The 1,153,433-nt window shown below is 46.6% G+C and overlaps 2 protein-coding genes and 1 long non-coding RNA gene across 4 annotated transcripts in view; 2 read left to right on the top strand and 1 right to left on the bottom strand.

The window, feature by feature from the left end:
• The window catches only part of LOC138265097 (alpha-1,4-N-acetylglucosaminyltransferase-like), a gene marked incomplete at its 5' end in the record, with an annotated part of 650,822 nt that extends 642,067 nt beyond the window's left edge, over positions 1-8,755 (top strand). The window contains one exon of the mRNA XM_069212637.1: positions 7,962-8,755. Coding sequence (XP_069068738.1) covers positions 7,962-8,546 — 585 coding nt within the window. The remainder of the gene's footprint in view (positions 1-7,961) is intronic.
• A 6,732-nt stretch (positions 8,756-15,487) lies between these two features.
• On the bottom strand, positions 15,488-19,754 carry LOC138265652 (uncharacterized). Its single transcript, XR_011199393.1, has 2 exons — positions 19,450-19,754; positions 15,488-19,019 (listed from the first exon to the last, which is right to left on the bottom strand). It is a non-coding gene; the product is annotated as an uncharacterized lncRNA (long non-coding RNA).
• Positions 19,755-379,953: 360,199 nt separating this feature from the next.
• Positions 379,954-874,165, top strand: LOC138265651 (alpha-1,4-N-acetylglucosaminyltransferase-like). Of its 2 annotated transcripts, XM_069213559.1 has the most exons (5): positions 379,954-380,229; positions 466,640-466,770; positions 535,451-535,500; positions 749,232-749,726; positions 873,389-874,165. In XM_069213559.1, exons 4-5 carry the CDS (start codon positions 749,232-749,234, stop codon positions 873,962-873,964), a joined length of 1,071 nt encoding a protein of 356 aa, XP_069069660.1. In that variant the 5' UTR covers positions 379,954-380,229; positions 466,640-466,770; positions 535,451-535,500; the 3' UTR covers positions 873,965-874,165. The 2 variants fall into 2 exon arrangements, with proteins under 2 accessions (XP_069069660.1, XP_069069659.1); XM_069213558.1 differs by lacking the exon at positions 466,640-466,770.
• Positions 874,166-1,153,433: the final 279,268 nt, after the last annotated feature.

Raw genomic sequence — 1,153,433 nt, 5'->3', positions numbered from 1 at the left:
TGGGATCCCAATATGGTGCAGAAGTGGGCACTGTTTCTAAGGATTGCGGAGCCCTGGTAGAGCAGGGTGCCAAGGATATAAGCAATTACAAGGGATCCTCTAGTCAGGCACACTTGGTAATGAAAATCCAAGCCAAGGAAGGGTGGGAACCAGGCAGCTGAGAGAGGGTGGAGAGAGTCCATAAAGACCAAATGTGGCCAAGATCACAGCCTGATTTATAGCCTTGTTTACAGCTAAACTCTGAGCAAGAATGCTCTGCAATTGAAAAGGGAAGCTTCCAGTAAAAATAAATGGTCCCCTACAGTCCAAATGACGAGGAGAAAGTGTAATTATACAGTAGTTGATCCCTGCTCCCACACAGAAGAAGGAGGGACAAAGAGGCATGACTGACCATAGCAAGCAAGGATTTTTAAATGAAACTGAAACATATGAAATAGCTGGAAACGCACACAGGAAGCATACAAAAGTATACAAGAGGTTGTACGCTCGACTTAAAAAGGTGTGAAGTTTATGTTACTACCTTTACCTTCCCAGCAATATTTGAAAGAAGACCATGACTATATTCAGGTGACTGATTCATGGATCAGGCCTCAACCAGATCTTAAAGATGAGCCTCTGAAATCTTTTGCTAAAGCAGTGGTTTCCAGACTTTTTGGAACACAATTTTGCTAACAATCTACCTTTAAAGGACGTGAGGCAGGGCAATTTTTCAATTAACTAAAGCATTATGTGGTAGCACATTGTGATTTACAATCAACACATTTTCTATTGAAAGGGCCACTAAATTAGCACAGGCATACAGTTTTAGTGATAAACTGTATACCACTCAAATAATAATGTGTGGAAATCGGGTTTCTGTGAATATTTGTGATTTGTGCAGCACCAAGTAAGTGTCTTGATTTGTTTTGATCCTATCAAAATCTCTGTTACCAGCACACTTCAGTAATACAGTGAATCATTTTAGATTGTCTACACTGCAAAAAACAACATCCTACATTGTCACATAATTCACTTTAAAAGCTCCTCTCACGTTTCAGTTAGAGAAAGAAAAGTAAACACCAATCCTCATGTTAAAAGAATACAGCATTCTAGCATTTGACCCCTGTCTTTAAATCACAGCAAGTGTAACAAGCTAAACACAGGAGTATATTTATGAGCCCCTTGCACTGCCATTGTATTATTTTTTGTGATGCAATGGTGGCGCAAACCACCAAATCATAAAGCAACTCTCCATGGCTTTGAATGGTCTCAAATATATGAAGTAAGGTAAAGCACAGCAGATTGTTCTTTTGACTTAATCTGCTCTAGGGAGGTGTTCCATGGGTGTTGCAGTGGGTGTTCCCACACAGCATCCATAGATTTTGACAGATCCCCAGATTTACAAGACCTTGTAATCCTACGGTTGCGCCAAAACCTTATGCCTCCCAAGAAGAGACGTAACAAGGAGAAATATCACTATTTCTCCTCATTATTTCTTTCTATGTGTGCTGCATTCTGCAGCACAGATAGAAAGAGAAAGAAAGCCTCCCAAGATTGTTTTTGTACAGGAAGGTGTCCATTCCTGTACAAAAAAATGCTGCATGTAACACAAACACTTGTACCATGGTGCAAGGTTGCGTGCATGCATTGGCGCTAGGCTGCCTATTTTGAACCTGCACAGGGGGAACAGACAAGAATGCATTGTATGCCATAGAGTATTCCTTCCTTTCCACTATGATGCAGGGCAACGCAAAAAGGTAACTTGCTGCACTACCCTACACCACATCCCCAAAATATCCCCCAGAATTTAAATGCACCTTTATTTATTATTCTGACTTTTGTGACCCACAAACAATCATCTTGTGACCCACTGGTGTGCTTTGACCTACAGTCTGGGAAACAATGTCCTAAAGTGATTTATGTCGATGGCTCATGTTTAAGAGACCGTGTTGGAATTTTGAGAGTTGCATATGCTGTGCACACTACTAAAAGGGTGATTGACACCTCTTTTTTACCTAATGTGCAGTCAGCACAAGTAGCAGAACTGATAGCTCTCAGAAGGCTTTCCAGTTGAACAAAAGATATGAATGTGATAATTTATACTGATTTATGCTATGTTTTGAGGTGGTCCATGAATATGTCCAACTCTGGTCACATAGTGGATTTGTGAATTGTACTGGTACTCTCAAATGCAATAGCCCTGAGCATTATATCTGTTGTAAGCTCTTCAAAAGCCAGTCCAGATAGCTGTTCTAAAGTGTACAGCACATCGAGGAGGTTCTCAAGAGGCAGCGATTTTGCTGATGAAGTGGCAAGGTTTTACACATGCAATGCACCACACTGATAGCAGCAGACACATTCTGCAAGATGCCTGCATGAATAGAAAAGGTCAGGAATTTACAACAGGATGTAGAATGAGGGGAAGGCAGGAGTGGGAGTGAAGAGGGCATAGGCACAATGAAGAAGGGGTATGGGTGGACCTAGAGGAGAGTGTGGTGTTACCATATTATGTAGTAACACAAAAAGATGTTGGAATAAATGCTGAACATTGTCAAACATTCATTCCCAGTCACAGATCAGGATTTAATCCATTGTTTTATTTCCTGTTATAGTCACCCTAAGTAGGAAGGGTATGCCTGGACATGGGTCCCGTGTTCAGTGTGCCACTGAATTCAAGCTAGTGTGGCTGATGAGGGGCGATACACCAAAACCGGTCCCAGCATGCTTATTTCCGGGTCAGGGAGGATCTTGCCTGGCAGTTCAGGCTAGACTGTTCCCATGGGGGGCAGGGTCAAGACTGATTTGCATATGACTGGGTCCAAACTGGGGTGGTGTGGTGAGCAAAAAAACTGGATAGCACCCCGATCTGTGACTGGGGTGAATGTATGACAGTTTTCAGTATTCCAACAATCATCTTTTTTTGTTACTTTAGTTACTAAATTCTATGCTAAAACAAATGGAGAAATTGATCCAGGGTCCTGCACATTAAGGAGGAGGTGCAATGATGGCTACTTAACAGAGAATATGGAGGAATTATCATTTTCGAAAAGTTTCACAGTATTTGGTGTGCCAAAAGAATGTGAAGAATTGAAATGTGATTACAAGTCACTCCCTATTGGCTTAATGACAATTGTTGAGACTTCAGATTAAATTAATAGGTTCCTCTGTGTGCTGACTGTAACTTGCATGTTCTCTAAAGGGATGGAGGCCTACAAAACACCTAGATGTGATGAATTGACTGTGGCAAAATTGTGGTTGAAGGAACTGATTCCATGATTGCGGAGTACTAATGTGCATAATGACCAGAGTGAAAAGTGCCAGAATGAAATAATGAAGCAATTTATGAGGCTGTTGACATCACTTAAAGATTGCACTGTCCTCCGGCCTAGTGGCGTGATGGAATGCAATGATAAAGAACAAGCTAGCAAAACTGTGTGCATGCACCACTTTTTAAGTAGCCTAATTTCCTGGCCCTGCCTCTGGTGCTCATGAAAAACCGATGCACCCCAAACTGAAAAACAGGACTGTCCCTACATGAAATCCTTATGAGCAGACTCATGAGAGTACCTGGATTACCAACTGCTGGGCTTTTGTCAGTAAGTGATGACTTGATTAAGGACTGTTGCAGGACACTATCTAAAGTGATGGTCTCTGTGTTTTCCCAGGTCCAACAGACTGCCCCGGTACCCACTGGGTTCTTGCGAAAAGCCATACTTGTAGAAATTGTTCGCAGCCATGGTGTAAACAAGAATATCAGGTCCTCTTGATTACGAACAGTGCTGTGAAATTAATGGCTACTGACCTGGGTGCATGTGCCACACATAAAAGTGACAGCACCAAAGGAGGATAGTAAGGAACACAAACTCCCCCAAACAATCTTTTCCAGTAAAAAATTGCTACAAGAGTCAGCAGGTTGGATAAACAGTTGAGTCACCAGAATTCAAAAAAGGAAAATATTGTAATAGCAGAAAGAAAAAACAAGGGGGGCTTCAGAGGTAGAAGGTAGTCCTGGTTATCATGAGGCCTGTCACATATTTTAGGACTTTAATCCCAATGGCACTCGGTCAAATGGAAGGAAATGATGAGATTGACATGAGCAAACATCATCAAAATGAATACAAAGAAAACATGTATATCCAGTTGATTCAGACCAACTATGCCTAAATAAATGCATCAACGTGCTTGGTGTGCACTCAAATGTCTGACTATTTAGCCATAAGAAATTAAGTAAGTAAGCACAGAGACCTCTTTTTTCCTTTATCATGTCTAATTACCTTTCCTTACTCACATACAGGTACTCAGAACCTTTTACCAGAGATTGAGGTTTTGAATGAATGAATGAAAACTGCTTCAGTAATATGTAGTTACTGAAATTACTGATTATGCATCAGCTTCCGTAAAAACAAATGACTTTTTCGCTTCACCCAGGTCTATGTATAACATACAAAACAAATAAAAATAATTTATTTTTATCATCAGTGAAGGGATGCATGGAAGAACACAACTAAAATTGTTTTTCAGCCATAATCCCTCCAATGGGATATCCTGAAGTGAAGTAAAATTGAGAAAGCCTGACCAGCTAATTGAGTGGGAGAGGTTTGCTCATGATACCACTGACACCCTTTCTAACATTTCTGAAGAAATTATCACGATATGCGGCAAAACAGGAAAACAGGAAAATAGGAAAGATTTAGACTTTATCCTGGCCAAGAAGGAGGAACATGTATGATAATCAGATAGGAGTGTTGAACTTTTATCCCTGATAACATAATAGGAATGCACAAAATATTATATTTCCATTTCAAAGATTTAGCAGGAAGTGAACGACATGAGCTGGCCAGGGTTTTGGGAGACATTAGAAGACTAAATAGGTAGTTCAGGAAAGTGTATTCTGGGACTCCTAGGAGCAGGGAGATAGAAAAAATATGTAGAACTAGAATACAATTTCCAGCAAGAGGCCAGGCTTTTAAACGATACATAGTAGCAAGAGTGGCACTTAATGCCAAGAGTATTGAATTCTGAGTGTGTAGACCACAATTATGAAACTGAACCAACTTCACCTTGTAATAATCAAAAGAGCTTTGCAGTAGAATGAACAAACACAGACTTCAATTATTAACAATTAAAAAAAAAAATTGCAGAGCTTAGCATGAGAAGCTTAAGGAGTGAGATAATATGTTCTCATTCCAGTCTTAACAAATGAATTGGAAGTTTGCATCTGCAGTGCGAAGAATATGCTGTTTTTCTAATGTTATCTATTGTACCAGGAGTAAATATACATTACTGAGGGTTCATATATCTATCTGTGCTTATCTTTTTGTGTGTCAGACATTGCTTGAGCATTGGATAGGTGTTTGTTATTCAGCTGAATCAACTTTGCTCTCCAAGAATAATCCTACTAACCTGTGTTGATACTGATGCTCATCATTATACTTCTTGGCCAAGAGCTGTGTTTTGGCATACTAAATGGTATTTGATGAGGCATGCAAATTGACAAATATGCCACAGTTACTGATTAAATGGTAAATATTTGATTGTCTTGATCAACTGAGCGATTAATGCCTCACTTTCCTTGAATTCTAGGACTCCCACTAACCTCAAATTGCTTCTCCTCATGTGATTTTTATAGTCTTCTTGTTTAAACTTAAGCTTTTCCACTTGTTTGTTCATTAATGAGATATTGCCCTGTATGATGGCGTGTGAATCATTTACATCTACAACCTGCTGTTCTAACTTTTGTTTTTGTTCACCAAGGAGGCTTATTTTTGTATCTAAAACTTTCATTGCAAGTTGAAGAATTTCCACTATCCTTCTAACCTCACTGTAATAAACAAATCTAAGAAATATCTGGGAGTTTGGATTTTAGAAAAAATATTCAAATCTTTATTAGCTTAACTATGCGCCCCACCATGGACGGGGTGAAAAATGTATTGGAGAGATAGAATTGGTTACCAATTACATTAATGGGGGGGGGGGGGGGGGGGGGTAGCCTTGAAAAGAATTAAAATGCTTCCACTTTATTTATGTATGGGCTCTGCCAAGTGACTCATACAAGTTTTGTGTTTGAAAAACTGTAGACCATAATAAGCTCATTCTTGATGCAATGTAAGTGACCAAGGATTTTTATAAAAAGCCATACTTACTAGAGGTTTGCACCACCACAGCGTCACTTTTGTTTACTGCTCCAGTGGTGCAAATATCTCAACCATATCCATGAGGCCTCACAAAACCACTTTTGCCTTAAATTGTCCAGGAATACAAACATATTAGAATTCCATATTTACTTTCATATTCAATTTGACGGCAAAAACAGTGACCTCTGACATAGTTCTAGTTTTATTAGGAAGCACAACTCATCTTTGTATAATTCTCATAGGTAGATGTAAAAGGTGGTTTACATTGGGATGCTTGTGGCCCACTCCCCCATGACAAGACTATGGAAAGATAATGATCCACTTTTGTTTGATTCCTGGATAAGGAAAATGGGACAATTCAGTTTGAAAAGATTTATTGTATAAGAATGCATTTTCTATATAGTATGACAAAATATGGGATTGGTATTTATTATAATGAATATACTAAGTGATAGTGATATGTATTGTTATTTTGGTCTTCAATATTATGAAAGTGATTGAATAACAAAAAAAGTATTTAAATCATTTGCTATGACTGTCTTACCTGTAATATCATACAGCATGTTTTTATTTTATTAACAAATGTGCTTTTGGTGTCCTTTTATGATTTTGTTAATGAGGAATGCAGATTTTATTGATCTGCATTGTGTTAAGGTTGTTATCTTCAATACGTTATTTTATACATTATATACCAATAACAGCAAGAAATTCAGAATGTTCATGGTCCTTATTCAGTCACAGAATAACGGGATGTTTAGCCAGTCTCTAAAGCTGAAGGAAAATACTCTATTGAACTAATTTCCTTTTGAATTGATTCTGTAAGTATTATAAAGTCGTTTTAGAAAGTCTGGAGTAGTCTGGGTTTTTTGGGTACTGTTTTCAGTATTGAGAATGAGAAAGGGCTACTCGTATATTATGGGCCAGAAATATTTGCTTGCCTTCTTGATTTAAAATATGTTGTGCAAAGTATGCAGTGATTTGGTGCACTTTACCATAAACACCGTTATCTATTTTCTACCTGGAGCCATACAGAAAACAATCTGAACTACTTTATTTTTGTTTGAGAAATTGACGCTAACCTAAATCACAACCCAACCAAATTTGATATTGAAATGTGAGTTTACTCATGTTCCTTTGTGGTAGATTTTCTTTCTGTTGCTTGAGGATTAGCCTAACCATATTTGGTGATCCCAGTATCATGAGAATATTAGAGATATGTTATGAAATTCTCTCTGCCCTACTGGACATTGTATTGCATTTAATTGTATAAACTATGTGGGTAAATTGACAAACGAGCTAGACAGTTATTCTAGGAGACACATTGCGAGTTTGCAGTTTACCCCATCCCTCTAATGCCTCTCATCAATCTCTCGTTCTCACTATGCACCCCAAACCACCACCACCACATTTAGGCACCAAGTACTTTTACCCTACCTATGCCAACCACATGCTTTCATCTTCCATTCAGAACACATTGACTCGGTTTCTTACTCTGAGCCCAGTACAAATCCCAGTCACTGCATTAAAGGATGTGTCCAAGAAACGGGATAGTGGAGAATCTCCACCTAAAGCACCTTTTTCATTCTAACCCAAGGGGTTGAGCAGTGATTTTTCCTGTTTCTCATGGTGTTGATAAAACATTTCTGGCGACTGGATTAAGATATGGTAACTCTGTTTAATACTTAGTAACCCCAATAGAATCTATTGGAACCAGATGCATAATCTCTGAATAACACGTCCTATAGTTTTGCTTTTGACAGAAAATTATCCTTCGTATGCTTCGAGTGCTGTGTTAACCATGCACAGAAATCAATTACTGACATGTTAACTGTGTCACTTTTTTGGCAGGTAGACCCAAGCCAGCAGAGGTACTGGATCCACCATGTATCTGATGCTTGCCGGGAGGCACTACTCTGGAAGTATGGTGGTATCTACATGGACACAGACGTAATCTCCATAAAGCCAATTCAACTAGAAGACTTCCTGGTGGCAGAATCCTCTACCTTGTGCAGCAGTGCAGTGCTTGGCTTCCGTCAAAATCATCCCTTCCTCTGGGATTGTATGGAGGACTATGTCAAAAACTATGATGGGAATATTTGGGCCAAGCAGGGACCACAGCTTTTCACACGCATGGCAGCAAAACTGTGCAAAATGCCAGACTTTGCAACCATAGGAGATGGAATGTGCCAAAACATTTCCTACCTGCAACCAAAGCGTTTCTATCCCATTCCATACCCCGACTGGAGAAGATACTATGCGAAATGGGAGAATGAGGATAATATGTTTGCCATGTCCTATGGCTTGCATTTTTGGAATTACATGAACAGGGATCACATGGAGGTGACTGCAGGGAGCTCCACGGTGGCTGAATACATTTTTAAGAATTACTGCCCTTTAACCTATCATAGTTTGCTGAAAATGAAGCCTAGCTGATTAACAGATTGAGAATTGTGAGAAGAGCTAGAAATAATATTTGAAAGAGAAGCTCCTTTTTTTACTTTTATGTCGAGCAAAGTGTTGTCGGTTCCTCATTATTACTCAGGGAAATATGTCCAAACTATCATGATTAGATTACGACGGATAACTATTTTTTAAAAAGGGGTATCTTAAATAAATAACAAAATATATGACATTTGGAACAAGGGTAATTATGAACATACATTCATACATGTAAGCAAGGCTTAAATGCAATACATGGCTAAATTACACACTGATGCAATGGTACTGCCTACCTAATTTGAGAATTCACTACATTCTATTTTTCATATTCGTTTATGGAGAAAATCATGCTGGCGATGCCTTTTCTACGAAGTTTATCAGACTACATTGATTTGGCACCCTTTTTTGGCTATGATTTCAAACCTTTGATTGAAAACTGGCTCATCCATAATGAGTAATATGTTATTTATTGCAAATATTGAGAGGAGGACTAGCATTAGGGTGGATGGAATGCGCAGTTTGAGTCTGCAAATTCATGTAGAATTACATTTAAAGTTCTGCCGGATTCTATGGAATTCTGCAATGGGGCAGAGTGGGCATTTGGCGCTATTTTCTTATGGCAAAATTCAGCCTTGCATCAAAAAATTGATGCAAGGATGACTTTTGCGCTAAGAAATTAGTGCACCCAAATACCACTTGGTGCCCTTGCATACTCTTCAGTGATAAAAAGTTGTAATCATTGCTGATTACGCAAGGGCGCCTAGTGGTATGCAGTGGTTTCCAACTTTAGGAACTACTGCATATTTTTTTTGTTTCTCCTGCGAGCAGCGGAATTTTAAATTATCAGTAATTTTGAATTACAAGAGAACTTCTGAATTACCAAAATTCCTCCGATTCCACTCGCAGAATTAACAGTTCCGCGAGGCCTAACTAGCACATGACTCTTTCGGGGCTTCCACACTTGTGAGTTGTGGCAATTCCTCAGACTAAACAATGGCAATAAATGTTCTAAATAGCACATTATGTTTGCCAGATTATCATATAAAATATATATGTGTGCGTTATAATAGTGCACTTGCTTCTCTGTTGTCACGTTGCCCCCTTTCACTGTAGTGAATGCCATTTTTGCACTAATATCTTGGAACCGCAATGATTATTGCCTGTTAGTCCTGGAGAAAACAACCTTCAGCATAAATCCTCTCCGATGCAGGTTGGTAAAAGTGACCTGCAGTTGTAATTGGAGCCTCAATTCTGATCACTTTTGCAAATAAAATTGCTGACTCAAAAACTGCAGAACAAAAGCACATCAAATTTTGCAGACATGCAGTGCTTTTCTCCATTCACTACTTTTGTTTAGCTAGGCATATTTTCATGAAGGTCTTTGGACATATAAACAAACAAGCATTTGCAATGCAACGGGTCTCGCGTTTGCTCATGTTAGAGCTGATCGCGTTGTAAACTCCTAAACCGACTTTTCATCTATCGCCAAAAGTGCTTTTATGTACGTAACCCGAAAAAGTTAAATTAACTGTGTAAAGCGCTCGACTTCTGCCAAGTGAAATCGCGCTAGGAAAATAGAGAAAAAGTAGTCCACGATCCGACAGAAAACAGCGAGCCTTGCATGTTTTCTGTACTTGGTCGCTGCGCTGGAGGAGGGCTAACCACCGGAAAAGGCATGACGTGGGCATGCCTTTGACTAATGAAAGCAAGCAGATTTTACTAGGCAAGCCCACGAACCAATCAAACACACTGACATGACGTCGACAGGGCTCCGAGCCCTTTTCTAATAACTAAAGCGTCTCGCTGCAATACGCATGCGCAAGCGCATGCAACGCAGGCTCGACTCTAAAAAGTAAGTGCATGCCCTGGTTCAGTATGTCTCAATTAATGATTGCAAATATTGCCACATTGTTTAAAAATGAACATCCTCAACTCCAATTTGCCGGCATTTTCACAAACATCTCGGAGTTTGATTGAGTGAATTCTTTGAGGAATAATATTGTGTGGATCATAGAGAATGCAGCCTTAAAAGCCTGGGAGCATAATTAATGCCTCTAATCTTCTTTAAGGATAGAAATGGTGATGATGTATGCAAGCAATGGCAAAGCCAATAGGTCTTGCGTAGGCACGAGCTATTGGCTTTGGCAATGTGTTTTATCCATGTTGTACACCTGTGTGGCTGCTGTTCAGAATTGGCTAAACATGAGTGGAGTGTCATAGAGTAGACTGGAGTGGAGTAGTCTACAGAAAAATTATTTATGCTCAGCATTATGGCCCTTGTTACAACCTTGGCGGGCGGCGGAGGCCGCCAGCCAAGGTTTTACTGCCGAGCGGCCGCCTATGCAGCCGCAATCCCGCCAGCCGCATTATGACATCCCCGCTGGGCTGGCGGGGATGTTAGATGTAACATTGGAGCCGGCTCCTAATGGAGTTGGCGGTGTTGCAGCCGTGCGGCGGGTGCAGCTGCACCTGTCGCGCTTTTCACTGTCTGCTGTGCAGACAGTGAAAAGCAGAGTGGGGCTGTGCCTGGGGGCCCCTGCACTGCCCATGCCAAGTGCATGGGCAGTGCAGGGGCCCCCAGGGGCCCTGCGACTACCCTTACCGCCAGCCTTTCCATGGCGGTCTCTACCGCCATGGGCAGGCTGGCGGGAAGGGACTTGGAATCCCCTGGGCAGCGCTGCAAGCAGCGCTGCCCTGGCAGATTAAAGCCACCAGGACAACCATGGTGGGAAACCCCCGATGCCGGCAGTGCGACTGCGGCGCTACCGCCGTGGTCATAATACGCCAGATTGTACCGCCAGCCTGTTGGCGGTACATTCGCCGAAACAGCCCTGGAGGTCTTTGACCGCCAAGGTTGTAATGAGGACCTATATGTTGATCATCACTATATTTCAACTGTTCAAAAGAGGACTGGAGCACCTTAGGGTGTAAGTGGTGCTGTGAAAGATGTCAAACGGTTGACGTTTCGGCTTCAGGTGGCACAACAGGTCCACAAGACCATCATCAGGATTCAGTGTTGGGAAGGAATAAAACCTGCAGGTACTTGCCACAAAATCAAGTCACTTCTGCTAAGAGGCTCAGCAGACGCCTTATGCATCAAACAATTCTCCCCAAAGAAACACTTGCAACTTAGGAAATACAATTTTTACTCCAATACACAAGCCGTCCAGACTAATTCCGTAATGAGTGGAGTGTTTGAATGGGAGTGGAGTGGAGTGGAGTGGGTTAGATTGGAGTGAATCAGAGTAGATTGGGGTTGATTATGGTGGAAGGGATTAGAGTGGAGTGAATTGTAACGGATTAGAGTTGATTGAACTGGAGTGGATTGTAGTGGATCAGAGTGATTTAGAGTGGAATGTATTAGAGTGAAGTGGATTAGTTTGGATAGGAATGGACCAGAGTGGGGCTTATTTGAGTGGAGTGGATTGGGGTGGACTAGAGTGGAGTGGATTAGAGTGCAGTGCATTAGAGTGGATTGAAGTGGATTAGGGTACAATGGATTAGATTGAAGCGGACTAGAGTGGAGTGGATTAGAGTGGAGTGGAGCAGATTTGAGTGGGGTGGATTAGAGTGGAGTCAGATGAAGTGGATTGCAGTGGAATAGAACGGAGTGGACTGAGGTGGGTTAGAGTGATTTAGAGTGGAATGGATTTGAGTGGAGTGGATTAGTTTGGAATGGAGTGGATTGCATTGGAATGGACTACAGTGGAGTAGATTAGAGTGGCGTGGACTAGAGTGGTGTGGGTTTGAGTGAATTGGAGTGGAGTGAGTTGGAATGGAATGGCGTGAAGTGGATTAGAGTGGAGTGGAATGGACTGGAGTAGATTAGATTCCAGTGAATTAGAATAGAGTGGATTGCAATGTATTAGAGTGGAATGGGTTTAAGTGGAGCAGAGTGGATTAGGGTGGAGTGAGTGGATTATAGTGGAGTTGATTGCAGTGGAATGGATTAAAGTGAAGTGAGGTGGATTGGAGTGGAGACAAGTGAATCAGAGTGGAGTAGATTTGACTGGAGTGGATTACAGTGGTGTGGATTTGAGTGGATTAGAGTAAATTCGAGAGGATTATAGTGCATTAGGGTGAATTGCATTAAAGTGGATTAGGCTGGAGTGGGTTAGAGTGGAGTTAATTAGAGTGGAGTGAATTGGAGTAGAGTGGACTAGAGTGGGTTAGAGTAGAGTGGATTGGAGTGTATTCGACTGGATTGGATTAGGGTGGAGTGGATTAGAGTGAAGTGAACTGGAGGGGGTTAGAATGGAGTGGATTGGTGTGGATTAGAGTGGAGTGGATCAGACTGAATTAGATTAGGGTTGAGTGGATTACAGAGCTTTGGTTTGTAGTGGATTAGAGTCAGACAGGCGTGGCTCCTACGTATGGGCAGAGGAGAGTCACCCCCGCACCAGCAGCAACCGCTGAAAATCCTTTTACATGGAAAGGATAATAAACTCGGTTTATTATCCTTTCCATGTGAAAACGGCAGGGCATTGGGGGTGACGAGCTGAGGGAAGTGAACTCTGCACTCCCCTCATAGCGCATGTGTGTTTGGCCGGCTATCTTGGGCTGGCCAAGCACACATGCGCACAGGGCTCTCTCCAGCCCAGCAACACAGTTGTTGGGCTGGAGAGAGCCTGCACAGGCTCCCAGTCTGCCTGAGAGCACCCTGGCTGGGTGCTCCCAGCCAATCCTGATTCAGAGCAGCATCAGGATTTGGTGCAGGGCAGGCTGGGAGCCTGTGCCTGCAGCAGCGACAAGAGAAGGGGCAGCGCGGCAGCAAATCAGATAAGTGATTTTTTTTTACATTAATTTTCTCCTGTGCCCCTCCGTGTCCCCCACACACCACTGCACCCCACGCACCCGACAAAGCCATGTGAGCTGCTCCTGGAATCAGAGTGGATAGTGCAGAGTGGGAAACGTGGAGTGGATTGGAGTAGATTAGACTGGAGTGAGTGGATTGAAATGGATTAGAGTGGAGTACAATAGAGTAGTGTGAATGAAGAACAAAACAAGTGCACACACAAGGAGTCATCCTTGTAGAATTGCTGTCAAGTGCAAAGCTCTGGAACTCTGGTCTCAAAAGCATATGCTAAAAAATGAAGGTGGCCTTTTGTAATGTAAGTTTTGCTCATGTAAAGCACTCTAATACCTTTGGGTCAAATCTAGGCAAGTTCGTGCTATAATTTAGCTAGCTGTCTTCATTTTACGTTTCAGGAGAGTTTGGAAATGGCTAAACCTTTTACTTTGAGACAAATGTTTGATGGCATATATTTCTTCCTTTAGGGAATATAAAGCAGCAGTTTTCGCTTCCCCCTTTCGTTTTTTTAGGTACTTGCAAATTCAACATTTTGTTACTAGAGATGAGATTGGCTGTTCCCAAAGCACTTTCTTAGATTTCTTCTTGAGAGCTTCTGAGAAGGCTCAGTTTGTTCTATAAATTTATTTTCTCTGCTGAATTAGACCATTTGGCTGATCTTTTTCAGCTAAGGGCAGATAACAGGAGTAGGTACTATAAATGGAGTGAAACTTGGGCTCCACAGTGACGGCTGATGATATGAGGGTCAGTAATGTTCTTGCACAGAGCATCCTAAATGTCCCACGAATTATGGGCCAGCACACCGAATGTATAAATAATTTTTATTACACTACCCACCGTTTATGGGTTATGAAGCTCAGAAATGATGATCATTGTTTTCTATGTGGGGCGGAGGGGCTAATGCAGGTCAAGTCTTTCCCACCTATCCAGTCCTACGTAATTACTGGGTGTTCGTTTTTTTGGGAAATTTAACAGTATCTCACACCTGACTGTCATGTGGGATCCAGAATTAATTATGCTGGGGCTTTCACCTGCTATACCTCAAAATGCTGCGGGTTATATTTATTTTCTATCTCCCGGGCCAGACTTCTTTTGGCACGATTCTGCTTGCCAGTATGTAGGTGTGGCCCATGAGTTTCTGAATTTATGTTTTTTTTAAATGTCTTTGTTATATAATGATGTTTGTAGAAGGAGGTTGAGAAAGATTTGGCTCAGGTCAGGCTTTGGGTTGGTGAGACACTGGTTGACAAAGACTACGGGTATTTCATCTGATGTTCTTTCCACAACACTTCCTTCATTATGATTATCATGATTGTTTTTGTTATGTTATCATCTGTATACCCCTATTCTCTGTTGATTAGTTGCCTTTCAGATGTTAAGTCATTTTGTTCCCTTTTATGGATTATGTTCTCCAAATAACAAAAGAAAAAAATAGTTTGCACTATAAAAAGTGGAAAGAAAAGAAGAAATAGTACCTCAATCACACTGCATGAGTAGTGGACAGGCACTAATTATGAAAAATGTATTTGTACTTCATCCATGTGCCACAAAAAGAATGGGCCTTCCTATACCTTGCACAAGGGTGTGGGGGAAGGTATTTCTTCTCCATTATGTATTTCAGGGTATTGTTGAACCCTCCCTCACTCTCCGTTGCTATTGGATGGAAGGGAGTGCAAAGGTGATCAAGAAATACCCTTTCCAGCTGCAGGCAAGGTTCACCAGCAAGGTTTACCCTTGTGGATGAATGTTTCATCTGGGAAAAACACTGTTTTGACATCTTTTTAATCCAAAAGTGAGTTGCAAGAAGATGCAGGAATATAGTATCCCAGCATTTATTTACACAGCAAACAACATCACTGCATTTCCCAGGAACCATCTGGATAGGAAGTGTCATAACTCGTTTCAAAACAAAACCATCTTTATGTATGTATATATGTGGTATTTCTATAGCCTGATTCTAGCAAAAAGGCAGCTCATCGCTGCCCAGGGTCAAACACAAGTATATAGTCAACAAGGGATAGGAGAGGTAACTGGTTTGTGGACAGTTTGTGCATTGTGATGTAGTGTTTTTTAAAGAGGTGGGTCTTCAACTATCTCATTTTAATTATTTGGTCAAAAAAAGAAAATTGATTATAAATGAAAAGTTCATAATAGAATTAACAAGATTCATGATTTATAATCCATAATAAAACAAATATAGGTGTACATATTTATTGACAATCCATTAAAAAATTATCTTTTGACAATAATAGGACTGAACATACCACAAGTTTGGTGAAATCTTTTGTTTTTATTAGTTTTAATCATTTGTTTTTCAAATGTCCATCAACTCTTTCATGTTTGTATACGTGGAATAGCTAAATCTTCAACTCTTTCCTAAATTGGAGCAGCGTTACAGCACATGGAGGGATACAGGGGTGTTCTTCGGGATCCTGGTGAATAGATGGAAAAAGCCTACTTTTTATTTTTTGTAGTCTTATGGTGTCTGATGTTGTCCTTGCTGCAGGTGTTCAGAGAACCACCCGAGATGATGCGCTTTTCTGCAGAATAAGTGGGGTTGCTGAGTGTGATGGCTTGTTAAATGATATGGCTGGTTTTGAAGATGGTGCAAGCCTGCGCACACAGCCATGTGTCACATGAATATCACATGCGTAACACAAATGTCAGTGCATAGGAGAAGTGATACATGGACCATAGTCACATAGGAATCCAGTTTGTATTTCGAATATCCAAATTGTCCCTAAGATGAAGGTTGGGAGAGAACCCAGACAGCATATGTGAACTGCAGGTCTTGTTCAGGAAATTCCACTGGTCCTTTGTATTAGATCAGATTATTGGATGTGGAGAAAAAAACACTAATGTTCTTTGGACGGGTTACCCTCGTAGATAGGTAGAGCGGTCTTCCCTTTCCTTTGTAGCTTTCTTTGGTGTCTTTCCTTACATGTGGCTCCCAGCTCCACCTCATCTTCCTGCTACTACCATGCAAAAAAATACCATGTCTGAAACAATCTGAGTGGAATAAGCAAAAAGGTCAGAACTGATGTCAGAGTTGGCTTCTGGAATATAGGACTACTTTCTACAGCATTTGTGTAAAGGTGGGACAGAAACTTCCAGTGTGCGCGCCATGATTTCTCCACCAGAATCCGATGTCTCTAGTGGCGACCAACAAACTTTATGTATTCTCTCTTTGGGGAATTTACTGCCAACTCCCATTGCCAGGCTGGGACTAGCAACCTTGGGTACATTCACAAAGACTGCCAGGAAGGGCTGCCTGTACCCTGCCATTAAGAAACTTCACTGAGTTACACAAACATTCTGCAAGATTCAACAGAGTTCTGCCAATGGACAGAAAATATGCATGTTGTGCTGCAATATAGGGATATGAGCATCCCTGAAAAATCAGCTCGAACTGCACCATGCAGTGCGCAAGAGTGTGCTCCCATTTGAGTTGATTTTTCTGCAGCTCGAGTAGAAAATCTACTCAAGCTGCAGCAAATATACTCAAGCAGCAGCCCTCTGACCCCGACTGCTTGCAATCCCCTTCGTTGGAATATGGCGCAAGGTGAAATCAAATATCGCTCATGCTCATTTACATATTAGCGAATCTCAATTTGGGTTTGCGACCACATATCGATTTGGTAATAGGAACGGGCATATTTAGGGTGGCCCTTACAAATAGAGATATGTATTTATGTTTTGCAATGTAAACGCTTTCGCAAAACTTTACTATTTTACTGACTCTTCAGAGGAAGTGGTAACCCATTTGCAAATGCAAAACGACCCCCATTAACCCCCTCCCCATTTGCGAATGTTGAATAAATATATATTTTTTAAGAGTAGCCAGTGTTCCAATGGATCACTACCTACAATTAAAAAATAAAAATTGCACTTTTCATTTTTTTCATTTAAATGTTTTTAAAGAAAAAAATGCTTTATTTAAAAGCAATCACAAATATGGTGGTCTGCTGATCTCAGCAAGCCACCATCTCTGTAATGGCTGTTATTCCTAGTGGGTCACAACTTGTGACTTCCTCAATAATATTTATGAGGTAGGTCTAATTGCGACCAAATATGAATCAGTAATCTACAACTATTAGTACATAGTTCTCTTCGCAAAGTAACACACTGGTTGTCAAAGTACTAGTCGCAAATTGTGACCATTATTTTGCAACAGTTGTACGTACATCTGGCCCAAAAATTGGCTACATAGGTCATGAAACGTTTTTATCTGAATTTCTTTATATATTTATCCTTTCACTGTTACATCTTATGCGTACTGTTTCTCCCACATCAGTGGCTTGGCATTAACTTGAATCCTATGGTTCTCCTAGAGCGATAAAACATCTCCACTGCTCTGAAATGCTACAAATAGTAAATTAAGGTTAGAAAACACTTCCACGGTAATTGAAGCTGGGAACATTTTATCCTTGAAAAATTTATATCAGTGTGGCAACAAAAAGCTAGACTTAGCCGCAAACTTCTATGTTGTTATAATGTCCTACAGGTGCTCATACACATGTGCATATTGTTGCCAAATATGTCTTACTGGAAAAGAAACCATAACCAGTGTAAAGAGGCAAAAATAGAAAAATATGTGGAGCACTCTAGAACTATGTATAATCGTTATCAGACTAAGGTAAAGTCATACAAATGCAATCTAAACAAGGAAAGTACAGATACAATAGTACACATGTGTAGAATATAATCAAATGAATACTGTCTTTTTAGAAAATGTTAAACAGACATATTATAGGATGCAGTCTATTAAGAACAATTATTTAATTATACATCCAAAAAACAAAAGAATTCAAAACACCTTCAGTGGCATGCAACATATAAACTTAATACACATTAGACGTACAAAGATTTAAAATAGACATTACAAAACTGTCAATAATGAATCAATACATAATTCATCCTGTTTCTAATGATTGAATTTTAATTTTGGGACTGGAATCAATCGAGAATAAATCCATCCAAAATAGTATAATTCATTCCGAAGAACAATCCGAAACATCAGCCGACACGTGTTTCGTCCTATTCAGGACTTTATCAAGGCTGAATAAACAGTAACAGAAGTTATGATGTAAATTAATAACACTTTAATTAAATATGTCCAACATGTATGAATTCACTAGTCCTTACACATTAATCCAATATATACTATTAGTAACGTTGGTTTGTTCACCATCTAACATCATGCAGACAGAAAAGTTGAGCCAAAAACCACAGTCACCCACACGTGTGGTAAACAGTGCAATAGAATCAAGGTGGTATCACAGTGTGTCAGATACTCAAGCACAGGGATAGAGGACCCAGCTAGTACCAGCAACCAATTGCTGTGAATTAATCATGCATTTGGAATGAGCCAAAAGTGCCACAATAGCAAATAGTTGTAAATACCTCGTATACAGGATATTCCTCCATTTTCTAGTCTTAGAGACCTGCACATATAGAGTCACATGTTGTATTCTACCAATGTATATCAAAGCTAATAGACCTATCCAAAGTATATAAACCTAGTCCACAAACACACCTACGTGTAAGTAATACGATTGTCTGATGGATAGTTCTTAGTAGTCCAAACGGAGCATCTACGAGTATGTAATCTTATTCATCTCATTAGATCCATCCAACAACAAACACTTGAGACAGTTCTGAAAAAAGAAAAAAACAAGCAGTAATGGTATCATTTAATATTCAAAAGAACACACATAGTCCATATTCGTTCAGTAACATAGGCAATATATTGTGAAAATTAAATTAGAAACTATCTCTGAAAGATGCCCAAGTATGTCCATTAATATAGATTAAAAAAAAAAAACACGAAAAACCAATCTAGTGATCTAATTACCAACAATAGGATACTATTTATAGAACCACAATAATGAATGTACTTATCCAAATAAGCATGTTGCAATCATTTATAAATACCCATACACATTCCAAAAAACGTGACCGACAAATCGTTTGCCAATGGAAAACAGATACACAAGTTCATTACCGGTGCCGCAGTGCACCTAAAATACTGTCAGCAATAAATAGAATTGGATGCCCATTCCGCACCCTGAATCACATAAACCTTACCGCGTAGCATTGATATGCGTCCGCACCGAACGCCAGCAAGTCTAAATGAAAAGGACGGCCGTTTTGAAAACAACAGAAATAAAGAAAGGACAAGTCCGCCCTATGTGAGAAGCGTATTAGAAACACTGCTGGATCTGGGTATTCCCATGAGCGCCATCTTTTAGCACACAGTTCTAGCAAGTATGTGTAACTAACCAGGCTTCAACTTCGTAGAGGGTCTATATTTCCAGTCTCAAACAGAGTAACGAACACCCTCAAAGCTGCTGTTATTTCTCCCTTGGCAAAAATAGAGCAAGAAACACCAAAGTATCCAAACACATTATTTAACAGATGTGAGACGTAATGTAACGCGCTATGACGCAAAAGTATGAAACTTTATCACAAATACCATATTGCTATAAATGTAAAATCTAATAAAATAAATACCTCAGATATAGTGTTCGCCTCATTGAGTGTCCGTAGACAAAGTAATAAAGACGCCATCTTGGACTGAATGTCAATATTGACTTTGGTTCTCTAAGACCATGTCAAGATACATTGTATACTGCTCAGTATCGAAGAGTAGAACAGAATGCGAAATTTCCTAGCTATCGTGAAGGAAAGTTTCAATTCTATTAAGGACACGGAGGCGAGGATTATGCATATCTTTCTTCACTCTTTATTAATCAGCAAGTTCAAAGTTAAACACAAAATGAACAGAAAAACTACAAGTTCCATGAAGCCGCCGCCATGGTAACCAGTATCCAATGAGGTTCCTCCTTTCACGCTGGTATAAATATCCTCAGCTGCGACACACTTCCTCGACTTCACTGCGGAAATCCTGTACGAGTCAATTGGATGTAGTCTGGGAACCTATAAAAGACGGTGAAATTAGGGCCCAAACTGATAACTCAACGTTGCATTCTAATGCCAATAAAGTATGGAATTTACAAACTTGAATCATAATTACAAACCTAATGACCATCAACATCGTTTAAAGAAAACTAGATACATGAGCAAAAGATAAGGAATAAATAAATAAATAAATAAAGGTATACATGCAAATATACCACCTCCATACGAAGATACAAGAGTTCGGGTGGGCAGAAAAACTCGAGAGTAGTATGTGGGTGGGATAATCCTCGCCTCCGTGTCCTTAATAGAATTGAAACTTTCCTTCACGATAGCTAGGAAATTTCGCATTCTATAGCAGGACCGGAGGCGAGGATTATGCAAGTTCAAAGCTTACCCACCACCAGTGAGGCTGCCTCATGAATTGGTTTAAAGTAAAACTTTTTAAAAGTAGATTCAGAAGACCAATCCGCAGCATGCATGATGTCCTCCAATCTACCCCCCACTTGTATGGCCTTAGAGGCCATGGCTCCCTGTGTACAATGGGCGCCAAAAACCTGAATATCGATACCTGCCTCAGACAGAATGCATCGGATCCATCTGGCAATGGAAGGAGAAGAAACCGCCTTAAACGGTCTTTTTATGGAAATCAATAATTGATTTTCACCTGGAGGTCTATGATTCACGGTTATTTCCTCATAGACCTTGAGACATCTAACCACGCATAATTTTGGGGAATCAGGAAAAGCTGGATAGGATACTGACCTGGTATTATTCTTTGTTCTCCTAGAAATAGTAAACGTGACTCCTTCTGGAGAAAAAACACGAGCTGATACATCCAGAGCTCTGATATCTGACACACGTTTACATGAAATGAGGCATAAAAGCATGGCTAATTTGGCAGACAACTCCTTCCGTGACAAATACTGATTATCCTGTCATGAGGCTAAAAGATTAAGGACTATGTTTACATCCCAGAGATTCGCATATCTGGGTTGTGGAGGTCTGGAGAGTCTAATACCCTTGAGAAGTTTACATATCCAGGGATGTTCGCCGACCGGGAGGTTGTTCAGAGGGGGGTGACCCGCAGATATAGCTGAACGAAAAGAGTTAATCGTACAATAAGCGAGACCAGATTCCGCTAATTCTGCAAGGAAATTTATGATGTCTGTAATACTGGCCCCCATGGGATCACGGTGTTTGCCCACACACCAACGAGACCATCTGTTCCATGCTGAACTGTATCGTTTGCATGTCCCAGGGGCCCAGGCCTGCGCAATTAAGTTGTTAGCTTCCTGCGAAAGTCGGTCGTCTTGCCAACGATGCCTGAAATCATCCAAGCTATGAGAGAGAGATGACCCTGAAGGACCAGGGGGTGATAAAATCCCGACGGGTCCCGGAGGAGCGAGGAAAAAACTGGGAGACGAAGGGGGCACTCGCAGGAGAGTTCCAGCAGAGTCGGGAACCAAGCCTGAGACCTCCACCAGGGGGTGATAAGAACTATTGTCGCCTCGTGACGGCGAACCCGAGCTGCGACCCACGGGATAAGAAGAAACGGTGGGAAAGCATAACCTTGAAGTGTCCCCCAATGTTGGAGAAACGCATCTACTGCCGCCACTCCCGGATCCGGGCGCCAGCTGAAGTATAGGGGAAGATGAGCATTCCACCTGGACGCAAAGAGGTCTACTGTGCAGGGACCCCAACGGGTCATGATCGCCTGAAAAATCGGTCGATGTAACTGCCAATCGCTGGAATCCATGAGAAAACGGGATTTCCAATCCGCCCAAGTATTCTATATTGGATAAAAGTTGAGACCTGGATTGATCCAATAAAAGGATGTCGTCCAGGTAAATGATGAGCCGTATGCCCTGCAACCTCAGTGTTTCCACCACTGGTTTGAGGAGTTTGGTAAAGCACCACGGCGCCGACGAGAGACCGAACAGGAGAGTGGTAAATTCGAATACCTGATCGTTCCAGATGAATTGAAGGAATCCGCGATGAGGGGGAAAAATAGGGGCGGTGAGGTATGCGTCCTTGAGATCTAGGCGCACCATCCAGTCCCCCTGAAGAAGGAGGTCGCGGAGCAAATGAATACCTTCCATTTTGAAATGCCTGTAAACAACCCATTCGTTGAATGCACGAAGAATGATAACAGGCCGAAAACCCTTGTCCTTTTTTTTTTTTTTTTTTTTTTTTTTTTTTTTTTACTAAGAAGATGTTGCTTACAAAACCCCTGGGGTGCCGGGAAGTTAAGGCTATGGCGCCCTTGTCCAGAAGATCCTGAACTTCTAAAACCATGAGTTCGCAGTCTGCTGCAGAAAACACTATCGGTGGCGGCAGTTTCCCTTGAATTGGGGTACCCCAGAATTCTATTTGAAACCCCGACACTGTCTGTAGCACCCAAGCGTCTGATGCAATACGTCTACAGTTGGTCTTGAAATACCGCAATCTCCCTCCGAAATTTCGAGGGGAAAAAGGGATAAGCCTTACCAGAGGGACCTCCTGGGGCATTGGCTGCTCTACGTGCGGTTCTGGAAGCTCTGCCTTTTCCCCTTCCTCTGTTGGGGAAGAACATTCCCTGTCGGCCATCATGCCAACCGTTGTTTCGGAAGGAACCGGGGCCTTGTTGGTAAGGACGGCCGGAAGAGCGACCCCTGCCTCGTCCGGCCCCGCCAAAAACCTTACTGGGAAAAATCTTTTTAATGGATGACTGAGCCTTATCCAGAGCCGAAAAAGTAGCAACGAATTTACCCAAGTCTTTTATAAAAGGGTCTATATCCGGAGTAAAAGCGACCTTATCTGATAAAGATGGGCGTGGGCATTCGGCCCGTAAACGAGCACGCACTTCCTTGTCCAAGGGTTGCCTAATTTTACTGGCGACATACTCCGCAACCTTGAGGTCTGGCCGCCACTCAGAGGAACGTGGATGGTAGATACCCTCCGGTTCAAACATATCTGAGTCAGAATCCCCAGGGTCAGAAGGATCCGGTAGGGTAGCATTAGGACGCCAAGGGCGACCTGAGTCACCGTCCAAAGATGAGGAATCCTCGTCTGAACCACCCATGATGCCTTTAGGTGAACCTGAATCAGGGTTCCATAGATGGTGAAGCATGTCACCCATTACTCCGGGCAATCGACCCTCCCGGGAGGGTAAACGCGTATGCGCGCGCGCACTCTTGGAGTGTGATAAAAAATCGCCATCCTCCAGGTGCCCCGCGTCGCGCTTGCGCCTATTCTTGGGAGCTGGAAGGGTAGATGTATCACCCTCCGCTCCCGTCACGCCAAACATGCCCGTATCCTTGGACACCTGTTCTGTGACTTCAGCTACGGTCTCCCTAAGAGGGGCCAAAGCGTGCGAAAACGCTTGCGAGAACAAAGCGTCCACCCCAGGGGGAATGGTACGGTGAGAGGGACCCTCACCTGGGGACATGTTGGCAAAAGACTCATGTTCCTGAGAGGATTGCATGCTGAGGTTCAGACGAAGCACAATGATGTGACAGAGAATTACACCCTATAAAAAATATATAAAGGGTAATTCCCTACCCCCTCTGTCAAGAAAATCACAATTATAAACAAAAATGTCTTCCCCTCGGGGGTATTACCGACCAACAGGTGTCACGGGGTAGGGAACAGCAAAAAAACACAGAGGTGTTGAAAAATATGGAAGAAATAAATCCACAAACCGAGCGCCCAGTGTTCAGAACACCCGAGCGCTCAAACACGCTTTAAACAAACACTGCGCGCCCTCAGTCGAGTGCGACGCGTGTGTAGAAGACTGAAAGTAATGAAAATAAAGGCGCTCGAGCGGAACGCGTGTTCCGAGCACCTTCGTAGCAACGCTCGTTGCTACAACAGCCTAAACGGAAAAATGTAAAAGTCAAAGCGCTCGAGCGGAACGCGTGTTCCGAGTCGAGCACACTCCCGTAGCAACACTCGTTGCTACCACAGTCGAAACAAAAGGCAATAACGCGCCAAGCAAAGCAAACACAAAGCCAAGAGCAAATTTAAACGGAGGCAGTAAAGGCACTTATCTGACGGAGCAGTGAAGAAAGAGGAAGTGTGTCGCAGCTGAGGATATTTATACCAGCGTGAAAGGAGGAACCTCATTGGATACTGGTTACCATGGCGGCGGCTTCATGGAACTTGTAGTTTTTCTGTTCATTTTGTGTTTAACTTTGAACTTGCTGATTAATAAAGAGTGAAGAAAGATATGCATAATCCTCGCCTCCGGTCCTGCTATAGAATCCCTGTTATTAAGTTTCCATGTGAGGAAAGCAAAATTATTTACTCTTGCCAAGGGAGTAATAACAGTAGCTTTGTGGGTGTTTGTTACACTGTTTTGAGTCTCTCTACTACTGTTATGAAAACTATTTCAAGCTTGCTGCAATCTGAAACATTCTTAGCACATCTTTAGATTGTGCCTTCCAAAATATGTTTCCCAACTGAAGTTTGAAACCTTGAGACAGGTATCATGGCAGTCTTTCAATTTCATAATCAGTATAACGACAAACATTTACAAAAATTGTGCGGTATTTCATCAACTAATCGGTCCATAGAATTTAGTTTTAATTTGGCTGATGGTCCTACTTTACACAGATTCCTCCGATCAGCAGCTTCTCTTCATCTATCAATGCCTAATATTTGTTACATTTTCTCAACTAGATTACAAGAAGCTGTAGAGCATAGAACCTAAAAGTGGAGGCATTGGACTCTATTATTTGGTTCCTTTTTGACGCTCATGATTCGATACTACTTGCAAATGTGGCTCAACCAAAATGTTTAACAGTGAAATTGAATAGTTTACATATGCTCACCTTTAAAAATGAAAGGCATTGTTTTTGCATGCCAGTGTATGCAATTCTGTTTATTTTTTCATTATTGCAAGTAAAACTAAGCAAAAAACAAAAAAAGAGCAATTTAGCAGAACAAAACACGTGGGGAATGCTACCTCTGCTAAACTGCTGTATAAACATGCATAAATCAGTTCATTTTCATGACCAAAGCAAATAAACTTCCCAGGAGTTTCATTGATATAATTTAGTTCAAATTGTGCTACACTGGGCATGAGTAGCCTATCAATAGTTAATTAATGCAGCATATATTAAAACTTGCAGTTTTGATTTTCATATTACAGATGTAGGACTACAAGTTTCAGAATCCAGCGAATCAACAGTGGTTGAGTTACTCTGACTGGGACAGCTTCAGATGTAAACATTTTATGAAACTGAGATTTTAAGGCAACCAAATTTAGAAATCCCTTTCGCTTATATAACACAAGTCGATTTGCTCATTGTTCTATTTGCCTACATTTTAAAACATGATGCTGGCTTCACGTACCTGCATATCTGTCAGTCATCTGCGGTAGACGCAATAAGACCTCCGTTTTTACTTTTATACAGCACAGAGTAAAATGTAGGCACTTGCAATCATAACAGCGTTCCGGCCAAAAAGATGCCTAGTGGGACGACTTAGACTATCTTCTAGTTCACTGCAGATAATTATTGCCATTCCATGTCGAAACGAACTTTTAATTCTGGATTTAGCCACTCCATAGTACATTTTCAGAAGTGGGTAACAAACAAGTAACTGTTACTTTATCAATCATTATGTTTCAGGCATTGCCTTATAATTTAATAATTCACCTATAAAACTCGAACAAGACTGGAACACAGACGCACCTTTGTTACTGTGTTGGGTGTGTCAAAAGCTCCCTCTACAACTGCCTATTTTTGCCAGCCATTCACAGGATTGACTTGTTTAGGTGACCTCTTTAGCAGTTTCTAGGATTTCCATTTGAAACATATGTCAGAACCCCTTTCAGAGGGGCAAGGAGCATGCAGGAGCTACTTTGCACAACCGTGGGGGTTGTGGCCTTTTACACCTGTTTATCCTGGGGCCTATCCTAATATGGGTCCTGGGTAACTGTGCCAACGACTACCCCTTCAGCATTTGAACGTCAATAGTAGTGCTGGTTGAGCAGCCAAAAACTCTTCCGGGGGATGTAAGAATAAGAAATGAGAGGGCTCTTAACCAAAAACACCCACAGTGACTCCGATAAGGCGATCATCACTCATCAGGGGGATGTAGGTGTAAGAAATGAGAGGGCTCTTAACTAAAAATACCCACAGTGTCTCCGATAAGATGATCATCTAGTCCATCAATCAATCAGTGTACAGAGTGCAACTTGTCACCCTAAGGGTATTGAGATGCTGGCAGAGTCCAGAGTCTCAGTTGAAGAGCTAGATTTTAAGCAACCTAAGGATCTCCTGAGGAGTAGGTGAGGCCCTGAGTTACAGGGGGGAGGCGTTCAAGGCTTTGACTGTGAGGTTGGAGAAGAAGCATCCTCCTTCTCTGCTGTATTACATCCAGGGAGAATGGAGGCGGAGCAGAGGTGTCTGGAGGCTTTGTGGAATCTTAGGCAGTGGTTGATATAGGTGGGTCTGGACTTGTGCAGGGGTTTGGACGCATTGGTGAGGAGCTTGACCTGGCATCTCTTCTGAACCAGGAGCCAGTGGAGTTTTATGAGATGGGGGTGATGTGGGTGTGCCGAGGTAGATTCAGGATGACTCTTGCTGTGGCTTTCTGGTTGATCTGTAGTTTTTGAATTAAATGGGCCTCAATTCTCACATAGATAGTGTTTCCATAGTCCAGTCGACTGGTAGTGAGGGCTTGGGTGGTGGTGTGTCTCACATGTTGGGGAAACCACATGAAAATCTTACTTAAGATGCGCAGGATGAAGAAGCAGGAGGATGACACTGCGTTGACTTTGGATCTCATGGTGAGTTAGCTCTCCAGGATGATACCGTGGTTCCTGGTTTGTTCAACTGGGGTTGCAGTGCACGCTAGTTTTGTGGGCCACCATGACGTGTTCCAGGGTGTGTTTTTGCTGCCAAAGATCAAGACTTCTGTCTTGTCTGTGTTGAACTTGAGGAAGTTATTCCCCACCCAATTAGTAACACTGGTCATGTATTGGTAGAAGTTGGTTCTGGCAGTGGTGGAGGTTTCAGCGAGGGAGAGGGTGACTTGCGTGTCTTTGGCATATGATATAAAGTTGAATCTGTGGTATCTCACTATGTTGGCAAGGGGGACATGTCGATGTTGATGATTGTGGGGGCTGATTGATGAGCCTTGAGTGACTTAGCAGATTACTGATTTAGGGGTTGAGGTGTAGGGTGGAAGGTGGACTTGTGTTCTGTCGGTGAGGAAGGAGATAATCCATCTTATGGTGGTTCCTTGGATGCCTATGTTGTGAAGTCTGGAGCTGAGAGTGTTGTGGGAAACAGTGTTAAAGGTCGCTGAGAGATCAAGAAGAATAAGGACGCTGTTTTTGTCGAGAGAAACCTGGATGTTATCTGTGGCCTGATGAGGGCTTTCACAGTACTAAGGTTGCCACGGAATCCAGATTGGGAGTCATCCAGTAGGTGACTGTGTTCCTTGTAGATGGTGAGTTGTTGGTTGATGGCTTTTTTAATTACTTTGGCCAGGAAAAGGAGCAGGGAGCTGGGCCTGTAGTTGCTGAGTTTGTTCGGGTGCACTGAAGGCTTCTCAACAGGGGTTTGATTTCTGTTTACTTCCAGTCTTTTGGTAAGGTGGCAGAATCCAGTGAGGTGTTGAGTAGGGTGGAAAGGGGCCAATTATGGATGCTCCTAGGTTGAAGATGTGGTAAAGACATGGTTCGGACGGGGCCCTTGAGTGGATGGATTTCATGACGGCGATGGTGTCCTGAGGGGTGAGGTGGTTAGCTTTGGGATGGTTGTGTGTATGGAGGTAGTATTTTAAAAAAGTCTTTGGGCTTGAGTTGGGGACTGAAGTTTCTGTAGATTTTGTCAGTTTTGTCATGGGAGAAATCTGCCAGGCTGTTGTATAGGTCCTGAAAGGGTGAGACGTTGCTTGTTGCTGTTGCTGGGTTAGTGAATTTCTTGACAATTCAGAAGAGCTCCTTACTGTTGGTGGGATTAGCTTTGATTCGATGTGTGATGCCAGGGCATTTTTCTGTGTCTCATGTAGTTGGTGGTGGTATAGGTTGAGTGTTGATTTGTAGATGGTTCTGTTGGCTGGGTCTTTGTTGATGTACCATCTTCTCACAAGGTGCTTGCAATGGTGCTTGGCTGTCGTGAGGCCCTCAGTGTACTAGCTTGCTTGCTGAATCTTCTGTGTTTCTTGTGTTGAGATGGGGCCACTCACCTGAAAAGCAGGATGTCTGCAGGGGCGATGGTATGCCCCCCCCCCCCCCGACCTCCTGGAACACCTCTCGGCACTTCCTGGTGGACACAGAAACCCCGGCAGGTGTCCCAAAAGGAAAGGGGGAGTGGAAGAGAAAGAGACAAAACACTGCCACGTCTTGCCGGTCCAGCCAGGCACCCCGTATCTTCAGAGGGCAGGTCATTGTTGATAGTAGAGTTAGTGCACTCAACTTCCATGAAATTGAATCTCTCTTTCTGATATGGGCACGGGAGCGGTAGAAGAACACCAGGATGCTCCAGCACTTTTCTTGGATAATAATAACTGTTGGCACAATTACTAACACTGCATTACCAATAACCCAAACTGAGTACCATAACAATAAGTACTGTGACACTAAGGCTGGCTTCACAGAGATTCACTGTTGCACCCTACAATTAAAACTGTGGTTGCACTTATCATGCACAAGAAAGACAAATAAGGGCATTACTTATATGACGTATAACTTTCCTGCATGCATAGGGTTAAACTAAAAGGAACAAAAACAATCCAAGAAAAACAAATGTCTACTCTGGGTTTAAACGGTTAGGGTGGCACAATTTAGTTTGGTTTCACTGTGTGTGTGAAAAACCCTTCAAAAGCAAATTCCTCAACCTGAAACACAGGCATGAATGGCACAATGTAAATCCAAGAGTTCTGCTATTAGAGAAAGAAAAGTCACATAAATGCTTTTTTACAATTGCACTGTCACTTTTTGTAGTACTTGAGTTCAAGCAGATTTCCTAAAGCACACTTAGGCAAGTAACTACAATAATAATGTAGAATATTCAGAAATGCATTTGTCTCTTCAAGATAAGCACTCTGCCATAATACGAGGTCTGAAGTACACCAGCTGTTCTAGGAAAGCGTGGTGCTCAAAGAACAAACTCCCTGGAGAATACTAGTCACTTAGCTGCAGTCTTTTCTGTAGTGCTGGAGGAATGCCTGGTGTCAGCTGGTACAGGAACTAAGAAAATAATTGCCTCAAAAGTCCTGAATACGAGAATGACAGCAGGGGCTGGACTGCCAAATCAGATTCTGAGATCAGGAAGCAAAACAAAGCCAAGCAGGGAGGCATGCTTCACTCTGCTATTTATAGCCAATCAGGAAAGTAGTTGAGTTTCCACATGTGGATGAGTCACCACACCCAATTAGAAGCACATGTCTACACCACACCCAATTAGAAGCACATGTCTACACCTGCTCACATTAGCAAACAAGCATTAGTAAAACAAGCATTGGTAAAACCAATTGTGTAACACAGCACATTATGTTTACTTAGAAACATGAAGGTTTAACCAAGAACAGAGATATGATTTAACCGTAATCCCTGGGGATGCTGACAGATAACGCAGGAGGCACTTTGGGGATTCCTGACATCTCGTTCTTGATGGAGGTGACGGTGCCAGCACAGCCAGTGATCCAGGTGTTGAAGCTTTTGACATCCTAGTTGTTGTTGGTATAGTGTTTGGGCGGGTTGAGGTCAAGGATATTTGGTCCATTTGGTCTATAAGGCATTGTTTCAGGTGCAACGGGTATAACTTGGTGGTGTTAAAGGGCATGGGGTGGTCATAATGATGAAGTGGACAACTGAGTGGCCGTCCATGTGAGCTCGGAGGTGTGCGTGTATTTGGTGAAGTAGCTGGAGGTGAATATATGTTCGAGCATGTTTTCTGCAGTGTACATGGGGTCATGGAGTTGCATGAGGCTGATGCTGTTCAGGCTATTGAGCAGGTTAGAGGGGTTAGGGTAGGTTATTTTTTTGAGGTGGAAGTTGAGGTCGCCCAGGGACACAGTCCTTCAAGACAATGGACGGAGGGCCGATGAGCAGAAGGTGGTTTGAGGTCCCGGTGAACAGTGTTTAAGGTTCCCCTAATGGTGAATTTCTCATTTGTTTGGATAGTGAAATTGAGGTGTTCCATTGCTGGGATAGTGTTGTACGTGTTTAGTGGGGTCTCTTTTGATGATGCTGATTACTCCACCTGGTTATTTGATGCGGTCGCAGTGGGTGATTCTGTACCCTTTTAAAAAGAGATGGTGATGTCAGGCACAAGAGTGTTGATAAGGTCTCTGGCCTCAGTGGCATGTTTGCTGAGTGAGCAAGTGTTGAGGAGGGTGCATGCTAGCTGGTGGTAGGAAGCTGGTCTTCGACTGATCTGGATGTTGCTGAGAGGGGTGGGAGCGTGCATGTCGTGGCAGATGAAGTGGTACAAGGTACAGGTGAAAGTTCGAACCATGGAGTATGGTGCAGCGGGGTGGCAGTGTACAGAGGGGCATCAAGGATCGAGGGCGTGGAGGAGGTGAGCGGGCTGCAAAAAGGCAGGAAAGAGTAGGGAGGCAGGAGGAGGCGCAGGATTAGGGGGAGGTGGATGCAGCGGGAGAAAGAAGTGGGATAATGGCAAAAAGGGGCTACAGTAAAAGCAGATTGAAAGGGCCCAAAAAGGGAAGAAAAAAAGAAAAATAGAGCCAAAAAAATAAAGAAATAAGTTGAGAATGAAGCAATAGTAAAAAGACTGAGGTGGAGAGTAAACAAATGGGCATGGGCAAGGGCAAGAGCAGCAGCAAAAAACGGCAGGAAATAAAGCAGGAGCAGCAAAAAGGGTGGGAAAGAGAGCAGGAAAAGGTTCCAGAAGACAGTGGCACAGAAGCAGGAATAGGAACAAGAATGAAGCAGAGTAGAGAGGGCTGAAAAAATGTGAATCCTGGAGCTGGCGAGGCCCAACAGAGGTAGTTGGAGATTTGGGTCTGGGCACTTGCTCACTGGGGCCGCATATAGCCGCCCTTAGGTGGGTCCTAGGAGGTGGGAGGAGTGCTAGGAGGCAGTGGGAGGGGCTGGTGAAAAGGCAGAAAGGAGAGGAGGAGGGGGAAGGAGGCACAGGAAGAGGGGGAGGTGGAGGCAGCAGGAGCTGGAGAAAGGACATGGAAAAGGGCCAGCAAAAAAGGCAGACTAAAAGGGCCTAAAGAAGGCAGAAAAAAACTAAAAGAGAGTAAAAGAGAATGAAGGAATAAGGGGAGAATGAAGCAATAGGAAAAAGACTGAAGTGAAAGAGTGAGAAAAACAGGTGGGAAGTGGGCAGGAGCAGCAGTGAAAAGGGTGGGAAGGGGAGCAGGAGCAGCAAAAAGGGCAGGAAAGAGAGCAGGAAGAGGCTCAAGAGGGGAATGATGAAGAAGCAGGAAGACAAAGAAGAATGCAGCAGAGGAGAGCGGGCCTGGAAGTATGCGGATCCTAGAGCTGCTCGAGGGACAAGAGAGATAGGCGAAGAGCTGGGCCTGGGCACCAGCTCAATGGCTATGCTGCAGCTGCCATACAGTAGGGCCTGGGAGGTGGAAGGGACAATAGAAGGTAGTCAACGGGCCTGGTGAAAAGGTGAGAAATAGAGGGGAAGTGATGGGATGAGGGGGAAGTGGAGGTAGCGGGAGCAGGAGAAAGGAGCAGGAAAAGGGCAAAAAGGGGCAGCAGCAAAAGGGGTCTAAAAGAGCTCAAAGAGAGGAAATAAAAGCAAAAAGAGCAAAAAAGAAAGAACTAATAAGGTGATAATGAAGCAATAGGGAAAAGATAAAGTGAAGAGTGAGACAAATAGGTGGGAAACAGGTGGGAGCAGCAGTAAAAAGGGTGGGAAAGAGAGCAGGAGCAGCAAAAAGGGCAGGAAAGAGAGCAGGAAGAGGCTTGAGAAGAGGAAGAAGAATGCAGCAGAGGAGAGAGGGCAGGAAGGAGGCAGATCCTGTAGCTGATCGAGGGCCAACAGAGGTAGGTGGAGAGTTGAGCCAAGGCACCTGCTCAGTGGGACTGTGCAGTGACCACCATTAATTAGGGCTTATACTGATTTTTTATGTAAAAGCAGTATTTATTAAACATGCTAAACAGAGCTCGCTAAATAATCCACACAAGTAGCTTCTCAAGGCTAGCACACATATACTTGGAGTCTCCCTGGATTTTACGAGGTGGCCCCAGGTACTGTCCTCATGGGCTAGGTTCATTTTGAAAAGTTTTGAGCTTTCTATACTGTAAATCACCAAACTTGAACAAGTCTTAAACAGGCCTATGGTACTGCTTCCACCTTACCTCAACCTGGTCCTTCAGAAGAGTCCAGGACCCAGGGTGCTTCTCTCTTCCATGCTCCACAATGAGCAGCTCACAAAAGTCCCACAGAGAGTGGAGGTCAGCATGCTAAGGACGTTGGAGGTGGCAACAGCTTCCGGATGCAGCAGCTACTTCTTTGTGGTTCTTGCCAGTAATTCGGTGAAGCAGAGACACTCCTGCAGGTGGCTTCTAGACTTGCTTCTGAGTACCTTCACTGGTTGTTGGGACTACTCCATGATGGCCATGACTCCAACAGTCCTAGTGACCAGCTTCTTACACATGGGAAGGTCACAGATGCAGGCAAAAGTCCCAATCAGGTTTGATCCTCTGTGATGGCCCCAACAGTCTCCATAGCCCCAACTTGGCATACAGGGGTCGCAAACAGAGTTTAAGGAAGTGCCTCTTTCGCATGATCACCTTAATATTTTTTTGAATGAGTTCTGCTGTTTTTTTCACTCTGTGCACTGGAACTGACTCGCTCCTTCGCCATGCAGCTTTCTCATCAATAATTTTACTGCAAATGTTAAAGTAATATTTCAAACAAGATGTCATGAGTGATGTAATATCTGGGGTAAGTAGCAGTGCATGGTGAGGGTGTGAGTTATAGTTAACTTAGAGCATGAGTTACATGACATAACTGTAGCAGCTGCATTTCTATGGTTTTGTACGTGTAAATCCTGATGCTAACTATAACGTCCCTGTACCTTTGTTTTTTTCAGTGAATTGGTAGGGTTTTTTCAGTGTTAAGTAAAATGCCCATCTCAATGCACGGTGGGGGCTGAGGGGAGTTGGCCTGGCCTGGCATTGTGCTGTCCCCACCCAAGCTTCCTGCTGCTGCCCCCTACTCCTTGCCATCCATTGTCCAAGTTGCCTTCCTGCTTAGCCTCTGTGTTTAGCTTGCTGCCCCTACTTTCCTTTCCTCTGCCCTCCGATGGCTGTGTGCTTCCCCTGCTCCTTTGGTTTTGCCCACCATGTTCCATGGACCTGCCACTGCCCCTTCTATTTACCCTGAGTATTATGTTTAGCTTCCACTGCCTGTCCCACCTGCCTAGCATTTTCAGATGACAGATGCCTGTCCCTGCCCCCTCCACCCTACCTGTCCAACTTCCATGCCCCTATCCCCTCCCTCCTGTCTTTCATGGACCTTTTTGCTGCCACTTCCTTCTGCCCTCCATGCTAAGCTGTGCTGCAACTACTCCTCCTACCTACCCCACATGGTCAGTTGTGAAACCCCTTCCCCGGCCCTCTCATGTCTGTGTCTAGCCTCTACCCATCCCTTTTGCCCTCCGTGATACTTTTTGCATTACTCTGTCCCCTCCCTCTGGCCCACAATGTCCGTTGTGTTGCCACTAACCCTCCCACTTGCCATGAATGGCCTTCTGTGCTACCATAGCCCCTCCCATCTGCCCTGTGTGGCCGGCTTGCTGCCCCTGACCCTCTCTAACCTTCCCTCTGTTGTCTGTGTACATGCCATTACGGTCTCACTGTAGCTCTCCATGATGTGTTGTGCTTCCAATGCCCATCCCATCTGCCCTCTATGGTCAGTGTGATATTCCAGACCTGCCACCTTGCCCCTAGCCCTCCATTTTCCATGTACAGGCCCATATCGCCCCTCTTGCCTTGTCTGTTTCATTGTTGTGCCCCTTCCCTCCCACCCTTCATGGCCCATTAAGCTGCAACTGTCCCCCTGCCTGTCTGGTATGGTCAGCTTGTTGCCCTTGCCACCTTCCCCTCTGCTCTCTTTTGTTCCTGTGCATGGCCCAGTCTCCTCCCTGTTGCTTTCCATGAGTCTTTTGTGCTGCAATACCATCTCACTTGCCCTGTGTGGTGTATTGTGCTGTTGCAATCCCAGAAGCCTGCCCTGTAAAGTCAGTTTCGTGCCCCTGCCCATCTCCCTCCTGACCTCTGTTATCCGAGTCCATGTCCCTACCCCAAACCTCCTGCCCTCAGTGATCCAATGTACCACATTTATCAGCATTTAGAAGTTGGTAAGGGAGATTTTGAAAAGAAAGCCTGGGGAATTGATTTTCCCAATTGTCCTACATTGAAAAGGAGATTTTAGGCAGGTGACAAATAAAATAAAGCCCTTTTGGGCTTAAGAATATTGGGCGTCTACTGCCTGAATCAGGTCTGTTGGCATGTATGGTTGTACTGCCACTGCTTCTTCCTTCTTCCCTCAATGGTCTGTTATACTGCCAAAGCTTCTCTTTCCTGGCCTGCATGGTTGATTTGTTGCCTCTGCCCCCCTTTCCCCAGCCATCTTAGGTCCGTTGTGCTGCCACTGCCTTTCCTGCCTGCCAGTGTGGTCAACTTGTTGCCCCTTCATCCTCCTTCCTGACTCAGTTATCCAAGTCCGTGTCCCTGACATCTGTCTACCGGCAGTATTGTAATGAATAACTAGATTGCTAGCATTCTATATTTATTACAAAAGTGTGGCACATCTGATGTCATCTTTATGTAATTAAAACTGTAATACCTAAATCATTTCCTTTAGGAATTATAAAAATGAGAGGGTCTTATTCCCATAGAAATTAGGGTTGGTGCTCTAAAAAACTGAAATGAGAACATAGTTTCCAAGTTCTCCAATAGAGACAATGCACTTTTAAATTATTTGCTATCTTGATGTATTTTTATCCAGTTGATCACTTGATTATAGGTTATAGCTAGGGGAGAGAATGCAGCATTATGGCCAGAGCTGCAGACTTTGCAACTGGGGAACCAGTTTCGAGATTCAGAGTCAGCTTAACATCCTGTGATTATGAGCAAATCACTTACTCTCCCCAGGCCTAAAGCCCAAAAGGAATGTGTCCTTGTGTAATGATGCTTATGTAAAGCATTCCAATACCTTTGAGTGAAGTCTGCACTATATAAAACTGAAAACAAAACACACAAAAAATAATTGTTTTGCACACTTTGTCACTGGGCTCTACTTGGGCTATGTTTGGGTGATATTTGTGCAACATTTGGGCTTTCTTTCTCTAGTGGCCATCTTGGGAGACTTATTTGTTATGAAGCTCTCTATCCTCCTCATTTACTGTAATATTCTTAGTAGAAAAGGCTTTCAGTTTTCCACGTTGATGCCATCAAGATAGCGGTCAGATGTGCCACACTTTTGGCATAAATTCAGAACGTTAGCACTCTAGATGCTCATTAGAACACTGTAGTAAACGACTGATCACCAGGGATTTAACTGTCAGTCTGCTGCTGGTGTTGAAAGTGCATGTTTCAGTCTATATGTCAGAATGTGTTAATGAAATAGAAGAGGAAGATATTTGAGAACACAATTAAAACGTCCTAATTTTTCTTTCTACAGCACTAGCCATAATTTCTATGACAAAATGTAACCCATCATTTTGTTTCTTTCTAAATTAAATATTTTAAGGTTTACCAGTCGGATTCAAGCAAGATAGCTTCAGGTGCTTACTGGACTGAGAGCTGCCAAAGTAGGTGTAATTGTGTCCAGCAGGTTCGGGCTGTTGTCATAACTAAAAAATACTTATGGAAATTAGCATTGAAAATGCACTTTTTTTTAGCACCTTTTTCTCAGCCCCCACTCGACTCATTAACCCAAAACTGTCCATGTACAACAAGACCCTGGAGGATATCTTTTTTGAAAAATGTCATGAAGATTTGTCATACGGTTCCAAAGATATATATTTATATATATATATATATATATATATATACTACTGGAGGTCACCAATAGGTAGTTATAGTTATGACCTAGTTTCCATTAAAAACAAAAAAAATTGCTTGCCTATATCTTTGGTGCTGGTTGATGAATATTTATGAAATTTTCTTAAACAATTATACACTCTCTTCAGCTGTTGTCTGGACAATTTCAGGTTGATCCATCAAGCGGGGCTGAGAGAAAGAGGGGGTCCCAAAACACATTTTCCCTGTGTTAATTTCCAGATTCCCATAGGGATTTTGAAAACAAATATAGCCTGAATCGCTGGACAGATTTAATCCAAATTTGACAGAAAGCTAGCTCTTGGTCCAGAAAGTGCTCTTTTTGTGATTTGGTGTAAATCTGTTCACTAATTTTCTAGTTATTAAATGAAAACTAAATTTGTATACATAGGGACGTGGATCCTATGCGGATTTGGAGGAAAAGCAATTTTTTCTCACATCGCCTGGGGGAGGGGGGTGCAGGAGAAACTGTGTAAAAACATTTAAGGGGTCAGGATACAGGTATCCTGACTCCATAGGACCCATGGGGGGGTCCTTAGGGACCCCTCTTGGGCAAAAAGTTGCCCATTTTTTTCAGCCAATCCGTGGATCCTCAATTCCTCCTCGAATCTTCCACGGATGGTAAAGGATGCATGGTAAAGGCATGCATGGAAACGCATTTGTGGTAATTTCATATATCCAGCCCAGGGGGCACTGACTTGTAACTCTTCCTAGAATCAAAGAGCCCTTTAATGTTCACCGAAGGATGTTCTGCTTCTTTCCCTTCAGTGTCTGTATCCCACCTCAGCCCACAGGAATATCAGCAATATACATCTCCTGTATGAGGGATGCAGCAACTGCTGCTCCTCCGCAATGGCATTGGAACGTCGCCCCACTGGCTATGAGCCAGAAGCTGAAAAATAAAACAATATTTTTTTATTGTTTTATTTTTCAACTGCTGGCTGAGCCAGCATGTGCAGGGAGTGGTGATTTCGGGCCATTGGAGGGAGGAGGAGGAGTGGAGTGCACTTAAAAGTGCGCATGTCAGTTTGGCCGGCTCTCTGATGTGTGGACTTATGTTTCTCCAGCCCAGCTGTGTTGCACAGCCGAGTTGGAGAAACAGCATAGACTCCCATGCACAGTCTGAGTGGCAGACGAAGCTGCTTGAACCAATCCTGGTGCTGCTCTCATGCTAGGTATAGCTTGAGAGCAGTTGCAGGATTGAGTGGGGAGCCTGTGCTAGTGTTCCAGGGACTGCTGGGACACCATCAGGAGCCAGAGAGAAAAGGAGTGAGGCGGCCGTCAGCGTCAGCAGCTCAACAGGTACTTTTATTTTTTTTATTATTCCTCCTCCCCCCCCCGAGATTTACGGTGCCTGCCACTGGGATGCAGTCGTCATTTATCCAGCTTTTCGAAACACTGAGTTGCTAAAATTCAACCCACAGGACTCCATGTTCTGTATCTAATACAATCAAACACATGCCACCAAGCTCACCCTCTCAGATATCGCTGTCAGGTGTTAGCCGCGGCGCCTACATTGCCGATCGGGATAATGTAGTCCTTTTGGACTACATATCCCATGACGCCTAGAGGGAAAGAGGTCGCTTAAAAATCAAGCACATACAGGAAGTAATGTGCGTCATTCGTTCCCTAGAACCCAGTCGGATGGACAACGAGGGCTCTTGTTGACGGCGTTTCCGAGGTTGAGTTGTTTGCTTAGGAGGTATAATTCCTCCTCCGGTTTTCCTTGGAGCCTGGGACCTTCCCGATATCAGCAGGAGTGTCGAGTTATTTTCCCTGGGGAACCTGACATGAAGGAGAGGTGGTAAGCGGTGAGACGATTTGGTGCCGGAATCCCTCGCCTTTCTTTTCCCATTCTTACAGTTCGACAAGGACTCTGGTAACTTCTGAAGCACGGCGGTCTTTTGTTTGAGTTACCAATAAAGCACGAATTATTATCTTTGGGGCCAGAGAACATTATATGTTTGGCTACGACAGAAGGTTAATGTCTATTTTTGCGGGACTTGAACTGCCGGGACGATTTTTCTTTTCAATACGTAATGAAATAACACAGGGTTATTCCTACAAATTGCGTGACTATGACATGGGGCTTAGTGGATTAACTGAGTCATAGGAAGGACTACGAGATAGGTTCTTATAGTCGTTAATTTTATTCCCTTTCTTTTTGTTTCTGTTTCCTCATTATTTCGTGACTATCTTATATAAAAGTGGGTGTTGAGCAACCCACTAGAGATCATCGGTGTTAGTTGTTGGCTTGTGGCGTCCATCTATGATTCAGATGGAGCACAGATAGGCGTAGGACTAGTTCTGCCCTCATGAGTTATGGGCAGGTACGGTCGTTGGTACTTTAGCGAGACATTGCGAGAGTAGACAGGCAATGTGATATTAACACTGTGTATTCCTCTCTTTACAGATATCCCGTCCCTGCTGTTCCTTCCCCTTCCTTCCCTCACCTGATTACTCCAATGCACCGTGGTTTATATAGGTGACTTGGTGGTGTCAGGAGGTGGACCTTTATTTGCATCGCACCGAGTCTGAGGAGCATCTACAACGTGACAGAATAACGCACCCACGAATAACGCTCCTCCCGCTCGGTGTGATGCAAAGATGGCGTCTATGGATGATGTATTACAGGCGTTAGTAGTAGTGCAACAAGAGTTGGCTAATTCTAGGGTGGAGGCAGCAGCATTAAAGGAAAACGTAGAAAGGCTTACTAGGAATCCCTTCGATGCTTCAGCATCCACACCACAGGTAACCGTGAATGTCTCCCCTCCTATCCCTTTGGCCAGCCCGGAACGATATTCAGGGGACCCCAGGAAGGTTCAGGCCTTTCTAACTCAGTTGTCTCTACAATTCTCTTCTAGACCCGCGTCTTTTCCCTCTAACCTTTCCAGGGTAATGTTCGCTATTTCTTATCTCTCGGGAGACGCAGCCAATTGGGCCGTACCATTGGTCAGGAACGATGACCCCTTGTTATCGGATTGGAATGCCTTTCGGACGGCTTTCGAGAGGGTGTTTGATCATAGAACAACCACTTTTAGTGCTGACAGGGAATTACTGGAGTTGAGACAGGGGAGGTCTGATCTGGTCTCTTATCTCACGACCTTTAATAGATTGGTGGCAGAATCAGGGTGGCCAGAGGAGAAGAGAATGTCTCTCTATTATCAAGGTTTACGAGACGACATGAAGGATATACTCGCTCAAATAGACCCGCAGCCTTCCACTTGTACAGATCTTGTGAATCTTACCCTGAGACTGAACCACAGATTAGCAGAAAGAAGGGGAGAGCGTAGAGCGGGGGTAGGCGACCAGGCCTTCCAGAAAGGGAAGTGCGATCGGTTTCTACTCCCAATGATATAGGTGGGGAGCCTATGGACGTGGGAGCCGTTAGGGCACCCTTGTCAAAGTCCGAGAAGGAGAGTAGGAGGGTACAGGGGTTGTGCATGTATTGCGGCAGGAAGGGTCATTATGTAAGAGAGTGTCCCCAAAAACCACGTAAGAGATTCTCCTACTCCCCCACTCAAAAGGCAGCGGTTACGGCAGGAAAAACATCGGAGAAAGAGGATTTGCCTGTTATAGAACCCCAACCGGTGCTACGGTTAACTTCCTTAGCCCTTTTTCCACAGGAGGAAAAGGCGTCCCACCTTTTGTTAGCCGTGGAGCTGGTGTCCAAAGAACAAAAGTTTCCAGTATGGGCGATGATAGATTCCGGAGCCACGGGAAATTTCATAGATGCAGGGGTGGTTAGGAGATTGGGACTTCCTAGTATTCCGAGAAAGGACCCCGAAATAGTGTTGGCGGTTGATGGTACACCGCTGAAATCTGGGCCCCTTACAGAACATACTGAGGACGTTGGGTTGATCTTCAATGGGGTATCTCCGGAACATAAAGAAAGAATTAGACTGGATATAATAGAGGCTCCTCAGTATGAAATTATTTTAGGAATGCCCTGGTTAAGAAAACATAATCCTGTTATAGATTGGCAAACCAAGACGGTTAGTTTTCAGTCCTCGAGGTGTGAGAATATCTGCTTCTTGTATGACGAATCCCCCATGTTAGCATTGGCTCAAGGGTTACAATTGGCCACAGTGATGGAGAAAACAGTGATATTGCCCTCTGTTTATGCAGAGTTCAAGGATGTGTTCGACGAAGGTCAGGCTGAAACATTGCCACCCCATCGTGTATATGATTGCAAGATAGATCTGATTCCTGGAGCTCTCCTTCCTTCCTGTAGGGTATATGCTCTATCAGACCCAGAAACCAAGCATTTGAGAAAATACTTGGATCACTTCTTGGAGATCGGGTTCATTAGACCATCTTGTTCTCCGGCAGCCTCTCCACTCTTTTTCATAGCTAAAGCCAATAAAGAGTTGAGAACCTGCATCGATTATCGAATGCTGAACAAGAATACAGTGAGGAATAGATACCCTCTTCCTCTCATTCCTGTGCTATTGGAACAGGTGAAAGAGGCGGTAATCTATACAAGGTTGGACCTGAAGGGAGCTTATCATCTGGTCAGAATCCGCGAAGGGGACGAGTGGAAAACGGCGTTCAAAACCCGTTATGGTCTGTTTGAGTACTTGGTAATGCCGTTCGGGTTGTGTAACGCCCCGGCGGCATTTCAGTATTTTCTGAACGATGTTCTCAAGGAATACGTAGACCGTTTCGTGATCGTTTATATAGATGACATTCTGGTGTATTCCACATCCCTGGAGCGCCACTTTGACCATGTTTCCTTAGTACTCCTAGCATTGCGACAGCATAGTCTTTTCTGCAAACTGAGCAAATGCGAGTTCCATGTCCGGAAGGTTGAGTTCTTGGGGGTGGATTTAAGCCCTGAAGGGTTTTGCATGTCGACAAGAAAAATACAGGCTGTTCAGGAGTGGCCAGTACCCACTAGTGTGAGAGACGTGCAATGCTTCCTTGGGTTTTCCAATTACTATAGAAGATTCATCTTTCATTTTTCTCACATTGTGTCACCTATAACAAGGTTACTAAGAAAGGGGGTGTCTTTTGTTTGGTCAGAGGAAGCAGAGGAGGCCTTTTGCTTTTTGAAACAGGCCTTCTGCTCCGCACCTATACTTCAACATCCACAGCCGGATGCCCCTTTTATCGTCGAAGCGGATGCCTCGAATATAGCGATTGGGGCCGTGTTATCACAAAGAAACAAAACCACCGGACAGCTTCATCCTGTTGCGTTTTTATCTAGGAAACTATCGGCTGCGGAACTTAACTATACGGTGGCAGAAAAGGAATTGTTAGCCATCAAAAAGGCATTCCAGGAATGGCGACACTACCTATGGGGAGCTCAACACCCGGTCACGGTATATACTGATCACCGAAATCTGCAGTATATGAAGGAGGCAAGACAACTTACCCAGCGGCAAATGAGGTGGATGCTGTTTTTTTCAGAATACGAGTTTGTGGTGACCTTCCGTCCTGGGGTTGACAATCGCAAGGCAGATTCACTGTCTCGACAAGAGGACGTGAGAACCATCGCTTCAAGACCTGAGGAAGCAATCATCAAACCTGAAAGAGTGCTTTGTGCCCTTCATATCTCCCATTTCTTAGAAAAGGTTTCTAAGCATAAGTCTGCTGCTCAGTGGAAGAAATGGGCAGAGTTAAGTCAGGACCGTACCCTTAAGCATGGAATACCGTTGCAAGGTAATCGTTTGTATTTGCCAACACGTGAACTCCGAGTGCAAGCCTTTAATTGGTGTCATGATGCAGTAACGGCTGGTCATCCTGGTTACACCAAAACGGCGCAAATAGTTCAACGACATTTCAGGTGGGAAGGTTGGGCTAAAGACGTTGCGGCCTGGGTGGCTCGGTGTGAGATATGTGCACGGGCCAAGGGAGAAAACGCGAAGAGCCAGGGCCGACTGATACCTTTGCCCACTCCGGATAAACCATGGCAAACCATTAGCGTGGATTTTGTGGTAGGATTACCAATGGATCAGGGGTACAACGCTATCATGGTGGTAATCGACAGCCTTACCAAGATGGGTCATTTTCTCCCTTGTAGAAATCTGCCTACAGCCAGTCAAACCGCCCATCTAATTTTGTCTCAAGTGGTGCGATTACATGGTCTACCGAGAACCATTATTTCGGACAGAGACCCCCAGTTTGTTGCTAGGTTTTGGCGTATGTGGTGCAAGGTGCTGCGCATTGAATCCGCACTGTCCACCAGTTTCCACTCACAAACCGATGGCCAGACGGAGCGCCTCAATCAAACCCTGAAAAAATATCTGAGGTGCTATGCAAAGGACGCTCAAGAATCCTGGGTTTCGTTGCTATGGCTGGCAGAACTATCATACAACAATGCTTGGCATAGCTCGATACGGGAATCTCCTTTTCGTGCTAACACGGGGTTCCACGCGGAAATGTTGCCCATAAACATACCTAGGGAAGTCACGGATCAACCTACGGTTCATGCCAGGATTAGGAATCTCCAATCCGTGCAAAAGAAGATACGACTCAATCTGGAGAAGGCCAAAGAACAGTATAAAAAGTGGGGTGATGAACATCGGCGTGAGGGGCCGGCATATCAGCCAGGCGATAGAGTGTGGCTTTCCACCAAGTATATACGCTTCAAGATGCGTAGCGTCTTTCATCCTCGTTACATTGGTCCCTATGAGGTATTACGCCAGATAAACCCTGTGGCTTACCGTCTCAACTTACCTGCTTCCTTAAGGATCCATCCGGTATTTCATTGCAGCCTTTTGAAACCGGCTCTTTCAGCGACCCGGCAGGCGGTGCCACCGGTGGTCAGAGATGGGCAGCTGGAGTACGAGGTGCGTAGAGTGTTGGATTCCAAACCACGGGGGGGTAAGCTGTGGTACTTGGTTTCATGGAAGGGGTACAATGCTGAGGATGATTCATGGGAGCCGGAAAGCAATGTCCATGCCCCTAGGGCGGTACGGCTGTTTCATGCCCGTCATCCCTCTAAACCTGGTCCTAGGAGGCGCTTTGGAGGCGGGCGTACTGTCAGGTGTTAGCCGCGGCGCCTACATTGCCGATCGGGATAATGTAGTCCTTTTGGACTACATATCCCATGACGCCTAGAGGGAAAGAGGTCGCTTAAAAATCAAGCACATACAGGAAGTAATGTGCGTTATTCGTTCCCTAGAACCCAGTCGGATGGACAACGAGGGCTCTTGTTGACGGCGTTTCCGAGGTTGAGTTGTTTGCTTAGGAGGTATAATTCCTCTTCCGGTTTTCCTTGGAGCCTGGGACCTTCCCGATATCAGCGGGAGTGTCGAGTTATTTTCCCTGGGGAACCTGACATGAAGGAGAGGTGGTAAGCGGTGAGACGATTTGGTGCCGGAATCCCTCGCCTTTCTTTTCCCATTCTTACAGTTCGACAAGGACTCTGGTAACTTCTGAAGCACGGCGGTCTTTTGTTTGAGTTACCAATAAAGCACGAATTATTATCTTTGGGGCCAGAGAACATTATATGTTTGGCTACGACAGAAGGTTAATGTCTATTTTTGCGGGACTTGAACTGCCGGGACGATTTTTCTTTTCAATACGTAATGAAATAACACAGGGTTATTCCTACAAATTGCGTGACTATGACATGGGGCTTAGTGGATTAACTGAGTCATAGGAAGGACTACGAGATAGGTTCTTATCGTCGTTAATTTTTTTCCCTTTCTTTTTGTTTCTGTTTCCTCATTATTTCGTGGCTATCTTATATAAAAGTGGGTGTTGAGCAACCCACTAGAGATCATCGGTGTTAGTTGTTGGCTTGTGGCGTCCATCTATGATTCAGATGGAGCACAGATAGGCGTTGGACTAGTTCTGCCCTCATGAGTTATGGGCAGGTACGGTCGTTGGTACTTTAGCGAGACATTGCGAGAGTAGACAGGCAATGTGATATTAACACTGTGTATTCCTCTCTTTACAGATATCCCGTCCCTGCTGTTCCTTCCCCTTCCTTCCCTCACCTGATTACTCCAATGCACCGTGGTTTATATAGGTGACTTGGTGGTGTCAGGAGGTGGACCTTTATTTGCATCGCACCGATTCTGAGGAGCATCTACAACGTGACAATCGCACACGGTCCAGTGCTACATGCAACTCATGCAGGGCAAGAGTAAGTTAAATACACAGCTACTGACCTTTGCACAAGAGGACCAGTAGGCCCCACTCCAGTGACACAGGTAAAAAGGCCTGTTCACCTTACTTCTTACTGAGCACAAAACAATTATGTTGCCATCACTGTGCTCGTGTCATTTAACTCTAGGTAAAGGCAATATTCCTCTTCCTTCACAAGGGTAGCGCTTGATGCGTCTCTCCAGCTCTAGGCATACTGTTTTACCATGAGACAGGACTAGGTCATGGCACACATGCATGATCTGTGTTCTCCCATGACCAATATCAGTTCCATGGATAAAGCTATCAATGCTGCTAGGGCACTCATGGCAGGGGTGCACGTCCATCACCATGCAGGGGACTTTCCCATCCCAAAAATGAATAACCTTGTCTACCCAAAGATAACTTTGAATAACCTACATTCAGAGTCCTCACTAATTCACCTCAAAGGAATATACAAATCATATTTGTTATTCAATCGATATTTCCCAAAATATATTAAAGAGCATTGGCAGGGATAGAAGCTTTAAATCCCTTCTAGACTGAATATCACTACACAATACAAGCATTGTAAGCCAACATCATACTGTCAGACCTATGAAATGTACATCAACATCAATAAGAGATGCACTGAGTTTGTGAGGGGCTACGCCAGGCTACTTTTCAGCCATACTTTATTTCTCTCTGAGCTAGGGCTCCTGATCGCCACTCTCATTAGCATGATTTCCTTCCCACACTAGGTGCACAATGTAAATTTTGCAAGGTCATACACAGGGCCTTTTCTGATGGATGTTTTTTACTGTAAAACAGGTTCCCCCCTATGGAACGACTAGCTCATGCTCACCAACTCAGCCAAGCCAGGTGCAGGAAAGATTGTGTGAGAAAGTAGCATCTTTCTAGCATGGTTACCTCAATGTTTGGCCTGTTTGTCAGTGTGTTTTTACTGTCTCATTAGGATCCTGCTAGCCAGGACCCAGTGGTCATAGTTTGAAACCTATTTGTCAGTGTGTTTTTACCGTCTCACTGGGATCCTACTAGTCAGAACCCCAGTGCTCATAGTTTGTGGCCTATATGTGTTGTCAGTATGCTTGACTGTGTCACTGGAGTTCTGCTAACCAGAACTCCAGTGCTTATGCTCTCTCTGTGTACCAAATTTGTCACTATATTTTAGTGACTTCATATACCAATTCTAATTGGCACACTGCCCCCCCTTATAAGTCCCTACTGTTTGGCACCTAGGTACCCACTGCATTGGGGTTCCAGTAGATCCTTATGGGCTGCAGCATTTCTTTTGCCACCCACAAGGAGCTCATACAAACACTCCTTCAGGATTGGCACTGCAGCCTGAGTGAAATAGTGCACACACTATGTCACAGCCATTTTCACTGCACCAGGTAACTTATAAGTCACCTATATGTCTAACATTCAGTTACTTTAGGCTAGGTGCAAAGTTTCTGTGTGAGGGCACCCTTGCACTAGCAAAGGTGCCCCCACGTTGTCCAGGGCCAATTCCTCGGACTTCGTGAGTGCGGGGACACCATTATAAGCGTGCACTACATATTTGTCAATACATATATGTAGCTTCACAATGGTAACTCTGAATATGGCCATGTGAGGTGTCTAAGATTGTGAAATTGAACCCCCAATCCAAATCTGGTATTGGGGGGGGCAATTCCTTGCACCCTGGGGGCTCCACCATGGGCCCCTGTACTGCCAAACCAGCACTCTGAGGTTTCCACTGCAGCCCTAGCAGCTGCCACCTCACAGACAGGTTTTTGCCCTCCTGGGGATTGAGCAGCTCAATCCCAGGAAGGCAGAACAATGCATTTCCTTTAGGAGAGGGGTGTTACACCCTCTCCCATTGGAAATAGGTGTTACAGGCATAGGAAGGTTATCCTCCCAGAGCCTCTGGAAATGCTTTGACGGGCACAAACGGTGCCCTCCTTGCATAATCCAGTCTACACCGGTTCAGGGACCCCCAGTCACTTCTCTGGCGCAAAACAGGACAAAGGAAAGGGGTGACCACTCCCCTGTCCATCACCACCTCAGGGGTGGTGCCCAGAGCTCCTCCAAACTGTCCCTGGCATTAGCCATCTTGGATTCCAAGGTGTGGGGACCCTCTGTGAGCATCTGAGTGGCCAGTGCCAGCAAGTGACGTCAGAGACCCCTCCTGATAGGTGCATACCTGGGTAGGTAGCCAATCCCCCTCTCAGGGCTATTTAGGGTCTCTCTTCTGGGTGTTTCCTCAGATTCACTTTGCAAGACTCCACCAGGACTCCTCTGTATCCTCTGCTTCAGCTTCTGACCGTCAGATCAACCGCAGACTGCTCCAGGAGCTGCTGTAACTGCAACAAAGTATCCAGGAAGGCTACTGTGACCTGCAACTTCAGCTCCAGCCAGCAACTGCAAACAGTTTCCAAGGTGTGCACTGTAGGAAAGTACCATCTTGCCTTTCATGTTACCCCCATTTTTTACTTACATGTATGTTTGTTTTTGCCTGTGTCACTGGGATCCTGCTAGCTAGGACCCCAGTGCTCATAAGTTGTGCCCTGTATGTGTTCCCTGTGTGGTGCCTAACTATCACTGAGGCTCTGCTAACCAGAACCTCAGTGTTTATGCTCTCTCTGCTTTTAAAAATGTCACTGCAGGCTAGTGACTAATTTTACCAATTCTGATTGGCATACTGGAACAACCTTATAATTCCCTAGTATACGGTACCTAGCTATTGGTGTTCCAGGAGATCCCTATGGGCTGCAGAATTTCTTTTGCAACTCATAGGGAGCTCAGAAAATTCTTACACAGGAATGCCACTGCAAACTGAGTGAAATAACGTCCACGTTATTTCACAGCCATTTTACACTGCACTTAAGTGACTTATAAGTCGCCTGTAGGAGGCTGGCCTGGCTTATAGTGAGTACCTGATGGTACTTATACCTTGTGCCAGGTCCAGTTGTCTCTTATTAGTAGATTAGTAGTGTTCTAGTAGCTTAGGCTGATAGAGATAGCTATAGCAGAGCAGCTTAGGCTGAACTAGGAGACATGCAAAGCTCCTACTTTACCACTTATATCATATAGCACTATATCATAAGAAACACATGTAGGAAAGTACCATCTTGCCTGGAATGTTCCCCCCATTTTCACTGTATGTATGTATGTTTTAGCCCCTGTGTCACTGGGATCCTGCTAGGCAGGACCCCAGTGCTCATAGTATGAGACCTGTATGTGTTCCCTGTGTGGTGCCTAACTGTATCACTGAGGCTCTGCTAACCAGAACCTCAGTGTTTATGCTCTCTCTGCTTTCTAAATTTGTCACTGCAGGCGAGTGACTAAATTTACCAATTCTCATTGGCACACTGGTACACCCATATAATTCCCTTGTATACAGTACTTAGGTACCCAGGGTATTGGGGTTCCAGGAGATCCCTATGGGCTGCAGCATTTATTTTGCCACCCATAGGGAGCTCAGACAATTCTTACACAGGCCTGCCACTGCAGCCTGAGTGAAATAACGTCCACGTTATTTCACAGCCATTTTTCACTGCACATAAGTAAATTATAAGTCACCTATATGTCTAACCTTCACCTGGTGAAGGTTGGGTGCCAAGTTACTTAGTGTGTGGGTACCCTGACACTAGCCAAGGAGCCCCCACATCGTTCAGGGCAAATTCCCTGGACTTTGTGAGTGCAAGGACACCATTACACGCGTGCACTATACATAGGTCACTACCTATGTATAGCGTCACAATGGTAACTCCGAACATGGCCGTGTAACATGTCTATGATCATGGAATTGTCACCCCAATACCATTCTGGTATTGGGGAGACAATTCCATGATCCCCCGGGTCTCTAGCACAGAACACGGGTACTGCCAAACTGCCTTTCCGGGGTTTCCACTGCAGCTGCTGCCAACCCCTCAGACAGGTTTCTGCCCTCCTGGGGTCCAGGCAGTCCTGGCCCAGGAAGGCAGAACAAAGGATTTCCTCTGAGAGAGGGTGTTACACCCTCTCCCTTTGGAAATAGGTGTGAAGAGCTGGGGAGGAGTAGCCTCCCCCAGCCTCTGGAAATGCTTTGATGGGCACAGATGCTGCCTATCTCTGCATAAGCCAGTCTACACCGGTTCAGGGATCCTCCAGCCCTGCTCTGGCACGGAACTGGACAAAGGAAAGGGGAGTGACCACTCCCCTGACCAGTACCTCCCACGGGAGGTGCCGAGAGCTCCTCCAGTGTGTCCCAGACCTCTGCCATCTCGGAAACCGAGGTGTTGGGGGCACATTGGACTGTTCTGAGTGGCCAGTGCCAGCAGGTGACGTCAGAGACCCCCTCTGATAGGCTCTTGCCTCTCTTGGTAGCCAATCCTCCTTTCTTGGTAGCCAAACCTCCTTTTCTGGCTATTTAGGGTCTCTCCTCTGCATCTCCCTCTTCGCCTTCTACCAAGGATCGACTGCTGACTGCTCCAGGACGCCTGCAAAACCGCAACAAAGTAGCAAGACGACTACCAGCAACATTGTAGCGCCTCATCCTGACGGCTTTCTCGACTGTTTCCTGGTGGTGCATGCTCTGGGGGTCACCTGCCTTCACCCTGCACTGGAAGCCAAGAAGAAATCTCCAGTGGGTCAACAGAATCTTCCCCCTGCTAACGCAGGCACCAAAAAACTCTGGGTCCCCTCTAATCCTGACGAGCGTGGTCCCTCTACACAGGAACTCTATCCAAGTGACTCCCACAGTCCAGTGATCCTTCAGTCCAAGTTTGGTGGAGGTAAGTCCTTGCCTCCCCTACGCTAGACTGCAAACCTGTGTACTGCGTGATTTGCAGCTGCTCTGGCTCCTGTGCACTCTTCCAGGATTTCCTTCATGCACAGCCTAGCCTGGGTCCCCAGCACACCGTCCTGCAATGCTCAACCCTCTGAGTTGGCCTCTGGCGTCATGGGACCCTTTTTTGTGACTCTGAGCCATCTCTTGTTCACAAATCTTCCAAGTGCCTGTTCGGGTAATTCTGCCTGCTTCTGTGGGGGCTCTGAGTTGCTGAGCGCCCCCTCTGTCTCCTCCTCCAAGGGGCGACATCCTGGTCCTTCCTGGTCCCCAGCAGCATCCAAAATCCTCTACCGTAACCCTTGCAGCTAGCAAGGCTTGTTTGCGGTATTTCTGCGTGGAACCAATTTTGCAACCTTCATCGCGACTTGGGACATCTTCCATCCAAAGGAGAAGATCCTAGTCCTCTTCGTTGTTGCAGAACTCCAAGCTTCTTCCATCCAGAGGCAGCTTCCTTGCACCCTCATCTGGGGTTTCCTGGGCTCCTGCCCCCCCTGGACACTATTGCGACTCTTGGGCTTGGTCCCCTTGCCTTGCAGGTCCTCAGGTCCAGGAATCCGTCTTCAGTGCTTTTGCTGGTGTTTGTTGTTCTTCCAGAATCCCCATATCACGACTATTGTGTCCTTTTGGGGTAGTAGGTGTACTTTACTCCTACTTTTCAGGGTCTTGGGGTGGGGTGTCTTGGACACCCTGACTGTTTTCTTACAGTCCCAGCGACCCTCTACAAGCTCCCATAGGTCTGGGGTCCATTCGTGATTCGCATTACACTTTTGGAGTTTATGGTTTGTGTTGCCGCTGGACCTATGTTCACCTATTGCATCCTATTGTAATTCTACACTGTTTGCATTACTTTTCTTACTCTTACCTGTTTTGGGTTTGTGTACATTACTTACCTTCTTACTGAGGGTACTCACTGAGATACTTGTGGCATATTGTCATAAAAATAAAGTACCTTTATTTTTAGTAACTCTGAGTATTGTGTTTTCTTATGATATTGTGCATATGATATAAGTGGTATAGTAGGAGCTTTGCATGTCTCCTAGTTCAGCCTAAGCTGCTTTGCCATAGCTACCTTATATCCCCCTAAGCTGCTAGAAACACTTCTATTCTACTAATAAGGGATAACTGGACCTGGCACAGGGTGTAAGTACCACAGGGTACCCACTATAAGCCATGCCAGCCTCCTACAACACAATACTCAGAGTTACAAAAAATAAAGGTACTTTATTTTTGTGACAATATGCCAAAAATATCTCAGAGGATATACTCCCTTAGGAGGGAAAAGAAATACACAAAATATACACACAAACCAACATCAGGTAATTAAAACACTTAGAAAAGTAGTGCTAATACTGTAGAACACAACAGAATGCAATAGGAGACAATAGGCCTAGGGGCAACACAAACCATATACTCCAAAAGTGGAATGCAAACTACGAATGGACCCCAGGCCTAGTGTAGTGTGTAGAGGGTCGCTGGGAGTGTAAGAAAACACTAAGGGTATCCAAGATACCCCACCCCAAGACCCTGAAAAGTAGGAGTAAAGTTACCCTACTACCCCAGAAAGACAGTAAAGTCGAGATAGGGGATTCTGCAAAGGTACACTGACTGCAAAGCACTGAAGATGGATTCCTGGACCTGAGGACCTGTAAAGGAAGGTGACCAAGTCCAGAAGTCACGCAAGTGTCCAGGGGGGGCAGGAGCGCAATAAACCCCGGAGGAAGGTGCAAAAGGGCTGCCTCCGGGTAGAAGAAGCCAAAGATTCTGCAATGACAAAAGGTGCCAGGAACTTCTCCTTTAGTCAGAAGATGTCCCACGGCGTGCTGGGGGATGCAGAGTTGTTTCCACACAGAAATTCCCCAAACAAGCCTTGCTAGCTGCAAGAGTCTTGGTTGAAGGTTTTGGGTGCTGCCAGGGCCCAGGAAGGATCAGGAGGTCGCCCCTTGGAGGAGGAGACAGAGGGGGCGCTCAGCAATAGAGAGAGCCCACGCAGAAGCAGGCAGCACCCGCAGGAGCACCTGAACAGGCATTCAGGAAATCTGAGCACAGCAGGCGTCTCAGCACAACAAAAGAGAGTCCCATGAAGTCGGAGGTCAACTCAGCGAGTTGGGCTATGCAGGACAGAGTGCTGGGGACCTGGTTTGTGCTGTGCATGAAGGAAGTCTTGCAAAAGTACACAGAAGCCCTAGCAGCTGCAGATCACGCAGTACACAGGATTACTGTCTGGAGTGGGGAGGTAAGGACTTCCCTCCACCAAATTTGGACAGAAGGACTACTGGACTGTTGGGGTCACCTGGATCCAGCCCCTGTGTTCCAGGGACCACGCTCGTCAAGATGAGAGGGGACCCAGAGGACCGGTGAAGCAGAAGTTTGGTGCCTGCGTTGGCAGGGGGAAGATTCTGTCGACCCACGGGAGATTTCTTCTTGGCTTCCAGTGCAGGGTGAAGGCAGACAGCTCTCAGAGCATGCACCACCAGGAAACAGTTGAGAAACCAGCAGGATTAGGCGCTACAATGTTGCTGGTAGTCTTCTTGCTACTTTGTTGCTGTTTTGCAGGCATCCTGGAGCAGTCAGCGGTCGATCCCTGGCAGAAGTCGAAGAGAGAAGTGCAGAGGAACATTGGTGAGCTCTTGCATTCGTTATCTGAAGAGAAACCCACAGGAGAGACCCGAAATAGCCCTCCGAGGTGGATTGGCTACCTAACCAGGTAAGAGCCTATCAGGAGGGGTCTCTGACGTCACCTGCTGGCACTGGCCACTCAGAGGTCTCCATTGTGCCCTCACACCTCTGCCTTCAAGATGGCAGAGGTCTGGGACACACTGGAGGAGCTCTGGAGGAGTGGTCACTCCTCTTTCCTTTGTCCAGTTTCGCACCAGAGCAGGGGCTGGGGGATCCCTGAACCGGTGTAGACTGGGTTATGCAAGGAGGGCACCATCTGTGCCCTACAAAGCATTTCCAGAGGCCAGGAGAGACTACTCCACTCAGGCCCTTAACACCTATTTCCAAAGGGAGAGGGTGTAACACCCTCTCTCAGAGGAAATCCTTTGTTCTGCCTTCCTGGGACTGGGCTGCCCATGCCCCAGGGGGGCAGACACCTGTCTGAGGCTTGGCAGCAGCGGTAACTGCAGAGAAAACCCCATAGAGCTAGTTTGGCAGTACCTGGGGTCCATGCTGGAGCCCCGGGGATGCATGAGATTGTCTCCCCAATACCAGAATGGTATTGGGGGGACAATTCCATGATCCTAGACATGTTACATGGCCATGTTTGGAGTTGCCATTGTGACGCTACACTTAGGTATTGACCTATATGTAGTTCACGCGTGTAATTGTGTCCCAGCACTCACAAAGTCCGGGGAAATTGCCCTGAACAATGTGGGGGCACCTTGGCTAGTGCCAGGGGGCCCTCACACTTAGTAACTTTGCACCTAACCTTCACTAAGTGCGGCTTAGACATATAGGTGACTTATAAGTTACTTAAGTGCAGTGTAAAATGGCTGTGAAAAAAGGTGGACATTATTTCACTCAGGCTGCAGTGGCAGACCTGTGTAAGAATTGTCTGCACTCCCTATGGGTGGCAAAAGAAATGTTGTAGCCCATAGGGATCTCCTGGAACCCCAATACCCTGGGTACCTAGGTACCATGTACTAGGGAATTATAAGGGTGTTCCAGTGTGCCAATCAGAATTGGTAAAATTAGTCACTATCCTGCAGTGATAATTTTAAAAGCAGAGAGAGCATAAGCACTAAGGTTCTGGTTAGCAGAGCCTCAGTGATACAGTTAGGCACCACAAAGGGAACACATACAGGGCACAACTTATGAGCACTGGGGTCCTGGCTAGCTGGATCCCAGTGACAGGCAAAGACAAGCATACATATAAGTAAAAAATGGGGGTAACATGCCAGGCAAGATGGTACTTTCCTACACAACCCCCCCCCCCCCAAACGAGGGACAATAAGGCTAACCTTGCCCAGATGAGTCTTCATTGTCTAAGTGGAAATATCTGGAGAGTCCATCTGCATTGGAGTGGGTACTCCCAGGTCCATGTTCCACTGTATAGTCCATTCCCTGCAGGGAGATGGACAACCTCAACAATTTGGGGTTGTCACCTTTCATTATTTTTTGCCAAAGTAGAGGTTTGTGGTCTGTCTGAACAATAAAGTGAGTACCAAGCAGGCATGGTCTCAACTTTTTCAGTGCCCAGACCACAGCAAAGGCCTCCCTCTTTATGGCAGACCAACGCTTTTCTCTAGGGGTCAACCTCCTGCTGATAAAACCAACAGGTTGATCCTGGCCCTCAGTATTAAGCTGTGATAGCACTGCTCCTACCCCCAATTCAGAAGTATCAGTTTGTACTATGAACTTTTTGGAGTAGCAAGGGCTTTTTAGGACAGGTGCAGAGCACATGGCCTGTTTGAGCTCATCAAAAGCTTCTGTCCACAATACCTTTTTAGGCATCTTCTTACTAGTGAGGTCATTAAGAGGAGCGGCAATGGAGCCATAGTTTTTATTAAACCTCCTATAGTACCCTGTGAGGCCTACAAAGGCTCTCACCTGGGTTTGAGTTGTAGGGGGAGCCCATTCCATAATGGTCTGGATCTTCACCTGCAGTGGTGCAGTCTGTTCCCCACCTACCAGGTGGCCCAAATAAACCACTTTCCCCTGCCCTATCTGGCATTTTGAGGCCATGATAGTGAAGCCTGCCTTTTGCAGGGCCTCCAAAACATTCCACAAGTGGACCAGGTGATCATCTCAGGTGGAGCTAAAGACAGCTATACCATCCAGAGATACTGCACTAAAAGCTTCTAACCCATGCAGGACTGTATTCACCAACCTTTGAAAAGTGGCAGGTGCATTCTTCAGACCAAAGGGCATCACAGTGAATTGATAGTGCCCTCCAATGGTTGAAAATGCAGTCTTGGGTTTAGCATCTTCTGATAGTTTAATCTGCCAATAACCTGCAGTTAAATCAAAAGTGCTTAAATACTTGGCAGACGCCAATGTATCTATCAGCTCATCTGCCCTGGGTATAGGGTGAGCATCTGTCTTGGTTACTTGGTTGAGCCCTCTATAGTCAACACAAAACCTCATCTCTCCTTTACCATCCTTACTGTGAGGTTTTGGGACAAGCACCACTGGGCTAGCCCATGGGCTTTCTGAAGGCTCAAATCACTCCTAAGTCTAACATTTTCTGAGCCTCTTGTTTAATGCAGTCCCTGACATGGTCAGGCTGCCTATAAATCTTACTTTTGACAGGCAAACTATCTCCAGTATTGATTGTATGCTCACACCAAATAGTGGTACCTGGTATCAGTGAGAAGAGTTCAGAAAACTGACTTAAAAGATTTACACAGTTGTCTTTCTGCTCTGCAATAAGACAATCTGCCAGTACTACTCCCTCCACTAAGCCATCAGCTTCATTGGTGGAGAAGAGATCAGGGAGAGGGTCACTCTCTTCTTCCTGTCCCTCATCAGTTGCCATGAGCAGGGTGAGATCAGCCCTGTCATAGTAGGATTTTAGGCGGTTGACATGGAGCACCCTAAAGGGTCTCCTAGCAGTGCCCAGGTCTACCACGTAGGTAGCCTCACCCTTTTTCTCAACAATTAGATGGGGTCCTGGAGTGCTCTTGGGGCCGCAGGCTCCAATAACCACACTTTCTGTCCTGGATGGTACTGGGTCAGGACAACCTTCTAGTCATACCATTGCTTTTGCAGCTCCTGGAAGGCCTGAAGGTTTTTACTGGCCTTTTTCATGTACTCAGCCATTCTTGATCTTAGGCCAAGTACGTAATCCACAATGTCCTGTTTAGGAGCTTTTAAAGGTTGTTCCCAACCCTCCTTAACAAGTGCAAGGGGACCTCTCACAGGGTGCCCAAAGAGGAGTTCAAAGGGGTTAAAGCCCACTCCTTTTTGGGGTACCTTCCTGTAAGCAAAAAGGAGGCAAGGTAACAGGACATCCCATCTCCTTCTGAGTTTTTCAGGCAGTCCCATTATCATACCTTTGAGAGTTTTATAAAACCTCTCAACCAGACCATTTGTTTGGATGATAAGGAGTAGTGAACTTGTATGTCACACCACATTCCTTCCACACTGCTTTGAGGTATGCAGACATGAAGTTACTACCGCTGTCTGACACCACTTCCTTAGGGAAGCCCACCCTGGAAAAGATTCCCAGGAGGGCCTTTGCCACTGCAGGAGCTGTAGTGGTCCTTAAGGGGATAGCTTCAGGATACCTAGTGGCATGGTCCACTACCACAAGGATGCACCTATTGCCTGAAGCTGTTGGAGGGTCAAGGGGTCCTACTATGTCAACCCCTACCCTTTCAAAGGGCACCCCAACCACAGGAAGTGGAATTAAGGGGGCCTTTGGAGTGCCACCAGTCTTACTATTGGCCTGGCAGGTCACACAAGAGCGACAAAACTCTTTGGTGTCCTGACACATGAGGCTAGTGAAACAGGGGAACAGGTGTGGCCCAAGTTTTACTTTGCCCCAAATGCCCAGCCAAAGGAATGTCATGTGCCAAGGTAAGTAGAAACACTCAGTATTGCAAAGGGATGACCAATCTCCTGGCAGCTCCAGGTTTAGGGTCCCTTGACTCAGTATACAGGAGGTTGTCTTCCCAATACACCTTATGGCTATCACTGACATCCCTATTTTGCTGTTTGACAGCTTGCTGTCTCAAACCCTCTAGTGTGGGACAGGTCTGCTGTGCCACACTCAGCTCTTCCCTTGCAGCCCCTCCCTGCACCCAAAAGCTCAGCAGTGTCTGCTGCCAGCTCCTCTGGTGTAGGTTCTGCACAGAGAGAGGAGTCGTCTTCCTCAAAAGGGGAATCTTCTGGTGAGGGAGGGATAGTGGGCAAGTATTTACCCTTCCTACCCCTAGCATTTGGGAGCACTTGGTCCATTGTTCCAGGATCCAAGTTTTCATGTCCTTTTTGCTTTTTGGCCTGAACCCTTGTTAAAGCAAAAACATGCCCAGGAATACCCAGCATCGCTGCATGAGCCTCCAACTCCACTTCAGCCCAAGCTGATGTCTCCTAATCATTGCCTAGTAAGCAATCTACAGGTAATTCAGTGGCTACCACAACTTTCTTTGGACCAGTAACCCCCCCCCCCCCTTCCCCCAGTTGAGATTCACAACAGCCTTGGGGTGGCTAAGTGTGTTATTGTGAGCATCAGTCACTTGGTACTGCTGACCAAGTAGGTGTTGATCAGGGTGAACCCGTTTCTCTATAACCATAGTTACACTGGCTCCTGTGTCCCTGTAGACCTCAACCTCAACACCATTAATTAGGGGTAGTTGCTTGTACTTACCCATATTAAGGGGACAAGCAACCAAGGTGGCAAAGTCAATGCCACCATCAGAGACTAAAACAGCCTCTGTGGTCTCCCTAACAAGACCAACCCCAACTACACTGCCAATTGTGAGCCCAGCTACACCCTTGGATTGGCTACTTATAGTAGACTTCCCACTACCACTGCTATTACTAGGGGCACTAGGGGTTGCAGTTGTGGTAGTGTGAGCCTTGGTGTTTTTCTTTGGACAAGTGGCATCACTTGCCCAATGGCCTTTTACTTAATATAAATAACACCATGGCTTTTTCTGATTGTGAGAAGAGGATTTGGACCCACCACCCCCAGAGGATTTTTGTGGGCCTGATGAAGACTCAATGTTTTTTATCTTTGTCCCCACCCTTGTCAGAAGACTTACCCTCCTTCTTGTTGCCATCCTTGTCACCCCCTGTATGAACTTTTCTGTTCACTCTTCTTCTGACCCATTTGTCTGCCTTATTTCCCAATTCTTGGGGAGAGGTCAGATATGAGTCTACCAAGTACTGGTGCAACAAATCACACACACAATTGTTAAGAATATGCTCTCTCAGGATCAGATTGTACAGGCTTTCATAGTCAGTCACCTTACTGCCATGCAACCAACCCTCCAAGCCCTTCACTGAACAGTCTACAAAGTCTGTCCAGTCTTGAGAGGACTCTTTTCCGATGTCTCTGAACTTAATCCTGTATTGTTGTGTGGTTAAGCCAAATCCATCCAAGAGTGCATCCTTCAAAACTTTGTAGTTATTAGCATCACTTTCTCTGACAGTAAGGAGCCTATCCCTACCCTTACCAGTGAAAGATAGCCACAAGATAGCAGCCCACTGCCTTTGAGGGACCAACTGTACCATACAGGCCCTCTCAAGTGCAGCTAACCACTTGTTAATGTCATCCCCCTCCTTGTAAGGGGGGACTATCTTATGCAGGTTTCTGGAATCTTGCTCTCTAACAGGATTACTATCAAAAACACTGCTGCTGCCACCATGGGGAACTAACCCCAATCTCTGCCTTTCCCTCTCTACATCCAGAGATTCCCTGTCTAAGGCCAGCTGCTCCTGTTTAAGCTTCAGCCTGGCCTCTTCCAACCTCAGCTTTCTGAGTTCTCTTTCCATTAAGTTATCCTCAGGGTGGGAGGCTTGGGAATGGTGAGATACAGAGGAAATTTGGGAATTGGCCTGTCCCTAACTGGCTGGACCCTAGTAACCTGGCCTTTAGGAGTTAAAGGTGCCCTACTAATGTGTGACCCACTCCCACTACCAGTGTCACTAGGTGGCCTGCTAGGTGGCAGGTCTTTGGAAGAACCCTCCCCAGTCTCTTCAGGGAACTCCCCTGAGTCTGACTTGGCACCCTCCCCTCCTACCTCCTGTTCCTGAGATGGGCCCGACTGGTTCTGGTCACTTTCTAGGAGAAGGTTAAAGAGAAAGTCTTTGGTAGGATTCTTGCCAATGCTTAAACTTCTTTCTATGCAGAGACCCCTCAAACTTTTAAAGTTTAAACTCTCATAGGTTGCTTGAACAATTGTGGGATTGAGCTCTACTGCAGACATGATAGAAAAGGTTTTGGACAGAGAGAGAAAACGTTTTAGAACTTTTGAAAGTACAGAGAAAAAACTTTTTTTAAACTTTTGGAAAACTTTTGAAAGTTTTCAGAACTTTTCAGAAACTTTTTAGAAAGTTTTAGAGAAGGACTGTTAAACTGTTTGGTTCAATGTGTATGTATTAAATATTTGCCATATTTTTTTCTCATGAAAAGCACCAATGACAAAGTGGCAAAGCAGTTACAAGTACTTATCCCACTGCTGCACCACCAATGTAGGAGGCTGGCCTGGCTTATAGTGGGTACCTTGTGGTACTTACACCTTGTGCCAGGTCCAGTTATCCCTTGTTAGTAGATTAGAGGTGTTCTAGCAGCTTAGGCTGATAGAGGTAGCTATAGCAGAACAGCTTAGGATGAACTAGGAGACATGCAAAGCTCCTACTATACCACTTATATCATATAGCACTACATCATAAGAAAACACAATACTCAGAGTTACTAAAAATAAAGGTACTGTATTTTAGTGACAATATGCCAAAAGTATCTCAGAGGATATACTCCCTTGGGGTGACAATTCCTTGATCCTAGACATGTTACATGGCCATGTTCGGAGTTACCATTGTGACGCTACATAAAGGTAGTGACCTACATGTAGTGCACGCGTGTAATGGTGTCACCGCACTCACAAAGTCTGGGGAATTTGCCCTGAACGATGTAGGGGCACCTTGGCTAGTGCCAGGGTGTCCACACACTAAGTAACTTTGCACCTAACCTTCACCAAGTGAGGGTTAGACATATAGGTGACTTATAAGTTACTTAAGTGTAGTGTGAAATGGCTGTGAAATAACGTGGACGTTATTTCACTCAGGCTGCAGTGGCACTCTTGTGTAAGAATTGTCTGAGCTCCCTATGGGTGTCAAAAGAAATGCTGCAGCCCATAGGGATCTCCTGGAACCCCAATACCCTGGGTACCTAGATACCATCTACAAGGGAATTATAAGGGTGTTCCAGTGCGCCAATCAGAATTGGAGAAAATGGTCACTAGCCTGCAGTGACAATTTTAAAAGCAGAGAGAGCATAAGCCCTGAGGTTCTGGTTAGCATGCTCTGTATGCTCTGAGGGCTGTCTGCCTTCTCCCTGCACTGGAAGCCAAGAAGAAATCTCCAGTGGGTCGACGGAATCTTCCCCCTGCTAACGCAGACACCAAACTTCTGCGTCACCGGTCCTCTGGGTCCCCTCTCATCTTGACGAGCGTAGTCCCTGGAACACAGGAGCTGGATTCAAGTGACCCCGACAGTCCAGAGGTCCTTCTGTCCAAATTTGGTGGAGGTAAGTGCTTGCCTCCCTGCGCCAGACAGTAATCCTGCGTATTGCATGAACTGCAGCTGCTAGGGCTTCTGTGCACTTTTGCAAGGGATCCTTCATGCACAGCATAGCCCAGGTCCCCAGCACTCCATCCTGCTTTGCTCAGCTCGCTGGGTTGACCACGGGCTTCGTGGGACCCCCTTTGTAGTGTTGAGATGACCGCCGTGCTCAGATTTCTTAAACGCCTGTTCAAGTGCTTCTGCGTGTGCTGCCTACTTCTGCGTCGGCTCTCTGTGCTGCTGAGCACCCCCTCTATATCCTTCTCCAAGGGGTGACCTCCTGGTCCTTCCTGGGCCCGGGCAGCATCCATTTTCTTCAACTGCAACCTTTGCAGCTAGCAAGACTTGCTTGCGTCTTTCTGCATGGAAACAACTCTGCATCCCCCAGCACGCCGTGAGACATCTTCTGTGCAAAGGAGAAGTTCCTGGCATCTTCCGTTGTTGCAGAATCTTCAGCTTCTTCCACCTAGAGGCAGCCATTTTGCACCTTCATCCGGGGTTTAGTGGGCTCCTGCCCCCACTGGACACTTTCAGGACTCTTTGACTTGGTCCCACTTCTTTGCAGGTCCTCAGGTCCAGGAATCCGTCTTCAGTGCTTTGCAGTCAGTTGTGGTCTTTGCAGAATCTCCTATCACAACTTTAGTGTGTTTCTGGGGAAGTAGGGTCAGTTTATCTCTTACTTTTCAGGGTCTTTGGGTGGGGTATCTTGGACACCCTTAGTGTTTTCTTACACTCCTAGCGACCCTCTACACACTACACTAGGCCTGGGGTCCCTACCACTTTCCACTTTCTTAGTATATGGTTTGTGTTGCCCCTAGGCCTATTGCATCCTATTGTATTCTACAGTGTTTGCACTACTTTTCTGTTTACTTACCTGATTTTGGGTTGTGTGTATATTTTGTGTATTTTACTTACCTCCTAAGGGAGTATATCCTCTGAGATATTTCTGACACATTGTCACTAAAATAAAGTACCCTTATTTTTAGTAACACTGAGTATTTTGATTCTTATGATATAGCGCTATATGATATAAGTGGTATAAGAGCTTTGCATGTCTCCTAGTTCAGCCTAAGCTGTTCTGCTATAGCTACCTCTATCAGCCTAAGCTGCTAGAACACTACTAATCTATTAAGAAGGGATAACTGGACCTGGCGCAAGGTGTAAGTACCATCAGGTACCCAGGCCACCCTCCTACACTAGGAATGACCACTAAGCGGACACAGGTAGTGGGCGCTCCGGTGGCTCACTAAAGGGAAGCCCATATCTGCCCATCCATTGCCAAACCGCGACCAGCCCGTCTGCTCATTTCACCCCAGAAACCATTACCAAGCTGACATACTCAAGAGATAAAACCTCTCCGCTGGCACACCTAAGGCAAGCCCATCTGCGCCAGTCCATGGCCGGTTTATGACCAGCACCAGCCCTTCTACTCATTTCACTCCAGAAACCATTATCAATGGTGACATACTCAAGGGAACAACTTCTCACTTTTCAATTATTCGGTAAGAATCCCTTTTGTGCAAGTCCCCACCCGGAGGCTGATCTAGTTAATACTAAATACTCCTCATGTAACTTCACGCTTACTAATTTTAAAATCAAAGATATCTCCTCTATGGACTCAATGAGCACAAAGGAAGCAATTAATACAAAGCCTTTTGAACGCACTCTAATAAGTGACAGATCCTTAGTAAAAGGCTGGGCCAGATCTTGTAGCCGCCCTGCCTAAGGGCTACTCCATTTATAGATTAGATTGTCCTAAAAGAAGAGGTGGAGCTCTTGCTATTGTTTATAACAACTATCTTACAACCACATTTTCTCACAAGCAGACTATGAAACTTTGTCCTTCAAAATTTTACTCAATCCCAAAAATACCTTCAGTGGCCTTCTTATATATCGACCACCAACTCCCAGATCTTTATTTGCCCAAAACTTAGGGCCTTATTACAAGACTGATGGGCGGACTCCATGCCTGCCAGCCCCATTGAGAGGAAACTGCTTCAGAACTGGCAGTCTCCCCCCAGGGCCCATTATGAGGTTTTCACTGGTCTGCCCGTCGGAAACCTCTGAAATCAGAGGTTTCCACCAGTCAGCCCAGTGGAAACCGTGGCCCGCTCATGGAGCCGAGGCCAATGTCATTGCACAGAGGGTGCACCCTCGGAATGCGCACTGTCTGTCTGAAGGGTGCTGGATAGGGGGGTCTCTGCACTGCCCACAACATGGTCAGGGGCAGTGTAGGGGCCCTCCTGTGGCCACCAGCACTGCCTTTCCATGGCGGGGCCTTTTTCATTGAAAGGCTGGCGGAAACTGGACTCTTGATCACTGCGGCAGCGTTGAATTCATCGCCGCCATGGCTGAGCACTACTCTAACCGCCGTCAGCCTGTCGGGAACAATATTCCTGGTGAGGACGGCTGTCCCCTGGCGGTCCGACTGCCAGGGTTGTAAAGTGGTGGTCGGACCGTCTTGAGTGCGGTGTTCGGACTGCCACTGCAGCATTGGGGGTCCTTAGGCCACCAATGTCGTAATGAGACCCTCAGTCTTGGTCTAGAATTGGGATTTTAAACTACACTATACTATACTTGGGAGCTCATTACAAGTTTGGCGGTCCCAGTGTGGGACCGCAAAACTCGCGGTGAGGACGCCACTGCCATGGTGGTGGCATCCCTCCGGCCCTATTACAAGGTTTCCACTTGTTAGACCTGGCTTACCAGTGGAAACCTTGTAATAGAGCATTCCCGTTGGTCTGACCAGCGGGAACAGTGCCACGAGATAGCACTCAGCTCCCTTAAAGGAGCTGAGCGCTATCTCATAGCACAGAGGTGGCAATCCAGCACACTCGGAATGCGTACTGTCTTGCAGACAGTGGGCATTCTGAAAGTGCTGGATAGGGGGCCCCTGCCCATGGGCAGTGCAACGCCCCCCCTGTGGCCAAATACACTTGTTCTCTGCCAGCCGTTTTATGGTGGTGAAACCACCATGAAAAGGCTGGCGAGGAACAAGGTCGTAATCAGCAGGGCGGCACTGAATTCAGTGCCTTCCTGGCTGATTGCACCCAAGACCACCATTACTCCATCAGGATCTAGGAGCCTGGTGGAGACGGCGGTCAGATGGTTGTCCAGCCGCCAAACTCGTAATTTGGTGCTTGGACCGCCTCAGCTGAGGTGGTCCGATCACCACCGCGAGACTATCAGTCGTGTGACTGTCAGCCTCGTAATGAGGCTCTTGGTGATTTTAATTTTCACCTTGAGAACTATTCAGACAAAGACTCAGAATTACTGTTAAATTCCATTGCCAGCCTAGGTTTAAATCAGATAGTTGGGGACCCCTCTCATGTGGCGGGATACACCTAATTGTTAAAGGTCTTACCACTTTCATGGTCTGATCACTCAGTAACCTCTTTCTCCCCACTTGCAACACATCAGGTAATTAAATTGGTGAAATCCAGCTATTCAGAGGACCCGTTCCCTCCCACAATTCTTCAACAAGTACCCGAAACAATCTCAGCTCATCTAACTATTATCTTTAATGATATGTTTTATAAAAGGTATTTCCCAAAAGTTTGGAAGAGAGCCTCCATCCTACCTCTGATAAAAACAAACTGATCTCCCATCAACTGACCCAAGTAACTATCAGGCCATAACCCGACTGCCATTTCCAGCTAAGATCATAGACAAGGCTATTAACCAACAATTAATAGTCCTTATTGATGCAAGTGGTCTTTTAAATGCTGCTCAATTCAGCCTTAGAAGCCACCACAGTACAGAGACCGAATTAAGTGTTGCATCGTAGAACATAAGAGCTCATATTGATAGAGGAGAAAATGCTGCCCTAATCTTGTTAGATCTCTTGGCAGCATTTGAGACATACATCTTGATTGACCACCTTCACTCACTGGGAATTAGAGGTTCAGCTCCTACCCTCTAAATATCTTTCCTTTCCGAACGAGAGCAATGTGTAGCAATAGATGATTTTGCATCACATTTTTTATCCTTTCATGTGGTGTCCCACAGGGTGCTTCCTTAAGCCCCACTCTTTTTAACTTATATATCACACCACTGACCAAACTCATAAAGTCATTTGGGTTCTCAATTATCTCCTATGCTGATGACACCCAAATTGTGGTCTCGGTTTCAGGCAACCCAGATCGCATGGCCTCCAATTTCCATAATTGTATGAAAAACTTTGAAGACTGAATGAATAAGAATTGTTTGAAACTTAATTCAAGAAAGACAAAAAGTTCTTCTATTTGGAAATAACACATTCTTTTGGTCTTCTAGCTCGTGGACCCATGACATGGGTGCCCTCAAAACCAGCCAAAAAAGTAAGAAACCTAAGCATCATCTTGGACAATAAATTAACCTTCAACAGCGAGGTCAATTAAATTGCCTCTTCTGTTTTTCACATCCTAAAAAACAAAATCAGGAAAGTTATCCCTTTCTTTTATACCTACCAACTTTCAAAAATCAGTTGTCACAACATTAGTCCCGTCCAAACTGGACTATTGCAACGTACAACATGCAACAAAGGCTGTTGACTAAACTACAAACCCTACAAAATACAGCAGCACATTTTCCCTGTGGAATTCGTAAATTTTGCCCAGCAAATTCTGCGCTGAAAAAACTTCCCTGGTTACATATAAAAAAGAATCACGTTTAGGGCTCTGTGTACTGCCTTTAAGGCACTACACCGAACGGGACCAGACTACCTAATTCATAACTTTTCTTAGTACATTTCCACGAGACCTTTACGCTTCTTGAATGCAAAAAATGCTGTAATTCCCAAATTTAGAAAATCTCACTGGGGAGGCAAAAGTTTTGTTGTTGGAACAGCTAAGCTGTAGAATTTTCTTTCTCTTGAGCTGAACGAGCTGACCAACCCCCTACATTTTGGGAAAGCCTTCAAACATGGCTTTTTGATCAATCACTCATTTCCTTCTAATTATGTTAGAGTTATCAGGAAACAATCACAGTCCCAATTGATTAGCTCTAAAAAGGCAGCGCCAAGACACCCTAGAGTATACAAGAACTCCAAAAAACATAGGGGGTCATTCCGACCCCGGCGGTCAAGGACCGCCGGGGCCGGGGTCGGCGGGAGCACCGCCAACAGGCTGGCGGTGCTCCGCAGGGCATTCTGACCGCGGCGGTTTGGCCGCGGTCAGAACAGGAAAACCGGCGGTCTCCCGCCGGTTTTCCGCTGCCCTCAGGAATCCTCCATGGCGGCGCAACTTGCTGTGCCGCCATGGGGATTCCGACACCCCATACCGCCATCCTGTTCCTGGCGGTTCGCACGCCAGGAACAGGATGGCGGTATGGGGTGTCGTGGGGCCCCTGGGGGCCCCTGCAGTGCCCATGCGAACGGCATGGACACTGCAGGGGCCCCCGTAAGAGGGCCCCACAAAGAATTTCAGTGTCTGCTTCGCAGACACTGAAATTCCCGACGGGTGCAACTGCACCCGTCGCACCTTCCCACTCCGCCGGCTCCATTCGGAGCCGGCTTCCTCGTGGGAAGGGGTTTCCCGCTGGGCTGGCGGGCGGCCTTCTGGCGGTCGCCCGCCAGCCCAGCGGGAAACACAGAATCACCGCGGCGGTCTTCAGACCGCGGAGCGGTGTTCTGTCGGGGGAACTCTGGCGGGCGGCCTCCGCCGCCCGCCAGAGTTAGAATGACCCCCATAATAACATGGAATAACACAGTGTGAAAAAAAGGGAACACACTGCCTCACACTCCAGCAAAAAGTTGGCCCCAATGCATCTTGATAAATGAAGTCAGATTTGTTTCACATTAACAAAAGTAATCAAAGTCTTTCACCATAGTAGGTGCAGCAAGTGCTGTGTATCTCTGGACACGTGTTTCTGGGTTTCCCCCCTCATCAGCAGAGAGCAGCATCTTTTGTGGGGTTGCTTGAAATGCCACCAAACGACTTCTCAGGTTTATGTACCACTCTGGAGCGCATGTGACTCAACAAGGTTCGTCAGCCCGTTAGCTCAAAGGAGCCGTCATTCGACAGTGCAAAAAAAAGGGAGCACACTGCCTCACACTCCAGCAAAAAGTTGGCCCCAATGCATCTTGGTAAATGCAGTCAGATTCGTTTCACATTAACAAAAGTAATCACAGTCTTTCACCTTAGTAGGTGCAGCAAGTGCTGTGTATCTCTGGACACGTGTTTCTGGGTTTCAACCGTCATCAGCAGAGAGCAGCATACTTTGTGCGGTTGCTTAAAATGCCACCAAACGTCTTCTCAGGTTTATGTACCACTCTGGTGCGCAGGTGCCTCACCAAGGCTCGTCAGCCCGTTAGCTCAAGGGAGCCGTCATTCGACACATTGCAAAAAAAAGGGAGCACACTGCCTCACACTCCAGCAAAAAGTTGGCCCCAATGTATCTTGGTAAATGCAGTCACATTCTTTTCACATTAACAAAAGTAATCAAACGGAATAACACAGAATAACATAACATATGGCCTAAAGCTATGCTCATTGAGGGAGCTGGGTGAATATGATAAAAAACAACATTCAATGAAAAATAAAACAAAGGTTAAAATGACATACTTAGGTATAGTCATAATATTTTACGTTACGTTAAAAAACTCTGCAATTCACTGAAAAAAACAAAGGTTAAAGTGAAGTTATAGATAGTAAAATAATGAGTGTAATAATAAAAAAAACTACTGTTTTAAAACCAAACACCACTGAAATTCACGAGTTATGTCACTGACATAAGTATAACTTGCACTGCAGAAGATTTCAGATGTCATCAATAATGTAATTTGTGCAGCCATAAGCACTACATCATAGCATTGCAAGTTAGACTTATCTCAGTGATGTATAACCAGTGAATTTCAGTGTGTTTGGTGTTAAAATAGCAGTTTTTTCATTATTTTTTTTAACTTAAGTTAAAATAATACTACCTTACTTACATATAACTCCACTGTAACCTTTGCTTTTTAGTGAACTTCTTTGTTTCTTTAAATCGCATTTTCTTATCAAGGTTTGAGTATAAATGTTGTACAAGAAATTTTTATAATGGAGCACATGCTCAGGTTTTACAGAGGCAGAAAGAATATTGCAGACCTCATCCTATAACAATAACAATTGAAACCATATGTACACCAGTAAGCAGAGACACAGAGCGATTTCATGCCTTGATACTTAATCGGTACTTGGGAACAGATTTCAAGCAATGCATATTGTACTGCCATATCTAATTATTCAAAGAGAACATGTCTTAATGGATACAATGGTTATAAGTAAAGTGTAATAATAGAAGAGAGTAGAGCACTTGAGAAAAAAACAGTCCATTGCCATCAAGAACGAGAAATAAAACTTGCTGAAAATTGATGATAGCAGTTGTTACCTTTTCTCCTTAATCATAGTATAAGTGCAAGTTACAGGAACGCTTCAGATCTGAGCCCAGTGCATTCCGTACTTGTGGAATTCCCCTCATTATCTAAGAGTGTCATTAAGTTTGTGGATCAATTTTTCAGAAGTTGCCATTTCATACATAACTTTCAGTAAGTCACGTTACTGTGGTACCTTCTATGTTTTCTCATATAGCCAAATACCAATCTTTGTAACTACTAATGGTGTGGTGTGTGAAGGTGAGTCAGGAAGGTCACTTACATCAAGGAGAGGTGCCAGCCTTTGATCAAATTACTCAACATGTTATTCTCCTGTCTAACACATGTTCATATGTACCTCTAGTAATCATAAACATGCAGACATTTACATAGGATATGTGCAGTATCACAGTCCTGGACCTGACCTATCTAACAACAAGACTTTTGGCCTGATTCACCAAGGTCCTCTGCAGTCGCGATGGAGGCCCTGCACTTGCGGCGGTGGGTCCCACACTTGTGGCGAGACCTCCACAATGGGAAAATGCAGTATGGAGGTCCCGCCTCAAGTGCAGTACCCTGCCGCGACTGCAGTGCCTCAACCGTGGATGTGGAGGTGCTTTGTGAATCTGGCCCATGGTTTGGCCCTGTACAGTCTATCTGGAGAACAGTGCCATTTATAAAGTATTTTATAGTATCTGAATTTGAGCAGTTCTCTATTGTAGTTTTCTGGCATTGCTTCCTGCTCTGTCTCTAGAAAGTAAGATTGCCGTAGCTCTTTACACGAGGACCATGGTGTGATGAAAGTATTGTGAGAGCATTCATAGTTGATCAATAGGCAGTAGAGACCCGCTAACATACACTTCTATGCCTTCGAGACATATAGGTATTGGACTATAGATGATTTTTCTAGGGAAAACTGTGATTGGCCACGAGTACTACATAATGCATGTGATAGTTGTGTATGGTTCCACTTTTGCTAAAGTGGGAGACCATATTCAAGGTTGAGTTCATAGAAAGTTTTCAGTCTACCTTATCAAATTATGTCATTAAGGTACAATATGCTGTGTTGTCTCCATAATGGCCAGCTAATTTCGTCACCACCTATAGTAATGGCTGGTGGCTTTAGAATGTATGTATTTGGAAGATTTTAACAGTGAGGGTGCTCACTGCCATACATAGTGAGAGGCATCTAGGGCCAAGTGTATGGGCAGTGCATGGCCCCCCATGCACTCAAGCACCTGTTCTCTGGCTGCTGTTTCATAGCAGTGAAACTGCCATGAAAAGGCTGGTGGAGAACCAGGTCATAATCTGCAGGGTGGGGCTGACTTCAGTGCAACCCTGACTGATTCTGACCTCCGCCACTGTCAACCCGTCGGTATCAAAGATTACAGCAGATAGGGCGGTTGGTCGGCGGGGCTGCTCGTCAGCCTCGTAATGTGGCGGTTGGACCGCCACAACTATGGCCGTCTGACAGCCATTGCAAGTGTGGCGGTCTGGGGACTGCCTTACTTGTAATCAGGCCTTAAGTATGGAATTAGAAGACTTTGTTGTAGCAGGTTGTTTCATGTAGTATATAGATAGATCCCCTGTATAAGTAACACATGATTTTCCATGTGTACCCTTGTCGGTATCTCTCTACGCATTTTCAATGTATAAATTGAGTATGGCAATTGATGTGCCAAAAAACTAGCTCTCCATGTGTGGTAGAGAAAAGCTTTGCTATTCAGTGGTTGCATATAAGTTAGAGCTTTTTAAACGAGGCCTTTGGGTAGCCCAAACAAATTGTAAGATTATCTTCTCAATGTTTGTAAGCAGCTTGTGTTGCATCATTAATGGTAACTGAGAGTTAACAACCAACTGCTTACATAAATGCCAAAATGTTTACCTTTCCAGTCAAATGTTAGAGTACCCATGAAGGCCTTCGTAGTTTGTGGAATCAATAAAAGAGCATCACATGTTCACCACTTTATCCTATATCACAAGAAACTGGAGAAAAATTCTAATTGTTGTATCAGGCCGATTCGGATTTGGTCGGTGGGGACAAAGACAATAATATACCGCCTGCGTAATAGAACATTTCATGTTCTCCTATTGGTGTTAGCATTTCTTTAATTCCATCATTGTTCTTTATGACAGTGGAAACGTGCTCTAGACTGAATGGATACAGTAGGGTTGATAGTAGACACACTGTCTGGTCCCCTAAGGTATTTCAAAGTAAGGGGAGCTGCTTCCCGTGCAATTGAAGATGCAGTGAGTGTACTAAATACCCTTGACAATAACTTTGAAATCGAGGGCTAATCCCATCCTTTCCATCGTCCATAACAGGTATCTTTATTCCACATTTTTTAATGCTTTTTTGGCGTCTAGTAAAATTACTACCATATCTGTTCTTTCAGGTCATCTTTTACGTTCTAAATTAAGTAGGACAGGATACACATATGATAAACCGATGAACAAACTGGAACAAAGCCCATTTGAAATAGGAGAATGAGTTTAGGGATGAATAATTTTAGACAGGTCGCCAAGACCATGGCCTAGTTCTTAACATAAGTTTCAGTTAATGACATGGGCCTGTAACTAGAATTCTCTAAGGAATCCCTTCCTGGATTACGGATCAGGTAGATGCTAGCTCAAAAAATGTAATCTCTTAAGTAACCTTCTTTCACTGGTTCATGCAACATTGAAGCCAGCACTGAGACAATCAATGGATTGTTAATTTTATCCTGTGTCATTATCCCCTGAGCTTTGCTTAAGGTCATATCATCAATTGCATGGCCAATTTCTTCCTCATAAATGACCGAGTGTAGTGCGTCTCACTGTTGTTCAATCTGATTGGGTATGAGTAAAGCCATGAAAGGATTTGGATTCCTCTCTTGAGGCACCTTTCTCATCTGAGGGCATATTTATGACCCCCTAGCACCACCTTGCGCCACATTTGCAGCATTTATTGCGACGCATATGTGGCATTAAGGTGGCATTTCCATTATGGATCACATTATGATACATTAGTTATATATTTTAAGCTTTGTAAATATGTAGCTTCCTTTGGTGTTTTCCCATGTCCCCGGTACCATGGCTGGCTGCGATTTTTACAGTAGTAATGCTACATTTATTTTTCTACGGGATGTAGAACTACCTCAGGTGAGGTCCTCCTGACATATGTAACTAGTGTGTGTAGGAGGCTTGCCTGGTTTGTAGTGGGTACCTTGGGTACTTACACCTTACACAAGGTCCCGTTATCCATTGTTAGTGAATGTAGTAGTGGTCTAGCAGCTTAGGCTGATAGAGGTAGCTATAGCAGAGCAGTTTAGGCTGAACTAGGAGACATGCAAAGTTCATGCAATACCACTTATAGTTAATCAGTACTTATACACATGGAAAGACAATACTGAGTGTTAAAAAAATTAAGGTATTTATTTGGGTGACACAGTACCAAAAATATTTTAGAGATAATACTCCGTCAGGAGGTAAGTATTATACACAATATATACACTAGACACCAAAATTAGACAAGTAAATAGTCATAGAACAATGCAAACAGTAGGAAATCCTATAAAATGCAATGGGAGAAAATAGGTCTAGGGACAACATAAACCATATACTAAAAAAGTGGAATGTGAATCACTAATTCCCTCCTAGACAAGTGTAGTGTGTGCAGAATCTCTGGAAGACTAAGAATACAGTAAAGGTAAGTAAATTACCAGAGCCCAGAAAAGCACGAGGAAAGTACTGCAAGTTTCCTTAGGACACACTACACCTCGTTTTGGGGATTTTGCAGCAGCCAACCAAGTCTGCAAAGAACAACTGCTAGATTATTGGACCTGACGACCTGCAAAGAAAGGAGACCAAGTCCAGAAGTCAAAAAAAGTTCCAGGAAGGACTGGAGCCCCTGCCAACCCAGAAGAGGGTGCAAAAGAAGAGTCCCTGGTTAGTTGAAGACTGCAGAAATGCACCCTATGGAGATGCCAGCTGATTCCTGCATGATTCAAAAGATGTCCCACGGTGTGATGATTGTTGCAGACAAGATTACGTGTTAAAAGGCACCAACAAGCCTTGGCTACGGCAAAAATGCATTTTTCATCAAAATGGTGCTGGATGGACCCAGGAGGGATTTGGGGGTCTCAATTCTGTATGAGGAGGGTTCTCAGCACTTTAGAGAGCCCTCAGGATGCCAGTCAGCACCCCCAGAAGCTGCAGGATCTGGGTTCAAAGGAGGTACAAAACACAATTGCTGCAGCACAACAAAAGAAGGTCCCATACCTCCGGAGAACAACTCTGCAAGTTGAGCATCACAGGGTGGAGTGCTGGGGACCTGGGCCAGGCTGTGCATGAAGGCATTTTGCAAAGAGTGCACAGAGGCCTCAGGAGGCGAAGAAGACACAAAACACAGGGGCACCGTCGTTCTCAGGGAAGGCAAGGTCTTACCTCCTCCAAATTGCGTCAGCAGGACCTCAGGACAGTCTATGTCGATGATGTCCACCCTCTGTGTCCTTAGGCGCATGCTCGTCACTGTGAGAGGAGTCCCAGGGTACCGGTTATTGTCTTGGAAGGTGCCTGCTTGGAACAGGGGAGTGACTGTGTAGGAGGCTGGCCTGGCTTGTAGTGGGTGCCAAAGGTACTTACACCTTGTGCCAGGTCCAGTTATCCCTTATTAGTGAAGAAGAGGTGTTTCTAGCAGCTTAGACTGATAGAAGGTAGCTATGGCAAAGCAGCTTAGGCTGAACTAGGAGACATGTAAGGCTCCAACTATACCACTGGTGTCATATGCACAATATCATAAGAAAACACAATACACAGAGTTACTAAAAATAAAGGTACTTTCTTTTTATGACAATATGCCAAAAGTATCTCAGTGAGTACCCTCAGTATGAGGATAAGTTATATACACAAGATATATGTACACAAACCAAACTTAGGTAAGTAATAGCAAGAAAAGTAATGCAAACAGTGTAGAATTACAATAGATTGCAATAGGAGCACATAGGTATAGGGGCAACACAAACCATATCCTCCAAAAGTGGAATGCGAACCACGAATGGACCCCAAACATACGTGAGCTTGTAGGAGGTCGCTGGGACTGTAAGAAAACAGTGAGGGTTAGAAAAATAGCACACCCCAAGACCCTGAAAGGTAGGTGTAAAGTGCACCTACTACCCCCAGAGAGCACAGAAGTCGTGATAGGGTGTGTCTGAAGGAAAAACAAACACCAGCAATGCAACAACAGTGGATTTCTGGACCTGAGTACCTGTAAGACAAGGAGACCAAGTCCAATAGTCACGACAGTGTCGAGAGTGGGCAGGAGCCCAGGAAATGCCAGCTGAGGGTGCAAGGAAGCTGCCACCGGTTGGAAGAAGCTTGGAGTTCTGCAAGAAAGAAGAGGACTAGGAACTTCTCCTTTGGAGGATGGATGTCCCACGTTGTGATGAAGCTTGCAGAGGTGTTCCCACGCAGAAAGACTGCAAACAAGCCTTGCTAGCTGCAAGGGTTGTGGTGGAGGTTTTTGGGTACTGCTGTGGCCCAGGAGGGACCAGGATGTCACCACTTGGAGGAGGAGACAGAGGGGGCGCCCAGGAACTCAGGGAGCCCTCACAGAAGCAGGCATCACCCGCAAAAGTACCTGAACAGGCACTTGGAAGGAAAGTGAACTGGAGTCCACGCGAAGTCACAAAAGGGAGTCCCACAATGCCGGAGGACAACTCAGAAGGTTGTGCACTGCAGGAAGGAGTGCTGGGGACCCAGGCTTGGCTGTGCACAAAGGAAATCCTGGAAGAGTGCACAGGAGCTGGAGCAGCTGCAAATCACGCGTTAACCAGCAATGCAGTCTAGCATGGGGAGGCAAGGACTTACCTCCACCAAACTTGGACTGAAGAGTCACTGGAATGTGGGAGTCACTTGGACAGAGTTGCTGAGTTCCAGGGACCATGCTCGTCAGGATGAGAGGGGACTCAGAGGACCAGTGATACAGTCTTTTGGTGCCTGCGTTAGCAGGGGGAAGATTCCGTCGACCCACTGGATATTTCTTCGTAGCTTCTGGTGCAGGGTGAAGGCAGGCTACCCCCAGAGCATGCACCACCTGGAAACAGTCGAGAAAGCCGGCAGGATGAGGTGCTACAATGTTGCAGGTAGTCGTCTTGCTACTTTGGTGCGGTTTTGCAGGAGTCCTGAGCAGTCAGCGGTCGATCCTTTGGTAGAAGGTGAAGAGGGAGATGCAGAGGAACTCTGGTGAGCTCTTGCATTCGTTATCTGAAGAATTCCCCAAAGCAGAGACCCTAAATAGCCAGAAAAGGAGGTTTGGCTACCAAGTTAGGAGGATTGGCTACCAAGAGAGGTAAGAGCCTATCAGAAGGAGCCTCTGATGTCACCGCCTGGCACTGGCCACTCAGAGCAGTCCAGTGTGCCCCCAACACCTCTGTTTCCAAGGTGGCAGAGGTCTGGGACACACTGGAGAAGCTCTGGGCACCTCCCCTGGGAGGTGCAGGTCAGGGGAGTGGTCACTCCCCTTTCCTTTGTCTAGTTTCACGCCAGAGCAGGGCTGAGGGATCCCTGAACCGGTATAGACTAGCTTATGCAGAGATGGGCACCATCTGTGCCCATCAAAGCATTTCCAGAGGCTGGGGGAGGCTACTCCTCCACAGCTCTCACACCTATTTCCAAAGGGAGAGGGTGTAACACCCTCTCTCAGAGGAAGTCCTTTGTTCTGCCTTCCTGGGCCAGGGCTGCCTGGACCCCAGGAGGGCAGAAACCTGTCTGAGGGGTTGGCAGCAGCTGCAATGGAGACCCCGGAAAGGCAGTTTGGCAGTACCCGGGTACTGTGCTAGAGACCCGGGGATCATGGAATGGTCCCCCCAACACCAGAATGGTATTGGGGTGACAATTTCATGATCTTAGACATGTTACATGGCCATATTCGGAGTTACTATTGTGACGCTATACATAGGTAGTGACCTATGTATAGTGCAAGTGTGTAATGGTGTCACCGCACTCACAAAGTCCAGGGAATTTGCCCTGAACAATGTGGGGGCACCTTGACTAGTGCCAGGGTGCCCACACACTAAGTAACTTTGCACCCAACCTTCACCAGGTGAAGGTTAGACATATAGGTGACTTATAAGTTACTTAAGTGCAGTGGTAAATGGCTGTGAAATAACGTGGACGTTATTTCACTCAGGCTGCACTGGCAGGCCTGTGTAAGAAATGTCAGAGCTCCCTATGGGTGTCAAAAGAAATGCTGCAGCCCATAGGGATCTCCTGGAACCCCAAAACCCTGGGTACCTCAGTACCATATACTAGGGAATTATATGGGTGTACCAGTATGCCAATGTTAATTGGTAAATTTAGTCACTAGCCTGTTAGTGACAAATTTGGAAACCAGAGAGAGCATAACCACTGAGGTTCTGGTTAGCAGAGCCTCAGTGAGACAGTTAGGCATCACACAGGGAACACATGCAGGGCACATACTTATGAGCACTGGGGCCCTGGCTGGCAGGGTCCCAGTGACACATAGGCTAAAACAACATATATACAGTGAAATATGGGGGTAACATGCCAGGCAAGATGGTACTTTCCTACACCCCCCCCCCAAACGAAGGACAATAAGACAAGCCATGACCTGATGAGTCTTCATTGTCTAAGTGGAAATATCTGGAGAGTCCATCTGCATTGGAGTGGGTACTCCCAGGTCTATGTTCCACTGTATAGTCCATTCCCTGTAGAGATATGGACCACCTCAACAATTTAGGGTTTTCACCTTTCATTTGTTTTAGCCAAAGTAGAGGTTTGTGGTCTGTCTGAACAATAAAGTGAGTGCCAAACAGGTATGGCCTCAACTTCTTCAGTGCCCAGACCACAGCAAAGGCCTCCCTCTCTATGGCAGACCAACGCTTTTCTCTAGGGGTCAACCTTCTGCTGATAAAAGCAACAAGTTGATCCTGGCCCTCAGAATTCAGTTGTGATAAGACTGCTCCTACCCCTAATTCAGATGCATCAGTTTGAGCAATGAATTTCTTGGAGTAACATGGGCTTTTTAGGCCAGGTGCAGAGCACATGTCCTGTTTGAGCTCCTCAAAAGCTATCTGACAGCTGGCTGTCCATAGTACCTTTTTAGGAATCTTCTTACTAGTGAGATCATTAAGAGGGGCTGCTATGGAGCCATAGTTTTTAATGAATCTCCTGTAATACCCTGTGAGGCCTAAGAAGGCTCTCACCTGGGTTTGAGTTGTAGGGGGAACCCAATCCATGATTGTCTGGATTGTCCCCTGCAGTGGTGCAATCTGTTCTCCACCTACCAGGTGTCCCAGATAAACCACCTTTCCCTGCCCTATCTGGCACTTTGTGGCCTTGATAGTAAGGCCTGCCTTTTGCAGGGCCTCCAAAACTTTCCAAAGGTGGACCAGGTGCTCATCCCAGGTGGAGCTAAAGACAGCTATATCATCTAGATATGTTGCACTAAAAGCCTCCAACCCTTGCAGGACTGTGTTCACCAACCTCTGAAAAGTGGCAGGTGCATTTTTCAAACCAAAGGGCATCACTGTAAATTGGTAGTGCCCTCCTAAAGTTGAAAATGCAGTTTTGGGTTTAGCATCCTCAGCCAATTTGATCTGCCAATACCCTGCAGTCAAATCAAAGGTGCTAAGATACTTGGCAGATGCCAGTGTATCAATGAGCTCATCTGCCCTGGGTATAGGGTGAGCATCAGTTTTTGTTACCTGATTGAGACCTCTGTAGTCTACACAAAACCTCATCTCCCTTTTTCCATCTTTTGAGTGAGGCTTTGGTACAAGCACCACAGGACTCGCTCATGGGCTTTCAGAAGGTTCAACCACTCCTAGATCAAGCATTTTCTGCACCTCTTGTTTTATGCAGTCCCTGACATGATCAGGCTGCCTATATATTTTACTTTTGACAGGCAAGCTGTCTCCAGTATCAATTGTGTGTTCACACCAGGAAGTTGTTCCTGGCACAATTGAAAAGAGGTCAGAAAACTGTCCAAGGAGATGTATGCAGTTGTCTTTCTGTTCTGCAGTCAGACAATCTGCCAAAACTACTCCCTCCACTAAAGCATCAGATTCAATGGTGGAAAAGATCAGGGAGAGGGTCACTCTCTTCTTCCTGTCCCTCATCTGTTGCCATGAGTAGGGTTTGATCAGCCCTGTCATAATAGGGTTTTAGGCGGTTTACATGAATCACCCTAAGGGGACTCCTGGCAGTGCCCAGGTCTACCAGATAGGTAACCTCACCCTTCTTTTCAACAATGAGATGGGGTCCACTCCATTTGTCTTTGAGTGCTCTTGGGGCCACAGGTTCCAATACCCACACCTTCTGTCCTGATTGGTACTGGATCAGAACAGCCTTCTGGTCATGCCATTGCCTCTGGAGCTCTTGGCTGGCCTGCAGGTTTTTACTGCCCTTTTTCATGTACTCAGCCATTCTGGATCTTAGGCCAAGTACATAGTCCACTATGTCCTGTTTGGGAGTTTTTAAAGGTTGTTCCCAACCCTCCTTCACAAGTGTTAGTGGACCTCTTACAGGGTGTCCAAAGAGGATTTCAAGGGGGCTGAAGCCCACACCTTTCTGGGGTACCTCCCTGTAAGCAAAAAGGAGGCAAGGTAACAGGACATCCCATCTCCTCCTGAGTTGTTCAGGGAGTCCCATTATCATACCTTTGAGACTTTTACTAAACCTCTCTACCACTCCATTAGTCTGTGGGTGATAAGGAGTGGTGAACTTGTAGGTAATACCACACTCCTTCCACATTGCTTTCAAGTATGCAGACATGAAGTTGCTACCCCTGTCTGATACAACCTCTTTAGGGAAACCCACCCTGGAAAAGATTCCCAGGAGAGCCTTTGCAACTGCAGGAGCTGTAGTGGTCCTTAGAGGAATTGCTTCAGGATATCTTGTGGCATGGTCCACAACCACCAAGATAAACCTATTGCCTGAAGCAGTAGGAGGGTCAAGGGGGCCAACTATGTCAACCCCTACCCTTTCAAAGGGAACCCCACCCACAGGCAGTGGAATAAGGGGAGCATTTGGAGTGCCACCAGTCTTGCCACTGGCTTGGCAGGTCACACAAGACTTGCAAAAATCTTTAGTGTCCACTGACATCCTAGGCCAGTGAAACAGGGGGACAAGCCTTTCCCATGTTTTGATCTGGCCCAAATGCCCAGCCAAAGGACTGTCATGTGCAAGAGTTAGGAGGAACTCTCTGTACTGCAGGGGAATGACCAATCTCCTGGCTGCTCCAGGTTTTGGGTCCCTTGCCTCGGTGTACAAGAGGTTGTCCTCCCAGTAAACTCTATGTGAGTCACTGACATCCCCATTTTGCTGCTTGACAGCTTGCTGTCTGAGACCCTCTAATGTGGGACAGGTTTGCTGTGCCACACTCAGCTCTTCCCTGGCAGGCCCTCCTCCAACCAAAAGCTCAGCAGTGTCTGCTGCCAGCTCATCTGGTGAAGGTTCTGCACAGGGACGAAATGTTTCTTCCTCAGAAGGAGAATCATCTGTAGAGGGAGGGATAGTGGGTAGGGATTTACCCGTGCTACCCCTAGCTTTAGGGAGCACTTGGTCCATTGTTCCAGGATCCAAGTTACCCTGTCCTTTTTGCTTTTGGGCCTGAGCCCTTGTCAAAGCAAAAATATGCCCAGGAATGCCCAGCATTGCTGCATGAGCCTCCAACTCCACTTCTGTCCAAGCTGATGTCTCTAAATCATTTCCTAGTAGACAGTCTACAGGTAAATCTGAGGCAACCACAACTTTCTTTGGACCAGTAACCCCCCCCAGTTGAGATTCACAACAACCATGGGGTGGCTAAGAGTGTTGTTATGAGCGTCTGTCACTTGGTACTGCTGATCAAGTAGGTGTTGTTCAGGGTGGACCAGTTTCTCTATTACCATGGTAACACTGGCACCTGTGTCCCTGTAGGCCTGAACCTCAACACCATTCATTAGGGGAAGTTGCTTGTACTTATCCTTATTAAGTGGACAAGCAACCACGGTGGCCAAATCAATGGCACCTTCAGAGACTAACACAGCCTCTGTGGTCTCCCTAACAAGACCAACCCCAACTACGTTACCAATAGTGAGCCCAGCTACTCCCTTGGATTGGCTATTTGTAGGTTTGCTCCCACCACCACTGCTATTACTAGGGGTACTAGAATTTGCAGTAGGGGTTGTGGTAGTGGGAGGTTTGGTGTTTCTTTGGACAACTGGCATCAGTTGTCCAATGGCCTTTGACATTACACAAATAACACCAAGGCTTTTTAGGTTGATTATTGGAAGAAGATTTGGACCCACCACCCCCACCAGAGGATTTTTGTTGGCCTGATGAAGACTCAGTTTTACTTTTGTCCCCACCCTTGTCAGAAGACTTACCATACTTCTTCTTGCCATCCTTGTCACCCCCTGTATGAACTTTTCTGTTCACTCTTGTTCTGACCCATTTGTCTGCCTTCTTTCCCAATTCTTGGGGAGAGGTCAGATCTGAGTCCACTAGATATTGGTGTAACAAGTCAGACATACAGTTATTCAGAATATGCTCTCTCAGAATAAGATTATACAGGCTTTCATAGTCAGATACTCTACTGCCATGTAACCACCCCTCCAAGGCCTTCACTGAACAGTCTACAAAGTCTGTCCAGTCTTGTGAGGACTCTTTTCTGGTGTCTCTGAACTTAATCCTGTATTGTTCAGTGGTTAAGCCAAATCCATCCAAGAGTGCATCCTTCAAAACTACAAAACTGTTAGCATCACTTTCTCTAACAGTAAGGAGCCTATCCCTACCCTTTCCAGTGAAAGATAGCCACAATATAGCAGCCCACTGCCTTTGAGGGACCCCCTGTACCATACAGGCCCTCTCAAGTGCAGCAAACCACTTGTTGATGTCACCCCCTTCCTTGTAAGGGGGGACTATCTTGTGCAGATTCCTGGAATCATGCTCTCTAACAGGATTACTATCAGGAATACTGCTGCTGCCACCATGGGGTCCAAACCCCAATCTCTGTCTCTCCTTCTCAATGTCTAGGGATTCCCTATCTAAGGCCAGCTGTTGCTGTTTAAGCTTCAGTCTGGTCTCTTCAACCCTCAACCTTTTGAGTTCCTTTTCTAACAAGTTATCCTCAGGGTGGGTGGGTTTGGAATGCTTGGACACAGAAGACAAGTTTGAAACAGCAGAGGGGGATCTGTCCCTAACTGACTGGACCCTAGCAACTTGGCCTCTAGGAAGAAAGACTTCCCTAATGTGATGAGAACCTCCATTACTACCAACATTACTGGGTGTCCTACTAGAGGGCAGATCCTGTTCAGAACCCTCCCTACCTCCCTCAAGGAGATCCCCTGAGTCAGATTGGGAACCTTCTATTAACCTCTCATTTGATGTGCCTGCTTGGGACTCATCATTTACAATAAGCATGTTAAATAGAAACTCTTTTGTAGGGTTCTTTCCTATCACTAAACCTCTATCGAAGCAGAGACTCCTTAGGCTCTTGTAATTCAAATTGTCATAAGTAGTCTTGACCATTTTAGGAGTTGAATCTTCTACAGATATGATAGTAAAAGGTTTAGAAATACTGATAAGGAAGAAAAAGTTTCAGAACTTTTTAAAGAACAGAGAAAAAACTTTTTCTAACTTTCAGAAAACTTTTAGAAGTTTAGAGAAACTTTTCAGAACTTTGTAAAAAGTTTTAAGAGGAGAAAAGCAAAACTTTTTCATTAGGTGTACATACACTGAACTGTTTTGTATATTATTCTCTTATGAAAAGTACACAATGACAAAGTGGTAAGTAGTTACAAGTGCTTATCCCACCGCTGCACAACCAATGTAGGAGGCTGCCCTGGCTTGTAGTGGGTACCAGAGGTACTTACACCTTGTGCCAGGTCCAGTTATCCCTTATTAGTGTAGAAGAGGTTTCTAGCAGCTTAGACTGATAGAAGGTAGCTATAGCAAAGCAGCTTAGGCTGAACTAGGAGACATGTAAAGCTCCTACTATACCACTGGCGTCATATGCACAATATCATAAGAAAACACAATACATAGTTACTAAAAATAAAGGTACTTTATTTTTATGACAATATGCCAAAAGCATCTCAGTGAGTACCCTCAGTATGAGGATAAGTTATAAACACAAGATATATGTACACAAACCAAACTTAGGTAAGTAATAGCAAGAAAAGTAATGCAAACAGTGTAGAATTACAATAGATTGCAATAGGAGCACATAGGTATAAGGGCAACACAAACCATATCCTCCAAAAGTGGAATGTGAACCACAAATGGACCCCAAACCTATATGAGCTTGTAGAGGGTTGCTGGGACTGTAAGAAAACAGTGAGGGTTAGAAAAATAGCCCACCTCAAGACCCTGAAAGGTAGGTGTAAAGTGTACCTACTACCCCCAGAGAGCACAGAAGTCGTGATAGGGGTATTCTGCAGGAAGAACAAACACCAGCAATGCAACAGTGGATTTCCGGACCTGAGTACCTGTAAGACAAGGGGAAAAAGTCCATTAGTCGTGACAGTTTCAAGAGTGGGCAGGAGCCCAGGAAATGCCAGCTGAGGGTGCAAGGAAGCTGCCACTGGTTGGAAGAAGCTTGGAGTTCTCCAAGAAAGAAGAGGACTAGGAACTTCTCCTTAGGAGGATGGATGTCCCACGTCACGATGAAGCTTCCCACGCAGAAAGACCGCAAACAAGCCTTGCTAGCTGCAAGGGTTGCGGTGGAGGTTTTTGGGTACTGCTGTGGCCCAGGAGGGACCAGGATGTCGCCACTTGGAGGAGGAGACAGAGGGGGCGCCCAGCAACTCAGGGAGCCCTCAAAGAAGCACGCAGCACCCACAAAAGTACCTGAACAGGCACTTGGAGGGAAAGTGAACCGGAGTCCATGCAAAGTCACAAAGGGGAGTCCCACGATGCCGGAGAACAACTCAGAAGGTTGTGCACTGCAGGATGGAGTGCTGGACCCAGGCTTGGCTGTGCACGAAGGAAATCCTGGAAGAGTGCACAGGAGCCGGAGCAGCTGCAAATCACGCGGTACCCAGCAATGCAGTCTAGCGTGGGGAGGCAAGGACTCACCTCCACCAAACTTGGACTGAAAAGTCACTGGACTGTGGGAGTCACTTGGACAGAGTTGCTGAGTTCCAGGGACCACACTCGTCAGGATGAGAGGGGACCCAGAGGACCAGTGATGCAGTCTTTTGGTGCCTGTGTTAGCAGGGGGAAGATTCTGTCAACCCACGGGAGATTTCCTCGGAGCTTCTGGTGCAAGGTAAAGGCAGGCTACCCCCAGAGCATGCACCACCTGGAAACAGTCGAGAAAGCCGGCAGGATGAGGCGCTACAATGTTGCTGGCAGTCGTCTTGCTACTTTGTTGCGGTTTTGCAGGCGTCCCGAGCAGTCAGCGGTCGATCCTTTGGTAGAAGGTGAAGAGGGAGATGCAGAGGAACTCTGGTGAGCTGTTGCATTCGTTATCTGAAGAATTCCCCAAAGCAGAGACCCTAAATAGCCAGAAAAGGAGGTTTGGCTACCAAGTTAGGAGGATTGGCTACCAAGAGAGGTAAGAGCCTATCTGAAGGAGCCTCTGACGTCACCTGCTGGCACTGGCCACTCAGCAGTCCAGTGTGCCCCCAACACCTCTGTTTCCAATATGGCAGAGGTCTGGGACACACTGGAGGAGCTCTGGCGACCTCCCCTGGGAGGTGCAAGTCAGGGGAGTGGTCACTCCCCTTTCCTTTGTCTAGTTTAGCACCAGAGCAGGGCTGTGGTATCGCTGAACCGGTGTAGACTGGCTTATGCAGAGATGGGCACCATCTGTGCTCATCAAAGCATTTCCAGAGGCTGGGGGAGGCTACTCCTCCCCAGCTCTCACACCTATTTCCAAAGGGAGAGGGTGTAACACCCTCTCTCAGAGGAAGTCCTTTGTTCTGCCTTCTTGGGCCAGGGCTGCCTGGACCCCAGGAGGGCAGAAACCTGTCTGAGGGGTTGGCAGCAGCAGCAGCTGCAGTGGAGACCTCGGAAAGGCAGTTTGGCAGTACCCGGGTACTGTGCTAGAGACCCAGGGGATCATGGAATTTTCCACCCAACACCAGAATGGTATTGGGGTGACAATTCCATGATCTTAGACACGTTACATGGCCATGTTCGGAGTTACCATTGTGAAGCTATACATAGGTAGTGACCTATGTATAGTGCACGCGTGTAATGGTGTCCTTGCACTCACAAAGCCCGGGGAATTTGCCCTGAACAATGTGGGGGCACCTTGGCTAGTGCCAGGGTGCCCACACACTAAGTAACTTTGCACCCAACCTTCACCAGGTGAAGGTTAGACATATAGGTGACTTATAAGTTACTTAAGTGCAGTGGTAAATGGCTGTGAAATAACGTGGACGTTATTTCACTCAGGCTGCACTGGCAGGCCTGTGTAAGAATGGTCAGAGCTCCCTATGGGTGTCAAAAGAAATGCTGCAGCCCATAGGGATCTCCTGGAACGCCAATACCCTGGGTACCTCAGTACCATATACTAGGGAATTATATGGGTGTACCAGTATGCCAATGTGAATTGGTATATGTAGTCACTAGCCTGTTAGTGACAAATTTGGAAAGCAGAGAGAGCATAACCACTGAGGTTCCGGTTAGCAGAGCCTCAGTGAGACAGTTAGGCATCACACACGGAACACATACAGGGCACATACCTATGAGCACTGGGGCCCTGCCTGGCAGGGTCCTAGTGACACAGACTAAAACAACATATATACAGTGAAATATGGGGGTAACATGCCAGGCAAGATGGTACTTTCCTACACTCTGTCACTCCACGGGGGACTTCTTCGGTCCTTCTGGTGCAGGATGAAGACAGGGAGTCCCCAGAGCATGCACACCATGGAACCTGTTGCAGTTGCTTACTTGGAGCTGAGGTTGCTGAAGAAAAATGTCCCTTGTAGACACTTTGTTGCAGTTACAGTGTTTCTTGGAGCAGGCTACGGTTGATCCGAGGTCAGAGGATGCTGAAGTTGTTGCAGAGGATTCCTGAAGGAAACGTTAAAACAGAATTTGAAGAGAACCCATAGGAGAGACCCTAAATAACCCTGAGAAGGGGATTGGCTACCTTATCAGGTATGGACCTATCAGGTGTGGTCTCTGATGTCACCTGATGGCACTGGCCACTCAGAGCCCTCCAGAGTGCCCCCACCTTGCAAAGCAAGATGGTTGAAGTCTGGGACACACTGAAGGAGCTCTGGGCACCACCCCATGAGGTGCTGATGGACAGGGGAGTGGTCACTCCCCTTTCCTTTGTCCAGTTTCCCACCAGAGCAGGGGAGAAGGGGTCCATGAACTGGTGTAGACTGGTTTATGCAAGGAGGCCACCATCTGTGCCCTTCAAATCATTTCCAGAGGCTGGGGAAGTCTACCCCTCCCCAGCCTGTAATACCTATTTCCAAAGGGAGAGGGTGTAAGACCCTGCTCTCAGGGGAAATGCTTTTTCTGCCTTCCTGGAACTGGGCTGCCCAGACCACTGGAGGGCAGAACCATGTCTGTGAGGTGGCAGCAGCTGTAGCTGCAGTGCAAGCCTCAGAGAGCTGGTTTGGCAGTACTGGGGGTCCATGGTGGAGGCCCCAGGATGCATGGAATTGGCTCCCTAATACCAGATTTGGAATGGGGGACAATTCCATGATCTTAGACATGTTACATGGCCATAGTCGGAGCAACCATTGTAAAGCTACATATAGGTATTGGCCTATATGTAGTGCACGCGTGTATTGGCATCCCCACACTCACAAAGTCTGGGGAAATGGCCCTGAACTATGTGGGGGCACCTTTGCTAGTGCAAGGGTGCCCTCACACTTAGTAACTTTGCACCTAACCTTCAGCAAGTGAAGGTTAGACATATAGGTGACTTATTAGTTTCTTGAGTGCGGTGAAAATGGCTGTGAAATAGTGTGTGCACTACTTCACGCAGGCTGCAGTGGCAGTCCTGTGTAAGGGTTTATCTGAGCTCATTATGGGTGGCAAAAGAAATGCTGCAGCCCATATGGATCTCCTGGAACCCCAAGGCCCTGGGTACCTATGTATCGTATACTAGGGACTTATAAGGGTGGGTCCAGTATGCCAATTGAAATTGGTAAATGTAGTCACTGGCCTACAGTGACAAATTTATAAGCAGACAGAGCATAAGCACTGAGGTTCTGATTAGCAGAGCCTCAGTGACAGTTAGGCACTACACTGGCATACACATTAGGCCACAAACTATGAGCACTGGGGTCCTGGCTAGCAGGATCCCAGTGAGACAGGCAAAACACACTGACATATAGGTTTTGATCTATGAGCACTGGGGTCCTGGCTAGCAGGATCCCAGTGACACAGTAAACACAAACTGACACACACTCACAAACAGGCCAAAGGTGGGGGTAACCATGTTAGAAAGAGGCTACTTTCCTACAGACAGAGGGGGCTCTCATCACTTCAGAGAGCCCACAGAAGACCAGGCATCCCCCACGGGAGTTCCAGAACATGGGGACAAAGAAGATGCGAAGTGTGGTCATTGCAGCACTATACAGGAAGGTCCCATATCGCAGGAGAACAACTCAGTGAGTTGTGCATCACAGGATGGAGTGCAGGGGACCTGGGCTACACTGTGCATGAAGGATTCTTGGAAGAAGTGCCAGAAGCCCAAGGAGCTGGAGACTACGCAGTGCACAGGGGTACTGTTGCAGCATGGGCAGGCAAGCTATTACCTCCACCAAATGTGGACAGCTGGACCTTTGGACTGTCTGGGTCACTTTGGCCCACTACCTGTGTTCCAGGGAACATGCTCGTCATCAGGAGAGGAGTCCCAGAGTACCGGTCGTCTTCGCAGGAGGGTGCCTGCAGAAGCAGGGAAGTTACTCCGTCACTCCACAGGAGATTCCTTTGGTTCTTCTGGTGCAGGATGAAGACAGTTAGTCCTCAGAGCGTGCACACCTTGGAAACTGTTACAAATGCTGACTGGAGCTGAAGTTGCAGGTCACAGGAGTCATCCTGGATACTTTGTTGCAGTTACAGCGGTTCCTGGAGCAGTCTGTGGTTGATCCTATGGTCAGAAGTTGAAGCAGAGGATTCCTGGAGGAGTCTTGCAAGCTGAATCTGAGGAAACACCCAGAGGAGAAACCCTAAATATCCCTGAGAGGGGGATTGGCTACCTACCCAGGTATGCACCTATCAGGATGGGTCTCTGACATCACCTGCTGGCACTGGCCACTCAGAGGTCTCCAGAGTGTCCCCACACCTTGGAATCCAAGATGGCACATGCCAGGGACAGACTGGAGGAGCTCTGGGCACCACCCTGGGGTGGGGATGGACAGGGGAGTGGTCACTCCCTTTTCCTTTGTCCAATTTCGCACCAGAGGAGGGACTGGAGGTCCCTGAACCGGTGTGGACAGGCTTCTGCAAGGAGGGCACCATCTGTCCCCTTCAAAACATTTCCAGATGCTCTGGGAGGCTGCCCCTCCCAAGCCTGTAACACCTATTTCCAAAGGGAGAGGGTGTAAAATCCTCCTCTCAAAAGAAATGCATTGTTCTGCCTTCCTGGTATTGAGCTACTCAATCCCCAGGAGGGCAGAAACCTGTCTGTGAGGTGGCTGCCTCTGGGGCTGCAGTGGAAACCTCAAAGAGCTGGTTTGGCAGTAATGGGGGTCCATGGTGGAGACCCCAGGGTGCATTTGTTTGGCCCCCCAATACCAGATTTGGAATGGGGGGCAATTCCATGATCTTAGACACCTCACATGGCCATATTCAAAGTTGCCATTGTGAAGCTACATATATGTATTTACAAATGTGCAGTGCACACGTGTAATGGTATCCCGCACTCACGAAGTCTGGGGAATTGGTCCTGGACAATGTGAGGGCACCTTTGCTAGTGCAAGGGCGCCCTCACATACAGTAACGTTGCACCTTACCCTCAGTAAAAGAAGGTTAAACATAAAGGTGACTGATAAGTTACTTAAGTGCAGTGAAAATGGCTGTGAAATAGTGTGTGCACTATTTCACTCAGGCTGCAGTGGCAGTCCTGAAGAAAGGTTTGTCTGAGCCCCTCATGGGTGGCAAAAGAAATGTTGCAGCCCATAAGGATCTCCTGTAACCCCAATGCCCTGGGTACCTAGGTACCATATACTAGGGACTTATGGGGGGGGGGGTCCAGTGTGCCAATTAGAATTGGAATATGGAGTCACCAAACTAGTGACAAATTTGGTAAGTAGAGAGAGCATAAGCACTGGCATTCTGGTTAGCAGAACTTCAGTGAAACAGTTAAGCATACTGACAACACACACATAGGCCACAAACTATGAGCACTGGGGTCCTGTCTAGCAGGCTCCCAGTGTGACAGGCAAAACATACTGACAGGGGTAACACGCCAAGAAAGATGGTACTTTCCTACAGTGTGGAGCTCCGTGCCCACCCAATCTCTGAGTTTGTCATTTCCTATAGTGTTAAATGTGTCTCCTGTACCCAAGCTACGGCTGCTCATTGATGGCCTAAAAAGTGAGTACTTCCTTTTACTTGATATAGTGAGTGAGGCCATTGACTTTAAGGGAAATCACTGATAGTGCGGTTATGATGTGTGGCAGCATAGCATTTTATGTTAAAGGTGGCATGTCCAAGTGGTTCAGTTATTACAGTAGCTAGTGATGTCTCATTCTGCTCTTACTATATGATGGAGCCAGGTTTTCTATATCTTGATATTCAGGTAAATTCATTAAATAACCCCTACCATTGGTTGTATGGAGCTTTGCTCACCAACAAGTGGCAGTGAACAGGAACAATCATCTACATCAAAACATATACGCAATAAAATCACTAAAGATTTTTAGTACAGTCAGTAAAGAGAATTTGTGTGAGTTAAAGGGATTTATTTTTCAATTATTTAGTTGTATTATTTATTCAATAAGTATTAGGTCCTCATTGCGTTTTGGTGGTCAGACTGCCAGATCACCATATTGGCGGTCCTGAAAAGGCCACTATATTGGCGGTCTTTCAAACCACCCTGTTACAAGTTATATAGGCAAGACCACCGACCGCCAACCAAAAAAGGGCAGAGGCCTGGAAATAGGCGGTCTGACCTCCAGTGCTAACAGCACAGCAACCACCACTGACCATGTTACAATCACACAGTCGCCATGCCGGATCCCATTGGCACTCAGCCTATGGCGGTCTGAACCACGGTGGTCCGCGGTCACCATAGATATGCCATGGAATTTGAAAACAACACAGCTGACACACATTGCCACACTGGACACACCTGCAAAGGACACTATAAAACATCCCTTCACACACCACAATACTTGCATTTCCAGCGCAAAACACTGAAGCCAGAGCGAAGTGTGTACACAGAACAGATATTAGCCACCACTTTTTTCTCACCATCGCTTTTCACACCCGGCACACAGTGTTGTCCAGTCACACTCTTTTGCACATCCCTTCCTTAGTAAGTCACTGTCACACATTTCTTTCTACCATGTCATGCTAAAAAAGTCACTGTTTTTCTGAGGATGAGTTAAGAGTAGAAGTGGATGAAATCATAAGAGTAGAGCCACAATTGTTTGAAGCACAAGTACAGTATATTCCTCTCAGTAGGAAAATCGAAATGTGGGACAGGATAGTTGACAGATTCAATGCTGTAGGCAACACCCTACACGCAAGAGAGGGCATTAGGAGGAGGTGGAACAACTTTAGGGGCAAGGTCCATTCCCTGGTCTCCAGGCACCAGCTTCAGGCCAAGACGGTGGCCCTCCCAGTGCCCCATTACATCTCTTTCCATGGGAGGTGAGGGTCTTGGCCACCCTGCATCTTGAGGGCTTGACAGGAATACATGGGGGAGTGGAGTCTGGTAAATCACAACACAAACAATTTCACCAAAATACTGTCATGCATGCCCACAACTCACCTTTTGTCACCATAACTGTCAGTCCACTCACCAGCACAGTGTCCACAGTGTCCACCTATCCAGAGACCTCTATTTGGCAACTCACATTTGGAGTGTACTCACCTGAGAAGATGACATTTGTATGGTGGTTGTAGTACCGGAATTCACATAACTACTACTCCCAGTAGGGACCAGTCCTGCAACTTCAAACACTAGCATAGTGGCCACATGCTACAATACATCTGTTAGTGAATTCTCAACTGAAGTGTATTCGACCTGGAGGGAGAACATTGGTCAAGTGTGTGTACTAGAGAGAGTGACACGATGGCAACTCACAGGAGGCACTGTTTCATTAACTCCAAACACTGGAACAGTGGTCACTTCTCCAAAGACCATTGTCTGCCAACTCACAATTTAGGTTCACTCAGCTGGGAGGACACCATTTGTCAAATGTGGGGCGTAGAGAGAGGGATTGTAGGAGGCTGGCCTGGTTTTTAGTGGGTACCAAAGGTACTTACACCTTATACCAGGTCTAGTTATCCCTCATTAGTGAATTGTAGGCAGTATCTAGCAGCCTAGGCTGTCTAGGGGTAGCTGTAGCAGAGCAGCCAAGGCTGAACTAGGAGACATGCAAAGCTCTTGCAATACCACTATAGTCGCACAGTACTTATACACAATAAAAGACAATACTCAGTGTTACCAAAAATAAAGGTACTTTATTTTAGTGACACAAGGCCAAAAATATCTTAGAGGCAATACTCCTTCTGGAGGTATTATACACAATATGTACACTAGTAACCAAAATCAGTTAAGTAAACAGTCATAGAATAGTGCAAACATTGAAAAACACAATAGATTGCAATGGGCCTAGGTGCAACACAAACCATATACTAAAATAGTGGAATGCGAAGGTTGGATTCCCCCTAGGCAAGTGTAGTGTATAGAGGGGCACTGGGAGTGTAAGAAAACTCCAAAGGTAAGTAAAGTACCCCACCCCAGAGCCCAGGAAAGCTGTAGTAAAGTACAGCAAGTTTCCTCAGAACAGACTACAAGTTGTGATGAAGAATTGTGCAAGAACCAAGCAAGATTGCAAGCAACCAACGATGGATTGCTGGGCTTGAAGACCTGTGGAGAGAGGAGACCAAGTCCAATAGTCGATGAAGAGTCCAGGAAGAACAGCAGTCCCTGCCCACCTGGAAGAAGGTGCAAAAGTGGATTCGCCGGTTGGAAGAAAAGTACAGAAATGCACCAAAGAAGATAGTTGCGGGCTCCTGCTTGGTGCAAGAGATGTTCCACATCGAGTTGTTGGATTCAGTCTGTTTGCGTCGCTGGATTCCGCCAACAAGCCTTGGTTCACACAAGAACGTGTTTTGCGTCAAAGAGGAGCTGCCTGGACCCAGGAGGGATCTGGGGGTCTCAACTTGGACTGAGGAGACAGAGGGGGCTCTCGGCACTTCAGAGAGCCCTAAGAAGACCAGGCAGCACCCACGGGAGTCCCAGGACACAGGGACAAAGAAGTTGCAAAGTGCGGTCAGACTGTGCACAAAGAACTTGGGAATTGGCCCTGGACAATGTGGGAGCACTTTTGCTATTGCAAGGGTGGCCTAACACACAGTAACTTTGCACTTAGCCTTCAGTAAATAAAGGTTAGACATATAGGTGACTTATAAGTTACCTGGTGCAGTGAAAATGGCTGTGAAATAGTGTGTGCACTATTTCACTCAGGCTGCAGTGGCAGTCCTGAAGGAATGTTTGTATGAGTACCTTATGGGTGGCAAAAGAAATGCTGCAGCCCATATGTATCTCCTGGAACCCCAATGCCCTGGGTACCTAGGTACCATATACTAGGGACTTATATTGGGGGGTCCAGTGTGCCAATTAGAATAAGTATATGGACTCACTAAACTATAGTGACTAATTTGATAAACAGAGAGAGCTTAAGCATTGGAGTTCTGGTTAGCCGAACTCCAGTGACACAGTCATGCATACTGACAACAAATATAGGCCACAAACTAAGAGCACTATGGTCCTGACTAGCAGGATCCCAGTGAGACAGTAAAAACACACTGACAAATAGGTCACAAACTATGAGCACTGGAGTCCTAGCTAGCAGGATCCCAGTGAGACAGTAAAAACACACTGACAAACTTTGACAAATAGGCCAAACATGGGGGTAACCATGCTACAATGAGGCTACTTTCTCACAGTGATATGACTACTAAGGCCAGAAAGGCCCTGTGTCTGTTAAAACCAACCATCAGCCCAGTGGTATCTTCTCCAAATACCATTGTTTGTGAATTCTCAATTGAAGTGGACTCACCTGGGAGGATAACACTTGTATAGTATGTGTGTAGTATAGGGGGTGACCAGACTGCAACTCACAGCAGGCCCTGTATCTGTAACTCCAAACACCAGATCAGTGGTCACTTGCCCATGGATCCCTGTGTCTTAACTTTCAATTGATGTGTACTCACCTGGGAGGAAACCATTTGTATAGTATGTGCAATACACAGAATTACATGACTGGAACTCTCGGCGGGTCCTGTTTCTGTTACTACAAACATCAGCCTAGTGTTCTCTTCTCCAGAGACTACTGTTTGTCAATTCCCAAATGCAGTTCACTCACCGTGGGAGGGGGGTACGGGGGTTATAATATTTGTCAGGTACTGGGGAGTAGTGAGTGACCTGACTGCAACTCCCAGCACACCCTGTTACTGTAACCTTAAACACCAGCCCAGTGGTCACGTGTCCAAAAACTACTGTTTATCAATTCCCAAATGAAGTTTACTCACCTGGGGAGATAACATTTGTCAGGTATTGCGGAGTAATGAGAGTGACCTGACTAACTCCCAGGAGGCCCTGTTTCTGTTACTCCACACACCAGCCCAGTGTTCTCTTGTCCAAGGACCCGTGTCTCTTAACTCTCAATTGAAGTGTATTCACCTGGTAGGAAACCATTTGTATAGTGTGTGAAGTACATGGTGTTACATGACTGCATCTCCCAGGAGGCTCTCTTACTGTCACTCCAACCACCAGTCAAGTGACCTCTTCTCCAGAAACTGATGTCTGGGAAATCACACATGAAGTGTACTCACCTAGGGGGATGATATTTGTATAGTGTGTGTACTAGATAGAGTGACATGACTGCCAAGGCCAAGAGGCTCTGTCTCTCCAAATCCAAACACAATCCCAGTGTTCTCATACCCAAATACCCCTGTATATTAACTCTCAATTCAAAATTACTTACCTGGGAGGGACCAGGATATAGATCATGTTCAACTCCGAGATGTGTCTGGCCACCTATCTCCATCTTGACCAGCTAACCCAGGTTGAAACTATTGAAGACAGGAAAGACACTTTACCCAATGAAGAAAACAATGATCCCAAAGGCCTCAAGATGCATCATCAGAATGGTATTGGCAGTAGAAACATTCACAATGCACTGGCCACGTGATGACTCCAGTCACACATACAACAAAATCCTGGGTCTGCCTACATAACAACCAACTCGGTCTCCAAATGGCCAAAACATCTTGCCTAGCCACAGTTTTTCCTGCACTGGTGGCAAGCTGACATTCTATGGCCATCTTCCCAAGGGCTAATGATCTGTACATCTCAGCAGCTGCTTCAGGCAAAAAAATCGGGCATGTTCCACAAATGTCATGTCAATAAAACCAATGTCTTGGCTACTTGCCACAATAAGATTAACTGCAACATAACTTGGTACAAGGTCCATGCTTAATATAACACCAAATTGTTGGAGTTAAATGTCACAATACAACTAGTAAAATTGTATCCTTCCCATCAACAGCTTGAGCTGTCACTGGGCACACAAAGGCCTCAGAAGAGAATCCTCCCCTCCCCCCCGGATGAAGCCCTCAGTGGATAAGACACTCCTGGATGTTTAGACGTGGAGGAAGTTTCTAGCCCATCAGGGCAGCCTAGTCAGATCAACACCTCCCACCCCGGTTGCCTCTATATCACAGGCAACCATTTGCCCCCAAACTGGGTTCTGAGCACACTGTCCACCATCTCATGCCCCCCAGTCCTGGAACCTGAGTTGCAATACAACAATTACAACAATGAAGATCCAGGACCCAGTGGGAGAGGGCACCTTGTGGCAAGGGCACAAGGCCATGGGGGAAGGGCACATGGGAGGGATGTTGTGGACCAGCAGGTTGAGGCCACTGGGGATGCTCCTGGCCAGGACACCATCAGCCATGTGTTAGGGGTCTATCAGAAGTCCCAAGGCATGATAGGCCAGGCCTTAAATGAACTCTGGGAAATCAAGCAGCTACAGAGGGAAATGCACAGAGACATGCAAGAACAGTGGGAGGCTCATAATAGCAACCTGGCTTCCTAACAGTGGTGATGAGGGACATTAATGCCACTCTACCCTTTCCTTTGCCCATTCAACACCAGGCCCTTCTTCATCGTTGCCAGTCACTGGAAGGGAGACCCTGCCAGAGGAACAAGACCCAGACTCCACTGCCTCTGTATCAGCAGATCCCACTCACCCCACAATCGGGAATTTCTGGCGAAGAATCAAGGGGGTGTGGAGGGAAAGACACCCACCACTGGCAGCAAGTGACCGCTTCCTAAATAAACTCCTTTCTGTGGGAGTGTTTTGTCAGACATTGTCCTGTAGAGTAGGAAAACATTGAAGTGGTTGATATCAGCAGCTTGAGCCCTATCACATACCACACCAAAGTAATCCATCATCGCAATATCCAGGATACAGAGAGATGGCAGTACAACATACCCTGATCACATGCTCTTTATTATACAATGACAAGCATCTGGTGATATGACACAAACATATGTCAGTGTTGTGGCACAGGCACTGTGGACTACAATAATAAAACACATCTACACCTACATACAGGTCGTACAAGAATAGTGTTTAGCCATTGTGAAGGGTGAATGCCTTGCTTGCAATTGATGACTACATATTTCACACATGACACACGTGATGCAATTGGCCCAACATAGCACACAATACAAGTTCAATGGGCACCTCTGACCTTCCACCCGAACCCTGTGCAAGCTACCCTGTCACAGGACTTACACAAACAAAATCTGTGACCTACGTTGCATGGAACAATTCATGTCCACTCTGTATGTCAGAACAGCATTAGATACCTGCCAATGTCACAACTCTGAAATACTCACATGAGGATGTCATGGTGAAGGTACGTGTACAAAGGCAAAACAAGGAATATAGGCTTGAAAACAGACCTATCACACAGATCACATAGCAAGCATCTGGAAATGAAATTACATTGCAACAAGACTGACACAAACAAACCAGTATCATCAAGGTGGGGATATGTCAAAGGCTGACTCTTCAACAGCCTTTAGCAGAATATTGCCGAGAAGGCCCTAGGTTGGGACATGCCAGCAGCTAGGGCCACGCTATGTTGGAAGGACCCTTTCTAGGAAGTGCAATATTGACATGACTTGTGCAATGAATGGTATGGTGTTTGGATAACTTATAACTGGCATCAGATCGGGCTCCAACTGACGACATAAGTCCACTATTGTTTGCCCATTCAGACGGTACAGCAGGATGATGTGGTATTCTTCCGTAGTATGAAGGTGCAGCAGTGGGCGGTAGACAGGAGGTTGTTGCATGCTTCCTCTCCCTAGGTGCCTATGTATGACAAGACATGAATTCTGTCATTTGTCAGTGTGTCCACACAACATACATGATGCATGTAGGCGGCTGGCCTGGTTTGTAGTGGGTACTTTGGGTACTTACACCTTACACCAGGACCAGTTATCCCTTATTAGTGAAATGTAGTAGTGTTCTAGCAGCTTAGGCTGATAGAGGTAGCTATAGCAGAGGCAGCTTAGGCTGAACTAGGAGACATGCAAAACCCCTGCAATACCACTTATAGTCACAAAGTACTTATACACAAGTGAAGACAATACACAGTGTTACCAAAAATAAAGGTATTTATTTAGTGACACAGTACCAAAAATATCTTGGAGACAATACTCCTTCTGGAGGTTAGTATTATACACAATATATACACTAGGCAACAAAATAAGGCCAGTAATTAGACATAGGATAGTGCAAACAATCGGAAATGCTGTAGAATGCAATGGGAGAAAGTAGGTCTAGGGTCAACACAAACCATATTCTAAGAAAGTGGAATGCGAATCACAAATTTCCCCCAGACAAGTGTAGTGTGTGCAGAATTGCTGAGAGAGTAAGAATACAGTAAAGGTAAGTAAATTACCCCACCCCAGAGCACAGAAAAGCAGGAGTAAAAGACTTCACCTCGTGATTGGAATTATTGCAAGAACCAACCAAGTCTGCAAACAACAAACAGTGGATTCCTGGACCCAAAGTCCTGCAGAAGAAGGAGACCAAGTCCAGAAGTCGAAAGAAGTTCCAGGAAGGACAGGAGTCCCGGCCACCCCAGAAGAGAGTGCAAAAGAAGAGTCCCCAGTTGGATGAAGACTGCTGAAATGCACCCTAGGAAGATACCAGTGAGTTCCTGCGTGATGAAAAGGATGTCCCACGTAGTGAAGTTGGACGCAGGTGATTTTTGGCGCTGGATTCCTCTAACAAGCTTTGGTTCTGGCAAAGTTGTGTTTTGCATCAACTAGGCGCTATCTGGACCCAGGAGAGACCTGGGGGCCTCAACTCGGTGCGAGGTGGAAGGGGGGGCTCTCAGCACTTCAGGGAGCCCCCAGAGCACCAGATAGCACCCACGGGAGTCCCAGGACACAGAGACAAAGGAGGTGCAAAATGTGGTTGGTACAGCACTACAAAGGAAGGTCCCACGCTGCCGGAGATCAACTCAGTGAGTTGAGCGTCACAAGACAGAGTGCTGGGGACCTGGGCCAGGATGTGCACGAAGGAATTTTGCAAATAGTGCAGAGAGGCCTCAGGAGGTGAAGAAGACTCAGTGCACAGGGGTACTGTCATTCTGGGGGAAGGCAAGGTCTCACCTTCTCCAAATTGCGACAGCAGGACCTCAGGACAGTGTGTCGGTGGGGTCCACCCTCTGTGTTCCAAGGAGCATGCTCGTCACTGTAAGAGGAGACCAAGAGAACAGGTCGTCAACTTAGAAGGTGCCTGCGTGAGCAGGGGAGTGACTCCGTCACCTCATGGGAGATTTCGTCTGGCATTCTGGTGCAGGGTAAAGACAGGTAGTCCTCATAGCGTGCACACTGTGGAAACTGTTGCAGTAGCTGGCTGGAGCTGAAGTTGCAGAAGAAAAGTATCCCTTGTGGATACTTTGTTGTTGTTACAGCGGTTCCTGCAGCACACTGCGGTTGATCCGAGCTGAGAGGATGAAGTAGTAGTTGCAGAGGATTCCTGCTGGAAACCTGCAAGTAGAATCTGAAGAGAACCCACAGGAGAGACCCTAAATAGCCCTGATGGGAGGATTTGCTACCTTATCAGGTAAGGACCTTTCAGGAGGGGTCTCTGACGTCACCTGCTGGCACTGGCCAATCAGCCCTCCAGAGTGCCTCCACACCTTGCAAAGCAAGATGGCTGAAGTCTGGGACACACTAGAGGAGCTCTGGGCACCACCCCTAGGGTGGTGATGGATAGGAGAGTGGTCATTCCCCTTTCCTTTGTCCAGTGTCATGCCAGAGCAGAGACTGGGGGTCCCTGCACCGGTGTAGACTGGCTTATGCAAGGAGGGCACCATCTGTGCCCTTCAAAGCATTTCCAGAGGCAGGGGGAGGTTACCCCTCCCTAACCTGTAACACCTATTTGCAAAGGGAGAGGGTGTAACACCCTGCTCCCAAAGGAAATGCTTTGTTTTGCCTTCCTGGAACTGAGCTTCTCAGACCCCAGGAGGGCAGAACCCTGTGTGTGAGGTGGCAGCAGCTGTAGCTGCAGTGCAAGCCTCAGAGAGCTGGATTGGCAGTACTTGGGGACCATAGTGGAGCCCCAAGGATGCATAGAATTGGCTCCCCAATACCAGATTTGGAATGGGGGGACAATTCCATGATCTTAGACACCTTACATGGCCATATTCTTAGTTACCATTGTGAAGCTACATATAGGTATTGACCTATATGTAGTGCACACGTGTAATGGCATCCCCGCACTCACAAAGTCCGGGGAAATGGCCCTGAAGTGGCAGTCCTGTGAAAGGGTTTGTCTGAGCTCCTTATGGGTAGCAAAAGAAATGCTGCAGACCATAAGGATCTCCTGGAACCCCAATTCCCTGGGTACCTGGGTACCATATACTAGGAACTTATAAGGGGGGTCCAGTGTGCCAATTAAAATTGGTAAATGAAGTCACTAGCCTATAGTGGCAAATTTAAAAGCAGAGAGAGCATAATCACTGAGGTTCTGATTAGCTCAGTGACACAGTTAAGCACTATACAGACACACACATTAGGCCATAACCTATGAGGGCTGGGATCCTGACCAGCAGGATCCCAGTGAGACAGGCAAAAACATACTGACATACAGGTAAAAATGGGGGTCACATGCCAAGAAAGATGCTACTTTCCTACAATGTCAATGATATGTTAATGATATGTGACAAGAAATTTTAGAATGGATAGACCAGGCTACCAGTACACATCACAGATGCAAATTACACAAGGGTCACGTGTTCCCGTCATGGTTTTCCACACAAGTGATCACAACATGTAAATGGACCACACTCAAAGATGTGCAACAAAATTTCCCCTCGAAATGTGATTGAAAATCCTTACCCCCAAAATAACCATCGGTGGTGGTGGGCTGTGCCCCACTGTTAAATGCCATCTGTGCCGTGAATCATGCAACAGTGATGTCTGCGTAGTAGGACCTACAAGACAGGATAAACCTGTTTGTGGGGTCAAAAATTATTTTTTGTAGGCGTGACGCAGTTTTTATTGCTCAATACAGCATTTTAGGCTGCCAAAATGGCAGCTGCCTGACCTACTCCACTGGACATTAGGAACTAACTGCAAAGGCTGGCAGTAGTCATTGTGGTGGTAGGTGGTTGCAACTATGACAGACACAGCCTTAGGCTAAAATTGTTATCAGTGGTGATCTCAGGCCAATGGCAGTGTCTGCAGATGGTGACGACCACGTCCATGGCAGACACGACTGCCATGTTTTGCAGATTCACTCTTGACTCCTGACACTGCTGCCAGCAAGACCTCCATGACCTGAGCTGCTGTGTGCCACTCTGGGAGCAATCATGCCACGTCCAGCAGGTGATAGGGCCCCAGGCTTCTCTCCGGAGGAGCTGGAGAGGCTGGTCAATGAGGTCCTACCCCTTTATGATCCGCTCTATGGCTCACCCAAGACAAGTAAGTCCTTCATGAGCACAACTTTCTCTGTACTTCATAATCCTTCCACTCCCCACAGGCTAGAATGTGACAATGTGTGACAGTTTGACTACTTGTGTGCCTGTTGTTGCAGTCTGTGTGGCATCAAAGAAATGGACAATGTGCAGGTATTACTGGCCAGTGCTGTATGTTAGGTTCAGTCACAATGTGTTGTGTGAGGTTTTTGGGGTCTTAGAACATCCTTGTTTTTTAGATGCACATACCTAGGTAGGGTGAAATTACTGCCATACACTGACATGTATGAGTCAATTTGAGTTGAGAGTGATGTGAGCAATATGTATAGTGTAACAGATCTTTCAACTCACATCTGCCCTTGCTAAACTGTTGTGTGGAAGGCATATCATGACTCACTCAGCCTTTCAGGTTGCAACACACACACTGAATGACAAATTGATGTTGGCTACATGATGTACTGTCATGCATGGAAGTGATGGGAATGAAGTGTTGTGTAGGTTCTGCCAGCTCAGCTTGCAGAGACCAGGGTCTATCAGTTGTATTTCCCAGTATAGGACCTAGTCTAGGCTGCGGGACAGTCAATGTGGCTATGCAACTGAGGCACCGTACCCTCTTCCTGTACCCGAGAAGATCCTGTCATGTGGCCATTATGAGGCTTTGGTGGCAAAACCTGCCCCGATGCCGCAGTCCTTTAATTAGATTAGGAATGGGTAGAGGCAAATCATTAATCTAGTTCATGTGTGCACTTACCATCATTGTCAGTGGGTGTCTTACACTCATGACAGGTCCCTTACTCACCTAGCTCTGCTGTCACCATCCCACAGGTCTCAGTTGCCCTGTACAGGTGTATTGCATGAATGACAGTCCCGCAGTGAAGATAGTGTGTTGATTCCTGGAAGGCCATGATATGTGACTCAGTAGATTGGTCACATAGCAGTAACTGAAAAAGACATGCATTTGTTTATTGGATGACATCTCTGTAGCATAGACTGATATGTCCAAAGGAGTACTCTGTGGTACAGGTACATAGCACAGAACACCACCCCCTGAAGTGACCAGTCTGCATCTGTGAGGCCACATGTCCACACATGGACAGGGAAAGACACTTTCTGTATCTAACATGGCACCCCCTTCATTGTTACTCATTTGTAATGTTGTAGTTTGTACTCTGGCAGTAGCCTGTAAAGACTGTATGCAGGAAGCCATTCCTACAGAGAGTGAATGTGCTGGTCCATTCATGTCTAAGGAGTTTAGCCTTCAGGAGCCACATTGGTGTGTGTTGTTTCATTCATTGTGGCTCACATCACAGTACAGGTCGCTAGAGCATGGGCTACCTGATTTCAGTAAGTCACTGTAGGCCCTGAGCAGGGTAGTGGGTTAGTCTGCAGATGGAAATATATATGTCTGTAGTCATATCCATGTACTTATTGACTTGTCTGTGTCACACTTGGGGAGCATTGACAAATAGAAAAGTGCTAGCTTGATGTTACTAACATGTATGTGACTCAACCATTGGTGATGGAACATGTGATTATAACCTCTTGATTTGTCTTTTGTATCCATGCAGGTCAATACTATGAAGAGCCACCACCTGGAAGGTGCAGACCCTGGGGTCAACAGCCGATGGAGCGCCCACTGCAGATAGAGGTGGGAGGACCTGAGACGCTGGACCAAAAAAATCACTAAGGTCCAACTGGGGATGTCCTCCCAAAGTGGCGGGGTGCCCATCGGACCTTGAGATCCCTAATGGACTCCATTCTGGAGGTGGTCTTTCCAGACCTTGATGGGCATTTGAGGACAACACAGCAGCCACAAGGGGGTGGGTACAGGGCATATTCCTGCCAGTCACATTGCCAAATGAATGTGTTAGGTTCTGACAGTTCCCCCTGACAATTAAGGATGGGCTTTGTGTCACACAGTAGATGAGCGATTGTTTGTATAGAAATTTCATGTGTTGAATACTGATGTGCCTTGCCTATTGGCCCAGGGACCTAGAACACAACTGTGTACAACCCACAACCACTTGTTGGCCATGGACGACATATGGCAGTGTACACTGACCAATCAAGTACTGTTTGTGTAAATTCTATGCAACAGACCATTACTCCTCAACCTTACAGGCCGAAGGTAAGGAGGTGAGACATCACTGTCCTCAGCCATGTGTCTGGGTAAATGGGTATATTGTCATCTGCCACCCAGAGGCTAGTTGTCTTCAGTGTATGATGGATGCTGGTGCCTCACTGCAGTCTGTAATTTGAAGATGGCCATCATACATGTCACAGAGCCTATATTGTACTTTAGGTGCAGCTATGGATCAATACTTTCCCTTGGTAAGTGGGGAATGTCCATTGACATTATTTGTGTGCCATAACTGTTGCCAACATTTCTTGTACCTACATGTGAGCATGTGTTCCTTTCTCCTTTGGAAAACATTTGTCAGCTGTACTTTCATGCATGGTCTACCCGGGTTGATGGGATGATGTCTGTATTCCCTCACATGTGCACATGGTAACCTGTGAGTGGAATAAGACATTTACAATGAGGTTACATTTCATCTTGTGCCACATACAGGAGTGTGTCACCACTGTTTGTTGGCAGACACATTCCCTCATGCATCATAGCATGTCATTTGGCATGTACAACTGCAGGATCAATGAGGAACATGACAGGTAGGCCTAGAAGTTTGAGCCACAATGTGAATTTCAATACCATCGATGTGGCAGCATGTAGCAAAGTGCACTGCACATGTGTAATAGGTGTAATTTGTGACCTGACTGTAGGCAAGCATCATGGAGTGACTTGCAGTTATGTTGAAACTGCATGTGTTTGGGTACAAACATTCACCCACAGACATACATCTGGGTCTGCATGACCATATTGGAGACAATGATGTAGCTTTCAACTGTGCAACATGTTGATGGCCTTCAACAAGTACTTGCAAATGTCATGGCCTCTCCAGCATCCAAGGGACTAATGGTGTCCACTGATGCACTCAGAGGTGTCAGGCATTATTGGTGATTACCCTGGGGCTTGCTGATTCATTGTGTTGTGGATTTTGGGAACATCTCTCCCTGACATATTGCACATTGTATCTCCAGTGTCCATTTCCATTCCACATATGTGACCTTTCTGAGCAGCATTAGTACTACCTCCATGACTCTATTAGGACAAATATCACTTAGTGAAGTGTGCATAGTGGAACTGCTTCCAGTGTGAAATTAATATTTCCATGTCACTTTCTCCAGGCTATTGTATGTTTTCCATCAACATGGCAGGATTTTGGAGCATCATTTCTTATTGTTGGATCATTATGTATGTGACAAACTGATGTGTACACAGCCTTGATTGGGATCTGTAGGAATGCATTTGGCATTGGCCTACTATTGTATGACAACAAGTAACTGAGGTCTGCTCAGTGGGACAAATCTTTGAGGGTGATGAGGTCTTCTACTAAGTCAATGGTTACTGTGATTACACAACTTCAACCACGCGATTGTAATTGTCTGAGATCCATATTTTCCTGTGGGCAAATTTTGACAGTTCAGATGGCATGCATGCGTATGGTACGGCACATGAATGGGTCAATTAGGTGGAGTTTGTTGCTTGGTCCTACTTGACATTGTAGTAATGTTTGCTAATCAGAGCTGCTGTTCAAGTGTGATCATGTGATGAACCTATTTCTCTTCCTGTTTGCAGCATCAGCACCATCAAGCGAAGGGTACAGGGCACGGCTGAGTAGGTAAGCATCTGGCCTCGATTCAAAACACCACAGACACAGAGGGACCCAGTGGCCCAGAGGGCGAAGTAAGTGCCACAGGGTAGACAGGGACAGCCTCTTCATCAGATTATTCCTCCAGTGGACACTCCCTAGTGGTGGCAAGACATCCCCCTGTACCATCTTTGTCCGCCACCCCTGTTCTATCACCTCCCTCCCTGTTGCTTCCCACCCAGTTGGCCCTGCAAACTCACCCAAGAGGGTGGGTTTCTCCTTTGCCGAAGGCACCTCTGCCCCAGCGCCTTTTACCCCCGCTGCCCTCAGTGAGGAGGCTATTGACCTCCTGAGAAATATCTCTGTAGGTCAGACAACCATTGTGAATGCCATCCACAGATTGGCAACCCAACTCCAGGAAACAAATGCATTTCTGGAAGCATTTATGGTGCAATGTCTGGCTTAAAGAGAACTTGTCAGGCTCTGGCCTCCACATTGATGGCAGCCAACCACACCCCACCTTCCATCAACCCTCCACCTTCCTTTTCCCAATCTAAATCCCCCTTCCCCTGCCTACCCAAAGTACACAGACTGATCCACACGCACACACCTCAACATACTGGAGCAGTACACACAAACATAACTACCACAAAACACACCGGCACGCAAGCAAACAACAGACATCCACAGACACAAATATAGTCACTACTTCTCCGGATACCCCCAGCGTAACACACATGACATCAAGCATACCTATAGGCACCACCACAACAGTCTGTAATACACGCTCAACTCCCTACATACCGACAGACACCAAACGAACAGACACACAGACATCCACAACAAGCACCATAACTGCAAACACCACCCAGACACATAGATATCCACCACATCCAACATACCTGCAGACACCAACCCAACAGACACACACACTTCTACCACTCCATCCCCCAGCACCTCCACGTCCCCCAAGACCCACAAACACACTCACTTCCCCACGCAACAGACACCACCCAAACACAAGCGTACTTCTGATACACACATACCAACATCCAAATTGACAGAGCAGAAAAATACTCCCTCGACTCCCAAATCCCCATCTCCTTCTGATGACTGTCAGTGTCCCTAAGAATTTTTTGTTGTTAGATCTTGCCCTTTCCCCTGTTCCTTTCACCCCTCCTAAACCCAAGACCAAACCCATGCCTCCAAAATCTGATCCCCACCCTCAATGATGGTCCCAGAGTTGCCTGTCTGCCCACTTGATGCCCCTTCATGTGGAGGTTCCCTGGCAGTTGAGAATCAAGTGACAGCACCATGATGTGCCTCTGCCGTAGCATATGGACTGGCCCATGGCCTTGGACTTTTAAATCTATCCAATTAACATTCCAAAACAGTTGTTTTTTTGGGTATACATTTGTCCTACAATTACTTGTCTACCTTTATGTTGTTCCTGAGTAACTTGTGTTGTCTGACTAAAGTTATGTGTGTTTCAGCCTGCTTGCTGATCAAGTTGCTGTTGTTTGCGGTATCTGACTTTGTGAGCAGTGCTGGTGTCCTCCAAGACAAGGGTATATGTTGACTATATGGATATGTGGGTGGAAATAAAATGGTGGTGTCATAGTATTGTGTACTGTTTGCTATGGTAAGTATTTCATCTTGTGTTGTCCAATGGGACTCCTGATAAGGATTATGGATTCATCTAATGTATGTCAGCTTGAGTTTTGTTTGTGCAGACATGGAGTATGTTCAAGTGTGCTACCTTCCTTTGCATTTGACTGTGCATGTGTCCCTTTACCATGTGTGTCCCTTGCAGCTACTTCATGTAGAGGTATGTCCATGCAGTTGGAGTTGTATGTGCTTTGTTGACATGCACTTCCACATTGTACAGACTGGCATGTCACTTGGGCCTAGTATTATTTGTTTCTGAGATACATGTAGGGCTAGTTCCTGTGCAAATGTTTTAGGGGTATTTCCAAAGTGATATGTGTCCAAGTGTAGCCTCCCTCCCTGAGTGTTCCTGCTGGCCCCATCTCTATTGTGCAGGTATTGTTTGCAGAGTGTGCTTGTTTTATTTGTCTCTGTCTATTGTACATTCCATTGTCTTTCCATTGTGTTGCAGTGTGAGTGATGTGTGTCCTTTGTAGGGCTGTTTACTGGGAATGGTGTTTGTTCCATGCCACATCCATATATATGTGTTTTGAATGTGACCACAGTCCATGGCATGTGAGGGATGTGAGTGTGTGAGTTGTATTTGTAGCTGTGATATTGGTGTGTAGTTGGGGTTGTGTGAGATATGTTGTGTACACTTCATTGCCACTGTGCCTGAGGTGAGCAGATATGTGTTTTTCTGTAGTTTTGCAGTGCAGCGTGAGTGACCTGCCTAAAGGGGGCATTTTGTGACTGTGTATGTGTCCTTCTTTGTATCTGATTCCAACTATGTACACAATGACAAATGTGCTTGGTGCCCGTAGAGTGATCCCCTTATAATGTGGCTGACGGCACGACAATCTATTGTTGAGTGTAATGGTACCGGAAGGGTGTGTGTACCTAGGGTCTGTTGTGCTCCCAGTGGCCTGTATTTTGTGCTCCATCGATGATCATCATCAGCAGCAAGACATGTGTGATGGGCTCCATGGTGGCACCGGATGTGGGAGGCTGTCTGCAGGTGAGTGTCTCCCTTTATAGACCCCATTTCTGCCTGCTGAGACGTGGTGGTTGGACCGCCATCGTCACATTGTTGGTGTGCAACCTCATAATGTGTCTGGTGGAAACACAGGCTCCACCAGCCTGTTTGTGCAGTATTGTGACCGTGGTGGTCTGCACTGCCTGGGAGTGCCAGTGGGACCTCAATGATTTTTGTTTGACAGACTCCAGTAACTCGTAATACAGGGGTCGGACTGCCAACCTGACGGTGGCTGGATTGCCAACACCACCATGGCGGTCCACGGACTACCAAACTTGCAATGAGGCCTGTAGTCTTTTAAGTATCAGAATTTTAAAATGAATATAATCCATTGTTGTGTAGCCATTTTAGTTATAGCTTCGTACACGTTATTTTAAAATACTAGGCCTGCCGCTGCTGCATTTTAACCTAGATATATTTTATACGGCTTCATTTTATTATTGTTACAGTAACCACTTTTAAGGTCTTGTTTTATTTTCTCTCTATTTAGCTGTTTTTGCCTAGGCCAGCACTCTGTTCTCAAACAAGACATTCTTGCTCACTCTGTGCTTCTTCCAAGGCTGCAGTAAGATAGGTTGCCGATGAACATGGTATAAGGTTTTGTCTCAGACATTAATAGAAAACATACATCCTTACGTAGGGACATTTTCTCAGAACATCAGCTGTTTTCTTATAAAAACACTTCCCTGTCCCTTAACACGTTAGAGAGAGATTCCAGCCAGAGAACCATGACTGTATGCTGATTGCTGAATGCTTCGCTACAACTGCTTATGCAGACTTCAGGCCTTTGGTCAGGTATGGGGGATGATGTCTTCCCAGGGTAACCTGATGGGCAGAATTAGAGCTTAACACACTGTGCTCTATTATAGCCTAAGTAGGAATTAGTCTATCGATTCTAGTGACAACATGGAAACGTTATTTCTATGCTTTACTCTCCTTGTCACCATTTTAATCTTGTCATGCTGTATTGTCCTGGTTATTGCAGCCCATGCTTTGCTATCTAAAATGCAGTTGCTTTATTAAAGTATTTTTGAAACATATACTGCCTCTGTCATTGTTTATATGAGACTAATGTAACTGAGAGAAACAGATGAGACCTGAGTGACCACGGTTTCCCTGGGAAATCAATTATGTCATGCGCTCGGCTTCCCAATCATCCCGCCTTTGGGTGGCGATGAGGCACTGCTAGTTAGCCGGAGCAAAACCCGGATTGTAGAGACAGGTGTCACCTGTAGTGGTTAAGACTCACTCTCCATTAGAATAATGAGAGCCTACACGACACATTAATCAATATTTCAGTATATGAAAGAATACAACATTTGTAAGAATAACAGAGAATATTGTAACTATACAACAAGCGTGTTCCGTAAATAAATCTTCCTTATCTACAATTAAATTAGATTGAATAAAGTGTAGGTTCCGATACCAATAAAGAATTCTGATGGGAGAATAAATACCTAAGCATAAAGCCTTTACACGTCACATAAAAGGAAAAACCAGCCTGGAAAGTATTTGCAGCTCTAAATCAGCAGACAGCTAATAAAACAGAAAGTAGGTTAAGCAATCAGGCTAAGCAATCTCCAAATAAGAGAGAAATGATCTGAAGACACAACGTCCAATAGGATTTCAATAAACCATTGACAATAGGTAAACTCCCCGATTTATCATGTCTGCACAATGGACCGCAGACACTAGTCTTTGTAAAGATACTTTTCTACATTCAGTTCAGACAGTTCTTTCCATGGATCATCCTTCATGTTGTCTCCTTTCCTCTCAGTGAGAACCTCACTATCAGTTGTCTAATACACAACAAATGTCTGTTAACTAACTAACAGAAGGCTCCTGACAACTTGCAGCATCTAAAGCAAATGAGAAAAATGTCTTGTAGGAAGCAACATCTCACTGAGAAAAACAGGCTTTTAAATGCTAATACATTACTTTATGGTTGACATGGCATCATTTGTTAAGACAACTGACATCAGCGCATTATTATTTTTTATTGTATTTATTATATGTTCATATTGTCTAAGTATACAAATTGCATTCAAATATAAATTTTACTTAATCATTTAACTTTCCACTTTTTGCTTAAAGGCATTTATTTTGTAATAAGAAATTTGCTGCGTCAGATATTATAGAAATGTGATAAAGAATATGCCAAAAATTCCTCCCAATGCCTGTGGAGACATTGTAGTGATATGTCTGCAGTTCAATGCCATTGGGATTCCGAGGTTAGTGCCAAGCATATAAGTAAGCTGTCTAACTAATGTTCTGTGAGTGGGGATGGTAATTGCCTGTCTGACCACCAAGCCACTCAAAGGAATACTATATCCCCTGTAAGGCTTACTTGAAACCCATTTACGATGTGAGAGGCTGACTGTCTCAACTACATTCTCAATGTATTTTGTTCCTGAATACAGAGTGACAGTGTGTATAGTCCCCTCAAGGTATGAATGGATCTCCTACCATGTCCCCGAGTGTCATCTAGCTTCTCACCTAACTGTCATTTATCATGCCGTCACCATCTCCATCCTATCCCAATGGTTACAATACAATACCTGTACTTCTAATGTAGATGCAATGATTCTGATGTCTTACTGATGGCCATGATCAATTACTTTATTTGTAAGAGAGGAGCAATTCTGCATTGTCTTAAGTAAGTTCACAACATGACGTGTGAGCAAGATTTATCCTGAGTCTTTGATTGTTTCCATCGTCTGTGCCTGCCTTCTTGTGCCCATTTTCACATCACCTTTTCCATCAGACTATTTATCAAGATTGGTGTCTTCTGATCTCTCAGAATCGCTCTTTATCTTGTTCACTGCTTCTTATTTTTGAGGTGCTAAGTCCATGTTATTCCTTCTCTCTTGGTTAAAAATCTCTCAGAGTCTCCTGGACTTCATATTCTCTTGTGAGGCTGTCAATCATATTCAGCATTAAAGCTGGTTCCAGTAGTCCATATTTAATCTCCTTTTCCTAAAGTCGTGGGTGAAGAGTCAAGAAGCCCTTACTCTTAACTTTGTATGATAATAAAAGTCTGCTGAGAGGTACACCTGGTATTTTCAAAATGATATTCTCCATGTTTTTTCTCTGCCATAATTACCTGATGTATTTGTTGATCAGATTTGATACAGGGGTTGGTGCTGATGATGACATTGCAGGGCTCTACTTGATGTGACCTTTGTAGCTCAGAGTTACTGGGGAAGATGAGGTACAGATGTGATGTCAAGATGTCTGGGTTAAGAAGCAGCACAAGATAATGGAAGTTACCGAAATCAAAGAAACTAGAGAAGCAGACTGTGCAAGACTTTTTACTGGTTAAGACATGTCAGGGTACTGAGTCCTACCTTGCTAAGGTTAAAAATGCATGGAAGAGGGCCTTATAACTAGATTTCACTTATGGACCATCAGGTGTAACCTTTGTTTCCCAGTGGGGGAGTTTGATTCGAACAGTATTCTTGTGTGCCCTCGTGACAAGATTTCCCCTCAAACTTTGTTGCACTTTACCCTGTTCTGCAAATTTTGTGAACCTTTTAGGCACAGATTTGTATTACCTATCCTAAAAAAAGCAGGGATTTTTATAGTGTAAGCCAGCCTTTTATTTTCTCCATATGGTGGCTGATGTTACACCGTGTTTTGCGATAGCTTTTTGAAACATGCAGTGAGTTGTCGGATCACTATGAATTTTTAATTTTTGTACTGTTTTTAATGTTTCCTGTATTTTATGTCTATTGTTTTATTTATTCATGATACACTGATTTTATGTGAAGATTTCAGTGCTCTTGTATGGTTAACTTTTTTTTAACCAAATAATGATATATTGAATTGAATTGATGTTTAACAACCTTGGTATCAGGTTACAGATAAATGTGTGCATGTTGTATTTTTCCCCTGTTCTGGGATTCCGGCTGTCAGAACATTGCTTCTCTTACTGCATTCCTCTAGGTCTATAGTTTTTTGGTGCAGCCTCCAGAGGTCATGGCCCCATACTGGTTGGGTCTGCAGTCATCTGTCCGCATTGGTAATCTCTGTTCTACTGTCATGATTAGGTTCTGCAATGCAGGAATTTCTCCCACTCTATGGTAGTTGAGGCTACCACTGAGTTTACAGTTCCTATTGGCTGCTTGCTCTCAGCTAATTTCATTAGCAGCATAGCCACTACCTTCTCCTGTGACTCCTGTGTGTTCACCATATTTGTGGGTGAAGCTTTCTGTTTGGAACAATCTACCAGTGCCTCTGAATATGAAAGTCAGTGCACATATGTGGCTTGCGAAGAACATTGTTCAACAATGTTGGACAGCCAGTCTTTGTTAATCAGCAGACATTTTAAGGGCAACTAGAAATACATTTTCTCTGTGCTTTGATGCAAGGTAACATTTGTCATGAAGCTCTAACCTCCTTTACTGTCTCTGCTTTGGGTGGTATGTGGTTAACCTTCTTGTGTCGCAGTTATACTTATAGCCATTTAAGTGAAGTTGTGGGCTGTGAAAATAGTCCACAGAAATATACTCCCTATAAAAGATGAGGATTTGTCAGTAAAACGCATGCATCATTGTTGACGCCTTATCCATGTCTTGGATTGTTTCTCACCATTTGTATGTTGTAATACGGCTGTCTGATTGTGTCCTCTGTTCTCTGTTTCTAGTTAGCATCAACAAGCATTGGCAAAGCAAAAGGCCTTGTCTATGGTGCTAAGAAGGTGCAATGAAGTGGCCAGTGCTGGCTGTATCTTAGTGCTCTTTTCCCTCATAGTGGTTGGGGAGGGGAAAAGGTAAGAGCGATAATGAGGGTTAGGGAGGGTAATAAGCAGTATGGCCAGAGACCTTTAAGGGTTTAAGGAACATGGCAGGGAAGGGGTGGAACGGGCATTAGCAACACTGATGAGGGTTGCAGGGCAAAAAGCAACACAGGGGGATGGAAGGTGAAGGAGTAATACAGAAAAGCACTTTAGAAGAAGAAGAAAGAAAATAAATAAAAAATAGTACCTCAATCACAGTGCCAGCAATGGAAGGACCCTAAACTAGATGAAGCAATCAGTCCTTGGTCTGTGCTCCAGCTACAAGAAGATGAAGTGAGGCCAGTTCACATTACCCAATTAGAAGGCAGCAAAAGAGAGTGACAAAGAAGACCACGAATGGTATGCAATTGGCGGGCTCCAAGCCACTTGTTGAGCACAATATCTCTCACAAGCGTGAGCGCATGAACTATCACAGGTGAGACTTAAAAATGTCTGCCACTATCGGTTAAGTAAGTCCTCTTTCTTTTTGGATGGTATCATTTCATGGTTGTCGTTACTGGTGGGAAGCCTTCAAGAGCCCCGTACCAATTTGCAGAACCACATGAGAGTACAGGAAGAGAGGGAAGGTAAGAGGTGTGCACGCCAGCCCAATCTGTATTTTAGAATGTGTGAAATCGCCCAGGTTTCTGCCTGAATCCTGGTTGCCACAATAGTGTGAGCGGGGTAACCACCTCAGTTGCTGTTACCTCTTTGGTGTATGGGTGGGTCTGAGTCTAAGAGATTTCCAGAGTCCACTGATCGACATCCTGTGATTCTTGCACCATCCCTTTTTCATCAATTAGCATTAAGGAGCTTGAACATGTGTTGCGCTCTTGCCGGTCTAATTCTCTCCATGTCTTACCTCCATCTTCTGCCACCCAGGCATATAGGCCCTCATTTCGACTTTGGCGGTCTTTTTCAAAGACTGCCGAAGCCGCAGGCGCCAACATACTGCCAGTGCTGGCTGTATGTTTGGCACCCTATTATGACTTTTCTGCTGGGCCAGCAGACGGAAACAGCGTTTCTGCCTGCTGGCCCAGCAGTAAACTCACTACAACATTGAAGCCGGCTCGTAATCGAGCCAGCAACAAGGGTGAGGTGCGTCGGGTGCAGCAGCACTCATCGCGTATTCCACTGCCCATAATTCGGGCAGTGGAATGCGCAATGGGGGCCCCTGCAGTGCCCATGCCAAGTGCATGGCCAAGTGCAGGGGCCCCCAGGGGCCCCCCTGAGTCTTACATACCTCCAGCCTTTCCATGGTAGTGTGTACTGCCATGGACAGGCTAGTGGACCATACCACCAGCCTTTCCATGGTGGTGTGTACTGCCATGGACAGGCTGGCGGATGGGGATTCATAATCCCCAGGGCAGCGCTATTTGCAGCGCTGCCCTGGCGGATTACAACCACTGTGACCACCAGGCTGCAGGCTGACGGCAGCCTGGCAGTATCAACAGTATTACCATTGCAGCTCCGCCACGGACATAATGTGGCGGTAAGTACTACCAGCCTGTTGGCAGTACTACCACATTATCGCCTCCCGCCGGGGTCATAATGACCCCCATAGTCTTGGTGTATTTATACAGTCACACTTTTCAGTGCATTTAAGTTACTGCATTGCTACTGCCGTCCTTGGTTCAAGTCTACTGGTCTCGTAGCCTCCTTGAGATGCGGCCATGATCGGCAGTGCAAGGACATGCCCCCCCATCTATGGTTTCTCCAACCTAAAGTAATATGTTTTTATTATACATCTGCAACCTAGCCCACATTGCACAAGGCCAAGATCTATGCATGGCCTGTGGTTGGCTGCATGCCTTGCAGCAAACACCCACGTGCAGGCAACACCAGCATGTGGCCATTCCCCCAGTGCACACTGCCTTCGTGAATGCATGGCATAGGGTTGAAGGTAGGGTGACCAACACTCCGGGGACGACCAAGTCCTGTAATAGCAGTTGGAACATTTTTCTTCATGTTACAGCCACCAAGCACATTGGCTGGTCTGACGGGTGTTCAATAGGACCAGACGATCAGAATGCTCTTTTTGTCATTTTGCCCCACAGGACTCCTGAAGCAATGGATGTCGCTATTTTTTAAACCTTATTTTCAGTGAAAAGGCTGAACCAATTTATATCAAATCACAAAAAGCATTCTAACCAGCTTTGTGCCAAGTTTGGTGTAATTCTGTTGAGGTGTTTTTTCTGTATTGTTATCTAGTTTTTCCAATGGAAATTGCATGGGGAGAGAAGTGTTTGGACATACTCCCTCTTTCTTGGCACCACCCCAAAACTTTCCAGGACAGAGATGAAGTGGATGACCTTTTTTGGGGAAAATATTGTGAAGATTCATCAAATGTTGTAAAGTTATTTGCCAAACAAAATCAAACTTTCTATGCAAAATCTGACACTAGTAGACATGGCGATTGATAGATAGATAGATAGAGTTAGAAATGGGTCTCTAGTTGGCATAGGTATACACCTGTGTCCAAATAGGGACCACACGTGGACTGCAGAGGACGAGCTGCATGGAAAAAGGAGGTGTGCATCGGTTTTCCGTGAGAACACAGACAATGCGTTGATTCGTTTCCAAGCAGCAGGGGCTTTGCATTGATCTCCGGCACACAGGCTTGAATCCTCTATGTGATGTGGGATCTTTTGACACCCAAGGGTGATGTGTGGAAATCCTGGCCATGCGGGGCAAAGTCACAGATGTTGCAGCGATCCGGTGGGTGATGCGATGAAATTTCTGCTGCACTGCTGGCGCTGCGTTGATTTCTCTAGCAGGAAGTCGGGCTGCGTCGTTCCAGCTCAGCGATGCGTTGATCTGGTGGGCTGTGCATCGAAGTTCCAGTCACAATGTTGGCAAAACGTCGATCTCCATTCGGGGAGTCAGGCACATAATTCCGGTTCAGCTATGCGGTGATTTTCTCACAGTTGGACAGACTGTGCATTGATTCCGGCAGCCTGTGTGTCGATTTTCACTGCACAAGGAGGTTCTTTGCAGAGATGAAGCCTTTTTGGCCCTGAGACTTCAGGAACCAGGAGGCAAGCTCAATCCAAGCCCTTGGAGAGCACTTCTCAGCAGAGCCAGAGGCCAGCATTGTAACAGGGCAACAGCAAGGCAGCAATCCTTTACAGCAAAGCAGTCCAGGTGAGTTCTATGGGCAGCTAGGCAGCTTCTCTTGGCAGGTTGCAGGTTCTGGTGCAGAGTGTCTGTCCCAAGAAGTGTCTGAGTTGGCAGGGACAGGGAACCAATTTAAATACCCAAAAGTGCCTTTGAAGTTGGGGAGACTTCAAAGAGTGGTTTTGAAGTTCACAAGGTCCCCTTTCAGAACAACCCTGTCTGCCAGGGTCCCAGAAGGGGGTTTGTCAGTCCATTGTGTGAGGGTGGGCCACTGTCCTTTAAAAGTGTCAGGCACACCACCCTTCTAGCCTAGGAAGACCCGTTCAGTATGCAGATGTGTGCAGATGTGAATGAGCATCCTGTGTTTGTGGCTGTCTGAGTGAAATACACAAGGGAGCTGTCAACCAGCCCAGCCCAGACCTGGATTGGAGACTGACTGTAAGACACTGAAGGATTTAAGTGCAGAGAAATGTTCCCTTTCTAAAAGTAGCATTTCTAAAATAGGAACATAAAATCCAACCTCACCAGACAGCAGGATGTTGTATAACTATGCTGGCCACACTAAATATGATCTGTTTATCCCTTCCTAATCAGAATCACCCATTCAAACAATTTATGAGTAGCCTTAATGTTAGCCTATGAAAGGAGCAGGCCTCACAGCAGTGTAAAACGAATTTATGAATGTTCCACTACCAGGACATATAAAACACACAGATATATGTCCTGCCTTTTACCTGCACAGCACCCTGTCCTCTGGGTTACCTAGGGCCTACCTTAGGAGTGATTTTGTGTAGAAAAAGTGGAATTTCAGGCTTGGCAAGTACTTATAAATTTTAAGTCGAAGTGGCAGTGAAATCGCACAAACAGGCCTTGCAATGGCAGGCCTGAGACATGGTTAAGGAGCTACTTATGTGGGTGGCACAATCGGTGATGCAGGCCCACTAGTAGCATTTAATTTACAGGCCCTGTGCACATGCAGTGCACTTTACTAGGGACTTGCAAATACATTAAATATGCCAATTAGGTATGAGCCAATGTCACCATGTTTTAAGGGAGACAGTATATGCACTTTAGCACCGGTTGGCAGTGGTAAAGTGTGCAGACTCATAAAACCAGAAAAAAAAACAGTGTCAAAAAGTGGAGGGAGGCAGGCAAAAGGTTGGGGGTGACCACACCAAAGGCTGTCAGGTCTAACATGTGTCCGCCCCAGCTGAAAGCGGGGAGACCTACCCAACCCCTTGGAAGCTCTCATCGCTAAGGTGGAATATCTGGACAGACCATCTATATAAAATAGGCACACGTACGACCAATGTCCAATGTTTTTCAATCTTCACAGTTTATTCTGTATTTCTACTCCAATTCCATTCAATTTCAGTTCAAACTCTAGCCATTCTTGCCAACAAGTGCTTCGTCTGGGGAATCTCCCAGTGACTCAGGGTTGTAATTACACATATACATCATATTGTGTACCCACCATTTTACATCAATGGTATTTTTTACAGAGTAATCCACCTCCTGTGAAGTGAGTGGGAACCTATTATAATTTATATCCATTTCTTATTCTATTCTCATGTGTCGTGTGATCATAAAAAACTTAAGTGCACATATGAGCACTCTCCTTATCAAACGCATCTTATAGATAATATTTAGAATGATTGCATTAATTAAAGATAGTTTCCTTTGTGTACATGAATACTCATGTGCAGCCCTACTAGATTATCGGACACCTGTCTTGTGATGGAAAAGGCACACTGTCACCTTCACCCATAGAAAGTGCCCGTAGAATCCTTTTTTATGTATCAAGCTGTTGTATTATTATCCTCCTTTTTTTATGCTCCTTCACCCAACATTTGTGCATCTTTGTCAAATCTTCGTAAGTCTCCAATTCTCCTATGTATATTCTCCCCTCATATCTGGGTTTTCTGTAAATATAATCACTCATTAAGGTCTCCCTTATATGTAATAAACCTTCCAATCTAGTCTAAATTCTTCATCTGTAATGTAGATTTTCCTAGTAATTTATGACGGAAAGTCTTAATTTTATTAACCCCTTCGCTGCCAGGCCTTTTCCCCCTCCTGTGCCAGGCCTTTTTTTGCCTATTTGGGGCAGTTCGCGCTTAGGCCCTCATAACTTTTTGTCCACATAAGCTAACCAAGCCAAATTTGCGTCCTTTTTTTCCAACATCCTAGGGATTCTAAAGGTACCCAGACTTTGTGGGTTCCCCTGAAGGAGGTCAAGAAATTGGCCAAAATACAGTGAAAATTTCGTTTTTTTCAAAAAAATTGGAAAAAGGGGCTGGAGAAGAAGGCTTGTGGTTTTTCCCCTGAAAATGGCATCAACAAAGGGTCTACGGTGCTAAACTCAGCAGCTTCCCAGCTTTCAGGAACAGGCAGACTTGAATCCGAAAACCCAATTTTTCAACACAATTTTGGCATTTTACTGGAGCATACCCCATTTGTGCAATTTTTTGTGCTTTCAGCCTCCTTCCAGTCAGTGACAGGAATGGTCATGAAACCAATGCTGGATCCCAGAAACCTAACCATTTCTGAAAAGTAGACAAAATTCTAAATTCAGCAAGGGGTCATTTGTGTAGATCCTACAAGGGTTTCCTACAGAAAATAACAGCTGAAAAATAAAAATATTGAAATTGAGGTGAAAAAAACATCAATTTTTCTCTACTTTTTACTCTGTAACTTTTCCCTGCAATGTCAGATTATCGAAAGCAATATAGCGTTACGTCTGCTGGACTCCTCTGGTTGCGGGGATATATAGGGTTTGTAGGTTCATCAAGAACCCGAGGAACCCAGAGCCAATAAATGAGCTGCACCCTGCAGTGCGTTTTCATTCTATACCGGGTATACAGTAATTCATTTGCTGAAATATAAGGAGTAAAAAATAGCTATCAAGAAAACCTTTGCATTTCCAAAAAGGGCACAAGATAAGGTGTTGAGGAGCAGTGGTTATTTGCACATCTCTGAATTCCGGGGTGACCATAGTAGCACGTGAATTACATGGAATTTCTCAAATAGATGTCTTTTTTACACACACCCCTATATTTGGAAGGAATAAATGTAGAGAAAGACAAGGGGCAATAACACTTGTTTTGCTATTCTATGTTCCCCCAAGTCTCCCGATAAAAATGATACCTCACTTGTGTGGCTAGGCCTAGCGCTCGCGACAGGATATGCCCCAAAACACAACGTGGACACATCACAGAAAACAGAGCTGTTTTTAGCAAAGTGACTACCTGTAGATTTTGGCCTGTAGCTCAGCGGGCACCTAGGGAAACCTACCAAACCTGTGCATTTCTGAAAACTAGAGACCTAGGGGAATCCAAGGAGGGGTGACTTGTGTGGCTCGGACCAGGTTCTGTTACCCAGAATCCTTTGCAAACCTCAAAATTTGGCTAAAAAAACACATGTTCCTCACATTTCTGTGGCAGAAAGTTCTGGAATCTGAGAGGAGCGACAAATTTCCTTCCACCCAGCATTCCCCCACGTCTCCCGATAAAAATGATACCTCACTTGTGTGGGTAGGCCTAGCGCCCGCGACAGGATATGCCCCAAAACACAACCTGGACACATCACAGAAAACAGAGCTGTTTTTAGCAAAGTGACTACCTGTAGATTTTGGCCTGTAGCTCAGCCGCCACCTAGGGAAACCTACCAAACCTGTGCATTTCTGAAAACTAGAGACCTAGGGGAATCCAAGGAGGGGTAACTTGTGTGGCTCGGACCAGGTTCGGTTACCCAGAATCCTTTGCAAACCTCAAAATTTGGCTAAAAAAACACATGTTCCTCACATTTCTGTGGCAGAAAGTTCTGGAATCTGAGAGGAGCCACAAATTTCCTTCCACCTAGCGTTCCCCCACGTCTCCCGATAAAAATTATACCTCACTTGTGTGGGTAGGCCTAGCGCCCGCGACAGGATATGCCCCAAAACACAACGTGGACATATCACAGAAAACAGAGCTGTTTTTAGCAAAGTGACTACCTGTAGATTTTGGCCTCTAGCTCAGCCGCCACCTAGGGAAACCTACCAAACCTGTGCATTTCTGAAAACTAGAGACCTAGGGGGATCCAAGGAGGGGTGACTTGCGGGGCTCGGACCAGGTTCTGTTACCCAGAATCCTTTGCAAACCTCAAAATTTGGCTAAAAAAACACATGTTCCCCACATTTCTGTGGCAGAAAGTTCTGGAATCTGAGAGGAGCCACAAATTTCCTTCCACCCAGTGTTCCCACATGTCTCCCGATAAAAATGATACCTCACTTGTGTGGGTAGGCCTAGCGCCCGCGACAGGATATGCCCCAAAACAGAACGTGGACATATCACAGAAAACAGAGCTGTTTTTAGCAAAGTGACTACCTGTAGATTTTGGCCTCTAGCTCAGCCGCCACCTAGGGAAACCTACCAAACCTGTGCATTTCTGAAAACTAGAGACCTAGGGGGATCCAAGGAGGGGTGACTTGCGGGGCTCGGACCAGGTTCTGTTACCCAGAATCCTTTGCAAACCTCAAAATTTGGCTAAAAAAACACATGTTCCTCACATTTCTGTGGCAGAAAGTTCTGGAATCTGAGAGGAGCCACAAATTTCCTTCCACCCAGCGTTCCCCCACGTCTCCCGATAAAAATGATACCTCACTTGTGTGGGTAGGCCTAGCGCCCGCGACAGGATATGCCCCAAAACACAACGTGGACATATCACAGAAAACAGAGCTGTTTTTAGCAAAGTGACTACCTGTAGATTTTGGCCTCTAGCTCAGCCGCCACCTAGGGAAACCTACCAAACCTATGCATTTCTGAAAACTAGAGACCTAGGGGAATCCAAGGAGGGGTGACTTGTGTGGCTCGGACCAGGTTCTGTTACCCAGAATCCTTTGCAAACCTCAAAATTTGGCTAAAAAAACACATGTTCCTCACATTTCTGTGGCAGAAAGTTCTGGAATCTGAGAGGAGCCACAAATTTCCTTCCACCCAGCGTTCCCCCACGTCTCCCGATAAAAATGATACCTCACTTGTGTGGGTAGGCCTAGCGCCCGCGACAGGATATGCCCCAAAACACAACGTGGACATATCACAGAAAACAGAGCTGTTTTTAGCAAAGTGACTACCTGTAGATTTTGGCCTCTAGCTCAGCCGCCACCTAGGGAAACCTACCAAACCTATGCATTTCTGAAAACTAGAGACCTAGGGGAATCCAAGGAGGGGTGACTTGTGTGGCTCGGACCAGGTTCTGTTACCCAGAATCCTTTGCAAACCTCAAAATTTGGCTAAAAAAACACATGTTCCTCACATTTCTGTGGCAGAAAGTTCTGGAATCTGAGAGGAGCCACAAATTTCCTTCCACCCAGCGTTCCCCCACGTCTCCCGATAAAAATGATACCTCACTTGTGTGGGTAGGCCTAGCGCCCGCGACAGGATATGCCCCAAAACACAACGTGGACATATCACAGAAAACAGAGCTGTTTTCAGCAAAGTGACTACCTGTAGATTTTGGCCTCTAGCTCTGCCGCCACCTAGGGAAACCTACCAAACCTATGCATTTCTGAAAACTAGAGACCTAGGGGAATCCAAGGAGGGGTGACTTGTGTGGCTCGGACCAGGTTCTGTTACCCAGAATCCTTTGCAAACCTCAAAATTTGGCTAAAAAAACACATGTTCCTCACATTTCTGTGGCAGAAAGTTCTGGAATCTGAGAGGAGCCACAAATTTCCTTCCAACCAGCGTTCCCCCACGTCTCCCGATAAAAATGATACCTCACTTGTGTGGGTAGGCCTAGCGCCCGCGACAGGATATGCCCCAAAACACAACGTGGACATATCACAGAAAACAGAGCTGTTTTTAGCAAAGTGACTACCTGTAGATTTTGGCCTCTAGCTCAGCCGCCACCTAGGGAAACCTACCAAACCTGTGCATTTCTGAAAACTAGAGACCTAGGGGAATCCAAGGAGGGGTGACTTGCGGGGCTCGGACCAGGTTCTGTTACCCAGAATCCTTTGCAAACCTCAAAATTTGGCTAAAAAAACACATGTTCCTCACATTTCTGTGGCAGAAAGTTCTGGAATCTGAGAGGAGCCACAAATTTCCTTCCACCCAGCGTTCCCCCATGTCTCCCGATAAAAATGATACCTCACTTGCGTGGGTAGGCCTAGCGGCCGTGACAGGAAACGCCCCAAAGCGCAACGTGGACACAACCAAATTTTTGGAAGAAAACAGTGCCTACCTGTGAATTTTGGCCTGTAGCTCAGCGGGCACCTAGGGAAACCTACCAAACCTGTGCATTTCTGAAAACTAGAGACCTAGGGGAATCCAAGGAGGGGTGACTTGCGGGGCTCGGACCAGGTTCTGTTACCCAGAATCCTTTGCAAACCTCAAAATTTGGCCAAAAAAACACTTTTTCCTCTCATTTCTGTGGCAGAAAGTTCTGGAATCTGAGAGGAGCCACAAATTTCCTTCCACCCAGCATTCCCCCAAGTCTCCCGATAAAAATGATACCTCACTTGTGTGGGTGGGCCAGGTGCCTGCAACAGAATAAGGCCCAAAACCTGAAGAGATAGAAGGGATAGGTATTTTTGCAATATATCATTTTGATGTGTGCACATACGTCCGTGATGTGCCAAACACTAAAATAGTGAAAAGAAACACTTAGGTTATGTGAAGAAGACCCCTCACCCACCAACCAAGTTGGTGGCATGCTTCATCATCGGGGTCCCACCCGAGGCACCTAGCGTGTCACAGGTGTGCTGCGACGCCTGATTACAGCGGAGCAGGTTTTGTCATTTTTTACAACACATACTGGTTGGATTTGGCACGAGGGTGAGTGATGGTTCAGTGGATCAAATTTTATTAACAAGAGATTTCACAAAAATGAAATGCACTGCTAATAACTGAAAGGCAAAAAAGTGAACCAATGACTCACAGCTCGTGAGCTGTAAAGCCGCGACAAGGCACCAACCGCTTTACAGTCCATTCACACACCTTTCATACATGACACGCACAAGACCATTCACACCGCCAGCCACGGGCCCAGCACATTACAACACTCACATCGACAGACCGCGCCACTCAAGGGCCCATCACTTACATACGCCACATGCCTGATACAAGAATCACACCAGCTGATGGGAGTGTGGACTGCCGTTTGGCTGGCACCGCCAGCCAAGCGCCACCCCACGCACACCGCCAGCCAAGCGCCACCCCACGCACACCGCCACCCCACGCACACCGCCAGCCAAGCGCCACCCCACGCACACCGCAATCACTTTTTTTTATTTATAAACAACAAATAAACTACTAATTATAAAATAGGCACAAAACTACAAACACAAAACCTCAAACTAAATACACGACAGATGCCAACCGTGGAAAATATAAAACAGACAGCTTACGCTCACGGTATTTCCCAAAAGTTTTTCCTTGTGTGGTAACTTCTAAAACAGCTAGGCACACACAGCCCAGGCTTTGAAGGGCATTCGGGGCAGTACATCCGGCTCTCCCTCCGGATTGATCTCCGGGCACATACTCTACATTTCTTTGTGGGCATGTCTTTTTTGGGAGTGGGAGGAATGTGATCTGGAAAGTGCCGATCTTTCAATCTAGCCACATCCTCCACCACTTCTACTCTAGGAACTCTTGCCGGTTCCACCACAATAAGGCTTTCTATCACCGACTCCTGAAATTTAACAAAAGTCATCCTTGACTCAGGTGAACAATCCTTGTATACAATAAAGGCATTAAAAGTTGCCAAATGAAATAAATGTAGGGCCAACTTTTTATACCACACATAGGACTTACGAAGAGCAGTGTAAGGTTCCAACCTCTGATCTACTCTATCAACACCACCCATGTGCCTATTGTAGTCCAAAATGCACGCAGGTTTGCGCACTTCCGCAACCTGACCGCAAACAGCCACAGGTGAAGTACTCTCATCATGGATGGTCGATAGCATGTACACATCCCTCCTGTCTGAAAATTTCATAGCTAACAGCTCATTATTCCACAAGGCACTGCACTGTCCCCTCTCAAGTTTTTTACAGACAAGCTCCCTTGGATAGCCTTTGCGGTTAGAACGGATTGTGCCACAAGCAACAGTGTCCACCCTAAACAACTCCTTGAACACTGCACTCCAGTGTAGAAATTATCTACGTACAAATGGTGACCTTTGTTAAACAGCCGTCTAGCAAGTTCCCACACAATTTTTTCGCTAACTCCAAAAGTGGCCGGACAACCAGGAGGGTCAATACTGGAATCCCTACCAGTGTAGACCCGGAAATTATAAACATATCCTGTACTGCTTTCTGACAGCAGATACAATTTAATCCCATACCGTGCCCTCTTACTAGGGATGTACTGCTTAAAAACTAAACGCCCCTTGAAAAGGACCAAAGACTCGTCCACACTTATCTCTTTGCCTGGAACATAGACCTCTGAAAACCGATCCACAAAATGATCAAGGACAGGCCTAATCTTAAAAAGGCGGTCACAATCAGGGTGATCTCGTGGCAAGGCTAAAGCATTGTCTACAAAATGCAGCATACGAAGAAGAAGCAAATACCGATTACGTGTCATAGTTGCAGGAAATATAGCAGTTGCCATCAAGGGACTAGTAGACCAATAAGAAGCCAGTGACGGCTTCCTGATCAACCCCATCAAAAAAGACAAACCTAAAAACCTTTTCATCTCTTCCAGATATGTGGGAACCCAATGAGTAGCTCTAGACTGAGGCTTAAGTCTGGCAGCGTTGTCCCGCAAATATTGCTCTGCATACACATTTGTCTGCTCCACAATCTCTTACAAAAATACATCGTCCATAAACAAGTGAAAGAAATGGACAGGCAGAAAGTTTTCCGTATTAACTCTACACCCTGGGAGACTAGTAAATGCAGGTAACTGTGGCTGCTCCATGTTTGGGGCAATCCAGGTGTCAGGTCTTCTAATGGGAAACCCTTCAGCCCCAGGCTGCTGCACTCTTGGCACATCAATGTCCTCCTCTAACTCAGGCCCTTCATCTGCACTGAGAGTAGCTTCCTCATCAGAAGAATACTCTTGGACAGAAAACTCACTTCCAGAATCTCCTGCTTCCTCCTCTGCCTCAGATGCAGAGTCAGTGTCGTAATCATGGTCTGAAGACGACTCAAAGAGCATGCGAACAACCTGCTGAGCGGTCACTTTGCGGCTAGCCATGATCCTAACAACAAATGGATTGCCAACAACAACTAGCACTAAAATAAGTAATAAACAAAGTGTAGCTTTATCACAAAGAGTTATGTACTACAAAAAACTATACCACTCAGTTGCCTGAAATAGCTACTCACCAAGCAACTACTCTGCACAGACACAGCAATCACCAATGATATCCCACTAAAAAGAAAAAAGAAAAAAGCAAATTAGACATATGACAACACAAACATCACTGTGCTCAAATCTAAGGACAATGTCAAACACACAATACTGCATTTAGTACACCACCTACAAACATGTCATTCATGCATGTCAACAATACTCCTTTGGAGTAAATTGCTTTCACTTACCTAAAACATGCAGCTATGCAAACCACTGGACAACTACTGCCAAAACCGCTAAGATCCACAGCAAAGGAAGCAAAAGCGTTGAACTAGAAGAAAAAGAAGAAATAAATTGTTATAATCACAAATACAAATACTTTGCCTGTTGACAAACACCCCACCACCAAGAACTTAGAAGTTGTCCCTGGTACCTAAGTGGATCCTGCCCCCCCTCGGGGGTAGATGGGCGTAAAAAAATTAGCCGAAATGGGCAACACCTCTGTGCCCCCTTTTAGGGGGCAACCCTTCCCAAAGGGGGCACCCCCAGCACAAAACAAAAAAATCCCTGCCGTATTGGTGGTTTCTGCCCTCCTTGGGGGCAGATGGGCCTACAAAATTACACACACACCACACAATCCCTGGCGCCTAGTGTGCTTCCACCCCCCCGGGGCCAGATCGTCCAAAAAATGACTGGTCTGCCATCGGGGGGCCGAAACAGAAAAAAAAAACTCCCCAGGGGAGAGACCCTTGCCCAAGGGGTTGCCCTCAAAATAAACAACAAAAACAAAATCCCTGGTGTCTAGTGGATTTTGCCCCCCCGCCTCCCCCGGCGGCAGATCAGCCCAAAAATTGGCAATCTGCCCCCGTGGGGGGAGGGGGGGGGGCAAATACTAAAAAATGTGTCCCCCAGTGGGACGCCCCTTGCCCAAAGGGTCGCCCCCCCCAAAAAAACTTTACAATAAAAATAAATCCCTGGTGTCTAGTGGTTTTCAACCCCCCTCGGGGGCAGATCTGCCAAAAAATCAGCGGATCTGCCCCCCGGGGGGGGGGGGCTAAATACAAATAAAAATTCCCCGGGGGGGCCACCCTGGCCCAAGGGGTCGCCCCCAAAACATACACAAAATATAAAATCCCTGGTGTCTAGTGGTTTTCGCCCCCCCCGGGGGCAGATCCGCCGAAAATTCGGCGGATCTGCCCCAGGGGGGGGGCGAAATACAAAAAAAAATTGCCCCCGGGGTGGGGCGACCCTTGCCCAAGGGGGTCGTCCCCAAAATAAACATAAAATACTATATCCCTGGTGTCTAGTGGTTTTCGCCCCCCCCTGGGGGCAGATCCGCCGAAAAATCGGCAGATTTGCCCCCAGGGGGGGGCGAAATACAATAAAAAAATGCCCCCGGGGGAGGGCGACCCTTGCCCAAGGGGTCGCCCCCAAAATAATAAATATAATACATTTTCCCTGGTGTCTAGTGGTTTTCGCCCCCCCCTGGGGGCAGATCCGCAGAAAAATCGGCAGATCTGCCCCCAGGGGGGGGCGAAATACAAAAAAAAATTGCCCCCGGAAGGGGCCACCCTTGCCCAAGGGGTCGCCCCCAAAATTATGGCAAAATAACACTATCCCTGGTGTCTAGTGGTTTTCGCCCCCCCCTGGGGGCAGATCCGCCGAAAAAACGGCGGATCTGCCCCCGGGGGGGGCGAAATACTAAAAATAATTGCCCCCGGGGGGGGGGCGACCCTTGCCCAAGGGGTCGCCCCCAAAATATTGAAAAAAATAAATCCCTGGTGGCTAGTGGAGATTCCTGCTCCACGATCGCGGGCTCTGCCCGCGATCGTGGAGCAGGAATCTAATGAAAACAGGCACCGGGGGAAAGGAAAAACCCTTTCCTTTCCCCCTTGTCTGTTTCCCACCACCCCCGACCCCCAAAAACGAAGAGGACTCACCTTTCGTGTCCTCCTCGGTAGACGCGCTGGAAGCAAATGGCTTCCAGCGCGCCCGGCAACACTAGATGACGTCAGCGCGCTGTGCGCGCGCTGACGTCATCGGATTGCCGTGGGGGGGGGGCGGGGGTGGAAGGGGAAGGTCTTCCCCTTCCATCCCCGCCTGGGGGGGGGAGGGGGGTGCACGGGGGGGCGCGCTAGCGCGCCCCCAAGTTCCCCTGTGCCTAGGACGAGATGATCTCGTCCAAGGCACAGGGGAACTGTAGCCTTGGACGAGATCATCTCGTCCAAGGCACAGAAGAGGTTAAATACACGGAGGCGAGTATTATGCTTAAGTCTTTTCTTTATTTGTAATAGCAGCCGCAGTCAAGAACAGAACTACTGATCCCATAAAGCCAACAACAACGGCCAATGAGGATCAAAAGGTTATTCTAATAAAATGCACCAATCACAAACAACCTGTCGTAATAATACCTATCTTGACTGGGAACAGCCCTCTTTTCTTGTGCGAGCTTAACCCGTAGAAAACAATGGAACAATTAAACTACAAACACAAATAGCTAAGCCTAGAGGTAAAAATTCTTGGAAAGAGTAAATCAGTCTTTGAGCGAACTCCGGAAGGGTGCGCTGAGAGGACGGAGAGAAGGTCGTAGATGCGAAACTGGACAAGAACAAAGCCGGCGTAGAGACGAAGGCAGGAGCCTTATGTCGTTGACTGTTGTCCCGATGTAGTAGCTGAAAGGGAGGGAGACAAAATAGTAGAATTAATTTTGTAGCGGCAGGATAATACTCGCCTCCGTGTCTTTAATAAAATCAAGACTTTCCTTCATAAATTACTAGGAAAATCTACATTTTATGGCAAGACCGGAGGCTCCTATTATGCTATTTTAAAGCGTATTAATCACATTGAAAGAGGCATTTTCAATTGGTTTACAATAGAAAACTTTAAAAACATTGTCATTGGACCAGACAGCCGACCTGAGAATATCCTCTAAGCGGGAACCGGCCCAAAAAGCTTTGGACGCCATGGCTCCCCTAGCCGAATGGGCCCCAAAGGCGGAGATATCAATACCAGCCAAAGACATAATCCAGCGGACCCAACGAGCTAAAGTTGGGGAGGACACGGGTTTGAAAGGCATCCTGAAGGAAATCAGGAGTTGGGTACAAGAGGAATTCCTCAGACCGGCTGTCTGTTGTTAATAAGCTTTTAAACATTGACCTACACAAAGTTTAGGCTGATCTGGAAAAAAGGGGTAAAAAACTGAAGAAAGGTTAGTTTTTGTACGTCTGACCACATTAAACAAAACCCCAGAAGGAGTGAACTGACAAGCTGTATTGTCCAAAGCTTGAAAGACACTAGACAGAAAAGCATAGTTAATTTGGCTGAAAGCTGCTTCAACGATAAAGAAGCATTATCCGGCCATGACACAAACAATCGTAATACAGTATTAACATCCCATAAAGAACTATATTTTGGCTTTGGAGGATTGGAAAAGTTTACTCCCTTTAAAAGGCGACATACCAAGGGATGTTCTCCAACCGGTCTTCCCTGTGAAAACACATGTGACAAAGAAATAGCTTACCTATACAAATTAATAGTACGGAAAGATTTACCTTTGGAAGCTTCTGATGGCAAAAAATGTATAACCATTGTTACATCTGCTGTAAAGGGATTAACCTGTTTTCCCACACACCAGCAATGCCAGAGATCCCAAGCTGATATATATGCTTTCTTTGTTCCTGGAGCTCTAGCCATGTCCAGGAAATTTGAAGCTTCTGTCGAAATAGAAGTGCCAGGCTGGGATTCCCTGAAATTTTCCAAGCTGAGGGAATGAGAGCATTCTGGAGAATTAGGTTGTGAGATAGGCCTTGAGGATTGGTTAGAAGGTCTGGGATCGGGGGAGGTAAGAAAGGAGGTTCTATTGAAAGTTCTAGGAGGGATGGAAACCACACCTGAGCGTGCCAGAAAGGAACTATGAAAACTATGGAAGCCTGTTGGCGTCTGACATGTGCTATAACCCTGGAAATTAAAATGAAGGGAGGGAAAGCGTAATTGAGGGAAGTAGACCAATCTTGAGAAAAAGCATCGAATGCTAGGGCTAGCGGGTCTGGATGCCAACTGAAGAACTTTGTGCGTTGAGTCGTGAAGCAAATAGATCTACCTCGAAAGGACCCCATTTGTGAAAGATGCTGTTGAAGATCTGCACATTGAGCATCCAGTCGCTGGAATCTTGAAAATGTTGAGAGTACCAATCTGCTACCACGATGAGGTTGCCCGGAAGGTACTCCGCTTGCACTGAGATTCTGTTTAGAAGACAAAAACTCCCAGAACCCTTTTGCTAATTCCGCTAAAGGCTTTGACCTTGTACCCCCTAAGCGGTTGATGTAGCGAACCACAGAAATGTTGTCCATCCTGAGTAGAACGGAGCAGGAAACCCTGTCTCTTGCAAGGCTTCTGATTGCAAAGGAGCCGGCAAGCATCTCTAAACAATTTATGTGCAGTTTTGACTCCTCTCGTGACCATAATCCTCCAGTCGAGACTGTACCACAATGGGCCCCCCAGCCCTGAAGGCTTGCATCTGATTCCAATACTAGATCTGGGGCTACAAAGATGGTCTTGCCATTCCAGGCATCTAAATGGTCTATCCACCATTGGAGTTCCGCTCGAGAGTCCTGATCTAGTTCTATAGAATCTGAATAGGCCAACCCTCTTTGGAGGTGGCGTATTTTCAACCTTTGCAAAGCTCGATAATGTAAAGGACCTGGGAAAATAGCTTGGATTGAGGAAGAGAGAAGACCTACGACCCTTGCAAGGGATCGGAGAGAGAGTTGAGAGTTGCGAAGAATAAGCAGAATTTCTGACTTGATAGATTTTATCTTTGAGGAGGGAAGAAGAAGGGAAGCCGAAATGGAATCTACGAGGAAACCTAGAAATTCGATCTTTTGGGTCGGATCTAAGGAAGATTTCTCGTAATTTATGATAAAACCCAGGTCTGTAAGTAGCGTGCAGGAAAGACGCACTTGGGCCAGAAGGGAGGAGCGATTTTGATTCATCATGAGGATATCGTCCAGGTAGGTAACCAACCTGACGCCCCGAGCCCTGAAAAAAGCTGCCACCTGTCTCATCAGCTTTGTGAAACACCATGGGGCGGAAGAGAGACCGAACGGCAGAGAAGTGAATCGGAAAGTTTGGCCGGCCCATTGGAATTGAAGGAATTTTTGAGAGAAGGGATGTATGGGCACGGTTAGATAAACATCCTTTAGGTCTAACCTTACCATCCAATCCCCTTGTAGAAGGGTATCCCTGAGATGAATGATAGTTTCCATCTTGAAGTGTCTGTAAAGAACGAACTGGTTGAATTGCCGAAGGTTGATAACTAGTCTCAACTTTTTGTTCTTTTTCTGTACCAGGAAAACTGAACTGAGAAACCCCGAAGGATCTAAAGGACAAGAGATTATCGCCTGTTTCTGAAGTAATGCTTGAATTTCTAGGGAAATTAAGTCTGTCATTTCTAAAGAAAATTGAGGTGGAGGAGGAAATACAGTTTCCAAAGGCTCTGCAAATAGCTCTATAACATATCCCTGAACGGTATTTAACACCCATGGATCTGATGTTAGTTCTTTCCATTTTGACAGGCAAGTTGAAATACGACCCCCCAGAGCCTGAGAAACAATTGGTTGACTTACCGGTTTGAGAGGAGAACTTGGAACTTCGGTTCCCTCTGTTCCTGAAGCCCCTGTGCCTTTGGGGATAGAATTGTGGCCTGTAGTCTTGAGCTGTTGAGTTGCCATAGTAACCCCGGGAACCTTGGTTAGCATAGGTACGGCCGGCAAAGTGGTTCCTGCCTCTGCCAGCCCTGGCAAAAACACGAGTCGAAAACATCTTCTTCAAAGATAGTTGGGCTTTATCAAGGGATGAAAAAGTCGCCACATATTTACTCAACTCCTTGATAAAGGAGTCACCAAAAAGCATGCCTTCCGCTTTGACCCCGGGGTCCGAACCGGCCAAGTTGACCAACTTAGGATCAAGTTTGAGGAGCAGGCCCTTCCTGCGTTTGTGCGTGATGGAAGAATTGGCGTTTCCCAGCAAGCAAATGGCCCGTTGGGCCCACAAGGAGAGTTCCGCTGGGTCGACCGAGGCCTGTTCCAATCGAGCTGATTCTGCCAGGTCGAAAATCCGAGTTAGGGGACCTACCACATCTAACAGTTTGTCTTGACAAGAAGACCATGCTTTATCCACCCCCTTGCGTGGGTCCTTGCCATATTTAGTAAAAAAGGTTATTAGAGAAGTATCAATGGATGGGGTGGCAGTAATTTTTGAGGAAAGGGCGGGACGGGACATTTGGATCTGAGTTTAGCCCGCACCTGTTTATCAAGGGGAGTACGCAGTCTGGCCGTAACATATTCTACCACATGGTCCGTAGGGAGCCATTCAGTTGAGTTAGGGTGCTGGATTCTGGAAGGATCGAACATTGGCACCCCTTCAGCATCTAAAATCGTGCAAGAGCCCGAAAAATCTTGTGACCCACATTTGCCTTTTTTGGGAGGAGGAGGGGAGAAGACATCTCCCACGTCCCTGTTGGAAATATCCGAATCCGAATCAGGGTCTTGCACTTCTTCATCGGAGTCTAAAATTTTTGAGATATGAATTGGAGAAATATGCTTAGGCTTAACCATGCACTTTTTAGGTGTTTTGTTCAATAAACCCTCCTTTAAAGGAGGCCTTTGAGGAGCCACGTCCTCTGCCACGTGTAAACTCTTATCACTTGTCTTTAGCGTCGGTTCGGTATTTTTTGAAGGATTTAGACGCTTTCTGCCTTCCCCCGCAGATTGGGCCAGCATGGTTTGGGACACCAGAGACAACACAGAATTTTCCAATTTTTTTGATAACTTTTGCCATGAAACAGCCATGGCCTGCTCAACTGAAGACTGAATGAAGTCATTCAGATTGTCTTTGAGGACGTCTTCCTCCTCCTCCTGAGACAGCATTGGAACATTGGAGCTGTCCATGGTAATAGGGAAAACAAGTAAAAAATAACTGCCAAAAAAGGATTAGTATTTTTTATCCCAGGAAGGAAAAATTGCCAAATTGAAACTAAAAAATCAAAACTGAAACCAAAACTCCAAGAAATAGGAGTCTGGCGTTGTTAAACACTGAATAAAGGCTTGAGAAGTATGTTCCGGGGCGCCTGACAGCAGGAGCTGTAGGCAACACCAGTTTGTTGAAAAAGGAAATCCCTGGGGGCCAACCGGGCATTAATAAAGCCGTCAAAGTGACAGGAGAAGAAATTCCTTCAAGCATTAAAAATACACACTGGAACACTTGAGCTCACTGAAGCATGAAGGGAAAGGATTAACTCAGCAGAAGCCGAGATAATCCAATTACAAGCTTGAGCTCACTGAAGCGTGAAGGGAAAGGATTAACTCACCAGAAGCCAAGATAATCCAATTACAAGCTTTTGACAAAATGGAACCTGAAGCCAGGGAGACAAAGTATGCTGAAAATAGCTTTCTCTTCAATGGGCGCTGAAATAACAGCGCACGCTGAAGAGGAACGGTTAATTAAACAGACGCGCTCGCGCTGAACATTCTGAAAGTGCGGCTACAAGCCGGCTGAGAAGGAAACCAACGTATGTTAAACACCAAACACCAAAATATTAATATTTGCAGTAAAAACACACGGAATAATCACTAGAAACTCAAATAAATAGTAGACATAGGAAATGGATGTACTTATCTTGACTGCGAGCAGCAAAAAAAGAGGGCTGTTCCCAGTCAAGATAGGTATTATTACGACAGGTTGTTTGTGATTGGTGCATTTTATTAGAACTACCTTTTGATCCTCATTGGCCGTTGTTGTTGGCCTTATGGGATCAGTAGTTCTGTTCTTGACTGCGGCTGCTATTAAAAATAAAGAAAAGACTTAAGCATAATAGGAGCCTCCGGTCTTGCCATAAAATTACTATAGATCTTCTCCATCATACCCCTTTCTACATATAGTAACGGGCGCCCATTATCCTGTGTGTTCCACATGTCTTCCGTTTGTGTATGGTTACGATTTAGTCAATATTCTTCTGTTGCGCCTCGTGCACATCTACATTGTATATCATATTCTCCTTCAACGTATATTCCCCGCATTTATCCTTAAATCACAAAGGGTGTATGGTTGTCTTATTCCCCTGATTATACTCCCTACCTCAGTATGCTTCCAACCCCCACTATATTGTATTCAAATCACATTGAATTTCAGTGCTCTTATTGGGCCGCGCCCCCCCTTCGAAAAGAAATCACAATAAAATCTCGGTTTTCATCATTACCCCCATCATAGTCAGCTCCCGCCTCTCCGAGTGTCCTCCCGATTATTGTAGCTACTCAGTAACTGATCATAAGAACGGATATTCACTCAAAACACTTCCACATATGTCCTAGTCCTCTCACCTGAGTACGCCGTCCTCCTTTGTAGCGAGTACACTTCCTTTGCGTTTGATTAGTCTGCTCTCTATCTCACCTAGTTTTATAATCTCCATTCTCTAGACACAAAAAAAGGACTATGTTCCCGAGCACTCTCTGTCCGCTCTGTTTTTAGTAGAAAATCTTAACACAGTTGTTGTTTTATCTCTAGATTCTCCATTGCCTTCACAACATAGCGTCTATGTTTACATTGGGGCCGCATATCCATATTCTCTCCTGGAATAATTAGATAACTTAGCTGTTTATTCTTATTCCTAAACATTAAATAACTTTTATCCTCGTTTCCCTATAATCCTCCATCTATCCTTATATATAATTGTCTTGCCCCTTAGAGATTACCTGCTAATGTGCATTCTACATGTGTATGCATGTACATCCTTTACCTATAGGATCCTGTGTTAATTTATCACACTTGTCTCCATTATCTGATTCACAACTTTACGTCATTTTGAGTTCACATTTACATAATACATACATATATCTTATATTTACAATAGACATTACATATTTTTTCTAGGTCCCTAGAAAATATTCCAATTCTGGATCTGTATTTAGACCGTCTTCCACCACCCGTAACCTCATAACCCATAGGGATTCTCTTCTTCTCAGATATAATTCTCTGTTGCCTCCCCTGGGGTCCATAGACACATTTTCTATTCCAAAAAACGTTAAGTTTTGGTGAGCATATTGGGTGTCACATATTCTCAGATTTTGCACAATCGGATACCTTTCATCCCCTTGCTTGATTGCCCTCAGATGTTCACCGTTTCTGACTTTAAGGGGATGAATTGTACTTCCCACATATATACTTTCACATTTACATGATATTATATGTATTACAAAGTTTGTCCCACAGGTAATGTTTGTATGTATTTGAAAACAATAGCCTTTATGGAGAGACCACCAGCATTGGGGTTGTCAATCCCCGGGCGATACTCCACTATAAAGTTCATCCCCTGTAGGGAAATGGACCACCTCAAGAGTTTAGGATTTTCTCCCCTCATTTGCATAAGCCATCTAAGGGGCCTGTAGTCTGTCTGAACCCGGAGGTGAGTACCAAACAGGTATGGTCACAGCTTCTTCAGTGCCCAGACCACAACAAATGCTTCTCTTTCAATAGCACTCCACCTCTGTTCCTGTGGTAATAGTCTTCTTCTAATGAAGACTACCGGTTGGTCTAGGCCCTCCTCATTCAGCTGTGCTAGAACAGCCCCTATGCCATGCTCTGAAGTTTCTGTCTGCATGATTAATTCTCTGGAGTAGTCAGAGGCCTTCAGCACGGGTACCGTGCACATGGCTTCCTTCCGGGAGTCAAAGGCTTTCTGACAAGCCTTTGTCCAATTCACCAACCTAGGTTGTTTCTTGGATGTGAGTTCTTTCAAGGGGGCCACTATGGAGCGATAACCCTTAACAAATCTTCAGTAGTATCCGGTAAGACCTAAAAAGGCTCTCTCCTCTGTTTGGGTTCTAGGTGGTTGTCAGGCCTTGATTGATTCAATCTTGGCCTGGAGGGGCTGCACCTTGCTGCCACCTACTAGGTGTCCCAAGTACACCACGGAACCCTGCCCAATCTGGCACTTACTGGGTTTGATGGTCAGGCGTGCCTGTTGCAGGGCCTGAAGCACCTCTTTGAGGTGGAGCAGGTGTTCTTCCCAGTTGGAACTATAGACGGCATTGTCATCTAGATAGGCTGCACAGAAGGCATCCTTGCCAGCTAGGACCCAGTTAACCAACCGTTGGAAGATAGCGGGCATTTTTCAGTCCAAAGGGCATAACCCGAAACTGGTAATGACCCTCAGGAGTAGAAAAAGCTGATCTCTCTTTTGCCCCTTTAGTCAAGGCGATCTGCCAGAACCCTGACGTGAGGTCAAAGCTACAAAGGAACTTGGCAGCGCCTAGCCTGTCTACGAGCTCATCAGCTCGGGGGATGGGGTGAGCATCTGTCTTTGTGACAGAGTTGAGACCTTGGTAGTTGTAGGAAAGTACTATCTTGCCTGCCATGTTACCCCCATATTTCACTGTATATATGTTGTTTTAGTGTATGTGTCACTGGGACCCTGCCAGCCAGGGCCCCAGTGCTCATAAGTGTGCCCTGTATGTGTTCCCTGTGTGATGACTAACTGGCTCACTGAGGCTCTGCTAACCAGAACCTCAGTGGTTATGCTCTCTCTGCTTTCCAAATTGTCACTAACAGGCCAGTGACCAATTTCACCAATTCACATTGGCATACTGGAACGCCCTTATAATTCCCTAGTATATGGTACTGAGGTACCCAGGGTATTGGGGTTCCAGGAGATCCCTATGGGCTGCAGCATTTCTTTTGCCACCCATAGGGAGCTCTGACAATTCTTACACAGGCCTGCCACTGCAGCCTGAGTGAAATAACGTCCACGTTATTTCACAGGCATTTACCACTGCACTTAAGTAACTTATAAGTCACCTATATGTCTAACCTTCACCTGGTGAAGGTTGGGTGCAAAGGTACTTAGTGTGTGGGCACCCTGGCACTAGCCAAGGTGCCCCCACATCGTTCAGGGCAAATTCCCCGGACTTTGTGAGTGCGGGGACACCATTTCACGTGTGCACTATACATAGGTCACTACCTATGTATAGTGTCACAATGGTAACTCTGAACATGGCCATGTAACATGTCTAAGATCATGGAATTGTCATCCCAATGCCATTCTGGCATTGGGGAGACAATTCCATGATCCCCCGAGTCTCTAGCACAGACCCGGGTACTGCCAAACTGCCTTTCCTGGGGTTTCACTGCAGCTGCTGCCAACCCCTCAGACAGGTTTCTGCCCTCCTGGGGTCCAGCCAGGCCTGGCCCGGGAAGGCAGAACAAAGGACTTCCTCAGAGAGAGGGTGTTACACCCTCTCCCTTTGGAAAAAGGTGTCAGGGCTGGGGAGGAGTAGCCTCCCCCAGCCTCTGGAAATGCTTTGATGGGCACAGATGGTGCCCATCTCTGCATAAGCCAGTCTACACCGGTTCAGGGATCCCCCAGCCCTGCTATGGCGCGAAACTGGACAAAGGAAAGGGGAGTGACCTCTCCCCTGACCTGCACCTCCCATGGGAGGTGCCCAGAGCTCCTCCAGCGTGCCCCAGACCGCTGCCATCTTGGATTCAGAGGTGTTCTGGCACACTGGACTGCTCTGAGTGGCCAGGGCCAGCAGGTGACATCAGAGACTCCTTCTGATAGGCTCTTACCTGTCTCACTAGCCTATCCTCCTTCCTAGGTAGCCAAACCTCCTTTTCTGGCTATTTAGGGTCTCTGCTTTGGGGAATTCTTCAGATACCGAATGCAAGAGCTCACCAGAGTTCCTCTGCATCTCCCTCTTCACCTTCTGCCGAAGGATCGACCGCTGACTGCACAGGACGCCTGCAAAACCGCAACAAAGTAGCAAAGACGACTACTGCAACGTTGTATCGCTTCATCCTGCCGGCTTTCTCACCTGTTTCCTGGTGGTGCATGCCCTGGGGGTAGCCTGCCTCCTTCTTGCACCAAGAGCTCTGAAGAAATCTCCTGTGGGTCGACGGAATCTTCCCCCTGCAACCGCAGGCAACAAAAGACTGCATCACCGGTCCTCTGGGTCCCCTCTCAGCACAATGAGCGTGGTCCCTGGAACTCAGGAACTCTGTCCAAGTGACTCCAACAGTCCAGTGACTCTTCAGACCAAGTTTGGTGGAGGTAAGTCCTTGCCTCCCCACGCTAGACTGCATTGCTGGGTACCGCGTGATTTGCAGCTGCTCCGGCTCCTGTGCACTCTTCCAGGATTTCCTGTGTGCACAGCCAAGCCTGGGTCCCCGACACTCTAACCTGCAGTGCACAACCTTCTGAGTTGTCCTCCGTCGTCGTGGGACTCCATTTTCTGACTTCGGGTGGACTCCAGTTCACTCCTCTTCTAAGTGCCTGTTCTGGTACTTCTGCGGGTGCTACCTGCTTCTGTGAGGGCTCTTTGACTTGCTGGGCGCCCCCTCTGCCTCCTCATCCAAGTGGCAACATCCTGGTCCCTCCTGGGCCACAGCAGCATCCAAAAACCCTAACCGCAACCCTTGCAGCTAGCAAGGCTTGTTTGCAGTCTTTCTGCGTGGGAACACCTCTGCAAGCTTCTTTGCGACGTGGGACATCCATCCTCCAAAGGGGAAGTTCCTAGTCCTCTTTGTTCTTGCAAAACACCAAGCTTCTTCCATCCGGTGGCAGCTCCTTTGCACCCTTAGCTGGCATTTCCTGGGCATCTGCCCACTCTCGACATTGTCGCGACTCTTGGACTTGGTCCCCTTGTTTCACAGGTACTCAGGTCCGGAAATACACTGTTGTTGCTTTGCTGGTGTTGGTTTTCCTTGCAGAATCCCCCTATCACGACTTCTGTGCTCTCTGGGGGTTGTAGGTGCACTTTACACCTACCTTACAGGGTCTTGGGGTGGGCTATTTTTATAACCCTCACTGTTTTCTTACAGTCCCAGTGACCCTCTACAAGCTCACATAGGTTTGGGGTCCATTCGTGGTTTGCATTCCACTTTTGGAGTATATGGTTTGTGTTGCCCCTATACCTATGTGCTCCTATTGCAATCTATTGTAACTTTACACTGCTTGCATTACTTCCTTTTGCTATTACTGCATATTTTTGGTATTGTGTGCATATATCTTGTGTATATTTGGCATCCTCATACTGAGGGTACTCACTGAGATACTTTTGGCATATTGTCATAAAAATAAAGTACCTTTATTTTTAGTATATCTGTGTGTTGTATTTTCTTATGATATTGTGCATATGACACCAGTGGTATAGTAGGAGCTTTGCATGTCTCCTAGTTCAGCCTAAGATGCTCTGCTATAGCTACCTTCTATCAGCCTAAGCTGCTAGAAACACCTCTTCTACACTGATAAGGGATAACTGGACCTGGTACAGAGTGTAAGTACCCCTTGGTACCCACTACAAGCCAGGCCAGCCTCCTACAGTAGTCCACGCAGAACCTAAGCTCTGGCTTGGCACCAGTAATGGCAGCCTTGGGAACCAACACCACTTGGCTGGACCAGGGACTGATGGACTTCTCCATCACCCCAGGAGCCAGCATCTTGGCAACTTCCTCCTTGATGCTGGACTTCACCTTTTCTGACATTCTGTGAATTTTATTCTTTACAGGGGACCTGTCTCCTTTGTCAATATCATGGACACAAGTGTGTGAGTCCAGGGGTGAGGAAAAACAAGGAAGAGAACTGCTACAATACCTCGTAGCAATCTCCTTTCTGATCTAGGGTTAGGGAGCCAGTGAGACTGACACCCTCAACTGACCCATCACCTTCCTTGGCAGAGTGGAGGTCGGGAAGAGGCTCACTCTCCCCTTCAATGCCCCCATCTGTCACCAGAAGCATGCTGACTTCTGACCTCTCAAAATGAGGCTTCAGTCTGTTTTGATGGAGCACCCTTAGGGGGTTCCTAGGGGACTTGAGGTCCACTAAGTAAGTGGCCTCGCCCTTCCGCTCTTTGATTTCAAATGTGCCAGTCCAGCTGTCCTGGAGAGCTCTAGGCTCTATTGGCTTCATTACCCATAGTTTGTCTCCAGGTGAGAATTCTACCAGGGTGGCCTTCTGGTCAGAAAATTGCTTCATCACCTCTTGACTGGCCTCAAGGTTGCTCTTGGCCTGCTTCCAGAAGCGCTGCATCTGGTTTAGGAGGGCAAGCATGTAACTGACCACATCCTAGGGGGGTTTCCTGGGAGCTTGTCGTACCCCTCTTTTACTATTTTTAGGAGTACCCTGACAGGGTACCCATTGAGAAGTTCGAAGGGGCTGAACACCACCCCTTACTGGGGCACCTCTCAATAAGAAAAGAGAAGGCATGGCAAGAGGACATCCCACTTATGCCTCATGGCTTTCTACAAGCCCATGGGATTGAGGATGGTAAGGGGTGGCGAACCAGTAGGTCACCCCACACGCATCCTACGTGGACTTCATGTACGCAGACATGAAGTTTGTGCCTCTGTCAGACACAAACTCTTTTGGACTTCCACACGGGTAAATATCCCCATCAGATCTCTGTAGGAGGCTGACCTGGCTTATAGTGGGTACCTGATGGTATTTACACCTTGTGCCAGGTCCAGTTATCCCTTATTAGTAGATTAATAGTGTTGTAGCAGCTTAGGCTGATAGAGGTAGCTGTAGCAGAGCAGCTTAGGCTGAACTAGGAGACATGCAAAGCTCCTACTATACCACTTATATCATATAGCACTATATCATAAGAAACACAATACCCAGAGTTACCAAAAATAAAGGTACTTTATTTTAGTGGCAGTATGCCAAAAGTATCTCAGAGGATATACTCCCTTAGGAGGTAAGTAAAATACACAAAATATACACACAAACCAAAATCGGGTAAGTAAAACACTTAGAAAAGTAGTGCAAACACTGTATAACACAATAGAATGCAATAGGAGACAATAGGCCAAGGGGCAACACAAACCATATACTTTAAAAGTGGAATGCGAACCATGAATGGACCCCAGGCCTAGTGTAGTGTGTAGAGGGTCGCTGGGAGTGTAAGAAAACACTAAGGGTGTCCAAGATACCCCAAGACACTGAAAAGTAGGAGTAAAGTTACCCTACTACACCAGAAAGACAGTAAAGTCGAGATAGGGGATTCTGCAAAGACAACAACTGACTGCAAAGCACTGAAGACGTATTCCTGGTCCTGAGGGCCTGCAAAGGAAGGGGACCAACTCCAAGAGTCACGCAAGTGTCCGGGGGGGCAGGAGCCCACTAAACCCTGGATGAAGGTGCAAAAGGGCTGCCTCTGGGTGGAAGAAGCTGAAGATTCTGCAACAACGGAAGGTACCAGGAACTTCTCCTTTGGTCAGAAGATGTCCGGCGGCGTGCTGGAGGGTGCAGAGTTGTTTCCACGCAGAAAGACTGCAAACAAGCCTTGCTAGCTGCAAGAGTCGCGTTTGAAGATAATAGATGCTGCCCGGGCCCAGGAGGACCAGGAGGTCTCCCCTTGGAGGAGGAGACAGAGGGGGCACTCAACAACAGAGAGAGCCAAAACAGAAGAAGACAGCACCCGCAGAAGCACTTAAACAGGCGTTCAAGAAATCTGAACACTACGGTCATCTCAACACAACAAAAGAGGGTTCCACGAAGCCGGTGGTCAACTCAGCGAGTTGAGCAATGCAGGATGGAGTGCTGGGGACCTGGGCTGTGCTGTGCTGTTCACAAAGGAAACCTTGCAAAAGTGCACAGAAGCTCTAGCAGCTGCAGATGACGCAGGACACAGCATTACTGTCTGGCGTGGGGAGCTAAGGACTTACCTCCACCAAATTTGGACAGAAGGACCACTTTACTGTCGGGGTCACTTGGATCCAGCTCCTGTGTTCCAGGTACCACGCTCGTCAAGATGAGAGGGGACCCAGAGGACTGGTGATGCAGAAGTTTGGTGCCTGCGTTAGCAGGGGGAAGATTCCGTCGACCCACAGGAGATTTCTTCTTGGCTTCCAGTGCAGGGTGAAGGCAGGCAGCCCTCAGAGCATGCACCACCAGGAAACAGTTGAGAAAGCCGGCAGGATTAGACGCTACAATGTTGCTGGTAGTCATCTTGCTACTTTGTTGCGGTTTTGCAGGCATCCAGGAGCAGTCAGCTGTCGATCCTTGGCAGAAGTCAAAGAGAGAAGTGCAGAGGAACTCTGGTGAGCTCTTGCATTCATTATCTGAACAGAAACCCGCAGGAGAGACCCTAAATAGCCCTCAAAGGAGGATTGGCTACCTAACCAGGTAAGAGCCTATCAGGAGGGGTGTCTGAAGTCACCTGCTGGCACTGGCCACTCAGAGGTCTCCATTGTGACCTCACACCTCTGCATTCAAGATGGCAGAGGTCTGGGAGACACTGGAGGAGCTCTGGGCACCACCCCTGGGGTGGTGATGGGCAGAGGAGTGGTCACTCCCCTTTCCTTTGTTCAGTTTCGCACCAGAGCAGGGGCTGGGGGCTCTCTGAACCGCTGTAGACTGGCTTATGCAAGGAGGGCACCATCTGTGCCCTTCAAAGCATAGTGGGATAACACAAGTTAGCTTAGACTCTGGCTTGCAGACTCGTGCCCCCGTCACCTAGTGACTTTTAACCTACTTAGCTTGCTCTGTCTTAGCCCATTTAATTATTTAATTCTTGTTTATAGTTAGGCCACTTGTTATGCTTTGCATTTTTAGTGTCACCGCGCTAAGGCGTCAATGTCAAGCAACAAAGACAAACAAACAGTAGGTGTTCACACTAAGGGATTTTCCCTCTCTATACTTTCGAGGGATTTTTTATATTAATTGCTGTCCCAAGCATGTCTGTTATCTATTGTTTGGGAACACACCTACGTCAGGGGTCCTAGTAGATCTGTATAAATACATCGCATTTTAGACACATAATCAGAGTGATTCCGACCAGAGGGCGTTGCCACCATCGCTGATATCGATGCTGCACGTCGTCTTGACGCTGACCCTGTCTTCGTGTCCCTGCAGAGTCTGAGATAGAGACCTCATTCCAAGGTAACGAGGGTTGGGGGATCCACTAATGGACATGGCATTGACAGATTAGCTTTAGCAAACCCAGCTCTCCTTTAGGTAGGAGGTTAGGCCTTTCACATTAGGGTATTAGGGCATATTACATCTCGTATGTCTTTTCTATGCATTGCAAGATGGTGGGGTTATTCGTAATAATGACTCTCATCTTCACAATTCCGTTTCTTGCATTATTCATTATCCTAATCATTGCAGCCCATGCAACCTATCGCAAATTGCAGTTATGTTAAATAAAAACTATTGAAACTTTACTGCATCTCTGTCATTGCCTGTGTTTGTATGAGACATGATATATCTGCGAGAAAGGGGTCATCTCCGTTTAACCACAACACTCCCTGAGATGTGTTATTCTCGAGTCCATGCATAAAGGCTGCCACAAATCACCTTTTATTATTGTGTTTCTGGTGAGGTGCTGCTAGTGAGCCGGTAAGGTTGGGACAACAGTTGCGACTTGTTGTAGGATAGGCATAGTCGCCTACAAGCAAAAGTACTGTCATCCTTTAACCAGCAGTCTTGACCAGAGCAAGGGTCCAAACAACGACATGGCGCCACCAACGATGGTGTTTAGGCACTAATTTACGGATACCCCGACTATCACTGTCTCACAGACAACAGGTACCCTAAGTACCATTATACTGAGACGTCCGTGGTCTTTGGGAAAAATCCTCCTCACCTGATTAAGCTGTAGGTTGTTCGAGCTCGAACTCATAAAAGGACTTTACTCCCCATTTTGGTGTTCCGTTTTTCTAAACAAATATGGCTAAGGTCATTGATATTCCTGAAAATGCTAGACAAGCACTAACACAACATTTATTAATGCATGGCCTTACAGATGAGAGCGGGGATGTTACTCTTATAGTAGAAGCTAATGAAGCATACCAAACAGAAACATTTTACTGTTGGGTCACCTTTCCTGAGATAGACCAAAGATCGCATACATTCCACACATATGAAGTTGCAAACGTACCAGTATCATGAGATATCGCTCACATACCAAGAGCATCAGAACTGGTTTGAAGGCGCCCTACCACATGTACTACAAAGAGTGAGGTTAGGTCCCTTAAGTAACGACGGACCTACATGGCCTATGTTTGCCACATACACACCTCCCCCAGGCATACAGAATATGCCAATAGCAGATCTGCGAGATTTATATAACAAATTGGTGACATTATATAGACGACTAGTTCAGTTCGTAATGCGAACATTGAATACAACACCAGCGCGTCCAGCTCCACCAGCACCTGGTGGTTATCAATTGGCTACTGGGCTTAATCCACAAACAGTGCATACTATTATGGGTAAGGTGCCAGCGGAACGGGAAAAAATACTGTTCTGGAGTGCCCAGAAAATGAATCAGCTTGAACCTGTGGTTCCCCATACGGGACCACAGGAAAAACATAGACTGCTCACTATGTGCTTGCCTTTTGGAATGGTTCCCTCGGTGGATGACTGTGCCACATGGGGTTCAGTCTTCGCTGCCATATATACTACCACACATGGTACCCCGACACTAGCCAATTTACTGGAAGTGTTAAAACAAATACAAAATGAGCATGGGGCTGCACCAGCCCTGGATTTGGGGATGAAATTAATGCGTAACTTTGACGCGGTTTCCTCAATAATACTCAGTAATTTTAAAGGGGAAGCGGTAGCACTGGCATTACGCCAGTGTCTCCGGGAAACTCCACATCAGGAACAAGAGAGACAGCTACCAAAAATAATTTCCGACACCTATACTAGTAGAGGCCGGGATAGTTTGCGAGCCAAACTAAAGAAATTGTAGTTATAAGGTACCACCCATAAGGAAGGTACAAAGCAGGCACAAGAGGGCCCTAAGAAGCACTGGGACAAACAAAAATATTTCAAAGAAGGAAGGAATAAGAGAGCTGATTCTCCACACCCGGAGAGCTCCGAAAGGAGATATACTCTCAGAAATAGGGAGAACATTAAAACTCCAGACAGATATACTGATTCACGTCCCTCTCGTTCCTTTCAGGACGCACTGGATAGACGTAGCAAGAGAGGGGGCCGTCAAGATCGACGTCCTGAATAAGTGAAAGAAAAGAAAGACTCACAACAGTCTACCATTAAAAAAGAAGAAAATACTCCTCAGCAAAAGCCACAGTTTAAAAAGAAGAAGGTGGCAGCACTGACAGCTAAAAATGCCAGTATACTTGAGAACACTGTTGAGGAACAAGACGTGGGCAGTGACTCTGTTAGACAGCACGGCAGAGGTCACAATATGTCGCCAGAGTCTGAATGATCATCTGGATGCAACAGCAACTAGCGATTACATCGCAGTTGAAACAGCGGTTGGCCGCGTTCTCCCCCCCCAAAAGGGTTTATGATTTAAAAATTCAGATAGAGGGCGACGTGGAGCGCACTATTAGGTTGATATTTTGGGATGAACTTACTAGTGATATCCTATTGCCCGAAAGAAACTGGCCACCTGAATACGTCCACAAGCTCCCACATGGGGAAGTTCTAATTTTGTCTTCTTTCTCTGATCTTGTTCCGGAAGCAGACAAAGAAGCCTATGCTTCTGAATGGGCTTTAGCGTAGGCACCTGCGTTATATCGCAATCATGTAGGTTGGGACAAGGAGTCTCCTTGTCATGTTATTCCCGTTAGGTCTACACCCCAACCGCAGCCACAATATCCTGTCAAACATGAAGCGAAAGCTCAGGTGAGGGAGATCCTCACCCAGATTGAGTACCAGGGAGTGTACATCTGCAATGAATAATCCGTTATTCCCCGTTGCAAAGCCGGACCATTCATATAGAATAATCATTGATTATAGACATTTAAATAGTCATACACTCACATATGCTATACAAAATTCACACAATACGGCACTAATAAACAATATAGTGTGTAAAAAATATAAAACAGCATTAGACATATCTAATGGCTTTTTCTGCCAGAATTTAGCACGTGAAAGTCAGGATCTGAGTGCATTCTCATTTGGCTCTCAGAAACGCTTTTGTTGTTTACCTCAAGGCTATAAAATTAGCCCAGGGCTATTTTCAGCACGTGTAACATCAATATTACATGATATTGATTCCGAGGTGTTATCCTACGGGGATAACATATATCTTACAGACGACGTCCTCGACATTCATCTTGCAAGGGTCGATCGGATCATTTTGGGATTTGCAGACCTTGGTTAAAAATTCAATTTTAAGAAAAGCAAGATCGCCTTTCTTAGCGTATTATTCCTGGGATATGATCTATCAAACGAGGGAAAGAGCCTGGCCCCGCACTTTCTAGAAAAATGTGCTCAATTGCACCCCCCAACACACTTAAGAAACTACAGTCATTATTAGGTTTCTTTAACTTTGGCAGAACATACATTCCAGATTATGCACAACGGATCAAGCCACTTTATGACTTGGTTCAGTCTAATTTTTCTGGCAGACACTGGACGGTTGAACACACCTGCATCCTTAGGGAAATGCAACAGGACCTGCTAGAAGCTAAACACTTGCACACATGTGACAATAAAACAAACTTGGTCATGAGAATAATTGCTGGTGCCATTGGATTTACTTATGTCACCTTCAACGAGGGTGACAAGGTCCCGATAGTGTATAAATCACATTTATACTCCAATGCAGAACAGCATTTTGCACCTACAGAAAAAAATCTGACGGCAGTTCAGATGGCCGTCATAAAAGGGAGGCCACTTGCCCAGGGTAAAAATATTATTGTTGTCTCCCCGGTGCCAGCCTTAGAGGCTGTCACCAAAGCAAGCGTTCCTAACGCTAAAGCATTACATCCACGTTGGATTCAATGGGCAACGTCTCTGACCGCCACTGATGTCGATTATATATTCGATCCAAAACTTCAGACACAAGAGTTTCTCCAGTATGAACAGGAGTACCCCGCTCCTCTAAATATCTTGCCACTAGACAGATACCATGCTGTCATATACACTGATGGTTCAGCACAACCGGCTGTTGGTACTCAACATCAATACTCAGCAGCTTGCGCAGCCGTGAGCGGAGTGATGGAGTCTTCCACCCTCACAATACCTACACGCAGACCTTAGGGGACTGCACAGCCCAGTTGGCTGAACTTAAGGCTCTTATTCTAGCGCTCGAACATACTGAGCCAGGATGCCGGACTTTAATAGTCTGTGACTCATATTACTGCGTTCAGTCCTACAATGACTATCTCAATCATTGGAAACAGAACGGGTTTAGAGATTCTAAAGGGAACACCATTAAACACAAAATATTGTGGGGGGGGTGGCTGATCTTAAGGATCAGCTGCTGTGTGTCCATGTAGTACATACATTGGGACACAAACGTGTAGGAGTACATGTTACTGGTAATACATTGGCTGATGAAGCGGCCAAAGCAGCAGTAGCTACGGCTTCTGTGGCTGCAGTGACTCGTTCTCAGACAAGATTGGATAATGAAATATTGACTGCCGTTAAAGCTTCGGCTGCAGGCAAGCCCCTTCCAAAAGGTTACCCTACAAACTATACTTACCATATCAGTGTGCAGAATGTTGCTTACACAACAATTCCTGGGGTTGGAGATCGAGTGTTCCCCAATGAAGACCAGAGATTAGATCTTATTAAAGCAGCGCATGAGGGTGTCGCTTCTGCGCTTGCTGGTATATCGGCCACAATAACACTCCTACAGAAGCGCTTCTGGTGGCCTGGTCTATGCGGACGAAGAAAACAGTATGTCCTTTGCTGTGACATTTGCCAGCAGATAAAGGGCTCTAATATCAAACTCCCACAGCAGACATCCCTCTTAGTGTCCAACAGGCCACTACAGTGTGTGTACCGGGACCATTGTGGTCCCTTACAGCCTGATGGTGCATACAAATAAATTTTATTCGCTGAAGATTCTTGTTCTCGATTCCTGTGGGTATGGCCACAGCGGTGGGCTGATGCCCGGACTGTTATAATAGACTTGCTGATCTTTATCGGTACATATGTGGTTGCAGCATTCCATTCAGACCAGGGTCCTGCATTTGCCTCTAAGGCATTCAGGGACACCATGAGGACGATGGGTGTTGAACTCCATTACTCCTCACCAGACCATCCCGAGCAAAATTCGGTCATGGAGAGGCAGCATCGTGATCTAAAGCAGTCCTTAACAGCTCGAGTATTAGGTTCAGGCCGCAGCTGGTTACATCACCTATATGGGGTCCAGAGAGCACTGAATAATCTGCCAAGACTGGCTGGATTCCCAAAGTTGGGGATGTGGTTCGTGAGAAGATCGCAGTGAAGAAGGAGTTTGGTCCATCATACAGAGCACCTGTACCGGTCTTGGGAATTCAAGGCACCAGGACTGTCATCTTACCACCACTGTCTGGCTCTAGAACGAACAGATTCACCTCCATCAATGACATCAAACTACACCATGTGGCCGATCCTTCACAGTAGACCAAGAGGTTCCTTGGGTGGTTCCCGATCCCCTCTCACTACCCAACAGAACATACATCTACATAATAGGATGAACATCACCACTACAGACTATGCAACAATGTCTAATGCTGTTCAGACACCTCCTCGGCCATGGGGAGGGCAGAAAATGAACTCTTGCTAGTTCATGTCACCACTTCAGTGACCACTCCTGTCCAAGATTTGGCTGTTTTTTACACAAACACATCACAGACTAATGACACCGTCTACCAAGAGCCTCCACTTGAAGTGGACCAAAGTACGGAGCACCAGCTCCTGTGTTTGCAGAGACTGCCTCTGGCTTTTCATTGACATTGATGACTTTTCTTCAGACTCATCCACTACTGTGATTGACAATGTTTCAAAAAGAAGTAAGCTGTATCAATGGCTTAAAAAGAACTATTTGAAATACCCATGGAACTATTTATGGTTCTGTTTGACATTTTCTGCATTATTTTTATGGATCGGGTTTGTGACTGTTTTCTTTTTGCTTATAAATGGTCACTATATTCCTGATCGCTCCTCTGTGGAGCCTGTCGATGAAGTTTTAACTCCATATCATTTGTTGCATAAGGTCCGAAGAGACTTGTCCCCTGTAAATATTACAGCAGTACAGATTTCTGATAGGATTGTGTGGGACAAAGTTCCATTCGATATATACGGGCCTACAGAAGTTATTCAAATACCATACGTGTTCAAAATTTCTATGACAGATGTAATTACACCTGATGTTGTCTCTGATGATTGGGATGTCCAAACAGTTGATTCTATGCTAACTGAAATGAACGACTATTCCGCCTTTGAAAGTGATGATGGATATGAACGTGCAATGAATTATGGGGAAATGTTCTGCTATAACAATTGGGGACATTACTACCTACACCGTGCCACTAGATACAGGCCAGTATTAAACTGCACTCAGTGGGAACACTGTTCTACAACTTCGGTGGGGAGCCCAAAGTACTATAGTGATAAATTTACATACTTTTCGGGGCATGACACAAAAACAGCAGAGTCGTATTATTTTAACATACCTCTGGCACAAATTAGGAAAATTTTGCTAGCTGATACAAAACTGATTTATTCAGATCCCTTTGTTTCCAGCCTCGCAGTTGAAGGTTACGAATACTGGAAGAGCACTATTGATTTGAAAAGTGTATGGGGAACACAAGATTGGCAGATACAGGGTAGAGAAGCTTTATTTCGAGCATGCCTGATCCCTGTGCAAATGAATGACACAATTCAGCAGACATCCTGTCTGGGGTTAGCAAAAATTAAAGACTTGAACACGCCCAATATCCCTACTCCGACAAGGTTTAAAGATTGGCAATACTTCCTTAATATCACGAGGACAGGCTAGACGCAATGGTTAAGGCTGGTACCTATAATTCTTCACTTTCCAGTCCCTTCGGGTGGTTAATATGGCCCACTGACACAAATGGGTGTCAGGCGCTTTTTTTTAACTCTTCAGGGTTTTTTTCAATTAACAGGCCAGACCCTCGCTTTATATCGTGTCAACATACAGGTATAGTTACAACATACAGTGTGGGTAAGCTGTGCCAGCAGTGGGTACAGACCAACACGTTAGCAGCAGTTAAGCAACACCTGAACACCCTTTTCGAATATAGACTTGCAGGATTTTCTGCTGGGTCCTAGAAAAAAGCGTTCGAAAAGGTTTTTATATGCTATGTACAATGAAATTTGGAAGCTATTCCAGATTGAGGCTACTGCACGTTTAAGGCAATGGGATAAAGAAAATTAGAAAAGGCATTAGCAGTTGTTGACAACAGCATGAATACACTGTCCAACAGGATTTATTCACTATCAAATATAGTGTTGCTCTTGATATCACTCAGACAGACTTGTCCCGCTTATATCATGGGCAAACACAGCTACGTTCCATCATGCAGCTGGTTTGGACTTTACAGACACTGAAAAACGGCTGCATTCCATGGAGGTATATTAACGGGAGTGAATTCTTCACTGCCTTTAATTTCTCCAGAGAACAACAGACAATGGCTAAAAGGGAGGCTTGTTTCACCATGCTTCATGTAGAAAAGTTAGATAAGTTGCCCTTCACGGTAGCAGAGAGTCCTTCAACTATCTGGCTCTTACATGGCATAATTAATTTACTGATTTTGACCTTTCGTTTCTCAAGCTGCCTGAAAAATCTTGCAGTAGGCAGGTACGAGCAACTAGGAGATAGCTATATTAAGGAAGAGTGGGAGTTACCCTTTGACTACAAATGTCTGAACGGTGAAACCGAGGTCTTTCTTAGCGGAAGCGAATGTGAGACTGCTGTTAGTCATTCCATGATATGCAAGCAGGTGTCCCTTCACGGTCTTTGCAATGCGGGGGTCGCAAATTTGGCCTGTTTGCTAAAGGGTACTCCTGTCCCTTTGATTTGCCTGGTATTTCATGTACTTTCCAATGGAAGTTGTGTGGTACTGAATGATCAAAGCCTGTTGCGGCATGCAACCAGGAATTGCCTACACAATCTCGGTCACGAAGGTCGTTACGTGTTGTGGACATGTTTTGTTTCCCCCCACACGAGAGATAAAAGTATCTGACATGTGACTCCACATAGAAACTATTAATGTGAACTATGACAAGCTGAGCAGGCTAAAGGCGCTATTGTTTCAAAAAGAGGTCGCCTTGGCATCCGTGAAGGAGACGTATGCTCTGCAGATTGTGAGATCATCAGCCGAGATACAATCTCTATTAAATACCAACTTCCCCAAGCACTTTGGAGAACTGGTATCCAGAATATTCAATGATTCGAGCACCACTGGGATTGTTAATTTCTTTAAGGCTGTCGGGTCTGGTTTCGTGTCCATCTTCCAGACTGTCTTCGGAGTCATCCCGTCAGCCATCCATTTGCTCTTTTCAAGTGTGTTTGGTGGTTTTCCAATTATCTTGGCTTTGATTGGCGGACTACTACTGCTATTTCTTCTGATTCGCAGTGGTTGTTTCTTTCCAGCTACGCAGAGCAATGGAGCCGCTCCCACCAACTCCACTGTGCCGTGAACGCATGGTTCGGACCTTCGGTGCACCCTTGCTGGTGGAATTGGAGCATGACTGGTCGTTGTCATTTCGGCCCCTTCTCTGGTGCGTACAACCAGTCTTCCGCTGCATATGGTGCCTCTTTGAACATCTGCCTATAGTCTGTCTTGCTGTTGCACCGACATCTCCTGTGGACCACGAACTGCTGATGTCCCCGATGAGGGTTCATACACGGTCATGCCCCTTGAGACTGAGGTTGCTCCGCAAGGCCACCTATGAGCCTTCCTTTTGAGTTCTATCATGGACGAGGACACTGCAACGAATGACGTTACACCAGAAAGTACTGCTCACTACTGCTCTGTGGGTCTGTTTGTCCGCCCAGCACTCGATTTGACACCAGATGATGTTGACTCATTTTTTAGGTCATTGGTTGGTGACTTCGATGAAACTCCTCAAGATCATGCACACAGCAAATAATTTGATGAATTGACTTGCCATTCCCGATTCAAAATTATGCATTTAAACTAACATTGCTTTGGCAGGCTGTGCTTGTCATGGTTGACATTAACATCTCTGTATGTGCTTTAGCGGAATTGTTTTTATTATCTTTTTAACATATTTTAAAGATTTTTTTAGCTGATTTTTATGCTTTTAGCTTTTTAGTTCAGAGCAATTTTAGCGTTTGGGTTCCTGTACCTTCGTCATACCTGTTACGGCAATGGGGAGGGTGTCGTGAATCCTAGTTCATTTTAATGGGATAACAGGAGTTAGCTTAGGCTCTGGCTTGCAGACTCGTGCCCCTGTCACCTAGTGACTTTTAACCTGCTTAGCTTGCTCTATCTTTAATTATTTAATTCTTCTAAGATGGCTGCCTTGTTTATAGTTAGGCCACTTGTTATGCTTTCCATTATCAGTGTCACCACACTGAGGCGTCAAGATCAAGCAACAAAGACAAACAAACAGTAGGTGTTCACACTTTGGGATTTTCCTTCTCTATACTTTCGAGGGATTGTTTATATTAATTGCCGTCCCAAGCATGTCTGTTATCTATTGTTTGGGAACACACCTACGTCAGGGGTCCTTGAAGATCTGTATAAATACATTGCACTTTAGACAGATAATCAGAGGGATTCCGACCAGAGGGCATCGCGACCATCGCTGATATTGATGCTGCACGTCGTCTTGACGCTGACCCAGTCTTCGTGTCCCTGCGGAGTCTGAGATAGAGACCTCATTCCAAGGTAACTAGAGTTGGGGGCACCTCTCATGGACATGGCATTGGCAGATTAGGTTTAGCAAAACCAGATCTCCTTTAGGTAGAAGGTTAGGCCTTTCACATTAGGGTATTAGGGCATATTACATCTTGTATGTTTTTTCTATGCATTGCAAGATGGTGGGGATCTTCGTAATAATGACTCTCGTCTTCACAATTCTGTTTCTTGCATCATTCATTATCCTAATCATTGCAGCCCATGCAACTTATCGCAAATTGCAGTTATGTTAAATAAAAACTATTGAAACTTTACTGCATCTTTGTCAGTGCCTGTGTTTGTATGAGACATGATATTTCTGTGAGAAAGGGGTAATCTCCGTTTAACCACGACACTCCCTGAGATGTCTTATTCTCGAGTCCATGCATAAAGGCTGCCACAAATCACCTTTTACTATTGTGTTTCTGGTGAGGTGCTGCTAGTGAGCCGGTAAAGTTGGGACAAAAGTTGCGACTTGTTGTAGGATAGACATAGTCACCTACAAGCAAAAGTTCTGTCATCCTTTAACCAGCAGTCTTGCCCACAGAAAGGGTCCAAACTACGACACTGGGACTGGGCTGTCCAGACCCCAGGAGGGCAGAAATCTGTCTGAGGGTTGGCAGCAGCGGTAGCTGCAGAGAAAACGCTTGAGCGCTAGTTTGGCAGTACCCGGGGTCCATGCTGGAGCCCCGGGGATGCATGGAATTGGCCCCCCAATACCATATTTGGCTTGGGGGGACAATTCCATGATCTTAGACATGTTACATGGCCTTGTTCGGAGTTACCATTGTGAAGCTACATATAGGTATTGACCTATATGTAGTTCACATGTGTAATGGGTCCCTGTACTCACAAAGTCCGGGGAAATTGCCCTGAACAATGTGGGGGCACCTTGGCTAGTGCCAGGGTGCCCTCACACTAAGTAACTTTGCACCTAACCTTTACTAAGTGAGGGTTAGACATATAGGTGACTTATAAGTTACTTAAGTGCAGTGTAAAATGGCTGTGAAATAACGTGGATGTTATTTCACTCTGGCTGCAGTGGAAGTCCTGTGTAAGAAGTGTCTGAGCTCCCTATGGGTGGCAAAGGAAATGCTGCAGCCCATAGGGATCTCCTGGAACCCCAATACCCTGGCTACCTAGGTACCATATACTAGAGAATTATAAAGCTGTTCCAGTGTGCCAATTAGAATTGGTGAAAATGGTCACTAGCCTGCATTGACAATTTTAAAAGCAGAGAGAGCATAAAGACTGAGGTTCTGGTTAGCAGAGCCTCAGTGATACAGTTAGGCACCATACAGGGAACAAATATCGGCCACAAACTATGAGCACTGGGGCCCTGGCTGGCAGGATCTCGGTGACACAAGCAGAAACAAACTGACACACAAGTAAAAATGGGGGTAACATGCCAGGCAAGATGGTACTTTCGTACAATCTCTGATCACCACCAGTGGAGTCACTGTCCTGAGAGAGATCGCCTCTGGATAGCAGGTGGCATGGTCCACCAAAACCAGGATAAACCTGTTGCCTAGGGCAGTTTTGGGGTCCAAGGGACCAATGATGTTGATGCCCACCCTTTCAAAGGGGGTGCCAATGACGGGTAGTGGGATCATGGGGGCTTTTAGCCTTTTCCCTATCTTCCCACTAGCCTGGCAGGTTGGGCAGGACCTACAGAAAGCATCTGAGGCTATCCGCATTCAGGGCCAATAAAAGTGGGTGACAAGCCTGGCAAAGGTCTTGTCTTGCCCCAAATGTCCTGCTAGGGGGATGCCATGAGCCAACCCCAGTAGGAAGGCCCGGTAGCACTGGGGGACCACCAGCACACGTGGTGCCTAAGCTTCTGGTACCTTGGGCTCATTGTAAAGGAGATCATTCTCCCAATAGAAATGATGATCGCCAGAGGCTTCACCTGCTGACTGGGCTGTGGCCTGTTGCCTCAAACCCTCAAGAGTAGTGCACTCTTTCTGCGCTTTGCAGAACTCCTCCCTGCTTGGCCCACCCTCAACTTGCCAGCCAGCAAGCTCAGGCAGGTTACCCAGGGCGGCGATGTCCTCCCCAGTTGGCTCAGGGGCCTCCTCCTCTTGGACCCCGTCAAACACCGCAGGAACATCTGGGACATGTTCCCCATGCTCCTTGCCCTTCCTCCTTGCAGCTGTCTCGGCCATTGTTCCAGGCTCCAGATCCCCTTGACTCCCTTCCTGGGCAGCCATGGACTGTGCGGTCATGCAGACCAATTCAGGCAAGACCAACATCTCCAGGTGAAACCTGAGCTCTACCTCCTTCCAGGTAGTAGACTCAAGGATGTTGTCAAGCAGACAATCTACAGGCATGGCAGGACTCACAGCTACTTTTAGAGTACCAGAGACCCCCCTCACTCAAAGCAAACGAGAGCCATCGGTAGGTGACTCTCACGATTGTCAGTGACTATGACCTGGTGGAATGTATTGGGGATGACCTGCTCTGCTGACACCAGCTGACCCCTGACAGCGGTCATGCTGGCTCCTGTGTCAGGCAGAGCCTCCACCCTTTGCCCATTAATGGTGACCCACTGCCTATACTTGAAAGTATTGGCAGGCATGTGGGCTTTTGGCACCATTTCCTCATCTCCCAGGGACACTAGGATTACCTCTATCTGTTCCCTAAAACTATCTGGGACTACCTCCACCCCGAGCGCTACGCTAGCCAACCCAGGGGTCTGCCCTCTAGTGGGGCGCTGTGCCCTCATTGGACACTGGTAGTCACCCTTGTAGTGACCAAACTTGGTGCACTCTAAGCATTTGGGTCCACATTTTCCTTTCTTTTCATCAAAGAACCCTGGCCTCTTTTCAGAAACAGGTTTGGACTGGTTACCACCACCCACCGGGGAATTGTTCTGGGGGCCTTTTGAGAACTCCTTATTTTTAAGTTTTTCTCCCCCCTCTTTCTTCTGATGGGAACCCTGACCAAATTTGTGGGTGTCCCCCCCCAAATTCCTTTTTGGACACTCTGGTGCTAACCCAGAGGTCTGCCTCCTCAGCAAGCTTCCTAGGGTCAGTCATCTTACTGTCAACTAGGTGCTGGTGCAACTCTGTAAAGCAAACACTGAGCGTATGCTCTCTCAGGATCCAATTATACAACCCGCATAGTCATCCACTTTTCTGCCCCACGCCAATCCATTCAGTGCCTTAATGGACAAATCAAAAAAGTCTACCCAAGTTTGTGTGGAGAGCTTGGTGCTGTCCCTGAACCTTTGACGGTACTTCTCAGAGGTTAGCCCAAACTTGGCAAGCAAAGAGGTTTTCATGGGTAAGTATGTGTTCTGATCCTTTGGATCTAATGTGAGAAGTGTATCCCTCCCAACAACTGGTACATATCCCCACAAGCCTGCCTCCCCATTGCTCTTCAGAAACCCCATGAGCCCTTAGTGCAACTTCATAAGCAACCAACCACTTACCAATGTCATCTCCCACCACATAACTTGGCACCACATTTTTGGGTATACGAACCTTCTTGTCCTCAGCAGGTCCTGCATGTATGCTGCCACCATCACTGCTGGACTCACACTGCCTAACCTTGATATCCAGCTCTTTGAGACTCAGTTCATGAACCAACAGAAGTTTCTTCTCAGCCAAAGCCCTTTCAGCCTCAGTTTGGTTGGCTTCTGCTTCTCTCTCTGCTTTCTTTTCCTCCTGCCTTAGTCTTGCCAATTGCAGTTGGAATTCTCTCTCCTCTTTCCTTTCCTCTGCGGTCAGGCCATGGCTAGAGACACTGCTCCCTGGTTTACCAGGGGGTGCAATTCCAGGGCCAACATCCCCCACTGCTGGTGGCAAATCCTCTGAGGGACCATCCTCTGGATCCTCAATCTCAACATTCTCTTGTGAACGGGCTTCTGCCCAGGGCCTCAGTGCCTTTTGGTACTCCTCCTTCCTGGAGGCACCACGGGTAGGTACTCCCATCCCCTTGCAGAACCCTTTCAGCTGGCTGACAGTGTATGTCTCCAGCTTGGTTAGGCCAAATTCTCCAGTTCCTGCTTGAGACCCAGCCAGAGAAATGTTGTATGAAGATTTGATTAAACTGGCAAGCAGAAAAACGAAATTGCAGAAAAAAAGAAATCAAGTTGACTTTCAACTGTGGGTAGGTAGAGTACACGTAGCTATTGTATGTTAGTGCCCAAATACAAGTCCTATCCTGACCGCTGATCACCAATGGTAGAAATGGGGTCTTTAGTTGGCTGAGGTATTCACCTTTGTCCAATAAGGACCATAATCATAGTCAGGGTAAGTCACACACAGTCCAAATTATCCTGTGCCCCCCAACCTCTGGTAGCTTGGCACTGAGCAGTCAGGCTTAACTTAGAAAGCAATGTGTAAAGTATTTGTGCAATAAATCATGCAATAACACAATGAGAACACTACAAAAGACACCACACAGGTTTATAAAAATATAAGATATTTATCTGATGAAATTAAGGTCAAAACAATAAAGATTTGATAATCACAAGTTGAAATATCACTTTTGTAACAATAGGAAGAGTCTGTGGTTCTTAAAAACAACAGTGGTCTCTTGCAAGCACAAAGTACCTGGTTTGTGTCAAAATTGCACTCATAAGGGTCGCAAAGGAGTAGATTCATGGAAAAAGGTAGGTGTGCGTTAGTTTTTCAGGTGCACACGGATGATACGTCAATTCATTTCCATGCAGCTAGGGCTTTTCGTCGATTTCCAGCACGCAGGCTCGTCTTTGCGATGGGGGGTCTTTTGATGCCCAGTGACGATGCATGAAAATCCGGGCATGCATGGCGAAGTCACAGCTGTTGCATCGATCCTATGGGTGGTGCAGTAGAATTTCTGCCGCACGGCTGGTGCTGCGTCGATTCCTCTGGCAGGAAGTCGAGCTGCGTCATTCCGGCTCGGCGATGCGTCGATCTGGTGGGCTGTGCGTCAAAGTTCTGGTCGCAGTGTTGGTGCTGTATCGATCTCCACTCGGGGAGCCGGGCTGCGTCGTTCCGGTTCGGCGATGCAGTGATTTTCTCAACGCTGGATTGCCTGTGCATTGATTCCGGCAGGCTATGCACCGATTTTCACCGCACAAGGAATTTGTTTGCAGAGATGAAGTCTTTTTGGCCCTGAGACTTCAGGAAACAGGAGGCAAGCTCAATCTAAGCCTTTGGAGAGCACTTCTCAGTAGACCCAGAGGCCAAGCAGGGCAACAGCAAGGCAGCAGTCTTTTACAGTAAAGCCGTCCAGGTGAGTCCTTTGGGCAGCCACGCAGCTTCTCCTGGCAGGTTGCAGGTTCTAGTACAGAGTGTCTGTCCCAAGAAACGTCTGAGTTAGTAGGGTCAGGGACCCAGTTCATATACCCAAAAGTGCCTTTGAAGTTGGGGAGACTTCAAAGAGTGGTTTTGAAGTGCACAAGATCCCCTTTCAGTACAACCCTGTCTGCCAGGGTCCCAGTAGGAGGTTTGGTAGTCCATTGTGTGAGGGCAGTCCACTGTCCTTTGAAATGTAAGTGTAAGGCCCTCCACTCTTACAGCCCAGGAAGACCCATTCAGTATGTAGATGTGTGCAGGTGTGACTGAGCATCCTGTGCGTGAGAAAGTAGCCTCTTTCTAGCATGGTTACCCCCATTTTTGGCCTGTTTGTGAGGGCATATCAGTGTGTTTTCCCTGTGTCACTTGGATCATGCTAGCTAGGACCCCAGTGCTCATAATGAAAACCCTATATGTTAGTGTGTTTTGCCTGTCTCACTGAGATTCTGCTAGCCAAGACCCCAGTGCTCATAGTTTGTGGCCTAATGTGTGTGTTGTCAGTAGTGCTTAACCGTGTCACTGAGGCTCTGCTAATCAGAACCTCAGTGCTTATGCTCTGTCTGAATTTCAATTTGTCACTATAGGCTAATGACCTCATTTACCAATTTCAATTGGCACACTGGACCCCCCCCCCCCTTATAAGTACCTAGTATATGGTACCTAGGTACCCAGGGCATTGGGGTTACAGGAGATCCATATGGGCTGCAGCATTTCTTTTGTCACCCTTAGGGAGCTCAGACAAGCCGTTGCACAGGCTTGCCATTGCAGCCTGCGTGAAATAACGCACATGTTATTTCACAGCCATTTTCACTGCACTTAAGTAACCTATAAGTCACCTATATGTCTAACCTTCACTTGCTGAAGGTTAGGTGCAAAGTTACTAAGTGTGAGGGCACCCTTGCACTAACAAAGGTGCCCCCACATAGCTCAGGGCATTTCCCGGGACTTTGTGAGTGCGGGGATGCCATTACACGCGTGCACTACATATAGGTCAATACCTATGTGTAGCTTCACAATGGCAACTTCAAATATGGCCATGTAAGGTGTCTAAGATCATGGAATTGTCCCCCCATTCCAAATCTGGTATTGGGGATCCAATTCCATGCATCCTGGGGGCTTCACTATGGTCCCCCAGTACTGCCAAACCAGCTCTCTGAGGCTTGCACTGCAGCTACAGCTGTTGCCACCTCACAGACAGGGTTCTGCCCTCATGGGGTCTGAGCAGCCCAGTCCCAGGAAGGCAGAACAAAGCATTTCCTTTGGGAGCAGGGTGTTACACCCTCTTCCTTTGGAAATAGGTGTTACAGGTTGGGGAGGGGTAGCCTCCCCCAGCCTCTGGAAATGTTTTGAAGGGCACAGATGGTGCCCTCCTTGCATAGTCCAGTCTACACCGGTTCAGGGACCCCTTGTCCCCTGCTCTGTCACAAAACCGGACAAAGGAAAGGGGAGTGACCACTCCCCTGTCCATCACCACCCTAGGGGTGGTGCCCAGAGCTCCTCCAGTGTGTCCCAGACTTCAGCTATCTTGCTTTGCAAGGTGTGGGGGCCCTCTGGAGGGCTCTGAGTAGCCAGTGCCAGCAGGTGATGTCAGAGACCCCTTGTGGTAGGTATTTATCTAATAAGGTAGCCAATCCCCCTCTCAGGGCTATTTAGGGTCTCTCCTGTGGGCTCACTTGAGATTCTACTTACAAGTTTCCAGCAGGAATCCTCTGCAACTACTACTTCATCCTCTGACCTCCGATCAACCGCAGCCTGCTCCAGGAACCGCTGTAACAGCAACAAAGTGTCCACAAGGGATACTTTTCTTCTGCAACTTCAGCTCCAGCCAGCAACTGCAACAGTTTCCATGGTATGCATGCTCTGAGGACTCCCTGTCTTCACCCTGCACCAGAAGGACTGAAGAAATCTCCTGTGGGGTGACAAAGTCACTCCCTTGCTCACGTAGGCACCTTCTAAGTCAACGACCGGTTCTCTTGGACTCCTCCCCTGGTGACGAGTGTGCTCCTTGGAACACAGAGGGTGGACCCCAGCGACACAGACAGTCCTGAGGTCCTGCTGTCACAATTTGGAGGAGGTAAGACCTTGCCTTCCCCCAGAATGTCAGTTACCCTGTGCACTGCGTCTTCTTCGTCTCCTGAGACCTCTGTGCACTATTTGCAATATTCCTTCATGCAGAGCCTGGCCCAAGTCCCAAGCACTCTATTCTGTGACGCTCAACTTTCTGAGTTGTTCTCCGGAGGCGTGGGACCTTCCTTTGTAGTGCTGCACCAAATGCATTTTACACCTCACTTGTCCCTGTGTCCTGGGACTCCCGTGGGCGCTAGCTGGTGCTCTGAGGGCTGTCTGAAGTGCTGGGAGCCCCCTCTTCCTCCTCACACAGAGTTGAGGGCCCCAGTTTCCTCCTGGGTCCAGAGAGTGCCTAGTTGACACAAAATACGACTTTGCCGGAAGCAAGGCTTGTTGGAGGAATCCAGCACCAAAACTCGCCTGCATCCAACTTAATGACATGGGACATCCTTTGCATCATGCATAAACCCACTGGCAACTTTCTAGGGTGCATTTCTGCAGTCTTCGTCCAACCGGGGACTCTTCTTTTGCACCCTCTTCTAGGTTGGCAGGGACTCCTGTCCTTCCTGGAACTTCTTTCGACTTCTGGACTTGGTCTTCTTCTTTTGCAGGTCTTCCGGTCCAGGAATCTACTGATGTTGTTTGCAGACTTGGTTGGTTCTTCCAATAATCCTAATCAAAAGGTGTAGTGTCTCCTAAGGAAACTTGCAGTATTTTACTCCTGCTTTTCTGGGCTCTGGGGTGGGGTAATTTACTTACCTTTACTGTATTATTACTCTCCCAGTGATTCTGCACACACTACACTTGTCTAGGGGGGAATTTGTGATTTGCATTCCACTTTCTTAGTATATTGTTTGTGTTGCCCCTAGACCGATTTTCTCCCATTGCATTGTATAGCATTTCCTAGTGTTTGCACTATCCTATGTCTAATTACTTGCCTTATTTTGGTATCTAGTATATATATTGTGTATAATACTTACCTCCAGAAGGAGTATTGCCTCTAAGATATTTTTGGTACTGTATCATCCAAATAAACTACCTTTATTTTTGGTAACACTGAGTATTGTCTTTACTTGTGTTCAAGTACTGTGTAACTATAAGTGGTATTGCATGAGCTTTGCACATCTCCTAGTTCAGCCTAAGCTGCTCTGCTATAGCTACCTCTATCAGCCTAAGCTGCTAGCACACTACTACATCACTAATAAGGGATAACTGGACCTGGTATAAGGTGTACGTACCCAAGGTACCCACTACAAACCATGCCAGCCTCCTACATTGGTGGTACAGCGGTGGGATAAGTACTTGCAATTGCTTTACCACTTTATACTGGTTCTTTTCACAAGAAAAGCTTGCTCCAACACTTAGAGCATATATAGTATATGCCTAGAAATAATTTTCTAACTTTCTAAAAAGTTCTTTAAACTTTGCAAACGTTTCTACAAAGTTCTGAAAAGGTTTCTTCTTTTCTCTAAAAAGTTAGCTCTGTTACTCTACTAACTTTTTACTCACTTTCCTAAACTTTTTCTCTTTCAATATGTCTTCTGTAGAAGCTACCCCTAGAGTTGTGAAAACAACATATGAAAATCTTCACGTTAAAAGTTTGAGGGGTCTCTGTATTGAAAGAAGTTTAGGGATTGGGAAGAACCCCAATAAGGAGTTCCTCCTAAATCTTCTCCTTCAAAATGACCAGGGACTCAGTACTGGTCCATATCACACAGGGGAAGAGGTAGAGGATGATTCCAACCAGGAAGGCTCAGATGAGCAAATTGACAATCCTGGAGAGAGTCCTTCCACAGATTTATCTGTTAACAAACCTCTTAGTACAACTGGAAGTGGGAAGGGTTCACACACTAGTAGGGCTCCCTTCACCCCTAGAGGCCAGGTCACTAGGGTGGCTCCTGTTAGAGATAGATCTGCCTCTGCACATTCCCATGTTACCTCTGTTTCAGAGGCATCCCACATATGTAACCCTGAGGACCAGTCCCTAGATAGGGAAATCAGAAAGCTGAGGTTAGAGGAGGCCAGACTGAGGCTAATGCAGCAACAGTTGGCATTAGACAGGGAATCCCTGGCTGTGGAAAAGGAACGACAGGGTCTGGGGTTAGTTCCCCATGGTGGCAGCAGCAGTTTCAGAAATTCAAATGTTAGGGAACCTTCATTTGACTCCAGGAATCTGCATAAGCGTGTTTCTCCTTCCAAGGATAGTGATGACATTTATAAGTGGTTTGCTGCACTTGAGAGGGCCTGTAAAGTTCAGAGGGTACCTCATGTACAGTGGGCTGCTATCCTATGGCTATCTTTCTCTGGTAAGGAGAGAGACAGACTCCTTATTGTCAGAGAGGATGATGCAGATAATTACCAAATTCCTAAAAGTGCACTCTTAGATGCTCTGGGCTTAACCACTGAACAATACAGGATTAAGTTCAGAGAGACCAGAAAGGAGACATCACATGATTGGGCAGACTTTGTAGACTGTTCAGTGAAGGCCCTAGAAGGTTAGTTAAATGTCAGTAAGGTAACTGACTACGAAAGCCTATATAACTTAATTCTGAGACAGCATATATTGAATAATTGTGTGTCGGAGTTGTTGCATCAGTATATTGTGGACTCAGATCTGACTTCTCCCCAAGAATTGGGAAAGAAGGCAGACAATTGAGTCAGAACAAGGGTGAACAGAAAAGTTCACACAGGGGGTGTCAAAGACAGCAAAAAGAAAGATGGTGAAAATCTCAGGACAAGCATGGGGATAAAAGTAAAAACAAAGATCCTTCTTCAGGTCCAAAACACTCCTCTGGGGGTGGGGATAAAACTTCTTCATCTTCTTCAAACTCTTCTCACAATCATAAAAAGCCTTGGTGCTACGTGTGCAGAGGTAAAGGCCATTGGCCAGGGGATAAGTCCTGCACAGGTAAAGCCCCTGAGGCTACCACCACTAATACATCAATCTCTCGTGCCCCTAGCAGTAGTGGTAATAGTGGTGGGACTACTGGCAATAGTCAAACTAAAGGTGTAGTTCGGTTCACTTTTGAGACCATAGTAGCAATTGGAGTAGACGGTCCCAAGACAGTTTCTGTCACACCTGGTGGCATTGGCCTTGCCACCTTGGCTGCTTGTCCCCTTAACATGGATAAATACAGACAGTCAATCATAATAAATAGTGTCGAGGACCAGGCCTACAGGGACACAGGTGCCAGTATCACTTTGGTGACTGAAAACTTGGTGTCACCTGCACAACACCTCCTTGGACAGAAGTACCAAGTTACTGATGTCAATAACTCCACTCAGTCTCTTCCCTTAGCTGTAGTTCAACTTAGTTGGGGTGGAGTTACTGGCCCTATGCAGGTGGTGGTATCACCTAGCTTCCCTGTAGATTGTCTCCTAGGGAGTGACCTAGAGGCCTCAAGGTTGGGCTGAGGTAGAGTTTGGTACCCATGCATCCATGCTGGGTATCCCTGAGGAATTGCTTCCTCTCATTTCTGCTGAAATGAAAAAGCAAACGAGAGAAAAAGGCCTGAAATCTCAGGATCCCTCTTTACCAACAGGTAAGAAGGGTATCAAACTAACCCTTCCCCACCCTGCCACTAAGGATACCATTCCTGTGGTGGAAGAAATCTTTCCTGGGGTGGAACTTGTGCCAAAGGAGCCCGAGCTATCACAGCTGGACTCCCAGTGGTAGAAGTACCTCTTTGTGGAACTACTAATCCAGATGTGCAAAATTGCATCATTTTAGTAAATATGGAGCATCCCTCCAGCCCTCCCAGAGAAACTTTAGTGCAGCAGCCATGCACTGTCTCTAAACACTTAGGACAGCAGCCCTGTCCTAGTTTGGAGCTTATAGGACAGCAGCCCTGCCCTAACTCAAGAGAAACAGCGACCCTGTTCTCTCTCTTACAGCCATATGGACAAAGTTTTTGCCCAGCTATGGCTTTATTGAGACAGCATCCCTGTCTAGCATTTACTGCATTTGACATAGGCCCATTGGACCAATCCCACTGCCCAAAAACTTTAAAACATACTAATAGGAACTCTGAGAATTTACACTCACACTGTTGGTTAGTTAAAAATCCCCAAACAGGGTAGTTTACATCCCCACAGGGAAGTAACCATACAGTGGATGATAAAGGGAGTTACCACTCTATTGCAGATCTACTCTCCACTTATCACCACTTAGACAATAAAGTCTCAACTGTCCAAGGGTAGCCTTGTTGTCCTCCGTTTGGGGGGGGGGGGTTGTGTGAGAAAGTAGCATCTTTCTAGCATGGTTACCCCTACTTTTGGCCTGTTTCTGAGTGTGTGTCAGTGTGTTTTTACTATGTCACTGGGATCCTGCTAGCCAGGCCCCCAGTGCTCATAGTGAAAACCTTATATGTCAGTGTGTTTGGCCCGTCTCACTGAGATCCTGCTAGCCAGGACACCAATGCTCATAGTTTGTGTCCTAATGTGTGTTGTCAGTAGTGCTTAACTGTGTCCCTGAGGCTCTGCTAATCAGAACCTCGGTGCTGTTCTCTCTCTGCTTTTAAATTTGTCACTATAGGCTAGTGACTTCATTTACCAATTTCAATTGGCATACTGGACCCCCCTTATAAATCCTTAGTATATGGTACCTAGGTACCCTGGGCATTGGGGTTCCAGGAGATCCTTATAGGCTGCAGTATTTCTTTTGCCACCCATGAGGACCTCAGACAAACCCTTCCACAGGCCTGCCATAGCAGCCTGCGTGAAATAGTGCACACACTATTTCACAGCCATTTTCACTGCACTTAAGTAACTTATAAGTCACCTAAATGTCTAACCTACACTTGCTGAAGGTTAGGTGCAAAGTTACTAAGTATGAGGGCACCCTTGCACTAGCAAAGGTGCCCCCACATAGTTCAGGACCATTTCCCGGGACTTTGTGTGTGTGGGGACGACATTACATGTGTGCACTACATATTGGTCAATACCTATATGTAGCTTCACAATGGTAAGTCCGATTATGGCCATGTAAGGTGTCTAAGATCATGGAATTGTCCCCCCATTCCAAATCTGGTATTGGGGAGCAATTCCATGCATCCTGGGGGGCTCCACAAGGATGCCCAGTACTGCCAAACCACCTCTCCGAGGCTTGCACTCCAGCTCCAACTGCTGTCACCTCACAGACAGGGTTGTGCCCTCTCCCTTTGGAAATAGGTGTTACAGGCTGGGGAAGGGTAGCCTCCCCCAGCCTCTGGAAATGCGTTGAAGGGCACAGATGGTGCCCTCCTTGCATAAGCCAGTCTACACCGGTTCAGGGACCCTTTGTCCCCTGTTCTGGCATGAAATTGGACAAAGGAGAGGGGAGTGACCACTACCCTGTCCATCACCACACTAGGGGTGGTGCCCAGAGCTCCTCCAGTGTGTCCCAGACTTCAGCCATCTTGCTTTGCAAGGTGTGGGGGCACTCTGCAGTGCCAGCAGGTGATGTCAAAGACCTCTCCTGATAGGTCCTTACCTGATAAGGTAGCCAACCCCCCTCTCAGGGCTATTTAGGGTCTCTCCTGTGGGTTCTCTTGAGATTCTACTTGCAAGTTTCCAGCAGGAATCCTCTGCAACTACTACTTCATCCCCTGACTTCGGATCAACCATAGCCTGCTCCTTGTACCACTGTAACAGCAACAAAGTATCCACAAGGGATACTTTTCTCCTGCAACTTCAGCTCCAGCCAGCAACTGCAACAGTTTTCAAGGTATGCATGCTCTGAGGACTTCCTGTCTTCAGCCTGCACCAGAAGGACCGAAGAAGTCGCTCCCCTGCTCACACAGGCACCTTCTAAGTCGACGACCAGTTCTCTTGGACTCCTCTCCTGGTGACGAGCGTGCTCCTTAGAACACAGAGGGTGAACCCCATCATCACAGACTGTCCTGAGGTCCTGCTGTCGCAATTTGGAGGAGGTAAGACCTTGCCTTCCCCCAGAACGACAGTGCCCCTGTGCATGGCATCTTCTTCACCTCCTGAGGCCTCTGTGCACTATTTGCAAATTTCCTTCATGCACAGCCTGGCCCACGTCCCCAGCACTCTATCCTGTGAGGCTCAATTCGCTGAGTTGTTCTCCGGCGGCGTGGGACCTTCCTTTGTAGTGCTGCACCAACCGCATTTTGCACCTCCCTTGTCCCCGTGTCCTGGGACTCCCGTGGGTGCTATCTGGTGCTCTGAGGGCTCTCTGGAGTGCTGAGAGCGCCCTCTTCCTCCTCACACAGAGTTGAGGCCCCAAGGTCCCTCCTGGGTCTAGATAGCGCCTAGTTGACGCAAAACTTGACTTTGCCGGAACCAAGGCTTGTTGGAGGAATCCAGCACCAAAGCTCACCTGCATCGAACTTCACGGCGTGGGACATCCTTTGCATCATGCAGGAACCTGCTGGCATCTTCCTAGGGTGCATTTCCTCAGTCTTCGTCCAACCGGGACTTTTCTTTTGCACCCTTTTCTAGGTTGGCAGGGGCTCCTCTCCTTCCTGGAACCTCTTTCGACTTCTGGACTTGGTCTCCTACTTTTGCAGGTCTTCAGGTCCAGGAATCCACTTTTTGTTGTTTGTAGACTTGGTTGGTTCTTGCAATAATCCTAATCACGAGGTGTAGTGTGTCCTAAGGAAACTTGCAATACTTTACTCCTGCTTTTCTGGGCTCTAGGGTAGGGTAATTTAGTTACCTTTACACTATTCTTACTCTCCCAGCAATTCTGTACACACTACACTTGTCTAGGGGGGAATTTGTGATTCGCTTTCCACTTTCTTAGTATATGGTTTGTGTTGCCTCTTGACCTATTTTCTCCCTTTGCATTCTATAGCATTTCCTATTGTTTGGACTATCCTATGTCTAATTACTTGCCTTATTTTAGTTTCTAGTGTATATTTTGTGTATAATACTTACCTCCAGAAGGAGTATTGCCTCTAAGATATTTTTGGTACCGTGTTACTCAAATAAACTACCTTTACTTTTGGTAACATTGAGTATTGTCTTTACTTGTGTATAAGTACTGTGTAAGTATAAGTGGTATTGCATGAGCTTTGCATGTCTCCTTGTTCAGCCTAAGCTGCTCTGCTATAGCCACCTCTATCAGCCTAAGCTGCTAGAACACTACTACTTCACTAATAAGGGATAACTGGACCTGGTATAAGGTGTACGTACCCAAGGTACCCATTGCAAACCAGGCCAGCCTCCTACACAGTGTTTGTGGTTATCTGGGTGAAATGCACAATGGAGCTGTCAACCAGCCCATCCCAGACGTGGATTGGAGACAGGCTGTAAGGCACCGAAGGATTTAAGTACAGAGAAATGCTTCATTTCTACAAGTAGCATTTCTAAAATAGTAATATAAATCCAAACTCACCAGTCAGCAGGATTTTGTATTACTATTCTGGCCATACTAATTATGACCTGTTTACCCCTTTCAAATCTGAATCTCCCACTCAAACAGTTTATGATGGTAGCCTTAATGTTAGCCTATGAAAGGAGCAGGCCTCACAGCAGTGGAAAACTAATTTCTGAATTCCATGACATATAAAATACACAGATATATGTACTGCCTTTTACCTACACAGAACCCTGCCCTCTGGGTTACCTAGGTCCTACCTTAGGGGTGACATATGTGTAGAATAAGGGGGGTTTAAGGCTTGGCAAGTACTTCTAAATGCTAAGTCAAAGTGGCAGTAAAACTGCACACACAGGTCTTGCAATGGCAGGCCTGAGACATGGTTAAGTGGCCACTTGTGTGGGTGGCACAATCAGTGCTGCAGGCCCACTAGTAGCATTTAATTTATATGCCCTGGGCACATGCAGTGCACTTTACTAGGGACTTACAAGTAAATTGAATATGCCAATTGGATATGAGCCAATGTCACCATGTTTTAAGGGAGAGAGCATATGCACTTTAGCATTGGGCATCAGTGGTAAAGTGCGTAGAGTCCTACAATCAGTAAAAGCAGTGTCATAAAGTGGAGGGAGGCAGGCAAAAAGTTGGGGATGACCACCCTAAGGATGTCAGGACTAACAGATGGATAGATAGATAGATAGATAGATAGATAGATAGATAGATAGATAGATAGATAGATAGATAGATAACTAACTACGGGCACTCTTTAAATAATTGAAAACGATGGTCTCAAGTTCAAAGATAAAAAGGATAAAAGAGAAATAAGACTAATAATTAAAAAATGCAAAACATTACAATTCCTAATGCCTTACTGGAGTTAGGTGTATAGGCCAAGAAAGTGAAATTGTAATCTTCCAATCAAATATAGCATATTGAATCTGTTAGAGCCTTAAAGGCCTTGATGACTAAGGGGGGCATTCTGACCCCGGCGGTCAGAGACCGCCGGGGCCAGGGTCGGCGGGAGCACTGCCGACAGGCCGGCGGTGCCCCGCAGGGCATTCTGACCGCGGCGGTTCGGCCGCGGTCAGATGCGGAAAACCGGCGGTCTCCCGCCGGTTTTCCGCTGCCCTTTAGAATCCTCCATGGCGGCGGAGCGCGCTCCGCTGCCATGGGGATTCTGACACCCCCTACCGCCATCCTGTTCCTGGCGGGTCTCCCGCCAGGAACAGGATGGCGGTAGGGGGTGCCGCGGGGCCCCTGGGGGCCCCTGCAGTGCCCATGCCAATGGCATGGGCACTGCAGGGGCCCCCGTAAGAGGGCCCCACTATGTATTTCAGTGTCTGCTATGCAGACACTGAAATACGCGACGGGTGCCACTGCACCCGTCGCACATACCCACTCCGCCGGCTCCATTCGGAGCCGGCTTCCTCGTGGGGAGGGGTTTCCTGCTGGGCTGGCGGGCGGCCCAGCGGGAAAGCCTGAATGGCCTCCGCGGTCTTTTGACCGCGGAGCGACCATATGGCGGTTCCCGCGAGGCGGGCAGCTACCGCCGCCCGCCTCAATTAGAATCAGGCCCTAAGTGTGGTGTTTTCCAGGTGATACCTGATAGTCAGCACTTTATCCAGTAAAAAGGAGCATATCAAGATGAAGCAGATATAAATCATAAATTAAGCAGAAATGAAATTGTGGGGAAGGGTCCGAAAGTGTTACAGTTGTACAGCATAACACGAGCAAAGAATTGTAGTGTCAACTTCTTTTAATAGGCAGCACAAAGTTCCATATCAAATGTCCAATAAGTCCACTTGAGTAGTGTAAATAAAATCAAGTAGTAAAAAGCCAAAGCAAAAAAAGGTGCTTACAGCACTCACAACATACCCCAATTGTCATCTGAATAAGAGGTGAGTGGAACTCGTGGAATTTGAGTCTGTGGAATTCCGTAGAGTTACATAAAAACACTTGAGATTCCGCAGAGTTCCACCAACAGGCCAAAATAAGCATGTGGCGTGCTTGCGCTGTGATCTAGTGCCAGTGCACATTCAGCACTGAAAAATTAGTACATATGGTACCACGTGGTGAGCTAGATGGCGCAGCTACTTGAACTGATTTTGCTGCTGCTTAAGTAGATTTTCCACTCAGGAGGCAGCCTTCTGACTGCAAATGGTAGCAACCCCTCAACACTGTCTGCATTAGAAAAATCTGGCCAGATGCCCTCTTAGCAACCAGAAATCACGATAGGGGATGCCAAATCTCACTAGCACTGACCAACCTACTCTTCTGGAGCCATGAGTGAGAATAAAATCTGCCACGTGGCGATTGATGGAATTTGACCAGAACCCAGAACAGGTCCGTGGGTGGAATAGAATATTACACCCACCCCTAATCATAATGGCTGCTCAAGGCTGAAAAGAAAGGAAAGAGGTGACTGACTGGTTGACTTGGGGAGTGGCCAGGTGGTGGGGAGCTCAGGCCCTGACAACCTCAAGCACTAGCTGGAACATGAGTTGGCATGAAGCTGATTTCAACTTATTCTCCAGTTATTTTCCAGTGGACTGCAGCAACTTCAGTTGTGGGAAATAAGAGCTCATAGTAACTTACACAGTAATGGCACACACATGGTCACTAAATCTCTCTGATGTCCCTTCTATCCACACCAAACCACATCACTCTCTTTTAGTACACCTCCAGAGGCATCTCAAGAACCCTGATGCCGGCAATCAAGAGCACGAGCATAAGTAGCCACTATCACTGCATTGAGGGAAAGTTGCAGTGTTTGTGATCAAAACATTCGAGCAGCTCCTCTGCTTACAGATGTTCATCCAAAATCCCTGGCTTCCTGGTGTCTCCACACAACAGCTATCACTTCTGTGTGGAGCACATTATTCAGAATTCCACAATGCCTTGGAATTAATTTAGCTTGTGTTTGTATTTTTAATGATTTTATTGAATCTTCAAATAAACATTATTGTTCCCCTTATTGTCCCACCGGAAACCCACACCCTGCCTAACAGTAACCAAATATCCTCCTAAAAATACACCAAGCCTCTCCTATATCCACAAAAATACCTCTCACAACATGCCCATTCTCTCCCAAAAACAGTTAATGGCTGTGATTGGAGCTGAATGTCATTCAGTGTTTACTTTGGTCTATCAATGAGCAACCTCACAAATCAATATTTGTGGTATGTAAGGTGGTAAATGTCCCACAGGATTGCTTCTGCTACATATGAGTGGCTCTGGCAGCAGCAGCCAGCTGATGATGCCTGTAATCAGATTCCTCATTGGTATCCTTTATCTGTCCACCTAGCAGAAGAGAGCCACGTGTCCTGGTACTGTTAAATTGTCAGTAGTAGCTTTACCCTCTTGCTATTTCTGCCCCTTGGCTGTGATTTTAAGGAGAAAAGCAAAATAATATGGATTATTTTACTCATTGCAGGAATAACAGGTAATAGACATCGCAATGCTGCTGGTCAATAACCAATCACTCACCCTCTTTTGTCATTCATTATCCTAGGAATAGTTCAATGCATCTTCCTGTTCTCCCATAATTATTTTCCTTCATCCCATTCCATCTTCAAACATTCTAATTTTTAGGGTCAAGCCTGCGTCGCATGCGCTTGCGCATGAGTTTCGCTTGCAAGACGCTTTAGTAGTTAGAAAAGGGCTCGGAGCCCCGTCCATGTCACATCAGTGTCTTTCATGGTTCGTGGGCTTGCCTGTTAAAATCTGCTTGCTTTCTTTAGTGGAAGGCATGCATACATCATGCCTTTTCCAGTGGTTAGCCCTCCTCGAGCGCAGCGAGCAAGTAATGAAAACATGTGAGGCTTGCTGTTTTCCATCCGGTTTGTGGACTACTTTTTATCTTTTTTCACAGTGCGATATCGCTTGGCAGAAGTTGAGCGCTTTCCATGACATCGACCCTGTTACATAGTTAATTGCACTTTTGGGGTTACCTAGATAATTGCACTTACACCGATACCTTTAACTATGAGTGAACTGTAGCAGCGCGATCACACTTTTGTTTTCCATTTAATGTGGCAAGAAAAGTCCGGTTGGGAGTTTACAACTGCTCATAGCTCTAACTCATTTAATCTTAGGTCGAGTTTCTCTCTTGTTTTCGTTTGCTGCCACTCGGGTTGTTGTGTCTTTTGTCTTGCGGAAACAAACGCACTTGCGACAGGGACTCCGTCTTCGAAACAGCTTTGTGTTATTTATTGACAGTAGCCCAAAACTCCCTGTCCAAAGACTATCACGAATGAAGACTCGTAAATTAAGCAGCTCATGCGGTCCGTGTCGATCATGTAACATAAAGGGATCTGTCAGTAGCAGGTGAAGACCTTCCAGGATCCAGGGATGTATTTTAAGCGCAAGGGTCTTGCCTCTTGGTTTGACGGTTGAGTCTTTATTGCACACAGGGGCGGCTGGTATTCAAGGGCTGAGCCCCTAGCCTTTTCTGGCCTCTTTAGTGAAGCATAAATTTAATTACATGATGAAAGTAAAACATTTTCTGCACAACATTTTCTGAGTGAAAGTTGTGCACTTTGAAAAGCCCCACTGCGTCTGCGTCAGTATGTGACTGAAAGATGCACAGTAGGGCTGACAGGGCTTGCCCACGCAAAGCCCTTACGTTTTCTCAGAACCCAGTGACATCCCTGGCTTATCTCCTCCTCCACCAGAAGCCCTGATAGTAAACAGCCTGGAGCGTTTTTTGTTCAGCCCGGGTTTCTGAAAACTTCATGTCACTCCGATATTATTAGCCACCCTTTCCTATTTACTCAAATGGTGGGGTGTGATCAGAAGGGTCTACATACCAGAGGTCACATTTTATAAAAAGAATGTGGCATTGCACAAAGAAAATCCCCTTTTCCTGCATTACAAGCAGTCTGTGGCAGAGGAATGGAATAAATACAATAAATAACTCCATCCAGGGCTCTCTGGGAGACAGGAGTGTGACCTGAAGACCTCAAGTCATAAATATGCCAAAGATAACCCTGCACACAAGTAAGTTGGAGCTCTATCTTTTTTACAGACAATAAGAAAAAAATCTGTTCTCTCAGCTCTCCTCTCCCTTCACTGCCTCTGTAGGTGATTTCATCTCTCAAAGGCAGTAATGGTTCCAGTAATTTATCATGGCTAGTTATGCTCCTTTTATTTCTTCTGCAGACTAATGACGTGATATGTCATATCAAACATGTAATCTGCAGCTCAAATAAACGTGTACCTTTTATCACTGAAACTGCTGGATACTGGATGGGTGAGGCAATGTGTGTTTGTTTGAATAAGTGTTTGCAGGGCTTGACTGAGTGGCTAAGAAAATGTGGGTGTCTGTATAAGAGTTGTGTGAATGGCAGTGGATGACAATGTGGATGAGTAAATGGGTAGGTGACCAAAGGCAGTGAGTGAGTAGGTGAATGGAAATACGTGGGTAGTGAGGCTCACTCACAAGGTGCAATTCCGTCTTGTATTTGTGCCCCACCACTGCTTTCAGTCACCAGCCACCACTGATTCCACCCTGTTAGTTTTGTGCCAGTGCTACATCTGAGGGTTAAAGAGGCCTGTGATTAGTAATAGCACATCCTGCCAGCGTAGGGGGACCCTTTTAGGATTTTTCGGGGTCTGTGTATTAAGTATATATAACTTTGTTGTGTGCTGAAAGGCAGCGAGTGATAGACAGTGGGCTGTAGCTCTGTGAAAAATGTAGTGTTTTCGAGGTGCCTCGAGCCGAGCTGTGGTTCACTGAAAGCTGCAGCTCCTTGGCAGTTTTCAGATGATTGAAAGTACTTCTCTGTACATAACGTTGTGTATATTCAGACAAGAATATCGTACATCCATAGGTTTCACAATTCACTGTGTACCTCACTGACTCTTTTTGTTATCCGAGTGCTGGGACAGCGGTTATCGAAGTTCTTACAGCCTGTGCTCTCTATAGCAGACCCAAATTTTGGAAAAGTCATATTTTTTGCAATGAAAAATAAAGAAAGCAATTCATAAAACTGCTGCATCCCCAGACTTGTGACTGATGCGAGTGTTTTTCTGGGTGTGCAGTCATGACTGTGACCACATATTTACTGGAGTCAGCCACAGTGTTGAAAAATGTACAATGGCAAGGACATTTTGTTCAGTGTTAACACGGCAAGTATAAATAAAAGACTTTTGCAGCAGGTTTTTATCACTATGCAAGTAAGGGAAACGAGAAAACACAGAAGACCAAAACGTCTCTGCAAACGTCTTGAACCTCCAAGTGTTCATGAGCCTAGTTGAAAAAATTATTTAGCGCACCTCCTAGAAACTTTTAATTGGCTGCAGTGCAGTGACAATCGTACCAAATAATAATATAAAACAAAATAATGGCAATATTTTCATTTTTTGCTGCAGATAGAGGAAGAAGGTAAATGCAAGTGTTTTAGATATATACAGGGAAACTGGAATTATGTGTCAGACAGGAACAACTATTCAGCAGTGTTGACCAATTTATGTGGCAAGAAAAGTCCAGTTATGCATTTACAATGCCAATAGCTCTAATTCAAGCAAATGCGAGACCTATTGCATTGCAAATGCTTGTTATTCTAGTGATCCGTGAAAACTACTTAGCTCTTTGTAGTGTTCTTGTTCATAGCATACGATGTTGTACAGCTCAACAATGGATTGTCAACGTGTCATCAGCAGGATGTTGAAATATCACGATGTCATCTGCTCAACGTTGTTATGAAAAGAATATGATTAGACAGTTGAATGCTACCTACTCCTGGGCTGGCTGCATTGGGGAGTTTATGGAATTAACATACTACATACTTCAGCCTCACTGAGTACCTGGTTTTCTTCTGTCTCCAGTATAATAGATCATAACAGTGTTGACGTCACAAAACATGGCCTCTCATGAAAATGTGAGAAATGTCCCCACGTATGCCAAGTGAATGTGGGAGAGAAGAGGATTTTCTTTGGCAGTTGGAACCTCTTCAGCAGCTAAACTGCAAGCAAATCACAGAGAGACATTTGGGCCATATTTATACTTTTTGATGCAAAATTGTGCCGACGCAGTTTTGCGTCAAAAAGTTTAATGCCGGCTAACGCCATTTCTTAGCACCACCGGGTGTCAAATTTATACTTTGACGCACCGTGGCGCAAACCTCGGGTTCGAGTATTTTTTTTTTACTCAAACCATTGCACCACGTCATAAAGAAATACAATGTTAACGCGGCGAAAAAGACTTTTAGCCGGTTTACAATGCCGCAAACCGGATACGCGCCTTTTTTGCCGCAATAGCATAAAAAAACAGCACAAACACAGCAAAATGTGCAAAGGAGCCCCAAAATGGATCCCAGAAGCCATGAGAGACCCCAGTAAGACTACAACTGACCAGGAACCAGCCAGAAGGACCCAGACAAGACCCAGGAGAGGGAGAAGAAGAAAAGGAAGTGTCGGACACCAGCATCAACTTTTGGTCACCTCAAAATTGCCAATTGGGAGGAGAGAGCCAATTTTGCAACAAATTGTCAATAAGATCAACAGTGTGGCAGAAGTACGGAGAACAGTCACTGAGTGCAAGAAACGCTGGCATTACTGCAAGCGCAGGACCAAGGAAAAGATGGCAAGGAACAGGAAGGCAGCGCTGCAGACTGGAGGTGGGAGTCCAGCACCACAGGAGGCCCTGGACCACATGGCGGAAATGGTGTATTGTCATAGGGATTCAAGAAAAGGACAGCTCAGACTACCAGGAAACAACACAGTTGCAGGGTAAGTTGCATGGGGCACAAAAATGCCTAATTGTCAACAGCAAGCGGGGGGACATACCTACTACACAATGCATGTCAGCCATGATAATCAGGTAGTGGAAGGGGCAAAGGGGCACAGCACGGGTGCATGGGCTGTGCAGGGGAAACCTGGGGCACAACACAACACTACACCAACAACCTTTGCATGAGGGTACTCTGACATGCCAAGGAGGAGGGTAGGGTACAACGTAAAACTGGCCTGCTGTCACATGACAGCTGGTATTGTCGCTACATTAACTGGGGCTCAATTTCCAGTCTCAGGCCATATCCGCAAGTGATATTTACCATTGTCAATAGTTGCCACTAACACCTGTGCTGTGTGTGCAGGTCAAGGAGCCAATGTCAGTTAGGTGCCCATGGTTCAAACACACCCAAAATAGAGGGTTCAGGATGACGACATTATCAATCCCTTGTAATTAGTAACAATGTGCAAATCCTGTGAAATGCTCATGCCTATAGGCGCTATAAACATCAGGTATTGTTATTAACATTCTGAGGTACACAGCAGTAATGTCATACCCATGCTGCACATTTCAGGGTCTACCCTGTGCCTGTGTTACAATAGCTGCAATGCCACCTTGCAATATCTCAAGTGTCATAGTGCTAAGACAACAGCATTGAGGAGGAGGACATATGTGTCTAGCTAGTGAAACACATCCGCACAGTCATTAGAGGAAATGGAACACTGCTAGGACCATCAGTGCAATCCAATGTAGCACACATTCCCCAACATCAGCAGTACACACTACCAATGCTAACACCTGTATCGTGCCATGCCAATGCTATACTTAGTAGTTGCTAGGTCTCAGCAACATATAGGTGGATGTGAAATATCAGAGACTGGGTCAGTTCCAGATTGTTAAGTGTGGGGCAAGTGCCATCAGAACACCCACCGCCAGTGCAAGGCCTCACCATGATAATGGAAGTAGACGGAGGGTTGAGTAGGACAAGAAGGCGGCAACATACAATTTGGACACAACCTACACCTAGAGGATGTGACGCAGACAATTCACCTAACTGCCCACACTACATGTGACATGCAGGTGGGGCATAGGCCTGTGAGAATGCTAATATTAATGACAGGAACAATGAACAGGAACCAAGATTACAATGTCTCACTAATAGGAAGTCAGTGACGTCACATCACAACTGCCACAACATAGACACACTAATTGTACAATATCTCATTGCAGAGGATGCTGGCTCTCCTGGGGATATGCCTTCCCTGATGACATGGATGACGAGCTGACAAACATTAGCCAGCAGACTCTCCAAGATGTCCTTGGAACCCTCCAGAACCCTCCTTCAGTTGCAAGGAGGAGCACAGATACAGCAGCCATCACAGAGGACCCACCCACCACCCCAATAGTACGACCTGCCAGCTCCAACCCAGATGAGGACTCTGAGGACACTAGTACCACCTTTGAGAGGACTGTAGTTGGAGTACAGAGGGAGCTGGCCAAGGAGGTGCGGGTGGGGATGCAAAATATGGCAGTCAGCCTTGAGGGGATGCGTTCGTGCATGATGTCATCTGCAGAACAGGCAGCAGCAATGCAAGTGCTTACATCCATCCTGCAGGGAATACAACAAAGTGTAAGGGAATTCACCACTGCAGTAAGGAAGTTGCCACAACACCTTGCACCCCAAACCTTTAACTGCGTGCACAAATGCAATCATGACCCCATCAGGGCTGACCTGGCTGCCTACCACAGTGATGTAGCTGCTATAGTCAAGAACCAGCAGCTTCTTGCTGCAGTAATGCCCTTAATAGCCCCATAGTTGGCACCTACCGGGATTTCTGACTCCATGTCTTCAAACACTGAATTGTGTGTTGCCCCTTCAAACCCACCACCACCAAGGACAGAGGAGACGACACACACATCTGAAGATGAAGACGTGGAACAGATCACCTTCACCCGTAGGAAGACCCGGTAGCACAAGTCCATGCCACATGGGCACAGATATCCTAGGTCCTGTGCTTGTTAACATGCCAGTCTGGCAACAGTTGGTCGCATGCACTGTTCTCCAGCACACTGTTTACCTTGACACTATGCTCTGTGATTGTCTCTCACTACCTCATTGGCAATTCATGTTCCTCTGCACTGTATGACACTTCACCCCAGCATGTCCAATGACATGTCCCATTGCACTTGTGAAGCATCACAGTAGAGGGCGTCACACTAATGGACTCACAATCCTGGACTATATAATTATTGTACTACAGCACTTTAAAATAAATAGCACTTACACAACCACTTTGTCTCTGTGTAATGTGACACATCAACTGTGTAGGAAATTAGTGATGTATGTCACATGTCAATGGCCATAGAATGTCAATACAACTGTGTTGAAAGATTGTGGGCTGATAACTATGCACTGGGGTCGGGATAGTATCATCATTTGCACTTCCTGAGGCTTATTTCTGAAGTAAATTAAAAACTAACAGTATAAGGCTGTGTTGGACTGAAAACGTCTGCTTCAAGGTATGTATTAGCTGAAAATCAAAGTGTCCAACATTCCCTTCAAGACAATCTTTATGTATGTGACATCTGGCTATAAACTTTCATCACACACACACCATATAGCAGGAATGGATGTGTACGAATGTATGGACAAATATGTAATCTGGGAATACAATGTAAGAAATGATAGGTGTGAGTTATGTATACAATACTACATAAGATTATAACATCATTCAGCTTATCAGGGTTCACATGAACATCAGGCTTCAGGCAGATTTACCACAGTGCCCAGATTCCAAATCAGATCTCAAACGATGACAGTTTTAAAAACACATCCAAACTTCACAACACATAGTAACCTTGAGTGGTGGGTGCAATGGATGGAAGATGCATTGAGAAGTAGGTTTGGTGTAGCTGCCAATGTGACTGCACATAAGGAATTGTGAATAACCATGTCAATAATGGGATCTGGATGCAGGATGGAACACAAATGCAAATACTAAATTGACACTGTTCACCCATGCCAAGGCCCTGATCCCCAGGCATATGACACATACTGTAAAGGAGTACCTACATTTTTTTTAAAACAGTAAGTAGGATAATAAAACTAGGGGAAACACCTTAACTTACCTAACCTATCCTAACTAGACATTACCCACAACTGGCCCTAACTACCCTAATCTAAACTTATCTATCACATTTAACTAAACACTCTAAACATCAGCCCCTCCACCCCCCTTATATGACGGGACACATGTAGGACAGCATATACTAGCCTAAACACATACTATCTTATCCTAAACAAATATATTTTGGGGGGTATTTTTTTAAAAATATTTTTGTAATTTTTGTTTTTTATACACATAAACCCCAACATTTTCCCCCACCCAACCAACCACAAAAAAAACATGTAATAATATAACCCCCTTCATCCCCCAAACCACTTATACTAACTAAACTAAGAGCCTACTCTAACCTAACACTAAGCCCCCTAAACCTGCTAAAGATAAGAACCAGTAAAGAGGAGGGAGGGGAGGGAATCATGGCTGAGGGTCCAAAAGTCACAAATTTGCCCTCCGCAGGATCTTCTTTATACCCCTGCAGTCGCCTACTATTGTGGGACACCTCCTGCTGCAGCCTGTCCATTCTGCGCAACATCCGTTGCATGTCACGTCTCAGACTGAAATTCAGCATTGTCTATCACTGCAGCTGGGGTTGTCTGTGTGCCACTAGTGGATGGCATTGCTGGTGCCGGTGCCATGCTTGGAGGAGGAGGTGCAGGATCTGCTCTCTGTGGGCTTGGAGCTGATGAGGTTGACGGACCTGCAACAGTGGCTGTCATCCTTTGGGCGACTGTGGTCTGAGAAGTTGTGCTGATGGTGGTGGCTGTTGTGGGCAAGGATGGCCCCCCTTGGGCAAATGCCCTCCAGACCCCTGTGGCTCTCTCAAGGCGATAACGCCGTGCCATATTGCGGAACCCAGACTCCACATCTAGTATGTGGCGGGAACGCATTGCCCGCCTCTGGAATTGCCTGATCTCATGGGCATTCATGTTGGCAGCTGTAAAAATAGAGAAAGCCAAACATTAGTGACATCATTGTGTGAAACATCTACAGATGATATTGTAACACTTCCTCAAAAATAGCTGAAACAGTCCCAATCACAGTGCAGATCATAGAATGTCCCTGAGGAATGACAGGCCAACGCAGCCTACACATCTACTATCTAACAGCACAGCAATGCTCAAAAAGGTGTGTACCTACTTAAATGATCTGTGCATCATTTTACTGCCATTAGTCACATAACAAATACTGCAAGTACTCCACATGTGACAGGCCAGCTAATGACTATCTTCTGGATGACGATCAAGGGCCACATAATCTGTGCCTGCAGTTGCTAATCATGAGGGGGTATCCTAGGTTGGAACAAATGAATGTCTGTCTTCTACACTGGGATCCTTACACCTAGGTACACATATTTCATAACCCTAACCCTGTGCCTCAGGGGGTGATGGACATGCAACACAAACTTTCAAACATCAAGGACAGCCAAGAAGAATTGGTCAGCTGTCCATGGGTTTAGTCAGTCCGCCGCAGGTAAGGAGGGCTGCCCACTAGGATTGACTCAAACATTGGACAATCACTTCCACATTTATGTTCCTAATTGCAGTCCATTGTCAACATCATTTGATCTCACTAATACCTTTCCAAAAACAAGCACATAGATGGAAGCACCCATCTGGGCTTAAGCTGCATGCACACCTATGACAATCTAGTCAAGTGCCACATAAACGTAGCACAACATGTGGTGCTAGATGCTGCTAGGAAGTCAAACATACAGTCCTACATGTTCATTAGTTAACAGGGAGGCTCAGGTCTGTGGGTAATACTTCGGCATCACTGGTCTGTGTGAATCAGGGTATGACTTGCTGACTAAATCATGAAAATGGCCACCTCCAAATTTATCACTGGCATACATGTAGCAACAAATATCACCCTGTTCGCCTGCCCATGCCAATAGCGCAGCACTAGAATCCCAAAATATGACTCTCCGCCACTGACTGTCCAACTCAACCATGGAGCTAAATGTCAAAATCCAGGCAAGTCACATATCCGATCATGTGCCAGCACATCATATCTTGCAATGTGCCCAACACACAGGAGTCAATCACACAACAGCTGCAAACACAACACAGAACTAACATATCAACACTTACTGGATATGTCTGGGTCCGCAAATTGAGCCACTTCTCCCATTGTGTAGGGGGCTGGTCCACTTGTAAAACATGGAAGGGTAAAATGTGCTCAATGTCTGCTCACTGTGCAAAACTTTGAACAACAAATCACAGTGTGTGACATTTTATATGATAGAGCAGCACCTCAGGTGTGTACATACCCCAACAGACATACTAATACTACTGCAAACATGTTTTGACCCTGTCACTCCAGTGAGTGATAGACACACATATGCACACATGCACTGGCCCTAACAATCATGTGGTGCCAAGCATGATTACTCAATTTTGTGCAGAATTATTTCTAGAGGGTACTCCATTTCTTCATTTGTTGTTATGAGAGACATGCAAAGCCACATTCCTGGTGCACTGCAATACCAGTCCCTCAGGTATTGTGGCTTGTGCATCAAGGGACAATGAGTTACTCTGTGATGCTCATGTGGGTTGAATTTAGTTCAGGAATTATTGTGCTTTCTATGGTCCATTATATGTGTGCCTGTGTTGTACAGAGGTTACATGTGCCACATTGGCAGTGTATCAAGAGCCGTATAAGCCCCCTATGACACCATGATGGCAGGGATCCTGTGTGTTACTTGATGATAATGTTACGATAAACATGGATTGGCCATTTATCTAAATCAAAACAACAAAGAAATATATGCTGACAGTGTCTAATTTGATCATCCGTGTCAGAATGCATGGGCACTGGTGTAGTCATTGCACCTGAAATGTGTTACTCAGGGCCCTGTGTACCTATATCAGGTATTGTCGATCAAAGTTACCCACATGCATTATCTTACATTTGCCAAGTTGGGTGATCAGTGGTTATACAACAAACTGACACTGTCCCCTAATTGAAACATGGTTTAGCAAATGTCCTACAATCTTGATGAGGTAGGTCTCAATTTGTGTGCACCTTGGGAATGGCAGCACTCACAGGAATGCTGGCCTGCTGATCCTAGCATACACCCATGTCTGTGATAGCCTTCACACTGAGAACTTAACAATTGTACATATGCTGCACTAGATCAGCAGGGGTGTACCAAACGTAAACTAGCAAACCATTTTGTCACTTTAAATGTATGATGGAAGCACTCAGGGGTCCCTTGCACAACATCATGCAAATAAATATTTTCTGAGCATGCATTCACAAAGTTCTGGGATCCCATGATGACCAATTAACTTTAATAAATTGCTTGGCTGTAAAGTGACACAGATGGCAAATGCATCAGCTATGTACCAGCAATTGTGCCCAAGGCAAAATAAAACACACAGGAACAATGAACGTAGGGCCAGATCTTTTTTTATTTTTTTATGTGTAACATTTGCTTCATTTTTTTCCGCTACAGCTATGGAAAGTAGCATAAAACATTTAGAGATTATCAAGTGTGCATTACTTTCGCATCCATAATTAATTTAAATGCTGCACAAACCAAGTAAAAATATGAGCCTAAGATATTACCAGAGGTTAGGAAGATCTTTGTGCGTATGGCCATGAATACAGTTCAGACATGTATTTAAAATAATTGGGAACTACATTCATACCTTGCATTAGCATGTCAAATACATCTCGTTCCTGGTACACTCACAGGCCATGAATAATACTTTTGTTTGTGCTGCATTACCATCATATATTGACGTCAAAGCAGCACTAATTTACAAGATCAAGTTGTCTTTTGTAAGTTTGTGCAGCTTTTGCGTCAACAAATGACAGTAATGTGTAGCAAATATTATATAAATCAGGGCCACTGTATGTTCAACTTGCATTCCACATGTCCACAAACATTGCATGCAGCTTGTAGCAAAATCTGCTAATGTCACTACAGAGCATTTTACTGTACACATTAGTCTGATTTGTACTCACCAACAGGGCCACCAATCACCACACCCAGGTGGTCCAGCACGTCTTGCTCTCTGGCCTCAAGGTCAGCCTAGCAATGTTTAAGTTGGTGGTTGTTGCGCTGGCTGTTGAACACTCTCTTTAGGTGGAACACCACCTTGAACCACCTGAGCCTCCTCGCCTCGGTGTGATACCCCTGTTTCACACTGCCACCAGCCTCTAACATCAGGGGGAGGAAGTGGCACATCAGCCAAATAAAAGCCCCCAGCTCTTCCTCACCCATTCTCCCCAGGGGTGGCCTTCCCAACATCACAAAAATAATAGGGATAGGAAAGGGAAAACAGGGAAATACAACAAAAGGAGGTATGAAAATGAAACTTAAAGATCCCACAAACAGCCCAACAATACCCCACCTAACAATACCCACTACACACTCCCAACAGTACAAAGACAAAATTAGGCACAACAAATGACAAAAACACACCTACACTGATTTACAGAGACAATTACAACAAGCATTTTCAATGCAGCGGGGCTCGCACTTGTTCGAGTTAGAGCTATTAGCCTTGTAAAGCAAAAAAAAATGCAGCGCGATTGCGCTATATAAAATGCAGCGCGATCGCGCTGTGTGGAAAATAAACAGATAAAGTAGTCCGGACTCCAGGCTGAAAACATCACACCTTGTATGTTTTTGGTACTTTACCGGTGCTGTGTAGGTGGGCTAAACACTGGAAAAAGCATGACATATGCATGCCTTTCACAAATGAAAGCAAGCGGATTTTAAAAGGCAAGCCCGCAAACCAATGTAAGTGACTGACATGGCATGGGCGTGGTTTGAAGCCCAAAGAGAGATTAAAGAATGGACAGAGCACTTTGTGTTCGCCCATAAAAACAACAGATGACAATTGAAATGGCACACAGGAGACAAAAGCACAATTTTGACAGACACAACTCTATACACAGCCACACAGTCTAGAAGAATCACAGACTGCAAAGTGAAAGTGAAAGTACACCCACTGTACCATTTCTGTAAACAGGATATCATATTACATAACTTCCTGTCTCAAATGCGGTGTGTTTTTATTATGATGCGTGTAATTTTATGACGCTTACGGGCTTTGTGCCAATATTTTTTTACGCATATGCTTAAAAGTTCCCCTGCATTCAAGGAACAATATATTTTTCATGGATAACCAATTTCATAGGGTGCAGTGTTGGAATTAACGCTAGGGACCAATCAATGTATAATGCCTGTGAGCATCATTTTTTAACACATATGTGGCATATTTTGACGCATATGCGTCTTTTTGACGCATATGCATCTTTTTTGACGCTTTTACATCAAAATATCTGCCTTTAACTGTGTTTGTGTCATTTTTCTCATTTGTAACATACATGAAGGCTATAACTATACAAAGATAGGCTGTTAGGGCCTGCTGTGTGTGTTCTACTGTTTGGGCACATGTGGCAGACTGAAGGAGGCTGGCCTGGCTTATAGTGGGTACCTTGTGGTCCTTACACCTTGTGCCAGGTCTAGTTATCCCTTATTAGTAGATTAGAAGTATTCTAGCAGCTTAGGCTGATAGAGGTAGCTATAGCAGAGCAGCCTAGGCTGAACTAGGATACATGCAAAGCGCCAACTATACCACTTATATCACTTAGCACTATATCATAAGAAAACACAATACTCAGAGTTACTAAAAATAAAGGTACTTTATTTCAGTGACAATATGCCAAAAGTATCTCAGAGGATATACTCCCTTAGGAGGAAAGTAAAATACACAAAATATACACAGAGACCAAAATCAGGTAAGTAAACAGTTAGCAAAGTAGTGCAAATACTGTAGAACACAATAGAATGCAATAGGAGACAATAGGACTAGGGGCAACACAAACCATATACTCCAAAAGTGGAATGCGAACCACGAATGGACCCCAGGCCTAGTGTAGTGTGTAGAGGGTCGCTGGGAGTGTAAGAAAACACTAAGGGTGTCCAAGATACCGCACCCCAAGACCCTGAAAAGTAGGAGTAAAGTTACCCTACTATCCCAGAAAGACAGTGAAGTCGAGATAGGAGATTCTGCAAAGGCAACAACTGACTGCAAAGCACTGAAGATGAATTCCTGGACCTGAGGACCTGCAAAGGAAGGGGACCAAGTCCAAGAGTCACGCAAGTGTCCCGGGGGGGCAGGAGCCAACTAAACCCGGATGAATGTGCAAAAGGGCTGCCTCCAGGTGGAAGAAGCCGAAGATTCTGTAACAACAGAAGGTGCCAGGAACTTTTTCTTTAGTCACAAGATGTCCCACTGTGTGCTGGAGGATGCAGAGTTGTTTCCACGCAGAAAGACCACAAACGATCCTTGCTAGCTGCAAGTGTTACGGTTGAAGGTTTTGGGTGCTGCCAGGGACCAGGAAGGACCAGGAGGACGCCCCTTGGAGGAGGAGATGGAGGGGGCGCTCAGCAATAGAAGCAGGCAGCACCCGCAGAAGTACCTGAACAGGCGTTCAGAAGATCTGAGCATGGCGGTCGTCTCAGCACAACAAAAGAGGGTCCCACAAAATCGGAGTCCAACTCAGCGAGTTGGGCAATGCAGGACGGAGTGCTGGGGACCTGGGTAGGCTGTGCACAAAGGAAGTCTTGCAAAAGTGCACAGAAGCCCTAGCAGCTGCAGTTCACGCAGTACACAGGATTACTGTCTGGTGTGGGACTCACCTCCACCAAATTTGGACAGAAGGGCCACTGGACTGTCAGGGATACTTGGATCCAGCTCCTGTGTTCCAGGGACCACGCTCAGGACCCAGAGGACCCAGAGGACCGGTGATGCAGATGTTTGGTGCCTGCGTTGGCAGGGGGAAGATTCTGTCAACCCACAGGAGATTTCTTCTTGGCTTCCAGTGCAGGGTGAAGGCAGACAGCCCTCAGAGCATGCACCACCAGGAAACAGTTGAGAAGGCCAGCAGGATGAGGCGCTACAATGTTGCTGGTAGTCTTCTTGCTACTTTGTTGCGGTTTTGCAGGCGACCTGGAGCAGTCAGCGGTCGATCCTTGGCAGAAGTCAAAGAGGGAAGTGCAGAGGAACTCTGGTGAGCTCTTGCATTCGTTATCTGGTGAGATGCCCACAGGAGAGACCCTAAATAGCCCACCGAAGAGGATTGGCTATAGAGAAAGGTAACCACCTATCAGAGGGGTCTCTGACGTCACCTGCTGGCACTGGCCACTCAGAGCTGTCCATTGTGCCCTCACACCTCTGCATCCAAGATGGCAGAGGTCTGGGGCACACTGGAGGAGCTCTGGGCACCTCCCCTGGGAGGTGCTGGTCAGGGGAGTGGTCACTCCCCTTTCCTTTGTCCAGTTTTGCGCCAGAGCAGGGCTGGGGGGATCCCTGAACTGGTGTAGACTGGCTTATGCAAGGGGTGGCACCATCTATGCCCTTCAAAGCATTTCCAGAAGCCAGAAGAGGCTACCCCTCCCAAGCCCTTCACACCTATTTCCAAACGGAGAGGGTGTAACACCCTCTCTCGGAGGAAATCCTTTGTTCTGCCTTCCTGGGACTGGGCTGCCCAAGCCCCAGGGGGGAAGAAATCTGTCTGAGGGGTTGAGAGCAGCGGTAGCTGCAGAGGAGACCCCAGAAAGTTAGTTTGGCAGTACCCGGGCTCTATGCTGGAGACCCGGGGATGCATGGAACTGTCCTCCCAATACCAGAATGGTATTGGGGTGACAATTCCATGATCCTAGACATGTTACATGGCCATGTTCGGAGTTACAATTGTGACGCTACATGTAGGTATTGACCTATATGTAGTGCACGCGTGTAATGGTGTCCCCGCACTCACAAAGTCCGGGGAATTTGCCATGAACAATATGGGGGCACCTTGGCTAGTGCCAGGCTGCCCACACACTAAGTAACTTTGCACCTAACCTTCACCAAGTGAGGGTTAGACATATAGGTGACTTATAAGTTACTTAAGTGCAGTGTAAAATGGCTGTGAAATAACGTGGACGTTATTTCACTCAGGCTGCAGTGGCAGTCCTGTGTAAGAATTGTCTGAGCTCCCTATGGGTGACAAAAGAAATACTGCAGCCCATAGGGATCTCCTGGAACCCCAATACCCTGGGTACCTAGGTACCATATACTAGGGAATTATAAGGGTGGTCCAGTGTGCCAATCAAAATTGGCAAAATTAGTCACTAGCCTGCAGTGACAATTTTAAAAGCAGAGAGAGCATAAACACTGAGGTTCTGGTTAGCAGAGCCTCAGTGATACAGTTAGGCACTACACAGGGAACACATACAGGGCACACTTTATGAGCACTGGGGTCTTGACTAGCAGGATCCCAGTGACACATAGGCAAAAACAAACATACATACAGTAAAAATGGGGGTAACATGCCAGGCAAGATGGTACTTTCCTACAGTCCAAGCCTCCTTATCTCGTATACACCCTGGTGCATTCCCTACTGCTCTACTGGATAGGGAATCCAAGAGGCTGGACACCTTTGGTAAGAGAATTTTCTCTTCCACCAGCCTTAGCACTGAGTTCTGTTAAACATCGTGTGCCAATTGGACCAATATTCTCATACAGTAAAGGATTTGGTTGAGCAAGTGCTCCATATGGTCCCGGAGGAGGCCAGATCCATATTCTCTCAGGCTGTTTCAGATGGGAGAGATGCGTGGAGTTTTACTATCAGATTTGGATTTGAAACAACCAACTTACTGGGAAGAGCAATTTCATAATCAGTGGCCTTACGGCACCAAGCCTGTCTGAGCACATCTGGTTTTTCAGGCTATGTCCAGGCTTCCCTCATGGACATGCCCTTTGATGGCTCTCACATTTTTGGAGACATGGTGAATTCAGCGCTGAAGCACTTCAAGGACAGCAGAGCTACGGTCAGGTCCTTGGGCTTGTCTATGGTCCCTAGTCAACCCCAATCTGCCTTCCACCATCGAAGTGGTCTCCAACCACACCCATAGGCTCCCAGTCAGAGCAGCAATCAGGCTTCCCACCCTTTCATGGCTGAGGGCGCAGGTCCCATGGATCTGGTGGGGGCAGGCAGCCAGCAGTCAGGTCAGTCCACCCCCCCCACCCCCGGAATCCGCTGCCTCCCAGCCTCTTTAGTCCACCCTAAGACTATCATGGTTATCCAGTGGGAGGCAGGATACACCATCTCCTCCCCCACTGGTGGGCAGTAACCTCAGACCAATGGGTACTTTAGATAGTCCAGAGGGGCTACTCCCTCCCCTTTGTGACACCGCCACCACCTATGGTACACCCACTTATGATCTGCTGATCAAGGACCATCTCTCCTTGCTCCGTCAAGAAATGTAGGCTCTCTTTGTGGAAGGAGCCAAAAAGAGAGTGCCTGCATCAGAAGCAGATTGTGGTTGTTATACCTGCTACTTTCTGATGCAAAAGAAGGATGTAGGTTTCCGTCCTATCCTGGATCTGTGCCTTCTCAATATCATCTTGAAGAAGGAGAATTTCTCACGCTCGCCACAGTTTTGTCTGTCCTAGATCTCGGAGACGGAAGGTTAGGGCTGGACTTGCAGGATGCATTATTTCCATATCCCAGTCATGTAGGCCAATAGGTGCTCTCTGTGGTTTACAGTGAGCCACGAGCACTTTCAGTTTTCTGCACTATCCTATAGCCTTACCAGCCGCTCTCAGGTGTACCCCAAGGTGATGTTGGTGGTTGCAGCTCAACTCTGTAGGTCAGGGATTTCAGTCTTCCTCTACTTCAACAACTGGTTTTTTAAGTCAGGCTCCCCAGGCAGCTGTCACCGAGCTTCAGACTACAGCGAACCACCTGCACTCACTAGGGTTCTGGACATGTTGCAATTTTGGGTCTATCCTCACAAGCAGGGAGTCCAGAATAAACTGATGTTTAAGCCTATATCCTGAATTTTGGTGAGACTGGCTCTGAGGCTGTTGGGCCTCATGGCATCCTGGATCCTGCTAGTGACACATGACTGCTGGCATATGTGGGCTCTGCAGTGGGACCAAAAGGCCCAGTGAGTGCAGCATCAGGAAAATCTCTCCGAAATGGTCCAGATATTGGAGGGAACTACAAAAGATCTGCAGTGGTGGCTAATGAATGGCAACTGGGTCAGTGGCAGAACCCTGTCCCTTCACCAATCGGATATAATGATGAAGACAGATGCATCACTCCTGGGCTACGGTGGCTATCAGGGAGAGGTGGAGCTCAGAGTACTCCTTTTCCCCAGCGGAGTCTGAGCTTCAAATAAACCGGTTAGAGCTTTAGTCAATTTGCGTCACATTAAAAGCCTTTCTTCTCTACACAATTGCCCTCTTAGGCTCACCTCCAGGGAAGTATTGCTTGCGTATCTACGCAAAGATCAGGAATCTGTGGCCATAAGTCTCTATCAGTAAGTTACTTACCTTCGGTAATCGCTTATCTTGTAGAGAATCTGTATGAACATATGCATTACTTTACTTAGCACAAAAGAACAAATCGCTGAGCTAAAAACTCTAGTCAATCCGAATAAGCCTTTTTTATGAAGTAAAGTTTATTGACTGAAAATTGCTCATTCTGAGGCAGAACTTGTTAGAATGACCAGAGTTCAGCAGCATGTTTCACATTGGATAATTGAGTATTTCTGTGCCTGCTGGGCAAGAAGGTATGCCAGATCTTGTTCAACTGATGCCAGTTCACGGATTCCCAAATGTGGATGTCACATGTGTTGGCATCGATGGAATGAAAATGCATCAACTTTTATATCTGCTGGAAAACATTTCAAAGTGTGGGCAACTCATGTAAAGACAGTGCTGGTTATAATGATGTTTGCTATTCCATAGAGTACCTTTAACTATTGATATGGAAAACAATTTTCAACCTTGAAGCACTTTTTTCCTGTAAAGCCTTTGTATTAAAATTTTAAAGCAGAAGTGGAAATTGTCAAACCAATTTAGAAAACAATTTGAAAAAAAAATGTAGAAATGTAAAGAAAAGTATTTCTGCCTATCTTCGAGACCATGGCATCGGAGCTATATACAATAGTTGTTTCAACATGCCAGGAACATTCTGCAAATATAGATTCTATCTTACTTTGGAAGGCAATAGGATCTTCCTGCACAACGTCAAGAAATATATTCAGTATCACCTCTAAACACTTCAAAATGCATCGTTAAACTAAAGGTTCTTCTTAAAACAACTAGATGTTCGTGATTGTCATGTTGTGCTTTAGGTTTGTGAATCCTCAGAAAATACGTGAGTTCCTGCATGGATTCGGACACGTGTTTTGCGATACCACAATGTGAAACTCGAATATTCACTAAGAACTTTAACTTTTATTATACAATGCTCGTTATGCTATTTATTTCTTCTAGGCATTCACTAACGAACATATAAACATCTATTATAAAATGTCTACTACATAACGTCATCTATGATTTGTTTTAGGCATCGCAGTTTCTGAAATACGTTCCGTGATACCGTGTTAGAAAGACATGATTGTGGAACCGCAAATCCCGTGTTTTTTTTCCAGATTTAAAATGTACATTTGCTGGTAATATTTGTTTATTAAAATAATTAATGAATCATGGCTGTTAATATTGTGGTGTCTTAGTGGACTTTGCTGTCCACATTTTTCACAAACTTGTAAAACTTTAACACAATTTATATTCAATACATTCATTATTAATCATACAATAAAAGCGTACAAATAAGCGCAATTTGTGATTATGAAACTGACTCACCTACAGCCAAGTCTTGTGTCTAGCAATCCACAAAGGATCTTTGAGAAATATGCATGTTCTTTAACTCCATGAGTATCAAAGCACCATCAATGAGTGTGAACAAACGGCATCCAGACCGTCCTTATGTGCAATCATCCACAGGAGTAAGCATAGCCTTTGGCTATGAGAGGGCGTATTTTATATAATCCATATTAACATAAAACATGTTTATGAATTAATGTGTGATACTGTCGCATAAAACTGTATTAGTAATTTTGCTTAAACATATACCTGAAATGTGACCACAGGGAGTGGCCGTCAATGTATACATAGACTAATAATGATGACTAAAATGTTTATATTATGTTCAAATAAGTTTGTACTAATGATTGTGTTATTGAATCTGTGCTGAAATCCTCATAGGCCTTAAGTTAGCATGAGCTGAAGCTTGGCTCTCATATTAAATGTATTTTTCTATCCTGCAGTGTGCTGATTCACAGAAGGACATGACCCGACTGTTTTTTTTTTTCTCCAAACTAGAAGACCAATGTAACCATGTTAGATCCGTTCTCATAGCTTTTCCTTGCTTGCAGAATAAATGTTTAAAACAAAATGAAACAGTGTAGATTAATGTAATGTACAAGGTCATTCAAACCGGTGAAGGCAATGAAGTAACTGACCAAAAGATGTGCAAAGAATTACAGAAAGATTAAATAATACAGGACGTGCCACCTCTGACGACGTCAATTATAGAGACCAATTAAAGACTTGTAAAATAATATGGGTTGAAGAGTTAGGTGACCTAATGTGTTTTCTGATAGGTTAAAGATAGTGGGGTATAACAAATGTCCAATAAAATTTTGGGGGCATGTACAACGAAAAAGGGATAAAAACCCATGTCATGGGGAGTAGGGAATGCTATTGATTTTATCCAGAAACTTTGTCACTCTGAGTGGTGACTTGTTGCTTTACTTAAAACCTTCCTCGCCCTTAGATCTGTCCATGTTACACTTTACCTCTTCATGAGTGAAGTGCCTTTTTGTTCCGGAGCTGTGTTCTGACTGATGGCGAATTGACTGATGTCCTGAAGACGAAGACTGAACCTGTGTGCTGACCTAAACTTTGGAGGGTAATTATGACAATGCAGTTGTAATGTCTGTTTGCTTTTCCTTTCTAGGTACCAACTGCTTACTTTTGACAGAGACCTTAGTTAGATGTTTTCCAAATTAGTGTTTATGTTGTAATTTGTGCAGTTTAATTTGGTCAATCGGGCGTGGTTGACAAGTCGAGATTGAGTCGAATTGTATGTGTGAACCTTCAATGGAGATTTGGCAAGTTCTAAAGTGCACTAGAGCAAACCATGGACAAGTAGAAAGTAGGATTTGGGGGTCAAATTCTGCTTGCGGGTGCGGGAACTGAGAAGGAGAAAGTAGCGGCCGAGGCTTCAAGTGAAATCTCTGTAAAGTTCTGAAGCAAATGTGTTACCCTTCCGTAAGTAAACCGGCAAATTTGTGTTGTTGATGTTAAGGCGCTCACAGTAATTTTTGCATTAGTTTGGTGTGAATCTAGTGAGGGGAGGACGAGCCGCAAGACTTTGTCAGCCGCAGTGTGTAAATGTGACGTCAGTAGTGCTGCGCTGAGATAGGTCAGTTGTCGAGAGGGGTAGCGCACGGATTGGCTGCCGTCTGTGAGAGGCAATAGGTTGAGAAAGGTGGGTGAAGAGTGTCCTGGTAATTAAAGTCACTTCTTGATTAAATACAAACAAAAGAAAAGACGCAAAGATTAATTTTGTCAACGCTTTTAAGAGTGCTCTGAAAGGAGAAACATACATCATGGCGAGTAAGGGAGAGCCTACACCACCTGAGGGAACTCCAGCTTACATAGTCATGGAAGAAAAAGGTGTTGCGCCTTGTTTATGGATGAAACAGTGGTGCAAATTGACAGAAAAAGAGGGATGTTTGGCGTTCCCAAAACACCGGACGTTCAATACGAGAGTTCTAGAAAATTTAAGGTGGATGTTAAGTGTACAAAAGCCACCTCCGAGGCCAGCTCAGTGTGAGGCTTTAGCAATTTGGGATTTAATGGCTCTTAAACAGAGACAAGAAAAGTTCCAAAGAAGACTGAAAAGGGCAGAAAAGACTCTAGCGGAAGCTAGGTGGGATAATGGGAGCAAAATGTGGAGACGGGGAATAGTTGACGGATTAAAATTGTTCCCAGCAATAACACGGCGAGATGAGACGCAGGGGAAGAAAGCCACATGTAAAACAGACAAAGACTCTAGTAAGCCTAAAGAAACTACGAGATCTTGGGAAGAAGAAGATGATTCAGATAACAAAGAATTTCTAAATCAGTTATTGCATGATCGCCGCCACCTTATGCGGTAAGCGACAATGTCCAGAGCACTAGTGCAGATCCTGGGAACCAGACGCAGGAGAAGGGAGTTACTGATACAGCACAGACTAGTGATACGGGTTCGATACAGAATGGTGTCAGTGTACCCACTTCGCCAGACATGCAGATACAGTTGCAACCTCCACAGCAGAACTAGAGAATCTATCCAGACGTCCCAGTACTAGAGACTACTACAAATCTGATAGTGCCACCAGACCCAATATATACAAAATCGAGGTTCGTGCAGATTGAGCCGACTCCACAATTGCTGCCCCAGCCGCAGCCACAACTGATACCGGGATATAACCCAGCAGCAGGACCTCCATTAATACCTGCCCCAGCTTCACTGGATCAGACCTTTGGAGTCGCTGCTCCACGAGGTTTGGGACCAGGTCAGACACCAGCTGCAATATCATTGCCAATTACTGTTGGTCCACCGGTGACATTGTATGCACAAGGTAAGCCTGGTGTATGTGATCAGGGAATAATGACCCAAGATGCAATAAGAGGAGGGTCCACAGTAACTCCCCAGTTAATGGCCCCAGGAGGGCAAGCGGTCGAAAGACCGAGGTCTTTGCTAGACCTCAGCCCGGCTGAAGCACCGTTGGAGGCAATGAGACAGGCAGGGCTAGGAGTGCTAACCCCACAGACAATAAGTACGAATGCTTCACAGTCTCCAATGATGCACGCAGGGAACATTTCATTGCAAGGCTTTACGGTACAACAATTAAATGAGTGGTTAGAGAGGGCCTATGCGTCACAAAAGACTACAGTGGGGGTAAACAGATTAGAGTCATACACCGAAGCAGTATTGAGATATCTGTGCCCTAAGATTACTAAAGAAGCAGGCAAGGTACATCAGAAATTAGCGAACCTGGCAGACAAATACAATATTTATATTGAGAATACTAAACATTTGAAAAGAAGATACAGGTTAGACTTTGATTCAAAAGACTTCGAGCATATGAAGTCTGCTGGAATGAAAGCGCATTTAAAGGAAATACTGCAAAGTGCGCAAATCTGTGGAGCGTTAGAAAAGTGGGAAGGCAGATGGGCAAAGAGAAGAGATAAGGAGAAAAGTGACAGTCCCGGATCGAGTAAAGCAAAAACTTCACCAGATACGGAATCAGTAAAGATGCTACCAATGAGAGAAACAGCTGGTGGGGTTCTAATTCATGTACCGTGGTTCAGGGGAGACATCTTATCTTTTACAAATGATTATCCCAGGTTGAGGGAGAAACCGATCGAATGGTATCAACGAACAGATAGGTTTGTGAAGCTTGCAAAGTGTCTCTGGGAAGACCTGAATACCTTGTTTGAGATCATTGTTCTGCCCGACCTATTGCTTGAGTGCAAGAGAGGAGTAGACTGGCCGACGCAGGAGCCAGCAAGGGATAAGGCGACAGGAGCACCCTCTGAAGAGGTGATGAAGTACTATCACAAAGTAATTGAGTTTTTGAAGCAGAAAGTGTCGCCGAAAGTGACTGATTGGCAGAAAATCGACCGGACCTCACAGGAGGTTAAGGAATCAATACATGCTTACAATGAGAGGTTGTTGAAGGCATTCAAACATTACAGTGGTACTGAGACCATTGAGCCGAAAGACATGAACCATCTCGTGTTCAGATTTGTTGAAGGGCTGAGACAAGAGGTTAGCCAGATGATTAAGAATCATTTGATCTGTTGGCAAGCGAAGCCGATTGATGAGGTGTTGCAGTATGCTAAATACTGTAGTGATGAGATCAAGCTGAAGCAGAGAAAACTAAAGGAGAAAGTGATGGTGATGCAGATAAGGGCTGCGCAGGCAGGAATGCAGGGAAATGGAATTCAGCAGATGATACAGCAGCAACCGCAAGGGAACGGTGTGATTCAGGCGCAACCAAGAGGCTGAGGTCGAGGTTTTGTGAATCGGGGTCCAGACTTGAATACTGTTGTAGTTCAAAATGATGTACAAGGGATGAAACAGATGTCACCATGTCACGCGTGCAGGGGCGTGGGGCATTGGAAGCGGAAATGCCCAAATGTGGTGCAGGATGGTGTCATTCAACAAAGCACTAATGTCGGTACATTGCAAAATATGAGGGGTCCAAAGTTGAGAAATCAAAACCCGAACTTCCAAAATAACATGGTTCAGGTGCAAGGGCTACAGCTTATGCAGCAAATGCAAATGCCGCGTGTCCAACCAGCGCAAATGCAGCAAGTACAACAGCAGGTTCCCATGGTACCTAGACAGCAAATGCAACTACCATTGGCTCCAATGGGACAGCAATAGGTGATGCTGCCTCAGCAGGTCACAGGTCAAGTGATGAGCCGAAATAATACAGTACAGCAATTCCCATTGCGTGGTGAAGATGGAATGAATGAGGAATGGTCGGATGACAGTTCAGACACTGAAGAGTGCAGACTTGCAGCGTCCCTAGAAGTAGATCAGAGGGGACCCTATGTAGAGGGAAAGGTTATGGGTCACAAGGTTTCATTCTTGGTTGATACTGGAGCTACACGCTCCACAGTCAGGAGTGCAGAGGTTCCGAAATTGCCACTTTCGGGGCATACAATGAGAGTGGTCGGAGTAGCAAACCAGTACTTGACAAATCCAATTACAGATCCAGTGCAAGTTGAGATTGGCAACTTCCAGGGACTGCACAAGTTTGTAGTCTGTGATTCGAGTCCTGTGTCCCTACTGAGAAGAGACTTACTGTGTAAGACGAAATGCTCGATTATATGTTCCAATGATGGAATTGAGGGGCAGACAAACAGTGATGATGAAGGGGATGATGGTCAGTTCTCAGAGTTAGAAGCAGAAACCGCAAATGAAGATTACCCTTTGATAACTTTATTCCCGATGCTTACAGTGATCGACTTACCAGCCGAGATACAGGAAACGGTGACAAGAGAAAGTGTGGGATTTGACAGGAAAGGAAGTGGGACTGATAAAAGGATTGGAACCAGTTAAAGTACAAGTGAAACCAAATGCGGTGTTTCCCCAGGTGCCACAATATCACATGGCACAAGATATTCTTATCCAGGTGTCGCAGATAATTGCAGACTTTGTAAAACAGGGAGTCTTGAAGGAAATATTGAGCAGCCCATGTAATTCACCGATAATGGGTCTGAAAAAGCCTTGTGGGAAGGTTCAAATTGTGCAGGACTTGAGGAAAATAAACAAGATTGTGGTGAAGTGTTGCCCCATAGTGCCAAATCCAGCAGTGATCATGTTTCAGGTTCTGTGCGATGCTGAATGGTTCACCGTTGTAGATTTGTCACAAGCTTTCTTTTCGGTGCCTCTTCATGAGGGCAGACAGTTTTTATTCAGTTTTAAATTCCTGGACAAGGTGGAAAGTTGGTGCAGAATTCCTCAAGGGTTTTCTGAGTCACCGTCCATCTTCAATAAGATATTGAAAAAGGACCTAGAATCCTTAATATTGTCTTTCAGTTCAACTCTAGTGCCGTACATTGACGACTTGCTGATTGCTTCCAGGACAAAAGATGACTGTAGGTATGACACAATTGCCTCACTGATTCATTTAGGAAAGAACTGACATAAAGTGTTGCCAAAGAAGCTGCAGTACTGTCAGAAAGAGGTGAAGTACTTAGGACACTTGATTGAGAAAGGGTCCAGGAGAATATCAAAGGAAAGGGTAACGGCTATTTTGCAGATGAACTCCCCGACAACAAAAAGAGGTGTCAGGATGTTTTTGGAAATGGTGGGTTACTGTCGCCAGTGGATACCCAACTTTTAAATTATCTCAAAACCATTGATAAAGTTGACAGGCAAGGAGATTAAGGATGAACCATATACCATAGCATTATCCAAATAAGAGCTTGAGTCATTCATGGAACTGAGAGAGTGCATGTGCAGGGCGCCAGCTTCGGGTATGCCTGATTACACGAAACCTTTTTGACTGTTTTGTCATGAACGTGATGCTTGTTCTTTGTCTGTCGTAACACAGGATGTGCAAATCACCCTGTAGCATATTTTTCAGCTACCTTGGACCACGTCACAGCAGCCTTACCGGGTTGTGTGTGCGCAGTCGCAGCTGTTGGTCAAAGCCTCACGCAGTGTGAAGGCATAGTGATGGGACATCCCTTGACAGCAATGGTTCCACATTCAGTTGAAATTTTGTTGACTCGTACCAAAACTCAGCACATGACAAATGCCCGACTTACCAGATATGAGACAATTATTTTGGGGTCGCCTAATGTTTCACTAAAGCGATGTACTGTATTAAACCCGGCAACTCTACTTCCTGTTGAGAGTATCGAGATTAATAGTGAAGAGGAAGTGGAGCATGACTGTCTTGAGGTAACAGAACTATGTACCAAGCCCCGACCTGATATTCAAGATACGCAGTTAAAAGAAAATGACTGCATTATCTTTGTTGATGGATCCTGTTTGAGAGACTCAGTCGGAATGTTGAGAGCCGGTAACGCTGTATGTACCATAGCTGGTATCACTGAAGCTTCCTGGCTCGAAAAGTGTATTCCACACAAGTGGCAGAATTAATTGCCCTTACTAAGGCATGCCACGCAGCTGAAAATCTGAGAGTCACTATCTATACTGACAGCAGATACGGATTTGGAATTGTACATGATTGTGGCCAATTGTGGTCACAAAGAGGTTTCATGACCTCTTCTGGTTCTCCTGTGAAAAATGGTGAACAAATTAAGGATTTGTTACATGTGATTCAGTTACCTCTTGAAATTGCCGTGGTGAAATGCAATGCTCATGTTAAGTCACAAGACTTTGTGTCCATGGGAAACGGCTATGCAGATCAAGTCGCAAGATTTTGCGCATTGAACTGTATATCGTTCAAGGATCAGTGGGAATTGTTACTGCAAACCGAAAATGACACATGTTTGAACCTTGCATTAAGGGTGGTTGATATACTAGATGAGCTAAAAACATTACAGGGTCGTGCTAGCAAAGAGGAAAATGCTCCTGGCAGAGAATGCAATGTGTACAAAAAGCTGACGACTTATGGGTCTCAGAGGAGGGGAAACTGGTTTTGCCAAACAGTCTTCTGTCACAATTTGCGAGGCTTTACCATGGACAGGCACATCTTGGGAGAGATGCAATGATAAGGTCATTCAAGATCGATTGGTTTAACCCAAAATTTAGGCATGCCGCAGCGGTTACTTGTCATAGGTGCATCATCTGTCAACAGATGAATGCCGGAAAAGGGACTGTGGTAACTCTGAGCCACATAGGGAGAGCTGGCGGTCCATTTAGCAAGATGCAAATGGATTTCATTGAGATGCCTCTTTGTGGAGGATTGAAGTACGTGTTGGAGATTGTGTGTGTTTTCAGCCACTGGATTGAAGCTTACCCCACATGTAGAAACGATAGTCTCACAGTTGCAAAGCTGCTGCTTAGGGAACTAATACCCAGGTTCGGGTTTCCGGTCTCTATAGAATCAGATAGGGGCAGACACTTCGACAAAGAGGTGATTAAGCTCTTGTGTACTGCGTTAGACATCAAACAGAAACTGCATTGTAGCTACCGCCCTGAAGCATCAGGACTAGTAGAACAAATGAATGGTATCTTGAAGTCGAGAATGGCGAAGATGTGCGCAGCTACCAATATGAAATGGCCAGATGCATTGCCCTCAGTGCTGATGTCGATGAGAAACACCCCTGATAAGAAGATAGGACTATCACCCCATGAGATTCTTATGGGCAGAGCTATGAGGCTACCCGGAGTACCTGCAAATGCTCTTGTGAATATCACGGATGATATAGTGTTGGACTGCTTCAAAGGTTTGGCTGATGTGGTTCGCTCTTTTTCTCACCAGGTGGAAGCTAAAACATTGCCACCGATCAGTGATCCAGGTCACACCCTGCAAGCCGGTGACAGGGTGGTTATCAAGAAGCATGTGAGAAAGTCGTGTTTGAAGCTGCACTGGAAGGGGCCATATCAAGTAATATTGACAACAACCACTGCTGTGAAATGTGCAGGCGTTCCAAACTGGATACATGCCAGTCACACAAAGAAGGTAACGTGTCCAACTGATGAGGAACTTGAAGTTTCCGACTCAACTGTTCCAGAGAGGGAAGTCTCAGGGCCTGAAAATAGCCAAGAGGGAACTGAGACTGCTGGAGAGCCCACTGAGAACAGTCTAGTCCCTCAAACAGTAAACGAGTTCGAGAGAGGTGACAATGTGCCTATCTCAGTAGAGGCAGCAGGAGAACTAAATCAAGGAGAGGTTCTCCCAGAAGCAGACGGATACGGGTTAGAGCTAGAGCCCGTTACAGATCCAAAAGAAGAAGGCGAAGGGGAAATAGTAGAGAGAGATTAATGTACACCGGCATCCCCTGATCCAGTTGTAGGTCCATCAAGAGAAAACACCATAGCACAAGAGGAGGCTGCTGTTCAGCGTCCTGAAAGGACAAGCAGGGAAAAGACACATAAGGGAGATAACTGGCCAGAGAAGCAGGCTGCGAAAGAAAAGGTCGTACCAAGTGAAACATATAACAGAAGAAACCAATACCACAAGAACAGAAGATCTGAGTGAAGGAGAACTACAAAGTGAACGCAGGTTGAAAAGAAAGAGAACCGCAAATAGAAGGTACGCAGGTCCTGAGTGGGCATATGCAACAACATCTGAATGGCAACAAGAATTCTTAGTGTTCTGTTTTGATCGAGAAGTACCTGGCCAATACTACGGTACCTGAAAATAAATTAAAAGAAAGAGACTGTGTTAAAACTGAAATTTGGAAAAGAAAATAGAAAGCTGGGAAAAAAAAACTGAGAAAGAGACTTATAAATTACCGGATGTGACACTGATAACCTGAATTTGACTTTGAAAACCTGATTATGACAAGCTGCTAACCTGATTTGACAAAAGGGTCCTGGAGTGAGTGAAACGCTGTAAATACACGCAGAGAGAAAGATACTTTTGCATCAAGAAAAAGAAAGGAAAAAAAAGAAAAAGTTTTATATCGTCCTCAAGTTGATTATTGGTCTGCTATCTGATTCTTTACAGACATGGCTTATAATAGAGATAGTAACAAAAGGGGTAAGGTGTGTGGTTTGTTAAGTCTTATACTAGGTATTGTGTGTGCAATAATAATTGTAGGTGTGATTGTGGGAATGCCGTGGTTGGATAAGAAAGTGACTAACAATACTTCAAAACCTGAGACTACAACACTAACACCGTGGGAAAAGTTTGAGCAGGATGCAAGACACTTGCATGAGGGAACTAACTCAAAAGGGGAACTTTCCACTAATGTCTTCTATCGCTTGCTGAATGAGTATGTTGCAACAATGGATGCGAAAAACTGTTATGTGTGCACAAAGATTCCTTCATCAGTGCAAGAAGGGGTCACCTATCATAGCTTGCCACTAACGTACGGGATGAGTTGTAGTTTACTACTAACAAGATTCTATAATCAAGAACATGTGCAATACTTCTATTCAAATTTGGATGTAGTGTTTTCCTTTGTGCCTGTGATTGAATTTCTGAACAAGTTAGCCAAGGAGCATAGTATACAATTAGTTAGAGGTTTCTTTGAACCAACGCTTACATTTGGGACAGCTTATGCATACCGCAATAATCTGACTTGCTTATTGACACCTGTAGAGAAAAGCTTTTTAGATCACACTGATGATAGACGCAAGCATTGAAAGAGAGATTAGAAAAAGGGCTAGAGAAACGCACATATGCAAATGATTATGCTTACACTGCAATAAAGACGCAAGGCAAACTAGCTATAGATGCATTGCATGTAGGAAGGCTTTGTATATATAGGCCGAAATCTGAACATGACACTTTATTTGTGGGAACGAGTGAATGCAGACGTGTTTTTGTTTCAGAGTCAATGGACATTCATGTTAAATGGACAGGACCCAGCGCTCCCTGGGATCTATTATATCTGTGGACTTAATGCTTATTACCGTCTCCCTAAGGGATGGTATGGGACAAGTTATTTGGGAATAGTTTTCTCAAAGATTTACCAGATTGATGATTTAAAGCAAATACCTAAAAAGTCTGAATTACAACATGCTAGACAAAAAGGAGAGACAGCGGCTGCTGTAGTTGGGGACATATTTGGAGCCATAATTCCTTCAGTAGGGGTATATTAAACTCCATAAAGATTCGAAAGTTGTCTACTATTGTGGATAACATGCTGACAAATTTTACAGGGGCTATACTCCTGATGGATACTGAACTTGTTGCGGAAAGAGCTATGACTCTTCAAAATCAGCTTGCTTTAGACATTTTTTTAGCAAAGAGCAGCAGAGTCTGCAAGATGCTCAATGAGCGTCATTGTTGCTCATATATACCGGACAATAGTAAAAAGATTAGAGGTATGCTTACTAACCTAACTAAAGATAGTGCAGATTTGAAGGATTTGAAGGAACCTGGAGTGTGGGAGAAATTAGGAAAAGGAATTGCCAGAGTATGAAGCTGGTTTAGCAATATTTGGAATGGGGTACTTGCAAACATTTTAGGGGGTCTATTAATTGTTCTGGCCTGTCTATTAGGATTATGGGGAGCATGCAAAATTAATGATAAAATTAAAAGAAACTGGACGAAGAGGAATAAAAGGAATGAGGAAAGTGAAAGGGAGAAAATGTTTAATGAAATTTGGGAAAGTTCACACAAGGGACAAGATGTTGAAATTCGCATTATGCGCAAGGTGAAAAATTAAGGTGAAAGGTCAAAGGGAAAGGTTTGTGTGATAACAAACGTCATCAGAGGAGGGACTGAGAGGGCGTATCTTATATAATCCATATTAACATAAAAAATGTTTATGAATTGATGTGTGATACTGCCGCATAAAACTGTATTAGTAATTTTGTTTAAACATATACCTGAAATGTGACCACGGGGAGTGGCCGCTAATGTATACGTAGACTAATAATGATGACTAAAATGTTTATATTATGTTCAAATAAGTTTGTACTAATGATTGTGTTATTGAATCTGTGATGAAATCCTCATAGGCCTTAAATTAGCATGAGCCGAAGCTTAGCTGCTTGGCTCTCATATTAAATGTATTTTTCTATCTTGCAGTGTGCTGATTCACAGAAGGACATGACCCCGTATGTTTTTTTTTTCTCCAAACTAGAAGACGAATGTAACCATGTTAGATCCGTTCTCATAGCTTTTCCTTACTTGCAGAATAAATGTTTAAAACAAAATGAAACAGTGTAGATTAATGTAATGTACAAGGTCATTCAAACCGGTGAAGACAATGAAGTTACCGACCAAAAGATGTGCAAAGAATTACAGAAAGATGAAATCATACCGGACGTGCCACCTCTGAAGACATCAATTATAGAGACCAATCAAAGACTTGTAAAATAATATGGGGTGAAGAGTTAGGTGACCTAATGTGTTTTCTGATAGGTTAAAGATAGTGGGGTATAACAAATGCCCAATAAAATTTTGGGGGAATGTACAACGAAAAAAGGATAAAAACCCATGTCACGGGGAGTAATTTAGAATTAGGTAGGGAATGCTATTGATTTTATCCAGAAACTTTGTCACTCTGAGTGGTGACTTGTTGCTTTACTTAAAACCTTCCTCTCCCTTAGATCTGTCCATGTTACACTTTACCTCTTTATGAGGGAAGTGCCTTTTTGTTCCGGAGCTGTGTTCTGACTGATGGCGAATTGACTGATGTCCTGAAGACGAAGACTGAACCTGTGTGCTGACCTAAACTTTGGAGGGTAATTATGACAATGCAGTTGTAATGTCTGTTTGCTTTTCCTTTCTAGGTACCAACTGCTTACTTTTGACAGAGACCTTAGTTAGATGTTTTCCAAATTAGTGTTCTAAATTGTTTTGCATGAAGCCCAACATGCTAATGCTAATCAGTGGTCAGGACAGGTGTTCACTAAACTGATGCAAACAGACAACCGACTGAATCTATGCTTTGTTGAACTGATGCATTATTTACACTCTGCTAAATTGATCTATGTTCACGCCGTGTTATGTTCTGATGTTTGTGGTTCTCGCTTTAATGAAATCTTACCAAAGTTGCCATATCGTGACTATGCTATTATGTTTCTTGGTGTTTTAAGATTAACGCATCTGCTTTTAGATTGTAATTAATAGGGAATAAAACTTATAAAATTCTATTAAACTGGTGTGGTTATTCATGGCTGCAAGGTCATGGTAGAGTCTTGAATTGATTAATGACTTTGACCAAAGTGAAGTGTATTGTTGTGATAAATATTGATGACATTATTGAAGTATTGATTGACATATTGATTAGCTATCTCGTCCTAAGGTGTCTCTCAACTGGGTAAAAAGATTCATTGGCCTAAAACGAGTCCTGATGTGTAAAAAAATATCATAAAGGGACGCATTAACAGCCATACCAAGCGAACATCACTCGCAGAGCACTATTTGTGAGCCTTAAAGTCTGTCCTGCGGTCAGGCTGTAATCTCATCACACCACCAAGGAACAGTCAGGGCTGTGCAAGACCTTCGGCCGTGCATATCAAGCATCAACATCAGTATTCCACAAATGAGCCTGGAATTCAGACTTGCAGCCAAGCGTTATGCCCATCCCACCATAACTGAACATTCAAGGTTGTGTTCAGACTTTGCCATCGAAAAATAACAGCACTGTCAAAGCATGATTTAAAAAACTGAAAGCCTTGCCTGCAGCCAAGTGTTATGACAAGACAACATTAGGGTTATACAAGGTATGTAAGGATTTCTGCAATGCATGCCACGTATCACCATAAAAGCAACATCCTAAAAATGTAGGCTGTCTGAGGAGTCTAAAAGTCTAGGCCGTGGCCAGGACTTGTCTTGGACACCCCAGGGGCACCTGGAGAATGAACTCTCTTCTGCCTTCCATTTTAGACTTCACCATCAAAGCACTATCCATGGCCCTGGAAGTCTGACCTGCAGCACAGCCTTATGTTTAAATATTTTTTTTGTTAACCCTTTTAATTTAGGGCCTTACCTAATAGATTTCCTTATGGCCTAACAGTCATAACCAGCTTTTCAGAAAAAAGGAAAACTGGCAGGTGCCTCTCACCCATCCCACGGAGATATGCCCTTGTGGTGAAGAATGTCAGCAGTCCGACAACCAGATTCAAGATCTATCATCATCAGAGGATTTGGTGGAGCCCCACTTTATTCCACAAAATATGTGCCCACACAAGTACTGATTTCTTGTTGCAAAATGTTTAGTATTATCACAGAAATCCTGTGTATCAGATTAACCATAATAATGATTAGAAAATCAGCATGCAGTATTCTTATTAGAATGCATTTAAATGTATTTCAATTAAGTTTCATCCCACATCCCTAAATTATTAACCTAAAAGCCCTCTTTAGCTACTAACGACTGTCCACGGGCATTACTCAATAATTATGCCAAGCCCAAGAAGCATACCGCTGTTCCACATGCCATTACGATATAGGGACTGGAGTCAGAAAACGCCTCGGCACCAACCCTCCTGAAACCGGTCCACCTTTCTTGCCACTCCATAAATACTTGTAACTTATATGACTTCTGGCTTCATAGTAGTCAATGGATAGATGAAAGGTAAGTAGTGACTTACCACTTGGTTCTAGTATTTGATGCACAGATCATCAAAACAACTTGCGCTTCGGTTCAACAGAATACTCCACCATAGATGCGTCATATTTACAATACGGCGCTCCATGGCATAAGGATCCTGGCTGCATGAAAAAAAATGATGCATCCGTGTGTGCCATGTTGCAGGGAAATCTGGCGCTTCTGCTGCATAAGTGATGCAGGGCTAACTTGCAGCATGTGAAGTCGCGCTAATCAACTCTGTGTCACTTTTGAGCGCAGAATGAGTAATAAAAGTACAAAAAATTATGTTTCGATTGAAAAAAAATAGCACACTCTATAGAAGGTAGCTGTGGAGCAGGTAGCAGAAGCCAGGACAACAACCCCAGCATCAGCCAAGATGTTCACACAGACTCCCAGAGGAAGAGGAAGTGCGACTTCAATGAGGAGCAGAATGACATCTTGATCACTGAGGTGACAGAACACCAACATCAGCTCTTTGTCACCTCTAAATTGCCACTAGGGAGGAAAGAGGCCATTTGGCATTCCATAATCAACAAGATCAACAGTGTAGTACAAGCGAAGAGGACTGTCACCACTGCAAGAAGTGCTGGCATTATTATAAGTACCGGATGATGGAAAAACTGGCCAGCAACGTGAAGGTAGCAATGCAGACCAGAGGAGGGAGTCCATTTCCCCATGAGGAGCTGGATGCCTTGGGGGAGTGGGTGGCAGCTGTCATCCCAAATGAGATGGTGGCTGGAGTAACAGGACACGACAGTGCAGCACACACAGACAACCACAGCCACAGGGTAAATATTAACAAGGGGCAATGTGGACAAAAAGGTAATGTTGTGCAGTGCAGCAAGCTATGTCGCTGTGTGCAGGGCAAAAGGCATAAATCTGTCTCATGTCCCATTAAATGGAACAGAAATGTCAGTTACATTGCCCATTTACATGTTGCACAGTTCAATCATGCTCTGTCACGGTTCTCCATTAAATGTGTGCAGTGCACCACCAGTCCAGGTCCACCTTTGTATACTGACACGTGTAGTGGAATGCACAACATGAGTCACCAGGACTCCAAGTCCCACAATACAAATAAAAAGAAACACGGGGCCCCAATCACAAGTTAAGTGGTGCAGGGCAGCCCTGCACGTCACCTTGTTGCGCTGCCCTGTGCCACATGCAAAGGGGAGGAATGGGCCAGACCTACTAGATAATGTGCATTCCTGTCCTCTCCCTCTGCACTGGTGCACACTGGGCTCCCCAGCAGTGATGCAAACACTATTGCACCATGTTGCCAGGATGCCTGTGTCGCAGACAGGATTGCCCTTGTGCAGAAAGGGACACCTTCCTGCACAAAACAATCATGCCTGGCTTTGTCCTTTTCCTATGTGTGTGACAGAATGCAGCACACATTGAAGGAGGAAAAAAACAGGAAGAAAAATATATATACCCTTGTTACGCCTCAGTTGGGAGGTGTAAGATTTTGTCGCCTTCCCAGGTTTAACTATCCTTGTAAATCAGGGAATGCAACTAAATCCATGAGTTTTGCATGGGAAAACCCAGTGCATGCCTATGGTATGCCCCCCTGATGCAGATTTATGCAACACGGCGACTTGCACTTCCTTGCCTCTCTCCATATCTACAAGGCCACGAACAGCCATGCAAAGTTGCTTTGCATAGCCTTGTAGATATGGGTCTGCAGACTGCTCTGCCTGTGTGTCACAAAAAGTGACCACCGGCGCGGAAGCTACATGAAAATATGCCACTTGGACTGGAACAACACATCATGCATTGACAGCTGAACCCTATACAACCTGATACTAAACTGGTGTGTGGCCCAGGTAGGTCCAAGGCTGTGCAGCACATTGTGAGTGTTGGCTGAGGAGTTTCCCACTGTGTCTGAATGTGGAGACATGGCATAGCAAGGAGGTCAGAATGGATATGTGTTCTGCAAGGTAGCCTAACTAATACATATGCACTGCTGTGTCTGACAGTGTCACACTTGTGTTTCAGCTTGGAAGGGGTGACAGAGAGAGCCCACTGGGGTACAACATCCTACATGTGATGTTGTCCTGGGTAAATATGTAGCATGTGACAGGGAGAGTCTGAAGGATAATTGTCTCACCATGCCATGAATTTCTCAGTAGGAAGATGTGAAATAGCATTCTGTCAAGAGATATGAAAAACTAGTCTATCACCACAAAGGGCAGGCGTCAGCAATGGTTAGAGACTGAGGTTGCTGTGCCACATTCATGTTGTAATCCTGGGTGTAAGAGGTTGGCCTGGCTTATAGTGGGTACCAAGGGGTACTTACACTCTGTACCAGGTCCAGTTATCCCTTATTAGTGTAGAAGAGGTGTTTCTAGCAGCTTAGGCTGATAGAAGGTAGCTATAGCAGAGCAGCTTAGGCTGAACTAGGAGACATGCAAAGCTCCTACTATACCACTAGTGTCATATGCACAATATCATAAGAAAACACAATACACAGATATACTTAAAATAAAGGTACTTTATTTTTATGACAATATGCCAAAAGTATCTCAGTGAGTACCCTCAGTATGAGGATGCCAAATATACACAAGACATATGTACACAATACCAAAAATATGCAGTAATAGCAAAAGAAAGTAATGCAAGCAGTGTAAAGTTACAGTAGGTTGCAATAGGAGCACATAGGTATAGGGGCAACACAAACCATATACTCCAAAAGTGGAATGCAAACCACGAATGGTCCCCAAACCTATGTGAGCTTGTAGAGGGTCACTGGGACTGTAAGAAAACAGTGAGGGTTAGAAAAATAGCCCACCCCAAGACCCTGAAAAGTAGGTGTAAAGTGCACCTTTATTCCCCAGAGAGCACAGAAGTCGTGATAGGGGAATTCTGCAAGGAAGACCAACACCAGCAAAGCAACCAAAGTGGATTTCCGGACAAAGTCGAGAGTGGGCAGATGCCCAGGAAATGCCAGATGAGGGTGCAAGGAAGCTGCCACCGGATGGTAGAAGCTGTGGATTCTGCAAGAACGAAGAGGGCTAGAGACTTCCCCTTTGGAGGATGGATGTCCCACGTCGTGTAGAAGCTTGCAGGAGTGTTCCCATGCAGAAAGGCCACAAACAAGCCTTGCTATCTGCAAGGGTCACAGTTAGGGTTTTTGGATGCTACTGTGGCCCAGGAGGGACCAGGATGTCGCCACTTGGATGAGGAGAAGAGAGGGGGCACTCAGCAAGTCAGGGAGCCCTCACAGAAGCAGGCAGCACCCACAGAAGTACCGGAACAGGCACTTGGAAGAGGAGTGAACCGGAGCTCACCCGAAGACACAAAAGGGAGTCCCACAACGCCGGAGGACAACTCAGAAGGTTGTGCACTGCAGGTTAGAGTGTCGGGGACCCAGGCATGGCTGTGCACAAAGGAAATCCTGGAAGAGTGCACAGGAGCCGGAGAAGCTGCAAATCATGCGGTACCCAGCAATGCAGTCTAGCGTGGGGAGGCAAGGACTTACCTCCACCAAACTTAGACTGAAGAGTCACTGGACTGTGGGAGTCACTTGGATAGAGTTGCTGAGTTCCAGGGACCACGCTAGTCGTGCTGAGAGGGGACCCAGAGGACCGGTGATGCAGTCTTTTGTTCCCTGCGGTTGCAGGGGGAGGATTCCGTCATCCCACAGGAGATTTCTTCAGAGCTCCTGGTGCAGAGAGGAGACAGGCTACCCCCAGAGCATGCACCACCAGGAAACAGGCGAGAAAGCGGCAGGATCAGCGATACAAGGTTGCAGTAGTCGTCTTTGCTACTTTGTTGCGGTTTTGCAGGCGTCCTGAGCAGTCAGCGGTCGATCCTTTGACAGAAGGTGAAGAGAGAGATGCAGAGGAACTCTGATGAGCACTTGCATTCGTTATATCAAGAATTCCCCAAAGCAGAGACCCTAAATAGCCAGAAAAGGAGGTTTGGCTACCTAGGAAGGAGGATAGGCTAGCAACACAGGTAAGACCCTATTAGAAAGAGTCTCTCACGTCACCTGCTGGCACTGGCCACTCAGAGCAGTCCAGTGTGCCAGCAGCACCTCTGTTTCCAAGATGGCAGAGGTCTGGAGCACACTGGAGGAGCTCTGGGCACCTCCCCTGGGAGGTGCAGGTCAGGGGAGTGGTCACTCCCCTTTCCTTTGTCCAGTTTCACGCCAGAGCAGGGGATGGGGGATCCCTGAACTGGTGTAGACTGGCTTATGCAGAGATGGGCACCATCTGTGCCCATCAAAGCATTTCCAGAGGCTGGGGGAGGCTACTCCTTCCCAGCCCTGACACCTTTTTCCCAAGGGAGAGGGTGTAACACCCTCTCTCTGAGGAAGTCCTTTGTTCTGCCTTCCTGGGCCAAGCCTGGCTGGAGCCCAGGAGGGCAGAACCCTGTCTGAGGGGTTGGCAGCAGCAGCAGCTGCAGTGAAACCCCGGGAAAGGCAGTTTGGCAGTGCCTGGGTCTGTGTTAGAGACTCGGGGGATCATGGAATTTTCTCCCCAATGCCAGCTCTTAGACATGTTACATGGCCATGTTCGGAGTTACCATTGTGACGCTATACATAGGTAGTGACCTATGTATAGTGCACACGTGAAATGGTGTCCCCGCACTCACAAAGTCCGGGGAATTTGCCCTGAACAATGTGAGGGCACCTTGGCGAGTGCCAGGGTGCCCACACACTAAGTACCTTAGCACCCAACCTTCACCAGGTGAAGGTTAGACATATAGGTGACTTATAAGTTACTTAAGTGCAGTGGTAAATGGCTGTGAAATAACGTGGACGTTATTTCACTCAGGCTGCAGTGGCAGGCCTGTGTAAGAATTGTCAGAGCTCCCTATGGGTGGCAAAAGAAATGCTGCAGCCCATAGGGGTCTCCTGGAACCCCAATACCCTGGGTACCTCAGTACCATATACTAGGGAATTATAAGGGTGTTCCAGTATGCCAATGTGAATTGGTGAAATTGGTCACTAGCCTGTTAGTGACAATTTGGAAAGCAGAAAGAGCATAACCACTGAGGTTCTGGTTAGCAGAGCCTCAGTGAGACAGTTAGTCATCACACAGGGAACACATACAGGGCACACTTATGAGCACTGGGGCCCTGGCTGGCAGGGTCCCAGTGACACATACACTAAAACAACATATATACAGTGAAATATGGGGGTAACATGCCAGGCAAGATGGTACTTTCCTACACTGGGTATATACATGTCACCAGTTCCAGCGCTACTACCATGTGAGGTACAGCTTGACCCATAGCCCTCAATAACAGACAGACATGTCAGTACCTTGGATATGGCCACACATATTGTTTGTGTTGTTCAATGTATGATCTGAGTTACATCACTGTGTGGCATTAAGTTGAGTCACTGGCACAAAATGAGGAGTGGCAGAGAAGCATATACATGAACAAGTGAGTGGTACTGAGTCAAAGGATATGCCATACTATGCAGGTACACAGGTATGGCAATTATCAACTGGGATGAGTGTCAGTGCTAACAACCTACGTAGTGTGACACAGCCCATAACCTCAGTTTTGGTACACAGTGCCCATTGTCTACAATGATGAAGCCAAAAGTATATCCACTCAAATCAAATGACTTGACAGGAATATGAAATACATGGTAAGTGCATGCCCTCATTCAGACCTGCAGAGTAGCAAGGTTGTTTGGTGTGTAGTTGTGCAGGATATGTGTTACAAAATCAAACCTTGGCCTCATGAATGTTCAATGTGCATGCACAGTGTCATATTGTACATTGTGAAAGTCAGATGGCAGGATCATTACAAATTCATGATCAGCCCCACACCACCTGCACAGGAGCAGTGAGCGAAATACTGGCCACATGGAATGCAGGCACCCTGGGGATTAGGTGCAACATGAACAGTAGTGGTGGCAGTATGTTAAAACACAATCACTATAGGTGTCATGAAAAGCACTGCAAATCTCCTTGGCAGATGTGGGCCTGACCTCTTCTCATGCATCCAGAAATGGTAGGCCCAGTGACCTTTGTAATTGTGTTGCAATATGTGCCATGAGATAAAAACTTTGCCTTGTCACACAGTGGCTGTATAAAGAATATAGAGATACTACCATATGAAAGGCAACTACAGTTGAACTTGGACTTTATACCTCCGTGTAACAGACATCCTATGCATCAATGTTGTACTGAAAGTCAAATATTAGCATGTCAGATTGTCAATCTGATTACTCACATCAACATCTAACAATGGACAGCATTAACATTTCTCTCTCCTTTTGCAGAGGATGTACCTACACCTCCTGAATAGCTGCATGTCTAAGATGGTGATCTGGTTCAGAATAAAGCCTGCCAGCCCTTGACCAAGACACCCTCTGGCAAGTTCCTGGCCTCCTTTAACACACCATCTCCAGTTGTGGGAAAGGCTGACAGCTTTGCGGGGTCTCCAAAGGATCCATCCATCACCCAACAAATACCACCTGCCAGCCACCCCAGCTCTGGACTTCGAGGACCCCCAAGAAGAATTTCAATGTCACGCAGTAGGAGTCCAGAGGGAGATGCTAGGTGTGGTGCAGGTGGGGATGGGGACCATGGTGGGCACCCTAGGGGCAGTCTGTGGGTGCCTCAGTACCAATAAGGACACCTCAGCCTTTCTATGAGGCACCTACCCTCGGCTCTGTGGACTCTAACGGTCCCTGGCTGACATCGCTGGTGTCATGAGGTAGAGGCACGAACAACTGCCCTGGCAAAAGTGGCACCAGCCAAAGTGGCACCAGTGAGGTTGCTAAACAGCTAAAGGCATTCCACAATATCCTGGAGTCCATGGAGCAGAAGTAGGACACATACATTTCCACACTGGGTGGCTACCACTGCAATGTTTGTGCTGTGCTGGCAAACCAGCAGGCCCTTCTCAGTGCAGTGCTATCTCACTTGTTAACACAGAAAAATGCTGCAGCACACTGAGGCTCCACATTCAGCCCCTGATGTGTGTGTGTGCCTCCATCACCTCGACACCTACAACACACCCATCATTGGAATCACCACACACATCAGAGGAGAAAGATGTGGACTTCACCTCTTTCCAACGTAAAACTGCCCAGTAGCATTTCTCTGTGCCAAATTGACAGTTCCTCCTTTGTCCAGTGCCGATGACCAAGCCAATTTACTTCCCACCTGGTATTGTCCTCAATTTGCTGTCCCACCTGTTGATCTCACCCTTTGTGGACTGTCAATGTGGCCTAGCTTCTCTATTGGCAATTTATTAATTGTCTTCCCGTGCTGAAACACTCCTCTCCTTCACATGTCCCATGCAGTTACCCCTCATTGACTCTTTCTGGACATCCAATGGTTTAAAAAAACCTTTGAGGTTGTTGCCGTAAGAACTGTGTATGTGATCGTACAAATCTTTGCACCTGTAAATAAATGCACTGAGTTCAACCTCTGTTGTATGTCTGTTGGAGTTCGGACCAAGTAGAACATGGTGGTTTTTGTGAGCCAAAGACACAAAGTACTCCCCCAAGGGTCATGGGTGAAATGGAGCCATGGATAAGCTACACAGCCGGAGAGAAATATATTTGGTAAACCCTATGTGTATGTATACTAGCAAGTAGTTACACTAGGTCACAAACATGGTACAACAAGCAGTATCCAGTCATTGTTAATGATGAATGAAGTCTGGTGGGGAGCACATTCATAGATAATAGCCAGTAAACAACACTGCTGTGAGAAGCAAATGATGCAAGATTGAGTGTGTAAGGGGCTATCATCAGTGTAAGACCCCGAATCTTCCTGATTAGTGACAATGGTTTGACATCACAAAAACTCCAATGCATGTCACATGAGTTACACACACAGACCAACAGTATGTGAATACCTGTTTTGGCCTGTCTATTCACTCACATCAAGAGTGCCACTTACAGTGCTCAACTATGTAGATCCCTTATGTGATTTCATGCCAAACATGACAGATTCCTCTCCATAGGTCTTTCACCTAGTCACACATGTCTACAAACACTGCTAGCAAAGCCTACTGCATATACCTAACACAACCGAGCAGATATGATAACCCCTACACAGTCAATCATAAATTGGACTTGTATGTATAGTACATGGTACATAGGTACCCAGGGCATTGGGGTTCCAGGGGATCCTTATGGGCTCCAGCATTTCTTTTGCCACCCAAAAGGAGCGCATACAAAGGCTTCTACAGTACTGCCATTGCAGCTTGTGTGGAATAGTGCATGCACTATTTCACAGCCATGTTCACTGCACCAGGTCACTTATAAGTCACCTATATGTCAGGCCTTCAGACCCTGAAGGCTGGGTGCAAAGTACCTGTGTGTGAGGGCACCGCTGCACTAGAAGAGGTGCCCCCATGTCATCGAGGACCATTTTCCTGGAATTAGTGTGTGCGGGGATGCCATTTCAAGTGTGCACTGCACATAGGTCCATACCTATGTACAGCTTCACAATGGTAACTCCGAATATGGCCATGTAAGGTGTCTAACATCTGGGAATTGTACCACAATACTGATTCCAGTATTACAGTATTGGTTTTACAATTCCATGCACACTGGGGCCTCCACTATGGACCCCCAGTACTGCCATACCAGCCTTCTGAGGTTTTCACTGCAGCCCCAGCTGCTGCCACCTCACAGACAAGCTTCTGCACTCCTGGGGCTTGAGCAGCTCAATTCCAGGAAGGCAGAACAATGCATTTCCTTTAGGATAGGGGTGTTACACCCTCTCCCTTTGGAAACAGGTGTTACAGGCATGGGAGGGGTATCCTCCCAAAGCCTCTGGAAATGCTTTGAAGAGCACAGATGGTGCCCTCCTTGCATAATCCAGTCTACATCAGGTCAGGGACCCCCAGTCCCTGCTCTGGCACAAAACTGGACAAAAGAAAGGAGAGTGACCACTCCCCTGTCCGTCACCACCCCATGGGTGGTGCCCAGGGCTCCTCCAGATTGCCCCTGGGTTCTGCCATCTTCTTTTCAGGATAGTCAGAGATCTCTGGGAGCATCTGAGTTGCCAGTGCCAGCAGTGCCTGGCTAGCAGGATCCCAGTGACACACACTCACAAACAGGCCAAAGGTGAGGGTAACCATGCTAGAAAGAGGCTACTTTCTCACATTGGTCATTTGTGTTCCTTCTGCAGCCTGGAACGGGCTTGAGTCCATAGCCATTAACCTAGGTAGGCCATGAGAAATGTTAGGCAAGTACATATATTGTGACTCAACACATAGGGGGTCATTCCAACCCTGGCGGTCGGTGTTAAAGCGGCGGCTAACCCGCCAACAGGCTGGCGGTTAAAAAAATGGAATTCTGACCCTGGCGGAAACCGCCAACAGAGACCGCCACATTAACACTCCGACCGCCACGGCGGGACAAACAAACAGCGCGGCGGTCACCGCCAACAGACAGGCGGGAGTCAATGTACCGCCCACCCTATCACAACCCACCAATCCGCCACCTTTTCCAGGGCGGTAGCCCCGCCGATAAAAACACGGCGGAAACAGACATTTCAAACGGAAAACGCTCACCTCCATACGCCCCACGAGGAATCTGGACAGCATGGAACCCGAAATACACATCCTACCAGCTATTGTCTTCCTGCTCCTCTACCAGGAGCACGAACGCCGGCGCAGAAGACTACGGTGAGTACTGCACCTACGACACAGGGGAGGGGGGAGGAGAAAATATTACGGGCACACATACGCTTCACACCCACCACCACCCTCACCCACTACAACACACACATCAATGCATAGCAATACATCACTGTTACAACCCCCAAATCCCCCGGAAGAATGCAAAGACAAAATGAAATGATCATAAACAGTCGAATATATTGTATTATCGGCATATAAAAATATCACACATTTAAAACTAATATATACATAAATATTAAAAGTCCGATACTTTTAGCAGTCATTGTCCGTGGACCACTGGGCCCAAATCACATGGGCAAGGCCCACACAGGATACCTGACACCAATGGAGAGAACACTGCCGGGGCATCAGATAGAAAAACTACAGGCACCTTAGGGGGAAGGGAAGGGGGGGCACCTCAGCCACATGAGTACACGACGCCAGATCCACGAGGGGCCTCCATGGCCACTGTCCCATCCTGGGGAGTGCAAAGCCACAGTCTCTCAAGTCCATACAGTGGGTGGTTTGCCCACTGTCCCATCCTGGGGAGTGCAAAGCCACAGTCTCTCAAGTCCATACAGTGGGTGGTTTGCCCACTGTACCATCCTGGGGTGTGCAAAGCCACAGTCTCTCAAGTCCATACAGTGGGTGGTTTGCCCACTGTCCCATCCTGGGGAGTGCAAAGCCACAGTCTCTCAAGTCCATACAGTGGGTGGCTTGCCCACTGTACCATCCTGGGGAGTGCAAAGCCACAGTCTCTCAAGTCTCTACAGTGGGTGGTTTGCCCACTGTTACAGCCTGGGGAGTGCAAAGCCACAGTCTCTCAAGTGGATGACAGTGTCCACTGGTTCTGGAGGGGGACTGGTGCCCAGAGTGCTTCGTGCAGCCCTGCCCGACACAGATGCGGCACTGCCCCTTCCGCCAATGGGCCAGCGGTGCTTGAGATGAAGGGCCCAGTGCAGCGGTGCTTGAGATGAAGGGCCCAGTGCAGCGGTGCTTGAGATGAAGGGCCCAGCGGAGCGGTGCTTGAGATGAAGGGCCCAGCGGAGCGGTGCTTGAGATGAAGGGCCCAGTGCAGCGGTGCTTGAGATGAAGGGCCCAGTGCAGCGGTGCTTGAGATGAAGGGCCCAGTGCAGCAGTGCTTGAGACGGCGGTGCCCAGCGGAGCGGTGCTTGAGATGAAGGGCCCAGCGGAGCGGTGCTTGAGATGAAGGGCCCAGCGGAGCGGTGCTTGAGATGAAGGGCCCAGTGCAGCGGTGCTTGAGATGAAGGGCCCAGTTCAGCGGTGCTTGAGATGGCGGTGCCCTGTTCAGCAGTGCTTGAGACGGCGGTGCCCAGTTCAGCGGTTCTTGAGACGGCGGTGCCCAGCGGAGCGGTGCTTGAGATGAAGGGCCCAGTGCAGCGGTGCTTGAGATGAAGGGCCCAGTGCAGCGGTGCTTGAGATGAAGGGCCCAGTTCAGCGGTGCTTGAGACGGTGGTGCCCAGTGGAGCGGTGCTTGAGATGAAGGGCCCAGTGCAGCGGTGCTTGAGATGAAGGGCCCAGTGCAGCGGTGCTTGATATGAAGGGCGCAGCGGAGCGGTGCTTGAGATGAAGGGCCCAGCGGAGCGGTGCTTGAGATGAAGGGCCCAGTGCAGCGGTGCTTGAGGTGAAGGGCCCAGTGCAGCGGTGCTTGAGATGAAGGGCCCAGTGCAGTGGTGCTTGAGATGAAGGGCCCAGTTCAGCGGTTCTTGAGACGGCGGTGCCCAGCGGAGCAGTGCTTGAGATGAACGGCCAAGCGGAGTGGTGCTTGAGATGAAGGGCCCAGTGCAGCGGTGCTTGCCCTGTTCAGCGGTCCTTGCCCTGTTCAGCGGTGCTTGCCCTGTTCAGCGGTGCTTACCTTGGCGGTCCTTGGCATGTTCAGCGGTGCTTGCCTTGGCGGTCCTTGCCCTGTTCAGCGGTGCTTGCCTTGGCGGTCCTTGCCCTGTTCAGCAGTCCTTGCCCTGTTCAGCGGTGCTTGCCCTGTTTAGCGGTGCTTGCCTTGGCGGTCCTTGCCATGTTCAGCGGTGCTTGCCTTGGCGGTCCTTGCCCTGTTCAGCGGTGCTTGCCTTGCCGGTCCTTGCCCTGTTCAGCGGTCCTTGCCCTGTTCAGCGGTGCTTGCCCTGTTCAGCGGTGCTTGCCTTGGCGGTCCTTGCCATGTTCAGCGGTGCTTGCCTTGGCGGTCCTTGCCCTGTTCAGCGGTCCTTGCCCTACTCAGCGGTGCTTGCCCTGTTCAGCGGTACTTGCCTTGGCGGTCCTTGCCATGTTCAGCGGTGCTTGCCCTGTTCAGCGGTGCTTGCCTTGGCGGTCCTTGCCATGTTCAGTGGTGCTTGAGTTGGCGCTCCTTCATTGCCCAGCTGGGCTTTGGCTGGGCGCTCCTTCATTGCCCAGCTGGGCTGTGGCTGGCGGGGCCCTCCTGGGCAGCTGGGCTGTGGCTGGCGGGGCCCTCCTGGGCTGCCGTACAGGGCCTCTGGGTGTCCTCATGCACACCTGGGATGGGGCTGGTGGGGCCCTCCTGGGCAGCTGGCCTGCTGCCAGACTTGTCGGGCATGCTGCCCTTCCCACCCTTCCCTGGTCGTCTGTGGCCCTTTCCCACCTTTGGCGGTGTGCCAGGTGGCACCCCACTTCCATCCGGAGCCAGGGTAGGGATTTTGGTCCCTGGTGTCCTTGGCCTCTCGCGCCGGGCACTGGTAATTTTTGGGTGTTTTTCCGGGGGTGGGCTGGCCGTGCTTTGGCTCCTAGCAGAACTAGTTGCCCTTGAGGGTGGGGGACTCCACAGTCCTTGGACAATAGTCCTGATTAGTCCTGGTTTGGTGGTGGCTGAGGTGCTGATTGCAGTCTTATGAGATGGACGGGGTGGGGGAGCTGTTGGAAAGAGGTCAAGTTTGGAAAGGAAAATCAATTTGGAAAGAGAGGGACGGCTAGGTGTAGTGGGTATGGGAGTGGAGGAAGAGGATGTGGTTGTAGGAGTGTGAAGTCTGGTGTCTTTGGGTGCAGGTGCTTGGGCTGGAGGCTGTCGTGAGGTGGATGGCTGTTGGGTGGGTGGCTGCCTGCGTTTGTGTGGTTTGGAAGAGGGGGTGACAGACACACTGGGAGAGGACACAGGGGACGTGTAAATGGTAGTGGGGGTGGTGACTGCACGTGTGCGGAGTGTTCTGGTGGGTGTGCTGGTGATGGACGTAGTGGCTGAAGATGTTGTGCATGCAAGTGTGAGTGGAGACGTCACAGGGAGGGAGGAGGGAGACGAGGAGGAGGGGGACACAGTGGAGGCAGTGGGTGTTGCTGTGTCTGCATGTGAATGTTGCTTGTGTGAATGCTTGTGTGATGTGTGGTGCTTATGTCTGGATGAGCTTCCCTTGGGTGTTGAGGTGTGTGCAGGCTGGTCTGTAGGTGTGTCTGGGATAGGCAGAGGTACAGGGGATTGGGTCTAGGTGGAGGAAGTTGGAGGGGGAGGCTAGAGACAGGGACAATTGCTGCCGTCAGTGCTGAGGCCAGAGTGTTGAACAATCGCTGATGGGCAGCCTGACCCGAATGAATGCCCTCCAGGTATGCATTACTCCGGTGCACCTCCCTTTCTACACCCTGGATGGCATTCAAAAGGGTAGACTGCCCAACAATGATGGTCCTCAAAAGGTCAATGACCTCCTCACTGAGGGCAGCAGGGGTGACAGGGGCAGGGCCTGAGGTGCCTGGGGTGAAGGAGATGCCCCCCTTCCTGGGTGAGCGGGCATGGGGCAAACGCTGAGGGGCTGCTGGGAGGGCGGTGCTGGTGCGCTGGGTGGCGGCTGTACCTGTTGTTGCGGGGGCACGGATGTTGCCACCACCACAAGGGAGCTCCCTTCAGAGGACGAGTCGCTGCCACTGACATCAGCACGAGTCCCCGCTGTGGAGCTCCCCTCGCCCTCCGTCTCACTGGTGAAATCCGAGTCAGTTGCATGGCCCGCCATGGCCATGTGAGATGCAGCTCCCTCGTGCTCCGATGCCACTTCTCCTCCGCCTGATGATGCTAATGCTCACATGAACAGGAAGACCACAAAAAAGGGGGGGAGGAGAAATAAAGACATGTTGAGTGCATGGATTACCGCTACCGTTGGCGGACAAGACAGACACAGAAGGCCCCTGCACTACGCCGCGCACTTGGGCTCCACTACGCAATCCGTGGGACATGGCCTACAAGCCTATGGACGACAACTGCACACATAGATGACACAGGGCCGTGGATACCTGTACTTGGCACCCTACAGAGGTGGGGGGCGGGGGCACAGGGCCATGCCTTACGGAGAGGCCTAGCCTACAGAAATCGCCCTGCCTAGGGATACCCACAGCCCTCCTCCCCCACCCAGACACCTCCACTGCGCGCAAAGTCAGCAGAATGTATTTGTACTCACCCCCTTGTGTCTGCTGTGATGTCCTCACGCGCCCATCCAAATCGAGGTAGGCCACCGCCTGTATCCGGGACATCAGGGGGGGTCAATTGACGACTGGCACCCCTCCTACGTTGGGAGGCCATCCCCAGCAGAGCCTCCGCCGTCTTCCTGCTCCCGCGTCGGATGTCCTCCCACCTCTTCCGGCAGTGGGTGCCCCGTCTGTTGTGGACCCCCAGGGTCCGGACGTCCTTGGCGATGGCACGCCAAATCGCGACTTTCTGGTGGGCGCTGACCTATGTGACATGTACAGGGAGAGAAAAATTGTCATCACCTTCTGCATGCTCGATGTGAGTGGCCCCCCATCCCCACCCTTGCCATGTGGCACATGCTCTCATCTGTCGTCTGATGCATGCCTCAATTGCTCCCCTCCCCACCATCTTTCAACCACCTGACTCAACCCAGGCATTGGCCACAAAGTATGGTCCCAGTGTACTTACCTGTTGGTCTGGAGGACCGTAGAGTAGCGCATACTGGGGGAGGACCCCATCCACGAGTTTCTCCAATTCTTCAGAAGTGAAGGCAGGGGCCCTTTCCCCAGTCGCAGCAGCCATTGTCTCTTCCAGACCGAGATCACAGCAGCACTTGCAGTGTAGGTCCTCTCCTGTGGAAGATCAGGTATCGAGTGATTAAGCTGATAGAAAATGGCGGTCACGCCCGCGGCGGTGCGTACCGCGACCGCCGGCGCACATCGTCATTGGCTCGTGAAACCCATAGGCTTCAATGTTAACCAATGCGGCTTTGCGCCGCGGTCTTCGACCGCCTACCGCCACGGTGTGCCACGACAGCGCATTGACCTCACATCCCATTGTCACACTTCACAGGTCAGGCAGCCGCCATTTCAAGGGCCCACATGGCTTAATTTCTACTGCGTCACACATACCTAGGCCTTTCCTCAACACTCATACAAACCATTCAATGCATAGTGAATCGTGTTGTGTGCAAGCTGTGGGAACGTACCTGTGGGTTGATTGACTCTGTGCTCGCTGTTGTCCTTCCTAGGCACCGTCCACTGGGACATGCGAGGAGATGGAGGAATCTTCCCGTGTACAGACCGCTGGTGGACCTGTCGACAATGGAGGAACAACATGTCATTCTGACATACAGGCTTGACCGAGCCACTGTACATGAACTGTGTGCCCAGCTGGAGGCAGACCTGATGTCACCCATCCGCCAACCCACAGGGATCCCCCCTCTAGTGCAGGTGCTGTCAGTACTCCATTTCTTAGCAAGTGGGTCATTTCAAACAACAGTGGCCATAGCATCAGGGATGTCCCAGCCCATGTTTTCCAAGGTGTTGTCCAGAGTGTTGTCTGCCCTGCTCAAACACATGCGGAGCTACATCATGTTCCCTGAGGTGGGGGATTTGCCTTCAGTGAAGGGTGATTTCTATGACCTTGGACATATCCCCAACATCATAGGTGCCATTGATGGGACACATGTGGTTTTGGTACCCCCCAGCAGGAGTGAACAGGTGTACAGGAACAGGAAAAGTTATCATTCCATGAATGTACAGATGGTGTGTTTGGCTGACCAGTACATCTCCCATGTTAATGCCAAGTTCCCTGGGTCAGTGCATGACGCCTACATCCTGCGGAATAGCAGCATCCCGTATGTGATGGGTCAACTCCAGAGGCACCGGGTGTGGCTATTAGGGGACTCTGGTTACCCCAACCTGTCCTGGCTACTGACCCCAGTGAGGAATCCCAGGACCAGGGCAGAGAAACGCTACAATGAGGCCCATGGGCGGACTAGGAGGGTGATCGAACGCACCTTTGGCCTCCTGAAGGCCAGGTTCAGGTGCCTCCATATGACAGGTGGATACCTAATGTACTCACCAAAGAAGGTGTGCCAGATCATCGTGGCCTGCTGTATGCTTCACAACCTGGCTTTGCAACGCCAGGTGCCTTTTCTGCAGGAGGATGGTCCAGATGGTGGTGTTGTAGCAGCTGTGGAGCCTGTGGAGAGTGAAGAGGAGGAAGCCGAAGAGGATGACATAGACAACAGGAACACAGTAATAGAGCAGTATTTTCAATGACACACAGGTAAGAGTAGACACCGGCATATTACATTTACCTAAAGACTCCTACCTCTCTACTGTCTGACTTTTTCCCCCAGTGTATGGTAACAGTGTTGTGACTTTCCCTTCCATTTTCAGAGCTGTGGGCCCCACTGCGTGACATCTGCTTTATTTCCCCATGGACTACAGCTGTGTGACAGCGGTTTGTTGGCATCACAATGTGAATAAACATTTTGGCACTGTCATGTCTAATACATTTGTTAAAATCACAGACAGACTCCAGATTGTTTATGTGCAATAAGTGTGTTTATTCAAGTGCTCTAATTTGGATGGGTGGTTGCAAATCGGTGAGGGGTGATGGTGGAGGATTGTCCATGGCAGAGTCCAGACTATCTGTATCACAGGTGCATTGTCCAAATACCTGTGGAAAGTGGAGCAGGGGCAGTTTAAAGTTGGACAGGGTGACAATGTGGGACAGTGGGATGACAATCAGGGCGGTATCCTTTGCTGGCGGGGGTCTTGACATGTTACTCTGTCTTCTTCCTGGATCTCAGGGCCCGCTTGCGGGGTGGTTCTCCTTCTGCAGGGGGTGGGGTTCTGGTGGCCTGTTGGTCTTGTGTCGGGGCCTCCTGTCCACTAGCGCCGGCGGAGGTGGTAGACAGTTCTTGGTCCATGCTAGTGACAGGGGCCCTTTGAGGTGCCACAGTGTTCCGCAATGTGGTGATTAACTCATTCAGGGCCACTACGATGGTACCCATGGCGGAACTGATGTTTCTTAGTTCCTCCCTGAACCCCATATACTGTTGCTCCTGCAGAAGCTGGATTTCCTGAAACCTAGCCAGGACCGTCGCCATCGTCTCCTGGGAGCGGTGGTATGCTCCCATGATGGAGGAGAGGGCCTCGTGGAGAGTGGGTTCCCTTGGCCTGTCCCCCCCCTGTCGCACAGCAGCCCTCCCAGTTCCCCTGTTTCCCTGGGCCTCTGTCCCCTGGACCGTGTGCCCACTACCACTGCCCCCAGGTCCCTGTTGTTGTTGGGGTGGTGGGTTAACCTGGGTTCCCTGTAGTGGTGGACACACCGCTGATTGACGTGTCCTGGGGACAGAGGTATGGGCCCGCTGGGTGGGTGCTGTGCTGGTGTTCCCAGAGGGGGGAAGGTCTGCTGTGGCCTGTGACTGTCTGAGGGGAACCGAATGTCCCGAGGTCCCCGATGGACCGGGCTGGGCAGCTAGATCCAGGGAGACAGAGCTGCGGTCATCACTGTGGGCCTCTTCTGGGGGTGGAGTGGACATTTGTGGACCCTCCTGCGCGCGGTGACCTGGCGTTCGGGTCCTGCAGGGGTATAAAAGTATGGTTATTGCTTCTGTGTGTGCCAATGGCGTGCAATGGGTGGGTGCCCGTGTACCCCAGTGCTGGGATTCCTTTGTGGGGGCTGTTGTGACGGTGTTTTGGGGGGGGGGTGATGGGTATGTGCATTGGGCATGCTTTGGTGATGGGTGTCCATGCTTTGGGGCCGCATGCAGGGCTAAGTTTTGGGATGGGTGGGTTGTGATGGTGAGACATTTGCAAGGGGTAGTTGTGATGGGGTTGGGGGTGAGGGTGGGGGTATGAGTTGGCATGCAGGTGGGGTGGGGGGGATGAAGTAGTGAAGATGAGACTTACCACAGTCCATTCCTCCACCGACTCCTGCGAGGCCCTCAGGATGCAGGATGTTCAAGACTTGCTTCTCCCATGTTGTAAATTCTGGGGGAGGAGGTGGGGGTCCGCCGCCAGTCCGCTGTACCGCGATGTTGTGCCTTGAGACCATGGAACGCACCTTCCCCCGTAGGTCGTTCCACCTCTTCCTGATGTCGTCCCTATTTCTTGGGTGCTGTCCCACAGCGTTGACCCTGTCGACTATTCTGCTCCATAGCTCCATCTTCCTGGCAATGGTGGTGTGCTGCACCTGTGTCCCGAACAGCTGGGGCTCTACTCGTACAATTTCCTCCACCATGACCCTGAGTTCATCATCTGAGAACCTGGGGTGTCTTTGAGGTGCCATGGGGTGGTGTGGGTGATGTGTGGGATGGATTGTGTGGTGCTAAGTGTGGTGATGTGTATTGTTGTGTTGTGTGAAGTGCGTGCTAATATTGCAGGGTGAGAGTGAATTGGGCGTCTGGGTGGTCGGATGTCTTTTTTCGGTGCGTGTTCACGAATCTCTAGGAGTGGAAGTTTGTGGGTGATGTGGGTGTGTGTTTTATATTGTATTGGGTGTGTGGGAGTGGTGTGTGTATGTGTATAAGGTGTGTGTATTTCGAATTGGCCAATGTGGTAGTGTTTTGTACGAGTATGTGTATTTCGACCGCGGCGGTGTGTACCGGCAATAGAATACCGCGGTTGAAAGACCGCCGCGTGGATTCGTGGGTCGTAATGGCATGGGCGTATTTCTGTTGGCGTGACGGTGGAGGTTTGGTCATCGCCAGTTTATCGCTGACCTTTGGTGTGGCGGACTTTTGTGGATGTCGGTATTTTGGCGGTTTGCCTGTTGTGGGTCAGAATGACCGTGGTGATTTACCGCGACCGCTGCGGTGTTATGGCGGTCTTCTGTCTGGCGGTAAGCGCATTTTACCGCCGAGGTTGGAATGACCACCATAATGTGTACCTGATGTGGCAAGGACAAAAATACAGACACATTGATACATAGACTCACTATGTTTCAGGTATTTGAAATGTGAATGGAGGCTGCCTAGCTAACTCACATCAAACAGAGATGTTGGATTCATCTCCAAACTGACTACTGTAAATACCTGGAGGACCATTCCATGGCCCATCACATGCAGTTAAAGTAATAGCATGTGTCCCTCTACATGTCTGTCCCTACATTTCAGCTATTAATGTCACCTCGATGCGCATCTTCACTCAGCTGATCCATGTGATAGATGTGTGCATGCATGCTGTACATCTCACATACACAAGTTTCTTGTGATGTAACTAGCAACTGTTAGCCAAAGTGTAATCCTGGGGGACATTTTTGTTGCAAGCTGTTGTGGGTAACACCACCAGAAGGTGATTTGTGTAATGGACTGTCAGAGGGCAACGCCATGCAGACATGCCTTTGGTCAAACACATCTTGGCATTTTTGGTAAGAATACAGTGCAAAGATATGACTATGTATCCAACATGGAAAATGGGGTATTAGACGCTTAAGTGAAGCCATTAACTGCATTATCATTTGTGGAATGCTGACATCTGGGCCAGCTAACCTAACCTATGCTGTCTTCACTGAGGTGTGAAGTGTCTCATCCTGTCTGGACCTGCCATACAAAATGTGCAAAGAATGTAATGTGGATGATTACAGTAGCAATGTGCATCTGACATGCATTTAGAAGGTTAACCATCCCAAGCCACGTTCAGCTATAAATCCGCTCCCATATACTTGAACAGACTATGGCATTTTGGTCATGGCTCCTCTGTCACCCCATCTATCATGTGGGCCTGCATAGATTGACAATCCATACAACTTGGCATTAGTCGCTATCTAATGCACATGCAACTTTAACATACTTCATTTATGATGTACCATTTCTGGAACAAATTATTCCATTGGAATTGGGATGCCCATTGAACATGCAAACATTATCCAACATCACACACAATCCTTACACAACACAGTAACCATACAGGTGAAACTCACTAGTAGCATCCGGATCCTTGAAGCTGTCCACCTCAGCCATTGTCAACCTACAATACATAACATGCTACATTGCACTGTGGATGTAGAACACATACACTGCGGACATAAGAAACACAGTACATTGAATTAGCAATTTTCTATGTAAGTCTGGACCTTGAACACGAAGCATACGGCACAGATGACACAGAAAATGATACACACAGGTAAGGCAGGTTGAAGTCTACAAAGATATGATGTGCCTAATCAGGAATCCGGTGCACAGATTGAGGACCAAGTACAAATACAGCACTACTTGCAAAATGGCACAAGGATGCCTGCCTTTGATGGGTCTGTGACCTTAATGATTTGACATGCCACACTCTGCAAGGTATTACAATAGCTGTGTATTTCTCATATCTATACATGCCCATGCTAATGGTATACACATCTTACAGTAGCCATGCTTATTCCTTGCCTTCACTGAGCTCAGTACGTCAATGCTGCACAGTAAACAGACATTGTCCATTAATGCCCTGTACAGGTACAATGAGGAATTGGGAACATATTGACACCAACATGTATGATAAATGTTCAGATGTGCCCCACACAGCCTGTCAAACATTTATACATAATTACATGTGACTGTGTTTACCTGTAACATACATTGGCCCTCACTTACAAGAGACCTGTGCCTCTGGAGCATCATCTTTTTTGACGCTCCAATGGTGCAGCCGTGTCAATCATTTCAATGAGATGATACAAAGGCACCCTGTGTGGTTTGGCATGGCCTCATAAATATGGAGTAAGTCAAGGATGAACGTAGCACTACGAAGCCTTACTCCACATCAAGGAGGACTTCCATGTGCATTGTAGTGGCTTTACCTCAGCAAAATACATGGGTTTTGACACATTCCATGACTGACAAGAATCTGTAAACCTACAACCTCATAACTACATGCTTTCCCAAAAGAGGCGTAACAAGGAGAAACATCTTTATTTCTCATTGTTTTTTTCTGATTTGTATGTGTGCTGCATTCTGCAGCATACATAGAAAGTGGAAAACGTGTCAACTGATTGTTTTTAATGCCCGAAGTTGTCCCTTCCTGCACAAAAACGATCAAACTAACAATGCAGACACACTTGCACCATGGTGCAAGGGTGACTGTGTTGGCATAAGCACCAATTTGTGTGCGTGCAGAGGCAGAAATGACAGTACCCGTATGTCATTAATGCTGTATATTCCTGCCCTTTCTTTTTGGCACAGAGCAGTGCAGCAAGAAGCCTTGCTGAACTGCTCTGCACCAAACATTTGAAAATGAGGCCCATAGAGTTTGGCACACACATTTGTGAGTCAGTAATGATCCAGAATGCCCAGTGACAACACTACCTGAACAGTGCTGGTGGAGCTGGCATGCACTACATGGTCTGTGTGAGCTCATTCCAAGCCAATGTTAAAATGCCTCTGTGTAGGAAGGTAGACTCTTTCTAGCCTTGTTACCCCCACCTTTGGCCTGTTTGTGAGTATATGTCAGGGTGTTTTTACGTCTCACTTGGACCCTGCTAGCCAGGACCCCAGTGCTCATAGTGGAAATCCTATTTGTCAGTGTGTTTGATATGTGTCACTGAGATCCTGCTAGCCAGGACCCCAGTGCCTATAGTTTGTGGCCTATATGTGTTCCCTGTTCGGTGCCTTACTGTATCACCGAGGCTCTGCTAACCAGAACCTCAGGTGGTTATGCTCTCTCAGCTTTTGAAATTTTCACTGAAGGCTAGTGACCATTTTCATCAATTCTGATTGGCACACTGGAACACCCTTATAATTCCCCAGTATATGGTACCTAGGTACCCAGGGCATTGGGGATCAAGGGTATCCCTATGGGCTGCAGCATTTCGTTTGCCACCCATTGGGAGCTCAGACAATTCTTACACAGGACTGCCACTGCAGCCTGCTTGAAATAACGTCCACGTTATTTCACAGCCATTTTACACTGCACTTAAGTAACTTATAAGTCACCTAAATGTCTAACCCTCACTTGGTGAAGGTTAGGTGAAAAGTTACTAAGTGTGAGGGCACCCTGGCACTAGCCAAGGTGCCTCCACATTGTTCAGGGCAATTTCCCCAGACTTTGTGAGTGCGGGGACACAAATACACGAGTGAACTACATATAGGTCAACACCTATATGTAGCTTCACAATGGTAACTCTGAACATGGCCATGTAACTTGATCTTCATGGAATTGTCCCCCCAAGACAAATCTGGTATTGGGGTGCCAATCCCATGGATCCCGGGGACTGCCAACTAGCTCTCTGTCGTTTTCTCTGCAACTACTGCTGCTGCCAACCCTCAGACATGTTTAGGCCCTCCTGGGGTCTGGGCATCCCAGTCCCAGGAAGGCAGAACTAAGGATTTCCTCTGAGAGAGGGTGTTACACCCTCTCCTTTTGGAAATAGGCGTTAAGGGCTGGGGAGGAGTAGCCTCCCCCAGCCTCTGGAAATGCTTTGAAGGGCACAGATGGTGCCCTCCTTGCATAAGCCAGTCTACACTGGTTCAGGGATCCCCCAGCCCCTGCTATGGCACATAACTGGACAAAGAAAAGGGGAGTGACTACTCCCCTGTCCATCACCACCCCAGGGGTGGTGCCCAGAGCTCTTCCAGTGTGTCCCAGACCTCTGCCATCTTGAATGCAGAGGTGTGAGGGCACAGTGGAGACCTCTGAGTGGCCACTGCCAGCAGATGACATCAGAGACCTGTCCTGATAGGTTCTTACCTGGTTAGGTAACCAATCCTCCTTTGAGGGCTACTTAGGGTCTCTCCTGTGGGTTGCTCTTCAGATAAGGAAAGCAAGAGCTCACCAGAGTTCCTCTGCATATCCCTCTTCGACTTCTGCCAAGGATCGACCGCTGACTGCTCCAGGATGCCTGCAAAACCACAACAAAGTAACAAGATGACTGCCAGCAACATTGTAGAGCCTAATCCTGCCGGCTTTCTCGACTGTTTCCTGGTGGTGCATGCTCTGAGGGCTGTCTGTCTTCACCCTGAACTGGAAGCCAAGAAGAAATCTCCTGTGGGTCGACGGAATCTTCCCCCTGCTAACTCAGGCACCAAACTTCTGCATCACCGGTCCTCTGGGTCCCCTTTCATCTTGACGAGCGTGGCCCCTGGGACACAGGAGCTAGATCCAAGTGACCCCGACAGTCCAGTGGTCCTTCTATCCAAATTTGGTGGAGGTAAGTCCTTGCTTCCCCATGCCAGACAGTAATCCTGTGTACTGCGTGATCTGCAGCTGCTAGGGCTTCTGTGCACTTTTGCAAGGATTCCTTTGTGCACAGCATAGCCCAGGTCCCCAGCACTCCGTCCTCCATTGCTCAACTCGCTGAGTTGACCACCGACTTCACGGGACCCTCTTTTGTTGTGTTGAGATGACCGTCGTGCTAAGATTTCTTGAACGCCTGTTCAAGTACTTCTGCTGGTGCTGCCTGCTTCTGCGTGGGCTCTCTCTGTGACTGAGCACCCCCTCTGCCTCCTCCTCTAAAAGGCGACCTCCTAGTCCTTCCTGGGCCCGGGCAGCACCCATTATCTTCAACCACGACTCTTGCAGCTAGCAAGGCTTGTTTGCGGTCTTTCTGCATGGAAAAAGCTCTGCATCCTCCAGCATGCCATGAGACATCTTCTGACCAAAGGAGAAGTTCCTGGCAGCTTCCATTGTTGCAGAATCTTCGGCTTCTTCCACCCAGAGGCAGCCCCTTTTGCACCTTCATCCGGGGTTTAGTGGGCTCCTGCCCCCCCTGGACACTTGCGTGACTCTTGGACTTGGTCCCCTTCCTTTGCAGGTCCTCAGGTCCAGGAATCTGTCTTCAGTGCTTTGCAGTCAGTTGTTGCCTTTGCAGAATCCCCTATCTCGACTTTACTGTCTTTCTGAGGTTGTAGGGTAACTTTACTCCTACTTTTCAGGGTCTTGGGGTGGGGTATCTTGGACACCCTTAGTGTTTTCTTACACTCCCAGTGACCCTCTACACACTACATGAGGCCTGGGGTCCATTTGTGGTTTTATTCCACTTCTGGAATCGATGGTTTGTGTTGCCCCAGGCCTATTGTCTCCTATTGCATTCTATTGTGTTCTACAGTGTTTGCACTACTTTTCTAACTGTTTACTTACCTGATTTTGGTTTGTGTGTATATTTAGTGTATTTTACTTACCTCCTAAGGGCATATATCCTCTGAGATACTTTTGCCATATTGTCACTAAAATAAAGTACCTTTATTTTTAGTAACTCTGAGTATCGTGTTTATTGTGATATAGTGCTATATGATATAAGTGGTATAGTAGGAGCTTTGCATGTCTCCTAGTTTAGCCTAAGCTGCTCTGCTATAGCTACCTCTATCAGCCTAAGCTGCTAGAACACTACTACTCTACTAATAAGGGATAACTGGACCTGGCACAAGTTTTAAGTACCATCAGGTACCCACTATAAGCCAGGCCAGCCTCCTACTCTCTGCGGCATGCTTCTTATCAACATAGGTGGAGGCATGGCATTCTGACCAAAACACTTATGTGACCATTAGAGTCATAGACTTAAAATCAGGTAAAGGAGTCTCAGCTATAAAATCATAGGATATGTATACTTACCTACAGCCCCCCTCCAACTTCAACTCCTAGCTGACCATATCTGCCCAGCGATGCCTGACCTGATGCATCATACGATCCACCCTCAAAATCCTTTGCATGTGCTGCTGCACCTTCTCCCACCTCGTTTTCCAGTCCTGAGTTGGGTAGCCCTAGATTACCCGAACCCCACTGGCAATCACGTTGTGGGGATAGTGGTTTATCAGCCACAGGAACCCCTTGAACTCCTGCTCAGGCATGCTGTGCGCTCTGCCCTTCCCAGACATATCCCTACCCGAAAATAAATCACCAAATAACAATAAACTACCTAAGACCCCCACCCAACTACCCCTAACAACACAGAACTCTGAAAATACAGACACCAGACAATACACTGGACTAAATAATACAAATAACAATTACAATATACAAAACAGACTTTAGGGACCAACAGGGACAGCACAGACATGAACAAGACCAATACACAGCTCATTACCATCCAGCAACAACAAGATACAACCTCCAGCTAACAAAGAGGAAGGAAATGTGAAAGTAACTTCACACTTCCTGGTTTGCAGCCTGGCAGAGCCACTGCATAATTTCCTGGAAAGATGTGTCACGTTTTCAACAAATGCAACATTTTTTAAACACATCCATGAAAAAATAGGCAATGCGTGATTTTCACACAATCCATGACAATGCACAATGTTGTAATTTTGATGCGTCGGCTTGGATGTGTAACATCTGGCTGACATGACAGGTGCAATGTGTCACACATTAAGCTAATGCGCCTGTTTAAAATGTTGCAGGTCCAAATGTATGTTAAATAGAGTTGTGTGTTCTGCAATGTCTGTAAAGAATTCCATGGATCAATGTATTGCCTGTGGATTTATGAGGTGACATGCTTGATTTCTTTAAATGTGTTGCATGTGTATGTTGACAGTGCAGATATGCATGGCTTCTTGCATTACTGGGGCCCTATTACACATACAAGAGGTGCGCCTTGGTCATACTGAGAGACTGGATCCTATTACAATGAATGTGCTTCCCCTTGGGTCTCGCAAACTTGCACTGCCCTGGGGGAAGCGCATTCAAGTGTAAAGCAAAGCAGCTTTTTCAAAGCCGTCCTAAGTTTCACTGTACAGGCTGTAACCTTTCTCCACTTTTATGGGATATTACACATCCCCTTGCTGGAGGGAAACCCCTCTGGTGATAGCGTTGGCGATATACGTGCACCAGCGCTATTGGTAGTACATAATGGGCTGCACAAGTTTCTGCAGCTTCTTCTGTGAATCCAAAGTACTCCATGTAGGAGGATGGCCTGGTTTGTAGTGTGTGCCACAGTTACTTACACCTTATACCAGGTCTAGTTATCCCTTATTAGTGAAATGTAGTCAGTGTCTAGAAGCCAGCCTGTCTAGAGGTAGTTGTAGGCAGAGCAGGCAAGGCTGAACTAGGAGACTTGCAAAGCTCTTGCAGTACCACTATAGTCACACAGTACTCACACACAAGAAAGACAATACTCAGTGTTTCCAAAAATAAAGGTACTTTATTTTAGTGAAACAAGGCCAAAAATATCTCAGAGGCTATACTCCCTTAGCAGGTAAGTATTATACACAAAATATACATTAGCAACCAAAATCAGGTAAGTGCACAGTCACAAAATAGTGCCAAGAGTGAAAATCACCATATGCTAGAATGGGCCTAGGGGCAACACAAACCATATACTAAAACAGTCGAATGCGAAAGTCAGTTCCCCATTTAGGCAAGAGTAGTGTTTAGAAGGGCCCTGGGAGTGTAAGAAAACACCAAAGGTAAGTAAAGTACCTGACCCCAGAGCCCAGGAAATCTGGAGTAAAGTACAGCAAATTTCCTCAGAGCAAAATAGGAGTCATGGTAAAGCATTATGCAAAAACCAAGCAAGACTGCAAGACACCAACAAGGGATTCCTGGACCTGAAGACCTGTGGAGACAGGAGACTATGGCTGTCATTTTGAACATGGCGGTCCGGACCGCCATGCCGGCGGAGACGGTAATTATCACCTACGGCATGGCTGTCTGGACCACCATATAGTGTGCATAGCAAGACCGCCCCAGGCGTAACCCTGCCACTGCCAGGCTACAGCCACCAGGGAGCCTGGTGGTGGCGGAGTTACATATCCGACAGGGCAGCGCTACAAGCAGCACTGGCTGCCGGATAATGTACCTGTTTTCCCACAGCCTTTCCCTGGCGGTTTACCCCACCAGGGAAAGACTGGCAGAGTGGGTGCCCCAGGGGGCACCTGTGCACAGCCCAGTCAGGCGTGTCACTGCCCAGTTTACGGGCAGTGATATGTGCGACGGGTGCTGCTGCACCCACCGCACTGCTACATTGCCGTCAATGCACAGGCCCAGAGGAATGTTAGTAATGTGGCCAGCAGGGTCTTCAACGAACTTGGCCGGTTTTCCCGCCGAGTTCATAATGAGGCCCTAAGTCCAAGAACAGATGAAGAGTCCAGGAAGAACAGGAGCCCATGCTATCCCGGATGAAGGTGCAAAAGTGGATCCTCTGATTGGAAGAAAAAGTCAGAAATTCACCAAAAAGACAGCTGTGGGTTCCTACTTGGTGCAAGAGATGTCCCACGTCAAGTCGTTTGATGCAGGCTGGTTGTCGTCATTCGCTTCCGCCAACAAGCCTCGGCTCACGCAAATGTCACAGTTGGCAAGAAAAGGCGCTACCTAGACCCAGGGGGAGCCTGGGGGTCTCAACTCAGACTGAGGAGACAGAGGGGGCTCTCAGCACTTCAGAGAGCCCCCAGAAGACCAGGCAGCACCCACAGGAGTCCCAGGACACAGGGACAAAGGAGTTGCAAATCGTAGTAGTCACAGCACTACACAAAGGGATCCCACGCCGCCAGAGAACAACTCAGGGAGCTGAACATCGCAGGATAGAGTGATGGGGACATGGGCTATGCTGTGCATGAAGGATTTCTTGTAGAAAAGCACAGAAGCCCTACGAGCTGCAAAAGACGTGGTGCACAGGGGTACTATCTGGCTCGGGGAGGCAAGCTCTTACCTCCACCAAATTTGGACAGTGGGACCTTTTGACAGTCTGGGTCACTTTGGTCTACCACCAGTGTTCCAGAATCCACGTTCGTCATCAGGAGAGGGGACCCAGAGTACTGTTGTGGCTGCAGAGAGGTGCTTGCTGAAGCAGGGAAGTGACTCCATCACTCCACGGGAGAGTCCTTTGGTCCTTCTGGTGCAGGATGAAGACAGGCAGTCCTCAGAGTGTACACAACCTTGAAACTGTTGCAGCTACTGACAGGATCTGAAGTTACAGAGATGCAGTAGCCTTCTTGGATACTTTGTTGCAGTTGTAGAGTTCCTGGAGCAGTTCTGTGGTTGATCCGATGTTAGAAGGTAAAGAAAAGGTTGCAGAGGAGTCCTGCTGGAATCTTGCTGGAATCTTGTAAAACCAAATCTGTGGAAACACCCACAGGAGAGACCCTAAATAGCCCTCACAGGGGGATTGGTCACCTAACCAGGAATGGACATATCAGAAGGGGTCTCTGAAGTCACCTGCTGGCACTGGCCACTCAGATGCTCCCAGAGTTCCCTGACCATCCTGAAAACAAGATGGCAGAACCCAGGGACACTCTGGAAGAGCTCTGGGAACTACCCCTGGGGTGGTGATGGACAGAAGAGTTGTCACTCCCCTTTCCTTTGTCCATTTTCTTGCCAGAGCAGGGACTGGGGGCCCCTGAACTGGTGTAGACTGGATTATGCAAGTAGGGCACCATCTGTGACCTTCAAAGCACTGCCAGAGGCTCTGGGAGGAAACCCCTCCCATGCCTGTAACACCTTTTTCCAAAGGGAGAGGATGTAACACCCCTCTCCTAAAGGAAATGCATTGTTCTGTCTTCCTGGGATTGAGCTTCTCAAACCCCAGGAGGGCAGAAGCATGTCTGTGAGGTGGCAGCAGTTGGGCCTGCAGTGAAAACCTCAGAAGGCTGGTATGGCAGTACTGGAAGTCCATGGTAGAGCCCCCAGGGTGCATGGAATTAGCCCCCCAGTACCAGAATCAGAATGAGGGTACAATTTCTCAATCCTAGACTCCTCACATGGCCATATCCGGAGTTACCATTGTGAAGCAACATATATGTATCGACCTATATGTAATGCACAAATATAATGGCCTTCCTGCACTCACGAAGTCCGGGAAATTGGTCCTGGAAAATGAGGGGGCACCTCTGTTGGTGCAGGGGTGTCCTCACACACAGCAACTTTGCACCTAGCCTTCAGGAAATGAAGGTCATACATATAGGTGACTTCAAATTTACCGGGTGCAGTGAAAATGGCTGTGAAATAGTGCTTGCATTATTCCACTCAGGCTGCAATGGCAGTCCTGAAGAAGAGTTTGTATGAGCTCCTTATGGGTGGCAAAAGAAATGCTGCAGCCATAATGATCTCCTGGAACCCAATGCCCTGGGTACCTATGTACCATATACTAGGGAATTATAAGGGGGGTCTAGCATGCCAATTTGGAGTGGAATACTGAATTACCAGTATGTAAGTACAAATTTGGAATCAGAGAGATCATAAGTGCTGGAGTTCTGGTTAGCAGGACTCCAGTAACACAGTCAAGCAATCTGACATAACAGTGAAACATACTGACATGTAGGCCACAAACTATGAGCACTGGGGTCCTGGCTAGAAGGATTACAGTGAGACAGTTAAAACGCACTGACAAACACTGACAAACAGGCCAAAAATTGGGGTAACCATACTAGAAAGAGGCTACTTTCTCACACTCCAGGCGTGCTCAAAGCAGGTGCAAACACTTGTTGAGCCCCAGGGGTACTTCTATAATACGGCCCCTGGTATGAATACTGGTACACAGAAAGTAGCAATTTCAAATTGCCTGACATATTAAGAGGCCGATTATCTAATCTTTGACACAACGCAGGGTTGCAAGCCAAGTTGATGTGTTGCGTTGCATGAAAGGGAGAGGACAGACAGCCCCGTATTCATGAAAATATAAAGCATTTCTGCTCTCTCTTTGCGCTGATGCCCTTCAGGCAGCCTAACACCAATACAGGCACCCTTGCTCCATTGTGCCAGGGTGCCTGCATTGCTAATAGAATTGTTTTTGTGCAGGAAGGATTACCTTCCTGCCCGATAGCAATGTCTCCAAACATAGTCCCCTTTCTATGTGTGCTGATGAATGCTGCAAAAGTAAATAGTGGAAATAACAAGGACCTAAAAATATTTTTCTCTTTGTTATTCGATCCTCTATGAGGCATGGAGAAATCATGCAATCCCAGGTGTACAAACCTTTGTAAATCTGGGATTGCATGAAATCCATGGGTGGAAGCAATGGAAAACCCATGTTCTCCCCATGGAATGCCTTGCAGAATGAAACGTAATACAATGCAGCAAAAGCAGCAGACTTGAATTACATTTTTTTACTAGCATGCACAAGATGGTGCAAATTGCCCCTTGCCTGGCTTTTTTTATTCTTTAATAGCATTTTGTGTCATTGATGCGCAACAACAGTGTTGCAAACATTTTGTAAAATGGTATAAAATATAGCCATGAGTGATCTAGCGTGGTTTACACTATGGGGCTCATATAAAATGGTCCTGCCCTGCAGGAGAGTCACTTATCTCAAATTTTGGGGGCGGCAGGTCTCTTACTCATACTAATAGCGCAATGCAAAGCCTCCATGCATGGCTTGCCATGACCTCATGATTATTGAGTACGACAAGGCAGCGTAAAGTACTGCATTGCTTTACTCTGCATCCATGAGGTGTTGCATGAGCCTTGCAGTGGGTGTTCACATGCAACACCCATGGAGTTTGACAATGACGCAGCATTATCAGACTTATGTAAACCTGGTGCCACCCAAAAACCTTACATAGCCCCAGAAGAGGCGTAAAAAGTAGAAATTGTTTAACTTCTCCTTAGATTGTCCATTTACATGTACATAGAACAAGCAGTAACACTCCATGGACAGTTTATGTGCAGGAAGAAGCAGAGATAACTATGATGCAACTTGACATCAGATTGGGTGAAAGCATAAGTCTTTTCTATGGCACCAGGTTTACATCCATAAATTTACATGAGTCACCCTGAATATCCATGGGTGTTGCCTTGCAAAAACCCCTGCAAGACCCCTGCAATGCACCCACGGCACAGAGTAACCCAAGACAGCCTATTGAGGTGCATTGGTTTACTCCAGAGCTATGAGGCCATGATAAGCCACACAGGGTGACAGAGGGGCATCATGGATGTGGTTGAGAAATCTGAGCCACCTGAGGTCTAAAAGTAGTGAGACACCAGCAGCACCAGCCTGTGGTACATGGGCCGGCATCTATATACATTGGTATCCTAGGATGTCTTTTGGATGCATTGCCTACTCAGGGAGTGACATAAACAGGCTGATTCAGCCAGTCTACAGTGTATGTGGCATCCATGGGACAGACTGACTGTCTAGATGTGTAATGGATGTGGCTAAGCACCTGTTGTTATGTTCAGACCAACAGTTATCATAGAGTGATAACTAACAACCTACATATCATCTCGTGGTACACACACATCTGCTGTATGGGCTTGGGTCTTGAACCATTTGTTTGGCACATGCACAGTGCCAATGTAAATTAGTGTTTGCCTCAATTCTTTGCCAATATTTTGATGATCATGAGGCCAGCTTGCATGTCCAAAACAAGTCTGATTTAGTCCAAGGAAGTAAATGCTTGTCATTGACATGCATCACATTATATTGCTACATTGAGGGTAACTTGAACTTGGGATGTGGGTATGTATTCACTTAAAATGGTCAACTGGGCAGTTACTGACACATCCTGCCACTATGACCTGGAATGCATCAGTGCATGGTACCTTGGCTGGATTCACCTTGCATTTAGTCATTGCTTCTGAGCAAGTGTTTTATATTCTAACTCTTTGTGTTGTGTTTTTACAATCACACATAAATGCAGCAGTAGGAGTGAGCCCATTGTTTGCATCTGAGTGCAACACACCAACATGGTAAGATACATCCCTGCTTGTTCCAGTTGCATATTTGCCTAGTGGGGTATGTGTGGTAGAATTGGTACTAGGTAGCTAATCTTGCTCTTGCACAATTGCGAATTCCACATTTATATGTGTGATGTCACAATAGATTTAATATGTGTCTGCAGACATTGATGTAGCTTATGTAGACTCCGTAGGATGGACTGTGTTCATAGGCACATACTATGTGCCTCGGTTCACAGTCACCAGACTATGAGTTAACTCTACTATCCGCCACCACCATGAGGCTGTACAAATGGCTAGGTGTACAACACACACACACACACACACACAGTCATTGTACACTATTTACATTAGCACACAATTTGGATTGTGTTAGGATGTCTGACAGTTAATACACTGCAACAGTACACATTACCATGATGTGTCCAAACTGCTATCTTTGTTTGGTGTCTGTCTTCACAGTGGACATGCATTTGGCAGAGGTTGTTGGCTTGCACATATTTTTGGATTTACAAGATGTTGCCCAGCAGAGTTTGTTACACATTGCTACATACCTTTGTTGTGTGCCAATTACTAGCATGTGTGATGTGAGTGTTTTGATGTTTACGCTGACTATGAAGTAACATTGCTTACACAATCATAGTGTTCATAAATGTATTGGCATTTTAGTACATTTTTTTCATGTAGTCCATATATTTGTGATTCCATGATGTGGCTCATGCATCTGCAAAAACATTCTGCACAATTTGGTCTCTCCACGGTGTCCAAGCAATTGTAGGTACATTTTGGTATTGGTCCTCATGTTCCTCATCATCATCCTCTTGCCCTTCATGGTCCTCATTTCCGTCATCCCATAAGATATTGGTCCACGAACATATATTGCGCAAAATGCAGCACACAAGTATGATCTTACATACCATATAGTGGGATTAGAGCAATCTCCCTACGGACATGTCGATATAGCGAAAGTGTGACTTAAAGACTTCAAAAGTCTGCTAAACTATGGACGGGTCCTGCTAAGCACATGGTTGTTACTCCGTTGTAAGGTGTCCTGAATGATTCATACAACCAGTATGGGACATGCACTGACATTGTTTGGCATACATGCACTTTCATTTTTGGTATGACTGACACTGTACTACAAATACAAGTATACTGGACCGAGTGATACACTTACTATTCGTAATACTTGTGAATGTCAATGCCATTAATGTGGTGAATCTTTACTAGCATGGAAAGTCAGTTAGCCATTGAAGATACTCCATTGTAATGGTGGTGGTCTTCTTCCTGCTCCTAGCTGAAGTATGAGTAGCTCCATGGCATAGTCAAGCTTGCCAAAGTGCTTTGGGTATGTTCTGCTATGTACCAGTGCCAATGTGTCATTTTTACACCTGTGTTGCCAATGTGCCGGAATTTTGATGCACGGCATGTCATTTGCCAACAATGTGCCACTTTCCCATAACCTACTAGATATGGATGTCTCAGTTCTGCGTTGGAATGTAATGGCAAACACCTACCGTTTGTAGCATAGGTGAAAAATGGTGCAGGACAGACAAAAATGACGCATTACGCATAATGCGTCACTTTGTAACTATGGAGCACTGAATGTGCTGCCACTGTGTCAGAAAAAATGTTACAGCAGCAGCACAAGCTGCTTGTAAATATGACCCCTAAGCCTTAAATTCTCGTTTCAAGGAACCATTGAAACTGCCCTGGTATGTGCTGTCTTTTCTTGTTCATATCAAATCAACATAATCGAGCTATATGAAACTCTGCTCAGAGTGGAAAAATCAAATCTTGGACCTTTTAGTAGGGCCCACAAAAATATGACGATATCAAACACATTATGTAGGTGGCTGGCCTGGCTTAAAGTGGGTACCTGGTGGTACTTACACCTTGTGCCAGGTCCACTTATCCCTTATCACTAGATTAGTAGTGTTCCAGCAGCTTAGGCTGATAGAGGTAGCTGTAGCAGAGCAGCTTAGGCTGAACTAGGAGACATGCAAAGCTCCTACTATACCACTTATATCATATAGCACTATATCATAAGAATCACAATACTCAGAGTTACTAAAAATAAAGGTATTTTATTTTAGTGACAATGTGCCCAAATATCTCAGAGGATATACTCCCTTAGGAGGTAAGTAAAATACACAAAATATAAACACAAACCAAAATCAGGTAAGTAAACAGTTAGAAAAATAGTGCAAACACTGTAGAATACAATAGGATGCAATAGGCCCAGGGGCAACACAAACCATATACTAAGAAAGTGGAATGCGAACCACTTAGGGACCCCTGTCCTAGTGTAGTGTGTAGAGGGTCGCTGGCAGTGTAAGAAAACACTAAGGGTGTCCAAGATACCCCACCCCAAGACCCTGAAAAGTAGGAGTAAAGTGACCCTACTTCCCCAGAAACACACTAAAGTTGTGATGGGAGATTCTACAAAGACCACAACTGACTGCAAAGCACTGAAGACGGATTCCTGGGCCTGAGGACCTGCAAAGGAAGGGGACCAAGTCGAAGAGTCACAAAAGTGTCCGGGGGGGGCAGGAGCCCACTAAACCCCGGATGAAGGTGCAAAATGGCTGCCTCCGGGTGGAAGAAGCTGAAGATTCTGCAACAACGGATGATGCCAGGAACTTCTCCTTCACACAGAAGATGTCCCACCGAATGCTGGAGGATGCTGAGTTGTTTCTATGCAGGAAGACCGCAAAAAAGCCTTACTAGCTGCAAAGTTCGAAGGTGAAGAGAATGGGTGCTGCCCGGGCCCAGGAAGGACTAGGAGGTCGCCACTTAGAAGAGCAGACAGAGGGGGCCCTCAGCAACACAGAGAGCCCACGCAGGAGAAGGCAGAACCTGCAGAAGTACCTGAACACGGGTTCAAGAAAACTGAGCACGGCAGTCGTCTCAACACTACAAAGGAGGGTCCCACGAAGCCGGTGGTCAACTCAGCGAGTTGAGCAATGCAGTAGGAGTGCTGGGGACCTGGGCTGTGCTGTGCACAAAGGATTTCTTGCAAAAGTGCACAGAAGAACTAGCAGCTGCAGTTCACGCAGTACACAGGATTACTGTCTGGCGAGGGGAGGCAAGGACTTACCTCTGCCAAATTTGGACAGATGGATCACTGGACTGTCGGGGTCACTTAGATCTACCACCTGTGTTCCAGGGACCACACTTGCCAGATGAGAGGGGACCCAGAGGACCGGTGAAGCAGAAGTTTGGTGCCTGGGGTGGCAGGGGGAAGATTCCATCGACCCACAGGAGATTTCTTCTTGGCTTCCAGTGCAGAGTGAAGGCAGACAGCCCCCAGCGCATGCACCACCAGGAAACAGTCGAGAAAGCCAGCAGGATTAAGCGCTACAATGTCGCTGGTAGTCTATTTTTTGCAGTTTTGCAGGCGTCCCGGAGCAGTCAGCGGTCGATCCTTGGCAGAAGTCGAAGAGGGAGATGCAGAGGAACTCTGGTGAGCACTTGCATTCGTTATCTGAGGAAAAACCCACAGGAGAGACCCCAAATAGACCTCAGAGGAGAATTGGCCACCTAGTCAGGAAGCACCTATCAGGAGGGGTCTCTGACGTCACCTGCTGGTACTGGCCACTCAGAGGCCTCATTGTGCCCTCACACCTCTGGATTCAAGATGTCAGAGGTCTAGGACACACTGGAGGAGCTCCGGGCACCACCCCTCAGGTGGTGATGGACAGGGGAGTGGTCACTCTCCTTTCCTATGTCCAGTTTCACGCCAGAGCAGGGCTGGGGGTTCCCTGAACCAGCGTAGACAGGTTTATGCAAGGAGGGCACCATCTGTGCCCTTCAAAGCATTTCCTGAGGCCAGGAGAGGCTACTCCTCTCAGGCCCTTGACACCTATTTCCTAAGGGAGAGGGTGTAACACCTTCTCTCAGGGGAAATCCTTTGTTCTGCCTTCCTGGGACTGGGCTGCCCTGACCCCAGGAGGGCAGAAGCCTGTCTGTGGGTTGGCAGCAGCGGTAGCTGCAGTGAAAACCACAGAGAGCTGGTTTGGCAGTACCCGTGGTCCAAGCTGGAGCCCCAGGAATGCATGGGATTTGCACCCCAATACCAGATTTGGCATGGGGGGACAATTTCATGATCTTAGACATGTTACATGGCCATGTTCGGAGTTACCATTGTGACGCTACATATAGGTATTGACCTATATGTAGTGCACACGTGTAATGGTGGCCCCGCACTCACAATGTCCGTGGAAATTGCCCTGAACTATGTGGGGGCACCTTGGCAAGTGCCAGGGTGCCCTCACACTTAGTAACTTTGCACCTAACCTTCAATAAGTGAGGGTTAGACATGTAGGTGACTTATAAGTTACTTAAGTGCAGTGAAAATGGCTGTGAAATACCGTGGACGCTATTTCACTCAGGCTGCACTGGCAGGCCTGTGTAATATTGGTCTGAGCTCCCTATGGGTGTCAAAAGAAATGCTGCAGCCCATAGGGATCTCCTGGAACCCCAATACCGTGGGTACCTTGGTACCATATACTAGGGAATTATAAGGGTGTTCCAGTGTGCCAATTAGAATTGGTGAAAATGGTCACTAACCTGCAGTGACAATTTTAAAGGTAGAGATAGCATAAGCACTGCGGTTCTAATTAGCAGAGCCTCAGTGACACGGTTAGGCACTACACAGGGAACACACATTCAGGCCACAACTATGAGCACTGGGGTCCTGGCTAGCAGGATCCCAGTGAGACAGGCAAAAACAACTGACATACAAGTAAAAATTGAGGTAACATGCCAGGCAAGGTGGTAGTTTCCTACACATTAATTTTTATAACTCCATGTCCTGAGCAAGTGCATGTTAGTTCATGGATGAAAAAGTAGGCCTCACTCATTCAAATGCACAAATTATGTACCACATGCATGATAATGTTGTACATTCTATGTGTATGAAATGTAATCTTTAAATTAAATTACTATATTCACTAAATTATTTTTGTAAATTCAGTGTGGGTTTATGGGCTCACCCCTCCCCAGTTACAGAGCATAACACCAAGTGCCTCAGAATGATCGTTTCTACTTGTGTTTTTCCTCAGTGAAACATTCAGAGGAACACTCAGTCATGTTCTCCAATATGGAACCATAATTCACAATAGAAGGGCCCATGTGTGTGTGAACAACTTAATTTTCTATTACTGTTTTACAGTACTTCTTCTGCTTACACATAATCGTTTAAGTCTTAAAATGACCACTCTAAACACAACGTTATGTTTAAAAATATATATATTTTTATTCATTTCTAACTCTGTAACACTATAATTAGTACTCATCCAACAATCAGCATTATTGGAGCTAGGCCACTGAGATGCACCATCCACTGCTTATTGAACAAGAAAGTGCAGGCACCGAAGGAGAAACTCCCAGCTGTCTTGTCTTGTAGGCAGAGTGAAATGGGTTTGGCATCAGTCTTGGAGCATTAGGATAAAAAGCTAAATATAACTGTTGGTATTTGAGACGTTGTAGGTCCTACAGCAAGGCCCTATAGACATTTTGCATCTCTGCAGCAACAAAAACGCCAGGTGTGGCTCCTCCATAATGGAGGAGGAGCGTTGCCCCACGCCAGCAGCGGCAGCTGCAAACCTTTTCCCCAAAAACTATAATAAACAATGATTATTATAGTTTTTGAAGAAAAGGGGCGGGCCACGGGGGTGACAAGCAATGAAGGGGATGTTAAGCACTCCCCCTCACTGCGCATGTATGTTCGGCCAGGGAACACACATTCAGGCCACAATTATGAGCACTGGAGCCCTGGCTAGAAGGATCCCAGTGAGACAGGCAAAAACAACTGACATACAAGTAAAAATTGAGGTAACATGCCAGGCAAGATGGTAGTTTCCTACACATTAATTTTTATAACTCCATGTCCTGAGGAAGTGCATGTTAGTTCATGGAGGAAATAGTAGGCCTCACTCATTCAAATGCACAAATTGTGTACCACATGCATGATAATGTTATACATTCCATGTGTATGAATGTAATCTTCAAATTAAATTACTATATTCCCTAAATTATTTGTGTAAATTCAGAGTGGATTTATGGGCTCACCCCTCCCCGGTTACAGAGCATAACACCAAGTGCCTCAGACTGATCGTTTCTACTTGTGTTTTTCCTCAGTGAAACATTCAGAGGAACACTCAGTCATGTTCTCCAATATGGAACCATAATTCACAATAGAAGGGCATATGTGTGTGAACAACTCAATTTTCTATTACTGTTTTACACTACTTCTTCTGCTTACACATAATTGTTTAAGTCATTAAAATGACCACTCTAAACATAACGTTATGTTTAAAAATATATATATTTTTATTCATTTCTAACTCTGTAACACTATAATTAGTACTCTTCCAACAATCAGCATTATTGGAGCTAGGCCACTGAGTTACACCATCCACTGCTTATTGAACAAGAAAGTGCAGGCACCGAAGGAGAAACTCCCAGCTGTCTTGTCTTGTAGGCAGAGTGAAATGGGTTTGGCATAAGTCTTGGAGCATTAGGATAAAAAGCTAAATATAACTGTTGCTATTTGAGACGTTGTAGGTCCTACAGCAAGGCCCCATAGACATTTTGCATCTCTGCAGCAACAAAAATGCCAGGTGTGGCTCCTCCATAAGGGAGGAGGAGCGTTGCCCTCCGCCAGCAGCAGCAGCTGCAAACCTTTTCCCCAAAAACTATAATATACAATGATTATTATAGTTTTTGGAGAAAAGGGGCGGGCCACGGGGTGACACGCAATGAAGGGGAGTGCTAAGCACTCCCCCTCACTGCGCATGTATGTTTGGCCGGCCGAATTTCTGCACGAGCTGCCCCGCCCCCTCTGCGACCCGCGAGCCGCAACTGTAAACCACACCAGATCTTTGCAGGCCATTTTAGTAAATCAAGGCTCATGCTAAGATAGATGTTTGTGTAATTTCAGCTGCTTTTATACAGCGGAAGCTCCTTATCAGGCCTAAGGTGTAAAGCCCTGCCTCCTATAATTGCCTCTTGCCTCTGGCGCTAAAGATTTAACTGAGCAGCATTAATGAAAACACCAGTTAAGTGTTTTCAAGAACACTGTCACTGTGCAGATACACCCTCTCAAGCTCCTGGTGACAGTAGGAAGGGGCTGAGGATGCTGAGGTGCAATACAGCTACAGAGTGTTGTTTTAAAATACGGAACTCTGTAGCTGGATGTCTAGAGGGGCATACTACAATCCACTCACACAGGCAAAATCCAGTTTATTTAGCAGACATACTGTGCATGCCTCAGGCAGCACCATACATATCTGCAAAAATGTGGCTGTCAGAGCACACATCAGTGCATCCCTTAGGGCAATGAGGAGCCACACAGGGCAGGCAGAGTCACAATAATGTGTCTTAGCTTCTCATTGGGCTGTGCTTCCAGTCCTCTCAAGAAGCTGGGAGAAGGATTGAGGTTCTTCCCCTTTTCAAACCAGGTATTGCTGCTCTGTCTGGCTCCTCACTGGGAATCATGGCTTGCTGGTTCTAATGCCCAGCCCCAGATTCCTGAACTACTGCTGTCATGGAGCATCCAAGTTGCCATTTAAGGACATAAGGCAAGTAGAAAAAGAGTTGTTTCTCTGTGCATGTGTGTGTATGTGGGAGTGTGTTTGTGAGTGGTTGACAGTAACTAAGATTCAGCTAGTGTGTGTGAATTTGTTGGAGTGTCAATGAGAGTGAAAGTGAGTGGGAATCTGAGTTTGAGAAACTGTATGAATAAGTTAGTGCAAGGGAGTGGGTGAAGGAGTGGGAATGTGTTATAAAGGAGGGAGTGGTTGGAGAATGTGAGTCTGCATGGAAGTGAATTAGGTGTGTAGGTATTAACAGTGCAGTAGATGCAGTTACACCAGGGCCCAGAGTCATTAAGTGTGAAAAGGTGCGTGTATGAGAACCAGTGAGTAGGAGTATGTTTTTATGTGAGTAAATGTGAGTAAGATTGAGTTTAGCGAGAGGGGGGTCTGAGCTAAAGTAAAAGAGGGGGATGAGAGTGACTACAAGAGGAAATGAGTATGAGTTAGAGAGTGTGAGTTTGTAAGAGTGTGTGTTTATGATTATGAGACTGCCACTGGCCATGGCATACTCAATAACATTCTGGGCTTATGGAGTCAGCCAAGGTAACATGCTGCTGCTGGAAATAATTATTTCCATAGGAGAGGGCACCTATTCCAAATTTACTAGAAGTAATTCTTGGCATGGCCCCTGTGGAAAATGCAGGTGCATGCATACTGGAGGACATTCTTGGCATGGGGCACCGGTGGCAAAGTGCTTTACTGGGGCTTTGGCTGTGGCATAACAGAGGTCACCCAAGGCAAAATGCAGACCCTGAAATACAGGACAAAATACATAAAGTGACACCAATGGCACAATGTTGCAGCTGGCATATTGGAGACAATTATTTGTCTTAGAGATGGCAGCCATGGCATACTTGTTGCCAGAGGGGCAGGTTGGGGGAAAGCAAACCATGACAAAATGGTGCCTCTGAAATACTGGAGGTAATTTTTGACATACGGCCATCCATGGTATTTGGTCAATCCCAGTGGTAAAATTCTGCCACTAGAATAGTGTATGTAATTATTGGCACAGGTTACCATAACAAAATGTAGGTATTGGCACATGAAGATAATTCTTGACAGGTAGGCAAATCTCAAGGAAAATTTAGAAAAAAAATGGGGTGAACTCCAGGCCAGTTTTATGCCCCATCACTTTTAAAGATCACCAACTCTATTTACCTGATTATTCTACAGACCTTTGCCTAAATTTGGTTAGTGTGCTAGGCCATGTGGGGAGTCCTCCTGTCACCAGGAACATGGAGAGATTACAAAAGGAATAGTCCTGCACAGCACAATAGACTTTTTATATCATACGTTTCAGAAAAAAGATCAGTGGTTTCCGCCAAGCATGGAGAAAATAAAGAAAAACATTTTGGCAGAAACTCAACCTTAGAGTATAAAGTGGCCTGGCTAAGAACTTTAGATGAGACTTAATAAAAGTATTGCTGCAGAACAAATTGTCAATTGTGGAGGAAAATGACTTCTCGAACAGACAATTGTAAGGAAGACAGTTGACTTTGTTTACTTTTTTGAATTACAACTTCCACATCAAAGTATGTTGAGTTAATAACATAAAGATATTGCTAATATGTATCTATTCATTATTACAGTTAAGTACAGAATTTGCATTGCAGGTAAATAAAGATATTTCTGTAACAAAACCGAGAAAACACTGAATTGTGTTTACAGATGAAGGGGATGGCCATCAAGTGATCATGAAAACATTCCACTCATCCACACGTCTCCCAATTGGATTGATAAAGTATCCTACGAACGTCACAGTGTTAGTGGGCAAAAGACATTTGATTACATTTTGCAAATCACTTATGTACCATTGGGGCCTGATTTAGATCTTGGTGGTCACACTACCACGCTGTGCCAGCCATGGACCCGAGAAGACTGTCAAGTCCATGGTATTCCGCCAGCCGTATTTAGATGTCACATCTCTGCAAGCAGATTGACTGGTGAAGGATTACTGATGAACCAACACTGCGGGAGGACCCAATGGACTTCGTATAATGGCAGGGGCTATAGAAGAGAGGTAAGTGACACACCCACATTCTAGCTTAGCCATATGTGACATCTGCACTAAACACTACACAACAGACCACATTCACGCAATAACCCATTGCCATTCTGACACAACCCAAACAATACATGCCAACAGCACACATTGGCATACATCCATGCCACAACATACACACACCATTGACACTGCACCCACAGATGACACACCTACAACAACCAATAAAACTACACTCCATTACACACACTCACACACATACAACTACACTTATCACAACAACATCCACCACCCTCACCTGAATGTGTCACATGGCAACACAACATACACAACAATATCGGCCTCATATGCAAGTGACACACATAAAGACACACCCACGTCACCCATTCCAGCTCCTTCCACCTCAACCAGCTAAACCCATCACATACACACTTACACGTATTGTCTCACACATACAACTCGCAGCAAAACATGGCATGTACAGGTCCCCTGGCAATGTGCACACATGGACACAGATGACAGGTGTAAATGTGCCATCATTGTGGTGCCAGCATTCATTGGCCAATGAATACTGGCACCATAATGTGTTGTGTACCAGTGTGTCCCCATCTGTATCTGACCCACTCGTATATGCCTGCAGTGGTCTCGACCTCCCGTGGACTGTCCACCCAACGTACCTTGGCAATACAGCGTCCCTACCTTCAAGTCCGGCCACTCGGGGGAGGGTGTTGAGTTTTCTCCGTGGGTCGGTGACATCAGTGATGGTAGCTGTTGTCTAGTCGTGTTCAGTCAAAGATGGGGGAGAACTGGTAAAAAAGATGAGTTTTCACCCGATCCCACCCCCCAATCTGCCAACTCAGACATGGAGGTCGGACCGCCACTTTTTTCTCAGCTGCTAGGCACATCCAAATCTGCACGGTGGGAAAGGTGTCTGGGTTTCTGCTGGCATCCCCCTTTCCCACTTCCGCCATTGATGTGGGCAGTATTATTTGGTGAAACTGCAGTTCAAATGCAGGCTTTCATCTATGGGACCACCAGTGTCTAAATACGGTGGGCGAACCGTTATAGTGACAGACGGGTTACCATTTGAAAAGTTGACTGTGAGACCGTTACCACCAAGGTCTTTGTAGAAGTGCCTTTGCATGTCAAAATTGATCCTCAGTTGATAAGAAATAAAAAAGGATGCTGTCTTTGGAATCCTCTCATAGGACATCCAATTCACCATGCGAAACATCACCCACAAAGCATGGAAACACTATCAGGGTACTCTAGAATCCCAAGGGAATTACCTGTTATTCAAAAAGTTCAGATGTGATGTAGAACATACAATTACATGCATCACCCTGCAGACTCTGACAAGACCACATGCAACCTAGAGATCCAATTTGGGGTAGATTACAGACCCCATGACTTGGGCAAGTAGCGCTGATATTAAGAGTAGTGGTTATTGGTCTTTGACGTTTTCAAATTTTTCACTCTGTAATCAATACAAGTGTGCAATTCCCTGGCATCGTCATCAAGTTGTTGGGGTGGCAGATGAAAAAGGTTCACGTCTAGAGGCTACCACTTCTAATAAATGGCACTCATTGAATTATACAATCAAATACACAAAAATGAAAAGCTTCTGTATGTTAAAGAAATGCAGTATTTCGTTATCATGCCAAAGCATTTTGTTTTAGCATATTAACTTGTTACGTTGCTTGCTAGTGGCAGCAGTGGAAATAGGTTTAAGTACTAAACTTGAACTCATTTCTTTAACATGCAAAAATGTCCCAGTTTAGTGCTTTCAATTGTTTTACACACTGCATGAAGAAAGAAGGGCTTGCCTGTCGGTGCATACGCTTGGTTTTGATATAACCATTAAGAAAGGCTCAGACCCACTTTGATTGTTAGAGCATGTGCTGGACAGACAGGTCCCACTTCACCACTCCCCGACCCCGCCTACCAGCCACACCATCTATTAATTATAACATGTGACATTGGTGTGTTCTACTTGGGTCGTGGAACACGCAGAAATGTCCCTGGAATCCACTTGTGGGTGTAGCCAGGATGGTAGCCTCCGGGGTCCCAGTCACGTCACTGGGCTGAGATGCTACATTCCTCCTTAAATTTAAACAAAGCCAACAAACTCTGAAGACACTATAGTTACTCGGGAGGATGATGCAGGCCGGCTGGGCTCAACGGGATGGAAGAGTGATCTCAGGCTATGCAGTCCTTCAGCCAGGTGGAGGGGTTGGGGTTTTGCCGTAGGGTATACCTTGTGCAGGTGGCATGATCTAGCTGGGGTTGCAAAGGCACAATTAGCTGCCCTCTCTGGGAATGATCCAGCCAGGGTGTTTCTCTCTGACTAGAGGCATTTGTCTGACTGGGAAGTGCCCCGGGGATCTCCACTGAATTTGCAGGCTCTCGAGGAATGCTTGATCCATTAGTTCTGCAGTCGGCGGGACATCCGCAAAGTGATAGCGATTAAAAGCTGATATGTTTCTGGCGAGTTCCTCAGCGCCACATCGGGCCACAACGAGGGAGCCTTGATGTCGAACAATGGTCCAGGGATGTCGTTCAAAGGGCAACCGTAACTTACTCCCTGAGGCTCGATTCTTCATGTGAACCAAATCGCCTTCTTAGAGATCTGAATACTTTGCTCTTTATTCCGGCTGGCTCTGTTGTTGGCGGATTTGCATCTCTCATAGGTATTTATAATCAATAGGGTTGAGCATCTAAGTTGGGTGATGCGGGATGGAGTCTCGGACCACTCGCCCCATTGAAAGATGCCCTGGGGCATGCCCAGTTGTGGCATGGGGGGGTAAGTCGATAGTTCAGAAGAAAGAATAAACGATTAGCTCCAGAAGTTGGTGGCAGGCAGCCACGATCCGGATGACCTTGTTAAGGGTTCCCATGAATCTTTCAACCTCAGGCCAATGGGGGGTTATTTTCTTGTGGACGATCCCTATCAATGGTAGGCAGGAGGCTAGCTCTTGACTCTGAAACGGGGGTCTATTGTCCGTTTTCATCTCTTTCCTAAAGCCATGTGTAGCTATGATTTATTCCAACTTGGAAATTACTTCACAGGCAGTCAACGATTGTAGAATTTCCACTTCTGGATACTTCTAGTAGTTGCTGATAAGCACCAATGTGTGTTAGCCATCGGGGAGGCTTCTGAAATCTAATCTGGTTGACTACCACGGCTGGCTAGGTCCTTTTTCAGTTTCCATGGGGGCAGGAGGGCAGGGACTCCCCACAGATTGACACCACTCACAGGACCTGACAAGTGATTCTACCTTCTCATCCATCAAGGGGTATCACGCCTTTGTCCTCCGATGGCTTTTAGTCTTCCCCATGCCTTGGATCCCAGCATGGGCTAGTTTGACAGCTTGGTCAGAGAGGCTAGACAGGATGACCAAACAGTGGCCCCTGAGTAGGCATCCATCTGGGTTGGCAGTCTGCTCTTCACAGATGTTGTATAAGCTTTCCATGATGCGCTTGGCACTGGGGTCAAGCTGCGACCATTGCTACCTGATGATGTGCCATTGGTTAGTCCGGATGGCACTTAATGCTTTCTGCAGGCAGTAATTTTCCAAAGTGGCCTGGCGAAGGGTATCAGTAGAGATAGGGAGAGGTCTTGATTGCTCTGCAACACATTTCACATATTCCTCTGTCTCATTGGCTTCCTTTTTCTCTCCTTCCGTAGCTGCCCTGCGGTGTCGAGAGAGGTAGTCTGCAGGGTTGTGGGACCCTGGGCGGTATTCAACCTGGCAATTGTACTCCTGTAATTGGAGCATTCACTTCTCAAGTCGCAGGGCGGCTTCGATGCAGTCCCTCTAAAACGGAGGATTAGAGGCTTGTGGACCATGGATTGCAATTGCCTCCTTCTCCTTCTCCATCTGCGAATACGGTAGGAGGCTGGCCTGGTTTGTAGTGGGTACCTAAGGCACTTACACCTTATATCAGGTCCAGTTATCCCTTATTAGTGATATGTAGGCAGTGTTCTAACAGCTTAGGCTGTCTATGGTAGCTGTAGCAGAGCAGCCAAGGCTGAACTAGGAGATATGCAAAGCTCCTGCAATACCACTATAATTACACAGTACTCATACACAATAAAAGACAATACTCAGTGTTACCAAAAATAAAGGTGCTTTATTTTAGTGACACAAGGCCAAAAAAAATATCTGAGAGGAAATGCTACTTCTGGAGGTAAGTATTATACACAATATATCCACTATTAACCAAAATCAGGTAAGTAAACAGTCATAGAATAGTGCAAACAGTAGAAAATACAATAGATTGCAATAAGCATAGGGGCAACACAAACTATATACTAAAATAGTGGAATGCGAATGTCGAATTCCCACCAAGGCAAGTGTAGTGTGTAGAGGGGTGCTGGGAGTGTAAGAGAACACCATTGGTAAGTAAAGTACCCCACCCCAGAGCCCAGGAAAGCAGGAGTAAAGTACAGCAAGTTTCCTCAGAACCCACTACAAGTCGTGATGAAGAATTATGTAAGAACCAAACAAGACTGCAAGCAACCAACAATGGATTCCTGGACCTGAAGACCTGTGGAGAGAGGAGACCAAGTCCAGAAGTTGATTAAGAGTCCAGGAAGAACAGCAGCCCCTGCCCACCTGGAAGAAGATGCAAAAGTGGATTCTCCAGTAGGAAGAAAAGTACAGAAATGCACCAAAGAAGATAGCTGTGGGTTCCTGCTTCATGCAAGAGATGTCCCACGTCAAGTTGTTGGATGCAGGCTGTTTGCGTTGCTGGATTCCACCAACAAGCCTTGGTTCACGCAAATACACAGTTTGCGTCAGAGAGGAGCTGCCCGGACCCAGGGGGAACTTGGGGGTCTCAACTCAGATTGAGGAGACAGAGGGGGCTCTCAGCACTTAAGAGAGCCCTCAGTAGACCAGGCAGCACCCACAGGAGTACCAGGACACCAGGACAAAGGAGGGGAAACGTGCGGTCATCACAGCACTACACAAGAGGATCCCATGCCGCCGGAGAACAACTCACTTCTCTGCATTCTCTGCTTCAGCTTCTGACCGTCAGATCAACCGCAGACTGCTCTAGGAACCGCTGTAACTGCAACAAAGAATCCAGGAAGACTCCCGTGACCTGCAATTTCAGCTCCAGCCAGCATTTGCAACAGTTTCCAAGGTGTGCACCCTCTGAAGATTGCCTGTCTTCACCCTGCACCAGAAGAACCGAAGGAATCTCCAGTGGAGTGACGGAGTCAGGCGTGGACAAGGATGTCATCGCTGACATTCATAATGTCTGGGAGATCGGCAAGGAGCTTGGGAATGGTATTTTGGAAGACTTCTGTGGCACTGGATATCCCAGAGTTCAGCCTATGGTAACGTCTGAGCCCCACGTGCGTTGAGAATGTGGTTATGTATCATGATTCTTTTGCTGTTACTAGTTGGTGGTATCCAGACAGGAGATATAGCTTGGAGAACCAAAAGGCTCCACTTAGCTTGCCAATCAGGTCTTCTATAGTGGGGGTGAGGTGACTTTCCCTCTTGATGGCATTGGGCAACCTCATGTCAATGCAAATGACCACCTCACCGGGCTGCTTGGGCTTCCTGGTGGCCATGATTGGCAACACCCACGGTGTGAGCCCTGTTACCTTCTCTATGATGCTGATGGCTTCCAATTTGTCAAGTTCCCTCTCTACTTGAAGCCTCAGATGGAACGATATGTGGCGATGACGGAGGGCCATAGGTTGGACTGATTTGTCAATGTGCAGCTTGATCTCTTTGTTTCTTAGGCAGCCAATGCTGTTGAAAACATCCTGGAAATCCCTTAGCATTTCTGTTACTTATTCCTCATGGACTCCAAATGCAAACACCACAAGGCCAAGGGACTCTGAAGCTGTGCACGCTAATAGCATGCCATGGCCCTTTTCCACGACATATATCTGATGATCAACAGATCACTGTCCGTATGTAGCGGTTGTCATTTCCTCGCAGAGCCTGTAGAGTTGATTGTCAGTATGTGAATGCTTTAACTTTGGTGGGAGTCAGATCTGGATGCTGCTCCATTTTCCGGTAGGTGTTGGAGGACATTATATTAATGGAAGCGCTGGTGTCCATTACAGGTGGGGTGGAGTATTCTCACACCTGAATGATGCATTTTAGAGATATGCGTGCTGTGTGGAAAGCTGTGCCTATGGCAAAAATGGAGTGTATGGAATGTTCTCCATTGTCATCCATATTGCTATGGTGTGACTGTGCTTCAAAAGCGCTGTTGACAGTTGACTTCAGGGTGCGGCCTTTAGTTGATCGCCGCACTCTTATGAAATGATTCAGCTTTCCACATCCTCTGCATTTCTTCCCCTTTGCTAGGCAGTCTGCAGGGCGGTGAGCGGGACCTCCACAGTAGCCACATGTCTTGGATTCAGTGATGCTTTTCTTGGGTCTCGGCTCGTGGGGCGCCAGTGTCATATCGTTTACTGGCTCCATTTTTATTGGTCCATGCAAAGCTGCCTCTATTTGGAATGCCCGGGCTTTGGACAGTTCTTTAGTTCTTCCCATCGTCATTATTTCGGCTAGCGACCTTCCTGACTCCTCCAGTAATCTTTCTCGCAATTTTGCCGAAGCACAGCCTTGTATGATCTGCCCTCTGGTTTCCTCGTTTTCATCTGTGATTCAGCACGTGCTGGCTAATTCTTTCAGCCTCATGTAGAAGGTGTCTATTGATTCTTCGGCTTTCTGCTGCGCTTGGTGAAAAACAAACTTTTCATAGTCGGTGTTGGTCATGGGCTCGAAATGAGCATTGAGGGCTGTGATCAGAATGAGGTGAGTCTTTGGGATGGCTTCATTGATAGTCTTGGATGTTCGATGAATGTCTTTTACCCCTATAGGTAGGATCATTGCTTGCTTCTGTGCATTCTCCACGTCTGTAGCTTCAAAGAACAGCAGGACCCACTCTACACAATCTTTCCACCTGGAGGCCTGGGCTGATGATGCACCCTCAATAATGAACAGTTTAACTGCTGGTATGGTGGCCATAGTGCTTGACGTCAGTTCACTTATGGTGTGGTTTCGTTGCATGCCAGTGCAGCGAGTGTTGAGCTCACGTTGGTTGGTGTGGTTAGTCTAGACTGTGAGGGTGGGGCTATGCCCTGTCTTCCCTTTGCGGCCCTTCTTTATTGGCCCTCTTTTCTTAATTTTTTTAATTCTTTTTGGTATAGTCCTTTTAATATCGCTTTACTCTCTTTGTTTTCCTTTCGTGTTTGCTTTTGCTGTTGTATAGTTTGTTAACACTGTACCCTTTTCACTCGTTTTTGTTGTTGTTAATAAAGCCTAGTATGGCGTATGGGGTAATCTATCTGCAGCTGGGCTCACTGACCTGGAGTATGAAGAACTAGCAGCACGGCGCTGCACTCATCCATACTGAAAAGCAGGAACGTGGTAAGCAAATCCAGGCTGGGTGGGGCCTCCAATGAGTCCCTGCTGCCTGGAACCAAGCAATTTTCGGTGTGCGAGCGCAAGTCAAGTCACTTCAGCGCGATGCTCTGGGCTGGCTGGTCACACCTTCACCAGTCTTCGGCAACTGAGTAAGCATGTGCAACGGGCGGGTGGGATCGCAGTTGCTCCAGGGAGACAGGAGCGTGGTTCCTCTGAGAGTCGGGACACTGCAGGGCTCCCTCGTTGCCAGTGTAATGTTGCTGGGGAATACAGGCGCTAAGAGCATACGTGTGGCTTTGATATATGCATTAATAAAGGCTCGGACAGACAGGTTCCACTTCACCATTCCCCGACCATGCCTACCAGACACACCTTCCATTCATTCTAACAAATGACATTGGGGTGTTCCACTTAGGTTGTGGAACACGGGGAATTGTCCCTAGAATCCTCTTGTGGGTGTATCTGGGATGGCAGCATCTGGGTTCTCAGTTACGTCACTGGGCTGTGAAGCTACATTGGGCAGTTTGCATGAATGAGGCCCTGGTGCTGTGCTGGATCATGCCCATTGAGTTAACTGTACGTAAACTTGACGTCAGAGGCAGCCATGATGGACATTTAGCTACGGGCAGGATAGGTCTGTGGCCCAAAGCATCCGGGGCTACCTTTTAGAATCACACTTCACCACATCATTGAAGGGGTGGCTCTGAAGACCGCACAGAACAGCGGGCCTGGGCTAGAAACAGGTAAGCCCTTTTAGGCTGCTGTAAATACAGCACTCAATGACAAGCACGCACACACTTGCACATGTGCTTATTAAACAGTGCCTGGCTACCTTTCCTTCCCTAAAGCGAGGATCAGAGAACAATAACCATTCAATATTGAATTGCAGCATTGTAATTCCAACTTTAACACTAATTTAAAAAATGCTACTTTTAAACTTAGAGTTGAAGATGGCAGTACAATTTGTAAATTCTTAAGGTGGAGACTCCACTGTAGGAGGCTGGCCTCGCTTATAGTGGGTACCTTGTGGTACTTACACCTTGTGCCAGGTCCAGTTATCCCTTATTAGTAGAATAGAGGTGTTTCTAGCAGCTTAGGCTGTTAGAAGTAGCTATGGCAAATCAGCTTAGGCTGAACTTGGAGACGTGCAAATCTCCTACTATACCACTTATATCATGTAACACAATATCATAAGAAAACACAATACTCAGAGTTACTAAAAATAAAGGTACTTTATTTTAGTGACAATATGCCAAAAGTATCTCAGAGGATACCCTCAGTTAGGAGGTAAGTAATATACACAATGATATGTACACAACCCCAAAACAGGTAAGTAACAGTAAGAAAAGTAGTGCAAACAATGTAGAATCACACTAGGATGCAATAGGTAGATATAGGCCTAGGGACAACACAAACCATATACTCCAAAAGTGGAATGCGAATCACGAATGGACCCCAGGCCTATGGGAGGTTGTAGAGGGTCACTGGGACTGTGAGAAAACAGTAAGGGTGTCCAAAATAGCCCACCCCAAGACCATGAAAAGTAGGGGTAAAGTTACCCTACTATCCCAGAAAGACAGTATAGTCGAGATAGGGGATTCTGCAAGAACCACAAGCACCAGCAAAACACTGAAGACGGATACCTGGACCTGAGGACCTGTAAAGCAAGGGGACCAAGCCCAAGAGTCACAAAAGTGTCCGGGGGTAGGGCAGGAGCTCACTAAACCCCGGATGAAGGTGCAAAGGGGCTGCCTCCGGGTGGAAGAAGCCAAAATTCTGCAACAATGAAAAGGGCTAGGAACTTCTTCTTTGGAAGGAAGATGTCCCACAGCGTGCTGGAGGTTGCAGAAGGGTTTCCAGGCAGAAATACCGCAAACAAGCCTGGCTAGCTGCAAGAGTCGCGGTTGAGGATTTTGGGTGCTGCTGGGGCCCAGGAAGGACCAGGATGTCGCCCCTTGGAGGAGGAGACAGAGGGGGTGCTCATCAACCCAGAGAGCCCCCACAGAAGCAGGCAGCACCCGCAGAAGTAACAGAACAGGCACTTAGAAGATCTGAGGACAGCGGTCGACTCAGAGTCACAAAGGAGGGTCCCACGACGTCGGAGTCCAACTCAGCAATGCAGGACGGAGTGATGGGGACCCAGGCTAGGCTGTGCACAATGGAAGTCCTGGAAAAGTGCAAAGAAGCCGGAGCAGCTGCAAATCACGCAGTATACAGCTTTTCTGTCTGGCGTGGGGAGGCAAGGACTTACCTCCACCAATTTTGGACAGAAGTGCCACTGGACTGTAGGAGACACTTGGACCCAGCTCCTGTGTTCCAGGGACCACGCTCGTCAGGATGAGAGGGGACCCAGAGGACCAAAGATGCAGAAGTTTGGTGCCTGCGTTGGCAAGGGGAAGATTCCGTCGACCCACAGAAGATTTCTTCTTGGCTTCCAGTGCAGGGTGAAGGCAGACAGCCCTCAGAGCATGCACCACCAGGAAACAGTTGAGAAAGCCGGCAGCATGAGACACTACAATGTTGCTGGTAGTCGTCTTGCTACTTTGTTGCGGTTTTGCAGGTGTCCAGGAGCAGTCAGCGGTCGATCCTTGGCAGAAGTCGAAGCGGAAAGTGCAGAGGAACTCTGGTGAGCTCTTGCATTCGTTATCTGAGGAATAGCCCAGCGGAGAGACCCTAAATAGCCAAAAAAAGGAGGTTTGGCTACTAAGAAAGGAGGCTTGGCCACTGAAAGAGGTAAGCACCTATCAGGAGGGGTCTCTGACGTCACCTGCTGGCACTGGCCACTCAGAGCTGTCCATTGTGCCCCAACACCTCTGAATCCAAGATGGCAGAGGTCTGGGACACACTGGAGGAGCTCTGGTCACTCTGTCCAGTTTCGCACCAGAGCAGGGTTGGGGGATCCCTGAACCGGTGTAGACTGGCTTATGCAGAGATGGGCTTCATCTGTGCCCATCAAAGCATTTCCAGAGGCTGGGGGAGGCTACTCCTCCCCAGCCCTTCACACCTACTTCCAAAGGGAGAGGGTGTAACACCCTCTCTCAGAGGAAATCCTTTGTTCTGCCTTCCTGGGACTGGGATGCCCATGGCCCAGGGGGGCAGAAACCTGTCTGAGGGGTTGGCAGCAGCTGCAGTGGAGACCCTGGAAAGACAGTACCCGTGCTAGAGACCCAGGGATGCATGGAATTGTCCCCCCAATACCAGAATGGTATTGGGGTGACAATTCCATGATCCTAGACATGTTACATGGGTATGTTGAGAGTTACCATTGTGACGCTACATATGGGTAGTGACCTATATGTAGTGCACGTGTGTAATGGTGTCCCCACACTCACAAAGTCCGGGGAATTTTCCCTCAACAATGTGGGGGCACCTTGGCTAGTGCCAGGGTGCCCACATACTAAGTAACTTGGCACCTAACCTTCACCAAGTGAGGGTTAGACATATAGGTGACTTATAAGTTACTTATGTGCAGTGAAAAATGGCTGTGAAATAACGTGGACGTTATTTCACTCAGGCTGCAGTGGCAGTACTGTGTAAGAATTGTCTGGCAAAAGAAATGCTACAGCCCATAGGGATCTCCTGGAACCCCAATACCCTGGGTACGGAGGTACCATATACAAGGGAATTATAAGGGTGTTCCAGTGTGCCAATGAGAATTGGTAAAATTAGTCACTAGCCTACAGTGACAATTTTAAAAGCAAAGAGAGAGCATAAACACTGAGGTTCTGGTTAGCAGAGCCTCAGTGATACAGTTAGGCACCACACAGGGAACACATATAGGCCACAAACATATGAGCACTGGGGAACTTGCAAGCAGGATCCCAGTGACACATATCAAACACACTGACAACAAAGGGTTTTCACTATGAGCACTGGGCCCTGGCTAGCAGGATCCCAGTGAGACAGTAAAAACACCCTGACATATATTCACAAACAGGCCAAAAGTGGGGTAACAAGGCTAGAAAGAGGCTACCTTCCTGCACCCACACTTTGAAGATGCAACAGCTAATGCTTTGAGGATCCCTGCTGGTTTGTTCTCTGTAACCCAAGAACTCCGAAACTAAATTGGGCTAAGGAGGTACTGGATACATCAGAAAGATTGTCACTGAGGCAAGGCTGTGTCTTCGCCCCCAACCTTTTTAGGTTGCACCCTACCAGACAGCACAGTTGTCTGGTTTGCTAAAGAAATGTTGAGGACATTCAGAGACTTGACCCTGAAATGCCTTTGGCATTGTGGTTTGCAAGGTCGGACTGGCGGCACCGGGCATCAGGAGTTTCACTGGAAGGCTGGAAGGGTGAGGGCTGCTTTTATTACCAGGGGTCAGTCTTTTAGCAGTGCAGCAGTTTTAAAAGCACTGCAGAGTTCCTTGTATATCCAACAGTTTTCCATCAACAATAAATGTGCAAAGGTAACTCTGGTGATTAATGTGCGTGCTGGAGAAAGATCAGGGTTTTTGCTTATGTAAGGTAGCACAGAGGGTTAATATGCCTGCTGCAAAGAATGTGCAGTATGAAGATTACAGATCACTATTTTATGTGCATAGCTCAGTGGGTGTAAAGAAATGGCTCCCTGTTGCAGTTACCCCCCACTTTTTGCCTGATACTGATGCTGACTTGACTGAGAAGTGTGCTGGGACCCTGCTAACCAGGCCCCAGCACCAGTGTTCTTTCACCTAAAATGTACCATTGTCTCCACAATTGGCACAACCCTGGCACCCAGGTAAGCCCCTTGTAACTGGTACCCCTGGTACCAAGGGCCCTGATGCCAGGGAAGGTCTCTAAGGGCTGCAGCATGTCTTATGCCACCCTAGCGACCCCTCACTCAGCACAGACACACTGCTTGCCAGCTTGTGTGTGCTGGTGGGGAGAAAATGACTAAGTCGACATGGCACTCCCCTCAGGGTGCCATGCCAACCTCAAACTGCCTATGGCATAGGTAAGTCACCCCTCTAACAGGCCTTACAGCCCTAAGGCAGGGTGCACTATACCACAGGTGAGGGCATAGGTACATGAGCACTATGCCCCTACAGTGTCTAAGCAAAACCTTAGACATTGTAAGTGCAGGGTAGCCATAAGAGTATATGGTCTGGGAGTCTGTCAAAAACGAACTCCACAGCTCCATAATGGCTACACTGAATACTGGGAAGTTTAGTATCAAACTTCTCAGAATAATAAACCCACACTGATGCCAGTGTTGGATTTATTAAAAAATGCACACAGAGTGCATCTTAGAGATGCCCCCTGTATTTTACCCAATTGTTCAGTGCAGGACTGACTGGTCTGTGCCAGCCTGCTGCTGAGAGACGAGTTTCTGACCCCATGTGGTGAGGGCCTTTGTGCTCTCTGAGGACAGAAACAAAAGCCTGCTCTGGGTGGAGGTGCTTAACACCTCCCCCCTGCAGGAACTGTAACACCTAGCAGTGAGCCTCAAAGGCTCAGGCTTTGTGTTACAATGCCCCAGGGCACTCCAGCTAGTGGAGATGCCCGCCCCCTGGACACAGCCCCCACTTTTGGCGGCAAGTCCAGGAGAGATAATGAGAAAAACAAGGAGGAGTCACTGGCCAGTCAGGACAGCCCCTAAGGTGTCCTGAGCTGAGGTGACTCTGACTTTTAGAAATCCTCCATCTTGCAGATGGAGGATTCCCCCAATAGGATTAGGGATGTGCCCCCCTCCCCTCAGGGAGGAGGCACAAAGAGGGTGTAGCCACCCTCAAGGACAGTAGCCATTGGCTACTGCCCTCACAGACCTAAACACACCCCTAAATTCAGTATTTAGGGGCTCCCCAGAACCAAGGAACTCAGATTCCTCCAACCTAAGAAGAAGAGGACTGCTGAGCTGAAAAACCCTGCAGAGAAGACGGAGACACCAACTGCTTTGGCCCCAGCTCTACCAGCCTGTCTCCCCCCTTCGGAAGAAAACTGCTCCAGCGACGCTTTCCCCAGGACCAGCGACCTCTGAATCCTCAGAGGACTGCCCTGCTCTAAAAGGACCAAGAAACTCCTGAGAACAGCGGCCCTGTTCACCCAAGACTGCACCTTTGTTTCTAAAGGAGCAACTTAAAGACAGCAGCGTTTCCCGCCAGAAGCGTGAGACTTGCAACCCTGCACCCGGCAACCCCGACTCGACTGGTGGAGAAACAATACCTCAGGGAGGACCCTCTGGCGACTCCGAGACTGTGAGTAACCAAAGTTGTCCCCCCTGAGCCCCCACAGCGACGCCTGCAGAGGGAATCCCGAGGCTCCCCCTGACTGCGACTGCCTGACTCTAAGATCCCGACGCCTGGAAAAGACCCTGCACCCGCAGCCCCCAGGACCTGAAGGATCGGAACTCCAGTGCAGGAGTGACCCCCAGGAGGCCCTCTCCCTTGCCCAGGTGGTGGCCGAGGAGCCCCCCCCCCATTGCCTGCCTGCATCGCTGAAGAGACCCCTTGGTCTCCCATTGATTCCTATTACAAACCCGACGTGTGTTTGCACACTGCACCCGGCCGCCCCCGTGCTGCTGAGGGTGTACTTCCTGTGCTAACTTGTGTCCCCCCTGGTGCACTACAAAACCCCCCTGGTCTGCCCTCCGAAGACGCGGGTACTTACCTGCTGGCAGACTGGAACCGGGGCACCCCCTTCTCCATTGAAGCCTATGCGTTTTGGGCACCACTTTGAACTCTGCACCTGACCGGCCCTGAGCTGCTGGTGTGGTAACTTTGGGGTTGCTCTGAACCCCCAACGGTGGGCTACCTTGGACCCAAACTTGAACCCCGTAGGTGGTTTACTTACCTGCAAGAACTAACAATTACTTACCTCCCCTAGGAACTGTGAAAATTGCACTGTCTAGTTTTAAAATAGCTACATGTGTTTTATTTGAAAAGTATATATGCTATTGTGATTATTCAAAGTTCCTATAATACTTACCTGCAATACCTTTCATGCAAAGTATTACATGTAGAATTTGAACCGGTGGTTCTTAAAATAAACTAAGAAAATATATTTTTCTATACAAAAACCTATTGGCCTGGAATTGTCTCTGAGTGTGTATTCCTCATTTATTGCCTGTGTGTATGTACAACAAATGCTTAACACTACTCCTTTGATAAGCCTACTGCTCGACCACACTACCACAAAATAGAGCATTAGTATTATCTCTTTTTGCCACTATCTTACCTCTAAGGGGAACCCTTGGACTCTGTGCATACTATTCCTTACTTTGAAATAGTGCATACAGAGCCAACTTCCTACAGTGGGGTACTGCTTTTGTTAGAGAGTTCATTTTGTTACTGTGCTGTTCATAAGTTAGAATCATAATCTAGCTCAGTGAACTACAAAATGCCATCATCGAGCTGCATGCAAGCTAGATGGTACAGGTTATGGTACTTATTAGCAAGTCATGTTTTTTGCCAGTTTGTGATTATCCTAATTTTGCTTAAAAAGGTTTGTTTGGGTAGAAATAAATTGTTATTAGTAAAGTCAACCCTAACTACTTTGTTAGATTCTGAATCCTAAGTTTATGCTTGCCAAGATCGAGCACTCTAAAAAATGCCTACTAGTATGGATAACACGTGAACCCTACACCTTGTAGTCCCCTTTGTGTTATATAACATTTTCTATACTCTGATTTACACATGTATGATTCATTCTCTCTCTATGTGTTTATGATGTACAATGCTCTACCCCTAAGAGAGGCGTTACAAAACAAGTTAAATACGTGAAAGAGAGGGACTATGGAGCGATGAGAGGTACTGATAGAGGGTGATGGTGGGGAAATCATTAAAGAGCCCTAAAAAAAGATTGCTGTATCCTGGTGCTCTGTAAGGTCATCCTTTACTAAGCTTTAAAAACTAATATAGTGAATATATACTGAAAAATGTGTTGTAGAAGGCAGCGTTTTTGCCATTTTTTCCAAACTTTTTTGGTGGGAGATTCCCCCCACCCAAGCCCCATTGTTTAGGTCAGGTTCCCTCGCTATATACCATATGGATGCTGGTCTGACAAAATTTGCCAGTGCTGCTTTGATTTTCCAGTTTGGCGCTGGTGATTTGTAACTCACATTTTTTTCTTGCTTTCCATTTGCTGGCATTATTTGTTTTAGGCTGTCTAGCTGGTGTCAGGTGCTGTCTCCTGGCACTTTTTTTCTGTGATTTCAAAGTGAGAGGATTTATGTGACAATCCTGCGGGATATTGGGGAAAAGAAAGAGTATTTCTCTAGCCCAGACAACATTTAAATGAATTGCATAAGTATTTTAGAATTTATAAGGTTTTGAAACACAAATGCAGCACTTTTTTGTTATTTCTAAGTTGGTTGGAATGTAGGAGGCTGGCCTGGTTTGTAGTGGGTACCTTGGGTACTTACACCTTATACCAGATCCAGTTATCCCTTATTAGTGAAGTAGTAGTGTTCTATCAGCTTAGGCTGATAGAGGTATGTATAGCAGAGCAGCTTAGGCTGAACTAGGAGACATGCAAAGCTCATGCAATACCACTTATAGTTACTCAGTACTTATACACAAGTAAAGACAATACTCAGTGCTATCAAAACTAAAGGTATTTATTTGAGATACTATGTACCAAAAATATCTTAGAGACAATACGCCTTCTGGAGGTAAGTATTATACACAATATATACACTAGAAAACAAAATTAGACAAGTAAATAGTCATAGAACAATGCAAACAGTATGAAATCCTATATAATGCAATGGGAGAAAATAGGTCTAGGGGCAACACAAACCATATACTAAAAAAGTGGAATGTGAATCACGAATTCCCCTCTAGACAACTGTAGTGTGTGCAGAATCACTGGGAGAGTAAGAATACAGTAAAGGTAAGTAAATTACCCCTCCCCAGTGCCCAGAAAAGCAGGAGTAAAGTACTGCAAGTTTCCTTAGGACACACTGCACCTCATTTTTGGGATTTTGCAGCAGCCAACCAAGTCTGCAAAGAACAACTGCTGGATTATTGGACCTGAAGACCTGCAAAAGAAGGGGACCAGGTCAAGAAGGCGAAAGAAGTTTCGGGAAGGACAGGAGCCCCTGCCAAAGAGGGTGCAAAAGAAGAGTCCCTGGTTAGTAGAAGACTGCAGAAATGCACCCTAGGAAGATGCCAGAGGGTTCCTGCATGATGCAAAGATGTCCCAAGATAGTTGCAGATGAGATTCTGTGTTATAAGGTGCCAACAAGACTTGGCTACGACAAAAGTGTGTTTTTCATCAAAATGGCACTGGATGAACCCAAGAGGGACATGGGGGCCTCAACACTGAGGAGGAAGAGGGGGCTCTCAGCACTTTAGAGAGCCCTCAGGATGCCAGCTAGCACCCCCAGACGCCACAGTATCCGGGTTCAAAGGAGGTGCAAAATGTGGTTGATGCACCACAACAAAAGAAGGTTCCACACCACCAGAGAACAACTCAGCAAGTTGAGCGTCGCAGGGTGGAGTGCTGGGGCCCTGGGCCAGGCAGTGCATGAAGGAATTTTGCAAAAAGTGCACAGAGGCCTCAGGAGGCGAAGAAGACACAATACACAGGGGTACCATTGTTCTCGAGGAAGGCAAGGTCTTACCTCCTCCAAATTGCATCAGCAGGACCTCAGGACAGTCTATATCGATGATGTCCACCCTCTGTGTCCTTAGGAGCACTGTCGTCACTGTGAGAGGAGTCCCAGGGTACCGGTCGCCCCCTTAAAAGGAGCCTGCTTGGAGCAGGGGAGTGGCTCCGTTACTCCACTGGAGATTTCTCCGGTAATTCTGGTGCAGAATGAAGACAGGGAGTCCCCAGAGCATGCACACCTTGGAAACTGTTGCAGTTGCTGACTTGGAGCTGAGGTTGCTGAAGAAAAGAGTCTCTTGTAGACACTTTGTTGCAGTTACAGCGTTTCTTGGAGAAGGCTGCGGTTGATCCGAGGTCAGAAGAGTCTGAAGTTGTTGCAGAGGATTCCTGAAGGAAACTTGCAAGCAGAATCGGAAGAGAACCCACAGGAGAGACCCTAAATAGCCCTGAGAGGGGGATTGGCTACCCTATCAGGTATGGAACTATCAGGAGGGGTCTCTGACGGCAACTGCTGGCACTGGCCACTCAGAGCCCTCCAGTGTACCCCCACACCTTGCAAAGCAAGATGGATGAAGTCTGGGACACCCTAGAGGAGCTCTGGGCACCACCCCAGGGTTGGTGATGGACAGGGGAGTGGCCATTCCCCTTTCCTTTGTCCAGTTTCCCTCCAGACCAGGGAAGAAGGGGTCCCTGAACCGGTGTAGACTGGTTTATGCAAGGAGGGCACCATCTGTGCCCTTCAAAGCATTTCCAGAGGCTTGGGGAGGCTACCCATCCCCGGCCTGTAACACCTATTTCCAAAGGGAGAGGGTGTAACACCCTGCTCTCAGAGGAAATGCCTTGTTCTGCCTTCCTGGGACTGGGCTGCCCAGACCCCAGGAGGGTAGAACCTTGTCTGTGAGGTGGTAGCAGCTGTAGCTGCAGTGCAAGCCTCAGAGAGCTGATTTGGCAGTACTGGGGGCCCATGGTGGAGCCCCAATGATGCATGGAATTGGCTCCCCAATACCATAATTGGAATGGGGGGACAATTAGACATGTTACATGGCCATATTTGGAGTTACCATTGTGAAGCTACATATAGGTATTGACCTATTTGTAGTGCACGTGTAATGGTGTCCCCACACTAACAAAGTTCGGGGAAATGGCCCTGAACTATGTGGGGGCACCTTTGGTAGTGCAAGGGTGTCCTCACACTTAGTAACTTTGCACCTAACCTCCAGCACGTGAAGGTTATACATATAGGTAACTTATAAGTTACTTAGGTGCAGTGAAAATGGCAGTGAAATAGGTTGTGCACTATTTCACGCAGGCTGCAATGGCAGTCCTGTGTAAGAGTTTGTCTGAGCTCCCTATGGGTGGCAAAAGAAATGTTGCAGCCCATATGGATCTCCTGGAACCCCAATGCCCTGGGTACCTAGGTACCATACACTAGGGACTTACAAGGGGGGTCCAGTGTGCCAATTGAAATTGGTAAATGGAGTCAATGACCTACAGTGACAAATTTAAAAGCAGAGAGAGCATAAGCACTGAGGTTCTGATTAACAGAGCCTCAGTGACACAGTTAGGCACTACCCAGGCATACACATTAGGCCACAAACTATGAGCACTGGGGTCCTGGCTAGCAGGATCCCAGTGACACAATAAAAACACAATGACACACACTCACAAACAGGCCAAAAGTGGGGTATCCATGCTAGAAAGAGGCTACTTTCTCACATGGAACAAATACTTTCTTATGATCAAACAAATCATTACACTAGGTGATACAATTTCCACACATTTTTGTCTGTGCACCTTATATTTTTATTAGTAAAACTGTATGTCTGTGCTAATGTAATGGTTATTTCAATTGCAAATTTGTTGTCTGAAATGGCAGTGTACTACCACACCCTGAATACTTAACTCTACACCACTCCACTGAACTATGCACCACTCACCACCACTGCACTATACTCTGCACGACTCCAGTTTACACGACTCCACTTTGTAGGAGGCTGGACTGGCTTGTAGTGAGTACCAAGGGGTACTTGCACCTTGCACCAGGCCCAGTTATCCCTTATTAGTGTATAGGGTGTCTAGCAGCTTAGGCTGATAGATAATGGTAGCTTAGCAGAGCAGCTTAGGCTGAACTAGGAGACGTGTGAAGCTACTACAGTACCACTTAGTGTCATATGCACAATATCATAAGAAAACACAATACACAGTTATACTAAAAATAAAGGTACTTTATTTTTATGACAAGATGCCAAAGTATCTTAGAGTGTACCCTCAGTGAGAGGATAGGAAATATACACAAGATATATATACACAATAGCAAAAATATGCAGTATAGTCTTAGAAAACAGTGCAAACAATGTATAGTTACAATAGGATGCAATGGGGAAACATAGGGATAGGGGCAACACAAACCATATACTCCAAAAGTGGAATGCGAACCACGAATGGACCCCAAACCTATGTGACCTTGTAGAGGGTCGCTGGGACTATTAGAAAATAGTGAGAGTTAGAAAAATAACCCTCCCCAAGTCCCTGAAAAGTGAGTGCAAAGTGCACTAAAGTTCCCCTAAGGACAAAGAAGTCGTGTTAGAGGAATAATGCAGGAAAGACACAAACCAACAATGCAACAACGGTGGATTTCCAATCTAGGGTACCTGTGGAACAAGGGGACCAAGTCCAAAAGTCACAAGCAAGTCGGAGATGGGCAAATGCCCAGGAAATGCCAGCTGCGGGTGCAAAGAAGCTTCTACTGGACAGAAGAAGCTGAGGTTTCTGCAGGAACGAAAAGGGCTAGAGACTTCCCCTTTGGTGGACGGATCCCTCTCGCTGTGGAGAGTCGTGCAGAAGTGTTTTCCCGCCACAAGAACGCCAACAAGTCTTGCTAGCTGCAAATCGTGTGGTTAGCGTTTTTGGACGCTGCTGAGGCCCAGGAGGGACCAGGAGGTCGCAAATTGGACCAGCAGAGAGAAGGGACGTCGAGCAAGACAAGGAGTCCTCTCTGAAGCAGGTAGCACCCGGAGAAGTGCCAGAAACAGGCACTACGAGGATGCGTGAAACGGTGCTCACCCGAAGTCGCACAAAGGAGTCCCACGTCGCCGGAGACCAACTTAGAAAGTCGTGCAATGCAGGTTAGAGTGCCGTGGACCCAGGCTTGGCTGTGCACAAAGGATTTCCGCCGGAAGTGCACAGGGGCCGGAGTAGCTGCAAAAGTCTCGTTCCCAGCAATGCAGCCCAGCGAGGTGAGGCAAGGACTTACCTCCACCAAACTTGGACTGAAGAGTCACTGGACTGTGGGGGTCACTTGGACAGAGTCGCTGGATTCGAGGGACCTCGCTCGTCGTGCTGAGAGGAGACCCAAGGGACCGGTAATGCAGCTTTTTGGTGCCTGCGGTTGCAGGGGGAAGATTCCGTCGACCCACAGGAGATTTCTTCGGAGCTTCTGGTGCAGAGAGGAGGCAGACTACCCCCACAGCATGCACAAGCAGGAAAACAGTCGAGAAGGCGGCAGGATCAGCGTTACAGAGTTGCAGTAGTCGTCTTTGCTACTATGTTGCAGGTTTGCAGGCTTCCAGCGCGGTCAGCAGTCGATTCCTTGGCAGAAGGTGAAGAGAGAGATGCAGAGGAACTCGGATGAGCTCTTGCATTCATTATCTAAAGTTTCCCCAGAGACAGAGACCCTAAATAGCCAGAAAAGAGGGTTTAGCTACTTAGGAGAGAGGATAGGCTAGCAACACCTGAAGGAGCCTATCACAAGGAGTCTCTGACGTCATCTGGTGGCACTGGCCACTCAGAGCAGTCCAGTGTGCCAGCAGCACCTCTGTTTCCAAGATGGCAGAGGTCTGGAGCACACTGGAGGAGCTCTGGACACCTCCCAGGGGAGGTGCAGGTCAGGGGAGTGGTCACTCCCCTTTCCTTTGTCCAGTTTCGCGCCAGAGCAGGGCTAAGGGGTCCCCTGAACCGGTGTAGACTGGCTTATGCAGAATTGGGCACCTCTGTGCCCAACAAAGCATTTCCAGAGGCTGGGGGAGGCTACTCCTCCCCTGCCTTCACACCATTTTCCAAAGGGAGAGGGTGTCACACCCTCTCTCAGAGGAAGTTCTTTGTTCTGCCATCCTGGGCCAGGCCTGGCTGGACCCCAGGAGGGCAGATGCCTGTCTGAGGGGTTGGCAGCAGCAGCAGCTGCAGTGAAACCCCAGGAAGGGCAGTTTGGCAGTACCAGGGTCTGTGCTACAGACCACTGGGATCATGGGATTGTGCCAACTATGCCAGGATGGCATAGAGGGGGCAATTCCATGATCATAGACATGTTACATGGCCATATTCGGAGTTACCATTGTGAAACTACATATAGGTAGTGACCTATATGTAGTGCACGCGTGTAATGGTGTCCCCGCACTCACAAAGTTCAGGGAATTGGCTCTGAACAATGTGGGGGCACCTTGGCTAGTGCCAGGGTGCCCTCACACTAAGTAACTTTGCACCTAACCTTTACCAGGTAAAGGTTAGACATATAGGTGACTTATAAGTTACTTAAGTGCAGTGTAAAATGGCTGTGAAATAACGTGGACGTTATTTCACTCAGGCTGCAGTGGCAGGCCTGTGTAAGAATTGTCAGAGCTCCCTATGGGTGGCAAAAGAAATGCTGCAGCCCATAGGGATCTCCTGGAACCCCATTACCCTGGGTACCTCAGTACCATATACTAGGGAATTATAAGGGTGTTCCAGTAAGCCAATGTAAATTGGTAAAATTGGTCACTAGCCTGTCAGTGACAATTTGTAAAGAAATGAGAGAGCATAACCACTGAGGTTCTGGTTAGCAGAGCCTCAGTGAGACAGTTAGGCACCACACAGGGAACACATACATATAGGCCACAACCTTATGAGCACTGGGGCCCTGACTAGCAGGGTCCCAGTGACACATAACAAACATACTGAAAACATAGGGTTTTCACTATGAGCACTGGGCCCTGGCTAGCAGGATCCCAGTGAGACAGTGAAAACACCCTGACATACACTCACAAACAGGCCAAATGTGGGGGTAACAAGGCTAGAAAGAGGCTACTTTCTCACACAACCCCCCCCCAAACGAAGGACAATAAGGCTAACCTTGGCCAGTTGAGACTTTATTGTCTAAGTGGTGATAAGTAGAGAGTAGCTCTGCAATAGACTGGTTACTCCCTTTATCATCCACTATATGGTTACTTCCCTGTGGGGATGTAAACCACCCTGTTTGAAGTTTTTTAGCTAAGCAACAATGTGAAGATGTATTTTCAGAGTTTCTCTCAGTAAGTTTTAGTTTAGAGCAGTGGGAATTGTCCACTGAACCTATTTGTAATGATGGAAATGCCAGACAGGGATGCTGTCTCAGAAAAGCCATAGCTGGGCAAAAACTTTGTCCATATGGCTGGAAGAGAGAACAGGGATGCTGTTTCTCTTGAGTTGGAGCAGGGCAGGGATGCTGTCCTATGAGCTCCACACTAGGGCAGGGATGCTGTCCTAAGTGTTGTGAGGCAGTGCAGGGTTTCTGCACTAAAGTTTCTCTGGGAGGGTTGGAGGGATGCTCCATGTTAACTAAAATGGTGCTCTTTTTCTCACCAATGTTAGTTATCCCACAGAGAGGTACTTCCACCTCAGGGAGTACAGTTTTGCCAACTGATGATTCCCTTGGAACAGGTGCCACCCCAGGAGAGGTTTCTCCCACCACAGGAATGGTATCCTGAATGGTAGGGTGGTTAGGGGATACTGTGATACCCTTTATACCTGTTGATGGAGAGGGATCCTGAGTTTTCAGGCCTTCTCTCCTTTGCTTTTTCATTTCACTAGAAATGAGAGGGAACAATTCCTCAGGGATGCCCAGCATGGCTGCATGGGCATAAAACTCTACATCAGCCCAACCTGAGGCCTCTAGGTCATTACCTAAGAGACAGTCTACAGGTAAGCTAGGTGATACCACCACCTGCTTAGGGCCAGTAACTCCACCCCAACTAAACTGAATTATAGCTAAGGGAAGGAACTTAGTGGAGTTATGGACATCAATAATTTTATATTGTTGTCCAATGATGTGTTGTTCAGGAGCCACTAGGTTTTCAGTCACCAAAGTGATACTGGCACCTGTGTCCCTGTAGGCCAAGGCCTCAACACCATTTATTGAAACTGTCTGCCTGTACTTATCCATTGTAAGGGGACAAGCAGCCAGTGTGGCAAGGCCAATGCCACTAGGTGTGACAGAAACTGTCTTGGGAGTGACTACCCCAGTTTCTACTATGGACCCATAAGTGAACCCAACTACACCCTTAACTTGACTGTTGCCAGCAGTCCCACCACTAGTACCACTACTGCTAGGGGCACTAGAGCTTGATGTATTAGTGGGGGTAGGCTCAGGGGGTTTACCTGGACAGGACTTATCCCCTGGCCTATGGCCTCTATTTTTACACACAAAGCACCAAGGCTTTTTAAATTGTGTAGGTTGAGAAGAAGAGGAAGAATTTGTTTTATCCCCACCCCCTGAAGAGTGTTTAATATTTGAAGTGGGATCTTTGGTTTTACCCTTATCCCCATGCTTATCTTGAGATTTTTCACCATCTTTCTTCTTATTGCCATCTTTGTCACCCCCTGTATGAACTTTTCTGTTCACCCTTGTTCTGACCCATTTGTCTGCCTTCTTTCCCAATTCTTGGGGAGAGGTCAGATCAGAGTCCACCAAGTACTGGTGCAACAAATCAGACACACAATTATTAAGAATATGCTCTCTCAGGATTAAGTTATACAGGCTGTCATAATCAGTAACTTTACTGCCATGTAATTACCCCTCCAAGGCCTTCACTGAATGGTCAATGAAATCAACCCAGTCTTGTGAAGACTCCTTTTGGTCTCTCTGAACTTTATCCTGTATTGTTCAGTGGTTAAGCCATAACCATCCAGGAGTGCATTCTTAAGAACTGTAAAATTATTAGCATCATTTTCTTTCACAGTAAGGAGCCTATCCCTACCTTTTCCACTAAATGATAGCCATAGGATAGCAGCCCACTGCCTTTGAGGGACATCCTGTACAACACAGGCCCTCTCAAGTGCAGCAAACCACTTGTTAATGTCATCCCCCTCCTTATAAGGAGGAACTATCTTGTGCAGATTCCTGGAATCATGCTCCTTTGCAGGATGACTATGGGGAATACTGCTGCTGCCACCATGGGTATCTAAACCCAACTTCTGTCTTTCTTTCTCTAGTTCAAAAGACTGTCTATCCAAATCCAGCTGTTGCTTTTTAAGCTTCAGTCTGGTTTGTTCCACTCTCAACTTATTGAGTTCCCTCTCTAACATTCTGTCATCATGGTTGGTGGGAGGGACATTCTTAGACACAGAAGAATGAACAGAAGGAGACCTGTCCCTTACAGAAGCCACCCTAACAGCTTGGCTAACAGAAACATCACTACCAGTATGGTGAGAATAAATGCTTTTGCTATGATGTGAGACAACACTATTTCTATGGTGAGGCTCTCCATCATTACCAACTATGCTAGACTGTCTAGTAATGGGCAGGCTAGGAAGTTTCTTTCCTGAATCTTTTCCTGGGGGAGTCCCTGGATCAGATTGGGAACCATTTGCTACTTTTTCAACAGATGTGGCCCCTATGGCCTTATCTTGTTCTCTAAGCATGTTAAGCAATAATTCCAAAGAAGGATTCTTCCCTACACTCAAACCTCTCTCTACACAGAGACTCCTTGCTCCTTTCCAGCTAAGGTGGTCATATGCAAGTTTGGACAGATCAACATTTTGGCCTGTGCCAGACATTTTTAGAGAGAGTTAAAGTGATAGAAAAAGAGAAAAAAAGTTTTCAGAACTTTTTAGAAAGACAGAAAAAAAACTTTTTAAACTTTTAAGAACTTTTTGAAAGTTTAGAAGTACTTTTCAGCACTTAGAAAAGAGTGAAAAGAGGAAATGCAAAACTTTTTGGCTATGTGTATATACACTGACCTTGTTTTGTATATTTTTCTCTTATGAAAAGTACAATGACAAGAGTGGTAAGTAGTCTCAAAGCACTTATCCCACCGCTGCACAACCAATGTAGGAGGCTGGACTGGCTTGTAGTGAGTACCAAGGGGTACTTGCACCTTGCACCAGGCCCAGTTATCCCTTATTAGTGTATAGGGTGTCTAGCAGCTTAGGCTGATAGATAATGGTAGCTTAGCAGAGCAGCTTAGGCTGAACTAGGAGACGTGTGAAGCTACTACAGTACCACTTAGTGTCATATGCAAAATATCATAAGAAAACACAATACACAGTTATACTAAAAATAAAGGTACTTTATTTTTATGACAAGATGCCAAAGTATCTTAGAGTGTACCCTCAGTGAGAGGATAGGAAATATACACAAGATATATATACACAATAGCAAAAATATGCAGTATAGTCTTAGAAAACAGTGCAAACAATGTATAGTTACAATAGGATGCAATGGGGAAACATAGGGATAGGGGCAACACAAACCATATACTCCAAAAGTGGAATGCGAACCACGAATGGACCCCAAACCTATGTGACCTTGTAGAGGGTCGCTGGGACTATTAGAAAATAGTGAGAGTTAGAAAAATAACCCTCCCCAAGACCCTGAAAAGTGAGTGCAAAGTGCACTAAAGTTCCCCTAAGGACAAAGAAGTCGTGCTAGAGGAATAATGCAGGAAAGACACAAACCAACAATGCAACAACGGTGGATTTCCAATCTAGGGTACCTGTGGAACAAGGGGACCAAGTCCAAAAGTCACAAGCAAGTCGGAGATGGGCAAATGCCCAGGAAATGCCAGCTGCGGGTGCAAAGAAGCTTCTACTGGACAGAAGAAGCTGAGGTTTCTGCAGGAACGAAAAGGGCTAGAGACTTCCCCTTTGGTGGACGGATCCCTCTCGCTGTGGAAAGTCGTGCAGAAGTGTTTTCCCGCCGAAAGAACGCCAACAAGCCTGGCTAGCTGCAAATCGTGCGGTTAGCGTTTTTGGACGCTGCTGAGGCCCAGGAGGGACCAGGAGGTTGCAAATTGGACCAGCAGAGAGAAGGGACGTCGGGCAAGAAAAGAAGCCCTCTCTGAAGCAGGTAGCACCCGGAGAAGTGCCAGAAACAGGCACTATGAGGATGCGTGAAACGGTACTCACCCGAAGTCGCACAAAGGAGTCCCACGTCGCCGGAGACCAACTTAGAAAGTCGTGCAATGCAGGTTAGAGTGCCGTGGACCCAGGCTTGGCTGTGCACAAAGGATTTCCACCGGAAGTGCACAGGGGCCGGAGTAGCTGCAAAAGTTGCGGTTCCCAGCAATGCAGCCGAGCGAGGTGAGGCAAGGACTTATCTCCACCAAACTTGGACTGAAGAGTCACTGGACTGTGGGGGTCACTTGGACAGAGTCGCTGGATTCGAGGGACCTCGCTCGTCGTGCTGAGAGGAGACCCAAGGGACCGGTAATGCAGCTTTTTGGTGCCTGCTGTTGCAGGGGGAAGATTCCGTCGACCCACGGGAGATTTCTTCGGAGCTTCTGGTGCAGAGAGGAGGCAGACTACCCCCACAGCATGCACAAGCAGGAAAACAGTCGAGAAGGCGGCAGGATCAGCGTTACAGAGTTGCAGTAGTCGTCTTTGCTACTATGTTGCAGGTTTGCAGGCTTCCAGCGCGGTCAGCAGTCGATTCCTTGGCAGAAGGTGAAGAGAGAGATGCAGAGGAACCCGGATGAGCTCTTGCATTCGTTATCTAAAGTTTCCCCAGAGACAGAGACCCTAAATAGCCAGAAAAGAGGGTTTGGCTACTTAGGAGAGAGGATAGGCTAGCAACACCTGAAGGAGCCTATCACAAGGAGTCTCTGACGTCACCTGGTGGCACTGGCCACTCAGAGCAGTCCAGTGTGCCAGCAACACCTCTGTTTCCAAGATGGCAGAGGTCTGGAGCACACTGGAGGAGCTCTGGACACCTCCCAGGGGAAGTGCAGGTCAGGGGAGTGGTCACTCCCCTTTCCTTTGTCCAGTTTCGCGCCAGAGCAGGGCTAAGGGGTCCCCTGAACCGGTGTAGACTGGCTTATGCAGAATTGGGCACCTCTGTGCCCAACAAAGCATTTCCAGAGGCTGGGGGAGGCTACTCCTCCCCTGCCTTCACACCATTTTCCAAAGGGAGAGGGTGTCACACCCTCTCTCAGAGGAAGTTCTTTGTTCTGCCATCCTGGGCCAGGCCTGGCTGGACCCCAGGAGGGCAGATGCCTGTCTGAGGGGTTGGCAGCAGCAGCAGCTGCAGTGAAACCCCAGGAAGGGCAGTTTGGCAGTACCAGGGTCTGTGCTACAGACCACTGGGATCATGGGATTGTGCCAACTATGCCAGGATGGCATAGAGGGGGCAATTCCATGATCATAGACATGTTACATGGCCATATTCGGAGTTACCATTGTGAAGCTACATATAGGTAGTGACCTATATGTAGTGCACGCGTGTAATGGTGTCCCCGCACTCACAAAGTTCAGGGAATTGGCTCTGAACAATGTGGGGGCACCTTGGCTAGTGCCAGGGTGCCCTCACACTAAGTAACTTTGCACCTAACCTTTACCAGGTAAAGGTTAGACATATAGGTGACTTATAGGTTACTTAAGTGCAGTGTAAAATGGCTGTGAAATAACGTGGACGTTATTTCACTCAGGCTGCAGTGGCAGGCCTGTGTAAGAATTGTCAGAGCTCCCTATGGGTGGCAAAAGAAATGCTGCAGCCCATAGGGATCTCCTGGAACCCCAATACCCTGGGTACCTCAGTACCATATACTAGGGAATTATAAGGGTGTTCCAGTAAGCCAATGTAAATTGGTAAAATTGGTCACTAGCCTGTCAGTGACAATTTGTAAAGAAATGAGAGAGCATAACCACTGAGGTTCTGGTTAGCAGAGCCTCAGTGAGACAGTTAGGCACCACACAGGGAACACATACATATAGGCCACAACCTTATGAGCACTGGGGCCCTGACTAGCAGGGTCCCAGTGACACATAACAAACATACTGAAAACATAGGGTTTTCACTATGAGCACTGGGCCCTGGCTAGCAGGATCCCAGTGAGACAGTGAAAACACCCTGACATACACTCACAAACAGGCCAAAAGTGGGGGTAACAAGGCTAGAAAGAGGCTACTTTCTCACACACTTCCCTTGGCACTACTCCACTCTTCGCCACTGCACTTTACACGACTTCAAGCTATACCTCTCTAATCTACCCTGTACCACTTTATACTATGTCAGTGCACTCTTCGCCACTCTATTCTACACCACTGCACTTCGCCACTGCAATCTACACCACTCAAGTCTAGGCCACACTAATCTACTCTGCACAGCTCCACTCTACCCCACTCTGCAACACTGTACTCAATACCACTGCACTCCATATCAATGATTTCTACACAAATGCACTTTACTCTGTAACACTCAACTCTATGCCCCTACACTCTACTCCAATCCACTGTATGCCACTGTAATCTACTCTGGACCACTGCACTGTATTCCACTGCAATGTACCACCACTTTATGCCATTACACTTTATGCCACCCTACACAACTGCACTCTTCCCTGCACCACTGCAGTCTGAGCCACTTTACTCTACTCTGAAACAATCTACTCTATGCCTTTCTACTCCACATCACTCCACTCTATGCCACTGCACTCTACACCAATCTACTCTTAACCACTGCACTCTATGCCAATGCACTCTACTCCACTGCACTCTACATCACTGCACTCTACACCACTCTACTCTGTGCCACTCTACTCTACGCCATCCTACTCTGCACCACTGCCCTACGTGCCAATGCCATCTGAAATGGCATTCCCATAAGGACTATAACAAAACTGGGTTTTCCTCCAGATAGGGGCACTAGTAGACTTTAATTTAAATTATGAACGATTTTCATGGGTCTCCCCTAATGAAAGAATTCTGCAGCAAAATTGCACCTTTAATCCTGTATGGGGCTGAGGATGTCTGCTTGCACCGAAGGTATTCTTGGAGTGTCCTCAAAGATGCCACGCTAAAAAGATTATTGTGTTTACCAAAAGGCTCAATTGTTCAGGTGAGAATTAAATTTTTTGTCTTTTTTTATTTATTGGCCAGAGTCAGCTGTGTAAAGTTTTTTTAATCTGGGCGATCAGCCTTTTAAAATCCCACAGTTATGTTTGGGTGAGATATTTTTTAGTGAAAGAAAATGGGACAGAGCAGTGGTCAATAGGTTTAAGGAATTTAAAGCTTTGTATACCATCTCTGGGAAAATATCAAAAAGGGACCTCTTCCATTCAAAACACTCACAGAAGGAGTCAGCATCCCATGTTTCTGCAAAACACAATGATAGTTACCTGTCAGTGAGATCCTCCATCACCATTACTATAAAACTCTAGGGCATGGAGAACTTTTTCCATGTATTTTCTGTCTGTCCTATTACCATCTAGAACTACTTACAATTCAACTCAGGTTTAATCCTGTCTTTTCCATTCAACAATGGTAGAAAAAGTAGCAAGTGCATAATGGGCTGTTCTCTTGCCACCTAAAGATGAAGTGGTCCATATGCCATATTATGATATATTGTTTGAATATGAAATAAGTGCAACTCAAGTTGTTAACCCTGTGCATGCGTTGGACGACCGGGAGCCGTCCAACGCCACAGTGGGCTTGCGCATTGGACATCTCCTGGCTATCCCAGAACCCACCCACAGGGGAAGCGCTAACGCTACCCCGGTGGGCCACACCCCACACCACCTACACTCGGTATAGCAGCAAAAGCTCTTCCACTGCCACCCCAACACTCCCTAGTGATCTGATAATGTCAACCCACACCCTGGGTGCTGGCGTCATCAGAGAAGGCTCGCAGCATTGGAAACCATTTTCTTCCAGCACTGGAGGAGAAAGGATATATGTTTTTCCTCCTAGGAGGTGTGGGGGGTTTCAAAGAGGTACTGGCACAAAAAGAAAAGAGTTTGATGCTGTTCCTCCGTGTCTCTTTGAAACGATTGTGCATGGCATCTCAATTGTGCAGTAGGATTACATATAGACTACCAGTGTGTAATTTGGTGCATGGGGAGCAACACCTTGGGCAAGAGACGCTTCCTTTAGGGGGCATATATTTTAGCCTTTTCTGCCCTCCTAGGGGGCAGTGGGGCCTCTTTTTTGGTAAATTGGGTGAGTGGCTCCTTGGGCAATGGTCACTCCCTTTAAGGGAGCATATATTGTGTCCATCTCTCCCCCACCCCCTTTTGGGGTCAGATCAGCCTCTTTTTTTTAGCCCATCTGCCTCCAAGGGGGGCAGAAACCACTAGACAACAGGGATATTACATTTTGGCTATTTTGGGGAGCAGCCCCTTGGACAAGGGTTGCACCCTTTAAGGGGCACATATTCATTACTTGTCTGCCCCCATTTGGGACAGATCAAGCTCTTTTTTAGGACACAAGGGATTTTGTATTTACTATGTTGCATCTGTTGTTGTGGGGTGCAGCCCATTGGGCAAGGGTCGTTCCACAAATGTTTTGGACATATTTTTAGGTACATCTGTCCTCAGCTTGGTGTGTTGATTGGCGCATTATTTGCATTTCCTGATGGAGCAAGCGGCAATGTGGCAGTGCGGCGAGTACAGCAGCACGCGTGGTGCAATCCACTGCCCGTAATTCGGGCAGTGGATTGCGCAATGGGGCTGTGCATGGGGGCCCCTGACCTGTCCATGCCAAGTGCCTGGGCAGTGCAGGGACCCCAGAGTCACCCATTACGCCAGCTGTTCCATGGCTGTATTTACCGCCATGGAAGAGCTAGCGGATGGGGACTCGTAATCCCCAGGGCAGCGCTGCCATGGCAGATTACAACCACCGGCGCCACCATGATGGTCCCGGCGGTATGACCGTGGTGAGACCACCACGGTCATAATGCATGCTGTAGTACTGCCAGCCTGTTGGCGGTACTACCGCCACTTTTGCCCTGGCAGTCAAGGACTGCCAGGGTTGTAATGAGGGCCTAAATCTACATTTGAGGCAGAGGAGGAAGTGCAAGATACTGGCAGTGAGAGGAATGATCTGATGATGAAGCCAATCTCTGTGAGCATGAAGTGCCTGTTTTAGAGGAAGACACTGATGTGCTGATCATACAGCAAGAGGCATCTGGATTGGAGCCTGGGGCTGAAAGGCTTCCCATTGGAAGAGCTGAACTCTGGGTTGCCCCAAACATGGTGCAACCAGTGATGTCTGCCTTTACTGATGTCACAGGGTGTAGAGTGAATACTGAAAACTTTTTGCCTATAAATTTCTTTGAGTTGTTTATGAGCGATGTATTTTTGGATGAGATTATTGAGCAGACTAAGTTGAATGCTGAACAGCATTTTACGGACAACAATGCTAGACTTAAGCCCCCTTCTAGAGCTACCAGGTGGACTCCCACAGATCTGTAAGATTTGAAGTTCTTAGGTTTAATTTTTTTAATGTGCTCGATAAGGAAGCCGTTGCTGTCTTCATACTGGTCTACCAGTCACTTGATGGCAACGCCCATATATCCTGCAATCCTGAGTCATGATCGGTATTTGCTTCTGCTTCGGATGCTGCATTTTGTTGATAATCCTTTAGCATTCTTACAAGATCACCCTGATTGTGACAGTCTTTTAAAGATTCGGTCTGCCCTTGATCACTGTGTAGATCAATTTTCCTGGATCTCTGTTCAGGGAAAGAAATTCCAAAAGCAGGGTCAGCCTAAAAACATATAAAAAACCCCACTTATGATCACGCTTTGGTGTCCCCTCAATTTCTACAAGTTTTTAGCCCTTCTCTGTTGCAGGCACTTGGCCCACCCACACATGTGAGGTATCATTTTTATCAGGAGGCCAAGGGGAACGTAGAGTGGTAGGAAATTTATAGAGCCCTCAGATTTTAGAGCTTTCCATCACAGAAATGTGGGGAAAATGTATTTTTAGACAAATTGAGAGGTTTGCAAAGGATTCAGGTAAACAAGATTTGGTAAGAGCCACACAAGTCACCCCATTCTGGATTCCCATAAGTGCCTAATTTAAAAAAAAATTCAGGTTTGCTAGGTTTCCCTAGATGCCAGCTGAGCTAGACCCCAAAATCCACAGCTAGCACATTGCAAAAAAACCAAGTCCGTTTTCAGTTGAAAAATTTGATGTGTCCACGTTATGTTTTAGCGCACTTCCTGTCATGGGCGCAAGGCCTACACACAGAAGTGAGGTACCATTTTTATTGGGAGACATGTGGCATTGCTCAGTGGAAGAAAGTTTGTGGCTCCCTGTAGGAGGCTGGCCTGATGTATGGTGGGTACCTAAAGTACTTACACCTTATACCAGGTCCAGTTATCCCTTATTGGAGTAGTGTAGTCAGTGTCTAGAAGCCAGGCTCTCTAGAGGTAGCTGTGGATGAACAGACAAATCTTATCTAGGAGACATGCAAAGCTCATGCAATACCACTCTAGTCATACAGTGCATACACACATGAAAGAAAACACTCAGGCCCTCATTACGACCCTGGTGGTCGGTGATAAAGTGCCAGTAATACGGCCAACAGGCCAGCAGTAACTATCGCCAAATTATGACCATGGCAGAAAGATCTCTGACAGACAGACAATGTACCACACCGACCACCAAGGCAGAAATAACAGCCACCACGGCGGTGGCCGCCTACAGCCAGGCGGAAGTCAATGTTCTGCCTACCATGTTAAGACCCTGAAAACCTCCAACCTTTCTGGGGCGGTTCCTTGACATCAAAAGCCTGGCGGAAACTGATCTCAGAAGGGAAAGGACTCACCATTGGAGACACAGAGAAGAACCGCGCCCCCATGGAACCTGAACTGCATGTCTTCTCTCTGTTGATATTCTGCGTTCTGCTCCACCACGAACATCAACGACTGCGGTGAGTACAGCTGCCTAGCACACAAGGGAGGGGGGGAGGAAAACGAGAGTGACACTGTGAGAAAGTAGCCTATTTCTAGAATGGTTACCCCCACTTTTGGCCTGTTTGTGAGTGTGTGTCAGTGTGTTTTTACTGTGTCACTGGGATCCTGCTAGCCAGGACCCCAGTGCTCATAGATAAAAACCTATTTGTCAGTGTGTTTTGCCTGTCTCACTGGGTTCCTGCTAGCCAGGACCCCAATGCTCATAGTTTGTGGCCTAATGTGTGTGTTGTCAGTAGTGTGTGACTGTGTTACTGGGGCTCTGCTAATCAGAACCTCAGTGCTTATGCTCTCTCTGCTTTTACATTTGTCACTGTAGGCTAGTGACTTCATTTACCAACTTCAATTGGCACACTGGAACCCCCTTATAAGTCCCTAGTTTATGGTACCCAGGGCATTGGGGTTCCAGGAGATCCTTATGGGCTGCTGCATTTCTTTTGCCACCCATAAGGAGCTCAGACAAACCCTTCCACAGGCCTGCCGTTGCAGCCTGCGTGAAATAGTGCACACACTATTTCACAGCCATTTTCACTGCACTTAAGTAACTTATAAGTCACCTATATGTCTAACCTTCACTTGTTGAAGTTAGATGCAAAGTTACTAAGTGTGAGGGCACCCTTGCAGTAGCAAAGGTGCCACCACATAGTTCAGGGCCATTTCCCAGGACTTTGTGAGTGCGGGGACGCCATTACACACGTGCACTACATGTAGGTCAATACCTATATGTAGCTTCACAAAGATTACTCCGAATATGGCCATGTGAAGTGTCTATGATCATGGGATTGTCACCCCATTCCAAATCTGGTATTGGAGAGCCAATAGCCATGCATCCTGGGTGCTCCACTATGGACTCCCAGTACTGCCAAATCAGCTCTCGGAGGCTTGCACTGAAGCTACAGCTGCTCCCACCTCACAGACATGGTTCTCCCCTCCTGGGGTCTGAGCAGCTCAGTCCCAGGAAGGCAGAACAAATAATTTCCTCTGAGAGCAGGGTGTTCCACCCTCTCCCTTTGGAAATAGGTGTTACAGGCTGGGGAGGGGTAGCCTCCCTCAGCCTCTGGAAATGCTTTGAAGGGCATAGATGGTGCCCTCCTTGCATAAACCATTCTACACCAGTTCAGGGACCCCTTGTCCCCATGATCTGGTGCAAAACTGGACAAAGGAAAGGGGAGTAACCACTCACCTGTCCATCACCACCCCAGAGGTGGTGCCCAGAGCTCCTCCAGTGTGTCCCAGACTTCAGCCATCTTGCTTTGCAAGGTGTGGGGGCACTCTGGAGGTCTCTGAATGGCCAGTGCCAGCAGGTAACGTCAGAGACCACTCCTGATAGGTCCTTACCTGATAAGGTAGCCAATCCCCCTCTCAGGGCTATTTAGGGTCTCTCCTGTGGGTTCTCTTCAGATTCTACTTGCAAGTTTCCAGCAGGAATCCTCTGCAACTACTACTTCATCCTCTGACCTCGGATCAACCGCAGCCTGCTCCAGGAACTGCTGTAACAGCAACAAAGTATCCACAAGAGATACTTTTCTTCTGCAACTTCGGCTCCAACCAGCAACTGCAACAGTTTCCACAGTGTGCACGCTCTGAGGACTCCCTGCCTTCATCCTGCACCAGAAGGACCGAAGAAATCACCTGTGGGGTGACGGAGTTACTCCCTTCCTCATGCAGGGACCTTCTAAGTCGACGACCGGTTCTCTTGGACTCCTCTCACAGCGATGAGCGTGCTCCTAGAAACACAGACCTGGACCCCATCGACACAGACTGTCCTGAGTTCCTGCTGTCCCGAATTGGAGGAGGTAAGACCTTGCCCTCACCTAGTTCGACTTTCCCTCTGTGCAGTGCATCCTCTTCACCTCCTGAGGCCTCTGTGCACTGTTTGCAAAATTCCTTCATGCACAATCTGGCGCAGGTCCCCAGCACTCTATCCTGTGACGCTCAACTCGCTGATTTGACCTCCAGCGGCGTGGGACCCTTCTTTAAAGTGCTGCACCAACCACATTTTGCACCCTCTTGGTCCCTGTGTCCTTGGACTCCTGTGGGTGCTGTCTGGTGTCCTGAGTGCTCTCTAAAGTGCTGAGAGCCCCCTCTTCCTCCCCACACAGAGTTGAGGCCCCCAGGTCCCTCCAGGATCCAGCCAGCTCCTTTTTGACGCAATACTCAACTTTGTCGTGACCAAGGCTTGTTCTAGACTTCCAACACGAAATCACATCTTCACCCATCTTCACCTCGTGGGGCATCCATTGCATCATGCAGGAACCCACTGGCATCTTCCTAGGGTCCATTTCTGCAGGCTTTGTCCAACCGGGGACTCTTCTTTTGCACCCTCTTCTGGGTTGGCAGGGGCTTCTGTCCTTCCTGGAACTTCTTTCGACTTCTGGACTCGGTCCCCTTCTTTTGCAGGTCTTCAGGTCCAGGAATCCAGCAGTTGTTGTTTGCAGACTTGGTTGGTTATTGCAATTATCCAAATCACGAGGTGTAGTGTGTCCTAAGGAAACTTGCAGTACTTTACTCCTGCTTTTATTGGCTCTGGGGTGGGGTAATTTACTTACCTTTACTGTATTCTTACTCTCCAGGCGCTTCTGCACACACTACACTTGTCTAGGAGGGAACTTGTGATTCGCATTCCACTTTCTTAGTATATGGTTTGTGTTGCCCCTGGACCTATTTTCCCCCATTGCATTCTGTAGTATTTCCTATTGTTAGCACTATCCTATGTCTAATTACTCACCTTACTTTGGTGTCTAGTGTACACATTGTGTATAATACTTACCTCCAGAAGGAGCATTGCCTCTAAGATATTGTTGGTACTTTGTCACCCAAATAAACTACCTTTATTTTTTATAACACTGAGTATTGCCTTCATTTGTGTATAAGTACTGTGTAACTATAAATGGTATTGCATGAGCTTTGCATGTCTCCTAGTTCAGCCTAAGCTGCTCTGCTATAGCTACCTCTAGCAGCCTAAGCTGCTAGAAAACTACTACTTCACTAATAAGTGATAACTGGATCTGGTGTAAGGTGTAAATTCTCAAGGTACTCACTACAAACCAGGCCAGGCTTCTACAGACACACACATGCACAATACATACCCTATACACACACACCACACACACAGCCAGATGCATTACAAAAACAATTTTACCCCGTAATTCGTCTGAATAATACAAGGACAAAACGATTTTGCTAAAGTGAATGTAATAAGATCAACACAGTATGAAAAATGTTAGGCAAGATAATAGATATATACATATGTACAGAAAAAGGGAGACAGCCCAGGCCACAATTTGCGTAGGCCACATGGCCAGAAGCCAAAGTCCAAGGCCACACATGTCACCTGCTTCAGCACGGAGAGAACACTGAAGAGGCATCTGTTGGTAAATAGACAGGCACCTCAGTGGGACGGGGGATGGTGGGCACCTCAGCCGGGAGATGTATTAAGACCACTGGTTTTGGAGTGGGCAACATGCCCTGTACTTGGTCCTGGAGAGTGCAAGGTCAAAGTCTCTCAGGTGGGTGTCATACCCACTGGTTCTGGAGGGGTCAACCTGCCCTGTGCTTGGTCCTGGGGAGTGATGGGCCACAGTCTCTCGGGTGGATGTCATACTCACTGGTTCTGGAGTGGGCAACATGCCCTGTGCTTGATCCTGGGGAGTGATGGGCCACAGTCTCTCAGGTGGGTGTCATACGCACTGGTTCTACAGGGGGCAAGCCGCACAGCAGCCCATGGAGGCAGGATTACATACCATCCTCCTGTGGTGACGGCTGCACAGTGGTGGTGCAGCTGGTGGGGGGAGGCTCTTGCTCATCCCCTGCAATCTCGGATGGCTACACAGTGGTGGTGCTGGTGGTGGGGGAGGCTCCTGCCCAACCCCTGCAACCTTGGACGGCTGCACAGTGGTGGTGCTGCTGGTGGGGGGAGGCTCCTGCCCATCCCATGCAACCTCGGATGGCTGCACCACCATGGTTGGTGGTGGGGGCTACATCACAGTTCCTGGTCCAGGCACCTTGGTCTTCCTGCCTGTTGGTGCAGGCTCCTTGGTCTTCATGCCTGCTGGTGCAGGCTCCTTGGCCTTTCGGGTGTCAGGTGCAGGCTTGTTTCCCTACTTGGCTGCTGGGGCAGTCTCCTACCCCTTTAGGCTGGCTGGTGCAGGCTCCTTCCCCTTCAGGACATGTGGCCTGGATCCCTTTCCACCACAAGTGGGTGGGGTGAAGACTTGGCTGGTGGACTGTGTGGCTGAGGTGCTTGGCTGCCTTCTTCCTACCCTGGCCATACGTGCAGGACAGAGAGAGGGGTAGGGAAGAGGTCAATGGTCGACAGGAACAGTTTTTTAGGGACATTGGGGCGGGAAGAGGGAGAAGGAATGGGAGTGGAGAATGAGGGAGTGGTTGTTGGAGGTGCCTATCTGCTGCTTTTAGGTGCAGGTGCATGGGCTGTATGCTGTTGTGAGGTGGATGGCTGTTGGGTGTCTGAGTGCTTGCGTTTGTGGATTTTAGGAGGGGGGACAGACACAGTGGGAGAGGACACAGGGGACTTGTGCACGGCTGTTGTGGAGGTGTCTGCCAGTGAGGTGTGTCTTCTGCTTGGTGTGGTGATGCTGATAGTGGATGCTGATGTAGTGCATGCAGGTGTGATTGTGGACGTAACTGGGTGGGAGGTGGAGGAGGAGGGGGAGACAGTGGAAATAGTGGATGTTGTTGTGTCTGCAACTGGATGGTGTTTGTGTGAGTGCCTGTGGGATGAAGTGTGGTGCTTGTGACACTCTTGGGTGTTGTCTTGTCTGCATGCTCTTATGTATGCATGCTTGGGATAGGTTGGGGTTGAGGGGAATGGGACTGGGCAGTGGAAGTTGGAGGAGGGACGGTAGGAACAGGGACAATGGCTGCCATCAGACAGGAGGCCAGAGCCTGAATCGAACTCTGTTGGGCCACCAATCCAGTGTGAATGCCCACCAGGAATTCATTAGATTGTTGCATCTGGACTGCCGGCCCCTGGTATGGCATTCACAATGGTTGACTGCCCTACAGAGATGGATCTCAGGAGGTCAATAGCCTCCTCACTCAGGGCAGCAGGGCTCCCTGGGTCAGGGCCTGAAGTGCCTGGGGCGAAGGAGATGCCCACCCTCCTGGGTGAGCGGGCACGGGCAACTCGATAAGGGGCTGCTGGGAGGGCGGTGCTGGTACAGGGGTGGCGGCTGTACCTGTAGCTGGGGTGGTCAGAGAAGTGTCCGCCACCACCAGGGAGCTTCCATCGCAGGAGGTATATGTGTCAGAACTGTCCCTTCCAGTCTCTGCCATGGTGCTCCCCTCGCCCTCCGTCCCACTGGTGCCCTCACAGTCAGTGGACTCTGCCTACTTGGTCCTGTGGGATGCAGCTCCCTCCATTGCCGGTGCCTCTGCTCCTCCGCCAGATGATGCTATTGCACATAAGGACAGGATGACCAAACAAAAACAGGAGGAAAGAGACAAAGGATACACTTGGTCAATGGCTCCACCAATACCACTGTTGGTGTACACAGCACCGTCACACACAGGGAACAGCCCTACGCAATATGAATTGCACTACCATAGAAATAGTTAGCGGCCAAGGCATGGGGACGGACACACACCACCAAATGCAGCACACCTGGGACCCACGCAGCCATGACCAGTTGTGGATAACTACCAGCTAGGTTGCAAGATTTTCCCTTCTGAACCCTAGCCACCAGGGGACCTACTCTGCAATGTCAGGCCTGGCTTAGGAGCACCCACTGACACACATCCCCCACCCTACCATGTGTAAGTTGTAATGGTGGAAACTGTACTCACCCCTTTGTGGCTGCTGTGATGGGCATCCAGCTCAGGATAGGCGGGGTCAGGGTTCGGCGGGCCCCCTTTCCTCATTGGGAGGTTATCCCCAGCAAGGCCTCTGCCGTCTTCCGTGCCCAGCGTCTCAGGACCTCCCACCATTTGCGACAGTGGGTGCTCCACCCGACATAGACCTCCAGGGTCTGCAGCTCCTTGGCGATGGCATGCCAAATACCCTTCTTTTGATGGGCACTGACCTGCAGAGGCAATACGCACAGGAAAATAGATTTAGACTAACAGTCCTGCCTGCTACACATATGGCCCACCATACCCGTTTCCATCACCATTTACACACACATGGCCCAGCACACAACCTGTATGCCGCCCAGAGGACATCCCCCCAGGATGCAAAGTTCTGTTGTAGCTCCATTGTTCAGTTTGTGACGGGATCCTTGCTCTTGTGTCCCTTAGATACATACCACTGCAGATGAATAGGAGATGGAGACATACCTCCGTGTACAGACCCATGGTGGACTTGGCAACACTGGAGGACAGGCGCATCATCCTCAGCTATAGACTGAACAGGGCCACACTCACAGAGCTGTGTGCCCAATTAGAGCCTGACCTGGTATCTGCTATCCGTCACCCCACTGGGATCCCCCCCTCTTGTGCAAGTGTTATCTGTACTCCATTTCCTGGCAACTGGTTCTTTCCAAGTGACAGTGGGCTTGGCGCAGGAATGTCACAGCCAGAATTCTCAATAGTGCTGACAAGAGTGTTGTCTGCCCTGATAAAACACATGTGCAGCTACATTGTCTTCCCCAGGTTGAAGATTTGGCCACAGTGAAGGCCGAGTTCTTTGCAATGGGACATATCCCGAACATAATTGGGGTGACTGATGGCACACATATTGCATTTGTCCCCCCCGCCAGAATGAACAGGTGTTCAGGAATCAAAGAGTTTCCACTCTATGAATGTACAGATGGTGTGCCTTGCGGACCAGTACATCTACCACGTCAATACTAAGTGTCGTGGGTCAGTCCATGATGCCTCTGTCCTGAGAAAAAGCAGCATACCAAATGTGATGGCCCAACTACAGAGGGACAGGGTGTGGCTAATAGGTCAGCGCTGGTTCCCACCCAGTATATGTTGGTGTATGGGTATGGTGTGGGCCATATGGGTTAGTGTGTGGCTAAATGTTGTCCCTCAATATTTCAGGTGACTCTGGTTATCCCAAGCTATCATGGCTGCTGACCCCTGTGAGGAATGCCAGGACAAGGGCTGAAGAACGTTATAATAAGGCACATGGGCGAACCAGAAGGATAATTGAAAGGACCTTTGGCCTCCTGAAGGCCAGGTTCTGGTGCCTTCATCTAACAGGTAGATCCCTGTGCTACTCACCAAAGAAGGTCTGCCAGATAGTGGTGGCATGCTGCATGTTGCATAACCTGGCCCTCAGAAGCCATGTCCCATTCCTGCAGGAGGAGGAGGCTGGAGGTGCCCGTGTGCCAGCAGTGGACCCTGTGGACAATGAGGATGAGGAAGCAGAGGATGAGGATGAGGACAACAGAACATCTGTGATCCGACAATTCTTCCAATGACACACAGGTAGGACAGTGTTACTTCACATTTCAATGACATTTGTTTGAATTTGTGTGGCAATGGCATGCTGATATTTTCCACTTCTATGCCCACTTACTGTTCCCTCTGGCACTTCATTTTGCAGATGTTGGTTACCTCACATATACTCCTGGTGTGATCACTGCAGCCAGCTACAGGTCATTAATCTATGCTCATTTTCTGTACAGTTGATTTGCAATGTTTGTACCTGTTTCAATAAATACATATTTGATATACATGACATATTCCAAACTTCTTTTTTCCCAAGGGTGTTTATTGAAGTGCTAAAATATAGTGGGGCAAGTGCAATGGGTTGGGGTGATGATGGAGGAAAATCCAGGGTATTGTTCCAGTCTGTTTGTAGCACAGACGCATTGTCCAAGCGGACATAGGAAGAGGAGCAATGGCAGTTCAAGATGGACAGGGTGACAGGATGAGACACAAGGGTGACAATCAGGAGAGTCTCCTTTCCTGGCGGTGGTCTTGGCAAGTGTCTCTGGCTTCTGTCTGGATTGCAGGGAACGTTTGCGGGTGGTTCACCTTCTGCAAGGGGAGGGGTGCTGTTGGCCTGTGAGTCCTGTGGGGGGCTTCCTGGCCACTAGCGGCAGCGAAATTGGAAGGCTGTTCAGATGTCTGTCTAGTGGCAGGGGCCCGTTGGTGTGAGACTGCCTCCCTCATAATATTGCCCATGTCTGCCAGCACCCCTGCTATGGAGATTAGGGTGTTGTTGATGGCCTGCAAGTCCTCTCTGATCACCTGGTACTGTCCCTCCTGCAGCTGCCTGTTCCCCTGCACATTGTCCAGGATCTGGCCCATCGTGTCCTGGGAATGTTGATAAGGTCCCAGGATCTCTGCAAGTGCCTTCAGGAGAGTCGGTTCCCTGGGCCTGTCCTCCCCCTGGCGCACAGCACTCCTCCCAGTTTCTCTGTTGACCTGTGCCTCTGTGCCCTGAGCTGTGTGCCCACTGCCACTGACCCCAGGTCCATGATTGTCTTGGGTATGAGGTGTGGCCTGGGGTCCTTGTAGAGGTGGATACACTGCTGATTGACATATCCTGAGGACAGAGGTGTGGGTACGCTGGGTGGGTGCTGTTGTGGTGTTTTCTGATGGAGGAGGCTCTGTGGTAGTGTCTGACTGGGCCTGTGTAACTGGCTGTCCAGTGGTCCCTGATGGGCCAGGTAGGTCATCCAGATCCTGAAGACCAGAGTTGCTGTCAGCACTGTGGGCCTCTTCAGTTAGGGGATTGGATAGTGCTGGCACCTCCTCTCCGCTGACATTGGCTGGGGTACCTGTGAGGATGTAAATGATGTGTTATGGTTTCTGTGCCTGACATATTGTGCCTCTGTGGCTAGCCCTCTTTGGTTGGATTTGCCCTGGCAGCTTTTAGTTGTGTACGTTGGTGTATGGTGGGATAGTTAGTTCTCTATAGTGTGCATGTTTAGTGATGAGTGTCCATGCAGGGCTGTGAGTGGTGTCCATGCATTGGTAGAGCATGCAGGGCTTGGCATTGGGATGAGTGAGATGTGATGGTGGGGTGTGTGGGAAGAGGTGGAGTAATGGGAGTGAGGGTGAGGGTAGGGGTATGTGATGGCATGCCTGTAGGGGGGGTAGTAGAAGTAGAGAGTTGAATTACAAGAGTCCAGTCCTCCTCCTACTCCGGCCAGGCCCTCAGGATGCAGGATTGCCAAGACTTGCTCCTCCCATGCTGTTAGTAGTGGGGGAGGAGGTGGGGGTCCACCATCAGTCCTCTGTCCAGCGAGCTGGTGTCTTTCTGCAACGGAAGGTACCTTCCCCTGTAGGTTGTTCCACCTCTTCCGGGTGTCATCCCTAGTTCTTTGGTGCTGTCCCATGGCGTTGACCCTGTCCACAACTCTCCGCCATAGCTCCATCTTCCCAGCTATCAATATCTGCTGCAGCTGTGCTCCACATAACTGTGGCTCTACCTTGATAATTTCCTCCACCATGACCCTTAGCTCTTCCTCTGTGAAATGAGGGAGTCTTTGTGGTGCCATTTGTGTTGTTTGAGGTGTGTTGGTAAGGGTGTGTTGGGTAATGTGTTGGGGTGTGTGATGTGGAGTGCGTGAGTGGGGTATAGGCGTGAATAGTGTGTGGCTCTAGTTGTCTCAGTGGTCTTGGTGTTTCTCTGCTGGAAATGGTTTGAAATGGTAATGGGTTGTGGGGAATGTGTGTGTGTGTTATATAGTGGTGTGGGTGTAGTATGTGTATGGGTGTCAGGTGTGTGTTGTTTGAATTGTCCAATGTTGTGTTGTTTTGTTTGTGTGTTTCCATTATGAGCGCGACAGTATGTGCTGCCAATGGTTTACCACCGTTGAATGTCTGCTGTGGTGATTCGTGGGTCATAATGTGATGGGCGTTGTTCTGTAGCGTAATGGCGTGGGTTTTGATACCGCCACTTAATCACTGACCTTTGGTGTGGCGGATTTGTGTATGTGGCTGAATACTGATGGATTGGTGTTTGTGTATGTCACAATATGGTGAACGGATATCCGACGCGGCGGCTGTAAGTTGGCGGCCGTCAGTGAGGCAGTAAGCGGGATTTACCGCCAATGTCATAATAAGGGCCTCAGTGTTACAAAACTAAAGATACTTTATTTTGGTGACTCAAATACCAAAAATACCATAGAGACTATACTCCCTTAGGAGGTAAGTAAATTACAAATTATATACACTGGTATGCAGAAATAGGCATAAAAATTGTTAGAAAACAGTGCAATTAGTGAAAATCACAATAGACAGAAATAGCCCAGGGGGAGCACATTCACATACTAAGAAAGTGGAATGCGAAAGTTGGTACCCCACCTAGGTAAGTGTAGTGTGTAGAGGGGAGATGGGAGTACTAGGAGCCCAAAGGTAAGTACCACAAGCCACCCCAGCAACCAGGAACGCAGGAGTAAATCACTGTAAATTCTCCTGATCACACACAGACAAGAGAAAAAGAATTATGCAAAGCCCAGAAGAGACTGCAAGACACCAACAGTGGATTCCTGGATGATAGGACCTGTGGACAAAGGGGACCAAGTCCAAGAAGCACAGCAGAGTCCAGGAAGGGCAGGAGCCCCTACTCACCAGGCTGAAGGTGCAAGAGGTGAACCACCGGTGAAAAAGAAGAGTCAGCACTGCACCCAAGAAGACGAAGTGGGGTCCCTGGAGGATGCAGGTGATGTCCCACCCGGGAGGAGGATTGCAGGTGGGTTTGCGTCTTCGGGTTTCTCCAACAAGCCTTGACACACGCAATACTTGTGGTTAGTGGAAAGTGGAGCTGCTGGGGACCACGCACGACCAGGTGGATTCTACCCAGGATGGGGAGTCAGAGGACGCCCTTAGCAACACAGAGAGCCCACAGAATCCCAGGCAGCACCCACAGGAGTCCCACAGGAAGGGGAAAGGAAAGTTGCCCACACAGCACTCCAAAAAAGGTTCCCATGCCGCTGTAGAACCCCTCAGGGAGCTGTGCGTTGCAGGAAGGAGTGCTGGGGTTTGGAGCTTTAAGATGCCTGAAGATCTTGTGGAAAGGATGCCAACAATCCTTGGTAGCTGCAAAGGACGCAGAGCACAGGGGTAATGTCCTTCGTGGGCAAGCAAAGGCTTGCCTCCACCCAAGTTGGACAGCTGAAAGAGACGACCGTCAGGGCCACTTCAGTCCACCACCTGTGATACAGGATCCATGCAGCTCAGCAGGAGTGGGGATCCATGCAGCCGGTCAGAGTTGGTGCCTGCAGAAGTAGGGGAGCGACTCGTTCACCCCAAAGGAGATTCCTTCTGTCCTCAGAGGATGCATGGTCGGGGAAATGTTGCAGTTGCTGGAAGGAGCAGGAGATACAATGTTACAGGAAGTGTCTTGCTTCTTTGTTGCAGCTTGTACGGTCCTGAAGAGTCCAGGTGCACTTTCTTCACTCAGAAGTCGAAGTGAAGGTTGCAGAGGATTCCTGCTGGAGTCTTGCAAACCGAATCTGAGGAACCACCTAAGAGAGAGACCCTAAATAGCCCTGAGAGGGGGATGGTCACCTAGCTCGGTGACCACCTATCAGGAGGGGGCTCTGACGTCACATGCTGGCACTGGCCACTCAGATGCTCTCAGAGTTCCCTGCCAACCTTGAATTCAAGATCGCAAAACCCACTGACCCTCTGGGAAGCTCTGAGCACCACCCATGGGGTGGTGATGGATAAGGGAGTGGTCACTCCCCTTTCCTTTGTCCATTTTCATGCCAGAGGAGGGACTGGGGGTCCCTGAACCGTTGTAGACTGGTTTATGCAAGGAGGCCCTTCAAAGCATTTCCAGTGGCATGGGGAGGCTAAACCTCCCAAGCCTGTAGCACCTATTTCCAAAGGTAGAGAGTGTAACACTCCTCTCCCAAAGCAAAACCTTTGTTCTGCCTTCCTGGGCTTGAGCTGCACAAACAACAAGAGGGCAGAAACCTGTCTGGGAGGTGGCAGGGGCTGGGGCTGCCTGGAAACCCTCAGAAGGCTGATTCCAACATGTTTGATAACAAACATGCCTTTGTTCGGAGTTACCATTCTGTAGCTGGACATAGGTATTGACCTATGTCCAGTACACCTGTAAAATGGCATCCCCGCACTCAGGAAGTCTGGGAAAATGGGCCTGCAGTTTGTGGGGGCAGCTCTGCTAGTGCAGGGGTGCCCTCACACACAGGTAACTTGCACCCTGCCCTTTGGGCTGGAAGGCCTACCACAGGGGTGACTTATAAGTGAACTGGTGCAGTGGAAAGAGGCAGTGATAGGGTGCTTGCACCTCTTTATGCAGGCTGCAAGGGCAGTCCTGCAGAACCCTTTGCTTGGGACTTATAATGTAGCAACAGTGTGTCCATTGTGGAATGAAATACAGTGATAACAGTTACCAACAACTACATTTAGGAAAGCAAGCATAACTATTGGGGTCCTGGTTAGCAGGATCCCAATAGACACAGTCAAACACACTGACAGACAGGCCAAACTTGGGGGGTACTTTTCCACTCTCCCCTCCAATTCCAGAAATTTGCATCACAGAAATATGAAGAAAATGTGCTTTTTTACCCAAATTTGAGGTTTGCAAGGTGTTCTGTGTAGAAAAATTAGGTAAGAGTCACACAAGTCACCCCATACTGGATTCCCCAGATGTCTAGTTGTCAAAAATGTACAGGTTTGCTAGGTTTTCCTAGGTGCTGGCTGAGCTAGAGCCCAAAATCCACAGCTAGGCCCATTGTAAAAAATGAGTCCGTTTTCAGTGGAAAAATGTTATGTGTCCACGTTGCGTTTAAGGGCGTTTCCTGTCACGGGCACTAGCCTACCCACACAAGTGAGGTACCATTTTTATGAGGAAACTTGGGTGAATGCTGGGTGGAAGGAAGTTTGTGGGTCCCCTCAGAGTCGAGAACTTTGCATCCACGAAATATGAGGAATTTCTTTTTTTTTTTAGACAAACTTTGAGGTTTGCAAGGGATTCGCGGTAGGAAATTGTGGTGAGAGACACACAAGTCATCCCACCCTGGATTCCCATAGGTGTCTAGTTTTACAAAATGTACAGGTTTGCTAGATTTCCTAGGTGCCAGCTGAGCGAGAGCCCAAAGTCCACAGCTAGGCCCATTGCAAAAAACAATTCAGTTTTCAGTGGAAAAATGTGATGTGTCAAAGGTTGCGTTTTGGGGCGTTTCCTGTCATGGGCACTAGGCCTACAATGCAAGTGAGGTACCATTTTTGTCGGCAGTCTTGGGGGAATTCTGGGTGGAAGGAAGTTCTGATTCCAGAACTTTGCATCACAGAAATGTGAGAAAAATGTGTTTTTCAGACAAATTGTGAGGTTTGCAAGATTCTGCATAGAAAAATTTAGTGAGAGCCACACAAGTCACCCGATCCTGGATTCCCCTAGGTGCCTAGTTTTCAAAACTGTATAAGTTTGCTAGGTTTGCCTAGGTGCCAGCTGTGCTAGGGCCCAAAATCCACAGCTGGGTGCACTGCAAAAAAAGGGTCAGTTTTCAGTGGAAAAATGTGATGTGTCCAGATTGTGTTTTGGGGCGTTTCCTGTCACAGACAATAGGCCAACCCACACAAGTGTGGTACCATTTTTATCAGGAGACTTTGGGGAATGCTGGGTGGAAGGAAGCGTGTGGCTCCCTTCAGATTCTAGAACTTTGCATCAGAGAAATGTGAGGACATTATTTTTTGTAGAAAGATGTTGAGGTTTGCAAGGATTCTGGGTAGCAGATCCTGGTGAGAGCCATACAAGTCACCCCATCCTGGATTCCCCTAGTATCTACTTTCCAAGACTGTACAGGTTTGCTAAGTTACTCTAGGTACCTGCTGTGCTAGGGCCCAAAATCCACAGCTGGGCGCACTGCAAAAAAAGAGTCAGTTTTCAGTGAAAAAATGTATGTACCCATGTTGCATTTTGGGCCGATGCTTATCGTGGGCACTAGGCCTGCTCACACAAGTGAGGTGACATTTTTATTGGGAGATATGGGGAACACAGAGTAGCAATGCAAGTGTTATTACTAATTGTCTTTCTCTGCATTTGGGCCTTCCAAATATAAGTCAGTGTGTAAGAAAGACGTAATTTTGAGAAATTATTTCTAATTCACAAGCTAGAATGGGTACCTCCAAATTCAGAGATGTTCAAATAACCACTGTTTCTAAACTCCATACCTTATGCCCATTTCGGAAATACATAGGTTTCCTTGATCCTTATTTTTCACTCTTGATATTTTACCAAATAAATTGCTGTACATCCGGTACACAATGAAAAACCATTTCAAGGTGCAGCTCAGTTATTTGCTCTGGGTAGCTTGGGTTCTTGGAGAACCTACAAGCTCTATATTTCCCTGCATCCAGAATAACTCAGCGGTATATTGCTTTTGAAAATTTGCCATACTTGGAAAAAGTTACAGAACAAAACTTAGACATAAATGGTTGTTTTTTTCAACTTGTTATCAATATTCTTTTTTATTTCAAGTGTTACTTTCTATAGGAAAATCTTGAAGGATCTACACAAATAACCCCTTGCCTACTTTTCAGAAATATATAGCTTTATGGGATCCACCTTGGGTTCACAATCATTTCTGTCACTAACTGGAATGAGGTGAAAGCACAAAAAATAGGAAAAATGGGGTATGTCCCAGTAAAACACCAAAACTGTGCTGAAAAATGTTGTTTTCTCATTCTAGTCTGCCTGTTCCTGAAATCTGGGAAGACTGTGATTTTAGCTCTATGAACCCTTTGTTGATATCATCTGCAGGGAAAAACCGATGCTTTCTTCTGCAGCACTTTTTTTCCATTTTTCCCTAAAAACCCAAAATGTAGTTGCATTTTGACTGAATTATCGGTCCCCTCCAGGTGAGTCCACAAACTATGAGTACCTTTAGAATCACCAGGATGTTAAAAAAAATGACATACATTTGATGTGGATAACTGATGTGGACAAAAAAATGATGGGATCCTAAGCACAAACTATGCAAAATAGCCCCAAAAAAAAGCATAGTGGCGGGGTTGGGGAGGCTTCGCAGCGCAGGATTTAAAACCTATATTTTTAAATATTGGACATGGTCTAGATAGAAAGGGATTGCCCTTTTGACAAATGGGAATTTTTTTGATGTACTGCAGGACTCACACTTTTTAAAAACTTTATGTCAAAAATAGGAAGAAAAAATTGTCAATCAAGCAGTATTTTACCCTGATATGGCATAGCTTGGTTTTATAGGGTGTGTGGGTTTTTATTTTTTTGTTTTATTGGTTTAATCAAGTTGTATTGTTCGCCTATGTTTTAAGGACATGTGTCCCAATAAACCTATTTAATACTACTACTGTGATGCTTCAGAATTTCCTGGTTCTGCCATTTTTTGAGAATGGGAAAGGTTCAACACTGTGGAGATTGCAGGCCTAGAAATTTCAGGGGTGAAAATGCTGCTACGCTTACTCTTACACAGTATAGTCAGTACTACATATTTCCAGAACTAAATCTGGCATGTGTACTTATGGCCTTTATATGGCAGTATCCATGTCCATTGGAATTCTCTCATGCAGCTTTTGTTGGGAAGGTGCTTGGATCATAGGGGATGGTGGTTGTTGTGGAAGGTGGAAGTAGAAGGAAGAATCAACAATCTTTACTATATTTGTTTTGATAAAAGATCTCCGTTCAGCACTAACTTTAGAGGTTCCTGGGTGCTTAGAGTGAAAAAGCCCTCAAAACATTTTTCACAGTAGGCAGTTTCATAGGAAAACATTGGGATACCATATTCAAATTAAATAATGCTGTCTCTGCCTTCGAAACAGCTACAAAGGTTAATTCCTGGATTTAAACAAAATATTTATTGCAAGCCCAATTCACTGGTAAAATTGGATTTGAAATACATACTTTAGAACAGGTACTTTTTGAAAGTTACCTGTTTTCTGCCTAAAGCCTCCTGAAGCCCATTTCCATGAGCTTCCTTTCTGTCACCCAGGAGCTGATTAGCCTCTCTGATGAGATGTGAACTTACTCCCAATGCTGCAACAAAGGCCTTGAGTGTCAGGAGGAATCTGTTCCTCTCGTAAGCTGACCATCTGGACCTTGCCAAGAAACATAACTGACTTCAAAGCAAACCACCTTGGCATGGGCAGAATTATCTAGCTTCTGGGCCTGCTCCTTTACTTTGTCCCCCTAGCATGTAAGGCACCAGACCCAGTGGGAGAGGAGCTACCCTCTGAACCGGTTTAGAGTGATCACAGGGGAGGGGTTGCTGATCTTCCTGATCACACCTGTGAAATGGGCACAGGAGAAGAAAGGTTCTGCCAAGTTTGTTTTAGGCAGAGAGGGACACTGTGGGAATTGTATGCAGTAGGGCAAACTGGAACTGCTGCAAAAGTGGGGAAGGTCACTGTTTGGTTAGGAAGTGGCCAGGACTTTTCTGCACCCACAGTCTGGCACTGGGCATAAATGTGACATCCCTAGTACCCTCCTCAGAACACTTTGTGGACATGTGGAGGAACAGCTGGACCTACTGTCTGTAATCTGGAAAGGGCCATGAAGACAGCAACGGCTCACCCTCATGAACTCAGGATAAAGATGTGGACACCAAGGGTCATAAAGCTGACCTACTCTTTGAGCTACAGGTACACACCAAGCTTTCAGAACCCCTTCTCCTGCATTCCCATCAGACAAGTCCCAGTTGGACCTGCCCTGGGCATTGCTGCTGGCCTCTGCTGGAATGTGTCTTGACCCTCCAAGTTTTGTACCCAAGGTCCTGGGCCCTTGACTGGTATCAAAATGTACTTTCCTCTCAAATACTGAAACCTGGGACTTGAAAACCTTTTTGCTAACTTTAGCTCTGAGAATCGAAGAGGGACTAAGACCAACATACCAAGCTGATCCAACAAAGGTGCATTGCTGATGGGCCAACGATTCAGGCTGCTCCTGCTACATTCCTCCCTGCAGCAGCAAATCCAATTCAGAAGGGCGTCCCAAAGTAGGTATGTAGCCTCCTGAATCCCTCTTTGGTCACAGCCTACGGCATTGCCCCACTGGAGAATCCTGTCTTCAATTCCAGAGACTAAGGGCCTGATTTAGAGTATGGTGGAGGGAGTTACTTTGTCACAAACATGATGGATATCCAGCCTGCCGTTTCCCGATTCCATTATATCCTATGGAAATCGTAAATGCGACGGACAGGATATCCGTAAAGTTTGTGATGGAATACCCTATCTACCAAACTCTAAATCAGGCCCTAAGTCCTTAGGTACAATACACGACAGGGAGGAACCTGGTTTATGTGTCTGACAGGTGCTCAATGTCAGTCAGATTTAACTTGGGCTGAGGTACTGGTCAAGCACAGCCAGTTGAACGCGACTGCCACTTACTTATTTTTGGCGCTATTTTGAGTCTTTAATCTTTAAAAATTCATTACTTTATTTCCACTTATTAGATCTTTCTTGTTTTGGAGTCATTTCATTTATTAAAATTTACTCTATGTTTCTAAGCTGGTTTGGTTTTTTTCTTGTGTTGTGTTTAAACTTTATTACTGTTTAGGTGTTGCATACATACTTTACATATTGTCTCTAAGTTAAGCCTGCCTGCTTTGTAGCATAACTATAGGAGCATTGAGCTCAGGTTAATCTAATACCTTCAAGGAGTCAGACTGACAAGGATTGTGGTTATTACATGATTGAGAACACAGAAAACAATACATTCATGTTAAAATAATTCTCAATCGTTATCCACAGAATAAATACATAAGATTCAAAGCACAAAGACTATTAAAAGAGGCTCCCAAGGTAACATAGGCAAGATGTACGAAAACCAAGATTTGCGATTCGGCAATCGTGAATCAATGCGAATCCCAATTCCGAGTCGCAAATTGGTATGTACGTAGGAAGGGAACACCAATTTAGCGATTCAGTGGCGGCTCGCATCGCAATTTGTGAAATCGCATATAGAGACTCGCAAAATTGCGACTGCGATTGTAACACTCTCGCATTTTGTGATCCGGAATCGCAAATTGCGATTGAGCCGCAATTAGCGACCAGGGAGCAAAAAGAGAACAATTTCAGTTCCTGGTGCTGGGTAGTGGCCTTTGAACCAGGAAGTGGCCTCCATGACTGTGTAAGGAGCCTAGGCAGCACACACAGCAGAGGCTCACCAAGCAGAGAGGGGCAATTGGAGCTATGGCTAGCCAAACCAAAGAGGCAAACACAGCATGGAGGAAGAGAAAGCCAAAGTTCTCTGAAAAAGAGTTGGAATAACTCACTGAGGAGTGCTGCTCACATCATGAGGTCCTGTTTAGGAGGGCTTCAAAAACTGTATCTGAGTCAGAAAAAAAGAAAATATGGCTGGACATACAGGCCAAACTCAAAGCCATTGGAGTCAGCCCTTGCTCCATTGATGAAGTCCGCAAAAGGTGGTGTGACCTCAGGTCCAGAACGAAAGAAAAGTTTGCAGAGCAGCTGAAGGAAGCACGTGGAACAGGTGGGGGACCATCCACAGCACCACCACCCACAGCAATGGAAAGTATGGTGGGGACCACACTGGAGCCAGAGGCTGTCGTGGGAATAGGGGACCTGGACAGTTCAGCACCAGAAACCTCAAAAAGTGAGTAGCACATTTCACATGTTCACATTTGTAGGCCACTACGCAGACATCCTCAGTTCACAAAAGCATGCATCATTCTGAGTAGTCCATGTTTATATTTCCAGTACAAGCATAGTGCATAATGGGTATGATAGGTACTGATAGGGTATCCATTGTGTCTCATAGGTCTCCCTCAGGTATCCACTGATCACCCCGTGTGGAAGGAGATGATGATGCCAATATGGCAGCAGGGGAGGTAGTCAGCATTGCCACAGAGGTGTGCAAACCACAAACCATTGACCCTGTAACCATTGAGGACCAAGATTCTGACAATCAGATTGCACAGATGCCTCCCAGTTCACAGATGGAAGAAAGCCAACCACAGAGAGTTGGCTTGCATGGGCGTCGAAGGCGTCATGTGGCGAGTGATGCAGGTGATGAGGACAACAGTACTCAGCTTTTCCTAGGGCTGGAGACATCCCTACTCACCGGTCAACGCCTACAAAACAAACAGATGCGATTAATGAACAGAAATCTACAACAGAAAAACACACTCTAACACAGGAATTGGAGAATATACAAACACAACTGGCCACCATGAATGGCAACATTGTCAGCCTCACCACTGCCATCAGTGATCTATGCAGGGAAATGGTGGCAGATCGTGCCCATGTAAGGCATCAGGAGCACAGCACTGCTGCACTAATGGAACGGCTAAGTCAGTCCATTGGCCTTCTAGCCACGACTATCACATGCCTGTCACAACGCAAAGTCACCCTTCAGGTGGAATTGGGACATTTTGCTGGAGATGTGGCCAGGGGACTAGGCCGCATTACTGCAGGTGTGGACCTACTACAGATTTCCCAGGCAGCAAGGGGCACAGGTGACAAACCTCAGGACAGTGAGGAGACATCCACTGTGAGCAGCATTTCTGCTCAAGATGCCTGCATCCTGAAGAACAGCAGTGCCCGCCAGACATCTGTGGGCCAGCCAGGCACAGGCCATGGTGGTCGTAGCAGTGAAAGGCTATGATGTACAGAGTTTTGCTATATTTACATGCACATGGCTTGAATGTGTTTGGTGATGTAACCACATTTAGTTTCATGGCTACAGCAAGATGCATGCCACTGTATTGCTATTCACATAATGCAATCCTGACATTAAAGGATAGTTGATAACAATTTGTGTTTGACATTTGTGAGGGTGGTATCAGTTGTCACTTACCTGCCAAAGTAATGGGTTGCAATGTAATCACGTCGCCATCTGCCCTCCATCGCAATGCTACCATCCCCAGTATGTCATAGCGGCACCTACTGCTCCTGCTCCTTTTCCTCGGATTCTGCCTCATCAATGGTGAGATGTAGCCCACACCTGGTTGCAATGTTGTGGAGGATGGCACATGTGGCCACAATCTTGCATGCAATCTCCGGGGCATACTGGAGTGCACCTCCACTTTTATGCAGGCTTCGGAAACGGGATTTCAGCAGGCCAAAGGTCCTTTCAATCACGGCTCTGGTGCGCCAATGTGCAATGTTGTAGCACCTCTCATTTTGATTTGCAGGTGTTAGGGATGGGGTAAGGATCCATGGCCTCAATTCATATGCACTGTCATCTGCGTAATGAAGAAACAATTTGTGAGCATGATTTCAAATGAGTATCCACTGAGACATATTCATGGCATTAGTGTGCTACTACACAGTACCTAGTAAATATCCTTCATCAAACTCCCCACGTTCTAGGCACTGCTGTATTCCACTGTGCCTGAAGATATGTGCGTCATGTGTGCTCCCTGGGTATTTTGCCACTGTATCGGTTATGACATTGTGGGCATCACATACAACATGGATATTTAGAGAGCGGGTACATTTCCTATTGTGGAATAAATACTCCAAATGTGAAGGTGGGCATATGGGTACATGTGTCCATTCCACACACCCTAATACGTGTGGGAAGATGACAATTCTATAGATGTTCAGTTTGGTGTTGTGTATCTCCCCAGCATTCCTAGGAAGGTAAATGTATTTGGACATGTGTGCAAGTGTGGAATCTATGAACCTTCTGAAGAACCATGACAGGGCTACCCCAGGCCAAGAGGTGTAGTGAGCACAGCACTTGCACATGTGTGGGGATAGAGCAGCTGCGCAGGATACGGCTTTCTAGCTGGGGTTTGAGCAGTTCTAGGAGCTCTAAAATGACTCTGCTGCTCAGTCTATATTTGTTGTAAATTTCCTCCTCTGTTTGTTGAAATATGGTCTGCCTGGTCCTGTATATCCTCTCCTGTCTCTGCCTCCTCCTCCTCTGCTTGGCAGCCTGGAATCGCCTCCTCCATGCAATCACATATAGTGCAGCCATTTTGGAAAACACTGATGCCTTCTGGGTCTGCTTTTATATTTTGGGTCTGATTACCACCTGTTCTGAACCAGTGCTAATCTGGCTGTGCAAAATGGCCTATTCGCAACTACTCGCAATTTGCGACTGCCTTGTAAGGCTTGCAAGTTTCAAATTGCGATTTCATATTTGCGACGTGCAAAATCCAGTCGCAAACATTAGCAATTCAGTAATGGGTCGCAACGCTGTTTGGGATTCACATACCATACCATACCATACCATTTCGCTTTTTGCACTGTCGCTGATAGCGCTGTGACCCATTTGCGAGTCGCAAAACCTTCGTACATCTAGCCCCATATCTTTTCCTAACCACCATTGCGTTGCGGATGTAATTAACCACTGCAACACATGTGCTCAGACTACTTAGCTGTTGCAGGAAGGCTAAAGCGTCCTTATTTTGTCTTTTTCTAGCAGCACGCAGCATTGGTAGCAAAAAGCATATCCATGTACAAGAATATAGTTTACAAAAAATGCATAAAGTGCATTGTGCTTTGAGAAGAGGCATTACCACAAGGGCAATATGGAAGCGTGGAATTCCATTCAACCTGTTGGGGGAAAGCTACTAAAAAAATGAAAATTATTAAAATGAAATCTAGTAAGATAAAACCTATACTCAGTATTAAAAATGCATGCCCAGTAGATCCCTGGGACTGTTTACTTAGGCTATATTCGATACTGAAACATAAAAGATCAAAATCCTCCTGATGAATTCTGGCTAGTCTCTGCAAGAATAAGTCTCTCTCCTGCTTCTTTGATTGATTCTCTCTAATCTCTGGGTTATAAAGGAGCTCTGGCAATCCCAAATCTACAAGGATATTTTGAACACAGTTAATCAAGGGGACTGCTATAGCGGCTAAAGAAAGACAATCTGCCACTAATTCCCTTGTACAGCCTGTTTCTGTGCTTCCCCCAGATCCTTAACCAATGGATTAAAGGGCCTGCTTTTTCCTATTCACCATGGGATCCAATCCCACTAAAAATTAACAGATAAAGGAATGTGAGGATTGAGTGGCAGCAAGAGGTCTACACAAGAATTTGTTTTCAACCTGCTATAGTTGGTGAACACCTTTGCATCCCAAACCCCAGCTCCCTATACCCCTAGGGAAATGCACTTACTTTTTTAAATATTCGCCAACTCTTTCACAGGTTTGTGACCCAATCTGCATGCAAAGCTGAAGACCAACTCAATGGCTCTCTGGCATTGTATCACCCTGGAGTTAAGTAAAAAATTCCAATTTAGATTTGAGTCAATGGGAAAGCCCAAGTATGTGAAGGTTGTCTACTCAGAGATTACCATCCCTCTCAATTGGAACTTCCTAGTTATGGTATTTTTTGGACCAATTTTCATGACAAAATATTGACTAAAAGTGATTTCTAGGTCCAACTCCTCCATAAAAGAAGAATGAAGCAGTTGTAGACCATTGGCTGTTCGCAAAATTAAAACTGTGTCATCTGTATGAAGTAATAATTAATCCCATATGTGGCAGGTCTTTCCCTGGCTGACATAAAAATAGTTTTAGGCCATTTACAAAGATAAAAAAGCATTGGTGCCATCACACAACCTTGGGGCCCCCCTAAAGAAGATTTAATTGTGAGCAAGACTTCTCCTTCTACTCCGTATCTAATCCCAGCCACTCTGTCCCAATGAACCCCTCAAAGTAAGTCAATCAGAGCCTGAGCTATCCCTATCTCCTGTGTAATGGGCCGTACCTTCGCTCCTGTGTCAAAAGCACAGGAGAGGTCCATGAACGCTAAATGAATGAATTATCTCCTGGCCTTGACATACTTTCTGTCACACACTCACCTGGCTCCAGCCGCGGGGATGACACTAGAGCCAATGCTAGTCCCCCAAACCCAAATCTAGAAGAAGCCGGGCCCAGGGACAGTACTCCTAGTACTCACCAACTTGTAGAACAGGGAGAGCAGGATGGGACAAAATAATAAACAATAAACAAAAACTTGCTGTACTTTTTCTGCACCACAATGGTGCTAGTCACCACTTCTTGACCTTCTGAATTAATCGAAGATGGGATTTGGGGTCATCACTTCTGGTTAAAGTAAAAACACAATGCAGTGGAAACAACAAGAAGAGGCAATTACCAGCAGTGTATAAAGTCCCTAAACAGTTTACAATACAGTGCTTTCAATTTCCTTACACTTACAGGCTTCTTAAACAATCATAACATGGGAGCAGGTGAATCAGATACTCAAGTGGAATCCTCTTGAACTCTCAAAGAAGAAGTTGAGGTACTAGGTAGACTTAAGTCACTCCACGGAAAACTCAGAAGATAGACTGGAGTTAATGGTACTCCAAAACCAGCACTTAGTACATATTTTGGGATACTGACTCTCCCAAGGTTTTGTGCTCTACACATAGGTCAGAACTCGATTATGTAAATTCATATGAAACAGAATTGCTCTTGATACAAGGTTGGAGATATCAACACTCCCAGGATTACACTCTGTATGCACTTGAAAACACAACAATACATGAAACAAGGTTACTTCATGACACATGGTTGGAATTACTGATACTTCCAAGGTTATGCTGGGAACATGAACTGGAGTTAGGAGGCACTCCCAAGGTTATCCATGAACAAGGTTACTTTTGATACACAGGTTGGAGTTGAGGGAACTCCCAAACTATACTAGAAAACACAATATCACTTGGTTCAAAGCTGGAAGCGTAAACACTCCAGAGTTATGCAAGAAAACACTGTAACATTCAGTTCAAGGCTGAAGTTTTTAACACTCTCAAGGTATACAAGAAAACACAATTACACTCAATACACAAATTGGAGTTATAGGTTGGTTCAGGAGACAGTCTATAGTTCCTAAGCAACACAGTTCAGAAAACCAAGACTTGGAGAAAGAGTCCAGCGGCAGAAGCAATGGGATAACAGACAGGCCTGCAATAACTACTAAAGATTAGTGCACAGAAATGCCCGGAGTTCTGCCCGTTCACAGCCTTGCTTCAGGGCAAGGGTATAACGATAAGTTGGGGACATCCTTTTCGGATAATCTTCCGACTTGATAAAAAACTACATCAACTCTGCTCCCTTAAAGAAGCTTGTCAACTGCTCAACATCAAGAGCTCCTCCCCCACAGAGTCACAATCTACTCATCACAATCAGAAACCTAGCCGAAACTTCAGGCTACAGTGGGGCGGTGCCTCCCATGCACCTTATGCCCAGATCCAGAGACCATGGAGCTCGAACGGTGAGCGGTGCTGGAGACACTCTCCGTGGCTGCTGCCGGAGCTGATGGCACCTGATTGATGTTGTACCACCTCACTTGATCCTTACTCAGTGCACTAGAGAGGGTGGAGGGGGACCGATGTGGTTTGCTTATGCCACCATACCTACCCAACCATCCAAACTCTGCGACCCTTCAGAATTTACTTGGCACTCATTAATGGACTATGTTGGTTATTTTGTTCAATTATGTATTTGTTGAATGTTAGAAAGGGAACCTGCAGATTGCAGGCGAATCAGAACGACGTTGTAGATTCCTAGACTTTATTGATCACCACAAATCCTTAGTTTGGGGATTAGGGCTTTCACTTGTGGGAACTACATGGCACACCATGATAACCACAGGCATGCAGGACACGATAAAGGTGATCACCCTGAATGTAAAGGGTCTGAATCACCCCACTAAACACGAGGCTATCCTATCCTACTTAGAACATTCTAAGGCAGACCTTTGCCTCATCCAGGAGACTCACTTAGCCACCAGCAACTGGCATAGACTCGGCTCCCAGGCATTCCCGCAACAATACTTTTCCTCTACTCTGTCCAAAACAGGTGGGGGGCCCTGTTGGTGTCTCATTCTTTCCAAGGCCAGGTGGGCCCTAAGTTGGCCAAAATCAAGGGCAGCTTGTTGGCCCACTCAGTCACCATAAGCACCTTTGTTATAGTGACCATCTACTCTCCCGACAAAGGCCAAGAACATTTCATTCACCAAGCACTTGGCAACCCAGGACCGCCTAGTACTTGTGAGGGTACCTTTACCTAGTTTAGGACAATAGGTTGGACAGATCTACGCAGCGATGTGGGCAAACAGGGGCACTTTCCAAGGAAGACACACTTTCACTATAGGTCCTGGGGTTGTGAGACATTTGGTGCAACCTCTATCTGTAAACTAGTAATTACATATTTTACTTTCATGCGCACAAATTGTATGGCCATATAGACAACTTCTTAGGTAGTGCGTATCTCCAATTCCTGGTAGTGAAAGTCAAAATAGAACCCATATCCCTGTCAAAAAATGCAGTAATCACCCTCACAAAGTTAATCTCTCTTGCTAGCCACCCTCCAGGGCTGTGGAGAATGCAGAAAACCCTCTTGCATTGCGCTGAGGTGACCACTCAAATTACCCAGGCATTGATGAATTACCTGGAGCTCCACATACTTCTCTCACTACTCTCTGGGACACCCTTAAGTTAGTCATCAGAGGGGAACTGATTCCAATCTCCGCTGTGGGCAATAAACTTCCCCGGGAGAAATGGCAACACTTGAGCCGGAAGGTACGGGAACCTGAACAAACCAATGTACCGTAACGCCTAGAATCCGGCAAAATTTGGGAACCACATACAAACAGCTGGCAGGCATTGACCTGGATAGGGCAGAGTACGCTGCCTTCAGACTTCACCACTCCCTCTACTTTGGAGGTGATAAGTGGGGGCCGTCACCCTTGGGTGATGACCTCTCTTCCCTGTTTAGGAATTCAACTGACCACCACGGAGGGACGCTCTCCCGAACTATAAATCTCTGCACACCTAAATAATAACTGACCTCCGCCTCTGGTGCCCATATGGCCTCTCCTAGCCTGGGCCAATAGCTGTCCTGAAGATGTTGATTTTGCTGAAAATTCTATTTCTATTCCAAGTCCTTCCAGTGGAGCCTCCTACTGGTTCCATACAAACCCCTCAGTGGGATATTAACAGCTTTGCATGGGCTGGGACACAGCCCCAGATGGGCAGGGACCTAACGCACAGGTCAGAGAGAGAAGGAGGTCTTGGTATACTAAACCTTATACAATACTACCATGTAGCGCAACTGCGATTCCTAGTTAGTGGTCCAGAGGGGAGTCGGAGAGGCACTCGCTCTTTACGGACAGTGCTGTTGCAGGAATGCACCTATGGTAGGTTCCCTTCTTAAAGAAGACAGCCCGGCCACGGAGTCGCTACCTATCTCCCGTCACTAGATCAGTAACGGAGATCTGGGAACAGGTGAGTGAACAGAGAGATTTGACTTTGTTTCCCTCTTCCCTAACACCAGTTATTGGCAATGTGGATTTCGTCCCTGGCATTGACCAGGTAGCATTTCACTACTGGCAGAGACTGGGATGTTGGTCAGTGGCCCATATGATTGGCGTAAACTGTCCCATGACCTTTGCTCTAATCTGAGAGGAATACAAGCTCCCTGAAATGGAGAGACTGCAATACTTTCAAATCAGACACTAGGTGACCCAGCCGACGATTCGACCAGGAGTGCAACATTCCCTTACCCCATTTGAAAAATGGTTGGAGATGAAAACATCAGTCAAGCGCCTGATTACCGAACTATATAACCTCGTACTACAGCCCACTTTGCAATTGGCTGGACCGAAATGGTGGGAACTGGAACTCAGGCATCAGCTGACACAACAGGAGTGGTCTGATACATACTACAGAGTGAGGCACAGAGCTATTGTAGATACTGCCACTAAAATAGTTACTTAATGGTATTTCACACGGTACGTCTCCATAGAGGTAACCCCACCCGTAGCTCTGTCTGCCTGCGCAGCTGTGGCTTCCCCGGGATCCTCATTCACTTACTCTGGGACTGCTTGAAAATGACTAGATCTGTACAGTGTACATCACACTACTCTTGACAGAGTTCCGGGAACTCGCCTGCCCTAAGTACCTTAGTTTACTTAGACTTACAGATCTTGCCGCTGACAACTGGTCCACATAAGCCCTGGAATTGGGGGATAGTTGACCAGGTCGAGCCATGATGGATCCACATTTTTGTCTCTTAGGGTTCAAGGGCTGGAAGGGGTGGGTAGGGTATGTTTGTTGGGGATTTTTGCTCATTATCACTTATCACTACAGGCAACACTGCGAGGTTGCGCTATCGCTTCATAATGTTCTCTTATCAAAATGCCAATAAAGAGATTTGAACCATAAAGATTAGTGCAGACTATCCGGGGGGCAAGTACTTAACCTGGAAAGCACTTTACAAGTGTTCGGAGGTAGCAGGCGGGACATGGCTAGAAGTTAGAGAAGAGTTGAGATGGTAGCTTAGGGTCTCGGGAGTCAGGATCTTGGAGTCATCAGAAAAAACATGGAAGACTTTAACGCCGGTTGGTTTCTAGAAGAATTGGCAGATTGTGCTGGAGCAAGGTTGCACAGGAACATAGAGGAAGATCCGGTTGACTCAGGAAATGAATGTGGGGACAAAGCTTGCTCTCAACAGGAACACAGGAAATACAGGTAACTTAGGAGGTGAGTGCAGGGAAGCTCTAGGAGCATCTGAGTGGCCAGTGCCAGCAGGTGACGTCAGAGCCCCCTCCTGATAAGTGGTCACCAAGCTAGGTGACCAATCTCCCTCTCAGGGATATTTAGGGTCTCTCTCGGGTTGTTCCTCAGATCCGGTTTGCAAGACTCCAGCAGGATTCCTCTGCAACCTCCAGTTCGACTTCTGACCAAAGAAACTGCATCTGGACACTCCAGGACCCGACAAGCTGCAAAAAAGAAGCAAGACGCTGCCTGCAACATTGTATCCACGGCTCCTTCCAGCAACTGCAACATTTCCCCAGTTGTGCATCCTCTGAGGACAGCCCGTCTGCAGCCTGCACCCGAAAGAAGAAGGAATCTCCCTTGGGGTGAAGGAGTCACTCCCCTGCTTCTGCAGGCACCAACTGCAACGACAACTGGCTGTGTGGATCCCCCTCCTGATTAGCTGTGTGGATCCTGTGTCACGGGTCATAGACTGAAGTGGTCCTGACGGTCCTCTCTTCCAGGTGTCCAACTTGGGTGGAGGTAAACACTTGCCTGCCTACTCAGGACAGTACCCCCATGCACAGCGTCCTTTGCAGCTGCCAAGGCTTGTTGGCATTTTTTCCAAGGGACCTTCAGGCATCTTGAAGCTCCATCCCTCAGCACTCCATCCTGCGACGCACAGCTCCCTTAGTAGTTCTCTGACAGCATGGGTGCCCTTTTTATAGTGATGCATGGGCCTCTTCTTCGACTTTTGTGTCCCCATCCTGTGGGACTTCTGTGGGTGCTGCCTATGCTTCTGTGGGCTCTCTGTGTGGCTGAGTGCCCGCTCTAACTCCCCTTCCTGGGTAGAGTCCACCAGGTCCTTCCTGGACCCGGGCAGCTCCACTTTCTACTAATCATGAGTTTTGTGTGTGCCAAGGCTTGTTAGCAGAATCCAAAGACGCAAACCTGACTGCATTCCTCCTTCCAGCGTGGGACATCACCTGCATCCTCCAGGAACTCGACTTCATCTTCTTGGGTGCAGTACTGACTCTGCTTCATCACCATCGACTCATCTCTTGCACCTTCAGTCTGGTGGGTATGGGCTCCTGCCCTTCCAGGACTCTGCTGAGCTTGTGGGACTTGGTGCCCTTCTTCCACAGGTCCTCTTATCCAGGAATCCACTGATGATTTCTTGAAGTCTCTTCTGGGCTTTGCATTATTCTTCTTCTCTTCTAAGTGGGTGTTCTGGAGAATTTACCTGTGATTTACTCCTGCTTTCCAGGTCGCTGGGGGGTGTTGTGGTACTTACCTTTGGGCTTTCCTAGTACTCCCAGCTTCTCTCTACACACTCCACTTACCTAGTTGGGGTACCCACTCTCGCATTCTAGGGCCCATATTTATACTTTTTTAGCGTCGCATTTACTTTTTGATGCAAAAATGGCGCAAACTTACAAAATACAAGTGTATTTTGTAAGTTTGCGCCCTTTTTTGCATCAAAAAGCGGCGCAAACGCAGCGCTAAAAAAGTATAAATAAGGGCCTATGTTTTTAGTATATGGTTTATGCTCCCCCTAAGGCTATTTCTCTCTATTGTGATTTTCACTAATTGCACTGTTTTCTATCTGTTTTTATGCCTATTTATGCATATTAGTGTATATAATTTGTGTATTACTCACCTCCTAAGGGAGTATAGCCTCTATGGTATTTGTGTCACCAAAATAAAGTACCTTTATTTTTGTAACAATTTGTGTTTTCTTTCATGTGTGTAAGTACTGTGTGACTGCATGCATGAGCTTTGCATGCCTCCTAGATATGCCTTGGCTGCTCATGCATAGCTACCTCTAGAGAACCCAGCTTCTAGACACTGACCACACTGCACTAATAAGGGATACCTGGACCTGGTATAAGGTGTAAGTACCATAGGTTCCCACCACACACCAGGCCAGCCTCCTACAGGCATTACTTAACAGGCAGCAGGCGCAAACAGTAATTGACAACAACAAGTACAACAGAACTCAAGTGCATGACAGTACAACCTAATGGTTCACAATGGAAACTTGACTAATCCTAAGAGGGCACATGATATCTGCTGGTGCAAACTAGATGAAAATTGCATAGCAACACACATGGGAAGGTGAGTGGTTCAGGCCTAATGGCAGGGGGTGTCATGGAGCATTCAAGGTGGAAAGGTGAAAAAGTGAATGGAATGACATGAGGCCGGTGAGTAATACTGACCGTACATAGGACACAAGAGTGAGCCCTGACACTTCTCAATTATTAGCTGAACATTTAAGGACTGTTTCACAGTACCCAAACATTGGTAAAACATACTGCACTCTAGATAGAGCCTACTTTTCCTCTAACTAAACCTTCAGTGGGAGGAATAGTTGATAGTAGCAACATGGAGAACGTCTTCCTTTTTTACAAATGGGAACTACTACAGCCTCCTTCCAAGATGGTACAAGGTGGTCTATTATGGCAGCCCTAATAACATTAGTTATAAGCGGAGCCCAAATGGCTACCATATCTTTATACAAATCTAGTGGCACACCACCTGGGCTAGGGGCCTTTACCAAAGTGTTTGAGTTAATAGTGACAGTCACATTTCTTATCTCAATAGTTTGACTAAATTAGACAACACCCTCGTAATTATAAGTTACTCATTTCCTGATATTTGAGGTAGTATCCTTGTTGTCTGGATTAGAACTGTTGGAAAAGTGATCCACCCATGCTTGAACAGGTATAAGGAATTCCATCAATGGCCATTAATAACCTGAAAGGCTGACTGACCACCTTCCAGAAGGCAGCGCTAGCCCCAGTTTTCACTGCCAATTCCAACTCTCCCCAAGCTTTGCATCTGAGCTCAGTTTACCTGGTCTCAAGACGTTCTTTATACAAACTTTTGCCACACATCATTTTCTCTACCTTAGAGCACAGTTGTTGCGATAAAGCTAATTTGAATTGCTTGTCTGCAGCTGTGCAGGCATAGTTACACCAGCCCCATTGGGAGTTATTTTTAGGGGGTTTTCCTATAGTAAGTTAGTTAGATGCACGTAGAGCATTAAAAGCTTGTAGAATATTCTCAGGGGATTTATCTGGAAAAGTCAGTATTGTGATTGTGTGGCTATTACCCGTAATAACCCTATGTAGAAATTCCTCCTTATTTACTCTACCCCAGTTAATACTAAATCCTTTATTGTGTGCATGTTATAGAGCCAAATTCTCTGCGTGCCCTTTGTCATCATATAAGTATAGATCAAGAACCATAACAAGCAGCTTGTGATAACTCAAGCAGGAGTCAACCACATTATAGTCCCTCAGTAAAGCAATTAAATCCAAAGACAGCATTACAAAATCAACCTCACTACTATTCCCTATTCCTTTGTAGGTAGGAGGTAGAGGTAACTCTTTTATCCTATATTCTTTAGCAAATACCATATTTTTAGACATTATGATATGGGACATGCTGGGAATGCATCATGTCCAACCCTTCTGGCGTTTTTATGCCACATATCGATGTTTAACTATTGTCAGACAGTTGTATATTTACATCTCCCTCCCAAATTAGTAAGACCTCCTTGATATGTCCCTCTTGAAATTTTGTCAAACTATCATCAAGATCAGCTATTACCAGTGGCGGCTGGTAGTTTTATGAGGGAGTGTGGGGTGAGGGAGGGGGCGTGCACACACACACACACACACATCATGCACACCCATTCATTCACACATTCACACACACCCATTCACAACACTCACTAACAAATCATACGTGCACACACGCACCAAACATAAACAAAAAACATAAAACGTATCTCAACAGCTCCGACAGGGAAGCTTCGGCAGTCCCAGGAGGGTTGGGACTGCTGCTGTCCCTCATTGACTGACCTGCCGCAGTCCCAAGCCACAGCGATCCCAGGCGGGTTGGGACTGCTGCCGTTCCACATTTGCTGACCTAAGGACAGCGAATGAGGGAAGCCAGTGGTCCCAATCTCACCACAGAGTGGGACGGGGTCAGTGAAACTGCTGACCCCATCCCACTCTGTGACGAGGTGTCACTGATTGACACTTCAGGGCTTAAAACTGAAGTGCCCAGGTCTGAGGAAATTGGTGATGCTACCCCTCATCACGAGGGGGGAGGGTCTCAAGGCACCTTTGCCAGGCTGAAAAGGTCACACTGTGACTTCATCAGTCCAGCAAAGTTCAACTCAGGCAGCCAGGAGCCTGCACATTTAACACATGTTGTGCTCCTGGCTGCCTGACCTGAACCATAAAATTGTCTGTCAGGCTGACCTTTATTTTGTTGCTCGAATGAGACTTTACCTTAAAAAAACAAAAAAGACAAGAGGTGTCTGGAAAAACAGAAATGGTTAATTTAATTAAACGTACAGCCAGGACAGCAGTTACAGACCCGGGGTCTGAGGACTGTTTGTTGTTGTAAATTGGATTGAAGCAAGTTTTTATACATTTCTCTGAGTGGTAAAAAATGCGAACAGTTGTTAAAGAGTCATAAATACATCCAGATAGTGAACGGAGGTGGGCCTCGACCTGGCGTGGACACAATGTGGGCCAACGATTACGTGAACGAATGTTGTCCCTGAGGGGCGCATGGTCACTGTGTGTCTGGTGTGTGCACTGGGTCCTGATTGGCTACGTGTACCTAACTATATGCAGCATGTAACTTTATGGTGTTTTTGGGAATCCATGCATCCCTCTGGCCATGTGTGTTTCAATTGGGGCAATCTCCGGGTACGATTGTGGTGTTGCTTCCTTTATGTGGGATATGATCCAAGTTTCCCGGTTTGTGTGTTTGGCTGTCCTCTAAGTGTTACCCTACCTTTGACCTGTCAGTCATTAACCTTCAGGCCTGGGTCTCAGAGCCTTCCAGACCATGTACCTTCGTGCCGGGGTGACAGAGAGTTCAGGATGGGGGCATCTAACAATGTGAAAGTGACTTTGTTAGTGCATGAAAAGGCATCACTGTGCAAGTCGACATTGATTAATCCAATATTAACATTCCCCCCTAGTTGAATTTTGAACTACAACATCAGACCCACACGTTGTGACAGTCGCTTTGTTGCTATCTTGCGGTCAAACCTCTCTTGCGACTTTTACTCTACCCACTTTGGGGACTGCGTTTTTAAAGCAGGAAACCCCCAATTGTAGGAAACCACACATAAACATTAACACAATGAAAATGGGCAATAATGACATGCACACACCGGTAAGCCACCAGGGGAGCCAGGAGAACCAGTTTGTGAACCACTCCTGCTCACGGGCAACTCCCTCTTCATGCATGTCCTTCTGTAGTTGGTGGAATGCTTGAATGGAAAGAGGCAGAGTTCCATTGTCCAAGTCATAGCCAGTGCACCGATCTTGGCACACAGTCCACCCTCCATTGCTGTCTTCTTATCAAAAACATACCAATGTTGCATCACCATGAGGCTAATGGCTCTCTGTTCTTGCTTGATGGCATTAAGGACAAGCTCAGTATTGTTCATCATTTTGAGCATTTCCCACTGGGATATCTGCAACCAGCAGGCATTTGCTTTTGTCTGCAAGGTGAGGAAGGGTATAGACCCTCCCGCTTACACTTGGGCATCTGTGAACAGTCTAAACTCCTCGGGAATGTCCTTGTGCTGAACCCCGTCAAAATAATCAGCAGTTCATTTCCTTCGAGCCTGATGGAACAGTGTCATTTTCTTCCTCAGCTGGTGCTGGTGCTGGTACAGTACAAACAGATCTTCTCCATGGATGACCAGGGTTGGAAAGTGTATGATAACGTGGGAGCAGAGGCCATACCATCCAGGGACGAGCTGTGTGTAAGTGAACTCGCTGCACTGCCAGTAGGTGTCCATCAGCGTGGAGGTGCCCCATTGGATAACAGGAATGTGCAGTACTGTGCCACAGTTCTTGTTCGAGCCCAGCGGAATGGTTCCTTTGCCTCTGAAACATAAGGAATACAATGTGAGTTTCCGTACAATTAGGGGTTGCCCCTTCCCTTCTATCCACACGTACCCGACTATCTCAGTGTCCCAGATATCCTGACGGAGAGTATCTACACTGTTATTTAACCCTCCCCTACAAGACCCATTTACCTTCATATCATTAAGGTAGATGGCCCTCCTACACTGAAACTCCATGTCTGGGATCCAGTTGTGGTTAAAGAAGACAGCCCCAAACATGCTAAGGGCCACCCTGGCACCACAGATGGAAGCAGGAGCTGACGGATTTGTGCACCGTTTAGGTGATTGAGCTACCTCGAAGAATCTCTTCTCGTGCCTATTTCAGGGCCAAATAGTGTCCAACAATATAGTTCCCTTCCTGCACATCCTGTCTAGCTCAGTTTGGAAATTGTTAGGCTGGGTGAGAAGGTATAGGGCTGTAGGTTAGTTTTCATAATGGGTCAGATTTACTACTGTCCTATGGGGCTCTACTTGATTGTAATTTGGCCCTAATTCTACACAGGTAGAGATGTAGAAGACATTTTGCTTTTTAAGGGCCTAGTAGAGTCTGTCTGCACCTAATGCATGTGGTATCAGCGAACAGACATAACATGTCCCGGCTGATGTCTCAGAGCTCACAGCGGTCATGTGTTGATACCACATGCTGTGTAAAAAAGTGCTGTATAGTGCTTGTGGGATGCTAGTTTTGGGTGCACAGTAATTAAAGATAACATGAATGAAGTCCCTACACAAAGGTGGTGACATTTCTGAAATTGACTTTGACTAGACTGTGCTTTGGAAATTCATGGATGTGATAGCATCCCTAGCAAACAGAGAATGTATAAATGCATAAAAACACATAAGGTATGGAACATTTGTGAGCCTTGGGATTATTCCGGCGGAGATGCCCTTGGTCTTCCTGGTGAAGAGAGTTTCTGGGTTGAGAAAAATAGTTAGATAAAAGTCTTTGGAACAAGGTGTGGTACGGGATCCCATAGGGGTATGGATGTGAAAGTCCTAGGGGCGTGTTGTGGCTCTTGATCTTGCTGGATGTGAGAGTTCTTTGAAGCATTTTGTGGCTTTTGATCCTGTTAGGAATTCTTGTGCGGCTGCTGGGAAAGCAGTGGTCCACTGTAGAGGTGGTTCACTTAATGGTTCAACTGAAGACCTGTTGGGCAAGAGATATGTTTGGTTGTTATAAAAAAAACATTGCATCTTTGCGTGTCGCCAATTATTCCTTACAAATTTCTGTGTTCTCCATAAATTTGGTGAGGGACCAGAGGGTAGCTCCACTTGAGATACACAGTTCTTGGAAAAATAGGTTATTTTTTACAAAGATTTTATTTTTATTTGCCGTCGGGTCTCCCCCCCTCGCCCTGCTTGATCAAGTGTATATTCGAATGATATGCTTTACGGCGCAGTTCTCGTGCATCTGGGTGGTTTTTACTTTTAGCTGGTGCTCTGTAGGGATCACCAGCTCTTCAGTGCTCTACTGTGAACATGGGGGTGTCGTTGGTGCACAGCAGTGTTTCTGGCCTACACTGACGATAGAAAAGGGGAGGCATACCGTAATGAATGTGGATTGGTGATCACAAAGTGCCCTGAGGTCACATGCGTACCCCTCTGGTCCTGGATTGTGGCACAAAAAGTGACCCTCCCAAGTGGCGCCAGGTATGCCCTTTTCTCAAGGCTTCCTTTGGGCTAGCTTTGGGCTTCCTCATTTGTTTTTTTGGTCATTTCCCTAAACCTCTGATCTTTACTGTTGAATACTGCTGGGAGTTAAGAGTCGTTTAGAGCCCCCCCCCCCCCGATTACGGTGTTCCATACTGGGATTGCTGCTTCCTTCATACAGTTTGTGAGGCCTTGCGTGTTGCCTGATGGCTAGGCCTGCTGTGGGGATGAGCATGTTTCTGCATTCTACTCTGCTTGGAGCTGTGATGGGTGGTTTGGACTACCTTCCCTGGCACCCCCTCTCCCTCCGACCATATCTTTTGGGTCTATGGGTTCTGGCTCCTAATGGGAAGTTCAAAGGGAAATGAGGAGGCAAAGACATCGCCGCACAGAGAATGTGCAGCAAGGCCAGATACCTGCCAAAGTTTTGCCCAAATTATGGGAATAGACTAGGGCTGCTAGCTGTCCTGGTGAACGTCCTATAATGACTAGACTAGCCCTGACTAGCCCTTCCCTGGGGGAACAGCAACAGCATCCTCAATGGTGAATTCCAGTGAGGATACCTAATCGACAGCCGCACAGTATTCCAGAATGGTGGATTCTAGTGAGAACACCCTGTCAACAGCCGCACAGCAACCCAGAGTTTCCCCGAAAAACAAGTACAGGTTAAAAAACCCTAATATTGTCTCGCTTACCTTTCTCCTGATTTGTTTTTGTTACATCGAACTTTAAGATGCATGGGAAATTGATGCTTTGTATTGGGGGGTTTTAGGGCTTGCTGCGCATTTTGGTTTTGAATCTGTGTTAAGGCATTGCTTCCCCAAACACCTACCCCTCCCTGCCGCAGCTTTGGCCCTGGACCTTGTTGGGCTGGGTTCCCTATCTGTAGTTGCTGATGCCATGCGTTGGTCAAACTACCTGAACCCTTCTGCGGTGGTGCGGTAGCAGAATGGCTTCATGTGGCTGAATAAAATATGAATTTAGATTTCCCTGGCTTGATTCTGTGCATGGGAGTTCTGCAGGGCCTGGCCTCAGTATAGCTATGCACTGGCAATTACCATATTATTCGAAGACACAGCCCTGGGTCGTCAGTCTTTACTTGATGGTTTTATAGGATTTATGAATAATCTAGATCTTTTTACTAACAACAGCAAATCCCAGGTGAAGGTGCCTGGCCCCAAGAAGACCAGGCCATGACTGCTTCATATGCAGGGCAATAGGGTGTTCAGGGTCCAGACATATACGTATTTGTACATTGTTTTTGATGATTGAACCTCGTGGGGCCCCATGGCTAAAGCAAAGAAGATCGCCTTGCCAAAGACTTTTTGACAGCTCTCACTTACAGAAAGTGAAGTGTTTGCTTTGACTGTGTGGGAGCTGGCAAAGGTCCCAGAAATTCAGAGCAAACAGCTATGTCCCAGGGATGGGCACCAAGGGACATAGCAGGAGCCGGCCCTGGGGGTGGCGGTCCCCAGGGCCATCTATGGCACCTCGAAGGGGGCTCCAAAGTGAATAGCCCTGGGGAGGTGGTGTCCCATGGTTAAAGCAAAGAAGATCACCTTGCCAAACACATTTTGACAGCTCTCACTTGCAGAAAGTGAAGTGTTTGCTTTGACTGTGTGGGAGCTGGCAAAGCTCCCGGCAATTCAGAGCAAACAGCTATGTCCCAGGGGTGGGCACCAAGGGACAGAGCAGGAGCTATTGAAGGAGGCTCCAACATACATAGCTCCAGGGAGGTGGTGGTCCCTGGGGCCGGGGGTCTGCAACGCATCCCCTATCTTTTTTAAATTTAGCCCAAGGAAGGTGGCAGTCCCAGGAGCTGCAGGGGGGAGAAGCCCCCCCCCCACAATGGATTTAGAAGCTGTGCCTCAGGGAGGTGGCAGTCCCAGGGGCTGCGGGGAGGCTGGGTGTTCCCCACATTCGAAGTTAAGTTGGCCCTGGGAATGTGGAAGTCCCCGGGACTGTGGGGGGGCCAAGCAGTCTCTCTGCATTTCATTTGCACTAGTGTCCGAGGGAGGTGACAGTTCCCGGAGCTGCGAGAGGGGTGTCCCCCATTTTATTCAAATTGTGCCTTGGGCAGGTGGCTGGCTGTCCCGGAAAAGGGGTGATCTGCGGGGCTGCGGGGGGCTACGCCTGGATCCCTGCTTCTAATTAAACATAAGCCCTGGGGAGGTGGTGGTCCCTGGGGCATGCCTCCGGGACTTGGCCCACCCAGGGGTTTCATTAAAAGGGCGGGAAAACAACCGGATCCATATGCAGATTTTTCAGACGTTTAAAAAAAATGCTTTTAAGTCCTGGCAGGGTCCCTCTTGAACTCCAGGACCAGAGCTAAGGGGTCAGGGTGTCCCTACCCTGGTGCCTTTTCTTTTTTTCAGTCTATTTTTCAGGGACTCAGCTGAAGCTGAGTCCCACGATGGCTGCCAACACTTCCTTGTTGACAGCCAATCAGATATATGCACGGGAACAGTCGGATCCTCAGAGCATCCACATCCCTATATATCTATATCTTTTATACTCTAATTTCTCCAGAACTACTCAATGGATTTACACCAAATCACAAAAAGTGTGCTTTCAGACCAAGATCTAGCTTTCTGCCAAACTTGGTGTAATTCTTCAGCGATTCAGGCTAAAGTCGTGTTCAAAAATTTGAAAAATTCCATTGACATAGAATGCTAGCGCAGGTGTTTTAATAAAGATTACTAATGAGTGTTCATTTATTCTGAATAACGGATTTGTGTAGAAAATATAATAATATAGAAAAATAATGCACGCATTTGAAAATGTGATTACGATGAGTGGCCACCAATGTTCACAAAGAGTACTTATTAATAGTCTAATACTGTGAAATGTTGAATATATGTTTGACTAATGTAGTAATATATCATGTTAAAGGTTATGCATTATGTATTAGCTTTATTAATCGTAGGCCTTAATTTAGCGAATGTCTTGGCCTACTTGCCAGTCCTTGTGTCAAAGCTGTATTTCTTAACGTTTAAATAGATGGCTGTCCTAGAGAGTTAAACTGTGATTTTCCATTGCATTGTTTAAATGTGCTCATAGCTGAAAAGTTTTCTCATGTGAACCAACTGCTAGAAGATGCTGCTCTTGCTAATGTAACATTTTGTGTGTAATGTGTGTGAGACTGACTTTCTCAGGAGAAGAACAATGGAGATACTGACTGGAGTAGAAGCTGCAACAATATTGTTACTTGAGAAGCCGGATGATGAGGACATTGCAGGACAACTAATCAATGACATGTGAACGGAGTAATAGTGGAATTCATAGATTTGGAGTTTTAGTTTTATTGGACAAAATCTGAACATGTGATTCATTGGCCAATAGGGATTTGAGACATAGGGGGTTATTCTAACTTTGGAGGAGGTGTTAATCCGTCCCAAAAGTGACGGAAAAGTGACGGATTTACCACCAGCCGTATTACGAGTCCATTATATCCTATGGAACTCGTAATACGGCTGGTGGTATATCCGTCACTTTACCGTCACTTTTGGGACGGATTAACACTCCTCCAAAGTTAGAATAACCCCCATAGTTTTGTAGTTTTATTTTAAAGAGACTGCATGGGGAACGGATGGCTCATTCTTGCCCATGTTGTGTCTTGACAAGAAGCGTGCTTAACTTTATTGCTTAAAAACCTTGCGATTTCTGAACTTTATTGCTGAATCTTGTGCCTTGATGATCGACTGATGTCCTGAGGAGGAAGACTGACTCTGCTTGCTGATCCACATTGAGGATAGGTATTATGAATTAGACTTTTGAATATTATGTCAATTTGCTTTTTCTTTCTAGGTACCAACCGCACTGTTTGATAGAGCCATAGTCAGATGTTTTTCCAAATTTGTGCTACTAAATTGTTTTGCATGAAGCCCAACATCCTGATGCTAATCTGGTGTCAGTTAAGGATCCTCACTAAGGAAATTCTGCTAATAGGGAATAATGCTTGATGAATTTCTCTGCTGAACTCAAATGTATGTAATCACTTTGACGCAGTTGACTTTGTTATTAATTTGCACCATAACCTTAGAATGTATTGTAGTTCAAGCTTTGATTAGATTAAGTTTCTTCCACCGCTTTGGACAGCCAGAATTGTTTCTGTATGTCTTTCATTTGATTTTGAGATTAATCTACATGACTTTAGCATTGTTAATATGGGGAAATAAATATTCTAACCTTCACTAAAAGGTGTGGTTATTCATGACTGAGAGGTCATGGCGTGTGACAATTACTGACTTTATTGATTATTAATGTCATTGATTTTTGTTGATTATTTACCTTGTGTATTGGTTATTGATCATTGATTTGCATGTACCGGAGTTATGGTAAAGAACATCTTAATTACGAGTCAAAAGGTTCATCAACCTATTTGCGTCCCCTTGTAAGTTTGATTATTAAGGTCAGACATGCTAACAAGAATGAGGAAAAGTGTTTTGGGGCCCCTTTTTTCTCAGCCCCCACTTGACAGATCACCCCAACACCTGATAGACACCAGCTGAACTGACCAAAGTATAAGCTTTGAAAAGTTTGTGAAGATACACCACACAGTGCCAAAGTTATTGGCAAAACAAAAAACACTCCACCTATGGTAAAAATGGTCCTAACTATAACTACCTAGTGACAACCGTCACTAGTTTATATATATATGCAAACTCATTCAGTTATCAATTACCTGAGTGCGATATAACATCAACGAATAGTCTCTATCTAGCCCAAGTGGGCAGACTACCTACTGGAGTGTGTTTGAGGCCAGGACAGGAAAGGCAGGGTCTTGAGCACTACAAAGACTTCTTTTTGAAGTTTGCCTACTTCAAAGATAAAAATGGGTATACGTACTGGACCTTTGACACCACATAGTTAGAGCAATTCTGGAATGAGAAAATTATGCCAGGAAGAAGAGCTGGATGCTGTAGGTGGGACTGCCACTCTGCCTGCTGACTGTTGCTCTGTTGTGCTGGCCTGCTGCTTCTGTCCTTGGAATGAAAGGACTGGACTTGACTTTATACATCCTATTCCAGAGATTCTCCAAGGACTTGGACTGAGCTTGCCTCCTGTTAGGAAGTCTCAGGGACATCAACAACTTCATCTGCCAGTGCCTGGGCTCTTCTGCTGAGAGTCCTAACTTGCCAAGGACACTCCTGTGTCTGGGCCCTTAGAAGCTCAAGCTGGTGATCTGAAGGAGAAAATCCACACATCAATGAGTCATGCCAGGAGAATCGTCACAGCGCCTGTGTCAGGGATGAAGAATCAATGCAGCATCTGCCCCGTGGCCAGAGAATCAACGCTGCAGAATCAAAGCACCCCCTGTTTCACAGCGGTCCCATCAACACAGTGCGTCTGGATTTTCCACACATTGGGGGTTATTCTAACTTTGGAGGAGGTGTTAATCCGTCCCAAAAGTGACGGAAAAGTGACGGATTTACCACCAGCCGTATTACGAGTCCATTATATCCTATGGAACTCGTAATACGGCTGGTGGTATATCCGTCACTTTACCGTCACTTTTGGGACGGATTAACACTCCTCCAAAGTTAGAATAACCCCCATTGTCCCCGGGTGCTAATTTTTCAGCGACTATGCACTGCAGTAAGCAACTGAGACCACGTGTTCAGAAACTGATGCATTGCCTTTCCTTCAAGGAAGGAATTAGTGCATCACCTCTCCTGCCAGTAAGGAACTGACACATCGTGAGGTAAGAATCTGACACCTGTGAGGAAAGAGTTGATGCATCACCTCCCCAGAGCAGTAAAGAAGCAATGCATGTAGGAAAGTACCATCTTGCCTGGCATGTTACCCCCATTTTTACTGTATGTATGCTTGCTTTTGCCTGTGTCATTGGGATCCTGCTAGCTAGGACCCCAGTGCTCATAAAGTATGTCCTGTAAGTGTTTCCTGTGTAGTGCCTAACTGTATCACTGAGGCTCTGCTAATCAGAACCCCAGTGTTTATGCTCTCTCTGCTTTTAGAATTGTCACTGCAGGCTAGTGACTAATTTTACCAATTCTTATTGGAACACTGGAACACCCTTCTAATTCCCTAGTATATGGTACCTAGGTACCCAGGGTATTGGGGTTCCAGGAGATCCCTATGGGCTGCAGCATTCCTTTTGCCACCCATAGGGAGCTCAGACGATTCTTACACAGGACTGCCACTGCAGCCTGAGTGAAATAACGTCCAGGTTATTTCACAGCCATTTTACACTGCACTTAAGTAACTTATAAGTCACCTATATGTCTAACCCTCACTTAGGTTAGGTTAGGTGCAAAGTTACTTAGTGTGTGGGCACCCTGGAACTAGCCAAGGTGCCCCCACATTGTTCAGGGCAAATTCCCTGGACTTTGTGAGTGTGGGGACACCATTACATGTGTGCACTACATATAGGTCAATACCTATATGTAGCGTCACAATGGTAACTCTGAACATGGCCATGTAACATGTCTAGGATCATGGAATTGTCACCCCAACTGGTATTGGGAGGGACAAATCCATGCATCCCCGGGTCTCCAGCATAGATCCCGGGTACTGCCAAACTAATTTTCCGGGGTTTTCTCTGCAGCTACTGCTGCTGCCAACCCTCAGGCAGGTTTCTGCCCCCCTGGGGCCTGGGCAGCCCAGTCCCAGGAAGGCAGAACAAAGGATTTCCTCTCAGAGAGGGTGTTACACCCTCTCCCTTTGGAAATAGGTGTGAAGGGCCTGGGAGGAGTAGCCTCTCCTGGCCTCTGGAAATGCTTTGAAGAGCACAGATGGTGCCCTTCTTGCATAAGCCAGTCTACACCATTTCAGGGATCCCCCCAGCCCTGCTCTGGCGCGAAACTGGACAAAGGAAAGGGGAGTGACCACTCCCCTGACCAGCACCTCCCAGGGGAGGTGCCCAGAGCTCCTCCAGTGTGTCCCAGTCCCCTGCCATCTTGGCTGCAGAGGTGTGAGGGCACAATGGACAGCTCTGAGTGGCCAGTGTCAGCAGGTGACGTCAGAGACCCCTCCTGATAGGTGCTTACCTTTCTCTGTAGCCAATCCTCCTCTGAGGGCTATTTAGGGTCTCTCCTGTGGGTAGCTCACCAGAGTTCCTCTGCACTTCTCTCTTTGACTTCCGCCAAGGATCAAACGCTGACTGCTTCAGGACGCCTGCAAAACCACAACAAAGTAGCAAGAAGACTACCAGCAACATTGTAGCGCCTCATCCTGCTGGCTTTCTCGACTGTTTCCTGGTGGTGCATGCTCTGAGGACAGTCTGCCTTCACCCTGCACTGGAAGCCAAGAAGAAATCTCCAGTGGGTCAACGGAATCTTCCCCCTGCCAACGCAGGCACCAAACTTCTGCATCACCGGTCCTCTGGGTCTCCTCTCATCCTGACGAGCATGGTCCCTGGAACCCAGGAGCAGGGTCCAAGTGTCCCTGACAGTCAAGTGGCCCTTCTGTCCAAATTTGGTGGAGGTAAGTCCTTGCCTCCCCACGCCAGACAGTAATCCTGTGTATTGCGTGAACAGCAGCTGCTCTGGCTTCTGTGCACTTCTGCAAGACATCCTTCGTCCACAGGCACAGCCTAGCCCAGGCCCCCAGCACTCTGTCCTGCTTTGCCCAACTCGCTGAGTTGGACTCCGACTTTGTAGGACCCACTTTTGTTGTGCTGAGTCGACTGTCGTGCTCAGATCTTCTGAACGCCTGTTCAGGTGCTTTTGCGGTTGCTGCCTGCTTCTGCGTGGGCTCTCTGTGTTGCTGAGTGTCCTCCTCCAAGGGGCGACCTCCTGGTCCTTCCTGGGCCCTGGCAGCACCCAAAACCTTCAATCGCGACTCTTGCAGCTAGCAAGGCTTGTTTGTGGTCTTTCCGCGTGGAAACAACTCAGCATCCTCCAGCACGCTGTGGGTCATCTTCTGACCAAAGGAGAAGTTCCTGGCACCTTCCGTTGTTGCAGAATCTTCGGCTTCTTTCACCCGGAGGAAGCCCTTTTGCACCTTCATCCAGGGTTTGGTGGGCTCCTGCACCCCCTGGACACTTGCGTGACTCTTCGACTTGGTCCCCTTCCTTTACAGGTCCTCAGGTCCAGGAATCCGTCTTCAGTGCTTTGCAGTCAGTTGTTGTCTTTGCAGAATCCCCTATCTCGACTTTACTGTCTTTCTGGGGTAGTAGGGTAACTTTACCTCTACTTTTCAGGGTCTTGGGGTGGTGTATCTTGGACACCCTTAGTGTTTTCTTACACTCCCGGAGACCCTCTACACACTACACTAGGCCTGGAGTCCATTCGTGGTTCGCATTCCACTTTTGGAGTATATGGTTTGTTTTGCCCCTAGGCCTATTGTCTCCTGTTGCATTCTATTGTGTTCTACAGTATCTGCACTACTTTTCTAACTATTTACTTACCTGATTTTGGTTTGTGTGTATATTTCATGTATATTACTTACCTCCTAAGGGAGTATGTCCTCTGAGACACTTTTGGTATATTGTCACTAAAATAAAGTACCTTTATTTTTAGTAACTCTGAGTATTGTGTTTTCTAAGATATAGTACTAAGTGATATAAGTGGTATAGTAGGAGCTTTGCATGTCTCCTAGTTCAGCCTAGGCTGCTCGTTTATAGCTACCTCTATCAGCCTAAGCTGCTAGAACACCTCTAATCTACTAATAAGGGATAACTGGACCTGGCACAAGGTGTAAGTACAACACAGTACCCACTATAAGCCAGGCCAGCCTCCTACAATGCATCACTTTGCTTTTCTGACGCCTCACCTCCCCCGCGGCCTTCAACGTCTTTGTTTTTTAAACATCCCAGGTACTTTGTGCTAAAGAGATACCTCCATTGTTTCATGAGAATTAAGACTTGCCTAAACTTTTAAAAAGAGATAGTTTATCTTAGCTGTTACTCCCTTTCCCTGACTAGAATGAGGGTCCGTACTGGGACAGAGTGCAAACCACTGCCAACTAGATATGCAATTTCTAGCATCTGTCATAACTATAAACATGGAAGATAATAAAGGGACGGGGGCTCAGTTTCAGACTTTGCCTGTGATTTCGCTATCTCAAAACAACCTATCGCAAATCAGCCTCAGAATGTTGGTTTGGAATGGGGCCCTAGAGGGTCTTTAGAGGGAAAAGCTGCCATAATGGCACGCTCACATTTTGTTTCACCAGATAGGGTCTAAAACAGAGATAGGAAACTACAGATTCTACAGCTCCCTCTGGAGTGCTTACCACATGAAGTTGTTCTGGAGAATGTTCCATCTTTGGATCCAACTCATCCGGAATCAGACCAACAGTTAAAGAATAAGGTGATTCAATGGTTGGGCACTACCCTTGGAGGCATCACAAGTAATGTCATCTCAAACAGAATAATAGGGGTGCAAAGGGTACAAAAGGTACAATGGCTGGGCTTCATTCCCAAGCTGGATCCGGGAGACTGTGTGGTAGTTAATTTTCGTGATACAAGTGTAGTGTGGCATATAGGAAACAGGTTTTCCAATCTTCAGGGCCTTCCCCGAAGAACTCAGTTGGTTCCACTGGGTTATTTCTAAAAACCAAGGCCCACTTATGATTCTCTAAATAGAATGAGATTTAATATACCAACATACATTTGTTTGCTGCCCTGGAAGAGGTCGATTGACTCTCCGAGAAGAAACTGGAAAACATGGCAGGCAACAGTACTCACTTACCATCTGACTCATTTGAAAAAGAGAAGGACGGGATTGACTCTTTCTCTGTTGCGGCTTTGAGAGCACAAAATCTTGCTAATGATGTTACTAAGGCCCCAGATTTGAGTGCTCTTTTTTTTTTGGGAACATTGCCGGTATCAGTAATAAAATGACAAAGAGAAACTGGCCCTGTTTAATTGCAAAACAGAAGATTGTATGCTACCAGGAGATCTGGTCACAAACTAATACCTATATAAATGTTTTCTATCTGCTTTCACACTTTGTAGGTGGCTGGCCTGGTTTGTAGTGGGTACCTAAGATACTTACTCCTTATACCAGGTCCAGTTATCCCTTATTAGTGAAATGTAGGCAGTGTTCTGGCAGGTTAGGCTTGTGTTAGCAAGATCTTAGTGGAGCACAGTAGTGGTGAGGGAAATATGGAACAAGTACTTGCAAATGGAAAACTGGTGCCTAGTAGGCTCAACATAAACCTAGTTCCAGCATCAGCTTCAACTGAAGCATCAGCATAGCCTTAGGAAAATGCACAATAAAAAAAGCAATGGAAGGCCCGGTAAAGGAGCACGCTAAACAGACTGATCAAGTCTACTCCATCTTTAGACTGTCTGCCAAGTCGCAAGAGATAGTCAGTGACACAGGTGAAGAATCGATATAGCTATGAGATGGAAATTTTGCAAAAGATATTGTTCATGACTCAAAAAAGGAACTGTTGGTAACTCAAATATCTCAAACGCACCTTAGCATCAATCTGCGACTAACCCAATGCCTGGCAAAGTAGCTTTGCAAAATGAAAGAGGTCCTGCTTTACTTATAATCAACATCAGCTGGTTTCAGCAGCACGGGATTTGAGCACAATAGGAGGAACTTGCCTAAACAAATTGAAAATGCAACTGTAGTTAAAATGACAGACCCACTAGTTAACAACCACATCCAGCAGGCTTATACGGTGGTTGTAACAGGGAGCACAAGTCAACAACAAATAGGCTGCAGAGAAATCCAGCCACAGGCTCAGCAGCATGTACATACAACTTTTTCAATGACAATGATGCAAGACCAACCCCGCAGGATACCATCTTTCAGCAATCGCCTTTAGCACATAATCAATCTCGCTCTATGCGACCATTGCCGTCTACCATTGCCCACCACACAAACCTTGTAATTACATTTTTACACCAAAATACTGGTTCTACCAATATATATAGCAACAGAATTTAATGTTAGAATGTAGGAGACAAGTATTGATCATCCAAATCGTCAAGCAGTATAGTTCACAGTTTATTCATTTACAATCTCAGCTCCCTTGTTGATCATAAATGTTTGCATACATCCTTCGCAGAGAAAAAAAATAAAGAAACCACAGGTTGTCTCCTGGATTTATGACTGTCTACAACAAACCTAGTGCCTGTTATCCTCTTCAATGGTAACTTTAACATGAACTTGCTGCAGGAGGCAATCAGGGACCAAATAGTGGAGACTTTTGATCAGACCTGGCACATTCCGTCGTTCCAACCTAATTTACAGAGGAAGAATGCTAGTGGGTGACAATTTATAGGTGAGGCGGAGCCCTGGGTCTGAGAGTCTTGAGTGGGCAAGTTGAACAAGATATTCCGGTGCATCCTGCTCACCACTCAGGAACCTCTAATACAAGCATTAACTAAACTTTAATGTCTCTTTCTTTATTTCATATAATGATGTTCTTTGCTCTGAGAAGTAGGCCAGAATGTGATCACCAACCACAGAGGATTCATCTAAATCCATACATCACCTTGCATGATCTAACTCAACTAGATACTGGCTCAGTGTCTATGACCAACTACAGAAGGCTGCAGTGGACATTAGATTCTATTATGTATTGGAGTATGCCAAAATCAAGCCCAACTCCAACAGGAACTGGTACTTGATCCAGCCACAAACCCATTGGTTCAGTAGGACCAATTCACTAAGGTACTCTTGGAGAATCAAGAATGTGTCCAAAGAGTTCTGGTGATTACTGACTCATGCTGCAGGCTTGTAGTTGTTTCCTTTGACCTCCAACATATCGGAAGACACTTGGTCAGCATACTTATTGGAAATGTACAGTGGTGTAGAGTACCCGCAAGGAACTCAGAAGATCAAGTAGAGGAGTAGAAAAAATAATTATCGCTAGCCATTGAGATGGAGCCCCTGGGCCCAACAGTTTACCACAGGCAATACTTAAACAAAATACCTGTTACTGGGTAAAACAATTGGGCATTTTATACAACTGTGTCCTTAATAACCTGCAAATCCAAGACAGCTGGAGCGGGTCTATTATGGCCCCAGAAGACAAAGCAGGAAAAAACACAGAACCATCCAATTACAGGTTGATTACATTAATGAATGGTGAAGCTAAATACTTTGCAAAATGCCTTCTGGCTGAATTGTCAGACTGGGCAGATACATGTTCTTTGTTGCTGATGAATCCGATTGGGATCTGTAAGGGGATTGGTACTTCCACTAACATACAGATGCTGGCCATGTTCATTGAGCAGGCAAGAAGTTGATCTCTAAATTTACTCCTATAGTACGTGGATCTTTGCTCAGCTTTTGACACAGTACAGCAAAACATCCTGTGATCTGAGTTACAAAGCTGTGGAATTGCTCCTCGCCTCTTAAATGCCATTCACTTACTGTATACAGATACCTGGACAAGGGTTACGTTGGGAAAAGGCACAGTGGTTTCAAAAACAATGTGTATAATAAATGGCTGAAAGCAAGGCTGTGTACTGATCCTGCTCATATTTAATCTGTAGCTTGAGGAGATGATGACGGCCCTAAATATTGTCAACTCTCACTCGCCTAGGGTGGCTGGCTTCATTGTTTAACACATGTTGTATGGCGACAATGTTGTCTTGGTTAGGTACACCAAGTTGGGCCTTCAGCGTTTAATCAATATAACCGCTCAGTATGCAGCGGATCAACCTCTGTATCACAGCTCTGGGGGCAGGGTACCTCCACCTTGACCCCTTATGCCACTTTTCATTTTATTTTTCAGCCCCAGGTACCGTGCCTCGTTACCTAAAATGGTGGCTGCAACTATCTGGTCAGATTGCGGCCAGCCAATCAAGCAGCAGATCATGGACTAAGTGTCAACCTTAACAAAACTAAAACCATGCTAGTGACAAAGAAGAGATCTTTGTCAACCATATATTACATAAATGGGGCTTCTTTAGAATCCATGAAGGAGTACAAATAATTGGGATGATTTTTTACTCTAGAGGGGCATTTTCAGAACAGTGTAGTGTAGTGTAGTGCAATAGTAAAAAGAAATAACACCCTCACCATTGCTTTTCACTCACTGAGCATCTCTTTAAAAGGTCTGTCCTTCCAGCCACTTCTGCAAGTAACGGCAGCTAAGCATGCATCCTCCTATATGTATGGCCTAGAGGTGTGGAGAGGAAGAGAGGATAAATTAATTGACAATGCCTTTGAAGCTTATTTAATCTACCTTGTCAAACTTCTCCAGCCCAAATTTGTTTAGAGTATGGCCTTAGAAGGTGGAGCATAAGTAGCCTGGGTTCTTATTTGAAACTTTGTTACAAACTATGGTATGACCCAAGACTCACTTTAAGTTCTATATTGTATGAGAAGCAATAAGTGATCCAAGAAACACTAAGGCACACAATTATTTTAATTTGGCCTTAATTACATACAAGACAGAGGAGTTCCAGGCTTTGACCGTTTCCCAAACTGTATTTAAAAGAGTTATAAATTCAACTGGGAAAAAAGTGTAATTCCTACTGGACAAAGCAATGCTGGCTAAAAGATCTAATTCATGGATGGTAATAGATTCATATGGCTCTGAAAACTTAGCCATACTTAAGGGATTTGTATGGGCTTAAACCCAAGCTTACGCTGCTGCATCTTCGACTGGGCTATTTACAAACGGGCATCAACTCCCCTGTGTGACAGACGAGTCAATAGTCCAGCTTTGTGATCATCACAAGGAAGACATTTGTCATATTGTTTGCGTTTGTCTGGCACTCATTACAGAATGGAAAGGGCTATTAAAACAGTGCTTCATTAGAAAATCTGTACGTCTGTGTAGGCAAGCAGTTATAGCATGTCTTTAAGGGAATGATCTGATGCTCTATGGGAAATTTCTGAAATGTATGTGTATTGTTGAGACAAAGCTTGAAAAGTTTGAGTTATAAAGGATTTGTTCCCAGTGGTGCTTGTCCTCAGTGGTTTGGTAGGCCAGTATTTATAATTAGTATTTTTAAAGTCTGGAAATAAGCTAAGCACTAGGCACTTCATGGAGAGTCTTCTATGAATTTAAATCAAAATCGAATGCCCGTATTACTTATAGGTAACCTTCATTACTCTGATTCTTCGTTTCTCGTCCCTTTCCGAACTTATGGTGTGAAGTGCCCTCTTCACTCCTCACATCACTTTTTAGAAAACTACTTCTTCCCTTTCTATGAAAGGGAAGAAGGACATGTGTATATAGCTCCTCCTCTCCGCCGGAACTACCTGTAAATCACCAAGCACCACCAAAACGGCTGACGGAAGAACAGGGAGAGAGGGAGGAACGTATGGAAGGGGACGAGGAAGGAAGAATCACAGTAATGAAGATTACCGGTAAGAAATCTGAGCATTACCTCCTCAAATTAAATGAGGCATACACAAAACATAGGAACACCACAGGCTACATGCAGGATATCCTAAGAGTCCAAACACAAGGAGCCAACTCAGGAGGAGGAAGCAACCGCGACCAAAACCTCAGAGCCAAAAGACAATTCAGAACACTGAGCAACGTGTAATCTGTAATGGGTAATGAAAGTGGAAGGAGAGGACCAGGTGGCATCATTGCAATTATCCCAGAGTGGAACACCAGACCATTCAACCCAGGAAGTGGCCATCCTGCAAGTGGAATGAGCATTGACCCCACGTGAAATCTCTCTGCCCAGGGCCTGGTAAGCGGAAAAGATAACAGACTTAGTCCAACGGGACAGGGTGGAAGAAGAAGGGCGGTCGCCCTTCCGTACATGCCCAAAACTGACAAAAAGGTAGTTAGAGAGACAAAACTCTGAAGACCTAGAGAGATAGATCTTCAATGCCTGGATAGCATCCAAAAGGGACAAGGAAGGGTCAGAGACCAAAGCTGCCTGAGGTAGGAGAGGGAGAACAATATCCTGGTCCCAAAGAAAAGAAGAGTTCACCTTAGGGAGGAACTTAGGATCCAAGGAAAGGACAACCCAGTCCTAAAAAATGCATAGGTATTGAGGGTGACAAGCCAAGGTATTAAGCTCCCCCAAGCGTCTGGCAGAAGTAATGACCACCAGAAAAAAAAATCAAAGTCAGGAATTTAAGGGAAACAGATTTCAAAGGCTCATACAGAGGGGATTTCAGATGCAAAAGCACCACAGTAGATCCCAGGAAGGAAAAGGGTTGCGAAGGGGAGGATGAAGAAGGCTGAAACCCCAGAACAATCTAGAGGCTACACTAAACCTAAAAAAAAAAGAGGACAAATCATCCCATGGAGCCCGAAAAGTTTTAACAGAGCACCACAGGAGTTTCAGAGTAGCCACCGAGGGACCTTTATCAAAACCTTACTGAAGAAACTGAAAAATCGTAAAGGAAGGTGCAGAAACAGAATTCAAAGAGTGAGTCCTGCACCAAGCATCAAAAGAACCCCAATGCTGCGAGTAAGCCTTATTAGTGGATCCCTGTCAAGAAGACTCGTATGAACGGGAAACCTGCAAAGAAAGCCCATGTTTCATAAGGCCCTCCCTCTCAACCTCCAGACCATGAGACGGAAACGTGTCAGAGTCTGCAGAGGGAGAAGAGGGACGGACAGAGGGGAAGTGGTCAGAGGAAGACACCACTCCAGCTCCACTGCCAGGAGACAGAAGAGGGAACCAAGGCCTCCGAGGCCAAAGGGGAAGAACCACAACCACCTCCTCCACCTCCTGGAGCAAGCAAGACAGGAACCATTGGATCAGGGAAAGCAGGGGAAAGGCGTAGAGAAGACCAACCGGAGGCCCTGGACTGGACAGGGCATTAGTCCCCAGGGCACCCTGAGAGAGAACCCGGGGGAAGTAGAGAGAAGCTTGGCATTTACGGGGGTAGCAAAGAGACCCACTGCGGAGACACCCCACCAACTGCAAATCTGGGAAAACACCAAAGGAGCCAGGACGAACTCCAGGAAGGACGGGAACACCCAATTCAGGAGATCTGTCTGACGATTCAGCACACCCCAAATGTGAACTGCCTGCAACCCAAGGAGACGGGACTCTGCCCAGGATATGATGTGGCGGGCAAGGAGATTGAGGAAAGGGGACATGGTGCCGAACTGGCGATTGATGTATGACATTGCCACTCAGTTATCCACCCTGACCACAACCAAATGACCCTGAAGAGGAGCAGCAAAGAAATGGAGGGTATACCAGTCCCCTTGAAGCTCACTCTAATTGGAGGACATCGAAGCCTCCACCACAGAGCAGAGACCCTGGGCAATGACATCAACCAATACTGCCACCCAGCCCAGGCTGCTGGCATCAGTCGTGAGGACCAGAGGTGTCAGTGACAAAACAGGAAAAACACGGTCTAGGGAAGGACGATGCAACCACCAGAGGAGATTCTGATGTATAGGAGCAGAAACAGGAATGAGAGCCTCCAAGTTGAAACAGGATATAATGAACCACCGGGCCCAAATGAAGGCAAGCACTCGGGACAACATCCAAAGTTGCCGCCTGAAAGAAAAGGGAAAAAAACAAGGTAGCACCAAAACATCCAACAACATGGACAAGCAAGACAATAGTAAGGAGGAGGAGAAACACAGGAAACAAGCTCAACTTACCATCTGAACTTGAAGACGCAGCCACCTTCTCGCAAAAAAGGACTGAACCTGCAGGAGGCCCCGAAAAGACTGATGGAGTCTGGCACACCTGGAGGCAGGAATGGAGACCATCCCCTGCCCTGTATCAAAAAAGGCAGCAATATACTCCAGACTCTAAGAGGGAGTCAGGCGAGACTTGGAGGGATGTACCAGGAAACCAAAATCCCCCAAAAGGGAGACAGTGGAGGACGTGTCCACCAGAGACTGGTTCAGAGAAGGCGCATGGATCAGAAGGTCTTCGAGATTCGGGTGGACCTGACCAGCCCTGGAATGCAGGAAACCCATCACCAGGGCTAGAACCTTGGTGCAAATTCTGGGGGAGAACTTGAGTCCAAAAGGGAGCACTTGGAATTGCCAATGATGGGAGCCAACTGCAAACCTCAGAAATTTCTGAGAGGCAGAGGCCATCAGAACATGTAGATAGGCATCCTGAAGAATGATCTTGGTTATGATGTCCCCCGGCGAAACCAATGGAATCACCTGACGCAAAGTGGACATCCAAAAATGCAACGTCGGGACAAAGTGGTTCAGAAACCTCAGGTCGATGACCAGAAGAAAATCCCCTGTGACTTTCCTGACCATGAAGACACAGGAATATCATCCATACCCCCCTCTCCCAAGGGGGAACCTGTCGAAGGGCACCTTTCAGGACCAGGGAGGTGAGACTGTCGGCGAGAGTCGACCGCTTCACCGGATCCTGAGGCCAAGCCATATGAAGGAAGTGAGGATCCAAACACACCGGAGAAACGTCCAGTCAAACACCTGAGGACCTCCTCCAGTTCATCCCCAAAGAGTTTAGTACCACCAAAGGGCATGCACAATAAACAATTCTTCTGGGAGGAATCAACCCCTGAGATGGAGATGATGACGAGCAGAAACAAAACCACCAATGGCCATAGCAGAAGCTTTAAGAGAGTCAAAAGCAATATCCGAAAGAAATTAAGCTTGAACTTCCATACGGAACAGCAAGTCAGAGAAATCTGCACCCTCCTGAATGGCAGAAGAAAGCAACTGAAAATCCTTAACAAGGCTACTGAAAAGCATAGACCCCTCAGATCTCAGAATGCAAAGAGAGACTAAAACCAGCGTGAGCTTTCTTGAAAGCAGCCTCAACCTGCTTATCAACAGGATCAGACAAAGCCACTTCCTCAGAAAGCAAAGAAGGCTTACCCACAAGGTTAGAAATTAAAGGGCCCAAAGCTAGAAACTGAGGAACTGAAGTTCCCCTTGGGACAAAGGATAAAAACGACCCATAAAGCGAGGAACAGAGACTCTATCAGGATCCTTCCATTCACGAAGCAGTAAGGATTGGACAGCAGGGATGACAGGAAGCTTGTGAAAGGAAGGATACTGAAACTGTCAATGCTAATAGAAGGCTGAGCCAAATCCACAGGGAGCTGGAGATTGGAGGACAAGTTTTGGAGGGCAAGTAAGAGACCACAGGTTCCAAATCTTCTTTCAAAATATATTTTCCTCTAGAGAAGGCACCAGTCGAAAACCCCAGATCATCCTAATCATAATCCAGAAACATCCAGGAGGAGACCAAAGAAGGGGAAGAAACAGACTAGGCAGAACCAGGAGAAGAAGCCTGAGAAACAGGGGAAGACTGCCCATGTTGAGAATTAAAAGTGTCCGACAGCTGATGAACCATGTCCTGGAACTGAACGTCAGGTACAGGGGGACGATGACGGCAAACCCTACCATCACGCACCCCTTTAAGAGGCAAGGAATAAAGATGGCGACTCTTTCCAGCATGTTTCCCCATGGTGGCTGTGTGCAGAACAAACAATAACCCACAACGCGACCAGAAGAAAAAGCAACAAAGGACCCAATGGAGGATCACCAGAAAGCCAGAAGAAAAAACAGAAGGACCCCCGGGTGCAAAAAAAGACACCTGATGGGAGGAGAAAAAGGGGAAGGGTAGGTGAATGCTGTAAGCAGCACACAGCCCAGGAACCAACTTCCACGGAAAGGAGGCCAAATTCAGGCATCCAAGCGCACCAATCAGCGCAGGTCAGCACAAAAGCACCAGGTCGTGGAGCACAACACCAAGCCCAGGGACCCAGGCTAAAAGGTGAGGCAGAGGGAAAATCCCAGCGTGGGGAGGGCAGCGCAATAGGCAACATAGGATGCTATTCCCTTCCACCACAGGGAATAGGGTGCCTCTGCAACACAGGGGTGCCAAAATACACTGAACAGGGCACCCCCGCAACCCAGGAGGTGCCAAACGCAGCCTAAAGAAAGAAAAAGGCACCCCAGCACACCACACGGGGAGCACTAATACAACATTGGAAATCGACCAGCAAGGAAGCTGGTAAGCACAGAAATAGAAGCAGCCCACATGCAGACTCACTCACCATAATGCGAGTTCAGAAGAACTTCAAGGGCGCCTCTGCAGCCCAAACGGCACTCGTGCTGCTAGAAATGAAGAGGTGCACAAAAAAGAACAGGCAGTTCCAGGGAAAGGAGGGGCTATATACACATGTCCTTAGCTTTCTAAAAAGTGGCATAAGGAGTGAAGAGGGCACTTCTCTCCATAAGTTCGGAAGGGGACGAGGAAAGACTATGAGGAGGTAATTCGTTTTTTCTGGCATTTATCTCTGCTATACATGTGGGATTTAGGAAAACATTTTAGAATAGTTCAAGGGATATTGTTATTTGATTTATGACTTGTGTTAGCACCTCAACACTCAAGTTTAGACAGCTGGATGGCAGTTAAAGTGAGTTGTAGGTGTGTATTTTAAGAGATGCCACTAGTATTATTATGTGCTACGATAGTATTTATTGGCTGAATTTTTTTTTCTTGGATTTTCCTTGTTATTATTGTAAATTGTAGTTAACTGAACAATAAAATATTACTTACTTAAATTGAGAGTGAGGGGTTGAACGTGGTAGTCAGCCTTTTAACCTCAGTTGCTGATATGAGATGAAAGCGGTTGAAAGGTTGTGGTATTTGCTGGTTTGATTGACTCTATGGCTTAAGAGGGAGGGTTTTAGCTGGAAGCTGTGGAGTTGAATGCGATATTCTCGTGGAGTTAATTTGAAATGTGAATTGAGAGCCCTGGTTATCACGGTTATTACAATGTTGTGCCACAAATCTCTGTAAATATTGAAAACTTCATTTATCGAGTTATTTGTTCCAGAAATGTGTTCCTTGCCTTAATCTTCCTTTTCTTTTAACAACTGCAGCGTGTGAAAACCAATAGCCATGAAGATTTTTCTGTTACAAAAGTTTTTTTTTTTTTAATTGTAGACTTTGATGTCTAAAGTGGGAATGGTTCTAGATTGATACTGCAGTAGTATTATGTTTGGGTTTTCACAGAAATCAAAGATAGTGTTGTGTGGTGAGTAATGTAGATGGAACTTTTTCTAATTTATTTTGTTTTGGTTTATAGAATATTTGAAAGCCTTGCCTGGATGTGGGAGGTTGAATTTCCCTGATTTGTTATTTGAAATGTGGTTTGACCAGGATCTGAGTGGGAAGTTAAAATTAGAAATTGAGACACTGAAAGTAATTTGTGGCCAACAGTGTGTGGAATTACTTATTTGTTTGGAGAATCCTAGGATGTTTATGAGGTGCGATATATTGGGCCATATGTACGAACACTTTTTCCCATAGACACAAAATGGGTAATACCCTTTGCTACATCTGGCCCATTGTTTGTTATGACTGTATTTTCATTAATGAGCATTTTGAGGGGTCCAAAAATAAGGATGCCACTGCTGAGAATTTGAAGGTTTTTGTAGTTTTCCTGAAATTAATATATGATGTTAGTATTGTGCTTGAGAGATCTATAAATGACACAAATTATGTGTGAATGGTTATTGTCAGTCATACATTTAATTGTGAGGTGTTCAAAGAAGACTGAGTGGCTGGCAATGACAGTATGGAATGTGAGGGTGGGGGAACTAATTCAGAATCACCTTGGGCTATAACTGAACCATGTTTCAGTGATGGCAAGACACAGTGGGCCAAATGTATTACATGGTGCAAGAGAGAAGCAAACCTTATGTGAGATTTATGAAGCCATGCAAAGCCACCTTTCGTGGTCCTGAGAAATTTCGTAAATATCGAGTAATAGAACCAGCACAAATCACTGTGTTACATTGCTCTGTGCCAGGGAGGCATTTCCATGGGTGTTGCATGGGTGTTTCCAAGCAACATCAATGGATTTTGATGCATTCTCAGATTTACAAGAACATGTGAACTTGGGAATGTGCCGAAAAGATACACCTGCCCAGGAGAGGCGTAACAAAAAGAAATATGTTTATTTCTCCCCATTTTTCCCCCTTTCTACGTGTGCTGCATTCTGCTTCTGAAGATTGTTTTTATGCAGGAAAGTGCCCCTTCCTACACAAAACAATTCTGAATGCAACGCAGGCACCCTTGCACCATGGTGAAAGGGTGCATGTGTTGGCTCAATCCTGCCTAAAGGTCACCAGCACAGGGGAAAGGGCAGGAATGTGTGGATTCTTTTAAATACCATGCATTCCTGCCCTTTCCCTGTAACGCAGGGCAAGGCAGCAGGTGACTTGCTGTACTGCCCTGTGCAACAAAGACCATAAATATTGGCCTGAATATTATGGTCTGTAAGGAGATCATAAACATGTTTGCCATTTTTACTGCAGATCAGGTGTTGAGGAGGACAGTGTTCAAGTGGGTCCCCAGGATGGGGCGGAATTTAAGGAGTTTGATAGAGAAAATAGTAGGGTGTATGGGTTTACCTCCTTGAGGCAAAATTTAAGGAGGAGCTTAATAATGAAGATATAGGAGATCTGAATGAGGCAGATATTAAGGGCCTGTTGTATAAAATTGCTTTTCCCGTTCTTTTTCCATAGGAAAAATTGTTAGTACTTATTGGCCTAGGTTAGGTATATTTTCAAATTCCATGTAAACTGCCTCAGGAGGAATTCCATGATCTACTTCTTAGCCAAGTATAACGTAATTGTTGATCTCATAAGACCACCCCCAACCTTAAATATAATGTTTCTTCTGGACACCCTTGATGTACCTTAAAATAAGAAGGTTATAAATTGGTTTTCCACATTACAGTCTTCAGGGGGTAGTTCTGTTCAATTATTTTGCCCCGTCCCTGGACCGTGGCAACATTACATAGTTTTTGTAGTGCATTAGCTGCTCTGAGGGGTGGTGCCTGCTGACCTCCCAAGACAAATTAGGATCAGTGAGGGGCAGTAAAGGGGCCTTCAAAAAACTTTATGTGACTTTATTGCATTAATTAAGGATCACAAACATTATAACGAGTGAAGAATGGAACTGATTGCAGTCACACTCAGAGTGCCTGTGTAGGAAAGTACCATCTTTCTTGGCATGTTACCCCCATTTTTACATGTATGTCAGTATGTTTTTGCCCGTCTGACTGGGATCCTGCTAGCCAGGACCCCAGTGCTCATATTTTGTGGCCTGAATGTGTATACCTGTGTAGTGCCTAACTGTGTCACTGAGGCTCTGCTAATCAGAACCTCAGTGTTCATGCTCTCTCTGCCTTTAAATTTGTCACTACATGCTAGTGACCACTTTTACCAATTTCAATTGGCATACTGGAACACCCTTACAATTCCCTTCTATAATGGTACCTAGGTACCCGGGGTATTGGGGTTCCAGGAGATCCCTATGGGCTGCAGCATTTCTTTTGCCACCTATAGGGAGCTCAGACAAACCTTTACACAGGACTGCCATTGCAGCCTGAGTGAAATAAAGCACACGTTAATTCACAGCCATTTTCACTGCACGTAAGTAACTTATAAGTCACCTATATGTCTAACCTTCACTTGCTGAAGGTTAGGTGCAAAGTTACTAAGTGTGGGGGCACCCTTGCACTAGCAAAGGTGCCCCCACATAGTTCAGGGCCATTTCCCCAGAATTTGTGAGTGCGGGGACACCATTACACATGTGCACTACATATAGGTCAATACCTATATGTAGCTTCACAATGGTAACTCCAAATATGGCCATGTAACATGTCTAAGATCATGGAATTGTCCCCCCATTCCAACTCTGGTATTGGGGAGCCAATTCCATGCATCCCGGGAGCCCAACTATGGACCCCTGGTACTGCCAAACCAGCTCTCTGGGGTTTTCTCTGCAGCTACCGCTGCTGCCACCCCACAGACAGGGTTTTGCCCTCCTGGGGTCTGGGCAGCCCAGTCCCAGGAAGGCAGAACAAAGCATTTCCTCCGAGAGCAGTGTGTTTCACCCTCTCTCTTTGGAAATAGGTGTTAAAGGCTGGGGAGGGGTAGCCTCTCCCAGCCTCTGGAAATGCTTTGAAGGGCACAGATGGTGCCCTCCTTGCATAAGCCAGTCTACACCAGTTTAGGGAACCCCCAGTCCCTGCACTGGCACAAAACTGGACAAAGGAAAGGGGAGTGACCACTCCCCTGTCCATCACTACCCAGGGGTGGTGCCCAGAGCTCCTCCAGTGTGTCCCGGCATTAGCCATTTTGTTTTCCAAGGTGTGGGGACACTCTGGAGATCTCTGAGTGGCCAGTGCCAGCAGGTGATGTCAGAGACCCCTCCTGATAGGTGCATACCTGGGTAGGTAGCCAATCCCCCTCTCAGGGCTATTTGGGGTCTCTCCTGTGGGTTCCTCTTCGGATTCAGCTTGCATGTTTCCTCCAGGAATCCTCTGCATCTTCTGCTTCAGCTTCTGACCGTCATGTCAACCGCAGACTTCTCCAGGAACCGCTGTAACTGCAACAAAGTATCCAGAAAGGCTACTGTGACCCTGCAACTTCAGCTCCAGTCTGGAACTGCAACAGTTTCCAAGGTATGCACGCTCTGAGGAGCCCCTGCCTCCACCCTGCACCAGAAGAACCAAAGGAATCTCCCGTGGAGTGACGGAGTCACTTCCCTGCTCCAGCAGGCAACTTCCAAGGCAACGACCGGTTCCCTGGGACTCCTCTCCTGGCAACGAGCATGCTCCCTGGAACACAGGTGGCAAACCCCTTCGACCCAGACTGTCCTTAGGTCCAGCTGTCCAAATTTTGGAGAGGTGAGAGCTTGCCTTCCCGGTTTGCGATAGTACACCTGTGTACCGCAGCATCTCTATCTCCTGGGGCCTATGTGCACTATTTCCAAGAATCCTTCATGCACAGTGCAGCCTAGGTCCCCAGCACTCCATCCTGCAACGCACATCTGGCTGAGTTGTTCTCTGATGCCGTGGGACCTTCGTTTGTTGTGCTGCACCAACCACAATTTGCACCTTCTTTGTCCCCATGTACTGGGACTCCCATGGGTGCTGCCTGGTCATCTGTGGGCTCCCTCCAGTGTTGGGAGCCCCCTCTGCCTCTTCAGTCTGACTTGAGGCCCCCATGTCCCTCCTGGGTCCAGGCAGCACCATTTTGATGCAAAATGCGTCCTTGCTTGAACCAAGGCTTGTTGGATGAATCCAGTGCTGCAAACTGCCTGTGTCCAACATCTCAATGTGAGACATCTCCTGCACCATGCAGAAACCCACAGTCATCTTCTTTGGTGCTCTTCTGCAGACTTATTCTAACTGGAGAATCCTATCTTCTAGGTTGGCAGGGGCTCCTGTCCTCCTTGGAATCTTCTGTGAATTCTGGGCTTGGTCTCCTCTCCTCATAGATCTTCAGGACCAGGAATCCAGCATTTGTTGCTTGCAGTTTTGCTTGGTTCTTGCAAAAACATTTATCACGACTTGTAGTGTGTCCTGAGGAAACTTGCAGTACTGTACTCCTACATTCCTGGGCTCTGGGGTGGGGTATTTTACTTACCTTTGATGTTTTCTTTCACTCCCAGCGCCCCTCTACACACTGCACTTGCCTAGGGGGAAATTTGTGATTCGCATTTCACTTTCTTAGTATATGCCCCTAGGCCTATTGCATTCTATTGTATTTTCTATTGTTTGCACTATTCAGTCACTATTTACTTACCTGATTTTGGTCTCTAGTGCATATGTTGTTTATGTTACTTACCTCCAGAAGGAGTATTACCTCTAAGACATTTTTGGCCTTGTGTCACTGAAATACAGTAGCTTTATTTTTGGTAACACTGAGTATTGTCTTTGCTTGTGTATAAGTACTGTGTAACTATAGTAGTTTTGCAGGAGCTTTGCATGTCTCCTAGTTCAGCCTAAGCTGCACTGCTACAGCTACCTCTAGAGAGCCTAAGATGCTAGAACACTGACTAAATTTCACTAATAAGGGATAACTGGACCTGATATAAGGTGTAAGTACCCAAGGTACCCACTACAAACCAGGCCAACCTCCTACACTGTTCACATGAGGAGAAGAGTAAATGCTGATTTGTATTTGGCTGAGACCAAACTGAGGTAACATGGTGGGTGAAAAATGATGAACTGGGATGTGGCCTGAGCAATTGCCACTGGCTGATATTAATTCAAGCATTCCATCCATCACTTTGTTAGGTTCAGATGTGGGTCACCTACTCACTGTGCCACTGGAATCAAGAAATTTCTATCTGATGGGCCCATAATAAGGGTGAAGCTGGTCCTGGGTTGCTTGTATTCTGGTTCAGGGATGACTTGGCCTAGCAGTTTGGACAAGACTTTTCCCATCAGGTGCAGGGTCAAAGCTGATTTGCATTTGGCTGGGTCAAAACATAGTAGATAAAAATGATGGAATGGGATGTGGCCATAGCGATCCCCAGTGACTTAGATCAATTCAAGCATTCCCTCCATCACTTTGTTTTTTGATGCCCTAAGTGTGATGGGTATGCCCAGACATGGGTCCCATGCTCACTGTGCCATTGGAATTGAGCTATGCGTGGCTGATGAGCCTGTCATAAGGGCAAAAATGGTCCTGGGTTGCCTGTATTCTGGTTAAGGGAGGCCCTGCATGGCTGTTCTGGCTGGACTGTCCCCATCAGGAGCAGGGTGAAGGCTAGATTGCATATGGCTTGGTCTAAACTGAGGTGGCATGTGTAGGAGCTGGCCTGGCTTATAGTGGATACCTGGTGGTACTTACACCTTGTTCCAGGTCCAGTTATCCCTTATTAGTAGATTAGTAGTGTTCTAGCAGCTTAGGCTGATAGAGGTAGCTATAGCAGAGCAGCTTAGGCTGAACTAGGAGACATGCAAAGCTCCTACTATACCACTTAAATCATATAGGTACTATATCATAAGAAAGACAATACTCAGAGTTACTAAAAACAAAGGTACTTTATTTTAGTGACAATGCTCCAAAAATATCTCAAAGGATATAGGGCCAAATGTACGAACACATTTTCCCATTGACACAGAATTGGAAAAACCCTTTGCTACATCTGGCCCATACTCTCTTAGGAGGTAAGTAAAATACACAAAATATACACACAAACCAAAATCAGGTAAATAAAACAATCAGAAAGTAGTGCAAACACTGTAGAATACAATAAGATGCAATAGGCCTAGGGGCAACACAAACCATATACTAAGAAAGTGGAAGACGAACCACAAATGGACCCCTAGGCTAGTGTAGTGTGTAGAGGGTCTCTGGGAGTGTAAGAAAACATTAAGGGTATCCAAGATACCCCACCCCAAGACCCTGGAAAGTAGGAGTAAAGTACTAATATTTCCCCAACAAACTTGTGATAGAGGATTTTGCAAAGACCACAACAGACTGCAAAGCATTGAAGATGGGCTCCTGGACCTGCAAAAGAACGGGACCAAGTCCAAGAGTCATGAAAGTGTTTAGGGGGAGCAGAAGCCCACTAAACCCCAGATGAAGGTGCTAAATGGCTGCCTCCGGATGGAAGAAGCTGAAGACTCTGCAACAACGAAAGGTGCTAGGAACTTCTCCTTCATGCAGAAGATGTCTCACGGAGAGCTGGAGGACGCAGAGTTGTTTCTTTGGCTAAAGACTGCAAACAAGCCTTGCTAGCTGCAAGAGCAGCAATTACAGAAAAAGGGTGCTGCCCGGGCCCATGAAGGACCAGGATGTTGCCACTTGGGAGATGAGACAGGGATGGCCCTCAGCAACGTAGAGAGCCCATGCACAAGAAGGTAGCACCCGTAGAAGTACTTGAACACGGGTTCAAGAATTCTGAACACAGGGGTCGTCTCAACACTGCAAAAGAGTGTCCCACGAAGCTGGACATCAACTCAGGGAGCTGAGCACCGCAGGACGGAGTGCTGGGGACCTAGGCTTGGCTGTGCATGAAGGATTTCATGGAAATGTGCACAGAAGCCCTAGTAGCTGCAATTCACGCAGTGCACAGGATTACTGTTTGGAGAGGGGAGGCAAGGACTTACTTCCTCCAAATTTGGAAAGTTGGACCACTGGACAGTCTGGGTCACTTGGGTCCACCACCTGTGTTTCAGGGGCCATACTCGTCAGGATGAGAGGGGTCCCAGAGTACCGGTGACGCTGAAGTTTGGTGCCTGCTGAAGCAGGGGGAAGATTCATTCTGAACACAGGGGTCGTCTCAACACTGCAAAAGAGTGTCCCACGAAGCTGGACATCAACTCAGGGAGCTGAGCATCGCAGGACGGAGTGCTGGGGACCTAGGCTTGGCTGTGCATGAAGGATTTCATGGAAATGTGCACAGAAGCCCTAGTAGCTGCAATTCACGAGGTGCACAGGATTACTGTCTGGAGAGGGGAGGCAAGGACTTACTTCCTCCAAATTTGGAAAGTTGGACCACTGGACAGTCTGGGTCACTTGGGTCCACCACCTGTGTTTCAGGGACCAAACTCATCAGGATGAGAGGGGTCCCAGAGTACCGGTGACCCTGAGGTTTGGTGCCTGCTAAAGCAGGGGGAAGATTCATTCGACCCTCAGAAGATTTCTTCGTGGCTTCCAGTGCAGGATGAAGGCTGACAGTCCCCAAAGGATGCACAACCAGGAAATAGCTGGCAGGATTAGGTGCTACAATGTCGCTGGTAGTCTTCTTGCTACTTTGTTGCAGTTTTGCAGACGTCATGGAGCAGTGAGCGGTCGATCCTTGGCAGAACTCGAACAGAGAGGTGCAGAGGAACCCTGGTGAATTCTTGCAAGTAGTTATCTGAGGAAAAACCCACTGGAGAGACCCTAAATAGCCCTCAGAGGAGGATTGGCCACCTAGTCAGGTAAGCACCTATCAGGAGGGGTCTCTGACATCACCTGCCGTCACTGGCCACTCAGAGGCCTCCAGAATGCCCTCACACCTCTGTATTCAAAATGGCAGAGGTCTGAGATACACTGGAGGAGCTCTGGGCACCACCCCTAGGGTGGTGATGGAAAGGGGAGTGATCACTCCCCTTTCCTTTGTCCAGTTTTGAGCCAGAGCAGGGACTGGGGGTTCCCTAAACCTGTGTAGACTGGCTTATGCAAGGAGGGCACCATCTGTGTCCTTCAAAGCATTTCCAGAGGCTGGGAGAGGCTACCCCTCCCCAGCTTTTAACACCTATTTCCCAATAGAGAGGGTGTAACACCCTCTCTCAGGGGAAATTATCTGTTGTGCCTTCCTGGGACTGGGCTGCCCAGAACCCAGGAGGGCAGAACCCTGTCTGTGGGGTGGCAGCAGCAGTAGCTGCAGAGATAAACCCCAGAGAGCTGGTTTGGCAGTACCTGGGGTCCATAGTGGAGCCCCAGGGATGCATGGGATTGGCACCCCAATACCAGATTTGGCATGGGGGACAATTCCATGATCTTGGACATGTTACATGGCCATATTCGGAGTTACCATTGTGAAGCTACATATAGGTATTGAGCTACATGTAGTTCACGCGTGTAATGGTGTCCCCGCACTCACAAAGTTTATTGACCTATGCGCGTCCCCTTGTAAGTTTACTTACTAAGGACCGGGCGCGCTAGCAGTTTTTGGTAGCAGCTTGATGGTTAGTTTCCTTGGGGAACTAGCTATGTGGTGATTATTGGTTATGGTAGTAGTTTAAGTTAGGGTTAGTTGTTCATATTTTATGAGGTTTGAATTTTGTTTTCTGAAATGGCAATTGTAGCAAAGATGATGTCCCGTTAAGCTCAGAAATGACTTTCCCAGATCCTGGATCCTGTTAGTAAAGTTGGGTATGTTCTTGGTGTTTTTTTGAGATAGTGTGAAAGTGGTAGGTTGCACTTGCACTGGCTTAAGCAGATTGCAGGTGAATTATGATATATGTGAGGTAAGTAGGGAGTCTGCGTACTCCAGTTGAGGTTAGAAGGAGTGTGCGTACGCCATAGTATGAGAGTAGGGAAGTCGTCGAACTTCACATGTGTGTGGTGCTTTGTGCTAAAAAATTATCCACGTGGTTGTTGGCGATGTATGGACACTGCGTTCTCTAAAACTACGGAGTATATTGACAAGTGTAGGAGACACTTGGTTATATGTTGTAATCTGTCTGGGTTAGTAGGTTGATCGGGCGTGGTCAACAAGTCGGTGTGTGTGATAATTGAGTAAAATAAATTTCGTCTGAGATTTGGCGATTTCTAAGTGCACCAGGACAGACCCATTGCTTAGTTGAGAGTAAACATTTGCATCCAAGGGTGAAGATCGAGTAAATCGTGTAAGGTCAAATATAGAAGCAACCGAAATAGTTGAGGGAACAGTGGGTGTGAACAGATTAGAATTTTACACTGCAGAAGAGCTGAAGTATTTGTGTCCAAAAATTACAAGAGCAATTAGTAAAATACATCAGAAATTGGCAGAGCTAGCAGAAAAACATGACATCGTGATTGAGAAAATGAAGCATTTAAAAAGCAGTTACAGATTAGATTTTGTTGTAAAAGATTTCGAGCACATGAGATCAGCAGGAATTAAGGCACATTTGAGGGAATTGCTGCAGAGTGCTCAGATTTGGGGAGCATTAGAGAAGTGGGAAGGTAGATGGACAAAGAAAAAAGAGAAGCGGAAAAGGGATTAACAAGAAGGGTCTGAGGAGGTTCAAAGAGAAAAGGAATCAGTAAAGACTTGTTAGGCGCAGTAGATTTGGCTGGTTCAAGCAGGGTCCCTTTGGCGATTCTTACCTTCGATGCTGCCAAAGCATTAGATAGGGTAAACTGGTATGTTCTATTGAATGTTATGAAAAAGTACAACTTGGGCTCAAGATTCATTAGTGCGGTCCAGGCTATCTACAGAGCCCCGGTTGCTAGTATTTTGGTTAATGACAGCGTGTCATTGAAATTCAAAATTGGAAGAGGAAAGCGTCAGGGATGTCCACTGTCCCCTCTTCTTTTTGACTTGCATATTGAGCCGTTAGCTGTGAAAATTAGGTCTGACAGTCAGATCCCCCCATTCCAATGTCAAGGTTGGACAAAAAAGGTCGCCTTATATGCAGATGACTTGATGGTCTATACTGGCGATCTGACGCATGTTTTGCCTAGAATTGTACATTGTTTAAATGACTTTGACAAAGTGTCAGGTTATTTGGTGAACTCGGATAAAACAGAAATTATGTGTTGGAATACCACTTACAACTGTCCCTTGGTTAAACAACAAATTAGATACTTAGAGATACAAGTTACTGCCAGCCTCCATGAAACAGCTAAGACAAATTTTGATATGGCGTACACAGAGACTCGTAGATTGCTTAAAATATGGGCGGGCCTCCCATTGTCTTTCCTCGGGAGGGTAAGTATTCTTAAAAGAATTATCCTTTCAAAGTTTACCTTTTTGTTTAATGCAATTCCTTTGGAATTTATGAAATGCTGGTTTTAAAAAAATGCAGGGAGATTTAACTTCATTTGTGTGGGCATCCAAGGGGGTCAGGATTGCCTGGCAGAAACTATGTAGGACAAAGGGAAAAGGTGAAAATGGAGCCCCAGACTTCTATAAATATTATTTAGGTTTCCATCTGAAGAATGTGCGGATTTTGCTACATGATAGATAGGAATATAAGGTTTTTTGGTTTGGAATGACTCAGGAACTGTTAGAGGCTGGCAGGTATTTTCTATATAAGTTTGGTCACCCTAAATATTTCAAAAAGATTCGGCTGAAGATCCTCAAGGATGCTGCCAGGGTATAGTGGCGGGTTAGACAAGCATTAGGAATTAAGTACTATAGTTCCTTGGCCCTGGTGTGGGATTCCCCCGGCACCCCAGAATGCTTGCTGGATAAGTTAGCACTTTCGTCAAGAGGGGTGGTTTGTTGGGAACAGATTTTGGAGGATTCAAAAATGGTGGTCTGGGAGAGGTTTGAGGAATTAACTGAACATAGTTCCTCAAAGTTTAAATATTTGCAGTTAGCCAGTTGGGTAGTAACTCTTCGGGATCAGGGGGTTATGGAGAATGCCTGGGAAGAGAAATTAATTCAGGTCTTGGTTCATAAAGAAATTGCGATTTGGTATCAGGCATTAAGGGAAGCCTCTGACTCAAGTCTTCTTTTAGTGGAGAGGAGATGGGGCGAGGTCCTTCCCTCCTTGGATTTGGTAAAAATATGGGAAACATCCTGTTCTATGCTTTGGTCTGTTGTTAGGCCAGCCCCGCTAAAGAAAAATCCTTTGTTTACCTTATATAGGGCTTATTGGTCTCCTCAGAGGCAATCAGGTCTGGGGAAGTCAGTTAAAAGTTGCCCACGGTGTGGGGAGTCTAATACGAATTATATTCATATGTTTTGGAACTGTAGCAGACTCTGAGGCTTTTGGTCTAGCATAGGAGCTATTCTTTAGTACATCATGAACCCTGACAAAGAGGTAACCCCTACACTATTGATCTTTGGGGTAGCTCATGAATTGTTTAAACTGCCTAAACCTCAGAGGGATTTGATGTTTATGTTGATTCTATTAGCTAGGATACAAATATGTTTTCGATGGATCTCCCCTTCTCCTTCTGTATCTGGATGGTTGACATCGGTTAATTATTATTGTCGTTTGGATGCCCTTGGCCCCCCGATAAAAGGGATGAAAGCTGGGAAATTTGGAAAAATGTTCAGCAGTGTGATTCTTTCCTTTCTCTGGTCCAATTACTATTTGCCCTCCTCTCAGCTGGTCAACTTTATATATCTGGTTATATATCTGGTTGGCCTGGATAACATCATATGTCGATTTATAGGCGTATAGGTGCGGATAAGACCGGGAGAGGTGAAAATATATGTGCCTCTCCCTTTGTGAGGGGGCACAGGTTGATGACCCTCATCTGTAAGCATGAGCTTTTATGAGGACAAAAAAATAAAAGAAATAAAAGTAAAGATGCTTCCGATGAGAGATTCCAGGAGGGCAGTTTGTTCATGTCCCATGGCACAGGAGTGATATACTGTCATTTACAAATGATTACCAAAATTGAGAGAGAAGCCTGTCAAGTGGTATCAGCAAACAGAGAAATTTGTGAAACTTTCTAAATGTCTGTGGGAAGACTTGAACACACTATTGGAGATAGTCGTACCAGCTGACTTATGGGTTGAGCGTAAGAGAGCAGTGGACTGGCCAACAAGTGACAAAGAAAGGGATAAGGTCACGGGTGCACCTTCACCTGAGGTAATGAAAAATTATTATAAGGTGATCGAGTTCCTGAAGACAAGAATTTCTCCCAAAAATATTGATTGGCAAAGGATTGACAGAACGGTCCAAGAGCCTAAAGAGTCAATACATACTTATCATGAAAGACTGTTAAAGGCATTCAAGGAGTACTGTGATAAGGAAGCAATTGAGCCGAAAGACATGTTGCATTTTGTGTTCAGATTTGGCGAAGGGTTGAGACCAGAAGTAGAGCAGATTATTAAGAGTCACTAAATCTGCTGGCAGGCAAAACCGATTGATGAGGTATTGCAATATGCAAAATATTTTAGTGACAAGATTGAATTAAAACAGAAAAAGTTGAAGGAGAAAGCGATTGTGATGCAAATAAAGGCAGCTCAAACAGGAGTGCAAGGAGCTATAGTACCGTCTATGCCACTGCAGCAGAGAGCAGTTATGTTTCAGTCTCAAGTGAGAGGTAGAGGGTGTGGAACTGACATGATGCGTAGTCCGGAGTTAGGGACTGTGGTTGTTCAGAATGACATTCAGGGGATGAAAAAGATTTTGCTGTGTCATTTGTGCGGAAACGTGCGACACTGGAAGCGGGAGTGTCTGTTGATGGCGCAAGATGGTATGGTCAGCAAGGTGATGTCAGTACATTTTAAACTGTGAAAGTCCCAAGAATGAAAGGATGTATTCCTAATGTCCAGAATCGAGTACAGAGTTTCTTACTGGTACAGCAAATGCAGGTGCCACGCGCACAATTAACCCAATTGCAACCAATACAGCAGCAGCTTCCCCTGGTACCTAGACAGCAAATGCAGATACCTCAAGCCTGATGGAGCAGCAACAGGTGATGCTTACTCAGCAGGTCACGGGTCAGAGACAAGACAGTAGTAATAACATAGTGCACCAATTTCTATTTTATAGTGAGGATGAAATAAATGAAGAATGGATGAGTGATAGTTCGGATGAAGGAGCTTGTATGCTTGCAGCATCCCTAGAAGTAGATCAGAGATTACTTTTTGTGAAGGGAAAGTAATGGGATACAAGGTCTCATTCTTAGTGGATACAGGAGTTTCACGCTGTACAGTGAAGAGTATAGAAGTCCCAAATTTACTTCTTTCAGGTAGAACAGTTCAAGTTGTGGGAGTGGAGAATAGACAGTTGACAAACTAAATCACAGAACCAGTGCAGTTTGAAATTGGAAATTACCAGGGACTACATAGATTTGTGGTGTGCGATTCAAGTCCCATACCCCTACTGGGAAGACACTTACTGTATAAGACAAGATGTTCCATTAATTGTTCAGACACTGGGATAGAAGTCCAAACAAATAGTGATGATGAGGAAGAACAGGTGACTGAAATGATGGTTAACAATGCCAATGAAGAATACCCGTTGATTGAATTTTTCCCGATGTTTACTGTGAAAGAATTGCATGCAGACTTGCAGGGAACAGTGAAAGAAGAGGTCTGGGACCTGACAGGAAAAGAAGAAGGTCTGATCAAGGGAGTAGAACTGATTAAAATCACTCTGAAACCCAATGCAGTATTTCCACAGCTTCCACAGTATAACATGCCACAAGATGTTCTAATGAAAGTGGCACAAATAATTGGAGACTTTTTAAAACAAGGAGTTTTGAAAGAAGTATTGAGCAGCCTCTGTAATTCACCCATAATGGGCTTAAAGAAGCCATGTGGGAAAGTGCGTGTTGTACAGGACTTGCGAAAAGTGAATGATTTGGTGGTTAAATGCTGTCCAGTGGTGCCAAGTCCAGCAGTGTTACTGTTTCAGATTCCTTGCGATGCAGAGTGGTTCACAGTGGTTGATCTGTCACAAGCTTTCTTTTCTGTGCCTCTTAATGAGGATAGTCAGTTTCTTTTTAGTTTCAAATTCCTAGAGTCTACAGCTGGTGCAGGCTTCCACAAGGGTATACGGAGTCACCATCTCTGTTTAATCAGATTTTGAAAAATAACCTAGAATCATTGGAATTGCCATGCCAATCTACTCTTGTACAGTACATTGATGATTTGTTGATCGCATCCAGGACAAGGGACGAGTGTAAACATGACTCGATTGCCCTGTTGAATCATTTGGGAGAATTTGGACATAAAGTTTCACCTGTGAAATTGCAGTATTGCCAAAAATCAGTAACATATTTGGGACATCAGATTGAAAAGGGATTGAGGAGAATCTCCAGGGAGAGAATTACCGTGATTCTGCAGAGAAGTCCCCTGACTTCACAGAGAGATGTCAGGATGTTTCTGTGAATGGTGGGGTACTGCAGATAGCGGATTCCGAATTTTGCTGAGATTGCTAAACCTTTGCAACAGTTGACACATAAGGAAGTTAGAGATCCCATTACCCTAGATGAAGATCAGATGAAAGCATTCACTGAATTGAGAGAGAGTTTGTGCAGAGCTCCAGCATGATTACACAAAGCCTTTCATATTTTTTTGTCATGAACGTGATGCTTGTTCTTTGTCTGTTTTGACACAGGTCCATTGAGGTGCTTATCACCCTGTAGCATATTTTTCAGCTACCTTGGACCCGGTTGCAGCAGCTTTACCAGGTTGCCTGCACGCAGTAGCCACAGTTGGTCAAAGTCTTTCCCAATGTGAGGGGGTAGTCATGGGATACCCTTTGACGGTAATGGTACCACATTCTGTTGAGATTTTACTGACAATGACGAAAACTCAATACTTGACAGGTGCAATCTGTCAGCAACTAAATGTGGGGAAAGGGACAGTGGTGAGTTTGAGCCATATTGGAAGAGCAGGAGGACCATTCAGCAGAATGCAGTTGGATTTCATTGAGATGCCTGCATGTGGTGGATTGAAGTACGTGTTGTTGATTGTGTGTGTGTTTTGTCATTGGATTGAAGCATATCCCACACGAAGGAATGACAGTCTCACAGTAGCAAAGCTGATGCTTAGTGAGTTAATACCACACTTCAGATTTCCGATCTCTTTATAATCATATAGGGGAACTCACTTCAATAACGAAATGATCAAACTCTTATGTGCAGAACTAAACATTGAGCAGAAGTTGCATTGCAGTTACCGCCCTGAAGCATCAGGACTAGTGGAGCAAATGAATGGTACACTGAAATCGAGAATTGCCAAAATGTGTGCAGCGACTAACCTGAAATGGCCAGATGCTTTACCTTTGGTACTGATGTCAATGCGAAATATTCCTGACAGGAAGGTAGGACTGTCACCCCATGAGATCCTCATGGGCAGAGCAATGAGATTGCCAGCATTTCCAGCAAATGCACTTGTAAATATTACAGATGATATGGTGTTGGACTACTGCAAGGGTCTGGCTGATGTGGTTCGCTCTTTCGCTCAGCAGGTGCAGACTGTTACCCTGCCACCCATCCATGACCCAGGTAATAATCTGAGAGCTGGAGATTGGGTCGTCATCAAAAAGCATGGTCGAAAGACTTGTTTAGAACCACGTTGGAAGGGTCCATTCAAGGAGGTTCTAACAACTACGACAGCTGTGAAGTGTGCAGAACTGCCAAATTGGATACACGCAAGCCATACAAAGAGAGTGGTGAGTGTTCTTGAGAGCACCAACAGCAGTGAAACAGGTGGCTGTACCTGAGCTGGAACAAGAACAAGTTGATCCTGAGATTGATCCTAAGCTTGTGGAAGATGGGTCAATCACCCCTGTAAGAGACAAGAGTGAAGAATTACAGGAGGGTATGCAAGATTCTAAATCAACGGATACAGCAGGGGAACCAAGCACAGCAGGGGTTCTCCCAGAAGCAGACAGTGCTGAAAAACAAGTAGAGAAAGTGCCAGATCAAGAGGGTGAAAGATTTGAGACGGATCAAAGTCAAAGAGGTCCGACTCCTCCTGAACCCGTTGCAGGTCCATCAAGAGAAAACACCATAGAAAGAGAAAAAGAGAAGAGTCCAATTCTGAGGAGAATATTGAATGAAGGAACGAGAAAAGGAGACAATTGGACTGAGTCGCAAATTGGGAAGAAGAAGGAGTTGGTTATAAATTAACCAATAGAGGAGGAAGTGGATGCTATGAGAAAAGAAGAATTAAATTAAGGAGAATCAAGTGGAGAACGAAGATTGAAAAGAAAGAGAGTAGCAAGTCGAAGATACGCAAGTCCTGAGTGGGCATATGCTGCAACAAGTGAATGGCAATACGAGTTCATGTCCTTTTGTTTTGACAGAGAAGTTCAGAATCAGAACTTTGATGCAACCTGAAGGGGATCAATAGGCTGAGTCGCTGAGCTAATCTGAAGAAAATCTGAAAAGAGACTGTTGAAGTAAAACTGGAAAAGACATTTATAACCTGATATGACATTTGAAAAACTGGATGTGACAAGCTGCTAACCAATTTTTGACAAAGGAGAAAAGGGTTTCTAAGGGTGAAACTGAACTATGAGGAAGTAATATTTTTATTTTTCTTCATTTTTGATTTTTTTCTGTTGCACTTATCTCAGAGTTGATTCTACTTTCTGATTCTTTACAGATCATGGCTGAATTAAATAACCACATTACAAATATTAGATATTGTAGTTATTTGAGTGTTGGAATAGCAATTATGTGTGGAATAATGTTCATAATAATGATTGTGGGAATGTCTGTTCATGAAATGAAAGAGGCTACTATTATCTCTAATCCTGAGACTACTACACTAACAGCTTTAGAGAGGTGTAAGTTAGATGAAAAATATTTGCATGACTATAATAATGTACAAGGAGAGCTTTTTTCTAATCTGTTCTATTGGTTATTGAGTGAGTATGTTGAAACAATGGATGCAAAGAGTTGTCTTGTGTGTACGCAAATTCCTTCCTCTGTGGAAGAAGGGGTTATGTGCCACAGCCTGCCTTTAACTTATGGCATTACTTGTAGCTTGCTACTAACCAGATTCTATAACAAAGAGTACATTCAATATTTGTATTCTAACCATGATGTTGTGTTTTCCTTTGTTCCTATTATTAGATATTTGAGTAAAATAGCTAGGGAGCATGATATAGTACTAGTTAGGGGATTCTGTGAGCCAACACTAACATTTGGAACTGCTTATGCACATAGAAATAACCTAAGCTGTTTACTAACTCCGTTAGGAAAGAGCTTCATAGGGCATACTGATGATAGAAGGAAAGCATTGAAGGAGAAGTTCGAGAAGGGATTGGAGAAAAGGACTTATAAGAATGATTATGCTTACACTGCTATTAAAACCCAAGGGAAATTAGCTTTAGATGGATTACATGTAGGGAAGCTTTGTATATATATAGGCCGAAATCACCCACTGACACTTTATTTGTGGGAACGAGTGAATGTAGGCATGTGTTTTTGTTTCAGAGTAAATGGGCTTTTATGTTGAATGGTTAGGACCCTGCGATTCCTGGGATCTATTATATTTGTGGACTTAATGCTTATTACCGTCTTCCTAGAGGGTGGTATGGGACATGCTATTTGGGGGTAGTTTTCCCTAAAAATTTATCAGATGATCTAAAGAAAAGTCAGAAAGTGACTGAATTACATCATGAGCGACAGAGGAGGGAAACCTCTTCTGCAATTATGGGAGATATTTTTGGTGCAGTCATTCCTTCTGTAGGAGTTATTTTGAATGCAATTAAGATACGAAAGTTTTCGACTATTGTGGATAACATGCTGACGAACTTTACGGGGCAATACTCCTGTTAGATACTTAATTGGCTGCGGATAGAGCTATGACACTTCAAAATGGGCTTGGTTTAGACATAATTTTAGCAAAAGACGGTGGAGTCTGTAAAATGATTAATGCTAGGCATTGTTGTTCTTATATACTAGATACTGATAAAGAGATAAGAGACTTAGGGCCAGATGTAGCAAACGGTTTGCGACTCGCAAACGGCGAAAATCGCCGTTTGCGAGTCGCAAACCTGAGTTTGCTATGCAGAAATGCATTTTGCGAGTCGGGAACGACTCGCAAAATGCATTTCAGAGTCGCAAATAGGAAGGGGTGTTCCCTTCCTATTTGCGAGTCGCAGTGGTATGCAAGTCGCAGTTACCATCCACTTGAAGTGGATGGTAACCCACTCGCAAACGGGAAGGGGTCCCCATGGGACCCCTTCCCCTTTGTGACTGGACCCCATATTATTTTTTCAGGGCAGGTAGTGGTCCAAGGGACCACTACCTGCCCTGAAAAAAATTCCGAAACAAAAGGTTTTGGATTTTATTTTAAGTGCAGCTCGTTTTCCTTTAAGGAAAACGGGCTACACTTGAAAAAAAAAAAACTGCTTTATTTACAAGCAGTCACGGACATGGAGGTCTGCTGACTACAGCAGGCCTCCATATCAGTGAGTGCCCATAGTCGCTATGGGGCCGCAATTTGCGACCCACCTCATTAATATTAATGAGGTGGGTCTTTGCGACCCCATTCTGCATTGCAAATTGCGAGTTGCAATTTGCGAGTCGCTCGGACTCGCAAATTGCAAGTCGCAATTTGCAAAGTTGCTACATCTGGCCCTTACTTACTATCTTAACTAATTCAAGCAAGGATTTGAAAGAATTGAAAGAACCAGGAGTTTGGGAAAAGGTTGGAAATGGTTTTGCTTCCGTGGGTAATTGGTTTAGTCAAATTTTGAATATTATGGAAAATTGTACAGGGAATATTAATTGTGATTGTTTCTATATTGGGATTATGAGGTACATGCAAATTATGGCAAAAGATAAAATTAAGAAAATCTAAAAATGATCAGAGGAGGGAAGAACAGTCTAGGAGAAGAATGTATAGAGAAAATTAAAGAGAACGCAAAGTACATCTGAAACAGAAATGTAAATTTGATGATAAAGAAAGGTGTGATGACATATTTAGTCATTTGAATAGGGACTGTTGAAGCAGATATGCTAATTAAGAAAATTATTAATGATTTATTAGTTGTTACTAATGTGAAAATGCATAGAGAAATTTATCGTAGAAAAATAATGTGCATGTTTGAAAATGTGACCTCGGGATATGTTCATTATGTGTACTAAAACAACTGAAAATGTGAATAATAATGAAAAATATAGGAGAAAAATGTAGTAATATGTCATAATGAGATACATAACCTCTGTTTTGTATTATTAAGTTAGCTGAACTAGAGGCCTAGTTCCACTTGGCCTTGCACACTCTGAACATGGAGAAACCGGACGCCTTGCAAAGGACTGGAAATCGGGAACTGCAGCCTTGAACCGTTCGAAGTTTAAGTTACTTAGCTAAAACATTCTGCAATGTACCGGCAGACAGGAGATGATGAAGACAATTTGATACAATTATGTGTAGAGCAGGATTAATGTACTTTCCCAGGACTTGAACAATAGAGGTACTGACTAGAGAGCCATATGCAACAATTTTGATACCTTAAGGACCGGATGATGAGGGCATCGCAAGAAGACCCAATCAGTTTTGTGTAATTTGAAGTTTATTAAAATTAGTTGATTCAGTAAACAAAAACTATAGGATAAAGTCATATCTGCCGACCAACTGACCAATTAGATATTTGGGGGATGGACTTGAAGACCCTAATAAAAAGTCATGACAAGGGGTGAGGTATCAGAACTGCGCAGAGAAAGTTTATGACGTCAGGAGATGCTGTCCGAGGCGCTTATATTGGGCTCATACTCTGTGAGCAAGATCTGAAGCTGACTAATTGATGATCTGAGGATGAAGACTGACTTGTTGCTGATCCATCCTGGATAGGGAGCTATGAAATGTGACTGACTATTTTTATGCCTTTTCTTCCAGGTACCGACTGCGCTGTTTATAGAGATTCACACTTAGGTAGATTTTTCCAAATTAATGTTTTCTCTAAAGCACTGATACTCAAAGTACGGCTCGGATGCCACGTGTGGCCCCTCTGACTTTTACATGCAGCCCTCAGGTCAAAAGCAACACTGGGATACCATTTTCTTGAATCAGCACTAACATTGACCAAGAGGTTAAATAAAGCAACAAGCCTTTATGTAAAGGTTAACTGAAGTTAAAGAAAAGAAGTAACTGGGTTATCCTGCACTGTTTAACTTCAGAAACACCTTTATTTCGAAAGACCTCTTGCATCAAAATGTAAAAATATGATAACATCTGTTTAAAGTTAAGAAAGTGTATTTCATTACCATATATTCCATTTCACCCTCATACATCACATTTAGTGCGTTGAGCACTATTTTTTTTTTAAGCGATAGTTTTCAAACACAAATTCACATTAATTTTTTCCCCACCCTAACAATAGTGTCAGTGAGCTAAGATGCAAGTCAGTTGTTAGTGCACTCTTTGGGCTGGGCTCCTCTTATACACGAACAACATTATAGCTTATTAAATCAAACACAGGAGAAGGTTTTGCACATCTTGATGTCATGTATTTCAACATCCTTTTATATGTGATAATAAAGAAAAAAGGGAAAGTGGAACAAAACAATTGCCTAGGATCACACAATTGGGTAAAGTGGGGCAAGTGGTATTAATTCCAGGTGTTCTGGTTTCACATTTTGCAGTTCAGCAGCTGTATATGTTTTGCTTCCAGTACATCCACCTTACTGGCACCAACCTGTGGAACTTTCTCCTCCTGAGGGCCACACTGCTGCCATTAATGTGGCCCTCAGTCACATCACAGACAAAACATTTTTGCCCCTGGGAAAATGTTTGTGAGTACCCATGCTCTAAATTGTTTTCGCATGAAGACCCCCATGCTAATGCTAATCTTGGTTAGGTAGGCTGTTAGGGGTGACGTTGACAAATGACTGACATAGTTGCTGAATTACATTATTAATGCTGATATTCATAGCTTATGGTGTTGCTTTGTCGCATATGTTTCTTCGAGAAATAATGTCTTTTAATTAATGAATTAATAAAGAGTTTATTTGAATAAAATTGATATTACAGATGATTTAGAATTGTAAGCTATAGGGAAATAAAACTTGTTAACCCTTTTACTGAGTAGTGGTTATTCTTGATTGGTATGGTTAATGTTTTTCTTTTCATAGAGTGTTTCCTTGATTATTGATGCTAGTTATTGATTTAATAGTCACTCCATGACTAGGATACTCCATGCGATTCAAAAGGTTAATTGACCCATGCGTGTTCCCTTGTAAGTTTACTTACTAAGGACCAGGCATGCCATCAAGGGCATGTTATTTAAATGCCTCCTCTATACTGAAGCGCATACTGTATAAACCACTAGACTGGCAAGGAAAACATGGCTAAATGCCTACATGTATAGCCTGACTGTTGTAGCTTTAAAACCTACAGGAAGATCATCAAAATAATCCTTTCTGACAGGAGGGAACCCTACTTCTAATCCTCAAATGAGTCACCCCTAAGTAGGCCTTACAGCACCTATGGCTGGGGCATAGTGTTTAAAATTGGAAATTTTATGAAATTAGGGCTAGCATGTTCCTACAGTGATTGGCTGTAAGGAAGTGCCTCTATTTGCATGTTCACACCCTCATTTCTGGACTGATGCTGCTGGTTTTGGACACTGATGGTGCACCTAGGACCTCTAACTAGAGCTCAGTGCCAGTATTTTAATGCATAAAAATTGCATGTGAAATTTTATGCACCCAATTGGCAAGGCCTAGCTTACTTATAAGTCCCTAATATGTGGTACCCATGGCATGTCAGCCAGAGTGCCCACTCGGGCTGCAGCACTGTTTGTGCAACCTTTCATGTGACAATGTACAAAATGGCTCCCAGTCAGCCACTACAGACCAGAAGGACAGTGTTTTCACTGCCAGTTTGACTTTGACATTTAAACCAATGGCAAATCCACCCTATCCGTTAACATTATATGCAAGTCTCTCCTAAGTAAGGGCTTTAGAGTTCAATGGTTGGGAGCTTTAATTAAAAAGTCTTAGCAGCAACACTTCCATACTGTTGTTTTGCTGTAGGTAAAGTTGGTAGCCACTTTGGCTGATACAGAGTTACCAGGTGGCATCCCAACCAATCTAACTTTTGACTCGGACTACCACATAGGGGCATGTAAGGTATCAAATCAATCATGGCATTATATGTGACCTAATGCCCTTGCCAAAATTAATGTCACTATTAAAGATAGGCAGATTTTAGGAAGTTGCCACTCTGTTCTCTGCTCATCCAGTGGCCTCACAAAGGCATACACACACATACAGCATTCTGCCTGCCTGGGGAGATCTGTGAACAGTTCCCAAGCTCAGTAACAAAGACAGTGCTGCAACATAGAGGTGTCACCACCTCTGCCAGGGTGGACACTAGGGGGCTTAGCCCAGAGGCGTGCTCCAAAGGGGAAGCCCCCTTTGCTGGACCGCCATGCCCAATACCCCTTAGCAGGATGCATGTTGTTCCTGTAGACAGCATGAAGACAGGGCCAGAGAGGGGAAGCTCATCCTCAAATTGGTTTACCATGGGCGTATAGTCCCCATGTAGCCACACCTCAAGGATGAGCTACCTTGGTCTTGATGACCGAGGAAGGCTCGTGGCATCATGAACAGTGCAAGAATGTGGCATTCTGGGATGGACAGATGCCCTACATCACAGGCATTTTGTCACTAGGTAAGAGGGTAATCAGTAGCCCATTGACTAGTGACCATGTGATCCCCTGAGGGGACTGGGGGAAATATGGCGCCCAGTACGTTGACCCTCAGTATTCACTTACCACTTTGCACCCACTGGAAGTGTACAAATAGAGGCTGCAACACTAGAATGACTGCACCTGCTGCACTTTTGGCTAGCAGAGTTTTGACCCTGTCGCAGTGCCTGACTTGGGGAAAAGCTGAATCCCGGCCCCTATCTGAAGCAAGGACTCCAAGGGTCAGTTGCCTGACCACCCAGAACGGCAATGGGAGCTGCACATAATATTAACTATTTGGGACAGCTTATACTTTGAAGACGGTCCGTGGTTTGACCATCGTCCATAATACAACACCCTTACTCAGGTAGAGTCTTACCAAGGTCTCTTTCTCTAACACAGTACTTACTATATGGACCGCGCACACTTTGAAGATGGTCATTAACCATTGTCCACTAGACATCTAAACACCTGAAAAGACATTCTACCTAGGCTTCACTATATTCTTCCTGGCCAGGAATTACTTTCCTTTACTGGCTTTCTATTAGAACTACAGACTATATACAAATCTGGATTTCATTTTCGGAGTATACTACGCGGCCTCATACGTATTGATTCTTATAGGCTATTAGCCTTGAAAAAGTCACTGATGGTGACGAAACACATTTTGGAAGTTGTTTTGAAAACAAGTATTTTAGAGCACAGATTCCTCTACATATCAATAACCCCATTTGATTGGCCCTCTACAAATCCTTACTTTACGGACTCTTAACTAATGTTGGACTTTGATTAGAGTGCTATGGCATCTTCTTGTATACAAACTGTAGAGTGGGTCCTGCAGTCAATTGTTGATTATGCCTTTGGTAGTAGAGCATGTGATCCCACTTAGTAACACCCAAACAAGCTTATTTTAATATACTTTATCCAAGTGTACTTTTTTCAATTCGAGGTGCGATACATATACCTCTACTATCTTGTTTTATGTAATTGTACCCACAATGGTATTTGTGAGTGTAATGCACGGTAAGGGTTCCCAGCCATACCGTATAGTACACCTAAATCCTCACACTAGTCCTGGGAAGCTCTTTTCACTGCACATGTTAGTGGCATGTTCCACGTGAATTGTTAAGTACAATTAAAATACCAATTTGTACTTTTGACTTAGAGCCACTCAAGCAGTTCATTAAATCACTATTTTTATTATTTAAGCATCCAATACTAATGTGAAATTGGAGTTGTGATCATTAAACAGGAACAGTAACATTTAGGGGTGTATATTTTTTCAGGTTAATGTTCTGGGAGGCTGAAAAGCATTACCCGACTGGCCTTTTTACTGCTTCCATTTGATGAGGTGTAAGGTACTTGTTGAAGAGCAAAGGCAATGACTTTGGCCTAGCAGGATGACCTGGGTGAGGTATGTGGCCCAGATTAACCTAGGAATGGCAGGTGAAGAAGGTCCAGGAACTTCCCTACCTTGATAGGAATTAGTCGGCAACCTCCCCCTTTATAGTTTCTAGAAGAGCGGTCTTTTGATAGCAGGGTACTGTTTAAACTTACTGCGTCCGATTTCAGTAGAGGAAGGAGCTGTAGCAGAACAATTTGGACTGCATGTTTGCGAGGGGCCCTTTGCCTCCTTGCCCTAAACAAACTCTTAGGTGTGCCACAAGACTTCTATAGGGGTGGAGAGGTTCTGCCTTGTTGGAAATCACTGAAAGTGGTATACTATGGAGTAGTTTGCAATAAAGAAAACAGGATGTGCTAGAAAAGGAGGGAAAGGTCAGCCTTGGGAACTTTTCACCCATTGGTTATCGAGTGTCAGTGAGTCACCCCCACCCACTGGCTAGTGAAATGAACAAAAGTAGTAGCTTCAGTCCAACTCCTCAGAACACCTATCAACATTTGAGGAAACGCAAGAGGAAGAAGCCTGCTGTCTGTGAACCTTTGTGGTGACCTAAAGGGCTGCACGTGATCCAGCTTTTACCTAGGACTAAGAAGGGTACTCCAAGTGTCACTTAGCTGCCCTTTGGTATGGCTATAGGGACAAAAAAGGTGCAGAATGTCTCTTTTTTGGAGTGTGCAGATAACCTGTGGCAAATGGACCCTGACCAGACTGTGCTACTGGTCTTTATGTAAATTGGGGTCTGGAGTCTAAGTGCTTCATCCAAGGTCCTAGCAACCTTAGAAGAGACAAACTGGAGCTGATCCAAAATATTGGAAAAGTGGTACTTTTGTCACCTCCAGTGAACTGGGACAAACGACCCAAGGCTATCCGCTCAAAGCACTGAGCAACTTCAACAGGCAAGAAAATCTGATTGGTTCTGCTTGGAGCTTTTTGCTGCCCAATAGAAGACCTCAGTGGACCCTCACAGCTAAGGTATCTGGTTTTGGTGTAACAGGTCTGGCTACAGTTTCCAGATTTGCCCAATGGAGGTTTTCAAACGTAAAAAAAGGAAAGATCAAAAGTAGAAATGTTGGCCGGCCGAAGGCACGAAAAGTATCAGGCCGTCTTGAAGACCTGAGCAGAAGCATAATCTGAATATCCCCAAATGGAGTGTTTCCCGCCAAAACCCACAGTTTCAGTGGGCCCCTGGCCAACAGCCAGCCGACTTTGAGGTGACTTCATCGGATACATCTTTCAACTTTGCCCTGCTGGAGCATTTCAAATTCCAAAAAGTAGACCAAGTCAGAAGGTGAACACTTGGCAAATACAACATCCTCGTCATCGTGTTCAGCCTGAAATTGTGCCTTGTTAATGGTCAACCACAAACAGTGACTTCTGATTGGCACATTATTTTCTTTAGGACACTTTCCGCCTTAATAAAATTACATTCTTATCTTCTGCTCCCCTTACTGGATTGTAATTATTTTGGTGTCATTTTTCTCATTAAATTGGTCTTCGTTTTTAGAAACTGCTTGTGGGATTTTTATTGCATTGTTTTGACTTTTATTTTTTTATTTTTTTTAGTATTTCTAAATGCTTAACACTTTTTTCCTAACGTAAGCCCGTCTGCTCTCTTCCAAAGCTACCAGGAGGAGCACCCAGATTTAAATTACTGAAATTGTGCATCTAACCTAACAGAATTTGGATGTATTACTTGAGAAGAACTCACAACTTCCGTAACTAAGAACATATTCAATTACAACTACTATTTTCAATATTATAATATTTATGTGCCTGAATGTACAGCTGACAAGGGGGGAGGAGCCCCACTAGCACTTAAAGGGCAAACACTATCTCTGCAGCGCTGGACACACCTACCAACTCTCCTGGCCTTGCCACTCCCTCGTGGGACTCTCGGTCCCAGGGAGCACAGCTTTCTTTGTCTGCCCGCCTGCCACAGCTGACAAGGGGGGGGAGCTGCACTAGTGTTTTTGCACAAATACTATGTCCGCTGCACGCAGGCCGCACCCGGGAGAAGCCCAGGCCTAGGACAGGCCGATAATGTGCCCGTCAGTGCCCAGAAGAGGCTGGGCTGGGCTACTCCCCCAACATTTGGGGTAAAAGGTACTGTGCATCACTTTAAGGCCTCAAAATGGGGAAAAACATTTTCATCTCCAGTCAGTACAACTGTCGCTACTTTTTATGTCTATTTACAAAGAGCAGCAGTGGTGATAAACAATGAAATTTAACTGGTAGAAAGGCATCTATCACAATCCTCTCTTATTGCCTTGCCTTCTAGCTCTGTATTCTGTGAGTCTGCCCTAGTGCCTGAGAGAAATGGCGGTCAGTCAATTGCTTAGGAAACAATCATCACTGAGTCCCAAAACATAGTGATGGATGGCCCATCAAAAGATATAGTTGCTCAGGGGTTTGTCCTGACCGGGTCAATGATTTCCAAACCATCAGGGGGAAGAGGAAAAAGATAGAGGGACCATGTAAAAGTAAAAAAACAATATTTGGGCCCTCAGAGGCCATCTCAAAATCACATAGAAAATATAGGGACTGTATCTGGAGTAAATATGGAGGATAGGGTGTACCTTGTGTCTGCGGATTTTAATGCTTGTGTAACTCAAAATATTAAAGAGGCTATACAATCCACTTTTTCTTCAATATTGACCCACTTACAGAAGATGAACTGGAGCTCCATAGGCTATCTTCAACTTTGTTAGCGGGGCAGTTGTTTGGCCCTCCAATGTCCTCCCTCCCAAGCCGGAAATCACTTCCCACAAAACCTTTCCCAAAAGCTCTTCAGTTGAGTTCAATAACAGCACTTTTCCCTCCCCGAATAGTAGCCTCTGCCAAATAAATCCAAGTGGGGTTAAAGCATCAGGGGCTACAAAGGATATCACAGCTAGACCCCCTCCCCCTTTAGAAACCACTGAGTGGCAAGCCTCAATTATGCACCCATATTTAGTTACCCCCCTCACCTCTGCCGGTTTTGCATCTCCCTCCACAAGCCACTCCGTGTGTAGTGATATTGAAGGGAGTTCAACCCATAACGGGAAACCCCTCAGACAATTATAAAAAACTTTTAAACAAAGTAGTACATTGGTTATGTGGAAGGATGAATTACCCGGCCTAGTTGTTTAGTTTAATAAAGCATGTGAGAAGAGTCTCATAGGTGGGATCATTGCCCAAACCAGATAACAATGATTGTATTGTATCAATTTTAGAAATTAAGCTGTGGTGAAACATATTTTATTTAGTTGCAACCTTCTACCTAAAGGCACAACAGTAATTGAGGTCTGCTCTTTGGGTTATTTTTATAGACCACCTGTTGTTCCGGCTGTAAATCCTCAACCCTCAAATTTTGTCGCTTCTCTGTATCTACACAAAATAGATTTGACCCTCTTTCATCTTTAGATCAAAGGGACTGACTTTCCTATTGTTAGACCAGGCAGCTCTTGGCATGGCTTCCCGGTATTTATTTGCTTCTGACTCCATGTTTTTGGATCCTGTGCTGAAATTCGTTTTTGCTGGTTTTTGATACTCTGAGCACTTTACCACTGCTAACCAGTGCTAAAGTGCAAGTGCTCTAACTCTAAAAGCTATTGGTAATAGGATTTCCATGACTGGCACATTTGGTTTACTAGTCCTTAGTATAGTGCACCATGTGTGCCCAGGGCCTGTGAATCAAATGCTACTGGAGGGTCTGCAGCACTGATTGTGCCACCCGAATGACTAGCCCTGTAAAAATGTCTCAAACCTGACACCGCAGTGTCTCTGTGTGCAGTTTTGCACTGCCAGTTCGACCCGGCAAGTGTACCCACTTGCCAGGCCCCAACGTTCCCTTTTACTGCATGTATGTCACCCCTAGGGTAGGCCAAAGCCAACCCCATGGGCAGGGTGCAGTGTATTACAAGGTAGGACATGTACTGTTGTGTTTTACATGTCCTGATAGTGAAATACTGCCAAATGTAGTGCTCACTATTGCAAGGCCTACCTCTCCCATAGGTTAACATGGGAATGCCCTTTAAATATCTTGTACGTGCAGTTTCCGATTGGGGGCAGAAAGAGATATGACGTTTGGGATCTCTGAACTCACAATTTAAAAACACATCTTTTGGTGAAGTTGTTTTTTAGATTGTCTGTTTGAAAAGGCCACTTTTAGAAAGTGGGCATTCTCTTGCTTAACCATTCTGTGCCTCTGTCTGGCTGCTGAGTGCATGTCTGGGTCAGACTGATAGTTGGGCTGTTTGCGAATTCACTCTAGACAGTGACACAAAATGACCTGAGGTGTGCCCTGCATAGCCTGACGAGTCTTCCTGAGCTAGAGTGGAAAGAAGGAGCTGACAACTGCACTTGAAAGGGCTGTGCCAGCCCTCACACAATACAGTTCCCAACCTCCTAGAGTGTGTCTGGGGCAGGGCCAGGAAGAGGCAGGGTCTTGTGCACTACAAGGATTTCCCTTTGAAGTTTGTCTACTTTAAAGGCAGAAATTAGTATAATTATTGGACTGCTGACACCACAACTTTAGATTACTTCTGGATCATTAGGAACCTCTGCCAAGGAGAAGAGCTTGATGATGGAGGAGGACCTGCCACTCAGCCAGTTGGTTTGCTGTGCTGGCCTGCTGCTGCTGCTTCTGCCTGACAAGGGAAAGGACTGGACTTTGCTTTTGGAAACCCTGCTTGTGAAGTCTCTCAAAGGGTTTGGACTGAGCTTGCCACCTGTTCTGAAGTCTTAGGGACATCACATACTTCATCTGTCTGTGCCTTGGCTCTTCTGATGAGAGTCCTGACTTGCCAAGTGGTGCCAAATCATGTCCCTTTGGCCTTAGAAGTGAAAGCTGGTATCCTGCAGTGGGAAATCCACGCACTGATGTGTGCACATCAGAAAAATTGAAGCAGCTTCTGTCCCACGGCTGAAAATTCAATGCAGCGCCCGCCTCGCGGCTGAAGAATCGACTTGGTGCCTGTTCTCAATGCGGACCCATCGCACACCACGTCAGAATTTTCCACGCATTGACCCTGTGTAGGAGGCTGGACTGGCTTGTAGTGAGTACCAAGGGGTACTTGCACCTTGCACCAGGCCCAGTTATCCCTTATTAGTGTATAGGGTGTCTAGCAGCTTAGGCTGATAGATAATGGTAGCTTAGCAGAGCAGCTTAGGCTGAACTAGGAGACGTGTGAAGCTACTACAGTACCACTTAGTGTCATATGCACAATATCATAAGAAAACACAATACACAGTTATACTAAAAATAAAGGTACTTTATTTTTATGACAATATGCCAAAGTATCTTAGAGTGTACCCTCAGTGAGAGGATAGGAAATATACACAAGATATATATACACAATAGCAAAAATATGCAGTATAGTCTTAGAAAACAGTGCAAACAATGTATAGTTACAATAGGATGCAATGGGGAAACATAGGGATAGGGGCAACACAAACCATATACTCCAAAAGTGGAATGCGAACCACGAATGGACCCCAAACCTATGTGACCTTGTAGAGGGTCGCTGGGACTATTAGAAAATAGTGAGAGTTAGAAAAATAACCCTCCCCAAGACCCTGAAAAGTGAGTGCAAAGTGCACTAAAGTTCCCCTAAGGACAAAGAAGTCGTGTTAGAGGAATAATGCAGGAAAGACACAACCCAACAATGCAACAATGCTGGATTTCCAATCTGGGGTACCTGTGGAACAAGGGGACCAAGTCCAAAAGTCACAAGCAAGTCGGAGATGGGCAGATGCCCAGGAAATGCCAGCTGCGGGTGCAAAGAAGCTTCTACTGGACAGAAGAAGCTGCGGTTTCTGCAGGAACGCAAAGGGCTAGAGACTTCCCCTTTGGAGGACGGATCCCTCTCGCCTCGTAGAGTCGTGCAGAAGTGTTTTCCCGCCGAAAGAACGCCAACAAGTCTTGCTAGCTGCAAATCGTGCGGTTAGCGTTTTTGGATGCTGCTGTGGCCCAGGAGGGACCAGAAGGTCGCAAATTGGACCAGGAGGTTGAGGGGATGTCGAGCAAGACAAGGAGCCCTCTTAGCAGCAGGTAGCACCCGGAGAAGTGCCAGAAACAGGCACTACAAGGATGTGTGAAACGGTGCTCACCCGAAGTCGCACAAAGAAGTCCCACGTCGCCGGAGAACAACTTAGAAGGTCGTGCAATGCAGGTTAGAGTGCTGTGGACCCAGGCTGGACTGTGCACAAAGGATTTCCGCCGGAAGTGCACGGAGGCAGGAGTAGCTGCAAAAGTCGCGGTTCCCAGCAATGCAGTCTAGCGAGGTGAGGCAAGGACTTACCTCCACCAAACTTGGACTGAAGAGTCACTGGACTGTGGGAGTCACTTGGACAGAGTTGCTGGATTCGAGGGACCTCGCTCGTTGTGCTGAGAGGAGACCCAAGGGACCGGTAATGCAGCTTTTTGGTGCCTGCGGTTGCAGGGGGAAGATTCCGTCGACCCACGGGAGATTTCTTCGGAGCTTCTAGTGCAGAGAGGAGGCAGACTACCCCCACAGCATGCACCACCAGGAAAACAGTCGAGAAGGCGGCAGGATCAGCGTTACAGAGTTGCAGTAGTCGTCTTAGCTACTATGTTGCAGTTTTGCAGGCTTCCAGCGCGGTCAGCAGTCGATTCCTTGGCAGAAGGTGAAGAGAGAGATGCAGAGGAACTCGGATGAGCTCTTGCATTCGTTATCTAAAGTTTCCCCAGAGACAGAGACCCTAAATAGCCAGAAAAGAGGGTTTGGCTACTTAGGAGAGAGGATAGGCTAGCAACACCTGGAGGAGCCTATCACAAGGTGTCTCTGACGTCACCTGGTGGCACTGGCCACTCAGAGCAGTCCAGTGTGCCAGCAGCACCTCTGTTTCCAAGATGGCAGAGGTCTGGAGCACACTGGAGGAGCTCTGGACACCTCCCAGGGGAGGTGCAGGTCAGGGGAGTGGTCACTCCCCTTTCCTTTGTCCAGTTTCGCGCCAGAGCAGGGCTAAGGGGTCCCCTGAACCGGTGTAGACTGGCTTATGCAGAATTGGGCACATCTGTGCCCAAGAAAGCATTTCCAGAGGCTGGGGGAGGCTACTCCTCCCCTGCCTTCACACCATTTTCCAAAGGGAGAGGGTGTCACACCCTCTCTCAGAGGAAGTTCTTTGTTCTGCCATCCTGGGCCAGGCCTGGCTGGACCCCAGGAGGGCAGATGCCTGTCTGAGGGGTTGGCAGCAGCAGCAGCTGCAGTGAAACCCCAGGAAGGGCAGTTTGGCAGTACCAGGGTCTGTGCTACAGACCACTGGGATCATGGGATTGTGCCAACTATGCCAGGATGGCATAGAGGGGGCAATTCCATGATCATAGACATGTTACATGGCCATATTCGGAGTTACCATTGTGAAGCTACATATAGATAGTGACCTATATGTAGTGCACGCGTGTAATGGTGTCCCCGCACTCACAAAGTCAGGGAAATTGGCCCTGAACAATGTGGGGGCACCTTGGCTAGTGCCAGGGTGCCCTCACACTAAGTAACTTTGCACCTAACCTTTACCATGTAAAGGTTAGACATATAGGTGACTTATAAGTTACTTAAGTGCAGTGTAAAATGGCTGTGAAATAACGTGGATGTTATTTCACTCAGGCTGCAGTGGCAGGCCTGTGTAAGAATTGTCAGAGCTCCCTATGGGTGGCAAAAGAAATGCTGCAGCCCATAGGGATCTCCTGGAACCCCAATACCCTGGGTACCTCAGTACCATATACTAGGGAATTATAAGGGTGTTCCAGTAAGCCAATGTAAATTGGTAAAATTGGTCACTAGCCTGTTAGTGACAATTTGAAAGAAATGAGAGAGCATAACCACTGAGGTTCTGTTTAGCAGAGCCTCAGTGAGACAGTTAGGCACCACACAGGGAACACATACATATAGGCCACAAACTTATGAGCACTGGGGTCCTGACTAGCAGGGTCCCAGTGACACATAACAAACATACTGAAAACATAGGGTTTTCACTATGAGCACTGGGCCCTGGCTTGCAGGATCCCAGTGAGACAGTGAAAACACCCTGACATACACTCACAAACAGGCCAAAAGTGGGGGTAACAAGGCTAGAAAGAGGCTACTTTCTCACACCCTGGGCGTCAAGCTTTTCAATATCAGTGCACACACCTGACACTGCTTGTCCGCAAATCAACGTATCCCTTCCTTGTAAGGAACGAATCAATACATCACTTACCCAGTGGAGAAAAAATTGATGCACAGCCTCACTTGCAAGTAAGGAATTGACACATCGCTTGCTTTTCCAATGCACGCTCGCACATGCAGCTTTATTTTTGATGCATACCAGGTACTTTGTGCTAAAACAACGCATCCATTGATTTATATGGATTAAGACTATTTTAAATTTAAAAATTCATATCTTTCCTTGAGTATGTGAGATTTTTGATGTTTTGGTCTTGTTTGATTTAGATAAACATTGGCTATTTTTCTAAACTGGTGTGGAGTCCTTTTGTGGTGTTTTTACTGTGTTACTGTGGTTATACAAATGCTTTACACATTTCCTCTGTGATAAGCCTGACTGCTTGTGCCAAGCAACCAAAGCGGCGAGCAGGGGTTATCTGAGCTGTCTATCTCTCTTACCCTGACTAGAGTGAGTGTCTCTACTTGGACAGGTCATAAACAACTACCAACTAGAAACCCAATTTGTAATGCCTCTCAGTTGCCAACTTCAGGTCCTACCTCCCTTAGTTTGTTTTCTACTCCCAGGAGGGATCATGAAGGGGTTACCACAAAATGTGATCTGCCCAATGAAGGAATGAAAATTATCTTACGAAATATTGTGCACATTTAAAAATGGATATCCTGGATTTCATCATCTTTGTAAGTGAAGCTGACATTCTATGTTGTCAAGCAACGTGGTCCTACGATGCTTTCAATTTAAATGATTATCAATCCTTCCTAGAACCTGCGATCCCTTCAGTTGCAGATAGACATAATAAGGGTTTAGCAGCGTTCACCTCCATATATATGCCTTCCTCATCTGTGTCTAAAATTTGGTCTACCTCTAATTTCCAGGTTATGCTTTTCTCTGTGTTTAAGGGATTTGGGGCCAGATGTACGAACCGTTTTACATGGCGCAAACTGAGAAAATCGCAGTTTGCGCCATGCATAACCGCCATCGCGATGCGCATTCCCATTTTGCGAATCGCACCGCGATGCAGAATTGCTTTGTGCCCGCGATAGCGGTCGCAAAGCAATTCGCAGTTAGCACCCACTTGAAGTGGGTGCTAACTCATTCGCAAAAGGGAAGGGGTCCCCATGGGACCCCGTCCCCTTTGTGAATGTCGCCCAAAATATTTTTTCAGAGCAGGCAGTGGTCCAATTAACCACTACCTACTCTGAAAAAACGAAACCAAATGGTTTCATTTTTTCTTTTGTAATGCAACTTGTTTTCCTTTAAGGAAAACGGGCTGCATTACAAAAAAAATAGAAAACTGCTTTATTGAAAAAGCAGTCACAGACATGGAGGTCTGCTGCCTCCAGCAGGCCACCATCCCTGTGAGTGCAGGGAATCGCAAGGGGGTCGCAAATTGCGACCCACCTCATTAATATTAATGAGGTGGGTCTCTGCGACCCCCTTGCGATTCGCAGAAGGTGTCTGAGACGCCATTCTGCATATGAATTTGCAAATCGAAAATTGTGAGTCGCACCGACTCGCAATTTCCGATTCGCAAATTCGTATATTGCTACATGTGGCCCATGATATCTTATTTGTAAATTTCTATTACAATAATTTTAATCATGCGGACACCAAGGTCATTGTCCTTTTTGATGAGTTCCTTGACTCTTTTCTCTCTAAGACAAAACGTATCACAGGCTTTGATTATGGTGAGGGATTTTAACATGACGCTGTGTAACAATAGTGGGGAAAGGGTCTGTCTTTTCAGAAATCACATGAATTTAGATGTCTCCCATTTTAAACATAGTTCCTATGGAGAGGCTTTGAACACTATTATCCTGAAAATGATCTTGTGTGTGTAAATGACATCCCAGCCTTGAGTGAAAATTAAATTCCAACTTATACAGGTAGTAAAAATGGTGACTTCATTTTTATGTCCCCTGAGCTCACACAAGATTTGACTGATTTTAAGGTAGTTTTGCATTGTGTAAGTGACCATAACCCTTTAGTGTTAACTTACAGACCACCAAACCAACTAAAACCAAATGTACTAAGATAACTCCCCTAGGGCCAGATTTATCAAGCCTTTTTGCATTCGCAAACAGTGCAAATGCCCGTTTGCGAATGCAAAAATGCCTTTCAGCATTTATGAAAGGCATTCGCAACGCAAGTTTAAGGAATCACTAAAATAGCGATCCCTTAAATTTGCAACCCCGTTTAGAGATTCGCAAATTGCGATTCTCTAAATAAGAAATCCTTATTTGTGATTCCTAAACCACATGTATCAAGTAATTCCTTAATGCGAATTTGGCATTAAGGAATCGCAATTACCACCAGGTAAAACTTGGTGTTAACCATGTACAAATTGACATGTAACGCACACATGCCCCTTTGGCATGTGTGCGCCTTACATGTCCCCAAAAACGTTTTGGGGTACAGCATAGGGGGCCTTAGACCCCCAGCACCCTGGGGTTTTGCATTTCCAAAATTGCGAATTCCAGTTAGGAATTCGCTATTTGGGAAATGCCAAAAAATCGCAAATATGGGCCTGCAGGCCCATAGGTGCGAATGGAGGCTGTATCGCTATTTGCGATTCGGTAATAGCATTTGCAATTTTTAAGAAATCGCTATTACCGAATCGCAAATATGATACACAGCATTTTGCGAAACAGAAATAGCGATTGATACATATGGCTCCTAGAACCAGAAAAACTTGGGAATAGAATCAAGTGGGACAAGGTTAAACCCAAGTCCTTTAATGAGCAAGTAATCTCACAAAACATAGCTCTCGTTTTAAACTGTCTCAATGACAATGTAGACATTACCTTAATCTTGAAAGATTTCAGTGTCTTATGCAGAGTTATCTCAGACAAACTGTCTATGCATAACCCTATAAAGGATAAGCGACCTTGCAGATGGTCCAAATCTGCATGTAGCCAGGCACAAAAACAACTGAAATTTTCTTAAAAAGAAAACCAAGGCAGGTGAGTGAAGTTAGAGCTACTACATCACACTATAAAACTATGATAGCAAAACGAAAAGAGGAAATTCAGAAAAATACCTAGGAGGATCTTATAGCTGCTACAAACTGGAATGATAATTCCTTTTTTTGGGAAATTGTAAACCGTCCTTTTTTTTCTGAGCATGGGGTTATGAAGATATATTTAACACAAAATCTAGTATAACATTTGATGTAATGGATATTGTTGAATACACGCAGCAAGTGGACCCTACCCAGCAATCTAGCATAGGTATTGAGGTAACAGAGGTCCTAGCAGCGATAGGGAAATTTGCTCCAGGGAAGGCACAGGGCCCAGATGGTGTCCCAGTTTATGTTTTCAAATCAAAACATGAATTTTGGGCGCAACTCTTGACAAATGTTTTTAGGGGCGCAGCTGCAGGTTACATCCCAGAGTCATGGAAAATGGCCATAAATTTCAACAATTTTCAAAAAGGTAAATTAGCAAATACTATCCTGTTATAAGCCTACATCGTTAATAGATTCCAGTATGAAGGTCCGGGGCTGTGTAATCTTAGCTTGTTTGAAATCTTGGGCCTCAGAGCACAACATTTTATCTAATGTAAAACATGGTTTTAATCCAGGAATGGGTACTGTTGATCAGTGCCTAAATGTTTACCTCTTGGCAGAGAAATACGTAATGGCGAAGGAAGGTTCACTACATTTGGCATTCATTGACTTGAGAATGGTGAACCGACCAAAGCTCCGGGCACTGAAGGAGAAGATGGGGAAAGAATCGGAAGAGCTAGTTTTAATTAAACATTTACATAAAGGCCTAACCGTTAAAGTCCGTTATGGTAGGGCGGGTGAAACAACCCCTCTTATTAACTCCTCACATAGGGTGAGCCAGGGTTGCATTCTTGCCCCTTTTTATTTCTATTATATATAAATAGAATTGCCACATACTTGGCAGAGGTCGAGAAAGACATCCCCCATATAGGCACGCAACCAATTCCCATTCTCCTTTATGCAGACAATGGTGCCTTATAGCCCGCATGGCTAATGGTTTCTAAATATTAGTAGATTATTTTCACTCCTTTATAGGTGACTTGGATTTAAACGTTAACTACTCTAAATCCTTTATCATGACAAAACTGTGGTCTCCGTATGACAAAATCAAAAACCTTTGTAATGTGGAATGCAATATTGGAAAAACTAAAAGATTTTAATTATTTGGGAATAATGTTGAGCTCTTTTTTAAACGGAAGTCCCTTGTGAATAATAGGGTACAAATTCCACTTACACATTCATCCATTTTCCCTTTTACTCATCCATCCATCCCTTCCCTCATGCATCCATCCATCCACCCTTTCACTCATTCTTCCTTCCACCCTTTTATCCATCCATCCATCTATCCTCCCTTTCACTCCTTCATCCATTCTTTTACTTATATCCTTACACCCTTCCTTTCACTCATCCACCAATCTACTCTTTCAACCCACGTATCCATCCATGAGGCCTTTCACTTCATCCATCCACCCATCCATCCTTTTACTTATCATCCATCCTTTCACTCACTCATCCATCCACCCTTTCTCTCATCAGCCATCCAGCCTCCCTTTCACACATCCATTCATTCATGATGCTGATGATGTTCATGATGTACAACGATTTGTACAGCAAGTGGCTACTTGAAGAGTGTCCTGGCACTATGTAAACCAGTAAGCGAGAGTTGAGGCAGAGATACTGAAGATGCAGCCACATTTAAAGCTTTTGCCTGAACAAGACTTCACTCTGTATCTGTCGGCGTTCTAAAGGCAAACTGTTCCAGCTCAATGGTCCCAAGAAACAGAAGGAGTGCCCACCCGCCTTTGCTAGGGGAATCCTAGGGATAGTATCCAAAACATTATTGGCAGATCGCAGGTTTCACAAAGGTGTATAATAAGAAACCCTAGAGGACAGGTAACTAGGTCAAGCATGGTGGAGAGCTCTGTGCATCAGCAGAGAGGTCTTGAATAAGATCCTCTTATTCACAGAAAGGCAATGTAAGCTTCGTAAGTGGGATGAAATATAGTCCCATCTAGGGAGACTGAGAGCAAGCCTGGTGGTGGTGTTCTGTACTGTCTTTAATTGCCTCAGCAGGTACTGTGGGAGGCCAGCATACAGGGAGTTGGCATAGTCCAGTCTGGACATCACTAAGGCCAAGAGTACAATAATCCTTATTGATACCAAAAGAAAATGCAGACATTTCTTTACCATGCACAGCGTGCCAAAATACACACCAACCACTTAGCAGATATGAGCGGAAAGACAACTTTTTGTCAAATTTGATCCCCAAAATTGTAATAATTTCTATTTGGGTGTTGGGAGGAGTGGACCCTTCTGGCCAATGCACTTTTAGATAAAAATCAAAAATGTGATCTATGCTGAGAACCTCCATTTTTTCTGTGTTACATTTCAACTGATTGAGGCTTATCCAGCAGAAAACAGCGGACAAACAGGGTTTAATGGCATCCTGATATGAAGTCGATCTGTGTATTGTCCACATAAGATACTATTTTGGCTCCAAAGGTTTCTACTAAGTCCGCAAGAGGACATAATGTACATATTGAATATTGTATGGCTCAGTGCTGAGCCCTGGAGCACTCCTACCAAGACAGGCTGTTGGCCAGATGAGAAAGGAGGGGGCCACACTTCTTGGCTCCTATCTTCCAAAAAAGATTTCAGTCACTTCCAGGCATTATCTTTAATACCAATCTCCTGAAAGCAGGAGAGTAGCCTATCATGCAGAACAGTATCAAATGCTGTAGAAAGATCTAACAGCACAAGGACAGTCCTGCCACATGCATTGATGTGCACCTGATCTGTTCCAAAACTTACAGCAAGGCCCGCTCCATGCAGACCCTTGGTCTGAAGCCAGATTGACAAGGATGAAGCAGCTTATTTGCCTCAATGTATTTAGAGATCTGACAATTCACAAATGATTCCAAACGTTTGGAAGGAGCAGGCAAGAGTGAAATAGCCCTATAATTACTGGAAACAGCAGGGTCCACATTATTTTTTTTTTAAAGTGGTACAACTTTGGCCTGCTTTCAACAGAGGTGATTGTTTCTGTGGCTAAAGACGTGTTTAGGAGAAGGAACATACAAGGATTAATAACATCAACTCCCAGAGCCAAGATTGAAGGAGGACAAGGATCAGATAGAGAACCCGACTTGAGATGGAAAATGTCCTTTCTGGAGTCCTCTAACGCTATTCTGTTAAACTCAGAGACCCAGAAGGAAACAGGTTTGGTTGGACCGGAGGGTGTATAGGCATTGGATCGTGTTGGCAAAAATGTAGCAAGCCTGGATTGAATCACCTGTATTTTGTCATGGAAAATGAGGCCAATTCTTTGCACCAGTTGGCTGAAGAGGCCTTGAGTCTATGACACAGGGTAGGGTTAAAAACTCATTTACAATCTTAAAGATTCTCTAGATCTATTATCTGCCTTTTCGATCTCTAATTCAAAATTCTCTCTTTTTGCAGAGTTAATGAAGGCCATATAAGTGTTGAGAGCTTGTTGATGCAAAACGTTTGTTTCTGGACTTAAGGTTTTTTTCCAAGCCTTTTCTTCCTTGTTGCATCTTTTTTTCTCTTGTTTCAACATGTACGAAAACCATGGACTAGAGATCCTGTTACGGCTGGGCGCAGAACTTGAGAGAGGGGCTGAGGTCTCTACCCAAGAGTGAAGCCAATTGTTGAACAGCTGAGAATCCGATTCAATTGAATCAGTCAAGGTGAGTTTGCTTGACCCAAGTTCTAGAAGCAGATGATTTTGAGAGATCTTAGAGAAGGGTCTGGTCCGGAGAGAAGCCCTAAAATCCCCTTGTTTGCCTAGTGGAGCAATGTGCCAACTAAACTGGATTCTGTAGTGATCTGTCCAGGTTAAAGGGATATGGTTCAGTAGGACAATGCTAAAATTAGAAAAGCTAAGTCAAGCTTCTGTCACCCCAAGTGCTTAGAGTTGGTAACCTGTTGGAAGCGACCCACTGGGGACATAATATCCTTCAGAGTGCAAGTGTCTCTATTGGTCAGACAATCCCAGTTGATATTTAGGTCTCCAAGTATAATACAATAAGAGCAACATACTAGGACATGGGTGATGGCTTCTGTAAGAGAATTAATGAAAGGTCCAGCAAACCCAGGCAGTCTATAAATTAGGGGACCCCTACTGACTGTTGAGAGTTAAAGGAGAGGCAAAAGCCCAGCCCCTCCGCTTCTGAAATTTCAGAGACTGGGAAGGAGGAGCAGGTATAGACATTCTTAAAAATGATAGCAATGCCACTCCCTCTACCAGAGGCTCGATTTAAATTCTGTAACTTATAACCAGGTGGAATGGCCATTTCTACCACCGGATTAGAAGAAGAAGACAGGTCTCCATCATAAATAATCCATCTGGGGTCTCATCCAGTAGCATATCATATACAAGAGAATGAGCATTAATAAGAAGAGCTTTACTTGGGATATTAGAACTGAAAATAGCCAACGGTCCACAAAATCTGGTCTTAGACACCGACATACCAGATTGCGATGTAAAGCTGCAATGGGTATAGGTGGATACATCAGCCACAAATTAGGATCCAATCTTAACCCCTTCTGTGCCGCGGACGTAGTGGTTACGTCCTGCGGCACAGTGCTGCTGTGCCGAGGACGTAACCACTACGTCCTCGGCACACAGCCCAGAGGGAGCGCTCTCGCTCCCTCTGTGGGGTTCCCCCCCACCCCCCCAAGTCAGGGATGGAAGGGGAAGCCCTTCCCCTCCCACCCCCGACCCCCCCCAACCCCCCCTGTGACGTCAGCGCGCGAGCGCTGATTAGTCACAGGGTCTCCCCCATCTTCCAGCGCGATTGAAAAAGAAATGCTTTTGCATTTCTTTTTCAATCCCATGGGGGAGGCCCCGAGAGGCTTCAAAGGGAAGGAAATGTATTTCCTTCCCTTTGAAGTCTCTCACAGGTTTCAAAAGCCGGATTGCTTGCAATCCGGCTTTTGAAACCCCACTAGACACCAGGGATTTTTTTTTTTTCTTGAAATTGGCAAAAGGGAGCGACCCCTTGGGCAAGGGTCTCTCCCAGGGGGGCATTTTTTTAGGAAGGCCTTTTCTGCCCCCCCTGGGGGCAGATTGGCCTATTATTAGGCCGATCTGCACCCAGGGGGGGCAGAAACCTCTAGGCACCAGGGACCATTTTTTTTTTTTTTGTGATGAATTCTTTTTTTTTAGGTGGGGAGCGATCCCTTAGGCAAGGGTCGCTCCCCTACGGGGCAATATATATTTAGGCCATTTCTGCCCCCCTTGGGGGCAGATTGGCCTATTTTGATAAGGCCAATCTGCCCCCAAGGGGGGCAGAAACCATTAGACACCAGGGAGTTTGTTTTTGCGCGCGAATGTCACGCAACAAAGCGACCCCTTTGGCAAGGGTCGCTCCCAGGGGGGGCAATTTTTTGGGAAGGCCTTTTCTGCCCCCCCTGGGGGCAGATCGGCCTATTATTAGGCCGATCTGCCTCCAGGGGGGGAAGAAACCTCTAGGCGCCAGGGCCAATTTTTTTTTTGTGTTTTTTTTTTTTGTTCTTTTTTTTTTTTTTTAGAGATGGGGAGCGACCCATCAGGCAAGGGTCGCTCCCCTGGGGGGGCAAATTGTATTTAGACCATTTCTGCCCCCCTGGGGGCTGATTGGCCAATTTTAGGTGAATCTGCCCCCAAGGGGGCAGAAACCACAAGGCACCGGGGATTTGTTTTTTGGCGCCAATGTCACGCAGGGGGAGCGACCCCGTAGGCAAGGGTCGCTCCCGGGGGGGGGGGGGGGGTGGGGGTTGGGGGGGCAAATTTATTTTAGGCCATTTCTGCCCCCCCGGGGGACAGATCGGCCTATTTTTAGGCCGAACTGCCCCCGGGGGGGGGGGGCAGAACACTCTAGGCGCCAGGGCCATTTTTTTTTTGTGTTTTTTTTTTTTGTTGTTTCTTTTTTTAGAGATGGGGAGCGACCCATCAGGCAAGGGTCGCTCCCCTGGGGGGGCAAATTGTATTTAGACCATTTCTGCCCCCCTGGGGGCAGATTGGCCAATTTTAGGTCAATCTGCCCCCTAGGGGGCAGAAACCACTAGGCACCGGGGATTTGTTTTTTGGCGCCAATGTCACGCAGGGGGAGCGACCCCGTAGGCAAGGGTCGCTCCCGGGGGGGGGTGGAGGTTGGGGGGGCAAATTTATTTTAGGCCATTTCTGCCCCCCCGGGGGACAGATCGGCCTATTATTAGGCCGAACTGCCCCCGGGGGGGGGCAGAACACTCTAGGCGCCAGGGCAATTTTTTTTTGTGTTTTTTTTTTTGGTTGTTTCTTTTTTTAGAGATGGGGAGCGACCCATCAGGCAAGGGTCGCTCCCCTGGGGGGGCAAATTGTATTTAGACCATTTCTGCCCCCCTGGGGGCAGATTGGCCAATTTTAGGTCAATCTGCCCCCAAGGGGGCAGAAACCACAAGGCACCGGGGATTTGTTTTTTGGCGCCAATGTCACGCAGGGGGAGCGACCCCGTAGGCAAGGGTCGCTCCCGGGGGGGGGGGTGTGGGGGTTGGGGGGGCAAATTTATTTTAGGCCATTTCTGCCCCCCCGGGGGACAGATCGGCCTATTTTTAGGCCGAACTGCCCCCGGGGGGGGGGGCAGAACACTCTAGGCGCCAGGGCAATTTTTTTTTGTGTTTTTTTTTTTTGTTGTTTCTTTTTTTAGAGATGGGGAGCGACCCATCAGGCAAGGGTCGCTCCCCTGGGGGGGCAAATTGTATTTAGACCATTTCTGCCCCCCTGGGGGCAGATTGGCCAATTTTAGGTCAATCTGCCCCCTAGGGGGCAGAAACCACTAGGCACCGGGGATTTGTTTTTTGGCGCCAATGTCACGCAGGGGGAGCGACCCCGTAGGCAAGGGTCGCTCCCGGGGGGGGTGGAGGTTGGGGGGGCAAATTTATTTTAGGCCATTTCTGCCCCCCCGGGGGACAGATCGGCCTATTATTAGGCCGAACTGCCCCCGGGGGGGGGGGGGCAGAACACTCTAGGCGCCAGGGCAATTTTTTTTTTGTGTTTTTTTTTTTTTGTTGTTTCTTTTTTTAGAGATGGGGAGCGACCCATCAGGCAAGGGTCGCTCCCCTGGGGGGGCAAATTGTATTTAGACCATTTCTGCCCCCCTGGGGGCAGATTGGCCAATTTTAGGTCAATCTGCCCCCAAGGGGGCAGAAACCACTAGGCACCAGGGATTTGTTTTTTGGCGCCAATGTCACGCAGGGGGAGCGACCCCGTAGGCAAGGGTCGCTCCCGGGGGGGGGGGGGGGTTGGGGGGGCAAATTTATTTTAGGCCATTTCTGCCCCCCCGGGGGACAGATCGGCCTATTATTAGGCCGAACTGCCCCCGGGGGGGGGGGGGGGCAGAACACTCTAGGCGCCAGGCAATTTTTTTTTGGTGTTTTTTTTTTTTGGGTTGTTTCTTTTTTTAGAGATGGGGAGCGACCCATCAGGCAAGGGTCGCTCCCCTGGGGGGGCAAATTGTATTTAGACCATTTCTGCCCCCCTGGGGGCAGATTGGCCAATTTTAGGTCAATCTGCCCCCAAGGGGGCAGAAACCACTAGGCACCGGGGATTTGTTTTTTGGCGCCAATGTCACGCAGGGGGAGCGACCCCGTAGGCAAGGGTCGCTCCCGGGGGGGGGTGGGGGTTGGGGGGGCAAATTTATTTTAGGCCATTTCTGCCCCCCCGGGGGACAGATCGGCCTATTATTAGGCCGAACTGCCCCCGGGGGGGAGGGGCAGAACACTCTAGGCGCCAGGGCAATTTTTTTTTTGTGTTTTTTTTTTTTGTTGTTTCTTTTTTTAGAGATGGGGAGCGACCCATCAGGCAAGGGTCGCTCCCCTGGGGGGGCAAATTGTATTTAGACCATTTCTGCCCCCCTGGGGGCAGATTGGCCAATTTTAGGTCAATCTGCCCCCAAGGGGGCAGAAACCACTAGGCACCGGGGATTTGTTTTTTGGCGCCAATGTCACGCAGGGGGAGCGACCCCGTAGGCAAGGGTCGCTCCCGGGGGGGGGGGGGGTGGGGGTTGGGGGGGCAAATTTATTTTAGGCCATTTCTGCCCCCCCGGGGGACAGATCGGCCTATTATTAGGCCGAACTGCCCCCGGGGGGGGGGGGTCAGAAACCTCTAGGCGCCAGGGGAATTTTTCTTTTTTTTCTTTTTTTTTTTTTTTTTTAGAGATGGGGAGCGACCCATCAGGCAAAAGTCGCTCCCCTGGGGGACAAATTGTATTTAGGCCATTTCTGCCCCCCTTGGGGGCAGATTGGCTGAGTTTAGGTCAACCTGCCCCCAAGGGGGCAGAAACCACTAGGCACCGGGGATTTGTTTTTTGGTGCCAATGTCACGCAGGGGGAGCGACCCCGTAGGCAAGGGTCGCTCCCGGCGGGGGAGGGTGGGGGTTGGGGGGGCAAATTTATTTTAGGGCATTTCTGCCCCCCCCCCTGGGGCCGGCTGAGCTACAGGCCAAACACCACAGGTAGGCACCTTGCAAAAAACACCTCTGTTTTCTGTGAAAAAATATTTTGTGTCCACGTTGTGTTTTGGGCCATTTCCTTTTGTGGGCGCTAGGCCTACCCACAGAAGTGATGTACCATTTTTATCGAGAGACTTAGGGGAACGCTGGGTGGAAGGAAATTTGTGGCTCCTCTCAGATTCCAGAACTTTCTGTCACCGAAATGAGAGGAAAAAGTGTTTTTTGGGCCAAATTTTGATGTTTGCAAAGGATTCTGGGTAACATAACCTGGTCAGAGCCCCGCAAGTCACCCCATCTTGGATTCCCCTGGGTTTCTAGTTTTCAAAAATGCACTGGTTTGCTAGGTTTCCTCAGGTGTCGGCTGAGCTACAGGCCAAAATCCACAGGTAGGCACTGCTTTTTATAAAAAAATGTGATGTGTCCACGTTGTGTTTTGGGCCCTTTCCTTTCGTGGGCGCTAGTCCTACCCACACAAGTGAGGTATCATTTTTATCGGGAGACTTGGGGGAACGCTGGGTAGAAGGAAATTTGTGGCTCCTCTCAGATTCCAGAACTTTCTGCCACAGAAATGTGAGTAACATGTGTATTTTTAGCCAAATTTTGAGGTTTGCAAAGGATTCTGGGTAACAGAACCTGGTCCGAGCCCCGCAAGTCACCCCTCCTTGGATTCCCCTAGGTCTCTAGTTTTCAGAAATGCACAGGTTTGGTAGGTTTCCCTAGGTGCCGGCTGAGCTAGAGGCCAAAATCTACAGGTAGGCACTTCGCAAAAAACACCTCTGTTTTTTTCCAAAATTTAGGATGTGTCCACGTTGCGCTTTGGGGTGTTTCCTGTCGCCGGCGCTAGGCCTACCCACGCAAGTGAGGTATCATTTTTATCGGGAGACTTGGGGGAACGCTGGGTAGAAGGAAATTTGTAGCTCCTCTCAGATTCCAGAACTTTCTGCCACAGAAATGTGAGGGACATGTGTTTTTTTAGCCAAATTTTGAGGTTTGCAAAGGATTCTGGGTAACAGAACCTGGTCCGAGCCCCGCAAGTCACCCCTCCTTGGATTCCCCTAGGTCTCTAGTTTTCAGAAATGCACAGGTTTGGTAGGTTTCCCTAGGTGCCGGCTGAGCTAGAGGCCAAAATCTACAGGTAGGCACTTCGCAAAAAACACCTCTGTTTTTTTCCAAAATTTAGGATGTGTCCACGTTGCGCTTTGGGGTGTTTCCTGTCGCCGGCGCTAGGCCTACCCACGCAAGTGAGGTATCATTTTTATCGGGAGACTTGGGGGAACGCTGGGTAGAAGGAAATTTGTGGCTCCTCTCAGATTCCAGAACTTTCTGCCACAGAAATGTGAGTAACATGTGTATTTTTAGCCAAATTTTGAGGTTTGCAAAGGATTCTGGGTAACAGAACCTGGTCCGAGCCCCGCAAGTCACCCCTCCTTAGATTCCCCTAGGTCTCTAGTTTTCAGAAATGCACAGGTTTGGTAGGTTTCCCTAGGTGCCGGCTGAGCTATAGGCCAAAATCTACAGGTAGGCACTTTGCAAAAAACACCTGTTTTTTTCCAAAATTTAGGATGTGTCCACGTTGCGCTTTGGGGTGTTTCCTGTCGCCGGCGCTAGGCCTACCCACGCAAGTGAGGTATCATTTTTATCGGGAGACTTGGGGGAACGCTGGGTGGAAGGAAATTTGTAGCTCCTCTCAGATTCCAGAACTTTCTGCCACAGAAATGTGAGGGACATGTGTTTTTTTAGCCAAATTTTGAGGTTTGCAAAGGATTCTGGGTAACAGAACCTGGTCCGAGCCACACAAGTCACCCCTCCTTGGATTCCCCTAGGTCTCTAGTTTTCAGAAATGTACAGGTTTGGTAGGTTTCCCTAGGTGGCGGCTGTGCTAGAGGCCAAAATCTCCAGGTAGTCACTTTGCTAAAAACAGCTCTGTTTTCTGTGATGTGTCCACGTTGTGTTTTGGGGCATATCCTGTCGCGGGCGCTAGGCCTACCCACACAAGTGAGGTATCATTTTTATCGGGAGGCGTGGGGGAACGCTGGGTGGAAGGAAATTTGTGGCTCCTCTCAGATTCCAGAACTTTCTGCCACAGAAATGTGAGGAACATGTGTTTTTTTAGCCAAATTTTGAGGTTTGCAAAGGATTCTGGGTAACAGAACCTGGTCCGAGCCACACAAGTCACCCCTCCTTGGATTCCCCTAGGTCTCTAGTTTTCAGAAATGTACAGGTTTGGTAGGTTTCCCTAGGTGCCGGCTGAGCTAGAGGCCAAAATCTACAGGTAGTCACTTTGCTAAAAACAGCTCTGTTTTCTGTGATATGTCCACGTTGTGTTTTGGGGCATATCCTGTCGCGGGCGCTAGGCCTACCCACACAAGTGAGGTATCATTTTTATCGGGAGACGTGGGGGAACGCCGGGTGGAAGGAAATTTGTGGCTCCTCTCAGATTCCAGAACTTTCTGCCACAGAAATGTGAGGAACATGTGTTTTTTTAGCCAAATTTTGAGGTTTGCAAAGGATTCTGGGTAACAGAACCTGGTCCGAGCCCCGCAAGTCACCCCTCCTTGGATTCCCCTAGGTCTCTAGTTTTCAGAAATGCACAGGTTTGGTAGGTTTCCCTAGGTGGCGGCTGAGCTAGAGGCCAAAATCTACAGGTAGTCACTTTGCTAAAAACAGCTCTGTTTTCTGTGATATGTCCACGTTGTGTTTTGGGGCATATCCTGTCGCGGGCGCTAGGCCTACCCACACAAGTGAGGTATCATTTTTATCGGGAGACGTGGGGGAACGCTGGGTGGAAGGAAATTTGTGGCTCCTCTCAGATTCCAGAACTTTCTGCCACAGAAATGTGAGGAACATGTGTTTTTTTAGCCAAATTTTGAGGTTTGCAAAGGATTCTGGGTAACAGAACCTGGTCCGAGCCCCGCAAGTCACCCCTCCTTGGATTCCCCTAGGTCTCTAGTTTGCAGAAATGCACAGGTTTGGTAGGTTTTCCTAGGTGGCGGCTGAGCTAGAGGCCAAAATCTACAGGTAGTCACTTTGCTAAAAACAGCTCTGTTTTCTGTGATATGTCCACGTTGTGTTTTGGGGTATATCCTGTCGCGGGCGCTAGGCCTACCCACACAAGTGAGGTATCATTTTTATCGGGAGACGTGGGGGAACGCTGGGTGGAAGGAAATTTGTGGCTCCTCTCAGATTCCAGAACTTTCTGCCACAGAAATGTGAGGAACATGTGTTTTTTTAGCCAAATTTTGAGGTTTGCAAAGGATTCTGGGTAACAGAACCTGGTCCGAGCCACACAAGTCACCCCTCCTTGGATTCCCCTAGGTCTCTAGTTTTCAGAAATGCACAGGTTTGGTAGGTTTCCCTAGGTGGCGGCTGAGCTAGAGGCCAAAATCTACAGGTAGTCACTTTGCTAAAAACAGCTCTGTTTTCTGTGATGTGTCCACGTTGTGTTTTGGGGCATATCCTGTCGCGGGTGCTAGGCCTACCCACACAAGTGAGGTATCATTTTTATCGGGAGACGTGGGGGAACGCTGGGTGGAAGGAAATTTGTGGCTCCTCTCAGATTCCATAACTTTCTGCCACAGAAATGTGAGGAACATGTGTTTTTTTAGCCAAATTTTGAGGTTTGCAAAGGATTCTGGGTAACAGAACCTGGTCCGAGCCACACAAGTCACCCCTCCTTGGATTCCCCTAGGTCTCTAGTTTTCAGAAATGCACAGGTTTGGTAGGTTTCCCTAGGTGGCGGCTGAGCTAGAGGCCAAAATCTACAGGTAGTCACTTTGCTAAAAACAGCTCTGTTTTCTGTGATGTGTCCACGTTGTGTTTTGGGGCATATCCTGTCGCGGGTGCTAGGCCTACCCACACAAGTGAGGTACCATTTTTATCGGGAGACTTGGGGGAACATAGATTAGCAAAACAAGTACTATTGCCCCTTGTCTTTCTCTAAATTTTTTCCTTCCAAATATAGGAGTGTGTGTAAAAAAGACATCTATTTGAGAAATTCCCTGTAATTCACGTGCTACTATGGTCACCCCGGAATTCAGAGATGTGCAAATAACCACTGCTCCTCAACACCTTATCTTGTGCCCTTTTTGGAAATGCAAAGGTTTTCTTGATAGCTATTTTTTACTCCTTATATTTCAGCAAATGAATTGCTGTATACCCGGTATAGAATGAAAACGCACTGCAGGGTGCAGCTCATTTATTGGCTCTGGGTTCCTCGGGTTCTTGATGAACCTACAAGCCCTATATATCCCCGCAACCAGAGGAGTCCAGCAGACGTAACGGTATATTGCTTTCGATAATCTGACATTGCAGGGAAAAGTTACAGAGTAAAACGTAGAGAAAAATTGATGGTTTTTTCACCTCAATTTCAATATTTTTCTTTTTCAGCTGTTATTTTCTGTAGGAAACCCTTGTAGGATCTACACAAATGACCCCTTGCTGAATTCAGAATTTTGTCTACTTTTCAGAAATGTTTAGGTTTCTGGGATCCAGCATTGGTTTCATGACCATTCCTGTCACTGACTGGAAGGAGGCTGAAAGCACAAAAAATTGCACAAATGGGGTATGCCCCAGTAAAATGCCAAAATTGTGTTGAAAAATTGGGTTTTCTGATTCAAGTCTGCCTGTTCCTGAAAGCTGGGAAGCTGCTGAGTTTAGCACTGCAAACCCTTTGTTGTTGCCATTTTCAGGGGAAAAACCACAAGCCTTCTTCTGCAGCCACTTTTTCCAATTTTTTTGAAAAAAATGAAATTTTCACTGTATTTTGGCCAATTTCTTGGCCTCCTTCAAGGGAACCCACAAAGTCTGGGTACCTCTAGAATCCCTAGGATGTTGGAAAAAAAGGACGCAAATTTGGCTTGGTTAGCTTATGTGGACAAAAAGTTATGAGGGCCTAAGCACGAACTGCCCCAAATAGGCAAAAAAAGGCCCGGCACAGGAGGGGGAAAAGGCCTGGCAGCGAAGGGGTTAAAGGACAGGATCCGGTAGAGTTGAAGGCTAAAAGGTCTGCTGAGGAGAAGGTAACCCTTCCTTTAATTTCCCTATTAAAAAGGGCATTATGGCTGGCGCTGGATTCATCCGGGATGCTGACAGGCTTGCATTATGCACACCATTGGTGCGCCCGCTGCATGCACCCTCTGTACACCCGAGCTGCAGCCATATATATATGCCAAAGCCAGTGGCACGCCAGTGAACTAAAAACCGGCCTGCCCACTTTGAAACTGGAGCAGGAGATGAGGGAGGTGATAGAAATAAGCTGTCACCATCATTAAGAAAAACACCCCAATGAGCAACCTGATAGATAGTCTCCACAATTCCCAAAACACAAAAATGCAAATGAAATTAAAGCAGATAAAAGCAGTTTAAAAAGCTGTTTTTGTTTCCATTCATTAATTCTTCCTCCTTTTCACTCATCCATCCTTACGTCCACCCTTTCACTCATTCAGACATGCATCTATCTATAAACACCTTCACTCGCACATTCATCCATCCATTCATACACTCACACTCCCAGCCTTTGATGTCAATTATGAGCCTTTCTCTGCAGTCGCAGACAGTTGAGGCCCGCTGTTAGACCTGGCAGCTTTTGGTGTGTTTCTCCTGTCTTTTTGCCTTCTGACCTCCTGTTTTTATGGTATGCTGAACCCTGTTTTTGCTGGTTTATTGTCTCTGCACACTTTACCACTGCTGATCAGTACCAAAGTGCAAGTGCTCACTATGTAAATTGTATTGGTGATTGGTTTATACACGATTGGCATATTTGATTTACTTGTAAGTTCCTAGTAAAGTGCACTATGTGTGCACAGGGCCTGTAAATCAAATACTACTAGTAGGCCTGAAGCATTGATTGTGCCACCCACACGAGTAGCCCTGTGAAAATGACTCAGGCCTGCCACTGCAGTGTCTGTGTGTGCAGTCTTGCACTGTTAATTCGACCTGGCAAGTGTACCCATTTGCCAGGGCCTACTCTTCCCTTTTTGTACATGTGAGGCACCCCTAAGGTAGGCCCTAGGTAGCCCCAAAGGAACGGTGCAGTGTTTGTTTAAGGTGGGACATGTACTGATGTGTTTTACATGTGCTAACAGTGAAATACTGCCAAATGTGGTTTTCACTGTTGCAAGGCCTAGCTCTCTCACAGGTTAACATGTGGGCTGCCTTTAAATATCTTAAAGTGAAGTTTCCCTTTGAGAGCAGATAGAAATTTGGAGTTTGGAGTCTCTGAACTCACAATTTAAAAGATACACCTTTTGGTAAAGTTGTTTTTTAAATTGTCTGAAAATGCCACTTTTAGAAAGTAGGCATGTTCTTACTTAAACCATTCTATGCCTCTGCCTGTTTGTGGATTCCACGTCTGGGTCAGACTGACATTTCGGCCGTTGTGAATTCCCTCTAGACGGTGACCCAAAGGGAGCTGGCATGTGGCCTGCATATCCTGATGGCCCATCTGAGCTAGTGTGGAGGGAGGAGTGGTCACTTACACCTGAAATGGCTGTGCCTGCCTTCACACAATGCAGTCTTCGACCCCCTGGTGTGTCTCTGGGGCCAGGCCTGGGCAAGGCATGATCTTGTCAACAACAGAGACTTTCCTTCGAAGTTTGCTTACTTCAAAGGCAGAACTGTGTATTAGTGGACCCAAAACCCCTGACATTTAGAACACTTCTGGATCAAGAGGAACCTCTGCCAAGGAGAAGAGCTGAAGAGCTGAAGAGCTGGAGGAGGAGTACCACCCCTTTGCTGTGTGTGCTTTGCTAGGTTGGCCTGCAGTTGCTGCTTCTGCCTTAAAGAGGGCACAGACTGGGCGGTGCTGTGTATCCTGTTTGTGAGGTTTCTCCAAGGGCTTGGAGTAGAGCTTGCCTCCTGTTGGAAGTGTCAGGGATATCAAAGACTTCAGCTTCATCTGCCTACAGCACTGGGAACTGTGTGTTTTGTATTGCAGCAGAAGAAAAACCACTGCGACACCTTCAACGACACCACTGACTGCACCGTGACCTGATGACGCCACACGGAGCCATGCCCCACATCGCACCACAATCTTGGCCTCACAGACGCCGCTACCTGATGCAGTCACCGAGCTATTGCTTGCACCATGACCTGTGGGCCCCGCACTCTGCATCGTCTTGCTCACACCGCAGCTTTTGTCATAACAAATAAGGCGAACCCATATAACCCTTAGACCCGGGTAATTAAATATAGCTGAGGCTACAACACGGATGGTGTTTTTTCTTTGTTGCTCTTGAAGATACAAGTGTGACAAGGCAAAATAAAGAAATGCCTGCAAATTTATATTCAAATATTAGAAGATTTTTGCCGATTGGATGTGGATAAATTATTTACACCAGAAAATATAAACATAAAAGGAGTTGTATTCTATGGATTAATGGGAATTGTTTAAATAGGATATTTGAAATACTAGGTGTTACCTATGAAAAGAGCTTCTCAGTCATGAGGATGGCCCACTAATGATTGATGTCTTGATACAGGGTCGAAACGTTTACTATATTGTATGTGGATTGTATATGAGTAACTTCAAAACACCTGGACTGAAGGGGCCTTATTGAAGTTTGCTCTTTTCTCTACTGCTTTTTAACCACATTTGTATATATTGTACATAACACTTTAGCACGTACATCACTTTGCACTTTCACTGCGCCGCATAATGGGAGCACCTACTTAATAAAAATATATTTTTTCTTTTCAGTAATCATTAAATGATGATATAAATTGTTTGAGAGTATTATACATTTATTTTAGATTAAAATTGATTGTAAAAGCATTGTAAATGTCATGGGAGTTTAGGCATATACTTCCCCCGAATTGACCTAATTTGTTGTTTTACACACCGCAGCTTTGGCATTTCCGCCGACAACGCTCCACACTGACACTGACGCCGCTGCCTGTACCATGACCTGGAGACACTGCACGGTGCACCACCATGCTTCACACTGCAGTCTTGGTCTCACCGACACTGTCACCGAGCTGCTGCCTGCACCGTGAGCTGTAGGCATCACACGCCACATCGTCCCGCTTCGCACCGCAGCCCCGACGCCATCCACGCCAGTGCTCCTGACTTCGTCATCAGCCTGGAGTTCGATCTGCAACGTGACCTCAAGGGCCCAACAACCCCCGCACCGACCTCTGGAACTGACGCCTGCGACGCCAGTGACGCCAGTGACGCCAGTGATGCCACACTTCAGATCTCACTGCAAGGATTGCGACGCCCTGGATTTCCAAGGTACTGTTTGCGGGACTTCCCAACACTGTTGCTGGCCCACGACACCGTCCTGAACTGTTTTATTTGTTGTTCACGATGCTGTGAAAGCCCCAGACAGAGCTATTGACTTCAAGGAACTGTATTTCTAAATTAATTCTTGCAAAATTCATATCTTTATTACTGTATGTTGGATTTTTCTCATTTTGGTCTTGTTTTACATAGATAAATATTGGCTATTTTTCTAAATCTGGTGTTGTGTCCTTTTGTAGTGTTTTCACTGTATTACTGTGTGGTATGTGCAAATGCTTTACACATTGCTTCTGAGATAAACCTGACTCCTCGTGCCAAGCTACCAATGGGGTGAGCAGGGGTTATCTGAGCTGGGTATCGCCCTTATCCTGACTAGAGTGAGGGTCACTACTTGGACAGGGTGCAAACTGACTGCCAAATAGAGACTCCATTATTAACACCTGCCAAAAATCCCATCCCCGCTGTAGCTGCTAAAGCGGGGAGTTGACAACGCCCCTGATGGTGCTAATCTTAAAGGGGCTTCCTCGAAGAAACAGGGCTTCAGCTTCTTGCAGATGTCAAGAGATGAGGGGGCTCTAATGTGGTGTGCAAGGTCATTCAACGCTTTAAGAGCAATGTTTAAGAAGGCATGACTTCCTGATCTGCTTTTATTAATATGTGGGATGAGTGCTAGTAAGAGTATGGCTGAGCTTACTGTTAGTGGAACTGCATGTGGTTGTTCAGATAGGCTGGGCCTGTGCTGTATAGTGTTTTGTATATGTGAGTGAGCAGCTTTAATTTTGATTACTTATGTATTGAGAGACAGTGTAATTTCATTAGCTGCGGAATGATGTGAGACCAGAGTGGAAGTTTGAGGACCAGTCTGACTACTGGTTCAGGACAGTCTGAAGTCACTTTGTAATTTGGTTGGTGATTCCCATGTACTAGATGTTCCATAAGTCCTCTAAATGTTTGTAATCAATGCATTAGTTTTAGACACATTGATGAATGCAACAACATTTAATTTCATTTTAAAAGATTGCCTTTACGTTTAACATTCATAACTTTTGCAAAAGCATCTATTTTTGTAGTTTGATACAGCGCGAATTCGACCAAACCTTACATGAGCACCAGTTACATTACACAATATCACATTCATTTTTAGGCACTGGAAAAGTAAGCGATTTGCCTAGAATTACGTGACATCGCAAACCGAACCTGCTCCCCAGCTCAAAAAGTCAAAGTGTGTCTTTGCTGGTTAATTTCCGCACTATTTGTAACACCGGATAGAGAACCTTTTTTCCAAGCTCAGTTTAGTGTGTAGGGTACACCACGCCCTCTGAACCACATGTAACTGTTATCTTGGTACCCTTATATGGTTGCCTTTCCTCTGCAAGCGAGGCATTTGGAGAAAATATTTTTTTAGTCTCCGAACTTCGTTTGCTATTTGCGTGCTTTCTTTTGATAATCTGTCGCAACACACCAAGGCGAGGAAACCCCGCTACCGGATTTACGCTCCCCACGCAGCTGCAAAACAAGATAAAAACACAGCTAGACAGCGACCCAAAACACTTCCCGAGTAAACGGGGAAAGCGAAATACGTGAACAACTTCTCAGCAGTGCCAGTCACAGGTACTAATATTTTTTATGTAACGTTGTTTCTCCGTTTCCCTAAAAAAAATCGATCCTAGTTTTCGAGGTTTTATTGGGTGACAATTTGTTCTCGTGCAGTACTGGGGAACAATAAAGAGAAAAGAAGAGCAACTGTTTAATGTGCGAAGGAGATAGGAAACCACAGTAGTTTGTTGTTGCGTAGCTTTGAGTGTAGTTTTCACCGTGGAAGGCTAAACTGTCACGAGAACATTATTCACTTCGTATATAAATCAGTAAGAGTATTGGCAAAAATAACGTGAATGTGAATTATAAAATTCTGAGTCTGACCTTAGAAATTGATATGAATTGTTCTCGATTACGCCTTTACAGACAAGGGTTGAAGCAATGTTCTGCTGTTGTGCAGTAGAGCAAAATGTGTTACTTTGCCCCCATCTGGCATACTGGATTTATACAGAAGTGAATGAGTTGTTAAAAAGTACGTATCCCTAACGTTTACGTTATAATTACGCCAACAAAGTGTGACTTGAAAGTTCTCTCAACAACAGGTGGTGTCTCCTCTCACACGCCGATTTTAGGTGTGAAACATGATTCATGTAACATTTTTGTTATTTAAAAAGCTTTTCAGCAGTGGTCTTCAAATGTTTTCACGTACATAACAACTTTCGGGACGGATTCTGCACAATTATATATTTTTACACAATTAAGTGGGCATTTCGGAGACCGCCAGGGGTAAAGTGGCGTCCGTACCGCCAACAGGCTGGCGATACGGAGACCCGTATTATACCGCCGCGGTCACAGCGCCGGGGCCGGCAGTTTCCCGCTGTTTTAGCCCCGGCGGTGATAATCCGCCAGGGCAGCGCTGCAAGCAGCGCTGCCCTGGGGATTATGACTCCCCTACCGCTAGCCTGTTTCTAACAGGGCCCCGTGCAGCTTTTCACTGTCTGCATAGCAGACAGTGAAAAGCGCGACGGGTGCTACTGCACCCGTCGCACCGCCGCAACACCGCCGGCTCCATTAGGAGCGGGCTCCTATGTTGCGGCAGCATCCCCGCTGGGCCGGCGGGCGTAAACTAGGTTTGCGCCCGCCGGCCCAGCGGGGATGTTGTAATGGGGTCCGCGGGAGTGCAGCCGCATTGGCGGCCGCACATCGGTTACCGCTTGCCCGCCAAGCTTGTAATGACCCCCAAAATGAAGCAGAAAAATAATATGATACATTGTAGGAGGCTGGCCTGGCTTATAGTGGGCACCAATGGTACTTACACCTTGTGCCATGTCCAGTTATCCCTTATTAGTAGATTAGTAGTGTTCTAGTAGTTTAGGCTTATAGAGGTAGCTATAGCAGAGCAGCTTAGGCTGAACTAGGAGACATGCAAAGCTCCTACTATACCACTTATATCATATGGGTACTATATCATAAGAAAGACAATACTCAGTGTTACCAAAAATAAAGGTACTTCATTTTAGTGACAATGTGCCAAAAATATCTCAGAGGATATACTCCCTTAGGAGGTAAGTAAAATACACAAAATATAGACACAAACCAAAATCAGCTAAGTAAAACAGTCAGAAAGTAGTGTAAACACTGTAGAATGCAATAGGATGCAATAGGCCTAGGGGCAACACAAACCATACACTAAGAAAGTGGAATGCGAACCACGAATGGACCTCTAGGCTAGTGTATTGTGTAGAGGGTCGCTGGGAGTGTAAGAAAACACTAAGGGTATCCAAGATACCCCACCCGAGACCCTGGAAAGTAGGAGTAAAGTACTACTGTTTCCCAGAAACATACTAAAGTCGTGATAGAAGATTTTGCAAAGACCACAACAGACTGCAAAGCACTGAAGAAGGATTCCTGGACCTGAGGACCTGCAAAGGAAGGGGACCAAGTCCAAGAGTCGTGAAAGTGTCCGGGGGGGCAGGAGCCCATTAAACCCCGGATGAAGGTGCAAAATGGCTGCCTCCAGATGGAAGAAGCTGAAGATCCTGCAACAACGAAAGGTGCTAGGAACTTGTCCTTCGTGCAGAAGATGCCCCACGGAGTGCTGGAGGATGCAGAGTTGTTTCGTTGGCAAAATACTGCAAACAAGCCTTGCTAGCTGCAAGAGTCACGGTTTGAGAAAAAGGGTGCTGCCCGGGCCTAGGAAGGACCATGATGTCGCCACTTGGGAGAGGAGACAGAGGGGGCCCTCTGCAACGTAGAGAGCCCACACTCAAGAAGGTAGCACCTGCAGAAATCCTTGAACACAGGGTCAAGAAGTCTGAGCATGGCGGTCATCTCAACACTGCAAAAGAGGGTCCCACGACACCGGAGATCAACTCAGGGAGCTGAGCATCGCAGGACGGAGTGCCGGGGACCTAGGCTTGGCTGTGCATGCGGGATTTTGTGGAAATGTGCACAGAAGCCCTAGTAGTGCAGCTCACGCAGTGCACAGGATTACTGTCTGGAGAGGGGAGGCAAGGACGTACTTCCTCCAAATTTGGACAGTTGGACCACTGGACAGTCTGGGTCACTTGGGTCCACCATCTGTGTTTCAGGGGCCATGCTCGTCAGGATGAAAGGGGTCCCAGAGTACCGGTGACACTGAAGTTTTGTGCCTGCTGAAGTAGGGGGACGATTCCGTCGACCCACGGAAGATTTCTCCGTGGCTTCCAGTGCAAGATGAATGCAGGCAGCCCCCAAAGCATGCACCACCAGGAAACAGCCGAGAAAGCCAGCAGGATTAGGCGCTACAATGTTGCTGGTAGTCGTCTTGCTACTTTGTTGCAGTTTTGCAGGCGTCCTGGAGCGGTCAGCGGTCAATCCTTGGCAGAAGTCGAAGAGAGAGGTGCAGAGGAACTCTGTTGAATTCTTGCAAGTCGTTATCTGAGGAAAAGCCCACTGGAGAGACCCCATATAGCCCTCAGAGGAGGATTGGCCACCTAGTCAGGTAAGCACTTATCAGGAGGGGTCTCTGACATCACCTGCTGGCACTGGCCACTCGGAGGCCTCCAGAGTGCCCTCACACCTCTGGATCCAAGATGGCAGAGGTCTGAGACACACTGGAGGAGCTCTGGGCACCACCCCTGGGGTAGCGATGGACAGGGAAGTGGTCACTCCCCTTTCCTTTGTCCAATTTCGTGCCAGAGCAGGGACTGGCGGTTCCCTAAACCGGTGTAGACTGGCTTATGCAAGGAGGGCACCATCTGTGTCCTTCTAAGCATCTCCAGAGGCTGGGAGAGGCTACCCCTCCCCATCCTTTAACACCTATTTACAAAGAGGGAGGGTGTAACACCCTTTCTCAGAGGAAATTCTTTGTTCTGCCTTCCTGGGACTGGGCTGCCCAGACTCCAGGAGGGCAGAACCCTGTCTGTGGGGTGGCAGCAGCGGTAGCTGCAGAGAAAACCCCAGAGAGCTGGCTTGGCAGTACCCGTGGTCCATAGTGGAGCCCCGGGGATGCATGGAATTGTGTCCCCAATACCAGATTTGGCATGGGGGGACAATTCCATGATCTTAGACATGTTACATGGCCATGTTCGGAGTTACCATTGTGAAGCTACACATACGTATTGACCTATATGTAGTGAACGCGTGTAATGGTGTCCCCGCACTCACAATGTCCAGGGAAATGGCCCTGAACTATGTGGGGGCGTCTATGCAAGTGCAAGGGTGACCTCACACTTAGTAACGTTGCACCTTACCTTCAGCAAGTGAAGGTTAGACATATAGGTGACTTATAAGTTACTTAAGTGCAGTGAAAATGGCTGTGAAATAACATGTGCGTTATTTCACTCAGGCTGCAGTGGCAGCCCTGTGTAAAGATTTGTCTGAGCTCCCTATGGGTGTCAAAAGAAATGCTGCAGCCCATAGGTATCTCCTGGAACCCCAATAACCTGGGTAGCTAGGTACCATATACTAGGGAATTATAAGGGTGTTCCAGTGTGCCAATTAAAATTGGTAAAAGTGGTCACTAGCCTATAGTGACAAATTTAAAGGCAGAGAGAGCATAAGCACTGAGGTTCTGGTTAGCAGAGCCTCAGTGACACAGTTAGTCACTACACAGCTGTACACATTCGGGGCACAACTATGAGTACTGGGGTCCTGGCTAGCAGGATCCCAGTGAGACCATCAAAAACACACTGACATACATGTAAAAATGGGGGTAACATGCCAGGCAAGATGGTACTTTCCTACACAACCCCCCCCCCCCAAATGAGGGACAATAAGGCTAACCTTGCCCAGATGAGTCTTCGTTGTCTAAGTGGAAATATCTGGAGAGTCCATATGCATTGGAGGGGGTACTCCCAGGTCTATGTTCCACTGTATAGTCCATTCCCTGTAGGGAGATGGACCACCTCAACAATTTAGGGTTTTCACCTTTCATTTGTTTAAGCCATATTAGAGGTTTGTGGTCTGTCTGAACAATAAAGTGAGTACCCAAGAGGTATGGTCTCAACTTTTTCAGGGCCCAGACCACAGCAAAGGCCTCCCTCTCTATGGCAGACCAATGCTTTTCTCTAGGGGTCAACCTCCTGCTGATAAAAGCAACAGGTTGACCCTGGCCCTCAATGTTAAGCTGTATAGAACTGTCCCTACCCCTAATTCAGAAGCATCAGTTTGAACTATGAATTTCTTGGAGTAACAAGGGCTCTTTAGGACAGGTGCAGAGCACATATCCTGTTTGAGCTCATTAAACGCCTTTTGACAGCTAGCTATCAATAATACCTTTTAAGGCATCTTTTTGGATGTGAGGTCATTAGGAGGGGCAGCTATAGTGCCATAATTCCTAGTAAACCTCATATAGTACCCTGTGAGGCCTAGGAAGGCTCTCGCTTTGGTTTGAGTTGTAGGGGGAGTCCATTCCACAATGGTTTGGATCTTCCCCTGCAGTGGTTCAATCTGTTCCCCACCTGCCAGGTGGCCCAGATATACCACTTTCCCCTGCCCTATCTGGAACTTTGATGCCCTTGATAGTGAGGCCTGCCTTTTGCAGGGCCTCCAAAACCTTTCACAGATGGACCATGTGATCATCCCAGATGGAGCTAAAGACAGCTATATCATCTAGATATGCTGCACTAAAGGCTTCCAGTCCTTCGAAGACTGGATTCACCAACCTCTGACAAGTGGCAGGTGCATTTTTCAATCCAAAGGGCATAACAGTGAACTGATAGTGCCCTCCAATGGTTGAAAATGCTGATTTAGGTTTAGCATCCTCTGACAACTTAATCTGCCAATACCCTGCAGTTAAGACAAAAGTGCTTAGATACTTGGCAGAAGCCACTGTATCTGTCAGCTCATCTGCCCTGGGTATAGGGTGAGCATCAGTTTTAGTTACTTGATTGAGACCCCTATAGTCCACACAAAACATCATTTCTTTTTTACCATCTTTACTATGAGATTTGGGGACAAGCGCCACTGGGCTGGCCCAGGAACTTTCAGAAGGTTCAATTACTTCCAGATCCAACATTTTCTGTACTTCTTATTTAATGCAGTCTCTGGCATGGTCAGGCTGCCTGTAAATCTTACTTTTGACAGGTAAACTGCCTCCAGTGTCGATTGTGTGCTCACACCAGGTAGTTGTACCTGGGACCAGTAAGAAGTGGTTAGAGATTACTGATAAAGATTTATGCAGTTGTCCTTCTGCTCAGCAGTAAGGCAATCTGCAAGTACAACTCCCTCCACTAAGCCACCCGCTTCAGTGGTGGAAAAGAGGTCAGGGAGAGGGTCACTCTCTTCCTTCTGCCCCTCATCAGTGGCCATGAGCAGGGTTAAGTCAGCCCTGTCATAATAAGGTTTCAGGCGATTGACATGAAACACCCTAAGGGGGCTTCTGGCAGTGTCCAGGTCTACCAAATAGGAGACCTCTCCTTTTTTTCTCCACAATGAGATGGGGCCCACTCCATTTGTCCTAGAGTGCTCTTGGGATCACAGGCTCCAATACCCACACCTTCTGTCCTGGGTGGTACTGAGTCAGGACAGCCTTCTGGTCATGCCATTGCTTTTGGAGCTCTTGGCTGGCCTGAAGGTTTTTACTGGCCTTTTTCATGTACTCAGCCATTCTTGATCTGAGGCCAAGTACATAATCTACAATGTCCTGTTTGGGAGGTTTTAAAGGTTGTTCCCAACCCTCCTTCACGAGAGCAAGGGGACCTCTTACAGGGTGTCCAAAGAGGAGTTCAAAGGGGCTGAAGCCCACTCCTTTCTGTGGTACTTCCCTATAAGCAAAAAGGAGGCATGACACAGGATATCCCATTCCTCCTGAGTTTTTCAGGGAGTCCCATGATCATGCCTTTGAGAGTTTTATTAAACCTCTCAACCAGTCCATTTGTCTGTGGATGATAAGGAGTAGTGAACTTGTAAGTTACACCACACTCCTTCCACATAGCTTTGAGATATGCAGACATGAAGTTACTACCTCTGTCTGATACCGCTTCCTTAGGGAAACCCACTCTGGAAAATATTCACAGGAGGGCTTTTGCCACTGCAGGAGCTGTAGTGATCCTTAACGGTATAGCTTCAGGATACCTAGGGGCATGGTTTACTACCATAAGGATAAATCTATTTCCTGAAGCTGTTGGAGGGTCAAGGGGGCCAACAATGTCAACCCCTACCGTCTCAAAGGGCACCCCTACCACTGGGAGTGGAAGTAGGGGGCCTTAGGTGTGCCACCAGTCTTGCCACTGGCTTGGCATGTCACACAGGAGCGACAAACCTCCTTTGTGTCCTCTGGCATATGAGGCCAGTGAAACAATGGAACAAGTCTGTCCCAAGTTTTACTCTGGCCTAAATGCCCAGCCAAAGGAGTATCATGAGCCAAAGTCAGAAGTAATTCCATATACTGCAAAGGGATGACAAGTCTCCTGGAAGCTCCAGATTTAGGTTCCCTTGACTCAGTATAGAGCAGGTCGTCTTCCCTATAGACTTTATGGCTATCCGTGATATCCCCAGTCTGGTTTTTAACAGCTTGCTGTCTTAAACCCTCTAGTGTGGGACAGGTCTGCTATGCCACACTCAGCTGTTCCCTAGCAGCCCCCCCCTGCACCCAAAAGCTCAGCAGTGTCTGCTACCAGCTCATCTGGTGCAGGTTCTGCACAGGGAGAGGATTCCTCTTCCTTAAAAGGGGAATCTTCTGGAGAGGGAGGGATAGTGGGCAAGGATTTACCCCTTCTACCCCTAGCTTTCGGGAGCACTGGGTCCATTATTTCAGGATCCAAGTTTCCCTGTCCTACTTGCATCTGGGCATGAGCCCTTGTGAGAGCAAAGACATGCCCTGGAATGCCCAGCATTGCTGCATCAGCCTCCAACTCTACTTCAGCCCAAGCTGATGTCTCCAAGTCATTGCCTAGTAAGCAGTCTACAGGTAAATCAGTTGCTACCACAACTTTCTTTGGACCAGTAAACCCTCCCCAGTTGAGACTCACAACAGTCATGGGGTGGCTAAGAGTGTTATGAGCATCAGTCACTTGGTAATGCTGACCAAGTAGGTGTTGTTCAGGGGCAACCAGTTTCTCAATCATCATAGTGACACTGGCTCCTGTATCCCTGTAAGCCTCAACCTCAACACCATTTATTAGGGTCAGTTGCTTGTACTTACCCATATTAAGGGGACAAGCAACCAAGGTGGCAAAATCAATACCACCATCAGAGACTAAAACAGCCTCTGTGGTCTCCCCAACAAGACCAACCCCAACTACATTACCAATAGTGAGCCCAGCTACACCCTTTGATTGGCTATTTGTAGTGTTCTTCCCACCACCACTGCTATTACTAGGGGCACTAGAGGATGCAGTTGGGGTTGTGGTAGTGGGAGTCTTGGTGTTTTTCTTTGGACAAGTGGAATCACTTGCCCAAATGGCCTTTACTTTTACATAAATAACACCATGGCTTCTTTTGATTGTTTGAAGAGGATTTGGACCCACCTCCCCCAGAGGATTTTCGTGGGCCTGATGAAGACTCAGAATTCTTTTTATCATTGTCCCCACCCTTGTCAGAAGACTTACCATCCTTCTTCTTGCCATCCTCGGCACCACCTGTATGAGCTTTTCTGCTCACTCTTGTTTTGACCCATTTGTCTGCCTTCTTTCCTAATTTTGGGGGAGAAGTTAGATCTGAGTCTACCAAGCACTGATGCAACAAGTCAGACACACAATTATTCAAAATATGCTCTCTCAAAATAAGATTATATAGGCTTTCATAGTCAGTCACTTTACTGCCATGTAACCATCCCTCCAAAGCCTTCACTGAACAGTCTACAAAGTCTGTCCAGTCTTAAGAGGACTCTTTTCTGGTATCTCTGAACTTTATCCTGTATTGTTCAGTGGTTAAGCCAAATCCATCTAAGAGTGCATCTTTCAAAACTTTGTAGTTGTTGGCATCACTCTCCCTGACAGTAAGGAGTCTGTCCCTATCTTTGCCAGTGAAAGATACCCTCAAGATAGCAGCCCATTGCCTTTGAGGGACCAACTGTACCATACAGGCCCTCTAAAGTGCAGAAAACCACTTGTTTATGCCATCCCCCTCCTTGTAAGGCAGGACAGTCTTATGCAGGTTTTTTTAATCTGTTTCTCTAACAGGATGACTATCAAGATTGCTGCTGCTGCCACCATGGGGAACTAACCCCAGCTTCTGTCTTTCCCTCTCTACATCTAGGGATTCCATGTCTAAGGCCAACTGCTGCTGTCTTAGCTTCAGTTTGACTTCTTCCAACCTCAGCTTTCTGACTTCCCTGTCTAGGGTGTTATCCTCAGGGTGGGAGGTTTGGGAATTCACAGAGGTAATGTGAGAATTAGCAGAAGTGGACCTTTCTCTAACTACCTGAACCCTAGTGACCTTGCTTTTTGGAGTGAAACATGCCCTACCGATGTGTGACCCCATCCCACTACCAGATTCACTAGGTGGTCTGATAACTGGGAGGTCTTTGGAAGTACCCTCCCCAGAATTTTCAGGGGCCTCCCCTGATTCTTCCTGGTACCCCCCTCCTCTAGCTCCTGATCCTGGGTTTGATCAGTCTGGTTCTGGTCACTTTCAAGGAGAAGGCTTAGAAGGAGATCTTTGGTAGGGTTCTTACCAATCCCTAAACTCCTTTCTATACAGAGACCCCTCACACCTTTAAAGTTTAAATTGCCATAAGTTGTCTGCACAACGTTGGGAGTGGCCTCTACTACAGACATAGTTGAAAGAAAGAGTTTAGGGGAGAGAAACAAGTTTAGAAAACTTTTAAAGAGAAGAAAAAAACGTTTTCAAACTTTTCAGAAACGTTTTAGAAAGTTTTGAGACAGCAAGTAAGACTGTTAAGGTTAGTTGTGTATATTTATAAGAATTTAGAATATGGATTTCTTATGAAAAGCATCAATGACAAAGTGGTAAAGCAGTTACAAATACTTATCCCACCGCTGCACCACCAATGTAGGAGGCTGGCCTGGCTTATAGTGGGTACCAGTGGTACTTACACCTTGTGCCAGGTCCAGTTATCCCTTATTAGTAGACTAGTAATGTTCAAAAGCTTAGGCTGATAGAGGTAGCTATAGCAGAGCAGCTTAGGCTGAACTAGGAGACATGCAAAGCTCCTACAGTACCACTTATATCATCTAGGTACTATATCATAAGAAAGACAATACTCAGTGTTACCAAAAATAAAGGTACTTTAGTTTAGTGACAATGTGCCAAAAATATCTCAGAGGATATACTCCCTTAGGAGGTAAGTATAATATACAAAATATAGACACAAACCAAAATCAGGTAAGTAAAACAGTCAAAAGTAATGCAAACACTGTAGTACACATTAGGATGTAATAGGCCTATGGGCAACACAAACCATATACTAAGAAAGTGGATTGCGAACCACGAAAGGACCTCTAGGCTAGTGTACTGTGTAGAGGGTCACTGGGAGTGTACGAAAACACTAACGGTGTCCAAGATACCCCACCCCAAGACCCTGGAAAGTAGGAGTAAAGTACTACTATTTCCCCAGAAACACAATAAAGTCGTGATAGAGGATTTTGCAAAGACCACAACAGCCTGCAAAGCAATGAAGATAGATTCCTGGACCTGAGGACCTGCAAAGGAAGGGGACCAAGTCCAAGAGTCCTGAAAGTGTCCGGTGGGGGCAGTAACCCACTAAACCCCAGATGAAAGTGCAAAATGCCTGCCTCCAGATGGAAGAAGCTGAAGATTCTGCAACAACGAAAGGTGCTAGGAACTTGTCCTTCATGCAGCAGATGTCCCACGGTGTGCTGGAGGACGCAGGGTTGTTTTGTTGGCAAAATACAGCAAACAAGCCTTGCTAGCTGCAAGCGTTGCGGTTGAGGAAAAAGGAAGCTGCCCGGGCCTAGGAAGGCCCAGGATGACTCGCCCGGAAACAACCTCGAATGCATCCTGGTCAACACCAGATCCGTCCACAGGCACGCCATCGAACTGTGGAACCTCATCGACTCTACAAACCCGGACATCGCCTTCCTCACCGAGACCTGGATGAACCCCTCCTCGGCACCCGACATCGCCATAGCCATCCCCGACGGCTACAAAATCATCAGGAAAGACCGTACCAACCGCACCGGAGGAGGCATCGCCATCGCCCACAAGAGCTCCATCCGCATCTCAACCTACACCGACAACTCATTGCCCGACGCCGAGCACCTCCACTTCTCAATCAACAGCGACCCCAAGACCACCCTCAGAGGCACCCTCATATACAGACCACCAGGACCACGCACAAAGTTCAGCGAAGACATCGCAGACTTCATCAGCCCACACGCACTCCCGTCCACCAACTACATCCTCCTAGGGGACCTCAACTTCCACCTGGAGAATCGCACCGACAACAACACCACCGCCTTACTGGACAACCTCGCCAACCTGGGACTGAAACAACTAGTCAACACCCCCACCCACTACGCCGGACACACGCTGGACTCCATCTTCTCCTCCAGCAAACACATCTCTTTCAGCCACACCACCGTACTCTCCTGGACAGACCACAGCTGTGTCCACTTCAGCTTCAAGAAAACCAACGTACACCACCACGCCCAACAGCCACCAAGAAGACAGTGGAACAGAATCTCCTCGGAACAACTCACATCGACCCTCTCTCAGAACCCACCCACCAGCACTACAGACCCCAACGAAGCTGCCAACAACCTCACGAGCTGGATCTCAGACTGCGCCAACCTCCTGGCCCCCCTGAAGACCCAAGCAAACAGAAACAGCCACAAGAAAAATTCCTGGTTCACCCCCGACCTCAAAGACTCCAAAAAAGAATGCCGCACCCTCGAGAAGACTTGGCGCCTCAACCAGACCGACGAAAACATGTCTGCTCTCAAAAACGCCACCCGCAAACACCACCAACTCCTCCGCGCAGCACGAAAATCAGCCTTCCAGAACAGACTAGACAGCAACGCCCACAACAGCAAGGAACTATTTGGCATCGTCAAAGAGCTCTCCAACCCAGACGCCGAAAACAACTCCATCCCTCCCTCACAGGACCTCTGCGACTCCCTCGCAGCCTTCTTCCACCACAAGATCACCGACATCTACAACAGCTTCACCACAACCAACACGAACCCTCCACCGGAACCCGCCACCGACAACACCACCATCCACACCTGTAACCCAACCTCCACTGAGGAAACCACCCGCGTCATGAACTTCATCCACTCAGGATCACCATCCGACCCCTGCCCGCACCACATCTTTAACAAAGCCGACAACATCATCGCACCCCACCTCCGAGACGTCATCAACACATCTTTTTCCACCGCCACCTTCCCGGAGAACTGGAAGCACGCCGAACTGAACGCCCTCCTAAAGAAACCAACAGCAGACCCCACCGAACTCAAAAACTTCCGGCCCATCTCGCTCCTACCGTTCCCCGCCAAAGTGATCGAGAAAATCGTCAACGCTCAACTCACCACCGCCCTGGAAACCAACGACTCACTCGACCCCTCACAGTTCGGCTTCAGAGCTAACCACAGCACCAAGACCGCCCTCATCGCAGCCACGGATGACATCAGATCCCTGACCGACAAAGGAGAAACCGTGGCCCTCATACTCCTGGACCTCTCTGCAGCATTCGACACGGTCTGCCACCGCACCCTGATACGTCGCCTAAGCAACGCCGGCATCAGAGGCAAGGCCCTGGAATGGATCACCTCCTTCCTCTCCGGAAGAACTCAGAGAGTCCGCCTCCCCCCCTTCAGATCCACGGCTACGGAGATCATCTGCGGCGTCCCCCAGGGATCCTCCCTCAGCCCCACCCTCTTCAACATCTACATGACCCCCCTGGCGAACATCGCACGCAAACACGGACTCGACCTCATATCCTACGCAGACGACACCCAGCTCATCCTATCCCTCACCAACAACCCCACCTCAGCAAGAACCAGACTACACGAAGGCATGAAGGAAGTAGCGAACTGGATGACAGACAGCCGGCTTAAACTGAATACAGAGAAAACGGAGGTCCTCATCCTCGGCCCGACACCAACCGCCTGGGACGACTCCTGGTGGCCTCCCGCCCTAGGCAGCACTCCCCAACCCACCGACCACGCACGCAACCTCGGTTTCATCCTGGACTCTTCCCTCTCCATGACCAGACAGGTCAACTCAGTGACCTCAGCATGCTTCAACACCCTCCGCATGCTCCGCAAGATCTTCCGCTGGATCCCCACCGACACCAGGAAGACCGTCACCCACGCCCTCGTCACCAGTCGCTTGGACTATGGGAACACCCTGTACGCCGGCATCACCATCAAGCTGCAGAGGAAACTTCAACGAATCCAGAACGCTGCCGCACGACTCATCCTGAACATACCCGGCCACCACCACATCTCCGGTCACCTGAAGAAACTCCACTGGCTCCCAGTCAACAAGAGGATAACCTTCAGACTCCTCACCCACGCACACAAAGCCCTGCACAACCGCGGACCAGAACTCATCAACCACCGCGTCTCCTTCTTCACTCCTCCTCGCACCCTACGCTCGACCGGACAAGCCCTGGCAGCCGTACCCCGCATTCGCAAAGCCACCGCCGGAGGCAGGTCCTTCTCCTACCTAGCAGCGAAGACCTGGAACTCCCTTCCCAGCCACCTTTGCGCCATACAAGACCACCTTCACTTCAGAAGGCAGCTCAAGACCTGGCTCTTCGAGCATTGACCCCGCCCCCCCCCCCCAGCGCCTTGAGACCCTTACGGGTGAGTAGCGCGCTTTATAAATCCGACTGATTGATTGATTGATTGGTCGCTTGGGAGAGGAGACAGATGGGGCTCTCAGCAACATAGAGAGCCCACGCACAAGAAGGTAGCACCCGCAGAAGTTCTTGAACATGGGTTCAAGAAGTCTGAACACAGCAGTCATCTCAACACTGCAAAAGAGGGTCCCACGACACCGGAGATCAACTCAGGGAGCTGAGCATCGCAGGACGGAGTGCTGGGGACCTAGGCTTGGCTGTGCATGCAGGATTTCATGGAAATGTGCACAGAAGCCCTTGTAGCTGCAGTTCACGCTGTGCACAGGATTACTGTCTGGAGAGGAGATGCAAGGACTTACCTCCTTCAAATTGGGACAGTTGGACCACTGCACAGCCAGGGTCACTTGGGTCCACCACCTGTGTTCCAGGGGCCATGCTCGTCAGGATGAGAAGGGTCCCAGAGTATCAGTGAAGCTGAAGTTTGGTGCCTGCTGGAGCAGGGGGAAGATTCCGTCGACCCACAGGAGCTTTCTTTGTGTCTTCCAGTGCAGTATGAAGGGAGGCAGCCCCCAAAGCATGCACCACCAGGAAACAGTTGAGGAAGCCAGCAGGATTAGGCACTACAATGTCGCTGGTAGTCTTCTTGCTACTTTGTTGCAGTTTTGCAGGCGTCCTGGAGCAGCCAGCGGTCGATCCTTGGCAGAAGTCGAAGAGAGAGGTGCAGAGGAACTCTGGTGAATTCTTGCAAGTCGTTATCTGAGGAAAACCCCCCTGGAGAGACCCTAAATAGCCCTCAGAGGAGGATTAGCCACCTAGTCAGGTAAGCACCTATCAGGAGGGGTCTCTGACGTCACCTGCTGGCACTGGCCACTCAGAGGCCTCCAGAGTGCCCTCACACCTCTGGATCCAAGATGGCAGAGGTCTGAGACACCCTGGAGGAGCTCTGGGTGCCACCCTTGGGGTGGTGACGGACAGGGAAGACGTCACTCCCCTTTCCTTTGTCCAGTTTCACGCCTGAGCAGGGACTGGGGGTTCCCTAAACCAGTGTAGACTGGCTTATGCAAGGAGGGCACCATCTTTGCCCTTCAAGGCATTTCCAGAGGCTGGTAGATGCTAACCCTCCGTAACCTTTAACACCAAATTTCCAAAAGGACAGGGTGTAACACCCTTTCTCAGAGGGAATTCTTTGTTCTGCCTTCCTGGGACTGGGCCGCCCAGACCCCAGGAGGGCAAAACCCTGTCTGGGGGGTGGCAGCAGCAGTAGCTGCAGAGAAAACCCCAGAGAGCTGGCTTGCAGTACCCGGGGTCCATAGTGGAGCCGCTGGGATGCATGGAATTGTGTCCCCAATACCATATTTGGCATGGGGGAACAATTCCATGATCTTAGACATGTTACATGGCCATATTCGGAGTTACCATTGTGAAGCCACACATAGGTATTGAACTATATGTAGTGCACGTGTGTAATGATGTCCCCGCAGTCACAAAATCCAGGGAAATGGCCCTGAGCTATGTGGGGGCACCTTTGCTAGTGCAAGGGTGCCCTCACACTTAGTAACTTTGCACCTAACCTTCAGCAAGTGAAGGTTAGACATATAGGTGACTTATAAGTTACTTAAGTGCAGTGAAAATGGCTGTGAAATAACGTGTGTGTTATTTCACTCAGGCTGCAGCGGCAGTCCTGTGTAAAGATTTGTCTGAGATTCCTATGGGTGGTAAGAGAAATGCTGCAGCCCATTGGGATCTCCTGGAACCCCAATACCCTGGTTACATAGGTACCATATACTAGGGAATTATAAGGGTGTTCCAGTGTGCCAATTGAAATTTGTAAACGTGTTCACTAGCCTATAGTGACAAATTTAAATGCAGAGAGCATAAACACTGAGGTTCTGGTTAGCAGTGCCTCAGTGACAAAGTTAGTCACTACACATCTATACACATTCAGGCCCCACCTATGAGCACTGAGGTCCTGGCTAGAAGGATCCCATTGAGACCGGCAAAAACAAACTGACATACATTTAAAAATGGGGGTAACATGCCAGGCAAGATGATACACCACAAGGCATTCATTCCGTGGACACTATTCCAAGGGATTCTGAGACGGGAGAGGCCTATCTAATACACATGAACCACGCACTATAGTTTATTTGTTACAATAACCAGTCTGTGAAATAAAACCTGCTGAAAGTGAGGGATGCACAACATCCAAAGGTCTTCTGGGATGATGGGTGTGTAGCAGTATTAAAGAAATGCTTCCAATAATTGGTACATGTTCTTTTCTCAAACTAACATATTTAGCATTTCAGACATCATACTGGTCTTTAAGGATGCCAAGAAAACTGCCTTTCTGTATGAGGTTTGAGAGGCATTCATGAAGTGGCTGAGGATTTATCTGGAAAGCCTCAGGCTCCATCTGGATATCCCTTATGCCCCCTCCACACACAATTTTAAAAAGGCTTCTTTAAATTCCACAAAAGTCCCTAAATATATATAATTTAGTGAAATGCTGGCAGTTTCACTGATGAGAAAAAAACTGCTTGACTGGCCATCACAATCAAGGGTTAAAATTGATAAAGCCAAATAAATAGCACTTGCGCTTTGACCTCAAAGGCAGAGGCAGATTGAGAAATTTCTTAGCTAACCTAATGGAAAGTTTCACTTCTATTAATGACAGGGAGATGAGGATTATGCAGTCCTTTCTTCACCTTTTATTATTACAGCAAGTTCAAAGTTCAAGTAAAAAAAACACTACATATCCCATGAGTCCAGGAACATTCCCATGGTAACCAAAAACCAATAGTAACACTGTCCAAATGTCCATATAAATGTGTCAGTTCCAGTTCACGCGGCTTCAATCAGTTTTAGATTCAGTTCCTAGAAAGCAATCAAAATATTAAGCATCCTCCAACATTACCTGGTAAAATCCTAGCAAATCTTATCATGTACCAGAGGTAAATTCGGAGCAACAATAAATTTTCATGGCATGCATCCATAGAAAAAACAAAAAGAGAATTCAATTGGCATTTAAAAATAACATGTAATCATCTCAAAAACATCATTCCTTAGGCAAGTAATTTATGAAAAAAGAATATTAACTGTAATTACACAGTACTACCCCAGTAATCCTCACCCTGAATGTATTATTCCTTGTATGGATCAGAGAAAGCAGGGAGGGATTATAATGCATAGGGTGGGATAATATTCGCCTTGATGCCCTTAATAGAATTGAAACTTTACGTTAGCTAGGAAATTTCTCATTCTATGACAGGACTAGAGGCGAGGATAATGCATGTTCAAAGCTTACTCACCACCAGCGATGAGGCTTCATGAATAGGTTTGAAATAGAATTTCTTAAAGGTGGATTCTGATGACCAGTCAGCCGCATTCATAATATCTTCCAGTCTGCCACCTACCCTGATCGCCTTAGAAGCCATGGCACCTCTGGTAGAGTATGCACCAAATAGGCGAGCGTCAATATCCACCTCTGACATAATCCATTTTACCCACCTGGCAATTGACTGGGGAGAAGCCATCTTTTGTGGCTTCTTGATGGCAATTAACAATTGTTTCTCACCTGGATGTCTTATTTCCATCTTCATTTCCTCGTACGCCTTAAGGCATCTCACCACACAGAGTTTAGGATGATTTTCAAACCTAGGATATGATACCGACCTCGTATTTGTTTTTGTCAGTCTATATATAGTAAATATAACCCTATGCAGGGTAAATATTCTTGCCGTGATGCTGAAGTCCCTGATGTCCGAGACCCTCTTGCAGGAAATTAGGCATAAAAGCATGGCTAATTTCGCTGATATCTCCTTGTTGCACAATAACTGGTTATCCTGCCATTCCGAGAGGAGATGTAGGACTTTATTGACGTCCCATAGACTGGAGTATCTGGGTTTCGGGGGCCTAGACATTCTGATGCCTTTAACCAGTTTACAAACCAGAGGGTGTTCCCCCACCGTAATATTATTGATGGGAAGATGTCCTGCTGAGATGGCTGATTTGAAATAATTCACTGTGTGATAAGCCAGACCTGATTTGAATAGGTGTGCAAGGAAGTTGATTATGTTTAAAATCGAGGCCCCACAGGATCCAGGTGCCTCTCCATACACCAAAGGGGCCCATTGGTTCCAGGCTGATTTATATCTCTTGGTCGTGCCCAGTGCCATGCCTTGTCTGATGAGATTGTCAGTTTCCTCTGAAATTCCAGTGTCCTGCCATTGTCCCTTGAAACCCTCCATGCCATCAGGTTCAGGTGGCCTTGTATCACTAAGGGATGAGAACGACAGCACTCTCAGCTGTTCCATCCATGACAGCTCTAGAAGTGTGGGGAACCATGCTTGTGATCTCCAAATCAGGGTGATGAGTACCAGTGACTCTCTCTGTCTCCGGACTTGAGCTGCCACTCTGGGGATCAGGAGAAAAGAATAAAACGCCTAGGTGTGCCTGGAGTCTTTTCCTGTAGGAAGGCATCAACGGCCACTGCTCCCAGGTCCGGTCTCCAATTGAAATACCTGAAAAGTTGAGCATTCAATCTGGAGGGGAAGAGGTCCTCATTTCATGGCTCCCACCATTCCATTAGGGCTTGGAAGACGGACGGATTCAGTTGCCAGTCACGGGAATCCTCGAGCTGTCTTCACTTCCAGTCTGCCACAGTGTTTGGGGACCCCAAGAGGTATTCCGCCATCACTGAGATCTGTCTCTGGAGGCAAAAGTGCCAGAAATAATTGGCCAGTTCCGCTAGTGCTCTGGTGCGGGTCCCCCCGTCTGTTGATATACTGGACCGCTATTGTATTGTCCATCCTCAGAAGGATGCACCATGAGACCGTGCCTTGAGTAAGGGACTGGATTGCAAAGGAACCCTCAAGAAGTTCCAGGCAGTTGATTTGCAAATTCAACAACTTCTGCGTCAACTGGCAAAAATCCAACATACACAATATTAGAAATGGGGTTTCTGGTTGGCTAGGGTATGTACCTAAGCTAGGCAGAACCCACCCACTCTAGTCAGGGCAAGGGAGTTACACATCCAAGATAACCTCGGCTCACCCCTTTGGTAGCTTGGAACAAGCTTTCTGGCCTAACCAGGAGGCAATGTGTAAGGCGTTTGCACAATAAACACAAAATACGTGACGCACTATCCTCACTACGAAGGAAACACAACACCAAGTTTTATATAAAAATAAACTGTATAGTACACAACATAATCAGACCAAACATAATATGTCAGTATTACACTGCTACCCAAGCAGTTGTCAGAACATTACATAGGTTACTGGTACTCTGCAGAAATAAGCAGTAGTTCTAATAGAACACATAGGTTCTCAGTATTCTGCAACATAAGCAGTAGTCAGGGAATCATTACTAAAGATAATGCACGTTATACTACACATAATTGCCCAGAAGAGGAGCATTAGCACATAATGGCAATGTTAAAAAAAGAATACATCATCATAATTGTGCATAGTGTAGTAAATACATCATTATTGTAAGGATTACCCGCAGTCCCATGGATAGGAGGTTACCAGTGCTCTGGTGCATCTATTAAGCTGAACATGGTGATTGAGGTGTACTTCGGCCCCGCAGGAGTTCCAACGCTCCTATTATCGTGGAGAGGCAGAATGCTAGAATCCATGAAGGCTGGGCCCGTATGGGACCTCCGGTGAGGTTTCTTTTCTCCCCTGCAGGGCCCCCGGAGGAACAATGATCCAGGAGCGGGGGGTTTATGGGCTATAGGGAGGTGTGTCTACCACAAACACAGGACAGGTCAAGGGGACCACTCGAGGTCCTCTCACCCCATGCAGGGCAGAACTTCAGTGTGTCCGCTTATCTCGGACTAGAGAGGCAGCTGGCGTTCGTGGTGCGCTCCTCCAGGTGTGGAAGATGAGCCCACTGGGGGCTCAGACGGGACCCAGACGGGACCCAGGCATTCCCCTGGTCTGAGGGAGTCGTTGGTCAGCACGTCCCCCACACTGGGAGAGACGTGCTTCTCTTTGGACCTGGCTGCAGTAGTGATCCTCCTTGAAAAGAAGGGCCCGTTGGTTTCCCAGGGACACTCTCACAGTGCTCCTGTGCCCCAGGGGTACTAATCCTCGCACACGCTCTGTGCGCTTGAGATTTTCTTAACCCTCTCCGGTCCCAGCAGTGAGGCTCCCTCCTGTCCCTCTGAACCACATGATAAAGCACTCTCCAGGGACTATAAAAGTGAGTACAGCGCTTTCTGGGAACCTGGAGGCCAACTGTGTAGAGTGCTCTCCAGGCACGGGGAAAAATACAAAGAAGGCACGCTTCCAGGGACTAGCTGCAATGAAAGTGAAGCGTCCCTCCTGCACTACTCCAGTGCAGCGTAACCGGGAGCCAGGTGAGCAGGGGCCAAAGCACCAAGCCTCTGGAGACAACAAATGGAGGTATAGGCGGCAGGGCACAGCAATAGGCCAGCACAAGGGAGATGCAGTCAGTGGCAAATCGTCCTAGTGACCCAGCAGGTCACAGGTCAGCACAACAGCAGTAGTCCAAGGTGGTTCCTGGTGAGTTCTTCCTGCAGCGTCCTATGTCCAGTTCCAAGTGTTGTTCTTGTCTAAATTGTGAGGAAAAATCCCCTGCACTTATGCTCAGTTTTGACATTTCCAATGAGGGGGAGAGGGGGATCAGCAAGTTATAACAGGTTCTGGGAGTGTCCCCTCTATCCTCCAGCACAGGCTTCAAACATCAGTTGGGGGTAAATGACCCGTTTGTGTGAGGCCAGGTCACAGCCTTTAACGATGCACGTGTGCCCCGCCTCTCTCCTCTCTCAGCCCAGGAAGAACATTCAAAATGCAGATGCACCTCTTTGACACCGCCACCCTCCCTGTGTACAGGCTGTCTGAAAAGTATGCACAAAGCCCAACTGTCACTCTGCCCAGATGTGGATTGGAGTCAAGCTACAAAACACCAGAGACATAAGCACAGAGAAATGCTCACTTTCTAGAAGTGGCACTTCTGTAACAGTAATGAAAAATCCACCTAAACCAGTAAGCAGCATTTCTCACTACCATTCCAACCATACCAAACATCCCTATGCTGCCCCCTCATAAATCAGACTCCACCCCCTAGACATAAGGCAGGGCATTTCCAATGCAATCCTATGAGAGAGCAGCACTCACAGCAGTGAGAAACCAAATAGGCTGTCACTACCAGGACAGGCCACGCTACTAGGCACATGTCCTACCTTCTACATACATAGTACCCTACCCATAGGCCTACCTTAGGGGTGACTTACATGTAGTAAAAGGGGAGTTCTGGGTCTGGCAAGTAGATTTAGATGCCAGGTCCCTGTGGCAGCAAACTGCGCATGCAGGTCCTGCGCTAGCAGGCCTGAGACAGGTTTGAAAGGCTACTTCAGTGGGTAGCGCAAGCAGCACTGCAGGCCCACTAGTAGCATTTAATTTTCAGGCCCTGGGTATAGGGATACCACTGTACAAGGGACTTGCAGGTAAATTAAGTGCGCCAATCAGGTATAAGCGAATCATACCAAGTTTACAAGGGAGAGCACATGCACTTTAGAACTGATCAGCAGTGATAAAGTGCCCAGAGTCATAACGTCAGCCAGAAAGGGTCAGAAAAATTAGGAGGTGAAGGCAAAAAGTTTGTGGACTGACCCTGTAGAAAGGGCCAGGTCCAACGCACAAGTCTAGATATGAATTTTCAAAAGAATAAGAGTCTACTCCACAGAAAACAATGGAAACGTTGATTTGACACAAAGTACCTGGTTTGCATCAAAAATAAAGCGCTTGAGCGAGCGTGCGTCGGATAAGTCAGGTATGCTTTGATTCCTTACTCACAACTGAGGCTGTGCATCATTTCTTCTCTGGTCAGGCTGGCGATGCATCGTTTTTCTCGCTCACAAGAGAGCGATGAGTTGATTTCCAGACGGGGCACCTTGGATCCGTGGTGATTCACAATGACTTTGACGCCTAGGGACGATGCGTGAGAAATCCTGTTGCATGGTGTTAGAAAACCATGCTGCGTGGGGTTTGCATCATTATCTGCAGCTGCAAGCAGATGTGGCGTTGTTTCTCCAGCCGCAGTGCGTCGATCTCCCAGCTGTGATCCAGGTGGAAAGTCGACTCTTGCTGCGAACCGGGTGGCGCGTCGTTTATCAGCTGTGTTGCAGATAGCGTGTCAAAAATTTCCCCCCACAACATTCTGTGCGTGGATTTCAGTTCTTGTTCTGCTAACTTCACCTTTCAATGCCCCTGGGACTGGATAGGGCACCACTTGGCAGGGCAGGAGTCTCAACAGAGAGTCCAGGTGCTGGCAGAGGAAGTCTTTGATTGCCCTGAGACTTCAAAACAGGAGGGAAGCTCAGTTCAAGCCCTTGGAGATTCTTCATCAAGCGGGAATGCACAAAACAGTCCAGATTTTCTCCCCTTTTGCAGGCAGAAGCAATAAATGCAGGATCGCCCAACAAAGCACAGTCACATCTAGGGGTACCACTTTTCCTCAGATCTTCTCCTTGGCAGAGGTTTCTCTTGGTTCCAGAAGTGATCTAAAGTCTGGGGTTTTGGGTTCACTACTTATACCCCTTTCTGCCTTTGAAATAGACAAACTTCAAAAGAAAGTCTCTGTTGTTCACAAGATCCTGCCTTGCCCAGGCCAGGCCCCAGATACACACCAGGGGGTTGAAGACTGCATAGTGTGAGGGCAGGCACAGCCCATTCAGGTGTAAGTGACCACTCCTCTCTCCACTCTGTCTCAGATGGCTCATCAGGATATGCAGGTTACACCCCAGCTCCCCTTGTGCCACTGTCTAGAGGAGTTTCACAAAAAGCTCAACTGTCAGTCTGACCGAGACAGGGAATCCACAAACAAGCACGAGTCACAGAATGGTTAAAGCAAGAAAATGCTTAATTTCTAAAAGTGCAAAGTGACAAAGATCTAGGTTTAATCCATCGTTAATTTGTTCACCACGACACCCCAGGTTGGACGCAGCCCTATGCAAATCAGTCTTGACCCTGTTCGTCATCGGAACGGTCGAGCCCGGAATGCCAAGCCAGGACCTCCCTAGCCCGGAAACAAGCATCCTAGGATCAGTTTCACCCTAAATTGGTAGTGCCCTTCTTGGGTGGAATATGCAGACCTCTCCTGGGCCCCCTCAGTTAGAGCAATCTGCCAATATCCAGAGGTCAAGTCAAAAGTGCTTAGATATTTGGCAGCCCCTAACCGGTCAATGAGCTCATCAACTCAGGGGATGGGGTGTGCATCAGTCTTAGTGACCGCATTGAGTCCCCGGTAATCCACACAGAACCTGAGTTCTGGAGTGGCACCAGGATCAGCAGCTTTTGGGACCAAGACCACAGGGCTGGCCCAAGGGCTACTGAATAACTCATTTACTCCAAGGGCTAACATTTTGGATACCTCATCTATTATGTTGGCCCTAACCTTGTCACTCACTCTGTAAACCTTATGTTTAACAGGACTGTCCCCGGTATCCACATTACATACATACATACACAGATGAGTGACCCCTGGGATAAAGGAAAAGAGAAGGGCAAACTGTCCCAACACTTGGCGACAGTCCCTCTGTTGCTCTGGGGTCAGGAAAGGGGAGAGTTTTACACCCTCCACTGAACCATCTTTCTCTTTGGCAGACAGGAGGTCAGGAAGCGTGTTAGAAAGTACTAATAAAGCTCATGCAATGCCACTGTAGTCACACAGTACTCACACACATGAAAAGAAATACTCAGTGTTAAAAAAAGGTACTTTATTTTGGTGACTCAAATGCCAAAAATTCTTTAGAGGCTATAATCCCTTAGGAGGTAAGTAATATACACAGTATATACACTAGAATGCAGAAATAGCTTTACAAACAGTTAGAAAACAATGCAAATAGTGAAAATCCCAGTAGGTAGAAATGGGCCTACGGGGAGCACAAACCATGTATTAAAATAGTGGAATGCGAAAGTTGGTTGTAGGAGAGTACCATCTTTCTCGGTATGTTATCCCCAATTTTACCTGTATGTCAGTATGTTTTTGCCTGTCTCACTGGGATGCTGCTGGTCTGGACCCCAGTGCTCATAGTTTGTGGCCTAATGTGTGTGTTGACAGTAGTGCTTAACTGTGTCACTGAAGTTCTGCTAACCAGAACTTCAGTGCTTGTGCTCTCTCTGCTTCCAAATGTGTACCTATAGGCTAGTGTCTTTGTAAGGAAATGGGTCCCTGTTGCAGTTACCCCCCACTTACATACTGATGCTGACTTGACTGAGAAGTGTGCTGGGACCCTGCTAGCCAGGCCACAGCACCAGTGTTCTTTCACCTAAAATGTACCATTGTTTCCACAATTGGCACACCCCTGGCACACAGATAAGTCCATTGTAAAAGGTACCAGTTGTACCAAAGGCCCTGTGACCAGGGAAGGTCACTAAGGGCTGCAGCATATGTTGTTCCACCCTAAGGGACCCCTCACCTAACACATGCACACTGCCATTGCAGATTGTGTATGTTGGTGGGGAGAAAAGGGCAAAGTTGACATGGCATCCCCCTCAGGATGCCATGCACACAAAATGCTGCCTGTGGCATAGGTAAGTTACCCCTCTAGCAGGCCTTACAGCCCTAAGGACGGGTGCAATATGCCCCTACAGTGTCTAAGTCTATTCTTAGACATTGTAAGTACACTTGTGGCCATATTAAGGATATGGTCTGGGAGTTTGTCAAAAACAAACTCCACAGTTCCATAATGGCTACACTGAATACTGGGAAGTTTGGTATCAAACTTCTCAGAATAATAAACCCACACTGATGCCAGTGTTGGATTTATTAAAAAATGCACACAGAGGGCATCTTAGAGATGCCCCCTGTATTTTACCCAATTGTTCAGTGCAGGACTGACTGGTCTGTGCCAGCCTGCCGCTGAGAGACGAGTTTCTGACCCCATGTGGTGAGGGACTTTGTGCCCTCTGAGGCCAGAAACAAAGCCTGCTCTGGGTAGAGGTGCTTCACACCTCGCCCCTGCAGGAACTGTAACACCTAGCAGTGAGCCTCAAAGGCTCAGGCTTCGTGTTACAATGCCCCAGGGCACTACAGCTAGTGGAGATGCCCGCCCCCTGGACACAGCCCCCACTTTTGGCGGCAAGTCCAGGGGAGATAATGAGAAAAACAAGGAGGAGTCACCCACCAGTCAGGGCAGTCCCTAAAGTGTCCTGAGCTGAGGTGACCCCTGCCTTTAGAAATCCTCCATCTTGGTTCTGGAGGATTCCCCCAATAGGATTAGGGATGTGCCCCCATCCCCACAGGGAGGAGGCACAAAGAGGGTGTAGCCACCCTCAAGGACATTAGCCATTAGCTACTGCCCTCCCAGACCTAAACACACCCCTAAATTCAGTATTTAGGGGCACCTCAAAACCTAGGAAATCAGATTCCTGCAACCTGAAGAAACAAGAAGGACTGCTGACCTACAAGCCTGCAGAGAAGGAGGAAGATGACAACTGCTTTGGCCCCAGCCCTACCAGCCTGTCTCCAACTTCGAAAACCTGCAACCAGCGACGCATCCGACAGGGACCAGTGACCTCTGAAGCCTCAGAGGACTGCCCTGGACTAAAGGACCAAGAAACTCTCATGAACAGCGGCCCTGTTCAAAACCTGCAACTTCTTTGCAACAAAGAAGCAACTTCCAAAGACTTCACATTTCCCGCCGGAAGCGTGAGACTTCACACTCTGCACCCGACACCCCCGACTTGACCTGCAGAAAACCAACACCTCAGGGAGGACTCCCCGGCGACTGCGAGCCTGTGAGTAACCAGAGATGACCCCCCTGAGCCCCCACAGCGACGCCTGCAGAGAGAATCCAGAGGCTCCCCCTGACCGTGACTGCCTGTAACAAGGGACCCGACGCCTGGAACCAACACTGCACCTGCAACCCCCTGGACCTGAAGGAACCGAACTTCAATGCAGGAGTGATCCCCAGGCGACCCTCTGTCTAGCCCAGGTGGTGGCTGTCCCGAGAAGCTCCCCCCTGTGCCTGCCTGCATCGCTAGAGTGACCCCCGGGTCCCTCAATTGATTCCTACCTGAAACCCGACGCCTGCTTTGCTCACTGCACCCGGCCGCCCCGTGCCGCTGAGGGTGTACTTTGTGTGCCTTCTCGTGTACCCCCCAGTGCTCTACAAAATCCCCCTGGTCTTCCCCCCCCGAAGACGCAAGTACTTACCTGCTGGCTGACTGGAACCGGAGCACCCCTGTTCCCTATAGGCGCCTATGTGTTTTGGGCACCTCCTTCACCTCTGCACCTGACCGGCCCTGAGTTGCTGGTGTGGTAACTTTGGGGTTGCCTTGAACCCCCAACGGTGGGCTGCCTATGCCCCAAACTTGAGACTTGTAAGTGTTTTACTTACCTCCAAAACTAACCTTTACTTACTTCCCCAGGAACTGTTGATTTTTGCACTGTGTCCACTTTGAAAATAGCTTATTGCCATTTTTACAAAGACTGTACATGATATTGTTTTCATTCAAAGTTCCTAATGTATCTAAGTGAAGTACCTTACATTTAAAGTATTAACTGTAAATCTTGAGCCTGTGGTTCTTAAAATAAACTAAGAAAATATATTTTTCAATATAAAAACCTATTGGCCTGGAGTAAGTCTTTGAGTGTGTGTTCCTCATTTATTGCCTGTGAGTGTACAACAAATGCTTAACACTACCCTCTGATAAGCCTACTGCTCGACCACACTACCACAAAATAGAGCATTAGAATTATCTACTTTTACCACTATCTTATCTATAAGGGGAACCCTTGGACTCCGTGCACACTATTTCTTACTTTGAAATAGTATACACAGAGCCAACTTCCTACAGTCTTCATTTACTAATTCCAATTGGCACACTGGACCCCTTTATAAGTCCCTAGAATATGGCACCTAGGTACCCAGGGTATTTGGGTTCCAGCAGATCCTTATAGGCTGCAGCAGTTCTTTTGCCACCCATAAGGAGCTCAGACAAACCCTTTCACAGGACTGCCACTGCAGCCTGCGTGAAATAGTGCACACACTATTTCACGGCCATTTTCACTGCACTTAAGTAACTTATAAGTCACCTATATGCCTAACCTTCATTTACTGAAGATTAGGTGCAAATTTATTAAGTGTGAGGGCACCCTTGCACTAGCAAAGGTGCCCCCATGCTGTCCAAGGCCAAATCCCCAGACTTCGTGAGTGCGGCGACGCCATTAAGGAAGGTGTCTACGATCATGGAATTGTCCCCCCATTCCAAATCTGGTATTGGGGACCCAATTCCATGCATCATGGGGGCTCCACCATGGATCCCCAGTACTGCCAAACAGGCTCTCTGAGGCTTGCACTGCAGCTACAGCTGCTGCCACCTCACAGACAGGGTTCTGCCCTCCTGGGATCTGAGCAGCTCAGTCCCAGGAAGGCAGAACAAAGCATTTCCTTTGGTAGGAGGATGTTACACCCTCTCCCTTCAGAAATAGGTGTTTCAGGCTTCGGAGCAGTAGCCTCCCAGAGCCTCTGTTAATGCTTTGAAGGGCACAGATGGTGCCCTCCTTGCATAAGCCAGTCTACACCGGTTCAGGGACCCCCAGTCGCTACTTTGGCGTGAAACCGGACAAAGGAAAGTTAAGTGACCACTCCCCTGTCCATCACCACCCCAGGGGTGGTGCACAGAACTCCTCCAGTGTCTCCCAGACTTCAGCCATCTTGTTTTCCAAGGTACGGGGACACTCTGGAGGCCTCTCAGTGGACAGTGCTAGCAGGTTTCGTCAGAGACCCCTCCTGATAGGTCCATACCTGGTTAGGTAGCCAGTCCCCCTCTCAGGGCTATTTAGGGTCTCTCCTGTGGGTTTCTCTTCAGATTCTGCTTGCAAGTTTCCATCAGGAATCCTCTGCAACTACTGCTTCATCCTCTGACCTCGATCAACCGCAGACTGCTCCAGGAACCACTGTAACTGCAACAAAGTATCCATAAGGGGTATTTCGACTCTGCAACTTCAGCTCCAGCCAGCAACTGCCACAGTTTCCATGGTGTGCACGCTCTGGGGACTCCCTGTCTTCACCCTGCACCAGAAGGACCGAAGAAATCTACAGTGGAGTGACAGAGTCACTTCCCTGCTCCAGCAGGCACCTTCTAGGACAGCAACCGGTTCTCTAGGACTCCTCTCCTGGCGACAAGCGTGCTCCTTGGAACACAGGTGGTGGACCCCTTTGACACAGAGGGGGTCATTCTGACCCCGGCGGTCTAAGACCGCCGGGGCCAGGGTCGGCGGGAGCACCGCCGACAGGCCGGCGGTGCCCCGCAGGGCATTCTGACCGCGGCGGTTCGGCCGCGGTCAGAAGAGGCAAACCGGCGGTCTCCCGCTGCGCCGCCATGGGGGATTCTGACACCCCCTACCGCCATCCTGTTCCTGGCGGTTCGCCCGCCAGGAACAGGATGGCGGTAGGGGGTGCCGCGGGGCCCCCGTAAGAGGGCCCCGAAAAGTATTTCAGTGTCTGCTAAGCAGACACTGAAATACGCGACGGGTGCAACTGCACCCGTCGCACCCCTGCAACTACGCCGGCTCAATTCTGAGCCGGCGTCCTCGTTGCAGGGGCATTTCCTCTGGGCCGGCGGGCGCTCTTTTGGAGAGCGCCAGCCGGCCCAGAGGAAATGTCTGAATGGCCGCCGCGGTCTTTTGACCGCGGTGCGGTCATTCAGCGGCGGTACCCTGGCGGACGGCCTCCGCCGTCCGCCAGGGTCAGAATGAGGCCCAGACTGTCTTAAGATCCTGCTTTCCAAATTTGGAGGAGGGAAGAGCTTGCCTTCCCCATTTGAAACAGTACCCCTATGCACTGTGTCATCTTCACCTCCTGAGGCCTCTGTGCACTATTTGCAAGAATCCTTCATGCACAGCCTGGCCCAGGTCCCCAGCACTCTATCCTGCGACGCTCAACTTGCTGAGTTGTTCTCCGGCAGTGTGGGACCTTTTTTTCGTAGTGCTGCAGTAACCGCAATTTGCACCTTATTTGTCCTGGTGTCCTAGGACCTCCATGGGTGCTGCCTGGTCATATGTGGCTTCCCTTCAGTGTTGGGAGCCCCCTCAGCCTCTTCAGTCTGAGTTGAGGCCCCAAGGTCCCTCCTGGGTCCAGGCTGCACCATTTTGACGCAATCTGCGACATTGCTTTATCCAAGGCTTGTTGGATGAATCCAGCGCTGCAGCTCGCCTGCATTCAACATCTCCAAGTGGGACATCCTTTGCATCACGCAGGAACCCGCAGCCATCTTCTTTGGTGCTCTTCTGGAGACTTCTTCCAACTGGAGAATCCTCTTTTGCACCATCTTCTAGGTTGGCAGGGGCTCCTGTCCTTCCTGGAATCCTCTGCGACTTCTGGACTTGGTCTTGGTCTTCTCTCTTCACAGGTCTTCTGGTCCAGGAATTCACCATTTGTTGCTTGCAGTCTTGCTTGGTTCTTGCAATAACTCTAACTATGACTTGTAGTGTGCCCTAAGGCAACTTGCAGTACTTTACTCCTTCTTTTTTGGGCTCTGGGGTGGGGTATTTTACTCACCTTTGTGGTTTTCTTACTCTCCCAGCGATTCTCTAGACTCTACATTTGTCTAGGGGGGAATTTGTGATTCGCCTTCCATTTACTTAGTATATGGTTTGTGTTGCCCCTAGACCTATTTCTTCCTATTGCATTCTATGGTATTTCCCATTGTTTGCACTATCATATGACTATTACTTACCTGATATTGGTGTCTACTGTATATATTGTGTATCATATTATTTACCTCTAGAAGGAGCATTGTCTCTAAGATATATTTGGCCTTGTGTCACTAAAATAAAGTACCTTTATTTTTGGTAACACTGAGAATTGTCTTTTATTGTGTATAAGTTCTGTGTAAGTATAGTGGTATTGTAGGAGCTTCACGTGTCTCCTAGTTCAGCCTAAGCTGCTCTGCTACAGCTACCTCTATCAGCCTAAGCTGCTAGGACACTACTACATTTCACTAATAAGGGATAACTGGACCTGGTATCAGGTGTAAGTACCCATGGTACCCACTACAAACCAGGCCAGCCTCCTACATTTGTGGTGCAGCTATGGGATAAGTACTTGCAATTGCTTTAGCACTTTGTTACTAGTGCTTTTCACAAGAAAACCTTGCTCCAATACTTAGAGCTATACATACTTGTGCCTAAAAGTAATTTCTAACTTTCTAAAAAGTTATTTAAAACTTTGCAAACGTTTTTCAAAGTTTCTGAAACGTTGTTTTCTTTTCTTTAGCAAGTTAGGCCTACTAGTCTACTAACTTTTTACTCTCTTTCCTAAACTCTTTCTTTCAACATGTCTAGTGTAGAAGCTACCCCTGGAGTTGTAAAGACAACATATATGAATCTGAACTTTAAAAGTTTGAGGGGTCTCTGCATTGAAAGGAGTTTAGGGATTGGGAAGAACCCCAATAAGGATTTCCTCTTAAATCTTCTCCTGAAGGATGACCAGGGACTTAGCACTGGTCAGGAACAACCAGAGGGGAGGTAGAAGAATAGTCCAACCAGGCAGTTTCAGAGGAGCATTCTAATAATCCTGCGGAGGGTCCTTCCACTGATCTTTCTGTCAACAAACCCCTTAGTATAGCTGGGAGTGGGAAGGGATCACACACCAATAGGGCTCCCTTCACACCTAGAGGCCAGGTCACTTGGGTGGCTCTAGTTAGGAAAAGATCTGCCTCTGCCAATTCCTATGTTACTTCTGTTTCAGAAGCATCCCACACCTCTAACCCTGAGGACCACTCAGAAAGCTGAGGTTAGAGGAGGCCAGACTGAGGCTACAGCAGCAACAGTTGGCCTTTAACAGGGAATCCCTGAGTGTGGAAAGGGAGAGGCAGGGGTTGGGGTTAGTTCCCCATGATGGCATCAGCAGTTTCAGGAACTCCGGTGTTAGGGAACCTACATTTGATTTAAGAAATCTGCACAAAGTTGTTCCTACTTACAAGGAGGGGGATGACATCTATAAGTGGTTTGCTGCACTTGATAGGGCCTGTAAAGTTCAGAGGGTCCCTCAAGTTCAGTGGTCTGATATCCTGTGGTTGTCTTCCTCTGGCAAGGGGAGAGACAGACTCCTTATTGTCAGGGAGGATGATGCAGACAACTATTACATCCTTAAAAGTGCACTCTTAGGTGGTCTGGGCCTAACCACTGAGCAATACAGGATAAAGTTCAGAGAGACCAGAAAGGAGTCATCACACGATTGGGCAGATTTTGTCGACTGTTCAGTGAAGGCCCTAGAAGGTTGGTTAAATGGCAGTAAGGTGACTGACTTTGAAAGTCTATATAACTTAATTCTGAGAGAGCATACATTGAACAATTGTGTGTCTGATATGTTACATCAGTATCTTGTAGACTCAGATCTGACTTCTCCCCCAGAATTGGGAATGAAGGCTGACAGATGGGTCAGAACAAGGCTGAGTAGAAAAGCTTATACAGGGCGCGACAAAGACAGCAAGAAGAAGGATGGTAAGTCTCATGACAAGGGTGGGGACAAAGATAAAAAATAATAAGAGTCCTCATCAGGCCCACACAAATCCTCTGTGGGTGGTGGGCACAAATCCTCTTCACACAATCAGAAAAAGCCTTGGTGTTATCCTCATAAAACAAAAGGCCATTGGGCAAGTGATCCCACTTGTCCAAAAAAAACACCAAACCTCCCACCACCACAACCCCCACTGCTTCCACTAGTGCTCCTAGTAATAGCAGTAGTGGTGGGAAAAACACTACAAATTGCCAGTCAAAGGGTGTAGCTGGACTCACTTTTGGTAATGTAGTGGGGGTTGGTTTAGTTAGGGAGACCACTGAGGCTGGTTTAGTCTCTAATGGTGGCATTGACCATGCCACCTTAGTTGCTTGTCCCCTTAATATGGATAAGTACAAACAACTACTCCTAATAAATGGTGTTCAGGTTGTGGCCTACAGGGACACAGGTGCCAGTGTCACTATGGTGATGGAGAAACTGGTAGCCCCTGAGCAATACATACTTGGTCATCAGTACCAAGTGACAGACGCCCATAACAACACTGTTAGCTACCCCATGGCTGTTGTGAATCTCAACTGGAGGGGGGGGGTTAGTGGTCCACAGAAAGTTATGGTATCCACTGACCTACCTGTGGAGTGTCTGTTAGGGAATGTTTTAGAGACTTCAGCCTGGGCTGAAGTGGTGTTGGAGGCCTATGCAGCAATGCTGGGCATATCTTTGCTCTTACCAGGGCTCAGGCCAAACATCAAAGAGAACAGGGAAACGTGGATCCTGGAATAATGGACCAAGTGCTCCCAAAAACTAGGGGTAGAAAGGGCAAACCCTTGTCCGCTACCCCTCCCTCTCCAGACGATTCTCTTTTTGATGAGGACAAGTCTTCTCCCTGTGCAGAACCTACACCAGAGGAGCTTGAAGCTGACACAGCTGAGCTTTTGGGTATAGGGGGGTCTGCCAAGGAGGAACTGAGTGGGGCACAGCAGACCTGTCCCACACTAGAGGGTCTCAGACAGCAAGCTCTCAAACAGCAGAATGGGGATGTCAGTGACAGCCACAGAGTTTACTGGGAGAACAATCTCCTCTATAATGAAGCAAGGGTCCCTAAACCTGGTGCCACGCAGAGAATGGTCATTCCCCTACAGTATAGGGAATTCATCCTAACTCTGGCTCATGACATTCCTTTGGATGGACATTTGAGGCAAAGTAAAACATGGGACAGACTTGTTCCCCATTTCACTGGCCTCATATGTCAGAGGACACAAAGGAATTTGGTCGCTCCTGTGTCACCTGCCAAGCCAGTGGCAAGTCTGGTGGCACCCCAAAGTCCCCCTTAATCCTACTGCCAGTGGTTGGGGTGCCTTTTGAGAGGATAGCGGTTGATATTGTTGGCCCCCTTGACCCTCCAACAGCTTCTGGCAATAGATTCATCCCTGTGGTAGTGGACCATGCCACAAGGTATCCAGAAGCTATCCCCTTAAGGACCACTACAACACCTGCGGTGGCAAAAGCCCTCCTGGGAATATTTTCCAGGGTGGGTTTCCCTAAGGAAGTTGTATCAGACAGAGGTAGTAACTTCATGTCTGCATACCTCAAGGCAATGTGGAAGGAATATGGTGTAACCTACAAATTCACCACCCTTTATCATCCACAAACAAAGGGATTGGTTGAGAGGTTTAATAAAACTCTCAAAGGCATGATCATGAGCCTCTCTGAGAAACTCAGAAGGAGATGGGATGTCCTCTTGCCATGCCCCCTTCTCATTTCACCTACAGGGAGGTACCCCAAAAAGGAGTGGGCTACAGCCCCTTTGAGCTCCTCTTTGGTCACCCTGTTAGGAGCCCCCTTGCTCTAGTCAGGGAGGGTTGAGAGCAACCATTAAAACCTCTGAAGTAAGACATTGTGGACTATGTACTTGGCCTAAGATCCAGAATGGCTGAGTACATGAAAAAGGCCACTAAAATCCTTCAGGCCATCCAAGAGCTCCAAAAGCAATGGCATCACCAGGTGGCTGTCCTGACAGAGTACCATCCAGGACAGAAGGTATGGGTATTGGAGCCTGTGGGCCCAAGAGCACTCTAGGCCAAATGTAGTGGACCCCATCTCATTGTGGAGAAGAAAGGTGAAGTCACCTGTCTGGTGGACCTTGGCACTGCCAGAACCCCCTTAGGGTGCTTCATGTTAATCGCCTTAAACCTTATTTCTAACAGCGCTGATATAACACTGCTCATGGCCACAGATGAGGGACGTGAAGAAGAGAGTGACCCTCTCCCTGACCTCTTCTCCAACACTGAAGCTGATGTCTTAGTCGAAGAAGTGGTGCATGCAGACTGCCTCACTGCTGAGCAGAGGGAGGACTGCAGAAATCTCCTAGGACAGTCTTCTGACCTCTTTTCACTCATACCTGGTACAACTACCTGATGTGAACATTCAATTGATACTGAAGACAGTTTACCTGTTGAGTAAACGAGTACAATTTACAGGCAGCCTGACCATGTCAGAGATTGCATTAAAACTGAGGTACAGAAAATGTTAGATCTAGGAGTTAATGAGATCCTCTAAGGCCCCTGGACCAGCCAAGTGGTGCTTGTCCCCAAACCACATAGCAAAGAAGGGAAGAGAGAAATGCGGTTTTATGTGGACTATAGGGGTCTTAATGCTGTTATCAAAACTGATGCTCACCCTACACCCAGGGCAGATGAGCTAATAGATACACTGGCTTCTGCCAAGTATCTAAGCACCTTTGATTTGACTGCAGGGTACTGGCAGATCAAGTTATCAGAGGATGCTAAAGCAAAAACTGCATTTTCTACCATAGGAGGGCATTATCAATTTACAGTTATGCCCTTTGGTTTGGAAAATGCACCTGCCACTTTCCAGAGGCTGGTGAATACAGTCCTCCAAGGTTTTGAGGCTTTCAGTGGGACATACTTAGATGACATTGCAGTATTTAGCTCTAGCTGGGATGACCACCTGGTCCACCTATGGAACGTTTTGGAGGCCCTGCAAAAGGCAGTCCTAACTATCAAGGCTTCAAAGTGCCAGATAGGGCAGGGGACAGTGGTTTATCTGGGCCACCTGGTAGGTGGAGAACAGATTGAACCACTACAAGGGAAGATCCAGACCGTTATGGACTGGGCTCTCCCTACTACTCAGACCCAGGTCAGAGCCTTCTTAGATGTCACTGGGTATTACAGGAGGGTCATTAAGAATTATGGCTCCATTGTTGCCCCTCTTAATGACCTCACTTCAAAGAAAATGCATAAAAAGGTATTATGGACAGCCAGCTGTCAGAAAGCTTTTGAGGAACTATGAGCAGGCTATGTGCACTGCACCTGTCTTAAAAAGCCCAAATTACTCCACAAAAATTCATTGTCCAGACAGATGCTTCTGAACTGGGGGTTAGGGCAGTGTTATCACAACTTAACTCAGAGGGCCAGGATCACCCTGTTGTTTTTATCAGTAGGAGGTTGACCCCTAGTGAAAAGCGTTGGTCTGCCATAGAGAGGGAGGCCTTTGCTGTGGTCTGGGCCTTGAAGAAGTTGAGACCCTGCTTGTTTGGGACTCACCTAATTGTTCAACCAGACCACAAACCTCTATTATGGCTTAAACAGATGGAAGGTGAAAACCCGAAATTGCTGAGGTGTTCCATTTCTCTACAGGGGATGGACTTTACAGTGGAACATAGACCTGGGAGTAGCCACTCCAGTGCAGATGGACTCTCCAGATATTTCCACTTAGACAATGAAGACTCATCTGGGCAAGGTTAGCATTATTATCCCTCGTTTGGGGGGAGGGGGGTGTAGGAAAGTACCATCTTTCTTGGCATGTTACCCTCATTTTTACCTGTATGTTTTTGCCTGTCTCACTGGGATCCTGCTGGTCAGGACCCCAGTGCTCATAGTTTGTTGCCTAATGTGTGTGTTGTCAGTAGTGCTTAACTGTGTCTCTGAAGTTCTGCTAACCAGAACTTCAGTGCTTATGCTCTCTCTGCTTCCAAATTTGTCACTATAGGCTAGTGACTTCATTTACCAATTCCAATTGCCACACTGGACCCCCCCTTATAAGTCTGTAGTATGTGGTACCTAGGTACCCGGGGCTTTGGGGTTCCAGGTGATCATATGGGCTACAGCATTTCTTTTGCCACCCATAAGGAGCTCAGACAAACCCTTTCACAGGTCTGCCACTGCAACCTGCGTGAAATAGTGCACACACTATTTCACTGCCATTTTCAAGTAACTTATAAGTCACCTATATGTCTAACCTTCATTTACTGAAGGCTAGGTGCAAAGTTACTAAGTATCAGGGCACCCTTGCACTAGCAAAGGTGCCCCCATGTTGTCCAGGGTCAATTCTCTGGACTTCGTGAGGGTGGGGATACCATTACACGCACGCACTACATATAGGTCGATACCTATATGTAGCTTCACAATGGTAACTCCGAATATGACCTTGTAAGGTGTCTAAGATCATGGAATTGTCCCCCATTCCAAATTTGTTATTTGGGAGCAAATTCCATGCATCCTGGGGGCTTCATCATGGACCCCCCGTACTGCCAAACCAGCTCTCTGAGGTTTGCACTGCAGCTGCTACCTCCTCACAGACAGGTTTCTGCCCTCCTGGGGCCTGAGCAGCTCAGTCCGATAAGGCAGAACAAAGCATTTCCTTTGGGAGGAGGGCTTTACACCCTCTCCCTTTAGAAATAGGTGTTACAGGCTTGGGAGGGGTAGCCTCCCAGAGCCTCCGGAAATGCTTTGAAGGGCACAGATGGTGACTTCCTTGCATAAGCCCGTCTACGCTGGTTCGAGGACCACCAGTCCCTGCTCTGGCGCAAACTGGACAAAGGAAAAGGGAGTGACCACTCCCCTGTCCATCTCCACGCCAGGGGTGGTGCCCAGAGCTCCTCTAGTGTGTCCCAGACTTCAGCCATCTTGCTTTCCAAGGTGTGGGGACACTCTGGAGAGCTCTAAGTGGCCAGTGCTAGCATGTGATGTCAGAGCCCCCTCCTGATAGGTCCATACCTGGTTAGGAAGCCAATCCCCCTCTCAGGGCTATTTAGGGTCTGTCCTGTGGGTTTCTCTTCAGACTCTGCTTGCAATTTTCCATCAGGAATCCTCTGCAGCTACTGCTTCCTCCTCTGACCTCAGATCAAGCGCAGACTGCTCCAGGAACCGCTGTAACTGCAACAAAATATCCAAAAGGGCTACTTCTAATCTGCAACTTCAGCTCCAGCCAGCAACTGCAACAGTTTCCACTGTGTGCACGCTCTGGGGACTCCCTCTCTTCACCCTGCACCAGAAGGACCGAAGAAATCTCTCGTGGCGTGACGGAATCACTTCCCTGCTCCAGGAGGCACCTTCTAAGATGACGACCTGTTCTCTAGGACTCCTCTCCTGGCAACGAGCGTGCTCCTTGGAACACAGGTGGTGGACCCCTTCGACACAGACTGTCCTAAGGTCCTCCTGTCCAAATTTGGAGGATGTAAGAGCTTGCCTTCCCTGTTTGTGACAGTACCCCTGTGCACTGTGTCATCATCACCTCCTGAGGCCTCTGTGCACTATTTGCAAGAATTCTTCATGCACAGCCTGGCCCAGGTACCCAGCACTCTATCCTGCAACACTCAACTTACTGAGTTGTTCTCCGGCGGCATAGGACATTCTTTTGTAGTGCTGCAGTAACTGCAATTTGCACCTTCTTTGTCCCGGTGTCCTGGGACCTCCGTGGGTGCTGCCTGGTAATCTGTGGGTTCCCTCCAGTGTTGGGAGCCCCCTCTGCCTCCTTAGTCACGAGTTGAGGCCCTCAAGTCCAATCTTGGGTCCAGGCAGCACAATTTTGATGCAATCCGTGACATTGCTTGAACCTAGGCTTGTTGGACGAATCCAGCACTGCAACTCGCCTGCATCCAACATCTCCACGTGGGACATCCTTTGCATCACGCAGAAACCAGCAGCCATCTTGTTTGGTGCTCTTCTGCAGACTTCTTCCAACCGAAGAATCCTCTTTTGCACCATCTTCAAGGTTGGCAGGGACTCCTGTCCTTCCTGGAATCTTCTGCGATGTCTGGACTTGGTCTCCTGTCTTCACAGGTCTTCAGGTCCAGTAATCCACCATTTGTTGATTGCAGTCTTGCTCGGTTCTTGCAATAACTCTAATCACGACTTGTAGTGTGTCCTAAGGAAACTTGCAGTACTTTACTCCTACTTTCCTAGGCTCTGGAATGGGGTATTTTACTCACCTTGGAGGTTTTCTTACTCTCCCAGCGATTCTGCACACACTACACTTGTCTAGGGGGGAATTCGTGATTCACATTCCACTTTCTTAATGTATGGTTTGTGTTGCCCCTAGCATTCTATGGTATTTCCTATTGTTTTCTCTATCCTATGACTATTTACTTACCTGATTTTGGTGTCTATTGTATATATGGTGTATAATACTTACCCCCAGAAGAAGTATTGCCTCTAAGATTTTTTTGGCTGTGTGTCACTAAAATAAAGTACCTTTATTTTTGTTAACACTGAGTATTGTCTTTTATTGCGTATTAGTACTGTGTAACTATAGTGGTATTGCAGGAGCTTTGCATGTCTCCTAGTTCAGCCTAAGCAGCTCTGCTACAGCTCCCTCTACCAGCCTAAGCGGCTAGAACACTACTACATTTCACTAATAAGGGATAACTGGAGCTGGTATAAGGTGTAAGTACTCAAGGTACCCACTACAAACCAGGCCAGCCTTCTAAATCGGTTTCCCACCTAGGCAAGTGTAGTGTGCAGCCAGGCACTGGGAGTGTAAGAAAACACCAAAGGTAATAATAGAACCTACTGCAGATCCCAGGAAAGCAGGAGTAAATCACAGTAAGTTTCCTAGAACACACAATAACACGTGATAGAAGATTTTGCACGAACCAGAAGAGACTGCAAGACACCAATGATATATTCCTGGACCTGAAGACAGGTGGAAGAAGGGGCGCAAGTCCAAGAAGCACTGAAGAGTCCAGGGAGAACAGGAGCCTCTGTAAACCCGGATGAAGGTGTAAAAGAAGAACTACTGGTGAAGAATAACAGTCAGTACTGCACCCAAGAAGACGGATACAGGTTCCTGGTTGGTGCAGATGATTTCCTATGCCGGATGGATGATTGCAGCCTGGTTTTCGTCGCTGGATTTCGCCAACAAGCCATGGCACACGCTTGTTGGCGTGGCACAGGAAAATGGTGCTACCTGGGACCAGGAGGGACCTGGTGGCCTCTGCCCAGGAGGGGGAGACACAGAGTGCTCTCAGCAACTCCAGAGAGCCCTCAGAAGACCAGGCAGCGCACCCAGGAGTCCTACAGCACGGGGACAAAGAAAGTGCAAAAGGAGGCCCTCCCTGCACTACACAAAGGCATCCCACGCCACCGGAGAACCACGCAGGAGGCTCTGCATCGCAGGAAGGAGTGCTGGGGGCGGGTGCTGCATGAAGAACTTCGTGGAAGGATGCCAACAAGCCTTGGCAGCTGCCAAGCATGCAGTGCACGGGGGTACTGTCTTGCGTAGGGAGGCAAGCTCTTACCTCCACCAAAGTTGGAAAACTGGTCTTGAGGACCACTTCAGTCCACTACCCTTGTTTTTGGATCCACACACTTCTTCAGAAGAGGGTACCCAAGCCGCCGGTTGTCGCTGCAGAGGGGTGCCTGCTGAAGCAGGGAATTGACTGCTTCACTTCAAGGGAGATTCCTTCATTCTTCTGGTGCAGGCTGAAGACAGGCAGTCCTTAGAGGATGGGCGACCTGGAAACAATTGCAGTTGCTGGCAGGAGCTGAAGATACAATGTTGTAGAAGTCGTCTTTGCTTCTTTGTTGCAGTTTGTAGAGTTCCTGGAGGGCCCAGATGCAGTTTCGTCAGTAAAAGGTGAAGTAAAGGATGCAGAGGATTCCTGCTGGAGTCTTGCAATCCGAATCTGAGGAAACACACAGAAGAGAATCCCTAAATAGCCCACAAGGGGGGATTGGTCAGCTACACAGGTAAGTACCTGTCAAGGGAGGGCTCTGACGTCGGCTGCTGGCACTGGCCACTCAGAGCCCTCCAGAGTGCCCCCACACCTTGCAAAGCAAGATGGTTGAAATCTGGGACACACTGGAGGAGCTCTGGGCACCACCCCTAGGGTGGTGATGGACAGGGGAGTGGTCACTCCGCTTTCCTTTGTCCAGTTTTGCACCAGAGCAGGGGACAAGGGGTCCCTGAACTAGTGTAGGTTGGCTTATGCAAGGAGGGCACCATCTATACCCTTCAACGCATTTCCAGAGGATGGGGGAGGCTACCCCTCCCAAGTCTGTAACACCTATTTCCAAAGGGAGAGGGTGTATAACCCTGCCCCCAAAGGAAATGCTTTGTTCTGCCTTCCTTGAACTGAGCTGCTCAGACCCCAAGAGGGCAGAACCCTGTCTGTGAGGTGGCAGCAGCTGTAGCTGTAGCTGCAGTGCAAGCCTCAGAGAGCCGGTTTTGCAGTACTCGGGGTCCATAGTGGAACCCCCAGGATGCATGGAATTGGTTCCCCAATACAAGATCTGGAATGGGGGTACAATTCCATGATCTTCGACACCTTACATAGCCATATTCGGAGTTACCATTGTGAAGCTACATATAGGTATCGACCTATATGTAGTGCACGCGTATAATGGCATCCCCGCACTCACAAAGTCCCGGTAAATGGCCCTGAACTATGTGAGGGCACCTTTGCTAGTGCAAAGGTGCCCTCACACTTAGTAACTTTGCACCTAACCTTCAGCAAGTGAAGGTTAGACATATAGGTGACTTATAAGTTACTTAAGTGCAGTGAAAATGGATGTGATAGTGTGTGCACTATTTCACGCAGGCTGCAATGGCAGGCCTGTGGAAGGGTTTGTCTGAGTTCCTTATGGGTGGTGAAAGAAATGCTGCAGCCCATAAGGATCTCTTGGAATCCCAATGCCCTGGGTACCTAGGTACCATTTACTAGGGACTTATAAGGGGGGGTCCAGTGTGCCAATTGAAACTGGTAAATGAAGTCACTAGCCTATAGTGACAAATTTAAAAGCAGAGAGAGCATAAGCACTGAGGTTCTGGTTAGCAAACACTCAATGACACAGTCAAACACTATACACACCACACGCATTAGGCCATAAACTATGAGCACTGGTGTCTTGACCAGCAGGATCCCAGTGAGACAGGCTAAAACATACTTACATACAGGTAAAAATGGGGGTAACATGCCAAGAAAGATGGTACTTTCCTTCACTTAGGTATTGACCTACGTCCAGTGGACATGTAAAATTATGTCCTGGCACCATGCAGTCCGGGAAAATGGTCCTGGACGACGTGGGGACACCTCTGATGGTGCAGGGGTGCTCTCACACACAGGTAGTCTGCACCCAGCCTTCAGGGTTGAAAGGCCTGACATATAGGTGACTTATAAGTGACCTGGTGCAGTGTAAATTTTACACAGGCTGCAATGACGGTCCTGTAGAATCCCTGGCATGGGCTCCCTATGGGTGGCAAAAGTAATGCTGCAGCCCATAGGGATCCTCTGGAACCCCAATGCCCTGGCTACCTAAGTTCCATATACTAGGGACTCAAAAGGGGTGACCAGTATACCAATTTGGGATGAAATACTGGGTTACCAATATGCAGTGACAAAACTTAGAGGAGAGAGAGTATAAGCACTGGGGTCCTGGTTAACAGGATCCCAGTGACACAGTCAAACACACTGACAAACTGGCCAATAATGGGGGTAACCATGCTAGAAAGAGGCTAGTTTCTCACATGGGACCATCACCCAAACGTTTTGGCCAGGCTGGAACTCAACCAGAGTGGCATTCTGGTTGAATGAGCACATCATATCTTCCTGGCTTGCTTCCAGGTTCTCTTGGGTGAGCTTCCTGAAGCAAGCTGTCTGCTTCCGAAAAGCCAGCATGTAACGGAATAGATCCTGGGGGTGGGCTTACTCGAGGCCTTCTCTAAGCCTTCCCAAACCAGACTCAAAGGTCCCCTGACAGGGTGGCAATATAGTAACTCAAAAGGGCTAAAGCCAAGACCCTTTTGAGGCACCTCACTGTAGGGAAGCAGAAGGCATGGCAAGAGGATGTCCCAGTTCCACCTCATGGGCTCTGACGGGCCCATTATCATGCCCTTCAAGGTGCGTTTGAATCTCTCAACCAGACCATTACTTTGGGGGTGGTAAGGAGTGGTGAACTTATGTCACCCCACACTCCTTCCACAGAGACTTCATATAGTTGAATATAAAGTTGGTACCCCTATCAGATACCACCTCCTTGGGGAACCCCATGTGGGTAAAAACCCCCATCAAAGCATGTCCCACCAGAGGGGAGGCAATTGACCTCAAAGGAATGGCTTCATGGTCCACCAAGGCCAGGATGAACCTGCTGCCCATGGCTGTTTAGGGATTCAGAGGCCCCACAATGTCCATACTGATCATTTCAAAGGGGGTGCTGACCACAGGAAAAGATTGGAGGGGAGCCTTAAATTCCCCCCCACTCTTGCCACTTGCCTGACAACTTTGACAAGATTTACAGTGTGCATCTAACTGCATGCACATTTGGGGCCAGTAGAAGTGGGTGAAAAACCATTCAAAGGTCTTTTCCTGCCCAAATGACTAGCTAAAAGCACATAATAAGTCAGACCCTGTGGGAAGGCTCTGAAGCACTGGGGTACCACCAGCACACAGGCTGACCCAGGCTCAGCAATCTTAAGCTCACTATATAGGAGGCCATCCTCCCAGTAAATCAAGTGTGATCCAGGCTCCTTGTCAGACACCTGGCCCACCACCAGCTGCAGCAAACCCTCCAGAGTAGGGCATGTCTTCTGTGCCTGACAGAATGCTTCCCTGGTGCGTCCCCCTTCCTGCTGCCACTGAGCCAGCTCAGCCACCTGTTCCCCTGTTGGCTCCAGGGCATCCCCCTCTGGTTCAGCCTCCTCCTGGACTTTGGGAACTTCTGGAGTGGGTTTCCTGCTCCCTACCCTTCCTCCTTCGGGCACACACCCGGGCCACTCTTTCAGGCTCCAGGGTCTCAAGGCACCTGAGACCCCCCCAATTCAAAGGGAACCTGTGGCATCTCTGCACAGGCACTCTGAGTTGTCTACCGCAACTACTTGGTGAAGTACATGGGGATCTATCTGCTTTTCAGACACCAGATGATTCTCACAGTAGTCATACTGGATCTTGTGTCTCTCAGAGCCTCAAACCTCTGTCCATTGATGGTCACCCACTGCCTGTACTTCTTAGTGTTTTCAGGCACAAGGGTTCTCTGGACCATCTCACTGTCCCCTAGTGAGACAAGGGTCATCTCAGCTGGCTCCCACCCACCTGGAACCACCTCTTCCCCAAGTGCTACTCTGGCCAAACCCTGTGACTGAGCACCAGTGAGTCCCTTTGTCACACCTGGTTACGTGTATAACATTTGTGGGATCCCCCCTTCTGCAGGGTGCCCTTTAGAATACCAAGGCTTCTTTTCCACTGAGGACTGGGGAAACTTACCCTGGGAACCAGGTTGGGGCCCTTTACAGAACTCCCCCTGTTTACCCTTGCCCCTCTTATTCTTCTGGTAGGGACTCTGCCCACCCTTGATGTGGTCTCCCCAATACCTCTTCTGGACCCTGGTGCTCTCCCAACGGTCCGCTTCCTGTGCAATCTTCTTTGGGTCAGTCAGCCTGCTGTCAATCAGGTGCTGACGCAGCTCTGGAAAACACAGATTATACCACAGCTCCCAAGCAATCAGATTGTACAGCCCCTCAAAAGTTGTTACCTTACTGCCCTTCACCAAACCATCCAGTGACCAGCAAAAAGAGTCAACACATTCCAACCAGGATTTGGATTCCTTCTTTTTGTAGGACCTAAACTTGGCCTTATACTGCTCAGGGGTGGGCCCATACATTGTAAGTAGGGTGTCTTTCATAATAGAGTACGTGAGCCCCTGAGGATCCCCTAAGGATGTCAGAGTATCCCTCCCCTCTACCTCAAAGTGTTTCCACAGACCCACCCCCCAAATGTGCTTCAGGGACCAGATTCATGTGAAGAGCGGACTCAAACCCCTTAAACCACAGATATGTCATCCTCCCTCTTGTAATCCTTCACCAAGTCCTCTGGGATGTGTAACCTCCTGTCAGGCTGCACTGAGGTACTGCTGCCACCATCTCTATTAGACTGGCTCCTCTGATCTAATTCCCTTAAACTAAGCTCATGAGCCAGCAGTATCTTTTTCTCTTGAATGACCAGTCTCCTCTCTTTCATCTCCCTTTGCATTCTAAACTTCTCTAACTCCAGCTGGTGAGCCCTCTCTGCCTGTCTGTTCTGCAACTCTTCAGAAGTCAGACCCTTGGATGGCACACTGTTACCTGCCCTGAAGGCCCTTCCCCCAGGCATAACAGGTACATCTACTAGATCATTGTGAATACTCTGCACCTCCCCATCCTCCTCCTCCTCCTCTGTGTACCTCCCCAGCCTCCTTGACTTTCACCCAGGCCCTCAGTGCCCTTTACAGCTCCTCCTTCCTTGTGGAAGTCTTAACGGGACAGGCATGATCCTTACAAAACTGTTTCAGTTGAGCAACTGTGTAACTTTCCAGTTTCCCTAACTCAAAAACAGCTCTGGCTGGTCCATCTCCAGGTTAAGACATGATGGCAAGTCAGAAGTGCAAAGTTCCAATGCAGAAAATAGAGTTCCCAATGAGAAGTTCAAGAATCAACAAAAAGATCACCAAAAATATGGAAGCAGGAAAAATTCCAAAAAAAGCAAAAGCAAAGACAAGTACTATGCGGCCACGTAATGGTCTGCACTAAAAACAGTAGTGTACACTTAATCACTGTATATCAAGTACAAATAGAAGTCCAATCCTTACCGCTGATCACCAGTGTTAGAAATGGGGTCTCTGGTTGGCAGTCGGTTTGTATTCTGTCCAAGCAGGGTCCTTCACTCTAGTCAGAGTAATGGAGAAACACTCTTAGATAACTCCTGCTTAACCCCTTGGTAGCTTGGCAGAAGCAGTCAGGCTTATCTCAGAAGCAATGTGTAAAGTATTTGTACCAACACACAGAGTGATACAGTAAAAACACTACAACATGAGCACCTACCAGTTTAGAAAAATAGATAGTATTTATCTAAATCAAACGACCAAAATGACAAACATCCAACATACACAAGTCAAGATATGAATTTTCAAAAGAATAAGAGTCTTACTCCACTGAAAACAATGGAAACGTAGATTTTACACAAAGTACCTGGTTTGTGTCAAAAATCAAGCTGCATGGGCGAGCGTGCATCAGAAAAGTCAGCAATGTGTCCATTCCTTACTCGCAAGTGAGGCCATGCATCGTTTCTTCTCCGGTCGGGTCTGTGATGCATCGTTTTTCTCCCTAGAAGAGAGTGGTGCGTTGATTTCCAGACGGGGCACCTTGGATCTGTGGCGATTCACAACAACTTTAATGCCTAGGGGCGATGCGTGAGAAATCCAGTCGCACAGTGTTAGAAAACCATGCTGCGTGGGGTTTGCATAGTTAGCAGCCGCAAGCAGGTGTTGTGTTGTTTCTCCATCTGCAATGCGTCAATCTCCCAGCTGTGATGCAGGTGGAGCATCGATTCTTAATGCGAAGCCGGTGGCGCGTCATTTATCAGCCGTGTTGCAGATGGTGTGTCGAAAATTTCCCCGCACAGCGTTCTGTGCGTTGATTTCAGTTCTTGTTCTGACAACTTCACCTTTCAAAGGCCCAGGGATTGGATAGGGCACCACTTGGCAGGAGTCTCAGCAGATAGTCCAGGTACTGGTAGGGGGAAGTCTTTGATGGTCCTGAGACTTCAAAACAGGAGGCAAGCTCAGTTCAAGCCTGTGGAGAACCTTCTTCAAGCAGGAATGCACAACAAAGTCCAGTCTTTGTGCCCTTTCACAGGCAGAAGCAGCAACTGCAGGATAGCCCAACAAAGCACAGTCACAGGCAGGGGCAGCACTTCTCCTCAGCTCTTCAGCTCTTCTCTTTGGTAGAGATTAGTCCAGAAGTGATCTAAAGTCTGAGGTTTTGGGTCCACTACCTTTACCTCTTTCTGCCTTTGAAGTAGTGTGAGACAGTAGCCTCTTTCTAGCATGGTTACCCCCATTTTGGACTGTTTGTCAGTGTTTGTCAGTGTTTATAAGTGTGTTTTCACTGTCTCACTGGGATCCTGCTAGTCAGGACCCCAGTGCTCATAGTGTGTGCCCTACATGTCCGTATGTTTTACTGTTTTGTCAGTATGCTTGACTGTGTCACTGGAGTCCTGCTAATCAGAACTCCAGTGCTAGTGCTCCCTCTGATTCCAAATTTATACTTGCTTACTGGTAACCCGGTATTACACTCCAAATTGGCATAGTGGACCCTCCTTATAAGTCCCTATTATATGGTACCTAGGTACCCAGGGCATTGGGGTTCCAGGAGATCCTTATTAGCTGCAGCATTGCTTTTGCCATACATAAGGAGCTCATACAAACACTTTTCAGGACTGCCATTGCAGCCTGAGTGATATAGTCTGTGCACTATTTCACAGCCATTTTCACTGCACCAGGTCACTTATAAGTCAACTATATATCTAACCTTCAGACCCTGAAGGCTAGGGTGCATAGTACCTGTGTGTGAGGGCACCCCTGCACTAGCAGAGGTGCCCCCACATTGCCAGGCCCATTTTCGCCGAGCTCGTGAGTGCGGGACGCCATTATAAGTGTGCACTACATATAGGTCAAAACATATATGTAGCTTCACAATGGTAACTCTGAATATGGCCATGTGAGGTGTCTAAGTTTGAGTAATTGTGCCCCCAATCTGATTCTAGTATCGGGGGGCAATTCCATGCACCTTGGGGGCTCCGCCATGGACCCCGAGTACTGCCAAACCAGCTCTCTGAGGTTTCCACTGCAGCCCCAGCTGCTGCCACCTCACAGGCAGGTTTCCGCCCTCCTGGGGATTGACGAGCTCAATCCCAGGAAGGAAGAACAATGCATTTCCTTTAGGAGAGGAGTGTTACACCCTCTCCCATTGGAAATACATGTTACAGGCATGGGAGGGGTATCCTTCCGGAGCCTTTGGAAATGCTTTGAAGGGCACAAACGGTACCCTGCTTGCATAATCCAGTCTACACCAGTTCAGGGACCCCAGTCCCTGCTCTGGCGTGAAACTGGATAAAGGAAAGAGGAGTGACTACTCCCCTGTCCATCACCACCCCAGGGGTTGTGCCCAGAGCTCCTCCAGAGTGTCCCTGGCATTGGCCATCTTGGATCCCAAGGTGTGGGGACCCTGTGGGAGAATCTGAGTAGCCAGTTCCAGCAGGCAATAGGTTCCTACCTGGTTTGGTAGCCAATCCCCTTCTCAGGGCTATTTAGGGTCTCTTCTCTGGGGGTTTCCTCAGATTGGGTTTGCAAGACTCCACCAGGACTCTGCTTCAGCTTCTGACCATCAGATCAACCGCAGACTGTTCCAGGAACCGCTGTAACTGCAACAAAGTATCTAAGAAGGCTACTGTGACCCTGCAACTTCAGCTCCAGTGAACAACTGCAACAGTTTCCAGGTTGTGCATGCTCTGAGGACTGCCTGTCTTCATTCTGCATCAGAAGAACTGAAGGAATCTCCAGTGGAGTGACGGAGTCACTTCCCTGCTTCAGCAGGCACTTCTCTGGAACGACAACTGGTACTCTGGGACTCCTCTCCTATCGACGAGCGTGATCCCTGGAACACAGGTGGTGGACTGAAGTGATCCAAAGGTCCATCTGTCTAAATTTGGTGGAGGTAAAGGCTTGCCTCCCTGTGCCAGACAGTATCCCTGTGCACCGCATATTCTGCTTCTCCTTGGGCTTCTGTGCACTTCTTCCAGAAATCCTTCATACACAGCATAGCCCAGGTCCCCAGCACTCTATCCTGCGACACTCAGATCCCTAAGTTGTTCTCTGGTGGCGTGGGATCCCTTTGTGTAGTGCTGCAACGGCCTCATTCTGCAACTCCTTTGTCCCTGTGTTCTGGGACATCTGTGGGTGCTGCCTGGTCTTCTGAGGGCTCTCTGAAGTCCTGAGAGCCCTCTCTGCCTCCACAGTCTGAGTTGAGACACCCAGGTCCCTCCTTGGCCCAGGTAGTACCTTTTCCCGCCAACTGCGACATTTGCGTGAGCCAAGGCTTGTTGGCGGAATCCAATGACGAAAACTAGCCTGCATCCAACGACTCAATGTGAGACATCTCCTGCACCAATCAGGAACCCCCAGCTGTCATCTTTGGTGCATTTCTGCTCTTTTCTTCTAACCGGAGAATCCACTTTTGCACCTTCATCCGGGTTAGCAGGGGCACCTGTTCTTCCTGGACTCTTCTTCGACTTCTGGACTTGGTCTCCTCTCTCCACAGGTCTTCAGGTCCAGGAATCCATTGTTGGTCTCTTGCAGTCTTTTTTGATTTTTGCATAATCCTTTACCATGACTTCTAGTGTGTTCTGAGGAAACTTGCTGTACTTTACGCCTGTTTTCCTGGGCTCTGTGGTGGGGTATTTTACTTACCTTTGGTGTTTTCTTACACTCCCAGCACCCCTCTACACACTACACTTGCCTAGGGGGGAAACCAACATTTGCAATCCACTATTTTAGTATATAGTTTGTGTTTCCCCTAGGCCCATTGCAACCTATTGTGTTTTTCACTGTTTGCACTATTCTATGACTGTTTACTTACCTGATTTTTGTTAGTAGTGTATATATTATGTAAAATACTTACCTCCAGAGGGAGTATAGCCTCTAAGATATTTTTGGCCTTGTGTCACTGAAATAAAGTACCTTTTATTTTTGGTAACACTGAGTATTGTCTTTTCTTGTGTAGAAGTACTGTATGACTATAGTGGTATTGCAAGAGCTTTGCATGTCTCCTAGTTCAGCCTTGGGTGCTCTGATAAAGCTACCCCTAGACAGCCTTAGCTGCTAGACACTGCCTACATTTCACTAAGGTGGATGACTGGACCTCGTGTAAGGTGTAAGTACCTCTGGTACCCACTACAAACCAGGCCAGCTTCTCACAAGTAGGCAAACTTCAAATGAAAGTCTCTGTTCCCAAGATCCTGCCTTGGCCAGGCCCCAGACACACACCTGGGGGTTGGAGGCTGCATTGTGTGAGGGCAGGCACAGCCATTCAGGTGTAAGTGACCACTCCTCCCTCCACTCTGTCTCAGGTGGCTCATCAGGATATGCAGGCTATACCCTAGCTCCCTTTTTGCCACTGTCTAGAGGAGATTCACTAACAGCCCAACTGTCAGTCTGACCCAGACAGGGAATCCACAAACAGGCAGAATCACAGAATGGTGAAAGCAAGAAAATGCCTACTTTCTAAAAGTGGCATTTTCAAACTAACAATCCAAAAACCAACTTCACTAAAAGACGTATTTTTAAATTGTGAGTTTAGAGACAACAAACTCCATATTTCTAACTGATCTCAAAGGGAATCTACACTTTAAGAATTTTTAAAGGCAATCCCCATTGTAACCTATGAAGGAGATGAGCCTTGCAACAGTGAAAAACGAATTTCGCAGTATTTCACTGGTAGGACATGTAAAACACATCTGTACATGTCCCTCCTTTAACATACACTGCACCCTGCCCATGGGGCTACCAAGGGCCTACCTTGGGGTGCCTTACATGTATAAACAATTGGAAGGTTTAGGCCTGGCAAGCCTTAAATTGGCAGTTTAAAACTGCACACACAGACACTGCAGTGGATGGTCTGGGCCATGTTTACAGGGATACTAATGTGGGTGGCACAACGAGGCCCACTAGTAGCATTTGATTTACAGGCCCTGCGCACCTCTAGTGCACTTTACTAGGGACTTAGCAGGAAATCAAATGTGCCAATCATGGAAAAGCCAATTACACATATATCTTACACAGAAGTACTTGCACAATGAGTGCTGCAGGCCCACTAGTAGCATTTGATTTACAGGCCCTGCGCACCTCTAGTGCCCAGAGTGCCAAAAACATCAAAAACAGAGTTCTGCACACAGTCAAATCATGGCAAGCAGAGGCAAAAAAAGACAGGGGAGACCACGCCAGAATGCCAGGTCTAACACTGTCTATCAGGCACCAGAGGAAAGTTATTGACTGAGATAGCGTCAGTTCTGATTCCTCTCCATTGATGACAAACCTGAGGTCCTGCAACAGTGCAATAGTCGTCGTCAGATGGTCCACTAGTTGGATGCAAGATTGATCCATTAGCAGGATATCGTCGAGATAGATGATGAACCTGATGCCCTGCGTTTGTAATGTCTCCACAATAGGTTTCAGAAACTTCTTAAAGCACCATGGAGCCGAGGTGAGGCCAGATGGTAAAGACTGGAACTCGCAGGTCTGTTTCCTCTATTGGAATTGGAGGAAATGACGATGTGGTGGAAAGATGGGAATCATCACATTGGCTAATCCATCCAGACCTCAAAGATGCCTATCACCCTAAAGGAAAAGGTCTTGTAGGAGGTGGATGACCTCCATTTTGAAGTGACGGTAAACCACTGGTCAGAGGAGCAACCCCTACCTCTTCCATCCTCATAGGAAACCTTCCCTGGGAATATTTTCTTGATAGACGATTGCGCCTTGTCCAGCGCTGAGAAGGTAGAAATGAACTTCCCAAGTTCCTCCATGAAGGGTTCACCAAAAAGGTTACCTTGCGCTATTGGCTTCTGATCATGAGAGTTCCCCAAGTTTGGGGTTGATTTTTATCAAGGGAGATCATCTTCTCTCCAAGGAGAGGGCACAGATGGTGTTTCAAAGACAGACTGCCCGCTGCGACCATCCTGCTACAGTGTCAGTGGGTAGGGGGGATCCTTACTGTTTGGAGTGCTTAGCCAGCTCTGTTATCTTATTCAGGGGCCGTAAGACATCCAGGAGCTTATCCTGTCATGTCCGCCAGGAGTGATCAATCCCTTTTTAGGATCTCACATACATTTGGAAAAAAATATACATAGCTTAGGATCAGTATTGGTAGTGGCTGCCACCTTGCCCCCCTCCAAGGTTGGTCTAGGGCACTCTGCACGCAAACGGGCACGCACCTCCTTATCCAAGGGGTGACGGATTTTATTTGCCAGATACTCAGCCACTTTCTGTTCCTGGACCAATTCAGAAGACCTTGAGTAGTATATGTCTTCTGGGACAAACATGTTAGTGTCCACTTGTTCCCCATCAAAAGGATCTGTGGCAGTCGAGGTCAGGCACCAGGGCCTACCCAAGTCACACCGGTCATCCGAAGAGCCCTCATCATTGGTATCACCCCCTGTAGGAGGCTGGCCTGGCTTATAGTGGGTACCCTGTGGTACTTACACACTATGCCTGGTCCAGTTATCCCTTATCCCCTTCGCTGCCAGGCCTTTTCCCCTTCCTGTGCAGAGCCTTTTTTTTACTATTTGGGGCAGTTCACGCATAGGCCGTCATAACTTTTTGTTCACATAAGCTACCCATGCCAAATTTGCGTCCTTTTTTTCCAACATCCTAGGGATTCTAGAGGTATCCAGACTTTGTGGGTTCCCCTGAAGGAGACCAAGAAATTAGCCAAAATACAGTGACAATTGTTTTTTTTTTTTTTAATGGGAAAAAAGGGCTGCAGAAGGCAGCTCGTGGTTTTTTTCCCTGAAAATGGCACCAACAAAGGGTTTGTGGTGGCAAGATCACCATCTTCCCAGCTTTCAGGAACAGGCAGACTTGAATTGGAAAACCCAATTTTTCAATACAATTTTGACATTTTACTGAGACATACGCCATTTTTACAATTTTTATGCTTTGAGCCTCCTTCCAGTTAGTGACCAAAATGGGTGAGAAACCAATGCTGGATCCCAGACAGCTAAACATTTCTGAAAAGTAGACAAAATTCTGAATTCAGCAAGGGGTCATTTGTGTAGCTCCTACAAGTGTTTCCTACAGAAAATAACAGCTGAAATAAACAAATATTGACATTGAGGTGAAAAAAACAGCCATTTTTCTCCACGTTTTTCTCTGTAACTTTTTCCTGCGAAGTCAGATTGTTTAAAGCAATATATCGTTACGTCAGCTGGACACTTTTGGTTGCGGGGATATATAGGGCTTGTAGGTTCATCAAGAACTCTAGGTACCCAGAGCCAATAAATGAGCTGCACCTTGCAATGGGTTTTTATTCTATACCGGGTATACAGCAATTCATTTGGTGAAATATAAAAAGTGAAAAATAGGTATCAAGAAAACCTTTGTATTTCTAAAATGGCCACAAGATAAGGTGTTGAGAAGCAGTGGTTATTTGCACATCTCTGAATTCCGGGGTGCCCATACTAGCATGTGAATTACAGGGCATTTCTCAAATAGATGTCTTTTTTACACACTGCCTTACATTTGGAAGGAAAAAATTTAGAGAAAGACAAGGGGCAATAACACTTGTTTTGCTATTCTGTGTTCTCCCAAGTCTCCCGATAAAAATGGTACCTCACTTGTGTGGGTAGGCCTAGCACCCACGAAAGGAAATGGCCCAAAACACAACGTGGACAAATCACATTTTTTCACAGAAAACAGAGGTGTTTTTTTACAAAGTGCTTACCTGTGGATTTTGGCCTCTAGCTCAGTCGGCACGTGGTGAAACCTAGCAAACCAGCACATTTTAAAAAACTAGACACCTAAGGAAATCCAAGATGGGGTGACTCGTGGGGCTCTGACCAGGTTCTCTTACCCAGAATCCTTTGCAAACCTCAAAATTGGGCCCAAAAAACACTTTTTCCTCTCATTTCGGTGACAGAAAGTTCTGGAATCTGAGAGGAGCCACAAATTTCCTTCCACCCAGTGTTCCCTCAAGTCTCCCGATAAAAATGGTACCTCACTTGTGTGGGTAGGCCTAGCGCCCACAAAAGGAAATGGCCCAAAACACAACGTGGACACATTACATTTTTTCACAGAACGCAGAGGTGTTTTTTGCAAAGTGCCTACCTGTGGATTTTGTCCTCTAGATCAGCCGGCCCCAGGGGGGGCAGAAATGGCCTAGAATAAATTTGCCCCACCAACCCCCCCGGGGAGCGACCCTTGCCTACGGAGCCACTCCCCCTGGTGACATTGGCGCAAAAAAAACGATCCCCGGTGCCTGGTTGTTTCTGCCCCCGACCTTAAATCGACCGATTTGCCCCCAAGGGAGGCAGAAATGGTCTAAATACAATTTCCCCCCCAGGGTGAGCGACCCTTGCCTAATGGGTCGCTCCCCATCTCTAAAAAAAATAAACAAAAAAAAAAACATACAAAAAAAATGTGCCCTGGCGCCTAGAGGTTTCTGCCCCCCGGGGGCAGATCGGCCCAATAACAATAGGACGATCTGCCCCCGGGGGGGGACAGAAATGGCCAGAAATAAATGTGCCCCCCAACCCCCCTGGGCAGAGACCTCTGCCTACGGGGTCGCTCCCCTTGCGTGACATTGGCGCAAAAAAAAAAATCCCCGGTGCCTAGTTGTTTCTGCCCTGACCTAAAATCCGCCGATCTGCCCCCAAGGGAGTCAGAAATGGTCTAAATACAATTTGACCCCCAGGGGAGCGACCCTTGCCTAATGGGTCGCTCCCCATCTCTAAAAAAACAAACAAAACAAAAAAAATTAGCCCTGGCGCCTTGAGGTTTCTGCCCCCCCTGGGGGCAGATCGACCTAATAACAATAGGCTGATCTGCCCCCGGGGGGGGGGCAGAAATGGCCTAAAATAAATATGCCCCCCCCCCGGGGAGCGACCCTTGCCTACGGGGTCGCTCCCATTGCGTGACATTGGCACCAAAAAAAAATACCCAGTGCCTAGTTGTTTCTGCCCCCCTTGGGGGCAGATTGACCTAAAATCGGCTGATCTGCCCCCAAAGGGGGCAGAAATGGCCTAAATACAATTTGCCCCCAAGGGGAATGACAAAAAAAACTCCCTGGTGTCTAGTGGTTTCTGTCCCCCTTGGGGGCAGATTGGCCTCATAAAAATAGGCCAATCTGCCCCCAAGGGGGTCAGAAATGGTCTAAATATAATTTGTCCCCTAGGGGAGCGACCCTTGCCTAAGAGGTCGCTCCCCACCTCAAAAATACAAAAAAAAAAAAAAAAAAAGGTCCCTGGTGCCTAGAGGTTTCTGCCCCCCCTAATTATAGGCCGATCTGCCCGGGGGGGTCAGAAAAGGCCTTTAAAAACAACGCCCCCCCTGGGAGCGACCCTCCCCTTGCGTGAAATTCACTAAAAAAAAAAATAATAACTCCCTGGTGTCTAGTGGTTTCTGTCCCCCTTGGGGGCAAATTGGCCTCATAAAAATAGGCCAATCTGCCCCCAAGGGGGGCCGAAATGGCCTGAATATAATTTGTCCCCTATGGGAGTGACCCTTATCTAAGGGGTCGCTCCCCACCTCAAAAATATAAAACAAAACAAAAAAAAACACACATAAAAATAAATACTCCCTGGTGCCTAGTGGTTTCTACCCCCCTGGGGGAAGATCAGCCTAATTATAGGCCGATCTGCCCTCAAGGGGGGCAGAAAAGGCCTTTAAAAAAAATGCCCCCCCTGGGAGCGACCCTTGCCCAAGGAGTCGCTCCCTTATGACAATTTCATTTTAAAAACAAACATCCCTGGTGTCTAGTGGGCGTTTTGACAGCCGGATTGCTTTCAATCCGGCTGCCAAAACACTGAGAGAGACTTCAAAGGGAAGGAAATAACTTTCCTTCCCTTTGAAGCCTCTCTCGGCCTCCCGCACGTGATCGGAAGAGAACTGCAAAGCATTTCTCTTCCGATTGCGCTGGAAGTTGAGCTTCAGCGCGATGGGAGGAGGCCTTGTGACAATCAGCGCGTGCTGATGTCACGGGGGTGGGGGGGTCGGGGTGGAATGGGAAGGGCTTCCCCTTCCATCCCTGCCTTGGGGGGGGGGGGGGGTGGGGGGGAACCCCACAGAGGAAGCGCTAGTGCTCCCTCTGGGCTCTGTGCCCAAGATGTAATGGTTACGTCCTGGGCACAGCAGCACTGTGCCTCAGGACGTAACCATTACGTCCTGGGCACAGAAGGGGTTATTAGTAGAATAGAGGTGTTTCTAACAGCTTAGGCTGATAGAAGGTAGCTGTGGCAAAGCAGCTTAGGCTGAACTAGGAGACATGCAAAGCTCCTACTATACCACTAATATCATATGCACAATATCATAAGAAAACGCAATACTCAGAGTTACTAAAAATAAAGGTACTTTATTTTTATGACAATATGCTACAAGTACCTCAGTAAGAAGGTAAGTAATATACACAAGTTATATGTACACAAACCCAAAACAGGTAAGTAAGAGTAAGAAAAGGAATGCAAACAGTGTAGAATTACAATAGGTTGCAATAGGCAAACATAGGTCTAGGGGCAACACAAACCATATACTCCAAAAGTGAAATGCAAATCACGAATGGACCCCAGACCTATGGGAGCTTGTAGAGGGTAGCTGGGACTGTAAGAAAACAGTCAGGGTGTCTAAGATACCCCTCCCAAAGACCCTGAAAAGTAGGAGTAAAGTATACCTACTACTCCAAAAGAACACAATAGTCGTGATAGGGGGATTCTGCAAGTACCACAAACACCAGCAAAGCACTGAAGATGGATTCCTGGACCTGAGGACCTGCAAGGCAAGGGGACCAAGTCCAAGAGTCGCGATAGTGTCCAGGGGGGGCAGGATCTCAGAAAACCCAGGATGAAGGTGTAAGGAAGGTGCCTTCGGATGGAAGAAGCTTGAAATTCTGCAACAACGAAGAGGACTAGGAACTTCTCCTTTGGAAGGAAGATGTCCCACGTCGCGATGAAGGTTGCAGAAGTGTTCCAACGCAGAAATACCGCAAACAAGCCTTGCTAGCTGCAAGGGTCGCAGTAGAGGAATTTGGGTACTGCCGGGGACCAGGAAGGACCAGGATGTCACCCCTTGGAGGAGGACACAGAGGGGGCGCTCAGTAACTCAGAGAGCCCCCACAGAAGCAGGCAGCACCCGCAGAAGTACCCAAATAGGCACTTAGAAGATTTGTGAACCAGAGCTGGCTCAGAGTCACAAAGGAGGGTCCCACAACGCCGGAGACCAACTCAGAGGGTTGAGCACTGCAGGACGGAGTGCTGGGGACCCAGGCTAGGCTGTGCATGAAGGAAATCCTGGAAGAGTGCACAGGAGCCTGAGCAGCTGCAAATCACGCAGTACACAGGTTTGCAGTCTAGCGTGGGGAGGCAAGGTCTTACCTCCACCAAACCTGGACTGAAGGATCACTGGACTGTGGGAGTCACTTGGATAGAGTTCCTGTGTTCCAGGGATAACGCTCGTCAGGATGAGAGGGGATCCAGAGGACCAGGGATGCAGTCTTTTGGTGCCTGCGTTAGCAGGGGGAAGATTCCGTCGACCCACGGGAGATTTCTTCTTGGCTTCTAGTGCAGGGTGAAGGCAGATGACCCCCAGAGCATGCACCACTAGGAAACAGCCGAGAAAGCCGGCAGGATTAGGCGCTACAATGTTGATGGTAGTCGTCTTGGTACTTTGTTGCAGTTTTGCAGGCGTCCTGGAGCAGTAAGTGGTCGATCCTTGGCAGAAGTCGGAGAGGGAAGTGCAGAGGAACTCTGGTGAGATCTTGCATTCGTTATGTGAGGAATTCCCCAGAGGAGAGAACCTAAATAGCCAAAAAAGGAGGTTTGGCTACCAAGAAAGGAGGCTTGGCTACCAAGAGAGGTAAGAGCCTATCAGAGGGGGTCGCTGACTTCACCTGCTGGCACTGGCCACTCAGAGCAGTCCAGTGTGCCCCCAACACCTCTGTTTCCAAGATGGCAGAGGTCTGGGACACACTGGAGGAGCTCTGGGCACCTCCCCTGGGAGGTACTGGTCAGGGGAGTGGTCACTCCCCTTTCCTTTGTCCAGTTTTGTGCCAGAGCAGCGCTGGGGGGTCCCTGAACCGGTGTAGACTGGCTTATGCAGAGATGGGCACCATCTGTGCCCATCAAAGCATTTCCAGAGGCTGGGGGAGACTACTCCTCCCCAGCCCTTCACACCTATTTCCAAAGGGAGAGGGTGTACCACCCTCTCTCAGAAGAAATCCTTTGTTCTGCCTTCCTGGGCCAGGGCTGCCTGGACCCCAGGAGGGCAGAATCCTGTCTGAGGGGTTGGCAGCAGCTGCAGTGGAGTCCCAGAAAGGCAGTTTGACAGCACCCGGGTTCTGTGCTAGAGACCCGGGGGATCAGGAATTGTCACCCCAATACCAGAATGGTATTGGAGTGACAATTCCATGATCTTAGACATGTTGCATGGCCATGTTCGGAGTTACCATTGTGACGCTATACATAGGTAGTGACCTATGTATAGTAAACACGTGTAATGGTGCCCCCGCACTCACAAAGTCTGGGGAATTTGTCCTGAACGATGTGGGGGCACCTTGGTTAGTGCCAGGGTGCCCACACACTAAGTATCTTGGCACCCAACCTTCACCAAGTGAGGGTTAGACATATAGGTGACTTATAAGTAACTTATGTGTAGTGAAAAATGGCTGTGAAACAACGTGGACATTATTTCACTCAGGCTGCAGTGGCAGGCCTGTGTAAGAATTGCCTCAGCTCCCTATGGGTGGCAGAATAAATGCTGCAGCCCATAGGGATCACCTGGAACCCCAATACCCTGGGTACCTAAGTACCATATACAAGGGAATTATATGGGTGTACCAGTGTGCCAATGAGAATTGGTAAATTTAGTCACTAGCCTGCAGTGACAAATTTAGAAAGCAGAGAGAGCATAAACACTGAAGTTCTGGTTAGCAGAGCCTCAGTGATACAGTTAGGCACCACACAGGGAACACATACAGGGCACAACTTATGAGCACTGGGGTCCTGGCTAGCAGGATCCCTGTGACACATAACAAACACTCTGACAACATAGGGGTTTCACTATGAGCGCTGGGCGCTGGCTAGCAGGATCCCAGTGAGACAGTGAAAACACCCTGACATATACTCACAAACAGGCCAAAAGTGGGGGTAACAAGGCTAGAAAGAGGCTGCCTTTCTACACCCCCCCAAATTGGAGAGACCCCAGATCGGGGTTGAATTCCGGGGCAGCTTTGTTGCCATCCTCTCCCGGTAGAACAACCTCCTGGCAGGGTGCATTCTGTAACGTGTGCGCACTGTTACGGAAGGGCTCCTGTAATCGGTCAAAGCCCTCCAGGTGGCCTGCGACACGTTTCCGAGACCTCAAAGAGGCTGTTGTTGAAGAGCCAGTAGTACCTGGCCCTGTGCGCCCCCCACCAGATCCCCCAGTCATTTGTAACCTGGGACATAAGTTTGTCAACACTTTCCTTTAGTGGTGCCAGTGACTTGGCAGTTGCCTGGGAAAGCAACTTGTCTGCCCCTGCAGGAAGGTGGCGCTGAGGGGCATTCCTCTTCAGAGGCCAGGTTAGGGGAATATGATCCTGAAACGAATCCACATTTATGGGGTGAGAGCACCTAGACTTAAAATGTCCTGTAATATGTGTAATAAGGCAGCACCCTCACAGGTGCTCACTCTTCTTTTGCGTATTTGGTCAGTATATGCCACCAGACGGTGCTTTAGTGAACAAGCTGATGCTTGTATCTTACCACTGCTACGCAGTGTCAGCTTGGTTTTGCAGGGAGTGAGGCGATAACCCTCAATCCAAACGAGGGCTGAGGGTCAGATTCTCCTGTTTTCTGGCTTGCACCGTGTGTCTGAACAGCGCTGTGGAAAATTCACAAGAAACGTGCCAAGGAGCACCTGACAAATCCTAGGATTGGTACAAAGTCACGCCAGCTAGAGGACCTGTGAGGTACTAGAAAATGTGTGCTCGGGAGGAAGTCTACCTCTCGCCGCAAAAGAATGAAGCGGTTCAGCAGCAAGTGAAAGGTATTATTATGAGAAAGTACAAAAACGTCAATATCATAAGGCAAACCCCCCTGGCAACACCTAACAAAGCGTTAAGGAAGCAAGGGACTAAATCGAAGGGATAGCAGCGAAGAAAGAGTAAGGACTAGAATTGACACACATTTATATGGACATTCGCGAATGGTTTTACTATTGGTTTATGGTTACCATGGGAATGTTCCTGGACTCATGGGATATGTAGTGCTTTACAATGTTTTTTTTTGCTTGAAGTTTGAACTTGCTGTAATAATAATGGTGAAGCAAGGACTACATAATTTTCACCTCGGTCCTGACATAGAATTTCAAAGAGAGTGAAATAGCCAGAGCTTCACAAACTAGAGATCCATAAGCAGGCTGTTAGTTAGTGAATGCCTCAGGCATATCTCTTTAGCGTGGGATGACTAGAACTGTAGGAGAGTCTCAGAATCAGTTCTTTTCAAAAAGGAGTTTCATAGAAAAGGTGAATTCCCAAGTTTGAGGTGCTCATACAGTAGGATCATCAGAAATATTAACTCCCTGATGAGAACATGCTTTATAAATAGTCCATCAGAGGATAGTTTCAGTTGTGAGAGGGTGAGTTTTTTTTCTCCATTGAGCTTCGGATCCAATGATCCATCACCGTTTTACATCAGTGGGTGGTGGATCAGTCACAAAACAAAAAGAAACTGTGCAATTTTGTGCCCATGAGGGGTCCTTTAGAGACCCCTCCATGTGTCTTATGGGTTCAGGATACCTCTATCCTGGCTCCTTATGTGTGTCTTTATTTATATTTTCTCCCTGGGGGCCCAGTCAGGAAACAAAGAAACAAAATGATGCCCGCAACTTTCCTTTCAGTTGGGCCAGCCAATCAGGGCCTTGCTTTTCGCTCAGATCTGCATCTCTAAATAGCTATATTTTTTCCCTTTAATATCTCTGAATCTTCTGAATAGAGTTACAGCAAATCCCAAAAAAGCCTGATTTGTGGACCAAGATCTGTCTTTCTCCCAAAATTGGTGCAAGTCCGTTCAGTGGTTCGGGCTGTAGCCATGTCTGAAGATTGCAAAATCCCCATAAACATAAAATGGGGAAAACGTGTTTTGGGGCCTCTCTTTTTCTCACTTCCCCACTTGAGAAATCACCCTAAAACTTTCCAGACAACAGCTGTGCTAACATACGTACTAGTTTTGAAAATTTAGTGAAGATGTGTCAATTGGCACCAGAGTTATTAGCAAAACAAAAAACACTTTTTCTATGGGAAAAGTTGGTCCTATCTATAACAACCTACTGGCTATCAGCTGTAGGGAATATATACATTTGGTGAGTAGTTTTATTTTTTAAATAACATAAAACTGAGATCAATTGATCAATGTATTATTAATTATGGTAATTTTTTGGCAATTGGCAAACAATTTGTCGTAGTTTTAATTATTTTCAATTGAAAATTATTTCATATAATTTTTGTTTAAACAATTTTTTTTTTTTTTTTAAACATTTTATTGATTTTTGTTTTAACCATACAACTCCAATAGTTAGTATATTGCAAACAGCAGTTGGTATAAGATTACAGCAACACATTGTAGAGTGGCTACTGAATCGCCATGAGAAGGTATACGAAAGCTCTATAGTAGTCTGATCCTGCAAGACAGTTCTCGAGTGACTTGAGCATCACATGCTCAATCCAAAACTTCTCTGTGGGAGTGCAAATCCCCAATCATGGACCAGGATTGTGTCAGGCATGGTTCTATTGTGATACCTCTAAAGTCGGCCCATCCTTTCCAATTTTATTTTTTTCTGGGGTTCTGTGGTTTTTCCTAGTTCTAGGTATATTGGTTGCTCCAGACCCATGCAGTGGCCCATGTCTGCAGCCCACTTGGTGGCAGACGGGGCTAGCATGGTCTACCATGCCTGCGCTTTGTCCTGTTTGACGATTACGAAGGCCAACCACAGCAGTGCCCTCTGGTACTGATTCCTTTCAGTTCCCTCTGTGAGATGTAATAGGATTAGTTTAGAGTCTCTGGGGATTTCCCTGCCCAGAATCCCATCCAAGGTTCCCAGTACTTGTTCCAGAAGGGAGAAAGGGCAGGGCATTGCCAGAATGTATGTATTAAGTCTCCGGAAGGGTCGTCATATCGTAAACAAGTGCTGGAGGGGATCAATTCCGTTTTGAATAACCAAGCCCAGGCGAGTTACGTGCGATGCTGCAATTTAAGTTAGATGAAGCGAAACTGGGACGCGACAGCTGCCTCTGTAGGGGCAGCTACTGCCTCGATCGAGACATCATCTTACAGCAGACCCAAGTCTTGCTCCCATGCCTCCCTCACTTCTGCCAAAGAGTCCAGCATGTTTCAAAGAAGCATCTGGTATATATCTGACAATTTCTATTTTTGATGTTAGTCAGGAAAATTTTGGTCTCTAGTGGGGAACATTTGGGGACATCCACCATGGAATGTATGTAGGGGTGATGGCATGCGATAGCTGGAGGTACTGAAAGAATTGGGTGCAGTGGAGGTCATAATCTGACTGTAAGTCCTGAAAGGACCTCAGCAACCCATCACACATAACGTGTCCGAGCACAGAGATGCCAATGGTGTCTCAGGCAGAAGAACTGCAAAGTGCTGCGACCTGCGGCTGCAGATTCCCCCTCCGCAATGGGCTCTCCAGAGTGAGTCTACCCGTCCATCCCATCGACTTAAGCTCATCCACCCATATCGTCAGCACAACAATCATAGCAGTGGATGACAATTTGGTGGAGCGGGGGACATGGCGGGCTGCGTCGCGGCCGCAGCTCGCTAGATGCACCTCCCGCCGTTCCTGGGGGCGTGGCACGCACACACAGCGATCAGCTAGATGTGCCGCCCGGTCGCTCGAGACGTGGAATCCTGACCGTTGCTGAGACCGGGGGAGGCATCCAGCGAGAGACTCCGGCACTGGGGGCATGCCGAGCTGGAGCTCCGCCGGGTGCGAAGGGGTTCGGCGAGGATTCCCCTGCGGGGGAATCCAGGCAGAGCCAGCATCGGTAAGGCTCCTGAGAAGGTTTCTCAGGAGCCTGATAGCGTGACGACGCACCACTCTTCAAATTAAAATCTGGAATCTACAAGTAAGGTGGTGGGCGTCGCGGGGGTCAGGGGCGCTTACAGACAAGGAGATAAGAGTTCTCCCCCACCCCAGACCTCTGTTAATGCCTTACAGGTAGGGGGTTTGGGGCTGAGGGGGGGGAAAAAGGATACTGATGTTGGTGGAAGACAGGGGAAATCTAAAAGCAAAACGGACCAGGCGAATCACTTATTCAAGAAAAAGAAAGAAGGAAGTGAGGGGAGATTACAAAATAAGCACAGACTCGCGCCCTCACTAAGGGCTTATTTTAAGGCCAGGCCGGAGGATATTGTGTTGGTACCGGGACAAGGAAAAATGGATAGCCACATGTTTAAGCACACTAGAAATAGCGCAGACTCTGGCGAGGGGGCTGAAAGTTACCCTCCCCCTTAACTGATATTTTGGCTCACCAGGAGAATATACAAGCCAGTTTTGATTCTTCTTTGAGCCGGTGGTAATTCATCTATTTTGCGACAGGAGGAAGGAGTCATACCAGAAGCGGTTACTAGCCCTCCCCTTGCTCAGGTTTTGGCCCCTGACCCCAGACACAATCCTTCCATGGAGGAGGTAATTCTCTCCATCTCGGAGGATGTAAAAAAGGGCTTTGCAAGCTCGGAGAGCAATCAAGGAGAGATTAGAGAGGCCTGTGAGGTTTTGGAAAGAAAATTTGATAGTTTAATGGAGAGGATCCAGACATTGGAGGAGACGGTAGGGGGGATGAAGGAGGAGTTGAAACATCAGAAGGATGAGATTCGAGACTTAAACGAAAAAGAACAAGGTTTACAAGTCAGGATTGAGCAGTTGGAGAACTATTCGCGTCGGAACAACATAAAGCTGTTAAAGGTCCCGGAAGGGGCAGAAGGGGCAAACTTGAAGTCCTATGTGGTTTCCCTTATTAAAGCCGTATGTGAGCTGGAAGAGAGTAGGGAAGAGATTGAAAAAGACATTCAGAGAGTACACCGTGACCCCTTTACGAGGCGGCCCAACAGCACTAGACCAAGGAAAATCTTGGTACATTTTTTAACCTATCATCTAAAAGAAAAAATCTTGAATAGCGCATTGAAACAGAAATCATTAAGAGCTGAAAATGTGACATTTGAGATTAGATCCGATCTATCGAAGATTACAATGGATAGGCAGTGGGAGTTGGGGAAAAGGTTGGATGAATTTAAAAAGCTAGGAATTACGGCCCAGCTGAAGTTTCCGGCATTCTTGCGGATAATGTACAACAATAAAATGTATAATATAAGGGAAACAGGTCGGGCGGATGAGTTGTTATTAAAAAAGAACAGACCGATCATATAAAATATTTTTTTCTTGAAATCTTACGCTCCCAGGTAGGTGGGCTGCTCTAAAATCAGGCCCATGGTGGCTGATATAGTGGGGGGGTCCCCCATGGGAGGGGTTAGGGAGGGGTTGGTATCAGGCGGGGGGTTCGTTTTTAGAGTTTTGTCTTTTTGAGTTTTGCATTGAAATAGTTCCTCATTCACCAGGGCAGAGGGATGACAGGTTAATTTTGAATGGTTAGATTGGGTAAAGGGCAGGGGGAGGGGAATTTCACAATTAAGCTACTTTCTTGGAACGTCAATGGTTTAAGGACCAAATCAAGGCGGAATACAATTCTACAATACTTAAAAGATTCACCGGCGCAAATTCTAATTCTGCAGGAGACTCATCTGGCGGCAGATGAGTGTAAGGAGTTGTTTAAGGCCCAAAAATGGGTGCAAATGTGTTTCTGTACTACTCATAACTTTCACACAAGGGGAGTAGCTATTTTGGTTAAACAAGGTCTGCAAGCCAGACTAGAAATCCTCGAGTTAAGGGCGGATCAACCGGTCGTTGGGTCATAGTAAGAATTCAGGTTGATGAGGTAACTTTGATATTGGTTGGATTCTATGGCCCGAACACGGATGATATCGAACCTCTTAAAATAGGTTTTTTCCCAGCTCATTGAATTTTCAGATTCAATTATTATGACGGGGGATTTTAATGTGGTGCTGGATAATAGTCTGGATAGAACGGACACTTGCAGATCCTTTGGTACGCCAAAATCACAATGTTATCTAAAGAGAATGATGAAAGATTACGGTTTGTGTGATATATGGCGAAAGAGGGAAGGGGGGGCCAGAGTCTTTTCCTTTTTTAATAAGAAATATAGCCACGCGTCACGTATCGATTATTTTTTAGTAGATGATAGGATGTTGGAAAATGTTGATAGGATTGAATATTTGCCCCCACATTTATCAGACCATGCAGCGGTAGCATTGTATCTGGCGCTCCCCCAGAGAAGAATGCTCAAGAGGTGGACATTGGAGCGTGCACTATTGCTAGATGAGGATGTCTTGGTGCAATTACGCAGAGAGACGGAAGTTTTTTTTAAGGTTAATATAGGCTCAGCATCATTATCAACGGTTTGGGACTCCTTTAAGGCGGTAAAACGAGGGGAAATTAAGAGTATTTCATGCTATAAACGTAAAGCGTTTAGTGAAGAAATAAATAGGCTAGAGCAGGAAATGCTAATAAAAAGTGAGAAGCTGGTTGGCAAAGATGAAGGGACCCAGGAGGAGCTAGGAAGAGCAGAGCTGGCCGAGCTAAGAATACGATTGGCAAATATTTTACAGGCACGAACGGTTAAGAGATGGGAGGCTAGCAAATTAAACACTTTGAATATGGGGAGAGTTCAGGGAAATTGCTTGCTTGGAAAGCTAAATCAGATCAAGTTAGGGGCCATGTTAAGGAAATAGTGGCGGGAGATACTGGCACAAAACTATCCCGTAGGGAGGATATTGAACAAGGGTTTCAGGATTTTTTTTACATCTTTGTATTCGGAGCACCTGGAGGTGCGAGAAGAATTAGTGGAGGATTGGCTAGCTCAGGATGTGTTACCGGAAATCTCGTAGCAGACACAGGAATTTCTTAATGGCCCTATTACGGTTGAGGAAGTGAGGGCGGCTTTAGCTGGGGGTAAAGAAGGGAAAGCCCCGGGCCCTGATGGCATTCCGGTGGAGCTGTATAAAGTATTAGGTGATGATATTACTCCAATTTTGGTCGAGCTATTTGGTAAGATTTTTTCTAATGAGATAGGATTGCCTGTTTCATGGAATGATGCAGTGATTTTATTGATTTTGAAACCCGGGAAAAATCCCACTAATTGCTCTTCTTACAGACCTATCTCATTATTGAATAGTGATTATAAGTTGTTTACCAAAATAGTGGCGGACAGACTAAGCAGAGTAGCAAATAGTTTAATACATTCTGACCAGAAGGGCTTTTCGAAAGGGAGATATTTGCACGAGCTGACATAAGAATTAGTCGGGGCCATAGATATGGCAGTATCCTTTGATTCCCCTTTAGGGATTATCACGGTTGACGCCGCGAAAGCCTTCGATCAGTAAAATTGGGCTTATTTGAAACTCTTGTTAAAAAAAGCTAAGTTGGGAAACAATCTCTGTGGGGTAATAAATCAGATATATACGGCTCCTATAGCTAGAATATCAGTGAATGGGAATCTCACTGGCCCTATAGCTATAGCAAGGGGCACTAGACAGGGCTGTCCATTATCTCCTGTACTGTTTAACTTATATATGAAGCCATTTGCGAGGAAGATCCGGCAGAACAGGATGATTTTTCCCTTCTGTTGTCAGGGCTGGGAGAGGAAACTTGCTTTGTATGCAGACGATCTTCTGGTGTACACAGATAATCTAGTAACTGCATTCTCTGAGATTCGCAAGCTGGCTGAGGAGTTTGGTAAGGTGTCTGGTTATCAAGTGAATGTGGAAAAAACAGAAATTATGGCTTGGAATATGGAGTATGAATCTGTTTACTGTAAAAGGGAAATTAGATACTTGGGAATTTTGATACCTCAAAATATTAATCAACTAGCTGAGAGGAACCAGTTTAAACTATTGTTGGAATGTAAGAGTTTATTACAAAGTTGGATTAACTTTCCCTTAACGATTATCGGAAGAGTTAATTTGGTAAAAATGTCTATTCTTCCGAAGTGGAATTTTTTGTTCTCTGCTTCCCCACTCCCAATGCAGAAAATATACATAGAAAAAATGCAGCGCCTCATAAGTGACTTCATTTGGAGTTCTAAAGGTGTTAGAATTTCTCAGAGGAAGTTACGTCGGTGTAAGGATAAGGGCGGGTTGGCTTTTCCAAAGCTGCAATATTATGCATGGGCCTTCCTTTTGAAAAACTTTAGAACATTGTCTCTTGCCTCAGACTCGACGACTACGGGTTTAATGTTTAAGATAATGGCTTCTAATATCAAAAGCGCTTCAACCAATTTTATGTTTACATTCGGGGACCCCAAACTCACCTATTATAATGCCGATGCACCTATTTGGGACTCCCCGGGAACCCCGGGATGCTTTCAAGATATTTTAGCGCTACCGATAAAACAAGCAGGATTAGAGCACTGGGGAGATTTGTTTTCGGAGGGGGTTCCTCTTCCTTGGGAAGTATTGCAGTTAAAGACGGGTGCTTCCTTGTCTAGGTGGAAATTTTTACAGATAAAAAAATGGGCTCAGGGGGTTAAGGAAGGTGTTGGTATGTCCAACCCATTGAGTTAGATCACCCCAAGCCCACTGGGAGGTTCCCACGAAGTGTCTGCTTGGTACTGGGGGATCCTAGAAGGGGTGGATGGCGAATTTGTACTTCCCAGTGATTTGTGGAGGAATTTTTTTTCAGAAGAGGAAGTTAAGAGGTGGTGGGAAGAGTCACTAAAAATGCTTTTTTGTATTGTGAAACTGGCCACTCTTAGGAAAAATCATTATTTCACGATACATAGAGTTTATATTTCCCCTGAGAAATTATCTAAAATGAAAGGAGGGCAGGAGGCAAGATGTACAAAGTGTGGGTTAATCCAAGCAACTGATATTCACATGTTTTGGGAATGTCCTGATATTCAACATTTTTGGGAAGGAGTATGTGAAACAATTTCGAGTACACTAGATCGGGAAATTGCAGCTTCTCTCCAGCTAATAATCTTTGGTCAGTATCAAGATCAGCAGGGACGGTCTGATCGGGACATAATTGTAGATAAGAAGCTTATATTTTACGCAATACTGTTGGGGAGGCGGGAAATATGCAGAAAATGGGTTTCAAAGACCCCTCCAGGCCATTCAGAATGGCTTAGAGACTTTTTTTGTACTGCAGAATTGGATTAAATGACGGGGGTTGGGGCAGGATGCGGGGGAACTTTTGGGCACCATTATTGAACTGGAAATCACGACACTGAGGTATAGAATTTTTGTTTAAGTATTACTGAATGAAAGTGCATTTGTGTTATTGGTCCAATGATTTTATATCTTGCTCTGAAATCCTCCTGGAACTGGGACAGTCTGAGGATTGTTTGAGAGGAAAGAGCAACCCCTGGCCAATGAAAAACTCTTCTGGTCTTGGTTGAAAAGAAAAGGAGGTTTATATAAGGCCTAGGGTGAATGAGGACAAAAAAAAAAAAAAAAAACAATCATAGCGGTGGGTAAAAGGGTCAGGTAGTCCCTCCCATGTAGTAAGTGTGGGAGATTGGTGCTGCCCTTGATATTCTATTGCTCACCCATGTGTACCATTGAAATCTACATAATAGAGCATCAATGTGCACCCAAGCTGCTAATGGCTCAATAGCCAACTTAAACAATAAGGGGGAGAGAGAGCAATCCTGACGAGTGCCTCTCACTATGTTGAACCATTCAGAAACTGACACCCCCTACTCTTGCTGTAACACTGGTGTAGAGTAGGCACATGTAGCTGATGAATACAGGCCACAGTTGTATCGACTCAGAAGCTCAAACCAATAGTCCCGGTTGACTGAGTCAAATGCTTTCTGAAAGCCAATTATGAGTAGGGCCTAATGGCTCAGTAAACCGCCACACAGCTCTATGGCAGATATGCGTATATTGCTCCAGGTAGCCCGGCGTGGCATACACCCGGATTAGTCTGGGTGGACAAGGTGAGAAATCACCCCCGAAAGCCAAGCCAAATTTTCACCTCTGAATTCAAGAGATATTGGCTGTATTTTTTGCATTTGATACCATTAAACCTGACTTTGAGATTACAATGATCTCAGCCTCCCTGAGGTCACAGGGTGGTTCTCTCAGCTCCAGAACTTTGTTGAAGGTGTTTAGTAGCAGGGGGCCTGTGTGTGGCCAGAGCAGATGCCGCAACTCTGCCAGGACACAGTTTAGGGTTTGGCACCCTACCTGTGTGAAGCTGTCCAAGGGCCACCCTGAACTCCACATAAGTGACTTCTGCCTCCAGGGATTTTTGATCTTCAGCAGGAGACAGGCATGGTACCGGCACATCTGCCATAAATTATTATAGGTCCTCCCAGAGGGTAGGAAGGGGGGCTGTGGGATCTGAGCTAAATAGGACGCCATAATAGGCTGCGAATATGGCTAATATGACGCTCCTTCCGGTAATGCAGTTGCCTTTGGTAGTCTCAAGGTATGCAGCTGGGGCGTTCACTGTTCGGGAAGTGCCTAGCCATTGCAATGTTTTGCTCACTTTATCACCCTATTGATACACGTGGCTTCAGGTGGCCAACCAGGCCTCCTGGGTGAGCTCTTATTTGAGCACTGTTTGAGCATGGAGGGAATCGCAAAGGAGTTAATTGTCCATTACGTCAAGATAGCTTTGCTGAAGGTCGAGCATCATTACCTTGGGACCTTCAACCCTCTAACAAGTATGGTCACTTTGACCTTTTGCAGAAACTAATAATTTACCCACAAAACATGGCCTTTTGGACCTCCACCAGTATGCCTGGGGAGTCGAACGAACCATGATTTTCTTTTGAGAATCTCTGACACATGTATGCAAGCTTCCTGAAACTCGCTCTCTGAAGGAACCATTGAATCAGTTGCCAGCCCACCGCAGGCAGGATGGGCCCCCCAGGCCATATCCATTACCAGAGGAGTGGTCAAAAAGGCCTCTTGCTAATAGTCGAACTTCAAGGACTTGATGGCCCTCTCACCAGGGTTTAGGAAATAGACTAAGCGGGAGAAGGATCGGTGGGCCCCAGAGTAAAAGGTATACCCTCCTTCGGTTGGGTGATGAGCCCTCCACATGTCAACTAGGGACTGGTTGTGTAGAAAGGCAGAGAGCAGTGTGGGACCTCTAGCAGCAGCAATGGTTGCGTTAGAGTGATACAAGCCAGGATCGCAGATTCCATTGAGGTTACCTCCCAGAAGCCACGGACCGTTCGCCGTCTCCCTGAGAAGAGCGCCTAACCTGCCAAGAAAGTCTTTGGTAAGGGGTGGTGATGGGGGGCCTACAGGCCGATAATGGAAATCAGGAAGCCACACAGTATGCTATCACCATCACACAGTGGGCCAGACTGTCGTGCCACACCTTGGTCACCAGTAGGGGAATGTGTTTGCGCACAAGGATGGCTACGCCCCTCAAGCCTTGGTAGAATCCCGAATAGTCAGTGAGAAGCCCCGCCTGGCTAGGAATGGATAATTATTGCCAATATGGTGGGTTTCCTGGGGCAGGAGAATGTAGAGTACGAAACAGTGAGTCACTTTGAGCACCACTCTGCGTTTGATCTTGTCACACATACCATTTACGTTCCATGAGAGGACTGACAGCCTATCGGAGGACCCATGTTCACACCCGTCTCATTTGGTCTGTTCTGCCAGGCATAGTGCAGTGTACGCGTAGTCGCATTGAGAACACCTCAAGTGTTCAGCATGTCTCGATAGCATGTAGTACTAACTGTGGAACAAAAAAAAGAAACCAAACCCCTTCAAACCTTCCCTCACCCATAACATACTCTCCATACTTTGCAAGCCAGAAGTGCTTGTTGTTGTGCAACTAGGGACTGGAGCCAGCTGGGCTACCTGCTACGTGAATCTCCCCTCTTGAGCAAATCCCATCTCCAATGCCCAAAAGGCCAGGCCTCTCAACAAAACAAGTGTAAAACTCCCCAAGTAAAGAAGTAGTAAGTGGTGGGGTGGTAGCGTAGGAGGCCGCATGTAGTCACTGTGCACTTTTGTGAGTGTGTTGTAGGGTACCTGCCAATGTATAGGTCTATATGTCTCTAAGTGAGGTTTGAGGGGTCGGAAGAGTGTCTGTGAATGTAGTAAGGCAGACGGGCCCTCGGTCAGTGTAGAAGCATCATGCTGTTTATGGGGTCTCTGGGGCCAGAAGAATCACATTCTCTGTTACTGACCATCCTTTGTTGTGTAGGGAGAGAATTGTGTTAATTCCATGATCAAGACATCAGTCTGGACAACAGAAGACAGACAGCGTATTTAGGACTGGTGCTTTACCTAAACCCTTCTTTAGCTGCTCAAAGTACTGCTGATTAATTGGAGTCCAATAAACTTTCTTAGGCTGCTTCCGGGATATCATTGTGGTCAAAGGGTCTATATGGGAAATGACGGGCTCCAAAAAGTTCCCAGAGTACCAAGTGAGCCCAAAGAATGTCCACACATAGAACTGGGTGTCTTGGGTCTCAAATAAATTTTGGCCTTCAGAGGTTTATATTTCCAATACCCTATTGGACTCTGTGATCAAAGTAAACCTTTGATCTCCTCCTCAGCAGAGTTTACAGTAAGGTTTCGTAACTTGAGTGCCTATATCACGTTCATAATGAGAACAAGACGATTGGCCCAGGTTGTGATTACAATTGCAGTTTGGGAATACAAAATGCACCAAAGCCACTTAAGTTTTAATATACAATCCTCTGGAAGGTGATTGTCTTTATATTTAATCTGAACAGTAGGAACCCGAAACTGATACTTGCCCCTTTTTGGTGGAGACCACCTTGGAACTAGGCATCAAGGCAATCTGCCAGTACCCAGGTCGGAGGTGCTCAGAATTTGAGCATCCACTATCTTCTGAAAGAATGTAACAACTGTCTGAAAGGAGGTGAATGGCAGTGCCACACCTCCCACCCAGTTCCATCTGTATAACAAGCATTTGCAATGCAATGGGTCTCGCATTTGTTCGAGTTAGAGCTATGAGCTTTGTAAACTCTTAAGCGGACATTTCTTGCCACATTAATTGAAAATGAAAAGTAATACAGTTGCACATAAGCGAACCTATTCAGAGCACCATGCCATGAGCATGAAGGAGACACACAAAAGGAAAAATAAGTTTGCTTGCGCTCAAACGTATGGGCAAAAGTGTAACAGGGTCCATGTCCAAGGCAGTAACCAAACCGCCCCAAGGAGGAACAAATGTAAAGCATTTACCAATTATAAGAAAGGCTTTTTGAAGGGCAAGCCCATGAACGAGCGATAGTGATGGGCATGAGGTGGCCATGGCTAAAAGCCCAAATAGATAACAGCACGTCGGAAAAGCAGAGCTTGCCCGCTGCTATGCTCAACCTAAAAGGGCCTTCTACGATCAAATGATGTTGGTATTTTTATGAGTTATAATATTTTTTATGTATGTTTACAGCCACAAAAATCATGCTGCATGCATCAGTAACTCTGCATGATGGTGTTGTATAAGAGAAAGAATTGGGAGGTATGGCTAAATAAAATTTAAAAAAACAAGTGTTATGCATTGCCGTTTATGCTACATATGTAAAATACGTCTACCAAACTGAATTGTGTGTGTCAGCAGTGCCCTACTTCCCACATCTTTAGAGACTATCAGATACATGTGACTGTGCTGTACAACTTAGCTAAAGAATAGTGACTGCCAAATTGCCCATTATAGTGACCTGAAAATAGTTTTTCCTTTGTAAGTGCCAAGTCACTACAAGCAGGTTTTAGCATTAGTTTTTATAGCAACTGAATCCCTGATCAAATTAAAAATAGTTACAACAAGTAAAAGTTCGGAATTTACTCATATTTCTTTGCTGAGCAAGCTGCTTCTCTTGTGCCGTAAGTCTTCCCTTTTGGGAGACGACTGCTTTTATCCGTGCTCCAGCGAGCACTGTGTGGAGGGATAACTAGATCCCTTAGGCGGGGGAATAACTGGATGCCATTAGACGTGGTGAAAAAGTTTGTTGTGTACAGAACAAATAAAACGTTGCGCCACGGGGCCTGTCACAATTTCGGAGTTTGCATTAGCAAAGCTGTACTTGCTGCTAACTAAATCGATAGACACGTACGCTGACAACGATGGAGGGAAACTCATCTAATGAAGACAGGCTTACACATTTCACAAACTCCATGAAGCCAGCCACCCGGGGAGTTTGAACTCACTTTCCTACTTAGATGCCATATTAATCATTCTTGTCACCTAAAGATAAAAATCCGTGAAGCTAAACAACTGCAGCTTAGACTAGAGCCCACAATCCAGAACAAGGAGAGCGGTGAGGGGGTGATAAGGACGGTAAACACATTAGAAAAAAAATACCAATAAAAACATGACCAGATAAAACAACAGTTGTTACTTGCGCTCAGAACACTGAACGCAGAGAACTAAAACCTGTGGGATACGTTTGGTGTGTGCTGTTGGGCAGAGGCAGAAGTTAGATACTCACTAGTGGGCAGAGGTAATACCTAGAAGAAAACTGGTCGGCAGCACAAGATGCTACATGTTCACAGGTGGGAAGGGTGCGAAGTTGGGAGTCTCTTTGGCGTGCAGTGTGGCAAACTAAACATACACTAGAGGCCAGCAACTGAAGGGTCTGAACAGTGAGCAATCAGGCCACAGTCATGAGCAGTCTGAAGCTGGATGCGCCCAGGTGGCCAGTGCAAAAAGCTCCAGCACTGGTGAGATGTGCGAGGAGTTTCAGTAATACTGATGGGCAATGATAAAAGCTTAATCCGTGGGCCCAGAGAACTTGATGAGCAGAAGAAGTTTGCGTCAGAAGAATCCGTAAACGATCCTCCGTGATTTTAAAAAAATGCAAGCCTTAAATCCACCCAATTATCTGGAGACTTATCAGTTTGGAACGGGAGCTGCGAAGTAAAGGTGATTAAGCAATCCACACACGCACTCAGGCACAGAAAGCACAACATAAAACACAAGCATTTACAATGCAACGGGTCTCGCGTTTGCTCATGTTAGAGCTAATCGCGTTGTAAACTCTTAACCCGACTTTTCACCTATCGGACAAAAGTGCATTTATGTACATAACCCGAAAAAGTGAAATCAAGTATGTAAAGCGCTCGACTTCTGCTAAGAGAGATCGCGCTCGTAAATTAGAGAAAAAAAAAGTCCACGAGCCCGATGGAAAACAGCGAGCCTCGCATGTTTTCTGTACTTGGTCGCTGCGCTCGAGGAGGGCTAGCCACCGGAAAAGGCATGCCATATGCGTGCCTTCGACTAATGAAAGCAAGCAGATTTTATTAGGGAAGCCCACGAACCAATAAAAACCACTGACGTGAAGTTGATAGGGCTCCAAGCCCTTTTCTAAATACAAAAGAGCCTTGCTGCGATACGCATGCGCAAGCGCATGCAACGCAGGCTCGACCCTAAAAATGATTTTGTTTATTCTAAACATAAGCAGTTTAAGTTAATAAGACACAAAACTCTGCTGGTCTCAAAATCTACATCCATATTATGAAATGCCCTCTTGTATGTCTCTTGTCAAGATATCAATAGCACAACTGAAATGAAAAGATCACCTAAATCACTCAATTTAAATTTTAACTATAGCACTGACCTTCTGTGAAATAAGGTGCGTTCACTCGAATATGATTGAGTATAATTGTTCTCGATCCAATTCCTTTCTTTTTCTGACTGTGGTGAGTCTGTGGATGAGTATACCAAAACAGGGGTGTTTTAGCATGGTATTATTTCCTTTACCACCTCCTCTGCAAGTGATCATTGTATGTATATGTGGAGCTAAGAATGTAAGTCTGTATTATACATATATATGTATATATATATATATATTTATATATATATGTATATTTATATATATATGTATATAGGTATATATTTATCTTTGCATTATTGCAATACTAAATATTCCCTACGTAACATTATGACTGAATGATATTTAAAACTTGGTATTATAGTGGAATTTCCACAGCATCTGATGCACCTCTGCTTGACAAGAATACTCTGGGCTTTGTTCTCTTTTTCTTCAAATTGCATTCCTACAAGTAAAATGGACCTAAAACCTCAAGCAATTTCTTTCTTTTCTAAGAAGCTAGTATTTCCTTTCATCACCTGAGAAAAATGAAACAATTCAGCATGTTACAATACGGTGTTTTTCACAAAATTGTAACTCAAATTGCATAATTTGTGTACAATTTACAAATTATTGTGATTAGTTATACTTCATTGTGGAACACCTTCAAAGTGTGTCTAAACTATGTGCTTTATAGGATTTTGCTATAAGAATGCACTGTTCTTAGAGATAAAAACCCCAGCTGGGCCCCAGCTAATACTCGCCTCGTTGTGTTTCTAAGAGGCACACTCCTTTGCATTATCTGGTAATGTGGTCCACCACAAGAAATATCTAACTTGTGGTAGGAGGGTCCAGTGACCTGTCATGTCCCATATTACCTACTCAAACTGAAACCAAACCACATCTAGTAAAACAAGGGGCACTGTTGTATGACCACCAGACTTACCAGATGTATGTCAAATGTGGTGTTTTATTAAGTCTTCCTTTGAAGCGAAACAATGGTCAAAGGGCTTTTTGGTAGGAGTTTAACATGGAAGGAAGCCTGCAACAATAAAAATAAAATGGCTTCCAAGTTCTCTTCCTACATTGAATGAACAAAGTGTACATTGCTCTAACCTTCTCCCCTTTCCCACACCTGAATGGGAGCCGTTATGACAGATCTCTCTTTCTCTGCACTCAAAGCTGTGGGTTAAATAAGAGATAACCATATGGTCCTGGGAGCTTCCCTCTTACCAAGACTCTTTACTATATGGAGTCTCAGAGCAAACACAGCTGGCATCAGAAAAGCTTTTCTTAACACAGCTTTTGAATTAGTGATATATGAACACACACCATATTTATTTTCACAGCAACAATATTTCCCAGTCTCTGTTTCAGGAGTCCGTCTCTAGATACAGATTTTTTTCTTAATGGAATTGGCCAGTTAGCTACAGTTGTCTTTTCACCTCACAATTTATGTTCACTGCAAAGTGATTATTTCAACACATTCCATTTATCCACCAGTCAGCCTTTGTTATGTTTCCGCCAACTAACTTATTGCTAATATGTTACATCATTCTCTTTTTCTCTAATAATTTAATTATTGTGCTAAAAAGCCTTTTCTTAATATGTAATTTAACTAAGAAGACCTCTTGAATCAAATAATCTTAAGTGATATGCACATCAGCACCCACTTTGAAATGAAGATGTTCCTGGACTCATGACTGGTCTTTTGCAGGAAAGATTCCTGTCCGTACCTATCCTGCTAGGGCGCTTCTTAAGGTGTTAATCCCATGGAGTATTGTTATCTCAAACTTTCTGAGACACTCTGTCACCAAGATCCTCTAAAGTAGATAGCTTGCTGTAAAGCATACACCCAGGTTATGAGAGGAATGCTTGCCAAAAGACTAGCCACTGGCAACTCCTTCTAGTAGCATTATAATCCATAGTTTTTTTGCCCACCATGCTACCCCTGATTAGCCGTAGCCATTTACAAATCTGTTTTGGTCCTGCTATATAGAACAGTCCGGCCTGGAGTTTCAAGCCTAGTCTTTCTCAACTGGAACACAAGCAAACCAAGACCAGTATTAGCCTGATTGGACCACTTCAATCGGGTGTAGCTTGGCTCCAGTGGGGCAGTGAAAAATTGACCTATATGTGGGCATACACTTGGCCACTTAGGGCATTAAATCAAACTCATAAAATGCAATGGGAGGTATTCTTGCAGTAAATCAACACGCTGGCAATGCTGAGTAGCATTAAAACCCATTTTTTTGCCCACTTCGCCACTTCAGATTAGACCCAGCTATATGCAAAACGGTTTTAGGGTGTTATTTCAAACACATAGAAAAGGTAGCATTTCAACCCATCTTTTTTTACCCACTGTGTCCCTTTAGATAAAGGCCCACCTTATGCAAATCAGTACAGATGCTGATTCTCATGGAAACTGTCCACCCCGAACTGTCAGGCGATGACCTTTCAGAAGTGAACACAAGCAACTCCAGACTAGTTTTGAAGCCTCATCAATGAGGCATAGCTTGAATCCTATGACAGAGTGAACAAGGGACCATCATCTGTGTGACACAGTTGGTGAAAAACAACAGGTTGGCTTGCTCCCCAAAGCAATTACCAGTGGTTAAACTATTTGCAAGCATTCTTCCCATCACCTTTTGTGTGATTGATGTAATGCCCTAAGTGGCTAAGGGTATCCCCAAACAGGGGTCCCCTGCTCACTGTGCCATAGTATCTAAGCTAAATCTAACCTGTGAAGTTTAACAAGGCCAAAACTAGTGTGGATAGACCAAGCACTGGATGACTAAGAATTCCAGAACACTCCTGAAAAAGAGAACCACACCACAGTACCAATACAGTTACTGTGCTGATGGAATATTTCAAGCATTTATTGTAGCCATACAACAAGAACCACACTTGTAAAAACAAAGCATTGCAATTCAGACAAAACTGAGTTGTTATGCATTCACAAAAAGTAACATTTGTGATGCCTATACTCACCAACAACAAAAACTGGCTAAATCAAAAGGAAAACACAGCAGCAAAGACATACTATGCAGCAATATTCTGCAGTAAGAAATGAGAAGTGTTGCATCATTTTTGGATTAGAATAGTGTCTGGAAAGATAAGCCTATCTCCAATATTGGAATTAGGTGGTGTTGGTCCCTTGAATGGGAATATCTCACATCACGGGCCTTTGACGTTTTGGGTGTAATCTCAATGGTGAAAGAGGTACACTGTAGTCTGACACTCAAGGATAATATGTTAATGAGGTGTGAGCCCAACAGGACAAAATGCATATACTGGGCTCTTCTGTGGTCTGCCTAGTGCACAGGTCAAACCGATACCAAACCCAAAAAAGCACGGTCAAATGATCAATAAACCAATAAAAGACGTAGCACAGATGTAGTGTGCTCTCTAGGTAGAGGTGCAACTCAACTGGCCTACAATGATCACACTAGTTTTCTGAGGCAGTCCTTGTCTGATCTTTAGGGAAAGGTAGAGATGGCTTCCCGCCCAGACAGGTCCTGGAGACAAAAAAAAATAGTTGTGGGTAGTGTTAATTATCTTTCTTGTTTGACTTAAACAGAAAGCGTTCCCCATCTTGCAACCACCATTCTGACAAATGTTGTCGTTTTATGTTGTCGTTTTTTGGCATTTCTTATTAGGTTTTTCACAATGTTCAAAAGTAAGACAACCGACAAAAGGGGCACAAGCCCTTACATCGTTATTAGAATCTGAGTCAATCATCACACAGTCTGGGAAGACCTCCCTGTGGGTGTGGGGTAATCTCCATTTGTCAGTGTAAGCCACTATGGGTACGTGCAGCCAATATGCTGAGCATACAATAAATTAACAATTTGAGCATGTACCTTGGGGAACACTGTATTGCACGTTAAACTGTGATATGTTTTGAATGTTCACGAGCTGTAGATTTGCTGTAGATTATTGTGAAGCAAGCATGTTTAGTATCAAGACTTATCTGAGGATGAGGTTTCATCATTCTTGGCCTCTAGTGTCATAATGTGTGTCCCAGACACTGTCCACAGGTTCTCTCCCACTCAGAAGTTGAGCCCTGGTGTTGGCATCTGACTCCACCTTAGCCAATTTGGGTCAGTACTTTATATCAGATCCAAGCGCTTCATATCAGATGCCACACTGACCTTACAGGAAATTGTTATCTGCCTGTTTAATAGCACCAAGGCCAAGTCAATGAACCTACAGATATAGTTGTCCCTTTAGTCGTGAACCAAGTGCCCAGTAGGTAGTTTTTTGGGTTGGTGGGTATTATGCAATCCACTAATTCTGATAACATCCCTGTTACTACCCTCCCCGTGCATTGAGGTAGCTGGCAGCTCTACACCATATGGTGGAAAGCGACATCTTGCTGGCAAAACCTGGGACATTCCGATGGGGCCCTGGGAACATATGATGAATGCGCCTTGGCACCAGATAAGTCTGGGTAAATATTTAAACTGTGTAGTGGAAGTTAGTTTTTAGAGATTTCCTTCATTTATATTTTGGCACTCCGTCAACACCCTTCCAAGGTCTGCTACCGCCTTAGCTGTGGCTAGCAATTTGTTGCATATTGCTGTGTGTGAAAGGCATTGTTCATTACAGTGACAGTTTTGCTCGAGTCACCATGCGTTACCATAGTTTGCAGTGTTAGTGATGTTTCATGTTCGCTTGCCCCGTCCCCAAGGAGTGGAGATGGCATGTTGTATGGCATTGTACTATAGGAAGCACCCCACCGGTAATCCATTCTCATCTCTCATGTCTTGAAAGGACCTCAGTTGTCCCTCATTTCTTCACTGTGTGACACCCCCACCTCTACTCAGGATCGCATACCACTCCGGTCTCTGCAGGCCCTAATTGTTCGCTCGTGACCAAATGGGTCATTGGGGGGCATAAGGTGGGTGACTTCTATCTCCTCAAATACTTCTGTCTCCTCAGACGCACTTATGCCGACATCTGCATGTGGCTATCATTTGTTTGTTTCTGGTGTTGGTGCATGCTTATTTCTCAACAGTCGTGTAAGGATGTCGTGACTGTGCAGGATGTGCTTAAATGTATCCCTTTCAGCAATCAAGGCTGTTCCCAGCCAGAGAATCGGGTACTGCAATTATGCTTTTTCATAGTACAGCTCATAAATGGGTGCCTTTTGACACCCCCTATTACGTGGCGTTGTGCAACCCATTTTCTGCCCATCCCCCAAATTAGATCTAGTAGCAATTGTTGGTGTCTGTTGAAGAAGCACCTAGGAAGTATCAATAGTAGGGCTGCAAAGAAGTACAGCAGACTGGGTAGTAGCAACATTTTAGCTATTGCCACCCTCCCATTGGGGAGAATGATAGCAAGGTCCAAATTGCGAGGGAGCGTCATACCGAAGTTACTGCTCTGTCGAGATCAGGTCAGACGGAAGGCTATGCTGAGACGTGTGTCCTGTGCTCACTGTGCCACTAGATTCAAGCTAGCCTGGCTGATGAAGGGTGATACCCTGAAACCGGTCCCAGGATGCTTGTTTCTGGTCCAGGGAGGACCTGGCCTGGCAGTTCAGGCGGGACTGTTCCCATGGGGAACAGGGTGAAGACTGATTTGCATATGGCTGGGTCCAAACTGGGGTGGCATGGTGAGCAAAACAATGATGGATTAAAGTGTTTGAAAAGTTGCAGCACTCCGTCCATCATCCTTTTGTGTTGCAAATCTGTTCAGTGTCAGAATGATAGATATTTGCCCGTAGGTATTTAAATATGTCTAATCTCCACACAAATCTGGTGGGCAGTGTGGCTTCTCTCTGATGCTCTGGTATCTGCAGGAACAGACACAATATAGACCAATTAATTTAGAGACCTAACAACTCTTCCAAAGTATTGAACACCTCCATCAGTGGCAGTTGGGACGTTCAGGCATTGCGTAAGTAAATTAAGGCATCTTCTGCATATAGTGATATAGTATGCATTCATCAAATTCCTGCATGTCCCATAACAGGACCTTGGTGCACAGCCACTTCACCAGAGGTTTCATCACAATTGCAAAACTGAAAGTGGATGATGGGCATCCAAGTCTGGTGCCTCTGTGTATTTCAGTCCTACCCGATATTGTCCTGCCAGTCTTAATGCTCGCAGGTGGTCCACTATATAGCGTCAACACTAGGATGGACCCAACCTAGCTGCTCCTGACTCGTTAATAAGTAAGTCCAGTTCAGGGTATCAAATGCTTTTTCTATTTCAAGTGACATCACCAGCAGGTTTCTAAATCACTGTGGTTCGCCCCCATCAGGCATTGTATGACCACTTTGTGAGCCTTCCATTCTCTGCTCCTGAACTCAGCCGAGCCTGTGTTCTCAGAGGAAATCAATCTGATTTACTTTAGTTGCATATATCGCTATTAGTGAGTGGGTCTGCATCCACAAATCTCTTTTGGGCTACAAGTCTGCCCTCATTGTCTATTCTGCGTGATACATCAATATAGAGGACCCCCTGGTGATAACCAAATCAACACTCCTGTAGAGAAGGCCAAAAAGTCTTGCATGTATACTCCTCCTCTGCTCTGTTTGAATTTTTTTGCAGGTCCATGGCCATAAGGTGCGTTTCCTGTAGAACCGCTATGAGAATTTTATGACTTTTAAGGTACATAGTGTGACACTTTTTGAAAGTTGCCATGCCACTCACGTTCCATGTCAGGAAATTGTATGTTTGGGCTGTTACCCTAGTGCTATCCCCATCAATTCCATTGTGTTTGAAACCTCGTTTCCCTCCATGCCCCCCCCCCCCCTCGTGCATCCATTCTGTGGCCCCTAGTATGCATTGTGTAGCCCAAACTGCTGAATGCCTCGTAGTGTGAACTCCAACATCTCAACAATGCATAGAACTGTCCCCCCAACTCCCTTCCATGACTAGACACAATTTATTAGTCCCATCAACAAGATCAAACAAGCCTCTATACAGTGATCATCTCCCAACAATATGTTCATGTTGAATTTGGAAACAGTGGGGAACATGGTGGGGCCCGTGTTGCTCCCTGGTCAGCCAAACCCCCTAGTCATTACTGGGTCCCCGGTACCCTCAGTATCTGACCCCCGCAATGTCACACAGTGGTAAGCGTACCTGTACCCACCCATTTATTGCATCGTCCCAAGTCCAGTACATTGCAAACTATGTCATTGGCTAGGCAGGGAGTAACTTCAGGTTTCTGGCCCCTCTTTCTTCTGATGTGCTGGACCTGTCCGTACCAGTCTCCGTATCGGAGCCATGATCCGGTGACAGGACGGTGATGGAATTCCTGACTTCAGTCTCTCCACCTGCACCCTCTCCTTGGCTGCTTGCTCATATCTTGGACGACACAGGGGTTTCCAGTTGTGCCTTTTCCTTGTTTTTTCTACATTTCCCAGTACCCCTTAAATTGTTCACTGCTGGCATTGATTAGCCCTCCTTTTGTGAGTATCCAGGGCCAGGCCTCATCAGGCAAAATAATTGCGTTGTGTCCTCCTCCATCACTCACAGTCTGCTGGGGAAGAGTAGAGCATATTTGAGGCCCATCTGGCACAACTGCCGCTTGACTGCTTTGTAGGAACTTTGCAGTCACCACAGCCCCCTCACAATGCTACAACCTGGAATCTTAAATCTCAGTCCCTGTAAATCGAGAGCTTTGCGATGAATGGGCACAAATCCGCATCTGGCGGTGGAGGCCGAGCTGGAGTCTGGTGGGCCCTCTCAGTGGTGAAGAATGTGGGTAACTTCCCTACCAAAACTGTGTCCGTTAACCATTACTTGAGGAACAGTTCCATATTTGCACCCTCAGTTCACTCCAGGATGCACAGGAAGCGTACATTATTGTGCCGCAACAGCCCCTCTGCATCTTCTGCTCTCAGTTGTAGATATTGGATGTCGGCCCTCCTAAGTTGCATTTGTGATTACACATCCTTTCTCCTCCATATCGTCATGCGAGCAGATTCCCTGTCATCAACCCTCTCTGCTAATTTCCTGTGATCAGCTCTCGATAGGGGCACTTCCAGTGAGTCTGCCCAAATCTTGGTCTCTAGGGTAGTTTTAGTGTTCAGTATTACCTGCATTATTCTGTCAAACTGCTCTGTGTGCTTTCCCAGCGTGGTTTCAAGTTGGTTCAGGGTTCCTCTACCCTGCGATAACTCATCCATATAGCCCAATATATTCTTGGGGTCAGTAGGAGCTGCCTGGTCCCTTTTGGAGTCACCATCATGCTGTGCATGAAGTTATTAGTGCGTAAGGCCTCAACGTTGCAGGGGTCGAGTACACAGGATGCTTTTACCCTCCCGCCTTCAAGCACTCCCTAGAACTTGTCACCAGCCCTCTTCAGGAATGACACCATTCGGACAAACATAAACATGTTCGTGATAAGCTTAGAGTAATCCCAAGGATAGCAAACTTTCTCAACTGCACCTTTGTTCAAATAACGCCAATCATTATTGCAAAACTGATGTACATAACGTTGCAAACATTTTCAGTCATATATATCAAAAGAATATCAGGATTTTGAAAGGTTAATGGACTTAATTTAGAAGGGAACGTCAGACTGAAGTATTTTAGGGTGCAACTACTGTACCCAAAAACCTATGTAGACGGCCATCAAACAAATGTAATGTGTCCATTTCTCATGGCATACCAAAAGTGTCCGTAAGGCTCACACAGTTTGAAGTTTGAGAAATCCATGGGAACTGGGAATGTCACAATCTGTTGCTAAAAGCAAGACTGGAACTTGCAAAAACAGAGACAAAAATGTGCGGAGATGGTAGAGTTAGGTTGGAACTATCATCCTTAGACCAATAAAATATATTAATATGAAATTGGCAATTATGAGTATGACTTCAGACTATCATAATTTTTTGTCCTAACTGCAGCTAAAGTATAATAACTGTAAAGTGGTGTTGATGAGTTCTTACTAGGAAGTGAGATGAGGTATTACAAATCAATACATCATCGGCTCGGATTTCCCATATCTTCCTATGCTTTTCATTGAGAAAGAATAATTGGGAATAATCAGGGAAACGCTTGGGAGGAGTGATCACTGTTACTAACTTCTCCTTTGTGCACATTAACCTCCCCTTCATCCTGATATTGGTACCTGGGCTGGGAGACAAGCAGGGGGTTGTGGGGAGGATCAGAGATGCATCCCTTCAGCCCAGCAGCAAACGTCCCATCTGGGAGTTTGAAAAGGAAATAAAATGACTGGCACTGCTCTCTGTTCTTATTTCACTACTAGCTTTCACATTACAATCCTCATATATTCTGCTAGTGTGAGAACAGTGGTGGGTGAAAGCATGTAAGTTGCCATTAGGCACCTCGCACCAATTCCTCACTTCGACAAAACCGAGAATCGGGTACTGCAATTATGCTTTTTCATAGTACAGCTCATAAATGGGTGCCTTTTGACACCCCCTATTACGTGGCGTTGTGCAACCCATTTTCTGCCCATCCCCCAAATTAGATCTAGTAGCAATTGTTGGTGTCTGTTGAAGAAGCACCTAGGAAGTATCAATAGTAGGGCTGCAAAGAAGTACAGCAGACTGGGTAGTAGCAACATTTTAGCTATTGCCACCCTCCCATTGGGGAGAATGATAGCAAGGTCCAAATTGCGAGGGAGCGTCATACCGAAGTTACTGCTCTGTCGAGATCAGGTCAGACGGTAGGCTATGCCAAGACGTGTGTCCTGTGCTCACTGTGCCACTAGATTCAAGCTAGCCTGGCTGATGAAGGGTGATACCCTGAAACCGGTCTCAGGATGCTTGTTTCTGGTCCAGGCAGGACCTGGCCTGGCAGTTCAGGCTGGACTGTTCCCATGGGGAACAGGGTGAAGACTGATTTGCATATGTCTGGGTCCAAACTGGGGTGGCATGGTGAGCAAAACAATGATGGATTAAAGTGTTTGAAAAGTTGCAGCACTCCGTCCATCATCCTTTTGTGTTGCAAATCTGTTCAGTGTCAGAATGATAGATATTTGCCCGTAGGTATTTAAATATGTCTAATCTCCACACAAATCTGGTGGGCAGTGTGGCTTCTCTCTGATGCTCTGGTATCTGCAGGAACAGACACAATATAGACCAATTAATTTAGAGACCTAACAACTCTTCCAAAGTATTGAACACCTCCATCAGTGGCAGTTGGGACGTACAGGCATTGCGTAAGTAAATTAAGGCATCTTCTGCATATAGTGATATAGTATGCATTCATCAAATTCCTGCATGTCCCATAACAGGACCTTGGTGCACAGCCACTTCACCAGAGGTTTCATCACAATTGCAAAACTGAAAGTGGATGATGGGCATCCAAGTCTGGTGCCTCTGTGTATTTCAGTCCTACCCGATATTGTCCTGCCAGTCTTAATGCTCGCAGGTGGTCCACTATATAGCGTCAACACTCACCGGATAAAGGATGGACCCAACCTAGCTGCTCCTGACTCGTTAATAAGTAAGTCCAGTTCAGGGTATCAAATGCTTTTTCTATTTCAAGTGACATCACCAGCAGGTTTCTAAATCACTGTGGTTCGCCCCCATCAAGCCCAGCAATCAACGGATATTCAAAAATGTATTGCGTTCTGGTATAAAACCATTCTGGTCTGGTAGGACCAGTGTTCTGATGACTGCCACTAGTATATTTGCCAAGATCTTCACCCAAATGTTATAGTCTTAGTTTAACAACAAAAGTAGCCAATATGACCACCCATAAAGTGGATCTCGACCTGGTTTAGAAAGCACAATGATCAAGGCTTCTCTGAGGGACTCCAGGAGTATGCCCCCATTCTTTGCTTCCTCAAGCTTTACCCCTATGCTGTGTTAAGGTAGTGGCATTGTATGACCACTTTGTGAGCCTTCCATTCTCTGCTCCTGAACTCAGCCGAGCCTGTGTTCTCAGAGGAAATCAATCTGATTTACTTTAGTTGCATATATCGCTATTAGTGAGTGGGTCTGCATCCACATATCTCTTTTGGGCTACAAGTCTGCCCTCATTGTCTATTCTGCGTGATACATCAATATAGAGGACCCCCTGGTGATAACCAAATCAACACTCCTGTAGAGAAGGCCAAAAAGTCTTGCATGTATACTCCTCCTCCGCTCTGTTTGAATTTTTTTGCAGGTCCATGGCCATAAGGTGCCTTTCCTGTAGCACCGCTATGAGAATTTTATGACTTTTAAGGTACATAGTGTGACACTTTTTTAAAGTTGCCATGCCACTCACGTTCCATGTCAGGAAATTGTTTGTTTGGGCTGTTACCCTAGTGCTATCCCCATCAATTCCATTGTGTTTGAAACCTCGTCTCCCTCCATGTCCCCCCCTCGTGCATCCATTCTGTGGCCCCTAGTATGCATTGTGTAGCCCAAACTGCTGAATGCCTCGTAGTGTGAACTCCAACATCTCAACAATGCATAGAACTGTCCCCCCAACTCCCTTCCATGACTAGACACAATTTATTAGTCCCATCAACAAGATCAAACAAGCCTCTATACAGTGATCATCTCCCAACAATATGTTCATGTTGAATTTGGAAACAGTGGGGAGCATGGTGGGGCCCGTGTTGCTCCCTGGTCAGCCAAACCCCCTAGTCATTACTGGGTCCCCGGTACCCTCAGTATCTGACCCCCGCAATGTCACACAGTGGTAAGCGTACCTGTACCCACCCATTTATTGCATCGTCCCAAGTCCAGTACATTTCAAACTATGTCATTGGCTAGGCGGGGAGTAACTTCAGGTTTCTGGCCCCTCTTTCTTCTGATGTGCTGGATCTGTCCGTACCAGTCTCCGTATCGGAGCCATGATCCGGTGACAGGACGGTGTTGGAATTCCTGACTTCAGTCTCTCCACCTGCACCCTCACCTTGGCTGCTTGCTCATATCTTGGACGACACAGGGGTTTCCAGTTGTGCCTTTTCCTTGTTTTTTCTACATTTCCCAGTACCCCTTAAATTGTTCACTGCTGGCATTGATTAGCCCTCCTTTTGTGAGTATCCAGGGCCAGGCCTCATCAGGCAAAATAATTGCGTTGTGTCCTCCTCCATCACTCACAGTCTGCTGGGGAAGAGTAGAGCATATTTGAGGCCCATCTGGCACAACTGCCGCTTGACTGCTTTGTAGGAACTTTGCAGTCACCACAGCCCCCTCACAATGCTACAACCTGGAACCTTAAATCTCAGTCCCTGTAAATCGAGAGCTTTGCGATGAATGGGCACAAACCCGCATCTGGCGGTGGAGGCCGAGCTGGAGACTGGTGGGCCCTCTCAGTGGTGAAGAATGTGGGTAACTTCCCTACCAAAACTGTGTCCGTTAACCATTACTTGAGGAACAGTTCCATATTTGCACCCTCAGTTCACTCCAGGATACACAGGAAGCGTACATTATTGTGCCGCAACAGCCCCTCTGCATCTTCTGCTCTCAGTTGTAGATATTGGATGTCGGCCCTCCTAAGTTGCATTTGTGATTACACATCCTTTCTCCTCCATATCGTCATGCGAGCAGATTCCCTGTCATCAACCCTCTCTGCTAATTTCCTGTGATCAGCTCTCGATAGGGGCACTTCCAGTGAGTCTGTCCAAATCTTGGTCTCTAGGGTAGTTTTAGTGTTCAGTATTACCTGCATTATTCTGTCAAACTGCTCTGTGTGCTTTCCCAGCGTGGTTTCAAGTTGGTTCAGGGTTCCTCTACCCTGCGATAACTCATCCATATAGCCTAATATATTCTTGGGGTCAGTAGGAGCTGCCCGGTCTCTTTTGGAGTCACCATCATGCTGTGCATGAAGTTATTAGTGCGTAAGGCCTCAACGTTGCAGGGGTCGAGTACACAGGATGCTTTTACCCTCCCGCCTTCAAGCACTCCCTAGAACGTTTCACCAGCCCTCTTCAGGAATGACACCATTCGGACAAACATAAACATGTTCGTGATAAGCTTAGAGTAATCCCAAGGATAGCAAACTTTCTCAACTGCACCTTTGTTCAAATAACGCCAATCATTATTGCAAAACTGATGTACATAACGTTGCAAACATTTTCAGTCATATATATCAAAAGAATATCAGGATTTTGAAAGGTTAATGGACTTAATTTAGAAGGGAACGTCAGACTGAAGTATTTGAGGGTGCAACTACTGTACCCTAAAACCTATGTAGACGGCCATCAAACAAATGTAATGTGTTCATTTCTCATGGCATACCAAAAGTGTCCGTAAGGCTCACACAGTTTGAAGTTTGAGAAATCCATGGGAACTGGGAATGTCACATTCTGTTGCTAAAAGCAAGACTGGAACTTGCAAAAACAGAGACAAAAATGTGCGGAGATGGTAGAGTTAGGTTGGAACTATCATCCTTAGACCAATAAAATATATTAATATGAAATTGGCAATTATGAGTATGACTTCAGACTATCATAATGTTTTGTCCTAACTGCAGCTAAAGTATAATAACTGTAAAGTGGTGTTGATGAGTTCTTACTAGGAAGTGAGATGAGGTATTACAAATCAATACATCATCGGCTCGGATTTCCCATATCTTCCTATGCTTTTCATTGAGAAAGAATAATTGGGAATAATCAGGGAAACGCTTGGGAGGAGTGATCACTGTTACTAACTTCTCCTTTGTGCACATTAACCTCCCCTTCATCCTGATATTGGTACCTGGGCTGGGAGACAAGCAGGGGGTTGTGGGGAGGATCAGAGATGCATCCCTTCAGCCCAGCAGCAAACGTCCCATCTGGGAGTTTGAAAAGGAAATAAAATGACTGGCACTGCTCTCTGTTCTTATTTCACTACTAGCTTTCACATTACAATCCTCATATATTCTGCTAGTGTGAGAACAGTGGTGGGTGAAAGCATGTAAGTTGCCATTAGGCACCTCGTACCAATTCCTCACTTCGACACCCACCTTATCTGCACTGAAATCTCTGCATTGGCTCCCTCTGCAAACTATGATCACATTTAAGGTTCTCTGTTTCATTCCCAAGGTATACATAAACAAGATGAGGTTTGGGGACTATATAGGTACCTAACGAAATATAGATTAAAACAAATTTAACAAAAACAATGCGGTTGGCAATTCAGTATATCTGGCTTATAAATGAAAATACCTCTTCTGTGATTGATGGATACATGCACTCAAAATTCATTAAACATGAACTCCTATCACTGATCATGCATCAATTTGTCCACCCTCTGACTGATTCTGAAGTTTCTGTGCCACAGATCATCCATTGGGTGTATGGTATTAAAGTTAAAAATGTGTTCAAAATCTTAATGTCTGTAGCACATGGTTTTCACAAAACTTAAGTAAGTCCTACTGTTTTTTGTTTTTCTTCAGAAGAAATCAACAGACCAACATACGGCCTGGGGAATAATATTTCCCAGTAACCCGAACAAGCCTACAGTATTATTGACTTCTCAACATAAACAACTGAAGCCTACTGTATTGAGTGTAATCATTCCCACAAGGTAACCAGAGGGCATACTGTCCTAAAATTACAAGTGTATTCAAAATGGCAGCTGGCAAAGCAAAATACTATCCCTCCTAAGATAGGATAGCCTAACAAGGGTTATCACAGTGCAGATATTCACCACTGTTTGTCAGCGGGGTTAACCAACACCAAGGGCCAGATGTATCATCACGGCCCATTGCGATTTGGTAATTGCGATTTTCAAGAAATCGCTATTACCGACTTGCAAAGGGCCATGTATCACATTTGCGATTCGGTAATAGCGATTTTTTAAAAATCGCAAATGCTATTACTGAATCGCAAATTGCAATACCGCCCCCATGCGCAGCTATGGGCCTGTTGGCCCATAGCTGCAAATTTTTAGCATTTCCAAAATTGCGATTTCTGAACCAGAAATCGCAATTTTGGAAATGCAAAAGGCCTGGGTGCTGGGGGCCTAAGGCCCCCTCTGCTGCACCCCAAAATAATTTTTTTCAACATTTAAGGTACACACATGCCAAAGGGCATGTGTGCTTTACATGTTCAATTTAAAAATGCAGTTTAACTGCATTTTTTAATTTTGCACCAGGTTACCACCTGGTTGCAGATCATGGTATTTTGCATGTGCAAAATGCCATTCTGCGAAAAATCGCAATTTGCGATTTTTTTGCAGCATAGCCTTGCGACCTGGAATTTGCAAATCGCAAATTGCGACTCGCAATTTCCAGGTCGCAACGGAAGAAATCGCAATTTTAGCGATTTCTTATTTTTGGTCTGCAAATGCTTTTCATGCATCGCAGACCACTGTTTTGCACTCGCAAACTGACAAATTTACCGATTCGCACCGTTTACGAGTGCAAAACTTTTTCATACATCTGGCCCCAAGACCCTTGTCTACTTCAATATTCTGTGAGATTCCATGTAACAATCTACCTCAGTGCAGGCTTTAATACAGAGCAATAACAATCCACCATTAAATGACTATTGTTTTTAACATGTGATTTTGATAATAGTGATAATAGTCTGTCAGGCCTACTGTCCTTATAGTATCTTTCATTACTGTTAGTCCTGACATCTTTGCTGTATTATACACTCCAAACCTTTTGCCTTCATGCTATCTGTTTAGCAGGATTTGTTTTTGTTGGCATTAATACTCAGTACTTTACCACTGCTTATCAGTGCTGAAGGGCTTGTGCTCAATACCTAAAACATGGTAAAATTGGCCAACACCTCATTAGCACACTTAATTTATTTATAAGTTCAGAGTACATTCGACTACATGTACCCATGGCGTGTAAATAAAATGCTACTAGTGGGCTGCAGCACTATTTTTGCCACCCGCTTATTTAGCAATTTAGACATGTCTCTGGCCAGCCATTGAAGCCTGTAGTGCAGTTTTAAACTGCTATTTTTACCGGATAAAATAGTGTTTTCCAGGCCTAGTCCCTACATTTGAATACATATAAACCTTCCCCAGAGCAAGTCCTAAAATCCCATAGCGCAGATGTGTTATATTTAAAAAGTGGGACATGCGTTCTAATGTTTTACATGTCCTGGTAGTAAATAACTAATTTTGACTACTTAAAGGCCTGTTCCTCCCATTTTATATAATTGAGTTACCTTATTCCATTAAATAATGGTTAACTTTTGATTGGGAGCAGATAGTGTTAGAAATGGCGTCTTTGGTTGGTAGTCAGGTTGCCCCCTGTCCAAGCAAGAACCCTCACCTTAGTCAGGGTAAAGGAGAAACCCACCCAGTTAATCCCTGATCACCGCCTTGGTAGCTTGGCACGAACAGACAGGCTTAATCCACAGACAAAGTATAAAGTATTTGTACCAACACATACAGTAATACAGTGAAACACTACAAAATGGACACCACACAGGTTTAGAAAAATAGTAAATGTTTACCTAAATAAAACAAGACCAAATTTGATAAAAATCCACCATATACAAGGAAAAATATTACTTTAGCAATCAAAAACTCCAAAATAGTGCCTAGAGGCACAAATGCTGCTGAGTCACAAGGACCCCCCAGGTACAGTACCTTAGTGAAATGTGTGGAAAACAGGCCTGTGCTCAGAGTTTGGGTGCGAGGAGTCGCTGAATCCGATGTGCCATCGGTTCTGGTGCTGCGGGGCAAAGGAGCGGAGGCATCATGAAGAGGCGTTGGGTCCTTGCTGCAGAGCGGTGGAGGTGAGGCATCTTAGGTTGCGAGGAGTCAGTCTCCGGGCCCCTGTGGCAAATTGGAAGTCTGGCGAAGTCACTATGCTGCGGGGTGACCTCATGAATTTGCGATCACGTCACAGGCGCTGCAACGGAGTCGGGAGTCACAAACGTCGGGTATACGACAATCCTACTCACAAGTTCGTGTGGACGTCAGTGGCTGTGGCGACGTTGAGCCTATTTTAACAGTGGGGTCAACTCAGCGAGATCCACGGATCCAGGTGTAGGCGGTGCTGCGGGTTTCGTGCAGCGCCGTCCTTAGTGCAGTCACACCGAGTTGTCTGGTGTAGTTTCACAGGATTTCACCAGAAATTCACTTCCAGGGGCCCAGGAACTGGAATGGCACCCTCTGGTAAGCTGGAGTCCACAGCAGGGATACTCTGAGACTGGTTGGTGAAGCCTTTGCTGTCCCTGAGGGTTTAAAAACAGGAGGCAAGCTCAGTCTAAGCCCTTGGAGATACCTCTCAAGCAAGAATGCACATCAAAGTCCAGTCTTTGTCCCCATTTGCAAGCAGAAACAGCAACTGCAGGATATACCAAAAGTACAGTCACAGGCAGGGGCAGCACTTCTCTTCAGCTATCTTCGTGAATTCTTGAAGTAATCTAAAGTCTGGGGTTTTGGGTCCAATACTTATACCCGTTTCTGCCTTTGAAGTTGCCCAACTTCAAAGAAAAGTCTTAGTTGTTTACAGGATCCTGCCTTGCCCAGGCCTGTCTCCAGATGCTCATCGGGGGTTGGAGACTGCTTTGTGTGAGGGCAGGCACAGCCCTTTCAGGTGCAAGTGACCACTCCTCCCTTCACTCTAGCCAAGATGGCCCATCAGGATAAGCAGGTTACGCCCCCTGCACCCTTTGTGTCACTGTCTATTGGAGATGCACGAACAGCCCAACTGTCAGTCTGACCCAGACAAGGAATCCACAAACAGGCAGAGTCACAGAATGGTAAAAGTAGTATTTTCAAACTGACAATCTAAAAAACTTCACCAAAAGATGTATTTTCAAACTGTGAGTCAAGAGACCCCAAACTCAGCATCTCTATCAGCTCCCAAAAGGAAACTGTACTTAAAAGATATTTAAGCGCAGTCTCCATGTTAATCTATGAGAGAGATAGGCCTTGCAACAGTGAAAACCAAATTTGGCAGTATTTCACTGTTAGTACATGTGAACCACATCAGTACTTGTCCCATCCTTAACACACACTGCACCCTGCCCATGGGGCTACCAAGGGGCCTACCTTAGGGGTATCTTACATGTATAGAAAGGGAAGGTTCCGGTCTGGCAAGTTGGTGCACTTGCCAGGTTGAATTGGCAGCGCAAGACTACGCACAAAGACACTGCAGTGGCAGGTCCGAGGCATGTTTATAGGGCTACTCATGTGGGTGGCACAACCAGTGCTGCGGGTTTACTAGAAGCATTTGATTTACAGGCATTGTGCACCTCTGGTGCACTTTACTTGGGTCTTACTAGTAAATCAAATATCCCAATCAAGGAAAAAACAATCACCAATATAATTTATACACAGAGCATATGCACTTTAGCACTTGCTAGCATTGGTAAACTGCCCAGAGTCCTAAAGCCAACAAAACTGGTCAGAAAAAATGGAATGGAGGAGCCAAAACGTGTGGGGATGATCTTGCAAAAAGAGCCAGGTTCAATAGATAGGAATATCATGTTTAGGATCAAATGAATTATAATTCAAAATCCTCTGTAATGGTAAAGTTAGATTTTAAGTCATCCTTTTGAAAATGCAATTATAGCAAGTTCACTTTTTCTTAGTCTAACCATTTAGTTCCTTCTGCCAGTGTCTTAGGTCACATGACTGTGAATGGCTTTGTGTATCCCTCCTAGGCTGTAACAACAAAAGGGAATAGGTGTGGACAGGATGCCGTTCTACCGTGATGATACACAAAGGACCCTGACACTAGCCGTTTGTCACACTAGGCTTCTTTGACTAGAAGGGAAAGGGAAGAACTTTCCTGAACTGGATGTGGGGGTAGTATAGAGAATTTATCTCTTCAAATGCTAGCACCGGGTATAAATATTGGACCCCGGAAGACTTTTTCAGTACATTCCTAGACATGCCAAAGACTTTAGAAGGACTACCTTGCACCCCATAGGTCTGCCCCACTAATACCAGAGGACTGCCCTGCTCCTTCAAGGATTGCCTTGTTGCTTGAAGGAGAACATGACCATCTCCATGACTCCAGGGGCTAGTTGACTGACCTCCTCTATGAGCTACAGGGACTTAACAAGATCCTGGGGCCTTGAACCCTGCACCTGGCCTCTGCTAGAATGAGTCCTAACCCCCATGCAGTTCCCCCTAAGAACTGGACCCTTGGTTGTGGTTTTGGTGGCACTGCTTCTGCCTAACTCTAAAACTTGGGACTTGAAAATATTTCCACCAAACACTTCCTGGCGAACCAACAGAAGACTAGGACCTAACTACCAGCTGATCCACCCAAGGTGCATTCCAGTCGGCCTGATTTCTCTGTAGCTCCTGCTACATTTGTCTCCACAGCTGCAAATCCTGTCAGTTTGACCTCTCTACGTTGGCATCTGGCCTCATGGGGCCCTATTCAGCTAGGGCCTACAGCTTTGTTCCACTTGAGGTTTTTGACTTCCAAAAAATAGTATAAGTTTGAAGATAAAAATCTTCACCATGCCTAGCCGACGCTGGCTCTCCAATCGGCAACAACCTACTCGACCTGGAAAGCCAGATTTTTCAACTCTGTGTTTTTTCCCACCATCGTCGATGGTTTCACTGAGACTTCATCCAGCGGCACCCCAATGATGACTTCTGTTAGCAGTTCTGACCTAATAAGTAAACTTACAAGGGGACTCAAATAGGTTGATGAATCTTTTGACTCGCAATTAAGATGTTCTTACCATAGCTCCAGTACATAATCAATAACCAATACACCATATCAACAAAAGTCAACAATCAATAATATCAATAATCAATGGAGTCAGTAAATGTCATGCACCATGACCTTCCAGTCATGAATAACCACACATTTTAGTTAAAGTTAGAATATTTAATTCCCATTATTAGCAATGCTGATGTCATGTAGATTAATCTCAAAATCAAATGGAACACATACAGAAACAATACTGGCTGTGCAAAGCGGCGGAAGAAACGTAGTCTAATCAAAGTTTGAACTACAACACATTCTAAGATTACAGTGCAAATTAATTACAAAGTCAACTGCGTCAAAGAGATTACATACATTTAAGTTCAGGAGAAAAATTCATCAAGCATTATTCCCACTTAGCCTAATTTCATTAGAGAGGATCCTTAACTAACATCAGATTAGCATCAGCGTGTTGGGCTTCATGCAAAACAATTTAGTACCACAAATTTGGAAAAACATCTAACTATGGCTCTATCAAAACGGTGCAGTTGGTATCTAGAAAGGAACGGCAAATACACATGATAGTAAACAGTCTAATTCATAATACCTATCCTCAGTGTGGATCAGCAAGCAAAGTCACTCTTCGCCCTCAGGACATCAGTTGATCATCAAGGTATCAGGATTCAGCATCAAAGTTCAGAAAACGCCAAGTCTTTTAGCATTAAAGTTAGGCATGTCTCTTGTCAAGATGCACAAGAAAATATTGACCTTTTGGCCAGCAAGAAAATGGGCAATGAATCTGTCTTCTCTTAGTACAGTGTCGTTAAATCAAAACTAGTAAAACGATTTCCCAAATCTTCATTGGTCAGTTAATCGCATGTTCACACTTTGTCCAATAAATCTAAAACTCTGAATCTATGAAGTCTACCATTACTCCGTTCACATGTCGTTGATTGGTTGTCCTGCAATGTCCTCATCATCTGGCTTGTCAGGTAACAATATTGTTGCAGCTTCTACTCCAGTCAGTATCTCCATTGTTCTTCTCCTGAGAAAGTCAGTCTAACACGTATTACACACAAAATGTTACATTAGCAAGAACAGCATCTTCTAGCAGTCGGTTCTCATGAGAAAACTTCCAATATGAGCACATTTAAACAATGCAAAATCAAATCACAGTTTAACTCTCTAGGACAGCCATTTATTAAAAGTTAGGAAATACAGCTTTGACATGAGACCTGGCAAGTAGGCCAAGACACTCGCTAAGTTAAGGCCTACAATTAATAAATCTAGGACATAACACATAACCCTTAATATGACATAGTACTACATTAGTCAAACATATATTCAACAATTCACACTATTAATTTACTAGTAAGTATACTTTGTGAACATTGGCGGCCACTCTGCGTAATCATATTTTTTAATGCGTGCATTATTTTTCTACATTATTATTTTTTCTACACAAATCACTTTTTTGTTCAGAATACATGAACACTCGTTAATATGTTTTGTTAATACACCTGCACTAGCACTTCTCAGACACAGCCTGCTGCCTTGCTTTGCTGAACTTTACCTTCTCCTGGATTTTTTTTCTTCAAATATTTGCTAAGTCCGAAGATAAGCCGAGACCTGGCCCAATCCCCTCCTTTTATGCGACCTAAGTTCCATTGCAGCAGCCTTAACTTTTGGCTTTGCTCCAGTCTTGTGTGACCAAATTCCTGCCGTCGGCGCTTTGATCTTTTTAAGAGGTAGTATTCAATAAAAACTTCTAAAATTCCTAACTCCAGTTCTTCTAATTGGATTTAATTCATTGTGGTGTCATTTTATTTATTAAATGTATCTCTTTTTCTAAATTGGTTTAGGATGTTTCTGGCTTTGTGTTTTCATTCTGTTACTGTTTGTGTGCTAACTAAGTACTTTACACAGTTCCTCTACCAAAGGGTAATTAAACCCAGGTTAATTTAGTGACTTTTTTGATTCACCCTGACCAGTTTTGTGGTTTTTGCTTGAGTAAGAATTTCACCCTGTCCCCCCACCCCAAATCAATAACCAAGTTTATTAAAATAGTGAACAGATCAGGGCCTCTAGCCTTATCATTGGCTTGCCACCATAAACCACTCTACAAAAAAATGCAATACAAACACCCCTTTCCGCTGGAAGCATACAACGTTTTCCCAATCAAATGCTGTATATGAGAAAAAGATTCTAAAGATGCTTAAGCTGCTCTCTCAGTTGTTCTTTTGAAAGCTATTTTTGTGTTAATCTCATAAGATGTGGTGACGTGTGCTGACAACCCAGACCTAAAATTACAAACATTTTTGGTGAAATTGATTAGAACTAAAATCAACATTCTCTAACACATGGGTACTCTGAAACATTTTCCCAGGGGCCACAACGTTTGTTTTTTGATGTGACTGAGGGCTGCATTGATCCTAGCAGAGTGCTGAGGGGAGGAGGGGTGGAAGAGTGCAGAGGGTGACAGTATGGTCAATGTGTGGGTGGAAAGGAAGAAAAGCATATACATCTGCACAATGTGAAACCAGAAAATCTGGCATTAATCCTGGCTTCCCTACTTTACCAAACTGTGTGACCCTAGGCAATTTTTATTTCACTTTCCCTCCTTTTTTCATTATTGTGCATGAGAACCTCAAAAGACATGACTTCAGGATGTACTCTGTACAACCCTTCTCCTGAGGTTGATTTAATAAACTATAGTGTTGTTCATATATAATTGGAATCAAGGCCACCCAAAGAGTGCACATAACAACTGACTAGTCTCTTAGTTTACTATTGCCATTGTTTTCAAGGTGGAGGGAAGAATGACTGTTTCTGAATTTGTTTGAAAATTATCACTTAAAAAGAAAATACTTCTCAATGCACTGCTATAATTCAATGTACAGAGGTGAGATGTCTGCATGTTAATGAAATACACTTTTTAATTTTTTTGAAGAGACTTTTTCACTTGTGCTGCAATATGTCTTAAAAAATGAAGGTATACCTAAATATAAAGGTGCATGACAACCTAGTTACTTCCTTTCTTTACCTTCAATTAAAGTTAATATGAAGGCTTGCCTGTTTATTTAACATCTTTTTAATCATATTGTTGGGATGAGTAAACAGCAATCCAATGCTGCTATTGACGAGGGGTCTGCATGTAAAAGTCAGGAGAGGCCATACTTTGAGTATCACTGCTCTAATACATTTTAATATTTCACAAATTGGTAAGCTACTTACTGCTAATTAATACATAAAAAAATGCTCCAAATTGAGGATAAAACGAAGGCCCTCATTATGACCGTGGCAGACGGGGAGAAGTGGCGGTAATACCACCAACAGGCTGGCGGAATAAAAAATTGAATTATGACCATGGCAGTTACCGCCATGGTCATCCGCCACTTATCCACTCCTAGTGCCAAGGCGGTGACGGCCGCTGGGCTGGAGACTTCGGTCTCCAGCCCGGCGGCCGTCACCAGACCGCCGGTGGTATCACGACCCTGCATACCGCCATGGATTTCGGGTGGTTTGTAACCGCCATGAAATCCATTGCGGTAGGCACTATCAGTGCCAGGGAATTCCTTCCCTGGCACTGATAGGGGGCTTCCCCACCCCCAAGTCCTCCTCCCACACTCCCCACCCTCCTGCCACCCCCCAAAGGTGGCAGGTAACCCCCTCCCCACCCCTACCCCCAACATTGAAACACCCCCCCACCCTACACGCATACAGACACCACAATTACATATACCCGCACACATACCCACAAACATACCAACAGACAGACACGCACACATTTTCAAACACACAACACCCCCGCATGCATACACGCACTCACACACCCCCTCTACATACTCACACGCACACCCCATGCACGCACACAACACACAACACCTCCCCCACCCCTGTCCCCTAACGGACAATCAACTTAACTTGTCCGTTGATCCTCCGTGAGGGTACGGGATCCATGGGGGCTGCTCCACCGCCAGCACCCCGTCACCAGAACACCGCCACACCGAATCATGGGATGTGATTCGGTGGGCGGTATTCTGATGACTGGGCAGTGGAGGTGGAGCAACCTCCACTTCCCCGCCGACCACCAGTATGGCTGCTGGCGGCTCTCCGTCCGAAAAAGGACAGAGGGCTGCCAGCAGTCATAATACGCCGCGTGGAAAATCGCCTGCACTGGCGGTCTTCAGCATGGGAAAGACCGCTGAGGTCGTAATGAGGGCCTAAGTCTTTAATCAAATCTGTCAAACATAGTCCAAATGTAATTCCTCGGCTTCCTGTTCCTCCTTCTGGGAAGAAATAATGACACTAAAAAATATATATATTTTTTTAATTCAGTCAGTCATACTCCATATTAACCATTCCACTACCCATGTTGCAAAACATCATATGTTCCTGTGCGGTGCTCATGACCAGCACTACTTTAATCCGTTGACAAAATACTTGCCTACCATTCTACTATTTTTAAAATCCACCTCCTATAATGATGACCTGATCCCATCATGTCAGTAAATCCCTACATCCAGGGGCCCTTAGGACCATCTTGGACATTATCAACACTTTTATTCTCAAAGCTATCATCCCATTATCTTTGAAGCTGATGACACCAGGCCCCACACCTAAAATCATATCCAACATCTACCCAAATGAGCTCCACCAGTATGACCCCCTCAAATTCATTCCTTTCATAGAGACACCTTGAAACAGCGGAATTTAAGAGCACCTTGAGTTTTCACAACAATCCTACAACTCTACAAATGTAGATATTCCCTTTGCTGTAGTACAGAGACTGCCCCCATCCAGCTTGTAGCATGCAATTTATCTATTGTGCTGAAAGTGTTCCATGTCTCTTTGTACTAACTCACCTGTCAGTGACTTTTAACACTGTTGATCATCAAGTCTTGCTTCAAATTTGCCAATCATACCTGGGCATTACCAGCACTGTCTTTAATTGATTCACCTTATACTTCCCTGGCAGAAAAAAATTATTTAGATAAAATTCTCCAGCTCTCACCAGTTACTGATGTATGTATATTCCCACAAGTCCTATTCTCGCTTCCATTATCTTAAACTTGCACACAGAGCTATTAGGTCTACAAATCAACTTGCAAGTCATTGATAACCACTTATATATTGATAACACCACCTATACCTTAAAGTGGCCTCAGGTAACATCTTTAGATCCTACCTGAATGTGTATCACAAACTTAACAGAACAGAGACTGAGTTTGTCTCATAGTTCTGGAAACCACTCTAGGAGCTCATGCAGGCAATGTACAGTGCTTTGAGGATATGCTGCAGTGTGCTTAAGCTTCTTCTTGTTTGCACGAATCCAGAACTCTGTCACACAACCCACTGCTGCATCTTTACCTGTGATACAGTACCACAACTTAATGTTGCCTGTATCATGAACCTTGCTTTCTGTTGTCATCTGGGTACATTCTGCAGTTGCATTTTGCTTGGTTCTGATTTGCCTGGGGTACACAGCCAATTCTCTCAACGGCTGCTTTTTCTGCTTGCTCTTTGCAGTTCAGATTGCTTTAATGCCTTACTTGGAGATACTTAGGTGATCTTCTTGTGTTGCTGCTTAGTGCCCCTCCTTCCTCTTCTGCTGGCAAAAGTTGAGTTGTAAGTAGTGAATGGCTCTCTTCAAGTACAGATGAGTTATAACACGTAGTGTGCCAAGTCATAGTCAGCACGGCTGTAACAATATTAAGGAAAAGTATCTCTGTGGCTGCACACTAATAGTGTCAAAACCTCAGCGCCTGCATTAACTCCTTTGCCACTGATATTTTCTGAGATGTGGGAGAGAAAAAAAGGAAAACTGAAAACTTTCCTAAAGGCTTATGCCCAGCAATACAGTCTGTACACGCAGCAGGTGCTACAGCCACTTCCATAGCATGGATCGGGGCTTACCCTAACAGAGGCTACATTTGAATATTTTTTTTGAATGGGACTTATGAGGGCAAAGATGGACATTGGGAAGAAATGTGCATAGTAATGTAAGTCGAGCACAAACTGATACTAGTACAGTATTATCCGTTTAGTGCAATATTTCAGCAAAGATCTTCTTATTGCATATGAATATTTCTGGAATGAGGGGATCCGCATCAGGACCAGGATCCAATTCAAACGTCAGTCAAAGTTGATGGCACCTTTCACATTTTAAGTTCATTCTCAAACAAATCCTAAGATGCTGAAGAAGGACAGCAGCATCTAAAGAGCAGCAGTGAGTGTAAGAAAGTGGATTATTTGGGGTGGTCAGTCGCCTAACTTAAGGAATACCAACACTAGCCCGTCAGGGTGAAATCCCAAAGTCACTAAGGCCCTCATTACGACCTCGGCGGTCTTCTTCAAAGACCGCCTAGGAACCGCTGTGCTGAAGACCGCCAGTGCAGGCAGTTTTCCGCGTGGCGTATTATGACTGCTGGCAGCCGTCCGTCCTTTTTCGGAAGGAGAGCCGCCAGCAGCCATACTGGCGGTTGGCGGGTAAGTGGAGATTGCTCCAGCTCCACCACCCTGTCATCAGAACACCGCCTACTGAATCACGTCCCATGATCCATGATTCGTTGTGGCGGTGTTCTGGTGACGGGGTGGTGGAGCAGCCGTCATGGATCCCGTCCCCTCCCAGAGGATCAACAGACAAGATATGTTGATCGTCCATTAGGGGAGGGAGTTGGGGGGGGGTGTTGTGTGTTGTGTGCGTGCATGGGGGTGTGCGTGTGAGTATGTAGAGGGGGTGTGTGAGTGCGTGTATGCATGCGGGGGTGTTGTGTGTTTGAAAATGTGTGCGTGTCTGTCTGTTTGTATGTCTGAGTATGTGTGCGTGTATGTCTGTATTTATGTGTGCGTGTATGACTGTGTGTGTGTCTTTTGGTATGTTTGTGGGTATGTGTACGGGTATGTGTAATGGTGGTGTCTGTATGCGTGTAGGGTGGGGGTGTGTTTCAATGTTGGGGTAGGGGTGGGGAGGCGGGTCCTGCCACCTTTGGGGGCTGGCAGGGGGGTGGGGGGCCTGGGGGGAGGACTCGGTGTGATGGGTGGGGGAGACCCCTATCAGTGCCAGACAAAGAATTCCCTGGCATTGATAGTGCCTACCGCCATGGATTTCATGTCGGTTCCAAACCACCCAAAATCCATGGCGGTATGCAGGGTCGTGATACCGCCGGCGGTCTGGATACCGCCGCTGGTCTGGAGACCGAAGTCTCCAGCCCAGCGGTCGTCACCGCCCTGGCGGTCGGAGTGGAGAAGTGGCAGATGACCATGGCGGTAACCACTGTGGTCATAATTCCATTTTTTTTCTGCCGACCTGTTGGCGGTATTACCCCCACTTCTCCCACGTCCGCCAGGGTCATAATGAGGGCCTAAGTTACCTTGTGCTCAACAAACTGATAGCTATGGCATAAAACAAGTAGGCTTAACTTACGGCAACATGTAAAGTATTTATGGAGTACCCAACTAGTAATAAGTCAGAAGACCAAACAATAAAAATCACAAATTGAATTAGAAAAATAGAGTACATTTTAATAAGAAGAATTATACCAAAACCACTGAAATGCAATAAGAGGAACCAGAGATATGATTTTTTGAAGATTTGAGTTAAAAAAAGCACCAAAAAACACTAAGGGCCTGATTACAACTTTGGAGGAGGTGTTAATCTGTCCCAAAAGTGACGGATATACCACCAGCCGTATTACGAGTTCCATAGGATATAATGGACTCGTAATACGGCTGGTGGTATATCCGTCACTTTACCGTCACTTTTGGGACGGATTTACACCTCCTCCAAAGTTGTAATCAGGCCCTAAGTACCAATGAGAGTCCATGGAAACAGTAAACCAGGACCTAGGCGCTGTTTCAGGCCATCCACGATTGAGTGCGGGTCGGATTCACCAAATGGGTTTGTCCCAGTCAACAATTGTATCTACTGACCTTTTCTTTTTTTTTAATGGAGCTAAACCTCCTCCAGCAGGTCAAGCCTGAAGTTATACCTGACAAAGTTGGATTGAAATCTGACAAATTTGCAGTGAAATTCTGCTGACAGCTCCAGAGGTCTTGGAAGTCCAAACGTTTCAGGATTTCTGGATCATCTCGGGGACAGGAGTTAGGGAACAGGGCTTACTTCAGCAGATGCTACCAGCAAGGTCCAGTCCATATCCAATTGGCACTGATCAACTTGTCACTTCAGGAAGAAAGATTCTTGAAGTTTCTTGTGTTCATGAAGGCACACAGGTCATCTAGCTAACTAATGCTTGGAGTCCACTTCCTTGTAATGGGTACATGACGGAGTAGGTCCAGTCTGTCCGGGGTCCTCCCGATCACTGACAGAAGGTTGTGGTTACTCTTGGACACTCCCTAACCAATAGGGAATAAGTTACTGAAGGGCACCCTCCCACTTTCTGCAGCACATCGTGTTTGCTTTCCTCAAACTATTATTCAAAGCCCTATTCTAAGAAAAATCCAAGATGGCACAGGCATTCTGGCCTTGGAGGGAGCTTGTGTGCTAGTCAAGTTTGTTTAGGAAAATGAGCATTCAAAACTAGTTCTGGATGTAGCTTCTCCCCCATTGTTTTCAGAGCCTGCCTGACTAGTGTGAGCCTTGGGGACAAAGGCGTTCCCTTCCTTAGTTCTTCTCTTACAATAAAATATGAATGGCAAACTGCTCTTGCTGACCTGAAAGAGTTCACATGTGCCAAACCTAGTCCATCCTGCCACCAGGCTTAAGCCATTATTCTGCCATGGAGGTAGGTCTGATGCCTAATTAAGGTCAAATACTAGCTTGGCACCTGCTAGTAGGTGTTGGAAAATGGGTTATTGGTAAGGGCAGGTAGGTACCTATACCTAGCAACAAGCCACTAACCTCCAATTAGGTACAGTTAGGTCTCAGTAAATTAATCCCAGCTCAACCCTTGGTAGCTTGGCAACGAGCGTCAAGGCTTAACTTAGGAGACAAAGTGTAAAGCATTCAAATATCACAAAACAGTAATTAAATAAAACACAGGAAACAGTTTAAAAATCCAAAACCAATTTATAAAAATAGTTTATATTTTTATCTTTAAAATGACACAAAAACGATTAAAATCGGTTCAGGGGAACCGGAGATATGAATTTTTAAAGAATTATTACTTTTCTAGCGCTTAGAAACAAAAAGCGCCAATCGGGTCATCTGGTTGCACCTCGACCGGGGCAAAGTCAAACTTTCAGGCCGACCGCAATGGAGCCCTGCTCGGCTACAGGTCGCGGGAGGCCTCGGTTAAAAAGTTACCTTCTGACTTAGTCTTTATTTTGAAGTTTTTCTTCACCGGGACGAACCTGCCAGTTGAATCCGACCTCCTGGAGCCCTTGTCTGGATACGCGATGTGGGTTTCCTCGGTGGAGACTTTTACCTTCGGACTTAGTAGTTTTTTCGAGATGAAAATCCTTCGACCGGGGTAAACCTGGATCTTGATCCGACGTCCATGGAGCCCTTCTCGGATACGATGGCTGGGAGGTCCCGGTCAACTTTTTACGTTCGGACTTAGTCTCTTTTTCGGATGTTTTTCTTTACCGGGACGAACCACGAAGTCAGGCCGGGTCGCGGTTGAGGCAAGCCAGCTAGAATTTCCGCGGCGTGTCGGTCCCTCTCTGGAGCTTTTTTACAAAATTTGTCAAATCTTCTCCAAACTTCTGGGGCTTCACCCAGATGTTCTTTTAAGGTTCTTTTGGGGTCCACAGTTCACCCCAAGGGTCCAGAAGTTCTGTGATGGTCCTTGGGGGGTGCGGACTTCAACTCCCAGAATGCACCTGGCGCAAACTCCTTTTTGGCCACTGGACTGTGGTCAGCTGGTCACTTTTTCAGGAGTTGGTGCAGGGGACGCTGGATAGCAATTTTTCACCTGTAGCAAACAGGGAGTCCCTCCTTGAACCAGTTGAAGCCAGGCAAAGTCCTTCTTGTGGTGAAGCCCAAGTGTGCAGCTGGTGCAGTCCTTCTGAGTGCAGGGTCCAGGTGCAGGCCAGGGGTCCAGCAGGGCAGTCCTTCTTCTCCTTAAGTTCTTTCTTCTTGAAATTTGGTGGGGATCTGAGGTGTGGGTGCAGGTCTGCCAGTTTTATCCTTGCTCCTGGGTGAAAAGCAGGGGGGCCCTGGTTCTCCAATCAGGGACAGGGTCGTCCCCCTGTGATGACCACTTCCTGGGAAGTGTGGCAAAAATCCATCCCAGAAGGCAACAGTCTCTAAAAATCCAACATGGATGAATCTGATTTTTGGAGGTTACATCTGGCTGAGCCCACCCACTGGTGTGGCTAAAAATCATAAACACACCCCTCTCCTGCCCTCTCCTAATCTAATCAGGGGGGCACCTAATTGTCTGGGGTTGCAGGATGTGGGGGTGTTGCTGGGTGCTACAAATGTCCTTCTCTGCCTTTGAAGACCAGTTTGGCAGCCCTCCCCCTTCCTGCCTCACCATCTGCTGAGGGGAGATTCTCTCCCCCAAGCACATTCCTTTGTGTGAAGCCTGGCCACTTCACACCTCATCAAGGCAGCCTGGCAGAAGCTGCTGCAGGCTGGCCAATCAGAGCACAGCAGCAAAAACAATGCAGAGCTGAAATTGGCAACTTTTTAGGTAAAGTCTAAACTTTTTACCTGGACAAGTTATATTAAATCCCACAATTGGAAGTTGTGGGATTTATTACAACAATCAATTTGATACCAAATTCTTGGTATGTAACATTTAAGGAGACTTTAAAATTTAAAATAAAGTCTGCCCATTCTAGCCTATGAAGGCCATTTACTTCAATGAGGGAAAAACGAATTTGGCTGTTTTTACCTCACCAGGGCTTATAAATCTATTTTTATAAAGTCCCTGCTTATAGTTACATGGCACCCAGCCCTAGGGGCACATAGGGCACACCTTAGGGGTGACTTATATGTAAAAATAAGGTAGTTTAAGACTTTGGAAGTACCTTTAATTCCAAAGTCGAATTTGCATATAACTTTAATTTAAAAGCAGCCAGCAAGGCAGGCTTGCTTTTAAAATGACACTGGGCACCTCAGCAGTGCACCTAGGTGTGCACCACCTATGCTGTGGTCCCTAAACCTACATGCCCTACCATATACTAGGGACTTATAGGTAGGTTAACTTAGCCAATTATAATTAGCCTAATTTGCATATCCATTTTACACAGAGCACAGGCCCTGGGACTGGTTAGCAGTACCCAGGGCACCTTTAAAGTCAGGAAAACACCAGCAAAAAGTGGAAAATGGGGGCAAAAAGTTATGGGGCCTCTGCAATCAGCCCTGTTTTCTCACACAACCCCCCCCCCCCAGCCCACACGCCCAGGAGACTCAGCCCAACCCTGGGAGAGTCTTCCTGGCTTGTTAGGCGAGGAAGACAGTGAAGAAAACTGGCTGTCCCTTTGCAGGGCCTACTCTGCCTTATATCCTCCTGTCAGGGTCACTCCCTATGGGTAGTGAAGCCATCCCAACAGTAAAAGGACCCAACTCAAACTGAAACTTCCCTCTAGGGGGGTCTTCCTCCTTTCTCTCTGCCAACTTGGGTAGTGAGGTGCCCACCTCCCCTACTCCAAACTTTGCTAGGGCAACACCTAGCTTACCCAAAGAGGTCACCCAACACTTGAGCAACCCCACCATGACCAATAGGGTCAGGGGGCCTAATTTGCTATTGGCCCTGGGGTCTGCCTCCCAGGCCAAGTACAGTGCTGCCAGGAAGGCTAGCACCCAGCAGAGGCTACTGACAGCTGTCAGTACCCAGAACCACACCCTAAGCTCTACACTGACAGGTGGCTGAGCTGCTTTAAGGGCAACTTTGGGGTCCTGGCACCCCTCTTGCTGTCTAGAGTGGGGGGCTACCACCTCCTGTGGCAGACACCCTCCTTCCAGTCTCCCTTCTGTCAGTGCAGGGGCAACACCTTGCATCTGGACAGCTGCCTGACTACTCAGGACTTCCTTGGGGTCAGGTGAGGCCTCACCAGTGCCAACTCTGGGCTCCCCCCCTACTGGGGCAGAAGGCCTTTGGCTCCCTGGAACTCTCTTTAAGAGTGGCCTACCCTTCCTTTTCTTCTTTCCTTTTCTTGGGGACCCCTGTCTCCTAACTGTAGGGACTGACTCCCAGGGACTTTGGGTTGGGGGGGCGCCCTTGGCGACCACCCCATCTGTGACCAGACTCACCTCTGGGAGGTCATTGCCCAGGATACAATCTAGGGGAAGGTCAGCACTGACTACCACCCTAATCCAGTCAAGGATACCCTCCCTCTCTAGGGGCATTATGGCTACAGGTTTGGAGGTGACCTCCCCTGTGGCTATCCTGACTTTCTTTGTCTTTCCTGGGACATACATGTCTGGGGTCACTAACCGGTCACTCACTATAGTGTGACTGGCACAGGTGTCTCTCAGGCCAGTGGTAGGGATCCCATTCACTTGAATGTGGTGGAAGTGCCTACTCCCACCCTCAGGGATCACCAGCTTACCATCTGGTCCTGTCTCCCAGCACAATGCTAGGAGGACTTCATCATCTGAGGAATCCTCCTCTATGGCTACACTGGACAGCCCAGTGCTAACCACCTTCTTTGGACAGGCTGCATCTCCTCTGAAGTGACCTGTCTGCTGACAGTCAAAGGAAGCCCCACTGTCCAAGAACTTTTTTAACCCTGGGTCTAACTGTCTCTGCTGGTCAGAGTGGGATTTACTCTCCTCCTTCTTAGGGTTCTGGGGTACAGAGGGAGTCTCTGTGGTGGGCTTACCACCTCCCTCCTTAGGTTTTTGGGGACCTGTCCCCCCCTTCTTGGAGTCTCCCCCCTGGGACTTGACAACCACCCTGGTTCTCAACCACTCATCAGCTGCCTCCCCTAGCTCTCTAGGGTTGGTCTGCTTAGAGTCCACTAGATGCTGGCGTAACCTTTCTTGGATACAATTGGTCAAGATGTGCTCTCTCATGATCAGATTGTATAACCCCTCATAAGTATCTACTTTGTTACCAATAATCCAGCCCTCTAGTGCCTTTAGTGAAATGTCCACAAAGTCAACCCAAGACTGGGTACTGACCTTCTGGGTGTCCCTGAACTTCATTCTATATTGCTCTGGGGTCAGACCAAACTTCTTGGCTAAGCACCTCTTCATACTAGGGTATGAATCTGCTTCCTCCCCCCTTAAGGTCAGAAGCCTATCCCTCCCTGAGTTGGGGACCAACTCCCACAAAAGGGAACCCCAGTATTGAGGCCTAACCCTTCTCATTTGGAGTGCCCTCTCAAAGGCCCCCAGCCACTTATCTATGTCATCCCCCTCTACATAAGCAGGAACTACCCCCTTGGGTAATCTGGGGCAAACTCCCCCACCCATGGACACCTCAACTTCTTTATCGCTGCCTCCATCTCTTTTCTCTTTGTATGCCCACTTTTTCTTTTCTAGGGCCAGCTTCTCTGCTTCCAAAGCTATGTATGCTAGCTGGGCCTCCAGCTCTCTTTCTCTGATGGATGGGTTCTCTCCTCCTGAAAGGACCCCCTTCCCACCACTAGCTTTGGATCTGCCCCTAGTGACTGTATTTACTGAGGACCGTTCTTCCTCATCCTCACTTGGGCTCAGATGCCTTCCCTCCCCTGAGTGGTTAGAGCTTGCATCCTCCCTTCTTTCTCCCTCCTCTGGAGCTTCTTCTGACTCTACCTCTTGGGCCTCAGCCCATGCTGTCAGGGATGTGATCAGGATTTGCTTCCTGAGATCAGTGGTTGCAGGCAACCCTCTTTCAATACACAACCCCCTAAGTTGGACTACTGTCAGTGTGGGTAGGCTAGCCAGATCAAGCTCCATGGTTCCCTAGTTTTGTGTCAACAAAAACTTTTTGCAAAAATTGGAAACAAGAATTTAGAAAAATTACAAAAATTCAATAATTGAAATTAATCCAAATTAAAAATTAAAAACAATTTTTGCACTAGGACAATTTAAAGAATTTTTAATTTGTTTTACCTAAAACTGTAACGTGATATTGAACACAAGTACAGGATCCCGTCGCTGCTTCCAATTATGTTGGAAAATGGGTTATTGGTAAGGGCAGGTAGGTACCTATACCTAGCAACAAGCCACTAACCTCCAATTAGGTACAGTTAGGTCTCAGTAAATTAATCCCAGCTCAACCCTTGGTAGCTTGGCAACGAGCGTCAAGGCTTAACTTAGGAGACAAAGTGTAAAGCATTCAAATATCACAAAACAGTAATTAAATAAAACACAGGAAACAGTTTAAAAATCCAAAACCAATTTATAAAAATAGTTTATATTTTTATCTTTAAAATGACACAAAAACGATTAAAATCGGTTCAGGGGAACCGGAGATATGAATTTTTAAAGAATTATTACTTTTCTAGCGCTTAGAAACAAAAAGCGCCAATCGGGTCATCTGGTTGCACCTCGACTGGGGCAAAGTCAAACTTTCAGGCCGACCGCGATGGAGCCCTGCTCGGCTACAGGTCACGGGAGGCCTCGGTTAAAAAGTTACCTTCTGACTTAGTCTTTATTTTGAAGTTTTTCTTCACCGGGACGAACCTGCCAGTTGAATCTGACCTCCTGGAGCCCTTGTCCGGATACGCGATGTGGGTTTCCTCGGTGGAGACTTTTACCTTCGGACTTAGTCGTTTTTTCGAGATGAAAATCCTTCGACCGGGGTAAACCTGGATCTTGATCCGACGTCCATGGAGCCCTTCTCGGATACGATGGCTGGGAGGTCCCGGTCAACTTTTTACGTTCGGACTTAGTCTCTTTTTCGGATGTTTTTCTTTACCGGGACGAACCACGAAGTCAGGCCGGGTCGCGGTTGAGGCAAGCCGGCTAGAATTTCCGCGGCGGGTCGGTCCCTCTCTGGAGCTTTTTTACAAAATTTGTCAAATCTTCTCCAAACTTCTGGGGCTTCACCCAGATGTTCTTTTAAGGTTCTTTTGGGGTCCGCAGCTCACCCCAAGGGTCCAGAAGTTCTGTGATGGTCCTTGGGGGGTGCGGACTTCAACTCCCAGAATGCACCTGGCGCAAACTCCTTTTGGGCCACTGGACTGTGGTCAGCTGGTCACTTTTTCAGGAGTTGGTGCAGGGGACGCTGGATAGCAATTTTTCACCTGTAGCAAACAGGGAGTCCCTCCTTGAACCAGTTGAAGCCAGGCAAAGTCCTTCTTGTGGTGAAGCCCAAGTGTGCAGCTGGTGCAGTCCTTCTGAGTGCAGGGTCCAGGTGCAGGCCAGGGGTCCAGCAGGGCAGTCCTTCTTCTCCTTAAGTTCTTTCTTCTTGAAATTTGGTGGGTATCTGAGGTGTGGGTGCAGGTCTGCCAGTTTTATCCTTGCTCCTGGGTGAAAAGCAGGGGGGCCCTGGTTCTCCAATCAGGGACAGGGTCGTCCCCCTGTGATGACCACTTCCTGGGAAGTGTGGCAAAAATCCATCCCAGAAGGCAACAGTCTCTAAAAATCCAACATGGATGAATCTGATTTTTGGAGGTTACATCTGGCTGAGCCCACCCACTGGTGTGGCTAAAAATCATAAACACACCCCTCTCCTGCCCTCTCCTAATCTAATCAAGGGGGCACCTAATTGTCTGGGGTTGCAGGATGTGGGGGTGTTGCTGGGTGCTACAAATGTCCTTCTCTGCCTTTGAAGACCAGTTTGGCAGCCCTCCCCCTTCCTGCCTCACCATCTGCTGAGGGAAGATTCTCTCCCCCAAGCACATTCCTTTGTGTGAAGCCTGGCCACTTCACACCTCATCAAGGCAGCCTGGCAGAAGCTGCTGCAGGCTGGCCAATCAGAGCACAGCAGCAAAAACAATGCAGAGCTGAAATTGGCAACTTTTTAGGTAAAGTCTAAACTTTTTACCTGGACAAGTTATATTAAATCCCACAACTGGAAGTTGTGGGATTTATTACAACAATCAATTTGATACCAAATTCTTGGTATGTAACATTTAAGGAGACTTTAAAATTTAAAATAAAGTCTGCCCATTCTAGCCTATGAAGGCCATTTACTTCAATGAGGGAAAAACGAATTTGGCTGTTTTTACCTCACCAGGGCTTATAAATCTATTTTTATAAAGTCCCTGCTTATAGTTACATGGCACCCAGCCCTAGGGGCACATAGGGCACACCTTAGGGGTGACTTATATGTAAAAATAAGGTAGTTTAAGACTTTGGAAGTACCTTTAATTCCAAAGTCGAATTTGCATATAACTTTAATTTAAAAGCAGCCAGCAAGGCAGGCTTGCTTTTAAAATGACACTGGGCACCTCAGCAGTGCACCTAGGTGTGCACCACCTATGCTGTGGTCCCTAAACCTACATGCCCTACCATATACTAGGGACTTATAGGTAGGTTAACTTAGCCAATTATAATTAGCCTAATTTGCATATCCATTTTACACAGAGCACAGGCCCTGGGACTGGTTAGCAGTACCCAGGGCACCTTTAAAGTCAGGAAAACACCAGCAAAAAGTGGAAAATGGGGGCAAAAAGTTATGGGGCCTCTGCAATCAGCCCTGTTTTCTCACAGTAGGCTAATCCCATTTAAAACATTGGAATGTTGGGAGCTCCATTGCAGACAATGTAATGCTACGGACCTTTACTGGCTGGTAAAAGCCAGAGCCTTAACATTCCAATGTTCTCTGTTCATAGCAACAGCTGTGAACACAAACCTCACGAGCCCGAGGGGATTTTAATAAAGTTTTATTTATTAGAACATTCTGCCAGAATGTTCTGATAGCCTACCTGCCATTAAAGGCCCACTTCCCTTTGGCTAGGGCCTTTAACGCTGGAGCGGGCCTTTAATAGCCAGTAGAGCCCTCTACTACTGCTCTAAGGCTATATTAGCATCAAAAGCTTCAGGCAGGGTAAATGTACCTTCCCAAAAGTGACTTTTTTAAAAATGGTATTAAAATCTAATATAAATGATTTTAAAATAACAAGCCTTTCGTTTCCTCAATGTAGTTTATTATTATTTTGTAGGAGATGAGAATAAATCACCACCTAAGCATGCAAGCATATCAAAGGCAGCAACAATGTTACAATGCCACTGAAACACTTTATAGTAACAACTTTAAAAGCAGACAGAAAATAAATTGTAGAAAAAAGAAATTAAATAAACTGCACTGTGAACAATGTTTGGCACTAAAGTGAAAGGAACTACGTTTGTGTGAATGTGAACAATGTGGCCAGACTTTCTGTCATCACTCAAAGTAAAGAAAGCCAATAGGTAAAGTAGGGTGAATTATTGCACCCTTCCCTATGATGAGACGGATGGAAGCAAAATGTGTATAGCAATTAAAAAGAACAATGGATGAAGTCCGCTGAACAAATGTTGTCAGTAAGTGAGACCCAAAAACATAGATAGATCATAGTTAAAAAACTTAGCAATGGAGGTAATTATTGGTGAACATAGTGTGCCCATCACATTGAGATAAGAGATGGCAGTCTTTCTTTGGGTCAGTATATAAGAACGAAAGACTATCTTGTTTTACAACATGTTTAGTATGTAGGTATGGGAAGGTAGTCTATCTACTGTGAGGGATTGGCTGTGTTTATAATATCATGCCAAACTGCAAAACTGTAAGTCCCAGAAAGAAATGACCCTTTGCCTAAAATGCCTGGGATGTCTGAAGTAGGTTGATTATTTTGGCCACAGACAGTTGTGTTTTCTTCATTATAAACTACAAATAGTAATAATAATAAGTCCATACATGTATCCTGGAAATAATCACTGTAAATACCGTGTGTTACTATTAGATCTTTTGATATTAATTCATGTTCAACTTTGAAAAAAGAAAGGTCTTCGTTGGTGTTACCAGGTTGCATTAGGTGACTTCAGAATCGCACCCGATCACAGCAGAAAACACTTAAAGTCCCATATGACAGTTCCAGTTATCACATTTTGAGAAACAAGCAAAAAAAGTAAAATATTTCAATTTTCCATCACAAATACAAACCAATTTTCTTATCATTGTTACGAGGGTATAAGGAAATATACCACATTTTCATTTTATTTATTTATTTATTTTTGCTGCTCCAAACTATTGGAACTGGAACTATTTCAAGCAGATCACCTAATGTCAAAGCAATATAGACATATCAGATATTCATGATGGTGTGATTTCGATTCCAGTTACTCTTTTAGTCTATTGTCTTATTTATTACATACTCTGTACAAACAAATGCTCGACAAACTAAGATCCAGGTTTAGTCAAGTAGAGGACACATAGCACAAAACCAGTACAAATGATCTACTTGGGTTATCCCATTTATGTCTCAAACAAAAGACTAAGGACGGAAATAGGGCTAACAATTTTATAGATGTAAGGCAAAAAATGATTTTACTTTTCTGATTTAAGTTAAACTACTCAGTGATTATGTAATATGAACAAAACCGTAGCTGCTGTTTTAGGAAGTTATCTGGAAAACCTTAAGGACAATCGTGGGATTTCCTGAAAAGGAAAATATGAAATGGCAGCAGTTGCTCTGAAACTGTTTGTACACTGCAGGCAGCTCCTGAAATGACTTCCGTGAAGATATTCACGGATATGTTTAAATGAATGCTAAAGTGTTGTGCTCTGAACAAGTTCTGAAAAATGATTTGAAATTATTATATTATTAAAGCCCACTGCCGAGGCAACGCTGGTTATTAAAGACCCTGAAAGGGTGCTTAACATAAGCCGGTGGTTGGCGATGGGCACAACTTACATTCTTTTTTCGGGGGGGGGGGGGCGGGCAATGCTTGTTTTTCTTCATTTGCCATTGACTGGAGAAAGAGAGGAAAAACCAAACACAGGAGAAAGGAGGAGGAAGAGAAATGTGGGAAAAAAGTCACAATATGAGTAAGCAAGAACTTGCCAGAGTGAGAAAGTGACAGGAAGTCTATGGTAGCAGATGAATGAGACATGAGGTAGATTTAAGACTATGCAGCCTTGGTATTCCGTATGCCGACTTCGAATGGCGTCAGACATGTTATGTTGGGACTGGGGCATGCCACAAACAGAGGGGTGTTTTAACAACCGCTATGACTAGAATAGCGGGAAACCCTCTGCTGTATTTGTATAGGTGGTCTCGTCCTGACATCAGGAGACGAGGTTAATAAAGAGGTCGGTTGGCTTGGAGCCAGCAGGCAGTGAGTGCACAAACATGTTGTAGGTGTATGTTATTTGTCGCTGTGTCCCTCGCTGCAGGCCGCCTTGCGTTCCTTACATTCCAAAAGCCCCGCACAGAACAAATTAGCGATGAGGCGGAGAGCCGAACTTCACCCCTATTAGAGACAGCTACAGAGGAGGAGAATATCGGCTGCGTGGAGCGGAGGCTCAACGCAGGTGTGTGCTGTGCAAGGAGCGTCTGGGCGCGCACGGGGTCACGGCCCTGTAGAGCTCCTGTGGCCCGATTGTAACAGCGGCGGCATCAGCGGTGTTGCCGGTGGAGGTGGCGCGCGAGAGAGGAAAAAAAAAAAAGTTTAAAAAAAAGAATAATACAAAGCCCTTACCTGAACCATGAGCGCGGCGGCGCACGGACCGAGTGAGCAGGAGGGGGGTGGCTGGGCTCGAATCTTGAGCGCATCACCGTGGGAGGCGTGCGGTGCCCAATTATTCTGCTGAAAGCGGCAAATTCCTGAAACAGTGGGAGCCCAGGAGACACACGAAGAAGGCTGCTGCCCCGCCCCCAGAGATCGTGCTCTGTCCAATATTGTTGCTGCAGGATTGAAACAAGAGAAGGACAAGCAGCTGAAGACAAATTGGTGAGTGAGAGCACCGACTGAGCACAGCACACGCTTCATCTTAAAAAAAGAAATTCAGTCTCTAACAAAAAATAATAAAATAAAAAAATTAAATAAAAGAGGCATAACGAGCCAGGTGAAAGGCTTACACAAAAAAAAAAGTATAAAATAAATACACAAGTACGACATAATGGCCACATTCCCAGCACTAGAGCCTTTTGTAATGGAAGGGCTGCCATCAGCTCAAGCAGCAAAATGGAAATCATGGATAGAGCGCCTAGAGAACTATTTTGCAGCAATGGCGTTAGACCCGGATAGGCAGCGACCAATGCTCCTGCACATGGGCGGAGCAATGATACACAGGATTAGCAAAACAGTAGCGGAGGAGGGACCTCCATTTACTTACTGAACTCTCAAAAGGGCTATCACAGTGTATTTTGAACCAATGGCAAACCCAGACTATGAGAGATTTCTTCTTCGACAAGCCAGGCAACAACCTGAGGAGTCTGTAGACACATATTACGCAAGGCTGAGAGAATTGGCCAGCACGTGTACATTACCGGATCCGGAGGATGAAATACGAGCCCAATTCATCCAAGGATGTTATTCCACAAAACTAAGGGAGCACATCTTACAAATCCCTGGCATGGCGATGGCAGACATACTGACAATGGGCAGATCAAAAGAACTCTCCAAAGTAAGGGCGGCACATATGGAATCGGCGCTCACACAGGCCATCAAAACAGATCCGGTAAATGCTATCAATTCAGGGACCACAACAAAAAAAAAAGACAAAACAAAATCGACAAATACTCACCGATCCTGCTATATGTGCGGAGGAATTTTCCCGCATCAAGGTAAATGCCCTGCCCTAGGGAAACATTGCACGAACTGTCAAAGCCTAAATCATTTTGCCAAAGTGTGTCGATCTACAACAGGGCCCAATGGAGAGAAGCATAGAATTAACTATGCTGCAAAGGCTGTTCAACAACCTGACATAATCCCTGACATGGATGATAATGACGAGCCGGAAGGGACAGTATACGTCATACATGCTACAGAACTAGACAGCCAGAACGGGAAGAAGATCCCTAAATGCAAAGTAAAGGTGGCAGGCCATCAAGTGACTGCGCTGATTGATACTGGGGCCTCAATAAACATCGTGGCCCAAATGGCATTTAATCAACTAACACATCCGCCCCCACTTCGACACACCGCAGTGCAAGTGTTTGCATTTGGATCCACAACACCGCTCCCACTGGCAGGGGTATTCATGATGGACATCGATCATGAAGGTACAACTGTACAAGCCAAGGTATACGTCGCAAAAATAGGAACTGGCATGTTACTCAGCTGCTGCACTGCTGAAGAGCTAAAGTTGGTAATTTGTGCATTCAGCATACACCTAGGGACACTGGAAAATCTGCAGGAACAGTATGTGGATCTATTTAGAGGGATTGGCTGTCTGAAAGACCGTCAAGTGAAACTGCACATCGATAAGTCCATAGAGCCGGTGGCTCTTAAACACAGACGTATAGCTTTTCACCTCCCACCCCAGGTGGAGGCTGAGCTAAGGAAGCTAGAGGAAGCTGACATTATCGAAAAAGTGGAAGGACCAACACCCTGGGTGTCACCGATTGTAGTCACAAATAAAAAAAAACAGCCAGGAGAGGTACGCATATGCATGGATATGCACCTTCCCAACGTGGCCATCAGGAGAGAACGCCATCTCACACTCGCAGTGGATGATATAGTGGCGGAGGTCAGTGGTTCGAAGTGGTTCTCCAAAATGGACTTACGTGCAGGGTATCATAAACTAATGCTAGCCCCGGGGTCTCGAGCAATAACGACATTCTCTACCCATGTAGGGCTGAGGAAATATAGATGCCTGAGCTTCGGGATTGCCAGCGGGGCAGAAGTATTTCAGGACACGATACGAGGAGTGCTGGCTAGATTAGAGGGAGTCATCAACGTGAGTGATAATATTCTGGTGCACGCTCCCACAGTGGAGGTACATCTAAAAAGACTCCGGGCTGTTTTCCAATGACCGCACTCAAATGGGCTGACCCTACACCGAGAAAAGTGTGAATTTTTTAGACAAGACATTGCATTTTTTGGCTATCACTTTTCAGAACAGTGTGTTCGGCCGGATCCGGAGAAGGTGGCGGACATAAAATCTGCACCTGCCCCCACATCCGTCACCGGTGTTCGAAGTTTTTTGGGAATGGTGACCTACTGTGGGAGATTTATCCCAAACCTGACTTCACTGACACCCCCATTGCGAGAACTCACGAAGGCCAAGACTCCATGGGAATGGAATCAGACAGAGGAAGCGGCATTCCAGGCAACTAAACAATCACTATCTGCAGAGACCACTCTAGTATATTTTAACCCTGCGAGAGACACAGAACTATCTGTGGATGCAAGACCAGTTGGTCTCGGGGCTGTGTTGTCCCAAATAGGAAAGGATGGTGAGTGGGCACCAGTGGCGTATGCCAGCAGAGCATTGACCATGACGGAACAAAGATATTCCCACATTGGAAAAGAGGCGTTAGCGTTAAACTGGGGATGTCACCACTATCACTTATACCTCTATGGTCATCCGTTCATCATATACACCGACCACAAACCACTCATACCATTATTCAACAAAGCAGCGTCACAGCCTCCCCCGAGAATTGAGAAATGGATTCTCCAGCTACAAGGATACCATTTCTCAGTGGTATATCGCCCGGGCACTCAGAATCCAGCCGATTACCTCTCACGCCATGCCCGGCCGATATCAGCAAAGGAAGAAGGTAAAGTGGAAGAGATTGAAGAGTACGTGAGACTAATGGTGGAGAGGTCGAGGCCACTGCCCATGTCACTGACAGAGATACGGGAGGCTACCCAGAAGGATGAAGTTCTACAGTTAGCAATGTCATGTGTTCAAGATGGGAAGTGGCACCGTATGAAACAGAATCTGGCTCTTAGAACTACAGAGGCAAGGACAGCATTGCAAGCCCTATTCCGTGTTCGACAAGAGCTGGCAGTATCCTCAGAAGACTGCCTTCTTTGAGGCAGTCGTCTCGTCATTCCAGAAAGCTTGAGACAAAGAACGATTGATCTAGCTCATACCGCATACCGGGGTATGGTGAATACCAAAGCAAGGCTGCGAAGCAAAGCATGGTTTCCGGACATGGTAAACGAGTGGAAGAGACAATCCAGCGGTGTCACGTGTGCCAAATGGTGGGGCCCTCGGATCCTCCATCACCCATCATTACAGAACCAATTCCGTCTACTCCCTGGCAGAGAGCAAGTGCGGATCTAGGCATCTACCAGATGGGTGACACATGCTGGTTGTAATGAACGATTTCTCGAAGTACCCAGGAAGTGGAACTGTTGGAATCCACAACCACAGAAAAAGTAATACCCTGCCTGGAAAAGATAATGGTCACCCACGGGATCATGCAGGAACTAAGGATGGATAATGGTCCCCCGTTCTCAAGCCATGATTTTTCGTCTTATTTGGCATCGCATTCTAGCCATCACCGCAAGATTACTCCCCGCTGGCCTCAAGCTAACGGGGAAGTAGAAAGGTTCATGAGGACTCTAAATAAGGTGTTGCGCATTGCAGTAGCGCAAGGAAGGAATCTGGACTGTGCGATTTTTGAATTCCTGAGGGAATATCGTTTGACACCCCATAGCATGACTGGAGTGTCCCCAAAATCAGTTGGCATGAGAGGGGACGTAAGAGACACCATTCCTCAGGTCGTTGTCCCTACGCCAATCCAAGATCAAGTGGAAACGAGACTAAGGAGCAGACAAACCCATATTGACCGGATGTCAAAGAAAAGGCGAGCACTTGTGAGAGATCTGCGAGTTGGAGATCTGGTGCTAATAAAGAATCGACGTCCTGGAGGAAAATTCAAGACAACATTTGAGCCAAATCCATGGGCCAGAGTGAAGGGGACTCTGGTGACTGTCAAGAGAAACGATGAGACAGTCACCAGGAATGTTTCATGCTTCAAACAATACCACTATGACGGACAAGCACCTGAAGTGAGTGGTACCAAGGAAAGTGGTCTGAGAGAGAGGTATGAGGTCAGTATGCCATCCTCGGGCGGAGAGTTTTGTTCCCCTGCAAGTCCTCGTCAGACCAGAGTGGCGCGGGATGTCGCGGAGACAGCATGAATGATGAGTGTGATAGGAGGGCCGGAGAAGGGTGCCCTGAAAGGTTATCAGAGGTCCTGGTTCCCAATGCTACCCCGAGAAAAGGTGGGGACGGATATAATTTGCGACCCCGAATCTCTGCACCTATGAAGCTAAAAGACTATGGTGGTCATTACAACCCTGGCAGACGGTGTTAAAGCGGCGGTAAGACCGCCAACAGGCCGGCGTTAAAAAATTAGCAATTACGACTGTGGCGGAAACTAGCAACGAAGACAGCCACTTTAACACTCTGACCGCCACGGCGGTACAAACAAACAGCACGGTGGTCACCGCCAACAGATAGGCGGGAGACAATGTACCGCCCACACTATTACAACCCACCAATCCGCCACTTTTTCCGGGGCAGATTCACCGCAGGTAAAAACACAGTGGAAACAGGAATTCCGAAGGGAAAACGCTCACCTCTACACATCCCATGAGGAACGAGGATACCATGGACCCGGAACTCCAAATTCTCCCTGCGATAGTCTTCCTCCTCCTCTACCAGGAGCACGAACGCCGGCGGCAAAGACCACGGTGAGTACTGCACCTACGACACAGGGGAGGGGGAGGGAAAAAACAGGGACACACGCACGCAACACGCAACACCCCCACCCTCACCCACTACAACACACACACTAATGCATATTGATACATCACAGTTATACCTCCCAGCCCCCCCAGAAGAATGGAAAGACAATAGAAAATGAGTGTAACCATTGTAATATATTAAAATCAAGTAGGCAAAAAAATATATATATACACCATTTACAAAATATATACCAAGCATAGTAGTCCAGGTGGTGCTCCAATTAAGTCAGTGGAACACTGAGCCCACACGGTATGGGCGAGGCCCACACAAGATCCCCGACCATGACGGAGAGAACACGGCAGGGGCATCAGAGAGCAACAAAACAGCCACCTCAGGGGGAGGGAAAGGGGGGGCACCTCAGCCGGTTGAGTGCACAACGCCAAATCCACGAGTGGGCCACATGCCCACTGTACAATCCTGGGGAGTGCAAAGCCACAGTCTCTCAAGTCTCTACAGTGGGTGGGTTGCCCACTGTTCCATCCTGGGGAGTGCAAAGCCACAGTCTCTCAAGTCTATACAGTGGGTGGCTTGCCCACTGTTCCATTCTGGGGAGTGCAAAGCCACAGTCTCTCAAGTCTCACAAGTGGGTGGATTGCCCACTGTTCCATCCTAGGGACTGCAAAGCCACAGTCTCTCAAGTCTATACAGTGGGTGGTTTGCCCACTGTTCCATCCTGGGGAGTACAAAGCCACAGTCTCTCAAGTCTATACAGTGGGTGGTTTGCCCACTGTTCCATCCTGGGGACCGCAAAGCCGCAGTCTCTCAAGTGGATAACAGTCTCCACTGGTTCCGGAGGGGGCATGGTGCCCAGAGTGCTTCATCCTGCTAAGGACAGAGGTAGTGGATGGATCCCTCCACTGGTTCTGGAGGGGGCATGGTGCCCAGAGTGCTTCATCCTGCTAAGGACAGAGGTAGTGGATGACAGTCTCCACTGGTTCTGGAGGGGGAATGGTGCCCAGAGTGGTTCATCCTGCTAAGGACAGAGGTAGTGGATGGATCTCTCCACTGGTTCTGGAGGGGGCATGGTGCCCAGAGTGCTTCATTCTGCCCGTGACGGACTCAGTAGCATCAGTGCCCTTGGCGCTCATGGGCCAACGGTGCTTGAGACGGCGGTGCCCTGTTCAGCGGTGCATGAGACGGCGGTGCCCTGTTCAGTGGTGCTTGAGATGGCGGTGCCCTGTTCAGAGGTGCTTGAGACGGCAGTGCCCTGTTACAGCGGTGCTTGAGTGGTGGTGCCCTGTTCAGCAGTGCTTGAGGCGGCGGTGCCCTGTTCAGTGGTGCTTGAGACGGTGGTGCCCTGTTCATCGGTGCTTGAGACGGCGGTGCCCTGTTCAGCGGTGCTTGAGACGGCGGTGCCCTGTTCAGTGGTGCTTGAGACGGCGGTGCCCTGTTCAGCGGTGCTTGAGACGGCGGTCTCCATTGCAGTGACTCAGCTGCTGGCAGACCTTCATGGCCCAGCGGGGCTTTTGCTGGCGGTCCTTCATGGCCCAGTGGGGCTTTTTCTGGCGGTCCTTCATGGCCCAGCGGGGCTTTTGCTGGCGGTCCTTCATGGCCCAGCGGGGCTTGTGCTGGCGGTGGCCTCCTGGGCAGCTGGGCTGGTGCTGGCGGTGGCCTCCTGGGCAGCTGGGCTGGTGCTGGCAGTGGCCTCCTGGCCAGCTTGGCTGGTGCTGGCCTCCTGGGCAGCTGGGATGATGGCGGTCTTCTCCGCTGTGCTGCTCTTCCCACACTTGCTGACCTTCTTGTGCCCCTTCCCCACCTTGGAAGTTGTCACAGCTGACTCCACACTCCCACCTGTACCCCTGGGAGCGGCTTTGGTGGCTGGAGTCTTCCCCCTCTCCCGCCGGGCACTGGCCAACTTCTGATGCTTCACAGGTGGGGGACTCCCTGTGCTGTGGCTCTGTGCCACACTAGCTGCCCTGGTGGCCGGTGCACTCCAGATTCCGGTGACTACAGGCACCACTGGTCCCGGAGATGTTGTGGCTGAGGTGCTAGTTCGGGACCTAGGAGACGGACTGGGTGGGGGAGGTGTGGGAAAGAGGTCAAGGTTGGACAGGAAAAGTTTTTGGGACACACTGGGACGGGTAGCTGGAGGGGGTTTGGGAGTGGAGGAAGAAGTTGTGGTTGTAGGAGGTGTTTGTTTGCTGACTTTAAGTGAAGGTGCATGCGCTGGAGGCTGTCGTGAGGTGGATGGCTGTTGGGTGGGTGTGTGCCTGCGTTTGTGTATCTTTGAAGGGGGTGTCACAGACACACTGGGAGAGGACACAGGGGACGTGTGAATGGCAGGGGGGGTGGTGACTGCACATGAGCAGGTTGTGGTGGTGGGTGTGCTGGAGAGGGACGTAGTAGCTGTAGAGGTAGTGCATGCAGGTGTGAGTGTAGACTGGGGGTGAGTGTTTGACAGTGTTAAGCATTCCGTCCATCACTTGTTGTTTTTGCTTTGTCGCCCTAAGTGGGAAGGGTATGCCAAGACGTGGGTCCCGTGCTTCCCATGCCACTGGATTCAAGCTAGCCTGGCTGATGAGGGGTGAAACCCCGAAACCGGTCCCAGGATGCTTGTTTCCGGTCCAGCGAGGACCTGGCTTGGCAGTTCGGGCTGGAGTGTTCCCATGAGGAACAGGGTCAAGACTGATTTGCATATGGCTGGGGTGGCATGGTGAGCAAAAGAACGATGGATTAAACCCAGATCTGTGACTGGGGGTGAGTGTTTGACAATGTTCAGCATTCCGTCCATCACTTGTTGTTTTTGCTTTGTCGCCCTAAGTGGGAAGGGTATGCCCAGACGTGGGTCCCGTGCTTCCCATGCCACTGGATTAAAGCTAACTTGGCTGATGAGGGGTGAAACCCCGAAACCGGTCCCAGGATGCTTGTTTCCGGTCCAGTGAGGACCTGGCTTGGCAGTTCAGGCTGGACTGTTCCCATGAGGAACAGGGTCAAGACTGATTTGCATATGGCTGGGTCCAAACTGGGGTGGCATGGTGAGCAAAAGAACAATGGATTAAACCCAGATCGTTGACTGGGGGTGAGTGTTTGACAATGTTCAGCATTCCGTCCATCACTTGTTGTTTTTGCTTTGTCGCCCTAAGTGGGAAGGATATGCCCAGACGTGGGTCCCGTGCTTCCCATGCCACTGGATTCAAGCTAGCCTGGCTGATGAGGGGTGAAACCCCGAAACCGGTCCCAGGATGCTTGTTTCCGGTCCAGTGAGGACCTGGCTTGGCAGTTCGGGCTGGACTGTTCCCATGAGGAACAGGGTCAAGACTGATTTGCATATGGCTGGGTTCAAACTGGGGTGGCATGGTGAGCAAAAGAACAATGGATTGAACCCAGATCTGTGACTGGGGGTGAGTGTTTGACAATGTTCAGCATTCCGTCCAACACTTGTTGTTTTTGCTTTGTCGCCCTAAGTGGGAAGGGTATGCCCAGACGTGGGTCCCGTGCTTCCCATGCCACTGGATTCAAGCTAGCCTGGCTGATGAGGGGTGAAACCCCGAAACCGGTCCCAGGATGCTTGTTTCCGGTCCAGTGAGGACCTGGCTTGGCAGTTCGGGCTCGACTGTTCCCATGAGGAACAGGGTCAAGACTGATTTGCATATGGCTGGGTCCAAACTGGGGTGGCATGGTGAGCAAAAGAACGATGGATTAAACCCAGATCTGTGACTGGGGGTGAGTGTTTGACAATGTTCAGCATTCCGTCCATCACTTGTTGTTTTTGCTTTGTCGCCCTAAGTGGGAAGGGTATGCCCAGACGTGGGTCCCGTGCTTCCCATGCCACTGGATTCAAGCTAGCCTGGCTGATGAGGGGTGAAACCCCGAAAACGGTCCCAGGATGCTAGTTTCCGGTCCAGTGAGGACCTGGCTTGGCAGTTCGGGCTGGACTGTTCCCATGAGGAACAGGGTCAAGACTGATTTGCATATGGCTGGGTCCAAACTGGGGTGGCATGGTGAGCAAAAGAACGATGGATTAAAATGAATGTATGATTTGTTCTGCATTCCGTCCATCACTTGTTGTTTTTGCTGTGAGTGTAGATGAGACAGGGAGGGAGAAGGGAGACGAGGAGGAGGGGGACACAGTGGAGGCAGTGGATGTTGCTATGTCTGCATGTGTGTAATGCTTGTGTGAGTGCCTGTGGGATGTGTGGTGCTTATGTTTGCCTGAGCTTCCCTTGTGTGTTGACGTGTGTGCATGCTGGTCTGTAGGTGTGCTTGGGATAGGCTGAGGTACAGGAGATTGGGTCGGGTGGAGGAAGTTGGAGGGGGGAGGCTAGAAACAGGGACAATGGCTGCCATCGGTGCTCAGGCCAGAGTCTGAAAAGCTCGCTGAAGGGCCGCCTGACCAGAATGAATGCCCTCCAGGAATACATTTGTTTGTTGCAACTGCCTTTTTACACCCTGGATGGCATTCAAAATGGTAGACTGCCCAACAGTGAGGGACCTGAGGATGTCAATGGCCTCCTCACTGAGGGCAGCAGGGGTGAGTGGGGCAGGGCCAGAGGTGCCTGGGGCGAAGGTGATGCCCACCCTCCCGGGTGAGCGGGCACGGGGCGAATGCTGAGGGGCTGCTGGGAAGGCGGTGCTGGAAGGGGGGGGTGGCGGCTGTACCTGTAGATGGGGTGGCTCAGATGTTGCCGCCACCACAAGGGAGCTCCCATCAGAGGACGAGTCCGTGTCACTGGTCTCAGCTCCTGTCCCCGCTGTGGAGCTCCCCTCGCCCTCCGTCCCACTGGTGAAGTCCGATTCTGTAGTGTGGCCATCCATGGCCATGTGGGATGCAGCCCCCTAGTGTACTGGTGCCACTGCTCCTTCGACTGATGATGCTAATGCACACAAGAACAGGGAAACCACAAAAAGGGGGGGGGATGACAGAAGAAAGACATGTTGAGTCCATGAATTACCGCTACAGTTGGCGGATACGACAGACACAGAAGCCCTCTGCACTACGTCGCGCTCTTGGGCTCCACTGTTCAATTCCTGGGAAATGGCCTACAAAGCTATGGACGACCTCTGCACACATAGATGACACAGGGGCAAGACTAGGTGTACTTGGCACTCTACAGTGGTGGGCTGGGGTGCCACATGACATGGCCTTCCTTACGGAGGTACCTTGCCTACAGAACTCGCCCTGGCCTAGGGAAACCCACAGCCCACCTCCCCCACCCAGACCCCTCCACTGCGCGCAAAGTCAGCAGAATGCAAGTGTACTCACCCCCTTGTGGCTGCTGTGATGCCCTCAAGCGCCCAACCAACTCCGGGTACGCCACCGCTAGGATCCTGAACATCAGGGGGGTCATGGTGCGACGGGCACCCCTCCCACGTTGGGAGGCCATCGCCAGCTGAGCCTCCGCCGTCTTCTTGCTCCAGTGGCGAATGTCCTCCCATCTTTTCCGGCAGTGGGTGCTCCGTCTGTGGTAGACCCCCAGGGTCTGGACGTCCTTGGCGATGGCACGCCAAATATCTTTTTTCTGGTGGGCGCTGACCTACATGATTCGTACAGGGGGAAGAGAAAATTATTGCCAACTGCACCGTCAAAGTGATTGGCCCCCATCCCTACCCTTGCCGTGTGGCACATGCACTCACCGTCGTTTCATGAACGCTGCACTCTCCTTCCTTCTTACATCCACCCCTCTCCACACAGGCATAGCCCATACAGCATGCTCCCGGTGTACTTACCTGTTGGTCTGGAGGACCGTAGAGTAGCGTGTACTGGGGGAGGACCCCGTCCACGAGTTTCTCCAACTCCTCCGATGTGAAGACAGGGGCCCTTTCCCCAGACACTCGAGCCATTGTCTCTTCCAGACCGAGGTCACAGCAGCACTTGCAGTGTAGGTCCTCTCTTGTCGAAGATCAGCTATCGAGTGATTGAACAGATAGAAAATGGCGGTTTTGTCCGCGGCGGTGCGAACCGTCACCGCTGGTGTACATCGTCATTGGCTCCTGGGACCCATAGGGTCCAATGTTAACCAATGCAGCATTGTGCTGCGGTCTTCGACCGCCTACCGTGACGGTGTACAACGCCAGCGCAGTTACCTCACATCCCATTGTCCCACTTTAGAGGTCAGGCAGCCACCATTTCAGGGGCCCACATCGCTGTTGTCCTTCATAGGGACCGTCTGCTGGGACATGTGAGGAGATGGCGGCATCCTCCGGTGTACCGACCGTTGGTGGACCTGTCTACAATGGAGGAAAGACATGTGATAATCACATACAGGCTTGACCGTGCCACAATCCAGGAACAGTGTACCCAGTTGGAGCCAGACCTGATGTCAGCTATCCGCCATCCCACAGGAATCCCCCCTCAAGAGCAGGTGCTGTCAGTGCTCCATTTCCTTGCAAGTGGGTCATTTCAAACAACAGTGGCCATAGCATCAGGGATGTCCCAGCCTATGTTTTCCAACATGTTGCCCAGAGTGTTGTCTGCCCTGCTGAAACACATGCGGAGCTACATCGTTTTCCCTCAGGTGGAGGATTTGCCTGCAGTGAAAGGTGATTTCTATGCCCTGGGACATATCCCCAACATCATAGGTGCCATTGATGGGACACATGTGGCTTTGGTACCCCCCCCACAGGAGTGAACAGGTGTACAGAAACCGGAAGAGTTATCCTTCGATGAATGTATAGATGGTATGTTTGGCAGACCATTACATCACCCATGTGTATGCCATGTTCCCTTGCTTAGTGTATGACGCTTACATCCTGCGGAATAGCAGCATCCCTAATGTGATGGGTCAACTCCAAAGGCACTGTGTGTGGCTATTAGGTGAGCACCTGGAAGCTAGTCAGTGGGAATGGTTGTCTGGGTCTGGGGATATCCCTCCAGGTTAGTGTGTGTCTAACAGTTGTCCCTCGCCATTTGCAGGTTACTCTGGTTACCTCAACCTGTCATGGCTACTGACCCCAGTGAGGAATCCCAGGACCAGGGCAGAGGAACGCTACAATGAGGGCCATGGGCGAACTAGGAGGGTGATCGAGCGGACCTTCAGCCTCCTGAAGGCCAGGTTCAGGTGCCTCCATATGACAGGTGGTTCCCTATTCTACTCACCAAAGAAGGTGTGCCAGATCATCGTGGCCTGCTGTATGCTTCACAACTTGGCTTTGCGGTGACAGGTGCCTTTTCTGCATGAGGATGGTCCAGATGGCGGTGTTGTTGTAGCTGTGGAGCCTGTGGACAGTGAAGACGAGAAAGCAGAGGAAGAAGACATGGACAACAGGGACTCAGTGATCCAGCAATATTTCCAGTGAGACACAGGTAAGAATTCAAACCTGCCTACTACGTGTACTTAAACACTACTACCTCTCTACTGTCTGTCGTTTTCACCCGGTGTATGGTCACTGAGTTGTCACTTTCCCTTACGATTTTATAGATGTGGGTCCCACTGTGTGACATCTGCTTTGATTCCTCATGGACTAGAGCTGTGTGACATAGGTATGTTGCCATTACCCATGAAAAAGCATTTTTCCACAGTTATTTCTTATACAGTATTCCGAAATCACAGACAGACTCCAGATTGTTTTGTGCTTTAAGGGTGTTTATTTAAGTGCTCAATATTGGAGGGGGTTGTACAGTGGTGAGGGGTGATGGCGGAGGAATGTCCATGGCAGAGTCCAGTCTATTAGTCTCACAGGTGCATTGCCCAAATGGGCATAGGAAGTGGAGCTGGGGCAGTTTAAGGATGGACAGGGTGACAAAGTGGGACTGTAGGATGACAATCAGGATGGTCTCATTTCTTGGTGGGGGTCTTGGCATTGTTCTCTGTCTTTGTCCTGGATCTCAGGGACAGTTTGCGGGGTGGTTCTCCCTCTGCAGGGGGTGGGGTGCTGGTGTGGTGGTCCTGCGGCGGTGCCTCCTGTCCACTAGCGCCGGCAGAGGTGGTGGGCAGTTCATCGTCCAGGCTAGTGTCAGGGGCCCCTTGTATTGCCACAGTGTCCCTCCTGGTGTTGAGTACTACCTTCAGCACCCCTACGATGGTGCCCAGGGTGGAATTGATGGTTCGGAGTTCCTCCCTGAAGACCATATGTTCCTCCTACAGGCGCTAGGTCTCCTGAAACTTGGCCAGTACCGTTGCCATCGTCTCCTGGGAGTGATGGTAGGCTCCCATGATGGGGGAGAGGGCCTCATGGAGAGTGGGTTCCCTTGGCCTGTCCGCCCCTGTCGCACAGCAGCCCTCCCAGTTCCCCTGAGTTCCTGGGCCTCCTTCCCCTGCACTGTGTGCCCACTATCACTGCCCCCAGGTCCCTGTTGTTGTTGGGGTGGTGGGTTAGCCTGGGTTCCCTGTAGTGGTGGACACACTGCTGATTGACGTGTCCTGGGGACGGAGGTATGGGCCCGCTGGGTGGGTGCTGTGCTGGTGTTTCCAGAGGGGGGAAGCTCTGTAGTGGCCTGTGACTGGGTGTGGGGAACCGACTGTCCCAAGGTCCCCGATGGGCCGGGCTGGTCATCTAGATCCAGTCGGACAGAGGTGTTGTCATCACTGTGGGCCTTTTCTGTTGGTGGTGTGGACATGTGTGGACCCTCCTGTCCGGTGACGTTGGGTAGGGGTCCTGCAGCGGTATAAAAGCATGATTATTGCATCTGTGTGTGTCAAGGTGTGCAATGGGTGGGTGACCGTGTACCCCAGTGCTAGCATTCCTGGGTGGGACATTGTGTGATGATGGTTTAGGGGGCTGTATGGGTATGTGCAGTGGGCATGCTTTAGTGATGGGTGTCCATGCTTTGTTGTTGCATGCAGGGCTTGGTGTTAGGATGTGTGGTTTGTGATGTTGGGACATTTGTGAGGAGTTAGAGTGATGGGGTGAGGGTGGGGGTATGTGGTGGCATGCAGGTAGGGTGTAGGATGTAATAGTTAAGATTTGACTTACCAGAGTCCATTCCTCCACCTACTCCTGCGAGGCCCTCAGGATGCATAATCGCCAAGACCTGCTCCTCCCATGTTGTTAGTTGTGGGGGAGGAGGTGGGGGTCTGCCGCAAGTCCGCTGAACCGCCCGGTGGTGTCTGGAGACCACGGAACGCACCTGCCCCGTAGGTCGTTTCACCTCTTCCTGATGTCCTCCCGATTTCTTGGGTGCTGTCCCACTGCGTTTACCCTGTCCACTATTCTTTGCCATAGCTCCATCTTCTTTGCAATTGAGGTGTGCTGCACCTGTCATCCGAATAGCTGTGGCTCTACCCGTACGATTTCCTCTACCATGACCCTGAGCTCATCCTCCGAGAACCTGGGGTGTCTTTGCCATGCCATGGGGTGGTGTAGGTGATGTGTGGGGTGGTTGTGGGGTGTTAAGTGTGCTGAAATGTAGTGGGGTGTTGTGTGAGGTGCGTGGAAGTTATGTGGGTGATGGTGTTGTGCTCCTGTGGATGGTAGTGTTGTTGATGGTGGTGTCTCTCTCTGGCTTTCGTTCGTGATTTGTGGTCATAAGGGTTTGTAGGTGATGTGGGTGTGTGTTTTATATTGTATTGGGTGTGTGGGAGTGGTGTGTGTATGTGTATCAGGTGTGTGTATTTTGAATTGTCCAATGTGACTGTGTTTTGAAGATGTGTGTGTATTTTGAGCGCAGTGGTGTGTACCGCCAGTGGAATACCGCGGTTGAAAGACCAGCGCGTGGATTCGTGGGTCGTGATAGTGTGGGCGTATTTCTGTTGGCGTGACGGTGGAGGTTTTGTTTTTGCCAGTTTATCACTGACCTTTGGTGTCAGCCAATGTTGTAATGAGGGCCTATGTGTGTTCATAGCTGGACATGCTGAAGTGAAAGATTACAGATCCTGGGATACGGTTTGATATAATGATCTCTCGGGTGTTCAGAGTAGAAATCTAATGTGTTTTTCTTTCTGATGTTTGTTTTCTTTCTGTGCACAATTTTTCATTTTAGTTTCAAGTTGAGGAGGAATGTTATGTTGGGGCTGGGGCATGCCACAAACAGATGGGTGTTTTAACAACCGCTATGACTAGAATAGCGGGAAACCCTCTGCTGTATTTGTATAGGTGGTCTCGTCCTGGCATCAGGGGACGAGGTTAATAAAGAGGTCGGTTGGCTTAGCGCCAGCAGGCAGTGAGTGCACGAACATGCTGTAGGTGTATGTTATTTGTCGCCGTGTCCCTCACTGCAGGCCGACTTGCTTTCCTTACATTCCAAAAGCCCCGCACAGAACAGGACACAGGCTTCTGAGAAGAGCTTTGGCATCAGCACTCATTTTCCTACAAACTAAGCTCTGCCCACTCTATGGGAGTTGTCTCCTATGGTGTATTTGGGAGAAGGGGGTGCATTTTGCAGTGTTCACTACCCCTAACCTCCAGGTTTTACCCGGTGGAGGTGAACAGTAAAAACTGGCCATTGGATTGCACACTCCAAATCAGGAGGATGCTCAAATGGCTATACCCGACAGCCCTTACTCCGTCAGGCCGTCGTAGGAGTTTGTTGGAGACAGACATAGTTAAGATCTGCCCGTCCTTCAGGTTCGCAGACAGGGTACTCTGTCACTGTTGCCACAGAGTACCCTCTTAGCCAAACTCTAAATCAGCCCCTCAGGTTTTTGTTTTAGAAATCTGAGCAACATAACAAAATTAAGAGGGATCTGTTGTGGAGCTAATAGTCAACTAGTAGATATTCTCTGGTCATTAAGGATATGTGCACTCAGGAAATACAAATTCGAAGTGGGCAAAGTCATAAATACAAGTATTCTGGTCTAGGCTAATTACATAGCTGGAATCCTTTGACAGCTTCTGGATTCTCCACGTACGTTTCCGCATATTTTGGTTTGTATACCTTATATAACTCTGATAATGCGTCCTTTTATGTTAATTTATTACACATTAGGACTCGTTTTAGGCCAATAAATCTTTTGACCCAGTTGAGAGACACCGTAGGACGAGTTAGCTGATCAATATGTCAATCAATATATCAATAATGTCATCAATATTTATCATCACAATACATTTCACTTTGGTCAAAGACATTAATCAAATTGACGACACAATCATGACCTTTCAGCCATGAATAACCACACCTTTAATATAATTTTATGGATTTTATTCCCTATTAGTTACAGTCTATGAGCAAAAGGGTTAATCTGAATACCAAGAAGCATAATAGCATAGTCACGATGTGGCAACTGTTATAAGATTTCATTAATGCGAGAATCACAAATATTAGAACATAACACGGCGTAAACATAGATCAAGATAGCAGAGTTCTGAACACACGGCAATTCAACATAGCATAATGTCAGTCGTTTGTCTATTTGCATCAGATTAAGTGAGCCCCTGTCCTAACCACTGATTAGCATTAGCATGTTGGGCTTCATGCAAAACTATTTAGAACACCAGTTTGGAAAACATCTAACTATGGTCTCTAACAAAATGAGCAGTTGGTACGTAGAAAGGAAAAGCAAACAGACAAATTACAAATTACATTGTCATAATTACCCTCCAAGGATTAGGTCAGCACTCAGGATCAGTCTTCGACTTCAGGACATCAGTCAAAACGCCATCAGTCTAAACTCAACTGAAGGGCATAGGGGACACTTCCCTCATAATGAGGAGAAGTGAAAATGGGCAGTCTATGGGTGAGGATGGCTTTAATAAGTCTCAAAGTCACCAAACAGAGTGACAGTTTCTGGATAAAATCAATAGCATTCCCTACCTAGTTCTAATGACCCTTCTGTGACATGGGTTTTTATCAGTTTTCCGTAGTACATTCCCCTAAAATTCTATTCGACATTTACTATACCCCACTATCTTTAAGCTATCAAACTTAGCATTAGGTAATCCCAATTGTCACCCCACATTTATTCATAACACTTTGATTGGTCTTCGCAATTGACGTCTTCGGAGGTGGCATGTCCGGTGTTACTTCACTCCTTGGCACGTCTTTTCGGGTCAGCAGCTCCATTGTCCATCGGTCTAAATGACCTTGTACATTACATTAATCTACATTTGTTTCAATTTGTACACAATTCTTAAACCAAGGCACCAAATATGCGCTTGGGAACGGAATCAACATAGATAGATTCATCTTCCAAGTTGAAGAAAAAGAACATTTGCAGGGTCATGGCCCTTTGCGAGTCGGCACACTGGAAAAACAGAAAAATGCAGTTAATATGAGAACTGGGCAGCTAAACCCACAGCTTACGCTAACTTAAGGCCTATAAGGATTTTCAATATAAATTCAGTAATGCAAATGTTAATATAAGCTTAATCGAGCATAACATAACATTTTATTCATTATTATTATTTGCATATGCATTGGTGGCCACTCACCGTGGTCACAATTCAAGTGCACGTTTTAAACAAAACCGTTATTATTATTGTTTTTCTATGTAGCATCGTTCCACATTGATATAAGCATTTCATTTTAGTATATATTATTTAAACTACGCTCTCTCTGTCCCTCCTCTGATGACGCTCGTCATCACACAAACCTTTCTCTTAACCTTTCGTTTTAACTTTTCACTTTACACATAATGCGCATTTCAACATCTTGTCCCTTATGTGAACTCTCCCAAATTTCATTGAACATTTTCTCTCTTTCACTTTCTTCATTTCTTCCGGTTCTTTTGGTCCAATTTCTCTTAATTTTATCATTGATTTTGCATGCCCCCCATAATCCTAATAGACAGGCCAGAACAATTAATAGACCCATTAGTATTTTAGCAAGTACCCCATTCCAAATGTTGGTAAACCAGCTCCCTACTCTGGCAATTCCTTTTTCAAATTTCTCCCAAACTCCAGGTTCCTTCAAATCCTTTAAATCTGCACTATCTCTAGTTAGGTTAGTAAGCATACCTCTAATCTTCTTACAATTGTCCGGAATAAACGAGCAACAATGGCGCTCGTTGAGCATCTTGCAGACCCCTCCACTCTTTGCTAAAAAAATGTCTAAAGCAAGCCGATTTTGAAGAGTCATAGCTCTTTCTGCAGCAAGTTCAGTATCCATCAGGAGTATAGCCCCTGTAAAATTTGTCAGCATGTTATCCACAATAGTAGACAACTTTTCGAATCTTCATAGAATTCAAGATAACCCCTACTGAAGGGATTATAGCTCCAAATATATCACCAATGACAGCAGCCACCGATTCTCGTTTTTGCCTAGGATGTTGTAATTCAGACGTTTTAGGTATTTGTTTTAAGTCATCAATCTGGTAAATCTTTGGGAAGACTATTCCCAAATAACATGTCCCATACCATCCCTTAGGGAGTCGGTAATAAGCATTAAGTCCACAGATGTAATGGATCCCAGGGATCGCTGGATCCTGTCCATTCACCATAAATGTCCAATTACTCTGAAACAAAAACACATGTCTGCATTCACTCGTTTCCACAAACAAATTGTCCTGCTCAGATTTTGGCCTATATATACAAAGCCTACCTACATGTAATGCATCTATAGCTAGTTTGCCTTGTGTTTTGATTGCGGTGTAGGCATAATCATTTGCATACGTGCGTTTCTCTAACCCTTTATCTAATCTTTCTTTCAATGCTTTGCGTCTATCATCAGTGTGATCTAAAAAACTTTTCTCTACAGGTGATAGTAAGCAAGTCAGATTATTGCGATGTGCATAAGTAGTTCCAAATGTAAGCGTCGGCTCAAAGAATCCTCTAACTATTTTTATATCATGTTCCTTAGCTAGCTTGTTCAGGAATTCAGTCACAGGCACAAAAGAAAACACAACATCCAGATTTGAATAAAAGTATTGCACATGCTCTTGATTATAGAATCTGTTTAGTAGCAAACTACAGCTAATTCCGTAGGTTAGAGGAAGGCTATGGTAGGTAACCCCTTCTTGTACAGATGAAGGAATCTTGGTACACACATAACAATCTTTCGCATCCATAGTCTCTACATACTCATTCAGCAAGCGATAGAAGACATTAGTAGAAAGTTCCCCTTTTGAATTAGTTCCCTCATGCAAGTGTCTTGCATCCTGCTCAAATTTCTCCCACGGTGTTAGTTTTGTAGTTTCAGGTTTTGAAGTATCGTTAATAGTCTTTTTCTCCAACCACGGCATTCCCACAATCACACCCACAATTATTATTGCACACACAATACCTATTATAAGGCTTAACCAACCACGCACCTTACTCCCCTTGTTACCATCTCTATTATAAGCCATGTCTGTATAGAATCAGATAGCAGAATAACAATCAACTAGAGGATGACTCAGAACCTTTTCTCTTGCTCTCTGCGTGTATTTACAGCGTTTTCATTCGCACCAGAACCCCTTTTGTCAAATCAGGTTAGCAGCTTGTCGTAATCAGGTTTCTCAAAGTCAAATCCGGTTCTAATGCTCCATTCGGTAGTCTATAAGTCTCTATCCTCAGTTTTCAATTTCGATTTTTTAACCAAGTCTTTCTTTGGAATTAGTTCAGGTACCGTAGTATTGGCTTGGTACCTCGATCAAAACCGAATGCTAGGAATTCTTGTTGCCATTCAGATGTGGTAGCGTACGCCCATTCAGGACCTGTATATCTTCTGTTTGCTACTCTCTTTCTTTTCAACCTTCGTTCACCTTGCTGTTCTCCTTCACTTAGGTCTTCCACTCGGGATGCATCAGTTTGTTCTATTATTGTTTCATCTGGTATGTTTCTTATCCTTAAAAGTGGTTTCTCTAGCCATTTATCACCCTTATGCGTCTTCTTCCGATATGTCTTTTCAGGACGTTGGACAGCACCCTCCTCTTGTGATATGGTGTTTTCACTTGATGGACCTGCCACTGGCTCAGGGGATGCTGGCACCCTCTGATCTCTTTCTATTATTTCTCCTTCTTCTTCTTCTTGATCTGTAATGGGTTCAAGTTCTAACCCGTATCCGTCTACTTCTGCGAGAACCTCTCCTTGACTTAGTTCTCCTGCCGCCTCTACTGAGATAGGCACTCTGTCACCTCTCTCAAACTCATTCACTGGTTGAGGGACAAGGCTGTTCTCAGTGGGCTCTCCTGCAGTCTCAGTTCCTTCTTGGCTTTTTTCTGGCCCTGAGACTTCTCTTACTGGAACTGTTGTGCCGGAAGCTTCAAGTTCCTCGTCAGTTGGACACGTTACCTTCTTCGTGTGACTGGCATGTATCCAGTTTGGAACGCCTGCACATTTCACAGCAGTGGTTGTCAAGATTACTTGATACAGCCCTTTCCAGCGTGGCTCCAAACACGACTTTCTCACGTGCTTCTTGACAACCACCAAGTCACCGGCTTGTAGGGTGTGGCCTGGATCTCCAATCGGTGGAAAGGTAGAGACCTGGTGAGAGAAAGAGCGAATCACATCAGCCAAACCTTTGCAGTAGTCCAACACCATATCATCTGTGATATTCACTAGAGCATTCACAGGTACTGCTGGCAACCTCATAGCTCTGCCCATGAGGATCTCATGGGGGGATAGTCCTATTTTCTTATCAGGGGTGTTCCTCATTGACATCAGCACTAAGGGCAACGCATCTGGCCATTTCATATTGGTAGCTGCGCAAATCTTTGCCATTCTTCATTTCAGAGTACCATTCATTTTCTCTACTAGTCCTGATGCTTCAGGGCGGTAGCTACAATGCAGCTTTTGTTCGATGTCTAGTGCGGCACAAAGGAGTTTAATCACCTCATTGTCGAAGTGTCTTCCCCTATCTGACTATATAAAAGCGGAAACCCGAACCTTGGTATTAGTTCCCTAAGCAGCAGCTTTGCAACTGTGAGACTGTCATTTCTACGAGTGGGATAGGCTTCAATACAGTGACTGAAAACACACACAATCACCAATACGTACTTCAGTCCTTCACAAACAGGCATCTCAATTAAGTCCATTTGCATTTTGCTGAATGGACCACTAGCTCTCCCAATGTGGCTCAAAGTTACAACAGTTCCTTTTCCAGCATTCATCTGTTGACAGATGATGCACCTGTGACAGGTAACCTCTGCGGCATGTCTGAATTTTGGGTTGCACCAATCGATTTTAAATGACCTGATCATTGCATCTCTCCCAAGGTGAGCCTGTCCGTGGTATAGCCTGGCAAACTGGGACAGAAGGCTATTTGGCAAGACTAATTTCCCCTCTTCTGAGACCCACAAATCATCAGCCCTCTGCACACATTGCATTCTTTGCCAGGAAGGTTTTTCCTCCTTGCTAGCACGAACTTGTAATGCAACTGCGCGCAAACAACCCGGTAAGGCTGCTGCGACGGGGTCCAAGGTAGGTAAAAAATATGCTACAGGGCGATTTGCACCTCCATGGACCTGTGTCAAGACAGACAAAGAACAAGCATCACGTTCATGAAAAAACAGTAGAAAAGGCTTTGTATAATCAGGCATACCTAACGCTGGTGCCCTGTACATGCACTCTCTCAATTCCATGAATGACTCAAGTTCTTCTTTCGATAAAGCTATGGTATATGGCTCATCCTTGATTTCTTTGCCTGTCAGTCTTATCAAAGGTTTTGAGATGATCGAGAAGTTGGGTATCCACGGGCGACAGTAGCCCACCATTCCCAGAAACATCCTGACATCCCTTTTTGTCGTTGGAGGATTCATTTGCAAAATGACTGTTATTCTTTCTTTTGATATTCTCCTGGACCCTCTTTCGATTAGATGTCCTAAGTATTTCACATCTTTCTGACAGTACTGCAACTTCTTGGGTGACACCTTGTGTCCATTCTTTCCCAAATGATTCAGTAAAGCAATGGTATTGCATTTACAGGTATCCCTTGTTTTGGATGCAATCAGCAAGTCATCAATGTACTGCACTAGAGTTGAGTTAAAAGGCAGTACTAAGGATTCCAAATCCTTTTTCAATATCTGGTTAAAGATGGACGGTGATTCAGAAAACCCTTGAGGAATTCTGCACCAACTGTACACCTTATCCAGGAATTTGAAGCTGAACAAAAATTGGCTGTCCTCATGAAGAGGTATCGAAAAGAAGGCTTGTGACAGGTCTATAACGGTGAACCACTCAGCATCACATGGGACCTGAAACATGATCACTGCTGGATTGGGAACTATGGGGCAACATTTTACCACAATCTCATTTATTTTCCTCAAGTCCTGCAAAATCGAACTTTACCACAGGGCTTTTTCAATCCCATTATTGGAGAATTACATGGACGCGCGCATTTGGAGTGTCAGGAGAGACCGGGAGAGACCAGCTGATGGAGAGGGGCGGGGACCAGGCCCCTTTAAACTTGTATTGCGCGCCCGCTTCGTGGGACACGGATTTGGAGTGCCAGGAGAGACCAGGAGAGACCGGCTGACGGAGAGGGGCCGGGACCAGGCCCCTTTAAACTTGTATTGCGTGCCCGCTTTGCTGGACGCGCTTTTGGAGTGCCAGGAGAGACCGGGAGAGACCAGCTGACGGAGAGGGGCGGGGACCAGGCCCCTTTAATCTTGTATTGCGCGCCCGCTTCGCGGGACGCGCATTTGGAGTGCCAGGAGAGACCGGGAGAGACCAGCTGACAGAGAAGGGCGGGTACCAGGCCCCTTTAAACTTGCAAAGCCTGGACCAAGGGCGGGCCCGTCCTGCACCCGTCAGCGCCCGGAAGAGACTGGGCTGGGCCATATCCTTTTTATATTTATTTTTTGGTGGCGACTGGTCTCCTGAGAGGGTAAAGGATTCTTGGCTTACTTGCTGTGTCTCACGGAATATTGTTTGACTTGCTGCAAATATTTGCATTTGTTCTTTGGAACAGACCCTGCCTTTCCCCTGGAATTTAAGGTACGGTTAAAGGCTTTTTGATATACCTGTGCCCCTTATTTCCTTGTTGCACCTATATTGGTGCGGAGCCCTCTTACTCTCTCAGAATGGGGAAACGTAAGGGAAGATCCAGCCCAGATTTAGGCCCTGCCAAAACAAAAATCTCGAAATCTAGTAGAGCAACGCATCCCCATACCAACTGTGTGTCCAGACAAATTGATAATTTAATTGAAGAAGTGGAGTCAATTCTTAAGTATAAAGAGAGTAATGACCGGAAGAGGCTGAAACCCAGAACTCTATTGCCGTTTTTAACATCTGGATCTAATTCCTCTACTGATGTTTTGCCCCTGAAAATTGCAGTCCAAGTCCTTGCTCCCTCAAGCCCGCTTTGTAGGGCTGACCCTTCAGCTGTGCTGGAATCTGTGTTTAACTTGGAAGCTATAGCCACAGACCCTATTCTCTATGGGATTCCCTGTTCAGATCGCTTTTCTGTTTTGGGTCATTCAGATTTGGCCAGCGACAATCAGATTCCTTTGACCCCTGCGCCTCCTAACCGCGATTCTCATGAAGAAGACATTCCAGCTTTAGTCTCCAGTTTAAAGCATGAAGTAGGGGAGTTGAAGTGCCTTTTGCTCGAAGTCCTCAAGCTTCTTAAGAAATCTGAACCAACTCCCCAGTGTGTTCCGAACTCAGCGCCATGGCAATGTAGTCTTCAGATGGCCCCTGCTCCTTTGCCAGCAGATCTTCCAATGACTTCTGAGGTTGCCCAATCTTCTAGTTATAGGTTGCATCATCGCAAATACCCTGCTCCTCCTTTGGCAAAATCCACACCCTCTCCCTTTACTTCTGACCGGAGTGTGGACCCTACACCAGTCTCTGGCCACCCAAACCTTATGTCGAATTGGAATTGTATTTATATGCGTAATGTTCCCCCCTCACAGCTCAATTGAGGGAAGAAATACCCTCTTTAATTAACAAGGCTTCGCATTGGATTCGCCATGTCAGAGGCTGTGGCTTAATCATCCACTCAGACATTGTGTCGGCTACTCGGCTGCGTGGTCGCATTGGCGGGCGGGACACTATTAAATTTAATCTTGCAAGCCCTTCTTTAGTCATGGGCCTCCTCCAGATGGAAGCACGCAATTTGACAAGGAAGGACTTTGACATATTTTTTAGTGACAGCTTGCCTGTGTTGGGACCTAAGAGCTTGCCCTCCCGCTTAAGTATAGATAAGCTGACCCCATTTATTGCAACCGACCGTGCTGCCTCTTTTGGTCTGCCATCCGTTCTTGATGCTGAGTCTGATACGGCCCCTGTTTTGAAATGTGTTAGTGCATGCGCTTCTGCGCCTCAACGGGGCACTTCTGATGTGGATTGACTATGTCCCCTTAGTTTTTGTGACTCCAGTGTAGGTTTTGATTCCCAGGCCTTGCCTCCTCAAACTCTTTTGCCAAGTTCTGGTGCCAACATTTCATGGGATCCATCCAGCACCGTCACTGTGAATTCTAATCCAGCATTGGTTGTTGATCTTTGTGAAGCCACCTGCAGTTCTATGCAGGCCACAGGGAAATTTCTGTCTTGGAATGTGGCAGGTATCAAAAGTAAATTAGTTGATCCCGAGTGGGGGGCTTACATCGAACCTTTCCACATTTGTATGTTTCAGGAAACATGGGCCACGGAATGCGTGTATAGGCAAGGTTGTTGTTCCTTTACTAAAAATGCAATTCAGTCTTCTGTGGGCAGGGCAATAGGGGGTCTATGCATCTGGGTAAAGATGACAGAGGTGGGCAAAGTTAAGGAGATTGCTGTTGATTCTTGTGACATTTTGGCAATAGCAATATTGCCAAATTTGGGTACTCCCGTGTTATGTATTAATATCTACAACAGACCAGGCCCCTCTAACCACCAGTCTGCCACTATAGACTGCCTGCATAATCTCATATCTGACTTTCGCTCCAAGTATCGTATTATCATTGCAGGTGATCTTAATGCGCAAATCGAACTTGACTCTGCCTATGCTGAGACAATACAGGCCGAAGAGGAAGTGTGGAATATCACCCTTTTTTCAAGACAACCAGCTTTGTCTACTGCTTCTTGCAGGGCGACGCAAATAATAGATCTTACAGTAATTCACGGCCTTCGCTTCGGAAATGGCCAATTCCCTGCTGACAATCCTGCTAGACCAACCTTTTTTAGGGGTTTCTATAGTAGTATTTTGGATTATGTCATTTTCGATCTATGGGTTTGGCATTCCATAATTGATGTGTAGGTGGGGCCACGGTTTGCCAGTGATCATGCTCCTTTACAAATTGTATTCTATGGAACTCTTTTTGCAGGACTTCCGTTGACTTCTGCTCCTAATTTTCATGATCGTTTGAAGTTGTCTAGCAACAGGCGCACTGTGAGATGGGCTTCGTTCCAGAAGTCCAACTTGTTAAATCACAAACTGCGCGCCTTAGTTTCTAAACACCAGCTCTTTGATGACAATATTGTGTTATCCCCACAGGAAGTCATGTCTTCCCATGTGGCTTTTTTTATGGCTCTCAAGGAGCTTTTTTCTGCTTCGGAATGAAGGAATTCTTTTCTCCCATCTAACGGTAAATGGTTTGATAAGAGGTGTCGTGAGGCCAAGTATCTTTTGACCAAAGCGTTAAAGTCAGAGAATCGGGAAGCCATTGTAAATGTGAGGAAGTCTTATGTTGCCATTTGCAAACTATGCAAACTCAAGTATGAGGAAAGTCTATGGGGAGACTTGGCTGAGGCAGCTAGGACCCATGATGTTAAACTCTTTTGGCTCCTGGTTTCATGCAGAGATACAGATTTGCCACTAACTCCAGAATGTCATATTACTTCTGATACTTGGCTTACTCATTTTAGGGAACTGTATGGCTCCTTGATGGAAATTGTTGCCATCAGTCCTGCAGAATCCCCAACGTGTTGCCCTGTGGTGCAAAAATCAGGGAAGAACCCCGGGACCAGACGGCATCCCCTCGGACTTGTACAAATCAGACTTGCCAGATTTGCCACTAACTCCAGAATGTCATATTACTTCTGAGACTTGGCTTACTCATTTTAGGGAACTGTATGGCTCCTTGCCGGAAATTGTTGACATCAGTCCTGTAGAATCTCCAACGTGTTGCCCTGTGGTCCAAAAATCAGGGAAGGCCCCGGGACCAGACGGCATCCCCTCGGACTTGTACAAATCAGACTTGCCCAAATGGACCTGGTATATTAATAGGATATCAAATAATGCCTTGGCTACTAGGTCTTACCCGGATTCCTGGAAGGAGGCAACAATTGTTCCTATTTATAAGAAAGGAGAGAAAAGCCTTCCGGGAAATTACAGAACCATTAGCCTTTTAGAAAATTTGCAAAAAATATTCTGTGCCCAGCTGTTAAGCAGACTGAAACACTGGATAGCGAAAAATTAGGTACTAAGCCACCTGCAGGCAGGATTTAGGGACAAAGTCAGCACCATCGATCAGGTCTTCCGCCTTACCACCATAAAGTGGAAGATCGTAGACGTGGACCAAGGCCACTTATTTGTGGCCTTTGTTGATCTGAAACTGCTTTTGACCTTGTCCCACGCCCCAAGCTGTGGGAGGTTATGAGAACTGCTGGAGTCCCAGGCTGAATGATTAATATAATTAAAGATCTATACTCTGGCAATTGTGCCAAAGTACGATGGGGCCCGGCTGGTGACCTGACTCCAGCATTTCCCACTGCTCGTGGTGTAAGGCAGGGTTGCGTTCTTGCGCCTACCCTGTTCCTCCTGTTTATCAACGCCTGCATTCCGTACCTTTTAGATTGCTCTGTTGATGCCCCCAGTATGGGTGGGCAGAAGATCCCATGACTCCTATTTGCTGATGACACCTTGCTAATCTCTCGAACAGCTATGGGTCTCTCATGTCTGCTTGCAAGGTTCCTGGAGTTTTGCAAAGACCATGGCTTGGAAATCAACTCAGCCAAAACAAAATACATGGTATTTGGGGACAAAAAGCAGAAAATGAAGAGACCTGTTTATCTAGAAGGCGTTTCCCTGGAAAGAGTAGGCACTTTCGATTACCTAGGTATAAAATTAGAAGACTCTCACTTCTGGCATGCCCACCACCAGAAGTCATTAATGTGCCTGAAACAAAGGACGGGTGGTATTGTGCGATTTGCGACCAGATCCCCTAGTTTTGCCATGACTTCTGCTCTCGAAATATATAAATCTCAAGCCGGGGGGGGGGGGGCTTTGTATGGTGCGGAGCTTTGGGGCCACTGCAACTTGGCGAATCTGGCTAGGGTGGAAAACCTTTTTTTGAAGATGCTGTTAAAAGTTCCTTCTAGCACTCCATCCTTACCCATCCGAATGGATTTAAATCTTTTTCCAATTAATCACATTGCTGCCTTAAGGCCTCTCCTGTTTTGGATTCGGCTATGGTCTTCAGATGCCCTCATTCCATTTAGATGTGGGCTCCTCAATCTGGTGGGCCACAACCCCAAGATCAAAATCAATTGGTATGTGTATGTTGAACGGTCTCTAATGCTCCTTGGTTTGGGGTCCTATTGGAAGGATCCCGTTTCCATCCCCAAAAATGCTGTGCAGTCATTGAAGGACGCTTTTTGGCTTAAAGTCCAAACTGCTCAACTGGCTGAGGTTGCATCATTGTCCATGACTGATATCTATTTGCAGTCCAAATGCCACTATGAGTTTGAGCCCTTCATGGATGCAGCACTTTCCCCATCTGCGCGTGCTCTTTTTATCAGATTCAGAATAGGGTCTCTCCCCCTTGTGTTCTCTAACCTACAAATGCTAATTCTATTAACAAGTCTAAGTCATGCCCGATGGGATGTAAAAACGAAGAGTCTGTCCTACATCTCCTTTTTCAGTGCCGTGCATATGACAAACAGAGGGCCTCTTGGATAAATCCTCTATGCATACAACTGGGCCTTAGGAGCTGTTTACATGCCGAGAGAACTTTTAAATCTGATCCATTGGCTCATATCGTTTATCCGGTGGCAAAATTCTTGGAATCAATTTGGCGTTTCAGATTAGCGACTTTAATGAACATGACCAGGTAGCTGCCTTTTAGATTTAGATCTCTCCATGCATATTTATTGTATCTTGGTGTATGACATCAATTGGTATCTTACGTAACCTGAGGTGCAGCTTTTATAATATTGGATACAAATGGTCTTGGAGATTTGCTCATCTGCTGAGAGAATTCCCTAAACTGGATTTATTTGCTTATATATTCTATTTTATGGAAAAAAAATAGGAACCATCTGTGGTGTTTTAGATTAGCATTTTAAAGAATAGGTTCAGGTGGCTGTTTCTTAGATTCAGATTTCTTTTATGCTCATTTATTTTAGTGCATGATATTAGCTGATATTTATTGGGTTCAGAGGTGTTGCTGGTGTAATGAATTTCTTATGTCTATGTTTCATGTTTCTTAAGAATCCTTTATGCATTTTTATTGTGCATTTTTTATAATTTTTCTTTATACATTGTTATGTATTGCATTTTTATGATATGTTTCTCTTACCGAAATAAAGTAAATGATGATGATGATGATGACATGGACTGCTCAAAACATCCTTCAGGACTCCCTGTCTCAGAAAATCTGCTATTATTTGTGACACTTCAATAAGAACATCTTGTGCCATATGATATTGTGGCACCTGAGGAAACACTGCATTTGGCTTTACCTGTTCTTTAACTGGTTCCACGCCTTTTATTAGTCCCACTTCTTTTCCTGTCAGATCCCGCACTTTCTCTGTCACCATCCCCTGTAACTCGACAGGTAAATCAATCATGGTAAGCATTGGGAACAAGGTAATTAAAGGATAATCCTCATTTGTCGTCCCTGTCTCTTCCTCTGAAAACTGACCTTCGTCTCCCTCATCGTCAGTATTTGTCTGCACTTCGATTCCATCATTGGAACAGGTAATCGAACATTTTGTCTTGCACAGTAAATCCCTTCCCAGTAGGGATACTGGACTTGAATCACAGACTACGAACCTATGTAGCCCCTGGAAGTTGCCGATCTCAACCTGTACTGGATCTGTAATCGGGTTTGTCAGATACTGATTTGCTACTCCGACCACCCTTATGGTACGCCCCGAAAGTGGTAGTTTTGGGACCTCCGCACTTCTGACTGTAGAGCGTGTAGCTCCGGTATTGACCAAAAACGAGACTTTGTAACCTATCACCTTTCCTTCCACATAAGGACCCCTTTGATCTACCTCTAAGGATGCAGCAAGCCTGCACTCTTCGCTATCTGAGCTGTCATCTGACCACTCTCCATTCATGCCATTTTCACCTCGTAATGGGAATTTCTGTACTGTATTATTTCGACTCATTGCCTGACCTGTGACCTGTTGAGGAAGCATCACCTGTTGCTGTCCCATCGGAGCCATTGGTAATTGCATTTGCTGTCTAGGTACCATGGGAACCTGCTGTTGTACTTGTTGCATTTGCGCTGACTGGAAATGTGGCATTTGCATCTGCTGCATGGGCTGTACCCCTTGCATCTGTACCAGGTTATTTTGAAAATTCGGGTTTTGATGTCTCAGTTTTGGAACTCTCACATTTTGCAATGTACCGACATTAGTGCTTTGCTGAACAACACCATCCTGCACCATATTCGGGCACTCCTGTTTCCAGTGCCCCGAGCCCCCGCACGCGTGACATGGTGACATCTTTATCCCCCCTTGTATGTCATTTTGAACCACAACGGTATTCAAGTCTGGATCGCGATTCACAAATCCTCGGCCTCGGCCTCTCGGCTGTGCCTGAAAGACACCATTCATTTGCGGTTGTTGCTGTATCATCTGTTGGACTCAATTTCCCTGTATTCCTGCCTCTTTCAGCTTTTTCTGCTTCAGCTCAATCTCATCACTACAGTATTTCGCATACTGCAATACTTCATCAATCGTCATCGCTTGCCAACAAATCAAGTGATTCTTAATCATCTGGCTAACTTCTGGTCTCAGCCCTTCAACGAATCTAAACACAAGATGGTTCATGTCCTTCGGCTCAATAGTCTCAGTACCACTGTAGTGTTTGAATGCCTTTAATAACCTCTCATAGTAAGCATGTATTGATTCCTTAACCTCTTGTGAGGTCCGGTCAATCTTCTGCCAATCAGTCACCTTCGGCGACACCTTTTGTTTCAAAAACTCAATCACCTTATGATAGTACTTCATCACCTCTTCAGAGGGTGCTCCAGTCACCTTATCCCTTGCCGGCTCCTTCGTCGGCCAATCTACCCCTCTCTTGCACTCGAGCCACAAATCAGGCGGAACAATGATCTCAAACAAGGTATTCAAGTCTTCCCAGAGACACTTCGCAAGTTTCACAAACCTATCTGTTTGCTGATACCACTCGATCGGTTTTTCCCTCAATCTGGGATAATCATTAGTAAAGGATAGGATGTCTCCTCTGGACCACGGTACATGGACTAAGACACCACAAGCTGTTTCTCTCATGGGTAGTATTTTTACTGATTCTGTATCAGGTGAGGCTTTGGCTTGATTCGACCCTGGACTGTCACCTTTTTCCTTATCTCTTTTCTTTGCCCATCTGCCTTCCCATTTTTCTAATGCACCCCAAATTTGCGCACTCTGCAACAATTCTTTTAAATGCGCCTTCATTCCAGCAGACCTCATGTGCTCAAATTTTGTCGAATCAAAGTCTAATCTATAACTCCTTTTCAAATGTTTAGTGTTTTCAATATCAATATTGTACTTATCTGCCAGGTTTGCTAATCTCTGGTGCACCTTGCCCACTTCTTTAGTAATCTTGGGGCATAGAAATGTCTGTTCTGCTTCATTGTATGACTCCAATCTGTTTACCCCACAATTGTGGTTGCAGCTGGGACAGCAATTTCGGAGTTGACTCAATTTGCACTAACCTTGATTTTGTATATATTGGGTCTGGCGGCACTATCAGGTTTGTAGTAGTCTCAAGTACTGGAACGTCTGGGTAAATTCTCTGTATCTGCGGTGGAGGTTGCAACTGTATCTGCATGTCTGGTGCAGTGGGTACACTGACACCATTCTGTATCGAAGTCGTATCACTAGTCTGTACCGTATCAGCAACTCCCTTCTCCTGCGTCTGGTTCCCAGGATGTATGCTAGTACTTGGAGCGCTATCGCCCACCGCATAGGGTGGCGGGCGATCATGTAATAATCTGTCCATGAATTCCTCATCATCTGAATCATCTTCTTCTTCCCAAGGTTATTCTCGTTAGATTTATTGGAGTCTTTATCTGTTTTACAGGAGGCTTTCTTTCCCTGTGTCTCTTCTTCCTGTGCTATCGCTGGGAACAATTTTAATCCGTCTACAATTCCCCGTCTCCACATTTTGTTCTTGTTATCCCACCTAGCCTCTGCATAAGATTTTTCTGCCCTTTTCAGTCTTCTCTGAAACCTTTTTTGTCTATGTTTAAGAGCCATCAAGTCCCAAATCTCTAAAGCCTCATATTAAGCTGGCCTCGGCGCTGCTTTTTGTGTACTTGACATCCACTTTAAGTTCTCCAGCACCTTCGGATTGAATGTCCCATGCTCTGGGAACGCTAAACATCCCTCCTTCTCTGTTAATTTGCACCACTGTTTCATCCATAAGCAAGGCGCAACACCCTTCTCTTCCATAACCATGTAAGCTGGAGTACCCTTGGGCGGTGTAAGCTCCCCATCAGTGGCCATAATATACGTGTCTACTTTTAGAGCGCTCTTAAATGCCTTGACAAAATTCATTTTGCGAATTCTCTTATTTGTATTTAATCAGGAAGTGACTTAGTTCCCAGGACACTCTTCACCCACCTTTCTCAACCTATTGCCTCTCACGGACGGCAGCCAACACGTGCGCGACTCCTCTCAACAACTGACCTATCTAAGTGCGGCACCACTGACGTCACACTCACACACTGCAGCTGACAAAGTGTTGCGGCTCGTCCGCCCCTCACTGAGTTCACACAAACTAATGCAAAATTGTTGCGAGCACCTTAAATGACAATACAAATCTGCTGGTTCACTACAGGAAGGGTAACACATTCGCTTCAGAACTTTACAGAGATTTCACTTGAAGCCTCAGCCGCTACTCTCTCCTTATCAGCTCCCGCATACGCAAGCAGAATTCGACCCGCAAACTCTACTCTCGACTTGTCAATGGCTCGTCCTAGTGTACTTTAGAACTTGCCAAATCTCCATCGAAGGTTTCACACATACGTTTCAACTCAAACTTGACTTGTCAACCACGCCCGATTGACTTATTAAACCGCACAGATTACAACATAAACTCAAGTGTCTCCTACACTTGTCAATATACTCCGGAGTCTTAGACCACGACGGGTCCGTACATAAACAACCAACCACGTGGATAATTTTGAGCACAAAGCGCCACACTCATATGAAATACGCTGACTTCCCTACTCTTATACTGCGAAGTACACCCACTCCTACTAAAACAATATTTACCTGGCCTAGATACACACAGATTTCACAATCATCTGCAAAAGGCATAGCTGAGCAAGCGCAAAACCCTATACCACACACATTATGACGGCGAGAACATTCCCAACTCACTTAGGCAGGCTCCGAGATCCCGGGAAAGTCATGGTGAATTTAGAAACCCATCATACCTCCAATTTGCATTGTCACAAAAAAAACAAATTAAACAATGATTCTCTGTCCTAGGGCCCCAAACGGCCAAAACCGTCAATCTGCTACCAGAACTGGTAACGCATCCTTTTATGTTAATTTATTACACATTAGGGCTCGTTTTAGGCCAATGAATCTTTTGACCCAGTTGAGAGACACCGTAGGACGAGATAGCTGATCAATATGTCAATCAATATATCAATAATGTCATCAATATTTATCATCACAATACATTTCACTTTGGTCAAAGACATTAATCAAATTGCCCTATTAGTTACAGTCTATGAGCAAAAGGGTTAATCTCAATACCAAGAAGCATAATAGCATAGTCACGATGTGGCAACTGTGATAAGATTTCATTAACGCGAGAATCACAAATATTAGAACATAACACGGCGTAAACATAGATCAAGATAGCTGAGTTCTGAACACACGTCAATTCAACATAGCATAATGTCAGTCGTTTGTCTGTTTGCGTCAGATTAAGTGAGCCCCTGTCCTAACCACTGATTAGCATTAGCATGTTGGGCTTCATGCAAAACAATTTAGAACACCAATTTGGAAAACATCTAACTATGGTCTCTAACAAAATGAGCAGTTGGTACCTAGAAAGGAAAAGCAAACAGACAAATGACAAATTACATTGTCATAATTACCCTCTAAGGATTAGGTCAGCACTCAGGATCAGTCTTCGACTTCAGGACATTAGTCAAAACACCATCAGTCTAAACTCAACTAAAGGGCATCCTCATAAGGATGAGAAGTGAAAATGGGCAGTCTATGGGTGAGGATGGTTTTAATAAGTCTCAAATCACCCAACAGAGTGACAGAGTTTCTGGATAAAATCAATAGCATTCCCTACCTAGTTCTAATGACTCTTCTGTGACATGGGTTTTTATCCCTTTTCTGTAGTACATTCCCCCAAAATTCTATTGGACATTTACTATACCCCACTATCTTTAATCTATCAAATTTAGCATTATGTAATCCCAATTGTCACCCCACATTTATTCATAACACTTTGATTGGTCTTCGTAATTGACGTCTTTGGAGGTGGCATGTCCGGTGTTACTTCACTCCTTGGCACATCTTTTCGGGTCAGCAGATCCATTGTCCATCGGTCTAAATGACCTTGTACATTACATTAATCTACATTTATTTCAATTTGTACACTTCTTCTTAAACCCAGGCACCAAATATGCGCTTGGGAACGGAATCAACATAGATACATTCATCTTCCAAGTTGAAGAAAAAGAAAATTTGCAGGGTCATGGCACTTTGCGAGTCGGCACACTGGACAAACAGAAAAATGCAGTTAATATGAGAGCCGGGCAGCTAGACCCACAGCTTACGCTAACTTAAGGCCTATAAGGATTTGCAATATAAATTCAGTAATGCAAATGTTAATATAAGCTTAATCGAGCATAACATTACATTTTATTCATTATTATTATTTGCGTATACATTGGTGGCCACTCGCTGTGGTCACAATTTAAGTGCACGTTTTAAACAAAACCACTATTATTATTGTTTTTCTATGTAGCATCGTTACACATTGATATAAGCATTTCATTTTAGTATATATTATTTAAACTACGCTCTCTCAACTCTAAGGCCCTCATTACAAGTTGTATGGCTAGGGTGCGGTGAGTACAACAACGCCATGATGAAGTATTTACGATGTGTGGTAACTGCTTTCTATTTTGAGTTTTCAATTTGGAAAAGTGAAAACATGCAGAATTGTATTTTAACCCAACCAATTCCACTATTTGCCGTTTTCTGGGGTACTTTTCCCCCGATGAAATTTGATCAGGTTTGGCCTTCCGTAATCTGGCAGGAAAAACTGCGAGGGTATGATAATATAACACATTACATAATTACAATCATTGTGCAAACTGTTGTTTGCTCAGGGATAGTAATTTAGCACTTAACTCGTAACGAGGGCCTTTTTGTGTACTTTCTGCTACACTGAATCCCCAACTGGTGAGAGTCATTTTTCAGATATTTGGGCCTGCATCCCTCCATGTGCTTGTTTGTGATCAGTTGTGCCCCTACATCACATAAAGAAGAAAGGGCAACTGGCTACTGATGTCAGATTTCTGTCAGGTTGCAGGTGAGAAGACTTAAGAGCAGCAGCAGAGGGAAGTACACTTTCATCACAGGTCAGTCTCAAATCATTGACTTTGCATCTTGTGACTAGGGATGAGACTGTTAGCGTGTCGGAGCTTAATAAGTAAACTTACAAGGAGACGCAAATAGGTTGATGAACCTTTTGACTCGCTTCGAGGTTTTCCCACCATATATCCCGTACATGCACAGATCAATAATCAGTAACATTAGTGATAAATAGGAGTCAGTAATTTCACACACCATGACCTTGCAGTCATGAATAACCACACCTTTATGTAAAAGTTATAATGTTTATTTCCCTATATTAATAATGCTAATTTTACATAACTTAACCTCAGAATCAAATGATAAACACACAGAAACAACACTGACTGTCCAAAGCAGTGAAAGAATCGCAATCTAATAAAAGCTTGTGTCACTACACATTCTAAAGTTACAGTACAAATTAATTGCAATAATAACTGCACAAATGATATTACATACATTTAGATTCAGCAACAAAATGACATCAACTGTTATGGCATATGGCAAACTTCATCTGTGAGAACCCTAACTGACATCCAATGAGAATAGCATGTTTGAACTTCTTGCAAAACAATTTAGTCAACCCAAATTTGGAAGAACATCGAACTATGGCTCTATCAAAGTAGCGGTTGGTGCCTAGTAACAAAAGCAAATAGACATAGCAATCAGTAACAGTGAGAGTATACCTTTCCTCAATTGGATCGGCAAGCTAAGTTAGTCTTCGTCATCAGGACATGAGTCTGGTCAGCAAGGCATCAGGATTCAGCATTAAAGTCAAGAATAAGCAAAGTCTCTTTAAGCAATAAAGTTAAGCACGTCTCTGCTCAAGATGATGAAGAAAATAATGGCCTTATGGCAAGATAGAAAATGGGCAAATGGTGTCCTCTTCTCAGTGCAGTCTGGCTAAGTTATATTTCCTTAAACTACTTCCCATGTCCTTATTGGTTGAAGAATCTCATTTTTGCAGTTAGTCTAATGAAACTAAAACCCTTAATCCAAAATTCTTCTAATACATGGTTCACATGTCAACGATTGGTTCCTCTTGTCCCGCTCTCGTCATCCGGATTGTCAGGTAACAATATTGTTGCAGTTTATACTCCAGTCAGTGCATTCATTGTCTTCTTGTGGGAAAGTCAGTCTTACACACAATACATTAAGCATTGTTTCACTAGCAAGTACATCATCTCCTAGCAAGCAGTTTCTCATGAGAAAGAACTTCAGCTACAAGCATTAGGTCTGCACAGTGGAAAATCACAAGTTAATTCTCTAAACATCCATTTTAAAAAACGCCTAAGAAATGCAGCTTAACCTGAGGCCGTGCAACTAGGCTAAGACCTCGCTAAGTTAAGACCTACAATTAATAAAGCTAATACATAATGCATGAACCTTAATAGGACATATTACTAAATTAATCAAGCATAAGCTCCTCATTTCATATTTATAAGCCATTAATAAATACACTTTGTGTACATTGGTGGCCACTCAGGTGGGCGCACCTTCAAATGCGTGCATTATTTTTCTCCAAGCTAATACATTTTCCACGCAAATCCAACACTCAAAATACATGAATATTCATTAAAAAATTCTGCATTAACCAGACCAGCCCCATGTAGAGGCACTTAAGACCCAAAGGATAGTCCTTGCTTGGTTCTTTGCTTTCTGATACTTCAAGTGTATATTTCTCATGACTGCATCAGGATTACAAGGACCAAACAAGCATCTGCAATGTAATGGGTCTGATGTTTGCTTGAATTAGAGCTGTTAACATTGTAAATTCCTAAGTGGACTTTTCTTGCCACTTACCAGCACCAGTTACTACAAAAGTGCAGATTATGAAGACCACTTTTTATTAAGTGTTGTAGTACTACTATAGTACTACACAGCTTACTACAAATAAATGCTGAACTCACATATTTGAAGGTGCAGTCATATGTGAGAATGTAGAAAAAGGTGACTGTAGAATACAATATTTGCCTAGGATCACACAATTTGAGACCCGTTTCCGGGTCAAGTACATTGCAGTTAGGTCAAGTAGATTATTCAAGCTACTCGGCCTGCAGGTCTAGTAACATTTTTATGATTTTTCGAGGCCTATAAAGAGAGTAGCCCTAAACATGGACATTCTGTAGAAGAGAAATAGAAGTTAAAGAGATCAATTGTTTTCCATGGTCGAGGGCAGTTTATCAGATCCAATAATATTATGGATGAGCTGTAGGGATATTTTGCATGAAATCCTTTTAGATCGGTGGAGTGGGATGATTTGCTTTTAGATATATTACCTGTGTTGCCATCATGATATCTGCATCAATACAGATAGACTCACAGCACCAACCTTACAGATTTGCAACACTGTCCATTGCAGCACAGTTAGATACACCATTCCCTTTAGCTTGAAGGTCTTCACTTTTATGAGCCATGATATGGTACATGGACCAATGTTAGCTTATCCTTTATAGAGACTTTCTTTCCCTAATGTTGTTTAGCTTTCATCAATGTGTTCCCTGAATGTCTTAATCCACTTAGATACCAATGAGACGAATAAGACATAGAAAGCACAACCTGACACAATACCTCTGGAACCAGTGTGTCTGCTTTGTTTATGTCCAACAGGAAGATTAGTATTTTAGCTATTTGTTTGGGAGATTCAGCTGAGGTTATAGTGTGACTCTGCAGGTGGTTCATATTCTCCATCTTGAAAAACTCTCTGAACAGATGCACAAGTAGTGGAGTGTGTCTGTTTTACGTCCCCTGGTAGCCATTGTTATCATTTATAGATAGTATATGCAGGTGCTACAGTACTGTGTTTTGATACTGCAAAAACTCTTGATTTCTGAGTGCAGAGCCATCCTCAAAGTGGATATTGGTAAATGTCTGCAAGGCCCATTGCATCCAGTGAAAGCTTAGGGCATGAGCATTAGGAATACTTCCTCTTGTAGCAAGTTCTAAGATAGCTATTGGTGAAACAGGTATTACATTTTTTTCTTTGAGCTATGGGCCTCTTTTTAGAATGTCAGTTTGTACTGCCGTGAATATGTTCTCTGTAGGGTTGACCCACTCCTCAGCAACTGAATATAAGTGAGATTGATCATATCTGGGTGTTGTTCCTTATGTGGTGTATAATACATATGTGTAGCCTGAAGTACTAGGGGCTACTCTGACTAGTTTCTACTTATTGTGCCTTATTTGCAAATATTTTGTTTCCAACACGCTAATATGTAGTCCTCACAAAATGATGACAGAGACAACAGACCAATTGGTCTATGAGAAAGAAAGCATTTCTTAATCATGAAGCATTTTACCTACTCTGTGTACGTTGTGAGAGATGCTCTTCCAAAGTTAAGAAACGCAGTATGGGCATATACATTTATAGTGTATTTGTAGGCAGCAGGCTGGCACATTAATGGAGACATTTTGATGCCAGCCCCTCGATCTCACTAGATAACTCATGTCCAAAGAAGATCACACTGAAGGCAATTTTTTATTTTTGAAAATGTATTTTTAATTACTTTTCTATTGTCACTTCATAATACATTCTGTCAGTTTATGACTAGGCATCAGGATAATTCAGTAGATGTTCTATTATTTTTAGAGAGAACAGTCCAGGACTGCGAATATACTGTTGGTGATAATCAGATGTATACATACTGGACACCACCTATTATAAAGACTTTCAGATATTGTGACAGAGGTGCAATATTTTGAGTGAAAAATCAGTTCTCTAAATATAAACTTGTTTTGTGTATTTTCCATGCTAAGGTTGTCATAATCCCAGTACTGTGGGCATTCTGCACTGTATGTGTACATGTATTTTAGTTTAAATGTATATATAGCCTAAACCTAAATGATGCAAACTGTTGGATTTAGCCATTAGGAACAGAAGGGTGTTCATTGACCAGTGACCGGGTATTATCACTCTCTAGTATTGTAATACCGTTAGGTTTGCTTTTATACCATGGCGGGGAAGAGCTTGTACCAAAGAAAAGAACCTCAGTTTTATCAGAGTTCAGTTAAAAAAATATCATTAATTCAACCTGAAACATCTTTCTATGCCAAAGCCACCTTTGTTTTTAAATGGGACTGGAGACCAGTTTTGCTAGGAGTAATATCATTGTAGTCATACTTGATTGGTATTGACGGAGAGAAGATCTCGCCAATAAAAATGCAGCATGTACTATTCAGTATGAAGTATCAAACATGCGAAGAAGAACCACGTTCAAATAATCACGCAGCGTTCTGTAGTGTCCGGGTAGTATGTAAAGAGCCGACTGAAGGGAAAGTGCTCTATTTAAGGCTTCACCTCGAGTGCTCTAAATGTTGGTGAGTACAATCTCCCTCTCCATGTTGGATGCCATTTGCCGCCGATCGCTGCGGCTGCCCAGCGCTAGCGGCTCATGGAGCAGGCTCCCTGGGGTGTGTCCGTCTCGGCTCCCAAACACCCAGCCCTTGCGGCGTTGCGGCCACTCAGCCAGCCTCGGTCCCGGAGCTCGAGTGCTCCGGATTTTCTACATCCAGAGCACTCGAGGTGACGCCTTAAATAGAGCACTTTCCGTTCAGTCGGCTCTTTACATACTACCCGGACACTACAGAACGCCGCGCGATTATGTGAACGCGGTTCTTCTTCGCATGTTTGATACTTCATACTGAATAGGATGCTCCGTACAATAATTTGAAAGGTTATTTGCCAATATTACTTATTCCAGATGCAATAAGAATCTCGAATTGTTTTGGAGGACTGAATTGATTTATTTTTAAACTTGCTTTAAGCTAAGCCCTGATGAAGTCTTTGAGATTGATTTCTCATAGGACGAAACACGTGTTAGCTGTTGTTGCTACATGAATAATTTGTCGGCTGTTATTGTTACATGAATACTGATTTCAAGGATGGCTTCTTATCGCTGTGATGAACTTTATTTTCCAAGAATAAATTAAAGACTGTTTCTTTCATGAGTCCCGGTCTTTCAGCGAAATTCATTGTGTTGCTATTGGCACTATACAATACATTGTGGCCCCAAAACAACTTTAATGAAACAAATTTTGATTCATGAGTGCCCTGACATCCGGTTTATTAATATTCAGCTCCCTCTTTTTCTCAAAGTACCAAGGCTCCCAAAGTGCACCAGGTATAAATTTCCCCATGCAGTGTGGTCAAGGAATGTCGAGCTTCCACCCCTCGATTCTATTACAAAAATCCAAGGTGTTGGGTCTACAAATGGGGCTAAACAACAGTAGAGAATGGGAAAAACGACACTAGTTTTTTACAGGTTTGAGGACTTCTTAGTGGCTTGGAAAGTTAAGACATGAGAGCAGCTCAGAGATACAAAGGCATCCCCGATCATCCTTAATCTTTTCCTATCTGCAAATTTATCATTTCATTCAAGCAACCGAAATATCAATAGATGCTTCCACTATCACTCAAGTGCTTTATGTAAGGAGTCAATTAGGGGTGGGAAATTGGTATTAAATATTGCTGCAGCAACTGTATGAAAAAATAGTTCCAAAAGTGCTGACTAAGATGGGGGCTTCAACAGGGTGTAAAATAGATCCACAAATTCGGAGACAGTACAGTATATTTTCTGATAAAGCAATAAGGGAAGCAAACTTTAAAAAGATCTCTTTTTTGCGAAATAATCAGTGCTTAATTTGTGCTTATTATTTCCGGTGCTGAGCACCAGCACTTATTTTTGAGGGACGGTCTTATTCTTCTGCCTCAAGTATTTGCTGTGAGCAAGAGACATGTGGGAAAGATGGAGGAAGAGAAAAACGGAAAAGCATCACAATGGGAGAAAGCAGAAAGCTGCAAGAGTGAGCTGAAGGGACAGGAGGGGCTTTAAATGAATTGGAGAGGCCTGAGATGACTTCAGGATTACGCCGCTTCTGTATTCTGTACTCGCACATTTAAATGCAGCAGGGCTTTGGGAGGGCTTTGGGCACCGGCGCATTTTTATTTACAAATTAAGCACTGAAATGGATGCTCTACTACACACCAGTTTGGATCAAGAAAGCATTTCCACCAGCCTTGGGGGAGTGCCCTAGATGTAAGCACAGCCAGGGCGACTGGTTACATGTATGTTTTAGGTGTCCCGACCTGGCAGAGGCAGCCTCAAACTACACGTCTTAGCTCCGGACCCTTTAGGAGCTCTTTTTTGGATCCCCAATTGCTCAGGTTTTCTATCCGGTCAAAGATGATCTTCTTTATTGCTTCAATAATAACTAAATCAATAATACTTCAATTATGAAACTCTGGGAACTTAAAATGAAATTAGTACAGTATGAAGAACAACTATATGCACTGCGAACAGGCACGATTCGGATGTTTAGAGCAACATGGGGGGACATTTGAGATTTGAGCCTTCAAAAAGTTTGAGGGAATAACGATGTCAGTTGTTGCATACCTATTTTACATATTTCCGAAAAGACTAGCCGAAACCTAGTAAAAATGTTCTATGCCCTGCTATTTTAGTGCACCAGTAATTATTCTGAAATATAATGATGACATATATATGATTTTTTTATTTTTTATTTTTCGGAGCCTATTATTGTATGTACCTGCAAATCTATCAAAGAGCATATTTAAAATAAAAGATAGTTTCCCATGTCACCTCTAAAGAATGTAACATCCCTGTCCATAAATAAGTTGCGATGGTGGGGTTGTGAATGTCATTTTTTATTTTTGCTCCTCATGTACATTGGTAAATAGGGAAATGTCTGGTAATATATTTTTCCTGGAAGAGTGAGTACGTTACAAGCCTCTGAGATTACAAAAAGAACATATTTAAACCCAAATGATAACCCTGTTTTTAGTAGGACATCTGTCTACTTGCTCACATGGGCAAGGTCAACAATCATTACCATGAATGATTTAGGGGGGACAATTTGTTTTACCTCGTAGCAGTTTATCACTCATTTTACACAATTAATCCTTGACTTGCCAAAATGGTATGGCAAATTCTGGTAATGCCTCTGTTTTGGCCCAACCTTTACACATCCAACCTTTTGATCCATTTTATTACCTCATCGCTGTCCTCTACAAATACTCCTTTCCATAGCTGAAAGACCCCTCTGTATCACTGCATTATTAACTTCAAACCCACTTCTTCCTCCCCATTATTTAACAGTAACCTCGAGAAACAGTCAGTTGCTATATTCTTAAATCCTTGTAAATACCCCATTCTGAAACTGAAATCTTCAATTCTAGGAGCCAACTGGCATTGCCTGGTGTGGTGCGTTTAGCTCCCTGCAAAGTAAACTCACAAATTAGCAGATTTAAGAAATCTAGAAACCTTTTGACCCATAACCAGCCTCCTTTGGCTTGGAAGGATCCTTGAATAATAATATCCAGCTATCCAGATTAATTGACATATTGAAAACATTAAGCCACTGGAGGCAATCAATCTGGTTTTAGGAGCAGGTGCAGCTTAAATACCGTTACTCACAGAGGTGTAGATGGTTTCCTCTCTTTACTTATAATAGGACCCCCTGTTTGCTCATCCTGCTAAACCTCTTGGTGGCTTTCAACACATCTGATCACTAAAGACAACTGGAGAATCTAGAATTACACAAGGGCATAGGTGGTGTAGTTTTGCTTATTTCTGACTACTCAGAGTCAGTTGATTAGGATAGGTAATCATACATCCAAAGATAACTAGTAAATTTCAGTGTTTCTCAGGGACCTATCCTTGCTCTGTTGCTATTCAATCTCTGAATTCGAAATTATGATGGAAGAAAAAAGATGTCCATTTATAAATATGCAGATGATATGCCGATCTAGCTGAATATATCATCAATTCATCATGTGATCCCACTGAGATCTTGCCTTTACAAAAATAGTTGTTTGCCAATCACCCCACTTCATTTAGGGTGGGTTGACTGTCATCTGGTTTAAATAGTCTCAAATGTCCCTAAAGTGCATGGAGATAACTTTCTGCACATCTCTGACATTTGTCTTTTGCTGTGCAGCCACAAACAGCCTGTTTCTGTATTTATTTCTGGAAAACCAAAGAGAATAGTAAGGAGGCCGCTGCAACATGGTGGGTAGCCCAGAATGCATATACCATACTGACAGGTGAACTTTCATTACAGAGCTCTCTGCCAGGGAGGATAGGGCCTCTAAATGTGATGGACAGTCCTCCACCAGATAAGTAAAGGGCACAGCCATTGTTGACCTATCAGGGTGTGGAGGGGCATTCACGTAGTCAAAGTGGCCTCAGTGGTTTGCCAACACTTATAACATAGGGAAGACTGCCCTACATAAATATGGCTCCATCTATTCCAGCATTTAAAGCGATGTTGTCTATAACGTTAGGACTGGCTAGAGCTATCATGGTTTGCTGTGTGCTACTTGGCATCTATGATCCCGGTGTATGAGTTGGTTCGTAATTAGGCTCTTTGTAGACCAATATTATGCTGTCTGAGGGTGCAAGTATCACTATTTTAGGCTGGTGCTGCTTTGTGTGAAGGGCATACTTGTCAACAATCTGTGTCCAAAACGAGGTAGTGCTTTTCATGTTTCTAAAACACTTAGGGTCTGATTTAGAGGTTGGCGGATGGGCTACTCCATTAAAAAATGTAACAGATATACAGTCCACCTTATTTCAATGGCCATACAATGTAATGCACTTATATTAAGATGGACAAGATATGTCATATTGTTTAAGAGTAACCTGTCCCCCAAACTCAAAATCAGACCCTAGATAGCAAAAGGACTAAATTGCTAGATTACATCACAGGAAAATACCATATAAGCTTTGTGACCATGATCAGATCACAGGAAAAAACTGGATGGCCTCTGACTAGAGTGGCATAGTGCAATAAAATTAAAACATTAGTGTTCTTTGAGTACAGTAGTCTTTATTATGCTCACTTCCTCTTTTTATTTATCACTTGTGCCTAAATAGAATATAAAAGTACTCCAATCATATTTAGTCCTCCTGCTTTGTATGTTTCATAGAAGGTTGGTTCCATTTTTTAAATAATCTTTTTGTCATTCAATTACACACAACTGGTCTTTACAAAGGCAATTTGCGGAAAAAAAGCCTCTAGGTTTCTGTTTGTTCTACAAGGGGAATCATATTTTGATCCTTTCTGATAGAGAAAGGCATTGAAAGTAATTGGTTAGCTTTGGCACCATTCTGATTTCATCATTCCCCAATCTGTCCAGTGTATTTGGGTTCTGCTTCATGAGTAGCAATAGATTTTACTGTGTTGGAGTTAAAATGTGCACCCGCTGTAAGCAAGTCAGGTAGACTGGTCAGGTAGATTGCAGGCTGAGACAGTCTGTTCAATTTTCTACAGTGTCACAAAGCTGTGATCCATACCAGTGCTTGAGGTCCATGTGAACCTGGTCATTCAGTAGGGCACAACTATGAGTGACATGCTGCTTGTCAAGGTCTCCTGAGTGCACATCTCTTCTCCTCCTCAGTGGGATTGATAAATGGGGACATTTCTGGTGCAGTTGCATGTGCATCATGGCATCCTTCATGCCCTTGTATATCACTGGGTGCCAACACCAGGTGGAAGTGAGAGTTGACCTGTGAACTATGCTGATATCAGATAGTGGAAGATGCACTTTGGGGGCTTGCCAGGGAGCGAGGAGAGTAACATTGTTAATGACTATTTGTTTTATATGTGTTTCAGATTCAAGCTGGACGCCAGTGCAAATTTTTAAGCAACTGACATTCTCTTTCTATTATTGCAGGGTCCTCAAGATACAATAGATGGTTTTTCCTACTTGGCACTAAAAACCTGGTAAGTTCATTTCATAGTGTTGATACTCAATTGATGCAGTAGAAGATGACTAACACTACTATGTCAGTTGTAGCTTCATTGCTCACTATTGTACACTGCAGCTTGCCATCTTTTTTCCACAACTTCCAGTTCACATACACCTTTCGCTTTCACATTGAGCAGGGGACTTTTCAGAAAAGTGTATTCTCTAGGAAGATAGCAGCAATAATTCAGCTGGCTTGCAGTCTAGCTTCTTTTCATTCCTATGTGAATCACTTCAGTTCCTTTCACCCATGGTATTCTTTAAGTGATTCTGCACTTCCTCCCAGTCTTGCTGCTCTTTAAAGGCGTAATTTATTTGATACTTGTAGGCCTCACCACTACTTTCTGGTATTCTCGAATGGGTCCATCGAGAGTATGAGTAGCTGTCACATCTTCTGGTGCGTGGCGCAGCACAGCGCAGCCTAACTGCCAGAAGTAATGGGAGCGTAATAGGAGCAGTCGAGGCAGGGGATGCTGTGTTGTCTTCTGCATTCCTTTGCGTTGAGCCGCCAACACATTTCACCCCCCAGAAGTCAGGTTTTCTCGAGTGCTGCTGTATAAAAACTTCACTCGAGAGACCTGCAGTGCTGTAATTACTTTTTAAAAACAATGTGCCTACCATTTCTCCATCGATGATAGTGTTCCTGTTTCTTCCACCACCACTGTTCTAGATTCCTTATTTCCATCGGTAGCTGCTCCATGTATTCAGACTGCCTGGTGATCTATTTTTTCTGCTTCTGTTATGCCTCCTCTTGAACCTGGTGAGACATAGGTGGTCATTACAACATTGGCGGTAAAAGCCGCATACCGCTGTGCAGAAGACCGCCAATACACTGCCGCCGCGGTGGGAGACCGCCACAGCTATTATGACACACATCACAGAATCCGCCGAAATTCAGACACCCACACAAGTCCGCCACACCAAAGGTCAGCGATAAATATGCGGAAACAAATCCTCCACCTCCACGCCAACAGAAACACGCCCATGCTATTACGACCCACGAATCCACGCGGCGGTCTTTCAACCGCAGTATTCCATTGGCGGTACACACCGCTGCACTAAAAATACACACACATCTCCAAAACACAGCCACATTGGACAATTCCAAATACACGCATCTGATACACATACACACACCACTTCCACACACCCAACACAATATAAAACACACACCCACATCACCCACAAACCCCTACGACCACAAATTAGAGATGAAGGCCAGAGAGAGACACTACAGAATAGATAACACCATCACACAGAGACACACTACACCATCACCCACACAACATCCACGCACAAAACACCACATACCACTACACTCACCACACTCATCAACACATACACCACCCCACACATCACACACACCACCCCATGTCACGCCAAAGACACCCCCGCTTCTCCGAGGAGGAGCTCAGGGTCATGGTGGAGGAAATCATCAGGGTAGAGCCACAGCTATTTGGCTCACAGGTACAGTACACATCCATAGCCAGGAAGATGATGCTATGGCAAAGAATAGTCGACAGGGTCAACGCTGTGGGACAGCATCCAAGAAATAGGGAGGACATCAGGAAGAGGTGGAACGACCTACGGGGGAAGGTGCGTTCTACGGTATCCAGGCACCACATCGCGGTACAGCGGACTGGCGGCAGACCCCCACCTCCTCCCCCACAACTAACAACATGGGAGGAGCAAGTCTTGTCCATCTTGCATCCTGAGGGCCTCGCAGGAGTCGTTGGAGGAACGGACACTGGTAAGTCAAATCTTCACTATCATATCCCCCACCCTACCTGCATGCTATCACACACCCCCACCCTCACACCCTCCCCAATCACCCTAACTCCTCACTAATCTACCCATAACACCAACCACCCATCCCAACCCCAAGACCTGCATGACACAACTAAGCATGGACACCCATCACTAAAGCATGCCCACTGCACAGACCCACAACACCCCCCAACCATCACCACACAAGCCCCCACACAGAAATGCCTGCACTGGGGTTCACGCACACCCAACCATTGCACACCATGAAACACACACATACAATAATCATGTACTTATACCCCCGCAGGAACCTCCACGAGGCCCTATCCTCCATCATGGGAGCATACCACCACTCCCAGGAGACGATGGCAACGGTCCTGGACAAGTTGCAGGAGACCCTGCGCCTGCAGGAGGAGCAGTATTTGGGGTTCAGGGAGGAGCTCAGGACCATCGCCTCCGTCCTGGGCACCATCGTAGTGGTGCTGACGGACATTCAAAAGACCTTGAGGGACACCGTGGCACTCCAAGGGGCCCCTGACACTAGCCAGGACGATGAAATGCCCACCACCTCCGCCGGCGCTAGTGGACAGGACGCCCCGCCACTGGACCACCACACCAGCACCCCAACCCCTGCAGACGGACAACCACCACGAAAGCGGGCCCCGAGATGCAGGAACAGGACAGAGCAAGATGGCAAGACCCCCGCCAGGAAATAAGACCACCCTGATTGTCCCCCCATTGTCCCACTTTGTTACCCTGTCCAGATTGGAACTGCCCCAGCTCCACTTCCAATGGCCAGATGTGCAATGTACCTGTGAGACTAATAGACAGGACTCTGCCATGGACATTCTTCCACCATGACCTCTCCCCATTTCACAACCCCCCTATATTTTTATGCACTTCAATAAACACCCTTGAAACCTCAATAATATTGGAGTCAGTCAATGATTGTGAACTTTGTATTTTCAATTACAGTGTTAAAAAAGGTTACCCATTGGAAGGTCAACATACCAATGTCACACATCACAAGCCTTTCAAGGGTGCAAGCTGTTGACACGTAGGTTACCACATTACTGAAACTGAAATGGAAGAGGACAACTCAGTTACCAAATAGGGAGGATAGAGGTAGACGTGTGAAATGTAATATAATGTGAAACATGAAATTGTACTCACCTGTGTCTCATTGAAAATATTGCTGTATGACTGACTCCCTGTTGTCGTTTTCATCTTCATCAGCTTCCTCCTCATCACTGTCCACAGGCTCCACAGGCTCACCCGCTGCAACAACACCGTCATCTGGATCATCCTCCTGCAGAAAAGGCACCTGGCGTCGCAATGCCAAGTTATGGAGCATGGAGCAGGCGATGATGATGTCGCACACCTTCTTCGGTGAGTAGAATAGGGACCCACCTGTCATATGGAGGCACCTGAACCTGGCCTTCAGGAGGCCGAAGGTACGCTCGATCACCCTCCTAGTCCGCCCATGGGCCTCATTGTACCGTTCCTCTGCCCTGGTCCTGGGATTCCTCACTGGGGTCAGTAGCCAGGACAGGTTGGGGTAACCAGAGTCCCCCAATAGCCATACACGGTGCCTCTGGAGTTCACCCATTATATCAGGGATGCTGCTATTCAGCAGGATGTAGGCGTCATGCACTGAGCCAGGGAACATTGCATTTACCTGCGAGATGTACTGGTCTGCCAAAAAGACCATCTGGACATTCATGGAATGATAACTCTTCCGGTTCCTGTACACCTGTTCATTCGTGCGGGGGGGACCAGAGCTACATGGGTCCCATCAATGGCACCTATGACATTGGGGATATGTCCAAGGGCATAGAAGTCACCTTTCACTGTAGGCAAATCCGCCACCTCAGGGAAAATGATGTATCTCCTTACGTGTTTCAGCAGGGCAGACCACACTCTGGACAACACGTTGGAAAACATAGGCTGGGATATCCCTGATGCCATGGCCACTGTTGTCTGGAAAGACCCACTTGCAAAGAAATGGAGCACTGACAGCACCTGCACGTCAAGGGGGATTCCAGTCGGATGGCGGATTGGTGACATCAGGTCTGGCTCCAACTAGGTACATAGTTCCCGGATTGTGGCACGGTCAAACCGGTAGGTCACGATGACATGTCGCTCTTCCATTGTCAACAGGTCCACCAGCGGTCGGTACACCGGCGGATTCCGCCCTCTTCCAATATGTCCCAACTAATGGTGCCTAAGAAGGGCAACAGCGAAAAAACTGTCAGCATTCCTCCAGGTATGTACCCACAGTCACCCACAAGACTACACCAGACAATTAACCCATCCGGTAAAGGTTTTGAGTGTAGGCCTCGGTATGTGTGACGCAGTAGTAATTGAAGCCATGTGGGCCCCTGAAATGGCGCCTGCCTGACCTCTAAACTGGGACAATGGAATTGTGGGGTAACTGCACTGGTGTTGGACACCGTCGCGGTAGGCGGTCGTAGAGCGCGGCGCAATGCTGCATTGGTTAGCATTGGACCTTATGGGTCCCAGGAGCCAATGAACAGGTGCGCTGGCGGTGATGATGCGCACCGCCGCGGACGTCACCGCCGCGGACGTCACCACCATTTTTTATCTCTTCAATCACTAGATACCTGACCTTCGACAGGAGAGGACCTACACTGCTAGTGCTGCTGTGACCTCGGTCTGGAAGTGACGATGGCTGCTGCGTCTGGGGAAAGGGCCCCTGCCTTCACTGCACAGGAGTTGGAAAAACCAGACCAACAGGTTAGTACACAGGGAGCACGTTGTATGGGCTAGGCCTGGGTGGACAGGGCTGGGTGGATGAGGGAAGGGGGGAGAGTACATAGAACAGTCATGCATGGGGATGAATGGGCCACAGGGATAGAGTTGGGAGGGGGCCAATTACAACGACGGTGCTGTAGGTAATGACCGTTCCTCTTTCCTTGTGGATGTCATGTAGGTCAGCGCCCACCAGAAGAGGGACATTTGGCGTGCCATCGCCAAGGAAGTCCGGACCCTGGGGGCCCACCAGAGACGAGGCACCCACTGCCGGAAGAGATGGGAGGACATTCGCCGCTGCAGCAAGAAGACGGCGGAGGCTCAGCTGGGGATGGCCTCCCAACGTGGGAGGGGTGCCCGTCGCACCATGACCCCCCTGATGTTCCGGATCCTGGCGGTGGCCTACCCGGAGTTGGATGGGCGCTTAAGGACATCACAGCAGACACAAGGGGGTGAGTACAACCTCATCCTACGGACTTTGCGTGCAGTGGAGCTGTCTGGGTGGGGGTGGTGGGCTGTGGGTGTCCCTAGGCCAGGGCGAGTTAGGTAGGCAAGGCCCCTCCGTTATGTAGGCCATGTGGCACTCTACCCCAGCTAAAAAAAAAGGCAAATTGATGTATAGTTGCCCCTTTGCCATCCATGTGGGCAGATTTCTACCATTGCCATGTAGGCCATATCCCAGAAATTGCATGTGCAGAGGGCAGGAGCACGGCGTAATGCAGGGGGCTGCTGCGTTTGTCTTGTCCGCCAACTGTAGCGGTATGCCATGGACTAAAACTCTCTTTCTTCTGTCTCCACCCTTTTTCTGCTCTCCCTGTCCTTCTGTACATCAGCATCAACAGGCGGAGGTACAGTGGCAGAGGGAGCTGCATCCCACATGGCCATGGAGGGCCACACCACAGACTCTGAATTCACCAGTGGGACGGAGGGCGAGGGGAGCTTCACGTCGGCCACAGGATCACCAAACAGCGACACGGACTCGTCCGCCGATGGGAGCTCCTCTGTTGTGGCGGCACCATCTGTGCGCCCCACTTCTACAGGTACAGCCGCCACCTCCCCTACCTGCACTGCCCTCCCAGCAGCCCCTCAGCGTTCGCCCCGTGCCCGCTCACCCAGGAGGGTGGGCATCACCTTTGCCCCAGGCACCTCAGGCCCTGCCCCAGTCACCCCTGCTACCCTCAGTGAGGAGGCCATTGACCTCCTCAGGTCACTCACTGTTGGGCAGTCTACCATTGTGAATGCCATCCAGGGTGTAGAACGAGAGTTGAAACACGGTAATGCATTCCTGGAAGGCATTCATTCTGGTCAGGCTGTCCTTCAGCGAACTCTGCAATCTCTGGCCTCAGCACTGATGGCAGTCATTGTCCCTGTGTCCAGCCTCCCCCCTCCAACTTCCTCCACCCAGACCCAATCCCCTGTACCCCAGCCCATCCCAAGCACACCTACAGACCAGCATGCACACAAGTCAACACACACAAGTAGCTCAAGCAAACATAGGCACCACACACACCACAGGCACTCACACAAGCATCAGACCCATACAGACACAGCAACATCCACTGTCTCCACTGTGTCCCCCTCCTCCTCTTCTGCCTCCTTCCTCCCAGTGTCGTCTACACACACACACCTGCATGCACCACATCTACAGGCACTAGGACTCGCATCAGGACACCCAGCACCACAAGCCGCTCACCTGCACTCACCACCTCCACTGCCATATACACGTCCCCTGTGTCCTCTCCCAGTGTGCCTGTGACGCCCCCTCCCAAAGTACACAAACGCCGGCAATCACTCACCCAACATCCATCCACCTCACGACAGCCTCCAGTACCTGCACCTGCACTCAAAACAGCTAAAGTGACACCTCCTACAACCACCTCCTCTTCCTCCACTGCCAGAGCCCCTCCAGCTACCCATCCCAGTGTACGTCAGAAACTGTCCCTATGTCAAATTGACCTTTTTGCCCCCCCCCTCCAATTCATCAGTCCCGTCGTAGCGCCTCAGCCAAAAAGCCTCCAGTACCATTGGTGCGTGTACCAGGTTTTTGGAGTGCCCTGTCCACCAGGGCAGGCAGTAGGACCCGAAGCCAAGGCACTGTCAGCCCACCCCCTGTAAAGGCTCCGAAATTGGAGAGTGGACGACGGGACCGGGTCAAGACTCCTGGTGGGACAAACAGTGAAATGGTATCCAAGGCGATTGGTGAGTCATCTGTAACTCAAAAGAAGGTGGGGAAGGTCCCCAGGAAGTCTCCCCAACCTGTTGTGAGTGTCACGGCGGAGAAGTGCGCCATCATTTCCGGCGGTCCAGACACAACCGCCAGCACCGTCGTCACTGGTCCAGTGACCACCACCAGAGTCATAGCCCAGGAGGGCTCAAGTATCGTAACTGGTCAGGAGACCACCGCCAGAGTCATAGCCCAGGAGGGCCCAAGTATCGTTACTGGTCAGGAGACCACCCCCACCGCCAGGGTCATAGCCCAGGAGGGCTCAAGTATCGTAACTGGTCAGGAGACCACCGCCACCGCCGGAGTCACAGCCCAGGAGGGCTCAAGTATCGTAACAGGTCAGGAGACCACCAACAGAGTCATAGCCCAGGAGGGCCCAAGTATCGTTACTGGTCAGGAGACCACCGCCACCGCCAGAGTCATAGCCCAGGAGGGCTCAAGTATCGTAACTGGTCAGGAGACCACCGCCACCGCCGGAGTCACAGCCCAGGAGGGCTCAAGTATCGTAACTGGTCAGGAGACCACCGCCAGAGTCATAGCCCAGGAGGGCCCAAGTATCGTTACTGGTCAGGAGACCACCGCCACCGCCGGAGTCACAGCCCAAGAGGGCTCAAGTATCGTAACTGGTCAGCAGACCACCGCCAGAGTCAGCCCAGGAGGGCCCAAGTATCGTTACTGGTCAGGAGACCACCGCCACCGCTGAGTCACAGCCCATGAGGGTCCAGAATCACACAGCCCCGCTGGGCAATGATGGAACTTCAAGCCACACAGCAACGTCCAGTTTGGAGTTCGGCATGCCACACACCAACGTCCAGTGTGGAGTTCGTCATGCCACACACCAATGTCCAGTGTGGAGATCGTCATGCCACACACCAATGTCCATTGTGGAGATCGTCATGCCACACACCAATGTCCAGTGTGGAGATCGTCATGCCACACACCAATGTCCATTGTGGAGATCGTAATGCCACACACCAATGTCTATTGTGGAGATCGTCATGCCACACACCAATATCCGTACCAGAACCGCCATGGCAAAGCACCGCTGAACAAGGCCAAGACCGCCATGGTGAAGACCGCTGAACAGGGCAAAGACTGCCATGGCAAAGCACCGCTGAACAGTCCATAGCCAGCCATGGCAAAGCACCGCTGAACAAGGCCAAGACCGCCATGGTGAAGACCGCTGAAAAAGTCCATAGCCAGCCATGGCAAAGCACCGCTGAACAAGGCCAAGACCGCTATGGTGAAGACCGCTGAACAGGGCAAAGACTGCCATGGCAAAGCACCACTGAACAGTCCATAGCCAGCCATGGCAAAGCACCGCTGAACAAGGCCAAGACCGCCATGGTAAAGACCGCTGAACAGGGCAAAGACCGCCATGGTGAAGACCGCTGAACAGGGCAAAGACCGCCATGGTGAAGACCGCTGAACAGGGCAAAGACCGCCATGGCAAAGCACCGCTGAACAAGGCCAAGACTGCCATGGTGAAGACCGCTGAACAGGGCAAAGACTGCCATGGCAAAGCACCGCTGAACAGGGCAAAGACCGTGTGGGTATGAATAGTCCGGCACATCAGGCATCGTTCTCCCATGTGCAGCTGGGACTGTGACAGGACATGTACTTTCACAGGGAGACTCATCCAGTCTGGGCACCAGTCCCACCCAGTACCAGTAGAGAACTGCATCTACTTGCGAAGATGTGTCTTTGCACTCCCCAGGATGGCACAGTGGGCAACCCACCCACTGTAGAGAGTTGAGAGACTGTGGCTTTGCACTCCCCAGGATGTAACAGTGGGCAAGGCACCCACTTGTTAGACTTGAGAGACTGTGACTTTGCACTCCCCAGGATGTAACAGTGGGCAAGCCACCCACTGTAGAGACTTGAGAGACTGTGGCTTTGCACTCCCCAGGATGGCACAGTGGGCAAGCCACCCACTGTAGAGACTTGAGAGACTGTGGCTTTGCACTCCCCAGGATGGCACAGTGGGCAACCCACCCACTGAAGTGACTTGAGAGACTGTGGCTTTGCAGTCCCCAGGATACATCAATGGGCATGGAGCCCCGTCGTGGATCTGGCTTCGCATTCTTCTGGCTGAGGTGCCCCCCCTTCCCTTCCCCCTGAGGTGCCTGTAGTGTTTCAATCTGATGCCCCGGCAGTGTTCTCTCGGATTTTGGTCAGGTATCTATTGTGGGCGTCGCCCATGCATTTTTGGACTGTTGGTGCACGGACATTGTTGTACTACTTCTTGTATTGTACATTTATTTTTGACAGATTTCGTGATATATATATCCCTATATTTTTTAATGAGTAGTATATTGGCACAATACAAAGTTTGACCGCTATTCGCTTTGTCTTTGCATTCTTCCGGGGGGATTGTGGGTTGTTACTGTGATTTTTGTGAATGCATTGGTGTGTATGTTGTAATATGCGAGTGTGGGGGTGGGGGTGTTTAGTGGGTGTCCCCGTAACTTTTGCCTCCCCGTGTCGTAGGTGCTGTACTCACCGGTATGTTCTGCGCCTACGTCGCTGTTGGTCGTAGATGAGCAGGAATGCAAGGGCAGGGAGTATTTGTAGTTCCGGATCCATGGTGTCCTCGTTCCTCGTGGGATGTGTTGAGGTGAGCGTTTTCCCATAGCAAAAGCTGTTTCCGCCGTGTTTTTATCCACGGTGAATCCGCCCCGGAAAAGGTGGCGGATTGGTGTGTTGTGATAGTGTGGGCGGTACATTGTCTCCCGCCTGTCTGTTGGCGGTGACCGCCGCGCTGTTTGTCTGTACCGCCGTGGCGGACGGTTTGTTAAAGTGGCTGTCTTAGTTGGCGGTTTCCGCCAGGGTCGTAATTACCTTTTTTTGTCCGCCGGCCTGTTTGCAGCTTTAACACCGTCCGGCAGGGTTGTAATGACCCCCCATAGTGATAACGGTTTACCAACAGCTGACCGCTCTTTTAGGTTTGTATGGTGCATGCCTACAGAGGCAGTTGAATATATAATCACCATAGAGTGCTGCAAATCCAGTACCTTTGTGGATGATAATAGTCATACTCTGCAAGAGAAGGAAAAGACTTTGGGCCTGATGTATCGCGTGTTTTTGCATTTGCAAACGGTGCGAATGGCCGTTTGCGAATGCAAAAATGCCTTTCATTATGTATGAAAGGCATTCGCTATGCAATTTTAAGGAATCGCTAAAATAGCGATTCCTTAAAATTGCGAGCCTATTTAGAGAATCACAAATTGCGATTCTCTGAAAAGAGATTGCAAATAAGGAATCCTTAGTTACGATTTCTTAAGCACATGTATCAAGCTTTTCCTTAATGCGAATTGGGCATTAAGGAATTGCAATTACTACCATGTAAAACTTGGTGGCAACCATGTGCAAATTATAAAAATGCATTAAAAATGCATTTTTAAAATTGACATGTAACACACACGCCCCTTTGGCACGTGTGCGCCTTACATGTCCTGAAACATGTTTTTGGGGTGCAGCAGAGCGGGCGTTAGGCCCCCAGTACCCTGGGGTTTTGCATTTCCTACATTGCGAATTCCAGTTAGGAATTCGCAATTTGGGACATGCAAAAAATTCGCAAATATGGGCCTACAGGCCCATAGGTGCGAATGGGCTCAGAATCACTATTTGCGATTTGGTAATAGCATTTGCGATTTTTAAGCAATCACTATTACCGAATCGCAAATATGATACATACCTTTTTGTGAATCAGAATTAGCGATTTCTTAAGAATCACTATTAGAGAATTGCAAAGTGGTTTCTTCATACATCTGGCCCCTACAATTTGTTGTTAGTCCACTAAGAACAGTGATTGAGAGTTAAAAGGCTATTATTTTTCTGAATGCTTTTTTTTAATGCTCCTTGGGACTACTTAATCACCTATCATATAGAAGGAATGATGTAATTCTGCTTCTGGCCTGCCTTAAAACCTTTTGCCCCTTGTTGTTTAGATAACTTTTTAGTGCCATCTGGATGTTTTATTAGTAGTGATATTCTGGTTCTCTATTTACTCAGTCTCCAGTATTTGTTTCATTCCCTCAGGATTAGCGCTGCATTCTCAGGGATTCCAGCGGCTAAATTCAAAGTGGGAAAGTAAGTTGTTGTTCTCTTGCTAATGTGTTTGTTATGGTGGAACTATTCTCTAATTCAGTGGAAATTAGCCAGGTCAATGGTGACTTCATGCACAGAAGCTCGGGTGGCAGAAGGAAGGGGCTTGCGAAATGGGCAGGCTCGACAGATATTGTGGCCCACTCTCCATGCAGAGTCAGATTTTATCAAGTCGAGCTATTTTTAGAACCTACTGGTCCACAGCGAGTGAACTTGAGCTGGAAAGGAACAGGCATTCTGTTCATTCGGAAAGTGAATTAGCAATAAATATACCTTTAAATCTTGTTTTTTCCTTGACACATTTGCTGTCTGTTCTAGGACAGAGGTCAAACATCAGTTTGCCTTTTTACTAATTGCTGCCTTTTTTAACCTGGAAAATTATGTTTACTTTTTTTCCTCCTACTACAGTTAGAGGTTTTTGTTAAGTGAGCTGTCTGACAATCATTGTAAAACAAAATGTTGTAAGGTATTAGTTTTTCCTTCTTACACACAGCATTTAAATAGCTTGTAAATGAATAGTACAAATATTTCAAAATATATTGGGGATTACGAAAGCACTTTTGTTTGTAATTCAGAAGTGTGATGCACACAAAGATTTCAATGGGAGCAAAACAAATCAGAAAAATACTTGGTGATGTGCAAATGAGAAATATTTGCAGAAACTCTATTTCCAAACATTGTTTGCACATTACATAGTCTCATCAGTAAAACTGCATGCCAGTAGGAATTTTTATGGCAATTTCAGTGGAAAATCTGCTGATTGAAAGTGACAGTGTGCTACGACTTTATGCTTTGGTTATGTATTTATTAAAAGTGATAGTTTTGTAAACATGATTTGAGGATCATTCTGGTACCTGCCCTGATGACAATGTTGTTAATGAACTGAGAGGCAAGTCGGGATCGTTGTGTACCCTATTTGTGGTTGGATTTGTTTCATAAATTGAGCAAATGTTTAGTCAAATCAAACAAAAGAGTTGTTAGTACAGCAGACATGCTGCACTTGCATATTTGAATGTGCTCTTATATGTGATAATGACGAAAATGGTGGCTCAGTGAATTAAAGTATTTGCCCAGGATCACATAATTTGAAACCATTTTAAGGGTCAAGTGTATTGCAGCCAGGTCTGGTAACATTTTATTTTTTATTTTTCGAGGCCTGGTGAGGGGTCTCATTTGGAGACATTTGTAGGGCAAACACACTATTTTAACAAAATGTATTACTTTTCACCGCAAGTTACTGCTGGGGGATCCTTCATAGATTGATTTTATTTTTTTTAATGCAAAAGTAATTCAACTCATTCTATTGTACAGTAAATTGCATACATGTATTTTGAGAGTTTCATGATTTTGGTTGTATTTAATGGTGATTGCAGTATCTTAGGACTGTGAACACTAGGACCTCTGAGGCAAACTCAAGTTAGGGTTTACCCATTCAGTCTTGGAGGTGTTAAGATGTGGTCTTTAATGGTTATGAGATATTGGGAAGCCAGTTGAATGTTACACACTGATGAATAAAGACTTTAACCACAAGCTCTGTGTGTGGTGTGTTCCTGGGCTGGGACAACTGGTAACGAGTAGGGGATAAGAGCCCCAAAGAAAGAAGACTTCTATCCCTGAGAGTTTGCAAGGATATACCAAACTGCTTGTGTGTGTCACATGTGCCCCAGGCCAGTGCAAAGAAACCTGCAGTTGGAGTATGTGGAGTGCAAGCTCCACTCCAGCTCCACTCGTACAAGGCCTCCTGGAGAAGTTGGCCTAACAAGGAAGCGCTGTTGGATAAGCCTGCCAAGACCTGCTGGCCAGGCTGAAAGTACACTGCAGTGTGCCACAAATTTGAGCCATCATTCATACAACGAGAATGCTAAAGACAGTGACAATCAGATACAACATAAAGGCAGCGACATCTATATATAAAGCTAGAAGGCAGCAACAGCCAGGTACGACAAATAGGAATGTACTCACCAGAAAAGCAAACATTCACAATTGCAGCATAGGAAGCGAGGCCAAGACCTGCTATAGAGGTCAGTCTATACAAAGTAACAAGTGGCGTCTGTAGCATCTTCCCCACCCAGGATCCACGCCAGTGACTATGCCACACACACATTTATTTATTACAAGTCTGCAAGTAACCACAAACTCTGCATACTAAAGCTGCATCACGTCAGCATGCTCAAACACTTAGGTCACAGCTCTGCAAAGTCCATCCAGAGCCAAAAGGATTCAAGTCAATAATAACCCACACAACACTACATCTCCCCCATGTTAAATAAAAAATTACACTTTTTTTACAGGCACATACACCATCATAGTTCTTTGATGAGCATTCGTGGTGCTCTGATTACTCGTCCTGATCAGTCTTTTGAAAACAGGAACCGTCTGATCTGCGCTGGTGATGAAGGAGCAACAGTTAGGGGTTTTTCAATTGTCCTTGCAGAACCAGCGTCTAAGTTGACATCAGTATCTGACGAGTGGTGAACTACTTGTCGGAAATGTGAGGAATCTCATATGATGGACTTCCCAGGACATTTGGTAATCACCATGTTTCCTTTGCTGGTTATGACATGGAATCGCTCAGTATTGAATGGAGCATCAGACTTGTGTTTTCTCGACTGACAGACAAACACTCAATCTCCTCCAGTGAAAACAATGTGTTTTGCATGCCATTGCTTCTCTGCACAGGCCTTCATTTTTCTTTTGCAATCCAAGTCATTGGTACGGATTCTTTCCTCAGTATTTAATCTTCTGTCGTCCATTGAGGTAACTTGGTCGTCATGACTCTCTCGAACATCAAAGTTGCAGGGCTTTTACCTGTGGTTGAGTGAGGGATCAAACGGTAAGCTTGCAAGCTAGAATTCAAGATAGTTCTAAGGTTTAGCTTTTCCATTACAGCACGATGAACAGCTTTCTTCAATGTACTCATGAAACATTCAACAAGGCGCTTGGCCTGTGGCCACAGAGGTGTGCTCTTCTGATGCTTCACAGGATGACTGAGAAAGGCTCTGAATTCTCGACTGTTGAAAGGTAGGCCATTGACAGATTTTAAGATCGTTGGAATGTCCCAAGTTGCAAAGATGCCATCTAATCTCTCATTGACTCTCTTGAAAGATAGATGAGATCTTCTATCAGTGGAAAAGGGGGTTCTTTCCCATATATGTTTTGGCAACTCTGACCTGCTTAAGGTGTGTTGAGTGGTTTTCAGTGACCAGCAGTTGCATAGGTGACAGGCCTTCGACTATCTTTCATCTCTCCTTGAAATGAGGAAACTAGACTTGGTCTCAGAGAGCTCTTTTTGTGGCAACGATTCCAGGATGTACATCATGTGCCACTTCATTTATCTGTTGCCGCAGGCTCTCCGGAGTAACAATCCTCAAACCCCTCAGGATAATGCCTTCTTGAATCACAGACAGTTCATCTATGACATTTTTAAACATCTGGTATTCAGTGTCACTGGCAAGAGGTTGAGTGTGCTGGTTCCAAGACTGATGTGTAATAATGTCTTTCATTTTTAACGTTTCACTATCTTGACTTGTGGCAGTGACAATTTGTTCCAATGAAATGGCAGCTGGTGTGTTTAATTTCACAATGAAATCCATATAAAGAGGCACTATAACATTGAATAGGCACGCCGGAGAAGTAGTCGGCAAGGTTTTTATCTTTCCCTGGATGGTGCGCAATTATATAGGTGTATTCTTGTAATCATAGACCCCCAACGTTCAATACAAGGAGGCATCTTGGTCTATGGATTGCCAATGATGGTCAACAACGCTTAATGATCTGTCACAAGTGTAAAGGTTTGCCTTAAAAGAACACGTGGAAATGCTCACAAGTTAAACTTTCTTTCTCCAGTTGTGAATAAGCATGTTCAGCGTGGAACCAATTTTTGCTTGCAAATCCCACAATATGTCTTCGAGCATTTGAGTGTCTGCTGTGCTGTGCAAGGATTGTACCTTACCCGACTCGGCTAGCATCAACAAGAACTTCTGTATGAAGCTTTATATTAAAATATGCATTTCAGTAGAGTTCTCAATAGCTTGTTGATTCTCTTAAAGCTATACTCTAATTCATGTGACCAGTTAAACTAAACGTTCTTTGTTGTCAAGTCTCTCAATAAAGTACTTGCTGTGGCAAAGTCCTGTATGTATTTTGAATAGTAACCAGCCATGCCAAGGAATGAACGTAACATGGAGACATCTTGTGGGGACTGGCAGTTGATAACACATGCACTTTAACTTGATTGGAAAAGCTATATGGCCAAATAACTTTAGCTTTGTCTTATGGAATTCACATTCGTCAGCATTCAAAGTTGAACCTACATCAACAAGTAAACAACACACTTCCTTTAGAAATTTATCGTGCTCCTTCTGTGTATCTCTGAAAACTGATATGTCATCACTGTCTTTGAAAGTATTCATGACAGACTGCATACTATGTCAAATGACATCTTGAAAAGCTTTCCAGCTGATGACACAGCAAAAACTAGTCATTTATATTGAATTAGACCAATATGTTTAGAAAAGGTTGTAATGTATTTACAGTTCCCCTTGAGTTCCAACTGATGACATCCTTTATTTAAATCAAGGCGAAAGAAGACCTACGCACCATTCAATTGTGTCATGTCAGCAATGTGTGGACCTTTCAATTGCCTTGTTTGCTTGACTTCTATCCACACAGATGTGTACAGCTCCTTCACTGTCCTTTTGGGGTTCTACCCCTATGGGAGAAACCAATGGGTTGGACTAGTAGAACGCTCAATGATATCATATTTAAGAAATGATTTGAGTTCCTTTTCAACAGCTTCTTTTAAATGAAATGCAATTTGTCTTTGACTTTGAGCAACAGAACGGACGTCCTTATTAATATGCAATTACACTTTCATAGTCTCAAGTCTAACCCATGAAACAACTAGGGGAGCTGACTTACTATTTCATGATGAGCATTCATGTTGTAGTTCACTGAGATCAGTCCCATACCAGCAGCTGTGCTGAAACTAAATAAACAGGCACCAGACGCCATACTTTGAAGCACATGGATAGGCGCTTGCACTTTTGTCTTCTTGTGTTTCGTCATTGCTACAAATTAACCTTGACGTTTCACTGGTGTTGATGCCGCCAAGGTATGTACTTTAGTTTTCAATGGCGTCAGTTGCTGTAATGGAGTTAATTTATTACATTTCTCCTCGGGCGTATTGTTTATCAGTACACCACTGTCAATATTGAAAGATATTGAACAACTGTTTACTTCATTGTAATCTTCGGACAAGGACTTTGATGCTTTTTCATGCTGACTTTTCTTTGCCTGGTATTTTTCTTCACATGGGGCCAGTCCAATATGTGTACATTTAAAAAAAGTAAACATCAACATTGCACAACCATCTTCTTCACTTTCGCTTGATATTAAAGAACTTTTTGACAATGATTTAGATGATGTTCAACCTTGTTTGGTGTCGATATGTCTCAACTGAATTTGTTTCTTGGCCTTGCGGATGTGTTTTGAATGTTTCCTCAGGTGGCCATTTTGTCTTCTTGCTGTGAACCACTTACTTTTTCCTTTGTTTTGCAAACCGTTACAGAATGGTTCTCCTTTCCACAGCCTTTGCATATCTGTCCTATGGGTCAACATTTACCTTTGTGTGGAAATGAAAATACATATCTGAAACACAGCTTCTTTTTCTGTGTAGTCATCACTCTGTGGCCTTCAGCTTTGTGCTTCTGCTTGCTTGTCATGTTCATGACTGGCTCACTTTGGGCACCTCTGGCTTCCATGTCAGCAGCTTGTCGATCAGCACGCTTTTCTGCTCAGGCAGCCATGAGAACTCATACCAGACTAAGAGATTCTCTTAGCATTCGTCCTCTGAAGGAATCTGACAGGCATCCATCAATAACTCTGAGAGGTATCGCTTTCTCCTTATTATATTCATTCACCTTACAGTGATTGAGCAAATCATGTCTCTCAACAAATTCGTCTATAGTTTCACCAGCGCTCTGTCATTCTTGAATGGAGATATACAGTTCGTAATATACATTCGGCATTGCATTGAATTTGAGATTGAAGGCTTCTTTGACTTGACGGTTTGTAACTTTGTCAGCTTGCTGCATTTTCTTTGACTTCTTTTACACCCTCACCAGCAAGATTCTTAAGGTGTTTGATAATCTTCTTGTTGTCTTTCTTCTATTACATGAATAACATCATCAAATGTCTCTATTCAAGCAATCCATCCATCACCAATATTCCGCTTATTGGTATATTGAGTGGTGGTTTCAGGAAGGTGGCAACATCATAACTGTTTATGGGATTGACTGACTTTGAGAATGGAGTTCTCTCCGACACTGTCTGCTGTCCACTAGGACCCACTTACTCTGTGTCATCTTTAAGTCCCTGTGATATACTGGCCTCTGGGTTGTCTTAGACAGTTTGTATAACTGTGACCTCTTTGTTGGTCTCCATTGAAGCCCTTCACTTTTCTGGAGACTTCTGAGTTGTTCTGAGCCGCCACCCAGCCGCTTTGGGGGTGTGGTTCTTCAGGTATTGGACATCTCAGTAAGCACAACCACTGTGCTTCTTCTTGGGTCTCTGCACCTGCTGCTGGGGTGGTAGAGCTCTTCTTCTTGAGGCTCTGGTAAATGCGACCACAGTATGCTCTATATTATTAATTATTCTGTCAGCTAGCGCTTTTGTATATTCTATTCATATTGGACTTTGGTGGTCTTAAGCGCTTCTTTTTTGTGTCTGTTTTGTCAGCATTTAGCATAAGCACTCCATATGATGTATAGCTTTATGTTGCGTAGTAACAAGGTACCTCTTTTTATGGCCTTTCCAGCAGGTACTTGGCCATTGATGTGTAGCCTTCTAAGTGAAGCTTTGATTATTTTTTAATGCTTCACACTGGCTGGAGTTGTGCTTTGACTCCATATATGCCAAATGTTGATTCCTCACTTTGACAGAGGCACATGTGGCATGCACAAGCAGTTTGCTTGGACCACAGCAAACGTCTGGGAGAGCACTGTCTATCTTAGGGTTACTTATCCCATCCCCAACAACAGTTGTAGCTTCTTCTCCAGCCTGGGTACCTGCCAATAACTATGCCACACACTGTGTTGTGTATTACACGTCTTTATTCGTCTGCAGATTCAACATTCTAAACTTGCATTCACTTCACCATGCTCTAACTCTTACATCACAGTTTTGCTGAGTCCATAAGGAACCAAAAGGGTTCTGTCATGAATACTACACATAATGTACAGCGTCCGCTACATTCTAAATCTCTTCTCGAGCAAGGTGACTCGAACACAGCCCTCCATTACCAAAGTCACAAATTGGGCGTGGAATAGTGAATGCTGTCAAAATAGCACAAAGAAATGACCCAAGCAAAACAGAAAGATGAAAGCAAAGATCAGGGCATGCAAAAAACAAAATTGTGCTCATCATCAAAAATCAGGAAGGTTCCACATGAGCATTGAACCAGTCTGGCGATCCGAGGTCAGGCATGATGCCGGTAGTTCCAGAAGGCACAGATTCAGATGCACAACGAGCTGTGCCTAAACAGCATATACTGTCCACAGCAAGAGAAGGAGGTGTAAGGCACACAGCAGCCACTTTCCTAAAACTTCCACCTCCATTCAGTACCACCAAAAAGCAGAATATTGGTGCCAGATGGACCACATGGATTGAGACTTTCGATGATTTCATAGATGCTCTGGAAAAAGTAAATGATGAGAAAGTCATTAAATACTCTAAGAATCTCGGTGGTGATGGATTGAAAGAAGTGGAAGGAAATCTCACAAACAGAGACAATGTCATACCATCAAATCAAAGAAGCTTTAGGAGCCAATTTCGATCTGATGCTAAACGATGGATGAGTTTGTTGAGAGACTTGATGTGCTCATCAAACATAGCAGATTCAGTGAATTTAATAATGATATAGCCATGCGCCTCAGAGTAATGGATAGTTGTTTGTAGGACTCTTTCAGAAAATGCATGTTGCGAGAGACACTCAGTTTACAAAAACTTCTGATGGCTGCCAGAGCTGAGGAACAAGCAGATCAGCAAGCTGCTGACATGGAAGCTGGAACATCAAAAGGCAAATCGGCATTGGTCATGAAGAGTAGACACAAGCACAGAGCAGATGTCCATAAGTCGACATATTCAAAGAAGGACTGTGGCCCATATATATACTTTTTGACGCACAATTGCGCCAACGCGGTTGTGCATCAAAAATTTTACCGCCGGCTAACGCCATTCCAACACGCCATGCGGGCGCCTTATTTATGGAATGACGTTAGCTGGCGCTGCGGACTGGTGTGCGTCAAAAAAAATGACTCACACCAGGCTGTGCCGGCGTATGGGAAAATGGGGGTTGTGCGTCAAAAAATGGGGCAAGTCAGGTCTGAGGCAAAATTCAGGCCTCAAACCGGATTTGCGCCATTTTTTTTTACGCCCAACCTCCATTGACATGACTCCTGTCTTAGCAAAGACATGAGTAATGCCCCCTTGCCCAATGGCCATGCCCAGGGGACTTCTGTCCCCTGGGCATGGTCATTGGGCATAGTGGCATGTAGGGGGGCCCAAATCAGGCCCCCCTATGCCACAAAAAAAATCTGAAAAAAATACTTACCCGAACTTACCTTTACTTCCCTGGGATGGGTCCCTCCATCCTTGGGTGTCCTCCTGGGGTGGGCAAGGGTGGAAGGGGGTGGGGCAGGGGAGGGCACCTCTGGGCTCCTTCCGATGGCTCAAAACAATGAAGGTGCAACTTCACATTAAGGAAGACATCCGCCTGTTGCACTGCAACACCGCAGAACAGCGACACCGCAAAATAGCATTTCATTTACAAGAGAAGGAACTAGAAGCCTCACTAAAACTTAACGTTTTCAGCGCTCTGTTGGTCCCACACCATACTTGTTGCCCAAAGTGTTAGAGCCTAAAAAGGACAGTGGAGATGCAGTGCACATCCTCATGAATATGCACCAAGCAAACAAAACAATAGAGAGAGAAAGACATCCTGTCCTGCACATTGCTGATATGATCATGCAGCTGAATTAACCCAAAGTCTTCAACCGTCTTGACTTGAATAAGGCATACCATCAACCTCAACTGGAAGAAAACTGCAGGTACATTACCACTTTTCAATACATGTTGGAATGTTCATATACAAAAGTTGTCACCTGCTGCAGAATTTTGCAAATGTTACACATAGAACATGCCTTCCATTACAGTGATGATGTGTTGTGTTTGGAACACCATGATAGGAGCACAATAAGGCTCTCAAACAAGTATGTCAGTTACCTACCAATGCAGGTCTCACATTAAATGCTGGAAAGTGTGACTTTCACAAAACAAAACTCAAGTTCTTTGGACAGGTGCGACCACTATCAGCCACCAGCCCTCTACAAGATGTCACCATGGTACGGTCCTTCTTGGGCATGGCAAGCTGTTGTTCGAGGTAAATTTGTGACTTTGTCACAGTGAATGCCTCATTGAGAGACCTGACACAATGAAAAATCCAGTTCCTATGTTCAGCTGAATATGACCACAGATTCAAAAGTATAAAACAAGCGATTGAAAATGCTACTGATGTGGCTTACTTTAATCCTAAACTGCACACTTGGATCGCTATGGATTCAAGCCTGGTGGGGTTGGGAGCACTTCTTGCTTAGCATATTGGACATCCAAATACTGGAACTCACGTTGTGGCCTACGTCAGTCGAAGCTTTTCTGAGGCAGAACATGTCTATTCCCAGCCAGAAAAAGAAAGTCTAGCTGTATTATGGGCCTGTGAATATTTTCATGTGTTTCTGTATGGAAAGCATATCACAATCATCACAGACCACTTGACGCTGCTCACCGTTTTTTGAAATCTGAAGGCCAAGATGACCCCTCATATTGAAAGGTGAGGGTTGCATCTTCAAGAGTATGACTATAAAATTGTGCACAAGCTAGGCAAGTATTGAAACCCTGCAGATTATTTCTCATGAGTACTCCTACAGTGACATGGTTCAATATCAAAAACAGCTGCGAAATACATAACTTCATTGTAATGTCTAGAACGCCTGCAGCTCTGTCCATTGAACAGATTATCACAACTCCAAAAGCCGAAAAGGAAATGCTTGCCCCTAAAAAACATAATTTCAAAACACTCATGGAGACATTGTTCGACCTTTAAATCACAGTGTTGAATTTCAAAAGAACAGAAATGTCCAAGATGAACTGTCGGGCACTAAAGAAGGCATTGTGCTAAGAGGATCCCAGATTGTCATACCTGCAAGACAGCAAGTCATTAAACTTCTTGCTCATGATGGACAATATGGTATTGTAGCCACCAGGAGGGCCTTGAGAGATTGAATGTGGTTCCCTCTCTTGGACGATAAGGTTGAGAGGGAATTAAAGGAGTGTCTTTTATGCAATTGCCTGTCCTCTAAGGTGACCCAGCAGCCATGTCTAATCTTCTTGTGTGGGAAAGAATAGCCATACGATTCTTTGGGCCCCTGGCAAACAGACGTCACTATTTGGTGGTCATCGATGAGCATTCTTATTTTCCTCTGGTGTAGGGCATGTCATCAACAACTCCCAACAAAGTAATTGAGCTGCTGGACGACATTTGCAGTGTGGGGCATACAGGACACTGTCAAGTCTGACAATGGTCTACAACAAGGAGTTTAAGGAATTTATAACTAGACTCAATATCAAACATCAGAAAAGCACACCCTTGTGGCTTGAAGCCAGCTGTGTCATGGAACGGTTTATGGGAAACGCGTGTTCCAACATGCAACAATGGAGGGAATTGAGCTTAGTCAGGTGTTTATGTCAAGCTGTCAATGCCTATCGGTCAACTCTTCACTCTAACACTGCTGAGAGTCCTGCCACCCTGATGTTCGGGAGAGCTATAAGAACCAAGGGGCATATTTAGTAGAGGCTTGTGCTGCTGCTGCATCATTTTTAGTGACTCAGCTATGATGCAGACCTCTCAAAAAATATCTGTGAGGTCACACAAAACCACTTTGCATGGCTTTGAATGGCCTCATAGATATGGAGTAAGGCAAGGCAGAGCATGTCCTTGCATTGCCTTACATTGCACCAGGGAGGTGTATCCATTGGTGTTGTGGTGGGTTTTCCCATGCAACTCCCATGGGTGTTGACACATTCCCAGATTTATAAGGACTTGCTAAAACCTGGGAATGTGTCAAAACCAGGAGTTTTTAACTCTTTCCATGTGTGCTGCATTCTGCGGAAACCACCTCTATGAATTGTTTTTATGCAGGAAGATGCCCCTTACTGCACAAAAAAAAAATCCTGTCAATAACACAGGCTCCCTTGCACTATGGTGCAAGGGTGCCTGGATTGGTGCTAGGCTGCTGAAATGGTGCCAGCACAGGATGAAAGGACAAGAATGCACCGTATTTCATAAATACAGTGCATTTCAGAACTTTCACTTTGGGGAAGAGCAGCGCAATAAGGTGACTTGCTGCGCTGCCCTACGCTATACCCCCGTTAGTATGGCCCAAGTTACTACAGTGGACCCATGAGGGAACATGACATGGTTCGTGCCACTGACACTGCTTAGAAACGTCAGATGAAGACAATCTGATCAATGTCGTCAAACTCAGGAGATCGTGTCTAACAAGGGTGACCAGGTTCTCGTCAAACAAAAACGGAAGTGAAATACAGATCATCCATTTGATGTTGAACCTTTGAAAGTTGTGAAGCGCAAGAGTCGCATGATAATGGCACTCCATCCCGGTAAATACATCACAAGGGACGCATCACATTTCAAACACCTGTCTCACCAATCATCTGTCCCTACAAGCCCAGACGAGGCTGTTCCACTTGAAAGCTCTAATTTGACATCAGACCCTGCATCCTCTGTGTCCACCCCAGGTACAGCTTAACTACTCCTTGTCACACGGTCCAGCCAAACTGGGAAAGCAGCACCAAGAGGTCTGATTGAGAAAATGTAATGCTGATATTTGTTTTTTTTGGTTTGTCTGTTTGTTTAACAATATCGGGAGATGTAGTGTCTTAGGACTGTGAGCACTAGGACAATGTGGCCTGGGGTGGACTCAAAGAAGGGATTACACAATCAATCTGGGAAGTGTTAAAGTGTGGTCTTTAATGGTTATGAGATATTGGAAAGCCAGTTGAATGATGTACGCCGATGAATAAAGACGTTAACCAGGAGCTCCGTGTGTTGCGTGTTTTTGTGAGTTCTCCCGGGCTGGAGAATATGCAACAGTGATCAGCAGCAGATTGAAGGCTTTGAACTACTATGGTCTCCTTCACATGTGGTCTCCTTTACGTGAGTGCAATGTGGTTTGAAAAAGATCAGCTACATTGTTAATGTAGTAAACCACATACTACTAAATATTGTCATCACCCTTTTCGTTTCAAGAAAAGCATGTTAGGTTCTCCAGAAATACACAGTTTTTTAAATCGAAGTGCATTGTTTTGTTAGGTAGATAGGCACCTGTCTCATGAAGAGAGTGAACCTCATTTATGTTCATACAGATGGCAAAGAGTGTCGCTAGGAAAACGAGGAATGGAAGGAAGTAAGGTACTCAATAAAACATTAAAATAGTAACTGTGGTTAATTTCTCACATTTTTGTTTGTATTAGTTTTTTTTATCTATTTGTTGTCTAAATAAAACACATGAAGCTATTTTAATGCTTGTTTTCTGGTGGTGCAGCTCCTTTAAATGTGCGAGCAAACTTTACAATGCCACCCCCTAAAATGGAGTTCCCAGAGACACCAAGAATACAACTGACATGGAGCCTGTTACCATCTCTACTATAAATGATTTACAGAGAGATGCATCTTATCATAGTTCAGATTTGCATTCGTCCCCAGAAATGGATCTTCTGGCAACGTATACAGAATTTCGTACGAACAGTGCTAAGGAGAATGACAATGTTCGTGCTAAGAATTCGTATTCATTTAAATATCTTTCTCTGTATAATTATGTATATACCTCTAGTACGAAATAAGTGTAATCTGCAAAAACTACATTAGAGAGGGGTGGGCCTTCACTTGAGATATGCAGTAGTGATTCACAGTGTTCAATATCAGGTATTAAATTATAGTAATGCCCATTTCACAGAGCATTGTGTGCCCAGAATACTGAATTACTGCTATTGCATTTATTCAAAAAGAAAAAGAAAAAGCATGCTAACATGCCTTCTCCATTTATGCATCCATGATCTTGAACAAAATCGCGATGGACCTCCTCAGTCCTGCTTCAGCTTACAGAAGAGCTAAAAATTAAGATCTTTAGTGACACTGAATCATGACAAAGTAACAGTCCACCTCTTTTTCTATAACCGGTAATTCCTCCAACCACTCATTGACTACATAGTTGCCTTTGATCCTGTGCAGCACACCATTATCTTTCAGCTGAGTTGAGCTGGACGAATACCACATGCACACCTACAGATGCACATCTTTCTAAATGTTTTGAGGTGTTCTGCTGAAGTCGGTAGATAACTTAGATGTCTGCATGACAAGCAAGAAACAGTTGAGGAAAATAGGCTGCAAGGGAGAAGAGGAAGTTAAGGAGTAGGAGAGGGTAGGAGATAGAAGCTATGGGGAATATATCAAGGCGGTGAGGCAGTCATACAGCTCATAGGTACACACACATAATGGGCTGGGAATGAAAGGACAGAAGATACGATGGATGGACTAAGATTTCATGTCCAGGTAATATGTAGACTTTTAAAATGCATGCAGTATTTGTAAAGCACGATTGGTAACCTGCAAGACCTGAAATGCTGACCAGGACCTTTAAACTGAAACAGAAAACAGGCAAATTCTGAGCAACCTCCAAAAAATGACTTAGAATGCATAGAGCAAGAGAAATAGAGTTTTATAATTTAAATGTCAACTAAAAAGAAGGCTCTTCCAGTTATTTGGCAGCCATTAAAATGTATTTGGAAGCCATTAAAATGCATTTGGTCATGGAAACCGAACAAAAATCATTGAATTTATTTATGATTGGGGTTTGATGGTTGGGATCCAACAGGAGGGAAGCAGTACAATGTGGGTGAGTAAGCGGCAAGAAAGAATATATTGTTAGGCCAAATGCACGGGAGGGAGTGCTAACCTGTATCACACACTCACACTAGGAGATATGAGGAGTGGCAATGATCAGACTTAAGTATTCACAAGTGAATCTCATATCCCAAATGCTAACACCACTGTCAGGAGTGGAGGACTCAGTTTCAGGTGGCTCACAGCAGTGGACCAGGCATTCTTCTGTAACACCAGTCACATTTGTTGCCAAATCATATTTGAGGTAAAATATGTGTAGTGTCAAATAGTAATAAAATCTTGTCTCTTCTTAGAGAAACACTTTTTGCTGAGTAATAGAATATTTAAATTTCCATGCTCACTAAATCATTGGCCTTTGTGAAATAATCAAGTTGATACATTTCAGTGTTTCTGCACGCCCATTCCTTCAAAGCTTCTTTGCTCTTTATGTATCTAGTATTTTTATTGCAGTTACCTAGCCAAAAGGCAGCAGAGCACTGTACAGGGCTAAAACATGCATAAAGTCAATGAGTGCTAAGAATAGTGACTGGGTTATAGGCAGCTAATACATTGTGAAGTAGTGCTCTTTGAAGAGATGTCTTCAACTCTTTCCTAAATTGGAGCAAAGTCGGGGCAGTCCTAATAGATACAGGATGCTGCTTCAGATACTTATTGAATAGATGGAAATGAAGGGCCTGCTATCTTGCTTTTTCTTTTTCACAGTTATCAGTCCGATGGTGTCTTAGCTGTGATTGTGCTGAGAAGCACCTGAAATGGTGAGGTGTTCTTGCGAGATAAGCGGGAGTGCTGGTGATGATGGCTTTGTAAATAATGCAGCAGGTCTTGATCTTGTAGGTTGGCAAGGAAGGCTAACGGTGTTCAATAAGGATAGGGGTTATGTGATAATATTTCTTCCTGGCCCCGGATTAGATGTGCTGTGGTATATAGAATGCCCAAAAGAGGTTCTATGAGGAAACAAGGGGGCCATGATCATGATGTTACCACCATTCAGATCTTAATGAGTGCTTGTGCAGCAGTTCTGAAGTCAATTTCTGAAACACTATCACTTTCTTTAGACAGGAGAGCAGGGACTAGAACATCTTTGCTTTTTTGTCAATGTGAAGGAGAGTGTGGTGTCCATTCTGAATCCAAGTGGCTTGGCATTCAGTGATAGTTGAGGTTCGAAGCTGTGGTTGTGCAAAATCCCTAAAATTACAGTTATGTGGCATGCCCATGAGTTTAGTGGATCTGGGATGGTGGTGACCTCAACTTGATAAGGAATTGTGTCCCAGAGACGAGGTACAGAACAACATTTCACATTACAGTTGAATAAAGAAAGGACAGGCACAAATGGGGAGTTATATAGCAGAATTTAGAAACACCATTAAGGTTTATTACAAAATTCAAAAGGGTTCAATACAGAAATGGTAAAGTGCATATGCAACAAATCTCATTGAAATGCATAAAGTAATTGCCATGAAGGTTCTCAATAATAGAAACAATCATAGAAGCAGAATGCCAAGCAAATCGATAGGAGAAGTCTCAGATGTGCAGCAAATTTAGAACAAATCGGGCAGCATCCCTAGTAAAGAGCCAAAAATGTGGCTCACCCCCAAGACCCATAAATCTGTCTCACCCCCAAATCCAGGGGTTAATATAGCCAATTTTCCGTAGAGGAGCATTAGAACTACAAAGTCTCCATGCTGTGAGAAAAGAAATACATTTTCAACAAATCAAATTACAGCATTTTTAAAATGTGACTTTGCCTTACTACATTAGCACTAACCCACTACTTGAGTATAGATTCGGCCCCTCTTACCAATTTCGTCCGGAGGTGTCAGAAGAAACTAGTTACATAGCCAAAAGTGAATCATTATATAATGCAATAATGTCTGCAAACAGAAAGTCCTTGGAAAAATGTTAACAGTAGCCTAGAGTGCCTTCTTCCAGAACAGTGTCATTCAGAAATAAACAAGTCCACATCTTGCTTGACTATGTGCAGCAGAAAATAAACATAGAACAAAAATGGTGCTGAAGCCTGGTGAGCATAAGCCAGGGAAATACACTTTTAACAGATCATACCTAAGCTGTTTCAACTGCATTAGCTTTGTCAATATACACCAGTGAATTCAAGTGTAAATTAATTGTTCAGCACACTATTAATAATGCACATTTTGAAGAAAATGCATAAAACGCATCATTGAATCCATCAAGGTTCAGGTCATTGAACCAGGTTTGTACTGTTTCTCGTTTGTGGTTCTTGCAAATAACTACAATTCTGGCTTACTCTACTCATATGTGTACACTGTAGTTCAATACATATTATTTCTTACCTACAGATGACAGGTTTCCTGCGCACAGCACTGTTAAGTAGCAGGGTCTGAGTGCTTGGAGGGTGGTGCAGGTCCTGATCATAACCCATGCAGAGCCAGTGTTAGTGTATGAGAGGTTTGCAGTAGGTCTTATTACTGCGAAACCTCTTTGGATCTCACAAAAGGTGTTTTTGCTCTCATAAAAGGATTAACTCACACAGTGATTTTTCGTTTGAATAAATAAATCTATTAAAAGGGAGAGGGTTTGGGCATTGCAGGGATCAGACATTTACTTTCACAAAGAGCAGGCTATCGGAAAAGCAGAAGGGGTTTCTCCACTGGAAAAATATTTTCCTTGTCGAGAAAAGTGCAAATACAATCATACAGCAGTTTTTCTCAGGAACATATATATAAATGTATATTTGCCCCCGTGAAAATAGAATTCTCAAATGTGTTTTCCTGGAGGCCTACAACGATCACAGGTTTCCATTTGAACTTTAGGGTATTTTTACATTTACTGAAAGTTACAAGTTTGAACCTAAGGCGAAATATATGTACCAGATGTATTTTTTAAAGAATCCAGGCAACATATCGAGATCTGGAAATTCATTTTTTTAAATTAAGTGTACCAGTTAAACAAAGCATGTACCCCTTTCCTTTAGGATGTTTTTTTTTCTCTTTCTAAATTTGTATATTTTGTGTAATACCCTCTACCTGGTTTTAGAATGGTTCTGTGCAGGGCACAAGTTGCTTTACACGCAGGGGGATGGTGTTCACTGCTATAACTCCCGCACTTGCCCCACTCCAATTCGTGCAATTCCACATATACAGTACATCCATTAATAAACTTACAAATGCAAAGTGTTTTGCATTTTTGCTGTGGGAGAATACTTTGCCACAGCTTTATTACATGCATGGACTCTTGTGTTACACCATTGACCTCATAAATCACAGTAGTCAATCATAAATTACAATGACAAGGCCATACAGATTATTACAGCGTCATAAATCATTCTGATTGCCACCCATCATTCTTGACAGGATCACAAATCATAATTAGTACACAGGTCATTAATCATGGTCGATAGGTGTTGACAGGTCATACATCATCTCTGCCCTGCATAAATCATTTTGACATGATGATAAAAAACTCCGCTGCATGACAGGTCATAACACCAATGGTTGACATGTTCTAAATCATCACTGCTGTATATAAATCAAGTCCTTTTCATTTGTTTGTCATATTTCTGACACCTTTTGTTGTTGAGGTCATAAAGTTTTGTTTTTTGGTCCTTTCTCTGATCGTGAGGGGGGATTGCCTCTTACTGCTGTTAGGCCCAACTTTCTACCATGTCTGTCCATATTGTGCGCTGCCAACCGGCGGGTCTGGGCTTCGAGTCCCGTGCTCCGCTTACTCCCCCTTCGGCCTACTTACCCTGCCGTAAGGCATCCTAAGCTAAGTGGCCTTCCTCTGGCAACCACTGTCCGGTGTGCCTCCTTTACCAACAAACATAACCCTTTTACCGCCACACTGCCTGAGGGGCTCACACCCCCAGGTGGCTCCCCCTTTCATCTTTTGGGGTTTTGCTCCTTCCTCCTTTTTTCAGTTCCACCCTCAGCGAACAACTGGCTCTCTTTAGTGCACCTATGTGTCCCGGCTGTCAGGCCTCCCACAAATCAGTATTATGGCAATGCATTCTGCCAGCCTATTGGCCACTTTTATACTTAACTGCATCTGTTTAAAGGTGCTTTCTCTGGCTGGGGCTCCTAACATTTGCCTTCTCTAGTGATACCACTTTTATGGCTGGTACTTGCTCAGCTGCATCCCTGGCTACGCTGCCTAACCAAGAGCCCAAGGCCCATTAAAACCCTGGCTGTCTGCGTGGAGGAATACATCCCCTTGACAGGAGTGACAGGGACCCTCCTTAGCGCTATATCCCCGCTAGAGGGAAGAGACATCCAACAGTAGTTGTCTCCATCAGGCGCCTGGTAACTCAAATACTTAGTTACCTTGTTGTTGCGCCGGCTGATTCCTAATGGCCAGCTGGCTGATATTGGAGAAAGCTTTGTTCTGCACTCTTCTGAGTTACCTCTAACATTCCCAATACTATTTTTTTAAATATATTAAAAAACTTTAAAGCAATGCTCCTAACCCAGTAGGGTGTCAGCGCCCTTCATGTCACCCACATATTACATAGAGACAATGAAGCCAATAGCTATTACTCAGTGTATAGGACATTTTACCTACGATAGGAGAACTCCCATGTGTAGTATTATTCTTCCTCCATAGGCCATTGTAATTAAAGAACACCAGTTGAAGCCCACTCTGGATTTAAAAATTACCCACTTAGTGGAGTTGGCTGGACCCAAAAGGATGTATTTATTCCCTCCCAAACCTTTCTTAGAAGCATCAAGGTACTTATAGGCTGGGAAGTCTTTGAATTCTAAACTATACCTTGCAGTTTGCATGCAGTCCTTTCATGCTGCCTAGATTACCATTCTCTGAGTGTTATTTGTACCTAGACTGACAGACCCCCATTGGGTTGACTGCAGTTACTCACCCATTATCAAGGGCAAAGCCATTAGGTAATAATAGCCATAGCTATGGGAGGGTGAATTATGTTGGGCTCCCTCTGTAATATTCCTTATATGCATCAAATGAGCTCTGCTCCATCCTTGCAGTTATGTGTGGGCTCGATCAGATCATCTTCACCCTTCCAGTGTGCCATTCCCACTCACAGATGTTATAGGTGAAAGAACAGGGGAGACAGTTAGACACTTACTTAGACACTTCTTCTGGAGGAGCGATGCAGCACATCGTCCCAAACAAAACATCTGCATAAAAAGTGCCCATAACGGCTCCCCCAGGTAAGTATAAATGTATGTTTCCGTTAACTTCTCTAGGGTGGCCTGTGGGCATGCGCACATGCATGCATACATTCATATTAGGACACTATTTGCTTTTGACATGATGTGCTTCATGCTGTGTTTCTTTCTATAACGTAATCTGAAAGTTTACCACTTTTAAAGCAAGATATACATAGATACCTACTTCGCACATTAAAATGCAATTTGCGCTGTTTCTTTTTCTACAGTAATCTGAAGGTTCACCCCTTTTAATCGTAGGACATAGGGCCACATGTACGAAAGTTTTGCGAGTCACAAATTGGTTGCAGCGCTATTTGTGACCTCCCAAAAAGCAAAATGGTATGTTCCAATGCCATTTCGGAGTCCCAAATAGCGATGTGACCAATTACTGACTCGCAAAAAATGCGACTTGAAACTGTGACTCGCAATTAAGAAATCGCAAATTGCGAGTCTCAAAACGAATGTACAAGGCAGTTGCAAATTGCAAGTAGTCGCAAAAAGCCAGTTTTGCACATCCAGATTAGCACTGATTCCAAACAGGTGGTAACCAGAACCACAGTTGAAAAGCAGACCCAAAAGACATCAGGGTTCCTCAAAATGGCTGCACTATATGTGATTGCATGGAGGAGGAGAGTCCAGGCTGCCCAGCAGAGGAGGAGGAGGCAGACACAGGAGAGGACATACCGAACCAGGCAGACCCTATTTCAACAAACTGAGGACGAGATTTATGATAAATACAGACTGAGCATCACAGTTATCTTAGAGGTTATTGAACTGCTGAAACCTCAGCTAGAACGCCAGACAATGCACGGCTGCTCTATCCCCACACATGTGCAAGTGCTCTGCTCACTGCACCTCTTGGCCTCGGGTAGCTACCAGGGGGCGATTGCTGTTGCTGGTGGGGTGTCCCAAAGTGCCCTGTCACGATTCTTTAGACAGTTTTTAAATGCCATACTCGCACACATGTCCAGATACATATACCTTCCCAGGAATGAGGTGGAAATTAACAGCACCAAGTTGGACTTCTACAGAATTGCCAAGTTCTCCCATGTAATAGGGTGTGTGGATGGGACACATATACCAATTTGCCCACCAGCAAATCTGGAATATGTGTTCAGCAATAGGAAAAGTACCCACTCACTAAACATCCAGCTGATATGTGATGCCCGTAATGTCATTACTGACATAGTGGCTAAATTTCCAGGGAGTACACATGATGCATAAATATTCAGGCACAGTGGGATACACCGATGCCTAGAACACGGGGAGTTTGGTGAAGGATATTTATTAGGTACTGTGTAGTACACTCTGATGTCTTAAATACATGTCACTGCATAACCATGTGAAGCCATGCTCATATCTGCTCTTTTGTCACACAGGTGACAGTGCATATGCTCTGAGGCCATGAGGTTACTCACCCCATACCTAACACCTGCCAATCTGAATGAGAGTTGCTACAACATAGGACATCGGTGAACCAGAACTGTCATTGAGAGGAACTTTGGCTTGTTGAAGTCACGTTTCCGATGCCTGCACAAAAGTGGATTGGCACTCCATTATGCCCCAGAGACTGCATGCAAGATTGTGGCAACATGTGCCATCCTCCACAACATCGCCACCAGACGTGGGCTACATCTTACCCTTGACACAGATTTGGAGGATGAGGAGCAACAGCTACCACACCAACAGCCTGGGGATGGTAGCATCGCATTGGAGGGCAGACAGATACGGGACCACATTGCAACTCACTACTTTGGCAAGTACGTGGCAACCGTGACAACAGTCACAAATGTAAGACACACATAGCCAGGTTGTGCAGTACAAAAATAAAAATCCTTTTAATGTCAGGAGTGTAGTAATGAACTGTTGACGTCTAGACAGCAAGAAAAAGTAAAATGTAATGTCTGACACATTTACATCATGTGCCTCGGGCAAATCCCAGATTAGCAAAATCACACCCTCCTCCAACTACGGCCACCATGGCCCGATCCTGGTTGGTCCGCTGATCCTTGGCGGGCACTGCTATTCTGCAGGATACGTGCATCTGAGGCAGAAACGCTGCTCACGCTGGAGATGTCCTCACTATCCTGAGAGGTATCGACAATGCCCCTTGCTGCCTGGGTGGTATCTATTAGGTCCACTGCATGACTGATGCGCCCTAGTCCCCTTGCTACATTCACAGCAAAATGCCCAAGTTCCACCTGTAGCTTTACAGTGCACCTTGACAGGCAGGTAGTAGTGGTTGCAAGGTGGCCAATCGCCTGACTCAGCCGGTCCAAACGGGCAGCAGTGTTGCGCTCTCTGCACCTTGCATGGGCCCTGTCTGCCACCATTTCCCTGACCAGCTCATTGATGGAGGTGGTGAGGTTTGCCATGTTGTTGTTTATGGTAGTCATTTGTGTGTCAACATTGGGAAAACCCTGTGAGAGGGGGGTCTGTTGCAGTCTGTGCAGGTTCCTGTTCATTACCCGCATTTGTTTATTTTGCAGGCGGTGACTGCTCAGTAAGGATGCCTCCAGTCCTAGAAAATTTTCACCTGTGACATCCTCCTCACCTGCTGACTGTGTTTGAAGTTGCCATCTCCGCCCAGACCCAGCTAACCTATGTGGCCGACTCACACTCATCTGTAGCCCCGGTGTTAGGTTGCCTGTCTTAGTGTCGATATCTGTCTCCTCAGTGGTCTCATGTGCATAGTGGACAAGTGGTGTTGTCATGCACACCCCTGCTGATACACTGGCTGCCTCGTCGGCTGTGATGGTGGCAGATTCTTCTCCCTGCACAGTAGGGTCATTGGTGGGTACTTGTGGGAGACCTGTGGGACACAGGAGATACACTGTCAGTGCCTCTCACATGTGTGGTGTATCACAATAAATAGTCATCAAAAGTTGGAGTACTGTACTACATTGCCCATAATGCATTGTTCTGTAGGCTGCAATATAGGCATGGAGCAAATCTGGAGGATGCATGCTTTTGTGTACTGTGGTTGTGTGCATGGTGCATTGAGTGGTGTAAATAAGTGATTTTTGCTACTTACTTTTGGATGTTCCCAGTGCAGAACTGTCCAAGTCTCTAATTCCTACCACAGCCTCTGGCTCCAGAGTGGTCTCCACCATGCTCTCAATGGCTGTAGGAGGTGGTACTGTTGATGGTCTTCCTCCAGTTCCATGCACCTCCCTCATCCACTCTGCCACCCTTTCTTTGGTCCTGGACCTGAGGTCGTACCTCCTTTTGCGGACCTCATCAATGGTGCAATGGCTGACTCCAATCGCATTGATTTTACTCAGGATGTCCTGCCAGATCTTCTTCTTTTGTGTGTCAGGGACACTCATTGATGCCTTGCCGAACAAGACATCATGGTGCAGGCAGCACTCCTCAGTCAGGCCCTCCAGCTCCTTTTCTGAAAACTTTAGTTTCCTCTTCCTCCCTGCAGTGGGTGTCTCCTTTTCCTGAGCTGACATAGCTGTAGTTGCTCCTCTCAGCTGGGTGTGCCTTTGCTGTCTGTGCTGGGTAGACTCCTCCATGTTCCATGGGGGGTACTTCGTGGTTCTGTGTCATCGCTCAGAACCAGGAAGTGTGTTTTTTCCTATTTCATTTGCACCCGGGCGCAATTTGCGAGCCAGTCGCAATTTGCGACTCCGGACCACACCCTTGTGCAATTTGCGATTTTGCAAATTGCGGAGCGACTCCACACCGAATCGCAAAATGGTATTGCGATTTCTTCCTACATCCCGTTTTGCGAGTTGGAAATAGCGATTCGCAAGTAGTCGCTATTTCCGACTTGCAGTTCTTTAGCTTCATACATGTGGCCCATAGATTCTACTTTGCAGATTATGGTGTCTTATGTTGCCTGTTCCTCCTTTATAGAGTACCCTGAATTTGGGATGTACCCTGTTTCCATGCTATCTGTTCTTGCACTAAACTTATTGTTTACTGTGCCCTGTCTGCCTTGATTTCTTTAGCCTACTAAGTGCTCAAATTGATCGTGCGTTAAATATCGGTTAAATATCGGTTGCCTGTCAGGAGGCGAGAGAAAAGCCAACCGCCCCTGTCTTTTATGTTTCTTTGTTGTGTGCCGTTTGTTTCTGCCCGGCGTGTGTCACTGGGGTCTCTAGGAGTGCAAGGGCCAGTGTTTGAAAGCATGAAGAGACTCTAAAGGCTAAGTTGAGGATGAATAAAAAGCACTGCTGACAAAACTCTTCTTGGTGGTGGACAATGTTTTCGGTGTCGCCGTACAGGTCCGCCTCTTATGATGCTGAACTACACAGACCCATCCTCCCCTCCAATGTACAGCCCTACTTTGGGGTGTAAACTTGAGCTTAATAAGGGCATAAGGGTCTTACAGAAAGAATAGGTCCTATATAGGGACCTTTTTTTTTTGTGCTCTGTGCAGGACATTCTGCCTAACTGAACGGGGTAGGGTTTTAGGGTGTTGAAACCCGTTTTGTTTTTGTGAAGGCAAGGGTTTGTGAAATTTTGGCCCGTGTTTTTGAACCATGTGAAATTAACTTTATTTTGGTACTACCAGCGAGGTCACTTTCTGGGCCAATTGGTCAGAAGTATGTTTATCAGAGAAGCACACGTAAATCCAGGTGGATAGAGTAAACTAAATCTGTGCTTATTACCCGTTTTAAAGTACAAGGGTTGGGGCTCCAGGACTCGGTGCGGAAAGTGCTACACAAATGACAAGTCAATGTGATGCTTCATAGCCGCTAGTTGCAGTAACCCCACCCGCATATTGGTTCCAGTGAAACAGAAGTAACTGGATCACTTTGACTATAGTCAGTGTTTTAGACATTAATGTTTCCTTCTTCACACTTTGGCCATTTTATTTTAATTTTTGTATTTTAAATGTTGAATGAGCTGTCTCTCCCCAGACATAGTGTGAAAAATCAATACAAGTAACACAAATAGAGAAATTACGACAGACACATCAGGACTATAACCTCCAACTTACAGTGTAATGTTGATGGTGCCCTCACTATGGGGGAGGGAGGGTTATTGTTACTTGATGCTTTATGGCAGCACTTACTATATTTAGAATATTTTTTTTAGATCTTCAATCTGTCATAAGCCATTAGCATGCTGGGGCTGTAACTCAGCTGGAAGCAGTGGCTCAGTTCATTTTAGAGCTATGCCCATGTTATTCCGATTGATATACGCCCTTCTTTTGCAAGATCACCTAGCATGAACCCTACCTGAGGATACCGGAGCGCTTTCATGAGAACCAGTTATGTAACATGACAACACATTAATTTGCGCATTTGGCTTTGTACATTTATAGCTGTGCCAATGTCAGTCCTATTGATAAATGTGCTTCCTTTATAGTGTTACCTAGCACGAACCTGACCCGAAGGTACCATAGCACCTTCATGAGCACCAGTAGCATTACACGACAACACATTCGTTCAATCATTAGTTTCGTTCATTTTACAACATAACTTGGACATATTTCTTCTTCTTCAGGTAACAATTCCCACTTATCTTTGAACGATCTACAGTTCAATGCGCAAAACCTTGCGACTTGATCTGCATGTCCATTTCCCATTGACACAAAATCTTGTGATTTCAGATGTGCACTGCATTTTACCAAGGCAATCTTTTCAGGCATTTGGATAGTATGTAACAATTCTTTAATTCTGTCACCATTTCTCACACTTGAACCAGAAGAGGTCATGAAACCTCTCTGTGACCACAACTGGCCAAAGTCATGGAATATTCCAAATGCATACTGGCTATGCGTATAGATGGTAACTTTTAGTTGAGCAGAAACATGTCACGCTCTAGTAAGGGCTACCAGTTCCGCTACTTAGGCAGAATATACTCCTCGAAGCCAAGACGCTTCCAGGATACCAGAAATTGTGCGCATGGCATTCCCTGTTCTCAGTGTTCCTGTATTGTCTCTCAGGAACCATCAACAAAGATAATTTGGTGATTCTCTTCCATTTGGGTGTCTCTGATATTAGGTCTCGGTTTTGTGCACAAGTCGGTGACTTGAAGACAATCATGCTCAATGTCTTCCAACTTTTCAATTTCAACATTTTCAATTGTAACCGAGGTTGCTGGGTTTAGCACTGTAGATCTTTTCAATGACACAATTTGTGACCCCAAAATACTTGTCTCATAAGGGATCAATCTCGTGCCTGTCAGGTATTAGGTTTTCATCTTTGTAAGTAGAATCTCAATAGAATGAGGGACCATGATAGTTAAAGGATGTCCCATCACAATACCTTCACACTGTGTGAGGCTCTGTCCAACTGCTGCAACTGCATGCAGACAACCTGGTAAAGCTGCTTCAACGGGGGCCAAAGTAGGTTAAAAATATGCTACTGGGTAGTTTACACCTCCATGGACCTGGATTCGCATACCGGAAGAGGAAGGAAAGCATACCGGAAGAGGAAGGGGAAGTCGCGTCTTAGAGCTCCGTCTGAAGCCGTCCGCAGCCCGAAGCTCCGAAGCCCCGTCCGAAGCTCAGTGCCAGGGCAACGGGAGAGGCAACGGGAGGCGGGTTGCTCCCGCGATATTACGAGGCAGGTGCAGGTGTACAGAAGGGGAAGGGAGCCACCGAGCACTGTGCTCCCCCACCCGCCCGCAGCCCGAGCGAGCAACGCGAGGCACACGTCTGGTTCCACGCCGGCAGTGGAAGGTTTGCCTGGAGGGGAGAACCTCGAGGCAACTAGGACCATCTTGGAGCCAGGCAAGGGACCAGGAGGATCGGGATCCTGTGGAGATCTTGGTGGGCGCAGGTGCAACAACGGTGAGTGAGGCAGGAGGGTCGAGGCTTTGCGGAGGCAGAGGGCCTTGGCAGTTCCTGTGAGGGGTGGGGCGTGGTGAGGAGAGGTGAGGCGTGGAGGGTGGTGGTCAGAGGTCGGTGGCCGGTCGGTGAGGGGTGATGCCGGGTTCTGTGGAATGCGCCAAAAGGGTGGTGGAGACTGGTAGTGTGGCTGTGCGATCCCACTGCCTCTGCGCGCCGTTTTCCCCCGGCACCGGTCTCCCTCATACCACCCGCCTGGGGCACCTTCTCCCCTCGGTTTTCTCCCTCCAGCCTCGTCTCCCTCTCCTCCATGGTCCCCCTCTCCTCTGTCCTCCCCTCACTCTCCCTTCACCAGGCCTGCGCCCATCTAGCCAACCTCACATCATCTCAAACTATTCTACAGCAATCGTATAAGGAATTCCTGTGCAAAGAATCCTTCAAACTGCACCGCTGGCTAGGAGAGTGCTGGGTGAGCGGGGCTGTGTTAGTTAACAGCTGCGGAGTGAGTGCACCAGGGCCGCACGGAAGCGGCCCAGCCAGGTCTGGGTGCAGCCTGTGGGTGCCCTGTGTGCCCCGTTCACCAGTTGCACCTAAGATTAACAACCCCTCATTCCTGAGAAGTCCAGGTATCGCTGCTCACTGCTGCACCACCTTACTTACCAACATTTGGCAGGAGGCTTTGTGCTTAGGACCCATCCAGCTCCTTCCAGCCAGGGTGAGTGCAGCAGTCTTAGTAAACTGCAGCAGAGAGAGTGCACCGGGCCCCACGGAAGCGGCCCTGCCAGGTCCGGGTGCGGCTTGTGAGCGTCCTGGGTGCCTCGCTTACCGAGCATCTCTGGTCATCAACACTAGTCCATCAGTTACAAGCACGTTGTGTCTCTGCCACAGAAATCTATGCTAAGAGTAAGCAGCCATGAGATCAGGACGACTCAGGCTGCCAACAGAGGGCAAAGTCAAAACTTTAAGACCTCAAAGGGGATTGCTCTGCACAGAGCCCGCAAAGTATTAGGTCGGATCAGCTGGTATCGCCCCTCACTCCTCTGCAGGTCTACTTCAAGAAAACAGGAGTTGCCAACAAGTTTGCCTTCCTAAAAGATCCAGCTGCAGCTTTCTTCTCAAATTTGACACCGACGTGTGCCTGCCAACCCCATTGGTTCCACAACCAATGGCCACTGGGCAGTTAGGGCTCGAGGTGTCAACAAACCCTACTCAACAATTAGGGGAGGATTTCCCCATCCAGGAAGCTTCAAAGCGTCTGGCCCTCGAAGTGCATAACGATTGCTCAGCTCATGAACAACTTAACATCTCCAGGGTCACTAGCAGCCCAATAGTGCACAAAAACCTGCAGGCGGGCAGTATTGTGATCGCGGCTCAGGTTCATGTTCAAGAGAGGGAATCTCTTCAAAGTGACCAACAGCAGGGCGCGTCTGTCAATCCAAGTAACTCAGAGCCTTTAATCACCACAGGTATCTTGACAGAGGTACACAACAACACCGTGCATGAGGGAATGCGCCAACAATCTACCCCCATCCCGCGGTTTAATCTTAGTACCCAGGGGAGCAAGGAGAGATTGGACATTGGCTTTGAAGTAGCTACAGGAACAATGGAAGACTCTTGGTTGCTGTCACTCTTAATAACAAACAACAAAGATCTGGGTGAAGCACTGGACTTAAAAACCTTTGACCTAATGAATCCTAAAAATCAGTATTCAAACCAACCACTACTGGTGGGCAGCACCGAATATAGTTCCTCTATACTGCAACAAGAAAGACCGCCTAACTCAATTATTGAAATTTCTAGTGGTATAAGCAAACTACAAGAAGATGTCGAAGCAATGGCAAGAAGCAACCTGACTATTTCCCCCCTGGAGACCATCAATAGAGAAAGTAAAATTCTCTTCAAAAGTTCCACTCATGCAGGTTACCCGAGTAGCTATATGGAGGATCTCACTTGATTACACGCCTCATTGTTAAAGCTCTACATACTTCAACGACGGTTCTTAACATGCAATCAGATAAGCTTGTCTTATAAATGGATCTAATGAAGGTTATGGCTATCCACATCGCTATCCACATCGCCGACACCGATCGTAAGCTGGGTCTGCTGGCCATCCGGCCATTCGAGCAAAAATCTAGTCATCAGCAAGCCTTTTGCTGTGGCCCAGTAATAGATGAATTGAGCACTCTACCAACTATTTTAACAGAGATATTGCAGAAAGTTAAAACAAGCAAAATCGATGAAGCAACTTTCAACAATACAAACCACGATTCAGGTCATATAGTCATACTTCAAAAGACACCAGACTTTGCGGCAAGTAGTCCTATTAAAAAAGGAGCAAATACCCATTGTATATACTCAATTAGTATGGATGAATCACTATAGCTGAAAGAAATAGTGCCCACTTACTCTGAGTGTACAAATGACCATCCAACTCTAAAACCGAAACCTCTATCTAAGAGACAAAAAAAGCGAGCCAGGAAGGCAAGGAAACAAACATATGCCAAAGCTGTTAATGACAATCTTTACCCAATATTTTCAGTGTTCCAGAAACCACATACCCAGCGTTTAGGGTCTTTAGGGAATCAGAAGGCCCTAAATCATGTGAAAGCCATAAGGGTCGGGCAGTCAATAGTTCAGGTCAGTTGCCAACTGGCGACATTCAACCTGCTGCCTCACCAATGTCAGTTGTACACAAAATGTCTCAGTCGACAGCACAATTTCAGTCCAACCTGCATTCTTCGGTGAAATTCCTCTCTGGCAGCGCAAGCACTGACAATGTGGAGAACAAGTGATATTGTTACATTAATTATGGCAGTCAAACAGCAATTTGAAATTTGGGGCATACGGTTATCAGAACCATCCAGTCAACGCTATCCATTTCCCCTATTGTCAAATTCTAGAGGAAAACTGCCAACAGCCCTTGAATTTGTAGGGGGCCCAGAATCCAGTGAATTGGAATAAAGGCAATTTAAACGGAAGGAACCCAACTCAAAAACTGTGACCCCCCCCAACTGTACCGAATGGAGAGCAGGACGAATGGAGATGGATGGCTCACACTTTAAATTTGAGGAGAATTAATTGACTTAGTACAACTAATGCAGTAAATATAGATCAGAGTTCGGCTGTCACCATTATGTCCTGGAACATCGCCGGTGCAAAAACTGTCATAACAGACGGGTTCACAGCAATGACCAGTTGCATTTATTCCATAATCCTACTACAAGAAACTTGGCTGGAAGACCCGATCGAATTAGGAGGCTACTCACTACACCACACTAGTGCCAAAAAATTCAAAGAAATCAGGCAGGCCAAGCGGTGGTCTAGCCACATACATTTCTACGGCATTCCTTGTTTCAACAGAGCAGTTGGCTTTCTCAAAGACAGACTTGCAGGCAATTAACATCACCTTTATTAATAATCAGCACGCCCCGCTAATTGTTTTTAATGTCTATGCCCACCCATGGAAAAATAGGAAAGTACTACTCTTCGATGATCTACTGAACAAGCTAGAAGAGATAAGATGCGCCAATCCAGCGTGGGACATATTCGTGACAGGCGACTTTAATACTAACTTAATACATACTGCAGAACCGGATGAGCAACTGCCAGCTGAAAATGCTATATGGTCAGTGCTGCTGCAAATATCACCAGCACAGAAGAGACTGGACACAAGGGGTAAACAACTGGTAGAGGCACTTTAGCACATTAGTATGAGGGTGCTAAATGGCAGGATCAACGATGACGTCCCGCCAAGCTTCCCTCATCATAGTACAAAGTCCGCGACAATAATAGACTACACAGCTGTGTCTCTTCCCTTGCTAGCTCATGTTAGCAAATTTAAAATGAAACCTACTTTTCACAGTGATCACTCATATCAGCACATAGAACTCATTTGGAATGCCCCATGCCTTCTTCCAGCTATAAAGGAACTAGGAACAATAACATCTTTCAACCTAAACCGCCTGATCTGGTCGGCGTCCTCCTTACCAAGGCTGTGTAAAAGCTGAAAATCTTTGCTCCAATCAGCAATATGCCAGGATCTATAAGCAGTGGAAGTGTGGGCCAGCTTTCTACGGTCAGTACCCTCTCTTGGCTCCGCCAGGGGTCAAACGCCATATTATAATCAAACCAGGTCTTCAAACCTACCAGTAAAAATGTTCAAACTAAGAAAGGAATTGAGGCGCAACCTTAGACTAATAAAAGATAGGTCTCCGACAGAAACCCAATGCGCCCAAATAAAAATCCTACGAAAAAACTACAAGAATCAGGTATGGCAAATGCGAACCAAAAAGGAGGACGACTTCTGGCCCAAATTGCTTCATAATACAAGGAAGGCCAATTCAAGGGCCTTTTGGGCAACAGTGAATTGAATCGGCCGGCAGGTAAGAACAATAAACTTCACATCAGTCCCAGAAGGTAAATGGGTGGATTACCTTGCCGATTTTTTTTTAAACCACCCTCATCTGAAGCAAATCAGCATCTGAAGGAGTCAACAAAACTCATAGACGTTAGTCAGAGCGGGACTGGGTTCAGTGCCAAGAACGTCGCCCTAGCCATCAGGAGGGACGCAGGGACGGGGCCCCTGGTCCAAATGGTCTTCCGCAAGCTATCTTTAAGGCCGATCTTGAGTATTGGTCAACCACACTGTCAATCCTATATACTGAAGTTGAGTGTAACACAATCATTCCAAAAAGTTGGAGAGGATCCATCATTAATCCAATAAAGAGGGTTGTCGAGCAAACCCAGACAGTTACAGATTGATATCGCTAATTGACAGCGGGCCAAATATTTCGCCACCTTAGTCCTGGCCGACCTGCTCAGTTGGTCAACCTCAATTAACCTGGTTCCACTGAACTAAACTGGTTTTCGGAAGGGATATGGTACACTGATTAATATTCTTACACTAGGAGACATCACCAACTGAGCAATATGCTCAAAGAAAAAGCTATATTTTTGTTTCGTGGACTTCAAAAGTGCTTTTGATCGAGTGGATAGAGCACTTTTCTGGAGCAAATTGCAAAGATGGGGCCTGCAAGAACAAACTCTTAGGTGCATAGAAATGTTATACGACAAAAGTTGGGTGCAGGTCAAGGTAGCAGACGGCTCGAAAAGTTCTAGGAGGATACTGACAAATATAGGACTAAAACAGGGCTGTGTTTTGGCCCGCACCTTTTCAACCTTTTTACGGCGGAACTTTCTTCAAAGCTGGACGTAACAAACTCACACTCTCCAAGGATGGGAAGTCTGTCCCTATCACACCTTTCGTACCCTGACGATATTGTTCTGCTAAGCCACACAAAAATAGGGCTGCAGCGGTTGGTCAGCACCTTAGGTGATTTTGCAAAGACAAACAAATTAGAAGTTAACACCTCAAAGACCAAAACCATGGTCATGGGATGTCCTCTGAATCTAGCAAACAATATAAAGCGGACTGGCATTACTCTTGAAACAACTCCCTGCTAAAAATACCTTGGCTTCACTATAGACAATAAGGCCAATCTCACGCCGCGAAAGCACTACATTGCACAGAAGTCCAAAGCTTTAACGTTTGCTTTTTGTACCCTAGCAAAAAGATTAAAAGGCCCATCTTATAAACCGTTACTGTCTGTTATGTCGGCCAAATTCCTCCCAGCCACTATATATGGAAGCACAGCTTTATCTGGGAAAGACGCCCTGCTACTGGACCAGCAACAAATAAAAACCTACAAGCAGGTCTTTAAACTTCCTCGCTCCGCTTCTCCCGCACAGATCAGGTTAGAATTTGGCCTAATACAACAGCAGTTGGGCAGGAAAGCGCACACAATAAAGACCTGGTACAAAATAAGTAAAAACACAACTAGTCCCCTAGTCGTGGCTTTATGGAATTCGGTAAGAAACAATTCTAAATCAGTATACAACAGGTATCTGTATAATTCCCTGCAAGAGACTATAATGATGCACCTATGGGACTCCAACATCTCATATCCACTGTTGTGTCGAGCGCTAAAAAAGGAAATAGGATTGCAGTCCTTTCTAGCTGACAAATCTAAATTTGCACAATGCTCACACGCCTGGCTTCTTATGCACACTTATACTACCTTGGCGCCATCACAATATCTGATCTCAACTTTCGCACCACACATTAAACGTCGTTTGCTGGCTCTTCATCTAGGAGCTCTACCATCTAGAGCAGACCAACCGTCTTGGAAGAATGGAGGAGAATCTTCCTGTAGGTTATGTAAAGGCCCCAAGGAAGACATGGTCCACCAGATTTGTATTTGCCCGGCCTTAAAAGAAGCACGTCGACAACTGTTAAAACCAGTCTTTGAGAGGAATGGGACTCATTCTTGTCGGCCGGCAGTGATGTCAATGTTTGACCCTCACAATCCGCAGTCAATTTGCAGATTTATCACATTTTTGACTGTCCTCACCACAAACGTAAATTTGCTATTAAGGACACACCTTTAATTGACAGTTGGCTCACTTTTAAGCGTTCAGTTATTTTATTAATCGCGTATCAATGTTTTGACAATGTTATAGCACGTGGAAGGACAAATTTTAAGATGACTCAGCTAACAAGGTAAAAGAGGGGCACTTCTAATCTGGTAGAGAAGCCCATAGGCTTAATAGCAGGTCCCTGGGCTGTACACATTGAGTTAGTATGTAACATCAACTGCACTACGGACTTTAAGGGGGTCATTATGACCCTGGCGGAAGGCGGAGAAGCGGCGGTAAGACCGCCAACAGGCTGGCGGTCTTTTTTTTTTAATCATGACCATAGCGGTTACCGCCATGGTCATCCGAAGGTTCTCTGTTCCGCCTGTCAGGGCGGAGACAACCGCCGGGCTGGAGACCTGGGTCTCCAGCTCAGCGGCCGTCACTATACCACAGGCGGTATTTGGACCCGGCTGACCACCATAGATTTCATGCGGTCTGAAACCGCCATGAAATCCATGGCGGTAAGCACTATCAGTGCCAGGGAATTCCTTCCCTGGCACTGATAGGGGTCTCCCCCACCCCCCACCCCGACTCCCTCCCCTAAACCACCCACCACCCCTACCACCCCCAAAGGTGGCAGGACCCCCCTCCCCACCCCAACCCCCAACATCACATCACACACGACACGCACGCAGGCACCACCAACACACACACGCACATACACCGACATACATGCCAACATCCACACACACAGTCAGACACGCACACCCACATTCAAACATACAAGCACACATCCATACAGACATACCCACAGACATACACGCACTCATTCCCAATCACACAACACCCCGCAAGCATACACGCACTCACCCACCCCCTCTACATACACATACGCACACCCCCATGCACGCACACAACACACAACACCCCTCTACCCCCCTCTCCTAACGGACGATCGACTTACCTGGTCCGTTGATCCTCTGGGAGGGGGCGGGATCCATGGGGGCTGCTCCACTGACACCACACCGCCAACAGAACACCGCCATGCCGAATCACAGGACGTGATTCGGTGGGGGGTGTTCTGTTGGCGTGGAGGTGGAGCAACCTCCACTTCCCCGCCGCCCGCCAGTATGGATGTTGGCGGCTCTCCATCCGAAAAAGGATGGAGAGCTGCCAAGAGTCATAATATGCAGAGCGGAAAACCACCACCAATGGCGGTCCTCAGCACGGCGGTCTTTAAAAAGGACCGCCAAGGTCATAATGACCCCCTAAGTGTTTGCGAAGTTAGTTTAATGGTCAGTCCAGTCCCTTGACTGCTTTAGAATTGTAAGCTATCTAAAAATATATATGGTTATAGATTTATGTTTGAAAGGACTTTTATTTCAAAGATCTTTATAGAATTTTATATATTTTATACAATGAGTTGACTGTTATGGTTTTTATTAACTAAACAATAAAGAGATTACTTACTAAAGATTACTTACCTCCATAGAGCTGCGTTAAGTCAGACAAAGAACACCCATCACGCTCATGACAAAAGAATGTGAAAGTTTTTGAGTAGCCAGGCATACCAAGCCGGAGCTTTGCACAGACTCTCCCTCAATTGAGAAAACGCTTTCATGCAAGCCTGGTCTAATACTATGGGACTGGAAACTTCCTTGTGGGTCAACTTCTGCAAGGGCTTGGAAATGGCTGAAAAATTGGGAATCCACTGTCTGCAGTAGCCTACCATCCCTAAAAACATCCTCACATTTCTCTGTGTGGTCGGGAGATTCATCTGGAATATGGTCAATGTTTTTCTTGTCATCAGGACTTCGTCACTTTGTAATAATATTTCATTACCTCAGGAGATGGTGCACCCTTAACCTAATCTCTCTCTCTGGTTCTTTTGTTGGCCAATCTATACTCCTCTTACTCTCCATCCACGAATCAGCTGGAACTGCTATCTCTAATAGAGTGTTCAAGTCCTCCCACAGGCATTTTGCGAGTTTCACAAACCTGTTTTTCTGCTGGTACCATTCTACTGGCTTCTCTCCCAACCTAGGGTAATCATTTGTAAAAGACAGAATGTCACTTCTTCTCCAAGGTACATGAACAAAATTACCTCTGGGAATCTCCCTTATTGGTTACATTTTCACCAGATCCTTGTCCTGCTGCACATTTTCAGTCAACTCCACAGAACCCCTTTTTCTCTTATCTCTTTTCTTTACCCATCTGCCTTCCCATTTGTCTAATGCTCCCAAGTCTAGGCACTTGGAGGCAACTTCCTAAGGTGTGCCATCATGCCGGCAGATCCCATGTGTCCAAAATCTAACCTGTAGCTCCTTTTTAAATGTTTTGTTTTCTATATTTCTATGCCATAATTATCTGCCAGTTCTGCTAGCTTTTGATGCACCTTACTCACTTCCGTCATAATATTCGGGCACAGATATCTAAGCTCTACTTCTGTGTATGACTCTAGCCTGTTCACACCCATAGTTCCCTCAATGAGTTCACCTGCTTCCATTCCTAGACTCATATAGTTCAAGTACTCTTCTCCCTTAGGGGCACTCTGTGGGATATTCAGCTTGTCTAACCTTTCAGTCAATTGTTGGGCTGTTAAACCTTACAACAAAATCTTGCTGGTCTGGACAGTTGGTACCAGTTGTATAACTGTATTCGGAGTCTACGGTGTCAATAATTTCCGGTTCTGACTAACCTTCCAACCTATAACAGTATCCAAAGGAACTCTGAATGGGCTGAAGTCTGGCAATGATCTTGATCCATCAAATGTCTGCCCATAGGAGAGACTATTCGGGTATTCTCATTGAGTTCTCCCCTCATTACATTCTGACTCAAGATTCCCTGTCCATCTGCACCGGGTTTCTCTTGTGCAAACAAAGGTACAATCGGACCTATGGTGACTGGTTCAGACACAGCATCTGGACTTGGTCTGATAATCAGGTTCTGTGGGAGAGTAACTCTCGCGTTCTGGTTCATCAGTACAGACATATCTGTCTGTGTCCGTGTTATCGGAGTAAACTTCGGTATGGTCTGTGGCTGCACTTGAGGCAGTTAAAGTGGAGTTATCTCTGTCTGAACCAACATCGGTCTCTGGAAAACCTGTCCCGTCTGCACTATTAGGTTTGTGGCAGTTTCCACAATAGGCACATCAGGGTAAATTCTCTGGATATTTTGCTGTGGCACCTGATTTTGGACTACTGGAGTAGTAGGGTGTGTTAAGACTGTTCTGTTTCGGGCTCTGTGGGGGGCTAGGATTAACCTGCACCGGACTCGTTGTCCCATTAACCTGTGTCGGAACTGAAGCGTCAGCACTGGTGCTTGGACCACTGATGTACTGCATATGGTGGTGGACGATTTCTCAATAACTGTAAAATAAACTCATCATTGTCTGACTCTTCCTCCAGTGTCAATGATCTCCTAGACTCTTTTGATCTTCCCTCTCTACTCTCGGAAGGGCTCCTGTTTGTTTTTCTGGTAGCTTTCCTTCCTTCTCTCTCGCTGTTTTGTGTAATTGCTTGGAATAACTTAATCCCGTGCAAAGTCTTGGGTCTCCAAAACCTCTGGACATCTTCCCATCTAGCCTCCGCTAGTGTCCCTTATACTCATTGCAATGTACGTAGCTCCACTTAAACCATTCTTTAAAGCTTTGAAAAGTTTTATTTTTGCAACCTTTATTTTATTCTAAATCGAATCAGGAAGTGACTTTTAATCCCAAAATTCTCTTCACCCACCTTCTCAACCAATTGTGCTTTACGGACGGCTGCCAATCCTTGCGGGACCTTTCTCACTAACCAACCTATCTCAGTGCGTCTCCAGTGAAGTCACATCACATGTACTGCGGCTGACAAAGTCTTGCTGCTTGTCCTCCCAAACTCAGACTTACACAAAACTAATGCAAAATTATTGTGAGCACTAAACAAAAACAAAACCCAATTTGTCCGATTACTACAGGTAGGGTAACATAATCTCTTCAGAAACTTTACGGATTTTTCACGCACGGCTTTCGCTCTAGCAGCTATTCCTTCTTTCTCAGCTTCCCTGATTCGCAAGCAAAATTCGACCCACAAATGTTACTCTCAACTGATCAGTGGGTCTGTCCTGGAGCACGTAGGACTCACCAGATTGCAGTTGAAAATGTATTTCACTCACTTTGACTCACACTGTGACTTGTCGACCATGCCTGATCGACCTATTAAACCACACAAATTACAACAAAAACCAAGAGTCTCATACACTTTTCATTACACTCCGAAGTCTTAGACCATGCAGGGTCCGTACATCAACAACCACTGGACAATTTTTGAGCACAAAGCACCACACACATGTGAAGTTCGACGACTTCCCTACTCTCACATTGCGGAATACGCACACTCCTTCTACAACCTCATTTGGAGTAGACAAACTCCCTAAACTGTCACAAACATCACAATTTACCTGTGATTTGCATGAGCTGCGCAAGCGCAAAACCTCCTTCATTCACACTATCACTAGAAGGCTGAGAACATCCTGAAACAACCACTGGCAAGCTCCAAGAGTCTGGGAAAGTCATTTTAGGTCTTCGGGGAACATTTTCTCTCCAATTTGTATCATTGAAAAAATAAATCCAAATCTCAGTGATGATGAGCTCTTGAAAGACAAAACCATGTACCAGGCCTCTATGATGGGCTCTTAAGTAAACAAACCATCAAGCTGCTACCATCTCTGCTAGCCCGTCTGACCTTAACAAGTAAACTTACGAGGGGACGCAAATAGGTCGATGAACCTTTTGACTAGCTGAAATTGTTCCCACCATATATCCTGTACATACAGAACAATAATCAATAGCAATTAATAACATTAGTAATCAATAAGAGTCAGTAATTATCAGACACCATGACCTTTCAGTCATGAATAACCACACCTTTATGTAAAAGTTAGAATATTTATTTCCCTATCTTAACAATGCTAAGTTAACGTAGGTTAATCTCAAAATCAATTGATAAACATACAGATACAACACTGGCTGTCCGAAGTGGCGAAAGAAACGCAATCTGATCAAGGCTTGACCTACTACACATTCCAAAGTTACAGTGCAAATTAATAGCAAAAATAACTGTGCAAATGATATTACATACCTTTAGATTCAGCAAAAGAAAAGATATCAGCTATTATTTCATATAGTGAACTTCATAAGTGAGTACCCAAACTAACATCAGATTAGAATAGCATGTTGGGGTTTCATGCATAACAATTTAGTCAGCACCAGTTTGGAAAACATCTAACTATGGCTCTTATCAAAATAGTGGTTGGTACCTAGAAAAACAATGCAAATAGACATAGCAAACAATATCATAGTCAATATACATATCCTCAGTTTGGATTAGCAAGCTGTGACAGTCTTTGTCCTCAGGACATCAGTTCGGTCAGCAAGGTGTGAGGATTCAGCATCAAAGTTCAGAAAAGGCAAAGTCTTTAAGCAGTAAAGTTAAGCACGTCTCTTCTCAGAACGGAAATTGGACAAAAATGGGCTATGGCAAGTGGAAAAATGGGCAAATGGTGTCTTCTTCTCAGTGCAGTCTGGCTAAGTTAGATTTCCTAAACTACTTCCCAAGTGCCTGTTGGTCAAGGGATTGCATGTTCACACGTTGTCCAATAAAACTAAAACTTCAAATCTACATTACTACTAGTACATGGTTCGCATGTCGATGATTGGCTCCTTCCGTACTGTTCTCATCATCTGGCTCGTCGGGTAACAATATTGTTGCAGCTTATACTCCAGTCAGAGGCTCTATTGTATTCTCCTGAGAAAGTCAGTCTCATACACATTACATTAACAATGTTGCATTAGCAAGTACTTTGTCGCCTAGCAAGCAGTTTCTCATGAGAAAGACTTTTAGCTACAAGCATTTGGTCAGCACATTGGAAAATCACAATTTAAGTCTCTAAGAATACAGGTTGACATGAGGCCGTGCAACTAGACCAAGACCTCTGCTAAGTTAAGGCCTACAAATATTAAAGTTAATACATAACCCTTAATATGAAATATTACTACATTAATCAAATATAAACTCAACATTTCATATTAATAAGCCATTAATAATTACACTTGGTGAACCTTGGTGGCCACTCATGTGGTCACACTTCCAAATGGGTGCATTATTTTCCTCTAAGTGAATACCATACCTACACAAATTCAACACTCAAATTACATTAATATTCATTAATAAAATCAGCATTAACAGGTCAGCAGTGCCGTTGTGGCCTGGGTGAAATACTAGACCTTGTCCGAGCTCTCGACGGCCTAGCCTGTCTTTGATTTAGAGATTTTTCGACTGATGGGAACATCCAAAAAGCAAGGCTTTGAATGCACCGTTTTTTTGAAGGAGTCAGATCTGCCATCCCATTAGCTAATGTAGAAATCGCCCTCCTTTACCCGGCCCTGACTGAAGGCCAAGGTGCCTGAGGCAAGAAAGACATAGGGCAGGTATTGAGATCATGGGTCACTCTCAAGCAAGGGAGTAGCCGGAAAGTGAAAAATACCCCCACTTATAACCAAAGCTCTTATGGCACCAAGCAAACAACGCAAGTCATCACAAACCTCCCCAGAAGTGCTCTCTTGTCTCTTCCATGGAGGCATCTATTCATTCATCCTTCCATCCACCTGCTGATAGCCACAATTTAACCTTTACATTCTGTCATTCATTCATTCTTTCATCTATCAGTCTTTCACCTTTCCGTCTGCCTGCCCATCCATATCCACACCTATAAAGCCATCTCCAGACCTCTCCATACTCCCTTTTACTTATCCATTTCCCCATCTACCCTTTCAATTATCCACCCATCCTTTCATCCATCCAACATCCCTTTCACTCATCCATTCATTCTTTCACTCATCCATCCTTACATTCACCCTTTCACTCATTCATACATCTACTAATCCATCCATACTTTCAATAACCCATCCACCACCCTGTCACTCACACTTCAATTCACCCTTTCAATCACTTATTCAACTTTGTCTGCCAAGTTGCAGGCAGAAGAGGCCCATCAAGAACTCCACCCTCATGGTAGCTGCTAAAGTTGGGGTTCACAATGCCATAACTCTATCCTTTGCCACATCCATCCACCCACACTTTCGCTCATCCATCTTCTCCCCCTTCCATTCCATCCACCCATTCACCCCATCCACCCACTCACCCTTTCACTCCTCCACCCTTCCTTTCTCATTCATCCATGCTTACACCCATCCATTCACCTTCCCTTTCATTCATCCATCCATTCTTTCACTTATCCAGCCACCCACCCTTTTACTAATCATCCATTGTTTCACTCATTCATCTATCCAATCATCTACCCACCCACCCTTTCAATCACCTTTATCCGTTTTTTCACTTTGCTCACTCACCCACCTTCCCTTTCACATTATTTATAAGTCTTTTGTGGAGCTGCAGACAGAAGAGCCCATTGAGAATTCCACCCCTGCTGTAGCTGACAAAGAGAGGGGGTTGAGAAGGCTGGCTGGTTTGACAATACCCCTGCTCTCACGTGTAGCAAGGAGATTATGTCTAGACCATGAGCCAAGACCCCAAATTTAGGCCATTGGTACCACTCAGGAGAATTGGCTCCAACATGATTTTTTGCAAGGTATGGATGCCTAGAGATAGAAAATATGTGATAGCAAGTCATCTCTCATTGCCGTTTGTCTGATATTATTGGATTAGCAACCATAGGCGAAAAAAATAATGGTTTTCATATTTTTGATAAATAGCATACAAATTCATCATAACATGTGGAAAAATAAATCTAATTCCACCTGATTGGTTAAATTCAATATAATTTAAAAATAATTATCATTATTAATTGTAATAATAACAACATAGTCCCTAAAAAAAAAAAGTAATTATATTCCTCATATATTGATAAGGATGATTTGCATAATTTTCACTTACAGTTTCAAATATTAATAGTTGTCACATCTTACATAGGCAATGTATTTCATGAGTGAACATAAACACAATGTTATCATTCACATATGTCATCTTTTGAATAGATGTCATAATTCTCTGTGTTTGATTTTCACAGGTGGGAAGTCTGCACATGTCAGGGTGCTTGAGGTCATTTAGACGGCAGACACATGTTTGCAGATCCTCATGCAGTTGCAACCTAGAATGTCTAACACAGCCTGGGGTGTTGGCTGCCCCTCCATCCAGTCCAGTACCAGTTACTCTGCTTCCTCATGTTTTTCCAACTTGCACCCTCTCCCAATTGGACTGTGTCTGTGGATCATTCAGAAGACATCTCCTGCGTATAGCGGCTTGATCATTTGCACGTTCGGCATGTTTATTCAGACAGTCCGTGCAAGGTGGAAGTTGATGACTGTATAGGTCACCCTTCTTTGTGCAGAATATGTGGTATTTAAAGTCATTCACATGATGAACAGAAGATTAAGGTGCATACAGCAAGCATGAGAATTGCTCCAAATTGTCCATTAGGTTTCCTCTAGTGCTTGATTGACCAGAATTCGTCGAAACAGATTAACATCTGACAGTTGAACTGAAAGGCATACGTTGATGAAGTTGTGGTCTATCTCTGGATGTTTCACTGCGAGAAATGTAATTTAGGCATAATATATGGGAATATATCTAACATAGTTCATCCTGTCCTACGCAAAACATCATGGGATAACAGAGCATATGGTGTTACGATGTAAATGCCAATTACCTTTTCAAGAAGCACGGAGCAGAGCCGACAAGACAACAATATCCACATAAGCAATCCAAAATACAGAGAGATCTTAATTGTTATGACGAAGATGTTCCAGGAATATATCCCAAAGCTGTTTTACTTCAGCAAAGCAGCATTCTGAAAGAGTTTGTCTAATCTCTTTTGGCATAGGTCTTTTTCATAGTCATTAACACCCTCAACAAAGTAGACTGCCTGAATATGCTCTCTTTGTAATCCCTCTCCACCCAGGGGCTAAACTCCAACCAAGCCAGTCTCAACATAACTTTATACACAGGTGTACTCAAAATGCGTCTGCTTCAATGCACAGGTCGCGAAAGCCAGCAACTTGAAAGCATTTTCCAAAAATGGACATGACATTGCAAATTATGGGAATGGTGTCCATTCGAAGAATGATTCTGTCATATGTTGCTTTACGGTTTCACAGGATCTCAGTTGCTTTTGCGTAGAGAGCTTGATCCATTACCTCAATTTTCACCAAATGCAATGATTCCCTTAGCTCTGACTGTTTCAAAATTTCTGAAACAGCTGTCAACTCAATTGCAGTGGCATTAATGTGGGCAAGTAGCCAGTAGAATCCTGTGATACACTAACTAGGTCTCTAGTACTCGTGTTAAATCCTGTCCAACTTGGCATTATCTCTGCTAGGCTCGCGTCTTGTAACAACCCAGATTAGGTTCTTATATTGTGCAAGCTTCAATTGGGCAAAACATTCTAGCACAACTTCGTCCTTGTCATCAATGGAAGAGACCCAACTCGTTCACCAGAACAAATAATTCTTCAGTATTTGTGGTGGTCAATGTTCTTTGCTTTTGTTTTTGAATGCTTGGGAGAGGAGGTTTAAAAGGTTGTGGCCCAAACAACTTGGGCTGCACAGCAATACCATTGAATCAGTGAGTTGTCCCCTTAACAGTAAAAGTCTCTTCCAGCCTGTCAACGTTATTGAATGCTAACTTAGTGAAGACATGAGGCTGAACGTCAGCTGAGAGAACAATTTGCTCATTTAAGGTAGCAGCAAGTTTTTGAAGACACAAGGCGGTATCATTTTCTTCCAGTTGTGAGTGTGAAATCCCATGACCAAGTCTGCTTAGATTGTGAATAATTTCAGCATTTCCTGTCAGCGTTTTTATGTCGTATGGGAGAAACAATCGCTTGGGGGCGTTTTTGCTGACCATTTGTGACAGCATATATAATGTCCTGACTGATTGACTGCATAAGAAAGGTGACCCTTTTTGGACAGCTTGTGTGTTTTCTGGATCTCCAGTCAGAAGTCCTGTTTATGGTAATCCTGCAATGTAAATGAATCTTTATCAACATCTGACGGATGATATTGCTTTGGTGTTGATGTCAAGTTTGTTTTATCATTGTTCTTATGTGCGATGTTTGATCAATGATCTTGTTCATGTCTGTTGCCTAGACCTTTAAATCTGATAATTCTCTTTTCAAACTCTGGTTTTCTCTTGAAACGTCCTGTACCATGAGGCTATCAGAATGGGCCAAAAATTTTCCTTGGTTGTCTGAGAATATATGAAGATGTCACCTAACGCGGAGTCCACTTTTCTTCTTGGTTTATTCGTCTATTCCCCGTATTCCTCTGCGTGCCATGGGAGTTTCAAGACTTTCAATGAGAGTCGTCACACGTATTACCTCTTTGTTAGGAATAATCACAGTTCTAATGTATTGAAATAGTTCATCGTATGCTTCATCTCTCATATGTTTGTATTGATTATCGGTTTGAATGCTAGATGCATAATCTTCCTTCTTTGCTTTAACCCTTGTTTACTTCCCATAACAAGATTTATGATAATGGGCTTCTGAAGCTACTCTGTCCCTACTACAAACTGCTGAGATCTTTGAATCACAATTAATGGTTGCACCCTCCTGAAGCATTTTGTCAACTCTAAGCTCCAAGGCCTTAATTCATTTTTCATGTGTTGATGTTCTCTTGTTGCATTTTATCTTTCCACAAAATGTACATTCTTCAGCATAGATGTTTGACTTTAATGACATTCTTCTGTTTAAGCGTTAACTCGTGACTGACACTTGCTTCCGCTTTTCGCTAAATATTCTGTAAATCTCTCTTCATAGTGAACAGGTTCCTGTGCCTGGGGAACCATGATGCTTTTTACATTTCTCACAATGTCTTAATAGTGGAATGTGATTCCATACTTGGAAGCGTAACTCCCTGTTGGATATTTAACCATAAATGAATCATACACTGGGGATCAGAGGGACAGAATGTGCTTGTTTCAGTCTTCTTCATGATGCTGCACAGTCAATCACCACCAGCTCTGCAAAAATAAATTAATGAAAACGTTTATAGATTTTACTTGGTGTACTACATTTCTCATAATTACTATTATAATTATCTGTTTATATAATCAGAATTTACTGTAATTGTAAATTTAAAAAATACCATTCACAATAGTAAAAACTATGGAAAAAAATCCATTTACATCAAGGTATCTTGGGAGTGGAGTGGTAAGTCACAAACCGCAAAGAGTTATGACTTGCTATCACATATTTTCCATCTCTAGGCATCTATACCTTGGCAATATATCATATTAGAACCCATCCCCCCAAGTGGTACCAATAACATGGTTGGCTCAAGGCCTAATCTATAGGCAGGATGTTTTCAACATAGTAAGTTGTTCCCGCCCAGTGAGCAGCTTCCAGCACTGGCAGACATTTTCCTCTGTTCAGGAGGGGTTCGTCCTCGTGGGATCTTAAATCAAAAGAAGCAACCATTGCCTGTGCTCTCCACGTGTGTTGTGGGGGCCTGATTACTGCCCGACTGAACACATGGTGTTATTAAAGTCTGCAGCAGATGGAGAAGGTTGCGCACTTTTTGTTATTCAGAAGGGTAGAAAGCTGTACAAGAAATCTCAAATCTCAGCTAACCTTCGGTGAACAGAACAAGAGCATAATATGCTCTGCAAAGCAAAGATTAAAAACAGTGGCTCTGAGAGTCCTATGGATGAAGCTGCTGAGTAGTAAAGGTATGTCTGGCGGGTGTATAGGTACCTCAAGCCTCATTCTGATTTGTGCAGGAACCGCCGCTAGAGAGAATCAAACCTTTTGATTTAGAGAAGTTCCCATGTTTTTTCAGGGTAAATTAAATCTAGTGTTAGCCTTTTCTTCCACATAACAATTTATTTTTTCAAAGGAAGCTTAATGTTTAAATTACTTACCCAGTCCAGTTTGCCTTAAGTCTTTATAGCACAGGGGAAGTCAGTGGCAGGTATGTTTTTCTTAATTAGTATTTCAGACTGAGACAATAAATGCCTAGGGATATTTAGTTCACACAGATAATGAATGGTATTTATGCCGTAATTGCCATGAATGATGTTTGGCAATTTTCAGCTCCATGCAGGTGCAAGGCAAAGCTGTTAGCATCTCATGAAATAGTTTGCTCATATGCCTTGCACTAAACCTAGTCTTAACTATCTGTGGAAATTTGAAGCAGCAGGGGTCATAAGTTATTAATGGGCTTTAGCTCTGACTGCTGGATCAGCCAGTACAGCCTAGGTCTCGCTACTAAACAGAAACAAGGAAATCATATTCTATATATTTTTCTAAGTCTTTCAACTTTAGGCAATTGATAAATTATACAATTTAAAGAAAGTGATGGGAAATGCATTCTTTAAATTGATATTAATATTATTATGAAACGTCAGTTGGTTAATACAATCATTGCAAAGATTTGGGGGGTCATTCCTAGGGCCGGGGACCGCGGAAGCACCGCCAACAGGCTGGCGGTGCTTCCTGGGCCATTCTGACTGCGGCGGTAAAGCCGCGGTCAGAAAAGGGCAACCGGCGGTTGAAAGCCAGAATGGCCGCCGCGGTCTTTTGACTGCGGTGCGGTCATTCGGCGGTTCCCGCCGCCCGCCGGGGTCAGAATGACCCCCTTGGTGTCTAAGCAGAGCTAAACAGAATTGAGTCCTGTTTGGTGCAGTGGGGAGTAGTGAGTTCTGTATTATAGTGCTACGAGGTCATAGGGAAAGCATTGTGAATATGCACTTTGTTTTAAAATTGTGGTGCACCCCTTATAAGGTAGGCTGCAGTAAAGCGTGCAGGGATTTAGTGTTTGAAAGTGAGTGTTAACCTTCCAAATCAAGGGGGTCATTCTGACCCTGGCGGTCATTGACCGCCAGGGTCAACGACCGCGGGAGCACCGCCAACAGGCTGGCGGTGCTCCCAAGGGCATTCTGACCGCGGCGGTATGGCCGCGGTCAGAAACGGAAAACCGGCGGTCTCCCGCCGGTTTTCCGCTGCCCTGAGGAATCCTCCATGGGATTCCAACCCCCTCACCGCCATCCTGTTCCTGGCGGTTTTGCCCGCCAGGAACAGGATGGCGGTGAGGGGTGTCGTGGGGCCCCTGGGGGCCCCTGCAGAGCCCATGCCAATGGCATGGGCACTGCAGGGGCCCCCGTAAGAGGGCCCCTACAAGATTTTCAGTGTCTGCCATGCAGAGACTGAAAATCGCGACGGGTGCTACTGCACCCGTCGCACCCTTCCCACTCCGCCGGCTCCATACGGAGCCGGCTTCCTCGTGGGAAGGGGTTTCCCGCTGGGCTGGCGGGCGGCCTTCTGGCGGTCGCCCGCCAGCCCAGCGGGAAACACAGAATAACCGCGGCGGTCTCCTGACCGCGTAGCGGTATTCTGTTGGGGGAACTTTGGCGGGCGGCCTCCGCCGTCCGCCAAAGTTAGAATGACCCCCCAAGTGTTTTGCAGCAGTTTCAAGATATTTTAAGGATTCTCATTGCTCCAAAGAGCGCATTTGTAATATTTATCTGCTTCCATGTACTTTATTGCTTGGTTGCACTTGTTTGAAAGTGTCACTCTAAGTGCCACACATTTGGTAGTAGAATGTCACTCATAAGTGCAGTGAAACCATGGAAATGTTACACATAAGCAAACTAAAACATGGCAGCTATGCATCAGGCCTTTGTTTGTTTGTGCATCTTGCCTGGGAGCTATCTGGAGCCTCATACCTAAATGCAATCGAGGGGAAACAAAGGCACACAGTTTATCACTCCAAGGGTACTTAAAGAGGCATGCTTTCGGCTTTATTTAATCCCTGTAAATAAAAGATATGGATGCACTGTAAGAATGTCAAATGTATTGGTCTTTCCTAGTCTCTACCCAAATAACAAGTTAAATGTCACTTGTTAGACATGTCAGCTGTAGGAGGCTGGCCTGGTGTGGTGGGTACCTATGGTACTTACACCTTATACCAGGTCCATTTATCCCTTATAAGTGTAGAGTAGGCAGTGTCTAGAAGCCAGGCTCTCTAGCGGTAGCTATGGATGAGTAGCCAGGGCTTATCCAGGAGAAATGCAAAGCTCATGCAATACCACTGTAGTCACACAGTACTCACACACATGAAAGAAAATACTCAGTGTTACAAAAACAAAGGTACTTTTTTTAATGTCACAAATACCAAAAATACCATAGAGACTGTACTCCCTTAGGAGGTAACTAATAAACAAATTATATACACTAGTATGCATAAATAGGCATAAAAACAGAAAACTGTGCAATTAGTGAAAATCACAATACTTAGAAATGGGCCTAGGGGGAGCACAAGCCATATACTAAGAAAGTGGAATGCAAAAGTGGGTCTCCCACCTAGGCAAGGGTAGTGTGTAGAGGGGAGCTGGGAGTACTAGAAAACCTCAAAGGTGAATACCAGAACCAACCCTCAGTGACCAGGAAAGCAGGAGTAAATCACAGTAACTTTCCCAGAACATCCACAGAAACGAGAAAAAGAATTAAGCAAAACCTATAAGAGACTGCAAGGCACCAAGAGTGGATTCCTGGACAAGAAGGCCTGTGTGAAGGTGCAAAAGAAGACCCACTGGTAAAGAAGAAAAGTCAGCACTGCACCCACGACAACAAAGTTGGGTTCCTGGAGGGTGCAAGTGATGTCCCACGCCAGATGGACGATTGCAGTCAGGTATGCGTTTTTGGAGTCCGCCAACAAGCCTTGGCACACGCAAAGCTAGCGGTTAGCAGAAAATGGTGCTGCCCGGGACAAGGAAGGACCAGGAGGACTCTACCCAGGAGGGGGATCAGAGAGGGCCCTCCGCAACTCAGACAGCCCACAGATGACAAGGCAGCGCACATAGGAGTCCCACAGCACAGGGACAAGAAAGTTGCAGAAGAGGCCCACGCAGCACTATGACAAAAGCTCCTGCGCTGCTGGAGAACCACTCATGAAGCTGTGCGTCGCAGGATAGTGTTGGGGCTGCAGCTACAAAATGCATGAAGGACTTAGAGGAAGGATGCCAACAAGCCTTGGTAGCTGCAAAACACGTGGATCACGGGGTACTGTCTTGCGTGGGGAGGCAAGCTCTTGCCTCCACCAAAGTTGGACAGTTGGAAGAGAGGACCTTCAGGACCACTTCAGTCCACCACCCGTGATGCAGGATCCATGCAGCTCAGCAGGAGAGGGGATCCACGCAGCTAGTTGTCGTTGCAGTTGGTGCCTGCAGAAGCAGGGGAGTGACGCCTTCACCCCAAGGGAGATTCCTTCGCTCTTCTGACGGGCTGTTTTCAGAGGATGCACGACCGGGAAACAGTTGCAGTTCCTGGCAGGAGCCAGAGATACAATGTTGCAAAAGGCGTCTTGCTTCTTTGTTGCAGCTTGTAGAGTTCCTGTAGGGTCCAGATGCAGTTTCTTCAGTGAGAAGTTGACGTGGAGGATGAAGAGGATTCCTGCTGGAGTCTTGCAATCCAAATCTCAGGAACCACCCAAAGGAGAGACCCTAAGTAGTCCTGAAAGTAGGATTAGTCAGCTTACAAGGTAAGCACCTATCAGGGGATGGCTCTGATCACCTGCTGGCACTGGCCACTCAGATGCTCCCAGAGTTCCCTGCCAACCTTGAATCCAAGATGACAAAACCCAGGGACCCCCTACAGGAGCTCTGAGCACCACCCTTGGGTTGGTGATGGACAGGGGAATGGTCACTCCCCTTATTGTTGTCCATTATTGCACCAGAGCAGGGACTGGGGGTCCCTGAACCGGTGTAGACTGAATTATGCAAGGACGGCACCAACTGTGCCCTTCAAAGCATTTCCAGTGGCTTGGGGAGACTACCCCTCCCAAGCCTGTAACAAATATTTCAAAAGGGAGAGGGTGTAACACCCCTCTCCCAGAGCAAATCCTTTTCTCTGCCTTCCTGGCCTCGAGCGTTTCAAGCAACAGGAGGGCAGAAACCTGTCTGTGAGGTGGCAGCAGCTGGGGCTACCTGGAAAACATCAGAAGGCTGAAATGGCAATACTGGGGGGTCCTCTAGGGAGCCCCCAGAGTGCATGGATTCATACAACCAATGCTTGCAAAAGCCTTGGGGTATGATTCCAACTTGTTTGATACCAAACATGCCTATGTTCGGAGTTACCATTATGTAGCTGGACATAGGTAGTGACCAATGTCCAGTACATGCATAAAATGGCATCCCGCACTCGCAAAGTCTGGTAAAATGGTCCTTGAGGTTGTGGCGGCACCTCTCCTAGTTCAGGGGTGCCCTCACACACAGGTACTTTACACCGTGCCCTCAGGGCTGGATGGCCTGCTATAGGGGTGACTTATAAGTGACCTGGTGCAGTGTAAATAGCAGTGAAAGGGTGCTTGCAACTTTTCATGCAAGCTGCAATGGCAGTCCTACAGAAGCCTTTGCATGGGCTCCCCATGGGAAATATATGCTGCAGCCCATAGGGATCACCTAGAACCCTAATGCCCTGGGTACCTAGGTACCATATACTAGGGACTTATAAGGGGGCACCAGTATGCTAATTGTGGGTGAAATACAGAGTTTTGGGAGAGCAAGCATAATTACTGGGGTCCTGGTTAGCAGGATCCCAGTGAACACAGACAAGCACACTGACATCAGGTAGAAAATGGGGGGAACCAGGCCAAGAAAGAGGGTACTTCCCTACATCTGCTCTTGGCATGGATTCCTCTGTCTTTTTGCTTCTGACCTCCTGGTTTTGATCCTGTGCTGAATTTATTTTAGCTGGCTTTAGGACTCGGGCACTTTACCACTGCTGACCAGTGCTAAAGTGCAAGTGCTCTCTTGTATTAGTGATTGGTTTATCCGTGATTGGCATATTTGATGTACTAGTAAGTCCCTAGTATAGTGCACCATGTAAATCAAATGCTACTAATGAGCCGGCAGCACTGATTGTGCCACTCCCTGGAGTAGCTCTGTAAACATGTCTTGAACTTGCCACTACAGTGTCTGTGTGGGCAGTTTTAAACTGCCATTTCGACCTGGCAAGTGCACCCACTTGCCAGGCCCAAACCTTCTCTTTTACTATTTGTAGGGCACCCATAAAGTAGGCCCAAGGTAGGCCCATGGGCAGGGTGAAGTGTATTTAAAAGGGAGAGCATGTACTGGTGTGTCTTATGTGTCCTGATAATGAAATACTGCTAAATTTGTTTTTCACTATTGCAAGGCCTCTCTCTCCCATAGAGTAACATGAGGATTCCGTTGAAGTATCTTCCAAGTGTGATTTCCCATTGGGAGAAGATCGAAATATGGAGTTTGGGGTCCATAACCTCAGAATTTTAAAAATACATCTTTTGACAAAGTTGTTTTTTGAAATGTAGGTTCGAAAATGCCACTTTTAGAAAGTGGGCATTTTCTTGCTTAACTATTCTGTGACTCTGCCTGTCTGCTGAATACTCATCTGGATCAGCTGTTTGTGCATTCACTCTAGACAGTCACACAAAGGGAGCTGAGCTGTGTCCTGCATATCTTGATGGCCCATCACCAGGCTGATGGGTCATTCTGAACTGGAGTGGTGGGAGGAGCTGACACTTGTACCTGAATAGGGCTGTGCCTGTCCTCACACAAAACAGTCTCCAACCCCCTGGAGTGTGTCTTGGGTAGGGCAGGGAAAGGCAGGGTCTGGTGCACTACAAAGACTTCTCTTTGAAGTTTGCCTACTTCAAAGGCAGAAATGGGTATAAGTACTGGACCTCTCACCACATAGAATACTTCTTGACTGAGGACATTCTGCCAGGAGGAAGAGCTGGATGCTGTAGGAGGCACTGCCACTCTGCATGTTGCTTTGTTATGCTGGCCTGCTGCTTCTGTCCTGGGAGCGAAAGGACTGGACTTTGGTTTCTACAGCCTGCTTTCCAAGGTGCTACAAGGAGATGAACTGAGCTTGCCTCCTGTTAAGAAGTCTCAGGGACAATAATGGCTTCATCTGCCAGTGCTTGAGCTCTTCTGCTGAGAATACTGACTTGCCAAGTGATGCCAAATCTAGTTCCAGGGCCCTTGGAAGTGAGTTATGGTACATCCAAGAAGCAACTAAGTGCATCGACTGCAGATCGACTTCGTAACTGGTGTTGCTGTCTGAATCTGTGCCGCTGCCTGCACCGGAGCCATGGTCCCCACTGGGTGCAATGACCATGGCCTGACGCTGCTTCAGCGCTTCCAAAATCCCTCCACAGCATTAGTCTAGAGTGTATGCCACCAACGTCCGTAACACCCAACTCCGTTGCAGCTCCTGTGGCCCCGAGATATGATCACAACACCACAAACTCAACGCCTTGCATCCTGACCTGCTGGATTAGTCGACCCCTCCTTGTCATAAGGAACCAATGCCTCCCAACTGATGCCACATCACTTCCCCTGCAACGGTAAGGAACCAACGCCTCCCCTCTCCTGCCTAGCATAAGAAATCGATGCCTCACCTCCCCGGTAGCATGAACCGACGCCGCCTTTATTTCCTCATCGTTTTCCAGGGTCTTGTTTTACTAAGATAAATATTGGGTATTTTTTTTAACTGGTTTGTTTTTGTGGTGTTGTTACTGTGTATGGGTATATATAAACTTTACACTATGCCTCTGAGATAAGCCTGACTGCTCATGCCAAGCTACCAAGGGGTAGGGAGGTGTGAGGAGGGGTTATCTTAGCTGTGTGACTCCCCTACCCTGTCTAGAGTTAGGGTCCCCACTTGGATAGGATGCACATCACTGCCAACTAGAGACCCCATTTCTAGCATTGGTGGTGAAACCAGCTTAGCTCAGCTCAGAAACCGGGGACCAGCCTGCTCTTGAGTTAAAAATAAAAAGAATTTATCACATGTACATGGAGACTGAACAGCCTGGGAGATCAAGCCCGAACAGTCTAAGGAAGGAAGTAATGCATGATCTTTTATGCTATTAAACCACAAAGAAGTTTGTACATTTTGTTGGTTCTTGACATTGACGTATGATTATTTTCCCAACATTTCAAGAAGTGTTACCGTTAATTCTTCATAACACACCATATAGTAAAATAAAGCATACACAAGGAAATTACAGAATATGTCTACGTGTCTAATATTGTGTAGATACAATTTTCTACAGAAGTGAGAACAGCACATACACAGAATGGTACATTTATAAAGAAATATTGCTTAGGCTAGCATGCAATGACATTTCATGGAGGCTGTTCTAATAGCAAGCCTTGCAACATAATGCGTTCCGAGCAACAGTAAAATATCAGTAACCATAGTTCAAACAGGTCATTAGTTGTTCAACAGAAACAGGCCTAGTTGTCATTGGGTATCACAGGGCCCAACAGGCCCATAATGGGTCCCGGGGAAATGCGATTCCACATTCCGCCCTCTGATACTCACTGGCACCCCTAACTTCGTGATGGAGGGGTGCAGTTTCTGTGGTGTCGCCACTCCTGCCGTTGCCTTGTCTTCCTACTTGGCAGTGATGCGCAGTATCCTTGCTGCAGGCATTCTTTATGAGGACTGTCAAGAAGGAGGGCCAAAAACTTATCAGCACACAGAGTTATGAGTTCTATTATCCCTGCTACCAGCACTTCTATCAGCCATTCTCCCCAACCACTGAACCATGCTCGAGCGTCCCCAGTATTCCTCCTATATCTGTTGAAACTGACACGTCCTTTGCCCCCTTCTCTACTTTCTTTATATTTACTATTGCCCCTCTTATATTACCACTGTTGTCTGGAATATACATGCAGCATTCTTGATGGATCACCTGACAGACACCACCATCTTTTGCTAGAATAATGTCTAACGCCATTCTGTTTTGAATCACAACAGCTCTTAGAGCCGAATATTCCTCAGTGATGTTTCCCAGGGCTGCTGCTGTGGAGCTCACCAGTGTTTCCACCAACCCCACTAATTTGTGTACTTGATATTTGAAATGCCCAACCCCTAGTGGTGGTATTAGTACTCCTAATGTACCTATAGCCTTATCTACCCAAGAGGGGTTCCTCTTTATGTGTATTCTCTGTGGGGCCTTATCCATTATGTGGGACAAATTTGTCACATGTGTAATGCATGGCAAACCAAGCGCTGGGTAGCCGCTACCCATCACCCAGCTGGCAATTTAAAATATGCGGAATTTCCACACACAAAAAATATGCCCCGTGGCGCTGAGAGGCTCACCGATAAGCCCTTGGGGCCGTCCTGTATTTTGTCTCAATTGGTATATTTGTAGCATTCGCTGATGCCTATATCTATGCAGATATTGTAATATATACTGGCATTCATAAATGTTACTGGTGTTTTGGAGAACTGGTGTAAGTATGTAAATGCTGTGCATAATTCACTATTCAACTTACTTTTCACTGGGGCGCTACTCATGTGGTACCGAATGCACCATATGGGGCCAGATGTAGCAAAGTGTTTGCGCCTCGCAAACAGCGAAAAACGCCGTTTACGAGGCGCAAAAGCCTCTTTGCTATGCAGAAATGCATTTTGCGAGTCGGATCCGACTCGCAAAATGCATTTCCGACTCGCAAATAGGAAGGGGTGTTCCCTTCCTATTTGCGACTCGCAATGCTATTCAATTAAATGAAATCGCAGTTACCATCCACTTGAAGTGGATGGTAACCCAGTCGCAAACGGGAAGGGGTCCCCATGGGACCCCTTCCCCTTTGTGAATGGACACAAAAATAATTTTTCAGAGCAGGTAGTGGTCCTATGGACCACTGCCTGCTCTGAAAAATACCGAAACAAAAGGTTTCGTTTTTTTTTCTAAGTGCAGCTCATTTTCCTTTAAGGAAAACGGGCTGCAGATAGAAAAAAAAAACTGCTTTATTAAAAAGCAGTCATGGACATGGTGGTCTGCTGACTCCAGCAGCCCATCATCCCCGTGAGTGCCCATACTCGCAATGGGGTCGCAAACTGCGACCCACCTCATTAATATTAATGAGGTGGGTCTTTGCGACCCCATTGCGAGTTGCAGAAGGTGTCTGAGACACCTTTCTGCATACCAAATTGCGAGTTGCAATTTGGTGTTTTCCTACATCTGGCCCATGGTGCCTTTTTCTTCTCATTTATTCTAAGAAATGGGGTGTCCAAATGTTCCGATGTCCCGTCTTTTACATACCTCATTCATTTCTATTTCTTCTTTAAATGTGGCGAGGAGTTCTTGCTCTCTCTGTAGAGGGACCAACTTCCCACATGCAGTTTCATTTCCCTGTCTTTGTAATCTACAGTCTCTCTTCACTTCCATGCCTTTAGTTTGTGGTTTAACATTCTCTAACAACCTTTAAAAAAAATTTTTTTAACAGAGCCATTTTCCACCTCCTTTTGTACTCTGGTGCGGCTTGTTATTTTTCCCTTAAGTTTTTTCTCTAAGATATTGTTCACTCCATGGCATGCAACATACTGGCCATGTGGAATGTGTAGGTAACTAGCAGTCCCCTGAACAGTAGTGGGCAGGTGGGTGCATATATAGCAATCAGAGACATTTACTTCTACTGTATACTGTCTAACCATTTGTTCAAATGCGTTATCGGCATATTTTTTTCTCATTATTCGCTCCATGATGTCTGTCTCCCGCTCCCCACCTCCTCCCGCAGGCCGGTGTCCCTTCCCTCTGACGTATTCACATGCCCATCTTCACCTTTATTTATATAATTATCTTCATCCAAGAATGGTATGTAAATTTCATTTACATACAATATTATTATTACTGTCAATATTATTCCTGGAACTGGGGTACATATGGAAGTCAATACTGCAGGCCACTTCCTTTTCTTCTTTCTTTCTTCCAGGCATTATCTTTCGTATCGATGAGGCAATATCACAGTCTGTAGCTATTCTCGGGACATTACCCAGAGTCTTAAGGGCAATCCTTATGCTGCTGTCTTCTTTCCTCTTGTTGCCTTGGTGGTACCTCGTAGTGTGGCGTCAGAGGTTAACTGGCACTTGACGCCAACCAAGGTACTTTGTAGATGTATACAGACAGGACCCGCTTGCACCCTGTTTTCAGAGGTGTGCAGCACGAGCAGTCCTATGAAGAGACACCACAGGACCCGCTTGCACCTCCTTGCTCCTGTAGGGAGTGCAGTACGAGCAGTCCAGTCAGTGTAGACTTGTCTGGCTGGTCGATGGAAGATTTTACCTCTGCCAGGTGGTGGGCCTTTCAGCGGCACCGCAGGTGGCTGTTGGAGGTCTGTACGTCCTATGGTCTTCTTGGTGTGTGAGCTGAGGGTCCAGGATGTCAGCCCCTCACATTTGACCGCCGTAGCTGTTGTCAGTAGGATCTGGTAGGGCCCCTTCCACCTCGGTTGTAGACAGTGGCACCTGATGTGGGCCTTGACCCACACCCAATCCCCAGGCTGCAGTCTGTGATCTGGTGGTATTTCTTCTTCCGGCAAGGCCTGCAGTACCTGGTGGTGGAGATAACGTAATGTCTCTGTTGTTTTTCTGCAATATTGTAACAATAGATCATCTGTCACTGCCAGTGGAGCAACGGACATGTGGCCTGGTATGTACATGGGGCACCCAAACACTCCCTCGTGGGGGCTTTGTTTTGGTACCCTGTCGGGGTGCTTCTCATAGCAAGCAACGCCAGTGGTAGTGCATCAAACCATGATAGTTCATTCGCCGCATATATTTTCTCTATCTTGTTTTTTAGTACCCCATTTTTCTCTCATCAGCTCCTCCTGCAGGTGGGTGGTATGTGCAGTGCAACTTCTGGGTAATTTTTAACGCTTTACAAAGGCCCTGAATCACATGTGAAATGAATCCTGGCCCATCGGTACCCCAAAGAGTGGTAATAGCTCTTTTAGAAGGTATTTAGAAACTGTCTGTGCCTCGCAGTTCTTGGTGGCATATGCTTCTGTTCATTTGTTGAACATGCAACCTATTACTAAGACATATCTGAATTTGTGCATGGGGGCCATTTCAATGAAGTCCATTTGAAGGCTCTCCAAAGGCCCGTGTGGTGGTGGGAAGTGGCCTGAAGCAGTGGGTGTACCCTTGCCTTTGTTGTACTGTGCACAAATAGTGCACTTTTTACACAAATGTTCTACACATTGCCGAAACTTGCTATTGAACCAGCACTGGGAAAACAACCGAATCATCCCATCCCGCCCCACATGTGAGGGACCGTGAAAAAGACGGGCCATGGAGGGGAGCCATGTGGATGGCAAACATATCTTGCCATTTGGGGCTACCCAAACACCCTCTTTATTTTCTCTGCAACCATCCCCTTCCATTCTCTTAGCTGTTTTTCCCCAGCCTGTTGTTAAACATTTTGGGATCAAAATACGCACTTTCTTCCTTAGCCAGTGTGGTAGATGTGACCTGTACCATTTCATAGTCGCACTCACTTAGTGCTATCCTCCCTGCTTCCCTGTCAATGAACGCATTTCCCATGGAAATGTAATCCCTAGCGGAGGTGTGAGCTGCACATTTCACAATAGCAATCCTTTTTGGCAAAAGTAGCGCTTGCAACAATTCAGCAATCAATGATGCATGCTGTATGTGCTAGCCAGCTGAGGTGAGGAATCCCCTCATTGCCCAAAACTGGCCAAAATCATGTGTAACCCCGACAGCATCTGTGTAAATGTTTGCTGACCTTTCTTCTGCCAACTTGCATGCTCTCGTAAGTGCTACTAATTCTGCTGCCTGAGCACTCTTTATTGTCAGTAGCCTTCCTCCTTCCAGCAACCTTTTGGCTCTTCCTACAGCATAAGCGGCCTGTAGTGTCCCAGTGTGGTCCCTAATGCATGACCCATTGACAATCAAATCCCCTTCTGCATCTGGAAACGGGGTGTCTCTAATGTCCGGTCTCACCCTCGTGTGTCAATTGACTGCCAAGATACAGTTGTGGAAGGAGTTGTCTATGGTGGGGTCATCATGGTCATATTCCTCTGGCAGAAGGCATGAGGGATTCAAGTCAGTAAACCTTTTAATCACTATGGCGGTCATTACAACATTGGCGGTAAAAGCCGCATACCGCCGTGCAGAAGACCGCCAACACACCGCCGCAGCCGCGGAATTCCACCAAAGCTATTATGGCCCACATTTCGGAATCCGCCAAAATTCAGACACCCACACAAGTCCGCTGCACCAAAGGTCAGTGATAAACTGGCGAAAACAAAACCTCCACAGTCACGCCAACAGAAATACGCCCACACTATCATGACACACAAATCCACGCGGCGGTCTTTCAACCGCGGTATTCCATTGGCGGTACACACCGCCGCGCTCAAAATACACACACTCTTACAAAACACAGCCACATTGGACAATTCCAAATACACACACCAGATACACATACACACACTACTCCCACACACCCAATACAATATAAAACACACACCCACATCACCCACAAACCCCTACGACCTCAATTACGGGGAGAAGGCCAGAGAGAGAGCACCAGCAAGAACAACAGCATCCACAGGCACACAATACCATCACCCACAGAACTTCCACGCACCTCACACAACACACCACTACATATGGGCACACATATAAACACACACTCCACCCCACACATCACCTACACCACCCCATGGCACGGCAAAGACACCCCAGGTTCTCGGAGGAGGAGCTCAGGGTCATGGTGGAGGAAATCGTCCGGGTAGAGCCACAGCTGTTCGGAGTACAGGTGCAGCACACCTCCATTTCAAGGAAGATGGAGCTATGGCGAACAATAGTGGACAGGGTGAACACAGTGGGACAGCACATAAGAAATCGGGAGGACATCAGGAAGAGGTGGAACGACATACGGGAGAAGGTGCGTTCCGTGGTCTCAAGACACCACCTGGCGGTTCAGCGGACTGGCGGCGGACCCCCACCTCTTCCCCCACAACTAACAACATGGGAGGAGCAGGTCTTGGCGATTCTGCATCCTGAGGGCCTCGCATGAGTAGGTGGAGGAATGGACTCCGGTAAGTCAAATCTTAACTATTACAACGCCCACCCTACCTGCATGCTATCACATACCCCCACCCTTACCCCCAGCACCCCAATTCCTCACATATGTCCCAATATCATAAACCACCCATCCCAACACCAAGTCCTGCATGCAAGTTTAGTTTAGTTTAGTTTTAAGGATTTATAAAGCGCGTAGTGACCCGAAGGCATCCCAGCGCTAAACCTAACCTAACCAGTGCTAGCAATAGGAGAATTCAGAGAGCTACCTACAGAAAAGAATGGTCTTAAGTTTTTTTCTAAAAAGCAGTTCTGAGTGTTCATGATGGAGTTCAGAGGGAAGATCATTCCAGAGACGAGCGGCGTTGGTGGAGAAGGAGTTGGCCCCCCAGGCTCTCTTAGACCGCAAGATGGTCACAAGTCGAGAGGAGGAGGACCTTAGACTTCGAGAGGGGACATAAAGATATAGCCGCTTTCTAAAGAACATTGGACCCTTATCTTGCAGGGCTCTGTGAACAATGCATAGGGTCTTGAAATAAATACGCTGCTTAATAGGGAGCCAGTGAAGTATGGAAAAAGCAGGCTTAGCGGATAAATGTCTGGGAAGATTGACAAGAAGCCTGGCAGCTGCGTTCTGGAATGTTTGCAGCCTTTTTATGACATAAGCCGGGGCACTGAGAAACAGTGAGTTCCTATAGTCCAGACGGGAAAGGATCAGAGTTTGGACAAGGATTCTTCTGGCCATAGGGGGAAGAAGATTAAAGATTTTCCTAAGGACTCTTAAAATGCCAAAGCATGTAGAGGAAACTCTTTTTGCTTGATAATCCATGGTCAGGCGAGAATCCACCCAAAAACCAAGGCTTTTTACCTGGTCCTTGGGAGGAGGAAGATTGTTGAAGGCCTCAGAGTATAGTGAAAGGGGAGGGGCTGGGGGGGCATTGCCTAGAACAATGACTTCTGACTTTCCATCATTAAATTTAAGCTTAGACTGGATCATCCAAACTCCAATGTCTTTCATACAACACGAAAGGTTCGCGGTCGACGAATCCCTAGAACTAGATAGTGACACCACAAGTTGAGTATCGTCGGCATAGGTGACCAAAGACAGATTGTAGGGAGCGATCACTTTAGCCAGCGGGGATAGATAAACATTAAAAAGAGTTGGACTCAGGGAGGAGCCCTGAGGAACTCCACAAGTCAATGGAAAGATATCAGAGAAGTAGGCTCGGTCCAGGACTTGAAAAGATCTACCTTTGACGAAAGCGGACAGCCAGGACAATGCTAGGCCTCCTATCCCTAATTCAGAGAGCCTACAGCAGAGAAGGTTGTGATCCACCGTATCAAAAGCTGCGCTGAGATCAAGTAGAATCATGGCTACATGAGACCCTTGGTCCAGAAGTTGCCGGGCTGACTCCGTCACTGTAAGGAGGGCTGACTCCGTGCTATGATGGGCTCTGAAACCCATTTGAGTAGGGTGAAGGAGTTCATGGCTCTCTAAGTAGCTGGTTAATTGGTGGTTAACATGTTTCTCCAGAATTTTTGTTGAAATGGGAAGGAGAGCAATGGGTCTATAATTCTCTAACAGAGATGGGTTCAATTTTGTTTTTTTTAAAAGAGGCTTAATGATGGCATGCTTAAAAAGAGGGGGGAGGAAACCTAAGGATAGGGAATGATTCAGTATTTTTGTAAGGGGAGGTACAATAATATCTGAAACTCGCGAGAGGATGGAAGGAGGGGCGGGGTCTAGGGGGGAGCCCGATTTAATTTGAAGAAGAAGGTTGGTAGTAGCGGTGTCAGTGAGAGGTACAAAAGCGGTTAATGTGCTTCCGGAGAGGGAGGGATCCATCGTTTGGTACTCTACTGTACCTGGGGGAGGAGAAGAAGGGAACCCAGAGTATATCTTGATGACTTTGTCATTGAAGTGAGATGCCAGAAGATTACTGTATTCAGTGGAGGGCTCTGTGGGAGGAGAGGGCATAGGGGTTATGGTTAATTCCTTAAAAATCTGAAAAATTTCCTTTTGTGAACAGGAGGAGTTTTCTATTCTTATTCCGTAGTAAGAGGACTGGGCGGCCTTAATGTTTTGGTGGTAGAGTCTGACAGATTGCCTATATATTTCTCTTTCGGTGGGACTGTAATTCTTTCTCCAAGATCTTTCTAACCTTTTGCACTTTTTTCTTAATTCTAACAGACAAGGTGAGAACCAAGGTTTAGCCTTATGGGTGGGCTTGTTAGATCTTAATTTGATGGGCAGAATACTATCCAAAGAGGAGGAGTTCCACTCATTAAATAAATCTGCGGAGGTGGAGGGGCTGCTGACCCCAAAGGAGGTCTGGAGAGCAGCGCACCATTCCCCAAGAGCCAATTTTGACCAAATGCGGCCAAAGGTTAAGGAGGTAGACGGCACATCTGGAGTAACCTTATAAGGGAAAGAGAAAGATAAAAGGCAATGATCCGTCCAGGTTAGGGGCTGGGACGGCAGGGTGGTAAGAACAGGGAGATTACTGAATAGGAGGTCCAGCGTATGGCCTTTGGTATGGGTAGGTCCTATTACGTGTTGAGTTAAATCAAGCGCAGAGAGGGACGCAAGTAGAGACCTGGCGTGCGGACAGTTTTCATTATCAAGGTGGATGTTAAAATCCCCAAGAATAGTAAAGTTAGGGGATTTACAGATAAGACTAGCTGCGACTTCCGGCAAGGAATCTAAAAAACGAGTGCAAGGTCCTGGGGGTCGGTAGTGAAGCATACCGGAAAAGGTAAAAGTGGGGGAGAGATAGAGAGAGAAAATTAAGCTTTTACACTCCGGGATATCAGAGGGGAAGGTGGTACACCGAAAGGTATTTTTGTAGATAATGGCTATACCACCACCTCTTCCATGGAGTCGATCTACATGCGCCATAGAGTAGGTGGAGGGTAGAGAATTGCAGATATCTACTGCTGAGTCATTGCCAAACCAGGTTTCGGTAAAGATCTTCTATGAGGGTATATATGTGAAGGGAGTGCGCTGGTAAAGAACGACAGTTGAGGAGCAATATGTTGCTCGTTTGGGATGGGGGGGAGAAGGGGGGTGAAACAGCCTTAGAGGAACTAGGGCAGGCCGGGCAGAAAGAAGAGGCATAGGACCCAGGGGGTACTGAGAGAGGTGGGCCAGATCCTGCCCCTCTGAGTGCGTAAAGCTGCAAGGGAGAGTAGACTAACCTGTCTGTAGTAAAAAGAGCAGCATTTCTGGGCTCTGGGCGCGGACGGGCTTGCCTTTGGCGCGCCAGCGGCGCGTCCGCTGCGCGTCCGGCGTCCTTCCGGCATTAAATGAGCCCGGGGAGCCGAACGAGGCTCAGGAGCCTAAAAACAACTAGACCGCTAACAAAAATGGCGGTCTAGTCGGTCCCAACCAGGAAGTAGGGAGGAGAGAAAAAAACAAGCAACCGGGGACCACTGAACACGGGCCCCGAGGTTGCTATGAGGTAGAAAACCAAGTTATACCCCCAGAGACACACACAGAAACAAGGATGTGCCCCCAATACATGTGAATCCAGCAAAGAAGGAAATATTCGTTTTTTCCAGTCCCTTATATTTTAAAAAGAATTTCCCCCCAAAAAAAGAGTGAAAGCCAAAAAATGACCTTCAGAGGTTAAAATGCCCAACAAACAATTTAAAAACATTAGTTTCTTAAAATTTTAAAAGATGCTTACACGATCAAATCAGGTGCCAGGCCGGCGTCCTTCCTTGCAACAACAAAGCATGGACACCCATCACTAAAGCATGCCGACTGCACATACCCATACAACCCCCTAAACCATCCTCACACAAGGTCTCACACAGGAATACAAGCACTGGGGTACACGGTCACCCACCCATTGCACACCATGACATACACAGATGTAATAACCATCCTTTTATACCCCTGCAGGACCCCTACCCAACGTCACCGGACAGGAGGGTCCACACATGTCCACACCACCAACAGAAGAGGCCCACAGTGATGACAGCACCTCTGTCCAACTGGATCTCGATGACAAGCTTGGCCCATCGGGGACCTCTGGTCAGTCGGTTCACATCACCCAGTCACAGGCCACTACAGACCTTCCACCCTCTGGAAACACCAGCACAGCACCCACCCAGCGGGCCCATACCTCGGTCCCCAGGAAACATCAATCAGTTGTGTGTTCACCACTACAGGGAACCCAGGATAACCCACCACCCCAACAACAACAGGGACCTGGGGGCAGTGGTAGTGGGCACACGGTCCAGGGGACGGAGGCCCAGGAACACAGGGGAACTGGGAGGGCTGCTGTGCTATAGGGGGCGGACATGCCAAGGGAACCCATTCTCCACGAGGCCCTCTCCTCCATCATGGGAGCCTACCACCACTCCCAGGAGACTATGGCAACGGTACTGGCCAAGTTTCAGGAGACCCAGCGCCTGCAGGAGGAACAGTATATGGGCTTCAGGGAGGAACTCAAAACCATCATCTCTACCCTGGGCACCATCATAGGGGTGCTGAAGGAACTTGTGAACACCAGGAGGGACACTGTGGCACTACAAGGGGCCCCTGACACTAGCATGGACGATGAACTGCCCACCACCTCCGCCGGCGCTAGTGGACAGGAGGCACTGCCACAGGACCACCACACCAGCAGGGAGAACCACCCCGCAAACGGTCTCTGAGATCCAGGACAAAGACAGAGCACAATGCCAAGACTCCCACCAAGAAATGAAACCACCCTGATTGTCATACTACAGTCCCACTTTGTCACTCTGTCCATACTGAAGCTCCCCCAGCTCCACTTCCTATGCCCATATGGGCAATGCACCTGTGAGACTAATAGACTGGACTCTGCCATGGACATTCCTCCGCCATCAACCCTCACCATTTCACTACCCCCTCCAATATTGAGCACTTAAATAAACACACTTAAAGCACAAAACAATCTGGAGTCTGTCTGTGATTTCGAAATAGTGTATTAGCAATTACAGTGGCAAAATGCTCTTTCAAGTTTAATGTCAACATACCTATGTCACACAGCTCTAGTCCATGAGGAATCTAAGCAGATGTCACACAGTGGGACCCACATCTGTGAAATCGTAAGGGAAAGTGACAACTCAGTGACCATACACTGGGTGAAAACGACACGCAGTAGAGAGGTAGTAGTGTTTAAGTACATGTAGTAGACAGCTCTGTATTCTTACCTGTGTCTCACTGGAAATATTGCTGGATCACTGAGTCCCTGTTGTGCATGTCTTCTTCCCCTGCTTCCGCGTCTTCACTGTCCACAGGCTCCACAGCTGCAACAACACCGCTATCTGGACCATCTTCCTGCAGAAAAGGCACCTGTCGTCGCAAAGCCAAGTTATGAAGCATACAGCAGGCCACAATGATCTGGCACACCTTCTTTGGTGAGTAGAATAGGGATCCACCTGTCATATGGAGGCACCTGAACCTGGACTTCAGGAGGCGGAAGGTCCGCTCGATCACCCTCCTAGTTCGCCCACGGGCCTCATTGTAGCGTTCCTCTGCCCTTGTCCTGGGATTCCTCAATGGGGTCAGTAGCCATGAAAGGTTGGGGTAACCAGAGTCACCTGCAAATGGTGAGGGACAACTGTTAGACACGCACTAACCTGGAGGGATATCCCCAGACCCAGACAACCATTCCCACTGACTTGCTTCCAAGTGCTCACCTAATAGCCACACACAGTGCCTCTGGAGTTGACCCATCACATAAGGGATGCTGCTATTCCGCAGGATGTAGGAGTCATGCACTGAGCCAGGGAACTTGACATTCATATGGGAGATATACTGGTCTGCCAAACATACCATCTGTACATTCATCGAATGATGACTCTTCCGGTTTCTGAACACCTGTTCACTCCTGTGGAGGGGGGACCAAAGCCACATGTGTCCCATCAATGGCACCTATGATGTTGGTGATGTGCCCCAGGGCATAAAAATCACCTTTCACTGTAGGCAAATCCTCCACCTGAGGGAAAACAATGTAGCTCCGCATGTGTTTCAGCAGGGCAGGCAACACTCTGGAAAATACTTTGGAAAACATAGGCTGGGACATCCCTGATGCCATGGCCACTGTTGTCTGAAAGGAACCACTTGCAAGGAAATGGAGCACTGACAGCACCTGCACTTGAGGTGGGATTCCTGTGGGATGGCGGATTGCTGACATCAGGTCTGGCTCAAACTGGGTACACAGTTCCTGGATTGTGGCACGGTCAAGCATGTACGTGATAATCAAATGTCACTCCTCCATTGTCGACAGGTCCACCAATGGTCGGTACACCGGAGGATGCCACCATCTCCTAACATGTCCCAGCGGACGGTGCCTATGACGGACAACAGCGATCACAGAGTCAAACAACTCAGAGGTACGTACCCACAGTTTACACAGAACACCTATCATACACAAAAGGTGGCCTGTATGTGTGTTGAGTCTAGGTATGAGTGACGCAGTTGGAAATGAAGCCATGTGGGCCCCTGAAATGGCGGCTGCCTGACCTGTAAAGTGGGACAATGGGATGTGAGGTAACTGCGCTGGCGTTGTACACCGTCGCGGGAGGCGGTCGAAGACCGCGGCGCAATGCTGCATTGGTTAACATTGGACCCTATGGATCCCAGGAGCCAATGGCGATGTACGCCGGCGGTGACGGTACGCACCGCCGCGGACGTGACCGCCATTTTCTGTCACTTCAATCACTCGATACCTGATCTTTGACAGGAGAGGACCTACACTGCAAGTGCTGCTGTGACCCCGGTCTGGAAGAGACAATGGCTCGAGTGTCTGGGGAAAGGGCCCCTACCTTCACATCGGAGGAGTTGGAGAAACTCGTGGATGGGGTCCTCTCCCAGTACACGCTACTGTACGGTCCTCCAGACAAACAGGTAAGTACACTGGGAGCATGCTGTATGGGCTATGCCTGTGTGGAGAGGGCTGGATGTAAGAAGGAAGGGGGGAGAGTGCTGCATGCATGAAAGACGATGAATACATGTGCCACATGGCAAGGGTAGGGATGGGGGCCAATCACTTCGACGGTGCAGTTGGTAATAACTTCTCTTTTCCCCTGTACATTTCATATAGGTCAGCGCCCACCAGAAGAAAGATATTTGGCGTGCCATCGCCTAGGACGTCCGGACCCTGGGGGTCTACCACAGATGGAGCACCCACTGCCGGAAAAGATGGGAGGACATTCACCGCTGGAGCAAGAAGACGGCGGAGGCTCAGCTGGGGATGGCCTCCCAACGTGGGAAGGGTGCCCGTCGCACCATGACCCCCTGATGTTCAGGATCCTGGCGGTGGCCTACCCGGAGTTGGATGGGTGCTTGAGGGCATCACAGCAGACACAAGGGGGTGAATACACTCTCATTCTGCTGACTTTGCGCGCATTGGAGGTGTCTGGGTGGGGGAGGAGGGCTGTGGGTTTCCCTAGGCCAGGGCGAGTTCCGTAGGTAAGGCCCCTCCGTATGTCAGGCCATGCGGCACCCCAGCCCACCTCTGTAGAGTGCCAAGTACAGGTAGTCATGCCCCTGTGTCATCTATGTGTGCAGAGGTTGTCCATAGCCTTGTAGGCCATTTCCCAGAAATTGAACAGTGGAGCCCAAGAGCGCGGCGTAGTGCAGGGGGCTTCTGTGTCTGTCGTGTCCGCCAACGGTAGCCGTAATGCATGCACTCAACATGTCTTTCTTCTGTCTCCCCCCCCTTTTTGTGGTCTCCCTGTTCTTGTGTGCATTAGCATCATCAGGCGGAGGAGCAGTGGCAACGGAGTACGAGGGAGCTGCATCCCACATGGCCCTGGAGGGCGACACTACGGAGTCTGAATTCACCAGTGGGACGGAGGGCGAGGGGAGCTCCACGGCGGAGACAGGAGCTGACACCAGCGACACAGACTCGTCCTCTGATGGGAGCTCCCTTGTGGTGGCAGAAACATCTGTGCCCCCGTATCTACAGGTACAGCCGCCAGCCCCCCACCAGCACCACCCTCACAGCAGCCCCTCAGCCTTTGCCCCGTTCCCGCTCACCCAGGAGGGTGGGCATCACCTTCGCCCCAGGCACCTCAGGCCCTGCTCCAGTCACCCCTGCTGCCCTCAGTGAGGAGGCCATTGACCTCCTCAGGTCCCTCACTGTTGGGCAGTCTACCATTTTGAATGCCATCCAGGGTGTAGAGAGGCAGTTGCAACAAACCAATGCATTCCTGGAGGGCATTCATTCTGGTCAGGCGGCCCTTCACCGAGCTTTTCAGATTCTGGCCTCAGCACTGATGGAGGCCATTGTCCCGGTCTCTAGCCTCCCCCCTCCAACTTCCTCAACCCCGACCCAATCCCCTGTACCTCAGCCTATCCGAAGCACACCTACAGACCAACATGCGCACACATCAACACACAAGGGAAGCTCAGGCAAACATAAGCACCACACATCCCACAGGCACTCACGGAAGCATCACACACATGCAGACACACCAACATCCACTGCCTCCACTGCCTCCACTGTGTCCCACTCCTCCTCGTCTCCCTCCTCCCTCCCAGTCTTGTCTACACTCACACCTGCATGCAGTACCTCTACAGCCACTACGCCCCTCTCCAGCACACCCACCACCACACCCCGCTCACGTGCAGTCACCACCCCCACTACCATTCACACGTCCCCTGTGTCCTCTCCCAGTGTGTCTGTGACGCCTCCTCCCAAGATACACAAACGCAGGCACACACCCACCCAACAGCCATCCACCTCACGACAGCCTCCAGCGCATGCACCTTCACCCAAAGTCACCAAACGTACACCTCCTACAACCACCACCTCTTCCTCCACTCCCAAACCCCCTCCAGCTACCCGTCCCAGTGTCTCCAAAAAACTTTTCCTGTCCACCCTTGACCTCTTTCCCACACCTCCCCCCCCGTCCATCGCATAGGTCCCGAACTAGCACCTCAGCCACAACATCTCTGGGACCAGTGGTGCCTGTAGTCACTGGAATGTGGAGTGCACCGGCCACCAGGGCAGCCAGTGTGGCACAGAGCCACAGCACAGACAGTCCCCCACCTGTGAAGCATCAGAAGTTTGCCAGTGCCCGGTGGGAGAGGAGGAAGACTCCAGCCACCAAAGCCACTCCCAGGGGTCCCGTTGGGAGCGTGGAGTCAGCTGTGACACCTTCCAAGGTGGGGAAGGGCCACAAGAAACCTGGTAAGTCTGGGAAGAGCTGCACGGTGGAGAAGACCGCCATCATCCCAGCTGCCCAGGAGGCCACCGCCAGCACCAGCCCAGCTGCCCAGGAGGCCACCGCCAGCACCAGCCCAGCTGCCCAGGAGGCCACTGCCAGCACAAGCCCAGCTGCCCAGGAGGCCACCGCCAGCACTAGCCCAGCTGCCCAGGAGGCCAGCACAAGCCCAGCTGCCCAGGAGACCACCGCCAGCACAAGCCCAGCTGCCCAGGAGGCCACCGCCAGCACCAGTCCAGCTGCCCAGGAGGCCACCGCCAGCACAAGCCGAGCTGGGCCATGAAGGACCCCCAGCAAAAGGCCTGTTGGGACATGAAGGACCGCCAACGCCAGCCCCGCTGGGCCATGAAGGACCGCCAGCAGCTGAGACCCTGCAATAGAGACCGCCATCTGAGGCACCGCTGAAGAGGGCACATATGGACCATCTTGATCCACTGATATTACCGGACCCACGCGGTATGTGTCAGGAGTAGGCAGATATGGGAACCCATTCTCCTCCCTGTTCCCCTGTCTACCGATGGATTTGGTGGCGGTGGGGGTTGAGGTGACTGTTGTAGGAGGCTGGCCTGGCTTGTAATGGGTACCAAGGGGTACTTACACTCTGTACCAGGTCCAGTTATCCCTTATTAGTGTAGAAGAGGTGTTTCTAGCAGCTTAGGCTGATAGAAGGTAGCTATAGCAGAGCAGCTTAGGCTGAACTAGGAGACATGCAAAGCTCCTACTATACCACTGGTGTCATATGCACAATATCATAAGAAAAAACAATACACAGATATACTAAAAATAAAGGTACTTTATTTTTATGACAATATGCCAAAAGTATCTCAGTGAGTACCCTCAGTATGAGGATGCCAAATATACACAAGATATATGTACACAATACCAAAAATATGCAGTAATAGCAAAAGGAAGTGATGCAAGCAGTGTAAAGTTACAATAGATTGCAATAGGAGCACATAGGTATAGGGGCAACACAAACCATATACTCCAAAAGTGGAATGCGAACCACGAATGGACCCCAAACCTATGTGAGCTTGTAGAGGGTCACTGGGACTGTAAGAAAACAGTGAGGGTTAGAAAAATAGCCCACCCCAAGACCCTGAAAAGTAGGTGTAAAGTGCACCTATAACCCCCAGAGAGCACAGAAGTCGTGATAGGGGATTCTGCAAGGAAGACCAACACCAGCAAAGCAACAACAGTTGATTTCCGGACCTTAGTACCTGTGAAACAAGGGGACCAAGTCCAAGAGTCACGACAATGTCGAGAGTGGGCAGATGCCCAGGAAATGCCAGCTGAGGGTGCAAAGAAGCTGCCACCGGATGGAAGAAGCTTTGGTTTCTGCAAGAACGAAGAGGACTAGGAACTTCCCCTTTGGAGGATGGATGTCCCACGTCGTGAAGAAGCTTGCAGAGGTGTTCCCACACAGAAAGACCGCAAACAAGCCTTGCTAGCTGCAAGGGTCGCAAATAGGGTTTTTGGATGCTGCTGTGGCCCAGGAGGGACCAGGATGTCGCCACTTGGATGAGGAGACAGAGGGGGCGCCCAGCAAGTCAGGGAGCCCTCACCATTGCAGGCAGCACCCGTAGAAGTACCGGAACAGGCACCTGGAAGAGGAGTGAACCGAATTCCACCCGAAGTCAGAAAAGGGAGTCCCACGACGCCGGAGGACAACTCAGAAGGTTGTGCACTGCAGGTTAGAGTGTTGGGGACCTAGGCTTGGCTGTGCACGAAGGAAATCCTGGAAGAGTGCACAGGAGATGGAGCAGTTGCAAATCACGTGGTACCCAGCAATGCAGTCTAGCGTGGGGAGGCAAGGACTTACCTCCACCAAACTTGGACTGAAGAGTCACTGGACTGTGGGAGTCACATGGACAGAGTTGCTGAGTTCCAGGGACCACGCTCGTCGTGCTGAGAGGGGATCCAGAGGACCGGTGATGCAGTCTTTTGTTGCCTGCGGTTGCAGGGGGAAGATTCCATCGACCCACAGGAGATTTCTTCAGAGCTCCTGGTGCAAGAAGGAGGCAGGCTTCCCCCTGAGCATGCACCACCAGGAAACAGTCGGGAAAGCCGGCAGGATGAAGCGATACAAGTTTGCAGTAGTCATCTTTGCTACTTTGTTGCGGTTTTGCAGGCGTCCTGAGCAGTCAGCGGTCGATCCTTTGGCAGAAGGTGAAGAGGGAGATGCAGAGGAACTCTGATGAGCTCTTGCATTCGGTATCTGAAGAATTCCCCAAAGCAGAGACAGTAAATAGCCAGAAAAGGAAGTTTGGCTACCTAGGAAGGAGGATAGGCTAGTAACACAGGTAAGAGCCTATCAGAAGGAGTCTCTGATGTCACCTGCTGGCCCTGGCCACTCAGAGCAGTCCAGTGTGCCAGCACACCTCTGAATCCAAGATGGCAGAGGTCTGGGGCACGCTGGAGGAGCTCTGGGCACCTCCCCTGGGAGGTGCAGGTCAGGGGAGTGGTCACTCCCCTTTCCTTTGTCCAGTTTCGCGCCAGAGCAGGGCTGGGGGATCCCTGAACCAGTGTAGACTGGCTTATGCAGAGATGGGCACCATCTGTGCCCATCAAAGCATTTCCAGAGGCTGGGGAGGCTACTCCTCCCCAGCCCTGACACCTTTTTCCAAAGGGAGAGGGTGTAACACCCTCTCTCTGAGGAAGTCCTTTGTTCTGCCTTCCTGGGCCAGGCCTGGCTGGACCCCAGGAAGGCAGAAACCTGTCTGAGGGGTTGGCGGCAGCAGCAGCTGCAGTGAAACCCCGGGAAAGGTAGTTTGGCAGTACCCGGGTTCTGTGCTAGAGACCCGGGGGAACATGGAATTGTCCCCCCAATGCCAGAATGGCATTGGGGTGACAATTCCATGATCTTAGACATGTTACATGGCCATGTTCGGAGTTACCATTGTGACGCTATACATAGGTAGTGACCTATGTATAGTGCACGCGTGAAATGGTGTCCCTGCACTCACAAAGTCCAGGGAATTTGCCCTGAGCGATGTGGGGGCACCTTGGCTAGTGCCAGGGTGCCCACACACTAAGTCACTTTGCACCCAACCTTCACCAGGTGAAGGTTAGACATATAGGTGACTTATAAGTTACTTAAGTGCAGTGGTAAATGGCTGTGAAATAACGTGGACGTTATTTCACTCAGGCTGCAGTGGCAGGCCTGTGTAAGAATTGTCAGATCTCCCTATGGGTGGCAAAAGAAATGCTGCAGCCCATAGGGATCTCCTGGAACCCCAATACCCTGGGTACCTCAGTACCATATACTAGGGAATTATAAGGGTGTTCCAGTATGCCAATGTGAATTGGTAAAATTGGTCACTAGCCTGTTAGTGACAATTTGTAAAGCAGGGAGAGCATAACCACTGAGGTTCTGGTTAGTAGAGCCTCAGTGAGACAGTTAGGCATCACACAGGGAACACATACATATAGGCCACAAACTTATGAGCACTGGGGTCCTGGCTAGCAGGGTCCCAGTGACACATAACAAACATACTGAAAACATAGGGTTTTCACTATGAGCACTGGGCCCTGGCTAGCAGGATCCCAGTGAGACAGCGAAAACACCCTGACATATACTCACAAACAGGCCAAAAGTGGGGGTAACAAGGCTAGAAAGAGGCTACTTTCTCACAACTGTGGCCTGTCTTGGTGTGTGCGTTGGCGGGGGCATCAAATACATTATCTGTTTAAGGCGGGGTGGTGTTCCGTGTTGTTGTCTCCGCTGACTCCTACCTCTCTGTCCCCTTCCTAAGAGGGGGTATTCTGCTTTCTAGTGTCCCTGCTGGTTGCAGTGAAAGCATGCAGTGCCCGGAGCGGATTAAGAGGATGCTCGCTCATTTTGCCCCCTGCCATGTCTTCTGCCCCTCCCCTTGTTACGTACTGCGCTGGACTTCTCACCTCTGGATACCGGGTTGGCGGATACACCAATTCTTGTACAGGTGCTGGATGCTCCCAGATAAGGGCGACCCCTTCTAGTAGCAACTGTGCCGCTTGACAGGCTACGCCAAAGCAGACAGTACCCTCCAGAAGGAGTCCCAGAGGGAAAAAAACCCAACACTGGGGAAAAAACCTCAAACAGGAACTCCTGAAGAAAAACAAGAAAAAACAGGACTAAACAACAGGAAACAAAAATAGGCAAAAATCTCCCAAGGCAAAGCAGGAACAAAGAACAGCCACAAATCTCCCAAGGCAAAAAGCAGGAACAAAGAACAGGCAAAAATCACACAAGGCAAAAAGCAGGAACAAGGAACAGGAGTGAACAGCACAACCAGAAGGAAGTGTTTGCAACGCAAGGTGGAACAAGACTGACTGACTTATATACTGAGAAAAGGGAAGTGACATCACAGGAAAAGGAAAGAACCCATCTTGAATTGGGAAGAGCCCATAGACCAGTATAGGAAAAAGAAAGTAGTATAAAACAAAAACAGAGCATGCTGGGACAAGAACACGAAGAAGACAAGATGGACACAACATGGACAGAGACAGGTAAAAAGACCAGACAAACCCACCAACAACAAAAAGGAGAAAAGAAAAAGGCTACAGGTAAGTGTAGCGAGACCAAGAGCGAAATATATGCTTCCCATAAAGTGTAGTAAAAAAACGCAGGGAACGACGCTCTGAGTATCGGCAGCGCGTTCCATCTGCGAGGACAGAAAGAGACGCCACGTCTGAGCGCGGCGTTACAGTAGGTCCCCTCCCCGAGGCACCAGGTTTGTCAGGATGGCTGTCAAAAAACAGACGGACCAAACGAGGAGCATGGACGGAGAAAGCATCCTCCCAAGAACAGTCACTGAGAGGGTATCCCTTCCAATGGACCAAAAACTGTAGTTTGCGTCGAAAAATTCTGGAGTCACAGATTTCCTGGACTTCATACTCTGGCTGTCCGTTAATAGAAAGAGGAGGCGGACGTTAGAACTGGCGATGGTATGGATCAGGAACGAAGAGTTTCAACTGGGACACATGGAAAACAGGATGAACCCTCCAGGCATGAGGTAAGCGGAGACGCACAACTACAGGATTCAGGACTTGCGAAATCCGAAAAGGGCCATAAAAACGTGGCTTGAACTTATTGGTGGAAAACCGGGAAGGTAGGAATCTGGAAGAAAGCCACACCTTGTGGCCCACTTGATAGAAGGTGCGGCTTGTCGATAACGATCCGCCTTTCGTTTCATTGCTTGTTTCGAAGCTAGGAGAGTTGTGTGAAGTGGGCCCTGGATTAAACGGATCTGCTGTGAAAAAGAAGTGACAGCAGGCACAGAAGAGGATGTTCGGGAAACAGTTGTGAAAGTCCTCAGATGAAATCCATAGGTACAATAAAAGATACTCCGACCAATTGCTTTGTGTGGCATTGCAGTAACATCTCAGATACTGCTGAAGTTCTTGATTCACTCTTTCAGTTTGCCCATTAGTTTGTGGATGGAAACCAGAGGATAAAGAAATCTCAATGTTAAATAAGGCACAAAAGGCCCTCCAGAAACGTGATACATATTGAGGACCTCTGTCTGAAATGACCTCTTGCGGAAGACCATGGAGGCTAAAAATATCCTGCAGAAAAATGCGACTCATTTCTGGGGCCGTCAGTAGTTTCTTCAAGGCTGAGAAATGGGCCATCTTGGTGAATGAATCTACGGTCACTATGACTACTTGGTTACCAGAGGAGGTGGAAAGAGAGCATATGAAATCCGTGGATAGAGTACACCAAGGAGCGGAAGGAACCGCTAAAGGTCTTAATAAACCTGCCACCTTAGTTCGGGGTGTCTTAGTCTGAGCACAGACTGGGCATGTTGACACATAGGTTTCAGTGTCTGTCTTAAGTGAAGGCCACCAAAAAGATCGCAGAAGCAGCTCCTGGGTCTTCCTGATACCTCGATGACCGGCTATAGGAGAATCATGGCACATTTGTAGAGCTTCTGTCTGCACTTTCTTGGTAGGTAGAAAAAGAGCATGTTGATGATAGAAGTAGTTGTCCTTCTTCTGCAAAAAAGGAGCCACTCTATCCCATTCTGAAGCTTACAGAAACTGGTACTCGGATTGAACGCGTTCTTGAAAAGATTGAGTAGCTCCGATGATTCTGCTAGACTCAATAAGAGGTGGAGAGGAGTTCTGGGCTATGTCAGGATATCTGCGGGATAAGGCATCTGCCACTGAATTCTGGGAACCAGGTATGTATGTGATCACAAAATCGTACTGGCTAAAGAAGAAAGCCCATCGAGCCTGACGACTATTGCGACACTGAAAACTCCGAAGACATTGGAGATTACGATGATCAGTCCTGGCTTCAAAAGGCTCTCTGGAACCCATCAAGAAATGCCTCCATTCTCTTCAAGCTACTTTGAGCGTGAGTAGTTCTCGTTCCAGTACAGAATAATTGCGTTCAGCCTCTGATAGGATATGAGACAGATAAAAGATAAGATGTTCCAGTCCATCGTTGCCTTGTTTTTGTAGCAGAACTGCCCCAATAGCTCTGTCTGAGGCATCAGTCACAACGATAAATTTCTTGGTATTGTCAAGATGACGCAACACAGGTGCTTGGGTAAAGGCTGTCTTCAATTCTTGAAACACGCGTTCAGCATCCTTGGTCCAAACAAAACCATTCTTCAGGTTCTCTTTCTTAATTGTTTGTGTTATGAAACTTTGTAGGTGGGCAAAGTTCTGAATAAACTGACGATAAAAGTTTGATAAACCAAGGAAACATTGCGTTTCCTTAATGGACGTTGGAGAAGGCCAATCTAATATGGCACTGACCTTGTCAGGATCCATGGATATTCCATGTTGATTAATACAGAACCCCAAATACTTTACTTCAGATTTATGTAACTCACACTTCTCGTGTTTACAAAACAATCGGTTTTTCTTGAGTCTTTCCAGGACTTGCAGGACATGATTTATATGTTGCTCAGGATCACGGGAATATATCAAGATATCATCCAAATAAATGACTACATATTGGTTGAGTACATCAGAGAATACCGAATCCATAAATCGTTGAAAAACAGAAGGGGCGTTGGTCAGTCCAAAAGGCATAACATGGTACTCATAGTGCCCAAAAGGGGAACGGAAAGCTGTCTTCCATTCATCTCCTTCCTTGATCCGAAGGAGATGATAGGCACCCCGTAAGTCTAATTTGGTAAACATCTTGGCTCCTTGAATGGCATCCAATATATCTCTGATTAAAGGCAGCGGATATCGATCCTTAATCGTTATTCTGTTGAGTTCACGAAAGTCAACACAAGGACGCAGATCCTTGGTCTTATTTGGGACGAAGAAGAGAGGAGCCCCAGCCGGGGACGTGGAAGGAGCAATCAAACCGTTGTGCAAGTTATCGTCTAAATATTCCTTTAGCGCCTTCTTTTCTTGGTCTGTCAGAGAATACATTCGACCAAAGGGGACGACTTCATCAGGAATTAAAGGAATAGCACAGTCATAACCGCGATGAGGCGGCAAAATAGGATTACTAGGTTTCTGAAAAATCCTGATATATTCCTGATAACAATCTGGAACTCCCTGGATCATATTGATAGAGTTAGTGTTATCCTTTGTTGACTCACAGGACCTTTTGGGAGTCCAATAAGAAGTAGTGGAATAACAATTCTGTTGACAAAATGAAGACGTTAGGGATATAGTTCTTGTTTCCCAATTGATATAGGGATTGTGTCAGGAAAACTAGGGTATTCCCAAAATCATGATGTGATTTGGTGAGGCTGTGAGATCAAAGGCAACATGTTCTTGATGCCCCCCAAATGTCAAACAAAGAGTAGGAGTTGAGGCCACCACAGGTCCTGAGGTTAACGGAGAGCCACCCTCCGTGTCAACCAGCTCAGGAGTCTCTTTAAGAATGCGGGGAATTCCTCTACTCCTAGCCCAGGTCTCAGCCAGATAGAGTCCACTGGCTCCACAATCAAGGAGAGGCAGAAGGTGTTCTTCTTGATCTTGTGAACTTTGTAACTTGACCGAGAGGATAAACAGGGTGGACATGCTTTCTTTGGAGGAACATATTGATGGTACTTCAGCTCCTCCCGTCTCCTTCCTCCTTACAGGGGACGGGAGCCGGTGTTTCCCACAGGTCTTGAGGGACGTACCGGACAACTATGGATCAGGAGGCCAGCCTTACCACAGTACAGACAAAGGTGGTCATTACAACCCTGGCGGACGGTGTTAAAGCGGCAGTAAAACCGTCAACAGGCCGGCAGTAAAAAAATTGCAATTACGACCGTGGCGGAAAACGCCAACAAAGACAGCCACTTTAACAATCAGACCGCAACGGCGGTACAAACAAACAGTGCATCAGTCACCGCCAACAGACAGGCGGAGGACAATGTACCACCTACACTATTATGACAGGCCAATCCACCACCTTTTCCGGGGCGGTTTCACCACGGATAAAAACACGGCAGAAACAGGAATTTCGAAGGGAAAACGCTCACTTCTACACACCCCACGAGGAACGAGGACACCATGGAACCGGAACACCAAATTCTTCCTACGATAGTCTTCCTGCTCCTTTACCAGGAGCACGAACGCTGGCGGCGAAGACCACGGTGAGTACTGCAACTACGACACAGGGGAGGGGGGAAGGAAAAAACAGGGACACACACACACGCAACACCCCCACCCTCAACCACTACAACACACACAAATGCAAATCTATACATCACAGTAACACCCCCAAACCCCCCGGAAGAATGCAAAGACAATAGAAAATTAGTGTAACCATTGTAATATATTAAAAACAAGTAGCCAGAAATATATATATACACCATGTACAAAATATATACCAAGCATAGTAGTCCAGGTAGTGCATTAAGATAGTCCGTGGAACACTGGGACCACACGGTATGGGCGAGGCCCACACAAGATCCCCGACCATGACTGAGAGAACACTGCAGGGGCATCAGAGAGCAAGACAACAGGCACCTCAGGGGGAGGGAAAGGGGGGGCACCTCAGCTGCTTGAGTGCACGACGCCAAATCCACGAGGGGGCCACATTCCCACTGTTCCATCCTGGGGAGTGCAAAGCCACAGTCTCTCAAGTCTCTACAGTGGGTGGGTTGCCCACTGTTCAATCCTGGGGAGTGCAAAGCCACAGTCTCTCAAGTCTCTACAGTGGGTGGGTTGCCCACTGTTCAATCCTGGGGAGTGCAAAGCCACAGTCTCTCAAGTTTATACAGTGGGTGGGTTGTCCACTGTTCCATCCTGGGGAGTGCAAAGCCACAGTCTCTCAAGTCTCTACAGTGGTTGGGTTGCCCACTGTTCAATCCTTTGGAGTGCAAATCCACAGTCTCTCAAGTCTATACAGTGGGTGGGTTGCCCACTGTTCCATCCTGGGGAGTGCAAAGCCACAGTCTCTCAAGTCTCTACAGTGGGTGGGTTGCCTACTCTTCAATCCTTGGGAGTGCAAAGCCACAGTTTCACAAGTGGATGACAGTCTCCACTGGTTCTGGAGGGGGCTTTGTGCCCAGAGTGCTTCATCCTGTTAAGGACAGAGGTAGGGTAATGCCAGTCTCCACTGGTTCTGGAGGGGGCATGGCGCCCAGAGTGCATCATCCTGTTAAGGACAGAGGTAGTGGATGTCAGTCTCCACTGGTTCTGGAGGGGGCATGGTGCCCAGAGTGCTTCATCCTGTTAAGGACAGAGGTAGTGGATGTCAGTCTCCACTGGTTCTGGAGGGGGCATGGTGCCCAGAGTGCATCATACATCCTGTGACGGACTCAGTTGCGTCAGTGCCCCTGCCGCTCATGGGCTAGCGGTGCTTGAGATGGCGGTGCCCTGTTCAGCGGTGCTTCAGATGGCGGTGCCCTGTTCAGCAGTGCTTCAGATGGCAGTGCCTTGTTCAGCGGTGCTTGAGATTGCAGTGCCCTGTTCAGCGGTGCTTCAGTTGGCGATGCCCTGTTCTGTGGTGCCTCAGATGCCGGTCTCCATCGCAGGGTCTCAGCTGATGGCGGTCCTTCATGGCCCAACTGGCCTTTTGCTGTCAGTCCTTCATGGGCAGCTGGGCTTGTGCTGGTGGTGGACCCTGGGCAGCTGTGCTGGTGCTGGCGTTGGCCTCCTGGGCAACTGTGCTGGTGCTGGCGGTGGCCTCCTGGGCAGCTGGGCTAGTGCTGGCGGTGGCCTCCTGGGCAGCTGGGCTGGTGCTGGCAGTGGCCTCCTGGGCAGCTGGGCTGGTGCTGGCGGTGGCCTCCTGGGCAGCTGGGCTGGTGCTAGCGGTGGCCTCCTGAGCAGCTGGACTCATGCTGACTGTGGCCTCCTAGCTGGGCTGGTGCTGGCAGTGGCCTCCTGGGCAGCTGTGCTGGTGCTGGCGGTGGCCTCCTGGGCAGCTCGGCTGGTGCTGGCGGTGGCCTCCTGGGCAGTTGGGATGATGGTGGTCTTCTCCGCCATGCAGCTCTTCCCAGATTTGCCGGGTTTCTTGTGGCCCTTCCCCACCTTGGAAGATGTCACAGCTGACTCCACACTCCCAACGGGACCCCTGGAGCGGCTTTGGTGGCTGGAGTGTTCCGCCTCTCCTGCCGGGCACTGGCCAACTTCTGATGCTTCACAGGTGGGGGATTGTCTGTGCTGTGGCTCCGTGCCACACTGGCTGCCCTGGTGGCCGGTGCACTCCACATTCCGGTGACTACAGGCACCACTGGTCCCTGAGATGTTGTGGCTGAGGTGCTAGTTCGGGACCTATGCGACGGATGGCGTGGGGGAGGTGTGGGAAAGAGGTCAAGGGTGGACAGGAAAAGTTTTTTGGAGACACTGGGACGGGTAGCTGGAGGGGGTTTGGGAGTGGAGGAAGAGGTGGTGGTTGTAGGAGGTGTACGTTTGGTGACTTTGGGTGAAGGTGCATGCGCTGGAGGCTGTCGTGAGGTGGATGGCTGTTGGGTGGGTGTGTGCCTGCGTTTGTGTATCTTGGGAGGGGGTGTCACAGACACACTGGGAGAGGACACAGGGGACGTGTGAATGGTATTGGGGTGGTGACTGCACGTGAGCGGGGTGTGGTGGTGGGTGTGCTGGAGAGCGACGTAGTGGCTGTAGAGGTACTGCATGCAGGTGTGAGTGTAGACGAGACTGGAAGGGAGGAGGGAGACAAGGAGGAGTGGGACACAGTGGAGGCAGTGGATGTTGGTGTGTCTGCATGTGTGTGATGCTTGCCTGAGTGCCTGTGGGATGTGTGGTGCTTATGTTTTCCTGAGCTTCCCTTGTGTGTTGAGGTGTGTGCATGTTGGTCTGTAGGTGTGCTTGGGATAGGCTGAGGTACAGGGGATTGGGTCGGGGTTGAGGAAGTTGGAGGAGGGAGGCTAGAGACGGGGACAATGGCTGCCATCAGTGCTGAGGCCAGAGTCTGAAAAGATCGGTGCCGCCTGACCAGAATGAATGCCCTCCAGGAATGCATTGGTTTGTTGCAACTGCCTCTCTACACCCTGGATGGCATTCAAAATGGTAGACTGCCCAAGAGTGAGGGACCTGAGGAGGTCAATGGCCTCCTCACTGAGGGCAGCAGGGGTGACTGGGGCAGGGCCTGAGGTGCCTGGGGCGAAGGTGATGCCCACCCTCCTGGGTGAGCGGGCACGGGCGAAGGCTGAGGGGCTGCTGGGAGGGCGGTGCTGGTAGGGAGGGTGGCGGCTGTACCTGTAGATGCGGGGGGCACAGATGTTGCCACCACCACAAGGGAGCTCCCATCAGAGGACGAGTCCGTGTTGCTGGTGTCAGCTCCTGTCCCCGCCGTGGAGCTCCCCTCGCTCTCCGTCCCACTGGTGAATTCAGACTCCGTAGTGTCGCCCTCCAGGGCCATGTGGGATGCAGCTCCCTCGTGCTCCGTTGCCTCTGCTCCTCCACCTGATGATGCTAATGCACACAAGAACAGGGAGACCACAAAAAGGGGGGGGAAGACAGAAGAAAGACATGTTGAGTGCATGCATTACTGCTACCGTTGGTGGACACGACAGACACAGAAGCCCCCTGCACTACGCCGCACTCTTGGGCTCCACTGTTCAATTTGTGGGATATTGCCTACAAGGCTATGGACGACCTCTGCATACATAGATGACACAGGGGCATGACTACCTGTACTTGGCACTCTACAGAGGTGTGCTGGGGTGCCACATAGCCTGACATACGGAGGGGCCTTGCCTACGGAACTCGCCCTGCCCTCCTCCCCCACCCAGACACCTCCACTGCGCGCAAAGTCAGCAGAATGAGAGTGTACTCACACCCTTGTGTCTGCTGTGATGCCCTCAAGCGCCCATCCAACTCCGGGTAGGCCACCGCCAGGATCCTGAACATCAGGGGGGTCATGGTGCGATGGGCACCCCTCCCACGTTGGGAGGCCAACCCCAGCTGAGCCTCCGCTGTCTTCTTGCTCTAGCAGCGAATGTCCTCCCATCTTTTCCAGCAGTGGGTGCTCCGTCTGTGGTAGACCCCCAGGGTCCGGACGTTCCTGGCGATGGCACGCCAAATATCTTTCTTCTGGTGGGCGCTGACCTACATGAAATGTACAGGGGAAAAAGAGAAGTTATTACCAACTGCACCGTCGAAGTGATTGGCCCCATCCATACCTTTGCCATGTGGCACATGCATTCACCGTCTTTCATGCATGCAGCAACCTCCCCCCTTCCTTCTTACATCCAGCCCTCTCCACACAGGCACAGCCCATACAGCATGCTCCCAGTTTACTTACCTGTTTGTCTGGAGGACCGTAGAGTAGCGTGTACTGGGGAGGACCCCATCCACGAGTTTCTCCAACTCCTCCGATGTGAAGGCAGTGGCCCTTTTCCCCAGACACTTGAGCCATTGTCTCTTCCAGACCGAGGGCACAGCAGCACTTGCAGTGTAGGTCCTCTCCTGTCGAAGATCAGGTATCGAGTGATTGAAGTGATAGAAAATGGCTGTCACGTCCACAGCGGTGCGTACCGTCACCGCCGGCGTACATCGCCATTGGCTCCTGGGACCCATAGGCTCCAATGTTAACCAATGCAGCATTGCGCCGCGGTCTTCGACCGCCTACTGCGACAGTGTACAACGCCAGCGCAGTTACCTCACATCCCATTGTCCCACTTTACAGGTCAGGCAGCCGCCATTTCAGGGGCCCACATGGCTTCATTTCCAACTGCGTCACTCATACCTAGGCCTAGACTCAACACACATACAGGCCACCTTTTATGTATGATAGGTGTTCTGTGTAAACTGTGGGTACGTACCTCTGAGTTGTTTGACTCTGTGATCGCTGTTGTCCTTCATAGGCACCGTCTGCTGGGACATGTGAGGAGATGGCAGCATCCTCCTGTGTACCGACCATTGGAGGACCTGTCGACAATGGAGGAGCGACATTTGATTATCACCTACAGTCTTGACCGTGCCACAATCCAGGAACTGTGTACCCAGGTGGAGCCAGACATGATGTCAGCAATCTGCCATCCCACAGGAATCCCCCCTCAAGTGCAGGTGCTGTAAGTGCTCCATTTCCTTGCAAGTGGTTCCTTTCAGACTACAGTGGCCATGGCATCAGGGATGTCCCAGCCTATGTTTTCCAACGTGTTGTCCAAAGTGTTGTCTGCCCTGCTGAAACACATGCGGAGCTACATTGTTTTCCCTCAGGTGGAGGATTTGCCTACAGTGAAAGGTGATTTTTATGCCCTGGGACACAGGTGTACAGAAACCGGAAGAGTTATTTTTCGATGAATGTACAGTTGGTATGTTTGGCAGACCAGTACATCTCCCATGTGAATGCCAAGTTCCCTGGCTCAGTGCATGACGCCTACATCCTGCGGAATAGCAGCATCCCTTATATAATGGGTCAACTCCAGAGCCACTGTGTGTGGCTATTAGGTGAGCACCTGGAAGCAAGTCAGTGGGAATGGTTGTCTGGGTCTGGGGATATGTCCAGGTTAGTGCGTGTCTAACAGTTGTCCCTCACCATTTGCAGGTGACTCTGGTTACCCCAACTTGTCATGGCTACTGACCCCAGTGAGACATCCCAGGATAAGAGCAGAGGAACGCTACAATGAGGCCCATGGGCGAACTAGGAGGGTGATCGAGCGGACCTTTGGCCTCCTGAAGGCCAGGTTCAGGTGCCTCCATATGACAGGTGGATCCCTATTCTACTCACCAAAGAAGGTGTGCCAGATCATCGTGGCCTGCTGTATGTTTCATAACTTAGCTTTGCGACAACAGGTTACTTTTCTGCAGGAGGATGGTCCAGATGGCGGTGTTGTTGCAGCTGTGGAGCCTGTGGACAGTGAAGACGAGGAAGCAGGGGAAGAAGACATGCACAACAGGGACTCAGTGATCCAGCAATATTTCCACTGAGACACAGGTAAGGATACAGAGCTGCCTACTACATGTACTTAAACACTACTACCTCTCTACTGTGTGTCGTTTTCACCCAGTGTATGGTCACTGAGTTGTCACTTTCCCTTACGATTTCACAGATGTGGGTCCCACTGTGTGACATCTGCTTAGATTCCTCATGGACTAGAGCTGTGTCACATAGGTATGTTGACATTACAATTGAAAGAGCATTTTGTCACTGTAATTGCTACCACACTATTTCGAAATAACAGACAGACTCCAGATTGTTTAGTGCTTTAAGTGTGTTTATTTAAGTGCTCAATATTGGAGGGGGTAGTGAAATGGTGAGGGGGGATGGCAGAGGAATGTCCATAGCAGAGTCCAGTCTATTAGTCTCACAGGTGCATTGCCCATATGGGCATAGGAAGTGGAGCTGGGGCAGTTTCAGTATGGACAGGGTGACAAAGTGGGACAGTAGGATGACAATCAGGGTGGTCTCATTTCTTGGCGGGGGTCTTGGCATTGTTCTCTGTCTTTGTCCTGGATCTCAGGGACCGTTTGCAGGGTGGTTCTCCCTCTGCAGGGGGTGGGGTGCTGGTGTGGTGGTCCTGTGGCGGTGCCTCCTGTCCTCTAGCGCCGGCAGAGATGGTGGGCAGTTCATCATCCATGCTAGTGTCAGGGGCCCCTTGTAGTGCCACAGTGTCCCTCCTGGTGTTCACAAGTTCCTTCAGCACCCCTACGATGGTGCCCAGGGTGGAGCTGATGGTTCTGAGTTCCTCCCTAAAGCCCATATACTGTTCATCCTGCAGGCGCTGGGTCTCCTGAAACTTGGCCAGTACCATTGCCATCGTCTCCTGGGAGTAGTGGTAGGCTCCCATGATGGAGGAGACAGCCTCGTGGAGAGTGGGTTCCCTTGGCCTGTCCGCCCCCTGTCGCACAGCAGCCCTCCCAGTTCCCTTTTGTTCCTGGGCCTCCGTCCACTGGACCGTGTGCCCACTGCCACTGCCCCCAGGTCCCTGTTGTTGTTGGGGTGGTGGGTTATCCTGGGTTCCCTGTAGTGGTGGACACGCAGCTGCTTGACGCGTCCTGGGGACGGAGGTATGGGCCCACTGGGTGGGTGCTGTGCTGGTGTTTCCAGAGGGTGGAAGGTCTGTAGTGGTCTGTGACTGTGTGATGGGAACCGACTGTCAGGTGGTCCCCGATGGTCCGGGCTGGTCATCTAGATCCAGTTGGACAGAGGTGCTGTCGTCACTGTGGGCCTCTTCTGTTGGTCGTGTGGACATGTGTGGACCCTCCTGTCTGGTGATGTTGGGTAGGGGTCCTGCAGGGGAATAAAAGGATGTTTATTACATCTGTGTGTGTCATGGTGTGTAATGGGTGGATGACCGTGTACCCCAGTGCTTGCATTCCTTTGTGAGACCTTTAGTGATGGTTGTCCATACTTTGTTGTTGCATGCAGGGCTTGGTGTTGGGATGGGTGGTTTGTGATTTTGGGACATATGTGAGGAGTTGGGGTGCTGGGGGTGAGGGTGAGGGTGGGGGTATGTGATAGCATGCAGGTAGGGTGGGGGTTGTAATAGTTAAGATTTGACTTACTGGAGTCCATTCCTCCACCTACTCCTGCGAGGCTCTCAGGATGCAGAATCGCCAAGACCTGCTCCTCCCATGTTGTTAGTTGTGGGGGAGGAGGTGGGGGTCCGCTGCCAGTCCGCTGAACCGCGATGTGGTGTCTAGAGACCACGGAACGCACCTTCCCCCCTAGGTCGTTCCACCTCTTCCTGATAGCCTCCCGATTTCTTGGGTGCTGTCCCACTGCGTTGACCCTGTCCACTATTCTTCGCCATAGATCCATCTTCCTTGCAATGGAGGTGTGCTGCACCTGTGATCCGAATAGCTGTTGCTCTACCCGGACAATTTCCTCCACCATGACCCTGAGCTCCTCCTCCGAGAACCTTGGGTGTCTTTGCCGTGCCATGGGGTGGTGTAGGTGATGTGTGAGGTGGAGTGTGTGGTGATATGTGTGCTCATATGTAATGGTGTGTTGTGTGAGGTGCGTGGAAGTTCTGTGGGTGATGGTGTTGTGTGCCTGTGGATGCTGTTGTTCTTGCTGGTGCTCTCTCTGTGGCCTTCTCTCCGTAATTGTGGTCGTAGGGGTATGTGGGTGATGTGGGTGTGTGTTTTATATTGTAATGGGTGTGTGGGAGTGGTGTGTGTATGTGTATCAGGTGTGTGTATTTTGAATTGTCCAATGTGGCTGTGTTTTGTATATGTGTGTGTATTTTGAGCGCTGCAGTGTGTACCGCCAATGGAATACCGCGGTTGAAAGACCGCCACGTGGATTCGTGTGTCGTGATAGTGTGGACGTATTTCAGTTGGCTTGACGGTGGAGGTTTTGTTTTTGTCAGTTTATCACTGACCTTTGGTGGGGCGGACTTGTGTGGGTGTCTGAATTTTGGCGGAATCCGAAATGTGGGTCATAATAGCTGTGGCGAAATTCCGCAGCCGTGGCGGTGTGTTAGCGGTCTTCTGCACTGCGGTAAGCGGCTTTTACCGCCAATGTTGTAATGACCGCCAAAGTCCCTTTCATAGTCGTTCTCCCTTTCTGACTCCGTCAATGGCCCACGAACCAGATCTATCTGCATGGGTTCTTCAGGGGGAGTTAGAGGGGCTTCAGATGAATATCTTCCGTTCGCCGACTGCTAGCACAAAAGGTACCAGACTGGTATGGAGCTTGCGTTCTACGTCTCTCCATCTTGCGCTCTCAAAGTCTATATTCGATGTTCATATATTGATCCATTAATTCCTTCAAAGAACAAGTTGCAGAAGAATGTATAAGCTCATCTTTAATTTCTTCACGCATGCCTCAGTGGAAAAGGGTTATGAAGGTGCGTTCCACCCAGGAGGTTTCAGCTGCCAGCTGTTTGAAGCAGGTTATATACTGCAGAACATCCTGATTACCCTGCTGAATGTCACATAAGGCTTCTTCAGCTGCTGCTTCTACCCCTGGTCTCTCAAACATTTGTTTGAAAAGAGTCAGGAAAGCGGAATAGTTGGCCAGGACTGGGTCTTCTGCAGAAACCAGAAGAGTCGCCCAAGCAAGCGCCGGACCAGACAAGGCACTGATCAGATAGCCCACCTTAGCTTTATCCAAAGAAAACTGGAGTGGGCGAAAGGCAAAGAAAACTGTCAGGGCGTCCAAAAATTCCTTCATCTTTAGAGGATCTCCGGAATATCGAGGAGTAGTGGCAGATACGGGTGGTATGTCCATTGATAGGGAAGACAAGACCTGTCGTAGCGCAGTGTTCTCTGCCCGTAACTGTTGTAACTCTTGGGCTTGTTGTTGGACAGTCTGCAACATGGCTTGAGCATTTTCTGACGCCTCTCCCTGTAGAGCTTCCATGGCGCTCTCGCAACGCTGAGTCTTTTGGCATTGCAATCTGTTACGTACTGCGCTGGACTTCTCACCTCTGGATACTGGGTTGGCGAATACACCAAGGCCCATATTTATACTTTTTGACGCTAAACTGCGCTAACGCAGTTTAGCGTAAAAAAATTTAGCGCCGTCTAACGCCATTCTGAAGCGCCATGCGGGCGCTGTATTTATGGAATGGCGTTAGCCGGCGCTAGCAGACCGGCGCTGCCTGGTGTGCGTGGAAAAAAACCACGTAGACCAGGCAGCTCCGGCGTAGGGGGAAAATGGCGTTAGGGCGTCTTAAAATGGGGCAAGTCAGGTTGAGGCAAAATAATCGCCTCAACCCGATTTGCGCCATTATTTTCGACGCCCAGACGCCATTTAAATGACTCCTGTCTTAGTAAGGACAGGAGTCATGCCCCCTTGCCCAATGGCCATGCCCAGGGGACTTATGTCCCCTGGGCATGGTCATTGGGCATAGTGGCATGTTCGGGGGCACAAATAAGGCCCCCCTATGCCACTCAAAAAAAAATAAAAAATATAAAAAATTATACTTACCTGAACTTACCTGAATGTCCCTGGGGTGGGTCCCTCCATCCTTGGGTGTCCTCCTGGGGTGGGCAGGGGTGGCAGGGGGGGTCCCTGGGGGCAGGGGAGGGCACCTGTGGGCTCATTTTGAGCCCACAGGCCCCTTAACGCCTACCCTGACCCAGGCGTTAAATAGTGGCTCAAATGTGGGGTTTTTTGACCCGCCACCTCCCGGGCGTGATTTTTGCCCGGGAGTATAAATACGACGCATTTGCGTCGCCGTCATTTTTTTAGACGGGAACGCCTTCCTTGCATCTCATTAACGCAAGGAAGGCGTTCACGCAAAAAAATGACGCTCTTTACTCATACTTTGGCGCTAGACGCGTCTAACGCCAAAGTATAAATATGGCGTTAGTTTTGCGCCGAATTTGCGTCGAAAAAAACGACGCAAATTCGGCGCAAACGGAGTATAAATACGGGCCCAAGTCTTCTACAGGTTCTGGTACTCCCAGATAAGGGCGACCCCTTCTAATAGCCACGATGCCGCTTGACAGTCTACGCCAAAGCAGACCGTACCCTCCAGAAGGAGTCCCAGAGGGAAAAAAAAACAACACTGGGGAAAAAACCTCAAACAGGAACTCCTGAAGAAAAACAAGAAAAAACAGGACTAAACAACAGGAAACAAAAATAGGCAAAAATCTCCCAAGGCAAAGCAGGAACAGAGAACAGGCAAAAATCCCCCAAGGCAAAAAGCAGGAACAAAGAACAGGCAAAAATCTCCCAAGGCAAAAAGCAGGAACAAGGAACAGGAGCGACCAGCACAACCAGAAGGAAGTGTTTGCAACGCAAGGTGAAACAAGACCGACTGACTTATATACTGAGAAAAGGAAAGTGATATCACAGGAAAAGGAAAGAACACCATCTTGAATTGGGAAGAGCCCATAGACCAGTATAGGAAAAAGAAAGTAGTGTAAAAGAAAAACAGAGCATGCTGGGACAAGAACACGAAGAAGACAAGATGGACACAACATGGACAGAGACAGGTAAAAAGACCAGACAAACACCACCAACAACAAAAAGGAGAAGAAAAAAAGGCTACAGGTAAGTGTAGCGCGAACGGGAGCGAAATATATGCTTCCCAGAAAGTGTAGTAAAAAAATGCGAGGAAGGACGCTCCGAGTATCGGTAGCGTGTTCCATCCGTGAGGACAGAAAGAGACGCTGCGTCTGAGCGTGGCGTTACACCCCTGGCTGCTGCTGTAGAACCGCTCCTGCACAACCATTAACTTAATCGTGTCTCTTTTTGTCTTTTCTTCATCTGCCTTGTGCACAAGTGTTTGATAGTCTGCACAGTACCTGGCTGCAGCTAATACTTTGACTATGAGTTCCTGTTGCCAGCATACAAAAGATGTTTGTAAGTGCATTTGAATGGGCTGTTGTAAGCCATAAACAAACGTAGTTACAAACCCTGGCATCGGCTCCCCTAATGGATTTTTCATTACACTGCTTTGCTGATGTACCTGAGGGAGACGATCACAATAAGTGTTTACCCTCTCATTTTTCTCTTGCTTCGTATGTATTATTTTTGACCAATCTACCTTTTCTTCTGGCACCTTTCCTTTCATGTATTCCAGTACCTTTTTTCTTGCCTTCTCTACTTCTTCTACTGGTACTTCTCCTTTTCCCCTATGTGGCTCCTCTGTTGGCCACCCCATCACTTTCTTGCAAACCTCCCATAGGTCTCTTGGTGCTATTATATTAAACAATGTATCCAGGTCTTTCCAAAGTAACCTTCCCATTGCCACTATCCTATTCAATTCTGTGTACCACTTGTAGGGTTCCTCCCGCAATTTTGGAAAATCCTTGGTGAATGAAAATAAGTCACTCCGAGTCCATGGTATATGGACGTAAGGCGTGTGGGATCATCTTCCCCTGTAGATAACGTTGGTACTTCTCTTAGTGGCAGTATTTTTACTGTCTCCAAAATTGTTCCAGCTGCTAGACCTGTGATAATCTGTGCTGTGTTGATGCTCGTCATCAACTATTTCCACTTCTGTAACTTTAGTACTGCATAGTGAAGTTTCTCAATCAATTTAGCATTGTCCAAAGAATGGAACTCTGAATCGGTAAAGCTTAACTGGGAGGTGTCCCAGCTGTACTCCTGTGGTAAGGGGCCTGTGCTTTTGGTGTGTTGTATGTATTTCCGATGTACTTGAGGAGCCTGGGCCATTAGTTCTGCATGTGCTAAGGTCACTATTTCTTCTCTGTATGCCCTGTTATTATCCCTTTCTATCTCTGCAATTGTCATCATTTTATCAATGAGATCTGTCGGTATGGCACGACATTTTGCACTGTCTGATTTGAGAAACTTTTTCTTCGGTAATACAGGAGAGCTGCGTGGTGTATTCCCATATGACTGGATGTCTGACATGCTGTCTTTCCTGTGCCCTGGTGTCTCTGCAGCTTTCTGCAGGAAGTTGTTCAGGAGGTCAATATTGTGTTGTGTATGGTGTGCATAGATGCATATGTCCCATATGACCGTCTTCATTTCCTCAAGTCCCATGTTGCAATCCCCAGAGGTATCTTCTAACCTCTGCATCCTATTTTTTTTAACAGGGATGGTTCTTTGCATCCCTTTCCCTCCCTGTCTCCTAGTAATTGTTCGCTAATCTTGCTAATTTTCTGTGCAGCATAGGCTACTTCCTCTTTTATTTCCTGCAGCGACAGGCGGTCTGTTACAACTTTGAGTTCTGTTCTTCGTGCTTTCTCTTTTACCAGGCACTGTGCCAAGGCACGGGCTACTGCCTTCTCAGCTGAAGACAGCTGAGGAGGCTGTGTCCCCGTTGCTGAGCACTTGAGCTGTTCCTTTTCATCAGTAGCAACCGTCTTGTTGCTATTCCCTAGCCTCCCTACCAGTATGTCTTCTGTGAGTGGGTCCTCCCTGTCCTCCTCTTTCATCCCCTGTGCATCTTGTTCCTGTGATTGTGCACTTACCACATGAAGAGATGGGAATGTCCCACTACTTCAAGCATTTTTTCTCTCCATCCCTCCAATTTTTCTTTTCCTTATTTCTCTGAGTAAAATCCTTTTTTCAGTTCCAACAACTCTTTATGCACTTTCTCCTTCACATCGCTAGTCACACGCAAATCATGCAACACCGCATGCCACATCCAGAATGCATCTCATTCTAAGCTTCTTATTTTCCTCCCTTTTTGAATCAGCATCTGTTGTAAATATGACAACTTATTCATGTGATAGATGCCAGTCTTAGGAAACTGCAAATCTGGTCTCCTGGCCGCCATCCAATGCCACTTGTCAAGAAACAGTAATGTCTGAAGCCCTTGTTTAACAGCAGCTTGATGCGCTGGGGAATCCTTGGGGGGGTTGGGTTTTTGAGTATCCAAATATTCCTTACTAAAAGCATTCCCCATGACTTACCCGCAACTGTCCTTTATGATGCTACACAAACAATCCAGTTGTACTTTGCGTGAGAAAACAAAAGGATGTCCACAGGCTCTCCTTAACGCTCATTCCCAGTAAAACATGAGGGGGCAGACAATAGGTGTCTCAAGCAATCAGACAGTCACCTGCCCGGAGCATGTTGTTACTGAAACAGAGAGCACATTTCAATTTTACCACACTGCACTTAATTCTTGTTCACCATGAGCATCCACAAGTTGGAAATAGGTCGAGACCAAAGGTTTTGTCTTACCCGCGTCCTTGTACGGCCAAAAGGAAGGGTGACAGAAAGGTAAGGAAAGAATTCTACACCCTTGGGATCCTGCCCAAAAGCAGTTTGCATCTGTATGGAATTTAAACCGGGCCCAAATCCATGGGAGGTAACACACAGGTGAGGTATAGGCAGTGAACTCTTCATCAGACCATCACAACACAAAAGCGGGGGCTAGCCCTGAAACATTGACAGTGCCGCCTACTCTTTGCACTGGGAACTCCTAACACTGGAGTACCTTAGACAGGAGCCACAATGTGAGGGAAATGATCACACAATTCGTTATTACTATTGCAAGAAGGCAAAATGTATCTAATTTAATGTCTGCTACATTTTCTATGTTACAGTCTCTAAGGGGGGGTCATAATGATAATTATAAACATACATTTTTGGTCCTGGTATAATAGCAGCCTCAGTTCGTCAGTTTCTACAGTGTACCAATATACCCCCATGTTATTTCATTAATCTTGTCTACCGGGAACCCACTTGCATTCACCATTAGGCATACGTCTTCAACTCATTACTGATATGAAATGCCAGCGATTATCAACAATATAGCACACCACACTATAACCAATACAATCAGTAATCTTGCATACTCACTCGCCATTCAAAATAATGCACAATCCACCAGTGGCACGTAAATAAACACAAATCTGTATAATCCCAAAACTTCAATGCAATTGATAGAACAAAGATCATTAATAAACCTGGGCACCATATATAGTAAAATAAAGCATACACAAGGAAATTACAGAATATGTCCAATGTGTTTAATATTGCGTAGATACAATTTTCTACAGAACTGAGAGTAGCACGTACACAGGATGGTACATTTCTAAATAAATATAGGCAACTTCTGAGTTTCATCCACAATCATGTCTCAGTCTGGTGAGCTATCAGCAATTATTGCAGATTTGGTGTTTGAGCAGGAGAGGTTGGAGACCTATATGGTGCCTCAGCTCAGAAAGTTCTGCCAGGACTTCGTGTCCTTTTAAAGGCCTCACTAGTATGGAGGTGCTGGTAAAGGTGCTATGGGCCTGGTTGATAGTGAAGGAGGCTGGTGAGCACCCAGAGGTGGACAGGCTGGATCTGGATGAACAGAGCGGGTCTAAGGATTTTGTGGCGCAAGACAATCTGCCTGGGAAGAAGCACCCTCCAGGTTAGGCAGTGTTTCTTCAAAGGGTTTGACCCCAGAGGAGCTGGATGACAGGCAGGGAGCTAGGAAGCACACTTTGGAGCTTGAAAGGCTCAGGGTGGAAATGGAGGCAAAGGAACTGGCCATAGAAGAAAGGAAAATTATCTTGGCTTGTTAGACCTGTCAGCCTTAGGGTGGTCTTCCCTCAAACCTTTTACCTGCTTGCCTCCATTTTGTCTGCATTTTTGCTATGTTGGCCTTAAGACTCTGTGCACTTTACCACTGCCAACGAGAGCCAACGTTCATGTGCTTACTCCCCTAATCATGGTTTGATTGGCATATACCTGATTGGCATATTTAATTTACATGTAAGTCCCTTGTAGGCTGGTATACGATATACCCTGGCCCTATAAAGTTAATGCTACCAGTGGGCCTGTAACACATATTGTGCCACTCACTTAAGTGGCACATTAAAACTTGTCCCAGGCCTGCCATTGCAGCCTGAAGGCCGTGTCCAACTGCCATGCTGACTTGCCATGTAAAACCCCTTGCCAAGCTTTAAAATCCACTTTTATTACATATGTCACCCCTAAGGTAGGTCATAAGTAGCCCATAAGGCAGGGCGCTGTGTAATTAAAAGTTACGCCATGTACCTTTCAATTGTACATCTTCTAATAGTGAACTACTTCCAAATTTGTTTTCTGACTGCTAAAAGACCTACCCCTTCCATAGTGTAACATTGGTGGTTCCTTATTAGAATGAATAAGTTGTAATTCCTAAACCAGAGGTCGTTGATATATAATGTTTGGTACCTATGAACCTGTATTGTTAAACCCTCTTCAATGGTAAAGTCATATTTATCGTCACACGTTTGAGAATGCCATTTTTAAAAAGTTCAAAAAGAACAAGTGATGGACAGAATGCTGAACAATGTCAAACATTCACCCCCAGTACAGAGATCTGGGCATAATTCAATTTTTTGTTTTTGCTACCCATTCCATTCCAGTTTGGACCCAGTCATATGCAAATCAGTCTTGACCCTGTTCCCCATGGGAACAGTCCAGCCTGAATTGCCAGGCCAGGTCTTCTGTGGACTGGAAACAAGCATCCTGGGGCCGGTTTCGGGGTATCACCCCTCCTCAGCCAGGCTACATTAAATCCAGTGGCATGGGGAGCATGGGACCCACGCCTGGATATACGCTTCCCACTTAGGGTGACAAATGCAAAACAAGTGATGAACAATGTTTGCTTTGCTAAATTTTAAAAAAGTTTACATTTTCCTGTTCTTAGCCCTCTGTGCCTGTAACCTGTCTTGGGTCACATGACTGGGTGTAACTGTCCTTTGGGACTTTGTGAATTCACCCCAGACAGTCACACAATATGGGGATTAGCAGAGCCTGAATGGGCCTTTAACTGACTGGATGGGAGGGGGGAATCTAAGCTCAGCCCCATTTGCACTTGCAACTGAATAGACTGGGCTCTGCCACCACACAGTAGGCCTAATGACCCTGTATTGCCAGTGCAGCCAGACGGAATCTGGGCAGGAGAGGTAGGAAATTCCGGAACTTCAGAGAACCCTTCTGGAACCTTCTCCCAACTTCTAGGAGCAGGCTCACCAGGGTATGAAAAGAGTGATCTCAGACTTGCTTCTCAGTTCACCACTGGACATGTGAAGGACTCACAGAGGACTGCCTGCTGCTGTGCACTCTGCCAGACTGCTGCTGTACCTGAATGGGCTGCTTTGCTGACTGTAGCCTTTTAGGATATTCATAGACCAGCCCTGCTGCAGAGCCCTGCATCACCACATAAACCCAGAACTCCAGAAGCGACTACAAGGGTTAGTTCAACTGGTCTCCTGTTTTGAGGCACAGGGACGTAACAGGTTCCGACCATCTTAAACCTGCACCTGGACCCAGCCTGAGTAAGTCTTGCACCTCCAAGAGGTCTCCCTCTTCTCCTGGAAGATTGGTTTTAGTGCTACAGGTGCCCAGGTCGCCCTTTTCTAATACTAAGTACTTGCTACTTTGAACCTTAAACTTATAAAATTCAGAACTCTTGTCTTCCTAACTGGATTTTCATGGTGTTGGTGTGAAATATTTTATTAACGTTTTCTCTATTTTTCTAAATTGGTTTGGGTTTTTTAATGTGTTTTTACTGTGTTGCTGTTTGTGCTCTGTATAAATACTTAACACATTGCCTCTAAGTTTAGCCTGACTGTTGTTTGTGCCTAGCTATCTAAGTCTATGCGCAGGTTAACACCTTAGGTGCCGCTAAAGCTGAGCCCTTTTTTGGCTATTTGGGGTAGTTTGCGCTTAGGCCTTCATAACTTTTTGTCCACAAAAGCTATCCATGCCAAATTTGCAGCCTTTTTTCTAACATCGTAGGGATTGTAAAGGTACCCAGAGTTTGTGGGTTCCCCTGGAGGAGACAAAGAAATTAGCCAAAATACAGCTAAAATTTAATTTTTTTCAGAAAATGGGAAAAAAAGGCTGCAGAAGAAAGCACGTGTTTTTTTCCCTGAAAATTGCATCAGCAAAGGGTTTGCGGTGCTAAAATCACCATCTTCTCAGCTTTCAGGAACATGTAGACTTGAATCAGAAAAACACATTTTTCAACACAATTTTGGCATTTTACTGGGACATACCCCATTTTTACTATTTTTTGTGCTTTTAGCCTCCTTCCAGTTAGTGACAGAAATAGGTGTGAAGCCAATTCTGGATCCAGGACAACTAAACATGTATGAAAAGTAGACAACATTCTGAATTCAGTAAGGGGTCATTTGTGTAGATCCTACAAGGTTTTCCTACAGAAAATAACAACTGAAATAAGAAAATATTGAAATTGAGATAAAAAAACAGCCATTTTTTTCCACATTTTACTCAGTAACTGTTTCCTGCGATATCATATTTTCAAAAGTAATATACTGTTACATCTGATGGATTCTTCTGGTTGCAGGGATATATAGGGCTTATAGGGCAATCAAGAACCCTAGGTACCCAGAGCCAATAAAGGAGCTGCACCTTGCAACAGGTTTTCATTGTATACCTGGTGTACAGCAAATTATTTGGTGAAATATAAAGAGTGAAAAATAGGTATCAAGGAAACATTTGTATTTCCAAAATGGGCACAGGATAAGGTGTTGCGAAACAGTGGTTATTGCACATCACTGAATTTTGGGGTGCCCAAACTAGAATGTGAATTACAGGGCATTTCTCAAACAGACATCTTTTTTACACTCTACCTTACATTTGGAAGGAAAAAATGTAGGGAAAGACAAGGGGTTATAACACTTGTTCTGCTATTCTGTGTTCCCCCAAGTCTTCCGATAAAAATGGTACCTCACTGGCGTGGGTAGGCCTAATGCCCACAACAGGAAACCAACAAAGTGCCTAGTTGTGGATTTTGGCCTATAGCTCAGCCAGCACTTATGGGAACCTGCCAGACCTGGGCATGTTTGAATACAAGACACCTGGGGGAATCTAAGATGGGGTGACTTGTGGGGCTCTCACCAGGTTCTGTTACCCAGAATCCTTTGCAAGCCTCAAAATCTGGCAAAAAAAAAGAATTCCCTCAGATTTCGGTGCTACAAAGTTCTGGAATCCGAGAGGAGCCGTAAACTTTCTTCCACCCAGCATTCCCCTAAGTTTCCAGATAAAAATGGTACCTCACTTGTGTGGGTAGGCCTAGTCCCTGCGACAGGAAATGCCCCAAAACACAACGTGGACCCATCAAATTTTTCTGAAGAAAACAGAAGTGTTTTCTGGAAAGTGCCTGGCTGTGGATTTTGGTCTCTAGCCCAGCCGGTGCCTAGGGAAACCTACTAAACCAGTGCATTTTTGAAAACTAGACACCTAGAGGGACACAGGATGGGGTAACTTGTGGCGCTCTCACCAGGTTCTGTTACCCAGAGTCCTTTGCAAGCCTCAATATTTGGCCAAAAAACACTTTTTCCTCACATTTCAGTGATAGAAAGTTCTGGAATCTGAGAGGAGCCACACATTTCCTTCCACCCAGCATTCCCCCAAGTCTCCCAATAAAAATGGTACCTCACTTGTGACGGTAAGCCTGAAACAGGAATAGATCACACAACGGTCAATATTGGTCCTTACCTGAGGGCAACTGTTGACCATGGGGTGATCCATTCCTGACGCAGGCATTCGGTACAGGTACTCATGTGGGGTGTGTTTTTATCAGGACAGGTGGGAAAACACTGGGTGGTAGGAATTTTGTGGATCCCAGCATATTCCTATAGTTTGTGTGACAGAAATGCAAGAAATAAATTACGTTTTTATTCAACATTTCACCTTTGCAGGGTATTCTGGGTAAGAAAACTTTGAGGAATCCACAGAAGTCACACATCTGTGGACGTCCCTGGTGTCTAGTTTCCAGAAATGCCTAGGTTTGGTAGGTTTCTCTATAAGGCTGCCGAGCCCAGGACCAAAACCGCAGGTGTCTGCCTTACGAAACCAGGTTGTTTTGTGATAGATAATTTTGATGGCTCCACAATATGATTTGGGTGGTGGAATTTGGGGCTGAACTAAATTGGGGAGCTCTCAAGAGAGCACTCTCTCTGTGCTTGCCACCGCATGCACCTGTTCTCTGGGTTGGGCTAACCCGCTATTGCCCCGCTGCACAGACTGTGCTTGCGAAGGGACAGCAGGACTGTCCTTATCACCTCCCTCATAATCAATGGAAGAGGAGTTATCGAATGGGACTCCGACGACTGAAAAATCACTCCCAGAATCTGCGCCATTGTCCTATCTCTCAGATGCTGTCTCAGTATTTGGTGTCTCAGTCTGTGATCCTATGTCAGAGCTGTCCTCTATAACCCGAGTGAGGGCTTGAGCAGCAGTCATCCAACGAGATGCCACCTCTGCTATGGGCTAAACAGTTGCTTTAAAACACTAGACTACGTAGACAGTCAAAAAATTGCTGGTGGGTGTGTGATACGTGCAACAGTAGAGGTCACCTTATCTTTGCTTCTTCCCGCAGTCAGCATGTTCCTTTAAGACACTCAAAAAAAGACACACTATTACTTCACCTTGTCACATACCAGTCGTCACAGTCTTTAGCGCCTCTAGCGCCCAGTCCAACAGTCATTATTGGTGCTCCCACTCCCATGACCTCCTCCTCGGATTCCCTCACTACCACCCAGCAAAAGGGCCCTTCATCTCTCCATAGCCCCCCGCACATACATTTCATTTGTATTATAGGGCAGGTAATGGATGACTTTATTAAGGTACTCAGCTATTTACATAAAATACATGTTTGATCTTTGCAGTAGGTATATAAACCTTCTGCGCTACTTTATGGCATTAAAACTGCCACTAGGCAAAAGTCTGATTCTTTTGTAGCAGAAACATAATCACAAGACTTACTTGACTTTTTTCATTGCTGCTTAAAAGCTACAGTTGAAACTCGTCAGTTGAAGTATGTGCATTTCTTTGAAGATGCAAGCTGCAACTGCAAGACAACTGGTGGTGAATATATATAGATCACTTTTATATGTGGGTGTGGTTTTCCTGGGGGCCGATTGCACCCCCCAGGGAAACCACACAAGCGTTGACAAAAGTGATCAATATATGTATGTATATATATATATATATATATATATATATATATATATATATATATATAGCTATCTACATAGATATAGCTATCTATATCTATATAGATCTATATATTTTTTTAATAGCTGTATGGTTTCTGGACCCCATGGAAAACATACAGCTATTAAAAAAAAATATTGTCCCTAGAGGGGGTCCTGTCAATTTCTTTTTTTTTAAATTCGTTAATTTGGGGGGCGCGATCGGGTGAGGGGGCCTGGCCGTGAGTGTGAAATCCATGGTGTCTAGTGGGGGGTTCCTGGCCCTCAATCGCAGCACAGCAGAGCCTCCCCTTTCAAACGAGGCCTTCCTGAACATTAGGAAGGCAGTTTAGGGCTGTTTTCCCTACTGGAGAAGGAAATGGCCGCAAGGCTGCTTCTGCTCCAATGGAGGAAACAAACAGTGACATCAGAGCGCCTCATGGTGTGCTGATGTCACAAAGGCGCGGGTGGGGGTACAGGTGGGGGGGAAGGGGTAGAAACAGAAGATCTTCTGTGTCTCCCGGGGTATTTTTTAACCCCCTCCCTGGTGTCGGCCTCTGGTCGTGACCCGGACCAGAGAAGTAGTGTGGGCGTCAGCCAGTGGCCAACGCCTGCACTAAAGAGTTTAATATAGTGACTTGTTTTGGTTTGCTCTGCAAGGGATTGTGCCTGTTGCTTGATCAAGGTCAACCAACTACCGAATTTCTCACATGGCTCTTAAGCTGAACTTAAAAGAGCTGTACTTGAAAGACAAGGCCAGCACAGATTGTGGCAGCATTTTATCAGTGCAATCTGAAAGAAGGGTGCACCTACTCAAGAATCTAGGGAAGGAGTACACAAAGGAGGATGACATACACAGGTCGTTTTAGGGCTATGAGGCAGCTCTCCACATGCACAGGATCCCTTAGAAAGACTGGGGGTAAGTCTGTAGAACTACTTCACAGTGGAAGGGAGGGACACCTTGTTGGCACTAGGGGCAACAAACAAGCTCACCTACACTACCATGAAGGTTGCCCTATTCCCAATTCACTAGTTATAGTGTGACATGAGAGATGTACAGAAAGATGTTTAGGGAGAGTAGAAAACCTGATTCTCAGACCAGGCTTTAGTCTGTGAATTCCTTTTGCAGAGAATTGGATGGATGGGTGAAGGACAATGAGGTAACTGATTATCAGGGGCTGTACAATTTGTTTGCATTGGAGCGCTTGGCTAGTCTGTGTTTTCCAGAGCTGCACCAGCACTTGATTGACAGCAGGCTTACTGACCCCAGGAAGCTTGCACAGGAGACGCACCACTGGATGAGTACCAGGGTCTACAAGAAGTTGTATGTGGGAAACAGCCAAGGGTGGACAGGGTCTCCAGCAGAATTTGGGGGTCCCCAAGCAATTTCCCAGGGTACAGATTCCCGGATTCCCATTCCCCTGTTGAGAAGAAGTGTTGGTTCCCTTTAGGAAAGCCTGCAGGGAAGGGTCCCCCTGAAGTGTCTAGCCGGTGGCCAGAAAGGACATTTCAGGCGGAGTCCCAAGTGGGCACAGCTCGCCACTGCTGGGCAGACACTAGGGATGGCCAGTGTAGCGCTCCGGGAGGAGTTGGCCCCAGTTAATGATGTGGAGCCAGCTGAGTTAACCCTAGTCTCACTGGGTGAGGTGGTCCAACAAACCCTCATGCCTGACAACACTAACAAGTACAGGCAGTGAGTGACCATCAGTGGGAGGTGGGTCGAGGCTCTGAGAGACACAGGAGCCAGTATTAAAGCTGTCTGCTGTTGTCTGGTGTCTGAGGAGCAGGTAATCCCTAATGTGGTCCACCAGGTTGTAGCAGTAGACAATCGTGAGCACCTATGTCTGGTAGCTCATGTTCCCTTTGAATGGGCGTTGGGGGGGCTCAGGTTCCTCAAGGGTAGCTGTGAGTCCATCCATTCCTCTTGACTGTCTGCTAGGGAATGACCTGGAGCATGCCACCTGGAAGGAGGTAGAGCTCAAGTCGCACTTGGAAATGTTAGGATTGCCAGAGTGGGGGTGCATAACCGCATTGTCCATGGCAGCCAGAGAGGTTGATTAGGAGGACCTGGAACCTGAAACAGTGGCCCAAGTTCCTAACAGGAGGCAGAGGGGCAAGGGGTGTGGGAAACCTGTTACTGAGATTCCCACGGTCCGGGAGGATGCTCAACCTGAGGGGGATGCCCCAGAATCACCGGGGAAGAAGTAGCTGAACAGAGGGACCTACCTGAGCTGAGCTATTGACAGCAAGAAAGAGACCCCACCAGGAAGGAGTTCTGCGCAGAGCAAAAATCGTGCCCCACTCTTGAGGGTCTTTGGCAACGGGCTGAGGCACAGGCAGCTGGTGCGACCTTGGGATCTCACCTAAACTACTGGAAGAATGATCTCCTGTATAGCGAGCCTAAGGGTGCTGAAGCTGGGGCAGCCCATGTGCTTTTGGTACCCCAGTGTTTCAGAGCCTTCCTACTGGGTCTGGCTCATGATGTGCCATTGGCAGGTCAGTTGGGTCAGGACAAGACCTTTGACAGGCTTGTCACCCACTTCTATTGGCTCCAAATAATGACAAACTCAGATGCGTTCTGCAGGATCTGTCAAACCTGCCAGGTGAATGGCAAATCTGGGAACAGATGCAAGGCCCCTCTTCATCCATTTCCTGTTCTGAGCACCCCTTTTGAGCAGGTGGGCATTGACTTTGTGGGGCCTCTGAATCCCAGGACAGCCATGGGCAACGGGTTTATCCTGGTCTTGATGGACCATGCTACCCGGTACCCAGAAGCTATCCCTCTAAGGACATGAGTGTTCACCATGGCCAGGGCAATTATGGAGATTTTCACCTGTGTGGGTTTCCACAAGGAGGTGGTATCTTACCAGGTTACCAATTTCATGTTGTTGTACATGAAAGCCATATGGAAGGCATGTGGTGTTACCTACTAGTTTACCATGCCTTACCACCTCTCAGGCAATGAGTTGGTTGAAAGGTTCAACTGTACACTGAAGGGCATGATTATGGGTCTCTCAGAGCCTAGGAGGCGGAAGTGGGACCTCCTGTTACAAGGCGTGTTGTTTGCCTATTGGGAGGTAACACAGAAGGGGGTTGGCTTCAGCCCTTTTAAGCTTCTGTATGGTCACCCTGTGAGAGGGCCTCTCAGTCTGGTGAAGGAGGGCTGGGATCAAGAAACCAATGCCTCACCTCCCCAGTAGTAGTAAGGAACAGATGCCGCATCGGCTCTAGTGACGCCTCACTTCCCCGGCTCCATGCAACGTCTTTGTGCCCTCATTGTATTCCAAGGTACTGTTCGTGCTATTCGTGGCTGACTCTCACTCCCTCAAAAGAGTGGTGTTAGACTGTTGGTCTTGTTTTACTTAGATAAATATTGGCTATATTTCTAAACTGGTGTGGAGTACTTTTGCAGTGTTGTCACTGTTACTCTGTATGGGTGTACAAATAATTTTCACATTACTGCTGAGATAAGCCTAACTGCTTGTGCCTAGCTACCAAGGGGGTGAGCAGGGGTTTTCTTAGCAGTGTGACTCCTTTACCCTGACTAGAGTGAGGGTCCCTACTTGGACAGGGTACCACTAGAGACCTCGTTTCGAACATCACTATTTTGGTTTATATCTATTGTAGTGTGTTAGAAATGGGGTCTTTGGTTGGCAGTCAGGTTACCCCTTGTCCAAGCAAGGACCCTCACTCTAGTCAGGGTAAGTCACACACAATCCAAATTATCCTGTGCCCACCCTCTGGTAGCTTGGCACTGAGCAGTCAGGCTTAACTTAGAAGGCAATGTGTAAAGTATTTGTGCAATAAATCATGCAATAACACAGTATAGCACCACAAAAATACACCACACAGTGTTTAGAAAAAATAGAATATTTATCTGGATAAATGCAGGTCAAAACGATCAAGATTTGATAAGTACATGTTGAAATATCACTTCAGAGAAAGTCTTTAGTCTTTAAAAAGCAACAAGTGTCTCTTGCAAGCACAAAGTACCTGGTTTGCTTTCAAATTCTCCGCAAGGGGCCGCAGAGAAGGAGATGCATGTAAGACGGGGGGGTGTGTGTCGGTTTCTCTGGGTGAACACAGACGATGCGTCGATCTCCTCTCGGGGATCCAGGCTGCGTTGTTCCAGTTTGGCGTGCAATGATTTTCTTACTGCGATGCAGGCTGTGCGTCATTTCTGGCAGGCTGTGTGTCAATTTGTTCCTGCACAAGGCGTTCTTTGTAGAAGGAAGTCTTTTTGGTCCTCAGACTTCAAGGAACAGGAGGCAAGCTCTATCCAAGCCCTTAGAGAGCACTTCTCAGAAGAGCCAGAGGGCAGCAAGGCAGCAGGGCAACAGCAGGGCAGCAGTCCTTTGCAGAAGAGAAGTTGGGTGAGTCCTTTGGGCAGCCAGACAGTTCCTCTTGGCAGGTTGCAGGTGCTGGTGCAGAGTTTCTTTCCCAGGAAGTGTCTTGTCAAGAAGTGTCTGAGTTGGTAGGTTCAGAAGCCCTGTTTAAATACCCAATTGTGCCTTTGAAGTGGGGGAGACTTCAAAGAGTGGCTTAGAAGTGCACACGGTCCCCTTTCAGTTCTGTCTTGTCTGCCAGGGTCCCAGTAGGGGTTTGGCAGTCCATTGTATGAGGGCAGGCCACTGTCCTTTCAAATGTAAGTGTCAGGCGCTCCACCCTCCCAGCCCAGGAGGACCCATCCAGTATGCAGATGTGTGCAGGTGTGACTGAGCATTCTGTGTTTGGGGTTGTCCGAGTGAAATGCACAAGGGAGCTGTCAACTAACCTAGCCAGACATGGATTATAAGGCACAGAAGGATTTAAGTGCAGAGAAATGCTCACTTTCTAAAAGTGGCATTTGTAAAATAGCAATATTAAATCCAACTTCACCAGTCAGCAGGATTTTCTATTACCATTCTGGCCATACTAAATATGACCTTGTTACTCCTTTCAGATCAGAATCTACCACTCAAACAGTATATGAGGGTAGTCCTAATGTTAGCCTATGAAAGGAGCAGGCCTCACAGCAGTGTAAAACGAATCTAGGAGTTCTACACTACCAGTGCATATAAACTACACAGGTATATGTCCTGCCTTTTACCTACATGGCACCCTGCTCTATGGGTTACCTAGGGCCTACCTTAGGGTTGACTTACATGTAGAAAAAAGGGGAGTTTAAGGCTTGGCAAGTTCTTTTAAATGCCAAAGTGGCAGCGAAACTGCACACACAGGCCTTACAGGCATGGTTAACAGGCTACTTATGTGGGTGGCACAATCAGTGCTGCAGGCCCACTAGTTGCATTTAATCTACAGACCTGAACACATGTAGTGCACTTTACTGGGGACTTCCAAGTAGATTAAATAAGCGAATTGGGTATGAACCAATGTCACTGTGTTTAAAGGGAGCGAGCATATGGTTAGCAGTGGTAAAGTGTGCAAAATAATAAAACCAGCAAAAACAGTGTCCAAAAAGTGGAGGGAGGCAGGCAAAACGTTAGGGGTGACCACCCTAAGGCTGTCAGGTCTAACATAGTGCTACTCATCCCAAACCAGGGTGTTAATGCCCTTCACATCACATGTAAACATTATCCTCTGAAAGTAAATTGTATGTGTGTGAATCAGTGTATAGGATGTTTTACATAGGAGAGTGAGGGTTGCAAGGTGTAGGAGTCACATGCCCTTCATAGCTCACTGTGCCATATCAGAAGGATTACAATTTCTGAACTGCATGTAAAAGAAGGATCTCAGTGTTAAAAGTAGTAATCCACTTCTAGCAATATAAAATAAAAATCTGTCACCTACAAATTTGATTTGCAGGAGACATATTAACCTTCTATGCCAAAACTGGGGTTAAATAAAACACAGATCTCTCTTCCAAATGCGTTAACTTCCAGAGTTATTTTACCATTATTATTATTCCCAGGGATTTATTGGGTACACAACGATCTCTGCAGCAGGTGCCTTAACCCCATAAGATCAATCAATCAAGTGGATGTATATTGTGTTAGTCGTCACCTGAGAGGATATCCAGGCATTTGAGGGTCATGATGGTTCAGGTGACTCAGTTGATCAGCCAGGCCTTGAGTGCTCTCCGGAATTGGCTAGCGATTAGGGCCTGAGAGTCAATGCGGTTGGCTAAGGCTTTCCTCATGGTCTCTCTCAGTAGCCGGTGGTAGAGTTTGAGGAAGGTCTTGAAGGTGGTCCTGTCTGAGGTGTCCTTACTTTTGCACCATATTCTTTTCCCGTTGATAGCAGTGGCATTTTATTGTTCTTATTTCCATGGTGTACCATCTTGACTGCTTGGTGTATCTCCTGTGTCTGCTGGTCATGATGGGAGATATAATCTCAACTAAGTTTGGTGATCCAGGATTTGAAGTTTTTGACAGCTTGGTCCAGGTTTGATTCAGTCTTAGGGCATGAAGAGTTGAGGGCAGCAGCCCATTGCCTCTCTGAAACTTACTTCAGTTGCAGTGGCGGGAGCTCGGTGGCTCGAGTTGGGGGTGCTGGAGATGTTGAAGTGTGCGATGGTGTGGTCAGTCCAGGTGAGTTTGGTGATGTGGCTCTACTTAACCCTGTTGGTGGAGGTGAAGATGGGGTCCAGCATGTATCCTGCATTGTGGATGGGGTCGGAGATGTGTTGGGTGAGTCCGATGTTATTCATGCCATCGAGAAGGCTAGCAGTGTTGGTGTCTGCGGTCATTGAGGTGGAAATTCAGATCTCTGAGGAAGATATAGGGGCATATTTATACTCCGTTTGCGCCGGAATTTGCGTCGTTTTTTTTTACGCAATTTCGATGCAAAACTAACTCCATATTTATACTTTGGCGTTAGACGCGTCTAGCGCCAAAGTCCATGGAGTTAGCGTCATTTTCTAGCGTGGACACCTACTTTGCGTTAATTATATGCAAGGTAGGCGTTCCCGTCTAAAAAATCGACTCAGAGGCATGTGCGTCGGATTTATACTCCCGGGCAAAAATCACGCCCGGGAGTGGGCGGGTCCAAAAAAATTACGTTTGGCCGCTTTTGCGCCGTTTTTTAGCGCCTGCAAAAGGCAGGCGTTAATGGACCTGTGGGCTCTGAAGGAGCCCAGAGGTGCGCCCCCAGGGACCCCCCCTGTCATCCTTGCCCACCCCAGGAGGACACCCAAGGCTGGAGGGACCCATCCCAGGGACATTAAGGTAAGTTCAGGTAAGTGTTTTTTTTAAAAACAATTTGTGGCATAGGGGGGCCTGATTTGTGCCCCCTACATGCCACTATGCCCAATGACCATGCCCAGGGGACATAAGTCCCCTGGGCATGGCCATTGGGCAAGGGGGCATGACTCCTGTCTTTGCTAAGACAGGAGTCATTTCTATGGGGGTTGGGAGTGAAAAAAAATGGCGCAAATCGGGTTGAGGCGAAAAAATTGCCTCAACCTGACTTGCCCCATTTCTTGACGCCCAAGCCCCATTTCCCCCTACGCCAGCGCTGCCTGGTGTACGTCGTTTTTTTTAACCCGGCTAACGTCATTCAATAAATACGGCGCCCGCATGGCGCTTCAGAATGGCGTTAGCCGGTGCTAATTTTTTTGACGCAAAACTGCGTTAGCGCAGTTTTGCGTCAAAAAGTATAAATATGGGCCTTAGTCTTTGGAGTCAGTGGCAAGAGATGCTCTGAAGTCAGGGGGATGGTGCAGAAGAATGGGCATGGTCTAGGTGATTCTGTAGGTAAGGGTGCCTCTGATGGTGAGTTTTCCGTCTGTTTGGAGTTATAAGTTGAGGTGTTCCATGGTCTGGATGGCTTCTTTCATTTTGGTGGTGCAGTGGATGTTTTCTCAGTGGATGATGGCAAACTCTCTTCTGGGTTAGTTGGTGCAGTCACAGTATGTGACCTTGTATAGGTCGAGTGTTGCTGTGGTGATGTCAGGAGTGAATGTGGGTGTGAGCCAGGTTTCAGTGAGGAAGACATCGTTAAGATAAGGCTGGTGATTAGGTCCCAGATCTTGCTGGCATGTTTGCAAAGCAAACGTGTGTTTAGCAGGAGGCAGGAAAGTCGTTGTGAAGTAGGTGGGTTGTGTTGGTTGGTTTGCGTGGTAGTGGATGGTGTGTTGGTGGGAGATATGATGCAAGAAAAGGAGCAGTGGCTGCAGTGAAAGTTCCTACTGTGGATTGAGTGGAGGTGCGGCAGCAGCAGTTGTGGCGTCCTTGGTTCAGGGATCAGAGTTCAGTGGCGGTAAAGCTGCAGGGTAGTAGGAGAACTAGGGTTCCTGGTGCTTGGTGTGGTCCAGGCATGGACGGGTGCAGACAGGCTTACTTTTGGTGGGCATCAGACTTCCAGCTGCGCTGCCGCGCTGAAGCCTCCATTAAGTAGGTTCTGGGAGGAGGAAGGGGTAAAGAGTGGCTTTGAGCGGGGCTAGCTGGAGGTCAGAAATAGGCAGTCTCAAAACAATCCTGAGAAAAAGGAGGGAGAAAAAGGAGGGAAAAGGAAGGAGAAAAAGAAGGGAAAATGCAGTCATAAAAGGGAAAGGCATTAAGACAAAGAGAAAAGGCACAAAAGGCAAAGACCAAAAGAGGGGATAAAGCAGTGGCCAGTAGGTCTCGCAATGGGGTAGCTTCTGGCTTTGGCAATCTTGGGTGTGGTTGGTGAATGGGAAGGTAGGTTTGGATGGTGCAAAAACAACAAGTGATGGACGGAATGCTGAACATTGTCAAACATTCACCCCCAGTACAGTGATCTGGGCCTAAATCCATCGTTTTTTTGCTGCTCATGCCATTCCAGTTTGTACCCAGCCATATGCGAATCAGTCTTGACCCTGTTCCACATGGGAACAGTCCAGCCCGAACTGCTAGGCCAGGTCTTCTCTGGCCTGGAAACAAGCATCCTGGGACCGGTTTCAGGGTTTCACCCCTCATCAGCCAGGCTAACTTGAATCCAGTGGCATGGGAAGCACAGGACCCACGTCTGGGCATACCCTTCCCACTTAGGGCGACAAAGCAAAAACAACAAGTGATGGACGGAATGCTGAACATTGTCAAACATTCACCCCCAGTACAGTGATCTGGGCCTAAATCCATTGTTTTTTTGCTGCCCATGCCATTCCAGTTTGTACCCAGCCATATGCAAATCAGTCTTGACCCTGTTCCACATGGGAACAGTCCAGCCTGAACTGCTAGGCCAGGTCTTCCCTGGACTGGAAACAAGCATCCTGGGACCGGTCTCGGGTGAACTGGAGGGCCGGTGTGGGAGGATTACAAGATGAATAAAAAAAGCACTATCAAGCAGCTTTAACCCCTTCGCTGCCCTGCCTATTCCCCCTCCCTTACCAAGCCGCTGTTTGGCTATTAAGGGTAGTTCGCTCTTAGGCCCTCATAACTTTTGCGTCCTTTTTCCAACATCCTAGGGATTCTAGAGGTGCCCACAGTTTGTGGGTTCCCCTTGAGGAGACCAAGAAATTAGGCAAAATACAGCTAAAATGTTGTTTGTTAAAAAAACAAAAAATGGGAAAAAGGGTGCAGAAGAAAGCATGTGTTTTTCCCCTGAAAATGGCATCAACAAAGGGTTTACGGTGCTAAAATCACCATTCCCAGCTTTCAGGAACAGGCAGACTTGAATCAGAAAACCACATTTTTCAACACAATTTTGGTATTTTACTGGGAAATGCCCCATTTTTACTATTTTTTGTGCTTTAACCCTCCTTCCAATTAGTGACAGAACTGGGTGTGAAACCAATGCTGGATCCCGGACAGTTAAACATTTCTGAAAATTAGACAAAGGGGGTCATTCCAACCCTGGCGGTCGGTGTTAAACCTGCGGCCAAACCGCAAACAGGCTGGCGGGGTAAAAAATTGAATTCCGACCCTGGCGGAAACCGCCAACAGAGACCGCCACATTACCACACCGCCCGCCACGGCGGCACAAACAAACAGCGCGGCGGTCACCGCCAACAGACAGGTGGGAGACAATGTACCGCCCACTGTATCACAAGCTACCAATCTGCCACCTTTTCCGGGGCGGTAGCCCCGCTGATAAAAACACTGTGGAAACAGCCATTTCGAAGGGAAAATGCCCACCTCCATATACCCCACGAGGAATCAGGACAGCATGGAACCCGAACTCCACATACTCCCAGCGATAGTGTTCCTACTCCTCTACCAGGAGCACAAACGCCGGCGCAGAAGACAACGGTGAGTACAGCACCTACGACACAGGGGAGGGGGGAGAAGAACATATTACGGGTACACACATACGCGACACACCCACCCTCACCCTCACCCACTACAACACACACATCAATGCATAGCAACACATCAGAGTGACCCCCCCCCAAACCCCCCGGAATAATGCAAATACAAAATGAAATGATTCTAAACATTGGAATATATTGTATAACTGGCTTAAAAATATATCTACACATCAAAAAATCTTATATACATAAATGTACAAGTCTGAGCATTGTAGCATGCATTGTCCGTGGACACTGGGCCCAAATCACATGGGCAAAGCCCACACAAGATACCTGACTCCAACGGAGAGAACACTGCAGGGGCATCAGATAGCAAAACTACAGGCACCTCAGGGGGAAGGGAAGGGGGGGGCACCTCAGCCAGATGAGTGCACAACGCCTGATCCACGAGGGGCCTCCATGGCCACTGTTCAATCCTGGGGACAAGTCTCTGCAGTGGGTGGTTTGCCCACTGGACCATCCTGGGGAGTGCAAAGCCACAGTCTCACAAGTGGATAACAGTCTCCACTGGTTCTGGAGGGGGCTTGGTGCCAGAGTGCTTCGTGCAGCCCTGCCCAACACAGATGCGGGCCAGCCCCTGCCGCTCATGGGGCGGCGGTGCTTGAGACGGCGGAGCCCAGTTCAGCGGTGCTTGAGACGGCGGTGCCCTGTTCAGCGGTGCTTGAGATGAAGGGCCCAGTTCAGCGGTGCTTGAGACGGCGGTGCCCAGTTCAGCGATGCTTGAGACGGCGGTGCCCAGTGCAGCGGATCTGGCCATGGAGTGGAGGTCATTTGCCACCTGTCCTGTGGCTGGCGGAGCCTTCCTGCCCATCTGTCCTGTGGCTGGCGGAGCCCTCCTGGGCTGCAGTGCCGGGCCTGTTGGTGGCCTCCTGCCCACCTGGGATGGGGCTGGCGGGGCCCTCCTGCCCACCTGGGATGGGGCTGGTGGGGCCCTCCTGGCCAGCTGGGCTGATGGCGGTGTTGTCGGGCGTGCTGCCCTTCCCAGCCTTCCCTGATCGCCTGTGTCCCTTCCCCACCTTGGGCGGTGTGCCAGCTGTCTCCACACTTCCTGCCGGAGCCATGGTAGGGGTTTTAGTCCCTGCTGTTTTCACCCTCTTGCGCCGGCCACTGCCTATCTTTGGATGTTTCTCCGTGGGTGGGCTGCCCGTGCCTTGGCTCCGTACTGAACTTGCTGCCCTGGAGGGTGGGGGACTCCACAGTCCATGGCAGACTGTCATGACAGGGCCCGGTTTTGTCGTGGCTGAGGTGCTGACTATAGTCCTATGACATGGACGTGGTGGGGGAGTTGGTGGAAAGAGGTTGAGTTAGGACAGGAAAAGCTCCTTAGGAGCAGTGGGACGGGTAGGTGTAGTGGGTATGGGAGTGGAGGAAGAGGTTGTGGTTGTAGGAGTATGAAGTCTGGTGTCTTTGGGTGCAGGTGCTTGGGCTGGAGGCTGTTGTGAGGTGGATGGCTGTTGGGCGGGTGGCTGCCTGCGTTTGTGTATCTTGGAAGAGGGGGTCACAGACACACTGGGAGAGGACACAGGGGACGTGTAAATGGTAGTGGGGGTGGTGACTGCACGTGTGCGGGGGGTTCTGGTGTGTGTGCTGGTGATGGACGTAGTGGCTGAAGATGTTGTGCATGCAGGTGTGAGTGGAGACGTGACAGGGAGGGAGGAGGGAGACGAGGAGGAGTGGGACACAGTGGAGGCAGTGGGTGTTGGTATGTCTGTATGTGGATGTTGCTTGTGTGAATGCCTGTGTGATGTGTGGTGCTTATGTCTGCCTGAGCTTCCCTTGGGTGTTGAGGTGTGTGCAGGCTGGTTTGATGGTGTGTCAGGGATAGGCAGAGCTACAGGTGATAGGGTCTGGGTGGAGGAAGTTGGAGGGGGGAGGCTAGAGACAGGGACAATGGCTGCCATCAGTGCTGAGGCCAGAGAGTTGAACGATCGCTGTAGGGCAGCCTGACCAGAATGAAGGCCCTCCAAGTATGCATTACTCTGGTGCACCTCTCTTTCTACACCCTGGATGGCATTCAAAATGGTAGACTGCCCAACAGTGAGCGTCCTCAGGAGGTCAATGACCTCCTCACTGAGGGCAGCAGGGGTGACTGGGGAAGGGCCTGAGGTGCCTGGGGCGAAGGAGATGGCCACCTTCCTGGGTGAGCGGGCACGGGGCAAACGCTGAGGGGCTGCTGGGAGGGCGGTGCTGGTGCGGTGGGTGGCGGCTGTACCTGTTGTTGCGGGGGGCACAGATGTTGCCGCCACCACAAGGGAGCTCCCTTCAGAGGACGAGTCCGTGTCGCTGATGTCTGCCCGAATCCACGCTGTGGAGCTCCCCTCGCCCTCCGTCCCACTGGTGAATTCGGAGTCCGTTGCATGGCCCTCCATGGCCATGTGGGATGCAGCTCTATCGTGCTCCGATGCCACTTCTCCTCCGCCTGATGATGCTAATGCACACATGAACAGGAAGACCACAAAAAAGGGGGGGGGAGAAAATAAAGACATGTTGAGTGCATGCATTGGCGACACCGTTGGCGGACAGGACAGACACAGAAGCCCCCTGCACTACGCCGCGCACTTGGGGTCGACTACTCAATCCGTGGAACATGGCCTGCAAGCCTATGGACGACATCTGCACACATAGATGACACAGGGCCTTGATTAGCTGTACTTGGCACCCTACAGAGGTGGGGGGCGGGGGCACAGGGCCATGCCTTACGGAGGGGCCTATCCTACAGAAATCGCCCTGGCCTAGGGATACCCACAGCCCTCCTCCCCCACCCAGACACCTCCACTGCGCGCAAAGTCAACAGAATGAGAGTGAACTCACCCCCTTGTGTCTGCTGTGATGTCGTCACGTGCCCATCCAAATCGGGGTAGGCCACCTTCAGGATCCGGGACATCAGGGGGGTCAAAGTCCGACTGGCACCCCTCCCACGTTGGGAGGCCATCCCCAGCTGAGCCTCCGCCGTCTTCCTGCTCCAGTGTCGGATGTCCTCCCATCTCTTCCGGCAGTGGGTGCCCCGTCTGTGGTGGACCCCCAGGGTCCGGACGTCCTTGGCGATGGCACGCCAAATATCGATCTTCTGGTGGGCGCTGACCTATGTGAAATGTACAGGGGGGGAAAAATAGTCATCACCATCTGCAGGCTCAATGTGAGTGGCCCCCCATCCCTACCCTTGCCATGTGGCACATGCTCTCATCCGTCGTTTGATGCATGCCTCAATCGCTCCCCTCCCCAACATCATTCATCCACCCCACTCAACACAGGCATTGCCCACAAAGCATGGTCCCAGTGTACTTACCTGTTGGTCTGGAGGACCGTAGAGTAGCGCATACTGGGGGAGGACCCCATCCAAAAGTTTCTCCAATTCCTGAGCAGTGAAGGCAGGGGCCCTTTCCCCAGTTGCATGAGCCATTGTCTCTTTCAGACCGAGGTCACAGCAGCACTTGCAGTGTAGGTCCTCTCCTGTCGAAGATCAGGTATCGAGTGATTAAGCTGATAGAAAATGGCGGTCAGGCCCGCGGCGGTGCGTACCGCGACCACCGGCGCACATCTTCATTGGCACCTGAGTCCCATAGGGTTCAATGTTAACCAATGGTGCTTAGCGCCGCGGTTTTCGACCGCCTACCGCCACGGTGTGCCACGCCAGCGCATTTACCTCACATCCCCTTGTCGCACTTCACAGGTCAGGCAGCCGCCATTTCAGGGGCCCACATGGCTTTCTTTCTACTGCGTCACACATACCTAGGCCTTGCATTAACACTCATACAAGCTATTCAATGCATTGGGAATCGTGTTATGTGCAAGCTGTGGTTACGTACCTGTGGGTTGATTGACTCTGTGCTCGCTGTTGTCCTTCTTAGGCACCGTCCGCTAGGACATGCGAGGAGATGGAGGAATCTTCCCGTGTACAGACCGCTGGTGGATCTGTCGACAATGGAGGAAAGACATGTCATACTGACATACAGGCTTGACCGAGCCACTATCCATGAACTGTGTGCCCAGCTGGAGCCAGACCTGATGTCACCAATCCGCCAACCCACAGGGATCCCCCCTCTAGTGCAGGTGCTGTCAGTGCTCCATCTCTTTGCAAGTGGGTCATTTCAAACAACAGTGGCCATATCATCAGGGATGTCTCAGCCTATATTTTCCAAGGTTGTCCAGAGTGTTGTCTGCCCTTCTGAAACACATGCGCAGCTACATCGTTTTCCCTGAGGTGGGGGATTTGCCTACAGTGAAAGGTGACTTCAATGCCCTTGGACATATCCCCAACATCATAGGTGCCATTGATGGGACACATGTAGCTTTGGTACCCCGCAGCAGGAGTGAACAGGTGTACAGAAACAGGAAGAGTTATCATTCGATGAATGTACAGATGGTGTGTTTGGCAGACCAGTACATCTCCCATGTGAATGCCAAGTTCCCTGGCTCAGTGCATGACGCGTACATCATGCGGAATAGCAGCATCCCTTACGTGATGGGTCAACTCCAGAGGCACCGTGTGTGGCTAATTGGTGACTCTGGTTACCCCAACCTGTCATGGCTACTGACCCCAGTGAGGAATCCCAGGACAAGGGCAGAGGAACGCTACAATGAGGCCCATGGGCGAACTAGGAGGGTGATCGAGCGGACCTTCGGCCTCCTGAAGGCCAGTTTCTGGTGCCTCCATATGACAGGTGGTTCTCTCTACTACTCACCAAAGAAGGTGTGCCAGATCATCGTGGCCTGCTGTATGCTTCACAACCTGGCTTTGCGACGCCAGGTGCCTTTTCTGCAGGAGGATGGTCCAGATGGTGGTATTGTAGCAGCTGTGGAGCCTGTGGAGAGTGAAGACGAGGAAGCCGAAGAGGACGACATAGACAACAGGAACACAGTAATACAGCAGTATTTTCAGTGACACACAGGTAAGAATCCACACCGGCATATTACATATACTTAACCACTACTACGTCTCTACTGTCTGCCCTTTTCCCCCAGTGTATGGTAACTGAGTTGTGACTTTCCCTTCCGATTTCAGAGATGTGGGCCCCACTGCGTGACATCTGCTTTGTTTCCCCATGGACTTCAGCTGTGTGACAGTGGTATGTTGGCATCACAATGTAAATATGCATTTTGGCACAGTAATCTCTAATACATTTGTACTAAATCACAGCCAGACTCCAGAATGTTTTGTACAATAACTGTGTTTATTTCTGTGCTCTATATTGGTGGGTGATTGCAAATCGGTGAGGGGTGATGGTGGATGATTGTCCATGGCAGAGTCCAGACTAGTATTATCACAGGTGCATTGTCCAAATGGCTGTGGGAAGTGGAGCAGGGGCAGTTTAAGGATGGACAGGGTGACAATGTGGGTCAGTGGGATGACAATCAGGGAGGTATCCTTTGCTGGCGGGGGTCTTGGCATCTTACTCTGTCTTCTTCCTGGATCTCAGGGCCCGCTTGCGGGGTGGTTCTCCTTCTGCAGGGGGTGGGGTGCTGGTGGCCTGTTGGTCCTGTGGCGGGGCCTCCTGTCCACTAGCGCCGGCAGAGGTGGTAGGCAGTTCTTGGTCCATGCTAGTGTCAGGGGCCCTTTGTGGTGCCACAGTGTCCCGCAATGTGGTGGCTACCTGATTCAGAGCCCCTACAATGGTGCCCAGGGCGGAACTGATGGTTCGTAGTTCCTCCCAGAACCCCAAATACTGTTCCTCCTGAAGGAGCTGGATCTCCTGAAAGCTGGCCAGTACCATCGCCATCGTCTCCTGGGAATGATGGTAGGCTCCCATGATGGAGGAGAGGGCCTCGTGGAGAGTGGGTTCCCTGGGCCTGTCCCCCCCGTCGCACAGCAGCCCTCCCAGTTCCCCTGTTTCCCTGGGCCTCTGTCCCCTGGACCGTGTGCCCACTACCACTGCCCCCAGGTCCCTGTTGTTGTTGGGGTGTTGGGTTAACCTGGGTGCCCTGTAGTGGTGGACACACCGCTGATTGACGTGTCCTGGGGACAGAGGTATTGGGCCCGCTGGGTGGGTGCTGTGCTGGTGTTTCCAGAGGGGGGAAGGTCTGCTGTGGCCTGTGGCTGTCTGAGGGGAACCGACTGTCCTGAGGTCCCCGATGGGCCGGGATGGTCATCTAGATCCAGGTCAACAGAGGTGCTGTCATCACTGTCGGCCTCTTCTGGGGGTGGAGTGGACATTTGTGGACCATCCTGCGCAGTGACGTGGCGTTCGGGTCCTGCAGGGGTATAAATGGATGGTTATTGCATCTGTGTGTGCCACAGCATGCAATGGGTGGGTGCCCGTGTACCCCAGTGCTGGCATTCCTGTGTGGGGGCTTTTGTGACGGTGGTTTGGGGGGTGGATGGGGATGTGCAGTGGGCATGCTTTGGTGATGGGTGTCCATGCTTTGTGGTCGCATGCAGGGCTTGGGGTTGGGATGGGTGGGTTGTGATGGTGAGACATTTGCAAGGAGTAGGTGTGATGGGGGTGAGGGTGAGGGTGGGGGTATGAGTTGGCATGCTGGTGGGGGGGATGAAGTAGTGAAGATGAGACTTACCAGAGTCCATTCCTCCAGATACTCCTGCGAGGCCCTCAGGATGCAGGATCGCCAAGGGCTGCTCCTCCCATGTTGTAAATTCTGGGGGAGGAGGCGGGGGTCCGCAGCCAGTCCGCTGCACCGCGATGTTGTGCCTGGATACCATTGAACGCACCTTCCCCCGTAGGTCGTTCCACCGCTTCCTGATGTCATCCCTATTTCTTGGGTGCTGTCCCACTGCATTTACCCTGTCGACTATTCTGCTCCTTAGCTCCATCTTCCTGGCAGTGGTGGTGTGCTGCACCTGTGTCCCGAAGAGCTGTGGCTCTACCCGTACAATTTCCTCCACCATGACCCTGAGTTCATCCTCAGAAAACCTGGGGTGTCTTTGCGGTGCCATGGGGTGGTGTGGGTGATGTGTGGGGTGGATTGTGTGGTGCTAAGTGTGGTGATGTGTGAAGTGCGTGGTAATATTGCTGGGTGAAAGTAAAATGCGCGTCTGGGTGCTCGGATCTCTATTTCTCTGTGCGTGGTCCCGATTCTGGAGGAGTGGGGGTTTGAGGGTGATGTGGGTGTGTGTTTCATATTTAATTGGGTGTGTGGGAGTGGTGTTTGTATGTGTATCAGGTGTGTGTATTTTGATTTGTCCAATGTGGTTGTATTTTGTAAGTGTGTGTGTATTTTGAGCGCGGCGGTGTGTACCGCCAATAGAATACAGCGGTTGAAAGACCGCCGCGTGGATTTGTGTGTCGTGATAGTGTGGGCGTATTTCTGTTGCCGTGACGGTGGAGGTTTGGTCATCGCCAGTTTCTCGCTGCCCTTTGGTGTGGCGGACTTTAGTGGTTGTCTGTATTTTGGCGGTTTGCCTGTTGTGGGTCAGAATGACCGTGGTGGCTTACCGCGGCGGTATGTTGGCAGTCTTCTGACAGCGGTAAGCTGATTTTACCGCCAAGGTTGGAATGACCACCAAAATTCTGAATTTAGCAAGGGGCCATTTGTGTAGATCCCTCAAGGTTTTCCTACAGAAAGTAACAGCTAAAATAAAATAATATTGAAATTGAGGTAAAGAAAAGAGCTATTTTTGTCCACGTTTTGTTCTATAACGTTTTACAGCTATGGCAGATGTTTTAAAGCAATATACCGTTACGTCTGCTGGACTCTTCTGGTTGCGGGGATATAAAGGGCTTGTAAGTTCATCAAGAACCCTAGGTACCCAGAGCCAATAAATGAGCTGCAGTTTGCAATGAGTTTTCATTGTATACCGGGTATACAGCAATTTGTTTGATGAAATATAAAGAGTGAAAAATAGGTATCAGGGAAACCTTTGTATTTCCAAAATGGGAACAAGATAAGGTGTTGAGGTGTTGAGAAGCAGTAGTTATTTGCATCTCTGAGTTCCGGGGGCCCCCATACTAGCATGTGAATTACAGGGCATTTCTCAAATAGATGTCTTTTTACACACTGTCTTACATTTGGAAGGAAAAAATTTAGAAACAGACAAGGGGCAATAACACTTGTTTCCCTCTTCTGTGTTCTTCACTAGTTTCCTGATAAAAAATGGTACCTCACTTGTGTGGTAGGCCTAGTGACCGTGACAGTAAATGCAACACGGACACATTACATTTTTACATTGAAAACTGCTGTGTTTTTTGGAAAGTGCCTAGCTGTGGACTTTGCCCTCTAGCTCAGCGGCCACCAAGGGAAACGTACCAAACCTGTGCATATTTTAAAACTAGACACCCAGGGGAATCCAGGATGGGGTGACTTGTGGAGCTCTCACCAGGCTCTGTTACCCAGAATCCTTTGAAAACCTCAATTTGGCAAAAAAAAGAAATTCCCTCAAATTTCAGTGCTGCAAAGTTTTGGAATCTGAGAGAAGCCACAAACATCCCCCACCCAGCATTCCCCCAAGTCTCCAGATAAAAATGGTGCCTCACTTGTGTTGGTAAGCTTAGTGCCCGTGACAGGAAATGCCCCAAAACACAACATGGACACATCAAATTTTTCCTGTGAAAACAAAACTGTTTTTTTGCAAAGTGCCTACCTGTGGATTTTGGCTTCTATCTCATCCAGCACCTATGAAAACCTGGCAAACCTGGACATTTCTGAAAACGAGACACCTAGGGGAACACAGGATGGAGTAACTTGTGGTGCTCTTACCAGGTTCTGTTACCCAGAATACTTAGCAAACCTCATAATTTGGCAAAAACAAACACTTTTTCCTCCCATTTCAGTGCTGCAAAGTTCCGGAATCTTAGGGGAGCCACAAACATCCTTCTACCTAGCATTTCCCCACATCTCCTGATAACAACACTTGTGTGGGTAGGCCTAGTGCCTGCAACAGGAAATGCTCCAAAACACTTTGCGGACACATCAAAACTATAAACTACAAAATGACCTGTTTTTGCACGGGGGCACCTGCGTTTTTGGTCCTGGGCTCAGCAGCCATCTAGGGAAATCAACCAAACCCAAACCTTTCTGAAAACTAGACACCTGAGGGAGTTCAGGGAAGTGTGACTTGTGTGGATCCCCCAGTGTTTTCTTACCCAGAATCCTCAGCAAAACTCACATTTAGAAATCACATTTTCCCCGCATTTCTGTGTGGGATCACCGCGCCGGCACAAATTTCCTACCACCCAATGTTCCCCTCAGTTTCCCAATAAAAATGATGCCTCACTTGTGTAGGTCGGCCAAGTGCCTGTGACAGGAAAGATCCAAAAACATGTTGAAATTCAGGGGAACCAAAGCGGGTCCATAAGGGCAGTTTGAAAAAAAAAAAATTTAGGCTGACAAGTGGGGCAGAATTGTTATCAGTATAGATGAGACAATGCTGGATGATAGGACTTTTGTGGATTCATGCAGATTCCGTAAGGTTCCATCACAAAAATGAGTGGAAAATGTGTGATTTCAAGCAAAGTTGGAGGTTTCAGTGCATTGTGGGTAAGAAAATGGTGCGCGGTGCATGTGAAGCACACCACCCTGGACTCATTCAGATGTTTAGTTTTCAGATGTGTCTAGGTCTCATAGTTTTTTCTACATGGCAGCGCCCCAAAGGTCAACCTTACCGTTACAAGTGAGACGATTTTGAGAGTTAGCCAAGCTCTCATGGCCCAAATGTAAAACCAAAACCCAGCATAATCAAATGTCCTCTTGCTTGCCGTTGGGTTAAGATCTTTTAGTATACGAGGGGAGAGCTGAAAGACTGTTACCCGCTTCAGTTGGGGTGGGGGCATAACTATACCCATACTGATTGGTAGCCACCACCCCACTATTTTTTTAATTCCCTGGCATCTAGTAGGCTTTCTGCCCCCTCAGGGAGTGGATCGGGGGTAATTACCCCATCTGCCCACCGGTGGGCAGAACAACTTTGTCCCCATTTATGGGGGGTGGGCGTATGGCCATCCCCCACCCTTTAAAAAAAAAAAATAAATAATCTTCCTTGGTGTCTAGTGGCCTTGGGGCAGATGGGCCTTACAAAAATAGGCTAATCTGCCCCCAAGGGGGGCAGAAATGGCCATCAGTAATGTGCCCCAATAGGGAGCGAACCTTGCCCAAGGGGCTGCCCCCCAAACAAAACATACACACACCAATCCCTGGTGCCTAAGTGGTTTCTTCCCCCTTTGAGGCAGAGGGGCCTAACGGAAATAGGACGATCTGGCCCCTGGGGGCAGAAATGGCCTAAAATAAAATTGCCGTCCCCAGGGGAGCGATCCTTGCCTAAGGGTTCGCTCCCCATGTGTGAAAAAAAAATCCTGGTCCCTAGTGATTTCTGCCCCCCCGGGAGCAGATTTGTCTAATAAAGGTAGGCCGATCTGCTTCCAAGGTGGGCGGAAATGGCCTAAAATAAAATTGTCCCCATTTCTCTTCCGATCGCGATGGGACGACCTCTGATGATTGCGCGCTGACGTCATCAGACGTCACTGGGGGGGTGCCAGGTGGAATGGGTGGAACGGGAAGCGATTCTCCTTCCATTCCTGCCCTTGAGGCCCATGGGGGGAGCGGTAGCGCTCCCCCATGAGCCTGTACCGGGATATCTGTGGCGCCCCAGGGCTGCCCACTGGAAGTAACCATTATTGTGGCACTGAAGGGGTTAAGAGTAAATGTAAATATACTGTAAAGAATGCCTAGTAATCTTTGTATTGTCCAAAACTCACTGATGGTGAGTTACGATTCTGTATAAGAATCGCTGCTAACAGTACCCCATGATTAACTAGAAAAAGGTCATGGGTAACGTGCGCAGAGATGCTGCATATATACAACCAAAGTTCAAGAAAAGTACTAAACTTTAAAACAATATACGGATACATGGTCTGTTAAACTAGACAAAGGTAGATTTTTTTTTTTCATTTTTTTTTTAGCTTTATACAACCACTACCCGACCCGACGGTATTGGAGTGTTTTACGTGAGCTGATGCCCAGACTCAAACCTGGTTCCCCAGTTCCAAAGTGGACAGCTTTGGCTGTTATGCCATTTCTCTCTCTGTTATCCAGTATTGTCTGAAAATGTCATGAATATCCTGCTAAAATAAAGAAAATGTCAGTAAAGCTTTGGCTGATCGTTTCAGGGATGTGCCACCCAGCTTCACACTAAGAGCACAGTCTTACCAGTGAGTTCTGTGTGCCGTAATGGCAGTCATCACGCGACATGGCCATCTCCTTTGCCGCTACTGGTCATGTGACTGCATAGTGACATTACTGCCATGCTGTTGGGGAACTTAACGCAATATCTATATTTGATGGCACTTTATAAAAATAAAAATGCACATAATTCAAAAAGCGTTGTAAATACAAAAAGCTTTCTGTTTATCGTGCAGGAAAACAGCAGTTTTTTTTCCCCTTGTTTTCAAGTCATAAAATGTCTGCAGTAGGGCGACCTGGTGTCCTGAATTTGCTAGCACAGTCCCATGTTTTCACCAGCTGTCCAGGCAGATTTCTGGAAATGTAGTTCATTTCCCGGACCTTAGTAGGTAAATTTACAAGGGGACGCGTATAGGTTGATGAACCTTTTGAATCGCATGGAGTATCCTAGCAATGCAGTGATCACTGTAGTTGTAGCTAACATCAATAATAAAGAACCATTCTATGAAAAACAACTTTAAACCATAATACTCAAGAATAACCACTACTAGAAAGGAGTTAACAATTTTTATTCCCAATTGATTACAATTCTAATCATCTGTTAATTCAATCTTTATTCAAATCAATCTTTTATTAATTCATTAATAGAAAGACATTATTCCCAAAGAAAACATATGCGACAATGCAATACCATAAACTAAGAATATCAGCATTAATAATGTAACTCAGCAATTAGGTATGTCAGTCATTTGTCACCGTCAATGTCACCCCTAACAGCCTACCTAACCAAGATTAGCATTAGCATGTGGGTCTTCATGCAAAAACAATTTTGAGAAAACATTAATTTAGAACACCTTGTCATGACTTTTTATTAGGGTCTCTCGGTCCAACCCACTAATTGCTAATTGGTCAGTTGGTTAGCAGATATAACTGTAACCTATAGTTTTTGTTTATCAAATCTCCTAATTTCCGTACAGTTCATTTCACAGCAAGCTGATTGGTTCTTCTTGCGATGAGGACATCATCCGGCTCTTCAGGAATCAAAATTGTTGCATATGGCTCCCCTGTCAGTGCCTCTATTGTTCAAGTCCTGGGAAAGTACTTTTAGCCTACTCTACACATAATTGTAGCAAATTGTCATCATCATCTCCTGTCCGTCGGGACATTGCAGAATGTTCTAGCTAAGTAACTTGAACTCTGAGCGGTTCAAGGTCTCTGTCCCTGGTTACCAGTCCTTTGCAAGGCGTTTGGATTCTCCATGTTCAGAGCGAGCAAGGCCCAGTGGAACTAGGCCTCTGGTTCAGCTAACCTAACACTACAAAACAGAGGTTATACTTTTCATTATGATATATTACTAAATTTTTCTCGTATATTTTCATTATTTTGCATATTTTAGTCACTTTAGTACATATGGTGATCACTCCCCGAGGGCACATTTTCAAACATGCACATTATTTTCTGCCATTGATTTATCTTCACATTTTTCTCATTAGTAAACACACATACAGGTCATTAATAATTTCTTAATTTGCATATCTGCTCCAACAGTCCCTTCTCTGATGACTAAATATGTCATCACACCTTTTCTTGACAACACTTTACAATTTTGTTTCGGATGTACTTTGCTTTCTTTTTATATTTTCTCTATATATTTTTCTCCTAGGTGGTTCTTCCCTTCTCTGATCATTCTTAGATTTCCTTAATTTGATCTTTTACCATACTTTGCATGTACCCCATAATCCTAATATGGAAACAATCACAATTAATATTCCCTGGACTGTTTTCCACAACACCCCATTCCAAATTTGACTAAACCAATTACCCACAGAAGCAAATCAGTTTTCAACCTTTTCCCAAACTCCTGGTTCCTTCAATTCCTTCAAATCCTTACCTGACTTAAGTTAATAAGTAAGTCTCCTATCTCCTTATCACTATCTGGGGTGTAAGAACAACAATGCCTAGCATTAATCATTTTACAGACTCTGCTGTCTTTCGCTAAAATTATGTCTAAAGCAAGCCTATTTTGAAGTGTCATAGCTCTATCCGCAGCCAATTCAGTATCTAACAGGAGTATTGCTCCTGTAAAGTTTGTCAGCATGTTATCCACAATAGTATGCAACTGTCGGATCTTGATTGCATTCAAAATAACTCCTGCAGAAGGAATTACTGCACAAAAAATATCTCCCACAATTGCAGAAGAGGTTTCCCTCCTCTGATGTTTATGATGTAATTCAGTCACTTTCGGGAATTTCTTTAAATCATCTATCTAATAAATTTTAGGGAAAACTATCCCCAAATAGCATGTCCCATACCATCCTCTAGGAAGACTGTAATAAGCATTAAGTCCATAAATATAGTATATTCCAGGAATCGCAGGGTCCTGACCATTCAGCATAAAAGTCAATTTACTCTGAAACAAAAACACATGCCTACATTCACTTGTTCCCACAAATATGGTATCAGTGCGTGATTTCGGCCTATATATACACAAAGCTTCCTTACATGTAATGCATCTAAAGCTAATTTCCCTTGCGTTTTAATAGCAGTGTAAGCATAATCATTTTTAAAGTTTTTTTCTCCATCCCTTTCTCCAACTTCTCTTTCAATGCCTTCCTCCCATCATCAGTATGTCCTATGAAGCTCTTCTCTAACGGGGTTAGTAAGCAGGTTAGATTATTCTTCTGAGCGTAAGCAGTGCCAAACGTTAATGTTGGTTTGGCGAAGCCTCTAACTAATACTATATCATGCTCTTTAGCTACCTTACTCAAATATCTAATAATAGGAACAAAGGAAAACACAAGATCATAGTTAGAATAGAAATATTGGATATACTCTTGGGTATTGAATCTGGTTAGTAGCAGACTACAAGTTATGCCAGAAGTTAAAGGCAAGCTATGGTACGTAACCCCTTCTTCCACAGAGGAAGGAATTTGCGTACACACAAGACAGTTCCTTGCATCCATTGTCTCAACATACTCATTCAAAAACCGATAGAACACATTAGAAGAAAGCTTTCCTTGAGCATTAGTATAGTCATGCAAATATTTTTCATCTAATTTAAACCTCTCTAAAGCTGTTAGTGTAGTAGTCTTAGGAACAGAGGCAATAGTAGCCTCCTTCATTTCATGAACAGACATACCCACAATTATTATTATAAACTTTATTCCACACATAATTGCTATTCCGACACTCAGATACCTACAGTACCTAATATTTTTAACACTGTCATTTAATTCAGCCATGATCTATAAAGAATCAGAAAGTAGAATCAACTCTTAGATAAAGTGCAACAGGAAAAAATCAAATATGAGGAAAAGGAAAAAATATTTCTTTCTCACAATTCAGTTTCACACTCAGACACCCCTTCCTCCTTTGTCAAAAATCAGTTAGCAGCTTGTCACATCCAAGTTTTCAATTTGTCACATCAGGTTATCAATGTCTTTTCCGGTTTTATTTCAACAGTCTCTTTTCAGGTTTCTTCAGATTAGCTCAGCATCTCAGTCTATTGATTCCTTTCAGGTTTCATCAAAGTACTGATTCGGAACTTCTCTGTCAAAACAAAAGGACATAAACTTGTTCAGCCACTCACTTGTTGCCGCATATGCCCACTCAGGACCTGCGTATCTTCGACTTGCCACTCTTTTTCTTTTCAATCTTCGTTCTCCACTTAATTCTCCTTCACTCCGTTCTTCTTTTCTCGTAGCATCCACTTCTTCCTCTATTGGTTAATTTATAACCAACTCCTTCTTCCTCCCAATTCGCGATTCAGGCCAATTATCTAATTTTCTTGCTCCTTCAGTCAATACTCTCCTTAGAATTGGAATCTTCTCTTTTTCTTTTTCTGTGGTGTTTTCACTTGATGGACCTGCAAAGGGTTCAGGAGGAGTCGGAACACTTTAACTTTGATCCGACTCAACTCTTTCACCCTCTAGATCTGGCACTTGCTCTGCTTGTCTTTCAGCACCGTCTGCTTATGGGAGAACCCATGCTGTACTCGGTTCTCCTGTTGTATCCGTTGAGTTAGACTCTTGCTCACCCTCCTGTAATTCTGCACTCTTGTCTCTTACAGGGGTGATTGACCTATCATCCACCAGCTCAGGATCAGTCTCAGGTTCAACTTGTTCTTTTTCCGGCTCAGGTACAGCCACCTGTTTCACTGCTGTTGGTGCTCTCACCAACACTTCTTCATGTTCTTGCGGACTCACCACTCTCTTTGTCTGACTTGCATGTATCCAATTCGGCAGTCCTGCACACTTCACAGCTGTTGTAGTTGTTAGCACCACCTAGTATGGACTCTTGCGACACGGCTCTAAACAAGTCGTTCGAACATGCATTTTGATGACAACCCAATCTCCAGCTCTCAGATTGTAACCTGGTCGTGGATGGGTGGCAGGGTAACAGCTTGCACCTGCTGAGAGAAAGATCGAACCACATCAGCCAGACCCCGAGTCCAACACCATATCATATGTAATATTGACAAAAGCATTGGCTGGAATTTGCTGGCAACGTCATTGTTCTACCCATGAGGATCTCATGGGGTGACAGTCCTGTCTTCCTGCCAGGTATATTTTGCATTGACATCAATACCAAAGGTAATGCGTCTGGCCATTATAGATTTGTCGCGGCACACATCTTGGAAATTCTTGATTTCAATGTACCATTCATTTGCGCCACTACCCCTGATGCTTCAGGACGATAACTGCAATGTAACTTCTGCTCATTGTTTAAAGCTGCACACAAGAGTTTGATCACTTCTTTATTGAAGTGTGTTCCCCTATCTGATTGTAAAGAGATCGGAAATCCGAACCTTGGTATTAACTCTCTAAGCAACAGCTTTGCTACTGTGAGACTATCATTCCTTCATGTGGGGTATGCTTTAGTCCAATGGCTGAACACACACACAATCACCAACACGCACTTCAATCAACCACATGCAGGCATCTCAATGAATTCCAACTGCATTCTGCTGAATGGTCCTCCTGCTCTTCCAATGTGGCTCAAATTCAGCACTGTCCCTTTTCCCACATTTAGTTGCTGACAAGTTACACACCAATGACATACTGCCTCTGCTGCTTGTCTGAATTTCGGATTGAACCAATCAACCTTGAACAGTCTAACCATGACATCTCTTCCAATATGCGCCTGGCAATGGTAGTACCTGGCCATCTGAGTCATCAAACTATTTGGCAACACCATCTGACCCTCCTCAGAAACCCAAATTTCATCAGGTCTTTGAATACATTTGAATCTAATCCAAGTATGTTTCTCTTCCTTATCTGCATTCTCTTGATATGTTTTCAATTCTTCCAATGTGTCAATTACTTTTAAAGCCAAACTTGCACAATTATTTTCTTCTTCAGGCATTAATTCCCACTTGTCTTTAAACGATATACAGTTCAATGCGCAAAACCTCGCGAATTGATCTGCATATCCATTTTCCAATTAAATTTAATCCTGTGTCTTTTGGTGTGCACTGCATTTCACCACAGCAATTTCTTCAGGTAACTGTATTGCGTACAATAACTCTTTTATTGGTCGCCATTTCTCACTGGGGTTCCAGTAGAGGTCATAAAACCTTGCTGCAACCACCATTGGCCAAAATCATGAACAATTCCAAATCCGTATTGACTATCAGTATAGATTGTGACTCTTAATCTTGCAGAGACATAGCAGGCTCTAGTAAGAGATACTCGTTCTGCCACTTGTGCAGAGTATACACCTGGAAGCCATGAAGTTTCTAATGTTCCTGTAATTGTGCACACGGCATATCCTGCTCTCAGTGTGCCTGTTCCATCTCTGAGACACGAACCATCAACAAAGACAATTTGGTCATTTTCTTCTAAACGCGTGTCTCTAATATCAGGCCTTGGTTTTGTACACAGCTCAGTCACCTCAAAACAATCATGCTCAATATCTTCCTCATTTTCAATTTCAGCAGTATCACTTGAAGCAAAGTTGCTGGATTCAACACTGTACATCTTTTCAATGTTACATTTGGAGCACCCAATATGCTCGTCTCATACCTCGTCAGTCTTGCACCCATCAAATATTGCGTTTTCTTCCTTGTCAGTAAAATCTCAACAGAGTGTGGTACCATTACCGTCAAAGGGTATCCCATGACTACCCCCTCACATTGGGAAAGACTTTAAACAGCTGCAGCTACTTTGCGCAGGCAACCTGGTAAAGCTGCTGCAACCGGGTCCAAGGTAGCTGAAAAATCGGCTAATGGGTGATAAGCACCTCCATGGACCTGTGTCAAAAAAGACAAAAAACAAGCATCACATTCATGACGAAACAATGTGAAAGGCTTTGTGTAATCAGGCATTCTCAACGATGGAGCTCTGCACAAACTCTCTCTCAATTCAGTGAATGCTTCATCTGATCTTCATCTAGGGTAATGGGATCTGTAACTTCCTTATGTGTTAACTGCTGTAACGGCTTAGCAATTTCAGCAAAATTTGGAATACACTGTCTACAGTACCCCTCCTTTCCTAGAAACATTCTGACATCTCTCTGTGAAGTCGGGGGACTTCTCTGCAGAATCATAGTAATTCTCTCCCTGGAGATTCTCCTCAATCCCTTCTCAATCTGGTGTCCCAAATATTTTACTGATTTCTTGCAAAAATGCAATTTCACAGGTGAAACTTTATATCCAAATTCTCCCAAATGATTCAACAGGGCAATCAAGTCATGTTTACACCCATCCCTTGTTCTGGATGCTATCAACAGATCATCAATATACTGCACTAGAATCGATTAGTATGGCATTTCTAATGACTCCTGTTTTTTTTTCAAGATCTGATTAAACAGAGATGGTTACTCCGTATACCCTTGTGGAAGCCTGCACCAGCTGTAGACTCTGTTTAGGAATTTGAAACTAAAAAGAAACTGACTATCCTCATGCAGTGGCACTGAAAATAAAGCTTGTGACAAGTCAACCACTGTGAACCACTCTGCATCGCAAGGAATCTGAAACAGTATCATTGCTGGATTGGACACTACCGGACAACATTTAACCACCATGTCATTCACTTTTCGCAAGTCCTGAACAAAACACACACTTTCACCCATGGCTTTTTTAAGCCCATTATCGGTGAATTACATGGGCTGCTTAACACTTCCTTCAGAACTCATTGTTTTAAAAAGTCTCAAAATCTTTGTGCCACCTTCATCAAAACATCTTGTGGCATGTAATACTGTGGAAGCTACGGGAACAATTGCAATGGGCTTCAGAGTGATTTTAATTGGCTCTACTCCCTTAATCAGACCTACTTCTTTTCCTGTCAAGTCCCAGACCTCTACTTTCACTGTTCCCTGCAAGTCTGCATGCAATTCTTTCACAGTAAACATTGGGAAAAATTCAATCAACGGGTATTCTCCATGGGCGTTGTTACCCATCATGTCAGTCACCTGTTCTTCCTCTTCATCACTATTTGTCTGGGCATCCCAGTGTCTGAACAATGAATGGAGCATTTGGTCTTACACAGTAAGTCTCTTCCCAGTACGGATACAGGACTTGAATCGCACACCACAAATCTATGCAGTCCTTGGTAATTTCCAATTTCAACCTGCACTGGTTCTGTTATTCGGTTTGTCAACTGCCTATTCTCCACTCCCACAACTTGAACTGCTCTGCCTGATTGCGGTAAATTTGGGACTTCTATGCTCCTCACCATAGAGCGCGTAGCTCCTGTATCCACTAAGAATGAGTGCCTTGTAGCCCATAACTTTTCCCTTCACAAAAGGTCCTCTCTGATCTACTTCTAGGGAAGCGGCAAGCATACAAGCTCCTTCATCCGAACTGTCACTCATCCATTTTTCGTTTATTTCATCCTCACTGTAAAATGGAAACTGATGCACTGTGTTATTACTACTGTCTTGTCTTTGAACTGTGACCTGCTGAGTAAGCATCACTTGTTGTTGCTCCATCGGTGCTTGAGGTATCGGCATTTGCTGTCTAGGTACCATGGCAACCTGCTGCAGTACTGGTTGCAGTTGGGTAAACTGTGCACATGGCACCTGCATCTGCTGTACCGGAAGGAAATTCTGTCCTCGATTCTGAACATTAGGAATAAATCCTTTCATTCTTGGGACCTTCACAGTTTGAAATGTACTGACATCATCTTGCTGAACAACACCATCCTGCGCCATCAACAGACACTCCCGCTTCCAGTGTCCCACGTTTCTGCACAGATGACACGGCAACATCTTTTTCATCCCCTGCATATCATTCTGAACAATCACAGTCCCTAAATCCGAATCATACATCATAACAATTCCACGTCCTCTACCCCTCACTTGAAGCTGAAACATAACAGCTTGCTGTTGCGGCGGCATAGGCGGTACTATGGCTCCCTGCACTCCTGTTTGAGCTGCCTTTATTTGCATCACCATTACTTTTTCTTTCAACTTTTTCTGCTTTAATTCAGTCTCATCACTACAGTATTTTGCATATTGCAACACCTCATCAATCAGCTTTGCCTGCCAACAAATCAAATGACTCCTAATTATCTGCCCTACCTCTGGTCTTAAACCTTCAGCAAACCTGAACACGAAATGCAACATGTCTTACGGCTCAATTGCTTTCTTGCCACTGTACTCCTTGAATGCTTTTAACAATCTTTCATAATAGGTATTTATTGACTCTTTAGACTCCTGAACCGTTCTATCAATTCACTGCCAATCAATATTTTTGGGAGAAATTCTTGTCTTCAGGAACTCAATCATCTTATACTAGTTTTTTATTACCTCAGGTGAAAGTGCACCTGTTACTTTCCCTTTCTGGTTCACTTGTTGGCCAGTCCACTGCTCTCTTACACTCAACCCACAAATCAGCTGGTACCACTATCTCCAATAACGTGTTCAAGTCTTCCCACAGACATTTGGAAAGTTTCACAAATCTCTCTGTTTGTTGATACCACTCAACCAGTTTCTCTCTCAACTTTGGGTAATCATTTCTAAAGGACAATGAAACATGAACAAACTGCCCTCCTGGAATCTCTCTCATCGGAAGCATCTTTACTGATTCCCTTTCTTTCTGATCATCTTCAGACTCCTCTTGGGAATCCAATTTTTGTTTATCTTTTTTCTTTGTTCATCTACCTTTCCACTTCTCTAATGCTCCCCAAATCTGAGCACTCTGCAGCAATTCTCTCAAATGCACCTTAATTCCTGCTGACCTCATATGTTCAAAATCTTTTGCCTGGAAATCTAATCTGTAACTGCGTTTTAAATGCTTTGTCCACTCGATTTCAATGTCATGTTTTTCCGCTAACTCTGCCAATTTCTAATGTATTTTACTCACTTCTCTTGTAATCTTTGGGCACAAATACCTCAGCTCTTCTTCAGTATTGGATTCTAATCTGTTCGCACTCATTGTTCCCTCAACTAGATCCATTGCTTCTATATTCAGCCTTACACGATTTATCTGTTCTTCGCACTTGGATGCATTTGAGGAGTGTTTAAACTATCTAGCCATTCACTCAGTTGTTGGGCTGATAATCCCTGTAATGAAATGTTGCGTGCATTTGGCACTGGTATCTATTGCATCACTGCACCTGAAGCTTGCGATGTCAGAAGCTTCAAACTCTGCCTCACCTTTGGGCTGTTAACTGCATCTGGAAGTGCTACAAGTGGACTAAGATCCATTAAAGGTCTAGATCCATTGAATGTCTGACCTGCGGATGACATAATCTGCACCGGATCACTCACTCCCCTTCTCACAATTCTCTGTGACATCTCGTTCTTCTCTTCTGCATTTGGTTTATTTTGCACAAATAAGGGTACTGCTAGACCAACAGTAATTGGTAGCACTATTGCATCTGCAGCTGCCCTAACACTCGCAACCTGTGAAAATGTTACTCCCATTGCTTGATTCATAACTGGTGTAACCTCTGACTGTGTTCCTGTCATTGGTGTAAACTTCGGCAAACCCTGCGCCTGTGCTGAAGGCTATAACATTGGTGTCGAATCTGTCTGAACCAGCATTGGCTTCGGCAACACTTGTTCCCTTTGCACCATTATGTTCCAGACTGTCTCAAGAACTGGTACATCTGGATAAATTCTCTGCACTGAAGGTGGATGCATCTGCGCTTGGGCCACAGTAGTTGTCCCTATATTAGGTGTACTCTGTACTACCCCTGGTATCTGTCCACCATCTGCTCCCTCAGTTCCCTGCACCTGTGATGGAGCTGTTGTAGCGGCACTAGTACTTGGACCCCCTGAATATGTCGTTAAAGGTGGAGGTCGGTCTCTTAATAACTGCATAATGAGGTCCTCAATGTCAGAATCATCATCATCAACATAAGACTTTCTCTTTTTCTTTCTTCCTGCACTTTCATCCTATTTAGCACTATCTTCCTTTTCTGCCTCATCTCCCTCCGTAATGGCAGGAAACAACTTGACATTCTGTAGCGTTTCTGATCACCATCTTTTCTGTTCCCAATCCCATCTAGCTTCAGCTAAAGCTTTCTCTACTCGTTTCATTCTCCTTTTGAACTTCATCTCTTGTTGCCGTCTGGCCTTCAGCTCCCAAACCGCTAAAGCCTCAAAACTATGCTAGTCTTGGTAACGGCTTCATATCATATAGTGACATTCGCAATTGGTCCAAAATTCTCAAATTAAATGTTCCATGCTCCGGAAACGCTAAAGACCCTTGCTTCTTAGTTAGCTTGCACCATTGCTTCAACCACAAACACAGTGATATACCTCGCTCCTCCAATACTATGTAAGCTGGAGAATTTTCCGGTGGGGTTGGCTCCCCCACTGATGCTTTAATATAAGAATCACTCTTCATCGCACTCCTAAACGCCTTGAAATTTTTTATTTTGCCTGTTTTGTTTACTTCAATTCAATAATCAAATAACTTTTACTCCCAAGATTCCCTTCACCCGTTTACTCAACCAATTGCCTCTTGCGAACAGCTGCCAATACGCTTGCGACTCTTCTTGCTAACCAACCTATCCCAGCGCAGCTCACTCTGATGTCACACTCACACATTGCGGCTGACAAAGTCTTGTGGCACGTCCTGCTACTTCGACTCACACAACTAATGCAAATTATTGTGAGCACCTTAATCAAATAATAAGTAAAACAAACCTGCTGGTTTACTACAGGAAGGGAAACAATCGCTTCAGACACCTTACGGATTTTCACTAATGGCTCTTTTGCTCATGTAGCTATTCCTCTTTCTCAGTCTCCCACATTCACAAGCAAAATTCGACCCGCAACTTTTACTCTCAACTGATCAATGGGTCTGTCCTGGTGCACATAGGACTCGCCAAATCTCATTCGAAATGTATTTTACTAAATTTTCTCACACACCTACTTGTTGACCACGGCCGATCAACCTACTAATCCAGACAAATTACAACATATAACCAAGTGTCTCCTACACTTGTCAGTATACTCCGGAGTCTTAGACCACACAGAGTCCGTACATCACCAACAACCAAGTGGATAATTTTTTAGCACAAAGCGCCATACACATGTTAAGTTCGGTGACTTCCCTACTCACAAAACACGCCAAGAACATACCCAACTTTACTAGCAGGATCCAGGATCTGGGAAAGTCATTTCTGGACTTAAGGGGACATCATCTTTGCTACCATTGCCATTTCAGAAAAACAAAATTCAAACCTCATAAAAAAATACGAACATCTAACCCTAACTTAAACTACTATCATAACCGATAATCACCACATAACTAGTTCTCCAAGGAAACTAACCATCAAGCTGCTACCAAAAACTGCGAGCTCGCCTGGTTCTTAGTAAGTAAATTTACAAGGGGATGCGTATAGGTCGATGAACCTTTTGATTCGCATGGAGTATCCTAGCTATGCAGTGACCACTGTAATGGTAGCTAATATCAGTAATCAAGAAACATTCTATGAAAAACAACTTTAAACCATAATACTCAAGAATAACCACTACTCAGAAGGAGTTAACAATTTGTATTCCTTATTGATTACAATTCTAATTATCTGTTAATTCAATCTTTATTCAAATCAATCCTTTATTAATTCATTAATAGAAAGACATTATTAAAATAAAAAAAACATATGCGACAATGCAATACCATAAGCTATGAATATCAACATTAATAATGTAATTCAGCTATTAAGTTTGTCAGTCATTTGTCACCGTCAACGTCACCCCTAACAGCCTACCTAACCAAGATTAGCATTAGCATGTGGGTCTTCATGCGAAACCAATTTTGAGAAAACATCAATTTAGAAAAATTCTACCTTAGTGAGAATCTCTATAAAACAGTGCAGTTGGTACCTAGAAGAAAGGGCACAAAACCATCAGTCACATTTTCATAGCTACCTATCCAAGATGGATCAGCAACTAGTCAGTCTTCATCTTCAGGTCATCAATCAGTCAGCTACGGATCAGGCTCACAGAGTATGAACTTAATATCAGCACCTCGGACAGCGTCTCCTGATGTCATCAATTTCTCCATGAATTCTGAAGTCTTAGCCCCTTGTCATGACTTCTTATTGGGGTCTCTCAGTCCATCCCACTAATTGCTAATTGGTCAGTTGGTCAGCAGATATGACTCTAACCTATAGTTTTTGTTTACCAAATCTCCTAATTTCTGTACAGTTCATATCACAGAAAGCTGATTGGTTCTTCTTGCGATGAGGACATCATCTGGCTCTTCAGGTATCAAAATTGTTGCATATGGCTCTCAAGTCAGTGCCTTAATTGTTCAAGTCCTGGGAAAGTACATTTAGCCTACTCTACACAAAATTGTATCAAATTGTCTTCATCATCTCCTGTCCGTAGGTACATTCCAGAATGTTCTAGCTAAGTAACTTGAACTCTGAGCGCATCAAGGTCCCTGTCCCTGGTTACCAGTCCTTTGCAAGGCATTTGGATTCTCCATGTTCAGAGCGATCAAGGCCCAGTGGAACTAGGCCTCTGGTTCAGCTAACTTAACAATACAAAACAGAGGTTATACATTTCATTATGATATATTACTACATTTTTCTGGTATATTTTCATTATTTCGCATATTTTAGCCACTTTAGTACATATGGTGATCACTCCCTGAGGGCACATTTTCAAACGTGCACATTATTTTCTGCCATTGATTTCTCTGAACCTTTTTCTCATTAGTAATCACACATACAGGTCATTAATAATGTCTTAATTTGCATATCTGCTCCAACAGGGGCTACCAATTTTTTTTGTTAGATGATGCTTGCCTGCTCTATGTATATGTAAAAGAATGTTGTGTCGCAGTCATACCAAAACAATAAATACATGAAACAGTGCATGGGTTTTAAATTAGAAGAGCTTGGCACCGGAATCGAAAACAGCCATGCTCACCTGTAAGTAAAGAAGCAATTATCCACACAAGTACTGGTTTTACTCTTAACTATTGAATTGTTTCACTGATGTTGTGGATATTGTGTTGCTCTAAGGAACGTGGGGTGACTAAGCAAAAACCAGTTATGTTCTGTGACAAACCTAAAAGTGTGCGGGTGGGAGCTGAGTGGTGGGGAAGTTTAGAAGGGTATGTGAAGCAGACCCGATGGCATTGGTTGGCAGAAAGTATGTACTTTTGCAACTCTGTGTTTAACAAAAATGCAGAAAATTTAATTGGCACTGAAACATGGCAGGAGGGGTACTTTCTGATTTCAAATGCTGGAACAGTGCATACACGACCTTAGACCAGTAGCTGAGGTCAGAAATGTTATGCTTGAAACAGTTGCCTTGCTTTATTAGCTTGTGGGTCGCTCTAGGGTGTTACTTTGTTCCTCAGTACACATCAAGTTCACAGTCCCTGCTGCTTAGTCTAGTTCCCTGAACAGTGTGTTACTTCTTTCAGTAGTGGATACTTGAATTTGTGTGAAGGAGGCTAATACCAACATTAGAATTGTTATGACCTTTTTCTGTCCAGGTGCTTTTAATTATACAGGTGTAAGGCACTTTCCTAAAGTTAGTCAAAATTGCTGTTTTTACTCATCAAGGAGAGGAGAAATGTGTATAAAAAACAGATTTGCTTTTATTTGCATAAAGAGCTATAATGTGGGCAGCATTGATCATGTCATAGTATAAATAGTGATTGAATTGCAGCACGATCGGCGGAGGAGCACTTATTAACGCTAATTCATCTATCCTTGGTCCGTGCGCCACGACCTGAAAAGGAAGTGACACATGCCAAGCCACTGGCCAGTGAAAAGACCACAAACAGGACTGACAATAATGATGATGAATGGTAAGCTACTGGTGGGTTCTAAGCCCATTATTATAAACAAGAGTCTTGCAAGTGAGAGCACATGTGCTTGCTCATGCTCCTCCAGGTTTGACCTGAAAACGGGCCGGTCGGGGGCCAACAGCAAGATAGAGAGCTGTGCCTGGGACCTGCTCATTGGGGTCATGCTGCGGCCTCCACTAAGTAGGTCTTAGGAGGGGTGCTGAATAGGCAGAAATGTGCAGTGACAAAACAAGCGGGAGAAAAGGAGGGGAAAAACAAGGCACTAAGCGGAAGGAAAAATGCACAGAAGGCAAAGGATCTGGCTGATCTGGGGCCGACAGCGAGAGAGATATATTTTAAAATGCAGACTTTGCAACCAGGTAAGCAGAACAGATTTACTCCCACCTTTCTACTTGTTGCCAATTTCTTTGGGGCAGAGGTTTAAAAAAAAAAAAATGTTTACTTTCAGGCCCATATTTTGTGTCTCAGTTGCACTACTTTTTTGGCATAAATCCAACCCAAAAATCTCACCTAATAAATCTCTTAATGTGCTTAAATGTACTTTGAACAGAACTGTTAAATGTATCTCTGGTGTATTAAGATTTGATGTTGCTTCTTTTGATGTCACTTATGAGGTCATGGGTTGTGATGGCATTTCCTTTGTTGCCATGTGAGATGTCACACACCCTAATGTCATGTGTAAGGATGTCTCCTGCAAACTACCTAACTTTGTTAGTCCCCCCACTTATTCTTTTTAGTGCTTGTGCCCTGGTTCTGCAAGGAACTGTTATGAATGTCTCTGGGAAGAGTTACACAAGCACTATGGTGGCACTCCACTGGTGGAAGGTGCATTACATGTACCGTGAAGGCAAATGAGAACGAACGCCATAAATTCCCATGCAGAGGTAGAACCGTGAAAGTGACCCAATGGTGTAACCCCAAAGCTAAAACATACTATGAACCACACAATGCCTGTGAATGCGAAAGGAGACTTGAAGCAGCTGTGCGTTCACTTCAAAAATACAAAATTGTTGAAGGGGAATATTAATCAAACGAAATACTACCTGACATGCATTCCACATTGATTTGTGACAGAGGAGACAGGTTATAGGGAGTGGAACATATCAAAACTCAGGAGTAAGATAGTTACGCCCATCTTTCTTTTAGAAGATCAGTCTCAGGCACAAAGTAATTTGTTTGGCCTACTGTAAGGGGAATGAGTCAGTCGAATACATGGAAGAATGACTTACTAAATTGGTAAAAAGAGTTTTCTACTAGAGTTGAAAATCCAGAGCGTTCATAGAACAAACCAAAGAGACCATATTATTCTCCTTAACACTTCATCATATTCTCCATTAAGGACAAACGCAAGGCAGATCATGAAAGCAGCCCAGCTAAAGTGTATTTATAAAGGAAAATACTAAGGGCCTGATTCTAAGCGCCGCCCGCCAAGCGGGAACCGCCAGAAGACCGTACCGCGGTCAAAAGACCGCGGCGGTCATTCTGGGTTTCCCACTGGGCTGGCGGGCAACCGCCAAAAGGCTGCCCGCCAGCCCAGTGGGAAACACCCTTCCCACGAGGAAGCCGGCTCCGAATGGAGCCGGCGGAGTGGGAAGGTGCGACGGGTGCAGTTGCACCCGTCGCGAATTTCAGTGTCTGCAAAGCAGACACTGAAATTCTTTGTGGGGCCCTCTTACGGGGGCCCCTGCAGTGCCCATGCCATTGGCATGGGCACTGCAGGGGCCCCCAGGGGCCCCACGACACCCCATACCGCCATCCTGTTCCTGGCGGGCGACCCCATGGCGGATTCCCATGGGCAGCGGAAAGTCGGCGGTACACTGCCGGCTTTCCACTTCTGGCCGCGGCTGTACCGCCGCGGTCAGAATGCCCGGCGGAGCACCGCCAGCCTGTTGGCGGTGCTACCGCCGACCCCGGCCCTGGCGGTATTTAATGATTCTTGTAAATGAGTCCCAAAATATATAAACTTAATTCACGATTTGAAGTCTTAGAATGTGCCAAGATGATCAGCAACACAGACTCAAAAATCTCGTAGATCATTTGCCACCAACATCACCACAAACTGGCCACTGAACATCAGAGAGAAAGGGGGTTATTCCAACTTTGGAGGAGGTGGTAATCCGTCCCAAATGTGACGGATTTACCACCAGCCGTATTACGAGTTCCATAGGATATAATGGACTTGTAATACGGCTGGTGGTATATCCGTCACTTTACCGTCACTTTTGGGACGGATTACCACTTCCTCCAAAGTTGGAATAACCCCCAAAATGCCAAACTGGAGAGATTTTGATAATAAGTAACACAAACCATGAAGGGGATACTTTTTGAAACACGTAATTTCAGGCGTCTCCTTTGGTAAGAAATAAGGGGGTTGGGAAACCCTTAAAGATTAATGGACTGTGTCAGAGTTTGGTTGTCACTGTTCTTCTCTCTCTGTAATGCATACTTAGCCCATGCCCTCCACACTCCCTTATTTGGTTTGAATAGTACCTTTCAATGTAAGTTCAGTCTGTTTGGGCATTTTGTCTTTGTCACGCAGCTTACGACACCTTGCGAGCATGGACCTTGCAGAGGCTCAACCAGCTGGTGTGCAATCACAGTTTGGTGTAGGTTTGAGGTGAATGGGGCCAGAGAGACTACAGTGAAGGTATTGCACTCTGTCCAAGTGGATTTTGTAGCTTTGGAATCTTCTGCATGCCCAGATGCAAATCTCACCATCCACAGTAGTTAGGTTGTCACCCCTGCTGATTACTTAGGTTTTGTTTTGGGGCACTTCATCAAAGTGACTCCCCACCTGCTCTTTACCTTATCCCTTGCCAAGACTATTGACTGTTGCCGGATACTGTTTAGCCGGTGTCCTAGTGTAACTCGCATCAAGTTAGGTTCAAAGGTATGCTCACTCAAAAGAGGTATAGAGTCTTACGATGCCCAGAAGAAAACATTTTGGAGACTCCTAAGCCTCACCGTTGCAGAGGTGTGCAGATCTTTCACTGGTATGCAGTGGACATCTTCTCCTCCAGCATCAGCTCTTCTTCTGAGCAGTGTCCCTTCAATATCCCTTCTGAGCAGTGGGTCTGCTCTCTCCCTCAAAGCATAGGTCAGGCAATCTATCCTGACATTCTCAATTAAAGATTCCAGGATTTTGGTCCCAAACCGGTAATGGGGATTGGGCTGTTGATACCCCAACCCTACTGCACACATGGTTATGGAGACCCTAGATTTACATTGAGAAATCTTTGCAAACTGTCTGGAAGTTACAGCCCATCTTTCTATATGGTTGTAGACAGACATAGTGTATTCCAACAGTTATGTCTGAGACTGGGTGTGTGTGGGCAGTTCTGCCCTCGGCTTATTTCACTCAGACTCATTCAGCCATCTGTGCATCAAGGTACCAAAAAGAAGGCTAGGTGGAGTTCGGAGTCTCCAGACATAAGGAGCTAAAAAAGACACAAGATGCTGCTCCACTCAACTATGCCTTAACCTGTGATGACAGACCATGTGGATAACATGAGGCGGGAGCATGCTCAATGCTGAACCAGGCAGAGGAATGAGTTTATGGGAGAAAAACAAATGTTGGTGTCCTTCATTAAAGTAGGCTCACTTGCTGCTTAGGAGAAGCAAACCATCCAGGCTTTTTGCCACTAATAGTGAATCAGCAATGCAATCTTTGTAGAGTGTATCTCTGTTTTTTCCATAGGAGGCAATATCTTTTTAGTAATTAAGTTTTTGGGGGGAACAGTACTATATTCAGGCAAGTAAACATGCAGCAGGCATGGTCTTATCACAGGCGAGATGTGCATCCACCACCACCAAGCGTGCAGGAAGCATTAGAGAGTCTAAGCATGGTTGTTTGGACATAGTTCTTTGTTTTCCTGGAGTCAGACCCAAGCCTATATTGGCAGTTGGGAACAGTTGGTCAGGAACAGACTGGAGATGAGAGGATCTGTCTTGGTTCATGTTGTGTGAGCCAGTAAGTAACTTTAGGCCACATGTAGCAATTTCCGAGTCGCAATTTCGGATGCAGAACGGTGTCTCAGACACTGTCTGCAACTCGCTATGGGGTCGCAAAGACCCACCTCATCAATATTCATGAGGTGGGTCGCATTTTGCGACCCCATAGCGAGTCCCTGCACTCACAGGGATGGTTGCCTGCTGAAGTCAGCAGACCTCCATGTCTGTGACTGCTTTTTAAATAAGGCAGTTTTTTTTTTTCATTTTGCAGCCTGTTTTCCATAGGACCACTGCCTACGCTGAAAAAATGTTTTTGTCAACATTCACAAAGGGTAAGGGGTCCCATGGGGACCCCTTCCCTTTTGCGAATCAGTTACCACCAGTGTGACACTGGTGGTAACTGCGAGTTGCTTTGCGACCGCATTCGCGGTCACAAAGCAATTCTGAATTGCGATGCGAGTCGCAAATAGGAAGGGAACACCCCTTCCTATTTGCGAGTCGCATTAAAAAATTGCGAGTCGGTACCGACTTGCAGTTTGTGAATGTGCATCGCGTTAGGCCGTTTGCATGGCACAAACTGCGATTTTCGCAGTTGGCGTCATGCAAACGGCTTGCTACATCTGGCCCTAAGTGTGATAGTGTCCTTTTCTTCCCCCCACATTGAAGTTTCCAAGAGGTGGCTTGAGCTAAACTGTACTTCAAGCTATAAACAGGCTGTTCAAAAACAATTGCTTATAAAGAGAATAATTCTGCTGGAGCCAGACACTTTTCTTGGGCTTTTCCACAGAACTTCTCAGAATAAATGCCTGAGCTGGAGTTTTTGTGGATGTCTCCTGATGGGAAGAGGAAACATCCTGTAAGACTTAGGATAGAAACCTTCATGTCACTGTGCTGGCAGACACACAGCCAATAGTACCTTTACATAGATTTGTCACAAGGAGCACAAATTAGGTCTCACTGGTATTTACACAGGGACTATTCTGTATCACTATGAATCAGTTCCATCAACCAGCTGCCTTATATGGAGGCACACCAGGGTGTAACCATTTACGACAATTTTATCTGTACCCTTTTTTTAGTATCACTTCTCTGAAGAGCACTGGAACTGGAGACAGCGTGGTTCCTGAGATTTGAAGATAAATAACAGGCCAAACCAGTGATCTTTACAGGAAAAAAACTGTCATTGTAGGGCAGCTACTACAAATAGCTGTTGAAGTCCTGCCCTAAGGTTGGCACCCAACAATGTGTTTAATAATAAGAGGACATAATCTAATTTGGTAATATTCAATTTTTTCTGGTTTTGCTGATCACATTAAGTAACCAGTTTATATAGCGTTCTAATGCCCGCTGGCATCTTGGCGCTAGTGTTGCTGACACAAATGCAGCTAGTATTTAATTGGAGGCCTGAGAAAAGAGCCATGTTTTAAGGCCTTTTCTAAAGAGAAGTAGATTGGATTGAGATCTCAATATCCAGGGCAGCAAGTTCCAAAGTTTAGAGGCACAGAAAGAAAAGCTCCTGACACCCCATCTCGCCTTATTTGTTCGGGGAACATCTACTAGTTTAGCTGAGCCTGATCTAAGCGTACGGCCTGTTGTGTGCCAGATAAACATCTTTTGTAAGTACTCAGGACCTGTCTGATGGAGGGCTGTATGCACCTCAAAAAGAGCTTTGAAATTTATCCTTTCCCGGACCGGGAGCCAATGAAGACTTCGGAAGGACTGAGAAACTGAGAAAAATAGGAAGAAGCAGGATGAAGGGCCAGATGTAGCAAAGGGTTTTACCCATTTTATGTCTATGGGAAAATGTGTTTGTACATATGACCCGAAGTGATTTAATTGACCTGATGAGAGAAACATAATTTCCCATCAAAAATAACTCCTACATTTCTTACCTTTTGCTCTGGAGAAGGGAGTGGGCCTAAATTAGACGGCCTCCAAGTAGAATCCCAAAAGGTGATGTAATTGTCTGAGTTTAATTTCTGACAAATTTTCTTAATCCAGCTCATAATATGAGCCATACACTTCCTAAAATGTTTGCCCACTTCCTAAACTTTAGATGTTGTTGACACCACGATTTTTGTGTCGTCTACATAAGAAATTACTACAGAGCAATAGCTACGGATAAGATTTGCCAACACGGTGACATTGATATTATAAAGTGTAGGGCTAAGTGAGGAGCCCTGTGGCACCCCACCTGGAAGGGAGAACTGATCAGAGACAAAATCCCCAAGAGCAACTACTTGCTCTCTATCCTGCAAAAAAGATCTGAGAAGGGCAAGTGCTGTATCTCTGAACTCAGTGGTCTCCAGCCGGCTGATAAGAAGTGAGTGGTTGACCGTATTGAAAGTGGCAGATAGATCTAGAAGAATCAACTCCACCTTCCCTCTCTTGTGAGCCACCTTTCTTATTTATTCCGAAGTCGACACAAAGGCCAACCACATACAATGGTTGGACCTAAAGCCATGTTGAGAAGAGTCCAAAAGGTGATTTGAATCTGAAAAGGCCACATCTCCTCATTCATTGGTGTTTTTGCCGGCAGCGGGAAGCGCTAGATGGGCGAGTAACTTTTAACATCCTGAGGGCCAAGGGACGCTTTTTTAATAGACGGAAGTACAGATGCTTTTTCCTGGCTGCTGGAAACTGCCCTATCTTGATATTCAGTAGATCAGTAAGAAATACTGACACTGTGTCTGAGACCTGATGTAAAATGTGGGTAGAACAAGAGTATGTAGGGGCCCCATACTTCGTAGAAATGATACGTTTGGCAACTTTCGATACAGTGAGGTAAAACTTTCCAAATAATTTTTGTACCCTTTCTGTGTTAGCTTCCTGTCTTCCTATAGTTGAATTTCAGGCCCAAATGTGTTGAGAATAGGAGCAGTCTGGCATGCGGTAAAATCCTGGAATATCTGGTTAACTTTGGCCTGAAAACATTCTGCCAGTTTGTTACAGAATGATTGGTCGGCACTAGAAGTGCTAGCATTGCTCAGATTCGCCCAGGAGTTTACAGTTTTGAAAAGCTCCCTTGTGGAGTTTTTTGCAGAGCTGATGTTCACACTAAAATATTCCGATTTTGTAGAAATAATTAAGGGCCATATGTACAAAGATTTTTTTCTCATCGCAAACGGTCTGATTCGCAGAATCGGACCATTTGCGACAAGAAAACAACATTTTGCAATGCACTAACCCAATTTTACGATTCGGTGATCTCTTTTCAGAATCGAAAAAAGAGGTCGCAATTAGAAAGGGGCGTTCCTTTCCTAATTGCGAGTCGCAGTGCGCTGTATCATTGTTTTGTGACCATGAATTTGGTCACAGAACAATCGCAGTTAGCACCAATTTCAAATTGGTGCTAACTTATTCGCAACGGGAAGGGGTCCCCATGGGACCCCTTCTCCTTTGTGAATGCATGCGGAAATAATTTTTCAGAGCAGGCAGTGGTTCTGTGGACCACTTCATGCTCTGAAAAAATTAAAAGAAAACTTTTCATTTTTCGTTTAAATGCACCCCGTTTTCCTTTAAGGAAAACGGTCTGCGTTGAAAAAAAAAACAAGCTTTATTTAAAAGCAGTCACAGACATGGTGGTCTGCTGTCCCCAGCAGGCCATCATCCATGTGAGTGTGGCCATTCTCAATGGGATTGCAAATTGGGACCTACCTCATGAATTTTAATGAGGTGGGTTATTTGCAACCCCACTTGGAATCGCAAACAGTGTGAGTTACACTGCTGTACATTTGGTATTGCGACTTGCAAATTGTAAATCGCAAAGATTCACAATACCAAAGGGTCATACATCTGCCCCTAAGTTCTTATATTTCTTAGGGAGAAATTTGTGTCTAAGTTTTTCTTCCTGGCTTTACTCCTTCCTCCATTTGCATTCCTGAAGTCTACACTTCTGCTTAAGCTCTTAAATCTCCTGGGAGTACCAAGGGGCTGAGGGTTTTTTCCTATGCCTTGTACCTGTTTTTTCTGGGGCTAATACAGAGATTGCAGAATCTGTCCAGTTTGCGTAATTGATAGTAGCTGATTCAACTTTGCCTTCCAATGTAGGTTTGGACCTGCGAAGATTATGTAATTCCTTGGGGTCAATATTCTTCCATGGACGAAATTTGAGCGTAGTGGCAGTGGTAGATTTCAAAGAATTATTTGTGGAGACTTTAAATGAGAGGCAAATAGCCTTAGGATCTGTCTGTGCCAAAGCCACGGCTTTTGTAAAGCTCAAAGCAGGATTATCAGTGTGGTTTGCCTACACTCACAATCTATATAAGATCAAAACAGCAACAACTGTCTGCAAGAAGTGCAACTTTTTTCGCGTATCTCTAGATGAAAATTAAAATCACCCAGGATAGTGAAATTGGCAAGCTTTGTGCAAGATTCAGTAAAATCATGCAGTATTTGGATAAATGTATCTCCTCACCCAGGTGTGAGAAGCTGGCCTTGTTTGTAGTGGGTACCAGAGGTACTTACACCTTATACCAGGTCCAGCGATCCACCTTAGTGACATTTAGGCAGTGTCTAGAAGCTTAGGCTGTCTAGGGGTAGCTGTAGCAGAGCAGCCAAGGCTGAACTAGGAGACATGCAAACCTCTTTCAATACTACTATAGTCACACAGTACGTATACACTAGAAAAGACAATACTCAGTGTTACCAAAAATAAAGGTACTTAATTTTAGTAACACAAGGCCAAAAATATCTTAGTGGCAATACTCCTTCCGGAGGTAAGTATTATACACAATATATACACAAGTAACCAAAATCAGGTAAGTAAACAGTCATAGAATAGTGCAAACAGTGAAAAACACAATAGGTAGCAATGGGCGTAGGGTCAACACAAGCCATATACTAAAATGGTGGAATGCGAATGTCGGTTTCCCCCCTAGGCAAGGGTAGTGTGTGGAGGGGCACTGGGAGGGTAGGAAAACACCAAAGATACGTAAATTACCCTGCCCCAGAGCCCAGGAAAACAGGAGTAAAGTACAGCAAGTTTCCTCAGAACACACTAGAAGTCGTGGTAAAGGATTATGCAAAAACCAAGCAAGACTGCAAGGAACCAACGATGGACTCCTGGACCTGAAGACATGTGGATAGAGGAGACCAAGTCCAGAAGTCGATGAAGAGTCCAGGAAGAAGAGGAGCCCCTGCTAACCCAGATGAAGGTGCAAAAGTGGATTCTCCGGTTGGAAGAAGTCAGAAATGCACCAAAGAAGACAGCTGCGGGTTCCTGCTTGGTGCAAGAGATGTCCCACGGCGAATCGTTGGATGCAGGCTGGTTTTCGTCACTGGAGTCTGCCAACAAGCCTTGGCTCACGCAAATGTCGTGGTTGGCGGGAAAAGGTGCTACCTGAGCCTAGGAAGGACCTGGGTGCCTCAACTCGGACTGAGGTGACAGAGGGGGCTCTCAGCACTTTAGAGAGCCCTCAGAAGACCAGGCAGCACCCACAGGAGTCCCAGAACAGAGGGACAAAGGAGTTGCAAAATGCAGTTATCGCAGCACTACACAAAGAGATCCCACACTGCCGGAGAACAACTCAGGGAGCTGAGCATCGCAGGATTGAGTCCCAGAGTACCGGTTGCCATTGCAGAGAGGTGCCTGCTTAATCAGGGACGCGACTCCATCACTCCACAGGAGATTCCTTCGGTCCTTCTGGTGCAGGATGAAGACAGGTAGTCCTCAGAACATACACAATCTGGAAACTGTTGCAGTTGCTGGCTGGAGCTGAAGTTGCAGGTTCACAATAACCTTCCTGGAAGCTTTGTTGCAGTTACAGCGGTCCTGGAGCAGACTGCAGTTGATCTGATGGTCAGAAGCTGAAGCAAAGGAGTCCTGATGGAGTCTTGCAAATCGAATCTAAGGAAATACCCAGAGGAGAGACCCTAAATAGCCCTGAGAGGGGGATTGGCTACCTAATCAGGTATGCACGTATCAGGAGGGGTCTCTGACGTCACCTGCTGGCACTGGCCACTCAGATGCTCCCAGAGGGTCCCCACACCTTGGAATTCAAGATGGCTAATGCCAGGGACTCTCTGCAGGAGTTCTGGGCACCACCCCTGGGGTGGTGATGGACAGGGGAGTGGTCACTACCGTCTCCTTTTTCCAGTTTCGTGCCAGAGCAGGGACTGGGGGGCCCTGAACTGGTGTAGACTGGATTATGCAAGGAGGGCACTGTTTGTGCCCTTCAAAGCATTTCCAGAGGCTCTGGGAGGATACCCTTCCTATGCCATGCCTGTAACACCTATTTCCAATGGGAGAGGGTGTAACACCCCTCTCCTAAAGAAAATGCATTGTTCTGCCTTCCTGGGATTGAGCTGCTCAATCCCCAGGAGGGCAGAACCCTGTCTGTGAGATGGCAGCAGCTGGGGCTGCATTGGAAACCTCAGAGAGCTGGTTAGGCAGTATTGGGGTCCATGGTGGAACCCCCAGGGTGCATGGAATTGGCCCACCAAAACCAGACTTGGATTGGGGGTACAATTTCTCAATCTTAGACACCTCACATGGCCATATTCGGGGTTACAATTGTGAAGCTACATATATGTATTGACATATATGTAGTGTACACTTATAATGTTGTCCCCACACTCACGAAGTCTGGGAAATTTCTCCTGGACAACGTGGGAGCACCTTTGCTAGTGCAAGGGTGCCCTCACACACAGTAACCTTGCACCTAGCCTTCAGTAACTGAAGGTTAGACATAAAGGTGACTTATAAGTTACCTGTGCAGTGAAAATGGCCGTGAAATAGTGTGTGCACTATTTCAATCAGGCTGCAGTGGCAGTCCTGAAGTAGTGTTTGTCTGAGTTCCTTATGGGTGGCAAAAGAAATGCTGCAGCCCATAAGGATCTCCTGGAACCCCAATGCCCTGGGTTCCTAGGTACTATATACTAGGGACTTATAAGGGGGGTCCTGTGTGCCAATCTGGATTGGAATATCGAGTCACTAGACTTAAGTGACAAATTTGGAAACAGAGAGAGCATAAGCACTGGAGTTCTGGTTAGCAGAACTCCAGTGACACAGTCAAGCATACTGATAACACAATAAAACACACTGACATATAGGCCACAAAATATGAGCACTGGGGTCCTGAATAGTAGGATCCCAGTGAGACAGTAAAAACACTCTGACAAACACTGACAAACAGGCCAAAAATTGTGGTAACCATGCTAGAAGTTGGCGGTTCAGCATGATGCCGTTAAAAAGATTGGTACTGTTGAGTTTAAACTTAAGCACACGACCTTCACAAGCGAGCTGGGTGATGGGCTGAAATATAGCCTTGAGATAATTGTGATACATAATCGCATTTCCTCCACCTCTTTTAGTCTGATGATAGACTCTTTCAGTATTGAAGCCTAATGGCAGGGCAGTTGTAAGGTCTAGGACCAACATAGCATCAGAACATGTTTCCTTGATGAATATGATATCTAGTACATGCTGATCTGCAAATTCAACAAATGCATATTTATTCTTTATTAAGGATCCGGTGTTCAGAAGCACACAGGAGATTGCCTGCTGACAACTCTTCCATTTGGTTTCTAAAATAGTAATGGACCGCAGCGTGTTATGAGTGGAAGGGTATGTATTGTTTGATACCAGGCCAAACTTACAGCCTGGACAACAGTAGAGGGCCGGATTGGCATTAGTATCATATGTAGTACAATGACTTACCATCTTTGCAGAGTTCCAGAAGTGCTTCCTTAGAGTACGACTAGGTGGAAAAACGGCCAGGGGTCCTGGCGCACATCTCAGTCTGGCCGTGGATGGTCTGCCCGGTCCTTGAAAAGGGCTGGCATGAATGGGGTGTGGCCCAGCTCCGAGGAGCAGAGACATACTTCATAGAACTAGTAGGTGAAGAAAAAAGGCAAAACTGGGGTCCAGCAACCCCCTCCCCAGCAAGAAGGCTCCCCTGCTGTTGAGAACTACTGGTAACCTAAAACTATTAACAGAAAAGGAAGAAAATCACAAACCAAAAAAGCAATAAAAAGGCTGTACAAGCCTTAAACACAGCGCAAAAACACATAAGAGCCAGGCACCTCCAAAATGGCCTCTGGCACAAGTTGTTGTGGGAACACAGCAATAAAGGAGTACCAAGACATCTGTAGGGTATTGGGATACTGGTTGATGGGGGTGAAACCTTGTTCAAGCAGCAACCACAATTACTTTCAGAGAGAAGTCACTAGAAAACCCCACATTACCCTGTGCTGAACAGTCTGGTAGCTTGGCACACAGCAGTCAGGCTTCACTTGAAGGTAGGGTGTAAAGTATTTATGCAGCACTTAAAACAATTATAAAGTTTTAAAAAAACAAGAAAAATCTCACACCAATTAAAAAAATTTTTTTAGACCAAAACAACACAAATCTAATGAGTAGAACATGTGATAAGCAACTTTAAAGATGTAAGGTAACTATAACTCCTAAAAGCAAAAAGTGCCACTTGCGGTCATCTGGTCGTGCATGGGATGAAGGGGATAGGCCAAGTCTTCTTTCTCACAAGGCAAACAGGGCAGCAGAGTAGCAGTCCTTTCAGCAGAACAGCAGAGCTGTCCTTGTTCTGCAGTATCCACAGTTCTAGGAGTGTACTAAAGAGTTAGGTATGAGGGTCCTATATTTTTTGTTGGTGCCAGCTTTCAAGTAGGCGAAGGTTGCCAGGTTTGCACCCGTAGAGGTGTTTAAAAATGTCATGCCTCCCTGCTCCGGCCCCAACCTGTCTGGGGACAAAAAAGACTAGTTTCAAAACTTTTGTGAGTGTCCTGGGCAGAGGCTTTGTAATGTTCACATAAGGTAAGTGACAGTTCCGCCCACTCTATCAAGTCAGAGATGGCCCATCCTGGTGACACATATTCCACCTTTGTCTTCCTGTCTAGGAGCAAGACACAAAGACTAACTGCCAGCTACACTTAGTCATGTGTCCCAAGATATAAGCTGCAGACACTAAATGGTCGGGGCAAGAACATGTACGTTTTCCAAAAGTGACATTTTCAGAATTGAGACTTGAAATTCAACTCCATTTTAGAGGGTTTTAAGTTACAATTCTGTAGACACCAAACTCAACATTCCTACTTCCTCCAAATTGAAAGTTAGCACTTATTAAACACAGTATGGTAACCCAATGTTATCCTATGTGAGAGGTAGGCCTTGCAGTAGCGAAAAGCAAATTTGAGTTCTCACTACTAGAACATGCAAGTAAAAGTCCTCTTTTTTAAATGCACTGCACCCAGGCCTTTAGGCTGTTTAGCGCCTACAGTAGGGGTGAGTTATGTGTATTAAAAAGGAAGGTTAGGTCTGACAAAAAAAATATTTTTCCTGGTCGAAATGGCAGTTTAAAACTGCACACAGTAGCTGCAGTGGCAGGTCTGAGGCATGTTTAAAGGTCTACTTAAGTGAGTGGCAAAATGAATGGTGCTGGCTCGCTAGTAGCATTTAATTTACTGGCCCTGGGTACACATAGTACCACTTTACTAGGGACTTACAAGTAAAATAATTGTGCATACTGGGTCTAAGCCGATTTTACAGTCTTTTTAGAGGTGAGCACAAGCACTTTATCACTGGTCAGCAGTGGTAGAAAACACAGAGTCCTAACACCAACAAATGGAGATCAGCAAAAATGGAGGAGTAAGGCAAAACCTTTGGGAGAAGACCACCCTACGGCTAAGAGGTGTAACAATTACCTATTTCAAACCATAATAACATTGATTATAATCTAAGAACCAAAGGAGAACTATTAGTTAAACTTTTACCATCTTGGATTAACTTTAGGTGAAATATTCACTGCCATCTCTATGATGCAGAAACAGTCTCCTTTGATTTACAATTCCATGTGATTGACTGCAATTATATAGATGGATGCCTAAAAGGGACAGCACATCATTACCCCTTTTAAAAGCTATCTGTTTTTCTTAAATGCAAGCAGTGTTCCTTTAAAAAAGTTTTCACTGGGAGCTGGCAGAGGTCCCCTGATGACTGGGCTGATGACCCCATAGGGACAAACCCCCCACCAGCTTCTGAGGGTGCCAACATGATTCTCAAAGAGGACTGGGTCCTAAGGTGGCGGAAGGAGAGGGGGAGGTTGTGAATCGGGTTTTGCATATGACATGAAGCGATAATTTTTAAAAATAAGATGAAACCCTAAAATCAGTAGTGATCATGCTTACCTGCATCTTACCCATGAACAGATATGTTAGAGATATTTTATTAACCAGTTCAGTGTGGATTACATCCCCATGCCACCCTCCAAACCGGTCCTCGTGTGCTGAAGGTGGCCCTAAGCCTCCCTCACACATGAGGCACGAAATCCTTCTGGTGTGTGTAACTAAAATTAGCCTTGGGAACTGAGTTCCTGGGGCTATTTTAGTCTTTTATTGAAATGACGATCAGCGCGCATGTCTCGCTGACATAATTTCAATAAAGGTGAAATCAGCTCATTTCAAGTTCACTGCATCGGTGCTCAGGGGGCTAGCTTAGCCCCCGAGCACTGATGCAGACAGGAGAGGTATCATTGGAAAGGGGAGAATCTCCCCTTTCCAATGGTACCATTCCCTAGAGGATCCCTGCTTAGGGATCACAGCAGAGGATGATCTCCAAACAGGGAACAACCCATTAGACACCTGGGAGAGGGGGAGTGGCCAATTGGGCAAGGGCTTGTTCTCCCCTGAAAGATGCTATATGTACAGTCTTTCTGCCCCCCGCATGGGGCAATTACCCCAGAAAGCCATCTAGACAAGAGGGATAACTATTTTTTAATTGTAGAGGTGGGGCCTCTGTAGGCACAATGTAGGCCTGGCCATGCTCCCACCAGGGGCAGATGGTGGCAATTACCCCCATTTGACCCCCCCCTCCAGGTCAAAAAGCCCACTGGACACCAGGGATTACTGTTTTTGTCTTCTAATTGTAGAGGGGAGGGCTGCCCTGCATGACCCCTACCCTGATAAAAATGGGGACAGTCTTTCTGCCCTCCCCCAGGGAGGCAGATGGGGGCAATTACTCCAGTGATTACTTCTTTTTTTTTTTTTTTTAAACAATTCTCCTTGTGTGTGTGGGGGCTGCCCAGCATGGGCATGGCTATTCCCCCACCTATGTAAAAATGGGGAAACAGTCTTTGTGCCCCCTCTTCTAAGGGTCAGATGAGTAATTGCCCCCGATCTTCCCCACGGGGGCAAACGTCTCACTGTATTGCAGCAGTATATATTTAATGGGGTGCTTCTTTTCCAGCCTAACATCAGGCCCCACCCTCATCCCTAATACCTCAACAGTCTTTCTGCTTCCCGGTGGACTAAAGCTACACATAAAGATGATAGACAAAATGCTGAATATTGTCACACTTTCACCTGTGGACTAAAGCATCTCATCCCACTGGCATGCCAGTGGACATTTGATTCTTTTGGGTGTTGTTTTTATAAATGGGCCAGGAGAGTTTGGCTAACTATCAGTATCATCCCACTTGCAATGAACAGCTGCACTTTTTGGGCTTGGGTAAAGTGCTTCTAGGAAAAACCTACCTGACTCAGATAGTTCTGAAAACTAGACATTTAGTGGAGTCCAGGGTGGTGTGCTTCGCATGCATCCCACGCCATCTTCTTACCCCAATGCCCTGTAAACCTCAAACATTAACTAAAAACATACATTTACATCAAATGTTTGTGATGGAAACTTCTGGAATCCGCAGGATTCCACAAAATTCCTACCACCCATTGCCTCACTTGTGCTAGTAAAAACGATGCGCTGCTTGTGTGGTTGGGCCTAGTGACAGTGGCAGGAGCGGATACAAAAGACGTCAGTAGGAGTGCGTGATTTCAGGCAAAGTTTAAGGTTTGCAGGGCATTGTGGGTAAAAAAAAACTAATGGGATCTAGGCAGGTCATCCCACCCTGAATTTCCCTGGGTGTCTAGTTTTCAAAAATGTACAGGCTACCTAGGTTTCCCTAGGGGCCGGCTGAGCTAGGGCCCAAAAACCCACAGCTACCCACTTTGCAAAAAACAAAAGGGGGTCAGTTTTGAGTGGAAAAATTTGATGTACCCATGTTGCGTTTTGGGCTGTTTTCTGTTGCGGGCACCTGGACAAGTGAGGTACCATTTTTACAAGAAGACTAAGGGGAGTGCTGTGTGGAAGAAAGTTTGCAGCTCCCCGCACAGAACTTTAAATCACAGAAATATGAGGAAAATACGTTTTTTAAGTCATGGTTTGAGTCTTTCAAGGGATTCTGGTAACATAACCTAGTGAGAGCCACATAATGCAAAGTCACTCCATCCTTGATTCCCTGAGGTGAATAGTTTTTTAAAAAAAATGTACATGTTTGGTAGGGTTCCCTAGTTGTCGACTGAGCTAGGGCCTTAAATCCACAGCCAGGCATTTAGCAAAAAAAAGGGGCCAGATTTCAGTGGAAAATGTGACATGCTCATGTTCTGTTTTGGGTCGTTTCCCGTTGTGGGCTCTCTAGGCCTACCCACTTAAGTGAAGTACCATAGTAATCAAAAGACTTAGGGGAATTCTGGGTGAAAGGAAGTTTGTAGCTCCCTGCAGATTCAATGTCTTTCCATCACAGAAATATTTTTTTTAGACAAAGTTTGAGGTTTACAAGGGAGTCTTGGTAAAACAACCTGGTGAGAGCCACCCAAGTCGCCCTATCCTTGATTTTTGTTGGTGTCTATTTAAAAAATTTTTTTTACAGGTTTGATAGATTTCCCTTGGTGGCAGCTGAGCGAGGGCCCAAAAACCACAGTCTCTCACTTAGCTAAATATGGGTCAGTTTTGAGTGGCAAGATTTGATGTATCCATGTTGAGTTTTGGGCTGTTTCCTGTCACACTAGGCCTATTGACACACGTGAGGTACCATTTTTATCAGAAGACATGGGGGAATGCTGGGCGGAAGGAAATTTGTAGCTCTCCACAGATTCCAGAACTTACAAACACAGAAATGGGAGGAACACATATTTTTTTTGCCAAAGTTTGAGGTTTGCAAGGGAATTTGGGTAATACAACCTGGTGAGGGTCACACAAGTCACACCATCCTGGATTCCCCTATGTGCTTAGTTTCCAAACACGTACAGGTTTGCTAGTTTTCAATAGGTGCTAGCTAAGCTAGGGCCCAAATTCCACAGCTAGTAATACTGCAAAAAAAGGGTCAGTTTTCAGTGGAAAAATGTGATGTATCCATGTACATTTTGGGCCGTTTCCTGTAGCAGACACTAGGCCTTCCCACAGAAGTGAGCTGCTATTTTTATGTGGAGTTTGAGGGGATACAGAAAAGTAGAACAAGAGTTATTACCAATTGTATTTCTTGTATTTGCACCGTCCAAATGCAAGGCAGTGTGCAAGAAAGAAGTCATTTTGAGAAATGCCCCTAATTCACATGCTAGTATAGGTTCAAATTGAGAAATGTGCAAATAACCCCTGCTTCTCAACTCCACCTCTTGTGCCCATTTCGGAAATACATAGGTTATGTTGATACCTATGTTTCAGTATTTATATTTTACGATATGAATGGCTCTATGTCCGGTAGACAATTAAAAACCATTGCAAGGTGCAGCTCAGCTACTGACTCTGGGTACCTCAAGGTTTTGAAAAAAACCCAAACCCTGTATATCCCAGCAAAGAAAAGGATCTATCAAACATAATGGTGCTGCTTTTGTGAATTGGCCATCATGCTGAGAAATTATAAATTAAGACATTGTCACAAATGCTTGATTGTTTCCTTCTAATTTTCAATATTTTTTATTTCAGCACTTACGGAGTCATTATGACTTTGGCGGACGGTTTACACTGTCCACCGAAGTCCGAACAGGTAGGTTGCCGCCAGTGCGGCAGCCTCTCCGCAGGCCCCATTATGAGTTTTCCACTTTCCGGCTGCTGACCCAGCGGGAAACAGAGTTTTTGCCTGCTGGCTCAGCGGAAAGCTCATAATTGAGCTGGCGACAATGCTGTAGGTCGTAGGGTACACCAGCACCATCACAAAGTTTACTCTCTGCAAAGCAGAGAGTGAACTCTGCGACAGGGCTGGCCAGAGGGTCCTGCACTGCCCCTGCCAAGTGCATGCGCACTGCAAGGTCCACCCTGGCGCACCCTGCACCCCGTCTCGGCCAGCCTTCACATGGCAGTGCTACCGCCATGTAACCGCTGGTGGAGAGGGGGGGTCGTAATCTTCTGGGAGGCGATGCTTGCAGAGCTGCCCTGGTGTATTAGGACCGCCAGCACTGCCACTCCCTCCTGTGGAGGAAATCTTTGGCTGCAGTCCGACCACCACCGCAATCTTAATCGGGCCCTCAGTTTATTTTAGAAAACCTTGAAGAATCTACACAAATGATCCATTGCTGAATTCTGAATTTTGTCAACTTTTCAGAAAGTTCCTACTTTCCACGGTCCTCTATGTGTTTCACACCGGTTTCCCATGCAAACTGAAAGGTTGAAATCACAAACATTAAGCAAAATGGGCTATCTCCCAGTAAAATGCGAAAGCTGTGGTAAAACAGTTGGTTTTCTGATTCACGTCTGCCTTTTGCTGATAGCTGAGAAGATGGTGATTTTAGCACTGCAAACTTTTCTGTGATGCCATTTGCAAGTCAAAAAACACTTTCTTCTACGGCATTGATTCCCCATTTTTCCCCCAAAGAAACAAAGTTTTGCTACATTTTACCTAATTTCACAGTCCCCTCCAGGGGAATCCACAAATCATGGGTACCTTTAGAATCCACAGAAATGTTGGTAAAAAAGGACTCAAATTTGCCGTGGATAGTTTATGTGGACAAAAAGTTATGGAGACCTAAGTGCGAACTACCCCAAATAGCCCAAAAAAGGCTTTGCAATGAGGGCGGTGGGAGGAAAGGGTTAAATGCAAATGTTTATTGTTGATTTACTGTACATTCTTCCACTTGCCTGTTCGGGTAATTCGTTTTGGTAATGCCTTGGAATGCATGTTAATCAGCGCACATTTCCGTAGCTTTTACTTGTTTTCAGCAAAAAGAATGTGCCCTTATGTTAATGAAATGGTGGTGATTGAATCTCCTCGAGCTTTGTACATAACCACTGGTTAATCATAAAAGCTGCCGTCTCGTAAAACAGTTAAGAATCTGATACACAAACATGCAACGCAAACAGACCGTGGGCAGCAGCAGCTCAAGCTTCCAAAACACAAAGTACAGCAATAGAGTACATGACAGCAAAAAACCTGAAACACCCTAACTCACTAACTGAATGCAGCCCACACAGAAGTAGCAAATCGTCATTATTAAATTATTGTTTGTGTGCAGGAAGGGGCACCACCCTGAACATAGACAATCATTAATGGTCTTTTGCTCAGAGTGCAGCACACATAGAAAAAGCAAAAACGAGGAGAAATAAAAGTATTTCTTCTTGTTGCGCCATGCTAACGCCACCCTTCGGCTGGTGCTAGTTTTTGGTGCTGCCTCTGATTTACGCCCACAGCAACACCCAGTGCATGCCCCTGTGCCACAGTGCGTCAGGGAGCCCATATTTACAAGCAGCTCAATCCCAGGAAGGCAGAACAAAGCATTTCCTTTAGAAGAGGGGTGTTACACCCTCTCCCATTGAAAATAGGTTTTACAGGCATGAGAGGGGTGTCCTCCCAGAGCCTCTGGAAATGCTTTGAAGTGCACAAATGGTGCCCTCTTTGCATAATCCAGTCTAAATCGGTTCAGGGACCCCCCAGTCCGTGCTCTGGCACAAAACTGGACAAAGGAAAGGGGAGTGACCACTCCCCTGTCCATCACCACTCTAGGGGTGGTGCCCAGAGCTCCTCCAGAGTGTCCCTGGCGTTAGCCATCTTGAATTCCAAGGTGTGGGGACCCTCTGGTGACCTCTGAGTGGCCAGTGCCAGCTGGTGATGTCAGAGACCACTCCTGATAGGTGCATACCTGAGTAGGTAGCCATTCCCCTTCTCAAGGCTATTTAGGGTCTCTCCTCTGGGTGTTTCCTCAGATTCGGTTTGCAAGAGTCCTCCAGGACTCCTCTGTATCCTCTGCTTCAGCTTCTGACCGTCGGATCAACCGCAAACTGGTCCAGGAACCGCTGTAACTTCAACAAAGTATCCAGGACGACTCCTGTGACCTGCAACTTCAGCTCCAGCCAGCATTTGCAACAGTTTCCAAGGTGTGCACACTCTGAGGACTGCCTGTCTTCACCCTGCACCAGAAGAACCGAAGGACTCTCCCGTGGTGTGACGGAGTCACTTACCTGCTTAAGCAGGCACCCTTCTGCGATGACAACCGGTACTCTGGGACTCCTCTCCTGATGACGAGTGTGCTCCCTGGAGCACAGGTGGTGGACTGAAGTGACCCAGACTGCCCAAAGGTCCAGCTGTCCAAATTTGGTGGAGGTAAGAGCTTCCCTTCCTGTGCTGCGACAGTACACCTGTCACCACATCTTCTGCAGCTCTTTGGGCTTCTGTGCACTTCTTCGAAACGTTCTTCATGCACAGTGTAGCCCAGGTCCCCAGCACTCCATCCTGCGACACACAGCTCTCTGAGTTGTTCTCCGGCGGCGTGGGGCCCTCCAGTGTAGTTCTGCATATGACCACACTTTGCATCTTCTTTGTCCCCATGTTCTGGGACTCCCATGGGTGCTTGGTCTTCTGAGGGCTCTCTGAAGTACTGAGAGTCCCCTCTGTCTCCTCACTCCCAGTTGAGACCCCCAGGTCCCTCTTGGGTCCAGGCAGCTCCTCTTTGAAGAAACCGCATACTTGCTTGAACCAAGGCTTGTCGGCAGAATCCAGCGAAGCAAACAGCCTGCATCCAACAACTCAACGTGGGATATCTCTTGCACCAAGCAGGAACCCGCAGCTATCTTTTTTAGTGCATTTCTGTACTTTTCTTCCAACCAGAGAATTGCACCTCCTTCCAGGTTTGGCAGGGGCTGCTGTTCTTCCTTGGCTCTTCCTCGACTTCTGGACTTGGTCTCCTCTCTTCACAGGTCTTCAGGTCCAGGAATCCATTGTTTGTTACTTGCAGTCTTGCTTGGTTCTTGCATAATTCTTCATCATGACTTGCAGTGTGTTCTGAGGAAACTTGCTGTACTTTACTCCTGCTTTCCTGGGCTCTGGGGTGGGGTACTTTACTTACCTTTGGTGTTTTCTTACACTCCCAGCACCCCTCTACACACTACATTTCTCCAGGGGAGAATTCACATCCCACTATTTTAGTATATGGTTTGTGTTGCCCCTTGGCCCATTGAAATATATTGTATTTTCTACTGCTTGCACTACTCTATGACTGTTTACCTACCTGATTTTGGTTACTAGTGTACATATTGTGTGTAATACTTACCTCCAGAAGGAGTATTTCCTCTAAGATATTTTTGGTCTTGTGTCACTAAAATAAACTTCCTTTATTTTGGTAACACTGAGTATTGTCTTTACTTGTGCATAAGTAATGTGTAACTATAGTGGTATTGCAAGAGCTTTGCATGTCTCCTAGTGCAGCCCTGGCTGCTCTGCTACAGCTACCCCTAGACAGCCTAAGCTGCTAGAACACTGCCTACATTTCACTAAGAAGCGATAACTGGACCTGGTATAAGATGTAAGTACCGTAGGTACCCACTACAAACCAGGCCAGCCTCCTACAACTGTAACATTCATTAGACCCTTGGGATAACAGGGGTATGTAGTGTTGCTTGGGGGTTGTCCAAAAGCATGTGATACCCAGAGCCCTCAACAGAGATTAAGCTTCTAATGATTTTTCATTGCTTCCCGCCCAGCATGGCTTTGTAGCAATTGTAAGTGCTGCCTCCCAGACAAATAAAGCCAGAACAACTAATGGTGATAATTCATCTTGACACCAACAAGGTTTTAAAGCTTTCATCTGGGTGTCAAGGAGAGTCCTATTGGAGGTAATGAACATCAATCCAATATTTATCACATGGGTGTAAATGTTCTGTATGGCATTCTCCACAAATTTTGTATTAATGGCATACTATTGATATAATTTGAAATCCAATGGGGGCGCCCATCAAGGATGCCCTAAATCATCCATGCTGTGTGCCTTAGTTATCAAGCCATTTATAGAATTCTTAATAGTCTAATGTCTCACTTTTAGGGAAGACTGAGAATTAGTGACTACACATGACTTGGCAGTTTATGCAAAATATTTACAAGCCAGAATTACAAAATTAGAACAGGCTGTCAAATTCAGGTTTGTCTAAGGCTACATATGTAACCAATGTAAGTCTCAAATATTCGTGGCAATAACATGACTCTAGGGTAATTCAACGGGCAAAATATGCTAGTGTGGTATTAGAGAATAATTATGAAAAGACATTCAAAACAAATTGTGAACACACTTTTGGGGAATGTGTGTTACTTATTTGTAAGTGGATGCACTTACCAGTATCTTTGGCAGGAAAAATAAACATCATGAGAATACTTCTGAAATTCCTGTATAATTACATTGCATTCTGAATATCTTGAACTGTGCACAAGTCTCTTTTTGACAAGATGGATGGGTTGATATCTAATTTTGTCTGGCAAAATAAAAGACCCAGGAGGGTTTTGAGAATAGGCACTCTTAGACTGGAGGCTCCTTATTGGGTGACCATGGCCAAGAAATTGTAGCACTTGTCTCACAATTGCAGCTCCAAACTCTCATTCTTGATGTTTTTCTTTCTCCTGGTAGACACTATACTTAAATCTTAGAACCCTTGCTTCTTTAAACAGGTACAATTGAAGTCTCTTAGGAATGCAGAGACCTTCAGAGATTAAGGTGCTGCTTTACTATATTTCTACTTTATAAGTAGATAGCATAACGCTATACTGCGACAAATGGATTAAAGAAGGGAGCGTGAAAATGAAAGCAGTTCAACTACTGACTAACCTATATACACACACACAGTTATAAATTTGATAAAAACACAGACATCAAAGAGCTGCCTTTATGCAAAACTCTGATGGAAAAATGCTTATCTGGTTCACACATTTGTTCCATGATGGAATTTAACTCAGACTGTTGAGGAATAGAAAAGCACATTTAAGCATACTGGATATCTCAAGTTTAATGTAGCTATGAAGAATGAATACTCAATTTAACAACTTTATTCTTGAAAGCAAAAGTGATGTACAAGAGGAGATACAAGTGACAAAATATTAACAAATTTGGATAGACAAGTTATTAGTCTTAAAATGTACAACACTGATATCTGATTTTTTGTTACGAGTATATGTCTTCCGCTAAATATTTGTATTTTTTGATTCTTTGTTGTTTCACATGAAAAGAAATACCTCTGTTGTATACAAAAGTACTGACCATGTATCAACACCATGAATCAACTCATAAGATAAAATATAAAACAAGAAAAATGGGTATGAAGGAAAGCTGTGTATTTTTTCAAAGGTGCCCAAGAGTCTGAGTTTAGCTATAATAGTTATTTTTACAAGACCAAAATGGAAAAATGTCTCCTTTCTTGCACACTGCCTTACTTTTAGAAGCCATAAATGGGGAGAAAACTAATATATTATAACACATTTTGTATTATTTGTTTATCCCCACACTCCCCTTGATAAAAATAGTACCCTCCTTTTATGGTTGGGACTACCAGCCACAACAGGAAAGCCCCCATAATGCAATATTGAGACATCAAAATATTTCCTTGAAATTTCAATCTTTCTGGCAATATGGGTAGGTGTGGTATTTCATTAAAGGTTGGCTTTGCATCTAAGGAAACCTAAAAATCCTTGACATTTTTTAAACCTATACAACGAAGAGAGTCCAGGGTGGTGTGACATGCACCGATCCCACTCATTTTTCTTATCCAGAATTCTCTGTAAACATCCAATTTTGGCTAAAATAATTGTTTTTCTATAGACTTCTGAGAGGAAAAGTTCTAGAATCTGCGAGGATTAACAAGATTCCTACCACGTAGCATTCATACACATTCCAAAAAACAGCATCCATCTTGTGTGTGAGAACCTATTGCCCTTGAAAGGAACCAGGAATGTGTGAAGTCACTGTAGTATTAATGTGGCTTTACAGTTTAGGTCCATTTTGACAATGTGTGTTAGGTCCACCAACACATGAGCAGGGAGTTTTTATTTGGGGAAGTGTGGGAACACAGAGTTACAAGACATTTTCCAATGACTTGAAGTGCCACAGATGTCTCTTGCATTCTTATAATAGGAAAAGTCTGTTTTTACCTATGCTTTCATTTTTGGCAGAATATTCTGCATAGGAAAATTTGTTGGAATCCATACCGGGGAGCGGGGTGGGCGGTGGGTGGGGGGAAGGGGACAAAGCACAGTTTCCCCATGCAAAATGTCCAAAGGGATTTTATGAACAGTGCTACAGCCAAAACAGCAGAAAGGGATTACTCTACATTTAGCAGAAAGCTAGATCTTTACCCAGAAAGCATGTTTTTTGTGATTTGTGTAAATCTGTTCTGTAGTTTTGGAGTAATTAAATGGAAATTTAATGGGAACTAGCCAGTCGTGATTGGTTCGTCACACCCTAAACTCTATGTTGTGGCAGCCATTAAAGGACTCAGAGACATCGTTCCACATACTGATCCCAAAGAGCATGTTGCAGGGGAGGGTGATTCCAAAAGGCACCCACCTTCTTGATTGGCTGGCCACAACATAGTCAAAATGTTGTAGCACTAAACAAAAGAGTGTGAACATTTTTAGGGCATAGGAGTACCCACTCAACCTGTTTGTCATTACCACAATACTTCGAAGCCCACCAATTGATTGACAATAACTAGACTAAATACAGAATTCACTTATTTATTAATTTACCATTGGATAATCATCAATCAAAATGTATTATCAGATAATCAGCAGTTAAAAAATGCAGGCAATCAGAACATTGTTTTAACTAAAAAACATCTCAAAGGCAAACTTGTTTTAAGTAATAATCCATTCAATCAACAGAAATCTCCCACTAGCTCCCTTCTAGTTAAGAAATAGTCCATAAAATCAAAAATAAGGCACCTGTTTCATACCCACAGTCCAAAAGTCACTGAGGGAGTCTGTTGCCTTTATTCCGTGAATGGCCAACACCAGAAGGCAGTTAAAAGCATTGATGCTTGTTTCCGTGGACCATACATCAGATGATTCGAATAATGATGAACGTATTATGGAAAAAAAGATTTTAAAAAGGTTTTAAATAGGAATTTTTCATGTAATCATGATTTAGTAAATGTTAATCCTTTGAGTGACAGTAATAACAGAATAACACATATGCTGTCTATTTCAAGTATATGCTTCAACATATATAGATCTTCTCCTGTTAGATCCACCCTCATACTGTTTTTTGATTGAGGAATTTCATTTTCATATCTACTATATAACTGTTGTTCTTGATGACGGTTGAAGAAAAATTGTGTGGGAAGGGCAGTAGCAGCACAATGGCCATTCAGGGCTGGAGTGAGGGGGCAGGGGCATGGACTTGAACAGTGGGGGCAGGGAGGAGGGAGCAGGGGCAGCAAGCTTATCTCAGAGGAAAGGTCTGCTGAGGGGTACGCAGGGAAACTCACATGGAGAATGAAGGGCAGAGAGGAGGGGTCAGGAGTAGGGGCAGCAAGCTGACCACATTGGGCAAGCTGTAGGAAGGTAGCCTCTGTCTAGCCTTGTTACCCCCACTTTTGGCCTGTATGTGAGTATATGTCAGGGTGTTTTTACTGTCTCACTGGGATCCTGCTAGCCAGGGCCCAGTGCTCATAGTGAAAACCCTATGTTGTCAGTGTGTTTGATATGTGTCACTGGGATCCTGCTAGCTTGGACCCCAGTGCTCATAAGTTTGTGGCCTATATGTGTTCCCTGTGTGGTGCCTAACTGTATCACTGAGGCTCTGCTAACCAGAACCTCAGTGTTTATGCTCTCTCTGCTTTTTAAAATTGTCACTTTGGCACACTGGAACACCCTCATAATTCCCTTGTATATGGTACCTAGGTACCCAGGGTATTGGGAGTCCAGGAGATCCCTATGGGCTGCAGCATTTCTTTTGCCACCCATAGGAAGCTCAGACAATTCTTACACAGGACTGCAACTGCAGCCAGAGTGAAATAACATCCACTTTATTTCACAGCCATTTTTCACTGCACATAAGTAACTTATAAGTCACCTATATGTCTAACCCTCACTTGGTGAATGTTAGTTGCCAAGTTACTTAGTGTGTGGGCACGCTGGCACTAGCCAAGGTGCCCCCACATTGTTCAGGGCACATTCCCCGGACTTTGTGTGTGCGGGGACACCATTACACGCGTGCACTACACATAGGTCACTACCTATGTGTAGCGTCACAATGGTAACTCTGAACATGGCCATGTAACATGTCTAAGATCATGGAATTGTCAACCCAATACCATTCTGGTATTGGGGGGACAATTCCATGACCCCTGGGTCTCTAGCACAGAACCCGGGTACTGCCAAACTGCCTTTCCGGGGTTTCCACTGCAGCTGCTGCTGCTGCCAACCCCTCAGACAGGATTCTGCCCCCCTGGGACCTGGGCAGCCTGGTCCTAGGAAAGCAGAACAAAGGATTTCCTCTGAGAAAGGGCTTTACGCCCTCTCCCTTTGGAAATAGCTGTGAAGGGCTGGGGAGGAGTAGCCTCCCCCAGCCTCTGGAAATGCTTTGATGGGCACAGATGGTGTCCATCTCTGCATAAGCCAGTCTACATCGGTTCAGGGATCCCCCAGCCCTGCTCTGGCGTGAAACTGGACAAAGGAAAGGGGAGTGACCACTCCCCTGACCTGCACCTCCCAAGGGAGGTGCCCAGAGCTCCTCCAGTATGTCCCAGACCTCTGCCATCTTGGATTCAGGGGTGTTGGGGCACAATGGACAGCTCAGAGTGGCCAGTGCCAGCAGGTGACGTCAGAGACCCCTCCTGAAAGGTGCTTACCTTCTTCAGTAGTCAAGCCTCCTTTCTTAGTAGCCAAACCTCCTTTTTTGGCTATTTAGGGTCTCTCCTCTGGGCTATTCCTCAGATACCGAATGCAAGAGCTCACCAGAGTTCCTCTGCACTTCCCTCTTAGACTTCTGCCAAGGATCGACCGCTGACTGCTCCAGGACGCCTGCAAAATCGCAACAAAGTAGCAAGACGACTACCAGCAACATTGTAGCGCCTCATCCTGCTGGCTTTCTCGACTGTTTCCTGGTGGTGCATGCTCTGAGGGCTGTCTGCCTTCACCCTGCACTGGAAGCCAAGAAGAAATCTCCTGTGGGTCGATGGAATCTTCCCCCTGCCAACGCAGGCACCAAACTTCTGCATCACCGGTCCTCTGGGCCCCCTCTCATCCTGACAAGCATGGTCCCTGGAACACAGGAACAGGGTCCAAGTGTCTCCCACAGTCCAGTGGCCCTTCTGCCCAAAGTTGGTGGAGGTAAGTCCTTGCCTCCCCATGCCAGACAGCAAACCTGTGTACTGTATGATTTGCAGCTGCTCCAGCTTCTGTGCACTTCTCCAAGGATTCCTTTGTGCACAGCCTAGCCTGGGTCCCCAGCACTCCGTCCTGCATTGCCCAACATGCTGAGTTGGACTCCGATGTCGTGAGACCCTCCTTTGTGACTTTGAGTCGACCAATGTCCTCAGATCTTCTAAGTGCCTGCTCCGGTACTTCTGCGGGTGCTGCCTGCTTCTGCGGGGGCTCTCTGAGTTGCTGAGTGCCCCCACTGTCTCCTCCCTCCAAGGGGCGACATCCTGGTCCTTCCTGGTCCCCAGCAGCGACTCTTGCAGCTAGCAAGGCTTGTTTGCGGTATTTCTGCCTGGAAACACTTCTGCAACCTCCAACACGCCGTGGGACATCTTTCATCCAAAGGAGAAGTTCCTAGTCCTTTTCAATGTTGCAGAATCTTCGGCTTTTTCCACCCAGAGGTAGCCCTTTTGCACCTTCATCCAGGGTTTAGTGGGCTCCTGCCCCCCCGGACACTTGCGTGACTCTTGGACTTGGTCCCCTTCCTTTACAGGACCTCAGGTCCAGGAATCCTACTTCAGTGTTTTGCTGGTGCATGTGGTTCTTGCAGAATCCCCTATCACGACTATTATGTCTTTATGGGGTAGTAGGGTAACTACTCCTACTTTTCAGGGTCTTGGGTGCGGTATTCGGGACACCCTTACTGTTTTCTTAAAGTCCCTTCGACCCTTGACAACTTCCCATAGGTCTGGGGTCCATTCGCGCTTCGCATTCCACTTTTGGAGTATATGGTTTGTGTTGCCCTTAGACCTATGTCTACCTATTGCATCCTATTGTGATTCTACATTGTTTGCACTACTTTTCTTACTGTTACTTACCTGTTTTGGGTTTGTGTACATATAATTTGTGTATATTACTTACCTCCTAAGTGAGGGTATCCTCTAAGATACTTGTGGCATATTGTCACTAAAATAAAGTACCTTTATTTTTAGTAACTCTGAGTATTGTGTTTTCTTGTGATGTTGTGCTATATGATATAAGTGGTATAGTAGGAGCTTTGTATGTCTCCTAGTTCAGCCTAAGCTGCTTTGCCATAGCTACCATTAACCGCCTAAGCTGCTAGAAACACCTCTGTTCTACTAATAAGGGATAACTGGACCTGGCTCAAGGTGTAAGTACCACAAGGTACCCACTATAAGCCAGGCCAGCCTCCTACACAAGCCATCATGGGCATTAAGTACTCCACAAATGGCAGGCCGGAAGGGGCAGGGGCACACCGATGGTGGAAGGATGGAAGGAGGGCAAACAGAAGGAGTCCTGGGGGAGTAATCTAACTACAGTGAGAAGGCCAGCATGGTCAAGATCAGCACTATGGGCGATGGAGGGTAGGAAAGTTGGACAAGGGTGTGCATGTGGAAAACAGAAGGAAGAGAAGGGGCATTAAGAGCATGCTGACCATGAGGGGCAGGTGGGAGGAGCCAGGGGTACACTGATAGGGCATGGAGGAGTCAGAGTGGGGGCAACAAGCTGACCACAGAAGGCAGCACATGAGGAATGGAGTATATCACAAACCACACAGGGTTACCCAGTAAACAAACAAAGGATCTGTGTTAGTCAAATTACCAAACAACATTGATCCATCCAAAAACAATTATGTTCATTAATCATCTAATCATTAATAACAAACACATTTTTATTTTCAAATAAATTACAGCATAGATATAAATACTGTGTCTTTGGAGGTTCAGTGAGTTTGAGATGTTTCCTACCTCATAGTCCTGGGGAAGACCCTTGTTGGAGCCTGGAATTGGCCCAAGAGTCATCAGTGGGTCGAAACATCGACGATAAACTTGTAACCTGGATTGATTTTGTCTCTGCCTTTTTGGAATGGAGTGAAGGACTAATGTGAGTAAGTGGACCCAGATATGAATAAGTGGTGATTCATTGAGAAAAATGGTCAACCCACAGGCTTCTTTTAAATGTAATCTGTTAATGGATATGTGGGCACTTTGGTTTTGGCACTTTTTCTGTCCTTCTTTTCTTTGATGTGTTAGGGTAGGATTATTTTGTAATATTAAGTAAAGTATGAAAGATAATTTTGTATATATAATTAAGGATGAATCCGGAATGTTATTTATATCTATGCTGTAGTTTGTTTGAAAAGAAAAATGTGTTTGTTATTTATGATTAGATGATTAATGAACATAATTGTTTTTGGAGGGATCAATGTTGTATGGTAACATGAGGAATGGAGGGCAAGCAGCAGAAAGAGGGTGTGGGCATTAAGCTGACCACTGTAGGCAGGCGGTGGTACCAGCAGGGAGTAGGCCTGTGTCAAGTCCCTGTTGCCATTGGCCGATGGCTGTGGAGGTGTTGGCTGAATATGTTTAAAACAACGAAGGTTAAATTGTTAGGTATGGTATTACGAAGTTCCCGAACATTAAAACACCTTAGAAATTCACTGTAGAAAGCTAAAGCTTAAAGTGAAGTTATAGTTCAGTATGGGAATCTGATCTTGACTTACATTTAAAAAAAAAAGAAAAAACTAGAAATCTACAGTAAAAAAAAAAAACAAAGATTAAAGAAAATGTATAGATAAGTGTAGGAATGAGTAAAAAGCTAACCCCAAAAAAGCCCTCTGAAATTCACCAATTATAGTTACGTGAACTAACTATAACGTGCCCCATCCATGCACTGCTTATGACCTCACATATTACATCACTCATGAGATGCTAAATGACATCATTGATGACATCACTGATGACCTTATCCGATAATTGTGACAGTTTGCTGTACACTTTTCATACTGTAAGGTATCAGCGAGCTACGCCTATACTCACTTATCTACTACTTCTGAAGTGCTAGTGAGTGTTAACTTTTACAACATCCAGGACATAAAGCATATCTGTGAAAGCACCCACATTTAGTAAAGGTTATGCGCTTCTTTTCTTTTTTTACTGGTGTTCAGTTGGTAAGAAACATAGAGCCATATGTACGAACACATTTTCCCATAGACACAGAATGGGCAAAATTGCTTGCTACATCTGTCCCATAATTCCCAGTGATCCTTAGTGCAATAAGCAATTTATTAATCCTTAAATACCGTTCAAAATGATTTACCCAAATGAGAAGTACCTATGAAATACCCAATCTAACATAGAATGTTAAGTCAACTTCTTCACATCCATGCTTTAGCCTCTGATTAGGCATGTTTGTAAAATACTCATTCTTGAATGGCGTACAGCTTTACAACAATGCATACCATCATTCTGGTACCTTTGATTCACTTATAAATTATAAATTGTCCCACATTGTATATTGTGTCAGAATTTTCATTGAACTTAAATTACCTGTACCTTTATAAATCACCCATTTACATGAAAATTGTCTGTAACACTACATGACAACTCTTTAATGTCTGCGTATGAACAGAGGTGAATAATGTATTATAAACATAAGCTTTAGTATTTCTCTCATGTTTCGGCTAACAAGACTTCGGTTTAAGTCACAATCTACTTGTAGCGTGTGTCTGCAACTCGCACTAGTTGTGCTCAGGCCCTACCTTGTTAACATGAAGTACAATTTGCACTTTCAATTTTGCTAGTAGTTGTGCACTATATAAATTCAACCATACTTAGGGTATCCGGTTTTCTGTTTCAAATTATTTTCAGTGGTAAAAACCCAAGGTAAAGAAATCTGTCAATTGAGACTATTTAACACAACTAGATGGCAGTAGAGCATTGTTAATATTGCAGTTTCATTGCTCTGCTGAAAGTTATCTGACACAGAGATAGTGTCCTGATAAAAGGAAGCACTCCAAAATATATAATACAACAAATTTAAAAGACAGCACATCTATATTAAAATATATCTCAGGGGCGATGGGCATGATAAACAAACAAATCGCCACTGTGGAAGAGAAAATGATGGGGTCTAAAGATCATTCCCTTAAACCATTAGTTTCCGTAGAATTACTCAACAACCCCCCGCAGAGCAAACATTGCGACGAGAACATAGAACCAAGATATATTAACGGATGTATTAAAGACACCTCTAACTTAATCTACTCCTTGGACGATATTTCTCCCGTGGCCAAACGACCAAGGAAACCAGAGGTGGGCTTGGAGGATAAGAACCCTATGAAACCCCCAGCGACAGGTACAACAATCACTCCAGCCACAAATCTACCTAAGAAATCAGCTAGGAAGAAACCTACAAATAATGCAGGAGATACGACCAGATCACTCCTTATAAACCTTAATGAGCTAGTAAATACTCTGAAATCATCCATAGGACTCACTCTTGATTCCATGCTGGAGCGCCTAAAGGGAGTGGAGAATAAACTTGAGGCAGGACTAGGACTAATAGAGGCCATACAACGAACAGACACACATCACGTACTAAAGGATCCTAATACACTATCTTCGATCCTAGCTCAGGGAAACAATACCCAATCTTTCCTGCAAAATAGGGCAAATGATACACACCCGAATGTAGATCCCCTGAGAAAGATATTAACGCAGTCACAAGCATCTAATTCGAATCCAACTCTCAGGCCTGTATTTCCTACTGCTACAGCTAAAGTTTCCCTGCCTGATCAAGCAGATTTAAAACCTAGACTAGCTAAGAGAATAGACAACAGCACATCGAGGACAATGACCTCTCACCCCCATGTAAATCCAGGGAGGAATATACAAAGCAGAATTGAATCCCCAAATATACATTACCGCCCAAGTGATCTATTACATCTCCCTCCAGAGGCTACTCCTTATGTAGTAATTTTGGCCAACGTTCCATTCCTAAATGATCAACAGACAGAATCTTGGATAGCTCTGAGAAATAAGGCCCTCAATTGGATAGGTGTCCGTTTGGGCTCAGGAATGGCGGGGCCTCTCTTTGAAAATATAAAAATGGTCAGGAGAATTAAGTGGATAGGTAGCAGCAAGAAAGTGCTGGAAGGCGACTGTGTGGTACTTTCATTCAGGTCACCAAATTTAGTGGACAAAATCATCCACAATCTAGGAGCCAAACAGGTTACTTCACAAGGAATCTCACTACTACCCTTAGGTTTCTTTTACCAAAGCCCAGAGGGACGCAATTCCATAGGCCCACAATCAGCAAGAGTACTCTCTAACACACCAGATTTCCCAACAGGTCGCAACAGATTTCACGCCCTTACGGCCCTAGAAGATACTGATTGACTCAATAAGAATCAGACAGCTCCAGATGAACTAGTCCAGATAGAACACAAATCAGGGCGGGCCTCAAACAAAGAACATACATCTCACACAACAGATTCCATAGCAAACAGGCCTCATATTCACCTAACCCAAAACAGTGCCCCCAGAACTTCACCCCAGTCATCAGGTGACATCATACCTCCCGGTACACCAGCGGACCAGCAAGGTATCTCTAAACAGAAAGCGGAGATTGCTCTACTATTCTGGAACATTGCAGGTTTAAATAATAAAATAGGCAATGAGGCTTGGGTGAACTTTATAGAAAAATATTCATGCATATGTCTCCAAGAGACGTGGACGACGAGCTCCCTTCACATTAATGGTTATAAAACATTTCACTCACCAGCTGCCCTGTCTAGCCACGGCAGACCAAAAGGGGGTCTATGCACATACATCTCTAACAAGTTACGACTACAAAACTTAGAGATGAAACTCACGAGTCTATACTATCAAATGATAGAGGGCAACTTGGATCATAAGACTCACCTAGTCTTCATTAATTTCTATAATAATGCAGCCCCAGGAGAGTTTGCTAATATCCTAATGAAGATGGGTAATGATTTAAAAAAAATAACAAGTACTAATAACAGCCGTGAGATCTTTATGATCTGGGAGGAGACTTCAACGTCCATCCCTCTAAAGAAACCTCAGATAAGGTATGTGGCTGGGATTCTGAGGGCGTTGGCTTAAGTCTCCATTTTGCACACAACACCCAAGGAGACGCATTGAATTTACTGGCACAAACCCATAATTTATCCTTTGCAAATGAATTACACACTGCTGAATCAAAGTTTAATCCAACATACAACGGAAGGGGTGCAAATACTGTGATCGACTACGTCTTAATGTCAACCCATTTTTCACACTACCTCAAGAAATATACCCTGCATGACATCGTAATTAGTGACCACTACCCCCAGAGCCTCAACCTCCTAATAACCCCCACAACAGCTGATAGAGACGACAGGCCCACCCTGTTAGATAACATTGAGTTATCGCCGCGTAACGAATACACCCTGAAATGGTCACAGACTGACCCCGACTTCTTCCTCAAACAGCTACCAAGTAACTGCAAGCACGCTTTCACAGACTGTTTAAGTGAGAACATAGACCCAGGGCGACGTTTGAACGCCTTTACATTGATCATGCAATTTATAAAGAAAGCCCTTACTACCAGAAGGGGTAACCTGGGAAAAAAAAGGGCCACTGGTTGGTTTGATTATAATTGCTCACAAGCACATAGGAAACTGAAAAAAGCTTTAAAAGCCCCAAAAAGATCCTTAACCGAGATACGTAAGTGTAGACAAGAATATAAAGCAGCAATGAAGGGAAGGAAATTGTCCCTAAAAAGAACTCTGTGGGAAACTCTACATACAGCTAGCCGCACAAAAGATAATATTATTTTTTGGAAAACAATTAACTCACCTATGCTTGGGGATAGAGACTCCCCCAGAATGGAAATAGCGATCTCCGAAGAAGACTGGATCGCACACTTTTCCAAAACATATGCACGAGTCAGCGAACAGAACCCTACATTACCCGTATATGATCAAGCCCTACAGGAAGGCACACGCTTGTTAATAACCCCACAATTTAACCTTGAGGAGGTAGAGGAAGCCATATCTCTAAGCAAATCAGGAAAAGCTCCGGGCCCCGATGGCGTTCCGATAGATATATACAAGGCCAACATCCACTTATGGGGCCCTGTATTAACGCAGTCACTAAGGGCCATTTGCATACAAGGTCGCCTACTATCTTGGCGAGATGCTAATATAATTCCTATATATAAAAAAGGTGACCGTCTTAACCCAGCCTGTTATAGACCCATCTCCCTGCTGGACTCAACAGCTAAATTAGCAGGGAGAATTATCCTGAACAGATTGCAAACATGGGCAGAAGAAAAGAGAGCTTTATCTCCTGTACAATACGGATTCCGGAAAGGCATTGGGACAGTGGAACAAAGCCTGAATTTAAGTATCATCATAGGAAAGTATACAAGGATTAGAGAAGGCAATTTGCACCTGGCTTTCATTGACCTATCATCAGCATTTGACTGTGTACTACATGACAAGTTATGGGACATTTTAACCAGCTTGGGGGTAGAACCAGCTATAATCCAGTTTATACGAGATATGTATTCAGGGTGCAGAGCAAGAGTGAGGTACGGCCTAAAGGGGGAGAGTACTCACCCTTTTGGCATATTGAGAGGTGTGCGCCAGGGCTGTGTTCTCGCCCCGTTCCTGTTCTCGATGTATATAAACAACTTAGAAAATGTGTTGGCTACTAACTGCAAAGATCTACCCCAAATAGGCAATCGCGCTGTCCCGGTCCTACTTTATGCAGATGACGCAGTTTTAATGGCCAGGACCCCGTTAGCCTTACAAAAATTATTAACTGCTTGTATTACATTTATGTCACAATTGGGTCTTACTGTCAATCACTCAAAAACATTTATTATGAACTGTGGTGGGAAACGCGGCAAATCCTATAACATTGCAACCGCAGAGGGGAGAGTAGAAACCGCGCGCACCTTTTCCTATCTGGGCATAATGTTTGACAAGGGCTCTTGGGCTAATTGTAGGAAGACAAAAAAAGCCCAGCTTATAAAAACAACGATGGCTTTAAGGTTTTTTTCTAAAAGAATAGGGGGGATTACCCCGCCAAATATGATAAAAATTTACAAAGCTAAGTGCATCCCAGCAGCCACGTATGGGTCCGGTATCTGGGGATACACCGATTGTAATCTGGTACAGACGGTTGAAAATGACTTTTTAAGATATTTATTGTTGGTACCAAAAGGTGCATCATCATACATAATTCATTCAGAACTGGGATCCCCCTTTATTACCGACTTGATAAAGATTCAACCCTTACTGCTATGGCACAAAATCTGGACCTCGGAACATACTGAACTAAATAAGGCCATTTTGACCGACTGCATGGAGTCTATATACGCAACAAGGGTGCCTTGGCTAAAATACATTATGACCTTTTTTTCAAACATGGGCAATAAAGCTTATTACACAAATCCAGCGCTCCTGGAAACAATCTCTAGGAAGGACCTGAGTGCTCTGGCATTAAAATATTTAGAAGATTTACGATGGGAGGTTGAATCAAAAAAGTCCACCGTCATTCACAATCAAATAATCCTGTCAACGGAGGCTATCCAGCCTTACCTGATGAACGTGATAAATCCCCGCCATCGTTTTGTGCTCACCAGACTGAGGCTGGATACATTCCACCGTTTAGTGACCTTCCCAACCATGAATGATTGGAGCACCACCTTGAAGGCCTGCCCATGTGACGCAAAGGCACTACAAACCACAATCCATGTGGTTTTATTTTGCAAACTGTACGCCAAGCAAAGAAAGCGCCTAGTAGTCCCTCTCTTAAGGCTAATCAATCTCCCTCAGTGTTGTACTGCGTACGCCAGCCTCCAGGTACTATCATCCATTTAGATGTGCGGAACCTTGGCCAATTTTTTATGCTCCGTATTAACCACAAGAAAGCGCATGGGGGTAGCAACATAACTTGAACTATTTTAGATCTTTTATTATTGTAAATCATTAAGATTTTAGCCTATTTATTGTATTTATTGTATATTAAAATGTAAAATATTGTTACTTTTATGACTTGCTGAAAGTCGAATAAAGTCTTTGTACTACTACTAGTGTCCTGTTAGGAATGCTCACAAAGCATTATCCAAGCACTCCTGATGAAGCTAGGTAGAACAGATTGTAAAAGCTAGATGGGGATTGAACGTGAGGCGCCCAGAAATGGAGGGTTCCATCACCAGGATACCAACAGATTTAAACAAGCATTAGCAAAGCCAATCTATTTCGCCTTTGTCTTTTTTTTATGTAGCTGGCTTACAAATATTAGAGAAATGTTATAATAATGTTTGTTTTATTAAATTAAAACCAAACATTATTATAATTTTTTTCTAATATTTGTAAGGCAGTGACATAGAAAAAAATACAAAAGTGAAACGTATTGGCATGAGTCTTAGAAGAAAGAAGACAAAAGAGGGCAGAAGGCGTGAGAAGGCAAAAGACGGAAAAAGAGAGAAGGCGGAAGAAGACAGAAAACGGAAGAAGATAGAAGGTGTGAGAAGAGTGCAGATGTGAGACGACAGAAGCCGGCATGTGGTAAAGAAGACAGAAGACAGTATGTAGTAAGAAGAAAGAAGATGGAGGACAACGAAGAAAGAAGACAGAGAAGAAGACACTGGTGAAAGAAGATGTCAGCGAAGTAAGAAGACGGCATGCCTGAAAATAAAAGAAGACGTCAGCAAAGAAAAGAGATATCGGTGAAGAAAGAAGATGGCATGCAAGAAGTAAAAAGAAGTACCTTCAGTGTCGCAGCCAGAGGAAGGGCACTGGGCAGTGTCCAAAAGAAAGTGACTGGAAGGAGTACTTGGTCCACAGGCAACTCAACTGCAAGATCGGCGAAAAAGATGAAGACAAAAACAAGAAGTGATGTAAAGACGACGTGCTGGCCAATCCGAATTAGATAAATCAGAGAGACATTGGAGTAAGCCAGGTGTAAGTTCTGGAAAGCAAGGGGCTGGTTACAAGCCCATTTAAAGTTTTTTTTTTTGTTTTTTTTTTACTAACAAATGATTTCGCAAGCACACATGCAGCCGAAACCTCAGAATGCTTTATCCAGCAAACCAGATTAAAAGAGATTTTGCTTCAGAGACTTTGTGACAGCAGGAAGAATATTAGGTCAGCAGAGTACACAGGAACACTAACCAACTTCGTATGTAACCCTAAATGTAACAAGCATTGGCAATGCAATGGGTCTCGCATTTGCTTGAGTTAGAGCTATTAGCATTGTAAACTCCGAACCGGACTTTTCTTGCCACATAAATTGAAAATGAAAAGTAATACAGTTTCACAAAAGCGAGCCGCTTCAAAGTGCCTCGCCATGAATGTTAAGGAGACACACAAAAGGAGAAAGAAGTTTGCTCGCTGTCAAGCGTATCCGCAAAAGTGCAAGTAGCCATGTAACAGGATCGATGTTCAAGGTGGTAACCAAACGGTCCCAAAGAGGGACAAATGTAAAGCATTTACCAAGGAAAATAAAGGATTTTTGAAGGGCAAGTCCATGAACGAGCAATAGTGATGGGCGTGGTTAAAAGCCCAAAGAGATAACAACACTTCGAAAAGAAACGCTTGCGCGTTGCTATGAGCAACCTTATCAGAGATATCAGGCTTGGAAGCTGACATCAGTGACTGTGCATCAGGTCATATTTGAATTAAAACCACAAACGAAAATTGAAAGAGCATTAACCAAATGGGGATATCGACCTAGGTGATATGCAAGAGGACTGATAGCGGGATGTCACGTGAGGCAACTGGCAGTGATGAAGGCGACCAAAAAAAAAGGAATACCATGAGCATAACAGTTGTAATACTCGTGGGATTTTCTACACTGATGTTACACATGAAAAACGACGACAGTAATGTAGCTCATGTAAAGTGGCATTAAAATGTGGATATGGAAACAGATCAATTATGCAACTAGAGTTGGCTGCCAGCTGCGCTTCCACACTGGAGAACTGACAAGTGCAAAGTGAAGTCACACAAGGAAAGTGACAGAAGTGCTATCATTCTATGGACAATACTTTGTGTTGTCATGTACAAAAACTGAGAGACTGGAGGTTACAGCTGTGATATTGCAAGACCAGGCTGTGACACTTCCGTGTGGAGAAATTTGAAGGGAGGGGCATTATTTTTGCAGCAATTAGACGTCTTGTGTTTTTAATGACCAGATTTGAAAGAAGCCTTATGTGCTAGCATTTAACACACAACAACCAATACACCCGACATCATTTTATGCAGCGACCTGCCATGTATCACCCACAGAAAAAACAACAGTAAAACAAAACTGCAAATACACCACAAATACTGACTGTGTCTTAGGCCAGATGGGATGCGCAGCGCCATAAACTGTCCTGTTCGTTTCTCTAACATGGTTGTGGTTGTGATGGTACTTTCAGATATGGGCTGTCAAATTCCTTTCAGGCCAAGAAAAACAACTGCATAAGCTAGACAGGAGGAGGTAGCAACAGGCCAACATTGCTGCTTACAAGTCCAATGCACTCACACGCACATCCAGTGAGTTCAACAGGCACTGGTCTGTACCGCACAGCTGCAGTCATCAAACAGTAGACAACAGACAGCAGCGCAGAGGTGCTGCAGTACTCCGCCTTAAACAGGCACACTGTCTCTGCTGTTCAGAACTCTGCCTTTTAAATGTATTAATATACCCCGAGCAGGCTGCTGAACTGTCATTGTAAGAAGTGTGTGCTGTCCAAGCTCAGCATGGCTGAAATGTAAGTAAAATAGCGCTGGCAAAGCCAATAGGTCTCAAAAACTATTCACTTTGGCAATCGGTTGGGGTAGCGGCTAGCGATGAGAGTTTGGGGTTGATAAGGGGATGATTTTAAAAAGCGCTATAAAGCAACCAACCCTGGCCTCTTCACAGCGCTTTTCAGGTGAAGTGCTAATGTAGAGCTAACCAACACAGATAATGTGACACTATGGGAAATTAAAGGAATCTTTTAAACACAAATCTTCGGTTTTAACGTTAGCTCTACACCGCCATGCATAGAAAGGTTCCTCATTGGCTGTGTTCAGTTGACCCTCGCTGAAAGCAGGGACAGGTGTGAAATTAAGTGAAATTTGCAGAGACAGGTGTTGAAAAAACGGAATTGTCTTGGCCATCCCGCGAGTTCTGGTCAGGATACTTAAAGGCCACTACAAATTGTCAGTTAAGTTAAGTTGAGGCGGTAATACTATAGGCTTACAGTTATCGTTTCAGGCCAACCCCCTCCACAGTTTACAGTCATTACGAATTACTGGGCCCTGATCAGAGGAAAACCTGCAGGACATTGACTTATCAGGTGGGTGCCTGGAGGAAGGGGCGTGGCAACTAATGGTGCAGCAGGTACAGTGGCACCGGACCCAGAGCCCTTAAGGGCCCATTGAACCCTGTTTATTGCATTTCACTCGCAGTCCAGCGGTAACTGGGAACATTTGCCTTGCTTGCACCCGAGTCCATGGCACTCTTGTCTCGTCCCTCTCTGGAGGTCGTCATCTGCCGTTAACGTTTATGTAGAGACGTATCGAAATATATGGAAATGCTTTCTACTAACTTTTTCAAACCAGTGTGAGCTTAGCAGCTTTTCCACAAATCAGCAGATTTTCACAAGCAATGGACATTTCTGTCTTCACAAACTATAAATAAATTACTGCAGAAATTATGTTGTCCTACAGGTCAGAGATAAGGATTTTGGTCAGCTCTTAGCTAATAGGAGAGTTGCTGTTGGCCTGTTGCAGTCTTAAAAGAGCAACGAATGAACCCAAACTAACCAGATCAGGTCACGTCAGTCGTCAGTCAGCATGAAGAGAGAGGCAACTGTTTTCTCAAAGTCACCCCCTCCCTTGGGCTTGGTAGAAGCCAGGAGACAACCTTTCATTCCGAAGCAAATGCGCGGATATAGCTCAATAAGTAATGCAATCACAGCCGGCAAGAGAGAACATAAACAAGTGAAGCAATTCAACCAAGAAAACAAGCATTTGGAATGCAATAGTCTCGTGTTTGCTCGAGTTAGAGCTCATAGCGTTGTAAATTACTGACTGGACTTTTATTGCCGGACAGACTAAAAATAACCAAAAGGAAGAGAGCGAGGTTTGGCTGGCCTTGGAAAAGCCCCCCTCTGCTGTTGGTTTATGTTTACAGAGGGAGCTGGTAAGGAGGAGGGGCTGAACAAGCATCCACACTGTTGAGGTGAAACAGGGAAATGCCCCAAAAAGTCCCTTACAGAAGAGATAAACAGGACATAGCGTAATTACACAGCACCTTGTGCTGTTCCCAAAGTGAAAAAAGTCTGGCCAAAGGGGCAGAACTGACCACTAGCAATCAAGGATTTTTGAAGGACACTGCAACTAACAAATCAGAATGCTGAAACTCACTCTATTGTATACTTTAGTATACAGCAGGCCGAACGCTAACGCTTGACCTAAAAATATTTGATACAAAGGTTTCCAAATCTCACTTCCTTTCTTTATAAAAAAAACATGGTTTGCGAATTTTCTCATATTTAATGCTTAAAATAATAGTGCAGTTACAAAGACAAGTCATTGAAGAATAAAGCAAGAACAGAACTTCACAGGAGAGACTTAGGCAGCATACATTCATGCCCTAAAAGAGAAACTGAGAGAGAAACTGACACGGATGGTGGAATTCCAGAAGGAAAGATGCCTGCAAGTGACGAAAGGAGGGAATACTAGTGTAAAATGGGAGGGTAAATATTCAGGGACACCAAATATAATGGAATTCAATGTTACACGAAGAGTTTAAAAGCTTATTCCAGGAAAGTGAATGGCAGAGAAGACGTTACAAGGATTTGATTATTTTAATGCTTTGTCACTGCAGGAGGGGGGATATGATGGAGATTTCATCATCTCTTGTTGCAAATTCTTTTGCTCCATTCTAAGGAGTTGGCTGAATCGGAGTGGGTTTTCACGGTGCTAACTTTTTTCTTTAACATGTTGCATAGAGGTGCCCCTTCCTTGGTGAGTTCCTGACCCAACACGTTCTTCTGCATGTTAATTTGCTGAGCCCCACCCACACCTGTCTTTGAGACAACGACCATGTCCCTACCTCTTTACAGAAGTTCATTCACAGTTTTATTTACACAGTGTTGTCTGCCTCTATGGCTGTATTTCCTTACATAGCAGCCTCTTCCATATCATTGGTGCAGTGCCTTGCGTACAGTGCTGCTACAATTTATTGTCACTCTCCATAAAATAGGTGAAGACAATTCAGATATTCAGCAGGGCATAGAAAAGACCAGAGGCCGCTGCTTTCAGCAGAATGTAACAGGCGGACCTGTGTGTTAAGACCCATCACTTAAATAACAGGAATTCCTAGAGATAAGCACAATGCTTCATACTGCCTCCACTCTTCTTCTGAAGTCTGTGCCTCTGGCCTCCTCACCCCTCAGCTGTCCTCTAAACGTCTCACTCTTAACTTTCAAGCAAAAATATAGACATAGATAGGTGCAGCTCGCATACTCCTGCCCTTTGCCGCACATTTTCGCCCATGGCTGTGGTGGGGCTGCTAGTCTTGTCTGGTGAGGGTGTTACTGTTGATTTCCGTGGGTTGGTGTTAATGCTGAGTTTATTAATGAATATTCATGTATTGATTGTTGGATTTGCATTAATGTAGCGAAAAATAATGCACACATTTGAAGGTGCGCCCACCAGTGGCCGTCAGTCTTCACGAAGTGTACTTATTAATGGCTTATTATTATGAAATGTTTAGCTCAGGCTTGATTATGTAGTATTATGTCATAATGAGGGTTATGCATTATGTATTAGCTTTATTAATAGTAGGCCTTAACTTAGCGAGGTCTTGGGCCTAGTTGCACGGCCTCATGTCAAGCTGCATTTCCTTAGGCGATTTATAAAATGAATGCTTAAAGAATGAAACTGTGATTTTCCACTGTACTGACCATGTGCTTGTAGCTGAAGTTCGTTCTCATGAGAAACTGCTTGCTAGAAGATGCTGTACTAGCTAAGAGAAACAATGTATATAGTGGTGTGTGTAATACTGACCTGCCCAAGAGAAGACAGTGGATGCACTGACTGGAGTATAAGTTGCAACAATATTGATACCTGACAAGCCGAACGATCGGAACAGGAGAAGAGGAGCCAATCATTGACATGTGAACCATGTCGTAGTAAAACTTTAGATTAGAGTTTTTATTTTAATTGGACTAAATGTAAACATGTGATTCTTTGACCAATAAGGATGTGGGAAGTAAGTTTAGGAAATCTAACTTAGCCGGACTGCACCAAGAGGAGGACAGCATTTTTCTGTTTTCCACTAGGCCAGTGGTTCCCAACCTTTTGATTTCTGTGGATCCCCACTTTAACATTAATGGAGCCCAGGGACCCCCACTGAATCATCATGGGAATCAGGGGACCCCCGCCTGAGTCATTACTGGACGCTGGGGACCTAATTTGTCAATATGTGTTAATATTTTTTAATTTTCTAGGCTCTCGCGGACCCCCTGAGAAGGCTTTGCGGACCCCCAGGGGTCCCCGGACCACAGGTTGGGAACCACTGCACTAGGCTATTATTTTCCTTGACCGTCCAGAGAAGAGACGTGTTTAACTTTATTGCTTAAAGAGACTTTGCTACTTCTGAACTTTGATGCTGAGTCCTGATGTCTTGTTGACCGAACTGATGTCTTATTGAGGAACCATATTGAGGACAGGTATATGACGATATTATCGATGGTTATGTCTATTTGCTTTTGTTTCTAGGAACCAACCGCTAATTTTGATAGAGCAGAGTTAGATGTTTTTCCACATTTGTGTTGACTACGTTGTTTTGTATGCTATTCTAGTCTGATGTAAGTTAGGGTTTCTCACTGATTATGTTTGCTACATGTAATAACAGTTGATGTCTTTTCTTTGCCAAATTTAAATGTATGGTATATCGTTTGCGCAGTTATCCTTGCTATTAATTTGTACTGTAACTTTAGAATGTGTAGTAGATCAAGCTATGTTTAGATTGCAATTCTTTCGCCGCTTTGGTCAGCCAGTATTGTTTTTGTATGTTTATAGTTTGTTTTTGCGACTAAGTTATGTGACAATAGCATAGTTAATATAGGGAAATAAACATTCTAACATTTACATAAAGGTGTAGTTGTTCGTGACTGAGAGGTCATGGTGTGTGGAAATTAATGGCTCCTATCGATTACTGATGTAATTGTTTGTTATTTGCTATTGATTTGTATTGGTACAGGGTTATATGGTGGGAACTCCTCGAAGTGCAGTCAAAAGGTCCAATGGCCTTTACGCGTCTCCCTTGTAAGTTTACCTAATAAGATCTGACGCGCTAACAGTGGCACCCCAGCCGCTCTGTCCCCCCCCCCGACTTTAGTGCTATGTCCCACTTACTTTGGTGGAACAAGGACTCCCAGCTGGAATACCTATAGCTGGGGTTTGAGGCAGTAAATACAGAAAAAACCCTGGGCCGACAAACCAACCTCATCTGGGGCAGCTTCACTGCAGAGTTAACATTCATTAAACAAAAGAGCGCTAAATCCAACTTTGATGCCTAATACTGATGTAAAATCTTGCAAGGTATTTTTAAAAAAATCAGGGTGTAGCTCATAAACCATGATTCATGCTTTTGGAATTCACACCTCTTTCTATTTTGACTATTGGATTTATTTTCCAAAGCATCATTTATGTATGGTTACCTCCTGCCTTTTTTCTTCTCTCACCATAAGTCCATCCCGCCCCAGCCACCCCTCACCTATCAGAACTATCTTTCCTAGTTCTACATCATATATCTATCTGCATATATTCTGACCTCACCTCTTCCCTCATACTAATATTATAATTACATATTTATTTATTGCAGTTTCATCCAACTGTGATCAGTGTGTTAGAACAGCTCATTTTTGCTTAAATTGTACTCCGTTTGAACAATAATTGTGAAAGACAGCTACTTTTTGTAGAAATTGTACTCCTGTTGCACAGTAATTTTTAGGGATATGGTTCTCCGGCCACATAAGACTTTTAGCATTTGAGTCCAACCACATTTAAGGCTGATGTGCATCCCCTCATGTCATCTCATACTGTAGGAAAGTACCATCTTGCCTGGCATGTTACCCCCATTATTACTTGTGTGTCAGTTTGCTTTTTCCTGTCTCACTGGGATCCTGCTAGCCAGGACCCCAGTGCTCATAGTTTGTGGCCTAAATGTGTTCCCTGTGTGGTGCCTAACTGTGTCACTGAGACTTTGCTTACCAGAACCTCAGTGCTTATGCTCTCTCTGCTTTTAAATTTTCACTGCAGGCTAGTGACCATTTTTACCAATTCTGATTAGCACACTGGAACACCCCTAGTATATGGTACTGAGGTACCCAGGGTATTGGGGTTCCAGGAGATCCCTATGGGCTGCAGCATTTCTTTTGCCACCCATAGGGAGCTCAGACAATTCTTACACAGGACTGCCACTGCAGCCTGGGTGAAATAACGTGGACGTTATTTCACAATCATTTACACTGCACTTAAGTAACTTATAAGTCACCTATATGTCTAAAACTCACTTAGTGAAGGTTAGGTGCAGAGTTACTAAGTGTGAGGGCACCCTGGCACTAGCCAAGGTGCCCCCACATAGTTCAGGGCAATTTCCCCAGACTTTGTGAGTGCGGGGACCCCATTACACGCGTGCAATTCATATAGGTCAATACCTATATGTAGCTTCACAATGTTAACTCCGAATATGGCCATGTAACATGTCTAAGATCATGGAATTGTCCCCCATGCCAACTCTGGTATCGGGTTGCCAATCCCATGCCTCTCCGTGGCTCCAGCATGGACCCCGGGGCTCCAACATGGACCCCGGGTACTGTCAAACTATCTCTCTGTGGTTTTCACTGCAGCTACCGCTGCTGCCAACCCACAGACATGCTTCTGCCCTCCTGGGGTCTGGGCAGCCCAGTCCCAGGAAGGCAGAACAAAGAATATCCTCTGAGAGAAGGTGTTACACCCTCTCCCGTTGGAAATAGGTGTTAAGGGCTGGGGAGGAGTAGCCTCCCCCAGCCAGCCTCTGGAAATGCTTTGAAGGGCACGAATGGTGCCCTCCTTGCAGAAGCCAGTCTACACCGGTTCTGGGATCCCCCAGCCCCTGCTCTGGTGCGAAACTGGACAAAGGAAAGAGGAGTGACCAATCCCCTGTCCATCACCACCCCAGGGTTGGTGCCCAAAGCTCCTCCAGTGTGTCCCAGACCTTTGCCATCTTGAATGCAGAGGTGTGAGGGCACAATGGAGGCCTCTGAGTGGCCAGTGCCAACAGGTGACGTCAGAGACCCCTCCTGATAGGTGCTTACCTGGCTAGGTGGCCAATCCTCCTCTGAGGGCTAATTAGGGTCTCTCCTGTGGGTTTCCCTTCAGATAACGAATGCAAGAGCTCACTAGAGTTCCTCTGCATCTCCCTCTTCGACTTCTTCCAAGGATCGACCAGTGACTACCCCAGGATGCCTGCAAAACCGCAACAAAGGAGACTACCAGCAACATTGTAGCGCCTAATCCTACCGGCTTTCTCGGCTGTTTCCTGGTGGTGCATGCTCTGAGGGCTGTCTGCCTTCACCCTGCAATGGAAGCCAAGAAGAAATCTCCTGTGGGTCGACGGAATCTTCCCCCTGCTAACGCAGGCACCAAACTTCTGCTTCACTGGTCCTCTGGGTCCCCTCTCATCTTGACGAGCGTGGTCCCTGGAACACAGGAGTTGGATCCAAGTGACCCCGACAGTCCAGTGGTCCATCTGTCCAAATTTGGTAGAGGTAAGTCCTTGCCTCCCCACGCCAGACAGTAATCCTGTATACTGTGTGAACTGCCGCTGCTAGGGCTTCTGTGCACTTTTGCAAGGAAACCTTTGTGCACAGCACAGCCCAGGTCCCCAGCACCCCGTCTTGCATTGCTCAACTCGCTGAGTTGACCACCGGCTTCGTGGGACCCTCCTTTGTAGTGTTGAGACGACCGCTGTGATCAGTTTTCTTGAACCAGTGTTCAAGTACTTCTGCGGCTGCTGCCTGCTTCTGCGTGGGCTCTCTGTGCTGCTGAGCGCCCCTCTGTCTCCTCCTCAAAGGGGCGACCTCCTGGTCCTTCCTGGGCCCTGGCAGCACCCATTTTATTCAACCCCAACCTTTGCAGCTAGCAAGGCTTGTTTGCGGTCTTTCTTGCGTGGAAACAACTCTGCATCCTCCAGCTCGCCATAGGACATCTTCTGTGCAAAGGAGAAGTTCCTGACATCTTCCGTTGATGCAGAATCTTCAGCTTCTTCCACCCAGAGGCAGACATTTTGCACCTTCATCCAGGGTTTAGTGGGCTCCTGCCCGCCTGGACACTTGCGTGACTCTTGGACTTGGTCCCCTTCCTTTACAGGTCCTCAGGTCCAGGAATCCGTCTTCAGTGCTTTGCAGTCAGTTGTTGTCCTTGCAGAATCTCCTATGACGACTTTAGTGTGTTTCTGGGGAAGTAGGGTAACTTTACTCTTACTTTTCAGGGTCTTGGGGTGGGCTATCTTGGACCCCCTTAGTGTTTTTTTACACTCACAACGACCCTCTACACACTACACTGGGCCTGGGGTCCATTTGTGTTTCTTATTCCACTTTTGGAGTATATGGTTTGTGTTGCCCTTAGGCCTATTGCATCCTATTGTATTCTACAGTGTTTGCACTACTTTTCTAACTGTTTACTTACCTGATTTTGGTTTGTGTGTATATTTTGTGTATTTTACTAACCTCCTAAAGGAGTAAATCCTCTTAGATATTTCTGACACATTGTCACTAAAATAAAGTACCTTTATTTTTAGTAACTCTGAGTATTGTATTTCTTATGATATAGTACCTATATGATATAAGTGGTATAGTAGGAGCTTTGCATGTCTCCTAGTTCCGCCTTAGCTGCTCTGCTATAGCTACCTCTATCAGCCTTAGCTGGTAGAACACTACTAATCTACTAATAAGGGATAACTGGACCTGGCACAAAGTGTAAGTACCACCAGGTAACCACTATAAGACAGGCCAGCCTCCTGCACATATCACCTGCTTCAATTAAAATGATATCCATGAAGTAGTTTGTAAGTACTGGAAAAAATGAATTTTATATAATGCCAAAATGTATAAACATTGATAATCACTGATCTTCTGAATTTGTGAAAACACTGGATAATACCTACTACAATACACAAAAAATAAACATTGAAAACAGGATACCCTTACCATACTAAATCATACTTCTTTTCAGGACTATACTCTTTATATTTCATAGACAGAAGCATGTTCATACAGTTGATGTATACTCTTTATATTTCATAGACAGAAGCATGTTCATACAGTTGATGTATACTGTTTATGTGTAGCTCATACAGTTAATGTATACTGTTTGTTTATGGGCCCTTTACTATTTACTTTCTTTTCTAAAAAGATTAAGCAGATCATAGAGTAATTTAAGGAGTGGTAGCTTGGATGATGATGGTGAATTTCCGTGTGTTTTGTTTTTAAGCATTAGCTTTTAACTCATTTCAACACCTCAATATTTTGGTTCTATAATCTTTGTTTTTTCAATTAATTTCTTGTTTTTTTTGAATATTTTTTTAACGGAAGCTAAAATTGTATTACCATAGCCAACTATAATATCACTTTAACCTCTGGTATTTTTTCATTGAATTTCTTTTTTAGAAAATTTATGGAGGATCATATTAGCATACCTGATTATAACCTCTATTTAACCTTTGTTTTTCAGTGATTTTCTACCTTTTTAAAAACATTATCAGCAACTACCTCCACTGCACACAGCTTTAGGCCATTCAGAAGTGGAGTTTGGCACAGGCCACCCCTACTGGTGACCAACCCACTGCATCCTGCCATTCGTGGTCAGCTTGCTAAAAACTCCTGCCCCTGCTCCCATCCCGCTTGTCGTCGGTTCTCCATCTGCATCTCTCTGCCTCCACTGCTCCTGCCCTCTGTTTTAAGCTTGCTGCTCCTGCACTCCCACCTGCCCTCTGTAGTCAGCATGTTGCCCATGCATCCTTCCCCTGCTGTCTATTCTCCCCGTACATTCTCCTGTTCCCTTTCACCTTCCCTCCACGGTCCATTGTGCTGTCCCTGCCGATGCCAGGCTGCTCTTTGTGGCCAGATTGCTACCCCTACACCACACCTCTCACACTCTGTTCCCAATGTGCATGCACCTGCCCACCCTCTTGCCGTTCTTGGTCCATTGTGCTGACTCCCTTCCTTTCACTCGGTGTGTGTGCCCATGCACCCCTCCTGCCCTCCATGGTCTGTTGTGCTGCCCATGCAGACCTTTGCTCTGTGGCCAGCTTGTGGCCTAGGTCCTCTCCTCCCTGCCGTCCATTGTCTGTGTGCATGCCCCTGCCGTCTCCCTCCTGCTCTCCATTGGTTGTTGTTCTTCCACTGCCACTCCTGCTTCCGCCTGCCCTGTGTGGTCAGCTTGTGACCACTGTCCCCTCCACTCTGCCTTTTGTTGTCTTCACCCATGCCACTAACCTGTCTCTGCGGGTCATTGTGTTGCCACTGTTCATCAATCCTGCATTCCCTGGTCAGCTGTGCTGCCACTCCCCTTCCTGCTGGCCCTGCATGGCCTGTTGTCTGTCACTGCTCCTTCCACCTGCCCTGCATGGTCAACCTGTTACCCCTTCATCTGCCCACTCATACTGCACTCTATTGTCAGGGTAGGTGCCCCTATCCACCATAACTCATCCTTCATGGTCCGTTGGCATGCCCCTGCTTCCTCCTACACTCCATGGCTCATTGTGCTGCCACTCCCTCCCTTCCTTGCTCTAGAAAACAAAAATGAGTACATTGTCTTCGCTCTCAAATAACAATTTCATCTAGTTGCTATTTTTCAGTTTTTTTTATTCAGTTGATTACTTGAGAATGTAGGTGCATGAGTTACTTAGGCATTTTACATGCTTCTGCCATCTGACTATATTTGGGCTACATTTGGGCTACATATGAGTGGTATTTGAGCTACACTGTGGCTCTTTTTTTCTCAGGTGACCATTTTGGTATATTTTTTGTTATGAATCTTCCTCAGTCCTTCATTTGTGACAGTATTCTTCTTTGGTAAATCTTTCAATTTTACAGTTTAGATTACATCTGGTGTGCCACACTTGTTCCATAAATACAGATGTTAGCACTGGAGTTGCTTAAGAGAACGCCGTGCTAAAGCTGCAGTTGATCACTGTGGAGTTAACTGGCAGGTTGCTGTTTGTGTTGAAAGTACATGTTTCAGCCTGCTTCTCTGAATGTTTTTCTGAAATGAAAGAGGAAAATATTTGAGAAGTCATAGAAATGTGTCTTAAGTTTGCTTTCTAGAGCTCCAAACATAACTTTAATTCATTTAATTCATTGTTCATTTCTAAAGGAAATGTTTTACGTTTTACAGCTTTGATCCACTCAAGATGGCTTCAGGCGTGCCACACTTTTGTCATAAATAGGAATGTTTACACTCTAGTTGTTCATTGTAACACTCTGGGAGGTTTCAGTGAAACACTGAGAAATCAACTGACAGGCCGCTGCTGCTGTTAGAAGTATTTGTTTTGCTCAGTATATCATACTTTATTCTTACATGGCTGAGGAAGATAGTATCAGTTTACAGAAAATGTCTTCTCATTTTAGCTTCTGGCGCTCCTTCCATAACCTCTATGGGAAAATCATGAGAGTAAACAGTTTTCTGTCAAACATGATTCATTAGATCCTAGAAGAGGATCAGCCTTTCACACTGAGTAAAATCACCTCAAAATACACCACAGTTCCTAAAATTATTATTGGCAAATCTAAACTTTGACAATCATTTAATTTCTAACTCTTTTTCTCCTGTGACATTAACTGCCACTCTGTTACCACTGCCAGGGTTGGATTCTTGTATCTAAGTCTTCAGGTGTAATCGTTACCTAACCCCCACCATTAGTCACATGGATATTTGTTTGTTGGCAAGGAGAACTGAAAAGGAGAAATAATGAAAAAACTCCTAGCTAACAAGAAGGAAAGTTTCATTTCTATTGAGGACACGGAGGAGAGGATTATGCATTCGCTCCTTCACTTTAATGTCACAGCATTTTAAAGAAAAAACAACGTAGAGAACAGTAAGAAAAACATTTACACAACATATCTCAAGTGCACACTCCATGGCAACCATTGTCCCAGAAAAGTACAGTCCGTTGTATATATCCGTATGACGTCCCTTCCTCTTTCTTCTTCGCTGTAGGAAGCTAACCACTGGCATCCCATGAAAATCCACTGTTGGTCGATGTCTGAAACATACAGGACATCTCAATTCATATGTCTCTATACCTGAATTATCGTTCTCATGTAATACTATGCAGTATACTGTTTAGTCATAATAGGTAATCATTTGACAACAATTTAAACGATAACAAATAATCATTGTAATCCTGCATAATTTTTGCGAAAATTGCATCTTCATCTTTGTTTCACCGTTATGAAACTTTGCAAATCTTTTAGCGAATTAACGTGAATGAAACTGTATACTTACTACGACGTAGATTTTGAGGAGGGAAAGATGTGTTCCCCAACATCTTGGAGGGATAATCCTCACCTCTGTGTCCTTAATAGAATTGAAACTTTCCTTCTTGTTAGCTAGGAAAGTTTTCATTCTATGTCAGGATCTGCACGTTCAAAGCTTACTTACCACTAAGACTGTGGCATCATAAATAGGTTTGAAATAGAACTTCTGAATTACTTGAAGGTCGATTCCGAAGACCAATCTGCCATATTTATTATGTTCTCCAGTTTACCATCTACCTGTATGGCCTTAAAGTCCATAACTCCCCCAGTCGAATGAGCTCCAAACCTCTTGACATCAGTGCCTGCCTCTGTCATCCCCCACCGAACACACCTTGCAATGGAGGGTGAAGAAACTGCTTTAAAAAGGCTTTTGATCACTATCAGCAATTCTCTCACATGCAGCCCTATACTCACTGGTCAACTTATCATATGACTTAATGCAACATACCACACACAAGTTAGGAGCCTCTGCAAAAGCAGGGTAGGATACCAACCTGGTACTGGTTTTTGTTCTCCTGGAGATGGCAAACGTTACTCCTTCCAAGGTTAAGACCCTGGTGATATATCTAATGCACGCATGTCTGAAACCTTTTTGCAAGAGATGAGGCAAAGGGGTATAGCTAACTTTGCAGACAATTCCTTCCTCAGCAGATACTGGTTATCCTGCCAACTCATCAAGAGTCGTAAATGTAAATTAATGTCCCATAACTCTGACTACCGAGGCTCAGATGGCCTACTGAGTCTAATCCCCTTCATAAGTCTGCAGATCCATGGATGTTCCCCAACCGGCACTGTGACCTACTGAGTTGGCAGATATAAATGAATTTACAGTACTATACACTAAACTTGATTGGGCCATCTCTGCCAGAAAGTTCATTACCTGTGTAATCTCTGTCTCCATGGGATCCAGTTGTCTCTCCGTGCATCAACAATGCAAGGATTTCCTCTGAGAGAGCATGTTACACCCTCTCCCTTTGGAAATAGGTGTTAATGGCCTGAGAGGAGTAGCCTTTCCTTGCCTCTGGGAATGCTTTGAAGGGCACAGATGGTGCCCTCCTTGCATAAACCAGTCTACATCGGTTCAGGGATCCCCCAGCCCCTGCTCTGCCATGAAACTGGACAAAGGAAAGGGGATTGACCACTCCCCTGTCCATCACCACCCCAGGGGTGGTGCCCAGAGCTCCTCCAGTGTGTCCCAGACCTCTGCCATCTTGAATGCAGAGGTGTGAGGGCACAATGGAGGCCTCTGAGTGGCCAGTGCCAGCAGGTGACCTCAGAGACCCCTTCTGATAGGTTCTTACCTGGTTAGGTAGCCAATCCTCCTCTGAGGGCTATTTAGGGTCTCTCCTGTGGGTTTCTCTTCAGATAACGAATGCAAGAGCTCACCAGAGTTCCTCTGCATCTCTCTCTTCAACTTCTGCCAAGGATCGACCGATGACTGCTCCAGGACGCCTGCAAAACCACAACAAAGTAGCAAGATGACTACTAGCAACATTGTAGCGCCTAATCCTGCCCGCTTTCTCAACTTTGCTCTGAGGGCTGTCTGCCTTCACCCTGCACTGGAAGCCAAGAAGAAATCTCCTGTGGGTCGACAGAATCTTTCCCCTTCTAACACAGGCACCAAAGTTTCTGCATCACCAGTCCTTTCGATCCTTTCTCATCTTGACGAGCGTGGTCCCTGGAACACAGGAGCTGGATCCAAGTGACCTCAACAGACCAGTGGTCCTTCTGTCAAAATATGGTGGAGGTAAGTCCTTGCCTCCCCACGCCAGACCGTAATCCTGTGTCCTGCGTGAACTGCAGCTCCTAGGGCTTCTGTGCACTCTTTCAAGGAATCCTTAGTGCACAGCATACTTTATTTTAGTGACAATGTACCAAAAATATCTCAGAGGATATACTCCCTTAGGAAAGTAAAATACACCAAATATACACACAAACCAAAATCAGGTAAGTAAACAGTTAGAAAAGTAGTGCAAACACTGTAGAATACAATATGGAGCAATAGGCCTAGGGGCAACACAAACCATATTCTCCAAAAGTGGAATGCCAACCACAAATGGACCCCAGGCCTAGTGTAGTGTGTAGAGGGTCTCTAGGAAACACTAAGGGTGTCCAAGATACCCCACCACAAAACCCTGAAAAGTAGGAGTAAAGTTACCCTACTTCCCCAGAAACACACTAAAGTCGTCATAGGAGATTCTGCAAGGACAACAACTGACTGCAAAGCACTGAAGACGGATCCCTGGACCTGAGGACCTGTAAAGGAAGGGGACCAAGTCCAAGAGTCACAAAAGTGTCCAGGAGGGGCAGGAGCCCACTAAACCCCGGATGAAGCAAAATGGCTGCCTCCGGGTGGAAGAAGCTGCGGATTCTGCAACAACGGAAGATGCCAGGAACTTCTCCTTTGCATAGAAGATGCCCCACGGTGTGCTGGAAGATGCAGAGTTGTTTCCACGCAGAAAGACTGCAAACAAGCCTTCCAAGCTGAAGAAAATGGGTGCTGCCCGGGCCCAGGAAGGACCAGGAGGTCGCCTCTTCAAGGAGGAGACAGAGGGGGCGCTCAGCAATACAGAGCCCATGCAGAAGCAGGCAGCACCCGCAGAAGCACTTGAACAGGCGTTCAAGAAATCTGAGCACGGCAGTCGTCTCAACACTACAAAGGAGGGTTCCACGAAGGCGGTGGTCAACTCAGCGAGTTGAGCAATGCAGGACGGAGTGCTGGGGACCTGGGCTATGCTGTGCATGAAGAATTTCTTGCAAGAGTGCACAGAAGCCCTAGCAGCTGCAGTTCACGCAGTCCACAGGATTACGGTCTGGCATGGGGAGGCAAGGACTTACCTCCTCCAAATTTGAACAGAAGGACCTCTGGACTGTCGGGGTCACTGGGATCCAGCTCCTGTGTTCCAGGGACCACGCTCGTCAAGATGAGAGGGGACCCAGAGGACCAGTGATGCAGAAGTTTGGTACCTGCGTTAGCAGGGGGAAGATTCTGTTGACCCACAGGAGATTTCTTCTTGGCTTCCAGTGCAGGTTGAAGGCAGACAGCTTTGAGAGCATGCACCACCAGGAAACAGTCGAGAAAGCCAGCAGGATTAAGCGCTACAATGTTGCTGGTAGTCGTCTTGATACTTTGTTGCAGTTTTGCAGGCATTCTGGAGCAGTCAGCGGTCGATCCTTGGCAGAAATCAACGAGGGAGATGTAGAGGAACTCTGGTGAGCTCTTGCATTCGTTAAGAGAAATCCACAGGAAAGACCCTAAATAGCCCTCAGAGGAGTATTGGCCACGTAACCAGGTAAGCACCTATCAGGAGGGGTCTCTGAGGTCACCTGCTGGCACTGGCCACTCAGAGGCCTCCATTGTGCCCTCACACCTCTGCATTCAAGATGGCAGAGGTCTGGGACACACTGGAGGAGCTCTAGGCACCCCCGCCTGGGGTGATGATGGACAGGGGAGTGGTCACTCCCCTTTCCTTTGTCCAGTTTCACTCCAGAGCAGGAGCTAGGAGATCCCTGAACCAGCGTAGACTGGTTTATGCAAGGTGGGCTCCATCTGTGCCCTTCAAAGCATTCCCAGAGGCCAGGAGAGGCTACTCCTCTCAGACCCTTAACACCTATTTCCAAAGGGAGAGGGTGTAACACCCTCTCTCAGAGGAAATCCTTTCTTCTGCCTTCCTGGGACTGGGCTGCCCAGACCCCAGGAGGGCAGAAACCTGTCTGAGGGTTGGCAGCAGCGGTAGCTGCAGTGTAAACCTCAAGGAGCTAGCTTGACAGTACCCGGGGTCTGTGCTGGAGCCCCGGGGATGCCTGGGATTTGCACCCCAATACCAGATTTGGCATGAGGGGAAGATTCCATGATATTGGACATGTTACATGGCCATATTCAGAGTTACCATTGTGAAGCTACATATAGGTATTGACTTATATGTAGTGCGCGCGTGTAATGGTGTCCCCGCAGTCACAAAGTCTGGGGAAATTGCCCTGAACAATGTGGGGGCACCTTGGCTAGTGCCAGGTTGCCCTCACACTTAGTAACTTTGCACCTAACCTTCACCAAGTGAGGGTTAGACTTATAGGTGACTTATAAGTTACTTAAGTGCAGTGTAAAATGGCTGTGAAATAACATGGACGTTATTTCACTCATGCTGCATTGGCATTCCTGTGTAAGAATTGTCTCAGCTCCCTTTGGGTGGCAAAAGAAATGCTGCAGCCTGTAGGGATCTCCTGGAATCCCAATACCCTGGGTTCCTAGGTACCATATATTAGGGAATTACAAGGGTGTTCCAGTGTGCCAATCAGAATTGGTGAAAATGGTCACTAGCCCGCAGTGACAATTTTAAAAGCAGAGAGAGCATAAGCACTGAGGTTCTGGTTAGCAGAGCCTCAGTGACACAGTTAGGCACCACACAGGGAACACATTCAGGCCACAAACTGTGAGCACTGGGGTGCTGGCTAGCAGGGTCCCAGTGAGACATAGAAAACACACTGACAAATAGGGTTTCTACTACGTGCACTCGGGTCGTGGCTAGCAGGATCCCAGTGAGACAGTAAAAACACCCTGACATATACTCACAAACAGGGCAAACGTGGGGGTAACAAGGCTAGAAAGAGGCTACCTTCTTACAGGTATTCTACTTACCTTTGGTGTTTTCATACACTCCCGCGCCCCTCTACACACTACACTTGCCTAGGTGGGAAACCGACTGTTGCATTCCACTATTTCAGTATATGGTTTGTGTTCCCCCTAGGCCCATTGCAACCTTTTGTGATTTTCACTATTTGCACTGTTTTCTGACTTTGTACTTACCTGTTTCACTCCTAACGGAGTATAGTCTCTAAGGTATTTTGGCATTTGTGTCACCAAAATAAAGTACCTTTATTTTTGTAACACTGAGTATTTTATTTCATGTGTGTGAGTACTGTGTGACTACAGTGGTATTGCAAGAGCTTTGCATGTCTCCTAGTTCAGCCTTGGCTGCTCTGCTACAAGCTACCTCTAGACAGCATAGCTTCTAGACACTGACTACATTTCACTAATAAGGGATAACTGGACCTGGTATAAGGTGTAAGTACCTTTGGTACCCACTACAAACCAGGCCAGCCTCCTACAGATTCTGTCATTTTTGATTACTTTCTGAATTTCCTTTTTCATCTTGGCCATCTTGGGCACCGGAAGGCTCAGAGTGGCTTCTGTTGAGTCGATTAGGAAGCCCTGAAATGTAATCTTCTGATTCGGGTTCGGTTCCGATTTGTCCCAGTTGATGACAAAGGCTAAATCATGCATTAGAGCAATTTTCGTGTTCAGATTTATGTGAGATGGTGTTGAGACTGGTCCATCAGCAGGATAACGTCAAGATAAATGATCATTCTCACTTCCCTGGTGCGACCACCGGTCGGAAAACTTTGGTAAAGCACCGAAGGGGAGAGCCTTGAATTCGAAGGTCTGTTCCTGCCAAACAAATTGAAGAAATCATCTATGCGGGGGATAGATGGGATTGAGATGTAGGCATCCTTCAGGTCCAGTCAGACCATCCAATCACCTGTGAACAACATGTCTCTCAAAAGGTGGAGTCCCTCGATTTTGAAGTGGCGATATACCAGCCACTCGTTGAACTCTCTCAAGTTTATGATGGGTCTGAAGCCTTTGTCCTTTTTACAGACCAAAAAAGATTGCTCACAAACCTGTGTGGATGAGAGGTAGATTTGCAAATCACCCATTTTGCTAGAAGTTCTCTTACCTCTAAGTCTATTAGAAGGGACTCCTCATTTGAAAAACCAAGGGTTGAAGACGCAAGTTCTGAACAGGAGTTTGATAGAGCTCTATGTGAAAACCTCTGACCGTCTGGAGAACCCAGGGGTCTGATGTGATCTTTTCCCAGTTGTGTATAAACTGTCTTAACCTTCCCTCTTAGTTGGACGGGAGGGGAAGAAGAGGTGGTGTTGCCAGCTTGTCCTGTCTGAGAGGAGATGGCTCCTCTGATGCCTGGGTAGGGTTTGCCTCTTCCATTTTCTTGGCTCTGATACAATGGGCTCTGTCTTCCATCTTTCCAGCCGTTATTTTGTCTGGTTTGATTCTTATGGGGATCTTGGTCCATTGGGCGTCTGGAGGAACATCCCCTGCCTCTTACTGCCTTGTAAAAACCTTCCCTGGGAAGATTTTCCTCATCAACGATTGCGCCTTGTCGACAGAGTAGAATTTAGAGACAAACTTCCCCAGCTCCTTAACAAAGGATTTGCCAAAAAGGTGTTCTTTTGCCACTGAAGTTGTAGGTGCTCTCAGTTTGGGATACATTTTTATAAACACCGACCACCTCCTTTTTCACTGCCAGGGCACAGTTAGCATTGCCCAGAATACAGACTGCCCTATGTTGGTAGACATAGGCATTCCCGACTGTTTGGCGTGTTCTGCCATTTCAATTATTTTTGTAATGGGCCCCAGTACTTCCAGAGGTTTGTCCTGGCACACCCTCCAGGATCGATCTTTACCCTTCTTCGGGTCACACATATATTTACTGAAGAAGGTGCACAATTTTGGAGCTGTATCGGGCGTGGCTGCCACCTTCCCAGCCAATGCGGGCCTAAGGGATTACGCTTGTAGGCCCGTCCGGACCTCCTTCTCTAGGGGTTGGCGAATTTTGCTCCCCACATACCCCGCCACTTTGGTGTCTGGAGACCATTCCGAAGTTCTGGGGTACTAGATCACCTCTGGGTCAAACATGTCCGAGTGCCCGGTCTCCCCATAAGGAGAATTAGATGCTGAGGAGCCCTGGTGCCAAGGCCTGCCAGAGTCACCCTCATCATCTGATGATATGTTCCCCTCCCTCCATCTCACCATTCCCTCTTGCGAAATCCTTAGGGTCAGGGTCCCAATTTGGGGCGACTTGGTCTCCAGTTTCTCCGGGTATATCACCCTCCTGGTAGGGTGCCTGTTTAAGCGTGTGCACACTCTTATGGAAGGCCTCGTATAATTTATGAAAAACCTTTGAGGTGGTCCGCGTCACACTTCTTGGCCTTCTTGCCACCCGCCTGCTACCCACTATTCCCTCCACCTAGGGAAGAAGGATCTGAACCTTCTCTTGTGGAGGTGCTAATGCCCTAGATATAGCTTGTGACAGAGCTCTATGGCCCATATTTATACTTTTTGACGCAAAACTGCGCTAACGCAGTTTTGCGCCCAAAAAATTAGCGCCGGCTAACGTCATTCTGAAGCGCCATGCGGGCGCCGTATTTATTGAATGGCGTTAGCCGGCGTTAGCCGACCGGCGCTGCCTGGTGTGCGTGAAAACAAAACACGTACACCAGGCAGCGCCGGCGTAGGGAAAAATGGCGTTTGGACGTCTAAAAATGGGGCAAGTCAGGCTGAGGCAAAAAAAACGTCTTAACCCGATTTGCGCCATTTTTTTACGACGCCCATCCCCCATTGAAATGACTCCTGTCTTAGCAAAGACAGGAGTCATGCCCCCTTGCCCAATGGCCATGCCCAGGGGACTTCTGTCCCCTGGGCATTGTAATTGGGCATAGTGGCATTTAGGGGGGCACAAATCAGGCCCCCCTATGCCATAAAAAAATTAATAAAAAAATACTTACCACAACTTACCTTCTCTTCCCTGGGGTGGGTCCCTCCATCCTTGGGTGTCCTCCTGGGGTGGACAAGGGTGGCAGGGGGTGTCCCTGGGGGCTTGGGAGGGCACCTCTGGGCTCATTCTGAGCCCACAGGTCCCTTAACGCCTGCCCTGACCCAGGCGCTAAAATCCAGCGCAAATGCGGGTTTTTTAGACCCGCCCACTCCCGGGCGTCATTTTTGCCCGGGAGTATAAATCCGACGCAATAGCATCGCAGTCATTTTTTTAGACGGGAACGCCTACCTTGCATATCATTAACGCAAGGAAGGTGTTCACGCAAAAAAATGACGCTAACTCCATGAATTTTGGCGCTAGACGCGTCTAACGCCAAAGTATAAATATGGAGTTAGTTTTGCGTCAAATTTGCGTCGAAAAAAACAACGCAAATTCGGCACAAACGGAGTATAAATATGCCCCTATGTACCTCTGCAGGCAGTGCAGCCAGCTCTCTTTAGTCTCCTGGGAGGAGGAATATTTGTGGTCTCTTGTTAAGTCCATGCTATTTTGTAGAGCACAAGGTGAGAGGAGTGTCTCCTATATATGACTAACACAATCTTTTGTGAGCACCCTGTAATATTTGGGTAGCCCCTCCCGGAAGTGCTCTTGTCTTATGAGGCAAAGTGTCTTCTTTTACTGGGTGTGCTACACAGAGCCAGCCTGGAAGCCTTCTCATACCACGATAAGCAGTGTCAGAGGGGGTTGGCAGGCACTGAAGGAATCTTCACGGGGAAAACCATCTCAATTCTTGCCCAATGTGTAGCTGTCCAAGTGCTCACAGAGCTGCTGTGACAGTTCGCGTCTCGCCCAACTAATATTCCTGCGGCACAAAATAGTGCCCTCTTGAGGACCCGTGAGGCATGGGCGTAGGAAGTGTGGGGGATGCGGGGGATGTATCCCCCCCAGATTTTGGATGGTGGGGGACACGGGGGACGAAAGTGGGGGGGACAAGGGGACACAATAATTTCCCCTCTCACATCTATTATTTAGAGGGCCATTAGCGCACAAAAGCGCTCCTTATGATAGCCCTGTACCGACCATCCTCCAATCTGATGGTAACAGAATAAAGGTGAGTCCGGAGTACCCCTGCGCCCTCTGCCCTTTTGTCCTGTTCACAGCTGTGGGCATTAAGGGTGCTCATAAGAACAAAGGGCACAAGGAGGAGAAAAGAGTTTTGGATGATTACTGTCTGCGTCACCTGCTGCCGCCTTGAAGAGGAGCACTGCAGGAGGCCTTCAAGAGGAGCTGCAAGACAATGAGGAAGATCTAAAGAGGAAACACAGTCCCACTCACCCTGGTGCCTGCAGGCTAGAAAGGAGACTGTGAAACACAATATTTGTATTTGCCTAAGATCACACCAGTTGGTGAAACAGTGAAGTCGAGATTGAGCCCAGATTTTACCTTTTCACACAACAATTTAGCTATTAGAAGGGTATATTTTTCTAACATTTATGTTTAATGTTTTGTTTTCTAGGTAATGAAGCGCTTGATTACAGCGTGGCTAACAGGGAGAAGCCATATTTCATTTTGGGCCGTTATGCCTAGCGTTATTATTTATGTTGTTGTTATCGTTAAATACTTCAGCATTTTGAAGTATATTATCTTTTCTCTATCTTTTCTTCACTCTACTCTGAAACAATCTACCCTATGCCACTGCACCCTACACCACTTTTCTCCACTCTGTGCTACTCTACGCCACTGCAATCTATGCTATACCACTCCACTCTACACCACAACACTGAAATCTATGCTATTCTACTCTAACCATTGTACACTACACCCCTGCACTCTGCCAGTGCACTGTTCACCACTTTACTCAAAACCAATGCATGCTATGCCACTGCACTCTATGCCAATCTACTATGCACCACAGCACTCTATGCCACTGCACTCTATGTCACTCTACAATACACCACTGTACTCTGCGACCCTCTAATCTGCAACATTGCTCTTTCTGCCACTGAACTCCACGCCACTCTACTCTACTCTGCACCACTGCACTCAATGCCACTGTGCTCTGTTCCACTGCACTCTTTTCTGCACCACTGCACTCTAATCTACTCTACACCACTCCACTGTAGGGCACTTCACTCTACTTTGAAATCATCTCTATGCCACTGCAATCTACGCAACTCCACTCTATTCTATGTCAGTCCAATCTACCCTGCCCCACTCCAATGTACCCTGCGCCACTCCAATCTGTTCTGCACCGTCGTATGCTACTGCACTCTACATCATTATGCTCCACTCTGCAACAATCTACCCTTCACCACTATACTGTACTCTGCAGCAATCTACTCCATGCCACTGCACTCTATGCCACTCTATTCTACTCTGAACCACTGTACTCTACGCCACTCTTCTCTGCATCACTCTACATCACTGCACTCTACACCAATGCATTCTATGCCACTCTACTCAACAGCACTGCCCTTTATGACACTCTACTCTGCAACACTGCACTTTGCCACTGAACTATACTCCTCTCTACTCTGCACCACAGCACTCTACTCTGCACCGCTCAACTATATGCCACTCTACTGCACTCTACACCAGTGTACTATATGCCACTACACTCTATGCCACTCTACTCTGCATCACTGCACTCCACTACTGCACTCTACACAGTCTACTCTACCTTGCTCCACTCCACTCTACTATGCACTGCATCACTCTATGACACATCACTCTGAACCACTGCAATCTATGCTGTGCCACTCCACTCCGCTCCCCTATACTCTTCACCACTCTACGCTACTGCACTGTACGTTAAACAAGTGCAGTATTCGCCAATGCACTCTACACCCGTTTACTCAAAACCATTGCACTCCATACCACTACACTCTACATCAATCTATTTTGTACCACTGTACTCTATGCAACTTCACTCTAGACCACCCAACTCCAGTCTATGACACTTCACTCTGATATTACACTACATGATGCTAGACTCTGACACTCTATTCCATTAAACTCTAACACTTTCTCCACTCTGTAACTCTCTAAACAACTCCCTATACGGCACTCCATTCCACTTTACTCCACTGTATGCCACTCCACACCACTCTTTGCCACTTCAATCTACGATACTCTACCCAACGCAACTGCACAACCCTCTATGCCACTCCACTATACAACAATGTACTATGTTCACTGAAACACTCTACCCAAATTTCTCTATGCCACTTCACATTACTTACCTTCACTCTACTCCAGTTCACTCTTCCTTATGCCTTTCTACTCTACAACACTCTATTACACTGTGACACTACTCCACTCTACTACTACTTTATGTCATTGGCGCTTGATTAGAGATTCAGATCTCCGTTGATTGCCTTCTTACTCATATGAGACGTGAGTCCGATTTATCTTCGCCGTTTTGGTTACAAGCACTCTGTAGCCCTTTTAACTCAAGCTTAACGAAGGTTTAGGATAATCCTGATACCTGTCTAGGGGATCGAAATATCGTCAGCCAAAGTACCTTGACTGAAGTTGTGATATTATACATAAGTTGGCATAAGCATGGGTACTATAAGCTAATGACTTCTTGATTCACTATTTGAGACATTCATGTAAAAGCCGGTGTATAAAAGCTTGTAAATCATTATTGTGGATGCTAACCTTGTAGGAAAGTAGCCTCTTCCTAGCTTGGTTACCCCCACATTTGGCCTGTTTGCCAGTGTGTTTGAGTGTGTCTACTGGGATCCTGCTAATCAGGACCCCAGTAGTTATACTCTCTACCTTAAATTATGGTTGTTGCATACTGGTAACCCAGTATTTCACCCAAAATTGGCATACTGGTGCCCCCTTATAAGTCCCTAGTATATGGTACTTAGGTACCCAGGGCATTGGAGTTCCAGGAGATCCCTACGGGCTGCAGCATTTCTTTTGCCACCCATAGGGAGCCCATGCAAAGGCTTCTGCAGGACTGCCATTGCAGCCTGCGTGAAAAGGTGCATGCACCCTTTCACTGCCAGTTACACTGCACCAGGTCACTTATAAGTCACCCTTATAGCAGGCCCTCCAGCCCTGAGGGCAGGGTGCAGAGTAACTGTGTGTGAGGGCACCCCTGAACTAGTAGAGGTGCCCCCAAGATCTCCAGGACCATTTTCACAGACTTCCTGAGTGCGGGGATGCCATTTTACACGTGTACTTGAAATAGGTCACTGCCTATTCCCAGCTACATAATGGTAACTCCGAACATAGGTATGTTTGGTATCAAACATGTTGGAATCATACTCCACGGCTTGTGCAAGCATTGGTTGTATGATTTCATGCACTTTGGGGGCTCCTTAGAGGACCCCCAGTATTGCCATTCCAGCTTTCTGAGATTTTCCAGTCAGGCCCAGCTGCTGCCACCTCTCAGACAGGTTTCTGCCCTTCTGTTGCTTGAGAAGCTCAAGACCATGAAGGCAGAACAAATGATTTCCTTTGGGAGAGGGGCGTTACACCCTCTCCCTTTGGAAATAGGAGTTACAGGCTTGGGAGGGGTATTGTCCTTCCCCAGGCCACTGGAAATGCTTTGAAGGGCACATTTGGTGCCCTCCTTGCATAATCCAGTCTACACCAGTTCAGGTATCCCCAGTCCCTGCTCTGGCACGAAACTGGACAAAGGAAAAGGGAGTGACCACTCCCCTGTCCATCACTACCCCAGGTGTGGTGCTCAGAGCTCCTCCAGTGGGTCCATGTATTTTGCCATCTTGGATTCCAAGTTGGCAGCGAACTCTGGGAGCATCTGAGTGGCCAGTGCAAGCAGGTGGTGTCAGAGCCTCCCCCTGATAGGTGCTTACCTGTTTAGCTGACCAATCCCCCTTTCATGGCTATTTAGGGTCTCTCTTTTGGGAGGTTCTTCAGATTCTGACTGCAAGACTTCAGCAGGAATCCTCTGCATCCTTTACTTCACCTTCTCACTGGTGAAACTGCATCTGGACCCTCCAGGAACTCCACAAACTGCAACAACGAAGCAAAGATGACTTCTGCAACATTGTATCTTCAGCTCTTGCCAGCAAATGCAACTGTTTCCCGGTTGTGCATCCTCAGAGGACAGCCTGTCTTCAGCCTGCACCAGAAGAATGAACGAATCTCCCTTGGAGTGAAGGAGTCACTCCCCTGCTTCAGCAGGCACCTCTCTGCAACGACGACCATCTGCTTGGGTCCCCTCTCCTGTTTGAGTTGCATGGATCCTACATCACGGGTGGTGGACTGAAGTGGTCCAATGGTCCTGACTTCCTACTGTCCAACTTTGGTGGAGGGAAGAGCTTGCTTTCCCACGCAAGACAGTAACCCTGTTCACCACGTGTTTTTCAGTTGCCAAGGCTTGTTGGAATCCTTCTATGAAATTCTTTGTTAATAATGTAACTCTGGCCCCCAGCACTCCTTCCTGTAATGCACAGCTTCCTGAGTGGTTCTCTGGTGGTGTGGGATCCTTTGTTTTTGTGCTGCGTGGGCCTCCTTTTGCAACTCCTTTGTTCCCGTGCTGGAGGACTTTTGTGTCACTGGCTGGTCTTCTGTGGGCTCTCTGAGTTGATGAGAGCCCCCTCTGACTCCTCCTCCTGGGTAGAGTCTACCAGGTCCCTCCTGGTCCCAGGCAGTGCCATTTTTTGCTAACCGTGAGTTTTGCGTGTGCCAAGGGTTGTTGGTGGAATCCAGCGACACAAACCAAACTGCAATCATCCATCCGGTGTGGGATATCATCTGCACCAACCAGGAACCCACATCCATCTTCTTGGGTGCAGTACTGACTGTTGATCTTCAACAGTAGTTCTTCTTTTGCACCTTGATTCGGGTTAGCAGGGGCTCCTGTCCTCCCTGGACTCTTCTGTGCTTCTTGGACCTAGTCCCATTCTTCCACAGGTCTTTAGGTCCAGGAATCCACCCTTTGTGTCTTGAAGTATCTTCTGGTTCTTGCATTATCTTCTTTCTTGTGTTCTTGTGTGTTCTAGGAAAGTTACTGTGATTTACTCCTGCTTTCCTGGGCTCTTAGGTGGGATCTATTACTTACTTTTGGTGTTTTCTAATACTCCCAGTGCCCTTCTACACACTACACTTGCCTAGGTGGGAAACCGACATTTGCATTCTACTTTCTTAGTATATGGTTTGTGTTTCCCCTAGGCCGATTTCGAACCATTGTGATTTTCACTAATTGCACTTTTCGAACTGTTTTTATTACTATTGCTGCATACTAGTGTATGTAATTGGTGTATTACTTACCTCCTAAGGGAGTATAGTCTCTATGGTATTTTTGGCATTTGTGTCACTAAAATAAAGTACCTTTATTTTGTAACACTGAGTATTTTCTTTCATGTGTGTGAGTACTGTGTGACTACAGCGGTATTGCATGAGCTTTGCACGTCTCCTAGATAAGTCTTGGCTGCTCAGCTAAAGCAACCCCTAGAGAGCCTGGCTTCTAGACACTGACTACATTTCACTAATAAGGGATAACTGGACCTGGTATAAGGTGTAAGTACCATAGGTACCCAATACAAACCAGGCCAGCCTCCTCTAAACCACTGTACTATATAGGTTACTTTTTACATTTTTCTTGTAATTGGTGACATTGGGTAATCCAGATAACTTGTGTAATGCCCGAATAGCAGTCTTTCTCGATTTCCCTGTTGATGTTTTCCCACTACATTTGATCTTTTATATTTCGATTGAATAAATGTATGAAACATTCCATTTGCATACTACTTTAATATCATTGTTTATGGGAGTGGTGTTACATTTTATTCAAGGGACCTCTGTTTCTTTAAAGTTAGGTTACTGCTCCATATTAGGACACTCTACTTACTCCATGACACTACGCCACAGCCGTCGATGACACATCATTCTCCTTTATGCCATTAACTTAGAGCCATGCTGAATAGTAGTCTCACTAGTGTACAGCATGGCTAAAACACATTGGCAAAGGCAATAGAACTTGCATAGGCGAGACCTATTGGCTTTGCCAATGCCTGTTTATAAGGTATGAACTTCAAAGTGACTTGCAATATCCTTATGTACGCCTGGGGTATTTTACCCCATATAATACATGGTCACACCACCAAGTTTCCCACAAACCACTTAAAACCTTAGTGCGTAGCTTCTGTCATTCCAAGCTATTAAAGTAGAGCAGAAGAAAGAAAAGCAACATTCCATGTTTTGCTTTAAACAGCTGCATTAATTATGCTCTGTGACCAGATCTGGCTTTTACCTTGGCTGCTAGCTCTGGCAGAAGGCATTGTAATGTCAGAACTCGACTGTAATAACCCTATCATAGTCATTTTCCGATGTCTTTTGTTTATAATCAGTGAATGTCTTTTCTTTATACGCAGTGACTTGGTGCATCACAAACAGCCGTTTCTAAAGAAATTAGTGACTGCAGTTTATACACAGATTAGAGAATCCATGTTTGTATAGCCTGTAACTCCAAGAGCTTCTTCAGTTGAAATGCTTCTAGTTATGACTGGTGTGGAGCTGAGCTGTCCAAGATCACACACAGGAGTAGAAGTGTTATTAGAACTATGGTTTCCGAGCACAGTTTACAACTCTTGTACCTAATCGTTTTTGATATCTCCAGTGCGGTTCCAATTGGCATGAGGCGAAGGGCATGGTGGGTGTGGGGCGCAAAGGGTATGTTCTTCCTTTTTACCCTCCTACCTTTATTTGCTTGGTGCATGAAGATGCAAGGTTAATCAACATGTTATTTTCACATTTGATATAATTACTTTGTGAATGTAAATAACAATTAAAGATACTTTCAGACTGTGAAAACATGTCTTCCTTTCTCCCTATTTACTAATATATATGATTGTGTATATTTATCGGAGCCTGCAGTTCGTAAACAACCAGCGATTTGTATATGGTTGATTGAAAGTCCCCAAGGCTGTCCCTGTCCCTGTCCCCCCCAGAAATTTATGGTCTCCTACGCCCCTGCCGTGAGGTACCGAGTGCACAGGGGCAGGTGCCTACCATGCAGGAAATCCGCTTCATTTCTAGTCGAAATAGTAATATTCAACAGATGGGAATCGCTATAAAATCAATCGAATATATACACAATTTACAGAACGGCATGCAACAGTTAAGCGCAGGGAAAAATCTGTGACTTAACTGACAAATTAGCAGTGAAGAAAAAAGAAGAGGAAGGGACGTCACACGTATATATACAACAGACTATACAGTTATTAGACAATGGTTGCCCTGGGGTGTTCCCTTGTTTGGGCACTTGGGATATGTAATGTTAATGTTTTTCTTACTGTGCTTTATGTTTTTTTTTTCTTTGAAATGCTGTGACATGAAGTGAAGTAGAGCATGCATAATCCTCGTCTACGGGTCCTGATATAGAATTTACATCAAACACCAAACACCATAAATAGTGAAGTACGTTTGGGCTCTCACAAGAAATACTAGAGACAGGTGGTGTGAGTTAAAGGGTTTTATTAACAAATAAATTCAGCTTAAGTTATTTATTCATCCATTACAGATTCAAATAATCCATTAATCAATATGTCAATAGAAGATAGCTTACCATATTGCAGAGTATCACTGATAAAATAGAGAAAATACTACATGTGTGTTCCATGGAGGAATTCCCTAAACTAGATTATTAAAGTTTAGGCATAAGGATGACAGTTACTCCAATAAGCAAAGAAAGGTGTCCGTTCAGAAACCCAAGCAAAGAGTTCGGTTGGAACTGCTTAGGCAAAAAGACGTCCCATTTACCTAATAGAGAAGTTTCAAAGCTGGAAAGTTTTCTCAGCTTTAAATCAGCAGACATACCAATCCTGTAAGTGAATGACTGGAATGGCTTAGATGGGGGGTTTTCCTGAAAGATCCCTGTTTCTCCTCTTCTGCTCTAGGAACACACTCACATAAATCTGCTAAAACATACTTGCAAAAATGATGTACCCAACCTCAAAACAGGTCTGAGCAACCCTAGGAGCAGGTAAACACCCTCGTTTCTCACATCTTTACAAAAGGCTACAGAATCACATACTTGAAAAGATACATCGTCCACATCTTGCAATTCCGAGAGTTCCTCCTACTAGTCTTGTTTCCTTTGATATCCTCTTCTCCTGGTGAGAAATTCACATCCATTGCCTATTAGATAACAAATGCCTATTCAGTAACTGTAGGAAAGTACCATCTTGCCTGGCATGTTACCCCCATATTTCACTGTATATATGTTGTTTTAGTCTATGTGTCACTGGGACCCTGCCAAGCAGGGCCCCAGTGCTCATAAGTATGTGCCCTGTATGAGTTCCCTGTGTGATGCCTAACTGTCTCACTGAGGCTCTGCTAACCAGAACCTCAGTGGTTATGCTCTCTCTGCTTTCCAAATTTGTCACTAACAGGCTAGTGACTAAATTTACCAATTCACATTGGCATACTGATACACCCATATAATTCCCTAGTATATGGTACTGAGGTACCCAGGGTATTGGGGTTCCAGGAGATCCCTATGGGCTGCAGCATTTCTTTTTCCACCCATAGGGAGCTCTGACAATTCTTACACAGGCCTGCCAGTGCAGCCTGAGTGAAATAACGTCCACGTTATTTCACAGCCATTTACCACTGCACTTAAGTAACTTATAAGTCACCTATATGTCTAACCTTCACCTGGTGAAGGTTGGGTGCAAAGTTACTTAGTGTGTGGGCACCCTGGCACTAGCCAAGGTGCCCCCACATCGTTCAGGACAAATTCCCCGGACTTTGTGAGTGCGGAGACACCATTACACGTGTGCACTGTACATAGGTCACTACCTATGTACAGCGTCACAATGGTAACTCTGAACATGACCATGTAACATGTCTAAGATCATGGAATTGTCATTGGGGTGACAATTCCATGATCCCCTGGGTCTCTAGCATAGTACCCGGGTACTTCCAAACTGCCTTTCCGGGGTCTCCACTGCAGCTGCTGCTGCTGCCAACCCCTCAGACAGGTTTCTGCCCTCCTGGGGTCCAGGCAGCCCTGGCCCAGGAAGGCAGAACAACGGATTTCCTCTGAGAGAGGGTGTAACACCCTCTCCCATTGGAAATAGGTGTCAGGGCTGGGGAGGAGTAGCCTCCCCCAGCCTCTGGAAATGCTTTGATGGGCACAGATGGTGCCCATCTCTGCATAAGCCAGTCTACACCGGTTTAGTGATGCACCAGCCCTGCTCTGGCACGAAACTGGGCAAAGGAAAGGGGAGTGACCACTCCCCTGACCTGCACCTCCCAGGGAAGGGTGCCCAGAGCTCCTCCAGTGTGTCCCAGACCTCTACCATCTTGGAAACAGAGGGGTTTGTGGCACACTGGACTGCTCTGAGTGGCCAGTGTCAGCAGGTGACGTCAGAGGCTCCTTCTGATAGGCTCTTACCTCTCTTGGTAGCCAATCCTCCTTCCTTGGTAGCCAAACCTCCTTTTCTGGCTATTTAGGTTCTCTGCTTTGGGGAATTCTTCAGATAACGAATGCAAGAGCTCACCAGAGTTCCTCTGCATCTCCCACTTCACCTTCTACCAAAGGATCGACCGCTGACTGCTCAGGACGCCTGCAAAACCGCAACAAAGTAGCAAGACGACTACTAGCAACCTTGTATTACTTCATCCTGCCGGCTTTCTCGACTGTTTCCAGGTGGTGCATGCTCTAGGGATAGCCTGCCTCCTCCCTGCACTAGGAGCTCTGAAGAAATCTCCCGTGGGTCGACGGAATCTTCCCCCTGCAACCGCAGGCACCAAAAGACTGCATCACTGGTCCTCTGGGTCCCCTCTCAGCACGACGAGCGTGGTCCCTGGAACTCAGCAACTCTGTCCAAGTGACTCCCACAGTCCAGTGAGTCCTTGCCTCCCTACGCTAGACTGCATTGCTGGGTACCGCGTGATTTGCAGCTGCTCCGGCTCCTGTGCACTCTTCCAGGATTTCCTTTGTGCACAGCCAAGCCTGGGTCCTCGACACTCCTTCCTGCAGTGCACAACCTTCTGAGTTGTCCTCCGGCGTCGTGGGACTCCCTTTTGTGACTTCGGGTGGACTTCGGTTCACTTTCCTTTCAAGTGCCTGTTCAGGTACTTCTGTGGGTGCTGCCTGCTTATGTGAGGGCTCCCTGAGTTGCTGGGTGCCCCCTCTGTCTCCTCCTCCGAATAGTGACATCCTGGTCTTTCCTGGGCCACAGCAGCACCCAAAAACCTCTACTGTAACCCTTGCAGCTAGCAAGGCTTGTTTGCGGTCTTTCTGCATGGGAACACCTCTGCAAGCTTCATCACGACGTGGGACATCCGTCTTCCAAAGAAGCCCCTAGCTCTCTTCTTTCTTGCAGAACTCCAAGCTTCTTCCATCCGGTGGCATCCGCTGGCAGCTTCCTTGCACCCTCAGCTGCCATTTCCTGGGCTCCTGCCCACACTTGACACTGTCGCGACTATTGGACTTGGTCCCCTTGTCTTACAGGTACTCAGGTCCGGAAATCCACTGTTGTTGCATTGCTGGTGTTTGTTCTTCCTGCAGAATCCCCCTATCACGACTTCTGTGCTCTCTGGGAGTAGTAGGTGCACTTTACACCTACCTTTCAGGGTCTTGGGGTGGGCTATTTTCCTAACCCTCACTGTTTTCTTACAGTCCCAGCGACCCTCTACAAGCTCACATAGGTTTGGGGTCCATTCGTGGTTCTCATTCCACTTTTGGAGTATATGGTTTGTGTTGCCCCTATACCTATATTGCAACTGTAATTCTACACTGTTTGCATTACTTTTCTTGCTATTACTTACCTAATTTTGGTTTGTGTACATACATCTTGTGTATATAACTTATCTTCATACTGAGGGTACTTACTGAGATACTTTTGGCATATTGTCATAAAAATAAAGTACCTTTATTTTTAGTACTTCTGTGTATTGTGTTGTCTTATGATATTGTGCATATGACACCAGTGGTATAGTAGGAGCTTTACATGTCTCCTAGTTCAGCCTAAGATGCTTTGCCATAGCTACCTTCTATCAGCCTAAGCTGCTAGAAACACCTCTTCTACACTAATAAGGGATAACTGGACCTGGCACAAGGTGTAAGTACCTCTGGTACCCACTACAAGCCAGGCCAGCCCCCTACAGTAACTAATGGAAGGCTTCTGGAAATTTACAGCATCTGCAGTGGAAAAGAAAAACATATTGTGCAACACAACAGTTTACTGTAAAAACAGGCCCTTTAACCATAGCAAGTAAATCAAAGTTAATATGGAATCAGTGGTCAGACTAACCCAATACATTGGTGCCTTGCTTCTGCTTGCAATGCCTAAGGATTATTACCTACTACAAAAATTGCATTTATTATATGTATGTTCCTGAGGATGAAAGTTTGCGAAATGAGGAAATTGGCTCTATCACTACCAACAAATGATTTATATTATAACTAAAATCTTTTATCACCCTTTATATGTGCTCCTTTTTGTGATCCTCAAAACAGACTTTCACTGCAAAGCATTTCATGTCCATGTTCATATTTTTACCAGCCAATCAAGGGGCACCCACTTGTCCATAGTGGTCGGGTGTGCTCGCCATGGCCCCTTAAATATTTTTTTAATTCAGCTTCAGGATACAGGTTCCATGTCCCATAGTTCTGCAATGGATGCCACAACATATTGTTCAAGTTGTCAAAAATCAATCTGGATTGACTAGTGAGCTTTAAAATGGCAAATGGGTCCATATCATTGTATTTGAACAATCATTTCTCTAAAACAACTGAATGGATTTGCACCGAATTACAAAAAGCAGGCTTTTAGGAGTACAATCATGCAGAAAAGATTTATGTCACACTTGGCAAGTAAGTAAAACTTTAACCAAAACAATTCCTTTACTTAATTTGGTGTAAATCCGCACAGTAGTTTTGGGAAAATTAGCTTATAAAATGTTTTCCTTTCTGGGAAAGAAGAATTACGTTTTAGAGCTATCTGAACAGTTCAATTGCTGATCCTTTGTAGATCTGCGAGTTTCCATACAGCCAATAAAAATGAAAGAACACCATTGGATGAGCAAGCTTTTTCTCTCAATATTCACTGCAGATTTGAGAATCCATACTGGATTTGCTTATCCACCAAACTCAGATTTAAGTATTTTCCTAGAAAAACGGCATTACCCAGCCTGCTGCACGGAGGACCTTGTTGAGAAACAATAAACACAAAAGGTGTAGAAGGGTCAGGCTAGTTATACCAAAACCCCAAGTCTCATATGCGGACCACAACAGGTATCCTATGGCTTGAAAATAAATATCAAAAACTTTTTTATCGCTAATTTAATGAGTTTATTGATGCATTAGGCAAATCCTGTTGCTTTGAAAAGTTCCACTGGCCTTTTAAAGGATTCAGGATTTGTGAATCCAGGTAAGGATTTGTGAATCTTGACCTAAATGTGAAAAAAATAATTTGGTGCACTTTTGTTGTGCTTGGTAAACTCAAGCTATACATAAACTTTGGACGTGAGCAGCAGCAGTTGACTGCCACTGGTGTGCTGGGCACAGGACCTTTGGTCAGTCACCACTACACACTCCAAAAGTTCACATAAAATAGCGATTAGCTGTAAATGGAAGTTGAGATCCAAGGAACAGTCCAATGTGGAATATGATGATTAAAAAAATAGAAATTTACTGACAAAAAAAGGTTAAAGTGAAGTTATGGTTAGCTTTCGTTATACTACTGGAATGAATGTTTAAAAAGAAACTTGCAAATTCAGTGGAAAAAAACACAGTCAAAGTGCAGTCATGATTAAAACAAAATAAAGGCAAGAAAAAATGTGGTTGTAATTGAAGGATGGATCCTTTTTGGGAGAGAGCACACTTGGCAGCCCTGTAATTAATAGGACCTCAACAAATGCATAATAATTCTCCAGATGTTGGTTTACTTTTATCAACACTTTATTGAGTATTATCTAACTTAATTTGTACATTCCATAAATGACACAGATCACCATGATTAACCTATTTTCTTTTTTAACAGATGGTTCAGACTTCATTCAAAAATCAAGCCATGAATGCACTGATCAGAATCCTGGTTCTGGGTTTGATAATTCTGTGCGGCTCATTCATTTACTTGAAAAGCTCTGACCTGAAATCTGCACAGATATCTCTGAAATCCGTATTTCAAAGCAATACTAACAATGGAAGCTGCCATACTCCCCATGCAATAAAACTGGACTCCGCTGATAGAAATCTTCAATATACTCCTACGTCACCTGGCATCTTCTTTGTAGAGACATCAGAAAGGATGGTGCTGCCATCTTTAGCGGCCTGTTCTATTGAATCAGCTGCTAGGACCTATCCAAACAGACCAGTGTACTTTCTCATGAAGGGCTTGAGTGAAGACACCTCTATTCAATTGAAATCGGACTACAGGGTAATATCCCTTCTGTCCTCCATGAAAAATGTCCACATCCTCCCTCTGCGGTTTGAAGCCCTTTTCCAAGACACGCCGCTCCAATCCTGGTACCAAAAGGTATGTACATTATCATATGTACACACTTTGTATTTATTATTGTGGCCTTGTGTGATGTGCCAAATACACATTAACTTGATGCTTTACCTACAATTTATCCCTTCTCTTTTATTTTTCTATTTGTCACCCCTACAATGCTATTTAAAAGAATTTGTTTGTCAGTAAGTGTTGCTAACACTGAGTTTCTACTGAAATTATTAATGAATATTCATGTATTCTGAGCGTTGAAAGTTGCATAGAAAACATAATAATCTAGAGAAAAATAATGCACGCATTTGAAGGTGTGCCCACATGAGTAGCCACCATTGTTCACGAAGTGTACTTATTAATGGCTTATTAAATTAAATTGTTGAGCTTAGGTTTGATTAATGTAGTAATATGTCATATTTAGGGTTATGCACTATGACTTAGCGGAGCTCTTGGCCTAGTTGCACAGCTTCATGTCAAGCTGCATTTTCTTAGGCGTTTAATAAAATGTCTGCTTAGAGAATTAAAATGTGATTTTCCACTGTGCTGACCAGATGTGCTCGTAGCTAAACGTCTTTCTCATGAGAATTGCTTGCTAGAGGGTGCTGTTCTTACTAATGCAACATTGTAAATGTAATGTGTGTAAGACTGACTTTCGCAGGAGAGTACAATGAAGAAACTGACTGGAGTATAAACTGCAACAGTATTAATACCGGACGAGCCAAATGACGGTATTCGGAGAAGAGGAACCAGTCATCGACGTGTGAACCATGTCCTAGTAGAAATGTAGATTTTAAGTTTTAGCTTTATTGGACAAAATGTGAACATGTGACTCCTTGACCAATAGGGACTTGGGGAGTAGTTTTAGGAAATCTAACTTAGCCAGACTGCACAGAAAGGAGACAGCCCATTCTTGCTCATTTTACGTTTTGAGAAGAGACGTGCCTAACTTTAATGCTTAAAGACTTTGGGGCATATTTATACTCCGTTTGCGCCGGAATTGCGTCGTTTTTTTTGACGCAATTCCGATGCAAAACTAACTCCATATTTATACTTTGGCGTTAGACGCGTCTAGCGCCAAAGTCCATGGAGTTTGCGTCATTTTTTTGCGTGGACACCTACTTTGCGTTAATGATATGCAAGGTAGGCGTTCCCGTCTAAAAAATTGACGCCGAGGCATGTGCGCCGTATTTACACTCCCGGGCAAAATTCACGCCTGGGAGTGGGCGGGTCAAAAAAAATGACGCACGGCCGCTTTTGCGCCGTTTTTTAGCGCCTGGAAAAGGCAGGCGTTAAGGGACCTGTGGGCTCTGAAAGAGCCCAGAGGTGCCCTCCCATGCCCCCAGGGACACCCCCTGTCACCCTTACCCAAGGCTGGAGGGACCCATCCCAGGGACATTAAGGTAAGTTCCGGTAAGTATTATTATTATTTTTTTTGGTGGCATAGGGGGGCCTGATGTGTGCCCCCCTACATGCCACTATGCCCAATGACCATGCCCAGGGGACATAAGTCCCCTGGGCATGGCCATTGGGCAAGGGGGCATGACTCCTGTCTTTGCTAAGACAGGAGTCATTTCTATGGGGGTTGGGAGTCGAAAAAAATGGCGCAAATCGGGTTGAGGCGAAAAATTTGCCTCAGCCTGACTTGCCCCATTTTTTGACGCCCAAGCTCCATATCCCCCTACGCCGGCGCTGCCTGGTGTACGTCGTTTTTTTCCACGCACACCAGGCAGCGCCGGCGGCTAACGCCGGCTAACGTCATTGATTAAATACGGCGCCCGCATGGCGCTTCAGAATGGCGTTAGCCAGCGCTAATTTTTTTGACGCAAAACTGAGTTAGCGCAGTTTTGCGTCAAAAAGTATAAATATGGCCCTTTGCCTTTTTCTGAACTTTGATGCTGAATCCTGATGGCTTGCTGACCAGACTGATGACGAAGACTGTCACAGCTTGCTGATCCAAACTGAGGATAGGTATATTGACTATGATCTTGTTTGCTATGTCTATTTGCTTTTGTTTCTAGATACCAACCGCACTATTTTGATAGAGCCAAAGTTAGATGTTTTTTCAAATTTGTGCTGACTAAATTGTTTTGCATGAAACCCAACATGCTAATTCTAATCTTATGTTATTTAGCGTCTTCACTAATGAAGTTCAATATAGGGAATAACAACTGACGCCTTTTCTTTGCTGAATCTAAATGTATGTGATATTGTTTGCAGAGTTGTTCTTGTTATCAATTTGCACTGTAACTTTGGAATGTGTAGTAGCTCAAGCCTTGATTAGATTCCAATTCTTTCGTCGCTTTGGACAGCCAGTGTTGTTTCTGTATGTTTATCATTTATTTTTTAGATTAACCTACGCTGTTAATATAGGGAAATAAATATTCGAACTTTTATATAAAGGTGCGGTTAATCATGACTGCAAGGTAATTACTGACTCCTATTGATTACTAATGTTATTAATTATTGATGTTGATTAATTATTGATCTGCATGTACGGGATATATGGTGGGAACATCTTAAGCGTAGACAAAAGGTTCATCAATGTATTCGCGTCCCCTTGTAAGTTTACTTATTAAGGTTAGGCGCGCCAACAGTGTTGATTAAATCCTCTGTTAAAAATCATCACCTTTCTCTTTTTTTACTGACAGCTGTGTTTTTATAAACAAAATAGAACTCTGGTATTACTTTTTAGATCGAGCGCACAAGCACTCTGACCTGTTGTAATCTGTCTATGGGCTTTAAACCACACCCACCGCAAGCCCATCATTATCACTCGTTCATGGGCTTCCCTTTCAAAAATGCTTTTTCATTGGTAAATGCTTTACGTTTGTCCCTTCTTGGGTCCGTTTTTTTACCGCCTTGTCCATCGACCCTGTTACATGGATAATTACACATTTGCCAATATGTTTGACTGCGAGCAAACTTCTATTTTCTTTTGTATCTCTCCTTCACGCTCACATTCATGTCAGCCATGGCGCTTTGAATTTGCTCACTTATGTCAACTGTTTTAGTTTTAATTTTCAATTTACGTGACAAGAGAAGTCCAGTTAGGAATTTACAACGCTAATAGCTGTAACTGGAGCAAATGTGAGACCCACTGCATTGCGCAAATGCTTGTTTTAGGTTCTGCCTAGATATAGCATTAGATTTCTCACCAGCCTCATGTTTTCTAAAATAAAATTCATATTTACTTACGTACAGAGGATTTCGGTCAGACCTCTTCATTTAGTGGTCAGGTCATATGTCATTCACATTTTGATTCAGCTTGCCACAGCATACGGAATGGGAAGATGGTTCAGCTTACCTAGCCATTTGTTCTGTACTATTAATGTTGGCACAAGTGTATAGCTTCCAAAAAAGTAGCCCATGTCCGTGCCATGGGCAATCTCTACTTTCACCAAGGCCAGACTTATTGGCTTTGCCAAATCCTGTCATTATTTGCTTGCACTTTCTTTCCACTTCACGCAGTCTGCTCTTGTTTGTATTCTTCTTAAAAGACCACCATATATGTACAGCACCTCAACACTCTTTGCCCCGGTGCGAACTACCAAATAAAGGGTGAAATCATGGTTGCATAAGGGTTCACATGTGTTTGGATACTTTCCTATTTCATGCACAAGGGGAAACGAGTTTCTTTGCCATACACTAGTCGGGCCTAAACCAACAACTACTGGTTGCATACAGAGCAGATAACGGAGTTCAACTCTTTTTAGGTCTGGCATTATCCAAAACAGTTTTGTTTTATTATTATTTTATTTATAATATACTTATTTATATGTGCTTTCATCCATTTGCCTGCCATCGTGTCATTCACATTATTCCTTTACCCACTACAGTTTACAGCGTGGGACCGTGGTTTATCCTGCCTGGGCTGACTTTACTATGAGCGACTACATCATGCCCTTTCAGGAGAATCCGCATGCAAAACGGTTCCCTTCCCTGACAAGATCTATTAATGCAATGAGTGCTTTTTTTTTAACATTTTTCTTTTTTTTAAGATTGGGTGTGGGGCACAGCAGCTTCCACAACAATACAGTTTTGCAAAAATTATAACAAAACTAAAAATTCATTGAAAAAGCGAAAAGGCTGGCAGTCAACGCCAGACCTATTGGATGCACCAATGCTCATTTAGTCTTATGGAAATAGTCATGTTAAGAAATATATCTCTACGTCCCTTGACCAATTAACAGTATTTGGGACACTTTCCAATACTTATTCCTCTACGTACAACTGTTTGAAATAGGTACAACTTTAGAAGTATCACTGAATGCATATAATGGCATTACCAGTGTTGTAACTGTGGCAGCCTTCAGCACATTGACAGCACTACTCTCCCGAACAACTCCAATAATAACACCCATTTTTGACCCACAACCACGCTAAAGATGATAGCAAATCCAAATAACTTGCTGAATTCTTGCATTAGTAAAAGCCATCCTGCACCTGTAACAATATACAGCTCCAGATTTTGAGAGGGAAGATCTGGGATTTGACTTTGCACAAATAAATCTGATTTTCACGATTTTGAGAACTTGCCCAAAAACATATGAAATTTCTCATTTTCCCCTTTACAGAGCCAGTACCTTAGAAAGAATACCATGCTTGTGCCATGGGCCCTGGTGCAAGCTAGGGAAATTGCACTTTGACTGCTGTTGAGGCAGGAAAATTCATCAATAATCAGGGTTCAATAGGCCCCTCATGGCTCGGGGCCCCGGTGTCTCTGCACTTTCTGCACGCCTGTACCTATGTCTCTGTACAGAGCACATAGTGTGGACCATAAATTTGGGTTTAGCTTTCTCTCCCAGAGTTCTTGGGATGTTTACTAATCAAAAACGTGCCCCTAGTCCTTCTTGCTATGTGTCTATTGGTCCCTTCTTCAGTAATTTTTAGCAATTTGACGGTGGAGAGTTCACTATGTCTCATGGTACTCCGCGTGAGCTCTTGTTATACAAATTGCCATGGAAACACAATGGCCTTTTTGAAAAACGTTTTAGTGCTATCATGGCAATATAAAGCTACAGCCAGTACTGCACATGTAAGTCACTGTTTGTGTAATTTCCCTTTGTGTATTACCAGAGTTAGTTTGTAAGAAATGCAATGACTGCATCTCCATGGTTTTTTAGGAACATAGCACCACCAACGCACTTGCAGTAAAGCCTTTGGCCTTGCACCATGCTTGATATGCATGCACACAAGTCCATGCATGAAGTGCTGCACTAAGTACGTACCACACGGACAGTGGTCTACACATACCGTTTCATGCTCAGACCTCAGACTAATGGTACTTCACTATCTTCCAAAGGAGTAAAGAGGGTGTCCCAGTGTAGCCACTGATTGCCATAGAAGGGAAAACACTATTAGTACTTGCACAACGTCTTTTACCCGGAGCCTTTAGAAGGTGGCGTTGAAAGCAGCCATGCTCCATTTCTTACAACACCAAACCTCTTTTGAGGCTTCAGGTCTGACCTTAAGGGTTGGGTAGCACTTGCAAGAAGGTGGCCAGCTATTTCATTTTACGCTGATGCTCTGTCTCGCACCCATGCCCTAACTTAGAGGTAATGCATGTGCCAACGATTGTGCCCCTTCATGAAATATAGTGGCTAGCCACGTTCTGCACCCTGCTCGTCCCTACCTCAGAGTGTAGTACAATATTTTTCTGTCCTTGATAGGATTCTTTATGTGCATCACTAGTAACTGTTTGAATATTCTATATTCATTATTAGTTTCTCAGTCTGTTCTTATGAACGATATTTGATAAATGTCCCAAGTTTTCCAGTTGCCAGTTAAATGTATTCTTAAGTATGGTCTATATAATTTAGGTTTATTAAAAGAAGCTGAATAATCAGTAATTGTTCGTAGGCCAAAGTCTTAGAACTCCACATAATTTTAGGATGTTCCTTTTGTTTCTCCATGGTTAACTGCACAGGGGTGCTCTGGGTGTCTGTGTGGAACGTAGCTCCAAACCTACAGCTACAAGGGGTTGCACCATGCCCTAAAACTATCAGATTAGCAGCACATTTTAATCTGAGTGAACTTTGGTATATTACTTCAAGTTGATTGAATTTGAAAGAAAGACACAAGGGGCATATCATGCTCCGGTACACTGGTTCAGTGCAAAGTTGAGCGCCTGCTTTTTGCATCTGAGGTGTCAAATGTTCCCACATATAACTCGTTATTTTCCTGAGTTAATGCATGAACTTTAGGCAGAACAGGGGCCCATATGATGAACCTGTTTCCCCCAAGCATCAAAAAACGAACGTACCTTCACCAAAATAGCCCTAACTCTGGGCTGAACCACACTGCCATATGAGAAATTGCCTCTTATTGCAAGTGGATCAATTATCCTAGCATTCCACTGATGGGACCTAACAATTATAAAAGACTTGCAAGGCCACACACCAGTTGCGGCTTGCAGGACGTGGAAGGGGCTGGGTGTGGTATGAAGTGGTGTGTTTGCTGCCTATGTGAATATAGCAGCCCCATTCAAGAGGACAAAGGACTTTGACACCTGTTTGGTGTGTGGCACTTTTTTTGAGGAGGCCAGCAAGCCTGGTCATCCCTGCCTCATTGGCTTGGGACCACCTAAGGAAGAATTCTACAGTTTGGCCTTGTGTTTACTCTGAGGGAGGCACCTAATTTTGCAGTGCCTAACACGCCATATTACACTATCGTCAGCCAATTGGAATGAAGTGTATCCACACACCTCTGTAACCCCCCAGTGCTGTACATCAGGAATATTGAGTCAGGACTATTGTGGCACCTTAATATCCTAGTCAAAGAGTTACTGGTCAAAATATTGAGGTAAATGTATTGACCTGTAACTCTGCATCTATTTGCATTGAAAATCTGCACATGTTGATGCTACATAGATGGGGAGATAATAATAATAAATCTATTCTTCACTGTGTGCACTTACCGTTCAATATTTTGCCCTCAAAACTTTGGCTACTATATTAATATTCCTTACTCGATTTTCCATACATCAACCATTTCCAGTGAGCAGAGAGAATGAGAAGGACGGAGCAGGGCCCATCACCAGTCCTGGGATGAGGCAAAAATTATTTGGTGAGTTTCTGTACTCTGGTTCAGAAGGACAAAGCCTGAAGTAATAGAAGTGTTTCAAAATGGGACATCTGGCAAAAGGAGGCACAAGTGAGCACAAAGGGAGATAATAGCTTCTCACAAAAATCAAGTACATTTTTGACCATGGTGATATTTGACATGCAATCTGTTTTGGTAGAACGTAGGGGTGAGTGAAAAATTCTGCTCAGCCGGGGAAGTTTGTGGAGTTTTGTCCACTCCAGTGTGGAGTTCGGCAAAACTCCACCAACTGTGGCATGGCAACATTTTTTCATGCACATGGCTCACCAACGTTAAGTTGGCGAGTGAGAATTTGCATCGTCTTGCTCGATTTTTGGCAGGTCGAAACTGTTCGCATTGAGAAAGTGGCCGCTCAAGTAGAAAATCTACTCAGTCATCAGAAAGAAGCACAGCATTCTACCACACTATCTGGTGCCTTTCATTCAGATTTTCCAGCACAGAATAAGAAGCCACGATAAAAATCAGCGCAACATGCTCGAATTCCGTGTGCTCACAACTCCATGGGTAGGTCGCTCCCCCTGCCGCTGCAGCTCCTCCAAGTTCCCGAGTTCCTGTGTTCCTGAGACCCACCTAACTGTAAGTACCCCCCTCCTCCCAGCCCCTCGCCCTGCCCCGCGCCACTCACCTTCTCTCCTGCTCCTGCTTCTTTTCCTCCTCTCTGTCTCTTCCTCCTCGCTCCCCCTCTGCAATCTTCTTCTGTGTTCTTCTGTTCTTCTCTTCTGTTCTTCTGTTCTTCCCTTCTGTTCTTCTGTGTTCTTCCGGTCTTCTGTGTTCTTCTTCTCTGTTCTTCTCGGTGCTTCTGTGTTCTTCTTCTCGGTTCTTCTGTGTTCTTCTCTGTTCTTCTCTGTTCTTCTGCTCTTCCGGTCTTCTGTTCTTCTGTCTTCTGTTCTTCTGTTCTTCTGTTCTTCTGTCTTCTGCTCTTCCGGTCTTCTGTTCTTCTGTCTTCTGCTCTTCCGGTCTTCTGTTCTTCTGTCTTCTGTTCTCCTGTCTTCGGCTCTTCTACCTCCTCCGTCTTCTTCCCCCGAGCCTGCCCTCCTGCTCCTTCCTCATCCCCCTCCCTCACTCGCCTCCCCCTCTCTCACCCCTAGCTAACCCGTTCGCTATCTACCTCCCTCACTCCTCCTATCTTCCTATCTCTCTAGCTCCCTATCTCACTATCTAACTCCCCCACTCTCCACCTCCTCCTACCTACCTATCTGTCTATCTATCTATTTCCCTATCTATCGACTTCTCTATCTATTTCTCTATCTCCCCCCCCCTCCCGCCACCCCCTCTACTACCTATCTCCCTATCCTCTCACTCTACCTCTCTCCCTCACCCACCTCTACAACCCCCCCTCGCCTATCTTCACAACCCTACTCCTATCTCTCTCCCTAATCTCCAAACCTCCTAACACTCACCCTCCTCCACCCTAAACCCCCTCCCCCAGCTCCTCTCACTCTACCTGTCCCCCCCCTCCCTCGCGCTTTCCCGCCGCGACCTCCTGCACGCCCCGCCCCCCAGCTCCCATTCGCCCCCAGCTGACCCCTCCCCCCCCTACCTCTTATGGCGGCCGCTGCGCGACAGTGGTAGCGACCCTTGACCCAAGGGTAGGTCGCTCCCCCTGCCGCTGCAGCTCCTCCAAGTTCCCGAGTTCCTGTGTTCCTGAGACCCACCTAACTGTAAGTACCCCCCTCCTCCCAGCCCCTCGCCCTGCCCCGCGCCACTCACCTTCTCTCCTGCTCCTGCTTCTTTTCCTCCTCTCTGTCTCTTCCTCCTCGCTCCCCCTCTGCAATCTTCTTCTGTGTTCTTCTGTTCTTCTCTTCTGTTCTTCTGTTCTTCCCTTCTGTTCTTCTGTGTTCTTCCGGTCTTCTGTGTTCTTCTTCTCTGTTCTTCTCGGTGCTTCTGTGTTCTTCTTCTCGGTTCTTCTGTGTTCTTCTGTGTTCTTCTCTGTTCTTCTGCTCTTCCGGTCTTCTGTTCTTCTGTTCTTCTGTTCTTCTGTTCTTCTGTCTTCTGCTCCTCTCACTCTACCTGTCCCCCCCCCCCCCTCGCGCTTTCCCGCCGCGACCTCCTGCACGCCCCCGCCCCCCAGCTCCCATTCGCCCCCAGCTGACCCCTCCCCCCCCTCCTACCTCTTATGGCGGCCGCTGCGCGACTGCGCAGCGGGCGCGCGCAGCGGGCACGCAGCTGGTGCGCCGGAGGCGCGCCAGAGGCAAGCACGTCTGCGCCCGTCCGCGCCTGGCCCGCGCCCAGCGCCACGACCCCTGGTCCCCAGCTCCCCCAAGCCCCGCTGATCCGCTACGACCCCACCACCCTCCACGCCCTCAACCCAGGGCGCTCCAAAACCTGCTTCCTAGCTCACCCCAAACGCACCCATGGACCCTTCGCCTGCAACTCCTGCAAACGCATCTTCCACCACGCAACTACCACGACCACAAGCCCACGCGCCATCAACCACCTCAAGTGCATCCTGATCAACGCTCGTTCCGTCCACAAGCACGCCGTTGAACTTTGGGACCTCCTGGACTCCACAGCCCCGGACGTCGCCTTCATCACGGAGACATGGATGAACGCCTCCTCTGCTCCAGACATCGCTACCCGCCATCCCCGAAGGCTACAAGATCTCCAGAAAAGACCGCACCAACCAAGTAGGAGGAGGTGTCGCCATCATCTTCAAAGACTCCATCAGCGTCACCACCTCCACCGAAGACCCCCCCCTCGCCGCTGAACACCTGCATTTTCAGATTCGCACCGACCCAAGGACAACCCTCAGAGGATCCCTCGTCTACCGTCCTCCCGGACCTCGCGCCTCTTTCAGCGACGCCATCGCCGACTTCATCTCCCCGCACGCCCTCGCCTCACCGGACTACATCCTCCTAGGCGACCTCAACTTCCATCTGGAACAAAACAACGACCCCAACACCACCACCCTGCTCGACAACCTCGCCAACCTCGGCCTCAAACAACTGGTGAACACCGCCACCCACATCGCCGGACACACGCTCGACCCTATCTTCTCCGCCAGCAAACACGTCTTCTTCAGCCACACCTCTGCCCTACACTGGACCGACCACAGCTGCGTCCACTTCACATTCCGACGCGAGACCTCCCACCTCCGCACTCAACCCATCCCTCATCGACAGTGGAACAAGATCCCTGAAGAGCAACTCTTCTCCGCTCTCGCCGCCAACCAACCCACCCTCACCACCGACCCCAACGACGCAGCTCTCAACCTCACAAACTGGATCTCCAACTGCGCTGACAACCTTGCTCCCCTCAAACGCACGCATCGACAGACCAACACCAAAAAACCTCTCTGGTTCTCTGACACCCTCAAAGAATCAAAGAAAACTTGTCGTGCCCTTGAGAAGGCCTGGCGCAAGGACCACACCGCTGACAACATGACCGCCCTCAAGAACGCTACATGCGAACACCACCACCTGATCCGCACTGCCAAAAGGAACTTTTTCACCGACAGACTAGACAAAAACAGCCACAACAGCAGAGAACTCTTCAGCATCGTCAAAGAGTTCTCCAACCCCAGCGCCAGCGCCAACGCCGTCACGCCCTCACAGGATTTGTGCGAATCCCTCGCCACTTTCTTCCATCGCAAGATCAGCGACCTCCACGACAGCTTCGGACACCAGACCCAACCATACACCACTGAACCCGCTTCCCCGGACACCACCCTCAACAACTGGACCCACATCAACACGGAAGAAACCAAATCCATCATGAACTCTATCCACTCCGGCGCCCCTTCGGAACCCTGCCCGCACTTCATCTTTAACAAAGCCGACGACATCATCGCCCCGCACCTCCAGACCGTCATCAACTCTTCTTTTTCTTCTGCTACCTTCCCCGAATGCTGGAAGCACGCTGAAGTCAACGCCCTACTAAAGAAACCTACGGCTGACCCAAGCGACCTGAAAAACTTCCGCCCCATCTCTCTTCTACCTTTCCCAGCCAAGGTAATAGAAAAGACCGTCAACAAACAGCTGACCACCTTCCTGGAAGACAACAACCTGCTCGACCCTTCACAAACCGGATTCCGAACCAACCACAGCACGGAAACCGCCCTCATCTCAGTCACAGACGACATCAGAACCCTGATGGACAACGGTGAAACAGTCGCCCTCATTCTCCTCGACCTCTCGGCTGCCTTTGACACCGTCTGTCACCGCACCCTAATCACCCGCCTACGCTCCACCGGGATCCAAGGCCAGGCCCTGGACTGGATCGCCTCCTTCCTCGCTAACCGCTCCCAAAGAGTTTACCTCCCTCCGTTTCGCTCAGAACCCACCAAGATCATCTGCGGCGTACCTCAAGGCTCATCGCTCAGCCCGACACTCTTCAATGTCTACATGAGCCCCCTCGCCGACATCGTACGCAAGCACGACATCATCATCACCTCCTACGCCGACGACACCCAACTTGTACTCTCCCTCACCAAGGACCCCGCCAGCGCCAAGACCAACCTACAAGAGGGTATGAAGGACGTCGCAGATTGGATGAGGCTCAGCCGCCTAAAGCTGAACTCTGAAAAAACGGAAGTCCTCATCCTCGGCAACACCCCGTCCGCCTGGGACGACTCCTGGTGGCCCACGGCCCTCGGCACCGCACCGACCCCCGCAGACCACGCCCGCAACCTCGGCTTCATCTTGGACCCTCTTCTCACCATGACCAAGCAAGTCAACGCCGTGTCCTCCGCCTGCTTCCTCACTCTCCGCATGCTCCGCAAGATCTTCCGCTGGATCCCCGCCGACACCAGAAAAACCGTGACCCACGCCCTTGTCACGAGTCGCCTGGACTACGGCAACACCCTCTACGCCGGGACCACCGCCAAACTCCAAAACTGCCTGCAACGCATCCAAAACGCCTCGGCCCGCCTCATCCTCGACGTACCCCGCAACAGCCACATCTCCGCACACCTGAGACACCTGCATTGGCTCCCAGTCAGCAAAAGGATCACCTTCCGTCTTCTCACCCACGCACACAAAGCCCTCCACAACAAGGGACCGGAATACCTCAACAGACGCCTCAGCTTCTACGTCCCCACCCGCCCCCTCCGCTCCGCTGGCCTCGCACTTGCTGCCGTCCCTCGCACCCGCCGCTCCACGGCGGGTGGGAGATCTTTCTCCTTCCTGGCGGCCAAGACCTGGAACTCCCTCCCCACCAGCCTCAGGACCACCCAGGACCACTCCGCTTTCCGGAGACTCCTAAAGACTTGGCTGTTCGAGCAGCGATAACCCCCCCTTTCCCCCCTAGCGCCTTGAGACCCGCACGGGTGAGTAGCGCGCTTTATAAATGTTAATGATTTGATTTGATTTGATTTGATGCAGGAGTTTTTATGTAACTCTGGTGGAATTCCGTGGAGTAAAACTCCAAAAGTTCCACCCAGGCCTACTAGAATGACAGCATTCTCCTTCATAACCAATGGCATGAGTCCATTAAATAAACAGCAGATTTAAACAATTGCTGTCCACAATGGCGTAGTCAAAAATACTACGTTTTAAAAAATATGTGAACCCTTACTCACAATAAATGAAGTTGATATATATATTTTCTATACCCAAGTTTATACATATCTTCAAAGTACATGGATGAGGAGTTAAGAATAGAAAATCCTTACCTCCCTCTGTGCATTTACCTATTGGATATTTTGTCTCACTCTTGTCAGAATCCAAGCAGAATTTGAAATTATGAACATTGTCTACATGCAACGTACTACTTTTCGAAAACAGAAGATAATTTAGCCTAGTATCTTCTTTCTCTGCTAACTGTTATGGCTTCATCCTGCTGATGTACTGCGAAGAAGACTTACTGGAGTCTCTGAAAAAAAGAAGAAATCTAGAGCCTTTCTTAGAGTTTGGTGGGTCGGGTACCCCATCAAAAAGTAGCAGATGTCCCATCTGCAATACTGTGCAATGTAAGTGCATTATAGCCTATGGCTCTTATAGTACCTATGGTTGGATACCCAATATGTTTTGATGGAGTATCAAGTCTGCCAAACTCTAAATAAAGCCTCTCAGTCACACTCAGAATCTGTCTATACTGCTCCCAATGTGTTGTGGCAGGTTTCTGTTTGGTAGGTTTTGTGATCATTTCTTCCTCACTGTCACTATCGTGAGCAGAGTAATTATGTTATGAAAACCACAAGCTTCATTTCTTTGTCGATTTCTTATTTTCTCCTTGAATCGTGAAGGAGTGATAATTTCAAAAGTTGCTCCCTGAATTTAGGATTTTAACCACAAAGCTCACTGAATGAGGATGTTCAAACTCATGATACTAATATGAATTATTCCTTAATAGTTAAACCTGGTAGCCATTCCTGCTGATTCTGTTTCACTCCAGTTCCTACTAGATTTTGCATCAATATCAGGTTGTGTAGGGTCTTAGAATTTGGCATATTTCCGTTACCCTGGCATGCTCGAGTGGCAGGAAAAGACAGTACCTCAAATCTCAAAAAGCTTCCCCATAACATTGACTGGAGGAGAACTATTCACAACCATATAAAGTCAAAAGTAATAAATCAGGCAAACTTGTTTCTTGTTTCAAATACTTCATAGCAGTTAACAGAGAACAGCTAATATTATTCACAATAATTTTCTACGTAGTGTTTTGAATCATGATTAAGTTGGTTCCCTAATCAAATTATGTGGGTGACACACTGCATGTTTATTTTTTATTTATTTATTTTTAAATCTTTACTTGCATTTAACCCCTTAGCAGCTACCCTCCATCTCCCCCAGAGCTGAGCTCTTTTTTGGCTATTTGGGGTAGTTAGCGCTTAGGCTCCCATAACTTTTTGTCCACAGAAGCTATCCACAACAAATTTTCGTCCTTTTTTCCAACATTCTGGGAATCCTTTGCAAACATCACATTTTGACAAAAAAACACTTTTCTCAAATTACGGTGCTGCAAAGTTCTGGAATCTGAGGGGAGTCACAAACGTCTTTCCACCCAGCATGCTCCAAGTCTCCCGATTAAAAATGGTACCTCACTTGTGTGGGTAGGCCTAGTGCCCATGACAGGAAATGCCCCAAACATACTGTGGCGATTATGATAACTGAGGTGAGTTTACTACTTAGTCTTGGTATCTGAAACCATTCAGGAAACCTACCACACCTAGACATTTAAAAAAAAAAAAAAAGACACCCAGGGGAGTCCACAGAGGTGTAGCTTGTGTGCATTCCCCAATTTATTTTTACAAAAAATACCCCGCGAAGGTGAAACATTGAATAAAAACTGTATTTTTCTTGCATATACGTGAAGTAAACTACAGAAATATGTATGGATCCACAAACATCTTATTACCTAGCATTCCCCAACTTGTCCCGATAAAATCGCTACTCCACTGATGTGCCTGGGCCTGGTGCCCGTGACTGGAATGGATCACACAAGGGTCAATGTTAGTCCTTGCATGAGGGCTACTGTTGACCCGGGAGTGATCCATTCCTGATGCGAGCACCAGGCACAGGCACACAAGTGTGGTTGTGTTTTTATCAGTACAAGTGGGGAAACACTGGGTGGTAGGAATCTTTTGGATCCCTGCACACTCCTGTAGATTAGGTGGGAAAAAAGGAAAATATGGGGGTTATTACAACTTTGGAGGAGGTGTTAATCCATCCTAAAAGTGACGGATATACCACCAGCCGTATTACGAGTTCCATAGGATATAATGGACTCGTAATACGGCTGGTGGTATATCCGTCACTTTTAGGACGGATTAACACCTCCTCCAAAGTTGTAATAACCCCCATAGTGTTTTAATCAGTGTTTCACCTTTTGCTGGGTATTCTGGGTAAGAAATCTTTGTGGAATCCACACACTCCACACTTCCGTGGACTGCCCTGGGTGTCTAGTTTTCAGAAATGTCTGGGTTTGGTAGGTTTCCTAATATGGCCACCGAGCCATTGATCAAATACACAGATGACTGTCTTAAGAAACCAGGCTACTTTGTGGTAGGTAATTTTGATGTCTCCACAATCCATTTTGGGCACTTCCCTGTCACTGGCCCACCCACACAAGTGAGGCAACGTTTTTCTCTCTAGACTCTTATTAGAATGCTGGGTGGTAGAAAAGTTGTGGCTGCCTGCAGATTCCAGGACTTTTCCTCACTGAAATGCAAGGCAAATGTGTTGTTTAAGCAAAGTATGTGATTTCAAGGGGATTCTGGGCGAAGGAAAACGTGTGAGAGCTACACAAGTCCTGCACTCTTGGACTCCCCTGGTACTAGTATGTTAAACTTAATCCACCACTCCAACGGGTCGGTTTTAGCACTTCCAGAAATTATTAATTCAAAGCATTAATACTTATTAAAGTATCTGAATATTGAAACTAAGCCTTCTAAAGGTGAGCCATAAAGCCACTTCAAGGCACCAACCGCTTTATGGTCCATTCACACGCCATTCACGCACTACACTTCATACCGCCGGCCACGTGCCCAATCCAACCAACCACTGCACTCACATCAACTTATCGCAGCCAGACAAGGGCCCATCACATTCATACGCCTTAGGATGAAATAAGTTTGACTACATTTTACCACCTGTCAAGTAACTGCATCCTTCTTCCTGAACAATACCGAAGGCATGTGTAAAGAGCCTTTGTCATGAATCCCATGACAGCCACCTGAGGCTCAGGAACACTTGTTTTCCATGTTCCCTTAGCGCATTCACTGAGCTAAATCCAACTCCTTCCTGTTTGTGGATGCAAGTTGGAGGTCATCGAGTATGCCTTGGGAGGCCTATTCCTCGAACTGAGCGAGCATATCTACCTTTGAAACTAAGGCAGACATGCTGGGCAATTTTTGCGAAGTTCCCTAAAGAGAACGTCATAAACTTTGAAGATTGGTAGTGTTTGGCACACAGGGTAGTCCATGAGAACACAGCATATGTCCCAGCCACCATTATATGCAGTGCTATGACTGTAATGCACTTATCAAACAGCAAATTGCATATCTACTAAGTTCTGGTGGAGAATGAACATGGCAAGCAGGCCAAACACTGACCCATACGTGTCATTGTGCTAAAGTGCCAGGGTGGCACCAATGGGTTTGAATCCATAGGTGTAGATGATGTGCATCTGTACTACATTTACTATCTGCCTTCTACCTGTGCAATATCCCTGGGAAAGCACACCTATTGTAAGCTTTTCTTACACGTCCATGTCATCATCAGAGTCCTGACTAATCCTGTATAATGCATACCACTTTTAGCTAGTTGAAGCTCAATAAAACATGTCTTTCATTTGCCATCAGCGCACTTCCTGTGCTAAATCCAACTCCTTCCAGTTTGTGGATGCAGTTTGGGGCTGTCTGAGTATGCATTGGGAGGTCTGTTCCTAGAACTGAGTGAGCATCTACCGTTGAAACAAAGGCAGACCTGATGGTGAATATATCCTAAGGTCTCTAAAGTAAAAAGTCAAACAAATATCCTGTGGGACTCATTCACCAACCCTTCTACTTTTGCTTTGTAAGTTAAGCTACAAATTGAGTTTGCACACTTTCAAACAAGTAGAAATGTTGGTGAATATGTCCCACAGGACATTTGTTTGACTTATTATCTTACTCTGGTTCTCTTTGGCAATCATGGTGGTCCTTGTGTAGCATACATACTTTCCCCAACAAGCACTTCAAAATGTAGTCATGCCTTTAACATTTTGCCACACAGGGTAGTCTGTGAGAATGTGGCATATGTTCTGTCCACTAGTATGTGCGTGGGGACTATAAAGCGCGGTAATCAACAGAATACCTATGATGTTCTGATGGTGGATAAAGGTGTCAAGCAGACCATAAGGAATTCTGTGACTTCCTGAAGTAGACAAAGTAAAATTCTGTGGATGCTAGCCTAACGAAGCAGTGCCCATGGGTGTTCAATTACATGCATAGCCACTGAAAGATTTACCCAACTGCAGCTCCACCTCAGTTGATTTCCCAGAACTTTGCTTTAGTATGATACAACGTAAAGTAAGTAGGGACACAGAGGCCTTGCTGAGATGAGCACTAGAGACATTAATACTGACTCTCCTGCCACTTTCCATCAGTCGAGCACACTTTACAGTGATGGCATGGGTGATCCCTTTTGGGTGTTTTAGGAATGTGATCAGCAAAGTGTCGCTCCTGCAGCCTTGCCACATCCTCCAGAACATAAGAAGTGGAGGCTGCTGCTTCTTTAACAGCAGTGAGGCTTTAAATTGCAGACAACTAGAAGTCAAGGAAAGTTAGGAGTCTTCCTGTGGTTGTCTGATGATAACATACACAGTGTATGTTGCCATTTGGATCAGGTGGGTAAACGGTTTCTTGTACCAAGTGCGATTTTACGTCACACATTGTATGGTTGAAGAAACTAGTCGTTCTTTTCCACTCCGCCCATGTACTTATTGTAATCAAGTATACAGGTGGGCTTGTGGACTTCGGCCTTCTGACCCCAAACCGTGATGAGGGAAGTGCTCTCATCATGAACTGTATTGAGCACGGATACATCACGCCTGTCCGACACTTGACTGCGATCAGTTCGTTGGAATGCAATGCAGTACTTTGGGATTTCTGGAGCTTCTTGCAAACAAGCTCCTGCGGGAATCCTTTGTTGTTACAACGAACTGTATTGCAGGCTACCGTGCTAGCTTTGTAGCGCTCACTGAACAGCTCTACTCCTGCATAGAATTTGTCAACATAAAGGTTATAACCTTTGTGAAGGAGTGGATGGACATGCTCCTATGCAATGTTTCCTGTGACCCCAAACGTGGGAGAGAAACATACAGGGTTTAAGATGGAGTCCTTCCCTGTATACACTCTCAAACTGTACACATAGCCAGAAGAGCTCTCACACAGCATGTACAGCCTAATTAATGCCATAGCAAACTATTTTGCTTGCAAAGTACTGTCTGAACAGCAGCCACCCTTTGTGGCTGCTGTTCAGCAAGGACTCATCAACTGCTATATTCTTTCCAGGAGAATAGATTTCTGGAAACCTGACAGACAAATGTTCCACGACAGGGTGAATTTTGAACAAGCTGTCATGGTTTGGATGGTCCCGGGGCAATGCGGCAGAATTGTCATTGAAATGCAGCATAAGCTGCAGTAGCAAAAAACGATCTCTGCTCATGTATGGTGCAAAGATGGGAGTTACTCAAACCGTGCGAGTTGTCCAGTAGGACTGCAAGGTGGGTTTCTGCACTAACCCCATTTCGAGCAAAAGGACGAAAAATATCTTCAACTCCGCCATCGAAGTGGGAGTCCACTGCTGTGCCCGAGAATGGGGCCCAAGAGTGCCTCCATGCTCCCTCAGAAATTGTTCTGCATGCAGATTTGTTTGCTGCACAATTTGCTGAAAGAAGTCAGCATCCAAAAAGAGATGGACATTGTCCACTAGCAAAACGTTGGCTGTATCGACATTACATCCAGCATCACCACTAAAAGGCAGAATTTGGGGCTGAACTAAATCGGAGGTCTGCCAAGAGAGCACTCTCTCTGTACTTACCGCCGCACGCACCTGGTCTCTGGGGTGGGCTAACCTGATGTTGTCCCGCAGCACAGACTGTGCTTGCGAAGGGACAGCACGACTGTTCTCATCGTCTACCTCAGAATCACTGAAAGAGGTGTCGTCCAATGAAAAATCCCTCCCAGATTTTGCCCCATCGTCCTCTCCAGATGCTGGCTCAGGATCTGCTGTCTCATTCTCGGATCCTGCCTCAGAGATGTCCACCATAACCCAAGTTACAGCTTCAGCAGCAGTCATCCAACGAGACACCATCTCCTGCTACTGGCTAAACTGTCCTTCTAAAGCACTAGCCTATGTAGGAGGCAGATAGGGTCACAAAATTGCTTGTGGGTGTGTGTGGGTGTGTGTGTGATGTGTTCAACAGTAAATGTCAGTCACCTTACCTTTGTTTCTTCTCTGAATCATCAGATTCTCTAAAGACACTGAAAAAAACAAAAAAGACACACTGTTACTTTACCTTACAACGTACCCATTATCACAGCCTTTAGCGCTGGTGGCACCCAGTGCGATAGTCATTGTTGGTTCTCCCCCTCTCATGACCTCCTCCTCAAATTCCCTCACTACCACCCCGCAATAGTGCACCTCATCTCTCCAGAGTCCCCTCACACATTCATTTAATTTGTTTTAAGGCACGGGTAACTCCTGGCTTTACTAATCCACTCATCTAAATACTTATCTATCCTTTGCAGCAGACATACTACTCAATATTTCAAACACAGATCGATCTCTTTCCTCATACAGTATTTCAATCCGTTAGTGGATTTTCACTCAGTGATTTATGAGCACATCACATTAAGCAGGTCTTCCCTCTTTGAATCCAGGAAAATAGGCATGTTTTCTTACAATAATCACAGTCAAATTACCCTAGTTTTTGCCTCAATTGTAATATTATTTTAAGAAAACATGACTATTTTCATTATGAGCAGTATGAGCATGTAAAAAAAGTAAAATACATCTATCTACAAGTTTCTCTGTCTACCTACATATATATATCTATATATAGAGAGAGAGATTGTAGGAAGTTGGCTCTGTATATACTATCTGAAAGTAAGAGATAGTGTGCACAGAGTCCAAGGGTTCCCCTTAGAGTTAAGAAAGTGGCAAAATTAGATAATTCTAATGTTCTATTTTGTGGTAGTGTGGTCGAGCAGTAGGCTTATCAGAGGGTAGTGTTAAGCATTTGTTGTACACACACAGGCAATAAATGAGGAACAAACACTCAAAGACTTAACTCCAGGCCAATAGTTTTTATATAGAAAAATAGATAAAGATTTGAAGTAAATACATAAAATGCAAGGTTCTCCACACAGGTAAGTAAGGAACTTTAAATTAGAGCAGTACCATACACAGTTTTAGGTAAAATGGCAATAAGCTATTTTAAAAGTGGACACTGTGCAAAAATCAACAGTTCCTGGGGGAGGTAAGTAAGGTTAGGTTTCTGAGGTAAGTAAAGCACTTACAAGTTAGTTCAGTTTCCTGGGCATAGGCAGCCCACCGTTGGGGGTTCAAGGCAACCCCAAAGTCACTGCACCAGCAACACAGGGCCGGTCAGGTGCAGAGGTCAAAGGAGGGCCCAAAACACATAGGCGCCTATGGAGAACAGGGGTGCTCCGGTTCTAGTCTGCCAACAGGTAAGTACCTGCGTCTTCGGAGGGCAGACCAGGGGGGTTTTGTAGAGCACTGGGGGGGACACAAACAGGCACACAAAACACACCCTCAGCGGCACAGGGGCGGCCGGGTGCAGTGTGCTTAGCAGGTGTCGGGTTTTCAACGGAGGGATCCCGGGGTCACTCTAGTGGTGCAGGCAGGGCACAGGGGGGCTTCTCGGGCCAGCCACCAACTGGGCTAGGGCACAGGGTCGCCTGATGGTCACTCCTGCACTGGAGTTTGGTTCCTTCTGGTCCTGGGGGCTGCGGGTGCAGTGCTTAACCCAGGCGTCGGGTTCTTTGTTCCAGGCAGTCGCGGTCAGGGGGAGCCTCTGGATCTCTCTGCATGCGTCGCTGTGGTGGTGCAGGGGGGTTGTCTCCGGTTACTCACGAGGTTGCAGTCGCCTGGGAGTCGTCTCTGCAGTGTTGGTTCTCGAGCCGGGGGAGTCGGGTGCAGAGTGTGAAGTCTCACGCTTCCGGCGGGAAGAGTGAGTTCTTTAGAAGTTGTTAGAAAGTTGCAAAGTTTTGAATAGTGCCGCTGTTCTCAGGAGTTTCTTGGTCCTTCGGGTTCAGGGCTGTCCTCTGAGGCTTCAGAGGTCGCTGGACCCTGTCGGATGCGTCGCTGTGCAGGTTCTTTGAGTCGGGAGACAGGCCGGTAGGGCTGGGGCCAAGTCAGTTGTCGTCTCTGTCGTCTCTGTCGTCTCTGAGGGGCTTTCAGGTCAGCAGTCCTTCTTGTTGTAGGTTGCAGGAATCTGATTTCCTGGGTTTTGGGGTGCCCCTAAATACTAGATTTAGGGGGGTGTTTAGGTCAGGAGGGCAGTAGCCAATGGCTACTGTCCCAGAGTGTGGCTATTCCCTCTTTGTGCCTCCTCCCTGAGGGGAGGAGGGCACACCGCTAATCCTATATGGGGAATCCTCCAATCTCAAGATGGAGGATTTCTAAAGGCAGAGGTCACCTCAGCTCAGGACACCTTAGGGGCTGTCCTGACTGGTGGGGGACTCCTCCTTGTTTTTCTAATTATCTCCTCCAGCCTTGCCGCCAAAAGTGAGGGCAGTGGCTGGAGAGGCGGGCATCTCAACTAGCGAGGATTCCCTGGGGTGCTGAAACAAAAGGCATGAGCCTTTAAGGCTCACTGCCAGGTGTTACAGTTCCTGCAGGGGAAGGTGAGAAGCACCTCCACCCAGTACAGGCTTTGTTCCTGGCCACAGAGTGGCTAAGCCACTCTCCCCATGTGGCCAGAAACTCGTCTGGTTGTGACAGGCTGGCAGACACTGGTCAGCCTAGCACTAGGAGTCGGACTGGTATTCAGGGGGCATCTCTAAGATGCCCTCTGGGTGCACTTTACAATAAATCCCACACTGGCATCAGTGTGCATTTATTGTGCTGAGACATTTGGTACCAAATGTCCCAGATTTCAGTGCAGCTATTATTGAACTGTGGAGTTTGTGTTTGACAAACTCCCAGACCATATACTCTTTATGGCTACCCTGCACTTACAATGTCTAAGGTTTTGCTTAGAGACTGTAGGGGCACAGTGCTCATGCACATATGAGCTCACCTGTGGTATAGTACACCCTGCCTTAGGGGTGACTTACCTATGCCACAGGCAGTGTGAGGGGGCATGGCACCCTGAGGGGAGTGCCATGTCGACTTAGTCATTTTCTCCCCACCAGCACACACACACAAGCTGTGAGGCAGTGTGCATGTGCTGAGTGAGGGGTCCCCATTGTGGCTTAAGACATGCTGCAGCCCTTAAAGACCTTCCCTGGCATCAGAGCCCTTGGTACCAGGGGTACCATTTACAAGGGACTTATCTGGGTGCCAGGGCTGTGCCAATTGTGGGAACAAAGGTACAGTTTAGGAAAAGAACACTGGTGCTGGGGCCTGGTTAGCAGTATCCCAGCACACTTTCAATCATAACTGGCATAAAGGACATGTCAATGGAAACAATGGATATGGACATAGTGTGGTGGATATCCCATCCGCCAAATAGAGTGCACAGGTGGCGGGTGCCTTGTCTACCATATTAGCAGTCTCTTGGTGGCAGTGTGATGGATGTCCCTTCAGTCATATTAAGGGTAATTTTGTGTTATTAGCATACTAAATTCAGCAGGTAAAACATCTGCGAACATTTTAACAGATGTCCTTCTCCACTAAACTCTAAATAAGACCCAGAGTATCTTTACCATGCCAGATGCATTAAACCACGCAGTGTGTTCTCAAACTCATCAAAGCTAAAAACGAATATCTCGAAGCAATGGCCTGGCGCAACAATGTCAGGGTCATTGGGGTCCCGGAATCCACTGCTATTACGAAGATGGAGGACTATGTGGAAAGCATGCTTCGTGACCTCTTTGGAGAAACCCTGTCCATGTCTTCATTTAAGAATAAGCTCACCACTTGCGGGGAACTGAGGCCACCCCTGGGAGCATAGGCTTGCCCCATCACTGTGCGATTACTGAACTATAGAGATCATGATATAGTCCTAGGGCATGCGTGTGAGTGCCAGAAAATCCAACATCAGGGGAATGATCTCTCCTTCTATTCAGACTTTACTTTGTTGGTTGAGGACGCCCGACCGGAATTCTTACCTACCAAATGACTGCTTCAGCAAAGTGAAATTCCATACGCAAATATTATACCCAGCAAAATTATGTATATCTTGTGAAAGCAGGCCTAATTCCTTCACAGATGGGAAATAAGCCCTTTAATTTGCCAAACACATAACTAAGTGCAAGCGATTACCCAGGGCCTCGCCACCCACCTCAGACACAAATCCTCTCAGTGACAACGACTGATGGCCTGCTGGGAGCATGGGCCTCCTTCTGCGGAACATGCCACTATTGACATTTCCCCCACACATTCCTTGCATAACAAGTTGACTTGCCATTAAGTTTCTGCTGCCATCACTGTGCTGCTTCCTATTGGAAATAGGCACCACATGGCTGCTGTGTATTACCCATTTGGGACATTCCCCTGTTCAGCCCCCCAGCCACACCTGGCGGGATTGTATGTTCTGAAATCCTCTTCTCAACCATGTTTTTGGGTTGGAGTGGAGGGAATTGGGTTGTTCCTGCTGTTTGTTGGTTACAGTTGTTTTCTCTCGCTTCCCTGCTCCTGCCATGGTATGACATCTCATTCCAACGTGTTTACATGCTCCTTGCGCACTTACATCCCGACCACGTTCCCTTACCCTTCAGAGACATGACTTCCATGACATGCATTACTTGGAACATTTGGGGGCTTAATGGTCATAGGAAAGCCCGCTTGGTCCACACATATCTTACTAGACATGTGGCTGATATACGTTTCTTCACAGGAACCACACCTCATGCGTTCAGCTGCTCTGGTGAAGCTAACTACATGCAGGATGTATGGAGGCCCACACATAGCAAATGCATGAGAGGGCACTTGTCTCACTGCACACCTTAATGCAAGGTCCATGATCAACTACTGTTTAGTTTTTAATGATGTTCCGACAGGGACTGTGGGAGTGACAAATTTAGCCTGCACCCTCTTGGGTCATGCCCTGGTCAAGCTTGAACTGCTGATCCCCCAGGGGCCTCCATGCTTTCACCTTGTGCCTGCCGCCTTGTGCACTTTGGAATGCTGTGTTTCATGAGGAGATCTGCAAGGAGACAGCAGATTATTTTGTCAATGAGGGCTCCGTGCAGTTTCCCTCCACGATGTGGCAGGCCTTCAAAGATGTAATATATGGCGCTTGCATCGCGGAAAAGTTGGGGTGCTTAATGCAATCTACAGGAGGCTCACACGACTGAAACATGAAATCGGTGCTCTGGAAACAGAGCACTTCCTTTCTAATGATGTTGCCCTACTGGCTGCCATTCAGGACATGTTGATAGATTTCATGGAGGAAGCCGCAAGAGAGCCCTCTTACTTGTACTGAGATGTGCAGGCTGAATGCTTTGGGTAGGGCAACCGCCCGGGCTGGAAACTGGTGGGCTTACTCCACATGCTCCGGACTTCTTCCTGTGTCATGGAACTAATGGACAATTAATCCACCCTTGTATCCTCCCCCTCAGCATTCCTAAGTGGAATTTCCTCCTTTTATTCCAAAATATACACTGCCACCCCTGTCCTTGTTACGACTGACCTGACTGAATATCTTAACACAATCCAATTGCTGTGGCTAGACCGGGACCATCGTGATTATTTACACTCGCCTATAACCATTAAGGAAATAGTCCAAGTCATCCAAAGCTTAACCGGGGGGCGAGGCACCTGGGCTACATGGACTTACTACCTCCTTTTACAAGCAATTTGCCTCCATGTTGGCACCGCAACTTCTAGCAATGTTTGAAGAATCCCTTGAATCTGGTGCCCAACCCACCTTGCTCAGGGAACGGGTATTGTTACGCTCCTCAAACCAGACAAACCAGCCTCCCTCTGTGATTCCTACCGCCACAATAAATAAATAAAGATTTTCACCAAGATTCTTGCAAGCCGACTGTTGCCACTACTGCCCAAAATAATCCGACCTGATCAAGCTGGCATCATCACTGGCTGACCGACATCACAATCTCTGCACCATCTTTGCTACTATGCACCACCTTGATCCCACGGTCACTGCAGTTGCAGCACTACTGGATGCAGCAGAGGCATTCAATACAGCAGAATGGACCTACATTTTCCTGCTGCTTGCACTTAGTGGCTTTAACCCTTTGTTCATTCATTACATATAGCTTCTCTATATTTTCCCTACTGTGAGAATATGACTGAACATGCTATCAGACCCCTTTCAGATCGTGCGCAAAACGCAACAAGGTTGCCAGCTGTCAATTAATTTTTTTGTGATAGCAATGGAGTCACTGGAGGCGTGACTTAGGCAACATCATGCACACCGAGGTATCGGCTTCACCACAAGAGGACTAGTGGCCTCAATGTATGCAGACAATATTACATTGTATGTCTGGGACCCGCAGGAAAACCTTGCTCCCAACTACAGGTTGAACTTATTACATTTTAATTTCTCCATCACCTCTATCGCACCCCTTTGCAGCTTTTCAAAATGGTGCTTGTCTCTCCTGTCTTAGATGTGCACTACCCCAGGCCTCTTTCATTCATTTCGCATGGTACTGCCCTAAAGTGGCACTTTTCTTGGAGGGAGTTTTCTTGACAATCCACACAATCACGGGACATCTACCCCCCTGCACAGCATTTGTGGGCTTGCTAGGCTACACTTCAGAGCCATACCTCCGGTGACCCCTGTATCACTGCCTTGTTGCATCTTCTGGCCAAATCTAGGGTGACCATGCACTGGGGCCGGAGATTCGTCCCCACTATTTGGGCATGGCTGCAGGATGTGACGTACTGTCAGGAGCAGTTGTCCAACTTCTGGGAGTTAATGCCTAGTTATCTGGGAACCTTTTCTCTCATTTCCCAACTCCTCAACTGAATTAGGAAACATGCACCTAGGCGACAATTCTGAACATGATTGCACCCCCCCCTCAACCCCTCCAGGAGATATATCATATCTGTAAGGAAATGCCTCCTTGGCATGGTTACTCCCTGACTTTTTGCCTTTTGTTGATGCCAGTTATGATTGGAGCTATGGTAAAAACATCTTAATTGCGAGTCAAAAGGTTCATCAACCTATTTGCGTCCCCTTATAACAGTTATGGTAGCAGAGGATGGTTAGCACCTTAAGAGCTTGCCATAGATGTCCGGTACAGAGTGACAACAGAGACGGAAAGAGATCGATGGTTCATCTCTTTAGGAGCCTACCACAGATGTGCAGTACGCAGTAACTGGTGTTCCCAGAGATGGTAGCGGTTTGATGAGTTGGTCCTTTTGAGAGTTCATTATTATTGAGAGTTGGATTTTGTTTTTCAGTGATAATAATTGGAGAGAAAATGATGTTCCCTTAAGCCCAGAAATGACTTTCCCAGATCCTGGATCCTGTTAATGGTTGTTTGAGGATGTTCCCGGCCTTCTAGTGATAGTGCGAGTGAAATAGGTTGCGCTTGCACAGCTTATGCAAATCGCAGGTGAATTGTGAGGTTTGTGAGGGTTTAGAGAGTTTGCGTACTCCAAATGAAGTTGTAGTAGGAGTGTGCGTACTCCACAGTGTGAGAGTAGGGAAGTGATCGAACTTTTCATGTGTGTGGCGCTTTGTGCTAAAAATTGTCCACATGGTTGTTGAGGTACGGACCCTGCGTTGTCTAAGACTCCGGAGTATATTGAAAAGTCTATGAGACACTTGGTAATACATTGTAATTTGTCTGGTTTAGTAGGTTGATCGGGTGTGGTCAACAAGTCAGTGTGTGAGTTTGAGTGGGCGAGAGAAAATGTCGACTGAGATTTTTGGCGAGTCCTAAGTGCACCAGGATAGGTCCATTGATCAGTTGAGAGTAAAATTTGCTCGTCAAATTTTGCTTGTCAATCTCGGTAACCGAGAAAGAGGAGCAGCTGTAAGTTCGGAAAGAGCCATCAGTGAAAAATCCGAAAGGTTTCTGAAGCAATTGTGTTACCTTCCTGTAGTAAACCAGCAGATTTGTTTTTAGTTTTTGATCAGTGCTCACAATATTTCACATTCGTTTTGTGTCAATTGTAGTTTAGGAGGACGAGCTGCAAGAATTTGTCAGCCGCAGAACGTGTGAGTGTGACGTCATTGGAGCCGCACTGGGATAGGTCTGTTAGTGAGAAGGATCGCGCATGGATTGGCATCCGTCCATGAGAGGCAATTGGCTGAGAACGTAGGTGAAAGGAATCTTGGGATTAAAAGTCACTTCCTGATTTGATTTTGAGTAAACAAAAAGTAGAAAAGATGACGTTTTTCAAAGCATTAAAAAGTGCCCTAAGGGGAGATACGTACATTACAGCGAGGCTACACCGCCAGAGAATACACCAGCTTACATTGTAATGGAAGAGAGAGGTGTCGCGCCATGTCTTTGGTTAAAACAATGGTGCAAATTGACAGAGAAAGATGGGAACTTAGCCTTTCCTACAAAAGGGACGTTCAATTTGAGGGTTTGGGAACATTTACGGATGGTGCTAAATGAATCGAAGCCCTTTCCGAGACCAGCACAGTTTGAGGCATTCGCGATTTGGGAGCTGGTAGCCAGAGAGCAACAGCAATTGAAATTCGAGAGGAGGATGAGAAAGGCAGAAAAGACTCTAGCGGAGGCTAGATGGGATTGTGTTCAGAAGGTATGGAGAATGGAGACTTTGCAGGGGATTAAGTTTTTTCCGGCAATAACGCAGGAGAATGCGAAGGAAAGAAATAAAGCTACTAGGAAAACTAGTCTGTCCGAGAGTAAGGAGGCTAGAAAGTCTTCAGCAGTGGAGGAGGAATCGGATGATGAGGAGTTTATTACACAGTTATTGAGAGATTGACCACCACCATATACAGAACATGAGAGTGGTCCGAGTACTAGTGTTGATACGACAGCCCAACACAAGTTAATGGAACAGCGAGTCAGGTGCAGGTTGATGCTAACATGACACAGAATGCAGTGCAAAGTGGTCTCAATGTGCCTACTACTCCTGTAATGCAGACACAGATGCAACCTCCACAAGTGCAGAGAAAATGTCCTAATGTGCCCATTATGGAAACGACTTCAAACTTAGTGGTGCCCATGGAGCAGGTCTTTCCGAGACCAATACTGGGTCAGACTGAGCCGACTCCGATTTTGTTGCCCCAAGTGCAGCCACAGATAATGCCAAGAAATAGAGTGTGAAACCACAAATGAGGTTTTCCCGATGTTCACAGTGAAAGAGCTCCATCCTGATTTGCAGGGAATGGTACAAGAGAAGGTGTGAGATTTGACAGGAAAAGAGCAGCCCATGTAACTCACAGATCATGGGTTTGAAGAAGTCTTGTGGGAACATGCGATTGTGGTAAAATGTTGTCAAATGTGGCCCTGTGGTGCCAACTCCAGCTGTGATAATGTTCCAGATTCCATGTGATGCCAAGTGGTTCACTGTCATCAGTTTGTCACAAGCATTCTTTTCTGTGCCTCTTCATGAGGCTAGTCAATTTCTTCTTTGTTTTAAATTTGTGGATCGAGGCTATTGCTGGTGCAGAATTCCTCAATGGTATTCAGAGTCACCTTCCATATTCAATCAGATCTTGAAAAAGAAGAGATGTCAGGATGTTTCTGGGAATGATGGGCTATTGTCGCCAATGGATTCCAAATTTTTCAGTCATTTCAAGACCATTGCAGAAGCTGACTCATAAGGAAGTCACTGATCCCATAGTGTTAGACCAGGATGAAATTAAAGCGTCACTGAATTGAGATAGAGTTTGTGCAGAGCTCCAACACTGGGTACGCCTGATTACACAAAGCCTTTCACATTGTTCTGTCATGAGCGTGATGCATGTTCTTTGTCTGTCTTGACACAGGTACATGGAGGTGTAAACCGCCCAGTAGCATATTTTTCAGCTACTTTGGACCAGTCGCAGCAGCCTTACCGTGTTGTTTGCGTGCAGTTGCCGCAGTTTGTCAAAGCCTTAACAGTGTGATGGCATTGTGATGGGGTACCCCCTGACTGTAATGGACCCTCACTCTACTGAGATTCTACTGACAAGGACAAAAACCCAATGCTTGACTGGTGCGAGGGTGAGTAGAAAAGGTTGGGAAAAGGTTGGCAAAGGGTTTGCTTCTGTGGGGAATTGGCTCAGCAACATTTAGAATGGGTTTCTATTGAAAATATTACAATGGATATTAATTGTGATTTGTTTATTGGATTGGATTGGATTATGCAAATTATGTAAAATAATTAAGTTGAAAAGGTCTAAGAATAATCAGAAGAGGTAAGAAAAGACTAGATATGAAATAAGTATTCTGAGGTCACCAAATGTAACATTAAAGAGATGTACAGTGCTGAACCTGGAAACTTTACTTCCGAGTCAAAATGCTGAAATTGAAAAAGAGGAAGATGTTGAACATGATTGTCTGGAAGTAACTGATTTGTGCACAAAACCGAGAACTGACATGAGAGATACACAATTGGAAGAAAATTACTAAATTATTTTTGTTGATGGGTACTGTCTGAGAGACAATACAGGGACACTGAGAGCAGGATATGATGTGTTCACAATTACCGGTACCTTGGAAGCTTCTTGGCTTTGAGAAGTGTATTCTGCCCAAGTAGTGGAACTGGTAGCCCTTACTAGAGCATTCAATGTTTCTGCTCAGTTGAAAGTTACCATCTATACGGATAGCCAGTATGTATTTGGAATAGTTCATGATTTTGGTCAGTTATGGTCACAGAGAGGTTTCCTGACTTCTTGTGGTTCACCAGTGAGAAAAGGTGAGAGAATTAAAGATTTGTTACATGCTATTCAAATGCCTGAAAAGATTGCTGTGGTGAAATGCAGTGCACATCTGAAGTTGCAGGACTATGTGACATTGGGAAATGGACATGCGGTTCAAGTCGCAAGGTTTTGCGCATTGAACTGTATATCATTCCAGGAAAAGTGGGAACTGTTACCCGAAGAAGATTAAACTTATTCATTGAAAATAATTGACACTTTGGAAGAATTAAAAGTGTTGCAGAATGATGTTGACAGGGAGGAGAAACATTCATGGAGCAAAATGAAATGTGTACAAAGAGAAGATGAATTGTGGGTTTCTGAGGGTCAATTGGTTTTGCCAAATAGCCTGTTGTCTCAGATGGTAAGGTACTATCATGGTCAATCACATACTGGGAGGGATGCCATGGTTCATCTGTTCAAACAAGATTGGTTCAATCCAAAGTTAAGACAAGTTGCTGAAGCAGTTTGCCATTGTTGTGTCATTTGCCAACAACTAAACGCAGGGAAAGGGACAGTGGTTAATTTGAGCCACATTGGAAGAGCAAGAGGTCCATTCAGCAGAATGCAAATGGATTTTATTGAGATGCCTGTGTGTGGAGGTCTGAGATATGTGCTGGTGATTGTATGCATCTTTAGTCATTGGATGGAAGCATACCTCACACAAAGAAATTATAGTCTCACAGTAGAGAAACTACTGCTTAGAGAACTGATACCGCGTTTCGGGTTTCCGATCTCTTTAGAATCAGAGAGGGGAAGTCACTTCTTCTATGAAGTAATTAAATTACTGTGTGCAGCATTGAACATTGAGCAGAAGTTGCATTGTAGTTACCGCCCTGAAGCATCAGGACTAGCGGAACAGATTAATGGTACCTTGAAGTTAAGAGTTGCAAAGATGTATGCAGCTACGAATTTGAAATGGGCTGACGCATTGCCTTTAGTATTGATGTCAATGAGAAACATACCTGACAGGAAGACAGGACTGTCGCCCCAAGAGATCCTCATGGGCAGTGCAATGAGGTTACCAGCGGAGGCTGCAAATGCACTTGTCAACATTACAGATGATATGGTGTTGGTTTACTGCAAAGGCCTGGCTGATGTTGTCCACTCTTTTTCTCAGCAGGTGGAGGCTACCACCGATCCATGGCCCAAGGCACAACCTGATAGCTGGGTACTGGGTTGTCATCCGAAAGCACGTGAGAAAGATGTGTTTGGAGCCTCGTTAGAAGGGACCATACCAAGTGGTCATGACAACTGCCATAGCTGTGAAGTGTGCTGGAATTCCAAACTGGATTCACGCAAGTCACACAAAGAAGGTGGCATGTCCTCTGGATCATGGAGAAGCATCGTTGAGAGTACCAACAACAGTGAAACAAGTCTCAGGGCCGGAAGGAGAACAAAAGGGAACTGAGACCGGATCTGAGCTCATTGAGGATGGTTCAGTCACTCCTGTGAGAGATGAGGGAGAAGACCTCCAGGAGGGCGACTGAGAGGCAATCTCAACTGAAGCAGCAGGAGAGCCTAGTCAGAGGAGGGCTTTTCCAGAAGCAGATGATCTTGCGAGACAGAAGGAGCCATTGCCAGACCCAGAAGGGGAAGGTGTTGGGGTGGATCAAAGTCAAAATGATCAAACTCCTCCTGAACCGGTTGCAGGTCCGTCAAGAGAAAACAACACAGAACAAAGGAAAGGTTCAAGTTCGATTCCGAAGAGAATACTCACAAAGGGTCCACTGAAAGGAGATAAGTGGCCTGAATCACAAGTACAGAAAGGGAAAGAGGTGGTTGTTGAACCAACAATTGAGGAGGAAAAAGATACCACAAGGAAAGAAGATATAAGTGAAGGAGAGCTGAATGGTGATCGAAAATTGAAGAGAATGAGAATAGCAAGTCGAAGATAAGCAGGTCCTGAATGGGCGTATGCAACTACTAATGAATGGCAGCAAGAGTTTTTTTTCTTTTTGTTTTGATAGAGAAGTTCCGGGCCATTATTTTGGTATGTGAAAGAGATTAATGAACTGAACTTTTGAAAAAATCTGAAAGACATTTTTGAGAAAAAAGACTGTTGACCGTAAGGGACATTGATGACCTGATTTTAATTTTGAAACCTGATTTTGACAAAGCTGCTAACCGATTTTGACAAAAGGGATCCTGGAAATGAAACTGAACTGCTGAAAGAAGAGTTGTCTATTTTTGATTTTTGCTGCAAGTTTTTCTAAATTTCTTCTCCTTTCTGATTCTTTACAGATCATGAGTAACATTAGTCAACAAAGTAGGGAGGCTAGGTGCTGTAAATATATGAGCATTGGTTTGGCGATTGTGTGGAATATTGTTTGTGGTATTGATTGTGGGCATGTCTGTTCTTGATAAGAGAAAAGCCAACCATACTCCTGCTTTTGAGATGACTACTGCATAATTGGCATTAGAGAAGTTTAAGTTAGATGAGAAATATTTGCATGAGGTTACTAATGCACAGGGGGAACTTTCTTCTAATGTTTTCTATTGCTTATTGAGTGAGTATGTTGAGACAATGGATACAAAAAATTGTTTTGTGTGTACGCAGATTCCTCCATCAGTCGAGGAAAGAGTCACCTATCATAGTTTGCCTCTAACCTATGGGATAAGTTGTAGTCTGTTACTAGCAAGATTTTATAAGCAGGAGCACATCCAGTATTTTTACTCAAACTATGACGTTATGTTTTCATTTGTTCCTATAATTAGATATTGGAGTAGAGTAGTTAAGAATAATGACGTAGAAATAGAAGTTTCTTCGAGCCTACATTGACGTTTGGCACAGCTTATGTGCATAGAAATAATTTGACATGCTTGCTTACACCTTTAGTGAAGAGTTACTTAGATCACACAGATGACAGGAGAAAGGCATTAAAAGAGAAATTAGAAAAAGGCCTAGAAAAAAGGATTTACAAGAATGATTATTCTTATAGTGCAATTGAAATGCAAGGGAAATTAGCTTTAGATGCACAACACGTAGGGAAGCGTTTGTATATATAGGCCTGAATCATGCACTGACACTTTAATTGTTGGAACGAGTGAATGTAGGCATGTGTTTTTGTTTCAGAGTAAATTAACATTTATGTTGAATGGACAGGACCCTGCAATTCCAGGGATTTACTATATTTGTGGACTTAATGCTTATTACCGTCTTCCAAGAGGATGGTATGGGACATGTTATTTGGGAATAGTGTTCCCAAAGATTTATCAAATGGAGGATTTGAAAAAGTTTCCAGAAGTGACTGAATTACATCATAAGAGACAGAGGAGGGAGTCCTCTTCTGCTATAGTGGGAGATATATTTGGAGCGGTGATAACTTCAGTGGGAGTCATTCAGAATTTGATAAAGATTTGAAAGCTGTCTACTATTGTGGATAATTTTTCAGGGGCCATACTCCTTATAGATACTAAGTTAGCTGCTGATAGAGCTATGACTCTTCAATATCGTCTTGCTTTAGACATTCTTTTAGCAAAGGTTGGTGGAGTCTGTAGAATTATTAATTCTAGGCATTGTTGTTCATATATTCCAGATAGTAGTAAAGAGATAAGAGACTTACTTACTAATCTGACTAATGCAAGTGCTGTTTTCAAAGAATTGAAAGAACCAGATGTTTGGGAAAAGGTTGGTAAAGGATTTGCTTCTGTGGGGAATTGGCTCAGCAACATTTAGAGTGGGGTTCTATTGAAAATATTACAATGGATATTAATTGTTGTGGTTTGTTTATTGGATTGGATTGTGCAAATTATGTAAAATAATTAAATTGAAAAGGTCTAAGAATAATCAGAAGAGGGAAGAAAAGAAAAGGGAAACATTTTACAATGAAAATTCAAGGGGAAAGAAATTATGAATGTATTGAATTAAGAGAAATTTAGGTGATGAGAATATTTGCGGGTAGTAGTTAGTGTGATGACATATTTAGTCATTAGAGTAGGGATTGCTAGCGCAGGTGTTTTAATAAGAATTATTAACAAGTGTTTATGTATTTTGAATAATACGTTTATGTAGAAAATGAAACATCGAAAAATAATGCACGCATTTGAAAATGTGATTACGAAGTATGGCCACCAGTGTTAACGAAGTGTATTAATCAATTATTAATACCTATGAAATATTGAATATATGTTAGACTAATGCAGTAATATGTCATACTGAGGGTTATGAAGTAAGCTTTAGTTGTATTATTTATAGGCCTTAACTTAGCAAGTGTCTTGGCCTATTTTGACAGGCCTCATGGAAAAGCTGTATTTTTTTGCGTTTAATAAAAATGTTGACCAAGTGAATTAAACATTTGAAATGTCTATTGTATTGTTCAAATGTGCTCATAACGGAAGCTTTTTGTGTGAACCGACTACTAGGGGATGATGTCCTTGCTAATGCAACATTTTATGTGTAATGTGTGTGAGGCTGACTGTCCCTGGACAAGAACAATGAAGATACTGACTACAGTAGAAGCTGCAACAATATTGTTACCTGACAAGCCGGATGATGAGGACATCGCAAGACGAACCAAACAACAATATGAGGATGGAGAAATGTTAGAATTCATAGATTTGGTGTAGTAGTTTTATTGGACAGAGTGTGAACATACGAATAACTGATCAATGGGGAATTAGGGGACAACTTACTGCCCTTATTCTTTCTGACCAAAAGGTTATTACTTTCTTATGCGTCTTGATAAGAGACATGCTTAACTTTAATGCTTAATGACTTTGGCCTTTTATAATTTCTGATGCTGAAGCCTGATGCCTTGCTGATCGATTGATGTCCTGAGGACGAAGACTAATTGTGCGTTGCTGATCCACCCTAGGATAGGTATATCTGTAATGTGATTATTATGTACATTTGCTTTTTCTTTCTGGGTACCAACTGTGCTGTTTTGAGCCAAAGTTAGAAGTTTTTACAAATTTGTGTTACTAAAATGTTTTGCATGAAGCCCAACATGCTGATGGTAATCCGACGTTAGTTAAGGATCCCGACTTATGATAACAGGGACTAATGCTTGATGAATTTCTCTGCTGAACTTCATGTATTTCATTTCGCTGACGCAGTTGACTTTCCTACAACATAGGACTCGCCAAATCTCAGTCAAAATTTTCTCTCGCCCACTTTAACTCACACACTGACATGTTGACCGTGCCAGATCAACCTACTAAACCAGACAAATTAGAACATATAACCAAGTGTCTCATACACTTTTCAATATACTCAGGAGTCTTAGACAATGCAGGGTGCGTACCTCAACAACTACGTGGACAATTTTTTAGCACAAAGCGCCACACACATATGAAGTTCGACGACGACTTCCCTACTCTCACACTGCGGAGTACACACACTCCTACTACAACTTCATTTGGAGTACGCAAACTCCCTAAACCCTCACAAGTCACCTGCAATTTTCATAAGCTGTGCAAACGCAACCTATTTCACTCGCACTATAATTAGAACGTCGGGAACATCCTCAAACACCCATTAGCAGGATCCAGGATCTGGGAAAGTCATTTCTGGGCTTAAGGGAACATCATTTTCTTTCCAATTATTATCATTGAAAAACAAAATCCAAATTTCAATAATAATGAACTCTCAAAAGGACCAACTCATCCAACTGCTACCATTTCTGGGAACACCTGTTACTGTGTACTGCACGTCTATGGTAGGCTCCTAAGGAGACAAACCATCGGTCTCTTTCCGTCTCTGTTATCACTCTGTACAGGACATCTATGGCAAGCTCTTAAGGAGACTAACCATCCTCTGCTACCATAACTGTTAGCGCGTCAAACCTTAATAGGTAAACTTATGAGGGGACGCAAATAGGTCGGTGAACCTTTTGACTCGCAATTAAGATGTTCTTACCATAGCTCGAGTACGTAATCAATAATCAATTCAAAATATTCAATAGTCATTATTAATCAATAAAAGCAATAATCAGTGGAGTCAGTAATTGTCACGCACCATGACCTTTCAGTCATTGAGTAGGATAGGAGTTTCTTGTGTTATGCCTAAGTTAGTGAAGAGAGCTTCATTTAAGCAGTTTTTGTTATTAGAGAAAACAGTCTTATCACTGCCAATAGATCTGAAACACGGCTGTAGGATTTGCAAGGATGTACACCAGAGGCATTTTAAGCCAGGCGCAACGTGTATACTTGCTGTCAATGTCCCAATCTCGTTGTCGGGCAACTGCTCAGAGGTACGTTTTATCTTGACAGCTTGACAGAAGCTTCATGTGTATGCTGAAACTTCTGAGCCTTAATCCTCATCCTCTCAAGCAAGTGGTGGGAATTATATTTGGGTCTCATACCTCTTTAACTTCATCTCGCACTATCACTTTACCTCTCTTTCTCTCGTGCTACCTATCTGTACATCTCCAAGTACCTACCACTGCATCTCTGCTCTTTCTACCTCACCTGTCTACCTCGCTTCCTTCTCAATTCAACTCTCTCTACCCTCCCTTGTTCCCACAGCCAGACATCTCTCCCTACCATTCTGTGTGCCCATCTTTCTACTTTACATCTGTAACATGTGTCTCTACAGCATTTCTTGCTCTGCCTTCTCTCTCGCTCTACCTAAATCCAGCTGGCCTAAAAATGCACCTTGGCCTCAGTCCACATCATTCTTTGACTATCACTGGCACTCTACTTTTTCATGATGCTCTTTTCTTAAAAATTTTTAAAAATGCATATCTCTGGCTCCCTTTATTGTATTTTTGATGGTATTTTCCTTTTTAAATATTCCTCTATTTTGTTTACACTGGGTTGGGGTTTTTATTGTGTCAATACATTTTTAATGGTTGTGTTACTTCTAAATGCTTTACCCATTTAGTCAATAATAAGCCTGTCTACTCTGAGGGTTGAGCTCAGGATTAAAGAACAGAAGCCCTCTTACTGAAGCTAACGAGATTGTGACTCTATTATTTGTGATGGACAGCAATCCACCCAAACTAATAAATCACTTTCTCACAACCAAGTAAATACTATCAATTCACAAACGCACCATTGTAAGCTGGAAATGTGAATTTACAGTCTTCTTTAACACTTTATCAGCACACGCTGCTCTCCTTAGTGACTTAGAGCCGATATAGTAAAGGAAAGAATTGGTCTGTGTACTGAATATGGAAGTACAGAGGAAGTGTAAGAAATTGAAATATTCGTTGAGGGGGACATACTAGCAACAGGTAATAACCACAATCCATGTTAGGTCAATCACTAAAGTCACTAGTTTAGTTTAACCTCTTTGGTGTGCATGACGAAACGGTTCCATCAAGCGCACCAGTGGTCCTGTGCAGAGGACGGAATCTTTCAGTCCTCTGCACACGACCTTCAAATCCATCTGCTGTTTAACTAGGTGGCCGCTTATCTATCACAAAACAACCTGTTTTTGTGAGGGTTGTACCTTCATTTCTGGTCCTGGGCTTGGGGGCCATCTAGAGAAACGTACCAAACCGAGACATTTGTGAAAACTATACTCCTGGGGGAGACCAGAGGGTGTGGTTTGTGTTGATCCCCCAAAGGTTTTTTTACCCAAATCAACTGCAAACCTAATATTTAGGTTAAAAAAAACAAATTTTCCGCACATTTCTGTGTAGGATCACTGCACCAGCACAAATTTCCTACTTCCTGGTGTTTCCTCTTGACCTTGATAAATATAACTCACTTGTGTGGGTGGGCCAAGTGCCTGTGACAGGGTAGGGTAAAAAATGTGTAGATTTCCCTTTTGGACCCACTTTGGTTTTCCTCACTTTTTCGTTTCATATGTTTTTAGGCTGACTCTGCTTTCGGCACCCAGGCAAGTGAGGTATCATTTTTTCGGGAGACAGAGGGGAACACTGGCTGGTAAGAAATTGAGAAGTGAGGTACCATTTTTATTGGGAGACTTGGGGGAATGCTGGGTGGAAGGCAGTTTGTAGCTCAACTCAGATTCCAGAACTTTCCATCACAGAAATGTGAGGAAAATCTGTTTTAGTTTTTAAGACAAATTTTGAGGTTTGCAAGTGATTTCGGGTAACGGAACTTGGTAAGAACCACACATTTCACCCCATTGTGGATTCCCCTGGGTGTCTAGTTTTAAAAAATGTACAGGGGTGCTAGGTTTCCCTCGGTGCTGGCTGAGCTAGCACCTAAAATCCACAGCTAGGCACTTTGTAAAAAAGGATCAGTTTTCAGTGGAAAAATATGATGTGCCCACATTGCATTTTGGGCCGAGAGTGTGTAAAAAAAAGAAGTCGTTTTAAAAATGCCCGCTAATTCAAAAGCTAATATGGGTACCCACAAATCCAGAGATGTGCAAATAACCACTGCTTCTAAACTCCATATTGTGTGCCCATTTCAGAAATGTATTCGTTTCCTTGATACCTATTTTTCACTCTTTATATTTAACCAAATGAATTGCTGCATACCCGGTGCTCAATGAAAAACCTTTGCAAGGTGCAGCTCAGTTACTGGCTCTGGGTAACTCAGGTTCTTGCTGAACCTATGGGACCAATATATCCCTGCATTAACGGTATATTGCTTTCGAAAATCTGATGTAGTTAGAAGTTACAGATGAAAACATAGACACAATCAACTGTTTTTTTCAACTCAATTTCCATATCTTCAACTGTTACTTTCTGTAGGAAAACCTATAGGGATCTACACGAATGAACCCTTACTGAATTCAGAACTGTTTACTTTTCAGAAATCTATAGTTTTCTGGGATCCTCCATTGGTTTTGCACCCATTTTTACCACTAACTGGAAGGACTTTGAAAGCACAAAAAATAGGAAACATTGGCTATGTCCCAATAAAATGCCAAAACTATGTTGAAAAATTTGGCTTTCTGGCTCAAGTCTGCTTGCTCCCGGAAGCTGGGAAGATGGTGATTTTAGCACAGTAAAATCTTTGTTGATGCCATTTGCAGGGGGAAAAAACAGGCACTTACTTCTGCAGCACTTTTATTTCCCCATGTTTCCCCAAAAAAACGAAATTTTGCTGTATTGTGGCTAATTTCTCAGTCCCCTCCAAAAGAATGCAGAAACCCTGTGTACCTTTAGAATACCCAGGATGTTGGGAACAAAGGACGCACATTTGGTGTAGATACCTTATGTGGAGAAAAACATATAGAGGCCTACGCGCAAATTGCCTCAAATATCCAAAAAAGCACTCAGCACCAGAGATGGGGTTGGGGGGAGGGGTGGTTAATGCCTCGTAGCTATGGCACAGAGCAGACAGGCTTTACCTGGAGGCAATGTGTAAAGTATTTATGCGGTACTGAAGCAGTAATAAAGTCAAAACAATAAAAATCCCACAACATATTAAAAAACAGGACATCATTTAATAAAGAAAATTAAACCAAAAAGCAAATAAGGGGAACTAGAGATATAAATACTTAAGGTTTTTATTGGGAATTGTGCCAAGAAGCACAAAATGGCAATTATAGAGAATGCAACACAAAAGGATGATGGACGGAGTACAGAAGAATGCAAACAGTCACCCCCAGTCACAGATCTGGGTTTAATCCATCGTTCTTTTGCTTACCATGCCACCCCAGTTTGGACCCAGCAATATGCAAATCAGTCTCTACCCTGTTCCTCATTGGAGCAGCCCAGCTCGAACTGCCAAGCCAGGTCCTTCCTGGACCAGAAACAAGCATCCTGGGACCGGTTTCAGGGTATCACCATTCATCAGCCAGGCTAGCTTGAATCCAGTGGCACAGTGAGCAAGGGTCCCACGTCTGGGCATACCTTTCCCACATAGGGCAACTTTAGCAACAAAAAAAGGATGATAAACGGAGTGCTGAACAATACGAAAACTCACCCCCAGTCACAGATCTGGGTTTAATGCATCGTTCTTTTGCTCACCATGCCACCCCAGTTTATAGAGAATGGCCATGGTAGACTAGGGGCAATTTGACTCTTGCCACAATGAAGCGATGGTTGGATACTCTAACCCGGTTCTTCCAGCTTAAAGGTTTTACTTCTGACTTTAGTTATTTATTTATCAATCCACCATAGGAGTATGCTTCTAACGCCTCTCAGAACTTCAGAGGAAGCACTTGGACATTCACAGGGTGGCATGCAGAGACCAACAGAAGAGTTCAGTCCAGGCCCAGTGCCATTGGTCAACTGGATTGTTGCAGGAAAAGGCCTTTGTATCTTGTGTCTCTGTAGCTTAAACAAGAGGGCAGCCTTGTGACCCTTAAAGACCACTTATTTATATTTTGTACACAAGGAGCAGCTGGTCTAGTTCTCCAGGGCTCTTCTCACAGTGCAGACAGCAGGATGAGTCCTCTTCTGATCTTCCACAGAACCAGGAGTGTTCTCAAGTGGGTGCCTAGAGATGTCACATTGATGCTTGGCATGTGCTATTGGGTGGGAATGACTCCTGGGGATTTCCTAACTAATGGGATAAAGTTTCCCGTCAACAAGAGCTCCACTGTGATGGAGTAAATCAATCTAAATGTCTGTCTGCCTGCCTGCCTGTCAGTCTGTCTGCCTCTTATATATATATATATATATATATATATATATATATATATATATATATTCATTCACTAAAATAAACCAAAGGTTACAGAGACAGCTGTTATAGTTATTTACTTCAAGTAACTATAATTTGCACCCTTGCCGTGCACAGTTTTCTCATCAATAATCTGAACCGAACTATAACCTCCCTGTAACCTTTTGTTATTTCAGTGACATACTAGTTTTTTTTTTTTTACATTAAGTAAGATGCCCATCAAAATGCACAGTGAGGGTGCGTTGGACTCAGGGCCTGGCCTGGCATTGTGCCCCTCCCTCCCTAAGGATGCAGCTCCTATCCCCCGCCTACTTGCCATCCATTTTCCAAGTCAATGTCCCTGCTCTCTCATTACAATCCTGTGTGGCCGTTGTTCTACCTCTGCCCATCTCGCCTGCCCTGAACTGTTAGCTTGCTGCCCCATCTACCTCCTCACTACCCTCTGTTGTCTGAGTCATGTACCAGCCAATCCCTCCTGTCCTGACCTGTATGGTCCGATGGGCTGCACTGCCCTCCATTTAGCTTGATATCCTTTCACCACTCCTACTGCCCTCCGTTACCCAATTTTATGCCCCATCATTGCGCATCTGCTTAGCCTCTGTGCATAGCTTGCTGCCCCTACCCTCCTTCCCCCTGCCCTCTGACGTCTGTGTGTATACCCCTGCTCCCTGTTTTTTGCCCACCATGGATCATGGACCTGCCACTGCCTCTCATCTATTCTGAGTGTTCTGTTGAGCTGCCACTGCCCCTCCCACCTGCCTAGTATGGTCAGATCACAGCCCCCTGTTCCTGACACCTCCACCCAGCCTGTCTGAGTTAAATTCTCCTATCCCCTCCCTCCTGTCCTCCATGGTCCATTTTGCTGCCACTCCCATCTGACCTCCATGCTCTGTTGTGCTGCATCTACTCCTGCCTGCCCTGCGTGGTCTGTTGTTTAGCCCCTTCCCCTGCCCTCTCTTCAGCGTCTAGCCCCTACCCCTCCTGCATTTCCTCCTTTGATCTTAGTGCTTGCCCATGCCCCCTCCCTCCCACCATGGCCATTGTGTTGCCACTAACCTTCTTGCTTGCCCTTCATAGTCTTCTGGCAAACCACAGCCCCTCCCACTTGCCCTGTGTGGTCAGCTTGCTGCCTCTGACCCCCCTCCATCCCTCCGTTGTCTGTGTGTATGCCTTTTTAGTCTAACTGGTGCCTTTAATGGTGTGTTTTGCTTCCAATGCCCACCCCCCTGCTCTTCATGGTCCTTCATGCTGTAGCTATCCCTTCTCCCTGTCCGGTATGGTCAGCTTGCTGCCCTTGCCTCTTTCCTCTGCTCTCTGTTGTCCATATGCATGGCCCTGCCCCCTCCCTACTGCTTTCCATGGTCCATTGTGCTGCACTGCCGTCCCCCTCCCTACTGCTTTCCATGGTCCATTGTGCTAGAGTGCCATCCTGCTTGCCCTGTGTGGTGTATTGTGCTGCTGCAAACCCTGACACATACCCTGTAACGTCGGTTTGGTGCCCCTGCCCATCTCCCTCCAGCCCTCTGATAACCAAGTCCATGTCCCTACCCTATTCCTTCTGCCCTCTGTTATCCAGTGTACCATACTTGCCAACACTTTGAGCTTGGTAAATGGGAGATGTTAAAAAAAATAAAAAACTTGGAAATTAATTTTCTCAATTGACTTACATTAAAAAAGAGGAGATTTTAGGAAGGAGACACATGAAATAACGCCTTTTTGGGCTTAAAAACTTTGGGAGTCTCCTGTCTGAATCACGTCTGTTGGCATGTATGATTGTACTACCACTGCCTCTTCCTTCTGCCCTCAATGGACTGTTATATTTCCACAGCCTCGCTTGCTTGTCCTGCATGGTTGGTTTGTTGCCCCTTCCTCCCTTCCCCCATAGTCCATTGTGCTGCCACTGCCCCTCCCGCTTGCCTATGTGGTAAACTTGTTGTTGATTCTATATTACACTTGGGGGAGAGGATGTGGCATTACGGCCAGAGTTGCAGACTTTGCAGCTGGGGAACCAGGTTAAAGTTTCGGTGTCAGCGCGACATCCTGTGATTCTGGGCATGTCATTTAGTCTCCCCATGCCTAAAGCCAAAATGAACGAGTCCTTGTGTAATGTAACTGATGCTCATGTAAAGCGCTCCAATAGAGTTGGGTCAAGTCTGCGCTATAACAAATTGCAAACAAAATGAGGTGTTATGCACACTTCGGTCATTGGGCTATACTTGGGCTAAATTTGGGTGATATTTATGCTACATTTGAGCTCTTTTTTCTCTGGTGGTCATCTTGGGAGACTTATTTGTTATGAAGCTACCTAATGTCCTCATCTATTGCGGTATCATCAGTAGAAAATGGTTCACATTTCCACTTGGATTCCACAAATATGGTATTCATATGTTGTAGGAGGCTGGCCTGGTTTGTATGGGGTACATAAGCTACTTACACTTTATACCAGATCCAGTTATCTCTTATTAGTGAAATGTAGACAGGTTTCTAGCGGTTTAGGTTGTCTAGAGGTAGCTGTAGCAAAGCAGCTTAGGCTGAACTAGGAGACATGCAAAGCTTCTGCAATACCACCTTAGTTACTCAGTGCGTATACACAATAAAAGACAATACTCAGTGTTACCAAAAATAAAGGTACTTTATTTTAGTGACACAAGGCCAAATATATCTTAGAGGCAATACTCCTTCTGGAGTTAAGTATTATACACACTATATACACAAGTAACCAAAATCAGGTAAGTAAACAGTCATAGATTAGTGCAAACAGTAGAAAATACAATAGATTGCAATGGGCCTAGGGGCACCACAAACCATATTCTAAAATTGTGGAATGCGAATGTCGAATTCCCCCCTAGGCAGGTGTAGTGTGTAGAGGGGTGCTGGAAGTGTAGGAAAACGCCAAAGGTAAGTAAAGTACCCGACCCCATAGCCCAGGAAAGCAGGAGTAAAGTACAGCAAGTTTCCTCAGGACATGCTACAAGTCCTGATGAAGAATTCTGCAAGAACCAAGCAAGACTGCAAGCAACACACAAGGGATTCCTGGACCTGAAGACCTGTGGAGAGAGGAGGCCAAGTCCAGAAGTCGAAGAAGAGGCCAGGAAAGACAGGAGCCCCTGCCAACCTTGAAGAAAGTGCAAAAGTGGATTCTCTGGTTAGAAGAAAAGTACAGAAGTGCACCAAAGAAGATGGCTGCGGGTTCCTGCTTGGTGCAAGAGATGTCCCATGTCGAGTTGTTGGATGCAGGCTGATTGCGTCACTGGATTCCGACAACAAGCCTTGGTTCAAGCAACTACACGGTTTGCGTCAAAGTGGAGCTGCCTGGACCTAGGTTGGACCTGGGGGTCTCAACTCGGACTGAGGAGACAGAGGGGGCTCTCAGCACTTCAGACAGCCCTTAGAAGACCAGGCAGCTTCCCCGGGAGTCCCAGAACACGGGGACAAAGGAGATGCAAAGTGCGGTCGTCGCAGCACTACGCTGGAGGGTTCCATGCCGCCGGAGAACAACTCCGAGAGCTGTGCGTCGCAGGATGCAGTGCTGGGGACCTGGGCTACGCTGTGCACATAGAACGTTTGGAAGAAGTGCACAGAAGCTCAAGGAGCTGCAGAAGATGTGGTGCACAGGGTTACTGTCGCAGCACGGGGAGGCAAGCTCTTACCTCCACCAAATTTGGACAGCTGGAACCTTGGAGAGTCTGGGTCACTTCGGTCCACTACCTGTAATCCAGGGAGCACGCTCGTTGTCAGAAGAGGAGTCCCAGAGTACCGGTTGTCTTCGCAGAAGGGTGCCTGCTGAAGCAGGGAAGTGACTCTGTCACTCCACTGGAGATTCCTTCTGTTCTTCTGGTGCAGGGTGAAGACAGGCAGCCCTCAAAGTGTGCACACCTTGGAAACTGTTGCAAATGCTGGCTGGAGCTGAAGTTGCAGGTTACATGAGTCATCTTGGATACTTTGTTGCAGTTACAAGCGGTTGATCTGACGGTCAGAAGCTGAATCAGAGGATGCAGAGGAGTCCTAGAGGAATCTTGCAAATTGATTCTGAGGAAACACACAGAGGAGAGACCTTAAATAGTCCTGGCTACCTACCCTGGTACGCACCTATCAGGAGGGGTATCTGATGTCACCTGCTGGCACTTGCCACTCAGAGGTCTCCAGAGGGTCCCCACACCTTGGAATCCAAGATGGCTAACACCAGGGACACTCTGGAGGAGCTTTGGGCACCACCCTTGGGTGGTGATGGACAGGGGAGTGGTCATTCCTTCTCCTTTGTCCAGTTTCGTGCCAGAGCAGGGACTGGGGGTCCCTGAACCAGTGTAGACTGGATTATGCAAGGAGGGCACTGTTTGTGCCCTTCAAAGCATTTCCAGATGCTGTGGGGGGATACCCCTCCCATGCCTGTAACACCTATTTTCAATAGGAGAGGGTGTAACACCCCTCTCCTAAAGAAAATTAATTGTTCTTCCTTCCTGGGATTGAGCTGCTCAATCCACAGGAGGGCAGAAACCTGTCTGTGAGGTGCCAGCAGTGGAAACCTCAGAGGGCTGGTTTGGCAATACTGGGGGGTCCATGGTGGAGCCCCCAGGTTGCATGGGATTGGCCCAATACCATATTTGGATTCCGGGGGTCAATTCCATGATCTTAGACACCTCACATGGCCATATTCGGAGTTACCATTGTAAAGCTACATATATGAATTGAGATATATGTAGTGTTTGCTTATAATGGTGTCCCCGCACTCACAAAGTCCGGGGATTTGACCCTGAACAACGTGGGGGCACCTTTGCTAGTGCAAGGGTGCCCTCACACACAGTAACTTTGCACCCAGCCTTCAGTAAATGAAGGTTAGACATATAGGTGACTTATAAGTTACTTTGTGCAGTGTAAAATGGCTGTGAAATAGTGTGTGCACTATTTCACTCAGGCTGCAATGGTAGTCCTGAAGAAAGGTTTGTATGAGCTCCTTATGGATGGCAAAAGAAATGCTGCAGCTCATAAGGATATCCTGGAACGCCAATGCCCTGGTTAACTAGGTACCATATACTGGGGACTTATTAGTGGGGTCCAGTGTGCCAATCAGAATTGGAATATGGAGTCACTTAACTATAGTAACAAATTTGGTAAGTAGAGAGAGCATAAGCACTGGAGTTCTGGTTAGCAGAACTTCAGTGACACAGTCAAGCACACTGAAAACATACATAGGCCACAAACTATGAGCACTGGGGTCCTGGCTAGCAGGATCCCATTGAGACAGGCAAAACAGGCCAAAAATGGGGATAACCATGCTAGAAAGAGGCTACATTCTCACAGATGTGCCACTCTTTTGGCATAAATTCAGAATGTTAGCCTTCTAGTGCTCATTAAAACATTGTAGTAAAGCTGCTGATTACCAGGGAACTAACTGGCAGGCTGCTGCTTGTATTGAAAGTGCACATTTTGTCATGTGGGCTCTCATTATCCTAATGAGGCTCCTGGATCTGGGTGGCAGCATCACCTGAATTGTGGGGAACTGAATCCAGTCCCACAGCTTGTGACAACTGTAGGCCTAATCTGTTTTCGGCCAGCTAGCAGCACCTCATTTTACCTATGAGCAGGGATGATTTGTGTCAGCCGGGTGCATGACATAATGACTTCTCAGGGAAATTGCGGTGGATTAGATCATATTCTTTTCTCTCAGTTATATTAGTCCCACACATGCAAAGACGAACAGAGGCAGAAAACGCTTCATTAAGATTTATTGAATCAGCTGAGTCTTAGATAAAATGGCATGCAGTGCAATAATGAGAATGATGAAACATACTAGAAGCAAAATGGTGACACGGAAAGTGAAACACAGGAAAAGTCCCACCATACTGTCACTATGCACACTATGCGATTCCTACCTAAGCTATGTTAGAGCACAGCAGGATAAGCCCTGTTCCGCCCTTCGGGATTCCCCCCTGGGAAACATCACCTTCCATACCTAAATATGACAATGGCGAAGATCCTCGTTATCTTTAGAGACCCCATCCTCATGCGGGACAGGGAACCGGTGGTCTCAGCAAGCAGTTGTAATGAAATCAAACAGCATGCAGTAGTGGCCTTCTGGCTGGAACCTCTCGCTAACATATATGTGACAGAAAAGTGTTTTTATAATAAAACAACTGATGTTCTGAAAAAATGTCCCCTTGTAAAATTACGTGTGTTTCTGTGAATGTTAGAGACACAGGCCCTCATTCCAACCCTGGCTGTCGGTGTTAAAGCGGCGGCCAACCCGCCAACCCGCCAACAGGCAGGCGGTAAAAAAAATGGAATTCTGACCCTGGCGGGAACCGCCAGCAGAGACCGCCACTTTAACACTCCGACCGCCACGGCGGAACAAACAAACAGCGCGGCGGTCACCGCCAACAGACAGGCGGCAGACAATGTACCGCCCACCCTATAACAACTCACCAATCCGCCACCTTTTCCGGGGCGGGAGCCCCGCCGATAAAAACACGGCGGAAACAGACAACGAACGGGAAAACGCTCACCTCTACACACTCCACGAGGAATCTGGACAGCATGGAACCCGAACTACACATCCTACCAGCAATTGTCTACCTGCTCCTCTACCAGGAGCACGAACGCCGGTGCAGAAGACTACGGTGAGTACTGCACCTACGACACGGAGGAGGGGGGAGGAGAAAAGGTAACGGGCACACACATACGCGACACCCCCCCCCCCAACTACCTACACACCAATGCAGAGCAACAACTCAGAGTGACACCCCCCAAACCCCACGGAAGAATGCAAAGACAAAAAAATATGATATCGAAAACCAAATATATATTGTAATGCGAAGTAAATAAGTAATTCGAACATCCAATAACTATATACACATATGTAAATTGTCCAGTCAAAATTGGCTTACAGTCATTGTACGTGGGACAATGGTCCTCAACACATGGGCAAAGCCCACACCGGAGACCCGAATCCATTGGAGAGAACACTGCAGAGGCATCAGATAGGAAAACTACAGGCACCTCAGGGGGAAGGGAAGGGGGGGCACCTCATCCAGATGAGTCCACGACGCTAGATCCACAAGGGGCCTCCATGGCCACTGTGCCATCCTGGGGATTGCAAAGCCACAGTCTCACAAGTCTCTACAGTGGGTGGCCTGCCCACTGTGCCATCCTGGGGAGTGCAAAGCCACAGTCTTTCAAGTCTCTACAGTGGGTGGCTTGTCCACTGTGCCATCCTGGGGAGTGCAAAGCCACAGTCTCACAAGTCTCTACAGTGGGTGGCCTGCCCACTGTGCCATCCTGGGGAGTGCAAAGCCACAGTCTCTCAAGTCTCTACAGTGGGTGGCTTGCCCACTGTGCCATCCTGGGGAGTGCAAAGTCACAGTCTCACAAGTCTCTACAGTGGGTGGCTTTCCCACTGTGCCATCCTGGGGAGTGCAAAGCCACAGTCTCTCAAGTCTCTACAGTGGGTGGCCTGCCCACTGTGCCATCCTGGGGAGTGCAAAGCCACAGTCTCTCAAGTCTCTACAGTGGGTGGCTTGCCCACTGTGCCATCCTGGGGAGTGCAAAGCCACAGTCTCACAAGTCTCTACAGTGGGTGGCCTGCCCACTGTGCCATCCTGGGGAGTGCAAAGCCACAGTATCTCAAGTCTCTACAGTGGGTGGCTTGCCCACTGTGCCATCCTGGGGAGTGCAAAGCCACAGTCTCTCAAGTCTCTACAGTGGGTGGCCTGCCCACTGTGCCATCATGGGGAGTGCCAAGCCACAGTCTCTCAAGTGGATGACAGACTCCACTGGTACTGGAGGCGTCTTGGTGGCCAGAGTGTATCGTGCAGCCCTGCCCAACACTGATACGGGCCTGCCCCTTCTGCCAATGGGCCAGCGGTGCTTGAGATGAAGGGCCCAGCGGAGCGGTGCTTGAGACGGCGGTGCCCAGCGGAGCGGTGCTTGAGAGGAAGGGCCCAGCGGAGCGGTGCTTGAGATGAAGGGCCCAGCGGAGCGGTGCTTGAGAGGAAGGGCCCAGCGGAGCGGTGCTTGAGACGGCGGTGCCCAGCGGAGCGGTGCTTGAGAGGAAGGGCCCAGCGGAGCGGTGCTTGAGATGAAGGGCCCAGCGGAGCGGTGCTTGAGACGGCGGTGCCCGGCGGTGCCCAGCAGAGCGGTGCTTGAGAGGAAGGGCCCAGCGGAGCGGTGCTTGAGAGGAAGGGCCCAGCGGAGCGGTGCTTGAGACAGCGGTGCCCAGCGGAGGCGTGCTTGAGACGGCGGTGCTTGAGAGGAAGGGCCCAGCGGAGCGGTGCTTGAGATGAAGGGCCCAGCGGAGCGGTGCTTGAGATGAAGGGCCCAGCGGAGCGGTGCTTGAGATGAAGGGCCCAGTGGAGCGGTGCTTGAGAGGAAGGGCCCAGCGGAGCGGTGCTTGAGAGGAAGGGCCCAGCGGAGCGGTGCTTGAGAGGAAGGGCCCAGCGGAGCAGTGCTTGAGATGGCGGTGCCCAGCGGAGCCGTGCTTGAGACGGCGGTGCCCAGGGGAGCGGTGCTTGAGAGGAAGGGCGGAGCGGTGCTTGAGATAAAGGGCCCAACAGAGCGGTGCTTGAGATGAAGGGCCCAGCGGAGCGGTGCTTGACAGGAAGCGGTGCTTGAGATGAAGGGCCCAGCGGAGCGGTGCTTGACAGGAAGGGCCCAGCGGAGCGGTGCTTGACAGGAAGGGCCCAGCGGAGCGGTGCTTGAGATGAAGGGCCCAGCGGAGCGGTGCTTGAGATGAAGGGCCCAGCGGAGCGGTGCTTGACAGGAAGGGCCCTGTTCAGCGGTGCTTGTCACGGCGGGGCCCAGTTCGGCGGTGCTTGTCACGGCGGGGCCTTGTTCGGCGGTGCTTGTCACGGCGGGGCCCAGTTCGGCGGTGCTTGTCACGGCGGGGCCCTGTCCCAGTTCGGCAGTGCTTGTCACGGCGGGGCCCTGTTCAGCGGTGCTTGACATGTGTTCCCAGGGAACCAGATCGGGCCAATATTTTCCGCTCAGTCGCCATCCGACCTTTCGCTTGCGGGGCCCTCTTGTGCTGGAGTCCTGGGCCCGTGGGTGTCCTCCTTCACACCCGAAATGGGGCTGGTGGGGCCCTCCTGGGCAGCTCACCTGCTGCCGGAAATGTCCGCCCTGCTACCCTTGCCCTCCTTCGCCGATTCTCTGGGGCCCTTGCCCCCCTTTGTGGATGTGCCAGGTGACGGTGCCAGGGTAGTGCCTTTGGGGGCTGCCGTCTTTCGCCTCTCGCGCCGGCCCTTCCCTTTTTTAGTTTTTTTCCCAGTGGGTGGGCTGGCTGTCCCCTTGCTGCTGGCCGATGTTGCTGCCCTAGAAGCTGGTGGACTCCAATAGCCCTGGACTGTGGTCCTTGTAGGTGCAGGGCTTGTGGTGGCTGAGGAGCTGTTGGGACTCTTACGAGATGGAGGGGGTGGGTCAGGTGATGCAAAGAGGTTAATTTTGGAGAGGAAAAACTTTTTAGGAGCAGTTGGAAGGGTAGGTGCAGTGGGTATGGGAGTGGAGGAAGAGGATGTGGTTGTAGGAGAGTCAAGTGTGCTGTCTTTGGGTGCAGGTGCTTGTGACGGTGGCTGTCATGAGGTGGATGGCTGTTGGGTGGGTGGCTGCCTGCGTTTGTGTGGTTTGGAAGAGGGGGTGACAGACACACTGGGGGAGGACACAGGGGACGTGTAAATGGCAGTGGGGGTGGTGACTGCACGTGTGCAGAGTGTTCTGGTGGGTGTGCTGGTGATGGACGTACTGGCTGATGGTGGTGTGCATGCAGGTGTGAGTGGAGACGTCACAGGGAGGGAGGAGGGAGACGAGGAGGAGGGGGACACAGAGGAGGCAGTGGCTGTTGGCATGTCTGCATGTGGATGTTGCATGTGTGAATGCTTGTGTGATCTGTGGTGCTTATGTCTGGATGAGCTGCCCTTGGGTGTTGATGTGTGTGCAGGCTGGTCTGTAGGTGTGGCTGGGATAGGTAGGGGAACAGGGGAGTGGGATTGGGATGAAGAAATTGGAGGTGGGAGGCAGGAGACAGGGACAATGGCTGCCGTCAGTGCTGAGGCCAGAGCGTTGAACGATCGCTGATGGGCAGCCTGACCCGAATGAATGCCCTCCAGGTATGCATTGCTCTGGTGCACCTCCCTTTCTACACCCTGGATGGCATTCAAAAGGGTAGACTGCCCAACAATGAGTGTCTGGAGGAGGTCAATGATCTCCTCACTGAGGGCAGCAGGGGTAACTGGGGCAGGGCCTGAGGTGCCTGGGGCGAAGGAGATGCCCGCCTTCCTGGCCGAGAGGGCATGGGGCGAACGCTGAGGGGCTGCTTGGAGGGAGGAGCTGGTGCGCTGGGTGGCGGCTGTACCTGTTGTAGCGGTGGGCACGGATTTTGCCGCCACCACAAGGGAGCTCCCTTCCGAGGACGTGTCTGTGTCGCTGACGTCTCCACGGGTCCCCGTTGTGGAGCTCCCCTCGCCCTCTGTCTCACTGGTGAACTCGGAGTCGGTTGCATGGCCCTCCTGGGCCATGTGAGATGCAGCTCCCTCGTGCTCCGATGCCACTTCTCCTCCGCCTGATGATGCTAATGCACACATGAACAGGAAGACCACAAAAAAGGGTGGGGGGGAGAAAAAATGACATGTTGAGTGCAAGCATTGGCGACACCGTTGGTGGTGAGGACAGGCACAGAAGCCCCCTGCACTACGCCGCGCACTCTGTGTACACTACTCAATTATTGTGACTTGGCCTGCAAGCCTATGGACGACAACTGCACACATAGGTGACCCAGGGCCATGGATAGCTGTACTTAGCACCCTACAGAGGTGGGGGGCGGGGGCACAGGGCCATGCCTTACGGAGGGGCCCAGCCTACAGAAATCGCCCTGGCCTAGAGATACCCACAGCCCTCCTCCCCCACCCAGACACCTCCACTGTGCGCTAACATAGCAGAATGTGCTGGTACTCACCCCCTTGTGTCTGCTGTGATGTCCTCACGCGCCCATCCAAATCGGGGTAGGCCACCTCCAGGATCCGGGACATCAGGGGGGTCAATTGACGGGAGCCACCCCTCCTACGTTGGGAGGCCATCCCCAGCAGAGCCTCTGCGGTCTTCCTGCTCCCGCGGCGGATGTCCTCCCACCTCTTGCGGCAGTGGGTTCCCCGTCTGTTGTGGACCCCCAGGGTCCGGACGTCCTTGGCGATGGCACGCCAAATGTCGATCTTCTGATGGGCGCTGACCTATGTGACATGGACAGGGTGGGAAAATAAATATCATCATTTTCTGCATGGTCGATGTGAGTGGCCCCCCCTCCCCAACCTTGCCATATGGCACATGCTCTCATCTGTCGTGCGATGCATGCCTCATTCGCTCCCCTCCCCACCATCTTTCATCCACCCCACTCAACACAGGCATTTCCCACAAAGCATGGTCCCAGTGTACTTACCTGTTGGTCTGGAGGACCGTAGAGTAGCGCATACTGGGGGAGGACCCCATCAACAAGTTTCTCCAATTCCTCAGATGTGAAGGCAGGGGCCCTTTCCCCAGTCGCAGCAGCCATTGTATCTTCCAGACCGAGGTCACAGCAGCACTTGCAGTATAGGTCCTCTCCTGTGGATGATCAGGTCTCGAGTGATTAAGCAGATAGAAGATGGCGGTCACGCCCGTGGCGGTGCGTACTGCGGCGGTGTGTACCGCGACCGCCGGCGCACATCGTCATTGGCTCCTGAGACCCATAGGGTTCAATGTTAACCAATGCTGCTTTGCGCCGCGGTCTTCGACCGCCTACCGCCACGGTGTGCCACGCCAGCGCATTGACCTCACATCCCATTGTCACACTTCACAGGTCAGGCAGCCGCCATTTCAAGGGCCCACATGGCTTAATTTCTACTGCGTCACACAGGCCTAGGCTTTGCATTGCCACTCATACAAGCCATTCAATGCATAGCGAATCGTGTTCTGTGCAAGCTGTGGTTACGTACCTGTGGGTTGCTTGACTCTGTGCTCCATGTTATCCTTCCTAGGCACCGTCCGCTGGGACTTGCGAGGAGATGGAGGAATGTTCCCATGTACAGACCGCTGGTGGACCTGTCGACAATGGAAGAAAGACATGTCATACTGACATACAGACTTGACCGAGCCACTATACAGGAACTGTGTGCCCAGCTGGAGCCAGACCTGATGTCCCCCATTCGCCAACCCACAGGGATTCCCCCTCTGGTGCAGGTTCTGTCAGTAATCCATTTTTTGGCAAGTGGATCATTCCAAACAACAGTGGCCATATCATCAGGGATGTCTCAGCCTATGTTTTCTAAGGTTTTGTCCAGAGTGTTGTCTGCCCTGATGAAATACATGCGGAGCTACATTGTTTTCCCTGAGGTGGGCGATTTGGCTACAGTGAAGGGTGATTTCTATGCCCTTGGCCATGTCCCCAACATCATTGGTGCCATTGATGGGACCCTTGTGGCTTTGGTTCCCCCCAGTGAAAGTGAGCAGGTGTACAGGAACAGAAAAAGTTATCATTCGATGATTGTCCAGGTGGTCTGTTTGGCTGACCAGTACATCTCCCATGTAAATGCCAAGTTCCCTGGGTCAGTGCATGACGCGTACATCATGCGAAATAGCAGCATCCCTTATGTGATGGAACAGCTACAGAGACACCGTGTGTGGCTAATTGGTGACTCTGGTTACCCCAACCTGTCGTGGCTACTGACCCCAGTGAGGAATCCCAGGACAAGGGCAGAGGAACGGTACAATGAGGCCCATGGGCGTACTAGGAGGGTGATCGAGCGGACCTTTGGCTTCCTGAAGGCCAGGTTTAGGTGCCTGCATATGACAGGTGGATCCCTAATGTACTCACCAAAGAAGGTGTGCCATATCATCGTGGCCTGCTGTATGCTTCACAACCTGGCTTTGCGACGCCAGGTGCCTTTCCTGCAGGAGGATGGTCCAGATGGTGGTGTTGTAGCAGCTGTGGAGCCTGTGGAGAGTGAAGAGGAGGAAGATGATGGGGGCGACACAGACAACAGGGACACAGTGATACAACAGTATTTTCAGTAGCACACAGGTACGAATCAACCCCGCCATTTTACATTTACTTAAAGTCTCCTGCCTCTCTACTGTCTGGGTTTCCCCCCAGTTCCTGTTAACTGAGTTGTGACTTTCCCTTCCGTTTTCAGGCCTGTGGGCCCCCCTGCGTGACCTCTGCTTTGTTTGCCCATGGACTACAGCTGTGTGACAGTGGTATGTTGTCATCACAATGTAACTGAACATTTTGGCACCATTATGTCTAATACATTTGTTCAAAATACAAGCAGACTCCACATTTTTTAAGTGCAATAAGTGATTTTATTAAAGTGCTAAATTTAGGGACATGATTGTAAAACGGTGATGGGTGATGGTGGAGTAATGTCCATGGCAGAGTCCAGTTTTCAGTCTTACAGATGCATTGTCCATATGCCTGTGGAAGGATGGAGCAGGGGCAGTTTAAGTTTGGACAGGGTGACAATGTGGGACAGTGGGATGACATCAGGGGGTATCGTTTGCTGGCGGGGGACTTGGCATCCTACTCTGTCTTCTTGTGAGATCTCAGGTGGTTCTTCTTCTGCAGGAGGTGGGGTTCTGGTGGCCTGTCGTTGTGTGGGGGCCTCCTGTCCACTAGCGCCGGCGGAGGTGGTAGCCTGGTCTGGGTCCATGCTAGTGACAGGGGCCCTTTGTGGTGCCACATGGTCCCGCAATGTGGTGACTATCTGGTTAAGGGCCACGACGATGGTCCCCATTGCGGAACTAATGTTTCTCAGTTCCTCTCTGAACCCCATGTACTGTTCCTCCTGCAGTACCTGGATCTCCTGGAACCTGGCCAGTACCGTAGCCATCGTCTCCTGGGAGCGGTGGTATGCTCCCATGATGGAGGAGAGGGCCTCTTGGAGAGTCGGTTCCCTGGGCCTGTCCCCCCCTGTCGCACAGCAGCCCTCCCAGTTCCCCTGTTTCCCTGGGCCTCTGTCCCCTGGACCGTGTGCCCACTACCACTGCCCCCAGGTCCCTGTTGTTGTTGGGGTGGTGGGTCAACCTGGGTGCCCTGTAGTGGTGGACACACCGCTGATTGACGTGTCCAGGAGACAGAGGCATGGGCCCGCTGGGTGGGAGCTGTGCTGGTGTTCCCAGAGGGTGTTAGGTCTGCTGTAGCCTGTGGCTGTCTGTGGGGAACCGACTGTCCCGAGGTCCCCGATGGGCCGGGCTGGTCATCTGGGTCCAGGGAGATAGAGCTGCTGTCATCACTGGGGGCCTCTTCTGGGGGTGGGATGGACATCTCTGGACCCTCCTGGGCGGTGTGGTGGCGTTCGGGTCCTGCAGGGGTATAAGAGTATGGTTATTGCTTCTGTGTTTGCCATTTCGTGTAATGGGTGGGTGGCTGTGTACCCCAGTGCTGGCATTCCCTTGTGGGGGCTTTTGTGACGGTGGCTTGTGGGGGAGATGGGTATGTGCAGTGGGCATGCTTTGGTGATGGGTGTCCATGCTTTGGGGAGGCATGCAGGGCTAGGTTTTGGGATGGGTGGGTTGTGATGGTGAGCCATTTGCAAGGAGTTGGTGTGATGGGGGTGGGGGTGGGGGTATGATTTGGCATGCAGGTGGGGTGGGGGGAATGAAGTAGTGAAGATTTGATTTACCAGAGTCCATTCCTCCGCCTACTCCTGCGAGGCCCTCAGGATGCAGGATGTGCAAGACTTCCTCCTCCCATGCTGTGAATTCTGGGGGAGTAGGTGGGGGTCCGCCACCAGTCCGCTGTACCGCGATGTTGTGCCTTGATACCATGGAACGCACCTTCCCCGTAGGTCGATCCACCGCTTCCTGATGTCGTCCCGATTTCGTGGATGCTGTCCCACAGCGTTGACCCTGTCCACTATTCTTTGCCATAGCTCCATCTTCCTGGCAATGGTGGTGTGCTGCACCTGTGCCCCGAAGAGATGGGGCTCTACCCGAACTATTTCCTCCACCATGACCCTGAGTTCGGCGTCAGAGAACCTGGGGTGTCTTTGGGGTGCCATGGGGTGGTGTGGATGAGGTGAGGGGTGGTGTATGTGTTGTAGAGTGTGGTGAGTGTGGTGGTGTATGGTGTTTTGTGCGTGGATATTGTGTGGGTGATGTTGTGATTTGCTTCTGTGTGATGGTCTACTCTATGCTGTGCTGTCTCTCTCTGTCCTTCAGTCGCAATTGTGCTCGTAAGGGTTTGTGGGTGATGTGGGTGTGTGTTTTATATTTAATTGGGTGTGTGGGAGTGGTGTGTGTATGTGTCTCAGGTGTGTGCATTTTGAATTGTCCAATGTGGTAGTGTTTTGTAAAGGTGTGTGTATTTTGACCACGGCGGTGTGTACCGCCAATGGAATACCGCGGTTGAAAGACCGCTGCGGGGATTTGTGGGTCGGAATGGCATGGGCGTATTTCTGTTGGCGTGACGGTGGAGGTTTGGTCATCGCCAGTTTTTCGCTGGCTGTTGCTGTGGCAGACTTTTGTTGATGTCGGGTTTTTGGCGGTTTGCCAGTTGCGGGTCAGAATGACCGTGGCGGTTTACCGCAACCGCGGCGGTGTTATGGCGGTCTTCTGACCGGCGGTAAGCGCCTTTTACCGCTGAGGTCAGAATGACCCCCAATATAACATAGCATAATGTAACATAGCGTAATTCCCTGCAGGTGATCGTGTTGCACTCTATTAGCTTATATGTCATAGGGCCTATCCCAGGGTGAGTAATAGGGGTTGACGAGTTCTGGCCTATGAGTTAATAGCTTGTGTGCCTTGCTACCCCATATGTGCCATGTGTTGTATTATTGCGCCATAATACTGCAAAGTACTTTGAGGGATTGCTAGTTTGCTGATGAATCGTACGTTACGATCCTGTTCGGTCGGGGTCCTGTTTTGCATAGGGGCGACATGTGACAATGGGGGTTAATCTGAAAACGGTTGTGTGTGTTCGGTATGGGCTGTGGATAATTTATTTTGTAATACAACATTTTTCTGCATTATAGTACAAGGGACAGAGGTATATTGGTCGTCTGGCGGGGCATCAGTCGTTATAGAGGAAGGGAACGTGGATTGTAAATCCAAGTGATTGATCTACTGCTCATCTGTGGGGTCAGGCGCAATTGTGTGCGTGTGACGGGGTTACATTACCCTTAGGGGAGGGGCTTTGGAGTATGCGTGTGTATGTCATCCTATTTGTTGTGTTTCTATTGTAATGTAGTATACCCGTGGAGGGTAGTAGTATGTCTCTGTAATATGTTATATTATATTATCCCCCGTGGCAGATGATCATATTGTGCCATTGCTCTGGTAAGCATCCATATTTGTGTTATTGCGTATAAGTTATGTTACTTCCATTTCCCATTTTGGCCGCTTGAGGGAGAAATGGGGGATGATGGGGTCAGCTGGGAAAGGTCAATGATACGACTTGCATGCAAGGTCGGGCATGATTATGTAGCCTTGTTGTTGTTGTGTAATGTTGTATTGTGAGATGTTTTATATTGCAGTAATACTGTAGGGGGAGAGGTGCCAGCTTCTCTTTAGGTGATGGATCGTGTCCCTACTGAGCAGAGTCCTGGTGTATGTATAACCTATGGAATCAGTAAGATCTGGTCAGTACGCTTTATATCATGCAATGGTCAATCTACGCAACAGTGCTACAGAGTAAAGCCCCGTATTATCTTATAAAAGATATAAACACAGTAATCGTCTAGTATTGAAAATGATATCAACAGTTGTTAGATAAGCGTATATACAAGATCTGAAATTGTACTCATCCTTCCGTGGAGTTATTGCCAGTCATGCTTCAATGTTTTGTAATTGTCTCACATGTACCCTGTGGGGGTCAGTGTCTCAAGGGGACACAATCGTTGGTTTCAAAGGTGATCTAGATTTGTCTCTTTCTGATAGCTGGGTGTAGACTACCACGGCGTATAAAACCTGGCCCCTGTCGTCGTGCAATCTGGCTAGTCTCTCTGGGTCCCTGCCCCTTTGGCAGGTGTCGGTGTCATGGTGGGTCGAGCTTTCTTTCTCCGAACCTGGGAGTAAGATTCCACCCCCTTCATCTTCCCCTATGACATCTTGTGGACGGCTTGAGTTGACAGAGTCCATAGGCTGATGTTGAAAAGAGTCAAGGAAAAGGCTCAGTTCGTCTGGATTATAGAAGTCTTTGGATATTCTGTTTTTGGTGACCCACATTCTGGCGGGATCGAAGAGGCCATATTTCATCTCTAGTTGACAAAGTCGGGGTCTTAAAGCTACGAAGGCCTTTCTTCGTTCGTTGGTGTCTTTGGAGTAATCTGCCGTTATTCGGATGTGACGTTGGCCTATCCGGAAAGGGCCATGATTGCGTGCTGTCTGTAGTATTTGTCGGGTCTGATTATGGCGTAGTAGACAAGCGATAATTGGTATGGGTCTTATAGATGTGTCAGAACGTTTTGGGAATACTCTGTGTGCTCTTTGGAATTCCAGCGGTGGGTCGAAGTCCAGAGAAGTCAGTTTGGGGAGGATAGAGCTCAGAAAGGTCTGCATGTCTGTACCTTCTTCGTGTTCCGGGATCCAGAGTAGGCGGATGTTATCTCTTCGACTCCTGTCCTCCAGGTCTATAAGTTTGCTCCTGAGATAGAGGAGGTCCTGGTCCCTGTCTCGGGATGTGGCTATCTGCATTTCTAGTGATTCCATGCGATGTTCTAAACCTGTCACCCTAGATTGAAAACCTGCAATGTCTGATTGCATAGATTTGGTTTCCAGGGTCAGTGAGGATATAGAAGCGTCCACTCCCTCTATTCGGCGGCTGACGGCGGTGATCTCCTGTAGTATCCTTTCCATGGTTGTGGATTGTTCCTTGTCGGCCCTGTTGCCATGGGAGTTGGACGCTTATGGTGGAGAGCTTCAGAAAATAATAAATGTCGCGCCGACTTACCAGTGGGTTTCTGGTTTGCTTTGCTGCCGGGAATCGCCTCGTCAGCCTGTAAGGGTTGTCCGGTTGGGTCCAAGGCTTTCCTCAGGGTCTAGCGGTGCAGTGATGCGCTAGTCAGGCGACCCTTATCGCTGTTCTTTCTCCTTTATGTTTTTTTTTTCCCCTCTTTTTTTGGGGGGTTGGGTAGTGACAGGGGTATTTATTCCTTCTTCTGCGTCCGAATAACTTGTGGGGGGGAGAGGAGGGGGGGTGAAGGCAGGGGGTGGTGTACTTTGTTTCTTTATTCTTGCTCCTTTTCTTTTCCTTTTCCCCCCTTTGTTTTCCCCTTTCCCCCCTTTTTCTTCTGTTCCTCTCCTTCTATTCCTGGTTTTCCTTTTTTTTTCTTTTTTTTTTCTCCCTCTCTCCTTCCTTTTCTCACTTTACTTCCCCTTTCTTCTCTTTTCCTCTTGTTTCCACATTTTTATTCCTTTGTTTCTCTGTTCAGGGGATCCTGTCCCTCTTTTCCTCTTCCCCTCCTTTCTCTCTCTTCCCTGTTGTCGTCATTTCCCCCCCGCCCCCCCCCCCGTTTCCCTCCTAGGAGGGGGGGAAGCGTGTTGAGCAGATGGGGGGCCAAGTGGGGTAGAGACTCGCTATCTCCCTCTGTTATTAAGGTGCAGGGGGCCGTACTTGCCGCTCCGGTCGCTGCAGTGGCAGGGAGGCCGCTTCCTCTCTCGACTCGAGGGCGCGGCTCCTCCCCCGCAGCTGGGCCTCCGTCAATGCAGCGCACCGCAGGTCCCCCGGTGCTCTATGGCGGGTCTCCTCGAGGGGCCGGAGGTCCAGAACATCGGGAGGCTCCTCAGGATCTCCCGAACTGGGTTCCCCCCGTCTTCAGGAGGGCCGGCCGCCGGGCCGAGGGAACGCGACTCCGCCCTCCCTGCAGGCCATTTTCTTTTGAGACGCGCTGCCAGCCGGCAGGGTCTCGGCGACTGGTCGTTGGAGTTCGGGTTGGGAACTCGGCGGTGGTGGAGGGATTCCGACGCGGGTTAAGGTGTTTTTTCGGCCTCCACGGGCCCCCGCCGTCTCCTCAGGACCGCTACAGCGCGGAGCTCGGGGTTTAGGCGGCCATCTTCTTTCGTGGCCCGGCCACGCCCCATACAACTAATTTCAAAGCTGACAAGTCTTGATGGGTGCCTATGTACTTTATTAAAAAGGTAGACTCTCTCTCTCCAGTCTTTTATTTCTTTCACTCTAATTCTATTTCGATCATTCTTTTCATAGATAATAGAATCTGATGTGGCATGTTAAGTTCCACGTCAGAGTTGTATTGCTTCGAGTTACTGGTTTCTTTTTCCCTAATTTTCTGTCTTTTTCCTAGGAACAAAAAAACACCATGTTCTGGCACTCGACTATCTCTATACTACTCAATGCCTGTCTCCATGGACCTAGCTAATCACTCTAAATCCTGATTTGTTTTTTGAAGGAGAGTAACTCGAAGAGACGCCATAAATTGGTTTCAAATACAAAAAAAAAAACACATGAGAAAGATTTGGATGCTGTACACAGCAGCCGTCTTTGATGACGATTTCTGACAAAAAACGATTGCATCTGTTCGGAGTGTGCTTTGCAGTGCTGCCCAGTTCTCGGGCACCCGGAGGGTCAGCTTATCCTCTAACTAATACAATGAAGATGACAGGAAGATGTGATTGGAACTTTGTTCTCTGCTGCAGCAGCTGTGATCTTCCTGAATGTTTATGTGATTCTAGTACCAGCGCTGGCACGCAGAAAATAAACAAGATACACGGGGAAACACACCCCTATACATGCACCAAGTAAAGATACACAAGATACAAACATGTAGGGAACAGATACACGCAAGTACATGAGAAGCAAAGACACACGGGAAAAAGACACACACAGGTGAAGTAAAGACATACACACACTGGGAAACAGGCATGTGCATGCAAAGCAATGCTACAAACAAGCACAGGGCACAAACAACCACACATGTGCCCAAACCAAGGAAACACACTCAGGGGAAAGCAGACACACAGGTTACGTAAAGAAACACACACACAGGGAAACAGGCATGTGCACATAAGCAATGCTACAAACATGCACAGGGCACACACAACCACACATGTGCCCAAACCAAGGAAACACACACAAGGGAAAACAGACACACACATGCGAAGCAAAGACACACACACGGTAAACAGAGACACCTGAAACAAAGATACACACTCGGAATACACACACATCCACACACCGTGCGACGCAAATGAGACACACAAGGAGAAACAGACACAGAGATGTTGAAATAGGGACACATGCTCGCAGCCTATCCTTGTTATAATTATAGGGCGCTGACGTCCACAACTGGAAGAATTAGGGACCTATTGTATCTGGGCAGGCCGTATGCACACCTAGGATATCAACAACACCCTATGACAGAAGGACCCGCACACAACCGTAGTGCCCTCCACGCGCTCCACACAGTCGCTGCCCTGCCCCCTCCAGGCACACATGCACACGCCTTAGCCTCTATTGTATGTGTCGAGGAAGCAGACACTTGCGCTGCATTTTGATAACAGAAATGGGTGACAGTGGCATTTATTGATGTCTGCACGAGGCTGGGCTCTGCATAATTGATCCCAAACATGTAACCTGCAAAGAACAGAAGGATTTACGAGCAGACACAGAAAGATTTGGTGGCGCTGGCATGCCTGGGAAACAGAAGTTCACTCGCGCTGAAACGTTTTGGCAAAAGTGCAATTATCCATGTAAAAGGGTCATAAAAAGCGTTCGACTGCTGCCTAGGATTAAAAATGTTTACAAACAAGCCAAAAGGTGACTGAGAGAAAGAGAAAGTATTGATGCAGGGAAGGGAGGACAGGAAGGACCCCTTAAAGAGGCAATGCCAGTTATAGCCTTGTGTGGCCCAGAGCTGCCCTCGCACTGTTTTCTTTACATTTTTGTGCCTCTGTCTTGTTTTTTACAGTGTAGTTAGTTGGTGTAAATAAATTGTAAGTTGCATTTTCGCTGTATTTAAATGCAGGCTTGTGGGATCATACTCATACAAATATCGTGCTTTGAGTCACTAATCAGCAGGGCACACCCTTGAAGCAGCTCCGATCGGAGCACAGCAGCTGGTCTTTTACGGCTACGTCAGAGGAAATGAGGAAATTAAAGCTATCCATTCCAAGCCAAACGTGGGAGCTAAGATAAACGAGGGGGCCTGAAAAAGCCTCCCTCTGCTGCTGGTTTTATGTTTGCAGAGGGAGCTGGTGGCGAGGAGGGACTGAACACGCACCCACATTGTAAGACCAACCGGCAAATACTAAAAAAAAAAAGTCCCCTACAGAAGAGATAAACAGGACATAGTGTAATTATACAGTAGTTGGTGCTGCTCCCAAAGAAAAAAAGGCAGGACAAAGAGGCAGAACTGATAACTAGCAAGCAAGGATTTTTAAGGGACACTGGAACCAACAAATCAAATCGCTTTAACTCACAATTTAAGTATACTTAACAGTATACAACACTTCGAAAGCTACGCTCGACCTAAAAAAATGTGCTTCAAATCCACACTTTTAATGAAGGAAAGGCATGCAAATACACTATTTCCAGTTGTTATTCCTCAATAATATCTACATTTATCCTGATGTCATGATTATATTTTGTGGTAATGTTCATCACAGAATAGTCTACTGCCTGATATAATCTAAATGAGGTGCTAATGTAACCCTTTACTAAATAGGCAATTTAGTATGAGGAAATTTGAGAATGCATAGTTTTCCATTAATAAGATGGCAAAGGGTTTAGTGGAGAGCCTAAAGGTTTACGAGTTTTGATGAGAGTGCAGCTATATTCTGACGAAGTGGGAACAGAAAGGTCTGCTTTTTTAGGTAATGTAGAAAGTGAATGTGGCTGAGGTCTGGAATCATTGGAGGGGTCTGCTAGAATGGGAATAATGCTTGAGCATTTGTGATTGGGGAGGTTATCAACGGATTTTCTCTTCGGCTGACAGTTTTCCGCTGCATCTTCATAGCACCTGAAATACACGGTCCTAGATGAACTGAAAGTAGACACTATAATACAAAAATCTGTAGCACTTCTCTGAACACACAGTAAAACAATGCTCTACACCATAATTACAAATAACTGCATGCTGATAATGCCATTATCCACATGGGCATAAACAATGGCAAGCTAGTAGCGTTTTGACTGGCTGCATGAGGGATGATGTCAAGCTGTTTTCTGACTGTGGACCTAATTGTATGAAAGTAGGCGGAGAGCAATATACATCTTGACACATATGCCTGTAGGTTGCTATTAATAAATTCGGTAAAATATATTTAGGGAGAGCTTTTAGACCGACAGTACAGGGATGTGTGATGCAGTCGACTACAATATATATTTCATACAATCTAATAATAGTATTGTTGTTAGTTTCTAATCAATACTATATCAGTTCTGTTGCACATGAGTTATAAAAGAATAGTACGTAGTACATAACACGTTTGTTGTAGAACCCTTATTTTTCTGTGTACAAATGCCAAAGCTCGGGGTGAAGCTCTACAATATCTTGTGGATTTGTAATGTATAGATTGTTGACCGGATCGCCTGACTCCTAACATTCTCACCATAAGGCCATAAATGAGGAGGAAGGGTAAGGGAGGGCTGCCCGTTTCTCTTTTATCTGCAAAGATCATAATTTACATTTGGGATTAGCTGGAATCTAATTGGGGTTACATGACAAAGAGATCTGAATTAGTCACGAAAACAATAGCTACGTTCACTCAGCACACAGCAAAAAATCCCACCGTGAGCTCCCAAGGCCCTACATCTTCTACTAACAATCTGGCTGTGGTGAGAAGGAATCTGATGAACAGCTACCCGAAATGGGGGAAAGGTCACACCCTTTTTTTAAAACAAAAAAGATATATCCGAGTGAGGCCAATTCCATAATCTTTACAGTTTGCCTTACTGCAAGTAAGGGATCGGTCATCATCATCCCAATTATTTTTCCTCGCAATTCTGGTACCCAATATTGTACGTAAATAATGATACCTTTGGAGGATAGGTACTCTTTTTGCTCTTTTCACTTGCTGTTTTAGAGAAACGAGATATGAATGTGATGTGCCCACATGTGTTTGCTTATATCTGGACCGGGCATCTAAACAAGATGCATATGGACTAACTCAACATCACCTTTAAGTCATTTCTACTCTGCGGTAGGGGTTTTTATTACACGCGTTATTTCTAGCTCCGAAGGTGTGTTTGGAAATTTCTGTTATGTGCTGATATGTGATTTCCATGTTAGCTTACAGCAACAACAGATCTTTTTCCTGTTAAGGCATACCAAAATGCATTGTAAATCTTCGAACATCAACAGTTTAGGTGTACAAAAACACCGTTTGTTGTAAGCCAAAGTGAGACATTCAGATAGCAGAGCATGGTGAGTCACTGTGGGTGTTTCATACGTCCATTTAGTAGGGCTTGCTGAATACACTCGTAACAAAAACAATATGTGGACCATAATACCGTGAGTATTTGAAAATACATGCTTCTATATCATCAGCTGCATTTTACAATTTGACTGACAAGGGCAGTTCTGGTTAAATTGCTGATCCAGCTGGAAGAAGTCTCACTTTGCCCTTGATCGTTCACAAGTGGATCGCTCACAAAGTGATGGATGATGGCTGAAAAATGAATGTGTTGCCATTTCCCCCTGCCAATCAGATGCTTAGGCCCTGATGTATACTTTTTGGTGCAAAACTGCACCAACTCAGTTTTGCACCAGATCCCCTGGGCTTGGCAATGCACCCAGTGCCATGTAGGGGGTACCAAATCAGGGCCCCCAATGGCACTTTAAAAAATAAAATACTTACCTGTACTTACCTGTAGTTACCTGGGGTGGGGTCTCCCATCCTCCGCTGTCCCTCTGGTGTGGGTGGGGGTGTCCCTGGGGCCTGGGAGGGCACCTGTGGGCTTATTCCATGGTGTTCCACCATGGAAATAGGCCCACAGGTCCCCTAACGCCTGCCCTGACCCATGCGTTAAAAAATGGGGCAAAGCAAGCTTTGCACCATTTTTTGACCTCTCCTCCCTCCTGTGCACCATTTTTGCACATGAGTATAAATATGGCGTTAAGGCCATAGTCATTTTTTGCACGGGAACACCTACCTTGCATCTCATTAGGGCAACGTAGGTTTCCACTTCTTCAAAATGACTTTAACTCCATAAATTGGGTGCTAGACGGGTCTAGCACCAAAGTATAAATATGGAGTTCGTTTTGCACCGAATTAGAGTAAAAAAAATGACGTTCATTCAGTGCAAACAGAGTATAAATATGCCCCTAAGTGTTTGTGAAGAAAATCAGTCTGCTCCAGTCACACTGAAGAAAGAAGGTCTGTCACTGGGTAAAGTTATGTGGTGCTCAGCCTACAACCAGTGTGTGTTCTGTGCACCATGAGTGAAATAACAATGTCGAGCTAAAAAGTGTCAGAAACTGACAAGCTAATATAATGTGAGCAGAAGCGTCGACAGCCCCCGCTTTAGCAGCTCTAGTTGGGGTGGGGTTTTTGATTGGCCTCTTCCGTCTGCAATTCGGCTGTCAAATGGATCTTAATTAACGCGAGAGGGAAGTAAGGTGAGTGAGTGAATGCGTGGGTGTGAATGAAATGGTAGATGGGTAGGTGAGTGAAGGGGTGGCTGGATAGATGTACAGATGAATGAGTGAAAAGATGGATGACTAAAATGGAGGAAGGCTGGATAAATGGTTATATGATAGATGTATGAAAGGATGTATTGGTGATGAGTGGATGGATGGATGAATGAGGATGGACGAGTCAAGGGGTAAATGAATGGATGTCCGGGTTGAAAGTGTGGATGAATGGATGAGTGAATGAATGCGTGAACAGATGAGTGAAAGAATGTATGAGTGAAAGGCAGGATAGATGGATGGCCGGATAAAAGAGTGAATGGATGGATGAGTGAATGGGTGAATGGATGGATGATTGAGTGAAAAGATGGGTAGATTAGTGAAAGGGCAGATGGATGGATGTGTGTGTGAGTGAATCGATGATGGACTGATGTGTGTGGGTGAAAAGGCAAATGGATGGATGTATATGAGTGAATGGATGATGGACTGATGTGAGTGAATGGATGATGGATGTGTGAAAGGGTGAATAGATGTTTTATGAGGAAGGATGGATGAAGGTAAAAGGGTTAAAAGATGGTGGATCCATGGATGGATGACTGGATGGTCGAGTGGATGGAGCGAACAGCTAGATGGATTGGTTGAAAGGGTGGATGGCTGAATGGCTGGATAGATGGATAGACAGACAAATGAAGCAAAGGCAGGATAAATGGAAGGCTGCATGAAATGGTCCACAGATGCATGAGTGAAAGGATGGATGAGTGAGTGAGTGATAGGGTAAGTGGATGGATGCATGAGTGAAAAGGTGGATCGATGGATGCATAGGTGAATTAGTGAAAGGATGGATGTAAGGATGGATGTGTGAAAGGGTGAATCAATGGATGAGTGGAAGAATGGATGAGTGAGTGAAATGATGGATTGCCTAGTGAAAGGGTAAATGGATTGATCAATGAGTGGATGGACTGCGTGAAAAGGTGGATGGATGAGTGAATTGGTTGCATGGATGGATGAGTGAAAGAATGGACAGATGGGTGAGTGAAAAAGTGAATGGATGGGTGAATTAGTGATAGGATAGGTAGGTGGTTGAGTGAAAGGATGGATGGATGAGTGGATCAAAGGGTGGATGGATGAGTGAAAGGATGGATGGATGAGAAAAAGGGAGGATGGATGGATGAAGTAAAAGGATGGATGGATGAGTGAAAGGATGGATGGGTGAGCAGATGAATGGCTGAAGGGATAGATGGATGAAAGGGGGATGGACAAGAGAAAGGATGGATGACTGAAAAGCTGGGTATGTTTGCTGGATGGGTTTAAAGATGCTCAGTTGTAATAAGTTTTTATAAAATAGTTGTGGAGTCATAACTCCTACTGCCAAAGCCAGCAGCAATTTTGAAAGACGGGTCACTGAGCGTATTTACCTCTGTAGTTTATACAGGCATTGGTAAGGCCAATCAGTCTCGCTGATAATGCTAAGCAAACACCTACTGATTTGCACCTCCTGTCTTCCCTCCACGAGTTAGCGGTCAAAAAGGAATAACCAAGATTAAAATCAAATAAATCAAATTACAAATTGGGGAGGATATATGACCCAACAGCTACTTTTGTTGTCCCTGAATCTCTGCTTTGGAAATAAGAACAATGTTATTTCCTTTGTTGTCGGAGTTGTTTTCACTTGGAAACAAATGTAGGGAGTGCCGAGTACCTTAGAATCTTTTTATAAACCAGAAGGCTAACTGCCAAACTGTAGTCAAGAAATGTGATGCCAGACAGGTAATCAGAATCATAGTAAATTGTTCATGCCAATCCCGACTCCCGCAGCTATATTTTTAAGCTTGGGACCATAGATCTATTCAACTCCTGCATGAGTTAATGAACCAAAGCTACTGCACTGTTTATTCTTCTGTACGTCTTTCATTCATTGATGCATTTCCAGCTGTTGAATACCTATTATGTATGCACTAAGTAAACATTAGGTTTTGTAGTAAAACAGACTGTTTTGGTTGTGTGCATTTAATTGTGGTTCAAAGCCTAGATAGTAGATACCTTTTAACTACAGTAGTAGTACTGACGGTTTACGAGAGCCTAGCAGTGACCCCCTTCCTCCTTTTTGCTGCTGGAGACTATGTGAAGAGATTTCCTCTTGGATCATGCCTGACTGGGACAAGGGCTAACATTTAATTGCACCTTACTGACTTCATTTGTGGCTGGCATAGCAGCGGCACCCCCACCTGGTCGCCCACCCGGATCCCACAAACTCAGGCCACACCAATTTTGCTTTTATGGAAGAACTGAGGCCGCAGTTTATTAGGCAATTTTTCAACTTACAAGCGATGCTTCAACCTCCATTTTCAATTTTCCAAAGAGCTATTGCCCTTCTTTTCATGGGCCTCTGAAGCACTGTGCCCTACATTCAGTGCCGGCCAGTCTGCCCCAGGTGCCCTATCATCTTGGGGTGTAACCATTATTCACATTCAAGGCAAGTGTCTGCTTCCAGCCCCAACCGGAACAAGCCTGTGCCCTCCTTGTCACGGTCCCAAGCACTGTGCCCTACATTCAGTGCTGGCCAGTCTGACCCATGTGCACTATCACCTTGGGTGTAACCATTCATTTGTATCCCAGGCAAGCGTCTGCTTCCAGCCCCAACCGGGTGACCTTTCACTTCCTGTGTATCCACTCAGTTCCTTCCGGGTAAGCGTCTGCTTCCAACCCAGCCATGTGACCTTTCACTTCCGGCATGACCACATCTTCTTTTCCGGCAAGCATTTGCTTCCAGCCCACAGGGTGACCTTTCACTTCTGGTATCACTATTAATTTAATTAAGGTCGAGCGTCAGCTTTCAGCCCCAGAATGAAATGATATCCTGGGTGAACGTTTCCACTCTTCTTTGCCAGTTGACCTAGTCACCTCTACGCCTACTTTTTCTGGGCCACAGGCTCTGCCCTTGATTGTTTCCTTCTGGTTCAATACACAAGGCCATTGCGGTAGCCTGCCAGTACCAACCTGGGTCCTGACTGGCACCTGTTTGTGGCTTGCTCCCCTCCAGCAACTTGCCAGGCCTACACACCAAAAGGACCTCCTGTAAGTCTACAATGCCTCTGCGACGTTTATCCCCTAGAGTACTCAATCTTTGCTCCTTATCTTCTCTGAAGGTGGGTGTCCTCTGAAGAATCCCCAGGAGAAAGAGGGCCCGTTGCCAGGCGCATGCAGTTAAATACCTTCCATGCCCCAGCCACATTCCTATAGCTAAATCTATGACTGGGCTGGACCCAGTGTCCTCCTTCCTAACCAGTAACTTCCTTGTCAGCCTTATCTCCCCTCCTCTTACTCCCGCCAAGTCCGGGTTCTGCTCCCTAGGGGTGGCATCCATTAAGGCCCATGGTCCAACCATATCCCCCCACCCAATGGGGTGGGGGGCCGAACCAAGCGGCGGCACCTCCCACCTGTTTCCCACCCGGATCCCACAAACTCAGACCACACCAGTTTAGCTTTTATGGAAGAATTGAGGCCGCAGTTTAGTAGGCAATTTTTCAACTTAAAAGCGATGCTTCAACCTCCATTTTCAATTTTCCAAAGAGCTATTGCCCTTCTTTTCATGGGCCTCCGAAGCACTGTGCCCTACATTCAGTGCCGGCCAGTCTGCCCCAGGTGCCGTATCACCTTGGGGTGTAACCATTATTCACATTCAAGGCAAGTGTCTGCTTCCAGCCCCAACCGGAACAAGCCTGTGCCCTCCTTGTCACGGTCCCAAACACTGTGCCATACATTCAGTGCTGGCCAGTCTGACCCATGTGCACTATCACCTTGGGTGTAACCGTTCATTTGTATCCCAGGCAAGCATCTGCTTCCAGCCCCAACCGGGTGACCTTTCACTTCCCGTGTATCCACTCAATTCCTTTCGGGTAAGCGCTGCTTCCAACCCAGCCATGTGACCTTTCACTTCCGGCATAACCACATCTTCTTTTCCAGCAAGCATCTGCTTCCAGCCCACAGGGTGCCCATTCACTTCTGGTATCACTATTAATTTAATTAAGGTCAAGTGTCAGCTTCCGCCTCCAGAATGAAATGATATCCTGGGTGAACGTTTCCACTCTTCTTTGCCAGTTGACCTAGTCACCTCTACGCCAACTTTTTCTGGGCCACAGGCTCTGCCCTTGATTGTTTCCTTCTGGTTCAACACACAAGGCCATTGCCGTAGCCTACCAGTACCACCCTGGGTCATGACTGGCACCTGTTTGTGGCCTGCTCCCCTCCAGCAACTTGCCGGGCCTACACACCAAAAGGACCTCCTGTAAGTCTACTATGCCCCTGCAACAGTTATCCCCTAGAGTACTCAATCTTTGCTCCTTATCTTCTCTGAAGGTGGGTGTCCTCTGAAGAATCCCCAGGAGAAAGAGGGCCCTGTGCCAGGCGCTTGCAGTTAAATACCTTCCATGCCCCAGCCACATTCCTATAGCTAAATCTACGACTGGGCTGGACCCAGTGTCCTCCTTCCTAACCAGTAACTTCCTTGTCTGCCTTATCTCCCCTCCTCTTACTCCCGCCAAGTCCCGGTTCTGCTCCCTGGGGGTGGCATTCATTAAGGCCCATGGTCCAGCCATATCCCCCCACCCAATGTGGTGGGGGGCGAACCAAGCGACGGCACCTCCCACCTGTTCGCCCACCCAGATCCCACAAACTCAGACCACACCAGTTTAGCTTTTATGGAAGAATTGAGGCCGCAGTGTATTAGGCAATTTTTCCACCTAAAAGAGATCCTCAACCACCATTTTCAATTTTCCATATAGCTATTGCCTTTCTTTTCATGGGCCTCCGAAGCACTGTGCCCTACATTTAGTGCCGGCCAGTCTGCCCCAGGTGCCCTAACACCTTAGGGTGTAACCATTATTCACATTCAAGGCAAGTGTCTGCTTCCAGTCCCAACTGGAACAAGCCTGTGCCCTCCTTGTCACTGCCCCACGCACTGTGCCCTACATTCAGTGCTGGCTAGTCTGACCCAGGTGCACTGTCACCCCGGGTGTAACCATTCATTCGCATTCCGGGCAAGCGCCTGCTTCCAGCCCCAACCAGGTGACCTTTCACTTCCGGTGCATCCACTCCATTCGTTCCGGGTATGCGTCTGCTTCCAACCCAGCCGGGTGACCTTTCACTTCCGGCACTACCACACCTTTTTTTCAGGCAAGTGTCTGCTTCCAGCCCACCGGGTTACCATTCACTTCCATTATCACTATTAATTCCTTTAAGGGCAAGCGTCAGCTTACAACCCAAGAATGAATTGATATCCTGGGGGAACATTTCCACCCTTCTTTGCCAGTTGACCTAGTAACCTCTACACCAATTCTTCCGGGGCCAGGCTCTGCCCTTGATTGTTTCCTTCTGGTTCAACACACAAGGCCATTGTGGTAGCCTGCCAAGACCACCCTGAGTCCTGACTGTCACCTGTTTGTGGCCTGTCCCCCTCCAGCAACTTGCCATCATTCTTTAGAATTGCATTGTAAGTACCACAATGCTTTGCTGGGAGCTTTCGTTTCCAGCAAGGCCCCCAACGCCATAGGTGCACCTCAATTGTTCCTCTATGCAAATAACCTCTTGCATTCAATGCTGCCCTCTGACAGGTGCACCCCATTCGGACAATGATAGTCTGGCTGTAGCAAATTAAGCTATGCTTAATCCCACCTAGGGCCACCCCCAGCAGGAATGTGGCCATGATGCTGTTTAGCCTTCACCTTGACAACTCTATACCATCTTGGGATGGAGCCCCTATACCGACCTCCTGGGTATGATCTCTGACCATACCACCTCTGTGGCATCCATTGTCCTAGTCAACTCAGTGAGGGATTCTTTCAATCAGAAACAAGTTGCCCTTACCGATCGCTGGGAGGTTATTGCCACCGAAGTGGATGATCAAAATGCCTGGGTTCCTTGCCTGCATTTGGCATGCCTGAATCTTTCCCCCGCAACCCAGGCTTTGAGAGCCATTTGACCCTTGTGCCCCGGAACAGGAATATTGCATTCCCCAGCCTGTTGCCAGCTCTTTATTCCCTTTATCACTCCTGGCAGTGTGCTTTCACCAGCCCATTCCACTTCTTGAACAGGCATAGCCTCAGAGAACTCATCCAGTTTACCAGTTCTGGGCATTAGTATACCCTCCTTGTTGGCAGATCCCTTTACTTCACTGCCACTGAGGCATGCACAAGGGATTTTTTTGTGCTATCCCCTGACACCTTCATTAGCTTTTGTTGTGCCTCTTGGTAGCACACTGCTCCGCCCAAGTTAGTGTGTAGGTATTACCAGTCATAAAAAACATAAAAATTCCCTCTTGTGACTCCTCCATGTCCTTTCAACATCCACTCCAGAGGTGGGGTTCTCGCCTCATGGCCATGGCCAGCCACCCCCCAACCCCTAATGTTGGCTTATGTTGATGCTTCAAATGGGGCATAAAACTGCTCAGAAGTACTCCAGCCTGGTAGTTCACATCAAGGGTCACCCCTACCATGACCTGCCTGTGGCCAGACCGAAATTGACGCTGTGGGGCACTCCCTCCTCAGGACTGGCCTGATCCACATCCCTTTTGCAGCTGACCTTAAATTAAATAGGTGTTAGCATAATGAAAGGTGGCATTGTTATTGGTGTCCAAGTGCGGGCAACTTTCTTATATCGTTACTAGTGAACCCTGAAAATCATTGAGGTAATGTAACGCACTTAAGGGTGCATGCACCTGTAAATGCAGATGGACTTGACTCAAGGGGGAGAAATAAGACCATCTGTCCTACTTCCTTTCTTCTACTCAGCCCTGCTAATCCAAAACGCTTCACTTAACCCCATCCACCTTGCCATTGGGCCCCAATTATGAGAATGGAGAAAGGAGTCTGTGGGGCATTTTTTGTACTGCGAAAAGGTGAATCTAAAAGTAGTGAAGTGGGAGGGAGGGTTGAAAGGGGAATATAAGCACTTGGAAATATAGGTGGGCTCATTTCATCTATACTATTATCAGAGATAGCTCACAAGAGGAGAGAAAACAGCTCACCCCCCCTCTTTACTGTGCCCCCAATTCCTGTATTGCTCCACCTAGTTGCTTAGACTTCCCTTGAGTTCTTGCCCCCGGCCCTTTGTATTTCTTCCTGTTTCCTTTTGCAACATCCGTGATGACCGACTCTTCCCAAGTCGTGTCATCACCTTTACTCCAGTAAACCCTACCCCCTTCTCCATCCCTGGACTCTCTCCTTCCTTATAACCTATAACAGAAAACAACTTGTTAACAATTCTGTTCACCTTCACCCGAGCACATGACTTTGTCCCCTTGCTCGCCCTCATTCTCCCCCCAGACACATGCCTTCCAACCCGATATGTCCATAGAGCTACCCCATGCTTTTTCCCTCCAAAGCATGCTAGGTCTCTCCTACTGTTCCTTGAAATTACAGTATTGAGCTGACTTACATTTGGCACGTTGTATGCAGTTTAGCTGCTTTGACTACCCACTCATCTTTCCTTCACATGTGTGCTTTTGTCAAAGAGTAGTGCTTAATTGTGTCCAGTCTACGTGCCCTTAACTTTCCCCCTGCCCATATTGCATGATTACCTGCAAATGTTCCCCTTCATTTTGTGAGATAGTCTTTAAATTCCATCCAATAAAATTCTTCTTCTGAAACGTCTTTTGTGAAACCTTTAATCAGCTATACTGTACCCACCTACTTAGAACAATGATGAAAACCTGAGGGTGCCTGAGAGGCAACTCAGTCCCTTCCCATTTCACATCGGCATAAAAGGTTTTGAATCCCCAATATAAAATTATCCCTTTTAACACTTGTGCTGCACTGTGACCCATTCCCATGCTCGGATTTGAAAGCTCTTTTGCATGCTCACTCCTTCTACTCTTTCTGCCTTTCACAGAGACCTTGTATAGCATATGTCAAAACTCACTCCCCTTGACCAACCTTGCACCGATGTGGAGCACTGGGGAAGTGGGAAGAAGGAGCGGAGAGCGCTCAGTATCTCCCAACTCCTTCCACCCCGGGCGAGGTGCCTTGCACAGCCACCCGAGTCAGAAGAGGGCCAAAGTATGCCTCCCACCACAGCTGAACGGTGGGGTTTCTTGAACCAAATGCAAACTCCCCTGCTGACCCAGGCCCATGATACCCATTCTGCTACATTTACCCACTTGGTCCAAATCTGTCTGTTCTATTATTCACTCCTGAGGACTAGGCACCTGCTGTAGAGATCGCCGTCTGTCCAGCATTTAAAAGGTGCCAATCTAACAGTAAAAGACAATGCCATTGTTGAGGCAATCTATGACATGTTGCAGTCTCACCCCTTAGGTCACCCTGAAAGCATAAAGGGTACAAAATGTTAATGTTGGGGGTTTCAACAAAAATGCGCTCACAGCACCGCTTGTGTAGCTGGCTGATGTGCCCTCCTTTTAGGGGTAGTACCTAAAGACCAACCAGAAACACTGCATTTGCTAATGGTTGTTAGGTAATTGTTTGCACATGTTCCCCTTCTGCATATCCGTCTTTTCACTATCTCCTGAATGTCCTTTTTCGCATCTCCTTAACCCCTTTTAAATATGTCATGTACCCATTCCCCTGCAACCAGTGCATTTTCATATGATTTTGCATGGGCCCCTTTATTTTTTATTTATTTATTTTTTTACACCTCCTCCCACAAAATTACCCCTGCCAGCAGAATACATCACCATTGCTCCTTGCTCCCCATGGTAAAATGACCATAAGCGAGTGCTAAGCACATGAAAATTACAACATACAAACCAGGAATTAGGCAAACACTGTAGGGGATGCAGCATTAAATAAGGAATGTCCATTGTAAATATTGACAACATGTATTAAGCTATGACCAGTCCTGGCATCACTGCCAGTCCCACAGTGTGATCCCATGCACCTACTCTAGTGACCCGAGCCCTTATTTGTTTCTTATCCAATGTCAGGTCACTTCAAATCTGGGAGTTATGAATGTGCACTGCTCAATCAAACCTGTACCATCCCCAACCATCATTCTCCTGCCTCCTCACTCACCCCTCCTCCAATACCTGAAAAGGCATGCAAAAGGCCCTTGTTGCAGAGATAACTGTTTCCCATTACACCCCATGGACACACTATGAAGGCACATGTACTAGTCAGCTTTGTGACAGTCTATTGACAAATTGCAAACAAAATAAAAAAAACTGTGGGAACTGTGTTACCACATTGTCTATGCTGTAGTATCTTTGTATGTGGCGCCTTGTCCTTCCCTGATACAAACTGTGCGATGGACACACACAGGCACCACCCACACTGGTGGCTGTGCAGGCTACAGTCTGTGCCCCCTGTAGATGACATACTTTTAGTTACAACAATATGCTGCTTTGTTCTATATGTACAGTTCACACACCTTCTGCCTGTTCTCCTTTCTGACAGTTAAATGCCAGTGTGTCAGCTACTCTGTCTTTCCCCGAATTTCCCAAAAGGACATTAAAACTACGGTTACACTATGCACATGCAGTGCTGCGCAATGCATAGTTTGCATACAATACCATAACTAATTAACAGGCAAAAAGCTCCCTAAACATCCTGTATAAGGCTAATTGCTAAATACAGTGTACATGTCAGACACTTTTTACCATGGGCCCTCCCAAATTGCAGATTATGTTTAGTGACCTGCAGCACCCTAACGCTGTGTAGTACTCTCTGTACACAAGATATTGAGCTATTATATCCCTGTTGTATGATGCATGCAGTTGCTCGTCTGCATGTTGCACTCCCTGCAGTGCTCACAGTTCCCTGCACTTAGCCTCCTCCCACAGGCACTGGACACACCACAACTCATTGTGGGTCCCCCAAAAGACCCACGCCCCAGAAGACGTTCCAAACAGTCTCCATTGTCCTCCGTGGATAATTCTTCTGCATCATCCAGTCCCTGTACACGTCTTGCGCAGCCCCACCCTACTGCCCACTGCGCTCTCCCATGCCCATTACATGTAGTCCTGTTCAAATGAACACAACCAGCTCCACCAGTAGCTGTATTATACACATATGTGCTATGTGTGTTTGCTAGATACCACATGCCACCAATCCCAAGCGCGCTGAGCTGACTAACCTCATCCTGGCCCCTTTACGAATTACATGTCAACTTTACGTGTGCAAAGCTCCAGCCATAGGTCGCCAAGCCTAACAGGAGCACCCAGAGGCTGATATGCACAAACTGAATCTAGCAAACCATTGAATTAATTATTCCACCCTTGAAGCACACCCAGGTGCCCTCAAAGAAAGCCTCATTTGCGAGTGGTAACAACACGTGAAACTGAGGCCAACCTGGTGTCTCCAAAAGAATGGGTTGAATTGAAAAATCTGGGGGCTTGGCCCAGAGCCCACTTTGCCTATGCCTTAAAACGTCTTTGGTTCATTGTTGGTTCATGAATAAAAAACTATCACTTTTAATACATACTTCTCAGTGCAGTGCTATAATGCGGTGTATTATCATCAAAGCTTCCACATTAAAGGAACGTAATTATTTGAATTTTGAAGACTTTATCATATTTTACCTTATGCTTGCAGTCAGGGCCCGCTTTAACGCTCGTGGTGCCCTGTGCAACCATTATTTTTTTTGATGCCCCTTCCATCCCTTATTACCTACTTCTCTGATTCCTGCATTATCATTGTGCAAAAATGCCCCTCATCTCTCCTTAGCCCTTTCACATACATTTAATTTGTTTTAAAGCACTAGTAAATGTTAGCTTTACTAATCCACTCATTTATCCACATGAAATACAGATCTGTTATTTGCAGCAGGCATATTAACACTCAGCATTACTTTATGGGGATTCAAAATTGCCACTCCATAGAGCCCCAATCTTTCACTCTCTCTAGCAGGAACATTAATCACAAGGGTTATCTTGACATTCTTATTGTTGCCTAATAATGGGACACACGTGGAACTCTCCTTCAGGCCTATTAAACTGTAAGTTATTGCTAAATACAGCACCCCTCCAGCACCCCTCCAGGTCAGCGCCCAGTGCGGCTGCACCCCCTAAAGGTGGCCGTGCTTGCAGTTTAGTTTATCCGGCAATGAGGGGGCCCGCGGAGAGAGAGACTCGGTCTAGTCTCTCCGCGGGGGTGTTCGGGACAAAGGAAGTGGCGCTGAAGGCGCCCATTGGTGGACAGGTAAGTGGGGGTGGGCTTGGGTGGGGTCGGCCTCTTCGCGCCGACGTAGCTAGAAGGGTTAGGTGTATTTTTGTGCGGAGGTGAAGGTAGAGGTAAGGAGGCAGGGATTTAGAGCAGGCCCCACAGCAAGGAGAAAGGGATTTTTTCGAGCTGCCCAGCATCGGAGCCGGCTGGGAAGCAACGCGCTCCGGCCGTCAGGGGAGGCCGTCCCCTTGGGCAATTTCTCTGGCGCGCGGTGCCATTTGCGGCCCAGACGCTGGCACACCCCTCGGTGGGGGGACGGGCAAATTGCATAGCGTGCGGTACCGCGCTTCCTATAAAATTTAGCGCGCTGGGCCCAAGTGCGGCCTGGACACCGACACACCCCGCGGGGGGGGGGCGGAAACAAGCAAGGAGAGACGCGGAGGAGCCAGGGAGGGCCCCGAGGGCAGAATTTTTTTTTTTTTTTAAAAGAGAGAGAAAACATATAATACGAATAAGTTAACTATATAATAAATAAAAAAAAAAGGGGGTTTTGCCTCACGGGCTGAGGGCTAAACAGGAACAGGCCTGTCATAGGGCACTGGGCAGCCAGTAAGCTGCCTACCCACAGGGCACAAACACAGTAGGCCCAACACAATACTGATAAAACAAAAAAACAAAAAAAACAACAAAAATTATATAGGCTGCGCATATTATAGGACATAGGGACACATAAGAAGAACAACATCTTATCCCCAATAAGGCCGGAAGCATGGCCACGAGCCATGACGCAGAGGCAGTGAGGGCAGCGCTCCGCGTGCTAGGTGAAGCAGGCAGGGCTGACCTACTGAGGCCAGGGGTTCTAGAACAGGCCTGGGTGGGGATGGCACGCCCAACGAGGACGGCTTCAGGGAGGGTCGCAGCAGCAATAGCGGCGTGTGAGTCACAGGACTCCGACGGGGAGAACGAAGAGGGGTCAGTGGCCCCTGGGCAGGGTGCCACTGTGATACAAGCTACCCCCGAGGCGCAGAGCCCCCTGATGTTTAGTGGGGAGACGCAAGTAGCACAAGATGCGGGAACAGATAAGGCAGCAGGGGCGGCCTCCGCGGGCGACCCGGGACAGCGGACGGAGGAGGGGCCCACGGGGCAGGATGGAGTGGCGGGGAGGTCTTTACCGGGACACAGCGGGGATTTCGCCCCTTTAGATTTATCATACCACAGTGGGGAAGGCCCCAGCCACGGGGTTTTCGGGGCGCCTGCAAAGAAAAGAGGCAAGTATGCGGGGAAACCCAGAGGGGGAACTGTGAGGGCCAAGACAACACCTCGCCAGGCCAGGGGGGGGAAAGTCAGGTCTGCGCAGGAGTCAGAGACCCCCGGGGTGCAGGTCACGCACGCACAGGGTAACTGGGACCAGGCAGATTCTTGGGACTTGGAAGCTAGAATCCGGGAACAGCGTAGAGCAGTTCACGAGACAGAGGTCAGGTGGGCACAGCTGTGCAAGGACAGAGACAAGGCGATTGCTCACAGCGAAGCAACCCCAAGGACCAGAGAGGCCAGAGGGCAGCCAGGAGCTCAGCAGACAGGGACGGGGAGTGGAACCTGGGTATGGGTTCCACAGGCAAAGGGAGAACAGAGGCAAGAGGCTAGTGCGGCCGAAGGGTTAGTGGGCGCGGAGAGGCCTGGTGACGCAGACGGTCACGGGTACAGGAACACAGCAATGCCAACGGCAGAGGGTGGCAAGAGACGGACCATGCCAACTGGGCGCAATACGGCTCAAACGCGTTGGTATGAAGCACTGGAGGGGTCTGCGGCGGCCTTCTCCACACCGGGGGAGCACGGATACCGTCCCGATGGTGCGCGTCATGCGGGTACGGAAGCGAACGAGAGTACATCAACCAAGGCAAGAGATTTTGCCCAACACAAGGGCCAGTGGGAAGGAGAGGATGAGTTGGAACTTGACTATGAGGAGGAAAGGGAGGAATGGGAAGAAGGTAAAATACGAGACTGGGAGGTGAGCACCGTGAAAAGAGGAGGGGGGCGTGGGCGCAAGAGCGGCGCAATCTCTTCTCAGTGCTCTGTATTACAGGTGACAGCTCCAATGGAAGGGCCCACAGGTGGGCGGCAAGCCGGGCCGCGCGGCAGAAGCGTGAGGAGAGTGCCAAGGAGCTTGGGAGATAACATTGGAGGTAAGAGATGGTGGTCAGTGTGGGGCGAAGGGGGAGAGACAGTACGGGAGGCGACTACAAGTAGGTCCATCGGGGTAGGAGAAGGGTCAGTTCTAGATGCATCAGATAATAGCATCGCACAAAAGACAGTCGGGAACCAGGTGAAGGAGGGCACCGCCACGCCAGACACAGCCACAACTGGGAAGGCGGATGTGGGGGAAAAGACGGTAGAGGATAAGGAAGTGGGAGGACACAGGAAGAGGCTACCGTACATGGGTCTAGCCATGCCGCTTGGGTCACATATAGGGGAAAAAACGAAAGCCAGAATATGGAAACACGAATATGTGGACGTTTTTAAGCTACTGCATAGGGACATACAGGCGAAGGAAGGTTCCAAGGAAGAGGAGTGGGAACTGGCGCGCAGACCACGGGAACCGATCACGATGGACAATTGGACATCGGCTTTCTTGATCTTTGCCAGCATATACTGCGAAAAATATCCGGATAGGGCCATTGCACTTTTCAAGTACATGGACATAATCAGAAAGGCGCAAATGCATTTTGGGGGTTTCGCATGGCTTAATTATGATGAAGAATTTAGGGCACGGGTGAGCGTCAATCCGGGGGACGTGGATCCCGAACTGTGGATGCAATGGATGGCATCTGCGCAGACAGCGGCGTCCACTCACACAGCGAGTGGCCTGCCAGTGACTTATAAGCCCTTTCAAGCTCGCCCCACCCAGGGAGGGGCGGGCGCCACCACAAAAACGTCAGGGGCAACGTCAGGGGCATGCTGGAACTTTAACAAAGGTTTTTGTTCCAGAGCACAATGCAGGTTCAAGCATGACTGCTCCAAGTGCGGGGGTCGTCATCCAGTCATCCAATGTTTCTCCCTGTCCAGCCCAGCGGGGGCACATGGCGCTCCTACACCAAAGGGGTCCTACACCAGTTAAACTGGATTTCCTGCTGCCATGGTTGCGAGTTTACCCAGATAATGAAAAGGCACGCCTACTGGAATGGGGTTTTCGGGAAGGTTTTAGAATTGGTTACCAAGGCCCTCGGGAAAGGAGATGGGCTGACAATTTGCGGTCAGCCAAGGAACAGCCTCAGATAGTGCGCGACAAACTAGCAAAAGAAGTGGGACTAGGCAGAATAGCGGGCCCTTTTGACAGATGGCCAAGTGAGGCCTTGATCATATCCCCCCTTGGCGTGGTACCCAAAAAAGCACAGGGAGAATTTCGTTTGATTCACCATTTGTCATGGCCCGAAGGGGCGTCGGTAAATGATTTCATCGCCCAAGAGGATTCAAAAGTGATATACGCATCAGTCGATGATGCAATGAAGCTAGTCCTAAGGTGTGGTAGGATGGCGGAAATGGCAAAATGCGATATTCAGTCAGCTTTTAGACTGCTTCCCATCCATCCGGCAGATTTTGACCTCTTGGGTATGCAGCTAGATGGCAACATTTATGTGGATAGGGTGCTACCCATGGGTTGCGCGATATCATGCGCTCTGTTTGAAACCTTCAGCACCTTTTTGCAGTGGGTTTTCATGAGAACGAGTGGTCATAGGTGGGTGACGCATTACTTGGACGATTTCCTATTCGTAGGAACAGCGGCATCTGGAGCGTGTGGGCAAGCTCTAGTTTCTTTTCAGAGGGTGGCGCAGCAGGCGGGGGTACCACTGGCCCCGGAGAAGACAGAAGGGCCTACGCCGATTTTAACCTTCTTGGGCATCGAGTTAGATGCAAGAGAACTGGTCGCCAGATTGCCAGCGGCAAAAGTGGGAGAGATACTAGATTTCTTAGCAGTGGTGCGCACTTTGCATAAGATGGATCTGCGGACGGCCCAAAAGCTGTTAGGTTACCTCAACTTCGCGTGTAGGGTAGTTAGGGGAGGTAGGACTTTTTGCAGGCGATTGGGGCTTTCTATGTCAGGTGCAGTATTGCCGCACCATAGGATCCGAGTATCCTTGACATTACGTGAGGACATCAGAATATGGGGGATCTTTTTGAAAAACTTCAATGGAGTACCAATGTCTGTTGGTGAGTCGAACACGGTATGGCAAGTTCAAATTTTCTCCGACGCAGCAGGAGCTTCTGGTTTTGGCTTATACTGGGACGGGAGGTGGTGTGCGGAACCATGGCCAACAGTTTGGTTGCAGCAAGGGAGAAGCATTGCGTTTTTGGAGTTTTTTCCCCTTCTAGTGGCGTTGGCAGTGTGGGGACAGGAATTAGCTGGAAGGACAGTGATTTTTCAAATAGACAACATGGCAGTGGTAGAGTTAGTAAAGAGCCAGAGGGCAAGGGATCTCAGAGTTTTGCGCTTGTTGCGGCAGTTTATGCTGTTATGCTTGTCTTTGAATGTTATATTTAAAGCTGCACATATACCAGGGATTCACAACGAGATTGCAGACTCCCTATCTCGTTCACAGTGGCGGCGTTTCCGCGAGTTGGCACCTGGAGCAGAACAGAGCAAGACTGTGGTCCCGGCAGCCATCTGGGAATGGGGGGCGTGATGATCACGGGCTGGTGGAGATGTCATTAGCAGTATCCACGCGGCGTAATTACAGACTTGCATGGTTGGAGTTTCAATCTTTTGAACAGTGCGGGGGCAATTTTTGGGCTCAAAGTTTGCGAATGCTCGAAGCACGGACCAGACGTTTTGTGCTTTTTCTGATCAGGGAGGGTTTATCTCCAGCTACAATTGGGGGTAAATTAGCTGGTGTCTCTTTTTACGGAAAACTGTTTTTCGGGTGTGATCCAGCACACAATGAGTTGTTGGGGAGAATGCTGAAGGGCTGGAGCAGGATTAGATCTAGGGGAGATAAACCAGCGAGAGAACCCATCACTTTTGAAACATTGGTAGAGATGGTACAGGCGTTATCAGTTTGCTGCTTGAATGAGTATGAAGTTGTTTTATTTCGTTTGTGTATGTTGTGGATGTTTTTTGGGGCATTTAGAGTATCCGAGCTGTTGGGGGTCGGAAAAGAAACCGGAGTAAGGAGGAAAGAAGTGTGCATGCATGGAGATAGGTTAGGGATATGGCTCAGGCGGTCAAAGACGGACCAGTTGGGGAAGGGCAGGTGGATATGGTTGAAAAAAGGGGGTGTGGATGTAGCTTGCCCGGTAGCGGAATGGGTTAGTTTCAAAGATAGGTGGCCAGCGGCGGGTGATTCGGGGGTTTTCATGCATGCATCAGGGAAAAAGTTGACTAGTTATCAGCTATTACAAGTTATGAGGATGGCCCTTGAAAGGATAGGGCTGCGCCCAGGAGATTATGGAACGCATTCATTCAGAATTGGTGCGGCGACGGAGGCAGCCCATTTAGGATGGGATTGGGCTAAAATCAAGACGATAGGGAGATGGAAAACTAGGTGCTGCGAGCGGTATGTCAGGCCTTGATGGCACATAGCTGGACGGGAATGGGGGGGGGGAGGTTTTTTAGCTCACCAAGACAGTTCTTACAATGTTGTTTCTTTGCAGGATGCGTGGCTGGGCCGCAGAAAGAAAAGATGACTACGTGGTTGGTAGGCCATTCGTTCGTACATTGGGCGGCAAAATTTGCGGAGAAGCAGATTTACGGCAGGTCATTGGGACTGCCCAGCAAACAACACGAAGTACACTGGTAGGGCAAGAGTGGTATGCGGTGGGGGAGCCTGCTCCCATTTATCACAGGGAATTTGCCGCAGTGGGGATGCCCAGACCTGTTGATGATTCATCTTGGGGAAAACGATTTAGTGAAACTATCTGGGCTCACTCTGATACAACTGATGCAGAGGGATTTGGAGCTTTTGAAACAGAAACTATGCGGAACATGCTTGGTATGGACGGAGTTTGTGCCAAGAAGGGCATGGAGAGGGGCTCTCAATCATGGAGCCATAGAGCGGGCTCGTAAAAAGTTAAACAGAGCCATGAGAGTTTTCTGTTGGGCGCATGGGATCAAAGTTTTGAGACATGGTGACATAAAGGAACAAGAAAAAAATGTGTTCCGAGATGACGGAGTTCATCTATCACAGATAGGGAACGCGTACTATATTACAGAGCTAAGGTTAATGCTTGAAAGTGTGTGGGGAGTAAATTTGTGGATCCGGAATTAAAAAACAAAAACAAAAAAAACAAGGGGGGGTGGGTCAGCAAAACGCCTCACGGGTTTCGCTGGATGGCAGGAGATGGGGGAGGGTGGAGATCCAGATGCGGGCTTGTCCACCCTTCCAGGGGGAAAAACAAGGAGGTGAAGGATCAGAGCGGGGAGGGGTAGGCTACAAGCAAGGAAGGCATGGGATGAATAGGGGAGCATATACGGTAGGAAAATCGAAGGGAGATATTTGAGGAGAGAATGAAGGCAAAGGAAGTGTATAAGTTAAGGTCTGTTTTAACAGAAGACATACAGTTAAATGTTCAAGTAATGTTTTGTGTTTTAAACCCTGTCCTAAAATAAATGACCTTTTACACCAACAAAGTGTCACGTATGTATGTCCCGATGAAGGGGCCCGCGGAGAGAGAGACTCGGTCTAGTCTCTCCGCGGGCGTGTTCGGGACAAAGGAAGTGGCGCTGAAGGCGCCCATTGGTGGACAGGTAAGTGGGGGTGGGCTTGGGTAGGGGTTTATAAGGGGGGTGGAGGGTGGGGTCGGCCTCTTCGCGCCGACGTAGCTAGAAGGGTTAGGTGTATTTTTGTGACCACCCACCCACCCAGCATTAGGAAGACAGGGGGAGGGGATGATAGTTAGTTAAGGGAGTAGGAAGTTAGGGTAGGTTAACAGTCATTTAGGGCAGGTGAGCTGAGAGAGTTAACAGGAGATGGGGAGGGTGGAGAGCCAGATGCGGGCTTGTCCACCCTTCCAGGGGGAAAAACAAGGAGGTGAAGGATCAGAGCGGGGAGGGGTAGGCTACAAGCAAGGAAGGCATGGGATGAATAGGGGAGCATATACGGTAGGAAAATCGAAGGGAGATATTTGAGGAGAGAATGAAGGCAAAAGAAGTGTATAAGTTAAGGTCTGTTTTAACAGAAGACATACAGTTAAATGTTCAAGTAATATTTTGTGTTTTAAACCCTGTCCTAAAATAAATGACCTTTTACACCAACAAAGTGTCACGTATGTATGTCCCGAACATTTTCACGACTCGGCTCATGTGTGGACTCTAAAACTGAGCCACGCCCTTTGCTCGGTTCTGGCTTGGGTCGCCCTTTTTATGTGCTGGCTCGCTCTCCTCTATGCCGGAGCGCAGTGCATACTGCAGCAACACTTCCCGCCTCCGGCACCTCTGTCACTGAGGAATCCCCGAGAAAACAAGCCATGCATAAATCAGCTGTGACGGCCTTAGATGGGAGAAAAAAGTACAACACAAAACCAGAACTGCGTAGACCCCCCACCCCCCCAGCTAGAAACAGCCATAGCCCACCGTACAGCTAGCGCCCACCGTGTGACATGAAAGGGACTGCTCATACTGGAGAAAAGCTTTTCCTCATCTTAATTATGCGCACTAAATGAATTGACATTTGTTGTTCATTGAAACCGAAAACACAACAATGAGATGTGAGTCGTTTCGCAGTTGCTTTAAAGTTAATGAACACCCTATACCATGTGACTGACTCGTGTTTCCTAACTGCCAAAGCGGGTGCAGTTCACCTGCCTATGCTTGCAATCTCTCCAGATCCGCTTCTTTCGGCACTGCTGCCTGTCGCCCGGAGCTCGCCCTTGCGGGGCAGGAAAATAATTTTAGGAACACAGCAAACCTGAAATACCAGCGGCCTTCCTGCACGTCCCGCCTACACTTGGTGCACAGCCACAGCTCTACCTGAACCATCACGGAACTGCAGCTCCATGCACCACCTTCCTGCAATCCCTGGGTGCGCCATGCACATGCAGGAACTTCCTAAAAACACCAGAGGTTCTGTGCAAATGAATAGCACTCGCCCTAATACCAGTAGACGGAAAAGGCGCAGGAGCACCAAGCGCACCGTAGTGTCCTGCAAACAACCGCACTACCTCTCCTAGAATCTCCCTGCATGAATAGGCTACTTCCTGCGTTACAATTCTAACTTGTGGCATGTGTTCGTTAGTTCCCTGCAGAGTGACTGCAGGGTGAGGGAGCGGCAGTCAGAGGCAATAAGGCCGCACAATCAATGGCTGGGTGTGCGGAGGTGCAAAGAGGGGAGAATGCTGTACAGGAATCACACATCACAAGCGAAACAGAAGCTAGTAAAAGATGAAAACTGGGTCCCCCTAATACCGCCGGAAGCTCTGCGGCATCCTCAAAGTCAACCCCTTCGCACACCAGCCTATGGGGAATAATCAAGTTGTAAGGATTTATTACAGAAAAGGGCATAGTTTCCTTGCCTTTCCTTGCTACTACTTTGCACTTTGGGATGTCCTTGAGTTGTAACATACACAATCCACATACCGGTTCACACCCCCGACAATACTGTAATATTAATAGCCCTTCTTATGAAAGCATCACGCACCTCTACAGTCATCAAGAACCTCTGGAAGAATTTAACCGAACTCTGTTATATTCGTTGCACAAAGGAATAATACAGCCTAGCAGCTCTCCCTTCGAAATGGGACTCAACCTCATGATTGCAATTGTTCTCTTAAACCCCTTCGCTGGCTGCCAGGTCTTTTCCTCCTCAGGTGGCTATTTGGGGCAGTTCGCGCTTAGATCCTCATAACTTTGTGTTCACATAAGCTACCCATGCCAAATTTACGTCCTTTTTTCCAACATCCTAGAGATTCTAGAGGTACCCAGAGTTTGTGGGTTCCCCTGGAGGAGACCAAGAAATTAGCCAAAATACAGCAAAAAATTATTTACAAAAAAAGAAATGGGAAAAAAGGGCTGCAGAAGAAGGCTTGTGGCTTTTCCCCTGAAAATTGCATCAACAAAGGGTTTGCGATGCTAAAATCACCATCTTCCCAGCTTTCTGGAACAGGCAGACTTGAATCAGAAAGCCATATTTTTCAACACAATTTTGGAATTTTACTGGGACATACCCCATTTTAACTATTTTTTATGCTTTTAGCCTCCTTCCAGTTAGTGACAGAAATGGGTGTGAAACCAATGCTGGATCCCAGAAAGCTAAACATTTCTGAAAAGTAGACAAAATTCTGAATTCACCAAGGGGTCATTTGTGTAGATCCTACAAGGTCTTCCTACAGAAAATAACAGCTGAAATAAAAATAAAATAGAAATTGAGTTGAAAAAACCCCAGCCATCTGTCTCCACGTTTTACTCTGTAACTTTTTCCTGCGATGTCAGATTTTTGAAAGCAATATACCATTAAGTCTGTTGGACTCTTCTGGTTGCAGGGATATATTGGGCTTGTATGTTCATCAAGAACCCTAGGTACCAAGAGCCAATAAATGAGCTGCACCTTGCAATGGGTTTTCATTCTATACCGGGTATACAGCAATTAATTTGCTGAAATAGAAAGAGTGAAAAATAGGTATCAAAGAAACCCTTGTATTTCCAAAAAGGGCACAAGATAAGGTGTTGAGAAGCAGTGGTTATTTGCACATCTCTGAATTCCGGGGTGCCCATACTAGCATGTGAATTACAGGGCATTTCTCAAATAGACGTCTTTTTTATACACTGTCTTACATTTGGATGGAAAACATGTAGAGAAAGACAAGCGGCAATGACACTTGCTCTGCTATTCTGTATTCCCCCAAGTCTACTGATAAAAATGGTACCTCACTTGCGTGAGCATCATGGAGACATTACATTTTTACATTGAAATCTGACTTGTTTTTTGCAAAGTGCCTACCTATGGATTTCGGGCTCTAGCTCAGCCGGCACCTAGGGAAACTTACCAAACCTGTGCATTTTTTAAAACTAGACACCTAGGGGAATCCAAAATGGGGTGACTTGTGGGGCTCTCACCAGGTTCTGTTACCCAGAATCCTTTGCAAACTTCAAAATTTGGCAAAAAAAACACTTTTTCCTCACATTTCGGTGATAGAAAGTTCTGGAATCTAAGAGGAGCCACTCATTTCCTTCCACCCAGCATTCCTGCAAGTCTCCCGATAAAATGGTTTCTCACTTGTGTGGGTAGGCCTAGTGCCTGCAAAAGGAAATACCCCAAAACACTATGTGGACACATCAAAAGTATCAAATACAAAACTACCTGTTTTTGCGGGGGGCACCTGCGTTTTTGGTCCTGGGCTCAGCAGCCATATAGGGAAACCTACCAAACTCAAACATTTCTGAAAACTAGACACCCAAGGGAGTCCAGGGCGGCGTGGCTTACATGTACCCCCAGTGTTTTCTTACCCAGAATCCTCAGCAAACCTCAAATTTAGCTAAAAAATATACATTTTTCCCACATCTCTGGGTGAGATTACCGCACCGGGACACATTTTTAGGCTGACAAGTGGGGCAGAACTTTTATCGGTATAGATGCAACAATGCTGGGTGGTAGGAATTTTGTGGATTCCTGCAGATTCCGGAAGGTTCCATCACAAAAATGTGGGAAAATATGTGATTTCCAGCAAAATTGGAGGTTTTCAGGGGATTGTGGGTAAGAAAATGGTGCGGGGAGCATGTGAAGCACACCTCCCTGGACTCATCCAGATGTTTAGTTTGCCGATGTGTCTAGGTCTTGTGGATTTTTCTACATGGCAGCGTCCCAAAGTCCAAAGAATGTAGCCCTTACCATTCCAAGTGGGACGATTTTGAGAGTTAGACAAGCTCTCATGGTCCAACCAAAACCCAAAATAATCAAATGTCCTCTTGCTTGCCGTGGGATAAGATATTTGATTGTGCGAGAGAGAGCTAAAAGATTATTACTCCCTTCAGTTGGGGTGGGGACATACCATGCCCATACTGGTTGTTAGCCACCACCCCTCTATTTTTTTTGATTCCCTGGCATCTAGTAGGCTTTCTGCCCCCCCCCAGACCCCCTCTCACCTGGGGATTGGATTGGGCGTAATTGCCCAATCTGCCCACCGGTGGGCAGAACAACTTTGGCCCCATTTATTTTGGGTGGGGGTGTGGCCATACCCCCCACTCTCTTTTTTTAAAACAAAAAATCTTCTCTGGTGGGCTTTCTGCCCCCCTTGGGGGCCGATGGGCCTTCCAAAAATAGACCGATCTGCCCCCAAGGGGGGGCAGATATGATCAACAGTAATGTGCCCCCATGGGGAGCGACCCTTGCCCAAGGGGCTGCTCCTCAAAGAAAACATACACATACAGCAATCTCTGGTGCCTAAGTGGTTTCTGTCCCCCTGGTGTCAGATTGGCCTAATAAATATAGGCCAATGGCCTAAGGATAATTTTGCCCGAGGGGAGTGACCCGAGCCTAAGGGGTCACTTCCCACATATAAAAAGAAAGAAAAAATGAAAGAAAAAAAGAACCCTTGCCTAAGGGGTCGCTCCCGGCAGATATGGCCTTAAATGAATTTGCCCCCCCCCCCCGGGGAGCGACCCTTGCCCAAGGGGCCACTCCCCTTCTTCAGTTCCATAAAAAAAAAATCCCTGGTGTCTAGTGGCCATTTCTGCTGCCCGATCACATTGCGATCGGGCAGCAGAAATGGAGAGAGAGACATAAAGGAAAAGGAAAGGCCTTTCCTTTCAAGCCTCTCTCAGTCCCTCCACGTGATCGGAGGAGAAATGCTTTTGCATTTCTCCTCCGATCCGCGCTGTTGGGGGCAGCCGCTGATGAGGTCAACGTGCGATCGCACGCTGACATCATCAGACACCACGGGGAGGTTCCAAGGGGGTGGGGTGGAAGGGGAAGTGATTCCCCTTCCATCCCTACCCATGGGAGGGAGGTACGAGGCCCCGTACCAGGACGTAGCAGTTACGTCCTTGACACCCGAGGGGTTAAGGATCCCTTCCAGTGCTCCGACAAGGTTTCATGCAGTGCTTTACCATCTAGTTGAATAATTGTAACCGCAAAAGGGTTTAGTGTTCTTTCTTCCCCGCTTCCTCAGACACGCATTCACCCGCCAGAACACAACCGAACGTTTCTCCAGGCCCCATATTGGACCCACAAAACATCGTTACCCTGTATCGCTCACTCCCCGATCATCTATTCTCCTACCTAGTACCTCAGTGACTCAGTCCCCTTACACCCTTGTGATATTCCACTTAGCCCTTGCGGTGTGACTACAAACATACAACCCCTCATGCACAACATACTATCTGTCCTGAGGCTTTTCTGCTCCCCTTAGCCTTCCCTCTCCCAACACCCTCCCCCTTCACCTCAAGCAAAGCAGCAGCAGCACCTCTGTCCTCTGAAGAATCCCCAGGAGAAAGGGGACCCTGTGCCAGGCGCCCGCAGTTAAATACCATCCATGCCCCAGCCACATTCTTAAAGCTACATTTACAACTGGACGGGACCCAGTGCCCCCCTTCCCAACCAGTAACTTCCGTGCCTGCCTTATCTCCTGCCCCAACTTACTCCTGCCAAGTCTGGGTTCTGCTCCCTGAGGGTGGCCTTAACTAAGGCCCATGGTCCAGCCATATCTCTCCATCCAATTGGGTGGGGGGGGAGGTGGCGAACGAAGGGGCACTGTAGCAAAGGAAACACATTGCGAGTCTCCTGCCATGATCGCTGAGATGGCGACATCCTAATCTCTTTGGGCCTGTAGGAGGCTGGCCTGGCTTATAGTGGGTACCTGATGGTACTTACACCTTGTGCCAGGTCCAGTTATCCCTTATTAGTAGGTTAGTGGTGTTCTAGCAGCTTAGGCTGATAGAGGTAGCTATAGCAGAGCAGCTTAGGCTGAACTAGGAGACATGCAAAGCTCCTGCTATACCACTTATATCATATAGGTACTATATCATAAGAAACACAATACTCAGAGTTACTAAAAATAAAGGTACTTTATTTTAGTGACTGTGCCAAAAATATCTCAGAGGATATACTCCCTTAGGAGGTAAGTAAAATGCACAAAATATACACACAAACCAAAATCAGGTAAGTAAACAGAAAAGTAGTGCAAAAACTGTAGAATACGATAGGAGGCAATAGGCCTAGGGGCAACACAAACCATATACTAAGAAAGTGGAATGCGAACCACTTAGGGACCCCATGCCTAGTGTAGTGTGTAGAGGGTCACTGGGAGTGTAAGAAAACACTAAGGGTGTCCAAGATACCCCACCCCAAGACTCTCAAAAGAAGGAGTACATTGACCCTACTTCCCCAGAAACACACTAAAGTCGTGATAGGAGATGCTGCAAAGACCGCAACTGACTGCGAAGCACTGAAGACGGATTCCTGGACCTGAGGACCTGTAAAAGAAGGGGACCAAGTCCAAGAGTTACAAAAATGTCCAGGGGGGCAGGAACCCACTAAAACCTGGATGAAGGTGCAAAATGGCTGCCTCCGGGTGGAAGAAGCTGAAGATTCTGCAACAACGGAAGATGCCAGGAACTTATCCTTTGCACAGAAGATGTTCCACGGAATGCTGGAGGATGCAGAGTTGTTTCCTTGCAGAAAGACTGCAAACAAGCCTTGCTAGCTGCAAAGGTCACGGTTGAAGAAAATGGGTGCTGTCTGGGCCCAGGAAGGACCAGGAGATTGCCACTTGGAAGGGGAGACAGAAGGGGCCCTCAGCAACACAGAGAGCCTATGCAGAAGAAGGCAGCACCCGCAGAAGAACTTGAACACGGGTTCAAGAAAACTTAGCAAGGTGGTCATCTCAACGCTACAAAGGAGGGTCCCACGAAGCCGGTGGTCAACTCAGCGAGTTGAGCAATGCAGGACGGAGTGCTGGGGACCTGGGCTGTGCTGTGCACAAAGGATTCCTTGCAAAAGTGCACAGAAGCCCTAGCAGCTGCAGTTCACGCAGTACACAGGATTACTGTCTGGCGAGGGGAGGCAAGGACTTACCTCCGCCAAATTTGGACGGATGGACCACTGGACTGTCGGGGTCACTTGGATCCAGCACCTGTGTTCCAGGGACCACGCTCATTACGATGAGAGGGGACCCAGACGACCGGTGAAGCAGAAGTTTGGTGCCTGTGTTAGGAGGGGGAAGATTCCGTCGACCCACGGGAGATTTCTTCTTGGCTTCTAGTGTGCAGGGTGAAGGCAGACAGCACCCAGAGCATGCACCACCAGGAAACAGTCGAGAAGGCGGCAGGATTAGGTGCTACAATGTCGCTGGTAGTCTTCTTGCTACTTTGTTGCAGTTTTGCAGGCGTTCTGGAGCAGTCAGCGGTCGATCCTTGGCAGAAGTCGAAGAGGGAGATGCAGCGGGTCTCTGGTGAGCTCTTGCATTCGTTATCTGAAGAGAAGCCCACAGGAGAGACCCTAAATAGCCCTCAGAGGAGGATTGGCTACCTAGTCAGGTAAGCACTGGGCACCACCCCTGGGGTGGTGATGGACAGGGGAGTGTTCACTCCCCTTTGCTTGGTCCAGTTTCGCGCCAGAGCAGGAGCTGGGGGATCCCTGAACCGGTGTAGACTGGCTTATGCAAGGAGGGCATCATCTGTGCCCTTCAAAGCATTTCCAGAGGATGGGGGAGGCTACTCCTCCCCAGCCCTTAACACCTATTTCCAAAGGGAGAGGGTGTAACACCCTCTCTCAGAGGAAATTCTTTGTTCTGCCTTCCTGGGACTGGGCTGCCCAGACCCCAGGAGGGCAGAAGCCTGTCTGTGGGTTGGCAGCAGGGGTAGCAGCAGTGAAAACCACAGAGAGGTGGTTTGGCAGTACCCGGGGTCCATGCTAGAGCGCCGGGGATGCCTGGTATTGGCACCCCAATACCAGATTTGGTATGGGGGGACAATTCCATGATGTTAGACATGTTACATGGCCATATTCGGAGTTACCATTGTGAAGCTACATATAGGTATTCACCTATATGTAGTGCACACATGTAATGGTGTCCCCGCACTCACAAAGTCTGGGGAAATTGCCCTGAACTATGTGGGGGCACTTTGGCTAGTGCCAGGGTGCCCTCACACTTAGTAACTTTGCACCTAACCTTCACCAAGTGAGGTTTAGGCATATAGGTGACTTATAAGTTACTTAAGTGCAGTGTAAAATGGCTGTGAAATAACGTGGACGTTATTTCACTCAGGCTGCAGTGGCAGTCCTGTGTAAGAATTGTTTAAGCTCCCTATGGGTGGCAAAAGAAATGCTGCAGCCCATAGAGATTTCCTGGAACCCCAATACCCTGGGTACCTAGGTACCATATACTAGGGAATTATAAGGGTGGTCCAGTGTGACAATTAGAATTGGTAAACATGGTCACTAGCCTGCAGTGACAATTGTAAAGGCAGAGAGAGCATAAGCACTGAGGTTCTGATTAGCAGAGCCTCAGTGACACAGTTAGGCACCACACAGGGAACACACATTCAGGCCACTAGTATGAGCACTGGGGTCCTGGCTAGCAGGATCCAAGTGAGACAGGCAAACACAATCTGACACACAAGTAAAGATGGGGGTAACATGCCAGGCAAGATGGTACTTTCCTACAAGGCCTGAGGTTATGGCTGCACCATTTGTATGACTGTTTCACTAAAATAACGATTTTATGAATCAGGCTGAATGACCTACCTGCAATTCTGAAATATTAATTTATATATTGTATTAATTTAATTTGTTGTGTATAATGCCATATACTTTTGACAGGAAATCCACCAATAATAAGTAGGCTGCTGAAACTGAGAAGAAAGCCATCTAATCATGTGCAAAGCTTTTCTCTGTGGAATATTGCACAAAATACTGTCTGTTACAGAACTGCCTGTACTTCGGCATTGGAAGTGGAAAAGCCTTAGCACGGCATAATTTGAAAATAAATTCTAAAGTTAACTAAAAGTAATAACAATTTTGCTAGAATTACAGCAGCAGGGCAACCCTGTAGTTTGCCACTGTGCTTCGCTCCGTGGTGTCATACATGCACACTATGACCTGGCACGTGTGGAGAGTTAGTTAATAACAAGCATTTGCAATGCAATGGGTCTTGCGTTTGTTCGAGTTGGAGCTGTTAAAGTGGTAAATTCCTAACTGGTCTATACTTGCCACTTAAATTGAAAATGAAAAGTAAAAAAGTTGACATAAGCAAGCAGATTCAAAGGGCCATTCCCACCATGAGCTTGAAGGAGAGACACAAAAGAAAAAAGAAGTTCGCTTGCCATCATAAGTATAGTCAAACGTGCAATTATCTATGTAACAGGGTTGATGGCCAAGGCGGTAACAAAACTGCCCCAAGGAGGGATAAATGCAAACCATTTACCAATGATAACTAAGGATTTTTGAAAGGCAAGCCCATGAACAAGTGATAGTGATGGGTGTGCGGTCGGCGTGGTTAAAAGCCCACACATGGATTACAACAGGTCAGAGCGCTTGTGCGCTTGAACTAAAATATTGTAAGTTCCTAAAAAAAAGTGCAGTTTGTGAATACCGAAAAGTAGTAAACATACTCAAATGTGTAAGTAACCTTTGTGAATCTTAGTAGCAACTCCTCAGTTCTACTTGATTGAGACCTGTGTACAAAAACAGATATCATGATCTTTTGCTTTTCATTAAAGTATGAGGAGGAATTGTCTTTAAAACTACAATAAGATTAGGATTATGTTTTAGCTATCGTCTGCTGGAGTAGATTTTAATAATATTTTGAATGTGCAGGCATAGCTTTATATGTGCAGAGATAACTTTACTTCATTTCCTCTTTCGTTGCCGTTTGCTTTCCACCTCTTGCTCCTCCTTTATAGTCTTGCCTGGGGTTCTTTGTCTTATATCCCTCCTTACATTTGTTGGTTCCTTCTTTATGTCGATGTATGTATATTTTAATTAATATAAAGGATATAAACTCGACTTATTTGAGTTTTTTGCCTATTTATTTTATTTAAATATCTGAAGTATTCCTGTACGTTATATGTTCATGCTTTCACTTTTTGTTACTATTGTGGTTCGATACTGTGACCCATTTTTTTAAACAAAAAAATAAATAAAAACATATTAAAAGATCTTGCAGCATGACTTTAGGTCTATGTGATTGAGGTTTGGGTAAGAAAAATAATATTATGATGAAATTAAAGTTTAGCAGAACATTTGTAGTTACAAAGTCTTATAAAAAAATAACTAAATGCTAATGCCAGACATGCTGTAGACCTTGTTTCCAATTCGAGCTGCAAATCCTGTCAGAGAATCCTGCACATAGCCTCATTAGTACAGATTTTAGTGCAAGGTTCGTAATTCTGATGAGACATCCCTAAGGATGTAGGCACACCTAACCAATTTCCTTTGTATGTTCGCACCCTCCTCGGTACACCCCAGCACCTTGTCACACTGAGTCACCATGATTGGGTCACCTCCTATGACAGCCCGAAACCCCTCACTCATTTAGTGATGTTTAGAAGGTCGTTTTTGGAAGCATTTATACGTAGATGTCACTGCACGGTCAATTATGACTGTATCAAAGAGAGCCGGGTGTAGGGCTGATTCCCTGGCTCCCCTCTTCCATTCTGATTTTACCACAATTGCTCCTTTTGTGACAATGTTTCTCAATTCTTGTAAGTGTCACGCAGATGACATGCGTCTCATCCCACCCTGTAGATGTCACAGGAGTGACATGCGTCCCGCCCCATAGTCTGAATCAGACAGCAGTTTCTGCACATGTTGGCCTACCAGGGTACAGGCAGTGCGGTCTTGAACTTCAATCCAATGAACACCATAGCGCTGCTGTTAGTTGGACAGAGCCTTCCGACAGAAGTTAAAAGTGCAGTGATCCATCCACTACAGGCAGGTGATTATAAATGCCGCAGACCTTCCCAACGTCAGCAGGGAAAACAGAAAAACCACTACTCGCAATGTTTGTGCTAACCCGAGTTGTGAACGTCCGGGCAGTTTAAACCATCTTCATCGTGTTCGCTGTGAGAAGCTGACAAGTGCGTATGTGTAACAGCGTGCAAAGCTCCATAGTGTCCTGCTCATCCACTGTCCAAGGGTCAGCGGAGTGCAGCTATGTAATTCAGTGGTAGACAGAGCTCCTTTGTAAGTGTGCTGCTCTACTGCTCGGTTAATGGAATCCTGTAATAGGACAGCGAGTAGCTTATAAAACAACTGTAGTGGCCAATCGGCACTGGCGTACAGTGAAATAACACTGTGCCAGGCAGACTTCCCACACTTAGAAATTCCGGTATTCAAGCGTCACTGCAATGCACTTGTGTAACTCGGTGCCAGAAGCTACTGCTCTAGTGCTCAGATAATGGAATCCTATAATTGGACCGCTAGTAGCGCATCTAGAAATTCCAGTATTCAAGGGTCAGTGCAATGCACCTGAGTAACTCGGTGCCAGATACAGTTCCTTTAGAAGCTGCTGTTGTAGTGCTCAGAATAGCTGTAATAGGACAGCTAATAGTGCATTTAGGATTTCCAGAATTCAAGCGTCATTGCAATGCACCTGTGTGACTCGCCGCTACACACAGCTATTTTAGCAGCTGCCGCTCTAATGCCGAGACCTACTACCTACTAATGGAATTCTATGCCAAGCATCCATTGTCTCCTACTTTTCCAGTGCCCGAGGGGTACTGAAAGGCTCCGAACTAACACTGTGCCAGACAGACTTTGATTATTCTAATTTGTAAGGTTCACTGGAACACACCCGTATAACTCGGTGCCAGACACAGCTCCTTTAGAAGCGTACCGTTCTCTTGTTCAGCGAGTGTAACCCTTTAATTAAACAGCTGGCACAGCATAGGGCAATTCCAGGGCCCAAGAGACACTACTGTGCACCTGAGTAACGGTGGTAGGCAAGTCATTGTCCTGATTTGCCCCGTGTATCCCTTTGGTAGACGTATAAACCACCATACAATAGATTCCTGTGCTCCAGGAATACAGCGAAAGCCAGTACCCGTCACTGCAGCCAGAAGTACCGATATGCTCACCTGCTTGCTTTTGTGCCAGAGACACTGCTCCAGGGGCACTGCTAACGCGATGTGCCCATGTACCCGTGTAAACATACACCAAGCAGAATTCTCTTGCGCTGCTCAAGTTGCGCCGCTGATACTGTGTGCTCGTGCACCCATCAGCGAATGCGTCTGGCAGAGTTATCCTATCCTAACAGTGGTCCAGCGACACTGATAATCAGGGCTTTATGTAGGGCGGGTCCCTCTAGATCTCAGACCCAACCAAGCATTTGCAAGGCAACGGTTCTCGCCTTTGTTTGAGTTAGAGCTATTTGCTTTTTAAACTCCTAACCGTACTTTTCTTGCCACATAAACTGAAATGCAAAACAATTTCACATAAGCGAGCCTATGGCCACCATGAAGTGTGACAGAGACACACAAAAGGAAACAGAAGTTCGCTCGCAGTGAAACGTATCGGCAAAAGTGCAATTATCCATGTTACTGGCAAAAGTGCAATTATCCATGTAACAGGGTATTTGACTTGCAAAGCGATTGACAACTGCCCAGTGGGATTGCACTGCCTACAAAATAAAGAGAAAAAGTAGTCCAGAAACCATACAGAAAACATGAAGCATCATTTGTTTTTAGTAGTTGGCTGGTGCGCTCGAGGAGGGCTAAACACCAGAAAAGGCATGACATACGCATGCCCTTCACTAATCAAATCAAGGACATTTTAAAAGGCAAGCCCACGAGCCAACCAAACTGGTAGGCGTGGTTAAAAGCCCACAGAGAGATTACAGCAGGGCAGAGCGCTTTGCGCTCAACCCTAAAAAGGGTTGTGCAGACCATTGTCTACTTGGGGAGAATTATGAAGCAGTCATCCAGATCCCATATGTTTTCCTTTGCCACAGTTGGGGCCTAGGCTATACGCCACTACAGTGGCGACAAGATGGAGCCGGCCCGCTGTTTTGCTTTCCTTAATGAACGAGCTGACAAAACTTCTCTCGAATGCACTTCTTAGTTTAAAGAAGACATGTATTATTACTTCACCACGAGGTTCCTGAGAAAAGATGTCTAGTTAATACCACGCTTGAGGACATCAACTTTCTTACTGAGGAGGTTGAATAACTTGTGGAGGGGCTAAAGGTGCTAAAAGCTTGAAACAAGAGGGCAAAATGGCACCGATCTTCTCACAGACAGAGAAGCACGAATCAGAACAACCTAGCCCAGGGCAATCAAACGTAACTGTGCCACCACTTAGCGAGGCCACTGGGTCTAAGGAAGTCAGATCCTGTGGCGCTAATTCCTCTAAGCAGGTGATTGAACCACTGGAGTCAGTGATTATTTGCTCAGATAGGTTTTCGGCATTTTCTGACACCCCTTTGCTATGGAGGGAGATGGGAGGGGGGTCAAGAGGGAAGCCTAGGTAGTGTATGTTGATTCAGGGGATAGCCCTGTGGGGCTTATGAGGAGGTGGTTTGATGGTGACCACAATGGAAACATGTTCAGAGTTATCCCAATGGGTTAAGAGGCTACAGAGTGAAGTAACAGAGTTGTGATTACAGCTGATGGCTGTGTTGGCTGAGGTAGAGAAGATTAAGCACACTGTAGGGGAGCATAGCGGAAAGGCCACCACACCCACACTTACCTACACATATACTAAGCTTATAACAGACCAAAATAAACAGAACAATAGCATTGCTCCTGACCAACCCCCCACTGATAGAATGCTCTCTGAAACCCAAATGACCTTTGAGACTCATCCCTCTAGGCACTCCCTAAGGCCAACCCCACTGCCAGTTAGTCACGTGTTCCATCCGTTGAACCCACTCATCCGTGCAAATACATTAGAGACCAATTTAGACTGGGCTCCTTCCAGCTTCATTTACAGCAAAAGAGTGCTTCGTTAAGGGCCTGAGGGGATTGCGCTGGTAGATCAAACTGTGTATTTCTGACAAAGGTCCCTATGCTGGCTGTAGGGATGAGGGAGGGAGAGGGTTCACTAATAAATAAATGTATTTATTACATAAAATCTGTAAGGAACTGTTATTCTTTAATCAGCTCAGATATTCTGCATGCCACAAAATTCAACGATCCATCCCTCGCTGGGATTAGTTATAATTTTATTAAGATTAGGTCAAAGGACCCCAAAAGGGTAGAAGGGCTTGTGGGCCTTGAGCTACGAAAGACCCCTCTGGGGGTCTTCCGTAGTATTAATGTGTGAGGGTCACACATTAATGCAGTTTAAACTCAGCCCACAGCATCCCTCCCGCCCCCTTATGGACTTTTGTTATACCTCCACCAATAAATGTCTAGAATTGTCAATAGTGAACTGACTAGAAGAAAAGTTACTCTACTTATAAGAGAGAAAGAGCACCCAGTCAGACGTTCTGCCACACCCCCTATTTCTTTTTTTTTTTTTTTTTTTTTTTAATCTTGGAAAGGAATCATACAACAAATATATATAAATAAATAATAAAAAAATAAAAAAAATTCAAACCAACAAGGGATAAACATTTGGGAGAAAAGTGTCCATTACATAAATAGTGGCGTACTAATTTTAATTTGAACATTAATCATTATGAGCCAAAATCCAATCCTGGAATGACCCCCATATTGCCTTCCCTTTCCTCCTAGCATGTTTCCCCTTACGTTCGTATAATGCTATCTCCAAATAATATACAGACAGCAATCTAGCCAACCATTGCTGCCAGGACGGGGGACGAGCATTCAGCCACGCGGATGATATACACAATCGATATACTGCCATGGCCACAAAAATAAATGCTCTATGTGGGCCGCCCATTTCTCCAGTGACCCCTAGAACCATAATCTTGGGGGTAAGAACTAGATCATATCCCAAAACGTCTCTCAGAACAGATTGAATACCCTCCCTCAGAACCTTTAATTCCCCACATGTAGCCATCATGTGTACAATATCTATTCCATACATCGCACATCTTGGACAGCTTGTTCCCGAAAGGCTACCCCATTTGACGAGATGAGCTGGGGTATGATACAGGTCAAACATGGTCTTATAATGTTGCGCTTGGAGGGAAGAGGAGAGTAGGATAGTGTGTCCCAATTCTAATGACCTTAAAAAGTTATTACTCCCATCCTCTAGCTTCTTGCTCCACCTTTCCTTATTCTTCTCTAGGTCATCAGGCTGTTCTGCCAGTAGTAATGGGTAAATTGACCTAATTGATATATTAGGGTTAGCCGGGATATCATCCAACAGTTGATCACTTCTAAATCCCCGCACACCCCCTGTTTTCCTTACAAGAAAATCTTGTATCTGTAAGTATTAAAAAAAGTCCCTTCGCTCTAAACCATAACACTCCTGTAAATCACCAAATGCCTTGACCCCAAAATTATCGAAAAAGTTCCCTAGCCTCACTATGCCTAAAGAGGCCCAGCTTGCCATACATCTATCCTTAAATATTTCGGGGAGTGATGGATTCTTCTCAATCATGGTATAACAATTATATCTGCCAAATCCTTTCTTTTTATGCCATGACCGCCAGCACTTATAGGCCGCCTCCAATACCTTATATCGAGTTTTCTTGTAGTACCCGGGCTCATGAAATGTTACCAAGCACCCATTGGCTACTGCTCCTATCTGCAGCTCATATATATTAGGACAATCCTCTTCCAAAGTCCCTTCTTTCTTAGAACCCCATAAAGGGCGCATGTACTGAAAAGCTGCTGCCATTTGATATAGTTTTATATTCGGTAAAGACCAGCCCCCCTTTCTCGAGGGAGAGACATGAATTTGCTTACTCTTCTACACTTGCCATATGCCCAGATGAATCTCATAACCACTCTATCCATCTCCTTGAATCTAGGATTAGTGAAGCTCAGCGGTACAGCACAAAACAAATACAGCAACTTAGGGAGGAAAATCATTTTTACCATATTACACCTCCCCATAATAGTCAAATATAGATTATTCCATCTGCGCATATCTTGTCTAGCTTTCGCAAGTATGGGATCCAGATTTAAATTAAAAATTTCTCCTGCTTTTGGTATAATATTTATACCCAAATATACTGCATGATCCACCCTTCGGATATCCTGAGTGCTTGTATATTGATTAGTCAATAGCTGCGTTTTAGCTCTGTTTAGGAGATATCCAGAAAATCTTCCAAATTTCATTGATACCTCTTCAACCTCTCTCAATGCCGGGTCAGGGGTGGGAGTTAATATAGCTATATCATCTGCATATGCTAAAACTTTTGTATCCCATCCCTGCCTGTGAATCGGTGGAATCTTGTTATTTTCTTCCAGCTGTCTAAGCAAGGGATCTATATATACAGCAAACAAGAGCGGAGAACATGGGCATCCCTGTCTAGTGCCTCTCTTAACCTGAACACTCTCAGATTGTCCCCCCATTAGTTGTATTTTCACTGCCGGTAGTCTATATAGGGCCCTTACTGCTACAATAAATTTCTTCCCTGTAGGAGGCTGGACTGGCTTGTAGTGAGTACCAAGGGGTACTTGCACCTTGCACCAGGCCCAGTTATCCCTTATTAGTGTATAGGGTGTCTAGCAGCTTAGGCTGATAGATAATGGTAGCTTAGCAGAGCAGCTTAGGCTGAACTAGGAGACGTGTGAAGCTACTACAGTACCACTTAGTGTCATATGCACAATATCATAAGAAAACACAATACACGGTTATACTAAAAATAAAGGTACTTTATTTTTATGACAATATGCCAAAGTATCTTAGAGTGTACCCTCAGTGAGGGGATAGCAAATATACACAAGATATATATACACAATAGCAAAAATATGCAGTATAGTCTTAGAAAACAGTGCAAACAATGTATAGTTACAATAGGATGCAATGGGGAAACATAGGGATAGGGGCAACACAAACCATATACTCCAAAAGTGGAATGCGAACCACGAATGGACCCCAAACCTATGTGACCTTGTAGAGGGTCGCTGGGACTATTAGAAAATAGTGAGAGTTAGAACAATAACCCTCCCCAAGACCCTGAAAAGTGAGTGCAAAGTGCACTAAAGTTCCCCTAAGGACAAAGAAGTCGTGTTAGAGGAATAATGCAGGAAAGACACAAACCAGCAATGCAACAACTGTGGATTTCCAATCTAGGGTACCTGTGGAACAAGGGGACCAAGTCCAAAAGTCACAAGCAAGTCGGAGATGGGCAGATGCCCAGGAAATGCCAGCTGCGGGTGCAAAGAAGCTTCTACTGGACAGAAGAAGCTGAGGTTTCTGCAGGAACGAAAAGGGCTAGAGACTTCCCCTTTGGTGGACGGATCCCTCTCGCCTTGGAGAGTCGTGCAGAAGTGTTTTCCCGCCGGAAGGACGCCAACAAGCCTTGCTAGTCGCAAATCGTGCGTTTGGCGTTTTTGGACGCTGCTGGGGCCCAGGAGGGACCAGGAGGTCGCAAATTGGACCTGAAGAGAGAGGGGACGTTGAGCAAGACAAAGAGCCCTCACTGAAGCTGGTAGCACCCGGAGAAGTGCCAGAAACAGGCACTACGAGGATGCGTGAAACAGTGCTCGCCGAAGTTGCACAAAGGAGTCCCACGTCGCCGGAGACCAACTTAGAAAGTCGTGCAATGCAGGTTAGAGTGCCGTGGACCCAGGCTTGGCTGTGCACAAAGGATTTCCGCCGGAAGTGCACAGGGGCCGGAGTAGCTGCAAAGTCGCGGTTCCCAGCAATGCAGCCCAGCGAGGTGAGGCAAGGACTTACCTCCACCAAACTTGGACTGAAGAGTCACTGGATTGTGGGGGTCACTTGGACAGAGTCGCTGGATTCGAGGGACCTCGCTCGTCGTGCTGAGAGGAGACCCAAGGGACCGGTAATGCAGCTTTTTGGTGCCTGCGGTTGCAGGGGGAAGATTCCGTCGACCCACGGGAGATTTCTTCGGAGCTTCTGGTGCAGAGAGGAGGCAGGCTACCCCCACAGCATGCACAAGCAGGAAAACAGTCGAGAAGGCGGCAGGATCAGCGTTACAGAGTTGCAGTAGTCGTCTTTGCTACTATGTTGCAGGTTTGCAGGCTTCCAGCGCGGTCAGCAGTCGATTCCTTATCAGAAGGTGAAGAGGGAGATGCAGAGGAACTCGTATGAGCTCTTGCATTCGTTATCTGCAGTTTCCCCATAGACAGAGACCCTAAATAGCCAGAAAAGAGGGTTTGGCTACCTAGGAGAGAGGATAGGCTACTAACACCTGAAGGAGCCTATCAGCAGGAGTCTCTGACGTCACCTGGTGGCACTGGCCACTCAGAGCAGTCCAGTGTGCCAGCAGCACCTCTGTTTCCAAGATGGCAGAGGTCTGGAGCACACTGGAGGAGCTCTGGACACCTCCCAGGGGAGGTGCAGGTCAGGGGAGTGGTCACTCCCCTTTCCTTTGTCCAGTTTCGCGCCAGAGCAGGGGCTAAGGGGTCCCTGAACCGGTGTAGACTGGCTTATGCAGAATTGGGCACATCTGTGCCCAAGAAAGCATTTCCAGAGGCTGGGGGAGGCTACTCCTCCCCTGCCTTCACACCATTTTCCAAAGGGAGAGGGTGTCACACCCTCTCTCAGAGGAAGTTCTTTGTTCTGCCATCCTGGGCCAGGCCTGGCTGGACCCCAGGAGGGCAGATGCCTGTCTGAGGGGTTGGCAGCAGCAGCAGCTGCAGTGAAACCCCCAGGAAGGGCAGTTTGGCAGTACCAGGGTCTGTGCTACAGACCACTGGGATCATGGGATTGTGCCAACTATGCCAGGATGGCATAGAGGGGGCAATTCCATGATCATAGACATGTTACATGGCCATATTCGGAGTTACCATTGTGAAGCTACATATAGGTAGTGACCTATATGTAGTGCACGCGTGTAATGGTGTCCCCGCACTCACAAAGTTCAGGGAATTGACTCTGAACAATGTGGGGGCACCTTGGCTAGTGCCAGGGTGCCCTCACACTAAGTAACTTTGCACCTAACCTTTACCAGGTAAAGGTAAGACATATAGGTGACTTATAAGTTACTTAAGTGCAGTGTAAAATGGCTGTGAAATAACGTGGATGTTATTTCACTCAGGCTGCAGTGGCAGGCCCGTGTAAGAATTGTCAGAGCTCCCTATGGGTGGCAAAAGAAATGCTGCAGCCCATAGGGATCTCCTGGAACCCCAATACCCTGGGTACCTCAGTACCATATACTAGGGAATTATAAGGGTGTTCCAGTAAGCCAATGTAAATTGGTAAAAATGGTCACTAGCCTGTTAGTGACAATTTGGAAAGAAATGAGAGAGCATAACCACTGAGGTTCTGATTAGCAGAGCCTCAGTGAGACAGTTAGTCACTACACAGGTAACACATTCAGGCACACTTATGAGCACTGGGGCCCTGGGTTACCAGGGTCCCAGTGACTCATAGAACTAAAACAACATATATACAGTGAAAAATGGGGGTAACATGCCAGGCAAGATGGTACTTTCCTACACAACCCCCCCCCCAAACGAAGGACAATAAGACTAGCCATGACCTGATGAGTCTCCATTGTCTAAGTGGAAATATCTGGAGAGGCCATCTGCATTGGAGTGGCTACTCCCAGGTCTATGTTCCACTGTATAGTCCATTCCCTGTAGGGATATTTGACCACCTCAACAATTTAGGATTTTCACCTTTCATTTGTTTTAGCCAAAGTAGATGTTTGTGGTCTGTCTGAACAATGAAGTAAGTGCCAAACAGGTATGGCCTCAACTTCTTCAGAGCCCAGACCACAGCAAAGGCCTCCCTCTCAATGGCAGACCAACGCTTTTCTCTAGGGGTCAACCTTCTACTAATAAAAGCAACAGGTTGATCCTGGCCCTCAGAATTAAGTTGTGATAGGACTGTCCCTACTCCTAATTCAGATGCATCAGTTTGGACATAGAATTTTTTAGAGTAACAAGGGCTTTTCAGGACAGGTGCAGAGCACATGGCCTGCTTCAGCTCCTCAAAAGCTTTCTGACAGTTTGCTGTCCATAATACCTTTTTAGGCATTTTCTTGGATGTGAGGTCATTAAGAGGGGCTGCAATTGAGCCATAGTTCTTAATGAACCTCCTGTAATACCCAGTGAGGCCTAGGAAGGCTCTCACCTGAGTCTGAGTGGTAGGGGGAACCCAATCAATAATAGTTTGGATTTTCCCCTGAAGTGGTGCAATCTGTTCCCCACCAACAAGGTGTCCCAGATAAACCACCTTACCCTGCCCTATCTGGCACTTTGAAGCCTTGATAGTGAGGCCTGCCTTTTGCAGGGCCTCCAAAACTTTCCATAGGTGGACCAGGTGATCATCCCAGCTGGAGCTAAAGACAGCTATATCATCCAAATATGCTGCACTGAAAGCTTCCAGCCCTTGCAGGACTGTGTTCACCAACCTCTGAAAAGTGGCAGGTGCATTTTTCAAACCAAAAGGCATTACAGTAAACTGGTAATGTCCTCCAATGGTTGAAAATGCAGTCTTAGGTTTAGCATCTTCTGACAATTTGATCTGCCAATACCCTGCAGTCAAGTCAAAAGTGCTTAGATACTTGGCAGATGCCAGTGTATCAGTGTATCTATGAGCTCATCTGCCCTGGGTATAGGGTGAGCATCAGTTTTGGTTACCAAGTTGAGACCTCTATAGTCTACACAAAACCGCATTTCCTTCTTTCCATCTTTGGAATGGGGTTTTGGTACCAGTACCACAGGAGAAGCCCATGGACTGTCAGAGTGCTCAACCACTCCTAGTTCTAACATTTTCTGGACCTCTTGCTTTATGCAGTCCCTGACATGGTCAGGCTGCCTATAGATCTTACTTTTGACAGGTAAACTGTCTCCAGTATCTATAGTGTGCTCACACCAAGAAGTGGTACCTGGCACAGTAGAGAAGAGTTCAGAGAATTGATCTAGGAGATTTATGCAATTATCTTTCTGCTCAGCAGTAAGACAATCAGCCAAAACTACACCTTCCACAAGAACATCTTGTTCTGTGGAAGAGAAGAGATCAGGTAGAGGATCACTGTCTTCTTCCTGTCCCTCATCAGTTGCCATGAGCAGGGTGAGATCAGCCCTGTCATAGTAGGGTTTCAGGCGGTTGACATGGAGCACCCTAAGGGGACTCCTGGCAGTGCCTAAGTCAACTAAATAGGTGACTTCTCCCTTCTTTTCAACAATTGTGTGGGGACCACTCCATTTATCTTGGAGTGCTCTTGGGGCCACAGGCTCCAAGACCCACACTTTCTGCCCTGGTTGGTACTGAACCAAAACAGCCTTCTGATCATGCCATTGCTTCTGGAGCTCTTGGCTGGCCTGAAGGTTTTTACTGGCCTTTTTCATGTACTCAGCCATCCTTGATCTGAGGCCAAGTACATAATCCACAATATCCTGCTTAGGAGCTTTTAAAGGTTGTTCCCAACCCTCCTTTACAAGTGTGAGTGGACCCCTAACAGGGTGTCCAAAAAGAAGTTCAAAGGGGCTGAAGCCCACTCCTTTCTGGGGTACCTCCCTGTAGGCAAAAAGGAGGCATGGTAGAAGGATATCCCATCTCCTGCGGAGTTTTTCAGGGAGACCCATAATCATGCCTTTGAGAGTTTTATTAAATTTCTCCACCAGTCCATTTGTTTGTGGATGATAGGGTGTTGTGAACTTGTACGTTACACCACACTCCTTCCACATGGCCTTTAAGTATGCAGACATGAAATTGCTTCCCCTGTCTGATACTACTTCCTTTGGGAAGCCCACCCTGGAAAATATTCCCAGGAGGGCCTTTGCCACTGCAGGTGCTGTAGTGGTCCTTAAAGGAATAGCTTCAGGATATCTTGTGGCATGGTCCACTACCACTAAGATAAACCTATTGCCTGAAGCAGTAGGAGGGTCAAGGGGGCCAACTATGTCAACCCCTACCCTTTCAAAGGGAACCCCAACCACAGGCAGTGGGATAAGGGGTGCCTTTGGGGTGCCACCTGTCTTGCCACTGGCTTGACAGGTTTCACAGGACTTACAAAATTCCTTTGTGTCCTCAGACATCCTAGGCCAATGAAACAGGGGAACAAGCCTGGCCCAAGTTTTCATTTGTCCTAGATGCCCAGCTAAGGGAATGTCATGTGCCAGTGTTAGGAGGAACTTTCTGTACTCCTGAGGAATCACTAATCTCCTGGCAGCTCCAGGTTTAGGATCCCTATGCTCAGTGTACAAGAGGTTGTCCTCCCAGTAAACTCTGTGAGAGTCACTGACATCCCCATTAGCCTGTTTGACAGCTTGCTGTCTGAGACCCTCTAATGTGGGACAGGTTTGCTGTGCCACACTCAGCTCCTCTCTGGCAGGCCCCCCTTCACCCAAAAGCTCAGCAGTGTCTGCTTCCAGCTCCTCTGGTGTAGGTTCTGCACAGGGAGGGAATTCTTCTTCCTCAGAAGTTGAATCCACTGTAGAGGGAGGGATAGTAGGAAGTGGTTTGCTTCTACTAGCCCTAGTTTTAGGGAGCACTTGGTCCATTGTTCCAGGATCCAAGCTTCCCTGTCCTTTTTGCTTTTTGGCCTGAGCCCTTGTCAAAGCGAAAATATGCCCTGGGATGCCCAGCATTGCTGCATGGGCCTCCAACTCCACATCTGACCAAGCTGATGTCTCCAAATCATTCCCTAATAGACAGTCTACAGGTAAATCTGAAGCTACCACAACTTTCTTTGGACCAGTTACCCCCCCCCCCAGTTGAGATTTACAACAGCCATGGGGTGGCTTTGTGTTATGTTGTGAGCATCGGTTACTTGGTACTGGTGTCCAAGTATGTGTTGTTCAGGGTGCACCAGTTTCTCAATCACCATTGTGACACTGGCACCTGTGTCCCTGTAGGCCTGGACCTCAACACCATTTATTAGGGTTAGTTGCTTGTACTTCTCCAAGTTATGGGGGCAAGCAACCAAAGTGGCTAAATCAATAGCCCCTTCAGAGACTAAAGTAGCCTCTGTGGTCTCCCTAATTAGACCAACCCCAACTAAATTACCAAAAGTGAGCCCAGCTACTCCCTTGGATTGGCTATTAGTAGGTTTGCTCCCACCACCACTGCTATTAGTAGGGACACTAGGTGTAGCAGTAGGGGTTGTAGTGGTAGGAGCAGTGGTGCCTTTCTTTGGACAACTGGGATCTGTTGTCCAATGGCCTTTTATTTTACATAAATAGCACCATGGTTTCTTTTCCTTGTTCTGATTAAAAGAGGATTTGGGCCCACCACCCCCACCAGAGTGTTTTTGTGGGCCTGATGAAGACTCATTTTTAGATTTGTCCCCACCCTTGTCAGAAGACTTACCATCCTTCTTTTTGTTGCCATCTTTGTCACCCCCTGTATGAACTGTTCTGTTCACTCTTGTTCTGACCCATTTGTCTGCCTTCTTTCCCAATTCTTGGGGAGAGGTCAGATCAGAGTCCACCAAGTACTGGTGCAACAAATCAGACACACAATTATTAAGAATATGCTCTCTCAGGATTAAGTTATACAGGCTGTCATAATCAGTAACTTTACTGCCATGTAACCACCCCTCCAAGGCCTTCACTGAATGGTCAATGAAATCAACCCAGTCTTGTGAAGACTCCTTTTTGGTCTCTCTGAACTTTATCCTGTACTGTTCAGTGGTTAAGCCATAACCATCCAGGAGTGCATTCTTAAGAACTTGGAAATTGTTAGCATCATTTTCTTTCACAGTAAGGAGCCTATCCCTACCTTTTCCACTAAATGATAGCCATAGGATAGCAGCCCACTGCCTTTGAGGGACATCCTGTACAACACAGGCCCTCTCAAGTGCAGCAAACCACTTGTTAATGTCATCCCCCTCCTTATAAGGGGGAACTATCTTGTGCAGATTCCTGGAATCATGCTCTTTTGCAGGATGACTATGGGGAATACTGCTGCTGCCACCATGGGTATCTAAACCCAACTTCTGTCTTTCCTTCTCTAATTCAAAAGACTGTCTATCCAAATCCAGCTGTTGCTTTTTAAGCTTCAGTCTGGTTTGTTCCACCCTCAACTTATTGAGTTCCCTCTCTAACATTCTGTCATCAGGGTTGGTGGGAGGGACATTCCTAGAAACAGAGCTATGATGGGAATGAACAGAAGGAGACCTGTCCCTTACAGAAGCCACCCTAACAGCTTGGTTAACAGAAACATTACTACCAGTATGGTGAGAATAAATGCTTTTGCTATGATGTGAGACAACACTATTTATATGGTGTGGCTCATCATCATTACCATCTATGCTAGATTGTCTAGTAATGGGCAGGCTAGGAAGTTTCTTTCCTGAATCTTTTCCTGGGGAAGTCCCTGAATCAGATTGAGAACTATTAGGTACTTTTTCAACAGATGGGGCACCTATGGCCTTATCCTGTTCTCTAAGCATGTTAAGTAACAGTTCCAAGGAAGGATTCTTCCCTACACTCAAACCTCTCTCTATACAGAGACTCCTTGCTCTTTTCCAGCTAAGGTTGTCATATGCAAGTTTGGACAGATCAACATTTTGGCCTGTGCCAGACATTTTTAGAGAGAGTTAAAGTGATAGAAAAAGAGAAAAAAGTTTTCAGAACTTTTGGGAAAGACAGAAAAAAACTTTTTAAACTTTTAAGAACTTTTTGAAAGTTTAGAGGTACTTTTCAGCACTTAGAAAAGAGTGAAAAGAGGAAATGCAAAACTTTTTGGCTATGTGTATATACACTGACCTTGTTTTGTATATTTTTCTCTTATGAAAAGTACAATGACAAGAGTGGTAAGTAGTTTCAAGCACTTATCCCACCACTGCACAACCAATGTAGGAGGCTGGACTGGCTTGTAGTGAGTACCAAGGGGTACTTGCACCTTGCACCAGGCCCAGTTATCCCTTATTAGTGTATAGGGTGTCTAGCAGCTTAGGCTGATAGATAATGGTAGCTTAGCAGAGCAGCTTAGGCTGAACTAGGAGACGTGTGAAGCTACTACAGTACCACTTAGTGTCATATGCACAATATCATAAGAAAACACAATACACAGTTATACTAAAAATAAAGGTACTTTATTTTTATGACAATATGCCAAAGTATCTTAGAGTGTACCCTCAGTGAGGGGATAGCAAATATACACAAGATATATATACACAATAGCAAAAATATGCAGTATAGTCTTAGAAAACAGTGCAAACAATGTATAGTTACAATAGGATGCAATGGGGAAACATAGGGATAGGGGCAACACAAACCATATACTCCAAAAGTGGAATGCGAACCACGAATGGACCCCAAACCTATGTGACCTTGTAGAGGGTCGCCGGGACTATTAGAAAATAGTGAGAGTTAGAACAATAACCCTCCCCAAGACCCTGAAAAGTGAGTGCAAAGTGCACTAAAGTTCCCCTAAGGACAAAGAAGTCGTGTTAGAGGAATAATGCAGGAAAGACACAAACCAGCAATGCAACAACTGTGGATTTCCAATCTAGGGTACCTGTGGAACAAGGGGACCAAGTCCAAAAGTCACAAGCAAGTCGGAGATGGGCAGATGCCCAGGAAATGCCAGCTGCGGGTGCAAAGAAGCTTCTACTGGACAGAAGAAGCTGAGGTTTCTGCAGGAACGAAAAGGGCTAGAGACTTCCCCTTTGGTGGACGGATCCCACTCGCCTTGGAGAGTCGTGCAGAAGTGTTTTCCCGCCGGAAGGACGCCAACAAGCCTTGCTATTCGCAAATCGTGCGTTTGGCATTTTTGGACGCTGCTGGGGCCCAGGAGGGACCAGGAGGTCGCAAATTGGACCTGAAGAGAGAGGGGACGTCGAGCAAGACAAAGAGCCCTCACTGAAGCAGGTAGCACCCGGAGAAGTGCCAGAAACAGGCACTACGAGGATGCGTGAAACGGTGCTCGCCGAAGTTGCACAAAGGAGTCCCACGTCGCCGGAGACCAACTTAGAAAGTCGTGCAATGCAGGTTAGAGTGCCGTGGACCCAGGCTTGGCTGTGCACGAAGGATTTCCGCCGGAAGTGCACAGGGGCCGGAGTAGCTGCAAAGTCGCGGTTCCCAGCAATGCAGCCCAGCGAGGTGAGGCAAGGACTTACCTCCACCAAACTTGGACTGAAGAGTCACTGGACTGTGGGGGTCACTTGGACAGAGTCGCTGGATTCGAGGGACCTCGTTCGTCGTGCTGAGAGGAGACCCAAGGGACCGGTAATGCAGCTTTTTGGTGCCTGCGGTTGCAGGGGGAAGATTCCGTCGACCCACGGGAGATTTCTTCGGAGCTTCTGGTGCAGAGAGGAGGCAGGCTACCCCCACAGCATGCACAAGCAGGAAAACAGTCGAGAAGGCGGCAGGATCAGCGTTACAGAGTTGCAGTAGTCGTCTTTGCTACTATGTTGCAGGTTTGCAGGCTTCCAGCGCGGTCAGCAGTCGATTCCTTATCAGAAGGTGAAGAGGGAGATGCAGAGGAACTCGGATGAGCTCTTGCATTCGTTATCTGCAGTTTCCCCAGAGACAGAGACCCTAAATAGCCAGAAAAGAGGGTTTGGCTACCTAGGAGAGAGGATAGGCTACTAACACCTGAAGGAGCCTATCAGCAGGAGTCTCTGACGTCACCTGGTGGCACTGGCCACTCAGAGCAGTCCAGTGTGCCAGCAGCACCTCTGTTTCCAAGATGGCAGAGGTCTGGAGCACACTGGAGGAGGTCTGGACACCTCCCAGGGGAGGTGCAGGTCAGGGGAGTGGTCACTCCCCTTTCCTTTGTCCAGTTTCGCGCCAGAGCAGGGGCTAAGGGGTCCCTGAACCGGTGTAGACTGGCTTATGCAGAATTGGGCACATCTGTGCCCAAGAAAGCATTTCCAGAGGCTGGGGGAGGCTACTCCTCCCCTGCCTTCACACCATTTTCCAAAGGGAGACGGTGTCACACCCTCTCTCAGAGGAAGTTCTTTGTTCTGCCATCCTGGGCCAGGCCTGGCTGGACCCCAGGAGGGCAGATGCCTGTCTGAGGGGTTGGCAGCAGCAGCAGCTGCAGTGAAACCCCCAGGAAGGGCAGTTTGGCAGTACCAGGGTCTGTGCTACAGACCACTGGGATCATGGGATTGTGCCAACTATGCCAGGATGGCATAGAGGGGGCAATTCCATGATCATAGACATGTTACATGGCCATATTCGGAGTTACCATTGTGAAGCTACATATAGGTAGTGACCTATATGTAGTGCACGCGTGTAATGGTGTCCCCGCACTCACAAAGTTCAGGGAATTGGCTCTGAACAATGTGGGGGCACCTTGGCTAGTGCCAGGGTGCCCTCACACTAAGTAACTTTGCACCTAACCTTTACCAGGTAAAGGTTAGACATATAGGTGACTTATAAGTTACTTAAGTGCAGTGTAAAATGGCTGTGAAATAACGTGGACGTTATTTCACTCAGGCTGCAGTGGCAGGCCTATGTAAGAATTGTCAGAGCTCCCTATGGGTGGCAAAAGAAATGCTGCAGCCCATAGGGATCTCCTGGAACCCCAATACCCTGGGTACCTCAGTACTATATACTAGGGAATTATAAGGGTGTTCCAGTAAGCCAATGTAAATTGGTAAAAATGGTCACTAGCCTGTTAGTGACAATTTGGAAAGAAATGAGAGAGCATAACCACTGAGGTTCTGATTAGCAGAGCCTCAGTGAGACAGTTAGTCACTACACAGGTAACACATTCAGGCATACTTATGAGCACTGGGGCCCTGGGTTACCAGGGTCCCAGTGACACATACAACTAAAACAACATATATACAGTGAAAAATGGGGGTAACATGCCAGGCAAGATGGTACTTTCCTACATTCCCTAACCCATAGTACTCCATTACATACCACAGGTAATTCCAGTTCACCCGGTCAAATGCCTTTTCTGCATCTAATAATGCGACTGCCATAGGCTCCTCAGCAACTTCCGTAGCATCAAAGAGTGCAAGAACTCTTCGAATATGATCGGTAGTATCCCTTCCCGGCACAAACCCGTGCTGTCTGGGAGAAACTAGCTTCCTAATCACCAGGGATAATCGAGCGGCTAGTGTCTTTGAATATATTTTAGCGTCGCTGTTGATTAGTGTAATCGGCCGGTATGATGCCGGGTTTAATGGGGGTTTCCCTTTCTTCAAAAACATTACTATATTGGCCATATCCCACGATGGAGGGGTTGCCCCTCCATTCTGTACCTGAATAAATAGCTCTATCATTACCGGGAGCAATACAGCTTTAAAAGTTTTATAAAACTCTAAGGGAATTGAGTCAGGGCCTGTGGCTTTTCCAGTGGCAAGATCACTCAATGCCTTATCAATTTCCGAGATATCTATCTGTTCTCCCAAGTATAGAATATCACTCTCCGGTAGCTTATCGACTTTAATGGGGCTTAAGAATTCCAACATTTCTTCCTCAGGATATATAGATGTGTCATCATATAATTCAGTATAGTATCTATGAAAGACCTTCCTAATTCCATCTACTTTTGAAACCGTCTGTCCTTGCCAATCTTTAATCTCTCTAATAATCCCGGATGCTATTTTCTGGCTTGCCCGTATTGCTAATAAACGCCCAGATTTTTCTCCATACTAATACCCTTGTGAGCGTTGTGCTAAATATTTCTCCGCTATTCTTTGAGTCATAGTCTCATTAATTGCTGCTTTAGCTATAACGACTTCCTCCTGAGCCCTCTTTATATCAACCCCAGTTTCTATTGCAATAACCAGCTGTCTTTCTAGCACCCTTAGCTTCGTTTGGAAATCTTTTATTCTACTTTGGGTATTTTTCTGCTTTTTAATGCTGAAACTCAATGTTTCACCTCATATTCCTGCTTTTAAAGTATCCCAAACTATCTCTCCTGGAGCTGACCCTTGGTTGAACCCCAAGAATTCGGCTATCCACTTGCTCATATACTCACAATACTCCTGGTCCTTAAGAAGCCCTCTTTCAAATGTCCATCTCCTAGCCTTTGATTCTAACCCATCCAATTCCAAATCTAATACTAAGGGATTATGATCTGATATAACCCGTGGGTATGACTCCATCCTACCCTGATTCAATAATACAGGGGAAATAAAAAAATAATCAAGTCGTGCTAATTTCGCATGAGGGGCCGAATAATAGGTATATCCAGGGTCTGGCTTGCATAGTCTCACCTAAGCATCCACTAATCCTAATTCTTTCTGAATAGCGACCATTGCATTATACACCCGAGGTTTACGCCCCTGATACTTCTTGGTTGTAGGCGCTAAAACATCCTGTAATCCCTCCCAAGAACCATTAAAATTGAAATCACCACATAGAATATAAGGGGGGGCCCATCCTGTTAATTCTATAGCAAGGGTATCTAAAACTATTGGATTGTCCGTAACTGCCCCATATACGGAGCATAGCGTAAAGCTACTATGCCCATAGCTGCATTCTACAATTACCCATCTCCCTCCCCTGTCCGCCTTCTGCCTAGTAAAGTTTAATTTATTAGTCCGATCTAATATCGCCACCCCTTTAGTTCTAGCCTCTTGTTCTGATCGAACGATTACTTTCATACCGAGTAAACCAAGAATTCCCGGATTTTTATATTCCACATGTGTCTCCTGTAAGCAATAAATGTCTGCCTTAAAAGTTTTTAATTCCTCAGCCACTCTCCTTCTTTTACGAGGGTCATTTAATCCACATATATTAATTGAAGCGATTCGGAGTCTAGCCATTTGCTATTTTTCGTTTCATTTCTTTTCTCTCTCTGCTCCCCCAAATCTTTGTATCTAACTGCACTTTCTCTTGAATTTTCCTCTCCCTTTGTTCTCCTCTTTCTATTCCCCCCCCTGTTTCTGTTGCTTCCCTTGTTCCATTCCTTGTTCCATTCCTTTCCATTTTACTCCCTCGTTTTCTCTCCCTTCCCCCTTCCCTCTCCTCCTTCTCCTCCTCCCCATTCCCTCCCCCATTCCCCACCCCCCATCCTCTCCCCCTCCCCCTTCCCACCCCTCCCCAGACCAGTCTCTTCCATCCCCCTCCCATGCTTCCTTCCTCCCCGAGACTGGCCCCCCATCCTGTAGAGCAATCAGACCACCCATGGCCTGAGTATTGGCGTCGTGTACGTGCGGACCCACCCACCAGTTACCCGAGCACCTTTGCCTTCCAAGTAACTCCACCTTAGCTACTTGACCCCCATCAAGTATTCTTTTGCTTTAATTTCCGAAGTGAATATTTTTGTTTTCCCATTCATTATTATTTTAAGGCGAGCAGGGGCCAGCAGATACGCCTCCCCACCTTTATCTAAAACTGGTTTAATGAGCTGTCGAAGCCGCCATCTCCGCTCAACAGTGGCATGACAGAAATCAGGGCGAGTGAAAAAGGTAACCCCATCCACGGTGCGAGGGGCATTAGGATGGGCTTTATCCAATATCTCCTGTCGCAATAGGTAATTTCCAAAATAAACTAGAATAGCTCTAGGATATTTAGAGTCTGCCCGTTGGCCCCCCTCCCGCCGGTTTAACGGAAACCTGTGAACACGCTGCAATTCATTCTCCCAGTTCCAATTCCCCATTTCTGGGAAAGCACCACGCAAGAGGTTGACCACATACATCTGTATATTGCTTCCCTCTAGCCCTTCCGGTATACCCAGAAATCGAAGATTATTCCTTCTTTGTCTATTCTCAAAATCTTCCAATTTCCACATTACATCCGTCAGTTGTTCGTCTCTCATAGTGTTCTGTTCTTTAAGATTAACAAGATCCTCCTCAACTGCCACTATCCTTTCTTCCATTGAGGACAGCTTAGTCTCAATTTCTGTGCATGATTTTGCAACCTTGCGAACTGTTCCCTGTAATCTCTTTGTAGCGATCCTCGCACATCGACTTTCAATCCTAGTCTCTGTTTGCAACTCTTTAATTGAGCTATAAATTGACTGCAGCATCCCTGCCTCAGCGCCCATTGCAGACGAGTTATAAGTGGGGGGACCTGTGTCTGTTTCCTTATTGCCATTAGCTGAGCCCTGGTTAATTATAGACGAAGAATCCGCTAATCCAATACCGGAATAATCCCATTTTAAAGTCCTACTGCCCGTGGATGTCGGGTTTTCTGGAGACCCCTGAGAACAAGGTCGTGCTTTAACAGATTTCCAATGTCGGCGCAACTGTCGCACTGTAGGTTCATTACTTGATGATTTATTTTCAGCCTCCGATGTTTCACTATCATCAGACCCACCAAGGCTGTGATCGCCACTGCTGAGATCGGACTCTTCTGTCAGAGAGTAGAATTTATCACTATTGTCCTTGCCCCACTCCACAAATTGGGGATCTTTTCCTGTTATTTTGCCCCACTTTTTAGTGCTTGCTGAAACCTTGTGTGGATTCTCTCCTTCTGTTGGAAGTCTTGATATACATACACCTCCTTCCCCATCATGATGCTCCAATCGCTCAAACTGGTCAAATTGTTGTGCTTGAAACTGCTTGTCCTCAGTAGGAGGGCCGAGCTCCTTCTCTCTTGTCTCCCTTTAATTGTCTTACAACTCTGACACACTCTCAATGCCTTGTCTAAGGTTCACAAGGGGGTCGTTGTTTATAGTGCACCCCTTCATGCTGCTGGTGCTCAGAAGAGGTTCTTTCCCTAACATGTTATTTTCAGAGGGGGGGGTTATATGTGTAGTCCGGGTATCATGCGCCCCACCTGCAAGAAAAGTCATAATAGTAGATTGACTTTTGCCTTTCACCTTAATTTCCAGTGGGGGAGTGGTAATGCTATCACTTGTCTTAGAGCCTCTCCCCAAACTCAACATGTTTTCCACAGCTGGTTTAACTACAGTTGCCGTCGGGCGTTTGTTTGGTCCCGATAGCTCTCCTTTACCTCTACCAACACGCGTCACTTTTACTCCTTCAGTCTTATCTCCAGGATTCCGAATGGGTTTGGGAGCCATCTTAGTTTTCAGTACATGTGACAACAGCCTAAATAGTCCTATTATCCCAGCCGACACTGATAATGCATCCACAATTGTTTGTTTTGTCAGGTTCTTCCAGGGCCATAAGGGGGCATATAAATGCAGACCTGGATTGACTTGCGAACCTAACAACAACATCAGAGCCCCCAAATCTTTAATTCTCCTTTTATACCTCTCCCCCTCTGTTTGCTTCTTTTTTTTTCCCCCTTTCCCTTCTCCTGGATGGTCCCCCTTCCCCTTTCTTTTTTTTTGTTGCAGGGCGAAAAGAATGGGGGTTATCAAGATAATGTTAGGTAGTAGAGACTGTATCAAATTTTTAAAGTTCACCACGTTTTTAGCGAAAATTCTTCTCCCCCTATTTTCCTTTTTTTTTTTAAAAGAGAGAAAAAATAAAAAAAAACAGCCTAGTTACTTGCAAAGGTGGGGTACATCGGGCTCTCCTCCTGCCTGCTTCCTCCTGGTAAATTCCAAACTTTCAGCGCTGCTCACACCCTCTTCTCCTCTGGGTGGGAGCAGAGTTGGTCCTAAAACTTGCTCCTTGCTGCTTCGGGTCTCCAGAAGGACCCCCAACCCTGTACAGTCTGAGGGGTCGAGCGCGCTTTCTCCTGAAGTCTGTCTCTGTATTTTACACGGCGCTCAACATCCTTACCCGAGCGCCGCTATGTCCGCGCCTCTTCCCGCGGCAAAAAGAACCCTGTAGAAAAGGCTCTCATTTCCTCATCGCGGCGGGGGAAAGCAGGCCGAATTCAGCCGCTTATTTCGCCTGCTCCGCCGTGGCCGCCGCGGCCGCCGCGGCCGCTGTGCGTTCGGCTCTCCTGGTGGGCGGGACTGCGAAGTCGCAGTTACGCCGACGCCACGTTGCTCTCAACACACCCCCTATTTCATGTATGGTAAAGCCATGCATGGTCCCAAACACTGTCCAAGTCGAGGACTTGGCTAACATAAATATTACATCTTGGAATGTTGCAGGCGTGCGTTCCAAGTTGGGAGAACCTGATTGGGGTTCTTTCATGGACCAATTTGACATCTGTTTACTTCAAGAGACATGGAGCTTGGACCCCATACATAGGAAAGGATACGTACATTTCTTTGTTCCTACTAGTTTAAAGGGGTAGGGCCGGTCTTCTGGTGGCCTTCTCTTCTGGATACAAATTTCTCTGCCTCATTGAGTCCCGTAGTCATTCCTTCCCCAGACGTCCAAGGTATTAAATTTATCGGAGAGAACAGTCCTGCTATTTACCTATAATGTGTATTATCGAGGATTCGGGGGGGTTGTGGGCAGAAAAACACAATGTCCCACATGATCATGCAGGTAGGTTACAGGTCAATTGAATCAATTATTCAGGAAGCTGCAGCCCCGTCAGCAGCGCTGCTTGAATTACCATCATTCTGCAAGACGCCAAAACCTGATGGTGATTCAAGCATTGTTGATTACTGAAGATGCTTTTCATGAATTTACTTCATTGATTTGATGTAATATATCAATGGTTATAAACCAATACACTCCCTGCTGTGTTTTGTTCATCTTCATTTGCGTTTGATAATGTTTTTGTTGGGTTGTGAAACCCACACTAAATGCAATACAAAATGATTCCTCCAGGAACATTGTACTCTTTGTATTCACCTTACCCAGCTCCCTGGGGGGCTATTGAGTTTCCCTGTTTACCTAAGAAAGATATGGTTTTAGCGACATTCTGTTCCAGGGAGGGGAAATATTATTTTAGATTCATTTGAGTTCATGTTGGAGAAAGTCAAATAATCTTACAAACTCCCACAATCAATTGGACAACTGTGAGAAAATGCCCCTTTTTGTGTGGTCACCAACATTTTTCCCTAAATTTGATGCTACTTTTTTTTAGAGTCTCTGGTTATTGGGGCCCTGTTGTCCAGGGGCCAGTGTACGTACTTTGACCCCGAAAACATGTAGAAATTGGCAAATCCCTGATTGGTGTATTTAACTCTCCTATAAGGCGATAATATATGGTGTTGAAACTGCACCCTTTGTGTAGAAAGTTAAATGTCACATGGAATGTAACACTTACTGTAGCATCCACTAGTGTGAGATGGAAAACATGGCTTCAAGCCTACCATTGTAACCTGACTGCTGCCATTCCTACATACAGCCCAACCTGTCAAAATAATAGTTTTTTGACTGGTAAAAACCTCAGTTTTAAATATTAGTAAGTCACCCCTATGTGGTCCTTGGTAGTGTGCATTTTAAAGGGGACATGTAGAAAATTAATGTTATGTCCCTACAATGAAAATACTCTAAATGCTGTTTTTACTGTGGTTGGCCTAGCTGTCCTCAGTAGTAAAACACAGATCAAAATACTGAAACTATACCTTGGTAATGAGACCAGATAGAAAAAGAATTGAACAACTATTTTTAGTAGTTAATAAAAATCGTAGTCAGTGGTGAAGTTGAATTTGTAAGGCATATTAAGGTAAAGTGACTTTTAAAAAGTTACATTTTCCTTGCCTTAAGTTCCTTGAGGCTCATTTGCACTAACTTTCTGGCTTTCCCCAGCCTGTACGTGGCCTCAATTGGGTGTGAATGAGGGGTGACTTCCCCTCAGGAGCTACACAACAGATCAATGTGACTTGACAGGTTGACCTACATTGGCAGGGATTACTCATTTGAGTTCAGCAGAAGGGAGAGGGCTGTGTTCTACCTTGTAACATAATAGTGTCAAATCCTGTATCACTGGTCTATCTGGAAGTGTATGGCCTGTTGTAAATTAGACCTTTAGTGTTAGTTTTGCGTGGGCATTGGTGATTTTCATAGCCCATGCTCCCTACACACCAACAGCCTTCAGAGCCCAAGATTAGTGTGGATTCGGACTATGGCCATCTCATGTTCCCCCAGATACATTGCATCCTGGGTCTGTTTGCAGTCAGGCAAACAGGACCTTCTGAAAAAGTAGACAGGCCAGGACCTGGGAACATTTACTCTAATGGGCAGATAAGAGTGTCTTAGTAAGCCCTCCACCTACTAATGGTGAACCATATAAAGCTGGACCCTCACCCAGCCTTCCTCAGAACTCCTTCTGGATCTGTGAAAGAACAAACGAAGGACTGCACTGGTGTATGAGACTCATGAGGAGACCTAAAGAGCTGGGCCTGCTCCCACTTGTACCCAGGAGAAGTGGACTCCAAGAATCTATTAGCGGACCTTCTATGTAATTACAGGGAGACAGCAAGGTGCAAGAGGCATTTTTCCTAAAGTGCCCAGCTGCGGAGTAGCAACTGGACTTAGACTGGACCTTGCTGTTGGCCTTTACCTGATACCCTGTGAGTTTCTAAGTGCCTCTCATCAGATATTGGGTTCTTAAAAATACTCTCCTGTGGCTATAAAAGAAAGTGTGGAAACTTTTTAAAACTTGCTTCAGACCAGTAGGACTTTTTCAAAATTTTGACTTCTAAACTTTCAACAGACTAATCCACTTGGTATATCCAAACCAGGAACTATCGCGATCAGCCTGAAACTGCAACTTGGTCCTGGTCCACAGCAACCATTGACTGTCATTAGCACATTACTTTTTCTTGACATTGTTTCCATGAAAATCTTTCTTCTTTCACATTCAGCTTATTGGATTTTTGTCGTTTTATTGCCATTTTGCTTAGTAAAGGTTTCTCTGTTTTTAGTTGGATCAGAATTTTATTGTTTTGTGCCTTTGACTTTATAACTGTTTTAGTATTTCTAAATGCTTTACACATTTTCTTTTACACATTTTCCAGATGTTAAGCCCCAATGCTAAGCCTGTCTTCTCTATGCTGTATCTTCCAGAGGTTGTGCTCCGGTTTAAAATACTGAAACCTTTGACTGGGCCTAACGAGATAGCAACTTTATCATTTGTGGTGGATACCAAACCACTCCAACCAATAATCCACATTCTGAAAGCTAAATAATTACCAGTAATAATTCATAAACATACTGTTGTAGACTATTAAAGTGAATTTACATTCTCCTTTTGCCCATTACCAGTTTACAATAATCTGCTTAGTGACAGAGAGCCAACACAGAAAAGGTAAGTATTGACCAATATACATGGTATGGAAGTACAGGAGAAGGCAATGCAAAATTATGTCTACTCTGTTGCAGGGTGTGATAGTTTATGTTCATGGCGTATACAGATTAAAACTGTGTAAATTCTCAAGTCATTTACTTGTTTGTAACATACAACAACACCAATCCAGCAAAAAGAAACCAGTTTGTACATATGGTCTCCAATAATAATCTATTACACTTTCCAAGTGATGATGTCCAGAGTATTATGGATCATACAGCCGATGATGCTGCTGATATTGCTAAGTTAATCAGTCCAACACCGAAGGTCCTTTCATGACAATCTACTAAGCAAAAGAAATGCCCTGTAGGAAATGATTGTCAGACTCCACGATAAAACCAAGTAGTAAAAAAAACATCCAAGCATCTGGGAACCAAAACATTTACGTAACATTAGCAGTAGATCATCAGCTCCTGACAGTGAAACTCAATCCTCTCACACAGAAAAGGGAATTCACCTGAAAGAAGACGGTATGTAAAATTATTGGTGAATGTGTCTAACCACATACTCAAACAAAAGACACAAGCTTTCAGCTTTGTATTCGTGCAGGGGTTCCATAATGATTCAAGAGTGTATATAGCACCACAGTTTATATAGACTGTATTTGAATGTGTAGCAGAAAAGACCAAGGGCCTCATTATGAGTTTGGTGGGTGGCGGAGTATGCCCGCCAAACTCACTACTCCACTATACCGCCATTGCGGGCTAAACCCCCTCAGCCCTATTTTGAGTTTCCTGCTGGGCCGGTTGTTTCCGCCCGCCGGTCTAGTGGGAAACAGGGCGTAACATTGCAGCCGGCTTGTAATCGAGTTGGCTGCAATGTGATAGTACAGCGGGTGCAGCAGCACCCGTCCCTTATTCCACTGTCTGAAATTCGGGCAGTGGAATGGGCACCGGGCTGTGCATGGGGGCCACCCTGACACCCTCATTCCGCCAGCCTTTTCATGGCAGTGTAACCGCCATGGAAAGGCTGACGGTATGTGGACTCGTAATCCTCAGGTGCTGCCCTGGCGGATTACAACTGCCAGGACCACCAGGCTTCAGGCTAGCGGTAGCCTGGCGGTGTCAGTGATCAGACCGTGGCAGCTCCACCACGGTCATAATAGGGCGGTTGGACCACCCTGTCTGCGTCGGTCCGACCGCCATCACAAGTGTGGCCCGTGTTTCGGTGCCTCTGGTGCTCTTTCGAACATGCACTGGAAGTCTGTCTTTCACAGCAGTGCTTGCCTGCAGTAGATGCTGATCTGTTGATGTTCTCGCTGAGGGTTAATTACCGGACATGCGCATTGAGGTTGCGTTTGCTGCATGAAGCTAATTATGAGTTACCCTTCCTGGAGGAAGTTGTTCACAACTCATCAGTGGGCACTCCACGGAATGCCGCCATGGTTGACACTGGGGCTATGGAACACACCTGCTCCTTGATCCTTTTTGGTGAGGACTTTCCGGCTTTGGCATCTGCCGAAGTGGAAGATCTCCTGTTCTCCATGACTCGTACCTAACTTTTCTAAATTGACATGTCTTTTTAATTTGGTTATAAGTCACATGCTCATGTTTTAAATTGCCATGTAGTATGCTTGTGTGTCCCTTTAACTTGTCCAAATTGACTTGGTTTTTATATATATCTTAGATTGAGCTTTTAGCAATGTAATTTTAGCTTTGGCTTTGAACCACTTTCAACCGACAAGGGGAGGGTGTTGTGTGGCCATTTTAGTTATAGCTCCATGCACATTATTTTAACACACTAGGCCGCTGTGCACTTTAACCTAGATATATTTTATTCGGCTTCGCATTGTTATTTTTACAATAACCATTTTTACGGTCTTGTTTTATTTCCATCTATCTAACTGTTTTTGCTCAGTCCAGCTCTGTGTTCTCAAACAAGACATTCTTGATCACTCTGTGCTTCATTCAAGGCTACAGTTTGGTACATTGCCGGTGAACATGGTAGAAGTTTAGTCTCCAACATTCGTAGAAAATACACATCCTTACGTAGGGACATTTTCTCAGAACATCAGCTGTGTTATTATAAAAATACTTCCTAGTCCCATTACACGTTAAGAGGGAGATTCCAGTCAGGGAACCACAACTGTATGCTGATTGCTGAATTATTCGCTAATGCTAATGCAGACTACAGGCCTTTGCTCAGGTATGAGGGTTGATGTCTTCCCGGGTGAACCTGAAAGGCAGAATTAGAGCTTAACATGCTGTGCTCAGATTATGACTTAGATAGGAAATAATCCATCGATCATAGTGACAATATGATAGCGTTATTTTTATGCTTCACTCTTCTCGTCACCATTTTAATACTGTCATGTTGTGTCGTCCTTGTTATTGCAGCTCATGCTTTGCTATCTAAGATGCAGTTGTTTTATTAAATCCATTATTAAAACATATACTGCCTCTGTTTGTTGTTTATATATGTGACTGAAGTGTAAATGAGAGAACCGGATGCGACCTGAGTGACCAGGCCTTCCCTGAGAAGCCTAATATGTCATGCGCTCGGCTGCCCAATCATCACTATCCCCTGGTAGAGATGAGGCACTGCTAGTTGTTCAGACCAAAATCCGGATTTAGAGCGACAGATGTCACCGCAGGGGGTTAGACTCAGTCTCCCACACCGTGAACGATCCTGCTGCTCAAAATCCAGTAGTCTCATTAGAATAATGAGTATCATCGGGACAGCCTAAATCCCTAAATGTTGTGGTCCCGAACATCTTGTGAAAGAAAATACATGGAATTGAGAACATTCTTACACCCTGGGGATCTAACCCTGGGATGGGACACCATAAATTGAAAACCATGGGCCAGGATTAAACATTTTGATTGCAAATGTATCTAAGATCCCACATTTTGAACTAACAGCAAAATGGTGTTGGTCTGTGAATGGGACAAAGTGGGGCCATGTATGCTCTAACAAAGAGATCTCAAAATGTAAAAAGGAGTAAAATGGCAATAATGACGGATTTGTCATTGGATGCATAAGTGTAAATCTTACAGAGGCCCGAATGAGATACATGATGCGGCCCAAAAAGCTAATTGAACTTGCAAACAGTACTTGATCTATTTTCATTGCCCCTCCTATCACCAAATAATTCAGCAAAAACAGGACCTATTGAAGCCATATTCAGAAAAGCTTACCTTCTAGCTTGGATTTCCCATATTGATTAAGTAAATAAGGCCTCATCAGGAGCAAAATTGTAAAAATTCACTTAATCAAGTATCAAATAAAGATGTAAGATAACAGAGTTATATTTTAACAGCACAACGAAAAGGAGGGTAGCTGCAAGAATGGTTGCATCCAGGATTTAGCTATTAATCAGAAAAGTAGAACTCAATTTCTGTTGGCCTCATTTGTCTTCAACTAAACATATGAGTAGGCACTCTTTAGTAAAGCTTTGAGGAGTGTGGTGGAGAATAAAACTGGTGGAATATAAATGAGACCCAAGAAACATGTGTCACCAGAACTCAGACGGGGATTTTTAATTCAGACCTTTCAGTGAAATTAGAGGGTATAGAGAAAGGGATATGGCTCCTGAACAGATAACAAAAGTAGGACAAGAATGCCGTTCATAGCAGTATATTTTTGTAGGTTGTCATTGCTAACTGAGATTTATCCAGTATACATCAGCTTTTGTTCTCTTGTAACTAGGTAAAATGTTGGATAAACAATGCAGGTAATCCTTGACTGAGTAGAAACTGTAAATATGGTCATGGTATTTAAAAATCGGTAGGAGGTACCAAAATCCCTACTGTATATGTCTCGAATTTTGTTTGCTCCTATCCAGTGATTTTTATTTGCCTATCCAGTTGTACCAGGTACAGAGTAGGATTATAAAACAATCATATGTACCTTGCTGGCAATTTATGTTTGAAGACAAATACCTTTTAATTCAGATTGCTCTATGATTATATCTGTACGGATGCAGCAGATATGTAAGTGGCCAATTCAGACATAAGGGGTCATTATGAGTTTGGCTGATGGAAAAGCCTGTCTGCCAAACTCCCGCGGTCAGGTTGCCGCCAGTGCGGCCGCCTTCCCACGGGCCCGATTATGAGATCCCCGCTGAGCCAGCCGCTGACGCAGGAAATGTTGAGGTGAGTAGGGTGCAACAGCTGTCGCTGCCCATGGGGGCCGTTGCACTGCCCATGCCAAGTGCAGGGCCCCCTATGGGGCCCCCTGCACTCCATCTCCGTCAGCCTTTATATGGCAGTGCAACCGCATGTAAAAACTGGTGGAGAGGTGGGTCGCAATCCTCAGGGCGGTGCTGCATGCAGTGCTGACCTGGCAGGTTAGGACCGCCAGCATCGCCAGTCCCTCCAGTGGAGGGAAACTGGTGGTGCTGGTGGTCCGACCATGGCACAACTGCCATGGTTGTAATGTGGCGGTCAGGCCGCCGCCAAAGCAGTGGGACCACCGCTTTGGTGGCAGTCAGACCGCCACCACAGCCCTGGTGGTTTTAAGACCTCTGGGTCGTAATATGGCCCATAGTGTTTTCTGACTATCGACTTAGGTGTGCATTGTTTACATATTAAGGGACTTAAGTAGATTTTGGGAGACAAGTTACTGTCTTAGAAATGTGACAGATTTCCTGTCTGTCTTATTAAAAGTGTTTTATATCATGTGGCACTAATAAAAAGGAGGACATGATGTCCTTCACATTTGTGATGGATTTCCTGTCTGCCAAACTGTAAATCAGGCCCTCTATGTAGAGTTGATTAAGAACGGACTCCGAGGGCTAGCTTCTGTGCCTAATTGGTAGGGTGAATTTCTCAGACAAATGATGTAATTCACACAGAAACATGTTATAGAGAAAGGAGTTGGCAAGAGACACTTATGGATGCAGACTTCATTTTGCAGTATAAGTTCTAAATTCTATGTGTCTTCGTTTTTAGGGAAACTCAGCTGATTTTGCGTGCAAGAGAGAGATTTGAGGTTAGGGACAAAGAATGTGTTTATCATTGGTGCCAGAGCAATATGTTAACCAATAATACCTTTTCACAACTTGGACAGGATAATTAAATTACTTTCTTTGATGCTGTTGCATAGTTTATAGCTATTACATTGATCAAAAATTGAAAAATTAAATAATGATCCTAATATAACACATTTAAAGTAACCACTGTGGTCTTTAATTTTCAGGTGGATCCAGACATGCAACGCTATTGGACACATCACGTGTCTGACGCTTGTAGGCAAGCTTTGCTTTGGAAGTACGGTGGTATCTACATGGATACAGATGTGATTTCCATCAAGCCTATTCCAGTAGAAGATTTCCTGGCAGCGGAAAGTTCTACTCTTTGCAGCAGTGCTGTGCTTGGATTCCAATGGCATCATCCCTTCATTTGGGCATGCATGGAGGATTATGTGAAGAACTATAATGGGGACATATGGATACAACAGGGCCCAATGCTCTACACAAGGATGGCTGAAAGATTTTGCAAGATGCCAAATTTTGAGCTCGTAGGAGACGCAATGTGCTCAAATTTTTTGTATCTTCAACCTAGGAGGTTCTTTCCTATTCCCTTTGACAAGTGGCTTCAGTATTTTGAAATTTGGGACAAGAATGACAACATTTTCAACATCTCCTATGCCTTACATTTCTGGAATTATATGAACAAAGAGCATAAAGAGGTGACTGCAGGGAGCAACACAGTTGCAGAGCACCTCTTCAAGCAGTACTGCCCGCTGACGTATGACGTCTTTGTAAAAAATTAGGCAGTTGAATGGCAATGGCAAAGAACATGATTTATCAAAATCTGTTTTTCTTTTAAAAAAGGATAAGACCTTTCTAAATAATACTTTTGTCATAAGCTCCTGATGACTTTGTGGTGCAGACCGAAAGATTAATATGCAAATTTGTTGATTTGATTCCACAAAGCACTATATTTTGTTAATAAATCCTAGTATCGTACCAAGGTACTGAAACCTTTTACTAAGTGCTGTTTTATGTACTTCCATTCTTCACTGATGGTGATATGATACCAAAAGGTCCATAATGATGAAGGCCAGCAAAGATTTTAAATTGTCCAGTTAGTCATTGCCTCTTCTCTAAAATTAAGGTGATGTGGAAACTATGGGCCCGATTCTCAAACTGCATTTAGTAGTACCCAAACTAGTTTGACAGTAGTCCTGCTTACTTATTACAAAATGCAATTTACAAACTGACAAATGTAAATCTCCATTGCTACCCCCTCCTATTTTTTCTATGGAGAGGTCCTTGCACATGTATGTTTACTAGTTAGTAATGGATAAATGTGGGCGGTACCATAGGGAGTGGCTGGAAAAATCGAAATACTTACTACCGAATTAAAGGGTTTAGGGAGAAATACATATGGTTTTAAGGAGGGGTTGAGGGAGGGACGTGGCATCCACCACAAAAGAGTAAGCTCTTTGCTATTTACATACAGCACTTTTATCCTACCACAGACAAAATGGATCCCCAACAGTATTCAATGTGTCCAACGCAGCACATGGTCAGCCACTAATGCTGCAACACCTGCCCACAGGAAATAATGGTGGTAGAGACTTAACATAAAACCCAAAGAAAACATTAATTTATTTAAACTAGTTTAAAATATGAATACATGTATTTAATAATACTAGTCTAAAAATAAAACATTCTTTATTTTAAAATTATTTAATCAACTTTTTTTTATTTTTTTTTACTTTGGGTGGAAATGTCAAAATAAGTTAATTTACCTTAACAGTATTTGCTATAGGGTTCTGTTTTGACTCCATGTCGCCATTATTTTCTATGGGAGGGTGTTACATTATCAGTGGTCATCCATGTGTGGTGCTGGTCCTATTTCGGCTGTATTAACTTACACTCATAAATGTGGTTCCATGCCCTGTTTCAGAGAGGAGAGATGTCTCTAATCTTCTGAGTAAATTTACACATGTAAATTTTGAATAGCCACAAGTTTTAAAGTTACTTGTAGGTGTAAGAGTATGCTTACATGTTGAATGTACTCACAGGTGTAAGTTATGTTTGTGAATAGCTCAAAACTTTCTCTTCATGGTTAGACTCACCAAATAATTGCCATAATTCCAAATTGCTTTTCACTACTGCTTTAGGGAATGGTACCAGCATATCGTGGACTGGGTAAAACATGTCTTAAATATTGTTTACAAAAATGCCACCCCACTGGAGTAAATAGAACACAGAGAGACAAAAGAGGGTGCACGAGATAGAAAGATTGGAGCAGCAGGAACAATCTGTGCTAGGAAGAAGGGAAAGTGAGTAGAGAGAGAGAAAGTGAGAAATGCTCACATGTGTAGCTGAGTGAAAGATTCTGACCCAAGTCCATTTATCTTCTAGTAATTGCTGAATACATTAAAAATAGCCACAGCTTCAAAATGATGACATAGAATGTGACACAGCTCCAGACTTATTTGAGAGCAGTGGGTTTATGTTAGAGCATCCACTCTTCAATTTACCACTAACAGATGACCACAAGAACTCTTTGGACTGTCTGGAGCAATATCATTGCACAAGAAAACAAGGGTCATCTAATATATTTGACCTTTATATAGACTTTGAGAATTGTTCTTAATCACGCATCGTTTGACTACTTTATCTAATCTCTTGGTTGTTTCAGTACATTTGTAATTAACATACTTCACTGGGATCATCTTCAGTCGATGTCTTCTGTGGCATTCCTCAGAGATCCCCAATAACTACTTTTAAATAGAGATCATACACTGACCAGGGGCCTATGGGAGGATTAAGTTATAGTCTCCCACTTCTATACTTAGAACTCACTGTTCTACCTCAATTTCAGTGGTTCACTGGAGAGGTTTTCCATAATGTCTTGGAGCCTTTGAGTTGTGTGAGACTACATATGTGATTATGGTTTGATATTTAAGCACATCAGAAGCAAGGTATGATCTTTTGGTTAGTCAAGATGATTATGCAGTTCAGCTGACATGTTTGGTCAAATAGCATCATATAATACCAAAGCAAACAAAAAAAGACTGGAAGAACCGCAGTCTGAATCCTTACAGTACCTTAGACAACCAATGCTCATTTTGTAAGCATTGCTAGCTCCAACAAGCCCTCTATTTTGTTCCTATCAAAAACAGAAAATAGACACCCCGTAAAACAGCAAGCGTCAAAGGTTCTAAGTATAGCTTGCCATATCAATGGACCAGAGCATTGCTCCTTGGTCAGTTGGAGCATGTAATGCTAAAATCTAATAATTTTGAAGCTACATTTTGACACTTTTTCTGAAATGGAATCTAATTGAGGAAAAATGCATGGTACACATGAAACTCCAGATAGACACTAGTGAGCAGGTACCAGGCTCTCCTCGAAGGGGTATGTGATTAGACCTTGAAGCCTAAGGAAAAAGGCAGATCTTGCTTTATTGTGCCAACTTCAGGATGAAGATATGCTTACTAGGACAGTTACGCTGAATGTGCTTTGAACAACATGGAATAACAAAATAGACGTGCATACAGAAAATTAGCATACATGTGCTCTAATGCTAAGGCTGTAGTGTGCTGTATGCTGGTATAAAATTGAATACAAACAGAAAGGTATATGAAATTTTACATTCTCAATAGTAAACTACATGAAGAGAAGGTTGAAGCTTTGATCAACAGTGCTTCATCACAGTATCACCATCAATGCTGGTCTACCAGCTGCTTGTCCTTCAGCATTTTCAAAATGATATCAGGTCTTGTGAGGTCATACTACTAACAGAGTGACTGGAATGTGGTTCAATTTGTGATTAACCCCTACGGTGCCCAGGACAAGCTGGTCTCGCCCTCGGCCACAGTTGCCGTGCGCCGAGGACGAGACCAGCTCGTCCTGCTATGGGCCCTTGAGTTGAGCGCTAGCGCTCCCTCCAAGGGCCAAGCACCCCCTCCCCTGGGCAGGGAGGGAAGGAGAATTGCTTCCCCTTCCACTCGCACCCCCCAACCCTCCTGTTGCATCTGATGACGTCAGCGCGTGATCGCGCGCTGATGTCATCAGAGGTTTCACCCTCCGCGCTGGAAGCTGAGCTTCCACCGCAGATTGGAGGAGAAATGCAAAAGCATTTCTCCTCCGATAACGTGGAGGGGGTAAGAGAGGCATGAAAGGAAAGGCCTTTCATGTCTCTCTCTGAATTTCTGCTGCCCGATCGCAATGCGATCGGGCAGCAGAAATGCCCACTAGACACCAGGGAATTATTATTTTTTGTATTTACTAATAAGGGGAGCACCCCTTGGGCAAGGTCCGCTCCCCAGGCGGGCAATTTATTCTAAGGCCATGATCGGCCTATAATAATTAGGCCGATCTGCCCCTGGGGGATGCAGAAACCCCTAGACACCAGGGATCTTTTTTTTTGTTTGTTTATTTTGTGCTTTACACATGGAGAACCACCCCTTGGGGGGGAAATTGTTTTTCTGCCATTTCAGCCTATTTTTAGCATGCCGATCTGCCCCCAAGGGGGGGGGACCACTAGACTCCAGACATTTTTAGGCTGACAAGTGGGGCAGAAATGTTATCTGTATTCATGCTACAATGCTGGGTGGTAGGAATTTTGTGGATACCTGCAGATTCCGGAAGGTTCCATCACAAAAATGTAGGACAAATGTGTGACGTCCAGCAAAGTTGGAAGTTTGCAGGGTATTGTGGGTAAGAAGATTGTGCGGGGTGCACATGAAGCACACTACCCTGGACCCACCCAGCTGTTTAGTTTTCAGATGCATCTAGGTCTTTTCTACATGGCAGTGTCCCAAAGTCCAAAAAGTGCAGCCCTCACCATTCCAAGTGGGACGATTTTGAGAGTTAGACAAGCTCTCATGGCCCAAATGTAAAACCAAAACCCAAAATAATCAAATGTCCTCTTGCTTGCCGTGGGATAACATGTTCTAGTGTGCATGGGAGAGCTGAAAGACTGTTACCCCCTTCAGGTGGGGGGGGGGGCATAACCATGCCCATACTGCTTGGTAGCCATCACCCCACTATTATTTTTAATTGCCTGGCATCTAGTAGGATTTCTGCCCCCCCCCCCCCCGGAGAGTGGATCGGAGGTAATTGCCCCATTTGCCCACCGGTTGGCAGAACAACTTTGGCCCCATTTATTTGGGGTTGGGGTATGGCTATACCCCCACCCTCTTTTAAAAAAAAATAAAGTGTTCTCTGGTGTGCTTTCTTCCCCTGTTGGGAGCAGATGGGCCTTCATGAAATAGGCCGATCTTCCCCCAAGGCGGGGGGCAGATATGGCCAACAGTAGTGTACCCCATGGGGAGCGACCCTTGCCCAAGGGGCTGCCCCCCAAACAAAACACCCACATAGACATACACCAATCCCTGGTGCCTAAGTGGTTTCTGCCCCCCTGGGGGCAGATCAACCTAATAGAAATAGACCAATCTGCCCCCAAGGGGGGCAGAAACTGCTGAAAATAAATTTGCCCTCCAGGAGAGCGACCCTTGCCTACGGGGTCGCTCCCCTTGTGTGAAATTGGTGCAAAAATATCCCTGGGGCCTAGTGGTTTCTGCCGCCCCTTGGGGGCAGATTGACCTAATAAAAATAGGCCGATCTGGGAATGACCCTTGCTTAAGGGATCAGTTTCCTTGCGTAAAATTGACACAAAAAAATAAAAATCCCTGGTGTCTAGTGGTTTCTGCCCCCCTTGGGGAGCGACCCGTGCCCACGGAGTCGCTCCCCTTGCATGAAATTGGTGCTAACAAAGTCCCTGGTGCCTAGTGGTTTCTGTCCCCCTTGGGGGCAGATCAGCCTAATTAAAATTGGCCGATCTGCCCCCAAAGGGGGCAGAAATAGGCTAAAACAAATTTGCCCCCCTCAGGGCAGCAACCCTTGATTAAGGGGTCACTCCCCTCACGTGAAACTGACCAAAACACAAGAAATCCCTAGTGTCTAGTGGTTTCTGCCCCCCTTGTGGGCAGATTGGCCTAATAAAAATAGGCCGATGTGCCCCCAAGGGGGGCAGAAATGGCCTAAAGTTAATTTTGCCCACAGGGGAGCAACCCTTGTCTAAGGGGTCGCTCCCCACATATAAAAAATAAAACAAAAAACACCCAAAAAATTATCCCTGGGGCATAGAGGTTTCTGCCTCCCCCGGGGCCGCTCCCCTAATGCGTAAACAAAAAAAAAAAAATCATTTCCCGTTGCGATCGGGCAACAGAAATGCTCAGAGAGACATTCAGAGTTTTCCTTTCTTTTGATGCCTCTCTCACCCCCTCCATGTGATCGGAGGAGAAATGCCAAAGCATTTCTCATCCGATCCGCGCTGGAAGCTGAGGGGGCAGCCTCTGATGAGGTCAGCGCGCGATCGCGGGCGGACATCATCAGACAGGGCGTGGGTGGAAGGGGAAGCGATTCCCCCTCCATCCCTGCCCATGGGAGGGGGTGCGAGGCCTCCGGGGGAAGTGCTAGCGCTCCCCCCGGGGGGCAGTATTTGGACGAGGTGGTTATGTCCTGGCACCTGAGCACTACGGCATCTGACATAACCACCTCACCCAAGGGGTTAATGACTACATTCATCTCAAGCACTCCAGGAAAAGTTCCAAACACAATACAAGCAATAAAGGAGAAATAAGACATGCCTGTCTAATTCCACAAGACAAAAATAAAATAAGGAAAAACTGTGTTTTTCAAAAATACTGGTTCTGGGAGAAGAATATAGCAATTGAACAAATGAAACAAAACTGAAATCAAAGCCAAACTGTAGAAAATCTGGCTATTATGAGCAGCCAAACAATGTTGTGCCTTTTGCCTGACCCTACATTGTTCTAGCTTTAGAACTCTGAGCATTTAAGTCCTGCTAACCAGTGATAAAGTGCTTGTGCTCCACCTTCAAACACGGTTGAGTTGACATATTCCGAATTCATATGTTTAACTTACCTACAGACCCATACTATAGTGTGCACAAAGTACCCAAGGCATATAAGTTCAATGCTTAAAGTGAAATACAGCGCCTATTGTGGCGGCAAACACAGTGTCAGAATAAAACATGCAATTCGACCTGTCAAAATAAACCCTTTTGACAGGTCAAAATCTTTCTTTTAAATATTATTAAGTCACTGCTGTATAGGTCTTGGACTCAGTATTTAAAAGTAGGGCATATATACATTTATTAACATGTCCTTACAGTGACTAGCACCCAAAAGCTATGTTTTTTACCATGGTAGGACCAGCTGTTCTATGTAGAAAACCAAAGTACAGATTAAAATCCCAAAATTTGCAAAGTGAACTTGCTAGAAAAATAATTAAATGTTTTAAATATCCAATTCAATGGTGAACTTATGTTTTTAACAAATATTAATGAAAACGTAACTTTTAGAAAGTTACCTTTACCCTGCCTGAAGTTCCTGGAGGCCAGATTTGTATATGCTTTCCCACTTCTGCCAGACGTTAATTAGGATTTGAATAGGTCTGCAAAAAGTGCAATTGCCTCCCAGGAGCTAACAATAGGCTGACCTGGATGAGCAGAGAGGACTCCTCTGAACGTCCCAGAGCATCCTTTTTGCCCTTATACTGTAGTGTTAAATCCTGCTTAAGTGACAAAGTCTGCTTGATAGGTATATATACCAATTTGAGGTGCACTTGAAAGTAAAAAAATAGGATGCCAGGATAATTCTTGTGCATCCACTATCTGATAGAGACATCTAGTCGCAGATTTCTTACCTTAGATTTTTCTCCCAGGCGCCAGACTGGACTGAGAATTTTTTTCCCAGCAGTACCTCTGCACGTCGGCATTGTGTGACTCCATAGTGATATCATCCACCAACTGTGGCGTTGACCGAGTCCATATAATCTCCTCTCCAACACCCTGACGTAATTTTTTTCTTTTCCATGCTTCCAACACAGATCTTGAGCATTTCCTCAGTCAATTTTTGGCCTACCTCAACCTTTTCTGTCTAAGGAACAGTGTGCCCCTTTTTTCACATGTCCTCGGTGTTCACACCTTGTGGGCCCTGTGGCAGGCAGCTGTAGTCCACAGACCCTCATACTGTTTCTATGTGGTGCTTCGGGATACACCATGACTCTGAGGATTGAGGTTCCTGCCATCGCCTTCGCACAAAGGTGTTGCAGGAACAGCTTATGAAGAATGTGGCAGTACGACTGGTGGAGGTGCCATGTTGTCTCCGGTCTCACTCACTGTTCCAGGACCAACCCAGGAGCTGCTCCTGCAATCATACATCGCTCTCAAGGTCGAAGGATAAGACATCCAAACCCAGGCATTCAAAGTCACTGCATCCACCGATGTCCCTTAAGTCCTGCGTTTCCATCTCCGCCTTCTGGCTGAGGACTCGGTGCATGAGTCTGCCTGCACTTCCCTGCTTTCTCTGGAGCCGGGGTGACTCTGGCCCAGAATGCAGGATTACTATAACTCACGGCATGTCCTCTTTGGGCCCCTAACTCCCTCTGGTGTGCTTTCGAGCTCCGAGAAGGCGAGAGGAATCTTACCGGAATCCACACCAGCGGGTGCACCCTCAGCGTCTGGCCCTCTGCATCCAAACTCTGATCCGTACCAGCTGTGGTGCACAGTCCTTTGGGGGTTCCCACCTGTAATGCAAGAGTTTTACCAGCAAACTTCAGCACCGATCGACGCTGAGCCGATCACCCTCTCAGATGCCGAGATGACACTGCGATGTTGGTGCAGCAATAGTGGTGCCATCCGACTCGGACACTTTCTCCCCTCCATCTGAACAGACCCTGCCATTTTCCCTTGGAGGAACAGTCTTTTGAAGGTGAAGGAGATGAACTGGTGTTTAGGAACCCCATGGATGAGATTGTCCAGCCTCCTCTAGAGGATAGTTGGCTGACAGAGCTGGGTGAGGCTAGTGGCCTTGAGTCCTCACTGGCTTCAGACTTCCGTTCCCCCAAGCCTTCCTACAGAGGTGAGCTCTTCCTTCGCTGAGGTGCTGAAGGGGGCAGCTGTGGTCCTAGATTTGCAGCTCACCTCTGTGGAGGTGACCACTGACCCCTTGATAACAGTGCTTCATCAGGGCCAAACAGGGGTAAAGCCTGTGCTCCCGGATAGTGAAGCACTGTATGACCTTTTATTAGGGGCTTGGGCTAAGCCCACTAGGGGGCCCCTTTGGACTGGTTCCACAGATCCATAAATACCGACCTGCCCCCGGGGACCTGGCTTGTGTCTTCTGGCACTCAATGCTTAGAAGTTTTGTGGTGCAGGCTGCTACTGCCTCTTCTGCCACCAGCATCCTCTCTATCGTTCCTCCGGGCAGGGAGTCCAGATGACTGGAAACTTGTGGAAGACACATTTTCTCCTCAGCCAGCTATGCCTTGCAGTCATTAAACAATGCATGCATTCTGGGATGCTTTGCACATGCATTGTAAGATTTGGCAACAAGCCAGCAGCTTTCGCTTCCAGAAGAGTCCCGGAGCGGCCTCACCACAACACTCCAGGATGGCCAAGAGGCAGCTAAATTTGCGATTAAAATGCGCCATGGATACCACAGATTCAGTAGGTCGAGCAATGGCTCATTCAGTAGTGCTGGACCATCATGCATGGGTACGCCACTCTGGCTTTTTGGAGGCTGTCCTAACCACCCTGTAGGACATGCCCTTCAATGGCGCCCAACTGTTTGGCACACATGCAATGCTTCAGGGACAGTTTGGTGGAAAAGACTCTTGAGTTTATCTAGTCCTGTTCTTTTTCGCTTCATCTGAACCATTCCACTTTCTGGGGGTACCCTGCACAATGTTCCTGACTTGTGCAGATGCGACTATTATTTCTTAAGGCCTGTCGATGATATCTTTTCATTTCCGCTGTTTGGAAGGTATTTCTTTGTGTCCCTAAGTGGGTTTAACACCTGATGGAACAATGTTTTTCTTTTTCTCTGCAAACAGGCTTCATGCCTAAGAGATTGTTACCTGCTCTGGGTAGAGCATTTTATTTATGCCTTAAAGGCATTTCTAGGTACATTGTGGTACTTTTAGTAATCGTTATATGGAGCTTATAATTATAACTCCCTAGGAGCCTTTGTACATGGCTCTGCGCTTCGCACAAGAGCCTGCTTTAAACCCTCAAGCATTACTTATTATCTTTCTAAGGTCTTCTCCTGACTGACACTTAATTTCCCTTGCACAGCAGTTGGGCAGGTGGTAACGCCATTCCATACCCTTACGTCCTTGCACTTCTATGGAGGTTGCTCTCACTATACCTCAGCAGCATAGACTGCTTCTGCTGGTTGCTCCAGCACCGGTAGTACACATTTTAAAATTCCTTCCTGTGTTCTTTATAGAATGTTTTTTTTTCTTCACCTTTGTACCCTGCTGGTCTTCCTAGTGGCATCTTGCTTACGTTCCTAGTCTGTGCAGGTCATGCTCATGGCACTCTTCTCTTGTGCCACCCTTCTTGTTCTCATTACACTGACTTCACCACAAGGAGACATGTGATGCTTACTTATTGCTTAGGGGCAAGGGCCTATACCTTTGTTGCTACAGGCACCTCTTATGCAAGAACCCAGACACCACCCAGAGCCTCAAGATATTTGAAAATTTATTCTGGATGTGTCGCCATGTGGCCATCTCCTATGTTGATGGCTATCTTCCATCTTACGGTGGATACCTGGTTGCTCACTCCCTGGTTGGTTCCTTTCACTCTATTCTACATGGTGTCATTATATTTCTAGCCCCCTGCGGGTAGTTATAATGCTTCTGCATTTTTGTTAGGTTCCTTAGTTCATAGGGAATATACAACTCCTGTAGTGTACCTCACTTCCTTCAGAAGATGCCCATATACCTTAGTATAATGAAGGCTGTAGGTATGCTGTGTCTTATGCTTTCAGATGATATGAATGTCTCCAATTTCCTGTGGGAACATCATTTCCTATAATTAATATGTGTTGCTCTTCCATAGCTTTCAAAACCTTGATTCAGCGTTTACTACATTGTTTTCAGTTGCAGACGTCCACTTTGTGGGGTTTCGTCCCTAGAGGACTATGTATTTTACATTTTGTTCCATTCCTCAGCCAGGTTTTTCAGACCTGCTGTCTTTTACGCTTTTGATATCAGCGACCTGATTGTTGGCTACTCAGTTGGCATTGGATTTAATGTTTTGGCAGCCTTTGCTTTACTGGGGTGTGTGTTGTCCTCCACACTTTCCATCCTCTTACATTAGTACTATCTTGCTGATTTTTCAGTTCGGTCTTCATAAATATATATTTCTGACATCACCATAGTGACTGCTTCTGTCTTTGACCAATATATGTGTATATATTTTCTTTTGACGTTACATGGGCGATTATTTTTCTTTTCCACCTATGTGCGTTATACTTTCTAAATGGTCCCAGAGGTGTAAAAATTATATCTGGCAGGTTATTCAGAGGACAAGTGTTCTATACCAATAGTTGCTGTGTTGCCTGAGCCATATTTCTGTTGAAGCATTGTTCAGTGCTTTCTTCATTACAGTTGGGTTCTTGGGATCCACCTGTTTATCTGTGCTTTTACAGAGCAAGTTTGGATAAAATGTGGCTTTCTATGGCAAAAAGCATTAGCTCAGTGGGATTGCCTGTTGTCTCTGGGCCTCCGTGTGCTCAGAACATGGGCTCAAACCCACCGTGGAAGCAGGTAGTTTTCATGGTCATATTGTCTGTTATCCCTCTGGTGCATCATAATGTGATTCCCATGCTTTTCAGTAACTTTGACTTTACTTGCCTGTGGTCTTTTCCACAGTTCTTCGGGCGTAGCGTATGTTCTTACTCACCTAAATTCTTAAGAGTTTCTGGTCTCTTTTCTAGACCGGCTTGTTCTAGTCAGTGACTTTTAGTAGGATCAGTCATGTTCTGCATTAAAATCTGCTATGCATTGACCAAGAAGCAACTCCTTGATGGCTTGCATGCTCATTCTACCAGAGTCAGATCTGCGTCCACTGCATTTGAATTCAGAGTTCCAGTCCTGGATATATGCCAGACAGCAACTTGGGGTTCCCAGCACATGTTTACCTAGCATTACCATTTGGATAATCAGGTGCGTTGTGACAGGCATTTTGCCCATTTTGGTACAGGAAAAAGTAATAGAAGAAACTGACGTCACCGTGTCCAGGAGGGGATTATATGGACTCTGTTGATGTTGAATTTGGTGGGCAACATTGCTACAGAGTCATATGACGCCCTGTTCCGATGTGCAGAGGTACTGCTGGAAACAAACTTCCTGATCCAGTCTGGCACCTGTGGGAGAATTGTAAGGTAAGGAATCTGCAGCTAGATCCTGTCTTTACCAGATTAGGTGTTACTGAACATAAGTAACTTTTTCGTCTGGACCAGCTATTTCCCAACAGATTTCTGTCTCTGGATTCTACATATAACACTAGGGAGGCACATGAAAGGAAGAGAATCGGGATGCCAAAATAAATTTTGAATAAACCACTTTCTGGTTGCTGGAAAGCCCTACTTTTGTTCTACCAGACTTCTGTTGCTGGGTTTATTGGGGGTACAGTGGCTGCTTTACCTCAATTTTGGTGTTAAGATTTGGGAGGATACTAGAATTAACTTGGTAAAATACTCACATAGACCCCAGCCCTTCAAGCCTAAGTTTAGGGTGACTGAAGACTTTTGCCATTTTGAAAATGACCACTGTTGGTAGGGTGGCCCCTGGAAACTTTTACTCCACTGGTTAGGGTGTGCACAGAAGTCATTTCCACTCACTAGCTCATGCCATACATAAAAGTGACACATCCAGGCATCCATTTCAGATCACTCCTGGATTTGAGAAATAACAGTAGGAGACTGGACCTGCTGCCTCTTACCTGAGGGAACCCCTGAAGGACTAAACATACTCCCTCTTCTACCCAGGACAAAGAAGTGGACTACAGGTGGTCATGAAGCTGAAGCGTTCAAGCTACAGGGATTCAACAAGCTAGAAGAAACCTTTCCTGCAACTGCCCAGCTGACCAGTGGCAACTGTCCTGGAATAGACTATGCTGTTGGCCACTGCATGGCATTTAAAGTAGAAATAGTTGTGCTCATGCGTTGGAGTATCATTTATGAATATTTATACTAAACATTAGCTTTCTTTTTGTGAATAACAAAAGAAATCACATACACTTTGAGAAATTATACAACTAATAATAAATGCACCATCTGACAGAATTAATTTAATTGCTCAATCTCCGTCTGTTTATTGTGGTATTGGTAGAAGAAACAGTAAAGGATGAGAGAATAGTAGTGCTATCAAGTAAGATAATAGCCCCCATTTCAGCTGATCGCCAAAGAGGTTTTGAAACCAAAATCCAGTCCCTTATAGAAAGGAACAAATCATGTTAGGGTAAAAAGAAAATTCAAAAGATTATTGGTTCATATTATCCAAACATCAATGATTGAAAAGCAATTACTGTTTTAAAGGCTTCATGAGTCTTACTAGGCATACCTTCAAATATTGACTTTCTATCTAGAAGTGGATCAATCAACTTGTTAAAATGTCCTCCCAAGTTAATATTTAGGATTCAAAAATGAACCTATTTGGTAGGTGTTACTGGTTCTCCAGACCACACACATTAAATTGAGTCAAAAATAATGTATCCATCTTCTCTTTTGACAGGATTTCACAAGCCTCAGTCATTTGAAGACACCATGTGAAATATAAAACATGTTGATATGTAGGGTAACAAGAATGAGCATGGAAATCTGTAAAGGAACTGGGAACCTATAATTGTGAAAACAAAAAAATAAGGTTAAGTAAAAGTAATGCTACTACAAAGTCTTTTTGGATGATTTCTTCCAAGTTGACGTGGGCATTGTAGATTTAGCAACAAATTGTTGGGAATACCAACCAGCTGCAGAATGAACATCCTTCGGAAAGTTAACACATCAGCTACATCTGGCAGACCATATAACTGTAGGGTATTGCATCTATTCCCGACCTCTAACTATTCTATACACTTTTGTAGCATTTGTATTTCTTGCACAATTTTCAAAATTCTAGAAGTACTCATCTTGCAAATCACTGACCCGTTGTTCCACGTAAGGTTATCTGTGCTCTATAGCAATCGATATTCAGTCTGTTGTAACTTTGCATTTGTAGCCATCATCAAAGGTTTTAATTTTGTCAAAAGATTTTGTCAAAAATAAGATCGTTAGATGAGTCAGTTTTAGATAAGGAGGGTCATTTTTTTGTGTTTCACTTGGCACTGGAGGACGAGGGTATGGGCAGGATGCTGGATCAGACAACATTTTGTTGAGATTATCTTTCTTACAAGGACCTTTCAAATGTAATATAAGGAACTGGTCATTTTAATTGATGTCTGTGCCTAGGATATGAAAGCCAATATTAAAAGATACCAGGATCACAAACAGTTAACAGGATATTAACATAGGTGAGTAGTGCTCAGAAATGTACAGCAATATGTGCTGTTTACACTCATATAAAGGTGAAGGGCATAGATAACAATAGGGCATTAGAACTCTAATTAGTTAATTCTCCCAATGGCCACAAATTAGAAAATGGGAAAAAAGACAGGAAATTCACAGAGCATCATATTCACAAGATGGCAAATACTCAATATGCTCAAAAGTACTACAGTGTCAATTGTATGTTGTGAAATCAAAATGGCCCTCAGCTCTAATTTTCCGGTCAGATAACATATTTTATGAGAAAAATATCGAGAAGCATAGTACTTTTAAAGCTGTACCAAAGGGCATAACCAGAGTGTCCTGCCCCACAGAGGTGCGAAAGACCTCTTACTGCCAAATGTCCTTGTGTTAACTATAAACAGAAATGTTGGTACAAAAACGTCTAAAAATGTATGTCTGTCTACCAGTGTATAGAAAGAACGTGAGGGATCCTGTGTGCAGAATCAATGGAAGACCCAAACTAAAAATAACTTATTTTAACTATAAAGCTCTGGAGTCACATAGAGCTCACCATATTGTGGCCATCTCGTTTGCCATTCAGCCAACACCCCCATGAATTATAGTTTCAACATACGGATCTCTCTTTCAGAATAGCATTGACAACGATAGCTTCTTTTGGTTGTCATTACTCCGATCTACAAAGGTTTCTCTCTGAATTAATCTAGTAGTGGATCCACCAAAAACAATAAGGGCAATTTGTCCCTGAACCACGTAAGTAAGGTCCATTAACCTAACTAATAATTTCCAGGTGGATTTTATACAACGTTTTAAGGGCTTTACTCCATTACCTGGATAGTGTATGCTCTGTCATTCTCCCAAATCTCAGCCTCAGAGCTGGCAACAGATTTCGATTGATATGCAATAGTAGATTATCTAGGTCTCTAATTAAAATACATCCTCCTCTGATCTACATGGGGCAAATGCTGGTGGCTTTATGCTATAAAAGAGCCTAATAAAATATTGAAAGCATTCATGAGAGTAGCAACCTAATTAACAGACCATTACATGTGGTAATGTGCATTAGGGGATTCTATGGTCGTAACTACCCATTAAAGTAAAGGTTGGACATGTTGGAAGCCGGGAATAACTAAATCACTGCAACAAAAACCAGTTGAACAACATGCAGTCCTATAGAGAGTTTTCAGTTTCAGCAAAAAGGATCAGCTATATGTTTGAGGCGAAGCAACCACAGCATAGGTTCCTTAATAAATTTGTATGGAAAGCTGTTAATTCCAAAAGTGATAAGAAAATACATTTTTTCTTCATTCACAATTCTTTGGTGTCTTCATGCTGGAGGACAAACATTTGCCAAATTTTCCTCTCGGTATGACTGTTGCTGGGAAATGTGATATAATAACGTCTTGCAAATAACCCTTTACAGAGGCCTTCTTGTTAGGTGCTTGGAATGAGTGAAGAAATTAATAGCCAAAAGTTGTCATGTAAAGAGATTGATAATGTTGGTAATTTCTATAAAGAACTGGTACAACCAGATCCATTTTGCTGTGTGGTGGAAAAACATCAACATTTGCTCCTGTATCACAAATGGAAGTCATAAAAAGTTGTGAAAGGGTATATTGTTTTTTGTAGCGGGTCTATAGCGATACATTCAGGCCTCTTTGCTTCAGCATGGCGTTGGCATGCACGAGTTATCAACAATTCCAGCAGAGTCTAAGGACATATATTTCACTTATATGCTTAATAAAGGGAGCACTGATCCTGCCATCAGAATGAATTTCACAAGAGGCAGTATATATGCCAGCCCCAGACATGCCACTACTAAATCCATCAGTAGTAACAGTACTATTCATATTAGACAAGTTTTTTCAGCAAACAAAGGGGGTGAGCCATGGTTGACCCGCATTTCACCATTGCAAGATTTTATGAAGTTTAACGATATTACTTACAAAAGCATTAGAACGTTGGATAAAGCCATTATAAAGTTTGAAGAAAATGTTTGAGTCTAAGCTGACTCTGGATTTAAACAAGTGGGTCCAAAGCAGGAAATGGCTTTTCAAGCCACCTCAAAGTAATATTGGTTCATTTTTCAGGAACGTGCAATATTATTCACTGAAATTCATCAAACTATAACCTTTTATTGTATTTTTTATCCAGAAGCCACAACCCCCAATATTCTGATATTCCTGCGCGTATGCCCGGGATATCACTTGGTCCTGCGCATCCTCCATTGCAGCTGTTTTACTCCAGATGTTTGCTGAGTGGGTAACATTTTGTTTGGCATTACCCAGCAAGCTTCTCTATTTATCAGAAACAAACCTTAGTGCGTGGTTGTCTCTAAAAAAAACAACAAAGGGCCATAAGATTCTACGAGTTTCCACTTCACAACTAACACACTTTTCCTGACAGTCAGGAAAATTGTACATTTATTGGACTTCCTAAATTAGGAGGGTCTCCTGACGTACATTGACCAATGGCCTTGTCAAGGCTGGGCTGCCGAACATAGGTTTCTGATGGTGGAGGCAGGTGAAGGCGTCTTGAAAGCTTGTCCACATTGTTTTTTGACACAATAGGTGAGGAGCAAAAATAACAGTGGTTTCGCAAAATAGCTTTTATCACCATCTTCTGCAACTTTTGTATAAAGAAAGATCAAACTTGACTGGACACCGTCAACCGTATAATGTAATATTTTGTGTTCCAGAGATGAACTATTTAGATATTCTTATCTCATGGGCTGCAGATAACAAGTGTTTAACGACTCTCTTAGAAAAATATTATCCAAGTGGGCAGGACGGTTTGTGATACACTGCTTCAGGCACCCACCCCTGAACTTGCCTTTCACTCAGAATTCTTTTCACGAAGAGGAGTTTATTATTCAATCCGTTTCCTGGCTTCAGTAAAAGGTCTGTCCATTGTTGTCAAAGGAAGTTAAAGAATGCATTTTTTATGTTGGTGGGAAAAAGGCAATGTTTTGTAGATGGAATGAATTGATGGATGGCTCAGGCATGGCAAGGGCTGTTCTCAAGTAAAGATGCCCTACACCTTTCACATTTGTACAAGAAGGCTGTTTTAAGACTTAGTTGACCTTAGACCAAGTAGTGTTCATTTATTTCAGCTAATGCAGGGGTCTCCAATAGGTCGATCGCGAGCCACCACTTGCTCCTAGGCTGCCATTAAGTATCTCTCACGTAATAACTGCTTGTCAGCACACAACTGTCCACATGGATAAGGCAGCTATTTAAAACGCTGGCCCTATATGTGAAGGTTCAGAATCTGACAATGGAGAATGGTGTAGTGTACGTTTTATGAACAAATAGTTCTTTGCTTCTTTTTCTCCCTTTTTGCTTGCTTCTCTTTCTTTTCTCCCTGCTTTCGTGTCTTTCTTTCCTTTCTCACTTAATTTTATCTTATTTCTTACTCTTCTTCTTTCTGTCTGTCTTCCCTTTCACATTACTTTTCTTTCCCTATGTTGCTTTTTCATCATTCTTTATATTGCATTCATTTCAGTTTCTCTTATTGACTTTATTTTGCTGTATAGCAATATTTTCCCTACTTTTTCTTTTCTTCTCATGTTTACATTTACTTTTCCACCATTTTCCCTATTTTTACTTTTGTCTCCTCTCATTCTCTTTTTTCTTTTTTCTCTGCATCCTTATTTTCCTCTCTAATTCTTTTTTCTTCCCATTCTTCTCCTTCTTTTGCTCAATTCTTTCCTTTCTTCTTTTATTCTTTTCTCCCCTCTTTCTCCATCTATTTTACCTTCCTTCCCTCTTTCTTGATTTTTCTTCTTCTCTCCTTCCCTTCTTTTTTCCCAGCTATTTCAATCTCTACTTCCTTTTCTGCTTTATCTTTTCTTTTTTCCTTTTTCATTCTTTCTGATTTTCTTTCAGTATTCTAACTTTGTCTTCACCTTTCTTGTCCTGTTATTCTTTTTTCTTTTTTTCTTGTATTTACCTATTGTACATTTTCCTTTTTATTCTTTCTTCATCCGCTACTGTAGTTTCCTCTGTATTGCGTGATCTGCAGCTGCTCCGGCTTCTGTTCACTTTTCCAAGGATTCCTTTGTGCACAGCCTAGCCTGGGTCCCCAGCACTCCGTCTTGCATTGCCCAACTCGCTGAGTTGGACTCCGACGTAGTGGGACCCTCCTTTGTGACTCTGAGTCGAACGCTGTCCTCAGATTTTCTAAGTGCCTGTTCCGTTACTTCTGCGGGTGCTGCCTGCTTCTGCGTGGGCTCTCTGAGTTGCTGAGTGCCCCCTCTGTCTCCTCCTCCAAGGGGCGACATCCTGGTCCTTCCTGGTCCCCAGCAGCACCCAAAATCCTCAACCGCAACTCTTGCATCTAGCAAGGCTTGTTTGCGGTATTTCTGCGTAGGAGCACTTCTGCATCCTCCAGCACGCCATGGGACATCTTTTGACCAAGGGAGAAGTTCCTGGCACCTTCCGTTGTTGCAGAATCTTCGGCTTCTTCCACCCGGAGGCAGCCCTTTCGCACCTTCATCAGGGGTTTAGTGGGCTCCTGCCCCCCTGGACACTTGCGTGACTCTTGGACTTGGTCCCCTTCCTTTACAGGGGGCCAGGTCCAGGAATCCGTTTTCAGTGTTTTGCTGGTGGTTGTGGTTCTTGCAGAATCTCCTATCTCAACTATACTGTCTTTCTGGGGTAGTAGGGTAACTTTACTCCTACTTTTCAGGGTGGGGTATCTTGGGCCCCCTTACTGTTTTCTCACAATCCCACTGACCCTCTACAACCTCCCATAGGTCTGGGGTCCATTCGTGATTCGCATTCCACTTTTGGAGTAAATGTTTTTTGTTGCCCCTAGACCTATGTCTACCTATTGCATCCTATTGTGATTCTACATTGTTTGCACTACTTCTCTTACTGTTACCTACCTGTTTTGGGTTTTTGTACATATAATTTGTGTATATTACTTACTTCCTATGTGAGGGTATCCTCTGAAATACTTTTGGCATATTGTCACTAAAATAAAGTACCTTTATTTTTAGTAACTCTGAGTATTGTGTTTTCTTATGATATTGTGCTATATGATATAAGTGGTATGGTAGGAGCTTTGCATGTCTCCTAGTTCAGCCTAAGCTGCTCTGCTATAGCTACCTCTATCAGCCTAAGCTGCTAGAACACCTCTATTCTACTAATAAGAGATAACTGGACCTGGCACAAGGTGTAAGTACCACAAGGTACCCACTATAAGCCAGGCCAGCCTCCTCCATTGGTGGTGCAGCAGTGGGATAAGTACTTGTAACTGCTTTATCACTTTGTCATTTGGTGCTTTTTATAAGAAAAACATAAACCAAATATTTCAATATATGTACATTGAACCAAAACAGTTTACTTTTCTGCTCTAAAACTTTTTACTAAGTTTCTGAAAAGTTCTGAATACTTTTTAAAGTTTTCCAAAAGTTTGAAAAAGTTTTTTCTCTGTACTTTCAAAAGTTCTAAAACTTTTTCTCTCTCTGTCTTAAACCTTTTCTGTCATGTCTTCAGTAGAGCTCACTCCCAAAGTTGTCAATGCAACCTATAAGAGTTTAAACTACAAATGTTTGAGGGGTCTCTGCTTAGAAAGAGGTTTAAGCATTGGTAAGAATCCTACAAAAGAGTTTTTCTTTAACCTGCTCTTAGAGGATGACCAGAACCAGTCTGGCCCACCTCTGAAAGGGGAGGTAGGAGGGGATGCTGCCCAGTCAGACTAAGAGGAGTTCCCTGAAAAGGCTGGGGAGGGTTCTTACAAAGACCCGCCATCTAGCAGGCCACCTAGTGACACTGGTAGTGTTAGAGGGTCACACATTAGTAGGGCATCTTTCACTCCTAGAGGCCAGGTTACTAGGGTCCAGCCACTTAGGGACAGGTCTCTCTCTGCCAATTCCCAAATCTCCTCTGTGTCCAAACATTCCCAAGCCTCCCACCCTGAGGATAACTTAATGGAAAGGGAACTCAGAAAGCTGAGGTTGGAAGAGACCAGACAAGCTTAAACAGCAGCAGCTGGCCTTAGACAGGGAATATAGAGAGGGAAAGACAGAGACTGGGGTTAGTTCCCCATGGTGGCAGCAGCAGTGTTTCAGATAGTAATCCTGTTAGAGAGCAAGATTCCAGAAACCTTCATAAGATAGGGGGATGACATTAATAAATGGTTTGCTGCACTTGAGAGGGCCGGTATGGTACAGTTGGTACCTCGAAGGCAGTGGGCTGCTATCTTGTGGCTATCTTTCACTGGAAAAGAGTAGGGATAGGCTCCTTACTGTCAGAGAAAGTGATGCCAATAACTACAAAGTTTTGAAGGATGCACTCTTGGATGGATTTGGCTTAACCACTGAACAATACAGGATTACGTTCAGAGACAGCAGAAAAAAGTCCTCTCAAGACTAGACAGATTTTGTCGACTGTTCAGTGAAGGCCTTGGAGGGTTGGTTGCATGGCAGTAAAGTATCTGACTATGAAAGCCTGTATAATCTGATCCCGAGAGAGCATATTCTTAACAATTGTGTGTCTGATTTGTTGCACCAGTACTTGGTAGACTCAGATCTGACCTCTCTCCAAGAATTGGGAAAGAAGGCAGACAAATGGGTCAGAACAAGAGTGAACAGAAAAGTTCATACAGGGGGTGACAAGGATGGCAAGAAGAAGGATGGTAAGTCTTCTGACAAGGGTGAGGACAAACGTAAACATTCTGATTCTTTATCAGGCCCACAAAAATCCTCTGGGGGTGGCGGGTCCAAATCCTCTTCAAACAATCAGAAAAAGCCTTGGTGTTATTTATGTAAAGTAAAAGGCAAATGGGTAAGTAATTCCACTTGTCCAAAGAAAAACACCAAACCTCCCACCACCACAACCCCAACTGCAACCTCTAGTGCCCCTAGTAATAGCAGTGGTGGTGAGAAGTCTACTACTAATAGCCAATCCAAGGGTGTAGCTGGGCTCACTATTGGCAATGTAGTGGGGTTGGTCTTGTTAGGGAGACCACAGAGGCTGTTTTAGTCTCTGATGGTGGCATTGACTTTGCCACCTTGGTTGTTTGTCCCCTTAATATGGGTAAGTACAAGCAACTACCCCTAATCAACGGTGTTGAGGTTGAGGCCTACAGGGCCACAGAGCCAGTGTAACTATGGTGATAGAAAAACTGGTCCACCCTGATCAACACCTACTTGGTCAGCAGTACCAAGTGACTGATGCTCATAACAACACTCTTAGCCGCCCCATGGCTGTTGTGAATCTCAACTGGGGTGGGGGGGGGGGGGGGGGGTTACTGGTCCAAAGAAAGTTGTGGTAGCCACTGACTTACCTGTAGATTGCTTACTGGGCAATGATTTGGAGACATCAGCTTGTGAAGAAGTGGAGTTGGAGGCTCATGCAGCAATGCTGGGCATTCCTGGGCATATTTTTGCTTTGACAAGGGCTCAGGCCAAGAAGTAAAAAGGACAGGGAAACTTGGATCCTGGAACAATGGACCAAGTGCTCCCAAAAGTTAGGGGTAGAAAGGGTAAATCCCTGCCCACTATCCCTCCCTCTACAAAAGATTCCCCTTTTGAGGAAGAGGAATCCTCTCCCTGTGCAGAACCTACACCAGAGTAGCTGGCAGCAGACACTGCTGAGCTTTTGGGTGCAGGGGGGCCTGCTAGGGAAGAGCTGAGTGTGGCACAGCAGACCTGTCCCACAGTAGAGGGTTTAAGACAGCAAGCTGTCAAACAGCAGAATGGGGATGTCAGTGATAGCCATAGGGTGTATTGGGAAGACAACCTCCTGTACACAGAGTCAAGGGACCCTAGACCTGGAGCTGCCAGGAGATTGGTCAGTCCCTTGCAGTACAGAGAGTTTCTTCTTACCCTGGCACATGACATTCCTTTGGCTGGGCATTTGGGCCAGATGAAAACTTGGGAGAGACTTGTCCCCCTGTTTCACTGGCCTCATCTGTCAGACAACACAAAAGAGTTTTGTCGCTCTTGTGTGACCTGCCAAGCCAGTGGCAAGACTGGTGGCACTCCAGAGACCCCTCTAATTTGACTTCCAGTGGTTGGGGTGCTCTTTGAAAGGGTAGGGGTTGACATAGCTGGCCCCCTTGACCCTCCAACAGCTTCAGGCAATAGATTTATTCTTGTGGTAGTGGACCATGCCACTAGGTACCCTGAAGCCATCCCCTTAAGGACCACTACAGCTCCTGCAGTGGCAAAGGCCCTCCTGGGAATCTTTTCCAGGGTAGGTTTCCCTAAGGAAGTGGTGTCAGACAGAGGTAGTATCTTCATGTCTGCATACCTACAAGCAATGTGGAAGGGATGGTGTAACTTACAAGTTCACAACTCCTTATCATCCACAAACAAATGGTCTGGTTGAGAGGTTTAATAAAACTCTCAAAGGTATGATAATGGGACTCCCTGAAAGACTCAGAAGGAGATGGGATGTCCTATTACCTTGCCTCCTTTTTGCTTACAGGGAGGTACCCCAAAAATGTGTGGGCTTTAGCCCCTTTGAACTCCTCTTTGGGCACCCTGTAAGAGGTTTCTTGCTCTTGTGAAGGAGGGTTGGGGACAACCTTTAAAAGCTCCTAAACAGGACATAGTGGACTATGTACTTGGCCTAAGATCAAGAATGGCTGAGTATATGAAAAAGGCCAGTAATAACCTTCAGGCCAGCCAGGACCTGCAAAAGCAATGGCATGACCAGAAGGCTATCCTGAGTCAGTACCACCCAGGACAGAAGGTGTGGGTTTTGGAGCCTGTGGCCCCAAGAGCACTCCAGGAAAAATGGAGTGGAGTCTATCTAATTGTTGAAAAGAAGGGTGAGGTTACCTATTTGGTAGACCTAGGCACTGCCAGGAGTCCCCTTAGGGTGATTCATGTCAACCGCCTAAAACCCTACTATGACAGGGCTGTTCTCACCCTGCTCATGGCAACAGATGAGGGACAGGAAGAAGAGAGTGACCCTCTCCCTGATCTCTTCTCCACCACTGAAGCTGATGGCTTAGTGGAGGGAGTGGTTTTAGCAGATTGTCTTATTGCTGAACAGAAAGACAACTGTGTCAATCTCTTAAGTCAGTTTTCTGAACTCTTTTCACTTATACCAGGTACTACTTCCTGGTGTGAACACACAATTGATACTGGAGACAGCATGCCTGTCAAAAGTAAACTTTATAGGCAGCCTGACCATGTCAGGGACTGCATTAAAGGTACAGAAAATGTTGGACTTAGGGGTGATTGAGCCTTCAGAAAGCCCCTGGGCTGGCCTAGTTGTGCTTGTCCCAAAACCTCACACCAAAGATGGAAAGAGAGAGATGAGGTTTTATGTTGATTATAGAGGGCTCAACCAAGTAACCAAGACAGATGCTCACCCTATACCCAGGGCAGATGAGCTCATAGAGACACTGGCTTCTGCCAAGTATCTAAGCACTTTTGACTTAACTGCAAGGGTTTTGGCAGATTAGGTTATCAGAAGATGCTAAACCCAAGACTGCATTTTCAACCATTGGAGGGCACTACCAATTCACAGTAAGGCCCTTCGGTTTGAAAAATGCACCTGCCACTTTTCAGAGGTTGGTGAACACAGTCATGCAAGGGTTGGAAGCTTTTATTGCAGCATATCTAGATGATATTGCTGTCTTAAGCTCAACCGGAGATGATCACTTGGTCGACCTATGGAACGTTTTGGAGGCCCTGCAAAAGGCAGGCCTCACTATCAAGGCCTCAAAGTGCCAGATAGGGCAGGGGAAAGTGGTTTATCTGGGCCACCTGGTAGGTGGAGAACAGATTGCACCACTAAAGGGGAAAATCCAAACTATCATGGATTGAGTTCCCCCTACAACTCAAACCCAGGTGAGAGCCTTTTTAGGCCTCACAGGGTACTATAGGAGATTCATAAAGAATTATGGCTCCATTGCAGCCCCTCTTAATGATCTCACTAGCAAGAAGATGCCTAAGAAGGTATTGTGGACAGCTAGCTGTCAAAAAGCTTTTGAGGAGCTCAAACAGGCCATGTGCTCTTCATCTGTCCTAAAAAGCCCTTGTTACTCCAAGAAATTCATTGTACAAACTGATGCATCTGAATTAGGGGTTGGGGCAGTACTATCACAACTAAATACTGAGGGCCAGGATCAACCTGTTGCTTTTATCAGCAGAAGGTTGACCCCTAGAGAAAAGCGTTGGTCTGCAATAGAGAGGGAGGCCTTTGCTGTGGTCTGGGCACTGAAAAAGTTGAGACCGTACCTGTTTGGTACTCACTTTATTGTTCAGACAGACCACAAACCTCTACTTTGGCTAAAACAAATGAAAGGTGAAAACCCTAAATTGTTGAGGTGGTCCATACAGGGAATGGACTATACAGTGGATCATAGACCTGGGAGTACCCACTCCAATGCAGATGGACTCTCCAGATATTTCCACTTAGACAATGAAGACTTATCTGGGCATGGTTAGCCTTATTGTCCTTCGTTTGGGGGGGTTGTGTAGGAAAGTACCATCTTGCCTGCCATGTTACCCCCATTTTCACTGTATGTATGTTTGTTTTTGCCCATGTGTCACTGGGATCCTGCTAGGCAGGACCCCAGTGCTCATAATGTATGCCCTGTATGTGTTCCCTGTCTGGTGCCTAACTGTATCACTGAGGCTCTGCTAACCAGAACCTCAGTGTTTATGCTCTCTCTGTTTTTAAAATTGTCACTGCAGACTAGTGACTAATTTGACCAATTCCCATTGGCACACTGGAACACCCTTATAATCCCCTTGTATATGGTACCTAGGTACCCAGGGTATTGGGGTTCCAGGAGATCCCTATGGGCTGCAGCATTTCTTTTGCCACCCATAGGGAGCTCAGACAATTCTTACACAGGACTGCCACTGCAGCCTGAGTGAAATAACATCCACGTTATTTCACAGCCATTTTTCACTGCACATAAGTAACTTATAAGTCACCTATATGTCTAACCCTCACTTGGTGAAGGTTAGGTGCCAAGTTACTTAGTGTATGGGCACCCTGGCACTAGCCAAGGTGCCCCCACATTCTTCAGGGCAAATTCCCCGGACTTTGTGAGTGCGGGGACACCATTACACGCAAGCACTACATATAGGTCACTACCTATATGTAGCTTCACAATGGTATCTCCAAACATGGCCATGTAACATATCTAGGATCATGGAATTGTCACCCCAATACCATTCTGGTATCGGGGGGACAATTCCATGCATCCCTCGGTCTCTAGCACAGAACCCGGGTACTGCCAAACTGCTTTTCCGGGGTCTCCACTGCAGCTGCTGCTGCTGCCAACCCCTCAGACAGGTTTCTGCCCCCCTGGGGCCTGGGCAGCCTGGTCCCAGGAAGGCAGAACAGAGGATTTCCTCTGAGAGAGGGTCTTACATCCTCTCCCTTTGGAAATAGGTGTGAAGGGCTGGGGAGGAGTAGCCTCCCCCAGCCTCTAGAAATGCTTTGATGGGCACAGATGGTGCCCATCTCTGCATAAGCCAGTCTACACCGGTTCAGGGATCCCCCAGCCCTGTGTTGGCGTGAAACTGGATAAAGGAAAGGGGAGTGACCACTCCCCTGACCAGCACCTTCCAGGGGAGGTGCCCAGAGCTCCTCCAGTGTGTCCCAGACCTCTGCCATCTTGGATTCAGAGGTGTTAGGGCACAATGGACAGCTCTGAGTGGCCAGTGCCAGCAGGTGATGTCAGAGACACCCTCTGATAGGTTTTTACCTTTCTCAGTAGCCAATCCTCCTTTTGGGGCTATTTAGGGTCTCTCCTCTAGGCTATTCCTTAGATAACGAATCCAAGAGCTCACCAGAGTTCCTCTGCAGTTCCCTCTTCGACTTCTGCCAAGGATCGACCGCTGACTGCTCCAGGACGCCTGCAAAACCACAACAAAGTAGCAAGGCGACTGTAGGAGGCTGGACTGGCTTGTAGTGAGTACCAAGGGTTACTTACACCTTGCACCAGGCCCAGTTATCCCTTATTAGTGTACAGGGTGTCTAGCAGCATAGGCTGATAGATAATGGTAGCTTAGCAGAGCAGCTTAGGCTGAACTAGGAGACGAGTGAAGCTCCTACAGTACCACTAGTGTCATATGCACAAATTCCTGAAGAAAGACCGCCAACAAGCCTTGCTAGCTGCAAATCGTGCGGTTAGGGTTTTTGGATGCTGCTGTGGCCCAGGAGGGACCAGGATGTCGCCAATTGCGTCTGGGGACAGAGGGGGCGTCGAGCAATACAAGGAGCCCTCTCAGAAGCAAGCAGCACCCGCAGAAGTGCCGGAACAGGCACTACGAAGAGGAGTGAAACAGTGCTAACCCAAAGTTGCACAAAGGAGTCCCACGTCGCCGGAGGACAACTTAGAAAGTCGTGCAATGCAGGTTAGAGTGCCGTGGACCCAGGCTTGGCTGTGCAAAAAGGATTTCCGCCGGAAGTGCACAGAGGCCGGAGTAGCTGCAAAAGACGCGGTTCCCAGCAATGCAGTCTGGCGTGGGGAGGCAAGGACTTACCTCCACCAAACTTGGACTGAAGAGTCACTGGACTGTGGGAGTCACTTGGACAGAGTTGCTGGATTCAAGGGACCTCACTCGTCGTGCTGAGAAGAGACCCAGGGCACCGGTGATGCAGTTCTTTGGTGCCTGCGGTTGCAGGGGGACGATTCCGTCGACCCACGGGAGATTTCTTCGGAGCTTCTAGTGCAGAGAGGAGGCAGACTACCCCCACAGCATGCACCACCAGGAAAACAGTCGAGAAGGCGGCAGGATCAGCGTTACAGAGTTGCAGTAGTCGTCTTCGCTACTTTGTTGCAGTTTTGCAGGCTTCCAGCGCGGTCAGCAGTCGATTCCTTGGCAGAAGGGGAAGAGAGAGATGCAGAGGAACTCGGATGAGCTCTTGCATTCGTTATCTCAGGAATCCCCAAAGACAGAGACCCTAAATAGCCAGAAAAGAGGGTTTGGCTACTTAGGAGAGAGGATAGTCTAGCAACACCTGAAGGAGCCTATCAGAAGGAGTCTCTGACGTCACCTGCTGGCACTGGCCACTCAGAGCAGTCCAGTGTGCCAGCAGCACCTCTGTTTCCAAGATGGCAGAGGTCTGGAGCACACTGGAGGAGCTCTGGGCACCTCCCAGGGGAGGTGCAGGTCAGGGGAGTGGTCACTCCCCTTTCCTTTGTCCAGTTTCGCGCCAGAGCAGGGCTGAGGGGTCCCTGAACCGGTGTAGACTGTCTTATGCAGAAATGGGCACCATCTGTGCCCATGAAAGCATTTCCAGAGGCTGGGGGAGGCTACTCCCCCCTGCCTTCACACCATTTTCCAAAGGGAGAGGGTGTAACACCCTCTCTCAGAGGAAGTCCTTTGTTCTGCCATCCTGGGCCAAGCCTGGCTGGACCCCAGGAGGGCAGAAACCTGTCTGAGGGGTTGGCAGCAGCAGCAGTTGCAGGGAAACCCCGGGAAAGGCAGTTTGGCAGTACCCAGGTCTGAGCTACAGACCTGTGGGATCATGGGATTGTGCCAACTAGCCAGGATGGCATAGAGGGGGCTATTCCATGATCATAGACATGTTACATGGCCATATTCGGAGTTACCATTGTGAAGCTACATATAGGTAGTGACCTATATGTAGTGCACGCGTGTAATGGTGTCCCCGCACTCACAAAGTCCGGGGAATTGGCCCTGAACAATGTGGGGGCACCTTGGCTAGTGCCAAGGTGCTCACACACTAAGTAACGTAGCACCCAACCTTTACCAGGTAAAGGTTAGACATATAGGTGACTTATAAGTTACTTAAGTGCAGTGTAAAATGGCTGTGAAATAACGTGGGCGTTATTTCACTCAGGCTGCAGTGGCAGGCCTGTGTAAGAATTGTCAGAGCTCCCTATGGGTGGCAAAAGAAATGCTGCAGCCCATAGGGATCTCCTGGAACCCCAATACCCTGGGTACCTTAGTACCATATACTAGGGAATTATAAGGGTGTTCCAGTAAGCCAATGTAAATTGGTAAAACTGGTCACTAGCCTGTTAGTGACAATTTGAAAGAAATGAGAGAGCATAACCACTGAGGTTCTGATCAGCAGAGCCTCAGTGAGACAGTTAGGCACCACACAGGGAACACATACATATAGGCCACAAACTTATGAGCACTGGGGTCCTGACTAGCAGGGTCCCAGTGACACATAACAAACATACTGAAAACATAGGGTTTTCACTATGAGCACTGGGCCCTGGCTAGCAGGATCCCAGTGAGACAGTGAAAACACTCTGACATACACTCACAAACAGGCCAAAATTGGGGGTAACAAGGCTAGAAAGAGGCTACTTTCTCACACAACCCCCCCCAAACGAAGGACAATAAGGCTAACCTTGGCCATTGAGACTTTATTGTCTAAGTGGTGATAAGTAGAGAGTAGCTCTGCAATAGACTGGTTACTCCCTTTATCATCCACTATATGGTTACTTCCCTGTGGGGATGTAAACCACCCTGTTTGAAGTTTTTTAGCTAAGCAACAATGTGAAGATGTATTTTCAGAGTTTCTATCAGTAAGTTTTAGTTTAGAGCAGTGGGAATTGTCCACTGAACCTATTTGTAGTGATGGAAATGCCAGACAGGGATGCTGTCTCAGAAAAGCCATAGCTGGGCAAAAACTTTGTCCATATGGCTGGAAGAGAGAACAGGGATGCTGTTTCTCTTGAGTTGGAGCAGGACAGGGATGCTGTCCTATGAGCTCCACACTAGGGCAGGGATGCTGTCCTAAGTGTTGTGAGGCAGTGCAGGGTTTCTGCACTAAAGTTTCTCTGGGAGGGTTGGAGGGATGCTCCATGTTAACTAAAATGGTGCTCTTTTTCTCACCAATATTAGTTATCCCACAGAGAGGTACTTCTACCTCAGGGAGTCCAGCTTTGCCTGCTGATGATTCCCTTGGAACAGGTGCCACCCCAGGAGAGTTTCTCCCACCACAGGAATGGTATCCTAAATGGTAGGGTGGTTAGGGGATACTGTGATACCCTTTTTACCTGTTGATGGAGAGGGATCCTGAGTTTTCAGGCCTTCTCTCCTTTGCTTTTTCATTTCAGTAGAAATGAGAGGGAACAATTCCTCAGGGATGCCCAGCATGGCTGCATGGGCATAAAACTCTACATCAGCCCAACCTGAGGCCTCTAGGTCATTACCTAAGAGACAGTCTACAGGTAAGCTAGGTGATACCACCACCTGCTTAGGGTCAGTAACTCCACCCCAACTAAACTGAATTATAGCTAAGGGAAGAAACTTAGTGGAGTTATGGACATCAATAATCTTATACTGTTGTCCAATGATGTGTTGTTCAGGATGCACTAGGTTTTCGGTCACCAAAGTGATACTGGCACCTGTGTCCCTGTAGGCCAAGGCCTCAACACCATTTATTGAAACTGTCTGCCTGTACTTATCCATTGTAAGGGGACAAGCAGCCAGTGTGGCAAGGCCAATGCCACTAGGTGTGACAGAAACTGTCTTGGGACTAACTACCCCAGTTTCTATTATGGACCCATAAGTGAACCCAACTACACCCTTAACTTGACTGTTGCCAGCAGTCCCACCACTAGTACCACTACTGCTAGGGGCACTAGAGCTTGATGTATTAGTGGTGGTAGGCTCAGGGGGTTTACCTGGACAGGACTTATCCCCTGGCCTATGGCCTCTCTTTTTACACACAAAGCACCAAGGCTTTTTAACTTGTGTAGGTTGAGAAGAAGAGGAAGAATTTGTTTTATCCCCACCCTCTGAAGAGTGTTTAAGAATAGAAGTGGGATCTTTGGTTTTACCCTTATCCCCATGCTTGTGAGAAAGTAGCCTCTTTCTAGCCTTGTTACCCCCACTTTTGGCCTGTTTGTGAGTGTATGTCAGGGTGCTTTCACTGTCTCACTGGGATCCTGCCAGCCAGGGCCCAGTGCTCATAGTGAAAACCCTATGTTTTCAGTATGTTTGTTATGTGTCACTGGGACCCTGCTAGTCAGGACCCCAGTGCTCATAAGTTTGTGGCCTATATGTGTGTGTTCCCTGTGTAGTGCCTAACTGTCTCACTGAGGCTCTGCTAACCAGAACCTCAGTGGTTATGCTCTCTCATTTCTTTCTAAATTGTCACTAACAGGCTAGTGACCAATTTTACCAATTTACATTGGCTTACTGGAACACCCTTATAATTCCCTAGTATATGGTACTGAGGTACCCAGGGTATTGGGGTTCCAGGAGATCCCTATGGGCTGCAGCATTTCTTTTGCCACCCATAGGGAGCTCTGACAATTCTTACACAGGCCTGCCACTGCAGCCTGAGTGAAATAACGTCCACGTTATTTCACAGCCATTTTTCACTGCACTTAAGTAACTTATAAGTCACCTATATGTCTAACCTTTACCTAGTAAAGGTTAGGTGCAAAGTTACTTAGTGTGAGGGTACCCTGGCACTAGCCAAGGTGCCCCCACATTGTTCAGAGCCAATTCCCTGAACTTTGTGAGTGCGGGGACACCATTACACGCGTGCACTACATATAGGTCACTACCTATATGTAGCTCCACAATGGTAACTCCGAATATGGCCATGTAACATGTCTATGATCATGGAATTGCCCCCTCTATGCCATCCTGGCATAGTTGGCACAATCCCATGATCCCAGTGGTCTGTGGCACAGACCCTGGTACTGCCAAACTGCCCTTCCTGGGGTTTCACTGCAGCTGCTGCTGCTGCCAACCCCTCAGACAGGCATCTGCCCTCCTGGGGTCCAGCCAGGCCTGGCCCAGGATGGCAGAACAAAGGACTTCCTCTGAGAGAGGGTGTTACACCCTCTCCCTTTGGAAAATGGTGTGAAGGCAGGGGAGGAGTAGCCTCCCCCAGCCTCTGGAAATGCTTTCTTGGGCACAGATGTGCCCAATTCTGCATAAGCCAGTCTACACCGGTTCAGGGGACCCCTTAGCCCTGCTCTGGCGCGAAACTGGACAAAGGAAAGGGGAGTGACCACTCCCCTGACCTGCACCTCCCCTGGGAGGTGTCCAGAGCTCCTCCAGTGTGCTCCAGACCTCTGCCATCTTGGAAACAGAGGTGCTGCTGGCACACTGGACTGCTCTGAGTGGCCAGTGCCACCAGGTGACGTCAGAGACTCCTTGTGATAGGCTCCTTCAGGTGTTGCTAGCCTATCCTCTCTCCTAAGTAGCCAAACCCTCTTTTCTGGCTATTTAGGGTCTCTGTCTCTGGGGAAATTTTAGATAACGAATGCAAGAGCTCATCCGAGTTCCTCTGCATCTCTCTCTTCACCTTCTGCCAAGGAATCGACTGCTGACCGCGCTGGAAGCCTGCAAACCTGCAACATAGTAGCAAAGACGACTACTGCAACTCTGTAACGCTGATCCTGCCGCCTTCTCGACTGTTTTCCTGGTGGTGCATGCTGTGGGGGTAGTCTGCCTCCTCTCTGCACTAGAAGCTCCGAAGAAATCTCCCGTGGGTCTACGGAATCTTCCCCCTGCAACCGCAGACACCAAAAAGCTGCATTACCGGTCTCTTGGGTCTCCTCTCAGCACGACGAGCGAGGTCCCTCGAATCCAGCAACTCTGTCCAAGTGACTCCCACAGTCCAGTGACTCTTCAGTCCAAGTTTGGTGGAGGTAAGTCCTTGCCTCACCTCGCTGGGCTGCATTGCTGGGAACAGTGACTTTTGCAGCTACTCCGGCACTTGTGCACTTCCGTGGAAATCCTTTGTGCACAACCAAGCCTGGGTCCACGGCACTCTAACCTGCATTGCACGACGTTCTAAGTTGGTCTCCGGCGACGTGGGACTCCTTTGTGCGACTTCGGGTGAGCACTGTTTCACGCATCCTCGTAGTGCCTGTTTCTGGCACTTCTCCGGGTGCTACCTGCTGCTGAGAGGGCTCCTTGTCTTGCTCGACGTCCCCTCTCTCTCCTGGTCCAATTTGCGACCTCCTGGTCCCTCCAGGGCCACAGCAGCGTCCAAAAACACTAACCGCACGATTTTCAGCTAGCAAGGCTTGTTGGCGTTCTTTCGGCGGGAAAACACTTCTGCACGACTCTCCACGGCGAGAAGCATCGGTCCACCAAAGGGGAAGTCTCTAGCCCTTTTCGTTCCTGCAGAAACCTCAGCTTCTTCTGTCCAGTAGAAGCTTCTTTGCATCCACAGCTGGCATTTCCTGGGCATATGCCCATCTCCGACTTGCTTGTGACTTTTGGACTTGGTCCCCTTGTTCCACAGGTACCCTAGATTGGAAATCCACAGTTGTTGCATTGTTGGTTTGTGTCTTTCCTGCATTATTCCTCTAACACAACTTCTTTGTCCTTAGGGGAACTTTAGTGCACTTTGCACTCACTTTTCAGGGTCTTGGGGAGGGTTATTTTTCTAACTCTCACTATTTTCTAATAGTCCCAGCGACCCTCTACAAGGTCACATAGGTTTGGGGTCCATTCGTGGTTCGCATTCCACTTTTGGAGTATATGGTTTGTGTTGCCCCTATCCCTATGTTTCCCCATTGCATCCTATTGTAACTATACATTGTTTGCACTGTTTTCTAAGACTATACTGCATATTTTTGCTATTGTGTATATATATCTTGTGTATATTTCCTATCCTCTCACTGAGGGTACACTCTAAGATACTTTGGCATATTGTCATAAAAATAAAGTACCTTTATTTTTAGTATAACTGTGTATTGTGTTTTCTTATGATATTGTGCATATGACACTAAGTGGTACTGTAGTAGCTTCACACGTCTCCTAGTTCAGCCAACGCTGCTCTGCTAAGCTACCATTATCTATCAGCCTAAGCTGCTAGACACCCTATACACTAATAAGGGATAACTGGGCCTGGTGCAAGGTGCAAGTGCCCCTTGGTACTCACTACAAGCCAGTCCAGCCTCCTACATTGGTTGTGCAGCGGTGGGATAAGTGCTTTGAGACTACTTACCACTCTTGTCATTGTACTTTTCATAAGAGAAAAATATACAAAACAAGGTCAGTGTATATACACATAGCCAAAATGTTTTGCATTTCCTCTTTTCACTCTTTTCTAAGTGCTGAAAAGTACTCCTAACTTTCTAAAAAGTTCTAAAAAGTTTAAAAAGTTTTTTTTTTCTCTGTCTTTCTAAAAGCTCTGACAAACTTTTTTTTCTCTTTTTCTATCACTTTAACTCTCTCTAAAAATGTCTGGCACAGGCCAAAATGTTGATCTGTCCAAACTTGCATATGATCACCTTAGCTGGAAAGGAGCAAGGAGTCTCTGCATAGAGAGAGGTTTGAGTGTAGGGAAGAATCCTTCCTTGGAACTGTTACTTAACATGCTTAGAGAACATGATAAGGCTAAAAGTGCCCCATCTGTTGAAAAAGTAGCTAATGGTTCTCAATCTGATCCAGGGACTCCCCCAGGGAAAGATTCAGGAAAGAAACTTCCTAGCCTGCCCATTACAAGACAGTCTAGCATAGTTGGTACTGAGGTGGAGTCACATCATCCAGATGATGTGCTCTCACATTACACTGTCAGCCAAGCTGTTAGGGTGCCCTCTGTAAGGGACAGGTCTCCTTCTGTTCATTCCCATCATACCTCTGTATCTAGGAATGTCCCTCCCACCAACCCTGATGACAGAATGTTAGAGAGGGAACTCAATAAGTTGAGGGTGGAACAAACCAGACTGAAGCTTAAGAAGCAACAGCTGGATTTGGATAGACAGTCTTTTGAACTAGAGAAGGAAAGACAGAAGTTGGATTTAGAAACCCATGGTGGCAGCAGCAGTATTCCCCATAGTCATCCTGCAAAAGAGCATGATTCCAGGAATCTGCACAAGATAGTTCCCCCTTATAAGGAGGGGGATGACATTAACAAGTGGTTTGCTGCACTTGAGAGGGCCTGTGTTGTACAGGATGTCCCTCAAAGGCAGTGGGCTGCTATCCTATGGCTATCATTTAGTGGAAAAGGTAGGGATAGGCTCCTTACTGTGAAAGAAAATGATGCTAATAATTTCCAAGTTCTTAAGAATGCACTCCTGGATGGTTATGGCTTAACCACTGAACAATACAGGATAAAGTTCAGAGAGACCAAAAAGGAGTCTTCACAAGACTGGGTTGATTTCATTGACCATTCAGTGAAGGCCTTGGAGGGGTGGTTACATGGCAGTAAAGTTACTGATTATGAAAGCCTGTATAACACAATCCTGAGAGAGCATATACTTAATAATTGTGTGTCTGATTTGTTGCACCAGTACCTGGTAGACTCTGATCTGACCTCTCCCCAAGAATTGGGAAAGAAGGCAGACAAATGGGTCAGAACAAGGGTGAACAGAAAAGTTCATACAGGGGGTGACAAAGATGGCAATAAGAAGAAAGATGGTGAAAAATCTCAAGATAAGCATGGGGATAAGGGTAAAACCAAAGATCCCACTTCAAATCTTAAACACTCTTCAGAGGGTGGGGATAAAACTAATTCTTCCTCTTCTTCTCAACCTACACAATTTAAAAAGCCTTGGTGCTTTGTGTGTAAAAACAGAGGCCATAGGCCAGGGGATAAGTCCTGTCCAGGTAAACCCCCTGAGCCTACCACCACTAATACATCAAGCTCTAGTGCCCCTAGCAGTAGTGGTACTAGTGGTGGGACTGCTGGCAACAGTCAAGCAAAGGGTGTAGTTGGGTTCACTTATGGGTCCATCATAGAAACTGGGGTAGTCAGTCCCAAGACAGTTTCTGTCACACCTAGTGGCATTGGCCTTGCCACACTGGCTGCTTGTCCCCTTACAATGGATAAGTACAGGCAGACAGTTTCAATAAATGGTGTTGAGGCCTTGGCCTATAGGGACACAGGTGCCAGTATCACTTTGGTGACTGAAAACCTAGTGCACCCTGATAAACACATCATTGGACAACAGTATAAGATTATTGATGTCCATAACTCCACTAAGTTTCTTCCCTTAGCTATAATTCAGTTTAGTTGGGGTGGAGTTACTGGCCCTAAGCAGGTGGTGGTATCACCTAGCTTACCTGTAGACTGTCTCTTAGGTAATGACCTAGAGGCCTCAGGTTGGGCTGATGTAGAGTTTTATGCCCATGCAGCCATGCTGGGCATCCCAGAGGAATTGTTCCCTCTCATTTCTACAGAAATGAAAAAGCAAAGGAGAGAAGGCCTGAAAACTCAGGATCCCTCTCCAACAACAGGTAAAAGGGGTATCACAGTATCCCCTAACCACCCTACCATTCAGGATACCATTCCTGTGGTGGGAGAAACCTCTCCTGGGGTGGCACCTGTTCCAAGGGAATCATCAGCTGGCAAAGCTGGACTCCCTGAGGTAGAAGTACCTCTCTGTGGGATAACTAACATTGGTGAGAAAAAGAGCACCATTTTGGTTAACATGGAGCATCCCTCCAACCCTCCCAGAGAAACTTTAGTGCAGAAACCCTGCACTGCCTCACAACACTTAGGACAGCATCCCTGCCCTAGTGTGGAGCTCATAGGACAGCATCCCTGCCCTGCTCCAACTCAAGAGAAACAGCATCCCTGTTCTCTCTTCCAGCCATATGGACAAAGTTTTTGCCCAGCCATGGCTTTACTGAGACAGCATCCCTGTCTGGCATTTCCATCATTACAAATAGGTTCAGTGGACAATTCCCACTGCTCTAAACTAAAACTTACTGATAGAAACTCTGAAAATACATCTTCACATTGTTGCTTAGCTAAAAAACTTCAAACAGGGTGGTTTACATCCCCACAGGGAGGTAACCAGATAGTGGGTGATAAAGGGAGTAACCAGTCTATTGCAGAGCTACTCTCTACTTATCACCACTTAGACAATAAAGTCTCAACTGGCCAAGGTTAGCCTTATTGTCCTTCGTTTGGGGGGGGGGTTGTGTGAGAAAGTAGCCTCTTTCTAGCCTTCTTACCCCCACTTTTGGCCTGTTTGTGAGTGTATGTCAGGGTGTTTTCACTGTCTCACTGGGATCCTGCCAGCCAGGGCCCAGTGCTCATAGTGAAAACCCTATGTTTTCAGTATGTTTGTTATGTGTCACTGGGACCCTGCTAGTCAGGACCCCAGTGCTCATAAGTTTGTGGCCTATATGTGTGTGTTCCCTGTGTAGTGCCTAACTGTCTCACTGAGGCTCTGCTAACCAGAACCTCAGTGGTTATGCTCTCTCATTTCTTTCTAAATTGTCACTAACAGGCTAGTGACCAATTTTACCAATTTACATTGGCTTACTGGAACACCCTTATAATTCCCTAGTATATGGTACTGAGGTACCCAGGGTATTGGGGTTCCCGGAGATCCCTATGGGCTGCAGCATTTCTTTTGCCACCCATAGGGAGCTCTGACAATTCTTACACAGGCCTGCCACTGCAGCCTGAGTGAAATAACGTCCACGTTATTTCACAGCCATTTTTCACTGCACTTAAGTAACTTATAAGTCACCTATATGTCTAACCTTTACCTAGTAAAGGTTAGGTGCAAAGTTACTTAGTGTGAGGGTACCCTGGCACTAGCCAAGGTGCCCCCACATTGTTCAGAGCCAATTCCCTGAACTTTGTGAGTGCGGGGACACCATTACACGCGTGCACTACATATAGGTCACTACCTATATGTAGCTTCACAATGGTAACTCCGAATATGGCCATGTAACATGTCTATGATCATGGAATTGCCCCCTCTATGCCATCCTGGCATAGTTGGTACAATCCCATGATCCCAGTGGTCTGTGGCACAGACCCTGGTACTGCCAAACTGCCCTTCCTGGGGTTTCACTGCAGCTGCTGCTGCTGCCAACCCCTCAGACAGGCATCTGCCCTCCTGGGGTCCAGCCAGGCCTGGCCCAGGATGGCAGAACAAAGGACTTCCTCTGAGAGAGGGTGTTACACCCTCTCCCTTTGGAAAATGGTGTGAAGGCAGGGGAGGAGTAGCCTCCCCCAGCCTCTGGAAATGCTTTATTGGGCACAGATGTGCCCAATTCTGCATAAGCCAGTCTACACTGGTTCAGGGGACCCCTTAGCCCTGCTCTGGCGCGAAACTGGACAAAGGAAAGGGGAGTGACCACTCCCCTGATCTGCACCTCCCCTGGGAGGTGTCCAGAGCTCCTCCAGTGTGCTCCAGACCTCTGCCATCTTGGAAACAGAGGTGCTGCTGGCACACTGGACTGCTCTGAGTGGCCAGTGCCACCAGGTGACGTCAGAGACTCCTTGTGATAGGCTCCTTCAGGTGTTGCTAGCCTATCCTCTCTCCTAAGTAGCCAAACCCTCTTTTCTGGCTATTTAGGGTCTCTGTCTCTGGGGAAATTTTAGATAACGAATGCAAGAGCTCATCCGAGTTCCTCTGCATCTCTCTCTTCACCTTCTGCCAAGGAATCGACTGCTGACCGCGCTGGAAGCCTGCAAACCTGCAACATAGTAGCAAAGACGACTACTGCAACACTGTAACGCTGATCCTGCCGCCTTCTCGACTATTTTCCTGGTGGTGCATGCTGTGGGGGTAGTCTGCCTCCTCTCTGCACTAGAAGCTCCGAAGAAATCTCCCGTGGGTCGACGGAATCTTCCCCCTGCAACCGCAGGCACCAAAAAGCTGCATTACCGGTCTCTTGGGTCTCCTCTCAGCACGACGAGCGAGGTCCCTCGAATCCAGCAACTTTGTCCAAGTGACTCCCACAGTCCAGTGACTCTTCAGTCCAAGTTTGGTGGAGGTAAGTCCTTGCCTCACCTCGCTGGGCTGCATTGCTGGGAACCGCGACTTTTGAAGCTACTCCGGCCCCTGTGCACTTCCGGCAGAAATCCTTTGTGCACAGCCAAGCCTGGGTCCACGGCACTCTAACCTGCATTGCACGACGTTCTAAGTTGGTCTCCGGCGACGTGGGACTCCTTTGTGCGACTTCGGATGAGCACCGTTTCACGCATCCTCGTAGTGCCTGTTTCAGGCACTTCTCCGGGTGCTACCTGCTGCTGAGAGGGCTCCTTGTCTTGCTCGACGTCCCCTCTCTCTCCTGGTCCAATTTGCGACCTCCTGGTCCCTCCAGGGCCACAGCAGCATCCAAAAACGCTAACCGCACGATTTGCACCTAGCAAGGCTTGCTGGCGTTCTTTCGGCTGGAAAAACCCTTCTGCACGACTCTCCACGGCGAGAGGGATCCGTCCACCAAAGGGGAAGTCTCTAGCCCTTTTCGTTCCTGCAGAAACCTCAGCTTCTTCTGTCCAGTAGAAGCTTCTTTGCATCCACAGCTGGCATTTCCTGGGCATATGCCCATCTCCGACTTGCTTGTGACTTTTGGACTTGGTCCCCTTGTTCCACAGGTACCCTAGATTGGAAATCCACAGTTGTTGCATTGTTGGTTTGTGTCTTTCCTGCATTATTCCTCTAACACGACTTCTTTGTCCTTAGGGGAACTTTAGTGCACTTTGCACTCACTTTTCAGGGTCTTGGGGAGGGTTATTTTTCTAACTCTCACTATTTTCTAATAGTCCCAGCGACCCTCTACTAGGTCACATAGGTTTGGGGTCCATTCGTGGTTCGCATTCCACTTTTGGAGTATATGGTTTGTGTTGCCCCTATCCCTATGTTTCCCCATTGCATCCGATTGTAACTATACATTGTTTGCACTGTTTTCTAAGACTATACTGCATATTTTTGCTATTGTGTATATATATCTTGTGTATATTTCCTATCCTCTCACTGAGGGTACACTCTAAGATACTTTGGCATATTGTCATAAAAATAAAGTACCTTTATTTTTAGTATAACTGTATTGTGTTTTCTTATGATATTGTGCATATGACACTAAGTGGTACTGTAGTAGCTTCACACGTCTCCTAGTTCAGCCTAAGCTGCTCTGCTAAGCTACCATTATCTATCAGCCTAAGCTGCTAGACACCCTATACACTAATAAGGGATAACTGGGCCTGGTGCAAGGTGCAAGTACCCCTTGGTACTCACTACAAGCCAGTCCAGCCTCCTACATTGGTAGTGCAGCGGTGGGATAAGTGCTTTGAGACTACTTACCACTCTTGTCATTGTACTTTTCATAAGAGAAAAATATACAAAACAAGGTCAGTGTATATACACATAGCCAAAAAGTTTTGCATTTCCTCTTTTCACTCTTTTCTAAGTGCTGAAAAGTACTCCTAACTTTCTAAAAAGTTCTAAAAAGTTTATAAAAGTTTTTTTTTTCTCTGTCTTTCTAAAAGCTCTGACAAACTTTTTTTTCTCTTTTTCTATCACTTTAACTCTCTCTAAAAATGTCTGGCACAGGCCAAAATGTTGATCTGTCCAAACTTGCATATGATCACCTTAGCTGGAAAGGAGCAAGGAGTCTCTGCATAGAGAGAGGTTTGAGTGTAGGGAAGAATCCTTCCTTGGAACTGTTACTTAACATGCTTAGAGAACATGATAAGGCTAAAAGTGCCCCATCTGTTGAAAAAGTAGCTAATGGTTCTCAATCTGATCCAGGGACTCCCCCAGGGAAAGATTCAGGAAAGAAACTTCCTAGCCTGCCCATTACAAGACAGTCTAGCATAGTTGGTACTGAGGTGGAGTCACATCATCCAGATGATGTGCTCTCACATTACACTGTCAGCCAAGCTGTTAGGGTGCCCTCTGTAAGGGACAGGTCTCCTTCTGTTCATTCCCATCATACATCTGTGTAGGAAAGTACCATCTTGCCTGGCATGTTACCCCCATTTTTCACTGTATATATGTTGTTTTAGTTGTATGTGTCACTGGGACCCTGGTAACCCAGGGCCCCAGTGCTCATAAGTGTGCCTGAATGTGTTGCCTGTGTAGTGACTAACTGTCTCACTGAGGCTCTGCTAATCAGAACCTCAGTGGTTATGCTCTCTCATTTCTTTCCAAATTGTCACTAACAGGCTAGTGACCATTTTTACCAATTTACATTGGCTTACTGGAACACCCTTATAATTCCCTAGTATATGGTACTGAGGTACCCAGGGTATTGGGGTTCCAGGAGATCCCTATGGGCTGCAGCATTTCTTTTGCCACCCATAGGGAGCTCTGACAATTCTTACACAGGCCTGCCACTGCAGCCTGAGTGAAATAACGTCCACGTTATTTCACAGCCATTTTACACTGCACTTAAGTAACTTATAAGTCACCTATATGTCTAACCTTTACCTGGTAAAGGTTAGGTGCAAAGTTACTTAGTGTGAGGGCACCCTGGCACTAGCCAAGGTGCCCCCACATTGTTCAGAGCCAATTCCCTGAACTTTGTGAGTGCGGGGACACCATTACACGCGTGCACTACATATAGGTCACTACCTATATGTAGCTTCACAATGGTAACTCCGAATATGGCCATGTAACATGTCTATGATCATGGAATTGCCCCCTCTATGCCATCCTGGCATAGTTGGCACAATCCCATGATCCCAGTGGTCTGTAGCACAGACCCTGGTACTGCCAAACTGCCCTTCCTGGGGTTTCACTGCAGCTGCTGCCAACCCCTCAGACAGGCATCTGCCCTCCTGGGGTCTAGCCAGGCCTGGCCCAGGATGGCAGAACAAAGAACTTCCTCTGAGAGAGGGTGTGACACCCTCTCCCTTTGGAAAATGGTGTGAAGGCAGGGGAGGAGTAGCCTCCCCCAGCCTCTGGAAATGCTTTCTTGGGCACAGATGTGCCCAATTCTGCATAAGCCAGTCTACACCGGTTCAGGGACCCCTTAGCCCCTGCTCTGGTGCGAAACTGGACAAAGGAAAGGGGAGTGACCACTCCCCTGACCTGCACCTCCCCTGGGAGGTGTCCAGAGCTCCTCCAGTGTGCTCCAGACCTCTGCCATCTTGGAAACAGAGGTGCTGCTGGCACACTGGACTGCTCTGAGTGGCCAGTGCCACCAGGTGACGTCAGAGACTCCTGCTGATAGGCTCCTTCAGGTGTTAGTAGCCTATCCTCTCTCCTAGGTAGCCAAACCCTCTTTTCTGGCTATTTAGGGTCTCTGTCTCTGGGGAAACTTTAGATAACGAATGCAAGAGCTCATCCGAGTTCCTCTGCATCTCTCTCTTCACCTTCTGATAAGGAATCGACTGCTGACTGCGCTGGAAGCCTGCAAACCTGCAATATAGTAGCAAAGACGACTACTGCAACTCTGTAACGCTGATCCTGCCGCCTTCTCGACTGTTTTCCTGCTTGTGCATGCTGTGGGGGTAGTCTGCCTCCTCTCTGCACCAGAAGCTCCGAAGAAATCTCCCGTGGGTTGGCGGAATCTTCCCCCTGCAACCGCAGGCACCAAAAGCTGCATTACCGGTCCCTTGGGTCTCCTCTCAGCACGACGAGCGAGGTCCCTCGAATCCAGCAACTCTGTCCAAGTGACTCCCACAGTCCAGTGACTCTTCAGTCCAAGTTTGGTGGAGGTAAGTCCTTGCCTCACCTCGCTGGGCTGCATTGCTGGGAACCGCGACTTTTGCAGCTACTCCGGCCCCTGTGCACTTCCGGTGGAAATCCTTTGTGCACAGCCAAGCCTGGGTCCACGGCACTCTAACCTGCATTGCACGACGTTCTAAGTTGGTCTCCGGCGACGTGGGACTCCTTTGTGCGACTTCGGGTGAGCACTGTTTCACGCATCCTCGTAGTGCCTGTTTCTGGCACTTCTCCGGGTGCTACCTGCTGCTGAGAGGGCTCCTTGTCTTGCTCGACGTCCTCTCTCTCTCCTGGTCCAATTTGCGACCTCCTGGTCCCTCCAGGGCCACAGCAGCATCGAAAAACGTTAACCACGCGATTTGCAGCTAGCAAGGCTTGTTGGCGTTCTTTCGGCGGGAAAACACTTCTGCACGACTCTCCACGGCGAGGGGGATCCGTCCACCAAAGGGGAAGTCTCTAGCCCTTTTCGTTCCTGCAGAAACCTCAGCTTCTTCTGTCCAGTAGAAGCTTCTTTGCATCCACAGCTGGCATTTCCTGGGCATATGCCCATCTCCGACTTGCTTGTGACTTTTGGACTTGGTCCCCTTGTTGCACAGGTACCCTAGATTGGAAATCCACAGTTGTTGCATTGTTGGTTTGTGTCTTTCCTGCATTATTCCTCTAACACGACTTCTTTGTCCTTAGGGGAACTTTAGTGCACTTTGCACTCACTTTTCAGGGTCTTGGGGAGGGTTATTTTTCTAACTCTCACTATTTTCTAATAGTCCCAGCGACCCTCTACAAGGTCACATAGGTTTGGGGTCCATTCGTGGTTCGCATTCCACTTTTGGAGTATATGGTTTGTGTTGCCCCTATCCCTATGTTTCCCCATTGCATCCTATTGTAACTATACATTGTTTGCACTGTTTTCTAAGACTATACTGCATATTTTTGCTATTGTGTATATATATCTTGTGTATATTTCCTATCCTCTCACTGAGGGTACACTCTAAGATACTTTGGCATATTGTCATAAAAATAAAGTACCTTTATTTTTAGTATAGCTGTGTATTGTGTTTTCTTATGATATTGTGCATATGACACTAAGTGGTACTGTAGTAGCTTCACACGTCTCCTAGTTCAGCCTAAGCTGCTCTGCTAAGCTACCATTATCTATCAGCCTAAGCTGCTAGACACCCTATACACTAATAAGGGATAACTGGGCCTGGTGCAATGTGCAAGTACCCCTTGGAACTCACTACAAGCCAGTCCAGCCTCCTACATTGGTTGTGCAGTGGTGGAATAAGTGCTTGAGACTACTTACCACTCTTGTCATTGTACTTTTCATAAGAGAAAAATATACAAAACAAGGTCAGTGTATATACACATAGCCAAAAAGTTTTGCATTTCCTCTTTTCACTCTTTTCTAAGTGCTGAAAAGTACTTCTAACTTTCTAAAATGTTCTAAAAAGTTTAAAAAGTTTTTTTCTCTGTCTTTCTAAAAGCTCTGACAAACTTTTTATCTTTTACTATCACTTTAACTCTCTCTAAAAAATGTCTGGCACAGGCCAAAATGTTGATCTGTCCAAACTTGCATATGACAACCTTAGCTGGAAAAGAGCAAGGAGTCTCTGTATAGAGAGAGGTTTGAGTGTAGGGAAGAATCCTTCCTTGGAACTGTTACTTAACATGCTTAGAGAACAGGATAAGGCCATAGGTGCCTCATCTGTTGAAAAAGTACCTAATAGTTCTCAATCTGATTCAGGGACTCCCCCAGGAAAAGATTCAGGAAAGAAACTTCCTAGCCTGCCCATTACTAGACAGTCTAGCATAGTTGGGAATGATGATGAGCCACACCAGACAAATAGTGTTGTCTCACATCATAGCAAAAGCATTTATTCTCACCATACTGGTAGTAATGTTTCTGTTAACCAAGCTGTTAGGGTGGCTTCTGTAAGGGACAGGTCTCCTTCTGTTCATTCCCATCATAGCTCTGCTTCTAGGAATGTCCCTCCCACCAACCCTGATGACAGAATGTTAGAGAGGGAACTCAATAAGTTGAGGGTGGAACAAACCAGACTGAAGCTTAAAAAGCAACAGCTGGATTTGGATAGACAGTCTTTTGAATTAGAGAAGGAAAGACAGAAGTTGGGTTTAGATACCCATGGTGGCAGCAGCAGTATTCCCCATAGTCATCCTGTTAAAGAGCATGATTCCAGGAATCTGCACAAGATAGTTTCCCCTTACAAGGAGGGGGATGACATTAACAAGTGGTTTGCTGCACTTGAGAGGGCCTGTGTTGTACAGGATGTCCCTCAAAGGCAGTGGGCTGCTATCCTATGGCTATCATTTAGTGGAAAAGGTAGGGATAGGCTCCTTACTGTGAAAGAAAATGATGCTAATAATTTCCAAGTTCTTAAGAATGCACTCCTGGATGGTTATGGCTTAACCACTGAACAGTACAGGATAAAGTTCAGAGAGACCAAAAAGGAGTCTTCACAAGACTGGGTTGATTTCATTGACCATTCAGTGAAGGCCTTGGAGGGGTGGTTACATGGCAGTAAAGTTACTGATTATGACAGCCTGTATAACTTAATCCTGAGAGAGCATATTCTTAATAATTGTGTGTCTGATTTGTTGCACCAGTACTTGGTGGACTCTGATCTGACCTCTCCCCAAGAATTGGGAAAGAAGGCAGACAAATGGGTCAGAACAAGAGTGAACAGAAAAGTTCATACAGGGGGTGACAAAGATGGCAACAAAAAGAAGGATGGTAAGTCTTCTGACAAGGGTGGGGACAAATCTAAAAATGAGTCTTCATCAGGCCCACAAAAACACTCTGGTGGGGGTGGTGGGCCCAAATCCTCTTTTAATCAGAACAAGAAAAAGAAACCATGGTGCTATTTATGTAAAATAAAAGGCCATTGGACAACAGATCCCAGTTGTCCAAAGAAAGGCACCACTGCTCCTACCACTACAACCCCTACTGCTACACCTAGTGTCCCTACTAATAGCAGTGGTGGTGGGAGCAAACCTACTAATAGCCAATCCAAGGGAGTAGCTGGGCTCACTTTTGGTAATTTAGTTGGGGTTGGCCTTGTTAGGGAGGCCACAGAGGCTGTGTTAGTCTCTGAGGGGACTATTGATCTAGCCACCTTAGTTGCTTGTCCCCTTAATATGGATAAGTACAAGCAGCTACCCCTAATAAATGGTGTTGAGGATCAGGCCTACAGGGACACAGGTGCCAGTGTCACAATGGTGATTGAGAAACTGGTGCACCCTGAACAACACATACTTGGACACCAGTACCAAGTAACCGATGCTCACAACATAACACAAAGCCACCCCATGGCTGTTGTAAATCTCAACTGGGGGGGGGGTAACTGGTCCAAAGAAAGTTGTGGTAGCCACAGATTTACCTGTAGACTGTCTACTAGGGAATGATTTGGAGACATCAGCTTGGTCAGATGTGGAGTTGGAGGCCCATGCAGCAATGCTGGGCATCCCAGGGCATATTTTTGCTTTGACAAGGGCTCAGGCCAAAAAGCAAAAAGGACAGGGAAGCTTGGATCCTGGAACAATGGACCAAGTGCTCCCTAAAGCTAGGGCTAGTAGAATCAAACCACTTCCTACTATCCCTCCCTCTACAGTGGATTCTACTTCTGAGGAAGAGGAATTCCCTCCCTGTGCAGAACCTACACCAGAGGAGCTGGAAGCAGACACTGCTGAGCTTTTGGGTGAAGGGGGGCCTGCCAGAGAGGAGCTGAGTGTGGCACAGCAAACCTGTCCCACATTAGAGGGTCTCAGACAGCAAGCTGTCAAACAGGCTAATGGGGATGTCAGTGACTCTCACAGAGTTTACTGGGAGGACAACCTCTTGTACACTGAGCATAGGGATCCTAAACCTGGAGCTGCCAGGAGATTAGTGATTCCTCAGGAGTACAGAAAGTTCCTCCTAACACTGGCACATGACATTCCCTTAGCTGGGCATCTAGGACAAATGAAAACTTGGGACAGGCTTGTTCCCCTGTTTCATTGGCCTAGGATGTCTGAGGACACAAAGGAATTTTGTAAGTTCTGTGAAACCTGTCAAGCCAGTGGCAAGACAGGTGGCACCCCAAAGGCACCCCTTATCCCACTGCCTGTGGTTGGGGTTCCCTTTGAAAGGGTAGGGGTTGACATAGTTGGCCCCCTTGACCCTCCTACTGCTTCAGGCAATAGGTTTATCTTAGTGGTAGTGGACCATGCCACAAGATATCCTGAAGCTATTCCTTTAAAGACCACTACAGCACCTGCAGTGGCAAAGGCCCTCCTGGGAATATTTTCCAGGGTGGGCTTCCCAAAGGAAGTGGTATCAGACAGAGGAAGCAATTTCATGTCTGCATACTTAAAGGCCATGTGGAAGGAGTGTGGTGTAACGTACAAGTTCACAACACCCTATCATCCACAAACAAATGGACTGGTGGAGAGATTTAATAAAACTCTCAAAGGCATGATTATGGGTCTCCCTGAAAAACTCCGCAGGAGATGGGATATCCTTCTACCATGCCTCCTTTTTGCCTACAGGGAGGTACCCCAGAAAGGAGTGGGCTTTAGCCCCTTTGAACTTCTTTTTGGACACCCTGTTAGGGGTCCACTCACACTTGTAAAGGAGGGTTGGGAACAACCTTTAAAAGCTCCTAAGCAGGATATTGTGGATTATGTACTTGGCCTCAGATCAAGGATGGCTGAGTACATGAAAAAGGCCAGTAAAAACCTTCAGGCCAGCCAAGAGCTCCAGAAGCAATGGCATGATCAGAAGGCTGTTTTGGTTCAGTACCAACCAGGGCAGAAAGTGTGGGTCTTGGAGCCTGTGGCCCCAAGAGTACTCCAAGATAAATGGAGTGGTCCCCACACAATTGTTGAAAAGAAGGGAGAAGTCACCTATTTGGTTGACTTAGGCACTGCCAGGAGTCCCCTTAGGGTGCTCCATGTCAACCGCCTGAAACCCTACTATGACAGGGCTGATCTCACCCTGCTCATGGCAACTGATGAGGGACAGGAAGAAGACAGTGATCCTCTACCTGATCTCTTCTCTTCCACAGAACAAGATGCTCTTGTGGAAGGTGTAGTTTTGGCAGATTGTCTTACTGCTGAGCAGAAAGACCATTGCATAAATCTCCTAGGACAATTTTCAGAACTCTTCTCTACTGTGCCAGGCACCACTTCTTGGTGTGAGCACACTATAGATACTGGAGACAGTTTACCTGTCAAAAGTAAGATCTATAGGCAGCCTGACCATGTCAGGGACTGCATAAAGCAAGAAGTTCAGAAAATGTTGGAACTAGGAGTGGTTGAGCACTCTGACAGTCCATGGGTTTCTCCTGTGGTACTGGTACCAAAACCCAATTCTAAAGATGGAAAGAAGGAAATACGGTTTTGTGTAGGCTATAGAGGTCTCAACTTGGTAACCAAAACTGATGCTCACCCTATACCCAGGGCAGATGAGCTTATAGATACACTGGCATCTGCCAAGTATCTAAGCACTTTTGATTTGACTGCAGGATATTGGCAGATCAAATTATCAGAAGATGCTAAACCTAAGACTGCATTTTCTACCATTGGAGGACATTACCAGTTTACTGTAATGCCTTTTGGTTTGAAAAATGCACCTGCCACTTTTCAGAGGTTGGTGAACACAGTCCTGCAAGGGCTGGAAGCTTTCAGTGCAGCATATTTGGACGATATAGCTGTCTTTAGCTCCAGCTGGGATGATCACCTGGTCCACCTATGGAAAGTTTTGGAGGCCCTGCAAAAGGCAGGCCTCACTATCAAGGCTTCAAAGTGCCAGATAGGGCAGGGTAAGGTGGTTTATCTGGGACACCTTGTTGGTGGGGAACAGATTGCACCACTTCAGGGGAAAATCCAAACAATTATTGATTGGGTTCCCCCTACCACTCAGACTCAGGTGAGAGCCTTCCTAGGCCTCACTGGGTATTACAGGAGGTTCATTAAGAACTATGGCTCCATTGCAGCCCCTCTTAATGACCTCACATCCAAGAAAATGCCTAAAAAGGTATTATGGACAGCAAACTGTCAGAAAGCTTTTGAGGAGCTGAAGCAGGCCATGTGCTCTGCACCTGTCCTGAAAAGCCCTTGTTACTCTAAAAAATTCAATGTCCAAACTGATGCATCTGAATTAGGAGTAGGGGCAGTCCTATCACAACTTAATTCTGAGGGCCAGGATCAACCTGTTGCTTTTATTAGTAGAAGGTTGACCCCTAGAGAAAAGCGTTGGTCTGCCATTGAGAGGGAGGCCTTTGCTGTGGTCTGGGCTCTGAAGAAGTTGAGGCCATACCTGTTTGGCACTCACTTCATTGTTCAGACAGACCACAAACCTCTACTTTGGCTAAAACAAATGAAAGGTGAAAATCCTAAATTGTTGAGGTGGTCCATATCCCTACAGGGAATGGACTATACAGTGGAACATAGACCTGGGAGTAGCCACTCCAATGCAGATGGACTCTCCAGATATTTCCACTTAGACAATGAAGACTCATCAGGTCATGGCTAGTCTTATTGTCCTTCGTTTGGGGGGGGGGGTTGTGTAGGAAAGTACCATCTTGCCTGGCATGTTACCCCCATTTTTCACTGTATATATGTTGTGTTAGTTGTATGTGTCACTGGGACCCTGGTAACCCAGGGCCCCAGTGCTCATAAGTGTGCCTGAATGTGTTACCTGTGTAGTGACTAACTGTCTCACTGAGGCTCTGCTAATCAGAACCTCAGTGGTTATGCTCTCTCATTTCTTTCCAAATTGTCACTAACAGGCTAGTGACCATTTTTACCAATTTACATTGACTTACTGGAACACCCTTATAATTCCCTAGTATATGGTACTGAGGTACCCAGGGTATTGGGGTTCCAGGAGATCCCTATGGGCTGCAGCATTTATTTTGCCACCCATAGGGAGCTCTGACAATTCTTACACAGGCCTGCCACTGCAGCCTGAGTGAAATAACGTCCACGTTATTTCACAGCCATTTTACACTGCACTTAAGTAACTTATAAGTCACCTATATGTCTAACCTTTACCTGGTAAAGGTTAGGTGCAAAGTTACTTAGTGTGAGGGCACCCTGGCACTAGCCAAGGTGCCCCCACATTGTTCAGAGCCAATTCCCTGAACTTTGTGAGTGCGGGGACACCATTACACGCGTGCACTACATATAGGTCACTACCTATATGTAGCTTCACAATGGTAACTCCGAATATGGCCATGTAACATGTCTATGATCATGGAATTGCCCCCTCTATGCCATCCTGGCATAGTTGGCACAATCCCATGATCCCAGTGGTCTGTAGCACAGACCCTGGTACTGCCAAACTGCCCTTCCTGGGGTTTCACTGCAGCTGCTGCTGCTGCCAACCCCTCAGACAGGCATCTGCCCTCCTGGGGTCCAGCCAGGCCTGGCCCAGGATGGCAGAACAAAGAACTTCCTCTGAGAGAGGGTGTGACACCCTCTCCCTTTGGAAAATGGTGTGAAGGCAGGGGAGGAGTAGCCTCCCCCAGCCTCTGGAAATGCTTTCTTGGGCACAGATGTGCCCAATTCTGCATAAGCCAGTCTACACCGGTTCAGGGACCCCTTAGCCCCTGCTCTGGCACGAAACTGGACAAAGGAAAGGGGAGTGACCACTCCCCTGACCTGCACCTCCCCTGGGAGGTGTCCAGAGCTCCTCCAGTGTGCTCCAGACCTCTGCCATCTTGGAAACAGAGGTGCTGCTGGCACACTGGACTGCTCTGAGTGGCCAGTGCCACCAGATGACGTCAGAGACTCCTGCTGATAGGCTCCTTCAGGCTTTAGTAGCCTATCCTCTCTCCTAGGTAGCCAAACCCTCTTTTCTGGCTATTTAGGGTCTCTGTCTCTGGGGAAACTTTAGATAACGAATGCAAGAGCTCATCCGAGTTCCTCTGCATCTCTCTCTTCACCTTCTGATAAGGAATCGACTGCTGACCGCGCTGGAAGCCTGCAAACCTGCAACATAGTAGCAAAGACGACTACTGCAACTCTGTAACGCTGATCCTGCCGCCTTCTTGACTGTTTTCCTGCTTGTGCATGCTGTGGGGGTAGTCTGCCTCCTCTCTGCACCAGAAGCTCCGAAGAAATCTCCCGTGGGTCGACGGAATCTTCCCCCTGCAACCGCAGGCACCAAAAAGCTGCATTACCGGTCCCTTGGGTCTCCTCTCAGCACGACGAGCGAGGTCCCTCGAATCCAGCGACTCTGTCCAAGTGACCCCCACAGTCCAGTGACTCTTCAGTCCAAGTTTGGTGGAGGTAAGTCCTTACCTCACCTCGCTGGGCTGCATTGCTGGGAACCGCGACTTTGCAGCTACTCCGGCCCCTGTGCACTTCCGGCAGAAATCCTTTGTGCACAGCCAAGCCTGGGTCCACGGCACTCTAACCTGCATTGCACGACTTTCTAAGTTGGTGTCCGGCGACGTGGGACTCCTTTGTGCAACTTCAGCGAGCACCGTTTCACACATCCTCGTAGTGCCTGTTTCTGGCACTTCTCCGGATGCTACCTGCTTTAGTGAGGGCTCTTTGTCTTGCTCGACGTCCCCTCTATCTTCAGGTCCAATTTGCGACCTCCTGGTCCCTCCTGGGCCCCGGCAGCGTCCAAAAACGCCAAACGCCCGATTTGCGACTAGCAAGGCTTGTTGGTGTCCTTTCAGTGGGAAAACACTTCTGCACGACTCTCCAAGGAGAGTGAGATACGTCCACCAAAGGGGAAGTCTCCAGCCCTTTTCTTTCCTGCAGAAACCTCAGCTTCTTCTGTCCTGTAGAAGCTTCTTTGCACCCGCAGCTGGCATTTCCTGGGCATCTGCCCATCTCCGACTTGCTTGTGACTTTTGGACTTGGTCCCCTTGTTCCACAGGTACCCTAGATTGGAAATCCACAGTTGTTGCATTGCTGGTTTGTGTCTTTCCTGCATTATTCCTCTAACACGACTTCTTTGTCCTTAGGGGAACTTTGGTGCACTTTGCACTCACTTTTCAGGGTCTTGGGGAGGGTTATTTTTCTAACTCTCACTATTTTCTAATAGTCCCAGCGACCCTCTACAAGGTCACAAAGGTTTGGGGTCCATTCGTGGTTCGCATTCCACTTTTGGAGTATATGGTTTGTGTTGCCCCTATGTTTCCCCATTGCATCCTATTGTAACTATACATTGTTTGCGCTGTTTTCTAAGACTATACTGCATATTTTTGCTATTGTGTATATATATCTTGTGTATATTTCCTATCCTCTCACTGAGGGTACACTCTAAGATACTTTGGCATATTGTCATAAAAATAAAGTACCTTTATTTTTAGTATAACTGTGTATTGTGTTTTCTTATGATATTGTGCATATGACACTAAGTGGTACTGTAGTAGCTTCACACGTCTCCTAGTTCAGCCTAAGCTGCTCTGCTAAGCTACCATTATCTATCAGCCTAAGCTGCTAGACACCCTATACACTAATAAGGGATAACTGGGCCTGGTGCAAGGTGCAAGTACCCCTTGGTACTCACTACAAGCCAGTCCAGCCTCCTACAATCTGTATCTAGGAATGTCCCTCCCACCAACCCTGATGACAGAATGTTAGAGAGGTAACTCAATAAGTTGAGGGTGGAACAAACCAGACTGAAGCTTAAGAAGCAACAGCTGGATTTGGATAGACAGTCTTTTGAACTAGAGAAGGAAAGACAGAAGTTGGATTTAGAAACCCATGGTGGCAGCAGCAGTATTCCCCATAGTCATCCTGCAAAAGAGCATGATTCCAGGAATCTGCACAAGATAGTTCCCCCTTATAAGGAGGGGGATGACATTAACAAGTGGTTTGCTGCACTTGAGAGGGCCTGTGTTGTACAGGATGTCCCTCAAAGGCAGTGGGCTGCTATCCTATGGCTATCATTTAGTGGAAAAGGTAGGGATAGGCCCCTTACTGTGAAAGAAAATGATGCTAATAATTTCCAAGTTCTTAAGAATGCACTCCTGGATGGTTATGGCTTAACCACTGAACAATACAGGATAAAGTTCAGAGAGACCAAAAAGGAGTCTTCACAAGACTGGGTTGATTTCATTGACCATTCAGTGAAGGCCTTGGAGGGGTGGTTACATGGCAGTAAAGTTACTGATTATGAAAGCCTGTATAACACAATCCTGAGAGAGCATATACTTAATAATTGTGTGTCTGATTTGTTGCACCAGTACCTGGTAGACTCTGATATGACCTCTCCCCAAGAATTGGGAAAGAAGGCAGACAAATGGGTCAGAACAAGGGTGAACAGAAAAGTTCATACAGGGGGTGACAAAGATGGCAATAAGAAGAAAGATGGTGAAAAATCTCAAGATAAGCATGGGGATAAGGGTCAAACCAAAGATCCCACTTCAAATCTTAAACACTCTTCAGAGGGTGGGGATAAAACTAATTCTTCCTCTTCTTCTCAACCTACACAATTTAAAAAGCCTTGGTGCTTTGTGTGTAAAAACAGAGGCCATAGGCCAGGGGATAAGTCCTGTCCAGGTAAACCCCCTGAGCCTACCACCACTAATACATCAAGCTCTAGTGCCCCTAGCAGTAGTGGTACTAGTGGTGGGACTGCTGGCAACAGTCAAGCAAAGGGTGTAGTTGGGTTCACTTATGGGTCCATCATAGAAATTGGGGTAGTCAGTCCCGAGACAGTTTCTGTCACACCTAGTGGCATTGGCCTTGCCACACTGGCTGCTTGTCCCCTTACAATGGATAAGTACAGGCAGACAGTTTCAATAAATGGTGTTGAGGCCTTGGCCTACAGGGACACAGGTGCCAGTATCACTTTGGTGACTGAGAACCTAGTGCACCCTGATCAACACATCATTGGACAACAGTATAAGATTATTGATGTCCATAACTCCACTAAGTTTCTTCCCTTAGCTATAATTCAGTTTAGTTGGGGTGGAGTTACTGGCCCTAAACAGGTGGTGGTATCACCTAGCTTACCTGTAGACTGTCTCTTAGGTAATTACCTAGAGGCCTCAGGTTGGGCTGATGTAGAGTTTTATGCCCATGCAGCCATGCTGGGCATCCCAGAGGAATTGTTCCCTCTCATTTCTACAGAAATGAAAAAGCAAAGGAGAGAAGGCCTGAAAACTCAGGATCCCTCTCCAACAACAGGTAAAAGGGGTATCACAGTATCCCCTAACCACCCTACCATTCAGGATACCATTCCTGTGGTGGGAGAAACCTCTCCTGGGGTGGCACCTGTTCCAAGGGAATCATCAGCTGGTAAAGCTGGACGCCCTGAGGTAGAAGTACCTCTCTGCGGGATAACTAACATTGGTGAGAAAAAGAGCACCATTTTGGTTGACATGGAGCATCCCTCCAACCCTCCCAGAGAAACTTTAGTGCAGAAACCCTGCACTGCCTCACAACACTTAGGACAGCATCCCTGCCCTAGTGTGGAGCTCATAGGACAGCATCCCTGCCCTGCTCCAACTCAAGAGAAACAGCATCCCTGTTCTCTCTTCCAGCCATATGGACAAAGTTTTTGCCCAGCCATGGCTTTACTGAGACAGCATCCCTGTCTGGCATTTCCATCATTACAAATAGGTTCAGTGGACAATTCCCACTGCTCTAAACTAAAACTTACTGATAGAAACTCTGAAAATACATCTTCACATTGTTGCTTAGCTAAAAAACTTCAAACAGGGTGGTTTACATCCCCACAGGGAGGTAACCAGATAGTGGGTGATAAAGGGAGTAACCAGTCTATTGCAGAGCTACTCTCTACTTATCACCACTTAGACAATAAAGTCTCAACTGGCCAAGGTTAGCCTTATTGTCCTTCGTTTGGGGGGGGGTTGTGTGAGAAAGTAGCCTCTTTCTAGCCTTCTTACCCCCACTTTTGGCCTGTTTGTGAGTGTATGTCAGGGTGTTTTCACTGTCTCACTGGGATCCTGCCAGCCAGGGCCCAGTGCTCATAGTGAAAACCCTATGTTTTCAGTATGTTTGTTATGTGTCACTGGGACCCTGCTAGTCAGGACCCCAGTGCTCATAAGTTTGTGGCCTATATGTGTGTGTTCCCTGTGTAGTGCCTAACTGTCTCACTGAGGCTCTGCTAACCAGAACCTCAGTGGTTATGCTCTCTCATTTCTTTCTAAATTGTCACTAACAGGCTAGTGACCAATTTTACCAATTTACATTGGCTTACTGGAACACCCTTATAATTCCCTAGTATATGGTACTGAGGTACCCAGGGTATTGGGGTTCCAGGAGATCCCTATGGGCTGCAGCATTTCTTTTGCCACCCATAGGGAGCTCTGACAATTCTTACACAGGCCTGCCACTGCAGCCTGAGTGAAATAACGTCCACGTTATTTCACAGCCATTTTTCACTGCACTTAAGTAACTTATAAGTCACCTATATGTCTAACCTTTACCTAGTAAAGGTTAGGTGCAAAGTTACTTAGTGTGAGGGTACCCTGGAACTAGCCAAGGTGCCCCCACATTGTTCAGAGCCAATTCCCTGAACTTTGTGAGTGCGGGGACACCATTACACGCGTGCACTACATATAGGTCACTACCTATATGTAGCTTCACAATGGTAACTCCGAATATGGCCATGTAACATGTCTATGATCATGGAATTGCCCCCTCTATGCCATCCTGGCATAGTTGGCACAATCCCATGATCCCAGTGGTCTGTGGCACAGACCCTGGTACTGCCAAACTGCCCTTCCTGGGGTTTCACTGCAGCTGCTGCTGCTGCCAACCCCTCAGACAGGCATCTGCCCTCCTGGGGTCCAGCCAGGCCTGGCCCAGGATGGCAGAACAATGGACTTCCTCTGAGAGAGGGTGTTACACCCTCTCCCTTTGGAAAATGGTGTGAAGGCAGGGGAGGAGTAGCCTCCCCCAGCCTCTGGAAATGCTTTCTTGGGCACAGATGTGCCCAATTCTGCATAAGCCAGTCTACACCGGTTCAGGGGACCCCTTAGCCCTGCTCTGGCGCGAAACTGGACAGAGGAAAGGGGAGTGACCACTCCCCTGACCTGCACCTCCCCTGGGAGGTGTCCAGAGCTCCTCCAGTGTGCTCCAGACCTCTGCCATCTTGGAAACAGAGGTGCTGCTGGCACACTGGACTGCTCTGAGTGGCCAGTGCCACCAGGTGACGTCAGAGACTCCTTGTGATAGGCTCCTTCAGGTGTTGCTAGCCTATCCTCTCTCCTAAGTAGCCAAACCCTCTTTTCTGGCTATTTAGGGTCTCTGTCTCTGGGGAAATTTTAGATAACGAATGCAAGAGCTCATCCGAGTTCCTCTGCATCTCTCTCTTCACCTTCTGCCAAGGAATCGACTGCTGACCGCGCTGGAAGCCTGCAAACCTGCAACATAGTAGCAAAGACGACTACTGCAACTCTGTAACGCTGATCCTGCCGCCTTCTCGACTGTTTTCCTGGTGGTGCATGCTGTGGGGGTAGTCTGCCTCCTCTCTGCACTAGAAGCTCCGAAGAAATCTCCCGTGGGTCGACGGAATCTTCCCCCTGCAACCGCAGGCACCAAAAAGCTGCATTACCGGTCTCTTGGGTCTCCTCTCAGCACGACGAGCGAGGTCCCTCGAATCCAGCAACTCTGTCCAAGTGACTCCCACAGTCCAGTGACTCTTCAGTCCAAGTTTGGTGGAGGTAAGTCCTTGTCTCACCTCGCTGGGCTGCATTGCTCGGAACCGCGACTTTTACAGCTACTCCGGCCCCTGTGCACTTGCGGCGGAAATCCTTTGTGCACAGCCAAGCCTGGGTCCACGGCACTCTAACCTGCATTGCACGACTTTCTAAGTTGGTCTCCGGCGACGTGGGACTCCTTTGTGCGACTTCGGGTGAGCACCATTTCACGCATCTTTGTAGTGCCTGTTTCTGGCACTTCTCCGGGAGCTAACTGCTGCTGAGAGGGCTCCTTGTCTTGCTCGACATCCCCTCTCTCTCCTGGTCCAATTTGCGACCTCCTGGTCCCTCCAGGGCCACAGCAGCATCCAAAAACACTAACCGCACGATTTGCAGCTAGCAAGGCTTGTTGGCGTTCTTTCGGCGGGAAAACACTTCTGCACGACTCTCCACGGCGAGAGGGATCCGTCCACCAAAGGGGAAGTCTCTAGCCCTTTTTGTTCCTGCAGAAACATCAGCTTCTTCTGTCCAGTAGAAGCTTCTTTGCACCCGCAGCTGGCATTTCCTGGGCATCTGCCCATCTCCGACTTGCTTGTGACTTTTGGACTTGGTCCCCTTGTTCCACAGGTACCCTAGATTGGAAATCCACAGTTGTTGCATTGCTGGTTTGTGTCTTTCCTGCATTATTCCTCTAACACGACTTCTTTGTCCTTAGGGGAACTTTGGTGCACTTTGCACTCACTTTTCAGGGTCTTGGGGAGGGTTATTTTTCTAACTCTCACTATTTTCTAATAGTCCCAGCGACCCTCTACAAGGTCACATAGGTTTGGGGTCCATTCGTGGTTCGCATTCCACTTTTGGAGTATATGGTTTGTGTTGCCCCTATCCCTATGTTTCCCCATTGCATCCTATTGTAACTATACATTGTTTGAACTGTTTTCTAAGACTATACTGCATATTTTTGCTATTGTGTATATATATCTTGTGTATATTTCCTATCCTCTCACTGAGGGTACACTCTAAGATACTTTGGCATATTGTCACGAAAAAAAAAAGTACCTTTATTTTTAGTATAACTGTGTATTGTGTATTCTTATGATATTGTGCATATGACACTAAGTGGTACTGTAGTAGCTTCACACGTCTCCTAGTTCAGCCTAAGCTGCTCTGCTAAGCTACCATTATCTATCAGCCTAAGCTGCTAGACACCCTATACACTAATAAGGGATAACTGGGCCTGGTGCAAGGTGCAAGTACCCCTTGGTACTCACTACATGCCAGTCCAGCCTCCTACAATGCTTATCTTGAGATTTTTCACCATCTTTCTTCTTATTGCCATCTTTGTCACCCCCTGTATGAACTTTTCTGTTCACCCTTGTTCTGACCCATTTGTCTGCCTTCTTTCCCAATTCTTGGGGAGAGGTCAGATCAGAGTCCACCAAGTACTGGTGCAACAAATCAGACACACAATTATTAAGTATATGCTCTCTCAGGATTATGTTATATAGGCTTTCATAATCAGTAACTTTACTGCCATGTAACCACCCCTCCAAGGCCTTCACTGAATGGTCAACAAAGTCTACCCAGTCTTGTGAAGACTCCTTTTTGGTTTCTCTGAACTTCATCCTGTACTGTTCAGTGGTTAAGCCATAACCATCCAGGAGTGCATTCTTAAGAACTGCAAAATTATTGGCATCACTTTCTTTCACAGTAAGGAGCCTATCCCTACCCTTTCCACTAAATGATAGCCATAGGATAGCAGCCCACTGCCTTTGAGGGACATCCTGTACAACACAGGCCCTCTCAAGTGCAGCAAACCACTTGTTAAGGTCATCCCCCTCCTTATAAGGGGGAACTATCTTGTGCAGATTCCTAGAATCATGCTCTTTTGCAGGATGACTATTGGGAATACTGCTGCTGCCACCATGGGTTTCAAAACCCAACTTCGGTCTTTCCTTCTCTAGTTCTAAGGACTGTCTATCCAAATCCAGCAGTTGCTTCTTAAGCTTCAGTCTGGTTTGTTCCACTCTCAATTTATTGAGCTCCCTTTCTAACAATCTGTCATCAGGGTGGGTGGGAGGGACATGTCTAGAAACAGAGGTATGATGAGAATTGACAGAAGGAGACCTATCCCTTACAGAAGGCACCCTAACAGCTTGGTTAACAGAAACATCACTTCTACTGTGGTGAGAAGGAATACTCTTGCTAGGATGTGAGACAACACTATCTGTATGGTGTGACTCTACATCAGTACCAACTATGCTAGGCTGTCTAGTAATGGGCAGGATAGGAAGTTTCTTTCCTGAATCTTTTTCTAGGGGAGTCCCTGGATCAGATTGGGAACCATTAGCTACTTTTTCAACAGATGGGGCCCTTCTGGCCTTATCTTGTTCTATAAGCATGTTAAGCAATAATTCCAAAGAAGGATTCTTCCCTACACTCAAACCTCTCTCTATGCAGAGACTCCTTGCTCCTTTCCAGCTAAGGTGATCATATGCAAGTTTGGACAGATCAACAGTTTAGCCTGTGCCAGACATTTTTAGAAAGAGTTTAAGTGACAGAAAAAGAGAAAAAAGTTTTCAGAACTTTTAGAAAGACAGAAAAAAACTTTTTAAACTTTTAAGAACTTTTAGAAAGTTTAGAAGTACTTTTCAGCACTTTAGAAAAGAGGTGAGAAAAGAAATGCAAAACTTTTTGGTTAGGTGTACATACACTGAACTTGTTTTGTATATTTTTCTCTTATGAAAAGTACAATGACAAAAGTGGTAAGTAGTCTCAAAGCACTTATCCCACCGCTGCACAACCAATGTAGGAGGCTGGACTGGCTTGTAGTGAGTATCAAGGGGTACTTACACCTTGCACCAGGCCCTGTTATCCCTTATTAGTGTATAGGGTGTCTAGCAGCATAGGCTGATAGATAATGGTAGCTTAGCAGAGCAGCTTAGGCTGAACTAGGAGACGAGTGAAGCTCCTACAGTACCACTAGTGTCATATGCACAATATCATAGGAAAACACAATACACAGAGGTACTTTATTTTTATGACAATATGCCAAAAGTATCTCAGTGAGTACCCTCAGTATGAGGATAGCAAATATACACAAGATATATGTACACAATACCAAAATATGCAGTAATAGTCTTAGAAAACAGTGCAAACAATGTATAGTTACAATAGGATGCAATGGGGACACATAGGGATAGGGGCAACACAAACCATATACTCCAAAAGTGGAATGCGAACCACGAATGGACCCCAAACTTATGTGACCTTGTAGAGGGTCGCTGGGACTGTAAGAAAACAGTTAGGGTTAGAAAAATAGCCCACCCCAAGACCCTGAAAAGTGAGTGCAAAGTGCACTAAAGTTCCCCAAAGGACATAGAAGTCGTGATAGGGGAATTCTGCAGGAAAGACACAAATCAGCAATGCAACAACGATGGATTTCCAAACGAGGGTACCTGTGGAACAAGGGGACCAAGTCCAAAAGTCACAAGCAAGTCGGAGATGGGCAGATGCCCAGGAAATGCCAGCTGTGGGTGCAAAGAAGCTGCTACTGGACAGTAGAAGCTGAAGATTCTGCAGGAACGACAAGGGCTAAGAACTTCTCCTTTGGAGGACGGATCCCTCACGCCGTGGAGAGTCGTGCAGAAGTGTTTTCCTGAAGAAAGACTGCCAACAAGCCTTGCTAGCTGCAAATCGTGCAGTTAGGGTTTTTGGATGCTGCTGTGGCCCAGGAGGGACCAGGATGTCGCCAATTGCGTCTGGGGACAGAGGGGGCGTCGAGCAAGACAAGGAGCCCTCTCAGAAGCAGGCAGCACCTGCAGAAGTGCCAGAACAGACACTACAAATAGGAGTGAAACGGTGCTAACCCGAAGTCGCACAAAGGAGTCCCACGTCACCGGAGGACAACTTAGAAAGTCGTGCAATGCAGGTTAGAGTGCCGTGGACCCAGGCTTGGCTGTGCACAAAGGATTTCCGCCGGAAGTGCACAGAGGCCGGAGTAGCTGCAACAGACGCGGTTCCCAGCAATGCAGTCTGGCTTGGGGAGGCAAGGACTTACCTCCATAAAACTTGGACTGAAGAGTCACTGGACTGTGGGAGTCACTTGGACAGAGTTGCTGGATTCAAGGGACCTCGCTCGTCGTGCTGAGAGGAGACCCAGGGTACCGGTGATGCAGTTCTTTGGTGCCTGCGGTTGCAGGGGGACGATTCCGTTGACCCACGGGAGATTTCTTTGGAGCTTCTAGTGCAGAGAGGAGGCAGACTACCCCCACAGCATGCACCACCAGGAAAACAGTCGAGAAGGCGGCAGGATCAGCGTTACAGAGTTGCAGTAGTCGTCTTCGCTACTTTGTTGCAGTTTTGCAGGCTTCCAGCGCGGTCAGCAGTCGATTGCTTCGCAGAAGGGGAAGAGAGAGATGCAGAGGAACTCGGATGAGCTCTTGCATTCGTTATCTCAGGAATCCCCAAAGACAGAGACCCTAAATAGCCAGAAAAGAGGGTTTGGCTACTTAGGAGAGAGGATAGGCTAGCAACACCTGAAGGAGCCTATCAGAAGGAGTCTCTGACGTCACCTGCTGGCACTGGCCACTCAGAGCAGTCCAGTGTGCCAGCAGCACCTCTGTTTCCAAGATGGCAGAGGTCTGGAGCACACTGGAGGAGCTCTGGGCACCTCCCAGGGGAGGTGCAGGTCAGGGGAGTGGTCACTCCCCTTTCATTTGTCCAGTTTCGTGCCAGAGCAGGGCTGAGGGGTCCCTGAACCGGTGTAGACTGGCTTATGCAGAAATGGGCACCATCTGTGCCCATGAAAGCATTTCCAGAGGCTGGGGGAGGCTACTCCTCCCCTGCCTTCACACCATTTTCCAAAGGGAGAGGGTGTAACACCCTCTCTCAGAGGAAGTCCTTTGTTCTGCCATCCTGGGCCAAGCCTGGCTGGACCCCAGGAGGGCAGAAACCTGTCTGAGGGGTTGGCAGCAGCAGCAGCTGCAGTGAAACCCCGGGAAAGGCAGTTTGGCAGTACCCAGGTCTGAGCTACAGACCTGTGGGATCATGGGATTGTGCCAACTATGCCAGGATGGCATAGAGGGGGCAATTCCATGATCATAGACATGTTACATGGCCATATTCGGAGTTACCATTGTGAAGCTACATATAGGTAGTGACCTATATGTAGTGCACGCGTGTAATGGTGTCCCCGCACTCACAAAGTCCGGGGAATTGGCCCTGAACAATGTGGGGGCACCTTGGCTAGTGCCAGGGTGCTCACACACTAAGTAACTTAGCACCCAACCTTTACCAGGTAAAGGTTAGACATATAGGTGACTTATAAGTTACTTAAGTGCAGTGTAAAATGGCTGTGAAATAACGTGGACGTTATTTCACTCAGGCTGCAGTGGCAGGCCTGTGTAAGAATTGTCAGAGCTCCCTATGGGTGGCAAAAGAAATGCTGCAGCCCATAGGGATCTCCTGGAACCCCAATACCCTGGGTACCTCAGTACCATATACTAGGGAATTATAAGGGTGTTCCAGTAAGCCAATGTAAATTGGTAAAACTGGTCACTAGCCTGTTAGTGACAATTTGAAAGAAATGAGAGAGCATAACCACTGAGGTTCTGATTAGCAGAGCCTCAGTGAGACAGTTAGGCACCACACAGGGAACACATACATATAGGCCACAAACTTATGAGCACTGGGGTCCTGACTAGCAGGGTCCCAGTGACACATAACAAACATACTGAAAACATAGGGTTTTCACTATGAGCACTGGGCCCTGGCTAGCAGGATCCCAGTGAGACAGTGAAAACACTCTGACATACACTCACAAACAGGCCAAAAGTGGGGGTAACAAGGCTAGAAAGAGGCTACTTTCTCACAGCGACTATCAGCAACATTGTAGGGCCTTATCCTGACAGCTTTCATGACTGTTTCCTGGTGGTGCATACTCTGAGGGCTGTCTGCCTTCATCCTGAACTGGAAGCCAAGAAGAAATCTCCAGTTGGTCAACAGAATCTTCCCCCTGCCAATGCAGGCACCAAACGTCTGCATCACCGGTCCTCTGGGTCCCCTCTCATCTTGATGAGCGTGGTCCCTGGAACACAGGAGCTTGGTCCAAGTATCTCCCACAGTCCAGTGGCCCTTTCTGTCCAAATTTGGTGGAGGTAAGTCTTTGCCTCCCCACGCCAGACAGTAATCCTGTGTACTGCGTGATCTGCTGCTGCTCCGGCTTCTGTACACTTTTCCAAGGATTCCTTTGTGCACAGCCTAGCCTGGGTCCCCAGCACTCCGTCCTGCATTGCCAATCTCGCTGAGTTGGACTCCGACGTCGTGGGACCCTCCTCTGTGACTCTGAGTTAACCGCTGTCCTCAGATCTTCTAAGTGCCTGTTCCGGTACTTCTGTAGGTGCTGTCTGCTTCTTAGTTGCAGAGCGCCCCCTCTGTCTCCTCCTCCAAGGGGTGACATCCTGGTCCTTCCTGGTCCCCAGGAGCACCCAAAATCCCCAACCGCGACTCTTGCAGCTAGCAAGGCTTGATTGCGGTATTTCTGCGTGGGAAGAACTCTGCATATTCCAGCACGCCATGGGATATCTTCTGACCAAAGGAGAAGTTCCTGGCACCTTCCGTTGTTGCAGAATCTTCGGCTTCTTCCACCCAGAGGCAGCCCTTTTGCACCTTCATCCGGGGTTTAATGGGCTCCTGCCCCCCCCTGGACACTTGCGTGACTCTTGGACTTGGTCCCCTAACTTTACAGGTCGTCAGGTTCAGGAATCCGTCTTCAGTGTTTTGCTGGTGGTTGTGGTTCTTGCAGAAACCCCTATCTCGACTATACTGTGTTTCTGGGGTAGTAGGGTAAGTTTACTCTGACTTTTCAGGGTCTTGGGTGGGGTATCTTGGAGCCCCTTACTGTTTTCTCACAGTCCCAGCGACCCTCTACAACCTCCCAAAGGTCTGGGGTCCATTGGTGATTCACATTCCACTTTTGGAGTATATGGTTTGTGTTGCCCCTAGACCTATGTCTACCTGTTGCATCCTATTGTGATTCTACATTGTTTGCACTACTTTTCTTACTGTTACCTGCCTGTTTTGGGTTTGTGTACATATAATTTGTGTATATTACTTACCTCCTAAGTGAGGGTATCCTCTGAGATACTTTTGGCATATTGTCACTAAAATAAAGTACCTGTATTTTTAGTAACTCTGAGTATTGTGTTTTCTTATGATATTGTGCTATATGATATAAGTGGTATAGTAGGAGCTTTGCATGTCTCCTAGTTCAGCCTAAGCTGTACTGCTATAGCTACCTCTATCAGCCTAAGCTGCTAGAATACCTCTATTCTACTAATAAGGGATAACTGGACGTGGCACAAGGTGTAAGTACCACAAGGTACCCACTATAAGCCAGGCCAGCCTCCTACATGGAGCAACATAAAATGACCTCCTTTTGTCTTGTATAACAAAACAGCATATAAAAGAAAAAGAGAAAACAAAGGAAATACACCTCAGTCTCTGTCTGAATATATCACCTCCTGATGATCACATATCCATTAGCTAATCAATCAACCCCAGGCCCTGTCACTGTGAGAAAGTAGTCTCTTTCTAGCATGGTTACCCAATTTTTTTCCTGTTTGTCAGTGTGTTTTAACTGTGTCACTGGGATCCTGCTAACCAGGACCCCAGTGCATATGCTCTCTCTGTTTCCAAATGTGTCTCTACATACTGGTAACCGAGTCTTTCACTCCAAGTTGGCATACTGGTCCTCCCTTATGAGTCAGTATTATATGGTACCTAGGTACCTAGGGCTTTGGGGTTCCAGGGGATCCCTATGGGCTGCAGCATTAATTTTGCCACCCATAAGGAGCCCATGCAAAGGCTTCTATAGGAATTAACACTGCACCAGGTTACTTATAAGTCACCTATATGTCAGGTCTTCTAACCCTGAAGGCTAGGTGCAAAGTACCTGTGTGTGAGGGCACCCCTGCACTAGCATAGGTGCCCCGATGTCGTCCAGGCCCATTTTTCCAGACTTCGTGAGTGCGGGGACGCCATTTTACTCGTGCATTGGACATAGGTCAATACCTATGTCCAGCTTCACAATGGTAACTCTGAATATGGCCATGTAAGGTGTCTAATAACTGGGAATTGTACCCCAATACTGATTCCAGTATTGGTTGCACAATCCCATGCACTCTCGGGGCTCCACAGTGGACCCCCAGCACTGCCATACCAACATTCTGAGGTTTTCCAGGCCGCCCCAGCTGCTGCCACCTTAAAGACAGGTTTCTGCCCTCCTGTTGCTTGAGCAGCTCAAGCCCATGAATGCAGAATAAAGGATTTCCTTTGGGAGAGGAGTGTTACACCGACTCCCTTATGAAATAGGTGTTACAGGCATGGGAGGGGTAGCCTCCCAGTGCCTCTGGAAATGCTTTGAAGGGAACAGATGGTGCCCTCCTTGCATAATCCAGTCTACACCAGTTCAGGGACCCCCAGTCCCTGCTCTGGTGCAAAACTGGACAAAGGAAGGGGGAGTGACCACTTCCCTGGCCATCACCACCCCAGGGGTGGTGCCCAGAGCTCCTCCAGGGTGTCCCTGGGTTTGCCATCTTGGATTCCAAGGTGGTGGGGCACTCTAGGAGTATCTGAGCGGCCAGTGCCAGCAGGTGACGTCAGAGACCCCTCCTCATAGGTGCTTACCTCGTTAGGTGACCAATCCCCCTCTCAGGGCTATTTAGGGACTCTCCTCTGGGTGTTTCTTCAGATTCGGATTGCAAGACTCCAGCAGGAATCCTCTGCATCCTTACTTCATCTTCTATTGACAGATCAACCGCTGACTGCTCCAGGAACCCTACAAAACTTCAACAAAGAAGTTAAGATGACTTCTGCAACATTGTATCTTCAGCTCCTGCCAACAAGTGCAACAGTTTCCAGGTCGTTCATCCTCCGAGGACAGCCTGTCTTCAGCCTGCTCCAGAAGAACTGAAGGAATATCCCGTGGAACCACTTCCCTGTTTCAGCAGGCACCTCCAGTGTGTCCCAGGCTTCAGCCATCTTGCTTTGCAAGGTGTGGGGGCACTCTGTAGGGCTCTGAGTAGCCAGTGCCAGCAGGTAACATCAGAAACCCCTCCTGATAGGCCTGTTAAGGTAGCCAATCCCCCTGTCAGGGCTATTTAGGGTCTCTCCTGTGGGTTCTCTTCAGATTCTGCTTGCAAGTTTCTTTCAGGAATCCTCTGCAACAACTTCAGCATCCTCTGACCCCTGATCAGCCACATCCTGCTCCAAGAAACGCTGTAACTGCAACAAAGTGTCTACAAGAGACACTTTTCTTCAGCAACCTCAGCTCCAAGTCAGCAACTGCAACAGTTTCCACGGTGTGCATGCTCAGGGGACTCCCTGTCTTCATCCTGCCCCAGAAGGACCGAAGAAATCTCCAGTGGAGTGATGAACTCACCCCCCTGCTCCAAGCAGGCACCTTCCAAGGCGACGACTGGTACCCTGGGACTCCTCTCAAGGTGAAAAGCATGCTCCTAAGGACACAGAGGGTGGACATCATCGACATAGACTGTCCTGAGGTCCTGCTGACGCAATTTGGAGGAGGTAAGACCTTGCCTTCCCCGAGAATGACGGTACCCCTGTGTTTTGTGTCTTCTTCGCCTCTTGAGGCCTGTGTGCACTCTTTGCAAAATTCCTTCATGCACAGCCTGGCCCAGGTCCCCAGCACTCCACCCTGCGACGCTCAACTCGCTGAGGTGTTCTCCGGCGGTGTGGGACCTTCTTTTGTTGTGCTGCATCAACCACATTTTGCACCTACTTTGAACCTGGATCCTGCAGCCTCTGGGGGTGCTGGCTGGCATCCTGGTGGCTCTCTAAAGTGCTGAGAGCTCCCTCTTCCTCCTCACAGTGTTGAGGCCCCCACATTTTACAATTTTGCAGAAAACTTTCAAATTCATTGGCTCAAGTTAAACATAACATAAAGTGTTGAGTATTCAGATTTTGAAATTTCAACACAAGTTCCTACTATCTGCACTTCTGTTTTATGCATGTACAAACTTAGGGCCCTCATTTTGACATTGGCGGTAAATCTCGCTTACGGCCATGCTGACAGCAGACAACATACCGCCGTGGTGGCGGATATCCGTTTTCCATATTATGACACACACCAATCCGACAGAATACAGCCCCATAGACAAATCCGCCAGACCAAAGGTCAGTTGTAAAGTGGCAGACCCTACACCCATACCATTAGACCAACAAAACAACGCCCATCACATTATGACCCACGCATTACCACAGCGGACATTCAACTGTGGTAAACCATTGGCGGTATACACCGCCGTGCTCAGAATGTTCACCCACATACAAAACAACACTACATTGGCCAGCACCAAAGACACACACCTGACACCCATACACACACCACACCCACACCATTATAAAACACACACCCACATTACCCACAGCCCTTTACCAACAATTACTGCCAGGAGATTGACACGAACAGCACAGTAACAACTAGACACACACACCACTCACACCCATACATCCCTCACTCACTCCTCATCACGCACCCCACCACAGTACTCAACACACTCGCACCAACACACACCACACAACACCCATGGCTCCACAAAGGCACCCCGTTTCACTGAGGAAGAGTTAAGGGTCATGGTGGAGGAAATTGTCAGGTAGAGCCATAGCTGTTTGGAGCACAGGTACAGCAAATTTCCATTGCCAGGAAGATGGAGCTATGGTGGAGAATCGTGGACAGGGTGAACGCCGTGTGACAGCACCAAAGAACAAGGGACGACATCAGGAAGAGGTGGCACGACCTACGAGGGAAGGTACGTTCTATTGCAGCAAGGCACCAGCTCGCCATACAGAGGATTGGCAGTGGACTCCCACCTCAAGCATGGGAGGAGCAAGTACTGGCATTACTGCATCCTGAGGGACTCGGTGGAGTAGCCGGAGGACTGGACACTGGTAAGTCAACATTTAACACTTAACACCTCCCTACCTGCATGCCATCACACCCCCTCACCCTCACTCCCATCACTCCACTCCATCCCACACACTGTACCTACACATATGACTAACCACAATGACAAGCCCTGCAAGCTATGCCAATGCATGGACAGCCCTCCCAGCCCCGCATGGACACCCACCATTAAAGCATGCACAGCACAGGGAAACTAACATTCCCACAATACATCACCATACACAAGAAAAAGGTGGCAGGGCAACACCAATGATAGAGGGGAAGCCAGGGATGTACAATATTTCATACACATCAAGCATAATACATCATTTACATCCCCACAGGTACCCCAGCCAATGTAAGTGGAGAGGTCGTGCCACAACTATCCAGTCCCCCAACAGAAGATGCCCTCAGTGATGACAGTAACTCTGGACTAAAGGATCTGGAGGACCTACCTGGTCAATCAGGGACCACTGGACAGCCAATCACCCAAGCACAATCACAGTCCACCACAGAGCCTTCCCCATCAGGATCCAACACCAAAGCACCCACCTTGCGTATCCACACCTCTGTCCGCAGGACACGTCAATCAGCAGTGTGCTCACATGTACAGGGACCTCAGGTCACACCTCGCCCCCAAGACAATCAGGGACCTGGGGTCAGTGGCACTTCGTTCAGTGGACAGGGGCACAGGCCAACAGGGACACTGGGAGGACTGCTGTGTGCCAGGGGGAGGCCAGGACCAGGGAACCGACTCTCCGGGAGGCACTCTCCGAGATCTTGGGAGCCTACCAACACTCCCAGGATATGATGGGCTAGATCCTTGACAACGTGCAGGAGAACAGACGGCTTCAGGAGGGACAGTATCAGGGGATCAGGGAGGACTTGCAGGCCATCAACATTACCCTGATCTCCAAAGCAGGGGTGCTGGCAGACATGGCCAACATCATGAGGGAGGCAACAGCACATCAGCGGGCCCCTACCACTAGCCAGTCAACTGAACAGCCCTCCACTTCCGCTAGTGGCCAGGAGGCACTGCCACAGGACCCACAGGTCACCAGCATCCCCTGAAGAAAGTGAACTACCCCACAAACATTCCCTGTGACCCAGACAGAAGCCAGAGACAATTGCCAAGACCACTGCCAGGTAATGAGACTCTCCTGATTGTCCCCCTTGTGTCCCACACTGTTACCTTGTCCACCTTGACCTGCCTTTGCTCCCCTTCCTATGGCCACTTGGACACTGCACCGGTGCTACAACAGACTGGAACAATACCCTGCACATCATGCCACAGCCACACAGAATACACCAATGGTCATTGAAATGTGAAGTTGCACTGACTCACCTGTGTGTCATTGGAACTACTGACGGATAACTGTGGTTCTGTTGTCCTCATCCTCATCTTCAGCCTCTTCATTCTCACTGTCATCAGGGTATACTGCAGTCACAGGGGCACCTCCAGTCTCCTCCTCCTGCAGAAAAGGTACATGGCATCTGAGGGCCTGGTTGTGCAACATGCAACATGCCACGACTATCTGGCAGACCTTCTTGGGTGAGTAGCACAGGGATCCTCCTGTCAGATGGAGGCACCTGAACCTGGCCTTCAGGAGGCCAAAGGTTCTCTTGATGATCCTTCTGGTTCGCCCATGTGCCTCATTATAGCGTTCTTCAGCCCTTGTCCTGGCATTCTCACAGGGGTCTGCAGCCACGATAGGTTTGGGTAGCCAGAGTCACCTGTAGGTATTGAGGGACAACATTTAGCCACACACTATCCTATGAGGTTAACACCAGAGGCATACACTAACATACACTGGGTGGGGACCAAGGTTCACCTATTAGCCACACACTGTGCATCTGTAGTTGGCCATCACATTTGGGATGCTGCTATTCCTCAGGACAAAGGCATCATGCACCGACCCGATACTTAGCATTGACGTGGGAGATGGTCTGGTCCACCAGGCACACCATCTGCACATTCATGGAGTGGAAACTCTTACAATTCTTGTACAACTGTTCATTCTGGTGGGGGGGGGGGACAAACGCAATATGTGTCCCGTCAATTGCCACAATAATATTGGGAATATGTCCCATTGCATAGAATCTGGCCTTTACTGTGGCCAAATCTTCCACCTGGGGGAAAGGTATGTAGCTACACATGTGTCTTACCAGGGCAGACAACAATCTTGCCTGCACGATTGAGAACATTGGCTGTGATGTTCCTGCTGCCAAGCCCACTGTCACTTGGAAATAACCTGTCACCAGGAAATGGAGCACTGATAGCACTTGCACAAGAGGGGGGATCCCAGTCGGATGACGGATAGCAGATATCAGGTCAGGCTCCAACTGGGCACACAGCTCTGTGATTGTGGCCCTGTCCAGTCTATAGGTGAGGATAATGTGCCTGTCCTCCAGTGTAGCTAAGTCCACCAGGGGTCTATACATGGGGGTTTGTCTCCACCTCCTATTCATCCGCAGCGGTAGGTATCTAAGGGACACAAGAGTGAGTAGGCTGTCACAAATTGAACAACTAAACCACAACATCAGTCCACATGGTGCACTTATGTATTGGGACAGGGTAAATGTCGAAGTATGTGCCTATTTAACCTGTGCCGCAGTAATTGTTGATAGGCCTATTTCCCACCATCCTGAAATGGCGACCGCCTGTCCTGTATGGAGGGACAGGTGGAAGTGAGGTAATTCCACCGACGTTGGGCATCGTGGCGGTAGGTGGTCTTGCACCACCGTGAAATTCCTCATTGGATAATATTGGGCCCTATGGAGTACAGTGGCCAATGGGGATGTACACTGGCGGTGACGGTGTACACTACTGTGGACGTGACTGACATTTTCTAACTCAATCCTCACTTGTTTCCTGACCATCAACAGGAGAAGACCTACACTGCATATGCTGCTGTGACCTGTCTCTGGAACCTACTATGGCCCGTGTGACTGGGGAAAATGAACCAGCCTTCACTTCGGAGGAGTTGGAGCGACTGGTGGATGGGGTCCTACCCCAGTACAGACAGCTGTATGGGCCTCCAGACCAACAGGTGAGTACACTTTGGGCACGATGCATGTGGCATGGATGCACAGAGATGTGTGTGAAGGCATTGTGTAAGAGTGGGTGGGGGAATTGTCTGTTGGGGTGTACATGTTGTGAGATGGCCTATGTGTGTGCCAATGGTGATGGAATCGGGTATGGTGGGCCATGTATGTGACAGGCTGGACTGTTTGTTTAATGGAGTTGTCCTGTATGTATTACCTCTGCAGGTCAGCGCCCATCAAAAGAAGGGATTATGGCGTGCCATCTCCAAGGACGTGCGGACCCTGGAGGTCTGTGGGAGGCAGAGCACCCACTGTTGGAAACGGTGGGAGGACCTGAGATGCTTGGCATGGAAGAACGCAGAGGCCCAGCTGGGGATGGCCTCCCAATGAGGAAGAGGTGCCCGTCGGACCCTGAACCCCCTGATGGCCTGCACTCTGGCGGTGGCCTGCCCTGAGCTGGATGGGCGCTTGAGGGAATTACAGTGGCCACAAGGGGGTGAGTACAGTGGGTATCATTATATATTTTGGCTGGTGGGGTGGTATCCGGGTGGTAGATGTGTGTTAGTGGGTGCCCCTAAGGCCAGGCCAGACATTGCAGCGTGGGTTATCTCTAGGGTAATGGTTGCATGGCAAATAAAGGTAACCTAGCTTGTTAGTAGTCCATTTCAGGCAGGGCATCTTGGGTCCCAGGTGTGCTACAGTTGGCGGTATGTGGTCCTCATCTTTCCTTAGTGACTAGCCATATCACTGTTAGTGCAATGCATAGTGCTTAAGCCTGTTCCCTGTGTGTGACCGTGATGTGAATGCCAATGGTGGTTTTGGTGCAGTCATTGACCAAGTGTATCCTTTGTCTCCCCCCCTTTTTGTTTTGTCATACTCGCCTTGTGTACATTAGCATCATCTGGCGGAGGAGCAGGGGCACCGGCGACAGAGGGAGCTGCATCCCACAGGACCCTGGAGGTAGAGTCCACCTATGCCGAGGGAACCACTGGGATGGAGGGCGAGGGGAGCACAGCGGCGGAGACTGGAGGAGACAACCTAAACTCTAATACCTTCTCCGATGGGAGCTCCCTGGTAGTGGCTGACACCTCTGTGACCACCCCAGCTGCAGGTACAGCCTCCACCCCGTACCATCACCGCCCTCCCAGTAGCCCCTCAGCAAGTTCCCCGTGCCTGCTCACCCAGGAGGGTGGGCTTCTCCTTCGCCCCACACACCTCAGGCCCTGCCCCAGGCAGCCCTGCTGCCCTGAGTGAGGAGGCTATTGACCTTCTGGGATGCTTCTCTGTAGGGCAGTCAACCATAGTAAATGCCATCCAGGGGCTGGCATCCCAGACGCAGCAATGCAATGCATTCCAGGAGGGCATTCACCATGGACTGGCGGCCCAACAGAGATCGATTCAGGCTCTGGCCTCCTCTCTGATGGCAGCCATTGTCCCTGTTTCTACTATCCCCCCTCCAACTTCCACTTCCCAGTCCCATTCTCCTCAACCTCAACCCATCCCAGGTACACATACAGATGAGCATGCACACAAGACAACACCCAAGAGTGGCACAGGCAAACACAAGCACCACACTTCATCCCACAAGCACTCACGCGAACACCATACAGTTGCAGACACGACAACATCCACTGCCTCCACTGTCTCCCCTTCCTCCTCCTCCTCCACCTCCCTCCCAGTCACACCCACACTCACACCTGCATACACTACATCAACATCCACTACCAGCATCACCACACCAAGCAGTACACACACCTCACTGGCAGATACCTCCACAACAGCCATGCACGCGTCCCCGCTGTTCTCTCCCACCCTGTCTGTCCCCCCCTCCTAAAGGACACAAACACAAACATTCACACACCCAACAGCCATCCACCTCACATCAGAATACTGCCCATGCACCTGCACCCAAGTCCAGCAGACATACACCTCCAATAACAACTCCCTCATCCTCCATTCCCATTACTCCTCCCTCCTCCCGCCCCACCGTCCCATAAAACCTATTGCTTTCCCAATTTGACCTCTTACCTGCCCCTCCCCCTGTCCTGCCCATATGGGCAGGGTACCAAGAACACAGCCCGCACCTCAGCCAAACTGTCCACGGGGACAATGGTAGCACCACCTACTCATGGTGGTAAGGATACCACACCTCCATCGAAGAAGGTGTAGGAGCCAGCACCACCAGGAAAGAAAGGGAAGGGGCCGGCACCATCCGGAAAGAAGGGAAAGGAGCCTGCATCATCTAGAAATAAGGGGAAGGAGCCTGCACCACCTGGAAAGAAGGGGAAGGGGTCAGCACCACCAGTAAAGAAAGGCAAGGAGCCTGCACCACCAGGCAAAGAGGGAAAGAGCCCATCTACCCCTGCCAGGAAGGGTAAGGGATACACGCTTCATGTACTGGAGGAGACAAAGCACTCTATCCCAGCGGAGGCTGTCAGGCTGGCTCCTCCACCACCACCTGCTGTCATGGGGCCCCCACCGCCAGCTGAGGAAGTGCAGCGATCAGACAGTGCAGAGGCTGCCCAGGAGGCTCCTCCATCTGCCACCACAGTGCAGCCATCAGACAGTGCAGAGGCTGCCCAGGGGGCTCCTCCATCCACCACCACAGTGCAGTCATCAGACAGTACAGAGGCTGCCCATGTGGCTCCTCCATCCACCACCACAGTGCAGCCGTCCCCGCCAGCGGATGACATGTTGGCCACACTCCAGGGGCTGCTGTGCGAGTTGCCCCCTCCGGAACCAGTGGGGAAGTCACCCACTCAAGAGACTGTGGCCTTGCACTCTCTAGGACAGAGTAATGGGCATGTTGCCCCCTCCAGAATCAGTGGGAAAGTCACCCACTCCAGAGACTGGCCTTGCACTCCCCAAGACAGAGCAATGGGCATGTTGCCCCCTCCAGAACCAGTTGGGAAGTCACCCACTTGAGAGACTGTGGCCTTGCACTTCCCAGGACAGCAATGGGCATGTTGCTCCCTCCAGAACCAGTGGGGAAGTCACCAACTCCAGAGACTGTGGCCTTGCACTCCCCAGGACTGAGCAATGGGCATGTTGCCCCCTCCAGAACCAGTGGGGAAGTCACCCACCTGAGAGACTGTGGCTTTTCACTCCCCATGACCGAGCAATGGGCATGTTGCCCCCTCCAAAACCAGTGGGGAAGTCACCCACTCCAGAGACTGTGGCCTTGCACTCCCAAGGACTGAGCAATGGGCATGTTGCCCCCTCCAGAACCAGTGGGGAAGTTCCCGTATTCAGCTGAGGTGCCCCCCCATCCCCCTGAGGTGCCTTCCCACTTGCAAAATGATGCCCCTGCAGTGTTCTCTCCGGATGTGTCAGGATACAGGTTGGGCCATGGACTTTGCCTTGCGGCCCTGTGTGCCCTTATGACTTTGGACTGGGCATTGGCCCTTTATGTACATCTGTAAATATATTTGGTTTGTGTGGTGGGTTTTGCTATGCTAATACATTGTCAATACTTCAGCAATCTGGTCCTTGTTTTATTATGCCGTGAGTCGTATACCACTGTTTTACGTGTGCGACTGGTTATGTGTATGGTGTGTTATGTATGTTGGGTGTGTGTCGTGCGTGTGTGTGTCACTCTCGTTTTCCTCCCTCCCTCCCTTGTGTGCTAGGCAGCTGTACTCACTGTCTTCGTTGGCGTTGGTGTTCCAGGTGGAGCATTACGTAGAAGATCATCGGGAAAACTTGCAGTTTGGGTTCCATGGCGGCATACTTCTTCCCTGTGTCTCCAATGGTGAGTCCTTTCACTTCTGAGCTATGTTTCTGCCAGGCTTTTGTTGGCGTTGGTATCGCCCCGGAAAAGGTGGAGGTTTGCTGTGTCTTAATATGGTGAGAGGTGCTTTGTCTTCCGCCTGGATGTTGGCGGGCCCCCGTGGTGATTGTTGTTATCGCCCTGGCGTTTAGTGTGGTACATAGGCTGCCTATGGGAGTTATCACCGCCATGGTCATAAACTGGCAGAACTTACCGCCAGCCTGTTGGCGGTATTACTGCCATTTTATCACTCACCGCCAGAGTCATAATGAGGGCCTAAGTGCGTGCTGGAGTGGAATGCGGCAGTGGGAAGATGCTAGATTTGCATCCTTCTTTAGACACCAGTGTTTCCTGTGGCCTCTCACCCACATGTGATCCATCAGCAGTTCCTTTTTTCTTAAACTTTATGTTCAATTTAGTCCGTTTAAAATTTCACATCGTCTTTATTTTCAAACAATATCATACAATCTCATAATCAACCTTCAAATCGCTGATTCTTTTAACTGATTCATCCACCACATTTTCTGGGTATATTCATATCAAACTTAGTTTGCCAGTCACTGCTCAGATTTTTATATCATTTTGAGCTTTGTTGAATAATCAATTCCCACATATAAACAATTAAAAAGAGGGACTCTTCAGAATACAAGCAAATAGTTTCTTTTTTAATTAAATTGCGCCATCTCTTGGAAATTTACCATAACAGTTCATGAACATCTTTATAGTTTTAGCCCCATTGTTTTAAATCCCCGATATCTAGAAATGTTCGTCATGAGAGGATTGTGGTAATCCCATTTCCCTATTTTAACCATGTGCTTGCAAACTTTCAGCTGCAATAATATGTTTTTATTTTTTCTCAAAACGTTTTCTTAGTCACCTAGCGAATGTCTGTTGGAACATGCTACCAGCTATGTATTTTATGATCAAATTACTTCCCTTGTGATAAATAATCTACTCGCATGTTTTAAATCTTTTTTACTGTAGATATAACCCGTTCTGCTATGCAAATTTTCACTTGTCTGAATAGGATAAATCAACAATGTTGTTAAACAATTTATAAAATAATGTATTAGGCATGTTTTTTCTTCAGCTGATAATCGATGTAAAACTCCCTGACAAGCATCCATATTTACAAAATTCACAGTTCAAAATCCAATTAAATTATTCAGAGTAGTTAAAAATAGAAAGAAGTATCAATTCATATTAAAAATGTCTACAAATATAGATATTTATTATGTAATTATAAAATATCCTATTTTTAATTAATAATAATGTAACAGTAACTCATTACATTACTTTTTAACATTAATTTATATTTTTTATATTTTGTAAAACATTGTAATTTCATTTGATTTAACATTATTTTCTATGGGATTGGTATTTTAAGTTCCTACTGTCTGCCTATCTGTAGTGCTGGACTTGATAAAAAAAAGTGTAAGTTACTAGAAAAGTAAAGGTTACTACTAAGTGAAGTTTGTGAACACAGAAAAGTAGTAAACGTATTTAAAAATATAACTCTCTCAAAAGTGTAGGCTACTTTTGTGAATCAGGCTCACAGTGTTGTAAATGTAGAGGAGCATCAGATGTAAAACATGAAACTTCACCTCCGGGATTCCCATCGCAGTTGGGTGATCTGAAATTAGGAGCTGGCAAATGGAGAAGCTTCGGCTTGAGTTTTCCTCCCATTGTGGAATCACACAGCACTTTACAAATGTACAGAAGTATTCAAACTATTTATCTCTTATTTACAACTTTTTCCACAAACTTGCAGTCTGCTTAAAGAATGTTTTAAGGATAAGGGGCGTATTTATGAAGGTTTGCGTTCCACGGAAGAGGGCACAAGGGTGATGCAAAGTTGGATTTATCAAGCCACGCAAGGCCACCTTGTGTAGCCCTGTGTGGCTTAAGAAATCAGGGGTAGCGCAAAGTAGCACCAGGAAGGACTTCAAAGGGTGGAACGTGGGTGTTCTCACCCATCCACCCGTGGATTTTGGTGTATTCCCAGATTTACCAATACTGGCAGTGTATTTTAAAAAGGACGTGTTGTCATGTTTTCCATGTCCTAGTAGTGAAAAAATCTTAAATTCGTTTTTCACTACTGCAAGGCCTATCTCTCAAGTAGGTGACATTGGGATTACCTTATTACATTTTATAAGTGTAATTTACAATTGGGAATAGAGGGCACCCTGAGTTTGGTGTCTGTGGAATCACAATTTAAAATCACAACTTAAAGTCAGATTTTAATTTGTAGTTCTCAAAATGCCACTTTCAGAAAGTTGCCATTTTCTTACTTTAACCATTTGGTGCCTTCAGCCTGTCTCTTAAAACACGTCTGGAGTGGGTGACAGCTGAACTTGTGTATTCCTTCTAGATAGCCACACAAAGGCAGCTCAGTTGTGACTGATGGGCCATCCACAGCCAGATGGGCCATCCAGTGCAGGATGGGAGGGAGGAGCTGACACACCTGAATAGGCTGTGTCCCGTCCCCACACAATGGGCTACATACCCTTGTGTAGTGAGTCTACAGCCAGGGCAGGAAGGACAAGGACTCTGTGCACTTCAAAGGCCTCTCTTTTCAGTCGCTCCCATTTCAAAGTCACAACTGGGTATAAGTACTGGACCTCAGACACCACCAACTCAGTACTCTTCTGGACCTGGGGATACTCTACCAGGAAGGACTGCTGTGCTGCTACAAGGCCTCCCACTCTGCTGGACTGCTACTCTGCTGGACTCCTGCTCTGCTGAGCCACCGCTTGCTGCCCTCCTTGCCTCATAGTGAGAAGGACAGGACTTGCATCTCTCCTACCCAGAACCAAAGTGACTCCAAGGGTTTGCTGACTTACCTCCTGTTTTCTCAAGTCTCAGTGACACAAGAGACATCCTACTCACCTGCTACAGCACTTGGACTCTGCCAACTGTGAGTCTTGCCCTGCCAAGTGGTGCCAATCCAGTTCTGGGCCATTGGAAGTGAGTATAAAGTGCTGCTTAAGTCCAAACTAACACTTTGCCACTGCTGCTCAGATTAGAACCGGCACATTTCCTCTGTTGCGTGGATCAGACCTAGAGCATTGGCCCCATTCTGTAGTTTGGAGTTGACGCATCACCTTTCCAGCGCAGATCAACCTTGGCTTATTGCCTCCAGAACCGCCACATCTTGGACCCGACACATCGCCGCTATTGCATGAAGAAGATCAACACATCTTTGTTATTGCGTGGAAAGGATGGACACATCGCCTACACTGTGGTGATCAACAGTGGCCCATCACTTCAGTCCACTCCCCCCATGAGTTGACGCAACCTGGATTAAGGTACTTGTGTTCAGGGAGCCTCACTGGGTCCCTGAGTTGGCCCAATTTCACAGTTTATTCTTTGAAAAATTCATATTTGTTCTACTTATTGGATTTTTGGTGTTTTGGTCCTGTTTCATTTATTAAATTAAGTTCTATTTTTCCTACCAGGAGTGGTATCTTTGTGTGGCGTTTCACTGTTTGAAATGTTGCACAAATACTTAACACATTGCCTCTTAAGTTAAGCCAGACTGCTCTGTGCCAGTCTACCTGAGCTTGAGCACAGGTTAACCTAGGGTGTGTTTATGATTTATTCTGATTAGGACTGTGGTTCCTGCTTGGACAGGTTGTATGCCTCTACCAACCAGAAACCCCTATTTCTAACAACCCTTCTTTGCCATAGTTCGTAAATTGAACAAAGATATTTATCTCTGCGATGCTGTGTCCATTAGTTTGTATAGCCTATCCCAAGAAAGTTGTTTCAATACAGAAATGTTGCAAATAAAGAGTTGTCTGTAAAAACTATCCATATCTGATCAACTCATTAAGAAAATTGGGCTGAAAAAAGCACAGGTTTAATGCACTTAAAACATTTTTTCAAAACTCCATACCTGACCCCAGATCACCCCAGGTCATTTATACACACATGCTCATGTCAATTCATTATTTTATCTTTTCTCCTGCAGCTGTCAAAGTTCACCAGCCCCTACTGAATGAAACTGCCTCCTTCAGCAACCCAGCTATGAATATGCCACTTCCAGTGATGTCATAGCTGTAAAACTTTGTGCTTACAGTTCAATCATCTATGAGATATTTGGAAGTCGGCTCCTCTGATTAAGAAGTAATACCAGTAAATGAGGATGCCCAACTATCTGACTAAATATACTAAGGGCCTTTTTATGAATTGCTCATAGTATTTTGACTCTTAACTCGTTAAATAACTCAACATTCATGAAATTTCAGCAGGTTAAAATTAAACAGGGGAAAACATACAGTATGTACCGTATCATACGGATTTTGGCGTGTTAAACACCAAAAGTCCCATTACTTCCCATGAACTCATAATAGGTGTTATTTATCACACTCAATAAATAACACTCTGTTGTATCATTATTTATCAGAGGCAATGAATATTGCCTCCACTCATTATGAGACCCTACTACTTTCCAAAATAAACATTTGAAAATGTCTGCAACATTGTTTGAATACTTGTTTATTGTTTAAATATCACCTATAGAGCAAAGACAGTTTACGATAAACATATTAATTATTCTTCAGATCAAATCATAAAACTTGCAAACCTTTTCCATTAATTTTCTGCGAGAGGAGAATTGATTTTTGATAACTGGGACCATCAAATAAACTTCAGATCATGTTAAAAAAAAGGAGGAGCAACAGAAAACCTCAATTACCATTAATGTGAAATTCTGGATGTTTGTCTAGTTTTTGTGGCCTGGCTCGACAGCGCAGCTGGCATCAGACAATTAAGTGAGCATCACCAGAGAATGAATTTGGCTCTGCCCATATGCTGGGAGGCAACAGTGTATGTTTTGTTTAGGCAGAATTTGTGTGCGTCTACAAAAAAGTGCTTGTCCTCCACACAGCTGTGATCACTTTGTTTATTTATCCAGCTGGCTGGACTTGAACTTTGTGGGACACATGTATGACATTGTAATGCTGTCAAAGTGTCTTAGATAACTTGGTATGTTTTGGCGTTTGTCTTTCTCTGATAGCAGTACAGATAGGAGGAGGTTCGGTATGAGAAATGCATTGTAATCCCGCCACTCACCTGTCCCCTCACATTATTTACTTTAGACTTCAGAGAGCAGATTTGTGTTTGAGATCAGAATGGGATACCCAGTGCTACACTAATCTACATTGATTGATTTTCGGATGTGGCTTGACAGCGCAACTGTCACCTGAATTTATGTGATCAACCAAAAAAAACTCTTAGAATACTATGGAGAGCTGGGCTTAGGGTCCATCCACATTTTGGTTCCAAAGAGTAATGAATCAGATTGGGTTGAATATGTATACTTTTACTAAAAAAGACTGCTTTCTAGTCTGCGTAGATCAGCGGCAATACGGAAAATTCATAGTGCTACCTCTTTGAGGGCAGTGTCACCGGCTTTAAAAGTGTATTACACTGTTGCACAGTCGGCTGCACTATATGGGGCAGAGGTGTGGGAGATGGCTTAATGAAATCACTTACAACAAGAGAAAATTATTTTATAAGATCATTATTGAGCCTAACCCCTAGCACTCCCATCTTCCCCGTTTATTTTGACCTGGCTTTAAAACGGATTGGTGATCTGGCAGTTGTGAGTCCCTTAGTATTTTGGGGTAGGATCTGGTCAACTCCTAAATTAGAATCTTACAGGCAAGGCTTAGAGGATTTAGTTCAGATCAATTAGAACCTAACTACTCAATGGCTGTCACAAATCAAGAAATGGAATTATGCCCTGGGACTGGAAGCTATGTGAACTGAACCATTTTTAAGCAGCTCCTCGTCTAAAGCTAAAGTGAAGACAGCTTTCTGGGAGTACATAGAAGTTGAGTATGTCAGGAATGCTGAATTCCTTACTGGAACATTTTTTCTTAAAATTTCACCTTGAAGTTAGAAGTATATCTTGATGAGATTTCTCCGCAATGGGCTAAAACACTTTTCATCAAGTACTTCTTTTGATCTGATTGGGTGGAGTCAAGTTATGTTTAACCACCCATTGTATTCATGTGCCAGAGCAAAATGGCTGAAACCCTAGTGCAGAAATCTGGGGTTCAGAATTCTCAGTTTGGATTTGAGTAGGACAATGGTCTTTTGTATGAGCAGATTTCTGTTTTCAGTGGGTACGTCTAGTGAACGTTAGAGTCTCCCATTATAGTATGTTGCGCTGCTTCAGGGGCACCAAAAAATCTTTATAACTGGATCCTCAGGAATCAGACTATGAATGGGTGATTATCCCGTATTGTATGCACTACTCGTTTAATTCCTTATTCCCCTCGCAATCGTATCATGTGGTTATGATCATATTGTCATTACGATCTTTACTATTTGAATTTTGTTTATGTCCTCCTGTGTTGCATATTTATTTTTCCATTGCAAGATATGTCTCAAGCTGTATTCGTACCCTGACGCAACTGGTCTATCTATGGAACCTGGCTTGTTATGTGCATGCTGCAATCTGTTAACAGAAGATGGTAGAAAATAATTGGAAATGCTTGTGTTATATTTTGTTTTCATTTTTTCTGAATCTATGTTATAGTTTATTCTGTATTGTTACAGGTTTTATTCATGTTTTTTGTTATGATGGGTTGTATTGCATAATGCTTTTATGGTCTTTTACCCAAATAAAGTATATTACTTCTTGCTTTTGTTGCACCTTTTGGCATGTGGGAAAGCAAATACTTGGTAAAGGACTGAGTTGGTTATGGTGGCAAGCCAACGATCATGGCTATAGGCCTGATCTGTTTACTAAATGTTATGATAAAGGCACTAGGCTGGGCGTAGGTATTGTGAAAAGCATATGTTATAGTCAATAGACATGTAAGTTTCAATTCTTATTACACTATATTAAATCCCACCTACATTTTGTTGCATGGAATCCTACAGATTACCAAAGTAGGCAATGGTTTTCATGTTGGCCAGACAGTATTTGGCTTAGCCACCTGTCATTTTGTTTTCCTCTCTAATTGTATGACCGTGTTTATGATGGATGCCTTGTGGAAAAGCTTTTGCTCAAAACAGTAGGCCTGAGTGTGTTATGGTATCAACCAATAGGCCTGTTTGGTGCTCACTCTGGAAAGTGTTATGTCAAATGAATAGATTTGGTCTACTTGTTCTGAACTTTTATGACAAAGGCAGTTGATCTAACTTGCTATGAAAAGCTTTCTCAGTAAGCCTTCAACAACTGCGTGTTATCACATTGTATGACATCCTACAGACACGTATTTTGTTACATGTAACCTCATAGTTTACTGTAGTAGTACAGGGTTTTTGCCGTTGGCCTCCCACTCTGACAAACCTGTGGAATTTCACCACCTATGGTGCAGAGTTATGGGGCATTGCAAATGTGCCGCCCTTAGTTCTGACTGAAAACAAATTAATCAGGTTACTGTTGGGTTTACCTTTGAGTTCCCCGTTGACACTACTAGGTCTTGATTTAGCAGTAAGCAAGATAGACTTTGTGGTCTTCTTGAAAACATTGATGCACTGGATACATCTTTGGTCCAAACTGGAATTGGGTTCCTATAGGCATGCTCTAGTTTAACTTATCAACATAGACAAAAGAGTAGGTACCCCTTAGCTTAAGAAGATAAAGATTTTGGGCCATATTTATACTCCGTTTGCGCCGGATTTCCGTCGTTTTTTTTTAACGCAAATTCGACGCAAAACGAACTCCATATTTATACTCTGGCGTTAGACACGTCTAGCGCCAAAGTCCATGGAGTTTGCGTAATTTTTTAGGGTGGACACCTACCTTGCGTTAATGATATGCAAGGTAGGCGTTCCCTTCTAAAAAATGACTCTAACGCATGTGCGCCTTGTTGGACCTGGCTTTTTGACAGGGACATCCCCAAACTTTTTGCCTCCTTCCTCCTATTTTTTCTGACCTGTTGTTGTTGGCTTTTGACCTCTGAGCACTTTACCACTGCTAACCAGTGCTAAAGTGCATATGCTCTCTGTGTAAATTGTACTATTGATTGGTTTATCCATGATTGACTATTTAATTTACCTGTAAGTCCCTAGTAGAGTGCACTACATGTGCCTAGGGCATGTAGATTAAATGCTACTAGTGGGCCTGCAGCACTGGTTGTGCCACCCACCTCAGTAGCCCCTTAACCTTGTCTCAGGCCTGCCATTGCAAGGCCTGTGTGTGCAGTTTCACTGCCACTTCGACTTGGCATTTAAAAGTACTTGCCAAGCCTAGAACTCCCCTTTTTCTACATATAAGTCATCCCTAATGTGTGCCCTAGGTAACCCCTAGAGCAGGGTGCTGTGTAGGTAAAAGGCAGGACATGTACCTGTGTAGTTATATGTCCTGGTAGTGTAAAACTCCTAAATTCGTTTTTACACTACTGTGAGGCCTGCTCCCTTCATAGGCTAACATTGGGGCTGCCCTCATACACTGTTGAAGTGGCAGCTGCTGATCTGAAAGGAGCAGGAAGGTCATATTTAGTATGGCCAGAATGGTAATACAAAATCCTGCTGACTGGTGAAGTCGGATTTAATATTACTATTCTAGAAATGCCACTTTTAGAAAGTGAGCATTTCTTTGCACTAAAATCTTGTTGTGCCCTTCAATCCACGTCTGGCTAGGTTTAGTTGACAGCTCCTTGTGCATTCACTCAGACACACCCCAAACACAGGGTACTCAGCCTCACTTGCATACATCTGCATTTTGAATGGGTCTTCCTGGGCTGGGAGTGTGGAGGGCCTGCCCTCACACAAAGGACTGCCACACCCCCTACTGGGACTCTGGCAGACAGGATTGAGCTGAAAGGGAACTTGGTGCATTTCTTAGAGACTCTTTGAAGTCACCCCCACTTCAAAGGCACAACTTAGTATAAAACAGGGCCTCTGCCCTACCTCATCAGACACTTGCTGGAGAAGAAACCTGAACCAGAAACTACATCCTGCCAAGAAGAACTGCCTGGCTGCTCAAAGGACTCACCTGTCTGCTTTCTACAAAGGACTGCTGTCTTGCTGTTGCCCTGCTGCCTTGCTGAACTCTTGTCTGGCTGTGAAAGTGCTCTCCAAGGGCTTGGATAGAGCTTGCCTCCTGTTCCTTGAAGTCTCAGGACCAAAAAGACTTCTTCCTTTCACGTGGACGCTCCGTGCGCCGAAAATTTCGACGCACAGCTTGTTTCGCGGTGAGAAAAACGCCGCACACCGACGCTGATCGACGCGACGCCCTCGGGACGATCGAGACTTCGACGCACAACCTCGCAAGGACAAAGCCGCCCGACTTTCCAGGAGAAATCGACGCGACGCCTACCGTGAGTGCGAAACTTTGACGCACGGCCTCGCAAGGACAACGCCGCCCGACTTCCAAGGAGAAATCGACGCGACGCCTGCCGTGAGACCAAAATTTCGACGCACGGCCTCGCAAGGACAACGCTGCCCGACTTCCAAGGAGAAATCGACGCGACGCCTACCGTGAGATCGAAACTTCGACGCGCAGCACCGCAGAACGACGCGCAGCCGGAAAATAAGCAGGAGAATCCACGCACAGACCCGGGACATCTGGTAATCCCCGCGATCCACAAAAAGAGACTGTCTGCGCGCCGGAAAACGACGCCCGACTTCCCCGCGTGGAAAAGAACGACGCAAGTCTGTGTGTGCTGAGAAGAAATCGACGCACACACCCCTTTTTCCACGCATCTCTTCTCCTGTGGCCCTCTGAGGAGATTTCCCACCAGAAACCAGGTACTCTGTGCTTGAAAGACACTTTATTGCTTTTTAAAAACTCAAAGACCCTTAATATCACTTTTCAGTGATATCTTTACAAATTCGTATTGCAACTTTGATCGTTTTGACCTACAATTACCCAGATAAATATTATATATTTTTCTAAATACTGTGTGGTGTATTTTTGTGGTGTTATGCTATGGTGTTGTATGATTTATTGCACAAATGCTTTACACATTGCCTTCTAAGTTAAGCCTGACTGCTCGTGCCAAGCTACCGGAGGGTGAGCACAGGCTGATTTTGGATTGTGTGTGACTTACCCTGACTAGAGTGAGGGTTCTTGCTTGGACAGAGGGCAACCTAACTGCCAACCAAAAACCCCATTTCTAACATTGGTGATCAGCGGTGAGGATAGGACTTGTGTTTGTGCAGTGACATACAGTAGCTAAGTATTTCACTACCTACCCACAGTGGAAGGTCAACTTGATTTTTCATCTTTTTTTGGCTCTTGGTTCTCTGATGTCCTCCTGGATATACTATTGATATTTTGGACTTTGGATTTTGGTTTTTGCTGATAAGATCTTATCAAAATGGGATTGCTTACCTACTCATTCTTTGTTCGTACTGACCACCTCACTAAGGCTGACCTAAGGAAGCTTTGCAGACAATGGGGCCTTCCTGTAGCAAGGTGATCTACTAAAGCGGAGATGCTCCATCACTACATAGTCTGGGGGGAGGAAAGATGGGCAGAGAGAGAGGCAGCAAGAAACCAAATGACTAAGTACCCCTCAGATGAGGAGGAAGACTACTCAGATGAGGAGGAAGGCTACTCAGAGTTGGACAGTGACCCAGAAATAGATGAATGGCTCCGAAGTCAAAGGCGACAGGAGCAACAATTAGAGGAGTATCTTGCAGAGGTTGAGGCAAAAAGACTTTTAGCCCTGGAAGAAGAAAAGATTGCAGCTCAAGAGCTGAGCTGTAAAGAGCTGAAACTGGAGGCCGGAAGGGCTGAGTCCAGTTCAGATGGTGGCAGCAAAAATCTTGCATCTAGTACTGCTGAAGAAGGGCACAAGCCCAGAGATGTGGTGCCCAACTTGAAGAAGGGAGTTGACACACCCCAGGCAGTTCAAGGGTATGAGGTAGTCCCCGTTATGCACAGGGTCCCTGAGAAGGATTGGGGAACTGGCACAGGGAGTCATATTCCTACTGGGGGGAGGGACACTTTACTGACTCTAGCAGAGAGTGACAGAGAAAAGGGTTCCCCCCTGGTGGACGTCCTGGATATAGAGTGTAGAGACATCCCAGAAGAGTTTGGGTTGAGTGTCAGGGACAGACAGATACTGTCTCACCAGTCTCAGGAGGGTGAAGTAGAGTGCTTTTCCAAGGTTGAGTTACTGGGTGGTTGGGTGAAGGGTACTGTGGTTAATACATGTGAAGGGCAGAGTGATGTAATTGCTGGAGAGCATATGTCTGGTCCTTATTTTCCAGAGCTACGCCAACACCAGGTGGAGTGTGAGTTCTCTGACCCCAGGGAACTTACAGTGGAGGCAGACTTTTGGGTGAGTACCAGAGAGTCTGAAGAGGCATTTGGGGGTGCTCCTGAAGGGAGTGGTCTAGGTGGTTCCCGACCAAGTGAGGTGGGAGAGGATTGTAGTGTCCCAGGTAGGTCTCAGAGCCTAACCTGTACCGTAGGGCTACCTTTTGAGGGAAGCCCCGCAGTGTCAGAAGAACTTGGGGGGATGACTGTAGACAGCATCCCAACAGTTCTGGTGTCTGGCAGTACCACTCCTAGTGAGGGGGTGCAGAAGTCCAGACATAGGGTTGAGAGGGGGTGGCCGACCCCAGTGGAGGATCTTGAAAGTCAGGGGTCAGCTCTGAGAGCAGAGCCCCCCAGGAATGACCCAGGTGAAACCGTTTCTGGTTTGGGGGAAACCCAGACTCTGCCGGATGGGCAGAGGTCGGGAGACCTGCGCCAACCAGACTCTTGTGTGGCCCTTGGGGACGGCGTGTCCCTTGTGGGGGGTGAGAGTGCCCCCCAGGAAGTCCTGGCATGCCAGGCAAAGATTCAACCTCAGGGTGGTGACTCTGGGTTGGATAACCGGGTTCAGAGGTTAAACTTTGACCTGGTGGGGGGTAGATGTGCCCCCCAGAAAGTCCTGGAATGCCAGGCAATGGTTCAACCTCAGGGTGGTGACTCTGGGTTGGCTTACCAGGTGAAGAGGTCAAACTCTGACCGGGTGGGAGGTAGGTGTGCCTCCCAAGAAGTCCTGCTGTGCCAGGCAATTGTCCAACCTCAGGGTGTTGACTCTGGGTTGGATGGTCAGGTTCAGAGGTTAAACTCTGACCTGGTGGGGGGTAGGTGTGCCCCCCAGAAAGTCCTGGCGTGCCAGGCAGTTGTCCAACCTCAGGGTGTCGACTCTGGGTTGGATGGCCAGGTTCAGAGGTCAAACTCTGACCTGGTGGGGGGTAGGTGTGCCCCCCAGAAAGTCCTGGTATACCAGGCAATTGTTCAACCTCAGGGTGGTGACTCTGGGTTGGATATCCAGGTTCAGAGGTTAACCTCTGACCTGGTGGGGGGTAGGTGTGCCCCCCAGAAAGCCCTGGTGTACCAGGCAGTTTTCCAACCTCAGGATGGTGACCCTAGGTTGGAGAACCAGGTTCAGAGGTTAAACTATGACCTGGTGGAGGGTCAGTGTGCCCTCCAGGAAGTCCTGGCGTGCCAGGCGATTGTTCAACTTCAGGGTGGTAACTCTGAGTTGAATGGCCCAGTTCAGAGGTTAAACTCTGACCTGGTGGAGGGTCAGTGTGCCCTCCAGAAAGTCCTGGCGTGCCAGGCAATTGTTCAACCTCAGAGTGCTGACTCTGGGTTGGATAACCGGGTTCAGAGGTTAAACTCTGACCTGGTGGGGGGTAGGTGTGCCCCCCAGAAAGTCCTGGCGTGCCAGGCAATTGTTCAACCTCAGGGCGGTGACTCTGGGTTGGATACCCAGGTTCAGAGGTTAAACTCTGACCTGGTGGGAGGTAGGTGTGCCTCCCAAGAAGCCCTGCTGTGCCAGGCAATTGTCCAACCTCAGGGTGTTGACTCTGGGTTGGATGACCAGGTTCAGAGGTTAAACTCTGACCTGGTGGGGGGTAGGTGTGCCCCCCAGAAAGTCCTGGCGTGCCAGGCAATTGCCCAACCTCAGGGTGGTGACCCTGGGTTGGGGAACCAGGCTCAGAGGTTAAACTCTGACCTGGTGGGAGGTAGGTGTACCTCCCAGAAAGTCCTGGTGCGCCAGGCAATTGTTCAACTTCAGGGTGGTGACTCTGAGTTGAATGGTCAGGTGCAGAGGTTAAACTCTGACCTGGTGGAGGGTCAGTGTGCCCTCCAGGAAGTCCTGGTGTGCCAGGCAATTGTTCAACTTCAGGGTGGTGACTCTGAGTTGAATGGTCAGGTGCAGAGGTTAAACTCTGACCTGGTGGAGGGTCAGTGTGCCCTCCAGGAAGTCCTGGCGTGCCAGGCAATTGTTCAACTTCAGGGTGGTGACTCTGAGTTGAATGGGCAGGTGCAGAGGTTAAACTCTGACCTGGTGGGGGGTAGGTGTGCCTCCCAGGAAGTCCTGGTTTGCCAGGCGGTGATCCAGTCTGAGGGTACAGACCCTGGGCTGGAAGACCAGGTTCAGGGTGTCCCCCCGGACCTGGAGGGAGGGGCTACTGATAACAGTGCCCCTACCATGTTGTCTTCTGAGGAGGCCACTCCTAGTTGGAGGGTGCTGGACCCCAGAAGGGAGGGCAGGGGGAGGGAAGCCTCACCCCGGGCCCTAGTCCAACCTGAAGGTACAGGCCCCAGGTTGGAGGGCCAGTGGCAGGTTAACAGCCCTGCACTGGTGGAGGAATGGTACAGGGTGACTTCTGTAAGCACCCTGACCATGTTGGACTCTGGGGGTACCGCTCCAGGAGGGAGGGTACAAAGCCCCAGAGGGGAGGACCAGGTTCAGGCTGTCATCCCTGACCTGGTGGAAGGGAGAGTGGTTAAAGGGTGCCCAGCACCTGGGGCTACCGCCCCCCACTCTCCACAGCCACAGTGGTTGGAGAGCTTTGAGAGGCCTGGGGCCTGGCTCTCATCCCTGGCAGCTGTCAGTAATCACTGTGGCTTGCTGTCCGGGTGGACAGAGTTATCCCTGGGGAGGGGACAAGTGTCACACCCCAGGGGTAGAGTGGGCAACACCACTATGTTGGTCATGGTGGTACTATCCTGCTCCTGGGATACATCTGTGAGCAAAGTAAGGTTAGGTGCTGCACAGATGGGATCCGCAGGAAAGGAGAAAGGTTCCCCATGGATGGGCTTAGTGGGCCCTGAGAGTATGGACAGAGGGATCCAATGGGAGTCAGGAAGGCGAAGAACTGGAGCATGCCCCTGCTGTTGTGGGCCTGGGTCCTTGTTCTGTCGCCTCAAACAGGGAAGTACATCAGGATAGTGATTGTTCTCCCCTGGCTTTAGGCTGGTGGGGGGTCATGTTGGACCTGGCTTTTTGACAGGGACATCCCCAAACTTTTTGCCTCCTTCCTCCTATTTTTTCTGACCTGTTGTTGTTGGCTTTTGACCTCTGAGCACTTTACCACTGCTAACCAGTGCTAAAGTGCATATGCTCTCTGTGTAAATTGTACTATTGATTGGTTTATCCATGATTGACTATTTAATTTACCTGTAAATCCCTAGTAGAGTGCACTACATGTGCCTAGGGCATGTAGATTAAATGCTACTAGTGGGCCTGCAGCACTGGTTGTGCCACCCACCTCAGTAGCCCCTTAACCTTGTCTCAGGCCTGCCATTGCAAGGCCTGTGTGTGCAGTTTCACTGCCACTTCGACTTGGCATTTAAAAGTACTTGCCAAGCCTAGAACTCCCCTTTTTCTACATATAAGTCATCCCTAATGTGTGCCCTAGGTAACCCCTAGAGCAGGGTGCTGTGTAGGTAAAAGGCAGGACATGTACCTGTGTAGTTATATGTCCTGGTAGTGTAAAACTCCTAAATTCGTTTTTACACTACTGTGAGGCCTGCTCCCTTCATAGGCTAACATTGGGGCTGCCCTCATACACTGTTGAAGTGGCAGCTGCTGATCTGAAAGGAGCAGGAAGGTCATATTTAGTATGGCCAGAATGGTAATACAAAATCCTGCTGACTGGTGAAGTCGGATTTAATATTACTATTCTAGAAATGCCACTTTTAGAAAGTGAGCATTTCTTTGCACTAAAATCTTGTTGTGCCCTTCAATCCACGTCTGGCTAGGTTTAGTTGACAGCTCCTTGTGCATTCACTCAGACACACCCCAAACACAGGGTACTCAGTCTCACTTGCATACATCTGCATTTTGAATGGGTCTTCCTGGGCTGGGAGGGTGGAGGGCCTGCCCTCACACAAAGGACTGCCACACCCCCTACTGGGACTCTGGCAGACAGGATTGAGCTGAAAGGGAACTTGGTGCATTTCTTAGAGACTCTTTGAAGTCACCCCCACTTCAAAGGCACAACTTAGTATAAAACAGGGCCTCTGCCCTACCTCATCAGACACTTGCTGGAGAAGAAACCTGAACCAGAAACTACATCCTGCCAAGAAGAACTGCCTGGCTGCTCAAAGGACTCACCTGTCTGCTTTCTACAAAGGACTGCTTTCTCGCTGTTGCCCTGCTGCCTTGCTGAACTCTTGTCTGGCTGTGAAAGTGCTCTCCAAGGGCTTGGATAGAGCTTGCCTCCTGTTCCTTGAAGTCTCAGGACCAAAAAGACTTCTTCCTTTCACGTGGACGCTCCGTGCGCCGAAAATGTCGACGCACAGCTTGTTTCGCGGCGAGAAAAATGCCGCACACCGACGCTGATCGACGCGACGCCCTCGGGACGATCGAGACTTCGACGCACAACCTCGCAAGGACAAAGCCGCCCGACTTTCCAGGAGAAATCGACGCGACGCCTACCGTGAGTGCGAAACTTTGACGCACGGCCTCGCAAGGACAACGCCGCCCGACTTCCAAGGAGAAATCGACGCGACGCCTACCGTGAGATCGAAACTTCGACGCGCAGCCCCGCAGAACGACGCGCAGCCGGAAAATAAGCAGGAGAATCCACGCACAGACCCGGGACATCTGGTAATCCCCGCGATCCACAAAAAGAGACTGTCTGCGCGCCGGAAAACGACGCCCGACTTCCCCGCGTGGAAAAGAACGACGCAAGTCTGTGTGTGCTGAGAAGAAATCGACGCACACACCCCTTTTTCCACGCATCTCTTCTCCTGTGGCCCTCTGAGGAGATTTCCCACCAGAAACCAGGTACTCTGTGCTTGAAAGACACTTTATTGCTTTTTAAAAACTCAAAGACCCTTAATATCACTTTTCAGTGATATCTTTACAAATTCGTATTGCAACTTTGATCGTTTTGACCTACAATTACCCAGATAAATATTATATATTTTTCTAAATACTGTGTGGTGTATTTTTGTGGTGTTATGCTATGGTGTTGTATGATTTATTGCACAAATGCTTTACACATTGCCTTCTAAGTTAAGCCTGACTGCTCGTGCCAAGCTACCGGAGGGTGAGCACAGGCTGATTTTGGATTGTGTGTGACTTACCCTGACTAGAGTGAGGGTTCTTGCTTGGACAGAGGGCAACCTAACTGCCAACCAAAAACCCCATTTCTAACACGCCTTATTTAAACCCCCGTGCAAAAATGACGCACGGGAGTGGGCGGGCCTTAAAAAATTACGTCCAGCCGCTTTTGGTTCATTTTTTAACGCCTGGTCAGGGCAGGCGTTAAGGGACCTGTGGGCTCGGAAGGAGCCCAGAGGTGCCCTTCCATGCCCCCAGGGACACCCCCTGCCACCCTTGCCCACCCCAGGAGGACGCCCAAGGATGGAGGGACCCATCCCAGGGAACTTAAGGTAAGTTCAGGTAAGTATTTAAAAAAAAAAAAAATTGTGACATAGGGGGGCCTGATTTGTGCCCCCCTACATGCCACTATGCCCAATGACCATGCCCAGGGGACATAAGTCCCCTGGGCATGGCTATTGGGCAAGGGGGCATGACTCCTGTCTGTGCTAAGACAGGAGTCATTTCAATGGGGGTTGGGAGTCAAAAAAAATGGCGCAAATCGGGTTGAGGCCAATATTTTGCCTCAGACCTGACTTGCCCCATTTTTTGACGCCCAAGCTCCATTTTCCCCAACACCGGCGCTGCCTGGTGTGAGTCATTTTTTTTGACGTACACCAGTCAGCTGCGCCAGCTAACGGCATTCAATAAATAAGGCGCCCGCATGGCGCTTTGGAATGGCGTTAGCCGGCGTTAAAATTTTTGACGCACAACTGCATTGGCGCAGTTGTGCGTCAAAAAGTATAAATATGGGCCTTGTTGTTTTAGCAACTTCAAGGTTTTTATTTTCAGCTTGAGAATTGGATCAAGTAAGCTTGCACAAGAGTCCTGACGATCATTACAAGGGTCTATTGCCTAATATATGCACTTTACTTGGAAATTTGTAATTTTTGACTAGACGCTATATTTTAGAAATTTTAAATGGGCTGTTTTGTTTTTTCTTCTTTTTTTTCTAAGAAATAAAATGTTACTTGAATGTCTGTCTTCATTTATTTATATATGTACAACTTTTGTGGTTTCTATAAGCCGAAATAAAGTAAATATTGATTGATAAAAGCAATAGGCTGGGCATATTTATTGTGAAAAGTATGTTACAATCAATAGACATGTAAGTTTCAATTCTTATCACACTATATTAAATCCTGCCTATATTTTGTTATATGGAATCCCAAAGATTACCAAAGTAGGCAATGGTTTTCATGTTGGTCAACCCGTGTGACAAACCCATGGAAAAAGAAGGTTTGCTCTATGCAAATCCTTGTTAGGCTGTTTTAGGAGAGACAGTATATAGCACAACCACATGTAATTTTGTTTTACTCTCTAATTTTATATGATGGTTGCCTTGTGGAAAAGCATATGCTCAAAACTGTAGGCATGCATTTGTTACGGTGACAAGGTACAGGCCTGTTTGGGGTGCTAGGAAGTGTTATGTCCAATGAATAGGTCTTGTGTATTTGTTATGACCTGTTACGACAAAGGCAGCTGATCTAGCTTGTTATGAAAAGGATTTTCAAAGTCAGTAAGCCTTTAACAACTGGTTGTTGTCACATTATATGACTGGCTACAAACATGTATTTTGTTACATATAACCTCATAGTTTACTGTAGTAGTACAGGGTTTTTGGTGTTGGCCTCCCACTCTGACAAACCTGCAGAGTTTCAATGTGATGATTCCTGTTTCAACTTTGCTCAGTGTGGTTGTATATTGTTTTGCAAGCTGTTTATTGCTGCACATTTATCATTTTGTAACTGTATGCATGAAGGTTGCCAGTTTATGAGCACTCAAAGGCTTTTAAGGATGGATTGCTATTACAGTATGCTAAGGCCTGTAGGCAGGCATTTTATTACATGGAATTATTGTACTAGGCAAGGTTTTTGGTTTTGGTGTTTTACCTGAACAAACCATGGAGATAGAAGATGCACACTACAATAATCCTTTTAGGCTGTTAGAAGAGATAAATGTTTGCTTTGCCAACTGTAATTTTGTATGCCTTTATACTTTTATGACTGTATGCCAGATGGTCGTCATGTGGTAACGCTTACGTTCAGTATGGTAGGCTTGAGTTGGTTGTGGTGACATGCCAGTGATAAAGCCTATTGGCCTGATTGTTTGTTATGAAAAGTTACAATAAAGGCAGTGGCCTGGCACATTGATTATGAAAAGCATATGTTAAGTTCAATAGTCATTTAGGCGGGATTGTTATTGCTCTGAATTAAAGCCTACAGGTAGGTTTTTTGTTACTTGGACTCTCATGGATTACCTTACTGTAGGGTTTTGGTGATGGTTACCCCATCTGAAAAACCATGGTTCTGGAAACTTTGCTCTATGAGAATCCTTGTTTAGCCCTGTCAGGAGAGATAGTATTTTGCTTGTCCATCTCTAATTTTGTATACATTTGTAATTGTGTTACTGTGTGCCTGATGACTTCCATGTGGGGAAGCTTACTCTCAGTACAGCAGGACTGAGTTGCTTATGGTGACAAGCCAATGATAACAGTAGTAGGCTTATGTTGCGCAAGCAAGACCTATGACTCTGACTACAGTCTTTCTTTTACATATTATTTTGGTTTCAGGGTTATTTTATGACACAATATATGTTCTAGTGGCCTTCAACATTTTTGTCAGTTGTCAGGAAGTCAGAAAAATCAGGAACCACCTGCATGGAACGCACCCCTCACAGGAAGGAGAAATGTCACAGGTAATTGGACAAGCGAAAGGTTCATAATGGTGTTCTTTTTAGGGACTGGGATTTGTAAGAGATTAGCACCGATTTTTAACCTCAAACACCATCCATACCACAGAGTACCCATAACGATATACATGCAAAGTTTATCTCCACCTTATTCTTTTTTTGTAGTTGGGGAATTCTCACTCCACAAAAAGTCCTGTTGACCTTACTAGGCAAACCTAAAGGATAGTTCCCTCTGTCCTTTTGTTAAAACGGAAAAAAAACAAATCAGTATGAAAAGAATCCCATCATGCTCACCCATACAGTGACTCAAACATGCAAGGAGTGTTGCGAACAGTATCCCGCAGTTATGCGACTAATTATGGCTAGACATATGCTTCTCCATCCCTTCCCTATCCTCAGCCACCGCCTGTGTCTCCCTAAGACTCAAACCGGTACCTCGGAAAGCCATGCTTCTCCAGGAGCGTGGCAGGCGCTGCGTTTTTACGCTGACCTCCTGCCTTCTCAGCATCTCCTTTTTCCTATGTGGACGTCTTTCCCCCGAGGAGCACTCTCTGGGCGTCAACTTCTCTATGGGCATCCGGCACTCCTCTCTCCTCGGCATGTCCAGCCTCACTCGGCGTTCTTCCCTTCTCCGTCTCTTCCATCTACAACCTTGCTGGAAATCCTGCCTCTTCCTCTGTGTCCAACTCGTGACTTGCCTCAAGTTCATTTTTAAAGGGACTGTGTCCATATACTCGGTGCTAGCTTCTTCCTGTAGGAAAGTACCATCTTGCCTGGCATGTTACCCTCATTTTTTACTTGTGTGCCAGTTTGTTTTTGCCTGTGTCACTGGGATCCTGCTAGCCACGACCCAGTGCTCATAGTTTGTGGTCTAAATGTGTTCCCTGTGTGGTGCCTAACTGTATCACGGAGGCTCTGCTAACCAGAACCTCAGTGCTTATGCTCTCTCTGCTTTTAAAATTGCCATTGCAGCCTAGTGACCATTTTCACCAATTCTAATTGGCACACTGGAACACCCTTATAATTCCCTACTATATGGTACCTAGGTGCCCAGGGTATTGGGGTTCCAGGAGATCCCTATGGGCTGCAGCATTTCTTTTGCCACCCATAGGGAGCTCAGACCAATATTACACTGGACTGCCACTGCAGACTGAGTGAAGTAACGTCCACGTTATTTCACAGCCATTTATACACTGCACTTAAGTAACTTATTAGTCACCTATATGTCTAACCCTCACCTAGTGAAGGTTAGGTGCAAAGTTACTGAGTGTGAGGGCACCCTGGCACTAGCCAAGGTGCCCCCACATTGTTCAGGGCAATTTCCCCAGACTTTGTGAGTGCGGTGTAGGAAAGTAGCCTCTTTCTAGCCTTGTTACCCCCACTTTTGGCCTGTTTGTGAGTATATGTCAGGGTGTTTTTACTGTCTCACTGGGATCCTGCTAGCCAGGGCCCAGTGCTCATAGTGAAAACCCTATGTTGTCAGTGTGTTTGATATGTGTCACTGGGATCCTGCTAGCCAGGACCCCAGTGCTCATAGGTTTGTGGCCTATATGTGTTCCCTGTGTGGTGCCTGACTGTATCACTGAGGCTCTGCTAACCAGAACCTCAGTGTTTATGCTCTCTCTGCTTTTTTAAATTGTCACTGCAGGCTAGTGACTAATTTTACCAATTCTCATTGGCACACTGGAACACCCTTATAATTCCCTTGTATATGGTACCTAGGTACCCAGGGTATTGGGGTTCCAGGAAATCCCTATGGGCTGCAGCATTTCTTTTATCACCCATAGGGAGCTCAGACAATTCTAACACAGGACTGCCACTGCAGCCTGAGTGAAATAACGTCCACGTTATTTCACAGCCATTTTTCACTGCACATAAGTAACTTATAAGTCACCTATATGTCTTACCCTCACTTGGTGAAGGTTAGGTGCCAAGTTACTTAGTGTGTGGGCACCCTGGCACTAGCCAAGGTACCCCCACATTGTTCAGGGCAAATTCCCGGAACTTTGTGAGTGCGGGGACACCATTACACGCGTGCACTACACATAGGTCACTACCTATGTGTAGCGTCACAATGGTAACTCCGAACATGGCCATGTAACATGTCTAAGATCATGGAATTGTGCCCCCAATACCATTTTGGTATTGGGGGGACAATTCCATGATCCCCCGGGTCTCTAGCACAGAACCCGGGTACTGCCAAACTGCCTTTCCAGGGTTTCCACTGCAGCTGCTGCCAACCCCTCAGACAGGTTTCTGCCCTCCTGGGGTCTGGGCAGCCCAGTGCCAGGAAGGCAGAACAAAGGATTTCCTCTGAGAGAGGGTGTTACACCCTCTCCCTTTGGAAATAGGTGTGAAGGGCTGGGGAGGAGTAGCCTCCCCCAGCCTCTGGAAATGCTTTGATGGGCACAGATGGTGCCCATATCTGCATAAGCCATTCTACACCAGTTCAGGGATCCCCAGCCATGCTCTGGCACAAAAACTGGACAAAGGAAAGGGGAGTGACCACTCCCCTGACCAGTACCTCCCAGGGGAGGTGCCCAGAGCTCATCCAGTGTGTGTCAGACCTCTGCCATCTTGGATTCAGAGGTGTTGGGGCACAATGGACTGCTCTGTGTGGCCAGTGCCAGCAGGTGACATCAGAGACCCCTCCTGATAGGTGCTTACCTCTTTCAGTAGCCAAGCCTCCTTTCTTAGTAGCCAAACCTCCTTTTTTGGCTGTTTAGGGTCTCTCTTCTGGGCTATTCCTCAGATAATGAATGCAAGGGCTCACAAGAGTTCCTCTACACTTCCCTCTTCGACTTCTGCCAAGGATCGACCGCTGACTGCTCCAGGACGCCTGCAAAACTGCAACAAAGTAGCAAGACCACTACCAGCAACATTGTAGCGCCTCATGCTGCTGGCTTTCTCGACTGTTTCCTGGTGGTGCATGCTCTGAGGGCTGTCTGCCTTCACCCTGCACTGGAAGCCAAGAAGAAATCTCCAGTGGGTCGATGGAATCTTCCCCCTGCCAATGCAGGCACCAAACTTCTGCATTACTGGTCCTCTGGGTCCTCTCTCATCCTGACGAACGTGGTGCCGGGAACACAGGAGCTTGGTCCAAGGGTCTCCCACAGTCCAGTGACCCGTCTGTCCAAATTTGGTGGAGGTAAATCCTTGCCTCCCCACGCCAGACAGCAAACCCGTGTACTACGTGATTTGCAGCTGCACCAGCTTCTGTGCACTTTTCCAGGACTTCCTTTGTGCACAGCCTAGCCTGGGTCCCCAGCACTCTGTCCTGCATTGCCCAACTCGCTGAGTTGGACTCCGACGTCGTGGAACTCTCCTTTGTGACTCTGAGTTGACTGCTGTCCTCAGGTCTTCTAAGTGCCTGTTCTGGTACTTCTGCGGGTGCTGCCTGCTTCTGTGTGGGCTCTCTGAGTTGCTGAGCACCCCCTCTGTATCCTCCTCCAAGGGGCGACATCCTGATCCTTCCTGGTCCCCAGCAGCACCCAAAATCCTCAACCTAGAATCTTGCAGATAGCAAGGCTTGTTTGCAGTATTTCTGCCTGGAAACACTTCTGCAACCTCCAGCACGCCGTGGGACATCTTCCATCCAAAGGAGAAGTTCCTAGCCCTTTTCGTTGTAGCAGAATCTTTGGCTTCTTCCACCCAGAGGCAGCCCTTTTGCACCTTCATCCAGGGTTTTGTGGGCTCTTTCCCCCCCTGGACACTTGCGTGACTCGTGGACTTGGTCCCCTAACTTTACAGGTCCTCAGGTCCAGGAATCCATCTTCAGTGTTTTGCTGGTGCCTGTGGTTCTTGCAGAATCCCTTATCACGACTATTCTGTCCTTCTGGGGTAGTAGGGTAAGTTTACTTCTGCTTTTCAGGGTCTTGGGGTGGGGTATTTTGGACACCCTTACTGTTTTCTCACAGTCCCAGCGACCCTCTACAATCTCCCATAGGTCTGGGGTCCATTCGTGATTAGCATTCCACTTTTGCAGTATATAGTTTGTGTTGCCCCTAGACCTATGTCTACCTATTGCATCCTATTGCATCCTATTGTGATTCTACATTGTTTGCACTATTTTTCTTACTTACCTGTTTTGGGTGTGTGTGCATATAATTTGTGTATATTACTTACCTCCTAAGTGAGGGTATCCTCTGAGATACTTTTGGCATATTGTCACTAAAATAAAGTACCTTTACTTTTAGTAACTCTATTGTGTTTTCTTATGATATTGTGCTATATGATGTAAGTGGTATAGTAGGAGCTTTGCATGTCTCCTAGTTCAGCCTAAGCTGCTTTACCATAGCTACCTTCTATCAGCCTAAGCTGCTAGAAACACCTCTATTCTACTAATAAGGGATCACTGGACCTGGCACAGGGTGTAAGTACCACAAGGTACCCACTATAAGCCAGGCCAGCCTCCTACATTGGTGGTGCAGCGGTGGTATAAGTACTTGTAACTGCTTTACCACTTTGTCATTTGGTGCTTTTCATAAGAAAATCATATACCAAATAGTTCAGTATATGTACATTTAACCAAAACAGTCTACTTTTCTCTCTAAAACTTTTAACTGAGGTTCTGAAAAGTTTGGAAAACTTCTAAAAGTTTTCCAAATGTTTGAAAAAGTTTTTTCTCTGTGCTTTCTAAAGTTCTAAAACTTTTTCTCTCACTGACCTTAAACCTTTTCTATCATGTCTTCAGTAGAGCCCACTCACAAAACTGTTAATGCAACATATTAGAGTTTAAACTATAAAAGTTTGAGGGGTCTCTGCCTGGATAGAGATTTAAGTATAGGTAAGAATCCAACAAAAGAATTTCTCTTTAACCTGCTCAAAGAAGATGACCAGAAGCAGTCTGGCCCATCTCAGGAGAGGGTAGAAAAAGGGGAGGCTTCCCAGTCAGACTCAGAGGAGTTCCCTGAAGATGCTGGGGAGGGTTCTTACAAAGTCCTGCCCCCTAGCAGGCCACCTAGTGACACTGGTAGTGTTAGAGGGTCACACATTAGTAGGGCATCTTTCACTTCTAGAGGCCAGGTTACTAGGGTCCAGACAGTTAGGGACAGGTCTCTCTCTGCAAATTCCCAAATCTCCTCTGTGTCCAAACATTCCCAAGCCTCCCACCCTGAGATAACTTAATGGAAAGGGAACTTAGAAAGCTGATGTTGGAAGAGACCAGACTAAAGCTTAAACAGCAGCAGCTGGCCTCAGACAGGGAATCCCTAGACATAGAGAGGGAAAGACAGACATTGGGGTCAGTTCCCCATGGTGGCAGCAGCAGTGTTTCAGATAGTAATCCTGTTAGAGAGCAAGATTTCAGAAACCTGCATAAGATAGTCCCCCCTTACAAGGATGTTGATGACATTAATAAGTGGTTTGCTGCACTTGAGAGGGCCTGTATGGTACAGTTGGTCCCTCAAAGGCAGTGGGCTGCTATCTTGTGGCTATCTTTTACTGGAAAGGGTAGGGATAGGCTCCTTACTGTCAGAGAAAGTGATGCCAATAATTACAAAGTTTTCAAGGATGCACTCTTGGATGGATTTGGCTTAACCACTGAACAATACAGGATTAAGTTCAGAGACACCAGAAAAGAGTCCTCTCAAGACTGGACAGATTTTGTTGACTGTTCAGTCAAGGCCTTGGAAGGTTGGTTACATGGCAGTAAGGTTTCTGACTATGAAAGCCTGTATAATCTTATTCTGAGTGAGCATATTCTTAACAATTGTGTGCCTGATTTGTTACACCAGTACCTGGTAGACTCTGATCTGACCTCTCCCCAAGAATTGGGAAAGAAGGCAAACAAATGGGTCAGAACAAGAGTGAACAGAAAAGTTCATACAGGGGGTGACAAGGATGGCAAGAAGAAAGATGGTGAGAAATCTCAGGATAAGCATGGGGATAAAGGTAAAACTAAAGATCCTTCTTCAAATCCTAAACACTCTTCAGGGGGTGGGGATAAATCTTCTTCTTCATCTTCCTCACAACACACACACATTAAAAAGCCTTGTTGCTATATGTGTAAAAATAAAGGCCATAGGCCAGGAGATAAGTCCTGCCCAGGTAAACCCCCTGAGCCTACCACCACTAATACATCAAACTCTAGTGCCCCTAGCAGTAGTGGTAATAGTGGTGGGACTGCTGGCAACAGTCAAAATAAGGGTGTAGTTGGGTTCACTTATGGGTCCATCATAGAAACTGGGGTAGTCAGTCCCAAGACAGTTTCTGTCACACCTGGTGGCATTGGCCTTGCCACACTGGCTGCTTGTCCCCTTACAATGGATAAGTACAGGCAGACAGTTTCAATAAATAGTGTTGAGGCTCAGGCCTACAGGGACACAGGTGCCAGTATCACTTTGGTGACTGAAAACCTAGTGTCTCCTGAAGAACACATCATTGGACATTGATGTCCATAACTCCACTAAGTTTCTTCCCTTAGCTATAGTTCAGTTTAGGTGGGGTGGAGTTACTGGCCCTAAGCAGGTGGTAGTGTCACCTAGCTTACCTGTAGACTGTCTCTTAGGTAATGACCTAGAGGCCTCAGGTTGGGCTGAGGTAGAGTTTAATACCCATGCAGCCATGCTGGGTATCCCTGAGGAATTGCTTCCTTTCATTTCAGCTGAAATGAAAAAGCAAAGGAGAGAAAAAGGCTTGAAAACTCAGGATCCTTCTCCAACAACAGGTGAAAAGGGCATCAAAGTATCCCCTACCCACCCTGCCATTCAGGATACCATTCCTGTGCTGGGAGAAACCTCTCCTGGGGTGGCACCTGTACCAAGGGAACCATCAGCTAGCACAGCTAAACTGCCTGAGGTAGAAGTACCTCTCTGTGGGATAACTAATATTGGTGAGAATAAGTGCACCACTTTAGTTAGCATGGAGCATCCCTCCAACCCTCCCAGAGAAACTTTAGTGCAGCAACCCTGCACTGCCTCACAACACTTAGGACAGCAGCCCTGCCCTAGTGTGGAGCTCATAGGACAGCATCCCTGCCCTGCTCCAACTGAAGAGAAACAGCATCCCTGTTCTCTCTTACAGCCATATGGACAAAGTTTTTTAAGCTATGGCTTTATTGAGACAGCATCCCTGTCTGGCATTCTCATCACTTGATATAGGTGCAGTGGACAATTCCCACTGCTCTAAACTTAAACATACTAATAGGAACTCTGAGAATAAAACTTCACATTGTTGGCTAGCTAAAAAAACTTCAAAAAGGGTGGTTTACATCCCCACAGGGATGTAACCATATAGTGGATGATAAAGGGAGTAACCAAGCTATTGCAGAGCTACTCTCTACTTATCACCACTTAGACAACAAAGACTCAACTGGCCAAGGTTAGCCTTATTGTCCTTCGTTTGGGGGGGTTGTGTAGGAAGGTAGCCTCTTTCTAGCCTTGTTACCCCCACTTTTGGCCTGTGTGTGAGTATATGTCAGGGTGTTTTTACTATCTCACTGGGATCCTGCTAGCAGGGCCCAGTGCTCATAGTGAAAACCCTATGTTGTCAGTGTGTTTGATATGTGTCACTTGGATCCTGCTAGCCAGGACCCCAGTGCTCATATGTTTGTGGCCTATATGTGTCCCCTGTGTGGTGCCTAACTGTATCACTGAGGCTCTGCTAACCAGAACCTCATTGTTTATGCTCTCTCTGCTTTTTCAAATTGTCACTGCAGTCTAGTGACTAATTTGACCAATTCTCACTGGCATACTGGAACACCCTTATAATTCCCTTGTTTATGGTACCTAGGTACCAGGGTATTGGGGTTCCAGGAGTTCCCTATGGGCTGCAGCATTTCTTTTACCACCCTTAGGGAGCTCAGACAATTCTTACACAGGACTGCCACTGCACCCTGAGTGAAATAACGTCCACGTTATTTCACAGCCATTTTTCACTGCACATAAGTAACTTATAAGTCACCTATATGTCTAACCCTCACTTGATGAAGGTTGCGTGCCAAGTTACTTAGTGTGTGGGTACCCTGGCACTAGCCAAGGTACCCCTACATTGTTCAGGGCAAATTCCCTGAACTTTGTGAGTGCGGGGACACCATTACACACGTGCACTACACATAGGTCACTACCTATGTGTAGCGTCACAATGGTAACTCCGAACATGGCCATGTAACATGTCTAAGATCATGGAATTGTCACCCCAATACCATTCTGGTATTGGGGGGACAATTCCATGATCCCCCCGGGTCTCTAGCACAGAACCCGGGTACTGCCAAACTGCCTTTCTGGGTTTTCCACTGCAGCTGCTGCTGCTGCCAACCCCTCAGACAGGTTTCTGCCCTCCTGGGGTCTGGGCAGCCCAGTCCCAGGAAGGCAGAACAAAGGATTTCCTCTGAGAGAGAGTGTTACACCCTCTCCCTTTGGAAATAGGTGTGAAGGGCTGGGGAGGAGTAGCCTCCCCCAGCCTCTGGAAATGCTTTGATGGGCACAGATGGTGCCCATCTCTGCATGAGCCAGTCTACACCGGTTCAGGGACCCCCCAGCCCTGCTCTGGCGCGAATCTGAACAAAGGAAAGGGGAGTGACCACTCCCCTGTCCAGTACCTCCCAGGGGAGGTGCCCAGAGCTCCTCCAGTGTGTCCCAGACCTCTGCCATCTTGGATTCAGAGGTGTTGGGGCACAATGGACTGCTCTGAGTGGCCAGTGCCAGTAGGTGACGTCAGAGATCCCTCCTGATAGGTGCTTACCTCTTTAAGTAGCCAAGCCTCCTTTCTTAGTAGCCAAACCTCCTTTTTTGGCTATTTAGGGTCTCTCCTCTGAGCTATTCCTCAGATAACGAATGCAAGAGCTCACCAGAGTTCCTCTGCACTTCCCTCTTCGACTTCTGCCAAGGATCGACCGCTGACTGCTCCAGGACGCCTACAAAACTGCAACAAAGTAGCAAGATGACTACCAGCAACATTGTAGCACCTCATCCTGCTGGCTTCCTCGACTGTTTCCTGGTGATGCATGCTCTGGGGGCTGTCTGCCTTCACCCTGCACTGGAAGCCAAGAAGAAATCTCCTGTGGGTCGACAGAATCTTCCCCCTGTGAATGCAGGCACCAAACATCTGCATCACTGGTCCTCTGGGTCCCCTCTCATCCTGACGAGCGTGATCCCTGGAACACAGGAGCTGGGTCCAAGTGTCTCCCACAGTCCAGTGACCCTTCTGTCCAAAGTTGGTGGAGGTAAGTCCTTGCCTCCCCACGCCAAACAGCAAACCTGTGTACTGCGTGATTTGCCGCTGCTCCGGCTTCTGTGCACTTTTCCAGGACTTCCTTTTTGCACAGCCTAGCCTGGGTCCCCAGCACTCAGTCCTGCATTGCCCAACTCACTGAGTTGGACTCCGACATCGTGGGACTCTCCTTTGTGACTCTGAGTCAACTGCTGTCCTCAGGTCTTCTAAGTGCCTGTTCTGGTACTTCTGCGGGTGCTGCCTGCTTCTGTGGGGGCTCTCTGAGTTGCTGAGTGCTCCCTCTGTCTTCTCCTCCAAGGGACGACATCCTGGTCCTTCCTGGTCCCCAGCAGCACCCAAAATCCTCAACCATGAGTCTTGCAGCTAGCAAGGCTTGTTTGCAGTATTTCTGCCTGGAAACACTTCTGCAACCTCTAGCATGCCGTGGGACATCATCCGTCCAAAGGAGAAGTTCCTAGCCCTTTTCGTTGTTTCAGATCCTTCAGCTTCTTCCACCCAGAAGCAGCCCTTTTGCACCTTCATCCGGGGTTTTGTGGGCTCCTGCCCCCACTGGACACTTTCATGACTCTTGGACTTGGTCCCCTTCCTTTAAAGGTCCTCAGGTCCAGGAATCCATCTTCAGTGTTTTGCTGGTGCTTGTGGTTCTTGCAGAATCACCTATCACGACTATTCTGTCCTTCTGGGGTAGTAGGGTAACTTTACTCCTACTTTTCAGGGTCTTGGGGTGGGGTATTTTGGACACCCTTACTGTTTTCTCACAGTCCCAGTGACCCTCTACAATCTCCCATAGGTCTGGGGTCCATTCGTGATTCGCATTCCACTTTTGGAGTATATGGTTTGTGTTGCCCCTAGACCTATGTCTACCTATTGCATCCTATTGTGATTCTACATTGTTTGCACTACTTTTCTTACTGTTACTTGCCTGTTTTGGGTTTGTGTGCATATCATTTGTGTATATTACTTACCTCCTAAGTGAGGGTATCCTCTGAGATACGTTTGGCATATTGTCACTAAAATAAAGTACCTTTATTTTTAGTAACTCTGAGTATTGTGTTTTCTTATGATATTGTGCTAAATGATATAAGTGGTATAGTAGGAGCTTTGCATGTCTCCTAGTTCAGCCTAAGCTGCTTTGCCATAGCTACCTTCTATCAGCCTTAGCTGCTAGAAACACCTCTATTCTACTAATAAGGGATAACTGGACCTGGCACAGGGTGTAAGTACCACAAGGTACCCACTATAAGCCAGGCCAGCCTCCTACATGCGGGGACACCATTACACGCGTGCACTACATATATGTCAATACCTATATGTAGCTTCACAATGGTAACTCCAAATATGGATATGTAACATGTCTAAGATCATGGAATTGTCCCCCCATGCCAAATCTGGTATTGGGGTGCCAATCCCATGCATTCCCGGGGCTCCAGCATGGACCCGGGGTACTGCCAAACTAGCTCTCTGGGGTTTTCACTGCAGCTACCGCTGCTGCCAACCCACAGACAGGTTTCTGCCCTCCTGGGGTCTGGCAGCCCAGTCCCAGGAAGGCAGAACAAAGAATTTCCTCTGAGGGAGGGTGTTACACCCTCTCCCTTTGGAAATATGTGTTAAGGGCTGGGAGGAGTAGCCTCCCCCAGCCTCTGAAAATGCTTTGAAGGGCACAGATGGTGCCCTCCTTGCATAATCCAGCCTACACCGGTTCAGGGATCCCACAGCCCCTGCTGTGGTGTGAAACTGGACAAAGGAAAGGGGAGTGACCACTCCCCTGTCCATTACCACCCCAGGGGTAGTGCCCAGAGCTCCTCCAGTGTGTCCCAGACCTCTGCCATCTTGAATGAAGAGGTGTGAGGGCACAATGGAGGCCTCTGAGTGTCAGCAGGTGACGTCAGAGACCCCTCCTGATAGGTGCATACTTGGTTAGGTGGCCAATCCTCCTCTGAGGGCTATTTAGGGTCTCTCCTATGGGTTTCTATTGAGATAACGAATGCAACAGCTCACCAGAGTTCCTCTGCATCTCCCTCTTCGACTTCTGCCAAGGATCAACCGCTGACTGCTCCAGGACGCCTGCAAAACTGCAACAAAGTAGCAAGATGACTACCAGCAACATTGTAGCGCCTAATCCTGCCGGCTTTCTTGACTGTTTCCTGGTGGTGCATGCTCTGAGGGCTGTCTGCCTTCACCCTGCAAACTTCTGCATCACTGGTCCCCTGGGTCCCCTCTCATATTGACGAGTGTGGTCCCTGGAACACAGGAGCTGGATCTACGTGACCCCGACAGTCCAGTGGTCCTTCTGTCCAAATTTGGTGGAGGTAAGTCCTTGCCTCTCCACGCCAGACAGTAATCCTCTGTACTGCCTGAACTACAGCTGCTAGGTCTTCTGGCCACTTTTGCAAGGAATCCTTCATGCACAGCATAGCCCAGGTCCCCAACACTCCATCCTGCATTGCTCAACTCGCTGAGTTGACCACCGACTTTGTGGGACCCTCCTTTGTAGTGTTGAGATGACCGCCGTGCTCAGATTTCTTGAGCGCCTGTTCAAGTGCTTCTGTGGGTGCTGCCTGCTTCTGCGTGGGCTCTCTGTACTGCTGAGTGCCCCTTCTGTCTCCTCCTCCAAAGGGCGACCTCCTGGTCCTTCCTGGGCCCAGGCAGCACCCATTTTCTTCAACTGTGACTCTTGCAGCTAGCAAGGCTTGTTTGCTGTCTTTTGCCAAAGAAACAACTCTGTATCCTCCAGCACACCGTAGGACATCTTCTGCTTGAAGGAGAAGTACCTAGTACCTTTCGTTGTTTCAGAATCTTCAGCTTCTTCCATCCTGAGGCAGCCATTTTCCACCTTCATCTGTGGTTTAGTGAGCTCCCAACCCCCCGACACTTTCACAACTCTTGGACTTGGTCCCCTTCCTTTGCAGGTCCTCAGGTCCAGGAATCCGTCTTCAGTGCGTTGCAGTCTGTTGTGGTGTTTGCAAAATCCTTTATCATGAGTTTAGTGTGTTTCTGGGGAAATAGCAGTACTATACTCCTAGTTTCCAGGGTCTTGGGGTGGGGTATCTTGAACACACTTAGGCCCATATTTATACTTTTTTAGCGCCACATTTGCGCTGCTTTTTGACGCAAAAGTGGCACAAACGTAGAAAATACAATTGTATTTTGTAATTTTGCGCCATTTTGCGTGAAAATATTATGCAAATGCGTCGCTAAAAAAGTATAAATATGGGCCTTAGTGTTTTCTTACACTCCCAGCGACCCTCTACACATTACACTAGCCTAAGGTTCCATTCGTGGTTCGCATTCCACTTTCTTAGTATATGGTTTGTGCTGCCCCTAGGCCTATTGCATCCTATTGTATTCTACAGTGTTTGCACTACTTTCTGACTGTTTCACTTACCTGATTTTGGTTTGTGTGTATATTTTGTGTATTTTACTTACCTCCTAAGGGAGTATATCCTCTGAGATATTTTTGGCACATTGTCACTAAAATAAAGTACTTTCATTTTTAGTAACCCTGAGTATTGTCTTTCTTATGATATAGCACCTATATGACAATAGTGGTATAGTAGGAGCTTTGCATGTCTCCTAGTTCAGCCTAAGCTGCTCTGCTATAGCTACCTCTATTAGCCTAAGCTGCTAGAACACTACTACTCTACTAATAAGGAAAAACTGGACCTGGCACAAGGTTTAAGTACCGTCAGGTACCACTAGAAGCCAGGCCAGCCTCCTACAAGTATCGACAAGGTATACTTTTCTTCTGCAACCTAAGCTCCAAGCCAGCAAGTGCAACTTCCAGGGTCTTGGGGTGGGGTATCTTGAACACCCTCAGGCCCATATTTATACTTTTTTAGCGCCACATTTCTGTGGCTTTTTGACGCAGAAGCTGCGCAAACTTAGAAAATACAATTGTATTTTGTAATTTAGAGCTGTTTTGCGTAAAAATATGACACAAATGCGGCGCTAAAAAAGTATAAATATGGGCCTTAGTATTTTCTTACACTCCCAGCGACCCTCTACACACTACACTAGCCTAGGGGTCCATTCGTGGTTCGCATTCCACTTTCTTAGTATATGGTTTGTGTTGCCCCTAGGCCTATTGCATCCTATTGTATTCTACAGTGTTTGCACTACTTTCTGACTGTTTCACTTACCTGATTTTGGTTTGTGAGTATATTTTGTGTATTTTACTTACCTCCTAAGGGAGTATATCCCTTGAGAAATGTTTGTTACATTGTCACTAAAATAAAGTACTTTTATTTTTAGTAACCCTGAGTATTGTCTTTCTTATGATATAGCACCTATATGATAATAGTGGTATAGTAGGAGCTTTGCATGTCTCCTAGTTCAGCCTAAGCTGCTCTGCTATAGCTACCTCTATTAGCCTAAGCTGCTAGAAAACTACTAATCTACTAATAAGGAATAACTGGACCTGGCACAAGGTTTAAGTACCGTAAGGTACCCACTAGAAGCCAGGCCAGCCTCCTACAAGTATCAACAAGGTATACTTTTCTTCTGCAACCTAAGCTCCAAGTCAGCAACTGCAACTTCCAGGGTCTTGGGGTGGGGTATCTTGGACACCCTTAGGCCCATATTTATACTTTTTTAGCGCCACATTTCTGCCGCTTTTTGACGCAGAAGCTGCGCAAACTTAGAAAATACAATTGTATTTTGTAATTTAGCGCTGTTTTGCGTAAAAATATAACACAAATGCTGCGCTAAAAAAGTATAAATATGGGCCTTAGTGTTTTCTTACACTCCCAGCGACCCTCTACACACTACACTAGCCTAGGGGTCCATTCGTGGTTCGCATTCCACTTTCTTAGTATATGGTTTGTGTTGCCCCTAGGCCTATTGCATCCTATTGTATTCTACAGTGTATGCACTACTTTCTGACTGTTTCACTTACCTGATTTTGGTTTGTGAGTATATTTTGTGTATTTTACTTACCTCCTAAGGGAGTATATCCCCTGAGAAATGTTTGGTACATTGTCACTAAAATAAAGTACTTTTATTTTTAGTAACCCTGAGTATTGTCTTTCTTATGATATAGTACCTATATGATAAAAGTGGTATAGTAGGAGCTTTGCATGTCTCCTAGTTCAGCCTAAGCTGCTCTGCTATAGCTACCTCTATCAGCCTAAGCTGCTAGAACACTAGTAATCTACTTATAAGGGATAACGGGACCTGGACCAAGGTGTAAGTACCGTCAGAAGCCAGGCCAGCCAGGCCAGCCTCCTACAAGTATCGACAAGGGATACTTTTCTTCTGCAACCTAAGCTCCAAGTCAGTAACTGCAAGAGTTTCCATGGTGTGCACGCTCTGGGGACTCCCTGTCTTCATCCTGCACCAGAGGGACTGATGAAATCTCCTGTGGGGTGACAAGTCACTCCCCTGCTCCAGCAAGCACCTTCCAAGACAACGGCTGATACCCTTGGACTCGTCTCACAATGACGAGCGTGCTCCTCAGGACACAGAGGGTGGACTCCATCAACATAGACTGTCCCGAGGTCCTGCTGATGCAATTTGGAGGAGGTAAGACTGTGTACTGCGTCTTCTTCACCTCCTGAGCCCTCTGTCCACTATTTGCAAAATTCCTTCGTGCACATCTGGGCCCAGGTCCCCAGCACTCCATCCTGCGATGCTCAAGTCGCTGAGTTGTTCTCCGGTGGCGTGGGACCTTCCTTTGTTGTGCTGCATCAACCTCGTTTTGCACCTCCTTTGTCCCCGGATCCTGGGACTCCGAGGGGGTGTTGGCTGGCATCCTGAGGGCTCTCTAAGGTGCTGAGAGCCCCCTCTTCCTCCTCTTATAGAGTTGAAGCCTCCAGATCCCTCCTGGGTCCATTCAGCGACGCTTTGACAGAAAACACACTTTTGTCGTAGCCAAGGCTTATTGGTTAATTCCAACACGAAATCACATCTGCAACCATCTTCACGTTGTGGGACATCCTTTGCATCATGGCGGAACGCGCTGTCAACTTCCTAGGGTGCATTCCTGCAGTCTTCGACTATCCAGAGACTCTTCTTTTGCACCCTCTCCTGGATTGACAGGGGTTCCTTCCTGGAACTTCTTTCGACTTCTGGACTTGGTCCCCTTCCTTTGCAGGTCTTTGGGTCCAGGAATCCAGCAGTTGTTGTTTGCAGACTTGGCTGGTTGCTGCAAAATCCCAATCACGAGGTGTAGAGTGTCCTAAGGAAACTTGCAGTACTTTACTCCTGCTTTTCTGGGCTCTGGTGTGGGGTAATTTACTTACCTTTACTGTATTCTTACTCTCCCAGTGATTCTGCACACACTACACTTGTCTTGGGGGGAATTTGTGATCCGCATTCCACTTTCTTAGTATAAGGTTTGTGTTGCCCTTAGACCTATTTTCTCCCATTGCATTCTATAGCATTTCCTATTGTTTGCATTGTTTTATGACTAATTACTTGTCTAATTTTGGTGTAAAATTACCTCCAGAAGGAATATTGTCTCTAAGATATTTTTGGTACTGTCACCCAAATAAATACATTTATTTTTCGTAACACTGAGTATTGTCTTTACTTGTGTATAAGTACTGTGTAACTATAAGTGGTATTGCTTGAGCATTGCATGTCTCCTAGTTCAGCCTAAACTGCTCTGCTATAGCTACCTCTATCAGCCTAAGCTGCTAGAACACTATTACTTCACTAATAAGGGATAACTGGACCTGGTATAAGGTGTAAGTACCCAAGGTACCCACTACAAACCGGGCCAGCCTCCTACATCCACTGCAAGCTGCAGTGGCAAACCTGAGATATGTTTTAACAAGGCTACGTTAGTGGGTAACACAATAAGTGATGTAGGTCCCCTAGTAGCGTTTAATTTACAGGCCCTGGGTACATGTTTGACCATTTACTATGGACTTAAAAGTAAATTACATGTACCTATCAGGTAGATGCCCATTGTATCATCTTTTAGGGAGAGAGCAAAAACACTTTGATCACTGATTAGCAGTGAAAACGTGTAGAGTCCTAATGCCAATAAAAACGGTTTCAGCAACATAAAGCAAAAATCTGGGGGAGATCATGCAAAACGGGCCATGAACAGCCACCTCTAACAGTAGATGTCACATTGTTACATTGCTTGGAACAATGTTTGGTTACATGTAATATCACAGATTCCTATAGCAAGCAACAGGTTTGTGTTGGTCACCTCATCTGACACACCTAAAGAATAGAATTTCACTGTTCTTGTTAGGCCCTATGGAGAGGGGTTGTGTATTGTTTTGCCAACTTTAATTTTGTATATATTTGTAATTTTATGACTGTGTGCATGATGATTACCGTTTCAGTAGTCATGCTTCATATTTAGTTTCAAGACATTGATATGGGCTTCAGGCCTTATCAAATCGCTGGAAAAGGTTAAGGAAGATTCCTTAGGTGTGATCTGTTTAGATGGAGAAATTATGACAAAGCAACTTGGCCTTGCATATCTATTGTGAAGAACATGTGCTAAAGGTGGTAGGCTTTTAAAGGTGAATTGTTACTACTCTGTGCTAAAGTCTGGGGGCAGATATTTGGTTACATGGATTCTTGCAGATTGCAGGATTTTGGTGTTGGCGATCCATCGGTACAAACCATTGGGATAGACAGTTTGCCCAACAGTAATCCTTATTAGGCTCTATTAGTAGGGATTTTATATAGTTTTGACAACTACATTACATATTTGTAATTTTATTATGCCCTACCTGATGTTTGCCTTGTGGGAAGGTTTATGACCAACATAGTTGGTCTGAGCTGGCTATGGTAATAAGCAAATGAAAACAGCTGGAAGCCTAATTGCTTCACTGGAGAAAAGAAAAATTCTGATGACATAGATCTGCTCTACATATTACAAAAATCTGTATGTATTTTAGGGTGAATTGTTATTTTTCTCCACTAAAGCCTACAGATAGGTATTTTGATATGCAAAAATAGCTGAAATCCAAAATTTTACCCCACTCGCCCCATCTATCTAGTCCAACACAACCAAAGTTAAGATAGCCTAACAATACTGTACAAACTACAACACATCATACAACATACAAAAAAACTACATGAATAACACCAAAAACACCAAACATAGCTTATAAGGTTTGGCGGATGATAGCAGAAAATGTGGGCTGTGATGAACAGTGTATCCTCTTAGGGGCTGTGGCAGGAGACTGGGTGATGTGCCATGAGTGTAACTTTTTTTTAGCTTTCCCTCCCATAACATTACAAGGCATCAATGAGATTTGTCACCTTTGACGACCAAGCTGCTGTGGCCCGTAGGTTGTTTGTAAGGAAGCAGAGCACCCAACAATGCTGTTGGAAACATGAGTACCTAAGGGATAGCCACATTGTGGAGAATTACCCCCATAAGGTCCAGCCTAATCATTCTGCTTTCCCATTGTAAGGAAATACCTCTTTTTGAATGATAATCCTCAAGTTTTTGGGCTGATGCTGCTGGTTTTATGACTCCGAAGATGTACTGTGACCTGCTAAACAGACCTCAGTGCCAGTGCTCTAACCCTTCAAATGTATATGTTTTATTGGTTTACCCACAATTGGCAAAAGTTAACTTATTTACAAGTCCCTAGTATATAATAACAGGGTTCTCTGGGCTTGTAGCTTACAGAGTCTCTCGTGGACTGCAGCACTTATTGTGCCACCAAGATTGTGAAAAAGCGAAGTGTGACTCCCAGCCCACCATTGCTGGATGGCAAAGGTGTTTTAAACTGCTAACTCAGGTTTGCCATTTAAATTTGTGGAAAATCCCAAAACGTGCTTTTTAATATTTATAAGTTACCCCAAAGGAAGGCCTACCAAGCCCTAAACGCAGGATGCATTATAAAAACAATTTGACATGTGGTTTTAAGTTTATTTGTCATGGCAGTAAAGACAGCACATTGTTGTTTCTACTGTGGAAAGGCTGGTAGGTCCATTGCTGAGTACGGATCTATACGTTGACAACTCAAAAGTGCTACCTTCTGAATGGGACTACTAAATATGAAACTTCAAGTAATAAAAAGAATCATTACATTAAATCCAACGTTAGTAAGTATCTACTTTGTTACCCAACGTTCCTGGTGGCTGTTTACAGTTTAGAGGCTGTTATAGACTTCTGCCCTCCATGTGGGAGGTGTGAACGACTTTCAGGAAGGAACAAAAAAGGCCTGCCTTTTGGAGAAGTGTGACACTGGCTGGAAGGCCAAACATAGTGTAAGACCAAAAGGCGAGCTTCAAAGGGGAAGCCTCATTTGAAGGGCAAATGGTGGCTACACACAAGAGGGGTTCCTCTTTTGTTCTTGCAGACAGGTTGGCATCAATGCCAGAGAGGGAGAAGTCATTGTCAAACTGTTGTTCTGTTGGTATGTAGCTGCCAGGCAGCCACATCTCTGGGGTGGGCAAGGGAGCTCCACACAACAAGAGAAGGGTTCTACCATGTTGGGAGTGAGCTGAATAGTGCATTCTGGAATAGTTCAATGACACACTTCACAGGAAGTTATCACTAGGTAGGAGAGATCTAGTAGCCCATTGGCCATAAGATGCCACATTGCCAAGGCTACTAACTGGGCATAAACGTGGCTCCCCTAGCACCCAGACCTCTGATCATGTCTGTACTGAACAGTGAACCAAAAAAGGACTGTCCTGCTGTTCCCTGGACCAAGCAAAAAGAGATAGTACAAAGACTGCGCCTGCTGTTCCTTGGGCTAGCCAAGAGATGATTGTGCCTGTGGTGGCCTGCTTGAAGAAAAGTCATCCTGAGCCTCAGACAGAAAGAGTAATGTCAAGATTCAGTTGGCTGACTTCCTATTCCTGCTTCAGGGCCACAAAAGCTAAAGAAGCTGAAGAAGACTGCCTTGCTGAGTTGGTAGCTAAGAACTCCTGACTGCCACTGACCACAAGCATGTAGACTGGGAGCCCACAACCCAACCACCAAAAGTTGCACCCTAGTCTGCTGGACCCGGGAGAGTCATGGGAGTGCAGTTTGGTCATCCAAAGCAGGAGTTAGTATCAATTAAAGGGAACTGCTGGTGTTGTTGTATCCAGACATCAGTAGGACAGAGGCAACTGGGTTCTCATTGGACTTCAACCGAACTTTGAGGGACATCGAACCCTGTGGCCAAAGTCTCCCCACCATGACTGTGGATGGAGGAGTAGCCTAATGAAGAACCCACGTCATCAGACCAGCATCCTCAGTATTTCAACATCCTATATTCCTTGCATCAGGTCACTCCATTGAAGTTATTGACAGTTCTCACATAGAGCCTGGAACTAGGTTGGAGACTGCTTTGACTGCAAGTTAACTGTCCAAAAAAGCCTCATTGGCCTCTTTGATCTCATCCCTGCTGAAGATGGTTGAACACAGTGGGCCTGAGTAGTGTTTGTGACTCTATAAAAAGTTTTCCAAAGTTTCCAAAGTGAACCTCCAACCCTGGTGGTTGCCAATGCTTGTTTGAGTTTTGAGTGAAAAGCAGTGATTTATTATTTGGTTAATAATTTAAATCTCCAGAACCCTCTGGTGGATTTCTGTTGTTGAGGTGTCATTTTAAAAATAAAAATACAACCTAATTTTATAAGTTTGTGATGGATTTTTATTGAGTCTGGGATCTTTCTTATTCAGCTGTTTTATTACTTCTTAATGCTTTACATTTGTCCCTTTCATAAAGACTGACTGCTCAGAGTGACAGCTATCTAAAGTTGATCTTATGGCTTTCAAAAGTATCTCACTGGACCCGGTACAGGTAGTGAGTTTATTACACGGTGATGTCTCACAGCCACACCACATATAATAAACGACTTTCCTTACATTTGTGCCTAGTGGTAGGATCCAGAACTTGTGTTTTGCAGTATCGTTTGTTTGAAAAGTCTGAAATGTTAAAAATCCTCCCAGTCAACTTCTAGAAGCTGTTTTAGGGATTTGTAATCAAGTTGCCAGCTTCTGGAGTCTCCTAAGCACTGTTTCCGAGAGTGCAAACTTTTAAAAAGTTTTGAAAAAAATTGGAAAAGTTTGTGAAAGTTTTTACAAAGTTTATGGAAGTCACAAAAAGGGTTAGGAAACATGGAGATTGACTTGGCTGCCCTGCCAATCGTCCGGATCAATGAATTGAGGGTCCTGTGCAAGGACAGGGAGATCAGCTTGTGTGCCTCAGCAATGAAAGAGCATCTCGAGAGAGAGCACTCATTGCCTGGGAAGAGGCCTGCAGAGCCCAAGCATTTTTGGAGAGTGAGATCACCCTTGACAGTGGGGAAGAAAATGATTAGGGTTATCTACAACTAGGCTAGGGTGAGGGGGATAATGACACCCTGATCCCTGGCATCAGGCAGAGGCTCTATAACAACCTGGAGACTTCCTTGAAGGAACTAACGGACAGAGTACGAATACTGGAACAGCGCGCAGAGGGCAGGTCCCATAGAAATGATGTGCGCCTGGTGGGTTTACCAGAGGGTACTGAGGGACAGGACCCAGTGAAGTATATTGAGGACTGGTTGTGCACTGTTCTCTCCCCAGGCAAGCTTTCCCAATTTTTCTCTATCGACCAGGTGCATCAGGTCCCAGCCAGGTTGCATCCGGTAGGTGCTAACCCGCGACCGATGGTGATACAATTCCTCCATTACCGCGACAGATTCATAGTATTAAAAGTGATGCACTCTCTAACGGACATGCAGGTGGGTAACACCAAAGTGATGTTCTTTCCGTACTATACGATTGCCATACAGAAACAGTGTAATACCTTCCTAGCAGTGAAGCTGCGACTCCATGAAATGGGATGTAATTACTCTCTTCTCTTCCCAGCTAAACTTCGTGTGGTAGCTGACAGCACCACACATTTCTTTACCACTCCTGAGGAAGCATAGCACTGGATTGCGGGCTCTGATGACCGCACCACCTGCTCAGTGCAACTGGAGACAACAAGGGAGGACAGTTCTTGGCAGAACCGAAGAGGACAACGTAGGCTGAAGCCACGAATTGACAGAGACCTTTCTGCAGTCCCAGATTTGGAACAGTGAATCCAAAAGCGGCATAATGCCTTACAAAAGGCAGCCGTACTCTCGGCTGCAGGGCGCTGCTGCAGTCCAGACATGTTGGGATCCCCCTCCTCAGATGGAGAGAGTTCCATTGCTATAAGGCCATTTGTGCAAAGCTCACAAATTCTCCCTGACATAACCCCACAGACATCAGACACTATTATTTGAGTTCAATTTTTTTTTTTAAATTACCTCCATGCAGTTACAGCCACGTTTGGTGTATAATGCTCCACATGTGTTGGTGAATGCTGGATTCTCAGGAAGTTGTTGTACAGTGTAGTCCCTCTATCACTCTATACTGTATACCCTCATCCGGTCACCCCTGCTGTAAGGCCAACTATCTTTTTGATTTAGTTAACATTATTTGGTTTGGGTGGCCTCTTGTTCTAGTGTGCTGCTCTTTTGGTATTCGCTATGTTACTTTTACAATATGCTGCTTGCCGTTACCCTCCCAATAACCTATTCCTTGCTAAGCAACCCATGATGTTACTTGATGCACATCGCTCTGCTCCCCTGCACGCACTATTGGCGCTGGCAGCTGTGTGGCAATTATGCGTAATGCCTACCTGTACTAACTCTGCACAAGATGGGACACGTTAACCTAATGACATGGAATATTCACGGCATGCACACTCCAGCAAACAGATACGCCATATACACCTATCTGAAGCACTGCAATGCTCATATCGCCATGTTACAAGAGTCTCACCTAATGAGTTCAGAGGCAGACGCACTCAGAAGAAAATGGCGAGGCCAGGTATACTTTACAAATTACTCATCATATGCACAGGGGGTGTTGATATGGGTTCAACCAGGGGTCCGATTTGACCTGTTGGAACAGGTCATAGATATTGATGTCCGGTATGTGTTATCCGAGGATGGCTAAGTGGTCGCCACATTCTCATTGGTAACATATATGCCCCCAACGTGGACCAGGCTCCCTTTTTAAACACGCTCAATCGGTTACTGGCACGCTGGAGTGATGTTCCTTGGTTGAATGGAGATTTTAACTGTGTACTAGATAGACACCTAGACAGGTCCTTTTCACCTTTGGCGTGCACCACTACCACTTCAAACGCTCACTCTTTAACGGCCTGGCTACACCATTGGCAGTTGACAGACATCGGGCGGCATTATAATGCTACCACCAGAGTGTATTAATTTTATTCAGCCCCTCATGATTTACATGTCCGACTTGATAGACTACTCCGCATGCCCAGCTTGATCCCAGTGATTGTGCAGACAGATTACCTGGGATGTACTCATTCTGACCACAGCCTTCAATACCTTCAACTTGACTGGAATGTGACCGCCCAACTGTAGGAGGCTGGCCTGGCTTATAGTGGGTACCTAGTGGTACTTACACCAGGTCCAGTTATCCTTTAATAGTAGATTAGTAGTGTTCTAGCAGCTTAGGCTGATAGAGGTAGCTATAGCAGAGCAGCTTAGGTTGAACTAGGAGACATACAAAGCTCCTACTAAACCACTTATATCATATAGCACTATATCACAAGAAAACACAATACTCAGAGTTACTAAAAATAAAGGTACTTTATTTTAGTGACAATATGCCAAAAGTATCTCAGAGGATATACTCCTTTAGGAGGTAAGTAAGTAACATACACAAAATATACACACAAAACAAAATCAGGTAAGTAAAACACTTAGAAAAGTAGTGCAAACACTGTAGAACACAATAGAAGGCAATAGGGGAAAATAGGCCATGGGGCAACACAAACCATATACTCCAAAAGTGGAATGCGAACCACGAATGGACCCCAGGCCTAGTGTAGTGTGTAAAGGGTCACTGGGAGTGGAAGAAAACACTAAGGGTGTCCAAGATACCCCACCCCAAAACCCTGAAAAGTAGGAGTAAAGTTACCCTACTAACCCAGAAAGACAGTAAAGTCGAGATAGGGGATTCTGCAAAGGCAGCAACTGACTGCAAAGCACTGAAGACGGATTCCTGGACCTGAGGACCTGCAAAAGAAGGGGACCAAGTCCAAGAGTCACGCAAGTGTCCAGGGTGGCAGGAGCCCACTAAACCCCGGATGAAGGTGCAAAAGGGCAGCCTCCGGGTGGAAGAAGCCAAAGATTCTGCAACAATGGAAGGTACCAGGAACTTCTCCTTTGGTCAGAAGATGTCCCACAGTATGCTGGAGGACGCAGAGTTGTTTCCACGCAGAAAGACTGCAAACAAGCCTTGCTAGCTGCAAGAGTCACAGTTGAAGATTTTGGCTGCTGCCAGGGCCTAGGAAGGACCATGAGGTTGCCCCTTGGAGGAGAAGACAGAGGGGGTGCTCAGCAATAGAGAGAGCCCATGCAGAAACAGGCAGCACCTGCAGAAGTACCTGAACAGGAGTTCAGAAAATCTGAGCACGGGGTCGTCTCAGCACAACAAAAGAGGGTTCCATGAAGTCAGAGGTCAACTCAGCGAGTTGGGCAATGCAGGACAGAGTACTGGGGACCTGGGCTGTGCTGTGCACAAAGGAAGTCTTGCAAAAGTGCACAGAAGCCCTAGCAGTGCAGATAACGCAGTACACAGGATTACTGTCTGGCGTGGGAAGGCAAGGACATACCTCCACCTAATTTGGACAGAAGGGCCACTGGACTGTCGGGGTCGCTTGGATCCAGCTCCTGTGTTCCAGGGACCAAGCTCGTTAAGATGAGAGGGGACCCAGAGGACTGGTGATGCAGAAGTTTGGTGCCTGCGTTGGCAGGGGGAAGATTCCGTCGACCCACAGGAGATTTCTTCTTGGCTTCCAGTGCAGAGTGAAGGCAGACAGCCCTCAGAGCATGCACCACAAGGAAACAGTCGAGAAAGCCAGCAGGATTAGGAGCTACAATCTTGCTGGTAGTCTTCTTGCTACTTTGTTGCGGTTTTGCAGGTGCCCTGGAGCAGTCAGCGGTTGATCCTTGGCAGAAGTCAAAGAGAGAAGTGCAGAGGAACTCTGGTGAGCTCTTGCATTCGTTATCTGATGAGAAACCTACAGGAGAGACCCTAAATAACCCTCAGAGGAGGATTTTACTACCTAACCAGGTAAGAGCCTATCAGGAGGGGTCTCTTACGTCACCTGCTGGCACTGGCCTTCAGAGGTCTCCATTGGGCCCTCACACCTTTGCATTCAAGATAGCAGAGGTCTGGGACACACTGGAGGAGCTCTGGGCAAAACCCCTGGGGTGATGATGGACAGGGGAGTGGTCATTCCCCTTTCCTTTGTCCAGTTTCGCGCCAGAGCAGGGGCTGGGGGATCCATGAACCGGTGTAGACTGGTTTATGTAAGGAGGGCACCATATGTGCCCTTCAAAGCATTTCCAAAGGCCAGGAGACGCTACTCCTCTCAGGCCCTTAACACCTATTTCCAAAGGGAGAGGGTGTAACACCCTCTCCAGAGGAAATCCTTTATTCTGCCTTCCAGGGGGCCAGAAACCTGTCTGAGGGTTGGCAGCAGCGGTAGCGGCAGAGAAAACCCCAGAGAGCTAGTTTGGCAGTACCCGGGGTCCATGCTGGAGCCCCGGGGATGCATGGGATTGTCAACCCAATACCAGAATGGTATTGGGGGGACAATTCCATGATCTTAGATATGTTACATGGCCATGGAGTTACCATTGTGAAGCTACACATAGGTATTGACCTATATGTAGTTGACGTGTATAATGGTGTCCCCGCACTCAAAAGTCCGGTGAAATTGCCCTGAACAATGTGGGGGCACCTTGTCTAGTGCCAGGGTGCCCTCACACTTAGTAACTTTGCTCCTAACCTTCACCAAGTGAGGATTAGACATATAAGTGACATAAGTTACTTAAGTGCAGTGTAAAATGTGTCAACATCAGGGCAGTGCGCGCTCTACCGGCGACTAGGATGCAAAAACCCAGCACTGTCAAGATAACGTAATTTATGCATTGTGCTGATATGCTGTTGTTTAACCTTTTGCATTGCAGAGTTTAATCCTGAAAACGTATGTTTAAGGTGCTTATAAATACTGTTCGTTTGCAATGTACTGCTGCAGGCTTTCAGAGTGTGTCAAGGTGTGGTCCCTTTCCAGGGCCTTCTAGAAGCTTTCCCTGCAGCATGCCTGGGTGTGGGTTGTGGGCTGGGCCAAGACTCTATATAAGTGAGCCAGCCCAGCTCCACGTGCTCACTATTCAGAGGTCCCGGTGCAGAGCAGCAGCAACTTCCTGAGCTCCTGTTCCGGAGGCCTACTTTGATCTTCCAGGCCTTGCCCTTTCACTTTGTCTGTGATTCTTGAACAGGGCGGTAAGACGGAGGTCGGGCTGGGCCCCGATCACATTCTCGAAGGCTTTCGAGTTCTTGAGCCTAATTTGCATGAAAAAAACTATTTGCTCTTGTGCGTGTGAATGTGCGCTTGATGTTTTATGGCATTTACATGCTGATACTCGAATTGGCAAGACGCGCGATTCCTTTGTCGTGTACAAATCTTGACATTCATTGTGTGCTACCATTTTATGACATTTACAAGGTAGCATTCGAATCGGCAAGACGCGCGATTCATTTCCTGTGCTTAATTCATGTTATTCATTGTACGCTACCATTTCTTGGCATTCATATTGTGGTATTCGAATCAACAAGACGCGTGATTAATTTCTTGTACTGAATTCATGATATTCAATGTGCGCTACCATTTCTTGGCGTTCATATGGTGGCATTCGAATCGGCAAGACGCGCAATTCATTTCTTGTGCTTAATTCATGATATTCAGTGTGCGCTACCATTTCTTGGCATTCACATGGTGGCCTTCGATTTGGCAAGACGCACGATTCATTTCTTGTGATTAATTCATGTTATTTATTGTACACAATAATTTCATGGCATTTACAAACCCTTGTGTAAATCTGCAATGTGCTCAATTCATGTTCCTGCATTTTAAGAAAACTAAAGTGATAGAATTATAGATGTTATATTGTATGTGCATAATAAGTCCCTCAAGTACAATTCATATGGTGTTATAGAAATCATTCAGATTATTTCCTGGTCCTCATACAAAAGACTATGCTTGAATTTGAAAGCGTAATTCTAGAGGGTTCTGATGTTTCTAGTCCATGTGTCACATTTCATTGAGAGGTTCATTGGAAAGTTGTATTAATCTTTCTTGATTCCCTCACAGGTATCCAGACATCTTGAGGCCTAGTTATTTAAGTCCATGCTTAAGTTATCCATGTTTCCAGTATGACAATGCTTAGAATCATAGTCTAGTAATGATTAATATGATATAATCTTGATATTGTGTGTTTTAACCTTTTTGCTTCCTACAGGTCTCCTTCCCAGCTGTTCCCTACCTAATCCCCTTTTCCCCACTTGGACTCTCTTAGACTCTGTGACATTCTAATCAGAGTATTGGAGCTGTTTTGTGGTGGACGTGTTGGGAACGTGCACAGACCCTGAGGATCTGGTGACTGACAAAACGGCTGTGAAATAACGTGGACGTTATTTCACTCAGGCTGCAGTGGCAGTCATGTGTAAGAATTGTCTGAGCTCCCTATGGGTGGCAAAAGAAATGGTGCTTTTGTGAAAGAGGGGTGGGAGCAACCGTTGAAGCCCACTAAGCAAGACATTGTGGACTATGTACTTGGCCTAAGATCAAGGATGGCTGAGTATATGAAAAAGGAACCTTCAGGCCAGCCAAGAGCTTCAAAAGCAATGGCATGACCAAAAGGCTGTCCTGACTGAGTACCACCCAGGACAGAAGGTGTGGGTATTGAAGTCTGTAGAACCAAGGGCACCCCAGGACAAATGGAGTAGACCACATCTTATTGTGGAGAAAATGGGTGAGGTCACCTACTTGGTCGACCTTGGCACTGCCAGAAGTCCCCTTAGGGTACTTCATGTCAACCGCTTTAACTTAAACCCTACTATGATAGGGCATATTTAACCCTACTCAAGGCCACAGATGAGGGGCAGGAGGAAGAGAGTGACCCTCTCCCTGACCTCTTCTCTAACACTGAAGCTGATGGCTTAGTGGAAGGAGTTGTACTTGCAGACTGCCTCACAGCAGAGCAGAGGGAGGAGTGTAAGAATTTACTAGGCCAATTTTCTAACCTCTTTTCACTCACACCTGGTACCACTACTTGGTGTGAACATACCAATGATATTGGAGACAGTTTGCCTGACAAAAGTAAGATTTATAGGCAGCCTGACCATGTCAGAGACTGTATTAAGTTTGAGGTTCAGGAAATGTTGGACCTAGGTATTATTGAGCACTCAGATAGCCCCTGGGCCAGCCCAGTGGTGCTTGTCCCCAAACCTCATAGCAAAGAAGGAAAGAGAGAAGTGCGGTTTTGTGTGGACTATAGAGAGCTCAATACTGTAACTAAAACAGATGCTCACCCTATACCCAGTGCAGGTGAGCTCATAGATACACTGGTCACTGCCAAGTATCTAAACACCTTTGATTTGACTGCAGGGTATTGGCAGATCAAATTATAAGAGGATGCAAAGCCAAAGACTGCATTTTCAACCATTGTAGGGCATTATCAGTTTACAGTTATGCCCTTTGGTTTGTAAAATGCACCTGCCACTTTCCAGAGGCTGGTGAACACAGTCCTCCAAGGTCTGGACGCTTTCAGTGCAGCATACTTAGATGATATTGCTGTATTTAGCTGCACCTAGGATGACCACCTGGTCCACCTGTGAAATGTTTTGTACGCCCTGCAAAAGGCAGGCCTCACTATCAAGGTTTCAAAATGCCAGATAGGGAAGGGGAAAGTGGTTTAACCGGGCCACCTGGTAAGTGAAGAACAGATTGAACCACTACCGGGGAAGATACAGACTATTTTAGACGGGGCTCCCCCTACTACTCAGACCCAGGTCAGAGCCTTTCTTGGTCTCACTGGGTGTTACAGGAGATTCATTAAGAACTATGGCTCCATTGTTGCCCCTCTTAATGACCTCAACTCTAAAACGATGTCTAAAAGGGTATTGTGGCAGCCAGTTGTCAAAGAGCTTTTGAGGGGCTTAAGCAGGCTATGTTTATTGCACTTGTCCTAAAAAAAAACAATTACTCCAAAAAACAATTTTTCAGACAGATGCATCCGAACTGGGGGTTGGGGCAGTGCCATCACAACTGAACTCAGAGGGCCAGGATCAACCTGTTGCTTTTATCAGTAGGAGGATGACCCCTAGAGAAAAGCGTTGGTCAGCCATAGAGAGGGAGGCCTTTGCTGTAGTCTGGGCCCTGAAGAAGTTGAGACCATACTTATTTGGGACTCACTTCATTGTTCAGACAGACCACAAACCTCTTTTATGGTTTAAACAGATGAAAGGAGAAAACCCTAAATTGTTGAGGTGGTCCGTTTCTCTACAGGGGATGGACTTTACAGCGGAAGATATACCTGGGAATAACCACTCCTATGCAGATGGACTCTCCAGATATTTCCACTTAGACACTGAAGACTCATCTGGGCAAGGTTAGCCTTATTGTCTCTCGTTTGGAGGGGGTGTTGTGTAGGAAAGCACCATATTTCTTGGCAGGTTACCCCCAATTTTTCCCTGTTTGTCAGTATGTTTTGCCTGTCTCACTGGGTTCCTGCTAGCCAGGACCCCAGTGCTCATAGTTTGTGGCCTGTGTGTGTTGTCAGTATGCTTAAGTGTGTCACTGAAGTTCTGATAACCAGTACTCCAGTGCTTATGCTCTCTCTACTTGCCAAATGTGTCACTACAGTTTAGTGACTCCATATCCCAATTCTTACTGGCACACTGGAGCCTCCTTATAAGTCTTTAGTATATGGTACCTAGGTACCCAGGGCATTGGGGTTCCAGGAGAACCTTATGGGCTGCACCATTTCTTTTGCCACCCATAAGGAGCTCATACAAACCTTTCATTGGGAGTGCCACTGCAGCCTGAGTGAAATAGTGCACACACTATTTCACAACCATTTTTCACTGCACAAAGTAACTTATAAGTCACCTATATGTCTAACCTTCATTTACTGAAGGATAGGTGCAAAGTTACTATGTGTGAGGGCACTTTTGCACTAGCAAACGTGCCCACACGTTGTCCAGGGCCAATTCCCCAGACTTCGTGAGGGCGGGGACACCATTATATGCGTCCACTACATATATGTCAATACATATATGTAGCTTCACATTGATAACTCTGAATATGGCCATGTGAGGTGTGTAAGATCATGGAATTTTCCCGCCAATCCAAAGTTGGTATTGGGGGGCCAATTCCATGCACCCCGGGAGCTCTACCATGGACCCCCAGTACTGCCAAACCATCTCTCTGTGGTTTCCACTGCAGTCCCATCTGCTGCCACCTCACATACACGTTTCTGCCCTCCTGGGGATTGAGCAGCTCAATCCCAGTAAGGCAGAACCATGCATTTCCTTTAGGAGAGGGGTGTTACACCCTCTCCCATCAGAAATAGGTGTTACAGGCATGGGAAAGGTAGCCTCCCAGAGCCTCTGGAAATGCTTTGAAGGGCACAAACAGTGCCCTCCTTGCATAATCCAGTCTACATCGGTTCAGGTTCCCTCAGTCCCTGCTCTGGCGTTAAACTGGACAAAGGAAAGGGGAGTGACCACTCCCCTGTCCATCACCACCCAAGGAGTGGTGCCCAGAGCTTCTCCAGAGTATACCTGGCGTTAGCCATCTTGGATTCCAAGGTGTGGGGTCCCCCTGGAGACCTCTGAGTGGCCAGAGCCAGCAGGTGACATCAGAGACCCCTCCTGATAGGAGCATACCTGGGTAGGTAGCCAATCCCCCTCTCAGGGCTATTTAGGGTCTCTCCTCTGGGTGTTTCCTCAGATTCGGTTTGCAAGATTCCTCCAGGACTCCTCTGCATCCTGTGCTTCAGCTTCTGACCGTCGCATTAACCGCAGACTGCTCCAGGAACTGCTGTAACTGCAACAAAGTATCCAGGACGACTCCTGTGACCTGCAACTTCAGCTCCAGCCAGCATTTGCAACAGTTTCAAAGGTGTGCATGCTCTGAGGACTGCCTGTCTTCACCCTGCACCAGAAGCACCGAAGTCATCTCCCCTGGAGTGACGGAGTCACTTCCCTGCTTCAGCAGGCACCCTTCTGCGACAGAAACCGGTATTTTGGGACTCCTCACCTGACGACGAGCATGCTCCCTGGAACACAGGTGGTGGACAAAAGTGACCCAGACTGTCAAAAGGTCCAGCTGTCCAAATTTGGTGGAGTTGAGAGCTTGCCTCCTCGTGCTGCGACAGTACCCCTGTACACCGCGTCTTATCCAGCTCCTTGGGCTTCTGTGCACTTCTTCCAAAACTTCTTCATGCACAGCATAGCCTAGGTCCTCAGCACTCCATCCTGCGACGCACAGCTCCCTGGGTTGTTCTCAGGCGGCGTGGGACCTTCCAGTGTAGTGCTGCGACGACCGCACTTTGCATCCTCTTTGTCCCTGTGTTCTGGGACTCCCGTTGGTGCTGCCTGGTCTTCTGAGGGTTCTCTGAAGTGCTGAGAGCCCCCCCTGTCTCTTCAGTCTGAGTTGAGACTCCCAGGTCCCTCCTGGGTCCAGGCAGCTCCTCTTTGACGCAAACCACGTACTTGCTTGAACCAAGGCTTGTTGGCGGAATCCAGTGACGCAAACAGCCTGCATCCAACAACTTGACGTGGGACATCTCCTGCACCATGCTGGAACCCGCAGCCATCTTCTTTGGTGCACTTCTGTACTTTTCTTGTGACCGGAGAATCCAGTTTTGCACCTTCTAGGTTGGCAGGGGCTCCTGTCCTTCCTGGACTCTTCTTCGACTTCTGGACTTGGGGCCAGATGTAGCAAAGGTTTGCGAGTCTCAAACGGGCCGAATCGCTATTTGCGACAGTGCAAAATCGGAAATGGGATGCAAAAAGCCCATTTCCGACTTGCAAAAAGCGATAGGACCCGTTTGCGAGTCGCATCCGTTGCGACCCCATTTTGCGACCCGCAAATACCAAGTCGCAATTTGCGAGTCGCAAACCTTATGCAATTGCAACTCGCAAATTGCAACTAGTCGCAAAAAGCCCATTTTGCATGTCCCATTTACCACTAACTCAGAGCAGGTGGTAACCATTACCAAAGTATAAAAGGAGACCCAGAAGGCATCTGGGTTACACAAGATGGCGGAGATATACCTGATAGCAGTGAGAAGGAGAGTCCACGCAGCACAGCAGAGGAGGAGGAGGGGCCACAGACAGGAGAAGATATATAGAACAAGGCAGACTCTTTTTCAGCAAACTGAGGAAGAGATCTATGACAAATACCGCTTTAGCAGCGCAGCCATACTAGAATTAATTGATTTACTCAAACCACAGCTAGAACACCAGACTCTGCGTGGCTGCGCCATCCCTACGCATGTGCAAGTGCTATGCTCACTGCACCTCTTGGCCTCAGGGAGCTATCAGGGGGTCATTGCTGTGGCAGGTGGGGTATCCCAAAGTGCAGTGTCAAGGTTCCTCAGGGCCTTCCTAGATGCCTTAGTCACGCACATGTCCCACTTCATATACTTACCAAGGAATGAGGCAGAAATGAACAGCACCAAGCTGGACTTTTACCGCATTGCCCACTTTCCCCATGTCATAGGGTGTGTAGATGGGACACACATTCAAATATGCCCCCTGCTAATCTAGAACACCTTTTCCGCAACAGAAAGTGTACCCACTCACTCAATATTCAGGTTGTTTGTGACGCCCATTATGTCATCACTGACATTGTAGCTAAGTTTCCAGGCAGTACCCATGACTCATACATTTTTAGGCATAGTGGGATACATCAACGCCTGGAACGTGGGGAATTCGGAGACGGTTACCTCCTAGGTAGAGCCACAGACACTTGCAGACATACACACAGGTCACTGTGCACGACAATCTGGACTTCCAAACAGTGTACTTTTGTGCCCAACAGGTGACAGTGCATATGCTCTCAGGCCTTGGATCATGACTCCGTTTTTAACACCCAGCAATGATTCAGAGAGGCAATACAACAGTGCACATAAGAGGACCAGGAACCTCATCGAGCGCACCTTCGGACTCCTGAAGGCAAGATTCAGATGCCTCCAATACACCCCCATTACCGCATTCAAAATTGTGGTCGCATGCGCCATCCTCCACAACATAGCCACCCGACGTGGGCTACCTCTCACCCCTGCAGACCCAGATCCTGATGATGAAGAGCAAGAACAACCACATCGCCATCATGGGATAGGAGTATGGCAAATCAAGGCAGACTGAGACGGTAACACATTGCAACATAATATTTTGGACGGTACGTGTCAACTCCCACCATACTCACCTATTAACCAAAAACTCCATTTGTTAAGTGGATCAAAAATAACTGATTTATTAGTGCATTAATGAAACTATTCACAAGTAAAGATTGTCCATGGGCAGGAAAATGCTAACCAGGCATGTGGCACATTAACGTCATGTGCCACATTTTATGGTCCAGGGTGATCTCTAAGACCTTCTGCCCCTCCTGCCAGCCTGGCTGGTCCCTGGTGCTTCCGTGGTGCTCTGCCTGCCACTCCCGAGCACCCTGCTGTCAGTGACAGAGACACTGCTCACTGTTGAGCCCTCCTCACTGTCCTGGGGTGTTTCCCCTGTGGCCCTCGACATTTCCCGTGTCTCCATCATTTCTATAATGTGGGTCAGACGTCCCAGGCCCCTAGCCACATCCCCAGCGAAATGGCCCATCTCCACTTGCAGCCCAACTGTCCTCCTCGACAGGCCTGTGGTGTTCATGGCGAGCCTGCCGATGGATGTGGCCATCCTGTCCAGTCTGTGCAGGAGCTGCCGATCCCTGCGCCGCCCACCCTCGGCCTGGGCCAGTAGTCCTCCCGCCAGTTCCCTCATGGCAAGGGCAAGGTCCCCAGTGTTACTGCAGATCATGTCCATCCGTGTGTTGAGGTGCTGCATGCTGGCATGGTTGTTGCGCACAAAGTGGTGCAGCACACCACTAATTCTCCCCAAAATTCTATTCTGTAGGCGCTGACCACGAAGCAGATGTGCCTCACTGGTGCTGGGAGGAAGTAGCCCGGATGCAGACTGCAGCCCTGATGGTATGGACCTGCGACGCCTGCGCAGCGGTGGCTGCCCTGTGCTTCCACCTGCCTCATCCCTGCCTGTTGCTGGGGCAGCCTCTTGTGGAATTGTTGCAGCAGGTGTGGCTACTGCAGGGATGCTGCTGACCGTGCAGGTGGGGGTGCTAGCGGGTCCTGGGGTGTCCTCATGGGCCTGGCTGCTTGGAGTGTTGGTGGTGTCTTGCTGGAGACCTGTGGGACATGGGGAACAGACTGTCAGTGTCTACTATCTATTGCACACTTCATAATAAACATTTTCCTATGAACTGCCTACTTGACTACATTTCCCATAATGCATCATTCTGGCATTTGCTACCCTGAAATGGAGCTATCTTGGTTGTGCATGCCCCTGTGTACATGGTGGGTGGGGGTATGGCATTGATAGGGGTACAGGCATATCACATGGTACTCACTGGTTGATGTGCTGTGCTCTGAGGTGTCCAGGTCCCCAAATCCAGACACTGCCTCCTGCTCCAAGGTTTCTTCCACCCTTTCTTCCAGGGGTGTGGGTGGTGGCACAGACGATGGTCCCCCTCCTGTGCCTCTCATCTCCTGGAGCCTTTCAGCCACCCTCTCCTTGGTCCGGGAGCGGAGGTCATACCACCTTTTCTTGATGTCGTCGATGGTCCTATGGCTCACCCCCAGGGAATTAATCTTGTCCTGTATGTCCTGCCACAGCTGTTTCTTGGTGGCTTCAGGAACATTGAGGGCTGATCTCCCAAACAAGTCATCATAGTGCTGACAGCATTCCTCTGTCAGCACCTCCAGCTCCCTCTCAGAGAATTTCAGCTTCCTCTTTCTTGGTGTTCCCTCCATGGCAGCTGCTGTTTGTCCTGTGTGAAATTCGGCAGTTATAAAAGGGTGTGGTCCTGCCTCCTCCCAGGTGTATTTGTAAACTTCCTGGCTGTGATGTCATCATCATGTGCCAGGAAGTGTTTCCAGAGTGTTCTGGAGTGGTTTCTGGAGTGTTCTGCTGCACCTGTAATCAATTTTCAAGGTAATTGCAATTTGCGAAATCTACTTGCTAATTGCGAGTTCGTTTTTTGCACACTCGCAAAAAGCGACCTCGCAATCTGCGGACTCGCACACTGCGTTGCGAGTCCGGGTGCGAGTCGCTATTTCGGCACGTTTTGTTTCCTTGCATTCCGAATTGCGACTCGCATTTTGCGAGTCGCATCAACTCGCAAAATGCGAGTCGCAATTTTTTGTTTTGCTACATCTGGCCCTTGGTATCCTCTCTCCACAGGTCTTCAGGTCCAGAAATCCATGGTTTGTTGCTTGGTTCTGGCAAAATCCTTTATCACACCTTGTAGTGTGTCCTGAGGAAACTTGCTAGACCTTACTCCTGCTTTCCTGGGCTCTGGGGTGGGGTATTGTAGGAGGCTGGCCTGGTTTGTAGTGGGTACCTTGGGTACTTACACCTTACACCAGGTCCAGTTATCCCTTATTAGTGTTCTGCTTTCCTTATTATCTCGTATCAGAGCTTACAGAACATATCAAGAATGCACTTCTGAGGTCAAAGAAGACCTTTATTGTTGTTAATTCTTCCCCACCCACAAGTTCGTAAGAGACGAATGAATAGATTTTAAGCACATGTTAAGTATCGCAGCAATGAAAACAAAATATATCACAGTACTTCTCAGTTGCAATGTACACAGCAGGTTATATATATATAAGATATTGAATGCAAAGCAAAACAAATACTTCACCGTGTGAGAAACTGTTTACAGCTTCATCTTTCTGGGGTCTGCAAGTTGATGACTCCGGTCAACTGCGAGAAAGAGATTATCTACCCACACGGGAGACTGGCAACTGGCACAAAATGTAAGGTCTAATATCATGTCAAAGCCAATAGGCAGCTGAGCTGAATACAAAATGCAATGTCTAATATGTCAAAGTCAATAGGCAGCTGAGCTGAATACAAAATGCAATGTCTAATATCATGTCAAAGCCAATAGGCAGCTGAACTGAATACAAAATGCAATGTCTAATATCATGTCAAAGCCAATAGGCAGCTGAACTGGATACAGCATGTCAAAGCCAATAGGCAGAATACAGAATGTAATGGCTAATGCAATGTCAAAGCCAATAGGCAGCTGAACTGAATACAAAATGTAATGGCTAATGCCATGTCAAAGCCAATAGGCGGCTAGGCTGAACAAAACATACAATGTGCTACTGGTGAACATTGAGCAACTAATATGCACAGTAGTTAAACACAAAGTCATTGGTCAAACACAAATAATATCATCACAATTAGTGAAATGAAGTAGTGTTCTATAAGCTTTGGCTGATAGAGGTAGCTATAGCAGAGCAGCATAGGCTGAACTAGGAGACATGCAAAGGTCATGCAATACCACTTATAGTTACACAGTACATATACAAAAGTAAAGACAATACTCAGTGTTTACAAAAAATAAAGGTATTTTTTTGGGTGGCACAGTACCCAAAATATCTTAGAGACAATACTCCTTCTGGAGGTAAGTATTATACACAATAGATACACTAGACACCAAACTTAGACAAGTAAATAGTCAGAGAACAATGTACACAACAGGAAATGCTATAGAATGCAATGGGAGAAAATAGGTCTAGGGGCAACACAAACCATATACTAAGAAGGTGGAATGTGAATCACAAATTTCCCCCTAGACAAGTGTAGTGTGTGCAGAACCGCTGGTAGAGTAAGAATGCAGTAAAGGTAAGTAAATTATCCCACCAAAGAGCCCAGAAAAGCAGGAGTAAAGTACTGCAAGTTTCCTTAGGAAACACTACACCTCGTGATTGGGATTTTGCAGCAGCAACCAAGTCTGCAAAGAACAACTGCTGGATTCCTGGACATGAAGGCCTGCAAAGGAAGTGGACCAACTCCAGAAGTCGAAAGAAGTTCCAAGAAGAACAGAAGCTCCTGCCAACCTAGAAGAGGGTGCAAAAGAAGAGTCCAGGTTAGTTGAAGACTGCAGGAATGCACCCTAGGAAGATGACAGCGGGTTCCTGCATGGTGCAAAAGATGTCCCACGGCGTGAATATTGTTGCAGATGAGATTTTGTGTTGGAAGGTGCCAACAAGCCTTGGCTACGGCAAAAGTGTGTTTTTCATCAAAATGGCACCGGATGGACCCAGTAGGGACCTGGGAGCCTCAACTCTGTGTGAGGAGGAAGAGGGGGCTCTGAGCACTTTAGAAAGCCCTCAGGAGGCCAGCCAGCACCCTAAGGAGTCACAGGATCCTGGTTCAAAGGAGGTGCAAAATGCAGTTGATGCAGCACAACAAAAGAAGGTCCCACATCACCGGAGAAAAACTCAGCGAGCTGAGCGTCGCACGATGGAGTGCTGGGGACCTGGGCCAGGCTGTGCATGAAGGAATTTTGCAAATAATGCACAAAAGCCTCAGGAGGTGAAGAAGACGCAGTACACAGGGGTACCATCGCTCTCAGGGAAGGCAAGGTCTTACCTCCTCCAAATTGCGTCAGTAGGACCTCAGGACAGTCTATGTCAATGATGTCCACCCTCTGTGTCCTTAGGAGCATGCTCGTCACTGTGAGAGGAGTCCCAGGGTACCGGCCTTCTTCTTGGAAGGTGCCTGCTTGGAGCAGGGGAGTGACTCTGTCACTCTAACAGAGATTTCTTTGGCCCTTCTGGTACAGGATGAAGACAGGGAGTCCCCAGAGAATGCACACCATGGAAACTGTTGCAGTTGCTGAAGAAAAGTGTCTCTTGTAGACACTTTGTTGCAGTTACAGCGTTTTTTGGAGCAGGCTGCGGTTGGTCCGAGGTCCGAGGAGTCTGAAGTTGTTGCAGAGGATTCCTGAAGGAAACTTGCAAGCAGAATCTGAAGAGAACCCACAGGAGAGATCATAAATAGCCCTGAGAGGGGGATTGGTTACCTTATCAGGTATGGACCTATCAGGTAATAATGGGGGTAACATGCCAGGGAAGATCATACTTTTCTTCAGGTATTTTACTTACCTTTGGTGTTCTCTTACAGTCCCAGCGGCCCTCTACACACTACACTTGACTAGGGGGGAATTCGACATTCGCATTCCACCATTTTAGTATATGGTTTGTGTTGCCCCTAGGCCCATTTGCAATCTATTGCCTTTTCTATGCATTTGCATTTGCAATCTATTGCATGTGCACTATTCTATGACTATTTACTTACCTGATTTTGGTTACTAGTGTTTATATTGTTTATAATGCTTACCTCCAGAAGGAGTATTGCCTCTAAGATATTTTTGGCCTTGTGTCACTAAAATAAAGTACCTTTATTTTTGGTAATGCTGACTATTGTCTTTTATTGTGTATAAGTACTGTCTAACTAAAGTGGTATTGCAGGAGCTTTGCATTTCTCAGAGTTCAGCCTAAGCTGCTCTGCTACAGCTACCTCTAGCCCATTCGCTGCCAGGCCTTTTCCCCCTCCGGTGCCAGGCCTTTATTTGGCTATTTGGGGCAGTTTGCGCTTAGGCCCTTATAACTTTTTGTCCACATAAGCTACCCATGCCAAATTTGCGTGCTATTTTTCCAACATTCTAGGGATTCTAGAGGTACCCAGAGTGTGTGGGTTCCCCAGAAGGAGACCAAGAAATTAGCCAAAATACAGCAAAAAAATTGTTTTTTTAAAGTATGCAGACAACATAGTTTTACTCAGCCAAACACCTGTTGAGCTACAGCATAGCATTGATGCATTTTATACATACATAACAATGCAAGGCCTAGAATAGAATTTGAGTAAAACTAAGATTGTCCGCCTAGTTGTTAGGAAGTTTAAATCTGCTTCATAGTTCATAAATGGAGCCCGGGTGGAGGTTGCACCCACATATAAGTATTTGGGATTCATTATGCACCGTCTCTTGACTTTTAAGCCGCAGCTTGCTGTTGCTCAAGCAGAAGCCCACTCATTGACCTATGGTTTTAAAGTTCTAAAACAAAAACTGAGCTGCCCATCACACACTCACCTGCTTTCTGTCATGGTAGCGCGTCTAATGCCCACTGTCACTTATGGCGCCGAAATTATGCTGGGGAAGGAGGCAGTTTTTTTCAATCAAGTCCAGATGAAGGCCTACAAAACATTTTTTCGGATACGACAACCAGCATCTCCAGCTCAGGTTCGTTTAGAATTGGCTCTGAAAAACTATGAATTTCAGAGTAGATTTGACTTCATTAAATTATGCTGGAGGATGCGTGCAGCTGAGATTGGTACTCTAATCAACCTATGTTGGGTGGAAATTGAGGAGCAACCGCGTCACAACGATAGAGGCACCTGGGGTTATCACTTAAATAACTGCCTTTAAAGTTCGAGGTTTGCTAGAAGCCTGGGACCGGAAACCAGACAAAAAGGAGTTTTTTCGAAAGTCAAACGCTGTCACTAAGATGAAATCTTAAAATTCTGACAAACAAAAACTGGCAAGAAGACAGCATGCCTGGACTGTAATAACATCATACAAAATTTTACGGGCACAGGAATATCTAGCAGCAACCTTCAACCAGTCGCTGAAACATCGGTTTATGCTTTTCCGCTTTAGGTTGATGGAAACGAAGGATATGTTTCCTTCATGGAGACAGCAGGATCTGATACATTCCTGTTGACTGTGTGGGTACAGACAAGAGTCATTAGAACACATTTTTTGTGTGTGCCCGGCTTTGCTAGGTCACAGGACATCATGGGGGTCATTACAACATTGGTGGTAAAATCCACTTACCGCTGTGCAGAAGACCGCCAACACACCGCCGTGGCAGCGGAATTCCGCCACGGTCATTATTACCCACTGCTCGGAATCTGCCAAAATTCAGACACCCACACAAGTCCGCCACACCAAAGGTCAGTGATAAACTGGCGAAAACTAAACCTCCACCGTCACGCCAACAGAAATACGCCCACACTATCACGACCCACGAATCCACGTGGCGGTCTTTCAACCGCGGTATTCCATTGGCGGTACACACCGCCGCGCTCAAAATACTCACACATCTCCAAAACACCACCAAATTGGACAATTCGAAATACACACACCTGATACACATACACACACCACTCCCACACACTCAATACAATATAAAACACACACCCACATCACCCACAAACCCTTACGTCAACAATTGAGACAGAAGGCCAGAGAGAGACACCACCAGAAAGAATAATAGCATCCACAGGCGCACAATACCATCACCCACATAACTTTCACGCACCTCACACAACACACCACTACATATCACCCCACTTATCACTACACACACCACCCCACAAATCACCCACACCACCCTATGGCACTGCAAAGACACCCCAGGTTCTCTGAGGAGGAGCTCAGGGTCATGGTGGAGGAAATCGTCCGGGTAGAGCCACAGCTATTCGGATCACAGGTACAGCACACCTCCATAGCTAGGAAGATGGAGCTATGGCGCAGAATAGTGGACAGGGTTAACGCAGTGGGACAGCACCCAAGTAATCGTGATGACATCAGGAAGAGGTGGAACGACCTACGGGGGAAGGTGCGTTCTGTGGTCTCAAGACACCACCTTGCGGTTCAGTGGACTAGCGGCAGACCCCTACCTCCTCCCCCACAACTAACAACATGGGAGGAGCAGGTCTTGGCGATTCTGCATCCTGAGGGCCTCGCAGGAGTAGATGGAGGAATGGACTCTGGTAAGTCAAATCTTAACTATTACATCCCCCACCCTACCTGCAAGCCATCACATACCCCCACCCTCACCCCCATCACTCCAACTCCTCACAAATGTCCCAACATCACAAACCACACATCCTAACACCAACCCCTGCATGCAAAAACAAATCATGGACACCCATCACCAAAACATGGCCACTGCACATACCCATACACCCCCCTAAACCACCTTCAAACAAGGTCCCACACAGGAATGCAAGCACTGGGGTACACGGTCACCCACCCATTGCACACCATGACACATACAGATGTAAAAAACATCCTTTTATACCCCTGCAGGACCCCTACCCAACATCACCGGGCAGGAGGGTCCACACATGTCCACACCACCAATAGGAGAGGCCCACAGTGATGACAGCAGCTCTGTCCAACTGGATCTAGATGACCAGCCCGGCCCATCGGGGACCTCGGGACAGTCGGCTCCCCTGACACAGTCACAGGCCACTACAGAGCTTCCCCCCTCTGGAAACACCAGGACAGCACCCACCCAGCGGGCCCATACCTCTGTCCCCAGGACACATCAATCAGCAGTGTATCCACCACTACAGGGAACCCAGGCTAACCCACCACCCCAACAACAACAGGGACCTGGGGGCAGTGGTAGTGGGCACACGGTCCACGGGACGGAGGCCCAGGAACCCAGGGGAACTGGGAGGGCTGCTGTGCGACAGGGGGAGGACAGGCCAAGGGAACCCACTCTCCACGAGGCCCTCTCCAACATCATGGGAGCCTACCACCACTCCCAGGAGACGATGGTAACGGTACTGGCCAAGTTTCAGGAGACCCAGCGCCTGCAGGAGGAAAAGTATTTGGGCTTTAGGGAGGAACTCAGATCCATCAATTCCACCCTGGGCACCATCGTAGGGGTGCTGAAGGAAGTAATCAACACCAGGAGGGACACTGTGGCACAACAAGGGGCCCCTGACACTAGCCTAGATGATGAACTGCCCACCACCTCCGCCGGCGCTAGTGGACAGGAGGCACCGCCACAGGACCACCACACCAGCACCCCACCACCTGCAGAGGGAGAACCACCCTGCAAACGGTCCCTGAGATCCAGGACAGAGAACGATGCCAAGACCCCCGCCAAGAAATGAGACCACCCTGATTGTCATCTTTCTGTCCCACTTTGTCACCCTCTCCATCCTCAAACTGCCCCACCTCCACTTCCTATGCCCATTTGGGCAATGCACCTGTGAGACTAATAGACTGGACTCTGCCACAGACATTCCTCCACCATCACCCCTGACCATTTTACAACCCCCTCCAATATTGAGCACTTAAATAAATAAACACCCTTGAAGCACAAAACAATCTGGAGTCAGTCTGTGATTTCGAAATAGTGTATTAGCAATTACAGTGGCAAACTGCTATATCAAATGTAATGTCAACATACCTATGTCACACAGCTCTAGTCCATGAGGAAACAAAGCAGATGTCACACTGTGGGACACACATCTGTGAAATCGTAAGGGAAAGTGACAACTCAGTGACCATACACTGGGTGAAAACGACAGACAGTAGAGAGGTAGTAATGTTAAATTACACGTAGTAGGTAGGTTTGTATTCTTACCTGTGTCTCACTGGAAATATTGCAGGATCACTGAGTTCCTGTTGTCGATGTCCTCTTCTTCTGCTTCCTCGTCTTCACTGTCTACAGGCTCCACAGCTGCAACAACACCGCCATCTGGACCATCCTCCTACAGAAAAGGCACCTGTCGTCGCAAAGCTAAGTTGTGAAGCATACAGCAGGCCACGATGATCTGGCACACCTTGTAAGGAAATGGAGTACTGACAGCACCTGCACTTGAGGGGGATTCCTGTTGGATGGCGGATAGCTGACATCAGGTCTGGCTCCAGCTGGGCACACAGTTCCAGGATTGTGGCACGGTCAAGCCTGTAGGGGATGATCACATGTCTTTCCTCCATTGTCGACAGGTCCACCAGCGGTCTGTACACCGGAGGATGCCACCATCTCCTCACATGTCCCAGCAGATGGTGCCTATGAAGGACAACAGCGAGCACAGAGTCAACCAACTCAGAGGTACGTACCCACAGCTTACACAGAACACGAATCATAATCTGAAATTTGGCCTGTATGAGTGTTGAGGCAAGGCCTAGGTATGTGTGACGCAGTTAAAAATGAAGCCATGTGGGCCTCTGAAATGGCGGCTGCCTGACCTGTAAAGTGGGACAATGGGATGTGAGGTAACTGCGCTGGCGTTGTACACCGTCGCGCTAGGCGGTAGAAGACCGCGGCGCAATGCTGCATTGGTTAACATTGGACCCTATGGGTCCCAGGAGCCAATGACGATGTACGCCGGCGGTGACGGTACGCACCGCCGCGGACGTGACCGCCATTTTCTATCAGTTCAATCACTCGATACCTGATCTTCGACAGGAGAGGACCTACACTGCAAGTGCTGCTATGACCTCGGTCTGGAAGAGACAATGGCTCGTGCGTCTGGGGAAAGGGCCCCTGCCTTCACATCGGAAGAGTTGGAGAAACTCGTGGATGGGGTCCTCCCCCAGTACACGCTGCTCTACGGTCCTCCAGACAAACAGGTAAATACACTGGAGCATGCTGTATGGGCTATGCCTGTGTGGAGTGGGCTGGATGAAAGATGGGGGAGGGTAGATTGAGGCGTGCATGAAATGACGGTGAGTGCATGTGCATTTTGGCAAGGGTAGGGATGGGGGCCAATGACTGTGACGGTGCATTTGGTAATAACTTTTCTTTTCCCCCTGTACAATTCATGTAGGTCAGCCCCCACCAGAAAAAATATATTTGGCGTGCCATCGCCAAGGACGTCCGGACCCTGGGGGTCTACCACAGACGGAGCACCCACTGCCTTAAGAGATGGGAGGACATTCGCCGCTGGAGCAAGAAGACGGCGGCTGGCCCGTCGCACCAGGACCCCCCTGATGTTCAGGATCCTGGCGGTGGCGTACCCGGAGTTGGATGGACACTAGAGGGCATCACAGCAGCCACAAGGGGGTGAGTACACTCTCATTCTGCTGGTCTTGCGCACAGTGGAGGTGTCTGGGTGGGGGATGTGGGCTGTAGGTTTCCCTAGGCCAGGGTGAGTGTGCTAGTTAGGTCCCCTTCTTCTGGCAGACCCTGTGGCACCCCACCCCACCTGTGTACAGTGCCGAGTACACCTAGTCAGGATCCTGTGTCATCCATGTGTGCAGAAGTCGTCCATAGCCTTGTAGGCCATGTCCCAGGGATTGAACAGTGGAGCCCAAGTGCGCGGCGTAGTGCAGGGGGCTTCTGTGTCTGTCGTATCCGCCAACGGTAGCGGTAATGCATGCACTCAACATGTCTTTCTTCTGTCGTCCCCCCCCTCTTTATGGTCTCCCTGCTCTTGTGTGCATTAGCATAATCAGGCAGAGGAGCAGTGGCACCGGAGAAGGAGGGAGCTGCATCCCACATGGCCCTGGAGGGCGACACTACAGACTCGGTGGGACGGAGGGCGAGGGGAGCTCCATGGCGGGGACAGGAGCTGACACCAGTGACACGGACTCGTCCTCTGATGGGAGCTCCCTTGTAGTGGCGGTAACATCTGTACCCCCTGCATCTACAGGTACAGCCGCCACCCCCCCCTACCAGCACTGCCCTCCCAGCAGCCCCTCAGCCTTTGCCCTGTGCTTGCTCACCCAGGAGGGTGTGCATCACCTTCGCCCCAGGCACCTCAGCCCCTGCCCCAGTCACCCCTGCTGCCCTCAGTGAGGAGGCCATTGACCTCCTCAGGTCCCTCACTGTTGGGCAGTATTCCATTTTGAATGCCATCCAGGGTGTAGAAAGGCAGTTGCAACAACCAAATGCATTCCTGGAGGGCATTCATTCTGGTCAGGCGGCCCTTCAGCGAGCTTTTCAGACTCTGGCCTCAGCACTGATAGCAGCCATTGTCCCTGTCTCTAGCCTCCCCCCTCCAACTTCCTCCACCCAGACCCAATCCCCTGTACCTCAGCCTATCCCAAGCACACCTTCAGACCAGCATGCATACACCTCAACACACAAGGGAAGCTCTGGCAAACATAAGCACCACACATCCCACAGGCACTCACGCAAGCATCACACACATTCAGAGACACCAACATCCACTGCCTCCACTGTGTCCCCCTCCTCCTACTCATCTCCCTCCACACTCCCAGTCTCATCTACACTCACACCTGCATACACTACATCTACAGCCACTACTTCCATCACCAGCACACACACCACCACACCCCGCTCACGTGCAGTCACCACCCCCACTGCCATTCACACATCCCCTGTGTCCTCTCCCAGTGTGTCTGTGATGCCACCTTCCAAGATACACAAACGCAGGCACACACCCACCCAACAGCCATCCACCTCACGACAGCCTCCAGCGCATGCACCTTCACCCAAAGTCACCAAATGAACACCTCCTACAACCACAACCTCTTCCTCCACTCCCAAACCCCCTCCAGCTACCCGTCCCAGTGTTCCCCAAAAACTTTTCCTGTCCAACCTTGACCTCTTTCCCTCAACTCCCCCACCCCGTCCGTCTCCTAGGGCCCGGCTCTCCAGGTCCCAACCTAGCACCTCAGCCACAACATCTCCGGGACCAGTGGTGCCTGTAGTCACCGGAATCTGGAGTGCACCGGCCACCAGGGCAGCCAGTGTGGCACGGAGCCACAGCACGGACAGTCCCCCACCTGTCAAGCATCAAAAGTTGGCCAGTACCCAGCGGGAGAGGAGGAAGACTCCAGCCACCAAAGCCGCTCCCAGGGGTACAGGTGGGAGTGTGGAGTCAGCTGCGACACCTTCCAAGGAGGGGAAGGGCCACAAGAAAGTCAGCAAGTCTGGGAAGAGCAGCACGGTGGAGAAGACCGCCATCATCCCCGCTGCCCAGGAGGCCACCGCCATCATCCCTGCTGCCCAGAAGGCCACCGCCAGCACCTGCCCAGCTGCCCAGGAGGCCACCGCCAGCACCAGCCCTGCTGCCCAGGAGGCCACCGCCAGCACCAGCCCAGCTGCCTAGGAGGCCACCCCCACCAGCCCTGCTGCCCAGGAGGCCACCGCCAGCACCAGCCCAGCTGCCCAGGAGGCCATCGCCAGCACCAGACCAGCTGCCAAGGAGGCCACCGCCATCATCCCCGCTGCCCAGGAGGCCACCACCAGCACCAGCCCCGCTGGGCCAGACAGGACCGCCAGCACCAGCCCCGCTGGGTCACACAGGACCGCCAGCACCAGCCCCGCTGGGCCAGACAGGACCGCCAGCACCAGCCCCGCTGGGCCATAAAGGACCGCCAGCACCAGCCCCGCTGAGCCAGACAGGACCGCCAGCACCAGCCCCGCCAGCACCAGCCCCGCTGGGCCAGACAGCACCGCCAGCAACAGCCCGCTGGATCAGACAGGACCGCCAGCACCAGCCCCACTGGGCCAGACAGGACTGCCAGCACCAGCCCCGCTGGGTCATGAAGGACCACCAGCCCCAGCCCCGCTGGACCAGACAGGACCGCCAGCACCAGCCCTGCTGGGCCAGACAGGACCCCCAGCACCAGCCCCGCTGGGCCATGAAGGACCGCCAGCACCAGCCCCGCTGGGCCAGACAGGACCGCCAGCAGCTGAGTCACTGCAAAGGACCCCGCCACAACAAGCACCGCTGAACAGGGCACCGCCGCCACAAGCACCGCTGAACAGGGCACCGCCACCACAAGCACCGCTGAACAGGGCACCGCCGCAACAAGCACCGCTGAACAGGGCATCGCCGCCACATGCACCGCTGGCCCATAAGCGCCAAGGGCACTGACGCTACTGAGTCGTCACGAGCAGGATGAAGCACTCTGGGCACAAAGCCCCCTCCAGAACCAGTGGAGTATCACGTACACTACCTCTGTCCTTGGCAGGATGAAGAACTCTGGGCACAAAGCCCCCTCCAGAACCAGTGGAGTATCACATGCACTACCTCTGTCCTTGGCAGGATGAAGCACTCAGGGCACAAAGCCCCCTCCAGAACCAGTGGAGTATCACATCCACTACCTCTGTCCTTGGTAGGATGAAGCACTCTGGGCACAAAGCCCCCTCCAGAACCAGTGGAGAAAGGCATCCACTTGAGAGACTGTGGCTTTGCACTCCCAAGGATGGAACAGTGGGCAAACCACCCACTGTAGCGACTTGAGAGACTGTGGCTTTGCACTCCCCAGGATGGAACAGTGGGTAAACCACCCACTGTAGAGACTTGAGAGACTGTGGCTTTGCACTCCCCAGGATGGAGCAGTGGGCAACCCACCCACTGTAGAGGCTTGAGAGACTGTGGCTTTGCACTACCCAGGATGGAGCAGTGGGCAACCCACCCACTGTAGAGTCTTGAGAGACTGCGGCTTTGCACTCCCCAGGATGGAACAGTGGGAACGCCACCCACTGTAGAGACTTGAGAGACTGTGGCTTTGCACTCCCCAGGATGGAGCAGTGGGCAAACCACCCACTGTAGAGACTTGAGAGACTGTGGCTTTGCACTCCCCAGGATGGAACAGTGGGCAACCCACCCACTGTAGAGACTTGAGAGACTGTGGCTTTGCACTCCCCAGGATGGAGCAGTGGGCAAACCACCCACTGTAGAGACTTGAGAGACTGTGGCTTTGCACTCCCCAGGATTCAACATTGGGCATGTGGCCCCCTCGTGGGTTTGGCGTCGTGCACTCAACCGGCTGAGGTGTCCCCCCTTTCCCTTCCCCCTGAGGTGCCTGTTTTATTGCTATCTGATGCCCCTGCAGTGTTCTCTCCTTCATGTTCAGGGATTGAGTGTGGGCCTCGCCCATACCGTGTGGGCCCAGTGTTCCATGGACCTCAATGGAGCACTACCTGGACTACTATTCTTGGTGTATATTTTGTTTATAGTGTATATATATATTTTTGCGTACTGGATTTTAATATATTACAATGGTTACACTCATTTTGTTTGGTCTTTGCATTCTTCCGGTGGGGTTGTGGGGTGTAACTGTAATGTATCATGCTGTATTCGTGTGTGTGTTGTTCTGGGTGAGGGTGGGGGTGGGGGTGTTGCGTGTGTGTGTCCCTGTTTTTTCTCTCCCCCCTCTCCTGTGTCGTAGGTGCAGTACTAACCATTGTCTTCGCCACCGGCGTTCGTACTCCTGGTAGAGGAGCAAGAAGATGAGGGCTGGCAGGATGTGGAGCTCAGGTTCCATGGCGTCCGGATTCCTCGTGCGGTGTGTTGAGGTGAGCGTTTTCCCTTCGGAGTCCTGTTTCCGCTGTATTTTTGTCCACGGGGAATCCGCCCCGGAAAAGGTGGTGGATTGGTAGGTTGTGATACTGTGGGCGGTACATTGTCCTCCGCCTGTTTGTTGGCGGTAACCGCCAAGCTGTTTGTTTGTACCGCCGTAGCGGTCGGAGTGTTAAAGTGGCTGTCTTTGTTTGCGGTTTCCGCCGCGGTCGTAATTGCAATTTTTTTACCGCTGGCCTGTTGGCGGTCTTATTGCTGCTTTAACACCGTTCGCCAGGGTTGTAATGACCACCTATATCCGAAAAACATTTTTAAGACACTGAACATACGCTCATTCAGGCCGGCCATTATTAGCTGGCTTAACAGACTTTCAATTCTGTTTTCTTGTCGAGGGGCCAAATTTATGGTACAGACCCAGAAAGAATTATTGAATAAAGTTGAAGCCGAGTGTGCATGGGCCATCATTTTATGATTATTAAAGCGTTTAGTTCCAGCCAGGAATCAGCATTGGGTACAACTAAGGACTCTCACTGAGCTTCACTCATCCACAATTATAGTGTTCGTAAGGGAGCAAGAAAGTCCCAAAGTTAAGTTCAAGACAAAGGTTGGAATTAGTGGAGAACATTTTAGCTAAGCACAACTCTTTACCATGATATGTTTTAGTTTCAAATAAGCTTTATATGTTTTTAATATGGGTCCCCATTAATATAATGAGTAGGCAAAGTATTTATAGTATTATGTATGTCGGAATTGCGATGGTTTTAATTAACCGTGTCAATTAACTTAAACTTCCAACTTAGTTTTTTTTTTTTTAATTGGGAAAAATGGCTGCAGAAGAAGGCTGATGGTTTTTTCCCCTGAAAATGGCATCAACAAAGGGTTTGCAGTGCTACAATCACCAGCTTCTCAGGTTTCAGGAACAGGCAGACTTGAATCAGCAAACCCCATTTTTCAACAAAATTTTGGCATTTTACTGGGACATTCTCCATTTTTTACTATTTTTGTGCTTTCAGCCTCCTTCCACTTAGTGACATAAATGGGTGTGAAACCAGTGCTTGATCCTAGAGAACTAAACATTTCTTGAAAGTACACAAAATTATGAATTCAGCAAGGGGTCATTTGTGTAAACCCTCCAAGGTTTTCTTACAGAAAATAACAGCTGAAATAAAAAAACTTTTTCTCAATGTTTTATTCTGTAACTTTTTCCTACGATGGCAGATTTTTTAAAACAATATACCATTACGTCTGCTGGATTCTTCTGGTTGCGGGGATTTAAAGGGCTTGTAGGTTCATCAAGAACCCTAGGTACCCAGAGCCAATAAATGAGCTGCACCTTGCAATGGGTTTTCATTCTATACCGGGTATACAGCAATTCATTTAGTGAAATATAAAGACTGAAAAATAGGTATCAAGGAAACCTTTGTATTTCCAAAATGGACACAAGATAAGGTGTTGAGAAGCAGTGGTTATTTGCACATCTCTGAATTCCGGGGTGCCCATACTAGCATGTAAATTACAGGGCATTTCTCAAATAGACTCTTTTTTTAAACACTGTCTTAGATTTGGAAGGAAAAAAATGTAGAGAAAGACAAGGGGCAATAACATTGGTTTTCTTATTCTGTGTTCCCCCAAGTCTCCCGATAAAAATGGTACCTCACTTGCGTGGGTAGGCCTAATGCTCACGACAGGAAACGCAACATGGACACATCACATTTTTACATTGAAATCTGAAGGGTTTTTTGCAAAGTGCCTAGCTGTAGATTTTGGCCTCTAGCTCAGCCGGCACATAGGGAAACCTACCAAACCTGCGCATTTTTTTAAACTAGACACGTAAGTAAAACCAAGATGGGGTGACTTGTGGGGCTCTCACCAGGTTCTGTTGCAACCTCAAAATTTGGCCAAAAAAACACGTTTTCCTCACATTTTGGTGACAGAAAGTTCTGGAATCTGAGAGGAGCTACAAATTTCCTTCCACCCAACGTTGCCCCAAGTCTCCCAATAAAAATTGTACCTCACTTGTGTGGGTAGGCCTAGCGCCTGCAACAGGAAATGCCCCAAAACACAACGTGGACACATCACATTTTCCCAAAGAAAACAGAGCTGTTTTTTCCAAAGTGCCTAGCTGTGGATTTTGGTCTCTAGGTCAGCCGGCACCTAGGGAAACCTAACAAACTTGCACATTTTTGAAAACTAGATATGTAGGGAAATCCAAGATGGTGTGACTTGTGGGGCTCTTACCAGGTTCTGTTACCAAGAATCCTTAGCAAACATCAATTGGCCAAAAAAACACCCTTTCCTCACATTTCTGTGGCAGAAAGTTCTGGAATCTGAGAGAAGCCACAAATTTCCTTCCACCAAGCGTTCCCCCAAGTCTCCCAACAAAAATGGTACCTCACTTGTGTGGGTAGGCGCAGCACCCACAACAGGAAAGGCCCCAAAACACAATGTGGACACATCACATTTTCCCAAAGAAAACAGAGCTGTTTTTTGCAAAGTGCCTAGCTGTGGATTTTGGCCTCTAGCTCAGCCAGAACCTAGGGAAACCTACCAAACCTGTGCATTTTTTAAAACTAGAGACCTAGGGGAATCCAAGATGGGGTGACTTGTCGGGCTCTCACCAGGTTCTGTTGCAACCTCAAAATTTGGACAAAAAAACAAGTTTTCCTCAATTTTTGGTGACAGAAAGTTCTGGAATCTGAGAGGAGTCACAAATTTCCTTTAACGCAGCATTCCCCCAGGTCTCCCAATAAAAATGGTACCTCACTTGTGTGGGTAGGCCTAGTGCCTGCAACAGGAAATGCCCCAAAACACAACATGGACACATCACATTTTCCCAAAGAAAACAGCTGTTTTTTGCAAAGCCCCTAGATGTGGATTTTGGCTTCTAGCTCAGTCGGCAACTAGGGAAATCTACCAAACCTGCACATTTCTGAAAACTAAAGACCTAGGGGAATCCAAGATCGGGTGACGTGTGGGGCTCTCACCAGGTTCTGTTACCCAGAATCCTTTGCAAACCTCAACATTTGGCTAAAGAAACACTTTTCCCTTACATTCGGTGACAGGAAGTTCTGGAATCTGAGAGGAGCCACAAATTTCCTTCCGCCCAGCATTCCTTCAAGTCTCCCGATAGAAATGGTACCTCACTTCTGTGGGTAGGCCTAGTTCCTGCAAGAGGAAACGCCCCAAAACACAACGTGGGCACATCACATTTTCCCAAAGAAAACAGAGCTGTTTTTTGCAAAGTGCCAAGCTGTGAATTTTGGCCTCCAGCTCAGCGAGCACCTAGGGAAACCTACCAAACCTGTGCATTTTTTTAAAACTAGACCCCCAGGGGAATCCACGATAGGGTGGCTTTTGGGGCTTTCACCAGGTTCTGCTATCCAGAATCCTTTGCAAACCTCAAAATCTGGCTAAAAAATCACTTTTTCCTTACATTTTGGTGACAGGATGTTCTGGATTCTGAGAGGAGCCACAAATTTCCTACCGCCCAGCATTCCCCCAATTCTCCTGATGAAAATGGTACCTCACTTGTGCGGGTAGGCCTAGTGCCTGCAACAGGAAATGCCCCAAAACACAACTTGGGCACATCACATTTTCCCAAAGAAAACAGAGCTGTTTTTTGCAAAGTGCCAAGCTGTGAATTTTGGCCTCCAGCTCAGCCGGCAACTAGGGAAACCTACCAAACCTGCACATTTCTGAAAACTAAAGACCTAGGGGAACCCAAAATGGGGTGACTTGTGGGGCTCTCACCAGGTTCTGTTACCCAGAATCCTTGCAAACCTCAACATTTGGCTAAAAAAACACTTTTTCCTTACATTCGGTGACAGGAAGTTCTGGAATCTGAGAGGAGCCACAAATTTCCTACCGCCCAGCATTCCTCCAAGTCTCCCGATTAAAATGGTACCTCACTGGTGTGGGTAGGCATAGCACCCACAACAGGAAATGCCCCAAAACACAACATGGACACATTACATTTTCCCAAAGAAAACAGTGCTGTTTTTTGCAAATTGTCTAGCTTTAGGTTTTGGCCCCTAGCTCAGTCGGAACCTAGGGAAACCTACCAAACCTGTGCATTTTTTTAAAATAGAGACCTAGGGGAATCCATGATGGAATGACTTGTTGGGCTCTCACCAGGTTCTGTTACCCAGAATCCTTTGCAATCCTCAGAATTTGGCTAAAAAAACACTTTTTTGTTACATTTCGGTGACAGAAAGTTCTGGAATCTGAGAGGAGCTACAAATTTCCTTCCACCCAGCGTTCCCCCAAGTCTCCCGATAGAAATGGTACCTCACTTCTATGGGTAGGCCTAGTGCCTGTGAAAGGAAATGCCCCAAAACACAACGTGGGCACATCACATTTTCCCAAAGAAAACAGAGCTGTTTTTTGCAAAGTGCCTAGCTGTGGATTTTGGCCTCTAGCTCAGCCGGCACCTAGGGGAACCTACCAAACCTGTGTATTTTTTAAAACTAGACACCTAGGTGAATCCAAGATGGAGTGATTTGTGGGGCTCCCACCAGGTTCTATTACCCAGAATCCTTTGCAAACCTCAAAATCTGCCTAAAAAAACACTTTATCCTTACATTTCGGTGACAGAAAGTTCTAGAATCTGAGAGGAGCCACAAATTTCCTTCCACCAAGCATTCCTCCAAGTCTCCCGATGAAAATGGTACCTCACTTGTGTGGGTAGGCATAGCACCCACAACAGGAAATGCCCCAAAACCCAACGTGGACACATCACATTTTCCCAAAGAAAACGGAGCTGCTTTTTGCAAAGTGCCTAGCTGTGTATTTTGGCCTCCAACTCAGCCAGCACCTAGGGAAACCTACCAAACCTGTGCATTTTTTAAAACTAGACACCTAGGGGAATCCAAGATAGGGTGGCTTGTGGGGCTCTCACCAGGTTCTGCTATGCAGAATTCATTGAAAACCTCAGATTTTGGCTAAAAAAACACTTTTTACTTACATTTCGGTGACAGAAAGTTCTGGAATCTGAGAGGAGCCACACATTTCCTTCCACCCAGCATTCCCCCAAGTCTCCCAATAAAAATGGTGCCTCACTTCTGTGGGTAGGCCTAGTGCCCATGAGAGGAAATACTTCCTGGCAGGGAAGACACCATGGTGACGTGGTTGTTTTCTCTTTGGTATCCGAGGAGGAGGTTCCAGTGTTTCCAGCGAATGCAGCGCTTCTCCTCATCGTGAAATCGGGGGACCCTTCCGGAAGAGATCTCTGCGAAGATGGCGGCTAGTCGAGCGCGCCGAAATGCCGTGAGGTTCTCAGCAGTTGAAGACGTCAAGATGGAAGGATTGTTGTTCAGCCGCTCAGTGCTGCAAAAGGAATTTGGATTCAGACCTGATCAGATTGACTACCTGTTTGCTTTTCCTAGAGGTAAAGTCTTTGAAGTGATTTTCACCACCTTTGCTTTGTTTGAACAATGCCTCAAGCGCTTTAAAGAAAGGAATGACTCTGCACCTTTGAAAGTGTTTTCCATAAATGCCTTGACTCAGCCTCAAAATAGAAGGGTGAATGTCTCCATGTTTAATGAGTATGTTGAGAGCGCTGACATTATCACCTGGCTCAATCAGTTTTGCATTGTTTCTCATGGGGCAAGAGTGAGAGATGCTGATGGAGTAAAGACTGGCTACTTTAAAGCCTTGGTATCGTTAAAGAGAGACCGTGCCACTGAGGAACTGAGGCACATACCTAGCGCTATTAGACTTGGTGGAGCCACAGGCACTGTCTTCTATGTGGGTCAGCCTAGGAGATGCAGGAAATGTAATTTGGAGGGGCACTTGGCTAAGGATTGCACTGCATCTTTCTGCACTAAGTGTAGAAACACTGGACATGAAGTTGAGGATTGTGTGTCTGAAAAAACGTGCAATCTTTGTGGCTCAACTGAGTATGAGTTTAAAAACTGCCCCTCCTCCTATGCCTTTAAAATCAAAGCTGCACGACTGGAGCAACCTTTCACTCCCCACCAGAGTAGAGGGAGGTCAAGGGAAGATGTAGAGGAGGAAGAGGAAGAATTAATCAGGCTTGGTTTGGAGGAGGAAAGATTTGCTCTCCAACCTGGTTTATCATTGTCTGAAGCAAAGGTGGATTCAACTGTGGAGCAAGACACCTCTGGGGAAGGTGCTCCAGTTTTGGTGGGAAAACAAACAGGTGCAGTTGATGAGGCTGGGAACTGCATGGAACCTAATGAGGGTGCTTCACCAGGTGCTCCTGATCAACCAATCATAGCTCCCACACCTGATTTAAATTTGAATGTCCAATCACAGCAGAAGTCCTCCAAAACCACTAGGGGGGGTGTTGCCCAACATCACCTGAGTGCTGTTGAAAGGAATGATATCGTCAATGCTGGAAGCTCTTCTTTTATTTCCACCACAGGTGCAGCTCTTGACGCACCCCAGGTGCAACTTGTTCCACCTTCTGCTCCACAGCCACATGGCACTGTTATGGATGACAGTCTGTATGTTACGCCTAAGGTATTTTCTACTCTAAGCCAGCACTCCCTAGAACCTGCTTCATCTGGTACTGCAAAAGCGGTTGGTACTCAAGGTACAGTGTCTACAATTTCCTCTACAGACTCTTGCAGTGAGATAGAGTTTGCCTGTACAGCCCTGGAACACTCTTCTTTCTCAGACACTGCAGTTGCTGCTGAGGTGGTTGAGTGGGGCAAGGATGACATTTTTGTTGAGGAAGAGGTTGAAGCTGCCATGGATGTCTCAACCTCATTAAAAAGGAAGGAGAAAGAGGGTGATGACACGGAAGAGACTGGTTTTGAGAGCAATGACTCTAGAGACTTGTGCACACACGATGACAGGCATAATTTCCAGGCGGTGACAGGGAAGGATGGTTTTACCCCTGTGATAAAGCGGAAGACTAAGAAGAGGAATAGGAAATTGGACTGAAAGTACCATTTTACAATGTTTATGTTTTTCAGATATTTCCTGATGCTTCTCTTGGGGAGTATTAATGTCAGGTGCCTGGGTGATGATGTGAAATGTTCATCAATTTTTGACTTTTGAGCCTGCAAAAATTAGACATCATTTTCTTACAGGAATGTGCTATTCCAGAACATTCTAGGGACCAAAAACTGCAGCAAATGTGGACCTGTGGCCCTCCCATCTGGTCAGGCTGTAATTCTGACCGTAATGCAGGATTAGGCATTTTACTTTGCAGTTCTGACTTTGCTGTTCATCAGGTACAACATGTGGTTAAGGGGAGACTATTATGTGTGGATGGTACTTGGAATGGCCATGCTTTACGCCTCATTAATGTGTACTGCCCTACATCATTGTCCTGCAGAAAGAATGTTTTGAGCTTCCTGCCTCAGCTCCTTTTATGCAACAGGAATGTTTTTCTGGGTGGTGATTTTAACTGTTTACTGGATGTGAAAGACAGATCCTCTTCTTCTGCAGTACACCTTGACGGTAGCTCTACCTTACTGAAAAGTATAATTTCTGATTTTCATTTACAGGATTCCTACAATGTGTTACATCCAAATGATCCAGGTTACACTTGGGTTAGTTCTAACTCAACCACTAAGTCTCGCATTGACTTCATCTTTGCAAGTCCCTCTGAAAAGATAGTTTCAGCTACTCTGATTCCTGTTTTCATTTCAGATCATTACCTCATTTCAGTTGGCGTCTCCATAGCAGATATACCTCTTAGAGGGAAGGGTCTGTGGAAACTAAATATTATTTTGCTCAATGACAAGGCTACCGGGAATAAGTTTAGTTACCATTACCAGAATTGGCAGTCCCTCAAAATTATTTTCCCCTCCATCAGTGAGTGGTGGGAGGACATTAAGATTCATATACGGTCCTTCTTTATTCGGGAGGGTACTAGAGTGGCTAGAGACCGACGTAGTAGAATCAACCATTTGCAAATCCGGCTCCAGAATTTGTCCAAGCTGTTGGAGTTCGGTTTTGCTTCTCCGCAGTAGGGTTCAGTTCCTAGAGGACAATGAGACTTGCCCTAGGTTTTTCTTTCTTAAAGCTAGGGCTACTGGGAGAATTAGAGATGCCATGATGGACTCCCAAGGTACCACACATACCACTACTGAAGGTATCCGAGACAGTGTGCATGATTTCTATAGCAACTTATATGGGCCCAAAGTTTCAGACAATGCAACTTGGAATTTTTTCATGCAACATCTGCGGTTGTCTTTGTCTGAAGAGGATAAGGAAGTTCTTGAAGGGGACTTGCAGACCTCAAAAGGGCTATGCTCAGCTTGCCTAAGGGGAGATCCCCTGGTTCTGATGGCATACCTGTAGAGTTTTATGCTACATTTTGGGACTTAGTGGGCTCCGACTTGCTTGAAGTCTTTCGTTGTTCTATGAGGGAAGGATTGCTCCCCAATTCCTTGAGAGGTGGTTGCATAAGACCTATCTATAAGAAGAAAGGTGATAGAGCCGTTGTAAAGAACTGGCGTCCAATCAGCCTTCTTAATGTAGACTTTAAAATATTGTCTAAAACTTTGTTCCTTCGGTTGCGGCCTGTTGTATCCACAGTCATTGAATCAGACCAAACGTGTGGCATACCTGGGCGTATGATATCTGGCAATTTATGTTTGGTTAGGTATGTGTTATCGTATGTTAAAGACCGTGGGTTATCTGTGTGTTTGCTGAACCTGGATCATGAAAAGGCTTTCGATAGGCTAAACCACTCCTTTATGTTTCAGGTTTTAGAATATTTGAATTTTGGTCCAACTTTTAGGTCCTGGATTTCTTTACTGTATACCCATTGTTACAGCAGGGTCATGGTCAATGGCACGTTGACTGCCTCTTTTCCTGTTTTGTCAGGTTTACGGCAGGGATGTCCTTTGTCCCCCCTCTTGTTCATTTTGGCCATCGAACCTTTTCTTGCAACTCTGCGGGCTGATAAGCTGATTAAAGGGATCTCTGTCCCTGGAGGTAGGGGGGTTTCTGTCACTGCCTCTGCTTATATGGACGATGTATCTGTTTTTTGTTCAGATGATATTTCCATTTGCCAGGTTTTATGGTATTGTAGTAGGTTTTCCTTTGCTTCATCATCAAGGATTAACCTGGCAAAGAGTGAGTGTTTGTACGTCAACTGGAAGGAAGATAAGATGGATTGGGGCCTTAAGGTAGTGGAAGATCGCGTCAAAGTTCTTGGTCTGTTCTTTGGTGAGGGTGGTAGCTTGCAGAGCTGGTCTGAATGCATGTCCAAGGTGAAGCAGAAGATTGCACTTTGGGGTTTGCGATCACTTACTATGACTGGTAAAATTCTTGTTACAAAGGCAGAATTTCTATTGTGCCTTCTGTATATTGCAGTGGTTTACCCCGTCCCCCGACACTGCCTTACACTGCTACAGAGGTGGGTTTTTCAGTTCATTTGGGGAGGAAAGCAAGAACAAGTGGCCCGCGTGACCATGTTTAAGCCTGTGGTTTTGGGTGGAAAGAGTGCTCCAAACGTTGGTCTCGCTTTGCAATCTTTGTTTATTTGCACCATGATCAGAGGGAGTATTTGTCTGGATAAGGAAGAAAGGAAGTGATCTTTTTTTTGCCAGTTTTTGGTTGAATTTTCTGGTGTGCAGAACATGGGGCATGGTTGTCTCTAATAGCATGCCTCATTCAGAATCCTGCCCATTTGCTTACTTTTATGCCAGGAAATTCATTAGGGCTCACAATTTACACACGATTCCTTTGGGCCTGATCTCACCTAGGCTCATTCGCAAATCTGTTACTGGGTACCAGCAGCAGGTACCAGTCAGGGGGTTTTCAGACCTAGCTTCTAAGGCTATTTGGGCAAATGTTTCTGTACGGTACCTTCATAATATCCATTGTGACCAGGCATGGTCCAAAGTACATGGTTGCCTGCCTCTCCGCCTTTTTTTGTTTAGGAGACGATGTTCCAGGGCCCCGTTTTGTATCAGGAAGGGTTGTTTGGCAGAAGAATCCTGTGACCACCTCTTTTGGTACTGCCCCATGGCACAACAGGTGTGGGCTTTGGCGGAAGTATGGCCTTCTTCCCTGAATTCTGATGTGGTTTTGTCTAGAGAGGGTGTGATCTTTGGCCTGTTCGTTTCCAGCTCCCCATGTCAGAAATATTGGATAGTGGTGAATTGTTTGAAGGATGCTTTGTGGAGGGCTAGAAATCTTCTGCTTTTCAAAGCTGTTGATCTCTCCCCACAAGTGGTCTATGCTCTAGGTTGTTCTTTGGTCCACGATTACTTGTGTAAATATATTTTTCAGAAGGGCAAGGTGCCTACCTATTTGGAATGGTGTTGGAGTGATCATGGGTGATGGATGTTTTTTTTTTTTTTTTTTTCTAACACAGGAGTAGCTGTGTTCATTGGGATTGATCTTTGGCATTTTTATTTTATCCCATTGCTTTTAAACATTCCTGCTTTTAGTTTCTTTTAATTGTGAATACATTACCATCTAGATGTTCACCTGGTGTTGGCCTTGGCACTGTGTGCGGTTTTTCACCTGGTCAAATGTCGTGCCACATGAAACATGGATTGGCTGCCATGTATTCTGTCTTTTATAGTTAAATAAAGGTTTTTGAAACTTTAAAAAAAAAACAAATCCTTTGCAAACCTCAAAATCTGGCTAAAAAATCACTTTTTCCTTACATTTCGGTGACAGAAAGTTCTGAAATCTGAGAGAAGCCACAAATTCCCTTCCACCAAGTGTTCCCCCAAGTCTCCCGATAAAAATGGTACCTCACTTGTGTGGGTAGGCGTAGCACCCACAACAGGAAATGCCCCAAAACACAATGTGGATACATCACATTTTCCCAAAGAAAACAGAGCTGTTTTTTGCAAAGTGTCTAGCTGTGGATTTTGGCCTCTAGCTCAGCCGGCACCTAGGGAAACCTAGAAAACCTGCTCATTTTAGAAAACTAGACATCTAAGGGAATCCAAGATGGGGTGACTTGTGGAGCTCTCACCAGGTTCTGTTACACAAAATCCTTTGCAAACCTCAAAATTTGTGCAAATAAAATATTTTTTCTCAAATGTCAGTGAAAGAAAGTTCTGGAATCTGAGATGAGCCACAAATTCCCTTCCACCCAGCATTCCCCCAAGTTTCCCGATAAAAATGGTACCTCACTTGTGTGGGTAGGCCCAGTGCCGGCAATAGGAAATGCCCCAAATCACAACGTGGGCACATCACATTTTCCCAAAGAAAACAGAGCTGTTTTTTGCAAAGTGCCTAGCTGTGGATTTTGGCCTCTAGCACAGCCGGCACCTAGGGAAACCTGACAAACCTGCGCATCTCTTAAAACTAGACACCTAGGGGAATCCAAGATGGAGTGATTTGTGGGACTCTCGCCGGGTTCCTTTACCAAGAATCCTTAGCAAACCTCAAAATTTGGCTAAAGAAACACTTTCTCCTTGCATTTCGGTGACAGAAAGTACTGGAATCTGAGAGAAGCCACAAATTTCCTTCCACCCAGTGTTCCCCCAAGTCTCCCGATAACAATGGTACCTCACTTCTGTGGGTAGGCCTAGTGCTCGCGACAGGAAAGGCCCCAAAACACAACGTGGGCACCTCACATTTTCCCAAAGAAAACAGAGCTGTTTTTTGCAAAGTGCCTAGCTGTAGATTTTGGCCTGTAGCTCAGCCGGCACCTAGGGAAACCTACCAAACCTGTGCATTTTTTTTACAAATAGACACCTAGTGGAATCGAAGATGGATGACTTGTGGGGCTCTCACCAGGTTCTGTTACCCAGAATCCTTTGCAAACCTCAAAATCTGGCTAAAAAATCACTTTTTCCTTACATTTAGGGGACAGAAAGTTCTGGAATCTGGGAGGAGCCACAAATTTCCTTCCACCCAGCATCCCCCCAAGCCTCCCGATAAAAATGTCACCTCACTTCTGTGGGTAGACCTAGTGCCTGTGAAAGGAAAAGCCCCAAAACCCTATGTGGACTCATCAAAATGATCAAATACAAAACTATCTGGTTTTTTTTTGGATGGGGGGCACCTGCGTTTTTGGTCCTGGGCTCAGCCATGTAGGGGAACCTACCAAACCCAAACACTTCTGAAAACTAGACACACGTGGGAGTCTAGGGACGTGTGACTTGTGCTGATCCCCCAGTGTTTTCTTACCCAGAATCCATTACACACCTCAAAATGTGGCTAAAAAAAAACATTTTCCTTACATTTCGGTGACATAAAGTTCTGGAATCTGAGAGGACCCACAAATTTCCTTCCACCCAGCAGTTCCCCAAGTCTCCCGATAAAAAAGGTACCTCACCTCTGTGGGTAGGAATCGTGCTCGAGACAGGAAATGCCTCAAAACACAACCCGGACACATCACATTTTCCCAAAGAAAACACAGCTGTTTTTTTCAAAGTACCTACCTTTGGATTTTGGCCTCTAGCTCAGCCGACACCTAGGGAAACCTACCAAACCTATGCATTTTTTATAAGTAGACTCCTAGGGGGATCCAAGATGGGGTGACTTGTGGGGCTCTCAGCAGGTTCTGTTACCCAGAATCCTTTGCAAACCTCAAAATTTGTCAAAAAAAAACACATTGGAGGTCATTCTGACCCTGGCGGTCAGTGTTAAAGCGGCGGCAAACCCGCCAACAGGCTGGTGGTCCAAAAAATGGAATTCTGACCCTGGCGGGAACCGCCAACACAGGCCGCTGCTTTAACACTCCGACCGCCACGGCGGCACAAACAAACAGCGGGGCGGTCACCGCCAACAGCCAGGCGGCAGACAATGTACCGCTCACCCTATCACGACTCACCAATCCGCCACCTTTTCCGGGGTGGGAGCCCCGCCGATAAAAACACGGCGGAAACAGACATTTCCAATGGAAAACGCTCACCTCGACACACTCCATGCGGAATCGGAACAGCATGGAACCGGAACTCCACATCCTCCCAGCCATTGCCTTCCTGCTCATCTTCCAGGATCACGAAGGTCGCCGCAGACGACAACGGTGAGTACTGCACCTACGACACAGGGGAGGGGGGAGGAGGAAAGGTTACGGGCACACACATACGCCACACACCCACCCCCACCCTCACCCCCACCGAAATACCTACACACCAATGCAGATTAAAAAGTCAGAGTGACACCCCCAAACCCCCAAAACAAAAATGCAAAGACAAAAGGCAATGATTGTAAAAATAGAACTATATTATAGCAATAATGAAGTATAGCGAACTTAGCAATATATACAGAATTATTACACATCTAGAACTATATATATACAAGTAGCAAAAGTCCGGCACAGTTTTGCAAAGTTCAAATGTCCGTGGGCCAATGTGCAGCAACACATGGGCAAAGCCCACACACTAGATCGAGTCCATTGGAGAGAACACTTCTGGGGCATCACAATAATAAAATACTGGCACCTCAGGGGGAAGGAAAGGGGGGGCACCTCAGCCACATGAGTCCACGACGCCAGATCCACGAAGGGCCTCCATGCCCACTGTGCCATCCTGGGGAGTGCAAAGCCACAGTCTCTCAAGTCTCTACAGTGGGTGGATTGCCCACTGTGCCATCCTGGGGAGTGCAAAGCCACAGTCCATCAGGTGGATTACAGAGTCCACTGGTCATGGAGGAGGCATGGTGGGCAGAGTGCCTCGTGAAGCCCTGCTCGACACAGAACCGGGCATGCCAATGGGCCAGCGGTGCTTGACAGGAGGGCCCAGCGGAGCGGTGCTTGAGATGAGGGCCCAGCGGAGCGGTGCTTGACAGGAGGGCCCAGCGGAGCGGTGCTTGAGATGAGGGCCCAGCGGAGCGGTGCTTGACAGGAGGGCCCAGCGGAGTGGTGCTTGACAGGAGGGCCCAGCGGAGCGGTGCTTGACAGGAGGGCCCAGCGCAGCGGTGCTTGAGATGAGGGCCCAGCGGAGCGGTGCTTGACAGGAGGGCCCAGCGGAGCGGTGCTTGACAGGAGGGCCCTGTTCAGTGGTGCCTGTCTTGGCAGGGCCCTGTCCAGCGGTGCTTCTCACGGCGGGGCCCTGTCCAGCGGTGCTTCTCACGGCGGGCCCTGTTCAGCGGTGCTTCTCACGGCGGGGCCCTGTTCAGCGGTGCTTCTCACGGCGGGCCCTGTTCAGCGGTGCCTGTCTTGGCGGGGTCCTGTCCAGCGGTGCTTCTCACGGCGGGGCCCTGTCCAGCGGTGCTTCTCACGGCAGGCCCTGTTCAGCGGTGCTTCTCACGGCGGGGCCCTGTTCAGCGGTGCTTCTCACGGCGGGCCCTGTTCAGCGGTGCCTGTCTTGGCGGGGCCCTGTCCAGCGGTGTTTCTCACGGCGGGCCCTGTTCAGCGGTGCTTCTCACGGCGGGGCCCTGTTCAGCAGTGCTTCTCACGGCGGGCCCTGTTCAGCGGTGCCTGTCTTGGCGGGGCCCTGTCCAGCGGTGCTTCTCATGGCGGGGCCTTGTCCAGCGGTGCTTCTCACGGCGGGCCCTGTTCAGCGGTGCTTCTCACGGCGGGGCCCTGTCCAGCGGTGCTTCTCACGGCGGGCCCTGTTCAGCGGTGCCTGTCTTGGCGGGGCCCTGTTCAGCGGTGCTTCTCACGGCGGGGCCTGTTCAGCGGTGCCTGTCTTGTGTTTCGAGTGAACCACACCTGGCCAATACTTCCCGCTCAGTCAGCATCGGACCTTTCCGTTGCGGGGCCCTCCTGTGATGGAGTCCTGGGGCCCTGGATCTCCACCGATACCCCCGGAATGGGGCTGGTGGGGCCCCCAAGGCCAGGTCGGCTGCTCCCTGCCTTCGGCACTTTGCTGCCCTTGCCCTCCTTGGCAGACTCTCCGTGGCCCTTGGCTCCCTTACCCGATGTGGCAGGTGACGGTGCAAGGCTACCCTCCTTGGGGGCAGGCGTATCAGGCCTCTCGCGCCTGCCCTTCAGTTTTTTGCTCCTCTTCCCAGGGTGGGGGCTGGCTGTGCCTTTGCTGCTGGCCGATGTCCCTGTCCAAGGAAAGGGCGGACTCCAAAAACCAGGCACGACGTTCTTGGGAGTTGCTGGGCTGGTGGTGGCTGAGGTGTTTTTGGAACTCTTACGAGATGGAGGGGGTGGGTCAGGTGAGGAAAAGATGTTCACTTTAGAGAGGAATAGTTTTTTTAGGAGCAATGGGAAGGGTAGCTGGAGTGGGTATGGGAGTGGAGGAAGAGGATGTGGTTGTAGGAGAGTCAAGTCTGGTGTCTTTGGGTGCAGGTGCTTGGGCTGGAGGCTGACGTGAGGTGGATGGCTGTTGGTTGGGTGCCTGCCTGCGTTTGTGTGGGTTGGAAGCGGGGGTGACAGACACACTGGGAGAGGACACAGGGGACGTGTACATGGCAGTGGGGGTGGTGACTGCACGTGTGCGGACTGGGCTGGAGGGTGTGCTGGTGATGGGTGTACTGGCTGATGGTGGTGTGCATGCAGGTGTGAGTGTAGACGTCACAGGGAGGGAGGAGAGAGACGAGGAGGTGGGGGACACAGAGGAGGTAGTGGCTGTTGGCATGTCTGCATCTGTATGTTACTTGTGTGAATGCTTGTGTGATCTGTGGTGCTTATGTCTGGATGAGCTTCCCTTGGGTGTTGAGGTGTGTGCAGGCTGGTCTGTAGGTGTGGATGGGATAGGCAGAGGAACAGGGGAGTGGGACTGGGTGGAGGGAGTTAGAAGAGGGAGGCTGGAGACAGGGACAATCGCTGCCGTCAGTGCTGAGGCCAGAGCGTTGAACGATCGCTGCTGGGCAGCCTGACCCGAATGAAGGCCCTCCAGGTATGCATTGCTTTGATGCACCTCCCTCTCCACACCCTGGATGGCATTCAAAAGGGTAGACTGCCCAACAATGATGGTCCTCAGTAGGTCAATGACCTCCTCACTGAGGGCAGCAGGGGTGACTGGGGCAGGGCCTGAGGTGCCTGGGGCGAAGGAGATGGCTGCCTTCCTGGCCGTGCGGGCACAGGCCGAAGGCCGAGGGGCTGCTGGGAGGGCGGAGCTGGTGCGCTGGGTGGCGGCTGTACCTGTAGTTTCGGTGGGCACGGATGTTGCCGCCACCGCAAGGGAGCTCCCATCCTAAGACGTGTCGGTGTCACTGACGTCTGCACGGGTCCCCGTGGTGGAGCCCCCCTCGCCCTCTGTCTCACTGGTCATGTCGGAGTCCGTTGCATGGCCCTCCGGGGCCATGTGAGATGCAGCTCCCTCTTGCGCCGATGCCACTTCTCCTCCGCCTGATGATGCTAATGCACACATTCACAGAAAAACAAAGAAAATTGGGGGGGGGTGGAGAAATAAAGACAAGTTGAGTGCATGCATTGGGGACACCGTTGGCAGAGAGGACAGACACAGAAGCCCCCTGCACTATGCTGCGCACTTGGGGTACACTACTCATTCACTGGGACATGCCCTACAAGCCTATGGGCGACAACTGCCCACACAGAATACACAGGTCCATGAATAGCGTTACTAGGCACCCTGCAGAGATGGGGGGCGGGGGCACAGGACCATACCTCACCGAGGGACCTAGCCTACAGAAATCGCCCTGGCCTAGGGATACCCACAGCCCTCCTCCCCCACCCAGGCACCTCCACTGCGCGCAAATATAGCTGAATGTGCTGGTACTCACCCCCTTGTGTCTGCTGTGATGTCCTCAAGCGCCCATCTAAATCGGGGTAGGCCACCGCCAGGATCCGGGACATCAGGGGGGTCAAGGTACGACTGGCACCCCTCCTAGGTTGGGAGGCCATCCCCAGCAGAGCCTTGGCGGTCTTCCTGCTCCCGCGGCGGATGTCCTCCCACCTCTTGCGGCAGTGGGTGCCCCGTCTGTTGTGGACCCCCAGGGCCCGGACGTCCTTGGCGATGGCACGCCAAATATCGATCTTCTGATGGGCGCTGACCTATGTGACATGTACAGGGGGGTAAAAGAAACATCATCACTTTTCTGCATGCTCGATGTGAGTGGCCCCCCTCCCCAAACTTGCCATGTGGCACATGCTCTCATCTGTCGTGCCATGCATTCGTAATTCGCTCCCCTCCCCTCCACCGTACATCCACCCCACTCATCACAGGCATTGCCCACTATGCATTGGCCCCCGTGTACTCACCTGTTGGTCTGGAGGACCGTAGAGTAGCGCATACTGGGGGAGGACCCCGTCCACGAGCTTCTCCAACTCTTCGGAACTGAAGGCGGGGGCCCTTTCCCCAGTCGCAGCAGCCATTGTCACTTCCAGACCGAGGTCACAGCAGTACTTGCAGTATAGGTCCTCTCCTGTGGATGCTCAGGTCTCGTGTGATTAAGCAGAGAGAAAATGGCAGTCACGCCCGCGGCGGTGCGTACCGCGGCGGTGCGTACCGCGACCACCGGCGCACATCGTCATTGGCTCCTGAAACCCATAGGGTTCAATGTTAACCAATGCTGCTTTGCGGCGTGGTCTCCGACCGCCTACCGCCACGGCGTGCCACGCCAGCGCAATGACCTCAATTCACATTGTCACACTTCACAGGTCAGGCAGCCGCCATTTCAAGGGCCCACATGGCTTAATTCCTACTGCGTCACACATGGTTAGGCCTTACATCGACACTCATACAAGCCATTCAATCCAGAGAGATTCGTGTACTGTGCAGGCTGTTGGAACTTACCTGTGGGTTGATTGACTCTGTGCTCCATGTTGTCCTTCCTAGGCACCGTCCGCTGGGACTTGCGAGGAGACGGAGGAATGTTCCCGTGTACAGACCGCTGGTGGACCTGTCGACAATGGAAGAACGACATGTCATACTCACCTACAGACTCAACAGTGCCACTATACAGGAACTGTGTGCCCAGCTGGAGCCAGACCTGATGTCACCCATCCGCCAACCCACAGGGATTCCGCCTCTAGTGCAGGTGCTGTCAGTACTCCATTTTTTGGCTAGTGGATCATTTCAAACTACAGTGGCCATTTCATCTGGGATGTCTCAGCCTATGTTTTCAAAGGTATTGTCCAGAGTGTTGTCTGCCCTGATGAAATACATGCGGAGCTACATCATATTCCTTGAGGTGGGTGACTTGCCTACAGTGAAGGGTGATTTCTATGCCCTTGGACACATTCCCAATATCATTGGTGCCATTGATGGTACCCATGTGGCTTTGGCCCCCCCAAAAGACAATGAGCAGGTGTACAGGAACCGAAAAAGTTATCATTCGATGAATGTCCAGGTGGTCTGTTTGGCTGACCAGTACATCTCCCATTTAAATGCCAAGTTCCCAGGGTCAGTGCATGACGCGTACGTCATGCGAAATAGCAGCATCCCTTATGTGATGGAACAGCTACAGAGACAGCGTGTGTGGCTAATTGGTGACTCTGGTTACCCCAACCTGCCTTGGCTATTGACCCCAGTGAGGAATCCCAGGACAAGGGCAGAGGAACGGTACAATGAGGCCCATGGGCGTACTAGGAGGGTGATCGAGCGGACCTTCGGCCTCCTGAAGGCCAGGTTTAGGTGCCTGCATATGACAGGTGGATCCCTAATGTACTCACCAAAGAAGGTGTGTCATATCATCGTGGCCTGCTGCATGCTTCACAACCTGGCTTTGCAACGCCAGGTGCCTTTCCTGCAGGAGGATGGTCCAGTATTTCCAGTAACACACGGGTAAGAATCTACTCCTGCATTTTATTATATCTGTAACAGTACTGGCTCTCTACTGTCTGGCCTTTCACCCCAATGTATGGTAACTTAGTTGTGAATTTGCCTTCCTATTTCAGTGATCTGGTCCCCACGGAGTGCCCTCTGGTTTATTTCCCCATGGACTACCGCTGTGTGACACTGGTATGTTGTCATCACAATGTAATTGGACATTTTTGGTTGGTTATATCGAATACATTTGGTTTAAAAAAATAAATAGCAGACTCCAGATGGTTTTTGTGCAATAATTGTGTTTATTGAAGTGCAAAAATTGGTGTATATTTCAAAAAGGGTGATGGGTGATGGTGGAGGCATGTCCATGGCAGAGTCCAGAGTCTCGTTCGCACAGGTGCATTGTCCATATGCCTGTGGAAGGTGGAGCAGGGGCAGTTCAAGGTTGGACAGGGTGAACAAGTGGGACAGTGGGATGAGATCTGGGGGGATCTGTGCATGGCGGGGGTCTTGACATCTTACTCTGTCTTCTTCCTAGGTCTCAGGCCTTTCTTGCGGGTGGTTCATGTTCTGCAGGGGGTGGGGTCCGGGTGGCCCGTTGCTGTTGTGTCGGGGCCTCCTGACCACTAGCGCCGGCGGAGGTGGTGGGCTGTTCTTCCTCCATGCTAGTGGCAGGGGCCCTTTGGGGAGCCACATGGTCCCGCAATGTGGTGACAATCTGGTTGAGTGCCACCACGATTGTACCCATTGCGGAACTGATGCAGCGCAGTTCTTCCCGGAACCCCATGTACTGGCCCTCCTGCATGGCCTGGATCTCCTGGAACCTGGCCAGGACCGTCACCATCGTCTCTTGGGAGTGGTGGTACGCTCCCATGATGGTGAAGACGGCCTCTTGGACAGTGGGTTCCCTAGGCCTGTCCTCCCTCTGTCGCACAGCAGCCCTCCCAGTTCCCCTTTGTTCCTGGGCCTCTGTCCCCTGGCCGGTATGCCCAGTACCACTGCCCCCAGGTCCCTGTTGTTGTTGGGGTGGTTGGTTGCCCTGGGTGCCCTGTAGTGGTAGACACACCGCTGCTTGACCTGTCCTGGAGACAGAGGCATGGGCCCGCTGGGTGGGTGCTGTGCTGTGATTTCCAGAGGGGGGTAGGTCTGCTGTGGCCTGTGGCTGCCTGAGGGGAACCGACTGTCTAGAGGTCCCCGATGGTCCGGGCTGGTCATCAGGTTCTAGGTCGACAGAGCTGCTGTCATCACTGGGGGCCTGTTCTGGGGGTGGGATGGACATTTCTGGACCCTCCGGGCCGGTGTGTTGGCGTTCGGGCCCTGCAGGGGTAAAAGAGTATGGTTATTGCTTCTGTGTGTGCCATGGCGTGCGATTTGTGGGTGCCCTTGTCCCCCAGTGCTGGCATTCCCTTGTGGGAGGAGTTGTGAGGGTGGTTTGGTGGGGGGATGGGTATGTGCAGTGGTCATGCTTAGGTGATGGGTGTCCATGGTTTGTGTTGGCATTCAGGGGTTGGTGTTGGTTTGGGTGGGTTGTGCTGGTGAGACATTAGCAGGGAGGATATGTGCTGGGAGGTTGGGGGTGAGGGTGGAGGTGTGGGTTGGCATGCTGGTGGTTGGGGGGGGTGAAGTAGTTGAGATTAGACTTACCAGAGTCCATTCCTCCGCCTACTCCAGCGAGGCCCTCAGGATGCAGGATGTTCAAGACCTCTTGCTCCCATGCTGTGAATTCGGGTGGAGTGGGTGGGGGTCCGCCGCCAGTCTTCTGCACAGCGATGTTGTGTCTTGACACCATCGCCCGCACCTTCCCCCATAGGTCGTTCCAGCGCTTTCGGATGTCTTCCCGATTTCTGGGATGCTGTCCCACAGCGTTGACCCTGTCGACGATCCTTTGCCATAGCTCCGCCTTCCTGGCTATTGTGGTGTGCTGCACCTGTGTGCCGAAGAGCTGGGGCTCTACCCTAATTATTTCCTCCACCATGACCCTGAGTTCTTGGTCCGAGAACCTGGGGTGTCTTTGGAGTGCCATGGGGTGGTGTGGATGAGGTGTGGGGTGGTGTTTGTGGTGATGAGTGTAGTGGTGTGTGGTGTTTTGTGCGTAGATGTAGTGTGGGGGATGATGTTGGGTTCCTGTGTGTGTTGTGGTTTGCGTTCCCTGTGCTCTCTCTCTGTGTATTGCGCCTTGTCTCTGAATTTCGATTTGTGGGGGTTTGTGGGTGATGTGGGTGTGTGTTTTATATCGTATTGATTGTGTGGGAGTGGTGTTTGTATGTGTATCAGGTGTGTGTATTTGTAATTGTCCAATGTGGCAGTGTTTTGTAGATGTGTGTGTATTTTGACCGCGGCGGTGTGTACCGCCAATGGGATACCGCGGTTGAAAGACCGCCGCGTGGATTCGTGGGTCGTAATGGCATGGGCGTATTTCTGTTGGCGTGACGGTGGAGGTTTGGTCATCTCCAGTTTATCGCTGACCGCTGATGTGGCGGCCTTCAGTGGAGGTCGGGTTTTTGGCGGTTTGCCAGTTGTGGGTCAGAATGAATCTGGCGGGTTACCGCGGCCGCAGCGGTGTTATGGCGGTCTTCTGACCGGCGGTAACTGCCTTTTACCGCCAGGGTCAGAATGACCCCCTTTATTCTTACATTCGGTGACAGAAAATTCTGGAATCTGAGAGGAGCCACAAATTTCCTTCCGCCCAGCATTCCTCCAAGTCTCCAGATAAAAATAGTACCTCACTTCCGTGGGTCCGTGGGTAGGCCTAGTGCCTGCGAGAGGAAATGCCCCAAAACACAACATGGAAACATCACATTTTCCTCACATTTTCCCAAAGAAAACAGAGCTGATTTTTGGAAAGTGCCTAGCTGTAGATTTTGGCCTCTAGCTCAGCCGGCACCTAGGAAAACCTACCAAACCTGCACATTTTTTAAAAATAGACACCTAGTGGAATCAAAGATGGATGACTTGTGGGGCTCTCACCAGGTTCTGTTACCCAGAATCCTTTGCAAACTTCAAAATATGGCTAAAAAGTCACTTTTTCCTTACATTTCGGTGACAGAAAGTTCTGGAATCTGAGAGGAGCCACAAATGTCCTTCCACCCAGCAGTCCCCCAAGTCTCCCGATAAAAATGGTACCTCACCTCTGTGGGTAGGAATCGTGCTCGAGACAGGAAATGCCTCAAAACACAACCTGGACACATCACATTTTCCCAAAGAAAACAGAGCTGTTTTTTGCAACGTGCCTACCTGTGGATTGTGGCCTCTAGCTCAGCCGACACCTAGGGAAACCTACCAAACCTATGCATTTTTTAAAAGTAGACTTCCAGGGGGATCCAAGATGGGGTGACTTGTGGGAGTCTTAGCAGGTTCTGTTACCCACAATCCTTTGAAAACCTCAAAATTTGGCTAAAAACTCACTTTTTTCTTACATTAGGTGACAGAAAATTCTGGGATCTGAGAGGAACCACAAATTTCCTTCCGCCCAGCATTCCTCCAAGTCTCCAGATAAAAATAGTACCTCACTTCCGTGGGTCCGTGGGTAGGCCTAGTGCCTGCAAGAGGAAATGCCCCAAAACACAACATGGAAACATCACTGAGCTGATTTTTGGAAAGTGCCTAGCTGTAGATTTTGGCCTCTAGCTCAGCCGGCACCTAGGAAAACCTACCAAACCTGCACATTTTTTAAAAATAGAAACCTAGTGGAATCAAAGATGGATGACTTGTGGGGCTCTCACCAGGTTCTGTTACCCAGAATCCTTTGCAAACTTCAAAATATGGCTAAAAAGTCACTCTTTCCTTACATTTCGGTGACAGAAAGTTCTGGAATCTGAGAGGAGCCACAAATGTCCTTCCACCCAGCAGTCCCCCAAGTCTCCCGATAAAAATGGTACCTCACCTCTGTGGGTAGGAATCGTGCTCGAGACAGGAAATGCCTCAAAACACAACCTGGACACATCACATTTTCCCAAAGAAAACAGAGCTGTTTTTTGCAACGTGCCTACCTGTGGATTGTGGCCTCTAGCTCAGCCGACACCTAGGGAAACCTACCAAACCTATGCATTTTTTAAAAGTAGACTTCCAGGGGGATCCAAGATGGGGTGACTTGTGGGAGTCTTAGCAGGTTCTGTTACCCACAATCCTTTGAAAACCTCAAAATTTGGCTAAAAACTCACTTTTTTCTTACATTAGGTGACAGAAAATTCTGGGATCTGAGAGGAACCACAAATTTCCTTCCGCCCAGCATTCCTCCAAGTCTCCACATAAAAATAGTACCTCACTTCCGTGGGTAGGCCTAGTGCCTGTGAGAGGAAATGCCCCAAAACACAACATGGAAACATCACATTTTCCCAAAGAAAATAGAGCTGTTTTTTGCAAAGTGCCTAGCTGTGGATTTTGGCCTCTAGCTGAGCCGGCAGCTATGGAAATCTACCAAACCTGTGCATTTTTTAAAACTAGTCACGTAGGGGAATCCAAGATGGGGTGAGTTGTGGGGCTCTCACCAGGTTCTGTTACCCAGAATCCTTTGCAAACTTCAAAATGTGGCTAAAGAAACACTTTCTCCTTACATTTCGGTGACAAAAAGTACTGGAATCCGAGAGAAGCCACAAATTTCCTTCCACCCAGTGTTCCCCAAAGTCTCCCGATAAAAATGGTACCTCACTTCTGTGGGTAGGCCTAGTGCTCGTGACAGGAAAGGCCCCAAAACACAACGTGGGCACCTCACATTTTCCCAAAGAAAACAGAGCTGTTTTTTGCAAAGTGCCTAGCTGTAGATTTTGGCCTGTAGCTCAGCCGGCACTGAAGGAAACCTACCATACCTGTGCATTTTTTAAAAATATACACCTAGTGGAATCTAAGATGGATGACTTGTGGGGCTCGCACCAGGTTCTGTTACCCAGAATCCTTTGCAAACCTCAAAATCTGGCTAAACAATCACTTTTTCCTTACATTTCGGCGACAGAAAGTTCTGGAATCTGGGAGGAGCCACCTATTCCCTTCCACCCAGCATTCCCCCAAGTCTCCCGATAAAAATGGCACCTCACTTCAGTGGGTAGACCTAGTGCCTGTGAAAGGAAAAGCCCCAAAACCCTATGTGGACTCATCAAAATGATCAAATACAAAACTATCTGTTTTTTTTTGGGGGGGGGCACCTGCGTTTTTGGTCCTGGGCTTAGCCATGTAGGGGAACCTACCAAACCCAAACACTTCTGAAAACTAGACACCGGGGGGAGTCGTAGGACGTGTGACTTGTGCTGATCCCCCAGTGTTTTCTTACCCAGAATCCATTCCAAACCTCAAAATTTTGCTAAAAAAAACAACATTTTCCTTATATTTTGGTGAGAGAAAGTTCTGGAATCTGAGAGGAGCCACAAATTTCCTTCCACCCAGCAGTTCCCCAAGTCTCCCGATAAAAATGGTACCTCACCTCTGTGGGTAGGAATCGTGCTCGAGACAGGAAATGCCTCAAAACACAGCCCGGACACATCACATTTTCCCAAAGAAAACGCAGCTGTTTTTTGCAAAGTGCCTACCTGTGGATTTTGGCCTCTAGCTCAGCCGACACCTAGGGAAACCTACCAAACCTATGCATTTTTTTAAAGTAGACTCCTAGGGGGATCCAAGATGGTGTGACTTGTGGGGCTCTCAGCAGGGTCTGTTACCCAGAATCCTTTGCAAACCTGAAAACTTGGCTAAAAAAAACACTTTTTTCACATTCGGTGACAGAAAATTCTGTAATCTGAGAGGAGCCACAAATTTCCTTCCGCCCAGCATTCCTCCAAGTCTCCAGATAAAAATAGTACCTCACTTCCGTGGGTCCGTGTGTAGGCCTAGTGCCTGCAAGAGGAAATGCCCCAAAACACAACATGGAAACGTCACATTTTCCTCACATTTTCCCAAAGAAAACAAAGCAGATTTTTGGAAAGTGCCTAGCTGTAGATTTTGGCCTCTAGCTCAGCCGGCACCTAGGGAAACCTACCAAACCTGCACATTTTTTAAAAATAGACACCTAGTGGAATCAAAGATGGATGACTTGTGGGGCTCTCACCAGGTTCTGTTACCCAGAATCCTTTGCAAACTTCAAAATATGGCTAAAAAGTCACCTTTTCCTTACATTTCGGTGACAGAAAGTTCTGGAATCTGAGAGGAGCCACAAATGTCCTTCCACCCAGCAGTCCCGCAAGTCTCCCGATAAAAATGGTACCTCACCTCTGTGGGTAGGAATCGTGCTCGAGACAGGAAATGCCTCAAAACACAACCTGGACACATCACATTTTCCCAAAGAAAACAGAGCTGTTTTTTGCAACGTGCCTACCTGTGGATTGTGGCCTCTAGCTCAGCCGACACCTAGGGAAACCTACCAAACCTATGCATTTTTTAAAAGTAGACTTCTAGGGGGATCCAAGATGGGGTGACTTGTGGGAGTCTTAGCAGGTTCTGTTACCCACAATCCTTTGAAAACCTCAAAATTTGGCTAAAAAATCACTTTTTTCTTACATTAGGTGACAGAAAATTCTGGGATCTGAGAGGAGCCACAAATTTCCTTCCGCCCAGCATTCCTCCAAGTCTCCAGATAAAAATAGTACCTCACTTCCGTGGGTAGGCCTAGTGCCTGCGAGAGGAAATGCCCCAAAACACAACATGGAAACATCACATTTTCCCAAAGAAAATAGAGCTGTTTTTTTGCAAAGTGCCTAGCTGTGGATTTTGGCCTCTAGCTGAGCCGGCAGCTATGGAAACCTACCAAACCTGTGCATTTTTTAAAACTAGTCACGTAGGGGAATCCAAGATGGGGTGAGTTGTGGGGCTCTCACCAGGTTCTGTTACCCAGAATCCTTTGCAAACTTCAAAATGTGGCTAAAGAAACACTTTCTCCTTACATTTCGGTGACAAAAAGTACTGGAATCCGAGAGAAGCCACAAATTTCCTTCCACCCAGTGTTCCCCCAAGTCTCCCGATAAAAATGGTACCTCACTTCTGTGGGTAGGGCTAGTGCTCGTGACAGGAAAGGCCCCAAAACGCAACGTGGGCTCCTCACATTTTCCCAAAGAAAACAGAGCTGTTTTTTGCAAAGTGCCTAGCTGTAGATTTTGGCCTGTAGCTCAGCCGGCACTTAAGGAAGCCTACCAAACCTGTGCATTTTTTAAAAATAGACACCTAGTGGAATCTAAGATGGATGACTTGTGGGGCTCGCACCAGGTTCTGTTACCCAGAATCCTTTGCAAACCTCAAAATCTGGCTAAAAAATCACTTTTTCCTTACATTTTGGTGACAGAAAGTTCTAGAATCTGGGAGGAGCCACCTATTCCCTTCCACCCAGCATTCCCCCAAGTCTCCCGATAAAAATGGCACCTCACTTCAGTGGGTAGACCTAGTGCCTGTGAAAGGAAAAGCCCCAAAACCCTATGTGGACTCATCAAAATGATCAAATACAAAACTATCTGTTTTTTTTTGGGGGGGGGGCACCTGCGTTTTTGGTCCTGGGCTTAGCCATGTAGGGGAACCTACCAAACCCAAACACTTCTGAAAACTAGACACCCGGGGGAGTCGTGGGACGTGTGACTTGTGCTGATCCCCCAGTGTTTTCTTACCCAGAATCCATTCCAAACCTCAAAATTTTGCTAAAAAAAAAAACATTTTCCTTACATTTTGGTGAGAGAAAGTTCTGGAATCTGAGAGGAGCCACAAATTTCCTTCCACCCAGCAGTTCCCCAAGTCTCCCGATAAAAATGGTACCTCACCTCTGTGGGTAGGAATCGTGCTCGAGACAGGAAATGCCTCAAAACACAACCCGGACACATCACATTTTCCCAAAGAAAACGCTGCTGTTTTTTGCAATGTGCCTACTTGTGGATTTTGGCCTCTAGCTCAGCCAACACCTAGGGAAACCTACCAACCCTATGCATTTTTTTAAAGTAGACTCCTAGGGGGATCCAAGATGGGGTGACTTGTGGGGCTCTCAGCAGGGTCTGTTACCCAGAATCCTTTGCAAACCTGAAAACTTGGCTAAAAAAAACACTTTTTTCTTACATTCGGTGACAGAAAATTCTGGAATCTGAGAGGAGCCACAAATTTCCTTCCGCCCAGCATTCCTCCAAGTCTCCAGATAAAAATAGTACCTCACTTCCGTGGGTCCGTGTGTAGGCCTAGTGCCTGCAAGAGGAAATGCCCCAAAACACAACATGGAAACGTCACATTTTCCTCACATTTTCCCAAAGAAAACAAAGCTGTTTTTTAGAAAGTGCCTAGCTGTAGATTTTGGCCTCTAGGTCAGCCGGCACCTAGGTAAACCTACCAAACCTGCACATTTTTTAAAAATAGACACCTAGTGGAATCAAAGATGGATGACTTGTGGGGCTCTCACCAGGTTCTGTTACCCAGAATCCTTTGCAAACCTCAAAATCTGGCTAAAAAGTAACTTTTTCCTTATATTTCGGTGACAGAAAGTTCTGGAATCTGAGAGGAGCCACAAATTCCCTTCCGCCCAGCATTCCTCCAAGTCTCCAGATAAAAATAGTACCTCACTTCCATGGGTAGGCCTAGTGCCTACGAGAGAAAATGCCCCAAAACACAACATGGAAACATCACATTTTCCCAAAGAAAATAGAGCTGTTTTTTGCAAAGTGCCTAGCTGTGGATTTTGGCCTCTAGCTGAGCCGGCAGCTATGGAAACCTACCAAACCTGTGCATTTTTTAAAACTAGTCACGTAGGGGAATCCAAGATGGGGTGAGTTGTGGGGCTCTCACCAGGTTCTGTTACCCAGAATCCTTTGCAAACCTCAAAATTTGGCTACAAAAACACTTTCTCCTTACATTTCGGTGACAGAAAGTACTGGAATCTGAGAGAAGCCACAAATTTCCTTCCACCCAGTGTTCCCCCAAGTCTCCCGATAACAATGGTACCTCACTTCTGTGGGTAGGCCTAGTGCTCGCGACAGGAAAGGCCCCAAAACACAACGTGGGCACCTCACATTTTCCCAAAGAAAACAGAGCTGTTTTTTGCAAAGTGCCTAGCTGTAGATTTTGGCCTGTAGCTCAGCCGGCACCTAGGGAAACCTACCAAACCTGTGCATTTTTTTTACAAATAGACACCTAGTGGAATCGAAGATGGATGACTTGTGGGGCTCTCACCAGGTTCTGTTACCCAGAATCCTATGCAAACCTCAAAATCTGGCTAAGAAATCACTTTTACCTTACATTTAGGGGACAAAAAGTTCTGGAATCTGGGAGGAGCCACAAATTTCCTTCCACCCAGCATCCCCCCAAGCCTCCCGATAAAAATGGCACCTCACTTCTGTGGGTACACCTAGTGCCTGTGAAAGGAAAAGCCCCAAAACCCTATGTGGACTCATCAAAATGATCAAATACAAAACTATCTGGGTTTTTTTTGGATGGGGGGGCACCTGCGTTTTTGGTCCTGGGCTCAGCCATGTAGGGGAACCTACCAAACCCAAACACTTCTGAAAACTAGACATACGTGGGAGTCTAGGGATGTGTGGCTTGTGCTGATCCCCCAGTGTTTTCTTACCCAGAATCCATTACACACCTCAAAATGTGGCTAAAAAAACATTTTCCTTACATTTCGGTGACATAAAGTTCTGGAATCTGAGAGGAGCCACAAATTTCCTTCCACCCAGCAGTTCCTCAAGTCTCCCGATAAAAAAGGTACCTCACCTCTGTGGGTAGGAATCGTGCTCGAGACAAGAAATGCCTCAAAACACAACCCGGACACATCACATTTTCCCAAAGAAAACACAGCTGTTTTTTGCAAAGTGCCTACCTGTGGATTTTGGCCTCTAGCTCAGCCGACACCTAGGGAAACCTACCAAACCTATGCATTTTTTTAAAGTAGACTCCTAGGGGGATCCAAGATGGGGTGACTTGTGGGGCTCTCAGCAGGTTCTGTTACCCACAATCCTTTGCAAACCTCAAAATGTGGCTAAAAAAACACTTTATTCTTACATTTGGTGACAGAAAATTCTGGAATCTGAGAGGAGCCACAAATTTCCTTCCGCCCAGCATTCCTCCAAGTCTCCAGATAAAAAACGTACCTCACTTCCGTGGGTCCGTGGCTAGGCCTAGTGCCTGCAAGAGGAAATGCCCCAAAACACAACATGGAAACATCACATTTTCCTCACATTTTCCCAAAGAAAACAGAGCTGATTTTTGGAAAGTGCCTAGCTGTAGATTTTGGCCTCTAGCTCAGCCGGCACCTAGGAAAACCTACCAAACCTGCACATTTTTTAAAAATAGACACCTAGTGGAATCAAAGATGGATGACTTGTGGGGCTCTCACCAGGTTCTGTTACCCAGAATCCTTTGCAAACTTCAAAATATGGCTAAAAAGTCACTTTTTCCTTACATTTCGGTGACAGAAAGTTCTGGAATCTGAGAGGAGCCACAAATGTCCTTCCACCCAGCAGTCCCCCAAGTCTCCCGATAAAAATGGTACCTCACCTCTGTGGGTAGGAATCGTGCTCGAGACAGGAAATGCCTCAAAACACAACCTGGACACATCACATTTTCCCAAAGAAAACAGAGCTGTTTTTTGCAACGTGCCTACCTGTGGATTGTGGCCTCTAGCTCAGCCGACACCTAGGGAAACCTACCAAACCTATGCATTTTTTAAAAGTAGACTTCCAGGGGGATCCAAGATGGGGTGACTTGTGGGAGTCTTAGCAGGTTCTGTTACCCACAATCCTTTGAAAACCTCAAAATTTGGCTAAAAAATCACTTTTTTCTTACATTAGGTGACAGAAAATTCTGGGATCTGAGAGGAGCCACAAATTTCCTTCCGCCCAGCATTCCTCCAAGTCTCCAGATAAAAATAGTACCTCACTTCCGTGGGTAGGCCTAGTGCCTGCGAGAGGAAATGCCCCAAAACACAACATGGAAACATCACATTTTCCCAAAGAAAATAGAGCTGTTTTTTGCAAAGTGCCTAGCTGTGGATTTTGGCCTCTAGCTGAGCCGGCAGCTATGGAAACCTACCAAACCTGTGCATTTTTTAAAACTAGTCACGTAGGGGAATCCAAGATGGGGTGAGTTGTGGGGCTCTCACCAGGTTCTGTTACCCAGAATCCTTTGCAAACTTCAAAATGTGGCTAAAGAAACACTTTCTCCTTACATTTCGGTGACAAAAAGTACTGGAATCCGAGAGAAGCCACAAATTTCCTTCCACCCAGTGTTCCCCCAAGTCTCCCGATAAAAATGGTACCTCACTTCTGTGGGTAGGCCTAGTGCTCGTGACAGGAAAGGCCCCAAAACACAACGTGGGCACCTCACATTTTCCCAAAGAAAACAGAGCTGTTTTTTGCAAAGTGCCTAGCTGTAGATTTTGGCCTGTAGCTCAACCGGCACTTAAGGAAACCTACCAAACCTGTGCATTTTTTAAAAATAGACACCTAGTGGAATCTAAGATGGATGACTTGTGGGGCTCGCACCAGGTTCTGTTACCCAGAATCCTTTGCATACCTCAAAATCTGGCTAAAAAATCACTTTTTCCTTACATTTTGGTGACAGAAAGTTCTGGAATCTGGGAGGAGCCACCTATTCCCTTCCACCCAGCATTCCCCCTAGTCTCCCGATAAAAATGGCTCCTCACTTCAGTGGGTAGACCTAGTGCCTGTGAAAGGAAAAGCCCCAAAACCCTATGTGGACTCATCAAAATGATCAAATACAAAACTATCTGTTTTTTGGGGGGGAGGCACCTGCGTTTTTGGTCCTGGGCTTAGCCATGTAGTGGAACCTACCAAACCCAAACACTTCTGAAAACTAGACACCCGGGGAGTCGTGGGACGTGTGACTTGTGCTGATCCCCCAGTGTTTTCTTACCCAGAATCCATTCCAAACCTCAAAATTTTGCTAAAAAAAAAACATTTTCCTTACATTTTGGTGAGAGAAAGTTCTGGAATCTGAGAGAAGCCACAAATTTCCTTCCACCCAGCAGTTCCCCAAGTCTCCCGATAAAAATGGTACCTCACCTCTGTGGGTAGGAATCATGCTCGAGACAGGAAATGCCTCAAAACACAACCCGGACACATCACATTTTCCCAAAGAAAACACAGCTGTTTTTTGCAATGTGCCTACTTGTGGATTTTGGCCTCTAGCTCAGCCGACACCTAGGGAAACCTTCCAACCCTATGCATTTTTTTAAAGCAGACTCCTAGGGGGATCCAAGATGGGGTGACTGGTGGGGCTCTCAGCAGGGTCTGTTACCCACAATCCTTTGCAAACCTGAAAACTTGGCTAAAAAAACACTTTTTTCTTACATTCGGTGACAGAAAATTCTGGAATCTGAGAGGAGCCACAAATTTCCTTCCGCCCAGCATTCCTCCAAGTCTCCAGATAAAAATAGTACCTCACTTCCGTGGGTCCGTGGGTAGGCCTAGTGCCTGCAAGAGGAAATGCCCCAAAACACAACATGGAAACGTCACATTTTCCTCACATTTTCCCAAAGAAAACAAAGCTGATTTTTGGAAAGTGCCTAGCTCTAGATTTTGGCCTCTAGCTCAGCCGGCACCTTGGGAACCCTACCAAACCTGTGGATTTTTGAAAACTAGACTCCTAGGGGAATCCAAGATGGTGTGACTTGTGGGGCTCTCACCAGGTTCTGTTACCCAGAATCCTTTGCAAACCTCAAAATCTGGCTAAAAAGTCACTTTTTCCTTACATTTCGGTGACAGAAAGTTCTGGAATCTGAGAGGAGCCACAAATTCCCTTCCGCCCAGCATTCCTCCAAGTCTCCAGATAAAAATAGTACCTCACTTCCATGGGTAGGCCTAGTGCCTACGAGAGAAAATGCCCCAAAAAACACAACATGGAAACATCACATTTTCCCAAAGAAAATAGAGCTGTTTTTTGCAAAAGTGCCTAGCTGTGGATTTTGGCCTCTAACTCAGCTGGCATCCAGGGAAACCTACCAAACCTGCGCATTTTTGAAAACTAAAGACCTAGGGGAATCCAAGATGGGGTGACTTTTTTGAAAAATAGACACCTAGTGGAATCAAAGATGGATGACTTGTGGGGCTCTCACCAGGTTCTGTTACCCACTTTGCAAACCTTCTTACCCAGAATCCATTGCAAACCTCAAAATTTGCCTAAAAACCACATTTTCCTCATATTTTGGTGACAGAAAGTTCTGGAATCTGAGAGGAGCCACAAATTTCCTTCCACCCAGCATTCCCCTATGTCTCCCGATAAAAATGGTACCTCACTTTAGTGGGTAGGACTAGGGCCCGCAACAGGAAATGTTCCAAAACACAACATGGACTCATCACATTTTCCCAAAGAAAACAGCTGTTTTTGCAAAGTCCCTAGATGTGAATTTTGGCCTCTAGATCAGCCGGCACCTAGGGAAACCTACCAAACCTGCACATTTTTTAAAACTGAAGACCTAGGGGAATCCAAGATGGGGTGACTTGTGGGGCTCTCCCCAGGTTCTGTTACCCAGAATACTTTGCAATCCTCAAAATTTGGCTACAAAAACACTTTTTCCTTACATTCGATGACAGAAAGTTCTGTAATCTGAGAGAAGCCACAAATTTCCTTCCACCCAGCATTCCTCAAAGTCTCCAGATAAAAATGGTACCTCACTTTCTTGGGTAGGCCTAGTACCCACGAGAGGAAATGCCCCAAAACACAACGTGGAAACATCACATTTTCCCAAAGAAAACACAGCTGTTTTTTGCAAAATGCCTAGCTGTGGATTTTGGCCTCTAGCTCAGGCGGCACCTAGGGAAACCTACCAAACCTGTGCATGTTTCAAAACTAGACACCTAGGGGAATCCAGGATGGGGTGACTTGTGGGGCTCTCACCAGGTTCTGTTATCCAGAATCCTTTGCAAACCTCAAAATGTGGCCAATAAACACCTTTTCCTCACATTTTGGGAACAGAAAGTTCTGGAATCTGAGAGGAGCCTCAAATTTTCTTCCACCCAACGTTGCCCCAAGTCTCCCGATAAAAGTTGTACCTCACCTGTGTGGGTAGGCCTAGCGCCCGCGACAGGAAATGCCCCAAAAAACAACGTGGGCACATCACATTTTCCCAAAGAAAACAGAGCTGTTTTTTGCAAAGTGCCTAGCTGTGGATTTTGGCCTCTAGCTCAGCCGGCACCTAGGGAAACCTACCAAACTTGTGCATTTTTTAAAACTAGATATGTAGGGAAATCGAAGATGGTGTGACTTGTGGGGCTCTCACCAGGTTCCGTTACCAAGAATCCTTTGCAAACCTCAATTGGCCAAAAAAACACTTTTTCTTCACATTTCTGTGACAGAAAGTTCTGGAATTTGAGAGGAGCCACAAATTTCCTTCCACCCAGCATTCCCCCAAGTCTCCCAATAAAAATGGTACCTCACTTGTGTGGGTAGGCGTAGCCCCCACAACAGAAGATGTTCCAAAACACAACATGGAAACCTCACATTTTCTGTGCATTTTTGAAAACTAGTCACCTAGGGAATCCAAGATGGGATGACTTGTGGGGCTCTCACCAGGTTCTGTTACCCAGAATCCATTGCAAACCTCAACATTTGGCCAAAAAAACACTTTTTCCTCACATTTTGGTAACAGAAAGTTCTGGAATCTGAGAGGATGTAGGAGGCTGGCCTGGTTTGTAGCGGGTACCTTGGGTACTTACACCTTACACCAGGTCCAGTTATCCCTTGTTAGTGAATGTAGTAGTGTTCTAGCAGCTTAGGCTCATAGAGGTAGCTATAACAGAGCAGCTTTGGCTGAACTAGGCGACACACAGATCTCATGCAATACACTTATAGTTAGTTACACAGTACTTACACAAAAGTAAAGACAATACTCAGTGTTACCAAAAATAAAGGTATTTATTTGGGTGATACAGTACCAGAAATATCTTAGAGACAATACTCCTTCTGGAGGTAAGTATTATACACAATATATACACTAGACATCAAACTTAGACAAGTAAATAGTCATAGAACAATGCAAACTGTAGGACATCCTATAGAATGCAATGGGAGGAAATAGGTCTGGGGCAACACAAACCATATACTAAAAAAGTGGAATGTGAATCACAAATTCTCCCCTAGACAAGTGTAGTGTGTGCAGAATCGCTGGGAGAGTCAGAATACAGTAAAGGCACGTAAATTACCCCACCCCAGAGCCCAGAAAGCAGGAGTAAAGTACTGCAAGTTTCCTTAGGACACACTACACCTCGTGTTTTGGATTTTGCAGCAGCCAACCAAGTCTGCAAAGAACAACTGCTAGATTATTGGACCTGAAGACCAGCAAAGGAAGGAGATCAAGTTCAGAAGTCAAAAGAAGTTCCAGGAAGGACAGGAGCCCCTGCCAACCCAGAAGAGGGTGCAAAAGAAGAGTCCCCAGTTAGTTGAAGACTGCAGAAATGCACCCTAGGTAGATTCCAGCGGGTTCCTGCATAATGCAAAAGATGTCCCCCAGCGTGAAGATCGTTTAAGATGAAATTTCATATTGGAAGGTGCCAACAAGCCTTGACTATGGCAAAAGTGCATTTTTCATCGAAATGCCGCTGGATGGACCCAGGAGGGACCTGGGGGCCTCAACTCTGTGTGAGGAGGAAGAGGGGGCTCTCAGCACTTTAGCGAGCCCTTAAGATGCCAGCCAGCACCCCCAGAAGTCACAGGATCACGGTTCAAAGGAGCTGCAAAATGCGGTTAATGCAGCACAACAAAATAAGGTTCCACGCCGACGGAGAACAACTCAGCAAGTTGAGCATCACAGGGTGAAGTGCTGGGGACCTGGGCCAATCTGTGCACAAAGGAATTGTGCAAAGAGTGTACAAAAGCCTCAGGAGGCGAAGAAGACACATTATGCAGGGGTACTGTCGTTCTCAGAGCAGGCAAGGTCTTACCTCCTCCAAATTGCATTAGCAGGACCTCAGGACAGTCTTTGTCGATGATGTCCACCCTCTGTGTCCGTAGGAGCATGCTCGTCACCGTTACAGGAGTCCCAGGGTACCTGTCGTCTCCTTGGAAGGTGCCTGCTTGGAGAAGGGGAGTGACTGTGTCACTCCACAGGAGATTTCTTCAGTTCTTATGGTGCAGGATGAAGACAGGGAGTCCCCAGAGCATGCGCACCATGGAAACTGTTGCAGTTGCCGACTTGGAGCTGAGGTTGCTGAATAAAAGTGTCTCTTGTAGACACTTTGTTGCAGTTACAGCGTTTCTTGGAGCAGGCTGTGGTTGATCTGAGGTCAGAAGAGTCTGAAGTTGTTGCAGAGGATTCCTGAAGGAAACTTGCAAGCAGAATCCGAAGAGAACCCACAGGAGAGAAACTAAATAGCCCTGAGAGGGGGATTGGCTACCTTATCAGGTATGGACCTATCAGGAGAGGTCTCTGACGTCACCTGCTGGCACTGGCCACTCAGAGCCCTCAAGAGTGCCCCCACACCTTGCAAAGTAAGATGGATAAAGTCTGGGACACACTGGAGGAGCTCTGGGCACCACCCTTGGGTGGTGATGGACGGGTGAGTGGTCACTCCCCTTTCCTGTGTCCAGTTTCCCACCAGAGCAGGGCAGAAGGGGTCCCTGAACTGGTGTAGACTGGTTTATGCAAGGAGGGCACCATCTGTGCCCTTCAAAGCATTTCCAGAGGCTGGGGAAGGCTACCCCTCCCCAGCCTGTAACACCTATTTCCAAAGGGAGAGGGTGTAACACCCTGCTCTCTGAGTAAATGCTTTGTTTTGCCTTCCGGGGACTGGGCTGCCAAGACCCCAGGAGGGCAGAACCCTGTCTGTAAGGTGGCAGCAACTGTAGCTGCAGTGCAAGCCTCAGAGAGCTGGTTTGCCAGTACTGGCGGTCCATGTTGGAGCCCCCAGGTTGCATGGAATTGGCTCGTCAATACCAGATTTGGAATGGGGGGACATTTCCATGATCTTAGACATGTTACATGTGTAGGAGGCTGGCCTGGCTTATAGTGTGTACCATGTGGTACGTACACCCTGTGCCAGGTCCAGTTATCCCTTATTAGTAGAATAGAGGTGTTTCTAGCAGCTTAGGCTGATAGAAGGTAGCTATGGCAAAGCAGCTTAGGCTGAACTAGGAGACATGCAAAGCTCCTACTATACCACTTATATCATATAGCACAATATCATAAGAAAACACAATACTCAGAGTTACTAAAAATAAAGGTACTTTATTTTAGTGACAATATGCCAAAAGTATCTCAGAGGATACCCTTACTTAGGAGGTACGTAATATACACAAATTATATGTACACAAACCCAAAACAGGTAAGTAACAGTAAGAAAAGTAGTGCAAACAATGTAGAATCACAATAGGATGCAATAGGTAAACATAGGTCTAGGGGCAACACAAACCATATACTCCAAAAGTGGAATGTGAATCACGAATGGACCCCAGACCTATGGGAGGTTGTAGAGGGTCGCTGGGACTGTAAGAAAACAGTAAGGGTGTCCAAGATACCTCTAGGAAAGTAGCCTCTTTCTAGCCTTGTTACCCCCACTTTTGGCCAGTTTGTGAGTATATGTCAGGATGTTTTCACTGTCTCACTGGGATCCTGCTAGCCAGGGCCCAGTGCTCATAGTGAAAACCCTATGTTATAAGTATGTATGTTATGTGTCACTGGGATCCTGCTAGCCAGGACCCCAGTGCTCATAAGTTTGTGGCCTATATGTGTTCCCTGTGTGATGCCTAACTGTCTCACTGAGGCTCTGCTAACCAGAACCTCAGTGGTTATGCTCTCTCTGCTTTCCAAATTTGTCAATAACAGGCTAGTGACTAAATTTACCAATTCACATTGGCATACTGGTACACTCATATAATTCCCTAGTATATGGTACTGAGGTACCCAGGGTATTGGGGTTCCAGGTGATCCCTATGGGCTGCAGCATTTCTTTTGCCACACATAGGGAGCTCTGACAATTCTTACACAGGCCTGCCAGTGCAGCCTGAGTGAAATAACGTCCACGTTATTTCACAGCCATTTACCACTGCACTTAAGTATCTTATAAGACACCTATGTGTCTAACATTCACCTGGTGAAGGTTGGGTGCAAAGTTACTTAGTGTGTGGGCACCCGGGCACTAGCCAAGGTGCCCCCACATCGTTCAGGGCAAATTCCCCGGACTTTGTGAGTGCGGGGACACCATTACACGTGTGCACTATACATTGGTCACTACCTATGTATAGCGTCACAATGGTAACTCCGAACATGGCCATGTAACATGTCTAAGATCATGGAACTGTCACCCCAATGCCATTCTGGCATTGGGGGGACAATTCCATGATCCCCCGGGTCTCTAGCATAGTACCCGGTTACTGCCAAACTGCCTTTCCGGGGGCTCCACTGCAGCTGCTGCTGCTGCCAACCCCTCAGACAGGTTTCTGCCCTCCTGGGGTCCAGGCAGCCCTGGCCCAGGAAGGCAGAACAAAGGATTTCCTCTGAGAGAGGGTGTTACACCCTCTCCCTTTGGAAATAGGTATGAAGGCTGGGGAGGAGTAGCCTCCCCCAGCCTCTGGAAATGCTTTGATGGGCACAGATGGTGCCCATCTCTGCATAAGCCAGTCTACACCGGTTCAGGGATCCCCCAGTCCTGCTCTGGCGCGAAACTGGACAAAGGAAAGGGGAGTGACCACTCCCCTGACCTGCACCTCACAGGGGAGGTGCCCAGAGCTCCTCCAGTGTGTCCCAGACCTCTGCCATCTTGGATTTAGAGGTGCTGGGGACACACTGGACTGCTCTGAGTGGCCAGTGCCAGCAGGTGATGTCAGAGACTCCTTCTGATAGGCTCTTACCTGTCTTGGTAGCCAATCCTCCTTTGTTGGTAGCCAAACCTCCTTTTCTGGCTATTTAGGGTCTCTGCTTTAGCGAATTCTTTATATAACGAATGCAAGAGCTCACCAGAGTTCCTCTGCATCTCCCTCTTCACCTTCTACCAAAGGATCGACCGCTGACTGCTCAGGACGCCTGCAAAACCTCAAAAAAGTAGCAAGACGACTACCAGCAACCTTGTATCACCTCATCCTGACGGCTTTCTCGACTGTTTCCAGGTGGTGCATGCTCTGGGGGTAGCCTGCCTTCATCCATCACCAGGAGCTCTGAAGAAATCTCCCGTGGATCAACGGAATCTTCCCCCTGCAAAACGCAGGCATCAAAAGACTGCAACACTGGTCCTCTGGGTCCCCTCTCATCCTGACGAGCGTGGTTCCTAGAACTCAGCAACTCTGTCCAAGTAACTCCCACAGTCCAGTGACTCTTCAGTCCAAGTTTGGTGGAGGTAAGTCCTTGCCTCCCCACGCTAGACTGCATTGCTGGGTACCACGTGATTTGCAGCTGCTCCGGTTTCTGTGCACTCTTCCAGGATTTCCTTCATGCACAGCCAAGCCTGGGTCCCTGGCACTCCTTCCTGCAGTGCACAACCTTCTGAGTTGTCCTCCGGCATCGTGGGACTCCCTTTTGTGACTTCACGTGGACTCCGGTTCACTTTCCTTCCAAGTGCCTGTTCAGGTACTTATGCGGGTGTTGCCTGCTTCTGTGAGGGCTTCCTGAGTTGCTGGGCGCCCCCTCTGTCTCCTCCTCCAAGTGGCGACATCCTGGTCCCTCCTGGGCCACAGCAGCACCCAAAAACCTCTACTGCAACTCTTGCAGCTAGCAAGGCTTGTTTGCGGTCTTTCTGCATGGTAACACCTCTGCAAGCTTCATCACGATGTGGGACATCCGTCGTCCAAAGGGGAAGTTCCTAGTCCTCTTCTTTCTTGCAGAACTCCAAGTTTCTTCCAACCAGTGGCAGCTTCCTTGCACCCTCAGCTGGCATTTCCTGGGCTCCTGCCCACTCTCGACACTGTCGTGACTATTGGACTTGGTCCCCTTGTCTTACAGGTACTCAGGTCCGGAAATCCACTGTTGTTGCATTGCTGGTGTTTGTTCTTCCTGCAGAATCCCCCTATCACGACTTCTGTGCTCTCTAGAGGTAGTAGGTGCACTTTACACCTACCTTTCAGGGTCTTGGGGTGGGCTATTTTTCTAACCCTCACTGTTTTCTTACAGTCCCAGCGACCCTCTACAAGCTCACATAGGTTTGGGGTCCATTTGTGGTTCGCATTCCACTTTTGGAGTATATGGTTTGTGTTGCCCCTATACCTATGTGCTCCTATTGCAATCTATTGTAATTCTACACTGTTTGCATTACTTTTCTTGCTATTACTTACCTAATTTTGGTTTGTGTACATATATCTTGTGTATATAACTTATCCTCATACTGAGGGTACTCACTGAGATACTTTTGGCATATTGTCATAAAAATAAAGGCCCGTATTTATACTCCGTTTGCGCCGAATTAGCGTCGTTTTTTTCAACGCAAATTCGGCGCAAAACTAACGCCATATTTATACTTTGGCGTTAGACGCGTCTAGCGCCAAAGTATTGGCAAATAGCGTCATTTTTTTGCGTGAACGCCTTCCTTGCGTTAATGAGATGCAAGGAAGGCGTTCCCGTCTAAAAAAATGACGGCGTCGCAAATGCGTCGTATTTATACTCCCGGGCAAAAATCACGCCCGGGAGTTGGCGGGTCAAAAAACCCCGCATTTGCGCCACTATTTAACGCCTGGGTCAGGGTAGGCGTTAAGGGGCCTGTGGGCTCAAAATGAGCCCACAGGTGCCCTCCCCTGCCCCCAGGGACCCCCCCTGCCACCCCTGCCCACCCCAGGAGGACACCCAAGGAAGGAGGGACCCACCCCAGGGACATTCAGGTAAGTTCAGGTAAGTATAATTTTTTATATTTGTTAATTTTTTTTGGGTGGCATGGGGGGCCTTATTTGTGCCCCCCTACATGCCACTATGCCCAATGACCATGCCCAGGGGACACAAGTCCCCTGGGCATGGCCATTGGGCAAGGGGGCATGACTCCTGTCTTTACTAAGACAGGAGTCATGAAATGGCGTCTGGGCGTCGTAAAAAAATGGCGCAAATCGGGTTGAGGCGATTTTTTTGCCTCAACCTGACTTGCCCCATTTTAAGACGCCCTAACGTCATTTTTGCCCAACGCCGGCGCTGCCTGGTCTACGTGGTTTTTTTCCACGCACACCAGGCAGCGCCGGTCTGCTTGCGCCGGCTAACGCCATTCCATAAATACGGCGCCCGCATGGCGCTTCAGAATGGCGTTAGACGGCGCTAAATTTTTTGACGCTAAACTGCGTTAGCGCAGTTTAGCGTCAAAAAGAATAAATATGGGCCAAAGTACCTTTATTTTTAGTAACTCTGTATAATGTGTTTTCTTATGATATTGTGCATATGAGACCAGTGGCATAGTAGGAGCTTTACATGTCTCCTAGTTCAGCCTAAGCTGCTTTGCCATAGCTACCTTCTATCAGCCTAAGCTGTTAGAAACACTTCTTCTACACTAATGAGGGATAACTGGATCTGGCACAAGGTGTAAGTACCTCTGGTACCCACTACAAGCCAGGCCAGCCTCATACAATACCCCACCCCAAGACCCTGAAAAGTAGGAGTAAAGTTACCCTAATACCCCAGAAAGACAGAATAGTTGTGATAGGGGATTCTGCAAGAATCACAAGCACCAGCAAAACACTGAAGACGGATTCCTGGACCTGAGGACCTGTAAATGAAGGGGACCAAGTCCAAGAGTCACAATAGTGTCAAGGGGGGCAGGAGACCAGAAAACCCCGGATGAAGGTGCAAAAGGGCTGCCTCTGGGTGGAAGAAGCCAAAGATTCTGCAACAACGAAAAGGGCTAGGCACTTTTCCTTTGGATGGAAGATGTTCCACGGCGTGCTGGAGGTTGCAGAAGTGTTTCCAGGCAGAAATACTGCAAATAAGCCTTGCTAGCTGCAAGAGTCGTGGTTGAGGATTTTGGGTACTGCTGGGGACCGGGAAGGACCAGGATGCCGCCCCTTGGAGGAGGACACAGCGGGGGCACTCAGCAACTCAGAGAGGCCCCGCAAAAGCAGGCAGCACCCGCAGAAGTACCGGAGCAGGCACTTAGAATATCTGAGGACAGTGGTCGACTCAGAGTCACAAAGGAGGGTCCCACGACATCCGAGTCCAACTCAGCGGGTTGAGCACTGCAGGACGGAATGCTGGGGACCCAGGCTAGGCTGTGCACAAAGGAATCCTTGGAAAAGTGCACAGAAGCCGGAGCAGATGCAAATCACGCAGTACACATGTTTGCTGTCTGGCATGGGGAGGCAAGGACTTATCTCCACCAACTTTCGACAGAAGGGCCACTGGACTGTGGGAGACACTTGGATCCAGCTCCTGTGTTCCAGGGACCAGGCTCGGCAGGATGAGAGGGGACCCAGAGGACCGGTGATGCAGAAGTTTGGTGCCTGCGTTAGCAGGGGGAAGATTCTGTTGACCCACTGGAGATTTCATCTTGGCTTCCAGTGCAGGGTGAAGGCAGACAGTCCTCAGAGCATGCACCACCAGGAAACAGTCGAGAAATCCGGCAGGATGAGGCGCTACAATGTTGCTGGTAGTCGTCTTGCTACTTTGTTGCGGTTTTGCAGGCGTCCTGGAGCAGTCAGCGGTCAATCCTTGGCAGAAGTCGAAGAGGGAAGTGCAGATGAACTGTGGTGAGCTCTTGCATTTGTTATCTGAGGAATAGCCCAAAGGAGAGACCCTAAATAGCCAGAAAAGGAGGTTTGGCTACTAAGAAAGGAGGCTTGGCTACTGAAAGAGGTAAGCACCTATCAGGAGGGGTCTCTGACGTCACCTGCTGGCATTGGCCACTAAGAGCAGTCCATTGTGCCCCAACACCTCTGAATCCAAGATGGCAGAGGTCTGGGACACACTGGAGGAGCTCTGGCACCTCCCCTGGGAGGTACTGGTCAGGGGAGTGGTCACTCCCCTTTCCTTTGTCCAGTTTCACGCCAGAGCAGGGCTGGAGGATCCCTGAACCGGTGTAGACTGGCTTATGCAGAGATGGGCACCATCTGTGCCCATCAAAGCATTTCCTGAGGCTGGGGGAGGCTACTCCTCCACAGCCCTTCACACCTATTTCCAAAGGGAGAGGGTGTACCACCCTCTCTCAGAGGAAATCCTTTGTTCTGCCTTCCTGGGACTGAGCTGCCCAGACCCCAGGGGGGCAGAAACCTGTCTGAGGGGTTGGCAGCAGCAGCTGCAGTGGAAAACCCGGAAAGGCAGTTTGGCAGTACCCGGGTTCAGTGCTAGAGACCCGGGGGATCATGGAATTGTCCCCCCTGGTATTGGGGTGACAATTCCATGATCTTAGACATGTTACATGGCCATGTTCGGAGTTACCATTGTGACGCTACACATAGGTAGTGACCTATATGTACTGCACGCACTAAGTAACTTGGCACCTAACCTTCAAAGTTAGGGTTAGACATTTAGGTGACTTATAAGTTACTTATGTGCAGTGAAAAATGGCTGTGAAATAACGTTGACGTTATTTCACTCAGGCTGCAGTGGTAGTCCTGTGTAAGAATTGTGTGATCTCCCTATGTGTGGCAAAAGAAATGCTGCAGCCCATAGGGATCTCCTGGAACCCCAATACCTGGGTACCTAGGTACCATATACAAGGGAATTTTAAGGGTGTTCCAGTGTGCCAATGAGAATTGGTAAAATTAGTCACTAGCCTGCAGTGACAATTTTAAAAGCAGAGAGAGCATAAACACTGAGGTTCTGGTTAGCAGAGCCTCAGTGATAGGGTTAGGCACCACACAGGGAACACATATAGGCCACAAACTTATGAGCACTGGGGTCCTGACTTGCAGGATCCCAGTGACACATATCAAACACACTGACAACATAGGGTTTTCACTATGAGCACTGGGCCCTGGCTGCAGGATCCCAGTGAGACAGTAAAAACACCCTGACATATACTCACAAACAGGCCAAAAGTGGGGGTAACAAGGCTAGAAAGAGGCTATCTTCCTACAACATGGCCATATTCAGACTTACCATTGTGAAGCTACATATAGTTATTGACCTATATGTAGTGCACGAGTGTAATGGTGTCCCCGCACTCACAAAGTCTGGGGAAATGGCCCTGAACTATGTGGGAGCACCTTTGCTAGTGCAAGGGTGCCCTCACACTTAGTAACTTTGCACCTAACCTTCAGCAAGTGAAGGTTAGACATATAGGTAACTTATAAGTTGCTTAAGTGCAGTGAAAGTGGCTGTGAAATAATGTGTGCACTATTTCACGCAGGCTGCAATGGCAGTCCTGTGTAAGGGTTTTTCAGACCTCCTTATGGGTGATAAAAGAAATGCTGCAGCCCATATGGATCTCCTGGAACCCCAATGCCCTGGGTACCTAGGTACCATATACTATGGACTTATAAGGGGGGTCCAGTTTGCCAATTGAAATTGGTAAATGAAGTCACTGGCCTACAGTGACAAATTAAAAAGCAGAGAGAGCATAAGCACTGAGGTTCTGGTTAGCAGAGCCTCAGTGACACAGGCAAAAGATACTGACATATAGGTTTTTATCTATGAGCACTGGGGTCCTGGCTAGCAGGATCCCAGTGACACAGTAAAAGCACACTGACACACACTCACAAACAGGCCAGAAATGGGGGTAACTATGCTAGAAAGAGGCTATTTTCCTACACAACCACCCCCCCCCCCCCAAACGAAGAACAATAAGGCTAACCTTGGCCATTTGAGACTTAATTGTCTAAGTGGTGATAAGTGGAGAGTAGATCTGCAATAGAGTGGTTACTCCCTTTATCATCCACTATATGGTTACTTCCCTGTGGGGATGTAAACCACCCTGTTTGGAGATTTTTACCTAACAGTGTGAGTGTAAATTCTCAGAGTTCCTATGACTATGTTTTAAAGTCGGGCAGTGGGATTGGTCTAGACACTTAGAGGAATCCATGATAGGGTGACTTGTGGGGCTCTCACCAGGTTCTGTTACCCAGAATCCTTTGCAATCCTCAAAATGTGGCTAAAAAAACACCTTTTCCTTACATTCGGCGACAGAAAGTTCAGGAATCTGAGAGGAGCCACAAATTTCCATCCACCGAGCATTCGTCTAAGTCTCCAGATAAAAATGGTACCTCACTTCCGTGGGTAGGCCTAGTGCCCGCAAGACGAAATGCCCCAAAACACAGCGTGGAAACATCAAATTTTTCCAAAGAAAAAAGAGCTGTTTTTTGCAAAGTGCCTAGCTTTGGATTTTGGCCTCTAGCTCAGCCGGCACCTAGAGAAACCTACCAAACCTGTGCATTTTTTTAAACTAGACACCTATTGGAATCCAAGATGGGGTGAGTTGTGGGGCTCTCATCAGGTTCTGTTACCCAGAATCCTTTGCAAACCTCAAAATTTGGCCAAAAAAACACTATTTCCTCACATTATTGTAAAAGAAAGTTCTGGAATCTGAGAGGATGTAGGAGGCTGGCCTGGTTTGTAGTGGGTACCTTGGGTACTTACACCTTACACCAGGTCCAGTTATCCCTTGTTAGTGAATGTAGTAGCGTTCTAGCAGCTTAGGCTCATAGAGGTAGCTATAGCAGATAAGCTTTGGCTGAACTAGGCAACATGCAAAGCTCATGTGATACACTTATAGTTACACAGTACTTATACAGAAGTAAAGACAATACTCAGTGTTACCCAAAATAAAGGTATTTATTTGGGTGACACAGTACCAGAAATATCTTAGAGACAATACTCCTTTTGGAGGTAAGTATTATACACAATATATACACTAGACACCAAAATTAGACAAGTAAATAGTCATAGAACAATGCAAACAGTAGGAAATCCTATAGAATGCAATAGGAGAAAATAGGTCTAGGGGCAACACAAACCATATACTAAAAAAGTGGAATGTGAATCACAAATTCTCCCCTAGACAAGTGTAGTGTGTGCAGAATCGCTGGGAGAGTAAGAATACAGTAAAGATAAGTAAATTACCCCACCCCAGAAAAGCAGGAGTAAAGTACTGCAAGTTTCCTTAGGACATACTACACCTCGTTTTTTGGATTTTGCAGCAGCCAACCAAGTCTGCAAAGAACAACTGCTAGATTATTGGACCTGAAGACCTGCAAAGGAAGGGGATCAAGTCCAGAAGTCAACAGAAGTTCCAGGAAGGACAGGAGCCCCTGCCAACCCAGAAGAGGGTGCAAAAGAAGAGTCCCCAGTTAGTTGAAGACTTCAGAAATGCACCCTAGGAAGATGCCAGCGGGTTCCTGCATAATGCAAAAGATGTCGACCAGTGTGAAGATCGTTAAAGATGAGATTTCATATTGGAAGGTGTCAACAAGCCTTTGCTATGGCAAAAAGGCATTTTTCATCAAAATGGCGCTGGATGGACCCAGGAGGGACCTGGGGGCCTCAACTCTGTGTGAAGAGGAAGAGGGGGCTCTCAGCACTTTAGCGAGCCCTCAGGATGCCAGCCAGCACCCCCAGAAGCCACAGGATCAGGGTTCAAAGGAGGTACAAAATGCGGTTAATGCAGCACAACAAAAGAAGGTTCCACGCCGACGGAGAACAACTCAGCAAGTTAAGCATTGCAGGGTGAAGTGCTGGGGACCTGGGCCAGGCTGTGCACAAAGTAATTTTGCAAAGAGTGCACAAAGGCCTCAGGAGGTGATGAAGACACATTATGCAGGGGTACTGTCGTTCTCAGGGAAGGCAAGGTCTTACCTCCTCCAAATTGCATCAGCAGGACTTCAGGACAGTCTTTGTCGATGATGTCCACCCTCTGTGTCCGTAGGGGCATGCTTGTCACCGTGAGAGGAGTCCCAGGGTACCTGTTGTCGCTTTGGAAGGTGCCTGCTTGGAGCAGGGGAGTGACTGTGTCACTCCACGTGAGATTTCTTCGGTTCTCCTGGTGCAGGATGAAGGCAGGGAGCCCCCACAGCATGCGCACTGTGGAAACTGTTGCAGTTGCTGATTTGGAGCTGAGGTTGCTGAATAAAAGTGTCTCTTGTAGACACTTTGTTGCAGTTACAGCGTTTCTAGGAGCAGGCTGCGGTTGATCTGAGGTCAGAAGAGTCTGAAGTTGTTGCAGAGGATTCCTGAAGGAAACTTGCAAGCAGAATCTGAAGAGAACCCACAGGAGAGACCCTAAATAGCCTGAGAGGGGGATTGGCTACCTTATCAGGTATGGACCTATCAGGAGGGGTCTCTGACGTCACCTGCTGGCACTGGCAACTCAGAGCCCTCCAGAGTGCCCCCACACCTTGCAAAGCAAGATGGCTAAAATCTGGGACACACTGGAGGAGCTCTGGGCACCACCCTTGGGTGCTGATGGACAGGGGAGTGATCACTCCCCTTTCCTGTGTCCAGTTTCCCACCAGAGCAGGGGAGAAGGGGTCCCTGAACCGGTGTAGACTGGTTTTTGCAAGGAGGGCACCATCTGTGCCCTTCAAAGCATTTCCAGAGGCTGCGGGAGGCTACCCCTCCCCAGCCTGTAACACCTCTTTCCAAAGGGAGAGGGTGTAACACCCTGCCATCAGAGGAAATGTTTTCTTCTGCCTTCCTGGGACTTGGCTGCCCAGACCCCAGGAGGGCAGAACCCTGTTTTTGAGGTGACAGCTGCTGTAGTTGCAGTGCAAGCCTCAGAGAGCTGGTTTGGCAGTACTGTGGGTCCATGGTAGAGCCCCCAGGATGCATGGAATTGGCTCATCAATACCAGATTCGGAATGGGGGGACAATTCCATGATCTTAGACATGTTACATGGCCATATTTGGACTTACCATTGTGAAGCTACATATAAGTATTGACCTATATGTAGTGCACACGTGTAATGGTGTCCCCACACTCACAAAGTCTGGGAAAATGGCCCTGAACTATGTGGGAGCACCTTTGCTAGTGCAAGGGTGCCCTCACACTTAGTAACTTTGCACCTAACCTTCAGCAAGTGAAGGTTAGACATATAGGTAACTTATAAGTTACTTAAGTGCAGTGAAAGTGGCTGTGAAATAATGTGTGCACTATTTCACGCAGGCTGCAATGGCAGTCCTGTGTAAGGGTTTGTCTGACCTCCTTATGGGTGGTAAAAGAAATGCTGCAGCCCATATGGATCTCCTGGAACCCCAATGCCCTGGTACCTAGGTACCATATACTAGGGACTTATAAGGGGGGTCCAGTATGCCAATTGAAATTGGTAAATTAAGTCACTGGCCTACAGTGACAAATTAAAAAGCAGAGAGAGCATATGCACTGAGGTTCTGGTTAGCAGAGACTCAGGGACACAGGCAAAACATGCTGACATATAGGTTTTTATCTATGAGCACAGGGGTCCTGGCTAGCAGGATCCCAGTGACACAGTAAAAACACACTGCTACGCACTCACAAACAGGCCAAAAATGGTGGTAACCATGCTAGAAAGAGGATACTTTCCTACACAACACCCCCCCCCCCCCCCAAACGAAGGACAATAATGCTAACCTTGGCCAGTTGAGACTTTATTGTCTAAGTGGTGATAAATGGAGAGTAGATCTGCAATAGAGTGGTTACTCCCTTTATCATCCACTATATGGTTACTTCCTTGTGGGGATGTATACCACCCTGTTTGGAGATTTTTACCTAACCAACAGTGTGAGTGTAAATTCTCAGAGTTCCTATGACTATGTTTTAATGTTGGGCAGTGGGATTGGTCCACTGGGCCTATGTCAAATGCAGGAAATGCTAGACAGGGATGCTGTCTCAATAAAGCCATAGCTGGGCAAAACCTTTGCCCATATGGCTGTAAGAAAGAACAGGGTTGCAGTTTCTCTGGAGTTGGAGCAAGGTAGGACTGCTGTCCTATAAGCTCCACACCAGGACAGGGCTGCTGTCCTAGGTGTTTAGAGGTAGTGCAGGGCTGCTGCACTAAAGTTTCTCTGGGAGGGCTGAAGGGATGCTCCATATTTACTAAAATGGTGCAGTTTTGCACATCTGGCTTAGTAGTCCCAGAGAGAGGTACTTTTACCTCTGGGAGTCCAGCTGTGGAAGCTGCGGACTCCCTTGGTACAGGTTCCACCCCAGGAGAGGTTTCTCCCACCACAGGAATGGTATCCTTAGTGGCAGGGTGGGGAAGGGATACTTTGATACCCTTCGTACCTGTTGTTGGAGGGGGATCCTGAGATTTCAGGCCTTTTTCTCTCCTTTGCTTTTTCATTTCATCACAAATGAGAGGACGCAATTCCTCAGGGATACCCAGCATGGATGCATGGGTACTAAACTCTGCCTCAGCCCAACCTGAGCCCTCTAGGTCATTCCCTAAGAGACAATCTACAGGTAAGCTAGGTAATACTACCACCTGCTTAGGGCCAGTAACTCCACCCCAACGAAGTTGAACTACAGCTAAGGGGAGAAACTGAGTGGAGTTATTGACATCAGTAACTTGGTACTTCTGTACAAGGAGGTGTTGTGCAGGTGACACCAGGTTTTCAGTCACCAAAGTGATACTGGCACCTTTGTCCCTGTAGGCCTAGGCCTCAACACCATTTATTAAGATTGACTACCTGTATTTATCCATGTTATGGGGACAAGCAACCAAGGTGGCAAGGCCAATGCCACCAGATGTGACAGAAACTGTCTTGGGACTGTCTACCCCAGTTTCTATTATGGTCCCAAAAGTGAACCCAACTACATCTTTAGTTTGACTATTGCCAGTATTCCCACCACTATTACCACGACTGCTAGGGGCACTAGAGTCTGATGTCTTAGTGGTGGTAGGCTCAGGGGCTTTGCCTGTGCATGACTTATCCCCTGGTCAATGGCCTTTATTTCTACACACATAGCACCAAGGCTTTTTCTGACTGTGTGAAGAGTTTGAAGAAGATGAAGAGGTTTTATCCCCACCCCCAGAGGAGTGTTTTGGACCTAAAGAAGGATCTTTGTGTTTCCTTTTATCCCCATTGTTGTCCTGAGATTTCTCACCATCTTTCTTCTTGCTATCCTTGTCACCCCCTGTATGAGCTTTTCTGCTCACCCTTGTTCTGACCCATTTGTCTGCCTACTTTCCCAATTCTTGGGGAGAGGTCAGATCTGAGTCCACAAGATACTGATGCAACAAGTCAGACACACAATTATTCCAGATATGCTCTCTCAGAATCAAGTTATTAAGGCTTTCATAATCAGTCACCTTACTGCCATGTAACCAACCTTCTAGGGCCTTCACAGAACAGTCCACAAAGTCTGTCCAGTCCTGTGATAACTCGTTTCTGCTCTCTCTGAACTTAAGTCTGTCCTGTTCAGTGGTTAAGCCAAGACCATCCAAGATTGCATGTTTAAGAACCTGGTAATTATATGCATCATCCTCCCTGACAATAAGAAGTCTGTCTCTACCTTTGCCAGAGAAGGACAACCAAAGGAAAGCAGCCCACTGTACACAAGGGACTCTCTGAACTTTACAGGCCCTCCCAAGTGCAGCAAACCACTTGTTGATGTCATCACCATCCTTGTAAGGAGGGACAACTTTGTGCAGATTCCTAGAATCAAGGGAAGGTTCCTTAACATTTGCATTCCTAAAACTGCTGCTGCCACCATGGGGAACTATCCCCAAACCCTGCCTCTCTTTCTCCATAGCCAGGGATTCCCTGTCTAAGGCCAACTGCTGCTGCATTAGCTTCAGTCTGGCCTCCACTAAACTCAGCTTTCTGAGTTCCCTATCTAGGGACTGGTCCTCAGGGTTAGAATTATGTGAAGCCTCTGAAACAGAGGCAACATGACAGTGTGCAGAAGCAGACCTATCTCTAATAGAGGCCACTCTAGTAACCTGGTGGAGGAGGCTGGACTGGATTATAGTGGGTACCATTGGTACTTACACCTTGTGCCAGGTCCAGTTATCCCTTATTAGAAGATTAGTAGTGTTCTAGCAGCTTAGGCTGAAGGAGGTAGCTATAGCAGAGCAGCCACGGCTGAATTAGGAGACATGCAAAGCTCCCACTATACCACTTATATCATATAGGTAATATATTATATGAAAGACAACACTCAGAGCTACTGAAAAAAATAAAGGTACTTTGTTTTAGTGGGACAATGTGCCAACAATATCTCAGAGGATATACTCCCTTAGGAGGTAAGTAAAATAGACAAAATATACACACAAACCAAATCAGATAAGTAAAACACTCAGAAAATAGTGCAAACACTGTAGAACACAATAGGATGCAATAGGCCTAGGGGCAACACACACCATATACTAAGAAAGTGGAATGCGAACCACGAATGGACCCCTAGGCTAGTGTAGTGTGTAGAGCATCACTGGGAGTGTAAGAAAACACTAAGGGTGTCCAAAATACCCCACCCCAAGACCCTGAAAGTAGGAGTAAAGTACTACTATTTCCCCAGAAACTGTCAGGGAGACCAGATCCTCAGGGTATGTGCACGTTCCCAAAATGTCCACCACTAGACAGTTCCAAGACTCTGTTAGATAAAATCACAGAGACTGAGAGAGTCCAAGAGGGGAAAAGGGTATTAGGAAGGGAACAGCTGGAAAGGAGACCTGTAGGAAGCAACAGATTAAACAACACAATATCAAGATATAATCACATTGAGGTTCATAAAAACTCTCTGTTGAAACTGGGGTTCAATGATACTCTGAACATGAAATAACACTCTGTTGAATCTAGAGTTCAATGATACTCGGAACATGAAGTAACACACTTTTGAATCTAGAGTTCAATGGTACTCGGAACATGAAGTAACACTCTGTTGAATCTAGAGTTCAATGATACTCGGAACATGAAATAACACTCTGTTGAATCTAGAGTTCTATGGTACTCTGAACATGAAGTAACACTCTGTTGAATCTAGAGTTCAATAGTACTCGGAACCTGAAGTAACACTCTGTTGAATCTAGAGTTCAATGGTACTCGGAACATTAAGTAACACTCTGTTGAATCTAGAGTTCAATGATACTCGAAACATGAAATAACACTTTGTTGAATCTAGAGTTCAATGGTACTCGGAACATGAAGTAATACTCTGTTGAATCTAGAATTCAAATGGTACTCGGAACATGAAGTAACACTCTGTTGAATCTAGAGTTCAATGGTACTCAGAACACAAAGTAACACTCTGTTGAATCTAGAGTTCAATGATATTCGGAACATGAAATAACACTTTGTTGAATCTAGAGTTCAATGGTACTTGGAACATGAAGTAACACTCTGTTGAATCTAGAGTTCAATGATACTCGGAACATGAAATAATACTTAGACTGAGAAAACATGAATGGCCTAGCACTAGACTCTAACTAGGCCTCAAGAAATTTTGATTCCCTGAAAAGAATCAAGAATGGTTAATACAAAGTATCATAGGGACTTTTCATGAGGTGTAACATACTGTCTAGGAATACAAGAACCTTCTAGAACAATGTCCCAGAACAAACACTGCCTCATTACATGAGGACAAAGGCAATCCAAACATTCATTGTACTAAGGACTTAACATGCACATAGAATGTAAAGTCTTGAATTTAACACCTCTGCAGAAAATTCAAGGGCCCTGGATAATTGTGTGCACTTCAGGAAACACTACACATCAAAGTTTTGATTGCTATAAAATGATTGCACACATTGTAAGCGATCTGAACATCAAGATTTAAATGCGGGAAATGAATCGCACACACTGCTGATTCTCACAAGTACATGCTAATGCCATGAAAAGATCGCACACACTGTAAGCGATCTGAACATTAAGGTTTAAATGCGGGAAATGAACCACGCGTCTTGCCGATTCGAATGTCACCATGCAAATGCCAAGAAATGGTTGCGCACAATAATTATCAAGAGTTACATTTACAGAATGAATTGCGCGTCTTGCCGATTCGAATGCCACCATGTAGATGCCAAGAAATGGTAGCGCACACTGAGTGTCAAGAGTTAAACACAAGGAATGAATTGCACGTCTTGCTGATTCGAATGCCACCATGTAACTGCCAAGAAATGGTAGCGCAAGATGAGTATCAAGAGTTAAACACAAGGAATGAATCGCGCGTCTTGCCAATTCGAATGCCACCATGTAACTGCCAAGAAATGGTAGCGCACAATGAGTGTCAAGAGTTAAACACGAGGAATGAATCGCGCGTCTTGCCGATTCGAATATCAACATGTAAATGCCAGAAACCAAGAGTACATTCACACGCACAAGAAAAAATCTCCCAATATGAAAATTAGGCCCAAGAACTCGAATGCCTTTGAAAACAGGATCGGGGGCCCAGCCCGACCTCCATCTTACCGCCCTGATCAAGGATCACCAATACAATGAAGGGCAAGGACTTGAAGATCAAGGTAGGCCTCCGGAACAGGAGCTCAGGAAATTGCTGCTGCTCTGCACCGGGACCTCTGAATAGTGAGCACGTGGAGCTGGGCTGGCTCCCTGGTATAGAGTCTGGCCCAGCCCACAACCACACCCAGTCATGCTGCAGAGAAAGCTTCTAGAAGGCCCTGGAAAGGGACCACACCCTGACACACTCTGAAAGCCTGCAGCAATACATTGCAAATGAACAGTATTTACAAGCACCTTGAATATAAGTCTTCAGGATTAAACTCTGCAATGCAAAAGGTTAAACAACGGCATAGCAACATAATGCATGAATTACGTTATTTCATAAGTGTTGGGTTTTTGCATTCCAGTCGCAAGTAGAGCGCGTACTGCCCTGATGTTGACAGAAACACACTAAAGTCGTGATAAGGGATTTTGAAATGACCACAACACACTGCAAAGCACTGAAGATGGATTCCTGGACTTGAGGACCTGCAAAGGAAGGGGACCAAGTCCAAGAGTCGCGGAAGTGTCCAGGCGGGGCAGGAGCCCACTAAACCCCAATGAAGGTGCAAAATGGCTGCCTCTGGATGGAAGAAGCTGAAGATTCTGCATCAAAGAAAGGTGCTAGGAACTTCTCCTTTGTGCAGAAGATGTCCCACTGTGTTCTGGAGGATGCAGAAGTGTTTTTTTGGCAAAACACCGCAAACAAGCCTTGCTAGCTGCAAGAGTCATGGTTGGAGAAAAAGGGTGCTGCCCGGGCCCAGGAAGGACCAGGATGTCGCCACTTGGGAGAGGAGACAGAGGGGACCCTCAGCAATGTAGAGAGTCCACACACAAGCAAGAAGCACACGCAGAAGTGCTTGAACATGGGTTGAAGAAGACTGAACATGGCGGTCATCTCAACACTGCAAAAGGAGGGTCCACGACACCGGACATCAACTCAGGGAGCTGACCATCGCAGGGCAGAGTGCTGATGACCTGGGCTTGGCTGTGCATGCAGGATTTCTTGGAAATGTGCACAGAAGCCCTTGTAGCTGCAGTTCACTTGGTTCACAGGATGACTGTCTGGCGAGGGGAAGCAAGGACTTACCTCCTCCAAATTTGGGCAGTTGGACAACTGCACAGTCCAGGTCACTTGGGTCCATGACCTGTGTTCCAGGGGCCACGTTCGTCAGGATGAGGGGGGTCCCAGAGTACCGGTGAAGCTGAAATTTGGTGCCTGCTGAAGCAGGCGGAAGATTCTGTCGACCCACTGGAGATTTCTTTGTGGCTTCCAGTGCAGGGTGAAGGCAGGCAGCCCCCAGAGCATGCACCACCAGGAAACAGTCAAGAAAGCCTGCAGGATTAGGCGCTACAATGTCGCTGGTAGTCTTCTGGCTACTTTGTTGCAGTTTTGCAGGCGTCCTGGAGCAGTCAGCGGTCGATCCTTGGCAGAAGTCGAAGACAGAAGTGCAGAGGAACTCTGGTGAATTCTTGCAAGTTGTTATCTAAGGGAAAGCCCACTGGAGAGACCCTAAATAGCCCTCAGAATAGGATTGGCCACCTAGTCAGGTAAGCACCTATCAGGAGGGGTCTCTGACGTCACTATTTCACGCAGGCTGCAATGGCAGTCCTGTGTAAGGGTTTGTCTAACCTCTTTATGGGTGGCAAGAGGAATGCTGCAGCCCATATGGATCTCCTGGAACCCCAATGCCCTGAGTACCTAGGTACCATATACTAGGGACTTATGAGGGGGTTCCAGTATGCCAATTGAAATTGGTAAATTAAGTCACTGGCCTTCAGTGACAAATCCAAAAGCAGAGAGAGCATAAGCACTGAGGTTCTGGTTAGAAGAGCCTCAGTGACACAGTTAGGCACTACACAGGCATACACATTAGACGACAAACTATGAGCACTGGAGTTCTGGCTAGCAGGGTCCCAGTGAGACAGGCAAAACATACTGACATGTAGGTTTTTATCTATGAGCACTGGGGTCCTGGCTAGCAGGATTCCAGTGACACAGTAAAAACCCTGACACACACTCACAAACAGGCCAAAAGTGGGGGTAACCATGCTAGAAAGAGGCTACTTTCCTACAGAGGAGCCCCAAATTTCCTTCAACCCAGCGTTCCCACAAGTCTCCCGATAAAAATGGTACCTTTCTTCCGTAGGTAGGCCTAGTGCCCGCGACAGGAAATGCCCATAAACTCAAAATGGACTCATCACATTTTCTCAAAGAAAACAGAGCTGTTTTTTACAAAGTGCCTAGCTGTGGATGTTGGCCTCTGGCTAGGCCGGCACCTAGGGAAACCTACCAAATTTGTGCATTTCTGAAAACTAGACACCTAGGGGAATCCAAAATGGGGGGACTTGTGGGGCTCTCACCAGGTTCTGTTACCCAGAATCCTTTGCAAACCTCAAAATTCGGCTACAAAATACTTATTCCTCACATTTTGGTAACAGAAAGTTCTGGAATCTGAGAGGAGCCTCAAGTTTCCTTCCACTCAGTGTTCCCCCAAGTCTCCCGATAAAAATGGTACCTCACTTCTGTGGGTAGGGCTAGTGCTCGTGACAGGAAATGCCCTAAAACACAACCTGGACACATCACATTTTCACAAAGAAAACAGAGCTGTTTTTTGCAAAATGCCTACCTGTGGATTTTGGCCTTTAGCTCGGCCGGCACCTTGGGAACCCTACCAAACCTGTGGATTTTTGAAAACTAGACTCCTAGGGGAATCCAAGATGGTGTGACCTGCGGGGCTCTCACCAGGTTCTGTTACCCAGAATCCTTTGCAAACCTAAAAATTTGGCTAACAAAACACATTTTCCTTACATTTTGGTGACTGAAAGTTCTGGAGTCTGAGAGGAGCCACAACTTTCCTTCCACCCAGCATTCCCCCAAGTCTCCTGATAGAAATGGTACCTCACTTCTGTGGGTAGGCCTATTGCCTGCGAAAGGTTGTGCTCTAAAACCCTATGTGGACATATCAAAATTATCAAATACAAAACGAATTGTTTTTTTTGGGGGGGTGGGGGTTACCTGCGTTTTTGGTCCTGGGCTCAGCAGCCATGTAGGGAAACCTATCAAACCCAAACATTTCTGAAAACTAGACACCAGAGGGAGTCCAGGGAGGCGTGACTTGCACTGATCCCCCAGTGTTTTCTTACCCAGAATCCATTGCAAACCTCAAAATTTGGCTAAAAAAACACTTTTTCCTCACATTTTGGTGAAAGAAAGTTCTGGAACCTGAGAGGGACCACAAATTTCCTTTCACCCAGCATTCCCCCAAGTCTCCCGATAAAAATGATACCTCACTTGCGTGGGGGCCCTTTTGTCTGCAACAGAAAAAGGCCAAAAACCTGTAGATATTGAGGGGATAGCACAGCGAGTTGATAAGCAAATATTTTTCTTTTATACATCTTTAGGCAGACTCTGCTTTAGGCATCCACACAAGTGAGGTATCATTTTACTTGGGAGACTGAGGGGAACTCCGGGGAGTAGTTTTGTGCCGGAGCAGTGATCCTACAAACAAAAGTGAGGAAAATGTGCAAATTTTGAAGTTTGCAGAGGAGTCTAGGTAAGAAAATGCTGGGGGGCCACGCAAGCCACATCTCCCTGGGCTCCTTGGGGTGTCTAGTTTAAAAAAATGTCTAGGTTTGGTAGGTTTCCTTAGATGAGGGCCAGACCCGGGACCAAAAACGTATTGATGTGTCCACATACATCTGTGATGTTCCAAACACAAAAAATGTGAAAAAAAACGCACTTAGATTATGTTAAAAAGACCCCTCACCCACCAACCAACCAAGTTGGTGGCATGCTTCATCATCGGTGTCCCACCAGAAACACCTAGCGTGTCACAGGTGTGCTGCAACGCCTGATTTCAGCGGAGCAGGTTTTGTCATTTTTACCACGCATACTGGTTGGATTTGGCACGAGGAGGAGTGATGGTTCAGTAAATGAAACTTTCTTAACAAGACATTTCACAAAAATGAAATGCACTGTTAATAACTGAAAGGCCAAAAAACGGAACCAATGAATCACAGCTTGTGAGCTGTAAAGCCCCGTCAAGGTGCCAACAGCTTTACAGTCCATTCACACACCTTTCAAACATGACATGCACAAGACCATTCACGCCTCCAGCCACGGGCCCAGCACATTACAACACTCGCATCGACAGACAGTGCCACTCAAGGGCCTATCACTTACATATGCCCACATGCCTGATACAGCAATCACACTAACTGATGGGAGAGTGTGGAGTGATGTTTGGCTGGCACCGCCAGCCAAGCACCACTCCACATACACCGCCAGCCAGACGACACCCCACGCACACCATCAGCCAAGCACCACCACATGCATACCGCCAGCCAAGCGCCACTCCACCCACACCGCCAACCAAGCATCACCCCACGCTTACTGCCAGCCAAGCGCCACCCCACGCACACCGCCAGACAAGCGCCACCCCACGCACACCGCCAGACAAGTGCCACTCCACGCACACCGCCAGCCAAGTGCCACCCCACACACACCGTCATTACTTTTTTTTGTTTATAAACAACAAAGAAACCATTAACTAATTATAAAACAAGTTCAAAACTACAAACACAAAAGCTCTAACTGAAAACATGACAGAAATGTGAAACTGAAATCTGAAAATATAAAACAGGCAGTTTACACTCACAGTATTTCCCAAAAATGTTTTTGGGTGTGGTAACTCCTGAAACAGCTGGCCACACACAGCCCAGGCTTTGAAGGGCAGTCGGGCAGTACATCCGGCTCTCCCTCCGGATACCTTTTCGGACACATACTCTACATTTCTTAGTGGGCAAGTCTTTTTTGGGAGTGGGAGGAATGTGATCTGTAAAGTGGTGATCTTTCAATCTAGCCACATCCTCCACCACTGCTACTCTAGGAACTCTTGCCTGTCCCACCACAATAAGGCTCTCTTTATCTGACTCCTGAAATTTAACAAATTTAATCCTTGACTCAGGTGAACAATCCTTGAACACAATAAAAGCATTAAAAGTTGCCAAATGAAATAAATGTATGGTCAACTTTTTATACCACACGTAAGACTTACGGAGAGCAGTGTAAGGTTCCAACCTCTGACCGACTCTATCAACACCACCCATGTGCTTATTGTAGTCCAAAATGCACACAGGTTTGTGCACTTCAGCAAACTGACCCCAATCAGTCACAGGGGAAGTACTCTCATCATGGATGGTAGTTAGCATGTACACATCCCTCCTGTCTGAAAATTTCAGAGCTAACAGCTCATTATTCTGCAAAGCACTGCACTGTCCCCTCTCAAGTGTTTTACAGAAAAACTCCCTTGGATAGCCTTTCCGGTTAGAATGGATTGTGCCACAAGCAACAGTGTCCACTCCAAACAACTCCTTGAACAACTGCACTCCAGTGTAGAAATTATCCACGTACAAATGGTGACCTTTGTTAAACAGTCGTCTACCAAGTTCCCACACAATTTTCTCTGTAACTCCAAAAGTGGGTGGACAACCAGGGGGGTCAATACTGAAATCCCTACCAGTGTAGCCCGGAAATTATACATGTATCCTGTACTACTTTCTGACAGCATAAACAATTTAATTCCATACCGTGCCCTCTTGCTAGGAATGTACTGCATAAAGACCAAACGCCCCTTGAACAGAACCAAAGACTCGTCCACACTTATCCCTTTGCCTGGAACATACACCTCTGAAAACCGATCTACAAAATGATCAGGGACAGGCCTAATCTTAAAAAGACGGTCACAATCAGGGTGATCTCGTGGCAAGGCTAAAGCATTGTCAACAAAATACAGCCTCTGAAAAAGAAGCAAATAGCGATTACGAGTCACAGTTGCCGGCAATATAGACGTTGCCATCAAGGGACTAGTAGACCAATAAGAAGCCAGTGACGGCTTCCTTATCAACCCCATAAAAAAGTCAAACCTAAAAACTTTTTAATCTCTTCTAGATTTGTGGGAACCCACTGGGTAGCTCTAGACTGAGGCATAAGTCTGGCAGCATTGTCCCTCAAATACTGCTCCGCATACAAATTAGTCTGCTCAACAATCTCTTCCAAAAAGACATCATCCATAAACAAGTGAAAGAAATAGACATGCAAAACGTTTTCCGTATTGACTCTACACTGTGGGAGACCAGTAAATGCAGGTAACTGTGGCTGCTCCATGTTTGGGGCATTCCAGCTGTCAGGTCTTCCAATGGGAAACCCTTCAGCCCCAGGCTGCTACTCTTGGCACATCAATGTCCTCCTCTAAAACAGGCCCGTCATCTGCACTGAGAGTGGCTTCCTCATCAGAAGAATCCTCTCAGACAGAAAACTCACTGCCAGAATCTCTCACTTCCTCCTCTGACTCATAATCATGGTCAGAAGACGACTCAAAAAGCATGCCAACAACCTGCTGAGCGCTCACTCTGCGGCTAGCCATGATCCTTTCTAACAACAAATGGATTGCCAACAACAACCAGCACTGTCTAAAATAAGTAATAAACAAAGTGTAGCTTTATCACAAAGAGTTATGTACTAAAATACTATACCACTCACTTGCATGAAAAAGCTAGACTCACCAGCAACTACTCTGCACAGATACAGCAATCACCAATGATATCCCACTAAAAAGAAAAAAAGAAAAGCAAATTAGACATAAGACAACACAAATATCATTGTGCACAAATCTAAGAACAATTTCACACACAATCCTGCATTTAGTACACACATGTCATTCATGCATGTCAACAATACTCCTTTGGAGTAAATTGCTTTTACTTACCTAAAACATGCAACTATGCAAACCACAGGACAACTACTGCCAAAACCGCAAGGATCCACAGCAAAGTAAACAAAAGTTTTGAACTAGAACAAAAAGAAGAAATAAACTGTTATAATCACAAATACAAATACTTCCCCAGTTGACAAACACCCCGTCACCAAGAACTTACAAATTTTCCCTGGTGCTTAAGTGGCTTCTGCCCCAGATGGGCCTAAAATAAAATATGCTGAAATGACCATCAGTAATGTTCCCCCTTTGGGGGTGACCCTTGCCAAAGGGGCTGCCCCCCCATACAAAACACACACACACACACACACACACATAAGATCCTTGGTCCCTTAGTGAATTCTGCCCCCCCTGGGGGCAGATGGGCCTAAAACAAATAGGCCAATTTGCCCGCAAGGGGGGCAGAAATGGGCAACAGTTCTGTGCCCTCTTTCGGGGGTGACCATTGCCAAAGGGGGCGCCCACAGCACAAAACAAAACAAAGGGGAAAAAAATAATTCCCTGACATCTTGGGGGTAGATGGACCTAAAAAAATAGGCTGATCTGCCTCCAAGGGGGGCAGAAATGGCCATCAGTAATGTGCTCCCTCTGGGGGGCGACCCTTGCCAAAGGGGCTGCCCCCCCACACAAAACACACTCACAAGATCCCTGGTGCCTAAGTGGATTCTGCCCCAAAGGGGGGCATATGTGCCCCAAAAAATAGGCTGATCTACTCCCAAGGGGGGCAGAAATGGCCAACAGCTCTGTTCCCCCCAGCACAAAAAAACAAAGAGAAGCAAAACAATAAAAAACTCCACGGCATCTTGGTGGCTTCTGCCCTCCTTCGGGGCAGATGGGCCTAAAAAAGTAGGCTAATTTTCCCCCTTGGGGGGGGGGCGACCGTTGCCCAAGGGGTGCCCCCAAGACACAAAACACACACACACACACAACACACAATCCCTTGGGCCTAGTAGGTTTTGCCCCCCCCCCGGCGAGATCGTCCAAACACACGGCTGATCTAGCCCCGGGGGGGCCAAAACATATAAAAAAATATTGCCCCCAGGTCAGCGACCCTTGACTAAGGGGGTTGCTGCCTGAAAACATCATGGAAAAACATAATCCCTGGTTCCTAGTGGGTTTTGACCCCCCTGGGGGCAGATCGGCCGAAAAAACATCCAATCTGCCCCCGGGAGGGGGCTGAAATACAGATTTGATATTGTCCCCAGAGGAGCGACCCTTGCCCAAGGGGTCGCTCCCCAAAATAAACAAAGATAAGATCCCGGTGCCTAGTGGTGGATTCCTGCTCCATGATCCCTGGCCTCGCCCACGATCGTGGAGCAGGAATCCATTGAAAACAGGCACAGGGGGAAAGGAAAAACTCTTTCCTTTCCCCCTGTGTCTGTTTCCCCTCAAACAAAACCCAAAGAGAAGGACTCACCTTAGTTGTGTCCTCTCTCTCAACGCGCTGGAAGCAAATGGCTTCCATCGCATCCTCGGCAGCATTTGATGACGTCGGCGCGCTGTGTGCGCACTGACGTCATCAGATTACTGAGCGGGGTTGGAGGTGGAAGGGGAAGCGATTCCCCTTCCATCCCCAACTGGGGGGTGTGGGAGGGAAGCCCAAGCTCCCCCCGTGGGCCGGGTGCAGGACGAGCTGGTCTCGTCCCGGGGCAAACGGAAACCGTGTGCCAAGACGAGACCAGCTTGCCCCAGGCAGCCTGGGGGCTCGACAGCCTAAGCTGCTAGAACACGGCCTACATTTAACTAATAAGGGATAACTGGACCTGGTATAAAGTGTAAGTACCTTAGTGTAGGCGGCTGGCTTGGCTTATAGTGGGTACCTTGTGGTACTTACACCTTGTGCCATGTCCAGTTATCCCTTATTAGTAGATTAGAAGTGTTCTAGCAGCTTAGGCTGATAGAGGTAGCTATAGCAGAGGAATTTAGGCTGAACTAGGAGACATGCAAAGGTCCTACTATACCACTTATATCACTTAGCACTATATCACAAGAAAGCACAATACTCAGAGTTACTAAAAATAAAGGTACTTTATTTTAGTGACAATATGCCAAAAGTATCTCAGAGGATATACTCCCTTAGGAGGTAAGTAATATACACAAAATATACACACAAACCAAAATCAGGTAAGTAAACAGTTAGAAAAGTAGTGCAAACACTGTAGAACACAATAGAATGCAATAGGTGACAATAGGCCTAGGGGCAACACAAACCATGTACTCCAAAAGTGGAATGCGAACCACGAATGGACCCCAGGCCTAGTCTAGTGTGTAGAGGGTCGCTGGGAGTGTAAGAAAACACTAAGGGTGTCCAAGATACCCCACCCCAAGACCCTGAAATGTAGGAGTAAAGTTACCCTACTGACCCGGAAAGACAGTAAAGTCGAGATAGGGGATTCTGCAAAGACATCAACTGACTGCAAAGCACTGAAGACGGATTCCTGGACCTGAGAACCTGCAAAGGAAGGGGACCAAGTCCAAGAGTCACGCAAGTGTCCAGGGGGGGGCAGGAGCCCACTAACCCCGGATGAAGGTGCAAAAGGGCTGCCTCTCGGTGGAAGAAGCCGAAGATTCTGCAACAACGGAAGGAGCCAGGAACGTCTCCTTTGGTCAGAAGATGTCCCACGGCGTGCTGGAGGATGCAGAGTTGTTTCCACGCAGAAAGACCACAAACAAGCCTTGCTAGCTGCAAGAGTCGCGTTTGATGGTTTTGGGTGCTGCCAGGGCCCAGGAAGGACCAGGAGGTCGCCCCTTGGAGGAGGAGACCGAAGGGGCGCTCAGCAATACAGAGAGCCCATGCAGTAGCATGCAGCACTCGCAGAAGCACCTGAACAGGCATTCAGAAAATCTGAGCACAGCGGTCGTCTCAGCACAACAAAAGAGGGTCCCACGAAGTCAGAGTCCAACTCAGCGAATTGGGCAATGCAGGATGGACCTGGAGACCTGGGCTAGGCTGTGCACAAAGGAAGTCTTGCAAAAGTGCACAGAAGCCCTAGCAGCTGCAGTTAACGCAGTACAGAGGATTACTGTCTGGCGTGGGGAGACAAGGACTTACCTCCACCAAATTTGGACAGAAGGGCCACTGGACTGTCGGAGACACTTGGATCCAGCTCCTGTGTTCCAGGGACCATGCTCGTCAAGATGAGAGGGGACCCAGAGGACCTGTGATGCAGAAGTTTGGTGCCTGCGTTGGCAGGGGGAAGATTCCGTCGACCCACAGGAGATTTCTTCTTGGCTTCCAGTGCAGGGTGAAGGCAGACAGCCCTCAGAGCATGCACCACCAGGAAACAGTCAAGAAAGGCGTCAGGATGAGGCGCTACAATGTTGCTGGTAGTCTTCTTGCTACTTTGTTGCGGTTTTGCGGGTGTCCTGGAGCAGTCAGCGGTCGATCCTTGGCAGAAGTCGAAGAGGGAAGTGCAGAGGGACTCTGGTGAGCTCTTGCATTCGTTATCTGGTGAGAAACCCACAGGAGAGACCCTAAATAGCCCTCAGAGGAGGATTGGCTACAGAGAGAGGTAAGCACCTATCAGGAGGGGTCTCTGACGTCCCCTGCTTGCACTGGCCACTCAGAGGTGTTCATTGTGCCCTCACACCTCTGCATCCAAGACGGCAGAGGTCTGGGACACACTGGAGGAGCTCTGGGCACCTCCCCTTGGGAGGTGCTGGCCAGGGGAGTGGTCACTCCCCTTTTCTTTGTCCAGTTTAGCGCCAGAGCAAGGCTGGGGGGATCCCTGAACTGGTGTAGACTGGCTTATGCAAGGAGGGCACCATCGGTGCCCTTCAAAGCATTTCCAGAGGCCAGGAGAGGCTACTCCTCTCAGGCCCTTAACACCTATTTCCAAAGGGAGAGGGTGTAACACCCTGTCTCAGAGGAAACCTTTTTTCTGCCTTCCTGGGACTGGGCTGCCCATGCCCCGGGGGGCAGAAACCTGTCTGAGGGTTGGCAGCAGAAGTAGCTGTAGAGACAACCCTGGAGAGTTAGTTTAGCAGTACCCGGGCTCTATGTTGGAGCCCCGGGGATGCATGGAATTGTCCCCCCAATACCAGAATGGTATTGGGTGATAATTCCATGATCCTAGACATGTTACATGGCCGTGTTCGGAGTTACCATTGTGACGCTACATATAGGTATTGATCTATATGTAGTGCACGCGTGTAATGGTGTCCCCGCACTCACAAAGTCCGGGGAAATTGCCCTGAACAATGTGGGGGCACCTTGGCTAGTGCCAGGGTGCCCACACACTAAGTAATTTTGCACCCAACCTTCACCAAGTGAGGGTTAGACATATAGGTGACTTATAAGTTACTTAAGTGCAGTGGTAAATGGCTGTGAAATAACGTGGACGTTATTTCACTCAGGCTGCACTGGCAGGCCTGTGTAAGAATTGTCAGATCTCCCTATGGGTGGCAAAATAAATGCTGCAGCCCATAGGGATCTCCTGGAACCCCAATACCCTGGGTACCTCAGTACCATATACTAGGGAATTACATGGGTGTACCAGTATGCCAATGTGAATTGGTGAAATTGGTCACTAGCCTGTTAGTGACAATTTTAAAAGCAGAGAGAGCATAACCACTGAGGTTCTGGTTAGCAGAGCCTTAGTGAGACAGTTAGGCATCACACAGGGAACAGATACATAAAGGCCACCAACTTATGAGCACTGGGGTCCTGGCTAGCAGGATCCCAGTGACACATAACAACCACACTTACAACATAGGGTTTTCAGTATGAGCACTGGGCCCTGGCTAGCAGGATCCCAGTGAGACAGTGAAAACACCTTGACATATACTCACAAACAGGCCAAAAGTGGGGGTAACAAGTCTAGAAAGAGCCTACTTTCTCACACAACCCCCCCCCCAAATGAAGGACAATAAGGCTAACCTTGGCCAGTTGAGACTTTATTGTCTAAGTGGTGATAAGTGGAGAGTAGCTCTGCAATTGACTGGTTACTCCCTTTATCATCCACTATATGGTTACTTCCCCGTGGGGATGTAAACCACCCTGTTTGAAGTTTTTTAGCTAACCAACAATGTGAAGATATATTTTCAGAGTTTCTATCAGTAAGTTTTAGTTTAGAGTAGTGGGAATTGTCCACTGGACCTATTTCTAGTGATGAGAAAGCCAGACAGGGATGCTGTCTCAGTAAAGCCATAGCTGGGCAAAAACTTTGTCCATATGGCTGTAAGAGAGAACAGGGATGCTGTTTCTCTTGAGTTGGAGCAGGGCAGGGATGCTGTCCTATGAGCTCCACACTAGGGCAGGGCTGCTGTCCTAAGTGTTATGAGGTAGTGCAGGGTTTCTGCACTAAAGTTTCTCTGGGAGGGTTGGAGGGATGCTCCATGTTAACTAAAATGGTGCTTTTTTTCTCACCAATGTTAGTTATCCCACAGAGAGGTACTTCCACCTCAGGGAGTACAGCTATGCCAGCTGATGATTCCCTTTGTACAGGTGCCACCCCAGGAGAGGTTTCTCCCACCACAGGAATGGTATCCTAAATGGCAGGGTGGTTAGGGGAAACTGTGATACCCTTTTTACCTGTTGTTGGAGAGGGATCCTGAGTTTTCAGGCCTTTTTCTCTCCTTTGCTTTTTCATTTCAGTAGAAATGAGAGGGAACAATTCCTCAGGGATACCCAGCATGGCTGCATGGGTATAAAACTCTACCTCAGCCCAACCTGAGGTCTCTAGGTCATTACCTAAGAGGCAGTCTACAGGTAAGCTAGGTGACACTACCACCTGCTTAGGGCCAGTAACTGCACCCCAACTAAGCTGAACTATAGCGAAGGGAAGAAACTTAGTGGAGTTATGGACATCAATAATCTTGTACTGTTGTCCAATGATGTGTTGTTCAGGAGGCACTAGGTTTTCAGTCACCAAAGTGATACTGGCACCTGTGTCCCTGTAGGCCTGGGCCTCAACACCATTTATTGAAACTGTCTGCCTGCACTTATCTATCCATTGTAAGGGGACAAGCAGCCAGTGTGGCAAGGCCAATGCCACTAGGTGTGACAGAAGCTGTCTTGGGACTGACTACCCCAGTTTCTATGATGGTCCCATAAGTGAACCCAACTACACCCTTAGTTTGACTGTTGCCAGCAGTCCCACCACTAGTACCACTACTGCTAGGGGCACTAGAGCTTGATGTATTAGTGGTGGTAGGCTCAGGGGGTTTACCTGGACAGGACTTATCCCCTGGCCTATGGCCTTTATTTTTACACACAAAGCACCAAGGCTTTTTAATGTGTGTATATTGTGAAGAAGAGGAAGAATTTGATTTATCCCCACCCCCTGAAGAGTGTTTAGGATTTGAAGAAGGATCTTTGGTTTTACCCTTATCCCCATGCTTATCCTGAGATTTCTCACCATCTTTCTTCTTGCCATCCTTGTCACCCCCTGTATGAACTTTTCTGTTCACTCTTGTTCTGACCCATTTGTCTGCCTTCTTTCCCAATTCTTGGGGAGAGGTCAGATCTGAGTCCACTAGATATTGGTGTAACAAGTCAGACACACAGTTATTCAGAATATGCTCTCTCCAAATAAGATTATACAGGCTTTCACAGTCAGAAACTTTACTGCCATGTAACCACCCCTCCAAGGCCTTCACTGAATAGTCAACAAAGTCTATCCAGTCTTGTGAGGACTCTTTTCTGGTGTCTCTGAACTTAATCCTGTATTGTTCAGTGGTTAAGCCAAATCCATCCAAGAGTGCATCCTTCAAAACTGCAAAATTATTGGCATCACTTTCTCCTACAGTAAGGAGCCTATCCCTAACCTTTCCATTGAAAGATAGCCATAGGATAGCAGCCCACTGCCTTTGAGGGACCCCCTGTACCATACAGGCCCTCTCAAGTGCAGCAAACCACTTGTTAATGTCATCCCCCTCCTTGTAAGGGGGAACTATTTTGTGCAGATTCCTGGAATCATGCTCTCTCACAGGATTGCTATCAGGAATACTGCTGCTGCCACCATGGGGTCCAAACCCCAACATCTGTCTCTCCTTCTCCAGATCTAGGGATTCCTGTCTAGAGCCCGCTGCTGCTGTTTAAGCTTCAGTCTGGTCTCTTCCACTCTCAACTTGTTGAGTTCCCTTTCTAACATTTTGTCTTTAGGGTGGGTGGGTTGGGAATGCTTGGACACAGAAGCTTGGACCTTCCCCCCTCTGGAAACACCAGCACAGCACCCACCCAGCGGGCCCATACCTCTGTCCTCAGGACACGTCAAGCAGCAGTGTGTCCACCACTACAGGGAACCCAGGCTAACCCACCACCCCAACAACAACAGGGACCTGGGGGCAGTGGTAGTGGGCACACGGTCCAGGGGACGGAGGCCCAGGAACACAGGGGAACTGGGAGAGCTGCTGTACGACAGGGGGAGGACAGGCCCAGGGAACCCACTCTCCACGAAGCCCTCTCCTCCATCATGGGAGCCTACCACCACTCCCAGGAGATGATGGCAATGATACTGGCCAAGTTTCAGGAGACCCAGCGCCTGCAGGAGGAACAGTATTTGGGATTCAGGGAGGAACTCAGAGCCATCAATTCCACCCTGGGCACCATCGTAGGGGTGCTGAAGGAAGTACTCAACACCAGGAGGGACACTGTGGCACTACAAGGGGCCCCTGACACTAGCATGGACGATGAACTGACCACCACCTCCGCCGGCGCTAGTGGGCAGGAGGCACCGCCACAGGACCACCACACCAGCACCCCACCCCCTGCAGAGGGAGAACCACCCCACAAACGGTCCCTGAGATCCAGGACAAAGACAGAGAACGATGACAAGACCCCCGCCAAGAAATGAGACCACCCTGATTGTCATCCTTCTGTCCCACCTTGTCACCCTGTCCATCCTCAAACTGCCCCAGCTCCACTTCCTATGCCCATTTGGGCAATGCACCTGTGAGACTAATAGACTGGACTCTGCCATGGACATTCCTCCACCATCACCCCTCACCATTTTACAACCCCCTCCAATATTGAGCACTTAAATAAACACCCTTGAAGCACAAAACCATCTTGAGTCAGTCTGTGATTTTGAAATAGTCTATTAGCAATTACAGTAGCAAATTGCTCTTTCAATTGTAATGTCAACATACCTATGTCACACAGCTCTAGTCCATGAGGAAACAAAGCAGATGTCACACTGTGGGACACACATCTGTGAAATTGTAAGGGAAAGTGACAACTCAGTGACCATACACTGGGTGAAACTGACAGACAGTAGAGAGGTAGTAGTGTTAAAGTACATGTAGTAGGCAGGTTTGTATTCTTACCTGTGTCTCACTGGAAATATTGCAGGATCACCGAGTTCCTGTTGTCCATGTCCTCTTCTTCTGCTTCCTCGTCTTCATTGTCCACAGGCTCCACAGCTGCAACAACACCGCCATCTGGACCATCCTCCTGCAGAAAAGGCACCTGTCGCCGTAAAGCTAAGTTGTGAAGCATTGTGAGAAAGTAGCCTCTTTCTAGCCTTGTTACCCCCACTTTTGGCCTGTTTGTGAGTGTATGTCAGGGTGTTTTCACTGTCTCACTGGTATCCTGCTAGCCAGGGCCCAGTGCTCATAGTGAAAACCCTATGTTTTCAGTATGTTTGTTATGTGTCACTGGGACCCTGCTAGTCAGGACCCCAGTGCTCATAAGTTTGTGACCTATAGGTATGTGTTCCCCGTGTGATGCCTAACTGTCTCACTGAGGCTCTGCTAACCAGAACCTCAGTGGTTATGCTCTCTCTTTACAAATTGTCACTAACAGGCTAGTGACCAATTTTACCAATTTACATTGGCATACTGGAACACCCTTATAATTCCCTAGTATATGGTACTGAGGTACCCAGGGTATTGGGGTTCCAGGAGATCCCTATGGGCTGCAGCATTTCTTTTGCCACCCATAGGGAGCTCTGACAATTCTTACACAGGCCTGCCACTGCAGCCTGAGTGAAATAACATCCACGTTATTTCACAGCCATTTTACACTGCACTTAAGTAACTTATAAGTCACCTATATGTCTAACCTTTACCTGGTAAAGGTTGGGTGCTAAGTTACTTAGTGTGTGGGCACCCTGGCACTAGCCAAGGTGCCCCCACATTGTTCAGGGCCAATTCCCCGGACTTTGTGAGTGTGGGGACACCATTACACGTGTGCACTACATATAGGTCACTACCTATATGTAGCTTCACAATGGTAACTCCGAATATGGCCATGTAACATGTCTATGATCATGGAATTGCCCCCTCTATACCATCCTGGCATAGTTGGCACAATCCCATGATCCCACGGGTCTCTAGCACAGAGCCTGGCACTGCCAAACTGCCTTTCCCGGGGTTTCACTGCAGCTGCTGCTGCTGCCAACCCCTCAGACAGGTTTCTGCCCTCCTGGGGTCCAGTCAGGCCTGGCCCAGGAAGGCAGAACAAAGGACTTCCTCAGAGAGAGGGTGTTACACCCTCTCCCTTTGGAAAATGGTGTTAGGGCTGGGGAGGAGTAGCCTCCCCCAGCCTCTGGAAATGCTTTCATGGGCACAGATGGTGCCCATTTCTGCATAAGCCAGTCTACACCGGTTCAGGGACCCCTCAGCCCTGCTCTGGCGCGAAACTGGACAAAGGAAAGGGGAGTGACCACTCCCCTGACCTGCACCTCCCCTGGGAGGTGCCCAGAGCTCCTCCAGTGTGCTCCAGACCTCTGCCATCTTGGAAACAGAGGTGCTGCTGGCACACTGGACTGCTCTGAGTGGCCAGTGCCAGCAGGTGACGTCAGAGACTCCTTCTGATAGGCTCCTTCAGGTGTTGCTAGCCTATCCTCTCTCCTAAGTAGCCAAACCCTCTTTTCTGGCTATTTAGGGTCTCTGTCTTTGGGGATTCCTTAGATAACGAATGCAAGAGCTCATCCGAGTTCCTCTGCATCTCTCTCTTCACCTTCTGCCAAGGAATCGACTGCTGACCGCGCTGGAAGCCTGCAAAACTGCAACAAAGTAGCAAAGACGACTACTGCAACTCTGTAACGCTGATCCTGCCTCCTTCTCAACTGCTTACCTGGTGGTGCATGCTGTGGGGGTAGTCTGCCTCCTCTCTGCACTAGAAGCTCCGAAGAAATCTCATGTGGGTCGACGGAATCGTCCCCCTGCAACCGCAGGCACCAAAGAACTGCATCACCGGTACCCTGGGTCTCCTCTCAGCACGATGAGCGAGGTCCCTTGAATCCAGCAACTCTGTCCAAGTGACTCCCATAGTCCAGTGACTCTTCAGTCCAAGTTTGGTGGAGGTAAGTACTTGCCTCCCCACGCCAGACTGCATTGCTGGGAACCGCGACTTTTGCAGCTACTCCGGCCTCCGTACACTTCTGGCGGAAATCCTTTGTGCACAGTCCAGCCTGGGTCCACGGCACTCTAACTTGCATTGCACGACCTCCTAAGTTGTCCTCCGGCGACGTGGGACTCCTTTGTGCGACTTCGGGTGAGCACCATTTCACTCCACTTCGTAGTGCCTGTTCTGGAACTTCTGCGGGTGCTGCCTGCTTCTTAGAGGGCTCCTTGTCTTGCTCGACGCCCCCTCTGTCCCCAGACGCAATTAGCGACATCCTGGTCCCTCCTGGGCCACAGCAACATCCAAAAACCCTAACCGCACAATTTGCAGCTAGCAAGGCTTGTTGGCGGTCTTTCTTCAGGAAAACACTTCTGCACAACTCTCCACAGCGTGATGGATCCGTCCTCCAAAGGGGAAGTTCCTAGCCCTTGTCGTTCCTGCAGAATCTTCAGCTTCTACTGTCCAGTAGCAGCTTCTTTGCACCCACAGCTGGCATTTCCTGGGCATCTGCCCATCTCCGACTTGCTTGTGACTTTTGGACTTGGTCCCCTTGTTCCACAGGTACCCTCGTTTGGAAATCCATTGTTGTTGCATTGCTGATTTGTGTCTTTCCTGCAGAATTCCCCTATCACAACTTCTGTGCTCTTTGGGGAACTTTAGTGCACTTTGCACTCACTTTTCAGGGTCTTGGGGTGGGCTATTTTTCTAACCCTAACTGTTTTCTTACAGTCCCAGCGACCCTCTACAAGGTCACATAGGTTTGGGGTCCATTCGTGGTTCGCATTCCACTTTTGGAGTTTATGGTTTGTGTTGCCCCTATCCCTATGTGTCCCCATTGCATCCTATTGTAACTATACATTGTTTGCACTGTTTTCTAATACTATTACTGCATATTTTGGTATTGTGTACATATATCTTGTGTATATTTGCTATCCTCATACTGAGGGTACTCACTGAGATACTTTTGGCATATTGTCATAAAAATAGAGTACCTTTATTTTTAGTATATCTGTGTATTGTGTTTTCTTATGATATTGTGCATATGACACTAGTGGTACTGTAGGAGCATCACTCGTCTCCTAGTTCAGCCTAAGCTGCTCTGCTAAGCTACCATTATCTATCAGCCTAAGCTGCTAGACACCCTATACACTAATAAGGGATAACTGGGCCTGGTGCAAGGTGTAAGTACCCCTTGGTACTCACTACAAGCCAGCACAGCCTCCTACAAGCATACAGCAGGCCACGATGATCTGGCACACCTTCTTTGGTGAGTAGAATAGGGATCCACCTATCATATGGAGGCACCTGAACCTGGCCTTCAAGAGGCCGAAGGTCCGCTCTATTATCCGCCGAGTTCACCCATGGGCCTCATTGTAGCGTTCCTCTGCCCTTGTCCTGGGATTCCTCACTGGGGTCAGTAGCCATGACAGGTTGGGGTAACCAGAGTCACCTACAAATGGCGAGGGACAACTGTTAGACACACACTAACCTGTAGGGATATCCCCAGACCCAGACAACCATTCCCACTGACTTGCTTCCAGGTGCTCACCTAATAGCCACACACTGTGCCTCTGGAGTTGACCCATCACATAAGGGATGCTGCTATTCCGCAGGATGTAGGCGTCATGCACTGAGCCAGGGAACTTGGCATTCACATGGGAGATGTACTGGTCTGCCAAACACACCATCTGCACATTCATGGAATGATAACTCTTCCGGTTTCTGAACACCTGTTCACTCCTGCGGGGGGTACCAAAGCCACATGGGTCCCATCAATGGCACCTATGTAAAGGCAAATCCTCTACCTGAGGGAAAACGATGTAGCTCCGCATGTGTTTCAGCAGGGCAGACAACACTCTGGACAACATGTTGGAAAACATAGGCTGGGACATCCCTGATGCAATGGCCACTGTTGTTTGAAATCAACCACTTGCAAGGAAATGGAGTACAGGCAGCACCTGCACTTGAGGGGGGATTCCTGTGGGATGGCGGATAGCTGACATCATGTCTGGCTCCAGCTGGGCACACAGTTCCTGGATTGTGGCACGGTCAAGCCTGTAGGTGATGATCACATTTCTTTCCCCCATTGTTGACAGGTCCACCAGTGGTCTGTACACCGGAGGATGCCGCCATCTCCTCACATGTCCCAGCGGACGGTGCCTATGAAGGACAACAGCGAGCACAGAGCCAAACAACTCAGAGGTACATACATACCCACAGGTTACACAGAACACGAATTATAATCCGAAAATTGGCCTGTATGTGTATTGAGGCTAGGCCTAGGTATGTGTGACGCAGTTAAAAATTAAGCCATGTGGGCCCCTGAAATGGCGGCTGCCTGACCTGTAAAGTGGGACAATTGGATGTGAGGTAACTGCTCTGGCTTTGTACACCGTCGCGGTAGGCGGTAGGCGGTCGAAGACCGCCGCGCAATGCTGCATTGGTTAACATTGCACCCTATGACGATGTACGCCGGCGGTGACGGTACGCACCGCTGCGGATGTGACCGCCATTTTCTATCTGTTCAATCACTCGCTACCTGATCTTCGACAGGAGAGGACCTACACTGCAAGTGCTGCTGTGACCTCGGTCTAGAAGAGACAATGGCTCGTGCGTCTGGGGAAAGGGCCCCTGCCTTCACATCTGAGGAGTTGGAGAAACTCGTGGATGGGGTCCTCCCCCAGTACACGCTACTCTACGGTCCTCCAGACAAACAGGTAAATACACTGGGAGCATGCTGTATGGGCTATGCCTGTGTGGAGAGGGCTGGATGTAAGAGGGAAGGGGGGAGAGTGCTGCATGCATGAAACGACGGTGAGTGCATGTGCATCATGGCAAGGGTAGGGATCGGGGCCAATGACTGTGACGGTGCATTTGGTAAGAACTTTTCTTTTCCCCCTGTACAATTCATGTAGGTCAGCGCCCACCAGAAAAAAGATATTTGGCGTGCCATCTCCAAGGACGTCCGGACCCTGGAGGTCTACCACAGACGGAGCACCCACTGCCGTAAGAGATGGGAGGGCATTCGCCGCTGGAGCAAGAAGACGGCGGAGGCCCAGCTGGGGATGGCCTCCCAACGTGGGAGAGGTGCCCGTCGCACCATGACCCCCCTGATGTTCAGGATCCTGGCGGTGGCATACCGGGAGTTCGATGGGCGCTTGGGGGCATCACAGCAGCCACAAGGGGGTGAGTACACTCTCATTCTGCTGATTTTGCGTGCAGTGGAGGTGTCTGGGTGGGGGAGGTGGGCTGTGGGTTTCCCTAGGCCAGGGTGAGTTTAGTAGGCAAGGTCCCCTTGGTCTGGCAGACCCTGTGGCACCCCACCCCACCTGTGTACAGTGCCAAGTACACCTAGTCAGGCTCCTGTGTCATGCATGTGTGCACATTTCGTCCATAGCCTTATAGGCCATGTCCCAGGGATTGAACAGTGGAGCCCAAGTGCGCGGCGTAGTGCAGGGGGCTTCTGTGTCTGCCGTGTCCGCCAACGGTAGCGGTAATGCATGCACTCAACATGTCTTTCTTCTGTCGCCCCCCCCCTTTTTGTGGTCTCCCTGTTCTTGTGTGCATTAGCATCATCAGGCGGAGGAGCAGTGGCACCGGAGCAGGAGGGAGCTGCATCCCACATGGCCCTGGAGGGCGAGACAATGGACTCGGAGTTTACCAGTGGGACGGAGGGCAAAGGGAGCTCCACGGCGGAGACAGGAGCTGACACCAGTGACACAGACTCGTCCTCTGATGGGAGCTCCCTTGTGGTAGCGGCAACATCTGTGCCCCCGCATCTACAGGTACAGCCGCCACCCCCCTACCAGCACCGCCCTCCCAGCAGCCCCTCAGCCTTTGCCCCGTGCCTGCTCACCCAGGAGGGCGGGCATCACCTTTGCCCCAGGCACCTCAGCCCTTGCCCCAGTCACCCCTGCTGCCCTCAGTGAGGAGGCATTGGACCTCCTCATGGCCCTCACTGTTGGGCAGTCTACCATTTTGAATGCCATCCAGGGTGTAGAAAGTCAGTTGCAACAAACAAATGCATTCCTGGAGGGCATTCGTTCTGGTCAGGCGGCCCTTCAGCGAGCATTTCATACTCTGGCCTCAGCACTGATGGCAGCCATTGTCCCTGTGTCTAGCCTTCCTCCCTCCAACTTCCTCCACCCAGACCCAATCCCTTCTACCTCAGCCTATCCCAAGCACACCTTCAGACCAGCATGCACACATGTCAACATAGAAGGGAAGCTCAGGCAAACATAAGCACCACACATCCCACCGGCACTCACGCAATCATCACACATATGCAGACACACCAACATCCACTGCCTCCACTGTGTCCCCCTCCTCCTCGTCTCCCTCCTCCCTCCCAATCTCGTCTACACTCACACCTCATGCACTACATCTACAGCCACTACTGGCATCACCAGCACACACACCACCACACCCCGCTCACGTGCAGTCACCACCCCACTGCCATTCACACGTCCCCTGTGTCCTCTCCCAGTGTGTCTGTGACGCCACCTCCAAAGATACACAAACGCAGGCACACACCCACCCAACAGCCATCCACCTCACGACAGCCTTCAGCGCATGCACCTTCACCCAAAGTCACCAAACGAACACCTCCTACAACCACAACCTCTTCCTCCACTCCCAAACCCCCTCCAGCTACCCGTCCCAGTGTTTCCCAAAAACTTTTCCTGTCCAACCTTGACCTCTTTCCCACACCTCCCCCACCCCGTCTGTCTCCTAGGGCCCGACTCTCCAGGTCCCAACCTAGCACCTCAGCCACAACATCTCCGGGACCAGTGGTGCCTATAGTCACCGGAATCTGGAGTGCACCGGCCACCAGGGCAGCCAGTGTGGTTCGGAGCCACAGCACGGACAGTCCCACACCTGTGAAGCATCAAAAGTTGGCCAATGCCCGGCGGGAGAGGGGGAAGGCTCCAGCCACCAAATCTGCTGTACCCAGGGGTACAGGTGGGAGTGTGGAGTCAGGTGCGACACCTTCCAAGGTGAGGAACGCCCACAAGAAAGTCAGCAGGTCTGGGAAGAGCAGCGCGGCGGAGAAGACCGCCATCATCCCCGCTGCCCAGGAGGCCACCGCCATCATCCCTGCTGCCCAGGAGGCCACAGCCACCATCACGCTGCCCAGGAGGCCACCGCCATCATCCCCGCTGCCCAGGAGGCCACCGCCATCATCCCCACTTCCCAGGAGGCCACCGCCAGCACCTGCCCTGCTGCCCAAGAGGCCACTGCCACCAGCCCCGCTGCCCAGGAGGCCACCGCCATCATCCCCGCTTCCCAGGAGGCAACCGCCATCATCACCGCTGCCTAGGAGGCCACCGCCAGCACCTGCCCTGCTGCCCAAGAGGCCACTGCCACCAGCCCTGCTGCCCAGGACAGGACCGCCAGCACCAGCCCCGCTGGGCCAGACAGGACCACCAGCACCAGCCCCGCTGGGCCAGAGAGGACCGCCAGCACCAGCCCCGCTGGACCAGACAGGACCGCCAGCACCAGCCCCGCTGGCCCAGACAGGACCATCAGCACCAGCCCCACTGGGCCATGAAGGACCGCCAGCAGCTGAGTCGCCGCAATAAGCACCGCTGAACAGGGCACCGCCGCCACAAGCACAGCTGAACTGGGCACCACCGCCACATGCACCGCTGGCCCATGAGCGCCAAGGGCACTGACGCTACTGAGTCTGTCACGAGTAGGATGAAGCACTCTGGGCACCAAGCACCCTCCAGAACCAGTGGAGAGATACATCCACTACCTCAGTCCTTGGCAGGATGAAGCACTCTGGGCACAAAGCCCCATCCAGAACCAGTGGAGAGATACATCCACAGCCTCAGTCCTTGGCAGGATGAAGCACTCTGGGCACAAGACCCCCTCCAGAACCAGTGGAGAGATACATCCACTACCTCAGTCCTTGGTAGGATGAAGCACTCTGGGCACCAAGCCCCCTCTAGAACCAGTGGAGTATCACATCCACTTCCTCAGTCCTTAGCAGGATGAAGCACTCTGGGCACAAGGCCCCCTCCAGAACCAGTGGAGAGATACATCCACTACCCCAGTCCTTGGCAGGATGAAGCACTCTGGGCACAAGGCCCCCTCCAGAACCAGTGGAGAGATACATCCACTACCCCAGTCCTTGGCAGGATGAAGCACTCTGGGCACAAGGCCCCCGCCAGAACCAGTGGAGAGATACATCCACTACCTCAGTCCTTGGCAGGATGATGCACTCTGGGCACAAAGCCTCCTCTAGAACCAGTGGAGAGATACATCCACTACCTCAGTCCTTGGCAGGATGAAGCACTCTGGGCACAAGGCCCCCTCCAGAACCAGTGGAGAGATCCATACACTACCTCAGTCCTTGGCAGGATGAAGCACTCTGGGCACCAAGCCCCCTCCAGAACCAGTGGAGTATCACATCCACTTCCTCAGTCCTTAGCAGAATGAAGCACTCTGGGCACAAGGCTCCCTCCAGAACCAGTGGAGAGATACATCCACTACCTCAGTCCTTGGCAGGATGAAGCACTCTGGGCACAAGGCCCCCTCCAGAACCAGTGGAGAGATACATCCACTACCTCAGTCCTTGGCAGGATGAAGCACTCTGGGCACCAAACCCCCTCCAGAACCAGTGGAGTATCACATCCACTTCCTCAGTCCTTAGCAGGATGAAGCACTCTGGGCACAAGGCCCCCTCCAGAACCAGTGGAGAGATACATCCACTACCTCAGTCTTTGGCAGGATGAAGCACTCTGGGCACAAGTCCCCCTCCAGAACCAGTGGAGACTGTTATCCACTTGAGAGACTGTGGCTTTGCACTCCCCAGGATTGAACAGTGGGCAAACCACCCACTGTAGAGACTTGAGAGACTGTGGCTTTGCACTCCCCAGGATGAAGCAGTGGGCAAACCACCCACTGTAGAGACTTGAGAGACTGTGGCTTTGCACTCCCCAGGATTGAACAGTGGGCAAACCACCCACTGTAGAGACTTGAGAGACTGTGGCTTTGCACTCCCCAGGATTGAACAGTGGGCAACCCACCCACTGTAGAGACTTGAGAGACTGTGGCTTTGCACTCCCCAGGATAAAGCAGTGGGAAAACCACCCACTGTAGAGACTTCAGAGACTGTGGCTTTACACTCCCCAGTATTGAACAGTGGGCATGTGGCCCCCTCGTGGATTTGGCGTCGTGCACTCAACCGGCTGAGGTGCCCCCCCTTTCCCTCCCCCTGAGGTGCCTGTTTTATTGCTATCTGATGCCCCTTTAGTGTTCTCTCCGTCATGGTCGAGGATCTTGTGTGGGCCTCGCCCATACCGTGTGGGCCCAGTGTTCCACGGACTTCAATGGAGCACTACCTGGACTACTATTCTTGCTGTATATTTTGTTAATAGTGTATATATGTATATTTTTGCGTACTGCATTTGAATATATTACAATGGTTACACTCATTTTCTTTGGTCTTTGCATTCTTCCAGGGGGTTTGGGGGGTGTAACTATAATGTATCATGATGTATTAGTGTGTGTGTTGTCGTGGGTGAGGGTGGGGGTGTTGCGTGTGCGTGTCCCTGTTTTTTCCCTCCCCCCTCCCCTGTGTCGTAGGTGCAGTAGTCACTGTGGTCTTCGCCGCTGGCGTTCGTGCTCCTGGTAGAGGAGCAAGAAGATAAGGGCTGGCAGGATCTATAGCTCTGGTTCCATGGCGTCCTGGTTCCTCGTGGGGTGTGTAGAGGTGAGTGTTTTCCCTTCGAGGTCCTGTTTCCGCCGTGTTTTTGTCCGCGGTGAATCCGCCCCGGAAAAGGTGGCTGATTGGTAGGTTGTGATACTGTGGGCAGTACTTTGTCCTCCGCCTGTCTGTTGGCGGTGACCGCCAAGCTGTTTGTTTGTACCGCCGTGGCGGTCGGAGTGTTAAAGTGGCTGTCTTTGTTGGCGGTTTCTGCCACGGTCGTAATTCCAATTTTTTTACCGCCGGCCTGTTGGCGGTCTTAGCGCCGCTTTAACACCGTCCGCCAGGGTTGTAATGACCACCTGAGTGTGTTATGACTGTCCGCAGCCAGGACACAAGATGAGAGATTCTATGAGCACTAAGAAATCATCTGCTGGTGGTCCTCCTAAGTGCATTGCCAGTGTTGGGATGGACATGGAGGTTGTCCCTGGGGATTTCAGAAGGGGTACTCAGGTCACTCTAGTATCAGTGGATGGGTCCAAATTGAACATTTGGTTACCTGTCCTCCAAGGATTGAAAAGTACAGGCAGTGGCTAAGAATTTGTGGAGTTGAGGTCAAGGCTTTGAGGAATACAGGTGCCAGCATCAACATGGTCATGTCTAAGCTGATTTTCCCAGAGCAAATCATTCCCAATGAGGTGCACCAGATAGTGAACTCTGACAATGAGACAATGTCCCATCCAATGGCAGTGGTAACTGCCCTAAAAAGATAGCTGTGTCCCCTGTCATCCCAGTAGAGTGGTTGCAGACAAATGACCTGGAAACTTCTGCTTGGGCAGGTGTGCAAAGCTAGGCTCATGCAGCAATGCTGAGCTTCCCTGAGTGGGTTTGTGTGACAACTAGAGCAAAAGTCGCATGACAGGGAAGGCACAGGCCTTTGATAGTCTGGAAGAATGGCTCAACTCCATAGCAACAACAGAAAGGGCATAAAGTCTGGTCAGCCAGATTTCCAGAGTCCTCAGGCACAGAACGAGCCTAACCTGATGGAAAGGGCTTGGTGCTTGATGAGGGTGATGTCCTCTATACAGTCCTGTCAAAGTTGGCAGATCTTCAAGAGGCAATAAGTTCCTCCAGAGAGGACTTCTGCCAGGGGCAAACAATTTGTACTACTTTTGAAGGCCTGAGGCAACTAGCTGAAAGGCATAAAAAGTGTACGATAGTGTTATTAGTAATGTATAGTGGGAGGAAAGAGTCCTGTATAGTTTGGCAAGTACGCCAAACCAGGGGTAACCAGAAGAGTAGTGATCCCTCAACAGTGCACAGAATTCCTCCTTACCCTGGCCCATAATATCCTCGGAGCTGGCTATCTGAGGCAGACCACAACCTGGGAGGGATTGGTCAGTCAGTCTTATTGGCACCAGATGTCAGAGAAAGTGAAGGAGTTCCACTGCTCCTGTGTCACTTGTCAAGCCAGTGGCAAGACAGGGTGGCAAGTCAAGGGCTCCCCTAATACCACTATCTGTGGTGGGGACACCCTTTGGGAGAGTAGGAATGGACCCTGTTGATCACCCTGACCCTCAACCTGCATCTAGGAAGAGGCTCATCTTGATAATAGTGGATCATGCCACCAGGTCCCCCGAGGCATTTCCATTCAGGACACTCACTGCTACTGCGGTGACTAAGGCTCTACTTAGCATCTCCACTAGAGTAAGTTTCACTAATTAAGTAATTTCAGAGGCACAGACTTTATGTCTGCCTTTCTGAAAACAATTTGGAATGAGTGTGACGTTGCCTATAAGTTCACCACCATTTACCATCCCCAAGGTAATGGTCTGGTTGAGAGGTCCAACAAGAAACTGAAAGGCATGTGCGATGGTGTCTGCGGTCTGGACCTTGTGGTATTAGGTTAATACAGGACAGAGGCAGGTAGTTTCCTAATTATTTTAGTTCTCCTTATTTTGTTAATGACGCTCACAAAGTACATAAAGTAAAGGATCACAGGTGTTACGTCACACCATGGGTTCCTAGATTTTAGCTTCTCTTCTTCTTTATTCCCTTTTGGTGGACTAACGCCTCCTAGTTCCGCAATGCCCTCTTCCCTGGACTGGTGCCACAGAAAACACAGAAGAGGAACAACGGTTCAGGTAAGTTTGTTTCTCCTCGTGCGTAATTCAGGGAAGGGATAGTGAGGGGACTGAGGGTTAACAGGTGGTGCACTGCTCTCACCCGTGGGACCGTCACCAGGTGTGTGCTCTCTGGTTTTCCTTTACCCTTAAACATCCCAGACAGCATCCAGCCTCAGCATAGTCCCAGTGTCAGTAGCGGTTAGCTTGCCAAAGGGCCACTTCCACATGCTAGTATTGATGGAGGTAAATTGAAGACCTGTACACACCAAAAGACTACAGATCGCAATAGTTTATTACTATAGGACAGTCACCACCCAAAAGCACTCAGAGACAATTGTAGTAACATCCGTTCATTTGACACTCAAGCTACAGAATTGAAAGATAAACTATGTGATCGCCACTATCCAACGAGAGTGGTTAATACCGCCTACAAGCGATCTAAGTACAGTGACAGAGACACATTACTAAATACGGCACCTAGGTGCTCAGAGACTAAACTGACTTGTGTGTCCACCTTCACACCACTATCTAATACCATCAAGAAGATCATTAACAAAAGATGGGACATTCTCTGAAGTGGAGGTGAGAATGTCTCTAAACCGTTGTTTGCTTTCAAAAGGACCACCAATTTAAAAGATATACTGATCCACACCCGGCCCAGACCCCGGGCTGTGCCCAGTAGTCAAGGGACCTTGTGGGATTTGCCACCAGTCACTGGTCATTTCCCTTGTTGAAATTGTAATGTATGTTCACTCACCAAACGAACAGATGCATTAGAATTAGAGCCTATCGGGAACTGGTGGCTACTCAAACATACCAATTGTAATACCCGGAATTGTGTATATTTGATTACTTGCCCCTGCGACTTACAATATGTAGGGATGACTACAAGAGCAGTCAAATTAAGAATCAATGAACACCGCAGTAACATCCGCTGTGGTCGAACTTCGACTAAACTAAGCATTCACTACATAGAAGTGCAACACAGCCCTGACGACATGTGGTGGGTTGTACTACAGACGTGCTCTCAGAAAGGAACAGCGTCTCTTTTTGAACTAGAACAGTGCTGGGTATTTAAACTTGGAACTCATCGCAAAGGCTTGAATGATGATATTCCCTGGACTAATTTCTCTCCCTGATACAGCCTGGTAGTACATTGAGCATCATCCGAGGTGATCCACCGGACATATGAGTTATTCTGAGATGATTTGACTTCACACCCACTTTTAACACCATGAATGACTACCAATTTTTTCACATTTACGACAAGATTTGGGTGAATAACGCTGATACACGATTAGCCATGACTGGTTTTCTTTGTTCTCCTTCATTATATTTTATGAAGGTACCTCTATCGGCCATCCACTGATTCCTTCATGACTCCATGAAGGCCGCCGTTTTGAGCCTATGTAGAGATAGGAGCAACGTGAGCCCTTCATTTGTTTCCATTATTTACCGTTGTTGGGTTCGGCACGTATTTGCCGTTGCTAAGCAACGCGCGCGACAGCCACTGATGTTGACTTCCGGGCGCGGTAGTATTTCTTCCCCTTGGTTTGCGTTCCCTGTTTACCTTCGGGAGCGCGACCAGGGGTAGGTTATTGCACCCGCCGCCAGGATTTGCCAAGTAAGTGTCCCGGTCGGGAATTTATGATCGACTGACAGCTTGAGATATTCTATGTCGATTTAACCGAGGTGAGGAATTCAACACCCGGTAATGTTTGGGATACATGCATGACTGGTAATTTCGAGTGCATGCCCCTTAGACCACCCTCCTCCAGTGATCACTTTAGTAAATGAGAACCGCTACTTTCAATGCTTAAGATTTAATTCACCCGATATACACTTCCTGCCCTGTACTGATCGGGTTGTGCCTTCCGATCAAGTTTGACCATAGATATTACCAGTTGTTATACGGCAAGCAGCAACATGCCATAGGCCTTACGGATTCTTGTCTATGTTTGTGAATGCCATGCCATAATAGACGATTGTCGTGCCACAATAGACTAATACAAGATGATTACTATAGTTACATTTAATAGAGGGAAATTACCCCCTTAGATCGTGTTTTTCAGTGTTGATGAATATGTTTTCCTTTTTTCCATTTGATGGTTTGAGTCTTGACATTTTAACACTGTTGTTTGTCCCCTTACCATGTTTTCCCTATATGACAAGTAGTGTGTTTTGTGAGCCTGGCCGACGGCCCGCGTGATCCCATGAAGCCCTGTCTCAATTTGGGAGGGTAATCATTTTTTTATTTACTTGCCATGGGTGTGTTATCACCTACACCAACACCGTGTGCCACACAGTTTATTAAGGTCTTTCGATTTAATCAAGGGTATTTGAGATATAACTTATGCATTGATACCTTTCATACATCTCCAGGGTGACGAATAGGAATGGAAACCCGGGTCATAGAGGACTCGCGTAAGTGACTGACGATACTTTTTTGACTGTCAGCTATGGTGTGCAAGAGCCAATTTAGTTTATAGTTGGAGAAGTTGTTTACACTAGGTCCTGAAGAAGCGTCATTAGATCCTTGTGGACCATGGAGACGCGAAACATGTCGACCCTATTCTGAGGTGAGTCTTGTAGTTCTTGACCTCCTCGCTGTTAGATATATTGTTAGAGAGTGGTCGAGCATCATCTCTATTTCACTCTCCTGATAACTGTTTTAACCTTGGTCATCACCCCACGCAGACAAATAAAGATAGTACTTAGTGAGGGTCCTGAGCCAATTTTACTCTTTTTTCTTTGAACTCTCCCCCCTCTTCCTCTCCCTACTCATTTGTGGGATAGTTTGGCATCATCGAGAAAAAGATCTCCGGCAAAGAGCCCCCTGATGGGTGGTGCCCGTCAGACATTGCAGCGCCGGTCTGACGAGGAGCTCGTACTCACCCTGTCTCTTCCTTTTCTTTAGGAACAGTGTATTGCATTATTAAGTAACTTTCATTGGAGGGAATACACTGGACCTTTAATCCTCCGAAACCCCCTTGTGTTTTGATGTAACCACTTCCACATGCACCAGCAGCATTCTGCTTTACCCCGTTCCGCTCACACCTTTCCTTCCAAACTTTCCCCACTGCCCGTGTATGCAAGCACGTACCTGTGACAGCCACCTTCCTCCAGTAACGTGGTGGGAGGTCCCGCATTGAGGCTGGTTCCCCAAAGCTATAGACTCGCAGCCTCACTCTCTTAGTTTTTGTTGTCTCCTGGTTCGTCTTTCCGCTTTGTTCCTGCTGATCCCTACCTACGAGAATTCTTTCTTCCGGCTCCACACCGCACACCTTCTACATCTGTTCGGTCTCCCTATGAGCGGGTCCCATGTCACTGGAGATAAAAGCTGGGTCAGCACTCCGCCTCACATTCGTACCCCCGGGGCACCCACTGTTGTTTCATCAGTCTTCGCCACATTAGCACACAGGTATCGGCTCTGCAGGTATTTGCCTGTCACAGCATAATAATGGGTTTACAAGAGAAACTCAGGAGCAGATGCAATATTCTCCTTCCATGCCTACCATTTGCCTACAGGGAGGTACCCCTAAAAGGAGTGGGCTTCAGCCCTTTTGAAGTCCCACCAAACCAAAAGAGATTTATTAATTTTGATCTCATCAGAGTTCAACTCTGTTTACAATAAAAGGGTTATTAAAAAAGAAAAGACATTTATTTACTAGCAATCACAACACAAACCCTCAGCAGTTAATACGTTTTATTAAAACAATTTAAAATATGTAAAAAGATAATAGCAAACTACCTCATTTGGAGGAGACTGTGTGATACAAATCAATTCATCAATTTAAAAAAATCACATTTGAAGAACAAAGGTTTTAAGAATCGATTTCTAGCTTCCACCAATATCGGGTTTGGACAAGCAAAACCTACATGCTGAAGATCTTGGACAACACCATCACAGAAATCCAATATTCTGGTTGAGTTTTCAATACCAGACCAGCATCTTTTGTAAGCTTTTAAGTGTAAAATACCAGTTTTAACATGATTATTAATCATGTGACACTATATTTCAAAGGAAACATTAAATATTTTTGAGACTGCTTAAATATCATACTATCAGAATACGATTTATAGGATTTTTAGGAACAAGTAATAAGCTATGTCACTAGTATAGCTTATTCTGATTTCAGTATTTTTAAAAACAGCTTAAGTGTACAGGTATCTATTGGCCTCATTATGAGTTTGGAGGTAAGACCACTGCGGTTGCGGCCACCAAAAGACCGTCATGTTGGTAGTCATCTGACTGTCGTATTAAGAGATACACAGCTGAGACTGCCATTAAACAGCCAATTTCCCGAAATTGCGAGACCGCTTGAGGACGGAAGAAAGGCGGTTAGACCACGAGCACCGCCAGCATGACAAAAATCAACTGATCAAATTACGATCCACAAATCATGAGAGCGGTTCTTCTATGGAGGAAAACCATTGGTGGTGCGAACCGCGGCGGTTTGAAATCACATCAGTCAGAACACTACACCACATTGGATAGCTCGAATACCCCGCATCTGACACACTTTCACACACCTGACACACATACATACTGCACTATAAAACACACCCCTACACGACCCACAACCCTTTGCAACCAGAATGCTACTCACAGCCAGACACTAGCCAAAAGTAACTGAACTAGCCAAACAGTAGGCACCCCTACATATTACTCTCAGCATACATCCCACATTTCCACAACATACAAAAAACACAATTTACAAAACCACACAATATATAACAACCGTCACCCACTCACACCTATCACCCATGCATCCTCACTAACAATTTCCAACCTTTTATTCACAACCTCACAGTTTTTACCACCGCTATCAGGTCCCCACAAAAACATTTAAATTTCACTGATGATGATTTTGGGTTCTTGGTAGACACAATTGTCAAGGTAGAGCCATATCTATTCGGAGCACAGGTCCTGCAAACATCAATAGCCAGGAAAATAGAGTTGTTGCAACTGAGAGTCGACAGGGTGCATGCAGTAGACAGTTACCCATGCAAAAGGGAGGACATCAGGAAGAGGTGGAACAACCTCAGGGGGAAGGCACATTCCATGGCATCCAGGCACCAGCTGGCAGTTCTCAAGACTGGTGATGGGTCCCAGCATCCTCCCCCACAGTTGACATCATAGGATGAAATGGTCTGGGACATCCTGTATCCTGAGGGCCTGAGAGGAATACCTGGGAGAGTGGAGTCGGGTAAGTCACAACCACATTCTTGTCACCAAACAGTTTTGTCTTGCATGCTCACCCATCCCCTTTCCCCACCCCAATGACCAAACCACCCACAAACCCTGTCCAAATCCTCAAATACCCCTCACTGCCATGCCATGTCAAGTAAACTCACCTTGGGTCACAGTGTTTGGGAAGGGCGTGTGAAGTCCTGGGAATTGACAGCACTACAAATCCCAGAAGGCACTGTTCCAACATTAACAAAACCTGACCCGTGCACCAAAGTTGAAATGTCTTGCATGTGCCACAAGAGGGTGAGTACTGACTAAACTCATTTACATTCCTCTGCAAGGCCAGTGTATGATGTGAAAGACTATAAGCTGCGGTAAGTGCAAAAAGTAAAATGTATCCTTGGAAAACCTATATGTGGAGTCCTCAATATTGTTACATAAGTGTGCACATGGTATTGTGTATAGGGACATATGTAGGAAACTACCATCTTTTTTCGCATGTCACCCCCATTTTTACCTGTATGTCAGTATGTTTTTGCCTGTCTCACTGGCATCCTGCTGGTCAGGACCCAAGTGCTCATAGTTTATGGCCTAATGTGTGTGTTGTGTATAGCGCTTGAGTGTGTCACTGAGGCTCTGTTAACCAGAACTTCAGTGGTTATGCTTTCTCTGCTTTTAAATTTGTCACTATAGGCTAGTGACTTCAGTTACCAATTTCAATTGGTACAATGGACCCCCCTTATAGGTCCCTAGTATATGGTACCTAGGTACCAAGGGCATTGGGGTAGCAGGAGATCCTTATGGGCTGCAGCATTTCTTTTGCCACCCATAAGGAGCTCAGACAAACTCTTCCACAGGACTGCCATTGCAACCTGCGTGAGATAGTGCACACACTATTTCACAGCCATTTTCACTTCACATAAGTAACTTATAAGTCACCTATATGTCTAACCTTCACTTGTTGAAGGTTAGGTGCAAAGTTACTAAGTGTGAGGGCACCTTTGCACTAGCAAAGGTACCCCCACATAGTTCAGGGCCAGTTTTGGGGACTTTGTGAGTGTGGGGACGCCATTACACGCGTGCACTACATATAGGTTAATACCTATATGTAGCTTCACGATGGTAACTCCAAATATGACCATGTAAGGTGTAGGAAAGTACCATCTTGCCTGGCATGTTACCCCCATTTTTCACATGTATGTAAGTTTGTTTTTGCCTGTCTCACTGGGATCCTGATAGCCAGGACCCCAGTGCTCATAGTTTGTAGCCTGAATGTGTGTACCTGTGTAGTGACTAACGGTGTCACTGAGGCTCTGCTAACCAGAACCTCAGTGCTTATGCTCTCTCTGCCTTTAAAATTGTCACTATAGGTTAGTGACCATTTTCACCAATTCTAATTGGCACACTGGAACACCCTTATAATTCCCTAGTATATGGTACCTAGCTACCCAGGGTATTGGGGTTCCTGGAGATACCTATGGGCTGCAGCATTTCTTTTGCCATCCATAGGGAGCTCAGACAAATCTTACACAGGACTGCCACTGCAGCCTGAGTGAAATAACACTCACTTTATTTCACAGCCATTTTACACTGCACTTAAGTAACTCATAAGATGCCTATATGTTTAACCTTAATTTAGGGAAGGCTAGGTGCAAAGTTACTAAGTGTGAGGGCACCCTTGCACTAGCAAAGGTGCCCCCACATAGTTCAGGGCAATTTCCCCGGACTTTGTGAGTGTGGGGACACCATTACACGCGTGCACTATATATAGGTCAATACCTATATGTAGCTTCACAATGGTAACTCCGAATATGGCCATGTAACATGTCTAAGATCATGGAATTGTCACCACATACCAAATCTGGTATTGGGGTGCCAAGCCCATGCATCCCCGGGGCTCCACTATGAACCCCGGGTACTGCCAAACCAGCTCTCTGGGGTTTAATCTGCAGCTACCGCTGCTGCCACCCCACAGACAGGGTTCTGCCCTCCTGGGGTCTGGGCAGCCCAGTCCAAGGAAGGAAGAACAAAGGATTTCCTCTGAGAGAGGGTGTTAAACCCTCCCCCTTTGGAAATAGGTGTTAAGGGCTGACGAGGATTAGCCTCCCCCAGCCTCTGGAAATGATTTGAAGGGCACAGATGGTGCCCTCATTTCATAAGCCAGTCTACACCGGTTCAGGGAGCCCCCAGTCCCTGCTCTGGCACGAAACTGGACAAAGGAAAGGGGAGTGACCACTCCCCTGTCCATCACCACCCATGGGTGGTGCCCAGAGCCCCTCCAGTGTGTCCCAGACCTCTGCCATCTTGAATCCAGAGGTGTGAGGGCACAATGGAGGCCTCTGAGTGGACAGTGCCAGCAGGTATAGGAAGGCAGCCTCTTTCTAGCCTTGTTACCCCCACTTTTGGCCTGTTTGTGAGTATATGTCAGGGTGTTTTTACTGTCTCATTGGGATCCTGCTAGCCAGGACCCCAGTGCTTTTAGTGAAAACCCTATGTTGTCAGTATGTTTGTTATGTTTCACTGGGACCCTGCTAGCCAGGATCCCAGTGCTCATAGGTTTGTGGCCTATATGTATGTGTTTCCTGTGTGATGCCTAACTGTCTCACTGAGGCTCTGCCAACCAGAACCTCAGTGGTTATGCTCTCTCTGCTTTCCAAATTGTCACTAACAGGCTAGTGACCAATTTCACCAATTCACATTGGCATACTGGAACACCCTTATAATTCCCTAGTATATGGTACTGAGGTACCCAGGGTATTGGGGTTCTAGGAGATCCCTATGGGCTGCAGCATTTCTTTTGCCACCCATAGGGAGCTCTGACAATTCTTACACAGGCCTGCCACTGCAGCCTGAGTGAAATAACGTCCACGTTATTTCACAGCCATTTACCACTGCACCTAACCCCTTAGCTGCTGGGCCGTCCTCCCCCCCCCCAGTGCTGAGCCCTTTTTTGGCTATTTGGGGTAGTTTGCACTTAGGCCTTCATAACTTTTTGTGCACATAAGCTATCCACGCCAAATTTGCGTCCTTTTTTTCTAACATCCTAGGGATTCTAATGGTACCCAGAGTTTGTGGTTTCCCCTGGAAGAGACAAAGAAATTAGCCAAAATACAGTGAAAATTTCGTTTTTTCCAAAAAAATGGGAAGAAAGGGCTGCCGAAGAAGGCTTGTGGTTTTTTCCCTTCAACAAAGGGTTTCTGGTGCTGAAATCACCATCTTCCCACCTTTCAGGAACGGGCAGACTTGAATCAGAAAACCACATTTTTCAACACAAATTTGACTTTTTACTGGGACATACCCCATTTTTACTATTTTTGGTGCTTTCAGCCTCCTTCCAGTTAGTGATAGGAATGGGTATGAAACCAATGCTGGATCCCGGAACGCTAAACATTTCTGAAAACTAGACAAAATTCTGAATTCAGCAAGGGGTCATTTGTGTAGATCCTACAAGGTTTTCCTTCAGAAAATAACAGCTGAAATAAAAGAATATTGAAATTGAGCTGAAAACAACAGCCATTTTTCTTTCTGTTTTACTCTGTAATCTTGTCCTGCGATGTCAGATTTTTGAAAGCAATATACCGTTATGTCTGCTGGACTCTTCTGGTTGCGGGGATATAAAGGGCTTGTAGGTTCATCAAGAACCCTAGGTACCCAGAGCCAAAAATTGAGCTGCACCCTGCAGTTGGTTTTCATTCTATACAGGGTATACAGCAATTCATTTGCTGAAATATGAAGAGTGAAAAATAGGTATCAAGAAAACCTTTGCATTTCCAAAATTGGCTCAAGATAAGGTTTTGAGGAGCAGTGGTTTTTTGCACATCTCTGAATTCCGGGGTGCCCATACTAGCATGTGAATTCCAGGGCATTTCTCAAATAGACATTTTTTTACACACTCTCTTATATTTGAAATGAAAAAATGCAGAGAAAGATAAGGGGCAATAACAATTGTTTTGCTATTCTATGTTCCCCCAGGTCTCCCGATAAAAATGATACCTCACTTGTGTGGGTAGGCCTAGCGCCCGCGACAAGAAATGCCCCAAAACACAACGTGGACACATCAAATATTTTGAAAGAAAACAGAGGTGTTTTTTGCAAAGTGCCTGCCTGTACATTTTGGCCTCTAGCTCAGCCGGCACCTAGGGAAACCTACCAAACCTGTGCATTTTTGAAAACTAGAGACCTAGGGGAATCCACGATGGGGTGACTTGCGGGGCTCTGACCAGGTTCTGTTACCCAGAATCCTTTGCAAACCTCAAAAAGTGGCAAACAAAACAGGTTTTCCTCACATTTCGGTGACAGAAAGTTCTGGAATCTGAGAGGAGCCACAAATTTCCTTCCACCCAGCATCCCCCCAAGTCTCCCGATAAAAATGATACCTCACTTGTGTGGGTAGGCCTAGCGCCCGCGGCAGGAAATGCCCCAAAACGCAAAGTGGACACATCAAATATTTTGAAAGAAAACAGAGGTGTTTTTTGCAAAGTGCCTACCTGTAGATTTTGGCCTCTAGCTCAGCCGGCACCTAGGGAAACCTACCAAACCTGTGCATTTTTGAAAACTAGAGACCTAGGGGAATCCAAGATGGGGTGACTTGCGCGGCTCTGACCAGATTCTGTTACCCAGAATCCTTTGCAAACCTCAAAAAGTGGCTATAAAAACAAGTTTTCCTCACATTTCGGTGACAGAAAGTTCTGGAATCTGAGAGGAGCCACAAATTTCCTTCCACCCAGCGTCCCCCCAAGTCTCCCGATAAAAATGATACCTCACTTGTGTGGGTAGGCCTGGCGCCCGTGACAGGAAATGCCCCAAAACGCAACGTGGACACATCAAATTTTTGGAAAGAAAACAGAGGTGTTTTTTGCAAAGTGCCTACCTGTAGATTTTGGCCTCTAGCTCAGCCGGCACCTAGGGAAACCTACCAAACCTGTGCATTTTTGAAAACTAGAGACCTAGGGGAATCCAAGATGGGGTGACTTGCGGGGCTCTGACCAGGTTCTGTTACCCAGAATCCTTTGCAAACCTCAAAAAGTGGCTAAAAAAACAAGTTTTCCTCACATTTCGGTGACAGAAAGTTCTGGAATCTGAGAGGAGCCACAAATTTCCTTCTACCCAGCGTCCCCCCAAGTCTCCCGATAAAAATGATACCTCACTTGTGTGGGTAGGCCTAGCGCCCGCGACAGGAAATGCCCCAAAACGCAACGTGGGCACATCAAATATTTTGAAAGAAAACAGAGGTGTTTTTTGCAAAGTGCCTACCTGTAGATTTTGGCCTCTAGCTCAGCCGGCACCTAGGGAAACCTACCAAACCTGTGCATTCTTGAAAACTAGAGACCTAGGGGAATCCAAGATGGGGTGACTTGCGGGGCTCTGACCAGGTTCTGTTACCCAGAATCCTTTGCAAACCTCAAAAAGTGGCTATAAAAACAAGTTTTCCTCACATTTCGGTGACAGAAAGTTCTGGAATCTGAGAGGAGCCACAAATTTCCTTCTACCCAGCGTCCCCCCAAGTCTCCCGATAAAAATGATACCTCACATGTGTGGGTAGGCCTAGCGCCCGCGACAGGAAATGCCCCAAAACGCAACGTGGACACATCAAATATTTTGAAAGAAAACAGAGGTGTTTTTTGCAAAGGGCCTACCTGTAGATTTTGGCCTCTAGCTCAGCCGGCACCTAGGGAAACCTACCAAACCTGTGCATTTTTGAAAACTAGAGACCTAGGGGAATCCAAGATGGGGTGACTTGCGGGGCTCTGACCAGGTTCTGTTACCCAGAATCCTTTGCAAACCTCAAAAAGTGGCAAAAAAACAGGTTTTCCTCACATTTCGGTGACAGAAAGTTCTGGAATCTGAGAGGAGCCACAAATTTCCTTCCACCCAGCGTCCCCCCAAGTCTCCCGATAAGAATGATACCTCACTTGTGTGGGTAGGCCTAGCGCCCGTGACAGGAAATGCCCCAAAACGCAATGTGGACACTTCAAATATTTTGAAAGAAAACAGAGGTTTTTTTTGCAAAGTGCCTACCTGTAGATTTTGGCCTCTAGCTCAGCCGGCACCTAGGGAAACCTACCAAACCTGTGCATTTTTGAAAACTAGAGACCTAGGGGAATCCAAGATGGGGTGACTTGCGGGGCTCTGACCAGGTTCTGTTACCCAGAATCCTTTGCAAACCTCAAAAAGTGGCTATAAAAACAAGTTTTCCTCACATTTCGGTGACAGAAAGTTCTGGAATCTGAGAGGAGCCACAAATTTCCTTCCACCCAGCGTCCCCCCAAGTCTCCCGATAAAAATGATACCTCACTTGTGTGGGTAGGCCTAGCGCCCGCGACAGGAAATGCCCCAAAACGCAACGTGGACACATCAAATTTTTGGAAAGAAAACAGAGGTGTTTTTTGCAAAGTGCCTACCTGTAGATTTTGGCCTCTAGCTCAGCCGGCACCTAGGGAAACCTACCAAACCTGTGCATTCTTGAAAACTAGAGACCTAGGGGAATCCAAGATGGGGTGACTTGCGGGGCTCTGACCAGGTTCTGTTACCCAGAATCCTTTGCAAACCTCAAAAAGTGGCTATAAAAACAAGTTTTCCTCACATTTCGGTGACAGAAAGTTCTGGAATCTGAGAGGAGCCACAAATTTCCTTCTACCCAGCGTCCCCCCAAGTCTCCCGATAAAAATGATACCTCACATGTGTGGGTAGGCCTAGCGCCCGCGACAGGAAATGCCCCAAAACGCAACGTGGACACATCAAATATTTTGAAAGAAAACAGAGGTGTTTTTTGCAAAGGGCCTACCTGTAGATTTTGGCCTCTAGCTCAGCCGGCACCTAGGGAAACCTACCAAACCTGTGCATTTTTGAAAACTAGAGACCTAGGGGAATCCAAGATGGGGTGACTTGCGGGGCTCTGACCAGGTTCTGTTACCCAGAATCCTTTGCAAACCTCAAAAAGTGGCAAAAAAACAGGTTTTCCTCACATTTCGGTGACAGAAAGTTCTGGAATCTGAGAGGAGCCACAAATTTCCTTCCACCCAGCGTCCCCCCAAGTCTCCCGATAAAAATGATACCTCACTTGTGTGGGTAGGCCAAGCGCCCGCGACAGGAAATGCCCCAAAACGCAATGTGGACACTTCAAATATTTTGAAAGAAAACAGAGGTGTTTTTTGCAAAGTGCCTACCTGTAGATTTTGGCCTCTAGCTCAGCCGGCACCTAGGGAAACCTACCAAACCTGTGCATTTTTGAAAACTAGAGACCTAGGGGAATCCAAGATGGGGTGACTTGCGGGGCTCTGACCAGGTTCTGTTACCCAGAATCCTTTGCAAACCTCAAAAAGTGGCTATAAAAACAAGTTTTCCTCACATTTCGGTGACAGAAAGTTCTGGAATCTGAGAGGAGCCACAAATTTCCTTCCACCCAGCGTCCCCCCAAGTCTCCCGATAAAAATGATACCTCACTTGTGTGGGTAGGCCTAGCGCCCGCGACAGGAAATGCCCCAAAACGCAACGTGGACACATCAAATTTTTAGAAAGAAAACAGAGGTGTTTTTTGCAAAGTGCCTACCTGTAGATTTTGGCCTCTAGCTCAGCCGGCACCTAGGGAAACCTACCAAACCTGTGCATTCTTGAAAACTAGAGACCTAGGGGAATCCAAGATGGGGTGACTTGCGGGGCTCTGACCAGGTTCTGTTACCCAGAATCCTTTGCAAACCTCAAAAAGTGGCTATAAAAACAAGTTTTCCTCACATTTCGGTGACAGAAAGTTCTGGAATCTGAGAGGAGCCACAAATTTCCTTCCACCCAGCGTCCCCCCAAGTCTCCCGATAAAAATGATACCTCACTTGTGTGGGTAGGCCTAGCGCCCGCGACAGGAAATGCCCCAAAACGCAACGTGGACACATCAAATTTTTGGAAAGAAAACAGAGGTGTTTTTTGCAAAGTGCCTACCTGTAGATTTTGGCCTCTAGCTCAGCCGGCACCTAGGGAAACCTACCAAACCTGTGCATTCTTGAAAACTAGAGACCTAGGGGAATCCAAGATGGGGTGACTTGCGGGGCTCTGACCAGGTTCTGTTACCCAGAATCCTTTGTAAACCTCAAAAAGTGGCTATAAAAACAAGTTTTCCTCACATTTCGGTGACAGAAAGTTCTGGAATGTGAGAGGAGCCACAAATTGCCTTCTACCCAGCGTCCCCCCAAGTCTCCCGATAAAAATGATACCTCACATGTGTGGGTAGGCCTAGCGCCCGCGACAGGAAATGCCCCAAAACGCAACGTGGACACATCAAATATTTTGAAAGAAAACAGAGGTGTTTTTTGCAAAGGGCCTACCTGTAGATTTTGGCCTCTAGCTCAGCCGGCACCTAGGGAAACCTACCAAACCTGTGCATTTTTAAAAACTAGAGACCTAGGGGAATCCAAGATGGGGTGACTTGCGGGGCTCTGACCAGGTTCTGTTACCCAGAATCCTTTGCAAACCTCAAAAAGTGGCAAAAAAACAGGTTTTCCTCACATTTCGGTGACAGAAAGTTCTGGAATCTGAGAGGAGCCACAAATTTCCTTCCACCCAGCGTCCCCCCAAGTCTCCCGATAAAAATGATACCTCACTTATGTGGGTAGGCCTAGCGCCCGCGACAGGAAATGCCCCAAAACGCAATGTGGACACTTCAAATATTTTGAAAGAAAACAGAGGTGTTTTTTGCAAAGTGCCTACCTGTAGATTTTGGCCTCTAGCTCAGCCGGCACCTAGGGAAACCTACCATACCTGTGCATTTTTGAAAACTAGAGACCTAGGGGAATCCAAGATGGGGTGACTTGCGGGGCTCTGACCAGGTTCTGTTATCCAGAATCCTTTGCAAACCTCAAAAAGTGGCTATAAAAACAAGTTTTCCTCACATTTCGGTGACAGAAAGTTCTGGAATCTGAGAGGAGCCACAAATTTCCTTCCACCCAGCGTCCCCCAAAGTCTCCCGATAAAAATGATACCTCACTTGTGTGGGTAGGCCTAGCGCCCGCGACAGGAAATGCCCCAAAACGCAACGTGGACACATCAAATTTTTGGAAAGAAAACAGAGGTGTTTTTTGCAAAGTGCCTACCTGTAGATTTTGGCCTCTAGCTCAGCCGGCACCTAGGGAAACCTACCAAACCTGTGCATTCTTGAAAACTAGAGACCTAGGGGAATCCAAGATGGGGTGACTTGCGGGGCTCTGACCAGGTTCTGTTACCCAGAATCCTTTGCAAACCTCAAAAAGTGGCTATAAAAACAAGTTTTCCTCACATTTCGGTGACAGAAAGTTCTGGAATCTGAGAGGAGCCACAAATTTCCTTCTACCCAGCGTCCCCCCAAGTCTCCCGATAAAAATGATACCTCACATGTGTGGGTAGGCCTAGCGCCCGCGACAGGAAATGCCCCAAAACGCAACGTGGACACATCAAATATTTTGAAAGAAAACAGAGGTGTTTTTTGCAAAGGGCCTACCTGTAGATTTTGGCCTCTAGCTCAGCCGGCACCTAGGGAAACCTACCAAACCAGTGCATTTTTGAAAACTAGAGACCTAGGGGAATCCAAGATGGGGTGACTTGCGGGGCTCTGACCAGGTTCTGTTACCCAGAATCCTTTGCAAACCTCAAAAAGTGGCAAAAAAACAGGTTTTCCTCACATTTCGGTGACAGAAAGTTCTGGAATCTGAGAGGAGCCACAAATTTCCTTCCACCCAGCGTCCCCCCAAGTCGCCCGATAAAAATGATACCACACTTGTGTGGGTAGGCCTAGCGCCCGCGACAGGAAATGCCCCAAAACGCAATGTGGACACTTCAAATATTTTGAAAGAAAACAGAGGTGTTTTTTGCAAAGTGCCTACCTGTAGATTTTGGCCTCTAGCTCAGCCGGCACCTAGGAAAACCTACCAAACCTGTGCATTTTTGAAAACTACAGACCTAGGGGAATCCAAGATGGGGTGACTTGCGGGGCTCTGACCAGGTTCTGTTACCCAGAATCCTTTGCAAACCTCAAAAAGTGGCTATAAAAACAAGTTTTCCTCACATTTCGGTGACAGAAAGTTCTGGAATCTGAGAGGAGCCACAAATTTCCTTCCACCCAGCGTCCCCCCAAGTCTCCCGATAAAAATGATACCTCACTTGTGTGGGTAGGCCTAGCGCCCGCGACAGGAAATGCCCCAAAACGCAACGTGGACACATCAAATATTTTGAAAGAAAACAGAGGTGTTTTTTGCAAAGTGCCTACCTGTAGATTTTGGCCTCTAGCTCAGCCGGCACCTAGGGAAACCTACCAAACCTGTGCATTTTTGAAAACTAGAGACCTAGGGGAATCCAAGATGGGGTGACTTGCGGGGCTCTGACCAGGTTCTGTTACCCAGAATCCTTTGCAAACCTCAAAAAGTGGCAAAAAAACAGGTTTTCCTCACATTTCGGTGACAGAAAGTTCTGGAATCTGAGAGGAGCCACAAATTTCCTTCCACGCAGCGTCCCCCCAAGTCTCCCGATAAAAATGATACCTCACTTGTGTGGGTAGGCCTAGCGCCCGCGACAGGAAATGCCCCAAAACGCAACGTGGACACATCAAATATTTTGAAAGAAAACAGAGGTGTTTTTTTGCAAAGTGCCTACCTGTAGATTTTGGCCTCTAGCTCAGCCGGCACCTAGGGAAACCTACCAAACCTGTGCATTTTTGAAAACTAGAGACCTAGGGGAATCCAAGATGGGGTGACTTGCGGGGCTCTGACCCGGTTCTGTTACCCAGAATCCTTTGCAAACCTCAAAAAGTGGCTATAAAAACAAGTTTTCCTCACATTTCGGTGACAGAAAGTTCTGGAATCTGAGAGGAGCCACAAATTTCCTTCCACCCAGCGTCCCCCCAAGTCTCCCGATAAAAATGATACCTCACTTGTGTGGGTAGGCCTAGCGCTCGCGACAGGAAATGCCCCAAAACGCAATGTGGACACATCAAATTTTTGGAAAGAAAACAGAGGTGTTTTTTGCAAAGTGCCTACCTGTAGATTTTGGCCTCTAGCTCAGCCGGCACGTAGGGAAACCTACCAAACCTGTGCATTTTTGAAAACTAGAGACCTAGGGGAATCCAAGATGGGGTGACTTGCGGGGCTCTGACCAGGTTCTGTTACCCAGAATCCTTTGCAAACCTCAAAAAGTGGCAAAAAAAACAAGTTTTCCTCACATTTCGGTGACAGAAAGTTCTGGATTCTAAGAGGAGCCACAAATTTCCTTCCACCCAGCATCCCCCCAAGTCTCCCGATAAAAATGATACCTCACTTGTGTGGGTAGGCCTAGCGCCCGCGACAGGAGATCCCCCAAAACGCAACGTGGACACATCAAATATTTTGAAAGAAAACAGAGGTGTTTTTTGCAAAGTGCCTACCTGTAGATTTTGGCCTCTAACTCAGCCGGCACCTAGGGAAACCTACCAAACCTGTGCATTTTTGAAAACTAGAGACCTAGGGTAATCCAAGATGGGGTGACTTGCGGGGCTCTGACCAGGTTCTGTTACCCAGAATCCTTTGCAAACCTCAAAAAGTGGCTAAAAAAACCAGTTTTCCTCACATTTCGGTAACAGAAAATTCTGGAATCTGAGAGGAGCCACACATTTCCTTCTACCCAGCGTCCCCCCAAGTCTCCCGATAAAAATGATACCTCACTTGTGTGGGTAGGCCTAGCGCCCGCGACAGGAAATGCCCCAAAACGCAACGTGGACACATCAAATATTTTGAAAGAAAACAGAGGTGTTTTTTGCAAAGTGCCTACCTGTAGATTTTGGCCTCTAGCTCAGCCGGCACCTAGGGAAACCTACCAAACCTGTGCATTTTTGAAAACTAGAGACCTAGGGGAATCCAAGATGGGGTGACTTGCGGGGCTCTGACCAGGTTCTGTTACCCAGAATCCTTTGCAAACCTCAAAAAGTGGGAAAAAAACACGTTTTCCTCACATTTCGGTGACAGAAAGTTCTGGAATCTGAGAGGAGCCACAAATTTCCTTCCACCCAGCGTCCCCCCAAGTCTCCCGATAAAAATGATACCTCACTTGTGTGGGTAGACCTAGCGCCCGCGACAGGAAATGCCCCAAAACGCAATGTGGACACATCAAATATTTTGAAAGAAAACAGAGGTGTTTTTTGCAAAGTGCCTACCTGTAGAATTTGGCCTCTAGCTCAACCGGCACCTAGGGAAACCTACCAAACCTGTGCATTTTTGAAAACTAGAGACCTAGGGGAATCCAAGATGGGGTGACTTGCGGGGCTCTGACCAGGTTCTGTTACCCAGAATCCTTTGCAAACCTCAAAAAGTGGCTATAAAAACAAGTTTTCCTCACATTTCGTTGAAAGAAAGTTCTGGAATCTGAGAGGAGCCACAAATTTCCTTCCACCCAGCGTCCCCCCAAGTCTCCCGATAAAAATGATACCTCACTTGTGTGGGTAGGCCTAGCGCCCGCGACAGGAAATGCCCCAAAACGCAACGTGGACACATCAAATTTTTGGAAAGAAAACAGAGGTGTTTTTTGCAAAGTGCCTACCTGTAGATTTTGGCCTCTAGCTCAGCCGGCACCTAGGGAAACCTACCAAACCTGTGCATTTTTGAAAACTAGAGACCTAGGGGAATCCAAGATGGGGTGAATTGCGGGGGTCTGGCCAGGTTCTGTTACCCAGAATCCTTTGCAAACCTCAAAAAGTGGCTAAAAAAACAAGTTTTCCTCACATTTCGGTGACAGAAAGTTCTGGAATCTGAGAGGAGCCACAAATTTCCTTCCACATAGCGTCCCCCCAAGTCTCCCGATAAAAATCATATCTCACTTGTGTGGGTAGGCCTAGCGCCCGTGACAGGAAATGCCCCAAAACGCAACGTGGACACATCAAATATTTTGAAAGAAAACAGAGGTGTTTTTTGCAAAGTGCCTACCTGTAGATTTTGGCCTCTAGCTCAGCCGGCACCTGGGGAAACCTACCAAACCTGTGCATTTTTGAAAACTAGAGACCTAGGGGAATCCAAGATGGGGTGACTTGCGGGGCTCTGACCAAGTTCTGTTACCCAGAATCCTTTGCAAACCTCAAAAAGTGGCTATAAAAACAAGTTTTCCTCACATTTCGGTTACAGAAAGTTCTGGAATCTGAGAGGAGCTACAAATTTCCTTCCACCCAGCGTCCCCCCAAGTCTCCCGATAAAAATGATACCTCACTTGTGTGGGTAGGCCTAGCGCCCGCGACAGAAAATGCCCCAAAACGCAACGTGGACACATCAAATTTTTGGAAAGAAAACAGAGGTGTTTTTTGCAAAGTGCCTACCTGTAGATTTTGGCCTCTAGCTCAGCCGGCACCTAGGGAAACCTACCAAACCTGTGCATTTTTGAAAACTAGAGACCTAGGGGAATCCAAGATGGGGTGACTTGCGGGGCTCTGACCAAGTTCTGTTACCCAGAATCCTTTGCAAACCTCAAAAAGTGGCTATAAAAACAAGTTTTCCTCACATTTCGGTTACAGAAAGTTCTGGAATCTGAGAGGAGCCACAAATTTTCTTCTACCCAGCATCCCCCAAAGTCTCCCGATAAAAATGATACCTCACTTGTGTGGGTAGGCCTAGCGCCCGCGACAGAAAATGCCCCAAAACACAATGTGGACACATCCCATTTTTTGACAGAAAACACAGCTGTTTTTTGCAAAGTGCCTGCCTGTACATTTTGGCCTCTAGCTCAGCCGGCACCTAGGGAAACCTACCAAACCTGTGCATTTTTGAAAACTAGAGACCTAGGGGAATCCAAGATGGGGTGACTTGCGGGGCTCTGACCAGGTTCTGTTACCCAGAATCCTTTGCAAACCTCAAAAAGTGGCTACAAAAACAAGTTTTCCTCACATTTTGGTGACAGAAATTTCTGGATTCTGAGAGGAGCCCCAAATTACCTTCCACCCAGCGTCCCCCCAAGTCTCCCGATAAAAATGATACCTCACTTGTGTGGGTAGGCCTAGCGCCCGCGACAGGAAATGCCCCAAAACGCAACGTGGACACATCAAATATTTTGAAAGAAAACAGAGGTGTTTTTTGCAAAGTGCCTACCTGTAGATTTTGGCCTCTAGCTCAGCCGGCACCTAGGGAAACCTACCAAACCTGTGCATTCTTGAAAACTAGAGACCTAGGGGAATCCAAGATGGGGTGAATTGCGGGGATCTGGCCAGGTTCTGTTACCCAGAATCCTTTGCAAACCTCAAAAAGTGGCTATAAAAACAAGTTTTCCTCACATTTCGGTGACAGAAAGTTCTGGAATCTGAGAGGAGCCACAAATTTCCTTCCACATAGCGTCCCCCCAAGTCTCCCGATAAAAATCATATCTCACTTGTGTGGGTAGGCCTAGCGCCCGTGACAGGAAATGCCCCAAAACGCAACGTGGACACATCAAATATTTTGAAAGAAAACAGAGGTGTTTTTTGCAAAGTGCCTACCTGTAGATTTTGGCCTCTAGCTCAGCCGGCACCTGGGGAAACCTACCAAACCTGTGCATTTTTGAAAACTAGAGACCTAGGGGAATCCAAGATGGGGTGACTTGCGGGGCTCTGACCAAGTTCTGTTACCCAGAATCCTTTGCAAACCTCAAAAAGTGGCTATAAAAACAAGTTTTCCTCACATTTCGGTTACAGAAAGTTCTGGAATCTGAGAGGAGCTACAAATTTCCTTCCACCCAGCGTCCCCCCAAGTCTCCCGATAAAAATGATACCTCACTTGTGTGGGTAGGCCTAGCGCCCGCGACAGAAAATGCCCCAAAACGCAACGTGGACACATCAAATTTTTGGAAAGAAAACAGAGGTGTTTTTTGCAAAGTGCCTACCTGTAGATTTTGGCCTCTAGCTCAGCCGGCACCTAGGGAAACCTACCAAACCTGTGCATTTTTGAAAACTAGAGACCTAGGGGAATCCAAGATGGGGTGACTTGCGGGGCTCTGACCAAGTTCTGTTACCCAGAATCCTTTGCAAACCTCAAAAAGTGGCTATAAAAACAAGTTTTCCTCACATTTCGGTTACAGAAAGTTCTGGAATCTGAGAGGAGCCACAAATTTCCTTCTACCCAGCATCCCCCAAAGTCTCCCGATAAAAATGATACCTCACTTGTGTGGGTAGGCCTAGCGCCCGCGACAGAAAATGCCCCAAAACACAATGTGGACACATCCCATTTTTTGACAGAAAACACAGCTGTTTTTTGCAAAGTGCCTGCCTGTACATTTTGGCCTCTAGCTCAGCCGGCACCTAGGGAAACCTACCAAACCTGTGCATTTTTGAAAACTAGAGACCTAGGGGAATCCAAGATGGGGTGACTTGCGGGGCTCTGACCAGGTTCTGTTACCCAGAATCCTTTGCAAACCTCAAAAAGTGGCTACAAAAACAAGTTTTCCTCACATTTTGGTGACAGAAATTTCTGGATTCTGAGAGGAGCCACAAATTACCTTCCACCCAGCGTCCCCCCAAGTCTCCCGATAAAAATGATACCTCACTTGTGTGGGTAGGCCTAGCGCCCGCGACAGGAAATGCCCCAAAACGCAACGTGGACACATCAAATATTTTGAAAGAAAACAGAGGTGTTTTTTGCAAAGTGCCTACCTGTAGATTTTGGCCTCTAGCTCAGCCGGCACCTAGGGAAACCTACCAAACCTGTGCATTCTTGAAAACTAGAGACCTAGGGGAATCCAAGATGGGGTGAGTTGCGGGGCTCTGACCAGGTTCTGTTACCCAGAATCCTTTGCAAACCTCAAAAAGTGGCTATAAAAACAAGTTTTCCTCACATTTCGGTGACAGAAAGCTCTGGAATCTGAGAGGAGCCACAAATTTCCTTCCACCCAGCGTCCCCCCAAGTCTCCCGATAAAAATGATACCTCACTTGTGTGGGTAGGCCTAGCGGCCGCGACAGAAAATGCCCCAAAACGCAACGTGGACACATCAAATTTTTGGAAAGAAAACAGAGGTGTTTTTTGCAAAGTGCCTACCTGTAGATTTTGGCCTCTAGCTCAGCCGGCACCTAGGGAAACCTACCAAACCTGTGCATTTTTGAAAACTAGAGACCTAGGGGAATCCAAGATGGGGTGACTTGCGGGGCTCTGACCAGGTTCTGTTACCCAGAATCCTTTGCAAACCTCAAAAAGTGGCTAAAAAAACAAGTTTTCCTCACATTTCGGTGACAGAAAGTTCTGGAATCTGAGAGGAGCCACAAATTTCCTTCCACCCAGCGTCCCCCCAAGTCTCCCGATAAAAATGATATCTCACTTGTGTGGGTAGGCCTAGCGCCCGTGACAGGAAATGCCCTAAAACGCAACGTGGACACATCAAATATTTTGAAAGAAAACAGAGGTGTTTTTTGCAAAGTGCCTACCTGTAGATTTTGGCCTCTAGCTCAGCCGGCACCTGGGGAAACCTACCAAACCTGTGCATTTTTGAAAACTAGAGACCTAGGGGAATCCAAGATGGGGTGACTTGCGGGGCTCTGACCAGGTTCTGTTTCCCAGAATCCTTTGCAAACCTCAAAAAGTGGCTATAAAAACAAGTTTTCCTCACATTTCGGTGACAGAAAGTTCTGGAATCTGAGAGGAGCTACAAATTTCCTTCCACCCAGCGTCCCCCCAAGTCTCCCGATAAAAATGATACCTCACTTGTGTGGGTAGGCCTAGCGCCCGCGACAGAAAATGCCCCAAAACACAACGTGGACATATCCCATTTTTTGACAGAAAACACAGCTGTTTTTTGCAAAGTGCCTGCCTGTACATTTTGGCCTCTAGCTCAGCCGGCACCTAGGGAAACCTACCAAACCTGTGCATTTTTTTAAACTAGAGACCCAGGGGAATCCAAGATGGGGTGACTTGCGGGGCTCTGACCAGGTTCTGTTACCCAGAATCCTTTGCAAACCTCAAAAAGTGGCTACAAAAACAAGTTTTCCTCACATTTCGGTGACAGAAATTTCTGGATTCTGAGAGGAGCCACAAATTGCCTTCCACCCAGCGTCCCCCCAAGTCTCCTGATAGAAATGATACCTCACTTGTGTGGGTAGGCCTAGCGCCCGTGACAGGAAATGCCCCAAAACACAACGTGGACACATCCCATTTTTTGACAGAAAACACAGCTGTTTTTTGCAAAGTGCCTGCCTGTACATTTTGGCCTCTAGCTCAGCCGGCACCTAGGGAAACCTACCAAACCTGTGCATTTTTGAAAACTAGAGACCTAGGGGAATCCAAAATGGGGTGACTTGCGGGGCTCTGACCAGGTTCTGTTACCCAGAATCCTTTGCAAACCTCAAAAAGTGGCAAAAAAACAGGTTTTCCTCACATTTTGCTGACAGAAAGTTCTGGAATCTGAGAGGAGCCACACATTTCCTTCCACCCAGCATCCCCCCAAGTCTCCCGATAAAAATGATACCTCACTTGTGTGGGTAGGCCTAGCGCCCGCGACAGGAAATGCCCCAAAACGCAACGTGGACACATCAAATTTTTGGAAAGAAAGCAGAGGTGTTTTTTGCAAAGTGCCTACCTGTAGATTTTGGCCTCTAGCTCAGCCGGCACATAGGGAAACCTACCAAACCTGTGCATTCTTGATAACTAGAGACCAGGGGAATCCAAGATGAGGTGACTTGCGGGGCTCTGACCAGGTTCTGTTACCCAGAATCCTTTGCAAACCTCAAAAAGTGGCAAAAAAACAGGTTTTCCTCACATTTCGGTGACAGAAAGTTCTGGAATCTGAGAGGAGCCACAAATTTCCTTCCACCCAGCGTCCCCCCAAGTCTCCCGATAAGAATGATACCTCACTTGTGTGGGTAGGCCTAGCGCCCGTGACAGGAAATGCCCCAAAACGCAATGTGGACACTTCAAATATTTTGAAAGAAAACAGAGGTTTTTTTTGCAAAGTGCCTACCTGTAGATTTTGGCCTCTAGCTCAGCCGGCACCTAGGGAAACCTACCAAACCTGTGCATTTTTGAAAACTAGAGACCTAGGGGAATCCAAGATGGGGTGACTTGCGGGGCTCTGACCAGGTTCTGTTACCCAGAATCCTTTGCAAACCTCAAAAAGTGGCTATAAAAACAAGTTTTCCTCACATTTCGGTGACAGAAAGTTCTGGAATCTGAGAGGAGCCACAAATTTCCTTCCACCCAGCGTCCCCCCAAGTCTCCCGATAAAAATGATACCTCACTTGTGTGGGTAGGCCTAGCGCCCGCGACAGGAAATGCCCCAAAACGCAACGTGGACACATCAAATTTTTGGAAAGAAAACAGAGGTGTTTTTTGCAAAGTGCCTACCTGTAGATTTTGGCCTCTAGCTCAGCCGGCACCTAGGGAAACCTACCAAACCTGTGCATTCTTGAAAACTAGAGACCTAGGGGAATCCAAGATGGGGTGACTTGCGGGGCTCTGACCAGGTTCTGTTACCCAGAATCCTTTGCAAACCTCAAAAAGTGGCTATAAAAACAAGTTTTCCTCACATTTCGGTGACAGAAAGTTCTGGAATCTGAGAGGAGCCACAAATTTCCTTCTACCCAGCGTCCCCCCAAGTCTCCCAATAAAAATGATACCTCACATGTGTGGGTAGGCCTAGCGCCCGCGACAGGAAATGCCCCAAAACGCAACGTGGACACATCAAATATTTTGAAAGAAAACAGAGGTGTTTTTTGCAAAGGGCCTACCTGTAGATTTTGGCCTCTAGCTCAGCCGGCACCTAGGGAAACCTACCAAACCTGTGCATTTTGTAAAACTAGAGACCTAGGGGAATCCAAGATGGGGTGACTTGCGGGGCTCTGACCAGGTTCTGTTACCCAGAATCCTTTGCAAACCTCAAAAAGTGGCAAAAAAACAGGTTTTCCTCACATTTCGGTGACAGAAAGTTCTGGAATCTGAGAGGAGCCACAAATTTCCTTCCACCCAGCGTCCCCCCAAGTCTCCCGATAAAAATGATACCTCACTTGTGTGGGTAGGCCTAGCGCCCGCGACAGGAAATGCCCCAAAACGCAATGTGGACACTTCAAATATTTTGAAAGAAAACAGAGGTGTTTTTTGCAAAGTGCCTACCTGTAGATTTTGGCCTCTAGCTCAGCCGGCACCTAGGGAAACCTACCAAACCTGTGCATTTTTGAAAACTAGAGACCTAGGGGAATCCAAGATGGGGTGACTTGCGGGGCTCTGACCAGGTTCTGTTACCCAGAATCCTTTGCAAACCTCAAAAAGTGGCTATAAAAACAAGTTTTCCTCACATTTCGGTGACAGAAAGTTCTGGAATCTGAGAGGAGCCACAAATTTCCTTCCACCCAGCGTCCCCCCAAGTCTCCCGATAAAAATGATACCTCACTTGTGTGGGTAGGCCTAGCGCCCGCGACAGGAAATGCCCCAAAACGCAACGTGGACACATCAAATTTTTAGAAAGAAAACAGAGGTGTTTTTTGCAAAGTGCCTACCTGTAGATTTTGGCCTCTAGCTCAGCCGGCACCTAGGGAAACCTACCAAACCTGTGCATTTTTGAAAACTAGAGACCTAGGGGAATCCAAGATGGGGTGACTTGCGGGGCTCTGACCAGGTTCTGTTACCCAGAATCCTTTGCAAACCTCAAAAAGTGGCTATAAAAACAAGTTTTCCTCACATTTCGGTGACAGAAAGTTCTGGAATCTGAGAGGAGCCACAAATATCCTTCTACCCAGCATCCCCCCAAGTCTCCCGATAAAAATGATACCTCACATGTGTGGGTAGGCCTAGCGCCCGCGACAGGAAATGCCCCAAAACGCAACGTGGACACATCAAATATTTTGAAAGAAAACAAAGGTGTTTTTTGCAAAGTGCCTACCTGTAGATTTTGGCCTCTAGCTCAGCCGGCACCTAGGGAAACCTACCAAACCTGTGCATTTTTGAAAACTAGAGACCTAGGGGAATCCAAGATGGGGTGACTTGCGGGGCTCTGACCAGGTTCTGTTACCCAGAATCCTTTGCAAACCTCAAAAAGTGGCAAAAAAACAGGTTTTCCTCACATTTCGGTGACAGAAAGTTCTGGAATCTGAGAGGAGCCACAAATTTCCTTCCACCCAGCGTCCCCCCAAGTCTCCCGATAAAAATGATACCTCACTTGTGTGGGTAGGCCTAGCGCCCGCGACAGGAAATGCCCCAAAACGCAATGTGGACACTTCAAATATTTTGAAAGAAAACAGAGGTGTTTTTTGCAAAGTGCCTACCTGTAGATTTTGGCCTCTAGCTCAGCCGGCACCTAGGGAAACCTACCAAACCTGTGCATTTTTGAAAACTAGAGACCTAGGGGAATCCAAGATGGGGTGACTTGCGGGGCTCTGACCAGGTTCTGTTACCCAGAATCCTTTGCAAACCTCAAAAAGTGGCTATAAAAACAAGTTTTCCTCACATTTCGGTGACAGAAAGTTCTGGAATCTGAGAGGAGCCACAAATTTCCTTCCACCCAGCGTCCCCCCAAGTCTCCCGATAAAAATGATACCTCACTTGTGTGGGTAGGCCTAGCGCCCGCGACAGGAAATGCCCCAAAACGCAACGTGGACACATCAAATTTTTGGAAAGAAAACAGAGGTGTTTTTTGCAAAGTGCCTACCTGTAGATTTTGGCCTCTAGCTCAGCCGGCACCTAGGGAAACCTACCAAACCTGTGCATTCTTGAAAACTAGAGACCTAGGGGAATCCAAGATGGGGTGACTTGCGGGGCTCTGACCAGGTTCTGTTACCCAGAATCCTTTGCAAACCTCAAAAAGTGGCTATAAAAACAAGTTTTCCTCACATTTCGGTGACAGAAAGTTCTGGAATCTGAGAGGAGCCACAAATTTCCTTCTACCCAGCGTCCCCCCAAGTCTCCCGATAAAAATGATACCTCACATGTGTGGGTAGGCCTAGCGCCCGCGACAGGAAATGCCCCAAAACGCAACGTGGACACATCAAATATTTTGAAAGAAAACAGAGGTGTTTTTTGCAAAGGGCCTACCTGTAGATTTTGGCCTCTAGCTCAGCCGGCACCTAGGGAAACCTACCAAACCTGTGCATTTTTGAAAACTAGAGACCTAGGGGAATCCAAGATGGGGTGACTTGCGGGGCTCTGACCAGGTTCTGTTACCCAGAATCCTTTGCAAACCTCAAAAAGTGGCAAAAAAACAGGTTTTCCTCACATTTCGGTGACAGAAAGTTCTGGAATCTGAGAGGAGCCACAAATTTCCTTCCACCCAGCGTCCCCCCAAGTCTCCCGATAAAAATGATACCTCACTTGTGTGGGTAGGCCTAGCGCCCGCGACAGGAAATGCCCCAAAACGCAATGTGGACACTTCAAATATTTTGAAAGAAAACAGAGGTGTTTTTTGCAAAGTGCCTACCTGTAGATTTTGGCCTCTAGCTCAGCTGGCACCTAGGAAAACCTACCAAACCTGTGCATTTTTGAAAACTACAGACCTAGGGGAATCCATGATGGGGTGACTTGCGGGGCTCTGACCAGGTTCTGTTACCCAGAATCCTTTGCAAACCTCAAAAAGTGGCTATAAAAACAAGTTTTCCTCACATTTCGGTGACAGAAAGTTCTGGAATCTGAGAGGAGCCACAAATTTCCTTCCACCCAGCGTCCCCCCAAGTCTCCCGATAAAAATGATACCTCACTTGTGTGGGTAGGCCTAGCGCCCGCGACAGGAAATGCCCCAAAACGCAACGTGGACACATCAAATATTTTGAAAGAAAACAGAGGTGTTTTTTGCAAAGTGCCTACCTGTAGATTTTGGCCTCTAGCTCAGCCGGCACCTAGGGAAACCTACCAAACCTGTGCATTTTTGAAAACTAGAGACCTAGGGGAATCCAAGATGGGGTGACTTGCGGGGCTCTGACCAGGTTCTGTTACCCAGAATCCTTTGCAAACCTCAAAAAGTGGCAACAAAACAGGTTTTCCTCACATTTCGGTGACAGAAAGTTCTGGAATCTGAGAGGAGCCACAAATTTCCTTCCACGCAGCGTCCCCCCAAGTCTCCCGATAAAAATGATACCTCACTTGTGTGGGTAGGCCTAGCGCCCGCGACAGGAAATGCCCCAAAACGCAACGTGGACACATCAAATATTTTGAAAGAAAACAGAGGTGTTTTTTTGCAAAGTGCCTACCTGTAGATTTTGGCCTCTAGCTCAGCCGGCACCTAGGGAAACCTACCAAACCTGTGCATTTTTGAAAACTAGAGACCTAGGGGAATCCAAGATGGGGTGACTTGCGGGGCTCTGACCCGGTTCTGTTACCCAGAATCCTTTGCAAACCTCAAAAAGTGGCTATAAAAACAAGTTTTCCTCACATTTCGGTGACAGAAAGTTCTGGAATCTGAGAGGAGCCACAAATTTCCTTCCACCCAGCGTCCCCCCAAGTCTCCCGATAAAAATGATACCTCACTTGTGTGGGTAGGCCTAGCGCTCGCGACAGGAAATGCCCCAAAACGCAATGTGGACACATCAAATTTTTGGAAAGAAAACAGAGGTGTTTTTTGCAAAGTGCCTACCTGTAGATTTTGGCCTCTAGCTCAGCCGGCACGTAGGGAAACCTACCAAACCTGTGCATTTTTGAAAACTAGAGACCTAGGGGAATCCAAGATGGGGTGACTTGCGGGGCTCTGACCAGGTTCTGTTACCCAGAATCCTTTGCAAACCTCAAAAAGTGGCAAAAAAAACAAGTTTTCCTCACATTTCGGTGACAGAAAGTTCTGGATTCTAAGAGGAGCCACAAATTTCCTTCCACCCAGCATCCCCCCAAGTCTCCCGATAAAAATGATACCTCACTTGTGTGGGTAGGCCTAGCGCCCGCGACAGGAGATCCCCCAAAACGCAACGTGGACACATCAAATATTTTGAAAGAAAACAGAGGTGTTTTTTGCAAAGTGCCTACCTGTAGATTTTGGCCTCTAACTCAGCCGGCACCTAGGGAAACCTACCAAACCTGTGCATTTTTGAAAACTAGAGACCTAGGGTAATCCAAGATGGGGTGACTTGCGGGGCTCTGACCAGGTTCTGTTACCCAGAATCCTTTGCAAACCTCAAAAAGTGGCTAAAAAAACCAGTTTTCCTCACATTTCGGTAACAGAAAATTCTGGAATCTGAGAGGAGCCACACATTTCCTTCTACCCAGCGTCCCCCCAAGTCTCCCGATAAAAATGATACCTCACTTGTGTGGGTAGGCCTAGCGCCCGCGACAGGAAATGCCCCAAAACGCAACGTGGACACATCAAATATTTTGAAAGAAAACAGAGGTGCTTTTTGCAAAGTGCCTACCTGTAGATTTTGGCCTCTAGCTCAGCCGGCACCTAGGGAAACCTACCAAACCTGTGCATTTTTGAAAACTAGAGACCTAGGGGAATCCAAGATGGGGTGACTTGCGGGGCTCTGACCAGGTTCTGTTACCCAGAATCCTTTGCAAACCTCAAAAAGTGGGAAAAAAACAGGTTTTCCTCACATTTCGGTGACAGAAAGTTCTGGAATCTGAGAGGAGCCACAAATTTCCTTCCACCCAGCGTCCCCCCAAGTCTCCCGATAAAAATGATACCTCACTTGTGTGGGTAGACCTAGCGCCCGCGACAGGAAATGCCCCAAAACGCAATGTGGACACATCGAATATTTTGAAAGAAAACAGAGGTGTTTTTTGCAAAGTGCCTACCTGTAGAATTTGGCCTCTAGCTCAGCCGGCACCTAGGGAAACCTACCAAACCTGTGCATTTTTGAAAACTAGAGACCTAGGGGAATCCAAGATGGGGTGACTTGCGGGGCTCTGACCAGGTTCTGTTACCCAGAATCCTTTGCAAACCTCAAAAAGTGGCTATAAAAACAAGTTTTCCTCACATTTCGTTGAAAGAAAGTTCTGGAATCTGAGAGGAGCCACAAATTTCCTTCCACCCAGCGTCCCCCCAAGTCTCCCGATAAAAATGATACCTCACTTGTGTGGGTAGGCCTAGCGCCCGCGACAGGAAATGCCCCAAAACGCAACGTGGACACATCAAATTTTTGGAAAGAAAACAGAGGTGTTTTTTGCAAAGTGCCTACCTGTAGATTTTGGCCTCTAGCTCAGCCGGCACCTAGGGAAACCTACCAAACCTGTGCATTTTTGAAAACTAGAGACCTAGGGGAATCCAAGATGGGGTGAATTGCGGGGGTCTGGCCAGGTTCTGTTACCCAGAATCCTTTGCAAACCTCAAAAAGTGGCTAAAAAAACAAGTTTTCCTCACATTTCGGTGACAGAAAGTTCTGGAATCTGAGAGGAGCCACAAATTTCCTTCCACATAGCGTCCCCCTAAGTCTCCCGATAAAAATCATATCTCACTTGTGTGGGTAGGCCTAGCGCCCGTGACAGGAAATGCCCCAAAACGCAACGTGGACACATCAAATATTTTGAAAGAAAACAGAGGTGTTTTTTGCAAAGTGCCTACCTGTAGATTTTGGCCTCTAGCTCAGCCGGCACCTGGGGAAACCTACCAAACCTGTGCATTTTTGAAAACTAGAGACCTAGGGGAATCCAAGATGGGGTGACTTGCGGGACTCTGACCAAGTTCTGTTACCCAGAATCCTTTGCAAACCTCAAAAAGTGGCTATAAAAACAAGTTTTCCTCACATTTCGGTTACAGAAAGTTCTGGAATCTGAGAGGAGCTACAAATTTCCTTCCACCCAGCGTCCCCCCAAGTCTCCCGATAAAAATGATACCTCACTTGTGTGGGTAGGCCTAGCGCCCGCGACAGAAAATGCCCCAAAACGCAACGTGGACACATCAAATTTTTGGAAAGAAAACAGAGGTGTTTTTTGCAAAGTGCCTACCTGTAGATTTTGGCCTCTAGCTCAGCCGGCACCTAGGGAAACCTACCAAACCTGTGCATTTTTGAAAACTAGAGACCTAGGGGAATCCAAGATGGGGTGACTTGCGGGGCTCTGACCAAGTTCTGTTACCCAGAATCCTTTGCAAACCTCAAAAAGTGGCTATAAAAACAAGTTTTCCTCACATTTCGGTTACAGAAAGTTCTGGAATCTGAGAGGAGCCACAAATTTCCTTCTACCCAGCATCCCCCAAAGTCTCCCGATAAAAATGATACCTCACTTGTGTGGGTAGGCCTAGCGCCCGCGACAGAAAATGCCCCAAAACACAATGTGGACACATCCCATTTTTTGACAGAAAACACAGCTGTTTTTTGCAAAGTGCCTGCCTGTACATTTTGGCCTCTAGCTCAGCCGGCACCTAGGGAAACCTACCAAACCTGTGCATTTTTGAAAACTAGAGACCTAGGGGAATCCAAGATGGGGTGACTTGCGGGGCTCTGACCAGGTTCTGTTACCCAGAATCCTTTGCAAACCTCAAAAAGTGGCTACAAAAACAAGTTTTCCTCACATTTTGGTGACAGAAATTTCTGGATTCTGAGAGGAGCCACAAATTACCTTCCACCCAGCGTCCCCCCAAGTCTCTCGATAAAAATGATACCTCACTTGTGTGGGTAGGCCTAGCGCCCGCGACAGGAAATGCCCCAAAACGCAACGTGGACACATCAAATATTTTGAAAGGAAACAGAGGTGTTTTTTGCAAAGTGCCTACCTGTAGATTTTGGCCTCTAGCTCAGCCGGCACCTAGGGAAACCTACCAAACCTGTGCATTCTTGAAAACTAGAGACCTAGGGGAATCCAAGATGGGGTGAATTGCGGGGATCTGGCCAGGTTCTGTTACCCAGAATCCTTTGCAAACCTCAAAAAGTGGCTATAAAAACAAGTTTTCCTCACATTTCGGTGACAGAAAGTTCTGGAATCTGAGAGGAGCCACAAATTTCCTTCCACATAGCGTCCCCCCAAGTCTCCCGATAAAAATCATATCTCACTTGTGTGGGTAGGCCTAGCGCCCGTGACAGGAAATGCCCCAAAACGCAACGTGGACACATCAAATATTTTGAAAGAAAACAGAGGTGTTTTTTGCAAAGTGCCTACCTGTAGATTTTGGCCTCTAGCTCAGCCGGCACCTGGGGAAACCTACCAAACCTGTGCATTTTTGAAAACTAGAGACCTAGGGGAATCCAAGATGGGGTGACTTGCGGGGCTCTGACCAAGTTCTGTTACCCAGAATCCTTTGCAAACCTCAAAAAGTGGCTATAAAAACAAGTTTTCCTCACATTTCGGTTACAGAAAGTTCTGGAATCTGAGAGGAGCTACAAATTTCCTTCCACCCAGCGTCCCCCCAAGTCTCCCGATAAAAATGATACCTCACTTGTGTGGGTAGGCCTAGCGCCCGCGACAGAAAATGCCCCAAAACGCAACGTGGACACATCAAATTTTTGGAAAGAAAACAGAGGTGTTTTTTGCAAAGTGCCTACCTGTAGATTTTGGCCTCTAGCTCAGCCGGCACCTAGGGAAACCTACCAAACCTGTGCATTTTTGAAAACTAGAGACCTAGGGGAATCTAAGATGGGGTGACTTGCGGGGCTCTGACCAAGTTCTGTTACCCAGAATCCTTTGCAAACCTCAAAAAGTGGCTATAAAAACAAGTTTTCCTCACATTTCGGTTACAGAAAGTTCTGGAATCTGAGAGGAGCCACAAATTTCCTTCTACCCAGCATCCCCCAAAGTCTCCCGATAAAAATGATACCTCACTTGTGTGGGTAGGCCTAGCGCCCGCGACAGAAAATGCCCCAAAACACAATGTGGACACATCCCATTTTTTGACAGAAAACACAGCTGTTTTTTGCAAAGTGCCTGCCTGTACATTTTGGCCTCTAGCTCAGCCGGCACCTAGGGAAACCTACCAAACCTGTGCATTTTTGAAAACTAGAGACCTAGGGGAATCCAAGATGGGGTGACTTGCGGGGCTCTGACCAGGTTCTGTTACCCAGAATCCTTTGCAAACCTCAAAAAGTGGCTACAAAAACAAGTTTTCCTCACATTTTGGTGACAGAAATTTCTGGATTCTGAGAGGAGCCACAAATTACCTTCCACCCAGCGTCCCCCCAAGTCTCCCGATAAAAATGATACCTCACTTGTGTGGGTAGGCCTAGCGCCCGCGACAGGAAATGCCCCAAAACGCAACGTGGACACATCAAATATTTTGAAAGAAAACAGAGGTGTTTTTTGCAAAGTGCCTACCTGTAGATTTTGGCCTCTAGCTCAGCCGGCACCTAGGGAAACCTACCAAACCTGTGCATTCTTGAAAACTAGAGACCTAGGGGAATCCAAGATGGGGTGAGTTGCGGGGCTCTGACCAGGTTCTGTTACCCAGAATCCTTTGCAAACCTCAAAAAGTGGCTATAAAAACAAGTTTTCCTCACATTTCGGTGACAGAAAGCTCTGGAATCTGAGAGGAGCCACAAATTTCCTTCCACCCAGCGTCCCCCCAAGTCTCCCGATAAAAATGATACCTCACTTGTGTGGGTAGGCCTAGCGGCCGCGACAGAAAATGCCCCAAAACGCAACGTGGACACATCAAATTTTTGGAAAGAAAACAGAGGTGTTTTTTGCAAAGTGCCTACCTGTAGATTTTGGCCTCTAGCTCAGCCGGCACCTAGGGAAACCTACCAAACCTGTGCATTTTTGAAAACTAGAGACCTAGGGGAATCCAAGATGGGGTGACTTGCGGGGCTCTGACCAGGTTCTGTTACCCAGAATCCTTTGCAAACCTCAAAAAGTGGCTAAAAAAACAAGTTTTCCTCACATTTCGGTGACAGAAAGTTCTGGAATCTGAGAGGAGCCACAAATTTCCTTCCACCCAGCGTCCCCCCAAGTCTCCCGATAAAAATGATATCTCACTTGTGTGGGTAGGCCTAGCGCCCGTGACAGGAAATGCCCTAAAACGCAACGTGGACACATCAAATATTTTGAAAGAAAACAGAGGTGTTTTTTGCAAAGTGCCTACCTGTAGATTTTGGCCTCTAGCTCAGCCGGCACCTGGGGAAACCTACCAAACCTGTGCATTTTTGAAAACTAGAGACCTAGGGGAATCCAAGATGGGGTGACTTGCGGGGCTCTGACCAGGTTCTGTTTCCCAGAATCCTTTGCAAACCTCAAAAAGTGGCTATAAAAACAAGTTTTCCTCACATTTCGGTGACAGAAAGTTCTGGAATCTGAGAGGAGCTACAAATTTCCTTCCACCCAGCGTCCCCCCAAGTCTCCCGATAAAAATGATACCTCACTTGTGTGGGTAGGCCTAGCGCCCGCGACAGAAAATGCCCCAAAACACAACGTGGACATATCCCATTTTTTGACAGAAAACACAGCTGTTTTTTGCAAAGTGCCTGCCTGTACATTTTGGCCTCTAGCTCAGCCGGCACCTAGGGAAACCTACCAAACCTGTGCATTTTTTTAAACTAGAGACCCAGGGGAATCCAAGATGGGGTGACTTGCGGGGCTCTGACCAGGTTCTGTTACCCAGAATCCTTTGCAAACCTCAAAAAGTGGCTACAAAAACAAGTTTTCCTCACATTTCGGTGACAGAAATTTCTGGATTCTGAGAGGAGCCACAAATTGCCTTCCACCCAGCGTCCCCCCAAGTCTCCTGATAGAAATGATACCTCACTTGTGTGGGTAGGCCTAGCGCCCGCGACAGGAAATGCCCCAAAACGCAACGTGGACACATCAAATATTTTGAAAGAAAACAGAGGTGTTTTTTGCAAAGTGCCTACCTGTAGATTTTGGCCTCTAGCTCAGCCGGCACCTAGGGAAACCTACCAAACCTGTGCATTTTTGAAAACTAGAGACCTAGGGGAATCCAAGATGGGGTGACTTGCGGGGCTCTGACCAGGTTCTGTTACCCAGAATCCTTTGCAAACCTCAAAAAGTGGCTATAAAAACAAGTTTTCCTCACATTTCGGTGACAGAAAGCTCTGGAATCTGAGAGGAGCCACAAATTTCCTTCCACCCAGCGTCCCCCCAAGTCTCCAGATAAAAATGATACCTCACTTGTGTGGGTAGGCCTAGCGGCCGCGACAGAAAATGCACCAAAACGCAACGTGGACACATCAAATTTTTGGAAAGAAAACAGAGGTGTTTTTTGCAAAGTGCCTACCTGTAGGTTTTGGCCTCTAGCTCAGCCGGCACCTAGGGAAACCTACCAAACCTGTGCATTTTTGAAAACTAGAGACCTAGGGGAATCCAGGATGGGGTGACTTGCGGGGCTCTGACCAGGTTCTGTTACCCAGAATCCTTTGCAAACCTCAAAAAGTGGCTAAAAAAACAAGTTTTCCTCACATTTCGGTGACAGAAAGTTATGGAATCTGAGAGGAGCCACAAATTTCCTTCCACCCAGCGTCCCCCCAAGTCTCCCGATAAAAATGATATCTCACTTGTGTGGGTAGGCCTAGCGCCCGTGACAGGAAATGCCCCAAAACGCAACGTGGACACATCAAATATTTTGAAAGAAAACAGAGGTGTTTTTTCCCATATGCCTACCTGTAGATTTTGGCCTCTAGCTCAGCCGGCACATGGGGAAACCTACCAAACCTGTGCATTTATGAAAACTAGAGACCTAGGGGAATCCAAGATGGGGTGACTTGCGGGGCTCTGACCAGGTTCTGTTACCCAGAATCCTTTGCAAACCTCAAAAAGTAGCTATAAAAACAAGTTTTCCTCACATTTCGGTGACAGAAAGTTCTGGAATCTGAGAGGAGCTACAAATTTCCTTCCACCCAGCGTCCCCCCAAGTCTCCTGATAAAAATGATACCTCACTTGTGTGGGTAGGCCTAGCGCCCGCGACAGGAAATGCCCCAAAACACAACGTGGACACATCCCATTTTTTGACAGAAAACACAGCTGTTTTTTGCAAAGTGCCTGCCTGTACATTTTGGCCTCTAGCTCAGCCGGCACCTAGGGAAACGTACCAAACCTGTGCATTTTTGAAAACTAGAGACCTAGGGGAATCCAAAATGGGGTGACTTGCGGGGCTCTGACCAGGTTCTGTTACCCAGAATCCTTTGCAAACCTCAAAAAGTGGCAAAAAAACAGGTTTTCCTCACATTTTGCTGACAGAAAGTTCTGGAATCTGAGAGGAGCCACACATTTCCTTCCACCCAGCATCCCCCCAAGTCTCCCGATAAAAATGATACCTCACTTGTGTGGGTAGGCCTAGCGCCCGCGACAGGAAATGCCCCAAAACGCAACGTGGACACATCAAATTTTTGGAAAGAAAGCAGAGGTGTTTTTTGCAAAGTGCCTACCTGTAGATTTTGGCCTCTAGCTCAGCCGGCACCTAGGGAAACCTACCAAACCTGTGCATTCTTGATAACTAGAGACCAGGGGAATCCAAGATGAGGTGACTTGCGGGGCTCTGACCAGGTTCTGTTACCCAGAATCCTTTGCAAACCTCAAAAAGTGGCTATAAAAATAAGTTTTCCTCACATTTCGGTGACAGAAAGTTCTGGAATCTGAGAGGAGCCACAAATTTCCTTCCACCCAGCGTCCCCCCAAGTCTCCCGATAAAAATGATACCTCACTTGTGTGGGTAGGCCTAGCGGCCGCGACACGAAGTGCTCCAAAACGCAACGTGGACACATCAAATTTTTGGAAAGAAAACAGAGGTGTTTTTTGCAAAGTGCCTACCTGTAGATTTTGGCCTCTAGCTCAGCCGGCACCTAGGGAAACCTACCAAACCTGTGCATTTTTGAAAACTAGAGACCTAGGGGAATCCAAGTGGGGTGACTTGCGGGGCTCTGACCAGGTTCTGTTACCCAGAATCCTTTGCAAACCTCAAAAAGTGGCTAAAAAAACAAGTTTTCCTCACATTTCAGTGACAGAAAGTTCTGGAATCTGAGAGGAGCCACAAATTTCCTTCCACCCAGCGTCCCCCCAAGTCTCCCGATAAAAATGATACCTCACTTGTGTGGGTAGGCCTAGCGCCCGTGACAGGAAATTCCCCAAAACACAACGTGGACATATCCCATTTTTTGACAGAAAACACAGCTGTTTTTTGCAAAGTGCCTGCCTGTACATTTTGGCCTCTAGCTCAGCCGGCACCTAGGGAAACCTACCAAACCTGTGCATTTTTTTAAACTAGAGACCTAGGGGAATCCAAGATGGGGTGACTTGCGGGGCTCTGACCAGGTTCTGTTACCCAGAATCCTTTGCAAACCTCAAAAAGTGGCTACAAAAACAAGTTTTCCTCACATTTCGGTGACAGAAATTTCTGGATTCTGAGAGGAGCTACAAATTGCCTTCCACCCAGCGTCCCCCCAAGTCTCCCGATAAAAATGATACCTCACTTGTGTGGGTAGGCCTAGCGCCCGCGACAGGAAATGCCCCAAAACGCAACGTGGACACATCAAATATTTTGAAAGAAAACAGAGGTGTTTTTTGCAAAGTGCCTACCTGTAGATTTTGGCCTCTAGCTCAGCCGGCACGTAGGGAAACCTACCAAACCTGTGCATTTTTGAAAACTAGAGACCTAGGGGAATCCACGATGGGGTGACTTGCGGGGCTCTGACCAGGTTCTGTTACCCAGAATCCTTTGCAAACCTCAAAAAGTGGCTATAAAAACAAGTTTTCCTCACATTTCGGTGACAGAAAGTTCTGGAATCTGAGAGGAACTACAAATTTCCTTCCACCCAGCGTCCCCCCAAGTCTCCCGATAAAAATGATACCTCACTTGTGTGGGTAGGCCTAGCGCCCGTGACAGGAAACGCCCCAAAACACAACGTGGACACATCCCATTTTTTGACAGAAAACACAGCTGTTTTTTGCAAAGTGACTGCCTGTACATTTTGGCCTCTAGCTCAGCCGGCACCTAGGGAAACCTACCAAACCTGTGCATTTTTTAAAACTAGAGACCTAGGGGAATCCAAGATGGGGTGACTTGCGGGGCTCTGACCAGGTTCTGTTACCCAGAATCTTTTGCAAACCTCAAAAAGTGGCTACAAAAACCAGTTTTCCTCACATTTCGGTGACAGAAATTTCTGGATTCTGAGAGGAGCCACAAATTTCCTTCCACCCAGCGTCCCCCCAAGTCTCCCGATAAAAATGATACCTCACTTATGTGGGTAGGCCTAGCGCCCGCGACAGGAAATGCCCCAAAACGCAATGTGGACTCTTCAAATATTTTGAAAGAAAACAGAGGTGTTTTTTGCAAAGTGCCTACCTGTAGATTTTGGCCTCTAGCTCAGCCGGCACCTAGGGAAACCTACCATACCTGTGCATTTTTGAAAACTAGAGACCTAGGGGAATCCAAGATGGGGTGACTTGCGGGGCTCTGACCAGGTTCTGTTATCCAGAATCCTTTGCAAACCTCAAAAAGTGGCTATAAAAACAAGTTTTCCTCACATTTCGGTGACAGAAAGTTCTGGAATCTGAGAGGAGCCACAAATTTCCTTCCACCCAGCGTCCCCCCAAGTCTCCCGATAAAAATGATACCTCACTTGTGTGGGTAGGCCTAGCGCCCGCGACAGGAAATGCCCCAAAACGCAACGTGGACACATCAAATTTTTGGAAAGAAAACAGAGGTGTTTTTTGCAAAGTGCCTACCTGTAGATTTTGGCCTCTAGCTCAGCCGGCACCTAGGGAAACCTACCAAACCTGTGCATTCTTGAAAACTAGAGACCTAGGGGAATCCAAGATGGGGTGACTTGCGGGGCTCTGACCAGGTTCTGTTACCCAGAATCCTTTGCAAACCTCAAAAAGTGGCTATAAAAACAAGTTTTCCTCACATTTCGGTGACAGAAAGTTCTGGAATCTGAGAGGAGCCACAAATTTCCTTCTACCCAGCGTCCCCCCAAGTCTCCCGATAAAAATGATACCTCACATGTGTGGGTAGGCCTAGCGCCCGCGACAGGAAATGCCCCAAAACGCAACGTGGACACATCAAATATTTTGAAAGAAAACAGAGGTGTTTTTTGCAAAGGGCCTACCTGTAGATTTTGGCCTCTAGCTCAGCCGGCACCTAGGGAAACCTACCAAACCTGTGCATTTTTGAAAACTAGAGACCTAGGGGAATCCAAGATGGGGTGACTTGCGGGGCTCTGACCAGGTTCTGTTACCCAGAATCCTTTGCAAACCTCAAAAAGTGGCAAAAAAACAGGTTTTCCTCACATTTCGGTGACAGAAAGTTCTGGAATCTGAGAGGAGCCACAAATTTCCTTCCACCCAGCTTCCCCCCAAGTCTCCCGATAAAAATGATACCTCACTTGTGTGGGTAGGCCTAGCGCCCGCGACAGGAAATGCCCCAAAACGCAATGTGGACACTTCAAATATTTTGAAAGAAAACAGAGGTGTTTTTTGCAAAGTGCCTACCTGTAGATTTTGGCCTCTAGCTCAGCCGGCACCTAGGAAAACCTACCAAACCTGTGCATTTTTGAAAACTAGAGACCTAGGGGAATCCAAGATGGGGTGACTTGCGGGGCTCTGACCAGGTTCTGTTACCCAGAATCCTTTGCAAACCTCAAAAAGTGGCTATAAAAACAAGTTTTCCTCACATTTCGGTGACAGAAAGTTCTGGAATCTGAGAGGAGCCACAAATTTCCTTCCACCCAGCGTCCCCCCAAGTCTCCCGATAAAAATGATACCTCACTTGTGTGGGTAGGCCTAGCGCCCGCGACAGGAAATGCCCCAAAATGCAACGTGGACACATCAAATTTTTAGAAAGAAAACAGAGGTGTTTTTTGCAAAGTGCCTACCTGTAGATTTTGGCCTCTAGCTCAGCCGGCACCTAGGGAAACCTACCAAACCTGTGCATTTTTGAAAACTAGAGACCTAGGGGAATCCAAGATGGGGTGAATTGCGGGGGTCTGGCCAGGTTCTGTTACCCAGAATCCTTTGCAAACCTCAAAAAGTGGCTAAAAAAACAAGTTTTCCTCACATTTCGGTGACAGAAAGTTCTGGAATCTGAGAGGAGCCACAAATTTCCTTCCACCCAGCGTCCCCCCAAGTCTCCCGATAAAAATGATACCTCACTTGTGTGGGTAGGCCTAGCGCCCGCGACAGGAAATGCCCCAAAACGCAACGTGGACACATCAAATATTTTGAAAGAAAACAGAGGTGTTTTTTGCAAAGTGCCTACCTGTAGATTTTGGCCTCTAGCTCAGCCGGCACCTAGGGAAACCTACCAAACCTGTGCATTTTTGAAAACTAGAGACCTAGGGGAATCCAAGATGGGGTGACTTGTGGGGCTCTGACCAGGTTCTGTTACCCAGAATCCTTTGCAAACCTCAAAAAGTGGCAAAAAAACAGGTTTTCCTCACATTTCGGTGACAGAAAGTTCTGGAATCTGAGAGGACCCACAAATTTTCTTCCACGCAGCGTCCCCCCAAGTCTCCCGATAAAAATGATACCTCACTTGTGTGGGTAGGCCTAGCGCCCGCGACAGGAAATGCCCCAAAACGCAATGTGGACACATCAAATATTTTGAAAGAAAACAGAGGTGTTTTTTTGCAAAGTGCCTACCTGTAGATTTTGGCCTCTAGCTCAGCCGGCACCTAGGGAAACCTACCAAACCTGTGCATTTTTGAAAACTAGAGACCTAGGGGAATCCAAGATGGGGTGACTTGCGGGGCTCTGACCCGGTTCTGTTACCCAGAATCCTTTGCAAACCTCAAAAAGTGGCTATAAAAACAAGTTTTCCTCACATTTCGGTGACAGAAAGTTCTGGAATCTGAGAGGAGCCACAAATTTCCTTCCACCCAGCGTCCCCCCAAGTCTCCCGATAAAAATGATACCTCACTTGTGTGGGTAGGCCTAGCGCCCGCGACAGGAAATGCCCCAAAACGCAATGTGGACACATCAAATTTTTGGAAAGAAAACAGAGGTGTTTTTTGCAAAGTGCCTACCTGTAGATTTTGGCCTCTAGCTCAGCCGGCACCTAGGGAAACCTACCAAACCTGTGCATTTTTGAAAACTAGAGACCTAGGGGAATCCAAGATGGGGTGACTTGCGGGGCTCTGACCAGGTTCTGTTACCCAGAATCCTTTGCAAACCTCAAAAAGTGGCAAAAAAAAACAAGTTTTCCTCACATTTCGGTGACAGAAAGTTCTGGATTCTAAGAGGAGCCACAAATTTCCTTCCACCCAGCATCCCCCCAAGTCTCCCGATAAAAATGATACCTCACTTGTGTGGGTAGGCCTAGCGCCCGCGACAGGAGATCCCCCAAAACGCAACGTGGACACATCAAATATTTTGAAAGAAAACAGAGGTGTTTTTTGCAAAGTGCCTACCTGTAGATTTTGGCCTCTAACTCAGCCGGCACCTAGGGAAACCTACCAAACCTGTGCATTTTTGAAAACTAGAGACCTAGGGGAATCCAAGATGGGGTGACTTGTGGGGCTCTGACCAGGTTCTGTTACCCAGAATCCTTTGCAAACCTCAAAAAGTGGCTAAAAAAACCAGTTTTCGTCACATTTCGGTAACAGAAAGTTCTGGAATCTGAGAGGAGCCACACATTTCCTTCTACCCAGCGTCCCCCCAAGTCTCCCGATAAAAATGATACCTCACTTGTGTGGGTAGGCCTAGCGCCCGTGACAGGAAACGCCCCAAAACACAACGTGGACACATCCCATTTTTTGACAGAAAACACAGCTGTTTTTTGCAAAGTGACTGCCTGTACATTTTGGCCTCTAGCTCAGCCGGCACCTAGGGAAACCTACCAAACCTGTGCATTTTTTAAAACTAGAGACCTAGGGGAATCCAAGATGGGGTGACTTGCGGGGCTCTGACCAGGTTCTGTTACCCAGAATCTTTTGCAAACCTCAAAAAGTGGCTACAAAAACCAGTTTTCCTCACATTTCGGTGACAGAAATTTCTGGATTCTGAGAGGAGCCACAAATTTCCTTCCACCCAGCGTCCCCCCAAGTCTCCCGATAAAAATGATACCTCACTTATGTGGGTAGGCCTAGCGCCCGCGACAGGAAATGCCCCAAAACGCAATGTGGACTCTTCAAATATTTTGAAAGAAAACAGAGGTGTTTTTTGCAAAGTGCCTACCTGTAGATTTTGGCCTCTAGCTCAGCCGGCACCTAGGGAAACCTACCATACCTGTGCATTTTTGAAAACTAGAGACCTAGGGGAATCCAAGATGGGGTGACTTGCGGGGCTCTGACCAGGTTCTGTTATCCAGAATCCTTTGCAAACCTCAAAAAGTGGCTATAAAAACAAGTTTTCCTCACATTTCGGTGACAGAAAGTTCTGGAATCTGAGAGGAGCCACAAATTTCCTTCCACCCAGCGTCCCCCCAAGTCTCCCGATAAAAATGATACCTCACTTGTGTGGGTAGGCCTAGCGCCCGCGACAGGAAATGCCCCAAAACGCAACGTGGACACATCAAATTTTTGGAAAGAAAACAGAGGTGTTTTTTGCAAAGTGCCTACCTGTAGATTTTGGCCTCTAGCTCAGCCGGCACCTAGGGAAACCTACCAAACCTGTGCATTCTTGAAAACTAGAGACCTAGGGGAATCCAAGATGGGGTGACTTGCGGGGCTCTGACCAGGTTCTGTTACCCAGAATCCTTTGCAAACCTCAAAAAGTGGCTATAAAAACAAGTTTTCCTCACATTTCGGTGACAGAAAGTTCTGGAATCTGAGAGGAGCCACAAATTTCCTTCTACCCAGCGTCCCCCCAAGTCTCCCGATAAAAATGATACCTCACATGTGTGGGTAGGCCTAGCGCCCGCGACAGGAAATGCCCCAAAACGCAACGTGGACACATCAAATATTTTGAAAGAAAACAGAGGTGTTTTTTGCAAAGGGCCTACCTGTAGATTTTGGCCTCTAGCTCAGCCGGCACCTAGGGAAACCTACCAAACCTGTGCATTTTTGAAAACTAGAGACCTAGGGGAATCCAAGATGGGGTGACTTGCGGGGCTCTGACCAGGTTCTGTTACCCAGAATCCTTTGCAAACCTCAAAAAGTGGCAAAAAAACAGGTTTTCCTCACATTTCGGTGACAGAAAGTTCTGGAATCTGAGAGGAGCCACAAATTTCCTTCCACCCAGCGTCCCCCCAAGTCTCCCGATAAAAATGATACCTCACTTGTGTGGGTAGGCCTAGCGCCCGCGACAGGAAATGCCCCAAAACGCAATGTGGACACTTCAAATATTTTGAAAGAAAACAGAGGTGTTTTTTGCAAAGTGCCTACCTGTAGATTTTGGCCTCTAGCTCAGCCGGCACCTAGGAAAACCTACCAAACCTGTGCATTTTTGAAAACTAGAGACCTAGGGGAATCCAAGATGGGGTGACTTGCGGGGCTCTGACCAGGTTCTGTTACCCAGAATCCTTTGCAAACCTCAAAAAGTGGCTATAAAAACAAGTTTTCCTCACATTTCGGTGACAGAAAGTTCTGGAATCTGAGAGGAGCCACAAATTTCCTTCCACCCAGCGTCCCCCCAAGTCTCCCGATAAAAATGATACCTCACTTGTGTGGGTAGGCCTAGCGCCCGCGACAGGAAATGCCCCAAAATGCAACGTGGACACATCAAATTTTTAGAAAGAAAACAGAGGTGTTTTTTGCAAAGTGCCTACCTGTAGATTTTGGCCTCTAGCTCAGCCGGCACCTAGGGAAACCTACCAAACCTGTGCATTTTTGAAAACTAGAGACCTAGGGGAATCCAAGATGGGGTGAATTGCGGGGGTCTGGCCAGGTTCTGTTACCCAGAATCCTTTGCAAACCTCAAAAAGTGGCTAAAAAAACAAGTTTTCCTCACATTTCGGTGACAGAAAGTTCTGGAATCTGAGAGGAGCCACAAATTTCCTTCCACCCAGCGTCCCCCCAAGTCTCCCGATAAAAATGATACCTCACTTGTGTGGGTAGGCCTAGCGCCCGCGACAGGAAATGCCCCAAAACGCAACGTGGACACATCAAATATTTTGAAAGAAAACAGAGGTGTTTTTTGCAAAGTGCCTACCTGTAGATTTTGGCCTCTAGCTCAGCCGGCACCTAGGGAAACCTACCAAACCTGTGCATTTTTGAAAACTAGAGACCTAGGGGAATCCAAGATGGGGTGACTTGTGGGGCTCTGACCAGGTTCTGTTACCCAGAATCCTTTGCAAACCTCAAAAAGTGGCAAAAAAACAGGTTTTCCTCACATTTCGGTGACAGAAAGTTCTGGAATCTGAGAGGACCCACAAATTTTCTTCCACGCAGCGTCCCCCCAAGTCTCCCGATAAAAATGATACCTCACTTGTGTGGGTAGGCCTAGCGCCCGCGACAGGAAATGCCCCAAAACGCAATGTGGACACATCAAATATTTTGAAAGAAAACAGAGGTGTTTTTTTGCAAAGTGCCTACCTGTAGATTTTGGCCTCTAACTCAGCCGGCACCTAGGGAAACCTACCAAACCTGTGCATTTTTGAAAACTAGAGACCTAGGGGAATCCAAGATGGGGTGACTTGTGGGGCTCTGACCAGGTTCTGTTACCCAGAATCCTTTGCAAACCTCAAAAAGTGGCTAAAAAAAACCAGTTTTCGTCACATTTCGGTAACAGAAAGTTCTGGAATCTGAGAGGAGCCACACATTTCCTTCTACCCAGCGTCCCCCCAAGTCTCCCGATAAAAATGATACCTCACTTGTGTGGGTAGGCCTAGCGCCCGCGACAGGAAATGCCCCAAAACGCAACGTGGACACATCAAATATTTTGAAAGAAAACAGAGGTGTTTTTTTGCAAAGTGCCTACCTGTAGATTTTGGCCTCTAGCTCAGCCGGCACAAGGGAAACCTACCAAACCTGTGCATTTTTGAAAACTAGAGACCTAGGGGAATCCAAGATGGGGTGACTTGCGGGGCTCTGACCAGGTTCTGTTACCCAGAATTCTTTGCAAACCTCAAAAAGTGGGAAAAAAACAGGTTTTCCTCACATTTCGGTGACAGAAAGTTCTGGAATCTGAGAGGAGCCACAAATTTCCTTCCACCCAGCGTCCCCCCAAGTCTCCCGATAAAAATGATACCTCACTTGTGTGGGTAGACCTAGCGCCCGCGACAGGAAATGCCCCAAAACGCAATGTGGACACATCAAATATTTTGAAAGAAAACAGAGGTGTTTTTTGCAAAGTGCCTACCTGTAGAATTTGGCCTCTAGCTCAGCCGGCACCTAGGGAAACCTACCAAACCTGTACATTTTTGAAAACTAGAGACCTAGGGGAATCCAAGATGGGGTGACTTGCGGGGCTCTGACCAGGTTCTGTTACCCAGAATCCTTTGCAAACCTCAAAAAGTGGCTATAAAAACAAGTTTTCCTCACATTTCGGTGAAAGAAAGTTCTGGAATCTGAGAGGAGCCACAAATTTCCTTCCACCCAGCGTCCCCCCAAGTCTCCCGATAAAAATGATACCTCACTTGTGTGGGTAGGCCTAGCGCCCGCGACAGGAAATGCCCCAAAACGCAACGTGGACACATCAAATTTTTGGAAAGAAAACAGAGGTGTTTTTTGCAAAGTGCCTACCTGTAGATTTTGGCCTCTAGCTCAGCCGGCACCTAGGGAAACCTACCAAACCTGTGCATTTTGAAAACTAGAGACCTAGGGGAATCCACGATGGGGTGAATTGCGGGGGTCTGGCCAGGTTCTGTTACCCAGAATCCTTTGCAAACCTCAAAAAGTGGCTAAAAAAACAAGTTTTCCTCACATTTCGGTGACAGAAAGTTCTGGAATCTGAGAGGAGCCACAAATTTCCTTCCACATAGCGTCCCCCCAAGTCTCCCGATAAAAATGATACCTCACTTGTGTGGGTAGGCCTAGCGCCCGAGACAGAAAATGCCCCAAAACGCAACGTGGACACATCAAATTTTTGGAAAGAAAACAGAGGTGTTTTTTGCAAAGTGCCTACCTGTAGATTTTGGCCTCTAGCTCAGCCGGCACCTAGGGAAACCTACCAAACCTGTGCATTTTTGAAAACTAGAGACCTAGGGGAATCCAAGATGGGGTGACTTGCGGGGCTCTGACCCGGTTCTGTTACCCAGAATCCTTTGCAAACCTCAAAAAGTGGCTATAAAAACAAGTTTCCTCACATTTCGGTGACAGAAAGTTCTGGAATCTGAGAGGAGCCACAAATTTCCTTCCACCCAGCGTCCCCCCAAGTCTCCCGATAAAAATGATACCTCACTTGTGTGGGTAGGCCTAGCGCCCGCGACAGGAAATGCCCCAAAACGCAATGTGGACACATCAAATTTTGGAAAGAAAACAGAGGTGTTTTTTGCAAAGTGCCTACCTGTAGATTTTGGCCTCTAGCTCAGCCGGCACCTAGGGAAACCTACCAAACCTGTGCATTTTTGAAAACTAGAGACCTAGGGGAATCCAAGATGGGGTGACTTGCGGGGCTCTGACCAGGTTCTGTTACCCAGAATCCTTTGCAAACCTCAAAAAGTGGCAAAAAAAACAAGTTTTCCTCACATTTCGGTGACAGAAAGTTCTGGATTCTAAGAGGAGCCACAAATTTCCTTCCACCCAGCATCCCCCCAAGTCTCCCGATAAAAATGATACCTCACTTGTGTGGGTAGGCCTAGCGCCCGCGACAGGAGATCCCCCAAAACGCAACGTGGACACATCAAATATTTTGAAAGAAAACAGAGGTGTTTTTTTGCAAAGTGCCTACCTGTAGATTTTGGCCTCTAACTCAGCCGGCACCTAGGGAAACCTACCAAACCTGTGCATTTTTGAAAACTAGAGACCTAGGGGAATCCAAGATGGGGTGACTTGTGGGGCTCTGACCAGGTTCTGTTACCCAGAATCCTTTGCAAACCTCAAAAAGTGGCTAAAAAAACCAGTTTTCGTCACATTTCGGTAACAGAAAGTTCTGGAATCTGAGAGGAGCCACACATTTCCTTCTACCCAGCGTCCCCCCAAGTCTCCCGATAAAAATGATACCTCACTTGTGTGGGTAGGCCTAGCGCCCGCGACAGGAAATGCCCCAAAACGCAACGTGGACACATCAAATATTTTGAAAGAAAACAGAGGTGTTTTTTGCAAAGTGCCTACCTGTAGATTTTGGCCTCTAGCTCAGCCGGCACCTAGGGAAACCTACCAAACCTGTGCATTTTTGAAAACTAGAGACCTAGGGGAATCCAAGATGGGGTGACTTGCGGGGCTCTGACCAGGTTCTGTTACCCAGAATTCTTTGCAAACCTCAAAAAGTGGGAAAAAAACAGGTTTTCCTCACATTTCGGTGACAGAAAGTTCTGGAATCTGAGAGGAGCCACAAATTTCCTTCCACCCAGCGTCCCCCCAAGTCTCCCGATAAAAATGATACCTCACTTGTGTGGGTAGACCTAGCGCCCGCGACAGGAAATGCCCCAAAACGCAATGTGGACACATCAAATATTTTGAAAGAAAACAGAGGTGTTTTTTGCAAAGTGCCTACCTGTAGAATTTGGCCTCTAGCTCAGCCGGCACCTAGGGAAACCTACCAAACCTGTACATTTTTGAAAACTAGAGACCTAGGGGAATCCAAGATGGGGTGACTTGCGGGGCTCTGACCAGGTTCTGTTACCCAGAATCCTTTGCAAACCTCAAAAAGTGGCTATAAAAACAAGTTTTCCTCACATTTCGGTGAAAGAAAGTTCTGGAATCTGAGAGGAGCCACAAATTTCCTTCCACCCAGCGTCCCCCCAAGTCTCCCGATAAAAATGATACCTCACTTGTGTGGGTAGGCCTAGCGCCCGCGACAGGAAATGCCCCAAAACGCAACGTGGACACATCAAATTTTTGGAAAGAAAACAGAGGTGTTTTTTGCAAAGTGCCTACCTGTAGATTTTGGCCTCTAGCTCAGCCGGCACCTAGGGAAACCTACCAAACCTGTGCATTTTTGAAAACTAGAGACCTAGGGGAATCCACGATGGGGTGAATTGCGGGGGTCTGGCCAGGTTCTGTTACCCATAATCCTTTGCAAACCTCAAAAAGTGGCTAAAAAAACAAGTTTTCCTCACATTTCGGTGACAGAAAGTTCTGGAATCTGAGAGGAGCCACAAATTTCCTTCCACATAGCGTCCCCCCAAGTCTCCCGATAAAAATGATACCTCACTTGTGTGGGTAGGCCTAGCGCCCGAGACAGAAAATGCCCCAAAACGCAACGTGGACACATCAAATTTTTGGAAAGAAAACAGAGGTGTTTTTTGCAAAGTGCCTACCTGTAGATTTTGGCCTCTAGCTCAGCCGGCACCTAGGGAAACCTACCAAACCTGTGCATTTTTGAAAACTAGAGACCTAGGGGAATCCAAGATGGGGTGACTTGCGGGGCTCTGACCAAGTTCTGTTACCCAGAATCCTTTGCAAACCTCAAAAAGTGGCTATAAAAACAAGTTTTCCTCACATTTCGGTTACAGAAAGTTCTGGAATCTGAGAGGAGCCACAAATTTCCTTCTACCCAGCATCCCCCAAAGTCTCCCGATAAAAATGATACCTCACTTGTGTGGGTAGGCCTAGCGCCCGCGACAGAAAATGCCCCAAAACACAATGTGGACACATCCCATTTTTTGACAGAAAACACAGCTGTTTTTTGCAAAGTGCCTGCCTGTACATTTTGGCCTCTAGCTCAGCCGGCACCTAGGGAAACCTACCAAACCTGTGCATTTTTGAAAACTAGAGACCTAGGGGAATCCAAGATGGGGTGACTTGCGGGGCTCTGACCAGGTTCTGTTACCCAGAATCCTTTGCAAACCTCAAAAAGTGGCTACAAAAACAAGTTTTCCTCACATTTTGGTGACAGAAATTTCTGGATTCTGAGAGGAGCCACAAATTACCTTCCACCCAGCGTCCCCCCAAGTCTCCCGATAAAAATGATACCTCACTTGTGTGGGTAGGCCTAGCGCCCGCGACAGGAAATGCCCCAAAACGCAACGAGGACACATCAAATATTTTGAAAGAAAACAGAGGTGTTTTTTGCAAAGTGCCTACCTGTAGATTTTGGCCTCTAGCTCAGCCGGCACCTAGGGAAACCTACCAAACCTGTGCATTCTTGAAAACTAGAGACCTAGGGGAATCCAAGATGGGGTGAGTTGCGGGGCTCTGACCAGGTTCTGTTACCCAGAATCCTTTGCAAACCTCAAAAAGTGGCTATAAAAACAAGTTTTCCTCACATTTCGGTGACAGAAAGCTCTGGAATCTGAGAGGAGCCACAAATTTCCTTCCACCCAGCGTCCCCCCAAGTCTCCCGATAAAAATGATACCTCACTTGTGTGGGTAGGCCTAGCGGCCGCGACAGAAAATACCCCAAAACGCAACGTGGACACATCAAATTTTTGGAAAGAAAACAGAGGTGTTTTTTGCAAAGTGCCTACCTGTAGATTTTGGCCTCTAGCTCAGCCGGCACCTAGGGAAACCTACCAAACCTGTGCATTTTTGAAAACTAGAGACCTAGGGGAATCCAAGATGGGGTGACTTGCGGGGCTCTGACCAGGTTCTGTTACCCAGAATCCTTTGCAAACCTCAAAAAGTGGCTAAAAAAACAAGTTTTCCTCACATTTCGGTGACAGAAAGTTCTGGAATCTGAGAGGAGCCACAAATTTCCTTCCACCCAGCGTCCCCCCAAGTCTCCCGATAAAAATGATATCTCACTTGTGTGGGTAGGCCTAGCGCCCGTGACAGGAAATGCCCTAAAACGCAACGTGGACACATCAAATATTTTGAAAGAAAACAGAGGTGTTTTTTGCAAAGTGCCTACCTGTAGATTTTGGCCTCTAGCTCAGCCGGCACCTGGGGAAACCTACCAAACCTGTGCATTTTTGAAAACTAGAGACCTAGGGGAATCCAAGATGGGGTGACTTGCGGGGCTCTGACCAGGTTCTGTTTCCCAGAATCCTTTGCAAACCTCAAAAAGTGGCTATAAAAACAAGTTTTCCTCACATTTCGGTGACAGAAAGTTCTGGAATCTGAGAGGAGCTACAAATTTCCTTCCACCCAGCGTCCCCCCAAGTCTCCCGATAAAAATGATACCTCACTTGTGTGGGTAGGCCTAGCGCCCGCGACAGAAAATGCCCCAAAACACAACGTGGACATATCCCATTTTTTGACAGAAAACACAGCTGTTTTTTGCAAAGTGCCTGCCTGTACATTTTGGCCTCTAGCTCAGCCGGCACCTAGGGAAACCTACCAAACCTGTGCATTTTTTTAAACTAGAGACCCAGGGGAATCCAAAATGGGGTGACTTGCGGGGCTCTGACCAGGTTCTGTTACCCAGAATCCTTTGCAAACCTCAAAAAGTGGCTACAAAAACAAGTTTTCCTCACATTTCGGTGACAGAAATTTCTGGATTCTGAGAGGAGCCACAAAATGCCTTCCACCCAGCGTCCCCCCAAGTCTCCCGATAAAAATGATACCTCACTTGTGTGGGTAGGCCTAGCGGCCGCGACAGAAAATGCACCAAAACGCAACGTGGACACATCAAATTTTTGGAAAGAAAACAGAGGTGTTTTTTGCAAAGTGCCTACCTGTAGGTTTTGGCCTCTAGCTCAGCCGGCACCTAGGGAAACCTACCAAACCTGTGCATTTTTGAAAACTAGAGACCTAGGGGAATCCAGGATGGGGTGACTTGCGGGGCTCTGACCAGGTTCTGTTACCCAGAATCCTTTGCAAACCTCAAAAAGAGGCTAAAAAAACAAGTTTTCCTCACATTTCGGTGACAGAAAGTTATGGAATCTGAGAGGAGCCACAAATTTCCTTCCACCCAGCGTCCCCCCAAGTCTCCCGATAAAAATGATATCTCACTTGTGTGGGTAGGCCTAGCGCCCGTGACAGGAAATGCCCCAAAACGCAACGTGGACACATCAAATATTTTGAAAGAAAACAGAGGTGTTTTTTCCCATATGCCTACCTGTAGATTTTGGCCTCTAGCTCAGCCGGCACATGGGGAAACCTACCAAACCTGTGCATTTTTGAAAACTAGAGACCTAGGGGAATCCAAGATGGGGTGACTTGCGGGGCTCTGACCAGGTTCTGTTACCCAGAATCCTTTGCAAACCTCAAAAAGTAGCTATAAAAACAAGTTTTCCTCACATTTCGGTGACAGAAAGTTCTGGAATCTGAGAGGAGCTACAAATTTCCTTCCACCCAGCGTCCCCCCAAGTCTCCTGATAAAAATGATACCTCACTTGTGTGGGTAGGCCTAGCGCCCGCGACAGGAAATGCCCCAAAACACAACGTGGACACATCCCATTTTTTGACAGAAAACACAGCTGTTTTTTGCAAAGTGCATGCCTGTACATTTTGGCCTCTAGCTCAGCCGGCACCTAGGGAAACCTACCAAACCTGTGCATTTTTGAAAACTAGAGACCTAGGGGAATCCAAAATGGGGTGACTTGCGGGGCTCTGACCAGGTTCTGTTACCCAGAATCCTTTGCAAACCTCAAAAAGTGGCAAAAAAACAGGTTTTCCTCACATTTTGCTGACAGAAAGTTCTGGAATCTGAGAGGAGCCACACATTTCCTTCCACCCAGCATCCCCCCAAGTCTCCCGATAAAAATGATACCTCACTTGTGTGGGTAGGCCTAGCGCCCGCGACAGGAAATGCCCCAAAACGCAACGTGGACACATCAAATTTTTGGAAAGAAAGCAGAGGTGTTTTTTGCAAAGTGCCTACCTGTAGATTTTGGCCTCTAGCTCAGCCGGCACCTAGGGAAACCTACCAAACCTGTGCATTCTTGATAACTAGAGAACAGGGGAATCCAAGATGAGGTGACTTGCGGGGCTCTGACCAGGTTCTGTTACCCAGAATCCTTTGCAAACCTCAAAAAGTGGCTATAAAAACAAGTTTTCCTCACATTTCGGTGACAGAAAGTTCTGGAATCTGAGAGGAGCCACAAATTTCCTTCCACCCAGCGTCCCCCCAAGTCTCCCGATAAAAATGATACCTCACTTGTGTGGGTAGGCCTAGCGGCCGCGACAGAATGTGCTCCAAAACGCAACGTGGACACATCAAATTTTTGGAAAGAAAACAGAGGTGTTTTTTGCAAAGTGCCTACCTGTAGATTTTGGCCTCTAGCTCAGCCGGCACCTAGGGAAACCTACCAAACCTGTGCATTTTTGAAAACTAGAGACCTAGGGGAATCCAAGATGGGGTGACTTGCGGGGCTCTGACCAGGTTCTGTTACCCAGAATCCTTTGCAAACCTCAAAAAGTGGCTAAAAAAAACAAGTTTTCTCACATTTCAGTGACAGAAAGTTCTGGAATCTGAGAGGAGCCACAAATTTCCTTCCACCCAGCGTCCCCCCAAGTCTCCCGATAAAAATGATACCTCACTTGTGTGGGTAGGCCTAGCGCCCGTGACAGGAAATTCCCCAAAACACAACGTGGACATATCCCATTTTTTGACAGAAAACACAGCTGTTTTTTGCAAAGTGCCTGCCTGTACATTTTGGCCTCTAGCTCAGCCGGCACCTAGGGAAACCTACCAAACCTGTGCATTTTTTTAAACTAGAGACCTAGGGGAATCCAAGATGGGGTGACTTGCGGGGCTCTGACCAGGTTCTGTTACCCAGAATCCTTTGCAAACCTCAAAAAGTGGCTACAAAAACAAGTTTTCCTCACATTTCGGTGACAGAAATTTCTGGATTCTGAGAGGAGCTACAAATTGCCTTCCACCCAGCGTCCCCCCAAGTCTCCCGATAAAAATGATACCTCACTTGTGTGGGTAGGCCTAGCGCCCGCGACAGGAAATGCCCCAAAACGCAACGTGGACACATCAAATATTTTGAAAGAAAACAGAGGTGTTTTTTGCAAAGTGCCTACCTGTAGATTTTGGCCTCTAGCTCAGCCGGCACGTAGGGAAACCTACCAAACCTGTGCATTTTTGAAAACTAGAGACCTAGGGGAATCCAAGATGGGGTGACTTGCGGGGCTCTGACCAGGTTCTGTTACCCAGAATCCTTTGCAAACCTCAAAAAGTGGCTATAAAAACAAGTTTTCCTCACATTTCGGTGACAGAAAGTTCTGGAATCTGAGAGGAACTACAAATTTCCTTCCACCCAGCGTCCCCCCAAGTCTCCCGATAAAAATGATACCTCACTTGTGTGGGTAGGCCTAGCGCCCGTGACAGGAAATGCCCCAAAACACAACGTGGACACATCCCATTTTTTGACAGAAAACACAGCTGTTTTTTGCAAAGTGACTGCCTGTACATTTTGGCCTCTAGCTCAGCCGGCACCTAGGGAAACCTACCAAACCTGTGCATTTTTTAAAACTAGAGACCTATGGGAATCCAAGATGGGGTGACTTGCGGGGCTCTGACCAGGTTCTGTTACCCAGAATCCTTTGCAAACCTCAAAAAGTGGCTACAAAAACCAGTTTTCCTCACATTTCGGTGACAAAAATTTCTGGATTCTGAGAGGAGCCACAAATTTCCTTCCACCCAGTGTCCCCCCAAGTCTCCCGATAAAAATGATACCTCACTTGTGTGGGTAGGCCTAGCGCCCGCGACAGGAAATGCCCCAAAACGCAACGTGGACACATCAAATATTTTGAAAGAAAACAGAGGTGTTTTTTGCAAAGTGCCTACCTGTAGGTTTTGGCCTCTAGCTCAGCCGGCACCTAGGGAAACCAACCAAACCTGTGCATTTATGAAAACTAGAGACCTAGGGGAATCCAAGATGGGGTGACTTGCGGGGCTCTGACCAGGTTCTGTTACCCAGAATCCTTTGCAAACCTCAAAAAGTGGCTAAAAAAACAAGTTTTCCTCACATTTCGGTGACAGAAAGTTCTGGATTCTGAGAGGAGCCACAAATTTCCTTCCACCTAGCGTCCCCCCAAGTCTCCCGATAAAAATGATACCTCACTTGTGTGGGTAGGCCTAGCGCCCGCGACAGGAAATGCCCCAAAACGCAACGTGGACACATCAAATATTTTGAAAGAAAACAGAGGTGTTTTTTACAAAGTGCATACCTGTAGATTTTGGCCTCTAGCTCAGCCGGCACCTAGGGAAACCTACCAAACCTGTGCATTTTTGAAAACTAGAGACCTAGGGGAATCCAGGATGGGGTGACTTGCGGGGCTCTGACCAGGTTCTGTTACCCAGAATCCTTTGCAAACCTCAAAAAGTGGCTAAAAAAACAAGTTTTCCTCACATTTCGGTGACAGAAAGTTATGGAATCTGAGAGGAGCCACAAATTTCCTTCCACCCAGCGTCCCCCCAAGTCTCCCGAAAAAAATGATATCTCACTTGTGTGGGTAGGCCTAGCGCCTGTGACAGGAAATGCCCCAAAACGCAACGTGGACACATCAAATATTTTGAAAGAAAACAGAGGTGTTTTTTCCCATATGCCTACCTGTAGATTTTGGCCTCTAGCTCAGCCGGCACATGGGGAAACCTACCAAACCTGTGCATTTTTGAAAACTAGAGACCTAGGGGAATCCAAGATGGGGTGACTTGCGGGGCTCTGACCAGGTTCTGTTACCCAGAATCCTTCGCAAACCTCAAAAAGTGGCTATAAAATAAGTTTTCCTCACATTTCGGTGACAGAAAGTTCTGGAATCTGAGAGGAGCTACAAATTTCCTTCCACCCAGCGTCCCCCCAAGTCTCCTGATAAAAATGATACCTCACTTGTGTGGGTAGGCCTAGCGCCCGCGACAGGAAATGCCCCAAAACACAACGTGGACACATCCCATTTTTTGACAGAAAACACAGCTGTTTTTTGCAAAGTGCCTGCCTGTACATTTTGGCCTCTAGCTCAGCCGGCACCTAGGGAAACCTACAAAACCTGTGCATTTTTGAAAACTAGAGACCTAGGGGAATCCAAAATGGGGTGACTTGTGGGGCTCTGACCAGGTTCTGTTACCCAGAATCCTTTGCAAACCTCAAAAAGTGGCAAAAAAACAGGTTTTCCTCACATTTTGGTGACAGAAAGTTCTGGAATCTGAGAGGAGCCACACATTTCCTTCCACCCAGCATCCCCCCAAGTCTCCCGATAAAAATGATACCTCACTTGTGTGGGTAGGCCTAGCGCCCGCGACAGGAAATGCCCCAAAACGCAACGTGGACACATAAAATTTTTGGAAAGAAAGCAGAGGTGTTTTTTGCAAAGTGCCTACCTGTAGATTTTGGCCTCTAGCTCAGCCGGCACCTAGGGAAACCTACCAAACCTGTGCATTCTTGATAACTAGAGACCAGGGGAATCCAAGATGAGGTGACTTGCGGGGCTCTGACCAGGTTCTGTTACCCAGAATCCTTTTCAAACCTCAAAAAGTGGCTATAAAAACAAGTTTTCCTCACATTTCGGTGACAGAAAGTTCTGGAATCTGAGAGGAGCCACAAATGTCCTTCCACCCAGCGTCCCCCCAAGTCTCCCGATAAAAATGATACCTCACTTGTGTGGGTAGGCCTAGCGGCCGCGACAGGAAGTGCTCCAAAACGCAGCGTGGACACATCAAATTTTTGGAAAGAAAACAGAGGTGTTTTTTGCAAAGTGCCTACCTGTAGATTTTGGCCTCTAGCTCAGCCGGCACCTAGGGAAACCTACCAAACCTGTGCATTTTTGATAACTAGAGACCTAGGGGAATCCAAGATGGGGTGAATTGCGGGGGTCTGGCCAGGTTCTGTTACCCAGAATCCTTTGCAAACCTCAAAAAGTGGCTAAAAAAACAAGTTTTCCTCACATTTCAGTGACAGAAAGTTCTGGAATCTGAGAGGAGCCACAAATTTCCTTCCACCCAGCGTCCCCCCAAGTCTCCCGATAAAAATGATACCTCACTTGTGTGGGTAGGCCTAGCGCCCGCGACAGGAAATTCCCCAAAACACAACGTGGACATATCCCATTTTGTGACAGAAAACACAGCTGTTTTTTGCAAAGTGCCTGCCTGTACATTTTGGCCTCTAGCTCAGCCGGCACCTGGGGAAACCTACCAAACCTGTGCATTTTTGAAAGCTAGAGACCTAGGGGAAACCAAGATGGGGTGACTTGCGGGGCTCTGACCAGGTTCTGTTACCCAGAATCCTTTGCAAACCTCAAAAAGTTACAAAAATACAGGTTTTCCTCACATTTCGGTGACAGAAAGTTCTGGAATCTGAGAGGAGCCACAAATTTCCTTCCACCCAGCGTCCCCCCAAGTTTCCCGATAAAAATGATACCTCACTTGTGTGGGTAGGCCTAGCGCCCGCAACAGGAAATGCCCCAAAACGCAACGTGGACACATCCAATTTTTGGAAAGAAAACAGAGGTGTTTTTTGCAAAGTGCCTACCTGTAGATTTTGGCCTCTAGCTCAGCCGGCACCTAGGGAAACCTACCAAACCTGTGCATTTTTGAAAACTATAGACCTAGGGGAATCCAAGATGGGGTGACTTGCGGGGCTCTGACCAGGTTCTGTTACCCAGAATCCTTTGCGAACATCAAAAAGTGGCTAAAAAAACAGGTTTTCCTCACATTTCGGTGACAGAAATTTCTGGATTCTGAGAGGAGCCACAAATTTCCTTCCACCCAGCGTCCCCCCCAAGTCTCCCGATAAAAATGATACCTCACTTGTGTGGGTAGGCCTAGCGCCCGCGACAGGAAATGCCCCAAAACGCAACGTGGACACATCAAATATTTTGAAAGAAAACAGAGGTGTTTTTTGCAAAGTGCCTACCTGTAGGTTTTGGCCTCTAGCTCAGCCGGCACCTAGGGAAACCAACCAAACCTGTGCATTTATGAAAACTAGAGACCTAGGGGAATCCAAGATGGGGTGACTTGCGGGGCTCTGACCAGGTTCTGTTACCCAGAATCCTTTGCAAACCTCAAAAAGTGGCTATAAAAACAAGTTTTCCTCACATTTCGGTGACAGAAAGTTCTGGATTCAGAGAGGAGCCACAAATTTCCTTCCACCTAGCGTCCCCCCAAGTCTCCCGATAAAAATGATACCTCACTTGTGTGGGTAGGCCTAGCGCCCGCGACAGGAAATGCCCCAAAACGCAACGTGGACACATCAAATATTTTGAAAGAAAACAGAGGTGTTTTTTACATAGTGCATACCTGTAGATTTTGGCCTCTAGCTCAGCCGGCACCTAGGGAAACCTACCAAACCTGTGCATTTTTGAAAACTAGAGACCTAGGGGAATCCAGGATGGGGTGACTTGCGGGGCTCTGACCAGGTTCTGTTACCCAGAATCCTTTGCAAACCTCAAAAAGTGGCTAAAAAAACAAGTTTTCCTCACATTTCGGTGACAGAAAGTTATGGAATCTGAGAGGAGCCACAAATTTCCTTCCACCCAGCGTCCCCCCAAGTCTCCCGATAAAAATGATATCTCACTTGTGTGGGTAGGCCTAGCGCCCGTGACAGGAAATGCCCCAAAACGCAACGTGGACACATCAAATATTTTGAAAGAAAACAGAGGTGTTTTTTCCCATATGCCTACCTGTAGATTTTGGCCTCTAGCTCAGCCGGCACATGGGGAAACCTACCAAACCTGTGCATTTTTGAAAACTAGAGACCTAGGGGAATCCAAGATGGGGTGACTTGCGGGGCTCTGACCAGGTTCTGTTACCCAGAATCCTTTGCAAACCTCAAAAAGTGGCTATAAAATAAGTTTTCCTCACATTTCGGTGACAGAAAGTTCTGGAATCTGAGAGGAGCTACAAATTTCCTTCCACCCAGCGTCCCCCCAAGTCTCCTGATAAAAATGATACCTCACTTGTGTGGGTAGGCCTAGCGCCCGCGACAGGAAATGCCCCAAAACACAACGTGGACACATCCCATTTTTTGACAGAAAACACAGCTGTTTTTTGCAAAGTGCCTGCCTGTACATTTTGGCCTCTAGCTCAGCCGGCACCTAGGGAAACCTACCAAACCTGTGCATTTTTGAAAACTAGAGACCTAGGGGAATCCAAAATGGGGTGACTTGTGGGGCTCTGACCAGGTTCTGTTACCCAGAATCCTTTGCAAACCTCAAAAAGTGGCAAAAAAACAGGTTTTCCTCACATTTTGGTGACAGAAAGTTCTGGAATCTGAGAGGAGCCACACATTTCCTTCCACCCAGCATCCCCCCAAGTCTCCCGATAAAAATGATACCTCACTTGTGTGGGTAGGCCTAGCGCCCGCGACAGGAAATGCCCCAAAACGCAACGTGGACACATAAAATTTTTGGAAAGAAAGCAGAGGTGTTTTTTGCAAAGTGCCTACCTGTAGATTTTGGCCTCTAGCTCAGCCGGCACCTAGGGAAACCTACCAAACCTGTGCATTCTTGATAACTAGAGACCAGGGGAATCCAAGATGAGGTGACTTGCGGGGCTCTGACCAGGTTCTGTTACCCAGAATCCTTTTCAAACCTCAAAAAGTGGCTATAAAAACAAGTTTTCCTCACATTTCGGTGACAGAAAGTTCTGGAATCTGAGAGGAGCCACGAATGTCCTTCCACCCAGCGTCCCCCCAAGTCTCCCGATAAAAATGATACCTCACTTGTGTGGGTAGGCCTAGCGGCCGCGACAGGAAGTGCTCCAAAACGCAGCGTGGACACATCAAATTTTTGGAAAGAAAACAGAGGTGTTTTTTGCAAAGTGCCTACCTGTAGATTTTGGCCTCTAGCTCAGCCGGCACCTAGGGAAACCTACCAAACCTGTGCATTTTTGAAAACTAGAGACCTAGGGGAATCCAAGATGGGGTGAATTGCGGGGGTCTGGCCAGGTTCTGTTACCCAGAATCCTTTGCAAACCTCAAAAAGTGGCTAAAAAAACAAGTTTTCCTCACATTTCAGTGACAGAAAGTTCTGGAATCTGAGAGGAGCCACAAATTTCCTTCCACCCAGCGTCCCCCCAAGTCTCCCGATAAAAATGATACCTCACTTGTGTGGGTAGGCCTAGCGCCCGCGACAGGAAATTCCCCAAAACACAACGTGGACATATCCCATTTTTTGACAGAAAACACAGCTGTTTTTTGCAAAGTGCCTGCCTGTACATTTTGGCCTCTAGCTCAGCCGGCACCTGGGGAAACCTACCAAACCTGTGCATTTTTGAAAGCTAGAGACCTAGGGGAATCTAAGATGGGGTGACTTGCGGGGCTCTGACCAGGTTCTGTTACCCAGAATCCTTTGCAAACCTCAAAAAGTTGCAAAAATACAGGTTTTCCTCACATTTCGGTGACAGAAATTTCTGGATTCTGAGAGGAGCCACAAATTTCCTTCCACCCAGCGTCCCCCCAAGTCTCCCGATAAAAATGATACCTCACTTGTGTGGGTAGGCCTAGCGCCCGCGACAGGAAATGCCCCAAAACGCAACGTGGACACATCAAATATTTTGAAAGAAAACAGAGGTGTTTTTTGCAAAGTGCCTACCTGTAGGTTTTGGCCTCTAGCTCAGCCGGCACCTAGGGAAACCAACCAAACCTGTGCATTTATGAAAACTAGAGACCTAGGGGAATCCAAGATGGGGTGACTTGCGGGGCTCTGACCAGGTTCTGTTACCCAGAATCCTTTGCAAACCTCAAAAAGTGGCTATAAAAACAAGTTTTCCTCACATTTCGGTGACAGAAAGTTCTGGATTCAGAGAGGAGCCACAAATTTCCTTCCACCCAGCGTCCCCCCAAGTCTCCCGATAAAAATGATACCTCACTTGTGTGGGTAGGCCTAGCGCCCGCGACAGGAAATGCCCCAAAACGCAACGTGGACACATCAAATATTTTGAAAGAAAACAGAGGTGTTTTTTACATAGTGCATACCTGTAGATTTTGGCCTCTAGCTCAGCCAGCACCTAGGGAAACCTACCAAACCTGTGCATTTTTGAAAACTAGAGACCTAGGGGAATCCAGGATGGGGTGACTTGCGGGGCTCTGACCAGGTTCTGTTACCCAGAATCCTTTGCAAACCTCAAAAAGTGGCTAAAAAAACAAGTTTTCCTCACATTTCGGTGACAGAAAGTTATGGAATCTGAGAGGAGCCACAAATTTCCTTCCACCCAGCGTCCCCCCAAGTCTCCCGATAAAAATGATATCTCACTTGTGTGGGTAGGCCTAGCGCCCGTGACAGGAAATGCCCCAAAACGCAACGTGGACACATCAAATATTTTGAAAGAAAACAGAGATGTTTTTTGCAAAGTGCCTACCTGTAGATTTTGGCGTCTAGCTCAGCCGGCACCTGGGGAAACCTACCAAACCTGTGCATTTTTGAAAACTAGAGACCTAGGGGAATCCAAGATGGGGTGACTTGCGGGGCTCTGACCAGGTTCTGTTACCCAGAATCCTTTGCAAACCTCAAAAAGTGGCTATAAAAACAAGTTTTCCTCACATTTCGGTGACAGAAAGTTCTGGAATCTGAGAGGAGCTACAAATTTCCTTCCACCCAGCGTCCCCCCAAGTCTCCCGATAAAAATGATACCTCACTTGTGTGGGTAGGCCTAGCGCCCGCGACAGGAAATGCCCCAAAACACAACGTGGACATATCCCATTTTTTGACAGAAAACACAGCTGTTTTTTGCAAAGTGCCTGCCTGTACATTTTGGCCTCTAGCTCAGCCGGCACCTAGGGAAACCTACCAAACCTGTGCATTTTTGAAAACTAGAGACCTAGGGGAATCCAAGATGGGGTGACTTGCGGGGCTCTGACCAGGTTCTGTTACCTAGAATCCTTTGCAAACCTCAAAAAGTGGCTACAAAAACAAGTTTTCCTCACATTTCGGTGACAGAAATTTCTGGATTCTGAGAGGAGCCACAAATTGCCTTCCACCCAGCGTCCCCCCAAGTCTCCCGATAAAAATGATACCTCACTTGTGTGGGTAGGCCTAGCGCCCGCGACAGAAAATGCCCCAAAACGCAACGTGGACACATCAAATATTTTGAAAGAAAACAGAGGTGTTTTTTGCAAAGTGCCTACCTGTAGATTTTGGCCTCTAGCTCAGCCGGCACGTAGGGAAACCTACCAAACCTGTGCATTTTTGAAAACTAGAGACCTAGGGGAATCCAAGATGGGGTGACTTGCGGGGCTCTGACCAGGTTCTGTTACCTAGAATCCTTTGCAAACCTCAAAAAGTGGCTACAAAAACAAGTTTTCCTCACATTTCGGTGACAGAAATTTCTGGATTCTGAGAGGAGCCACAAATTGCCTTCCACCCAGCGTCCCCCCAAGTCTCCCGATAAAAATGATACCTCACTTGTGTGGGTAGGCCTAGCGCCCGCGACAGAAAATGCCCCAAAACGCAACGTGGACACATCAAATATTTTGAAAGAAAACAGAGGTGTTTTTTGCAAAGTGCCTACCTGTAGATTTTGGCCTCTAGCTCAGCCGGCACGTAGGGAAACCTACCAAACCTGTGCATTTTTGAAAACTAGAGACCTAGGGGAATCCAAGATGGGGTGACTTGCGGGGCTCTGACCAGGTTCTGTTACCCAGAATCCTTTGCAAACAACAAAAAGTGGCAAAAAAACAGGTTTTCCTCACATTTCGGTGACAGAAAGTTCTGGAATCTGAGAGGAGCCACAAATTTCCTTCCACCCAGCGTCCCCCCAAGTTTCCCGATACAAATGATACCTCACTTGTGTGGGTAGGCCTAGCGCCCGCGACAGGAAATGCCCCAAAACGCAACGTGGACACATCACATTTTTGGAAAGAAAACAGAGGTGTTTTTTGCAAAGTGCCTACCTGTAGATTTTGGCCTCTAGCTCAGCCGGCACCTAGGGAAACCTACCAAACCTGTGTATTTTTGAAAACTAGAGACCTAGGGGAATCCAAGATGGGGTGACTTGCGGGGCTCTGACCAGGTTCTGTTACCCAGAATCCTTTGCAAACCTCAAAAAGTGGCTAAAAAAACAAGTTTTCCTCTCATTTCGGTGACAGAAAGTTCTGGAATCTGAGAGGAGCCACAAATTTCCTTCCACCCAGCGTCCCCCCAAGTCTTCCGATAAAAATGATATCTCACTTGTGTGGGTAGGCCTAGCGCCCGTGACAAGAATTGCCCCAAAACGCAACGTGGACACATCAAATATTTTGAAAGAAAACAGAGGTGTTTTTTGCAAAGTGCCTACCTGTAGATTTTGGCCTCTAACTCAGCCGGCACCTGCGGAAACCTACCAAACCTGTGCATTTTTGAAAACTAGAGACCTAGGGGAATCCAAGATGGGGTGACTTGCGGGGCTCTGACCAGGTTCTGTTACCTAGAATCCTTTGCAAACCTCAAAAAGTGGCTACAAAAACAAGTTTTCCTCACATTTCGGTGACAGAAATTTCTGGATTCTGAGAGGAGCCACAAATTGCCTTCCACCCAGCGTCCCCCCAAGTCTCCCGATAAAAATGATACCTCACTTGTGTGGGTAGGCCTAGCGCCCGCGACAGAAAATGCCCCAAAACGCAACGTGGACATATCAAATATTTTGAAAGAAAACAGAGGTGTTTTTTGCAAAGTGCCTACCTGTAGATTTTGGCCTCTAGCTCAGCCGGCACGTAGGGAAACCTACCAAACCTGTGCATTTTTGAAAACTAGAGACCTAGGGGAATCCAAGATGGGGTGACTTGCGGGGCTCTGACCAGGTTCTGTTACCCAGAATCCTTTGCAAACAACAAAAAGTGGCTATAAAAACAAGTTTTCCTCACATTTCGGTGACAGAAAGTTCTGGAATCTGAGAGGAGCTACAAATTTCCTTCCACCCAGCGTCCCCCCAAGTCTCCCGATAAAAATGATACCTCACTTGTGTGGGTAGGCCTAGCGCCCGCGACAGGAAATGCCCCAAAACACAACGTGGACATATCCCATTTTTTGACAGAAAACACAGCTGTTTTTTGCAAAGTGCCTGCCTGTACATTTTGGCCTCTAGCTCAGCCGGCACCTAGGGAAACCTACCAAACCTGTGCATTTTTGAAAACTAGAGACCTAGGGGAATCCAAGATGGGGTGACTTGCGGGGCTCTGACCAGGTTCTGTTACCTAGAATCCTTTGCAAACCTCAAAAAGTGGCTACAAAAACAAGTTTTCCTCACATTTCGGTGACAGAAATTTCTGGATTCTGAGAGGAGCCACAAATTGCCTTCCACCCAGCGTCCCCCCAAGTCTCCCGATAAAAATGATACCTCACTTGTGTGGGTAGGCCTAGCGCCCGCGACAGAAAATGCCCCAAAACGCAACGTGGACACATCAAATATTTTGAAAGAAAACAGAGGTGTTTTTTGCAAAGTGCCTACCTGTAGATTTTGGCCTCTAGCTCAGCCGGCACGTAGGGAAACCTACCAAACCTGTGCATTTTTGAAAACTAGAGACCTAGGGGAATCCAAGATGGGGTGACTTGCGGGGCTCTGACCAGGTTCTGTTACCTAGAATCCTTTGCAAACCTCAAAAAGTGGCTACAAAAACAAGTTTTCCTCACATTTCGGTGACAGAAATTTCTGGATTCTGAGAGGAGCCACAAATTGCCTTCCACCCAGCGTCCCCCCAAGTCTCCCGATAAAAATGATACCTCACTTGTGTGGGTAGGCCTAGCGCCCGCGACAGAAAATGCCCCAAAACGCAACGTGGACACATCAAATATTTTGAAAGAAAACAGAGGTGTTTTTTGCAAAGTGCCTACCTGTAGATTTTGGCCTCTAGCTCAGCCGGCACGTAGGGAAACCTACC

This window comes from Pleurodeles waltl, chromosome 11 (genome assembly GCF_031143425.1).
Source record: "Pleurodeles waltl isolate 20211129_DDA chromosome 11, aPleWal1.hap1.20221129, whole genome shotgun sequence".
Classification (NCBI taxonomy): domain Eukaryota; kingdom Metazoa; phylum Chordata; class Amphibia; order Caudata; family Salamandridae; genus Pleurodeles; species Pleurodeles waltl.
This window is presented reverse-complemented; position numbering and strand designations above follow the sequence as displayed.

Coding starts and splice junctions, on each gene's coding strand:
- LOC138265651 (XM_069213558.1), top strand. CDS start 749,232: ATGGTTCAGACTTCATTCAAAAATCAAGCCATGAATGCACTGATCAGA. Junction 749,727..873,388: donor TCCAATCCTGGTACCAAAAG/GTATGTACATTA, acceptor TTTAATTTTCAG/GTGGATCCAGACATGCAACG.